The 1153433-nt window shown below is 42.6% G+C and overlaps 1 protein-coding gene and 2 long non-coding RNA genes across 16 annotated transcripts; 2 read left to right on the top strand and 1 right to left on the bottom strand.

Moving 5' to 3' along the window:
- Positions 1-253738: 253738 nt before the first annotated feature.
- PCDH9 (protocadherin 9) lies at positions 253739-1033394 on the top strand. 10 transcript variants are annotated; one of them, XM_081198266.1, is made up of 6 exons: positions 253739-254216; positions 255477-258639; positions 620903-620968; positions 768766-768841; positions 908023-908094; positions 1031014-1033394. In XM_081198266.1, the coding sequence occupies exons 2-6, from the start codon at positions 255604-255606 to the stop codon at positions 1031385-1031387; spliced, it is 3624 nt and encodes a 1207-aa protein (XP_081054392.1). In that variant the 5' UTR covers positions 253739-254216; positions 255477-255603; the 3' UTR covers positions 1031388-1033394. The 10 variants fall into 10 exon arrangements, with proteins under 10 accessions (XP_081054392.1, XP_081054389.1, XP_081054394.1 ...); XM_081198263.1 differs by having other exon boundaries at positions 768640-768841; XM_081198268.1 differs by lacking the exon at positions 620903-620968.
- LOC308589533 lies at positions 287380-290634 on the top strand. Its single transcript, XR_014009362.1, has 2 exons — positions 287380-288230; positions 288263-290634. It is a non-coding gene; the product is annotated as an uncharacterized lncRNA (long non-coding RNA).
- A 49538-nt stretch (positions 1033395-1082932) lies between the features above and the next one.
- LOC308589454 lies at positions 1082933-1113932 on the bottom strand. Of its 5 annotated transcripts, none has more exons than XR_014009268.1 (6): positions 1113495-1113932; positions 1092689-1092857; positions 1091260-1091418; positions 1090679-1090731; positions 1087505-1087702; positions 1082933-1083070 (listed from the first exon to the last, which is right to left on the bottom strand). It is a non-coding gene; the product is annotated as an uncharacterized lncRNA (long non-coding RNA). The 5 variants fall into 5 exon arrangements; XR_014009271.1 differs by lacking the exon at positions 1082933-1083070 and adding an exon at positions 1086598-1087253; XR_014009269.1 differs by lacking the exon at positions 1082933-1083070 and having other exon boundaries at positions 1086598-1087705.
- Between the last annotated feature and the right edge of the window lie 39501 nt (positions 1113933-1153433).

The raw sequence follows: 1153433 nt of genomic DNA, 5'->3' as shown, positions 1-1153433 counted from the left end.
CACTGACCTTGCATTTTCATGTATACACTAAAAGGTAAAGGTACCCCTGCCCGTACGGGCCAGTCGTGTCCGACTCTAGGGTTGTGCGCCCATCTCACTTAAGAGGCCGGGAGCCAGCGCTGTCCACAGACACTTCCCGGTCACATGGCAGCGTGACGAAGCTGCTCTGGCGGGCCAGCACCAGCGCAGCACACGGAAACGCCGTTTACCTTCCCGCTATAAAGCGGTACCTATTTATCTACTTGCACTTAGGAGTGCTTTCGAACTGCTAGGTGGGCAGGAGCTGGGACCGAAAGACGGGAGCTCACCCCGCCGCGGGGATTCGAACCGCCGACCATACGATCGGCAAATCCTAGGCACTGCGGTTTTACCCACAGTGCCACCTGCATCCCTTATGTATACACTAAAATATCTTAAATGCACACCTGAAACTGTAGTGACTTATGTGGTACACATAGGTGACCCAAAGACAATGTCAAAAAAAATAATATTTTGGTGTACAAATAGGTAAATTGCACAGTAACTGCATAGCTTATCTTACAGGTAAATTGGGATATTACATACACATTCAGACAAATTACACATGATTACACCAGTATTCCTATTATTCATCTAGGCATGACTTAATTGCCTCTGTACAATTTCTATAGACTTTCATTGCTCCTGCCCCAAACATTCACAATAAGCCTGTCATTCGGAGGATTTATCTAAATCCATGCCACATATTTAATGAGCCTTGCAGTTTCTTTTGTTATTCGTTGAAACCTTCTGATTATCATACATTGTGTGGCTGTGGCAAGTGGGAGCTAGAAGTATTTTTAAAGGGAGATTAATTAAAATAAGCAACTGCTTGGACACTTGTTCACACAAACATCTATGAGCACTGTTGCTGTTTCATTGCGGTATAATCCAGTACTGCTACAGCAGTGTGAATACCAGAACCACTGGGGCAGGGCCAGTAATATAGGTCTTTCCTCTACATATTATTTCCTGTGTCAGCACTCAAGCCCATGTGTAGACTTTAACTGGTAACTTGTAGGGAGGGATTGAGTCTGCACATCAACACTCAATGGACAGAAGTGCAACAAAAGCAGCCATGGCAACGAATAAGTTGCTCTACAGTAATAGCCGAGAGTTTCCTGAGAAGAGAGTTTGATTGTTAAACCACTCTGGGAATTACTGCTGTCTGAAGGGAACAGGGTCTCCTCAGGACTTTCAACACTCTTAAACTCCAATTCTCAGGATTCTTTGGGGGAAACCATGGCTGTTTAAAGTGATATGATGCTGCTTTAAATGGACAGTGCAGTGGGGGTAGAGACACAATCACACAATCACACAACATACACATACTCTCACACAGTGCACACATGCACACAACTGACACAGACAAAATGTACACCATAGCTGTCAACATTTCCCCTTTTTAAAGGGAAATTCCCTTATTCCGAATAGGATTCCTCACAAGAAAAGGGAAAAGTTGATAGCTATGATGTACACACACATACTCGTTAGCCCCATTTTAGGAGGCGCAGGTGGCACTGTGGTCTAAACCACTGAGCCTCTTGGGCTTGTCGATTGTAAGGTCAGCAGTTCGAGTTCACACGACAGGGTGAGCTCCCGTTGCTCTGTCCCAGCTCCTGCCAACCTAGCAGTTCGAAAGCTTACCAGTGCAAGTAGATAAATAGGTACCACTGCAGCTGGAAGCTAAACGTGTTTCCATGCGCTCTGTCACTCGTCGTGGTGTTATGTGAACCAGAAGCGGTTTAGTGAGCATGACTAATATCCACCAACAGGCCCACCTTCCACGAATGGGTCTAATCCAGCACACCAGGGGCCTTCTAGATGTTCTAGGCTACAATTCCTATCATCCTTGAACTGTGGGTGGTCTAAAGAATCTGGAAGATGTCAGGTTGGGGAAAGCTGGTCTATCATTTAGACTCTAATCTTATGCTTCTCAGGCAGCAGCACTCAGGCCACCTGCCACCTGATTCTGTAAAGTACCAGAGGTTGAAAAAACATTAAGCCTCTGTAACTATCACTACATCTTGTAATAACAAACTCTTCTTGTATGAAGAACTGAGTGCTTGCTTTTGAGTCTCTACCTACGACCAGTTTCATTGAGTGACCTACAAATAAGATTATTTGGAAAAGAGTCCAAGTACTAAACTGCTTTCTTACCAAATCTCCCGGAAGCCGAAAGCCAGCTATAGTGTCAAAAGCATCCTGCAAAATCTTGATTGAAACAAATCCATTTTCCTCCTCCTGCATAGTATTTGCTGTGAATAAATGCAGCCCACAGTGAGGACGCTAATAAAACTCAAGGTGAGGGGAAAATTCAATCCCAGGGTGAGACCAAGGTCAAAAACATGGCTCAGTATCCTTCCATTTATTTAGGGAGAGATGATTCAAAGTAGACAGGCTTTTTAAAAAAACACACGCAAAAAAGCAAACACATTGAAAACCTGGGAGATTTTATACCTACCTTCCTATCTATTACTTCCAGGCATTTTCTTAAGAATTTGCACATACACGCACAAACACACCACTGAATGTTCACTACTTTTTAAATCTCATATGATGTTCTGCAACACTATATTAAATAAAAAAGAAGCCCTGTGTTGTTACATAACAATGCTTTGTATTGTTTAGTTGTGTTTTTCATAAAAATAAAAAAATGTTCCACGTTACTGCAGTCAGCATACGAAAGCCTTGTAAAACATTTCAATAGTATTACATCCAGTAATACCTCCGCCAGTGATTACATCCATGCTGTGCACTGCAGGAAAGAGATTGCCTTGCTAAAGAAAGTTACAGCACAATCCTAAGTATGTCTACTCAGAAGGACACTCCCTACCTCAGCAGGCTGCCCACGTCATTCCTTACTGCCCAAGGTGCATTGCTCTCACCCGAAAAGGAGATGCATCACAAAAAAAGATTATACAGATGTGCATAAAATTTGCATGTGATAATTTATTTCTACAGATTCAATTTATAAATAATTGTAACAATTAAAATGGGGGGAAAACCAATATATTTCACCATAGTGGGGATCAGGCATGACCGGGTGACTTATGTCCCTGCTGCATCTACTGTCCTACTGGTGCTTCTCAGGGTTGTTGGCAAATTCAAGGTCTCTGATGCCCCTTCTTCTAATTCTTTAAGTTTAGACTGGACTTAAGACTGGGTAGCCCTTCCAATAGCAGATGCACTCAAATATTTTATTCTTCAAAGAGGGGATTCACCTCTGAAAAGTAACAAACATGGCCACCCCACCAACGGGGGAAACAATGTTCCCCATCTTAAATTTGTGCAGCTGGCTATTCTTGCCTAAGTGTAGAACCTTGCGTTTCTCCTATTGAAATTCATTTTCTTGGTTTGGGCCCAGTTCTCCCAATTATCTGTTAAGGTAGATTTGAATCACCATCTTGTGGTGGAGGACTCTCCTGAAAACCCCCAAAACTGAACTGAAATACCTCAAGTTACTTAGTCTTCATAATTGAGGGTGGTTTGTACATATGAAAAGGGTGTGTGATTAAATGTGAATTCAACCTTTATTCAGGTACACAGCACCCTGAACCCAAACCTCACGTTATGGTGCACATGTGCAGGCTCCCAGACCTCACAGTCACTTTGTTGCTTCCCAGTTCTTTTTGCTGCAGTGACCTGCTAAACTAAGCCAAGATTTGGCTTATCTTGTCATCTGAGCCGAGACTTGTGGTCAAGTTCTTCTCACTGACCATGAGCTAGAACTAAGATTACAGTATGACTGGACAAGAATTCAGAAGCCATTATGCTTACCTAACTATTGAGGCAACTATTAAGAGACTCCCAAAGCTTGTATTTCTGAGCCTGGAAGTAAAAGCTTGATAAGCATTACTTAAGAGGTATAACATCTGGAATGAGTAGTAGCCACCTCATAATGTTTTATTCTAACCCATTCTACTGGTTGGAGAAAAGAGGCAACCTGGAATTCATATGGCTTAAGATAGAAATACTGTTAGGAAAGATATTAAAAAGGGAAATGAAAAGTAAGAGAATAAATAAATGCCTATTGAATTCTACCCCCTTCATGGATCACTGCCTTGCCGTGGCGAAGGGGCTTGAATAACTCAGAGCAGCTATGAACTATGCCGTGCAGGGCACCCAAGATGGACAGGTCATAGTGGAGAGTTTTGACCAAACGTGATCCACCTGGAGCAGGAACCGGCAAGCCACTCCAGTATCCCTGCCAAGAAAACTCCATGGACAAAGACAACAGGCATATAAAAGTTATGACACTGGAAGATGAGCCCCTCAGGTCGGAAGGCGTCCAACATGCTACTGAGGAAGAGCGGAGGACAAGTACAAGTAGCTTCAAGAACACTGTCCAACCATCTTGTCCTCTGTCGTCCCCTTCTCCTTGTGCCCTCCATCTTTCCCAGCATCAGGGTCTTTTCCAGGGAGTCTTCTCTTCGCATCAGGTGGCCAAAGTATTGGAGCCTCAGCTTCACGATCTGTCCTTCCAGTGAGCACTCAGGGCTGATTTCCTTCAGAATGAAGAGGTTTGATCTTCTTGCAGTCCATGGGACTCTCAAGAGTCTCCTCCAGCACCATAATTCAAAAGCATCAATTCTTCGGCGATCAGCCTTCTTTATGGAGCAAATATAATACATTGATTAAAATGTGACTTAAAAACAGCATAAAATACAACATAAAATGCAGCATCAATATCAATAAAATTCAAAAATTCAGGGGTCATTTTGGGAAAGAAAGAAAAAACCAGTCAGTAGACATCAAATGATCACCAGGGCTAACCGGCCAAGTTGGTCCTACCAGGGCCAGCAAGGAGACCAGGAAAGAATTTAAATGTGGGGTCCCAGAAAGGGTTTCTTTATAGAAGAGGAAAAGGAGAAGGGAACAGAGGATCAGACTAATTCAAATTGAAGGCAAGGCGGAATAGCTCTGTCTTACAGGTTCCATGGAAGGAGATCAAGTCCTGCAGGGCCCTCGTCTCGTGGGAAAGAGCATTCCACCAGGTTGGAGCCGTCACTGAAAAAGCCCTGGTGGAGGATAGTCTGGCTTCCTTAGGGCCCAGGACCTTTAAGCTATTATTATTCATGGACCTTAGGGTGCTCTGCGGGGCATACCAGATAGGCATCTGGTTGACTACTGTGAGAACAGGAGACTGGACTAGATGGGCCACTGTCCTGTTTGAGGAAGCTCTTCCCATTTTCTTATGCATGTGCTCTGATACTGAGTCACGGCCCTTCCCTTAAAACATCGAAGGCCTCTCTCATCCCTATGGGCAGGAGCTCCAAAGGGATTCGAACTAGCAAGCACAAGATTAAGAGCACAAAGCAGCTGACCACACGCCACCAAGGAAGCTAAATTAAATGCCATTTAAAATCAATGATGAACATACACAGTTGAATTGGCTATCTGTAAAATTAAAAGAGAAATAGAGAAACCTCTTCTCTCCCTCACTCCCAGTTCCTCACATTTTCCTTCAAAATGAGGGGTGTGAGTAGGAGTTCTTGGATCACAATATATCCACAGAATCTCAAGGGACATAGTCCTACTCCTAAAGTTATTATTATCAACAAAGCTTTGTACAGTCAGCAACTGTTCAAATGTATATTTCCATGTTGCTGTTATGACTTATGTTAAATAATATATGCATAAAAACTGACAGAATCTAATTATCTATCCATGTACTAAACATGCATAAAAGCACGTGCTTCTTCACCCCCAATGAATTATGCATAACTTTTTTTCTTTAAATATACTGGAAAAACAAGCTAGATGTGTTGAATTCTAGTGTATATAGGTTGATCCTATCCAATACAAATCAGTTTTCAGAAATAACACACTATCTATAAAAATAACCAGTCAGCAGCCCCTTGCTGTGAAAGTTATAGGTGATGCATTGTTAAAAGATAACCTATCAAGAAGAGACCGTATCCTATTATTCCAACATACACAAGGTTTAGTATTACTATTGCGGTTTGCAGGTATGGGGGGAGGGGTAGATACAAGGAAAATAATTGCAAATTACATTATTTCACTAGCAAAATAAGGAATGGATGATAAGACACTGCAAACATAAAAATGTAACATAACACCCAATTGTGTGTGCTTTGCAGTGTTAATTTCTCTCCCCTCCCCATATTGAATATAGTCACAACATTACAGACATTATCCTGTTTTCACTCTCAAAATGTATGAAATGTCTTTATCCCTAAGACAAGCTCGCCAGCCAACCAACAACCATGGACACCAATGCTTCAGCTACTGCTGGTTCAAAACAATTATTGTAAGGTTCAAAGGAGTGGGATAAAAATTACCCATGAATACTGGAGGGTGGTCTTCAAGATGAGGTGGATGAGAACCTACGTCCCCTCACCCCCGTTCTGCCAATAAAAGCAGAGCCTTGCTAGTCCACAGCAACATGGCTGCCTTTCTGGAACAAGCATTGCAAATACTTTGAGGGCAAGGGAGATGAATGTCCTCTTGACAGCAAGGGGTTTTTTTTGGTTTGTATGTAAAGAAGCCTCATTCCGTGCCCAATAATGAGGTGATGCTGGCCCCAATGCCCCTGCCTGCTGCAGTCAAGAAATATTCAGCCTGATTTTATCCCATCAGCATTGTACAGTCTGGTTATTTGCTACTTTCATGGGTCACATAATGTGCCTGCCTGGGCAAAGAAAGAACCATTGGCTACCCCATCCCAAATCTTAGTCTTTGTTTGCTCCCCAGTTTGCTGGATATACGCCTGACGTACCAGGTCACTGCTTGCACAGGCCTGCTTACACTGAATACAAATCCCTGTGCCCTTCACAACCTATTCACTTGGGCCTAGCTCTCGCCAAAAGCAGGTGAATTGGTAAACCTCTTTCTGGACTTTAGAACTTCAGGCTGCAAGGGGGTGAGGGGCTAGGATCCTCTTCCACATGCAAAACCCCACACAAATGAGAAAACAAGCATATGAGGTACCCTCTTCTGGTATTACCATCAAGCGTAAGGGAAACGAGATGTGGGTGGCACTATGGTATAAACCACTGAGCCTAGGGCTTGCAGATCTGAAGGTCGGCGGTTCGAATCCCTGCGATGGGGTGAGCTCCCATTGCTCGGTCCCAGCTCCTGCCAACCTAGCAGTTGAAAAGCACATCAAAGTGCAAGTAGATAAATAGGTACCACTCTGGCGGGAAGGTAAACAGCATTTCCATGCACAGCTCTGGCTTTGCCAGAAGTGGCTTAGTCATGCTGGCCACATGACCCTGAAAAACTGTCTGTGGACAAATGCCGGCTCCCTCGGCCAGTAAAGCGAGATGAGCGCCACAGAGTCTTTCGCAACTGGACTTAACTGTCAGGGGTCCTTTACCTTTTTACCTTTACCTGTGAGGGAAATACATGAGGAGAGGAAGCAGGAGTGAGCATGCTAGCACCATCTCCTTTGTCTTGTTTTCTATGATTCACAACTCACTAAGGGCAACCGTGTGAAGCTGGGAGCTTTCACAGATCCAAAAGGTTCCCCCACCTCACACAATTTCGCTCCATGAGTTAAGGGTGATGGGAATGATGGTGGAAGGCAGCAGAGATAATAGGGTGCTCATCCTCGCCCCCCCACCATATTTCCCTTACACTTGATGCTAATGGCTGGATAGAGCGGGGTGGGCGGAAGCCAAGCTAGAACCCTCCTCCATGACATGCCGGTTTTCTTTGTGCAAAGATTTATTTAAAGAGGAACGTTCAGCCATATGAACTTCCATCTGAATCTGGAGCACTGACGTTCAGGAACAGTTGTTTTTGTGTGTGAGAGAGAAAGGGAGAACTTGGCTTTTAACATAAATCTGAAAATAGGGGGTTTTGAAAGCTACAAGTTAGCATTCAGGGTTTCAAGTTTGCTCCCGTAGTATCTAATTAAATATTTGTACTTTTTCCTCAACCAAAATTAGTTTGTTATGTGGGCACACGCATCTTATCCCCTCCCTTTCTTATTCTTCTAATTCTGTAATTAGTTATAATCCTCTTTGCCCACCTAATTTGTCCAAATTTTACTTTCAGGCTGCCTGTAGAGAAGTTACATTTGTATCTAATTGTCATTTGAAGGGCAATACTAACTCCCACACATTCTCTTTCCAGCCTTTTAAGAGGAGGCAAATAATTAGTGGAGGATCACTCCAGGAGGAGGTGGGAAATATCAAATAATGGAGAAAACCAAAAGCAGGGCCAGCCAATGTGCTGCTCTCCAGATACTATTGGATTTCACCAAGCAGCATGGCCAATGATCAGGAATGATGGGACTTGTTCACAACAACTGTAAGGAAACTGATAAAAGTGATAAAGCCCCTTCGAGGTCAGAATGGCTACAGAAACTAGTTGAATATTCAGAGTTAGCCAAGTTAACTGAAAGAATGGAAGATAAGTTCAAACAAGTATTTATTACAAAATGGGAACCTCTTAAAGCATATCTTAAAAACAACTGTGGAAGTCTAAACTCGGTTGCTGCTCTTGAATAACCTCTGTAGTTAAGAAATAAAGATACAGGAGAAAGGATATTTTACTGTAAAATGAATAGATAGGTTTATGCAAAAAGTTAGTAAACTAGAAATGAAGATGGAGAAGACGGGAAGTCAATGAATTACAAGAAGATTTACTGTCAATTATATAAATTTATCTTTTTTGGTTAATGGTGTAATTTGTAACAAATGACGTAAATACTTTCTTTTTTTGCATTTTGTTGGTGCGTAAGCCCAAATAAAGCAAACAACAACAACAACTGTAGGGAAGCAACTTGTCTATCCCAAGAAACTGCATTTCTACAACCTCTGCAAATGGAGGGCATGTAGTGAGAAAGCAAAGTGCCAAGCCTTGGATTTTGAGTGTTCTTGGCTAGCTTTCTAGCTTTAGAGATGTGTAAATCCTGCCCCTTCATATATATATATATATATAGCTATAGATATAAATATAAATATTTACACCTTTCAACACTGGGACATTGTACCCTTTGGATAGCTGCCTAGAAAAAAAATGGTTATGAAATTTTCAGAAAGTGGACCTGAGTCATGCACATCACATGCGTAATCTTCCAAACTCCATGTTGTACTTTCTATTCGAAAGCATATTTAGTCTTTACATGTCACTGCATCTTGGTTGTATTGGTGGCTAGGAAAAATAGGTATATAATAGGAGATTTCCTGGATGCCACGATCCAGGTTTGGGGCAAGTACTCTTTGGTGAGAGAATTCCAGCAGAGATTTAAAATCACAAAATATGCAGCAAAGTAAAGCATGGAAATATAGGCTCTTAGACTTTTAGAATGAGCCCTTCTAAGTTCCTTCCAAAATTCCCCACTTCCTGCAGCATAGAAAAAGACCACATCTTTGGTAAATTGATTTACTTATAGAATATCCAAAGGTCAGATTCATGTGCTTTCCCATACAGCAGTCAGGGAAGGTTGCACAGGCATTAAAACTTGGCTTAGTTACAATGGTGAAATTTCCTCAATTATTATTATTATGGGAACATAGTAATGGCTTGTAAGAGCCATGCAATCTGAGCTTGGAGCAACCAGCTCAGACCTCTTTACACCCTAAACTTCTCAGATAGAACAAAAGGCTTGACTACCTTCTTCCCAGGGTGACTACCTAGCTGAGCCTGGCAGGTCAGCTTACTCCATAGCAATAACCCCTTCATGCACTAATTAGACTTCAGCATGTTGAGGCTGATTCTCCCGCAGGTTGCAAAATCATTGGTTTCAATTGTGCATCACAGCCCTCATGCTAAAAGGTGGAGAGAAGTGTAAATTAACATACATCTGAATCAATATTGCACATCCGATATTGGACAATTGGCTTCATTCTGTACTGTTTGTACACTGAACCTGCAAACCCAGGAAGGTGTTCCAGGAACTTTCATATCACTCCACCCACCTTGCTCCTGAGTGTGGAGAGAAAAATCTGACCTTGGATAAGGAGATCTGACCTCTGCAGCTTTTGCCCACTGATGTCAGAGCTTATATCAATTACGGCACAAAAGAGGCATGTTGGGCGGCAATTCTCTAACATCCATGCCTAGAATTGGGGAAAACGGACAACAGCCCTGGAGCTGATATATGTGATTTTCCTGCCATCAGAAACAGCAAGAGGGAAAGGAAACATTTTCCTTTTTTAAAAAAAACAAAATGAAAACCTGAGCAGCTCCTTTATTCTCACTGATCAGACAATAGCACCTACAAGCTTGCTGCCTGTGCAGGACACACACTTGTTTAGTTTTAAAAGTGGGCATTGAAAGTTATGGCTATCTGTTAGGCTGCTACCTTACCTATACAACTATCTATCTCCCTTTTTAATTGTAGCTACTTGCCATTAAAGCTGCCTTAACTTTATGATGTCCCACCAAAGGCAAAACATCCAAGGTATTTCAAGGAAAGCCTAACCATTTTTTTCTATAGTACTAGTTGTCACTGTATTTAATTGAAAGCAAAGCGAGGTGTACATTTAGGGGGTCCCTTCCTAGGTGAAACATGTAAGGAAATTCTGAACGAAGCACAAAGAGTTTTAATTAGAGATGCTGCGATAATCCAACATGTTTGATTTCCCAAGCAAATATTAGAAGTCCACTGGTGGGACAATTATCCCAACCCCACATTCTATTTGAATTTCTGTGTAAATGTAAATATGCACTAATTGCAATCTTGTTTAATCTTCCCAGTTTCTGCTGCATTTGAGATTTGTTTCATTCCTGCTTCTAATTCAGAGGCAGAGATTCTGAGCTGTTCCAGAAGTCATGTTTTATAATCCTTCCAATCTTTCTAGAGAAGGGGGGGGGGGATTCTGTCGTGCTGTTATGTATTTATTCATAATATTATTTATCTCCAAATGTCTTGGACTACTTTGTCACTTTATAAAGTAACAACATGAGTCTGGAAATGATACCAAGGAATGACATTAATGGAATAATACTGAGAATTAGACAGACAGTAAATAATAGAGTCTTTATCTTTACACACACACACACACACACACACACTGATTGCTTCAGATTGGAAAGCAAAGCAGAAGTATTTGAATTTCTCACCCTGACAGAAGCTGCAGCAGGCAGAATTAACATTTTACACTGTTCCCACCCCTCAAAAAAATAGATAGTACAGTTAAGAAGAACAACACAATGTGTTATGAAGCCCTGGAACATCTTACATGCAGTTTGAACACAAAATATTCTTACATCATTTAAAGTTTGATTACACTCTAAGTGCTGACAAGGTACTGCATTTATGAATAATGCAAAGGAGCTGAAAGAATGCGCTTTTTATATTCCATTCTAGCCTCTGGTTTTTTTTCCCCAAGCCAAAATGATTTAACAATCTAAAATGCATGTCATTGATGGAATATGATTAGAAATACATTGTGCTCTTGACAGATAACAATTATTCCTGGGTGAATATGGAGCTGAAGTCACTGCAGCTACAAAAGCTAAATGTCAGGTAGCTCAGAAGATGAAGACGGTAATCGTTTTGGTAATATATGTAATCACAGCTCTTGGAGAACAATGTTTTGCTATTAATACAAATAATTAGACAGGGACATTAAAATATAGCACTGTAACATTTCTGTTGATCAGTTTAGTAAGCATCAGTAGGAAAGAAGGATCTACTTTAGATATTTAAGGGGAAATGGGGAAAAGAAAGATGCATGAAGTTAAATTAATTCAGAAGGCAATGTTTCTAGAACATTTGAACCTTCTCCCCCAATCACAATAGCTCTGGATTAAAGCTTCGTGACAACTCTGATATTTGTCTGAAATCCTTTCAACGGTGAATCTTGATTTATGAAGAGCCTAACATCTAACCCTTGGGTTGAAAATCTTTTAATCATTTTAAATCATTTGAAAGTCTGCATTGTGGGCAGTTACTTTAGAATTATGGAGCTGAGCTCCAGAGAATACACAAATCTCATACTGACAAGTTACCACATGTTGGGTTCATTGCAAACAATTAAGCCTTTTCATTGCAAAATATTTATGTGCTAAGGGATTATTTGTTTCAAGTAACTTCAACAGTTCCATTAGCTCAGTGTATAACACCACTTTGCTTTTTAAGTGTTTGAAAATCAAATGGTGTTTAAACCTAAGTACTGTGAGGCTACTAAAATACTACTTTTTGAAGTCAACAGAATTTTGAAGAGCCTAAGGGCTGGTGGAGACATCCATGTGCCTCTCTAGTTGTCTACAGTGGTGACTTGCTGTGCAAATTCCACCAGATTTCTAACATGCAGCAAACATTCCATATTGTCACGAGCCCTGTGGAGATGTTATGGAGGGGATGGTCAGATCCTGAGGAGAATTGGGAGGAGTTCAATGAGCTGGATGACCCTGGAGAAAGTCTTAGCAGGTTGGGGAAAGTGTCTGCAGAACCCCAAGAAGTGTCTGGGCCTGGGAAAGGGGGCAGTAACCTGAGTAATGAAGTGCTGGAACTTTATTGAGGGACCCAGCAGAGTGGCCAGATGGGCGGGATATAAATAATAACATTATTATTAGTGGCAGAGAAGTGTTCCACCCCTGTGACATCAGACACCTCTAGTCAGAGTTGCCTCTGGTGCCTCCTCTTGCCAGTGCAGAGTCCTCTCCTTTGGGAGAAGTGACAGAGAATAAATAGGAGGCTGGGTTGGTACCTCTGTCTCCCAGAGCATGGAGATGCCAACATTGGCACACACAGACCTCACAAGCCCCGCCTGCTGCTTGCTGTGCCCTCCCTATCCTTCAAACAGAAAGGACAAGGGGTGTGTCGTTTCTTGTGCCTAGCCATGTACCTAATCCTCTTGCACACCTGTTGTGTGCTGTAACCTGTGCCTTGCCTATGTGCCTCTCTGCTTTACACATGAAAGACTTTAGCCAAAACTGAGCTGTTTTGACATATCTCTTAATGTCAATATAAATACAATGTCTGTGGGGTCAAGACAGTTCCACATTTAACATGCAGTTGCCAAAACTCAACCGATGTTGTTGTTGTTTAGTCAATTAGTCGTGTCTGACTCTTTGTGACCCCATGGACCAGAGCACGCCAGGCACTCCAGCCTTCCACTACTTCCTGGAATTTCATCAAATTCATGTTGGTCGCTTCTATAACACTGTCCAATCATCTCATCCTCTGTTGTCCCTTCTCCTTGTGCCCTCAATATTACCCAACATCAGAGTTTTTTCCCCCAGGGAGTCTTCTCTTCTCATGAGGTGGCCAAAGTACTGGAGCCTCAGCTTCACGATCTGTCCTTCCAGTGAGCACTCAGGGCTGATTTCCTTCAGAATGGATAGGTTTGATCTTCCTGCAGTCCATGGGACTCTCAAGAGCCTCCTCCAGCACCATAATTCAAAAGCATCAATTCAAAAGCATCAGCCTTCTTTATGGCCCAGCTCTCACTTCCATACCGATGCACTTGTACAAACAAGCATCTACATATGAATGGTGTGTATACAGTATTTATGGTGTATATACCTGTTGCAGGTGGGCTTTAAACGCTCAGAGAGTTAGGGACTTCACCTGCATGCAAAGACAGGCTCCAGTGGATTGAGTGTTTCTGCACATGCTGTAAAGGGAACTGAGGAGCACATGAGGCTTGTCAACCTGGGAAGGTAGCCCATCTAGGAGGAGCAGTACCCCCAGAGGCATACTCCATTGTCTCTTGAGAAAGACGGGTGCCAACAATGCAGCACCTGCTACTTGCATGACCATGATGACCATTTTAGTCCTATGGATTGCTTCTCATGAAAAGAAGCATAATGATACATCTGAGCACTTTTTTAATATGGATCAGAAGAAGAAGAAGCCAACAGGTCTCTTTAAAACAAAAATGTCATGCAGCCATTACATTACAAGCCATCCAGACTTTTTAGGTAAATTCTAAAGAAACCTTGGACTATGAAATTATTGCTTGTTGTGTGAACATGGAAAATCCATCCGTACTGTAATTTTTATGTAAATGACAATGATAATGTATCATTTCGCCCTCTCTAAGCCTATTCATTGTCCTTGCTTGATTACCTTTGTAAGATTGTTCTCTTTTTTGAATAAAACTGAAGTGCCAGGAGCCCTGAATTCATCGCTTTGTCATCAACATTTTATTAATGATTGTTTTATTAATTTATATTCAGATACTCCCACATATATCACTCCAGAGACAATAAGATTATCAGATTTATCCATTTACAGGTAGGTAGCCGTGTTGGTCTGCCATAGTCAAAATAAAAAAATTCCTTCCAGTAGCACCTTAAGAAGAAGAAGTGTGCATGCACACGAAAGCTCATACCAAGAACTAACTTAGTTGGTCTTTAAGGTGCTACTGGAAGGAATTTTTTTATTCAGATTTATCCATGGAAGGAAAAAGTAAAGAGACCACAGAGGTGTATGTAGATGGAGGAAGTGTGCATTCTACTAAGAACATACAAACAGGGGCAAGTGGAAGAAGAGATGGATGTTGCTGGCCTTCTACTTAGAAACATACTATTCTGTAATTTACAGGTAGCCACCATTTCATGAGGGGGTTCTGTTCCCGGACCCCATGTGTGTCAGCACAGCATGTTTAAGCATCCCCCTCCCCTCTATGTCCCTCCACCCTCTTCCAGGTCCAAAAGGACCCATGAGTCTGTGGGCCTGGACAGTCTTGTTTTTTAATTATTATTTTATTAGTAGTAGTATATTATGGAGTGCTTAGAAAATTGTAGCTGCTTTATAGGCAGCAGTCGTAGTAAATACCACCGCTGCAGAGTGCGAACACACAGCTGCAACTGCATGAAGGACGTGTATATTTGCACACTTCCTTCCATCAAGCAAATCATGGCTCACAGCGGAAAACAAACCAATGTTATGACCTGTCAGTCAGTCACTGACAAGGCTTGTCATAATAAATAAAAGTTTACAAAAGCAGTAGTCTAAATTTGATACAAGAAGGTAGAGACAGTGGCATTATATCAAGCCAAACTTTTTTTAAAAAAAATCATTGTAGGAGTCAACTCTATGTGAATAAACAAATGATTAACTTACCACCTTGTAATGTTTTCCACCATTTGGATGCTTCATCATTTGCATTACCAGAAACATGCAATTTTTTTCTGTTTTTTCTTCGCATATGTGAAGCTCAGGTTTCCGGTAGAGTTCCAGGACCTAGGAGAGTTGATTAGCCCAGGTGCATTAGAAGCAGGCATGCGATCTGAAACAGATGGAGACTGAAGCCTATAGCAGAAGGGTCAGAGGCAGGTGCAGATTCAAAACCAGGCAGAGATTAAGGGCCTCTCCACCCTTACCTTCTATGGTGGTATAGTTGCTGCTTGATCTGATGTCTTTAAGAGTGAATTTGTAGCTGCTTGTCTGCATCTTTTCTCACATGTTGCTCTTATTAGAGAGTGAGTGTAGGGTTTTCCTATCCCCACTAATAGTGAGTTGTGTCCAAACTGAGAAAAGTTGCATGGCTGTAGTCATACCTCTAATGTACCCTGGTGTTTCTCCAGCCAAGAAACATTGCAGTTATGAGCATTCACACAAGGATCGTCCTCTTGATTCTTTTTAGTTATTTATTTAATGTCTAGTATTGTGGAATAATGATCTTGTGCAAGCATAGGAGATTAGAAGATGAATTACATGTTGGCCCGATATATGGTGCACCTGGTTACTGTGATGAAATTTTGTCTGCAGTTAATGATGTTGGACAGAGAGGTTTGGAAGAGAGATATTTACTCTCTCGTAGCAGAGTTAAGCACAATGGAGATTGCTCAAAGTGCATTAAATCATGGTTAGATTTACATCTGCCCTCATCTACCTTTAAACAAATGTTCTCCACAAAAATACTTAGGTTAGAATAAATCACAGAGACTTAGTTTTGTAAATAAGAGAATGTATTACTCATAGTTTCCAGAAGTTAAAGCAAACAAGTATTCATCTGCTGGCAGCAAAACAAAGATGAAAAAAGGTTCCAAATGACTTAAAAAGAAAAGTACTTGGTTTCCTTACAAAAAGGATTGTGAAATATTTAGGTAAGCAAATATGCAAGCTTTCCTTTTGGAGAGATTCAGATCACTTTGTTTTTCTTGCAGCTGAGAGATTGTTCTACATCTGAGCTGGCAAACTGACAGCTCACACTGGTCCCATCTCCAATCTGGAAGCCGCTTTCTGCAGCTTATTCACTAAGTGACACTGAGCATATACCAGGGTCAACACCTGGATTTTGCTCAAGACAAACATGGCCTGCAATTCAAGAACGTTTGTTCACTTTTGCAAAACTTCACTTTTATTGGACAAATCCCTCCACCAGAAAAATCCTATGACACTGCAGAATATCTAATTAAATATTTGATTATAAAACTTTGACTGAAGCTCATTCTTCTCTTTAAAAATAATTACCTCCCTCTGAGTAATGCATTATCGCCTCAGGCCACTGCTCTGATGAAATTAATCAGATAAGCCACCTGTGTGACACTGAAATTGACACTGGGGTGATTCATCATTACTGGTCATCATTAAGCTTGATGCTCTTTTCATAGATTGCTCCAAAAATGACAGAATTCAGAAATAACGAAGCATCTTCTTAAGGGACAGGAATGTGCAACAAAAGCCCATAGTGTCTAGATCAGAGGCAACTTCACAGGAAAGGCAATCTGTGACTATGACCATACTATTCACACACTTTGAGCAATGTATCATGAGTCACTGTCCATTCTGAAACAGTTTCATCTCACCTTTCTTTCAATTGACTCCTGTTTTTGTCCTCTGTTCATTCATACTGATCTCCATCTCCTTAGCTGTGTTGTTCAGGCATTTGCCGCAACATGCAAAAGGTTAAACTGGAGTGGGATAACATCCCCGAGGTGTTCTTCAGAACTTTGCATGATTAGCATGAAGGTCTAAAAAGTGGGAGGTCAATGCATTCAACTGAACATGCTTAGAAAACTTGTCAGAAGCAAGAATTCTAGTTTATCAGGATTTCCAATGGCAGGGAAATTGCTTAAAAACACTCTTCTGATGTGAGCAGAAGTGATGGGGCTTGTGTGCACACCCTTGTTCCCAGTTTAACCCTCCGTGTGTTCAGGCAAACTCCTGAAGATAACTCTTGTCTCTTGCACCTCTTCCCTTCATTCCTATTCTGCTGTATCTGATTCCTAGGCCAGTGGTATTTAGCGGAAATGCAGTGGTTCTGTGACATCAGTCACTTTTATTAATCCCACCATTGGCTCAGTATTTTTGTACATGGAAATACATCAAACACAGGTGTTTGGTCTATTGGCTGCTGCTGTTGCAGCTGCTATTCATGCTTCTTATTGGACAGGGCATTTGGAGGGTGTGTCTCCCAGGTGAAAGGTTCCAGGTTCCCCAATTAAAACTCATAGCTGTAATTGGTTTATTTATATACCACATTTCCCATAGAGACATTTGTGCTCAAAACAGTTAACCCAGTCGTTCTCAAAGGCTGTAGCCCGCCATCCTGGTGTGGAAGGAGAGGATGACAACTGTGGTGGGAAAATTTAAGGGCAATCAAAGAAGCATTTAAACATTTCAGTGTAGTATAGTATAGTACTATTTTTATTTTTATTTTTGAGCTAGAGCATTGGCTGATCTTCTAGTTAGCCCCGACATATTGTTGCGAACAGGGATTTTCAACTTTGACAAATATGGAAGATCAGAAAAGAGAGAGGCTTCTTTGTGTTGATGAGGGGATGAGAGTTTGTTTGTCTCAAATTAGACCCAGTATAAATGAAATTACATAGCAAATGTAAGCTCACGCCTCTCATTGAATGTGTGTACATATTTAAGGTACATACGTAAGAGGCTTATTATAATTATATTTTGGGAATGATTCATGTTCTTAGTTAGCTGCATTATTGTGTAGTTTCTGGATGTCTCATGACCATATTATAAAGTAGTTGTGTTCTATGTTATAAATCAAGCAGTGCTAGTTGTTGTTGTTGTTGTTGTTGTTGTTGTTTTGCTTTCCAGTGTATTTCTTATCAACAAAAAAGTCAGTATGGCACAAGCAAATTTTTGTTCTGAGAGTGGGACTCAGAGAAAAAAGTTTGAGAACCACTGAGTTAACCAAAAATAAACAGAATAGTTCAATAACCATAATACGTAATAGAAATTATCACTATGATGTAGTCCTAACAATTCAATAATTAACTATTCATTTAAAGTTCATCAAAAGAAGATTAAGTGAGCATAAAGCACATCAACAGGTCTTTTAGCAATATCCCTAAGCAGCCCTTCTATACCCAGACTCAAAAGGCTAAAACCCCTTTAAAATTGCTATGTCAGCAGTTGCCTCATGGTGGCTCATTGGGGAGGAAGGCGGGCCATGATAGGTGGGAGGAGCCATCCCCAAATTTCAAGCATAATCTCTCTCTTTCTCTCTTCCCTTAGTAGATCACTTCCTCCCCCTCTCCAGTTTTCTAGCAGAACCGCTCCTCCTTACCCAACCTTGCACAGGTAAAGCAGATCAGGAAGAGTGGGATGGGAAGGTAGATGGCCGGCAGGCAGGTGGAACTGTGTGCAAACAGCTAGAACATTATTATAAAAGTTGAATCACACTGTGATGCCTAGTGCCTTGCATTTTAACCCTGTAGTACCGATTTATTGTTTTGTGCTGTCTGTTATTGCATTTCATGCCACAAAAGAGATGACCTTCAATAGTCCTATGGCAAATCAATCTTCCTGGTTCACTTCCAGAGTGATTCATTATATAGGTTTCAGTGTGAAGTAGCAGTGCGGGACTTATGAAGCATTAGTCTTAAAAATAAATAAATATGTGATGATGGGCATATACAGTGAAATAAGTAGATAAGAAATCAATACGCTTGTGTTCTACATACACATCACAGTTTAAGGTGGTGTAATAATTATTCCCCCTCCCAGGGGAACTCTAGAAACTCCAGACTTCTGTGAGGAGTTCAAGAGATGTGCAACTGAAAGTTCTTCGTATTCTCATCATGGGAGATGAGGAAGTGTAGTCATGCAAGATGAATCAAACGTTTAGTGAAGTTTGTGGACTTGATATGCCCCAAGGGCAAGGCTGTGGGGCCTGCATAAATCACATGAATTGAATAGATTGCATAATTTGTACTGTTGTAAATAATTTATTCAAAAGTTTTTACTATTTTTCATATTTGATTCTGAGTTAATCATAGAGCAGCTCAAGGAGTGAAGCAAAGTTATTGCAGTTTCACTTGCTGAAAATGGCTTCTAAGATTTCATTGCATGAGTACTTTCAATCACAAGCATTAAAAACCTTTTTTAAAACAAAAAAACCAAAAAAACTGAGATGCATAAGACGTTTAATCCTGTGCTCAATGTTATTCTAAATGTTCCCTTGCCTTTACTTCTGCAGAACTGCAACAGTCCTGACTTTAGGGCAGTCTACGCTTTTCAAAAGAAACTTTGAGGGCAAACTTATGGTCAAGAAGATAAAAAGTTTATGTATTTCACTTCCGTTGTCCTAACCACTATCTCATGCCAATAATTAAACAAAGTATCTCATTTGAATATAATGTTATCTACTTTCTCATAATGCTAACTTGGGCATACTATGATTCTTTCTCCTCTTTAAGTCACAGCCACATTTCATATTCTCTTATGGTATGAATCATTTGGCTATTATCCGACTTACAGGGCTGCATGTGGCTCTGTAAACAATGTTTATTGGACTCTTTGGGTGAAGAAAAGCCTCCAGTAGCACTAGTATAAAATAATAAGTAATCAAATGGGATGCCTGAGTCATAAGTCATACTGTATCATCTCTTAAAATAACTGTGTGGTAAAAGATAATTGCTAAGGTGTTCTGGAGCTACTGAGCTCAACTCTGACATATGGATAGGGTCATGTTGGCAGCAGGAACACCTTTAGATACAGCAGTTACAGAGTGCATAATTATTTCTGATTTCCATTGCTTGTTAACTGCACTTTTCTCTCTATGGCACTCCTTTTAAAATTAGCAATACAGAGAAGAAGCGGAGAGACATTGTATTATGTAATAAACCCAGAGGACTAAAGATGATCCTAAAAGCCAACTCTGCAAATATTCTTTAAAATACCCAGGAGTCAAAGCTCTGTAGGAGGGTTTTCTCCCCTCTAATATTTCCCTATTTTTTAAAAAAAGGTCATAAAAGGTCATGTGCAAAGTATTTGGGAGCAGTACGGCAGAGTAATAATAAGTCTAATAAATGCAGCGTGTAAAAGAAGAAGAAGAAAACAGGCTTTTGTTTGAATAGGGGAAGAAGTTTACGATCAAGTTAAAAATTATTCTCTCTTGCAGGAATATTTGGCATTGTCAAAAAATACCCTCTTTATTATTTTTCAGTGATATTTGCAACAACAATAAAAAGTGCATTCATTTACATTAACTCCCTTGCTCTTAATTTCACTTGGCATCCTTTGCCCCAAGTGGCATCCTTTATTCAAAATCAGATGGGCCATTTAATACAGTAGTGTCATCCTCCTTACTGCGTGATCCATGGTAGGCAGGATCTGACCCAGGAAGAATAAAGAAGCAGTAACCAGAAGCACCAAGCAGGGTTAAAATAAGTTGAATGTTCTTGGAAGCACAAGAGTTGTTGTTTAGTCGTTTAGTTGTGTCCGACTCTTCGTGACCCCATGGACCAGAGCACGCCAGGCACTCCTGTCTTCCACTGCCTCCCGCAGTTTGGTCAAACTCATGCTGGTAGCTTCGAGAACACTGTCCAACCATCTCGTCCTCTGTCGTCCCCGTTCTCTTTCCCAACATCAGGGTCTTTTCCAGGGAGTCTTCTCTTCTCATGAGGTGGCCAAAGTATTGGAGCCTCAACTTTACGATCTGTCCTTCCAATGAGCACTCAGGGCTGATTTCCTTAAGAATGGATAAGTTTGATCTTCTTGCAGTCCATGGGACTCTCAAGAGTCTCCTCCAGCACCATAATTCAAAAGCATCAATTCTTCGGCGATCAGCCTTCTTGATGGTCCAGCTCTCACTTCCATACATCACTACTGGGAAAACCATGGCTTTAACTATATGGACCTTTGTTGGTAAGGTGATGCCTCTGCTTTTTAAGATGGTGTCTAGGTTTGCCATCGCCTTTCTCCCAAGGAGCAGGCGTCTTTTAATTTCGTGACTGCTGTCACCATCTGCAGTGATCATGGAGCCCCAAAAAGTAAAATCTCTCACTGCCTCCATTTCTTCCCCTTCTATTTGCCAGGAAGTGATGGGCCCAGTGGCCATGATCTTTGTTTTTTTGATGTTAAGCTTCAGACCATATTTTGCGCTCTCCTCTTTCACCCTCAATAAAAGGTTCTTTAATTCCTCCTCACTTTCTGACATCAAGGTTGTGTCATCTGCATATCTGAGGTTGTTGATATTTCTTCTGGCAATCTTAATTCCGGCTTCGGATTCATCCAGCCCGGCCTTTCGCATGATGAATTCTGCATATAAGTTAAATAAGCAGGGAGACAATATACAGCCTTGCCATACTCCTTTCCCAATTTTGAACCAATCAGTTGTTCCATATCCAGTTCTAACTGTAGCTTCTTGTCCCACATAGAGATTTCTTAGGAGACAGATGAGGTGATCAGGCACTCCCATTTCTTTAAGAACTTGCCATAGTTTGCTGTGGTCGACACAGTCAAAGGCTTTTGCATAGTCAATGAAGCAGAAGTAGATGTCTTTCTGGAACTCTCTAGCTTTCTCCATAATCCAGTGCATGTTTGCAATTTGGTCTCTGGTTCCTCTGCCCCTTCGAAATCCAGCTTGCACTTCTGGGAGTTCTCGGTCCACATACTTCTTAAGCCTGCCTTGTAGAAATTTAAGCATAACCTTGCTAGCGTGTGAAATGAGTGCAATTGTGCGGTAGTTGGAGCATTCTTTGGCACTGCCCTTCTTTGGGATTGGGATGTAGACTGATCTTCTCCAATCCTCTGGCCACTGCTGGGTGTTCCAAATTTGCTGGCATATTGAGTGTAGCACCTTGACAGCATCATTGTTTAAAATTTTAAATAGTTCAGCTGGAATACCATCAGTTCCACTGGCCTTGTTATTAGCAGAGCTTTCTAAGGCCCATTTGACTTCACACTCCAGGATGTCTGGCTCAAGGTCAGCAACCACACTACCTGGGGTATACGAGACATCCATTTCTTTCTGGTATAGTTCCTCTGTGTATTCCTGCCACCTCTTCTTGATGTCTTCTGCTTCTGTTAGGACCTTTCCACTTTTGTCTTTTATTATGGTAATCTTTGTATGAATTGTTCCTTTCATATCTCCAATTTTCTTGAACAGATCTCTGGTTTTTCCCATTCTATTGTTTTCCTCTATTTCTTTGCATTGCTCATTTAAGAAGGCCTTCTTGTCTCTCCTTGCTATTTTTTGGAAATCTGCATTCAATTTCCTGTATCTTTCACTATCTCCCTCGCATTTTGCTTGCCTTCTCTCCCCCGCTATTTGTAAGGCCTCATTGGACAGCCACTTTGCTTTCTTGCATTTCCTTTTCATTGGGATGGTTTTAGTTGCTGCCTCCTGTATAATGTTACGAGCCTCCATCCATAGTTCTTCAGGCACTCTGTCCACCAAATCTAAATCCTTAAACCTGTTCCCCACTTCCACTGTGTATTCATAAGGGATTTGACTTAGATTGTATCTTACCGGCCCAGTGGTTTTTCCTACTTTCTTCAGTTTAAGCTTGAATTTTGCTATAAGAAGCTGATGATCTGAGCCACAGTCAGCTCCAGGTCTTGTTTTTGCTGACTGTATAGAGCTTCTCCATCTTTGGCTGCAGAGAATATAATCAATCTGATTTCGATGCTGCCCATCTGGTGATGTCCATGTGTAGAGTCGTCTCTTGTGTTGTTGGAAAAGCGTGTTTGTGATGACCAGCTTGTTCTCTTGCAGAACTCTATTAGCCTTTGCCCTGCTTCGTTTCGAATTCCAAGGCCAAACTTGCCAGTTGTTCCTTTTATCTCTTGACTTTAGCATTCCAATCCCCTATAATGAGAAGAACATCCTTCTTTGGTGTCATTTCTATAAGGTGTTGTAAGTCTTCATAGAATTGGTCAATTTCAGTTTCTTCAGCACCAGTGGTTGGTGCATAAACTTGGATTACTGTAATGTTAAAAGGTCTGCCTTGGATTCGTATCGAGATCATTCTATCATTTTTGAGATTGCATCCCAGTACAGCTTTCGCCACTCTTTCGTTGACTATGAGGGCCACTCCATTTCTTTTATGGGATTCTTGCCCACAGTAGTAGATGTGATGGTCATCCGAACTGAATTCGCCCATTCCCGTCCATTTTAGTTCACTGATGCCCAGGATGTCAATATTTATTCTTGCCATCTCATTTTTGACCACATCCAACTTACCCAGGTTCATGGTTCTTACATTCCAGGTTCCTATGCAATATTTTTCTTTACAGCATTGGACTTTCCTTTCGCTTCCAGGCATATCCACAACTGAGCGTCCTTTCGGCTTTGGCCCAGCCGCTTCATCAGCTCTGGATCTACTTGTACTTGTCCTCCGCTCTTCCTCAGTAGCATGTTGGACGCCTTCCGACCTGAGGGGCTCATCTTCCAGCGTCATAACTTTTATATGCCTGTTGCCTTTGTCCATGGAGTTTTCTTGGCAGGGATACTGGAGTGGCTTGCTGGTTCCTGCTCCAGGTGGATCACGTTTAGTCAAAACTCTCCACTATGACCTGTCCATCTTGGGTGGCCCTGCATGCCATAGCTCATAGCTTCTCTGAGTTATTCAAGCCCCTTCGCCACGGCAAGGCAGTGATCCATGAAGGGGAGCACAAGAGTTAGGGGGAAATATTTGTTTCCCCGAAACAAATTTTTCACACCAAAGTATAAAATATGCAGTGCAGACCTAAAATACAGTGTTCTAAACCTAAATTGAATCATTTTGTTATCTTCTCCAGGTTATATCTCATTGTGTTTTATGTTGAACCTTGAGAATAACCATGATGATTGTCTATTACAGTGAAGTTGAAGGAGCTCCACTGGTTCCAATAAGAAAAGCCTTGCTGGATCAGACCAAGGTCTGATGGGTGGGGTGTAAATAATAAATAATAAAATCCTCCTCATCATCATCTAGCACAGCATTCTGTTTCTGACACTGGTCAAGCAGATATCTGCAAATGCTCACAAGCAGCCACAAGGCAACAACCCTGTTGAATTTGCCCTCTGTGGACTTGCATTTTGCAAAAAGAAAAAAGAAAAAATAAGAAGAAACTAGTATTGGTAAGGAAATTCAAGAATAAGTTTGGAAAAATGTCAGGTTTAGATATTTTGAACAGCTGTGACACTTGACATAGAATATGGGACCAGAGTGCAGAAGAGTACACAGAGCATGACTTCAGCAAAACTGGAAGGGTAGAAGCTTTCTTGTGGCAGAGGATGTAGCAAACTGCAGTAAAGCCCGAGTGCTGAAGATTTACCTAAAGTCCACATTCATCTGTCCATGTTTATCTGTAAGATCATTCTTTCTTGCCTTGTGGGTAAAATTTCGGGGGCTATGGGGTCAGAGGTGGCCAGAGGGCAAATGGATGTGGCCAGAGTCAAAAGTGGGCAGAGTGACAGACTTAACAGTAGTCTACAACCAGTCATGCAAAAATCACATATTACTGTACAGCCATGCTCATCTCTCCTAACTATATCAAGGCAAGCAAGAGACGTGATCACAATTTAAAGGCAGTTCGAAAGCATGTCAAATAGATAAATAGGTACCACTCCAGTGGGAAGGTAAACGGCGTTTCCATGCGCTGCTCTGGTTCTCCAGAAGAGGCTTAGTCATGCTGGCCACATGACCCGGAAGCTGTCTGCAGACAAACACCGGCTCCCTCGGCCTATAGAGTGAGATGAGCGCACAACCCCAGAGTCGTCGGCGACTGGACCTCACGGTCAGGGGTATCTTTCCCTTACAGATACTTCAGACCCACAAGCTTGTTTTTTACCCCAGTGTGATTTTCAGCTTAAGAAACAACAACCAAACTTATAAACAGAGCACTCAATCACATAATGAATAAATTTTACTGCTCCCTTCATTTTCAAATGTCCTTTTCTGTGCACCCTGTGAAGAGCGCTATCCTTCTCAAAAGCTACGTCCACCTTGGGTGCATGGAATGATTTGGACACTTCTGTAGACATTGGCCTCATTACCAGAAAATAAATAATATGCCTGCAAGTCTCCTTTGAGAAGACCAATTTACTGTTCACTCCTAGAATAGCTTTGCTCTTCCAATATGCCATTTTGCTCATAAAATGTGTTATCATTCATACAATATTTCTTTTACTACCCTGATTAAAAGCACAGTCATTTCTCATGTATGTCACCATAAATTTCTCCCCCTACTATTTGGTGGGATTTTGGATTTTCCCATGTTCCCTTTACATGTGTTTTTTTTAAGAAAAGAATGCAGACTAGTTAATTTATCTCCTCCCCTGTTCTTTTTATTCTCCTGCCTTGCATTTATATTCATTTTGACCAGTCTCCCTCCAGACACAAGTTCCAGTTTTACATTTTTATTACTGGATTAAAAAAAATTCTTAAGCACTCATCCCCTTTCATTCATGTGTGTTGCTTCTGCAGTACAACCCTCCTTGCTAAAAGCACAGGGCCAGAAGATGATCAGCTCAACCTTAATTGAATAACTGAAGAGTGAAATTCACCGCAAACTTTCCTAGACCTTTTTGAAGTTTTGGGATTGCATTCAGAGATGCCCCTCTCCACTCACTCTCAGACTCATGCTGTCTAGGCACAAGACATGTGGAAGTGTGGATGAGGCCTCATTTCATAAGGACAAGATCACTTTAAAAAACAAATGAACTAGAGCACAATCCAGACAAACTTAAGATTCTAACAATACAACCCTATATACTGGTATGTTTGCTCACTGGGCAGCAATGATCTGGGTCTGCAGAAAGGAAAGGCTCTGAGCGTGCAAGCCACATTGGATTTTCAAGTTATCCGGCAATGTTGGCCGGCAGTTTCTTTAGTTTTGTCTGAAATATTGCTGAGAAGAGCTCAGCAGGTTTATTGGAATACCAGGGGGATATAAATAGGGCAAGGAAAAGTGTCAACTGGGAAGTTTGGCTTGCAGTTCAGAGCAAGTGAGCTCAAGTAATCTGCCATATTGGTGGATGGGATTGAATGGTATACACCAGATGGAATCCATGTGATGAATGCCAGCAACGACATCTTCCTCCCGACCTGCAGAGGGGGCTGCAAGAGTACCTTGAGGGGATGGGGGAAAAAACCTAAACAGAGATTTGCCCCCTTTCAGTGGCAGTTTAGGTGCAGGAAAAGAAATAGTTTGGTTTAGCTTGGTGATGCCCTTTAGGCACCTTTCAGGAGATGGGTCAGCCCCGAGGCTCACATCTCAGACTCTGTGGTTCAGGGGTGAGATAGGGGTCTTCTTCGAGGCCAAACTCCCTCTTCCGCCTGAGGTTCTGCGGTCCTGGGGGGTATTGAAGAGGCAATGCCTCCCTTCTCACCTTCACGGTGTGGTCCAGGAATTGGGGCAGGCTAGGGAGCCATGCTGCAATTCCTTAGGCAAGGGCAGGTCGCCAAGTGGCTACAGTTATCCAGTTAAGTTAGTTCCTGCCCCATAGTCATCCCCCTCTGCTGGTTTTATGGTGGGGTCTAAATAAAAGTGGCCCAGTTCAGCCCCAGCGTATGTGCCTGCCTCTTTATTTGCCTATCAGGGTGCAACAGGATGAAAATAACTTATTTTATATCTCTATTTTAGTTTCTAAAAGTTAATAAAAGGGGATCAAGACCTTTCAAAGCATACACTATGTTACTTATCTTCTCTCATTTGTGTGTGCTATTTTTAAAGTAAACACCATTTTTAGAAGTTGTACTGTATCTCTTTTTAATTCCAATCTTCTTGAGTGAAAAACAATTCACCACAACAAACAGAAGCATGCTAAAGAAGAAATTTGACCTGGCTGATCTGGAACAAACAGTATAAATATTAAATGTCTACTAAAATCAGATTTTGGAATTGTATAAGCATGTCTCATGTTAGCCAGCTTCCTGTAGAATAATGCAAAATGATGAGTCATTGCATTTAAATTCATTTACTTATTTGCATTTTTAAAACATATGTAGAGAAATATCCAAAGATATCTTTTATAATTAAAAGTACAGCAGTACATGAGTTGCACATGGCCCTTCCTCCATTTTCTGCTCACTTTTATGAACACACAAAAGAAGTCCTGGCTTCATCCCTTCATGTCAGTTCCAGTGGGATTTAATTTAGCTAATTATAACCAACTGCTGACAACTATATACTTAGAGTTGCCACTAAAATTTCTCCTAAACCAAACTGGATATTCCTAATTCCTGTGGTGAAACACCTGAGAAACATTAAGGGAATCCAAAATTATATTTTTGTTAAACATTTAAAATAATGTACAGTGGTACCTCGGGTTAAGTACTTAATTCATTCCAAAATGCTTGTTTACAAAGCCATTGTACTACCAACCTTACTATATGCTTGTGAAAGATGGACCACTTATAAATGCCATCTCCAGCTCCTCGGAAGATTCCATCAACAGTGTCTCCCAAAATTTTTGCACATCACTCGGGAAGACAGTCGAACTAATACCAGTGTACTAGAAGAAGCAAAGATCACCAGTGTTGAAGCAATGATTCTTCAACATCAACTACATTGGACTGCTCATGTTGTGCGGATGCCAGATGATCGTCTTCCAAAGCAACTACTCTATTCCCAACTTAAAAATGGAAAGCATAATGCTGGTGGTCAACAAAAGAGGTTTAAAGACTCTCTCAAGGCAAATCTAAAAAAATGTAGTATAAATACTGGCCTGCGACTGCCAGGGGCGCCGACTTATAAAAAATATTGGGGGGGCCCATACCGGGGTCCTGCCGCTGGTTCGCTCGGGTAGCCGGGAGAACGCAGTTCGAGGTGGCGGTGTTGGGGAGAGACCCTCGCTCAGGGCGCCACTAGACTTGGCGGCCGGCGGCCTATCTGGGAGGTTTTGGAGCGTATTTCGGCGGAGCGATTGGGGAGGAGGGGGCTTGTTGCCGGATTCTTCAGCTGGGCTGGAGATCCGCTGCTGGGGGGTCCCTGGGCCGAGTTGTGAGCACGGCCTGCTGAAGGGAGATCCAGCCGATTGCGCGACGGGGACGGCCGGGGCTCTCCGGCTAGGGCGCGCGGCTGGCTGGCTGGCGAGGGAGCAGGTGGGGAGGAGGCGGGGGTCCTCACTCTCTTAGGAAACGCACCCGCGCGCCCGATTGCCACGAAGTCCGAAGGGTGCGTGTGTGGAATTAAAAAGCAAAAACGAGATACGGGCAGGGCAGGCAAAGAGTTTTCTGCAAGAGGATGGAGGGCAGGTTGAAGAGAAAATCACTCAGGATGAGACAGTCAAATCAGCCATGATAAAATGGGCTCAGGATATTGGGTATAACATCATGTTTGAGGACTGGGAAAGGTTATGGACCACCGGAATGAAATTCACGGCATGTAATGCCTTGAAGGAAAATATTATGAAAATGATTTATAGGTGGTACATGACCCCAGTCAAGCTTGCAAAAATATATCACCTGTCTGATAATAAATGTTGGAAATGTAAGGAGGCTGAAGGGACATTCTTTCACCTCTGGTGGACTTGTCCAAAAGTGAAGGCCTTCTGGGAAATGATCTATAATGAGTTAAAAAAGGTATTTAAGTATACCTTTCCCAAGAAACCAGAGGCCTTCCTCTTGGGCATTGTTGGCCAGAAAGTGTTAAAGAAGGATAGAACTTTCTTTATGTATGCAACTACAGCAGCAAGAATACTTATCGCAAAATATTGGAAGACACAAGATTTGCCCACACTAGAAGAGTGGCAGACGCAATTGATGGACTACATGGAACTGGCTGAAATGACTGGCAGAATCCGAGATTTGGGAGAAGAAACAACGGAAGAGGACTGGAAAAAATTTAAGGACTATTTACAAAAACAATATAAGTTGTATGAATGTTAAAAATTTACACGATTCGGAAACTATAGCTTCAGCAATTAGATTTGGGAAACAGGAAATTATATTTTAAGTAAGAAAAGGTCAAAATCTAAGGTAATACTATGTTTAATTTAAGATATAAGTAACTGATGAAAAGTATGTTAAATTTAGAGGTATAGTATTTGAAAAGTACAAAATAAGGTACGAAACAAGGTAATAATTTGCTGATATCTTTATTATAAAGAATGCAGGGTAAGGGAGATGCGAGGAAGTCCAGTTAGTTATATAAAAAATGTGTTGAATGGTTGGTTTTCTTTTCTTCTTTTTCTTTTTTTCTTTTTCTTGTTCTTTTACTTTTTTCTTCAGTGTATGTTTCTAACTTTGTATTTGAAACCTTAATAAAATATTTATAAAAAAAGAAGAAGAGAAAATCCTTTCGCTTTTCTGGGGCGCAGGGAAGTCTCAAAGCCGGAGGTTGGGGAAGGGACCCCCTTTGCTCTGCCCTCTTCTCCCGTCTTAGATTCGCATGGGGGTCCCCGCCCGAGCTTGCCTGGCCACCAGGCCACACAAGGGCCGCGCTCTACGCGGCGCACCTTGCTAGCCGCGCAGCTGTCCTCCGCGGCTGCAGAGCGGCCCTGCGCCGGTGCCCAGCCCCTCTGGGCGCCCGCTGCGCTGCCAATGACAAGCGGGCGACGTCGCGGGCGGGGAAGGCGTCGCTTTCTTTCCCGATCCTGCATCCTCCCAGTCTTCCAGCCCTTTTTTGGGTTGGAAGCTCGTCTCGTTCGCCCTTCTCCTTTCTTCACCCTGCGCGCAATTTTCCTCCCTCGTCTCCCTCCCCATTTCTCCTTCCTTCCTTCCTTCCTGACTGACTGACGGGCTTGGGCTCGGGCTCAGGCTCGGGCTCGGGCTTCGGGTCGGGCTCAGGCTCAGGCTCGGGCTCGGGCAGCCACAGCGTCGGCGGTGTTGGCGATCGGCGGCGCTGGGGGATGGCCCTCCCGGGGGAGCCGGCGCTGCTCAATGGGGTTGCCAAGGAGACAGGCCGGCCGCCCCCCTCCCCCGGCCCGGCGCCCCCCGCCGCGCCGGTGCCCGTTATTGAGCTGGTGCGCGCCGGGCGCCCTATAAAAGCCGCGGACGCGCCCACCGTCGCCCGAGATTATTGGGGGGGCTGAGCCCCCCCAAACGCATTTTTGAGGGGGCTCGGGCCCCCTCAAGCCCCATGGAGTCGGCGCCTATGGCGACTGCTCCAGTTGGAGAACAGCCTTTACCAAAGGTGTCATTGGCTTTGAAGAACTCTGGACACAAGGGAGAAACATGTAAAGAGGAAGGCATGCTTGACAAATCCACACTGTGATCAACTCTCGCCTGGAAACCAATGTCCCCACTGTGAAAGGACATGTGGATCCAGAATTGGCCTCCACAGTCACTTACAGACTCATTGTTAAAACCGTGTTTATGGAAGACAATCTTACTCGGCTACGAGTGATCGCAAAAGAAGAAGAAGAAGAATCCAAAGACTTTTTCTTATTATGCAATGCCTCATTACAATGGACCCATTTAATGGAGCAGTTACGAAGGCAGGCAGGCAGGCAGGCAGGCAGGCACTTTCAACTGGGAAGCTACTCTTTAATGGGGAGTTTTTCCCCCAGCAGCAACAAATGCAGCATCTCTGAACTCTTAATCTCTCACGTTCATTCAGTGGCTTTTAATGGTTGTTTGGGATTTTCATTCTGACTGCCTTGATGGTACATAATGCTAGCAAATTACAGCCAACACTAAAAATTCCGGATGACGGACAAGTCATTTGAATCTTTCTTTACAATCAAGAAGGCGAGAAGAATTCAACACCAGAAATGGGGGGATAAAACAAAATGTCATTTTACAATTATCATATAGAACAAGTGTATATTCAGGAGTATTTGTAGATTTAGAAAAAATAGTTAACTTTTTTTCTCTCATGTTTGTTAAAAAGAGATTTTTTCTCTCTCTGTCCTACTCATGTGCCATCAGGATTGGCACCACAATAAGACATTGGGCTTCTTGTACCATGTGGCAGACTGGGAAGAGTGACAAAATGAGTGTCATAGAATCATAGAATTGTAGAGATGGAAGGGATCTTGAGGGTCATCTAGTCCAACCCCCCTGCAAGGCAGGAATCTCAAAAAGATAAAGAGACCAGAACTTATATGAAAAACCATGTAAATAATGCATGTATACACACAAAACTGCAGGTTGTGTGCTGTTGTTCTGTAATTTACACATAGATTTCCATGGGGATAATGCAAGGCATTAGGCTCTTTGTGTCATCAACTAAGTTTGGTATAATAATAATACATATAGTCTATTAAACATTAAAAGCTTCCCTAAACAGGGCTGCCTTCAGATGTCTTCTAAAAGTCTGGTGGTAGTTTTCCTCTTTGACATCTGGTCGGAGGGCATTCCACAGGGCGGGCGCCACCACCGAGAAGGCCCTCTGCCTGGTTCCCTGTAACTTTGCTTCTCGCAATGAGGGAACCGCCAGAAGGCCCTCGGCACTGGACCTCAGCGTCCGGGCAGAACAATGGGGGTGGAGACGCTCCTTCAGGTATACAGGACTGAAGCCATTTGGGGCTTTAAAGGTCAGCACCAACACGTTGAATTGCACTCAGAAACATATTGGAAGCCAGTGTAAGTCTTTCAAGACCAGTGTTATGTGGTCTCAGCGGCCACTCTCAGTCACCAGTCTAGCTGCCACATTCTGGATTAGTTGTAGTTTCCGGGTCACCTTCAAAGGTAGCCCCACATAGAGCGCATTGCAAGTGAGAGTTAACTAGAGCATGCACCACTCTGGCGAGACAGTCTGTGGGCAGGTAGGGTTTCAGCCTGCGTACCAGATGGAGCTGGTAGACAGCTGCCCTGGACACAGAATCGACCTGTGCCTCCATGGACAGCTGTGAGTCCAAAATGACTCCCAGGCTGTGCACCTGGTCCTTCAGGGGCACAGTTACCCCATTCAGGACCAGGGAATCCTCCACACCTGCCCACCTCCTGTCCCCCCAAAACAGTACTTCTGTCTTGTCAGGATTCAACCTCAATCTGTTAGCCGCCATCCAACCTCCAACCGCCTCCAGGCACTCACACAGGACCTTCGCCGCCTTCACTGGTTCTGATTTGAAAGAGAGGTAGCGCTGGGTATCATCCACATGCTGATGAACACCCAGCCCAAACCCCCTGGTTATCTCTCCCAGCGGCTGCATTGGTAATGCAATGAATGCAGAAACAGGGGGTTTCTGAAATGGTCACATCAGTTTCACAGAGAAGTAAATAAACAAAGATGCCCCCCCCCCAATGCCAAGCATTATTTTGCATAACTACAGGGTCGAGCCATGTAGGTGTCTGGGCAGATGTAGTTCCAGACTGCAACTTGAGAGTTCCTTGAAGCTGCCTACATGTTGCTCCTAGAACAGGCAGAAATTCTGAACAATCAAATGAGTGAAGACATATTTCTCCATAATAACTCGATGACAATGTTAACAGCATACTGATAAAAGAAGTCACTAGGTAGTTTTTGACAAGTCCCCCCCCCAAAAAAAAGTACCCTAGACCTCAAAGACATGCTAATTTGGAAATCAAAGAGATAAGTGAATAGCTTTAGTAAGAGGCCAGAATTTAATGGGAACTGGTGCACAACAGGTGAAAATCATGAATTCAATTACTTTGATGGAGAGGCTGCTTTCTTCAATGGGTCCTGCTTTATTCGTAACAGCCTGGTGCTGCCCTGTTAACACGACAGATAAAGAAGCCAGCTTTCCTGATATATTACCCTTCCAGAGGTTCATATCGAAATGGGTTGTTAAAAGGTACTTGAATATCATTAAATCGACATCACTTTGGCAAAATATTGTCTTGCTGCCCTATACCAAAACAACTCTTCTGTATCAAAACGTTCCTTTCTAATGAAAAGTGTGGCTGTTCCCCCACATTTTTATGGCCACTGGATCATAACTTGGTATAATCCGTCTTGGTGTAAATCCACTCTGCCTCTCAAATAAGAGTGTTACACTGAATAAAAAATTGCATTGGGTCAGGTTTTCCCATGAAGAGTTTTAAAAACGATGCTAAAAAAAAATTATACAGAACTCTGCTGTTTAGGCAGTCCTTTAATGAACCCAGATGATTGATAGGGTTTTCTATAAGCAAACAGCTATACAGAAACAGTAAAACGGAAAAGAGGATTCATAGAATAACATTATGCTAATCCCAGGAAACTAATTCTGGTGATGTACTACTGCTACTACCTACATTCTATTCAGCCCCCGAAACAAGAAAATGCACTGCAGAGACAATTCAAAAATTTACTGTCACCTCGTCCAAGTTTACAGTGAATCAATGCTGGATGAGTTACTTGGGGCGCCCTCAAAGTTCATGAGTTTCAAAAATTGTGGGGTTGGGGAGGAGAACACGGTCATTTTATTGCCTTTTAATGCAATCTTGTGCATGTTTGTTCAGGGGCGCATTCCTCTGTATTCAATGGCTTTACTGACTGCATAGGATTTCAACCTATTGGCGCAGTCCCATACATGTCTACTTAGAAATAATTGAATGCAGTGGGGCCAAGTTTGATGGAAATGTGGAGGCGGAGCTTTAAGTTGGTACTCAAGAACAGTAATAATATTATTAGATATAATTTGTTCAACATGTTTCCGACAGGTATCTTCCTCAAGGTCCATATGAGTTCAAGAGTCAGGTATATTCATGTCCTAGCTTCCTTGGAGCATACTCTCAATTTCATGCTCTCTGTCTGCAAGCTGCTATAAGAGACTTCCTCACACCTCAGAGACCATCTGCAGAATATTTATAGACATATAGAAACCTAATCTCAATGACCCCTTCATTGGGGTCTATGAAGTAGATGTGCATTACTGTCCACACTTGCAACTAGTCTCCGGGGCCTTGAACCAGGCTGTGATGCAGTTAGGAGAAGACCTTGTGTTCCTTTGCTGTTTAGTCGTTTAGTCGTGTCCAACTCTTCGTGACCCCATGGACCAGAGCACGCCAGGCACTCCTGTCTTCCACCGCCTCCCGCAGTTTGGTCAGGCTCATGTTTGTAGCTTCAAGAACACTGTCCAACCATCTCGTCCTTTGTCGTCCCCTTCTCCTTGTGCCCTCCATCTTTCCCAACATCAGGGTCTTTTCCAGGGAGTCTTCTCTTCTCATGAGGTGGCCAAAGTATTGGAGTCTCAACTTCACGATCTGTCCTTCCAGTGAGCACTCAGGGCTGATTTCCTTCAGAATGGATACGTTTGATCTTGTGTTCCTAGGGAGGGTTATATCTAGTCACGTGAGCTGCAGGTGCTAGACACTGTTCATGGTTGAATCAAGCCTGTGGCCTTTGGAGAGAACTTACTGGAAGAAGCCATGCCTGGTGGCTTTCCAAAGCTCTTACCCAAGCGGAACTGAGGCCAGATGTGCTGAGACCACCTGGGGTAATGTGGCCAGATTATGCCAATCCAACCAGTGTCTTGGTGTTCGTGTCTGTACAAGTGGTTTACTGTTGCTCTCCGGGAGCTCTGAGTGAAATATTTTCCCAGCACCTTGACCCACATTGAGCAGGGCAGATGTGAACGCAACTTTACAGCTACAATATCTGCCTCCACTAATGGGTGCTAACAACAGCATTTGAATTTCAAATGCAGCCTTACTCTATATGTGAGAGATATTTCAAATCAGCCCATCTGGGTTGAAGTGTAACCTGCCATTCTTCTGCGGAATAAAGCCTCCTGTTTTACACTGAACTTTTAAACTGCTCTTCTGCTTGGTGTCCCCCGCCCCGTTTCATTTCTTGCTGCACGGCAGAGCCTTGTGATTGATGCAAGCAGTAGTGACATATCACAACAGAATGTGTTCGCTCCAAGGGAAACAGAAACAAAAGCTGCCTGTCAGAAGCACATGATCAAAGTACCCAGTGCTTCCTAGAGTTTTGTTCCATGAAAATAAATAGGGGGGGAATATAGACTCAGGAGCCTCCATTTACATAAGCTAGCAGAGGAAAACGCTCCTCCATTTGAACGGTGCCTGTTCTCTATAGCCTTGAGTCACAGAAAAGGAATTGCACATGCGGTACTTTGCTGTACATCATATGGGACATACAAAGCACTAAGTAGTTAATTATGAATGATTCATGTTCTTTCCTGTCTGTATGTGATGCCTGCTGCTGCTTTTTGTTGGCTTAGAAGCTAAGTAAAGAAAACCCAAAAGCACCACTCTTTAAGTGAAAATGTCAAGGACAATATGCTAGAAATTACAGGAAGAACAAGCAACTTCTATTTTTAATGGAACGGAGAAGTCAGTGCCATGTCTGGAAAGTTTGGGCTGCTTTTACATTATCAGAATGGCATGGCTGCCGCTTCCTCAGAGTTGTTCCAGTAACTGGCCCAGTGGCAAAAGGGGCTTTATTTTGACTGGCCTATTGGGCAATATGTGTTTCCTTCCATGTAATGTGTTGCTTTACGTCAACATTGAGATAATGAAATATAATCTGGTACATATGTTTAATACACAATTCTAGGACTCTCACATCCAGATCCTTCTTTCCATAGAATCGTAAAATTGTAGAGATGGAAGGTACCCTGAGCATCATCTAGTTCAACCCTCTGCAATGCAGGAATCTCAGCTAGATCATACATGATAGAAGGCCTTCCAACCTCTGCTTACAAACCTCCAGAGGAGGAGAGTCCACAGCCTCCCAAGGGAGTCCATTCCACTGTCAAGCAGAAAGTTCATCCTGATGTTTAGTTGGAATCTCTTTTCTTGTAACTGGAAGCCGTTGGTTCGGGTCCTACCCTCCAGAGTAGGAGAAAACAAGCTTGTTCCATCTTCCATCTGACAGCCCTTGAGATATTTGTAGGTGGCTATCATATCTCCTCTCTGTCTCCTCTTTAGCAGACTAAACATACCACATTCATTCCACTGTTTTTCATAAGGCTTGGTGACCAGACCCCTGATCATCTTGGTTGCCCTTCTCTGCACATGTTCCAGCTTGTCAACATCCTTCTGGACACAGGTGTAGGTTGGCCAGGGTAGGGGAGACCATTTTGTGCTTCACTTCAGGTACCAAAATGTCTTCAGCTGACCCTGCCACCAACCAACATGACAATGACAACAAAGTTTGTAGTAGTTTGTTGTGTGAGCCGCCCTGAGACCTCTGGGTATAAGGCGCTATGTAAATTCAATAAAAAATAAATAAATACAATAATAGTAGTACATTTTGTTCTCTTGAAAGGGCCGCCTCCTATAGCAAAACCATCCTGGCATCTTACATGACTCTGCATTCACACTGTCTCTGCTAACTGAATCCAGAATAGCCGACTTCTGGTTTTCAGCCCATGTCCTCATGTTCTGCAGAAGTGGTGGCAGCGGCTGGCCAGGCATTACTGCCACGACAATGGTAAGCAGGCCTCAGAGGCCTCTCAACAGCCTTGGAGAAGGAGGTGGAGAGAGCCGGCAAAGGTAAGGCGGCGGTCAGCAGGAGGAGCGGCATGGGGGGGGCGGCTTTGTCCCAGATTGTGGGTAGAAAAAGGTGGAGTATATGGCATTGTGATGTGATATCTAATGTGAGATCTTTCAAGTGCTGTGGTTTGTTTGTGCAGGAGTCATTTACGTGTGGAGTGTGGAGCAATTGTGTAGCTAGAAAAACACCAGTGATCTTCCTACTCTAGCCTCAAAGAGCGTTTCGTGTTTAACACCTTCCTGGTTCCTTCCTGTGCTATATACAGTACACTCATACCTTATTGGGGCATCATGGGACAAACCACAGGAAAATGCCCATCATTGCCTTCCCATAGCATAAGGACTGACTCTGCATCATTAAAAACGTCCCAGGGGGGAGACGTTCTGCCAGCAGAGTACTGCTGCCTGCCACCCTGCTCTATGCCCCCGTTCTCAGGTTTGCTTTTGTGAATAGACAGAACTGTTCTCCGGTGCAGTGGGAGAGGTTGACAGGTAGCTAATCCAAAATATTTTGCTTCCTGCCCTGCTGCATTGTGTTAAAGTGTTGATAAAGCTAATAATGTGTGATTTAATACCTTGCCAGTAATGGGGTCAGTCGGAGTGCTTCTTATCCTGTTTGCCCACAGGTGAATTTGGGGAGATATAAAAAAGGTGAGTGGCTGGCCTGGAAGAAATTAGATAGAAGCGAATGTAGTTTACCTTGTAGGGCTATGTATATCAAAAGCCTTTGGATGAAGTTTAACCCTTTTCTCCTAGTCACAGTCACTTCCTGTTTTGCAAATGAACACTGATAACCAGCCCTCACCTGGGGGCAGTCAGAAACAGGGCTGATGTCACAACACCACCAGAATCTCATAACCCCAAAGGACTGTGTCTCTTAACACCACTAACCCTCCCTCCTTTTGCTTCCCTGATGGGTCCTGGCAGAAATATGATTGGTTTATTTATTTATAATCCCACTGCTACCATACAACTTTCTAAAAAGACCTTAGGGCAGCTTACAACAAAATCAATAAAATGTACAATTACACAATAACATTCTACTATTTTTTTTTTAAATTGGGGCATGTTGTTGTTGTTTTGCAATCACTAAGCAATTAGTCCCACACTTAATCCTCCCGTGGTGCAAACTTTGTGGCCCTAGGAAGTCCATGAGCCTTAGAAGACCATAATTGCCAGCCATCTCCTTTTGCCATGTCCAGACATGTGAAAGTTTCCATATACCTCCAGCTCTCATTAAGTATGATGGGGATATATCAATTATCCAGGGACAGCCCCAGAATTACAGAAGCCATCCCGGTTTCTAATTTGATCCCAGTATGTCCCAGGCTGGATCTACACATAGGAAAAAAAACCCTGCTAGAAATACGTCAGAAATGAAATCATTATAACAAAAATCCAAAAACAAAAACAACTCTGTATAAAATCTCGTAGACAAAGTTTTGGGCTCTATAGTAGCATCTGGTGTCGTATGTTTATAACAGTTATAGCATTGTAACATGAGTAATGTAGATGAGTTCCTGGTTCTCCTTTATTCTCCTCTTAGAAAAGAATTAAAAATCTTAGAAAAGAATTAAAAGTGATGTGTGTGAACGCGTGTGTGGAGGTGCAAAACCGGAGTCCTGTTTATACTCGAAATAATATTCCTGCACCAAATTAAGGAAATGATGAAGCTGGCATACAAAGCCCTTCCTATAAGGAAAAGGTCACCAATCTGCTTTAAATTCTTTCATTGCAATGCTTCAGCAGCCAGCCATTTCTTAGGAAACACGTGGAGTGTTGATTCCTTTCTTGTAAATGGAACTTGAGCCATCTACTGAGAAGTAAATCCCACTGTATTCAATGGAGCTTACTCCCAGGTAACTGGGTACAGACTGGGCAGCCTTTCACTGCAATCCTAAGCATTTTTGCTCAGAACTAAGTCCCACTGAGTTCAATAGGATTTACTCTCTTGTATTTCCTGATTAGGGATACGGGTGGTGCTGTGGTCTAAACCACAGAGCCTAGGGCTTGCCAATCAGAAGGTCGGCAGTTCGAATCCCCATGACAGGGTGAACTTCTGTTGCTCATCCCCTGCTCCTGCCAACCTAGCAGTTCGAAAGCACATCAAAGTGCAAGTTGATAAATAGGTACTGCTCCGGCGGGAAGGTAAACGGCATTTCCGTGCGCTGCTCTTAGTCATGCTGGCCACATGACCCGGAAGCTGTCTACGGACAAACACCAGCTCCCTCGGCCTATAGAGCAAGATGAATGCCGCAACCCCAGAGTCATCCGCAACTGGACCTAATGGTCAGGGGTACCTTTACCTTTATGTTCCTAATTATTCTCACTGTTTCCATTATTATTAACTACTACTACTATATCCTGCCTCTTTCCCTGACAGGGACTCAATGAAGCTTACCGTGGACATTTTATTTCTTTCCATTTATCTGCGGAAGGTGTTGGACACGATCCCTTCTCTCATACATTTTTCCTCCCTTTACAACACTTCTGCAATGGAGGTTCAGTGGAGAGGTTGTAATTGGCTCATGGGAATTGATGTAGATGTGCATATGATGCAAATACTTATGGCAAGATGAAACACAGGAAAAGCTTTCTGTTGTAGAATAGGAAGTCCCTATTTTCATCTGAGAAATGTTGGATAGTATGCATATATACTGTCTCTGGTATTGGAATACCAGTTTCTCAAGCATATACTTGGGAAGAATGCGGTTCTGCTAATACCCTGCTTGTGGGCTCCCTATAGTCTGGTTGGCTACTGTGAGAAAAAAATGGCTGCACTAAATGGACCTTTTATATAATCCAGGAGGAATTGTCTTTTGTTCTTACAAGTGTGGTGATGGCAGGGGGCACAGTAACATGGTTCTCCCCACCCCACCCCACCCTGGTCCAGCCCCCAAGCACATATTAAGTTAATCTATAAATCAGGCATGGAAGGCAGTGGAAGTCAGGAGTGCCTGGTGTGCTCTGGTCCATGGGGTCACGAAGAGTCGTACACGACTAAACAAATAAATTGGGCATTCCAAAGTTATCAGCATATAGATACAGCAAAAAAATTAGAGTCATAAATATACTAATGACATTAGACAAGTAAATGTCTAATGATAAATATATCAAAAACATTAGACAAATAAATGTCTAACGGAAAGAAATAAACTGAATATCACTTGCGGCCATGAAAGTAATTGCTGTACCTGCAGCTGACAGCATTCACCTGGTAAGAGAGATGTAATGTTTGTTCACACCATGAGCCAAATTATGCAAAATAAAATAAAATAAAAAATATTATGGTGAACCATGAATGTGAAGGAAGCACAGGTAGGGAAACATAATGCATTTTGGTGCTAATGCAAATAATGCTTGAAAGTGTGTCATTAGCCAGCAGATCTGAATAACGTTGTACACTTCTGCTGTCTTCTGTAGCTAATTTAGCAAAGGGGAGAATTTCTAAAGCTACAGTCCCTAATTGGCATCTCTTGCACACAAATCAGATATGCAGCATTGGACACAGTTTGCATGCTGTTGTTGTGTGGAGCTTTTGAAAATTTGAATTAGAATGTGAGGCAGGGGGGCCTGGCCCAGGCAGCCAGTTGCGTCTGAGTTTGGATTAGACAGAGAGAAATCCACGGTGTAATTGTTTTGAATTTACCTACTAGTAGGAATAAGAGAGGCACGTTTATGAAGTTTGCTGCCGAAATCATTCACCTCTCAGCATTCAGACCATGTGAAGCCCAGTCCCCAGACTAGCTTTCTATCCAATTCTGCATTCGGATCATGTTACGGTAACTCTCCTTTCTGGGGATGGAAGGCTCTGTCCGTTTTGGTTCTCTCAGTTTCTCCTTTTTCCAGTAAATTCAGTTCTCCACATTTCTGCAGCTATTTTCAATTTTAAAAAATCCTCATGAAAATTCCATTGAACCTATAAAGCTTTCCTACCTCTGGTTCCCCATCATAGTCTTTTACCCGCATGTTTCTAGACAACAAGAAATGCCGCGTTGTAAGAGAGTGACTAAGGCCCAAGAAACTTTGGCATCCAACTCTACATTCAGACTCCCAAGAAAGAGTTTCTTCCCTTTCTGAAACTGGCTAATTAGCAGTTATGTTTGAATGTTGGTTAATGTAGCAAATTTTTTTATCAAATATCAAAATATCAAAATTTCAAGTTATAGGGAAGGAGTTAGAGGGGGAAAAGGCAAATTCTATTTCTTGATGTTGAAAATGATGATGATTCAAATAAATGCTTACTGGTCATCTTTGATGGTTTTCACCAAAACACTCTATGGAACAACCTATGCTAAGGGCTCACTAACCCATGTAAGACCATGATAAATCACCACAGCATCAAATTATGATTTTCAGGTGTGAGTATGCAATTGGTCCAAGAAGAATTTTCATGTCTCCTCCATCACCACCAGTGCAAGGATTTGCAGAGGAATCCATTTACAGTGATGCCCCGCAAGACGAATGCCTCGCAAGACGGAAAACTCGCTAGACGAAAGAGTTTTCCGTTTTGGAGGTGCTTTGCAAAACGAATTTCCTATGGGCTTGCTTCGCAAGATGACAATGTCTTGCGAGTTCCTGCTGGGGTTTTTTTCCTTCCCCCCCTTTTTCTAAGCCGTTAAGCCGCTTATCAGCTGATCCGATCAGCAGATAAGCCGCTAAAAGCCGCTAATAGCGCTAATCCGCTAATCCGTCAATGGGCTTGCTTCACAAGACGAATAAACCGCTAGACGAAGAGAATCACAGAACGGATTCTTTTCATCTTGCGAGGCACCACTGTACACACATTCAACTGGTAGCCATTTGAGCTTGGGTGTGCTTCTCTTTCTATTTCTCACAAATATGTATGAAACAACCCCCAGTGTAGAGAATTCAGGTGGTGCATGTGTTGTTATTACATTTATGTCACATCTTTCTTCAAAGGAGCTCAAGATAGTGTATGTAGTTCTCCTCCCCATTTTATCCTCACAACTGTGTGAAGTATGTTAGACTGTGAGACGGTGCCTAGTCCACGTTCACTCAGGGAACTACATAGGGGATTTGAACACTGGTATTCAAACTACTGCAAGACCTAATGCCAGTGAATCCCTGGCACACCGGCTGCATTCCTGCTCTGTGCAGCAGTGTTGCACGGCTCAACAGATCTCAAGTGAGCATATCCAACACTACCAACAATGGGAGTATTTCACTACTGCAATTCTGTTATGCTAATTGCTAGTCTAAACTTTATGCCACCATTACATGCAGATAAATTATTTAAAGCAAATAACTCAGATCCGTGTGAGCTGACACTTCAGATTGCTCCAGGAAAGATATTTACTAAAATTAATTTATACTTTCAGAATCAGAAGAACCAATCAGAAAGTATCTTTGTACAAAGCTGTTTTAAAATATTCATATTTATTTTGCGCAAAGTCTACAGTTCAGGCTTTGTGTGACTTTTTTCTGCTTGGATAAAAAGTCTCCAAATGGTACGATCAAAGGAGAAAGATAATTAAAAAAGACAATGCTGATGTTTTATTTAAGCACTTTTCTCTGCTCTTTTTCACATCATACAAACCAGCTTAACTGTTTGGATGCCAGAGTGCATTTTCTCTTTTGTCTAAGGCGTGCATTGGCTTGGACATACTATCCAAAGCAATAATTTAAAACACAAATACAAACAGAGTGAATAATTAAAATAGTCAGCATGTATATTATCAACAACAATGAAAACAAGCAAAGATACATCCATCCCTACAGCTTCAGAATGGAAAAAGTTATGAATATTCACAATCCTCTACGCCCTTTTTTCTAGATCCATTTCAATTGGGGTTTAGGCCTGCTTTTGACACAGAAACTGCTATGGTCACCCTGTATTATGACCTCTGTTGGGAGAGCAGGGAAGTGTTAATTCTCCTCAACCTCTCAGTGCTTTCAGTACCATCAACCATGGTATCCTCCTGGGGAGGCTGTCCGAGTTACAAGTGGGTGGTTTTGGTCCTTCTTGGATGGTTGTTTCCAGAGGGTGATGCTTCAGGGGTGCTCTTCAGCTCCGTGGAGCCTTCAAAGTGGGTTTCCTGGCACAACTACACTGGCTACCAATTAATTTCCTGGCCCAATTCAAAAAGTCTTAAGTGGCTCAGGATCGCAGTACCTCAAGGACCACCTCTCCCTATATGAACCAACCTGGACCCTGCAAACATCATCTGAGTCCCTTCTTCATGAGTCTCCTCCATGAGAGGACTGGAGGGTGGTCACATGAGAACAGGCCTTTTCTGCTGTAGCTCCCCATTTGTGGAATGCTCTCCCCAGGGAAGCTCACCTGGTACCCTCATTACGTATCTTCAGATGCCAAGAAAAACATTCACAGGCATTTGGCTGATTAAACAATCTATGGCCTTTTAAACTAGTGGGGGGGAGTTATTGTTTTTGTTTGTTACTATGATATGCATGTTTGCACTTTTATATTGTAAACCACCCTGTGGTCCTCAAATGAAGGGCAGTATAGAAATTTAATAATAATATTTTATATGGAACAAGCTCCATTGAATTCATTATGACTTACATTTCATAGAATCATAGAATCATAGAGTTGGAAGAGACCACAAGGGCCATCGAGCCCAACCCCCTGCCAAGCAGGAAACACCATCAGAGCACTCCTGACATATGGTTGTCAAGCCTCTGCTTAAAGACCTCCAAAGCAGGAGACTCCACCACACTCCTTGGCAGCAAATTCCACTGTCGAACAGCTCTTACTGTCAGGAAGTTCTTCCTAATGTTTAGGTGGAATCTTCTTTCTTGTAGTTTGGCTCCATTGCTCCGTGTCCGCTTCTCTGGAGCAGCAGAAAACAACCTTTCTCCCTCCTCTATGTGACATCCTTTTATATATTTGAACATGGCTATCATATCACCCCTTAACCTCCTCTTCTCCAGGCTAAACATGCCCAGCTCCCTTAGCCGTTCCTCATAAGGCATCGTTTCCAGGGCTTTGACCATTTTGGTTGCCCTCCTCTGGACACGTTCCAGTTTGTCAGTGTCCTTCTTGAATTGTGGTGCCCAGAACTGAACACAGTACTCCAGGTGAGGTCTGACCAGAGCAGAATACAGTGGCACTATTACTTCCCTTGACATGAATGGCCCAGTCTACACATTTACTTTGGCTCCCTGGAGACTACATGAAATCATTCAAGTGCAGCAGCAGTTCCTTGCCACAATTGTACAAAGAAAGTCTCAACCACTGGATTGTCCTTATTGTGAACATCTTCATATCCCCGTCAGATGGTGTTGTTTGCACAGTTCATCAGCTGAAAGGTTCTGCATTTGTATTGGGTTTTATTTTAATATTTATTTATTTTTATCACTCCACTGTTTGGCACCCTGAGCTCCTTGGGGAGGAAGGGGTGGTGGTGGAATAAAAACTAGATGACTAACTAAATTCCGCAAACTCTCCCCAGACATAGCTCCCCTATGGGCACCCGCAGAAGAGTGGAAATTCATTTGCCACCAAAGCAGAAACATCAAAAAGCATATGGACATCGAAGAGCAGCGTGGTGGCATATTTTACATACATACAAAGCATATGTGGTGCCAGAAGTATATCATGTTAGGTACAGATTACATTGGCAGCAGCAAAAACATCTGAACAGTTTGTGGCTGTTTGCTAAAGGCTGTTGACAACCTAGACCACAATGAAGTGCTGGGAGTGCATCTGTGCTTTAGAACGAATGACTGTGGCAGCTTTCATATTCATTCCATTGCATTTCTACAGTCGCACCAAGAGAGACCAAATGCAGGCATATTCTCGCCCTCCGCTTGGTCCTAGCCATCAGCCAGAGGGTCAACAGCTGGTGGAAGGCGCAGGGAGAAATCTGCCTCAACTGTCAGCTGTCCTGTTGAGATGCAAGGGAAAGCGCAATCTGCCCCCAAGCACCACCTCTGTACCCTAGCAAAAACACCAGCAGGCAAGCAGATCAACCCCAGGCGAGCTGTTTTGTTTTATTAATTTATTCTTTGTATTTGGTCGTGTTTGGATGTTTTAATATGGCTTATTGCAGGTTGCCCTGGGCCTATTGCAGGAGGAAATTGGCAAATATAATAAAGAAAATAAATGCCCATTTAGTGGGGCGAACCACATATCCTTACTCGGACATTTACAAACCGTTCTCCATTCTCTGCCTCTCTCCCTCCCCTTTTTGTGCGTGTCTTTTAGACAGCAGGGCTTTGGGCTGTGGAATTGTGGCTTTATTTACAGTAATGTACTGCAGCCAGTTACTCTAGAAATAATAACAACAGACAATAGTTTTTAGGAGAGACAAAAGTGATATGACAGAGGCACAGTTACCTTTGATCGCCTCCGGTCAAACAGGTTTTCCAGGCTTCTGAAGCTGTACAAAAATCTGCAAATTGTGTTTCTCAGAGACAATAGTAATGCAACTATATATACCACAGCATGGGTGTCTCTTGCCTTCCACTTTCTGAAATAAATGTTTTCTGTCTCCAGTCTTAGCTGTCTTTAGCCTATAAAGATCAGACATATTTGATTCAACTTTATTGAGGATTTAGGCTAAAAGTAGCGGGGGATGGGGGGAGAGTGGTAAGTCTGAAATTGAAGGCTTCCAAGAACAAGTCTCACTGGCCGAGTTCATACAAATAATTACATTTCATACTGAAGACTTTAGGTATGGTAACATGTTTGTTTTAAATTATAGCCACAAGTGAAAAGGGATAACTAATTCACATGTGATAGACAGATCAATTCCTAGCTTACCTTCCATCTTTGGATAACTGCCCAATATTTCAAGAATCAATAAACCAGATGACTAATCGTGTGTGTCATAAAGTGGTTTCAAACATCCCGCTAATTATGCTTTAACTATTGCACTGCACTTCCTTCAAAGCTTCCAGTTTCTCATCTTTGCATAGTCATCTGTTCCACTATACAGTGGTACTTCGGGTTAAGAACTTAATTTGTTCCGGAGGTCTGTTCTTAACCTGAAACTGTTCTTAACCTGAAGCACCACTTTAGCTAATGGGGCCTCCTGCTACTGCCGCGCCGCCGAAGCATGATTTCTATTCTCATCCTGAAGCAAAGTTCTTATCCCGAGGTACTATTTCTGGGTTAGCGGAGCCTGTAACCTGAAGCGTATGTAACCCGAGGTACCACTGTATTGGTCTGCTCTGCTCACCTTTGTTGCTTGGCACGAATGACTTTGTCTTCCTCAATGTGTTCATTTTTAAAATGTCTGCCTTTACTGGGAGGAATGAAGAGGCAGACACCAGCAATTGGGATTATAGACACCACAATTTTTGTGAAGGAACATGGGGTGACATGATTGCATTAAGTAAGACCAGTGTGAAAGGGGTGGTTTTAAGCCCTTCTATACAGATGTCCAGGGAGACTTGCCAGTGGCATGGGGACCCAACCACACAGTGATTCCTCCAGGTTTGAATCAGACTGGGACTGGAAATTAAAGGTGAACATAGGCAAAGTTTGAAAAAATAGCCCCTTTTCCAGAGAGTTCTATACTGAGGAGCTCAATTTGTAAGCACCCATTCCAGATCCCTTACCTGACAGCAGGTAAGCTTGGAACTCCCAGACCCCTAACCTGAAGCAGGTGTTGCTCCAGCAGTCTCTCTCTCTCTCTCTCTCTCTCTCTCTCTCTCTCTCTCTCTCTCCACCCTTTTCCTCCACACTGATAGCAACAGATTATAGCAGCAGCCTCTTCTTCCTGCCTAGTGCTTGCAACACAATTACCATCTATGCATCTGCAACACAACCATCTATGCATCTGCATCCCTGTAGGCCCTAATGCTCATAGTTTGACCCTAATTTCTGAGATCCACACATGGAATAGGACTTCCCCTTCCATTCCTCTCCCCACAGCCCCCCAAAACCTGCCCCAGAGAACCTTGCAACACTCTGGAGAAGGTTTTGAGGGTATGCAGAGGAGAAGAGAGGAGAGGAGGGAGAATTTCCATTATCCTGGTGAAAGTCTGGTACAGCAGTGGGTCAGCAATGTTGGATGGAACCCTGTCTGAGAGGCCCCTTGGTATTCTGGGGAGCTGTGGGCTGTGAAATAAGTCAGACAAAGTAGTACAAGTCTCACCCTGAAGCTGACCAAACACTTACTAGGGCACATAATTATGCCTACCATGTGGCATTGTGGGCTACAAAAAAGGCTTCTTTTGTACCTTGCTTTGCATCTTCTAGTAGGTGGCCACTGGAGTTATTTTGGTTGGTCCGAATGTTACTCACTGCCACTGGTGGTGGTGGGGACCTCTGGAGCTGCTATCACTAACTAACTAGCTACACACTTTGAGGATAAAGTCGTTCATCTTTGGAGTAATCTTGACTCTGCACTTGTTGCAGCCCTAGCTGAAGTACTCAGTGCCAGAATTGAGGACGTGTTGTGGGATCTGTTTCTGCTTTGAAGTCAGCTGATGTCTGGTGTCCATACATACTCTCTTGACTGTCCTTCTTGGCTTACTTAATCTATCAGAGGGGGTCTGAGCAGCTGGGTCCAGAGCTTGGTGAAGGCTTCACAGTGTGAGGGGAGAGTGCCTGCTGCCTTGAAAGGGAAAATGGCATGACAGCTCCTAGAGAAACAGGCCCTGGACTCCTTAAGTTGGAACAACTATTGACCAGTTGTCAATACCTCCTTCTTGGAGAAGGTGGTGGAGAGGGTTGTGGGGAGGCAGCTGCAAGCATTCTTGGAGCACAAGGTTGTTTAGATACATTCCAATCTGGGTTCAGTCCTGGTGGGGCAGGGGGAGTATGATTTTGCTCTGCTTCTTGATCTGTCTCTGGCTTTTGATACGATTGGCCATGGTATCCCTCTGGGTCTGCTCCAGGGAACACAGATTGGGGGGACATTGTGTTACCGTTGTTCTAATCCTACCTTCAGTTCTGAATCCAGAGAGTAGCATTTGGAGAGTGCTGGTTGCACACTTGTGGCAGTGTTCAAAATCTTTTCCGTGTCTGCTATATTGCTGATTTTAATTATTCTTTGCCTGTTTCAAAGAGTTGTTTTTACTGGTTTTATTGCTTTATTATTTTTTGTAAACTGCTTTGAGGTTGTTGTTGTTTTTACAATCAAGCAGTATATACATTATATGAAATAAGCACACATTCATAAAATATTGGGATCAATATTTATGATTATTGTATGTTCTTGTCATTTTTAATTATGACTTTGATCTTGGTATAATCTCCTTTTCATAGAGGTTATATTTTAAAATAGTGACTCATGTGCATACATCTAAAAATACAGTGTTTTTAGAGTAATTTTCAAATGTTCTACAGTTGAAACATATATTTCAGCTGATTGGTCACATGTAGTTGCTTGACATTAAAATGATGCCTTCACAAAAGAAAGCCCATGTATTCTTGCTAATTTACTTGACAGATAAAAATTGCCTTCATACTAGAAATAATCTGGATATTTCTTTAAGAATGAGCAGTCGAATAAGTACAGTAATTTTCCCCTAATCCACATTAGAAAAGAACATCATGTAATGTATAACAGGAAAAATAATCAACACCTGTTATGCAGTAGAATCACCATTATGCAACCTGTACATGTCTTAAGTTATCACATATTTTCCCCTAAGTTTGGAGCAAGTTTACAGGATTCTGTTCTAGCAAAATGTGTGAACCTGGAAAAGCTGGAGCCTGAACCTGAGACCTAAATGCTCTAAAAATGAGCTGCGGCCCTTCTGCGTACACATTAATTGTAAGCAGTGAGCTCCACACAATTAACAAGAAGTAGGACATGCTGCAAGTTCCACAAATGCACCCTGCCATGTTTGGCAGCTTCTCTGTCCGCCACTTCTCTGACATTCATGCACTGAGCATGAATGCCCACTACATGCATAGGCATCCATGAAAAATGGAACACTTACAAGTGAAACAATCCAGACTGATACATGGATTGGAACAGCCATTGGATTTTCCCTATCTCCAAATTTCACAATGCAGTTCTTGCCTCAAGAAATGCATTAAAATGCATATTTTAAGATAAGATGCATTTACAAATGCATAAAGGTAAAGCTAAGTCCTGACAGTTAAGTCCAGTCGTGGACGCATCTTGGGGTTGCGGCGCTCATCTCGCTTTACTGGCCGAGGGAGCCAATGTTTGTCTGCAGACAGTTTTTCCGGGTCATGTGGCCAGCATGACTAAGCCACTTTTGGCAAAACCAGAGCAGCACACGGAAACGCTGTTTTACCTTCCCGCCGGAGCGGTACCTATTTATCTACTTGCACTTCGTGCTTTCAAACTGCTAGGTTGGCAGGAGCTGGGACCGAGCAATGGGAGCTCACCTGTCATGGGGATTTGAACCGCCAACCTTCCAATCGGCAAGCCCTAGGCTCAGTGGTTTAGACCACAGTACCACCCATGTCCCCTAAAATTATTTAAACAGTATTTTGTGATTATCGAAAATACTATCTAAATATGGATTTTCATGCAGAATTTTTTTAAGAAAGAAAAACACACACCATAGAATCAGTGTGAATATGGGACTGAACATAAGTAACTTCTGGGACTTCCGGTCGGTGCCAGCGCTTAATGGCGGTCCTGCCTCCGAGCTCCGGAGAAGGACTGCTTCGCAAGTTCGGGTCTTACCCGCTACGGCGAGCGGGGGACCCCTAAAATCCCAGGCGCTGAAGCCTGAGAACAAGGAGACTCGGTGGGCACCATTTGCGCCCCCCGGTACCGTGAAAGAGCCTTTTTAAAGGCTACGGATCGACATCGGGAGTGAGCGCGGTGCTGAGAGTCGCTACCCAGCCTGCGAAGTGAAGCCGCGTCGCCATTAGCGGAGAGCGCCGATTCCTTCCTGAAAAGAAATTTGGACTGAATTCCCGTGAGTAGGAATTGAAAAACAATTGGGAAACTTTAGAAATTGAGCTGAAAGCGGGGGGTTAAATCAAGGAAGTCTGCCTCCCCCCGACTGCATGAAATTTAAAGCAGCGGAACTTTAAACTTGCATCCGATGAAACTTGCTTTCTAAGTAACTGAACCGGACACGGGGATTTTGGATCTCCCCTCTAGCTAGCAGGGCAGAGGGGAGACGAATGAGACTGTAAATCTGCAAGATCTATTTTAAGCAAAATCCTCTGCTGTCTCGCTCTAAAAGCACGAAACGGTCTGCCTTCTCAGAGCAATAGCTCATTGAACCGACTTTGCCCACAAAGTAATACTATGATACTGTGATACAAAGTTTATACAGTGATTGGCCACAGTGTAATACAAGGGGAAACAACATAGACTGTGAAACTGTGAAACTGTGGCAATTTGCAGCTACAAGTTTATAGCAATATTGACTCTGACTGTAAAATCCTTCTTTTTTACACCTTTGGACATTCTCCTTTGTTCTTGTATTTGAACTTTTTACTTTATGGCCATTTTGATTTGCTCCCCCTAGAGGGTAATGAATGTTTGACACGGCCCAGGACAGTGGAATTTCCCAGCAGAACAGCTCCCGTGGGAAGTGACCTTGACATGAGTGGTACACAGGAAGAGATTGTCACAAGAGCTAAAATAAGACAACAACAACAACAGCTGCAACAGCAGTCGTTAAAGAAAAGAGGCTCAATTTCAGCTGCAGCTCCAGGACCAGCAGGAATAACAGAACAGGAAAAAGCAGCAGCTGCCTCTATGGAAGCGGTGACAGATGCCTTGCTTAAGATAAATCAAACTCTGGAGTCTTTGACAAAACAAACTTCAGAAAATACGCAAAAATTAACAGAGATATCAGCAAGATTAAATCAGAACACAGAATCTATCAACAAACTGGTAGAGGAAAACGCAACCACACGCCAAATTGCCGAGGATGCGAAAGCTGCTGCTGGAGAGACGCAGGAGAGACTAGAACCGATTGCCAAAAAGGTCTATGAGCACGATGCAACTTTGGCCTTATGGGACTTACAGAGAAAAGAGAGAAACTTAAAACTAAGGTTGGTTCCAGAGAATGAGAGAGACAATCTCGCGGAATATCTGACACGGGAGTTTGTGGGCTGTTGGGATTTGGAGGAAGACGAATTTAAAATCACAACAGCTTTTAGACTGGGCAAAAAACAGGACAGAAAGACCCCGAGAGACTGCTTGATCACACTCAGATCCAAGGAAGAAAGAGACAAAATCCTAGGATTACACTTTCAAAAGGCCCTTCAAATTGGTAACTCAACTGTACAGATCTTTAAAGACATCCCAAAATACATCCTGGACTTAAGAAACTTCTACAAGGATTTGGCCCTCTTGCTAAAGAAAAACAACATCCGTTTTAGGTGGGAATTCCCACAAGGACTGTCATTTGACTATAAATTAAAAAAGGTGAAAATAAAGACAATCCAAGATAAAGATAAATTTCTGGCAAGACACCAGGAGGACCTCCAGAAGGGGACTGTGGACGTACTGGCAGAACAGAGGAGAGCACTAGACATTCTCAACCTTTCGATTGGACAGAAACCATTACCATCAGAAGAAGAGCAACAACTTGGAGCTGTTGGAGGAGCTATAAGAAAACAATAAGATGGCTCTACAATTCCTTAGCTGGAATTGTAATGGACTGAATGGGCCTTTGAAGAGAAGACAAGTATTTCACATTTTGAACAGAGAACAATTGGATTTGATATGCCTACAAGAAACACACATAACCAGAGCCCATAGGAGACTACTTACAAACAAAAGGCTAGGACAAGAATTTGTTTCATCAGATAAAGTTAAGAAAAGAGGAGTTGTAATATATGTGAAAGAAAAATGGGCCCCAAAAATGATTTTTAAAGATGAACAAGGGAGATATTTGGCAGTGGAGATACAAGTACAAGGAGAAAAACTGTTAGTTGTTGGAATTTATGCACCAAACGAAGGCAAATCTGACTTCTTTAAGAGACTTCATGAAACCCTTACGGACTATCTGGACTATAATATGATAATGATGGGAGACATGAATGGCGTGGTCTCTACGAATATGGATAAGTCACAAAGACTAACAATCACTAAGGAAGGGAGACTGCCTAAGACTTTCTTTGAAATGACTGAAAACATGGACTTGATAGATATATGGAGAGTAAGGAACCCTCTGGAGAGAGAGGGAACCTTTTTCTCCCAAGCAATGCTGACCTGGACCAGAATCGATCAAATCTGGATTACTAGTGGTATGGCTCCAAAGATTAAGAAGGTAGAAATCTGCCCAAAAACTTGCTCCGACCATAACGCCGTGAAGATGGAAATGAAACTAACATCAACTGGTCAATTTAGATGGAGAATGAATGACACTCTCTTTCGAGACAAGGAAATTCTTACGAAGGCCCAAAAAACTTTAAAAGACCATTTTGAAATAAATTTGAGGGCTGACGTTGAGAAAAGAGTGATCTGGGACGCAAGTAAAGCCGTGATGCGAGGCTTCTTGATTCAACAAAACTCAATAAAGAAGAAAAAACAGAATGAGAAAAAAGAAAAGATTTTGGAAAAGATAAAGGAAGGAGAGAAAAAACTAAGAGCAAAGCCAAAGTCCCAGGAGATTTTAAGAGAGATTAAGCTATATCAGTCACAATATATGGAATTGATGAACCTAGAGATTGAATGGAAGATAAAACAGATGAAGCAAAAGACATTCGAATCGGCAAACAAATGTGGTAAACTTCTGGCATGGCAATTGAAGAAAAGGCAGAAATTAAATACAGTCACAAGTCTAGAAGTGGATGGAAAGAACATATCTAAACCTAATGAGATTAGAAACTGTTTCTTAGGCTATTTTAAAAAGCTTTATACCCAAGGCCCGCAAAATGAAGAAGATATAGACAAATTCCTTGGAAAATTTGGATTACAAAAAATCTCTCATCAAAACAAGATTGACTTGAACCAGAGAATATCAGAGCAAGAGATAGAGGCTGCCATTCAGAATATGCAACTAGGCAAATCTCCAGGACCGGATGGGCTGACTTCAAGATACTACAAATCACTGAAGGAATGGTTGATTCAACCACTGAAAGAAGTCTGTAATGAGATCCTTGAGGGAAAAAGGGCACCTGAATCGTGGAAAGAAGCATATATTTCACTCATACCAAAGACAGAGACTGAAAAGACTCAATTGAAGAACTACCGCCCAATATCTTTACTCAATGTGGATTACAAAATTTTTGCAGACATTCTGGCAAAAAGACTTAAAAGAGTGTTGATGGAGAAGATTCATAGGGACCAGGCAGGCTTTCTCCCTAAAAGACACCTGGCAGACAATGTTAGAAATGTGATAGACATTTTGGAAAAGCTAGAGGTGAATATAAACACCAAAGCAGTATTGATCTTTGTGGACGCGGAGAAAGCCTTTGATAATATTTCCTGGAGCTTTATGTTAAAGAATCTTCAGGGGATGGGGGTAGGTAAAGGTTTTGAGAATGGTATGGCTGCAATATATTCTGAACAAAAAGCTAAATTGATTGTAAATAATGTAGTGACGGAGGAACTTAAGATAGAGAAAGGAACACGACAAGGGTGTCCAATCTCCCCATTACTTTTTATTTCAGTCCTGGAGGTGTTGCTGAATATGATAAGGGAAGACCAGCAGGTCAAGGGTGTCCAGGTCGGAGCTAAACATTACAAGTTAAGAGCGTTTGCAGATGACCTAGTATTGACTTTGCAAGAGCCAAACGCTAGTACGAAAAAGGTGTTAGAAATAATACAACAGTTTGGCCAGGTAGCTGGATTCAAGCTGAATAAACAAAAAACCAAAGTCTTAGGCAAAAATCTAACAGATGTAGAAAAGGAGAAGTTCCAAGAGGAGACAGGGTTGACACTGGTCAAGAAGGTGAAATATCTAGGGGTCTATTTGACATCAAAAAATGTGAATTTGTATAAAGATAACTATGAAAAATGTTGGTCGGAAATTAAAAAAGACCTAGAAATTTGGTCAAATTTGAAACTGTCAATGCTAGGCCGAATCGCTGTGATTAAAATGAATGTATTGCCTAGAATGTTATTTTTGTTTCAGACCTTGCAGATCCTGGATAAGATGGAATGTTTTAAGAGGTGGCAGAAAGATATTTCAAAATTTGTCTGGCAGGGCAAAAAGCCCAGAATTAAATTTAAAATACTGACAGATGCGAAGGAAAGAGGGGGATTTGCCCTGCCGGACTTGAAATTGTACTATGAGGCAGCAGCATTTTGCTGGCTGAAAGAATGGATGCTCCTCGAAAATACAGACATCTTAGATCTGGAAGGTTTCAACAACTCTTTTGGTTGGCACGCATATTTATGGTATGATAAAGTTAACAGTATTTTCAAGAATCACATTGTTAGAAAAGCATTGTTTAATGTTTGGAGAAGATACAAAGACCTTTTGGAAAACAAAACCCCTAGATGGGTCTCACCAGTGGAGGCCAAAGCAGTGAAGAAACTCAATATGGAGGTCGGATGGCCGAAGTATTGGGAAATTTTGGAACAAGATGGAGATAAGTTGAGATTGCAAAGCTATGAGAAACTGAAGCATAAGGTACAAAATTGGTTTCAGTATCATCAAATAGTGGAATTTTTCAAACAGGACAGGAAAATTGGTTTCCAGATGGAAAAATCAAAATTAGAAACTGAACTGCTAGAACCTAATACTAAGAATTTATCCAGAATGTATAATTTGTTGCTGAAATGGAATACACAGGAGGAAACAGTCAAATCAGCCATGATTAAATGGGCACAGGATGTTGGTCATAACATTATGTCAGATGACTGGGAATGGTTATGGAACACCGGTATTAAATTTACGGCATGTAATGCCTTAAAGGAAAACATTATGAAAATGGTGTACAGGTGGTACATGACCCCAGTCAAGCTGGCAAAAATTTATCATTTGCCCGATAACAAATGTTGGAAATGTAAAGAGACTGAAGGTACCTTCTACCACCTTTGGTGGACATGCCCGAAGATTAAGGCTTTCTGGGAAAAGATCTATAATGAAATGAAAAAGGTACTTAAATGTACTTTTCCTAAAAAGCCAGAGGCCTTTCTCCTGGGCATTGTCGGCCAATTGGTGTCGAAGAAGGACCGAACTTTCTTTATGTATGCTACAACAGCAGCAAGAATCCTCATCGCAAAGTATTGGAAGACACAAGATTTACCCACTCTGGAAGAATGGCAGATGAAAGTGATGGACTATATGACATTGGCTGAGATGACAGGCAGAATTCGTGACCAACGAAAAGAGACGGTGGAAGAAGAATGGAGAAAATTTAAAAGTTACCTTAAGGACTACTATAAACTTAATGAATGTTAATGTGCTGTGGTTTTTAGAAACAAAGGGATACAGTGATATAAGATCAGAACATAGAGAGGACTAAGTTGACAGAGGTTGAAAAGTAACAATTGGGAGTTGCTACAAAACTCTGGACATTGGGATGCAGAAAGGGGAGGTATGGGGAAGTCCCAGAAAAGAGGTCTATGAAAATATGTTAAGAATTTATACATGTATGTTTGTTCTTTCTGTGTTTGTTTGTCTTTAAAAATTCTGAAAAACCAATAAAAATTTTATAAAAAAAAAAAAAAAAAAAAAAAAAAATGAACATAAGTAACATGGTCCAGAAATAGGCTTCTCCCTCCACCTGATGCTGGTCTATGACTGTAATAAAGATTTGTTGTTATCCCTCTACCCCTAGCTTCCAGCTCACACCAGAAGACTATGCAAGCAGAACTCTATCCACAAAGCCTTCTTCTTTTTGGACTCCACGTGGGCAGCAAGTGTGTGAAAACAACACATCAGCCCTGCTTCCCTTTACACGCACAGTACCTCTTTAAATGGTTAACATATGAAGAGGGCTAGAATCAGTGAGACTAATGGCAAATGGTCCTGGCACTGAAAAATCATTGGAAATAACGTCCCCATTTTGCCTCCCATAAATGGGACAGTGAAATATGTGGGGTGGAGATTTTGGCTCTACTTTAGTAAAGAAGCAAAATCCTCTGAACAGTGAGTGCATAGACACTGGGATAAATGACAAACAATAGGCACTTATTTTTTAATTATTATAGAATGATTTTCTGTTAATGATCACACAAGTAAATAAGATACTGGGCTGTCCTGATTTATCCCTTTCCCCGCCATGTATCTCAGCACACCATTTCTGACTACAAGTCTGTCGCTTCATTATGAATGTGGCCTTGTGTGCTACTTTTAATGTGTTACACTGGCACATCAGAAGCAACATCAAGGTACTGCCAATACAGCAACAGAATAGTAAGGAGAATTAATTCTTTATACAATCTCTATGGAAACAACATTAAAGCAAAAGCATTTTGTCCCCCATTTTAGCTAGTGCACTTATTTTGGAATTCCTTTTCTGACATCCTTTTAAATCCATACGATGCTTTCAACAGCAATGTGCCCATTGCTATTAGAGTTATTTGTTCAGTCTGCAGCTATCTAAGCAGATCTTGAATTATCTCACATGAACTATACCATCAAGGACATAGCATGGGCTTTATCCCCAGGTGCTACCCCTGTTCAAAAGACATCATTTGGTGTTTCCCCAGCTCATTTCTGTGACAGTTACCCTTGTTTAACTTGTGTAAAACACTACCAAAAGCACAGGTTTAGTTTGTCCTATGATCAGTTCTCAAGTTTTGCCTGAATGTAAAGAATTATAGAGTTTAAGTTATAAAGAGCCATGTGGCATTGCCAGGTCATCCTCCTCCAGAAACGTGTGCCGTACTGTATTGGCCTGAATATAAGCTGCACCTTTCAATTTTTTTTTTTTTGGGGGGGGGTGAAAAAAAGAAAAAATACCCAAATATAAGCCACTCCATTCCTCGCTGCTCCTGGATGAATACTGGGGGGGGGGGCGCACCACGCTGCATTGCCGCTGGCCTTTCCCCTTCCTCGCTCTCTCCCTTCCCGGCCTTGGAGGAGAGGACGGGGGATTACGCATGGGACGGGCGCCGCTTTGCCGCACTCCTGCCACTGTTTCCCCATGCTCCTGGCTGCATACCGTAAGGTCTCGAGTATAAGCCACACTTTAACTTTTCACGGTCAGAATTGGGGGGGGGGGGGAGTGCGGCTTAATTTTCAGGCCAATATGGTAATTCTATTTTCCCTTTTTCTTTTTTACCCAACGTTTTGTTATACCCTCTCCCAATCTACATTTTTTCCTCTCTGTGCCTCTGTCTCTTTCTGTTTCTCTCACTTAATGCCTCTGTACTGTCTTTCCCAATAATGCTTAGAGCAAATGGTCCACACAGATGTCTGAAACCCTCCGAAGGTACTTCATTCATGCTACTGAAATTCAAATTTCCTACATGCCTTCCTCAAGCGACACATTCCAAATGACCTTGAATTCTTCCATGGCAAAATCTGGTGACAGCTCTAGAGGAACTACACTGCCATAAGTGGTTACAACCGGCAACCATAACTGGTGCGATAGCTCATAAATTGTTCCAAAGCAACATACATCCTGATGCAATAGCATCTTTGATGCTACTGAGGCAGCCACAGACTGATGACTTTAGACTTTTGAAGAGTGTAGATATTCTGCACTGAGACAATAGCTGAATTGCTCTCAGAATAAATTAAACTGATCTGGTAGTGTTTACTGCTGCTGGTTGATAGTTTAACTCATGAATGTGGAAGAGAGATGGGTACAGGACAAGGAGAGGCTAGCCTTAGCCCAGGGCCAGACTAGGAGGCCCTTGGCATGGTGCCAATGACACCCCCCATCTGGGGAGGATCTAGCCCTCCTTGTGTAAGGTTACCAGACGTCCCCGTTTCCCGGGGACAGTCCCTGGATTTACAAGCCAGTCCCCATACAAAATCCATTGAAGTTGAAAAGTGTCCCCGGATTCATTGAAAAAAATCTGGTAACCTTATCCTTGTGGCCACAACAATCTACAGCCACCCCTTGTTTTCTCTTGAGACCAGCACTGCTTTGGCAGCCGTACTACTTACTGCCTTCACCAAGAACCCAGACATGCTTCTGTGGTGGACAGTAGTGGAATTTTTGAATGGAAGGTAAGCTGACTTCCATTTGTGGTGATCACCCAGTTACTCAATATGCAATGCATTGGCATACAGATTTTGAAACTGATAGAGTTCATAGTTCTATAGTCAACAAGTTTCATAGATCTATGAGCCACACCATTACATGCTGGCAAACTTAAAATGGCAGACAGCCAAGGTGGATGGCGGCTGAGCTCAGCTCCTGTTCAAAAGCTGCATTATCACCTACTGTAGAAAAGCAGCCTGAATGGAGTTTGGAATAGGGGTAAATTACACCAGCATAAATTACCCTACCATAAATCACGTTGGCTTCCGATAGTTTGGATGGCTTTGCCCATGTATGTTATATATCACGACTATTATGCAGGACAAAGGAAGCTTGTTTCAGCCAGAACAGGCCTATTAATCTGAGCTGCACAAAGGCTGGCAAATACAGATGCAATAAAGAAAACATGTTTATAATATTTGTGATGTAATATAAACAATAAAACAAGCCTGGACAATGAAATAGGGGAGGGGGATTGTTGTTGTCTACTGCTATTCACTTCCTTTGCTGCTCTTTGAATCTACTTGCCCTAGATCTCCTGGCCATGACATTTCAAGCCTGTTACATGTATGCTAGGGATAGTGTGGATGGCCAAATGGGATTTCTAACTACAGTTTACAAGCCAGAGGAGGGATGAAGGAAACTAAGGAGCACCACTAGAGCCACAATAGCAAGGGACACACTCTTACACAACCTCAGGCGCGTGTTTGAGGACCTCACTGAATCATAGTCCCCAATGGGATTTTTGGAAGACATCATGTCATTTTCTACCCCGCTTCAAATTATGCTCTGTTGAACCAGATCTTTGGATCTAGTTCTGGTTTACGTCCAAATTACTGTCACATCAGTAACGCACTGGGTATCTCGGATATTCTGTCTAACATTGTGGGGCCAAGGCTGGCAAATCAAGTAAGCATTAGCATATAGACCTTCTGGCAGGGAAGCTTTCCACTTAGCACTGGGCATTCTGATGGATTTCTCAACTCTGAGCTGCCATCCGTCTCATTATCCCATTTGTCTTCGTTAGGCTAAATTGGCAGTTATGTCTTCATGGCAAATGTTTGTTTTTTGCAAATGAGCAGTGAGCAAAGAGCAAGAGACCTAAGAGGAGCCATTTCTCCCCCCTACAATTTAATCTGAGGACAGGAGAGCAAGTGGTCAATACAGCTGAGCAGAACACAGGTGCTCAAGGTATCCCAGCCTTCCTATCTTTCAACCAGTTACTATGCTGCTACCAAGCCTATCAGAAACTTCCGCAGGACATAGATTGCTGCTACTAGAGGATTTACAGTTATCTGATGGTGTAATCTTTTTTTTAAAAGGACTTTTGGCTTTTTTGGTGAATATGGGTAATAATCAAATTTGGGGATGCCTCCTTAAACAACAAATCTGAGGATTTGCAAGGAAAGACAGATAACTTGGGGTAAAATTTAGTAATATTTCTTTTGGATGGATGCATCAGATTTTGCCTAAAATGAAATTCAAAGTGAATTTGGACAGTTAGTAAGAAATCTAGCTGAATTTCTCACAGAGCTTCCACACATCCTTTGTGTTACTTCTGGAATTCCACATAAGGAAGAATCAAATCAAGATAAGCACTGTACTGATGGAACTTCTAAGTACTTGGTAAACTGGAGGGAGTGTAACACTGTTTTTGTCTTGCGGCAAAAGTATTTTGGAGTGCCTATTTCCTTTGACCTGATCCAGTTGCATAGTCATCATGATCTGTATGTACCCTCTCCATGCAACAGTAGCAACAAGAACAAGCAGGCAAGAAGGTTATCCGTCTTATTAAATAGCATCATAGATGTTGCACTCTGGGCCACAAAGTGACAATGACAGAATCGTTCAGTTAATCAGTGTGGAAGGTCATTGCACAAAAGAGAGCTATAAATGCAACACAATATGCTATTCTGCTTTGTGTAGTTTGCACTGCAATTTCTCTTCCATTCAGTGACACTTCTAAGAACCATTTTAACTCCTAAGAGCTATTGCCAGGTATCAGTAATGCTCTTCCCTACTGACTCATTTCTTCCAAATGGTCACATTTCAGCTTAGACTCAGGATAATTAGGGATGAGCAAACAGCCACCTTCTTTCTCAGAGTGATCCCTCTAAGAGCCCCCAAGACCCTTCACCAAAAATTTAAATTTGGCCATAGCTGGAAACAATCTCTCCCATGACTCTCTTTGTGAGTTTCAAAATGTAGGACTAAAATGTTAAAGGAAGGAATTAAATCTAACATTTCAAGGTTGTGAGCCCAGTTGTTCAGCATAAGCTGACTTGATTTTACAAAAGTCCATATTTAAATTGCACATACACTGTACATACTTTTTACATAAAAGATGTACCTGTTAATGCTTATCAATGCATTTTATAAACATACTTTACATAAAATGCATTTTTGTGCTCCAAAATGTGTTGCTGGTGCTGCTCTTAATCTGAAAACTCGTCTAAATTCTTTGAGCAGCCTTGCCTGGATATACTCCATTCATTTTTGGCTGTGGTGTTGTCTTTCGATACTCCCAAATCCTTTGTATTTTGGGTGATTACTGAGTCTTCGAAGTCTGCCCTAGATGAAGGAACTGTTGAAAAGTTGCTTCCGTTGTGCTATCTCCTGGACTCTTATCTACAAACTGTGAGCCAAATATATTGGTAAAGGGCAGGAGGAAGCAATGGAGCATGCCCTTCTTCGTTGCCAGTATTTGAGCCAGGTTTATCCAGCCCATCCTATATAAGTTCCTGGGAGTTCAGCACAACACAACATCTCCCTATTACTACAGGACGAAAGCCCAGAAGGCTTTCATATTCAGTCGCCAGATTTTGTGCTGCCATGATAGATATTCGTCGAAGGATGGTCGAAGGATGGTCTATGCTACAAATCAGTCCTGAATTGAAGGCCCATTTTGTTAGAGCCGCACTTCTTAAGCCCCACCCCACATAGCTGGGTTTTTTTAGCTGGTCTTTTTAAAATTTTTCTTATCATTTTTTACTCATCCATTATTTATGCTTAATCAAGTATTCTATGTATATGTTTTAATTTACATTTGGTTCCTGCTCCCATTTATTTAACAATTATCTGCTTAGATTCATAGGGACCCCTGACCATTAGGTCCAGTCATGGCCAACTCTGGGGTTGCGGCGCTCATCTCGCTTTATTGGCCGAGGGAGCCGGTGTACAGCTTCCGGGTCATGTGGCCAGCATGACTAAGCCTCTTCTGGCAAACCAGAGCAGCACACGGAAACGGCGTTTACCTTCCCGCCAGAGCGGTACCTATTTATCTACTTGCACTTTGACATGCTTTCGAACTGCTAGGTTGGCAGGAGCAGGGACCGGGCAACAGGAGCTTACCCCATCGCAGGGATTCGAACCGCCAACCTTCTGATCGGCAAGCCCTAGGCTCTGTGGTTTAACCCACAGCGCCACCCGCATTATGCTATTTATTGAGATATTTTGCTTATGCTGGCCTGTGACCGTAATAAATTCAATTCAATTCAATTCAATTCTATATTGGTAAAGAGAAATTAACAGATGTTGGGCTACAAGAGTGGTATGGAGTGGCCCTTGTATCTCCTCACCACCTCAGCCAGGTTGCTGGGGCTGCCACGTCTTAATTCTGATAATGGGAATATAACAACAAGAGGTCACTTTCAGTGAAAGATCAGCAGATGGGGTGGCCTATGTGGTGGCCCTCAGCCAAGTGAAGCTCATATTCCTACAAGTGCTAAAAAGCATGGGCCTAACTGCTTACTTCGCTTGGGATGCCTGAAATAACTATCCTCTGTCAATGACCTCCAGTTGCTGAACTCCATGACATAAAAATGAACTACTCAAAAATATCCAGAGGCATACAATCCTTTCAGCTTTACTCACCCACCCTTCCCCACAAGTACATTCAGAATATTAAGGTCAAATTGTTGTTTTAGCATCAGCATTTTAAAAAGTAGATTTTGGCTCTTGGCGTGACATGAAATGCTAGGCGTATTTAATATGGAGGGAATTAGAACCTCTGCTCCCAAATATTTCTCCTGGAGGTTATGGGCACACAAGCCATATTTATCAAAACTCTATCCTTATGTTTGTCCTCTTCTCTCTGGATTGTATAAAACACACATATTTTCCCCACTTTCTTTCATGCGTTCATCTTTTTTCTCTTTTCCTTTTTAAGGAGAGCTTAGAAATACTACAAGGCTGGTACTTTCCCAGTGGCCTTTTGAAGCACTTAATCACTATACAAATCTTTTTTCTCATCATTCAAGTGTTAAGTTGTTGTTGTTTTGGATGTCACTCAGCATTTGAAAAGTAGTTTGTCTAATTGTGCTCCTCCGTACCCCGTCGCCAGTCACTGGCGCAGTTACGACATCCCAAGCCACCCTCCCCATCCGCCTTATTAAAGAAATGTGTGGAAGAGTGGAGCCAGCTCTGCTTCATTCCTCCACCCGACCCCTCTCTTTTATTATAAGGATTTACATTACCACAGAACATGGCAATGCTGTTATAAATAAACCAACGTTGTGTGTGACTCATGCTGAAGGACAATAAAACATCTGCATCAGACTCTGAAAGTCACCTTCCCCGAGCATTAAGTTACCATTTCAATTCTCATTTTATTTTGGGTGGATTGTTACAGCCAAAGACTTTGTTATTCTATATCCCTTTCATCCTTTCCCTTCCTTTCACTATGAACTCCCAGTGCACTGGCAGCAATCAGAGAGAGCTCAGATGGAGACTAATGATTCCTCAAGTACGATTGCCCTGATGAAGTCCCAGACATTTTCAATGACTTCCACGCCTGCCGAGGCCAGTTGACTCCGAGGTTGTGACTGTTTCTGCCATTCCTGCGGCTCTGACATGGCAGGCAATGGAAGGAACAATTACAAGGTACTTATTACAGCCCAGTCCTGAGCAAGGTATTTACTTACTGCATAGTAAATGCAGGACTGAGGCCCCATTAAACATTTCCTGACCTCCAACCTGGGTAATTTCCTGGTGAATGTCAATTTTACAGGCAAACTGTACGACCTCAAACTTGAACAACAAATGTGCAATGAACATCTTTCAACTGTAAAATAAATAAATAAATAAGTCCCTAGATTTCACAACCCCACATGTGCCAAATATTTCCCATTTGCACTAGTAGGTTTAATAATGGAAAAGGTCCAAGAGAAAAGGTGCAAAGAAAAAAAGGTGCAATTTAATAGACAGCTGTAAGCGTTGCAAAATGTCCATATAATTTTATTGCATATAGCAGCTGATCCTCATATATTTATACACAGATTTAAATTCAGACAAGGGATAGGAAGAAGCCCCCTGAGTATTTTTGGTAATCTTACACAAGCTCTTTATTCTTTCTCCCAGAAGTCCTTCGACATTTTGCCTGAGCAGGAACGTGCAAATTGCCCTTGAAATTCTGTCCTAAGTGGAACCTCGCAGCAACTCACCACCCACCGCCTCTCTTGAAGCCACTCAGATGTTTTGCACAATCAAGAAGTTCCACATCATCTTTATGATTTCACTTCAGGCAAAATCTGGACCATAAACAAGAATGTGGGAACCTGCCTTATACCAGTCCTGTCCACTTGTCTATTGATCTCAGTTTTGTCTACACTGAAAGGCAGCAGGAGGTCTCCAGGGTTTCAGGCAAGAGAGTCTGTGGGGGCAATGATGAGACCGATGCAATAACTGGATTAAAGTAGGCTACAGATTTCTTCTTAAAACTATTACTATGTCAAAACTTGTCTATAAATTTCAAAAGAACTGCAACAACAGTTCAGGCCAACAATGCTGTCCTTATGGCTCTGGGGCTGGGCTAGCTTTTCCACCAATTGACTCCAGGGGACACCTCACAGCACTGAGCCAAACCCACCTCCTTCTCATACTGCCCCCCAGCCCTAGGACCTGGAAGCAATGGTAGCTTACTAGCTACCCTAAGCAATCCTACCTGTTCTCAGGTCACACATCCCTTCTGTCTGAACTCTGCCAGGCACTTCCTCTGCTACTGGTCCACCTGCCAAGTTGTGAAGAAAGAAATAATAAATAGCCAAATTCAGTCAAAGGTATGTGCACCAGTGCTGGATTTATGTATAAGCTTAACAAACTATAGCTAAGGGCCCCACTCTCTTGGGGCCCCCAAAAAATTTAAAGGGAAAAAACTGGATGTTCATTTCCAAAATATCAGAAAAAAACAAATAAAATAAACCTACGTACAGCAACAGTGTTTTGTGTTGTGTAGGCTCCTATGATGTAAGTAATGGGTCTATAAATTACCATATAGCATACATTCAACACAAAAAACAGCAACAATTTGTTGTTGACAAAGGACAGCTGGACATATAAAGGGTCCCATCACCTTCAGTAGCTTAGGGCCTCATCAAACCTAAATCCAGCCCTGGTGTGCACCCCTAGCCACAGGAAGGCATAGACAGTGCACCTTACACTGAACAGATACAATTTCCCCCAGCCCCAAATGGTGACTAGCTGTCACTCAGGCAAGAGATCCAATCACAGTGTGTGGCTGTGTGGCTTAAGGAACATAGCTTCCGTAAGGGACACAGACTCTGGATAGAGCCAGGTTCAAATATCCCGGCTTCTTGTCCTTTCTCTACCAGTCAGGTCAAGGTTCTTTCCACTCTACTGACAAAGCCTCTTCCTATGTTCTAGCCTCAGGTCCAAGCCAGGAGCCTATGCTGCACAAGCAAAAAAGACCCTTCCAGCCTTAGCCAAAGATGCCAGGCCATGAACCTGAGAACTCTTGCATACACCTTTTCCCAAAGGAGGCTCCTGCAAGTCAGACTAAGTTCAGCATCCCATGCTGATGGAGGTGAATCCCTCTACAGAATGTGTAAAGGTAAAGGTAAAGGGACCCCTGACCATTTGGTCCAGTCGTGGCCGACTCTGGGATTGTGGCGCTCATCTCGCTTTACTGGCCGAGGGAGCCGGCGTACAGCTTCCGGGTCATGTGGCCAGCAGGACTAAGTCGCTTCTGGCGAACCAGAGCAGTGCACGGAAATATCATTTACCTTCCCGCCAGAGCAATACCTATTTATCTACTTGCACTTTGACTTGCTTTTGAACTGCTAGGTTGGCAGGAGCAGGGACCAAGCAACGGGAGCTCACCCCGTCAAGGGGATTCGAACCGCCAACCTTCTGATCGGCAAGTCCTAGGCTCTGTGGTTTAACCTACAGTGCCACCCGTGTCCCGTACAGAATGTGTACCTCCCCATGAAAGCTTTGCAAGGCTTGTTAAAGCTTTCTTTTGGACTTCTCTTCATGGCATGATCAAGGTGGAATTTCAGTGGCAGCCTTATAACAGAGTCATTTTTCTTCTCAGACCAAGAGCACAACTGACCAGAAGGGAATGTGTGCCAACACCATTAAAATTAAGGGAAAGGTATTGATATGGATCAGGCCTTTTGCTTGGGGATAATCAATGAGCCAGTACACACCAAACAGGTTGCCATTCAAGATGAATGAATGTTAGCATCAGTGGGCAAAACATATTTCTAGTGGCATCAATTTGTTCTACACCCTCCTTAAAGACTTCCAAGTCATGCAGATTTCAAAATGTAAATGGATCAAAAGAGATGGAAGTTCAAATGAATGCAGCTCTAAGATTTTTTTTTTAACAAGTCTTGACAAGTAAGAAAACAAGTGCTTTATGCATATTAAAATGAGGGGATCTCCCCCCACCCCGATTGAATATAAGATGCTTTCTAAATTAACCATCTGTGACTTTGATCCACAAAGCCTAAGGCCGTACTGAATAGAAGTATCCTCATCCTTAAACTTGATTGGATGTGTTATATTTTTGAGCACATTTTGATATGATCATTAGTATTTATATAAGCTGTTTGACAAACTGAACATAAAAGACAAAAAGTTTTAATACGGCAGCTAAATACTACAAATACATGGGTAAAACTTTTGAAAAATGTAATAGAATCAGCGACAGCTTATGAGCTTGGACAGGTGAGTGGTCTCTTCATTCGCCAGCAGATTCTTTCAGCCATCTAAAGGAGCACTAAGCACTGAGTAAGGGGACAGAAGAGTGCAATAGACGCTGTCCTCACAGTGCACTTGCCCAAGTCAGTTATGCAGCCATCAAGAGTAGTCCTTAGAACGACTGCCATTGCTGGTTTCCCCAGCACTCAGGTTACTGTGCTGGAGCCATTGTCAAACCGGCCCAGGCCTGCATAGCATGCAAACTACCCAGCTAAATGAAGCACACTTTCCACTCATGGCAAGTCACCAGGACCATGGCAAATCTGGTTTTGCTGCTTGCTTGGCGCAACAGTCCAGAACATCCCCCCCCACACACACACACAAGGGCCAAACAGATGTTTTTGAGAATCTCATAAGAAAAAGACGGAGACAATAGCCCTCTCCCTGCTGTTGCTCCCTAACAACTGATATTTAGAGGGATGCTAGCAACTGCCATTCAGAAGTTGTCGAATACCTGGCAGAGAGACTTTCTGCCCTTCATCAGGCTTTTCCCACCTGCCTTGCCCCACCCTCCAACCCTGGGAGCCTTTCTCAGTCCATGACTTTGAGAACAGCAGAATCAGCTAGGAAGAGAAGAGTTCGGTGATATATATATATTTTTTAAAAAGTTGTGTGTCTTTGTTTCTCAATTTGATTCTTTTAGGTGACCTGGAAACTACAACTAATCCAGAATGCAGCAGCTAGACTGGTGACTGGGAGCGGCCGCCGAGACCATATAACACCGGTCTTGAAAGACCTACACTGGCTCCCAGTATGTTTCTGAGCACAAATCAAAGTGTTGGTGCTGACCTTTAAAGCCCTAAATGGCCTCGGTCCAGTATACCTGAACGAGCGTCTCCACCTCCATTGTTCTGCCCGGACACTGAGGTCCAACGCCGAGGGCCTTCTGGCGGTTCCCTCTCTGCAAGAAGCCAAGTTACAGGGAACCAGGCAGAGGGCCTTCTCGGTAGTGGCGTCTGCCCTGTGGAACGCCCTCCCACCAGATGTCAAAGAGAAAAATAACTACCAAACTTTTTACCAAACTGAAGGTAGCCCTGCTTAGGGAAGCTTTTAATGTTTAATAGGTTATTGTATTTTAGTGTTCTGTTGGAAGCCGCCCAGAGTGGCTGCGGAAACCCAGCCAGATGGGTGGGGTATAAATAATAAATTATTATTATTATTATAGAGACAATACTTAAGCAGGATAAAGGATGGTATGCACTTATCATTTAGACTGCTGTGTTCCAGCTTATTTTTAATTTTGTCAAAGTTTGTAATATGCATGTTGCAACTTTATAATTCTTTCTCAAGTGATAGACTTTTGGCTTATACATTTTGACTGGTGAGTGATGTATTTTGGCAAGTTATTAAGAATGACTAAGCTTAAGTGCATGTAACTGAAATTAATCCTGCTGGCACCCCCTCCTTCACTTTTACGTTTCTTCTGCTATTATCCCTGTGTCAAATTTTAGATTGTAAAACTCTTGAGGTGAGGACCTTGGACTCTGTAAATGGCGGGTTGGGGAATAAAACCTAGGAGAAAATGCCATTGTTGAACTCTTCCCATTAATCTAATTTGGTGGAGGAATCGTTCACAAATAAGAAAAAGCCAACTTTTCAGCATTTATTTTATAATACCCTGTACAATTACTAGTGCTGTAATGGATATTGCAAATCTGGATATACAGACACCAACAGTAGTTATCAGAGATGCTTTCATCATCCTGCCTTCTTCAAAAGTAAAGCAGCCCATACTGTCTGTGGCATTTTATTGTATTGTAAATTAATGCAATTCAGTTTCTGGTTTGTTTCCCCCCTAAATTGCACCATGCTTTGACTTGTATGCAGTTACAACTGACTAACTCCTTGCTATATTTTAATAATACTCCAAGTGCATTTTGAGGATGTGAAACCGACAAAGGAATCAATCCCAGCAATTTAATTAAGCAACATGTAATACAAAGATGCCTTCTCTCTCTTGAACTCCGACTTAAGGCTGAAAGGTTTCATGCCATGACATCACCTTTCCCTTTCTCAATAACCTAGCTACACGGTGAATCCATCATCAGTGCAATATGAACAATTTTACCATTTTCTCACATTGGTAAGGGCAGTTTTTAAAGTGCCTCCTCTACACTGCCATTACGACTGCACAGCAGATTAAGGTCAGTTTCAACTACTCATCACAGAACTACTTAATCTGAATGTGCACCATTTATACCAATTGTTCCTAGTAAATCGGGTCCTCCTCACAGAGGGCCCATGTTGTGGTGAGATCATCAGGACTGTCCTTGTTGTTGTGTGGGTGGGAGCGATTGGATAGCCACAACAACCCGATTGGAGGGCCCTCAGTTGCTGGCCAATGGGGAACTTTTGTGATTAGCCAAGGGACCTTTATATACCGCTGCACGTTGTGCCAAGCTTCCTCTTAGCACCTCGTGCATCAGATCACCCACCCACCCTCCCTATATTTAGGGTCTTGCTATGACCTTGGTATGCCGCCATGGGTTGTCTGCTGTTGGGGGCCCGGTAGGAATTTTCCCATTTGGCTGATTGGCTGGCGCCACTTGGGTTTCGCCTGCCGCATAGCAAATTGTCACAACTTTGTAAGGTTTGGCGGTTAGGCATTGGTTAAAGGTGGTCTGGAGGGGAGGTCAGAGAACCTGGCCCCTCCAGTGCAAAAGGTATTCCGTTGAAGGAATCCAGGGACTCGCCATGCTTTTGTCGACCCCTTTCGAGGGGTAGGGTCTCGCAAGAGTCCCTGGGAGCATGTTGGGGTGAGCTTGAGTCATGTGACCGTACCAGTGCTCCCCCACAGTGTTTACCTGTACTGACGATATGGTGGGGCCCAGTCGTCAGTGCTGCCCTGCTGAGGTCAGGCGCAGCTAATTGTGTGAGAAATCTGGAGCACTGTTGGCGCATGTGCAGGGGTGGTGCTAGCCATGCATTCTCACAGTCATGTTCTGCAGTAATTATTGGGTCCTAGAGTGGACTGCACCACTTCAGGCAGCAAGTGCAGTTGCCATTTTAGAAAGTATGGGAACATTCAAAATGCATTCCTCCTCTTGCACTCTGAAGTGGTACGGTCTATTTGACCACTTCAGAACTCTCCTACCTTATTCGACTGCATGTTTGTATACCCAGCCTGACTCATTTTCAGAAACCACTCCTGCAACTAACGTAGCGCACAAATTCTGAGAATCTTTTTCACCCTGTGAAGAAGTAGAATGGGCCAAATATTTCAATCCTGTCCAACCAACGCATCCTGAATTCTCACTCTTAGTACATAGAAAGATTCATTTAATCCTCTCAGTGCTGGCTTCACCACAGAGGTTTTTCCCCTGCATATATTTAGTATAGCTACCAAGCACAAGAGAGATAGCAAGTACACATACCGAAGAGGAATTGGATTAAAATGTCCTGCTTTAAAATGAAAGGCAGCCCAGTGTTAAGCTAGGATGCAGACTCCAGTATGTTGAGATGCAACATGCATGTAGAAGTAAAGGCTGGGATGGAGCTTGTGGCCCAAGCAGGGGGACAAAGCCTTATATTTGCACATTTAACACACATTTAAAATACATGGCTTCTCCCAAAGGATCCTAAAAGACTCTAATTTGTTAAGGGAGGTGGGAATTGTAGTTCTGTGAGGGGTAAGTTGCAGTTCCCAGGATTCATTTAAAGCCATGTGTTTCAAATGTGTGTCTAATGTGCTTTAAATGTTTGGCATGGCTGTGGCTGTGGAGGTATCCTGGGACTGACTCCAAGAACATAGGAAGCAGCTTTATAAGCAGACAGATTATTTGTCCATGTAGTCCAGTATTATCAAATCTGACTGAGAGCAGCTCTCCTGGGCATCAGGCAAAGGCCTGCTTTTTCCTTTTGACTACAGCTGCTGGCAAAGGAGCCTGGAACTTTCTGAATGCAAAGCATGCGCTCTGCTTCTGGGAATCCCTCCAGAATCCCCTGAGTCTCAGAATCAAGAAGATTCTGGATGACGGCATTTGTTGCCTGCTTTCAAATACTTGCAACTCACTCTGTTTAGCAGAAGTCAAGGGAGATGGGGACTTGGAACCTGGTGCTGAGGAGGACTCCCAGTTCCAGTCCAGTGTCACCAAAAACAAACCTAGCAATAGCACAAACCTGCAAGAAAAGATCACCTTTTGGCAAGGTAGTGATCTGAATCCTGAAAACATAATATCTCTTGATGAATGATGTCATACAGTGGCGTAGCGTGGGGGGTGCCAGGGGTGCCGGCCGCACCGGGCGCAACATGGGCGGGGGGCGCGCTCGCACTAGCAGCTCTCTGCCCCTACTAAAATCCACGGGTTAGGGAGCCCGCGCTCGCTCGGCTTGGCGAGGAGGTCGCGGGAGGGGGAGAGCGAAGCCTTCTGCCGCGGGCAAAAAAAGGAGAGGAAGCCGGGCGGGCGGGCGGGCGGGCGGGCTGGCTGGCGGGGGTCTGGCTGCGCCTGCTGCTGCCGGGCTTTGACAGCTTGGCGAAGCGGAGGGAGAGGAGCTTTATGGTAATTGCGGCTCTCTCTCCACTGGCCGCCTGGGTAGTGAGCCGAGCCGAGCAGGGAGTCTGGCGAGGGGATGGGAAGAGACTTTTCCACCTCGCCTGGTCAAAAAGGAGAGCGGAGTCTCCTCAGGGCGCCCTCAGGCAGGGCAGGGCAAGCAGAGCGAGGAGGAGAGAGAGGGGAAGGGGGGGGAAGCAGCCAGGAAACGCTGCGGTGTGGAGGAGGAATCAATTAAGGAGAGAAAGCGAAAAGCCTTGGAGAAAGGGAAAAAAAGGAAAGAAAAGAGGCAGCTCCAGGAGAGCGCGGGGGAAAGAGAAGCCTCGTTGCTGCTGCTTGGGAGAGTAAATTACTGTACTTGCCTTGCCCCGGGTTAGGGGGCGCAAATTAATTGCCTTGCCCCGGGTTAGGGGGCGCAAATTACTTGCCTTGCCCCGGGTGCTGATAACCCACGCTACGCCGCTGATGTCATATACTAAAGGTTGCCATATTTCAAAAAGTGAAATAAGCTCAAGGTTTTCGAGCTGTTGCTTTTTCCAAAATCTCAAAAAAGAAGAAGTTTTGAGCTTTAAAAAAGATATTCGCCAAAATCTACACTGCCAACATGGGTTGCCATACGTCCGGGTTTTCCCAGACGTTGCAGCAATTTCTGCCAAACACTGTTTCTGACAGCTGAATCCCAGCTATGTCCGGGGAATTCCAGACGTATGGCAACCCTACCATATACAACAAACTTTTCATGGTATAACAATATAAAATGCTTGCTGTGATTCCTCGTTTGGGGTTCCCCAAAGCTGCCTTACATAAAGCCAGTTCTAGGCTGGGTTCGTATGTAACAGTGGCTACTCAGCCCATATCCTGGATGGGCAATGGTTGCTGCCTTCCCCTCGCTCCTAGCCACCATTGGTTAGAGATCACGTCACTGGCTGTCTATCTGGGAATTCCTGCCTGCTTTCAAGCCTGGCCAGCCAGCGATGCTTTTAAGCCAGCCGTGCTGAATGCCCTGAGCGTGGTTGGAAAAAGAACAGGAAGAATGCAGAAGAAGCAAAACAAAACAAAAAACGGAAGGGGGCGGGTGGCAGTGTGACTGGGACCGCAATAAGCCAAACCACAGCTTAGCACAAATATACTGGCTTCCAGGGAGAAGATTGTAGGTATTTTGCTCCTCTCTGGTTAAAACTAGGATTCATTGCTGTTTACCCACATGCCACAGTTTTGCACTCAGTTAAAACTACAGTTGTTGGCCAACGTAGTTTCAATTCAACAACAATTGTTGCTCGATATAGAAATTCAATTTGTGGTGACTTCACATTGTCAGACTTTGCATGTCTCTGCACCATCTATTGCAGCATGGTTTGCAATTGATATAGACTGCTATGTCCAGGCTGCAGTCTTTTGCACACTTCCTGAGAATATGACCCATCAAACTCATGAGAAGACACGCGTAGGATTGTGCTGCATTTGGTTCTGTGGCTGTGACTAGGCCCTAAACACAGGAGAAAAGGCTATGATTACTTTGAACCAGGGCAGTGGCTTTCACAAAGTTAGTACGACTTCTTAAAAAAAAAGAACCACATTTTATTATAATCAATCCTAGAAATTTTTATGTCTAGCACAATCCTACAAAAGCTTTGGCCTAATTACTTTAAATAGCTTCCTCATAGCAATGTAAGGATTTCAATTTTACACCTACTGGATTATAAAGTAACCAGAGCAGACTGTGTGGGTGTGATTACATTCTCCACCTGGGTATTAAACCATTTTAATACCGGCTTAATCACTTCTTTAAACATATTAGATACACCTTCAAGCCACTCCGATGACTCCACCCATTTTGCTATGATAAAATTTGAGGTTCAAAATTAAAAATCGCTTAGGGGAGAATGGCATAAAAGCGACATGAAGCAGTAACACAATGCTTTCACCTCCAAAGAAGAAGATATAGGGCCTATAGGTACTTTAGGCTCATATCCAGATGGCTTTAAATGGGTTGGAGGGTAAAGTGGGGTTAAAAGGCACTCACACCTGGATTGTGCTTTTGACTGCTAAGGAGCACATTGACCCTGCCATAATTCAGAATTTGCTCACTGTATTACGAATCCAATGGTATAAACGCCGGTGTGTGTGTGTGGTTTCAGTTCTTATGAGACTTCAAAGAATTGTTGCTTGCCACCCCAATCTCCTGGCAGTGCAAGATTCCAAGGGTTCCAGGCGCTTACCCAGGGTTTGGCTTCCCTAAAATGAGTGACAACGGAGACGGTGGTGTCTTTATGATACTTCTACATATACAAAATGAGCCTACGAGGGAGGAGCTCAGGGCATTAATGCCATCTCGTGCACTGACTCTGACGGTTGGTGTTGTCCATTCAGCAGGCTCCCGTTGCAGATCTAGTCACCCTTTTTTGGTACCACCCTCTTTCAGCACTTGATGCAAACAAAGAAGTCTCAAGGGAGAGAGGTTGCAGCCCCTTCTGCACACCTTCTCTCTATTGGAGGAGGTGAGGGCACTAATGCCACCCACCTTGCCGCCTCCTGGCGAAATGGCACTGCAGCAGTGCCTATTTCCTGTGAGATGCCATGAGATCTTGGCAGAATCTTGTGAGATCTTGCCATAAATCAGCACGGATGGTGACACCACTGTTAGGATTCTTTTCCTGGGCTTGCAGTCATGAGATTGTTTTTCCTCACATGATGGTGTATGTTTTCATTCCACGTAGTGGGAAGTGACGGAGACAGGATGTTTGTATTACTGTCTTCCGCGATGTGGGACTACTGTCCTTTGTTCTCTCTCTTTGCTGTCTAATGCTGAAGAGGAAGGAGCTGAGTTAAAATGCTCCGAGTGTATTATATGTAAATAAAGTAGTTTAGCCAAAATGCTGTGCTGCTGAGTCTCTGCAGGATTCCTAAGTGTGCTGATGCCTCTTGGTATCAGTCGCTGTGATGTTTGGGCCGGAGAAAGCTTTAGAAGCTCCTGAACGACCAAGCAGGAGGGAGAGAACATGCCAGTCGGGTATGTGTCTCTGTCGGGTTCCTACTCGTGAGTAGGATGCTCCTGACAATCGCTTCCCCAGCAACAGAGGCAGAGGCTCATCTTAGGATAGTTGTGCGCATGTCACCCCTGTCTACAAGGAATAGCAAACCCTTTGGCTTGCTATAGCAGCTATGCACGGACTCTGACAGTTGGTGTTGCCCATTCAGCAGGCTTCCATTGCAAATCTATTCACCTTTCCCCCCCCCCTTACCACCCGCTTTCAGCACTTAATGCAAACAAAGAAGTCTCAAGGGAGGGAAGTTGGAGCCCCTTCTGCACACCTCTTCTCTACTTCTTGAAGAAGCCAGACGCTGTCAAAGAGAAGGAGTAGTGGACTTGGCTGTGACAGCGCTACTGAGAGGGTAGGCAGAGGACTTGCTATCGCAGTCATCACAGCTGGCAGCAGAAACCTTCTGGTTCAGAGGCTTATTCCTGGGTGTGTGTGTAGGGGCTGCTGGTTTATAGGCTCCTTGATAATTTGTTGACCATTTGAGATGTTAGTTCCCTAGGCTCTGTGCTGGAAATCTTGCCTCCCCAGTTGGTGGCAGTGATGCTTTTGAACACCAGTCGCTCCTGTGCTCAAATCCTGCTTGCGGGTTTCTCACAGGCATCTGGTTTGTCACTGAGAACAGGATGCCGGACTAATAATAATAATAATAATAATAATAATTTTTATTTATACCCCGCCCTCCCCAGCCAAGGCCGGGCTCAGAGCGGCTTACAAGCAATAATAAAAACAAGTTGAATAATTACAACTTAAAAACAAAATTAAAATACAGCATTAAAATAATGAAACATTAAAATATTAAAATGTAGCCTCATCGCAGGAGGAGAAGGAAAGGAAAAAAGAAAGAAAGGGAGGGAGGGAATCAAACTGATTCTGAGCCAAGGGCCAGGCGGAACAACTCTGTCTTACAGGCCCTGCGGAAAGAGATCAGATCCTGCAGGGCCCTGGTCTCATGAGACAGAGGGTTCCACCAGGCCGGAGCCAGTGTTGAAAAGGCCCTGGCTCTGGTTGAAGCCAATCTAACTTCCTTAGGGCCCGGGACCTCTAGGGTGTTGCTATTTATGGACCTTGAGGCTCTCTGTGGGGCATACCAGGCGAGGCGGTCCTGTAGGTACGAGGGTCCTAGGCCGTGAAGGGCTTTAAAGGTCAAAAGCAGCACCTTAAATCTGACCCTGTACTCCACCGGGAGCCAGTGCAGCTGTAAAAGCGCTGGGTGAATATGCTCCCATGGCAGAGACCCCATAAGGAGCCTCGCTGCAGCATTCTGCACCCGCTGGAGTTTCTGGGACTAGATGGGCCATTGGCCTGATCCAGCAGCCAGCTCTTCTTATGTTCTTCCTTTTTATTTACATGGCTATTCTAGCATGTACCGTAAGTTGTCTCAGTTGTGCTTTTATCTATTCTGCTGAATTTTATCACTTAAAAAAAAAAGCTATTTCTGCTGTTTTATTTATGTTTTTCACATACTTGCTATTTTTATTACATTACCATAGGCCACCCTGGGAATTTTTCCTGAAGGGTGGCATAACATTTTTTAATTAATAAATACATACATAGTACTGTTCCCACAGGCTTAAATGCTTATATGCACACCATACATTTAAAGCACATTTAAAACATACCCCACCAAGAATCCTGGGTGATGTAGTTTGTTAAAGGTCCTGGGAGTGGTAGCTCTATGAGGAGTAAGCCACATTTCCCAAGATTATCCTCCTTTTTTGATGGAATCATAGAAGTGTAGATTTGGAAGGGACCCCGGGGGATAATCTAGTCCAACTCCCAAAATGGAGGGATTTGCAGGTGGGAAGGGGATGTGCTTTAAATATACCTTGTGTACACAGCTTGTTTATTCACCATCAAATTCCATATCATACGTGCTTTTCAGTATTCCCTCCTCAAATGGCATTGTCTGAGAAGAATGACCAGGATCCAAAGAACTGCCTAATTCAGAGGTTTTCAACCTTTTTGAGTCCACGTCTCCCTTGACCAACTACATCCTTTCTGTGGCAGCCCTGTGGGGCTCAGGAGCCCAATTATGCCACCCCTTGCTTGTAGCTGACAGCCGCTCACCCTTTTTCAAGCACCTTCCCTTGTGGAGTGTTTCCTCAGCCTCCTCTCCTCTCCTTGGGAGTCCTCCAGTCAGCCGCTGCTGCCGTCCCTGGTCTCTCAGCTGCCCTTCCCTCCACCCCAAAGAGAAGTTCCCCTCCAAGGCACCATTTGCCTGCGGAGCTTATAGCCAGGGCTGCTGCAATAAACAGCTGTGCACACCTTTGGGAGGCAGAGATGCAAGAGAAAATCAGAGGAGGGAGGAAAGGAAAGAAGGACAGAAGCCACTGTTGCCCGTGGCACCCCTGACCATCATTCAGGGCATCCCAGGGTGCCACGGCACAGTGGTTGAAAACTACTGACCTAATTAGTTCACTTCGCACAACAAGATTTTGGTGTTGTGTTGTTGATATACTGTTGCATGGTAAGTGGATCTTGAAACTTACGGCATTTTCCTATATAAGAAACCAATATAAGAAAAGAGAGGTATATGGATACATATGTGCCAGCTTGTACCAAAAACTTGTTGGACAACATGCACCATTAATTAGATTTTTGTATATCTATACACAGAGAGATTGGAAAAGTCTGCCAAGATTTTAAGAAACACAGATCGAAAAAGAATATATATTTCGTGAAAATCTACGAAAGCATATATATATATATATATATATATATATATATATATATATATATATATATATATATTTTCACAATACAAACACATAGCTGGTAGGGCGTTTCGGAGTAGTATTTTCACAAGTCCAGTTTTCTTGTGAGAAGAAACCACAAAACCTCCACAGGTTTTCAGAACGACAGAGTTTACAATGGTTAGTATGAGGTAGGTCACAGGGATGGTTGCCTTGGGCACAAAATTGTTAGGGGACGCAAAATTTCAACACCCGGTGCTGCCTCAGTACACTTGCGTGCTCATGTTGCTGGCTATGCTGAAAACCAGGAAGTGACAACAGAATGACTCTTATTTTCTTATCTCTGCGGCTGCAAGCTCCTGAGTGACGTGGACACTATTAGGCAGTTGAATGCATACTCTGTCCATTTCCCTCCCTCCCATGCGGCCCCGGGCTCTGGTAACCCTTGCTATGCCACTGCCTATTTACAAAAACATACGGTGAGCAGTGAAAAGCAGGCAGGCATCCAAACAAGCTGTGCAAACAGGACTGATCCCCCCATAAGCAACATTCTTGCAGCTCCCAATGGCTGCTTTTTGACAGCAGCTTTAAAAAAGATGCAATGTTTTCACTGGCCACATTCAAAACGATTTCCTTCACCAGTACAAGCAGGTGGGGTGTGGCACAAATTCCATTGTTGATTGGGGAAGCTATTAACAGCAGTTCAGGAACCACTTATTGATCAAACTGCACAAAGGAAATATGGCTCTCGTTTCCCCTTCCATTGCAGAACAGAAGGGTTACGATACCAAAGCTTAATTTTCTGGTCTAAAATGTCCCAACACATAGCCAAATGTGCACTGCCTGAAATAACATATTTCATTTGGGATAATAAACCAGCTACAACTAATTTAGATATTGCACAAAATCTAACAGGAGAAGGAGGGCTCCCTGTTCCAAACATCAAGCTGAATTACTATGTGAGTGTAACAGGCTGGCTAATAGACTAGGTTAACCACTCAAATCCTCCAATTTGGAGGAAAATACAATATTATAGCAATGTTGCATTCCAAGTTGTGCTTTAGGTATTTTTTTTAAAGGCTGCTTAGTTAATATTGGGAATATTCTGAATAATTTTATCATCATCAGCTGTCTACTGTATGCTTGGGATTACATATTTATGCCTGATAAATATCCTGCAGCTTTAGTGATATTAACCCTGACTGCAATTTAAATTTAAAAGAAATGACTTAAAGCTGGAATTTCTAAACATGCTTACCAGGAAGTAATCTCCACGGAACATAATGGGGCTTATTTCAGAATAAACACACATAGGATTCTGCTGTAACACTAACACAGAACCTCAGCTCCAAGATTACCAGTTGTAGAGAATTATTATCTACTGTGTGAAGTCATTAGGACTTACGTTTTCAAAGTGGAAGGCGGACAGCTTGGAGCTGCCCCAAGACATGTTACTGCCTAAGGCAAAGAAGCGAATGGCATCCCCTCCAAATCAATGGAGGAAGAGACTCAATGTTGGCCTGGAGGTAATGGCTTTTCCCACCTGTCCAGCCCTTAAAGCCTTGAGAAGGGAGCTGCTGCCACGGGCGTTATGTGCATGGGTACTTTAAAGAGCTAAATAGAATTAAAGATTATGGGTCATGGAGGTGGGGAGAGTACGTGTATGAACTTAACTGTGTTTAGTTTAGTTTTTGGCTGCCACTTTGCTTATGTCGCTAATATTATTTTATAAATTATAAATGCTATACAGTGGACCTTCTGGATACAAACTTAATTCATTCCTGGGGTCCGTGCACACCCTGAAAAATCCATATCCAGAGGCTCTGCTTTTACGCACGTGCACGGGGCAATAGAGCGCTTCTGAGCATGCGCGAGCGGCGAAACCCAGAAAAATACTTCCGGGTTTGCCGCTTTCGCAACCCGAAGTTTACATTACTCGAGAGTAACATAACCTGAGGGTCTACTGTATTAATTTGTTATGGGCTAGTTAGTAGCCAGTGCTTGTCCCCACCCCATGTCCCAAACCTGAGTTCTTGGCTCCTCTGGAAGAATTCAGGACTTGGGGAGTCAACCTACAGCATCTTCAGCGGCCTCAAGTGAATGAAGGCTTGCTGGCAGAATAAGAATGTAGGGTTGAGCAAAACTGAATCCAAAAAAGGCATACCTTTCCTTTTTTTAAAAAAATATATTTATTAACCTTTTGAAATTTATACAAAAAAGACCCAAAAAAACAAAAATACAAAAATTAAAAGCACATATACTTTCATTCACTTATTTTCTTTTAACTTATTTCTCAGACCTCCTCATACCTCCCCTTTTTGTATTCCAATTCAAATTATTCATTCAGCAAATCCTCACCCTCAATTTTCACTTAATTTTACACCTTTCTTTCTTCTCCCCCCCCCAATTATCTTAATCATTACAGCTAGTAACCACTTAGATTCAGTCCAACATCAATCTAACATTCACTAATTTTATAATATTTCCCAAGATAGTCCTTGAATTTCTTCCAATCTTCTTCCGCTGTCTCTCTTCCCTGGTTTCGGATTCTGCCAGTCATTTCTGCCAGTCCCATGTAGTCTATCACCTTCATCTGCCATTCTTCCAAGGTGGGTAGATCTTGTGTCTTCCAGTACTTTGCAATAAGTATTCTTGCTGCCATTGTTGCGTACATAAAAAATATTCTGTCTTTCTTTAGCACCAATTGGCCGACCATGCCCAAGAGAAAGGCCTCTAGTTTCTTCAGAAAGGTATATTTAAATACCTTTTTCAGTTCATTATATATCATTTCCCAGAAAGCTTTAATCTTTGGGCACATCCACCAAAGGTGAAAGAATGTACCTTCAGTTTCTTTACATTTCCAACATTTATTATCGGGCAGGCACACCTTTCCTTTTGACTACAACAGGGTGTTTAAAGAGGAGAAGCCCAGCAATCTGTCTGTAGGTTGGACCGAGGAGAGTTGGCGACTTTTACTCAGAGCCTTTGGGAAACCAAATGCTTTGGTGCATCCAAGGTCCCCTCCCACCTGGGCTGCAAGAAAGTGTGAAGGTGGCAGCAGCAACCACCAGAGAGTAAGAACCCCTGGCAACACTGCAGGGTTGTTGTGTTGGAGTCAGACAATGAAAGGGGTATAGGAGACTCTCCCTTGCGAATACTCCTCCTTCATCACAAGGGATGGCTAACCTGTGTCTAAATGTTGCTGGACTCCCAGCCCCCGTATCATCCCTCCCCACTGGCTATGCTGGCTGATAGTGTCTAGTAACATCTGGGGAGCACAGGTTAGCTACCTCTGTCCGAGGTGAAACTGATGGCCACTTTAAAGAGGCTCCTAGCTGCAGCACAAACAAATCAGAGATTAGCAAGGAGGTTCAAAGAGCAGCAGTGAACCATCAACCCGATACGCCCCACTTTAAATGTAATACAACTATAAAGACAGAAGCAGAATCCATAGATGAGATAATCTTCAGAGAGGTATGTGTGTTACTCTGTTGCAGTAAAAAACAACAATGAGTTTTGTGGCACCATAAAGACAAAAAAGAAATTATTTATAGCATAAGCATTCAAGGACTAGAGTTTCCCCTCATCAGATGCAAGCTATATAGTTTTGCACAAACTTAAGAAAATCGTAATCCAGTTTGCCAGGGACCAGAGGCAAATATTTCCTAAGTCACAGATGTGGCACACAGATGGTATTGCTTTACTCACAAGCAATTATATCAGAGACACAAGATGAGCTGGCTGTAGGCTGGCTGATCTAATAAAATCAAAGGCATTTCTACCTATCAAAAACACATTGGTGCCAAATGTTACTATTTTAAAGTAGTCAATATTATTGGCAAAAAGGCAGGTGAAAAACTGTCTTCACTCATGAGTAACAACCCATTCTCTTTTGATAACCAGTTTATCTCTGAATAATATGGGATGGGGGACTACCTTCATGCTATTTTATGAGGTTCCCATGGTGTCTTGCACTATTTTAAGTTGTATGTGGCTTTTTCAAAGTTAAAAAAGAGCAGGGGGGGGGGAATGCTTGGACAATTTGTAAGCAGCAAACCCTCCTAAATCTCAGATCACATATGTTTGGAGAGAAATAAGTAAGTAAATAATAATATATCCCACCCCCTCCATCACTCACACAGTGATTTTTATTTTATTCTATCAACATCCTGCACAATTGCTCTAGAATCATAATGGATCAGGAAGGCATTGTGCAACCTCCAAAACAGTAAGAATCAGCCCAGGGATTCTGATGGGCTCTTTCACAAGTGGGTCGGGTTATGAGGCCTCCAGCCCTGGTGCTTATCGTGGCAGACTGGACATCTGCCCTGTGAGCAGATTTATTTGCAAGAAAGCTACCAAGCCAGGGTTGAGCATGTGCAGAACAATAAGAACATAGGAGGAGCCTGCAGGATCAGGCCAATGACCCATCTAGTTCATCATCCTGTACTCACAGTGACGTACCAGATGCCTGTGGGAAACCATGAACCCCAAATCCTGCAACCTTCATATGCGGTCTTTCTTTGCATATCTCTTCCCTGAGAGGTCTGAAGAGTGAAAACACAAGAGCGGGCCTTTTCTGTGGTGGCTCCCCACTTGTGGGACGCTTTCCCCAGAGAGACTCACCGGTCACCTTTGTTACATATCTTTAGGTGCAATCTATGGCTTTTTAAACTGGGAGGTGGAGTATTGATTTGTTTGCCATTATGTTGTGTGCTTTTTGGTTTTGTTTTACTGTACTGTGATCCTCAGATGAAGGGTGGGATGTAAACTAAATAAAGAAATAAAGCAGGACATAGGCACAAGCACACCGTTCCCTGCAGTTTCATGGGAGTGCAAAAATATATATACTGATGAGTAAAGAAATAAATTTTCATTTCTTTAACAAACAAAATGTACGTTTCAAATCCTTATGGCTATGAAGACATTAGCCCTATTCAGACTGTCACACGGTTGAGGGTGGGTGGTGCTAGCACACTAACACAATGAAAAGGAATATGTTTGAATGTGTGGGGCCAATATCCGCTGAAAGCCCAGTAGCCAGATGGGGTGGCAGAGTTAAGTTTCTGGTACTAGAGCTCGGAAGTTTGAGGGCCTGGCACCACTCCTTGCACTTCCACATCACTAGCAAGACTGAAATGAACCGTGCAAAACAGCTTTGAAAATGCAACGGAAACGGTTTTTAAAAGAGACTGTATGCAAATTTATTCAATCTACATAATGTATGCAGGTTGCAGAATCCAGCTTTCCCTGCCCCAGAATTTCTGAGAGGGTTATGCTTTGAGTAGACACAGCCCCGCAAAGTACATGAGAGAGTAAATGCATTTGAACTCGAGTACTTAACATGCATAGAGTTGCCCTGTGAACGCAGCAATGTTTTTTGCTTCCTCGTGAGCTGAAAAACACCAGATGCAAACATAGGCATAATTTTAGGAAGGCAGGGAGCGAGCATCCCCATATCTCAGACTCCATGTGCTTCTTTCTCCAGAACACTTATATCCATTGGCTCAATGCACCATGTGAATATTATTGTAATAAATCATTGAATGGGCCAGGTTTAACTGCTAAAAGGCTCAATATTTTGCTTTCCACCCACCAAAAAACCCAATATTTTACCTTCCCACTGAAATAATCCCTCTTAATATATAGGGTGGGTTATATTGGGATCACAATTTGGTCTGTATCCAAAGCTCCTTGTATAGCCCTATTATAAATTACAAGTCAATAAAATATGCAGGCTAACCATGGACACCTTGTTCATATTTTGCAAGCTTTAATACAGTATCCTGAAGACATCTCCTTCCCCTCCAACACATGGACATTTTGAGTATTAGCCTCTTATTTAGATTCCGAATTGCTCCCCTCTAGGGGATTCTTTTGACAGACAATAAAGAGAGAGAAGCTAAGGCAGCGTATTAACTGAAACTCTTATTTGCCTAAGGCTGATTTCAGTTTGTTGTTCCACTCAGTTTGTTTCAGTGAAACAGTTCTAACGTGTAAAATTGTTGTTTTGCGGAAGCTCCAGATTTTGACCTCAGAAAACATAAAGTACTGTCTGTCAATTTGTTTTGCTGCTTCTGGATTTGAAAATATAGCTCATGAATAGTAAAGAGACTCTGCGGGGACATGCGTGTGTGTGTGTGTGTGTGTGTGTGTGTGTGTGTGTGTGTGTGTGAAAATGAAGAGCAAAATGAAGAGCGAAAAAGAGTTGGGGGGATTAAAGCAGTTGTCCTAGGTTTCTTGATGCTTTGCTAGGGTAAATGACAAATTGACTTTGGTTGGGACATGTTTTCTTTAATATTTTACATTGCTGCACAAGTTATAAAAGAAAAAACATGTTTTCCAGAGGGATTCCATTTTCTCTTCCTATGAATGTAATGCTGCTTTCTTTGCAAAAATCAGTATCCAACAACGAAGGATTCATTGCAGTACTTTCAGAGGCAATCTGCTACTCTAGACCCTCACTGCCCCTTCTGTTTTCAGCCTAACATGTCTTGATCATTGGTGTTGCCCAATTGCTTATTTGGAATCACTGCCTCAAAACCTCAACACTCTCCAGCCTTCTTCAGGTGTTGGAACTCCAGGAAAGTCAACATGTGAGTGGCAAGAATTGGGCAGTGAGGACAAGCCTGCCATCTCCACAGACACCCTCCACCGCCATTTTTATCACCTTCCAACTTGCAAAAGGTGACTGCTGTGCTTCCCCGTGCATTTTGGAACCTTTCCTTAGATACATAATGCACCTTTGGCAGACGGTTGCCTTCCAACTTGCTGAGGGCAATGGAATGGAGAGGCAGAACTATGGTGCTCATCTGTCACAGACGGGCTGGATGCCAAAGAGTCGTGGGAGGCACCAACTGGGGAACCCCCAAAGGAGCCCCCTGGGGAAGGAGGCTCACCAGGAGACTGGTGGTGGGACGACAATGTGTTGTCAGAGGGAGGAGAAAGGGTAGACTGGGAGGAGGAGGGGTACAAAGCGGAAGAGGCAGCAAGGTTGAGTGAGCAAGAAGCTGGGGCAGAGAGCAGTCTAGCAGAGGACACACATTTAACATTTTCTGGTCAAGCATGAACCAGTAACTTCCTAGTTTGCATTCCTAGGCATTACAGTGGTACCTCAGGTTACATACACTTCAGGTTACATACGCTTCAGGTTACAGACTCCGCTAACCCAGAAATAGTGCTTCAGGTTAAGAACTTTGCTTGAGGATGAGAACAGAAATCGTGCTCTGGCAGCGCGGCGGCAGCAGGAGGCTCCATTAACTAAAGTGGTGCTTCAGGTTAAGAACAGTTTCAGGTTAAGTACGGAGCTCCGGAATGAATTAAGTACTTAACCTGAGGTACCACTGTATATTGGAACAACTCTTCAGGGTAAAACTCCTTAAGTGTTATCAGGGATCTGAACCCAGGACCTCTCACAATCTACAAGACATCGTTGGACCAGCAAGTCAGAAAACGAACTTAGGTTTGCAATCCTGTGCTTACTTGAGAGTAAGCTGAGCACCATGAGACTTACTTCTGAATAGACATGCATAGGATTGTGAATCTGTGAGCTGTACTTCTGTGAATGGCCTCTTGACAGAGGGGGAGGCAGGGGGTTGGGGGGAGAAGAAACATATGTTGTCTGCTTGCTTAAATTCCTCCCACTACTTTGGTGAAGCATGAGAAAAAAAGCTTGTGCTTTGAAGACATTTTTTGTGGATTTTCATACTCTTTTACTCCCTAATCACACTTCTAATTTATTTTGTAAATTTTCTAGTTATGCAGAGAATATTTCACAAGGCAAAACCCCAGAAACTTTCTAATTAAAGTAGCTTTGCACGACAGAGTTCAATCTTTTTCAAGTGAGATTGCTGTTTTCATTGCCCTCACTTTGATCAACTTGACAACATGATGCGAATTTGGGGGGTAAAATCAATGTTTCTCTTGAAATAAATAAAAACATTGTATTATTCTGTGCCTTAAAAAAACACAGAGAAAATTCCAACTGCCTCTATGAGGCTGGGAGGGGTGTTAAACTTGAATTTATTCAATAACAGTCAACTTCTTTCCCCCCCCCAAAAAAAAGGTTTTAAAAGAACTTAATTCCTCTAAGCTTTAAATGCTGCACATCTACAGTAGTTAATTAGATCCCAATCATCATTTGTTATTGCTGGAATTTTCCTGCCCCCAATTCCAGCACCCACTTTGTGGAACTCCCTCCCTATGGCATTACATCATACAAATATAAAATAAACACAATGGTCAGAATCCTAAGGCAAGAAATTTTCAAGGAAGGAAAATTTTCTGTCTCCTCCTGCCACCAGCTCCCCCCTAAAAGCTCCTGTGTTCAGGAGGGCCCTCTGATTCTTCAGTGTGAGATGGGATGGGGGACACTGCCAGGAAAGGGGGCAATTTCTGAATGGAAGTGGGGCAGGAGTTCCAGAGAGGCAAAGTGTGCTTTTCAGCCCCTGCCCTGTGCATGGACTGGTAGCTTTCTGATCCAGCCTCAAGGATACTGGAAAAGAGTCCATGCAATCCTATCCACATTTACTCAGAAGTAGATTCAACTAGACTCAAATGGGCCTTACTCTCTAGGGTAATAGTGTATTTAGGATTATAACATTGGTATTGATTCTTTCTAGACATCTGGAGACCCTAAGAATTATGATAAGATTGTATCTAGTCACTGCAATCCTGAAATGACTTATTCAACAGGAGTTCTGCTGAAAGGCAATATATCAAAGGTGTTTAACATTTTGCCATCCTACCCATATTACGCCTGCTGTTAAAAGCCCCGAGATTAAATGAATGGGCTCATAACAGAAGGAAGTGTGGCACAGTCAAGCCTTTATCCTTGAAGATACTTCCTTAAATATTTTTTAAAACACCATTTAACATACTGTTATCAATCTTAAATATTGCTAATAGCATTTTTGCCTTTTCCGATTAAAAAAAAAGTAAATTATGGAAGCTTTTGAATCATCCACTCAGCATGCTCAATTATTTTGTAAATAAAAATTTCATTTTAGCATGCAGACATTAAAGCTAGAATTTAATCTCAGATGGATATGCAACTTGATCACGGCTCAGAAGAAAAAATAAATGTTATTGCACATGTTTGATATTAATCTATTTTCCAGCATGTTGCTAGAGTTTATCAAGTCAAAAAAGCCAGTTTGTCAGATTGCTAAATGACATTGTCCAGTGGGTTGTAAGAGCTCCAATTCTGTGTTGAATAAAATTTAACTCTTAAAGCTCGGAGGAATTTTTTTATCTTATTTTACTGCTTAACAGCTCAGATGTATTTTCTGGCATAATTCACACCAGTTTCTATTGCCTAAGGCCTGTAAGAAAATGATGCAACCAGACTGACGTCTACCTATATTGATAATGAATACAAATGAGCTTTCACCATGTGGCATCCTACAGTAATTTGCATGCAGCCATTGGGTAAGCTAGTCGTATGTATCTTCCTGCCAACTGGTGAGGGGATCCTGCCACACATAATCATCAACCCTAGCCCACTGCTAGCAGCACCAGAGACAATGCAGCTTGTAACGTGACCATGTGGGCAGAGCCTTTCTCATCCAACCAGCAGCAGCCCTCCTAGCAACTACGTGGAGAAAAGACACCCTATTTGCCTTACGCACAAATCCTCATTTATTCACACATGTAGCCCTGCAACATGGGATGCTAGCATGTAGAAGCAACATCCATGAAGGCAACCTGAAGATTATCCCCATTGCTTTGCAAGACAGTGCCAAAAACTCATGCAGACAACCAACAGTTCAGTCCTAAACATGTGTGCTCAGGAATCCCATTAGGTTCAGTGGGGCTTACTCCCCAGTAAATGCACAGAGGATGGCAGCCAAAGCTACTCTGAGATGGAAAAATGCACCCCAGGTACCTTGGTTCGTTTGTTTGAAAAACCCGAGTGGCACTGTGGACTTTTGTGAGGTAAATGATGAGGCAGATAGAAATCTGTAGGGGAGTGTCCATTATTTTTAAGTGGCAAACCACACTTGAAGCTCCTTGTCCATTTTTAATTTGATTAAAGAATTGATTCTAAGTTTTGTCTTGAAATGAAAAAAAGAAAAAGAAGAAGATGCTTGGCTTGCAAGAAAATGGTGCTACCATCTAGAATCATAGCATGACAATGTAGCTCTTGTACTCAGGTCCTTAACCTTTCCGTAACGGCTCTACAGGGTCCTCTTCTAATAATAGTGGAATCTTTTAAGTACTTCAAGTACTAATCGAACTTTAGCTCTTAGAGTCAAGGTCCACAGAGGCATGGTGTGTTATAAAACAAATGTCAGGTTCTAAAAGATATTTTTTAATGGAAGGAAGATATGTTTCAACTAATTCACAAAATACGACAAGGAAACCACTGCTCGGTGCAGTCAAAGCTCAAATTTGAAATTGCTGGGAAGGGGAACAACAGGAATTACAGAATCTGCAAAGTAGACTGGTTGAATTTTCAAGAGTATCCATGACACGTTTGGTCTTGCAACTAGGCGGTTTGGCTTCATTCTCACATATATGGAACCCATAGTTTTACCCCACGCCACTGACAGACCAAGTGAACAAGACATTTCTACCCATTTGTTGCCCTCTCCTATCTACAATGGTAAGGACTCCAGGCAGCAGGACTGCACAACTTATGAGCCACCAAAGCTGAACACAGTTCCACCCACTGAGGCCCAAGAAACCTCCCTTTACTGTCTGCCTGTTGGTGATCATTTAGGAGCTCATATTTTGCATTCAGCTCAGCAGGTCACAAGCTGCATCAGCATGCTATATGAAGATAGCACTGGACTGGAAGATGACAACTTACTCCTCAAGCCAATGCTGTTCCTTTTGCCCATATGCTTCTTCTATACAGTCCCATTTGATTTATGCATAAAGACATTACTGATGGGTAACTCAGGTTGATCCCGTAGTGTGCACACCACATTGCAATGGTAATGTATGATTTGGCCCTAAAATAAAGTGAGCTAAAATGATGACATAGTCCAATTGTTGATAGATAGTAGCAGGATTTAAGGTATGATTATATTTTCCATTTGATATTATTATTATTATTATTATTATTATTATTATTATTATTATTATTATTATTATTAAACAAGATATTCCCATTTATTCAGTTCACCTAATTGTTGGTGGCAATCATAAATGCACTTAGGGTAAAGGTACCCCTGACCTTAGGTCCAGTCACAGACGATTCTGGGCTTGCGGCGCTCATCTCACTCTATAGGCCGAGGGAGCCGGCATTTGTCCGCAGACAGCTTCCGGGTCATGTGGCCAGCAGAGCAGCGCACGGAAACGCCGTTTACCTTCCCACCAGACCGGTACCTATTTATAAATGAACTTACTTAGAACCTAATGTGGGACCTTGCTTCCATTTTGACGTGTTTCAAAGTCTTGCTCCTGCTGCTGAGCAGTCCCATCCACTTTTCCAGTCTAAATTCTCTCATCTGAAGATGCTTGGTCTCCAAGCGGAACTGAACGCATTTGTGTGTAATATGAGGTGAATCTCTCCCATCAATATTCCTGATTATGAAAACCCAGGTGCAAGTATTTTGCTCTGTGGATTGCACCAAGACTTGGCTACTTTTAGTGTTTTGTTTTCCAATATGGTTGTTCTGTTTACATAAAATACCCAAAGGAAAACAAGATAGGTGGGTTTGGAAGGCCAGATATGCTGCTGAATCTAATCATAAGACTTAGCTGTAAAACAGTTCTTTTCATCTTGAAAGTGCTCTACAAGCATGAGTTAATTAATATATGTATGCAGATGACATGTAGGTGTGATGCCCCTTTGAAAATTACTTTTTCTTCACAAGGTTTGATCATCATGAAAAGAAATTATTATGCACGCATTTGAAATCATTTCCCTTACAGCTGTTGCTTGACTACTATCATTGAGAGCCAGGTACTTATAAAGCTCCCGACATTGCAATATCAATTTATACAAGCACAGGAAGATATTCATCTGCCCACTCATGCTGTTTGTAGATGTATTGTAAATTTTGGTTTTGATCAAGTGGAATTTAACACAATGGGTTATTTTAATGAGAATATTTATCCTTTTATTTTTAACAGCACCAGCCCTCCGAGGCAGGCCTGAACACACAGGGAGAACCTAATTTCTATGTCACTCAACCATTTCATTTTGTAGGAAAATTATTTCTTGACGCAAAGAAGCAGAACGGGCAAATGAGTTCAAACAGATAAAATGAAAGCCAAACTGGAGCTTTGCTCATCCTTTACAATTTAACTGAACATAAGAAGAGGTTCTAAGATGTTCACTAAACTTGATGTACACTGGTGTCATACACGCACGCACACGTGCGCGCACACACACACACACACACATCATAATTGGGATTGCAACGTCCATGGTGCACACCATTTTATAAGGCAGCAAGGTCGCTTGGTTCTTTTAGAAAAGTTCTCAAAGTTGAAAAACTCTTTTCATCCTCATAAGATGTACTGTAGGTGTTCAAGGTTGTCCTCTGTCCTGGCATCTTTTCCCTGGCACACTGCAAGTGCACCTCAATTCACAGACTTCAGAGCCCGGTTCTCACCAGGGTATTTGGGAGGAGCTGGAGCAGCCACAACAGCTCCAAGTCAGTGCGGCAAGAGGAGAGTCTGGCTCCTCACCAGGGAAAGGGGCAGCTGCTCCCATCAGTCACAGACTCATCACTCTTTGTTGCATGGAAACTGGTATTTGAACAGGGGCACTTTCCAAGGCTGAAAAGGCTACTGGGGCATCGGCAAAGCACACACTGCCCTGGCAATTGGCATTTCTCACCTATCATATTTGGATTCTGCCCTTCCTCTGAGAAGCTTGGGCATCCATGGGGTAGGCTCCCAACCCCCATTTTTATCTCCACAATAATCCTGTAAGGTATGTTAAATGGATAAACAATAACCAGCCTCAGTGAGTTCCATACCTGAATGGGGATTTTAACCTGGGCTCTCCCCATAGTCCAACTACCTTCCTGGCACATCATGTTGGCTCTTCAGTATATCATACCTTCTACTGGTACACCCTACCACAGATAATGCATAAGTATAGACTCTTGCACCTCCTTTTGTAACCTGCTTTCTGCTGCCTTTCTCTCCACCATTGATAAAATTTAGACTGTAGGATTCTTGGGCCAGGAACCAGTCTTTTGCTATTCTGGGAAATGCCATGTGTATTGACTGTATCGCACAAAATAACAATAGTAATAATAATCCAAATCTATGCCTTCAATTAAGGAAGAACAACATAACAGTAACAAGAGAACACGGTGGGATCGGTTTCTTGGTAAGACCCAGTGCTTTTTTCTGGGGGGGACGCAGGGGTTTGCATACCCCTAAACATTTTGTGAATCTTTGTACTTTTGTCCATTTACTGTATCTATTTCGCCCGATTTGAACTATAAAATGGTGATTTTCTTGAGTCAAAATGAGAGTACCCCTAAACATTTTTTTTAGAAAAAAATCACTGGTAAGATTTAACAATGAACTAATTGATCTGCGTGGAATGAAAATGGGAGGTGAAAACCTGATGCCTCTCTGCCCTTCCAGTGGAGAATCAGCATAAAACAAACAGATCAGGGCATCATACTGTTTCTGCGGCATGGGATTCTAAACAGCAACAAAGAGACTTCTAAAAAAGACATTAGTGAGACTTATTATACGGAGCACTACTGACAATGGTGGCAAAGCTGCAGAACTGCAAAGGTAGACAGCTTGTCGTTGTTTTGGTTCTTCTTCAAAAACAAAGCTGCTCTGTAATGTATTTAAAAATAGCCTTTGCAGAGGTGAGCGACTGAATGACTCTGAATAAATGTAGGTTACAAACGGGAAGCTGATAAACACCTTGAGAAATTCTATTAAAAATAGTAAGAAACCTGAATCCAGAGGCACAGTGTCTAGTAATCTATCCAAGGACACTAGGTAGAACTAAGTAGAGCTGGCATGTTCTACTTATGACTTGTTCTAAGTATTCTGACTGCTATTAATTTACTGTCATGTCCCCAGCTGTGAGTAACAGCAGACTCAAACTCCAGGGAGAGTCAGGAATATCCATAAGACAGTGGTTCTCACTAAGGAGAAGCAGACCACACATTCCCAGGTAGATGATATCTGCAGTCAGATCCTGACTTGCTCAGTGAGCAACCCAAGCAGCAAATCCCCAGGACTCCCTGCCTGGAGACTAACCAGCACCTTTGGCTCCAGGCCAGAGCATGGCCTGTTTAAACTTTGTCCACTCTCCACTTGGGATTCTGTTGAAGTTCTCTCAAAGCCCGGCTCAGAAATAAGCTTTTGGGGTTCTTAAAAGTCAGCTTGAAAGGAAAGGCAAGTTGTTAACCCACCTATCCAGAACTCTTCCACGATTCAGATCAAGGAGTCCCAGCTTGCTTCTCAACAACCATGTCAATCCTCTTCACCAGCTCTCCACTGCCCAAACCACCTCCACCACTTTCACCTTAGTTACTGAGAGGTCTGCAATGGTGTCCGAGATTGCCCTGTAGCCAGCCTTCCTTGTTATATGGAGCAGCCACAATTCTAGGTGGGGCACTGAAGGTACATAGTGCCATCCACAATCCTCTTTCACCTGTGGTCTGACTCTCAATGAATTAGCTCTTAGATAGCAGATCTCTGTGGATGATGCCATATGATGTCAGGTGACTAACAGGTAAAGTTTAAGGGACCCCTGACCATTAGGTCCAGTTGTGACCGACTCTGGGGTTGCGGCGCTCATCTTGCCTTATTGGCCAAGGGAGCTGGCGTACAGCTTCCGGGTCATGTGGCCAGCATGACTAAGCCGCTTCTGGCGAACCAGAGCAGCGCACAGAAATGCCATTTACCTTCCCGCCGGAGCAGTACCTATTTATCTACTTGCACTTTGACGTGCTTTCGAACTGCTAGGCAGGAGCAGGAGCTGGGACCGAACCACAGGAGCTCACCCCGTCACGGGGATTTAAACCACCAACCTTCCAATCAGCAAGCCCTAGGCCCTGTGGTTTAGACCACAGCGCCACCCGCGTCCCTTGACTAACAGGTAGATGTGGCCAAATTCAGAGGCTTGGCAGGTCTAAGGTTAACGATCTGGCAGTTCCCCACCACTGATATTATAGATAAAATGGAGACCCTGAGAAACAAGTTGAACATGTGAGGACAGCATATAGGTGGGATGCTGTTGCCTTGTAACAAAGACCATGATAAACTAAAAAGGTCTTGGTCTAGTATATAAATGATAAGGAAATCTGTTTTGAGAAGGTATTCCAGTGACAGAGTGCCAACACTATGAAGGCCCTGTCTCTGGTAGCATCTTGCACCGCTAAAAAGGAGAACGATCTGATAGAAAGGAACCTTCCTCTTGCCCCATCCTTCTGGTTTATGTATTCCTACACTACTGCAGCAGGATGTGAAATAATCCTGGGGAAGCGGAGCTCATTCCACACTGTTAGCTGTAACGTAAAGAGGGTAAGAAATAGAATTGCCTTGATGGAGTAAAGGAAAGCTCTATGTAGTCCAGTATCTTGTTTCTAAGACGAACCAGCCTAATGCCTCTTGAAGCATAGAAGCAGAATGCAAAGTGATGGCTTTCCCTTCTGTTGTTCCCTAGCATCTGGTGTGATTTAAGTATACTGCCTCCAGACATGAAGACACTATAATGTTATCATGTTTAGAAACGTTACAGAGATATATTCTCTATCCATTTGTGTAGTCCTTAAAAAAATAAAATAATAGTAATCCAAATCCTTTTAAACTAGTAGCCACCTCTTATAACAGCGAATTCCATAAAATAATTACACATTGTAGAAAGAAAAAGCTCCTTTTGCCTCTCCTAAGACTTCTGCCAAACTAAGCAGCCCAAGTGGCATATTCAATGGGCCATTTTCTCTGTTTGTTCTCATGCCATATTCTGTAGCCATCGTGTGCCATAATGAGATCCTCATTCCCACTCTTGTTTACCATGGAAAATGAAATGCTTAGTCCAGTGTGCAGACTCCCTAGAAGCTGATCATGACAGAATGTGGACACTTCATAACACGTATTTATAAGAGCCCATTCACTGGGCAATAGAAGCCATTATGGGGCAGGAAGGATGTGTCAGCTTTAAAGTATTACGAAAGGCTTCAGTGTTTGAATTCTCTCCAAATTACCATTATCTATTGTGTGTCAGAATCTATTTTGGTAGCTTTGAGCATCTCAAAGTGTTATTCATTATTTTAGAAAGTGCACTTTGTTTTTTTAAAAAAAGAAAACCTCCTAAATTGTATCTTATTTAACAGGCAGCCTTTGCATGATAGTTTGGGATTTTGCTTTCCATTATTGTGATATTCATAAAGGCTACTTATCCCAGCCGTCAGTAAAAGAGTTACAAATCGTAAAGATGTTTAAAAGAAAGTAGAATGTGTATCTATGTTCCTTGGCAAAATGACTATCCAGGCATCATAAAAATATTAGGTACAGACAATGCAAATGCATTTCTTATTTCAGAATGTTGTCAGATGAAATGTACTATTCACAGACAAGGAAAACATAATTTGGACAACCAGGTTACCTGATATTTGTGTAGTCTGCTAACTTCAAATAAAAAAATAAAATAATCTGCATTTTGACAATCTATATTATGTGTCCAGAATCCCACAATCATTATCAATTATGCAAATCAAACTATTTGCATTACTATTTTTATTTTACATATTGTTATTCTATATTTGCTAGTCATAGAACAGGCTAGGAGCTATACAGGACACCTAGGCCCTACCTTTCATCTGCTGGAAATCTTATTCAGTCATCTTTTGGGCTGAGTGAGGCTTAAGCAACCATTCCCCACGTCCATTTCAAGCATTTCTTTGCAGTCAAAAGAGCTAGAAACTTGTTGCTTGCTCTAAAATGAAAGTGAAATGCACATTACTAATGGACAATGACCTCTAGGTTAAACACCTCTAAAAGGGAAATAGACACAGAAGATTGAGGCTATTAATAGCTGCTAGTCCTGGTGGCTATGTGGAGCCAACATAATCATAGCTAGCCTTCCTTTGAATACCAGGCTCTAGAACAATGGGCGAGGGAAAGAAGATACTAGACGAGATGGAAATTTGGTCTGATGCAGTGGGACTTTTCTTATCCTCTTATAGTTAACACCACATTTTGTACTTTGATCTTTGGATTAGACCAAAGGCCCATCTCGTCTACCAGTCTGTTTTCACAGTAGCCAACTAGATACCTGTGCGTAGTCCACAAATGGGACATGAGTGAAACCGCTCTCCCCTTATGAGTCTAAGCAACCGGTATTAAGAAGCATACTGCTTTTTGGAAAGAAGAAGAAGTCCCAGCAAAAGAGGAATGGATACCTAAACTTATGGAATATGCAGAAATAGTGAAACTTACCAGAATAAGAAGAAATCAAGATAACAAGCTTTTTATAAAAGAATGGAAATGTTTTACTGAATATTTACAAACAAACTGTAAACAGGTAAGAACACTGGCAGGATTATTGTAATAACCTGCAGTTTTATAAGAGTATATATTTAAAGTAGATGAATAAATGAGCAAATTAAGTTAATTTGGATATGCAGAAAATATTAAAAATAAATTTAAGGAACTGCAGAAAGAGGGGGAAGGATGTCAAGTTCTGAAATGTTAAAATGATTGTGAAATTATTGAAACATATAAAACTGAAAATCATTATATGTATAGGCATATATGCATACTGCTTTTCACAGTGGAAATAATATACAGCCATCATGACAAGCAACTCTTGATAGATAGCTGGTGAAACACTTGGAGAAGTTGAACTCTTGAGAGTTTTCTTCAATCATATTTTTATGTATATTAAAAGGTGCCCCCCCTTCAGATATACACACGCAAATTACCCTTTTCATTTCTTATTTCTTTTTGCAGCACACCGGAACAAAACTACTCAGGGCATCAAGGGTTTTCAGTGTGACAGTTTAACAATGCTATAGCACAGCACTACCTCACAAAGCATGGCACCAAGTAGTATTAGTATCAATGTTAGGACATTCTGCTTGTGGCTGATGGATTCTAAGTGCTGTAAGTTGCTTTAACCTTTTGGAAGGGAGGGATAAATAGCAAAGAGTGTGAAAATGGCTCCCCCCCCCCCCCAAAGATACTTGCAAATTACTCCATACTCTAACAGTGCAATTCTATGCAAGTCTAATGGAACCAAAGCCCTGCTGAGTTCAGTGGGACTTCCTCCCAGGTAAGTGTGTACAGGATTGCAGCCTCAATCTGCTTCCTCCTCCCAACTCTGACTTTATGACCTTTACTAAAATAAGCAGCTATTTGCAGAGTTGGTAATGACCATTGTTCACTCTGCTTATCAGATATGGGGGGAAAGGAAACATTTGCTCACTATGGGTTTGTTCAACTCTGGCAAAGTACCTTTAAAAGAGAAAATGTCAATGTGAAATGTCTCCAGGTAGCTCTTCTGCAGTTTCTTCTTACAAGAACGATTCTGAACCCACAGAAATATTAAAGGCAAAGGTCTCACAGTCAAGAGCTTTTAATTTTTTTATATACCTGAATTAAATCAAAGTGAAAGAAACAAAAACTCAGGACCAGATTTGAATTAGACATGTTCAAGAATAAATAAACTATAAAATCCAACCAATCAAAGAAGTAAAACAAATACATTTATGAAACAGCAAAATGTAGCCATCTAAAACCACCAAAAGAAATAGAACGGTGTGAACACTCAGTCAGCCCATTTAGAAGAATCACAGAACACCAGTTGAAGGCTAATGGGGCAGTCTTCTTTTAGGTGTGCAGAGGAGTGATGCTCAGAACAAAGACTACTGCAGAAGCACTGGCGGTGTGTAGCTACACTCCTTCACACCCCAAAATAAACCAGGTGTGAAGCATGTCTCCAATTTAAAATCAGAAAAAGTGAGTCTTAGCTATCAAACACTTGTGAAATATAGATCTACAGTAGCTACATCATTAACCATTGTTTAACCTGTTTTTGGCATTGTGTTTTAATTTATTGTAACCCAACCTGGGACCTTAGGGTGAAAGATAGGCGGTAAAATGTAACACCAGCAAGGTTTCTGGCATAAAGAGAAAGATGTATATCCACTAATCTACATGCACATCTTCATTGGTAAATTAGTTACTAGACCAGATGTCCAAATACGTATTTTTTAGATACGATAAGATGTCTGTTAAGGGTTATGGGTAGCTGGATAGAAGTACATTTATTTTTTTAAAAATATACTCAGGAATGAATGACTCAGTTCTCATACAAAGAAAGAAAACATAAGTAAATCAAAGGTTTCTTGTAAATCTTCCCCACTTACGTTATATGAAATATTTTAAGCATTCTTAAAGGGTGACTTAGGGAGCAATTCCATAGCAAAATCCACCAATATTACCAGGGTAGGGATCCAGTGGGTCTCTGGCTGCACTAGGAACTTCCTTGCCCAGTTGGGCTGTGCCAGTTTCATTCCCTCATCCTTGACTCAGCTGAAGATAAACCTGTGCAAACCCTGAAAAGGGGTCTTCGGGGGGGGGGCAGGGTAGGGGCAGGACAAGAGAGGGAGGGCATAGGCTGGATCCTAAGCCCATTCAGTCTGGTCACATCACCTGGCAGCCAGGTGTAATTTAAACCAGCAAAAAGGGTAGTGTAACTCAAACACTGTTTTAAAGGTTTGTTTTCCTTCCGAAGGCTTTGGCTGACACAACCAGCAGTAGTCCCATTCCTCAACAGAATTCAGATCTGGTGTACTTTACATTGGCTTAACTTGCACTGGGTATGTTTCATATCAGCCTCTTGTGTTCCCTTAACCACAGTTTCAAATGTTCAGGAAAGCAATAACACAATTGCATTTCAACCGGATTAAAACCACCATAATTTTGAGTCAATGAAACAGAATACCCATTGTTAAGAACATAAGAAGTGCCCTGCTGAATCAGACCAAAGGTCAGCCCAACATTTGTCTCCACAGTGGCTAACCAGAGGACAAGTAGGACATGAGCAAGATTACAGTCTCCCTCTCATGTTTCCAAGCTAATAATATGCAAGAGCATTTCAAAGAACAGAGTGTCCACATTGGAATGGACAAAACAGAAGATTTAACACATTGCACAAGGAAATGACCCTTAGATAAAATGGTTACAAGTTGTTGAAATGCATGCAAATTTGAGAGGGGACAAATTAACAGTTGGCCAATGAATGTTTATTAGGTTCAGCTCATATGTTTGCACTTGACCTAGATCTAAAACTTGCAGCTCCTCAAGCCAGATGTCGTCCACCAGCCATGAATTGTGGCCTGGCAAGTGCTTGACAACCCCAGGGTTTTTCTAGTCTCAAGGAAGAAGCAAAACTCCCAGTGGGTTATAAGAATAAGAATATTTTATGCCATGCCCATCTGGTTGCTCCAGCTCCTTCATGGTTGATGGCTGTGTTTCGCACTGTAAGCCACAAATTGTGGAGGTCTTGCATTCTGCATGTGCACAGGACAACTCTATAGCTCACCTAGGTATGGTTTTAGCAAATTATTGCATCTTGTAAGTCATGCTATGCAGATGGGTTATGAGCAAATACACATGTACGCCTGGTACTGTTATTTGTGCATGTGCATACCCTCAGGCTCACATTGGATGAAAGCTGTAAATAAAGTGAAAGTCGCATTCAGTATTAAGGGCCATGTTCTGTGCCATGTTTCTAAAAATGCACATTTATCTTGCTGCTTATATTACCAGAGATGATGGCATTATAAGGTTGATTTCTATTCTGAGCTCTCAAAATTGCTGATAAATTGCCAAGTTACTTATTACCTGTCATTTCCCTTTTCATCAAAGTGCTATGCCCAGTTCAGAACTTGACAGATAAGAGATCATGCTGACATCTTGCATATATGCACTGTCCTATTTTATTATTTCAGCTGCCAACCAAGGCAACCCTGCATTGGCTTAAGAAATGCAACACATCTGTGTTCTTTTATTTTAGCGCTTAGACAAACATAGCAAACTTCACACCAATCAAATGAAGCTTGTAATTCAAACAACCCACATTTAAAAGAAATTTCCTGAATGATTGAAAGATTAACATGGACACTTAAAAAAACAACTACTACTACTACTACAACGAAGAACAAACAAAACTGCATTGGCTGGTATTATTGCATGAGCAGAACATAATGCAGTAACAAAATAAATGTATCAGTGAGCATATATTCCTCATCTGCACTAAAAGCAAACTCTTTAAGCGAGAAACCCATCTGCAAAAAAGAGAGAGAAGCAACAGCAGGCTCATGCTGAGGTTTGCAGAAGTGCGAAAAGTTAAGGGGGAGTGGGGAAGCAGCTCGAGGAAAACTGGGCATGCTCAGTGGCCACAGAATGCTGGCAGACTGAGAGGGTGGTGGTGATGGTGGAAGAAAACCAAAGGGAGAAAGAGGAATGTAATGGAGTCTCCTGGAAAAGGGAATTAGAGTAATGTTATACAACAAAAATAGATCAAACATAAGTCTCATTCCGCAGTGTCCCATGTAAAGCTAGTGCACAGGAGCCATGTTCAATAGACTGCACATTTTTATTTAAATGTGTGCATGTACATGTACTGCACACTAGACTACTTCCACCCCCCTTTCAGATAATGGACTCATAGAAAGCTGAAACTTATTACCTTAAATAGCAGCTACACACATAACTTACCAGTGCTTGCTTGTGTGTAGAGACTCGTTAGCGTACCCTCTCTCCAAGAAACACCCAGTGTAGCTGTCCAGAAGGCTGCCCATGTAGTGCTGAAGAGCTTTGAGGGAATTGTTCCTCCCTTAAACGGAAAACCAGATTATTTTTTAAAAAGTAAAATGAAACTTTTAACTTTAAAAATCTCTGCAGGCAGCCTCAGTGACAGCCACACATCTTGTGAAGCCCATGAACTTAGAGGAGAATAGAGACATGGAAATATTATTATTATTATTATTATTATTATTATTATTATTAATCAGCTTATCTCTGTTTCTATGGAATGTAAACATGAAGTTAACAAGACTTACTGACTAATAGCATAATATTTACTGTGTCTGCTTACTTCTATTGTATTAAATGGGGCTTACTCCCAGGTAAGTGAGGTTAGGATTGGAAGAAAGCCAGTAAAATGAAATAATTTCCATTAAGTTTTGTGTGAACAGTCTATGGAAGAGAAAACTAGCCCACTCCATCGACAAAGAGATTTATGTCTTTTAAAAATATGCACACACAAAAATATCTCTTTGATATGTTTAAGCAGGAGGATGTCTTAGATGTGAGCAGGCTTTAAAAGAGACTAATCAGCTGCATTTCAGATTATTCGTACTGCTTCATAAAGCTTTCTTCAAAACACTTGGGACAAAAGCAAAGCATCATGTAGGTGTGTGAACATTGACTCCATTTTATAATGGCAAATTTTACTTTGAAGTATATAATTCCCACATCTTCCATGGAATGAGGGACACTACATACATGGGCAGGAAGAGAGGAGCTCCCCTGAATTTATCACAGCTGACTCTGATCCTTCTCTGATTCACTGTCTGCTGTTCACTTGATAACTGGCTGGAAAATGTATAATCTAACATCATTTAAAAGTACTGTTTTTGAGGTCATGCAAGGGTATATGAAAGTTCTGATTAAGCCTTGTTATTAGCAGTCATGGTATACGAGGGCAGGACCTCTCATAGATTAGTGACAGGAAGCAGAGAGTTGGAATAAACGTACAGTCTCCCAATGCAGAGATGTAAGAAACGGGGTCACCTGTGCATTTTAACTTGTTTGTAAATGACCTGGAGTTAGGGGTGAGCAGCAAAGTGGCCACGTTTGCTGCTGAGATCGTGCTGTGGATGACACCATGTGGGATGTCTTGAAAGATCTGGCTCAGCCCAAAGAGGGCTTGTAGGCTACTTTGTTCAGGGCTTGACAAGACACAATGAAAAGTCAGTAGCTGGGTCTCGGGGAGCTCTCTGCACGGGGCTTGACAAGACCCAACTATTAAGCCATGGTGTGGTCCTGCTCAACACTTTGCACAGCACTTTGTGTGCTCTACCGCATGATCTTCAGGTCTTCCAAAGTCCCACTCTGCAAGACAAAGCCATCAGGGCTTTGTGGGCTGTGTCTTTGCCCATACAGTGGTACCTTGGGTACTTAATTCGTTCCGGAGGTCCGTTCTTAACCTGAAACTGTACTTAACCTGAAGCACCACTTTAGCTAATGGGGCCTTCTGCTACTGCCATGCTGCCGGAGCACGATTTCTGTTCTCATCCTGAAGCAAATTTCTTAACCTGAGGTACTATTTCTGGGTTAGCAGAGTCTGTAACCTGAAGCATATGTAACCTGAAGCATATGTAACCCAAGGACAAAAATGGCAAAACTGCCTTATTTGCAAGAACTTCTGGGACTTCCGGTCGGTGCCAGCGCTTAATGGCGGTCCTACCTCCGAGCTCCGGAGAAGGACTGCTTCGCAAGTTCGGGTCTTACCCGCTACGGCAAGCGGGGGACCCCTAAAATCCCAGGCGCTGAAGCCTGAGAACAAGGAGACTCGGTGGGCACCTTTGCGCCCCCCGGTACCGTGAAAGAGCCTTTTTAAAGGCTACGGATCGACATCGGGAGTGAGCGCGGTGCTGAGAGTCGCTACCCAGCCTGCGAAGTGAAGCCGCGTCGCCATAAGCGGAGAGCGCCGATTCCTTCCTGAAAAGAAATTCGGACTGATTCCCCGTGAGTAAGAACTGAAAAATAACTGGGACTTTTCTTAATTTTAAAAATTGGGCTAAAAACGGGGGAGATTTAAACAAAGGAAGTCTGCCTCCCCCCGACCGCATGAAAGTGAAAGCAACGGAGCTCTAAACCTGCATCCGTTTAAATTCATCCTTTGATCAGCTAAACCGGACATTTAAACCTTTGATCTCCCCTCTAGCAAGCAGGGCAGAGGGGAGGCGAATTTGACCATTAACTGCATGACTTATTTGAAGGAAAAAACCTCTGCTATCTCATCTACTTGAAAGTCTGAAACGGTCTGCCTTCTTAGTACATTGAGCTGACTTTTCCCTGTGAAGTGACACCTTGATACAAAGTTTCCACAGTGCCTGACTTTTGTACATTTTAAGAAGAAACAGTATAAACAGTATACTGGGCAACTGTGGCAATTGGAAGCTATAAGACTTTAGTAACATTGATTTTGACTGGGTTAATCTCCTTTCTTTCTACATCTTGGATGGTCTCCTTTGTTCATGTATTTTGAAATTTCCTTCTATGGCCATTTTGATTTGCTCCCTCTAGAGGATAAAGTGAAGTCCAGCGTGACTGAGGAACTTAAGATAGAAAAAGGAACTCGGCAGGGGTGCCCAATTTCCCCATTACTTTTCATTTCGGTTCTGGAGGTGTTGCTGAATATGATAAGAAATGACCAGCAGGTCAAAGGTGTGCAGGTCGGAGCTAAACACTACAAGTTAAGAGCGTATGCAGATGACCTAGTATTGACTTTGCAAGAGCCAAACACTAGTACGAAAAGGGTTTTAGAAATAATTCAACAATTTGGCCAGGTGGCTGGATTTAAGTTGAATAAGCAAAAAACTAAAGTCTTAGGGAAAAACCTAACAGATATGGAAAAGGAGAAGTTTCAGGAGGAAACAGGTTTGACAGTGGCTAAGAAAGTCAAATACCTAGGGGTTTATTTAACACCTAAGAATGTTAATTTGTATAAGGACAATTATGAAAAATGTTGGTCAGAGATTAAAAAAGATCTAGAAATATGGTCAAATCTGAAACTGTCAATGTTAGGTCGAATTGCAGTAATTAAAATGAATGTATTGCCTAGAATGTTATTTTTGTTTCAGACCTTGCAGATTCTTGATAAGATGGAATGTTTTAAGAGGTGGCACAAAGACATTTCGAAATTTGTCTGGCAGGGCAAAAAGCCCCGAATTAAATTCAAAATACTGACTGACGCTAAAGAAAGAGGGGGTTTCGCCCTGCCGGACCTAAAATTGTACTATGAGGCAGCAGCGTTTTGCTGGCTGAAAGAATGGATGCTCCTCGAGAATACAGATATCTTGGATCTGGAAGGCTTCAATAATGCTTTTGGTTGGCATGCATATCTTTGGTATGACAAGGTTAACAGTACCTTTAAAAATCACATTGTTAGAAAAGCATTATTTAATGTCTGGATAAGATACAAAGACTTATTGGAAAATAAAACCCCTAGATGGGTGTCACCAGTGGAGGCTAAAGCAGTGAAGAAACTCAATATGGAGGTCGGATGGCCGAAGTATTGGGAAATTTTAGAACAGGATGGAGACAAGGTTAAACTACAAAGTCAGGAGAAATTGAAGCACAAAGTAGAAAATTGGTTTCAATATCGCCAAATAATGGAAATTTTTAAACAGGATAGGAAAATCGGTTTCCAAGTGGAGAAATCAAAACTAGAGACCGAATTGCTAGAACCCAATACTAAGAATTTATCTAGAATGTATAACTTGCTGTTGAAATGGAACACACAGGATGAAACAGTTAAATCTGCTATGATTAAGTGGGCGCAGGATGTTGGACACAACATTATGTCAGATGACTGGGAATGGTTATGGAACACCGGTATCAAATTTACGGCATGTAATGCCTTAAAGGAAAACATTATGAAAATGGTATACAGGTGGTACATGACCCCAGTCAAGCTGGCAAAAATCTATCATTTGCCCGATAATAAATGTTGGAAATGTAAAGAGACTGAAGGTACTTTTTACCACCTTTGGTGGACATGCCCGAAGATAAAGGCCTTCTGGGAAATGATCTATAATGAAATGAAAAAGGTACTTAAATGTACATTTTCCAAAAAACCAGAGGCCTTTCTCTTGGGCATTGTCGGCCAATTGGTGACAAAGAAAGATAGAAATTTCTTTATGTATGCCACAACAGCAGCAAGAATACTCATCGCAAAGTATTGGAAGACACAAGATTTACCTACTTTGGAAGAATGGCAGATGAAAGTGATGGACTATATGACACTGGCAGAGATGACAGGCAGAATCCGTGACCAACGTAAAGAGATGGTGGAAGAAGAATGGAAAAAATTTAAGAGCTATCTTAAGGACTACTACAAACTCAACGAATGTTAAAATGTTGTGGTTGCTAGAAGTAACAGGGTACAGGGATACAAGGTTAGATAATAAAGGAGGACTAAGATGACAGAGATTAGAAAGTAACAACTGGGAGTTGCTAGTTCAAATATGGACACTGGGATGCAGAGAGGGGGGGTATGGGGAAGTCCAAGAAAAGAGGTTTATGAAAATATCTTTGAAAGCATTTTGTATGTTTGTTTTGTTTTGTGTTTGTTTGTTCTTTTTAAAAAAATGCTGTAAAACCAATAAAAATTTATTAAAAAAAAAAAAAAATATTTGCAAGAACTTCTATGCCACTAGCATTAAGAAAAACATAGTGGCAGGGAGCAGCATAAAAGCAACAATAAGATTGCCTCCATAAGACAAACACAAAATATATACCACATCAGGAGATCAAACTAATACATTAACACAGTTGGATCACCCCTCAGGGAAAGCCTGGGTGCAAGCAGGTGAGTTTTAAGCAGACATCTAAATCAGTGTTTCCCAACCTTTTTTGGGCAAAGGCACACTTGTTTGATGAAAAAAATCTCGAGGCACACCACCATTACAGCCCCGTGACGTCAGCGCGCAGCGTCACGCCGGGAGGGACGCACGAAAGTGTAAGTTTCAATTTTTTTCCCTCCCCCTTGCCGGGGAACCTCCAAGCTTTGGGGGTGGGGGGGGGGAGGAGGCAGCAAAGCGAGGCAGGAAGGAGAGCGCGGCTTGGCTGGGTGAGCTTTGGCAGGGGCAGGGAATGAGAGCTGCGAGGCGGGCGCTGCGGACGGAGGCGCTGCCCGCCGAGCTCGCAGGCAGCCAGGCAGGCAGACGGCGAGAGCCCCGCGCTGGGCGGCCTCTCCTCGCCGCCGCCGCCCCGCCTCTCGCCGCCCGACTTGCCCACCTCCCTCCAGGCAACATCTCGCAGCACACCAGGCAACTAGTGTGCCGCGGAACAGTGGTTGGGAAACACTGATCTAAATATCAGTACTCTCGGTGCTTGCTTGACATTCATTGGAAGAGCAGCTACCAATAGTAAAGGTCCAGGTCTTAGAGACAGGGCCAGCCCAAGGCATTTTGGCACCTGAGGCAAACCACAAAATGAGACCTCCCTCACCGCCAGGGAAGAAGGGATGAGTGAAGATCTACATTGGGATCTAAACCGGGATCTGCTGCCCCTGTAGATCCTGCAGACTGAAAAGTCACCTCACCTTTGCCACTATATTTATGAGTGCACAGGACCTCTTAATCTTAGGGTTGTCAGTTTAAGCCCCACCTTGGGCAAAAGATTCCTGAATTACAGGGGGTTGGACTAGATGACCCACAGGATCAACTCTACAATTCTATGAATCTATGAGTATTTATAAACCCGCAATCCAATAAAATTATATCATGGTGGTGCACAATAAAATCATTAAAGCATATTGGTTCTTGGTGAGCAACATAGCAACATGCCAGGTGCCAGAAGCAGGAAGGGACCTCACTGCCCTCCTTTCCACTGCCACCAGCCATCAGGAATCTCCCCTGATCTCTATATTACTGGAACACACATGCACACTGATGACAGCAGTGCAAAAAACGTAATCTTGATGTGCCAGGGTAAGGGAGAAGACCTAACTCTCTCCCTTCCTGCTTTCCACCATCCTTACTGAGGAAGCGCTGAGTAAGAAGGAAGAAGGGGGTATTTTTGAGGATCACTGGTGGGTGGGTGGAGGCTTTATGGCCTGCTGGATGAGAAGGGGGAAGGCGTGTAGTCCTGAACAAGTTCTGAACCACTGCTTCCCTGAACCACCACCGACTCCTTTCCAAGAGTACCAGGCAGGCAATAAGAACAGATGCAGAGAGGTCTTAGAGCTCCACCATGCACACTTAGCTGGAGGGCAGCCTGGTGGGTCACAACTGCTGGAGGCCTAGCATAGCTCAATTGCAACATTAACCAACCCCAAAAGCCACATTCCCAAATAATATGAATTATACTAAGTCTTCCTGAAGAACTCTCAGATGTTTGATTAATTTCAGTGCCCTGCAAGAGTTCCTCTCATTAAATCACATTCTTCATCCTCTCATTAAATTATATTCTTCACATTCAAATTACACCCCATTCCTCCAAACATCACTAAAGCTCTGTGATCTAGTGGGAATCTAACTGTCACTGCTGAGAGAAGGGACAGACAATGTCTTGCAACAGATAACTTTGAGGAGAAAATTAAAGCAAAATAACACGGAGAATTAAGACTGCCGAGGGAAACTATGTTTATCTTAGGATGTTGATAAATTCAATTTGCTGCTATCTGATTGATAAAAAAATAAAATAATACCCAGCGTATTGTAAGTAATAAAGTCGCAAAAACACAACTTCCAGATCAAAAGAGACATTTTATATCTAATGAAGATCTTCCCTTTTATTTTATCTGTTTTAGAAGCTTAAGGACAGACATGCCTGAATTTCAGGATTAAATTTATATATGAAACTGTTTCAACGCTTCATCAAATTGCAGTCACAATGTAGATGGGTGACAATATTTCTAACCTGTGCATCTGCGCAGAAGTCAAGGGACACAGAAGGTCACATTTGAAAATCTACCTTGATTTGGTACATAGATAGCTGCTGTGGTCTTAACAGGTAGTAGAGAACATAGCATACAAGACACTGGGGGGATCTTTTTATTTAATTTACTATAATTTCAGCCTCTGAAGGCCACATCAGATGTTGTATCTGTTTTGATCCAGTCCATCACATCCAGCCCTCCATACTTATCTTTCGTTCACTCCCTGCCCTCACCATCTCTGCTACGAATAGAGGAGCAATCCATTTTGCATATTGATAAATGACATTTGGTGGTTCCAACCTAATTAAGCTTTGCCTGTATCTGATCCCCTCTTGCCCTGTATGTCTGCTTAGGTCTAAGGTACTCACGTTGCATAAGGTTAAGTAAAGTATGTGGCAGGCCCTTTGCTCAAAATTCTGGAGAAATTTCTTTTGCCCCATGCTATTTCGGAAAGATTTGTTTCACTCAGTTTTGACATACCTTGAGTCTGAGTGGATCCTTACTGCATACAGTCCAATGTATCTGGTTGGAAACTGCAGAGTTACCTGTTTTGAACCCACATAGGCTTACCCAGAAATCATTCCCTAGAAACATTCCCTCATTACTGAACACCTTCCTGGTAACTAAACATGCCTCGCAATCTTCCTTTTATGAGTTAACATTTCATAAAATTTTCTAACAGTGCCTCAGCATGCTCAAATGGCAAATATTCTAAGACTTGATGGAATTAATACTTTTGCATTTCTGCTCTGGAGGCAGCTGAGGATATTGTCTGTAGCATTTTGTCTGTAGCATCATTAAAAAAAAAGCAGAAAGAGCTTTCTTTCAGGCATTACAGTGGGCATACTGAAATGTCCTGTTTTTGTAAGATATGTTACCTCCTGCCAGACCAAGATAAATATGTAACATACAGGACTGCACTTTCACAGTAGCTGCTTAAAAGAACAAACATAAATATGTCCCCACAATTGTTCTATCAGTGTAAGGTGACTCTTGGTTATAACTGATTCTCATAGAACTGTGAGACAAATTGGACTGTGGGAATCACTTGCAGTAAACAACTACAAACATTAAGGCCTCTGGATTGCAGAGTTTAAGCAATCCACTGAACATATTATGTTTATGAAATGCAACACATTTTGAAATATTTCTTTTGCAATGACTTTCAGTTTTAAATAAGCATAACTGAGCTGGCAAAACAACAAGAACAACAGAAAAACAGTTCTTAATATATGCCTCTTCCATACTCTTCTGTGCTCATCCATCATTTCCATTTACTACAGCAATTTGAAAAATGTGCCATAAGAACCAGAGGTTAAACTTTGTGGTCTGCTTAAACTTGGGTTCATGGAATTTAATCTATATCTAAAAAATAAGAATCCCTTTAATATGAGTAGGTATCTATCTGTCTGTGTTTCCTCTGAACTTTAAAGCCACACCAAGGAGCTAGGTAGCATTTCAATAATGACTCACAGCGCTTTGACCTTGCTTTGCTTCCCTGGATCAGGTTAGGCATGTTGATACTAATGGCACTGATATCTTCAGCCCTAGCCATCCTCTAGAGACTAATCAAAGCATCCTGAGATGATCTCAGGGCATTCAGCCTAGAGATTTGAATGGCTTGCAGCTTGTATGTAGGATTTTGCCAACAGCCAACAGCTCTTATGCTAGAAATGAAATTGAAAAACAGAAAACAGTCTCCAGAAATTTAAAAATTAGAAGACACTCAATGTCCTTAAAATTATATTAATTGATTAGCAAAGGAATGATGCTTACATGGGTGCACAAAAATACTTCAGGTTCAATGTGCTCCCAGGGCAACTCAGCCTTAAATCACACACATTAGATTAAAAGTCTGAAACCCAGCAGTGGCACCCTAATAGATTGCCTCATACGAAACATTGGTTGCTATCAGTCCTAGTAAGTAGTGTCCCCTGGTTCGAAAGAAAGTGGTAAGTGCATGCTTTTATTTTAAAAGTTGGATGTTTGTTCTACTTCTCACCCTATACCAGTGAATAAGCTTCTCTGTTCTGGCTAGGGTTAACAAACTGAAGGACATCGTCCTCTTTCTATGCTCCTCCCGATGGAAACATGCAGATGGGGACAGATAAACCCCTGCTTTAAGTTGTTTGCATACTGTCTTCTCTTGTATATTAGTTTCTACAAAGCTCAGTGACTGAGCTCTGGTGACGAAATGTCAGATTACTGGAATGACGTCCGAGGGCTGAACCATTGGTATATCACAAGCGGACTCTTTATTTACTGCGTTTGCTATTGTTTAAGATAAAACCTATTTGGGAAAGAAACTACTTTTGCCATTTTTATGGCCATTTAGTTTGTTTACAGATAGTTGCCTTGGTGATATTATCTTGTGTCAATTGCAGTAGTCATTGTATCACCACCCTGTTCCTTGTTTTATGGCTAGGTTGTGGCAGCTTTGCATGTGAATATTAATCCAGAGAACAAACGTCACATGTTGATATGTGGCACCACTGACAACATGGTTCAGGGAAGTGATCCCACCCACCGTCACAATGCCGGGGCTGCTGCTTTGCAGGTAAGGCAGAGTAAGATCCACCCACCCAACACTTCAGTTCAACATCCAGTGTTCTCCTTACCGCTCCTCGAGCCTCCCAAGTGCTCTCCATACTGGGAAAGAGTTCAAGGAGCGTATAGTGCTTTGGCAATAGCAGTTTCCTACCTGTTTTGAATTGCTTCTGGAGGTTTGGGGGCTGAGGAGAGTTTGCATGAAGGGTGGATTTTGTAGCACACTTAAAAGTGTCACTTCTTTGCTATGACACTAGATCAGGCTCATAAACTGTTCAACACTCTGTTGAAAGGAGATGGGAGTACAGTGAAGTAGAGAGATAAATCTTCACCACTGAGGCATTGGGTGGTGGCAGGACCTGAAATATGCAGGATGGTACAGAAATTTGAAGATGGCAGCAGCAGCAGCAGCAAGAAATTCAGAAAATACTTTGAGAGTCTTTTTCACACAAAGTCTCAGTCCTAGTCACTGTCATAAATGACATGGAGAATTTTTTTCAGGGAGGAAAGCACCATGGGCACCTGAGGGATTTGCTGGGGGGGGGGATAATTACTATGAACAACAACAAAAAAAAACTAGTGCCAGAGAACAAGTCTATTGTTTCTATGGGAGCAGACTAAAGGGAAAGGAGTCCCTGACCATTAGGTCCAGTCGTGGACAACTCTAGGGTTGCAGCACTCATCTCGCTCTATAGGCCGAGGGAGCCGGCGTTTGTCCGCAGACAGCTTCCAGGTCATGTGGCCAGCATGACTAAGCCGCTTCTGGCGAACCAGAGCAGCGCACGGAAATGCCGTTTACCTTCCCGCCGGAGTGGTACCTATTTATCTATTTGAACTTCGTGCTTTAAAACTGCTAGGTTGACAGGAGCTGGGACTGAACAACGGGAGCTCACCCTGTCACGGGGATTTGAACTGCCGACCTTCTGATCGGCATGTCCTAGGCTCTGTGGTTTAACCCACAGACTAGTTTCTCTCAAAACAAGTGAGGAGAATAGCACCTGCACATTTTACCTCTTATCTCAGGTTCTCCAAAAGCTAGAAACTTTTTTTAAAAAAAGGAATCAGGTTTAAGGTCCATTAGGGTGGGTGTAGGACTGCCCCCTTGTCCCCCATAGATGCCAATGGACAGTGGTGACTTCCTGGCCTTGGATAGCAAGGGCATAATGGGCTACAGTGAAGTGAGCACTGTCAAAAGGTGTGTGCAGATTAGGTCAGGAACAATATCATCTCTTTGCTAAAGAGAGTTTTGTGGAGTGATCCAAACCAGTTACAGAACAAATGGATAAGCACAGGTTGCCACTGCTCTCCAGAAAGAGGGCACCTCAGAGCAGAAGCCCATATGACAATAATGAAAAATGACTCTGTTTTAGACTCTGGATTGTACAACTTCTTGCTGACAACCATGAGTATTAAAATAAGTGGATTCTTAAATAACATAAAATGAAAATGAAAATAAAACCAACACTGGGAGTCACTGGGTGCTTTTAAACACAGCACAACAGCTGATCCAAGAGAAACCCATCTATTTTAATCTTATCAGACAAAATAAACATATATGTTCATTGTAGTTTTTCCATCCTTTTGCAGACACCTTCCTGAATAAGGGTGACGAGTGATGTGAAATATGAACAAAGCAACCTACAGCTCTCACTTTGAAATGTTTCCTGTCCTTACATGTACAAAAGGGGGTGGGGCTCAGAAGCATGCACAGTGCCTGATGCAGACTCAGGGCCCAGGACAAGAATTTCACTAGAGTAATTCCTCTCCCCGAGCTCCCAGCCTTCATGCTGATTCTTGTTCTCCTGCAGTATTCCAGCTCTTGCAAACACATTTCAAATCATTTGAAAACTCGAGTGTGGAAATCAGAACTATGAAAATATAAAATGTATGCAAATCTATCTAATTTATATCATTCCCTGCTGCTTTTTCAGAGGGATGGGGGATGGGGCCTATACATACATAATGTTGTTATTAAAAATGTAAGAGTTGTAAATGTGATTATGGGATTTTCAGATACAGAGGAAGAAATGATGTCATTATATCATTTTCTCATAGGAAACTGTCTCATACTGAGTCTACTGCCTGGTCCATCTAGCTAAGCATCAACCACACTGGCTGGCCCCACTTTTCTCCAGTTGCAGACATAAGTCTTCCAAGCCATACATGGAGACAGTAGGGGTTTAACCTAGGAGCTTTTGCATGCAATGTGAAAAATTGAGGGCACAAGGAGAAGGGGACGACAGAGGACGAGATGGTTGGACAGTGTTCTCAAAGCTACCAGCATGAGTTTGACCAAACTGCGGGAGGCAGTGGAAGACAGGAGTGCCTGGCGTGCTCTGCTCCATGGGGTCACGAAGAGTCGGACACAACTAATCGACTAAACAACAACATACTATCTAGAAAGCTGTAGTTTACCAAGACAAAGCCAAGATACACCAATTAGAAAAGGAAAATATTAATACAAGTAACTGACAAACTGACAAATGTCATAATGTTTACCTCCAGACTAGATGGAAACCCTATCATTTGTTGTTTGACTGTGGTCAAATAGTGCATAAAGTCAATAACAGCACTGTGTAGATGGCAACTACTTTAAAAAACAAAAACAAAACAAAAAAAATTATGGTGTCCTTTGTTGACAAAGGCAAGAGGAGCCAGGCCTGCTTGCCTTGCAGAAATCTAGGACAAATCTTGCAGCACAGGAAGGCTTCTTCTACTGGCTAGCTCATATATAACTACAGGCACCTCCAAAAAGGTACAGCAACACAAGCAAGCATTCACACTGCAACTGGAAAACCTATGACTGTCCATGGCTCCATACTGGTACTTCGGGAACCAGGAAGTACATATCCTCCAACTTTTCTCCAATGAAAATAGGGACGTCCCATTCCATAATGATAATTTTATTATTTATACCCCACACATCTTACTGGGTTTCCCCAGCCACTCTGGGCAGCTTCCAGCATACATAAAAACATAATAAAACATTCAACATTATAAAAACTTCCCTATACAGGATTGCCTTCAGATGGCTCAGGGGTTGGATAACTCCATACCCTCCAACATTTTCCCAATGAAAATAGGGACATCCTAAGGACACGTGGACATTACAGGATCAAATCAGAAACTGGGATGGCCTCTCTAAATCAGGGATGTCTCTGGAAAATAGGGACACTTAGAGGGTCTGGAAGTACCCCATCTGTTTGACCTAGTTGTCCACTCTGTAATGTTCCTGTGGGGAATTAAGACTGTCAAAAGTGGTCATCTTTCGTGGCTATATTAACTCTAGTCTACCAGTTGATGGAGATCACAAGAAGTAGAGTGCTATTGTGCTCCTTTTATGTTTGTGGTCTCCCCATAGCTTGACCAGTGTGGGAACAGAATGCTGGACTAAAGAGGCCCTTGGCTTGATCCAGCAGAGCTTTTCTTATGTTCTTGACAGCCCTTTTGCTGGTTGGAACAAAATACATGAGAAACTGCTGCAAATGAGACATTTAATTATGGTGCTTCACAGAAAGCCCATTTTTTCTTGTTAGTCTAATGAAGTGAATACTTTTAACAATGCTTGACCATTACATGAGACTATTCGACAAAATATTTTTGATCTGTCAAATGCCCAGCCCTACTCAGAACAGGGAACAACACTCCCACACAAACGAAGCAAAAACCTAAAGATGGCATGGCATTCTGAGCATTCCATTGCCCCTCCACACATTTGAATCAGCAAGGTATGGTGGTTTTAGTAGCAGCCAGGAATGCGGCAGCTTGCAAATTAACCACTACTGGGGCTCACCGGGACATCTTTATTCCCAGCCGCCATATCTGTGTCCCCTTGACAGCACTTGTTTGTGAGTCAAGAGTGACTAAGTGATTTAATTGCTCTGTTTACATTTTTGATAGGCAGAATTAGTGGAGACCTGCAAACGGCATGCAGTAATCACGGAGCGTTCTCTTCTCACAATGAAATTTCAATATTATTGATTAGGATAACAAGTGAATAAACTGGAGGGGGGGTCTGGGAAGGGGAGACACACAGTCTTATGGGAGACTTCTTCTGGTATGGTAACCCTTCCCCAACAACCACAATATGACTAATTTGGTTTCTCAGAAACGCAGAATACATGAAAACCTTTCACAGGCTTTTAAAGGCATGGTATTTTAATTTTTTTTCCAGGAAAGCTATTTAGCTTCCCACACACATGTACAACAGGCCGAGGGCTGTTTTCCACTGGGCAGCATCAAAATATAATTGTGCAGCCTGGTAAATATCTGCTGGGGACACATCAGCTCCTGTTCACACCAATACATCTTTGCTGACTGTCAGTTAAGGTACTACAATTCCACTGTCCTTGGCACATGCTATCATCTATCTATCTATCTATCATCTATCTATCTATCTATCTATCTATCTATCTATCTATCATCTATCTATCTATCTATCATCTATCTATCATCTATCTATCTATCATCTATCTATCATCTATCTATCTATCTATCATCTATCTATCTATCTATCATCTATCTATCATCTATCTATCTATCATCTATCTATCATCTATATCTATCTCCAGCTCACTTTGACTTCTACAGCAAGATGGATCTGACATCCATGTTCAGCTGTTGTTGTTTAGTCATTTAGTTGTGTCCGACTCTTCGTGACCACATGGACCAGAGCACGCCAGGCACTCCTGTCTTCCACTGCCTCCCGCAGTTTGGTCAAACTCGTGTTCATAGCTTCGAGAACACTGTCCAACCATCTCGTCCTCTGTCGTCCCCTTCTCCTTGTGCCCTCAATCTTTCCCAACATCAGGGCCTTTTCCAGGAAGTCTTCTCTTCTCATGAGGCGGCCAAAGTATTGTAGCCTCAGCTTCAGGATCTGTCCTTCCAGTGAGCACTCAGGGCTGATTTCCTTCAGAATGGATAGGTTTGATCTTCTTGCAGTCCAGGGGACTCTCAAGAGTCTCCTCCAGAACCATAATTCACACATTTTACTTGTACTGCTTTTCCCCTCTCTGTCCAATTTATGTTCATCTTATGTTCACCTAAGTGTTACATCTTGAGCCTCTGTGCTGGGAAACCAAAAGACATGCCCCAAAGTTCTGATTCAAAGAATAGCCAGGTGTGGTTGGCTGGTGCCAAGTAATTTAAAGTGGTGAGCATCATTTATAACTCTTCCATTGGGTTTTTTAAAAACCCTTTCTTGTGAGAAAACAGGAAACAACATGGGCCCAGTAACTTTACTGTCCAATTTTCTGCCACGTTCCCAGAGTCAAAAATCAAATCCTTTGCAGCCTCCACATAATCCATTCTAGAGGTGGAAATAAGCCAAGAGAATCCTTAAACACACAGTGAGAAGCAGAGGGAGACTTAGCTTTGGAAGCAAAGGCTGCTGCTCCAGGAAACGTTTCGCTCATTCTCTTAGAGCCATTGGCAAGAGCTCCACCCAACCCAGAAGAGCCTCTGGCTGGCGAGCTCTAATGGCTAGCCTAGAGCATCAATCAGCCAGCTTTGAAGGGCGGACTCAACTTCTGAGGTGCCTAGCAAGCCAGGCTACACGAGACAAGCAAGTGAGCGCACAATTATTATTTGTTATGACTTCAAAAACAGGACAAAGCGTATCCCAAACAGGACAGGGACTCTGTGCCCCCCAAACGGAACAAATCCATATTTTAAAGGATGGGTGGCAACGCTATTCTGACACCATGTCAGAATGGATGCTGTGCCTGGGCAAGAAGAAGCAGACACATAATCTGGGATTGCTGAACAATAAAGAACACTATTACATTTCATGTCGCTCCAGTATCACTAGCGCAAACTAATGGCAGTAACTGTAACTGCACTTACTGTACGATGACCGGATCCCTTCAGGGGTCAGCAAACTTTTTCAGCAGGGGGCCAATCCACTGTCCCTCAGACCTTGTGGGGGGCCAGACTATTTGGGGGGGGGAACGAACAAATTCATATGCCCCAAAAATAACCCAGAGATGCATTTTAAATAAAAGGACACATTCTACTCATGTAAAAACACACTGATTCCCAGACCATCCGTGGCCCTGATTCAGAAGGCAATTGGGCTGGCTCCAGCTCCCAGGCCTTAGTTTGCCTACCCATGCCTTATATTACAACTTGCTCCCATATGCTTATCTAGACACTGCAGCGCTTAACATTTGTGGCAATATGTTTGAAGCTGGTGCAGTGCCATTTGGGGAGGCTAAGTGCAAGGAACTCCTTCCTCTTCCTCTTCCTCTTCCTCTTCCTCTTCCTCTTCCTATTCCTCCTTCTTAGCACATAGAAGTCGCCCACCAAGCTGAACTCCGTGGGCCATCTTTGTGATCACCACCTTTTATGTAGTTGCCAGGCAGGCAGCAAAAGCATAAGGCTTACTAAATATACACAGTGACTGCCATATGTGGCTGGTGGGCTCCATATGGCCGAATAAGTCACATGTGTAGGCTTATTTCCTCTTATTTTCCCCTCCCATCTTTTTCTGGACTCCTCCCTACAGCCTTTTAACTGCCGGTCCTCCACTATACAGTAGCAAGTATGACACACAGCGGCGGAGCAGCATCTAAGTTCATGGCACCTTCCTATCTCTGCCATGAACTCAATGAGTGACCTTTAGGTGGGCCACACTCTATTTCAGCCTCTCTCATGCACTCTCCCTCCCTCTCAGTATTACTATGGGTACAATAAAATAATGGCCTTTCTTACGACATTGTTGTAGGGATTTCAACAAAATATTGCATAAAAATGCTTGGACACTCCATATACAGTGGTACCTTGGTAGTCGAATGGCTTGGCTCCTGAACAAATCAGCTCCCAAACTCTGCAAAACCCCAAAGTGTTCTGGTTTGCAAACATTTTTCGGAAGCTGGACGTCCGCCGTGGCTACCAAGGCTTCCAACTGAGTGCAAGAAGCTCCTGCAGCTAATTGGAAGCCGTGCCTTGGTTTTCGAACCGTTTCGGGAGTCAAATGGACTCCCAGAATGGATTCAGTTCAAGAACCAAGGTACCACTATAAGTCCTATTTATTCCAACTTTCCTCCATCCATTCTTGAAAAACATGCATGCACTAAGATGGTCAGCACTTTCTGTTTGCTTGTATGTCGGCATGTCTTGCTGTAATGCATTCACCTTCTGAAACATTAGGTAGAGTGGGAATCTGTGAATGGTGACCTGGGGGTCAAATGCAGCCCCCCTAAGGAATACCATCTGGCTCCTCAGTTGCTGACCTAGAGACAAGGTGGGTGTTTAAAGGAGCAGCAGCTATATATGACAACCCAAGGCATTTTGCTGCCTGAGGCAAGAAGCAAAATGGCAGTCCCTCTGTTGAATCTTACATCAACATTATTGTTGTTATTGTTGTTAATAATAATAATATTTTGTATACTGCCCTTTATCCGAAGATCACAGTGCGGTTCACAACATAAAAATACAAACTGAGAACACAAAATACATAATAAAATAAAAACAAGCCAATGACCTCCCTCCCACAAACACATTTAAAAGGTCGCTGGCAACAGAATAGTGTCCTCCAAGGCCTGCGAGGGTGACCAGCTAACATAGGAGGATATATGACGGGCTTGGGGCAAACACAGCTCTTATCTCTAATGGAGGGGAATGTCTTTTTCCCTGATCTCCAACATCTGAGCTTACTGCCTCACTCTGCCTAACAGTAGGGCTGTCAATGTGACTTGCCCAGTTTGGGAAACAGAACATACAGGCCAATGTCTCGTTCTCAAAGTGATGCTAGGTGTGCTTTAGGACTTACAATTATGTGCCAAGACTAGCCAATCTGGCCTCAGATCAGACTTTTATTATCCATAAGCATTCACAGTGCAGTTCTTATCTCTTTAAGCAGATAATAATACAAGGTCTCAGTCATAGAAAATGTAAAAAATAAAATAAAATAAAATTGCTGCTGTATCCATCTCTTTTATGTAAGAAGCTATACCTTTTTAGATGTAAGGATGTGCTTAACAAAGCAACACATTTTATTATCATTGCAACTGACCAAATCCTCCCCCAAAAGGCAATAATCTTGCGTTGAAGTGCTGGGACTTAAAGCAATATGGCCTTTCAAATGCAAAATGATGTTTCTTTGAGGAGACAAAAAGTGACAAGAAGAAAAAGGTACTGTGGTAGTAGGTAGAAAGTACAGCGCTAGCAGTACATTCAGAGATGAAGAGGACATGGAGCCCAGCAGGGAAGAGGCAAGCAATTACACTCTTGATACCATGAGGTAAACTTCTATGCGATGCTTAAGAAGATTAAGACGGCAAGGAAAATGGAACAGTGTAGTCAATCACACATGAAAATGAAACTAAAAATGCAACAGTCTCCAGACCTCCTGTGAACAAAATACATATTTTGGTGAACTTGGAACTACTTAGGGATTCACAGCAGCAGACCACAGACGAGACTCAGGTGTAAACAAGTGTAAAAAAACACACAACTAAAACCAAAGAAGATGCTTTGTTCATCCCTAAGTCAGACTGTGCAAAATTATCTTGCACATATTCCAAGAAGCCTTTCAGGCATTCTCCCCTCACAAAATTGGTGTGAAGAAGAGTAGAGCCTCATCCTCACATGTTGGGGGGGTGTCTGGTTAGATGCAGGGAGTCTTCTGTACGCACAACTACACAGCCCATTGGGGCATTTGCTACCTCAGCAAATACTATGCCTTCTGCCTGGTTGCTAAACAACCCATCCCAATCTTGGCTAGCAGACCTAGACACAAACAGGACTAACTCTTAATTTTCAAAACGAATGATCCCCGCTGTTGCACTTCCAACAATAACAGGTTAGAAAAGTGTTTTTTTATTTTGATGCAGCTTCCTATTTTCTCTTATCTTGAAGCTTAAATAAATATACTTGGATTAAAACTCTGTAGTTTCAATCTTCTACATTTGCTGAAACCAGCCTTTAGCAACCTGGTTCATCTCAGAAGTTTTGTGCTACAACCAGGGCTTTTTTTAACAGCTGGAACTCACCAGAACTCAGTTCCGGCACCTCTCAGGTGGGCACCAATGCCATTGTCAGAGATCATGGGAGAAGTTCATGATGAGCTCCGGAACCTCTTTTTCTAGAGAAATAGCACTGGCTACAGCTCCCATCACCCTGAATTAACACTGCTGAGCCATAAGCCATGAGTGAGGAATCTGGGTCCCTCCAGAATTTACTGGACTCAAAATTCCCATAACTACCTTCAGTACCAGCCAGCATGGCTAATGGTCAGTGATGATTCAAGATTTGTGCTTCCAGGAGTTGCTGGATTATAAGTTCCCATCCATGCTATAATCTTTTAAGTAGAGGTAAACGGAGAAATATGAGTTTCTAACCACAACAGTATTTTCCTACTCTCCCAGTTCATCCTGTAGCTTTGAACCACCTCCAGATCCAATGGCAAGAAGTATATGGTGGCGGTGGTTGCAAATATTTTATAAAATGGCTGCATATCAGATTCATTATTATTATTAACATCAATAACTTGATTTATTATCCACCCTTCACCAGGGAGGGTCAGAACAATATAAAATTCTATATTACAAACAGTATAGAACAAATTGCAGATGAGAGTGCTTACTGGTGTGCTACAACCCCAACTTGCATGTGTGTGTGTGTGTGTGTGTGTGTGTCTAAATACACACAAAGACACACATTGTAGCATGGCATCTGCTCTACAGAATTATCAGGGATACTTTCCATTTTCTGCACCATCTTTTTGGAACAATATGAAGCATCATTAGCACATTTCAGGCCCCAGCATTATTGTCTCATGTTGTTTTATTGCCATAATAAACTTGTGAATCACAGTAACTAACTTGGCAGGGGGTCCGGGAGTGAATTCATTTTCATAACCTCTTTTTGTTATCATAAATACAATAGCAAAAATGGTGAAGTCAGCAGTTCCGCACAGCCTACTAATAAGGGCACAGTTCAGCCTCAACAGCTGTAACACAGTGAAACACTCACGTTGTAATTACAGTTATGGAAAGCTCTAATAATAATTAGTTCTGTGCTGGAAATTTCTCCTCCATTCCCCGCCACCCCCATTGGCTATTCTCCATCAACTGATAAGAATTTGTGTTCAAAAATAATCAAAGAGAGAAATTTCCAAGAAATTGTCATGGGTAGGCTGAAGGATTTGTTGTTGCATTTAGCTAACTTTCTAGCTAGACAAGCAGTGCTTTTGAGTGTCCATTTTTAAGAGTCTACAAATGTTCTGCACTTTGCAGTCTTCCCAGGTGCCCACACTTAATTACCTTAATTACCCCATGATGTCAGCAGCTGGGCTTTCCTGTAAATGCAAAAGACAGGGATGCTCCCTACATCATGCGTGACCACTGTCATTATATGAATAATAATATAAAATTAATAACAATTGCAACAACAACAGCAATAATAATACCAAGGGAGCGGGTGGCGCTGTGGTCTAAACCACTGAGCCTCTTGGGTTGCCGATCAGAAGGTCAGCGGTTCAAATCCCCATAATGGAGTGAGCTCCCATTGCTTTGTCCCAGCTCCTGCCAACCTAGCAGATTGAAAGCATACCAGTGCAAGTAGATAAATAGGTACCACTGTGGTGGGAAGGTAAATGGTGTTTCCTTGCGCTCTGGCACTTGTCACAGTCCCCCATATACTAGAAGCAGTTTAGTCATGCTGGCCACATGACCCAGAAAGCTGTCTGCAGACAGGCCTGAAGCTAGATGAACATCACATCCCATAGTCACCTTTGACTGGACTTAACCATCCAGTGTCCTTTACCTTACCTAATAATAATACCCTTTTACTTTACAAATATCAGTGCAGAAAGTCCCCCCCCCCAAAAAAAGCAAAGGACTTCCCTTAAAAACAAAATCAGTGACAGCACCAACCCTTGGTTTCAATTAATATTGAAGGGAAGACATCATGAAGTAATTCCTCCCATAGACCTTTTGAGATCAGGAAGCACAGACAGCTGGGGAGGCTGCAGTGGACCTGAGAAATTTTGCAGTGCAGGGTGGTGAAGGAAAAAATCTCCAAAATTTTCTTAGAAAAATGTCTATGTGTTCTGGCCATTTTTTTGCCAGTTCTACAGTAGGTACTGTGCTTTTCTTGGAATGCTGTTTGTTTTACAACTGAAGGATTCTATTTCCAAATGAAATTAATCCCAGGGCAAATTGGTAGATGACTTATGAGAACAAACGACTAGTGATGCTTCCAGGAAGGGTGGGTTCCTCACATCTCCATCATTCATACACCCTGAGCAGGTACAAACTTCCATACCAGTTGTCTAAAATTGTCGGTGTTAGACCTCCTTAAATCTCCTGCATGCTACAAGGCATGGTAGTTAAAGATCAGGGCTCAAATATGTTCCAAAAAGGCATCAAAGTGGAAATATGTTAAAGGTCGAAGTTCTGGAGAGAAAGGGATCTGATCACAGATCAACCAAAGTCATGTCTTAATTGAACAATAAACTGAGTTTGAGAAAATTGCTTTTTAGGTAGAACTATTTGTTGTGTGAAGACCTCCAAAACCACCCCCAAATGAAGACACAATAGACACAGATTTTAGTTTAAGGTTTTTGGCATTAATTTTTGGCCACAACTTTATTGATTACAGCATGTGAGCAGTTGCTTAGGCATTTGTTCCAGATAACCTGAACCTGCACTGTGGCAGGAACAAGACTGATACTGGGCACCACCATATGTCAGTAAGGGAAAGCATTCTGGGGGAGCGAGAACTCCTTCAATCTCACAGCTCACCCCAGATGCTCCCAGGGGCTCTGGAATGGCCCTAGCCCCTTGAGAGGGTTCGGACAAAAGCAAGGCGAGCCCCTAGATTCCTTTAACAGAATTTCCTAGCAGCAGCAATGGAGGGCCAGGCACAGCAAACCACGTCCCCTCCCCAAAACAATAAACCAAATGCCTAACCGCTGACCTTACAAAGTTGTGATGATTTGCTACATGTTAGGCAAAAAACACGTGGCACCAGCCAATCAGCCAAATGGCAAATTCCTACCGGGCTCCTGCTCCATAAGTGACGACCCCTAGACAGGCACAGCAAGGCCATAAGAACAACCCTAAATATAGGGAGAGGAGGGCAGGTGATCCGCTGCACGTTGCAAGAAAGTGAAACTCTCCAGCGATGTGCAGCAGCTATAAGTAGCCCCTCAGCAGCCAATAGCCAACCCAACTGACCAAATTTCTGCCCCAGCAACAGAGGGACAACCAATGGGGTGTTGTAGCCATCAAAACAGTCCTGCCCCACAACAAGGAGGCAGTTTCTGGTGATCTTACTGCAACACGTGACCTCTATGATGGAGGACCTGACTTACAAGGACAAAGAAGGTAATTGGTTTCCAACAGCATATGATGACTGATGAATTACTTACATGAAATAACTTTAGTGACTCACATACACACATGCTATTCCCCAAGCCATGGCTTCCCTAGCCAGGAGCACAAGATACTTTGCAAAATATAGGAGCCAGCAGGGGAGGCATGTGGTGCTCTCATCTTGTTTCCCTCTCAGCCCCACCCCAGACACATCCTACTGCTTCCTATCGCCTGGCTGAGACTCAAGCCTGCTTGGACATCTAGCCTCTGACCTGCAATGTGCAACTGGTAGCTGCTATTTTTCAGTGGAAAAGCAATCTACATATGCTCCCAGACACTTTTCTTGTCATCTGTTTCTTTTGGTGCTGCGCTCTTGGAAACTCTGGCTCAAATTAAATCCCACTTCTACAGAAGGCTGTGAGAAAAGAGTCAACCAAGTCTAACTGAGCTGCAAAATAAGAAAATAAGAGGCCAAAGGAGTGCATTGGGCAGTTCCTAAAGACATAAGAGGTTTCTTCCTACTCTGTAGCCAATACAGAGGACCATTTTTTTTTAGCTGCCCCAGCTATAGAGTTCTTATATGTCTATACCCCTACCCATAGGAAACATCCAATTTTTGGTGTCATCAAGCACCCCCCACCCACCCACTAGACAACCCAAGGGCTATACATAGCCCCTTTCCTGACCAAAATCAATCAACACCCATTTTATATCTGTTCAGACTCAAGATTCATCACCATGAACAATCTGCTCCATTATTCCTACTTCTTCATTTCAATATATAATGGTGTGTGGAATATAAAATATGCTTTTCTCCTCCCTTCACTTGGTAAAATTAAAGTGTCTCAAGGCTACGTAATTAATTCAATCTATTTAAATAAATGTCTTCTGAAAGTAGGAACATCCTATTATTCTAACCTAGCACTGAAGAGGGCTTTCTTGCAAAAGTCTCTGCAAAATAGAGACGAGAATGTAACATATGCTGCATTTAGTCAATGGCTCATCTAGTTAAGTATGGTTTGCATCAGAACAGAGGCATTTATTTCAAAATTGGGGAAAATTTGTTGTTGTTTTTTAAAAAAACCAACAACAACAACTTGGGCTCCTTAAATTATCATATTCATATACAGTCCTGCTTTATTATCATTTTTCTGTACCTTTCCAGAACATGCTTTGATACCTGTGGGATTCCAAATGTTGTTTTCCCATCAGCTCGAGTGATAATGATCAGGGAAGATGGGAGCTGGAAGACCAAAGGTTCTCCAGCCTTTCTCTTCGCTAACTGGAAGAAACTCTCCAGGATCTTAGGGAGATATATTTCCTTAACCTACCTGACAAAGCCAATGAGTGCACCTGGGTCCTTCTGTTTGCAAACCACTTTATCTGTCACTCAGCTATGACCCCCTCCTATGGGAAGGGGAGAGTGGAACAAAGAACATCGCTTGTCATAGCTTGCATACTCTCAGAGTACACAACCCCAGGAGCATCTTGCTGTGTGTCTTCCACTAAGAACACATTCAGAATAGGCATGTTTATTCCTACTTTAGCATTCAACCTCAGGCTCAGGAAGAAACAAAAAAGCAGTCACCTGAAGCTGTCAGACAAGAGTAGAGTGAAATCAGGTGGGGAGAGGGTGCTTAGCACATTTGACATACCTCTAGACCAAGCATACCTTTCACTCCTAACTTTCCTCCCCCCATTCAGAATAATCCTACGAATGTATAGCATGGCCCATAAGTTCTATAAGAATATAAGAACTACTGGTTCAGGCCAATGAGCCATCTAGACCAGCATCGTGTTCAGACAGTGGTCAACCAGAAGGCTATGAGAAGTCCTCAAGCAGAACCTGCTACAGCGCCCTTCCAACCTGCAATTCCCAGCAACTGTTGTTCAAGGGCATCTCACATCCAGCAGTGAAGACAGAAGATAGCTATTGTGGCTAGCAGCCACTGACAGCCTGCAGTACGGGGCCTATACTTCAATACCAAATTGTTCAGGGTGATTAAAGCAAAATGAGAGTGTGAAGAGCTCCAAAAGGATATCTCCAAACTGAATGGCTGAACAGTAAAATGGCATGTGCAGTTCAGTGTAAATAAGTGTAAAGTGATTCATACAGGGGGGTTTCCAATTTCACATATATGCTCATAGGGTCTGAACCAGCTGTGACCTAACATAGTGGATAGCTCAATGAAAATGTTGACATAGTGTGGGGGAAAAGAATGAGAATCTCATGTTAGGTCTCTGAATGCCACTTGCTAGAAATTACAAGTGAGGAGAGTCATGTTGTGTGTGAAGACCCCCAAAACCATGCCAAAATAAATACACAATGGCACAGAAATCTGGATTAAGGTTTTTGGCAATAATTTTGGCCACAGTTTTATTGATTACAGCATGTGAGCGGTTGCCTAGGCATTGGTTCCCAACTACCTGAACCTGCACTGTGGAAGGAACAGGACTGACAACTGGGCACCACCAGAAGTCAGTAAGGGAAAGCATTCGGGGGGGGGGGCACAAAGCAGGGTTCAGTCTCACAGTTCACCCCAGATGCTCCCAGGGGCTCTGGCATGGCCCTAGCCCCCTGACAGGGTTCAGACAAAAGCAAGGCGAGACCCTGGATTCCTTTAATGGAATTTCCTAGCAGCAGCAATGGAGGGGCAGGAACAGCCAACCACGTCCCCTCCCCAAAACATCAAACCAATGCCTAACCGCCAACCTTACAAAGTTGTGACGATTTGCTACACGGTAGGCAGAAACCAAGTGGCACCAGCCAATCAGCCAAATGGCAAAATTCCTACCAGCCCCCTGTTCCAAAGCAGACAACCCCTAGACAGGCATAGCAAGGCCAAATAACAGCCCTAAATATAGGGTGGGAGGGCGGGTGATCCAATGCATCTCGCAGGAAACAGAAAGCTCCCAGAGACGTGCAGCAGCTTAAATAGCCCCTCCGTAGCCAATAGACGACCCAACAGGCCAAATTTCTGCCCCGGCAACCGAGGGGCAACCAATGGAGTGTTGTCGCTATCCAAACGGTCCCGCCCACAACAAGGAGGCAATTTAGGTGATCTCACCACCACACCATGATGGAGGACACGATTTGCATTCAGGTCCTGCTCATAGAATCTCCACAGGAATCTCGTTGACCACTATGAAAACAGGATGCTGAACCACATGAGTCATTGCACTGATCCATCAGGGTTTTTCTTATGTTCTTATGGGCTCCTGGCTGTGGAAATATTCTATTCAGCTAAATCTGTGAAGATTTCTCCTTCAAATTTTCCTGGTCAGTGCAAGGAGGCTGGGTGATGGAGCCAAGTGGGGACTTGGGAGGCTCAGCTGGAACAGGCTTCTCTTGCCACTCCACCAGTTTTTTCCACTAATGTTTTGTGAATTCTTTAATAAAGCTACAAAAGCTTTTATAATTTCAGCTACGTACTCCTCTTACGGTTTTAAAACTGAATTTTAAGAAGAAGAACAAAACCTGCTTCATAAGACTAATGACTTGCTTGATCAACTGCAGGGTGTTATGAAAGTTTTATATTATTAATCAGGCCAGTCAGTTTAGGGCTTACAAACTTAGATTTTAACCATATTCCAATTTTAAAGCAATTCCAAATCTAATTCCCATTATGTTCATCCCATGTAATTCCTGCAAAGGCTCTAGTCAGAAAGGGGCAGGGTGGGGTTACAGATGGTCATACAAGTCACTTTGAAATGGGGGGGGGCATGACTAAATATAGCAAAATATGCTTGAAATTTTTAAAATCTCAGCCTTTTTGAGCCTTCTCATTGAGCAGTTGGGTAGAAAACTAAATATTTCATATCCTCCAAATAAGGACATTTTGGGGATATACTTTTTCCTCAACCTACCCCCACATTAACAAAAAAAGGCAATCACTTTAAATGATCTCATGACATACGCAGTTGTACTTCTTATAGAATTCTGTAGTTACACTTAAAACATAGAGCAACATTTAAAATCTAGCTTGGAAGGTGGTAGGTGAAGGGAACACTAAGTGCAAAACTGGGACAGTAATTCAGTAGAAACAAGTAGCAGAAGAGAGGAAAGTTGCTGGTAAACAGGGGCAGTTGGAGCAAATGTTATCCCCACCCTCTTATTTCTTAGCAAGGCTAAGAAACTACTTTTTTAAAAAAGAAGAAGTATGAAACTTAAAATGTCAAGGAAGAGGCATGGTTACATAGCCCTCCCTATGGCTACAAAGAAACAAATTCGATTCTGTTTTAATGACATTTCTAAATAAATGTGTTTAGGATCAAGGTGGTAGCATTACAAGAACCAGACAAAATTTGTATGTATTTTTTTAAAGTTGAAAGTGTGTATAAAACATTCTATGAATTCTGCCAGTTTATCAATGAGCATTCAAAACTACAAGAGAGGGGATGTTTGTAGTTCATTCTTCTTCTAAAATGCAACCGTAAATCATACATACCCATAATTCTTGCTGTTATGTATTGAAAAGGTTATGTTTATACTATGGGTTATGAATGAGATTAATGAGTAGTCTCAGTGCAGTAAACCTCCTTCACAGAAAGAGGAGCTAAATTGCAATAAATCACAGATTTATGTTCACATATTTATGGGACAGTAAGATTTAGTGGTCCTCTATAGAGAGACGCTATCCCAACACAAGAGGGAAAATTACAGCTTTCAGTGGTGAAACGGTGGGATAAACAGGGGCAAGAAAGCACAAATGGTATACATTTATTCCACTTTCACAATACCAATAATTTCTAAAACAAATTCTTTCAGCAAAGCTCTATACCAATATGTCAGTTGAGTTGATAATGCATTTATTGTTTATAAATACACCAATACACCTGCCACTTTGCAAAGGACTATAAGCCAAGAAATACGGGTCCCTGTCTGAAGGAGCTTACAGTTGTGTTTCTGAAGTGTGAGAGGAAAAGAGGGAGGGCAGGAAGGAAAGGGAGAGGCAAAGGTAACAAGGGATGAAATACAAGCAGCATCTGATACAGGTGCTCAAGCTCCATTTCAGGTGGAGTGAAGACAAGGAAACAAAAGACCCAATGGGAAAAGTCAAGGTTGCTGGTTGTTTTAAGAGGAAGAGGTATACTACATAGGTATACCAGGACTGTAGGCCTGGGAGGTTGGAAGAGAGAGAATCAAGCTACATCTGTGCTATATATTTAAAGTACTTGTACAAACCAACAGTCAAAGCTTCCCCCAAAGAATCTTCGGGACTATAGTTTGTAAAGGACACTGAATAGGGTTGCCCTGCTGAAATGTTGTAATTTAAGATTTTGGTGAATTTCCCTAAAAATAGCTGCTGCTTCTTTTTAAGATTTTGCAAAGAAAGCTCAACAACTCTGCTCAACTTTTGCGTGTGAATTTTCACTTTTTGAAATAAGGCAACCCTAGCACTGAGAGTTGTTAGTTGTTGTGACCTCCCTTCCCATCACAATTACTATTGCAACTCTACAATTCTATAATCTATTATTCTAATTCCCAGAGTTCCCTCAGAAGAGGAATTGATTGTGAACTCTGTGAGGGGAAATAGAGGTCACCTAATAACTGTCAGCATACCCTCCAACATTTCTCAGATGAAAAGAGGGATGTCCCATTCCATAATAATAATTTTACTATTTCTATCTCACACATCTTACTGGGCTGCCCCAGCCACTCTGAGCAGCTTCCAACATATATAAGAAACGCAATAAAACATTAAACATTAAAGAAACTTCCCTATACTTGATTGCCTTCAGATGGCTTGGGGATCAGACAACTCCATGCCCTCCAACATTTCTCCAATGAAAATAGGGACATCCTTAAGAAAAGTGGGACATTCTGGGATCAAATCAGAAACCGGGATGGCTTCTTTAAATCAGGGACGTCAATGGAAAATAGGGACACTTGGAGGGTCTGTGTCAGCAACCTACAGTTCCTAGGATTATTTTGGGGAAGTCAGGACTGTTTAAAGTGGCAAAGTAGTGTTTTGAATGTAGGGTGCTGGTGCGGCCTGAGCTGTTAAGGGAGGGAAAAGAAACATTTTCAGCATAAAGTCAGATAGAGGGTCCATACAGTTTAATGGTTAAAGGCAAACTTTGAATCAGGAATTCCCCATTCAAATTTTATCTCTGCTATGAACTCATTGGGTGGCCTTAGGCAAGCCACTCAGTTACCCTCAGCTCTTCCTCTCCACAATGTACAATACTGAGAATAAAGATACTGACTTACCTTCCAAGCTTGTTGTAAGGATTACAAACCCTTAAAAAATGCATATGAAGGACTCTGAATACTTGAAAAGCAATATCCGGACGTTGCGCATATAAAGCTGCCCTGGAATCTTTGGATAAAAGGTGGTACATAAATTGAAATAGCAATAATAATAATATCAAATCAGGCTAGTGATCCATCTGGCGCAGTATTGTTTCTCCACACCAACAGGCAAGTGGCAACGGTTTTTCCAAGGTGTTCATGTGATTTTATGTGATTCTCCTTGCAGACCGAGACAATCTGGTGACAATAAAGTACACAAAATCTTTAGTGGCTGCTATTAAAATAAGGGCCACCGTGGCATTTGGAGTCTTAATTTGTATCCCTTTTAATTTGCAGTTTTTAAAAATGTTTTATGTACACTGTATACAAATTGCAATGGTTCATGGCTGACGCAAGTAAGCTTCCATCTCCAGGGTTTCCATCGGGTGTTTTCCCAAACCTACCTGGTGATGTGAGAATTGAGCCAGCACCTTTTTGTATGTGCTATCCCTGAGATATACTCAGAGTCGCAAAGTGATTTCATGCTCTTTATCCAGCTCATAGTGGTGAGGAGGAATGAATGAAAGTCCCCTCAAAGTATCTGCTTTATATACATTATTTACACAATGGGCTGCACATGATTGGTTAATTCTGGAATTCTACTGTAAGCCAATCAGGTTGTGGATTCACTTATATCTGGAGCATGATTGGGTGGTTCCTGCCAACCAATCATACTGCTGCATTGTTCTTGGACCAATCAGACTGCTGCATTCTGAATCCTATTGTTCTAGGACCAATCAGACTGCTGCATTCTGAATCCTATTGTTCTAGGACCAATCAGACTGCTGCATTCTGAATCCTATTGTTCTAGGACCAATCAGACTGCTGCATTCTGAATCCTATTGTTCTAGGACCAATCAGACTGCTGCAGTTTGGATCCTATTCAACTCAGTACATAACAATCCCACTGAGTCATGGCCCTTCCTCAGGTCTCTCCCCAGGCCCCACCTCTCCCACACCCTGCTCTGTGCCCTGGCCAAGTGTTTCTGCCCGGCTGGAATGTGCCCTTGAACTCTGATATTGCCTCTAACTTGCCTGGATGGCGAGTGGAGAGACGGGTGTGTATAGAAATATCTGGCTCTGATTGGGTTGGGATGAAATCTACCAAGTGTACAAAGGTAAGTGTTGCATCTGTTGCTCACTCCAGTGTTGCTTTTGGTTCCACCTGCCCCTGACATGTGAACCCTAGAATGATGTGTAGCTGTGATTGTGAGCAATGGGTTAAATTACACAGTGCTTGGTCTCATGCCTGGAGTTAACACTTCCCCCATGTCTGGATGTTCCGAGATAAGGGTGTCAGGTGCACTGGGTTACCATAGCAACTCAGTGAGGTTGCGTGTATGACTTGCTGCATCGTCATCCTCATCATACTTTATATGCAACCCATCTGACTGGGTTTTTCCAGCCACTGTAGGCAGCTTCCAGTAAATTATAAAGCCAAAGTAAAACGTCAAACATAAAAAACGTCCCTATATGGGACTGCCTTCAGATGTCTTCTAAAAGTCAGACAGTAGTTTATTTCCTCGATATCTGAAGGGAGGGTGTTCCACACAGGGAGGGCGCCACTGCCAAGAAGGCCTTCTGCCTGGTTCTCTGTAACTTCACTTCTTGCACCAGAAGACCCTCAGAGTAAAAGGAGAACAAGGTGGCTGCCTGCAGAGGTGTGGAACCTGTGACCTGTTTAATTAGTATTGTTTGAAACCATGGGTTTTTTAAAAAAACAAAAACCTAAATGTAAATTTGTACCCTATAGGACTCTGCAAAATATCCTGCAACAGGAGTTTTATGGCAAATTTCCAGAGATTCCTTCCCACTATAAGACTACTTGATGTGAAAATCCTTTCCTACACACAAAATTTGAAAACACCCTACTAGATCTTTGCATGTGTAATATATTTGACTATGGCAACATAAACAGATTCACTGCAGCACATGAAGAGAAACATCAAGCTCCAATTATTTTAACACAATTAAACATCAGATTTGTAAATTCTAGTGATTGCAACAGCCAGGAGTCTCAAAATAAATTCTCTCAAGTGGAATTCCAACCCATTGCTCAGATTCAAGGCTGTTCGTCTTTGGAACATAATGAAAAACTTCCCACACACCGAATTGATTTGGGGGATGAATAGAATTCAATCTAAATTTCAAGAAAGGCTGGCAACTTAATCATACATGGGTCGTTTGCTTCTTCCTGGTAGCCACCAATCTCAGTCAGTTTCACTACCTCAGCAGAAACCTGCAACATGATCTACAGTCTTTCTTGGTATGACTAAGCGCATGCTTAAAGTTCAACACATGAGCAGTCATAAAAGAAGATTGTGATGAGTTCTTTCTAGGATGAAAGCCTCAGCAATCCCCAAGTCATCACAATCTTGTTAGTTTAAGTGTCACATCAGGGCTGACAAAGCCAGCGCTCTTTCCATGGGAATAGCTAAAAGAGAGGACTTTCACAATATAACTTCCAAATGTCAGTATTACCCAGTCATCCTAAAAAGGAGAGAGATGTTATTAACCCCAAGCTAAGCAGACAAACAATTCTAGAGACAGCAACTCTTTAGAGAAATGGCAGGTGATGCAGTTTTGTAAATATTCAAGCCTTTGCAAGAGTGGAGCACAAAGGTGATGCAGTTTTGTAAATATTCAAGCCTTTGCAAGAGTGGAGCAGCCAAGGTGTAGCACTGTTCAGACTGCATGGCATTACTTCGGGCCATCCCCACTATTTCCTAAGCACATTTCTATGGGAAACTGCAGTCTCATGTAACTATAACATGTGTAATGCTACTTAAGGGGTTAAGACCACAGAACTGTATTGCTAGACTCAGGTCACACCCCCTCACCTCTGGGGAAGAAGGAAGTGAAGCTTCTTTCATCACTCTCTTTCACCATGTGAACTCACAGAGATAGGACATGCCTGAGCCTGCTCGCTACAAGCTCAGACTGTGTGCTTAGAGCTTTTTCACTGCATTTTGTAAACCCAATAATTTTTGCCTGCGTTTTTAATGTCTGATGTTTTATTCTGCTTTTAATTCTGTTGGAAGCTGTCCAGAGTGGCTGGGGAAACCCAGCCAGATGGGTGTGGTATAAATAATAATTACTACTACTACTACTACTACTACTACTACTACTACTACTACTTGCTGCTGCATGGATAAATGCATGAACCTGACTTTTGGAACTTTGTAAGTAAAGAGATTTGTTCAATGCCATGAGGGGTAGAAAAAGTTTTAGCAGGTTATTATTCCCACACTATACTGATGCTTACTTTTGTAGCTCCTAAATGCTGGAATCCAGCCAATTCTTTTATTAATTACCCCTGTATCTATTACCCCTCACACTTTCCTCCACACATACTTCATCATATGTAGAAATGCAATGCCTGAAACAGAAATAAACTCATTCATGTCAACACAATAGCTCAATTCAGGCATGAAGCCACCTTCCTTGCACATATGTTTTCCATGACAGAGGCAGAAATCATAGCCAGTTACGGTTCTTGTCTCTACAACAACATGTGTGATTAAGATGCCACCCCCCCCCCTTTCAGCTTCAGCCAATGAAATGTCACCTGAGAGTGTTATTGGTGTCTGCATCATTGTGGAAATGAAGTTAACCCCCCATGTGTGTTTAGAACACTTATTTACACTGAACTGCACATGCCATTTTACTGTTCAGCCATTCAGTTTGGAGAGATCCTTTTGGAGCTCTTCACATTCTCATTTTGACCACTTGATTTGTCCTTGGGGGAAATAGGAGAGTTTGATCAAATGTATGGGGTGATCCCACCTTTGAACAAACATAGGATGTTTGTAGCCATTATAGCCTTTATAGCCATTATGAGGAGAGTTGGGAAGGAATTTGAAAACCCAGAATCTGCTCCCAATCTCACCAAATGAAAATTGGACGAGGACGATCCTTTTCAATGAGTTCCTTCACCTCACGATGGTATGCAACACTTATAGCGAGCCAATCCACAAATAGCACACCACCAAGAATGCATGTTGTGACCAAGAGATGCTTTAATACTCCTGTTTTGGCAGCCATGGGGAGGTAGCAAAATTAAGACGCAACACAATCCTAACCATGACTGCTCAGAAATAAGTTCTGCTGAATTCAATGGAACACTACAGCAAAGTAAGTGGGGTTAGGATTGCAACCTTACTGAGCCCCAGATGTGACCAGTGGATGATGTATTCATCTTGGCATATACAAACCTGGTTATACAGATATTAACTATTACAGGTGAAGAGTTAACAATCTAGAGCCTTTGGTTAATAATTAACTAGCTCATACGCTGAAGAAAATAACTTTGATCAGGATGAACTAATAAAGAGCATCCAAAAAAAAAAAAGAGCAACACGTGATAACTAAATTATTAAAGAAAACTGAAATGAGAGAACAATTTATTGTACTAATTATATCCACTTAATTGGCCTAATTGGTTTATTGCAATTAATTAGAGCAATACTGTTGACCTAACTTGAGGTTTTCTAATGTAAAATAAACTCTAAATAACTTCCTGAAATCGCTAAAAAGGTTTTAGAAGCTAAGAGGGGAACTAAAACTTAGGCAAGCAAACAGAGATCCTCCTAGCGGTGAAGCAATAAAACTGCTAGTACATTTACAAAGCTAAGCAGGTTCCAATATGGTTTCAAATTGGATGGGACACCATGTGTTGAGATAGGGGGTTGGATTTAGTGGCACTTGGGGTATCTTCCGATTCTATGACCATTTCTTGTGTATAATACATATCAGCACAAAGAAGAAAAGGTATTTAGCACCTTCAGATTATATAACTTTTCACATACAATGGTTTGGATCCAAATGTCGTACTGGCCGAAGATTCATTTAGTCAGAAGAAGGGAGCTTTTGGAACCAACCCTTTATTTTGTATTTGCAATAATTATTCTACATATTTGGCAAACATGGAGCTGAGAATGCCAGAAAGTGGCTTGCCTCTTGGCAGATGCAAGATTCATACAGAGGACCTTCTCAATTGGTCACACACAGTCTCCATCCTCTATACTACACCGTTTCAATGCATATTGCATCCCATAATCACCATGAAAACATGCTGCATGGCAAGTGAAGGGAATAACTGCACAGCAGAGATCTGAGATCTCCCACAACGGCACTGCCGCATTATCGTATAATTGACCTCTATCTGGGAATTAATCCAATAGTATGAAAAAAAATCAAATTCCCTTCAAAAAAAATGTATATGCGCCAATTCGCGCTTGCCAGTTTGTAAGATAGTTTGATACCTTTAATATTTGAAAAGCTTATGAACCTTTGTTTTGGATGCCTACCAAAATCTGAACATGTACGGGGAAGCCAAGTCTTTTAAAAAAACAACACTCAAATTTGGAAGATAAAATTCTATGTTCAACATGTGGATGCAAAGCTAATAAAAATATTGCTGGAGCTCAAGCACTTATAAGATGCCAGCCTTAATAATGCAGTCTGGAGCTACTATACCAAGATAATGGGGGTGGGGTGGAGACTGAAAAAATGGTAGCTTACCTAAGGCAACCCAGTCGGTATGTAGCTTAAATCACATTTGAACCAGAAACTTCCCAGAATATTCTTTTAGTAGCACAAACCTATACATGTTTACTCAGAAGGAAATCACACTGATATCAATGGGACAATGCTTACTAAACCAGGCCTGGGGAACTTGTGGCTTTCCAGACTTTGCTGGGCTACAGATCTCATAAGCCCAGGTCCCCATTAATTAATATTTTCTCTTACAGAAACCATTTCTAACAGAGCAACCATGTATTGGTCCAATTTCCAGGCAAATGCCTCTGAAGAGTTGCATTTCCTACAGCAGTCATAGGGGTTAAGTGTGGCAATCACTTATACACTGTGCAAATTCTGACCCGTGGACCTCTATAATTTTGAGTATTGCCACACCTCTATTATCTGTTGTTGTTGTTGTTGTTGTTGTTGTTGTTGTTGTTGCTGCTGCTGCTGCTGTTGGGCTTTTTAAAAAAAAATCCTTCTGAAATTTGATCCTGCCCCTCATTCCTGACTTTGAAAGCCACTTTGCTTCCAATGAAAATAACTGTTAGCTCCTTTCCTTACTATCATAATAGCTTCTATTAAGGGATGGCAAATATTTTTCTCATTACACCATCTTAATTAATTCTACTTTTTACCATGCCCTGTAGCAGTCAGAAGTTATTGCTAATAATTAGGATACCAATTAATTTATGTTCTAAGAAATTAAAATAATTTTACAAAAATGTGCTATGAAAATCCCCCAGTAGACCTGAACAACCTAGTCTCAGGGTATAGTATTTCAAGGAAACTAATGTTGGCAATATTTTTTTAAAAAAAGTATTTGTTTTAGGCTCTGCAGTTGCACATTACTAACTCTCATAGTGCTAAAAGGGAGAATGAGGGAAAATGTTTCAGACTTCACTTTTGGTGAGCTAAGTAGATTGCATGAGCATGGCCTTAGCTTTATTCGTGATTATATTTAAAAAATCCCATTTCCTGAAGAATTGTAAACACTTCCAAACTATATTTCCATTATTGGTTATAATCCTTCAACTAGTAGCTCATTCAATTCTTACTGGAACTTATAGTGCAATCCTGTAAATGTTTATTCTGATTAAACAGATTTTATATAGCTCCATAGTTTTAATTCTATTAAAGTTTGTAATGATATTTTTTCTATGCTTTTAGTGACTCTTGTTTTTAATCCATAAGCTGCCTTGAGTCCTGTCAGGCAGAAAAGAGGGCTATATTAAATATATTATAATAATATTCAGAAAGTCAGATCCACACCATACATTTAAAGTACCTTTAATGCACATTGAAAGCACACAACTTCCCTCAAAGAATCCTGGGAACTGTAGTTTCCCCTCACAATTCCCAGTTCCCAGGATTCTTTGGGGGACATTGTGTGCTTTAAATGTTAATTGGGTGTGTTTTAAATGTATGACATGGATCTGCACATGGTGTCTTATACCCTAGTGGATAAGAATGAAGCCTAAGTGGGTTTCAGATATTTCACTGGGCACAAGAATTCAGCCATTGCTCAATAGTGCTATCATGGTCCAGGTTGTGTTTAAGGAACTATAAAGCTTAGTTAATGTGGTCCACTGAGGAACCGCACACTGGGGAAATTTAGTGTGGTGCTAGTGAAGCCTCTTCCCTTGGGGCTGCCAGGCTCCATTCCTGAGAGAAGGTGGGCTTTGGTTATTCCTGTAGAGATGAAATGAAACCTGCATAATTTGCCAAATTAGCAACAGTTCCATGTAAACATACAAGCCCTGCTGAATCAGACCAAAGGCCCATCTATTCCAGCTTCCTAGTCTCACAGTGACTGCCCACCAGAAAAGGGCCAAGATTTGAGACTTGTCCAGAAAGGGGCTTTGCTGGAAGGAAAGACCCAAAAGCTCCTCACTAGCTCTATCAAACAAACAACACCATTCGGTTCAAATTCCTTTCAGGCTATCCTTGACTCCTCCAGTTCTTCTTAACCTCTTGGTGTTCCTGCTTTCTGGCTCAGAAAGGCTTTTTTCTTCCTCTGGCTGAGCTCATTTAATGTCATTCACCTGGCCTCTTTAATTAGCTGAGGCAAATTTTGCACCAACAGAGATAAAGCCAAAGATCATCTCTATGGTAAATAAGGGTCATGTCTGCACAGCAGGTTAATTGGCTTCTTTTGAGGCTGCCCCGGCTCAGATCACATTTAAAGCCGCTTGCCTGCTCTTTCCAGTGATCCCACATTATACATCCATCTTCCTGGGTTGTTCTCAAGCAACTAAGTTGCCCTTAGGGATTCACACGTCTGATTTATTTTTCAGTCATGACCCTAAGTCCTATGTCTGTTGTTTTGCCTTGTGAAAAAGAATACTGAGGCCGATCAGATGCAAAGGAAGACTGAGCACGTCCACCTGTATTGTATTTATATGAAAGAATATAATCTTCCATCTGCATAATAAGGTCCCCTCACCCCCCCTTTCCCCTTCTGTGCAACTTGAAAAGATGCAGGAACCCTGTTTATAAATATTTATCAAGCTAAAGGGTCTAAAAACATTTATTGAGCTAAAAAGTATCAAGAGAGAAAGACCCGCAACCATTAACTAATGAAGAGGGGGTGAGTGGTTGAGCATTTGCTCTGCATGCAGAATCTCTGGTATCTCCAGGTAGAATTGGACAACATTCCCTGCCTGAAACCTTAGAGAGCCATTGCCCATCAGTGAGAGACCATATTGAGCAAGCTAGACCACTGGTCTGACTCACTGTAAGGCAACTTCCTATGTTCCTACTCAAACTAACTTGTTCAAGTCACATACAGTACTAGTGTATTTCAGCATTCCAGGTAATTGTGTTGTGGTCCACTTTGCACATTTCTTACCATGATATCCAAATCATAACAATTCAGAAATGAGATGGCCCCCTGAGGTCAATGGCTTAAATTTAACAGGTCAACACAGTAGTAAGGGTTGCTTAGTACAGCAGACATCTATGCTTTCTGAACCTACAGATAAGAATGCCCTAATCACCACACCTTTTAAAATCCCTTGAAAGAATAGCACAATTGCTTTTTTATGGGAACCAATTACGCCTCCTTTTTAAAATAAGTTTTCCATTGTGAAAGCAATTTGAGCTCCATTGATACTATTGAGACAGAGCACATAATGAAAGGACGGAAACCAAACACACCTCAGTTGGGATCTGGAGAAAATGAAAAAGGAAATAGGCAAGATGTCAAATTAAAATACGCCTGGTTCTAGAGAACAGAACTCTGTGATGGCTAAATGTGCCTCTTTGAAACAAGCATGTTACCCAGTCCTGCCACTCCCTGTTTCCATATGTTTCTTTTCTGGATGATGCAGAGATAGAACCATCAGACACCAATCTAGAGAACAACTTCCCCACCCATTGCCTGTAGATCAACTTTGTCCTACTGCAACAGGGCAGGGGAGGCGGGAGGACAGAATGATTGGAAGAGGAAAAGTGAGAAGAGTTAACGTATCTGTGAATTCAAAGGTAATGTGTTTTCCAGTTTGCAACTTAGAATCCCATATGTATGCAAGCACGGAGATAGCAGGAGAGAAATATTGCCATGTATCTTAAATTGGCACTTATCAATAATCTATAAAGTTGTGCCCTTGCAATGAATGCTTCTTAATCCTCTGGTGCATTCATATAAAGTAAATGATCCAATTGTCCATGGTCATACAATATTTATCCATATATATATAGGCAAATGGGGCTTCTCAGCCGGGGAAGGTAGCTAATCTAGGAGAAAGAAAACTGATCCTAAACCTCCACTGCCTTGGGTCAACTGTCTTCATGCTGGGTGACCACAGTAACACATTATCTTGAGACTGAACTGCTCTATAGTGCTTTACATATGTCTCTGAAATGGACCCAGAAACTTCAGCTAATGCAGAATGTGGCAGCAATGCTGCTGAGAGGGGCTAGTTCTTTGGACCCTATGACTAATTTATTGCTCCAGTTGCGCTGCTAACTAAATGACCTGAGAACAGACTAGACAAAGGATAGTCCTCCTTGCCTGGCTAGAATCTGAAGGTCCTTTTCCAGAGGTCCTTCTGTGCATCCCTCCTTTATCTCAGGTACGTCTGGTAGGCATTTCAGAAAAGGCCTTTGTTCTCCTGGTACCCAGACCCTGGAACTCACTGACCAGGGAGACTTGTCAAGCATCATTATTGTCAGGGGTTCAGAAGCAGAGACGCAGAGAAGGGAGGAGACAGAGAGCGAGGGGGAGGAATACGAAGGAAAGATGAGTGGGGATGACGAACCGAGATCGCCGAGCTTATCCAGTGAGTCCGAGGATTCCCAGAAGGGAGCGCCAGCAGTCAGAGCAAGGGGGGAAAGCAGGGGGACACCCCAGGAAGAAGGGTCCAGAGAGGAATCAGAGAGCAGCAGTTGGAGATCGGGACCCACGTACCCAGACGGGAACAGCGGGGAGAAAGGGGACCAGATATCGGGTTCCGGAGGCTTTCAGAAGGAGGGAGGGCATGAGTCAGGAGTAGTCACGCCCACCTCGGGGAGCGACGAAACGATCAAGAGGAAGGTTGAGAGTTGGGCGCGCGCGCCAAGTTCAAATGTAGCGGAAGCTGGCGCAGTAAGCAGCCCAGAGAGTGAACCAGGTCCCAAAGCCCGCCGCAAGGAGGCGGAAGGGTCAGGGGGGTCCGCGTCAGAAGAGAGTAGGAAAAAGGAGACCCCAGGGGGCAGAAGGACCCAGAGACGGAGGGAAAGGCGCAGGAGGTGGAGCAAGGCTAGGGTATTAAGCTGGTGTGCTAGAGGCGGAGACTCAGACGGGTCTTCGCCGGTCTGACCTAGAAGAAGTAGGGCTGCATATTGCAGTTTGGAAATGGAAGCTGTAATCCAATAAAGACTCTTTTAACCTGAACGCTGGCTAACGTGGTCCTATGTGAGCTGGGACTGAGTGGCAGCCCTGACAGTAAGACCCGTCCCATTTAAGCTTCGGACACCTGATACCTCGCAGCGGAGGCAGAAGCAGCGAGAGGAGGAAATTGGTGTTTGGGAGCGAGCTCACAACGGTTGGCAGAGATGACGGAAGCAGAGAAAATTTCAGCGCTGCAACAGGCAGTGACCCAATTGAACGCGGAGGTACAGGCATCCAAGAAAAGGGAGGAGGATGCGGCAGCCGCCTACAGAGATCTCCACGCCAGGTTTGAAGCATTGGTTAAGCATGGGCAGCCAGGACCCAGACCGGAGGGGGTTGGGTTGGCACGGAGAGCAGGAGGGCTTGTGGCTCACTTCGATGGGAATTTACAACAGTACCCCAATTTTCGAGCAGACGTAATGTGCGCACTGCAACTGCTGGCGAAAGACTTTAGGGATGAGGAAGAGAAAGTGGGGTTTATACTATCCCATTTGCATGGGGATGCTAAAGCGTGGCTACGCAATTTGTGGAGGGATAAAGATCCGGCGCTTCAGAATGCAGATGCCTTTATCAAAGCGATGGATGCGTGCTTTTTATCTACCATTGACGTGGATCTTGCCCGACGGGAGATTCATGGACTGAAACAAGGGAGGGCGAGCGTACGCCAGTATCACGCCCGCTTTTTTGCGCTGGTCAGTGCCTTGGAATGGGACCGGGATTCGCCCCCAGTCAGAGACCTATTCTGGGAGGGTTTAAGCAGTGCTGTTAAAGACGAAATTGCGAGGGGGGAGAGGCCCCGGAGCACGCAGGAGGTGGTCCAAAGGGCGCTGACTGTGGGGGTGAGGCTGGAAGAACGTCCGTGGTGCAGAGACGAAGGACGTGGAGGGCGCGAAGCAGCGAGAAGTTTCTCTTTCGTTCCCAGGGACGCTACGCGTGCGCAATCTACACCTCCGCCAGGAGGGGGAGTGGAACCTATGGAGGTGGGAGGAGCCAGGGCTCAGTCAGCTACCAGAGCCCCTGCACCGGCGGCAGTCAAGACTAAACCTCCTAGAGGGACCAGGAAGTGTTATATATGCGACAGCTCTCAACACTTGGCGAAAGAGTGTCCCCAGAGGAGCTCCAAGCACACTGCAGCCTCCGCAACGGTGAAAGCGGCCACGCAACACAGCGAACACCAGCAGGGAAACGACGATGTCTGGCTGGAGACAGAGGCACTGGGGCCCAGCCAGACGCATCACTGAAGCAGTCCCCAGCGATCTTGCAACCCACAGACCCCCTCCCACCCAAACCAGTAGTGCAACTCACAGCATCTCTCCAGCTGCCCGATGGCGTCACTATCGAAGTCCCGCTTTCTGTGGATTCTGGAAGCAACGCAGACTTTATAGCACAGGATTTTGTGGAGCAGCACGCTATACAGCTATTACCGGCCACTCTGCTCCTGCAAGTCGTCACAGTGGATGGCAGAGAGTTGCTGGGGGGGCAGGTGGTGAAGCAAACGCCGCCAATGGTGATGCGCCTTGGCAACCACAGGGAAGTCATCAGTTTTAACGTCACACGACTGTCGGACACACCCATTGTGTTGGGCATGAGTTGGCTGGACAGGCACAGTCCGACACTGGCTTGGTACCAGCGACAGCTGATCTTCGGCTCCTCTTACTGCGCAGAACACTGCATCCTGCCCGGACAGGAGGGAGAGGAGGAGGAATCACAACTGCAGTTGGGAACGTTGCAAGCAGTCCCCCACAAATACGCAGACTTTCTGGAGGTCTTCTGCGAGAAGGAGGCAGACAAGTTACCACCGCACAGGCAATATGACTGCAAGATTGACCTCCTACCAGGGGCGACGCTACCGAAGGGGAAGCTGTATTCCATGTCTGAGGATGAACTACAGGAACTCAAACAGTTCATAGATCACAATTTGGAGCGCGGTTTCATCCGGGAGTCCAGGGCAGTAGGGGGCAGTCCTGTTTTCTTTGTGAAGAAGCAGGACACGCCCCAAAAGAGGCTGGTGGTGGATTTTCGCCTCTTGAACAAGATGACCAAGCCCTCTGATTTCCCCATGCCCAGGATTGACGACCTACTGGCGACGGTGCGCAAGGGACGCGTGTTTACCAAGTTGGACCTGCGAGGGGCGTACAATCTCATCCGCATGAGGGAGGGCGATGAGTGGAAGACAGCCATGTTCACGCCTCTGGGCACCTACGAGTACAGAGTGATGCCGTTTGGATTGCAAAACGGTTCTCACTGTTTTCAAGCTTTCATGCATCATGTGTTGGCGGGACTCCTCTACAAGAAGTGCGTCTGCTTTCTGGATGACATCCTGATATTCTCCGAGTCGCAGCAAGCGCATGACCAAGACGTTCGGGAGGTGCTGGAGAGGTTGCAGCAGCATAGACTGTACGCCAAACTGGAGAAGTGCCAGTTCGACACGACGGAGGTGGATTTCTTGGGTTACAAGTTGTCGGACAAGGGGCTAGCCATGGACAGCGCCAAGGTGCGAGCGGTGTTGGATTGGAAGAGCCCGCGCAACCGGAAGGAGGTCCAGCGGTTTGTCGGCTTCGCCAACTTCTATCGCAAGTTTATCAAAGGGTTCGCGATGCAGACGGCGGCTATTACGGACACGCTAAGCTCCAAGAAAAAGAAATTCATCTGGACGGAGCAGGCAGAGCAGTCCTTTCAGGCACTCAAGCGTCTCTTCGCGTCGGAAGAGCAACTGCTGCATATCGACCCCAGCAGACCGATGCGGGTAGAGACAGACGCGTCCGATAGAGCAGTGGGAGCTGTCCTGCTGCAGAGGGACCCACAGGGGGTCTGGAGACCGGGAGCGTTCTACTCCAGAAAGCTCAGCAAGTCGGAGCAGAACTACACCATCTGGGACAGGGAGTTGCTTGCCATTCATGCAGCATTCAAAGCATGGAGGCACTTCCTGATCGGCGCCAAGCACACGGTGCAGGTCTGCACGGACCACAAGAATCTGGAGCACTGGCGCACGGCGAAGTTCCTGAACCAGAGGCAGATACGTTGGGCGGAGTTCTTTGCTGACTTCGATTTCCGAATAGAGTACGTCCCAGGCGACACCAACATCATGGCGGATGCACTGTCCCGAAAACCGCAATACCTCGAAGAGGCGACGCCAGCGGCAGCCATGCACATCTTCGCGCCAACAGCGTGGGCGTGCGCTTCAGCCACAGTAGACCTGGATGCGGTGCGGCGGGCGTTGCAGGACGACTCATTCGCGCAGGCGAAGATGGCCGAGGTGCACAAGGGCACGGCGAAGAGCGACGAGTTCCAGATACGGGACGGCTTGCTCTTACGTAAAGGGGCCATCTACGTGCCGGGAGATGAACTTCGCGCCAAGGTACTGCAGCAGTTGCACGACGCACCCACGGCCGGGCACTTTGGCACGGAAGAAACGGTGGAATTAGTCGCAAGGGACTTTTGGTGGCCCAGACTGAGAGGGGAAGTCGCGGACTACGTCGCGAGGTGCGACACCTGCCAGAGGGCCAAGCCGGTGCACAAACCACCGGCGGGACTGCTCGAACCGCTGCAAACGCCGTTTGAACCGTGGGAGAGGGTGGCCCTGGACTTTGTCACGGATCTACCCAGCCCGAGAGGCAAGACGGCTGTACTAGTGGTGGTGGACTTGTTCACCAAGATGGCACACTTCATACCGTGTGCGAAGGTGGCCACGGCAGAACAAACAGCCAAACTGTTCATAGATCACGTGTTCAAAGTGCACGGGCTGCCGCGGTCTATACTGTCCGACCGCGGTCGCCAGTTCATCTCGAATTTCTGGCAGAAGCTGATGGGCTTCCTGAACGTCAAAATCAACCTGACATCAGCGAGACACCCGCAGACCAACGGGCAAGCGGAGAGGGTCAATGCCATCATGCAGCAGTACCTGAGATGCTATGCCAATCAACAGCCTGCGACGTGGGTGGATTACCTGCCGCTCGCCGAGTTCGCCTACAACAACACGAAGCACGTGTCCACAGGGGTGACACCGTTCTTCGCCAACAATGGGAGGAATCCCAGAACCTTCCCGGGACTGGACAGAGTGGGGGAAGGGGAACCGCAGACGGCGGACGCTTTCGCGTCTGAGTTGCAGGAGGTCCACGATCAACTCCGACGGCAGCTGGAGCTAGCGAAGCACGCATACAAGGTGCAAGCGGACAAGCACAGGCGGGTTGGCGAAGAGATCCGAGTGGGAGACTGGGTCTGGTTGGCAGCCCACGCAGCGCCGACCAGATCGTTAGCCAAAAAGAAGTTGGGGCACAAGCAACTCGGTCCATACCAAGTCGAAGCGCAGATCAACCCAGTAGCTTTCAGGCTGGTGCTCCCGGAGGGTTCCAGGATGCATCCGGTGTTCCACAGGTCGGTGCTCACTCCCTACAGGACACCTCACAGGTTCCAGGAACCAGGAACAGCACCGAGTCCGTCTCAGGAGCAGTCGGAGGCGGGAAGATTGCCACAGCAGGACCCCATCAACGAAGTCACGGAGATTTTGGACTCCAGATGGGGGGAAGACGGAGTGGAATACCTCCTAGCCAGAGAGGGCACCCGGGCTAGTGCTAATAGCTGGGTGCCAGACTACGCTTTGGAGGAACCCCTGCTCAAGGACGAGTTTCATGCCCTTTTCCCACACAGACCCATGCCAGCAGGCTTCTTCGACGACTGGTTGTTCACGCCCACACTTTCCTCCAGCACGTTCCATGGCTTCGACTCGGACGGGGAGCCCGCACAGCGCACACATTCCCCAGAGGGGTCACCGGAGGGTTCGGCGTCCGACACCTCGTATTGGTGGGACGATCGGCCAGAGGAGCAGTGGCGCCGGAGGTGGCTGGAGATGCCAGGTCAAGCGACCGACGCAGAGACTGACATGGACGTGTGCGGGGAGGATCTCGGTTTCGAGCACGGCGGCACTGAAATGGAGGCGGAGCAGCTCACCGTTGACGAACGCGAGGAGGAAGACTCGGAGGTCTTCAGTTGGCGGCCAGCAACGAGGAGCGAACTGTATCCGGCATTCATTCCTGTGATGATGGAGCACCCTGCAACCACCCTTGAAAGTGGGGAGGGGGGAAGGGGGGGCTTCGAGGGGGGGATGGATGTCAGGGGTTCAGAAGCAGAGACGCAGAGAAGGGAGGAGACAGAGAGCGAGGGGGAGGAATACGAAGGAAAGATGAGTGGGGATGACGAACCGAGATCGCCGAGCTTATCCAGTGAGTCCGAGGATTCCCAGAAGGGAGCGCCAGCAGTCAGAGCAAGGGGGGAAAGCAGGGGGACACCCCAGGAAGAAGGGTCCAGAGAGGAATCAGAGAGCAGCAGTTGGAGATCGGGACCCACGTACCCAGACGGGAACAGCGGGGAGAAAGGGGACCAGATATCGGGTTCCGGAGGCTTTCAGAAGGAGGGAGGGCATGAGTCAGGAGTAGTCACGCCCACCTCGGGGAGCGACGAAACGATCAAGAGGAAGGTTGAGAGTTGGGCGCGCGCGCCAAGTTCAAATGTAGCGGAAGCTGGCGCAGTAAGCAGCCCAGAGAGTGAACCAGGTCCCAAAGCCCGCCGCAAGGAGGCGGAAGGGTCAGGGGGGTCCGCGTCAGAAGAGAGTAGGAAAAAGGAGACCCCGGGGGGCAGAAGGACCCAGAGACGGAGGGAAAGGCGCAGGAGGTGGAGCAAGGCTAGGGTATTAAGCTGGTGTGCTAGAGGCGGAGACTCAGACGGGTCTTCGCCGGTCTGACCTAGAAGAAGTAGGGCTGCATATTGCAGTTTGGAAATGGAAGCTGTAATCCAATAAAGACTCTTTTAACCTGAACGCTGGCTAACGTGGTCCTATGTGAGCTGGGACTGAGTGGCAGCCCTGACAATTATGATTTCAAATTTCTCAGAGAAATACAGTGGTACCTCTGGTTACGAACTTAATACATTCCAGAGATCCATTCTTAACCTGAGGTACCACTTTAGCTAATGCGGCCTCCTGCTGCCACTGCGCCACCACTGTGCGATTTCTGTTCTCATCCTGAGGTAAAGTTCTTAACTCGAGGTACTATTTTTGGGTTAGTGGAGTCTGTAACCCAAAGTGTTTGTAACCCGAGGTACCACTGTATAGCAACTACAGATGAAAGGGGGTAGAAAGATTCTTCCTAGAGTATATTTAGGATGCTTACAGAAAAAAACTACATTTCCCAGGATTCTTTGGCTGAGAAGCTTGAGAATAAAATAGATGTCAACAGTTTAAACGGGTAGTATAGATCTACATAAGGAAAATATAGTTACTATACTTTAAAACAAACACCAGTAGATCCAGAGATGGGGAGGGGAAGGGGATGAGGAAACTGGAATAATCTTATTTTTACTCTTTGTGGTGACATATAGAAGACAAGACTTTTTTTCTATTCTGGAGACATATGTATTTATATATATATATATATATATATATATATATATATATATATATATATGCATACATACACATCTCTCTGTGTCTCTCTCTTTCTTCTAGCTTCTGCTCTTTTATTTCTCCCCTTGGAATGTTGCTTTTAGAGGCAACATTCTGTAAGCTCAAAATGGGGAAAAAATGATTATGTATCTTTAAGTCATTACCACTGACACCTATGCAAGCTGCTAACTAGTGTTCTCTATCCCCTTGATGGTGCTTATGGCCTCTCCTTGACAAGCAGCACCAAATCCACTGGGGAAGAGTCGAACGCAGCCTGAAGTGGGTCTCCGGGCTTCTTAAACATTTATATAATAAGGCTCCATCAAAGAGTGGACTGAGCCTAATGTGGGGCCGCTGCAGGCAAATTCTGTTTTACAGGTTAGCTTCGAAAGTGTTTTGCTATGAAAATTACATGGGACAAGAGACAGGGAAAGGAAGAAAAATGATTCTATTGCTAGCATTTAAATATAGAGTTATCTAAGAATAGCTGACTTATTGACTTTTACATTTATTATTACAGGCCCTGAGGAGCTAGGAACTTGGAATGCAGACACAGTTATTCACACTTATCTTTGTGTAGGTGTCTGTGAGTTGAATAACTTAAGACACGGTTGGTGCAGCTTCAGCTGAAATTTCATCTCTTTTTTCTACCGAGGCCATTAACAATTTAGATAGGATTATACCAAAGGAGTTTTGATGCTGTTGATTTGCACATAATCTTTCTCTGCTCTTTAATACAGTTCTGTCATTGTATCAGTGATGAAGACAGTTTCCATTCCTGAATGCAAATATGGGAGCAAACTCTAGCCTTGTTCCAAAGGATTAGGCACAAGGCTCTCTGTCTGCATCCCATAAACTGTTATATGTTTGATAAATTAACCTGATAGTCTTTTAAGATGAGGGCTCTTTAGACCCTGAACAAAGACTTGAAATGTTTCCATATATGATGATTCTTTCCTGAAGTGTGAAAAGACCAATTCTGTACATCCTGATGAAAACGTTCCTTGAGGACAAATATTTTCCAAGCCTTTTTCTTAAAAAGGAACCTCTTTCTTGTGGTCTTTCTCTAGAACAGGCCTGCATAAATTGCTGTGTGCCAAGTTGAACACAGGCCTGCAGCCATTTGTTTTGAAAGTTACCATACCTGTTGAAGGTTTTTTCATCCCAATTGGATATGGAATTGTAATTGCTATCAATTTTCTATAGCAAACACTCGTGATTGAAGTATATCCTGAAAAAAGACCATCAGGCCTGCTACCCATAAAGGAGTGTGTTTCTGCATGTTGAATTTCAATCAGAAAATTACCAGATGCTTATCTTTCATCCTCTCTGTTAATCAGATTTTTACAACTACCTTGTAATGATAATTTGCCTTTAATGTATGATATACTCGACATCACCATGCAGTATATAGTAGCCGTCAAGTGTTTTGGCCTTTTTTCAAGAGACAATCGGGGTCATACTATTAAACCGAAGACCTGCATGGGATAAGGACTGGACCTAGACACATCAAAGAAGTGTTTCAGTTTAAAGCATTATGATTCTATGATTCTATGAAATGTAAACAGAGAAAACTGGTAGAGGAAAAATGGAACTCCACATCACCATCTGGTGGCACAATGTTATATCGCGTAGGTAAAGGTAAAGGTACCCCTGACTGTTAGGTCCAGTTGCAGATGACTCTGGGGTTGCTCGCTCATCTCGCTCTATGGGCCGAGGGAGCTGGCGTACAGCTTCCGGGTCATGTGGCCAGCATGACTAAGCCGCTTCTGGTGAACCAGTGCAGTGCACGGAAACGCCGTTTACCTTCCTGCCGGAGAGGTACCTATTTATCTACTTGGACTTTGACATGCTTTCAAACTGCTAGGATGGCAGGATATGGGACCGAACAACGGGAGCTCACCCCGTCGCGGGGATTCAAACCGCCTACCTTCTGATCAGCGAGCCCCAGGCTCTGTGGTTTAGACCACAACACCATACAATGCATATAAATCGCTTTTTCTCTACCAGTCTAGCTGAGTCCAAGGACAGCATGCCACCTTCCCAATGTGATAAGTTGCAAGATTGTGAAAAGTTATGCTGTCTCCATTAGCAACCAATTAACTGTATTTTGAATAGCTGCCTTCTTTACAAATGGTAGCAATGAAGCTCTCCAAATGAAACAGAAATGGACTGAAGTACAGTATAAATTTAAAGGACCAGTTTAAAATGCCCGAAGGCTATGACTAGACTATACATTGGCACCCCTGTTATTCAACAGCTATATAAACAAAATGGTTCCAAATATGATACACTGGTTGTTATCCATCATCTTCTGAAGTATAGAAAAATGATGCTATTATATGAAGATGGCACAATAGCGCTGTCTCGTAGTCAAGTTGGTCTTATGATCTCTCTTCCAACAGTGCCGCAGCACTGAGTGCGCTGCCGCAATTGTGGCAACCTCAAAAGTGCCAGGTTATATGGGAAGAGTTAGCAATCCTACTATATCCTACACCAGTGCTGTACCCTCCAAAGTAGCTGTGGAAACACTGACATGGGATGAGACATGACCAACTTTGTTATGGATTTGAGTTGGGGCTTTCAGTGTTAACCAAAGCAGGAAGCAGAGACACCACAAAAGTCAAAAGGGGGGTAGCCTTGCATGAACAATTGAGGAAGCACCCATCTATGAATTAGTGTCATTGTGTCTTTCTGACCAAGTCATTCAGGTTTTGTGCCTCTTGTTTTGCGTTTCAATTCAGTTGATAACAGGACTGATCAGTTTGTTTGTTTGTTTGTTTTTTAATGATATTTATTAAGGTTTCAAAGAAAAGAATTACATGAATAAAAAAAGAAGAAAAGAAAGACAAAAGTAAAAATAAAAGAAAAAATACAAAATACAAAAAGGATAAAAAACACTTAAAAAAATACATCAGTCTTTCCATACCTTACATTCATTTCCTTGTTTCCCTGACCTCCTCACACCTCCCTTTTTTGTATTCCAATTCAGTTAGTTAATTCAGCAATTTCTTTCCCTCTTTGTTTTTATCTTAGTCCTTTAACATAATATATTATAACTTTGGATTCTCATCTGTTAACAATCCATTTTTACATACACCTTTATAACATTGCTGCTTAAACCACTTAACTTCATTCTGACATCATTCTAACATTCATTAATTTTGCAATATTTATGTAAATAGTCTTTAAATTTCTTCCAATCTTCTTCCACCGACTCTTCTCCCTGGTCTCAGATTCTGCCAGTCATTTCCGCCAATTCCATGTAGTCCATCACCTTCATCTGCCATTCTTCCAGAGTGGGTAGATCTTGTGTCTTCCAATACTTCGCGATAAGTATTCTTGCTGCTGTTGTAGCATACATAAAAAAAGTTCTATCCTTCTTTGACACCAATTGGCCGACCATGCCCAGGAGAAAGGCCTCTGGTTTCTTCAGAAAGGTATATTTAAATACCCTTTTCATTTCATTATAAATCATCTCCCAGAAAGCCTTAATCCTTGGGCATGTCCACCAAAGGTGAAAGAATGTACCTTCAGTTTCTTTACATTTCCAACATTTATTATCGGGCAAATGATAGATTTTAGCAAGCTTGACTGGTGTCATGTACCACCTGTATATCATTTTCATAATATTCTCTCTTAAGGCATTACATGCCGTGAATTTCATACCTGTGGTCCATAACTGTTCCCAGTCAGCCATCATTATGTTATGTCCAACATCTTGTGCCCATTTAATCATAGTAGATTTCACCGTTTCATCCTGTGTATTCCATTTCAACAGCAAGTTATACATCTTTGACAAAATCTTAGTTTTGGGTTCTAGCAGGACTGATCAGTTTGTAATCAACGGGAGAGTCTTATAAACACATTTTTGTCAAAAGATCAGTAATTTCACATTTGAGTTTTTTAAAGAAGGCTCACACCTTTTAATAATGGTGATTTATTAATTTTGTGTTTGGCAATAAGGGGAGTATTAAAAGGTTTGCTCTTCTGAAGTCAGTTGTGCCTGTATTGGACTTCCTTAGAAATAGCCCAGTTACATAAAAAATGAATTTAATGGCACTGGGGTCACTATTTGGCAACCGGTTCAATGGCACACCTCACTCCAGGTCTTGTACCACAGAGCTTTGTTCCCTCATGATGGGCGCACATACCGGTACTTAACCATTGTGTGCAATTGTGTGCAATTTAAATTGACTGTAATTGTTCAAAACCTCTCAGACGGCTGGTGCAGACATTCATTCTGGTGTTTAGCTAGCATTTGGTAATGGGAAATGTGCCCAGACCTCAAGCACTGTTGTCATGTATCTCTTGTTCAGCAAAATTAGCCATGTTTTAAAAGATGCTTCATGTGCTCTTTTTAAAAACCAATCTTGGCTATGTCTTCTTGCCCCCACCCCCGATAATGTTTAATATGTGTTTAATTTGCCAGAGGGTAATTGCTTTGATATGATGCCATTACAATAGTATGGATCAATTATTTATAATAACTATTGTTATTATTATATATTTCTTTATTTATATCCCACCTTTTTCCCTGGCAGGGTCTCAGGGTGGCTTACAAATAAAATAGGAACAACTAAAAACATGGGGAAGGGGACAATAATTAAAAACCAGTTACAGATTAATCGAATTAAAACTATATCTATTAAAAACTTGTAGATAATTACAATAGAAACAGCACAGCACCAGCCCTTTCATTAAATCAGTCAGTTCCCAAAAGCTTGTTGGAATAAGAAGGTCTTCACCTGTCAGCAGGAACCATGTAACTTATGAAACCCTTCACAAGTGCCACTGAGGCAACAAAGGGGAAAATTCACAAAGAGACAAATTGCCTTTTGATTGTGTGCACTATAGGAGCTAACTCTTAGGGGCCAAAGTCCCTTTGCCCCCCCATAAAATATTTGAGGGGGCCACCCCGTCAAATTAATGGACATTGCCATTCAAATTGTGTGCTTGTGCCATGCCTTGTGATCAATTATGCAGGGAGGGGCTTACCTGCCCCCCCCCCAATATTTTATTCAAGTTGGCACCCTTGGTGTACATACTCCCAGTACATAACTTACCCTGAATCCAGTTTGCGCTCACCACTGGTTATGGAAGAGGTTAGCCACAACCCATATCCGTCCTGTCCTTTCTTATGAAAAGCTGCATCCTGGTGAATTTCCCCCCAAACCAGCTTTGATTCTAATGGGAAATAAAAAGAATGACCTAGCTAAGTTTTAAGTCAGTAATGTGAGCACAGCCTTTCTTTTAATGGTGCTTGTGTGGGATGGGAATATTATAAATTGTGCTGAAAGTCCCCTTTCCTTAAAGGATGTTTAAAGCAGGCTCTTAATTTTGTAGATTTGTTACCTTCACAGCTTTTAAATCTTATTGGAACAGTTAAATGGCCTGGAAGGCAGAGGAGTAAATAGGGTTTTGAAAGCAATTACATATATGCTTGTGGTTTTCTTTTCAGCTGGAAAAAACAGCTGCATTTGACTAAATTAGGAAGTCCCAGATTCAAATCTTGCCTCTGCTATGAACTCATTATTTGGCCATTATATCTGAGCCTCAACATTCCCTTCTCCTTTTATCTGCAACACGGGGGCAATAATACTAGCTTGCCTTTCAGGTTTACGAAGACTTCTTACTTAGGAGTAAGTCCCATTGAATTTAGTTGGGATTACCCCTGAGTAGACTTGAAAAGGGTTGTACTGTGAAATAATGTATGCAAAGGGCTTTGAACATTATGAACCGCTATATGAATACTAAGCATTATTAATAGAAAGGTAAGTGCTCCTCATTTAAATAGCACTGCATTTCATAATTAGTAGAAAGGTTGATCTTTTTATGCACTCTGTGTCATAGTCCTGCGTGGCATATTATTTTCTTTCTTTTTAAAGTATATTGCTTTAAAGTGAATAATGAGCTGTACATAGGTTTGCATTTTAATATTTAATTCAGGGTTCACATTATGGCTGGCCTTTGTGTGGGAGCAACTGGCAATTTCAGTACTTGGGGTCACTGACAATAGTAGTATATGACCCCTTGTGTCTGGGTTCATTAACCGTGAGTCCCCTTAGATATTGTCTTTATAATGTGCAAACAGTGCTGTATTTCTTTGCTTGCCATTACCAGTGATGAGTGCTTAGCTTAACTGCAGCGCAGCGCCTCATCCTAAGCATCACTATCTTGATTTATCATCAGTGAACCACAAATCAGTTTCCACAAGTAAGCCACATATAAGCTTGTGCACAGAATGACTTTCTTTGCCAGGAGTAATAATCCTTAAGTTTATTTATTCTTTCAACAAGCAGTCTTATCAGACTAATTATTTCTTCATTCGGCTGCAATATAGATACCAAACTCCAACATAAACAACCCAAGAAACTTTACTTTCCACATTTAAATAACATTTTCCTGCCTCTTTAGGCCTTGTCCAAAAGGAAGCGAGATTCTAGGAGAGAGACAATTCGCAGTGCTGTGCTGTGGTTAACAGGAACTGGAAACAAACATTACTTTGGCCTTGGCCTAGATGAACCACAGTTAATTGAAAATGAGAATAGGTAATTAACAGCTTTTCCTTTCTTAGGGGATTACAGGATGCTTTTTGTTCCTGGAGTGGTAAATATAAGCTGACTTAGACAAAACAGAGCATAAAAGCCAGAGTAACTCAGGAGGAGAACAATGGAAAATGCAGCTCTTTCTGCTTAGGCTCACTCTTTGGGAAATAATAATGCAAGCTAAGGTTTCCAAAGACTGGGTGGGTTCTGTCCTGCAGGGAAGAGGGCTCTGGGAGATTATTACTGATCTGACTGCAAAAAATAAATAAATAAGGCTTTATTGTAAGGATGCAGAGTGTCTACGAATCTGAGCAAAGCACTGTTGTTGTTGTTGTTTAGTCGTGTCCGGCTCTTTGTGACCCCATGGACCAGAGCACGCCAGGCACTCCTGTCTTCCATTGCCTCCCACAGCTTGGTCAAACTCATGTTGGTAGCTTCGAGAACACTGTCCAACCATCTCATCCTCTGTTGTCCCCTTCTCCTTGTGCCCTCCATCTTTCCCAACATCAGGGTCTTTTCCAGGGAGTCTTCTTTTCTCATGAGGTGGCCAAAGTATTGGAGCCTCAGCTTCATGATCTGTCCTTCCAGTGAGCACTCAGGGCTGATTTCCTTAAGAATGGAGAGGTTTGATCTTCTTGCAGTCCATGGGACTCTCAAGAGTCTCCTCCAGCACCATAATTCAAAAGCATCAATTCTTTGGCGATCAGCCTTCTTTATGGTCCAGCTTTCACTTCCTTACATCACTACTGGGAAAACCATAGCTTTAACTATACGGACCTTTGTCAGCAAGGTGATGTCTCTGCTTTTAAAGATGCTGTCTAGGTTTGTCATTGCTTTTCTCCCAAGAAGCAGGCGTCTTTTAATTTTGTGACTGCTGTCACCATCTGCAGTGATCATGGAACCCAAGAAAGTAAAATCTCTCACTGCCTCCATTTCTTCCCCTTCTATTTGCCAGGAGGTGATCGGACCAGTGGCCATGATCTTAGTTTTAAGTCTTAGAGACTTAACAAATCCCACAGATTCCTAAATGCGCTGCAAGATTTTCCAATGTTAGAACTCGTGATTCTGCTGAGGTCTCACTTTGGAAGAGCAAGACACCCTCAGCAAGATCACTGTGAAGTGCGCACTCTGGCATTAAGATAGGGGAAGCATAGCCCTGCCGAGTCTCCTGATCTTCCCACAGTGCCTGATGCCATTAGTGATGGCATTCTAGTGCCTTGGCTCTGAGAGTTGGGAGTGGTGGTATTGGGTTTCAGTGATTCTGCTAATTCCAGAGAATAGCCCTGGGTGATTGCTTTTCTGTAAAGTGCCAGAGGGGGCTATTTTGCCCCCAACACTATCCAACTTCTCTATGAGGCCACTGGGAATGAGAGATTTGGAACACAGTGCCATGCTTATAATGATAACATCTGAATCAGGAGGTGCTGACCAGTGCCTGGACTCTGTAAAGACTGGGGCCCTATGGCTCTTGCGTTGGGAAAATTGGAAAGTTCCTTTTTCTGGATCAGGTGGCATTCCCAATGGAAAAAATCAGGCTCATTGCTTGAGGGTATTCCTTGACCCAGTGTTGTCACCAGAAGCTCAGGTGTCCCTTTGTCATCTTCAACGGATACACCAGGTACAACAATTCCTGGCAGGGGTGCTAGCTCCAGGGGTCGAGCCCTTTTGCCCACCCCATATTTTTTGGGGTAGGAGCAACCCCTCCAAATGTCCAGAAAGCCTGGAAGCAAAGCGTAGAGCTGAGCACAGCATGGTCCCAGTGGCTGGCTCCTCCTCCTGCCATGGAAGGGAAGGAAGGTTAAAGCAGCCAATGGCAGCACCAAAAGGAGGTGTGGTAGTGGTGGAGCCGGCCATTGAAGCCACGCAGCTGCCGAGCTCAGCTGTGCCGGATATCCTGGTATCCTGATATCATGTGTGCATCGTTGGCTCCCCCTCCCCCCAAATCACCCTTACAAGCTTGAGCCTCTGATTCCTGGACAGTGATGCTTGGCAACAGTGGTCCTCTAGACTCGATTATGCAATGAACTTTATATGGAGCTGCCTTCCATTTGGTCCAGAAGTTACTAGTGCAAAACTAAGGCTACTTAGTAAATTCTGTGCTGCCATTTCTAATGGAGACTTCACATATCACATCCCTGTGATAATTTCTTTCCACCCGTTGTGTGTTTTTCTTGTATTTCTAGGAAATGGTTATTCTCAAATTTTCAACGTCTAGGTACTGTATTTGGAGTCTTACCATGAGACCTTTCACATAGCAAGGTATTTTAAATAGAGTAATAACAGAAATCTGCAGCTCCTTAATGCATCATACCATATGAAGTCTTTACTAATTGCTGAGTTTGGGTAACAGGCATGGTCGAAAGTTGTACCGCATCTCTAGATTGGGTCAAAGATTTTAGTTTAGTTTTCTAGTGATGATAACAAGCAGATTTCATTCATGGTCTGAGTCATCTTCGTGTAACTGTATATAAATCACATTTTTGTTACTCATCCTCTACAGCCTCAGGAGCATGAATGGTGAATTATGGGAATAAGAAAATTATAGGCAATTTATGTTGGTTGTAGTCTTGTTTCTATGGTTGTGGGGAGGAAAAGATGGCTATAATTTGTAGCCTAGGAAACTAGGACTCTGAGGGCCAGCCCCACAAAATGCTCAGATTTCAGGGAGAGAGAGAAAAAACACAGAACGTTATATTCCCATCTTATTTGGTAGAGCAGCTTTTTTCCCCCAGTAACAACACCTGCCTATTTGGTCAGTTTATTCACTGTTATTGACTGATAATTGTTGCTGTTGGATTTATTTTTGACAATTTATCCTACAAGACAAGAATAGGAATATCGTTTTTTAAAGTGGCACCCTACAGTTCAAGTTTAAGCAGTTAAAGATTTGATTGAAGGGAATAAGTGCTATTCAGGTGTTGTTTTCTCCGTGCCATTAGGATTGTGTGATGGGGGAGGAGGAACTCTCTGCATTGCCCCCATCTTCATCACTGTCTGTCCCACACTGTTGGGGGCAGGCCCGTCTTAAGCATATCTGGTGCAGTGCTGCAAAGCTCACTCCAGCACCTCCCCCAGCAACTCCAAAACCAGGGTGGAAAATGTCCTCTGCCTCCCCCACCACCCTGATCCCTGGCGTGGTGGCAGCGATCAAGCAGGAAAACGTGCTGGCAGACAAGCTGTCCAGCGTTGGGGCGCCCGGGAAGGCTGCTTGCCACCTTTTGCCAGGAAGCAGGAGGAGGACAACAATGACCGGGAGCAGGGCCGTTGTTAGCAGATGCAGAGGCTTGGGAGGGAAGCTGCACACAGCTTTGCTCCTAAGCCTCTGTGGGGACCGCTCTCCTCCTGCAGAGGCTTGGGAAAGAAGCTGCATGCCCACCAGCCATATAGTTGTCGGGGCGCAGCTGGCAGGTGTGCAGGGAAATGGGAGGCTGCCGGCAAAGCTGCGCAGTTCCCCCGCTCGCTATAGGGCGCCCCTGAGAGGCCAGTGCCCTGGTTCAACGAACCACTAAGCCCTATGGGAAAGACGGCTCTGGTTGGGGGCTTGTAGAAGGGAAGCCTGCTGAACGTGCATAGACTCTCCTTGTGATAAGCACAAAAAGAACCTGGGTGTGTTCAGCAGGCCTCACCCCGACAGTCAAGCTCCCAACATGGGGACAAAATGGATAGGGCGGCAGGAGGCAATGCAATGGTGGCAAGGGGTGAGCACATATGGCTCTGCTCTTTCCCACACATACTTCAGTGCATGGAGAGAATAATGCCAGACACTGACCAGTAGGACTAGACCAGGCATGGGGAACCCCTGACCCGTCAGGCACCGTCAGGCACCCATTTCGATCTGTGAGGCCATTTTAGCCAAACCATGGGCACCTGCCCTAAACCTAGGCTGCATCGAGACACATCAAAGAACCAGTTCATTTTAACGCGTTGCAAACTTCATACAGAGAAATACCGTTGGCGAAAAACCAGATTCCACAGCGCCATCTAGTATCACGGTGTTATAACGCATATAAAGCACATTATCTTTACAAATGTAGCCGAGTCCCTGATGTCATATAAGATATCATGTGTGGACTAAGTAAAGACCTGGCTCAGGGGACTATCAGTTGAAAACTGGGTCTGGGGCTTTGCAAAAAGCTGTGCAAGTGTGGCGTGCTTTGAAAGGCGCTTTGCACATTTGACCACATAATTTAATTTCAAACCATGCAGTCAAAAAAGAGAGGTTGCCTAATGCCACTGCTGCATCAGGTGATTAAGAAGTTGGGAGCCCAACCCACCTGTCAAATCTGGCCTGTTCTATAGCATTTATTTATTTTATTATGTACTTTCTGTTTCTTTCTGTATTTTATGCTGTGATCTTGGATGAACGGGATCTGGGATCTTTGGATGAACGGCAGTGGTATGCAAATTTAATATAAAATACTAACCATTTCAGAGAGGGTTTTAAGCATTTGGTGGGCTTTATTTTACCATATGAACCAACCAGGACCCTGCAACCCCATCATTTCATAGAATCATAGATAGATCCAGAGGGTGGCAACATGAGAACTGGCCTTTTCTGTGGTGGCTTCCTATTTGTGGAATGCTTTTGCCAGAAAGGTTCCCCTGATGCCATCATAATATATCTTTAGGCACCAGGCAAAAACTTTCCTCTATAACCCTTTTAATATAGCCTTGGCCTTTAACTCTCTGTGGCCAGTGGGTGGAATGTTTTTTTAATGCATTTCTCTTTCCTTTTGCTTTTAATGTCCCTATGTGGGGTTTATCATCTGCTGCTTAGTTGTAAGTTGCTTTGGCTTACCCTGGGCAAGATAAAGCAACTGATAATTTTATTAAATAAAATAATAATAATTTCAATGGTGTGTGTTTCGTTGTGAGGTGGCCAGGATGGTGTGCATGTTCTTACAAATAAACATATTTCTCTACCAGTCTGCAGACTCCCTGTCTGCCCCCATTTCCTGACGAGGAAAAACCCATGAGAACTCTCCACTGGGATTTAATGGAGAAACAGGCACCTGGGAAAGTTGCAGAGTGCAGACCACCAATGTGAAGATTTGAAGAATTCAAGGAAACCACGAAACACCATTTTGCCACCTCAAGAGTAAGGTAATTTCCAACAAAACCGCTGCACCCAACCAATGATAATTTCACAGAAATTTTCCCTCCCCTTTTGATAATTTCCATGTGCAGTTTCTTTTCTCATCAACTGATGGCTAATGGTCAGAAAAAACAAAAGGGAAAGTTTGGGGCCAGCATTAGTAGAATCTGAATAGTGCTGAGCACAACCTATTGGATAAGGTATTCCTCTGGTGAGCTATGTTTCTAGAACCCTGTTCTCTGACACATAAACCAACCTTTTCCTATGAGGAGAATTCATATGAAAATACTATACGAATAAAGTTCGCAATTTTTCCTCACTTTTTTGTGGCCAGAACTGCTCGCAAAGCCCTTTTCTGTCTCTTAAAGCAACAACTACAACATAGTATAGTCTAAAATACCTCAAAGTTCTGGGCTGTACCTATTAGATATGGGGAACAAAGTATTGTGATCTCTGAAATGTGATGATCACTCAAGTCCTGTACCTTTTACAAACTTCATTGATTTGCTGCAATTGATCTATGGTTTGTTCGAAGCTCCCTCTCTTCATTACCTGCAATTCATTAAAATCTTTGGATTCTTATTCATATTCTAGTAAGCACCTCTTTGGCCTAGGATGCTTCTGCACAGGAAAATATTACTTCTATGTCTGAATCTATATAATCCTATTCCCTCTAGTACAGTGATGAATTTACAATAGGTCTCCAAAGCCAGTGTCACATTGTGATGCATTGTACACCTTTCCTGGACCTCTTAACATGGATGCAGAGTTTGATCTGCAGGTCAGACATGAAATAATATGAACAACAACAACATCTACCCAATATGACTAAACGCAGATGCAGGCGGGCCCTAAAATCGGAAGTGTACACTCTCACTTTCACAATGAAGTACAATGAAGATGCTAAAAGCACAAGGGGACACACACACAATAATAATGAATGAAAGGGAAAACACACAAGCTGCCAAGGAAACAATGCTGTATGGATGTTAAGTAAGTGAAACTTTTTATCTGCTATATTACTATAATATTGGATCTGCTGTTTTTAGTGGGGTGGGGGTTTAGTGTGCTGTACGTTGGTGCTGACCTTTAAAGCCCTAAACGGCCTCGGTCCTGTATACCTGAAGGAGCGTCTCCACCCCCATTGTCCAGCCCGGACACTGAGATCCAGCTCTGAGGGCCTTCTGGCGGTTCCCTCACTGAGAGAAGTGAGGCTACAGGGAACCAGACAGAGGGCCTTCTCGGTAGTGGCGCCCGCCCTGTGGAACGTCCTCCCATCAGATGTCAAAGAAGACATCTGCATACGTTGAACATAAGCAATCCTGCATCCTATACTTGCTTACTTTTGAATAAGCCCCACTGACTTTAGTTGGATTTACATCTGAGTGAACAAGCACAGGATTTGACTGCTTATCCCAAACTGTGGAAACATGCAGGAAGCCCCGGACCATGTGAACTGGCCCTGAGAACAGAAAGAAAAGAAAATTGGATCAAACACAGGGGATAAGAGGCACCTAATTGAGCTTATGAAACTCTTGAGTCCAAGTCCCCTTTAATAGCTCCCAGACACTCAAAGAGCCCTTGCTTGGCTCCCAAGGAAGGATAAATTTGTCTATTACCACTGTTCTTAAGGAAAAATATATCCTGTTACCTAAGCAACTGTCAATAGAAGGGAAACCCAGCCAGGTGCCAGTTAACCTTTGTACCTACTCCTCCAGGAAAGAAAATGTATGTACCTGTCTATTAATACACAGACATTTCAGAGGCAATTCTCAGGGGTTTCTGGTATACTCGTTTGAGTCCACATTCTCTCCTTCCTGTGGGTATTTGTGAACCAGCATATTAAAATAAGTAGGCAAACTTAAGAGGAAATAGTAAAGTTATGGGTACTTCTTGACGGTGATTACTTAAGTCATCTTATTATTCACACTATTTTCCAGTCTTCCTTGATACCACATCCGTTCACTGCAGTATTCAACAAAATTTAAGCAGAAGCACATCCATTTGAATGGAGCTTGCTCCTAAGTAAGTGTTCACCAGATTTTACCCCGAGCCAGAAGTCATTAATACTTCCTGTTCAAAAATAAAGAAGTAGGAGTGCAATGCAGGCCCACCAAACCCATGGCAATCCCTCTGTGGAATGTGGATTTCATCCTAATATCTCTCTGCTAAATACTAACAATAGACCAAAGTGCCTCCACCCAAGAGCCTCCTCTCAGGGGTGATCCAGCCTGTTCTGCGCCACACACACACACACACACACACACACACAGAGAGAGAGAGAGAGAGAGAGAGAGACCCCACCATGCTGAAGCCTTGCTTACTGGGGCTACACGGATGCATTGGCGGCTGGGCAATATATATATTTTATATATAAAAAGTTATTGATTCTTTTCACATATCAAATTATTCCAACAATTATATTTTCCCCCAATTTTCCCCCTCCCATCTCCTCCTCATGCCTCTCCCCCACGACCTCCCTCAGTTCCTCTTTCTGATTTATTAACAAATATTGTTCGCTGCATATTATAAAAATGTAAAAATCTCTAAGTTGTCCTTCTCTTATATTAACAAATAAATTTGTGTATGTTTATTCAAAACCTGCCAAGGAGTCCAGTTCGTTTTGTTGTTTCTTTAAGTATTTTGTAAAAAGTTCCCATTCTTCTTTATAATCACAGTTGTCCCTCTCACTCAATTTGTACGTTAATTTAGCCAGTTCCGCATAGTCCATCAACTTCTCTTGCCACTGTTCTTTTGTCAGGATTTCTTCATTCTTCCATCCTTGTGCTATTAAGACTCTTGCTGCTGTTGTTGTATACATAAATACGTTCTTCGCTTTCCTTGGCAGGTCTTTTCCTACAATCCCTAACAAAAATGCTTCTGGCTTTTTTACAAATGTTAATTTAAACATTTTCTTCAACTCATTATATATAATTTTTTTAAAATAAATATTTCTCTGCAATCCCACCACATATAATAAAAAGTCCCTTCTTTTTCCTTACATTTCCAACATATATTTGAGCCAGTTTTATACATTCTTGCTATCTGTACTGGTGTTATGTACCATCTATACATCATTTTCATGTAATTTTCTTTCAGTAAGGAGCAGTCTGTAAATTTTAAGTCAGTTTTCCACAGTCTTTCCCAATCTTCAAACAATATATTATGACCTATATTAATATTGCTGGGCAGTATTTACCGGTAGCTAATGCAATGATGACAGTGATGTTACATTTCTTTGCTCCTCCCATTACTGTGGAGTAGGCTCTGAAATGAGCTCTAAATCATGTTTGGTTAGACTTATCCTGAGTCTTCCTCCACTGTCAGTGTTAGTCTTCATAGATATTTCTTTGCCTTCCACTACTTGGAAAAGCAGGAAGCCTTTCCAGACCACCCTAATTGTTCCACTATCCCTGTAGGAATTCCAATAAGGAATTCCAGTAAGCCTGAACCCTCGCAGGAAACGATCCCTCCTCCGGATCACCAACAACCACAACAAAACAACAAGAGCATCTTCTGAAACCTAGGTGGGAGCAAAGGGTTAATGGAGACAGGCCCATGGCTGTGCTGGAGGCCATGACATTCTGAGCCAGAGCAGCCAAGGGGACTTTGGCATAATTGTTGAAGTCTGCCAGAGGAAGCAAGCTGGGGGCCACCAGCATTACTGTTGGGACCATCTGCCCTAGACCAGCCAGGGAGAATGCTGGGCAGCAGGGGGAATGGTACAAAATCCCAGTCTTGTCTCACTGGGCCACCACCAAATGAACATACTCAAAACTGGGAAACCTCTGAACAGATCACCTTGATAAGGGGGATGGAATCTTAACTAACCACTGCCATTCTGCTTTCTTCATTTCCAAACCTCACCTGTTACTACAGCTAGAAACATGATAGCCAGAACTGTGCAAGATACCTCCCAGCCAAGTTTCTGTCACAGAAGTGGTAGTTTAGCTTTCCGTGATTACAAAGAGGCATTAAAAATGGAATCCCCTCCACCTGCAGTATGAAGCGATACAGTCCCTGCCTCCTTAATTCTGCTGCATATGCAGACTCGATTTATTCATGCTCTCCTGGAGTTATGCTGATATGAACCCTGCTCTCATTGGTCCAAATCCAACTCTCTTTGTTTTGAATCTCCTTGGCTCCACAAAGAATTTCCAATATCATTGACCATGCAGAGTGGGGAAGTCTAATTATTGTGATTGGAGTGGAGTCCTGGCAGAATCCCACTTGATCCACTCAGTGATAAGAATGGATAACTTTAAAAAAGCAGAGTTTAAATCGGCTACATTCTGTTCATTTTGGCAGACCCCACATTCCCGGGCTACAGCTGATTCAGCACTCAATCACATAATGAATTTAGTGCATCACATATTGATTTCTGCACTTTCCCCCCTCTCATTAGGAAGCCATGTGTCACAGCCTGGTAAACCTAGTACAATGTAAAGCATACTTTAAAGATTTCGAATCTTAACAGGCTATGTAGCCAGCAGAGCCTGCAGAAGCATGAACGCCAGTCACATATTTTGATTCAGTAACTTTAGGGGGCAGTCCAAGCCCCTGACTAGCATCAGCAGGACTTAATAAAGCAGTACACCCATTGTTGCATCCACAGCCCTGCTGCTCATGCCACTTTGCTACACCAGCTTCCAGGTGGATCCAGCACCAAGTCCCATATTTGGCCCATTGCCATTGGGTGATGGCAGCAGAGTTAGCTCAGGACCCAGCAGATCCTGGGGCAGCCCAGCCTTACCCCTTCTCAGCTTCTGTAGTCCTTCCACCCAGTCTTGTCTCCCATTGCTCATCTAGTCTGGCCCCAATGGCAAAGAAGACTTCCCAAAAGAGTGCACGAGAGCCAGTGGCGTAGCGTGGGGGGTGCCAGGGGTGCCGGCCGCACCGGGCGCAACATCTGGGGGGGGCGCGCTCGCCGCCTCCGGAGTCGCCGAAGAGCCTCGGGCGCAGGCTGTAGCGGAGCCGCATGTCTCGCGGAACCGACGAGCTGTGCGCGCGTCCGGGCTGAAGGCGCCCGGCAGGCAGCGGCTCTCCGCGCTCGCCGCGGAGGACGCGCCAGGCAGCCCCTCTTCACAGCCCCGCCTCTGCCGGTGCTGCTGCAGCTGCTGGACAGTTGCATTTTCCTCGTCTCTCTGCCCCCCTCCTCCTCCGGGCAAGCGGCGTTGTTTGGGCGGCAGCGCCAGCGGCAACTCGCGGGTTAGGGGGGGCGCAAATTACTTGCCTTGCCCCGGGTTAGGGGGCACAAATTACTTGCGTTGCCCCGGGTGCTGACAACTCACGCTACGCCGCTGACGAGAGCACAACCCTAGCTGTTCTAGCACACTTTATGCCTGCTGTAGAGTTTATAGCTGCAGCATCTTTTTGCAATATTGGTCTCAATGACTTGTCTAAGGAGAAACTCTCTAGAACAAGTGGGAATGTTACAGTTGGTGTATACCGGTTTTCTATTTCAACAACAGAAGTGTCCTGCAGTCTTTGTTCTGAGCTCTATAGAACGTAAGAAACTGCTAAATGAAAGATACTAAAAACCATATGATAGTAAACTTGCTGGAAAGGATATAGAGTAGTGGGGACCCATTGCATGTTCAGACCCAGAGACCTCCCCCCTAACTAAAGACACATTTGACTCAAATTTTAGTTTTGGTTTTTGGCAGAATTTAGGCCACAACTTTATTGATTACAGAAAAGTGAGCAGTTGCAAAGGCTCTGGTTCGACTAGTTCCCTACACCCTTGCAGGTAGCACTGGCCCAGGGCACCAGCATAGGTCAGCCAAGGGTGAACACCTGAGGCAGGTGAAAAGCTTGGGAACAGACTCTGTTCACTTCCCAGATGATCCCCTGAACTCAGGCACAGGGATAACCCACTTTCGGGGGTTGACCAAACCAAGTTGAGTCCCGGGATTGCTTTAACAGAATACCCTTCACATAGGGATGGTGAGACCATTCTCCCATCCCCATCACCTGAACCAGTGCCTATCCGCAACCTTACAAGTTGTGATGAGTTGCTATGTGGCAGGTGAAACCCAAATGGCAACAGCCAATCAGCCAAGTGGGGAAAATTCCTGCCGTGCCCCTGTCCCAACGACAGATGACATATGATGGCATAGCAAGGTCAATCGCAATATGCCCCAAAAGTAGGGAGAGGTAGGCAGGTGTTCCCAATCACAAGCCGAAAGAGGAAGCTCTGGGACACATGCATGGGGTTATATAGGTCCCTCGATCCATTTAGACTGTGCCCCATTGGCCAGATTACACCCAGCAACGAGGGACCTACCAATCGGGTGTTGTGACTATCCAATAGACCCACCCACAACCAGGAGGTCAGTCTCCAGGTCTCACTACAATACGCACCCTCTTTGAGGGAGGACACAATTTATCACCTTCTTCAGGAATGAACAATAATGTTGTGCTTCTGGGAGATCGTGGTAGCATGTATTGGAAGGATTGTGGATGCAGATCACTTTGAAGATCCACTTTTCTGTTTTGTAGATGAAACGTGACAATATACTTCATAGAAAGAGTAGGCTTATTTGGGGGGTGAGGGTGGGGTTGGAAGCTGCAAGGATGGATGCAACAAGGTTAAGGAATAAATGCAGTGCCTTCCATTGTATTCTAACAGTTCTCTAGCATCTGGTATGTTCTTGCCATGGGGGAAAATACACATCAGATCAGGTTGGAAATCCTGCAGATTTCTTTGACATCTGGTTTCTCAAGTTCCAGAGAACCAGGACATATCTCTGCAGCCTTCATCTAAATATAGCCTAAATCTCAGTAGCATTTCCAACAATGAATATGTATTATTAGATTAATTTTGCCTATATGACTTGTAGCATAACTGTATTTGACAAACCTTTTTATAAGATTTTTTATGATGTTTGATTCTTATAATTTAAATAAATAGAAACATATATATATACTGCCTTTCATGCAAACATAAAAAGGCAGCATGGGCAAATGCATTAAAATTATACTGGTTTCAGGATGAGTACAATAGCAGCCAACACTAGGCCTCAAAACACACAGTAGGTTTCCACAGTCAACTGGAAACTGTGCAGCAAAAGCCTAAGGGAATGCTTTTGTTTTTAGCAGATGCTGAAGTGCCATCAATGCTGGCACCTTCCTTAATTCAGAAGAGAGGAGAGTCTAAAGGAATGGTGCCACCAGCGAAAAGCTCTTCCATGCTCACTGCCAAGCAGAACTTTACTGGTGACGGGGCAGATAGGACAATCTTAGAGGTCAGGCAGGCCAGCATGGAGAAAGACTTGGCTCCAAGCTGTTTGTGTATTGTTGTTGTTTATTGTGTTATTCATGTTAAATTAAATTGGTTCATTTAAAAAATAATAATCTTGACAATCTTGAAGTTTTGCCTGCAACATCTCAGAGAATATGTGAAGCCAAAAAACTTTGTGCTTTGGCTCCCTTATCAGTGAGATGGAGTCACAGGATGTTAAACTCTGCCAGGCCATTAAGAGGTATAATTTGCCATAGCTTCATTGCAATCAATGACAGTTGAAATGAGTTTGGGATAACAGCCACATGACCATGTTGATGGGTGGCCTGATATTCTGGCATTTGTACACAGTGCTCTGTCTTGCGTTTGCCAGATTTAATCCTAGAAAATACTGCTGAATTCTGTTTGTTCTTTTAGTTAATTTTTAAAAAAACAAACCCAAGCAGCAAACTGCTAACTCTCTTCTGTACATGCTAGTTTGAAAGGGGCAGTTTTCTCCCTGATGGGCAGGATGAACGGTTTTCAACAGACTGAATGTATCATTTAAAAGATGAGCCTCTTGACTGATATGACTAAAAGCGGAGAAATGGAGAGAGAAATTCAAATAGCATGAACAAATACAACCAGTAATCAGTGGTAAGCACAATTACCAGCACAATGGTCAGCTGTCCCAACCGAATTTGTGGCCAAAACAAGTGAACGGAGCCAAGACTGATGTTCCCCCTATGCTTTGCAAGACAGACGTGAACATAAACAGTAGGAGAGGAGCATATCTCCAAGTCCACACCTGACACTCTTCACTTTGAACATAAAGGGCTGCCTTTTTCCGTGTCGCTGTTCTTTTCTGCAGTGCTTTTAGGCATCTGTTTTGCTAAGCAACTAATGCACACAGGTTTTAAACCACCCTATTTATGACCTCCTCCCATCATCTTATGATGCTGCTCCTTTGTGTAAAGGCTAGGCTGAAACAACCCAGTAAGCTCAAGTATATATTTAACAGGACAGGGGAGAAAAATGCCTCAGTTTCTTATCAATTTGCTTTTCCTTCCCTGGGCTGAGCAAATTATAAAGGAGCAGACCTGAGGAAACTGCCCATCCTGAAAGCTGTGCCATCCTGAATGAGCTCTCAAAGGAGACTCCCAGATAGTTGTCCCATTTTGGAACAAAGGCCTTGTTCTCACTGAAATGCAGTGCTTTTTCTGGGGGGGGGGGTACACCTAAATATTTTGTGAATCTAAGTTTGGCCTCATTGAGGGGCAGTATTTCAATATCAGTAGGAAAATAAGAGTACGTATCCCTAAACATTTTTTTATAGAAAAAAAGCACTGCTGAAATGTAAACCTGTATCTGGAGGAATGCATACGGCAGGAAATAGTTCAGATGATCAGATGCTCCACTCCAGTTTCCTGTGTGAGATTCCAGGGGTCTTGGCACTTAAGCAGGGTTTGTGTTTCATTTGGGAAATTAAGGCACAATGAAGGCTATAGTGCAGGTATGTCCAAAGTCTGTTTCGGGGGCCTAATTCAGCCCACCAACTGATTTAACCCGGACCCCTTGGTAGTATATGTCCTGGGGTAAAATCCTAGAAAAAGCAACTTTGGGGTAAAACTGTAAAAGAAGCTCAATAATCCTAAAAAAAAAAGTGAACAACTTGGGTCGGCCCTCACACATGTTCACTTCATCAAATCCGTCCCCTCTTTGAAAGATGTTTGGGCACCCCTGCTATAGTGCCTTTATTGCCTTTTGCTAACTGGATGAGAGACACCACTTCTTGCCTCATGTTGAATGTCCCACCTTTTGTCATGGTAATGACTCTGCCATCACCTGTTTGGTCCTTTGATGTCACTTCTCTCTGCCAATCTCCTGAGGAAGCTGGCTTGGCTTGGTTTATTCCCACCCCTGCAATAATTTTAGGGGATCCTTTACAAACCCATAACAGAAAATATTTACAGCACACAGAAAATTAAGATGTCAGTGGAAAGCGCAGCCTTTCCCCCAATCAGCTATTTTTTCGGTGTCAACGGATTGGTTTGTTTGTTTGTATTGAAGAGCATTCAATCATGCATGCCCTCACCAGCAATATGAGGCAGCTTGACTCAGAATGAGGCCAATGGCTTTTGGTGAAGACTCATAATCTGAAGGCCAGGAAGCTTGGGCTTGTCATCAAGATTTCGCATTGTGAAGGCACAAACCAAAAACAGCCTTAAAATATCAGTTTTCCTCACCCTTTGATTTGATGAAAGGTTCTATGATCCAAAAAAGGGAATGCTTCAATGAAAAAACAAAACATGCATAAGAATTTGTGTGATACCTATAAGTAGCATCATGTTGATTCTATGGCTCGGGTGGGGGGTTGCTATCATATCAAGGGATATATCCTGCCACCAGCAGAATAGTGTCAGATGCTGGCCCCACTTGTCTGCATTTTAGCTGGGTCTTGAAAAAAGCATTGATCCTGTAGCAGAATGTTCTGCAGCAGGGAAATTTCAGGAAATGTGCCAAACTGTTTGATGGACACGCCCACCAAAAATGCAATGTATAATAGCAGAGAGACATATCCCCTTCTGGGATAGCCATGGCAAACCCAGCACCTGATCTTGGGGCTTATCCACGCTTACCTTTACTCCACACTTTTCAGGCACTGGCCCACAATCACTTTTTTCCTTTTGGAGCTTTCCCCGCGAAAACCTGTTCTTTAAAGTTCAATCAGAGCAAACATCAATCCATGGAAACCCAAATGGACATTTGCTCCAGGCTCTTCCACACTTCCGCTTGTCCTGTGCCTAGAAATCATGGGTCCAATGGGTCTTCTGCTTGTCCCATGCTTTCTAGGCACGGGTCCTAATTGCTTTTGCCTCAATGTTTTCAGCCAGAAAGCCTGCTCTTTAGCACTAAATCAGAACAAACAGCAGTCTGCAGAAAACCCAACTGCTGTTTGTTCCAATTAAGAGCTAAACCATGGGTTTTCCCAGGGGAAAGCAGCAGGGCAAGTGGAAGTGTGGATGACTGACCCCTCCAATTCAGATTTAAAGAGTTGTTTTTTGCAGACAAAACTTGGGGGAGCACACTCAGACACAGAGCGTTAAAGTGCAGACCTCTGCTTGAAAACAGCGGAACAAAAAGTAAGCGTGGATAAGTCTCTGCAACTTTCTTTCAGATGGAAAACCGCAATATTGGATATAAAACAAAGAAACATAAGAGCCCTGCTGCATCAGACCAAAGAACATATCTCCCCTGCTTGGCAGGGGGTTGGACTCGATGGCCCTTGTGGTCTATTCCAACTCTATGATTCTAACAACTCTTTCCTCAGATGCCTTTCGGAAAGGTCAACATATATATATTTTAAATCAAACAATTATAAATTGGATCCCACCATCTAAAATTAGCCTCCACTGACTAATCAACTTAGGTTCCATTTCATTAATCTATTGATTAAAGGTTACAGTGGTGCCCCGCAAGACGAAATTAATTCGTTCCGCAAGTTTTGTCGTCTAGCGAATTTTTCGTCTTGCGAATCACGAAATCCCATAGGAATGCATTGAAAATCAATTAATGCGTTCCTATGGTCAAAAAAAGTCCAAACAAAGCCAAATTTGGTACAACAACAGTTTATTAACTGCTCTTTAAAGTCACACATACTGTAAAGAGCAGTTCAAAAATTGAAGGGAAAATAAATTAACTTTATAAACATGACAGAAAAACATTTAAAAATCAACAAAGTGTACAGTACATTTTCTAAGACTCTGGGGGACCACTCGAAGAAGGCTCCTCTTCCACTCTTTGCTTCTTGGTCAAGAACCTGTCCATAGTCTGCTGCTTCATCCGCCTTTTCAGCACCTCCCTGAAAGGCGACATGACCCTCGTATCAAAAATGTTCCCAACGTCATGTGCCACGTGCTTCTCAGGGTGGTGCTGCTCTGCAAAAGTCTGCACCTCCTTCCACTTCAGGCAAATGTCCCTCAGTTTTTCGGAGGACAGCCGTTCCTCAGTTGCTTCCTCCTCTTCCAGTGAGGCCTGCTCCTGCGCAGCCTCTGCCTGCAGTTCGACCAGCTCCACGGTGGTCAGCTCGTCGTCGTGCTCCTCCCCCAGCTCGCAGACGTCCTCCTCCATGACCTCCAGGCCCATGGTCCTCCCCAAGGCAACAATGTCCTGCACCACTGTTGACTCTGGTGCATCAGAGTCACTTGGTGCCACACAGTCCGGCCACAGGCTGCGCCAAGCGCAATTCAAATTTCTCTGGCTGATCCCGTTCCAGGCCGTGGTGATCATCTTCAAGCAGGTGACGATGTCGAAGTGGTCCTTCCAGAATTCCCGCAGGGTGATGGTGGTGCAGTCAGTCACCTCGAAGCATCGCCTGAAAAGCTCCTTGGTGTAAAGTTTTTTGAAATTGGCGATGACCTGCTGATCCATTGGCTGGAGCAGTGGCGTGGTGTTAGGCGGCAGGAACATGATGTTGATGAAGCTGAACTCCTCCAACAAGTCCACCTCAAGGCCTCTAGGATGGGCATGAGCATTGTCCATCAGAAGCAAAGCCTTCAGCGGCAGGTCGTTGTCCGGCAGGTACTGCTTGACAGCAGGGCCAAAAGCAAGATTGACCCAGTCCACAAAGAGCACACGTGTGACCCAAGCCTTGCTGTTGGATCACCACATGACACTCAGCCGCTCCTTGTCGATCTTGTGTCTCTTGAAGGCCCATGGGTTCTCCGAGTGGTACACCAGCAAGGGCTTGATCTTCAGGTCACCGCTTGCGTTGGCACAGAAGAGCAGGGTCAGACGGTCCTTCATGGGCTTGTGGCCAGGCAACTTGGACTCCTCCTGTGTGATGAAAGTCCTTTTGGGCATCCTCTTCCAAAACAGCCCGGTCTCGTCGCAGTTGAAGACCTGCTGTGGAACGTAGCCCTCCGTCTTCACAACCTCCAGGAACTCCGCTGCAAAGTCTTCAGCCGCAGAAACATCAGAACTGGCAGCCTCTCCATGCCAGAAAAAAACACACAAGCTTCCAGATTCTTGCAAACCCCTCCCCAACTGTTCCCCCAGCCACCCAGCACACAGAAATTCAAATCCAGAATTTTTTTTGAAAAAACAGCAGAGTGCCCCAATGGTCATAGTAAATCATAAAAATGCAGAAAAAAACACACAAGCTTCCAGATTCTTGCAAACCCCTCCCCAACTGTTCCCCCAGCCACCCAGCACACAGAAATTCAAATCCAGAATTTTTTTTGAAAAAACAGCAGAGTGCCCCAATGGTCACAAAAAATCATAAAAATGCAGGAAAAAAACACACAAGCTTCCAGATTCTTGCAAACCCCTCCCCAACACCAAGTCCTTGAATTCCAAACACCCCAACCCAAAATCCAACCCCCCCAAAAAAGTTTTAAAAACTTAACTGCAAAAGAATGGCTGCAAAAGAAGTCCTGGAAAAGCTTCAAAAATCACCAAAGTCTTTAAAAACCTCAAAAAAGGCTACTATGTACACTGCGTTCTATGAGTTGCTCCTCGAAGTCAAGTCGCAACTGTATTAACAGTGTTAAGAAAAAGGAAACAAACTTGCAAGACGTTTTCGTCTTGCGAAGCAAGCCCATAGGGAAATTCGTCTTGCGAGGCAACTCGAAAACGGAAAAACCTTTCGTCTAGCGAGTTTTTTGTCTTGCGAGGCATTCGTCTTGCGAGGTACCACTGTACAAGTCTAGTTACAGCTTATGATAACACAGACCTTGTTATCCAGGATTATCATATGAAAATATGAATTACGGTGTGCTAGGAAGGATGAGCACTGTAGGGAGATGTGTTGGTAAGCATAAAGTGATTTTCTTTGATATCTGGAACTAGCTCTATACAGCAGTCATCTGAGAATAGTGTGGTTTTTTAGTGGCCACCAAACATGGTTAGGATTTCACTTCTGTGACTCAATGTTTTGCTTATTTTTGTGGGTATCTGATAGCATATTCTATGCCAAGCAACTTGAAATTCTGTCGTATTAAAAATTAATGCAAGCAAATCAGATCAACAAAATCACTTAAGGTTCTTCTGGGAAATGTGCATTGTTCATAAAACATGACAATATAAATTACTTTAACTGAGGACAGAAATACAGAATTAAGAATAGGGCACATTTGTTGTTTTGAGCAAGTAGCTCTCCATTATATAAAGTCAGCTACAGCTGCATTGTCAAAAAACATTGCTATACGATCCTTAATCTCCATAAGCGGCAGCACAGGAAGGTGTGAACACAGTCTCAAGGGTGACCTGCCTTTTGCAGGGAAATGGGACACAGGATTTGACATCAGCTTCATGTCCCTGTGGTACATTCACACAAACTGGCAGTAGCCAGGGGTGGGTTTTGGTAATATGGCACCCTGAGTGAGGACAAAATTTGCCCCCAAATTTCTTTTTTTCACAATAATTCCTTTTGAAATTATTTATTTGTATAAATATAGGTGGTGGTGGTGGTTTTACTGCTGTAGCCCAGGTCGAACTGTTCAGAGTTACCAAAAACTGATGTGGAAGTCATAATAATAAATTTGCTCATTAGCAAGGCTGTGAAAGCTATCTGTAAATAGAGAGCAATTTCCTCCTCCATCTCAGCACTGGGAACGTCACCTCATCTCCCTCTTGCATGCCATTGTTGCTAGCATGTCGGAGTGCTCCAGAAAGAGGACGACTTGTGAACAATGGTGGTACGTATGCAATGGGGTGTCATAGTCCCATGCTGCCCAGCCACGACAGAGCTTAGTCCTTGCCTGGAGGCGGAGTCCATAGGCAAGGTTCAGTCCAGCCCAAGGTCAGGAGTATCTCGGTGTTACGATATGGATGCAATGCGGCAGCGAGCTGCAGCTAGCTGGAAAGCAAAACATGATGGGAATGTTGGGACTGTTCCGTGGGAACAGAGGGACAGTCTATTCACAGTGCTGAGCACCGGATTTAGCTCAGAGTGTAACTTGAGCTGTACAGGAAGTACAGGAGGTGGAGTTCGTCTCTCTGCTGTTGGATTTTGAAGAGAGCAGACGTGTTTCTCTGTAATGCTGCAAAGACAGAAATAAAGGCATGTAAATACATTTCTGTCTATCTTTTTCCCCTGCCTGGGGGGGGGGGGCAGGGAAGAGTGGTGTGTTCTTCTCACGCTTGAGGATCGCTGATCATGACCTAGCCTGGATCCTGCTCGGGAATGCAGACAGGGAGGTCAACAGGAGATCAAGCCGGGTGCCTGGAGAGTGGCCAGTTTCTCCTGAGAGGCAAGATTTCCTGACACTCAGTTCATGTAGTGAGATAATCCCAAGGTCACGAGAAGCAAGAAGCAGCAAGGTCTGGCCAGGAACAGCAAATGTTGTTTTCAGCAGCTGACTGAGGCTAAAAACCCAGCTTAAGAAAGGTGGAGCCAGCAGGTTCATATCAGGAGCAAGAAGGCTGATCAGCAGCAGATAGAGTCACTCTGCCTTCTGCTCCTTCAGGCTGCTGCTCAGCAGGTAAAGCCAATTCCTGGCCCATGACACTGGGAGGAGAGGTGCCTTTCCAGGGCTAGCACAGAAAAAATAGTTTGTGACCACTAAAAACAGCTGAGCAGGCCAGATCCAACAACAGGCCTCAGCTTCAGCACCCCAGCTGGTCCTAGATCGTCCCCAAATTTGTCATTACAGAAGTTAATAAATGTTGACCAAATGGCCGACAACAAATTCATTTTCATACGTACATTTTCACAACCCCAAATGTGGCCCTCTATTCTCCCTCTCAGGCTCCAGCAGTGCTACCCAGGTCATGCCTCCTCCCCAAGCCACCCTCCTCCCTGGTCTCACTAAATGCCAAGAGTGTGTCCTCAGACCGTGATGATGGCTCTTCCTTGCCTGGATAAAGGATGGAGAGATGTGGAGGTAGAATCTAAAATTTTCTGCCTTCTGTGTGGCTGCGATGTAGCCTACCATTCAAAGGAGTGAGTGGCATCCCTCACTCCATCCGTTTTTCTCTCTGGCCACACTCGTCGTTGCCATCAGGGCTCCCCACCCCTTTGCTACACAATGTCTAAGTAATGACCTCCATACAGAATCCCTGCTGCTTCTGGAGAGACATTATTTCTATAATCAGAATTTAACCAGGGAGTTGTTCATTTTCATAAATTTCTTCCTGGGGAGTGTAATTGTAGTCGGGTGATGGGGAATCTGTCAGTCATAGGACTGAGTGCTTTTGATATGCATTGCAGCAGAGTATTGAGGGTAGGGTGTGTGTTTTTTTTCTCCTCTCCCCTTCTTCTATTTTTAAAGCTTTCCCAGAGCAGGGAAGAAAAACAGAGACAGTGTCACCGCTTTACTAAGCAACTGATGATTAAAGCAAGGCAAGGAGTCAAAAGGGAGCACTTAATAATTGATTTGCATTGGTGCAACAACTTGGTGTCACTATTAAATGTGTCCAGTTGCTCCGCAGTCTTGCCCCTGGGCTCAAGGGCTGTGTACGTTCTTGTCGTGCTTATGACCCCCATTGCCTCCACCCACCCGGAGAAGAGATTGCATTTCTTGTTCAATTTACAGTATATAGCTTTTCCCCAAGATATAAGCTATATAACTGCCTCAAGCCCTGCATAATCATACATTTGTGTTATGAATTTATATGCCTTTTAGGAAGGATATTACTGAAAAACAAAACCACTATTCATGCCATTTTGATGCAGAAAGCAAGAAAAGGGCATTGCATCCATCAGTGTTACGTTCACTTTTCTTCTCCTCTTTGCCCTCCCCTCCCACTTTGAACTCGTTTTCTATCACTGGATCACAGATTCTAAATGAGAGCATTTGTTTGGAGCTCCCCCCCCCCCTTTTACTATATGTTCTGCAGCCCCTTATACAATTGCAGCAGTTTAAATATGCAGCCGCCCGTCCTTTTCTCAATGGAAAGATTTGTAAATATATTCCAAGAGAAAATTTCCTAAGCTGCAAAACCAAAAGGAGCTAGGAAAATAAATGACCTACAAGCACCATCACCAGGGTCAGTTATCAAATCTATAACATTGTGTCTTGAAAGGAAATCATGGGAATGCATACTAAATGCATGACATTATTTTCTCTTTACTCCCAAAGAGGGTATGACTTTCCTGTATTTTATTTTTTTAAAAGAACACCCAACACGTTCACACTGTAGTTTGTGTCCTGGGCTCTCAGCCTTTCCAAATGGCTTGAGACTTTAAAATTTAATCAAGGGATTTCTTAATGGAGGCTAAGGAAGAGCAAGATCAGAAATACACTTGACAAAAGGGTAACAAATTTCTACTTAATTATTTACAATGGCCCTCTGCTGCTACTTAGAGACAGACTTGCAAGCATCAAAACTGAGCAGCCTGGAAGGACAAGGGCATCAATTTGTCCTCACACCAAGCAAACAGCTTTCAAGATTGCATCTTGTTGATCTTGATGAAATTACAAGTCTAGGATCTGATGCACTGTGCCAGTAATTTACGATCACAGGTCACTGTCAGTTGAATGTTTTCCATGCACCCTGAGCTTACTTGTCATTTGCATGCAATTCATTTTATCATCTAAATGATATTTTTCCATCAAGCCTCCGGGCAGGCAACCGCAACCTGAAAAGGTCTGTATTTTATAAAACCGACCTTTTTCATACATCACAAAATTGCAGTGTTAAAGCAATTAACCTGTTAACTCCGGACTTTTGTTGTTTTACCATTTCTGGCTTGACAGACTATGTCACTCAGTTATGAACCTCGGTACTTATGGACATTTGGTCTTTCCAAAATGTTGTTTATATTTACTTTGTTGATAGGAAATATCTTCCTTTCAGGCAACCACAGGCTTTTATGTTTTGAAATTTCCAACTGCATTTTCTTTTCGTGGGACGCTGCTTTAAAAAAGAACTATGAGTGTGCAGTTTGGGAAACTGTGAGGGGGATATCCACTTTCCTGTCACTTTCCAGGACAACTAACATAATGTCCAAGGATTTTTCTAGCTGCTAAATCCCAGAAACTTCTGGAGTTCCCAGCAGTAGTCAGAACTGGGAAGAGCACACACTTTTGGCCAGTATAAATAGGATGTTTGTGATAGACCCTTAACCCAACAACTCGAGGCAGCAGGGGGCAGGGAGAGATTTGCCAAGATTATTTACTGACAGGGTGACCAGAATGACATTTGTATTCCAAGCAAGGATGAACCACAGATGTATTTAATGGCATTATAATACTTGCTGCCTTATTTTCAGTTTCTTTCTCAATCATTCCACACACAGAACTAGACTCCCCACAACGCCCCATGCTGTAGAATCATAGAATCATAGAGTTGGAAGAGACCACAAGGGCCATCGAGTCCAACCCCCTGCCAAGCAGGAAACAGACTGTGATACTGTTTTTAGCCAGTTTCCTATTAAGAAGATTAGAAGCAGATTATGGGCCACAAATTTGCTGATGCTAAAAAAACCACCCCTGGCAGCAAATAAACGTCTCAAGTGAGACCTTTGCCTTCAGATTGCAAGACTTCCCTGCTCATTGGCTTCAGTGTTGAGAAGGATGGGCTTGGCATCAATGAAAGAACCCATAGCTGAGTGAAAGAACACAGTACAGCACAGACACCTTAGACAGCAAGTTGCGAGTGTCAGCCCCCATGGCTGTTTCCATCCTCCCAAGCTGGTACCCCAGTGGTAGGGATACTTGTTTCTTGCTGGTCTTGGGTGGATGGCAGGCAGCCCCACCTAGTTGCCTTCTCCCAATGTGTGTGTGAACTTAACTGTTTTTAGTTTACTTTACTGTTGCTATTTTGTTAATGTTGTTTTATAGATCATACATTTCTCAGCTATTAAACCTTGCTTTGCATGTCTGAAAGCCTCCCATATAGCAACGGTGAAGGCCTTTGGAAGAGCAAAGCAATGAATCAAAGACACTTCTCTTTACAGCACTGGCTGGCTGCACTGTTAAGTAAAATTGCTTAATTGAAACTGAAATGGAAAATGTCTGCATGTATGTTGCTAACATTAAGAAATCCTACTGGAGTATACTAAGCTAGAAACAGCCCTCTCTGAGCTCTAGCTGAGTTGATAATTAACTGTTGTTGTTCTCTGTTAGTCCTCATGTGAGTGTTTAACCTTAGATCACATGAGGGTATTCCATTGCAAATCTCCATCTTGAACGGAGTTGCTTTTCTGGTCTTTCTCAAGAAGCCACAGTGAGAACAAAGGATGTTGCAAATGAGCCTTAGGCTGGAATGTAGGGGTAGTCCTGTCATACCTGGTTACACCCCTGCTGAGCATGGCAAGTTCAAATAAAATTTATTCTAGTCAGAGCCCTAGGTTCTTGCTCTGATTCTCACTGGGCAAAACTCCACCTTACCCCACAAAGAGATGAGAACTTAAGTGATGTGCATGCATGTGAAAATTAGCTCATGCATGCAGCTTCAGAAACCAATGGTAAATTAGCCCATAAGATGCTGAGACGAGTTCAAAAGGTATTATCATAAAGGCACATGTAAATCGCTGGCTTTCCTGCTATGATTTATTATTCAGACAATCCACTTTCTATGAGTGCTTCCTAAATATGTGCTTTACCAGTTATAATTACTTTGACAATGTTTCAAGATGCTGATAGACTCATTTAATTAGCAACAGGAAAGTCAGATGAGTGATTGCATCTGACCCCTGCAGTTCACAATGGCACGAGTTCTGCCACAGCTCTTAGGCAAGCGCCTGGCCACTGGCTGCTTTCTTATCAACTCCTAATTAGAGGGGCTTAAGTACCTGCCTTTTAAAATACAAACTTTCTGTCTGTTATGCTGCAGTGTGTACAATCCTCTTGGGGTAGCTGTGAAATAAAGCAGACCTTATTGACTCAGAAATGAAACAAGTAGAAAACTGTCGTCGTCCCCCACCCTCCAGCTCATGGCCTCCCAATCCCTGTGTCCTTGGCATATTATTATTATTATTATTATTATTATTATTATTATTATTATTATTATTATTTTCTACCCTGCCCACAAGGTTTCATAGAGCTTTCAGGTTCACAATGTATCAAAAATTAGTAAAAAAAATTGTAATTAAAGGACAAACTAGGCATATGCAATTGTCACATCATTTGGTGTTATATAGCTGTTTTCATTCTCTGTTTCTTCATTTGTTTTGAAAGTAGCCAGCAAAGGGCAGTGGAGTTGGGAAAGCCAGATTGGGTGTGTCATGCAAGGAAAGTTGCATGTTCAGACCCAGAGACCTCCCCCCTAAATAAAGACACATTTGACTCAAATTTTAGTTTTGGTTTTTGGCAGAATTTAGGCCACAACTTTATTGATTACAGAAAAGTGAGTGGTTGCATAGGCTCTGGTTCGACTAGCTCCCTAACCCTTGCAGGTAGCGCTGACCCAGAGCTCTATCATAGGTCAGCCAAGGGTGAACACCTGAGGCAGGTGAAAAGCCTGGGAACAGACTCTGTTCACTTCCCAGATGATCCCCTGGACTCAGGCACAAGCACAAACCCCTCTCGGGGGTTGACCAAACCAAGTTGAGTCCCTGGATTCCTTTAACGGAATACCCTTCACATAGGGATGGGGAGACCATTCTCCCATCCCTATCACCTGAACCAGTGCCTATCCGCAACCTTACAAGTTGTGACAAATTGCTACGTGGTAGGCGAAACCTAAATGGCAACAGCCAATCAGCCAAGTGGGGAAATTCCTGCCGTGCTCCTGTCCCAACGACAGACGATACACGATGACATAGCAAGGTCAATCACAAAATGCCCTAAAATTAGGGAAAGGTGGGCAGGTGTTCTGATGCACGAGCCGAAAGAGGAAGCTCTGGGACATGTGCATGGGTTTATATTGGTTCCTCGATCTGTTTAGACTGCACCCCATTGGCCAGATTAAATCCAACAATGAGGGACCTACCAATTGGGTGTTGTGGCTATCCAATAGACCCACCCACAACCAGGAGGTCAGTCTTCAGGTCTCACCACAACATGTGCCCTCTTTTAGGGAAGACACGATGAGCTTTAATCCAGTAACTGGGAGCCTCTGTCTGTCTGTCTGTCTGTCTGATATCCACCCACCTACACCACTGATGTTGCTAGCCAACAATCTCATCCTCTTTGAGCATTGGCTGTGTTGACTGGCGCTCAGGATCTTCACCCCTACTTTAACCCTTTTTTCCTCTCTGCAGTACCAGTTGGAATCTGCTGCCCCATTCCTGCTATTTGGGTCAGTTTCATTTGGTGTGGTGGGGTCACAACTTTTCTAAATGTTGACTTCTCTTGGTGCTGGACTAACACTCACTTCTACCTCAGAGTTCTGGATCCGTCTCCCTTTGTTCAGGCTTGCTTTTCCTGAATCAGGTAATCCATCTTTACAATAGTATTGAGCTGAAGGTGTTGGTTTTCTTTTTGTAGCTTTGTGTGTTCTCTGAAAATAAGACTGAACTCTAATACCAGGGAGATTTCATTGGAGAAAGGGGTAAGTTTATGAAGAATGTATTAAGAATTGCCATGGGTTTGGCATTATTTGTTGCGCATTTATTAAAACTTCTAATAAAAGCTTTATAAAAACGTTGCCTTTGTAACTGATTTCCCCTCACCTTTGTGGTTCAAAAGAAGATAAAAGATAAGTTTCATTATTAGTAGCCCCATGTGATAGGCTACACTGCTGTATCCTGGAGAGCAAATATTAGAATTGTCATACTAAACAAGCATATGAGAGAGAAGATTCTAACCTATCTCTTTTCCCTGATATTCTAGTTTTGAATATGCAAAAAGATGCAGTTGTTGCTTACAAGGTTCATCCTTCAACCATTGTCTTGGTCCATACAGAACAATAAACATGGGTCTATTATTATAGGCACAAGTCTTCTCAGCATGTGGAGATTGGAAACTTTTGCTTCTGAGTTCAGATAACCATTGTTTAGCAATACACCTGAACCTGACTGTAGTTAATCGTAACTATGGGTTAATTGAAACAAACCAGAGCCACAATCCATGGCTTATCGTTTGTTTGTTTGGTTGGTTGGTTGGTTGGTTGTTTCAACTAAACATAGCTGGCTGAATGCTAAGCTGTGGTTTATTGTATCTGGAAGTGATTTTTTAAAATCTTTTCCTCACATGGATAAGAGGGTGCAATGTGGAATTCTGGATTAGAGGAGTAAGGTTAGGGTTGTTCTAATAATGATAAACCATTATGTATTGTTAAGTCGAAATGCAGCCCTTGTTTGTTAGTGCAAGCCTATGCATGATTACTCAGAAGTAAGTCCTTCTTTTTCTTACTCGCTAGTAACTGAACTTATGATTGCAGTCTAAGGTTGCAATCCTATATCCACCTACCCTGGGAGTAAGCCTAATTGATATAAGGATAAACTATACAGCCTTCATCTCTAACAAAGTTCTGGAGGCCACTGTGAGGTTGCTATGCAATTCCTAGGCAAGCCTTTGGGCATGGAGTGCAGAGAGTTCTGTCATTTCAGCTTTCAGCTTTTGAACTCTATGCACATGAAGTGTTGAGAGCTCTGTTGCTTGCTTTCAATGAAGATGCTAAATTGAGACATCACTGAATCCTTCAAACATAAAGTAAAGCATTTATATATGTGGATTTATTTTTAACCCTCTGCCTATGTCCATTCATTGACTGTAATGGAACAGCAGTAGATGCTTTTCACATGTTTTGCTGTAAAAGGGGGGAAAGGGAGCAAATAAAGGGATAAAGATGACAGGAGAATGAGGTAAGAAAATGGGAGCCTAAGAATGACAACAAAAAACCCTCTCATCCCTAGCACACCACTTTTTCTTTCCTCTCTTATTTTTGGAAACTCAGTAATGATCTAGCTAAAATGACATTCATTTTACAATGTTTTCATTAATTCTTAAATGATTTAACAACAGAAGTGTGGAATGAATAAATTATACATTAAGCATTAGAACATCAATTACAACTTATTTTTACTGTATTACTACAAGGGATGAGAAACTGTCTTCTGATTCTTGAGACAGCTGCAAAATAAACTAGCATCTCTACTGACGGTACACAGATTTATAAAGGATAACTTCAGATTCCTCTCATAGTCAAGTACCATGTTCAAAGCTTATCTGAATCACTTTTCCATATGCACTATGGGTGCTTTCTTCTTCAAGCTCCCATTTTTAAGGGATAAGATGCCGGCAGCCTTATCTTTGCATAAGCCTGTTCCTCCAAAGAAAGAGTACAGGAAGGCCTGAATAGAGAAGGTAGATTTTTACAGTTAGGTTTCTCTACATTGGTGTATTTTTATCTTATCTTATTTTATTACTTTCTTGATCACATCTGTACAAGTCAAGAAAGTTGGTGTGCTGAACAGAGAACTGAGCTTAGACTGCAGAAACTGGGTTTCAGATCCTTGCGCAGCCCCCCTGACCACACAAGGTTGTTGTGAAGATTAAAAGGGGGAAAATGCATGCCCCGCAGGAAGGTTGTTATAAAAATATAAATCGTTTCATTTATACTGGCTGTATTATACCAGCTTCTCAGTCATTCTTAGAAAGGTTGAATGTAGGGCAGTTCTCTAGACCCATACACAGTGCTCTTCTTCTAGATAAAAAGGTGCCAGTAGTGTGTATCCTTGAGTAGAGGTAAAGGTAAAGGGACCCCTGACCATTAGGTCCAGTTGTGGCCGACTCTGGGGTTGCGGCGCTCATCTCGCTTTATTGGCCAAGGGAGCCAGCATACAGCTTCCGGGTCATGTGGCCAGCATGACTAAGCCGCTTCTGGCGAACCAGAGCAGCACATGGAAACGCCGTTTACCTTCCCGCCGGAGCGGTACCTATTTATCTCCTTGCACTTTGACGTGCTTTCAAACTGCTAGGTTGGCAGGAGCAGGGACCGAGCAACAGGAGCTCACCCCGTCACGGGGATTCGAACTACCGACCTTCTGATTGGCAAGTCCTAGGCTCTGTGGTTTAACCCACAGCGCCACCCGCGTCCCGTATCCTTGAGTACCCCCCCCAAAAAAGCTCTGCCCATAAATACAAGACCAAGGTCTTTGGGTTTATACCTGCATTGTGTTTCCTACCATGCATACTGGCACAGTTTTGAAGCACACATTTTTTTTGTAACATCAGTGTATTGCAATTATCCCATACATGAACCCAAGGCTCTCCACCGAACACTGCAGCCATTATGCCACACTGGTAAAAGTCCTCTGTAAAATAGAGCACAGTGACCAGCCTATCATTGGCTATTTTCCTCTTAACTTCTCTGCTCCAGCCCTCCTTTCCTAAAACTGTCCGCTCCAGCCCACTTCTTCTGACCCTTTTACTCATTCTGTCCTCGGCTTCTGGGACCTCTTCTCACCCCTCTGTCTCCCCTGTTCTCACCAGGATCTAGCAGCCCACTCAGTGGCAACCTCTCCAAGCAGCAACTGTTGTCTTCCTGAGCTGCTTGCCAATGTCTACCAAGCATTAAGACAATAATACCATATAGAGAACTTGCGCAAAGTCCATTGCACTGTTAGTTCAGGCTAAAACCGGATTGGTAGGAGCACTTGAGATGAGGTCTGAAGGGAAAGAGAAATAAAAAATACCAGCCGCCAGGAAAACCAGTTATGCTATGAGCAAGGGTAAGAGGGTAACTAACCCATTAACCAGAGGCCTTGGAAAAGGTGAGAAAGTGGTGCAACCTCATGTTATGGACGTGAGACTAGGAAGGGGGGCCTTATACACAGGGGTTGATGATTCTCACGTGAGAAGCTAGATTAAGAGATAACCATGTATAAAATACACTTCCGTGTTGAAGAGAATGATTGCAGGTAATGTCTGAATGTAAGATTATGGAGGGTAGTGATTAGTGGATAACCATGAGGCTGTACAGTAATGCACGATATACATAAATATTCTTAAGTCAAGTATATAGGTTAATAGTACTTAAATAATACTCATGCTGCTTGCATGATTGTCTCAGACTTCTGGTTGGCCACTGTAGGAAACAGGGTGCTAGAAAAGATGGACCATTTCCCTGACCTAGCTAGGCTCTTCTTATTTTCACATGCTCCTCCCCTCTTGGCACCATGATGAGAATCCAGTCAGTCACTACCAAAGCCTTCCTTACCGCCATTTCCAATACACAAAATCTCCTTCTACACTACAGTCCATGCATTACTTTAATCAAGGTGCATTGACTTTTATTTACAATTTTTGGGTTCTCTGTAAATTGTAACTCATACTGTTCTCATCATAGCACCATGTCATTAATAATAATAATAATAATAATAATAATAATAATAATAATAATAGATACCCTTTTTACAATCCTGGTTATATACATATTTCAGCAAAGATAATGTGTTGCATGATATATGGGAGAAAATTGTTTTAAAATGTTTTTTAAAAGAGACTTTGAATGGGTTAAATATGTTGCTAAATCAATACAACACACCTCATTCCAGAGTAACACTTATCTCTCTTCAAACATCCTAATTACCATCTCACATCAAAACATTGAGAAAGAAAACTCATTTCAGATCAATTTCTTATGATAGATCCCTTTTAATGATTGCTATCCATGGAGTGCAAGTTTTAATTTGTTAAGCTGACATAAAAATTAGCTCGGGTTTCCACTTACGGTTCTCTCTTCGGCGCATGGAACCAGATGGCAGTGAAAAATCAGATAAGGGAGAAATAAAGTTAGCGGGAGAAATTGGAATTGCTTAAAACTGCACATCATTTGAAAAATATGTTTTAAAAATTGAATCCCTTTCTTTAAGCTGTTCAGCAATAGCCACCAAATATACTTGGGTATTTAATTTACTTTTTGCTCTTCATTAAATTAAGATTTAAAAAGCGCCCATTTCTGATAGGTCAGATGAGCTCCAGTTTTTCTCTTTTCCTGCACACCTTGGATGCGTTAAACACTTTTCCCTCTGAAGGGGAGCTCCATTTCCTGTCCAAGGAGAATACTTTTCTTGCCCAGCCTAAAATAATCAGCCTATACAAGTCGGAGCTAAACAGTACAAATTGAGAGCATTTGCAGATGACTTAGTATTGACATTACAGGAGCCAGAATCTAGTACTAAAAGGGTTTTAGAACTGATTCAAGAATTTGGTCAGGTTGCAGGATTTAAACTGAATAAGTTAAAAACCAAGGTTTTAGAGAAAAATTTAACACCTATCGAGAGAGAGAGGTTTCAGAATGAGATAGGTTTGACAGTGGTTAAGAAAGTGAAATACCTGGGGATTAATATGACAGCAAAAAATGGGAATTTATTTAAAGACAACTATGAAAAATGCTGGGCCGAAGTGAAAAACGATTTAGAAATTTGGTCAAACTTGAAGCTTTCACTGCTGGGTCGTATTGCTGCGATAAAAATGAATGTATTGCCTAGAATGTTGTTTTTGTTTCAAACATTGCAGATTGTGGACAAAATGGATTGCTTCAAGAAGTGGCAGAGAGATATTTCTAGATTTGTCTGGCAGGGCAAGAAGCCCAGAATAAAATTTAAGATATTAACTGATGCAAAGGAAAGGGGTGGATTTGCCCTGCCAGACCTTAAACTTTATTATGAATCAGCAACTTTTTGCTGGTTGAAAGAATGGTTGCTTCTTGAAAATACAGACATTTTGGATTTAGAAGGTTTTAACAACGTATTTGGATGGCATGCATATCTGTGGTATGATAAGGTCAAAGCACATAATGCATTCAAGAATCATATTGTCAGGAAAGCATTGTTTAATGTCTGGATAAGATATAAGGATTTATTGGAAAACAAAACCCCAAGGTGGTTGTCACCGATGGAAGCAAAAGCACAGAAAAAGCTCAATATGGAGGCCAAGTGGCCGAAATATTGGGAAATTCTGGAACAAGAGGGAGATAGACTGAAATTGCAGAGTTTTGAGAAACTAAAAAACAAAGTGCGAGATTGGCTTCATTATTATCAGATAATGGAGGCATATAATTCGGACAAGAAAGTTGGTTTCCAGGTGGAAAAATCAAAATTAGAAACAGAACTGTTAGAACCCAAAACTAAGATTTTGTCAAAGATGTATATTGCCGTTGAAATGGAATACTCAGGACGAAACGGTGAAATCTGCCATGATTAAATGGGCACAAGATGTTGGACATAACATAATGATGGCTGACTGGGAACAGTTATGAACCACAGGTATGAAGTTTACGGCATGTAATGTCTTAAGAGAGAATATTATGAAAATGGTATACAGGTGGTACATGACCCCAGTCAAGCTTGCAAAAATCTATCATCTGCCCAATAATAAATGTTGGAAATGTAAAGAAACTGAAGGTACATTCTTTCACCTTTGGTGGACGTGCCCAAGGATTAAGGCTTTCTGGGAGACGATATATAATAAATTGAAAAAGGTATTTAAATATACCTTCTTGAAGAAACCAGAGGCCTTTCTCCTAGGCATAGTCAGCCAATTGGTGCCAAAGAAGGATAGAACTTTTTTATGTATGCCACAACAGCAGCAAGAATACTCATTGCGAAGTATTGGAAGACACAATATCTACCCACCCTGGAAGAATGGCAGATGAAGGTGATGGACTACATGGAACTGGCGGAAATGACTGGCAGAATCCGAGACCAGGGAGAAGAGTCGGTGGAAGAAGATTGGAAGAAATTTAAAGACTATTTACAGAAATATTGCAAAATTAATGAATGTTAGAATGATGTTGGATAGAAATTAAGGGGTTTTCAGCTGTAATACTATAAGGGAATATGAAAAATGGATTATTAATAGGTAAAAATTTAACGTTACAATAGCTTAAGATTAAAGACTAGGATAAACAAAGAGGGTAAGGATTTGCTGAACCAACAAACTGAACTGGAATACAAAAAAGGGAGGCGTGAGGAGGTCTGGGAAATAAGCTAATGAAAAATAAATAATGGAAAGAATGAGTTGTTTTTAACCATTTTTATTTTGTATTTTCTTACTTTTGTATTTTTATTTTGTAATACTTTGAAAATCTTAATAAATATCTTATAAAAAAAATAATAATCAGCCTATAAGTAATAAGTCACTTTAAGGTACCTGTGTAAACAGAGAAGATTGTGGCATTACACTGTGATGCAATTGGAAGTCCAGGTAATGTTGATGGAAAGATGCCACCACACGTCAAAACAAAACAAAAAATCATGTGGGCTCTTTCCCCATAGCTGGCATTTTATGTGCTTCAACAGCTTTAAAGATCCCTAGAATTCAACCTATCTTAGATCACAACTATTAAGATCTCCTGAAGTATCAAAGATCCTTCTGTTACCTGGATTCAAAATTTAGGGGATTCCATGTTCTATCCTATCCTAGATCACAACTATTAAGATCCAAAGCTATTAAATTTGCCTGGGCTGCACCACTATTTCTAGACAGGCACACACACCAACTGGAGCATTTGTAGGGAAAGGTGAATACAAAAAGCACTAAATTCAAGTCGGAAAGGAATTCACACTGTGGCTACAAAAGAAGCAAGGAAGACTAGGGAGTATATTAACACTTGTGCCAATCTCTCCCCCCCCCCATCTTCCTTTGCAGCTGTGTCACATAATGTCAGGTGATCAACAGGTGTGCAACCTCAATCCAGCTCCCCATCATTGCCCTAGGCACTTAAAAGTCATCCTTTGGGAGATGGTGCATAGATCCACGATTAAGGTTCAGCATTTAGAAAAATAAATAAACTAAAAGCAGATCCCTTTTGTGCAAGTGCTTAGCCATTCAACAAAAAGGTTCTCCCTCACTGAGCAGCCTTTTGGACATGTACTTGTAAAGCAGATGGATCAGTTTTAAAGTTAACTGCACATGGATAGAATCTCATTTTACATTATTACCAAAAATCTTTCATTTGCCTCAAAGCTCCTCTGATGTTTTCCCTAATCTAACCCACACATTTGCTTATGACCTCTCATCATGCAAAATCTGGTGATGAGTGATGGGTATGCAAAATTACAGTAGTACCTCGGGTTAAGTACTTAATTTGTTCCGGAGGTCTGTTCTTAACCTGAAACTGTTCTTAACCTGAAGCACCACTTTAGCTAATGGGGCCTCCAGCTGCTGCCGCCGAGTGATTTCTGTTCTCATCCTGAAGCAAAGTTATTAACCTGAAGCACTATTTCTGGGTTAGCAGAGTCTGTAACCTGAAGTGTATGTAACCCGTACATGGAAGTGTTGACAATCTTTCTGAATTTTCCTCTCGCTGCCTTTAGAATTCTTCAGAGCTCAAGGACCTTGCCCACCCAAAACTTGGTGACAACTGTATTTTCAGTTCGGAGTATGTTTATTTTTCTAGGAAGCAGGTGTCATGCAGGTCCCACACATACAAGACAGAGCCTAGGGCTTGCTGATCAGAAGGTTGCGATTCAAATCCCCGCGGCGGGATGAGCTCCTGTTGTTCAGTCCCAGCTCCTGTCAACCTAGCAGTTTGAAAGCACGTCAAAGTGCAAGTAGATAAATAGGTACCACTCTGGCGGGAAGGTAAACGGTGTTTCCATTCGCTGCTCTAGTTTGCCAGAAGTGGCTTAGTCATTCTGGCCACATGACCTGGAAGCTGTCTGTGGACAAACACCGGCTCCCTCGGCCAGTAAAGTGAGATGAGTGCAGCAACCCCAGTCGTCCACGACTGGACCTAACGGTCAGGGGTCTCTTTACCTTTAACATGTATAAAATAAGAATTCCACACATCAGCCAATGCTGCTTGAAGAAATTCCAATACAAGCTAACATGAACTGCACCTCCCAGACTAGTATGCAGACCAGGATGTGATCAACCATTGGATTTCACACTTTTCTGAATTTTGCAATGCTAAACAAAATAAATACCAGAATGCAGCGGAAATGCATATTTTATGATGAAAGGTTTTTAGAAATGCATATTTTGTGAGAAAATACATTCAAATGCATGTCTTTAAAAACATAATCACAAATTAATATGGGCTAGTAATAGACTGATCTGTCCCTAGAGTTGCGGCAAGACAATAGGCTACTAGATCCAGAAAGCAGTAACACAAATTACTTCATGACATACATCACAGTTTTTAATGCTCTCAGCACTAATATCAAGCCTGCTCTGCCCCCTTTCTGGCCACTTCCAGGTGACCACAATGTGTGCGTGTGCAGCAATGTACGTATCAAACAGGCATAAATCAATTGTTGCCTATATTCAAACCTGTGAAAAATATTGTACTAGATTTCATCTGGAAGATGAACATATCAGTTAGATCATGTGGATCTCCAAAAAAAGGGGGGAAAGCCACTGTGTCCCATTATATTTAGGGGACCTAGGACCTTCCAAATGTTGCTGCATTGCAGTGTTATTGGACCTTTTGCCACGCTGGCTTGCCTGATGGAGAGTTGTAGCCCAGCAAGATCTGGAGGTCCACAAGATTCCCCACACCTGCTTTATATAGTTAGTTTTCATGATAGGGAATTAAGAGAGATTAAAAGAAGAAATTGTCTTCACTTCTTTAAGTGAGTAGCTGTTATTAGTATTGCTCTCACTCCCAATCCAGTTTTATCTCTCCTGTGTCTGAAGATGTCCCACATTCTCTTTCAAAAGAGAGCTCTGATATGCACTCAGCATAGTAACTTTATCTGTGAGAATCTGTCTATGTTGTTCTTAGAGGTCACCCTCACCCTTGGAACAAGCCTGGGCTGAGGTCTTGAAACACTGACTGGAAAGTGTGATTATTTGTGCTCTCTCTCTCTCTCTCTCTCTCTCTCTCTCTCCTGTAATAAAAATAAAAAGTGTCTGCTTCTTGTCAGAGCTTAGTAAACAGCTTACAAAATGAACAGCAAAAATATCAGCAACACCTCTGAGTGCAAGCGCATGTGTCAGTGCCTATGACATTTTCTTTGTGCAGTGGACAATTCATCAGGAATGATCGAAGCCAGGATTAACACTGTTTAACAGCGCTTGTGGCCTTCCGTGAGACCTAGGCCTGCTGACTGAGGTTTATGTCTTCAGTCAAATGCTGAATGCATAAATATCCCTGTGCTTTTCTTCTTAATCACGCTGCTCATCTGCAGCAAGGTGAATTCACTGAAGTGACATTCAGGCCTAGTTCAATTCACACAAACAGTAGGCGAGAGAGTAAAACTCTTCCCAAGCTGTACCCAATTCTGACTGCAACCGTGGCCTCATCTGGCCAAATCCTTCCCCATGAAAGTAATTCCCTGCATACACAAAACTTACATATCTTAGGAAATGGCTAGACTATAACTCTTTGTCCTCATATCTAGCTTTCTAGCTGTGGGGAAGCTTGTGTGTGTGTGTGTGTGTGTGTGTGTGTGAGAGAGAGAGAGAGAGAGAGAGAGAGAGAGACTGAATGAGAGAGAGAGAGACACACACACACACACACACACACACAGAGAGAGAGAGAGAGAGAGAGAGAGAGAGAGACATAGAGAGAGAGACAGACAGACACACACAGAGAGAGAGAGAGAGAGAGAGAGAGAGAGACAGACAGACAGACAGACAGACAGACATATAGATAGACAGGCAGAGATAGAGATAGAATATTTTCTTCCCCACCTGCTGCCCAAAGTGGTACAGTCTAGAGACAGTTGTCCCCCTGGCAATTAAGCGATATATAAATTAATAAAATCATAGTCATCTGTGGTTTGCATAAACTACACCAGGTAGTTGCTGGTAACATAAGAACTGGCACACAGTCAGCCACTCCTTGAAACAGCTGGACTGCATGAAGGAGTTACATGTAGTCATACAGCACCTCCCTGTCTCAGCAGTTTGTGGTGGAGTCCATCCAGGACTAGTCCTCTGCTGCCCCTGCACTTTCAGAGGAACGAAGTTATTACTCAGTCCCCTCAAAGAAGGCAACTAGTAGAGCCCACACTGCAAAAGGATGGGAGGGTGGGTGTCTCAAGAAGAAGAGGGGAGAGTGTGAGGTGAAGCAGACCTAAAGAGCTTCATCTCCTCTGCAGGGCAAAGCATCCCCATGGGGCTGCCCATATTACTCCTGTGGGAGAGGATGCTGTGGCAAATATGCCCCTCCCATACAGGAAAGGAAGAGAATTGCAAAACTTACTCTCAGTTGTCACCTCTGGTGTTGGCAGCTTTTGGCAACTGAGGGGTTAAGAGAATAAAAGAGTAGTTGGGCAACTGGCACCTTTGCCTTCTAAAAGCATAGTTAATGAATTTGTTCACTTGGGGCAAACTTTTCATCAAAATATTCAGACACAGAGGGAAAGGGAGGTCAAATCTAGACAGATTTACAAAAGAGTTGATCTTCCATTTATCTGACCCATCTAATACATTGGAGGAACCAAGCCAGAGGTGAGACATTGAGTACATCAGAGAACCCATCAATCTGTCACTTAACTTTGAATTTCTTGCCTGTGTGGAAGTCAGATATCTTTGGAAAAATCTGGCCTCTGATGTGCACAAATGTGTGTTCTTGAAATGAATGTGGATTGTCCACCATGCATATATTTTGTAAGGGGGGGAAGCTTTGATGCATTATGCTTTAAAATATTTCTTTTTCCTATGTAATCAGTATGGCACATCTTTTTCAAACCATTTCTATTAATATCAATGTTATCATTATGTATTTCAAATCCCAGTGAAAAGCAGCAGCATTATAGGTACATGCAGACTCTTAATTTCGGTTTACACATCCTGCATTTTAAAGAGCACTCGCTTTAAAACATAATGAATTCCTTTGAAAGATAGACGGTTTGGGGCAAAAGGAAGCATAATGCACAAGGAAACTGTGAATGCCGGAGGTGCCTCTTTCCTTCTTCTAAGCATGAAGAGGGCATTGTGCATTGTCCAAGAAACAGATTTTTGAGCTGCGAGACTTGGGGTCAACTGATGACTTCAGTGTTTGATGACTGGCATTTGGGAAATCAATTTCTGTACAAAAACACCATCTGCAATTTGGAAATAACTATAATCTCATTCAGTTCCTTTTCAGCCTTTTCCCCATGAGTGTGTGATTTCTGTCCCAGTACTGGATGAGAAATTCTGTACTCCCTTTCCTGAGACGACACAACTACATCTGCCCAGCGGCAAAGACTGATCCCAGCCACCATTACTATCGATGGCTATTCAGTGTTGCTAAATGAAGTCCACACACCCAGGGCGATAGATGGTTAGTGCTGGACTTAGGCAGGGAGAACCGAGTTCAAATCTCTACCTAGCCATGAAGCTCACTGTGTGAGCTTGGGCCAGTCATTCTCTTTGCTGCTGCCATCCTCCAGCACAAGGAGTCTTCATAAAGAAACTCCTGCCAGAACTCTCATGGGTCTTTCTGGCCAGTTGGCTCTAGATATAAAAATGAGGATTTTTTTTCCACTGGGGAGGGGGGGAGTTTGCTAAGCATTAATGCCATCAGTTTGGGGCTACTTTGAGATATGAAGGTGTTGGATATAATGAAGTAAACTTTTGTGCATCTTAGATTTTGCCCACTTTATGCCCACTTTAAATTTTAATATATTATAAATGAATAGTTAATTGTTAGCACTATAATGTAGTGATATTAAAATGTTTATCATGTATTGTGGTTGCTGTACTTATTGGAGGCTGGTGGAGCCTCTCCCTACTGGCAGGTCCAGACAGATGACATGTGAATGTCAGTGGCATCAAGTGATAACAACTGGCTGCTTGGGATGCTCTCTGATGGAGTACGTAAAGGGGGAAGATGTGGGGTAGGGAGAGAGCATGTCATGACCCTAGAGGCCCACAGCAGCAGAGGCTGCATTCAGACAGCACTTTATGCCATTTCATTGATGTTTATGACCTGATAATTTATGTGCTTTATGTCATCTTTCACAATGCAAAAGCTATTTCTGGGAATCTACTGGAATCGAGTGGATGTTTAGCACTCATCTCCATGTTAATTGCTCGCAGGCAAAATAAAAATAAAAATTGCAACCCTGTTAACCTGGGAAATCACAAGAGTTTTGTGCTGTAATTTACCTGAAACACAAGCACACAGTGAAATTGGGGGTGATGTTACAACATACAGTGCTTTCCCACCATTCTCATGGGTGAATCATGGGGAAACAGCCCCATGAAAGAGCCCTCATTTATGCATGAGCATACATGGTAGTGACTACATTATAACCTCCTGTATCTGTAGAGCCAGAGGCTGGGCCCCCGCAGGCACCTTCCCTTGAGCTTGAGAAGCCAGATGACTTCCTGAGGACCTCACCTGTCCAGCACCACAGGGTCACACCAGCAGGGAGGCAGGGGAATGGAAGAGGAGGACCCATCTTCTGGCCAGGGAGTTGGTCCTTTAAGGACTGAGAGATGGCTCACAAGGGAGAAAGGCAGTTTGAGAGCAGGAGCTTTGAAAGTCCACTCTCGCTGTTTCTTGAAGTACTGACTCGGAGCTATCCATGGTCCTGCAACTGCTGCTTTGCCTCCCCTGTGGGATTGGGCCCTCACCAGCAGCAGCACAGCAGGGGGTTGAGATTCTCCTGGCCTCTGCCCGAAGACCGTTCTTGCTATATCTGGAACACTATATTGCATAGGGCTAATGGGAGTTGTGGTACAAAACAAGTGGAGGGCACCAGGTTGAGGAAAGCAGTGCCATGCAAATATGTCAGTAAATATATAGGAGCTGGTCTCATGGTTACCTAATGCAGAGCTGATAGGCGACATCATGAGTGGGCTGGGCAGCAGAGGGTAGACCTTGCATGCTCACCCTCTACCCTAAAGGCTAAGGAAGATGGCACTTTAAAGATACACTGAGAGTAAAGTATTCATCTCAATCATTTGAAGACCTGTATGTTTGGGGCAATTTTCATCAAATGCACTATATAATTTAAGATATTCATTCAAATGTTTACTACATTCCCACTTTATATTCATAAATGGAGACCTTAAATACCATGGTGAAGGGCCCCCCCTCCGATATGAGATACTCCAGTCACAGGCCATAGTTTTCTTTGGTTTTGGATCAGATGCAAATTGCATATCCGTTGATGTATGTAGGTCAAGTGTGGATGGGATTCAAATCTGCATTTGGCTTCCTCTCTCTTTTTCTCATTCCAAAACTGTTTGGAAGGACCAGGCGAAACTCAAGAGAGAAGTGCTCACCATCAGGGGCCAAAAACACACCTCTGTTACCCCAATGAGAAAACCAATCAGATAACATGCATTTGTGTGCTACAAGATCTGGTATGTTACGAAGACCCTGCATGCAACAAAGATAATTGGGGAAACAGAGTAGCACAAATTGCAAGCGCATTACTCGCAAATTAATAAAATACAGCAGGAAAATATGGCAGTTGTAGTGCCAAGGTCCACTAATAGCGGCAGGATGATCCAACTATTAGCTGATTTCATAACATCTCAATAATGAGCTAACATGATTAAGAGAGCCAATGGGTGACAAGCATCATCCTGTAGGTCTCCAGCTTACTCAACTACGTTAGAAGACTGGAAAACCTTGAACTTTTTCCAGCACCTGAAATGATTACACTGCTCAAACCAACAACTCAGCTTCGAAGTCACCCTCTTCATTAGCCAGTAATGACTGCAGGATTTGCTCAACTGTTGTACCTTGTGTCCATGTAGTTGCTAGGAAATTGGCTTGTTGACCAACCTCCCACTGAGCAATATAATATACCAACTGGATCATCATTCTGTTGTCTGTGGATTGTACAGTTAGAAATGACATATTTAGTTGCTGTATTTTATTAGTGTGTAGGTGCTGTCCTTTCAATTTGTGATAATTATTTATAAAGATATTTATAAACTGTCCAATCATATAAAATATCAAATCCATGTACAATGAAATATAAAGGTGCATAAGATGCCATAAAAACAATATGATAATAATTGTCAAAATGATTGTTTCATCTTGGAAAAAATAATAATCTGGATAGAGCCATGGGCATCCTATGAGGCTGCCTGATGAATCTCTGCTGGAAAAGTATTCCACAGCATGGAATGGGTAGCACTAAATGCCCTCCTTGCATCTGGAGTCAACATTAGCTTTCTTATATTGTTATACTAGAGTTGGAACAACCACAGCGGTAACAACAAAGAAAACAGGCCTAGGAAGTGGATTTCAAAATTTTGTTTCATTTATATAAGAATGTATACACTGATTATATACCAAAATGCCTTCTTTACCTCAGAGCCCTCATAAATCACCATTGTCTTATCATGCTCATTTTCACTTATTGTTAACTACTTTAGAAACCAATTGTCAGATGGAAGGGTAGGATATAAATATTTTAAATAAATATTGGGTTGGAGCCATATTTCACTTGAGTGGGCCTATCCCAAGCATGGCTAAGTCTAGATCCAACTCAAAGCATTTGACACTGAGTTTGCTTTTAATATACCTGATCTAGTAATCCAACAATATATCCAACTGCTTAACTTTCCATGTTTTCATGTTTAGAGAGTTGCGTTTTTAGTACATTGAGGACTGACCAAAGATAGCACTGCTACACTAAACACAGGCTTAACATATGGAATTCATTACCAGCCAAGGTGGTGGTGGTGACCTTTACTTTATAATGCTTTTTTTAAAAAAAGGAGTAGCATACCCAGACACAAAAGAGGCAATCTCAAATGAAACAAGATATGGAAACATTGAACTATTGGGATTAACAAGTCGGCAATGAAAATATACAGCATCATGCTGTAGTTATATATCATTGAATTAAAATAGGCAAAATATACTGGATGAAATACTGTTCTAATTCTGCAGAGCCTTGTGGTGCCTTAAAGTCTAATACATTATTATGGAATAAAGCTTTTTGTGCACAACAGTCCACATTATTAGAGTTTATCAAGAGGTTCACTGCTATCACTTATGGACTGAATTACCACAGTGGATTTTTAGCACACTACTTGTATTTATTTGCTTACCAATGCCAGGATTTACAACGTATTTTCTGCAAGAGGCTAACAAGGATGCCTTGCTAGAAATTGTCCTAATTCTATTACCACTACAGGCAAAGGTTTAGATTGTGAAGAATTCTGAAAGCCCTCATGTGTCAATATACACATGGAAAAACTACATGGACTGAGGGGGTAGCTGGTAATTTAACCTATTTCAAGAAATCTTTATCAAGGACAAATGCCCATGCAGAACTTCAGCAATCCATATAACATACATCATAGATCAATATATGCTGGAACAATAACGGCAATAAAAGTCATGCTGGCAAAAAAGAACAACTTCTCAGAAGCAGTGGCAAAAATGAACCACTTCTCAGAAATTCTCACAAAGCACATTCTGTGGTTAAAAGCTTTTTAAATCCTGAGAGCTACAATGCAAACTTCTTCACAGGTCTCTCTCCCTGATTTCACCTGAGTGGCCACTGCTGGAGACTGAGAGCTGGGTAGGATGGGCTCTTTGGATAGACATCAGTATTGCAGTGTAGCTATCAGGGACTGGGCAGAGGAGGAATAATGGAGATCACCTCCCCATCCTGACCCTTCCAGGGAGGAGGAAGAGAAAGACAGTATAGATTTACAACAGGGGTTTGAGGGAGGTTGCAGCTCAGAGGCAGATGTGGGGAAAAGTTGGCAAATCATGGGAGAGCCAGAACAACACCCAGCTGACACGTTGTTATTAGAAAGCATTCCAGACCCTCCATCTCCCAGGACCCAGTGAACCTTAAAAGTAGGAGAGCAAAGAGTTCAAGGACAGAGGGCACATAGCACCCGTACAAGAGACGATGAGAATGATGATTGAGGAAGTGGGAGAGACATTGGGTGGAGATTCACTTAGGACAACACCATTATCCAAGAGGCTGGGTTCCATAGCCTCTCTCTGTAAATATTGAAATAAAAAAGGACCGTAAGAGACTTTTCCTTGTCTTTATACTTTCCTGGGGCAACCAGCTGGGAGCCACTAACAGCATCCTGACAGTAGGTGGAAAAGTGCTTCCCCATCTCCTGTTTCATATCCAGTCCAGAAGTTTTGGACTACAACTCCAACCAGCACTCATCAACTGCAACCAGCAAGGTCACTTTGGTGTTGCTAACAGAGTGGTTTGGTTTCACCCCCTGAGGCACACTCCACTGTCTCTTGAGACAGACGAATGCCAACAAGAACAGGGGACTGCTGTGGACACAGTATTATATTGATTTCAGCACAGCTTTCAGCAAAATCTCCCACGGTATTATTGTTGGCAAGCTGGTAAAAGTGTGCTAGACAATGCTACTGTTAATTGGATTTGTAGCTGGCTAATAGACCATACCCAAAGAGAACTCATCAATGGCTCTTCATGACATTGGAGAAAAATGACAAGTGGAATACTGCAGAGTTCTGTCCTGGGCTCGATGTCTATATAAATGACTTAGACAAAGGAGTGGAAGGAATTATTGTCAAATTTGCAGATGATACCAGAGAACAAAAGAGAATTCTTGACAGAACCTGGGCCAAAACAAAATGAATTTCAACAGAGGTAAATTCAAAATTCTTCTTTACACTGGCTTGGGCCTTGGCTTGGTAGTACATTGAAAAAGAGGGGGGAAGGGTCAGAGCAGCCTCCCACCAATGGCGGTGCCAAGAGGAGATAGAGGAGGAGCCACCGGCCACTGAAGCTGTGTGGCCGCTGTGTTTGGCTCTGCTCCCGGCTCCTCTAATCCTCTTTTAAAGCCATCAAAGTTGGTGAATGCCTCCTGTGAGAATGAGTAGCATACTTTAACTATGTCAGCAGTGTGATGTGGCAGCTTAAAAGTCTAATGCAATTCTAGGTTTCATCAACAGAAGTTCAGCTCATAGTAAGTAATGGGACCCCACTCTATTTTACTGAGGTCAGATCTTCTCACCTGACCAATGTCAGTTCTGGGCAGCATAGAAGGATATTGACAAGCTGGAACATGTTCATCACTAAAGATGAGGAAGAGTCTGGACAAGTCCTGGAGATAAAGTTTGGAGATATTTGGTGCATTTTAGCCCGGATAAGAGACAATTGCATTTGAGAACTCTCCAAAACCTTTATATCTTTGAAAGGCTCTGACATATTTTATTGAGCAGATTTGTTTTCTGTTGGGCCAGAGGATAGGATCCAAGGATCTAAGACCAAGGATTCTAAACTAAACATTGAAAAGAATTTCCTGATGGTACAATTTGCCTGAATGTGGAACTGAAAGTGGTGGACTTCATAAGAGATTTTTAGCAGAATTTGGATGGCCACCTAGTTCATCAGGGAGCTGTTGTGGTGGATTTTCTCCATTGGCCTAGGAGCTGGACTTGATTACTTTTTAGGTCTCTTTCTAACACTATGATTTTAACTAAGATTATGCATGTCAAAGACTCACATGTTTTTGTTTAAAATTAATGCCTGCCTGGCCTAAGTTGATTAACATTTCTATAACCATTGGGACAGGTTAATTTGTTCTGAAAATCTGCTCCTCTTCAAATCTCTCTGCCCTTCTTTACAGAAATCTGAAATGATGTCCCTGAACTCTGTTTTGAGCCCTGAGACCATGTTTGTACATCTCCATAGGCACCTAACGCTGTATCATTAAGAAGCACAATGTACGCATTACTTTGATTACCACTGTACAGTCAGGGGGCCTCTTTTCTGTTTGAAATGGATACTCTGAACTCAGTTTGGCTGACATCCTCCCTCAGCGATAGCAGCCCTTTAATAGTAAGGTCTTGATCCCCCTCAGCTTGTGCCAGCTGTAACTGGCACAGCCCCTCAGCACTTGCCTTGATTATCACCCTTTCCAGACAGACACAAAAAGAAGACTCTATGGAGCACAAGGTAAGGTCGCAGTTCCTAATGCCAGCAGGAAATAATAGGCTTGCAAGTACCAATAATAGCTAGTGATAATGTATGTCGCTGATAGAATGGCTTTGATACACGTATACAGTGTATGTGAGTGTGCGTACATACTTTATATATATAATAATCTGCTCTATTTCCTTTCAATCCCTATGCAAACTTCAAAGCACATCAGAAGAGTAGCTCTCTCTTCACCCTTTTCAAGTTTACTCACCCTAAACACAGGCACACAAAACAAAACAAAACAAAACTGTAAATTAAAAAAAAGATTTATAAAAAACCTAGGGACTTCCACCCAATTCACACTGTTTGCCAACGCCCCTTGTCAACCCCCCATACCCTCCCAGCTCCATCCTCCACAGCTCCTTCAAGCCCATCTGCTCTCTACTACTTTACCCCGCCCCATCCCCACCTACCCTGCCCCACATTGTCAATCCCCTTCTACCTACTTCATCCAAAAGTCCCCACTCCCCCAGCCATGTGCCCCAAACTCCACAACTCCAAGCCCATAACTGCTCCCTTCCCCTCCTCTGATTGTCCAAAACACCTCCTCTTCCTCAGCAGCTTGCCCCGGTCCCAACATTCTCCAGACATTGTTACTTACAGGGGTGATTCTATGCCCTGCGCTCCTGCCACCAACAGAAGAAGAGTGCATATCGAACTACTGAAGGGGTAGAAAGACTTCAACCCATGACAATGAACAACAATGATGATGACTGTGTGAAGGTCTATCCGGGCCACCTGCCCCCTTGCTCAGACCCCAGGCTTGGCTTGCCGTGTTGTGTGTGCATGGGAGTGAGCAAGGAAGGGGGCAGGTGGTTGGTGGCAGCAGCAGTGACAACAGGAGGAACATGGGAAGGCCTGGGCCACCCACCCACCTGCCTGCCTACTTGATTTGCCAACCTGCTCACTTGTGCCTCTGCCTGCTTTGCTCACTTGCTCTGCCCACTTTTGCAGTGCTGCAGCTTGACTGGCCATCAGTAGATATCCATGCAAACTAAAGCATGACAACCTTTTTGTTGCAAAAATATTATATAGCAAGATAAGGTAAAGGTAAAGTGACCCCTGACCGTAAGGTCCAGTCGTGGATGACTCTGGGGTTGCAGTGCTCATCTCGCTTTATTGGCCAAGGGAGCCGGCGTATAGTTTCCGGGTCATGTGGTCAGCATGACTAAGCCACTTCTGGCGAACCAGAACAGCGCACGGAAACACTGTTTACCTTCCCGCCGGGCAGTACCTATTCATCTACATTCGTGCTTTCGAACTGCTAGTTCTGCTAGGAGCTGGGACACAGCAACGGAAGCTCACCCTGTCGCAGGGATTTGAACCGCCGACCTTCTGATCAGCAAGCCCTAGACTCTGTGGTTTAACCCACAGCGCCACCCGCATCCCTATAGCAAGATAAGACACATACCTAAATGTAAAGAAAAATAGAAATTTAAAGAAAAATACTATGTATGAAGCAAACATATAATTTGGGCCTCAGACATCAATGAAAAGCACTGCTGGATGTTATGCCATTGAAATTGCCAGAAATGCCAAATTATTTAATTTTTAGAAAATTGCATTTTGGCTGGGCTTGAGGCAGAGCCAGAAATAAGGCTCAGCTAGGGGGTGGGGGGGGATAGACAACATGGTGCCTTGTAGACATTTTGGACATTCCTGGTTGGGCTTCATGGAATTATAGTCCACAACATCTGCCTGGAGGGCACCACACATTGGCTACCTAAATTGTACTACTTCTCAGCTGAAAACTGTCCTAAAAGCAAAATAAAATGTAACATTTTAAAAATGCCAAGCTATTGGGGGAAGTAAGTGAGTTGACAGTATTGTTTGCAGACAATATTTCAAGAAGTCTCCACATGATGGATCAACCTTTTGATAAACTTTTATGTAAAAGAAGATACATGTACCGGTAATTCCACACGAAGTGCCGACTTTTTTTGAGAAGGCTTCCTTGTTTATTGCTTCATTGTTGCAGCGGAGGGAGAATCAAAGCACTTTTGCTTTAAGGAAAAGAAAAACTGTTGAGCATTATAGATTGGCTACAAAACTATCCATTAATAAAGTTAACCTTCAGCTGTGGACTAATTAATTTGAAAATAATGAACACCCACACATTTTTAAGAAAGGAAAAGGGAAAAAGGGAAAAGAAACCTTGGTTTTAACATGAGTCAGTCACTTAAAACTAAAGAGCAATTTAAGGCTGTGTAAAGCATTCATTAATTCCCAATCAAAGAAAAGGCTAGATATTTCAAACTCCACAGTTCAAATGAAAGCAAGGAGATTAAACCAAATGAAGCAACGTAAATCATTTTAAAGGTTTGAAAATATGATGCAGAAGGAAAAAGCTTTCTGCACTTAAGTGTGAGAATGTGTGCAGAGGGTAATGTTTCTCGGATCCATGAATGCAGACAACAAGGAATGAGAACTGTGATTTTAAAAGCACGACTTTAATCTTAGAGAGTGACTAACCAGCTGGTACAAAGCTTTCTCTAATCTGACAGGCCCCAGTGAATTTTGAGTATGTTATCAAATGACTATTGCCTTAATACTCTTCACACATGTCGCATGTAAGGGAATGTTTCCAAATTATGAATTCTCTCTCCCCAGAGAGTGCAAGATTTAAAACACAGACATATCAGGGCATGGGGCACATCCAAGGGATAGAACTAGATATTTAGGAGCAAAAGGATTCTGCTAAACATCAAAAAAGTGGGGAGCGGAGGGTACTTATCCTTTTCCCTACCTGCCAATTCTCTGTGCTTTCCCCATCCTCAAGTGTTTGTTTTTAGCTGAAGTTCCCACTTATAGTTTCTGTTGCTGTGAAAGAAGAAAGGAGATGGTGGAGAGGTCAGCACGGTGTGCTGGGTGGAGCTAATCCAGTGTTTCTGCCAGTGTGTTCGCACTGCGCCAACATCCTTGCTGCCTCCCCCCTCTGCTTTCTTTTAAACAGTGGCAACTCAGCTGTCCGGAGGTCATCTGAGTGTTGCTATTACGAAACACCAGCATATTTACAGTGACATGAATTTTAGGATCCAGATCTGCCATCAAATGTCCAATCAATAAAATGTAGACTTATGGTTGCAGGATAGCCATGTAAATCAAATCCTACATTTGAGAACAGCAGTGGAAAGTACTGACAAATGTTTTAGTTAGAACACCCATTAACTGAAAAGGTCTTTTATTCAGGTAGAAGGACAACTCCTCAGAAAGTAACTTTGCTAATTAAACATAAAGCCTTTGCAGGAAAAAACAGAAACTACTAAGTGGTGGAGGCTGGCAGTGCACTGTTATTGAAAGGAACTCAAGATGCATCACGTTGGAAGAGCCTAATTTGCTCATCTGGTGGTGCTCCAACACATGCTTCATTTTAACTGTTTTAATATGTTAACTAACAAACAGTTTGGGACCACTGTGTCTCCTCCTGCCACCCTCTGTAAGTAGGAAAAATAAGGACTTGTTTCACCCTGAGTACACAGGGCCCTGGGAGCACAGAACAGAGACTAAGACTAGAAGCCACTCTCTTCCTGTGTGAACTGAAGATTTAAGAGACAGTTGGTTGCAGGAAGACCCAGGACTCAGCCACACTTATCTTGGTTCTGCATTTCTAGGCACAGGTCCATGTCTGAGCATTTCCCACTCCCCCCACCCCCAAGCTTCCCCCAGGAAAACCCTCTATTTACTGCTGAATCCAAGCAAACAACATCCTGTGAAACCCCCAAATTGCTGTTTGCTCCAATCAGGTTTCCTGGGGAAAGCGGGGGGCGGGGGGGGACTTAGACATGGACCAGGAAAGTGCGGACCTGGCATCTAGTAAGTGTGGGGTGAAAGGTAAGTGTGGGTGAGCTCTCCATTACAACTAGTTCCATAAGAGCTTAACTGCTGCTATCCTGAATCTTGAAGTGGTGGTTTGCTAGCCTTTGCTGGAGTTCACCAGAGGCACTCTCTTTAGGGCTTCTTTAAACCTGGAGCCAGACCTGGCTTTACAACTTGGTTGTTCAAATGGATGTTACCTATCTTGTTTGGCCAGCTGGAATGAGATTTGTAATTTGTGATAGAAGGTAATAATAAAAAGAAAAAGATAAATACAACACTGTTTTCGAAAGAGAGGTTTGCAGTTGGCTGCAGCAGCACGAGAAGCCTGTTTTGGCATGCACTGCAAGCTGTGGAGGGCTCCCAGTTGCATACTGGGAGAGAATACAAAAAGAATCCTTGGAGCTAGGCTGAAGAGAAGAAAATTGTCTTCTTCCAACAGTTAAGAAATAGTTCCCATTTAGCATCAAACATATTTACCCATGACTGACCATTTTGAATTCAGAACAGATTGGTTAACATCTTAATCTCTTTAAAGTCTCAAATCTTCCACAGAAGGTCTATTTCCACAGCAGTTTTGGTTAATTTCCAGCTATATGCAACTTTAATCTTAATAGTATATTAAAAACAAATTCCAAATCAACTTCCAACACCACATCTTTTAAACAGCCCAATAATAGGATCAAAGGATCCATAGACAAATCACTTCCAGTTATATTTATTAGATGTCTTGACAATTTCCCAAATTCATTGTTTCAGGTCTCTTGGCCCACAGCTCAAACCAGTTGCATCACCTCCACCTACCCTGCAGGTGAATGTTTTGCTGAACATCCAAAATTGCCTAGGTGAGCTACCTCGCCGATGACACTTGAATTAGTATTTATTGTTAGTGAGTGAAGAGCCTGTGCCAATGTTAAAGAGAGGCTCAAAACAGGACAGGACAGCATGGCTCAAAACAGTATGTTCCTGAGGGTTCAAAAACATGTACTGCTGGTAATTCTAAACTTTGAGAGTAATAACCTTGGAAACAGTTGCCAGCCCAGCCGAAGCAATTGGATGCTGTTAAACTACATTTGCTTTTGTGTCCTTGGGTAAGCGATGCCCTTGTAAAATTGCAAAGCAAAAATGAGCCAGTTTCTCTCTAACAAAACAGACATAGTCCTGTGATGTGAAATTACTGGAAAGATGTGATTTGGGGAAATTACAGTTCCTTGTTTAGTATATGCTATGCATGCCCTCCAGCCTTCCCTAACCAGTATCTCCCCATTTCATTTAAATTGTAATGATTTCCTTTAAGGACAATTACGTTGCCCAAAAGCAATGTATGCATAATCATACCACTTTGCCATGGTTGGGAGTAGAAGCAGAGTAAAGCTATTTATTAATGTGATAATTAACTGTTAATGCTGAGCAACCTAATTATATCAGTTTAAAAACAGTTTCCATGTTCGAGGCAGGTTGCTCCAAAAGATTTCTATTCAAGATAATAAAACGCTATGAATATCACAGCAAACCCACAATTACACATTAAAGGACTGTGATCCACCTATTTTTCCAACAAACAAATTCCAACTTCATTAGCATATTTAGAGCCACACTTCCCTCGCTGTAATTATCTGCAGTGTAAGTTAGAAATTTTTGTTTTTCCAAGGGGCAGCCACTACAAGCAGGGCCATAATGTATATGGCACCAAAACAGAAAGCAATCCTTTTGAGAGAGTGTGGTTTGCTTGCAGTAATTGCAACTGCTGGTTCTGCTGACTTTTAGGGTCAAACTTTTCATGAGGTGCCCCTCTCTTGGGATCCATAAAAGTGCAACCGTTTATGCCAGGCTTAAGCATTGCTTTGAACATATTGAGCTGTTTTCTGCAGAGTTAAGACCACCTCTCTTCTGGTAGCAGCAGTCAGTGATGTGCAAATTCCACTCATTCAGTTAGGGATGAGCTCAGCTGAAACACGCTTTTGGGGTCCCATTTTACTCCCAGTGACACTATCAGAAATGTGATGAGACCCAGATTTCCTGTGATTTAGCCCCTGAGCCCTAACCCGCTACCTTCCCTACTCCCCAAATTATCTGGGTGACTGTGGCATTAGTGACACCCCACAAACCATGAGCGCTGATTTATATGTCATACTAGGACAGCACTATGGTTTGTTTTTCTCCCCCCCCCCCCAAGCTTGGTATAGGGAAGAGTAGGGCAAGTATAACTTGAGCACAGTTAGCTAGTTCACTGCTTGTTCAAATTAAGCCTTACAGTGGTACCTCAGGTTAAATACACTTCAGGTTACATATGCTTCAGGTTACAGACTCCGCTTACCCCGAAATAGTGCTTCAGGCTAAGAACTTTGCTTCAGGATGAGAACAGAAATTGTGCTCTGGCGGCGCAGCAGCAGCAGGAGGCCCCATTAGCTAAAGTGGTGCTTCAGGTTAAGAACAGTTTCAGGTTAAGAACGGACCTCCGGAATGAATTAAGTACTTAACCCGAGGTACCACTGTACTTCATTTTAGACTGGGACTTGTTGGGACATGCAAAGCAGGGCAATTTGTACTTTGAAGGATTTTGCCTTTACTTTGTCCCATATTCCCTTGCAGGTAACATGGGACATGGGTGAATGGTGCATTTGATAAGAATATCCTAAATAAAAATGTTGAGAACAGCAGAAATAGTTGCTGTGAATTCAAGAGATATTTGCACTATCTTCTTCTTCTTCATCGTCCTACCATTCACCGTAAGGTCTCAAGAGGGGTTGCAACAATTAAAACACAATGTTAAAAACAGATTTAAAAACTTTTAATGCTGGTTTCTCATGGATGCTCGGAACTAGTTGTGGAACTCTTTCTGGTTAAGTAAATCACATTCAACATAAAAATATAATACCTCCAGCCAAGAGTGATCTCCTCTCCGGAAAACCAAAACAGGATTCTGGGCACATTTGCCTTTATACTTCCAGCAGTAATCAGTGGTGAGGTGTAATACTGTACAGTGGTACCTCAGGTTAAGTACTTAATTCGTTCTGGAGGTCCGTTCTTATCCTGAAACTGTTCTTAACCTGAAGCACTACTTAAGCTAATAGGGCCTTCTGCTGCCGCCGCACCGCTGGCGCACAATTTCTGTTCTCATCCTGAAGCAAAGTTCTTAACCCGAGGTACTATTTCTGGGTTAGCGGAGTCTGTAACCTGAAGCGTATGTAACCCGAGGTACCACTCTATTCAGAATTGCTCTCTGTAGCATTTTGGTAATCTAATCTTTGTCTTTATTCCTGATTTTAGAAAATAGGAGCAGGCATACATGGGGCACCAACATGGCTCAGAGCTTTGACAAAACAACTGAGTCATCATCACTGGAAGCCAAAAAATATTTCGCAGGAGTAGCCAAAACAACCACCACCACCTGGGGGTTGGGGGGGGTTTGTATATTTCTACCTTCTTAGAAGTGCAGGGGAATCTTTTGTCAAGAATCATCTACAAGGTTTGAATCGCAGACAAGAAAAGTGGTGTGAAAAATGCTTCCCCCAAAGTCCAGTCTTTCAGCTCCCTGGTAACACCTGACCGGGATGCCCAAATGTTGAGGATTTCTCCCACATTCTGGTGGTCAGTAACGTTGACGTGGGAATGAGACACATCATTCACTTTACTGGTGCATGGTTACTCTATAGAGATATTATTACAGCTGCTCTTGTTATGCCCTTGTAAAGAGAACTAGTAATCAATATAAGAAAGGCTTTGGAGAATCAACCCATCGTCATATTCCTAGAAGTACAGAACATGGCAAGAAAATCATCATTTTTGCATCATTTTTGCAATTAAATCAAATTGGAGGGGGGGAGTGTATAAAATATTACTTTTTACTACCTTGAAAAAACTCACTGCCTCTCAGGGAAAATGTATATTAGTGATAGATTAAAATGGCTAAATGTGGATATCTTGTTTGGGGTGATTCATTTCTTTCACCAAGAATTATTAGCACAAAATTTAAGACCCCTGACTTTCTACTTTTTCCTTATTTTAGAAATAAGAAATTTTGCAGCAGTTGAAGTCAATTAAATCCTAGATTATTGCAGAGCTGATAAAATTCCATTTTATTTCCCCATAACTCCTTCATAGGCCTTGTAGGAAGATTTTATATGGCTCTAGGGAATTAGGCTTCAAGCTGAAAAGGGAGGCCTTCTATCACAATGTCCAAGGCAGGGTACCCAAGGCAGGTGAAAATATATATACATAGAGAATCATAATATGTCTTCCTGAATCCTTCCTGCCTAATTTGTTTCATCTATACTGAAGTAGAACATAGAACTGTATCATGGGAACAAATATTGTTTATCACGGTCTAAAACAGGGGTGGGAAGCCTTTTTCAGGCTAAAGCCAGATCTAGATCCATGACCATTTTTAGTTGGTGAGCATATGTCATTCACCCGCCACCACAGCAGCAAAGACTTAGATGTTTGAAGCACTTAAATCAGAGTTAAGCCTCTGTTGGCTGCCTTTTAAAGAGCAAGCAGGAGTTTTTCTTTGCTCTTAGCACTGTGGTACTTAGCACTAAGATAAGAAATAAGAGCTTTCTTATCTCCAACCTTAATGCTTAGATTAATGCATATGACTGGTGGGTGGGTGTGGTTTTTTCCAAAATGGCACCATAGGTTAAATTCAGAGGCCTGGGGGAACTAATTAGGCTATGGGTCAGAGATTCCCCCTCCTCTGTCTATATGAAAATAAAACAACAACAACAATTACCTGTGTTTCACAAGCAGTTCCCAGGTTGGGTTACAACAATTTAAAATTCAGTATTTAAAACATTTAAAGCAAATTACAGTGACAGGAATGGGGTGGATCCTGAAAACACACATTTCACGTGTCAAAAGGCCAGGGTAATGAAGTGCACCTTCAGCATTCATTGAAAGCTGTACAGTGAAATGCCTCCTCTGTCCGTGAGGAGGGATTTCCACAACTTAAGGGCTGCCATGGAGAATGTCCTCTTCTAGGCCATCAACTCTTGAGTTCACTGGAACTACCAATAGGGCCCCCTTATCATAGCACCCAAGAGGGTTTGTAGGAAAGGAGGCTATCTCTTAGATATTTGGGGCTTAGGACATTTAGGGCTTTAAACATTAGCATAAGCACCTTGAGTTGGACCCAGAAAGAAACTGACAACCAGAGTGCAGGCATATAGCCTCTATGATATGGGGAATAAGACATGAACACTCAGCTTCTAAAGGATGGCTCATATATGTACATCACAGCATTGCTTGGTAACTGTAACAAGAAGCACTAGTGTGAGTGGAACATCACTAATATATAACACCACCAATAAAAGGTTTTCTTTCACCCTCAAACACAATGCCTTTCCATGGCAACAGATTTTTGGTCATGTTCAGTATATACACAGCAAGAATTTCATGAGGATGAGGTGGTAGAGCCCTGAGGCACTTGACTGGCTTTTGGTGATTCTCTGACTGAGGGTGCTGGGGTGGGCACATTCTTGTGAAAAACACAAAAATAAAAAATGCCTGCAACAAACTAACTCACTTAGCCAAGAACAGGCTAGTCCTAGACCCTGCTGTGCTGGTTTTCTTCTCGTAAGACAGCTTTTTATATGCATAAACACTCAAAGCTGATATCCCCCCACCTGTAGTCTGAAATGGTCAAATCGACTCCGCTATCTCAGCAATACCACTTCACTCTGCCACATATGTAGACTAGCACTAGTCTACCAGTCACCAAGTGTAGAATGGCATGTATAGATAAGCCTGAATTTGCTAGTAAAAAATAAATAAACACTGACAATTTTTAAATTATAGGCTTGATGTGTAAAGTCTGGGGTTGGATGAACCACTTTACATATGTTTGTGTGTGTGCGATAGCTATAGTCGTCATGAGGAAAACAAACTGTGGAAACAAATAAACAGGGAGGACATTATGGGTGGTGGCACCCTGTGTTTTAAGCTTGTGATTTTATTATCTTTAGGGTTTTTTTGCTTGGCTATAGTAATGTTTTTCTGCCAATAATTTAATTTGTCTTAGATGTATATAGTGGTTGGTGCTTTATTTTTTAAAATCTTACTGTGAACATTCGACTGGGTGGTGTACAAATATTGTAAGCAAGCAAATAAATAAATTCTCCTCCCTACTGCTACTTCAACACCATCCCTCCTCCCTGGATTAGAAGTTTGTTTCTCCTTCCTGAAGCGATGCTGGCCAATCAGGGATCAAGGACTGGACATGATACTTACATAATATTTACTTAGCCAATGAGATCTGGATATGTTATGGTGCCACTGATGGCAAGCAAAGCCAATTGCAACGGACGCCATTGCTGACTTGCATCAATCCCCTGAATGATCACTTTGCATGAATGAACACTTTTTTGCTCCTTTTTGGTGTAAACCTAAACATCACCCTAAAGTACCGGGGAGACTTTTTTGATGCTGCCAAAAATATTCACAGAACACACACCTTTTCTGCCACAGTCCCAGAAGTCATGCTGCTTTCTCAGTTAATTAAAAATGGATAAAATTACCATGGCAAGAAATAAACATCTTTTGAAGTGCACTTTAGAGTTTAATGGCATTGTCATTTGTGAATGGTTGGCAAGAGTTCCATAGGTGTTTTGCTGTTTCCTAATTTTTCACACATTTCAAGAGGCCATATCACACATTAGCAGATGCAATGGATGAAAGGTTTTGTGACAAAAACATTAGTTAAATGGTGGCTACTTTCCATCAGGGAGGTCTGTGGCTTGGAAACAATGAGAGGCCATGGTCATTTATATGTCAATCTCATTAAGAAAATGTCGGCCATTTTAATATAAGAAGCAAGCAGCTGCAATGGCTTCATTCCAGTTGTGTGGGGGTAATGTGGCCTGTTATGTCAAATCAAATTGTGACTCCATCAAGATAAAAAACCAGAATTTTCAACATTATAGCTGCTCTATTACACTCTCTTTACATTTAACAATAATTTACTGTGAGCGTAGGGGAGAGGACCATCTAGCCATTTGTTAGCAACAAGGCTTGGAAAAACCCTTTCCTTGCAGATAAAAGGGAAACCCTACTGGGCATTCATTTGGTCACAATAAAAACTTTCTATGAGAATGCATTTACTATATCTCCTATGGGCATCTAGTGAGCAGAGTAGGGACTATGTTCCTCAGTGATCATTGTTCCCATATGAGGTTCAGAGAACTGGCGTCTTACCTTATTCTGCGCCAATAGGTGGGAGGCAGCTTCCAAGCAGCAGTTCCAAAGGGCTCTGAGTATTTGGTGACCATTGGTTATCTTCTTTTATTATTTCACTTTCCTATGTTTGGTTTGACATTATCTGGGTTATTAATAGGTTCATTTACACTAATGTTTGCCTGGTTTTACTTATTTATTAAGTTTGGTGGTGGCTGAGTGGGAATTTGAACCCAGGCCCTAGTCCAACACTCAACCCTCTGCACTGTGCTAGTTCACAATTGTCCATTTGTATCTATTGCACCCCATGAAAAAAAAGGCAAGCCATATTTAGGGTAACAGACAACAAAAAACAGCTTTACCCATACCACCAATGAATGCCAAAGTCAACTAAGAAACATTCCAGTGTGCTTTGTTTTTTGAGGCACACATTTCTCCTTCACGTTGTGTGTTCTTTGTGACATAAAGTGTAAGCCAGCCTTTATCAAACTAGACAAATACACACACACACACACATGGACAAACTCATGCATTTTGTCACTGGAGGCAACATGACCCAGACTTCTTAGTCCAAGAGCTCTGTTCAGCAGAGCAATCTGCAGTTGTTAAGCTGCATGAACATGTGAAGGTCACAGATTTGAACTCCACACCTGGCTGAGTTTTTTGTAAAGATGCAGCTGGGCTGTGGAAACCAATTTTGTACAATTCTGAAGGTGCCTCCAGCACGGCGCTGCCAGGGACAAGTGATTTCATATGGACCTGTTTCTTATTCCAGCCATTTGACTCCCCCTGATTCAGGAGACCAGCGAAGCAGCAGCAGTAACAGCAGCAATGAAAATATAATCTGGTGTTCTGGATTTAATGTCCCTCAAACTCAAATTGCTAGCTGAATACCCTCAACCGCTACCCAGCTTAAATGAATATGGCCTAATTGGCGGAGGGCTCTATATTACCTTAGCAAGGACATGATGACCACAATCAACATTTTATAAATGCCAGACATTAATCTTCCTCTTTGTGCCTGCTGCACTTTAGCTGCCAACCTGTTTCAAGTAGCCCTCTGCCTTCGTGCAAACATTACTCATGCTGTCATTGTTATTTGGGGATCACTCTCCAAAGATGAGAAGTGTAGTGGCTCACACTAAGTGGATTAATATGCAGATGTAACATCAGTTCATTACCAGTTTCAGCAGCCCATAAAGTAATAAACATATGTGGGAAAGAGCTGGATAAATGCATACACTGTGCAATCCTGTGCAGGCCTACTCAAAGGCAAGTCCCATTGACCTCCATGGGCAGACTCTCAGGTAACTGGGAGTACCACTAGAGCCCCACTGATTTCAGCAAGAAAGCGAGTTCAATATATGCTGAACTCAATGGGACTTAAATATCTATTTAATTCTGGCTGGGTCACGCTTTGTGTGTTTTTACACAAGGTCCTGTGACATTATCTGTGGCTAAAAGAAAAGTCTCCGTGCTCTGAGGAGCTTAACAATTAAAAGATAGTTGGAAATAACTTTTCTTTTCTCTCCAGTTATCTAGAATTAATTGTTATGGGCATTGGGACAGTTATTTATTTGTTTGCTTGTTTGCTTCTTCCATTTACAGACTGTTTAATTGCCACACACATATGCATACGTGGAAGACACCTACAAACACCCAATCCACAAAGAAAAGTAACATTACGTAAAACAGTATGTCTATAGTCAACCACTACAGGGGACAGACCATTTTGCAAAAATTTTGCAAACAGGACAACGATTAACATTTAAAGGGTTTCTAACTAGAAGTTCTTCAGGTGATGCAGCTGCAAAATGAAACAAGCAGTCTGCTGCTATAATTCTATGGGCAACTGGCAGCATTTGGGACCACCCCAGGGGGCAGGGGGGGGGGAGAATAATGGCCACTTACTCGATTCCAGGGTGAGCAGCTGTTGCAACCCACTGCAGCGCCTCCTGAGCCCCACGTAGCCTTGCCATTTGGTATTCAGTCACTGCTGCATCCTCCTGGCCGACGCAAAGCATCGTGGGCAACTGACAGGCCCACTGTTCAAATTCAGCCTATTCATGGCAGCCTTAAGCACAGAGCTTGGGGAGCTGACCTGAAGGCTGCAGTCTTCACTCAGGTCCACTCCCCACTCATAAAAGGCAGCCAGCACTGCTCCTACCACTCCTCCTTGGTTTTTCCATCAAGATCTTCATCGGGTCAGCTTGGATCGTTCTTTGCGGAGCACGTGGCTTGCCAGGGCCATTTTCACACGCACCATCCCTCCTTGGATTTTCGCAGTGACTCCTCTTCACTTTAGATGGCGGCCACCAGCAATCATCTGCTGAGGCTCCCACTAGGTCCGGACTGTCGTGCCAGCAACACCTCTCAAGCAATTCTGAGCAAAGAATGGCCATGCCTGGGTATATAGCAAGGAGCCTGTCAAAGTCCTCTATGATGGCCCAAGTCAGGTTGATGCCTTTTTTGTAAGCCTAGGTCTTTCCCTCCCAGTTGAAAGACTGTGGCATCAGGAGGGCCGACTTTGAGGATTCCATGGTGGGTACAAATTCTTGACATTTCATGCCCCTCCACACCAAACATGAACTCTGGACATCTGCTGGAAAGCCAAGTTTGTTACATCTTCTGCTGGCCTGGGCTGAGTGGACAATACTGTGCCCACAACTCCAAACCTTCATCACCATCATACCTGAAAGTAAGGATTTAACAAGAATGGGTAAGTTCCTGGAGGCTGTGATGAACATATTTCTTTGTAAGCTTTAGATATCCATTGCCCAATAGCTTTTATTCTGCCCATGGGCAGACCCCAATATGCTGCCATTGTGGCTGCCCCTGTTCTGAAAGAGTGTGCAGCAAACCCAGATGCCTACAGACTGAATGCCTCCATCGCCTTGCACAGCACCCTGGTAAACGGATGCCTGGCAAGGCACAAATGATCTGCATGAATGAGGAGAGGGTCTGGCCCAGGGGGTCTAAAATCTAGTTGTCTCCTTAAGTCCGTTACTGGTCATGGGCCTTTATGGTTTGATGTTGCCCGTCTAACTAGTGTGCCTTTACCCAAGTCAGTGATTTTGGAGGAGCGGATCCAGATCACCAGTTCCAAGCAAATTCATGTTAAGTCCTGAAGTAATAGCCCTCTCAAGAGGGCATCACCACTGCCCTCGTTTACACACTTTGGGGACTCAGAGGACCCAAAGAAGGCCATGGCATACCCTGAGCTAAATGGTCTGCTTTCCTACTTTGACCAGCATCCATTTCTCAGTGCCCTGGATTCCTTCCATCCCATAGCCTGCGCCAGCCTCCAAAGGACCAAAAATGTCGTCACACAGGGGTGAAATGAATGAATCGGACCAGAAATAAAGCCAACTGTGGTATGAGTCATAAGGTGCAGTGTGTGAATGGCAGGTAATTTGGCCCCTCTGCATTAAATTTGACTAGGAGGCCTTCTGTCATAATAGTGGGGCGCACTAGTCTGAAAGAAGAAATGAGGTTTGGCTAAATGATCTAGTTGAGGACATAAGGGGTTGGTTGCAAGCATGAGAGGTTTGGCAGCAAGCCTTGTTTGGCTCGACAGGTGGTTAGTCATTGGGTAAGCCTTAGGACTCAGCTATACAGCTGCAAATAAAACGATTTAAGGGTTGTTTTTTTAAAAAAAGCATTTTCAGAACGGTTTTTGTATGTCTGTAGATTCCACCTTAGTTTTGGTTGGAAGGGAGGTTGCAGCCTCCGCTTGCCCCTCCTTGGTTAAGGGTATCCTGTTAAAGGGATCTGTGAGGAGTTGCTTATGTTTGACCCCCCCGAATGAGCCTTCAGCAAAGTACCCCTATTTGATGTAGGTCATAGCCCCCCCCCAGTTGTGGTTTACCCTTAGATATACTCTCAGCAGACAGGCTAGAGTTAAATGGCTTTACCCAATGTCTATGCCAAACCTTTCACATCTGTATCCAATAAAGTTATGACCTATTTGAACCCAAAACCTATATTCTGCTGTCTTGTCTGGTTATTTCATTACATAGGGAGTGGCTGGGTCATGGGGCCTTGGCCCAGAAACACACACACACACACACACACACACACACACACACATGGGGGGGGAGAGCTTATTATGCTATTCACCTGGTCACAAAATTTCTCTATATTCATATATACTGTGGTACCTCGGGTTAAGTACTTAATCCGTTCTGGAGCTCCGTTCTTAACCTGAAACTGTTCTTAACCTGAAGCACCACTTTAGCTAATGGGGCCTCTCGCTGCCACTGCACCGCTGGAGCACAATTTCTGTTCTCATCCTGAAGCAAAGTTCTTAACCCGAGGTACAATTTCTGGGTTAGCGGAGTCTGTAACCTGAAGCGTATGTAACCCGAGGTGCCACTGTATATTTCTATTCATGCATTCAGAAGTATGTTGGCATGGGGGGCTGCAACTGGAGGAGGGGAGCAATTACGTATGTGCTTCCCTGGCATACCCAACTCCACTCTTGCATTAAGTGAGAAGATATGAAGGGAGGCTTGTAAGTGCATTCAAGCAAATGCACTCCCAAGCCCTCTTCAGACCTTCTCACTCCACATGTTTGAGTCCTCATACGTTATTGTGAATTAATGAATAGAGCTAGCACTCTCCTACTTCACCAGCCTGTGGCAAGCATTACTGAGACAGCATATGCAGACACCTAGGCAACATACTAATTTTGGGAAAGTACAACATGGGCAGACCAGATGCCATACAATGGCCATCAAAGACACCTCTCAGCACTGAAGCAAAGCTCTCCGCAGCTTAGCCAGCTACAACCATGCTACAGACTGCTGTAAAGAAAGATTAGGGCAAATGCAGTTGGAGGATGCTGAGAGACTGATTCAGCAACAGTCATGTGGGGACTGTACTGATTTCTCCCTAATAATATTGATCATTTTATTATTTATATGCTGACCATCTGACTGGATTGCTCCAGCCACTCTGGGCAGCTCCCAACAAAATATTAAGAACAGACTAGGGCTGCCTTCAAATGCCATTGTTTGCCCAAATGAATGGATGAAATGGATTGGTAGTAGATTGGGGACTGGGGGGAAATGGAAATCTCTCTTCACACAAGATGTGACTACATGGAACTGATGCCACAAATAGGGATGACAGCTAAAATGGTCTTTAAAAGGGACTGGACAGATTACTGGATGATGTATCTATTCATGGCTACTAGCTAAGTGGAGGTCATGGAGCTAAATAGCCCGGCCATGTTCAGAGGCAGCTTATCTTTGACTGCCAAATGCTGGATTTGTTCATTCCTCAGGCAAAGGGGGAAGAGAAGTGGGATACAAATCTTTACTGAAATGTTTTAAATGAACAAATATGCAAATGATTTGATTCATTCAGAGCAAATTCCTTTCTGCAAAACAGAAATTAAACTACATCGGCTTGCACATCACCCCATTCCTAAAGCAAATTTCTGGCTGATGTTTTGTTCTGGCATTTCAGTGTTATGCTGTAACTTCCAGCTGCAATAATTCTCTGTTTCATAAAATGCAGAATTTTACAAGCAGTCCAAAGGCTGCCTAAATAAATTGAAATATTCGCCTCTGTGGAGATATTACAATCCTGTCTTGTTCATATTTGGTGATGGATTTGAAACACACTTTTTATGTTATTACTTTGCCTCACTGCTTTGAGGAAGGCTTGGACAACTTATTTTAAGAAAAGAACAACTAGATCAGAGCACATGCATCTGCTCTCATGTTCAAATTCATTTCCTTCTAATCACTGCTTGATTTCCAAAATTAGAGGATCTGGGGGTCAAGTTGCCCTGGAATACAAACAGTGTGAGCTCTTAGAATTTCTCCCATTCCCAGACGCACAGCAGTTGGCTGCAGATGGACATTTAGTGCAAAGATTTTGCATGTGCCTCCAGTTCATTGTGTCTGCCCATTTCTTCCACAAGAAAATCTGTGCTCAAAGCAGATCATGCAAAAAAATGAAGTATAACTACAGTAATGCAATAACAATACAGTGGTGCCTTGGGATGCAAACGGGATCCGTTCCGGAGCCCCGTTTGCATCCTGAATGGAACATAAAACGCGATGGCATGTCTATGCGTGCGCGGGTCATGTTTTCCTGCTTCCGTGCATGCGCGTGACATCATTTTTAGCGTCTGTGCATGCGCGAGCAGCGAAACCTGGAAGCAGCGCGCTCCGTTACTTCCGGGTTGCCGTGGAGCGCAACCCGAAAGCACTCAACCTGAAGCACATTCAACACAAGGTATGACTGTACATAAGAAGACATAACACTGCGACATAACACTAAAAATTGTGAATCAAGTAAGCATGCAGTTTACCATAGGTCACATCAAGGTAGCCAAGGAGCTGATGGCTACCACAAGTCTCTCACCCCTCACAGCTGTTCCTCTGGCAGCAACTCCTTTCTGAAGCTTCCTCAGCACAGGTGAAACCAACCACCCAATGAGGGGAAGAACTTTTCCCTCACACCTCTTCCTCTGGAAACAGCTCCCTTATGGACACCAGTGTTTTCTTAATTTCTGATCTGCTCCGGGCTCCGGGCTCCGGGCTCCTGACAACCAGGCATCTGATGTGTGATAAAGCCATCCGTACAACTTGGTGGGAGAATACAAAGAAGCAAACCAGCCCAGAGCTCCTCCTGATATAGAAGGGATTATCTGTATGGACTGAGAGACACATTAAAAGTTATTGTCTGCATTTCTGCATCATTGGGTGTATTTAGTTTTGCTTTGCGGCATTGCAGTTGTCCCCTATGCTGTACAATCAATGGTCTATGAGACCTTTGCATGAAAACCTCTGTAAATCAAAGGGACCCTTGTGTCTGATTTAAATCAGCTTCACTGGATGGATCCACATATCAGTGTAACTTTTTAAAATGCCACAGTAAATATTTGATTTGGTTCCTATCAGAAGAGACCAGTGCCCTACACACTTGAACTCACAGGCTCCACTAACTTCTAAAAGTCACTTCATGCTTTGCTTTTCAAACTCAGGTCTGAACAACACCCTAGTTTAAATGGAGAAATACATGGTGTGCTATTACAGCATAGGCTTCTGTATAATTAAACAGGGAAGCACCACTCAAGAAAGACTGAACGCCACTTCTGTTTTGATTACATGGAAGCCTTCCCATTTTAAAGCATGTTCTCCATGCGAAACTGAACATGTACAACACATATGTTTTGTCATTTAAAATCAACTAATCATTCCTGAGTTTTAAAAGGGAAATGTGAAGAAGCCATATGCTGTGTTAATATGGGGAATGTGGAGTTTGGGAGGTATACAGTGTGCTCTTTTTGAGAAATTCATCCACTGGTAATTCAGCTTCCAGAAAAGAGACATCACAGTGGAATATCACCCTAGCTCATTGCCAACTAGTTGTTGAATCTTTGCAGTCATTGTATGTTGTGATTATTTCAGTATACTGATAGATGCAATGCCATGTGTTCAATGCAATATTGCTGATGATTTCTTTGGCTCTCCTCTGATTATTCTCACTGCCCTGGCAATTTGTACTCACATCAGTGGAAAGTAGGTGATGTCAGGCCTCATAATGGATGGTCACTGTAATTATAAAAAATATGGAAAGAAAATTGCTTTTTAGCCAGTAATATCTTGTCAGAGATTTCATCTTGAACTAGTTAACTTGACAAATTTACTGAAACTCTGGATAATTAAATTCCTGTAGCATGTAGCTGTCTTGTTTGATATTATTTTATACCACTTTTTAAACAGGGAAAATCATTTAATTGGCATTATGGACTCATTAAACACTGCAGTGGGTTTTCAGCCAGGTCATGGCTAAACAAGCTAATGGCATGTTTTATTCAGGTCTCTGAGAGCCATTCTTTGTGGGGGAATCACCAATATCAGGCATTGGTATTTAAGGCATTGTTTGTTTATAACCATTTTGGTGTGGCACAATTGTTTAAGACAGTTCCTAACAGCAAGGCCAAAGATAATAATTAAAACTACTTGAGAGCAGCTGTCAGGGCTGCCACTCAGTCCCAGCTCACATAGGACCACGCTAGCCAGCGTTCAAGTTAAAAGAGTCTTTATTGGATTACAGGTTGCATTTCCAAACTGCAATGTGCAGCCCTACTTCTTCTAGGTCAGACCGGCGAAGACCCGTCTGAGTCTCCGCCTCTAGCACACCAGCTTAATATCCTAGCCTTGCTCCACCTCCTGCGCCTTTCCTTCCGTCTCTGGGTCCTTCTGCCCCCCGGGGTCTCTTCTTTCCTACTCTCTTCTGACGCGGACCCCCCTGACCCTTCCGCCTCCCTGCGGCGGGCTTTGGGACCTGGCTCACTCTCTGGGCTGCTTACTGCGCCAGCTTCCGCTACATTTGAACTTGGCGCGCGCGCCCAACTCTCCACCTTCCTCTTGATCGTTTCGTCGCTCCCCGAGGTGGGCGTGGCTACTCCTGACTCATGCTCTCCCTCTTTCTGAAAGCCTCCGGAACCCGATATCTGGTCCCCTTCCTCCCCTCTGCTCCCGGCTGCTTCCTCCCCTCTGCTCTCTGATCCCTCTCTGGACCCTTCTTCCTGGGGTGTCCCCCTGTTTTCCCCCCTTGCTCTGACCGCTGGCGCTCCCTTCTGGGAATCTTCTGACTCACTGGATAAGCTCGGCGATCTCGGTTCGTCATCCCCACTCATCTTTCCTTCGTATTCCTCCCCCTCGCTCTCTGTCTCCTCCCTTCTCTGCGTTTCTGCTCCTGAACCCCTGACATCCATCCCCCCCTCGAAGCCCCCCCTTCCCCCCTCCCCGCTTTCAAGGGTGGTTGCTGGGTGCTCCATCATCACAGGAGTGAATGCCGGATACAGTTCGCTCCTCGTCGCTGGCCGCCAACTGAAGATCTCCGAGTCTTCCTCCTCGCGTTCGTCAACGTTGAGCTGCTCCGCCTCCATTTCGGTGCCGCCGTGCTCGAAACCGAGATCCTCCCCGCACACGTCCATGTCAGTCTCTGCGTCGGTCGCTTGCCCTGGCATCTCCAGCCACCTCCGGCGCCACTGCTCCTCTGGCCGATCGTCCCACCAATACGAGGTGTCGGACGCCGAACCCTCCGGCGACCCCTCTGGGGAACGTGTGCGCTGTGCGGGCTCCCCGTCCGAGTCGAAGCCATGGAACGTGCTGGAGGAAAGTGTGGGTGTGAACAGCCAGTCGTCGAAGAAGCCTGCTGGCATGGGTCTGTGTGGGAAAAGGGCATGAAACTCGTCCTTGAGCAGGGGTTCCTCCAAAGCGTAGTCTGGCACCCAGCTATTAGCACTGGCCCGGGTGCCCTCTCTGGCTAGGAGGTATTCCACTCCGTCTTCCCCCCATCTGGAGTCCAAAATCTCCGTGACTTCGTTGATGGGGTCCTGCTGTGGCAATCTCCCCGCCTCCGTCCGCTCCTGAGACGGACTCGGTGCTGTTCCTGGTTCCTGGAACCTGTGAGGTGTCCTGTAGGGAGTGAGCACCGACCTGTGGAACACCGGATGCATCCTGGAACCCTCCGGTAGCACCAGCCTGAAAGCTACTGGGTTGATCTGCGCTTCGACTTGGTATGGACCGAGTTGCTTGTGCCCCAACTTCTTTTTGGCTAACGATCTGGTCGGCACTGCGTGGGCTGCCAACCAGACCCAGTCTCCCACTCGGATCTCTTCGCCAACCCGCCTGTGCTTGTCCGCTTGCACCTTGTAAGCGTGCTTCGCTAGCTCCAGCTGCCGTCGGAGTTGATTGTGGACCTCCTGCAACTCAGACGCGAAAGCGTCCGCCGTCTGCGGTTCCCCTTCCCCCACTCTGTCCAGTCCCGGGAAGGTTCTGGGATTCCTCCCATTGTTGGCGAAGAACGGCGTCACCCCTGTGGACACGTGCTTCGTGTTGTTGTAGGCGAACTCGGCGAGCGGCAGGTAATCCACCCACGTCGCAGGCTGTTGAGTGGCATAGCATCTCAGGTACTGCTGCATGATGGCATTGACCCTCTCCGCTTGCCCGTTGGTCTGCGGGTGTCTCGCTGATGTCAGGTTGATCTTGACGTTCAGGAAACCCATCAGCTTCTGCCAGAAATTCGAGATGAACTGGCGACCGCGGTCGGACAGTATAGACCGCGGCAGCCCGTGCACTTTGAACACGTGATCTATGAACAGTTTGGCTGTTTGTTCTGCCGTGGCCACCTTCGCACACGGTATGAAGTGTGCCATCTTGGTGAACAAGTCCACCACCACTAGTACAGCTGTCTTGCCTCTCGAGCTGGGGAGATCCGTGACAAAGTCCAGGGCCACCCTCTCCCACGGTTCAAACGGCGTTTGCAGCGGTTCCAGCAGTCCCGCCGGTGGTTTGTGCACCGGTTTGGCCCTCTGGCAGGTGTCGCACCTCGCGACGTAGTCCGCGACTTCCCCTCTCAGTCTGGGCCACCAAAAGTCCCTTGCGACTAATTCCACCGTTTTTTCCGTGCCAAAGTGCCCTGCCGTGGGTGCGTCGTGCAACTGCTGCAGTACCTTGGCGCGAAGTTCATCTCCCAGCACATAGATGGCCCCTTTACGTAAGAGCAAGCCGTCCCGTATCTGGAACTCGTCGCTCTTCGCTGTGCCCTTGTGCACCTCGGCCATCTTCGCCTGCGCGAATGAGTCGTCCTGCAACGCCCGCCGCACCGCATCCAGGTCTACTGTGGCTGAAGCGCACGCCCACGCAGCTGGCGCGAAGATGTGCATGGCTGCCGCTGGCGTCGCCTCTTCGAGGTATTGCGGTTTTCGGGACAGTGCATCCGCCATGATGTTGGTGTCGCCTGGGACGTACTCTATTCGGAAATCGAAGTCAGCAAAGAACTCCGCCCAACGTATCTGCCTCTGGTTCAGGAACTTCGCCGTGCGCCAGTGCTCCAGATTCTTGTGGTCCGTGCAGACCTGCACCGTGTGCTTGGCGCCGATCAGGAAGTGTCTCCATGCTTTGAATGCTGCATGAATGGCAAGCAACTCCCTGTCCCAGATGGTGTAGTTCTGCTCCGACTTGGTGAGCTTTCTGGAGTAGAACGCTCCCGGCCTCCAGACCCCCTGTGGGTCCCTCTGCAGCAGTACAGCTCCCACTGCTCTATCGGACGCGTCTGTCTCTACCCGCATCGGTCTGCTGGGGTCGATATGCAGCAGTTGCTCTTCCGACGCGAAGAGACGCTTGAGTGCCTGAAAGGACTGCTCCGCCTGCTCCGTCCAGATGAATTTCTTTTTCTTGGAGCTTAGCGTGTCCGTAATAGCTGCCGTCTGCATCGCGAACCCTTTGATAAACTTGCGATAGAAGTTGGCGAAGCCGACAAACCGCTGGACCTCCTTCCGGTTGCGCGGGCTCTTCCAATCCAACACCGCTCGAACCTTGGCGCTGTCCATGGCTAGCCCCTTGTCCGACAACTTGTAACCCAAGAAATCCACCTCCGTCGTGTCGAACTGGCACTTCTCCAGTTTGGCGTATAGTCTATGCTGCTGCAACCTCTCCAGCACCTCCCGAACATCCTGGTCATGCGCTTGCTGCGTCTCGGAGAATATCAGGATGTCATCCAGAAAGCAGACGCACTTCTTGTAGAGGAGTCCCGCCAACACATGATGCATGAAAGCTTGAAAACAGTGAGAACCGTTTTGCAATCCAAACGGCATCACTCTGTACTCGTAGGTTCCCAGAGGCGTGAACATGGCTGTCTTCCACTCATCGCCCTTCCTCATGCGGATGAGATTGTACGCCCCTCGCAGGTCCAACTTGGTAAACACGCGTCCCTTGCGCACCGTCGCCAGTAGGTCGTCAATCCTGGGCATGGGGAAATCAGAGGGCTTGGTCATCTTGTTCAAGAGGCGAAAATCCACCACCAGCCTTTTTTGGGGCGTGTCCTTCTTCTTCACAAAGAAAACAGGACTGCCCCCTACTGCCCTGGACTCCCGGATGAAACCGCGCTCCAAATTGTGATCTATGAACTGTTTGAGTTCCTGTAGTTCATCCTCCGACATGGAATACAGCCTCCCCTTCGGTAGCGTCGCCCCTGGTAGGAGGTCAATCTTGCAGTCATATTGCCTGTGCGGTGGTAACTTGTCTGCCTCCTTCTCGCAGAAGACCTCCAGAAAGTCTGCGTATTTGTGGGGGACTGCTTGCAACGTTCCCAACTGCAGTTGTGATTCCTCCTCCTCTCCCTCCTGTTCGGGCAGGATGCAGTGTTCTGCGCAGTAAGAGGAGCCGAAGATCAGCTGTCGCTGGTACCAAGCCAGTGTCGGACTGTGCCTGTCCAGCCAACTCATGCCCAACACAATGGGTGTGTCCGACAGGCGGGTGACGTTAAAACTGATGACTTCCCTGTGGTTGCCAAGGCGCATCACCATTGGCGGCGTTTGCTTCACCACCTGCCCCCCCAGCAACTCTCTACCATCCACTGTGACGACTTGCAGGGGCAGAGTGGCCGGTAATAGCTGTATAGCGTGCTGCTCCACAAAATCCTGTGCTATAAAGTCTGCGTTGCTTCCAGAATCCACAGAAAGCGGCACTTCGATAGTGACGCCATCGGGCAGCTGGAGAGATGCTGTGAGTTGCACTACTGGTTTGGGTGGGAGGGGGTCCGTGGGTTGCAAGATTGCTGGGGACTGCTTCAGTGATGCGTCTGGCTGGGCCCCAGTGCCTCTGTCTCCAGCCAGACATCGTCGTTTCCCTGCTGTTGTTCGCTGTGTTGCGTGGCCGCTTTCACCGTTGCGGAGGCTGCAGTGTGCTTGGAGCTCCTCTGGGGACACTCTTTCGCCAAGTGTTGAGAGCTGTCGCATATATAACACTTCCTGGTCCCTCTAGGAGGTTTAGTCTTGACTGCCGCCGGTGCAGGGGCTCTGGTAGCTGCCTGAGCCCTGGCGCCTCCCACCTCCATAGGTTCCACTCCCCCTCCTGGCGGAGGTGTGGATTGCGCACGCGCAGCTTCCCTGGGAACGAAAGAGAAACTTCTCGCTGCTTCGCGCCCTCCACGTCCTTCGTCTCTGCACCATGGACGTTCTTCCAGCCTCACCCCCACAGTCAGCGCCCTTTGGACCACTTCCTGCGTGCTCCGGGGCCTCTCCCCCCTCGCAATTTCGTCTTTAACAGCACTGCTCAAACCTTCCCAGAAGAGGTCTCTGACTGGGGGCGAATCCCGGTCCCATTCTAAGGCACTGACCAGCGCAAAAAAGCGGGCGTGATACTGGCGTACGCTCGCCCTCCCTTGTTTCAGTCCATGAATCTCCCGTCGGGCAAGATCCACGTCAATGGTAGATAAAAAGCACGCATCCATCGCTTTGATAAAGGCATCTGCATTCTGAAGCGCCGGATCTTTATCCCTCCACAAATTGCGTAGCCACGCTTTCGCATCCCCATGCAAATGGGATAGTATAAACCCCACTTTCTCTTCCTCATCTCTAAAGTCTTTCGCCAGCAGTTGCAGTGCACACATTACGTCTGCTCGAAAATTGGGGTACTGTTGTAAATTCCCATCGAAGTGAGCCACAAGCCCTCCTGCTCTCCGTGCCAACCCAACCCCCTCCGGTCTGGGTCCTGGCAGCCCCTGCTTAACCAAGGCTTCAAACCTGGCGTGGAGATCTCTGTAGGCGGCTGCTGCATCCTCCTCCCTTTTCTTGGATGCCTGTACCTCCGCGTTCAATTGGGTCACTGCCTGTTGCAGCGCTGAAATTTTCTCTGCTTCCGTCATCTCTGCCAACCGTTGTGAGCTCGCTCCCAAACACCAATTTCCTCCTCTCGCTGCTTCTGCCTCCACTGCGAGGTATCAGGTGTCCGAAGCTTTAATGAGACGGGTCTTACTGTCAGGGCTGCCACTCAGTCCCAGCTCACATAGGACCACGCTAGCCAGCGTTCAAGTTAAAAGAGTCTTTATTGGATTACAGGTTGCATTTCCAAACTGCAATGTGCAGCCCTACTTCTTCTAGGTCAGACCGGCGAAGACCCGTCTGAGTCTCCGCCTCTAGCACACCAGCTTAATATCCTAGCCTTGCTCCACCTCCTGCGCCTTTCCTTCCGTCTCTGGGTCCTTCTGCCCCCCGGGGTCTCTTCTTTCCTACTCTCTTCTGACGCGGACCCCCCTGACCCTTCCGCCTCCCTGCGGCGGGCTTTGGGACCTGGCTCACTCTCTGGGCTGCTTACTGCGCCAGCTTCCGCTACATTTGAACTTGGCGCGCGCGCCCAACTCTCCACCTTCCTCTTGATCGTTTCGTCGCTCCCCGAGGTGGGCGTGGCTACTCCTGACTCATGCTCTCCCTCTTTCTGAAAGCCTCCGGAACCCGATATCTGGTCCCCTTCCTCCCCTCTGCTCCCGGCTGGGTACGTGGGTCCCGATCTCCAACTGCTGCTCTCTGATCCCTCTCTGGACCCTTCTTCCTGGGGTGTCCCCCTGTTTTCCCCCCTTGCTCTGACCGCTGGCGCTCCCTTCTGGGAATCTTCTGACTCACTGGATAAGCTCGGCGATCTTGGTTCGTCATCCCCACTCATCTTTCCTTCGTATTCCTCCCCCTCGCTCTCTGTCTCCTCCCTTCTCTGCGTTTCTGCTCCTGAACCCCTGACAGCAGCCTTCCCAGATTAGCTAATCCACCCTGACTCAGTGGGGGCAGGGGTGCCCTACATGACCAGAAGGGGGAGAATGAAGGGGGAATGAAATGAATCCGGCCTCCCACTCAGCTTCTTGAACAAGTGATCCAGCCAAGACCACATGCGCAGCAACTCTCAGCTGGAATGGCTCAGGAGACAGGGGTGCAGTTCCTGAGATTGTGTGCCCTGATGTTATCACAGAAGCCCATGTGTGCATATGTCCACTAAGTGTCATGCAACTGCCCCATGGCACATTAGTAGGCCTCAAGAAATAACAATGGAATTTTTGTAAGCTCCAAATGACCACCTAAGGTCAACAAACTTTTTCAGCAGGGGGCTGGTCCACTCTCCCTCAGACCTTGTGGGGGGCCAGACTATATTTCGGGGGGAAATATAAATGAATGAATTCCTATGCCCCACAAATAACGCAGAGATGCGTTTTAAATAAAAGGACACATTCTACTCATGTAAAAAGCATGCTGATTCCTGGACCGTCCGCGGGCTGGATTGGGAAGGCAACTGGGCCACATCCAGCCCCTGGGCCTTAGTTTGCCTACCCATGACCTAAGGAAAAGTCTAGCCTGCTGTGTCTCTGCATGAATCACTGGCTGGTCTGTAGAAAGTTGGCCACTTTTGGATCTGGCCTTCCAGCAAAAAAGTGGTTCTTTCCAGGGACGCGGACTTAGAAAAAATATTGGGGGGGCCGGGGAAAGCTCATGAATAATAAATAAGCTCATGAATATGCAAATAAAGTGGCTCCGGCCCTAAATAGGGCAAGCCACGCCCCCCCAGCCAGCCGATTGGCTGGCTGGGAGGTGTGGCCAGTCGGGATTCCCCTGTTCTCGCGGGATTTCCGGCAGTGCCTCCGATTAGGGCGCGCGGCTGGCTGGCTGGCGAAGGAGCAGGTGAGGAGGAGGCGGGGGACGGCGGCGGCGCTCTGCTGAAAGGGCGCCCGCCCGAGATTATTGGGGGGGCTGAGCCCCCCAAAAAAAATTTTGAGGGGGCTCGAGCCCCCTCAAGCCCCATGGAGTCGGCGCCTATGGTTCTTTCACCCCTGCCCTAGATGACTGAGGACCCTGATACATGAAGGTACCAGATACCTGAAAAACAAAAGGAAAGCCCCATCGAGTCCAGAATCCTGTTCTTACAGTGGCCCAGCAGATGCCTGTAGAAAGCCTGCAAAAAGGAATGACTGCTCTCCTCCCAACCTGTCCATGTACTGAGATCATCGTCAGAAGTTCTCCTTCAGGTCCCACAACCATCTGAAGTAAGGCGTGTGGTGACCAGAGAGACAGCCTTTTCAGTGGTGGCACCCACCCTGTGGAATTCTTTTCCCAGAGAGGCCCACCAAGTGCCAACTTCAAGGGAGGGCGATTTCTGCAAAGGTGTTTTTTATTTCCCCAAGCTTTCAAATGTAATTAATACACCAATAATTTCAACAAATACATTGTTTGTGTTTTATTTGTATTTTATCTTGGTTTTGTAAAGTGCCCTCAAACCTCTGCTGAATGATGCTACAGAAATATTTAAAATCAATAAATAAAAATAATTCTGGCGCATTCCTCCACTAGATCATTGAATTACTCCTAATGCAGAGAGAGAACAGAATTTCCAACCCTGGAGAAAACCATCTGTGGGAAACTCTCTTGCTCTCTCTGCTTCCTGCCTTCCAATTAGGAAGAATGCCCAGATCAGTGACTCATACACAGGTGTGTTTTTTTCCCTAGAGCCAAGCAATATATAAATTTTACGAAACAAAAGCAGAATACTAGGAGATAGCCTTCTCTGAAGGAGATCACTCCTGCCCTTGCAGAGGCTTTTTCAGTGTTAGAGTGAAATTTGCCTCCAGTTTTGAATCTACCTCATCTTCCAGAAATGTAGGGAGCCAATCGCTCCTCACAGGAGTCAGTTAGGAACAACTCCTATTTTAGACTTTACAGCATAACTCAGTGGTGGAGAAGCACTTTGGTTTTATGTTGGTTCCATCCCTGGAATCTCCAGTGAAAATAATCTTGTGACAGATCAGAGCTGGCCCAGAACATTTGGTGGTCTAGAATCATAGAATCTTAGAGTTCTATGCTTCATCTAGTCCAAGGATGCTGCAAGGATGTGGAGCTGCAAAAGCTACAAGAAGGCCAGTCAAGTTATTTTGCAGAGACCTCCTCCTTGGCAGCAAAATAAAATAAATAATAATAATAGATTAAAGCAGCTGTCCTTTCAAGGTATCCAATATCAGCTGCCTCATCCTACCTGTATTCTGCTCTGGTCAGACCTCACCTGGAGTACTGTGTCCAGTTCTGGGCACCACAGTTCAAGAAGGACACTGACAAACTGGAACGTGTCCAGAGGAGGGCAACCAAAATGGTCAAAGGCCTGGAAACGATGCCTTATGAGGAAGGGCTAAGGGAGCTGGGCATGTTTAGCCTGGAGAAGAGGAGGTTAAGGGGTGATATGATAGCCATGTTCAAATATATAAAAGGATGTCACATAGAGGAGGGAGAAAGGTTGTTTTCTGCTGCTCCAGAGAAGCGGACACGGAGCAATGGATCCAAACTACAAGAAAGAAGATTCCACCTAAACATTAGGAAGAACTTCCTGACAGTAAGAGCTGTTCAACAGTGGAATTTGCTGCCAAGGAGTGTGGTTTAGTCTCCTTCTTTGGAGGTCTTTAAGCAGAGGCTTGACAACCATATGTCAGGAGTGCTCTGATGGTGTTTCCTGCTTGGCAGGGGGTTGGACTCGATGGCCCTTGTGGTCTCTTCCAACTCTATGATTCTATGATTCTATGATTCTACTTAACGGTACGGCCAGCCTTAAGATTGCCCTGCTTGGCAGTGACTTTGCAGGCTAACAACACCAGTCAAACAGGCTAAACCTGCTGTCCTAACATCTTTACCTGAGACACATGTTCTCCTAAAGGTTCCTTTATTTATACATGTGTTATGATGAGTCCAAGGTGGGAAAGAAGGCGTAAAATTGGTAGCCTGCCCCAGGCCTGTAAATATCTCATTATGGTCCAGGAAAGGAATAATTGGATAATCAGTTCCAAAGGCTTTTGGACCAAATGACCGCATCAAATCCTCACTGTGTGTGCGAAGCACCTGGAGACACTTAAAGGAGGTGGAACCATTCAACTAAATGCACAATTGCTCCCTGGCAGCAGGTGTTCAAATCACTCAATCAATTAAAATAAATAACAAATTACAGTAAACTGCAGGCATTTAATTGGAATTCCAGAGGAAGAGGAGGTGCTGGGAGTGAGCTAGATGGCTCTTTAGGGGAAGGGGGATTGAGGCTGGTGGAGAAGGGGAGGATCAATTATGCCGAGCATCCACAGTGAGCTCTGTTCTTGAATAGGTTCTGCCTAAATCACAGCCCTCTTTCAAAAGCAGAGGTGTGAGAGCCACAGCAAGGGCTGAAGTCACGTTCAGGTTTAGGAGCCCTGTTCTTCTGCCTCTAACAGCGCAGCAGATGAAGTTTGTCACATTGCTTATCTCCATGCAAGGAAACACATCTGCAAAGCTGTCAATGAGGGAGGAACAATCTGATCTAATGGGAGATGGTCCTTGGCAGACAAAGGCTCTTCTGGCAACTTGGAGCTTACCTAACTATTGATGAGTTTTCTGAAGAGATGGCATGGGAGGTTCTATCAGGATCTACTGACAACTGGGCACAGAGGTCACCAGGAATACTGGAAGTGAATAAGTTACTGCTCCGTGTCTACCTGTGTGGCACAACCACAACAGATCATGCACCAAAGATAGAGCTGATTTGGGGAGCTGATTCACACATGCAATTTAACCCTGGATCAGCAGGCACCAGCCTTTCTAGGACTTTTTGAGCATTGCGCTCTCAGATCACTTCTCTTTCTGGGATCATACATAAACAAACAAACAAACAAACACACGGGTGTGGAGATAAAAAGAAAGTGTGTAAACATGTGCATCATTTCCCCACAGAATAATCTTAATAAAATTCAGATCCAGTGGAATTAAACTGAGCCTTGAAAAGCATGGAAAGTGCATCACTCTTGCAACATCAGCTCATTGCACTTTTCAAAGGAGAAAAAAGCAACCGCCCTCAACACCTCAGGCACCCACTAGTGCCATATCGACAACCCCTGCCTCATTCCTCTGTTGCTGGGCTCCTTCCTGACAGAAGCCCATTCCACAACAATCTGAGTTGCGAAAGAAGGAGGGAGCCCTGCAAAAGTCAAGAACTTATTCTGTCTCTGTGGCTCCTGTCTGCAAGGAACGTTGTTGCACATGCTTAGAGCCTCTATTGCCAGTGGGAATTTGGGGACTTAGGATGAGTCTTTGACTTTTACCCATCACCTCTGCTGTCTGCTTCTCCCCCACACACCCTTTTGAAACTTGGCAAATAGGATAAATGAGAGGTGGACGAAAAACAGGATTGGGAAAGACTGGCTTTGGGTGAGGTGTCAAGGCATTGCCAACTGGGCCAGAACTCTTCAAGCAGAAGGCATGATGGGTGACAAAGATGGGCTAAGTCAGCCACTTATTTATTATTATTTATTTAGAAAAATTCTTAATTGCTTTCAATTCAAAATAACCTCCAAGTGATATGCAAAAAACAGGGGGCATAAAACACAACAACAAGTACCTCTCTGATGAGCACAGTGGTATCTAGTGGTCTGGGGATCCGAAGCTGTTAAGGGCTTTATAGACCAAGACTAAAATATTAAAGTAACATATTGTTATGAATCTGTGAGTGCAAAACACCCTGAATTCCAGATTAAGTTAATGCTAGAATTTAATTAAGGTTGGGATGTTAGAACCGGGAAATAACCAGACTCATGTGCGTTTAAGATAGACCCGTGTGTGTGGACTCGCTGATAAGCCTTTGCAATCGGCATTTGTGAGAGCTAATTCAGGCAGGCAGACATCTTAAATTGTGAGTCCTCCCTAATTCTGTGAAATTAACACAGTTTCTACCATTGAGAGCATCAGGTTCAGAGGCATAATAGGCCTGGGGTTTTTTGAAATTATTTTTTGTATTATGAACCTCGCTACCAGTTTCCAAAGCTCACCAGCACCACTGTTTTATGAAGGGCAATGAATGGGTGTGTGTCTTTCTGTGTGTGTGTGTGTGTGTGTGAGAGAGAGAGAGAGAGAGAGAGAGAGAGAGAGAGAGAATGCAACACAGAGAGAGACCCAGGGACAAACAGAACATAGTTCAAAAGAGACACTTTACACAATGAGCTACCAGTCACCAAGTGATGAATCAGTCCTTAATTGATTGTTAGGACAGAGAATGTTTGTGATAAAACTACAAAGAGAATGCGCGATCAGGGCTCTATAGCAAGTAATTTACTTGTTTCATATGCAAATATGTCTGAAAATCACAGAAGTGGCTGCTTATCCTCATACCACTGAGATTTGAGAAACAAAGATTGTAGTTGAGGTAAAAAATAGACTCTCCAGAACTCTGGCTATCACTTATGTCTCTCATTTATTATAGGAACATATAATTATGTTGTTTAAAATGGTTAATTAATGAATTCCCTCATACACACGGCACTTTACATTTCAGCATGTGAACATTATTAGATTACTGCAAGTCACCAAAGCCAGCTCTTAGGAGACAGTTGTCCTGTTCCAGCTCTTGAAGAGTGTGCTTTGGAGAGATCTGAAGGCTCTAGTTGCAGCTGAACATGGATGAGAATGTCCACCCAGTCATATATTTTAATTTACATTCATTTGAGGCCCATGAAGTGCAGGTAGGTAGACCGTATTCAGGACAGAAATGGGAAACATGCATTTTGATTAGTGTTGGCTTATATGTCTGATCTCAGCCATTGCTCTACCTGACCTAGTGATACATACTGAGAATTACGCTCCAGTACACAAATATCCTTAGGAAGATTGTGACCACTGTCCTAAAGAACACAAATATTTCAAAACATGCCATGTTGCAATTCTGTTCATTGGTTTCGAATCATTTTTTTCTCTAATTCCAAAATAATAATAATAATATTGCCACTGTTTAAATCCAAGCCACTGTTACTTCGGACAATTCCTAAAATGTCCTTATACTAAAAATAAAAAGAGCAATTAATCCAAGGATGTGCAGAGCCAAGATGAGATTTTCCTCCTAATCTTCATTTAAAACAGTTCGGTCCCCTTGATAGTCCTCAGGCATCTTGGCAGAGGAGGGACACCCCCTTTTTTACTTGAATTTCTCTGTAGGCATAATTGTAATCCACTTCTTAGAACGGTTTCATATTGCACGTCGAATCGTGTGCAGAGATTTTGTCAATGGCTTGCAGTACATGACAATACCCTCTAGATGGCACTGTTTACTGTCCTTAGAAGGCCTGGGAATTTCTGTTTTCTAAAGGAGGATCAGTAGCGAACTGTCACAACCTAATCCTGCCTTAAATTTATGTCAACAAATTCTCAAAGGCTTCTGCAGAAACAGGATGCTGTATTTTCCACTTGCTCTTTGCAACCGTTTTGCTTGTTGTAACAAGAAACTGAAAAATAACTATCAAAATTTATAGATATTTCACTATATATAGAGATAGATAGATAGATGATAGATAGATAGATGATAGATAGATAGATAGATAGATGATAGATAGATAGATGATAGATAGATAGATAGATAGATAGATAGATAGATAGATAGATAGATAGATAGATGATAGATAGATAGATAGATAGATGATAGATAGATAGATAGATGATAGATAGATATTTCACAATGTCCACTGGGGGTTCAGTTTTTCTGCTAGCTATTATGTTTGGTTTAATTGCACAGCAGAGCTACATCCATGTTGCTTTGATGAGTCTGCATTGCAACACAGCACACTCAGAGCACTACTCGGGTCTCCTCCCTAGGGAGTAAGGGTGTTTATGACTGCAGCCACAAGAGAGCTTTCGCAAAGCCTAGGACCTTCCCTCATCAGAGGCTTACAATGCAACCTCTATACATGTCCAGCCCAGAAGGAAGCCCCAACTGAGTTCACCTAGCTGGGAGCAAGCAGGAATGTCTAGGACTGCACTCTTTCCAAAGCCATTGGTGCTTCAAGTAGTTTGTGCCGCAAATGCAAACCCTGCTTTGGACAGAATGCTTGTTTGCTTTACGAACGACTTTCTGCCACATTCATAACTACCCTGTGTTAACCTAAGCAGCGAGAGAAGGGCTCAAAGGTGATTTAAGCCTCATACACGAAAACACTCTGAATGTTTTCATTACATCAATTACTGCTATTTTGTGTTCATTAGATCAATTACAGCTATTTAGATGTAAATGTCTTAAATTAGGATTAACAACTCTGCCACTCTCTCTCTCTCCTTCGCTCCTTCTCCCTTTAGAGAAGGGAAGGATAATGGAGATAAAACTGCAGCCTGCCAGAGCCTGGCTCCAAGTGAGCCGGCATAAGTAAAGTGAGTAGAAGGGGACATTCCTCCAGGTGAGGCCCCCGAATGAGCTGTGCAGGAGGGGGGAATGCTAGCAGGTGTAACTTGTTGGTGAGAAGGGGTTAAAACTTTGCAGTGCCTGCATATAAAACTATGATACAGCCACACTTGGAGTACTATGTGCAGTATAGCTATCAAAATGGATATTGTAGAGCTGAAAAAGCTGCCAAAGGGGTGACCAAAGTGATCAGAGGATACAACATGTAAGGGGGTTACATAACAGAGCTGTGCAAAATTATGCACTGTGTAGAGCCAAGGGATTGGGAAGAATCCCCCTCCCCGATAATATTAGGAGATGGGGCCCGTCTAATGAAGGCAAGTGTTGGAAGATTCAGGAGAGACAAAGAGAAGTAGTTATTCAGTCAACATATAATTAAACGATGAGATTCACCTCTGCAAAATCAGGGTGATGGCCGCCAAGTTAGGCCCTTGTCCTGACCCACCACAGCTCTTCTTACGTTCTTGCATAGTGAGGTCTGCCATCTGTGATACATCCCCAGGACCAGAAAAGCCTCAATCACACAAACCGTGTGTGCAGTGGTGAAGCTGACCTTGGACTGATTCACTTCATATCCCAGGTGAAGAGACCACCTGCCTGCTCCAGTATACTCAAAAATACCTCCCTGCTCACGGAAAACCAGGTGTCATACAGACAATTTATAGACCTCCCTTTACCCAGCTCCTTCCCCAGGATCATCTACTGATCACTCAAACCGTTCCATCATTTCTCTGGGCTTCTCCTTATTCCTGCAACATCAGGAGTAGACTAACTGGTACCTTCTAGAGATTGCTAGACACTGTCTCTCATCATTCCTAGCCGGCATGGCCAATGGTCAGGGCTGAATCAAATTGTAGTTCAGCAATATCTTGAGAACCCAGTGTTGGCTGTCCATCCAACACGGCTCCACTCTCTTTCCCTTCAAATGACTCCTCAAAGCCTACCTTTTCCATGAACCCTTCAATTCAATTCTCTAGTCCCCATGCCTTGCTATAACTAAGCCTAAATACATGTCACTGCAATAACCCATATTCCTTCCTTGTTTGTTAGTGAGTAGGTTTTTTTGTTTTGTTTTTAAGGTTTGCACCCTTCAAAGCACTTTATGACGCAGGACAGTTTACTATACAAATGAAAAACAACAAAATATAGGTTTTTTGAATAAGGGCAAATTCAGTGGAAGCACTTTAAATGATAGCGCGAGGTGCACAAAAAAATAGTCAGTCCTAAAATAGTTTCTAAGAAGTTACTTAAGTAGCCTGGGAGAATAGAAATACAGTCGTACCTTGAAAGTCAAACAGAGTCCATTCTGGAAGTCCGTTCAACTTCCAAAATGTTCGGAAACCAAAGTGCGGCTTCTGATTGGCTGCAGGAAGCTCCACGTTCGAGTTCCAAAGAACGTTTGCAAACCGGAACACTCCCTTCCAGGTTTGCAGCATTTGGGAGCCAAAATGTCTGAATACCAAGGCATTCGGGCTCCAAGATACGACAGTACTCTAAAGGCAACAGACATAGCAGAGTAGGTGCCAGATACCCTTCGATGGAAGATGGCTCTTTCTTCCTGGTCAGCTCCCAGCTTACCTCTGCTGGTGGATGTACCTGGAGACCTCAGCAGCTTGCCAAGCTGATGAGGATGCAGAAGTTTAAGGTGCTGGGAATCCAAGCCAAAGGCATTAAAGGTTAGAATCAGCACTTTGAATTGGACTTGGAAATGAACTGATAGCCTGGGAATCGCTTCCATAGCTGGCAAGGCTCTTTATCCCAGTTGCCACTTCCCAGCCCTTCCTCTCTCGTCTCCTTGTGTTGAACTATAGAGCCTAAGCCCCTCTCTGGGCAGGAATCTGTTCTCTTGTACCTGTAAAGCACCATGTGCAATGGCGACACTCTTCTGACAATGATATTCAGGAAGTTGCGTTTTGTTTCACTGCGAAGAACTCAACCAGCTGACCCGCCTCTCCTCAAACTCGCTACCCGCACAACCTTACAGCGTAGAGTAGCACAGTCCAGCAACAGAGGCTTTCTTATCAGAATGGCTGTGGTTTTCTCTGTCTACCTAGATGCTTTCTTGGCTCCAGACTTAGCCATGTTTAGCACCATGTTTGAAACCAAGGGGATATAAGTTAGTTGTTTGTGACTAATATATTCCATCGATTTCAGTGGGTCTAAGCATGACTAAGTCTGGGTCACACCCACTGTTTGCGAAGTTCTTCATCAACGCTACACGGATCTTTGAATAGCAACCCTCTTTAAGTTCCTCCCGGAAAGTTCCTATATTTGCAATTAAGTTGTTATCTTTTTCTGTTTGGCTGCGACTTATGAAGCGTCACAATTCACTTAAAGATGCCCTCTCTGTTTTGCATTCCCGCTTGTGAGATCTAGAAGTTTGATAGGATGACCAGTTGTTCATCCCACTGTTGCCGCCTGAAGTACTTATGATGCTCCCAGCAGCACAAAGGGTACAGGGCAACCTGATAAGAAAAAGGACAAAGTGACTACTTTTTATTGACTGTCTGTTGAAATATCCATTGTCCTTTATAGGCTGGCTCAATGCGTAATCAGTAGACATGGGATACAGCTAAGAAAATCCTTAAACAGACTAAGCTTCCCAGAAACACAAACTATTTGCTCTGCGTCTTTACTGTGGCCTTTGTTAGTCTTGGTCAATAATATCTCTGTTTACCTTGATGATTATCAGAGCCCTTTGGCTAGTTAATGCCTCTTAGGAATTTAGCCAGTAAATTGCTGAATTGGTCCACAGTGCTGGGATTAAGGGTATCTTTGTGGCTGATTTGACATCTGGCTCACCACAGACTCCTCTCCTTGCAAACGTTATGAAAGCCTTGTGCAGGAACCTGAAATGAACAGAACACCATAAGAAGAAGCCAAAAAAACCATCTAGTCCTGCATTTTGTTCTAGGAGTGATCAACTGCGCTTATCTCCCCCGATAATGAAGGGGAAAGCCACCATGCCAAATCATGATATTCAATGCAGAAGCAAAGAAAGTAAAAACACTTGTGGCATCTTCATGATTAAACAGGAACTGCCACCAATCTGTTAGTCTTTAGGGTGCCACAAGGCTCTTTGTTGCTTTGAATCATCTGCCCCTTTGGAAATTCATGTCCAGAGATGTCATTTGGCAGCTTTTGCTTTCTTCTTTGTTACGAGAGACTTAACGCTGCTCTTGGAACAGGGCTCCAGTTATGGAAAAGTACAAAAATACTGGAAAGAATTCGGCTCTCCGTGGTTGACTCCTTCTCACACAACTTTTCCACTGCTTTCCCCACTTTTAATCCATGTGAAGATACTGAGGATAACTGAAATTACTTTAGTTTTTTTAATCAGACATCACTGTCAAATATTTTCCAGTGAGAAATCCTTTTAAGATGTTTACTGTGTTATGAGGGCCTTCTGGTGGTTCCCTCATTGCAAGAAGTAAGGTTACAGGGAACCAGGCAGAGGGCCTTCTTGGTAGTGGCGCCTGCCCTGTGGAACGCCCTCCCACCAGATGTCAAGGCAATAAACAACTATTTTACTTTTAAAAGACAACTGAAGGCAGCCCTCTTTAGGGAAGTTTTTAATGTCTAATGCTGTATTGTTTTTAATATTCAGTTGGAAGCTGCCCAGAGTGGCTGGGGAAACCCAGTCAGATGGGCGGGGTATAAATAATATATTATTATTATTATTATTATTATTATTATTATTATTATTATTATTATTATTATTACTGGACATTAATATTTTGGGCCAAATTAAGCTTACAGTTATCAATATTCATCTGTAGTGCTTTGTGGGATATGAAGGTCTGCCCAATGCTTGCCTCGTTTATTGTTGTCATTGTCATTATTTACATTTGTCAGTCACCTTTATCTTGCCCAGGGCAATCCAAAGCAGCTTACAACCAAATAAACGGAGAATAAACCCCGCATAGGTACGTTAAAACCAAGAGGATAGAGAAATACGGTACATTAAAAACATCCCACGATTCCCACCCACTTCTAAAAGGCCACAGATAGACAGAGGCCAGAGGCCTGGTTATAGAGGGAAGCTTCTGCCTGGCACCAAAAGATGAATACAATTAGCCTTACAACAGCCCTGTGAGGCAGATTAAGCTGAGAGAATGTGACCTTAGTGGTTGAGAAACTCCGTGCACCTGCTCCTAGGACTGGTTTATCAGACTGGTTAGCTGAGAAATTAACAGATGCCAGTCTCAGCCCTCCATATGTTTTGGGACTACACTTCCCATCATCCCTGACCACTGGTCCTGTTAGCTAGGGATGATGGGAGTTGTAGTCCCAAAACATCTGGAGGGCCGAATTTGCCTATGCCTGATTTAAATATATCTGAGTCCTAAGCAAGAGAGGACTAAATGTTGAAAGTGTCAGTTAGGAAGGTGCTTCCACTTTTGATTCTCCCGGGAAATCGTATTATCATCAGTGAGGGCACAGATCACCTGACACCCACCATTAGCGCAGGCGGGGCCATGCCCTGTCCTGCACTGATTGGTTGCTCATTTAATCACCCTAGTATTAGGTCCAATCGGGTGGGGAGGTGGGAGGTGGCAAGGGAGTAAGATACTGTATAAGCCTCTGAACAATGTAGCTTCTTTGCTTTCACCTCGCGCAGCAGATCACCCTCCCTCCCTTCCTTTATTTGGTAGGTTGCGTTTGGCCTTGCTATGGACGTTGTTGGTCATCCGCCTTGTGGCAGTGGCCTAGTAGGATTTTTTTTTCCATTTGGCTGATTGGCATGGGCCATTTGGGTTTTGCCTACCGCATAGCAGTCATCACAGCGTTGTAAGGTTTGGCGGTTAGGCATTGGATCAGCAAGCAGTGGGGGAGGGGAGGTGTGGCCATCACTTGCCCCTCCATGCAGATAGGGTATTCCGTTAAAGGAATCCAGGGGTTGGCCTGGATCTCGTCCGAAGCCCGCGGAGGGTTAGGGCCATGCCAGGACCCCAAGGGAACCACATTCAGGTGAGCTGAAGACAACTGCCATTTTTCGAGTTCCCCCTGCTGGTGGTTCACCCTTAACAGACTCCTACAAGGGAGGCAGGAGTCTGGTTTAGTATGGATGCCAATGCCTAAGCCAATACCACTCACATTCTTTATTCAATACAGTTGTGGTCTAAATTTTGCCCATTAACTTAAACTTAGGGACGCGGGTGGTGCTGTGGGTTAAACCACAGAGCCTAGGACTTGCCAGTCAGAAGGTCGGTGGTTCGCATCCCCGCGACGGGGTGAGCGCCCGTTGCTCAGTCCCTGCTCCTGCCAATCTAGCAGTTCGAAAGCACCTCAAAGTGCAAGTAGATAAATAGGTACCGCTTCAGTGGGAAGGTAAACGGTGTTTCCGTGCGCTGCTCTGGTTTAACCAGAAGCGGCTTAGTCATGCTGGCCACATGACCCAGAAGCTGTACACCGGCTCCCTTGGCCAATAAAGCGAGATGAGCGCCGCAACCCCAGAGTTGGCCACGACTGGACCTAATGGTCAGGGGTCTCTTTACCTTTAACTTAAACTTAAATTATGTCTCACTGTGTCATTGTTTCAGGGGCTGGGTGGTCTCGACACGCAACACAGGAAGATAGGAAGCTGCCTCATACTGAGTCAGACCATTGGTCCATTTAGCTCAGTATTGTCTACCCGGACTGGCAAGGGGAATCTCTCTCAGCCCTTCCTTGGGATGCTCGAGAGTTGACCCTGAGATCTTCTGCAAGCAAAGCCGATGCTCCGCAATCGAGCTGTGGCCCTTCTCCCTTCACTTCTGTTCAGCTGAACTTTGTTCAAACTGCTAAAAGAGAAAGGCTGGTGTTTGTATTGATTGGTTGTGATACATTAGTTGTGCTTTAACTTAGTCCTCATAAGAAGAAAGAAGGTCAAATAAATAAAGTTTGCGGTTCTAATTTTTGCAAATGTTATTATTTTTGGACTAGCCCTACAAACAATTACGCCAGAAGCAACAAACCATACAGATTTACATCATTCCACTATTTGTCATTCCAAAAAGCATCCAATGCCTCTCTCTTTCTGCAGACCTGGCCATGAGTGAGTTGACTTTGCTCCCGTTCAGGCCGATGATAGTTTGGAATCCTACAGCCATTATTCAACTGACCAGTCCTCTGGACTTCAATTATTCATCACTCATTGACTTCATTAGTGCTGCTTATTTAGAAGAGCAGATTAATAACAGAGACTTGAATATTGTTTGTTTAAGTGTGTGTACACCCTCCCCTGCAACTCTGCCGCCAGCACACAGATAGCCATTTAGTAAAACACTGAAAATCAATGTTGAAATGGGAAAAAAACATGCTAATAAGCAAGTTGTATATTTATAATGCAATTATCTGACCTCTTAGAAGGCATATAATTTAATGTGGTTATAGTGCACCATATATCTTGCAGTGACTGGAATGGAAGCTGTCCTTGTTGAGTAAGTGCTTATTGGCCCAAAAGAGAGGGGCAAAAAGGCAAATTTGTAAAAGAACATTGTGCACAACGCTGAACAGGAAACGAAAATGAATGAAGTGGCAGAATTTGGACAAAGACGAAGTTCCCCTTCAGCTGATTGGGTATATATATACTGCAGATACATTTGCTGTAGAATGTCAACTCACAGATGGCGTTGAGCCAGATGATCCATTGGGGATCTTGCTGCTCTATGGTCTGTGAAGAGCTCTAGGGTTGTGAGCAGAAGAAGGGTGCTGTAATCCCAGGGACACTTGCTAGGCAAGAAGTGTCATTTAGCTCAAAGGGACTTACTACTGAGCATACAGTCTTGTCACTACAGGCCTAGGATGACTCTACGTCTCGTCACCTATTTTTCAATTCCAGGACTTCGCTCTAAAAGCAACGAAAACCTTAAGGAAGAAATCCCCATTACTATTGTGGTATTGCCAAAAGAATACAGGAAATTTCAGTTACCATAGCAGTGAGAAGCTGCCAAATTAAAATCAGCAGGCTTCCTTAAGAAAAAAAGAGAATTACTATTAAACTACTTTAAGTATATTAATAGAGGTTTTTGGAGACGCTATATGCAGGAAAGAGGAACCCATCGTCCTCCAGATGTGGTTGGGATACAACTCCATCACTGTTGACCACTGGCCATGCTGCTGGTGGCAAAGCTGGATGGAGAAGTCCAAAAGTATTGGGGGGGGCACAGAATCCCCACCCTTGATATAAAGGGACCAGGGCTTTTTTCAGCCAGAATGTACCAGAATTCAGTTCCTGCACCTCTCAGGTGAGTGCCATTGTCAGTATAAGAGAACAAGGGAGGCATTCATGGTGAGTTATGGCACTTCTTTTTCTAGAGTAAAAGCAGTCAATATTTCAGTAGTAGATAGGTAGCCGTGTTGGTCTGCCATAGTCAAAATAAAAAAATTCCTTCCAGTAGCACCTTAAAGACCAACTAAGTTAGTTCTTGGTATGAGCTTTCGTGTGCATGCACACTGTGTATCTGAAGAAGTGTGCATGCACACGAAAGCTCATACCAAGAACTAACTTAGTTGGTCTTTAAGGTGCTACTGGAAGGAATTTTTTTATTCAGTCAATATTTGTTCTGCATTTTCTAATGCTAATGTATAATGTCAATATGTCCATTTTGGTGATGAACCAACCTTGATTTAATAACTTTATTTGTATGTTTGTCATGCATGCTGCCTTGCTCTTGCAATTGAGGGGCCCCAGGCCGCACAATATTAGCGTACCTTGTGGCGTGTACACATGTCAGCATGCCCTGTAGTACGCTTGTGCCATGAACGGGCACCCTCTGCAGCATGCTGACATCTCTCACACACGCTGCAGGGGAAGCTGATGTGCTGTGCGGACATCCCACAGATTACACATCTGACGTGAGCTCACCCAGCGGTGTGTGCATGCACAGCTGTTGCAGAACTTGGGGGGGGGGCTTCACTGTATTTTTGGGGAGGGGAGGCAGCCCCTGCCCTCCCCACTCAGCACACATGACATTTGTGGATCTGTTCAGGTTGAATTGGTTTAGAGTCTAAGTGTGCTGAGAAAACAGCTGATACTGAATGTAAGTTCTTTGTCTAGGACAGGGGTAGTCAACCTTTTTATACCTACCACCCACTAATGCATCTTTCTTGATGGTAAAATTTCCTTACCTCCCACCAGCGCTCGATGGAAGGAGGATTCAGCTTGTGCCATAGAACCCCCTACCGCCCACCAAGAATCCTGAAATGCCCACTAGTGGGTGGGAGGGTCCATGTTGACAACCCCTGGCCTAGGACCTGATTTTAGATGCTAGGTTATATTTTTGTGTGCGTTTATTTATACCTTCTTGCAAGACGGCAGTACATATTTAAGCACTTACCAGAAATAGTTGGAAATCGTGCTGTTGTTGTTTTCCAAATTGGATGCAACTGATTGTTGTGATTGACACGTACGCTTTTATTTGCAATTTATTGAACAACAACCAAACCAATGGCGGCCTGAACCATTGTGGCCCATTGCACACAATGTCTTTGGATCTCTCCAGACTGTGGTGTAAAAAGTTACAGGGTTACAGAGTAATGCACAGATTGGAAGTGAAGCGGTCTGGTCGTGCTGAAATGTTTGTAGGCAGAGCACATTCCAGGAATGTGCTTTGACAGATCAAGTGGTGAAGAAGATAAAGGAGGAGGTTGTTCCTGAACCTCAAGTTGCAGAAATGGAGAGAGATGCGGCCCTGCAGGAACATAAGTTGTTGGATCTGACGAATGAATCTGGAGAAAGCCAGATCTGGAGAGATGGAGTTCTGTTGGGCTTGGAGATGGGAAGCTGGATAGATCCCCCTATGCAGGGATGTTTTGACCTTTCGAATTTGGCTTTGGGCCAGGGGGAGTTGGGAGTTGTGGGGGCCCTTAACTTTGGAGGGACTTTGAAACATGCTTCTAAATATCATATGGATTTCAGTGTCGACTATGGAGAATGGGCTGACTTGTCGAGAAGGGACAAAGATATTGACAAGTGGGAGTCGCCCCGAGAGAAAGGAAGGAATTTAAGAATAAGATCAGCAGAAGACAAAGTAAAGTACAGGTACAAACATGAAGAAGACCTGCGGAAGGGACATGGAAAAGACTTAAGAGCCTCGGATAGAAGGTCACGGTTGATGGACTAGATGGATGGGACAGAAAGGACTGATAAAACCCGAGACCAGGGAAGAGAAGATGGGTGAAGATTGGAAGAAAGTTTTAAAAATTTATTTAGGAAATTATTGTAAAATTAATGAGTACTAGAAAAATGTTGGAATGAAATTATTTGGCTTTAGTAGAAATGTTAAAAAGAATTAGGCAAGAATATGTTATGCTTAAAAGAACTAGGTATAAATAAGACTTAAGTTTTAAGCTTTAGGGTTTTCTATGGTAAGATAAGGTTAAAATAGATTAAGGTAATTTAATGACAGAATATTGTGAAAGATGGAAAGGATTTGCTGAGATAATAACTAGAATACAAAAAAGGGAGGTGTGAGGAGGTCGATGAAATAAGTTAATGTAAAATAAGGATTTGGGAATATTGGATCTGCTTTTAAATTTTTTGTTTATTTTTGTTTTTCGATTTTGATGTATTGTGTTTTTTTTCCCCTTCTTCTCTTTGACTTTGGTTTTTATTGTCTTGTATTGTTCAATTGTTATTTTTGTCTACCTTTTTTTCTTTCTTTTTCTTTTTCTCTTGTTTTTTTCTCTTTTTCTCTGTAATTTTAAATTCTCAATAAATATCATCTAAAAAATAATAATGAAATGTTTGTAGGCAGAAACAGTATTGAATGTGGGATCAGACATGCCTGCCCCAGTAGCATCCAGAGCACAAATCATTATGTGTGACAAACAGGATATCATGCATAAAACACTCCATTCAATAGCACATGCAGCACACACTGCAAGGACAATAACCTGCATAAATAGGATCACGATTCTTTACATGACTGCTCAGAATTCAAGTGGTAAAGTACTGGATTACAGCCTCCACCATTGCTTTTGGTAGGGAAACAGCAAGACCACTTCACAAACCTGCTGCCTGTTTGGGGCATCTGTTTGTAACCGAGGATTCTTTGGCGATCACTCGTAGCCAAGTAAGATTGTCTGCCATAAACACAATTTTAACAATGAGTCCATAAGTGACTATGGAGGCCAATTCTGGATCCACACGTCCTTCCACAGTGGGGACATTGGTTTCCGGGTGGGAGTTGATCACAATGTGGATTTGCCAAGCGTGCCTTCCTCTTAGCACGTTTCTCCCTTGCATCCTGAGTTCGAGTGTCTTCAAAGCCCATGACACCTTTGGTAAAGGCTGTTCTCCAACTGGAGCGCTTGCAGGCCAGTGTTTCCCAGTTGTCAGTCTTTATACTACATTTTTAAAGATTTGCCTTGAGACCGTCTTTAAACCTCTTTTGTTGACCACCAGCATTACTTACACTTACCATTCTTAAATTGGGAATAGAGTAGTTGCTTTGGAAGAGGATCATCAGGCATCCGCACAACATGACCAGTCCAACAAAGTTGATGTTGAAGAATCATTGCTTCAATACAGGTGTTCTTTCTTCTTCCAGTACACTGGTATTAGTTCGCCTGTCTTCCCAAGTGATGTGTAAAATTTTTCGGAGACACCGTTGATGGAATCTTTCGAGGAGTTGGAGATGGTGTGTATACGTGGTCCATGTTTCACAAGCATATAGTAAGGTTGGCAGTACAATAGCTTTGTAAATAAGCAGCTGTGGCTACAGAATCAGATGATCAAGGCTACGCGCAGCTTCCTGCCTTGGAGCTGAGGAGTCTCATGTTGTGAATCAATATGGAGCCAGCCAATACAATTCTGTCTTTATAGGCCACTTACCTGCCCTACACTGTGTGAAAGCATATATATGCACATATATGAATGAATCTTGTTCAGCAGTGGGGATTATTAGATCTGGATAAATCTTTAAGCTGTTCAGGCACAACTCAAACTTATTTTTCTTTCCCTCCTTTTCTCCTAGGCCTCTTAAAAACTGGAACCTGGGCCATTTTAGCTGTCTGGTTCTAATTGTGAATCTTCATGCCTGCACTGGGATGGTAAGAAATGTCAGTTGCTAGCATGTTCAAGACAGAAAGGCCAAGACTGAGCATTGTGAGGACATCTATTAGAAAAGTTCATTCATCAATATATGATCACTGCTACTCAGTTAAAACGTGTTAATAGTCTGTAAAACCATTAAATATTAGGTCTGGGAATAGGTAAGTGGATTCAGGTTGGAATCTAGGGCAGGGAAAGGCTTCAGGCCAAATGAAGCAATTTTATCAGGACCCCTGGCAACCCAGCTGCAATTAAATCAAGGTGCTGCAAAATGTGTGCCCACATTTTCACTCATCAAGTGGGGGGCTATTTCCCAGTGTCATAATGAGAGAAACTCCACACTTAAGTTGGGTGCAGACTTCCCATGTGTGGGTCTCCCACTGTCAGAAAGTCAGAAAGTGATTCCTCCTTCCTTTTGCAGTGCTTTGCCCTTTGAAAATCTGCTCTGGAGTTTTGGGGGACCCTCTAAAACAGCCATGGGGAGCTGCAAGGCAAATGGCCTCTCCCCCTTCCACTGGCAGGAGCCTTTTCGGGATCAGGGTCTCTTCTGTGAAAGGAAGGATTTGGTTTGATGCAGTGACACCCTTAATAGCAATTGTCCTCAACTTTATACTGATTCTCCCATGAAGGGACTAGTTTGTGTGCCAGTCTATAATTCTCATCTCCAGACCACGATCTAGAGTGGTCCCTGAAAATACATCCGTTATTTCTGATCTGGTGGTTCAATTCTCCACACACGCCATGTACTCTACCTCCTGCCCCTGCCAGTTTGAATGTGATGTGCAGGACTGCACATGGACCTACATCAACATGGCCACTATAAATAAATATTTTACATGCCCCATTGAAAAACCATATGGTGGATCCTTTGATGTGATGTGATGTACATGCATGCACAAGAGTTCATGTTGTGAAGGGAGGTGAGGTGCAAATGGCATGTTTTAGGAGTAGAAGAGGCAAGGTGATATGAATCACAAAACTTCATATGTGAGCAGGTTCAGGAATTCGGTGTAATGACCAGATTGTGACTCCAGCCAAGCCTGGGTATAGATCTGTATTAGGTAAGCTTGGTTCACACCCTCAAATCATTTGTCAGAGACGGATGTCAGCTTAAAACACCTTGCTTCTCAGTGGAGACAGTTCACGTCTGGGCAAGACTAATCAATCTGTGGGTAAAATGAAGGGCTGAAAGATCTAGTGATATGTAAGTCTATTGTGCCCCATCCACCGTTAAAATACACTGATGGTGCACAGATGATACAATCCCCTATGTGACAGTTGTGTGGAGGACCCCCAGTGTGGAAATAGCCACCACAGATTTCATATTACCTAAAACACAATGCTAATTCAGTTCACACATTCAGTTTAAAGTTATTTGCCAATTCCAAAATGTATATTTATCGAGTGATGGTGCGCACATGTAAATGAGTTCTCGGAGATCAGGGCCAGCAAATGAGGCAATTGCCCAAGGTGGTGAGCATGAGCTGCACAGATTTGTGCTCCCCCAGCCCATTTTAGCTGTTTGGCTAGCCCATATAACCATATGGTTATATGGCCATACTTAGAGGGCCATTACCTCACCAGGAAGATAGCCTGGCTATTCCAGGAAGTGAATCCACACTGGATCGAGCCTACCCATCCCCCAAACTCAGATATGAATGTGTGAACCAGTCCCCAAGGTGTGGTAATCAGCTGTAGAGAGCTCACATGTTCTACAGTCATGTGGATGTGACCCAGAAGATGAGGAATTGTTACACATGCAAGAGTGAATCAGCCCTATGCCCAATGCATCTCTGCATGTTTAACTCCAGTTTCTACTTTCACACTGAGAGCCAGTGTGGTGCAGTGGTTAAGAGCGGTAGACTCGTAATCTGGGAAACCGGGTTCGTGTCTCCGCTCCTCCACATGCAGCTGCTGGGTGACCTTGGGCCAGTCACACTTCTTTGAAGTCTCTCAGCCCCACTCACCTCACAGAGTGTTTGTTGTGGGGGAGGAAGGGAAAGGAGAATGTTAGCCGCTTTGAGACTCCTTAAAGGGAGTGAAAGGCGGGATATCAAATCCAAACTCTTCTTCTTCGTCTTCTTAAGAGAGAGGTCAGAGTGATACAAGGTGAGAAATGATGAGTTGATCATAAGGTATTCTGAAGTGCTTTATTTATTTATTTATTTAAAGTCCTACTGTTCTTCACCCAAAGGTCACAGGGTGGTTTACAGTATAATAAACAACATATATTCATAAGGTAATAGCCATACAATGCAAACATTAAAGAACAGTTATAGCAATAGAATTCATAATAAGCTACAGTGTCAAATTATTCATAAGTTATTTCAGTCACTGATACATTCATCTGAGAGCCTGCTGGAAGAGGTGCAGATTCATCTGTTTCCTTAACAAAAAACAATACGATCACAATGTTTTATGCTCAAAATTCCATGATTAAAGCATAATATGACTCATTTTCATGTATTATGTATTTATACCATTTGAGCCCGTATGATAAGATGTAAGCAGTTCCCTTTAGCTCTGTTTGACATGTGCTCGGACCGACTAATTAGAGAAAGGAACTTGTTCCATTTTCTGAAGTCCATCAAATATTGTCACATCAAATATTATGTGGGGGTGGAGCATGCTATGGTGAGAATGACAAGAAACGGAGATATGCAAGACTAGCTAGTATTATCCTACAACTTAGAAGTGGAAGAATAGATTATGGCATGATTAAGCTTTTCAAACTGTGGTATACCAAGAAAAGGCATTAATACAAAGCATCTCTTTGTCCAGACCAGGCCTTAAGAGGGTTCAGTCAAGATTCTTGGAATGTTGTCACTGATTCATTGGTAGGGCTTGCTCGGTGCTTGAACAAGCATCCTTTGGAAATTATACAATCTGCTTCCCCTCAGACATTTTAGAGATAAGGCAGCCTTAGACTCATGTGTCCTTTCAAGAGTAATAATCAGAGGTATATTTGAACCACAAGCTCTCCAGATGCTGGAGCCCTCCTCCTTGAGAGACAACAATCCTTGATGGGCCCATGTCTTGATGGACATTCCCCCTTATTCCACTTCTCCCCACCAGGAACATTCCCTGCCCTTTCATGCCCTTACCTAATTTCCCCTTTGTGTCTATTGACTTTTTCTGTGCAAAAAGAGCACGTCTACCTGCTTTTCATAAGAACATAGGAAGATCCTGCTGGATCAGGCCAATGGCCCATCCAGGCCAGCATCTTGCTCTCACAGTGGCCAACCGGACGCCTGTGGTAAATGAGTACAAGAGCAACTCTCCCCTGCTGCCGTTTCCAGCAACTGGTTTTCAGAAGCCTTAGTTCATGGCACGTGTTCCACATTCCACCTTGGTTAGTTCCTGCCGTATTGTCATCTCCTTCTTTCCCAGCAGCCTCACTATCAGAATAACCCCATCACCTCTCCATGTCTAGAAGAACTGTCTTCTGAGAACTGACCACAACCTGCTTCTCTGACCAGCATTCCCCCCCCCCTCTGGGTTTGACACTTCAGCCAGAGGGAAACCATGGGACTCCTCCACTCAGGCATGACAGTCCTATTGATCCAGGACAAACGTATTCCCAGTCCCCCATATTGGACTAGTATTAATTTTCCTTCTAGAAAATTAATAAAGCCAGCACAAAGCATCTAACCCCTTGGGTGCTACAAGGCATGGTTTAGCAATTTATCGTGTTAGGGCCGTGCAAAGAGCTTAGTCCCAAGCCTGGCTTTTCTGAGAGGTTAACAAAAATGCGGCAAGCATGCAAACATTAACATGATCGATTGCGTTTCAAGCAAACACAGCCTTGCTTCTCTAACGTATGCGGCCTCTATAAAGAGCAAGGACATGTTTTACAGTTCCCTACTTGGGAACGTGTTGAATTTAAGTCCAGCAGCAGTTAGTTTAATCCAATCTGATTATTATTTCTCTCCTCAAACCTCCATGAGGCTAACCTTGTGTACCTGGAAGAAGCTCATTTGTGAGCATAGGGTAATCAGTTCTGACTACAAGTTAAAGTTATCCTTAAGCAAACAGAAAACTATTCAGCATAGCAATAAAGTTAAATAATTATTACCGAGCTATGTGATGTGACTACAATGTGACTTTGAAATGACTGGGATGTGATTAGAATCAGAATGTGATGCATCTTTGATGATACCAGAAAAGAAGGATGCCAGAGCTCCCTGATATTACCAGTAGCAGGAAAAACGACATTATTAACGCCTAGAAAGACACCATTTCCAAAAGACAGGGCAGGATTGAAAATGGTTGTTAACTGTAATCACTGATAAATACACTTAAGAGTTTGATATAAAGGAGAAGAGTAAGTTGGGGAAAGAGTATAGACCACAATAACCAATATGTGTGCTCCATGTCAGACTCTCATCCTCACTAACCATTGTCCATCTGAAGGGCTACTCATGGGCATCCCATAGACCATTTGGGTCAGCATATATCCCTCACTGCCCTCACATTCCTGTACTTCTTTTTTTAGAAGTTGATGTGTTGATCAGTCCTCCCTCTACCTATTAATCTACAACTGGGCGATATCTGTTATTGGATTATGTCCGTTGGCATCAGAGTATCCTTCTGTTTACACAGACCTCTAGGAAGCAATGTTTCTTTTTTACAGTGAGAGCTCACATTGATCTACAGAAGCTGATGTAGTGAAAATATCACCTTTCAAATCTCTTAGGCTCCATAAAGAGGTGCCTTCAAAGAGTGGTTGGGTGCACCTGTTCCAGGTTTGTTTCCTTCCTGTTTTCACTCTTCAGCTGCCACACACAGAATTTCTGAACTCAAAGTATCCCTGAACACTCTTATACTTCTGGTAGGGGGTCCACTTTGTTTTTGCTTCCCCCCACCCCCAGCACACAGCATGTTTAGTACTTCAATTTTAAAGCCCCCCCCCCATTCATTGGAATCTGCTCTGACAGGGGCATGGCTGAGAAGTGGGGGGCTGCTTTGTGATGGTCACACAAAGGCTGGCCAATCAGTGCCATGCAAATAAATTCAGGAAACTAGAAGAACTGGTTCCTATGAGATTACTCCTTGGAATTAGGCTGTTGTCAAGCAGGTCGTGCACTTAACCAAAAGGGCTCACTGCTGAAATTATGTACATCTGCACAACTATGCAGCGTGAGATCGCACTGGTGGAAGCAGTATAACATAAAGAGGGGCTTGGTCACACAATGTTAAATGAACATTTGCAGCTGTTGCACGCCTATTTAGTTTTCAGAGTCCGTATGATGCCACCCACAAACAAGGCCAGCCTTTATCCCTTTTGCCTGTAAATGTAGGATAGTCTGATAAATTGAGAAAACCAGGTTCCAAACTTTTCCACTCAAGGTCGCAGACAACTGCATATGAACCACATTAAAAATTTCTACATCAGATAATGTGCAGCAATCTAAAAGCATGTGCTGAGAATTTACAATTGTTTTCATTTCTTTCTTGGCCCTGCTCATAACTGTTTCCAACACACTCTTGCATAGAGGAGCGTGTTTATATATATTCTTTTGATCCCTCATATATGCACAAAACGAGAAAACAGCAAAAGTGTGTGTTGAAAATCTACACCGGCCTGTATGTTTTTTTTAAAAAAAACCAACAATATGCACAAACAGCTTTCTGCACACATGCCCTGTCGATTCTTAATTGGCATAACAGAAACAGCAAACACAAAAAGCAATGCCTGTTCTATGAATGAGAAAGATAGAAATCCCACCCTTTACAATGGGAAAAGTGATGACTTGCCTAGAGCTGTTCAGATGCCATTCTGAGTTAGCAAGCGGGATCATCTCCACAAGCCCTGCCCCCATTTACGGTACATATAGTATAAAGTCTGAAAAAGATGGTGTGATTGGAGCATCTATCAATTCAGGGGCTCTAATCATGTGCGGGGACGCGGGTGACGCTGTGGGTAAAACCTCAGTGCCTAGGACTTGCCGATCGCATGGTCAGCGGTTCGAATCCCTGCGGCGGGGTGAGCTCCTGTCGTTCGGTCCCAGCTCCTGCCCACCTAGCAGTTCGAAAGCACTCTTAAGTGCAAGTAGATAAATAGGGACCACTTTATAGCGGGAAGGTAAACGGCGTTCTGTGTGCTGCTCTGGTGCTGGTTCGCCAGAGCAGCTTCGTCACGCTGCCACGTGACCTGGAAGTGTCTTCGGACGGCGCCGGCTCACGGCCTCTAGAGCGAGATGAGCACGCAAGCCTAGAGTCGCACACGACTGGCCCGTATGAGCAGGGGTACCTTTACCTTTACCTTTAATCATGTGCAAAGAGCTTTAGTACATGCTACTAGTAAGAAAGCATATGTGAATGAGCCAATGACAGAAAGAACTTAAAAATCACCTCAAACAAAATACATTCTACCGTCAACTCACATTTTGTCCATAGAGTTTTTAAAATACAGTGGTACCTCGGGTTAAGTACTTAATTCGTTCCGGAGGTCTGTTCTTAACCCGAAACTGTTTAGCTAATGGGGCCTCCTGCTGCTGCGCCGCCGCCGCACAATTTCTGTTCTCATCCTGAAGCAAAGTTCTTAACCTGAGGTACTATTTTTGGGTTAGCGGAGTCTGTAACCTGAAGCATATGTAACCTGAAGCGTATGTAACCCGAGGTACCACTGTATGTAGATTTGTAGGCAGCCCATTGTTTTTCACCTGGCTCCAGGTAACTACTGGGTTCAGGATGAAATATTTCCAGTGGTTAGCTGTAAAGGTTAACAATTTCTTGTCAGTGTATTGACTTTTGAGTTTGACCCTTATCAACGAACTTTTCTTCCTTGTTTATTAGATTTCATTGTATTTTCTACTTGACTTTGATACATAATTAAGCTGAATAGGAACTTATTTTTATAACCTTGGTTTATGGGGGTTATAAAAACTTTTGAAACAAATGCTTCCTTGTGTCCCTTCCTTTTCAGTGGTCTGGCTGATTCACTTTCCTTACTTACAAGAATAAAATATGGAGACATTTTAAGGGGGAAAACAAACTGATTCAGTAAGAATTTGAGCTTGGTTCCATGTTTTACCCATCCAAGAATGCTTGAGAATTATGGCCTGCAATGAGTCCAATAACATTTACTTGAATGAACAAAATTCAAGTTAAGTGGCCCTTTAGTTGAATGAAGGACTGCAGCTGCGTAGGTCACATGTTTTGCAGACACAAGGCTCCAGGTCCAATGCTTGATATCTCTCGGCTAGACTAGGAAAGACTTTGGAGAACTTCTGCCACTGTGAGATAGACCATTGGTCTTACTTGGTGCAAGGCAACTTCCTATGTCCTAATGATCACCCTCTAAGTGGAATGATGTTCTGTTAAGTGTCCACTATATATTTGGTATTCTTTAACATCTCCACAGGCAAAAGGGTAGGACATAGAAAGAATTTTTCACACAATGCCTAGCAAAGAGCTCCTTAACACTGCCAAATATAAACTAAAAAGCCAAACTGGTATCAGTAATAATAAGAATTGGGCTAATAAGACCAGGCTCAAATGCCATTCACATGTGCTGTAATCTATAAAGTTTCACATAAGTCTGCCTTTGTAAATATGAGACCACAGGGATAAATGGTTAGGCCTTGTGCAACAATGGTGGTATAAAATCCTTGCAATTCACATACAAACCATTGCTGCAAATCACTGTAAGGAAATCTCTGTCACAAACAGTGCCATCTCCCATTTCCTTACAATCAGATGTACACTATTATCTGCAAGTTGCTTCATTGCATATTATGTTCCCTATACGAAGGCACAGACTTTCTTAACTTTCTGAACTCAGAATCCCCTTCTGAAACACTTCTGAGAGCAAAACACTTGGCCCACAGGTAATATGTGCAGAGATCCTAGTTCATAGCCATATGCACACTGCTACTGTCGCATCCAGAAGATATTTGGATTTAGGGCACAAATCCAACACAAGGAATAGGAGACTGGCCCTCCTTCCCTGTCCTGCCCCCTCTAATCTGCCTTGTTTTTCTTGCAGTCGGTAAGACTGGAAGCCTATGTTGCATTTAATGTCCGCACAATGTTAAGACCTGAAATTATAATGACAGCAACAATCACACAAACTATAATAATTGGGGCCTCTTCTAAGCCTCTCCACTGAGCACCACAATAAGAACAAAGCAGCAGTGCTCCCATCTCTCCCGGACCAGAATAGGGTGAGAAAACAGTGCGGAAGGCACTTGACCCCAGGACTGCAGTGAGAGACATTTGCAGTAGTGGATGGTTCTCACTCAGACTGACAGGGTGGAAGGCAGGGTGATCAGCAGTAGGTAAGAGACCACTGACAGATAGAGCCACTTCCTGACTGGTTGTACAGAGGCAGACAGGCTCTGTAGCCTATTGGCTCCACTTTTAATTTGTCAGGGGAGCATCACCTGCCTTGGGAATGGGATACCATCCTTCCCTTGAATTTCATGTCCTCCTTTTGGTGTGCTGCACACTCTCAACCCGGCATGAGAGCCACTGCTTTAACTCATACAGTGTGAAACCAGCCGCACACCACACAGATATTATCGTCAAGAAAATGGTAATGAGGAGATGCCTTTTCGTTGTTAAGAGTCAACGGAGGCAACAATAGATTCTACTTCTCCTATTATTTATTTTAAAATAAAAATTAAGAATAGGCAAGCATCTCCCATACTACTTTCCAACATTTTAATTACCCAAAAGAAGCTCTTGCCATGCCCCACTTTCCCATCAAAGTGTTATTAATAAAACAGACTTGGGGCAGCCTGAATTCAGCCTGTACTCTATGTCTGGGCATTGTTGTTGTTTTTTATAAAATATTTATTAAAGATTTTAAAGAATTCAAACAGTACAATAAACTTAAATCAAAAAGAAAAAACAAAAAAGAAACATGAAAAACATACAAACATACCGATAAAAAATGCATAAAAAATAAATAAAAAGCACAAAAGAAAAAATAATTCATTTTCTTAAATATAATTTTCATAACCCTCTTTCATGACTCCCTCGCGTCTCCCTTTTCTGTGTTCCTAATTACAAAATCATATTCCGCAATGTTTCACCTTCTCTTAAAAAATGTTTTAAATTGTAAGTTTCAACAATTATGTCTCCAATTTTGCCTCTTGTTATATTTAGATACTTAAACTTGACATAATATTATTCAAATTTCATCTCTATTTCTTATACTTCAATTATTTTCATATTCCTTTCCACTAATTTACTAATGCCATATTGTTTTTATATCCTGCATCGTTTTAACATTCATAGAGTTTACAATGCTTTTGCAAATAATCCTTGATTTTTTTCCAGTCCTCTTCCACTGTCTCTTCTCCCAGGTCTCAGATTCTGCCAGTCATTTCTGCCAATTCCATATAGTCTATCAGTTGCATCTGCCATTCTTCCAGAGTGGGCAAATCTTGAGTCTTCCAGTGCTTTGCGATGAGTATTCTTGCTGCTGTTGTCGCATACATAAAGAAAGTTCGGTCCTTCTTTAACACCATTTGGCCGACAATGCCGAAAAGGAAGGCCTCTGGTTTCTTAGGGAAGGTATATTTAAATACCTTTTTTAACTCCAGTTACAGGTAGGTAGCCGTGTTGGTCTGCCATAGTCAAAATAAAAAAATTCCTTCCAGTAGCACCTTAAAGACCAACTAAGTTAGTTCTTGGTATGAGCTTTCGTGTGCATGCACACGAAAGCTCATACCAAGAACTAACTTAGTTGGTCTTTAAGGTGCTACTGGAAGGAATTTTTTTCTTTTTTAACTCGTTATAGATCATTTCCCAGAAAGCCTTAACTCTTGGGCAAGTTCTATGTCTGGGCATTGTTATCCCCTCCGATATTCTAACCTTCTTTGCTTCTTTCACTGAGTACATGGTAGGGAGAATGGGATCATGGCTGCGAGTCTGCCCCTGATCTCTGCACATCCATTGGAAGGGAAAAACTGAATTTCACATGCATACAAGAGTCTGCACGTAGGCGCCATACGTATTAGCAGAACCCCAGATCCCACAGGATTCCCAGCTGCAAGGAAGAGTCTTTTGTATCGCTCGTCTTTGTCACACTGGGATCCAGCCTCATGGTAGCTTACATAGCAGTTTCCCCTCTCATCAGTCCTGGGAGGTAGGTTTGGCTAAGAATGTCTGGCCCAAGACCACCTAGTGCAGGCATAGGCAAACTCCGGCCCTCCAGATGTTTGGGACTACAATTCCCATCATCCCGAGATAACAGGACCAGTGGTCAGGGACGATGGGAATTGTAGTCCCAAACATCTGGAGGGCCGGAGTTTGCCTATGCCTGACGCAATGTTCTCTGTGGATATTTGGGGTTTGTGTGTGTGAAATTTCCAACGCGTCTCATCTCCTTAGTCTAAACTGAACTTTCCATTTGCTACACACACCAGATCTTGATGAATAATATATGGTAAATGAATTTCAACTTATTTACTCCTAGCATATTCATTGAGCTTGTTTTTACCACCACGAGTTCTTACTTACACTGGCATTCCAAATTAATCTTATTGCTTCATATATTAATCTTATTGCTTCATATGTGTGTATATATTATTTTAAATGGGCCAAAGGGGAGGGCAATTTAGTTATGCAATTATTTACATAGTGATACAGTAAAATGTAATTAATGCAAGAGCCACAGATGGCAAAAATAAGCAAAAACTTTCCTTTTGCCCTTTTGTCCTGGATTTGCTACATTGTCCAAGACCCATAATACAAAGTAGGCTGACTGATCAAATTGCTCAAATCAAGAGGTGCTGGAGAATGTTGGAATTGGACAATAGGGCTGTTTTGCTGTGTTTTCGTGTCGTTTACAACAGAAACTAATAGAGACACACAGAAATGAATAAAAACAACTTCCTATTCTTAAATAGCCTTTCAATGGAAGTTCCTCATTAGGTTTTAGAACCCTGATTTTCCCTTTTTTGGGAAAATTGCAATGCTTGGGCTCTTGCATCATTTTATTCTGATACCACCTTGCGGAAGGCAACTAATTGATCATGTTTTCTGTTGATAAATGAATAATGCACCCGACTCCTCCAGAGAATAAACAGGTATTTAAAAATTCAGAGTAAACGATAGTGTCTCATTCTGTTTCATGTGGTTTTTAAAGAAACAAACATACAAACCCCAATCCTTTTTTTTATATAGAGAGAGAATTCTCATCTGACCCTTAAGAGGAAAATGAGAAAGGTGCGCAAGAGTCAATGGGACGCAGACTGAAGCTGGAGTCAGAAAAAGATGAATTATAGATGAAGAGGCATGTATTAAATATAACATTGAAATAAGTTAAAGAGGGCAAGGGAACCATGTTTTATACAGGAGTGGTCAGGATGGAGCCCCTCCAGCAGCGCCTTCAGAGGATATAGGGCAGGGACAGGGAACCTTTGCTCCTTCAGACGTTGTTGGTCTCCAACTCCCAGTAGCTCCAGCCAGCATGGCCAATGGACAGAGTTGATGGGAATTGTAGTCCAGAAGCATTCAGATTGAGATTGCTACAAGTTCTCCCAAGCACTAACGCTGGGTCTATTACATGGAATTTGCCTGCTTCCTTGGGGATCCTGCAGTGCTGGACCTGCTATTAAAGGCTGCAATGAGGCCAGGCAGAAACAAAAGAACCTCTTGCAAACTAAGAGGAACTATCCCAGAACCACACTGAAAGAAAATCTTAAGTAAAGCCATGTCAGCAAGACAAGATCACAGTCCTCCTACCTTCATTGGAATGAAAATGTCCTGTTTCAAAATTAAAATGAGGACAGAGTTTATTCCATTTTTAGGGATATTTCTGTGATCCACCTAGGGGCCACCTGAATTGGAAAGAGAATAAAACGAATGAATAAACAAGTAAGTTTAAGTAAGAATAACAGATCCTGGGATCTGGAAGTCATGTGCTTCAGGAATCCCTGAATACTGGCAGCAGTCTCAGGTATTTGCTACCCACTTCTGCCTTTTGGAATGGTTATGGAGCTATCTTGTAAAAATGGTGTTAGAGTGAGCTTTGAGCCTCTTCCTTGAAATCTCTGCATGGCCAAAAGCTACTGGGGGATGCATTTTGTCTCTACATGCATAGCATAAGGACTCATCCATACTTGCCTTTGCTCTGCACTTTCTAGGCACAGATCTAGGCTCTCCAGGTCTGTGTCCAAGCGGACACAGTGTCCCCGTCCGTCCGTCCCCCCGGTGCTTTCCCCAGGGAAACCCAGGTTTTATTGCTGAATCGGAGCAAATGGCAATCCACAGAAAACCTGGCTGCCACTTGCTCTGATTCAGTGGTAACAAATGGGTTTTCCCAGCGAAAGCACCAGAACAAACAAAAACCTACTCCAATTTGGACCTGGAAAACCTGGATCCATGTGGCAAAAAAGGAAGTGCTGATGAGCCGCAATTGTATACACATATAACCACTATCCATGGGACGCGGGTGGCGCTGTGGGTTAAAGCCCCAGCGCCTAGGACTTGCCGATCAAAAGGTCGGCGGTTTGAATCCCCACGGCAGGGTGCACTCCCGCCGTTCGGTCCCAGCGCTTGCCAACCTAGCAGTTCGAAAGCACCTTCGGGTGCAAGTAGATAAATAGGGACTGCTTACCAGCGGGAAGGTAAACGGCGTTCCGTGTGCTGCGCTGGCTCGCCAGATGCCGCTAGTCACGCTGACCACGTGACCCGGAAGTGTCTGCGGACAGCGCTGGCTGAGTGACTATAGAGTGAGATGAGCGCACAACCCTAGAGTCGGACACGACTGGCCGGTACGGGCAGGGGTACCTTTACCTTTATAACCACTATGGTATCTTGCAACCACTACCATGAAGTGCATAGCATCACACACTACAACTGGTGATGCTCTGAATTGCTGTTTACAGCAGACAATTAATGTTTTGTTCTTTTTCTCCCAGTATAACTTTAACCTAAGAACCCTTTTCTTTTTCTGAGGACAAAACTGTTCTAAATGGAAATAGTGCATCCAACAATGGAAACGAGCCGCCAACCCTCTTGAATAGGTAAGAATCAGAGCAGGAGTGTTCAAAGTATGATCCTATTTTTACCTCTGAAACAGTGAAGGATCTGGGGGAAAGCATAGCAAGCTACACGCATGGGGTCATGTAATGCAGCATAACAATTCTTTCATGCCCTTTAACAATTCCATCATGCTTTGGAACCAGTCTTGCAGACGTGGTATGCGCACTCTCCCCACTTCTTCACCCCAGCCATTAAACGGGAGGGGGTGGAATACCAAACACTGCCGGACCCATGACAAACCTCTGTGGAATTTCACTCCTTATCTCCTCCTACCCGAGAGCAATCCATTAACTGGTACTCCTTGAGTGCTCCTTTTCAGCCATTTGTACACCTAATCTATTCCACCACCTTTTAACCTGCATTTCTCCAGCTGACATATGGGAATGTCATGTTCAGGATATTGCTGTCAAAAGCCAAAAAGCTCACTTGTTTTGCATTTCCATCAACCAGTGGGCCCTATAAATAGCATTATCTTGACCTGCTCTGAGCAAGAACTGGAGAGCCAAAGTGTGCTGGAAGCAAGTCGAGAGTAGGCTGGGGAAACAAGAAAGGCTGTCAAGCACTCCTCAGGCTGCAGAATGCAGTTGGAGGCTGCAGCTCGGCTTGGTGGGTCACAGATGTGCCTTAGCAAATGCAGACTGCAACCCTAGCCCTCCAATGCTGGGGTGGGTGGGTGGAAAGCCTACCAGGTTCTGACAGATTATTCAGAGCCCAATATGTGTATTCATAAGAGTTTTAGAATTGGAAGGGACATCTGAGGGTCAACTAGTCCAACCCCCTGCACTGCAGGAATCTCAACATGTGGTCCTCCATCCTGTTTCAAACCATTCCTGACCATGCTTACCTTTGCAAAGGAGCTAGCTGTTTCATTGCTGCACCACTCAGAGGCAAGGCTGACAGGGTTCAATGGGACTGACAACCTATTTTGTAGCCTAAATAGTAAGCATACTTACTGGGGTAAGCCCATCAACTGACCTTATGCCTGAGTAAATTTGAATTGAATCCAGATGCTAGATATATTTAGCACCATTTTAAAACACACACACGGCAACCAGCCACTCACTTGAAAAATGCCTCCAGGGCTGGCACACCTAGGCTGCCACACTTTGGGAAGGCCAACTAGGGCTGAAGAATGACTACCTGGAGCAGCTGCCTTCACTTATCTGCCTGTCCTCCCTGCTGGGCAGAGGGCTCCACATTGAGTGAGTAGGCAGGTGAGGGATGGTGGCTATTCCTTGGGTTTGGGAGAGAGTGATGGTGGCAAGGAGCTGCTCTGGCCTCTACTTGCCAAGCTTGCTGGATGTGTGAGGATTCGGTCTACAAACATCTCACATGCTCAGTCACCAACAGGGACATACATAGGGGTTGGTTAGGTTGGCCCCCGTCCAAGGTGCAACGCCAAGAGGGCACAAAAATCACGCTTCTCCACTCTGACTTGGAATGGCTAGGAGAGAAAGTAGCAAATGGAAGGAGGCCAGAGGCAGACAGAGCAGTGGCGTAGCGTGGGGGTGCAGGGGGGGCCGGCCGCACCGGGCGCAACATCTGGGGGTTAGGGTTAGGGGGCGCAAATCCATGGGCTAGGGGGCGCAAATCCACGGGTTAGGGGGCGCAAATCCACGGGTTAGGGGGCGCAAATTACTTGCCTTGCCCCGGGTGCTGACAACCCACGCTACGCCACTGAGACAGAGGAACCAACGGAGGAGGAGAAGGGAAGGCAGAGTAGACCCGAACTCCCGACCCCCCGCATAACCATGGAGGAAGTCACTGGTGGAGAGCAAAAAGCGATGAAAATAAAATATTTTGAATTTCTGGTCCATGGTCTCTCCTGGCTTCAGAAGTTCCAAGACAGCTCCTTGCCAAGGGCACAAGGGAGCCTAGGTATGCCTCTGGCACCAACATAGTTGCATCAGCAGGGGGGGGGGGCAGCAGCCAAAGTGGTCTCTTCCCTTTGGGGAAGCTGCAGGATCCAATGTCAACTGTAGCTCCACCCAAAGAGAGAGAGAGAGAAACAAACGAAGGCAGCAGCCCCTTGTCACCCCTCCACTGCTTGTTGCCTGCTTGGGTGAGCAAAGGAGCCGCTACTTCCAATCGCTTGCCCTCTGATAAGGTGGGTCCAGCCCCTAGCATGGCAACGCCCAGCCTGCAGCGTCACCCACTCTGGCAAGTGAGTGGCGGGCAGAGCTCCCAGGTCAACAGGTGCTGCCCCAATCCCAGTCGCTGCGCTGGCCAATGGGACACCTCTGACGCTCACTCACAGTTGCAGACTCTGGGCTTTAAAATTTCAACAGCGCCCTGGGCAACACCAAAATCCCTCCCCCGGCCTTCTTCTGTTTTAAGCCATTGTTGCAGCACCCTCTTGGCTCAGCGTACAACCAACCAGTTGTGCTCTCCTAAATCCACCTCTGCCATTTACAGCAAGCTATGGAGGAGGCTTCAGGACCAGCCTAGTGGGCCCTTTGGGTCGGTGCAGCAGAAAGGATGTGAGGGGCAACCACCCAACACACTCCAGGTGTCAAATGTGGGGGCTCAGACCCCTAACAAATGTGACATGAAGGCTGGCAACATCAACCCTGCTGTGTGGGCATCCCTTGCAGAAAACCGCAGTGCCTGGAGACAGACAGGTTGTGCATCCACAGCAGTGACCAGAGGAGGAATGGCCGCTGGGAGGAGCGCAGGGAGAAGAAATGCCATGGTGTGTCTGCAGCAGCACAACTGGACGCCTTCATCTGCCCCAGCTGCAACGAAACATCTCTCTCCAGTATCGGTCTCTACAGTCACAGCAGATGTTGTAACTCTCCACCGATTTGACTTCACCCCCAAAGCCACACTCTTCCATTGTCTCCTGAGACAGAGGGGTGCCAACAACAAAAGACCCCAAACTTTTAGTATCTGAGTCACAGAACTGCAGAGTTGGAAGAGACCCAGGTCATTTGAGTCCCACCCCTGACTCTACCTCCTTGCTGTACTCAAACTATGGAAGAAGTCTGAGCAAAAAAGGGGTGGAAGGACATTCTAGAGGCTGTTCTTATGTAAATATAAACCAAACCAGTTTGAACAAGGAGAAGTAGCAGAGGGGGTCCCATACAGCGACCAATACCAACAAGCTAATGCAACAGAGCCTTTCCCAACTCCTTCCTGGCTGCGCTCAGGCTTTGTTTTAACCTGCCATTTTCCGCCCCCCATGTCGCCGTCCGAGGCGAAGGGCACTCTGCACGCGCTCAGAGGAGCTGAATGTCCCCCCCCCCTGTAGGTAGGCAGGTAAGAGTCGGAAACAAACAGGGAAAAGGAAAACAGCGTATGTTAAGGCAAGACTAGAGCTGGCTGAAAACCGCCGCCTGAGCGGGCGCCCGTGCGCCTCATCCCGCCGCCCGATCAGCCACTCTGCACAACGGCAGCCTCGCCGCCCGGCCCGCGGAGCCGGAGCCACTGGCCCGCTCGCCCGGCTGCCCGTCGCCGCGCTGGCCCCACCCTCGGCCCCGCCCCCGCGCCGCCGGCCAATCCGGCTCGGCGGAGGGGGAGGGCGATGCAGGCTTTGCGCCCGCCCTCCCTGTGGGCTTATTGAGAGTTATATCAAGAAACCCAGTTCGGAGCGAGCGACGAAGGGGAGAGCGAGCGAGCGAAGGAGGGAGCGCGCGCCGGAGACGGGAGGAGAAGCAGCCTGCGCCGCCCGCCTTGCCTTGCCTCGCCTCCGCGGCCAAGCAACAGCCCGCTCCGGGTCCGCGCGCCGGGGCAGCCCGCCAGCCAGCCAGCCAGGAGGTCCCGGGCAAGGCGAGGGCTCTGCGGAAAGAAGTTGCGCGCTCAGTTTGCTGCCAGGCGCGGGCATCGGGCGGCCAGGGCGGCAGAGCGGGGCATGCCCTGATCCGGAGGAGAAGCGCGCCGGGCGGGCTGTGCGCTCAGCGCCGGGCTGCGGGGCCGCCTTGGCCGGGGCTGGGGAGCCACCGGCGGTGTCGCCTGCGCCGCCGCGAGAGGGATCGGCATCGCTTTGATCAGCATCCTCCTCGTCGTCCTCAGAGTGAGGAGGAAGAGCAAGTAAATAAGGGAGGGGCAGAGCGGGAGACGAGGTGGAGGGAGGACGAGAGAGACGCGCCGAGAGAAGCATGGCGAACCCGGACGGAACTGTGAATTTGTTCTCTGGAGTTGTGAATTTGCCACCGAGAAACAACACCTCTGCTCTGGAGGAGGAAGCGCCCGCCTTGCCGGCTGCTTGCTGATTCCCCTTCCACCTCTCCTCTCCCTCCAAAAAAGACGAATTTGGTGGCTACCTGGGTGCCCGATGCATTGTGCGGGGCTTCCTCTGTGTCTTGGTCCTGGGAGATCGGATCCTTCCTCGGCTGCTGCTGCTGCAGTTCATCGGCACACGAAAAAGCGGCAACGTAAGTGCAAAGTTCCATATGCTTCTCTCTTTTTTGGAAGGGGAGGCATTTTTTAAAAAAATAAAATTGATTTTAATGTATATTCCGACGGGAGGGGGAGAATCTCCGCGTTGCTTTGGGCTCGAGTTTGCTGGCTCTGCAGCCCCTACCTGCCTGCATCAGTGTAATGGAAAGGATCACGGATATCAACGCGTAGCTTTTAATGCAGATGTCAGATCAGTGCTTCTGACCAAACTCTCCCCGCCTCCCCCTCCCCCAATCTTATAAGGACGCCTGGAGCTTTATTTGCTCCCATAAGGGCATCTGAGCAGAAGTCTCTCTCTCTCTCTCTTTCTTAAGCAGCACTATTAGACTGCAGTATTTATGTGTGGCAGCTGCTGCTAATAACACATCCGGAGGGGCAGCCGAGTGTCACTGACTGCATCACCCCCCCATACAACCCTCGTAACAAAAAACAAACCAACCCCCAACAGCATCTTTCTGCATTTTCTTTGTAAACATCTGGCTTGCTGCTTCTGAGTTGGTTCAAGGCTGCCTCCTCCCCAAATCTTCTGTTTATGTTGAAGTTGAACCTTCTCCGGCAGATGCAAGTCACATACACTGGCACACTGGAACATCTGGAAAAGGTGACATTTTGGTTGGCTCTGGGGAAGAAACTAGAGGTCCTGTTATTGTCTTCCTTAGTTAATAGAGATGGGAAGTAGCCAGAGAGCTACTGCAGAAGCAGCAGTGTGAGCAGTTTGTCTGAATCGTTAAGAGATCCTAGACCATCTTACAGCACTAGCCTAGGATAAAACACACAAGCAAGAGGAAGGGGAGGAAAATGTAGCTGGGTAATTTAATTGGGAGAAGGCAGGATGCATGATGCTTTAAATTGCAGTGGGCATACAATTCATGCTATGCATTTTTTAAAAAAGAACTTCCACTAAATTTTGGCGTGGAAGGAGAAAGCATTGCATGGTATGCTCAGTTCAATGGACTGATTTGAACAAACATGTGTATGTGTGTGTGAAGAAAACGGCTTCTCTCCCATCAATCTTGTAACTAGTTAATTTCATTCTGAATGTGTGGTATACTGGCACATTCATGGCGAGGAACTGCTTGCACACACAAACGAAAGGAAGGAAGAAAAGCAGCTGCCGGGTGTTTGTAAGTGTGTTGCAGAAACGTGGAGCAGGGCTTGGCAGTTGCATCTGGTGTCCGCTAAAATGAGTCAATAACACTTCTTTTTTATTGTTGTTGTTGTGATTGTGTTGACAGTGGCTGTCTGGAAGCAAGAGCTCTGATGTGATGCATCCTGCAGTCCTCCCCTTGCGAACGAGGCAGCAGCATTCCATCCCATCGTGGAAACCTTGAAACCCTGAGAAGGAGCTATAAACACATTATCATGGACCTGAGGGATTTTTACCTGTTGGCTGCCCTGATTGCCTGTTTAAGGCTGGATTCTGCTGTGGCTCAAGAACTTATTTACACCATCCGAGAGGAGCTACCGGAAAACGTCCCCATCGGGAACATACCAAAGGATCTGAACATTTCTCACATCAATGCCGCCACAGGAACCAGCGCTAGTCTTGTCTACAGACTGGTCTCCAAAGCAGGGGATGCCCCTTTGGTGAAAGTCTCCAGCACCACCGGGGAGATCTTTACCACCTCCAACAGAATCGACAGAGAGAGACTCTGTGCAGGAGCTGCCTATGCTGAAGAGAATGAGTGCTTCTTTGAGCTGGAGGTGGTGATTCTCCCAAACGACTTCTTTCGGCTGATCAAGATCAAAATAATTGTGAAGGATACCAATGACAATGCCCCCATGTTTCCCTCCCCTGTCATCAACATCTCCATACCTGAAAACACTCTGATCAACAGCCGCTTTCCGATCCCGTCAGCCACAGACCCCGACACTGGTTTCAATGGGGTGCAGCACTATGAACTTTTGAATGGGCAAAGTGTCTTTGGGCTGGATATCGTGGAAACTCCAGAAGGGGAGAAGTGGCCTCAGCTGATTGTGCAGCAGAACTTGGACAGGGAGCACAAAGATACCTATGTGATGAAAATCAAAGTCGAGGATGGAGGCACCCCCCAGAAATCTAGCACAGCTATCCTCCAGGTCACAGTAAGTGATGTCAATGACAACAGGCCGGTTTTTAAAGAGAGTCAGGTGGAGGTTCACATACCAGAGAATGCCCCTGTAGGTACCTCGGTCATTCAGCTGCATGCCACAGACGCAGATATAGGAAGCAATGCGGAAATCAGATATATTTTTGGTGCCCAGGTTGCTCCTGCAACTAAAAGACTCTTTGCTTTAAACAACACAACTGGGCTGGTGACAGTTCAGAGGGCCTTAGACCGAGAGGAAACTGCCATCCACAAGGTGACGGTGCTGGCCAGTGATGGTAGCTCTACACCTGCCCGGGCAACTGTTTCCATCAATGTGACTGATGTTAACGATAACCCCCCTAACATAGACCTCAGGTACATTATAAGTCCCATCAATGGCACAGTGTACTTATCTGAGAAAGACCCCATCAATACCAAGATTGCCCTAATTACGGTCTCAGATAAGGATACTGATGTGAATGGCAAAGTGATCTGTTTCATTGAGAGAGAAGTGCCATTCCACTTGAAGGCTGTTTATGACAACCAGTACTTGTTAGAGACCTCTTCCTTGCTGGACTATGAGGGCACCAAAGAATTCAGCTTTAAAATAGTTGCCTCCGATTCTGGCAAGCCCAGTTTGAACCAGACCGCCCTAGTAAGAGTTAAGCTGGAAGATGAAAATGACAACCCTCCAATTTTCAGCCAGCCTGTAATTGAGCTGTCCGTTTCCGAAAACAACCGCCGTGGTCTGTACTTAACAACTATTAGTGCCACAGATGAGGACAGTGGGAAAAATGCAGACATTGTTTATCAGCTTGGCCCCAACGCCTCCTTTTTTGATTTGGATCGAAAGACAGGGGTTTTGACAGCTTCCCGAGTCTTTGACAGAGAAGAGCAGGAGAGGTTCATTTTTACTGTTACGGCCCGAGACAATGGCACCCCTCCCCTGCAAAGTCAAGCTGCTGTAATCGTTACAGTATTGGACGAGAATGACAACAGCCCCAAATTTACTCATAACCATTTTCAGTTTTTTGTGTCGGAGAACTTACCAAAGTATAGCACCGTAGGAGTGATCACAGTGACTGATGCAGATGCAGGAGAAAATAAAGCTGTCACTCTTTCCATCCTGAATGACAATGAGAACTTTGTTCTGGATCCTTACTCTGGAGTTATAAAGTCCAACGTTTCTTTTGACCGAGAGCAGCAGAGTTCCTACACCTTTGACGTCAAGGCCATCGATGGAGGACAGCCGCCTCGTTCTTCTACCGCAAAAGTCACTATAAATGTCATGGATGTTAATGACAACAGCCCTGTGGTCATCTACCCACCTTCAAATACTTCTTTTAAGCTGGTGCCTCTCTCTGCTATCCCTGGCTCTGTTGTGGCTGAAGTGTTTGCTGTTGACATTGACACGGGAATGAACGCTGAGCTGAAATATACAATCGTAAGTGGAAACAACAAAGGTTTGTTCCGTATTGATCCGGTGACGGGTAACATTACCCTGGAAGAAAAACCTACTCCTACTGATGTAGGGCTGCATCGATTAGTGGTCAATATCAGTGACCTGGGTTATCCTAAATCTCTGCATACCCTTGTCCTTGTGTTTTTGTACGTCAATGACACGGCTGGAAACGCCTCTTATATTTATGACTTGATCCGCAGGACTATGGAAACACCTTTGGACAGGAACATCGGGGACAGCAGCCAGCCTTATCAAAACGAGGACTACCTTACCATCATGATTGCTATTGTGGCAGGTGCCATGGTGGTCATTGTGGTGATCTTTGTCACTGTTCTGGTCCGCTGCCGCCACGCCTCCCGCTTCAAAGCTGCCCAAAGGAGCAAGCAAGGGGCAGAGTGGATGTCTCCCAATCAGGAGAACAAACAGAACAAGAAAAAGAAGCGGAAGAAAAGGAAGTCTCCCAAGAGTTCCCTGTTGAATTTTGTTACCATTGAGGAATCCAAACCGGAGGATGCCGTTCATGAACCTATCAACGGGACTATTAGCCTTCCAGCTGAGCTGGAGGAGCAAAGTATAGGAAGATTTGACTGGGGCACGGCCCCACCCACCACCTTTAAGCCTAACAGCCCTGATCTTGCTAAGCATTACAAATCTGCCTCTCCACAGTCCGCTTTCCATCTTAAGCCTGACACTCCCGTCTCGGTGAAAAAGCACCACGTGATTCAGGAACTCCCTTTGGACAACACCTTTGTTGGGGGTTGTGATACCCTTTCCAAACGCTCTTCCACTAGTTCAGATCACTTCAGTGCCTCAGAGTGCAGTTCCCAAGGAGGCTTCAAGACAAAGGGCCCCTTGCACACCAGACAGGTAAACGAGCACTTTTACTGGTCTATAAGTACTGCATACAAGTGCCCACTCAACCAGTACTAAAGTGCCAGGATATATTTTCTTTCACTGTAATTTTAGCTTAGTTATAATATGCATAGAGCAAAGCGGGGGAAATACCTGTCCCTTTAGTATCTCTCTGGGGCAGGACTATGCATTTTTAGAATGAATATGATGGTCCAAAGTTGTAAGTTGCCAACTTTTTTTGTTTTAGAAAGAATGACATGCACACACTCACGTACAAGTTCATTCATGCATTCACACGGACACCTACCTACCTAGTCAGAGGTTAAAGGCAATTGTGTGAAGTTTGTCAAGAACATCTTAGTATAGAGGTTTACTGAAGAAGAAAACATATTTTTCAGTCTGCCAATTTCAACTCAAAGGGAAAAATATATATATACATATATATTGAACGTTTCAGGATTAAATGTGTTAGCTTCTGATAAAAGAAAAGTTGGTTACACACAAGGCTGGCTTAAGTTTATATTGTTTTTGTTTATTTCAAACTGATTTGGAACATTTGTAAGTTATTGTCGTTCAGGGGGTTAATTTTTGCCCTCACAAAGGCTCAAAGATTGTGTTGCACTGTGTTTGTTTGGCAGGCTATAACTAAGCTATCAGGAAGTCTTCCTCTGTTTTGAATTACAACGATTTTTGTTGTACAGTAGTAAAGTTGTGTGTCTGTTAGACAAGAGGATTTTTGTTTTGTTTGTGTGTGTTTTTTTAAGAAATGGCCAAAGTACACTTTCAGAACGAATGCTTTTTGCTTTGAATAAAACATGAATTATGCAGAGAGAGAAATCACTCCATTGTAAATATGTTCTCATACTATAGTGCATAAGTGATCTGTCATTACTCATTTTTAAGCTGTGAAACATGCCATATGAAAAAAGGATTAGGATGTTAGGAAAATTCGTATTTCAACCAAATCCAGCATTAGGGTTTCTTGGGGGGGGGGGCATTGTTTCTTAGGTCAAATAATTCCTTGCTAATAAAGATTTAAATGCGGTGCTGTCTAATTCATTTCACTGGTGCTTGTCTTTTGCCACTAAATTAGAATGTCAGGATCGGCCTGTAGATGGCACTAAGGTACTATGTGGCTTGGGGCTGGCTAGCTGCCAGTCCTGCAGCAGATAAGAAATGGGGGAGGGAAGGTTCAAACTGGTACTAAAGCCAAAGAAACCTTTTATTTAATGACAGTCGCACTGAAGCGACCGGTAGTTAAGCTAGCGTGTTTTGCAGTGGCTCCTTAGCGCTTAGTTTTCATTGCATCAATTGTCTAAGGCTTTAGCTGTCAAGCACATATCGCTGTTGGCATTATATCTCTTGTGTTTTGGTGGATTGTTTGGGCTGATCACAGGGGCCATAGTCAAGAGAACAGGGCAAGATACTTTTTAATAGGTTTGTGCCAGGAGAGGTGAATGGTGACCATTCTTTAGCTTGAGTCATTTCCCCAGCTGTATGTTATGCTTCTCAAAATTGCATCTTGACTTTTGGACGTATCTTGGATAACAAGGCACTGTATTTAAAGCCCACACTTAGGAAGTATCTTGTTGAAGTAATGGTCCCCAGAACACTCAATAAATCCCTTAAAAGACATTTGAGGGGGAAATCTTCACACAGATATCTCCTTCAGAAGTATTTCACAGCATCTTAGGCTCCTAAAATAACATCCACAGTCATTTATGCACTTCCCTCCAGATAACAACAACAACAACAGAATCATGAAACTCACCAACCATTAAACCTCTGGATATCAGTAGAACTTGAGATTAGATTGTGCTCTCCCCCTCTTTATCATCTTTTATTTTTGTTACTCAGATTTCTCACATTATTTTGATGTTAAGCGCTTCTGTTCCACTTTAGTTTTCATTTCCTGGGCTCTGTTACAAGAATGAGTCTTAACTTCTTTGAGGAGTCAAATGGAGATTAAGATCACAAATCCAAACCGATTTACCTGGCAGAGCATGTAAGCACCACCCAAGAGACTCAAGGATTCAGGGTGAGGGAAAATTAAACACAAAGTGTTCCTCTGTATCTTCTTTATTATTGTAAAAAAAGAGGAGAGAGGATAAACACTTGACTTACAGTTTTAATTGCATCACAACTGTAAATGTGGATTTGCTATTTTTAATGATGCATAATTGGATTGTGATGAGGGATGGATAAGATCCAAAGTGATTCAGACAGCACCTTCTTTCACTGGAAGATCAGCAAGCTTTCAAATGGTACAGAACTCTTGCCTTATCAATAAATACAGTCCCAAATAAGGGTGCTCTCTTAAGCTAGTGGCATCCTGGATGTTCCTTGTCAGCAGCAACTAGGCAACCTTCATTTTAACCAATGGAAAGGTGACCATACGGTTTGAGGTGGCGATACTGCCCAGTGAGTAGTTAAATGGATGTTGGTTTACATGTCAAGGTTTGATATGAACGCTAGATTCTCCGTTTCATAAAAGTTCTGTGCTGATACACGATTATAACCATCAGTATCGGGCTATAGATCAAAACTGGTACACTGTTGCTGTGGTTTTCATTGAGTGTTGCAATTCATGGTGCAAATCTCAACAGATAGTTTTGTTTTCAAAAGGTTTTGCTCAGGCCATTCATCAGTTTATGGTTAGTAGTCCTAAAATACTGGCAAATAGCACAGTCCTCTTGAAGTGCACAAACCCCATTGAAATTAATGAAGAAGCTATTGCATAGCTCCTGATTTAGTTCAGTGGTGTTTCTGTGGGTGAACCTGGCATGTTTTATACACTGTTATCAGGAGAAGAATGTCTTGGGTTGTTGGAGGGCAGCAGTAAGTGTCTTACTGCTTCATTATTATTCTTGATAAATATGGGGTGTAGCGCCATAGAAGAGTCTCCCAAGCAAACTCTGCAGAAGTGGAAGCTATAGAAGAAAACTGCTGCACTCTTGTGTGGATCAGGTTTATTTCATTCAGACGTGCAGGAGAATTCACCACTATAGATTGTGCTATATCTTTGCACCCACCTTTAAGTCAGCTGTATAATAAAAAAACGGAGCAGTCCCAAAATCGGCTGTCATTTTTCAACAGTTGCTCTGTTAGGAATATGCAAGAACACACCCTTTGCCTGGGTTAAGCTCAATAACGTAGCCCTGATTTAAGTAACCAGTCTGAGTATAGCTAAAGACTAGGAGACAATGTTCTTGCTCTGAAGAACCTAACATTTGAAAATCATGGTTGTTAGTGATTCCACCTGAGCCTTGGTCTATTGGACTGTTGTAAACGAAAACATTTAAAAGAGAAGAAAAGCCTGGCCTAGAATCCTAGATGACATTGATTAATTTGAGGTAATGGACTGATCCTAAGATTTGCAAGACTAGCAAATAAATACTCAGGATAAAGAATATTTAACAATTAAACTTCGTGAGCTGCGATGTTATATTATTATTTATTATTATTTTATTAGAATATTATTCTGAATTCCTTAACAGAAATGTCAACAAAGGTATTTAGAACTGGTATACCAATAATGTTAAATGCAAGTGTGTAAGTTTAAGAGCAGAACTTGTGGCCCTCCAGAGGCATGGGAGCTGCAAAGAATTCTGTTGTCATAAAGGAGAAGATGAATGCTTTGAGTAGAACAGGTCCTGAAGGATAGGAATTGCCGCCTTAGATGAAGCCGCACCAATTGGACACATTGGCTGTGGGGAAGAGATCAGAAGCATTTCCTTCCATTTCCATCTTAAGCACAGTTTGTCAAGAACTGTTGTTAAGTTTTATGTAAATTCTGCAAGCTTTTCAGACTGGATAAGGCTAATCTGAACACTCTGATTTTAGTCCCATGGAAAAGCAAAACCATCTTACAGGGCCTGAGATGGAATATTTCCCTTGATTTACGGCTCATGGGCAGTTGAGCACAAATCCTCCAGGTTGCAAAGCAAGGATTCCAGCACGGAGCGACAATGATTAGGAACTGTATTAATTAGTCTTCATCATGTTTATTGGCACTGGGCCAACTGAGTACTTGAGCAATGTTGTCTCTCATAAAATATGATGGGGTGCATATATATATATATATATATATATATATATATATATATATGATAGAACCTTAAATAATTGTAGAGGAAACTATAAAATGAATATAGGGCTCCCTTAAGCAATGCAGAAAACTCCTGACAAGAAGCTAGTGCTGTAGTTAACTAAGCTAAGAAGGCACAATCCCCTCCCAGGTGGCTTGTTGTACTGTGATTTATTTCCTTATATTTACTATAAGAGCTGATAAACACCACCAAAACCTCTTTTAAGCATTCTCATAAAACTAAGAGTGTAGGCAGAAAGAAGAGTTGTGGAAAACCACAGTGGAACCGCATTGTGTAAAGAAGAGGGCCCACACGTTCTGTCAATCAAAACATTTTGGTTTCATGATTTTGCCTATTTGCTTATTTTATTTGTTTAGCAACAGTTACATACCACTTGATTGTCGTAAAACCTCTCAAGCAGATTACATGGAATAATAAAACTTACAGTAAAAAAAACACAAAAAAATTAAAGAATGGATTTTTTTTAAAAAAAAAGATTAAAGCATTTCAGCGTCTACATGTCTGGATAGATAGGCTTGCCTAAACTGGGGCCCAAACATCTTACAGCAAAGGCGCCTGTGTGACTCGCATAGGCAGGACGTCCCAAGGTTGTCGGTGTTGCCACACTAAAAGGCTGATTTCTTACAGCCGTGGAACAACCATTATGTGGCAGCCACAACTGTTCCAGTTCCACAGTGTTTAGTGAAGAATGGCAAAAATATGTTCTTGCATTGTGTTGCTGGTGTGTGTGCATAAGACTGGGGCAATGCACTGCATTTTCAGTCTTGCCACAGTTTTAAAACCTTACTCATTACTTCCATATATATATATCTATGTGTGTGCGCGCGCACAAACACAGATATATATATATATGTGCAAGTAAGAAGTAAAGATTTTAAAATTGTGGTAAGACTGAAAATGCTGTACATTGCCCCATTCTTATATAACTTCTTTTTTTTAAAAAAAAAAGGTAGCAGGTTTTGTTCAGCTGTCTAAAGAAATTCATCTCTGAGCTGAGACCAAGCATGGAAAATGTCGGCTGAAAAGATTTTCTATTTTTCTTTTTTTTAAAACGAAGTGAAAAGCATGTGAAAACAGGGGGTTGTAATGGAAATTGGAATATAACCTTAAGCGATAATACTACTTTCAATAGCAGCAGTAGAAATGCTAAGCAAGGCATTCAGTTTAAACTGCAAGAAGCTTCCTACTTCCCTTTTTTAAAATTCACTGGGGATTTTTTTTATGCATGTGGTGGTTTTTCTGTTGTGTGTATGAATCATTAAGGTTTGTTTTTCCATTGAAGTACAATGTATAACTTTCTTAAATCGCATCACATGTGTGTGTGTCGGGGGGAGTGAGTAAGATGCTAAGAGTTCAGCGCTATCAGAGTTTTGTAATAGAGTTCCTTTGTGCATAGGGACAAGGAAGGATCTTCTAGTTACCATTTCAGATTTTCATTTTCAAAGGATATATTTTTCTGGCACAGCAAAACCATATCAGCCACACTTTATTGACAGCAGTTTTATTGTAGCTGGAGGCTTTACAGTAAGCTGTTTATTGCTGTTCCCTAACTCAGTTGACAGCAATTGAGGAATTAATTTCCTTGCCCCCAGTGTGCTTTCTTGGGTATAAACAACAGATGTTTAAGATATGAAAACAGTGACCCATTTACATTTGACAACTTTTTAAATACACAGTTCTACTTGGCCTAAAATTAAGCGGAAATTTGGTTTGCGGCAGAATGAGATCCAACATGTTCAACATTTTCTGGGACGAACTGTTTTCCTCAACAGCAAAACAGAATTCTAGGATTTAATATTTCTGTGAAAAGTGATGTTCATAGTTGATGTTTATATTTGCTATAGACAGACAGCTATTACCTCCTTTCCCTTTGTTGCCCTATCTTTCCCACAGCCAATTTTAGATCGTAAACACCTTGGGATCAGCGTCTTGATAGGTTTTCATGTTTTGCTTATGTATAATTATTAATAATAGGCAGAGATGCACTTAGGTATTTTTCATCTGGGAGTAAACGGCAATAATTCCTGTGTAATCCATTGATCACGTTGTTTCTTGCTCTGCATCTTTCTTTATGTATCAGTTACTTTTCAGCCTGCATAAACTGCAAACCCCAACAGAGTACATAGAGACACCATAGTAATTCATATAAGATGTAGCATCTATTATCCCCCAAAGATCTTTCCACACTGTAGTCAGAAGTATCCTCGTCCTTCAGACTCAAAGATCCCTCTGCTCCAGCGCAGTTGTTGATTCAGTCAATTCTCAGTGGGACAGGATAACACCGAGGACTACTTTATATGCTAACATTTCCTACTTAGAAATAATGCCTGTAAGATGAATCTCCACATATAGAAAACATGCATTTTTGTGATGCATGAAGTTTTTCCCTGCTGTTGCAAGCAAATTGATCAGGCAACAACTAAGCACAATTGCCCAATTTCTACCCTCAAGATGGAAATAGTACTTGAGGTGTATTTTTTTACACTCCTTTATGCATTACAGGACTTGAGCCCAAAGCAGCTAAAGTTAGTACCAACTTACAGCACAATCTTATGCATGTTTACTTGGAAGTAAGTCTTGCTTTCTTGGAAATGTGTTTAGTATTTCAGCCTAAGGCAATCCTATGCTCCCTTACTTTGGAGTAAGTCCAGCGAACTAACACCAGTTAAACAGGCAGCAGTTTGGGCAGCATCTAAACCAATGGGATGAATTTGTATTGCCTGATGCCCCATTGCTTTGATAGAACAACTATATTGGGTTGGGTTGGAGAGCTCATGCATTTTCCTGGGTAAAGGTAAAGGTACCCTTGACCGTTAGGTACTCTAAGGTTATTCTTGATTCATCAGACCAAATGATGTAGCCTAGCAGGCTTGTATTGTTTGTAACCAGGTGCATGACAAGCTGTTTTTGCAGCAAAATCAATAGCATTTTTGAACCATTGGAGGTCTACCTTATATGCTTCATGGGCTGCAGTTGGCATGATGAATTTCCTCCTGTATTGAAATGTATCAAGATGCACCAACATTGATTCTCATGTTACACTGGGCCATTTTTTGCAAGTATTATGCATATTTCATAGTGTGTATGAACACTATAACTTGAGCTGGTCGCTTAGAAATGTCAGTTTCTGCATCTTGGGTTTTCACTTGGCATTGACAAAGATCAGCACAGTGGACACAGCAAACGACTTCTGGGTCACATTGCACACTGTTCACATTCATTCAAACATGAGGGCAGTCTCTGGATTGGCAGTGCTTTTCTAAAAAGAAAAATAATGTGAAAAATAAGTATTTTTCCTTCAAACAATCTTGATTTCACAAAGTTACTTTTTAAAATTTATGTGAGATTGTGTGTGTGTCCGGATGTGTGACTGTATTCAGATGTGAGTCACCTGATTAGTAGGCAAGGGATTCCATCTATATTTGAAATGTGAATTGGAATGCATGTCTTGAAGCACTGCGCTGTCTTGCGCTGTGCATGTACTTATGGTACCTTACTATACCTGGTTCAGGCCTAATGCATATACCAAAAAAACAGGGTCCATTGTATTCTTTTAATTGCAACATGCAGTAATGTGTACTGTATAGCAACACCGTCTTGTGAAATATAACTATTGCAACTAAAGTTATTTTGATGTCTAAAAGCTGGTTGCTCTGCAGCTTACCACTGAATTTCTTGAAACTTAAGTATTACACTATGCAATTTAATTGCATCACTGTACTTTCAAAGGAACCTAGGCACACCTTTTACTCAGTTGTGCACCATAGTTGAAAGCGGCAGCCAATATTTCTATTCTAGCACCTAGTAACAGAAGGTTTCCTTAGAATCCTAACAATAAAAAGAAAAAAGATTCAGTAGTAAATACAAGTAGCTGTGCTTTCAAGCAGTGACTTCTAATTATAATAGCTCCCCTTTCTGTGTTTCTGCAAGAAGAAAACCAAAGGAACTTAGTACTGTTGAATCAGATCTACAAACACTGCCTGTTTATCACATATTTTGGGTTTGTCTGAAATTCCACTGTAGTGTGGCCTGAGATTCGAAAGTTAACTAAAGTAGTGCTGATTTGGAATAATGTTTTATTTGGAATGTGCACGCAGTATTGGCAGAGCGATTAAATAAATCTTTGTTAGGCTGCAATGCAGACAACAATAATAGAGGTTTTGGGGTCAGGACCTCAGCTGAGAAAAGAGCTGACCAGCTCAAGTTCCTCCTGTGTGAGTATTCCGTCCTACATTCTCCCTTCTCCCTGTAGTACAGCAGTGCATTGTTCAGGTGGCCTGTTTTAGATTTTCTGCATGTACAGCAAGGAGGGAGGCTTTTCCTCACTGGAAGTATTTACTTACGCAGAGCGCAGTCCAGGCAAAGTGCAGCATTCGTAAGTCCCATTAATTTCAATAGGTAAGTTAAGCCCATCTCCCTTCCTGAAATCAATGCAGCTTAAGCTCTTTTCTGCTGCTTTTCTGCCCCCCACCCCAGAGCGTCATGCTCTGTTTCCATGCTATTGCTTTCTCCTGATTCCCCTTCACACACACATTCTCATTACTCTATTTTCCCCTCTCAGAATTTACCTCCCCTCCCCAATTCCCACAAATGCTTTTCCTCCAAATTTCCCTTGAATGAACTGCTCCTTCCTCAGTTTCTCCCACCATATATTGTATTTTCTCAATCCCCAACGTCAACTGTCATCCCGCCTCCACTTCCCCAGTTAATTGCTTCCTCTACCCAGTTCCTATTTCCCCCCCCCTCAGATTCCCTCCTTGATTAACAAATACCTTTTGAAAAATCATCTTGCTCGATTACAGTGAGTTTTATTAATAGAAGGTGATAATCAAAATTCCAGACAAAAGTGACACACAGTGTGATATGATCACAAGCAGTTGAGGGGTGGGGCTCCCTTTCCCAGAAATGACACAGAGTTTCAGCCCCCAGGAAATCCATTTTCTGAGAGACCCCCAAGATCTTCCATAGAGTCACTGAAATAATTTTGCCAGGGCACGCCAGTACTTATTTTAAGGCAACGAGCGATGTGACAATCCCACCCCACCTACCTGCTATTAATGCATGTGTCAGATACCTGCCTTGGTAGCAGAGGAACCAGAAGATGGGCAAAACCATACATCTACAGCTGAGTGCATTTTCTTGTACGCACAACTGCAGCCAAGGGCAAAGCAAAGAACCGTCAAGGAAAGCTGCCTGTCTGATCTGAACAGTGAATACAGAAGTTGGTCCTTGCATTGCAGATGCTATAATTTCTTCTAAAAGCAGTGTTTTTGAAGGTGCTGTGAGAACTGTGGAAAGACCTATGGCTGATCAGTCCTTCTCAGCACTGCTGTGCCTGGAAATTCTCTCTCTCTCTCTCTCTCTCTCTCTCTCTCACACACACACACACACACACAGAGAGAGAGAGAGAGAGAGAGAGAGAGAGAGAGAGAGAGAGAGAGAGAGATGAATATAGCAGGGTTGGGGAAATGCATGACTTCTTAGAAGTATAGGTATTCAAACAAATGCCTTAGCATTGTGTGAGTCTCATGGACACCTCATCAGACATTTGTATTTGCGGTGTAATTCCTAAATACGAATTCACCTTAGAAATCAGAGGCAGGAATGTGCCCCTTCCCTAACCCAACTTCCCTTGTGAAATGTCATTAGACTTACCAACGTCTTTCTTTTTAGCTTCCCTCCATGTCATCAAAGGCTCAAATTCTCTCTACATTTTGCTTTGGACAAAAGTGGGGATATAAAATAAGGGATATGTGAGTGGTGCCCTATCCTGACAATTCTGCTAGTTTTCTGAAACTCTCTTAGCTCCCTTTTTGCCCAAGCAGGAATCTGTACAGATTTGCCTTGACATTTTGCTTCAGGCAAGTAGCAACTCTAATATTTTCTTCCAAAATGCACAGGAGGGGGGAAAGATCTTCCTCCAGCGTCAGAGGCAATGTGCCACCTCCTACCAGTGGCTGGGAATCATATGTTGCACTCAGGTCTGTCTTGCAGGCTTCCCATAGGCATCTTGCTGACCACTGTGATGAACAGGAAAGCTGGAACAGAGGCTGGTCCAGCCGGCTCTTCTCATCTATGCTTGAAATGAAAACCCCACAGTTTACACAGGAGCATAGGAAGTGGTCAGACTCTCCATCTAGCCCAGTAGTGCACTAACAAAGGCTCGTTCAAGAGCTCCAGCATATAATCTAATACCTGATCCTTCCAAATGGAGGGAATTGAAACATCATGGAATCATAGAATTGTAGAGTTGGAAGGGACCCCAAGGGGCATCTAGTCCAACCCCCATGTAGCCCTCCAACCTCTTCTTAAAAACCTCCAAAGAAGGAGAGTCCACCACAAACAGCTCAGTGGGAGATGGTCCCTCTTCTGGAACAGATGAGTCCGCCTGCCATTATTAACTAACACAAGAGTTGTGCATTTTGCTCTTGGCTACAAAATCCAAAATGCCACATGAAAACATGTCACTTAATTTCTCTTCGCTTTTGCTCCAACACTTGATGGCAGATACCTAGACTTGTAAATTGGTTCTACTGAAAAAGCATTGGCCTTCTTGAGTTGGAAGAGCTCAGCTGGTAGAGCATGAGGCTCTTAATTTCAAGGGTGTGAGTTTGATTCCCATGTTGGGCAAAAGATTCCTACATTGTAGGGGGTTGGACTAGATGACCCTTGAGATCCCTTCCAACTTGATTCTGTGAGGGTATATAACATCTGTACAGCGTAGCAGCAGGTTTATGCCTTGCCCCAACACTGCCCAGGTAATGTTAACATGTGATGCTCCATGAGCAGGCTCATAAACAAAGCTTGTGCTAGTCTCTCCCCTCAGACAGAGGCAGAAGGAGTACAAATCTGGTTTTCATGCATACAGACAGAGTCGTCTTTCCCATTGGTCTTAGTGGTTTGTTGCGCCAGGGCACTGGCTCTCGGGGATGCCCTAGTGAGTGGGGGAGCTGCGTGGCTTTGCCAGCAGCCTCCCCTTTCCCTGAACGCCCGCCAGCTGCGCCCTCTGTGGCTGACGGGCGTGCAGCCTTCCCAGGCTGCCTTCTCGGGCACCTTGATGCTGGAGAGCATGTCCACTAGCACGTTTTCCCGCTGTGTGGAATGTCCATATATCACATAAAAACCATATATGTGCTGACCTTTGGTTTCTACAGAAGGGTAGGTTTCCAGAACCTGTTCTTAATTTGTTTCAATTTCAAATGCTACTGGTGGCAGGAACAAATTTCAGTGGGTTGGATCCAGATGTAGTTATGTTTAGAACACACCTATTAAAATCAGTGGGATAAATTAGTCATGATTAACTTAAATGGCATTGGTTTTCTATGGGTCTCCTCTAAGGATGTCTATGTCTGGATCCAACCTGGTGCATGGGCAGGATTTGAAATTGCTTTCAGAATGTGACAACAGTAACCTGCAAATGTCTCTCATACTCCAGCTATCAAAATTCACCGTAGCAGGAGGTAGACTAGACGTCAGTAAAAAGCTACAGCAGTAGAACCTGTGTGTGTGTGTGTGTGTGTGTGTGTGTGAGAAACCAAGTGCCAGGGAAATAAATAAATAAACCCACATCTGCATCTGTCTAAGGATAGTAAACCTGGCCTGTTGAAATGTAATCTCTCATGTACTGTGGAGACATTTTTTTTTCTATTTGAGATTTCATCAGGTTTTATTTCAAAAAGCTGTTAAGTCTGTCAAACATTTCAGTTTGAAAGAACGCTCCCACAATTTTTTTCTTTTGTTATTTGTATGCTACAAACGAAGCAGAATGTCAGTCACCAGAAATCCAGAATGAGGAGAGTGATATATGGTGCATTTTTAGTTTCATTTTTAACACCCCCCACACCTTTTCTCCTGGTAACAGAGATTAATTTAAAAACTGACAAATAATAATATCGGAGTCCCCTTTCAGATGCTAATATAAATGTGTTTTGGGGTAGGATGGGGGAGATTGCATCTGGAGCCTCCATCATGTTCATAATAAGTTCTGAAAAGAGAAGGTGTGCACCAAATTTTGTGTGGGGAGGTCTTCTCCACAACCAGGACCAGGACCTCTGCTTTTGCAGGAAGAAGTGTTCATGAAATGTCTGAAAGGAACTTCTATAACATGGTTAAATATAGATGGTAGAGGAACTCTTTTCTCTACCCTTACAAATCCTCAGATGTTTTGCCCAAGCAGAAACCTCCAGCTTTAGAACGTTGGACTTTTAATGGGCAACATGTTTGGGGGCTGCAGCAAGAATCCTGCAGCTCCTTAGAAGCTTCTCTGGGTTGCTCAGTGAAAAGATCAATAATGGATAATGTTCTCCAAAAGCCTATTATTTGCCATCGCCTATTTCCCTTCATGCTTAACAGCACACACAGAATACAGGGTAGGTGAACTGAGGGTGCCATTGCTGCTTATTTGGGGCAATAGTGGGACCCAATAGGAATGGCCAATGCTCTGCGTGAATTGAGAATGGGCTAGAACAGGGGTCAGCAACCTTTTTCAGCTGTGGGGCGGTCCACCGTCCTTCAGACCATGTGGTGGGCCGGACTATATTTTGAAAAAAATATGAACGAATTCCTATGCCCCACAAATAACCCTGAGATGCATTTTAAATAAAAGCACACATTCTGCTCATGTAAAAACACACTGATTCCCGGACCATCCACAGGACAGATTTAGAAGGCGATTGGGCCACATCCGGCTCCCAGGCCTTAGGTTGCCTACCCCTGTGCTAGAAGATGTGCCAGAATTTCTGCAACACAGAGAGGTTGTTCACCCAATAAACCAATGTGAATAGGGTTTGTGCAGGCAGAATACTACTCTTCTATTCAATGGCAGCCTAAAAAGCTTGTGTGACTATACTGGACAGAGGTGCAAATTCTATATTGCCAGTTATTAAATTAATGTTTAATGAAGAAATGTTTCCCTTTCATTTTGGAAACCCTAGATAAGGTGGTTTGTTTGTTTGTTTTTAAAAAGTCAAAGACAGGCTTTGTAAAAGCAGTAGCCTAGGCAGAGTGGCATTGCTTCTGTGTTGTGGTTTCAGAGGGAATGGAGAAGACTGGTGGTGTGTTCCTTTGGGCAGTAGCAACCAGCAAGAGGTTTTTTGCAGAAAGCCTTAAGGGCAAGTCCCTTCTATCTAAGCAGTAAAAACGTAGAATTTCACCAGGTGCTGTTTCCTCTTAAAGGTTCACAAGTGGAAGGATGGTGTGTAGAACTGGGAGCTTACCCTGGGTGAAGAAATCATAGCATTGAATATAGACAAGACTTGAGGAAAGGCCTTCAGAAAAGCTGCATGATTGTCTTTCCCAGTATTTTCCCTAATTCATGTTTTCTATGCTATCATTCCAGATGTCTGCATGCACTCGGAAACTCAGACAAAATAAATGCATTGCAGAAGATGGTCATGTGTGGCGTCCACTAACAAACATGTACAGCATTGTGTGTCTGTGTTTTCCCAGATGTGTGAGCACAGAACAGTACAATTGGGCATTACTTTGCCATGGCTGTTAACAATGAGCTGTCGCATTGACTAGATTGCAGTGAAATCAAAGCCCCTACAAATTCCACTGTTACCAAGCTTTGCTAATATCTAGGATTTGGCCTTCCTCTCTGCTTTAGCAGTTGATTAAGACATACTTTAATCCCTTGCAGGGCACTGAGAAACTAATGGCTTGTGGAGTATTTGGGTCTTTAAGCTTCCAGTGTGGATGGTATGAAAATGATGTCATTTGGCTGATGTTTAAATATATTTCTCCTTTAAATAGATGTTGCTGCTTCCTCTCTCTCCCTGCCCCCTGCCCCCCCTTGCTTCCTTTTATCACCTCCCACTTAATTTTCCCGTGTGTATTTATTCTTGGTAAGAAGTATGTGTGACATGTATCGGAAATCTGGGATTTCCTCCCTAGTAAATATTATCACAGAGCAGAGAGAGACTGAGACAGCTTGTGTGGGATCTGGTCTAGCACAGCTGAGCCCTAGAAATGCAGAGCACCGCAGCAAATCGGTATTGAAACAAAGCAAGTCACTTCTTTATACTTCAAACAGTTGGGAGCACTTGTATTTATAGAAATGGTTTCGGGAAAAGGCTTTCAAAGGCACAGGACAGCAAGTGCCACTTGCAGTTGTTGAATCAGCAATGCTAGCAAAGGAGCAAGGCAAAGGCAGAAGGTTGCATGGTGTGTGTTCAGGTCAAACACACATTGAAGTCAATGGGCTTCACGGGGAGATGAATCCCGGATGAAAGGTTCCAGGTTGTGTTTTTCAGTAAGGAATGAATAATGAGGAGGAGTGTTTTGGAAACTGAGTGCGGGGCTTGCTTCCTAGACAGTATGGCAAAGCATCTCCTGCCTGGAGGCTTTTGGACGAAACTGTACTGGAGGCCTGAGGCTTGTAGCTTGTCTGTGGCCTGCAGGCCAGAAGAAGGAAAGCCCGGAGGGCTGGAGACAGAGTGCCTCCTTACCAAGCCAATCTCCCTTGCCAGCAGAGAGACCTTGACTTCTTGCAGGCAAGAGCTGTTGCTACCGATGCTGGGTGAGGGGAGGTGGGTAATGTGAAGTCCCTGCTGAGTCCTGGTCTTGTTGTGCAGCAGGGGCAGTGATCTACTTCAGGACACACCTAGAGTGGAGGGACAAATGAAGACATGAATTGGTGTCCGGCGGGTACAGCAAGACTTTTCAAAGTGAAGCGGGTACTACCTGGTCTCTGCTTGAGGAAGCAAACTTGGGCAGGTACTGCCGTTAGGCTGGACTGCCATGCAGTCTGGCTGCTGCCTTCTTCACTCCTGCAGTAGATTTTTCTGGAACATAAAATGCCCCCTCAACCCACTGCATCACATTTCCAAAGTGGAAAGGGGCATTTTCGAAGACTTGGGGTGAGTTGGGATACATTTATTATATTTCTGAAGGTGACTTACTGAATGCCACCAGGCTGCTACTGCTTATTGCAGCTCACCAACATTTGAACCCTTGGCCAGGAGGGCTCTTTTTATATTTTTGCTCAAATCCAGTCTATATTTGTCATATTTATGGAAATATGCAAAAGCCTGCAAAACGATCACTTTGAGAAGTCATTCCTCATGCCACTCTGGCAAAGGGCATAATCCATTGGCAATCCATAACAGGTGTGATGTCTCTTTGTGTTTTATGATTGAGGATTGATTGCTGGCAACCTTACAGACAAATCCCTAAGCAGCATCAAAGCAGGACTTTTGAAACCACAGGTCATTATAGCTTATTGGCATTTTACAGGGCGGATTATGATTTCATCAACTCAGCAGCATTATAAGCACAGAAAAGAAACGTGAGATGCCGTTGGTTGAATCTGCGGAAAACTGAGAAGGAATCTGGGTGTCCTGCGGGTGTGATAGAACAAGGGTTGAGAGAACCTTTGGAACACAAGGCGTTGCTGTTCTCCAGCTGCCAGCATCCCAGGCCAATGGCCACGCTGGGCCACTGGGAGTTGCAGTTCAGCAGCGTCTAGGAGCCCAAAAGTCCCCCACCACTATCAAGGGATAGGAAATAGCTACTGCCTTGTTCATGTGAGGTCATAATAACAAATCCTGGTGTGTTGAATTGACAGCAGCACACCTCTGACAATAACTTTACTGAGCCAGCTATCCTGTGATGGCTGCAAAGAAGGATTCAGCTGATGGACAGCGAAGCATGGAAGTCCTAATGCTGTAGCAACCCACAAGCACTGCACCATCAAAGAAACAGAAAACCAGAAATCAGTATGGGGTGTGAGTGGGTGTGTCCATCATGCATTATTTTAAGACCCAAATATTGGGAAAAGTTTACTGGAAACAGGTTCCTTAAAAATGTAGTACTTTCCCCTGATGTAGCAAGTTCTCGCTTGAAAAACGTTGGGAATGAGAATATTTTAAGAGCCCGTTTTTAGCACATTTTACATTTAAAACAGCACACACCTTCTTCTGCATCCAGTGTTTTTGTTTCTGACTTCCTGCTTCTAATACAATTGCAGCCAGATTCCAGTAAGAATGTGCAGGACTGACTTGGCACAGTGAGTTGATAAGCAGGCTTGACACCTGTGCAAAGGGAGATCTGAAAACGCTTCAGAGGCGAACTACTATAGTCCCAGTGTCAGAGACAGGCAAGGGCCACAGGTGACTATACTCAAAATCTAGGTGTGTGGGGTTAGTGGCCTGAGCTGAGCCATGAGCTAGGTCTGGAGCATTGCACTGCAGTGTGCAAACGGTACTTCTCTTTTGTTTGGGAAATGGCAGAAGGCCTGGCTTTTAATGACACAAGATCTTGCCAAACTGCTTGCCCATTGCAGGGATCAGTTACTTGTTTCAGTGACTGCAATGGACTCTGAGGCCATCATACTGTAGGTGGTAGCTAGACTTAGGCTTTGTTGCAGCTCGATACAATTTATGGCACAAGTATGGCTTCCCCCCACTGTGTTTTTTAACTAACAAATCTAACAAACAACGATAAATAATTATACATTTAAAACCAGCACCTTAGCAGCAGTGACACCGGCAAGTGGTTTCCCCCTTGCCCTGCTCCTTTCCAAAGGGCACATGGATCCACATGTGGTGGAACTGTAAAAAGGTCAGACAGTTTTGGGAAATGATTTACAATGAGCTTAAGAAAATGTTGAAATGCTCTTTCCCTAAAAAGCCTGAAGCCTTCCTGCTATGAATTATGGGTAACGGAATCCCCAAAAAATTCAGGAAAGCCTTTATGTATGTTAACAGTTGCTGCCAGAATTTTAATTGCCAAAGGCTGGAAGGGAGAGGATATCCCATCCAAATCAGACTGGCAAAATAAATTAAGAGAGTATGCTGAACTGGCAAGACTATCAGCAAGGTTACAAGACGTTACAGATGAAAAATTTGTCAAGAGAGTGGGACATATACAGAGTTTATGTAAAAGAACATTGTCAAAATATCAATCCTTTGGCAGGTTTTGATTGAACTTCTATGTCTATGTGTAAATAAGGTAATTTTATAAAAATTTAAAGTAAGCTAAATAACATGGAGGAAATAAAGTTAAGTGCGTATTCAAGGAATCTACTCTGGGAACATAATGGGAAGATTGGAGGTCATGTCAAATTTAATTACAAAATGATGTACAAAGCAAGTACCAATTAAGGAATGAATGACTTGTTTATTTTTATTTTGTCTTGAACATCTATTGATCCTTTTTGTTATACAGTTTTCAACCAATAAAGCTTTGTAACCCCCCCCCAAAAAAAAATCCAAGGGAAAACCCACTCCGTAGCGATAGAGCAGAACAAATGGAGCAGAATTGACGGAGCACTAAGAGCTGTGTTCCCTGGGGAAACCGGACGTGTCAGGTATATATCTCAAACAAAATATCTGTATGGGCTAATTTCTAAACCTGGGGAAGCCAAATCTTCATAAATTGTCATGAACGTATCTGGTCACTTCATTTCCCTGTTACCTGGTGACCTTTACTGCTGGTAAAGACAAGGAAATTAATGGTAGCTGAATGACGTATTCAGAAATATGTGGCGCATCGATCCTGAGACTGTACCTGCTTCAAAAGCAGACAGGGTGGAGTGTTTAAATATTCTACTATGTTAAAAACAGCAACACAACACCCGTCTGGCCATGTAAAGCTCACACGTCAGGAAAAGGGCTAGGGCTGTGTACACATTGCAGTTTAAAGTGGATTTGAGAACTCCCCTGTGTTTTTGTGCCATCTACCTAGAATCATAAAATTGTAGAGTGGGAAAGGACCTCAGGGGTCATCTAGTCCAACCCCCTGCGATGCAGGAATGACAGCAAAAGAATCCCTGGACAGATGACCAGCCAACCTCTGCTTAAAACCTCAAATGGAGACGGGTCCCCCACCCTTTCTTAGCAAAGAAGCCCATTCCATCTGCTATGGGACAGCCCTTTATATATTGTATCACCATGATCTCCTCATCCAATGGCAACCCATTTATATCATATTTCCCCCCATTTAGTTAAAAAAAATTATGATCCCCGGATAAAGTAGTAAGGGGAAAATCCAACACTAAATTGCCTGTTACCCAACTCTGGATGTCCTCAGGGGTGGGCAGTGTTGTTTTTTGTGTGTGTGGTGACGCATTGCAGGGTGCAGTCCATCACTACACCCCCTGCTTCCATTGTGGGAGGTGCTCCATGCCTGGCTGCACAACACACACACACACACACCTTCTTAACCCACTGTTTTGTGCAATTCTGATACACTGGAAAACTTGTATATTAAAAAAGAAAAGGCTGCACAAACATGTAAACAAATACCTGTCTGCATGCCCACAACGACCCTCATGTTTCTAGAAATTTGGGGGAAAGAAGTGATAACTGAGGGGACAGGAAGCAGTGCAAATATACCCCAACAAGTGCCCAGTTGTGGGCGGGAAACATTGAGCTAGTATTCAATTGGAAGTGCTTATGTGGGGACAAATTTGTACCAAAGCACACACAGAAAAACCGAAGCTGTGTATGTACAGTGGAACCTCGTGTTATGGACGGGATCCGTTCTGGAGGCCCGTCCGTAACACAGAACTGACGCAAGCCGAAGCGCTGTGTCTGCGCACACGTGTGGCGTGATTTAGCGCTTCTGTGTATGTGTGAGCAGCGAAACCCATTCTGGTACTTCTAGGTTGCCGCAGGATGCAACACGAAAACACGTAACCTGAAGCAGATGCAACATGAGATATGACTGTACATCAAACCTAAGTGTACATTAGCATTCTGGCATGTACACAGCCTAGCTTTTCAATCCAGCTGGAACTATTTTACCTGGGGAGCATTCAAACATGCAAACTTCACTGGCAACCTTCTGAAGTACTGTGGTCCTACCTTGTGCAAGTTTTTACTGGCAAATTATCAGCTCTTAAGACCAAGGATTAGTTACACTGACTGATGCTGTTAATCATTTCAAATAGTGGCCTACTCACAAAGCTTTTAACAAATAAAATACTTGCCAGCCAGCAGGGGGGTTACCAACAGCTTATGGAGGGAGGGCATTATTGACAGACAGCTTTGGAATCCCTAATAATTATCCTATTATGCCAGTTCTGTGATTATCTCACATTCAAAATGTGACAGCTGCAGCTTGCTAGATTGTTAGGCCCCGATGATTATCATAATTCTTAGCATTTATACAGTGCCTTGGACTGTTCAAAGACCATCATTTATGTTATCTCAGTAATCTTTATAACAGTTCTTTAGAAGGAAGGTTGCAGTTCAGATCCTCAGCTATTAAGCTTACTTAAATCTTAATCAGATTTTGGACGAGGGGTGAGGAACCTCCAGTTGGAGGCCAGATGCGGCTCTCCAGCTGTCACTGTCTGGCCCTTGACTATCTGTAGGCTGCCCTCCTCCGCAGCCCTCCTCTGCATCCTCTTCGAGTGCTTTTGCCCGTCTGGAATATGTCACTGCCCTGTGATAATGTCTCTTGCTTGCCTGGGCAGAAACCTGCATATAGCTTGCCGTGAGTAGAATCATTTCTCCACCCAATGAGCACCTCTGGCCCTGCCCAACACTGGCATGTGGCCCCAAAGGGAATGTGATCCTTGTGCTGAAAAACATTATTTCCTCTTGCTTTAGACTTTCTACACTCAGAATGTTTTGAGAAGGACTGTATATTTAACATCTTTCTCTCTAGACACAGACAACCAAATTTGGTTATGTTCTGTGTTCCGTTTTTAAGGGGGCCATGGCTGAGTGGTAGAGCTGCCTTGCAAGCAGAAACTTCCAGGTTCAATCCCAAGAGACTCCAACCTTTTTCTGTTTTCTGGAGAAGAGAGAAATGGTTATTAATAAACCAATATTAAGTCTGTGGTGTGAATTTGTCCATATTCTGTAAGCTTTCTGGTTTAGCCAGGTCATTTTCTCAGCTCTACCCAAGGACTTTGTTACTCCTTTAAGCACATAAACTGCATCAGAAAGTGGCTTTTTATTTTTTTTTTTTTTATAAAATTTTTTTATTGCGTTTCTTTCCATAGGTGAACAAATTTGTTTGGACAACAATATACAAGAAACATTTTCCATATATATAAAGAAAAACATAGAAAAAAGAAAAGATCATTATGAAATTTTTTCAACATCTTTTTGGACCTCCTCGCATCCTCTCAGCATTGCGTTCATCGTTCTAACCAATTCAGCAATTTATTATCTTATTTCCCAACTTATTATACCTTTGTATTTATTATGTTACCAATTTCAAAAATTTGTAATTTAATTTTAACACTTTTAATAAACATAATATTTTGTTTCTAATTTGTCTCATTTTTTTTTCCATCAATACTTACTTTATCATTTACTTAAAATAAATTGCAGAAGCATAACGTTTCTTAATCGTGCACAATCTTAACACTCAAACAACTTATAATGTTTTTGCAAATAGTCCTTAAATTTTTTCCATTCCTCCTCCATTGTTTCTTCGCTCAGATCTCGAATTCTGCCGGTCATTTCTGCCAACTCCATGTAGTCCATCAACTGCGTCTGCCAGTCCTCCAGTGTGGGTAAATCTGGTGTCTTCCAGAACTTTGCGATAAGAATCCTAGCTGCTGTAGTTGCATACATAAACAAGGTTCTGTCCTTCTTTGGCACCTTCCGGTCCGCCATGCCCAGAAGAAAGGCCTCTGGTTTCTTAGAAAAGGTATATCTGAATACCTTTTTCAACTCATTATGTATCATTTCCCAGAAGGCCTTTACTTTCGGGCAGGTCCACCAGAGGTGAAAGAATGTCCCTTCTGCCTCCTTACATTTCCAACACTTATTATCAGAAAGATGGTATATTTTAGCCAACTTGACTGGGGTCATGTACCACCGGTATACCATTTTCATAATGTTCTCTTTCAAGGCACTACATGCCGTGAATTTCATGCCGGTGTTCCATAACCTTTCCCAGTCCTCAGACATAATGTTGTGTCCTACATCCTGTGCCCATTTTATCATAGCAGATTTAACTGTCTCATCCTGTGTGTTCCATTTAAGCAGCAAGTCATACATCCTCGAAAGTACCTTAGTCTTTGGTTCTAGTAACTCCGTCTCCAGTTTCGATTTCTCCAACTGGAAACCCACTTTTTTGTCCATTTTGAATACCTCTTGAATTTGAGCATAATGTAACCAATCTCGCACCTTACCTTTTAATTTGTCCTGGCTTTGGAGCTTCCAATTGTCTCCAACTCTTTCAATCAGTTCCCAATATTTTGGCCAATGGGCCTCCATATTGGGCTTTTTTTTAGAAATCTTGGCTTCCACAGGTGATAACCACCTCGGGGTCTTGTTTTCTAATAAATCCTTATACTTCATCCAAACGGCAAAAATTGATTTTCTGACAATATGGTTTTTGAACAATTTATGAACCTTCGCCTTGTCATACCACAAGTATGCATGCCAACCATACACATTATCAAACCCCTCCAGATCTAGGACATCGGTGTTTTCCAACAGGAACCAATCCTTCAACCAGCAGAAGGCTGCAGCTTCATAGTACAACCTTAAGTCCGGCAGGGCAAACCCCCCTCTTTCTTTTGAGTCGGTTAGTATTTTAAATTTTATTCGGGGCTTTTTGCCCTGCCAGACAAACTTAGAAATATCCTTCTGCCATTTTCCAAAGCATTCCATTCTGTCCACGACCTGAAGGGTTTGAAATAAGAATAGCATTTTTGGCAAAACACACATCTTTATAGCTGCGATTCGGCCTGACAAGGTAAGTTTCAATCTTGACCAGATATCCAAGTCTTTTTTAATTTCCAACCAACATTTTTCATAGTTATCTTTGAAAAGGTTTAAATTTTTAGTGGACAAGTATACCCCCAGGTATTTCACTTTTTTAACCACACTTAGCTCTGTCTCTTTCTGATACCCCTCTATCTCTGTAGGTGTCAAATTTTTGACCAAAACCTTAGTTTTTTGTTTGTTTAACTTGAATCCCGCCACCCGACCAAACTCCAAAATAAGTTCCAAAACTCTTTTTGTGCTAGATACTGGCTCCTGTACTGTCAAGACTAGGTCATCTGCAAAGGCTTTCAGTTTGTATTGTTTCGCTCCGACCTCTATACCTTGCACCAACTGGTCCTCCCTAATCATATTCAGCAATACCTCCAGAACAGAAATAAATAGCAGAGGGGATAAAGGGCACCCCTGTCGTGTCCCTTTTTCAATTAGAAGTTCATCCAATACCACATTGTTCACTATCAACTTGGCTTTTTGCTCTGAATAAATTGCTTCTAGTCCATTTTCAAACCCCCGTCCCACTCCCATCCCCTTCAGGTTTTTCTTCATAAACATCCAAGAAATATTGTCAAATGCTTTCTCCGCATCAATAAAGATTAAAGCAGCCCTTGTGTTTCTGATTCGCAACAACTCCAATATATCAATAATATTCCTAGTGTTATCAGACATGTGTCTACCAGGGAGAAAGCCTGCTTGGTCCTTGTGAATTACTTCGTTTAAAACGTTTTTAAGTCTACTTGCTAAAATGTCTGCAAATAATTTGTAATCCACATTCAGGAGTGAGATGGGACGGTAGAAAGTGGCTTTTTAAATTAATGACTTCAGCTTCAGTGTCAATATCCAAAAAAAAAAATTGGTTTCACACTGTGAGCAAATAATAAGGCTATTTCCACAGTTACATGGTGAAAAAAGCAAGCAGGTTAGACACATTAGTTGTTTTTCTGCCTTGTGAAGAGGCTTTTTCTTTCATCTTCCTTTTTACCTCTTTGATAATTTCTTTTATAATACCCTTCTCTTCACTTTTGATCTCTGTCACAGCCATTTTTAACATTGCTTCCCTTTTCCGAACTAATTTGCTTGCCTCTTTATCTGCCAAGGGTGCTCCATCCGGTTGAGGATCTTCTCCTCTATAACATCTTTTTAAAAACAAAACTGCCTACAAGACAGCAAATCTGATTTGCAGTCAGTACTTACACAGTGGGAGTCATTTCCCCCTCATATCTGATACTGTTGGCTGCTGCTTCCAATTATGCCTTGTACTAGAAGCACAACTGCTGAGGTAACGGAGTTCTATGATGAATCAGACTACTGCAGTTGCTAAGTGTGTGTCTTAGATTTTCCTCTTGCTTCCCTGTTTCGTTGTCATAAATGGTGGACCCAAAGGCACTCATCCACTTGCTACCATGTAATCCTCAGATATATTTTAGGGTCTGCATGAGAGGCAATCATGTGTTATTTATTAATCATGAAGTCATAATGATTTGGATAAAAAGCAGGACAGAAGACAATGCCCAGGTTCAGACATAACAAAAACCATGTTTTGTTGTTACATGAATGAGCTGGAATGAGCCTTGGGCTCATGTTCAACTCCTTCTGCTTCTCTTGTGAGGTGGAGAACTTTCATGATTCCTCTCATCATTAGTAACAAAACCTTCTTCTGAACTTAACAAGTGATGGGTTACAATTTGTTAGAAGTGAAAGATAAAAAGCAGGACGGGTTATTAGGGCTGCCACCTTTTATTTACAATGGCCCCACTGTCTTGTGCCATGTATTTCCAAGTGTGTTCCTCCAAAGCAGGCATGTTCAAAGTCCGCTTTGCGGATGTAATCTGGCCCACTGGTCGGTTTAATCCGGCCCCTGTGGCAGTTTATCCACTGGGGTAAAATCCTAAAAAAGAGTTCAACAACTTCAATCCTAAGAAAAGAAAGCTCATCATCTCTCTCAGAAGTGTCTAGACTTTGGATCACAATCTGGTAACCTGTAAACTGCAGGCTCCTCTATTTCACATACAATATGTAGGGTCTGCGTACAGAGATTAGGAATGTATGAATGTCAGGGATAGGAACACCAGACCAACTTCCATTTGCTCTTAATATGCCAGTTCTTTCCTATCCTCATCGGCATTCTTTTTATTTTCCTTGAAGCCCCCACAGATTATACCCTTGAACAGGACCGCCATGTTTGTTCCCAATTTGTCCTTTAGCAAAATTCACTGAAAATTCTACTTCTCCAATTATTTACAGATCAGTGAAGGACCCACAAATGACCCACATTTACTCTAGTGTAACATATGAACCAGCAGAAGAGGGCAGTTAAGTAGCATACTCCTTCATGTTTCATCTTGCCTGGTCCTTTTAATAGTGGATAATGGGGATGTTTTTAAAATTCTCATCCAAATTTTGCCCCGGCCTTTGATGCTCCTGCCCTTGTTTCTCGCTGGTTCTTTTTGGAGGATGGTAAGCACTGTTTTTGTCAGGTTTGAGGAAAGGGTTAGCGGTGGAGCACAATGCATACAAAAGCTCTTAGGGTTGATCCAGTTGGGCATCTCCAGATAGGGCTTGGAAACACTCCTTTCCAACCAAAACCCCAGAGAAGCGCTCGTGATCATTGTGGACAGCACTATTGAGCTAGGCAGCCCAATGGTCTCACTCTGCAAAAGGCAGTTGCCAGTGTAATATGCTTTCTGTTACAACAGTAGGACCTAAACAGAGAGAAAAGCAGAATAATGTTGTTCTTTCCAGAAGTCACTTTGGAAACAGAATATTGGATGGACCTTTGGCCCTTGCTGGCTGCTTGCTTCTTATATTCCTTTGCTGACCACTGTGGCTTCAGTGCAGGCTGTGATCTCAAGCACGGCAGTTGTGGTACCAAACATTAAAGGAATTTGCGAGGAATGTTTTTGTTTCTTATTTTTAAATATCACTGTCCCTCCTTGAGGATTACAATAAATGTTCTGATGCATTGGATTTTTTCTATAGCTGAAGGCAGAACGATCCCCTCCTTTCCTAGGCTATACGTTCTCCTGATTTTTAAGGGATATGTCAGAGAAAGAACAACAGTAATAGTTGATAATCTGCAGATTTTATGGACAAGCAATTTTGAGTCTGACTCTCATCCTGTAAAGAACAGCAAACTCCTTCAGCTGGAACATGAAATAAAAGCTGAGCTGGAAAGGAAATGCAGCAATTTTCCTCTTTTTTCTTTTTTTTTTACATGGTACTTCATTTGACTCATGCAATGTTATTTAAAGCTTAGGCTGCAATAAGCATTATTTGCAACATTGCCTTCAAAACCAAAACCAAAATCCTGCATAGTAGGTAAATGAGCTAAATAAGAGACCCTAGAGATACACATAAAAATAAGAGTCTCTGCACTGTAGAATCCCACACACTACATTCTTAACTCTCACCAGGAGTAAGTCTATGGAACCAGAAGTGTTGCAGAAGCCAGCTATACAGGGGCTGTGCCTCCCATTTTGCCACTTGAGGTGCCTTGCGACAGTTGCTTACCCCACCTGCTCCATTGATTCCGGCAGAGAAGTAGCACCTGTATCCGTGCCAATTTTTTGCAACTTTGTTCCATTTTCTGGTAAATCTCATGTGCTCTGCAAGAACCTGCACGATTTCGGCAACTTCTTGCCAGAAATCAGCACATTCTCACCTGAAGTCAGTACTGATGCCAGTGCTGCTCCTCCTCCAGCAGCAGAGGTGATAGGGCAGGCTGCTGCTCTGCCTAAGCCTGGAAGATGGAAAACAAGTCTTTAAAATAATGTTTTGTGCTGGATTGTAGTCACACGGCCGAGTTGAATGTGCTTTGGATCTCCCCATGCCCACCAGGACTTGTCTCAGGATGAGCAAAGTATGCCAGCTTATGCCAACCTATCTTTGGCTGAGCTGGAGTTGGAGACTTTATGCCAGCAGAGAGGTCTTGCCCATGAAGTCTGGATGGCAGCAGTGGCTTTTCCATCTGTAATGTGCAACATGTGTCAGCAACAGATTCTTCAACCAACCTGGAGAGTTGAAGCACAGAATGGAAAAGTGTCATGTGGGGACCATTTACACCTTTGTGTGCACAATTAAAGACTGCCAAGCAATGTCTCTAATTATGTTTGTATGGCTGGCTCATACATTATTATTTTTTTATAGAAAGGATTTGAAGGCCTCAATGATGAGTGGTATATTAATCCTGGTAGGATCTTTTGTTTTTAATATGTTTGTTGGATTGAGTCTATCAATTGCAACTCTTCATATTGAATTTTTGCTGATCTTACTAGTTTTGGTCCTAGTGCTTTTAAAGTACATTTGCGCTGTTGTTTTCTGTTGCTGATTTTATTCTGATACTGTTTTAAGGTGTTCTGCCTGTGCTTTATTTTTATACTTTGTGAATGGACAGTATAGAAATGTTGTGAATAAATATGCAAATAAATAACAGCTTCTTTATTTACAAGTTTAAAGCTGTGAGCTTCTTTGAAGGCCTTTAGTTCCAAAGAGTGAGTTCTAAAAAAACACCCAAGTTAATGTATATGGTGGCACTGGATATCAGCATCTCTGTGGTACACATGCTTGCCATTGATTTGCCTCTTTGGGTCATGAGGCAGAGGGCTGTGTGTACAGAAACTCCATGCGTTTAGTTTATACATGCACAGGCTCTGCATAAGGCTGTTGTTGTTGTTTAGTCATTTAGTCGTGTCTGACTCTTCGTAACCCCATGGAGCAGAGCACGCCAGGCACTCCTGTCTTCCACTGCCTCCTGCAGTTTGGTCAGACTCATGTTTGTGGCTTCGAGAACACTGTCCAACCATCTCGTCCTCTGTCGTCCCCTTCTCCTTGTGCCCTCCATCTTTCCCAACATCAGGGTCTTTTCCAGGGAGTCTTCTCTTCTCATGAGGTGGCCAAAGTATTGGAGCCTCAGCTTCATGATCTGTCCTTCCAGTGAGCACCCAGGGCTGATTTCCTTAAGAATGGAGAGGTTTCATCTTCTTGCAGTCCATGGGACTCTCAAGAGTCTCCTCCAGCACCAGAATTCAAAAGCATCAATTCTTCGGCGATCAGCCTTCTTTATGGTCCAGCTCTCACTTCCATACATCACTACTGGGAAAACCATGGCTTTAACTATACGGACCTTTGTTGGCAAGGTGATGTCTCTGCTTTTTAAGATGCTGTCTAGGATTGCCATCGCCTTTCTCCCAAGGAGCAGGCGTCTTTTAATTTCGTGACTGCTTTCACCATCTGCAGTGATCATGGAGCCCAAGAAAGTAAAATCTCTCACTGCCTCTATTTCTTCCCCTTCTATTTGCCAGGAGGTGATGGGCCCAGTGGCCATGATCTTTGTTTTTTTGATGTTGAGCTTCAGACCATATTTTGTGCTCTCCTCTTTCACCCTCATTAAAAGGTTCTTTAATTTCTCTTCACTTTCTGCCATCAAGGTTGCATCTGCATAAGGCTAGATTAACCCTATGTGGAGGTAAAGAAAGGGGCTAAGTAGACACAGTTCCTCCTTTGCCTTCATGCACTCAGTGACTTGGGATTGACCTAAATACAGAAGCATTCTCTCAAAAAACGTGCACATGAAAATAGGAACGCTCCTATATACACATGCCACAACAACATTCTTACACCTTGTGAGTGGGTGCTCAAGCTTTGCCTCCCAAGGTTGAACGTAGAACACAGAAGACAACCTAGATCTTAGGTTGAAGAAGATCCAAAGAATAGGATGTAAAAGTCTTCTCTCTGCCCCCAATGTAACTTAACTCAGGTTTGAATCCATGGTGAACAATGTGAAAGTTGTGGTGCCTTTTATCAGATTAGTACTGATAGTTCACAACAATGCCATGGCCCTATAGCAAACAACTGATGTACAAAAATCTGGAATAATTGTGTATACCTGTGTCTGAACCACCATTTTCATATTGTCTTAATAGGGTGCTCAGGGGACTTTTCATATACTGTGTGATGGCCAAATCTGTCTACTTCTGTCCCTTGCCACTCATATATTCGGCAATGGGTCTGTGCCATGGAAGGTGGGAGAAGAAGTAACTCTTGAATTTTAACAGAAATGCGTGTCTCTTTGCACTTTCTCTTTCACATGCAGATTGGTGATGAATCATTTACATCCATGGCAATGTATGAGCAGATGCCTCTAACTGTTTTGTAGTAGCAGTTACCATTGGGTACACACTATGGCTCAAAATGCCATGAAACTCAGAGAGAGGATAAAGCAAAATCTATTCAGACTGAAAACAAATAAGCAATGCAAAAGCTAATAGTGCTTCTTAGTTAATGCATATTGATTGCAAACCACATTGCAGTAATCTGATACATGCTTTGGTTTTTATTCTGGTTAGGTAATAAATTATTACTGGTTGCTTGAACACGAAATGATAGGAAACAGATCCAAAATTAGTGCAAAATATACAGTCAACAAATGCAATGTTTTGTTTTTAAAATGGAATAGCCGATGCAATAGAGCAGAATTTCTGTGTTTAGGTAGTTCCATAAATCATGAAAAGCAATAGATTGTATGAAAAATGAAAGAGAAAACAATTCATAATTTCATCCTTAATTTGAATTATAGTGAGAGTCTTGAGAGTCACCGATAATCTTTCCTCGCTGATTCTTAAAACATGTGCTTGTTACCTTAGTGGAGAACATGGCAAATTATCTATCTATGCGTAGCACAGGTAAAGGTAAAGGTACCCCTGCCCGTACGGGCCAGTCGTGTCCGACTCTAGAGTTGCATGCCCATCTCGCTTAAGAGGCTGGGGGCCAGCGCTGTCCGAGGACACTTCCGGGTCACGTGGCCAGCGTGACGAAGCTGCTCTGGTGAGCCTGCACCAGCGCAGCACACGGAAACGCTGTTTACCTTCCCGTTATAAAGCGGTACCTATTTATCTACTTGCACTTAAGAGTGCTTTCGAACTGCTAGGTGGGCAGGAGCTGGGACCAAACCACCGGAGCTCAACCTGCCACGGGGATTCGAACTGCCGACCATATGATCGGCAAGTCCTAGGCGCTGAGGTTTTACCCACAGCGCCACCCGCGTTCCATGGGTAGCACAGTCTAGTCACAACTCTGCTATGGCACAGAAATGTATGCTCGTAAGTGCTGCGCTTTGGGAAAGAGGCATGAGGCTCTGGCAGTGTCCTAGAGCCCTCCTATCTCCTTCCTGAACGTGGGAAAGAACTAACTAGGCTTTGGGAAGGAGACAGGAGGACTCCATGACCCTGTCACAGCCATCACACTTCCTTCCCAAAGCCCAGCACTTACTAGGCTTTGGGAAGGAGGTGGAAAGGCACCCCCTTGGCCCCGGGGAGGACTGCTCACACTGCCCTATATCTGCCTCTGTAGAAGCTTCACTGCCACAAGCACAATGCAGTACAATATAGATGGAGTTGGCACGGCTATATTTAACACCTGTTGTCACTGAATATGAGAATTACTGTGAATGCTCATCACGGAGCACTCCTTTAATAAGAGGAAGCAGAAAGACAATAGTACAAACTGAGCTGGCAAGTGGTCCTACCCGGTGTCTGGATCCTGGCAAGATACAGACACTGTGACTGGGTGGTTCCTGGTGAATTGCCTGTCCTGCCCAGAGCTGCCTCTCCCTGAAGGAGCAGGCACCCAGTTTGGGGTGCTTTTGCCTCAGTGGCTGGAAGCACCTGTTACCAGATGCAACTGGTGCAACAGCTATGGCCATTGATAGACTGGAAGAGTTTGATCACAGTAGATCAGGCACTGGTGACTTCAAGATTGAATTGCTTACTTCTGAGTAGACTGTATTCTAATTGTTTCCAACTGGAGAGTTACGCGCATAAAACCAACTGGCATTAAAAGTGCTTAACTTGTTGTGTATCACAGCCATTAGTGTTGTGATTAGCTGGCAACAGAATGCTCATATTTTTAAAGCATAGGATCACTTCCCGAGGTTTCTGAAGAATTTGAGTGTTTTCCCCATACTACTTATCCATCTCAACGGGCTTCCAAAAAAGGGCTGCAACTATTTTTGTCTTTATTTTTCACATAGGGTAGGAGACTAAAGGAATGTTTCATCACAGGAACAGCCCATTTCAGAGCCATGAACACAACACAGATTTATATTAAAATATATGCAGAGTTTGTGCATGCCATGCGGTGCAGAATAATTAATTGAATAAGATATAAAATTGATGTTTTCAAAGGGGGAAATTTAGCAAAGCAAGGGAGATGAGCACGCTAGTGTCGGAAATTGCATCAGTGGTGTTTGCATGGCATTGTCGAGGACAGCGATTAGAGAGAAAAATCAAAGCTGTTTCATTAATCAAATCAATTCTCTATTGTAACAATGCAAAGATGTTATGTCTGCTGGCAGTCTGATTTGAAATCAAATGTCTATGGATTAATGAGTGCAAGATGATTGCTTCCAAGGCTGTTTTTGCAAGCAGAAGATTTTTTGGGGGGGCGGGGTGGAATTGGAAATGTGGAGCTAGACGTATCTGGCAGCACAGTTTTGTTCTGAGATTCCAGATGGGCTGTCTTTATTATCATAATCACATGAAATTAAACATATTCTTGGGTGTATTCATTGAAACGATAGTCCTGGATCTTCATGTGGTTGAAATTGGAAGACCACAAAGTAGAACGAGCCAAAGTACATGAGCAGCAAATTTTTCTAGTGCAGTTGATGGATTGTACCATTTCATATTTCAAGTGGGAGCCTTTATGTTTGAGTATGCCCCATATTTAAAATTTAAAAAATTGTGCATAGAAAAGTATGCTACGGAACCATGCATTTAGGCTAAATGTTTCTCTCTGACATTACTGTTTTCTGTGTACAGAAGTTTAATCTCACCCCACATTCTGGTATAGTCCTGTGAAAGCACAATTAAATGATTCTTCAGATAGTGTAGCTCCCCTCTGAGTCAGATAATCCATAACTATTATTCTGGAATTCCTGCACTTAGTTGTAGTATAATGAAAAAGAAGATCAAACTTTATATTTTACATTTTTCAGAGGTTAAGTGCTATGATACCTTTTAATGTGCCAAACCTATGCTCACTGAAGAATGAATCTCATAAACTACTCTAGCATAAAAGAAAGCCCATCTACTATTAGAGGAAGCTTCCCGGAATTAATTCAGGTACCATTCCACATTCCCCTTGGTCCCTTTTCTTCCTTGAGAAGTCTGTTTGCTCTGGTTCAAAACTAAATTGATGGTATATAAATGCCCCCTTTTGAGTTGAACAGTTAATTTTGCAGATTAGAAAGAAAAAAGAAATCCTTGTTCTGATGTTTCATCTCATTCCCCATGGTGCTATAGACAAATAAGAAGCATATAGCTCTTACTGAGTCAAGATTATAGTACAGCTTCTCAGGAGAAAATTGGCTGGCTTTCATTCACTACATAAAAAATGGCCAATTAAACATGGAAGCAGCAAGAAGCCAGAGTCCTCCTGTTGTGAGATGTGAAAATTAAATTGCTCTCTGCATTGGCTTGCCCCTTTTTCTGTCTAAGTTTAGCTCAGTGTTATTTCCTAATGTTCATCTTAATGTGCTTAAGGCCGATTGATGCCAAGTCTTGACTTCATGAGCCTTATTTGCTCAGATTAATTTTTATTCAAGGGGTAACCTCACTGGCTTCCACAAAAATCGGACCAGTTTCCGTTCTGAGGGCCAGTTTCCACACTCATATGAATCAGTGGGCGAAATGAAGAATTGTGGGAACTGTAGCTGGTTAAGGGTCTCCTAACAAGGCTCAACAAACTACAATTCCCAGGGTTCTTTGCAGGCTGGAAGCCACCATTTCCCCTGTGGTGTTGTCAGTCTGTGGTATTCCACTGGGGAGGGGAAACAGCAGCTGCGGTTTTAAAAAATGGTGGAATGGCATCCTTCCCACCCACCCCAAATATCCATGAACAAATTGATGTCTGAGGCATTGTGGGGAAAGCTGTCATCTGTCAGTCAGCGGCTGTCAAGAACAGCCCCACTGCCATTTCCATAGCAAGTGGCAAAAATTATTTTTGTTCTCTGTTTCATTATTTTAAATATCCCCAGTTCTCCACCAACAAACAGGATAGAGGGACATTTATGCACAGCGGTTGTTTGAATGCTCTCCTATGCAAAAATCCCTGCACACAGAAATCTAACCTGCCAAGCTGAGGGGTTTAGTCTGCAATTCTCCTTGACATGGTGTGTTTCTCTATGGAGTATTTTTCATTGGGGAGTGTTCCCCACCTTCATCTCCACGCCAGCAACTTGAAATGCTACAGTCATGGGAAATCTTGCTACTCAAAAGTTTCAATCTCAGTAAGTTCAGTAGAAATCTCATAGTATTACATATTTTAGGACTAGAGCCTTAAATTATATGAAGAAGGATTGTGAGACCACTGGCTTCACTTTACTTGCAGTTTTTATATATGATATTTCCAAGCATATACAGAAGTAGATTAGTTTCTTGGGAAGCAAATACCGTATTTTTTGCACCATAACACTCACTTTTTTCCTCCTAGAAAGTAAGGGGAAATGTCTGTACGTGTTATGGAGGAAATGCCTACGGGTGGCATGCCTACGGATTTTCCTCCTCTAAAACCTGTGTGCGTGTTATGGTCGGGTGCGTGTTATAGAGCGAAAAATACGGTAACTTAGTTGTGTGTGCAATCTAGTTTCTAGCACTGATATACAGTGGTACCTTGGTTTACGAACTTAATCCGTTCCGGAAGTCTGTTAAGGTGTGCTTTCCCATAGCAGCGAAGGACTCAATTTACACTCAACAGGAAGCAGAATATGTTCTGCTTCCAAGGCAAAATCCACAAACCAAAACACCTACTTAATCCAAGTTGTTCATAAACTAAGCTGTTTTTAAACCAAGGTACCACTTAATGAGAACCCACTTTGGAATTCTCCACAGGAAATCTTGTGTGTGTCTGTTGAAATCAAGAGTATTTACAATCCGAGTTCCTTGTCAAAATTCAAATAGTTTTTTCAAGGTTAGAATTGGACCAACAAAATCAACGGAAAATGTGGCATGCAATCATATATACTTTCCAAAGCAACCATCAGTGTCAGCAACCCAAGCATGAGACAAGTTCTGGATCCAGATAATTTTCTTGAACCTCACTGATAATTTGACAAAACCTGACATCAGAAATAGAGCCAAGTCGGAAGGCTCCATGAGGAATGGAGAATGGGCACTAGCGGAGGAAAGCAGGAAACAATCTGTTTCTTTTCTCCTGCAGTCCAAATTCTGGGCAGAGTATGGTGTGAGCAGGGAAGGAGTGTGTGGAAAGTGGCCAGATGATTTGACCTTCTTCTCCTACTGCCACAGCAAATCTCTCCAAATCTTTCCTCCAAGCCTTTTTCTCTTGGAAGCTATGTGGAAGCCCATTTTGTCAGGATGTTATTTACACTAATTGCAAAGCAGAGTTTCTCTAAGGTAATGAGTGTTCTGCCATGTTTGTAAATTTTGCAAACTGGCGGAACTGTTGTGTGGCAAACCAGTGCCAAAGATACTGCAGGGTCTGGATTCCCCCCCACCCCCTGTTCTTCTGGAGTTGAAAATATTTTGTGTTTTTGCCTGATTTTGTTGATCCACATAGCGCTGAAATTGAGTGAATGCAGAGTAGTGTAATAGCATAATATTTTGCAATGGTCCAGGGATACAACCATAAACTATTATATCTTAAAGTGCCACGAATGCTTTGTGAATGCTATCCAGGGAGGTGTGGGGATGTATTTAATTTCTAAAGAGACAGTCAAAGCACTTTGACCCGATTCAGACGTAATGGAAAACCATGGCTTCATGCTATGTGACTAAATCACTGTGAGCCAGGGGCTGCCGCACTCCCTTTCTCACCTGAAAAGAGATGTTCTAGCTTCTGGTTTTAAATACCCACAGTTCTGTGAGATCCAAATGTGGGGAGCTGTGGTTTATTTAACCTGTGGTTATTGAGAACAAACCAGGATCAAAATGTGGTTCCAGATTTGAGCTCTTCCTTAAACCACTGGTTAAAGAAATGCAGTTTGTGGGTTTTGTGGGTAACTGGTTAGTTTAAAGTTGGAAAGAAACGCTTGAATATACAAGCCTAAGGCTCGCCTAAGCTTCTTCACATAGCACAAACCAGGATTCCTCATTTCCTGGCCAGTTTCTTCAAATTCATATATGGTGTTGATTACAGACTCCTTTGTGAAGCTTTGCTTGTGTACTTCCATCATTAGTCATTTGCATTCATGTTGTGCCTATTCAAGCATAGCCGTTAACCATTACTACTGACAACTTCATAACCAGCAGAGTCAAACCATAACCCTGTTGAGAACTGTATCATAAAATGAATGCATGGAGCATAGCAGGATTGCATCTGTTGGACCTGCCCACTTTCCCACAAATTCAAAGCGTTTATTTTAATTTATTAAATTTATATACCACCCTTCATCTGAGGATCACTGGAGTGTTGCCAGTATAAAAGCACAAAATATGTGACATAATAATGAAGAAGACATTTTAGCACAGGTCCTGTACAGAAGTTTGATGAGCATGTTGTGTGATGTGGGCACAATCCTTATTCTCCAACCCCCAGGTTCATTCTATACTGAGGTCTGGGGGAATTTGTTGTTGCTGCAAGTATTTCACAGCTCATTATTATTCCACTGTTATGCTTGTCCAAGTATTATAGTTATGTATATGTTAAGGACACATTTTTATGATAAAAAATGATGAGGTCAGTTAGACGCCATATCATATTCTTGCCTGTTTTTGTAACTGTACATTGTGGGATATTAACCTCAATGACTTATGTGCAAGTATGTTGTTTTAATGGAAAAGGAAAGTTCTATTGAAGGCTTTTTTAAAACTTGCAAATGGTGTCTTACTTGATAACCTCCACTGGGTATTTTATTTGCATGGCTTGGGGGGGGGGGGTTATGTTTGATCCTGATACCAAATTGACCCAGTCAAATTTGTATCAACAGAGGGTTAAACATCCAATCTTAACAGTCACAGTTTCCCCCCAAAGATACCTGGATTCTTGTTGTCAGGTAAGGATGTTGAACGTTCTCTTTTAGAGAGCCCATATTCTCTGCACATGACTTTAAATTCCCAGGGGTTCCCTTGGGAGGGGACTGCATAACCATTGAAGCAATTTCAGTCTGTGATGTAGGCATCCTTTGGGACTGAAGCGGAATATAGCAAAAGAAGGGATAAATTAACTCTGTTGGTTTTAGTTTGGGCTTCTTCTTCCATTCCCCTCCTATTCTTCATTTATTTTGTTTACTTCAGGACCAGGCTTCCTACTGAGTTCTGCTTCATGTAGGGAAAAAGCTTTTTTTGCCTAATTGAAGAGCACTGTCGAGCATGTCACCGACTGTAGACCTTGCTGTAGTTAATTAGCAAACAAGTGTTTTATTTTTAAAGAGTTCACCAGATGATCAATCACAGATTTTAGATAGTTGTCTGAGTTGCAAATTCATCATGCTACTGGAATGAAACTGGGTTTACAGGCTTAAAGTGGTACGATCTCCCTCCCTTGGGGATGGGGAATAGGGGCGATGATGGATGGGCTGTGCTTGAAATTATTCATTTGCACATTATTCATATTAGAATTCAAGAAATAATTATTTGTATGGCAGGTAGCCTAGCTATCCTTCCTCAATGGTATGTGTGGGCTTACTATGTATACGAAATAATGTGCTGTGGTGTTTTTGATCTTTGCCTGAAGTCAGATGTGCACTGGAGAGAATGAAGGAGGCCTTGTTTCAAAGCAAAAGCAATGATGTCATCTCTGAATCACCAGGGTTATTGATGGACTGACTCTCCTAGCTCTGGCAAGTGGAATGAGGTGATAACAAGGCTTTCAAGTTTTACCATTTTTGTGACCAATTACCATTGTTTGTGACATAGAAAATCAGAGAATAAGGCCAGTTTACTATTATGTGACTGTCAGCTGATGCTCAGTTTCTGCATGAGACTATTTGTGTGGGGGCTGGGGGAGGGCCTTATGGTGATGAGCTCCTGGACTTCAGCAGGTACCACTGCTTGATTGATTCTGTTTTGTGGGATAACCTATGGGATAAGCAGGAGTCACCAACTTTTTTTGGACCTGTGGGTGCAATTGCAAACTGGCTAAATTACTGTGGGTGCCGCACAAACTATACAGCCAAGCACTGATTTTACGGAAGCTCTCTTTAGTGACATGTACTCCTGTGAGCGGGATATGTCTTGCCCTACAGTTGTGTGAATCTTTAAGCATGTTTATACCAATTACAGTACTTCAAATGGCTTACGGCAGTGATGGCCAAACTTAGCCCTCCAGCTCAGCTGTTTTGGGACTACAACTCCCATCATCCCTAGCTAACAGGACCAGTGGTCAGGGATGATGGGAACTGAAGTCCCAAAACAGCTGGAGGGCCAAGTTTGACCATCACTGGCTTACAGTAATACAGTATCTACTAATACAGTAGCCTAGAACCCTTGTACCTACAGGACCGCCTCTCCCGGTCTGCCCCACGGAGGACCTTAAGGTCCATAAATAGCAACACCCTAGAGGTGCCCTAAGGAAGTCAGATTAGACTCAACCAGAGCCAGGGCCTTTTCAACACTGGCTCCAGCCTGGTGGAACACTCTGTCTCATGAGACCAGGGCCCTGCAGGATCTGATTTCTTTCCGCAGGGCCTATAAGACAGAGTTGTTCCGCCTGGCCTTTGGCTTAGAATCAATTTGATTCCCTCCCCCTCTTTCTTTTTTCCTTTCTCCTTCTGTGTTGGAACTGCTATTTGGGGACTTCCCTGGCTTTTTTCTGGCCCATGTAGGACCAGTCTGGATAGTTAGCCTTGGTGAATACTTGACGTTTTCATCCCCAAAAAAGTTTTTGATTGAGTTTCCATTGAAATGAGGCTGCATTTTAATGTTTTAATGTTGTATTTTAATCTTGTTTTTAAACAGTATTTCAATCAATTGTTTTTATATTTAGTGTTAGCCGCCCTGAGCCCAGTCTTGGCTGGGGAGGGCGGGGTATAAATTAAATTTATTTATTTATTTATTTATTTATTTATTTATTTATTTATTTATTATCATCATCTGTATGAATCAGGAACACCATTCAGGAGGGTGACTGGGAGGCAACTGTCCACCATAGGTTTCTTGCCTCAAGTGAATGTTCTTCAGGTTTATATCTATTTCTAGTTATTAAGAGGTACAATTCCCAAAACCCGAGTTGAGCAATACTTTATTAGGACTAACAAAAGTGATACAATCAGTGAGCATTTTTTTAAGTGCTCCTGTACTCTTCATCAGGCGAGGCGTTAAGCAAAGTTGGAGTTGGGGAACAGAAGGGGGGGGGAACTAGCTGCTTGTAGAAACCTGAGAGTCTGCATTGGTCACAACATGATGTGTAGGAAGCCAATGTATGAGGTACATAGCAGTAACCTCAACAAATTGCAAAGTGATTTATTTTAAGAGCATTTGTTGAGGTTTACCAGTGACCAGTGCAGTTCTAAGCCTATCAAAGAACAGACTTTGAACCTTATTATGAATCTCACCTATCCTCGCCTTGAGATCTGTCCCCCTTGAAATGCCACCTCAGCAAGCATTCACATCCCCTGGTGTGCTTGAAGGACTGTGTGAGCACAAAAAAACTCTGAAAAGTTAATTGCTTTCATGTGAGATACTTGTGAGTTTAGTTTGCACTCTTAAAGGGATTGAGACAAGAAGACCAGACACTCTGGCTGTATTTGTAACAGAGCCTTATTTGGTGCTCCTTCAATCTTTACTATCTGGGGATAGGCTGCAGTTGCTCTGCAACAAGGGGAAAGCAGTCTTTACATGCTCAGAGGCACTTTTAAGCTATAAAACAGTCCTTGTCACAAGTCTTCCAGTGTTGCACATGCTTAGGCAAACAAGATGGTAAATATATCCATTTCGGCTACACACAGCAGCATTACTAATTACTCCTTTGAGTGGGCATCCTCTTAAAACTAAAATACTTTTGCAAAGTGCTACAATTTAAAATACGATGAGAAACAACAACAGGAGCAATGCACCCCCTATGATGCCAACTATTAATATTCAATGCTACTGAATTTAAAGCAAAGATTTACTAATTTTATTTGTCAAGTTGTTCAAGTGGAAAATCAGTTTTTCCCTGATGGGTTGCAGGTGTGGGCATTGTGCAGGGAACTAGGAAGGCTACATTGGTTTATAACAGTACTGAAGACTAACAGAGATCAAACTCTGCCTAGCTGGTGAATTTATTGTGTTTGTATATTTCTGTGAGAGAGACAAGCTGCAAAAGGCAGGAAACGGACTTGGTACTTCAGAGGGGTTCAAGAACCCTTAACTGTATAGACAAAGAAGAATTCCATTTTCTGAATGCTGTCCTAGCCCAGCCTTAAAAAGGAGCAACCAAAGTAATCTCTCTTGAACAGACTCAGGTGGAAGAATGCCAGCACGTTACATAATAAATTGCATACTGTCATGTGATAGAGGTCCCCAGTGGAACCTGAAATCTGACATGCACAAAGAATGAAGCCAGTTTTCACGATGTGTTGACTTAATTTCCAAACATCCTTTAAAATACAGCTAGATTTCTGCCATCATCTGGGGACTGAATCAACAAGGCTGTGGGAGGCACCAAATTAATTTTGCATCGGCATTCTGGATGCTGCTGATAATTTGTTCTGACACTGTGGCTATGGGTTATGACTGCAACAAGCGGGAGTGATCTGAGTGGACATTGCAGGAGCCAAATTTAATAGACTTACTACTGTAATTTTCTGCCTGGAGGACAGCAGAGACTTTCCAGTGTTTCTGCAGCACAACAATTGGGGATTACTACGTAACAAGTCCGCAGGATTGGGAGAGGACTGAGAGGATTAATGGAGTATGACAAAATTGCACCTAAGGGGAAATCTTCTGTAGCAGTAGCTCTATGGTAATGTGGTAGACCAGGCAAATTGGCAATTGCTACTGATCTTTACACATGCATGTCTTCAAATAAAGTGTGTCAAAGTCAACTGGGAAGCAACAGTGGAGCTAAGACTGTCACAGCTGCTTATGTCACCCAACACACAAATCGCTTAATGCTATCATTTTAAGTATTTTAACATCAGAGTACGTTAACCATCGCTAGACCGTGAGCACAGCACTAAACAATCTTGCACTCTGTCCTGACCTCTCATACCCAGCTCAGTGAGATCTTAAGAAACAAGACTCAAAAATGTGAAGGACTATCACAAGTCTCTTTGGGGATAATCTCTCTCTCAGCCAATTTGGAACATCCTGTTGCATTATAATATGACCAAAGAAACAGAATTTGGGGCAGTATCAGAGAGAACAGGGCAGAGTAAGATCTCAGTAACTTCCAAGTAGCTTTATCTGTGGTAAAGGAAATTTGGAACACAGCTAAGACAGGGCAAAACTTGTTCTGAACCCAGATGATGGTTGCCATTAACACTAAATGTTGATTTTGAGGTTGATAATAATGAGATCAAATCTTGCCTATTGTACTGTGTATCCCAGGTTCCACTAACAAAGATCAGTTGGTGATGGATACATGTGATCAGTTACCTCAAGGAACCCCTTCCATAGCCATGCACTGGCTTGACACATATATCCCAGATTCCCAGCCATCAGATACCAATTCTCAAAGCACAATTATACTTCAGTATCATTCCAAACCACTTGTTGTTTTTACAGAAGCCACATTTTGATTTAGGCAAGGGACTGTGAATAGGCTCTGCCCATCAGTTTACTCCTGATCCACAGTCAAAGGATGCTTTAATCCTTGCCTGCTTCCAAAGGTAGCGAAGGCTGTGGAAGGAATTTCCCGCTTATGAAATTCAGCTATTAACTCCCGTGCATGTGCAAAGAAGCAGCACTGGTGAAGGAAGAGGCGTGCGAGGGGAGCACACCGCCCCCGGCAGCGCGATCCCGGCGGGGTGCCATCACAGCTGCGCCTCTGCCTGTGCTGGGTGCCATGCCCCTATGGGCGGCACACAACGCCCCCGGGACGTGTGCCAGCCCCGCCCCCACCTGCTCTCTGTGCCCCGGTGCTGGAGCATGAAGCTTCGCCACTAAAAAACAGGCAAATGGAATGAGGCATCGGATAAGAGTAACAATACAAGAACCTCTGCCAAATGCTCTATTGCCCATTGCCTGAGACCTGGGAGATAAATAGTGTGCAAAGGCTATTTCTGGCCCCATTTATTTTTTTGCTCGATTTGAATTCAGTGGGCAGAGTGAGAAAGAGCCCTTGCCCTGTTGTGTTTCAGTTTATGTGGGGGAAAGAAGCTAAACCACAAATTGGTAGGAGGAGGGCTAAAGTGAGCTCATGGGCTACCAATTTCCTTTCCAACTCTTCTGCCACAGACGAGCATAACCATGGAAATGGAACATAAGGCAGATGAAGGAGCAAGGTTGTGCAGATTGAAGGAAACTCTGTGAGCATCCATTAAATTCTATGGGAAATATTAAATGTGCTGTAATCAGCAAGACTGCTGAGGGTCCTCCCTAGAAAGTGTGAATACTTGGAACAGAAAACAGGCTTAGCCACTATACCAATGGTGCCCTAAAGAGGACATACTTTTCCCCCATGCAAATGAATGGCCACCACGCTGTATCACTAGTGGGGATATTTTGGCAATAAGGGCAAAATCCACTCACCAGCCCTTAACCTTAGCGCCTCAGTCTCCACAAAGAGAGACCCCATGGGAGGTACACTGTGCTTTTTTCCGTTCAGTGTACAGAGAAGATTCTGTGTTGCGCTGGCTATGGGTCTCCAAAAAGATAGCAAAGGAAGAGGCAAAGCTCCCAAATGGTTCTGAAAAATAAATAAGACTAGTCCTTGCAAAGCAGTAAAAATGGCCAACACATTTTGGTTGATGACAGCCTACCTATCAAGGCAGCATCTCTTTTGCTTTTGGTGCTTTCTCCATACACGCAACCAAATATTTCCCCTTCTCTCCCTCCCTCCCTCTCTCCCTCCCTAAGTTCAGGACAGCAGACATTGATTTTATTAAGGGAATTATGATCCCCACTCCAAAGCTGCACTCCAGCTTTGACACATTAAAATCATATGCTAAAATCTATGTGTGATGTCTATATTTACTTTTCACCTTTAGTAAATCAAATCACAGATTTCTTCCAGCCATGCAACAGGGAGACCCATTACAGTACTGCAAAAGGAAACGTAACACTTTATTCCTTTAGTCTCTCTATTAAGATTTACAGCTTGGGGACTATGATGGATATTTTCCTTTTATCCTCAGATAGGGCTCTCTTGTCTCTTCACATCAGTGTGTACCTGGCATGTAAGCATACATTTAGGCAGAATTACATTTTATACTTGGACAGCAGTGCTACTGAGTAAAGGCCTGCTTCTTTTGAGAGAGACCTCTCTCATGGACGTACAGTGGTACCTCGGGTTACATACGCTTGAGGTTACAGACTCCGCTAACCCAGAAATAGTGCTTCAGGTTAAGAACTTTGCTTCAGGATAAGAACAGAAATCAGGTTCCAGCAGCGTGGCAGCAGCAGGAGGCTCCATTAGCTAAAGTGGTGCTTCACGTTAAGAACAGTTTCAGGTTAAGTACGGACCTCTGGAACGAATTAAGTACTTAACCCGCGTACCACTGTACTTCAAGAACGGAGAATCAAGGCCTAACATTTGTTGAGAATAAATCTGAGTAGTGCAGCACTGGGTTTCGACCGAGCTCACTCTTCAGGAAGCATCATGTGTAGGCAACCTTCTGCCATAAGATTATCTTATGAAGTGTCTGGGAGGTAGAACATGTTGCACCAGCGCAGAAGAGCATGAATTGTGACACAATTCAGCTAGCAAAAAGTCACAGGTGTTTCAGTAGTGTTGCAAGCATGATGATATCTTTCTAAAAAAAGATCTGGGTGTTGGGGGCACTACATGAAATATGTGCCAACATCAGCTGAAATCTAATGCATGGGCTTCCCCTTCCCCAAATTATGTTTTGCTCAACCTCAACAATATCTTTTAAACAGATGAAAAAGATGAAAACGATTTAAAAAGATGAAAATAACAATAACAAGCAGATCAGCCATCCTGTTCTTAGCTACTGTTGTTTGGGTTAAGAAGTGTTCTACAATGCTCTGTTTACATTGTTCTTTTTATGTTTGCTTGAGGGCTAGTGTGCAATTTATAAATCCAATTAGGCTGAAAAATACAGATGTAATTATTAATAATCTCTATCACGTACTTCAACGGTCACAGCTACTCTTATAAATCAGAAAGGAGATGTGGTCTTAAGCTCATTCCATTTTTAAAAGGATAAACACCGCACTGTACTAAGAGGAATTACTCAAGTTGATTTCAGCTGTGTTAGAAAAGCAAATACTTTCCTAATTCACATTTACTTAGGGAACAAATGATGTCATGAACAGCCTATAGGCATTATGAGGAATGTGTTAAAATGCATGCCCTTTTCAGATCCCGTTATTGTGGAGCTGTAGAGGGACTGAGGATCTACATCTGATCTACACATATTCATTTCCATGTCCGAAATGAACTTATGATCAATGCTGCTTCTGGGCTTTAGTAGGTTCTTGAGCAAGGTGCCACCTGTGGACCCGTTCCTTCACTTCAGGATGCCAGTGCCTTGCTGCTTGTTCTTATCCACTGGGTCCAATCCCAACAACCCTCAAGAGGGAGAGCACAAGGATGGGGGGAGTGCGGTTTCGCCTCACTCTTGCCATTGTTTGCATGCTCAGAGGTGTCAGGTAAAGATGAGAAATGGCAGCAAAGAGGCCGAGAAGGACCAGGAGTCTCCAAAGAGTGGCACTGAGCCCTCTGCAGGGATGTGATACCTACCCTTGGTGAAGGCCCTGCCGCACATGGAGCCTTCTCAAGTGGTTGAGAACCCTGCAGAGGCAAGCATATATGTGTTGGCTTATTTTAGTCACAGGAGGCTAAATGTTGTATTTGGGGATGGAATCCGCTCTGTTGATGTTGTGCACCCTCCCTCCCTCCCAAAGATTGAGCTTCAGCAGTAAGAACATCTGAAAAGTGCTACCCGCTTTGGGGTATGTTCTCCGCTAACCCAGAAATATTACCTCGGGTTAAGAACTTTGCTTCAGGATGAGAACAGAAATCGTGCTCCGGCGGTGCGGCGGTAGTGGGAGGCCCCATTAGCTAAAGTGGTGCTTCAGGTTAAGAACAGTTTCAGGTTAAGAACCGACCTCCAGAACGAATTAAGTACTTGCCGTATTTTTCGCTCTATAGGACGCACTTTTCCCTCCAAAAATTAAGGGGAAATGTGTGTGCGTCCTATGGAGCGAATGAAGGCTCCTTGGCTTCAGTGATAGCAACGTGAAGCCTCCGAAGCACAGAGGGAGCGCTCCTTCCGCACTCCGGAGGCTTCGCGTTGCTTTCGCTGAAGCCTGGAGAGCGAGAGGGGTCAGTGCGCACCGACCCCTCTCACTCTCCAGGCTTCAGGGATAGCTACCTGAAGCCTTCGGAGCACAGCACAAGTTCCCGCTGCGCTCCGGAGGCTTCACATTCCTTTTGTTGAAGTCGGGAGAGCAAGACTCTCCTGGCTTCAGCAGAGAGGGAGAGCTGTGCATCGCCCCTTCAGCCAAGCGGGAGGAGAAATGGAAGGGGCTCCATTTCTCCTGCCACTTCGCTGAAGGGGCGCTGAGCAGAGAGGGGGAGAATTTTTTTTTCTTGTTCTCCCCCTCTAAAACAAGGTGTGTCCTATGGTCGGGTGCGTCCTATAGAGCGAAAAATACGGTAACCCGAGTTACCACTGTATATAAATGAGGGGAGATCTTGGACATAGCAACAGGGTTTTTTGAGCTTTCTACTGAAATAGCTTGAGCTGCTGAAGAAATAAGCTTTTATTCTGATTACTTTACTACTTCAGTGCTGCTTCCTGTTATTTAGCATAGCTCTCTATTATTTTACCTGTGATCCAGGGGGTCATGCTGTTTTCCAGGTTGCAATTTAAGATGATTAAGGTCGGCATGTTCTGCACAAGTGCATGGTAGTGTTCTTGCACAGTTCCTGTTCATTTCAATTGTGCTTAGAGAGAAGAACTTCTCCACCGAATGCAGTACTATTGTGAAAATATCTGTGATGGGGGTAGCTGAGCTTTTATATCAGATAAGCATAAGCCCTCTAAGGCACAAATAACAGAACTATGGTTTGTCAGCAGTGGATCTCTGGAAAGGTGAACACTGGCATTATCTTTTGAACTGCTCAAAGAGCTTCAGCAGCTGTGCAGTATAGAAATGAGGTGGTTTAAAAATATATATTGAATACATACGTATACCCTGGGGAAATTTCTTCAAATAACCAGTTGTATTTTTGGAAAGTTTTCAAACCAGATGCCTTTTTGGCTGTGATCCACCAACCAAGTAAGACCATTACAAGAAGTTGGTTTAGTTAGAAAAACTCTGTACAATAAGTAGTATAATATGAACCGCTGTTTACATTTTTGAACTAGGAAAGACTCAGTAGAGATGCTTTTCTTTTTGCCTCTGCCAAGTAATGCCTGCTTTTCCAACTTGTTTTGGCAATGCACACAGTATGGTTGTGGAGCATGAGTGATATAACCTTACTGTGTGATGTTTGAATCCATGACTCCACTTTTCATTCATTTGCTTCTTAGCTAGGTGAAACAATTGGACTCCTTTGTACAAAACAAATCAAAACAGCACATTTCCTCACCCCTGTGTCTGCTTCTGCCATCCACCCAAAACAGTGAGATAAATATTATTTCCAAGCTATTTAAAGCTGCAATCCTATATTCTACACTCACAGTATGAACTCCCCTTCACCACTTGTTACATTATGGACATACATATAGCAGCAAGTCAAATGCCGGCTCAGCAAATTGCTTTCCCTGACAAGGAGATGTGTCAGCCCTCTTCCATGCCTCTCCCTTGTGCATCAGAGGAGCTGCATGCCATTTATTTTCCCAGTTTTAAAAGAGGATAGATGTGACGATGCATTCATCTTACATCTTACATTTTACATCTTACATAAAATAAACGTTTTAAAAACAGTTGCAGAACTGAATGCATGCACTGTGTTGGTGATATTATTGGTAAAACCAATACAAGTAGTTTTTATCTCATTTACTCTGTACAATGTGAGGAGCTTCAAAGCAGGTCTAACAGAGAACACACCCCAGAGAGTAGCAGCACTAGCAAGCCACCTCCATCTCTCTTCGAAGTCATATTTGCCTTCACACAGAGCCAGACACTCAGTAACTTCATTGGTGGTAATTGAATAAGCAACTTGACTCAAAACCAAAACTCTACAGTAAAATTATGCAGTGCAAAGACACACAATATTATTTCAAAGTGCAAGCGTGCAAAATTTTGAATGTTACCCCACAGAAACAAATTCTTTGCAATCAGGGAGAGGGTGAGGCTACAAACTTTGCTCCCTGGTGTGCTAATTTATAGATTTAGTGAGTTTTGTTTCTACTTACTTATCAAACCTTTATTAGGCATTGTGCAAATAAAACCATAAAAGAGGAAATAACATATAAAAGCTTTGAAATATATATAAAAGGCAGCAGTTGGCTACATACATATATATATATATACATATAAAATCAGTGGTTTTCGTTGTTAACCTGCTCCTTGGAGGACTGCTGCCAAAAACTCGGCTACCCCCGCCGTTACCCTTTGGTCGACGTCGGATAGGCAGAATCCCACACATTCACCTTGCTGGGGTTCCAGACCACCCAAAAGAGGGGACAGCACGCGTTGACGTGGGATACTGTACAATGGGCAATGAAAGAGAATATGCTCTACAGTGTCCGGGACATTCATAGAACATCTGCAGAATCTCTTGTTTCTAGGAATGTTTTGATATCTTCCCCTGACAAATGCTGAGGGAAAAACATTCAAACGGGCCAGCATAAAAGCCCTACGTTGGGCTGGGATTATTAATTTAGTGACGTAATTGGCTCTGCTGTCTAGGATATTTAAATCATAGAATATGGGGGAGCAAATTTTGTTTACAGCTGCCATAATATTTTGTCTCTCGACATCCTTTAGTCTAGTTAGGATATTATGGAAAATGTATTGCTCATTAGAATTGTACAGGGGCTCCAGCTCGATGCCTAAAGATTCAATCTTTTTTTCGAGGTACTGATACCATCTTGATTTATAGGAGTCTTTGAGCAAATCAGCGAGCAGACTTGATGGAGGGCAGCGAAAATGGCAGCGTAACCAGTACTTTATTGAGGTGGACCATGCCCAATATTCCATTGTGTGTATGCCTATTTCTGCACACATTGTTTCATATTTGATCACAGCTGGGAGTCCAAGAATACGTCTCAGAAAGCTGGAGTGAATCTTTTTTAAATCACTGTTATATGCTTGGACCCATAGCGGGATTCCATAGAATATCTGGGATTGCACTTTTGTTTGAAATATCTGATTGGCCGCAGGAATAAATTGATTACCTTTCTGATAATAAAAACGGGCAACTGCTGATGAGGTACACTTTGCCTGTTTTATGGCATTTGTGCGATGATTTGCCCACCCTAAATTGCTCTGGAATAAGATTCCCAGATACCTATAGATTTTCACTTGTTGGATTTCTTGCCCTCTTATTTTCCATTTCTCTAATTTCCAACCATTCGAGAAGACCAAAATTTTTGTCTTCTCATAATTTATAGAGAGTTTGTTACATTCGCAGTAAAGGATCAGAGAAGATATAAGACGTTTCAGACCCAAGCTCGTTAATGATAGTAGGACAGCATCGTCTGCGTATAATAAGAGAGGAACTGGTTTCTGATTAAGTTTAGGGGCATGTGAATCTATTTTTTGGAGGTGATCTGGCAAGTCTGATAAAAATAAATTAAATAGAAAGGGAGCGAGAATACACCCTTGTTTTACCCCTTTCGAGTTTGGGATGTCTGATGAAAGGTGACCTTTGGTGTTAAGTTTGACTTGACAGGTATTGGAAGAGTATAGATTTTGTATTAGAATCAATAAGCGTTGATCAATTTTTAATTCTGCGAGTTTCCTCCACAGCTTTGGGCGGTCAATTGAGTCGAATGCACCACGAAAGTCTACAAAAGCAGCATATATCTTAGATTGCCTTTGGGATCTATATTTTTCAACCAAATGCATAAGTATAAGGCAGTGGTCTAATGTAGAGCAACCTTTGGAGAAACCTATTTGTTCTTTCCCTGGTAAATTTAGATTTTTCATCCAGGTAAGAAGTTTAGATAAAAGGTGCTTGGCGTAGATTTTCCCTATCACTGATAATAGGCTTATCGGTCTGTAATTCCTTGGTTCTTTTGGGTCACCGTTTTTAAAGATTGGGATAATTATTGATCTTAACCATATCTCAGGTATGATCCCATATTTATCTATGAGAGTAAACAATTGAGCTAAGGGTTCTGCCCACCAATCTATATAGGTCTTGAATAATTCTATTGGTAGACCATCTGGCCCAGGAGATTTCCCCGATTTGAAATTTTTAACTATCTCTCTAATTTCCTCTTCTTCTACCCTTGGCCACTCCTGGAGTTTATTGATTTTATTTTTAGTGGTCTCATTTCCTTTGAGTTCACTGTGTAGATTGTTAAATACAGATGTGAAGTATTGGGACCATTTGGATTCTGCAATTGGTGGTAGAGTTAGTTGGTTTTCGGCTTTCAATCCTCCGTACACCAGGTTCCAGAACGCTTTGTTGTTTTTACTCTGAATTGAGTCGAGTAATTGTAGCCATTTTTGGGTTGCATATTTCTGTTTCTTTTCGGCCAGAATGTAATGGTATTGTCTTTTTTCATCAAGATAAGAGGGCTCTAGTTTAGCGCGATTATTTTTAAATGTTTGGCGCAGCTTTCTTTTTAGCTGGAAACATTCATCATCAAACCAAGGGCTAGCGCTATGTTTAAGTACCCAAACTTTAGGTGGAGTACTAAGCTCTACGAACATTTGGAAGATTTCATTATAAATTTTCGGAATATCACTGTAGGGATTAGTGGTCTTTAAGTTGGATAATACTTGTTTTCTCAGGTTGGCTGTAAGTTTTTGCCCCACTGCTGCACTCATTTCCTGGGACCATTTTAATTGGGTCATTTGTTTGTATTGAGAAGGTTCTATGATATTGTACTTGGTTATTTTGGTTTCGTCCTTTAAGTTAATAGACAGCAATAATGGCTGATGGTCGCTTTCAGTACGCGTTCCAATTTTGAGGTCCATGATTGAATTTATAATATTATAAGGGACAAGAATATAGTCGATGACACTGCATCCTCGGGGGGAGAAGTATGTAAACTCCCCGCTTCTATCGCCTTTTGTTGAACCGTTCACAATCTGCAAATTAAAGTTGTTACATAATTCAAGTAGGCGTAAGCCTTCGTTGTTTACAACCCTATCTCTGGAGAATCGTCCTATTTTCAGAGCATGTGCGATATCATTATCAGTATTCCAATTTAGTTTGCTACATAGTTGTTCATTGTTGGTTCCCACTCTGGCATTAAAATCACCTGCTATTATCAGTGAGGCATTTGGGTATTTATCGATCAAATTTTCTATATAAAAGGTTAGTTGTGACCAATTTTCACTGCTGCTGTTGTTTTTGGTTGGGGGGATATAGACATTTACAAGTAGCAAAGTATCGTCTTTTTGGGTTAAAAGTAGAGCTTGTGCAAGTGGTAAGCATTTTTCTAGCTGCTTGATTTCAAACCCTAAGTTGTCTTTGATCATGCAACAGAACCCTGCTTTCGGCCGGCCCTTCGTGTTTGTTTTCACTGCGGGTTTCGTATAGGAGGTGAATCCATTGATTTTAATATCTCTAGTTGACCATGTTTCTTGTAGAAGTATTAATTCAAAATCTTTAAGGAAGTTCATTAGGTCTGGGTCTCCGTCTTTGTTTCCCCACCCTGCAATATTCCAGGACAGCAAGCGTAGGATCCGTTTTTGAGTTGATGGCTGGTTGACAGCATTTAGTCATTCTAGTTCTGTTATTGAGTCCAGCGAGGGATTTTGTCTTGTGCAGATACAGCCATTTGTCACTGCTTTCGGCGGGGAACATAATGGTGGGTCTTTTAGATTCTTTTTTAAAGTGCGGGAAATTAAGATTTCCTCCCTTTCTTGGTTTTCTTCCTTAACTATTCCTTGTTCCTGAGAAATTTCTGTGGTTGGTAGACTGTTGTGGACAGTAGGACTGTTTTCAGTCTCTAGTTCCATTTCTTTGGCCTCATTTGATGTTGGGCTCAGTGAATCAGGTCTGTTGGAGGTCATCTTTTTTTCAGCAATGTTAGAGTCCTTTGTAGTACTTAAATAAGGGGTACCTATTTCGTTTAGAGCTAGTATTTGATATCTCAGCCAGGAATTTGTGGTCTCATTGCTGGAGTTTTTCCTTGCCATTTCATATTCTAAAGGAGGCTGGATTTGAAGGTCTGCATCTATACATTTGAAAGTTCCATTGGTGGCTTTCTTTTTGACTATGCATTTAGGGGAGAGGGCTGGAAAGTGTAAAGTTTGATTGTGTATTGTTTCTACTGCATTTTGTTGCCCTTGTTGGTGAATTTCGGTCAATCTGGCCTGTAGTTTCGTCAATTTACTGAGTATGTTTATTTGTTCTTTGTCTGGTAGCTTGGTAAAGTTACTCAGCAGATCTACTTCTTCTGGGACTGTCCAGTCTATTGTATCAAGGGCGAGGCTGTTATTTGATGCTACAGTCGCTTGGTTTGAGAGCTTGGATTTTTCTTGTGTGATTTCCCGGGTAGCTGGCTGCGGTTTCTCCCATCTACTGGGTTCTTCCACGGGAGTAGGGCAGATGTCGGCTTCTGGTAGAATGGCCTTATTCATCTTGTTCTGTCTTTTAGATGCAATCAATGGTCTGAGTGATATATCTTCAAAGTGTCGACACGGAATAATTCCTTTCTGGGCTAAATAAGCCTTTACCCTTAGGATTTTGGTTGGAATTCTATGACTACCAAATTTTAGTAGTACTTTTTTGGAATGTCCATCGTTAGTGAGCCTCTTGACTGCTTTTAGGTCGATGCTTCCACCCTCAAGGCCTAGGAGCAGATTTAGATGGTGTCTGGCCCAGAAGGATGACTCCCAGTAAGGTAGGGGCCCTCTATATGGAAAAATGTGGAGAACAATCTCGCATGGCCTCAGTATCAGGTTGACTGAGTGAGGGGGGCTTCCTCTGGTTTTTGGCTGGTTTAGAGGTATAAATTTGTATTTGTTCTGTTTGTCTCCAGGGCTTATTAAGGATGGCAAAAAGGGAGTGAGTTGCCTCCTTTCATCTGGGTTATCCAGCTTCTTGGAGATGTTTTGTAATTGTTCAAAGATTTTTTGAACTGTTTGAGCAGTCATTAGGCAGCATTCCTCCAGCAGCTCCACCTTTCTATCAATTAGCACTTGTGCCTCGATTATGGGAGTAGTAGCCTTGTCCTCATTTATTCCTAGGGATATCTCTTCAACTGTCTTTCCATGTAAAGAATTGAGGAAGGTTTTGGGAGGAGATATGTGCTGTTTTTGAGGTAGCAGGTAATTATCTAGATTACTCTGTTTGAAACCGGAGGGCTCTGCGTCAGTTTCTGTATCAGAACATCTGAGTCTTTTGGCTCTTCTCATTGCTAGATTCTTCTTAAATCAATGAGATCAGACTTTTAAACGGAGTGATAGAGTGTTAAAGTTCTCAGGTCGCAATCTCATTCAGTTCTCATTCAGTCCTGGCTGGGCTGCTGCGAGGAGTTTAAAACTGGGTCCAATTAGAGCACTCCTTTGAAGTATCCCCCCCCTTCTTCTCAGTTTGTTAAAACAGCTGAGATGTTTGGGGGTCCACGAAATTAGAGGTGGTGGGAGAAATTTGTGGTTTTATAAATTTATAGTTTTTAGGGTTAAAAGCCCATTAGAGGTCCTTAAAGATCCTTGGGATAAGTTTGTCACGAGGAGTCAACGAGAAACTGGGAGGGAGTGCCTTAATGCCCGGGAGGGAATGTCTGAGAGCCTTCGTTAAAACTTCATTAACTTCACTAAGTCCCGGCACCGAGGAGGATAAGATAAGATGTTCAAAAGCCCAGCGAAGTAGCGAAAGGAAATAAAATCCAGAAGAAGGAGGAGAGCCGGCAACAAAGGCATTTAGTTAAGAAATTCTTTGAGCTCCGATAAGAGCGTCTTACCTCGGCGCCATCTTGGGGAAGATCTCAGTTTGTTTCTTTTTTACTTTCCTTTTTTAAAAGGTTAAAAAAAATATATCATGAAAGTGCAGTGTTTTCAACCACATTGGATTGCCCCTGTCTTTCAGTCTGAAGTGCATCTTAATTTTGTTAATGTGGCAGAAAAGGAAGAGAACAATTGTTAAATTGAATATACATGCTGTGTCTTTGGAAACACATAAACACAATTTTTAAGATTATTTTGTGAGCTCATCCTTCATCCTTCATTCTAATTTAGTAGGTGAGCACCAAACTGAGAACATGGAGGGCGATTTGATAGAAGGGGCATGGGTGGGAATTAGAATGACAGAGTCTAGAAATGTGCTTCAAAATTGAAGAACCAACATAGGGAAGAAAAAAGTGTGTGGAAAACAGAACCTTGCTCCTGCTGACAATCTAAACAACTAGTCCTGCTCTAGTCTTGCATGCAATAGTTGGTTAATGCCCACATGCACCCAAAGAGGTGTCTAGCCAGTTCAGTGGAGACCCAGTGAGTATTATGATAAAGATGGACCCATCTGCATTAGCTGCATATATCAAAACCTATTTCTGACTGCAGATCTTCATTATGGGATTGGGGCAGATAAGTGGAGGGAAGAACAGGCCATACAAGCACCTGCTTGACATGGATAGGTGAAACATTGATCTACCTGTTTACCCAATGCCCGTTAAATGGGGGGGGGGATAGAAAAGAAACTTAGCAGTGTAATCTTCCTGAGATGTAAGCCCATTGACTCCAATGGAACTTACTCCCAGGTAAGTGCACATAGGATTGCCACCTCAGCCTCCCTTGGCCCATGACCTGCATTTTGTATACCATGATGTTAGTTAATGTAAAAAATAATAATAAGAAGAACACAGTTGTGCTCACTTGGAGCATTTCCAATATAATTATTTACTACTCAACAGTTATTATTCCTCAGTATTTAGTAAGCACATATTCCTGCTATGTGTGTATGATGTGGTCACTATGGATTAATAATAATATGGTTTGAAAGCATTGCATAAATAATAACAGTTCATGTGGGGGGTGTACTCCTTCCATGTGCCAGTACAGGGTAGGCAATATTTTACAAAAGTATGTACATGTTCACTGGACTGGTGAATGAATACATTTTCTCAACACATTCTTTTACAAGGGGGAAAAAAGCTGCAAAATTCAGATATTCATTCTATTTCAATCCTGTTGCTATGTATTTATCATGTAAGTAGTTTAGATAAAAAGATTCTATGCATTTATCTGAGATATTTTGTGTACTTTATATCTACCACTCGGCTGGAAATTCACTAAGCACATGTATAGCAAAGTAATGCTTCGGTTTGGATGGTGAAAGCCAGGCTTGCAAATACCGACTTGCCCAGTTGCCTTGATGAATTGGAATTGCTTGCAGGTGGTTGCACAGCAAAACATGACAAACTTTGCTTCTTTTATACCACAAATGTGTGGGTAGGTGGGATGATACAAGACAAAACAAACCCCATATATGTGAATTAGGACATTTCCTGGACTTATTTGCAAGGCTGGTGAAAGCTAATGGCTGCCCTTTATAAAATTGATATTTGTACATTATAATTTAAATATTGACAGAAGAAAAGATATAAGGTTTTAAGAATCACTGTATTTGCAAATTGTACTACATTCCATTTTTTGCTTCATTTTGTTGAACACTTTAAATGTAAAGCAGTATGCCTCTCATGCCTGTCAAATCAAAACCCTATTTATTTACAATATATCTCTATATCTATATATAACCTAATGTAATTGCAATTTTATCTCATTCATATAATTGTATATATTTATATTCTGTGACTTTTAAAGTCTGTACTGAAACTTAACTTTGCTTAAATGTGGACTTCTTTCAACTTATATTTTTTAACTGATGATTTTAAGGCTATGATCATTTACTAAATGTACCTTGGGGAAAAATTCACAATAAAGTTTCAGAAGTTGTTTTGTACAATGTTGAGGCTTTGTCTTGAATTTTTATTTTTTATTTTTTGAGAATTTGAGTTGGTGTGATACAATGGGCTGGAGAGACCTAGCAGTCTTTTCTGAATTGCATACATAAATAACTTGATATTGAAATGGCATAAATGTGGTGTGTCATACAATGACTGACTATTCAGTCAAGTGCTGTCTCATTTTACGTATGGAAACCTGGCACCCTCTTGATTCCAACAGCACTTTTTGAGAAAATGCTAAAGGTCATAACCTAAAATTCTTTGTAGCTCAAGGTGCATGGGTTGAGATACACAAGAGTACTCAGTATGAGCACACATGCTTGTAACTCTACGATAGAACTGTTGTCGATGCTACCAGTGCATCTTGAGAACAAAATCATGCTGGGTTTCTGATGTAGGTCACAATGGATGCAATCCAGAGGACTCCATATCTAAAGACAACCCCCCCCCCCACATCCATGTACAGCACTTGATTTCCCTTTACTTGATTGTTCAACACTTGAGTGAGCTCCTTCAGATAACCTAAAATTCCCCAGGTGGAACGGCCTTGTAGATACAGTCACGTGGAGAAAGTAACACATGAGGCTGGCTCAGTTACGTTGATGGCCAAATTTATGCCATTTGTGTGAGCATGTGGATTCACATAGTGAGCCCACACCCATATGTGAGTCATTGATGGGAAGTGGTGCCCTGCCAACAAAATTGCCCTGGTTCACACATTACTTTCTTTAACTACACAAGGGCTGGAAAGTTTCTAGAGCTAGGGCTAGTTCACACATGGACCTGTTATATTTTCCGAAGCAGAATAAGAAGCTGGGGTGTCTAGTGGTCATGGGGCGACTGGGGGATTTGCACACATAAGTTTGACCTGCTACAGAGACTTGGAAATGTGTTCAGCGATGGTGTCTATCACAACACAACGCACATCTGAAGTATTATGGGGAATAGCCACAACAGAGCAGAAATATAGAACAAGTGAGGATAAATAATTGTTGGATATAATCTTACAACCTTTACAGACTCATTGGATGATATCCAGTGTTAGTCATATTCAGAGTATACCCACTGAAATAATAGACCTAAGTAATTGATTGCGGTGGATCTGCTCTGAGTATATCCTAGTTAGCTATCACCTATTGTTTGATTAAGTGTATAAAGTAAAAAATAGCAGTGATGGTATACACCTACGAAGTGGTACCATTGACCTAGTGAAACTGAGCACCTTCTAACCCAATGGAGGTGGATGAGGTTTGAAGAGTACAAGACATTGTCCATGCAAAGTAAGCACTGAGGAAGCAAGAGAAGATGCCCATAGAAGAGACCTCTGCCCCCTGGGGTTCAAAGGGACATCTGGAGTGTGAGGTTATGGCTGAAAGTCCATAGGCATGTCAAGTCCATTCCTGTGGGATGGCAGCCTCCTTAATGGTAAGATTTCTTTCACTAAATGAATAGTTAGAGCTTAACAAGGTACCTGGAGTGAAGGTGACAGGATTGGTGAGCCATGTGCAAGATCGATGTGAGGTTTAAGAATCTGAGGTTAAATTTCATTTTTTAACTGACTAATAAGATTAATTAAAATACGCACTTTAATAGCAAAAGTTATGCCTTCATTGTGTTGACTTCAATATCACTGCTATAGTAGCAGAATTTATTATCAAAATTACCACATGGGAAACATTTTTACCATGGGAGCCTCCTCCACCTTCCTTTTAATGTCACCAGTGTTGCCCTGCTACAGATGCTGCACCACACGACCCGCATGGATACAGCAGAGGTAGAGAGGGAGTCCTTTATGCTAGGTGCTGTGGTTCTTTGGAAATATTTTCATAGAAAACCTTACCATTCCTTGCTTGCTGGAGACCCAGAAAAACGTAAGCTTTTAAGGAGCAGAATGCGACCTAGCCTCGAGTTGCTGCATTGTAGTGCTATCCTGAATGTTGGGAGCTACCTTAGTTTTACAAAGGTGGGAGCAAAATGTTTTCAGCCAATCAGTAATCCTAGTGCTAACAACACAAATAGTACCCAAATAAAAATACAGAATAGGAATATTTATCCTTGATACAGAGAAAGGTGCGGCCTGGGAGAGGAATTGAGAACACTGCATTTAAACAGGGCCTGACCTGCTTCTGAGGTAATGCATTGCTACTTACTAGCGTTCACTAGCGTACACTATGGAAGTGTACTTCCTTAGTACAACAAAAATTACCAATAAAAAGAACCAATTTAGTTTACCATCTTATAATTCACTTCTTGAACAAACAAGCATACAGATTGGTTGCTATAACAATGGAAACCTATTGGGTTGCAACTAAATATGACCTATAATCTCTGACCATGCTATCCACATACACAGTTTTGCAATTACCTGATTAGAGAGAAGAGGGGAAACACTGAAATTAGCAGATTCCTTCCTTCTTGACTCTGTATATATGCAAGGATACTGAGCAGGACCGTTTACTTTAAATTTAGTATCCCAGAATTTAGGGATAGTAGTTACTGGGGTAACCATGTGTTTATATGGGACAGAAAGAAAACATATGAGCTATTTGAGTGATAGTTATACATACTTGGAATATTCAACAATAATACATGACCTATGATGGGTGGATCACCAAATGCTGTTGAACTACAACTCATATCAGTCCCAGCCTGCGCAGACAGAGGTCATGGATGATGGGAGTTGTAGTCCAGCAACATCTGTAGGGCCACAAGATAGTCAGCCTGATCTATAGTGTCATTTAATAAGGCTTGGTTTCAGAAGTTACAGATTTTCCTTGCGGTTCTTCCTTATACATAGAAAAGCTATCTAGGTGTTTGATAAAGGGTTACAGATTCAGTTTTAAAAGACTGAAAGCATATATCTCATCATGTTTGTATTCAGTCAAGATTTCATTTTAAACCATTCTTTTTTAAAAAAAATCTGTAAGTAAGAGTGCGTATAGATAGGGGCTTGATGTCACAAACGGATAATTGAGAAAATGTGAATGAATGGTTTTCTTTTTTTAATGTATCAGATTTTCCATGGGAGGTGTAAACTGTGAATAAATGAAGGGAAAAGCTATGAACTGGCATTTTGACACTGATTATATGGGGATATTGTGAAAAATGTATACTGTATGCTTGACTACCACAGTGATCGCATACAAAACACCCATCTGGAAGCACCCTAAGGCAACAGAAATGTTAGCAAACCTTTTAAAATTCTGATTCATTTTTTTAAAAAAATAATTTCTAGTTTGAACCACTATAGTTAATGTCCATTGACATATTCATGCTACTAATACATTTATTTCTCAAACATGTTGGGATCATGAAAAATGTCTAGCTATTTACAACAATTATAGAATTGTATTCATTCTTTTCATCTGAAGTGGGCTTAGTATTGCCTTAATACATATCAGATTTCTTCCTCAGATCAATTTGACAGATGGGGTAATAAATCAGATTTCACAATCTATGCAAACAAACAAGAGTGTGCTCCACATATTTTACTATTATTTCATCATAGTTTATGTGGAAAGAACTCTTTATCTTGGAGAATAAAATCTAAGATATCTCTTTTCTTTCCTGAGAAAGTTGTAATATGGTTCTGTACCACAACCCCTATTTTTGTGTGTTTGGTGTTTTATGAGAATGAGAAGTTGTGCATGCACCTTACCGAATCAGGGTCACCACTTGCACGGACGATCTCTAGGTATCTTTGTGAATATACATGTAGAACATCTTTTATGCAAAGGGAACTCGTGGACAGCAAGGTGGGGCTAGTTGTACAACCCCATGAACCCACCTAATGCAATCATTGAACATGAGGCGGTCTTCTAAAAAGGCCCTCCATGTTTTTATGCACCTTTTGGGTTCTAATTCAAGTGCTTCCTTGATCTTTTAAGCAAAAGTCACTTTGTTAACTTCCGGTCTTTTGATGATGTATATTCATCTACATCCGGAGATGGTTGTTTGTCCCTCAGATTAGAGGTCAACTCAATACTGGTCTGTTAGGCAGTTTCATGTAAATTAATTATTTGTGTTATATTTGATAAGGGGAGAGTCTTCTACCTTTCAGAGTGCTGGAATATCTACAGTATATGCAGCACTGTTTGTGATAAAACAGTTTGACGCTCAAGTGAACTCGTCAGCAAGTGTTTTCATGACAGAATGTGCTTCATAAGTGGAACTTAAATGTTTTCATCTTTGAAGACTGTTTCTCCTAGATTGAATGCATGGAGAGTATTTGCAGCAGGAGCGTGATCCTCTTCATTCTCGCTTGTTCACTTTCATTTCATAGAGGGGGGAATATTTGTACTTGCAGGCACTGGCAAGCAGACTTTAGTCACAGCGTGGCAATAGGAGAAAACACAGTGTGTTTTGGCAACCCCGACAAGAAACATACATTACAACTTTTAAATAGAAATTTATGGGGAAATTAGATGTCATCTCACATTATAGAGTTGCACAACTATAATTGTATTATTATTATTATTATTATTATTATTATTATTATTATTATTATTACTACTACTACTACTATTATTATTTATTACATTGCTGCAGGCTCCCAGTAAATGTATTTTCCATTGTTTTCTGCTTTCTGTACATTAATCAATAACTTTATTGTTATGGTTATGACTTGAAAATATGGGGCTAAGTCTGAGGGCCACACATGTATATTACAAAGAGAAGCTTGATTTGTGATCCCAGGGCTTCCGTATAAAACTGTATGCACACACTTGGAATCTGTGGAAAATATTAGTTAGCCTAGTTGACCTAAAAAGGGTCAAACCTGTATTATATTTCAAACTTTGTCAGCCAGATGCACTTGGTAGTGGCCCTTAGTCCAGATTTAGTAATGAATGTAAGTAAGTAATGAATCGGTGGTCTATATCACACACACACACACACACACACACACACACACACACACACACACACACTATCTCTTGAACTCTCTGGGAGTAGTCTTTTGTCTTTCCAATCTGCCTCCTGAGGGGAACATTTTAGGAAGCACATTCATTCTTCTAAATTGCTGAACCACTCCCATCTTAGTTCATATACACTGAAGTCATCACTGCTATTATGTCCACTTGATTACAGAGCCAACCATATGTGAGGGGGTTGGGGAATCTTGGCCTTGGGACCAAACAGTACAATCCTTAGGAATATAGAAGTTGGCCATTCCTCTGGGCAGTAGCGGCTGGCAGGGTAGCCTTGATCTACTGGTTTCCCAACACCACACGTCATGGTTAGTTACCAAGGCAGTGGGGAGCTTGGCATGGCATAAGCGCACTTGCGTGGGCTTGACTGCCGCCCCTGCACGGTGCCGAGCTTCCCACTGCCTGCCCACCAGCCCCACTGGTAACTGGAAGTGATGCAGGGTGCTGGGGCATCAGTACAGCAATGGATCCCCACCCCCACAGCCCTGTTGGCCACTGCTGTTGTTGGCGTTCGTTTGTCTCAAGAGATAATGGGGTGTGCTTCCGGGGATGAAGTCAAACCGCTGTCTTAGCAGCACCAAAGTGACTTCCCCAAGCACAAGCCTGGGTAGTGTGTATGGAGGTCCTGGGCTGCCCAGGTGACAAGACCCGCCCACCCCCAGTCTCACTGATGGTGTCCACAGGAAAGCAGAGCACCAGCTTGGCTGCAGGAGTTGCTGGAAAGAGGTTACAAGGAGACATCCAACCACCTTAGGGTCTCCACTCTGGATCTGTGTAGGGTTTACCCTTTAGCATTTTTTCTCTCCCAGAGATATCCCGCAAGGCAGCAGAGGTTGAGGATCAGAGTTTTCCTTCAGCTAGATGGGCTGTCTTCCCAGGTTGGCAAGCTCCATCTGCACCTCACTTCCCTATTTAGCATGTGTGTAGGAACCTGGTTTAGCTGGTCAGTTGAAGCCATTCTCAGGGTACAGCCACTGTCGCGTGTGGACAGCTTCTAGGGGCCACAGGTGAGAGCAGAGTGGGGACCAAAGGTGGACAAACTACACCAGAAGGAGCATGACGTGTCCCCCACTAGAGGTGCTACCGCTCCCCTAATATCCCATACGCCCTCTGCTCTGGGAGTACACAGGCAAGGCCTGAAGGTGATGGCTATCTTTTACCATTTGATAAGCTGCCTCTGTGTAAATTCTTCTTAGCAGACATGGAAATACCCTTGTGATGGGCCTATTCTTCATGGTTTTAATATGAAAATGTAGCAGTGGCTCCCACGGAAGTAGCTGCTGCACAAGCCTGGTACAAAATGGCACAGGCATCTCGCTCCTTCCCCATCACGATCTGGCAGGGATGGTACCTCCTTTTTCCTCCCCATAAGAATCAGTGGGTACACATGCACATTATTCCACCTTATAACTGTATCCTTTACATGCAAATAATTTTAAGATTATTTGGTAGTTCATTAATGAAAACAGGAACCAGTAAAGCATGAAAGACATGAGTAATTTGAAACCACCTATTCATGTCTATAAGATCCAGCCATTTAATATACTTTTCATTTCCTTTTTTGAAAAACCCTTTAAGAAAAACAAAATGTTTCTGTTAATAAGCCATTTAAATTAGTAACCATTACCTAACAATATTTTCAGTGCTAAATTTTTTTTAAATAACATACATCCAAGCTTTTTCCATAATGCTTTTTTCTACCACATTTCCCCCCCTTTTAGGTCACAATTCACCGTCTTATCAAAAAGAGTGGGTGGATTAAGATTCAGTTGCATGAGAAATGCTAAATGGAAACTTCTCTGTGCTGCTTTGACTGCAGCCAGAAATGTGGTAATTAAAAATTGAGAAGAACCTAATCCTTTTTTTTCTGAATCCAAGTGGCTCTGCCAGCTTGTAGCGTAAGTAAGTATGGGGTTGATTTTACCCAGTGACAAAGCTGTTTAGATGGATCATAAAATATATTTGAGAAAGATGGTGACAACTGATGGATCCTATTCCAGGCACGCCATGTCTTCCTTTCTTTTTAAAGTCAGGCCATTATTTTAATGATGTATTTTAGTCCTTTAATCCTTCATCTTGAATATGTTAACTATAAACCAGCGAGTGATTCTACTCACTACTACCTCTACAAAATGCCCTATTTCATAAATAATACTCACATTATGTTTTTGATTGTTTAAGCCAATTCAGGTACATTATCTCATCCTTGCTCCTGCTGCCCTATCAAGTAGGTGTGTCTGACTCTAAAAGAAAGGGGCTTCCTTAAGGCTACCTAGCAATGATGTTTTCTCTGAGTGAATTTTGGCTTACAGAAAGCACCTAAACCTGGCCCTCACACAGGGAGTAATCCAAACCCAAGATCAGCTGGAATGAGTGGAGTTTGGAGTCCATGATCCTGGCTCAGCCACAGACACACAGGTGTAAGTCTTCCTTAGCTGGGGCTTAGCTAACTGAGCCAAGGCTGGGATAAGTCCTGGGTAAGTTCTGGGGGCAGGGCAGGGGGAGATTTGACCCGCTTTCAAACTCAGTTACATGACCTAACAACCCAGTGTGCTGCAATCCAAACTCTATTTTAAAGACTTGTTTTCCTTTTGACAGGCTCAGCCAGCACAGTGATGGACCTACATTGGGGGGGGGGCTGAAGCTTGAACTGTTATGGGGGTCCCTTCGCAACCAGCAACCAGCTCTGGGTAACCCCTGTAATCTTCTTCAGTGTGGTTGTTTACAATGTCTGTGCTACTGTGCTCTTAAGCTTCGGGATTGTTGAAATATATACAGCAAAAGATTAATCCATTTGATTTGTGCAACTCAAATTTGCAATGTGGACTAAAGTTGCTTCTGGAACCCCTCCAGGATCAAGAGCCCTGAAACTTAAGCTTAATTCATAGTTTCATAGTAGAGCAGCCCCTGAGCCAGCAGTACCCTGCTTCTACACGGAGTCTGGGATAGGAATAAGCTACAGCAACACAATTTACCCTGGCCTTTGAATGCTCCTCCATAAACATGGGCTGCACATGGAAGACTACCATGTCATGTCAGGAGAAGACTAGGCTAGAGAACCTCTCTCTGACTTGATATTCTTTTGTGTGGCAAAGCAGTCAGGGACAAAAGCATACAACTTCAGTGAGAACCAAGCTTTAGTTACTCTGCTAAACCATCTATCTTAATATTGCACCATCATTGTAAAGGTAGGACCGTGCCACAAAAGGGTTGATGGTGCAGAGACATTCCAAGGAAGCATGGGGAAGGAGCAAAAATAGCAAGAAGGGAGTGTGAGAAAATTCCATTACATGATGTATCTAGACTTTGATGTGACATTGAGTGAGGGTAGGGACACATTGAGCAGTTTCTTTCCATTCCATGCTTGTTTCACACATTCAATGATAAGTCTATTCCATCCATTTTTTTTTAACACACACATAAAATTGCATTAAAATTGTACATATTTTTGTATACAATCTTACCCATAAAATATTGTTTTTGTTTGCTATTCTATAAATCTCCCCCAAAATATGCATTTTGTTTGTATTTCCACCCAGAAAAAAAATATTTCTGAAATGATACTACAAAGTTAGAGAAGTGTGAAATTTGATTGTTACCTGTCACTTGTATGCAGACCAAACAAAATTCTCCTCCATCCCTTAGCAAGGGTAGCAATTCATGCAGCCCCAGTTAACACAGTGAATTGAATTAAAATATATCATTAACACAAGTGAGATACTCAGAGTGGTTAAGTGTCATAATCACGCCAGTTATAATTCTTTATCATGATGCTTTCTATTCAGGATTGAAACATACAGTACTGGAAATCAGGTTACCATAGTGACGGAAAATTCACCACTGGCACCAGGAAATGTTGTCCTGTCTGTCTTTGGTGCCCTTAGATCAAAGCAACATTTTTCTCTTGAACTGAGCTCATAATGTATGTGAGAGAGTGGATATCTTCATTCTTCTTTGCTATTCCAGGATCATGGAAGAACAGAAGCATAACCTCTCAGTGAACACTAACAAAGAGGCTTATTTATGATAAATAGCTTCTTCTGTGGCTCTGAAAGATGGTTGCATAAAGAAGGACCTGAACCAATAGGTTCAAGTTACAAGAAAGGAGATTCTGACTAAACATCAGGAAGAGCTTTCTGATAGTAAGAGGTAATAATAATAATAATAATAATAATAATAATAATAATAATAATAATAATAATAATAATTTATTATTTATACCCCGCCCATCTGGCTGGGCTTCCCCAGCCACTCTGGGCGGCTTCCAAAAGAATATTAAAATACTATAATACATCAAACATTAAAAGCTTCCCGAAACAGGGCTGCCTTCAGATGTTTTCTAAAAGCCTGGTAGTTGTTGTTCTCTTTGACATCTGGTGGGAGGGTGTTTCACAGGAAAGGCGCCACTACCGAGAAGGCTTCTCGCAGTGAGGGAACCGCCAGAAGGCCCTCGGTGCTGGACCTCAGTGTCCGGGCAGAACAATGGGGGTGGAGACGCTCCTTCAGATATTGACAGTGGGAATGGACTCTCTCTGGAGGTGGTAGACTCTTCTTCCTTGGAGGTCATCTGTCATGGATGCTTTAGCTGATATTCCTGCATTGGGGGGGGGGGGGTTGGACTAGATGACCCTTGGGGTCCCTTCCAACTCTACGGTTCTATGATTCTAAGGCTGTTGTCTCTCATAACAGTACCAGAACATGGCATGTGAATACAAGATGTGGCTTTTGCAAAACTGTCCAGAGAAATAGTTTCATATTATCTGTATTTAGCACTATAATCTTGCCTCACTAGACCTGTACTCTCTTTATTCCCACCCCCACTGTGACACAATTGCCATCTCATCAGAAATAACAAAGTGACATCATCAGAAATTGCACTCAGAAGTCAAATATATTTTCCTAATTTGTTCCGATTGCATTAATCACAATATGGCAGATGACAATGTGGAAGGCAGTTTAAGTAAATGATTGTGAAATGTTTTTGGAGATGTGACAAGGCAGTATATTACAATGTTTGAGCTGCTTACAATTTTAAATCCCCGTACTCAAGAAGAGTGGCCAGAAAGTGGATAAATGTGTGAAAGAGGAGTTGCTGTTATAAGGCAGAAAACTCCTGTGAAATTATGGAAGTATTACAGGATACAGAGTGAGCATGGGGGAATGAGAGTGGGATAACATTTCTTTGTGCAAGCAGAAATCCTTGCATAGGCAGCACAATTGCCTTAGCATTATGTTGGATTCTATCTAAAATTGTTGTTGTTGTTTGAATTATATTCCACCTTTCTACAAAAGTACGTAAGGTGGCTCATACAAAATGATAAGAGCATAAGAAATTAAGAAGAGCCTGTTGAATCAGGCCAGTGGCCCATCTAGTTAGTCCAGCCTCCTCTTAGTCCAGCGTTATTGTTTGGTTTGTATTTTTGTGTTTTCCTATTGTAGACTGTCCTGTGATCCTCGGATGAAGGGCTCTATATTAATAAATCAGATTTGAAGCTCACTGTCTGGTTATTGTTACTACTGATGTAACATGGAATCAGAGCTAAGTCAGAGTAGGGGAAGTCACGTGAAAGGAAAAGGACCAAGGAAATGAGATGAACACGCCCCAAATGTAAAGGGAGTGAGCAGGTTACTGCACAGAGGAGAGAAGGCTCTAAGCAGAATTTGAAAACAGATAAGCAGTTTTGGATCAGCCCTAATCTGGAGCAGGATTTTTCTACAGAACAATTTCAACATGGGATTTTGCAGTGGTGAGTTTCCCTGTACGGTACTAGCACAAATGTTGTCTGCTGCACAAGGTGTAAAGCTGAATGCAATAAATGTGACCTGCAAACTTGACAGAGTGATGGGTGGAACTTTACATTTGCGTGGAAAGAGTATTCCACTGTGCGGATTATCTTCTGTGGTGTTCCAGGCGAGAAACCACACTGCCTACTGAAGAGTTTTATTCTAAGAAAAATTGCAGAGAGAACCAGGTGGGTAGGGAGAATCTAAATTTTGATTCCGAATGAGGAGCCTGTTCTTATATTGCTATTGGAGATGAACTAACTCCATTGTCCTGCACTTCTTAAAACCTCTTCTACAGTTCTTCAGATAAAAAGGCACAAGAGAGTGACTTAGAAAAGAGGGAAAGAAATCGAGATCCAAATATTCCCCTAGGAACCTATCAATGGACAAAAAACCACATTCCCTCCACTCACGGCATGCACTAGATGATCTCCTGGCACTCTTGCAATGTTGAAAAGATGAACAGAAATTTTATATTCTCAGGAAGCTCCTCTGAGTTGCTTCACCATTTTCTCTTAGGTGAGTGGGCAGCTGTGCCATGAGGACTGTATTCTGAATTATAGTTTTGCTGGTATAATAAAGCCCGGAAGAAGAGAAATATATAAAACTACTTCCATTTCCATAGAATAGTAAAAGGTCATTTCCATGGAAACAAGAAGTCTCAAACTATAATTTTGAAAAGAGCCTGCCTTTGAAAAAGCCTTGCTCTTAAACAATGAAATTTGCTCTAAAGTTACAAATCAAATTGGTGTCTGTGAAGTAAACAACACAGAATTTTTGTTATTTTCAAACTGAAGTGATTCTTACTAGAAGGGGTTTGTGTATGTAATAATGAAGCTAGTATTTTGTAAAGTTTGTAGGAGATGGAGCTGTCTAGATACCTGTTTGTTTTTGTATTCATATGCTGCTCAGACTTCCAGAATTTATATATCAAGAGTAAAATCCTAATATGTTATGACCAGTGAGAGTTTTCCATTGTCTTCTCTAAGGAGTAGGAACACTATGGGTTTTGTGTGAGAGATTTCATTATTTTCAGTTTCATTTATTGCTTTTACCTTAAATGACAAAAGGGCTATGTACTCTGCTTGTCTGGGCAAAGGGCAGAATTCAGCTTCCAGAGAAACTTACCATTATTTTAAACCAAAGAGATATATTTCCTTCATGCATGAAGAATAAAGTTTACAAGGTGCACAAACGCTGAAAGTCTAGTACCAAAGAGGGAAATGGACTAAGCTTTGTGGAGTCTCCCTGAAACCAATGTGATTTATTTATAAAAAGTGTTATATCAGGGTGCGAGGGAAAAAGCTTCCTCTCACCTTTACCATATTTTGCATGAGCTTTGTGGGGCGTTGGAAATGATTGTTCCTCTGCCACAGACTTCACAACTCCATAGGATAGTTTTAACTCACTGCAATCCTATGCCAGTTTACCTGGGTGTGATCTTATTGAATTCCATGGCACCCACTTCTGAGTAGACTGTATATTCAGTATATAGTACTTACTATACATGTATATTCATATATTCAAATGTGTATTTCAGAGCCCACCCTAATGCAAGTTTTGTGAGTCTGCTGAGAATTTCTTGTTAGAGATCCCTAGCACACCTGGACCCCCTCTTCATTTCCTGTTTCTTGGGGATAAAATATTCAACTACTTTAATTCTGTGGTGTAAATATGCTCTAAAAGAAAGAAAGAAAGAAATTAAGACCTTGGGGCTGCAGTCCTCTTCACACTTACTTGGGAGTGAGTTCTGCTGAACTGTTTCAGGATTTTCTCGAGTTGCCTTTTAAAATATAAACCCCATTCTTGCATAGCGTATGGTAAAATAGAATCTGGATGTGAAGAGGGCCTGATAAACAAATTATGGTTTTCCCTCTGATGTCATCTTCGTACTTCGCTTATATCCCTCATTTCCACTTCAGCATTTCAAAGCTTTGAATCAGAGCTGTTCTTTCCCTGCCTGACTAAAAAGAACAAAGCCAGGTTTCTTTTCACAGACCCTCTACCATGTTCTTTTGTAAAGCTGATATGTTGTTGCTGAGCAACAGGAGCATCTAGAACTGTCCTCATGGATACATATTCAGGTAACAAAATGGAAAAATATGTAACTGGAATACCTTATTATTTCTTTTTTCATCGCAGGTACAGCTTGTTTGGAAATAGGAGTAGATAGGGTAGGTGGCAGCTACCTGCAAACTCTTGCCCTTGGGTCTTCTGTCTTTCCTAGAGTCCCCATCTTGCTAATAAATAAGAAAAATATAAAATGAGTCAATGGAAGATAGTCATAAAAAAATTAAAAAGCCTATATCCTCCAAAATCGAACACAGCAGAGATTATGGAGCAGTAAAACAATTAATACAATCACCCCACAAGAGCCTTTTAGAAATCATTGGCATGCTTAATGAAAAGAATGGACCTGGTAGCTTTTATAACCTCTATACAGACATGCAATTATTCAACTCTTCAAAGTATTTTTAGTCTATCAGGTAGACATTGCAGTAATTAAATGCAAGAATCTCACATGATTACCTAATCCTGGGGGATATTTAATCTCTACATTCTATAGGAACAAGACTGGTGTAATAGTCCAAGTTGGCCCTGCATAAGCCACCCCAGAGTTAATTTTGTACCATCTATGTTAGCACCAATAATATTTTACCCAGTTTCAGAGTTCATTTTTCAAGGCTTCCCCGCCCCTCACAGCAAACATGGGCAGCCATTTTGAGGTGTGCGTGGGCTGAACTGGGATGCCTGGTTCAGCCTGTGGGAGTGGAGAAACAGGACATTGACTGGAGCGACAACCCAGTCTGTATACCTTTAGTTAAACACCATAGGCGACCAGTGGGACAGGAGAAGAATTTCCCTGCCTCTCACATACAGATTGACAATTTTTTTTTTAAAAAAAAGATAAACAAATAAATAAGCCAAAGCTGATGCTGCAGTAAGTTCCAAAGTTGAAAGAGAAGAATTGGTTCAGCCCCACCCACCCTCATTCATGCCCCTGGAACAGCCACCCAAATTTACCACAAGAGAATTGGGATGTTCAGTTGAGAGACCATTTCAGTTCAACTCCTAATACCTATACAGTAAATGTGATCAGTAATGGTGTGTCAATGAACTGTTGACTGTCTTAGCTTTTCTGTTCACCCACATGAAAATCCCAAAATGGTACCTTCAGTCTGCAGTTCTCACCCATATGTTGCTGTAAGGACAATGGAAAACCTCACAGCATCCTTGGAAGTGCTGTGATGTTCATAAGCATTGCTAATGTTAAAACAGAAAACGTTTCAAGTGTTTTATATGGTCTCTAGATTTAATTCAGAATAACTCTTAGTAGGAGAGGGTGTTGAGGCATGTCTTTCCAATGGAAGAGCAACAACAAAATATTTCAGGGCATAAGGAAAACATCAAAATATGATTTGTCCATCATTTCATTTTGTGATGACAGGAACTGTGTGTTAAAATGCCAGCAGTATGGTAATCACATCAATCATAATGTTTTCAGGAAGAACATGGGAGCATATTGTAATATTGTGTACAGTATTATTTCCTAGCAGAAGTTGCCATGTGCGTGTGGAGGAAGTTGGGCTTCTAGTGGCTTTCCAGTGCATCTGCATTCACACAGATACTTCAGGGTCTAAGCACTGCAATTCCTACTCTAGTTCTGCCTCAAATAAAAGGTTCTGTCCTCAGCCCATTCATTTTGGGTGAAAATAGTACCTGGCTATTAATCATTATGATCAACACCATTTGTACAGTACCTAAAAAAAAGTCCCAAGTGCTTCACATACATTATGCAGCTGTAATGCTTACAACTTCAGGAGGTATGTCAGTCTTACTATCCTGAAGCTGAGAGTCAAGATATGGCACCAGCTCTATACTAGCAAAATACCCATCATTATTATGTGTGTGTCATGTGTGAATGTGTGGACGTAGGGCCTTCTTAAGAGTTCCTAGGGACAGTAGACTATCTCCATACTCTCTGAGCGCATTCTGCCTCTTAGGAATCCTGTCATTGGGGATCAGGCTGCCCAGTATCAGGACTGGAAGACAGGCTTTGTTTTTCCTTCAGGTGTGTTCCTCTTGCATCCCTTCAATTTTCCTTGTAGAGGTGAGGAGCAACTACGAGGAATATATTTAGCCCTCTGTTAGTGGCTATATGCACTCTTTACTATGCCTTGTGGATAGATTCCCCCCCCCCATACAAGATCTGTTATAAAACATAAGCAGGCTGCTTGCTTGACTTTTATTTGCATTCTTTATATCTATTGCACCTCCGTGGCTTTTCTATCTCATGTGTCATTCATGTATTGTATCAAGCAACCTTGAGACTTGCTTTCTGAATGCCTCGTTCTATTTCATTTCGTTGTTGGCTTTTTAACGAAAACATTTTGAAGTTTTTAATGCAGTTGCTTTTCCGTAAGGGGGAGAGGCAGTTAAAATCTGCTATAATTAGGAGGACATGTTTCCTTTTAAAGTTGTTCATTATATTTTTTTTATCACTGTTTATCCTTCCACGTCCCCCCAACCCAATGTGGATGCTACAGGACATATGGTGTTGCATTGCATGACGGTTGGTCGTTATATATACTTGTACATAACTTCTGCTTGAATACTTTTGTGTCTGTGCATTTAAGATTCATTTTTACTTTTATATACGGACTCAGTTAGTGTCCCTTTGGGAGAATGTCGGGCAACTTACATGTAATAATACATGATTACTATAGTTGATTACTTAAGTATAACAGCTTGGGGCTATAGATCCCTCTTTCTCTGTTCTTCAATAAGCGATAGATGGTAACCTGGACACCCGAAAATCTATCCAGATCCAATTCACAGACAGAAAAGGGGACCACACATAATCCCTACCATGTGAGGTTGCAGGGTGACATCAGCTATCCCTGGCCCTGCCAATGTCTCATGCCGATCGCAGCCTTCACTAGTCATCTGTGAACAAGGATTATCTGCACAAGGAGGAATCCCAGGCCAGTCAAGTTTTCCCTTGTGTGGAGGTGCCTTATATGGCTGTACAGTATGCATGCCTAGTTGGCAGAGGGTGGGGCTCACTGGGGCACAATCCCACAACCTGTCTCTTGCAGTTTTAGTACGTGCAGAGATTTGTGTGACACCGCCTCCCTTTCAGGAATACTGAGCGGGGGGGGGGGACCCCTGGAAGATGGATGTGTGTGTGTGTGTCTGTGCCAGGGTTAAACAAACATTAGAAGGATTGGAGAAAAGTCACTCTTGCACAACATCATATCATGGAATAACTGTATATCTTTAGCAACACACATTTACCTCTTCTTCATTAATGTGTTCAGAGGCCCCCAACTGTCTTGGAAAGCAACATGCTAGTCTAAAAAGCAGGCTACTAGGCCAGGACAAGGGGCAAAGACAGGCTAGGAAATCTTGAACCACAGCTGAAATAAGTGAGTCACAACTTCTTGGACTTCTAGGATATTATAATTTTGGCAAATGTTGACTATCTTCTGTTGTCCCTGTAGTATCAAGAATGCGTTCCTCTCTACCTCCTAATTTCTTGAGCAGAGCAAACCCAAGGGACGTAAGAGGGAATGTTCCAGCTCGCTTTGCTGAAGCATCACTTGGTATCTTCTGCATGAATCCCAGCAATGGCTAGACTACCAAGAACTAAGGCAGAATGTAGCAAGTTGTCTATTATCAAGGGAATGAGGCGCTTGGTTATATTCCAAGCTCCTTGAGTTATTCTAGCTGCCAACCAAGAAAAGCAGCATAGTTGGCGACTGATCTCGGCCTGTGTGTGTACCCCCACCTACAAGTCACTTTTCTGAGCTGGCCTTTGCATGGCCACCACCCCCTGGCTGTACCACCTGTACTTCGGATGATCGTCTCTGTGCATCTAAGATTTCTAAAGAATGTGAGTTTAGGGTTACAGGTTATTTTTTTTACTCAGTTTGTGTATTTTAAGAGAGGCAAGAGTAAATTCCTTTCTTCTTGCCTTGCTTTTTAAATGAATGGGAGTGAGTGATGTGCAAGAATTTTTTTTTAAAAGCGTATGTCCCTTCAAATTGTTTGGGAAGCTTATTATCTTATTTCATTTCTCAGTGACTGTATACTATAGATTTTGCAAAGCACAGACTTGCCTCTTCCCCCCCCCTTCTCTTCGTTAGCTTTTTCTCTTCCCTGAATTGTTAGATTTATTTTTATCAGTATATGCTGACTTCATTGTTCACGAGTAGTAGAGTGAAATGAAACTACTATAGGAATGGGAAAAAGCATGTTACAGTAGTTCCAAGCCAGTATAACAAGGAAGAGTATTTTGCAGCATGCTACAACTGACTAAATACTTTGTTGTCCTTGTAAGAGGCTTTTTGTTTCAAGGATACATTTATGAAGTTCACCCTAAAATCATTTATATCTGCACTTTGATTTATTTCTGCCATCTGATTGCTGAAGTCTGTCAGAATATAAATTTTATTTACTATTCCTTGCAAGACTTGAGCTTATGGAGTATATGGGGTTGACCCATTTCACAAGCACAACAATTGTTGAGGTAGTTTAGGGTTAATAACAGACCCAAGGTCAATCAGTGATCTTCAGCAGCTGAGCAGCAATCTTACTTTCAGGTTCTCTCATCTGTGTCTCCCCTGAGACCATCTGAGGTAATAATGAAACATATGGACTTCCCTAGAGACACTTCTCTTCAGGAATCACTTTTTAAGGCGTTTCGCTTTTAAGGAGGAAGTGCTGCAATGTTGTTGTTTTCAATTAAAATTATCAGTCACTTTGGGGGGCACAGCTGTTGAAAGTGGCTCACAGTATATAAAAATGGAATGTCGGCAACAATCTAAGAACAGCAAAGGCAGCAACAAAACAGAATTGTTGTCCATGAAGAAGGATATTGTTCAATACCAATATATACCCCTCCCCCCATTTTGCACCAGCTTGAGGTTCACTGCTCTTCACTGCCACCTTACTTTAATTTTGGAACACTCAGCCGAGCATCTTCCATCCTCCAACATCCTGCCACATCAAAAAGGATTGCATGGGCTGATTTTTGGATTAGCATGCAAAAGGGGTGGAGTTTCTTGAAGGATTAATGTTAACACCACAATTTGCTTGATAATTTCAACATAATGTGTGTTGCATCGTTTCACATGATACAAGAACCAACAAGTTGTTGAGCACTCTCAACAGCAAGGGGAAAACAGTATTGAAATTTTTTTCTGGATGCATTAGCACTTTGGAATTTACTGCCAAATACTCGTGGGAGATTTGCTCCATCTGTCTCCGGTACCTAACTTGACATGAAATCATGAAGACGTATGCAAGACAGGGGACAGACAACTGATGTATTAAAAATCCTCAATGATCAGGAGCCCTTTGAAATACAATATCTGGCAGACCAACAAACAAAAGCTCTCCCCCCCCCCAAACACCCTTTTCTCAAGCTAAATGCTTGCCAGGTGTCACCTGGCCTCAACAGAGCTTATGGCACCTGGCAGTATGGATATCAAATCTGTCCAAGGGTGTCTGTGTATGTGTGCGGAGTTCCACACGCTGCTGTTTCCTGACTCCCAAAGGGTTTACTCAGAGACATAAGGAAAGCCGTTTGTTATTGGCTTCCTTCACTGAAGAGAACAGCTTTTATATTTAGTGGGAGGTTCACAGTGGCACAGTGAAACTCACACGGGTCCCCAAGCTCCCATGTTTCAAATCTCCCCAGCTTGTTTGTTCTTTTGTTCGCCTGTCATTGTGCAGTGAACAGCATGGCCGGTGTCTGCCTTCAGCATCAGACGGAGATGCCAGCTGGGGACAGGTGAAAACCAAAGGGCCAGGGTGGCCGTTGGGAGGAAACATGTTTACACTGATCAGCTGCGCTGCCGAATTCTAGGTGGGAAAGAATGAGGCACTTCTGGGAGGACGGCAGTTCCATGTGGGTTATGTCATCTAATAGCAGCTTCTGGAGTCCCCAGACAATTTCTCTTTGCTTCAGATATCAGTAAACTTCCAGGCCTACTGAAGTTCTTAGAGGATTGTTGTTTTCTTTGAGCCAGGCAGATCAAGCTGCCTTCAAATGTTAAAATGAGCTTAGTTCAGTGGCCAGAAGGATGTTATTGTTGTTTTGTTTGCTTGTTCCTGATGGACAATGGCAGTTCACAATCAGGCAGCATAAACACTTTTACAGTTACTAGCGTCACATCAAGATTGATTCGTCATCTGACATTTTGGGAAATGCCAGTTTTAAAAAAAATCCTTCATGTTGAACTACTCCTATTATTTATTTATCTGTTGTGTTTATATCCCACCTTTTTCTCCAAGGAGGTCAAGGGTGCATACATGGTTACTCACCCCCCCCCCTTCTCATTTAATCACCACAGTAACCCTATAAAGTAGATCAGGCTGAGAGGCAGTGTCTTGACTAGGGTCACCCAGGGAACGTCATGGCTGAGGGGGGATTTGAACTCCCAGATCCAAGTCCAGCACTCTAACCATTATACCACACTGGCTCTCACACTGATAACGCAAGAAGACCATTAAATATCCCCCACCACCACTACAGTATTTACTATGGGGTGGAGTTTTTGTTTGAAATTTAATTTTCTTACCAGATTTCATATAATTTTACATCAAAAGTAGTATGTGGGAGCAGTGTCATAACTTTTTGGCAGGTGTTCGTAGGTAGCCAAAATTTGCAACTGTTACAACCACTGCACCTCCCCTATTTCAGGAAGGGACCGGTGGGAAATTATCTCAGAGGTTCTGCTGGTCTATGTAGACAGTTAGAGGTGCTATATACAGTAAATCTGTGTATTTTAGTTTGAATGAAATTTGTGATCTCGGAAAAAGCATATATTTATTGACACTGCATTTAGACTTTATATGTAAATCTTTATTTATGGGTTTTTTCCTTGGTACTTCAAAAGAAAGAAAAAGAAAGAAAGAAAGAAAGAAAGAAAGAAAGAAAGAAAGAAAGAAAGAAAGAAAGAAAATCCATCTATCGATCTCTTGGGCAAAATAGGCCTTTGCCTGCTTTCTTATTCTGACTTTGTTTCCACAGCAAGGAACTAGGAATGGAATACAGTTTATCTTCCTTTGTGTTCTGTTACACTCCTTGAGTAGGAAGATATTTCTATATTCTAGGTTAGGGCATATTTCTGGTTAGTTAATCTGACTAGTTTAAGGGATACCCACATTTTCACTGGGCTAGCAGTGGCTGGTAGCCGCATTCAAATCTTTGCTGTGTGGCTGAGCCTAGCTACCATTTTAATTTCCCATAATGCCCTGATGAAGTGTCACTACAGAGCAAGGTGGGAAATTAAAATGGCTGTTTGGAGCTTGTGTAGGTTGGAGTCCGTAGTGGCCCTGCCAGCAATCATAAAAAGAAGGTTGCTTTTTCAAATAGATGTTCAGATTCTAACGCAGGGACGTCCAACTCCCAATAGACTGCGAACTTCTCGCAGTATAAAAAAAATGGCAGTGATCTACCCACTGTCATAAAAAGACTGGCTATGATCTACCCAAAGTTGTTGAGATTTTTTTAGGAAGCCAAAGTTTGGGGGGGGGTGTTGTTTGTAAGGGGATCACTGAGGGGCCAGAGATCTAACAGGATCTACCAGGAATGCCATGCAATCTACCAGTAGACTATAATCTACCTGTTGGACATGCCTGTTCTAATGTATATACTGTTACCGAGATATAACTTTAAGTCAGTTTTTATCACAAGGAAACCATTAAGGCCAATGGATTTTCTAAGAGCGGCCAAACCATCCAGAACAGTGAGGTATCCTCCAAACCTGCAATGAGCTGCAGTGATTCCTCTCTGAGATAATAGAAGCTTAGAATAGTTATATTGGTAGAGGTGGCTTCAGTCTAGCAGCATTCCTGAAGAGATAAAAAGCAGCCCTTGAAATGATAGGTCATTAGCCCTGTTCAAAGAGAACAATATGCGATATGCTCTGAAAGAATGGCAGTTGAGAAGCCGGAGTTCCTCTAGGAATTCCCTGGATCAGAAGCAAGCGGCTTTACCCTTTTGCGTGCAAAGTGAAGTACGCTTAAACATCCAGCTACTCGGTTTCTGAATCAATAGGACAATTCTGAAGTCAGGTTTCAGAGCATTGATGGAACAGCTGGGGTGGTCAAAATAAGACAAATTCAAACTTTAGGTACTGTATTACCTAGCTCAGGTTTCAGCAAGAAGTTGGGCAGAAGTAAAGGCAATGAACAGCTCCACGGCAGATTTCTTTTTGTGTACTCTTTATTTATTTACTGAATTTCTACCCTTTGGATTTGACAGCTAATAAGCAGTCAATATAATGATTCTTCTGAGTCCTCTGCATGCATGTTTCCAGAGGAGTGGCATTAGTCAAGATATGACATGGGAGTTAGTTCGACCCTTGGCTAAGGATATCTGAAATATCCTCTGAGGAATTTATCAGAACTCTCCACTTCCCAAAGAATCCCTCGGATGCTTTCACTTAGGAGAAAATTCAATGACAATGTATTTTTGGCTTCACATATTAAGGAGGCCGTTTCAGAAGTTGTAAACAAATTGTGTTCTAGCAGCTGGAACAATTTATTGAAATAAGCTTGATCAGATTGTAAACAATCTTTGACAGGCAGCCAATTTTGAGAGGAAGGACCCTCTTGAAAGAAAGGGGGAATAAACAAATGGATAAATTGCAGAGGAAACAGAGTTTAAGATTTCTTGAAAAGCTCAACCTCCACAAAGAATGGAAAGAACCCTGAGGCCATGAAACTGAATCCCAAAGAACAAAACCAGAAAAGGGAACCTTTGTACCAGTGGAGTAGTTCTGGAGGGCTTCGTTGAGGCACATACCAGGGCTGCCTCTCAGCAGGAGTATCAAAAATCCTTCTAGTTTTGACAGACACCAGGTTGCAGCTGTGATATAGATGTCATTTCAAAGGACCTGTGATGAAATGAAGTGGGGGAGGGAGAGGTTGAGAAAAAAGGTGGCAAAGTACAGAATTCAAGCCAGTGGCAAAGCCAGATCCTTGCAGTAATGAAATGATGATCAGAGGATCTGACAATCAAAGCAGAGTTCTAGTAGTATCAGACTAGACTGTGCTGCACTATAGAACTTCTCTGTAGAATCTTGCTGATAATGTCAGGAGTTTTCCCATATGAATCCCATTTAACTACGATTCGGAATGAACATTAACACAAATCACTGCATTTCAAGCTGGCAACTCATTTGTGAAGGGCCACAATTCGACACCCACAGTCGTCTGTTGCGAAGCCCTGCTGCTACAAATGCAACAGATCCACCTTAATCTGGCGTTTTGGGTGGAGGTCATAGGAGGAATGGAGAAAATTTGCTTGTCAGAATACTAGATATAAAACAGTTCTTACCAAGATTGATCAGGGGGAGGGTGCTTGCCAGTGAATGTAGTAAAAACTGGATTGGATTGGATGAATTTTGAGGAAAGACAAAATGTCTTAAGCCCCCTTTGGGCATGGAGGGGCTACACTACCACCCATACGTCTCTGCTGGCCCCTCCTCCTGCTAGCCACCCATTGGGAAGAAGATCTGCCCTGTGATTTAGAACCCTTGTCACTCAGCGCTGTGTATGAGCCATGGTGTAATGGTTAAGAGCAGTGGACTCGTAATCTGGTGAACCGGGTTTGCTTCCCTGCTCCTCCACCTGCAGCTGCTGGGTGACCTTGGACTAGTCACACTTCTCTGAAGTCTCTCAGCCCCACACACCTCACAGAGTGTTTGTTGTGGGGGAGGAAGGGAAAGGAGATGGTTAGCCGCTTTGAGACTATTTCGGGTAGTGATAAAGCAGGATATCAAGACCAAACTACTACTACTACTACTACTACTACTACTACTACTACTACTACTACTACTCTTCTTCTTCTTCTTCTTCTTCTTCTTCTTCTTCTTCTTCTTCTTCTTCTTCTTCTTCTTCGCATCCTGACATAGATTTCTCACCTATCGGGTCAAAGGGGGCTTCTGTTTCCTCCACCTGCAATCTGTAGGAGAACAACCCCCACCGGGAGAATTGTGGCTTCTCCTCTAGGACAGGGGCTACTGGTTTATAGCAACTAGCCCTATCTGGTGATTGTTTTTGCTCCGCTCTTGAGGCTCATCCTCAGTCATGTTCTGTAGGCAGAATTTGGAAAGCAAGCATGAAAGCTGAAATTGATTTTATCAAGTGCTCCCTAACTCACATCTCTTGCCATAGGGAGACTGCTTACACCACAGCAGCTACTACTAAGAATTGTGTTACATCCTCTGGCTTAGGGACTTGCCAAACATCAGAATACATGAGATCATTCTGTAGTTTATCCATCTGAAAGGACTTAGTAGCCAGTGAAAAGGTAAATGGTTTTTACTTCCATCCTCCAACACCATGGGATGACATCCATTGATCTTCTCTCAGGATGGCCACTTGGGAAAACACCTGAACCGGTTACTTGGCCAGGCTTGAACTATATCTAATGCATCATTTATCTAAATTTCTTCACAGCAATATTTCATATTGAGTCTGATAGTTGTTTGAAATGATTGCATTTAGTAACACATTACAGTATTAAGATTTAATGATTTCTTCACATCTTTGCTTAAGTATGCAGAAGCATCTCTCAAGTCTCTCAAACAGTAGTGTTTTTATCCCAGATATTTTACTGGCAAAGTCCAAATGGAGTTTATAATGTTTGCCTGAATTTGAGATTTTGGGAACACAAGAAGCTGGCATAAAGCAAGTCAGTGTAAGAGATGGCAGCATAAAGTTATAACAGATCCAAACTCCATTCAGCGACGAGACTGCTGCTGGCTGAGCCAGCCTAATCCTGGCAGAGAGAGAAAAAACAAGCCTCTAAAATACTGTTTGAATTGCGCCACCCTTTTTGCTGGCTTAAATTATGGTGGATTTCCAGATCACGTGACCAAGCTGAACAGGCTTAGGATCCAACCTAATTCACACACCCACCCCGGTTCCACCACATCACATCCCTGGAACACCCCCCTTTCAGGGTTTACACTAGCTTAAGTTTACACCTAACTTGTCTCGTCCACTTGGGGGCTGGCAGAGCTGGGATGGGAGGGATACACCGTGATGGGCAGCTCCCCTTTAATTGGAGGTTACGTTCTGAGGCACTGAACGTATTGGAAATACACCATTGAAAAAGCCCATAAACACTTCGTTCTGCTCTTTTTGTGACATTTCTGTGACTTTTTCAGGTCATTCTGGGTTTGACGCGATGTGTCTATGTGCAGTTGCTCACATATTGGATGCACCTAAAATGGCAGCTGCCTGTATATACCAGCTGAGTTGAGGATGAGTGATTTAAGCCGTCATATTCTGGCTATGCCAAGCAGTTTATGGCTTAGTCAGAGATCCACTGGATTCTAACCCACTCATCCTGCTGTAGGATTGCTCCCTAAATTAAGCTGGGTGATATTTAACTAACCTTTACTCAGAGTAAAATGAACATCCCTAAGTTAGGTCAGTGAGTTTACTCTGAATAAAACATAGTTGACTACCACCCACTGGTTTTAACCACATATCTTCATTGCTATTATGTTATGTATTTTTATTTAGTTTATTGTTCTTTCAAGTTTTAATATACTATTTTTTGAGAGTTGCATTTAAAGCTTTTTTATTAGAAAGTTAAGATACGAATTTCTTCAGGTCAAATAGAGACATGTATACATATTTTAAGTTTTTGCTTCGCTGTGCAATTTCTTTACGAACCCTGGAGTTTTGCATATATAAACAGAGTTTTTGGATTGTTCCTATTGTTTTGGAAACCATGTGGAAAAGAACCTCAGAAAACCTTAGTCAAACCATTGTTACAGTGCCTGCTGTGGTTGTATGATCCTTTTAAGTTTATGAGGACCAATCTTTGTGCTGAGCTTTATTGAAAGTTTAAATTGCTGCCAACACAAAACAAGTACCCAGTATAATACAGTTTTAGAGGGCAGCAAATACGTTAATGTCCTCTCTCTATCGGGTCTTTGGTTATAAATCAAGAAGATTATTAAGGTGCGGTAATTGTAACAAATTTCATGAATCTGTGAGGTTATTTTCCTCTTATACTTTAATATTTTGCTCTGTTTAATAGCATAATCCTTTCTTGTGCAAATTAAATGTAATAACTCTTCTTTATTCATTTTGCTTTGAAAAAGCACTTGTAAAAGAGAGTGGATATTTAATGACAAGAGCAAAAAATGTTGGTACACATTCTAGCCAAAGCTGAACACATGATTTTTATAGAAGAGTTAAGCATTTGTCTAACAGCACACTTTTTGCATATTTATTGAGATGTAAGTCCTTTTGTATTCAATGGGATTTACTCCCATTTCAGTGCTCATATGATTGCAGCCTTTGGGAACAAGCCTATGCACAAAATGCTGGTGTAAGGCAAGCTGGTAATAAAGTTGTAAATGGATATTGCCAAAGGATTTCCTCCTTTAATTCTTGGTTTCCTTCAGATCATGTCCATAGATTTTAGTTGATCACTCAGTTCACAGAACCAGCAAGTTGGCCAAAGAAACAGGCAGTCCTGAAATCCTGTGTGAAGATGATATAGCCGTCCTGTCTTTCATGTATGTTCAATACAATCAGAATCAGGGCTCATAGAAGCCAACAAAATTAAAAAGTGATGCTTTGATATACTGTACTTTAAATATAATGAAAATATTTCTAATATTTTTTTATGCTTTCTGTTGTTTCTGTGCACAAACCTCTTGGAGTACCTCATACTAGAAAAGTAGGTTATAAAATAAAAAAAGTGATACAGCGGTAGGAACAAATCCCACAGTTTGTTTTGTTCTTGTGAACACATCCTTTGCCACAGAAGACAGCAAAGTGTTGATCCCCAGTGGAAACTAGGCAGTTCTATCCAGATTTGCTTTCCTACTATAATGCATCCTAGTTTAGGTATTTTTTTACACAGATTTGACACATTTCTGTTATGAATCAGTTCCCTCCCACATTTAATACCTTTGCCACTGTTCAGTGTTGAGATTTGTTGGGAAAGGGACTCAGCCTTAATTCACAAAGCAGTCAACAGATTTGTAAAAAGAAAACTTGTCTGTGCTTGTCAAAGATGCAGGAATTCATTAAACTGTATTTAAAGAGCACATTTATACTTTAGGGATTTTGATGATAAAAGTCACTTTCCCTTGCCAATGTCATGAAGCAACTGTCATAAAACTGTGGCACTTTTATTGATGCTAAAAATCATATGTAATTTGACTTTTACAGCAGGTAATAGAATCCTTCTGGTTTACTGTTTACGGTTTATTGGATCATTCCAAGGTTCTCTTAATTATTCATCCTCATGAGAATGACAATTATTACAAAGGGGGTTTGGCGAAATCTTGCTTTGGTTCAAATAACCCGACACAAACAATTACCAATTACAATTTTTGGCCACAGCAGTCTATGTCTTGGTCACTTTATTCCAGAGTAGCAATAGTTGAGTAGAAAGTAGAGCCATGGGAGGAAGCCGTAGTTCATCTTTTAAGAGTGTCAGAGCATAACTCTAAGGCAGTGGTGGGGAACCCCAGATTTGGGGGCCAAATGTATCCTAGGCCCCTTCATTGAGCCCTTGGGACTTTCCCTCGGCAACACCTCTTCTCCCGACCAATCCCTGCTCCCAAGGCTTCACTTCTTACTGGTCATACTCTCGATCATCCTTAAGAGCTTTTGCCTGGAATGTGGCCTTGATAATGCCTCCTGCGTCCTAGATGAACAGTTGTGTGTATTGAAGCCTCTGACTTCCACTTGGCTAGATTGCAACCTACTATATCAAGCATCACACCTGCTGCTCCACCCATTTTTGCCTCTGGCCTCTCCTACCACTGGTATGTGGCCCCTGGAAGGTTACTCACGAGATAATGAAAAAGTTTCCTGTCCTATGGCCTGGTTCCCAGTGAAGTGGCAAACCTGTGTGGCAGGAGGTGTGCTCACAAGATCAAGATAGAGCGAGAAAGAGAGAGGAGGGAGACTTCTCCATAGGAACTGGAGAAGTATGGAAGAAATGTGGAGGCATTCTAGCCTCGCTGTCTACATACATGCTAGGTTTCTATGTGCAGGAACTTACTTATTATTTAGGGAGGGTTATTCCACCACCTTCAATGTGAGATATATGCCAGATATGGATTTGGCACCTGAGAAAGAACAAAGGGCAGGAATCACCTAACAGGTCGCTGCACAAGGACTCATGCAGTTGGGCTCTCCCCGTCCTCTTCCCTCATAAACCAAAATTAGTTTTGGGAGGCTGCGAGACCCCTCAGAGCAGCATGTGAGGGGAGGGGGATCATTCCTTCTGGCAAGCTGAAATCCTTGCGTTGATGAAATGATGAACTTAGCATGAGGTAGAATTCTTCCCTAGGCCTATATCATGGTCGCCCTTTCTGTGGCATCAGTGGTCAAAATGGCACAGGTAGCAGGTATTTGTGGCATTGGTGGACAGGAGCAGAAGAATCCAAGATATGGCCTAAAATCAGTCCTTCACTTCCATGTACTTGTGTCCTGCTATGCTGTTGCCTGCTGTCCAGATCAGTAGACCAGAGGCAAAACTACATGAAAACATCAGGGGTATCTGAACTACAGAGAGCAGCTGAGTAGCTTAGTCTCATGCTCAGAGCTGATTTGTGGCACACTTGCCCCCAAGGCTAGCTGTTGCTGCTCCATATGATACATTGGCAAACCTTTAGTGCAAAAATACCCATTTTGCTCTCCATACCTTTGATCTCTCTTCACTCAATGGAAATCTCACTGTCTTTCAAAAAGGAGAAAACACTTAGTCCCAGAAAGTGTCTGAATGCCCTTCCTTTGATGAGATGTGACTTCAGCTTGACATGAACATGCCCATTCCAATAGCTGGGTAGTAAGCCCCAGGATAAGCCATAGCTCAGCTGGCAAGACACTGTTATATACACGATAGCTGCTTTGTCATAACTACAATAAAAATTAACCTTTTGGAAGCTGTGTAAAGTTTCAGTCATAAGGGCCAAAATAAGCTGTGAAAACAAGGATTAACTTCCCAGCAACAATCCCACCAGAACAGAAGCCACTTCCTTTTCAAATGAAAATGAAGCACATACACACGCTTCTGTATACTTAGATGAACATGAAAACACCAGCCTGCTCATTTTTCTTAATCTCTGCGTCCAAACACTAGGACCAACAAAGAATCTCTTATCGATGCTACAAAGAAAAAGAAAGATGAAAGCCTGCAAACCATGTGTGTGTGTTCAAGTGCTGTGTTACCTGTCCTACAAGTTCTCAGAAGTTTCTTCTTCCACAAAAGAGGCTTCTCTTTTTCTTCCTCATTCAAATGGCACAAGAATTTCTTTATAATTTCTTGTGAGTTTGGTGGGGTTGAGCTTATCTAATCATTATCTTACCTTTTGCTGCAGATGATACATGTGTTTTCCTTCACACATGGTTTGCAGGCTTTCATCTCTCTTTTTCGTTGTAGTGTTCAGAAGAGATTCTTTGTTGGTCCTAGTCTTTGGCATGTCTCTGCACCAAGACAAAAGTGTGGCGGATCCTTATCTGAGAGATGTTGTTTCCAGATGATGCAGACTTGAGGAAGCTCTACAGAGACTCAGCTACCATTTTGCTCAAGCCTGCAGGGAGTTGGGCCTTGCCATAAGCCTGATGAAGACCAACATCTTGGGTTAGGATGTCGCCAGCACTCCACACATCAGCATTGGTGACTACATGGTTCAGGTAGTAGAACATTTTGTCTGTCTGAGTTCCACCATAGCCAATAATCTCTCCATCGACACTGAGCTGGACAAGTGTATCCGCAAGGCAGCTGTGGCAATGGCTCACATCTCCAAAGTGTATGGAAGAATGTGGTGCCAACATCCAATACCAAGGTGAAGAAAGTCTACAAGGCTTATGTGCTGAGCATGCTACTTTATGGAAGTGAGTCATGGACAGCTTCCAACTGTCAGGAGCAATGCCTCAATGCCTTCCATATGTGCTGCATCAGGAGGATTTTGGGTATCACATGGCAGGACAGAATTCCAAACAATGATGTGCTCTCCCGAGCATGTTCACACTCCTGTCTCGGCGACGTCTACACTAGCTTGGTCATGTCCGCAAAATGATGTCAGGATCTCCAAAGGATGTGCTTTATGGGGAGCTGGCTTCTGGCACCATGCCCATTAGCAGACCAGCTCTGTGTTATAAAGATGGCTGCAAACATGACATGAAGGCTGGCAACGTCAATCCCACTATGTAGGAATCCCTTGCAGAAGACAATGGTGCCTTGAGACAAACAGGTCCTGCATCCACAGCAGTGAGCAGAGGAAGAATGACTGCTGGGAGGAGCGCATCTGCAGCAGCACATCCAGATGCCTTCATCTGCCCCAGCTGCAACATGTCTCTCCTGTATGGGTCTCTAGAACCACAGCAGGCACTGCAACCTTCTAAGAGCTTGGCCTCATCCCCAAATGCGCACTCCTCCATTGTCTCCTGAGGCAGATGGATGCCAGCCAAACATTTGTGTAGTGCTCAGCACTCTGTAGCTTCTCCGACTGCCCAAACTTCCTGACCTGAAAAGGCTCAATGAGTTGCCTCATTACGTCTTTCCCTGGGCTTTAATTGGGACATGGCAAAGTGGGGCAGCTGGCAACCAACCCCCTGAGTGTAGGGTGCTAATTTTGTTTTTAAGGGAAGTGTTCCCTTTAACTTTTAAGAAATCTGCATTGTTTTCTTTAGAAGGAACAGGTGTTTAGGCACATGACAGACTTCTCACACCCAATGGCATTTTCAGAAAGTTTGAGCAGGAAGGCTTCACAATGCAGACTACCAGATAGATGCTTTGCAAAGTAAGGCACAAATTCTCTCAGCTACTTTTAAATTAAGGAGAATGCAACAACAACAAAATGCCACAAAAATAGGTCTCCCCCCTCCCCAAAAAGTTTTTCTTTCCTCCTTTGATAATTTTTGAATACAGTTTCTTTTCTCATTAACTACAGTAATGAAGAGTTGTCAAGGAGTGGGGGGAATGGAAAACATTTTCACCACAGCCCTAATGGGTTTGTGTGAGAGAAAAAATGTGTGCTGATTATTTCTTTATTTTGTTCTTGTACAGACTGTCCGTGACACTGATCATTTAACTTGTGACTTTGCTTTTGCTGTAAAGTCTAAATTATTTTCTGAGTGTTTTCACATACGTTGCTTAAAAAGCTCTTTGAACCTCTCTTTTGCTTTTTATGTGAATTCATGTACATTGTTGACATAGGCTGGAAAGTGCCATATTTAAAAAGCTTGGCTATTCTGTAACTTGACATAGGAAGTGAAAGATGTTGTCTTTAAAAAAAAAATGCCTTTGCGTAAAGTCAGATGCAACATAATGAGGCTGGTTTAGAAATAGCCAGACTAATTTGCAGATTGGAGCATAACCCTTCTTCAGATTTTGCACGTCTTTGAATTTTGCAGTAGTCCTGACTAAAAGAAAAGGACCAAATGCATTTTAGTATAAAACACATCTGTACAGTGGCATAAAATATGTATTTAAATGCATATTTTGCAATAAAATATTTTGGTAATATATAGATACAAAATTCCATGCCTTTTTTTAACGCAGATTAAAAAATGGGACAGAAAACACTTCTGAATGAATATGTGGGAAATTGACACAGTACAGAAATAGACTGATCCGTCCATCCTTCACCTCACCATAATCAATTTAAACATTCTGTTTCCTCTTCCACGGCAGTCTGTTTTGCAAATATTGGTTTTTTGTGATTATTTTGAATGACACAAAAATGGCTGCAAATTGTACTGATTTGCTTGCACCCATGAATAGCTTATTCTCCCTTATCACCCTGTCAAATGGTAAAGAGATTTTTAAAAACAATATATCAGATTCTGATGGGTGATAAAATGGTCATCTGCATACACCACTACATGCATGTCATATGGGATTGGGATTTGGTTCCTCAAGCAACCTTTTTATACATAACATAATTTTATAAAAAAAAAGTATCTAAATTGTGTCTCCTGTAAGCTATTGTTTTTAGGAGCAATAAGGGGCCACAATTTGACTGAAAGTGGGGGCAGTGTGTGTGTGTGTGTGTGTGTGTACACATTTCATCAAGGTGCCCTCAACTCTCCCACCTCTCCAGTAATTTGATTATGGTTCTTCTGTTACGCTTTCTTTTGGAGTGGTGTGGGAAGTCATTCCCATACACAGAAACCATCTTGTGACTGTGACGCCCCAGAGAACAAAATGCTGATTTGGGGCTGGGGACATGAGTGTAATCACCTGTTTTTGTAGAGCAGATTTGGAAAGGTATAGGGCTGGTTCACACATTCACATTCAGCACTTGATTTGCATGTGAGAATGAGCCATGGCCTATGAATCATCACTTGTAGAACTTGTATTTCATCTCATGTCATCCTGAATGCAATGCATTTCAATGGAATAAATTCCTGTGCCATTCATTCCGCTCCCCCTCCACCCTTCTATGGATTAGCTTGAGGAGGGAAGTGGTGCAGAAGGAAAGGATTGGACACACACGCCTGCTTTGAAGTAAACAACAACAGACACCCCAAAGCAACGCATGAAGGATCCTGATCATGGGTCTCCCATAGCATGTTTAGTTGGGCCTTCAGCTGCTAGTCACTCAATGTTGAGTAAAGATGTGATATGAACTCAAGCACTATATGAGGGGAAAGCCTACAATTTGTCATGCTGTCTTCCATTCCCCTTCTCTGAAAGAAAGCTAATGTTGATCTATATATTACAAGAGCATTCTAAGGACATGGCGTTGCTCATGCAGAATGTTATGAAGGGTAAGGTGTGCCTCGGGACGTAACAAGGGACTTGGTAGATCAGATCAAAGGTCCAGCATCCTGTTTTCATCTGTGGCCACCCAAAAACTCTGAGGAAGGATATGGATGGAACAGCACTCCCTGTTGGTACCCGGGTATAATTCCTCTGAACATGGAGGTTCCCTTTAGATATAATAGGTAAAGGTACCCCTGCCCGTACGGGCCAGTCTTGGCAGACTCTAGGGTTGTGCGCTCATCTCACTCTATAGGCCGGGAGCCAGCGCTGTCCGCAGACACTTCCGGGTCACGTGGCCAGCGTGACAAGCTGCATCTGGCGAGCCAGCGCAGCACACGGAACACCGTTTACCTTCCCGCTAGTAAGTAGTCCCTATTTATCTACTTGCACCCGAGGGTGCTTTTGAACTGCTAGGTTGGCAGGCGCTGGGACCGAGCAACGGGAGCGCACCCCGCCGCGGGGATTCGAACTGCCGACATGAGATTGGCAAGTCCTAGGCGCTGAGGTTTTACCCACAGCGCCACCCGCGTCCCTTCAAATATTAGATATAATAGCTAATCACAAATATGTGCAGTCATATCAAAATGTGGCTTTCAATCATAGGATCATAGAGTTGGAAGGTCATCTAGTCAGACCCTCTACAATGTAGGAATCTCAGCTGAAGCATTCATGACAGATGGTCATCCAAACTCTGCTTAAAGACTTCCAATGAAGGAGAGTCCCCCAGCACTCGCGGGAGACCGTTCCACTTTTGAACAGCTCTTATTGTCAGAAAGTTCCTCCTAATGTTTACTCAGAATCTCCTTTCTCGTAATGGAGATTTGCTTGTCATGGTGTTACCCCACATTTTCCAGTGGTGCTACTATTGCACCTGGTGCTGCATGCGCTATTTGCACTTCAGTCTGTTTATCTCTTGCATTCTCTGTCTCCTCTTTGTTTCTTTGAATCCCCATAGCTGAGATCAAGGCTGTATCGGCCATCTGAATCTCTTGTTGTTGCACTTGAGCTGTGCCAGATACTGCTATCATTCAGAAGCTTAGCAAGGGGATTATGTATTGAAATGATTCCTAAGATATCTTTAAAAAGAAGGAATCTGTAAGAATAAAGGATTTGTCCTGACTTGTCACAGATGGATTACTGCATGCAATACTATAGGGTGATAAAGTGATGGCGTGCAGTGGTAATCCCCCTCATTGGCTTATCAGTTTGTGTACTGTTAACATACAGTCATATTTTTCTTATTCATGATCTCTTACTGTACCTCAAAGCATATTTGTTAAAACTGAAAGCTGTTATCTCTAACGACATCTAAAATCAAGGATGCATGTTTCTCTATTTGTCTGATACTGTTAGGAGGAATCGTATTATCTGTAGTAAATTGGGCTGGCTATACATAGTCATTTCACTTGATATACATTATAATTACCCATCAAGTTACCTGTACAGATTCATCATTATAGACTATTCTTCATCTTCAGGGGTAGGGGCATAGCTCAGTGACAGAACACAAGTTTTACTTGTTCAATGCAAGTTCAAGTGCAAGCTCACAGGTGAGCGTGTCTCGGAAAAAACTAATGTTGGGCTGCTGCCAGTCAGAGTATATATGTATTGATCTACTCAAGTGGTTGTTAGTTAGATTAGAATCTGCTTGAGTAGGTGGTAGTTGAATCAATAAACCTTCACGTCTTCATAATAAAGCTCTAGCCTTTTTCCTGATTTTAGTGCTGAACTTATCTGTAATCAGATGATAATAATAATGATGATGATGATGATGATGATGATGGTAATGGTAATGGTAATAATATTAATAATTTATTTATACCCTGCCCATCTGGCTGGGTTTCCCCAGCCACTCTGGGCAGCTTCCAACAAAATATTAAAATACAATAGTCCTTCAGATATTAAAAGCTTCCCTAAACAGGGCTGCCTTCAGATGTCTCCTAAAAGTCTGGTAGTTGTTTTTTTCTTTGACATCTGGTGAGAGGGTGTTCCACAGGGCGGGTGCCACTACCGAGAAGGCCCTCTGCCTGGTTCACTGTAACCTCACTTCTTGCAGTGAGGGAACCACCAGAAGGCTGGTATACTGGACCGAGGCCGTTTAGGGCTTTAAAGGTCAGCACCAACAGTCTGAATTGTGCTCAGAAACATACTGGGAGCCTATGTAGGTCTTTCAAGACCGGTGTTATGTGGTCTTGGCAGCCGCTCCCAGTCACCAGTCTAACTGCCGCATTCTGGATTAGTTGTAGTTTCCGAGTCACCTTCAAAGGTAGCCCCACCGTAAAGTGCATTGCAGTAGCCCAAGCGGGAGATAACTAGAGCACGCAGCACTCTGGCGAGACAGTCTGTGGGCAGGTAGGGTCTCAGCCTGCATACCAGATGGAACTGGTAAACAGCTGCCCTGGACACAGAATTGACCTGGCTGACACATGAACAGAGTTCCATGGTATGATAGACTCATAGGATCATAGAAATGTAGAGTTGGAAAGGACCATGAGGGTCATCTAGTCCAAGCCTCCTGCATTGCATGAAACTTTTGCCCAGTGTGGGGTTCAAACCTACAACCCTGAGCTATCCCAGAAAACTAGCTTAGCACTGTAGGAAGAAAACTAAAGAAAAGTGCTGACAGCTGCTGATGTCCTTTTTCTTTACCTCAACACGTACTGCAGATGTTTTGCCTGAGGAGCCGCCTCCCAAAATGCCTCGGATTTTGCTTTAGGTGCAATTAAATGGTAAGTGTATTAAGGGCTAATGAGTGACTTGATTCCATGAATCAGCCCTTCAATTAATCCACAACATATTTGTTTACTCAAGATGCCAAACCAGGTCCTGTGCCAAATGCCTCCTTGTTTCATGGAAATACCAGGCATTTGAGAAAATAACAGATTCTTAATGCATAGTTAGTTGTTGAAAGCGTTGCTGATGACACATTAACAGTATTATTAAGACTATTGAAACAAAAGATGTTAGTGTCAGCAAGTGTGGTGTAGTACCCTATAATTGGGGAATAATGAGAAGAGTTGGGTGTGGAGGGAAGGGAAGGGAGCCAAAACAAAACAGATGGCTGGCTCAGGCTTACCTAGGAGAAAGTCCCATCAAACTTAATGAGGTCCCCTTCTGAATGGACATGGAAAAAGTTGCACTATCACAGAATCATGGAGCTAGAGGGGGTCTTGTAAAGCATCTAACTCAGTTCAGTGCTCAGTGAAGAAGACCCAGAGCTGGCGCATTCGCAGCACATGGCTGTTCAGGGATTTGCAGAGTTGACATACCAAGGCAACCATAGAGACAATCCTTCAGCCCACCAACTGCTTACTGCTCTCTTCTGCTAATGCTAAAAACTTGGCAACTGCTTGAGAGATGCATGGGTCATTATCAGTAGATATTTACCATAATTAATGGTAAAGAGCTCGGCAGAGGGTTAATTGGATGTTCACGAATATCATAGTACAAATTGCAAGACATGAGGCATGTCCCACTGTTTTCACCTGAAGTTCATTACATAGGAGTCCATTGGAATGCTGTACAGTATCTTCCTAGCAGGACTTGGGAAAGCAAAGCATTCATTCTGGCAGACACAAAGGCTTTTTGACATATTAGCACATGCAGGTTGTTAATTTAATATGCTGGATGAAAGTTGTTTTCTCCACCCCTTCATCTAAATCATCAAGAACGCTGAAGATTAACAGCACTCCACCAGAAGCCTCTCTCCAGTTTGACAATGAACATGTGAAACCTCTCACTTTTTAACTCCTCAGATGGATTGTGGTGGCTGCTTCATGAGTGTACTTACCTAGAGCAGAGGGGGAGGAGGTATTCTGCCACTTTGCATTACAGCTCCCCACCTGAAGTGATAGTTGGTTACTTATTTGCTTGCCATGTTATGCCAAAGTTGATTTTTGTGTTTCAGAGATGTTAAATGTAATGCAAATGCCTACTACATATTCATACATTTGTTCTTAGGCTAAAGTGCTCTGCTTGTAAAGCCATCTAAGCTGGAGATATGTGAGCACCAAAAAGGCAATTACTTCACTCCATCAGTTTGGACTAAAAAAGAATACCATTAAGCTCTTTGCTTTAAATTTATTGTTCTAACAGGGAACAAGGAGAAGATTCTGTTGGGACACAAGTACAAGTATCCAAATTAGGAAGCTTTTATTCAATTATAATATGACAATGCCAAGCAGCTTTGTTTGCACAATCTGTAATTTACTAAATTTATGCACCTATCACAAGCAGTGTGCATATCTCTCTTCATTGATAATTTATCACATGGCAGGCGGGCAGAGTAAAGAAAGCCAAATCTAACACAGAGAAAATATTTCTTTCCTTCTTAAAGACTCATGCAAACTAAAAAGCCTTACAGATGCATGTTCTCCACTTGGTGGCCAAAATATGAAGTGGTGATTCTTGCATTGTTAACAAGTCATCATAGATCACCCACCATTGGCAGAACCTTCACACTACCCAGAGTCACCTCAAATGCAACACATCTCACTGGAGTCACTTCACTGAGTCAGATACCCATCACCAAATGCCAAAAGGCAAAGTGGTGATTAGAAGAGATGTCAGCCAATCCAAAGTTATTTGTTGTCAGAGAGGTTTCAGTAGAACTTTTAATTTGGATCTCAGAAATGCAAGACTAACTGCACAGTAGAGAACCCAAGTCACATTGAGTATGCCCAACAGGGACCTATGGTCACTTACTGACTAGCACATGTGTTTGCAAACAGCTGGCTGTTGAATTCACTTTGTATATGTAGATAGACTCATATCTGAGGTATAAAGTGGCCTGAGTTCACCAATGACAAATTTAAACTAGATTTAAATTGAGTTATTTATTTTGAAGCCTATAGCTTGTTTCTTTTTTAAATCCCTTAGCAAGACAGTATGAGGATTCCTGGATAGTGATAATAAAGGGTGATCTACCTACACATGCCCTTTTGTCCCTAGTTGATAGGCCTCCTATTCTGGGAGTTATACATTAGTGCTATCACGTTCATGTCTTTCTTGTGGGATTCACATACATATCTGGTTGATCAGTGTGAGAAGGTAGGTGTTTGGTCTGATCCAGTAGGTCTCATCTTAAAGGTAAAGGGTAAAGGGATGCCTGACCATTAGGTCCAGTCGCAGATGACTCTGGGGTTGCGGTGCTCATCTCGCTTTACTGGCTGAGGGAGCTTTCGGATCATGCGGCCAGCATGACTAAGCCACTTCTGGCAAACCAGAGCAGTGCATGGAAATGCCATTCACCTTCCTGCCGGAGCAGTACCTATTTATCTACTTGCACTTTGATGTGCTTTTGAACTGCTAGGTTGGCAGGAAGGTCTCGTCTTACTTGCCATCTTATGTGGCTGATGGTGGATCAACCACACACGCTGGTCTCTGCCATTACACAATGCCCATTAACAGCTTGAGATGAATTTGAATGTGAACAACTATTCCTTTTATTGTTGACTCAAATGAATTGCTGGTTTGTCATTTACCACTGTGAAGCAGCTGTTGGTAGGAGGATAAATTATCCAGCAATATAACGTGCTCATTTTGCAGAATTACATATTTACTTTCTGAGAAATAGTTAATGAAAACTTATCTGGAAGTTGAATGAATACAGAAAAGGTTGATAGAATGATTCAAAGACTACATGCATTAGGTAATCACAAATAATAATTTTAATAGACTTGAATTATAACCTGAGAGTGTGCATGCAGATGGTTTATTCCTGTAATTGTGGGAATATAGACTACAAATGCAAAAATAAAAATAAAAAAATCAGATATTATGCTGCTGATATACATTTGAATTTATCAATCTATTATGGAAATGGAATAGCCTACATTTGTTGGCCAGTATGCTGAGTCTACAATCTCCTCCCACTCATCTCTGCCCCCCAAAGTGTGTGTGATGGGGTGGACTATCATAAAAATATTATTCAGAAATAGTAACACATAGGCTAACTTCCCCAGACTTTGTCAATAAAAAGTAATGGTGTATTCAATGGTGACTTTCTTTCTCACTAATTATAAACCATAATACAGTGGTACCTCGGGTTACATACGCTTCAGGTTACAGACTCTGCTAACCCAGAAACAGTGCTTCAGGTTAAGAACTTTGCTTCAGGATGAGAACAGAAATCGTGCACCGGCGGTGTGGCAGCAGCAGGAGGCCCCATTAGCTAAAGTGGTGCTTCAGGTTAAGAACAGTTTCAGGTTAAGAACGGACCTCCAGAATGAATAAAGTACTTAACCTGAGGTACCACTGTATAGCTACTTTCTCTGCTAACAGCAGCAGTTTCTTCTTCTTATTAAAATAACCCTACTTTTTCTTTTGTTAGGAGTTTATTATTACACAAACCAATGAAGACAAAAGATTAAAGAAAGCCCCCCCCCCTGTCCACTGCCTTGTCCCTGGCTAAAAAAATATGAAAATATGTTCAAGTTCTATAGTACCTTCTTCACTCACTCTGGCATGCCATTTCTGTCTAGAAAGGCCAATGTCTGTGTTCTGATGCTGACTCCTGTGGACTGAAATCTAGGTCAGGACCTTCCACCCTTTTCTTCTTGCATGCTTGGGAGCAGTGATGACTGATTGCTGCAAAGTGAGCTCAAAATCTAGCATCTGAAAAAGATGCTTAAGGTATTTGGCCAGTGCTGGGAGACCTGCTGTTTAAAGTAAACCTTGGAAAAAAATAGCACCTGCCGGATACTCTAGGAGTTGGATTGGTGGGGATGGGAAAGATTTCCTAACTTGGAGAAGCATTTAGCTGGCAGAAAGAGAGCATTTTTGGGAAGTCTCTTTTTAAAGCTGTTTCTTTCTTAAACTGAGAGAGTTAGAGGGCAATAAATGTTGGGAAGAGCTAATGGGAAAAGCAGCTGGCTGAAGGGGGGGTGTTAAACTGAAGAGGCTTCTTTTAAAGCGGTTTTTTACTGTGTTCCTTTTTTTACTGAGTTCCCTTTTCTACTTTACAAAGACCTTATTCCTTTTAAGAGGCTACCTGTGTTGTGTATTAAGTGTATTGGCATAGATGTAATTATGCAAAGGATTTAACAAATGCTAAATTCTTATTTCATATAGTTGTAAGAGTTGTAATTAAGTCAGCCACCAGCCGGGCCCCCCCTGCCAGACAGGAAGACGCCATCCAAGCTGTCCTGATATATAAGCTGTCAGACATTTGTTTAGAAACCTTCAAATGAAGGAGATCTTTCAATGTTGATGTGAAACTCAAGATCCTTGACATATGTTTAAGATAAAAATTTAAGATTAACCATTTGTTTTAGAAGGCAATAGGGCAAGGAGGGCATTTAACAATATATAGCTCTTTGTGTTCCATATAAGGACAGGAGGATATGGGTGTATCTTTTAGGATTGGTTATAGCAATCAGCCAATAGGAAATCCAACCAGGCTGATTGGACAGAGGCAGCCAAAGGAGGAGCAAAGGGGGCTGGATTAAGGGAATATAAGTGCTGGCCATAATGGCAGGAGGCCAGGCCAGAGCTTGGTAACCATATACCACTGTGCCTCTCATTTATTTGTCTGACAAATAAATAATTATTTTAATTTCTCTATTGCTGCGTTGATTATTTCATTCCAGCTAAGCGTTAACCACAAGCAGGGTGCTACAATTTCTAGCTTATTTAGTTCAAGTAATGTTTTAAAAGATCATTATCCCAAACTGAACGTTTGGCAGGAGCACTAAGGCATACAGGGAGCTATTGATGAGTACAAACCATCCAGTTCATTCCTAAATTGGAGCAACTTTCCAAATGCAATGAGGTTATGTATAAATAAAGCAAATGAAATGGGGATATACATCCCCATTTGAGAATGTCCATATGGTCATAGGAGCTGCCTGTGTACCCTAGAGCTTCAGCAAGGACAGAGAATCAGGGTAATTCTGTATTCAATTGCAGGACAAAAATGGCGTTCGTTGATTTTGCTGACATTATATTTCTACAGAAAGCAGTGCAGAATCCTAGGTTTCAGCTGGGGAGGAACTGATTGTGGAATGGACTTGGAGTCTACTGCAAATAAAATTTCTTGGCTTTCCTAGAAATTGTTCCGATCCTTTGCCCGAGGAGAAAACCTCTAAATTGAATTTTCATTGTAGTGAAATTTTAGTAGTTACTCTAGATGAGATTCACATGTTTTGTACCAGCTGTCTTCTAGTCAGCTCTCTGCAACTCAGTTGTCAAATGCAAATGGCAATAGTAGATTGTCATTGCAGTGGCCTGTTTTCAGCTCCCTCACAAAGGGATGTTATACTGATGTTCTCAAGCAATGGAACTAAGCCTAGATGTGTGATAATTCAATTGCACGTGTTTTTAGAGAGGTATGGATGAATCTCAGTTTCTGCATCACTTTGCATTTTTTTTAAGCAGAGAAAAACAGAAGAAAAATCCCTATGAAAATTTATCCGGTCTCAGTTGAAAGGGGCAATTACAGCAGCCCTTTCTACCAGCACAGAGACTTCAGAAGCTGGTGGCAAAGACTGTAGGGCAGCTCTCTCTGGGTGCACCAGGAAGGTCTATGTTCACTGCTGGTGGGTGGGGGTGGAGCAAGAAAGAGGATCAGCAATGATGGGAATGATTAAGTGGCAGTTGTTCATCTCAGGAAAATTCAGGTGCAAGAATGCTAAACATGGTGCTTGTTTAAGGACTTTCTGGGCCAGCGCTGGGAAACATGGAGGACTGTGGTATATGCAATTGGGTGAAAATGTGGTGTAAACATTTTCTTTTCCCTAGAGTAGTGAAGACTGAGAGGGGACATGATAACACTTTTCAGATACCTGAAGGGCTTTCACAGAGATGAGCCAAAGACTGGTTCTCTGCTCCCCTACAGGGCAGGACTATATTCCATTCTTTTAAGGAAATAATTTATTGCTTCAAGCTATCTTGAAAAGTGGTTTGGAAAGACTGTAAGTAAATTAACCTCCTTTTTAAAATGGACCCTTTTGCTGCCTCTGGTTTCTTCACCTGCCTTCCCATTTTCTCACTTCCTTCTGTTACTTTGGTTTACCATGAATATCTACTCAGATACCTCACTAGGCAACTTCTGGTCTTGTAGCAATACACACCTCATTTTCCTTCATTTGCAGCAGCACTTTAAGCTTGTTGTTTTAGCATTAATGTATTTAACTCTCCCATCACTATTTGCTCTTCTCTCGTTCTTTTTCCTCATATTTTCCTGAACTATTCTTGTTCTTATGCAGTGCTAGAAGCCTATGTGAGCTAATGCAAACTGTGATTCTAGGTCTATCAGTGGCGTAGCGTGGGGGGTGCCAGGGGTGCCGGCCGCATCGGGCGCAACATTTGGGGGGGCGCGTTTGGCCGGCCCTCCTCGAGGAAGCAGGAACCCCACTGTCCTCGGACCTCCTCCGAAGGCTGGCGGTGGGGCGGAGAGACCTCCTCCCGCCGCCAGCCTTCGGAAGGCTGCTCCGAAGCCTGGCGGTGGGGCGGAGAGACCTTCTCCCCGCGCCAGCCTTCGGATGGCTGCTCCGAAGCCTGGCGGTGGGGTGGAGAGACCTTCTCCCCGCGCCAGCCTTCGGATGGCTGTCCTGAAGACTTGTGGTGGGAGCAGTGGCGTAGCGTGGGGGGTGCAGGGGGGCCTGCTGCACCTGGCACAACATCTGGGGGGGCGCGGAAGAGACTCGAGTGCTAAAATCCATGGGTTAGGGGGCGCAAATTACTTGCCTTGCCCCGGGTGCTGAGAACCCACGCTACGCCACTGAGGTCTATTGATATGAAAGGCAAAGGCTCAACACCAATTCCCTGAAAATCATGGTTTGTAAATTGTGATACAGCCTGAGGAATGCATGCACACACATCTTCCTCCCAGCTCTGGGGCAAATTTCCACCCCTTTTTTCCTTGATAGTTTCAGTTGTGGTTTATGTGTGCACTGATATTAACTATGGTTAATGCAAACCATATTCTTTCATAATAGGGCAGCAGACATGGTTTCATCCATTTTAACCTCTCAACCACCTGCACGAGGAAGGTTATACTCCCTCAACAATCCTGTAACAAGATCCACCAGGAAGAGCAGGGTTAGGATGCCATGCATCTCTGGCTGAGCTGGAAGGTTCGTAGCGCAGCTGAGCTATAGCAGTGAAATGCTCATCCTTGGCTCAGTTGGAGATATGCTAGCATATCTCCCCCATTCCAGCTCAGCCAGCTCAACCCAACCTGCTGACCTAAGCCTGGTGATTTTAAGCCAGTGTTTAAGCCCTGTAAAAATGCCATCATAGGGGCAGAACCAGAGAGGGGAGACTAAGGCTGGATCCTGAGCCTGATCAGCTCAGTCACATGACCTCAAAACTCGACATAAATGAAGGTGGCAGAAATACAGGTGGTGTAACTCAAACTGGATGACGTAATTCTAACTCTATTTTAGATATTCTTTTTTCCTCTGCCTGGCTTAGAACAGCTCAGCCCGTGGTAGCCCCACTGCTGAACGGAATTTGGAGCCAGTTTATTTAACACAGGCTTAACTTATGCTGGGTTCTTCTGCATAGGATTTCTGCCTAAGAGAGAATGGATTGCTCAAGGTCACCAAGTGAGATTTGAACCTGAGTCTGGTCAGTTGCAGTCTATAGCCACCTCTAGAGTCACTGCATCATGCTGGCTGTCTAAAACTAGTACAGTGGCACCTCGGGTTAGGAACTTAATTCGTTCCAGAGGTCTGTTCTTAACCTGAGACTGCTCTTAACCTGAAGCACCACTTTAGCTAATGGGGCCTCCTGCTGCCGCCGCGCTGCTGCTGCGTGATTTCTGTTCTCATCCTGAAGCAAAGTTCTTAACCCGAGGTAATATTTCTGGGTTAGCGGAGTCTGTAACCTGAAGCATCTGTAACCTGAAGCGTATGTAACCCAAGGTACCACTGTATATAAATACTGCCATAGCCTGCAACAGGCATAGTTGAAGAAAACAGAAATTTGATTTCAATAGACCTCATTTGCAAAATGAAGTGTTTGAGATCACCACCTGGTGATAAAAGCAACTATGAATGCTGAAACATATAATTTGCTTTTGTTAGTTCTAATATTATTCATTCTCAGACAACAGAGAATATATGTTCTATAACTGAGGGAGGATCCAATAATTTGGATATGTTAGGATGCACTTTCTTTCCACCTAGGTTTGCATAGCACAATCTGTTTAATCACTATATTGAATACAGCTGTATTATTCTATATGTTATTTTTGTTTTAGAAAATTTGAGGCTTTTGTTTTTAATATTATAAATTATCCCTTGCTTCCATTACTATTTCCTCAGAGGTGCAAATATTGAGGGTTTAGTGATCTGCAAATCAATTTATTGATTAAAAAGGCAGATGATTTATCTACTACAAATATTTATTATGTGAGTCGAATATTTACTTCCAGAAAAGAAAGAGGAGGCAGTCTTCAAACCTTTTGTCTTTATATGAACTGGAGCTTTAAAACTGTACAGGGACTTGGAATGTTGCACTAAATCCCAAAGTGGTACATTAGTCACCAAAGGTCAACAGATGCAGCCAAAGATCCATGAGAAATTAATTTTTCATGTGGCTTGGCAATTTGTCACATGCAAGCACAGTTCTTTTATACAGCTATGCATTGGGGGGCACAAAGAGAGAGAGGATGTTGGAAGAATGTATTTTAAGTTGTCAAAAACTGGTTCCATAGATGTTAATTGGATTTTTAGACATATAGCAATTATTAGGAAATCCACCTAACCTATCATTGCAGAACTATCGTTCTCATTATCTCTAATTGAGATTGATTCTAATTAACGGGATGTCTACCTTAATGCCAATGGGATTTTAAATCTTAACTAGCCGTTTTGTGGATAGTGGCACATTGGCTACCCTCCCCTTACAACTGTTAAAATCAGCTGGGAAAGTCTTGCTGCAAATCCTTCTATTAGGGGATGAGATCAATGACTGGTAGGAGCAAAGCCTGGGCAGGTGCTGCTGTCTGAAATAGTTGGTGTATCTTCCTATAAGTTTTGGGACAAAATGGCGCATGTTTTGAACTCTGCCTTGAGTTTAATTTTCTGCCTGCTCCTGTTTTTGCTTGTTGATTGTGTTTTTTTCGTCTATTTACTGGGGTTGGATTTTGTTTGCTGACATTAGATGCATTGATTTTATTGTTTATTCATCAGGATTTTGTAAACCATATTGCATATATGGCCTAAGGCGCATATAAGTAAAGGTAAAGGGACCCCTGACCATTTAGGTCCAGTCATGACCGACTCTGGGTTTGCAACGCTCATCTCGCTTTATTGGCTGAGGGAGCAGGCGTACAGCTTCCGGGTCATGTGGCCAGCATGACTAAGCCGCTTCTGGCCAACCAGAGCAGCGCATGAAAACGCCGTTTACCTTCCCGCCGGAGCGGTACCTATTTATCTACTTGCACTTTGACGTGCTTTCGAACTGCTAGGTTGGCAGGAGCAGGGACCGAGCAACGGGAGCTCACCCCGTCGCGGGGATGCGAACCGCCGACCTTCTGATCGGCAAGTCCTAGGCTCTGTGGTTTAACCCACAGCTCCACCCGCGTCCCTTAAGGCACATATAGCCACACATAGTTAGAGTTTCCTCCTATCTACAGCACATATATATGCGCTGTAGAGCGGAGGAACCTTTAACCATGTGTGGCTATATGCGCCTTAGGCTATATGCAATATATATACTGTGTGTGTGTATGTATGTATGTGTATGTATGTGTGTGTGTGTGTGTGTATGTATCCCTAAACTTTGAGGAAAGAAAGTGACTTCGCAGATCCTGAACTGATTGCCCATGCTTGTACTAATCTACTGCAACAGTTGCTCAGCAAAAGACAATTGTCTCACCTAATTCTGATGCGCCTCTTCATATTCATTTGATATTTGTTGTGGAATGGGCACTCTGCCATTCTTCCTTTTCTCACTTTCCTGTGGAAGTGTAACAGTGTTAATAAAAGCTATTCTTAACTATCACTTTGCAGTCTTGATTAGTTTCAGTATAATTTCACTTGGTGCCCTTGGAACAAACAAAAAGGCGAATGCTTTTATAGAAGATAAATGCATGTATTTTTAAAGGAAGACTCCCCTCCCTTCCTTTTCTTTCATGGGTTAAAACTACCTGCAAAGTGCCTGCTTGTTCATTGCATCCTCGTCTCTCCATCCAGCAGGGACCATCAATCATTTTGAAGCTGGTGATATTTTTTCTGCAAGATGCTCAGGTCTTTTCATATTGAAGGAACCTTGATTTAATCAGAGATTTAAAAAACCACCCTTTTAACTGAACACAGAGGACCCCCTTTTTTGAGTGATATCACATTTCCACTGTAAAATTAAATCAGAAATATTGCAGATGTATGGTAGTGAAAGAGACACACAGCCAATTGCTTTGTTTTCTTGACAGAAGCAAATCTGAATTCTAGCAATGAGCTGTTTTTGCTGACTGTGTGGCACAGGCTGACTTTGGATCTTGGCAGTTTTTCTGTGAGCAGTAGATTGCTAATTTTATAAACTTAAAGAGAATCAGATCAGACATGGAGCTCCGGAAGACACTAATTCATTAGTTCCCTGCTTGGCAGAGAGCTGTTTCCCATCAGGGGCGAGCCAGGCTGGCTTCCTGTGCAGGTGGAAGATTTCACTGCTAGGCTGTTCCTTACATTTTCTTTAGAGCTGATTACCATTAAAGTTAATTAAATATGTTTGTTCTTGCTGCAGAGAGTCATAATAAGAACCTGCTTTTAATATTTATTCACTGCTGCTATTTATTTATTTATTTATTTATTTTGTTAATCTCCCAGTTTGTGTGTGGCTATACAGACAAGCACCAAGGCATAAAGCTATCTCTGAAACCCCTACCCCACACCCTGACAACCCAGTCAACAACCGACTTGATCATTTCACATGAGGGGGTTGCTCAAATATTTTCCTGGCAGTCTACCAGCCTGCAGAAACTCTCTTCCTGCAGCTCCTATTTGACACCATGTCAGTCATGGGCAGTTTGTTTTTATCAGTTCTTGGGGTGTCTTTCAGTACAGTAACTGCCTGAGAAGCATAATAGACTCTGCCAAACAAGCCTTAAATTGCTAGTCATCCCCCCCCCCGAACAAAGCGCTCGAACAACTGGATATAATTCCAGGCATTTGTATGCTGCTTAAGAGTGTTCAAGGTGCTTAAAATACATGTGTGCAGCAGGCAAAGGTTCTGCTATCTTGACCAGGCAAGGCTATAAGGCCAGCTGTTTCCTGATATTTATTCTTCATCTGGCCAACTGGTAGGTTTCAGGCCAATGGGATGATGCTGCATAGCCCCGTTGTCTTCTGTGAGAAACCTTGGCCAAAACAGTCTGTGGTTGCTTGGTAGGCTAAGCTCCCCAGCTTCAAACCATGAAGCAACTGTGGATTATTTTCAGGGGGTTGTGGGTCTCATAGTGCTGGTTTTGGTCCTGTGCCAACATCAGCTAAGGGTCAAACTAAACATCACATTTAATACATTGCCTGTAGCTATATATGTGGTTTTTTTCTTACTCAAAAGGAACTGTGTGGGGTTGACTCCACAGTGGGGTATAACCTTTCCCTCACCAGCTGTGAGGGAAGTAAGCCCCATTGAATTAGGTAGGACTTCCTCCTAATGAGGTTTGTACAGTGGTACCTCAGGTTACATACTCTTCAGGTTACAGATGCTTCAGGTTACAGACTCCGCTAACCCAGAAATAGTACCTCGGGTTAAGAACTTTGCTTCAGGATGACAACAGAAATCATGCTCTGGCAACGCGGTGGCAGCAGGAGGCCCCATTAGCTAAAGTGGTGCTTCAGGTTAAGAACAGTTTCAGGTTAAGAACGGACCTCCGGAACGAATTAAGTTCTAAACCCGAGGTACCACTGTATAGGATTGCAGCCTCAGTGAGGAATGCCATGTTTCAGAAGCAAAGAATCCAAAAGTGTGACTGGACTCATTTGAGAACAGTAATCTTTACTTCCCAAACTTGATGAGGTCTGACAAGGTCACACTTGTCACATACTGTATATCGTTTCAGAGTCTCAGTGGGAGGTAAGATTGCAAAGCATGACTTCTGAAGGAGGGAACACTTTCACTATCAGCTTGCTTGCCTGAGGGCCCAGAGCTAAGGTAGAATGGAGCTTGTATTAGGAAGGTCCTCTTAGATTACAAAATTACGAGAAGAACGGGCCTTTTCAGGCCCATTCACTGTGGAAAAGAAATATTGAATAACAAACCATTGCTTTCTGATGCCACAAGGATTCTTTGTACTGAGCTAGGATGGACACAAACACCTTTGATTGCCTTTCGTTGATGTTGGATCCGCAGCAGGGGCTTGTTATCTTGCAGAGGTACGAAAGCACTTCAGCTGTAAAAATTCAAAGGAGACAAGAAATTTCTCTAATTGGCCTGTAACTGTCTGGGGAAAAACAAATATATTGCATGTAGCAAATGTCTCTGTTTTAGTAGCTCATATGCTCCACTGTCCCTATGTTCTGGTACCTCATCCCCGTATTATTTTTATTCTGCTTTTTTGGAAGATGTTGGGGGAAATGCCTTTTAAATACATTTACTTGTAAGCCTGCAACTTATGTCGGGGTTACATTCCTGGGTTTGCAGCTAAAGCCAAAATTGTGTATACAGTGGTACCTCGGGTTACATACTCTTCAGGTTACAGACTCCACTAATCCAGAAATAGTACCTTGGGTTAAGAACTTTGCTTCAGGATGAGAACAGAAATCGTGCTCTGGCGGCACGGCGGCAGCAGGAGGCCCCATTAGCTAAAGTGGTGCTTCAGGTTAAGAACAGTTTCAGGTTAAGAATGAACCTCTGGAATGAATTAAGTATTTAACCTGAGGTACCACTGCAGTCAAAACACATTGTGTTCAATGGCGAGTGGAACTGCCGAAGTCATTTTTCGCAGAGCTTTGCCCCCTTTTAAATGTTTTTGCTATGTGTGTGAAGCTGAATGCACACAGGTTAAATGCACCTAAGTTCCAGGCTTACTGTATATTAGCAAACAAGAGGGACTTGCAACACAAGTGTTGCAGTATAAAGTGCTGCCTGTTGGGAATTCCATTCCAGCAACTCCCATTTCATTTCTCTTCCCAGCCATTTTCTGCTTCTGCAGCCGCCAGTCAGCATTCCACAGCTACAGAGCATACTCAGTCCTCACTGAGCTGTTTGTGGTTGCTTTTCTTCTGCTGCTTTTAGAGACTTCTTTCCTAAAAATGTGTTTGTGTGTGTACTTCTGCAAATCTTGGAGTTTTCCCAAGCCTGCTGCTACCTCTCTTATGTGAGTGAATAGTGCTGTTTTGGTTGCATGAGCAATGGTATGTGCAGTTTGAAATACAGAGAATGATATGTCTTTATGAAGAGTCTCACCCACCCCTAGACCTGCATAGAAGCGCTGATCTCAACTTCCCATAAAGTCACTAACAAAGGCTTTCAGTAGAAAAGGCCCAGATCAGCAAAACCATTAAGTCATTGCAGCTGTATGCTGTGTTTGGAAAAGACATTTGTTTGAAGGGTGTGTGTGTGTGTGTGATATCGTTTTAGAATCTTGCCTCTGGGAAGGAATAAGAGGAGATTGATGTCTTGATGGTGGTGGCAGTGTCAGAAGCACGGTGGTTTTAATGTTCGCTTCAGGTGAAAGGGAGCAAAATTAAGGAGAAGCAAGCAGCTTCATGAAACGGACAAGGTCTCAGCTCAGATGTTGTGCTGTGGCATGCCTAACCCAGTGGCTGTAGTTGTCCTACTGAGCAACCACACATGGGTATAGCAATTGAACAAGGGTGCACATGTGTAAATTCCAGTGTGCCCAGGCACCAACTGTGTGATTCACATGTACAGCAGATGTGTGCACCCTATTCAAATTGTACACCCATGTGCGGATGTTCAGTGGCTTCAGAAATAGGGTCAAGTGGACTAGGGAGAAAACCATGCTGTTGCTTCCCCATCACATGCAAGAAGAATCAAGATATCATCCAAACATGTTTGGTGTGTCACAAGTTGTGCAGCATTACAGATACTGGGGAAAATTCTATATTTTTGGAACCTGGAATGGGGACTGGTATGGAATCAGGATGTGGGCCTTGGCTAGTCCAATGTATCTACCCCAAGCTTTAGGGTAGATAGTTCACTTTTGTATTTGTAATATTTCAGCCTATTTTTGTATTATTTATAGAGAAAACTTGCATCTCTCTCTCTCTCTCTCTCTCTCTCTCTCTCTCTCTCTCTCTCTGTGTGTGTGTGTGTGTGTAAGGACTATATGTGGTTCAAAACCAGAGTAACATCTGGCACACAAAACCGAAATACAAAATATGCTATTTATAACTTGACGTCACAGCAGTTTACCATTGTGTTTAGTGAACACCTATTTAAGTAGTCTGATAGGTGATAATTTTCCTCCATTTCCTTTTGGACTGTGTGACTTTCACTTGTGGCACTCCCCCCTGCCCCATGTCTTCCTAAGTGTTTAAAAACCTCTTCTAGACAGCATGTTCTCAGCTTTCATGGATGGCATAAACATATCCAATGGTACGACATGACGTTAAAAAAATTAGCTAGTATGTCTGCTTTTTTTCCTGAAGAAGCGCTCTTTCTGTTTCCTGTTTGTTTGAGATTAAATATTCATCATAAACACACTGTTATGTGCAAAAAACTTCATATTTTAAAAATTAAACTGGCTCCTTGAGGATCTAATATTAGTTGTACATTAATAGCCATATATGTAGAAAAGTAACAAAATTGGAATAATTTCTATCTGCCTGTTGCTTACCAGTCATCAATCACTGAATCAATCACTTTAGTTCATTCAAATAAACTTTGTACAGAAGAAGAAATGGAAGATTTTTGTATGAGACTGATCCGTGGCTGCCAAGAGCAACAACCCTGTCTCTCTTGCTCTCCTGTCCTCCCCTTCCCCATGTGATATCTAATAATACAAAAGGTGATAATACAAAAGGCACTCCACTGTATTTTCCTGTCTTCCATAACTGTAGAATATCCAATGAATTGCAGTGGCATCAGAGCATGTCTTCGTCTTCTTCTTTGGCGATCACTCATAGTCGAGTAAGATTGTCTTCCATGAACACGATCTTAACAGTGAGCCTGTAAGTGACTGTGGAGGCCAATTCTGGATCCACATGTCCTTCCACAGTGGGGACAATTTTTCTGGGCAGGAGTTGATCATGGTGAGGGTTTGCCAAATGTACCTTCCTCTTAGCTCGTTTCTCCCTTTTATCCTGAGTTCAAGTGTCTTCAAAGCCCACGACACCTTTGGTAAAGGCTGTTCTCCAATTGGAGTGCTCGCAGGCCAGTGCTTCCTAGTTGTCGGTGTTTATATTACCTTTTTTAAAAAAATTGCCTTGAGAAAGTATTTTAACCTCTTATGCTGGCCACCAGCATTACGCTTTCCATTTTAAAGTTCAGAATAGAGTAGTTTCTTTGGAAGATGATAGTCAGACATCTGAACAACATGACCAGTCCAACATGATCAGAGCATGTGTTCCCTATATCTCATTCTAGCTGCCTGATATGAACATGTGAAGGGACTCCAGTGCACAGGCAGGCTAGCCCCAGGCCTGAGGCAGTGACTCACACATCAGTCATGCTTTCAACTGACATGTGATCAGAATCAGTTGAAGGAGGTCCTCTGGTCTTATGCTCCTGATTGACTAAGGATTGTGTCCTGCAGACAGAACCCCATGTGTGCACATTGGCTGTTGATGCAATGTGAGCACTGATATCTAGGAGGCAGGGGTAGCCCACTCATGCTACCCACTCACAAGTGTAGCCTACTCACAAATTCATACTTAATACCTGAAGACAGTTTATGACTAGAAGTTATAGAACGGTAAGCGGGGAGGGGGGCTCAGTACCCTCTCTGTCATGCAGGGAGGGTAAATGGGCTTGTTTCAGGCAGAAATGTGGGGAAGGGAATAGGTGAAGGCAGGAGCTGGTGTCTGAACAGTGTAGGAACACTTTTAAAAATGCTTGTCTTAGCAGGTGGTGTGAGAACCAGCAGAATACATTTGGCTGGCATTGATGGGCCTCCCCCCCCCCCACAGCAGTATGCAATGTTTGGTTCTGGTCTGACAGATTATTTCATATTATGTAATTTCCCCCATTTCCCGGGGCAATAGGGTTTTCCAGGACACCTGTATGTGGTGACTTTCCTGATAAGGAGAAAGTTCTCAAAACTTGATTTATTTTCATAATATCTGTGTATTGACAAATATATCGGGAGAGCACATTCCTTGGCTTCCATCCAGGTAGGTAGGGACATGGTTCTCAATGCTCTGTTGTGGTGTGAAATGGTGACTGATTGTTTTTTAGTTCATGTGTGAGATAGTGAAAATGGCTCTTTAAACTCTTTCCATTACACTTTCTTGATGGTCTGTAGGATCTTGTTCTGTGAAATGAGTTTCCCCTTAAATATGTATAGATAGAATGGGACAAAAGTTAATTCATCTACATCCTCTTTGTATGTGATGGATTGTCAACAGGAAGAGTGAGCTGTTAATAAGATTTCTTTTTCCTTAGGAAAGGAAGACGTTCTGTACCTTTTTCTACTGGGCTGTTTGCCTGTAAGCGTCAACCATTGACTACCACACAGTGCTTTTTTCTGGGGGAACTCAAAGGTGCCCAGTATCAACACCTTTTCCCCCTAAAATTAAAAATTAAAAAAGCACTGCTAATACCGATAACCTGTTTATAACATGAGGTCTGTCCTGTGTGGAAAAGTACAATGTTGAGCAGTTTTCAAGTGAGCAATGTTCAATGTTGAACTTTGTAGAAAGGGACGCTGCTGAGCACAGATGCTGGTGTTTTGGCAGCAGAACCTAAAGCATGTTCCTTGTCTGATGTTTTTGGAGTGATTACAGTTATTTGCATAAATAGTGTATCATTGTTTGTACACTACTAACCACAACTAAGAATACAGGACAGAGAGGATCTGGTTCAAAGACAGTATAACCCTGCATGTGAGTCATTTGCAGAGGGAGTAACTTCTGACTGGTGCAAGCACAGCCTGGTGGCAGCTCAGCTTAGCATGGCAGATAAACATGGTTGGTGGCACAGTACAGTAATTGAACAAAGCATTGCTAGGAAGCGGCACCAATTAAAGTGGGTTTTTCAGGCCAGATGCTTCTTCCTCCCCACACTTTCACGACTTCAAAAAAGTGCCATTTGATTGGCTTTTAGTACATTTGAACCGGGCCATTTGACACCTTAAACTTCCATTAGAATTCCCAGCAAATAATGCCACAAGTGACATTTTAGGAGGATCCTGCTCAGAGAGAATATATGTAGGGAAAGTGTGTGCGAAAATTATAATAAGAGTTGTTTCTCAGGGTGGGGTTGCACATCTTGGGGGAAAAAAATCAAAATACTTGTCTCTCATTCCTTGCTATACCTTCCCGCCCCATCACCCACCCTAGAAGGATAATGTCCCCTGATTTATCCCAGATTTGATCTGCCTTTCCCAACATAGAACAGAAGCCTTTGGGTGGAGGAGAAAGGAAAAGGAAAGGAAAGCCGTAAACGTCTGCCCTACTCTTGCGTGGACAGGCGCAGTCCCCAGATCCCGAGCGGTCCCCCCCGTCATGTGGAATAACGACTCAAGACAATGTGCTATGGGATTAAATTGGCCACAACTTTATTAAATTTCAAATGTGGGTAGACCTTGGCTCAGGCATTGGGCGTTCTCCCTCCCCAGTCCCCAGCTGGGGACCTAGGGAGCATCAGGGTTATCTAGTGTGTGTGGGGGGGGGGGACAGGCTGGCCCTGGAGAACGTATGTTCAAGCAGAGATAGCTGCCCCTGTTACGCCGCTGCCGCAGGGGAGAGCAATGACGATCTTTCGGCGTATGGTCAAAGCCTCCCTTCAGAAACCCCTTTAATGGGGAACCCTGGTATCGCCGCCGCAAAGAGGAAGATGGACTAAAGGATTCCGCCCAAGGCCTGATACCGCCAAAGTTGTGACGTTTTGCTACGAGAAAGGCGAAACCTGCCAATGCAGGGAAATTCCTTTCCAGCCCTTTAACAGCGACCTTAACGTAGCAGCACCTGCATACCTGTGAAGAAAAGTTAACCTGCAAAACCTATGAAGAAAAGTTAACCTGCAAAGGAAGACATTAACTGAGGGTGGGTAGGGTGGGAGAAGCTCTGGAGCCAAGTGAGGATTCCCAGGTAAGATTGTGTGGGCAGGTAATCCCTCCCCCTACCTGGCCTGGTCTCCTTGGCAACGCTTCCCCCAGGTGGGATTGGACAACTGACTGAGGTAGGCGGAGACCTCCAGGTATCCCACCTGAGGGAAGGCAAAGCCAAGCCTATGCTGATGGGGCCGCTCCAGATCTAGGGCTGCGCGCGTCCACGCAAAGGGTGCTCCCCGTTTTAAGTGGGGAGCGGTCATTCTGAGCTTGCTTTGAAAGTGTTTAAAGTACACTGCCTTGTTGGAAAGGGTCACTGCGGAAGAGCACAGGCGTATTTGGCAATGGAGTTTTGAATTCTCAGAGCACTGTTAAATGAGGGCCGCTGCAGCTGTGATAAAACTGATGTAATGCTACGGCATTGTGCCATCTATTGTATTAGAGCTTCATGGTCAACACGCACTGGATTTATGCCTCTACAGCGTGCAGGAGAAATTTTATTTGGGTTGTTAGAGAAGTCCATCAGGTCCACGTCAAAGTCATTTGGAAGGTTGTTGGTGAGGCACCAGATTCTACATGTCTGAGTCTCATTTGCATTAGAAAGTATGAGACTCTGTTCTTATTAAGGATGACAGTTCATTGCTAGCTGTTAAGGTACTTAAAGTGTTTTGTCTTAATTAAAAGTCTTCAGCTTTTACCACCTTAATTGATGAGCACTAAAATCCTTTATCATCCCCATCATGCTTCTGAACTCATAAAAGAACTAACCACACTCCATCATTTCTCCCCCCCCTTTTCTTTTTTTAATCATTAAAAAGAGGAAGGCAAGATAACATGAGGAATAACTGTGTTTATAACCTTCATGAGAATCTTGATGCAAACTGCCTTCTGCACCTTATTTTTTCCTGCAGTGCTCTCTGAGCACAAATGGAAAAGAGGAAATGTGTAAGATTATTCTAAGAATCATGGCTAGTACTCATCAGAGAACAGCGGCATGAAAATTCACTCAATGGCATGGACTGACAGAATTAAGCAACTTTAGGTGGTAGAGGTAAGTATATGCTTAACCTGTAAGCGAGGCTTAAAGGGATCCCATCATTTATTCAAGGAGCTTTCCCTACACGCAGGGCCGGCCCTTCCATGAGGCAGAGTAAGGTAGCTGCCTCAGGCAGCAAATTCTGAGGGGCATAAAGTGGCTAGAAAGCTGTGTCACAAGGTCTGCCCTCTCTAGCTTGCTGCTCTTCCATCTCTAACACTGGAGATGGTTTTCCCAGACATGTCCTCTTTTTTCAGAGGTAAAATCACCATCCGGGCAGATTTTTTAAAAAAGTTTACCAAATGTCCAGGTTTTTATTTTTGTACCATTTGTTTGTGACACAGCCGGCAGCCGGCGGAGTGAGTGATGCAGGGCAGACTGGGGCAACCCGCCAGGGACCACTCTAGGCCTCGTGTTGTTTCTGGTGACCCCCAGGTCTGACGCAGCCTTCCTGGGGCTCTAGGTCCTGTGTTTTCTCTGGCCGCCTGCCTGCACAGCCTTCCTGGGGCCGCTCAGCCTCACATCGCCTGGCGATGCAACGTCTCGTGAGCAGGAGGCCGAAGAAAACAAAGGTAAGAGAGGGGAGGGAAGAAGGGGGCGGGCGAGGAAGGGGTCAGTGACAGATATGAGGGGTGGTAGGGGGTTGCCCTGAATTTTTCTCTCAAAATGTGGGAGGGTATGTCATTTTCATTTTTAATTACCATTATTAAATATTTGACTACAACTTCTATCATTTACTGCGCGCGCACACACACACAATTTCAGAAAGAGAAAGGTGAAGGAGTCAAACATATTATTTTTATAAAATATACCTGCTCAGATAAGTGGTCTAGAATTACATTGTTAGTGTTTTGCTGTTTCTCAATCAGGTTTGTGAATATATTATAGTTTATGTAATTTTGCTGGGATCAATGCCGTCAGAAACTCAACTCTAACTTACAAGAGTAATATATTAAATAATGATTCTTTTAGTCTGTGTCTGGCTGGATTTACTTTTGAGTTCCATTTCATTGGCTTCTGCTTAATCAAGCAAGGATGCAGCATACATTTGAATGCCCCAATCTGTCACTTGTTGCTTCTTTTCAGTATTAATGGCCACTGACAAGTCAGCAATTTGCCCTCAAAATATGTTTGATAGGCAGTATTCTGGACGAGTACTTTGGTAGGGGATATTCTAGATGTATTGTGAATATTTGATCATTAACATTTGATACAACGATTTATTTATTTTTGTTGCCAACAATATTTCTTTATGTGTTTGAGTGGGGGTGCCATTCTGGATGGTATCTGTGGCTCCCTTCACTGTACCAGTCAGACAAGTTTCTTTGGCAGATAATGGCTTTGGCTGGCCAGTTAAGTACTGTGATTTAACATTAGAGAGAGGTTGCTCTGTTGCCATAGAGACACATGGCTGGGCCTTTCCCCATCATCCTAGAGAGGAGAATGAAAGGTTAAGTGGGCTGTGTTATGTGAGCTGTGTGAGAGAGTTGGGGTGATGCTGGAAGCTGGAGGACACAGACATGTTTTCTCTCTGCTGCATCCAAAGCTGAGTTTAGGCTTCTCTGTTAACCTAATGGAGAAGCATGATCTGTCGGGCTGTTCATGTTGTGAGCCTTTCCATCCAGTGGTCAGGTGTAAATAAAAGCATATCCCCTACCCCATTTTTATGTTCATTTTTCTTCAGTCTTGTAGAAACGATCCAGAAATTTGTACTGTCACATGTTGTTAATCTGCTTTTGTTTTTTGGGTATTCCAGTGCTTATCTAATAGCTTAACAAAAAAATCCCGAATAAGTCTCTAAGACGGTTGGATGGTGCCTTGTATGCCTCCTGGCAATGCCTGCAGCCAAGCTGGTGCCAAACGTACTGCTCTGCTCTCCTTTGGACAAAATAAGTGAGGCCGAGAGCGGGGTCTTGTCATCTGGACAGCCCAGGACTAGGCCTGGGCAATACATTGTGATATATCAAAGAATGAGCTGCATCAGCCCTGGCCCTACGAGGTGCCAGAGTGAAACCACTGCTGTTCCCCTTGGGGGAGCTGAGGTGGTTTCACTCTGGAGCCTCACTGGGCCAGGGCTGATGCAACGCATTCCTCCCTCTGCTTTTCAACATCACAATGTATCACTTTGCGTATTCAGACCCAGAGACCTCCCCCTTAAATAAGGACACATTTGACTCAAATTTTAGTTTTGGTTTTTGGCAGAATTTAGGCCACAGCTTCATTGATTACAGAAAAGTGAGTGGTTGCATAGGCTCTGGTTCGACTAGCTCCCTACACCCTTGCAGGTAGCACTGACCCAGAGCTCTATCATAGGTCAGCCAAGGGTGAACACCTGAGGCAGGTGAAAAGCCTGGGAACAGACTCTGTTCACTCCCCAGATGCTCTCCTGGACTCAGGCATGGGCACAACCCCCTCTCAGGGGTTGATCAAACCAAGTTGAGTCCCTGGATTCCTTTAACGGAATACCCTTCACATAGGGATGGGGAGACCGTTCTCCCATCCCTATCACATGAACCAGTGCCTATCTGGAACCTTACAAGTTATGACAAATTGCTACGTGGCAGGTGAAACCTAAATGGCAACAGCCAATCAGCCAAGTGGGGAAATTCCTGCCGTGCTCCTGTCCCAACAACAGACGATACACGATGACATAGCAAGGTCAATTGCAAAATGCCCTAAAATTAGGGAGAGGTGGGCAGGTGTTCCGATGCATGAGCCGAAAGAGGAAGCTCTGGGACACATGCATGGGTTTATATAGGTCCCTCAATCCTTTTACACTGCACCCATTGGCCAGATTACACCCAGCAACGAGGGACCTACCAATCAGGTGTTGTGGCTATCAATAGACCCACAAACAGGAGGTCAGTCTCCAGGTCTCACCGCAACACGTGCCCTCTTTTAGGGAGGACACAATATATCACAATGCTTGGCTGGTGATACACTGCAATGTTGAAAAGCTGATATCACCCAGCCCTACTCAGGACCTCCATATACACTGCCCAGGCTTGTTCCCTGGTGAGATCACTTTGGTGCTGCTAACACAGAGGTTTGACTTCATCCTCAGAGGCTCACTCAATTGTCTCTCAAGGCAGACAGATGCCAACACCAATATGACATGGCACATCAAGCCAGGTACTGCGCAACAGTGGCAAAACTAACAGGTCATCAGAGAAATCAGAATTGTAGAATCATATAATTGTAGAGTTGGAAGTCACCCCAGGGGTCACATAGTCCAACCCCCTGCAACACATCCAAGACTGGATTCGCAATATTGAACATATAAATTAACAACAACAAAACTTCAAGTTTAACATGTTGAGCTTTCCATGTTAACTCAAATTCCAAAGTGCTGGGAAATTACAGTTGGGTGCTTGTAACATGGTTGCCTCGGTTGCATGATGGACTCAGTTACATAAACTCCATGGGTCTATTTTAGTGAACATACAGATCTGGGATTTGGGTCCACCACTCTCGCACTAGCAGCCATCCAGCTGAAACAAGATACTATAGCATAATAGTATTCCCTAAATAATACATCTGTTAAGGGATTGACCATTAATAGCTGTAGTTTCCTGGCATTTTTTAGTTTGAATGAATATGGAAAGCCCTTAACACAACATGTTAAATTGAGACATTGTTTGCTAATTGAATCTGATTACTTTTGAGAAGGCTATGCTGACAACTCCCAGGCAAACTAGAAATTTAAAAAGAAAAGCTCAATGGAAAACTCAGTGGGAGAAATGAGAAACAGGGTTCATTTCATCAGCTTTCCAGAAAGGCCAGCTCCACTGGGGGTCCTCTCCTTCATCTATAGTCTAATAGCAGCCATTCTCACAATTCTCCTTCCTACACTGCCAAGTTTCAAATCAGTCCATTAAACCATTTTCTACCTATAAGACATAGGGCCTACTCCTGCCCCCGATCTTCAATTGTCATTATAATGGTGGAATGCAATTCAGCAAACTCACTCTTAACTTAGAGTCATAGTTGTGGCCTTATAACAAAACTGCCTTATGCAAAGTCAGCACATTGGCCCTGTCTAACATAGGCATCTACTCTGACAGCAGTTGTTTTTGAGCCCTGCTACCTGAGACCAATTTAATTCCAGTGTGAGAAACCTTTGGTCGTCCAAATGGTGCTGCACTACAGATTAGTGCCAGCAAGCATGGCCATTGGCCAGGGATGTTGGGAGTTGTAGTTCAGAAAGATCTGGAGGGCCAAAGGTTCCACATCTGAATTCAGTGCAATCTTTTGCATACAAAGTAGAGTGTATGCTCCTAACGCTGAGCTATTGCCCCCCTCCTCACGGTGCAATCAAGGATTCCTAGTGATATACATACAGAGACTCCAAGATGGACAGCCTTAGTTTTTATTGAAACTTGAAAACTTCAAGGCCACCCCCACCCCACATTTTTTACTTAAATTCACAGAGTATGGGAAGCTTCCTTATTTGACAGCATTGTGTCAAAATGGCATGAGTTCAATGGCCATGCAGATAGCACTATTCACCGATAGAGGATTTATCCGTCAGTTCAGTCTGTCAAAGCAATTCATGTGACAGTCACTGTTGTTCATTTATTTGCCTTATTTATTGTTGTTGTCCGTGGAAGTTTTGTTTCTTAAGTGAAAGAAGGCCATGTGAATAAGAAAATAAGACAAACAATACCCATACCCTGTTTGCTCATATTTTTGCAGCTCTCGATAACAATCTCAAGACATTCAAAATGAGGAGCAAGCTTGCATGGTAGTTAGCCCTGTGTTACTACTAGTAGTATTCTAGAAATTGCTGATAGCATTAACGTGATCTTCTATTCATTGACAGTCCAAGGAGACTATCTTGTAATAAACATTTTACATGAATTGTTTCTTGCTGAAAGTATTCTTCAATCAATGGCTTATCAGACAAATAAAAAGGGTACTGATGTATTTCTGGGCCAATTAAGTCTTTTGGGGGCAGTTATTAAGGCTTTAATTGAATACAATTTAATTAAGATGCAAGGCTATGCATCTGAAGTATTTAGTAGGCTTTTGAGCACAGAAATAATCAATAATCTGAGGAAACAATAAAAGAAACCTTGATGTCTGTCTTTATCTGTATCTTTTCTCATTTTCATGATGCATATGGAAATCATACTGCCAGATATAGCCTTCTAATCTATGCTTTTCCATAGAATTTAGAACACCTGCACTTAATAACTAGACTGTTTTTATAAGACAATAAAATTAAATGCAAAACTGAGACAGATTACAGAAAATCAAAGTCGGAAAAATGTTAGACTTCCACTTTAATAAAGCAAGGGCAAATGACCAAATTCTGACCTCTCCAGTTTCTGCCTGAGTATGTCCTGTGAAACCCAAAAATTCATTGGAAACGTAGGACTGGTTTCCACATTGGAAGGTCCATCAAGGCAGACACGTCTCCCTGAATGTTAGCCCATGACCATCTTCTGCTGAATCTGTGACCCTCCAAAATCTGCTGGACTCCAGCTTCTATCAGCTCTGACCATTAGTCATGCTGGCTGGGACTGGTGGTAGCTGGAGTCTACAATAGCTGGAGGGTCACATTTTTCCTATTCCTGATCTACAGTGAAAGCAGAAAGAGAACTTTTATTTGCAATATTGAACTATTTTATTAAAAGTTTTTAGAAAAAGGTTGTCCACTCTAACCCGTCTTCTCTTACTATGCACAACTATAGGGGGATATTTATTTATTCATCATTTATTTCTTCAGCCAAACTGCTCATGGGGCAGCTGACAGTAAAATACAAACAACAGTAAAATCCTGGCAATACAAGCGGTGCAGCAAATAAAAACATTGTGGATCAAATCAATCATAATAAAAACCTTAATAAAGCAATACTTGAAATAGGTTAAAACATAGCATTTAAAAATCCTGACATACCTTTTTTGTTATCTCAAGCAAACAGTGTGTGTGCCAGGCAACCCTTCTTAAGGAAGAAGTTTCAGTCTAAGGTTGTGTACACACTACAGTTTAGTGTACATTTAATGCACTGTGTGTGCTGCAATTGCTTTTTTTTGTCTTGTACAGTGGTACCCCGCAAGACGAATGCCTCGCAAGATGAAAAACTCGCTAGACGAAAGAGTTTTCTGTTTTTTGAGTCGTTCCGCAAGACGAATTTCCCTATGGGCTTGCTTCGCAAGACGAAACGTCTTGTGAGTTCTTGCGAGTTTGTTTCCTTTTTCTTAAAGTCGCTAAGCCGCTAATAGCCACTAAGCCGTTAATAGCCGCTAAGCCGCTAAGCCGCTAATAGGGTTGCTTCGCAAGACGAAAAACCCGCAAGACGAAGAGACTCACGGAACGGATTAATTTCGTCTTGCGAGGCACCACTGTACAAAGTGTCAACCCTGATCCACAAACATACCCCTATCTTGCAATGAGTTAGTGTGTTTTTTTCACTTTTATCAAACCACATAAATTCATACTTCAGTCTCATGTGTACAAAAGGAGGTGCAAATAATAACGTTCTTGGGGTGTTTCCCCACAATGGTGACATTGCAGTCCCTTCCCTTCTGCCCCTTGGGACTGTCACTTGGTTCCTAGTGGTTCATTAATTTCAATAACATCTTAGTTTCTGCTTTACCAGTAGACTGCTGGTGGCACTGGGCATCGCACACATATTTTATTTTGTGACGGTAGGATATATCAGTAATCTTGTATCTCAGAAACAAACAAACAAAAATGGCCACATTCACAGGAAGGCATATCTGCAGGTTTCCAGATTGGGCTTCTGAGGGGCAGGGTGACATGTGCACCCTTAAATACAATTTTTCACCCATTATTCTGTGAAATTATGGTATACTAGAAAACTTACATCTAAAAAAGTTACAATTGGACCCATGCACAGGTAAACAGATACCTGTTGGCATGGAATCCCCAACTGAGGGAACGTTGATGTGCACTACCTGCAAAATACACACCCACCTGGATGTACATATAGCAATGATGGAGCTGCTCCTTCAAGTGTATTGCGCAGGTATGGACAACTGCAAAGTGATGGGTATAGAAGCCCTCGGAGAGTGAGGGGGAAGAAGCCCTGTGTGTTTCAAGCACTTGGTGTGTGCATGGCCTGCAGTGTGGAAGTAGCTCAAAGCAGACACATTACAGCAAGTTAAATAATTTTCTGATGGTAGAAAGCTTGGCGAAGCGCTGGCAGTGATACAACAGCATGTCATGGCTACAGCTCTGGTTCACATGCTGAATGTTGTTTCATTCGCTTGAAAGCTGTAGCTGAGCAAACGCAGCCAGGGACCTCGTCACCCACACATTTCCTTGACTTCAGGAGGCCAGCCATTTCTTCTGCTCCTTGGCAATAATAACAAACCTTGCTTGGGATTTCTTCTTTCTATTTCTTTTAATTGAGAAAGCAAGTAACGATAATTGCCACGCTATGGCAATCTAATTTTCTAAACTGCGTGCATTTACTTGTGTCCTGGAGAGCCCTTACAATTAAACTATGTTTTTGTTTGTTTGTTTTTTGTTTGCTGTGTCTGCAATCCAGCAGCTTTGTTCACCCTTGCACAGTCTTTATCCCACAAAGATCCCATCTTTAAAGAAAATACAGGTGGGAAAGTGGGTGAGAGGGAAAACCTTCAAACTGTGTGCTGTCCTTGGAAATCCACCCCACGGGGGCTTTTGCCACCCCCTACCCCCTCTCACCAAACCTCCGAAATTCAGCTAGGTCACAGCATTCAGCCCCACCCCCAATGTAAAGCAATTGGAGCAAGGATTAAAGGGTTGTTTCTGTTTTGTGAATTCTATTTCCATATAAGGGTGCAGAGGGCGAAAGGTGGTCTGAAAAGTAGCATCTTAAAAAGCCCCCCCCCCCAGCATCAGCAGGCAATGGACTCCTCAGATATTGGCTGTTGTGTAGCTCTTGGTACACATAGATTGAGGTGCTTGAATGCATAGTATTTAAAGGGTGTGATGTCCCTATGAGAGCCCCTTAGCATGAAAGAAGCAGCCCCAGAAGCAGGCTGTGCTTGCCTCAGGATTGCTGAGATTTCATGCAATTATGCTCTATGTCTCAGGGTTTATAGAGACATATATATGAATTATATTGTCTTCATATTTGAGCTCTCTCATGGCCACAAATTTTGCTATAATATCCTGTGCTTTTGATGTTGCTAAGGTGCTGTGGGGACCTTGGTCTGTGTGCCGGATAAGTATGCAAAGGATGAGGTAGAAGGTCTGAAAAGATATCCAGCCATTTCTAGGAAAATGTCTGCATCCTGCCTACCAACTGCTTGTGAGTTCTGCAGCCTGAAACCTGGTTGCTAGTAGCGGGATTATTTACTGTCTCCTTACTCCCTTAATATGTTCAGATGCTGTGCCCACTTTGGCTGTGATAGGAGAGAGTTGCATCTTTATCTCAGTTCTTGCATCAATTCTCAGGAGTCAGGGTCTCAATCATATGGGCCAAATTTCAACCTGACCTTTACCTGGCTCTAGTGTTGTCATATTCTGTGTCTCAAGATGGCAGGAGAGGGAGCTGTGTAACTGCTAACGGTTCAAGGCAGGAACCTTGTACAGTGGTACCTCGGGTTAAGAACTTATTTCGTTCTGGAGGTCCGTTCTTAACCTGAAAGTGTTCTTCACCTGAAGCACCACTTTAGCTAATGGGGCCTCCTGCTACTGCCATGCCGCCGCTGTGCATTTTCTTGATATGGACTTTGTTGGCTGCCATATTTGGGGCTGGCAAGAATTTTTCCACTTGGGAAATTGACACAAGCCATTTGGTTTTTACCTTCTTCATAGCCACCATAACAACTTTGTGAGGTTAGGCATCTGAAGGCATCCTTGTTCAGGGAAGTTTTTAATGGTTGTTGTTTTAATGTGTTTTTAATATTTTGTTGGGAGCCGCCCAGAGTGGCCATAGAACTCCTCCAATAGGGATCCCTCGGGGTGTACCCCTATCTGGTGTAGGTCATGGGGCTCCCAAGATGTGGTTTATCCTTAAATGCACTCCCAGCAGATAGGCTGGGGTGGAATAATGGCTATACCTAATGACTCTGCGGAAAAAATTCACATCTGTAATAAATAAAGTTGTAGCCTATTTGAGCCCTTTTTCCCCCTTGTCTGGTTATTCCTCATTTAGGAAGCGACAGGGTCATGGAGCCTTGGGATGCAATGAGGTATTTGAGACAGAGACCTATATTTTTGTTGTGATTCCTTAAAACACCATGCAAACCAATAGTCCTATGTTAGTAATTCTTTGCACCCAAACAATTGCCTTCTTTCAATTCTGAGAGTTCACTTTTCCAAGATCACAGTTCCTCAGATGTTTGCTTTTTCAGTTTCACTTGGCTTTCAGCAAACGACTGTCTCTTTTTTAAAAAGGCTCAGCTGTTTTATTTACTCCTGAACATTGAAGTACAGCTTCAATGAATTGTCAGCAGTACAGTTCTGGACTTGTTTTCTGAGTTGTTGCAGTTAATTTAAGACCCATGATTGTGTATGAGTGTTTCAAATTGTTTGCTCCAGTGTGCAATTATGCTGCACTTTTCCACATTAAATTTCACCTACCATTGCCTCCCTTGGCCACATCACATTTTTTGTTCTGAGATTACCTTCTGCAGCTTTTTGGTTTTGCATTTGAGTCTTGTATGTGCCATAAAGATTCTCTCTATATTTAACTTTCCCCTTTCCTTCCCCTGATTTAGGTTTCCCCTGGTAGCATCATGCTCCTTTCAAAATTATTTTATTGCAGAGGGGCTTTGGGTAGAAAGAGAAATAAAGTGAAAAACACTCGCTTCATAATAAAGGAATGTGGAGTCAAATAGATAGTTGAGTTTTTAATATTTAATCATATGCATTATAAAACACACTCTTCTCTACCTTTTGAATGTATAAATTGACAGAATTAAACATTGTGCCATAGCTTTCCATTAACAGGGGACGTGAGAAGAAATCCATATACGTAGCATATTGTAGACAAAGGACATTTCTCTAAAATGAGTTGAGTAGGGTAGGAATTTGAACCAAAGTTTCCCAGACCCAAAGAGTCCCAGCAAGGGTGAGGCTTGGTAATATGTTGCCCTGTGCAAGGCCATTTGATGTCCTCCCCTGAGCCCTCACAGTGCTAGCTTAAGCCAGGCTTTAGGAAGGAGGCATGAGGCTCTGGCAGGGTCCTGGAACCTTCTGGCCTCCTTCCCAAAGCCTGGCAAACACTTGCCTAGCTTTAGAAAGGAGGAAAGAGGACTCTAGGACCCTGTCAGAGCCCCGACGCCCCCTTCCCAAAGGTGAGCAAGTGCTTACTGGGCTTTGAGAAGGCGCCCTTCTCGGCTGTGTAACCACACTGCTTGCACAGTCCTAAATCTGCTCTGGCCCTAGTTCTCTATTACAGGAGAAGTGAACATGGTGTGCCTGCCATGTTATTGGATACAATTCTCACAGTACTTGACCACTGGCTATAGTTGTTGTGGCTGATGGATATTGAAGTTCAGCAGCACCTGGAGGGCATAATCCCTGGTCTGTTGTGCAAAACTGGCCCTGAAACATGATACTGAGTGGTGCAGCTTAGTGGTCTTATGGCAAGCCCTTTAAACATCCATGTGCATTGTTCCAGTTGTGAACCACAAAATTATCACCTCTTCCTTCCCCCGCCATTTCTTGCTTTACAACTACTTCTACACTCCTGATATATTAGAACAAAAATTAAAAAGTTGGCCAACCTGGAAAAAAAGGGAAATACTCTGAACACATGCAGTTTCACATCTTAAACTCACTTAAAAATGGCACCACAATGACTGCAGAAATAAAACCGAGATTGCTTCTGCTGTCTTGAGAATGCTAAACTTGAAAATAATCACCATTTTGTTGTAGAAAAGGGTAACACATATTTAAAGTAAAAGTAATACAACGAGCAGGAACGTGGGTGGCGCTGTGGTCTAAACCACAGAGCCTAGGGCTTGCTGATCAGAAGGTCAGCAGTTCGAATCCCCGCAACAGGGTGAGCTCCTGTTGCTCGGTCCCAGCTCCTGCCCACCTAGCAGTTTGACAGCACGTCGAAGTGCAAGTAGATAAATAGGTACTGCTCCGGTGGGAAGGTAAACATCGTTTCCATGCACTACTCTGGTTCACCAGAAGCGGCTTAGTCATGCTGGCCACATGACCTGGAAGCTGTCTGCGGACAAACACTGGCTCCCTTGGCCTATAGAGCAAGATGAGTGCCGCAACTCCAGAGTCGTCCACGACTGCACCTAATGGTCAGGGGTACCTTTATCTTTACCTTTAATACAACGAGCATCTGTAAGCATGTATACCAGCTGCCCTTGCTGTAAAAGATTTTTGTTTAAAAAGTGGGGAGAGAGAGAAAGAGGAGGAAAGCATGCAATCATTTGTCCAGGTGAGCCCTGGCATGCCTATCCTAGCCCAGGTGCTGATGTGAGGCCTTTTTGCTCCTGCCAGGGCAGTATCATATCACCTTCTAGTGGGGCATGTTTGCATGTGGAAATATTCCTGGCAAGCTCTCATTTTCTTTGCAACCTTTGCAAATTTTCCCATGGTAGATCGTATCTACCGACCCCTCCTCCTCCACCCCTGGCAAACTGTAGCCAAGGAACAAGTTGACAACAACAATACAAGTGTGAGAAGTAAATGCCAGTGGAAGGGGAAAAGGAGATTATGGAGTGACGGGAATAAGAAAATTCAATCTTAAGGAGGTCTTAGAGGCTCCCCACTGCAATAACTTTGATTAACCTTGCAGTGTTTCAGCACGGGGTCATGGTATTCTGTTGACACCCTTCTTTTGAGATGTCAGTCACATTTCAATAACTTTTCGGCATGGGCTTGTAAGTCCTGTCTCTTCATTGACTTTGAAAGAGGCAGGTTGCTTATGAATGCAGCTTGAACTGTCACTCAGATATTCCTGTATTGTGTTTTCTTTGATTGACAACTTTGAAGTGGTGGAAAAGTTTCCGGGTAACCAACTGTCCCCTCTCTTCCCTTGTTTCCATTTTTAAATCTTTACTTCTTCTCATCCCCTTATGATAGTATGGTGTTGCTTCGTTTCACTATTTAAAAGAAGTATCAAAAGAAAGCCTTTGGGCAAGTGATGCTTCTGTTGTTTCTTTGGAGCAGGGTGGGAAAGAGTTAAAATCAAATAAAAAAACAGCATGTACTTATGTCACATGACAAACTTGTACTGCCTGCTAATCAATGAAAACCCAGTTCCAATATGATCTGTTTTTTCCCCACTATTGCCAATATAACCAATTTCATACACTGTTGTAAGGGGTCCCAAGGGTCATCTATTCCAACCCTTTGCAATACAGGAATTTTAACTAACGCATCCATGACAGATGGCCACCCAACATCTGGTTTAAAACCTCAAAGGAAGGCGAGTCCACCACTTTCCAAGGGAGTCTGTTCTACTGTATAACAGCTCTTACTCTCAGAAAGCTCTTCCTGATGTTTAGGAAGCACCTCCTTTCTTGTAACTTGAATCCATTGGTTCGAGCCCTTCTCTCCAGAGCAGGAGAAAAGAAGCTTGTTCCATCTTCCATGTGACAGCCCTTGAAAGATGGCTATCATATCTGCTCTCAGTCTCCTCTTATCCAAGCTAAGCATGCCCAGTTCCCTCAACTGTTCCTCATAAGCCTTGGTTTACAGACCCTTGATCATCTTGGTTGCCCTCCTCTGCACATGTTCACTCCAACACAAACCCTCCAACATCCCAGAGATAAGAATTGGGATGCAAGCCCAACCTCCCCCCACTCATTAAATCTCTCTCCCCCCCAGGGGCAGATTCACGTTTTTATCCCTCCAACTATCCCAGCCCTTCCAGTTGCCCTTACCCCTGGAAGACGTTTGCCCTTCTCAGCAAGAGCATTGCATGCATCCGCTGTCTCCACTCCAGTGGGGACATGACTCCCCACACACTGAGGTTCCACTTCAGGAGGGTTCCACTGAAAAGCTCAAGAGACAGCTGCGAGCACTGGCTCTTCCTCCTCCCGTGCCCAGAGGTGGCACTGGGGTGGGGGGGGGGGACAGGACATTCCTGGGTGAAATCAGAAGCCAGGAATGCTTATGTAAAGCCATTGATGGGTATGTTTAATGTGGAACAGTTTGGCCTATAAATCCAAGATCAAGCTTTCAGAACACCTTTGTTTTTCAAAACATGAACGTCTGTATCTGACCATTTTGCTGTTTCTTTTCAATGTGTGACATAGCTAGGGAACTTGTAAAGGGAAAGGCTTGGGATCTTTGGCTGCATAGTAATGACGATAAATAAATACAAAGAGAGTAGCCCATCTGCTTAAGCGGTCATAAAGCCAGCGGAAAAGACTAGAAAAAAAGAACACCCCACTTCCCCTTTCATAGATTTTTGTTAGTTTTAGGAACAGATGCAAAAATTATTAGGGGATATTTCAGGAAAAAGTTTCATTATGTAATAAATGCTGCGCTCAACAGTGATGTTTCTGCATCACACAGTAAGCTGATCTCTAATCCAAGTGTTCTGCTTATTTTAAGGAAAAGAAATACTGCCACAGATAATTGAGGTTTATTGTTTTATTTTTCAGAAATGCCCCAGTTCTCAGCATTACCAGAGTTGATGGATAAGAAGCTCATGCTTGCATAAATGTACAAATACGTTCTATCATGCATAGACAGTAGAAACTAATAAATTAGGGCTACAGATAATAGAATCAAGCAGAGAGAATGTTCCTCCAGTTAAAAAATGAAACTGCTGGTAAGCAGGCAAAGTTTTTGTGGGAAACTAATATGGAATTCCAGTATGTGTACATGTGTGCTTGTGCCAATACATTTATTTATTTACTTTGCATTTGTTAGTACATAGGACAGAACTTTGTGGCGAGCCAAATGAAGTCAATCATCCCTGGGTATAGGTTAGCTTTGAGGCTCTATAACCCTGTGTTTTTTGTTTGTTTCTTTTTTGGCTGTCAGGCCGGACCTACAACAACAGGGAGCTGGTAGGGCGTGTGATGGACAACAATTCATGGCTGGTGTGGTGCATAAAATGTGATGTGCCACAGGCTGTCAAGACCTAATGTCGGGATTCAGGCCTGCATACATGAGTGGAGGGCTTCCTTCAAGGCAATGCTTCACACGTTTTGCAGGCTTTCTTTGTAAATCTCTCTCTCTTCCTCACACTTATCTCCTAACAAGTTATGATGGAGGCACCAGTAATCTCCGCTTTGCAATATGCTGACATCCATATGAATCTCAAGTCGCTGCACAGTGACCCTATATAACACCATGTCAGAACTTTCTGTCTTCTACTCATAGATGCCCACAGGGGAGTGCACATTTTCTTCTTACATCTCTGCTATTTTTAAGTGCAGGTGAAAAGAATGAGGTCAGTATCACACTGGATTGCAGCACCTTTATCAAAAAACACATCTTCTCCCCAAGGTCTCCAGTTGCCGCAATTCTAACAAAGCTAACAGAGCTTTTCTTAAACTGCAAATGCTCCATTTTATTCCATTATATAAATAATGCAATTATTACAGCATACAGGCCTATAAAAGGCTTAAGGCACAGTCCTGCTGTGTTGGTCCCCCTGACATAAGTGGAGGAGAGAAATGCGTGACCTATTGTGCATGAGTGGGATTTCTCTGTTTGTAGCACCCGAGTTGTTGAATGTCCTCCTTTTTGGCATATGGTTGTCACAGGCCACCCCCACCCCCATTTTAGCACTAGGTTAAAACACGGTTGCTTACTCAGGTTTCTGCAAATGATTAGTGCACAAGGTGTCTTTGTTTGTTTACAGCGAGGCTCTTCAGTTTTATACCGATTTGTAATTCTGCCAACTGGTATGTTTGGTATAATGTACTTGTTTGTTTAATATATGTTTTGTTGCACCCCATCCCAAGTTCATATGATGAAGGACAAGGTATAAATATTGTAAACCAATGAAGTCTCCTCCTGAAATTACTGGGACCTACTGCTCTCAGATGTAGATGTCATTGACTTCAATGCAACTTTCCCCCAGGTTAGTGTGCATACTAGACACTGTGCGGCAGGGATGGAGAACCTGTGCCATTCCAGAGGTGGAACTCCACTTCCCATCAGCCCCAAGGCTGGTTGTGAATTTTCCTTGAATTTGCTGTTTTATCTTTTGTTAGTTGCTTTGAGGTGTTTTTTGTTTGTTTGTTTGTTTACAGCCAAGTGGTGTATAAATTTTATGAACTGGATATAAGCAACAAAACCAAAAAGTCATTGGCAGAAATTTCTTATTTTTCCATATTGCTTGCATGCAAAAATTATATTACCACTCACAGTTATTCAGAATAATTACCCTACACAACTAAAATAGGTGCAAAATGTGACCCCTAAATATTCAGAAATAAATTGTATGTGTTCACTTTTATTTAGATTGTCTGTATTGCTGAACTTATTAGATCTAGCATATTTTTTTCATTGTTACAAAATGTGCAATCCATTCTAGAAACAGAATGAAATTTACTTCATCAGTGTGGGATTGAACGCTGAAAAAAACAAATACTTCTAAGCTATATCGATACCCAAATGGCCCTTTTCATCTATTAATTTTCATTTTTAAAGACAATATTTATAGGAAAAGTAGCAAGAAGCAATACTCATTAATCTGTAAAACCCACTTGTCATGTCTGCATTCTGCCATTTGTGAGTCTGGGAGTTTTTTGGCTTAACATTTTTATTGTACATTGCTTTTTGCACATAGTTAAGTATGGAATTCAACTATTGATGAAAACAGTAGCGTGTTTAGCATTCTTCCACACCTTTCATGTATACTTAGAGAAGAATTCGCAGTGGCTGCCCCACAATTCTGGAACTCTACATTCCTATGAACCTGAACTGCTAATTAAATATATATAAATATATATTTATAGTTAGAATTCAAGAACTAGAACAGAACTTAAACACATAGTGTCTTCATTTCAGTCCTTTACTGAGTACGTTCTGAAATGATTGTAGGTGTTGTGTATTGAGTCAAAGGATTTTATATCTGTATTATTATTGTCTGTATTTGCATTAGGGTAAAGTAACTGCCTTTTGGTTTCAAAGGGTACAGCTACTATTGGTTCATTTAAGCTGCTGTATTTGGATCCTCTGTCTTATTGGTTTCCTCCAAAAGGCAGGACTGTGATTGCCTGATATTGTTCCCTCCAAAATGTATCCTTTCTAGCTAGTCTCCTGTCCCTATAAATGTAGCTTTCCCCTCCTCAGGCTTCAGTCTTGTTGCTTTAATAAAGAAGTGTTACTAGAGAACTGTCTCCAGCATATTATGTCAAGAGAGCTGAAATCACAAACCCCACGTCACAACAGTAGGAAGAGGGCAGTGAGTAGTCTGAAGTCTTCTGCCAGTTTTACTGAAGGTAGGATCTGGGATGGACAGACCCTTAAAGAGACAAAAATGTGTTGAGATAAGTTCATATCAGCATGAACCACCCTTTACAATGCTCACTCACAGATAGCATTAACATGTATCATCCCACCACAGTTTGCAGAAATGCTTGCTTATATTGTTGCTTCCAAATAAGATTTCCTCCTTGTAGTCCAGAGTCTATGATGAATTTACAAATGTAATTTATTTTTGTTGCATGCATGCTTAGACAGCATTCCATGTAGGTTTGCTTTGAACCCATTAAAACGATGCTTTCTGATGCTGTTACCGTTGCTGAAGAAACTTTAAATGTGTGTTCATTGATGCCTATGAAATTCAAAAGCCATTGCCAAAAAATCAGACATGAGATTCTCCCCTTTCCTCCACCTCACTTTCACTTGGGTATGCAGCGTGATTTCACAATTAAGTTGGCAGAGAACCTGGAGGCGTAAAAGGGAAGCCTACAGCAAAGACAATGGGGGCTTTTCTTTGGCAGTACGAAAAGATGCAAGGAAACAAAATTAAGCTCCTTGTTTCATCACTGAATGGCTTAATTCAACAAGGCTTGTTCACCGGTATTTCACTCCTCTGCCTGTGATTGGCATGGAAAGGAATACAGAAAAATGAGCTCTTCTTCGCAAAGACAACTCAGTTATCTATAACTTGTCAAATTTCCCACCAATTAGTGTCAGTATAATAAGCCTTCCACAAATTTTGTCCAGTCGCTTTGCTCTTCAAATGAGTTCTGTTATCGGAATGCATCCTTTTCTAATTTGCTCTTGTGATCGCATAATGTAAAGGAAGCCAGATAATGTGAAGCTTGGGAGCAACATTTTGGTCGAGCTTGTGTTGAGGTAGAATTTTGCCGAGAGGCAGCATTAATAATGGGTTGGCATAACATGTTTGCTAGAGTGGGGTTGATACTTTGATTGCGTTTTCTTGGTGCGTTTGTTGTTGCTTGGGGGGAATCGTGTATATTGGGTTCAACAAACCATGGAATGTTGAATTAACCCCCCCCCTCCCCATTATGAATACAGTGCTTTTCACTAATGGCTGTAGGTTTTTTTCCTGCATCAAAGGGGAAAAGGAAGATCAGAGCAACAGTCTTCCCCACACCTTTCAAATTTCTACCATTTTAAAATATCTGTTGATATAGTAAACCTTTATATTAATCTCTTTGCCCCCACCCCCCATTTTCACCATATTATTAAGACATAAAACAGCACCATGGTTTGCAGTGTTCCTCCTGTTCTGGAGTAACCCTCCTCCCCTGTTCCTTTCCTGCGGCCAATCATTTTACCTTTCAGAGAAGTCACTGTAGAACTTAAAAGCCTGTAACTCAGTCCTAGTCTCTTAAACAGGATATTGCCAGTGTTAAATCTGCTCAAGTTATTTTTAAAAATCCATTGAAGTCTTTGAGTGTGAATAATGACAATATCTAATGGCATATTGTTGTCATCTAGCCCATTAAATAACGTTGTAAGCCCCCATTTATAGTAAGCACTTACAGTTATTGGGATTTACGATTGTATATTATTATTGGCAAGCTAAACATTAATACATAGCCTTCCTTGTTTTTGATTTTTCCTGCTATCTTCCAAGTTGTGTTCAGTCTGTAAAGAAGACGACAAAATCTTGTAATGACCCTGTACGCAACGGCATAGTCCCTCTTTCAGATACTTTGGGAGGGTTTTCCACACACGGCCATCGTTCCTCAGAAGGAATTTGGTAAATCAGTAATGGCTTGATCACACATGCGAATGTGATGATGCTAGAAACAATGAGTGATGAACAGATAGAAAATATCCTGTATTTCTATCGTCCTGGAGAGAATATATTTGGACTGATAGTAAAAGTGAATGTTCCAATACTAGAGGTGCAGTGAGAAGGGCATTTATGAGATGGTTGCTTATGCATAGTTGTAGTACTGCATGCCATATTACTATTCGCCTTTGGTGAGCAGAATGCACATGGCACAAAATCCTTCGGTGAAATATTTATTGTCTGATTAGTGGACCTTGCCAATTTAAATCAAGTGGTTTGGGCAGTTAGGAAATAATTTCTGCCATAGGAGACCATCCTTAGTCAATTGCTGGGTGCTGAACTTTTGATGACTGATTGGGAAAAGACATTTGTGTTTATAATTTGGGTTGTTTTTTTTTAGAAAAATAAAGATAGCAGGTCGAGTATCAGAAGATCAAACTGTTTGGCTACATGCAAGCAAATAGAAGGCACTCAGCTTGTCACCATATGGAACAAAAGTAATTACTGAGTCTGAAAGGCAAGGCAATTAGAATGCTTGCTGTTTATCCGGAGTAACTTTCAATATCATAAAATGTTGCAGTTCAAGTTTCATGCTGACTGTTGTGGGAATATTGGGATCTGAAAGATCTATTATTTTTAATTTATTGTGGTGACAAATGCAATGCAAAACTGTTCATAGACTTGCTGCATACTCAATTGCTTCTTTTAACAGAATCATTTTTCAGGTATCTGACTAGGAGGAACACAGCCTGGTGCTATATTGATGTAAATCGCCTACAAAACAGAATAAATTCATTTGCTAGCCTCGCACATGCAGGAGGCCTGGCTGTCACTATATTTCATGTAGCGGGCATTAATTTGATGGGCTTTGGCACATGGGAGAACCGGTTCGGGTGACAAATGTGTTTTGTCATTATGCTAGAGCAATTTATAATGCTAAATGTAATGATGGTGTGACGCACAGGGAGCGCTGAAAGAGAAGTTAGTCTCCGTTCTGTGGGTCTTGCCTCAGAGTGTGAGTTATCATCCCAAAAGGCCTCTCGTGACACATGGTCATGCTTCTGATGTAAATTGTTTCACATGATGTTTTTGTAAAGAGCTTAGTTTGGCTACAGCTAATGTGTGAGCACACTAGTTTCTTGTGTATACTAGAGAAATAATATAAACACAACTGTTGGCCATTTTCTTCTCACGCAATCTCAGCCATGGGGACTGTACCATGCAAGCTGCCAATTGGGGAGTTTCCTTGCCTAACTCTGAGGTCCGAAGCAAAGGCCCAGAACTCAGCCATAGCTGTGACTTTTCAGGTTTATGTCAATAATGTGATCTTTGGATGAAGGACGGTATGCAAATTTAATAAATATAATAATAATGCCATGGTTCTGTTATGATATGAGTACTAAGCAGCTGCGAACAAGCTTGATGTTTACATCACATGATGGGTCTAAGCGTGGGACAGGAAGTTCCAATCTGTTCTCAGAGTTGTGTTCTCAGTGTAACATGAAACCTTCCTGTTGTTTGTGTCCAGGAGGAGTTAGTCAGTTGCTCGGAGGATTCTGAGAGAGAAGTCATGCTTTTGTACAGTGTACAGTTCAGGAATAAAAATTAGAATGAAATAGACTATTTTTCCAGACTGTTTTCTTTCTCCTGCTGCTATGCAAAGGGGAAGGGAGTGTGCACCTTTCAGGAGGGAGGTGTCGCTTATCCAAGACCTCCCTGGTCTGTCCGGATGCCAGCCAGGGTAGGTCACCGGCAGGCCCCGAGTGCCTGGGAAGAGGAGCCAGCCTTTCCCGAGGGGGCCAGTTTCCAACAGGTTCGTGTGACCAGCAGAAGCAGTTACCTTTATTCCAGTGGGTAAAGAAGATAATGAGCAAACAAAGGCCCCTGGTTTCCGGTTTACCTACAAACTAACCTGATAGTGGGAGGAGATAGCAGGCTGAGCGTGTAGGAAAGGAGAAACAGAGATTTGCAAGACTGGTTGTATGAAAGAAGGCATGTGGGCTAGAAGGAATCAGGACTAAGGTTGGCGAGGCAGTGCTCCATTTGCCCTAGTGAATCAACCTTCACTACCCTGGGGAGGGGGTGGTATTAAGATTAGGCCTTGAAGTCTACAACCTCCATATCAAAAACTGGGTCTTCCCAGCTATCCACACTTCATCCAGTGTGCAATGGTGGTTTGGATGAACTAATTCAAAATGAAAACAACTGGTTTGCCATATCTCAGAATTACACTTGGCATTTGGGGACTTCCGTTTTCTGGGAAAACAGAACCCAAGGGCAGAAATATTTGTGGCTTGGTTTAAAAAAATTGCTATTACACCCTAAGCCACCAGACACTACCAGGCTCTGGCCCACCAGATGCCACTCAACTTCCCAGGCAGGCTGCATGTCTTCAGTGAAATTGCAAGCAGGTGAATTACCAAGTTAAGTTGAACAGCGAGGCAATTTTCATGGTCAGGTGAGTGGAACTGGAGGCTGTGGTAGAAAACGGCAGCTCTGTTGATGACAAACAGCTAGAAAAGGAGCTGGAGCTATGTTAAAGAGATTAAGAGACTGCTGACATAAGATCTGGTACTGTATTTGACATGGACTCAAAATATGTCAGAAGGCTGGGCTGGGAGACAGTTGTGACATAGGTAATTTCGCAAAGATTGGAAGAAGCATTGAAAATACACAGCTTCATAGGCTGGCCAGCTGGTTGAATAAGAGGGCCAAATGATGTGGATGATGTTAGCTTCACAGGTGTCAACTCGTGATAAAAATACATATTTTAGAGGGGAAAGTGCTTTCTTTTATAACAGTGGTGATACCCCACTTCCATTAAATGAAAGAAGTATTTTTTGTTCCATGGCAGATGTACAGTGGTACCTCGGGTTACATACGCTTCAGGTTACAGACGCTTCAGGTTACAGACTCCGCTAACCCAGAAATAATGCTTCAGGTTAAGAACTTTGCTTCAGGATGAGAACAGAAATCTTGCTCAGGCGGCGCGGCAGCAGCAGGAGGCCCCATTAGCTAAAGTGGTGCTTCAGGTTAAGAACAGTTTCAGGTAAAGAACAGACCTCCCAAACAAATTAAGTACTTAACCCGAGGTACTACTGTAGTTGCCCCCTACTTCTGATATCGAAAGACGCTTTGGGTAGGGATATTTATTTGTTTAAAAAACTTTATGTGTTGTGCACATTGATATTGTAATATTATTATCGACACCTTGATTATAAGTTTCTGCTGCATTTACAGAAGCTTTCATGCACGAAAGGAGAGTTATACCAATGAAAATGAGGTTCCTTTGCTCAAGTGAGTGCAAATTTCCTTTCATGAGCACAAGCAAATGGATCTAACCATTAGAATAAGAATGATATTATGGCAGCTATGTAGGTAGCCCACAGTTTTTACACAGCTGCTATGCATAGCTAGGCTAGGGGTATCCAACATGGTCCTCTCCAGATATTGAAGGCTACAGCTCCCATCATCCCTAAGTGGGTGGCTGGGTTGTAGTCCATAGCATCTGGAGAACACCACATTGGCTAGCCTTGAGCTCAGCAGTATGCAAGCAAAATACAATGCGTTTGTCTTCACATGTTTGTAGTGTCAGGGAGAGAAGACACAGGAGGAAAAGAGATAGAACAGATGAAACAGAAGAGAGGATCACTCAGGAAAGTCATCAAAAAAGAAAAACCCCTGCACTTTCAGTAGCAGAAATGGAAGAGGCAGGAATATGTGATAGGAGGCAGCAAAGGGAAAGGAACACAGGGAAAGTAGAGTCGCACCGGGGCTTTGTGTGAAGATTAATCCCAGAGGAGCAAAGTGATGGAGAAAGTGTAGATAGAAGGGTTGGGAGAAGAGGGAGAGACATAAGAGTGACAAGGAAGAAGAGGAGACAAATATTTCAAAGTGAGCAAAAGAGTTTCAACTGAAAAGTGAAAGTGAGCCATTGAGGAGAGAAGCCACCAAAGTACTACCTGTAGGATGCTAAATGGTTAACAGAGTGTAAGAAAAAGAGTTTGAAGCAAAGCCACCAGCCAAAAGAATGTTACAGTGATTCCTAAGTGAAATAATAAGAATCATATTACGGGGGTTTGCATGATATTTTCTGCCATTAAAACATTAGCAGTTTCAATTTGTGGTCTTTCTAACCATGGCATGAATAAACAACTGTTTACTCCTTAAGGCCTGTTCCCCCCCCCCCCAATACATGAAAAGAAAATGAATTTCTGTGCTCAGGATATGGAAATGATTTGGGTATGTCTGTAAGTCAATTGCAGAAGTCTAAAATTAGAATGAGAAGTCTAAAATAAATTAAAAATTGGGAGTTTATTTACATCTTACAACTGTGTGTAGGTGTGTAGTGCAATCCTAAGTGTATTTACTCAGAAGTGAGACCCACTTTTTCAAGGTAAATTTGCATACCAACTGCAACCTTCATGTGAAAAAATGAAAGGATTTTCACTCAGCAGTACCTACAGAGCATGACGTTACAGCCAGCAGTTTTGAGTAATTTCTTCATTTAATTCATTTAATTTTGGATTAATCCCCACAAAGAGCACACAACTGCTTGGTCAGGTGCTGTCAGAAGCCATCTTGCCGGAGGCAACAGACTGAGCTGAATGCTGTTGCGACCTCAGGCAGCTAACAGTTGTTAGCTTCACATGGGTAAATTTCATATGCACTGTGTTTTACAAGGCAGTGACATGAATCTCCCAAAGATAATACCAACAGTAGCCGAGAAAGGTAGAGCTGCACAATGGCTGTGTTTCAGATTTCATCAAATGCCTATGTATTTATCAAGTCAGATCAAAATGTTGCTTTGAATACCATTAGTGAAATTGGAAAATGAAATGAAGTAGTTAAAACAATCGGATAATTATCCAAGCAGGTGCAATTGCAACATGCAGAATCTACCTATTTCCCTACCCTTTTTCAAAATATGTTGGGCTTCCTTTGACTGTTGACTGCTTTTAATTAGGGGCTGGTGCTGTGCTGTGATATATATAAAATGATAGGGTTTTCAGCTGTTCTTATTTTATCTGTAAGTGCATTACAGGGGAAAATGCAGTGTTTTGCTTTGTTTTGGTGTGAAGAGGAAGCTCACTCACATTTTCCTTTAATCAAAAGTTAATGGCAACAACTATATTCTTGGCTTTTGCTAAAGGTCTCTTGAAAATCAGGTTATTGGTGATTTTAGATTTCATGTTGCATTAAACTTTTTCCTTTACTGCCTAAGATGTATTCATTTGATATAGCAACTTGCAAAATAGATGTACGGTAACTATTCCTGCAGTCCTGTGGAATAAGTCCCTTTGAACTTAGTGGTAAACATGCTTAGGCTCATGATCTAAGATTCAGTTCATGCAGCTATAGATCAGGACCACCGTGTTTGGAAAGCAGCAGTTCCATACAGTGGCTAGTAGAGGAGAGCCCATAGAATAGTTAATTGTTTTCCTTCAGGAGCTGTGAAATTGAAGACATTCATTTTGGCTGATACTGATTCAGTGTGCCAATTAAACCTTATGCCAAGGACTTTATCCTTCACCATTAAGTTCCATAGGCAGCTGGCCATTTATTATACTGGGAACTGACCTTAAATGGTATTATCACCCCCACCTTGGGGCACGTTCACTGATTTCCTATAAATGGAGAACACGTATTAAACATCCTGTGGAATCAAAGTAAAAGAAGTGGTGAGCCTATCCAAATGATGAGCAAAGGCACTAAGTCTTTTGCTTTACGTTCTTTGCTCTTCATATAATTTTCACAGCATTAATAATCTGTAGTGCTATGTCACTCACATTACTCTGGTTCAATATTCAGTACATCTTAATGAGCAAGCAGAGTGAAATATTTGCTCACAGAGCTCTTGATCCCATAACTAGTCACAGTCTCGGATCTCCCACTTAATACCTATTTGAAGAACAAGATATATAACATCCATTGTTCAGAGTAGTAGCTATATTGGGTTTGGGTCTCGTGCTTGCTTGGCCAAATGACCTTTCCTTGTTGTGGAAGAGCAAACATGTATGTAATAAAAAAATAATAATGTAATATTTGATGCTGGTACTTCATACAGAGGCTTGATTTGGACAATATTTTTCTCCTGTTTTGAGAGGCGAAGATCCTGCAAAGAGAGCATCCATGCCTTTTGGGCTCTGCATCATGCACCCTTGACATATATTGTTATGTGCATATCCTACTGTAATTTGCCATTATGTAATTATGAAAGGCACACAAGTGCGCATTTTTCATCCTATTAAAATAAATATTGAGCCAGGAAAGCATGTAAATCAGCCATGAATTGGTTGTAGCAAAAACAACAGATGTCTTATAAACTAAAATCTTACAACCTATTTCAAGACCAGCTATAATTCAGAGCTGCATCTTAGAAATCATGCAACCATATCTAGACTAATCAGTATTTCCTAGAATGAGAAATCTAGTCAGCATTTTTTTTTTTTGCAATATCACTGTGACAATCTCTAAATTCCACCAAGCAATGGAAATTCATTATTGATTTATGACTGAGATTCATCCAACAACAAATATTATTAAGAATTAATATAATTCTTATTTTTAAATATTTTTAAGCAGGTATTTTCATTGATGGGAATCTACACATCAAGAGCATCAGGACCAGCTTAAATAATTATATCATAAAATTGAAAAGTTAAATCTGTTCTTATTTTATTTAGCTGACAAAAAAATGCCCAGCTTAGAAGAAACTCTAAAGATAAATACTACTACTCAATATGGCAACCTATCTTAAAATATGTCGAGAGCAGCTTGTCTTAAAATATGTTGAGTAGCACTTTGAGAATTTGCTGCATTTACCATGTTGTTTGTTCCTGGACCTGGATAATTAACTTATTCTTGAAAATGGCAGGATGAATACCTTTTATTATATTTTTATAGCAGTACTGTAACTATTTATATTTGAAAAGCCAATAAACTCCCTCCCTCTCCTGCCCCCCCCCCCGGCCTGCCTCATATATATTACTGTGCAGCATTCTGTTTCTTTCCTGATTCAGCAAGTCTTGGATTTTGGTTCACACACGATGCTGCTGTGATAATTTTGGCCGTATTAAAAGCTGAAGTTGTTCACAAGAATTTACAGCATAACAGCAGTGATAATCATCTCGGAGTTCTCAGCCATGCCACTGTTGGCAATTAGCAATAATGGGAGCCAAACTAAGATGGATTGGCTGCCATTTATGAGCTGGTTGCTGTCATTGGATTGAATGTGTGAATTCGTCTTAGGCTAGAAACACAATTAGCAGGTCATGTGGCAAAACGACTCCTGGATTACTATGGACTTAAGAATGGAGAACCTGAATCAAAACAGTCCCTAAACATACAAAATAAGCATATTGAGCAGAGAGCTGGATAGAATCCCCTGCCCCCCGCCCTGGTAATCTAGTTTACCATGTGGAATTTTAATTTAAAGTAGCATCCAGTTATGTCTAGGAATACTTTTACTGTGTGTTTGCTGTTGTGTAGATCAGCACTACAGTGGTACCTCTAGATATGAACAGGATCCGTTCCAGAACCCCGTTCGCATCTAGAGGTAAACGTATCTAGTGATGGCACGTCAGCGCACGCACGTGCCGCTTTTCATCGCTTCTGCGCATGACGTCATTTTGAGCGTCTGCGCATGCGCAAGCAGCAAAACCCAGAAGTAATGTGCTCCATTACTTCCGGGTTTCCGCGGAGCACAACTCGAATGCACTCAACTTGAAGCAAATTTAACCCGAGGTATGACTGTAATTCAAACTTACATATTCAGTCTTGTGACAGAAAACCAGCTCATAGGTGACGGCATCCAGTCCATCTTAGTTTGGCTTCTATTATTTCTAATTGCCAAACTGCTGTTCATGCGGGTTCTCATTGACTTGCTGTTCTAGTACAGCAGGGCTCCAGGTAGGTTGTACCAGTGTAGGACTGCAATTAGTGATATTATGTCCATTCCAGTCTCTCATTTTTTCAGTTATCCACAGTTTGTGATTTATTTATTTTTAGAGATGTTCTCAGGAAAGTTCATCAACATTTTAGTGTGAATACACGTGTCTGCAGTTTTGCTTAATATACACATATTTACAAAGCAATTCCCCTTAATATAATGCATGTTGTTAATATATGCATTTTTGCAAATTCTACCTCAGTATCTGCATTCTTGTACATGTTCCTTGCCTTGAAAACTACAAAATCCGGAAAAGTGTGAGTTGAGAAGGGTGCTTGTGTTTTGGTTCTTATATTGTTTTAGAGAGTGAGTTACGTATGCCCACATTTATATGCAAACTGAATCAAATTTCTTCCTCATCCATTCTTTGGATTAATGAAAAAATGTTGCATTACAAAGTTTGTACACAATATAAAACCATGCTGTTTAATGCCGTTATATGCTCCATCTTGATTTACTTAGGCCTTTTTAAAAAAGAACTTGAAAGGGCCTGTCTTTTAGAGATTGCTTCTTTTCTTTACAGCCTTAACCTGTAAATTATTTTTAAACATTTTATGCACATAAAATTACTTTAAAAACAAAGAGCATAAATATGGACAGAAACAATAACAATAACTGGAGCCTACAAATAAAATAAGCAGGAAACAGAATGTACAGCCCAGACAATGAAATCAGTGCCAAGCATGTGCCTAAACAAGTTATGGACCAATGTTGAATAAAACATGGCTTGGTGAACACTTCTGATAGTGAAGGTAAGCTATAACATTACTGAAGAGGACTAATCTGCTCTCAGACTTGAAGCGAGTAAAAATGAAGTGCATTTCTAAGTGCATCGTGCTCTGTTAAGAACTAAAGTTTGTACACCCTGAAAGCTAATGAGAAAACCAGGAGTTACTGATTTATTAGAGTTGAGATTGGTGGGAGAAGATGCTGGTTACACACTTGATTTTCGGATGCTTGCTTTCCCCCCTCCAATGCAATATTTATGTTTATGATTTATTTATTCAAATGCATAGACTACCCAAATTCAAAGGCTCAAGCTGAACAATCATGATAATGTCTGTAAATTATAGCAAGTTGCTTTCCGGTATGTTCCTCATTTTAAAATGGAGTGCAAAATATTTCAAAAAGTTGTCATTAGCTTATTCAAACAAACATCTAAGTTGATAATCCAATGTTAGTCATAGACCCACTGAAATCAATAGGCTTACGTAACATCACACTGGGAAAAGCGGAAAAAGGGACAAGGAGAACAGATTTAGTGTTGTAACAGAAACAAATCAAACAATTTATTGATAGTGTTCAGTGAATAACAGAGTATTAATTCTGTAGTCCTAAATGAATATACAATAACATAAGCAAAATATCCATCCATAACAATATAGTGGAAGAGGAGGAAAAAATTGAAGTTCGAGTATAGTGAGTGGAGCCATCTTTATCATGATCAGAGATGGGATCAGACCTGGCTCATCTGTGGCAGCCATTTCGCCAGAAACTACGATGGGAGGAAGGGGGAGAGACTGTACAATTAAGAGAGCATTAGCTCCTTCCTTCCTTGCCCTTTGCAAGGTTCCAGAGGGTTTCCCCATCATTGCGGGGTCAGAATTCCATGGTAGGGAATGCATTTGAAATTCCCCATAGGGATCAATAGAAATTGTTGACTCATTTCGCGAACGCTTGCACATTAGTGTTTGGATAGCAGGACTTGCATGTATGTTATGCCTGACAATGTCTTCACGACTTTTACATCATGTGCAATATTTTTCTCATCCTTATCAACAGCACAGCTGCTCAATTTTCACCACTGAACTTTTCTGTATCTGTCATCCATTTTAGGCCTTCATGCCCACTCTGCTGTTTGCTGAATTCAGTGGTTCCTTGAGCCTAGCGGGGCCAGATTAACAGCATGTAGTGTTGCTGTTGTTGTTTTCAGTCTAATGGGCATGGCTAGGCATTCACTGGCACCTTGGGGCATGAAAAAGCATGGGCTGAACTTTTAAAGCTATTTTCAGGAGAATGCTCATTTTCCAAGTGATGGCTTTTCTTCCCCAATAGTATTTTTGAATACAACAGCATAATACTGTACATGCGACCCCAAAAGATAAGACAACCTTTGACTGTTCTGCTTGTTAGCGATGTCCTAGTGCACCCAAACATTTTTCTAGAGACATGCAGCTGTTGCCCAGCTAAACAGGTTTAGAGGGAATGGAAAGCTTAGAGCAATTTGTAGGCAACCAAGCAAAAAGAGAAATCCACAAAGAAGCAGCTGATGTTAGCAACTCTTAAAAGGACAGCAAAAGAAGAATAAGCAAGCAAAGAGAAGGAGGGGGTGCAGAGAGAAAACAAGGAACTGCAGAGAATGTTAATAGCTGTCTCTAAACCAAAAAGAAATTGCTTATGTAATTTACATATTGCGTACTTCATTTTGATTAGGTTAACTTCTAAGCATATATATCACCTAAAGTCAGCAAGGTTTTTTATTTTATTTTGATCATATTTTCTAGCCCAAATATTTCCCACTGGGAATGTTCCCTGTCCCATGTAAATGAGATGCAAAATGCCAACTTATCACAGTACAGTACAGCATGATATTCTATTCTATTCCTTTTTTGTACAGAGGTAAATAAGTACAGATGATGGATGTCTGATGAGAACTAGCAGCAGGGGTCAAAGGAAAAAGTGTCAGCTTCTGCTATGATGGTACCTAGGATATGTGCTTTTTCATTTTCTAGAATTAATGTTATAGATGTGTTTGGCAAAATCGCTATTGAGATATTTTTAAGGGAAAAATGGTTCACATGCATCAGGATATTCCCTTGAAATTGGACATTTAGATGATTTCCACCTGGACACTGCTTCCAACCAGGTATGTCAGGGAGATCACGGACGTATGGCAACCCTAATGTATGTAGTACAGCTTGCTCTATTTTTGGTCCATGTCGCTTTGGCACATACGGTATTTACTTCTTCTGCCCTCTAAGGTCAGTGCCTTTGGGTTTGGGGCTGCAGAGATTTAGTCTACAGGACAATCTGCAAGGTGTTCTTCGCCCTCAGGGGAGTCTGTAATCAATTTCTTAAAGTCCATAGGCAAAGGTAGATCCTTGGAGATGTGGAAACTCATTCTAGTGCATCTAACTAGGGTGGACCAGAGAGTGTCCTCATCTCAGCTACTACTGCTCAGAGACTCTGAGCCTGTGTCACTTACCTCTGTAAACTGCGAGCCTTTGAGGTGTGCCTCATAGCTGGGATAGCTCGGTAGAGCATGAAACTCTTCATCTCAGGGCTGTGGGTTCGAGTCCCGCATTTGGCAAAAGACTCCTGCATTGCAGGGAGTTGGACTAGATGGTTTTTGTGGTCCCTTCCAACTCTACAATTTTATGATTCTATGGCATCTGTTATTCTACTGGCATCTATTACAGTGGTACTTCGGGTTAAGTACTTAATTCGTTCCGGAGGTCTGTACTTAACCTGAAACTGTTCTTAACCTGAAGCACCACTTTAGCTAATGGGGCCTCCCGCTGCTGCCGTACCACTGGAGCACGATTTCTGCTCTCATCCTGAAGCAAAGTTCTTAACCTGAAGCACTATTTCTGGGTTAGCGGAGTCTGTAACCTGAAGCGTATATAACCTGAGGTGCCACTGTATTCTACATAAGAACATTAGATGAGGCTGCTGGATCAGGCCAGTGCTCCATCTAGGGCAGCATCCTGATCTCACAGCAGCCAACCAGATGCCTATAAAAGTGCAGGACAAGGACCTGAGGGCAAGAACACTCTCTTGTGATTTTGAGTAAGTGGCATTCAGAGGCATACCGCATATGGCTGTGGAGGTAGAGCATAGCCATCATGACTAACACCCATTGATAGCTTCATTCTCCATGACATATAGTCCATCCAAATTCATCTAGAGATGGGAAGGCCTGGAAAAAAACCTAGAAAAAAATGGGAAAAACCAGTCCTCCCCATTCCCCCCCCCCATTTTTTTCTGTCCCCCCCCCCCGGCCTTCCCATCTCTATCATGGCCATCTCTACTTTTGTGAGCAAATTCCGTAGCTTGACACCCGAATCTTCCAACATTCAGCTCTATTGGATGTGTTATGAGAGAGGGATATTATACATCGCTACCATGTCTCTTCTTATTTGCTTTTACTCTAAACTGAACACCCCAAAGGCTGCAACCTCTCCTCATAGGGGAGTCACTCCATCCCCTGGATCATGTTGGTTGCCCTTTTCTGAGCCGTTTGCAACTCTACAATATCCCTTGCAAGGTAACACAACTAAAACAGGATTCCAAGTGTATTTGCACCATAGATTTGTATAGCAGCATAATTTTATTAGAAGACTTATTTTCAATTCCTTTCCCTAATAATGCCTAGCATCGTACTCACCTTTTCCTCAGCTGGCACACACATGAAGTAAAATGTGTGTAAACTGCTAAGACATGTAACTGGAATAAGTGCATTCATGCTGATCAAAAGTATAAACTTGAAAAACGACAGACTGGCTGGCACACATGTATTTGTCAACTGATGAGTGAAGAACCAAGGAATGGTTTGCCTTTGTGAATGGGTCATCACAGGTAAAATGCAATAGGCAGAAGGTTTAGCTCTCAAGATGGCGCCCAAACACAAGGCTTTTCATTTTGCACATTCAACTGCTAGTCACCAGCTGCAGAGTATGCAAGTTCAGGGACACCAAGGGATGACCTATATGCCCAGGTGAAGACTTTTGCTTCTGTAGAATTGCAGTTTATCATGAGGGGAATGGTCAGGATATCAAACGGTTAAATGCCTGCTGCCTCCAACTATTCTTAAGAGATCGTTTCTCTAAATTTTCTCACTGTGTGAAGACAGAGCATCAACCCAACCAATCTGATCCTGTACATTAGAGGAACCACTTAGAGCGGGAGCCAGGGGAGTGGTGCAGACCGTTTTGCAGCTCATATGAAAAGAAGCCAGCGTTGCATTATTTCTCCCTGCTGAATGAGCCGTCAGAGATTTTATGTGAACTACCAAAGGAAGACTTAAATTGAAGTTCCAAAAATCTGCCGAAAAATGTTGTTGCCTTGAGAGTGCTTTCCGGAATATTCCTCATTTTAAAATGGATTGGAAACCTATCTCATTTTAAATGTTTGCAGTTATGAAACCTCTAGGCTGTCCTTTCCCGCTTTTTTGAGGATGAGTGGGCTAAGGGTACAGTGGTTCCTCAGTGCAAAATACTAAAAACATACATACAGGTAGTCTACAATGTTTCAGTGGAAGGTATATGAAGGTTTATATTACATTGGTTTAATAAATAAGCCCATATACTCAGAACAGCTCTCCATGTATTTATTTTCCTACTTGTCATTGTTAAATGACTGCCCTTATTTTGACTCCACTTCGGGTGGGGCGGCAAGACTTTCTTTATGTCTTGCATGCACACAGATGTTGATGCTGCAATCCTACGTACGTGCACTTAACTGCTGAACACAATGAGTAAACATGGAAAATTCATATGCCCCATCACTTTTAAGAACCTTTAAAAAGTGTCTTCACTGATGGTTTTATGTTGGTTTCATGTTGTTTGAGTTCTTAACTTATTGTTCCTATTTCAATGTGTTTTTTCTTTTGATAAACTTATTTTACTGAGTTTTGTTAAGATGCCTTGGAAAGGTTTTACCTGAAAAGGAGGGATACAAATACAGTGAATAAATAAGGGTGATGAAGGTTTACTTCTTACTGGGCACTTAGGTAGAATAGTGCCTGCACATTGTGATCCCCACCCCCGCTTGGTGTATCTCTGTAAGTAAGAAGGCATGAGAGCTGAAAATTCAAGGACAGACTCTGGATTATCCCTGGAGGGCCAGGTCATCTCAGCCCCATGCATGACCGTGTGCCTGATTGGTGGACATTGTGACATCTCATTTTCACAGTGGTTGCCCTCAGCATTTAATATCAGTATGCAGCTCTACCAAGAATGTGACTTTAAGGAAAATGTGTTAAAATGTTTATTCTTGTCTTAAATTGTAGGAACAGTTTATTTTCAGGATAATGGAAACTTTATTTGAGTTTCCCTTACTAGGTTGCTCACTAATCAACATTTTGACACTGGATTGCTTCAACTTGGGAAACAAATATATAAATAGCTGTCAACTGAATTGTACTAAGGGTGGCATGCCATTGGAGTGGTTAATTTTGTACTTGGAAAAATCCAAGTTCAACATAAAAGGAGGACATTGTAAATCCTGGGATGACTCAGTCGGTAAAGCATAGACCCTTAATATTGGGGTTATGGGTTCAAGCCTCACGTAGGGCAATAGATCCCTGCACTGCAGGGGGTTGGTCCCTTCCAACTCTCCGATTCTCTGAACATGCAAGAGCAATACTTGCATTGTTTTCTTTTGCAATTGCTTATGTACAACAAGTTAGTAGTATGGGTACATGTTACCCAGCAGGCTGGTGAAATAGGCTAATGACGCTTGTGGAGCTGGTGCTTGTGAATGTCTCAGGAAACTCAACAGCAACAGTAATGGAGCAGAATTTGGCAGGAGATGCTGAAGTGAAAGTCATGGACTGGAAATTTAAGATTACATCAGCAGACAGGAGTGAGCCAAATGCAGGTCAATAGTGATTCAAAATCAGAGCCAGAAAGGAAATACATACTCAGGTCCATGGCAGGCTTGTCGTCCTTTCTATTGTTTTATGGACTTCTGTACGCAGTCTTATTTTTCTAGAAAAAGAGGTGCCAGAACTCACCATGAACTCCTCCCTTGTTCTCTTGTAATGGCATCCACCTGAGAGATGCTGGAACTGAGTTCTGGCTGCGGGGGGGGGGGGGGGAGCTCTGTCTGTATGTCAGAGCAGTGGCCACAATATTACAAAGTTGGCATTTCTTTCTCTCACTACCTCATTCTTTCTCATAAAGGCAACATTCTGTGTCTGAACCAATATACTGATTGCAACCAATTCAAAATGTATGCTTGAGAATAGGGGTAGAATAAAAGGCTTCTAGAAATAGCAAGTGCAGGGGCACAGTGTGGGGAGGGCAGAGGAGCACAGAATATCGTAAGGTGTGTGTGTGTGGGGGGGGTTAAAGTGGAAATTTGTCCTGTCTTCCTGATGAAAGTGTCTGGCCCTGCTAGACAGTGCAACTTTTAAGCCTATTTCCTGGGAGCAGATGTTGGCACAAAGCCTTTCATCATGACAAGCAGGCTGTCTTATAGGATGAGAAGGGTAATCCAGAAATCAAAATTGTGTTATTTAAAAAAGGGAGAGGTCCATCTAAAAATGGATTTTGTCCCCACATGTTGCTACTTACTTCCCTGCAAGGATAGTTTACATGTGTGCAAAGTTGGAGCAGTGGGCATTCTGTCATACTTATCTTGACTTACATACAGATCAGACTGTTATGCATCAAGATGAACACAGCCCCACAGCCACACATGGAGGACCACCAGGGCCTAGAGAAGCCTGTTGATTTTACTGCCTACCTGGAAGAATTGCTCTGCTGAACTTTTCCAACCTTTCCAAGGAATGCTAGGGCAAATATCACTTCAAAAAGGACAGGTATTGGGCAATGTATCTCAATGAAAAATTAAAGTTTGAAGGACACTGTGGGGTAGGAGCAAATTTACATTTTAAGCTTGAGGAGGTAGCCAAAAGATTGTTCCTCAATCCTGAAAGCATTTAGGGAAAGCCCTGTGCTCACAACGCCATGGACTGGCTTTCTACGACTGGCTTCCAGCCAGGTGGGTTTCACAGAAATGTGATGTTGCACACAGTTCCAACCAGTTCACCAACAATAGGGAGCATGGCTGCCAAGAGGGGAGGCTAGCCTGTATGGCCTTGCATGGACTTCTCCTTTCAATGTGTGAGTGTGTGGTCTTATGAACCCCCTGTAAAGAACTCTCAAACTCATCCTCTGCTCCAGGTAAACACAACTGGATTTTTCTTTAAAGCATTATCATCCTTAAAGGAACAATAAAGGGACACTTGTCAGCACTGGTAGAGCTAAACACAAAACAAAAGAAAAACATGTCCAGCAATCCTGACAGTGTTCCCCCGGGAAGGTTTTACCTTTCTGCTGTTTTCAATGTAGTTTGTGGGGGTTTTTTTAGAACACTTGTTAAAAATGTGGCAGGGAAAACACCAAACCAAAAAAATAAATAAAAATAAAAGGTGTTTGTGACATTTAGACTCATAGTAAACATAAACCACTCCTTATCTTCCCTCTCAGCTCCTCTCTCCTGCCCTTTTCTTCTGTCTCCATTTACAACTTCACTATCCTGCTTGTCTCCAGAGACTATAACCTTGGCGTAATCTTTGACTGCTCTCTCCTTCCGTCTGCATATCCAGGCTCCTGCAAAGACAAACTGCTTCTTTCTTTCTTTCTTTCTTTTTTTAAACAAGTCAAAAATCCATGTTTTACTCAAGGTCTCTGCTGCCAAAAACCCTTGTTCATGTGCCGGCCACCTCTTGCTTTTATTGCCGTAAATCTTTCTCTCTTTTTTCCCTCTCCCCTTTTTGGTCTGGCATCCTCAGACTCCCTTTGATAAACCACTGGGAAATGTTGCTGTTGAAATCTCCCCAGCAATTCTTGCAGAAGGGCGCAAACCATGTTATCCCTCCTTGTAAACGGGGGTGTTGATCAACTGAAAACTGTCTTTGTACACTGAAGTTGGTCAGACAGTGGTCACTTGATATAAGGATGTGTATGACACTCACTACAAAATTATATAAGCACATTTTCCCTCCAACTGTGGCGATTCACCTGGTGTTTCGCCTGAGTGCCAACCCCCAAATTAACATTGAAATGTTGCATTGCACAAAATGAATTGGCAACTCGCAGCATTAATCCTGATCTTGTTGAGGGCATATGGATCCACTTAGGTGAGTGAATCAGGCGAATACATCAGACGACACAGCGATTCTTCAAACAGCTCTTGTTTATGCAAAGGCCAGAACTGAACTGAACTGAGGAGCTCAGTCAGCCTGCTTATATAGAGCTCCAGAACAATGTAACTGTAGCAACTTTCTAAAACTATCCAATCACTGAACGTCACTTTCGATCCTTCATTTGCATACAAACTATCCAATCACTGAACGTCACTTTCGATCCTTCATTTGCATAACTATCTACAGTATCCCCTGCTGGCCCAGGGTGAGAACTTCAGTACATAACAAAAATGTTTCTTGTTTCTTGCACTGAGATGTGGGGCTGTGCAAGCTGAACATAGTTCTGGTACACAAGGGCTGATAATTCTGGTGCAGTTCCTACACATGGCAGTGACTGGACCATAGCACCAATGCAAGGGTATAAATCTCATCTTCTGCCAGCAGTAAACATGAAATCCTGTACTCAGAAACATAGAATGGGTATATAATAGACCTCAATAACTTGTACTTTTGTGTATATCATAGCAGCAGCGGCAGCACAAGAGGGACTTCTCTATTATGTGAAGCCAATAGCACAAAGTAAATGATGCAGGTTCCCTTTGATTTAAATATCACATTACACCCAGGTAGGGTGATCCTGACATGGAGAAGAAGTGCATTTTTCAACTTGCCCATATGGTTCCTCCATCCAGAGCTAAAAGGGTCTGGCACATAGGGTACCAGTTCCCACAGTAGGATGAAAAAATGGCACATGGATCAGGCCAATGTTTTATGGACAACTGATCTTCTGCTGTTATTGGTGAGAGAAGCATAACTGCAGGTGGTGAAGCTGTGTTTCCACAGTGCTTCTACAATATATTCCATGGAAGAAATATGTAGAGGCATGCAATGCCACCCATTTCCTAACAAGGGTGGGAAATGTCTTTATGATGAAGGCATGGGGTTAAACTTAACATCCAAGAGCTGTTTAAAAAACAGCAGGCAAATACTTTGATGTAGATGTCCTAACCTAAAGTATGATAAATAAGTCTTTATCTTCAAAAGAATAGTTGGTGGGATTTTTATTTTTAAAATAAACTGCAGCTTTGGGGCCTGTTTCTGCACCCAGATATGTTGTCGTAAATTTCACTGCCAAATATGGCTTACTCAAATTATAAGAGTATTTTTTATAGAAAAGGTGAAAAGTAATAAGGAGGAAAGGCCAGATAATGACATCTGCTTGATAATTCTCCCCCGCCCTCCCCAAAGGCAGTAATAATATGTTTTTGTAAGAGGTTATTGAAGTGTATAAAATACAGAAGCTTATACAAAACCAGCCCCTTTTAAGCACACTTTCCATAAAGTGCTCACGGCTTGTCCCATTGTATTAAATATCTGTTCCTTTAAGAAGATTAGAATGTTTAAACCGTCAGCAGGTATTAATCTTCGAAAGGTTCTCTGGCACACAGCATTGATATAATGGATTCTAAACAGATTTATTTATATACCTCAGACATTACTCAGATTTTAAAAATCATTTATCAGATAAACCTGGGGTAAAATCTGGAATACATGGCCTCAGCCTTAAACAGAGACACACTTTAAATCGTTTGTGCCTCTTTCCCAATTTTGGAGGTTATTCTTCATCCAGGTATGTATGTTTACAGCTTCAATCCTCACCATACATACTTCAAGATAAGTCTTATTGAAATGACAAGGACTTACTTCTGAGTAGCCCCTAGTGTTCCCATAGTTAATTTATGAAATGATGCAAAACAAATGTATTAAGTTCAAATCTTTAACATTCCATAACATTTGCAAGAAAACCTCTGCTGAAGTGAATCCTAAAAATGATTGCACATTGCTTGGAAATATTTTTCTGCATTACAGATAACAAACAGACTTAATAGTTATTTTCCTGGCCTATGAAGCACTGGAAATTGTCGCGTTCCAAGAGGTGAGGCTCATGCTAGGGATTGCTGGCAGTGAATTACACAAAACTGGAATTTACTGGATTCTTGGGGAAACTGAGTGGTACAAAGTTAACCCTCCCCAATATACAGTATATATGCTGTAGACCAGGGGTAGGCAACCTAAGGCCTGTGGGCCGGATCCGGCCCAATCACCTTCTCAATCCGGCCCATAGACAGTCCGGGAATCAGTGTGTGTTTACATAAGTAGAATGTGTCCTTTTATTTAAAATGCATCTCTGGGTCATTTGTGGGGCATAGGAATTTGTTTATTTCTTCCCCCAATATATATATATGAAAATTATTGTCTGGGCAGTCCTGGTTAGGGATTTCAGACAGGGATTCTAGGCTAAAGTTACCAGATTTTTTTCAATGAATCCAGGGACACTTCATTGAAATGAGTCAGAATGATAGGATTTTGTCATGGGACTGATTTGTAAATCTGGGGACTGTCCCCGGGGAACGGGGACGTCTGGCAACCTTATTCTAGGCCCCTGAAAGAAGATTGCATTCACAGTAATGCAGCAGATGCATCAAACATTACCAGAGGCCGCTTACTTCAAACTGTGCTAGGCAATTTCTTCTGATCTCTCTCTCTCTCCCCCCCCCCCTTTATTTCACTGCTGCCTGTGCTGCTGTTGCTGGTGGTAGCAGCAGCAGCAAGGCAACTCTGCTCTCAGTGGCTCTGCTGCCACTTTTAAAATCTCCAAATAATCTGAACCCACCACCTTTCTATGCCAGCGGACGGAAGGGATGGGAGTTGCCATAAAAAGATGGCAGCCCCTGTGATTTTCTGAGGACTTTTCTCCCCCAATACCATTGAAGAATGCCTCACATAGCTCACTCTGTGGGTTAGGGAAATGGTGGTGCCCTTGTTTCTTGTGCAAAAAGAGAAAGGGAAGCTCCTTTCCACCACAGCATAAGGTGAGGTAGGATCTTTGCTGCATGTTTCCTTCCCCAAAATTAGAGAAATGGCCTACTAATTTTCAGCCTGCAAATGGGCTGTGATATTTGGGAGCTGTTTCAGTACAACCCTAAGTATAGGCTTTGTCTTGTCTTTTCAAAAGTTGAGAGCATACCAACTTTTTTTAGTTTTTTCTGCTCTCTAAAATGAAAACAAGCAACTGATCTTGGGGCTCTTCCTTTTTGCTAGTGCCAAGTTCAGAATACATTCAGAGTCTTCCATCCTTTCCCACTGCCATTTCAGCTGCTCATTTGTCTAATGCTGTAACTTTTACTTTTGGTGATCGTTTAGCAGAAATAAAAGGTCTGGCAAATCTGAGGGTTGGTTCAAATGTGCACAGTGATGACTGCATCACTAAGGGTCAGGGTTAGGGTTGCAAGTGTGAATGGGACATCCATTTCAGACCTTTACTTTACAGATCTCACCTCTTAAATACAATGTTTTTTGGTGGAGCTGGTTCATACGTTCAGCTATAGGCCATAAACTTATGAGTACAGTCATACCTTGGGTTAAAGACGCTTCAGGTTAAATCTTTTCAGGTTGTGTTCCACAACGACCTGGAAGTAATGGAACGGGTTACTTCTGGGTTTCGCCACTTGCGCATGCGCAGACGCTCAAAATGATGTCATGCGCAGAAGTGGCAAATCGCAACCTGCGCACGTGCAGACTGATTGTGTTAATTCACAAGAAAGGGCCGCGCACAGACCCGGCCAATTTTAGACCAATTAGCCTGCTAAATGTTATTGGGAAGATCTATTCAAGATTTCTACTTAACAAATTAACGACCTGGATGGAAAGCAACAATATCATCGCAGAGGAGCAGGCGGGTTTCCGCCCCGGAAGATCAACAACAGACCAAATCTTAATCCTAAATCACTTGGCCACCAAGTACGCTGGCAATGGCCTAAAAGCCCTCCACGTCGCCTTTATAGACTTTAAGCAGGCCTTTGATCTAATTCCCAGGAACCAGCTATGGACAAAATTGGCAGCGACATCTATCGACCGCCGCCTTCTCTTGCTGATTATTAATTTGTATACAAATACCCTCTTGAGGATTAGGATAGATAGTAAGGGGCTAGTCTCCAATCCGGTTGCCACCACTAGGGGGGTAAGACAGGGCTGTTTGCTTGCCCCTGCTCTGTTTAACTTCTATATTAATTCGCTAGTGGTGCATATGGCAAATGCTGATTTCCATCCACCAAAACTGGCAGGACGAGCCTTAAATGTCCTACTGTATGCGGACGATGCCGCCCTATTAGCTACCTCCCCCATCGGATTAAGGAGGATGCTTCGAGCTCTTCATGAATATGAGACCCAACACGAGCTCCAATTAAATTATGCCAAGACCAAAATAATGGTCTTTGCTGCTCGACCGAAACCTAATTTATGGTCAATTAATGGTATTCCTTTAGAGCAGGTCAGTTGCTTCAAATACCTGGGTCAGGTTGTAAGATCAAATAGGTCCTTCCTGGCGCACAGAGAATACATAGCCTCGAACGCATCCAAAGCAGCCCTGGCGATTAGAACCCTGTACTCCAAGAAACAGGCACAGACTGTCAATGTTGCCTTACGTCTCTTTAAAATGAAAGTCCTCCCTCTTCTGCTGGTGGGCATTGCCTTGGGCTCACGTAGGGATTTTGAAAAATTGGAATCTATCCAAACCCAATTCCTCAGGGCCATACTCAGGATCCCCCCCTCCGTGGCAGGCGCGATCATGAGATTGGAAACCGGTTGCCAAGCCTTTAGGTATGTGGCCCTGAAAGCGAAGCTATGGCTATGGCTCAAGCTCTGTTTCAGACCGGTGGGTTTGGCCCCCTTGATTCTGAGGGATAACTTTAAATCTCCATGGGAAGGGGAGATAGTGGAGGAAGTGCAGAAGTGTGGGTTGTCCTCCCTTTATATAGAGTCCATGACGTATAGCCACGCAAAGGCGGTGATCGCGCAAAGATTAAGGGATATTGCCAGACAGGAGGACATAGCCCGTGTGAAACCTGGGTTGTTTCTGGGGGAGCAGTTGTATCGGGCTGCCCCAGCTCGCTACCTGGCGGATATCCACTACGTGGAATACCGCAGACTATTTACTGCGGCTAGGCTGAATGTTCTTGACTCGGCGGTCCTGAAGGGAAGATATGGAGGAGTTCCATATGACCAGAGATTATGCCACTGTGCATTGGGTGAGGTAGAATCCACAGAGCACATTTTATTGAGCTGTCCCTTCTACAACGATTTAAGACAGTATCTTATAACTCCATACTTACCCCAGCTCAGTTCCCGACAAAGAGGAATCCAGACAGCATATCTGCTAAATAAGTCTTCTGGGAAAACAACCTTGTCAGTGGCTAAATTTCTTTTCCTGGCACTCAAGCGTCGGAAACGTATAACTGAATGCTTTGATGTGGGTTATCTGTGAGAGGTCTATTTCTGTGGCCCTACCTTACCTATGTATCTCCTATGATGTTATAGTTTATAATTATTGTGTAATGTTTTAATTCTGACTATCGGTCGAATAAAGAAATTGATTGATTGATTGATTGATTGACGCAGGTTGCGTTCTGCTCAGGTTGCGATCGGGACTCCAGAATGGATCCCGTTCGCATCCAGAGGTACCACTGTAATAAGATATTGTGCATGCATGTATACACCAGGTCCAAGATACCCACCGGGCTTTATGACTAATAGTAACTGAAATCCTCCATTCTCTTTTTTTCTCCTCCTGAGCGCAAGTGAGCACATAAATATTCAAGCAGTGACTTGCATGTGTGAATGACCCTTTACCGATCAAACACTTCAAGAGAGGATTTGCATGCCACCTCATCACATCTCAAATGCAGTTCACACATTCAGCTGTAAGTCATCGTGGGATAGGTCATCCGGTGGTATCAAGCAACTTTATATGCCTGTGTGAATCTCCTATTTATCATCAGCATAGCAGGCACAAAATGTCTTCCCTCAACTGTGCCCATGACAGCGTTTGCGATCTATCTCTCTGCTCATTGATAATGTATATAGAAATGGTTCCCACTAGACAGTGTCGGCAGTACATAAGCCAGTTATGCAGGGCCTTTGTGGCTGCTGCCGTTGTGAAAACAAGATAAAGAAAGCCCATTAATTATGCATCCAGCTAAATAACTAGCTACAGAAGAGGAAATAAGAGCACTTTAATAATATATAAGTTATTAATCGGTATACTTGTCATCTGAATAAGACACAGACTACTATGCCTTTCCATTCATGGTGCGGGTAGTGAGAGGGGTCATCCAATGAAATTTCTTACCCTAAATAGAACAAACTTGGTTGTCAAAGGCACTGTGTGTTAAAATATGTGTTCCTTGTTGTATAGCTAAAATAAATGGCATGACTTTACCCTGGTAGTATTGTACTTAGGATGGGTTTACCTAATTTATTAATTGGGTGGGGGTTTTCCCCAAGCTATTAAAGTTTATATTCCATTCAGCTATCATGGGGCCTACAATATCTGACAGTTCTATTCTGGCAAAAGAAGGGCAGAAGGGGCTACCGCCAGGTCAGGTCGCAGTTTATCTCCCCACCCCACCCCCGGGCCAGGACCAGCCACCGCTGATGGTCCAGCTGGGCCTGCTGCCCAGGAGAGGTCCACCCAAGGCCTGCTGGTTTGGCCAATCACTGGCAGGAGGTCAGCCAAGCCCCGGCCCCTTCACCAGATCACCACAGAGCCTGTGGTCCGGCCACAGATAAAGCCCACCAGATAAAGTGAGCAGACTTGCCAGAAACCGGGAGGGAGGGAGGGAGGAAGAATAGATGCTTCTCTCCTCACCCAGCAAGATGGTGCTGTAGCAGCATCTGAAAACTATCTAGTGGTATCCAAAAGCAAGACAGTTGCATACTCTCCAACATTTGTCCAATGAAAATAGGTATGTCCTATTTCATTATTATTACCCCAGCCACTCTGGGCAGCTTCCAACATACATAAAAGCAAAAGAAAATATTAAACATTAAAAAAAACTTCCCTGTACAGGAATGCATTCAGGTGTCTTCTAAAGGTTATACTGTATACTGTAGCTTTTTATCTCTTTGGCTCGAGGGTTGCATAACTCCACACTCTCCAACATTTCTCCCATGAAAACACAGATGTCCTAAGGAAAAGCGGGACATTCCAGGATCAAATCAGAAACCAGGACGGCTTCTGTAAATCCGGGACTGTCCCTGGAAAATAGGGACACTTGAAGGGGCTGAAGTTGCATAGACCCAAATCATGCAGGTTTTAGGAGAAATTTCTAGTATGAGGCAGCAGTGTTATTGGCCCCCAATAACACTGAAGGATAGAAGCAGGCAGGACAGGGTGGCACCAATGGTATATTGTGCTGCTGCTTCCCTTTCCTGTGAAAACCATTCCTCCATAAAGGGAGTCCAGTTATGAATCCTGCTTAAACTGATGAGTGTTTTATTATCAGCTACCTAGAATAGAAGACTGTTAGGTGCTGGCATGTTCCTCAAGTAATTAGATTGCCTTTGAAAAACACTAATAAATCTGAAATGAGCTAGTTTTAATTGTGCCCTTAAACTGTATATTGATGCATCTATGATCTAGGCATGATGAGAGATGTTATTTCTTGTTTTATTTCATCATCATCATCATCATACAGACCAAGATGTGTATTAGAAGCTTGCAGGTTAGAGGCAAGTATAATTTTAAGTTTTATGTTCTCCTAATAAGATCAGACGTGTTTCCAGTTCCATCATATAATCTCCCCATGCAAGAAAGATCCATGTGCAAGTGGAACTCAAAGAAAGCCCTTGGGAAGCCATGCTGCCTTGTCTGCATAATGTTACATTGGTTGGCACTTCTGACCAGACATGGGACCAAAAAACCAGAGGTGTATTCATGACTAAAAAGAAAAGAAAAAAGGTGCTTTCATAATTGCTCAGTTTTTGGATCATGAAGGTGGTTTTGTTGCAGAGCGATGTTGCAAAATTTTATATTCACTGTTTGCTTTCTGATATCAGAGCTTGGAGAGATTTTTCGTCAAGAGGAAATGAAATGATCCAGCTGACTGCTGAATGTTTGGCTGCTCTAGGGCACTTCATTCAAAAAGCAGTTTTATGGCTGGTGTTGGGTTAAAAAAAAATTCTTTCAGTGTCACCATCTATAAACAACAACAGTAAGAAGATGGGTTTCTGGCAGTTTCTTACTAAGGATTTGGGACCTTATTAACCCTACTGAGCGGCATTCATCATGGGTTAAGCACTGATGTTTCCATAGAATTAAATGCAAATGTCCTAGTGTAAAATCCCTAGTTATGTATAACAACTCCAACCCCTGAGTACTTGTGCTGTAATCTGCAAAGCACAGATAATCATGTGGGTTTCTTTCTGTAATAGCAAAGGGCCCACCTTTTTAAATCCTGCGCTGTCTCATTGACGTTAGCATGGAAAATTGATTCACAGTTTGCTTTCTCCATTCTGGCTTGGGAGGTGTTCGCAATTACAGTGCTTTAAAGGCTGGTTTTTACCCAGATTATAGGTTAGTAGGAACACAGGGTTTGTTTGATTGTTTATTTATTCCATTTTCATCTCACCATTCCTCTAAGGACTTCGGGGCAGTGTACATGAATTTCTACCCCTATCATCCTCACAACCACCCTGTGAAGCAGATTAGGCTGAGAGATACTAGGGCCTGATCCAAGGTCACTGAGAGGGCTTTATGTCGGAGTAGGGCTTTGAACCTGAATCTCCCTAGTTCTATGCTTCTGTTCCTAACCATTACACCCCACTGGCTCATTAAACATGGTTTCACAGAAGGAGGACAAAACTCTTCTTCTTCTGCAATCCATATCACTCTGCCCTGCCTGTAGAGTATCATTATGGTCATGCCAGCAGATCATTGTTTTCTTCTTTTGAAAAGGTAATAGTTCCTTTGCCTGGTTTTGGCAGGCATTGGGGTTTGTCTCGGAGCATCTTGCTTTGGGCTGTTTGCCAAGCCATTAAAGTTTATGAGCTATGCTAAAGTGGCGGTAAAGTCTGGAGATACCTAGCGATTTTGTTCCTTGTGGTGGAGTCTTGTACTGAGGAGCTACTGTGGGATAGCAGGTAGAGTATTAGGTGTTCACTGTGGAGCTCTACCTTCAAATCCTGTCTTGGCCATAAGAGTTGGTTGGGGAGCTTATGCAAAACACCATGATTCAGATTCCATGCTAGCAGAGCCACACAGTTTTGACCGGACAAGCAGGATGCAGTTAACCAGCCATGTTTTGTGGTATGCCAGGTCCACTTATCTAATGTAGAACTATTTCTGGATTGTGCTATTTTAGGTGAGAGATATAATTGCTGGAATCTCTCTGATGAAAAAGAGCTATATCCATACTAAAGAAGTTTGTCAGCGAGAAGGGCTAAACTAGCATCTATCTTCGTAGCATCTGTTTTTTTTAAAAAAATGTGCAGACCATATTTTTACATGGTGGAGTATTCTGTAGTGCAGTAGCCCACAAGCAGGCTGAAGTGGTGCAACGTAAGAGCTCATCCACACATTCAATTGTGCTTGCCTAGAAACCGTGGGTGCAAGCGGCTTCCCCCTTACTCCACTCCTTTCCAATGGAAAACCACTCTTTAGCAACAGATAGGAACAAATGGCAATTCAGGGAAGCCCCAAATTGCTATTTGCTTTTATTGAGTGCTAAAGAGCGGTTTCCCATGAGGGAAAGCAGTGGAACAGGAGGAAGTGTGGACAAGCCCTTTGAGCAGATTTACCACAGAACATTTTTGGCCAGAGTCACCCCTTGGGAGCTCATGACATTGCATACACAACAAAGACTTAACAGCAAAATTTGGAAAGATAAGCTGCTTTGAGAGAGGTGAAGTGGAGGGGAGAAGCAGATAGAGACAGTGCTTTTTTTCTAGGGGGACACATACCCCTAAACATTTTGTGAATGTTTGTCCTTTTGTCCATTTACTGTATTTATATTTCCCGATTTGAACTATAAAATGGTGATTTTCTTGAGTCAAAATGAGAGTACCTCTAAACATTTTTTTTAAAGAAAAGAAGTACTGGGTAGAGGGATAGTTAATGCTTTACCTGCCAACTAGTTGTGTGTAACATTTTGTTTATCCCTAAGTAGAGCCAGTAAGGTTGGCCAGTATTCTTAACCCTCATTGCAGATGCTGGAAGATAGTGATTTACTCTGAAGCCACCCAGAGAGTTTGTAGAACTTAACTTGGGGTGTATCGCTCTTGGTTCATGCTTTTACTCACTATTGTTCGCCTTCTTTCTCATTTTCTGTATTGAAAGTGACTTTAGCTCACAATTCAACCAAGTCCCCCCTCCCCAATATTTTCCCTTGAATTATGCCTTTGTCTTATTGTCTCTTGAATTATATTTGTGTGACTCCAAAAATCTGGGGTCACTTGTAAAGATAAGGGATTAATAGTGAATATTATTCTGAGGAGCATCTTGATTTAGTGCTGGAGGCTGAACAAGGTGATGTTTCATGAGGCAGAATTTCAGCTAGTTTCCAAGCTCTCCCTACATAAATTTGACAGATGCATCACATGGACTTTGTGGTCTGTGGCTGGGTGAGCAGGAATAGATGAAGAACATGATAGTGTGGGAAGTGTTCTTTTTGTTAGGTTTTCATTTTCCTCCTGCTGTTGACCAACTTTCTCTTTCATTCACATCTGTGGTCTTCTGGGTTTTAATGTCTCCTGGAAGGCATTGGGTATTTTTGGCAGAATCAAGCCTTTCAATTGTACACTCCCCCTCCCCTCACTCTTGTTCTTTCTCAGTCTCCCTAGCAACTGCTGAATGGAATCCATCCAGTCTGCCTAACCGTAAAATTAAAATTGCAATGCAAAGTGAAGTGTCCTGGACGCTACTGCTGTGTGGTTTTGCTGTACAAATGTGTTGACTGTTAGGTCCCAGCTTGAGCCAGGAACACAAACCCAAGTCTGAAATGATGAACTTTAATGAATCATTAAGCAGACAAGAGTATTTGTTGTATAGAAGGGTGGGTAAGAGGTGCTTCCCTAAAAATTAAAAAAGCAATAAACCACCACAACTTTAACCTCCCTTTTGTTTTCTCTTGTCATTATGTTTTCTCTTCATTGTTTTCCTATCTTTGCAATTTAAATCTTAATAGGATAACCCCCCCCTTTGTCATTACTGTAAACGGTGACTAGTAGGGTTGCTTTGTGACAACCAGGCTATTTGTGCTGCGGTTAACATGTGCCAGTAGCAGCCATTTTTGTGCTGCCTGCTCTTTCCACCCTACTTTTGGCTGCCTCTCCTCTCCAACCAGCTCCATCGCAACTATGGAGCCTTCCTTGTTACTGTGTGTGAGGGAGGGGCAGGCCAAAGCCTGAGGTGGGGGGAGGATAGGTGGAAGAAGCTGCAGCTGTTTTGCCTTCTGCTTAATTGGCGGTCCTAATGATACAGAATGAATCTCTGGGTTGCAGCTTGGGGAGTCCTCTTTCTCAGGACTATTATGTGTGTTGTCCTCCCCTGAGTTGCCTCAACTTTTTCATCCAGGGTAATGAGTTGGTGCAGCTTATAAAGTCCTCCTCTAGACTCTGTTCCTGGGTTTCCCACTGCCAAATCTAACACTCTACCCTGTACACTCTAGGTTTGCTAGAGTCAATGCTGGCATAGTGCTCCAATTATCCTCTTCCTTTCTTTTTTGGAGATGATGAAAACCAAATCTCCCCATGTCCCCTTCCCTGTTCACTTTTCTTTCTGCATGCCAATATACCTACATTCCTTTCCTCTCAGATGGTTTATCCACTTGCTTCTCAGTTATTTCTCCAGCCAATAGCTGCTCCCAAGCATTTTGCTTTCGGACAAGGCTGTCTTTTTGTATCAGATGCCAGCTCTACTCCATGGGATTGTAAACAGAAAGTACCCATGACAACTGATTCATTCCTCCATAGAGACCACACATGGTACCTACAAAATGCCTTTGCTTTCAAACAGCAAATTCTGCTTCCGAGTCAGGTTCACAGCACAGGGCCAGAGCAGGTGCCAGGAGAATTCTCTTGGCTTGAGCTGTGTGAATCAAGCAATGCACATTGAAGACCCCCAGTCTCTCAGTCAGCAGGACATTTCTGAATTTCCCTCTTCTGGGCAGAGATCAGCATTCAGTCCACATTCTCTGGCAAATGAAATACAATGATTCATACTTAGGTAGAGACCATCGTTTTCATTATTGTGATAACATCTAATGAATGAAGAACCCATTTCCCCTGTGAGCTTCACATTGTTAGACACTTCTTACAGGTAGGTAAATTTGGTATGGAGAAGGCCAATGCTAAAGTCACACGGAGACAGGAGGGGAAGTGACAACTTTGATGCCAGCTTTCAGGCAGTTTCAGAGTCATCTGACTCAGGCTGCCTCTCCCTCAGCATGCATGGGAAGAATTGTTGCAGGAGCTTTTAAAGATTTGAAGTCTTGGCAATGATTTAATACTAATCCTGCAATCTCAGAATGGTTGGACATAGGCTAAAGGATTATTCTGTGTCCTTAGGGCTACTGTGTTGACAGTGTGAAAACAAATAAAGCAAACTTCTGGGCAGTGATAAGGTTTATAAATGTTCTAGGACACCTCTGCAACCACAGAAAGAGCTAAGAAGCCTCATTTTAGTATATGAAAGATACTCTCAGCCATCGCTGTGTGTGGAGTGGGAGAGCAGACAAAATTGCTTTTTTTCTGGGTTTGGGGGAGATTGATTGTTTATCTAGTTTTTTCCCTGTGTGTTTGCAAAACCGCTTTCCTTCAAATCTAAGCACTTGGTGCTTTAACCACATACATTTGCGTCTCTATAACCATAGCAAGCAGCATGAACGATTGTTCCAAACTGACTTTGTATTTGAAAATAGTTTATTGCGGATAATTTTCACCCAAGAGGGCTCCGCTGCATATTGTGTCTGACTCTTTAGCCAGGATTAATTTAGAGGTGCCTAATTGCCTTGAGATCTTTCACTAATTCTATTGGAATTATATTAGCTTCCCTCAGAATTCCTACAGGTGTTTTACCTCTGAAAAGGTCCCTCTAATGTAATCTAAAAATTCACAAGAGAATTCAATAACAATTCCACATACACAGTCTTACCACCATTTTTTCTTCTTCTCAAAACAACACACAATGTATTAATGCAAGATTTGTCACATCCTAGGAATCGAACACAGAATCCAGCACAGTTAGAAAATCTAATGGTGCTCTGCTTCAGGGGGGAGAAATCCCTTTCAAATCCCAATCTTGCAGAATGAAATAACTTCAGTATATATATTTTTGTTTTCTTTTTTTCATGAGAAAGCATCAGTGTACCAAACTGAACTTTTCCTGAGGCACCAAGAAGTTGTTGCTAAGAAGAAAAGAGAGCGAGAGGGGAAAGAGTAAATTGATTCCAATAAGAGAGGGTTTCACCACTAAAGGCTAGAAGAAAATGAAATGTTGGCTTTTAAATCATAAGGTGAAAGCAGTTTGCACTGGGAATGTATGTTGAAATGTTCCTTTATTCTTTTTTACCCCTCCCCGTACTGGCATCTGTACAATCTGTTGTCTCTTTGAAAATCCCAGAAAGGAAGTAAACTGAATAAGTTGAAGGAAACATTATTGTAAAGTTATCTACTCTTAAAGCATACATTTGCCTGGGGTACCAAATATGATGAGCCCCATTATCACCCTTTCTGGGTTGGAAACATGATGCAGAGTTGGGTGGGAGCAGTTCCTAGAGCTCCAGAAACAAACCGCTGGGACTGCATTCTGATTTTTGCATTTTGTATGCCACAAGCAACTGAAGAGATCTCTGACTGACCTCTAAAGCTTATGGTGGGGCTGATGAGTTACAGTCAGTCCTATTTTTCTAGAAAAAGGGGTGTTGGAACTCACTTATAATGGCAATGGCACCTACCTGAGAGGTGCTGGAACTGAGTTCTGGCAAGTTCTGGTTGAGAAAAAAAAATCACTGGCTACCTTAACATGCAGTGGTTGCTGCCTTGTGGACTATCTTCAGGAGAAGAAAAGGTTTAAAAGTAAACCCCTCACAAATCTGCAGTGGTTGGATGGCATCTTGTATGCCTCCTTCCAGCAACTCTTAAAGCCAAGATGGTGCCAAACGTATTGCTCTGCTTTCCTTTGGACTACATCAGCAAGGCCAAGAGAGGGTTCCTCTTGTCTGGGTTGCCAGTGGCCTCCATACGCACTGCCTAGGCTTGCGCCCCTGTGTTGCTAACATAGCAAAATCAACTTGGGAAGCAGCAGTTATGAGTTACCAGCCTCTGCAGCCACAGCCGGTGCTTTGATTCTCCAGTGGTTTGATTTTGCGCAGGGGTGGTCAGAAAGTCTTCTGGAGCTTTGTAGCATTGTTTTAAAGATAGCAATATATATATATGTAACTTTATTGTGGTCCATAGACCCACAAAACAGTTTCAAAACAAGATATAGTTAAGACAACCAAACAACAGGCGAAAGAGACCTAGGTAGTCATTTTGTTATGTCTAGAGCATGATGGTATTAGTTTCTTGCGACCTCCAAAAGAAACTTTGCCATGGTCAGTGTAATATCATTTGACCTATCCTCCAGAAGGTATTTAATATGGGAGGCTTCAGATTTTCCTGGCAAATTTGCTAGTAAGGGTTTGATCAGTTGATCCCTTTCTTGCTCATACTGCCCACAATGCAGTAGGATATGGTTCATGCAATTGACGTCCTGAGAACATAAACAAAGCCTATTCTGACAGGGGATGCCTTTTAGTCTACGCCTTAGTCTAGGTGGATGGGGCATTGGGAGCCCTCCCTTCCGCTCCAAGGAACCAGGGTATCCCATTAAAGGGATCCAGGGGGAGGTGCTTCTGTCTGGACGCCCAGATGGAGGCTGATGGGCCATAGAGCCCCCAAATAGTGATCTCAGAGGGGAGTTTGCCCTGATTTGATTTATGTCATAGGGCAATCCTTAAGCTTGGCCAAGGATCAACCAGCCAAATAATCAACCAGAAGATGGGTTGCTTGATTCAGGATACATACCCAGTGCCTGCACCAAAACTATCTGACATCTGTAATCAGTAAAGTGCTGGCCTGTTTAAATCCAGTGGTTGCCCTGTTATTATTGCAACTTCACTGTTCACCCTCCATTCCCCATTGTTAGAACCCTTGTTTAACACACACCAACAAAAACATTCATCCAAAGCATATGCACAGCCATCTTTTTGTACTCTTGTGTCTTCCATTTCTCCATGTCATTCTCTCTGTGTGTGTTTTGACACTTCAGGTCCCTGGCCTAAGAACCCGCCCTTTTGCATATACTATAAAGCAGTACATATATTGGTTCTCCTGTAAGCAGGAATGCAACAAATTGGCATTTCTGTGTTTTCAGTGTGAAATAGTGTCAGGCTTTGTATTAACATGTGAAATAACACACTCAATTTTGCACCAAGTGCTCAAATGTGATGCAAAAAATATTAATGAATTTTGCATGTTCTTACACTTAAGTTCTATGGTAACAACAACAGCTCAGAGGAATATATTATATACTGTATAAAGAAAGTAGTCATGTTCTAATGTACTTCCAGTACACCATGCTCTTTTCAATATCACCTCTTTATAAGGCTATTTCTAAATAGAAATTGGGGGAAAGCTACCAATTAGTGTAGTTAACCTCTACCTGTTGCTAGCGGCTGCTGTGCAGATAGTACCACACATCCATTTAACTGAGAGACCTACTTCACTTCAAAGTGAATCATTCATGCTGCCCAAAAGCCCCTATTTTAATCAGCTGCTAACAGTTGTGATTAGGCTCTTGAAATTGTTAACCCTGCCACTGACATAGACATACAGCAGTAGCCTTTTATTTTGAGGTGTGTGTGGCTTCACTCATTGAATAATGGATGAAAGGCAGTCCTTCCAGTGCCCAGTGTAATCTTGTCATGGAAAATGTTTTGCAAACTATAATCTGGCTTTATATGTGGGACCCTCAGCTACTGAGTTTCTCAGATCTATTGAAAAACATTGAATTGACTCCCGAAGGGCTGCATTCTGGATTGTTCTGAGGTTTTGTCTTCCAATACAAAGCTCAGTCCAGGGACAATCTGTGCATGAAGAAGCTCCTCATCGCACACCATGACTTGCTCTTGATGATCAGTTGGCCAACTCAAGCAGTGCATTCTTTGGGTTGGAGCAAGAGACTCACTTTCATGTTTCTTCAAAATGGTCATTTTTATGTGAAGGCTTTTTTCTGGTTTTATATGATGACCTATAGAATCCCAAGCAGCCTGGGTAACCGAGACTGCTTCAGCCTCTATGTCCCATCAGAATCAATATGCTGCCATTGATTTAAGTGGCTATGGTATGACTACTTGGACACCCAGAGAGGTTTCTTCTGCAGCTTCGCCTCCTTCAATTCTTGGGATTTGGAAGTTTGGGATCAAATCTCTGTTCAGCTACAAAGATACATGACCTTTGGTGGTAATAATATATTATTATTATTATTATTATTATTATTATTATTATTATTATTATTAATACCCCACCCATCTGGCTGGGTTTTCCCAGCCACTCTGGGCGGCTTCCAATCAAATATTAAAAACGCAATACAGCATCAAGCATTAAAAACTTCCCTAAACAGGGCTGCCTTCAGATGTCTTTTAAAAGTAAGGTAGTTGTTTATTTCCTTGACATCTGATGGGTGTTCCACAGGGCAGGTGCCACTACTGAGAAGGCCCTCTGCCTGGTTCCCTGTAGCCTCACTTCTCGCAGTGAGGGAATCGCCAGAAGGCCCTCGGCGTTGGACCTTAGTGTCTGGGCAGAATGATGGGGGTGGAGACGCTCCTTCAGGTATACAGGACCAAGGCCATTTACCTAGTAGTAGTTTGACTTATAGGGTACTTGCAAGGACAGAATGGTATAATGCTATGAACACTGCTTGAACGTGCTTGAACAACCTTGGAGAAAGAATGAGATACAAATGTCATTAAAAGTCTGACAGGAGCCTTTGGCGCAATCCACCAGGATGTTCACCTGCACAAGTCATTTTAAATGAGCTCCCATTCATTTCAGATGGCCTTACGTTGGAGTGTGCCATTTGCTTTTATTTTGTCAGGAACGGCTTGTCATTTTGTACCATTTCAATTATTGCAAACAGATTAGACCATTAGACTGATCCTCTAAGGCAGGCTTCCTCAAACTCGGCCCTCCAGATGTTTTTGGCTTACAACTCCCATGATCCCTAGCTAGCAGGACCAGTGGTCAGGGATGATGGGAATTGTTGTCTCAAAACATCTGGAGGGCTGAGTTTGAGGAAGCCTGCTCTAAGGAACAAAGGAATTTGATCTTGATCTGACAGTGCCCTGGCCAGCAACAGCTAACTAAATTGGAGATTTTGCAATTTGGGAGGACGTAAACTGCCAACCTAGCAGTTGAAAGCACGTCAAAGTGCAAGTAGATAAATAGGTACCGCTCCGGCGGGAAGGTAAACAGCGTTTCTGTGCGCTGCTCTGGTTCGCCAGAAGCAGCTTAGTCATGCTGGCCATATGATCCGGAAGCTGTCTGCGGACAACCGCCGGCTCCCTTGGCCAGTAAAGCGAGATGAGCACCGCAACCCCAGAGTCTTCCGTAACTGGACCTAATGGTCAGGGTCCCTTTACCTTTAAGACACTGAAATCATATTTAAAGTCAAAACCTTCTGTTTCTTCTGTCACGGATCCAGCATAATGGAATCTGAATTGACTAAAGATTAAACAAATGACCTGTGAAAGATAATTTGAGATTGACATTTGTTGTTGCATTGGTTTCAGAGAACAAGATACAAACTAGGTGTATAGATATATTTTATTGGACCTGTATATGGCATAGAAGTACAAAAAAGGGACAGGAAAGGCTCTCTATTCTGACTGAATATGGTGTGTTTTGCTAGACTCTACAGAAGGAAGGGGCAAAACTAATGTATGCAAGAACTGGCGGTGCGATAGAGCATTTGACTCTATTATTATTATTATTATTATTATTATTATTATTATTATTATTATTATTATTATTATTCTCCTAACAGAATAATAAAAACATCAAACATTAAAAACTTCCCTAAACAGGAATTGCAGACTTGTGTTAACATCTTCACTACAATATGCAGTGGGATTTGTTTGCTTGCTTTTCCCACCTTTCACCGTACAGTTTTTGCAAAATACAACTGTTATAATTATGCAATGTGTAACAACTATAGGTAAAAAAAGGTAAAGGACCCCTGGACAGTTAAGTCCAGTCAAAGTCTGATTATGGGGTGCATCACTCATCTCCACTTTTAGGCTGAGGGAGCTGGAGTCTGTCCACAAAAAGCTTTCTGGGTCATGTTGCCAGCATGACTAAACTTCTTCTAGCACAACAGGACACCATGACGGAAGCCAGAGCGCACAGAGACACTGTTTACCTTCCTGCCACAGTGGTACCTATTTATCTACTTGCACTGGTGTGCTTTTGAACTGCTAGGTTGGCATATACGTGAGTATATGTGCTATAACACTCACCTGGCCATCGCAAAACATTGCTGTTTGTAAAATTAAACCAGCTTCAAGATTTGTGTCATGTGTGTTTGTGTCCATATGAGAAAGGGAAATGTTGTGTTTCAGATCTACCACATTCCCCGGTGAGAGCTGCATATTCATAGTTGTTGATAAGCATTCCAGTTAGGTAGTGGTTTTGAGAATATTATCATCTGTAGGGCGGGACAGGGAGAGGAAAGGAAAGGAAAGGAAAGGAAAGGAAAGGGAAAGAAAGAATGACTGGATGTCTACGATGATACATGGTTCAAATCAGTTTCCATATGATACCCAAGAGTGATTCAGTTGCTTTATTCCTTAGCACCATGTTTGGACCTTTGAATGGGGAACATAATGCACAGCTTAGCCTTTTGCTGATAATAACATGCATGTGATATACGAAAAGTTGGATCGGCGTTGAAAGAACCTGATTTCCACGTGTGCAAAGAATTGTCAAAATATGTGTTGCCACTTGCATGGGAAAGTGAAACTATCCATAGCAAATGCAGGAGTAGGTCCCAAAATCTTTAATAAGAGAAAGAGAGAAAGATTCTATTTACCAGTTTAAATGTATGTATGCAATTAGGTTGAGGGGAGGGGAAATCTAAATATATTCAACACACATGCACTCATATTCCTAATCTTCTGTAAACTTCTTTCTCTTTTTGCAAGACAGTCAAAAATTGTTCATATTGAAAGTATCATGGACAATGTTCTTTTCTCATTGGTTGGGGAAGTGAGGAAAAGCTTCTCCAAAAAGTACCCTCCCCCCTTAGCCCATATACATGCAGAAGCACCTTTTGTTCATACATGGAGGAGTAATTTCCTGGCCATTAAAACTGTCACTCTGTTTTGCCATTTGTGCACAGCATATTGTGTAATTTTTCTTTGCAAGGAACTGTGAACAGAATTGGAAGCTGTTCCGTTTAAAGGGGAAAGGAAGAAACAGCAAGGAACAACAATCTTTCTGAAGATCAACCTTTGTTTGGTTTGTTTTTGCTCTGCTTTGTAAACAGCCAAGATGCAAAACGAAAACATTGTCAGAAAATGATTAGCAGGACTTTGAAAGTGCAATTCTAACAATCAGAATCAAATTAGCTACCAGCTAACAGGATTATATGCCTTCCAAAGCAAGTGTGAAGTGTGAAAGGAACAGCTTTTTACCATGCATGATCATAAAAAGACAACATCAAAGACACTCAACTTGTAACATTCTAACAAAGCATTTGGAAAATTAACTGCAGATTGTTACTGTAGGTGATCAGAATTTATTTAGAGATTTTTTTTAAAAAAAAATGTACTTAAGAACACATATCACCTTTCCAACAACAGGGAAGTGGTTAGTGTCGTTTTCAGTCTGAAAATCAGCCTCTGGGCTGCTGGACCTCAGCAGCAGGTGTCTGAATCTGGGAACATTTCTCATAATGCCCTGAAGTGTCTGACACAGCACCGTTTAGGGGCGATGCTGGACATCAGGGCCAATAACAAGGTTAGAAATCTGTTATCTGAAATCAGATGTTCTACATGTGAGGCCTGTTTTGTCTAGAAGAGTCACATAGTGCTCAACTTGCCATTTGAAATGTCATTCTGCTGTGGGTTGAGGCTCTCTGCCTTTTGCTACGGCCTGTCGTGCTAGACCTGCAATTCACCAGCAGAAAAACACAGTCACTGCCATCAGCTGCATTTCTGCAAATCAAAACTAAGGGCAGGCGGGTGGGACCTTGCTGCTGCTAGTGTTATATGAATTGCACAATTGTCCCTTTCCCCACAACAAACCATCTAGCCTTCCATAAAAAAATGTTGAAATGCCCTCCTCCCCCATTTGCCACCAACAAATGTGGTAAATTGAGGCAGGGTGTTTCAGCTCAGCCCCACATAATATTGACTTGTTGATGGCATCACTAATGGCAAATAATGCCCATATTGAGCACAATGCTTTTGTATCCAGCTCACCTGGATGATCGTTCTTCATCAGGTGTCACTCTAACAAACTGAATTTATCTGCCGTTTCACTAAGGTTCCCTGAGAAATGTCTGGAACAGAAGACTCCTTCAGTTGTGTGGAAGTGAAACAAATAGGAGCTAACTGTGGGGCAGTTGGGAGGGCTTCCCCGGATGGTCAAAAAGGTTTGGCTGCTGTATAAGGGACAAGGCGGTCCTTCAGGTAACCTCTGGCCTACACCATTTGGGGCTTCATACACTAGCAAGAATACTTTGAATTTTGCCAGCTTTTAATTCTGGGATAATATGCTGGTGTGCCGCTCCTCTGGCCAAAAGCCAGGCCCAAGCATCCTGCACTAGCAGATTAAAAGGATACAGAATACCAATCTGTTCCAGCTAAAATATCTCTTTCTTTTGAATACTTGGGTTTGTTTTTTTCCTTTTGAAGAACCAATGATTTTCGTCTCTGAGGTGTATGATTTTATTGTGGTTGAAGAAATGTCTGCATTTCTGCAACAAGAAAACTCATTAGCATGTTTATTTGAATTCCAGGGTGCAGAATCAATGGCAGAAGCTGCCCCTTTCTGTTTGTGGAAGCAAATATTTACAACCAGCATTAACAATGAACTTTCATCTCTGTGTTAGTTAAACATGCTACACATTCCATTGCCATTTTTCTTTCTTCTTTTGTGAGAGCAAAAAGTTATGCAGAGAGTGCTTAGCGTTCATAATGCATTTGTTCAGGCAGATGTGCTCATAAAATTACTGAGACATTCAAAGCAAACAAAGCTTTCTTCATCCATAGGAAAAGGAACAGATTGTGCAGACATTTTTTCGCGGGGGAAACACGCACGCGCGGGTTGCGATTTGGCACTTCTGTGCATGCACAAAGTGCGATTGAGCGCTTCTGCACATGCACGACCACCAAAACCGAGAAGTAACCTGTTCCGGTACTTCTGGGTTTCAACATGTCTGTAACCAGAAAAAATGCAAGCTGAAGCGTCTGTAACCCGAGGTACGACTGTACTTGCAGATCTGTGGGCAATCTTTGCTGGATTGGCCAGGATGTCTGACTCCCAATTGTTGAACAATAGTTGCTACAGAAGGATTTCTCCCCACCCCAACATATACTGTTTGAATGAAGAAAACTTGGGTAAGCATGAATAGATCTTTTATGTAGAAGGACAGTGAACTGTGTTCCGGTACTTAAAAAAAAGTTCTTGGGGTTGTATGCAATGCTAGCTCTACTCAGAGTAGTCTCATTGAAGTTAATGTAGGTTCATTAATTTCAATGGGTTTACTCTGAGTAGAACTTAGTTATATGCGATCCTTGAGCTCAGCATTGCTCTGGTGTGTGGAATGCTAGTGACACATAGAGCTGGCCTAGGCTCAGGGAATCATCCTGAAATGTCATTACATTTTCTGACCAGGAAGAATACTGAAATCTGCCACTCTGTTCTAAAAAGCATCTTGTCATCTCCTAAATGCTAAATGAGTTGTGAATTGTGGCAGCGGCACCCAGGGTGTGTGGTGGTATTGCATAGCTCAAACACCCAGTTTTTCACCTCCTAATTCAGATCCTCCTCTGTCCCTGACTGAAACATGAATTGAGTGGCGGCATGCCCAGGATGTCTTGTGCTGATGCATCATACAATTGTGATGACAAGAAAGGCTTGCCAAGCATAGTGGCAAGCTGAGGAAGTTCAGGTTTTCACTACAGACATCATAATTTCAGCCTAAGGCACCCATCTGGGAAATTGGATATGAGGCATTCAGGTGTAAATCCCATTCAGCTAGGGTGGCCTCTTTCTTCTGGGGTTTTGGGGACAATACACCGTGCCATGCAAGTGACTTGCTTCTTGGCTTCTATCTAATGCACCGCATGGAACTCTTTTTTCGTTTCTTCCCCACTACAGTGAGATGTGTAAGCTGTTCCCATTTTGAGATCTTGCACAACTCAACATGTGTGGAAATGTGAATGCTTCACTTCAGAGGTTACAAAGCAGTGTGAAGAACTGGAAGCATGGGTCATTCACGCTTCCCAGGTCTCATGTTATTCAGAACCTGAAGTCAGCCTCACCCCAGACAAGCTCACAGGGTTGTTGTGTAGCAAATGTGCCGTTTTGAATTACGTGGAGGAAGGGAAAGATGCAGATGCAGCAAATGCAAAATTTGAAAAAGTGCAATGCAGTGTAATTAATAATATTATTGAGCAATAATCCCCCCAGCCCCCTCACTACTGCCATGCTGCCTTTATATGAGATAGTGATTGAGGTTGCTTAATATCAGTCACTTTTTATTTACTTATATCATACAGAGCCTTGGGATCAGGGGCACCTAGAATTTCTTCCTAAAAGAATTAAAAAATGCCCTTCCACGCCCAGGTAAAATTTTAACTACAGTTTCCAGAGTAGCTCTTCTTCTTTGCCCAGTGTCCTTCAAACCTTAGACAGCTGTAAACAGACCAACTCACAGGGCAGCAAAGCTATTGCAGGGAGTTTTCATGGTTGAGATTTCAGTGCACTAAAGAGTACATTCCTCATGCAGAAGTGTTAAGGTGCAGCCACATAAATGGAATCAACATAGCAGCCTGGTCTGCTTCATCTTTTACTCTGCACAGTTTCTGTGTGACCTTTTAAGTCTTTATGAAATACATATTGCCAACTATATGGGTGACATAGAAGTGGAGGAATCCTGCCAATTTGCAGCTGTAAGGTGAAAACGACCACCAAGTGAAGGACATATATCAAACTTGGTTTTGATACCACAAAATCTCTTGTTGCTTTATTGGCTATTTCTATAAGCAGGAGTTAGCTTTAGATTCCCTGACCACGGATCCCAATCACCAGTCCCCATCTGTCACAGCACCAGACATTATGATGTAATATTCATTTGCCACAGTGTGGTATTTCACCTTATGACAATGACAATGATCATCATCATCACAATAATTTATTATTTATACCCTGCCCATCTGGATGGGCTTCCCCAGCCCCTCTGGGTGGCTTCCAAAAAAATATTAAAATACTGTAATACATCAAACATTAAAAGCTTCCCAAAACATGGCTGCCTTCAGATGTCTTCTAAAAGTCTGGTAGTTGTTGTTCTCTTTGACATCTGGTGGGAGGGCGTTCCACAGGGAGGGCGCCACTACCGAGAAGGCCCTCTGCCTGGTTCCCTGTAACTTGGCTTCTCGTAGTGAGGGAACCGCCAGAAGACCCTCGGCACTGGACCTCAGTGTCCGGGTAGAACGATGGGGGTGGAGACGCTCCTTCAGATATACTGGACTGAGGCCATTTAGGGCTTTAAAGGTCAGCACCAACACTTTGAATTGTGCTCGGAAACGTACCGGGAGAAATAAAAGAAGAAACCCTTATTAAGATATGCACTACACAGAACACGTAACTGGAAGTTCTGGTCCAAGTTACATCTGTGTTGGCATTCAACTGAACCAGTGCATATGCAAGTTTGAATGGGGACAGGGGGTCACACAGAAGCCCCTGCCACAGTCCCAGTCCTGTACCCTCCCTGGGTTATGCAGAGAAGGTTGGTGCTGACTAACTTTATCAGGGCTCCCGATCATCTGGGGGGAGAGGGGGCTTGCAGTCTTATTCAAGGAAACACAAGCAGAAATTCCATGCAGACCTTATATGTGCAACATATGGAGGTTGGGACCTGACCGGGCAGGAAGGCTCAGGGATGGGGCTTGTGTGTTGAGTGTTTGCATGTTCAGATCAATACCGGAACACACATTGGATATTGCTTTAATGGCATAAGAGGCAGCTATGTCTTTGATTTTGGTTTGATTGCTGGAGTGTGTGTAGGTGATGGTTTTTGCAGGTATATATAGAGGTTGTCTGTCACCAGGACTGCAGCATTCACTGACAAAGAGGTTTATTCCTTATTCTTATCTGAATAACAATCACATGCCAACTCAGAACTATGAAAAATGTTTCCATTGGAGCCAATGTGAGCCATGCTGCTACCCCCACACCAGTAATTAAATAAAGCAAAAAAATATATAGACAGAGCTGCATGCATGCAATGAGAAAAATGTGTAGTTCAGCGTTCTGATAATGGTGCATGTTTGCTTTCTGTGTGTAGCTTCTTTCTCAAAGGAGCTATATTTCTATCACCATAATGTGGGAAGAAAGAGGAGAGCTGACATTTCCAGACCTGTATCCAAGAATGATCTGGAGGATTAACCCTTCATCCAATATGCCTTCTTAAGAACCTACATTCCATTATCTAGTAATTCTGGTTAAAGAAGATTGTATTAGACCTGAAAGCCATAGGATTGAATGAATATTTTGTGCTTGTTTTTGTGAGTGTTAAAATGGTCTTTTCTATTTACAACAATGTCTGCTTTATCAAATTATCACAGTGTAAATACACACACACACACTGATTATTGATTTAAGACTATTTAAACAGTCTGTTTGCCATTTCAATCAAAATTTATCACCTGATTATGATTTATTAAGTTTAGTTAGACAATATATACATGCTCATTTTAGACAATGAGTCGGATTGCTTGTCTTCTTTGCATGGTTTGCTTGGGAAACAGCAGCAGCAGAAATGCCATGTTAGCAGTGTTCACTAGCCCGCTTGCCCATTCACAGTAAGTCATCCTTTGGCTTACCGCAAGGAACCATATTTACAGTACATACTGATTTTACATATTATATGGATACTTTTAAAATATGGCAATCTTCTGTAGTACATTTGGATGTGCTTATCTTTCAACATTTTATTTTAGATATTGACTGCTAATCAGCATTTTTACAGCAGGCAGCAAATTCACTGATCTTGTACCAGGCTCCTAGAGAGAGCCTCTGTACCTTATTCACCACTCTCTGTGTCTATGATTCTCTCCCAATGCCAGCTGCCATCTCATCCACAGCTGTCTTTGTGATGTTCCCACAAAGTTCTGGATGTCACATGGATGTTAATAGTGCTTGGCTTATTTTTTGTAGTTGCTGTTTTGTTAATGTTGTTAATATTATTTAATAGATTATAAATGCCATGTTGATTTATTAATCATATAACATTACCTTTGCTATAATTGTGGTATTCAGCTTATTTTTACTTGCTGCTCTGTTAATAATGCTTTATAGACTGAAATTTTGATAATTATTTTGCATGATGTATGCTGCATTTGTGATATTCTAGTCTAATTTATTTTATTACGTTGTTGTTATTTTTTGTTTGTAAGCCGCTTTGAGTTTCATTCAAATGAAGAGGCACAGAAATACAATCAGTCAGTCAGTCAAACATTATGAATGCTCAGGGCCATCAAGGAACATGGCATTTCTTTTATCCAGTACTTAGGAATAAAAAACTCACTTGGACTACATTTTAAACCAAATTGCCTTAATTTGCTAGTTCCCAGGCTTCCATGCCAATCCAGCAACAACTATCAACTGGATTACACGTTTACCAAATTTTGCAAGACAGTTTCAGTTTTTCAAAAATACACAGAAAAATATATAAATTTACAGAAAAATGTGTGTTGTAAAAATGTATACAAAATGGGAAAATGCATAGAATTTAAATTCAAAATTCCAATGCAGCATTTTTTAATAAGCAAAACATAATCAAGGACACGCAAAACTAGCATGGATCAGAAATAGTCTATTTTTTAAAAAATATTTTTTTATTGATTTTACAGATTTTTTATAAACAATACAAACAAATAAAGAAACAAACAAACATGTATAATTTCATATCCTTTTTTTCATAAACCTCACTTCTCGGACTCCCCCAAACCTCCCCTTTCTACATCCCAATTTCCAAAATTATTTCAGCAAATCCTAAACTTAATTTTATCAAATGTGTTCCTTCTTTATTCTTTTCTTTTACTTAATCTGGATCAGAAATAGTCTAATCCAACTATCACTACCCAATACCTGACCCCCTCATTCATTGTAACCAAGGCTACCCAATCACATAACACCACTCAGGTTTGTTACAACTTTTTTCCACCACCCCCTTCAATCCCTTCCCCCTGTGTTGTTTTCTACCTTTAGGCGTACTTACAGTAAGGAATGATTGAATATGTGATTAACATTCTGTAAGACCCCTTTTTGCCCAATTTATTTCCTGACGAGAGAACAAACCAGTCCAAATCCTCTGACTTTTATGCGCGAGGTAATCCCATGATCCAATGTCAGCATAATCCCCCCCAAGACAGCTTAAATATTTGTAGTTCTTTCTTAAATCAAGAAATCCCTTGAGGTTTATACCAATCTGATTTTTTTTTAAAAAAATGACTTGACCTGAAAATCCCCAGAGGGATTCTTGAATAAGTTTGTCTCTCCTTCAGCTCCTTAGCCAAGTTTCTGTAATAAGATATGAATAAGGTATACAAGGTCATAATTCATAATACGGTCTGAAAATTAAACATTCAGTAAAAGACTAAAGACAAAAAAAAAAAACATATAAAAGAGGTGCAGTGGGCAAAGGAAGCCTTTATCGTTATTATTAGAATGGGACCTCGGTGGACTCAGATTATTGTACTTTAAGTGAAATTGATTTTGTACATGATTTGATTTTAATCTATACTAGATTAATCAAATTCTACAAGAAGCAGATATTTAATTTAGTGCATTAGGATGAAAAGGACATCAGCTGAGAGAGAAGTTTAATGCAGTTGATGCAATAAAACCACTATCTGATTATGAGGGTGGGGTTCTCTTACTAACTACCTACTGTATGGATAGGTTCCTCTAGGATCTCCTTATATGATTACTTCCAGGATATTTTCCGCTATTTGTCGCTTTCTTCTAGGAAAGAAAATAAAGAAACAAGGCCACTGTTTTCACTGCTGATTACAAGAGCAAAATGTAATGACTTTGGAAGGAAGGCGGGGGGGGGGCGTCTGTGTGTGGAAGTTTGAGTCTTGCCTTGCTCCTGCGGATATGCAGCCAGCTAAGCAGGGCTTCGTCCCTCCTCTCTTGCCACAGGCAAGGCTGGTCGTAGCTGTCTTGTTACAGGCTACCTCTGTAAACAGAGTCTATGGGAAGCAGTCTCTTGCAATTTTCCACTCTACTATTTTCTAATTTAGAGGAGTTAAAGCACTTTGCAATTTTGAAGGAGAGATGGCTGAAAGGAGGCCTTTAACAGTTGGGACAAGATGAATCTGCTTTCTGAGTTTAATGCTAGGCAGGGAACACTGGGCATGAGGAGAAGAGAGACAAAGCTGAGTCGCTGCGTGCAGTTATATCGTGTTCTCTTTTTTTGGGGGGGGGGATGTATGAAAGCCTTTCTCTCTCTTTTTGTATTTCCCCTCTTCCAGTGCTTGACTACTGGAGGCCTCCTTTGGGCAACAGCAAATGCCGTCAATTGGCTGAGTACCCTAAAGCCTCCGACTCCGTTTAGTTCTACTCTCTGGGTTATTGCAGATGAATCGCGAGTGCCAGCTCCTCTTTTCGCCAAGGGATGTTTTCTCTTCTGATGCTTAATGAATGACACTTTTTCTGTGCGCAAAGAGCAGGCTGGAAAAGAACTTTTATAGTCCCGTCTAGCATTACTGTGATCTGTAGGAGCCATAACGGTCTGCAATGAAGCATCGTGAAGAGAATTGATGAGAGAATGCGTGCGTGCAAAGTAGCAAGGCCAGGGTTGCAAGGGAAGTATTGTGCTGCATCCGTTAAGGAACGTGTGATTGTTGTGCCTTTGTTGAATAATAAGGTTTTCGTTCATTTTGTGCTGAAAATAGAAATTTGAGGGCATGGGGGGCTGAGGTGCCAAACCGCTCTAGTAGGATCAGTTTCACACAAGGAACTTAAATGGGCTCCATGATTTGGTCACTTGGGAATGTGAACGTGGAGCTCACATTGGCCAGCAGGCCTATTTGCATCCCAAGTGCCCCTGTTTCCTGTTTGCCCCCCCCCCCAATAGCAAGAGAAACCAAACCCTATGTGAGAAAACTCTCCCACATTTCAAACCTGTGATTGGGCCTCAGAGACCAATTTCTAGAGTCAAGGTTTCTAGAGGTGGGTTTTGTTTTGTTTTGTTGCTTTTTTTACTGTCCCTTTCTCTTGTCCATCAACAGAGGTATGGCATGCTGAAATGAAACAGATAAAGCTTCCCCCATCACTTTTATCTCCTGGCCTGCAAAAAAGCTTCATTTGCTTTATTTTAGTATAGAACCATAGAGTTGAAACATATCTAGTCCAACCCCCAGCAGTGCAGGAATATTTTGCCCAGTGTGGGGCTTGAACCCACAACCTTGAGATTAATAAGAGGACTCAGCTACATTAGCCGTGTCATAAGCCTATACCCACATGATAAATATGGAACACCAGATGGCAATGTAGAACACAAAACTTTGTCTGTGATTTTTTTACATTGTTATAACAAAGGGGGGTGGGACTATTTAATTTATGATTTATTTATAGAGATTTTTTCCTGTGTGTAGATCCAGCCAAAGTCTCATGCTCTACCAACTGAGCTATCCCATCAAATCAGTTCATTCCCCCATTCATTTCCACCAGCCTAGGAAGGCTGAGTTTGGAAGCCTAAAGGTTCTTATTTCAGCAGTTAAAGCAGCTCTCAGTCTGAGAGCTTATATATGAGAGCTGAGGACTGCTTTTAAAAGGAACAGAAGCATAACGGTGATCACCCAAAAAAATGTTCTTAACTGCACACCGTGGTGGCTGATGAAGAGAAATAGCCAATGGCCTCTGCATGTCTGTAGAGTGGGAAAGGGAGCTCTCTGGCCTTACCTTTTGGGCCCAGGTGGAAGCAGTGGTGCTGAGAGGTGCTACTGGGTACAACCATGTGCTTGCAGAGTGCTGAGGGAACAGTTGCTGAGACATGGGGGTAGGCAGCTGACCTTCGGCTGATTGTCCACTGAGCGACTGTGCTGACGACGGTCACTCCTGTCTCCACCATTGCCTTCTGATGCCAAAAAGTAAGGAAGCCCCTCCCCCTTTTCACCCCTCAACAGCCAGCAGCAGTTTTGCCTAGTGGGCTCACTATCTGCTGTTGATTAGGCATCATAGCAATTAAATATATAAGAAATACCCCACCTGTAAATGTCTGGAACTTGGTATAGAACAGAACAGGCTAGATTTTTAAGCTAGGCAACAGGAGAGGGTTGACACCAAACTAACTTTGGTTAAATAGCGATCTTTGTACCAGGGGACATAAGATTATTGGCTCATTGTCCTCTCCTGCATCTTCTAGTACTAATGGGGCCTCCCGCTGCTGTGCCGCCGGAGCACGATTTCTGTTGTCGTCCTGAAGCAAAGTTCTTAACCCGAGGTACTATTTCTGGGTTAGCGGAGTCTAACCTGAAGCATCTGTAACCTGAAGCGTCTGTAACCCAAGGTACCACTGTATTCAGAAAGCTTTACAGCAATAAGAACGCTCCTGCTTTGTAGAAAGTTATCCCTTTCTCGGAGGCTTTGTAAAACATTACAAAAGAGACATGCCCACTTTCTGGTTTAGAAGGAAGGTGGGACAGTGGTGCCTGGTGGAATTTTTTTTCACAGGCCCCAAACCGTGATGGTGCCAAACACAAGCAGTTTTCACTGGCAACCACACTGGTGGCACAGATGGTGTCGTCCTGAATTACTCAGCAGAGATTACCTCACCCCCTTGCATTTAATCATTTATTGCACTCCCATCCTCCTCTGGCCCCCGCCCAGGCTGGCACTCACCAAGCTGCAGACCTGGTTTAACAATGCATCAGCATTCTGGGCTCTCAGACTTTGTCATAAATCAGACTTACTTAGCTCTTGGTCACATGGGATCCAGAGCTTCAGTACCCTTAGGCAGAACTGTGCTTGAAACAACACTGCATTCATTCATTCATTCATTCATTCATTCAATGCCGTTATCACTCTCTGTGACCTGGTTTGCATATAATGCAAAGCCAAAGCATGGCTGCCTTAGGACAAATGTGTGAGTGTGAGAAGAGGTTGTGACTGGGAGAAAGGTTGTTTTCTGCTGCTCCAGAGAAGCGGACACGGAGCAATGGATCCAAACTACAAGAAAGAAGATTCCACCTAAACGTTAGGAAGAACTTCCTGACAGTAAGAGCTGTTCGGCAGTGGAATTTGCTGCCAAGGAGTGTGGTGGAGTCTCCTTCTTTGGAGGTCTTTAAGCAGAGGCTTGACAACCATATGTCAGGAGTGCTCTGATGGTGTTTCCTGCTTGGCAGGGGGTTGGACTCGATGGCCCTTGTGGTCTCTTCCAACTCTATGATTCTATGATTCTGTGACTGCTGTGTTCCTCCTCCAGTCTGCTTCTGTTGTGAGCTAGTAAGTCAACCTCGTTTTTGAAAGTTTGTTTTCCCTTTGCCAGGCTTAGGCCAGCTCAGTCTGCAGTAGCCCCACTCCTCAGCATAGTTTGAAATAGGAGCAAATTACATTTGCATAATTTATCCCAGTATGAATTACTCTGGCTTCCTATAGTTTGGATTGCTCTGCCCAAGAATTTTGCAAAGCGTGGCTTGTCATGAAAGAGTGAAAAAAGAGCTACATGACTATTAACAGTACAGTGGTACCTCGGGTTAGGAACTAAATTCGTTCTGGAGGTCTGTTCTTAACCTGAAACTGTTCTTAACCCAAGGTACCACTTTAGCTAATGGGGCCTCTTGCTGCCGCCGCGCCACTGCTGTGTGATTTCTGTTCTCATCCTGAAGCAAAGTTCTTAACCTGAGGTACTATTTCTGGGTTAGCAGGGTCTGTAACCCGAGGTACCACTGTACAAGGTCCTGTCTTACTTTCCTTCTGCTTACGCAGCTTGCAAATGGAAATGTCACTCTTATTTTCTGACTGAATAAAATAGAAACAGTATAAACACATTGTGATTGAGTAATTCTTCAAATTCAGTGTTAATCATATGAAGGTATGGCTTTTCAGTTGTGCTCAATGTGTTGAAATATCTGTTATTTTATAACAGCCTAACGCTGGACAGAGAGAAAGACAGAACTGCTTATGCAAGTGCAGATTCTTATAGTCACTATTTATTAGTCTATCTTAGCCCTCAGTCTTTTTCCGGCTCAAGCAGCTTAGTGAAGAATGACTTCTCTGGTAGTGGAATGGAAACAGGCAAGTAGATTGGGTTTAAATCTACAGCTGGGATTTGAACATTTGGCACAGGTGAGATGAGGGTCATTGCAGGGAGAGAGAGACCATTCACTCATGGGCCTAAAATAACCTCGTCATTGGCAGTCCCATTTCATTCTGTTGCTCTACGCTTGCAATATTGCCTGTCTTGAGAAGCTAAAGACTTGCCTTTTTCATAAGGGGGTGAAGGAGGATTTAATCCAAGTATTAAAGGTACAATAAAAAAAATTCCTTCCAGTAGCACCTTAAAGACCAACTAAGTTAGTTCTTGGTATGAGCTTTCGTGTGCATGCACACGAAAGCTCATACCAAGAACTAACTTAGTTGGTCTTTAAGGTGCTACTGGAAGGAATTTTTTTTATTTTGACTATGGCAGACCAACACGGCTACCTATCTGTTATTAAAGGTACAGTAACGCTGTCCTTCTTTGTATTTGGTCACTGTCTTCCTAAACTGCAGGCTTTGCTACCACAAACTGTGGTGATGGCACAAACACCCATCCGGGTAAACGTTTACCCCATTTACCACAAAACCAGTTGCATTGAACTCTGTAGGCTTTATTTATTATCTTATAGCTCTCTCATACGGAACTGTAGCATGTTCACAAACTCTGCCATTTGAAACAGTTTGACACAGTAGCTGGAGAGGGTCTCTTTGAGGTTTTCAGCATGATGATGATGATTTCATTATTTATACCCCACCCATGCTTTCTTGACCATGTACACATCTGGATTCATAGGAATGGCCACTAGACCCAATATGCATTGCATTCCATAGAGATTTAACTTATAGAAAACTTTTGGTGGGGTGTGGAGGGGTCAGAAACATGCGCCTGGAAAATGATAGCCCTAGCAACTTACATGGAAAAAATATGAATATGGCACCAACAAAAGATAAAATAGGGACAGATACCAGAAAATAAAAACTACTCTAAGCAAACAGTGTTGGTTGAAACTATGGAGGGCAGCAGGAAGAGAACTTCATAGAGCAGAGTTGTAATGATGCCTCTCCATTCAGTAGAGAAAAAGCCTCCACCTGGAAGCTGATCAGGCATCCACACTCACCATTCCTCATCTCTTTGCAAATAAAGGGCCACACTGAGTGCCCTTTCTTTTACCGTGGAACTTTCCCCTTGAAAACCCTCTCTTTAAAGCTCAGTTGGAACAAATGGCAATTCACAGAAAACCTGAACTGACATTTACTCCGATTGAACGCTAAAGAGTGGGTTTTCACGAGGAAAGTTCTGGAGTAAAAGAAGACACAGAGCTATGTGTGGACATGTGCCTGGTAAGAGAGGGGCAAAGGGGAAGCACACTGTGAGCAGAGCCAACTTGGTCAGGGACTTTGGGTATGAAAATACTGTAGTGGTTTTTAGTGTATTTTCAAAACCACTATTTTTATACCATATGTTTCCCCCCAACACTGAGACTATGGAGAATAAACATACAGTACAGATTAAAAGAGCTCCAACTGTCATTGTTGAAACTGTCATTGTTTTGGACCACAATACCCATCAGCTCCAGCCAGCATGGCCAATGGTCAGAGATGATGATAGCTGTAGTGCAGGAAGTGTAACATCAAGTGTCATCAATATGGAGGTGGCACCCGGCTTCATCTGCCTGTTCTATCTGAATCAGGAGAGATGGTTGAGGTGTTCGACTAGTGCTTGGAAGCAGTGATGGGCTGTATGTGGGCTGAAGCTGAATCCTGAAAAGACAGGGTTGTTTTGTGCCTGGAGTTCTCATGTCCAGAAGCTGGGGAAGGTGGCCTGCTCTGGATGGGGCTACACTTCCCTGGAAGGAGCAGGTTTGCAGGTTCGTATGAGTGGATGACAGTCCACACTGTGCTGGATCTCACCCTTGCACTTTTCCTTTTTCCTTTGGACAGACGTTGTGGAATTAGTATTTGCACAACTTCAGACAGTTTGATATTGAAACTTGTAATGGAGATCAAAGGCCTATATCTTATTCTTTTATTTTCGTTTGCTTTCCAGTCATATATATTAACCACAACATTTTCACTCATTCTGATTTATTTTTATTGTACTTTCCCAGCAGAGATGAAGCATTGCTACCTTTTGTGGTTTCTGTGTGTAAAAACATTAGTTCTGTGTGGTGATTCAGGGTTTTTGGGGGCTTTGTTTTTGCTCCTTCATAAGAACTGGCAGATAGTTTTACAGTGGAAGGCTAAAAGAGGCTTTCGTGTTGTCTTCTTTTCAAGTAATGTTATATGCTGAACATTATGCATTATCCAAGACTTATGCAAGAATTTGTCACATGACTGGACCGTTAGCAAATGCTTTCTAGGTTTGCCCACCTTTTTATGCCACTGTGCAACCTCCCATGTTCAAGGGCAGTGGACCTCTGACAACAGGGCTATTTGTGAGTTTTAGAAGAAAATGGCTTTCCACTTTTGGAAGCAAAATGCTGGATCTAAGCCTGCTGCAAAATATTGCGGCACCTTCACTCCTGTCCTCCTAGTGGTGCAGCAATACATGCTGGCACATTTGCTAAGCAAGGCCTGGTATGGTTTCAGATTGGATGGGGGACTGCGTGTTGAGATTCCTGCATCACAGAGGGGTTGGACTAGATGACCCTTGGGGTCCCTTCCAACTCTACAGTTCTACAATTCCTCTTACCCACTCCTCTGCTCCCGACCCCTTCCTCTTCTTCTGGCACTGCTTACTTTTTTGTTCATGTTTTGCTGTTTCCCCGCCTCCCTCTGAAGAAGGGCCAAGTTGGTGGAGTTTTCCTTCCTCAGAGTGAGGCATTCAGGGTAAGAATGCTTGTTCTGCCACTGCTTATCAGTGGCTACAAATGCTGTTTGAACATCAAAAATACTTTCAATTTTAAAAAGCCAAAAACTTTAAACAGCATTTCTAGCTGCTGCGGCAAACTGTGGTACTGGCTGCTTCTCCCAGAATGCTGTGCTTTGAAGAACATCCCACTTGACCACCTTCAGAGCAAAGCAGGAGGTGGAAGGCAACCTTGTCAGGTGGCTGGACAGCAAAAATGAGAATCGGGAAATACTGTAATGAGGAACATGATCATAGAGTCCAGGGCACTGATTCATCATTCTACCGTATCAACTGCCTAAGTCAATTTTCCTAATTTGCCACACTATAGCACCTGGCTTGACTACATGTCTGCTGCTCTGATCCAGTACAATAATTTGTTTCATGAGGAGCTTAAAAAGACACACACTTATCCAACAACCTGCTTCCCCACAACCTCCTTCCTTTTCGGTGAGATTTTCACAGTGGGATTTGCTGTTTCCTTAGGTTGGACAGCCAAGAGCCAGAAGTTGTTGCTGTTAATAGATGCAAAACTTTATTCTTTCTGGATCTCAATATGCCATGAATGATAAACTTATTGTCACCATTTGTGGTCTGCTAACTTGCCATGACGGCTGTGCTGTGCCTCCACAGATTGAGCCAGCAATGCTTCTGAACACCAGTTGCTGGGAACTACAGGAGGGGATAGCACCCTTGCCCTTGAATCCTGCTTGCGGGTTTCCCACGGGCATCTGGTCAGCAACTGTGAGATCAGGATGCTGGACTAAATGGGCCTTGGGCCTGATCCAGCAACCAGCTTATGTTCTTAAGAATTTATCTGCAAGGAATTTGAGCATGGCACATGTTCTAACTGTCCGTTTTCCAAATGGTCTCTATTTTCTGGTACTTGCCTATGGTAATTCCCCCCCCCTACAATTTTGTCTTTTGTGGAGTTGCAGATGCCTTTTGTTAGTATGCAGCTACTTCAGTTGCCATGCTTAGTACAGTGGTACCTCAGGTTTACATACGCTTCAGGTTACAGACTCCGCTAAACCAGAAATAGTACCTCGGGTTAAGAACTTTGCTTCAGGATGAGAACAGAAATCGTGCTCTGGTGGCACGGCAGCAGTGGGAGGTCCCATTAGCTAAAGTGGTGCTTCAGGTTAAGAACGGACCTCCGGAACGAATTAAGTACGTAACCAGAGGTACCACTGTAGTTCTAACCACCCTCTCCAAATGTCTACAGATGCCTGAATTGTATGTGGACACAACTACAGTGGTACCTCAGGTTACAGACGCTTCAGGTTACAGATTCCACTAACCCAGAAATAGTACCTTAGGTTAAGAACTTTGCTTCAGGATGAGAACATAAATTGCACAGCAGCGGCACAGTTGCAGCGGGAGGCCCCATTAGCTAAAGTGTTACCTCAGGTTAAAAACAGTTTCAGGTTAAGAACGGACCTCCGGAACAAATTAAGTACTTAACCCAAGGTACCACTGTACTGTACGTGCATAAAAGTACAAAGTGCCTGTCACCTTCCCTTCTATTTCCCAATCGCCACCTCTCTAAGTCCATGCAGAAAGTGTTGTTGAATAACTTTAGCTGCAATTCTTCTACATCATTGCAAGCAGATCCATTGTGACATTATAAGTTCTGTTAAACATCTTTGCATTTTTGCAAAGCAAAAGCAAACGTGGTCAGTTTGTTCACGCACACACACACACACAGCCTCAGAAGTCAGTACAAGACAGGCTGTTTCCACAGTAAATGAACATTGGGTAGAAAAGAGCCTTTGGCGGTGTGATAATAGTGAGGAAGGTGGGACATAGACAGTGATCCAAGACAGAAGTGTTCCAAGTACAGAAGTGTCCTTATTTGATGTGGGGAAAGGGGAAGAGAGAATACTGAACACTTTTGTGATCCCCTCTGTGAAAAGTGCTCCCTCCTCGCCTGTCATGGAAGCTTGGTTTTACAAGCAGATCGTTTGCTATCTCAAAGGAGACAACTCGCCGGCTTCATTACTTCTGTGTCTTCCTCTAGATACGGTACTTCAAATCATTAAAGTTCCTGTCCTGAGCTTTCATTAAGTGTGAGCCAAAATGTCACAATTTCCAAGGAATAGTTCTTTAAGATGAGGATCTGTAGCTGCCTTTTGCTTGCTCGCAGGTAAACTCAATAACTTCAATCTTGATTACATGTTTCCTCGCTCTCTCTTTGCCCCTTCCTGCATACACAACATCTTCATTTTTATTTTTATTTTGTTTTTGTTTTTTTAAGGATTAATACCCACCAGCTTGACACAGGCTTGACCACAGAAACTGCATCTAATTCCTAGTGGAGGTGACAGGAAAGAAAGAGGGAGAGCCCCCCCCTTCCTAGACTGTGTGCAAGTTTGCAAACATAAAGCAAAGCCTCTGCAGAACTGCATTTATGTGGGATAGATGACTGGTGCTCCACTGGGGGAGGTTTCATTCAAGAGGAAAAAATGCGCAAATTAGAACTAGGCCATAATAAATTGCTTGCACATCTCTAATGAGTAGCTACGGTTACCTGCATTGGAATCTTGATACAGCTGCCTAAGCTTGAATTAAAGCAGTCTCCTCTTATGTGGAGGAACAATATGTTTACATTGCGAAACCTGGAAATCTGTTTGAACTGTGACAAGCAGAGCATACCTCATTGGCTCAGCAAATTAAAACTATATATACACATAGCATTAAGCTGATATATAAAGGAAAATCCCCACCCCCCTCAAAACCTACCTGCTTGGTTCAATCCCATAATTAAACTACTGCATGGTCAAGAGCAACTTAAATGAACAAAACCAATTATTTTGTTCTGGGTAGAAAAGAGAGGAGTGAAAAATCTACCAGGGGAAAAGAAAATGCCCACTTTCCAGGTCTAGGATTCAAAGCTGCACACTGGCAAAATGTGGATTTTGTGCAAGTGTTTTGCAAATGACTCAACCCCTTTTTGGCAGTTTCCTAAATTTTGCACTGCTTTGTGAAACACGCACACCAGTGTAGATGTGATTAGTCTGCAATGCAAAACTTTCAGTGCAAGGATCATTGCTGCAGTTTTGATTCTTGTCAGTGTATATGTATCTGTATCCCCTTGTCCTCATCACTCCAAGACTATCAGCTTGAGAGAACATCAGCTGTGGACAGGCATACATGTTGTTCAAGGGGAAAGTGGAAGGTTGGTGGGCATTTTTGTTTTTCTCTTCAGGTATTATTGCACTCTTCTCCCAACATGCCCCCTTCCAAATTCAATCCAGACTTAACTCAATGAGCTACCCATCACACAACCAACAGTTTGACCATGTCTTGTAGCATTTTACTCCCTGCCTCTCTTCAACAGCTGATCCCCTTGTCAACGTTCACTGAAATAAATTAGTCCCATTCTTAGAAGCAATTTTCCATGCATCGTGTTTAGGTTGATGGTGGAAGAGATGCTTTTCGAGAGACTCTCGCAAATTGCCTTTAGTGCATGGAGGTAGTCAATCTAACCCGCTTGTCCTATCCAGTGTGCTTAAGGACAAGGCTGGTTTAATCCTATTTTTAAATTAAGATTCCAACTAATGCTGACAGCTAGTAAACCTTTTAAAATCAGATAAGTCTGGAAGAAAGTTAAAGGGATCGAGGCAACCCAATAGGTTCATTGTCAGTATTTCGAATATATATTGTCACACTCCACACATAAGTAATTGATTGTGAATTGGGTATAGTTCCATTGGCATAAAATCATATGCTTGTTTACTTTGGAAGTCCCACTGCCACACTTACATAATTTTTTCATTAATGAAGTAGAAGAAGAAAAACCACACACCAGAGTATTGCTTTAGTCATGAAATGCACAATGCCTCTGCCTGATTTACAAATTAGGCAATACCTAAATGCTCTCACCTAATTATGAAATCAGCAATGTATTTCCCTCAGTTATGAAACAGACAAATTGTTCTATTAGGCAGAAGCATTCAATCACCATGATGGGCAAGGGTAATGAATTAGACAGAAACATTGCCAGTTTCTTGCGTCAGAGCCACTTGCGGACTATAATTCTGCATCCGGAATATAGTATTTATTAATTACATTTATATCTCACCAAGGGATATATTTTCCTGGGAGCGCAAGACTGCATACATCAGTGGTGGCCAAACTCGGCCCTCCAGATGTTTTGGGACTACAATTCTCATCATCCCTGACCACTGGTTCTGTTAGCTAGGCCAAGTTTGGCCATCACTGGCATGCATTATTCTCCATCCCTCATTCTCACAACAACCAGGTGAGGCATGTTAGGCTGAAAGTTTCATGGCCTTCCCAAGGTTGCTCCATGAGCTTCATGACTGAGAGGAGATTTTAACTTGAGGTCTCCCTCCACCCAGTCCAGCACTCTAACCCATACACCAAAAATACTTCTGGAAATTATTATTAGCATTGCTGATTTTATTATAGTGGGTTGGGAGTTGGAGACACTGATAGGGTATTTTCCTGCCAACGGGACTGGTCTCAGAGAGTAGAACCGGGGGCTTGTTCTTTGGCCCCCAGGCCGGCATGCTGTGGGGTGCTGCAGGGCCACACCTGCTAGTTAACATAGGCATGAAGCCATTGAGAGAGATAATGAGGGGTTTTTGACCACAGTGTCTTTCAGTATTCTGATGATACCCAGCTCCATGTCCTTTCTGCACCAGGGGACATTCCCCTCCCTCCGCCCTCAAAATGTTGACCAATGGTATTTCATTTTTCATGTTTGCTGTGATTCTTTAAAATCTTTAGCTGTCGACAGCTGTGCTGTTGAGCATTGCTTTGCAGGTTGATGGCCCACTGTAAACGACTCAATACATTCTATATGGAAGAGGTGGTACAAAAATGGAGTGTGTAAATATGTCTTGTTGGCATCCATCTGTCTCGAGAGACAATGGACGAGATGACCATTGAGGAGAAAGTAAAACAACTGGAGAGTTACAGTGACTGCTGTGGCTGTAGAGACCAATATGTGAGAGATGTGTTTTGTTGCATCTAGGGCAGATGAAGGTGCCTGGTTTTGTTGGTACAGATGCACCACAGCATTTCTTCTCTCTGTGCTCCTCTCACCAGTCATTTCTCTTCCGGTCATTGCTGTGGATACACAACCTGTCTGTCTGCCTCCAGATAGCCCAATAATGTCATGTAACGGGAACCAGATATCTGGGTTTCATGAATGAACTACCAGTTGGCTAATGTAATAAACCAAGCAGTTCCACAAATATGTAATGCACTGGCATGAAAGCAATGCTAACATTGAATGTGCAGAGGATAAAGGCTTTTTGGGACCTTTTGTGCCAACAATGTGCCATGAAAAGTTATACTGACCCATTGTCTTTGTCATAACCTCTGCTACATCTGCACCTGTCTTCTATGACAGCATGTTTTTAGTTTGATGCATTTTCAGATTAGTTAAGAATGCAAACCCTCAAGAACTTGAAAGCTCCTCAACGAGCTGGTGCTGCTTTAAGTAATGCTATTCATGATTTGCATTTTATGTTGTCATTACTGTGTGCTCCTTAGCTGTCACCTAACCATATATATATATATATGCAGTCAGATTTATCTCAGCAATGTACCTGGGTCAAGAGCAAAATGAAATGATGGCTTTGTAAAGGCGAGGATACTGTCCTCCCTCTTTGATCCTTCCAGCTGTTGCACATTCAATTCATGTTGCCCCATGTGCAAACACGAGGGAATCTTTCCATTACTTTCAGCTGAGATCGCCTGAGGGTACATTAGAGGGATGCTGACAGGTGGATAGACATATTTTTTCAACACATCCGAATAAACGGGGGACGCTGGGGCTATTTGATAGGGGAATGGTTCGATGGTCTCCTTTCATCCCTGCTGGTTTTTCTCATTTTAAATATATCCTACATCCTACCCCCTCTCTCTGTCAAATCCTCAATGACATTTAACAGTGATTTCTCTTTACATCTGCCATAGCTCTGATGTCTCTCTGCATGTACAAAACCCCAGGTGCTCCTGGGAAATTATCCTGGGGGTTTCGTTCAAAAAAAGCAAAAAAGGTAAAGGCAGACTATAGTTTCAGCGTAATGACACCCAGGTTGCGCATGATGATAGCGACTGGGTGAAACAATAAACATTTCTCATCCCTAAATGCTAATTTATTTAAATGCATGCAAATTAAAAAGGATCCCCACCAGGCTGCACACAAAAACTGCTTGCAGAGTGATAGTCCAAATCCTATCTGCTGACTGTTAGGGAAGACATACACTTAGATACTGGGGGAAGGCTGGTGTCATTCTTAACTTTGCAGAAGTATTCATGTATCCTTTGATTAGTATTAACCCTGGCAAGACTCCTGGCACAAAATATGGTTCTTTCATATTAAAACAAAAGCAGCATGCTTCTAGTCCTCAGAGTTACTATAAATGGAGCAACACTTTAAAGCAAGGTTTATGAAAAAAAGAGAAGGTTTGGCTAAATGTGACAATGTCTCTTATAGGACATGGTGCTGCCCGTCTATACATTAAGATGTGATTGTAAGATATTGTGGTTCCTTCCTTATACGCAGCTCTTTTTATGTACCCTTACTTCAAAGACTTACTATCCCAATGTTTTATGTGTCCCTCCAAAAATTGCAACAAATATAAATGATGTAAGTCAACTCTATGCAGAGATTTATTTGGGAAAATACCCTCTTGACTTCAGCGGGGCATCATTCTGAATGTATAGTCTCAGATCACACTGAAAATATTTTTTATCAGGGGACCAAAATACTAGGATTGATTTCTACTTGAAAATCCCCCTCCCTTTCTGTGGAAAGGGGAGAGTTTTCATCTCTGCTTACGCTGAGATTTAAAATTAATAAACAAGACCAAAGCTTTAAATATTTCAGGTAGCATCTGTTTTCACGAGTTAAGAGTTACAGTAACTTTACAGAAATTTAGCAAGGTGCTCCTGTAATTCCTCAAGGGTACCTCCTGTTGCTTTCCAAAGAAGTGATAATCAGCAGCTTTATGGTGACGTGGTCTTAATGTACAGCGCACAACACAAGTGGGGGAGAGATGTAACTGTTGGGTCACAATATGTGAAGTGGCTGCCTATGAGCCACTGCCGTGCCATAAGGCCTCTGCAAAGGCTTTCTAGGCGGCATTCATGGTGCAACTCCTGGCCCTTCCTCCTGCAGGCTCCCTGAAGAGTGACAGGGTGATGCCCGTACACACACGCGGCAAAAAGAAAAGCTGTAGCTGTCCCTGGGGCGGTCCAGAACAAGTGATGGCAAATGGGTTTCATTGGGAAACTGACTCACATTAAAATGAGAGGGAGAAGAAGAAGATAATTCAGGAGAGGTCTTCCTCAGCCTTTCCAGAGACATGCATGAACTGGCAGCTTTGGTCACTTTGAATAGCCATCTCACAGAATATGTTCTTTTGGGCAAGCAGAATTTGTCACACCACGTATCAGAGACATGACATTGCAACATACAACCGCTCTCCACGCAGAGGACTCATTTCACAATGAATGGGCATCAGCATGTGACCCTGCTCTCATAGAAATCTGATCACGCTCCATTTCTCCTCTCATGTTGACACTTGGAGTCTTCATGCCATAGTTGATTAATTCTCTCTCCTGTCTACAGTACATTTCCCCTCAGTAGTACCAGAGCTAGGAGAGAGAGAAAGAGAGAGCAGAAAAAGGTTATTTACTTTATTATGAATATACAAAATGTGTGCGAAGTACTCTAACCTGTGGAAACAATTAATTGATCTCGGGGCTGGTTCAGAAAACCTTTTTTATCTTCCCTTTTGAGAGCAGCTGCCATATGTGAATGAGTCATCATGGATTCACCACAGGTGGGATGGCTCAGTCAGCAGAGAATGAGACTCTTAACCTCAGGGTTGTTGGTTTGAGCTCCCTATTGGGTGAAAGGTTCCTGCACTGCAGGGGGTTGGACTAGATGACCCTCATGGTCCCTTCCAACTCTACAAGTCTATGATTCTATATGTTGAATTCTCCCTGTCATAGGTAACTAGTTGCTTTTGCTCAACAGCTTTACCTGTTATCATTTGCTGTTCAATATGCTTACCACTCCTTCCCAGAACACTTAGGTCAGGGGTAGGCAACCTGTGATCTTCTAAAATCTTGTTGGGCTACAACTCCCATCATCCCTGACCATTGGCCAGGCCAGGCTGCCTGGGATTGATAGAAACTGAAGTCCAGCAACATCTGGAGGGTCACAGATTGCCACCCCGACCTATGTAGAGCCACCATGCTGTTTTGGGAGCCTTGTGAGCTCAGATAAACAAAAGTGTTTGTGGAAAGTGGGTAACAAAACCCCATTTTCCCATTAAACACTTGGCTTAGTTGAATCGAAAAGCAACTGTATTTGCACACACTCCTTCGGTGTTACCTCCTCCCACCCCTCCGTTCAGTCCCTGCTGCCAAAAACTAGATTGTCACCTCTTTGGAAGATGGATGTTGTCTTTATTTCCTTATTCTTATACAAGATCATACATATTTGTGAATGTGTACATAAAAATTAATAATGATAATAATAACTTACAATCTCTGGGACCCATCTGGAATGGGAGTAGTAAGCTTATGTTTTGAGAGAAAATTAAGTTTAGAATGTGTGTTTACATTCAAATTTTCATGCAGATTTTTTAAAATGCAGATTAATATGAAAATTGATTTATGGGTATCCATATAGTGGCATGGCTTGGAGATGGACTGAGTTGTTCATTATTAGTCAAAGTGAATTAGAGGAAGAAAAGTTCTTTGCAAACTTTCTCCTGAAGAATAAAATAGGCTATAAGTGCATTTTTTAAAAAAGAAAGAAAAAAGAAATTAGACTTCATGTTTTGCCCACTTCCAGCCTTGTGGAAGAATCCAAATATTTGCTTGCTATACTCTGTCAGTCGAGAAAGCTGTGTACATACCATTTGAGTCAGAGGTGCTCTCCTCCCTTAATGTTCCCACATCAACATTATTCATATTTTGTCTGACCCTCGAAAGTGGAATGCTGACACTTGTTCAAATGGAAAATTTCTTTGTGCACAAGACATTCTGAAATGTTTTCAGACCCTGTCCTGCAACAATTTGTTGTACAGTTGAGCAGCTTCTGTGGCGTTCTGTGCAAGGCCTCTCTCTTCAACTGCAGAGCTATCAGTGGATGCAAATGAGTTGCCACAAGTCTCAGCTTTTTCTTCCCCTTGAAGCAGTAGGCAGGAGATTTGGGGTAGGATTAAAAGACACAAGCAGCAACAAAGTAATTGGATGTGAAGAAAAAAAACCATTCTTACCGATACATGTAGCAGCTGAATAATTTAACCTTTAAGAGTTGTTTATTCTCTTATGATCAAGAGGGGGGGAAATGTCAAAGCCTTTCGTTTGCTGATATTGTTTACATGGCACTTCTTGAAATGTGTACACTGCAAAGTACCCCTGTATAAGCAACCTCAGCAACAGTAATGAGAAATTAAAATAGAATTTCAAGAAGCACACACAAACGTCACTTGCCATCATTTAACTTGTAGAGTTTTGGTTTTAAGGAGAGTGGAAGGTGCAACTGCTGTCGTTGAACTCCTAGGCAATGCATTATCTGGAGAGAGAAATGGATTGCACAGAATCTGTGTTCTCTCTCCAGGTGTTCTATAGCCAATTAAAGTGGAGCACATTTAAAGGTGAACCACCCTGATTTGCATTTTCCAAAACAAGGCATGAACCAAAGCAAAGCTGTCATTTGAAATCCGCACTTCTTCAAATTTTGGATTCTAGTTCTCCAGCCAATCAATGTGCACAAAAATGCATATACTGGGGTAAAATGTGCATTTTAAAAATGCACATATTTGTGGACAATAGCATACATAATATTAGGGAAAATGCTGTTGTGTACATAAGGAGAGTTTCACGCTAAAATGCTGATAAATTTTCATGAGGATTTTAAAATTAATAAGTAGTTGCAGAATGAGATGGAACCGTGGAGAGCTAAACCTAAGAGTGGAAAAAGGGAAAACTGAGAGAAATCAAAATCAACAGATCCGCTATGTTTTCTAGAAACCTGGAAAACCAGAGTTGTAAAACACACGGGGAGCCTCCACAAATAGAGGCGCTTCCATACTTCAGATGTCTGCCCTCCATAATGGTCCACACATAATGGTGACTGGTTCCCATCTAAGTGCCTACCTCAGGTTTACTTAACTTGGATACACAACACCAGAAGAGGGCTAAAATTCCAAGGAAGTCTGTCACTTAAATGTGGGTGTGCAATTATAGCTCTAGGATTTCTTCCACTGTTGCTGGTTTCACCCCTTCCTGACTTAAAATGGTTGTTGTCTGTTGAAAGTGCTTGTTCTTACTAGAGGTCAAACAGTGTGCATAGCTTATAATGGTCGTTCCATGTAGCTCTTTACTTAATACAAGCATATGGTTAGCCAAACAATTGTTAAAGGATTACAATTGCGTGTTGAGTCCCACAATTGCCACCCCCCCAAAAATTCACACTTCACACGTCAATTTTTGTTTAGGTTTTTGGCATAATTTGGCCACAACTTTATTCAATACAAAATGTGAGTGGTTGCTTAGGCACTGGTTCTGACTATCTGTCCATGCCCTCAGGGACAGAGCTGGCATTCCGGACACCAGCGGAATCCAGTGTGGGAAACAAGTATTGGGTGAGAAAGTGAAGCTGGGTCTCAGTCCCGCACTTCTCACCCTCTTGTTCCTGTGGGGCTTGCACGGCCCAAGTCCGATTCCAGGGACAAGGACGAAAAGAATGGCAAGCCCCTGGATTCCTTTAACGGAATTCCCTTCGCTCATTTGGAGGGGTAGGCACTTACCCCTCCAAGCACCATTTAACCAGTGCCTAACCGCCAACCTTACAAGTTGTGACGATTTGCTACGCAGTAGGCAAAAACCAAATGGCACCAGCCAATCAGCCAGATGGTAAAATTCCTACCGTGCCCCCGCACCAAGGCGAACGACACCATGACAGGCATAGCAAGGTCAAGCGAGCAAAACAAAAAACCACCCTATTAAAGGGAGGGAGGGCGGGTGATCCGATGCAAAACGGCCAAGAGGAAGTCCAACCTCTGGCCCCATGTATTTATAACCTCTAACCCCTCCCCATTTCTCCACACACGAAACTCCCCAGCCGCCCAATTTTAACCCCTTAGAAGGCTTGGGTTTACACAAATCTGCCTAATCACAGTCAGGTGGCTTGTTTCCCCCAACCGCAACACGTGCTCTCTGTTAAGGAGAACACGCTTTGGAGACAGAGTGTAAAAGAACTGAGTGGGAAAGGTTTGTGGAATATAGCCAAATATCTTGAGAGAGTTGTTGCTAACACTGCTTGAGATAGGCAGGTTCAAAGGTTATCTCTCCTCTTCACATGTCTCTCCCTCTCAGCAGTATAATAGGCTGCTGGGCGCAAGCCACTATGGAGAGAGGAAGGAATATCATTGCCATAAAGAACTTTATTCACTAACACAAAGTAACACAGGCTTTCTCAGTACTGATGGGGAAAATGATACTCTGTAGGGTAGTTTTTTCTCCTTTGCATACTCCTAACAAAACTGAATTCAATAGAAGAAAAACAGGCATGGCCTCTCAACAGAGCAAAAATGCCTTTTAGCATGCTTAAAAAAAACAAAAAAACAACAACCCTCACTTCCAGATAGAATCCAGAATGCAGTTTTTGATGTTTAAGACCTAAGCAGTTTGGGTCTAGAGAACTTTAAGGGGGCCGCCTTTTTCTGTATACTCTGCCTGTGAGTTCAAGTCATCTCATGACACCCTACTATGTGTGGAATGGTCTTCTACATTTTGGCTTTTGACTGCAAAAAAGTAGGGCTTTCTCTCTGGTGCAACAGCTACTGGTCTGGAAAGCCTGCAGTCTGGCTAGTGGAGGGGAGGCATTGAATGGGCAGACATGTGGCAGTGAGTCATTGGCAGCAATTGACGCTGTGCTATGAAAGCCCTGTGCCCAGCAATTATGCAATCACCCTCCCATTTTACCTTAACTTTGAAGACTTCCCCAGAGTGGACTGAGAGTGGCAGCAAGCTTGGATACCATCATTTGAGTTTGAGGGGCCAATGGGGGCACCAGAACAATGAAAAGTTGGCTAAGCTAGTTGTCTAGACTTCTAGAAGATTAGGCCTGAAAATGCAGTGGGTGGAGCATGTGGCAAGAATGGTGGGTAGGGAGTGCACATCACATTAGTAGCAGACAGAAGAATGGCTTCACTGCAGTGCCCAAAGGTTAAAAAAATAGGGTGGTGATGCCATGGTAGAAGGTGGAGTGTCTTCAAGGTATGTTGTGCAGGGCCCCGTCAAACCAGAAAGCACCTCTGGGGATAATTATTACATGAGAATTGAGGGTCTTTTACATCCTTGTACACAAATGTATAAGAATTCAAGGGTGCTCAGTGTGGTACAATAGTGTGGCCAAGCAAGCATGTGAATGAAATAATTTGTTGAATGACTAGACATGAGAACAGGGAGGAGGCTTTGTGAGTCTCACCTCCTTTAAGATTGGAATTCCTGATCTTGGGCATTTAAAAGGGAAGAGGGAGGAGGCTTGCAAAAGCGTTTGTGAGTCTCCCCGACTTTTCTTTTGAATCTCCAATCTCACACTCAAGTTTTCATCTCTGCTAATGGGAACAGGGTGGCATGGCCAAATCAGGATTAAGCCCTGTCCTCTCACCAGAGACATCAGCTGATGAGTGGGTGGGTGTGGTTTGAGGAAAACAGCCTGGAGGGCCACATTGGACCTCCTGAAGGGCCAAGATGGAGGCTCCTCACCCATGGACTAGAGGGGTGGGCAGGGTGCACTGATAAAAATCATGGAGCAATTTAATCAGAACCAAAGATGATACAGTAAAGGGTAAGCTATTATCGTTACCCATTGTCTTTAGGACCCTATTGTCAAAGTGTAGCCTTTTCATTTGTAGACTGAATATTAGTATGGTAGATCTATTAGTATCAGCTCTGCCAGCACCTTCTCCAATGCCAGTGGTTTTCAAACCACATCAGGAGGCTTGTGGGGAGCTTGTTGGGGTGTACAAGAACATGCATGGTAGACAAACCTCCCAGAAAGACAGCTTTTTTGTCCAATGTGCAGCTGCAGGAGATGGTTGGGTCTAAGGCTCAGTGAAATGTCTTCTTGTTTTGGTCTCCAATATGTTGTGGAATGGGAGGCATTTCAGTTATTTTCAGGGTACAAGTTTCAGGGGTGGAGCAGAGCTCTTCTAAACTCTGCTGGCCTTGTGATGTTTCCATGTTATGGTTTCCCTGAATGCTTCATTCTGAGGTGAGAATGGTGCACACAGCAGGGGGACATTATTCCCCTCTGGGAGAGATGTCCAGTAGGGCTGACCTGTACCTCTCGTGAATTGACGGTGTATGCTAAAAATGCCCCATAATTCTTCCCTCATTGGGAGTTTCTGTACAAGATATACAGGGATACACAGTCAAATCTGTGTGGACAAGTTCTTTGCAAGTGGACAGCTTATATGATCCACCATGAGTTTTAGAATCATATGCAAGTGCCCGTTTGGCTATACTGTTTGTCTGCAGAATTGGTTGTATGAAGGCAGCATCTCTGGTGGCTTTCTTCCCACTGCCCTGTTCCCATTTCATAGCGCCGCTTGCGAAAACTGGAGCTTGAACTGTGGTAACATGGGCTTGCTTTCAACATCTGGGGTTAATCAGAGCAGGATTAGTATTAATTCAGTACCATATTTCAATACACTAATGAGGGGCTTATTTAGTAGTTGTCCTGGATTGTTGTCTTGTGCGTTTTAGGCTGCAAATCCTGGGCACACTTTCCTGGGAACAAACCTTGTTCAGCACCGTGAGATTTACTTCTGAGTAAATAAGCATGCTCTGCTAGTGTTGTTAACTTCCCAGAGTAAATGAGATGGGACTGGAAATAATTATCCAGACAAGTTTAAGCTTTTTAAATAATGTTCAGATTTGGCTGAACGATGCCCAAATATTATGCAAAAAATAAATAAAGTAGTTCTCAGGGAGAGAAGTAACAACACAATCTCTTTCTTGTTCCTTTGTGCTGGATTACAAACATGGCTCGCTTGTATTGGTTGTTCTGCTAGTTTAGGAATAGCAGTAGCGATACAAAGCACCTCAGCTATCAGAACAGTCCGAAGATACCTTTGCTTAGAGAGAACCTGCTTGGCTCCATATGGACCATTTTGTAGTTGTCTAAAGTGTAAATTTGCTGCTTCTTTTCAATGTTGAAGTAGGTAGGGGCAGCCAAGCAGAAACTCATTTATCTCTTTAGGCCCCTGAAGTGCCGTGCCCAAAGGCATGCCACAGGCCTTACCCACAAGCTGAGCCCAGTATTTCCAGCAAAGCATTTGAAGTGCAGCATTGCGTAGCAGAGCACTGCTTAGGGCCTGGGAAGTGATACATATGTGGCAATAATTAAGAGGCTTGCGCTGTGTCTGGAGGTCATGGCTCACATGCAAATTAAGGCGGGAGCAGAATCCAAGCCTGTCGCTCAACCAGCTTTCTGAAAATGACAACTGCAAATTTTAATATGCAAGATACAAGTGAGAAACACAATGCGTGGTTCTAATGTTATCTTGAAAATGATATATACCCTCTGTTTCGTACTGCTAAAATAATAATAATCAGATTTTTCAGCTCAATTTTCTTACATTCCTCAGATGGTGTGGTAGTCTCCACAAAACCTGCTTCCCAGTAACTCAGCCTCATGTTGCCTTGGTAACAAATTAAGCTTTGGTCACATGGAACTATGCCGATTGTTCTTCCCCATGGCAGGGCCAGCTCCTCACCCCCTGCCCCAGCCACATCAAGGAATGAGGAGTGTTCCCCTTCCCCATTAGTGCTACATACATTATATAATGACGTGTGCAAATAGCATTCTCTCTACCCCATCACACGACAGTGACATTGTGTTCACTGGATTCCCCACAATGCACTGGGGGTTAGGCTAGGTAGCTAGCAAGATCCTTTCCTCTTCTGAGTTTCTATGACTTAACTCAAACATTGAATATGAAAGAAAACAGTGGTTAGTGCTTGCTCCACTAGTTCATGCATGTTTATTAATTTGCTAACTGTGGTGTTCTTCTCTATCCACTGGCATCAAAAGCCAGTGTGTGTGGAGAGGGGGAACTTGCACAGTTTTTAGAAGATGAACAGGATCAGGCTAAGAAGAGAATTCCAGACTTGTTGAATAATTCCTTCATTTCAGATGTAAAAACATTTAAATTGAGAGCCACATAGTTGATAGAGTACAGCGGTACCTCTGGTTATGTATGTAATTCATTCCGGAGGTCCGTTCTTAAGCTGAAACTGTTCTTAACCTGAAGCAACACTTTAGCTAATGGGGCCTCCCGCTGCCACTGTGCCACCAGACCACAATTTCTGTTCTCATCCTGAAGCAAAGCTCTTAACCCGAGGTACTATTTCTGGGTTAGCGGAGTCTGTAACCTGAAGCATACGTAACCTGAAGTGTATGTAACCTGAGGTACCACTGTACTCTGTTTCCTGTTCAGCCATGGTGAAGCTCGCTCTGAAGGCTAGGATCTGGTCTGGCAGCAAAGAAATGAAAATACATACTTACACCAACAGTGAAAGAGTAGTTAAGCAGAACTTGGGGAGTTTATGTAAATAACCCAATGAATAACTGAGATTTTAGAGTGATGTGGGCTATATATAGCATGTCTGTGCATTTTTTTGGTTCATATGTGTGTGTTGACTTTGTTTTCTTCATATACTGGAACTGATCCTTATGTTAACAGTTCTATGATAGGGTGCAAGTCTTCAAAGCTCCAGGATTTGGGGGGATTCTCAGGCTTGGCACACTGTAATCCGGAAGAGGTGTGGATTTTCTTCTATTATACAGCTCTGCAACGTAGACATGGTAACAGTGTTAGGCTGGTGGGCCCTCTGCTGGTATTGGGGCCCTAGCAAACAGTCCACCTTGTGACTTTCTGGAGCTAGCCCTACTAAAAGTAAAGGCATGTATTGGCTAGTTTAGTGTAAGACAGTCCTGATCATACACATGCCCATTTCAATGTAGAGCTTCATATTTTTTTAACTTGGATTCTCCTATTCCACCCCACCCCCCGAAAAAGCAAGTTGTCTGAATCTGTGGCTGTGATAGGGGAGGATTCAGTCTCTTTTGAAACAGAATAGGGTAATCTGGGACCAGGCCTCTCCAACATGTAGTTTGGTATGAGTTAAGCCCCTATTTTTAATTTAAAGCCCATAATATAGTTTCCTTGGCAGGGAGATTCATAAATCTCCATTTCATCCATACAACAGCTGCATGATAATGGAGCTTTCACCGGCGCTGCCACTATCTCCACTAAGCCTGCCTCTCAGGACTTGTAGGATTCTGTTATAGGAATATCACCCGGTGCCAGTCTTCACAGACGTGGGAGCATTATTGAAAATATTCTGGTGCCTCACATTGATATGCAGGTCCATGGTCATTAAAATTTTATCATATAAACCCTGCCGTCTGCACCGAAGAGGAATTGAGAGCCTTGGCAGAGAGTGATCACATATTTTATCAGAATCTTCTGCCGGCAGGCGAAGGGGGAGGAAGAGACCCAGCAGGTTCTGAGCAAGGGAAGGACTCAAAATAATGTCCCCTTATAACTTAAATGTAACATTGAAACTCACCCACATAACACACACATGAGGAATTGACATTTATCTACTCTGGTTGATTTTAGCCTTCCCACCCCCCACCCCAGGTAGTTCAGTGCCCCGTATTATCGTGGCAGTTCAAGCTATTTACGCATGATATCATTTTCATATCCTTCTCCTGGAAGGCAGATATTAATCAGAAGGTGCCACTAAGAGCCAAAGCAAAAAAGGCAGCAAGCTATTGATTATAAAGTTGACTTATCAGGGGTCAGACTATCCGATTAGCAGGTTCATAAACTGCATGGCTTTGGCTGGCTGGAAAACAAATGGAAATTCATTTAGCTGAATGCAGCTGACTCGGATGTTTTTACATTGTGCTAAAAGTAGAGTGCCACATACTAGCTATTCCCCAACTGTGTGGCAGCGCACATGAGCCTGCTGCAAGAGAAATGCTTGTGTGTGGCAAGAAGGAAATGAGTTGCATAATTAATAGCCTCTGTGTGCCCAAAGAAACCATGCACAGAGGAGAGGCTGCCTGCTCTGACTCTGTGTGATGCATGGCTCTGGAGTTTATTAACTGCAAATAAACCTCCATGTCATGCATATAATTTTGCTATGTCTCTCCAGAGTCCAGATCCAGGGGCAGCAGTGGTGTGAGACCTGGTGGTATGTGAGGTGGGGTAGACTACCCCCCCCCCCAGTCGCTTAAACAAATAGCAGCAGCAGTTAATAGTCACTTATAAAGCTAGCCACACTGACCTGCCTAGCCATCATTGCATTCACCTTCTTTCTTTCTTCTTATTTGAGGGAAACGTTACAATATCAGTGCCCATTCAACAAATGGTGTTCTTTTGAGTGACTAGTCAGAACCATTTATGTGCAAATGTTTCATCTTATATGGCAGAGATAAGCCATGCATGCAAATTGTGCATCAAAGCCATGAAATGGGCTACACATGCAGTCAAAATAGGACATTCAGAAGCCGAACAAATGGAGAATGGGTGCTGAAAATGCACCATGTCTGGGATGTCATTTGGTCTAGGATCAGCCCTGGTTATACGCTCCAAGGCTTACGCAGAGGATTGCATGGCAGGATTGCATGGCACCAGAGGAAGGATCCAAGCTCTCACAAAGCCTTTTTCAGATTCCCCATAAGAGAGAATGTGTAACACAGAACTTGGTTTTATTCAGAGTGCCTTGGAACACAAATCACACCCTGAAGCCGAGGGACTACAGAGCAACTTAGAAACAGATTGGTTTTTTTGAAAAGTACAGATAGCAGGCAAATATTGGAGCTTGTGCACACACCAACTGTGCAGTGCTGTGGCCCCATAGGAGCCAACTCCTGGGGGCTGAGGTGGCTTTGGTCCCCTCAATAAAATATTTGAGGGGACTGGCCCCCCAAAATGAGTGGCATTGCCATTCAAATGGTGTGCATGTGCTGCGTCATGTCATCAATTATGCAGGGTGGGGCTCCCCCCCCCAATATTCAGGTTGGCACCCCTGTGTGGCACAATGTCTGTCAAGCTGAATCCAGTTGCAGGGGTAGGAGCACACTAGGCTGCATGGTGCTTGACCTGTGCTGTAATCCTTACGGAGAGAAGAGAAGCCGTGCACACTGCCTTGAAATGTGAGGCTTAAATTGATTTGTGCCTTGAAATGGTTGTCGTGTGACCATGATGCCTCGCAAGGTGATGTAATGTAGTAGTTAAGAAAGTGAGATTTGAGGTGAGAAAGTTGGAGGTTTAAGTCTTGCTATATCCATAAACTATTTGGGGAGCTTTAATCAAGCCACTGGTCTGTTTCACATCAGTAATGGGAAGATAATAGTACTTGCAGGGATGTTGCAAGGATTACTGAGCTGTATAGTGAGATACCGCAAATGCTTGAAATATGCATTTAATAAAAATGCAATTATTATCATGATATAGCTTCTGTTGTATGGCCAGTCCTAAATGATGTATAGAATCCAAGTGGTCTGTATATTGGCAGTGTATATTTACGGTAATACCAGTATTGATATATACTCAGAGTCGCAAAGTGATTTCATGCTCTTTATTCAGCTCATAGTGGTGAGGAGGAATGAATGAAAGTCCCCTCAAAGTATCTGCTTTATATACATTATTTACACAATGGGCTGCACATGATTGGCTAATTCTGGAATTCTACTGTAAGCCAATCAGGTTGTGGATTCACTTCTATCTGGAGCAGGATTGGGTGGTTCCTGCCAACCAATCATACTGCGGCATTGTTCTAGGACCAATCAGACTGCTGCATTCTGAATCCTATTGTTCTAGGACCAATCAGACTGCTTCAGTTTGGATCTATTCAACTCAGTACATAACAAGTATACTACTGAAAACCCGTTTCTGTGGGAGAAGCAATGGGGGTGGCTCTTGCTTTTATATCCTGCTCCTTGGCTTCCTGGAAGCACTGGCTTGATGCTCTAGGGAGACACATGTGCCTCTGAATGCCTGTTGCTGCCTGGGCTCCCCACAGGCTTCAGGTTGTGTCACTGTGGGAACCGAGGTTGAACTAGAAGGGCCTTTGGCCGAGCTCTCCTCACGTCCTTATTTAAATGTGACAGTTAGAAAAGCTGACTAATTTAAGATCAGTGTGAAAAAGTTTGGTTTTAAAATGAGCTTCTGGCACGTAGACTCTGTGTTACTAATGCCAGCGAGTACCTGTTTCTCAAATATAAAATAGAACATGAACAGCTGCCCCAATCCCATGTGTGAAAAGGAAGGGGATGTTGTGACATTACGAGGAAGGGAGCAGGTTTTATTGGATTATTCGCACACCAATACCTCTGAGGAGTTGTGAAAATACAACTTTACAAAGTATCAGTGCGCAGAGCCAAAAGCATTCCAAAGTCATTGATGTACATGCATGCAAAAAAAGTCATACAAATGTAATTTTAGGTGCCAAAACCATTTACTTTTGCTTAGCAAGAACTAACATTTGCCCCTGAAATTAACAGCTTTGAAGATCACTGGTATGTTTCTTCTCAGATTTTCTCACCTCTTGTTTTAATAGCTTAGATTTTACAAGACTGGTGGCTAATTAGAAAAGCTTTCTGAATACATGTGCTTAAGATTTCTCTGTAAGCCTTGTGCAGTTATGCATTAGAAGCCTTTGTACTTGCTTCAGTTGTTGCATTTTCTTCCTCTTCGTCCTCCTCTTCTTCTTTTGATAGATTAAACCCTGCAGCCTTTTGCCCTTTAAAGAGTGTGTCAGTCCAGCTATGCCAATTCTAAATAGAATTACTTTTCTCCAGCAGTTTGTCCTGAGGTCTATAATAACTTAAGCAATCATTTTAATCACTTGAAGTGACTGACATCATGCTGACGGAACCCTAAGGAACTGTGGGGAAGCAAAGGAAAGTTCAGTTCTTGAATATACTTCAGAGAGAAAGAAAGATGGGTCAAATGGTATACAGAATTATGTTTCTAAACTTCCACCCCACCCCACGGCCAGGCTTGTTAACACTAAAGAGCTAAGGTCAGAGTCCTGCACCCTGTTTTCCCAATGAGGAAAGGCGCGTGGGAGAGCTGCTATTGCACTCATATCCTTCCTGGTGGGCTTCCTATGGGCATTAATTGTGGGGAAAATAAAATGCAGGACTTGATAGGCCTTTCATTTGATCCAGCAAGGCTTGAGGTTGAAATTTGGGAGAGAAAACTGTTGGCATGACCATTACACCAGGCTCTCCATTTTCTTAGTGTTGCCTTATATAGGGCACATCTGGGCCTAGGCTCTCCTATCTTACAAATTTCCCCATTCTATGGAGCTTCCACTTTTCCATTAGACTATGAAATCTCAGTCCTTCAGTCTAAGGGCCGTCCATCTTTTTGGACTAGTGGGGTACATTTCAGAGTGCTGTGGGCACCAGCCACAAAATGGCTGCCATGGAGGCAGTAACACAAATTTAGTGTCAGCCACTGTGACAAGCTTATTCTTACTATGGGTCATCAGCTACATCCTGCTGGTCCTGATTATGTAAATCACACACGTATGCACAAATGCCTGGGAGGCACATTTTGCCTCATAACTGCCTTTTTAGGAGGGCTAGAGATTTGCTTTCTTAAAACAAAAGTTCAGAGACTTCATGGGCACCATGGCACATGAGTTGAGTGATCCCTGCTCCGAGCTGTTATGGTCCCACACAACCTCACCAGTTTTACTTTCTATATTAGGGTAGCCATGTGCAAAAGAGGAGATGCCTCTTTAATAGTTGTACAGAAGAGAGAATTCTAACAAGTGCAACTGTTGAAATCCCTCCTTCTACACAAGTATTAAAAGCTCAGGACCCCTGCCGTCTTTTGCAACTGGCCACCTTAACCCGCTTAGGCATGTCAGATTCGCTGGCCTATAAGAGTATATATCCATATTGGTCAAGTATCTTGCTAGAGCCAAGAAATGCTGCTGAAATTTGCCCCTTCAGCTCCGGTTGCGCATCAAATCTGTCTCCACCCACAACATACACATGTCCACCCAGAGGTAAGAAAACTGCATGCAACTGGGTACACAAACAATGACTTTGTCTTTTTTGGATCCCCCAATTAACTGGAGAGATCCTATTGTGTAAAACACTTACATGTGGAGGCTGTTTGTACATGACTACCTCTAGATAAATGTAATGAGGTCAGGAAATGGGACCATCAAGACAATCCCTCTTTCCTTTTACACACACTGTTGTGTGAACAAGGGTCTAGTTTCAGGTTAATGTTGTGTGTATTATCTATATACTTTAGAAACTCATTTGAGTCCATTGGATATGCAAGAATGTAGTTGCTTCAGAAAAAAAAGAGAGAGAATTCTATTCTAATACCTGTAGCGAATGTCATCAGTAAGAAATGATGCACTTTTAAAATGCTGACACAATCTTAAGTCTGCTACTAAGTCCTGCCTCGTTTTCCCCTTCCAGTCAGCATTTTTTCCTATGACGTGTGTAGAATCTATATCTCTCCATCTCTGTCTCTGTCTGTCTCTCCCCATAGGAATATATTATTATAAGGGAAGAAGCAGTGAATGGGAACTTAGCTAATTTCTGTTTGACTGATAATCTAATTTAAGTTTATTGCTAACATGCAAATGTACGCAAATACAAGTCCCTGCCTCAATGCAGTTACAATCTGATGAATGGCAGCAAAGGTTGGGTGGACAGTTATAGATACTTAACGTGCAACCTTTCACGCTTCCTCTTGAGTTAACTCTCCCTGCGTTCAATACAGCTTTTTTCTTAGTACTGTAAGTATGTTTAAGATTGTAGTATTTAGCTGGGTATAAAGATGGTTTGTGTGTGCGTATGGCTTTAGTTTTGAGAAACCTGTGTGCACACAAGCTTCCCTATTGTTACCAGTTAACTATTACATCTGTATCTTCCCTTTACTGAGTTTGTTTTATCCTCTGAGAAAACCTGTAAGTGGGGTTGAGCTAAGGAGTTTTGACTATCCTGGCTGAACCAGGACTTCAATTCTTGGATCTTTGCAACACGTTATCCACTCCTTCACGTTGGCTGTCTAGCAAGAGCCTTTTGGGCTACATTGCCAAATGTGTCATTTGAATGGGCTGTTATACATTCTGTATTCTCCTTTTTCTTTATGCTCCGTTACATTATGCTTCTCACATAAAGGCACGTATGTTTTCTTACTGTGTTTCACTTCAAAGCCCTGAACTTCCTTCACATTCACTTGTGCAAACTTGTACTTCCATCCAGCATTGATGGCAATTTTGAACAGTTTACCATATTCATCTGTGTATAAGACTAGGTTTCCCCCCTAAAAAATAATGTCCAAAATTTGGGGGCATCTTATACACAGATAGATATCCCCCCATTTCCTTAAACTGGAGTCCCCAAAAATAGGGGGCGTCTTATACATGAGGGCGTCTTATCGGTGGAATAAATACGGTACATGTGTGCCTAGGTGGAGCACAATGGAAATGTGACACACATTGGAACTGTGCATCCCACAGAAAGCAGTGCAATGTTTTCAGTGGATACCCATGCTGAGAAGTACATTGAATAAAACCTGATTTACAGCCGTGATTCCTGATTCAGCAAGCAATGTGCATGTAAATCGTTTCAGCTGGATAGGGATGCTGGGTGAAAAATCCCGTGTCAGTTTTCAGACATCAGGCTGACCTTCCTTCTTTTTCTCTTGCTAATGCTGGCTGTTAGTATTTATTGGAGTGAATGATGACAACTCCTTTCTCACCAGAAGGATATGGACTACACTGTAGGGAGAAAAGTACAGCCCAGCACTTTTTGCGTTCCCCCCCCACCCCCAAGCTCAGTTCTTCATTTTTATCTCTTCCTGCCAGTGCTCTAGCAAGAGTGTGTTGGGGGTGGTGGTGGGGAGGATGAGGCGCTGTGATAAGATAATATGGAACACACACTGATTCCTAAACAACATACAGAGAGACTCCTTGCACTTCATAGCATCCCATTCCGATAGCACAGCGGGTAAACAGCAATAATCATCATTACTCTTGCATACATGTCTGACACTATCTCTCTAGGACAGTGCCACACGAAACCCTTTCTTCCTTGCCCTGCTGCTCAGTTGGGCATAGATACCACAATGCACGAACTACCAATATACAAATCTAACCAGCCAGTTAAACATTTGCTCTTGAGCAGAGACCGTCAGTATGCATCTGTCGTTCTTTCAAGGATAAATAAAATTTAAACATTTTAAAAGCTGATTTTCCCATGTCGTTTATGCATCTTTATTGGCTAAAGAACATGGTAATTCCCCATCTGCTTGTTAGAAGAGGATAAAGGCATGGGCACCTACTGGGTGGGGGCAGCGGGGCAGCTGACCCCCAGATCCCCATCTTTCATTTTTTAAAAAATGGATTTGTAGAACCTAAAATAGAAGGCAAAATATACAGAAACTCTTATTTATCATTTATGAGAAACTAGCCTACTTTCCCCTTTCTTTGTGCTACCTTGCTCTCTCCCCTGACCCACTGCAAGAATTCCCGTGACAGCAAGGTGGTGAAGGGCAAGTTTTTATATTATTAGGCAACAGCGACACCCAAAGACATTATTATTATTATTACTACTACTACTACTACTACTACTACTACTACTGTGCTATACAGGCCTCACTTCCTGCTTATGTCTATTGATCTAAATCTGATGTGGGTGCTTGTGGCTCAACTCTGACTTCCATAGGCCAACCTTGCTAGGGCTGATGGGAGCTGTACTTCCGCTCTAAATTCCACTCCCTGGAGTGACCTACTCCACTTTGCTGCCTGGTAGGGCCAGCCTCGCCAACCAAAATCAAGTGGCAAAGCCTTTTATTTTATTTTTCTGCTTGTTCAACTTCAATATGGGTAATCATACAGCTGTTTGCTCCCTGCCTCCATCCAACGCATTGCCTATACAAACAACTTTGGGCAAGTAGAAGAGATCAGCCTAATGTTCTCCCTGATTCTCCCTGATATTTCCCCCAGCAATATATTAGATGTGAGGGGACACTAAACATACAAATCACCTACCTGCAGCTGAAGTGGAACCACCTAGCAAATGGGAGTGCCCCGTTTGGTTTTGAGCTATTGTGCCATTATTCTCTGGGATATTTCTGACCAATTAATTGGTTCTCCTGGTTTGTTAATTGTTATTGTTATGCACTGGGCATATCAAAGGCACAAATCCCTTTCATTCAAAAAAGAAAAGAAAAAAGGATGGTATTGTAGATATTTAAGGAATTTATAAGACCTACAAAAAAAACTACGGATACTGGATATATTGTCAATATATAGCTTTCTTCCATTTTCATCATTCTACTTTGCCATTCTTTAAACTTTGCTATAACTCCCCCCGCCCCCCAAAAAGCAACATACAATGGCATCCCTGATATAAAGCTTTACTACCCATCCACCCCCAACCTTTTGCCAGCTTTTTCGTTCTTCGGTTTTTTTTATTTAGTTTTTATTAAAGATTTCCTTTGTGATACAAACCAAAAAAATAAACTAGGAAAAGTACATATGGTGTCTTCACTTCCAATTCATAGAGTCTTTTTTCTCAGTTTGTTTACATTTGATATGATACACCATTGTCATAGACTTGAGGGGGAAAGAGAGGGGGGAGTGAGAGGGTTGGTTTTCATTTTATTGCATAGTTTTTGTGCAGGTTTTTTTTGTCCGTGTTTCACAGGTAGGTCCCTTATTTATATAATTATTTGTTTTTATTGGCATTGTGAGAGATTGGAGGGTCCAGGGATTGATTCGGATGTGTGCAGTGTGGTGTGTTTGTTCTTTGGTGATTTAAAGCAAGGCAGTGGAAGCCCACAATTCAGATGAGTCGAGATGAGTCAAAGGTCCGTGCAGCTTCCTTTTTTAAAAAAATGATATTTATTAAAGTTTCAAAAAAGGTTACAAAACTAAGAAACAGAAAAAGAAAAAAAGGAAAAGAAAAAGTCCAAAATACAGAAAAATAAAAACATTTAAAAACAAATCAATATTTCCATATCTTCTTTCATTTCCTTGTTTCCCTGACCTCCTCACACCTCCCTTTTTTGTATTCCAGTTCAGTTAGTTAATTCAGCAAATCCTTTCCCTCTTTGTTTTTATCCTAATCCTTTAACATAATATATTATAACTTTGGATTCTCACCTGTTAACAAACCATTTTTACATACTCCTTTATAACAGTGCTGCTAAAACCACTTAACTTCATTCTGACATCATTCTAACATTCATTAATTTTGCAATATTTCTGTAAATAGTCTTTAAATTTCTTCCAATCTTCTTCCACCAATTCTTCTCCCTGGTCTCGGATTCTGCCAGTCATTTCCGCCAGTTCCATGTAGTCCATCACCTTCATCTGCCGGTCCGTGCAGCTTCCTAGTGGTTGACTGTTGCGCTGAAATTGCCTAGTCACTGGAAAAATGGCACATCAGTGGCTGGGGGGTAGTTTCCTTCAGTATGAGAACATGCACACATAGCTCTTTAGCCATATACCTGAGAATTAATAGTATCATTACTCAACTTCCCGGATGCTTTCCTTGCTTCTTTGCCAGAAGTCCTCAGGGAATGAAGTCCACATGTGTGCTTGCAAACTTTAAAGCACCTTTATTTCTACCCACCTCTTTTCTTAAATCATTTTCTTGCGGGCTACCTGTCACCATATTGAAGTAACCATAGCAACCAACTCAGGTAGCAAGAAGACTGGGATGCCCAGCAGGAACATCCTTATATTTGATCCCTGACAAGGTGAGCTATTAATCCACCACTGTATACTAGCACAGCACAGTAGAGCACCTCAGATCTCTTCCTTCTGGAGGTTGCCAAGGTGCTGCCTTCCTTGAAATGGTAGGTTTTTCTCCCCCCATGTTCATTTGTGACGGTCAGCCCAGGTCCCTTTTCAGTTTTCTAATTCCCAATTTGGCAGTAGTTATTTTCATTAAAAGTCATACAGGCAGTTTTTTTTTTTAAAAAAGCATAAATATGGAGCGGCACAAGAGAGAGTAAAGTTTAAAGATTGCTTTGTGAGGCTGGCATTAGCCACATCTACGCAGCATGGTGAATATTTATATATTTTATTTTAATGTATTTAGATCCCATCCTTCCTCCCAAAGGAGCACAGAACGGCAAACACATCCATAAAAGAATATAGTTTAAAAAACTAGTTTTAAAAAAATCTTCTAAAAGCAGTTAACATTTTCGTTAAATGTTAAGAACTTAAAGGAAAAGAACTACACATATACAACCACCGACTCTCACAGTTAATAATATCACAGTGGGCAAATCTTTCAGTCACCATATGCCTAGGGAATGTTTTTAGATTCTTCCTGAAGCTTAAGAATGAGCAAGACCAGCAAGGGCATTCCACAGAGTGAGAACCACCACCAAGAAGGCCCTGTCATAGGTTCAACAGAACCAAGCCTGCTACTTGTAGGGTCTAAGATGGTAGATACTGGGAAAGGTGTTGTTTTAGGTACTTTTGCAGGCCCATTTTAGAGGGAGGTTATAAAAAATTACAATACTATATGTGCAGAGTATATAAATGCCAAGTACTGTTTGTAGAATTCAGAGTAAATGTATAATACAGCCAAAATCCACCATCACCTTTCCAGAAAACATTCTCCCCCTGTAAATATAGGGATTGATATTCTCCTGCTTTCTCGATGGTGGTCATAACTTTCCCCAAAAATTTCAGGAGAGAATTTCCGCTTGCCTCAGAGCCCTTTGCCAGGAATTGCAGCTAGCGGGGAGTTCCAGAGAAGCCCTTGTGCCAATTCCCACTGGCCAGACTTCCCAGAATGCCTTGGGAGTGATGTGTTTTTCTCAGCAAGCTAGTAATCTGAAGGTTTTCTGTGTACAGTCAGCTACCCTAAACGCCTTTTGATTTCTGACCAGTGTGTGTGAAGAGGAAATTAATTAAACTGAAAGTGAGAAGTCGAGCCATTGGGTAATTAGGGGCTCTCGAACAGAACTGCGCGTCCTCCCTATGCATCTGGCTCTGTGCGCACTACTATGACATTTAGCATCTTATTATCTATATAGAATCATCAAGTGCATGGCATTTTGCAGAGTACAAGAGGACAGGTTTCTTGCTCCAAGGAGTTTACTATCTATGATCTGACACAGCAACACAGAGGAATGCAGGAAAGTGGAGGCAAAGGATAACTTGGGGGGGAAATATGAATTATTACAGTGACATATACAGTACTTAGATGTATGTAGAGTAGGGCATGAGGCCTAGGAGGTTGTGCATAGGCTGCTTTTGAGGAGGCAGTTCAGGGGCGAAGGCACAGCAAAGGTGAAGTCTTTTGAACCTCCAGTCAGTGTTCTTGCTCCAACAACCTTAGTGAAACCTAGTGAATCTCAAAAATTAGGAAATGCTCAAATGATATAACTATAAAGTTCACCTCACAATGGCCATCACAGTCCACTCCAAACCCACACCTCAAATAAATTCCAAATCCTGTGAGTCTGACTTCAAAACAGATTTCCTATTAATTTCAACGGGTGCTTCCATTGGTTGGGATGAAGGTGGGCATTTCACAACCATATACCCTGTGCTTTTTACCCCAATTTCACCTTTTCATTATTACTGTCTGCAACACATCCATGGTTACATCTACATGCTAGTAAAACGTATGACTTTTGAATGAAGAATGGTTGCGCTCAGTGCTTTTTTTCTAAAAATATGTTTAAGGGTACTCTCATTTTGACTCAAGAAAATCACCATTTTATAGTTCAAATTGGGAAAAACAAATACAGTAAATAGACAAAAGTACAAAGATTCACAAAATGTTTAGCTGTCTGTGGCCCCCCAGAAAAATAAGCACTGGTTGCACTTATTCTCTGTTAGAGATCTCCAGCCCTATCCACTACAGAACCACAGTTTTCAGGGTCACATGCACAGAATAAAGTCTTAATAGGCATTTGCTATCCCTGGAGAAGTCTGGGATAGCAAATGATGGGGCTAATGATTTCTGACAAAGAATTCACAGGCTCCTTCATCAAACTATGGCTTCTTGGATACTTTTGATAAGTTCAAAGGCAATAAGTGAAACTGGCATAAAAGTATTGCCTCCATGTTCTGCTTTTAAAAATATTTAAGCTTCTTTGCCTGAATGCATGAAGCAACCTGGTGTATTTCAATGTGGCAATGCAAGTTGGAATTTTGTGAGTATGAATTTGTTTCACTAGAAACCATTTGCAAAACCTCCTCCACTTCCAAGTCCACCATCCTTCCCTCAACAGCCTTGGCAGCCAACAAAAAGTGTATTGTGGAGCCAAACGCAGTAGAGTGCTTAAGAATAGTGAGCTGGGAAATGAGAGCTGAAAGAGGAGAACTGTGGTGCAGCAATTGGTTTGATTTGGTGAATAAATTGCTATTTTCAGATTCAATTTGTATCAATAGGCAAAGCACTGTACAGCTTCAGATTCTGTCACACTCAGTATCCACAACCCTGATGCAGCCAGTCTTAAACAATCTTCCTATTATTGACAATAATTATAACTGCAAAAAGTTATTATTTTTAAAATCTTATGGTATTTCTTTGCTCCAATAGTAGTAGTAGTAGTCAATAGTAGTAGTAGTAGTAGTAGTAGTAGTAGTAGTAGTAACAACAAAAACCACTTAAAATAGTAGGGAAGGATTTTTGTTTTGTTTTATTTTGCCTGCTTGCTTCTGGGAAAGAACTGCAAACATTTACTAATTCAGAGAATGCTACAGCTGTTCACTATTGGCTATTTTTGAAAGTCCAGAGCCTGCTGCTCATGCACCAAAAGGACTTAAGCTTTATTAAACATGACTGGAAGCTGGAACTACAGAGTGCTCTTTTCCCAGTACGTTGAAAATTATACTCTGCTAATTTAGAACATATGATGTAACAGTGCAGAAGGGGAACAGGTTGGATGTGTGATTATGTCAGTGCATAATTAAAGCTCATGCTTATTTTGGGAACCTATGCTGTTTGTCAGGGTGAATAGTGTTGGCCTTCCAGGTAAGCCCTCTGCCACACTTTCTGCAGATGCTGCAGGGTTTGTTTTGCAGTGTGTTGTGTTGTGTGTGCGTGTGTGTTTGCAGCCTTTGTGTTATTTGTAGCATGGAAGAAAATCGGTGTCCACAGTTCTAGTTGGCAGTTGAAGCACATGCTGCAGCAATAAGGGCAGGAGGAGACACTGCTGGGATTCGTTGGAGGGCATCTGGGCAGCCCATTGTGCTTCCACTTTTGTGAACTTTCTAACACTGATATTGTAGATACAAAGATGTCTTCACAAAGGCTTGGAGCAAATACATTTCAAAGCGCTGCTCTGAGATCTTGTTGTGTTGTGTCAAGCAGAGATTAGCAGCTTCTGTGTAGGCTGATTCCTTGTTAGTGAGACCCTGATAGCAAGAGATGTTCCTCAAACCAGCCAAAGATACTCAATGATTTTCACATGGTTGGTGGCGTCAAGGTGGGGTGCTCCCCACATGCCAGGGTAGGGGCTGGAGAGAAACAGCTGGAAGTTCCATTACAGCAAGTGAAAGTCTGAAATCCAAACTGATGTAATGTAAAAATAAGGCCCACAGCAATGGCAGCTTGCTTGTCAGGAGAACTGTTAGCGTGCTTTCACAGCTGAACCATCAGACAACCATACCAGCTAATCCAGCGCTGGTTCAGATGTTTCAGTCTTGCCATCCCAGCTCTTCCCTCCCTACTGCTTCCCCTTGGGCAAAGTTAGCAAAGTGCCCTCCCACTGTTGGTCTGGAGCAGGAGTGGGGCACACTCCTCCCAAATCAAGCACCTGCCGATGTGGTCTGCCATTAACTTATCCCAGCCCGAGGTGGAGGAGGCGGTGATGTGAGCAAAGGCAAAGCTGACAGGTTGATCCACCATTATTTATTTGTCTGACAGCTCGGTTGTGAAGGCAGGCTCTCAGGGTGACTGGGAAATGTCTTTTAAGGCCTCTTTTTGTGCCGTGTCTGTTTTCAGCCTGCGTTTTGCAGTTGGGTTTCAGGATGTTCAGAGAGCCATAATATTGCGTGGTTTGGAGCAGACAGTGTTCCCTTTGGGAAACCGATGCTGCTTCAAAGAGTAGCACTGTCTGCTCTTCCATAATCGATAGAACAGAAATGCCTTAAGCCTCAGATAGTTACTCATCTGAAAGAACCTGACCATGTAGTGTAGGACTGGTGCCAAGTTTAGCATGGCCCGGTGGAGAGGGTGGCAGACACAGAGCTGGTGAAGCCCGCTTCCTCGTGGTGGAATTGAAAGCAGCATCGCCTTCCCTTGATAGCACTTGCTTGATAGCACTTGCCATTTTAATCCCCCAGTGCCTTTGGGGTTCCAGAAAAGCATGGAACCATCTGGAGTGTGGCCCTATCAGGACCCCAGATACGGTATAAGTAAATTAAAATGGCATGTTCCAGCAACACCACTTGCCAGCTATACCACCTTGAGTTAGCAAGTATTGAGGCATGTCTGCCTCATGGTAAGAGATTTATCTCCTGCCTTAGCTGCCTTTCCTTGCTGGAGGCTGAATGACTATGTATTATACTGAACTGCAGCATTTGGGGTTGAGAGAAGCTTCAGTGATTTGTTGGGTTAGTCTGTGGTGGCATTTGGTTCTAGACCTGATTCCCCTTGCCTTCAGGCTTGTCACTGGAATCTGCCATTATCTTCTGGAATTCCTGGCAGAAGAAAACTTATTACTGGGGTGCTAGTAAAAGAGGTGATAGCAGCTGCAGAAGTGCCTGATATTTTTATACTAATTCCAACTATTATTGATCCAGTGTATTAATTGCCTTTTAAAATCAAAAAATCAATTCTCAATGAGACTTAGGAAACAGCCAAACCCTAATAACGACATGGAACCTTAAACATCAGAACAGTAAAATACCAAAGTCTAACGTCTGAGCCACATACAAAAATGAAGATTCACATTGACCAGTAGCTGGGAATTACTGAAAGAAAGGGTTTTTCATCTGCTGGTGAAAGGAAGCCAAATATTGTTTTGTGGTGGGTTTTCCAGGGCCAAAGGTGCTGCTACCTTTGTGGAGGTTCTGGGTGACGTATCTTCTGGCTGGGGGGTGGGGGGAGAAGAAGTTGCTGCCCATTCTGCCTCTTAGCTTCTTTGGAGTTTCCATTGGCCTCATAAACCCTAAGGTAGAATTGGATAGGCTGGGTTCATGGCCACCCTAGTCACTTTGAGGAAAGCTTGGTTAATTGTATGGTGAAAGATTATCCCACATTTTGCACCTGCTGGCCAATGACCACCACCACACATCTGGTAGTGTTAGGTGCCCTCTGGACCTATGCCCCCAAATCTGGTGCTAATGGTGCCACTACGCTGGGCGTCGTATTCCATAAGGTGGGCCTCTCTACAAACAACAACAGCAACAATAATGTTCTGTACTGAGTGGCCCCATCAATCTCACCTCTGTAAAATGGAAAAAAAATGGAGAAAGGCAGCATCACAATATTTGTTTGTTTATTTGTTTGTTTTTAAAACGTTTGTTGCCTTTCTTTCTAGGGACACTGAAAGTGATTTAAAACAGATATACAGTGGTACCTCAGTTTAAGAACAGTCCTGTTTAAGAACGATTCGGTTTACGAACTCCGCAAAACCGGAAGTAGTGTCCCGGTTTGCGAACTTTACCTCTATTCTGAGAACGGAATCTGAACGGTGGAAGGGCACTGGCAGCGTGAGGCCTCATTAGGGAGAGTGCACCTCGGTTTAAGAATGGACTTCCGGAATGGATTAGGTTCATAAACCGAGGTACCACTGTAACAATAAAAACAAACATGTAAAACTAACAGCAACAAAGAAATAAAACAGCAGAATTAAACACTTGTTTTCCCCCCGCTAAAAAATAAGTATGTGTGACTCCATTGACAATTAAAGAACCAAAGTTGCACTACAGATTGCACTCTTTAAGACTGATGACAATTTTTTGTTTTGCTGCCTGTCTCAGTTTCTAAACATGGCACATTGCTTGAAATATCCTGGATAAGTTTCTTTCTATCATCCTCTGGATTCAATGCGCTTTTATAGAAATCTATCACCATTTTACCCATTGAAATTGGTAGAACAATTGAATCTCTTTATGTTGTTGGTGGTGTTATGTATTTTATTAATAAAGGTAACGGTTGCTTAATTTCACGTCTTGACCGACTCACCCCCTGCTTGCTCTGCAAAGGGTTTTTCATGTGCCCCTTACTGTAAGTTGCTGAAGAAAGAAAGTATTGTTTTCTGTAGCGCTCCTGTTGCTGTTCCTTAAAGAGCTATTTTGCAACAATAAGCAGCTGATGCAGTTCCATGCAGGAAGAAACTTCACCTGCTGATTATTTTTTTTTTTTAAATCACATCTAAGTCAGGATCACGCCAAGTACCCAGTATTTGTATTTCAAGCTGAAGGCAGTCCATGCTTGACCCTCCCCACATTTTTATATAGAAAAATATCTTTGTATACCACTATATCATAAAAAAATCAAAGCCATTTGCAGCAATGAAAACATAAACGCATACAGTAAAAGCATAAAAAGTTAAAAAGCAGTAAAAAGCAAAAAGTTAAAAACAAACATCAGTAAGCCGTTGAGGAAGGATGTTATGAAAGAAAGGGACTTAGGAGCATGAACAGAACATTTTCCCTTCACCATTCCTGAGCCACAGCTAAGATTCCAGGAACGGTTTAGCCACAGAACCTGTCGCTTTATAAACTGAACTTTCATCCTGTCAACCTTCATCCTAATCAAGCCTTTCTGACCTACAACCCATTATTCCAATATTTATGTTGGAGCCTTGTTTATTTCCTGTGGAGCCATATCTCAGAATGTTGATCTTTCTAGATTCAGATTTTAGTGCGTTCAACAATTATAAAGGTGTCGGGTGGATCAGACCTCCTCACAAAGCCAAGTACAGGTCATCAACTTTATATGATGAAACACCAGTGGATAGATAAACCCCCTATTTTGCCAATTGCCTTAAAACTATGTTTTATATCATATATGTATTTGAAGTCTTGGGTGTATGTCTGGCATGCTCTTGTTTTGCACACTTTGTGCAATTCCTTGCATATTTCTCACCACTGCTTCCAAGTTACAGCATATTGTGAATCTGAGTTGTGCAAATGTGAATGGACAGACTTGAATCTTTGGGATTTCCCCGCCCCCCCATCTCTTGTCAGTATTTTTCATGAATGCCTAGCTATCCCTAGCTAATGCCTAGCTGAGAGGAAACAGAACTTGCAGGGGTGGAGAGCAGCTGTTCCAAATACTGTAATGTAGGAAGAAAGTGCATGCACTGTGTGTTTAAGAGGATGGGCAAATGTGTGATGCAAAGACATTTTAAAATGCTTCTCATACACTATCTCAGTAAACCTTAAAACAACCTATAAGGTCTGTCACTGCTATATGTGTTCTCCATATTGAAGATGGGAATCATGATTTGAGACTGAGAAATACCGGTTTGCCTGTGGCCACCTGGTAAGCTTGTGAATCAAGTTCCTCTCAGAACACACATAGTATAGTGTAATATTGTAGAGTGTGATATATATTCTATGCTCTGCAGAAAATGCATGTGAAGCAATCCGGGAAGTTTGAGAAGCAGCGCTGTATAACTGCAAGGTTATCCTGTCGTGATTCAGGAGAAGACTAAAAGCAGCAATCCAACCTGCTGTGCAGGGGAGATCAAAACATTTCCACCTGCCTCCACCCACCACACTGAAAGAGCAGGTGAACACAAGTACCACCACAGAGTTCCCACAGTGGAAGCCCACATAAAGCCCCCAAGTGGTGCATGGGGGGGGGGCACAAACTGAGCTGGCCTAGAACCACTGAAAACTGAGTCAGTCCCACTATCATCGCTTGATCACACAGAGCACGATTCTGCCTCTCTCCTGGTTTGGTTTGTGTGGCTGTGGATTTGGTTGTGGCCACACTGACACTTCTCCCTGTAGGGTAAGGATGAGAACCTGCAATGTTTTGTACATAAAGGGAATATTTTAATATGTTTAAAAATAACAAAAACAAAACAACAACACCTGGAAACTACTAGTGAACTTTTTCATAAAGCACTGAAGGTTGTGTTAGGTGTGGTGCTCTACAATCATGAACAAGCATATATTTCTGCTTACAAAGTCTGCTATGTGCAACAGCAAGGAAGTGTGAATTTTTGGGTGGTAAACTTTTGATTCTGAAAATCTCTTCTGAAAATGTCAAGCAGCTTGTCACTTTTGGAATTCTAACTCTGACTCCATCTGTTGCAATCAATTGTGCTTTTTAATGAGAATCAATGAAGTTTGGGAACTCCACTGGCAAGTGTTTAGTTTTTCTTTTTCTTTAACGTTTTGAACCGTCTCCAGTAAGTGCAAGATCAGGTCAGGGCACTTATGAAGAAGCAAAACAGGTGAGCAAAGTCAGGTGGTCGGGAGGGCGGAGCGTTAGGTAGGGATTGTGGGCACGAAATGAGAATGGCTGATTTGGAGGAAGATAGTCTGAATGGGGGAATATTCTCCCCATTGCTCTTTCTGCTCATCTGTGCTTTGTGCTCTTAGATGAAAACTAAGGGCTTCATCATTTGTTGGGATTCACCTGCCTTGGGAGACAATGGAAGAGTGTGCCTTCGGGGGTGAAGTCAAACCATTGGAGATTTACAGCACCTGCTGTGGCTGTAGAGACCAATAGGGGAGAGGCATGTTGCAACTGTAGCAGATGAAAGTATCCGGTTGTGCTGCTGCAGGTTCACCATGGCTTTTTTCCTCTGTGTGCCCCTCCTAGCACTCGTCACTCCTATGGTCACTGCTGTAGATGCATGACCTGACTGCCTGTCTCCAGGTGCTGCAGCTGTCTGCAAGGGATTCCCAACTGGTGGGGTTAATCTTGCCAGCCTTCATAGCATGTGTGAAGACATCTTGACTGTAACACAGAGTTGGTCTGCCAACAGGCCTGGTTCCTGAAGCCAGCTACCCATGGAGCACATCCTTGGGGATCCTGCCATCTTCCATTGTATGGGCATGGCCAAGTCAGCATGGACATCTCCCTTCTCCATTCCATCCCTCTCCCAGATCAGACTAGCTGCTCAAAGCATGAAACTTCTACCTGATCTTGCGGAAGGTGTGCATGGTCAACCTATTTCTAAGGTGCATGTGTATGTGATGGATTCAAGAGGACTCACAGTTGACTTTTGTTTACTCACATTGCAATTAAAGAAAGTGTGATTATATATAGGAAAGCAATATTAAGCCAGAAGTTGAAAATACTGTGACTTGGCTCACAAACACCCAAACTATACCAAGGTAGGTTCTGTCAAGCCAGAAGGGTAGCTTGGTTGTCTGTCAAAATCCTAATAAATGGCAAAGAGAATCGCACTGCACCTGAGACACAAATTTGTTGTGAAACAGTTATCTATGAACATCCTCTGTCACAAAGAGAATGTCGGCTTGTTTGCCAGCAGTCTTGATTTATAATGAATTTGGATATTGCAAACTCCCATACATAGGAACAGTGTGCAAAGATGAAAATGGGATGTTGTGGTTACAGTATGCTACACTATAGTGTTAATATTTCTCCAGACTGGCTAGAGCCACCTAGGTAATATTTCATCAAGCATTATTTTCCCCTTCATTCAACTCTGATGTGCTTTGGAGCTATAAACGTATGTGCAGAGGTGAGGAGGGTTTTCACTGAAATGTCACCTTCAGTAAAATATGCAGGCATGTTTGCATGTTAGCGTGAGGTGGGGAGAGAGTAGGTTCGGTGCCGCTGAATGTAACATGTGAAAATGTCATATAATTAAATAAATTAGTGCCATTTCATTTAATAAAAGTCCTCAATATGTATGTATTTTTTAAAGCCTCTCTGAAAGAAGAAAGCAAAATGATGTGTGGTTGTGTTTCAACCTGTGCATGGACGGACACACATACACACGGATTTCTGATGGCCAGACACTTTGGGGAGTTTGCCTTTTCTGATGTATGTGTTTCATTAGCTTTTTCAATGCTTGGAGTTTTGTTTTTTTCCCCTTCTCCCCAGCAGTTTTGTAGAGCCTTTAGAAGTTGTGTTAGTTAATTTATCCTTCCTAGTATGCTAAGGGGAATCCTTAAGGTAATAAATAGAGGCATAAAGCTCTTCAGGCTATGAGGCACATGGTAGGAAGCATGAAAATGAAATGTGGAAAGACAAACCCTAAGGTAAAGATGCTGGTAGTTTACACCCAGCAAGGGGATTATTTTTTCTTCCTTATAAAGTCAGCACTTATGATCAAATCAAATAAGTGAGGCCTGGTTCCTTGAGAGCAACTTTGCTGCAAAAATTAAGTAGGGAAGAGCCAATAAGAATGACTGTTGCTTACCCCTACTTATTCTGTAGCAGGAGCTTAAAGGCTAATATGCAGGACAGGGCAGGGATTAGGGGATGGAAGAGACTATAACTACTGAAATGAATGGATGGTCCTACTACTACATCTGGCCTCTGGAATTTTGTTTAATACTGTAATGCTCTTAATGCAAAAACCAAAACACCTTACATCCTTTAATTTTTTACAGAATTTCCAGTGAAAACCTATTTTATGAAAAATAAGCTGAACAACGTAAATGGCTAAATGTTTGCCAAAATAACCTTGTACATATATCTCTGCAGAAAACTTGCAAAGTCAGAACATGTTAGAGTCAACATGACCAAAAATTGGGCCCCAGCTCTAAGCACTCTTGAGGGGGGGGTTAAAGTATCTATCATTCTCTCCTTTCTCGTGGCAAAGGACTGAACTGACAAGGACCATTTATCTGTTCTTTTACCCCCCCCCCTTCAAAAGCCAAACCCTGGCTGTTTGGTTTAAGAAATCATCATTTTTTTGGGGGGGGGTATGGTGAAATGGGAGGGATGATTCCTAGAAAGATACCTTCTGAGGCGCTTTTTGAATTGTGAGATCTGAAGCTACAACTTCCACTTTAGAGTAACCACAAAATGGTAGGACTGAATGCTAAACTGTGATTAATCTTAACTATGGTTTGAAGGTGACTTGTTTCTACTAACAAAAGATAAGACTAGCTGGAGTTTGTCCAGGTTCAGATATCATGACAACTGAAATGGAAGTGAATCTTCCAGATTTGTGCAGATGCAGCCAGTGTTCTTAAGACTGGAATACCAGGTTAGTTGTCCATATGCTTTTATGGCTGAGGAAACCCAGCCAGTTGGGCAGGGTATGAATTATTATACACAAACACACAACATAGCTGCGTACCAAACATATTGTGCTCCGAGCCCCAAAACCCATCCCCCATGGAAATAAAGACACAGTGGAGACAGAATTTCGTTTAAATGTTAATGGGCAAATTTTGGCCACAACTTTATTAAATACACAAGTGTGACTGGTATTGACTTAGGCATTGGTATCAAAACTATAACTGGCTCCTGCCCACCCTGCGGGAAGCCTGGAAGGGTACACAACCAGCAGGGGGAGCTCCATCAGTGTGTATTGACTGGTGCTCACCCCTGGGGTTCCTGGGGGTCCTGGCATGGCCCTAGCCCCTCTCTGGGCTTCAGACAAGATTCAGACCCCCGGATTCCTTTAACGGAATACCCTATTCATTGGAGGGGCAGGTGATGGCCGCACCTCACCTCCCCACATTCCCCTAAACCAATGCCTGATCACCAAACCTTACAAAGTTGTGACGATTGCTAAGAGGTAGGCAAAAACCAAGTGGCCACAGCCAATCTGCCGCATTGGGAAAAATTCCTACCCAGCCCCCGTTCCAAAACAGGTGACCAACCGAAGTCCAAAGCAAGGCCAAACATGACCTAATTAACGGGTGGCTGGGCGGGTGTTTGGCAGTGCGAAGCAAAATGAGGTCCCTATGTCACGCTGCCAAATAAATACCCCCAACCTTGCCACGCTGCCGATTGGCTAAAGCCATTGGCATAACTGTGGCACCACCGGCTTGGAGTGGGGCAAGCCCCACCCGTAAGCTGGTTAGGGAAGAGTTCCAGGGCCAAGCACAACATGGATCCTCTGTTAGGAGGATCCAATTTGCTGACATAAAAACTTGGAAGAGATCTAAATGAAAGGCTGTTTGGATGTTTCCTTCACATTATTTTCCCTTACTCAAGATAATTTCTGCAACTTCATTTGCAGGCCACGTGCTGGTGTTGATCTTTAAAGCTCTAGATGGCTTGGGCCATCTGCTTTGCCTTCACAGGTTAGACGGGTGGTTATTCAGCCCTAGCACCTCAGATCTGAAACTCCTTCCTTATAATTTTGGTGCTGCTGGAGCTTCTGTAACAACATTAGAGTCCACTTAACTATAAAATCTGTAGACATTTTGTTTTGTTTTACAGCTTCAGAAACAGTTGTTATCTTTCTTGGGTATTATGGAAAAGAGTAGAATATAATTTTGTGAAGTATTTCGGGGGAAAAGAAAGATGGGGTGTGCTGGGGATTGGTTTTAATCCTATTTGGTGCCTCAGGATTTCACTTTAGCATGCTTTAATTGTTGTTGTTATTTTATTTTATATTAAATGCTTCTTAGCACAATACAACAATAAAAATATTCATTTTGTTGGCAAATTTTGAAATGTTGTAACCTATCCTAGGCAGTTAGAATATACATTTATATAAACGAGTATATATAACATATGATAGACCTGCACAATTTGTGGTACACCAAATCAAAAGCAGCCAACAAGTCCTGCAATGTGGAATGCTGCATGCTGTAAATCCCCCGGTCTACTGTTTTAGGCAGGCATGAAAAGCTGGAAGTTTCTTCAGCCCCTGAAGTGCTGCCATGCATGGCTGGTGGACTGAGTTTTATGTGGTAGGTCATACATTGTGCAGCCCTGACATATGATACCGATATAGTAAATTATGCAGCTAGGGAAAAATGGGGAATCTATATTTAGGTTGTAAATGTCCTGAAGTCCCCCAGGTCTGCTTATCTCTTTGGTCTCTCTCTCTCTTTCTGTCTTTCTCTCTCTCTTTCTCTCAAGTGCTCCCCACCCTCTCCCTGAGAGAATCAATGCCTGCTTCACCATCTCTGACTACCGGGAGGCAACATCCAATGTGGTACACAGCACTGCTTTCTCTGAAGACGTTTCTTCCTTCCTTCTCTGCTGAGAAGGGTGCGGGCATCCAAGAAGATGTCTTGGGATGCAGAGCCAAAGACTATACACAGAAACTCTCCACGTTTCCTCTCTTTGAATTGGTCTTCTTTGTTGTGAAGAACTTGAACATATTGAAAGAGATGGGACCCCACTTCTTGGTAGCCAGGCCTAAAGGCCCGTCCAAAATTTTTAGATGGAAAATGAAGACCAAAACAAACATTTCTTTGGCTGGCATCTGAAAAAGGCATTAAAAAATCCCAATCATACCACCCAAGACACATTTCTCAAGAGCCTAATGGCTTTGCACATTTAGGTAACAAAATACTCCTTCCTTTAAAAGACACGGTTATGGAGTATTTGGCATCTGTTTGCTGATGATGTTCTATACTCTCTTTAGACAGGGATACCCCATCCCCAATAATATATAAACATTTGTGCTGATGAATGCACGTTTTCTGTCTTTAAAATATTGGGAAATGCATATATTTGTACTGCAATGCCAATTTTGAAAGTTTTAAAATAGTCTTCCATGAGTGCTTCACAATACAGATCACATCAGTTTTATTGGTGGTAAATAAAATAAAGGCAAATACCTTTCCTCACTCGATGGAAAAGATCTGATATTACTTGATCAATATTAATCACCTTGCTTTATATTCACTTTTTGGAGGCACATAAAAACAGCAGTAGACATCCTCTATATATACGCCAGAATGTATTAGAATAGGGACACAATCCAGTTCTTTAATGTGGAGGTTTAATATTGCGAATGTACACCAGAGCACTGGTCCCCGTGCTAAAATAAATCATGGGAGAAAGAACGCTCCCCCCCCCGCCCCCTCCCCAGGAGAGGACGTTTCCCAGCACTTGTTAGTCTGGTCCTGCAGAGCTGGAAGCAAAGAGTGAAAAAGTTGCCCAGACTGGCATGTTATGTCCATCCTTTATTCTGCCATCATAGGGCTGTGGGTGAGTGCATTACCTCAGCTCCCACCCCTTCTGTTCTAAGTGCCAGTTCATGGGATCCAGGATGGGGTTTTGAATACCTTCCAGCAGGAAATACACTCCCTGTCACCACAGGCTTTCTGTGGCCAAACCCTCCTGCCTGACAACATGCATGTGTTCAGTGGCACAACTATTCTGGGGTGGCAGTAGGTTTTGCACATGATTAGGCCCTCACACAGAATTGGGCAGAAACACTTTTCCTCCTTCTGCAGCTTGTTCCCTGTGCATGCACTCAGGGAGCCGGATATTGCTCCAAGCCCTTAGGTAGCCTTAGATTAGTTTGTTCTGTAAGAGACCAAAAGCATTTCACTGTTTGGTTCAAATTGTTCAGCACAAAATAGATTCCAAATATCTACTTGCAATAAAGAGCAAAGCAGTGGGTTATCAACAGGCACTTGTCAAGTGATCAAATTCATTTAAAAATATTTCTGTTTGAATTGTAATAACTAGTCCATGCACCTGGGAAAAAGAAAATAATTCATAGTCAGCCAAATGACAGCTTAATCTTGCAACCACTTTTCACTTGGGAAGCCACCCAAGAATCAATGGTAAAACTTTGCCTGGAGTTGTTGCTGGCTTGGACTGAAAATTGGTATATACCTGTGGCTTGATTAGATCTTGTGAGAAATATTTGTAATAAAGTGGCACAGAGTATGAATATACTTTATGTAGTGCATTTTTCTGAGGGGGGGGAGTAATCACATAGTATTTATCAGCATTTCTAGAAAGCTGTCAACCATTAAGTGGTGCTTGTAACCCCTTTTTAAAAATGTAAATCCACTGTGGTGTAATATATCAAAGAAATAAAAGCTAGAAAGTTGTCTGAGGCTGATTCTCATTCATGGAATAAATCCACATTTTTATACCACAAAATAAAGAAATTGGTGCATTTTTCTCTTAACCATTGTGCAATGAGCATTCATCAGAACCGACATAGTCATGTCAAAGATTTATTGGAGTCTCTCAGGCATGTTTAGGTAGTTCTTCCTTGCACTCAGGAACAGCGACCCCTCTATCTGCCTACCTGGCAGTTTAGCAACATATGAAAACCTGTAACTCTGATTTGTGCATCTATTAGCCTGTGGTTATTATTGAGACAATGTATGTGAAGTGGTTAGAAACATACAAAAAGCACTTTTATAAAGGAATCCTTCCCTAACTATAATTGGTGCTCCTGAATTGTATAGACAGGTTCCCCAGCCCCTTTTTTAAAGCTGGCCAGTGAAATAGACTGGCCAGTAGGCTCAGGACAGATGATACCTTGGCAGAAGATATACCATTTCTGACCAGAAAGATGGTCTGCTGGGGTAGACCTCTCTACCAGTCCATCCTTCATTCCCTCCTTCCATGGCTTTCTGTTTCTTTTCGCTCTGGAGAGCAGGATGGGTAGCAGCTGAAGGATGGCTGATGCTTTCTGCATCAAGTTGAACGCTCAGAGAGCATTCTAAGGACTTTCTCAGGATAAGCCCTTAATATTTGAGGGGCGCAACTGCTCTTCAGGATGAGTCCAAGGTGGCCCATTTCTATTTAAAAATATTGGACAGACTCAAGGAGGATAGTTCTCTTGACTGCTATTAGAGATGACATTGAAATGGTATGTCCAAGTACTAGCTGGTGGGAACAAGAGACAACTTGCGGGGGCTGCTGCATTAGCCTTACTTGTCAGATTCCCAGGAGCACATGGCAAGTCACTGTGCTGGCAGCAGAACAAGATGCAACTTTCATCCAATCCAGTTTGGAGCACCCTAAATGGCTGCAACCCAACATCACATAGGAAAACTCTTAATGTCTTTAGTCAGTCTTTGGATTACATAACCACTTTAAACTAAAAATGTTTGTGAAGTTCCTTCCTAAATACCATACACTGCCCAGTTTATTCTCCATGGACCACACACCACAACCCTTAAGTCAGGCTAAGTTATGGTGGTTTGCTGAAAGCCAGCAACTAAACCAAGATCTCCTGGCTTCAGATCCAACTTTCTAATTGACAGAGCACCTCTCATACATACTAGGTTATGCCAGTTTTGGTAATCAAAATTATTAATGTTTCCAATTGTTACTAAGTGTATTTTTCCTGCTAAGTTTAGAGAAGCTCAGGAATGGACGCGTTTCACAATTAAATAAACAACAAGAAACATAACACAAAGTTATGTTAGCATTGAGTAGCCTTATACTGAATTATTTGGCACCCCAGTATGGCTTCTGGAGTGGTTCTGTTTGCTCATGTAAGAACACTTCCTTCATATGGGTCACACAACCCACTGAAATAAAATACCACAAATTACAACTGTATGAGGAATCTAGCTCTGAGCAAACAGAGTTGATGCAAATGTTGCCTTAAAAACCAGGGATATGCAAACATGACTATTAATACACATTCGTAGAGAGAATATTTACTTGTCCTATCCACACTCTCTTGGTTTTTCACAGTGCATGAGGATAAAAATAAGATTTGCTTGAAATTTTACTTCAGTCTGATGAACAGTTTAGGACTGACTGTGTGAGGCCTGTCTGGAATAATCTGAAAATTGTATCACAACATTTACCTTGCAGTCTTTCAGATTTTCATTTTTAAGAGCAACCCATAGATTTATATTCTGTCTCGGCAAATTTTAAATGAACCTCTAATACTGGCCTCATGTTCTGTGTACATACTGAAATGGTGGTTATCTGGATTGTGGCTTATTTTATAACTAAATAAAGATATTTAATTGTGGTGGGGGTTTTTTTTTGAGAGGCAGGGTAAAAAATCTGATGTCACACAAGAACATTTTGGAAACATGATCTGCAAAGTGCTTAGTCATGAATCTTATCTGAAGCAAAAAAAGAGCACATTTAATTATGCAATTTTGTAGCTGTGAAATAAACTCTCCTATTTGAGGAAAAGTGGCTATATTATAATTGCTAGAAATGGATAACACAATTTCCTCTGTTGTTTCTTTGGGATGGAATGTTGTTTGTCAAATATGCCAGGGAGCCGTGGGTTATTTTCCAATTAAAATTGCTCTTCGGTCTGGCTGTGATAGCATATGGTTGTGTTAAAAAAAGAAGAAAAAAAGTCAATTTAAATCCATTTAAAATTATTACCTAATTCTAAATAAAATTGGTGTATATATGTGCCAATGTGAATCCACTTGAAATGTACCCACTCAAGTACTCCAAATGCATGGTATGCATTTGTTTGCTAATATATAAGATAATAATCATGCAAATATAACCTTCAAAGGAAGCTTATGAATCACTCTTTAAAGCATTATCGAGAATTGCATTTAGGACCCACCACCAAAAGCCAACAATATTACAGCCTTTGCCAGTCTTCTGATGATTTCAAATGGATGCATGTAATATGTAGCTTCAGGGGAAATGGTCCAGACCAACACAATCAGAAATTAATTGTACTCTGCTGCTTGAATAGAAGAGCTGGATTCAGCATTCTGGTTCATTATTGTAGCTTACAGTGGCTCGTTCTTCCACAATCTGCCTGAGATGGGACAGGGCAGGAACTCTGAGCCAGGTGGATTCATATCAAGACTGCCTCTGAACGCCAGGTTCTGCTTCTGCCTCCCTCTCAAGCACCTGCAAAGCATACAGAGGAGCAAGAGGCTGAGTTCCATTCCCAGTGTGGTCCCCATTTCAGCTCACTTGACTTTGCCCCCACTAATGGCTGTACAGAGGCCTTCTGTAGTAATGATTAATTCCTAGTGGTGATCGCCCTTGTGTGCTTCTGCAAAGCTCTTGAGGCAGGCAGGCAGTTCTCCAGCAGATATTTCATGTTTCAGGAACAGCAAGGGGAAGGAAGAAATAGTGAACTGGTGTCTACCCCATTGCGGCCAACATACATTATATGGGGGAAAGGGATAGGAGAGTATATGTGTTTGAGGGTGTGCATTTGAGACTGTGTGGGACACAGCAGAAGTGTGTGGAAGGGCTAAAAGGTTGTCAACATGTTTGTGAAGTGGAGGGAGAGCTTTTTTCCTACTGCAAATGGCAGATGTGGATTCTGACTGGGCTTATGGTGCAGACAACAGGTTTAAATCTTCCTCCTACTCCATGGTCCCAATATGCCTACCCCACCCCACCCAGCTGTTTCTGAAAGAAAAAAAAATCAACTGCACAAAGTATCTGCTGTTTTTTTGTCAAGTGGTTGCAAGGAGAGAAAGACAGTGAGAAATTCAGTGCTACACTTCAGGTGTAAAGTGTACCCTCTCTTGAGATACTAAAGAAGGTGATGTCTCTGAGTCAATGGGGTTGAGGTACACGGGAAGACTCTTATGTAGGGATAACCAGCACTGGGGGGTGTTTCACATTGAGAGTATGAAAACAATGTGAAAAAATAAAAGGAATAAGAGTGGTAGACAAGAGGGTGAAGAAGGGGGAGAAGGAAAAAAGAAAAAGAAATGTCCATTAAGAAGGCTGAGGTGATTCTCTGGCGAACTTTGAAAACAACAGAAGCAACATTACCCTTCCTCCTCAAATGAATAGTGAGTTGTTTAATAAGACAGATAACAATTATAGGTTTTAGTTCCAGCACCATTGGTATAATATTTTTCACAAGAACACTTAAGTGCGTGTGTATGTACTATATCAGGTCTAGGAGACCCCATTATGTTAGCTATGCTATGAATAATGCATAGCAAGATGAACTCCTTGCCCAGCAGGTCTTCCAAGAAGTAGAAGAAGTGGGGGGGACGGGGGACGTAAAGCGAATGAAACACAGAGGAAGCTGGAGTGGACTGTCCAAAATATTTTACTTTACACTTTAGTTTCAGATTATTATTTTTTAAAGACCTTGTAAGAGTATTTCGGCTGCTCAAGGGTGGTACAGTGGTGGGAAGTTACTTAAGGGGCTGAAGTCTCACTGCAGCTGTGACCTTCCTACATAGCCCTAGGCAAGCCATGCGCTATTGGCCTCTGCTTCTGACCTGCAGTAAAGGAGATAGTAATAATACTGACCTACCTTGCAAGAGTGTTCTGAGGATCCTTGAAAATGTACGGGATGGGATGGGCTTTAAAAGTACTATGCACAGGCTAAGCATTGTTTATTAATAAAGCCAATTGTCTCCAATGCCCACCATTTCACTTTCTCGCCTCTTGTAATCAAGTTCGTTCTCCTTTTAGGTGAGCAATTGGCCACCCATATTTCAAAATTAGTTCCGTTAACAATACTTATGTGTCGTCTTATGTTTATAATTAGAACAATTCCTTTTCATTAGATTCCTTTAAAAAAATAAATCAGGAATTCTGAAATCCACTTTGTGTGAATGTATAGGATCATTACTCACTGTACAAGCAGATAGCAAATCACAATTTTTCATCTTCTGGACTAAAGGTTACAAAAAGCATAGAAGGGCTACACTCCACAGCCTGATGATTTTCAAGTTCAACTGTTTTAAGAATATCTGAATAGTAAGCAGCAGTGAATGGGAAGTGTGTTTAGCTTGACTTTTCACTACTTTTCACTGATTGTGAACATTACATTATTGAGAAAGAACATTACATTGTTGAGAAAAGGTGTGGATAGGAAAATGCTGCAGATTGTGTACCCTGCCCAAACGCATTTGCACCAACCCATTTTTACACCATCATTTGCCAAATGTGTACACCAGGCATCAGCAACCTTTTTCAGCAGGGGGCCAGTCCACTGTCCCTCAAGACATTGTGGGCTGTGTGTGTGGGCTATATTTTTTTGGGGGGGGTGAGAACTAATTCCTATGCCCCACAAATAACCCAGAGATGTGTTTTAAATAAAAGCACACATTCTACTCATGTAAAAACACCAGGCAGGCCCCACAAATAACCCAAAGATGCATTTTAAATAGAAGGACACATTTTACTCATGTAAAAACACGCTGATTCCCGGACCGACTGCGAGCCGGATTGTGAAGGAGATTGGGCCAAATCCAGCCCCTGGGCCTTAGTTTGCCTACCCATGGTGTACACTATACAGCTTTTCCTAGACTGCACCACTTCAGGCTACGGGTGGAGAGATGGTTCACATTTGAATAAGCCCCCCATGAAAAACAAAACAAAATTCTCTGAATGTGGAAAGTTATCATGCCATAGAAAGTTATCAAGCTGAACTGTTAATTTTTACAGGATGGCTTTCTACATGCAGGGGGCATTTATTTCATTTGCATGGAGGGGAATTCAAGCATGCACAGTTTATCACCAGCAGTGTTTAGTGAGGCAGTCCCGGAAAAGGTTTATCAATAATCAGCGCTATTTGTCTAGAAAAGGAGGTGCTGGAACTCACCATGAACACCTCCCTTGTTCTCTTATAATGGCAATGACACCTACCTGAGAGGTGCCAGAACTGAGTTCTGGCTGCAAAAAAGCCTTGTCAATAACAAATTACTTTGTTGACTGTATAAATGGACCCCTTTGCGGAATTGGACTGCCGCAAATAATATACATAAGCCTACTGAAGTTATCAGAGCTTGATGTGTACAAGTGTTTGAGGATTGGTCACTGTCATTGCTGATTACAGTAAGTTCTGAAAATGCCCATTTTTACTTAAAAATTAGTAATTATTTAAGCTGCATGGTTTATGTTAACCAACAGAGTTCATTCCATTTCTCTCTCTCTCATAAGAGAAGTGCTGTGCCATGTAAACTAGTAATAACTGATAATAGGCAAAGAGTTCATTATCCCCTGTGCAATAGAAAATAAGATTTTTTTATTTTTTATTTTTTTACGAACTCAAAATCTCCTACAGGTAAGATTTTGTTTTTATACCTCCTTACCTTACTGCTGTATACATAGAGAGAGCTGGTCCACATGTATGGCTAAGAATGCATTGGTTTCCAAGTGCATTGGTTTCCAGGAAGGAGACCACAGCCTCTGCACTCTCCCCATGATTTGGCTTAGCATGTCATCTGAGCCCCACCTCATGATTTGTCTCCTCCAGAGAAACCACAAACCGTAAACCCAAAAACAAACCTAGGTTAAAATTCATGGTTGGTCTGGAGTGACACAAACCATGAATCCCATTTTGGATAACATACTACGGCAAACCAAGACTTAGCTCAAAGCAGCAGGAGGACCAGAAGAGAAGTAGCCAAACAATCTCCTCCTTTCCTTCATACTTGTGCAATTGCGCTACAGCACTCTTATGTGCAAAGCAGCTCACTGCGTAGTGTCTCTATGTGTATTGAAAGTTTAAATACTATAGAACCATTGGAGGTGGGGATTTTTTTTATTTTGAAAAAAAACTTTAAAATATAAATCTCCGGCTATGCCCCTGGAAGCATATGAGCATTAAATGTATAGCAGTCCTGAAAATGGCAATTACGATTCAAAACAGCTGTAAAAACAAAACAAAACCACAGAGTACCTATAAGAGTTGATAACCAAGGGCAAGGGGCATTTAATGCTGACCTTTCTGTGGTTGCCAGTGTCTCTCTATTTAGATAATTCAAAATTACTCTATCTCATTTGTTAGTGGCACTCAGGGATGCACTGAATATCCACGAATTTTCTTTATTTATATATTTTCTATTATGCAAAGCTGAAAGGATAATTACAGGTGGACAGAGGGGTTACTGAGTGCAAATAATACTTAACTTGTAAAATTTTCACAGTTTTTAAAGATGTTGTAAAATAAAGTAAGTGAACAGAAATGTAAATAATGTGCAATATTTTAAATAGCAAACATGGTTAGCATTAAGTTAGACTTGAAGGAAACAATCAGAAGCCATGCAGAATTAAGCCACAGTGGACCAATGTGTGAAATAACAAGTCAGAAAGCCCTTCTCAGTGAAAGTTTGATAGCTGCTTTAGCAGACATGTGTCTCATGCATATGATGCCCTATGTCATTTGTGCAATGCATTTGTGGAAATATTAGGAAAGGCATACATTTCCCCCATATGTGCTATTCATCAACTGACCTCCCCAAAGATAAAGGAGACTTAAAAATAACCCACCCAGGACTTGATCACATTAATAATAATAATAATAATAATAATAATAATAATAATAATAATAATAATACTTTTTTCTCTATTCACATGATTTTATATTTTCAGCATGGTAACAGTTCATCTTGTATCTTCATCTACAAGATGCAGCTAGGTTTAAGGAAACATTGAAACATTCCCCCTCCTACTGTTGCTTGAAAATGACGTGTTTTTCTTCTAGAGGTAATGAGGAAACTAACCAAGGACATGTAATCTGCTAAATAAAAAAGGAGGGGGGAGAGAATCCCTAAAGCAGTAGGAATGTGCTCATGATTTGTTGGAAACCTTGTCCTCCTCTCCATCAGTACAACAAACCCCACAGGTTTTCTGGCAGAGATTCTTGCTGGAATTTTTTGAAAATTTTGGAACTTCTCTGAGCCTCACTGTGGAGACTGCAGCTGCATGTCTTCACTAAACAGCATCCTGATATTGGCAACCATTCTCCAGGGACAGTACGGGGAGGGCGAGCAGATACTCGATGAGAACACAGAGGAGGGAGGCGACGTTGCAGTGTGTTGTCTGTCTGACTCCGGCTTTGGAAAATTAAAGCACAAAAGTGAAATAAATTATGGATGGTGCCCATGAATTTTTAAACGTACAAACACATCCTGAAATATAGTAGCAGCAGGGTGATAAACCTACTACTCCCTTTGCTGGCTTTCTCAATAGTGGCCACTTTTCACGCAACAGCACTCAAGCACAGCCTCTTGCGGCAGCTACGATTCCCAGTTTGGGAGCGTGCTGCCCTTGTTTTGTTAGCCTCAGCATCTAGGAAGTGTCGGCTCACCCACAGCAGCGCTTTAGAATATATCGCCACCCAATGTGGGCACCTCTTGCCTTTTGTATTTACTGGTGTCTTATGCTTCAGTGTTTCTGATGCCCTTGAGGAAACGCTAACCATTATTTATATACAAGGAGAGCACCAACTATTTATTAAGACAGCGTCTGAGGAGCCTGTTCGTTGGGAGGGAGGTGGAAAGGAGTATTCCACCTAATATAGAACAGACTTTAAATTACGGATGTAAATTACTCTGTGACATGTTCAGTATCACCCTTTGGAGCTTTAAAATTGAGAGCTTCAGGCCTTCTGTTCACACAGATACTGGGCCTGAGTGGCAAGGCCTCTGGATAGGGACCCGAATTAACTGCTTAACATCCAACCCCCTCCCCACTGGCATGTTTAACAAACAAATTGACATTTATGCCTAGTATGATAAGTACAGAAAGTAAATAAGCCATTCCAGTGCGGTGTAGTGGTTAAGAGCGGTAGACTCGTAATCTGGTGAACTGGGTTCGCTTCCCTGCTCCTCCACATGCAGCTGCTGGGTGACCTTGGGCCAGTCACACTTCTCTGAAGTCTCTCAGCCCCACTCATTTCACAGAGTGTTTGTTGTGGGGGATGAAGGGAAAGGAGAATGTCAGCCGCTCTGAGACTCCTTAAGGGGAGTGAAAGGCGGAATATTAAATCCAAACTCTTCTTCTTCTTCCTAACATGGGAGGGAAGGAAGACCATAGAACACTTACTACAGTGGTACCTTGGGTTAAGAACTTAATTCATTCCGGAGGTCCATTCTTAACCTGAAACTGTTTTTAACCTGAGGTACCACTTCAGCTAATGGGGCCTCCCGCTGCTGCCGTGCCACTGCCACACAATTTCTGTTCTCATCCTGAAGCGTCTTAGAGGAGTCTGTAACCTGAAGCGTCTGTAACCTGAAGTGTCTGTAACCTGAGGTACCACTGTACTTGTAAACAAGAGAGGCGGAATCCCTTTGTGCCAAACAGTTCCCAGATATGGGAATCACCACTATTTGGCTCACTTGCTTTTTATAGTGCTATCATGGTTCTACAACCATGGAAGAGCAGTGAAATCTCCACAAGAGTAGGCAGCCACAGTGCTCCCCAGACATTTGTGCTTTGGCATGGGCTCTGTCATATCAGGAAGGTGAATTTACCATCACTGTCTTTTATTCCAGCACACAGCACCTCCTGTCCACTTGGTGCTTTTGTTCATGCGGATAGGGAGGAAAAACACTCCACTGCCCATATTGGCTTGCGCTTTTCTGCAAGGCAATCCCCATGCCAGCTGAGAGGCGCCAACTTGTGAGCGAGATTTGGAGGGTGCAATGTCACACCTGTGTGACATCACACGTGGGATGTCGGGTGGAGCCAGGAGGTGGAGCCAAACATGGCGGCAGTGCAGCTTCCATGGCCATAGCTCTTCTCTCTGGTGCGCAGCCTCCTCGTCCTCTTCCTCCTCCTGCTGCCGCCACCACCAGCCGGGAGCTACTTCCCTCCACTTCCCCTCTGTGGCAGGAGGAGGAAGAGACGGAGATGGGCATTGAAGCTACGCCACACTTGGCTCTGTGCTTGGACTCTTCTGCCTCTTTTTTTTTTGACATGAGGGGGTGGCCCCAAAAAGAAAATTAGTTGGGAGGGGGGCTCAAAAGTGCCGGGCCCCCAGAAACTGGCACCCCTGCCCCAGCCCCATTTGAAGAGCAGTGGTGTACTTTGAGGTCAGAATTCATTAAGCCTTTCTTCAGAGTGGAGATACTAGATATGGAGCTTCCACTCTCACCTTCTTTTCTCTGACTGGTTTGTTCAGCTGGTAAATGTAAGCATCTTTAAAAACATATTTGTTTCTATCATAAGAGTTTAAGTTTAATATCCACGGTAGAAAAATACAGTGCTGGTCAGCAGTGGCGTAGCGTGGGTTGTCAGCACCCGGGGCAAGGCAAGTAATTTGCGCCCCCTAACCTGTGGATTTGCGCCCCCTAACCTGTGGATTTGCGCCCCCTAACCCTAACCCCCAGATGTTGTGCCCGGTGCGGCCGCCCCCCCTGCACCCCCCACGCTACGCCACTGCTGGTCAGAGACATTTAGGCGAACCACAAAATGGTGCCTCCCCACATCCTGGCCAGGAAAGAAGGCGTGAGTCAGGAACGAGAGGGGAATAAAGATCTACATTGGGATATGCTGTCCCTATGAATCCTGCCACCAGAGGCAGTTGCCTCACCTGGCCTCATGGATGGGCCAGCCTTGTTGCCCCCAGGTAACTGGTGAGCTTGGTGTTTTAGTAGAATAAGAGCTGTTTATTTATTTATTTTATTTGCTATATTTTAATACCGCCCTTCAACCTGACAGCTCCCTGAGCAGATCACTGTAAAGTAGAAACAACAACAATAAAATCCATACGATAAAATCAATGCAAGTGAATAAAAGATAGCAGAGCAAATCAATCATTATATAGCCAGCATTAAAACAGTTGCTAAAATAAGTTAAACCACTTTAAAAGCCTGGGAGAACTAGCAATGAAACAAAAACCAAAGTATTTTCCTGGTGCTAAAAAGTTAAGAGCAGGCACCCGGTGAAACTCCCTAGGGAGGGAGATCTCTAAGTGGGGCTTCCCTACCAAAAAGGCTCGTCCAGTTCACCTCAGATGCCGGGGCACTCAATACACAGGCAGGTTGATACGGGCAGAAGTGCTTGTTAATGCACACAGCTCACATGCCACGCGGGTTGTTTTTTTTTAATGTTCCAAGTAGAACTGTAAAATTAAAAGCTCAGGGGAAAGAACCTGCTCCTGAGGAAATTGTGCTACTCTTTTGCCATTTCCACAAAAAAGGGGGAATTTATTAAGGCAGAGTTTAATCCCCCAGCACTACTTTATGTGGACCATTTGTTCCTCGCAAATTCAAGCGTGTGTGTGGAGGGTGATACCAAAAACTCTCCAAGGGGTTACTTACATTCACCGAGGTGGTGAAGTGTTTCTTTTTCTTTCTTTCTTTTAACCTACAAAAAGATCAGCTCCTGTTCCAAGTCTTTGCCTTCACGGCCCATCCGCCATGCTGAGTGCAGCCATGCTGCTGCTTGGAGTAGTGACTTAGTTTTGTTTTAATAAAGGAAGCGGAGGAGAAACACTCTCCGCTAACTCATCAAATATAAGTAAGCACCTGCAAAACAAAGTCAAATGATTCCCTCAATGAAAATTCGACAGTGTTCAGAGGATGCTTCTCTCTCACACACTCAAACACACACACACAAAACAGCTGGCTAAATGTGCCAAAATTAGCTGAGTGAAACACTTCGGCTTAGCATCAGATTTTCTGAGCTCTGGAAAGTAGGTACCTCATCTGAGCAAAGGTAGGTCACTCATCAGGTCAGACTGCAGGTGGAGAGCTGCAGCGTGGTTTAAATGCCTCTCCATGCAAAAACAAGCACCGGACATAGAAAGCTTGCTATGTAGCCAAGCCTTCCCTGTGACATCCATTTTTATTTGTGGAAGTAGAATTCCTTTTAATGGACGAGCATTCAACCGTGTGAGTCGCCCACCTGCATCCTGAATTCTGCATTTTGACAGTAAACTGTACTACGTCTATTCTAGCATTTTATTTTCTTTAAAATAATAATAGTAGTACCTTCTATGGGTGTGACCAGTAGGCGTATCAGGTGATTTCTCGCATTTCTGCTGGGGCTTCTCTTGTCGAATTAATTTAAATCTATAATCTGCAGATATGACAAGCATATCAAGTGGCATGTTAAATCGTAATTATGTCACAGCTGTTGTCGCTTGAAGCAGCTACTGTTATGTTGGGAAATGAAATAAGAGGAACAATAAAGAAACAGAATTGCATTTTGATCTTTCTGCATTGCATGCATCACAGAGCTGTTTTCCTTTTCCTCCTGTTAAGACAAAGCTGTGTAGAATGTTTTCTCACAATGGCAGAAATACTGCATGTTAAGGGGGAGAAAATATAGGAATTGCATCAGTCCAGTTATGCTCATGGCAATAGCATAGAATTGCAGAGTTGGAAGGGAACCTTAGGGTCATCTAGTCCAGCCCCCTGCACTGCAGGAATCTCAGCTAAAGTATCCCTGACAGATGGTCATCCATCCTTTGCTTTAAAATCTCCAATAAAGGAGAGTTCACCACCTACAGAGGGAGTTCATTCCACTGTCAAACAGCTCTTACCACCATAAAGTTCTTCCCGATGCTTAATTTAATTGAGTTGTACTTCCAAGAAAGTGTTGACCCAGTCATAAAACGGGGTCTGTACAGGCTGTAACAACTCCATCTGTGCAGATGTAAAACCAGGTTAAAATATCTTTGTATGTAAGGAAAAAGACTTTGAGCTCAGTTTTCTTCCTGACATGCTAAAGAACTAGTATGTTCCTAGACATTTTAGCATTGCGGTAGCGGCAGAACATTCACAAGTGCAAAATGGAGGCGGCACATGCTTATAATTCTCTGCAGGCAAGCTGAGACATGGTCCACATAGATGCATCAAAGGGCAAAGAGGCAGGGAGACAGGGAGAGGCAGGGCAGAGCAAGGCAAAGAAAGCAGATGAGAAAGCAAGCAGGTTCAAGTCCCAGGCATGGGTCTCTAGACAGCAGATGCTGACCAGCATACCCATAGCCTTTTCCAGCTTCATTTTGCTGACAAAGAGAGCTGGAAGCTCAAAAGAGCTCAGGTGGCCTCAAGTGAACTTGTGTTCCATGACAAAGACAAAAAACAATGATACTTTACGGTAATCCATGTGTACTCCCCATAGTATATGTGGACCATATAAACTATCCATATTAATTTACCCTTCTTGCACACTAAGGGTACATAGGACAATGTATACACGTTTCAGGGCAAATCATGATTATCTGCAGCTTGAACATGCAATCAAGAAAAATAAATATGGCTTGGTCTTGTATGTTACAGGAAGCATGTGGACTGTATGTTTCTGTAAAATGCATAGCAGCCCTATGTGTGCATTAGATTGTATCCCAAGCTTAAAATAAAAGGGACAGTGGAAACTCTCAGATTTCATTCATATTAGTGAAACTGCACTAAGACCATGTGGACTGGGGTGGGAAACTTAGGCTTGGGAATCAAATGAACCCCTCCAGGAATCCCTGTCTGTCCCTGGGCAGTCAATGTCTGGGTCCCATGCTGAGGCCACACATCTTGTCAATCTGCTCCCCTCCTTCCTTGAAATGGATGAAGGCTGGAGAAATATTCACACATATAGAAAACTCTGGTGTGTGGTGGTGGAAATGCAGCTTATTGTCCAAAGGAAAAAGTCATATCCATTTCTCTGGCCACTGTTCATGTGGCCCCTGGAAAGTTACTCATGAGAAAATGTGGCCCTCAGGCTGAGAAAGGTTTCCCCGCCCCTGACCTAGAGGCAAACTCATGTCTGTAGCAGATGTACCCATTGCACTAACTAAGCACAGAACAACCTTAGATGTGCTCTTTCCAAGAGACAGCATTGTGGTTACGGAAGGCTTCCGATAAGAGAGAGCCCACCCTCAGCACAATATTAAATTTCATCCTTGACATGCAGAAAATGACAACACTGAACCTATTAACCTTCTGCTCTTTAACAGTAAATATGAGCATTCAGCAACTCTTCCCTCCGCCAGAAGCTAAGACAACTTTATTAAAAGTTGGATCTCACGATGACAAGATGACATCAAGATAAATGGGAATGCATACAGATGCAGTTAGCTTCCTCCTTTATTACTGGTTTATCTCGAGAATGAACACAGGTACACAAATGTGGGCAGGCATCTCTGCGAGTCTGCCCTTTGGATTCTCTCTTCTGCTGCTTTTACACTATTATTTTAAAAGAGTGAGTTGTTATTTTCCATGACAGGGCATAAGATCACATGTAGGATAAGAACAATTTTAGAGTCACAAGTGAAAAATGGGAGGTAAGAAACTAGTGTGTTCTTTCTAAAGCAAAGCAGAATTGCGCGCACACACACACACAAAAGCAAGCACTGCATTTTAAAAAGGAGGTTTTTAAAACAAACAAAAAATGCCATATAATTGATGATTCTCCCTTGATAGCTACAAATAGGTGATATCTTTTGAACAGACAAGTAGTAACTTTGTTACCCATGCATCTCCCTTACCTTTGCTCCCTTCCATTGTTGGCCATTCTGTCAAAGTTTAGTTAATAAGCTCCCTTGGGTAAGTACATGACATTCTTGCTCATGCTCTGTAAATCACAGTGCACATTAATGGCATGATCACCATCACCCTGGCAGCAGTACTAGGGTGGTAAAAAACAAAATGAAACCCACCCTTCTCTGGTGTAGTATAGCAGGAAAAAGACGCCTACATTTTGTGCTGCCTTTTGCTGGGGGTTGGCGGTGGGTGCAAGGAGGTGTTTCCAGATTTTTCAAATGATCCCTTTAAAAAAGACGCCTACTGTATGTGGTAAGCTTTCAGAAAACATGCCTCTTTGTATTTTAATGTGCTGTAGCCCAGAATTCTACTACTTTATTCTATGTACTGAGTAGACATCATTGCAATTAATTTTTAGATTTCCCTTTAACACTAATAAATGCCATACGAAATCAGTTCTTGTACACTGCTCCTCATGGCTGGTGGTTCATATATATGGGCTATGCAGCGCCAGGAATTTTCCCATTCTTGGAAGTGTTGTGGAGTCCTTGCCCACATGCATCCCCACTGCACTCAATTTTCATTTATTGAATTTATATATCACCCTGTACCTGGAGGTCTCAGGGCAGTTCACAGAATAAAATCACAATATAGAACCGCAAAATACACAATCAAAACAACAGCAACAATCCAATAACACCCCCCCCCCAAAAAAAAACCCCACCACATTTTAAAAGGGCATGGGAAGTCACTTCAACCACTGAAGTGATTAGGGAAACTGTGGTAGAATTCCAAGTGTACGAGAACCGTGTGTGCCCTGAATCAGAGTGACAATGTTTGCATTTCTCTCAATTTCACTGTCTTTAGCATCATGTTTCAATTCTGTGCCTCTGTATGTATATTGGTCTGGCAGTGCTTTTCCCAGTCTAAATTAACTTTACCAAAAGGCAGCGTGCCTTTATGTTCCCAATGTTTTATGTGAACTTGCTTTCTAGAAATAAAGCAATATCCTTTCTGTATTATGTACAGTAATTCTTCTTATATTTGTAAGGGGGCAATGTGAAGGCGGCAGAGAGAGAATCACACTGATAAGAGGATGCCAGTGTCCGCTGGTGAGCACTCATCTTCATTCAGCCGCAAACAGGGCCATAGATGCCATTTTGGTGCTGACAGATGTGACTGAATGCTTTCCTTCTGCAAGAGAACTGTTCCTTGTCCTCTGGAATGGGAAAAATGGGCTTCATCCTCTTGGCTCCATTAATAGTGTTCAGATACTAATGGATCCGTCTTGCAATATTGAATTTACACCTGCTGATAGCTACCAGCTCAGGCTTGATTCAAGTCAGATATATAGATCATTTAGGGGCCATGGACAGATTCAGGGCAATAGGTTTTTGGGGAAATGAATAAGAAAGTGTGATATGACACTAGTCCATATAAAAAAATGGATGGATAGGTGGAAAGACACTTTTACATTTCAAATATTGACTTAGATTGTTAATCTTTGTAACAGTGGGAAATGGCTAAACCACTGTGCTGGAAAATTTATATAAAAACCTTTAACATTTTTAAAGCCACAATGAAGCTACTGATTTGCAGTATTAATTTTAATTTTGGAAAAATACAAAAGAAAGGATCGGATGTGTCTTCAGGATTTGTGCTAGCAAGTCTTTTACGTAGTTTCAGATACTTTTTTAAAAAGCGGGCATTTATGTTTTCAGATTGTGTAGGTATGTGACATCACATTATAAAGAAATAGGTCTGAGTTGTATGAAAACTATGTAAGAAATTTTCTTGTTCTATCAAAACTCGGCTCACCCCACCCCTATCTCCTAGAAATTAGCTTTCATATGTCTCTAACTTCAGCCCCACATAAACTCCAGTGGCAGAACCTATGTGGAAACACTGCTTCTAGGAAACATTATTTTATTTCCTGGCCACCTTTTGAGGGATTTTACCTTAAAATAGCATCAAAATACAGGGGAAAGAATCAGATCTGAGTTCTAGAATGGAAAGCAAAATGTATATTATGTACATTATGATTATATACAGGCTGCATAGGTGAAAAAGAAGGAAGACAGAAGTTTAAGAGATTTGCACAGAACTAGAGTTATTGATTGCTGGAATGGTTTAGAATTAGATAAGACTATAATATTTGACATAATTTGATATAATAGCATAATTGTAAAGTGATGTTTTTGTTATATATATATATATATATATATATATATATATATATATATATATATAAACATATAGTATGTCGTTGAGCACTGTGAAATATCATTTCACCTTTTAAAAATGCAAGATAGATTTCTTAAATTTGGATAGTCAGAAGGGTTTAATTTCCTCATCTCCTTCCTTTGAACACATCTTTTCTGCATATTATCCTTGTTCCTCTCTGCAACCAAGCAATATAATTTCCCACTATCTATTTTAGGTTGCAAAAATCCCTGAGAACAGGGAATTTTCTATGTTGCCTCTGGAGCACTGTAAGGTGCCATGTGCACCAATATGCACACACAATTCTCAGCATCATTGTTATGCAAACTAAGAAACATCCTAAACATCATTGTGCATACTCATTGCATTGTTTTAAATCATTTAAATCAGAAACAGTGTTTGTTTTTTGGGTGGTGCCAGATAGTTTGGCTTCTGAGGTTTGATTTACACATTGCCCAGCCACCTATTCTCAGGTGTTTGGCTACTCGAAGCCATAAAATATGAGACACATAGCCCCAAAATCATGGGAACACAATGAGAACATGCTCTAAAAAGCTCCTATGGAACACCTCTGCTTCACACACCCATACAGGTAGCAAAACACACTTGTATAAATTAGTTCTGAGTTGCTTACTAAGTGCCATTTAAGAAGATACTATATGTGGTGTTTTGCCCTGTAAGTGCTTCCAGTGTTTTACTTCACGCGGTGGACCGTTCTGCTTATTCCATTTAGGAAAAAGCGTTTTATATTCAGCACATGGTAGAATTTTTTTGTTTCCATCTCCTTGATAGTTCAGGAATGCTACTGTTCTGGGAATATATGTTTTCCCTCTCTCCACCCCTTCCACATATTGCATATTCTCTGTGGGTGATGGGAAAACACCACAGTGCTAAATCCTGTGTTTCAGAGGTAAATTAGTTGCAGTGCTAAGTCCCGTGCAGCAGAGGTAAATCTGGACATTGAACAAAAGCAAATTCAAATAAAAATTAGGCATTCAAATTGCTTCTTGAATGTTACAGGCTTTTAGCTCATTATGGCTGAGTACTGTGGCTTAGAGTGGAGAGTTAAGAGATGAAAATACCTCATGAAGTGGCAGCATGAATGAGGCTTCAGAGATACACAAAGTAGTTTTCTAAAGTGCTACTTCCAGGCTATCAGAAGGTTGCATTCAATTACTAGCTAAAATTAGTTTAGACGAGGAGGGTGGAGGCGTTGTATATCATTTCCATTCATGCAAACATGATCTAGTGCAGCCAATGGCTGAGAATGTCTCAAATATGTGTGAGAAGTACGACCTGTGTTCTCGTTGTGTTCTTAACTTTTGTGAAGTGCTTTAGATAATAAGTAAAAATAATTTACATAGGGTTAGCTTGACATGGAGTTGTTTTAGGGGGCAGGCAAAAGTCTGAATTAAAATAACTAATGGCTGCATCTTATGTTATAGACTAGAGACATGGGATGACTTGAAAGCAAGGCAGATGTCTTGTCAGAATGGATAGTGTATATGTCTGGCTCCCAGACAGTCTGTAGAGCTTCCAAATTCCATTAAAGGGTTTGGCAGTTCACAAGTCTGGCGAAGACCCAAGCGTGTATTACCCATACTGACAAGGGCCTTGAAATCCTTCCCAAAGACATGAAACGTCATCCTCAGTCTTGAGGCTAAAATGTGAGAAGTAATCCCAAGAGTCCCTGATTACAGAGGTTTTGCTACAGGGACTTTTCTTGTTTCCTTGATAAGCCACACGATGCATTATTATGTTTTACAGCATTGTTTGTGGCACAATAATTTAAACAAAATGAAATTCTTAATAGGCTGTTTTGAAAATGCCTCAGGGAAAACGGTGACATATTCAGTGCAAAGTCAAGGAAATGTACAAGCTAACTGTAGATTATCGTTATTGCATAGTGAAGATTCTGGACATAAATTGATGGTGATACATTCACACAGCACACAGCCAAATATACTAGAGAGTTCCTGTGACTGTCTTCACCATTGTTTATAGAGGTCTGAAGTTTCAGAAAAGCAGAAAGGGGGAAGATGAAATTATAAAACTCTGAAGATGGTGGTGGAGTCCTGGGAAGTCAATGAGTACCTTCCTGATTTTGTTTAAAGGTTAAGACTTCAGTCCTCAAAAGAATTGCATCAGGAGAGAAAACCTGCCCCAGAATGCTTAGAACTAGCCATGATAGGAGGGAAAGTTTGAGTAACTGTCAACCCTATTCCCCTGTTTATTTAAAATGTTTGTGGACATGGAGACTGCCCACCTTTCATGGTATGAGTTATGAAGGAAGTATATTTGGAGTAATGAGGAACTGAGATGAGACAGGTTTCTGACTGAACCAGCGGAGAGTGCAGGGCACTTTCTGGAAATTTGTATAAACCAAAACATATTGTATTTTTAATACCGATAGTGCTTTTTTTTTGTAAATTTGGACCCATCACACCAGAAATTGGTTCAAGTTTTGATCACCATCTTGATTCAAAATGGCACCCAGCACCCAAACATCAATGAAGACTGCTGCCCCCACCTCATGTCAGGGACTGGGCAGATGAGGAGTGGTGGAGACCGCCACTCCAAGAGGCTTCGGGGGGGGGAGGGAGTATGGAAGCAGAATCATGGTGGTTTGAGACAGGACACACCCAGAAAAAGAAAGGAGCTGGGAAATAATGGGTTATGAAGAACAGGAGCAAGATAGCAGGTTCACCAGCCCTGAATGGAGTCAAAAGTCAGATGTGTTAGAAACAATGCAGCGGCCAAGTGACACAGTGTCACTGGAGAGTATGCCAGAGCCCCCTCCTTCCCTGAGAACCAGACATGCCCTTCGTGTCTCAGAGCAAAAAGCCAAACAGAGACAGAGGGATTTCCTTAGCAGCCACCGAGGATAGCAGGAGGGGCCTGAGGGCTAGGAAGTAACTGCTGTGTGTGTGCGCGCACACGTGTGCATGTGGAGCAGCACTCTGAGTATCGTTGGTTCATGCTTGAGGGTGTACATTCCATGTCTCCCTGTGTTTCTGTGGATTAAAATAAAAGAACTGAAAGAAGCTCTGTACACCTCTGATTTCACTAAACAAATAGCCAGTGAGGTGTTGATGGCGCCTCCTGACACCTCAGTTACCCTCATGCCTAGTTTGGTAATAATGTCTTGAGAGATGTAGATGTCCGAAGCTAAAGAAGACAGACAGACAAACCACATTCCAATATATATTAGATGTATGTGAAAGTGACACAAACCAGAAATAGACTGGCCAATCATGATGATGATGGAAACTTTGAAACTCCTTCTTAACTACCACCTGTTGTCTTGGTAATAATAAACCAGGAGTGAGCAACAACTCCCATTCACCTGTACTACTGTATTACTGGCCATACTGACGGCTGTCCTGCTAATATTTGTTGTCCTGTTAAAACAGCAGCATGCATAGTGTTCACAACTGAATAAACCCTTTTTTTTTAAGGATTTTCCCTTTAATTAAATCTATTTTCAAATGCTAGTCCATTGAGACATTGTACATCCATTTGCATTTAAAATCTTGCCAGGTGTAACAATTGCTCCCTCCCTCCCTTCTTTATAATGATTCCTCAGTGATGACATTTGCCCCGAGGTAGAATGAAAAAGTCAAGTCCTCCTTTTAAAATTCAATATCATGACAATAGAGCAAGAGTTCTGTGATTTCAATGAAAGGTAATAATTTAATCAGCATTTCCCCCATTTTATGTCGTTGTGAAGCAGGTGCTTGTTTCAAATGACTGAAGAGCAACCTCTTACTTGTTGAAGTTTACACAGGGGTCATATTTTTGAATGTGAATGTGTAATATGCTATCGGTATAGAAGAGCAGAATTCCTTGATGGTGGAATTATGCAGTGATTTATGTGGATGGTATATACTTTAGTGTTTCCCAAACACAATCACTTGGGCATGTGATTCACTGGATATAGAGATCATACTCCAGTAACACTTAGGATGATTTTTAAAATCCCATTGAAATCATATGGGTTTAGGGAGCCTTACTTCCAAGTTAAAAAATGTTTTGAACTACCCTATAATATCACTTTGCCAGAAAAGGTCCGTATAGTTAAAGCTATGGTTTTCCCAGTAGTGATGTATGGAAGTGAGAGCTGGACCATAAAGAAGGCTGATCACCGAAGAATTGATGCTTTTGAATTATGGTGCTGGAGGAGACTCTTGAGAGTCCCATGGACTGCAAGAAGATCAAACCTCTCCATTCTGAAGGAAATCAGCCCTGAGTGGAAGGACAGATCCTGAAGCTGAAGCTCCAATACTTTGACCACCTCATGAGAAGAGAAGACTCCCTGGAAAAGACCCTGATGTTGGGAAAGATGGAGGGCGCAAGGAGAAGGGGACAACAGTGGACGAGATGGTTGGACAGTGTTCTTGAAGCTACCAGCATGAGTTTGATCAAACTGCAGGAGGCAATGGAAGACAGAAGTGCCTGGCATGCTCTGGTCCATGGGGTCATGAAGAGTCGGACACAACTAAACAACAACAACAACAATGTCACTGTTACTTCTGGGTTTTTGGTGTTCAGGAGCCGAAAGGTTAAAAAACGGACCCATTCGAGAACTGAAGTTTAACTGTATCCTGATATTCATACATACCTACTGCTCAATGAGCCTGAATTCTCCTTCCTCCTACAGTGCAGCCTTTGTTTCTGTTTTTTAATTGCAGCTTGCTACACTTTCTGAAGCCAGGCAAATGTGATTACTTTAAATACTGGTAACATAGTTTATGAAGCTGGTTTATTTTCACTAACCATGGTTACGATTAACTGCATTAAGAGTTCCGATTACATAATAATAATAATAATAATAATAATTTTTTATTTATACCCCGCCCTCCCCAGCCAAGGCCGGGCTCAGAGCGGCTTACAAGCAATAATAAAAACAAGATGAGTGATTACAACTTAAAAACAAAAATAAAATACAACATTAAAATAATGGAACATTAAAATATTAAAATGGAGCCTCATTGCAGGAGAAGGAAAAGAAAAAAGAAAAAGGGGGCGGAGGGAATCAAATTGGCTCCAATCCAAAGGCCAGGCGGAACAACTCTGTCTTACAGGCCCTGCGGAAAGAGATCAGATCCTGCAGGGCCCTGGTCTCATGAGACAGAGCGTTCCACCAAGTTGGGGCCAGTGCTGAAAAGGCCCTGGCTCTGGTTGAAGCCAATCTAACTTCCTTAGGGCCTGGGACCACTAGGGTGTTGTTATTTATGGACCTTGAGGCTCTCCGTGGGGCATACCAGGCGAGGCGGTCCCGTAGGTACGAGGGTCCTAGGCCGTGAAGGGCTTTAAAGGTCAAAAGCAGCACCTTAAATCTGACCCTGTACTCCACCGGGAGCCAGTGCAGCTTGAAAAGCACTGGATGAATATGCTCCCATGGCAGAGACCCTGTGAGGAGCCTCGCTGCAGCATTCTGTACCCGCTGGAGTTTCTGGGACAGCTTCAAGGGCAGCCCCGCGTAGAGCGAGTTACAGTAGTCAAGCCTGGAGATGACTGTTGCATGGATCACTGTGGCCAGGTCGGGGCGGGAAAGGTAAGGGACCAACTGCTTGGTGCGGCGAAGGTGGAAAAATGTCGCCTTGGCTGTTGCTGTGACTTGCGCCTCCATGGAAAGGGAGGCGTCAAGGATTACACCCAAACTCTTAACGGAAGGCAATGGCACTAATTGGGCCCCCGCAAGAGAAGGGAGTTGGTCCCTCATCCCCATGCTATCCCGACCTAGCCATAGGACCTCTGTCTTCGAAGGATTTAGTTTCAATCGGCTCCCACGAAACCATCCAGCCACAGCTTCCAAGCATCTGGTCAGTGTGTAAGGGGCCGAGTTGGTGTGGCCATCCATCAGTAGATAGAGATGAGTGTCATCAGCATATTGATGACAGCCCAGCCCAAAGCTCCGGATAATCTGGGCAAGAGGGCGCATAAAGATGTTAAAAAGCATTGGGGAGAGAATTGCGCCCTGCGGCACTCCACACACCAAGGAGTGGCGTGACGACATTTCCCTCCCTAGTGCCACCCTCTGTCCCCGACCAGAGATAAAAGAGCACAACCAGTTACGGGCTATGCCCTGTATCCCCACGTCTGCAAGGCGATGGTCCAGAAGATCATGATCGACCATGTCAAAGGCTGCTGACAAATCTAAAAGGATCAGCAGTCCTGACCCGCCTCGATCCAGTTGTCTACGAATATCATCTGTTAGGGCAACCAGAGCCGTCTCCGTCCCAAAACCAGGACGGAAACCGGACTGAAATGGATCTAATGCCGATGTTTCCTCCAGAAACCTACCAAGCTGTTCAGCAACCGCTCTCTCAATTACCTTACCCAGGTATGGAAGATTTGAAACTGGGCGGTAATTGGATAGGTCTAAGGGATCTAATGAAGTTTTCTTTAAGAGTGGACGCACCACTGCTTCCTTCAGTTCCCCTGGGAATGTCCCCGTGTCAAGGGACAAATTGATAATTTCAACCAGGGGGGTCCGCGCAACATCTGGACACTCCCTAATCAGCCAAGACGGGCACGGATCAAGGAGGCAGGTGGTGGGCCTACCAACTTGGAGGAATCTATCCACATCAGTAGGGAGTATCCGATCGAAATGGTCCAACACTGGACCTGAAGTCAGTCGAGGGGCCTCCAGTTCAGTCACTGTGTCTAAATTGGCAGGGAGGTCACGGCGGAGCAACAGGACTTTCTCCGCAAAAAAGCTCGCGAATGCCTCACAGCTGTGGGTCGAATTTGTGCTTAAATTTGGTTGTCCTCCTAAGGACGTTATTGACCTAATTATTCTAAAAAGTTGTGCCGGGCGAGAGCTAGCGGATGCAATGGAAGCTGCAAAGTAAGATTTCTTAGCAGCTTTCATAGCCATCTCATAGGCTTTCATAAGCGTCCTATAAGATGTTCTTGAGGCTCCGTCACGAGTCCGTCGCCATACTCGCTCTAGCCGTCTGAGATCCTGCTTCATTTTCCGGAGCTCCTCAGTAAACCAAGGGGCCCGGTTTCGACGGGGTCGCAGAGGGCGCTTAGGCGCGATCTCATCAATGGCTGCCAAGAGCCGGTTATTCCAGTCCTCAACAAGGTCATCTAATGAGTCGCCAGGAGGAGCAGGGTTCCGCAAGGCTTGTCGGAATCTATCAGGATCCATCAGTTTTCGCGGACGAGCCCAAATAGGTTCGCCACCCGAGCCGGGGAGGAGCGGGAAGTCAATCTTGGCTTTTAAAGCGTAGTGATCAGACCATGGCACTTTCACAGCAGGGAGCATGATCACATCTATGCCAGCCCCAAAGATCAGATCCAACGTGTGGCCTGCTTGATGAGTGGGGCCCAAAACAAACTGGGAGAGCCCTAGTGTTGCCATGGAAGTCACTAGGTCTAGAGCCTGTGAGGAGGGAGCGGCATCGGCATGGACGTTGAAGTCTCCCAAAACCAGTAGGTTTGGGAACTCCAAGGCCCAGCCCGCCACCACCTCCAGCAGATCTGACAGGGTGGCTGCAGATGTGCTGGGTGGTCGGTACACCAGCCAGACAGCCAAGCTCTCCTTGGTGCCCCACACGAGACCAACACATTCAATGCCAGAGATCGCCGGTGATGGCAGAGCTCTGAAAGAGCAATCCTCCCGGAATAACAATGCTACTCCTCCCCCCCGACCTACAGTCCGCGATTGATGGAGAACAGAGAAACCTGGGGGTGTTATCTCATGTAGGGAGACTACTTCGCCTTCCCGTACCCAGGTCTCCGTCACGCAAGCCAGGTCAATCCCCTGCGAGACAAAAAAGTCACGCATGGTGGCAGTTTTGTTGCCTATGGACCTGGCATTGCACAGCACCAATGACGGAGGTGTGTAATCCTTGTTTTCCCTACCCTCATCCCTTGGGATGGGGCGTAGATTGGAAGGGGTTCGAGGATCACTGCATCTCGAAACCCTTCGCCGATAGAGATATCTAGCCCTACCGCCATTCCTCCCTAGCCCTTCAATTGTGGAAATCCTAGATCCCATACTAGCCTCCCCAATAGATGGGTAACATCCCCTCAATAACAAGTCATCCTTGGGCCAGGACTCCTGGGTCAAAATGGTATGGGAAAGAGGTGGAGGTCTGATAGGGTAAGTATCCCTAGAAGATAAAACCCAACCAACCGCACCCCAAGCGGGGGGGACAGTCCCATGGTGTTTCATTAACTGTCAATCCCCCTCTCCCTCCTGGGTTAATTGGAGGATTGTTGGTTCTATCTGTGGCTGTGGAAGTATTAATGAGGTATGTGTTATAAAATGTGGATCACTGGCCAACAAAGAGCCAGATTCGAATTCGGAAGATCTGTCCATCCTGTCTTGCCAGGAGTACAGTAGAGAAGGCTGATCATTCTGATAAGTTTTTGGAACATTAGGCAAAGGTCCAGATGTAGAGTTGGTGCTGGATATCTCCAGATTGTCAGCAACATAGAATTCTTTAGGTGTTGTTGCCATAGAAATGTCGGAGGTGCCAAATTCCTCATCTAATTTGGTGTCGTTTGAAAAGGGAACAGGGAGTTGCACTGATGTCTTTCTATGGGATAAAGAGCTATTGGACGTCTTTAAATATTGTGCTCTAGGCTCTACTGTCCTTATATTTTGGGTAGAAATCTCAGTCTTTATACTCATTAGCCTCTTCTTCAGGTCTTGTAATTCTAGGCTTACAGAGTTCTTTTCTTCCTTCGGGCAATTAGTATTTCTAGTGTTGAGCTTGGTTTCCTTTATCCGCATTAGCTTTGACTCTATGCAAGGGACCAATTGCCTCCTTGTTTCGTCTTTAAATACCCTCACTGGGCGGAGAGAGTGGGACCACCATAGAGTATCCTTTATCTCCATGAGTCGAGATGGGAGGGTTGATGACCTAAAGGTCATAAATAGGCGCATGGTGTTTCTCAAGGTAGGCAGGAAGTGGAAATTTTCTAGATCTACATTTCGGTAATGGTAATTCAAGAGCTGAGACAAGGACATAGTAATTTGTCTGCGGTTCATCCACCTATGAGTGTATCGGTGAATCTCAAGCATTATCTGGTTCGTTTGCAAGACTTGACAGGACCTCACTTCATCCATAGTTTGAGTTGGTGAGTTGTTAACAGAGTCATTTCTTATCATCCCTTGGGCATTTAAAGGGGAGGAACTAGTATCCAATTGTTTCTCAATGTTAACTATTCTGGTGAGGATTTCATCCAGTCTTTGGAGAACCAGAACCATAGTATCTGCAGACAACATGCAAATCTCTTGGTAGGGGTGCGTATCCCGAATTGGTTGAAAGCAGGCTCCTCTGCCTTCTAGAGGCATGGGTGGGTCAGCGTTAGGAGTGGGAGGAATCCCTCCTGCTCCTGTTCTTGCCCTCTTGGACGGATTAGCTTTCTCTGGGAGGAGGAGGGTCGGGTCATTGAGATCCTCCTTAAGGGGGGGTGAGGTTCCCCCAACGTTGTTACTCACTGTTTGTTCTATTTGCTCCAATTTCTCGGTTTCCTCAACCCGCTCTGTTTCTGAGCCAGGGCAGATGGTGTTGGCTCTCTGCCGATTCTTTGTTTTAGAGGAATTGTGAGTCTCAATAATGGTCTTCTGGCTCTTTGCACCTCCTTTTCTCCTTCCGGCAGGCATTCTCAACATGCAACTTCCTATACAATAATGACTACCAGCTTAGTTTTATTCTTCTTTAATTGACAAGTTCATGAAGGATAGATCTATCAACAGCCAAATGGATTTACTACTGGATGCAGGACAAACAAAAAACAGAGGACATCTTTATGAATTGTTTTTAAGCTTCCAGAAGCACTGGCTGCTAAGGAACTAGATGGATTCTAGTCTGATGAGGACAACCAGTTCAACAGTTGACTGTGGAGGAAAAGAAAGGCGCTTCTGATCATTTCCTTGAGCAATATAACATTTGACTGAATACTTGGCCATAGTGGCAGCTACTTTATGGTTGCAGGTTTTCACTTCTCTCTGTACTGGAACTTAGGTGGGGAATTATCAGGTGCCTATCATTCAAAGCAAGTGATAGCAAGTGACAATTTTCATTTTTTTCAAAATAGCATTCTTTGTGTCACACACACTGAACACACCCTGTAGATTTCTCCCCCTCTTAGTAATCTTAAGAGCTTCAAGTATCATTAACAAGCCAGGCAGGCTTTTGTCCAGGAACAGAGCCGTTACAAATAAGTGCCTTAACACTCTGTGCACGTTAATGCAACAGAACAAGGCTTAGCATCAATTTGAAGGCACTAAAATCCTTTAGAATGCTGCTCCCCCACCATAGGGCAAATCACTTGATAACACACTAATTGTCAGCCACACTCTTCTGAAAGATTGTGGGTCGATGCCAAGTGTTAATATGCTTTTCAGTGAGTTTGGACTGAAAAATCCAACCAGTAGCCATACTGTATTCCATTTTCCCTTCCTTTAAACTTTAACTTCGAAAGGGGAAAAAAAATGAGAAGTGTCTTTGAAAATTGACAAAGTCTTGTCTTAGTTACGGTTATTCTGAAGCTGGTTCACTGAAGGGGGTCTTATTTGCTTTCAGTAGCCAAAGTTAAGGTCACTAAAATTCTTCGCTCTCCCTGCATTTTGGACAGCCACTGTTGCCCCCACCAAATGAGGAATAGCTCTTGCAGGCACTAATAGATGGGAGTGGAAATGTTTGTGCTATTGTTATACCATATGCACCATGATCTGCCTGTGGGGGAGCTTTTCCTTGAAAAATAGACCATGGGTGAATTTACACCTCTCTCAGATCATTTTCAAAGCTAAGGCAGTGAGTATAGTGGTTATTGATCAGCTGAGGATTTATGGCTGGTCCAACTATCATTGTTCTATACTCACATATTGTTTCTCACACATATAATAAGTAAGGTGCAGTGTTTCATTCAAACTGATGAGCACAAACAGGGGTTTTTACCTGATGTAGGAAGCATCTTGTCAGCTGTGTGCCTTGTTTCCTATGCAAGACCTCAAGGAGAAGAGCACTATGAATTATGATGGTGTTGTCATTTTGTGTGCTGCTCCTTGGAGATGGCATGTGGCACAGGCTGGCACTGATGTTTGCTTGCTTTGAGCCAAAGGCTGATGTACCATGCGCTCATTCTTTCATAACACAATCTCTCTATTGTTATACTGGAAGTCCCTGCTTCAAACCTTGCTCCACCCTCACACCCACTTGGTGGCCAAGCCAAGCTGTTATCCCTGCCCTTCCTCCTAATCTGCCCTATCTGCAATATGATACCAATCTATTTTACAGAGTTGTGGGAAGGATTAGTGAGATAACGTGAAGCACTCCATTGCAAAACAGAAATGCCAAGTATCATTGATAAAGTGCTTAGGAGTAACACACACACACACACACACACACACACACACACACAAAATGCTTCCGCACCTTTCATTTTCTGTATCCAGGAAACATTTCCCACCTTGACTTCTTACATGTAGCAGAGGAACACGGGGAAGCTGAGTAAGGGTGCTTACTTGGCTCTTGCAGAGTGTTGACTAGGCCCACTGAGCTTACCCTTTGCCCAACACTCAGTCCAGGGTCGCTGGAGGGGAACTTGACATGAGCCAACAGTGTGATGCATGCGGCAGCTAAAAAAGCCAATGCAATTCTGGGCTGCATCAATAGGAGTATAGCATCTAGATCAAGGGAAGTAATAGTGCCACTGTATTCTGCTCTGGTCAGACCTCACCTGGAGTACTGTGTCCAGTTCTGGGCACCACAGTTCAAGAAGGACACTGACAAACTGGAACGTGTCCAGAGGAGGGCAACCAAAATGGTCAAAGGCCTGGAAACGATGCCTTATGAGGAATGGCTAAGGGAGCTGGGCATGTTTAGCCAGGAGATGAGGAGGTTAAGGGGTGATATGATAGCCATGTTCAAATATATAAAAGGATGTCACATAGAGGAGGGAGAAAGGTTGTTTTCTGCTGCTCCAGAGAAGCGGACACGGAGCAATGGATCCAAACTACAAGAAAGAAGATTCCACCTAAACATTAGGAAGAACTTCCTGACAGTAAGAGCTGTTTGACAGTGGAATTTGTTGCCAAGGAGTGTGGTGGAGTCTCCTGCTTTGGAGGTCTTTAAGCAGAGGCTTGACAACCATATGTCAGGAGTGCTCTGATGGTGTTTCCTGCTTGGCAGGGGGTTGGACTCAATGGCCCTTGTGGTCTCTTCCAACTTTATGATTCTGTGATTCTAGGTGGGTAACAGCAGGCAAATATCTTTCAGAGAAGCTTGTTGGCCATTACAATCCTCTAATGGAGGAATTCCTGATCCGCTTCTAAGGAGCCCCAAAATCTTCAGCACTGTGTTCTTTTTAAAAACTTATTAGGCCTAGGGCAATGCATCATCTTATTACAGAAAGAGATCAAGGTAAGAGAGAAATACATGCTAAGTAAATGTTTGCCAGTGGAAGCTGGATGCCTAGCAGAAATAATGTTATTACTAGGAAGATCTGAGATTGTGTGTGAGAGGGACCTTCCGCTTAGCTGCAGTTCACGCTGGGGCCTGTTTTGGAGAGTTGTCAGGGGTGGCCGTTTTGCTTTCTCCCACTTGCACTCCATTTAGAGTAAAAAACTTCAAAAGAATACTTGCTGAGGAAATCGGAGATGAATCACCACAGGGTCCTGGCAAGCAGATGGCATCAAAAGCATCCTTTCCGCTACTTCTGAGTAATAATTCAGTGAAATCTTAGAGACCACGTTATTGAAGTAGTCATACTTCATGTTTTCAGTGAAAGAGACAGGTGCAGGTCCTGAACGACTCAGATTCACATGGCATGCAAGCTGTGATCTAGGCACTGCTTCCTCGCCCTGCTGGTTTGGTTTCCTCTCTTCATATGCTGCAGTAAAATGCATGGTCTATAACGCAGGATGGTGGATGTTTTAAAGCTGGCAAATAGCCTGTCAGCTCCCCAAATGATGCTTGCCTTTTAACTTTGGAAATAAGAGAGACATTAGAATACATTAAATCTAAACATCTGTGCAGTCTTGAGGAGGAGGCATGCATTATTGCTGAAGTATTACCCAGAGGAAGATGTGGGAATCTGTTTTATAGAGTGACAGAGGAAAGAGCGAGGAGGAACCAGTATGGAAGGGGGAAAGCTGCTGAAGTGTCAGACTCACTCATGGCTGCAGATGGCCTGAGCTAAGCAGCCTCTTTGCAAAGCAGCCTTCTATTTACCATTTTCACTACACAAAAGAAGGGTGCATTTTCCTTCCATCCTCTGAACTAGCTAATGGCTGTGTTTGAAAAACATAAGCCAGGGGTCAGCAACCTTTTTCAGCTGTGGGCCAGTCCACCATCCCTCAGACCATGTGGTGGGCCGAACTATATTTTTTGGGGGGGAGGGGGAATAAACGAATTCCTATGCCCCACAACTAACCCAGAGATGCATTTTAAATAAAAGGACACATTCTACTCATGTAAAAACATGCTGATTCCCGGACCGTCCACGGGCTGGATTTTTAGAAGGCGGTTGGGCCGCATCTGGCCCATGGACCTTAGGTTGCCTACCCCTGACATAAGCCTTGCCTCGCTAGATCAACTTAAGGTCCCTCTACCCTAGCATCGTGCTCCCCCCAGTGGCTAGCCAAAGGCATTCATAATAAGCAGGGCACGAAACTGATGTCCCAACATCCAGCACACTGTCGTTGAATGTAAAGATTCTCTTTGATTATCATCACCACAATTCTTAATTAAGCACTGTGTAGAAAAGTTGTTCTTTTTGTCTGCCTTGAAGTCATTGTCCATCATTGATCAGATTGATCTGAGAGATGGAGGGGAAAGGGACACCTCACTCTGTGTTTCATGCATAACTTTATACTCCCTTTCAGATTCAGCCAGGCAATTGGCAATATGTTTGGGAGCTGATGGCCTAAGTTCCCTGCCCCGGCCTTCTGTTCTTTTTCTTTTGCGGGATGGGGTGGGAGAATTGAACACTGTCTGTTGGCCCTAAATGCAGCTAAAACAAGTGTTCCTGTCAAGGGGATTTGGTTGAAGAGAAAATCTGCTGGTCAGCTCATTTGATTGTGGATGAAGTGCGGAGTCTTGTAATAAATCTCAGGCTTAGACACTGAGGCTTTATGATCCAATACATTTTCTGGAATCTCCTGGGTCATACAGATCAGCATTCATGTGATATTTACTCCTGTCTTCAGAATGATTCAGTCCTCGTTCACTTTCAGATAAGTGCCTGCACTTGGAACGGGGGTGGGGGGGTGGGGGATATTGTGAAAAGGAAATGGAACATGCACTAAAAATGCAGCTCATGTTGTCTGTCATGCGCGTGTCTGCACAGATGGCGGTTTCATACACAAATGGCCATGCATGTATGTGTGCAATCCTACCGTGTGCTTATATTTGGCTGTGCAATTGTTTATACCATGACAAGTTAGATATTTTTTAAAGATCCTTACATACTGTATTGCGTTTTGGAGTGTTCTCAGTGAAAGCATGCAGTGAAAGCTGGCTCTGTGGGTGGAGAGTCCCCCACGTGACTGGGGCCCATGTGTGATCAGTTCAAGTGGAAGAACTTCCATTATTACAGGTGCCCAACCCCTTCTTACATTTATTCGGGGCACAGAGATCGGGGTGCAGCCAGCCGAGTGGGCACAAGGTTGAGGGCAAGAGCAGTTCTGCAACTACTCTTTAATCACGTGGAGCTCATGTGAAAATGGCAGTTTCCCCCATCCCCCGACATTTACTTGCAAAGGTAGGATGTGACTGTTAATTCTAAATCATTAATTTATTTAAGGCAGGGAGCTTTTATGCTTGCATATGTTGCTCTTGTACATATCCATATGCATAACTGTCAATGGCTGTGTTGTCTGTATTGATACAAACCATACAAAAATATTATTTTTTAAAATATTTTTAATTATGTTTGACAGTTTTATATTCAACACAAACATCATTATCATGCACATATATAAATCCCAATCCCCCCACCCCACCCTCCTCTCGTGACTTCCCTCAACTTCATCTTCTGGTTCTTTAAATATTTGCTTCTGCTGCCTATCTTAATCTACCTTAATTTTGTAATATTTTAATTAACTATTGTTGAATTCTTATCATTTTATACACCCTTTTCCAAATTACATATTTCACTTTATTATTTTCATCATTTTTACCTCTTAACTTTTGTATTTATTTTCTTAATTGTAAGTGTTTACTCAAACCCTGCTAGTGAGTCCAACAACATAAACACTTCCCAATCATTCTTGAAATCTCTATTGTTTTATCTCTTTGTTTCCCAGTTAACTTCGCCATTTCAACATATTCCATCAATTTTTCTGTACAAAATTGTACAAAAATTAGACTTGATGCTTAGTTGCCTTCTGTGTTGAATAATCAATTCTAGCACAGGCAGTAATCTACAAACAACTTAAGCTGGTATATTTATAGCTGGATTCATCCTGACCTGCCTCTAGTATGTATTTATTGTAAAATGCATGTGGATATTAATTTGTGAAACTCAAAGGTGGCCTGCAGCTGCCCACTATTAAAGCTAGGGCACTGGTGTCAATTCAAAGGTGAATCGTTCATGTTAGATTATTAGTGTGGTTGCATATAATTATATCTCAGAAAATAGCAATGTTGAGTTGGTAAAATTTCAGATAGTTTACACATGACAAAATGGAAACTTACATTTCAGTTTTATTGTTGTTTTTGATTGAAATTCATTCTTCTCTCCCATGGCATTATACCGCCATTTTGAGAAGCAAAAAAGCACGCAGATATCTTGTAGATAAGGTTACCCACTAAGTTCTGCTGCCTTTTAAAGAGTTAATACTACTATGTGGATACATAAATATGCACCTGCTGTTTTACCAAAATGCTCAGGGCAGTGTATATGCATTTTTCCTAGAGCTGAGCTGAAAATTCCCATAAATCTTTTTTCTATTTATAAATTTTCAAAAAGTTTCTCTCTCACACTGCTGCCCCTAGAAAAAGGCCACATTTACAGAATTTTCTCAGAATATATTCTACCATGTTTCTGTGGAGGTCCACAATTTATTCTCATACCCACTATACAAAAGTGCCTTGGAATGCTAGTAGATCCCAAAGATTTGGGGAAGGATACAAAATGGAGGGCAGTCTGCCAACATACTTGTTGCTGTTGCCACCTGCAATACCCACTCCCAATAAAATTTCAGCATACTTGTTGCTGTTGCCACCTGAATACACACTCCCAAGAAAATTTCAAAGACATTCTCAAAATGGTGAAAATTACATAAAGTGATATTGGCAGCTGCTCTGTGGAGAATTTTGAGAGGCCATTTGCACACAGTTTCCCCCACCTCCAATGCTATCTTCTCAACAGCCATCACAAGAAGGTGCTCTATACAAGTAAAGGATCAGTTGGGCTGTGTCACAAGCCCTGCACGATTCCCTGGCACTGTGCGTTGAGTGTGAACATCTTTTGAAGGGGTATCTTGAACCCTGTGTATTAATGATGTTAAGTGTTCCTTTGTACCATCCAAGCTTTTGTAGTGTTAGCAGTATAGAATGCACCGTTGGCGTTTTTCTCTAGAGGCCGTTTTGCCACAAATATTAATCGCACATGTAATAAACATATGCCAAGATGTTGTATGATGTTAGATAATGCATTTACTTCCTTATAGGAGGACGTCAGGTTTTGGTACAAGGATGGGAAACCTATGGTTTTCCTGCTGCTGTTTGACTCCAGCTCTGTCAGCATGGGTTGTGTCAGATGCAATGGGAGTTGTACTCTAACATTAGGAGAGCCACAGATTCCCTATCCCTGACATGGCAGATTGTGGGTGGAATCTGCCATATGCTGATGAACTGTGGACAGAATATGGCACTTCCTGCCTTTTCAGAGTCCTATATTGGTTCCTTGACAGGATGCTATTAATTGCTGTTTGGTTATTATCCATATCTTTCAACTGCATATTCAGGGCCACTGATATTCAGGACTATTGATTTAAAGCATGACTAAATTTCTTAGTCCATACATGCAAAATGTAACATCTCAGGCGTGGCAAAATTTATATGCAGTCATCAAATGTTTGCGTTTAGCATTGATTTTGCCCAAAGGTAAAATTTTGCAATGCAGATGCAACGAAGCTGTCATGAGAACTTGAAAGATAAGGGCAGAAGGATCCCTGGGAGCTGCGATTTTCAACCCCCATGTTAGTTTGTTTTTATTCATTCTCTTGATGATGGCTGTCTTCATCAGAAGAAACCAGTTGTTCAAGGTCACAACAAAAGTATCTCTCTGGGTGTGCATGTGCACATATGCACATGCAAGTGTCTTTTAAATCCCTTGTGGATTCGTTTAGACAATTAGACAGTTATCGCATTATCTTTACTACACTGGAAGAGAGTAATTCCAGAGTGGTGATATATATGGAATAGTACGTCTATTTCTAAAAAGCCACATTTTCAAAAGGAAATAAATAGGGAGAGACATTTGGTTCACCAATGCATTCAAGTCACATTCTTCAACCTAATAGATGTGTATGAAGAACAGCAAGCAGGAGGAGGGAGGGAACTCTTTGCAAAGTGGTTATATAAGGCATTAGATCTTAACTGCTAAAAGAAGCCGGTATTATTCTGGTGTCTGTGTATTACTTTGCATAATGTAAAATGTTAGCATAATAAGAACACTGTTATTTTAAGTTTCTTCATGGATGGTTACACACATCACACATCTCCATCTTTTTTTTGGTTGTTCCATTTGGATGTTTGCAGTTACTCTGGCAGCAACCCAACATGTGCGCACATGCGTATAAAAGTGGCTGCATTATGTTTAGAACATGGGAGATATATGGAGCCTTTCATATGTTGATTTGATGTGATTCCACAGGGCTATGTGTGAAAAATGTAGCCAGATAATATGTGCTAACCTGCATGACCTCCCCTATTCATCAGCACTCTTCCCAGGTGGTGAATCAGGGCACAATTTTATAGTTTTTCAGAGTGGATGATCTAAACTTTATGAACTGTTCTCAGGTTGAGAGCAGGTTTAGGATGATTGGCAGATTCCTTCTCCTACCACCACCTTTTAGGGGGAGGGGTGGACTTTAAAAAAACTCATCCTGTTTAGTTACTGTAATGAGTATGGGTTGCTCGTGTGTAAGTTGCCGCCTCTTCTGGCTATGTTGCCTGGTAAAACCTTTCTGTCTGGACAGCTCTTCACTTTGTGGCTGCCTCAGTCGCTAGCAGGATCCGTCAGTGGGCGTTTCTTAAACCTTTTCCAACATAAAAGTTGTTTGACACCAAGTCTCCTCCTACTCTCCCTGCGCGGAAGTCTTCTGCGCAGGGTGGGCATGGGTAGCGGAGGACCCGTGCTCTCCCCGCTGGTGTCCGGTGAAGAGTCCTGGAGCCCTCTCACCGATTCCCCCATCAGCCCCTCTATATCCCTGGTGTTACGCTGATTTGCTTCCCCATCTGCGGAGCTGCCTCTCTCCCTGCTGGGCCCTTCTCCAGCATCATTTGAGAGCCTTCCCTCCGCCTCTAGCTCCGATGTCAGTTCCCTGACAGTTACAGCAGGAACAGTAGCTCTTCCTGGTGATATACGTTCACAGCATGGTTTGTACAATTGCATCTAGTGTTCTTCTCTGCCATCTTCATCAAACTGTCCAACAGAGCTGCTTCAGGTGGTAAATAGGCTGCTAGGCTCAGCCCACTAACGGGGGCATCTTGCCAATCTAAAGCATACTGTGACAAATTTGCTTTTCACTTTGAGAGCAATATTGCTTGTATTCACTCCAAATGACCCCCACTATTAATCAGATCTTGGTAATATCCCAAGAACACTGTCAAGTAATGTCTTCAGGAAGTTTGAGTCATTGTGGGCTGAGGATATAGACAAGACACTTACAGGGGTATGAGTGACCATATGCCTCCTTGACCTTGCTGGAGTAAGTGGAAATGAGAAGGGGTCAATTTCCTTCATGAGCAAAGATCACCCTATGGATGAGCTAATTTCAGGTGTATGATCAGCCATTCCAGTTGTTATGGTAATGACTCAGTGTCCCAACTGTATACGTATGAGATTAATGTATGTCATCTCAGTTAGTTAGTTGTGAGTAGTTGGTCTGCTGTAATTTGGTGTTATTTGTCTGGTGATACATCATGAATTGCTGGAGTTTATTTGGAGCAACTTTGTACTTGTATGTATCTTCATATGTCTGGACTGTATCTATGTCCATAACTGTTTTACTGAGCCTTATCTTCTACAACAGTAAACTATCTGAACTTTTCTCTGCTTCTGTGTGGTGACTGGTACTGGGAGCAAGTTCCACTGTGTGGGTAGCTCACCTGAGATTCCCAACAGACCTTGTCCATCTTGTTTTTTTGTGATCTAGCTGAGAGAGATTGATTGGGTGAGTTCAAGGCATGGTTAATACCTATTTATTAGAGGGAGTGGTGTCATCCACATTGAAGGAAGCAATAGTACAACCCCACCTGAAGAAGTCCTCCCTGGACCTAGAGGTCCAGATAATTACTGTTGAGTTGTGGATGCCTCTTTTCTGAGGTAAGGTGATCAAGAGCCATCTTTTCTTGGTTGTCTCAGTGGCTTTGATACAACGGACCACAATATTTATTTATTATTATTTTATTATTTAAGATGATTATATCCATATTAATTACTTGCATTTCTAGGTTGTGTGCATAAAAAGAATCCTTAGAAAATGGGACAATACAACCATAAAAGCCTATCAAATCAAACACTAGCTTCCTGAAGCACCCCTTTGGACTGGAGGCACTGTGTTGCAGTGGTTTTGCTTTTACCTCCATGGTCACTATAAGAAAGTAGCTTGGGGGTGGGGAATCCTGTCCAGCCCCATGGCAATTGTGCTATGGTGTTTCTCATGCTACTTAATATCTATTGGGGCACTATGGGTGAGTAGCTCCCTTGTGCAAGAAATTGGTCAGTCACCTCTCTCTGAGGGAGCAGGCTCACAGTTTGAGGGTGCTTCTAGATGGGATTACTGCAATGCATTCTATGTGGGGCTTCTCACACACTTGATCCAGAAACCGCAGTTGGTGCAGAATGCTGCAGCACGGTTGCTGATGGAAGTGAGGCCTTGTCAGCATTTGACACCTGTGCTCAGAGATCTGTTGCTACTTGAACTTGGGTCAAGTTCAAGGGGTTGTTATTGGTATATAAGGCCCTTAATAAATTGGGACCAGTTTACCTAGAGATTGCCCACATGTGCCCACCTGACTGCTTTGATTGGCAGAATTGGCACTACAACAGGTGACCCCTGCTCCATATTTGTACAAACTTGTAAGTACTATTAGCTGCAGGCAGGACAAAGCCCTTGCAAAGGGTGTTTTCCTTATTTAAAAGTTCAGCACAATTGCAAAGTGTGCATAGTCCTGCACCATCAGGAGGTCAGTGACCTTTCCAGTTTTGTGTTGCTGGTCCAACAATTTTTACTGAACTATAAATCAACAAGACAGATGAAGGGCTAGAAGGGAAAGGCAAGAGAGAGGTGCTTGAAGTTGCAACGAAAGGTCAGGGAAGGAGCAGAAAGTAAAATCCAAATCTCACCAAATTCTGTTTGGATGAAATTTAACAATTCCTTCATCAGATTCCAGTAATAAAATCACATTCTCCTCATCTCCAGTGCCAGTTTTTTGAGAAGTGTGCTGTGCTATCAATAATCTCTCTCTCCCCCCACCCCCCTCTCTCCCTGCCCCACTTCTCAAATTAATTTTCAGAAAGCTCTTAGTTATTTAAACAGTAGTTAGAGACAAACTGCGTAGAATTTTTCAGATATACAGAGTATTCATCTGGGATTGTAAATTCCAGAGTAGGCAGGTGCATTTCAGCCCAATAGTCAATATTTAGAGCAGATGCCTATTCTGTAACTGGTGGTGTATATTTTATTAGAGCTGTAGCACTGTAGAGCTGTGATCAGCAGGAAAATATAACCCTGATGGATACAGCTGATGAAAGCATTGATATTTACATATGTGTTGCTTTGTAAGGTGGACACTTCTCATAGTCCGCATCTCCCTCCCTCCCTTTCCTCTGAAAGTGCTTTCAGACTGGAAAGTGTGCAAAAAAAACAAAAACAAAAACCTGCGCTGACAGCATTGTTTCATGCATTTAATCCTATTCATCAAATCTGCTTGACACTTAAAGAAGGTAAGAACACAGGCATTTGAGATCCGTATATCCTTCCAGCTGACGGGATATTGACACTGCTCTGCAGGCTACAAGGGAGTGAACAAGAAACTTACAGTGCAAGTGTATGTTTACTCCCAGGTAAAATGCATAGGATTGCAGCCTGAGTGATGATGAACACTTTTCTTTTAAAGCCCTCTTGATTAATCTTTATCGATAATCATAGGTGTTTTATATTATGCAAGACAAATATAACCATTATCATGCCTCTGTAAAGATAAAGGTAAAGGTACCCCTGCCCGTACGGGCCAGTCGTGTCCGACTCTAGGGTTGTGCGCCCATCTCACTTAAGAGGCCGGGGGCCAGCGCTGTCTGGAGACACTTCCGGGTCACATGGCCAGTGTGACGAAGCCGCTTCTGGCGAACCAGAGCAGCACACGGAAACGTCGTTTACCTTCCCGCTATAAAGCGGTACCTATTTATCTACTTGCACTTAGGGGTGCTTTCGAACTGCTAGGTGGGCAGGAGCTGGGACCGAAAGACGGGAGCTCACCCCGCCGCGGGGATTCGAACCGCCAACCATGTGATCGGCAAGTCCTAGGCACTGAGGTTTTACCCACAGCGCCACCCGCGTCCCACATCATAACTCTGTAGTAGCACAGTATTAGTCTTATTGACAAATAAGGAAAAGGAAAGGGAAATGGGTTGCAAGTCTATATTCTGGGATAGCTCATTCAGTAGCGCATGAGACTCTTAATCTCAGGGCCATGGGTTTGAGCCCTAGTTGGGTGCAAGATTCCTGCATTGCAAAGGGTTAAAGCAGAAGACCCTTCCAGTTCTAGGAGTCTTCTGGTGAAAGCCTTGGGGGGTTAATGTCTGTGTTTCATTAATAGGGTTGCATGTGACTAAATCATAGACTGAAATCCGTAAACTTAAGTTATACGCCATTTCACTTGGTGTCAAAGTACTCAAGGAAGGTTACTATTCAAAACATTATCTTAATGTAATGTTGCCTCAAATTCCATTGCGAAGGACCTCTTTCACAAGGGCACCAAAGCAGCAGACTAGGCAACAAACAATGATTGTAGGCTGTATGTGAAAGTGTGGGTGGTGTGTCAGAAACCCATTCACAGCGTTTGATATAGCAGCTCATGGCAGAACTATTGGATGTCCTTCCTGGATAAGATTCAAGGTCATCCCAACTGAATAGTATGTGGCCATGTTGTCGTTTTCATCGCCTCTATCTGTTGTGGTAAGGTTCTGATTAATTTAGTTAATTGCAAATTTAATTCTTAATGCAATTGATATTTTAGGCATTCTTTATCTGCTTGAGTGCCTTTTAAAAAGCAACCCATTTCTTTAAAAAATATATCAAAAATCAAATATGCAACGTGTGAAGGAAAGTACACTTCTGGAACCACCTTAATACAGTTGGACTCCCTGTTGTACAAAACTAGTGGAAGTGAAGCAGAACTAAGAAGATTCAGATTATTTTGTGCACAGTCATACTTACCTGTAAAATGGTGGGGAAGAAACTTAATCTGAGGAACGAGAAGCCTTTAGTTTGACCTCTAATCCTTTCTGTATTCAGAAATTAGGTCTAGATATGCATCACAGCATGTATATGTATGAATTCGCTATTGCCTTGATCCACCAATCCCTCCTTCTGCTATTTTCCCTTTGTCAAAATTCGGACAACAAAATCCTGAGTGCAGGGACCTATCCTTTCCTTTAATTTCTCAGTGAAGCACATGAATTAGAGTTGACACTAGGTCCTAGTACCCTAGCAGCCCTGACCTGGGCCTTCCTTAAAAATGAAGTCAGTGTCCCCCTATGCCTACTCCAGGTGGCTCTCATTTTTGACCATGCATTGGAAGCGAGTTGACTTTGGGGGTGGGAGCATTGTGGTTAAAAACAAAAAACAAAAAGCCACAACAAAGACGTGGCGGCTATTGTACATGTTTCATGTCTGACCCCACTTTCGCCTCCCCAAGTGCCCTGGAAGCTGACTCGGTTTCCATGATGAAAAAATATAGCACCTAGATCTGCAGTGCTACCGGTCTGTTGATGCCATGAAGACAAGCCCCTTCAGGAAATCCCCTGGACACCATTCTTTGGAAAACCCACCAAATAAATGAAATTTTGCTGAGGGCCCCCCGAGTCATTGCTTCGGCCCTGGCATCAATTATGTTATGTAGTAACAATGTATATCGCTAACGACTAAATCATCCTCAGTATAAACTATCTTGTTGATTTCTACGCTGCATTTTAGGGTGTATCTTTTCAGTTGTATTCTACAGGCCTCCGTTTGTGTTTCTGGCAGTACATAAGTCAGGGATGACATGCCATGTATTGCTGTGCCTTGTTTCATTTGTCATTTTGAGGCAATCTCCAGACAGTGAGGTCAGACAAAGTGTGTGCACTGAATGGGTCCAACAAAAAGCAGCCAGTCAGATGAATTAGGACACAATAAGGAGATAAACAAATATTCTAAAGGAGAACGACTGTAAGGTGAATATATATGCAATGTTCTTTTGCTCTTTTTGCATAGTTTTCTTGTCACAAAGACATGACATTCTTCTCCAGAAAGAAGACAGAAACAAGAGAGGCTACTAAATCATTCTCTTGAAAGATAGCAAGAAATTAAAACCGCATTTTTAAACATATCCTTATATACTGAGTCAGTTACTATGCTTAGTTTTATGAAGTTGAGAAATAAAAGCAAGAATGGACAGTGTTTTCTTTAAACACAAAAAAGTAAATGTTCTGCTTTTTCCACAATATAGATTTTATTTGAAACCTATGTTCAAACACTGTGGTGAAAACACATCAATATTATACGTATTACCTTACTTAATGTATTGGTGGTGGTGGTGCCAGGACTACAAATGAAGTGGGATTTCTCAAATTTTGAAGCCAAAATGCTCTTGGGATGTGAAGGCAGAAGAAAACAGGAGTAGAGCATTGGGGGGGGGGGGCAAACACTTCCTTATCTACTTCCCTTAGTTCTTTTTCTGCCGTTCACTTCTCTTAGTGGCAACTACTGATCCAGGGATAGGGAATCTGTAGCCCTCTGATATTGTTGGACTCTAGCTCTCATCAGCCCCGATGTCATGGACTGGTTGGGTGCAAAGGAGTGGTGGGAAGAAGGCTCAGAGCCAGGGGGTTGGTGTGGGAAGACGATAAGTGGTCAGAGGGAGAAGGGGGAGAAGACTGGGAGGAGAAGGTGTCTGAAGCTAGAGAGGTAACAGGGCTTAGCCAGCAGGAAAAGTCTGTGGAAGAGAAAGTCCAGAATTCAAACCAGAAGCAGAGGCTGAAGAGAAGGTGGGGGCAAGAGGCAGAGATGAGTCAGGCTGGTGAAGAAGGCAGGATGTGTCCCTGCTCAAACAAGTTCCCCTACCCCCTTATCTCCAAGAACCAAAAGAGGCATGAAAAGGGTGGAACAAAGACAGGCAAGATGACAGAGCCTTGGATTGCTTGTGAAGGACCCAGGAATTAAGGCAATTGCGAAAAGGCAGGGACCTTCAGTCCCCACAACTGCCTCATAGGGGTAAGGGCAACTGAGATGAGTTGCTATGCTCCTGAGTCGACCATGTTTCCTTGAATAAAGAATTAACTTCACCAAAGCCAGACAATTTATTGCTGACACCCACTTTATTCCTTACACCCACTTCTTACACTCAGCATGTTGGGCTAATGCTGAGGTGCTGTATATCAACGACATCTGAAGGGGTGCAGATTCTACCATTCTTGTCTTGAGCCATTCCTCATCTTCCCAGTTGGTTGGCCAAGAGGTACTCGAATAGGGACATATGCGCAAAAGCCTGCCTTGCATCTGCACTGCACAACAGAACTTGGAAGGATAGCAGAACTGAAAACAGTTTCAGTTGTGCACTGTATATTGTTTGTATGATTCTATGGGAATACCTGGCTCACCCCTCCTTTCAGAAATGGATTTTCTTATGACGAATAAAACCTTTAATCACCTGGAACACAAACTAATATGAAAGTAGTGTTTCCTGGGTGAAATGGAATATTGTTCTGAAAGCTTAGTTACTTCCCATGTAGTTAGATGGCAGAAGTAATCAACTCAGGACTGGCTGAGGCAGGGGTCACCAACAGTGGCCACATTTTGGAGTTTGAGAGATTGCTGTGGGCACCAGTCACAATATGGCTGCCATGGGGCATAGCATAAGACAAAATGGCTGCCATATGAAGCATGACATAACAGAAAATGGATTGCTGCTCCCTTCCCCACCCTCAGATAATTTCAAGTTTACTGCAGTGGTGCTGCTCCTGATTGTTGAGAAACAGTTGTTAAAAGCACAGAAACCCTGTTTTCTTCAATGGCAATCCTAAATCAAAGACTAAGTGGCCACCTTGTACCCACTCACCTGGGAGTTACCTGCACATTTTGTGTCATAACTTTCTTTCTAGAAAAGCAGGCCCTGGGTTGAGGCGATAATTAGTGTGGCAGTCATCCTACATGCTCACAGCACTGCAATGCAGCAGCATGTAAGTCAGATGCTCAAAGAAAGTAGGAAAGTACATTGCTGGCACACAAGCACGTCAGGTAGCCTCAAAGTAAGTAATTGGATATAATTGGTATTTGCAGTAGTAATCTTCTTAAAAACATCTTGCATTTCTGAAGAAAAAGGAGAAGAAATAAAACTGTATCAGTTATATCATGGAAAGGTTATGTCAGAGGCCTTTAATAATGGGTTGCATTATATTACAATGTAAAGCAACTATCGCACTTCCTGAGAAGCCTCATGCCTGCAGTTAGTTTTGTAGGTGTATAATTAGCTTTTGGCCTCTTGGTGACACCAGTGGCTTTTATAAAGCTGTTTGGGGGATTGAACTCTGAAATTTCAAAGCATCAGTACTTTCCATTCTGCTTACAAAAGCAAAGAAACCTGATGTACATTCTTCATCTTCTTGGTTGTAAATCATTAGAAAACTCAGAAGAATTATCCTTTTAAAGTGTATCAACTTTCCTCAGTAATTAAAGGAACATTCATGTTCATTGTTTGCACCTGGTTATGACATTGAAAAACTTTTGACCTTTATTACTCATGCACATTATTACAACTGTGATTGGATTTGTATTTTTGCCAATAGTCTGCTAGGTGCTAAGCCTGCAAAACTCACTTGTAATTTAACAGGAGAAGATGATCACTTTCCCATTTCAACTTGATTCTGTGTCAAACACGTGCTCAGTGTACAAATTGTGACCCACCAAGCTGAACCCAGTTCATGAGTCATAGACAGTAGTTCACCAGGGTCTGGATGAGCATCTTGCTTTTTTCTGTCTTCGTGGAGCTCTCAAACAGGAAGGGGTTTCTTGTTGAGAACCTGACATTCCTCAGCACATGACTAGTGCATTTGGCATAGTAGGTTGCAAATAGTGCGAGCTTGGTTTGCACGGCTAGCTGAATATGTGAATAGGTCTCAAAACTGCTCTCAGTCACCAGCTCATTCATCTGGCAATGCTTCTTTGTAATGTCCAAGCTGTTGTAAGGCTCAAGCAAGCAGCAATTCATTGGAACAGCTTAAAAAACAACAACAACAAACCTCTGCAGGTTCATATTTAGCTCAACATGAAAAAATAGTGAATCAGCCAATGCATGAAGTGTTAAGGCAATCTGTTCCTCCCTTCATACATGAGCAGAAGCCTTGGAGGGATATTACTATGAGTGATAAGGTATGGCAACAGTGCAGAACACTGGGAAAATGTCACTGTTCAGCTTTGATTACACACTGTAATCTATTTTGCAAGTTTCAGGACAGTAGAACTCAAAAGTACTTTTATTTTACGTCGAAATGAAGGCCTGGTCAAGCTGAATCATCATTAGCAGGAATTTCATTCTACTAGTGATGAGTAAGCATATGGCAGTGCAGTGAAACACTGAACAGCTGCATTTGGTTTTATTGGGGGGGGGGAGTGGAATGTGTTTAAAGATGCTTTATTCCCAAACAGTAGATAGAATGTACTTCATGAACTGCCTATTTAATGTCATTCAGATTGTTGCTGCATCACAGTAAAGTTCATATAGCGCCATATGATCTGCAAACCTGTTATTTTATGAACTTTCTTGGGAACATAACAGATTTTAAAGGTAATATGTAAGTTTTAAAAAAGAAACAAGATATTTCTTTAGTACATTTCAACCCTGAAAGCTATCCCAAAGCAGCTTTGACAAATTACATAATAAAAAGAGCACTAGATGAAGTCGTACACAAGGGGTCAGCAAAACAAAACAAAATTAGCATGGAGGAATTAAAAAAGTTGTAAGGTCAACTTAAAGGGCACAAGAGAGAGGCCAAGTGGAGATCTCAGGGGAAAGAATTCCACAAGAGTGGGGCAACTACTGAAAAGGCTCTGTCTCTGGTACCTGCCAACCTGGTTTTCCTCTTACAACCCTAGTTGGGATAACCTGGATGCTATTGCAAGCAGGAGACCCTCTTGGGTGCTCAGATCTGGAGAAGCCGCCTTCTTGGTAGTTCCTCTGCCTTCAGAACCTGGGATGGGGCGTAGCAGTCATTGAAAGCACAATCTCTCTGGTAGCTCCTAAATTGTGGAAGTCCCTCCCCATAGAGCTGCCTCTGGCACTTCCATTTCACAACCTCTGGAAAACGTGGAAGAGGCACCCCTTTTGGTTTTGACACTTGAGCTGTATATTTTCAGGTCCCACCTTATTTCTATAATTCTATGTTGTTTTTAGTATTGTACTTAAATGCTGTAACCTGCCTTGGGACCTTAGGATGAAGAGCGGGAAAGTAATGACAGAGCCGGCTCTACCATTTGACAGACTGAGATGATTGAATCCCCCAGATCTCGTGAGATCTTGCCTGCAATTGGCCCAGGTGCAGGGATTGCAGGGCAGGTGGGAAAGCAGCACCAGGTATGGCGGCACCAGCAGGAGCAACAAGGCAGGGCAAGGCAGCACTTCCTGGTTCGCCTCAAGTTTCAGAACAGGAGATGCCATCTGAGATTAATGAGGATGGTGATCAGTGCGTCTTCTTCATCCAGGGTGCGCCGGAGTGCAGTTCCAGTACCTCAAAGGTGGGTGCCATTATGGGCTGGCATTCCCCCCACCCGCTTCTTGCCTTTATGTAATTCTGAGAAGCCCAAAATGAATATTTCAAGTCAAAACAGAAGCTGGGCAGCATGTGCAAGTCTACACTACTTTTTAGATCTATGACTCCACCCAGCTCCTAGCCGCAATTCTTCAAGATACAGGATGGGGCCAATTCGCATTTCCCCTTTGTTAGGCTAAATATTTTGCTGCCACTAGGGATATGGCCAAACCCCAAAACGAACATAGGATTTTGACTAAAACCCACTCTTTCCAACCATACGTACAGTTGTACCCCGCAAGACGAACGCCTCGCAAGACGGAAAACCCGCTAGATGAAAGGGTTTTCCGTTTTGGAGGCGCTTCGCAAAACGAATTTCCCTATGGGCTTGCCTCGCAAGACGACAGCCCATAGGGAAATCTCCGGGACAGCGGGGAAGCGCAGCGCATCTTCCCCTGTGTCCTCGGACCTCCTCCCGCCGCGCGGCATCGGAACGAAGCTCCGATGCCGGGCGGGGGGGGGGACGCCTCCTCCCGCCGCGCGGCATCGGAACGAAGCTCCGATCCCGGGCGGGGGGGGAACGCCTCCTCCCGCCGCGCGGCATCGGAATGAAGCTCCGATGCCGGGCGGGGGGGAACGCCTCCTCCCGCCGCGCGGCATCGGAACGAAGCTCTGATGCCGGGCGGGGGGGGGAACGCCTCCTCCCGCCGCCCGGCTTCGGATGGCTTTCCTGAAGACTTGGGGTGGGAGGAGGGTTTTCCTTCCCACCGCCAACATTCAGAATGCTGTTCTGAATGTTGGCGGCGGGGAGGAAAAACCCTCCTCCCACGCAAGCCCCGGGAACAGAGGGAAAGCGCTGCGCGCCTTCACCTCTGTTCCTGTACCTGTCCTGAAGGCTTGCGGTGCGGAGAAAAGCCCTTCTCCGCACCGCCAGCCTGGCAAGCGGTTTCCCTAGGAACGCATTAATTGATTTTCAATGCATTCCTATGGGAAACCGTGCTTCACAAGACGAAAAACTCGCAAGAAGAAAAAACTTGCGGAACCAATTAATTTCGTCTTGCGAGGCACCACTGTACAAATTTGGCCAGATTTCTTATGGCACAGACAGGGACCAGTCATACAACTGTAGGAAGTTTCCTGCTTGGCAGGGGGTTGGACTCGATGGCCCTTGTGGTCTCTTCCAACTCTATGATTCTATGATTCTATGAAGAGTTTTTCTGAACCAGACCAAAGATCTACCAGGCCCAGCCTTCTGTTCTCACAGTTGCCAGCCAGATGCTGGGCATGGTGCAATACTGCCTCTCCTGCTGGAGCCATGACTACTAACCACTGATGTCCTTATCCATGCAATTATAGCATTTCTACGCTGGCGTAATTCTCCCCTCCCCTTCCATCCCCCTCCCCTCCCCAACTAGTGTTGCTTTGTGCTCTGTTGCCACAGGGGTGGGGATAAAGGCAGAGCCATCCCGTCCTGCTCAGCACATGCAGTGAGGGTAGGATTGTCGTGAAAATCAATGCATTCATTCTTCTTCATATTGGTATGCAAACTTTGAAAATACTTTTGACACACACACACAAAGTTGCAAGGCGCACATGAGGTTTGGTGATGTGAAGTAAACATATTTTGATGACAGATTTAGATTGCGGTACCGAGCTTATCAAGGCAGGCAGGTGGTGGGAAGACACAGCATACTAAAGGAATGCTGCTGTTCAGAATAGCATGCCGATGTAGGACACAGAGATAAGAACTCTGCATTCATTTTTATCCAGTCAGTCTGAGGATTGGTGGTCTGCAAATATCCGTGTGCACTGACTTGTTTCGAAACTCAAGAGGGTCAGGGTTAACCAGTGTTTGGGCAGAGCTTTGTTGAAAACTTTGCAAAGCTGAAGCTACTGCTCATTTTGAATCTGAACTGAACTAATATTGCAGCACAGTATTCAGTTGGCAATGTGAAGGCAGCAAAGGGTTTTTGCGAAGGCAAAGAACCTCCAGATGCTGCTGAACTAAAACTGCTGCCACGCCTGACATTGGCTCTGCTGGCTGGGGCTGTTGGGAATTGGACTCCAGTGGCATCTGGAAGGCCACAAGTTCCCCACCACTGCAGTCTGGCTGGCTGGTCCACAAGCCACACACAAAAATGAACTTCTGCTTAGAATGGCTAAGTCATTTTGACTTCAGTACAGTCATACCTCGCGTTGCGTTTGCTTCAGGTTGAGCATTTTTAGGTTGCGTCCCGCGGCGACCCGGAAGTACCAGAAAGGGTTACATCCAGGTTTTGCCGCTTGCTCATGCGCAGACGCTCAAAATAACATCACGTGCATGTGCAGAAGTGGCGAATCGTGACCTGTGTACGTGCAGACGCGGGTTGCGTTCTGCTCAGGTTGCAAACGGGGCTCCAGAACAGATCCCATTCACAACCAGAGGTACCACTGTATTACTAAGATAACTAAGTGCAAGCCCACCTTCCTGATGCAGCTAGTAATAGCTATGCTGTCTGTTTTCCCAGTTGTTGTAAAGTTGCTGGTAAGTCTGATAGAGTGGAGTGGCAGAAACTGGATTTCTCAACTCTATGTGTTAAATTATAAGATTCCCAGACATTTACCGTTGTCTGGCTGTGATACTGCATCAGAATCACAACTAGATGGTTGACATCTTACTGCATGCCAAACATGCAAGACAAAGAATGATTGGGGTGAGTGATATAGAAAGGTGATAAGCAAGATACGTACATAAAAAGACATTCCGAATTTGGCTTTGATTGAAGCTACAGGGAGCTTGACATATGAATACTCTGCAGGATTGGACCAAATGCACACTGACAACCTAACTGCATTTATTTATTTTTTGAATTTACGTATCATTTATTAGCAAAATTTATATAGCCACTCCACAATGTAAGATCTTCAAGTGACTCATAAAACAAATACAACAATTAGCATACAATATAAAGAAGTAAAAGCTATTAAAAATGGGGGGCAGGGCATAATTAAGCACAGGTTTTAAAAACTACATGGACCATACTGTAAGACATAAGATATTTGAAAATTTTGGGTGAGGGAAAAAGATAGTCACTTGATGTTGAAAAGACCACAAAAATATGATGCCAGGAAAATCTCTCTAGGAAAGTTCTCTTGGCACCATTTAGGACTGAGGTGCCACTACCCAAACCACCCTGGTGGGTTCCCACCTTACTTCATTTGGCAGCAGCACTCAGAGCAGGGTCTCTGAAGAGGATTTTGAAGTTGAGTAGGAATATATGGGAGAAGACTTTTTTCGGGAAGTCTGGCTCCAGAGGCGGAGCAACCTGCTCCGGTACCCGGAGCGATGCTTGTCCCAGGGAGAGTGGCGTATGTCCCGGGGGCGTGGCGTGCCACCCACGAGGATGTGGCACGCACCCCGGGGGGCGTCGATCTGGGGTTGGCATTTTGTCATCCCACCCCCTTTGGAATGGTACCTGGGGCGAACCACCACCACCCGCCCCCACCTCGGTACGCCCCTATCTGGCTCCAAGCCATTTAGGGCTTCTAAAGTTGTTTCTTCTTTTTTCAAAAGCACTTTAAATTGGGTCTGGAAATGTACTGGGATCCAGTACATGTGTCAAAGGACAGGCATAATATGGTCAAACTGCCCTGTCCCAGGTAATCATCCTGTGATCCTGTTTAGGACCAAGTGACTGTTCCAAACTGTTTTTAAAAGCAGCCCCACTGTGTAGGACGGTGGTCAGACTGGAACAAGTTATTCTGGCCACTTTTCCCCCACCGGAGCTGTGTGTATTGAAGTTATGTCAAGGACTCCGATGGTGGTTAACTCTTTAAGTCAACACTGTAGCTTTCAATTAGCAGTTTATTGCAGTTTGTGCGACAGGACAGTCTCTGATATATTCAAACTGGGTCCTGGCAGCTGCACTATAAGCACCAGCTGGTTTGACAGACTTAGTATTGCCAGCTTCCAATTTTTTTGTGTGCCTGCAGGCTCTGTGTTCTCAAGCTTTCCCCCACTATTTTGAAAGGTTAGAAACATTTTTAAAAAAGAGAACCGAAATTGGCATGATTTCATCAGGAGTCTCCAGGCTAAATAAATTGCTTAAGGGCATGGATGAAGTCTAAATGCTGCTAGCTGCCCACTCTTACACTAAGTTATAAAGTTAGGGCTTGATTACCTGGCTTTCTTGCAAAAAGCCTTGATCTGTCTGGAAAAATTGCTAGAGATTTAATAGAAATCCAAAGTGAATGTTCCTCTTAAATGAAAATCCCCATTGACCTTGTTTTGATTCTTGAAGACCTCTTGGAGTAGAAGTCAAGAACAGCGGAAGTTTCATTACAGTGCATAGTTGGAGAATGAGCGTCTGAAAGCTGGCTAAATAATGACCAAAGAATGGACCCCAAATTGGTGGTCATATTGTCAGAGGCCACTCTGGTGTGCTAGAACAGTTGCTTATGTAGGACTATGGCAGCATGATCCAGTTAAGCCATAATGCTTAGATTACACTTGATATTGAACTTATAGATATTAAAGAGCTTTTTAGTGTGAAATGAGTTTACACCTATCCAGTTGTTCAAATTTTTGATGTACTGTTGATTTGTGAATCTGTTTTTACAATATCGTTGTTTTGCTATATATTTGGGCCAAATGCATTTTACATGCTCAAATCTTTCCCCACTCAAATTCACCAGGAGAACCTAGGAGTTGGTCAATGAGAGTCAGTGCCGACCCAGGATTAATAACAGACATGGGAATCCATCTGAAGAAGTTTGGCTGCGGATACAGGCTAGCTAGAATAAAAAAGGCAGGAGGGAGGCATTCATAGAAAAGGCTAGAACAACACGAGAAAAGCCAGAATCTAGCTGTTGCTCAGTCCAATGATTGACTTGGAACAACTATAGTGGGGTAAAGGGGGGAGGGGTTATCCTAAAACACACAAGGCCCAGGAAGCCAACTCTTAAAAGAATGTGTAAAGAATAATGTGAAATACCTTTTCCATACTAAAATCTCGGAAGTGGATCCCTTCCTTACCAATATCTTCCCCGTTTTCTTGATCCAAATGTTATTTTGTATACCTTTTTTATTTTTGCTTGCAGCTAAAGTTGTTCAAGGTGAATTTTTCTTTTTTTAAAAATCAATGCAAGACCTGTATGCTACATTTTCTAGAGAGCTCGGCATCCACAACTAGGTCAATAGTTTCAAAAGAATTCTGCTCTGACTTACCCAGCATGCTGTGCTCTTGTGAAAATACAGGGACTGCCTGCCTGGATCTTGGCATGTTTGAGAATCTAACTTGTTTTCAGCTTGAGCAGGAAAGCAGTTAACCAACAGTGCATGAGTTTAAGATAGTTTCAGATGCGACTAGAGGTGCCAGGGGAATCTATCAGGTTCAAATTCCAACATGGATATTGTTGCTTCATGGATATTGTGGCTATGATCAGAATACATTTTTATGTTTAATTGTATCTGATTTACTCTGGGTCAAAGGGAAAACAATGGACAACTTTATATGCAAAGTTTTCCAGAGGCTGGGGGTGGGCAGAAGCTGAACCCTTGCTAAAATACACATCTGATTCTAGCCCCTTCTATGCATTCACACTCCTATAATTAGGGGAACAGGTCTGCATCCACAAGTCCCACTCCCACCATTGCACCCCTGATGCCCTGACCCTTCTGTCAATGCATGAGGGGGAAACATCTAAAGAGGGGAGTGGTTTCAGAAATCTCTTAGAGTTGTGCTGTGTGTGTGTAAGAGAAAGTGTAAGTACGAGGTGTGAAGGCAAGCTTTCTGGATGTAGCTCCCTCTCCCATTCACAAACTACATGAAGATTTGTTTCACCAGAGGGCAAAGCTGGATGGTGTCGTGACTTTTCAGATTAAACATCATATGGATTTTGTAGTGAAAGTAAACCTTAGAAATATCTGCTTTCTTTATTTCCCTTGTTTTCACTTTTTGATGAATCTAGCTGAACTTAAACTATTCTCAAACAAGAAGTGTGATTCTTGGAACAAACATAAATCTGTTTTCCATCAACACATTTGGAAGGGGGTAATTTAAGTTGTCACAATATGAATGACTTGTCTGGGAATGTCATGTTTTCACTGCAGTGTTACTCATTTGAAGTATACATGGTGGTGGGTGGAAAATTTTTGGTTAAAAAACTATTACTTTGCCAGCTGACATTCAATTACATTTAAATCAACAATACAGTTGGCCCATTATGGCCATCTAGTTTAATTTTGGGGAGTCAATATTTTTATTGAAATATGGCTATAATAAATTATTCTCACTCCTGTGTTATAGTTTGCAGAAAGTTAGCAGTGTAAATTTAGCATTTAGTGTATGAAAAATTGTTGAAAACGGTAACTTTTAATAGGAGTGGCACTGTGAGAAAGCAAGTAATATTTTCTTACTGCTTTCTTTTGATCCAAAACTTTCTTTGAACTGTTAAGTACTTTTCAGACTCTTCTATGTGCTCATTCTATCACATCAGTATTGCACAAAATGGCCTTCATGTGGAAGGAAACAAAAGTCACATGGCATTTGCTGCATGCAAGAAGTTGTTCGTGTGGAACAATGTGCCTTTTACACATTCTGTATCCACACCACCATAAACATTCTCATGGCTGGTCTGTATTGGTGTGAAGAAAAATGAGTGGCAGCTGAATCAAATTGCATATGTGTTGCATATATAGGGATATTCCATGTGTGCCAGCTGCCAAATGATTACAAAAGCTCAAACCATCTCTACATGTCAGCTACTTTGTATGAATTAGGTCTACTTCTGAGTAGACGTGCAAAGGCTTGTATTGTAAGACTCAATTTACAATAAAGGACTAAACCAGGCTTCCTCAACCTCGGCCCTCCAGATGTTTTTGGCCTACAACTCCCATGATCCCTAGCTAGCAGGACCAGTGGTCAGGGATGATGGGAACTGTAGTCTCAAAACTACAGGAAGCCTGGACTAAACACTCCATGAGTTTCCTCATAAAGAAATGCTGGCTGCTGAGCCATTGCAATTAAAGAATTTAAAGTGGATTGGAGGGGGAAGTCTGATACCACTTTTAATAGATCTCTGAGATGTAGAGGGGAGAAAAAGAAGGCGGAGGAGAAGATAAAGGATATTCCCTAATATCCCTTCCCAAATAGCCCTTTGGGGTTTTATAGCTAGAGGCAGGAGTGGAATGTCCTGTTTCATCGCTTGAGATGAAATTAGAAGTTCTGCAGTACCGCTTGTTCTACCCACAATGTGACAGTGGCAACTCATGGACTAATTCAGGATAAAGCCAACAAGAAACTGCAGTCCCTAAACACAAATAGTTGAGTAGGTTTTAATTTAACTTATTTATTTATTTTTTAAATCCACCCTTTGTTCTCAAGCCTGGATAAGCATTGTTTAGTGTGCATCGGGAATAAACACAATGCAACAATGGTGAACTGAAGGGGGCTGGAATTATGAATATAATTGTGAATAGAAGATAGCATACAAATTCCGACCCCTTCTCCCTTCATTTGTCAATATATGCAATGAAGCATGACATTCCTGCTTCCCTTGTTTGTCAGTCATCTAGGGATGTTTACAAAATTCTCTTCCGCTGAACGTCTTCTGAGATTTTGGTGTTCTGTATAACCAGGAGGGTTTACCAGAACAAATTTCATAACGGCTGCATCTGGAGTTCTTTCCAAATTGTCTTTCCAGAATGCACACAATAAAAAATAAGTTTTTTGTAAAAACCGAAAACATAGCCCTTTCCAGCCCAGAGTGCTTATTTTTGAAGCATTTCTTGTTGCTGATTATGGTGATTTTATGTTATGCAGGAGCACTGATGTGCACTTCTGAAAGGTCTTTTTTCTTCTGGTAGGAGCACAGCAACTTTGCAATACGATGCCAAAGCATTCTAATGCAACAATTTTAAGCTGCTTTTTAGGGCAAAGCCCTTGAAAGGAAGTTTGCAGAAGCCAATCATAAAATGCAAGTCACATTTCAGTAAAAACAGCCAGTTTCAACAACCTATACCCAACGAATAATACCCAGGCCAGCATTTACACCATTCCAAATTAGCTAAAACAATTCTCAAAGCTTTTCTAAAAGTAAGTCATTTGAGACAAAGTGGCCCAGAAGTGTGATCTAAGAGACTGTTTAGAAGCTGTTATTGATGGTGTCATAACTTGGGAAGGCATGCCATAGTAATGGGGGCCACCACCCAAAAAGCCCTATTTCTCATACCATAAGAAACATTTCATTACATGTGCTGTTGTTTTAAAATGAGAATCCTTTAAAATAGCTCAGTAGGTAAAGCAGGAGACTCTTAATCTCAGGGTTGTGAATTCAAGCCCCACGTTGGGCAAAAGATCCCTGAAATGCAGCGGGTGGAGTACATGACTCCTCGGGGGCCTTTCAATTATATGATTCTATTATTCTAATTTTATGACAAAGTGGCTATTTTTGAAGTGGATTGTTTTTTGTTGATGTTTTTTATATTGTGCAGGAACACTGCTAGGAAGTGGGAGGGGGCATGTTTGAAAGTTTTTCAGCACAACCCCCGCCCTGGTGGGATATAAAGCTGTCAGTCAAGTTGAACATTTCAAGAGGACTAACTGCCTCTATGTGGCAGGCAGTTTTCTTGGAGGTCGGTTGCTGCAAGGAGTGTTAACTGGTAACTGCTCAGATGCAGTCTTCTCATGATTCACTACTATATACAGGTAGTATATATAGTTTATCTATTACGTAACCTAAGCCTGCCTTCAGGAACAACTCTGTAAACCTGAATGAAATCTGATAGTAAAGTAGTTTATGTTAATATGATTCAGATGCATGTATGTTTTCTTTAAGAGGGACAGAAAGGGATTATCAACCAGGAAGGTATAATGATTGATAGGACTCAAACGAGTTAGCAACCCGCTTGTCACTGCATAAACTGAAACAGGGGATCGTTTAAACTCTGCTAAATTATATAAACGTTCCCACAGCCCCGCCTCCCCCATTTCCCATCCCCTCAAAGTTGAGTCTTTCTTCCAGGAGATAATTGGAGCAGAACTCAAATCACAATGAAACACCAGTGGAATGAGGATAAGGAGGAACTGAAGGAATATGCTCATTCCCACAATTATCCTGGTTTCTTCCACCCATTGCCACAGGAAGGCAGGAGAAGTCTTTTCTTCTGATTGAGTGGTTAGAAGGGAAGGAGACTCAATTATCACAGGAGGCTTATCCACTCCCTGCCCACACAGTGCCATGGCTACTGTCCTTATTTTATGTTGCTCGTGGGAGTGTAAGTTGGTTATTTAGCTGCCTAAAAAAGCCACATAATAGATGCATATGTCCTGGTGTCTGTTGGATCGTCCCCACTCACCCCACAAACAGGCACATTTCATTTCCTTCAAAGAACTTTTATTGAAGCTAGACGTAGAGAAGGTTCCTGGGCCTTTAGCCGTAAATTGTTGTATAGCGCCACAAAGGAGATTCAAAGGAGAAATCCTCTCCAATGGAAAGTGTCAGGAAATAAACAGTGCTTTGAGTCTCCAGAGGACAGAGGACAAACAGTGCTGAGGTTTCTGAGGCTGATGACAGATTCTGGTCAGGGATGCCAATGGGTTTTGATGCCTTGTCACAGAACAGCAGCAAACTGATGTACCAGACAGTGGAGCTAAGGCTCTTATTGATGGCTGATATGGTACAAAATGATCAGAATAAATACATTAGAATAGTGCCCCTTCTGGGGATGCCAAACCCTCAGGGGATTTAATAATAAGGGTGTGTTTATTGGCTGATGCAACTGCCACATGGCATGCATGCTAATGGATGGCCTGCACAGCTTGAAGGAGGCAGGGACCCATTTGTATTGACTGTCCCTCACAAAAAAGTGTGAACAAATGACATCTCTTGAGAGACTTGAAGGTAGTATTGTAGTACTGTTTCTGGCTTTTCTACACATTTTTTTCTTTTATTTCTCTGGTTAAAATGGTTTCACAGGTTTTTGGTTTTCAACTTTTTTGATTCCCCAGCTCCCTTGACCAACTACCTTCTTTCCGTCACACCCCTGTGGGGCTCAGGAGCCCAGTTAGGTCACCCCTTGCCTGAAGAGCTGGCAGCTTCTCACCCTTTTTTGAACCCCCTTGTGGAGTATTCCCTCAGCCTCTTCTCCTCTCCCCTCTCCTTGGGAGTCCTCTGGGCAGCCGCCACCACTGCCTCTGGTCTCTGAGCTGGCCCCCCCACTCCAAAGAGGGGTGCCTCTTCACACTGCCCCACAGGGGCCGGGGAAGAGGATATCCTCAGCCTTAGTGGCCCAATGGAGACTGGCCAAATGTGAATGTGAGGCCAGCGTCTTACCTTGGGAGGCAGCAATGGCAGCAGGGGGCACTCAGCTCTCTGGCAGGCCTTGCGCACAGCAAGCACAAGAAAGGTCAGAGCAGAGCCTGACTTCCCGGCCTCCCCCTAGTCCAGGGGTCAGCAAAGTTTTTGTGGCTAGGGCCGGTTCACAGTCCTGCAAACGCTGCGGTGGGCCGGAGTGCGTGCGCACACATGCGCAAATGTGCAGACGCTATTTCTAGCACTCCTTCCGGCACGGGAGAGGCGTGTGCAGCTTCCCATTGGCTGCAGGAGCTTCCTGCAGCCAATGGGAAGACGGCTAGCGTTGCGGAATGCGGTCCCCGCTCTGCTCTGTGCCAGTTTAGTGCGGCGCACAGGAGCTGACTAAGTGGGCAGTGGGGGTCCCTGAGCGCTCTGAGGCAGGGGTCCATGAGCTGGTTAAAAGGCCCCCATGGACCGCTTGTGGCCCATGGGCCTTAGGTTGCTGACCCCTGCCCTAGTCTGTCCATTCTTAACAGCAACGGCTGGTGGACTGGCTGGCTGGGCTCCCTTGGCCACTTGCTTGCTGACAGCAAGCCCACCTCAGATCCTGTCAACCAGCACCCCTTGACCAGCCCCAGAGGCACTATTTGCCTGCAGAGCTTGTAGCCAGGGCTGCTGCAACAAACAGATGCAGAAGCATTTGGGATGCTGAGATGCAAGAGGGCACTAGAGGAGGGAGAGGAGGAAAGAAGGACAGAGGTCACTGTTGCCCGCAGCACCCCTGACCATCATTCAAGGCACCCCAGGATGCACATTGGTTGAAAACCACTGTTTCATTATATTGAGGGGCAGTGGGGCTATGCAGTGTTTAGAGTGTTGGACTATGACCTTGGAGACCACTCAGCCATGAAGTTTGGGTTAGTCACTCCTTGTCCGCCAACCTGCCTCACAGGGTTGCCGGGCGGAAAACATTGGGGAAGAGAACTATGTTGGAAATATACCGTATATTGTTTCTAGGGGAGAGGGTTACTAGCGCTGATGTGTTCAAAATTTTGTGTGGTTATTGTAGGGTTAATAGTGCCCATGATGAATAACACCCACAGCTACACAGTAATCATAGAGCCACTTCTTTTTTAAAAAAGATACCTATCTAAAAGTGTTGCTGTGTGAAAAAGGATGAATGTGCATGCACATCCACATAAATCAAAGGCCATCTCAGTATCCCTGTATATGTATGTGTTCCTTAGGAGTGGTATCGACTAGTTCAGTAGCTAGTTTATGACTCAACTTGCATGGGGCTAGGAGATGCTTTGGGGAATTAATAAAATGGAACAAGAAGCCTTTCTTCCAACAAAGAGATTCATCTCTTCAGCTTCACCCCTTTCCCCTGCAAAATATCACACTTGAACAGTTATCAAGCCTCTCTTGCTAGTTTGGGGCTAATGCTCTAGTACTGATAAGGAGGAAGTTGTTACCGTTGCTCGAGAGGAATAATTGCCATGTTTGCTGCTGAAAATCTTTAAAATGATTTAAGTAAATTATAACCCCCCCAGCCCCCAGTTCTTCCTTAAATGCAATATGCAATCTAGAGAAAATGGCTTGTTCTTACATGGTTACAGAATATAAACACTTCAAAGGGTAATGTCAAGAGTTCTTCTCATTTTACACCCGTTTCAGAGAGCCCATTAGCCAGAACATGCAATTATTATTATTCTGAATATCTAGTTGGGCGTGTGCACGTACACACACACACACACACACACACACACACACACACTGAAGTGTGCTCCCTCCTACAATTGGCAGCTGGACAGTTGTCCTTGTCATTGGTAGGGTCATGTTGGCTCCCTGCATCACCATGCAGTGGCTTCCAGCAATTTCCCCTAGCAGATGTCTGCACTGGTCACCAACATTATAGGTTAACATAGAATCATAGAACTGTAGAGTTGGAAGGGATCCCTAGGGTCATCTAGCCCCACCCCCTGCAAGGCAGGAATCTTTTTGGCCAACATGGGGCTTGAAGCCATGACTCTGAGATTGAGCGTCTCGTGCTCTACTGACTGAGCTATCCCTCAGGCTTCATGCATCACGCCTGGCTATAGAAAGGCAGAAAACAGGACTATAGGTTAACGAGGGCTAATGTAACCTTCTTGCCCTTATAAGACACCTGCCACTTGGCCAGCATGCCAAATTTTACCAATTGTTTTTGAAAACATATATTTTCTGTTCAATGGATTTTCCCCTTCAGTTGTCTCTTCCATGTTGCGGGTGTTCTGTTTGTGTTCTTTCCATGATATGGCACAGTATCATGAGTGACATAATGTTTTCTACTCCATTGTGATTTCTCTACACTTAGAAGACAGGTGAGGTTGTCATTCAATAGAATAGGCTTTTAGACTGAACATAAAGCACTTGTGTGTCCACCTGTTTCTGTGTATAATACAACCGAGGTCTGTGCCCCTTCTGCCTCCACTCACCCACTTCCATTCCTCCCACATCCATGCCCCAAAGCTCCCATTCCCACCACATGCAGCTAAGGCCACTTTGTGGCTCTGAGGCCACTTCTCTCTTCTGTTCTGCAGCCCTGATGTGCACCCCTTTTCCTCTTCACCCCACCCCTATGCCTCTTCCCCCTTCTTCCATGCAATCCCACTTGTACACAAACTACTCCCAGGGGAAACATCTACATATTTCCCCTCCTACACATAGCAACTACTAAGCACCCTTTCCACCTCCCACCCAATTATTAATCCTTTCATGCCTCTGCTTTCATCTTCACCCACATTTTCATGCCATCTACTCTTTTTGCGCCCTGCTTTTCACCTTCACTCCCTTTTTACTTTTCCTACTGCTCCTTACTTTTCTTACATCTCCATTGCACACAAACCACCGTCATTTTCATGCCTCATCCTCCCCTTTCCAAACTTCCTTCTTACTTTACTTGAACCTTGTTTTAAACAGACACTTTCCCCCTCAGTGTCTTCCTCTGTCCACTCTACACAAACTTCTAACATTTTTTTTTTAAAAATCACCACTTTCCCCCTCTCAGTGTCTCTCCCTTCTCATTTTCATGCCATGGCCACTGCTGCTGTGCAATCTGCCTTCATTTTTGCTCTCCTACCCCTTGCTGACTTCATGCAAATCCATGATTGTGACGTGGCACTGCAAATCCTTTAATGGGGGCTATGTGATGACATTCTTACATTTCTGTTATCTAGAGCAGTGTTTCCCAACCACTGTTCCGCGGCACACTAGTGTGCCGCGAGATGTTGCCTGGTGTGCCGCGAGATGTTGCCTGGAGGGAGGCGGGCGAGTCGGGCGGCGAGAGGCGGGGCGGCAGTGGTGAGGAGAGGCCGCCCAGCGCGGGGCTCTCGCCGTCTGCCTGCCTGGCTGCCTGCGAGCTCGGCGGGCAGCGCCTCCGTCCGCAGCGCCCGCCTCGTGGCTCTCATTCCCTGCCCCTGCCAAAGCTCACCCAGCCAAGCCGCGCTCTCCTTCCTGCCTCGCTTTGCTGCCTCCTCCCCCCCCACCCCCAAAGCTTGGAGGTTCCCCGGCAAGGGGGAGGGAAAAAAATTGAAACTTACACTTTCGTGCGTCCCTCCCGGCGTGACGCTGCGCGCTGACGTCACGGGGCTGTAATGGTGGTGTGCCTCGAGATTTTTTTCATCAAACAAGTGTGCCTTTGCCCAAAAAAGGTTGGGAAACACTGATCTAGAGAGAAATCTGTATGTGCATGCACACACTGTTATGGTAAAAAACCCCAAAAACCTAAGCATTGTTGCATATGAATTAGAAAATGCAGTAAATCAGTAGCTGTTTCTCTGAAATATTGGCTTGTGCAAAATATAGCTTCAGTTGTTTTCAGAATTCAATACATCATATAATATAGCAGGTTTCCCAAATTCTTTCTCTTTGTCACACGCTTCAAACCTTTTACCACACTTCCTCAGTCACGCTCTAGCAGAGTTCTTTAGACAAGAACTCAGTTCTCAGTGGCTCTCATTTGGCTCTCTTTTAGTTCTATGGGACAAATCAAATGAACTTACCTGAGTGGGGCTGGAGATGTTGAAGAAAGGGCTGGATAGCCTTTCAGTTGGTTAGAGCATGGGGCTGAGGCTGCAGGTTGCTGTAAGGGACAGTTGCATATAAATAATAAATTATTATTATTACCTCCCACCAGATGTCAGAGAAAAACAACTACAGTCATAACTTGGGATGAATACGCTTCAGCTTAAATATTTTTGGGTTGCGCTCTGCGGGCGACCCAGAAGTAACGGAGCGCGTCACTTCTGGGCTTTGCCACTCGCGCATGCACAGATGCTCAAAATGACGTCACGTGCATGCACGGAGGTGGTGAAACGCAACCCACGCACGTGCAGTTGCGTCTTATGTTCGCTTCAGGATGTTTGATGAACTATTGTATTTTAATATTTTGTTGGAAGCCTCCCAGAGTGGCTGGGGAAACCTAGCCAGATGGGCGGGGTATAAATAAATTATTATTATTATTATTATTATTATTATTATTATTATTATTGCTGCACTGCAGGTGTTTGGACTAGATGATCCTCAGGGTCCCTTCCAACTTTATGATTCTATAGCTCTCCTCAGTCTCTCAAATCTTTGTCTCATTAACATTTCGCTATTGTCGCTGCTGAATAGTCTGTGACCTTGCCTTGCTTATGGAAAGAAGCACTGTTGAATGCCTTCCTAACCCTACTTTTTCCTCAGTCCTAGATCTTCATGCCTTTTTTCATTTGAAGATAAATTTGCTCTACCTTCAGGGGCTTGGATATTCGATGTGCTACTCTTTCAAAACAGACAGACTATGCTTTCAAAGCTCACCGCTTTCCTCCTGGTTCGGCAGCTCCATTCATTATCTCTGGAAGACAGTCTGCGTGGAAGTGCATAGGATGAGCTGCATGCAACATGCTGATGACTAGGTAGGAGACAAAGTAGGTTAGTAGACCAGCCTCCACTGATGAGAACGAACACACTGGCTTTATAGCTCCTAGTGCAATAATGAAAAGGTTGGATCTGAACTTCAACAGAAGATGTTTGAGGATGATAGAATGCAGTCAAGGTTAATAGGTAACAAGCTATTAACACATCAAGCACTTGCATACCAGGAGGTTATATGGACCATTTTAATGGCTTGTGAAGCAAAGTCTTGTTTAATGCCCTCTTTTAGAATCCAGAATACCTTCGTGTGCGGTTTTCCCCTGATCTACATTTTTAAATGTTCCTTTCCCACCCCCTGGTAAAGTGCTTGCAGACATGATATGCTGAAGTCATGTTGGCAGAAGGCTGCAGTGCCCTTTCCCATAATTGTCTGTGTTTACTGCTCTTTTAAACTCTGTTTTAGCTTCAGTCAGTTTGCAGCCCACTGAGTTTGTTTTGCTTTTTTCTCCCCTGCTCACAAACAACCGCAGTAGGGCTACAGGTTTCTTCAACGGGGTTAATCAATGAATGTTTGAATGCTCAAATTCATGGACTGCCAACACAGTGATCACAGGCACCCTGGCACCCACAGAGGCTTTCATGGGCACCCACGGTGTCCCATCCTCTGAAACTGGGCTTGAAACAAGCCTTCAAATGTAGCCAAGGGCAGACTTCTTTGAAGCGATCTGTTTACAACAGAGGAGAACAGATTGTGAGCAGGGTATCATGCTTCAACCCAGGTGTGATTCCACACACGCCCCCAACTCCCACTGCAATTAGGTTTGAAAAAAGGCTTCTGTTGTAGTCAATACAATGCAATTTGTCTTAAGCCTACTTGCAGCTAGGGAAGGGGAAATATTGGGGGTTTCAGCTGAGGAGGTAGAGATTAATCTCTTTTCAAGCCTAATGGTTTGATCTTCCTGGAGATTTCACCTGGGAAGGAGAGGTTAATTCCTGCCACCATAGCTGTACCCCCTAAGAAATTAGAATTTTAAAAAGCAAAAGCACTTGTCCCAAGCCTAAATGCTGGTGGAATAGGGGGAGAGGGAGTGTGCAAGTGCTGTTGCAGGATTTGTGTGTTGCTCGTGACAGTTTCTCTAGTTTTCAAATCTGCCCATGGACTCAAAAAGGCTGGCAACACTTGCACTAGTTGACTAATCAGTGGGTGCTAATTTTAATGGGGTATGAAATAAGGGCAAAATGTTTGTGTATTATTGAAATAAGAAACAGAAAAGGAAAAAGAAGTGAAAAGTGGGCATACCTTTTCCTATTAAGTGGGTAAGGTAAAGGTAAAGGGTCCAGTCGTGACCATTAGGGGACCATAAGGGTCCATTAGGTCCAGTCATGACCGACTCTGGGGTTGCGGCGCTCATCTCGCTTTATTGGCCGAGGGAGCCAGCGTACAGCTTCCGGGTCATGTGGCCAGCATGATGAAGCCGCTTCTGGCGAACCAGAGCAGCGCACGAAAACGCCGTTTACCTTCCCGCCAGAGCGGTACCTATTTATCTACTTGCACTTTGTGCTTTTGAACTGCTAGGTTGGCAGGAGGTGGGACCGAACAACGGGAGCTCACCCTGTCGCGGGGATTCAAACCGCCGACCTTCTGATCGGCAAGTCCTAGGCTCTGTGGTTTAACCCACAGCACCACCCGCGTCCCAGTGGGTAGCACCCCACAATATCTGTTCTGCTGGACGTTGGTAATCATTACCAAGGCATGGCAGAACCAACGGATGAGCTGCTCTCAGTAAACCCTGCAGGTTGAGTGCGTCCACTTTGGGGGAGCTGGGAGTGGTGAAATGTCATCTCTCCCACTATTTTTGCTGCAAATGTGGGGCATATTTACTCTTAGTAGATACCATGCTTCTGTTTCCGTGTTGGGTACAGTGGTTGTCCATACACAGACATGTCGCTATGCTATTCCAGGCCGTGAAGGATGCACACAAACAAACCACTCACTGATCTTAGCCTCTTAAGGAAAGGCTTAAATAGTGAAGAAACAGCCTCATGCACTACTAGGAAGCTTGTTGAGCCAAGATGTGGATTAAGGGTAGAATTTTCTGTATGGTGAAAGTTTGGCTGTAGAAACTGAAGTATGCACTAATGAGCTATATTGTGGTAGGCAACCATGTTCCTCTGTTCCATTAATGTATTCAAAATACTGGGTACTGTTTTGTTTCCTTTGAATGTTTCCTTCAAACCAGAGCAATAGTTTCCCAAATATATATATATATATATAGAGAGAGAGAGAGAGAGAGAGAGAGAGTTTTGCCTGCAGCTGACTGTGACTGGGAATGAAGCTGACTCCCTGTCTCATCTGTCACGCTGAATTCTAGAACTGGCTGTTAAGAAGGCTTTTGAATGAGTAGCTTCAAATTGATCCAGTTTGCTGGAGAAGCTGGGACCCAATGAATTGAAAAATAACACTGGGATTAACAAAATAGAGAGAGAGGCAGAGAAGAGAGAAAGAATTGAATCTTCTATGTTGTAGCTTTCTATCATGCACAAGTTTCCAATTCAGTTTTCCTATAGAGCTATATTTCTGCTGTGTTTTCTATTTGTTTCATAATGATCTTATTGTAATTATTTCTTCAATGCTTTTTTGAAAGTGTAAACATGCCCAGCATTTTTTCAAGTGTGAGAAAAATATGAATAGTTGTCAGAAACGTAGTGAATATTGACATTTACAATAATTCTTAAGATTTTAGGAGCCAGTAGGAAAGATCTGATTGTTTGTTTTCTGACATTTGTATCCCACCTTTCTTGTTGTCATGGAACTTAAGGTGGCATACATGTGGTTCCCAGGTGATCATTCATCCAGATGCTAACCAGACCTATCCCTGCTTAGCTTCAACAAGGTGGTGGCTTCATATGCCTTCAAACCAGATCCTGGGACTTAATGTCTTAGGTACATGACTGAACTTCATCTTCATTTCCATCATTTATAGGAAAAACAATGATATCTGCCATGACACAATTGTGTGTATCTAGGGACGTACCGTATCCAAACTTACCTTTTGTCCTTCTCTTCCCAGGCACAGTTGGAGCTTAAAAGCTCCATGGCCAACCATTTTGTTTTTGTTTTGCCCACAAAAACTCACTCTTTAGTGCTCAGTTGGAACAAACACCAGTTCAGGTTTACCATGGATTGCTGTTTGTACTGATTGAGCTTTATAGAATGGGTTTTCACAGGGAAAGCTCCAGGGCAAAAAGCAAATGACTGCTCCGACAGATGAACGTGGAGCTTTTAAGTGTGGAGCCTGCGTGGAAAGAGCACAGAGGTAATTGGAATGGGGCTTAGAAAAATTCCTGGTGGGCAGGGTCTGTCAAAAGTTCAGAGCAGTGTACCTCTGAATTCCAGTTGCTGGGGGAGTGAAGAATTCCAGGGAAGTTGCCTTTCCATTTGGCTTTTGGACTTTTCTGTGGCATCTGATTAGCCCAAGGGTAGGGAAACATTTTCAGCCTGGGGGCAGCATATTCACTTCTGCACAATCTTCTGGAGACCACATGACAGTGGTGGACAGGTCAGAAGCAAAAGTGAGTAGAGGAATAAATATATATTTTACCTTGGTATAGTTTGCTAGTTTCCTTGCACTCAGACAACCCTCTCTATTTTCCATTCAGGCAGAGCTCTATGATTAAGGGTGAAAAAGAACTCACAGCTTTACTTTTAATTGCGCTTCATATCTTCCAAAAATGACAATCATTTGGCTTCAAATTCAGGCCCAACAGTTGAGTTCCCCCAAATGTCACATTTTTTTTCATTTATTCCCCTGTACCTTCTCAGGAGTTATTTCAAGTAGAAAATTCTTCCTCAAAGAACACAGACTTGCTGAAAAGAAAATCATGTAACTTCTCTGTGCCAAGAATAAGAATAATTTGATGGGGTCAAAACAGTTTAGCATCAGAACAGAAAATTCATACCTTTGTAGACTGTTCTACTTTTTGAGCAGTTTCATAAAAATGCATCTGGAGGTATGCTTGACCTGGCTTTTTAGAAAGCTCTGGATAAAGTACCCACCAGAATCCATTAAATGGGGTAAAAAATAAACAAACTAATGTGAGGAAATTGAGTGAAGCTATGAAAGCAGGTAAGAATTCCCCCTCCCAAAATATACAAATAAACATGCAAACCCCATAGCTGTAGTCTCTGAGGACAGAAAGAAGTCTGTGAGATCATTTGAGCTCCCCTTCTTTGAAAGTTGAATTGGGTTTTACTTCATATTGTTAACATCATGTAGAGAAATATTTCCCCCCTAAACATACAAGTTTCTGTAAGTGCACACAAAGGGTTAGACTTAGTTCCCATTGAAAACAATTGGACTTAAGTTGTGTCTAGCTTGTCATGGTCCTCTAGTAGTTATAGCAGCTCATTTACCAGAAGTAATATATTTGGCATTAGCTCTGGAAGTGTATATTCCAATTCTGACCAAACTAAGCCTCCTAGAGGGCCGTGAAAATTTATGTCCAGGGCTTTGAAGACTCATAATACTCATCATCATCATCGTCATCATTTATTATTTATACCCCGCCCATCTGGCTGGGCTTCCCCAGCCACTTTGGGTGGCTTCCAAAAAAATATTAAAATACTGTAATACATCATCTACCCATGTAGGAGCAAATTGGTTGTGACCCCCGCCCCCCAGCTCTCCTACCCCGCTATCAACTGTTCTCATAAGACTTGGTTTTCAGACCATTCATCATCTTTGTCACCCTTTTCTGAACACATTGTTAAATTGTGGCACCCAGAACTGGACAGAGCTGGTCTTAATTACACTTTGCACATGGCAGCAAACACAAGGTTTCATATATCTTATATAGCTGTATCATCACTAACACCAAACAGTGACATTAACTTTAACTGCACTTACTCTACAGCTAGCAGATCCCACATATTACACTGACAAAGTGGTGCAAAAGCAAATGGTGTGGTGAATTGTAGGGTGGAAGTCAACAGGTAGAGAAAGGGCAGCAGCAGTTAGTATCTGACAGTATGTGGCAACATTTTAGTTTTCATGTACTTTCATTTATTTCTGACCAATCAGGAAATAATGCCCTTGGAATGGGGGGAAAACCTCACCTCAACTTGTGTGTCCTTTTTTATTATTAAAAAAGGGTGTCCCATTACTATTCTGAAATGTGAATGTAAAATTTTGATGCCCAGTTTTTGAAAATGAAATTCAAATAGTAAGAAAAGAAGTGTTTGGGTTTTTTTAATGGACCCAAGCTCATGACTAAATTAGGGCTGGAGCCCTGTTCCTCCCACACATTTTAGATTTGATGATGGTTGCTTTTCAAATAGTTTCTCATTTACCCTGGGAAAGGGGAAATGCACTGAGCAGCCTTATGTAAACAGGGTCAATATATTTTCACAATAAATAACATAACTTTCAAAAACAAGAGAAATCAAATGCACTACAAGCACTATTGCAACGGGGGGTGGGGGTGGGGAAGAACCTCCACCACCTTAAGTTTCCATCTAGCTGAACTTTCCTATATGCTGGCTCTTACATCATCGTGCCTTGTTGTATAATAGCCAACTTCTTGTAGAAGACTGCAAATACCAGGCTGCCAATCACTTGTCCATCACACTAACAGGTGCACTGCCATTGTCATTGTCAAGCTGAATGCTGGGGATCAGTGAGACAGGTGGAGTAATTTGCTCATCTCATGGTGGCAGGAGGGGACAGCTTATCAAAAGAGAAATTGTGGCTTCACCTGGCACGTTTGGCGCTTGATTGTATAACCTGGAGTTTGAAGTATCTTTGCAGAAACCGAATGAGACCAGATATTGTCTGGATCCAAATGTGTACTTGTTTCATCTGCCTGAAAATCAATATCTTATACTTTTTATCTCCATCTGTTCCCAATCTCTTAAAATCCGCTCTCTCATCTTTCCTCCGCCAAACCAGTTGCAGCATGCTTTGGCTTGCATAGTTCTCAGAAAGCTTCACTGCGGATCAAACCCACAACCTACTTATTGCAGAACAATGCTGTTAAAATGGATGGGACCACTGCAGAGTAATTGCATAGTAAAACGAAGTGATAAAGCACCGACTGCATCAGCTTGGTTCTGCTGGAACTCTGTGCATGCCCTTGAACTGTAAGTGTGATTTGGCTTTGCTGTGAGCGGTAAGAGTATCACTGGGGTAAATCAGGGAAAGTCCATAAGGTGTAAATCAGGGGTTGGCAACGTGTGGCTCATGGGCCGGATGTAGCCCATGAAGACTGTTTTACTAGCCCACGAGCCGCCCCCGAACAGAGCAGCCTGCTCAGTGAGTCCCCCCCCCCCATGCTGCGCTAAACTGGCGTGGCACGGGGACTCGCTGAGTGGCACCAAAAATCACATCTGCGCACGCGCAGATACCGGAAATCATGTCTGTGCATGTCCAGACACCGAAAATCGCTTCTGCACAGGCACGATTTTTGGCATCTGGGCATGCACAGAAGTTATTTCTGGCACCGCGGACATGCGCAGACGCGATTTCCAGCATCGCACTGCGCCAGTCTGGCCCACGGACGATCTATGTGGGAGTGATCCAGCCCATAGCTGATAAACCTTGCCAACCCCTGGGGTAAATCATGGTTTTCAAATGTGCCAGCCACAGGAGTGCCCCACCATAGTTGAACTGTGTACCCTTTTTGCACTTCCCAAAAGATCCAAGTACCAAGTACAAAGGTCACCTTATATCCTATAAATAATAACATTATTATTATTATTTAAACTAGATTTGAATGGAGTTGGCTTTAGCCATGCGAAATGGCACTTAATTGACTCAGCATGAGCTAGTCTGTCCCAGAAAACTCTCCCCGCATCTTTTGCTATGTAATGACAATTACGTTGAAGTCTGGATTCCTTGTGAGGAAAAACTTTTTCACATTCAGGGCAAAAGAATTCCTGTAACTGAGTTCACATTGCATCTTGAGTTTATTCACTTCTTTGGGATCATGCCGGGAGCCTGCTTCACACAACTCGTTTTCAGCTAATCTGCCCTCAGTGACAGCTGCAGGGACTGGTTCTTCCACATCTCCTCTTCTTAAACTTTAGCTAGACTACTGACCTGGCCTCTGAACAGTGTTTGTTACTTTGCTTCAGGAGTATTTGTGACTCCTCAACGGAAAGGCACCCATCAAAACCCTTTTTATTTCCAATTTCTCTCTGTCACCAGACAGATACTGTAAATACTAGTGTCTCAGCTTTTTCCTACTACTTCCCTTTTCATTATTGCCATGATCACAGCCTTCTGTGACTCTCACAAGATAGGAAAAACTACTACTTTGCATGCAACTTTCCCCTTCCTAATTCTTTCAGTTTCTCTTATCGCAAAAATGAGTCAGGAAGACTGCTTCACAACTACATATTTGACAATTATTTGCATCTATACTACCCCCCACACATAGTTATTAAACATATGGTCAAATAATGTATTACACAGGTCAGGTATCCTGCATAATGCATCATTAAACCTTTTAATTCATCAAGTTTCTGTAGTGGCATTTCAAGCCACAAACCTGTTTTGTTGCTTTTAAATCATTGTGTATTGACATGTTCTTGCATTTTAATCTTTATTTTTTAATAAATAAATAATGCCTTTGCAAGTACAGTTTGGTTATTTCCAGCTCTCTGAAGCAAGGACCCTAATATTGATCGTTTTTAATTTCCTAAAATAAGCAAGGTAATAACAGCCAGTGCAAGCGTGTCTGTAAGCACAATTGTCTGCAGTAAAGATCCCCAGAACAGTGTTGATAATTATCCACTATCAGCTTTTCTGTGAATACATATGTAAGGTACATGTTCATACACACATGTTTGCAGTCACCGTAAAAGGGACCCCTGACTATTAGGTCCAGTTGTGACCAACTCTGGGGTTGCAGCGCTCATCTCGCTTTGCTGGCCGAGGGAGCAGGCGTACAGCTTCCGGGTCATGTGGCCAGCATGACTAAGCCGCTTCTGGCGAACCAGAGCAGCACACGGAAACGCCGTTTACCTTCCCGCCCAAGTGGTACCTATTTATCTACTTGCACTTTGACGTACTTTCAAACTGCTAGGTTGGCAGAAGCTGGGACCAAACAACAGGAGCTCACCCCGTCGTGGGGATTTGAACTGCCAACCTTCTGATCGGCAAGCCCTAGGCTCTCTAGTTAAACCCACAGCGCCACCCTGCAGTCATCGTAACATATTCCAAATCAAGGGTGCTAGAAAATATGTTGCAAATCTCTCCTTATATGTGTCTGACTGTGATTATCTATCTATCTAACACAAACCTATACTATTCCTGTTCTCATTTCTGTTCCTTTGGTTACAGCCAGTAGACCAGTAAATCTAGATAGTATGTTTTAATGACCATCCCAGTCTTGTGAGTCCAGCTAAGATGTGCAAGCTAGACTGATTCAAGCTAGTTAGTTACCTATGTTCAGCCAACACTGATATGTAAAACAAAATCCAAATTCAACACCTTGTGGGAGTCCACAGTCTCAACTCATTCACAAATTGTGTTGTTGTACTACTACTACTAATAATAAACTGTACTCACACAATTCTAGCAATTAAGCAAGGAATGCACCATTCATCAGCAGCAGATCCATTCCCACTCCCACTCTTTCGAGGTTCTGACAGCATCTGTTGCAGAAAAAAGGGACGCCAACCCCTTTGACATCAGCTTGGATGAGGGATTTGTGAAACTTCCCTAAGAAATTCTGTGAGTCTTGCCAAATCCCCTTAGACTTCCATTAGAAGTTCTCAGATTCTCCACCTGAGAAGGAATCTGCACTTTCACTTTGAATTTCTCTATCAAGTGACACCATATGGCAAGCTAGGGAAGTATGTGTCCCATCTTTAGAAATGTTGTTAGACATATCTAAACTTTTCATTTCCAGCACAATTTCTCAAATGTTTTGTCTAAAGGGCTACCCACAGTAGTATTTTTTTTTTTGGGGGGGGGGGAGGTGCCAGTGCTCACCATGAAGTTGTTAAAGTAAATGCCACACTTTTAACATGGGGGGAGGGGAGCCAGCACTGTGTACCCTTGAATACCTTCAGAAAAAAATGCACTGGCTATCCCCAAAGTGGCTTCAATTTTCAATTTTCACTTTTTATGGAATTTTGGTGGCAATTGTAGCTTTGACACTGTTTGGCACAGCCATGGAATGGGAGATCTGACTTAAGGTCTGTTCCCAGCACACATCATATGATTCCCCTTCCTAGTTTAACAGCAATCTTTGTTCAGTATAAGATATAAATTACTTGTGTGGTTAATTTACATTGTTTAATGATTGTAAACAGAAAAATGTGGTGGTGGTAATAGAAAAGCCTAGTAAATTCAGTGGGATTAGAGTAGATCAATAGGTGCAGAGTGAATAAATCCCATGTGTCCAATTCAAGAAGGGAGTCCATAACCACTGATCAGCAGAAGTATAGCGCTCCTTGTAACTTCTCGCATGACTGCTGTGCATTCATCGTTACCTAGATCTTATATTCCTTATATAACCATTGGCTCTTTCCAAGTGACTGCTGGCTTCACATGCACATCCAAGCATGGGGTTACTGTATATCAAATGGAATGTGACCCTCATTGTCACTCACTGTTTATGTGACAGAGACCATAGCTCAGTGAGAAAGTACAAGAAAGCTCAAGGTCCTTATTTCGGACTCTGATTAAGTGTGCCTTCAAGCGGCCTTTGCCAAAGATGCTAAAGAGCTACACAGTAAGACAAAGGAATGGAGAAAGTACATTTTCATATACTGAAGAAGCACTAAACAAAGATTTAAAATAGCTCTTCCATGGACTTGGCCACCCACACAGTACAGTTGTCTTACATAGTCAGGGCCTTAGTCAATCTGCTATTTGAATTGCATAAACCATAAGCTGATAATATATACTGTTAATGATATGATTTTATTAGTCCTGGATTTGCTTCCATGTATTTCTGGATGGGCTGGAGAGAAAATTCTGAAAAGCTGTTCAATTCTGGGTCAATTCTGGAATTGTATCTGCCCATTATGGATTTCATGGTCCCAGCCTGGCTCCCAGTTGGGGCAGAATTCTGTCCTCTATCAAATTAATACTAGATAGTATGACTAGTTTTATGATTGGAATGATGCCCAAAAGGCCCATATTGCTACAGTGTTCTCAGAGATTGCATCAGATTAGGAATGGACTGAATGGCCTACTTAAATTAAACAATGGTCCTTGGAAGACTGATAAGCATCCATTTTACATATCTAAAGAGCTGGTAAAATGGATGGATGTGTTGCCACAGAAGCATCTAGCTAGGGATGCTTTATAATACAATTGTATTAGTGCGACATTGAATTCGACACAATATTCTTATTGGGAGGAATTCAGTATCACATCATATAACACTGCTGTGTTGACTGGCTGCTACCACTTTATTGTCGTACACATATGAAAGCAGGCACAACACAGGAACACAAATGCACAGAGTGAATTTATCATATATATGTAATATTTTCAACCTTATATTACCTACACTCTGTGCTTATCATCTCTCTCTCTCTCTCTCTCTCTCTCTCTCTCTCTCTCTCTCTCTGTGTGTGTGTGTGTGTGTGTCTGTGTGTGTAGATACTTTCTGCTTTTGCCATTATTTGCTGAGTTGTACCATGTGCATTTTGGTTGTGTAACTCTGGTAGTTACCTTGGTCTCTGAAGGATGCAAAGGAATTAAGAAAAATACACTAATTTAACATGCAAAACTGATTCAATTTTAACATAAAGGCAGTGCATCTTGGGAATGGCTTCATGTCAGGTTTAATGGCTTCACAAAATTTGCAGACAAGCAAAAGAGTTTTTAGCCTTGGTTTTTTATGCTTTCAATATTCCTTTGCAATTTGCTTTCACCTCACATGCATATGATTCTAATAGAATCCATATCGGTGAAGAAAGCAGACTATCCAGGTATCCAGAATCAATCTATAGCTATACATTAGAGAGTTCAGGCAAATCAATATGAATTTTTGCATTCACTTTGACTACCTCTTGCAAATGGGATTCTGTAGTGACCCCCAAATGCTTTCATATGAGTAGAAGTATTGCATTGAGTGATAGGATTCTATTATTTTTCTCTTAAAAAGTTAATATCCAGTGGTGACTTGAGGCTGTAAGCCTATGAAAACCTACCTAGAAGCAAGTGGGACTTACTTCTGAGTAGGTGTGGGTAGGTCTGTATTGTTACTTGAGACTTGAGATGTGTAAGATTGCTCTGGAAATTCTAAATAGCAGCTGTAGAGAAATGACTCCAAAGAGACAATTGGTTCACACACATACACGCAGTGGTGTGTCATTTTGGAGTACAATTCAGCATTTCACAAAACAACCCACCTTGCTCCAAAGTGCTTCGTAGGCTGCCCAAATAGGCCTGGAGACCTTTCAAATCGACTTCCCTACCCCTTCTTCTATTGGGTGGGCAAGAATGGCTGAATACTATGTAATAATTTGATATACCAATTTGCAATAAATAATGCAATTTTTTATGGGTATATGTTGCTGTTGGTTTTATGCTGTTTGTTAGCATATTTTTCTTAATGTTTGCAGTGTATACTTTTTGCAATAAAAATTATTAAAAGATCACTAATAAATAGGTCCTGGGGCTTTTGTGCCGAGTAGCTTCAAATTTATATATATTTTTAAATCAATTCCTTTTTTATTTTTGCCACAATGGAATTAAATATGGCAGAATGGGGTGATATTTGCCTTCTGGGGGCATGGATTCTGCCTTTTTTAACAATAGTTGCGATGGTTTTCCTATAAAGGCACAGCTGTAGCAATTTGGCAAGCCCAAAATGCCCCACTTCACCCTACAATTCATGATTCATTCAAATACGATGTGCATAAACACACACACTATTCAGTCACAATGACCTGTGAATAAAAACTGAAGATTCAACAGCCCCTTTCTAAACACGTGAATTCTGAGTGTGATAATCGGTATCCAAAACCATGCTATTCTCCTATGTGCTGTGTGTTCTTCATATGGGGAGGATTCCAATATGTGTTCTCCTGCCTGCAGCCCAAAGTGGTGCAGTGCAGCAGGGGCTGCAGCGTGCGACTCTGCCTGTCTGTCCTGCACCATTTTTTAACATTTGATTTCAGGTTTATTGTTTCAAATTGCTTTCATAACCACTTTGTATCCCCTTAAGACCATGATAGGCAACTTGGGCATTTAACTCACGACCGTAGCATTAATTTTCAGTACTAACCACTGCAGAAAAAACAAAGCATGGCCTGCATTTATGAAGTTTGTAGCTGATCCCTCCTGGAAGAGTTCAGGGGCCACCTTCCATGCATCTAAGGATTTACAAGGGTCACAAAGCAAATTAGAAGAGCAGAAAACAATTGAAACTCACGCTGGTTTAAATATATGCTAGTTACTGCTGATGTCTCGGTTTGTATCTGCCATCACTATCACTGCCTACTGTTTTGTTTATGAGCAGAGCTGCCTTTTATAGCTTGCCTAATCTGCTGAAACCTGTTCAAGGTAATCCTTACTCAAAAACGGGTTCCTACTGGGGGAAGTAAGCTGGCAGTGATGCTGACATCCCAGCCTGTAAATGCAGCCTCAGCAGAAGATAGGCTTCCTCCTAAAATACGTAAGGAGAGGAGAAAAATTAGTTGTACAAAATGCCACACACACACACACACACACACACACACACACACACACACAATGCTGCTGCCAAGGTGGCACCAGGCATTTAAAGTGATGATATTGAAGTGGCAAGTTGTGAATTGTTGGAAAGTGAAGCCTTGCAACACAAATGTGACAGCCTTGCCGAAGGCACCCACTGGGACTGCACTGCAATATGATGACTACTTCTGTTTTAACGTACTGTTTTAGCTCTGCAAATTTCGGGGGAGATATATTTCATTTCATTTGTTGTTGTTTTTTAATCAGTTTCATTTTTCAGATATTAGTTATCAGTGTCTGGGCCATTGTCAAACTGGTACATTCTGTGCCTTTCCCCCATTTGAACGCAGTTAAAGGTAAAGGTGGGGACGCAGGTGGCGCTGTGGGTTAAACCACAGAGCCTAGGGCTTGCTGATCAGAAGGCCGGCAGTTCGAATCCCCACGACGGGGTGAGCTCCCGTTGCTCGGTCCCTGCTCCTGCCAACCTAGCAGTTCGAAAACACATTGAAGTGCAAGTAGATAAATAGGTACCACTCCGGCGGGAAAGTAAACGGCGTTTCCGTGCGCTGCTCTGGTTCACCAGATGCGGCTTAGTCATGCTGGCCATATGTACACCGGCTCCCTCGGCCAGTAAAGCAAGATGAGCGCTGCAACCCCAGAGTCATCCGCGACTAGACCTAACGGCCAGGGGTCCCTTTACCTTTACCTCAGTGGTTTAGACCACAGCACCACCCGCGTCCCTGAACGCAAGTAGGGATGGGCAAATGGCAGAGCAGTCCTAAATATGGGGGCAGGCGGGACAGGGAGAAGAGATCCATATTGGAGCTTTTGCCTTGAGCACAGTCTTGCCAGTTTACAGTGACCTGAGTGGAAGGTGTGGGTGCCCCCTTCCCCCGCTGTGTCAGTGGATCTCTGGCTGAGCTGGGAGATTCCCAGCACAGGCTCCCACATCCACAGCCCTGTTGACTATATGGTGACATATCTCTTCTAACTGATAAAACTGTTAGCACATTTGCAAAGCTAAGCAGGATATGGTAAAGATTCAAATCAGATGGGGTGGGGGATTGTGTATTGAAATTCCTGCATTGCAGGAGAATGGACTGGATGACCCTTCGGAATCTCTCCCAATTCTACGTTTCTATGAGTGTGAGTTGAAACTGGCTGATCTTAACGCAGTGAAAGCGCTGAAGAAGAGTCACCAGAGAGTGGATATTCAGACTGGATCCTCAGCTTATTTAGCTTAGCATCCTGGCCTAAGTAAACAGGGTGGTGCAACTCAAACATTATTTTAAAGGCTTGTTTTCTGTCTGCCAGGCTTAGTGGACAAAGTTTGGATCTGGATATAACTTTACATTGGCTTAACTTACGCTGGCTTGCTTTACACCAGCATCTTGTGTAAAGGTAGGGTTGCCACTTGTCCTCTTTTTCCAGGACATGTCCTCTTTTTCAGGGGGGGGGGATTTCTGTCTGGGTGGATTTTTTGAATTTGCCAAAATGTCTGTGGGTGCGGGAGTGGGTGACTTTTCAGTGTTGCAGATGCAATACTAGACAACCAAGTGCAAAACATAGACATGCTGAATTTTGCATCACGCAGGAAAGACCAAGTCCTTGTTTTTGTATAGTGTGTCCCCCCCCCATGTGTCCTCTTTTTTGCTCTTCAAAATATGGCAACCCTAGAAGGATTACTCCTTCTGTCACTGAACACAAGCAAGTGTAGAAATTTAGGTATGATATTGCCCCACTTGTTTTTTGGAAGCTGGGAAGAAAATAATAGAAAATAGCTTTTATGTGTCCCATTAACCTGAATAAAAGCCCAACTGGAAAATTGAGTGTGATTGTCAAGTTCATAATATCTAATACAATAGAAGCAAATTAGAGTTATCTCCAGCAGCAGACATAGCAGCAGATTGCTTTATAAATCATCATATCACTGACAGTCAATTACATTCAAAACTTTTCAAGCATGAGACTGCGTTGGTGTTTATCTACCAACAAATTTGTCCAAACCAGAAAATACAGTAAGTTTGGGTAGCTTAAAGAATAATTTTCTATTAAGAGTATGGAAAATCCTCCATATTTTATAGTTGCTAGTTTTAGTCTATTTATTCTCCCCCCCACACCACCCCATTTTGGGGGAAATAGAGTTACATTGACGATATCTTATTTTTTAATACAGGAAGTTAATCAATAAATGGTATTGCAATTTTGCATGTCATTTATATCCAGCCTTCCTCAAAGGAGTTCAGGAAGTTCTACATGGTTCTCAGCCTCCTCACAGCATCTTTGTGAAGTAGATTAAGAGGAGAAATAGTGACTGGTCTGACGTTACCTAGTGAGCTTAATACTGAGAGAGGATTTGAGTCCTGGTCTCTCCAACTCTTGTCCAACACAAACCATTATGTTACATATATTATATTCCAATTATATTCACCACCACAATTATATTCACAACTGTTAAATATATTTAAATTTTAGCATGAGGAAAATATTCCAAGGCTCTGCCATGTGCTCGGATCCAGCTGCACCATCACACATGCTTCTAAAACACTCAAGTAATTTGATTTAATGTAACACAGCAAAGCCAAGAAAAGATATGCTCATATAATGTGTGTGTGTGTGTGTGTGTGTGTGTGTGTGTGTGTGTACTGATTGTGGTGGTAAATAAAGCAAAAACAAGAGAGGGAGAGAAGGACTGTGAATATGTGAAACCAGCCTGAGAATATTCGCCAACATCTTATCAAAACATTTTTTTGTTTCTCTTAACATTCCTCCACATTTGTCTCACTTTTGTGTAAAGATGCATAAAAGTGAAGATGATAGTTGCCATTGAATTCCACCAAATTGTAACAATGACATCAATTCAATTTCCAATTTCCAGAACATCTATGGAATTTCAGGAGAAACTAAGGGTCTATAAAACTAGTGAAATTTATGTGTGCACTTTTGTATATCCTTTGATATGATTGCCCCTTTAGGCACCTTTGTCCCCATCCCAGAAGCTGTTGGGCTCCAACTTCCAAAGCTCCAGCCAACATGGTCAGTGGTGAAGGATGATGGGGGCTGTAGTCCAATATGTAGGCCAGAAGTAAGATCCTCTGCTTGCACGTTTAGAGCCATGGCAATACCATCTATTTTTTATTCTTTATTTGTGCTGATTTTTGGGTAAATGTGCATTTATCTCATCATAAATTTGCATTTTATTTGTTTGTTTGTTTTGTTCATTAAATTTCTCTCTCCCCCCCTTCATCTAAGGATCAAAGAGCAGTTTACAAGATAAAAACGCAAAAATACATAAGCTAGTAACAAACAAAAACAATACCCCCAGTTTAAAAGGCCATAGATTGCTTAGTTAACCAATGGCTAATTGTCCAGCCTTACATCAATAAGCGCAAATGTTTGCTCTCTCTGGTACATTTCTCATTCTATGCATTTACTTCTTTAAATTTTTCATTTTAAGCCTAAATAATTTCTCCTACAATTTGATATTGTTAGCATTCATCTTCCTTTCCCTGGCCTTGCTTTCTACTCTTTAGAGACATGAGGTCATATTCCTACCAGTTGCTAGAAAAAATTACAAAGCTGCAATTCCTAAGGGACTTGATCTTAATTCGCAAGGTGAGCATCTTCAAAATAACAATAAAAGAAATGGAATGCAAACTAGGACTAGTTATTAGATGCCTTCCCTTTGCTCTGTGTGTAGGATGGCGCCACATATTTATGCTAGGCATGTACCTCAGTGGTCAGTAGCCAGTAAAGGTGCGTATTTTGAAAAAGCTTTTCAAAATACCCCCTGAGTTGGAATAAAAGAAGACTCGGTGAATAAGTGCTGAAGTTTTTAATTCTTGCATAGCCTTCGCAGCTGAAAAATAACCAGCCAAGGAAAATATTCTTTGGCTTGACAGTTACAAATCAATGGCACATGGAACTCGAGAGCAATAGTTACAGGAAGAAAGAGAAACCAATGACATCTGTGGCCTCTTGTGTTCTAATTATGCTGCTACTGGGCAGCCCAGGAAAATGATTTTTGTAGCAATGCAAAGGGAAGCGGGCAATGGCGTTTCTTCATCTACAGACCGTTTGGGAACATGACAGTTAATGTTTCTGATAAGATTTGCATATTTCCAATCATCTGCCTCTGGCAGGTATGGAGAAAAGTTTTCAGCTGCCAGTTTTGACAGTCGCAAAGTCTGGCAGCTGCTAGTAATGGGAAAGCAAAGCAAAACAAGATAGAGGAGGGAGGGAGGAGTACCGGAAAAATCCCACACTACTATTGATATTTGTATAGCACTCTTATGACATCTGCCCTCCCCACCCTCAATAAATACATGCATCAATAATAGAAAAGAATTGTGTAGTGGGGAGTGATTACTACACATTTCGGCAGGTGAAGATAATCAGTAATTTTAAAGCAAAAATTGTGACTTCTCAACACTTTGAACATGCTTGAAAATTGCATCTGGCTCAGTTGAAAATAGAACTGAGAAATTACAAACTTGGGCATCCAATGGAATAGTGAAAAACATCTGTAGGTGTTGACAAAACGGTAACCACTTGGGAAATAGCGATTGTGCCAGAACAATATTTCCCCCCCTTATAATGCTCACAGGAGAACATCTATTTACTAAGTGCTTCACAGAGTGCAGGCTGTTATCATGCAGCAACATCAGTGAAGAGTATTATTAGGGTTTTTATTTCTTTATGCTGCAACTCTGTGTACACTTACACAGGAATAAGCCTCCCTGAACTTAGTGATGCTTACTCCTTAGTAAATACACATATGATTGCACACTTAGTCATGTTCCAGTATCTTACCAGACTTTACCTTTGCAAGTTTTTGATGTTTCTAAAGGCAATGCTAAGATTACCAAAGTTTTGTGTTTGTAGCCACACTTTTTTTTTAATGATGATGATCTGTAGTGTTTACTTAACACTTAGAATGCTAATAGTGTATCACATGGTTACTAGAGCAATCCTTGTAACATACAAGTAAGATGAGTTGCTATTACAGTGGTGCCTCGCAAGACGAAAAGAATCCGTTCCGTGATTCTCTTCGTCTAGCGGTTTTTTCGTCTTGCGAAGCAAGCCCATTGACGGATTAGCGGATTAGCCCTATTAGCGGCTTTTAGCGGCTTATCTGCTGATCGGATCAGCTGATACGCGGCTTAGCGGCTTAGAAAAAGGGGGGGAAGGGAAAAAACCAGCAGGAACTCGCAAGACATTGTCGTCTTGCGAAGCAAGCCCATAGGAAATTCGTTTTGCGAAGCACCTCCAAAACGGAAAACTCTTTCGTCTAGCGAGTTTTCTGTCTTGCGAGGCATTCGTCTTGCGGGGCACCACTGTATTGCCTCCATACTGTAGCTGGGAAATTGAGGCTGAAGGAATAATGATGTGCCTAAGACCATCTTTTGAGTTCATTTAAATTTAAATCTACTGAGTTCATTTAAATCATTAAAATCTGGGGGTTCCTCTAAATTTAGAGGTTGGGGAAAATTACACTAGGGTTGGGCAGGAAAGTTCCATTGTGCAGCTAAAAGTGCTTGCACTAGTGGAACTCTTTAGCTGGGTATCTGAATTAAACTCACACATTAGCTCGGCAAGTGAAGAACAGGTCAGTTCCTTATGGAACCTGCAAAGGCTGAGTTCTTCAAGCATCCCTGGTGTGCAGAAAGGTCTGTATGCAAACAAAACTTCCACTGAGTGTTGAGAACCCAGAATATGTCCGATTGAATATGTCTGATTGTACTGAAGTCAGAAATATAGGGGTAAATTTCTTGCTGCATTATTCTCCTGTCAGTTGTTTGGTTCAGTTGTTGTTATGAAGCAGATCAGTTGGTTTGGGTATGTTTTATTACTAGGAAAATTTGCAGATTAAAAATCCTCCTGTGATGGGGCAAAACTCTACATTTTATTTGGCAATGTTCTTCTTCTTCCTTTTCTGCATCCAAAGAGCAGAGCTGCTGGTGGTGGTAATTTCCTTTTTTAAGTTGGAGACCTGTACATAATATTTGCAACATTTGCCTGCCTTTGTTTTCTTCTACCCATCACTGGGAGGCATCACCATCATAATAAATGGCCTGTCAACACATTTACTGGACCAGAGCTCTCATGGGATAATCACCGAATTTTCATCAAGACTGCAGTGATTAGATTTTCTGATTATCATAATCAAATAACTAATTAACTATCATGTTTCAGAAAAGACATAAGATTAGAAAGGTTTCCAGAATGGCTTCAGTCTCTCTGAAATTATGACTGCTGAGGGATGGAGGGAATGGTGGGCTGACAGAAAATACAATATTAAGGCAATATTATCCATTGGTTTACAGAGCCCTGCACTCTTATTGGACACTTCTAGTATTTAACCTTTCAGTTTCTTACATACTTTTTCTAATAGGCATTGTTTCTTCTTGTTGGTTCTAGAACCCTGAAGTCAGAATGGGATCCATACAGTTACTTAGTATTGCCCTACATCAGGCATTAAATAAAATCCATGCACATTGGTTTGTTATGATGTTTAGTATATAGTTCAGCTTGAAACCCTAAATTTGGGTTTGTTTGCAAGGAGTGGCATGAAGACAGGAGTAGAGTCCCATTTGGATTAGTAGAGGTCTAAGTGTGTGCTTAACTTTGCAACTGAAATCATTGAACCTTCAAATGTGCCTATCTTTGGATGTACCTGTACAAAATCCATTTGTTTAACTCACTTAAACATTTGGACTTATATAAATGTCTTCTCCTTGAGGCCTGGAGACTTTTAAAAAGAAAGAATGCAGCCTGTGCCAGAGACCAGATCCAGCGCACCCTTTGTGATGCTTACTTGCAGACATGTTATCAGATGCTACTGACAGTGAAGAGTATTTTGTGGGGAAGAACAGAAAGCAATTTCATTCCCTTTGAAAATGAACTAAGTTCTAGCCCTGTGTAACCTGGGATTTCAAGGATAAACTGTGAAGTTGCCGTACAGAGGTTTCTCTTCTACCAACAAAGAAATAAGTTTGAAATATTTTACTTAGCTACAACCAAATCCATAGGTGCCTTTTCAAACACTCTTTGACTTTCAAAGTTTTCCCAGCCATCTTTATAAAAAGATCAGATTAGTTTAGTGGTTTTGAAAAGGCAGGTGCTCCCACACGTGTTTAGGATCTGCTGTATCTCAAGAGATACAGAGCTTTTAAGGGGGGATTATGTTCAAAGGCTTTCTGAACATCATAGTTTAATAAGAGTTTACTTGCAGCCAAAGGTAGTCTCTGTCTGACGCTAGATAAGGATCTTGCCTCAAAGATCATGCTGTCTTGTTCCTTAGGCGATCGTAACACAAGAGTTATTGAACAACTGTCTACAAAAGGGTTCAAGAAGAAAGCCTAAGCACACCTTGATTCTAGGTTGCTGTAATAAACACACAATTGGCAGAAACATTAACAGCTCCATTGAATCCATTAGTGCACTTTTGAAAGATGTTTGGCTATATGGGAGGAGCCTGTAATTGTGAAGGTAAACTTTCAATCCATGTCTGTGTATACAAGACCTCTGGCCTTGATGGGAATTTTGAAGTGCAAGAATAAATAACTTTAAACTGAGACTTTGTTGAGGAACATATTTCTCCCAACTTTTATTCTTGTAGTTACATTTCAGCAATTTGGACAGGTGATATTAATATTCGATGTATGAATTTGTTGGGCTCTTTCCCTATGATTGCAGAAGCAAAAATAAACCCACACTATTCATAGTATCACACTATGCATTCAACTGTGTGAATGTGAAACTCCCACAGGAATATCCATTCCACCTTTGATTCATTTTGTTCTGTACTGGATGGATGTGCACTGCTATGATGCACAATTCAGGCCATGGGCTCTGGAGATGGAGTAAACATGTCCTGTCTTCTAGTAAGCAGAGTGCATTGGCCTTCAAGCGTACTAAAATTTAGCTTTTGCCCTGTTGGGTAAAGTATTGTAATGATTGCAGTACCCCCACACCCTGCTGCCCAAATAAATAGTGGAGGGGTGAGTTACAAAAATTGACACACAGCATAATTTAGGATTATGCTTCCTAAAGTAGTAGTGCCACATTTATTGACAAAGGTTCTCTCAAGATAGAGATTTTAATATACATCTGCAAAAGGAAGGTTTGTGGAAGAACTGTCTTATCCCGCCCCCGCCTGCCCCCCCAAAAGAATAAAGTGCACTACTTCACAGAAACTCTTTCTTTTTCCTGACTTCCTTGTTCAGTATCCTAAATGTTGCATCTGCTGGATTTCCAGTCCAGGTTTTTTCCAGTTGCCTGTGGTGATCCAATCTGGCAAGTTCCCTTTCCCCTAATGGTCTGTGCCAAAATGAATAAATGTTTTAAAGCCAGTAATCAGTAATTCTCAAGCTGAGGCTAGATGAATTGATAGACATTTGCATTTTATCCCTCTCTTAGGTGCAACTTTAGTGTAACATTAGAGTACACCTTTACTTTCTTGAAATGAAGTTCATGTTTTGTTAGGAAAAGGATGCAATGCTGAAAAGTCTGCCCACTGACCGATTAGCCAGACACAGATATCAGGCAAATAGAACAGGAAAACTTAAAACTTAATCAATAAAGCTTTAACAGAAGGAATGTAATTAATGCCAGTCTCAGCAGGATATTATAGAAAAAATGTCATGTCAAATCTGATCTCATATTTTTAATGAGCAGAATTGAAAAATGTATTTTTGATGGTTTAGCTTCTCTGGATGACTAAGGGCTACCCTAGATATTATTTTACGTGCCATTGAGTTACTTCCTTGTGGCCCATTTCCACTTCTGCACTGTAGAGTCTATATTAACAGTCACCATTAATACTCCTACTTCTTTAAGATGCAGCCAATGTTGTCCAATGGTTGGGGATGAATGCACTAAAGGCCACACATTTTTCATTCCTGATCTAAAGTGGTATTCCCTCTCCCTTCTCCACCTCAGCAGTGGACAATTGTGGTAACACAGCATCATGTGATGAGCATTTGTAGACATTAGACTGGATTCTCTCAGCACCCTATGAGGAAGTAACAGGGGTTCAGATAAGGACACCTGTATAGGACATAATTGTATGATCAGAGAGTATCCATTACTGGTACATCAATAAAGCTACCAGGTGATTACTTCTTTGAAGGGGAATCTACCACCCCTCCCAGCATATAATTAAAAAAAAAAAATTAAAACGTAATAATAGTAGCAGGACATGATATAAATAAAGCACTTATTGGGTTATTTAAATCTGTAAGTACATCTCAGCAAGTAATTCTAATGAGCAATCACTTTCTGTGAAAGATAGGATACACGAAGAAACTGATGCAGGTCTGCTGCAAGACAACCTTTTCATTGGTATTCTGGAAAAAGATAAAACATGTACAATTAATGCTGATTAAATATGTTTATGATTCAGAGGTTGAATGTGGTCAGAGAAAAAGAAATGCAGTAATTTCTCAGTGAGACAAAGTCAATAAACATTATATTTCAGCAGTATGTCTAGCATAGCTATTCAGCATTTTTTGGTAGATTGTTACTCTGGGGAAAGTAGGGATCTGATGAGGAAAAGCTGTAGTATGAGAAATAGATATGGCCCCTGCCCTGACTTCCCATGTTGTGGCTCTTTTTCTCTTCTATGGAACGCTAGACTTAGTTGCCATATTGCATGGCCTGGGGTACTAGCTGAAGAATGATACTTGCAGTGGTGAACCTTGGGGTCTCAAATTTCAGCAGCAGCCTGTGCAACACCAAAATTTTGTACCCCCTGCTTCTCACCTTCCATTCTATGTCAGGCTCCACACCCAGTGCAACTGAACTTGTTGTGCTCCTTTATATCCAACTCTGATACAGGCAGCAATATTAAAGGTAAAGGGACCTCTGAACGTTAGGTCCAGCCGCGGATGACTCTGGCGTTGTGGCACTCATCTTGCTTTACTGGCCGAGGGAGCCAGCGTAAAGCTTCCAGGTCATGTGGCCAGCATGACTAAACAGCTTCTGACGAACCAGAGCAGCGCACGGAAACACCATTTACCTTCCCACCGGAGCGGTACCTATTTATCTACTTGCACTTTTTGGTGTGCTTTCAAACTGCTAGGTTGGCAGGAGCAGGGACCGAGCAACGGGAGCTCACCCCATTGTGGGGATTTGAACCATCGACCTTCTGATTGGGAAGCCCTAGGCTCTGTGGTTTAACCCCCAGCACCACCCGCGTCCCAAATGCCAAATGGCTATACTGTATATACTTTTCTTTGGTGGGAACGGCATCTGCAGTATTAGCTTCCCACCAGGAATTCCAGAACTGGTCTCTATGAGTCCCATTCTCCAGCAGAAAAAGATGCTGCATTGAGGGCCTTCATCTTCACCTGCTCCAATGTAAGCTTCTTTGCCTTTAGGAAGAGGAAAGAGGAGGTGTGACAACAGGAACAGATTTTCTTGAGCCCTCTCAAGGGCTTTGCATGCATGTGCAGAAAAAAACATGACCACTTTTGGAGTGATCATGGACAACAATGCATCCTTACACTCTGTACCCAACATATAAGCATATTTGCATCACCAGACTTGGTAGCTTATAGAGAAGAAGTAATACATGCTCCATCTTTCCCCACTTTTCTGGACTGTATCCAGCTGGAATTAGTGAAATGCCCCCAAATCCTTCAGATGTTTAGTTCAGGCTCAAACCTCCATATTTTTCTCAGATGCTATTATAGGTATAATTCAGAGGCAGCCTACATGTGTGTAGGCGTGGCAGCCCCGTGGCCGTGGACCTTTACCTGCTTCTCAGTCAGAACCTAGCTTCAGTTGCAGTTACAAAGTCAGACAGAAAACGAAATGTGGTAGTCTGCAGATTCAGCAACCCTGTACACGCAGAGGAACTGATTGATAAATCCCTGCAATGACTGCAGTAAGTAGAGGAAGGGAGGGACAGAAAGAGAGAGAGAAGCAGGGAGGAACTAGGGAGTAGGAGGAGGAAAAGGGCATAGAAATGTAGGAATCTGATCCATACCAGGTCAGATTATTCATCCATCTTGTCCAATAGTTTCTACATTGAGACAGGAGCAGCTGACTTCAAGGATGGCACCTTGCTGCCACTCACCAGGATGGTGCGGGAGTGGCAGTGGGGTTGGGGCTGCACGAGTGCACCAAGGAAGCCTGCCTGGGGCTCCCGCAGGTGCAGTTTTGCAGCAGCCAGTTCACCACCAGCAGCCCTCTTCCATTCCAGAAAGTGGTACCCCCTGCTCTACAGCTGCCACTCCTGTTGGGTGAGCACCAGCTCTGTGGCAGAGAAACACTGATCTGCTTTATCTAACAGAACTGAAATCAGTGAGGACAGTCATTCTGAGTGGGACATTTTTTAAAAATAGGGTATTTTATTTGAAATACTTTAAGGAATATTACAGTTTCTGTAGACATGCATAATGTATAAATAATTGAAAGAATAAGCTCATTTACAAAGTTATGAAAAATTGTAGCTGAGTTATTAAGAGTAATGATAGTCACCGTAAGTTTTAAATTTGAGCATTTAGTTTTAGTTTGCTTTTTCCCAGTGACATTATAATGTACCCAGATCATGACATGCGGACATGAGGTCACAGTCACTATATGGACAGCAAGAGGAAACAAATGTGGTGAATAGCTCTGAAGACAGATATAAACCTATGGCTTTTTCAGATAACATTTTGCCGGCTTCATATACACATCCATCCAACACTTCCCCCAAAATGTAATTTTTGCTAGTCTTACTGAAACTCTTTTTAGCCTCTGTTGAAATTCTTCAAAGGCTTTGTCTAAGAAATAACCTCAGATTTTCGCACGCAAAAATTGTCGGTGGTTGTAGTTTGAAAAGCTCAGACTGCAATGAATCAATGCAGTTGAATGTGGGGGAAACTCCAGATTGTAAAATAAAAGGGCAGTTATACATAAGCATCACTTGCAGTACTTGAATTCTTTAGCAGAGGCCATCCAGCTAGCGCCAAACGAATTCCTTTTATCTGCTAATGAAAATGTCTTATGTATTCTTCCTTGGGCAGTCTCTGGCCCAAAATGGCATTTGTATTCAGCTGGTTGTGAGTTACAAATGCTTATATATTTCCTGCATCAATTTATTTAAACATAATGTTAACGTGAAAGCTGGAAAACCACAGTGACCTGTGATGCAGATTCAGAGAGCCTATCCAGCGCATTCTCCTTTTTATAATTTAAAACCTTTCAGCATTTCCATCCCCTCCCCCCCCCACCGCCCTGAAATGGATTTTCGGCAAGGCAATAACAGTGGGGAACTGGGCACAGGGACAAACGGAGAAATATCAAGGTATTTCCCATTGTTAAAGGGATACTTTGAAAGGAATTTTGTTTAAATGCAATTAGGTCAGCACAGGTGAATAAAATTCAAATTTAACAACCATGAACCATTTAGGCTCAGCAAGAGTAATGTGCCCCAAACTACTGAAAATGTGTGGTCCCCCATCAAAAATGGGTTTCTAGCCTTCCTGCTGTGAGTAATAGCTTGAAATTGCATCTGGCACAAATATATTATGCTAGAATAGAGGCGTGGGATTGAATATGAATGGGCTGAGCAGTTGGACTTGTGAAACAAATGGCATGTCCTTTTAAGAGGAGCTGCTTTTCATTTTGCCCAGCTTCCACCTGCTCCTCCCTCGCTTCCTTGGCTCAGTCTTTGTTGCAATGTCGCCGGCAGAATGCACTTGTACATTGCAGCACATTCAGAGCAGGCCTGCTGCGTTGAGTTTCACACATGGGGCCTGTTGCTCAATTCTTAATTAAATTATCAAGAATACTATTATGCGGTGTTTCAGAATGTAACTAGCAAAATCATGCTGGATTACTGGAGGTTGAAAGACTCTTCTTCGGGAACGGGAAGCTTAAGCACATTCTTATAACCGTATATGAGATATAACCAACCGGTAGGCCACTTGGTGAGGCTCTTAAAGGAACTTTGTTATATTCCTGGAATTTATACCAAATTTTAATGAAAATGCAGTTGTTGGTTTTTTAAAAAAAGTCCCCAAATCCTGCAATATATGGAATCTGACCCTTTGGTGGATCTTTCACGGAGTACAGTGAATCTGCAATGCACACACATGATTTATGCAGAAGGGGTGGCCTCCAGCTGGCATCCAATTCCCATTATCCCACACCACTGGCCATGCTGTCTGGGGTATATGAGAGTTGTAGTCCCAATAATATCTGGAGGACCACGGGTGGTAGAGTCTGACCATCTGTAGGGTAGTTGGAGAGTTTCAGTCCCCAAGTTAGTATCTAGAGAATCACCCTGCTGGAGATTTTGGTTGATTATGTAGGATAGTTGCTAGAGATAAGTTTGTGGTATTCTGCAGATATTTATTTCCAGTAAAACTACCAGAAATCTACATTTCTGCCTTACAATGTAAATGGGGCAGCCTTTTTGTACAATTGCGGCAGCTTGAAAACACAGAAATTACAGTGAAGGTGTCTGTTCCAGTGGCTTTTGTGTAGCCCAAATGGAAGCCTGCTAATGGCTCCATAAGCAGATGATCTTGTAGAAACAAAAAGCATCTACACTAGGCATCATTGCCCTATTTTGCCCATCATTGCCCCATAACATAATCACTGAACTTAAAGTTACTTTGACTTTCGAGGTTTTAGTGGAGGTTAATGGGTTCTGGCCAGGTTTTCTGGAGTCTTTAGCCTTATTTGACTATTATGGTCATGCTTCAAACCTACACACAAGCAGCAAGAGCAATAGTGGAAGCTCCGTGTACTTCTCCCTTGTAGGTTTTACACAGAGCAGAATGTCTAAGTAGGTTTGTTGGGCTGTCCAGTTCTCTGATAGGTATTGTGATGTGAGAATGGAATAAAGTTGGTACATGCCAACTTTAGCCCCCACAGCCCCTTTCTGCTGCACCTAGAGAACAATAGTCTGTTGGAGAAGCTTGAAGGTTTGGCAGCCAGCCATGCCCATGAAGAGCAAGAACGTTGCCCCATCTGTGGCTGGTATCTAGGGGCAGGGCACCCATATTTGCAGGCCACTGATAGGCCAACCTCAAATGGAGTGACACCAAAGGGATGGTCACTCCTTCGGGGTGAGACAAGGGCAAGGCCACCCCACCCACCCCCGTATTTTTTGTGGATTGGGCTTTCCTTAGGTGATTGATTGTACTAGCCAGAGGGTGGTAGATGTTACTTAACTTGGCTTCCAGTGAGAGGGGAAAAACAGGAGAACTGCACTTGTACTGAGAACACGAATGCAGCTCAAAAACACATATCCAGTGTGGTTGGTGGGGTTTTTGTGATTTTGCTGTTTTATATATTGTTTGATGGATTTATTGTGTTTATCGTACTTTAGTTATATCTTTCTTTTTTATTAATATGCTGCTTACCAGTTTCAGGGCCAAAAAACAGTATGTCAATAAACCATAATATTTCTACCAATAACTGCAGAGCAGTTTCCTGAAAGAAACAAATTATGGAAAAAAGTCATCGTTCTAATATATTATCATTCCAACATATTAGATGGACATTTCTCAACTTGTCGGCCAGAGAGCGTTTCTTTGTAACCCTTTTAGTTGTTTCTTTCACAGAATACTGAAAGCTGGGAAAAAATTACATTCTATGCTGCTTTGGTACCCGATATAGAATTTTTAGGAGCCCCTTCCCTTTTCTTTTTTCTTTTTTAGTTTCCAGTTTCCAACTAAATAAACCACAGTCCCCTGGCATTCTGCATAGCTGATTTGTATAGCCATTCTTGCAGGATGATTCTTTGGAATAAGCCCAACTGTGGTAATATTTTCATCTGACAACAGAATTGTTAAAACACACAGGGGACTGAAATAAGGCCGCAAAGCAACCTAAAGAGATTAGAGTTGTGAGGGCTGGGCTACATGCAACACTGATAGATTCAATATTAATAAATGTAAAGTCGCAGAGTCACAGGGAAAGGAAATAAAAGCAGCATAGATACCATACCGAAAGAAGTAACCAAGCAACCAGCAGCGTAGCATCAGTGCAATTTTCTCCTTCTTTTATACAGTCCAAATGTCCCTATCAAATATCTGTGTAAATCCAGAGTTGCACCACAAATGCTATCCATCAGAGAGAGAGAAGGGCTGGATTTCCCAAGATAATCACAGTCCTGAGGAGTTATCCTCAATTTGAAAACTCGTTGTTGTTCATATTGCTGTTCTTTTATACAGCACCATTAATGGGGAAGGGCTGTCACTCAAGTTTTTCAATGCACATGGTCCAAAGTTCAGTTCCTGGCTAGAAAAAGACCACCCTCTGTCTGAAAACCCAGCCAATTAGTGGGGACAGCATTGAGCTTAGGGAACCAATGGTCTGATTTGGGTAGAGGCATTCCTAACATGGAGGACACTCTTAACATATCATAAGCAAAGGAAATATTCCCAGCCACAAAGTTAGGTTCAATATTTTGACCAGCTATGATGGGGGGGGGGAAGAGGTGTTGGGAAGCAGCTGATTCGAAGCATCAAAAGAAATGGCTTGTTAAAGGGAGGAGGAAACTTTTGATAACTGAGGAAGGAGCTGCAATAGCAGGCCGTGAAATAAGGGCAACTGAGAAGCCAATTGCAACAATCTTAAAATAATTTCTTGCAGAGTTTTGTTGCAGTAGGATTCTAGCAGTGAAAGCACTGAAATTCTAGCTACTTAGAAGAAAGCTCCATTGAGCTCAGTCACACTTACTCCTAGTTAAGAATGCCCAATCTTTATACAGATAATTCACTGCCTCCAACATTGAATAAAATAGTATGAAATACAGTGGTGCCTCGCAAGACGAAATTAATTTGTTCCACGAGTTTTGTCGTCTTGCGATTTTTTTCGTCTTGTGAAGCACAGTGTCGGGAAAGTTTTGGAAAAGCTTCAAAAATCACCAAAGTCTTTAAAAACCTCAAAAAAGGCTACCACACCACGTTCTATGAGTTGCTCCTCGAAGTCAAGTCGCAACTGTATTAACGGTGTTAAGAAAAAGGAAAAAAACTTGCAAGACGTTTCTGTCTTGCGAAGCAAGCCCATAGGGAAAATCGTCTTGCGAAGCAGCTCAAAAAACAAAAAACCCTTTTGTCTAGCGAGTTTTTTGTCTTGCGAGGCATTCGTCTTGCGAGGTACCACTGTATAGCATTTATCTTGTATAGACTGTGCATTGTCTACAGTAGCCTTTTGCATACCCTCCAACATTTCTCTGATGAAAATAGAGACGTCCCATGCCATAATGATAATTTTACTATTTATACCCCACACATCTTATTGGGTTGCCCCAGCCACTATGGGCAGCTACCATCATATACAGAAACATAATATAACATTAAACATTAAAGAAAACTTCCCTATACAGGATTGCCTTCAGATGGCTTGGGCGTTGGATGACTCCATACCCTTTCTTCAGTAAAAATAGGAAGGAAAATCAGGACATTCTTTGATCAAATCTAAATCGGAGACATCCCTGGAAAATAGGAACACTTGGACGGTTTGCTTTTGTAATGGATCTTTGCAATCTCTGGCTTCTGAAATGGATAAGGTGCTAATAACAACCTGATTCTTATCTTATGTAGCTCCATTAGCCACCTGTGTGGATCACGTATGACATATATGTGAGGCGTATTGAAGTTGAGGGGCAAATATATATTACAGCTGTCAATAGTGCACATTCACCAAACATCAAAGAGATGTCCATGAAGAGGGAACCATGCACTCTATCTATCTATCTATCTATCTATCTATCTATCTATCTATCTATCTACAGTGGTACCTCGGGTTAAGTAATTACTTCGTTCCGGAGGTCCGTTCTTAACCTGAAACTGTTCTTAACCTAAAGCACCACTTTAGCTAGTGGGGCCTCCCGCTGCCGCTGCGCCGCTGGAGCACGATTTCTCTTCTTATCCTGAACCAAAGTTCTTAACCTGAAGCACTATTTCTGGGTTAGTGGAGTCTGTAACCTGAAGCGTATGTAACGTGAAGCATATGTAACCCGAGGTATCTATCTATCTATCTATCTATCTATCTATCTATCTATCTATCTATCTATCTATCATCTATCTATCTATCATCTATCTATCTATCTATCTATCTATCTATCTATCTATCTATCTATCTAATCTCCCCTCTACCACTCTGTTGGCAGACTTATGCCCATCATTATTCTGTAAAATACTAGGAGCTCCAAAGTAGTAAAAATCTCCACAAGATTGTCTGCAACTTCTTTTGCACCTTTGCTTGCTAAGACTCTGAGGATGACAGACTTGGTTAAGTGGTCGTGATATACAAGAATAATTTGGTATTCTCCATCCTGCTGACTTTGCATGTCTATTAACTCAACCTAGCAATGTGAATTCATTTCTGAGGACAGGGCTAGTTTCCCTGCTAGGCCTGTCTAGGGAGCTGAAGATTTTTGTTGACATGGTGAGCAGAGGTTTAAATAGATCACGGCAGTTTTAGCATTTTGTTTTTAATGCTACCTTGGCCAGTACTTAAATGAGCTTCATGAATACTGTCATATAAGTGCTCATTACAAACAAAGTGGATGATGTCTGTAGCCCCAGAAGATACAGGGGATATAAAATTTCCTCTTTTCCAATAGGCAAAATGCCTCTTCAGGCTCCTGGAGGCCACAGCACTCTTCCTGAGACATTTCAATTTGACTTCTTTTATAGAAGCAGTTTGTTGTATTGAACTTTTAGAATAAATCCATTGCTGTGGTGTTTCCTCACCATTAACTGGGTTAGTTTCTTGCTAAACTTTTCCATATTCTAATGCCATTGTTTTCTGAAATAGTGTACTTAGTCAGAGAAACAAGAGCTGCCAGTTGCCCCTACTTTCCACCTCTTGAGAGTGAGCCAGCAGTAAATCACACTATCTACATTGGGGTTAACTCTTTATTAGCAAGAACGCAACCTGCACAGACTTGGTGGAATGCCAGGCCTAATGAGCACAACTACTCCTTCCCGGCAGGTCTTGCCCCATGGATCAGTTGCTGAGATGAAAGGTCCCCACATCCTCACAGCCATCTATGCCCCCCCCCCCCCACACACTGGGCTTTCCCCAAGCAATCAGAGTCTGTGTCTGTCCTTTTCATGCCTCTTTTGGTTCTGGGAGACCAGAGGGGAGGGGATACTGTTGCAGCAGGAGCAGAAGACACCTATGGCCGACTCATCTCTGCCTATTGGCCTCCCTCTTCCCACACCCCTGCTTCAGCTTCTGTCTCTGATTCTGGTCTTCTCTCCGCCACAGACTCTCTGCGCTCACTAAGCCTTGTTACCTCTTCAGCTTCCACCACTGCTCCCCAGGCTCTGAGTCTTCTTCCCTTAGAAGTTCCCCAGCTGTTTCATCCCACTATTCCTCTGCATCCAACCAGCCCATGACAGCTGTGCTATCCTTTGCAATAGGCTTGGTTCTGGAAATATCTCAAGAGTGGCACCTCAGTCCTATGTGCAGACCTAGAGCCTTGAAATGGCTGCAGCATCTAGATCATAGGTCTTCAGCCAGTGGATTGGCCATATGGCCCAGTTTTCTATAGCTATGCCTGCAGCAAGGGAGCTCTCTATGGAATAGGGAAACTTTCTAGTCTATTTTGATGCCTCTTCTTCCAGAATGGAAGTATGCTGGTAGCTATAAGGGAACATACTGGGGTGGGTAGCTTGGTTGCCCAGTGGTTGCTGTCATGGCAGCAGCTGGGGGCCCAGGAAGTAACAAGAGCAGTGATGCCAGAGCATCATCCTCACTCCACACCCTGGAACCTGAAAATGCAGGAGTTTATACTAGGCATTGGGAAATCTGTATATCCTAATAATAGGTCAAGGTGCCAGGCATATGCCAGACCATTGGGTTACCTATAGTACTTGGACTAGCAGGAGCTCTCCAAAAAAAAGCCGTGACAGAGGCCTTTCTACTCAAGATCCATTTCACTGAGATGCCAATGACAGGACTTGGTAGGGCACACTCTTAGTTTATAGGAGGCAATGGTGAGACCAAACAGATCTTTGCCTGTACTCCAGGTGAACCGACCTCATCACCAGTCAGAGAAGAACATGTCTTTGTCATATCTTGACTGGAGCATTTATTTATTAACATCTTTATATACCACTTTTCAGGTAGACCTTGCAAAGTGGTTTACATAGAAATATACAAATAAGAGCCCTGCTGGATCAGGCCAAAGGCTCATCTAGTCGGCACTCACAGCAGCCAACCAGATGCCACTCAGATGCCTCTGAGAGCAGGACCTGACTGCAATAGCAGTCTCCACACATGCTGTTCCTAGAAGCTGGTATGAAGAGGAATACGTCCAACATTGTTGCCAGTAGCTGTTGATAACAAGAAGAAAAATAAATTTTATTATATTATAAATTGCAAATATAAATAAAGCAGCCAAGTCAAGCTACTAGCAAGACAAGCGAAAGAAAAACCCTGCTGTGATTCTATCGATGATTGTGTTTAAATATTCCACATTTTGTTTCTACATTTCATGTGAGCTGCCTTGACTGATGCTTTTCAGCATAAACAGATTGTGAGCTCCAATATATGCCACAACATTCTGTACAACACATAGGAATTCTGTGGAGACCATCAGACAGACCAATGTTGGAAAGTGTTTCTGGAGTTAGAAAATCTGGTAACCACTCTGATGTAGTTATTAGATTAGACCACCAGAAGTTAAAATAAAAATACATCGCTTCATTTGCACTTCTCATGTTGTTTTAAATGTCAGTACTGGGTGCTGTAAAATGTTTGACATATTTCCTCACCTCTTATGTGTGCTGTTCTGCTGTATAATATCAGCATAATACAGGAAGTTAACATTTGTAAACCTCTCACTTTGAAAACCGCTGTTAACCTAAAATATATTCATTGAGTTCAACAAATGTTTGAATTTTTCTCAGTTGTGGCGTTCGCTCAGCCTGCCATGACATCTTTGTAGTGTTTTCTCTCAATAATTGAATGCTTAGTTAAATTTGGCTTGGATGTGTTCCAAGTAAATTCAACATGAGCCAAACCTGCGTGAGCATACATAAATCATAATTAATGTCCGTCTTGTAAAGAAGCTTTATCTAAAATATCCTGAAAACTTATTATTATTTAGCATGGTATTGTTTTTGGCACTGAATTGCTGAATGAAAGCATAAGTCTTAACTTTGCAAGTCTGAAATCTAACAGTATGGTTCAAAGCAGTTTTACACATGAGCTGTTTACAAATTAACTGAAGCATATATTAAAAAGCATTTGCTACATAAACAATCAGGTTACATAATATGTATTTCACTTGTCTTATGTATAACATATATAAGACAAGCTAAATAAAGATGTTTATAATGCTTTCTTGTCTGTGCTTCTACAGTGAAACTAAATGCTGGAAACAAATGAAAAGTATAAGTGCAAAACCCATACAAAATGGGTATTATCCATATATACTAACTAAAGATATGTTGCAGCTCAACATACAGTATATACTTGATGGCAAATGAATGTTTATTATGCATAAAGCATGAATGGCCCGCTGGGGAATTATATTATTTACCAGTAGTTCTTATGATTTTTTGAGCTCACTGGAAAATGTCAGAATATTTTGATAATTTCTACATTTCAAATGTCTAAGAAACACATTTTTCCACTTGTCTATCATTTACCAAGAAATGTCAATATTTGCCAAGAGATATTGGCAAATGCATGGCAAAATAATTGTTGTTGACAATTCCTGCTGAATGTCAAGGCCCACTAAATGCTTCTGATTAATTACCCTGTAATATCCCTATTATTTCTGCCATTTATGATGACACTTATCAAGCTTTATTGGTAAATGCTGAAAGTAAGAATTGGTAAGGCAATGATTTGCAACATTTATTTATCTGTACAATTTCTTACCCACCTTTGATCATATGGTCCCAGGGCAGGTTACAACAATATAATCATTTTTAAAGGGATTATAAACATCCTTATTACAGTATTATAAAAGCAAGCAAAACCATTTCAGCTGAATCAAAACGCTATACATACAATAAAATAGTTGACTTCCACAAAACAAAACACACTAGCTGTCAAATATCAGGGTAAAATGGAAGCTATACAACTAAGATCCTGGACACACCTAAGGGAGTTCTATGACTAAAGGGCTGCCACAGAGTAAACTCTCTCCTGAGGTGTCATTCCCCACATTTTGGAGGGTGGCGGAACAACCAAAGAGTCCCCACTGCTGATCTTAAAACCCCAAAGGTAAAGGTAAAGGGACCCCTGACCATTAGGTCCAGTCACGAACGACTCTGTTGTTTTTTTAAAAAAATAATATTTATTAAAAGTTTAAGAATTACAGAAAGAAGTGGAAAAAAAGAGAAAAAGTAAACAGTACAAATCAATACATTACAGTACATATAAAAAAAACAAAAGACACAATACATCAAAACAAAAACAAAAGCAAAAACAATTAAAAACACATCCAATATTTCCATATCTTTATCTTTCATTAACTTGTTTCATCGACCTCCTCACACCTCCCTTTTTTGTGTACTAGTTATTAATTATTTCAGCAAATCCTTTCCATCTTTCACTGTTTTCTGTCATTTAATTGTCTTATTTTATTTTAACCTTATCTTACCATTAAAACCCTAAAACTTATTTATACTTAACTCCTTATAACATTTCTACTAAAGCCGTATAATTTCATTCCAACATTTTTCTAACACTCATTAATTTTACAATATTTCTCTAAATATTTTTTTTAAACTTTTCCCCAATCTTCTTCCACCGTCTCTTCTCCCTGGTCTCGGATTCTGTCAGTCCTTTCTATCAATTCCATATAGTCCATCAACCTGGTGATCTTCTGTCCGAGGCTCTTAACTCTTTTCCATGTCCCTTCTGCAGATCTTCTTCATATTTATACATGCACTTTACTTTATCTTCTGCTGATCTTGTTCTTAATTTCCTTCCTTTGGCACTGAGGAGTAGATCTCGGGGAAACTCCAACCTAACAATGTCTTTATCCCTTCTCGACAGGTCAGCCCATTCTCCATAGTCAGAACTAAAGTCCAAAAGATATTTCAGAGCGTATTTCAAAATCTCTCCAAAGCTAAAGGCCCCCACAACTCCAATCTCCCCCTGACCCAAATCCAGATCCCAAAAGCCAGAACATCCCTGCATAAGGGGATCTCAGTCACGAACGACTCTGGGGTTGCAGCACTCATCTCGCTTTATTGGCCAAGAGACCCGGCGTACAGCTTCCGGGTCATGTGGCCAGCATGACTAAGCCGCTTCTGGAGAACCAGAGCAGCACACAGAAACACCGTTTACCTTCCCGCCGGAGTGGTACCTATTTATCTACTTGCACTTTGATGTGCTTTTGAACTGCTAGGTTGGCAGGAGCTGGGACCAAACAACGGGAACTCACTCTGTCGCAGGGATTCGAACCGCTGCCCTTCTGATCAGCAAGCCCAAGAGCCAAGAGCCTCAGTGGTTTAGACCAGAGTGCCACCCGCATCCCTTAGCCTCCAACATTTCTCCGATGAAAATAGGGATATCCTCTTCCACAATAGTAGTAATAATTCTATTATTTATACCCCGCCCATCTGACTGGGTTGCCCCAGCCACTCTTGGCGGCTTCCGACATATATACAAACTTAAGAAAATATTAAACATTTAAAAACTTCCGTGTATGGGTCTGCCTTCCGATGTCTTCTATAGGTTGTATAGTTACTTATCTACTTTGCTCAGGAGAGTTGCGTAACTCCATAAAACTCCAACATTTCTCTGATGAAAACAGGGGAAAGTGGGACATTCCAGGATCGAATCAGAAACTGTGATGGCTTCTGTAAATCCAGGACTGTACCTGGAAAATAGGGACACTGGAAGGGTCTGATACCTAAGAGTAATTAGCTACTTATAGGCACAGTGGTGGCTTTTTTGTGGTTGTCTTGCCTGTGTTTGGTCATCTATAAGCAAATATCCATTATTTCTAAGTTACATCGGCTAATGTCCTATTTTCATCCCCATTTCCATCATTTACCAGTACATTTCAACATCTGTTGAAAGAAATGTGTCACGGAAATTGCAATTAATTGACAAAGCTTTCCTAGCCAGCCGGCCGAGTCCTTCCTCCCTCCAACCCCCGTGGGCTGTTTTGACAGATGAGCGCAGACACTCACCGGTCAGTCACCTCATGTCACCGTGATGTCAGGTGAAGTATTCTCCTTTCCCTGTGTAGTTTGAATTAAAGCTAGCAGGCAAAGCAGCAGAGGTTTGCAGATGATCTGCGGTCCCTTCAAACCCAGATTTTGGCAGGGAGCCACGTTTTTACCCGCCCCGTACCTGATGTCATATATGCCGTCTGGTATAAGGTAGCTGGGCATGGCTGCCTTGGAGTGCTCACACCATAGCCTTTCCCTTAGACCACTTTCCCTTCTGGCAAGTGGCAACAACACACCTGCCAGGCAGTTAGTGCTAGTGAGCTGCTTTTATGTATAACTTTTTTATTTTCAGTTTTTACTTGTAGTTTATTGCTTACACACTCAGACAGAGAGAGAGAAAGAGAATCCAGCAGCAACAAAATATCCTCATCTTACCATTCTAAAACTTTCCCTAAGAGCTAATGGGAAACTTCTAACAATGAGAGGAATAAAAGAAAGGAAAGAACAAATCAATATTAGAAAGGGGGGAGGAGAGAGGGGAGGAGAGAAGGAGAAAGAGAGAGAGAGAATAAGATAGAGATAGAGAGAGGCCAACTCAAAACTAATAAAGTGCATGTGCTTCTGTATTTAAATAAATGGTGGGGGTTTTAGAACGCTAATTAATCATTGTGTAGGATCATATTTTAACATTATCAGCAGCATAAAAATAAGAACTTGATTACAGCAAACACATTTTATAACGGTCCCATTGATTCACTGAAAACAATGGTAATTATGTTGGGGAAAGGAAAGAAGTCAGTGGAAAAACAGCCCAAGCTTTTTACGTTTCAACAAGAAGGTTGCCTTAGAAAACTTTGCATTGCAAGGATCAACTAGTTATTTATTACCAACCGGCACGGCATATACTCTCGATATTGGCTCTGTGGCTTAGATGCCTTATCAGCACCTATGATTCAGGGGAATTTTTGCCCAAAATATATATCTGTATCTCAATAGATAGATAACACAGCTGATTTTGGAAGCTGTTAAGATGAGGTAATGCTGTGTATGCAGGACAGATTGTCCCTGGAATACTGATGAGAACATTTGGAGGAACTTCAGCCAAAAATTAAAAATAGTGGCACCATGTTACAAGGACAGAAAATTCTTGAAAGGTTGAGTTAGAGCTTGATGAAAGAGGAGAGAAAAGAGCTCTGTGATATCGAACTGTACAGCCAAACTAGGCACTTGGCAGCATTCTTGGGTGTAGGGACTGGGGGCTCTCCCTCTCTCTCTCTTTCTGTGGACAAGTGGACAAGCAGCAAAGTGTGTGACAGAGAAGTGTTGGGTATCAGGGAGGTGCTTAGTCCCTCCCTTATTGCTTTTCTCTGTAATGTATCTGGCATCCCTGTTGGGTAGGGTGGGAACGTTGCGTGGTAGGAGGGGAAATAAGTAAGCAGGGAAAGCATTAATTACTTCTCTTTCTGTGTCTCTGCTGTTTTGCAGCTGTATACCAGTTGTCCAAGCAACATGGCTTGGGGTGCCTGTAATTAACATAACAAATAACCATCTTGCTGTTGTCTTTGCTTCATAGTTTGTTCCTCTAAGCCAGGCACAGGCAAACTCAGCCCTCCAGGTGTTTTGAGACTACAATTCCCATCATCCCTGATGACTGGTCCTGTTCGCTAGGGACGATGGGAGTTGTAGTCCCAAAATACCTGGAGTGCCGAGTCTGCCTATTCCTGCTCTAAGCCTTTGACTATCTTCATTCTAATTCCAAAGCCATCCAAAGCAAAAAAAAAAAAAAAAAAAAAAAAAAAAAGTTGTCACTAACTTAGTGATTATAGAGTCTTTATCTATCTACACCAGCATGCCCAAAAATAAGACATTGTTTGGCTTGTCATTGGGTGAAGTTCCAGGGCACAGTTGTGATATGACTGAGGCAATTGCTTTTATTTATGAATCATTCTAAAGAGAGGAACCATTCCCCCCAAAGGGAATCTTTTGTTTCTGCCTATATGTTTAGCAGCAAAAGAAGAAGACTATCCCTCTACTTTTGATTACTGGATGTGCAGTTGTATATCCTTTTTGTATTTTAGAATGCAATTTCACAGCTAAATACGAAGTCATTGGGTGTTCCCCTAACTGTGATCTGAAGATTTTCAGAGTATTCTCCCCGCCCTACCCTCCATATCTGTGGTTGGCCAGGGAGTAAAAGGAAACAAAAATTGCTGTTCAGTTTCACCAAGAAGGGGAAACATTTTAAGAAGTGTTTGAGGATGGGGACATTCCGGAAGCTGCAACAGGACTACCTCTTTCTTTTGTTCTAGTGATGCTTTCAAGTGACAACAGTGCCCCCAAACAATGCATCTCTAGAACAAAGTGTGATGATTTAGTGTCATTCAAAGAGCATTGCTGGAGAAGAAAGATGGCAGCTTCCACTGGTGTCGACCCTTGCCCTTTTTATTCACATTTAAAAAATGATAATAATAAGAGCCTGGCAGTTTCAACAGCTGGGAAGCCCTTTTACTTACACGGCCATAGACACACACTCCTTAATGTCCCCTTCCTCCCATATCATATAAATAATTTCAGATCAAGCTCTAGAAATGGCTACTTTGCCAATGTCATGATTTATAGGCAGGAGGGGTGGGGAATATAGCCTATCCCTGATCAGGAGTGACATTTAGAAGTACTTACTGTGTAGAGCAAGTACTTACTGTGTAGAGAAGTACTTACTGTGCAAAGCGGGAGGGACGCGGGTGGCGCTGTGGGTTAAACCACAGAGCCTAGGACTTGCCGATCAGAAGGTTGGCGGTTCGAATCCCTGCAATGGGGTGAGCTCCCGTTGCTCGGTCCCTGCTCCTGCCCACCTAGCAGTTTGAAAGCACGTCAAAGTGCAAGTAGATAAATAGGTACCGCTCCGGCAGGAAGGTAAACGGGGTTTCCGTGCGCTGCTCTGGTTCGCCAGAAGCAGCTTAGTCATGCTGGCCACATGACCCGGAAGCTGTACGCCAGCTCCCTCGGCCAATAAAGCGAGATGAGCGCCGCAACCCCAGAGTTGGTCACGACTGGACCTAATGGTCAGGGGTCCCTTTACCTTTTACTGTGTAGAGCAGGCTTGCCCAATTTCTGGCCCATCGAGCTGCATTCAAATCACTGCCATGCATCACCACCTGTCAGGTGCTTGACACCCCAAGGCTTGCATTTCTTGAATTCACAGCCAGGAAACAGAAGCAGAAGACTTCTCAAGCCCCTAGTTTGCCATCACAGAAACCCACCGTGGGTTGTAATAATCTTGATAGGTTACAAGCTGTGCATGTCTGACTGAATGACAGATGGATGACCACCTGTCATGGATGCTTTAGTTGAGCTTCCTGCACCATAGGGGGTCAGACTAGATGGTTCTTGGGGTCCCTTCCAACTCTACAAGTCTCTGATTCTGTGAAGAGATGCCCATTACCTTGTGGATCCTCATGTCCTAATTCACAATTCTGGTAGGCACGAGGGAAGCAGCGTTGGGTGACAACAGCATATCAGTGACATTTCACTGTGAATCTCCAAGCAGCCTCCCATAACAGTTTAAACGGAGCCCCTTTACGTAATGACATCTACATTTTAGTAGGAGTAGAGTCGCTGGAGTGTGGTTGTGCAGAAGACCCAACCAGACAATGCCTAACCCAGAAGAATAGCATGCCCTGTGTTGTTGAAAGCTGATGAGACGTCCAGGAAAATTGGATAGGATTATACTCTCCCTGTTTTTCTCCTGAAATAGTTTTGCCACCAGCACAGGAAAGGCAGTTTTAGTTCTTAAATGGTGTTAGAAATGGGACTGAAATGTGTTATGTGGAAACAATACATCTGAATTCCTTCAAGGTTATGGTCATGAGCTTACTATGTAGTGCAGCCTAGTGTGGAACTTGTGACTCATCAAGCATCACCAGCCTAGCTCACCAGCCAAGTGCTGAACATCTCTTCCCCATGTTTGCAGTCCCAGGGTAGTAGCAACAGGATGTGTAGTGAGCCATTTTTGAACTGCAGTCAGCTTCATGCAGCGCAAGAGGTGTGGGCCTGTTTGAGAGAGAAAGTGGGGTCACAAATTTGTATGTGAGTCCCTTAGCTCTCGACAGCAAGCTCATTGATTTACATGAGAACAGTTCCTTTGTGTAACATAACTAGGTTTGACTGAGTTAATATGTCGCGGAAATTGCCTTTTGTAGACTTCACAATGTGCGGTGAAATATGTACTAGGTAATACCTATCATGAGGGAGTAAAAACCATGTAGAAACTGACAAATTAAAGAAAATTTGGCATTTTTACTGCATATTTTATTGTGACTTTTAAGCTTTCCCATTTGTTAGCATTTAACAGTTCCTTCAGATGAAAGAAAGCACATAGTCTTTCAAGAAAATAACTCTTTGTATCAAATGGATGTTCATGTGTACTGCTCTCGGGTCTGTTGATGTGCATGTATGTATAGATAGATAGATAGATCACAGCAGAACGTTGCAAAATGACCTTTACCAATACAATTGTGCCTTGGGGAAATATGGGCAATATATTTTGTGGAAATAATTTTAGGGGTGGGAGGTGCATAGGGAAAGGAGAACACTTTCTGATTCAAAAAACATTTTATGATGAGTCAAACTGAGGCTGTGGGCCCCCACAGTTTGTTTGCTGATCAGATCAGATTCATTTTCGCTTGCTTGCTGCAGCAGTAGGCACTGTGATGCTCTCCAGATGTTGCTGGAATGCAAGTCCCTTCAGTCCCAGCTAGCATGGCCAGTGGCTAGGAATAAAGAGAGCTGTGGTCCAACTCCCATGACTCCTAGCTAGCAGGACCAGTGGTCAGGTATGATGGGAACTGTAGTCTCAAAACATCTGGAGGGCCAAGGTTGAAGAAGCCTGACCTAGTGGAACTAGTTTACTGCATTTTTTAGGTTGTTTCCAGGCAAGGGCTTTATATCACAATCAAGTCATTCTGATCCATATCCACCTGCAATGGGCACATTAGCTTCAACACATTTCATTTTTCCAGCATGGGTGTTTGTCACCGTTCTGTTGTTTCTGCTATTTCCATGTCAGTGAGCGGAACCTGACATCTCCCCACCCTCTACCACCTTCTGAGCATGCACACAGTTATTTCTGTACCTGTGTACATGCATCCTTCAAAAACAAAAATCAGTTGGAATTGGGTAAGATCCCAAGAGCAGTGGTTCTCTGCCATTAGTTACCATTTTTCACAAAGGACAAAATAGAGCCTTGAGCATTGTGGGGGGGGGGGGGAGTGGGAGAACTTCAGAGTGTAATAGTGTCATCCCATGTGGTTCTTATTGCCAGACACTAGTAGGGGGAGGAAAGGTTTTTTGCAGGAAGCCCTGTACAGGAATGTATTGAAGTCAAGCTGATCTTCAAATGAAAACTCCATCTGACATCATAGTTGCATGAGGTCACACTGGCAGGTGGGAAAGTGTCAAAGGCAGTTTGTTCCCGCTCCAGACGTGTCACCCTGGGACAAGGCTGGAGATGTCTTTGTTTATATATTTCCTGGAGCATGCTCAGTTGCATAAGCCCTGTGCTCACATTTGCCCCAGAGCAAAACCAAATAAGATAGCTTTCCCGCCATTTCAGCAGTTTTCAGATGTTTTTGTCCATTGTCTATTAAAGATGTCAGTACTCTATACATACCTTTACTGCATCATTTTCTTAACTTAGATGCTGTTTTCCATCACAGCACCTTTCTAATCTTGCCTGGGAAGGTTTAAATCGTGGATTCATACCAAACTTGGCTGTGCATTGGAGCCCACCATTGTAAAATACTGCAAAATAGTTCTTAGAAATGAGAATCAGTGGACAAATTCCAGTGACTGCCTTTTGATTTATTGGGGCCATAGAAGAGCTGTTCTCATAAACGATGGCAGCTGTCACGGTACTGCTATTCTCTTGCTGTTCTTTGTACCCAGTACTGTTGTCCTTGTGCCTCTGTTTGTCTTAGAGAACACAGAAAGGCTCACAGAGCTGAGGAATAATGGAAATATTTGTGATGTGAATAGACAAAGATGGCTCATTAAAGCCCAAGAAATCATATTCAGTAGAATGGCATTATCCAGACACAAACTAGGTACACACACATAATTCTGCTCTTGTTGGTCAGGTTCACACTACTTATGTTCGCTAGCGCTGAAAATGTCAATTAAGGAACTTCACTTTTTGGGCTGGGAATTTGGTTGGAGAAGGAACCCATTTATACTTGGGGTTTGGCAGTTCAGATACAATTGAACCTTTTCCACATTGGGTCAGCTCTTGCATTGCATATCCGCTTATGTTCAAGTTTCTAATGCATTGTCTTTTTTTATATAAAAAAAAAGCCTGCATAATTATATATGCAAAAATGTGTACATTATATGTATGCATACTACATATAAAAGAGTCAAGCCTATGCTGTGCTATATTTCTGCAGCATGATTTTGTAAGTACATTAAAATCTATGTATTTTTATAGAGTTTTATGTATGGTTTCATATATCATTTTATATGCTTGTTGCTTTAAGAAACTTGGAGAGTATGTACTTAAAATATGCATATGATTATGATTATTAAATTTGTTAGCCTCATCTTGCTGAAGGCAAACCAAAGCAACTTAAAAACAATATGGAAATAATAATGCATATAACACGTGAGAATTGTTCTTATTTTTAGTGGAGCTAGGGGGAGGGGAACTCACATTAAAGGGATTGGAATTGTTATTTTTCCCCGGGGGGAGGGGGAATCCCAGGCAGATCAGTTTGACAGAGGGATAGAATTTTCTGAAAATCTCAGTGTGGGAATGCCTACAGTGACCAGTACATGGAGTAAAAAGCTGCTTTTCTTTTTGGGCGGATGCTCTGTCATTACAGACTCATCACAGTGGCTGATTTGGTTTCTCTGACTGTGCAGGTTGATCTGATTGTGAGCGGACAAATACCAGTTGGTGTAAGAGTAGGCGCTACCAACCCCAGCTCAGTAGTTAATAGGTATGAACATATTATGAACATATCTCTTGCCCATGGACCCCACATATCTGGAAGCTGGCCCTGGGTGACTTCAAGACATTCCTTTGGAAACCAGCTACTGAGAGTGGGAGATGTGTGATATTTAATTGAGAGGCAAATGTTGAACTGGTGGTTAGTTTACAGATGCCAATATGAGTAGCTATTGTTGCATGCCATCCCAATCTCTGAGTGGTGCCAGATTCTAGGGGTTCCAGGTGCTAACCCGGGGTTTGGTTTCCTCAGAACAAGGGACAGCAGAGACTCTGGTGTCTTTATGGTATGTTGTTTATTTACACATATATACAACATAAGACTATGGTGGAAGGGTTCATTGCATTAATACCCCAAAAGGCACAGCCTTGAGTTCAAACAGAAATCAGGCATCATTCTGACACTCTGGCTTTGCAGCCTGTTGCTTCCAGCTTGTAGCTCACATCACTGAAGTCTCCACTCTGGTCTTTGTCTTTCCAGTAAGTTGAGGGAGTCCACCAATTTGTCATCTGGCACAGAGCCACTTCCTTTGTTCCCTTAATGGCCCGTTACCTAGGCTATCACCTCACTAAGAAACTAAGGGGGCCGAGGCATTAGAAGGGTCTTGGCATACAGCCTTCTCCCCAACTCATAACATTATATTGATTCCCCTTCCCACTCCACCACCATCAAAGACGGGAAAACTTCCAAATTTAGCTCAGTGGAAGGCAGACCATCAAACACAAACATCCTTTTTAATGGCAGTTTGCATTCTTTTTGATCAGGTCATCTAAATTGCCACTCTGTGTTTGTTCTTTTAAAACTTCCCAATCAATGTTATTGGCTATTGGGAAAAGGAAGATGAACTTTACAAGAGCTGCTAGATCAAACTAGAACTGTCTACAAAAGAATAGATCCTCTTTAAGTTAATTACAAAAAACAACTTTAGCTTCAAATAGCTTAGAAAAATATCCTGGACATCAGATAAGACAAGCATTTTAAGAAGTCCAACACACCATGAATATGCACACTAATTTCCTTGAAATGTTTTGTGTCTCCATTTTTATAAAACATTTAGGAATGTGATTTGATGAATGTAAACATACTCAACAGGCAAGTATTCATGGAACTCTTAAGAAATTTTGCTAGATTGCTTTCCTTTTAAACTCTTAAGCTGATTCTCCCATGTACAAACTTTGCCCAGTGCAACAACGTTTCTTCTTCTGAACTCCCAGCAGAATATTCAGTGTCGATGGGCAACTGATGATGACCCACCTACAAGTTAGCTAGCAATTTGTATTATTACTTCCTGCTCCCCTGCTGTGGGTGGGTTCCCTGTGTAATGTTTCTATTTCATTAAAATATTTGTTGCTTCACATGTTTTATCTGGTGCAGAACCTCAAAATCCTCAATAAAATGATGCCTAATAGCTTTCCTTTAAACAAAAGCCAGCATCTGGAACATCTTGAGTCAGAATACTGCTGTCATTAGAAACTCCGCAGCGCATCCTGGTAAATTCCTTGTTGCCCTGGAAGCTTCGGTTGAAATTGTTTTTTACAAAGTGTGTATGAATTTGTGTGATAAGATTCCTTAATCCTAAAATCAACACCAGATGGAAATCTAAGCTCCTAAAATTTCTGGAATTGGTAGGCATCTTTCAAAATGACCGTGAATTTTAGACATTGCTTTTAGAACACTGGAAGATAGAAGATTTCATGGGCACAGGTGGCAGGGAAAGATATATCAAAGTTAGTGAAGTAGAAAAGAAAGCCCCAAATCAAAACAAGGTAGCGTTCTGAGGAATGAGAAATATTCTCCCTCCCCAAATCCCCATCTCTTCACCTGGATTTATAGGAGAAGCTTTGCTGGCAAAGAGAAGTAAAGGAAATTAAGTTCTTGCCTGCACCTTTGTGAAACTGGATGATAACTGCATTCCAATTACTTCTCAGTTAAAGAAGCATCAAGCTTAATTGCTTCTATTCAAGTAACTATGTCTTTTAACATGAACCATAAAAATGTGGATCTTAGGGCACTGAATAAGCTACTAAAAGCAAACTTCTTTCTCCCATTTTAGAAATCCCTGGGACATTTTTGCAAAAGTGACCTGCAATGATTGCTCTGGAATTTAATGATTTAGAATTCTGTTGATGCAAACAGCAATCTTTAAGTGCATGCTTATAAGCTGAGACTGGGGCTTTTAAAGACTAATAACCAAACTTTAAGTGGGAACATTTCTTTTCAGTTTCAACAAAAGTATGGTTACGTGTGTAGGGAGTGATTAGCTACTCATATGGTGGGAAAGTATTAAAGCATGCTATTCCTGAAGGACAGAGCTGGCCTTCTGTTTTTAGTTACTTCCATTTGAAATGCCCAGCTCTCCAGCAGAAACAGTAAATCTTCCCATACTTTAAATTACTAGGTTTGAAAACCAAATGAAAATAAAAGTCAGGAGAACTCTACATGCCAGAGTAAGCTCAAGTCAGGGGTTCTGGAAAGGGAGCAGATTCTGCTTTAACTAGATTTGAGGCTTGTTGGTTTTGTGATGGTGAGCTAGGCTTGCAGACTAGAAAACTAAACCTGTAACACAACCACTTCTACTCTAGTGTGTGAAGACACTGTGAGTCTTAAGATATTGCTACACACACCGTCCTCCCAGCCTCCCAAGATGGTTCTGCCCTTCGGCCCCCAAATGGAGTTCTGTCTACTTCATGGGTAGGCAAACTAAGGCCTGCGGGCCGGATCCAGCCCAATCGCCTTCTAAATCCGGCCCACAGACAGTCTGGGAATCAGCGTGGTTTGCTTAGGCAGAAATGTATAATACTGAAAGACAGCAGCATTATCAGTTTAATGCGTATGCAGGGTAGAGCTTTGGTTTTTCACCACTGATGAGCAAATGTCACGAATATGTCACTATTGTCATAATAATGTTGCTTGTATATCTCATTAAACATTGAGATTATCCAGGCTGGCTCATATGGAAGCATTTAATCCATGGGTAGGCAAACTAAGGCCTGGGGGCCGGATCCAGCTCAATCACCTTCTCAGTCCGGCCTGTGGACAGTCCAGGAATCAGCGTGTATTTACTTGAGCGGAATGTGTCCTTTTATTTAAAATGCATCTCTGGGTTATTTGTGGGGCATAGGAATTCATTCATATATTTTTTCAAAATATAGTCTGGCCCCTGACAAGGTCTGAGGGACAGCAGACTGGTCCCCTGCTGAAAAAGTTTGCTGACCCCTGGTCTACTTCCTTTCTTCTTCCTAGACAACTCTGCGCAAACCTCCTTCCCATCACTTCACATCCATGGTAACTGGTAACCGTTTTGCACAGACCTGGGAGATTCCTCTTGAAGTGACTGTCTATGCTTTCATAATTACTTACATTCAGCTAGCCCAGCCAGGCTACTTTGCATGGGCTACGCGCGGGAGAATTGTTGCCGCCTGTATTTTTCCCTTCAATATCACAAATATTAGCTAGACTGACACTCATTAATTTTCTGGGTTTAGTGGGAGTTCCTCCCCCCCAAAAAAAACTTATAACGATATAATAAGGAACTAATTGTTACAAGACCACCTTCTTTTTTAAAATGTGAGGCTCAGCACTCTTAAAATGTAACTACTTGGTTTTAGCAACAAAATAGGTCTTTTCCTAGGTTGTGTCTTCATATTATCATTATTATTAGTAGTAGTAGTAATAAATCCATTCCCATGTGTGTCATGGAATGGTAGTTTGCCGTCTGCTCTTGTCTTCAGTGATGTTATTTTTTTGCCACACTTGGGTGCCATCATCTTCCCGCAGTCCCCCAAACCTTCACCTGTTGCCTCATGTGAGGAGCGAAACACGACAGTTCAGTTGACGGTGTCTGTGTTGGCAGCCAACTTGAAGGACAGCATTGAACCTTGTAGTGGCCTATCTCCTGCTAATTAGCTGTTCGGAGGAACTCTCTGTGCCACAGGCAGAGTCTTATCAGTAAAGGACATCTCTCCCATTCACACTGACAGCTGAGATGCAACTGTTCATGAAGAGAATGGCATATTGAGAAGGGAGGAGGGGAGAGGCGGAGGAGGATTTCGAACTAGTGACAGTTCCAGTGTCTTGAACTGAAGCAGTCCTGAGCGATCACAAACAACCAGAGTGGAAAATAGAAAAGGTAGGAATCAAAATTTATGGAATCAGAATGTAGACACAAAACGAGTGTAAAGGAGAGAGCCGCAGAAATGGAAGGGAACCTTCCTTCTTGAGAATTTTGTACAAAAGTTAGGGCTATATACACTTGTGATTACCGTAGGCCCAGGTATTTCCTTACAGAGATAGTCAAGGTTTTCAGCATGTTTTGTTCATGCCCACATATTTTATTTTATTTTAAGAGAGGAAGTATGCCAGGAAGTAGACACATATTATTACAAGATATGAATCACACACAGAATAATACAAGATGCTTTAGATCTGATTCTTTGGAGACCAGGTGAGAAGGCAGTTGATTGTGTGTTTTTTAAAGCATGCTGAAGGAAACAATGGAATGTACTCAGTTAGGAAACACCTGCAATGATTATGGACTTATAGAGGCAGGGATTGTGCCAGAGAAAGCGAATGCAGCTTTCTGTCAGAACTCTTTCTCATATAACATATTCTACTTTATTATCTTTTATGGCACTGCTGGTCTAGGACAGCATGGTCACATAGGGATACTTTTTCCAACCAGCAAGTTTATTTGAAAGCATTAGCTCTACATTCTGCTTCTGTTCTGCCCCGTTGTTATTTGACACCAGAGATGAGGAAATCTGTCAACTTGGGCTCCTCTCAAATTTCCAATCTTAAATTCAGTTCTCTAGATTTCTACATCACTTTGTGAATGCCCCACCCCGCAAGAAAAAATACTCACAAATGGGAGGATGGGCAGGGTATAAATAATAAAATTATTATTATTAATTCTTATTTTTCATCATATACTATTTCTGTACGCCTTTTTGTTTTTGTAATAAGTATTTGGGGGATTTTAATGAAAGGTATACAAAAGAGTACCCAGAACAAAGCAAAATCAAACAACAAAGAACCAAATAGGATCAAAATCTGGAGGAATGCAAATTTTGAAGAATGGCTGTGTTTCACTTCATGTGATGTTTCTGAAAGTAAGAATTAGGTTGGTTGGCCCATCAGTGTAAACTGAATTGAGTTTCTTCCCTATCCATATCTGACACACTTTGAAGATGCCACTATTTTTAAAAAAATACACAGAAAATGCCCCCCTTGCCTCCCCTTCAAACACCTTTGAACATAATAGTTTGACTGTTTGTTTTTAACTGAGAAATAGTTAATTGACGGAGGGGTGGGGCAGACGTATGTGCTGCATATTTATTAATGGAACCCATGCAACATCAAGGAAGAGTCTACTTCTGCTCTCCCCAAGGCTTTGTTTTGTTTTAATCTATGATCTTTTATTGAAGATAATATGATAATCCACAGCTCCCTGGCATTGGCTGCAGCCAGCAGCTATCGGATCTATCCTTTCTGTGAAATTAAAAGACTGCCTCTGGATGTAGGAGATGCAATCTGTTTGTCTGGCATACCTATCTGTTTATTGAGTCTGTTAACAGACGAACAATAAGTTGTTTGGAACAGCATAAGTTTTAATCTAATGTTCCTGATAGATGCTGCCTGCAATCAAGTGCAGGCCTGCACAATTTGTGACCCACCAAGTCAAATCCACCAGCTGTGTATTATCAACTGCTAGGTGCTTGTTGTAGACCTTGCTGTTGTAGTCCTGAACAGGCAGCAAAACAAGGAGATCTGTCAAGCCACAGGTGGGCTACCATACATGGCTGGTGGACTTGATGGTCAAAATGTCAATGTGTGGTCAGATTAGTCATGTTGAGCTCCATAAAGGGAAATGATACTGTTATGTATTGAAGTTCTCACCCTGGGCCAGCAGGGGGATACTGTAGATAGTTCAGGTCCACATATGCAAATAAGGGATCGAAAGTGACGTTCAGTGATTGGATAGTTACAGAAAGTTGTTACAATTATGTTGTTCTGGAGCTCTATATAAGCAGGCTGGCTGAACCCTTCAGTTCAGTTCTGTTCTGGCCTGTGAATAAACAAGAGCTGTTTGAAGAATCGCTGTGTCGTCTGATATGTTCGCCCACAACTTAACAGATACAACTTTGAAATAAGTTGAAGGAGCCCAGAGAGTTCTGTAGTTTGAACATCACTGAATTTGTCAAATTTGTAGATTTGAGCACTGCATGGATAGGAGGTCAGTAGAAATCCCTATTTAAGCCCAGTAATGCCACACGTGACAGTATATTATCCGTTCTATTCCTTACACCCTTGCCATTTTGAATTCCTGTACAAATAGGCTTTTCCTCATAAACAGGTCTGATGATGAACATTGTAACCTTGGAGCAGTGTGTTACCGCATGTTGGACCTTCTGATTTGTGAACTGGAAAGCTAGATTGTAATTTTTGTGGTTCTTAAGGGAGCTTGCAGCTCCACTATGTTGGACATGTGGACATGTGTCATGTGGAGAACGGGGTAATTTGATTCCTAGATTGCCACCCCAAAGAAAGGAACAATTCTCAAGACCACCTACTGACCTGCCTCTTTGTCTGTGGTTCTTCAGACTGCAGCCATACACTTACTCTACGTCTAGCACAAGACATTTTGCTGCATGAGGTGGAATAACAAATGGCATCATCAAGGTGCATAGTACCGAAAGCGGACCATGTGATTTTGGGAGGGGGGTTATGGGTTTGTTTTGTTCTTTTTTATTCTGTATTTTGTCTTTTTATGCTGAGAACCGTCATGAGAGCTTTGGGCAGGATACAAATTTAATAAATAATAATAATAATACTATCAACAACAACAATTTTGGTACGAAGGCAAAAAAATAATAATAATAAATCTCCAAACTTTCTTTCTCTAGGAGTAAAAATACAATGAATACTAAATTAAACAAATAATAATTTGCTGCTCTTTCACAACACCCAAAATTAGCTGTCTGAGAATTAGAAGTGGGCCAGAAGGCCAGGAAAGATAGACCTGTAGGTCTCAGAGGTGAGGGCAGGAAACAGAGGAAAAGAAAAACACACGTATGCTTGGGAAGCTCATGGGTTACCCCAAACAACATCTAAGTCCATTTCCCCAGATCAAAGGCAGAAGAAGGATATCAGAGAAAATGAGACCAGATGCAGAAACGGGCCAAAAATGGGTGGCCTGTTTAATGGGTACCAGCAGGCTTTTAGATGCACACAGCTGAATGTTTCTCGCTGTCTTGTTCTCAGCTATGGTTATCTTTGTTATTGGTTAAACTGATGTATATATTTTCCATTGCTGAGAACAAAAGAAAAAAGTAGTATCGGGGAAACAGGTTATTGGGGGGGGGGGAAAGAGCCCATCAGAGAAGAGTTAAGCGAGTGTCACTTCTTGCTTAAACACTCACCATTGCAAATTTAATCAGCATGTCAGTGAAAAACAAAATGCCATGAGATTCTCCTTGGAACTCTCATAGCATGTTTAGTTTGGTCTAATGGGGATGTAAATGCAGCTTTATTGTAAGGTAGTGTATGTGAAGCCCTTTGGACTCTGTGAAGTGCTATTGATAAACAGCAAGTACTATTATTTATGTTTTGGCATGGTAGGTCTTAGAATATTTATAATCTCAATTTCTGTGCTTTTTATGGGTGTTGGTAAGTGGAATCACAATACTGGTTTCTGTTCATCCTTGCCTCCCCCACCCCCCACATCACTTCGTTGCTTAAAAAACAACAACACAAAAGCAAATCCGAGAGCACATTTAGCTGCCAGGCAGCAGCCCTGAGCACAGGAAGACCAATCAGTCAATACTAATATGTCCATAGTGTGGCTCCCCTGTGACCTTGAAGAGCTTGACAAATGACTTCGGAGATGGAACAGACAGAAGTTTGGTGATAAACCCCCCAAAATTATGGGCTGGCCAGTGATGAAGAAAAATAAAAATGGAAGAGTAAGGCAAGATATATGTTTGGTTTAAACAAGAGTCGATAAATCCTGTAACTAACTCGCGCTGCGTTGGGCCAGGCTTGGAAGTCACTCAGCTTCATGGTAATCAAGACTTTCTCAATAAAGCTCAGCACAGTATTTACTGTACTCGCTTGCCCAACACTTCTGTGCTTTATGGCTATCAACACTCGATTATGGCTGGAGGCTGCAGCGGTTATTGATAACCATTCCAGAGGCAGCATAGCTCATCAAATGCAAGTGGAAGGAAGGCAATCAGGAACATGAATCATTTAGCCTGGATTTCCTTCTCACAGTTCAGAATCCTTCTCCTGGTAGTTCACTCTCAGATATGCAGATTGAACCGCCATCAGCAGGAGTGGGAGTCTTCACAAATGGGGCATTTTTTTAGGGGGGAGGGGAATGCAAAGTGCTTCTAATTTTTAAAATCTCCCTTGAGACTAACTTGGAACACATCTCATGGGCACATGAGCTGCAGTCTTTTTGAAACTGAGCTTTGTTATTTGTATACCACAGCTATTCTTTATGGACAGTGCATCTGTACCCCATTATAGGCAGAGATGCTTCTTTAATTCATAATGCTATTAAATGATGTACTAAGGCTAGCACTGAAAGTAGCATTGCTCTCTCTACCTGTGGCTTCATTCATACACATATCTAAGCTGTGAATCCTTTTGGCATGGTACAGTAGTGGGTATCCCCTGCTCCTCCATGCACACAGCCCGGTTGCATAAGTGGGGAGAGATTGCACATCTTGAGACCTCAGTGTTACAGACCAAGCAAGCCTTTAGCTTGACATGCCAGGTTTGCATTGTGTGGAGCCAGAGTGTGATGGAGGTTTCACAGATTCTGTCTTCACATTAGCAGTGTGACGTGATACTGGCCAGGTGCATCATGTGAGTCCTCTGATATTCAGCTGTTTGTAGTAAAGTAACAACCAGCTGTCATGCTGAATCTGGCCAGTGCACAGACGCACACTGGGTGGCTGTGCTGGATAGAGCTGATATAAGTTGTAGCTCCAGACATATGGGGGGCAACAGGTTGGGGAAGGTAGGCATATAGGGTGTCAGAGAATGTAGAAAACTATCAAGTACAGGTGGGGTATTTCTAATCTTTTCTTTGATGTGTTTTCTACTTTATGCTAGCAGTTTAAAATGTAATATTTGAAATATTGTTTGCATCTATAGTTGAAAGGTAATGGTTGCATTTCTGGTTATCTTTTGTTAAATCCTTGTGTGTTTTAGAAGCTGAAAAAGCATTCAGAAGTAAGCATCACTTAATTTAATTGAGTTTACTCCCAAGAAACTACTCATGGGATTACAGTCACACTGATCCCAATAAATAGGTTGTGATGATTTCGTGCACTGTAGTTTGTGTGTTTGGGAGTATTTTATGAGGGACAGTCTTCAGAGGCCTATGGAAGTTGCCACAATTAACTTTTGCAATTCAAAATTTACCAGGACAGTGTTGGGCAATCAGGGAAACTGAACAAGAGCAAGATGAAGATAGCCATCACCTAACTTTGATATAATATTTTTTATTTGATGGTGATACTGCAACATAAGCTTCACTTAAAATCATAGAAATGTAGAGTTGGAAGGGATGCTGAGAGTAATCTCGCACAAGCCCCTGCAATGCATCAGACTGATGTGGAATAGCGGCTAAGATACTGAGTGGCAAATCAGAAAGTCCGGCTTGACTTTTGCTATAAACTCACCAGTTGGCTTTGGATAAACCCCTTGCTTTGTGATTCACTGTGCATGCAAATAGGGACTTGATCTTTTCACACCCAAAACTTCTAAATACTTTTTATGGAAATGGGAATGCTTTGTACATGCACACACCCATCATAATGTGTATTTTGTATTTGAGCATTAATTTATCATTTAAAGGTCCATCCATATTTGTGAGAAGCAGCACTGGCATACTAGAATAGAAAATGAGAAGCAAATTATTAAATATTGTGCTATAGATATTCAAAAAAAAGTAGCTACGTCTGCCCCGAAAGGCTGCCGGTTCTTTCTGCAGCAGCTCCAAATGTTTCTGTTGAATTTACCAACAAGAGATGTGCTATCACAGGACAGCAGGTGCCACTGGCAAAAAATCCAGAGGGTTGTTTGCCACTGGGTTTTTTAATGAGGTCACTAACCCTGTCCTGTAGAACAATTAATTTCCACAACACCTTTTGCTGAATGTGCTTCTATTTTTGAAAGTGTTAAGGATTCTTCCTCCCTTCCTCCCCACCCACCCCCCGCAAGAAATTCAGCCGTGCTTTGCATTCACACAAAGCCAAATTGGCTGTGTTTAACTTTTTGCCTTCAACCTTCCTCCAGCGTTCAATCTAATGAGAGCCTCATATAATGGATTTGACCGTAGAAAATGACAGGCAGATGGAATTAGAGAGGGGCAGGTTTTAAAGGAAATGATTTATTAAACTTTCTGATTCTGCTGCAGCATTAACTTTTTGCTTCTGTTTCATTGGTATGCCAGAAGTACTTAACAACAACAACAAATATCATATTGCAGTTAAAATGCATGCTCTGAGGTTGATAAGACACAGGTTGCCCAAAACTATCTGGCGAGTTGGGCAGAGGAAGACGTACATTCTAAAGTGTATGGGATTTCAACCAGGGCTCTGTCAAAAGTGCTCTCCCCCATTTTCAGGGGGCTTAATTTAGAGGTGCAATAGTGATTTTTCAGAGGGATAGCATTTTTTTTTAAAAAAAAGAGAGCTTATGGAGTTGCTGTTGCTAGGTACCAGCAGTCATGTGAGTGTTTTTATTAACTCTTTCTTAATTACTGACAGAAATCCCTAATGCCATCTGGTGGCAACCATGTTCATTCCCAGAATGCCCTAGATATAGCACAAAATAATGGTGGTCTTTGGTGGGAATTGACAAGAGAATGTATTAATGATATTTAATCCTCTAGAGACCCACATGTGTGGGTTAACAACTGGTCCCTGTTTTTAAAATGTGGGGCTTTGCAATCACTTTGGTGGGAGAAGGCCCTTTTAGCGGAGTTGAAACTCACAAGTTTATCCAGCATTTTGGCATCATAAATATAGGCTATTAAACCTTACTTATTTTATTCAACTGTGTGAAACAGATGAACTCCTTTTACCCACTGTCCAGTTAAATAAGAACGCAGGCTGTAAAGTAAGATTAAAATTATAGTTTCTAGGACTCAGGCATGCATTTTCTTGATGCAGCAGCAATAAAACAATGCAGGTAAAGTACTCTTAAGTATAAATACAGTAAAGCCGTCTCAGACATGAGTCTGAGCTAAGTTGAAGCACTTTACCCCATGGCTTACAGAGTGGGGGGGGGGCAGGAATAGGAACAGGAAGCAGGCTTTACTTCTTCTCAGGAAAAGAGGGGATGTGACCTCACAACCTACTCTAGCAATTAGAACTGCTTGGTCCTTAACCTCTCTATATACTAACTAACAAATATGCATTGTTATGTTTGACTGCTAAAATCTCCCACAGTCTCCACTCCACCCTCTGTCCCCAGTGTAAACTCTTAGGAAATGCTACTTGCTCCTCTCAAAACACCCTCCTGGTTTTCATACAGATTTGCTCCTCCCTATCTTTCATGGAGAATGTTCAGCGTTTTTGAGAGTGTTCCAATCGGGTCCTATCTGAACATGAATTCACTACACTTTGAGTGAGGTGTTTCCATTTAGGGCAGCAAATATTTCAGAGCAATGAAAGTGTGTATCTTTCTTTACCCTTCATGGCAGGGGCAACTTTTGAACTGGAAACTTTCCAACGCTCTCACTTGTCCATTAAACTAACCACATCCATTCATTTGTAGGGTAGTTTTTGTCTATATGCAAACACAATAGTAATTTGTGCTATGTGCTATGTGTTGGGGGGTAGTCTGGTCTGCCCTTATTATAGGGCACTCCTATATCATTCTGAGATGTAGCAAACCAGCGAGACATAGGACCTTCTGACAGAGCCTTTACACCGGGGAGGAAAAGTATCACGGACCCTTGGCCCACATCTTCCCTCCGTAGCATATTCTGTGTTTCAGAGCCCATGGAACTACTCCTCCAGAATACCTAGATCTCTGTTGTGTCTATGCCTCTTTGCCCTTTGCTGATAATGCTGCTATTTATACTGTGAAGTACTTTTTTAAGCCACAATGCATGCACCTACGATACATTTCCCTTAGATAATATCTATGAGTAATACTCTGAGCCTTGCTATCCCTCTCTGCCGCCGCCACCCAAAATGTTTTGTTTTGCTGCTGAAATCAGGAACGGTGCTGCTGCCCAACTTCCATGGGAAGAACGGGGCTGACAGGCGGGATCAGGGCCAGCCTTGATATTGTGAATTACGTGGGGGCTCAGGGTGAGCCCTTTGGCTGCCTATTCCTCTTCTAGTTCCTTCCTTCCGATACTAGAATATCCCTTCACATGACACAGAAAATTAGGGCTTTTAAAAAAAAAAATTCTGTAAAGGCTGATGATCTTTATGTCTCCAGGCCTTGTGTCTAAGAATAAAAGAAAGAAAAACCTTGGAAGAACGGTAATGAAATGAATTTTATTTTTCAGGCACAGAGCCCATGCTATTTCATTTCATTACCAGGACACATTGAGCAGGCTGAGATCAGCAAGTACTCCAGGCAACACAGCGAGCTGATAAGCATTTCATCATGGTTCTAAACATATTAAATTTTCAGCTGCAAAGTTTATCAATGGCATCTATGGGTGCGTCTGTGTACATGTTGCCGTGTCATCCTCCCCACTGTGGAGAACTCCCCCCCCCGTCTGATTTTTTCTGCAAAAATATCAACTATGTATTCCTAAAAATAAATGTGAACTATCAGCCAGGCTGTTACCTGTTATTCAGAAACAAAATGGGAAGAAAATATTCCAACATGAGTAATGGTAACACGAGAAAAATATTCTCTTAGGATCTGAGGGTTCCTTCTTTCTACTTGTTTGCTTTATTATTCTCCTATTTCATGTTTAAGGGTTTTTTCCCACTTGAAACTCAAAACACTACTCATTTGTACTTAGATTTAGGCAGCAATCCACTACATAATTTGAAATAAACCCTATTGAATTCAGGGGGACTTAATTCTAAATGTGATCTGATTTCACAGATAATTCAGTCTTGTTGCTTTCATTTCACTATTCTTGTTGTTCATCCTGTTTTGCAACGCATCCTATGTGACAAGATGTTACTGCACTCACTATCTTTCCATCTTCCAGCAGGTTGGTTAGGCTTTCTTACAATAAACTGGGATAAAAGCTCATCAATGAAAATATATTGTCATTTTCATTGGTGTCAAACATTTTAGAAGCTCACTGATAATGCACGTTTTGACGTCCACTTCTTCCTCCCAAATTGTGATTGCTTAATTCATTCTGGAGGTCCGTTCTTAACCTGAAACTGTTCTTAACCTGAGGTACTACTTTAGCTAATGAGGCCTCCCGCTGCTGCCGCGCCGCCGGAGCACGATTTCTGTTCTCATCCTGAAGCAAAGTTCTTAACCCAAGGTACTACTTCCAGGTTAGCGGAGTCTATAACCTGAAGCATCTGTAACCTGAAGCGTATGTAAGGACTTTGTTCAGTATGTGAAGGACTTTGTTCAATCCATTGCCACTGCCTTGGGAATCTTGCCTCCTCCTGCTCCTCCATAGTGCTGCAGCCAGGGGTTGCCACGTGTGTGTGGTGGGAGTGGATGGTTCTGCAGCTGCCCCCTTGCCGTTGGTTGCCCTCTGCTCCCTCCTGCTGGCTGGCAGAGGGTGCCAACCTCCCAACTGCCCTGGCTTTGGCCTTCTTGGGCTGTTCAGCCCTGCACAGCTGGTGGGGGCCACAGCCAATTCAAGCCACCACCAGAAGAGTGCGTGTCTGGTGGGCCCGGCCAGTCCTGAGAAGATGCTGCAGCAGTGGCAGCAGTGATCTCACAATTGTTTTATAAATGTGTGTTTTGTGAGAAAACTAAAAGCACAAATTAGACTTGGCTTGAAGCGTGTGAGGAGGAAAGGAAATAGGATGGATTAATCTTAAACGTAAAGGGCCACAATCCCTCAAGGACCACCTCTTGCCAGATCATCCTCTGAGTTCCTTCACTGGGTGCTTCCTCCATGGCACCCTTCTAAATGCGTTGTGGATTAGTTTTTGTTCTTATTTTTATGATGTATTTGTGCTTTTTATATTGTAATTTTATTGCAATTTTATGTTGTGAACTGCCCTGGCATCTACTGATGAAGGGCGATATACAGATTTAACAAATAAGCAAGCAAACGAACTGAAGAGATAGTCCCCAATTAATTCCTGCACAGCTAATGCCAGAGACATAAAAGGACACATCCAGTTCAGTTGGCCTAGAAGAGCCCGGCACTGAAGACTGGATACATATCCAGCTGTGAATGTGTATCTATATCAATTGCACACATAGAAGTCTGCATCTTCACATAGATACTTTGGGCTGAAGATTCTTCAGCGGAGTTGAATGTAAAAAGAAGCCATTTTTAATTTAAGTCCCTTTCCACTTGTCATCCCTTTACGTGTTACATTCCTGTGCAAATGGAGGGGTGTGGATGTGTTGCACGCATGCATAACACAGAGTGGGTCACAGCATAAATAAGTTCGGAGGCAAGCGACTTATTTGTGCTCAAGAAGCCAGAGAGTGTTCATTCACAATTCTGTTCTGTCCTCTTTTGCATCAATAGGTGATAAAGCTTTCTTTTAAATAATTTGTCTTCCCCACCCCCAAAATGAATACATTGCTAAACGTGTTTCATCCTAAAATACACAATGCAACATATTTTGGCACTTTTTGTTATTTGGCAAGTATTATTTCACATAATTCACTGAAATGTGAAATCCAAAGGAAAATTGCATTCCAGTCCTTATATTAGTGCAAGAGGTACAACTTAGCTGTGCTTGCTTAAAAATGCAGGCTGAACAAAATTCTCTCTATCACTATCACACACACACACACACACACACACACACACACACACCACACACACACACTCAAGACAGATAATGTTGCTTGATTTTGGATAAAGGGTAGAAGAAGGGAAGACATACCTGTATGAATCTCCATCTACCTACCTGCTTATGATCTCCCTGCATGTGATTTAACAAAAGCCGCTGTTCCTAAAATAAAATTGTTTTGCCCATATGTTGTAACTATTGCCATCCGATAAAACAATAAAGGATCCCAATAAATAGGAATGTCCGCCGTTTGTCATCTTCTTCCCATTTCAAATGCAAAGGCAGGGAATTCTTTCTGATGTGGTTGTGTTTATGAGGGAAAATATATTTTGTGCAGATAGAGGAAATAAATGAAATCAGCATTCATGAGTTTGATACAAATGTTGTTGGAAGTCTCCAAGGAATTTGATGAACTCTCCCCCCCTCCCCCACTGCGGTGTGATATATTGTGGCCAATAGTGTAAGAAAATAATAGGACTAAAAGGAATAATTGTGTAGTGCAGGAAGATGGGGCCATTCAAGGGCCCCTGCATTTGTGAGATGCTTTGTTTTTTTCGCCATCACAGTATGGAGGCTTAGGATCTCTCTCCCCACCCCCAACACTTTATTAGAAATACAGTGGACACCTGGGTTGTGAACGTGATTCATGCAGGATGCACATTCGCAACCTGCAGCATTTGCAACCCACATCTGCGCATGCACGGGTTGCAATTCGGCGCTTCTGCACATGCACAAAGCGCGATTTAGCGCTTCTGCACATGCGCGACCGCCGAAACCTGGAAGTAACCCATTCCGGTACTTCCGGGTTTCGGCAGTCTGCAACCCGAAAAAATGCAACCTGAAGCGGCTGTAACCCGAGGTATGACTGTATAGTGCTAGCCTGTTTTGTATGCAGAAGTGATGCCAGACTATGCAACAGCGCAACACTTCTTTGCAAATCATCTCTAGAAACGTTGCCATTGCAAAACAGTATGCAAGGGCTGGAGGAGAAAGACACTTAAAGGAACTGGAAAATGAAGGCTCAACTTAAACATACATTAAATGTCCCAGTATTAAATAACTTAATACTGCACTTGGGCATGTAAAACTGCACTCCATGTTCCACAGAAATTTTTTAGGCTTTAAACAAAATCCAGGTGTTTGACTAAGGAGAAATAGCCAAATGAATTTGGGTGAAATCTGGTGTCTGGTGTCAAGACAGGGATATAAGGGACCCCACTTTTCCTAAATTTCTAAATATCTTAATTGAAATGTTCCTTAATTTCTCTCCCATCCTTACTGGAAATACATTTTTCATTTTCATTTCCCAAACTACTGTGCAAACCAAAACACAGCTATTTTTCAAAATCCACACTTTTTTGAATTTGCATATCTCCAACTAATACAAAAAACATATTTTAAGGAAAAGTATGTACAAAATTTTGTATTGAGTGAACTGTGGACTTTAAAAAAAATAATCACAAAATTATGTAGGAATGGGAAGAACTGAATTTAAAAAGAGATTCTGAGAAACTGACAGAAGCCAAAATTAACACTAATTTGCACACAGTAACCATGCTGGAATTGCCTGATTGATATGTTTATCTGGAAAACTGGGCATGCAGCTTTTGTGTTACAGGTCAAATTGGTTTTTGTTACTATATGTATAATATTTTATACAAAACACCTAATTGTGCATTACTTTTCCATATTCAAAAGTACAGTTATCTCTCTAAGCAGTGTAGTGAAGATCTGAATCATTGTGACATATTGTATGAAATTGCCCACAGTCCAGTGGCGTAGCGTGGCTTGTCAGCACCCGGGGCAAGGCAAGTAATTTGCGCCCCCTAACCCGTGGATTTGCGCCCCCTAACCCTAACCCCCAGATGTTGCGCTCGGTGCGGCCGGCCCCCCCTGCACCCCCCACGCTACGCCACTGCCACAGTCTACCTTATTGTGCAGCTTCCGGCATGTCTAGTTATTGGTTTTCAACACTCTGGATCTATCACTGGTATTCTTCAAATTACCATTTTGTCTGCAACCAGGAGCAGCGAGCTGCTGTATAGTGAGATGATGAGCAGGTTGAGGCAGTTTAGGCACCTAAGCAGAGCCAATCCAGGGCTCCCACTGTACTATTGAAGCACCCTCACCTTACCACCACCCTGCCATGACCCCTTGCCAGCCTAGTATGCAGATGCGGCGCTGCTGCTTCAGGGAGGCCAAGCCTGTGGCAGTACCTCTCCCTGCTCCTGTGCAACAACATGCATGCATTTTTCTCACTGTAAATGAAAAAGTCAAAGATATTCACAGAATCTGTAAACTCCCCAGGTACCATAACTGAGGCCAGGCATTTGAAAATAATAATATTGCACAAGGGTAGTTATTACACACACTGCTGTTGTTCCATTAGCTTCAGCGTGAGCAAAGCTACCATCCAGACATTGTGGAGATAATCCTGATGTAAATACCTAGTCTCCCTTAAAATGCAAGACCATTCTATGCCTTTCTCTAATGAATGAGACAGGGAGGAAAATTAATCTTAAACTGATTCAGATAATTATTTGCCGGTCTTATTATGCCAAGTACATTTTTGCAGAAATGCCAACTCGGCAACACTCCCCAGGCAGATCTGGAAACTTTCACTATGGAGCATGCCAATGTTTGCTACTGAATGAGGTGGGAAAGGAACTAGTGCATGTAAGAGAAATAATCGGTTTCTAGAACTGGTATATATGGCAAGGGGGCATAGCTCATTGCATAGATCATGCAGAAACCTCAGGTGTGATTACTGGCACCTGCAGTTAAAGGATTCCAATCTGCAGGACTAGGAAAGACCTCTACCTGACACCATGGAGAGCCACAGATAAGACAACAACATATGTTTGCGAGGAATTTGATATTGCTGCTATTTGGGCTATGAACTAACCAAAATTTAATACTTTTTAAGTTCCATTCATTTGAAAGGTCAGGTAAAATGCTCAAGTCTGCCCTATGTAAATAAGTGGGATTTGAAAGTGATTAACTTTGACTGGCTCATATTCACTTTCTGCATCCCAACTTGAGCTAAATTCTTCCTTTTAAGAAAGCTTCATAAGTCCCCAGACTAGTCCAAGCAGATATTGCACAGTATTGTAGAGTGCAAGCAATACTGATTTTCTCCAGCAGATAAAATATAGGAGGAAATGTAAGTATGGTTTAGGGGGGGAAAGTGATTAGACACCCACCCTCTTTTTCAGAGCACTGTGGAAGGCTCTACCTCCAAAATTGCTATTTAGCTGTTGTGGTTCAGTTTAGCCCATAACAAAACTGAAATGTCCAAGAATTTGCTATGTATGCATTACTGCAGCTTATCTCCCACACAGCAGTTTATCCTAAAAGTTCATTTTTCACATACACAGAGGAAAACCAATAAAACTAGACCTCTGTCAAGACATTTAAACAGCTTGGGGGATAAACTTTCAAGGGCTTTTCTCCTGAAAGTTAGGATTATGGTTGTGAATTCACCTGCTATTCTTGAGCCGTAAAGCTTTGCAAAGAGCTTTCTCAAACTCTTACTTCCTCAGTAAGAGGTAAGTTTGAAACAATGAGTTTGGGGCATTGTTTATATTTTATTTTTTGGTTTTTTATTTTATTTTCTGGTTTTGTTGGGACCAGATAAGGTCTGAGACACATTTTGGTGGAATGGTCTTTCGATAAGGTTGAATGTTTCCATGAAGTAGGCAGATGAATGAGGTTAGTTTATGGTGAGTAGTCTCCCATTCATGGAGCTGTGAGCTCCTTAAGAATTCTTAAATAGAAATGAATAAGGCAACTTCCAAGATTTGATAAAAAATCAGAAATGTGGCTTATCCCATATTAAACAAATGGAAATTCATGGAAAACATGAATGCTGTTTGTTCCAATTCAGAGCTAAACTGCTGTTTTCCTTGGGGGATGCGGCAGAGCAAACAGAAGTGAGGATAACCCTAACTGAAATAGGGCTCATGGGACGTGAAGAGTCTTTCTGAAAAATGTTGCTAGCTTATTTGAAACTCCTTAGGCTTCCGCCAGAATTCCTAAGAAGGTTCGCCTGAGGTGAACACACACACCACACTCAGTGGACTCCATATTGTAGGTTTTTTGGAGGGCAGCTCTTACAATGGATTTTAAAGCTGTTGATTCAACTCATTTTATATGTTGTTGTCAGACTGGTGCAATATTGCACCTAACAGAGTTACCGTATTTTTTGCACCATAACACTCACTTTTTTCCTCCTAGAAAGTAAGGGGAAATGTCTGTGCGTGTTATGGAGCGAATACCTGCGGGTGGCGGGTGGGATCTGCTGCAGTCGTGAGCAGAGGATCCATGGTTCCCCTTCCTCCTCCATGGTTACAAAGCATGGATCCACATGGATCCTCAGGATTTTTGCATTGGGCTACTCCAAACTCACTGTCAGATCACATGTTTAGAATATTTTTTTCTTGTTTTCCTCCTCTAAAAACTACGTGCGTGTTATGGTCTGGTGCGTGTTATAGAGCGAAAAATACGGTATATACCAATAATCCCTGACTAATTTTGAAATTAAATGTATACATTTCTCCTGCAACTAGGGATGTTTTTCAACAAGTAGGCAATGTGCTTTTGTCCGGCAAATCCCTTTGCGAAGTGTTCTGTGCATTATTTGGAGTAAAGTCCAACTCAGAATTTAACCGTCTGCCAGATGTCACACTTCTTTGAATATTGCAACACAGTTGTCTGCAGCTTAAATCTATCCAAATACACATTTAAATAATATCTGGGAGAAAATATGAATTTGAATACATATTTTGAGAGAAAACCTATCTCTACTTGTAACATGCAAACACAGAGCAGAGTTAGAGTTACTTTCTGCAGCATGTGTGGCTCCCGCAGAGGTGTGGTAAGGAACCTCAGGTCTGGGTGTCAAATGCAGCCCTGCAAGTATCTCCATCTGGCCCTCAGACCCCTCCCTGGCCCTCCTTCACATCCCGTACGTTTTGCTTGGCTGAAATTCATTCGTTCCTTTTATTTGTATGCTGCTTTTCCACGCAGACATACACAAAACCATGCTCAAAGCAGCTTGCAACAAAGAAACAGGGATGCATTTCAAATAAACTCTACAAATAATAATAACATAGCAAAGCAATAATAACATAGCATAGCAAAAATAAAATGACCTACACAAAGCCACATTTTGATACTATAAATGCAACAAGATTGCTTCAACAACATTGAGAGCCGGTGCTGCACAATAGTTAGAGTGTTGGACTAGGACCTGGGAGAGCAAGGTTCAAATCCCCAGTCAGCCATGAAACTCACTGGGTGACCTTGAGCCAGTCACCATCTCTTAGCCTAACCCACCTCACAGGGTTGTTGTGAGGATGAAATGGGGAGGAGACCCATGAACACCACCTTGAGACCCTTGGAAGAAAAAGGTGGGATATAAATTTAATAAGCAGATAAATAAAACATGCAGATTCCAATAGCAAAAATGATGTTGCCAGCAGTCCTGTCCTGCAGCAGCTTCTTATAAGGCTTCCAAGGGCAATGGGTGGGGTAGCTGGAAACTCCAGTTCCACGATTTTACTGAATTGCCTCCTTGAACTATCATAATGCATGTGAGTGCCTGTAGAAACTAATCTCCTGTACAAAGGTAACATTTACATTCACTGCTCCACCCATTTTTGCCCATGGACCAGGGCCGTCTTACCCATAGGTACTGGGGTGCAGGGCACCTGGGCACCGGGCTCTCAGGGGCGCCAGGCCAATAGTCCGGAGTTCAGTCTGGGGAAGAACCCACCCGTCAGTCGGAACGCTGTGGTGTAGTGGTTAAAAGTGGTGGACTCATAATCTGGTGAACCGGGTTCGCGTCTCCGCTCCTCCACATGCAACTGCTGGGTGACCTTGGGCCAGTCACACTTCTCTGAAGTCTCTCAGCCCCACTCACCTCACAGAGTGTTTGTTGGGGGGAAGAAGGGAAAGGAGAATGTTAGCCGCTTTGAGACTCCTTCGGGTAGTGATAAAGCGGGATATCAAATCCAAACTCCTCTTCTTCTCTTCTTCTTCTGCTGCGGGCAGCTCTGCGCTGCAAGTTCAGGGGCGCCCGAGCCAGCGAGACGCTGAGGTGACTGGCTGGCTCTGCCCTCCTGTGTGCCTGGGACTGGGCAACCTGGGGCGAGGAGGGCGCCAGGCAGATCTTTGAACCCCAGTGCAAAGCATCCCTGCCATGGACCCTGCCACAACTGGCATGTGGCCCTGGAAGGCTGCCCAGAAGGAAATGTGGTCCTCAGGCCAGAAAAGGTTCCCCACATAAGGTGAGGCCCCACATATCTGGTCAATGTCTTGCAGGAACAGAGAATGTTCCCAAAAACACGTCCCAGAATCCTTTTGAATGTGTATGGGTTTTTCAGCAGATAGTCAAGGGTTCCCAGAGAAGAATCTGCTGTATAAAGTGTTTCTTGAACACAAGGTGTTTGAAAACCACTTCTCCCAAGAAACAGAGCGTGACTCTTATACCTCATCAAGTTAGAAACACTGAACCCTCTTTTTAAGGGAATCCAAACAGTTCCCCCATTCATTCAGTGACACAGGAAAGGTGAGAGATATGAAACAGTTGTCAAAAAACGGTTTAATCTATTTTATGGTTACAGACCCTTAAAAGTTTTAATTGCGACAATATGGCTGCTCCTGGATTCCAGGAATTGCAAAGAACATTGCTGGGACAGATTTAATGCATATGCTTTATATAGCTAAAAAGTGCCATATAAATAAAACATGCTGTCTGAGTTAAAAGTGGAAAAGAACTTTGGGAAAGGCATGCCAAGTGCTTTCTTACAGATAGACTCTCAGGTACCGACATCTGCTTTTGAGAACTAGCATCCAGTAATTCCAGAAAAAATACTATCTTTTCACCATAACTTCTGCTATAAGGAGGGGTTCCTTCAGCAATTCCTAGGCTGCTTAAGTAAGTGCTATAGAAATTATAAAGAGGTTTCCCTCTTGGTAACAGCAAACCAAATCTTACTGGCTACACTGTAAAGTACCCCGAATTGCTTGAACATGTAAAAGCATGAAAAGATTGTACTGTACTGGGGCTAGTATCGGCACTAAGCGTGGAAGGGGAATAATAATTGAAATTATCCCTGATTACTCTGCTGGTTATTTTCTTTGAAGATTGAGCTAGGGCTGCAGTAGATTGTTCATCATGTATTAGAACATATTGGGCTCTACTTGTAGATATCTGGGTGTTAAAGATTTAGCAAGGATTTCTTATTTCCATTTGTTTAACAATTGCATCAACAAAAAGGGCTCTGCCTCTAACGAAGCTACTGAAATGAAGACATTTGGGGCGAGGCTAACCAGGAGAGCATTTTTCTGCGGAAGGAATGTGAGCTCCATCCAGTTCTGATGCGCAAAGCAAACAGAATGCAGGTGGGGGAACCTGCGGCCCTGTTGTTGGACTCCAGTTCCCATCATCACTGACCATCAATCATGCTGGCTGGGGCTGATGGGACTTGGAGTCCAACAGCATTAGAAGGGCTACCAGTTGCCTATCCTTGGTATAGAACAAGACTGGTAACCTCATGTGGACTACAAAGATTAAAAAACTGCCAAACATATGTTCAACTGGCCCACAATCATGATTTGACGCTCCAAATTTTGGGCTTATCCCAGGGGCCAAACGTGTCTGGCTCTCAAAACTTTCCTGAGAACTATGCCACTTACTGGCCTCCTTCACATCTCAAGTGCTTTTGTCTGGCTGGACTATATCCCTGAATTCTGACCATACTTCTTGTCTGCATGGAGGATAGAAAGGAGTGGGGGAGTGTTTGTGGAAAGTAACTTACTAGAGGACAAATGCAACATTTTCATTTTGCTCTGTTCCCTTTTGCCTCTGGACCCACCCACTCCTGGCATGTGGCCCTTGTAAGGTAATGCCCAGAAGGTAATGTGGCCCTTGGGCAGGAAAAGGTTCTCCATCCATGCCCTAAACTATTGGAATGTTGAAAACATGTCTTTTAAAGGATAACCGTATGTGAGGAAAATTGCACCTTCTTTTGCTGAGGCTGTCAAGAATCTGCATTGATCTGTGATGGCATATCAACAGCATACCTATTAGGCTAATTTAAAGGCATCAGAGCAGGGCTGTTCCTACCATTTGCAGGAATGTTGCCATTATTAATTGCATTAGATTCTTTATACTCACTGATAGGACTCAAAAGCCAGAAAACATCAACATTAGTTTGTGACAGCAAAGGTATCTTGATTATATGCTTCGTATACTGTTCAACTCCTTTGTGTCTAATAGTAAACTGAAAAAAATGGCTTGGATATCTAAAATGGTTAAAAAAAAATGGGTTTATTCTTGCTTCATGTATTCCTCTTTTTCATTACAATGAAGGGCAGAATTTTCAAGACATAACACATATTATGAAAACAACAAAAGGCCTCTTCAGGGATTCAGGAAATTAATTTGCTCTTTCTTTCTTTCTTTCTTTCTTTCTTTCTTTCTTTCTTTCTTTCTTTCTTTCTTTCTTCCACCTTTCCTCCATGGAGCTCAAGGTGACATACAACCTCACACACACACCCTCCATTTTATCCACAGAATAACCTTGTGAAATGAGTTAGGCTCCCAAGATCACCCAGTGGGCTTCATGGCTGAGTGGAGATCTGAACCCTGGTCTCCCAGCAGTGCCGGATTGACGTATAAGCTAAACAAGCTATAGCTTGAGGCCCCACTCTCTTGGGGGCCCCCCAAAAAAATAAAGGGGAAAAAACCACTGGATGTACATTTCCAAAATATAAGATAAAAAACAAATAAAATAAAACCTACGTACAGCAACAGTGTGTTGTGTTGTGTAGGGTCCGATGATGTAAGTAATGGGCCCCGCCTGCTATATAAAGGGCCCTATTACCTTCAGTAGCTTAGGGCCTCATCAAACCTAATCTGGCCTTGTCTCCCAGGTTTCATTGGGGATGGAGGAGAGGAACAACTGTGCTGGCTCCACCTCCCAACCCTGTCCCAGTTGCCTTCTCTAAGTTGCAGGATGATTGTCTGAAACTAGGGCCCCCCTAGAAGAGCCCTTTTTCCTACTCTCACACACAGGAGAGAAAGGTTTCTTTTGAAATAGTGTTTGTTTTCTGCAGTTTTTGTAAGTATATACTTATGAAAGATGATCTTAACCCCCCCCCCAAAAAAAATCTGCTGACTGATTAATCAGAGGCATTTTTTTAGTCAATTAAAGTGTTGTTTTTTTAAAAAATAAATTGATCTTACCAATTAATTAACAAAATGTTGCAACCCAATTTATGCCACAGTTAAGGTGGAATTCAATAGAGCATTGAGATTTTTCCATCAGGATAAACATTTCAGTTTGTCAGGCAGAACAATCTCCTTTTTTGTTCCCCAGTGCGCTGTTCTCAGGGTTCTCCTAGCCTGCCCTGAGCCAATATGGGGGCATGTGGCGGGGGTGGGGGGTGGGGAGGGAGGGAGGGAGGGAAGGAGAAAAAAGGCCCATGGTGCTAGCAAACCACTTGCTGGCTTCCAATAGAGGAAATCATTAGGTAAATTAAGTCCTACTGGAAGTCTTTTAATATTTCAAAAGACTATGTGTGTGCAGCTAGAACAGATCAACATGGCTACTAACTGGAACTGGAATTGGTTTCCTGGACATTGTCTCTGTACCCCCTGTTCCTTCACGCCATTTCTTCCTCCTCCACCCCTCTCTTTGTGTTTCCTAGATGTCTCTGGTCCTTCATAGGTCTTCACCTTCTTCTCCCTAGCTCTCCTTTCTGTTTCCTTTCCCCCTCTCACTGTTGCCACTCCCCAGAGCTTATTCTAAAGCAGCCTCTTCTGATGGGTCCAGTTCTGCCACATTCTCCAGTTTTTGGAGAGTTGTGATTCCCTTTTCACTGGATGCAAACATGTGACCACATCATGACCTGTGCACTGCATCTGACTCGGTTAATTATAGGTCATTTGGCAGGGGTATCATTCAAGAGAGCCAGTGTGGTGTAGTGGTTAAGAGCGGTAGTCTCGTAATCTGGGGAACCGGGTTCGCGTCTCCGCTCCTCCACATGCAGCTGCTGGGTGACCTTGGGCCAGTCACACTTCTTTGAAGTCTCTCAGCCCCACTCACCTCACAGAGTGTTTGTTGTGGGGGAGGAAGGGAAAGGAGATTGTTAGCCGCTTTGAGACTCCTTAAAGGGAGTGAAAGGCGGGATATCAAATCCAAACTCTTCTTCTTCTTCTTCTTCTTCTTCTTCTTCAAGCTCAAGAATCCTATTAAAACAGACTATTGCACCCTTAGTCTGATCTGAGTTCCTTTTGAATTCCTAGCAAAACTGAACACTTTCTTCCGCAACTGCCAGGGAAGCAGTCACAATCTCCTTAAACAGGTGTAGATATAAAACTTTAATAGCTTGACATATATGAGAGAGGATGATTATGCAGTGGTGTTTACATGAAGTGTGGAGAGCTTTTTCTCTATGTATAATAGTAGAAGAAAGAGGGAAGTATAGTATTCAGGAAATAGCATAGGGCTTATCTATATTATAGGCCTGCAGATAACGCTACTTTGCCAATGGACAATTATGAAAAAGGTCCAGTTTGGAAGGTGTTAACTGTCCCTTCCATCTACTTTACGGGGTCAGAAATAATGGCTAAATCACGTTTAATGGTGTCTTCATAGCTGACCTACGGCACTTTAACATCCACTATGGAAAGCATTTGACTGATTAAGTGGGTCAGCTTTATTGACTGTATTATTAAATGTAAAGCCTATAAAACTTATGCACAACCCTTCCCCAACTCCTTCTATTCAAACAGTACCATCATTATAAGTACCAGGGCAGAATGTGAGGCATTTAGAAAGAACAAAGAAGAAGATATACCAGAGAGCAAATACAGAAGAATTTTTGACTAGGATAGTTTCTAGCAATTGCTACTTCTTTAAATAAAACTTGATGGAGGGAAATCCCTATTTCATATTAAGAAAGTACAATATACAGAGTGAAGCTCCAAAGTTCTTTAGAACTGAAGGGTAGTTGAAACCCACCTAAGACAATTTGCTCATCTTTAGTGAGTCTGTCTTAGCTTCCCTCAAAATTCTCAAATGTTTTGTTGAAAGTTTCTTTACAGTTGATATAAATTTCACTGCAGACAAAATCTAGTAATAACATATGTATAAGAAGAATGCACTGGGCAAATTGTAAAAAACCCCAACACTTTTGGATTCCTTTTAAATCCAAGATGTTTCACCTGTGTTAGATTTGCTTTAAATTAAATTTCAAGGGCAACTCTGCTTGGCACCCAAAGATTCTTTGTATGTTTGCTTTGATACTAAACTGTGTTTTCCAACTGCCGTTTTTTTCGCTCTATAACACGCACCCGACCATAACACGCACGTAGTTTTTAGAGGAGGAAAATCCGTAGGCATGCCACCCGTAGGCATTCCCTCCATAACACGCACAGACATTTCCCCTTACATTTTAGGAGGAAAAAAGTGAGTGTTATGGTGCAAAAAATACGGTACATGTTTTGGACACATACAACTGGGTCAGAAGTTTAGTTGAGTAGAGTTGAAGACAGCAGAAGCTGAGCTACTCGTACTAAGCACTCATGCTTTACTGTGACTCAGAATATGGCATAAAGACATCCATATGCAATAATCACCTCGAAGTCATATTGCCCTGATAAAGCAGTTTAAATATCTTTCTGGCTCAACATTCTGACCACAACAGATGCCTCTAGGAAGTTCACAAATAGGAACTGAAGGCAACAGCCTTTTCTTCCTGTTCTGTCTCTCAGTACAGTATCAAGTACTCAGAGCTATTCTGCCTGTAAGCATGGAAAGTCCATTGAGTTCTGGCTATTATCTAACAGCAGAATAATGATAATGATAGTGATCATTTTATTACTTATATGCCACCTATCTGACTGTGTTGCCCCAGACACTGTGGTTGGTTCCCAACAAAATATAAAAAACACAATAAAACATCAACAATTAAAAACTTCCCTGTAACAGGGCTGCCTTCAGATGTCTTCTAAAAGTCTTATGGTTATTGATCTGTTTCATAATACTACAATTACATTTTGTATGAACTATTTAGGCCAATCTCCTAGCATTTAAATCTAATATATTATCATTTATTTACCCTCTGTCTCTTTCACTATCTCTTGCCTGTCCTTCAGTGAATTCAGGTGGTCTGACAGGGTCACCCCGTTTTGTCCTCACGGTTACCCTGCGAGCTTGACTAGGCTGAGGGAGTGCTTGGGCCAAGGTCTCCCAGTGAGCTTCATGGCTGAGTAGGGATTTCAACCCAGGCTTTCCCAGGTCCAACACTTTGTCTACTGCACCATTATGGCTATGTGTTTTTTACATGGCAGGTGATCATTTCATCCTAGCAATCCCATGTTGTTTTCATCAGTGGAAGATTGCTCTCTCGTGGCTGTGGAGTCCCACTTGCCATAGATATATTTAAATGCTCCTAGGAAGTTCCTCCTCTTGCTCTTTCCTCTGTTGGGATTTGCTATCACATTGGTAGACAGAGGCCATGTGTTAAAGTGGTTCAAATGAACGGTTGAATCATACAACCAGCAAAACTATTGAATCATAGCTTCCTTAGAGACATGGAGAAACCTACTTTTTATGTCTGACAGACTTCCTTAACACTTCAGGCCTGTTCGGCTTGACCTTTTCTCTCCATTGTGGCAATCTTTCTGTTCCTTTTGAAGAGGAAGAGTTTCCTGCTTCTTTGAAAGGGGAGCCTTTTCTCTGTTGCATGAGCAAAACACTTCTGGGGGTGAGAAGGATTGTATGGTCTCCCTTTCATTTCAAGGCATTAGGATTTGGTTGAAAGTGAACCTGCCTGAATACCTATATTTCTAGACTTTCAAACCTTCAGTGGCTTCTGTTACTTCTATTTTAAAAGCAATGTTATGCTAGTGAAAGGTGACAGATGGACAAGCCTTGTGGCTGAGCTTCTCTGATTATGGATGTAATATAACAGGAAGCAGGACAGGCTTCTTATCTTAAGACCGAGCTAGGAGCTAATCACTGGGGATTGAAAGAAGCACAGATTTTGGCTGCGTGCACTGGCAAGTACAGTACATCATTTTCCAAATTCTAGCTACTGGTATGTGAGGTACATTGCCTTGGATTTTGATTGAGCTGCCAGTTTGTTCTGTCTGGAAGGTATAGTGGCTAGTGCAAAACCACACTTTGTCTCTATTTGTCAGGAAACGTAACACCTTCTTTAATTAGGTACACAGCTTAGGGCTGCTCCTGGATCTATTACTACCACCCTGGATCTATTACTACACTCCCTGTCCAGACAGGGCAAACTAACTTCTGTCACCTGTGCTCTGGTAACCTCCAGGTTAGACTACTGTGATGCATTATTCAGTGGGCTACCTTTGAAGATAGTTCAGAAACTGCAAGTGGCACAGAATTTGGCAGCCAGATTGTTGACTGGTCTGAATGTATAAAACTAATTCTGGCTACCAATTATTTTGCAGGCTCAATTAAAAACAATGATTTTGGCCTATAAGGCCTTACACCAGTACCTCAAGGACCGCGGCTCCCAACATGAAATGACCCAGACCCTGTGGTCATCATCTGAGGCCCTTCCCTCAAGTGCCCATGAGAGGTTTGGAAGGGTGGCAACATGAGAACAGACCTCTTCAGTGCTGCTTTTCCTGCTTGTGAAATGCATTCCCCAGGGAGGCTTGCCTGGCACCATCTTTATCTATTTTTAGGCAAATACTTTTCTCTTTATTCAGACTTTTGGCTCTTGATTTGAAAGTTGGAATTCAGCTGGGCAGGATTTATAAGTGCTGCCTTTTATCAGTATAACTGTGCTTTTTGGGTTTTTACTTAATTGCTTCTAATGGAAGTTGCTTTGGATCACTGTGAGAAAAAGTGACTAGCAAATAATAATGAAATAATAAATAGTAATTAAGGAGTTATGGGAGCTGGCAGATAAAATTATATATTTGTGGTCATTTGGCTGTTGTGCTGCATTTTGTCAGTGGTCTTTTACAAGGTGTGCAGTCCACACTATTAGGTGTGCGTGTTTGTGTGTGTGTGTGTGTGTGTGTGTGTGTGTGTGTAATCAGGCATACATTTTTAATTTCAAGCTTGTAATGCTTTTAATTACTTTTGAAACAACTGGTTTCCAGTTCAGTCTCTGGCTCTTAACTCTTCCAGAAATAAGGGCAAACTGGAGGCAGGAGCACCATGAAGCCAAACAGGCTGTGCCAGGTGGCAAAAGTCTTATCTAGGGCTCTTTTCTAAGTTGAGATTTAATTGTGGGGGGTTTTCTTTCCCCCATGCATGTGTAATTTAAACTGCCATTGTGAAACCAAAACAGGTTTCTTGGTTTACTACAGTGTCTATTGGGAGTGGCAGGGAAAAGAAAGGGAGACCCGCTGTGCAGGGAGCCAGGAGCCATAAAATGCCTTTAGCTCATTCAAGCTCCTCCTTCTGCCAGCTGAGATTTGCAAGGGCATCACTGAGGCCAAGGAGGAGGAAGCGAAGGAGCAATGCTGTCCTCTGGACTGGCTGCCAGTATGAAGGCAGGGTGTTGGGTGTTGCCTTGGAGCAGACTGAGGCTGGTGGAGCATTGTCCCATTTGCCCAAATGAACCACGACAGGAATCAGCCAGGATGGCAGGTAGTTGGCCTCCTTTCTTTAAGGAGCTTGTCCACATCTTCAGGAGGCATCAGTCAGTAACTCTGGGTGAGTGTTATAGTAATGACTTCTAAATTTGCATCCACACTCCCCCCCCCTTTTTGTTTTTTTGGTAATACTTATTCATAGAATCATAGAATCATAGAGTTGGAAGAGACCACAAGGGCCATCGAGTCCAACCCCCTGCCAAGCAGGAAACACCCTCAGAGCACTCCTGACATATGGTTGTCAAGCCTCTGCTTAAAGACCTCCAAAGTAGGAGACTCCACCACACTCCTTGGCAGAAAATTCCACTGTCGAACAGCTCTTACTGTCAGGAAGTTCTTCCTAATGTTTAGGTGGAATCTTCTTTCTTGTAGTTTGGATCCATTGCTCCGTGTCCGCTTCTCTGGAGCAGCAGAAAACAACCTTTCTCCCTCCTCTATGTGACATCCTTTTATATATTTGAACATGGCTATCATATCACCCCTTAACCTCCTCTTCTCCAGGCTAAACATGCCCAGCTCCCTTAGCCGTTCTTCATAAGGCATCATTTCCAGGCCTTTGACCATTCTGGTTGCCCTCCTCTGGACACATTCCAGTTTGTCAGTGTCCTTCTTGAATTGTGGTGCCCAGAACTGGACACAGTACTCCAGGTGAGGTCTGACCAGAGCAGAATACAGTGGCACTATTACTTCCCTTGATCTAGATGCTATACTCCTATTGATGCAGCCCAGAATTGCATTGGCTTTTTTAGCTGCCGCGTCACACTGTTGGATCATGTCAAGTTTGTGGTCAACCAAGACTCCTAGATCCTTTTCACATGTACTGCTCTCAAGCCAGGTGTCACCCATCTTGTATTTGTGCCTCTCATTTTTTTTGCCCAAGTGCAATACTTTACATTTATCCCTGTTAAAATTCATCTTGTTTGTTTTGGCCCAGTTTTCTAATCTGTCAAGGTCGTTTTGAAGTGTGATCCTGTCCTCTGGGGTGTTAGCCACCCCTCCCAGTTTGGTGTCATCTGCAAATTTGATCAGGATGCCCTTGAGTCCATCATCCAAGTCGTTGATAAAGATGTTGAATAAGACCGGGCCCAAGACAGAACCCTGTGGCACCCCACTAGTCACTCTTCTCCAGGATGAAGAGGAACCATTGATGAGCACCCTTTGGGTTCGGTCAGTCAGCCAGTTACAAATCCACTGAGTGGTAGCATAGTCAAGACCGCATTTTACCAGCTTCTTTACAAGAATATCATGGGGCACCTTGTCAAATGCCTTGCTGAAATCAAGGTAGGCTACATCCACTGCATTCCCTTCATCTACCAGGCTTGTAATTCTGTCAAAAAACGAGATCAGGTTAGTCTGACATGACTTATTTTTCAGAAATCCATGCTGACTATTGGTGATCACAGCATTCCTTTCTAGGTGCTCACAGACTGTTTGCTTAATGATCTGCTCCAGAATCTTCCCTGGTATTGATGTCAGACTGACTGGGTGGTAATTATTTGGGTCCTCTCTTTTCCCCTTTTTGAAAATAGGGACAACATTTGCCCTCCTCCAGTCTGCCGGGACTTCGCCTGTTCTCCAGGAATTCTCAAAGATGACTGCCAGTGGTTCTGAGATCACATCTGCCAGTTCTTTTAATACTCTTGGATGCAGTTCATCTGGCCCTGGAGACTTGAATACATCTAAACTAGCCAAGTATTCTTGTACTATCTCCTTAGTTATTCTGGGCTGTGTTTCCTTTGCTGAATCATTTGCTCCAAATTCTTCAGGTCGGGCATTGCTTTCTTTATCAGAGAAGACTGAGGCAAAGAAGGCATTGAGGAGTTCAGCCCTTTCTGTGTCCCCTGTTTGCATTTCACCATCTTCTCTTCTGAGTGACCCCACTGTTTCTTTGTTCTTCCTTTTGCTACGAACATACCCATAAAAGCCTTTTTTTGTTGCTTTTAACCTCTCTAGCCAGCCTGAGTTCATTCTGTGATTTAGCTTTTCTGACTTTGTGTCTACATGTGCTGGCTATTTGTTTGAATTCCTCTTTGGTGGTTTCCCCCCTTTTCCATTTTTTGTACACATCCTTTTTTAATCTTAACTCGGTTAAAAGTTCTTTAGATAGTCACCCTGACTTCTTTAAGCACCTTCCATGTTTCCATCTCATTGGTATTGCCTGAAGTTGTGCTTTTACTATCTCCCTCTTAACAAACTCCCAGCCATCATGAACTCCCTTTCCTTTTAATATTACTGTCCATGGGATCTCACCCAGCACTTCCCTAAGTTTTATGAAGTTGGCTTTCTTAAAGTCAAGAAATTGAGTCCTAGTATGCTTGGCTGCTCCTTTCCGCTGTATAGTAAACTTCAGAAGAGCATGATCACTCGCGCCTAATGATCCTTCCACTTCTACCCCACTAACCAGGTCATCAACATTGGTTAGGACCAGATCTAAAATGGCTGTTCCTCTTGTTGCTTCTCCCACTTTCTGGACAATGAAGTTGTCTGCAAGGCCAGTGAGGAATCTGTTTGACCTTATGCTCTTGGCTGAGTTTGACTTCCAACAAATATCCGGGTAATTGAAGTCCCCCATTACTATTATCTCCCTTCCTTTTGCATGCTTGGCCATCTGTTCCAGGAAGGCATCATCTATGTCCTCCGTTTGGCTTGGGGATCTATAGTAAACTCCCACAATGAGGTCTCTGTTATTCTTTTCTCCCTTAATTTTGACCCAAATGCTCTCACTTTGGCTTTGAGGTTCTAAATCTTGGATCTCTTCACAGGTATACACATCCCTGACATATAACGCCACTCCTCCTCCTTTCTTGTCTGGTCTGTTTCTCTGAAATAGATTGTATCCCCCCCATTATTACATTCCAATCGTGGGACTTATCCCACCAGGTTTCAGTGATGCCTATTATGTCATATTTAGTTTGCTGTACCAAGAGCTCAAACTCATCTTGTTTATTTCCCATGCTTTGCGCATTAGTGTACAGACATTGAAGTCCATTAATCATTCCCCCATGTCTCTTATTTAAGGATTTTTTCCTCCCACCACTAGGTCTGCGTGCTGTTTGCTCCATTTGGTCTATGACATTTCGATGATCATCTTCATCAATTGATAGACTCCTACCTTCAGGAGCACTGTCTCCCTCCCCCACATTAGTCAGTTTAAAGCCCTCCTGATAAGGTTTCTGAGATTTTTGGCAAAAACATTCCTCCCAACCGTTGTGAGGTGCAGCCCATCGCTTGCCAGAAGTCCATCTTCAAGAAACTGCAGTCCGTGATCTAAGAATCCAAACCGTTCCTGTTTACACCATTTGCGAAGCCAGCTGTTCACTTCCACTATTTTTCCCTCTCTCCCTGGGCCACGTCGTTCAACTGGGAGGACAGATGAGATGACAATTTGTGCATTTAGTTGCTTCAATTTCCTGCCGAGAGCCTCGTAGTCTCTTTTGATCTTCTGGAGGCTATTGCTTGCAGTGTCATTGGTTCCCACATGAACCAAGAGGAAGGGGTATTTGTCAGTGGGTTTTATGATTCCTTGCAGTCGTTCAGTTACATCTTGGATCTTAGCCCCGGGGAGACAGCACACTTCCCGAGACATCTTGTCAGGCCCACAGATCACTGCTTCTGTTCCCCTCAGTAGGGAATCCCCTATCACAACTACACGCCTCCTCTTAGGTTTGGTCGGGGTTCTTCCGTGAGCTGTCCGTTCCAAGGTCACCTGCACATTCCCTGAGGACTGACTTTGCTGCTCGTCTTCATATACCTGATCGACTGTAATGAGGGAGAGATCCTCAAATGGAGTCTGCTCTTCGTCTTCCATGCTAGGGGAGAGGACCTCAAAGCGATTGTGTATTTCTAAACAATCAGAATGAACCCTGGGCCTCCTACTTCTTTGAGTCACGTTTCTCCATATATCTGGCTCCTGTGTTGGTGAACTAGCCTCCTTCTCAGGGGAGTCCCCTGTCTCCTCCTTGGTGGAGACGGTGTGCTCTGTTGCTTCCAAGAAGAGCTCCAGCTCTCTAATTCTTTGGAGCGTAGCTACACGTTCCTCCAGTTGCTGGACTTTGTCTTTTAAGAGGGCAATCAACATGCAATTGCTGCAGGTAAAGTTGCCTGCAACCTTTGGCAAGATGGCAAACATTGCGCAGGAACCACAGGCGACTGCAGCTGTTCCCTCCCCCTCCATCTTGAGAACGTGTCGTTGGGGGTGGCTACAGCGGTCCTCCATCATAAAAAGCGTGAAGACAGGACAAATAACTTCCCCCACAAGAAAAAAAAATAGGTCTCCCCCAACAAACGTTTGAGACTAGCTCCCCTAAATCTAAAAGATGGATCAAACTGCGCGCGCCGCTAGGCGCGTGCCGCTGCCCTGCTACCTCTGATAAGCTCCTCCCACAGCTAATCACCTTCCTCAACAGAAACCCTGCCCCCTCTGACCTTTGCACAGGGAAAACAGCTAATCAGCCACAAAGAAACACACACACACAAGAAAACCTTTTTTGCTCCTTCTTCAACTGCTGCCCTGCAGATCTGTGTCCCTTGACCTCTTATTTGGCAAGGCATTTCCATGCCATTTAAGGGGCCACCTGAGGCCAGCCCCCAGCCCACAGGAGCTGTGTGGCTTTCATCTCAAGTGAGGGGAAGAGGGCTGTGCAGTGTTGGCCTCTGTACAAAGCTTAGGTCTAAATAAATATTGCCTCAAGTAAGTAGTTTGGCCCCTGCTTGTTCACTAGAGCCATACACTTTATTTGCCGGACATTAAGCCTCCAGGTTTCAGGTGAAGCTACTGACTTCTGGGGTGCTACAGTGGGGCGGCCCTGACAGAGCCATGGGAAGCAGACTCCATTCCTTCTAAAGGAAGCAGCTCTACACAGGCCTGGGGAAAAGCCTGCCAAAGCATCTTCATGAAATGTTTTCACAGACATGGTTTCAAGAGGCAAATGCTTCAACATTGCTCCTTGCTGCCAACAACAAAGGGCCCTTCCAGTGTTCCCATCGGCAGCCAGGAAGCCTTTCTCAGCCACTCTGGTAATGACAGAATATTTAGGCCCTCAGCAGGCAATGCTACCATGCTGGTTTTCTCGGAAGAGGCAAAATGCTTGTGGAGTAGCATAGGGTATGTCATTTTAGGGGCTGAAACATAAATCTTGTATTTTTTTCCTGTGAGATGGGGTCTTGACAATATATTTTTGGGTGTGAGGAATTCAAACCTGCTATTTTTTGCGACTGGGCAACATTGAGCTTGGGACGTCTACGTTTGATGAAGCAGCACAAACTTTTTAAATTTTACCCTCTGAAAATGTCAGGTAATGCTAAATAAATAATAACATATAACATAATTCCAAGTACTTGACAGTCATTTTTAATTATTTTTGTGTGATTTAACACACATTTAACAAGTAAGACTAAATTATATTAATTTAACCAAAATATATTTTGAATTCCCAAAGTTGTTACAACTTTTTAGTACCCCTCATTTTTCAACACACCTTAATGGTAGAGATCCACATTGTAGACTTCTCCCTCTTGACCTAGATCTTCCATTGTTACCATAGTGATACAGGAAGTTAACTGGGATCAGGTAAGATTAGTTTTCGAATGCAGCTATACCTGATGTTACTTCATACTGTCACTGTGGTGCTATTCCAAGTCTCATCATGATATCTATGCCCTGATCCAGCAAAAGAGCTTTCATGCAGTTTTCTTGGTTCCATTATGTGAAAGGCTATTCGTATCCTTCCTTCCTTCCTTCCTTCCTTCCTTCCTTCCTTCCTTCCTTCCTTCCTTCCACATAGCTTATGCATGAAATGGGGAGCAGGACCGGACTTGTGCTTTGTGCCCAATCCTTGATGGCTGTGGGTTCTCTGCACTATGTGAAAAGGGGAGTGTACGTGCCTATGACTGTTGCACGTGCAGACTCTCCACACAGTTGGGAATCTTGTGTGGCCTATTGCATAGAGACCCTGCACATGCACAGCACATGCACATCCTTTTCCTGCAACCTACCAAATGCGCAGATGTTGGGAAGGAGGTTGGCAGACATGATCCATTTCTACTTTCACACTATACTGTACTAAAAGGGGATGGGGATGTAATAACAGCTGCTGAAGGTGGATGCAAACAATGACAGCCCAAGACATGGTAAGAATGAGGGTGTGCATTTTCATCTGTATTGCAACCACTGCATTGGGAAACTTGCCACAAGATTAGGGTATGTCTCTATCAGCGCACTGGTCTTTGTGAGCGTAGACTGGAGTACTATTAAGTGTCACTGCTGCTGTTCTTGGGAATAAGACCACCGCAGGGTGGCTGCATCTTACCATGTGTGTCTAGGATATAAATGGGGAGTCTTTTTCTATAGCCTTAACCAGCACTTTTATTTTTGGTCTCTTCGGTAAAGCTCATGTGTGTGCCAGTACAAAAGTCTGCCATGGGCAGCAAATAAAGAGGTGGCAGTACTCTGTATCAGTGAGTACTGTAAGTAAAGCAACTCTGTCCTTAACTGAGCCCCAGCATGAAGGATGGCTGTTTTCTCACTTGGAATCCTATGCTTGGGCATTACTTCTATAGAGAACCTCTTGCCAAGGTTACTTGTTTTCAGTATGAATATATTCAGGTGAAACAATACATTTAAATCAGTGGTTTAATTTTGTACTTATTTCAATTGACTGCAAGATTATGTTTCCGTGACATGATTGGCAGAGGCTGCTGGCAGCCCCAATAGCAGACCAATGCCTGCGGTGCACTGGGTCTCTGCACTGAAAATCACGCGCAAACTTAGGCTGCTTTGGCAAATAAGGATAACAGATAGGAATGCTTGAGAAATTCGATCTTTGTGCACCCCTGGAAGTCTTTCAGACTGTGGCACTGTAAATGTGGATTGAGTTGTGAATTAAGCATATAGTAAAGCAATTCCCTGACTACTTCATCTTCTGTGGAGCGCCTTAATGAATTCTATCACCAGCATGCCAGTTGGATTGTGTTAATTGGCTCTCACTAGCTTCCTGCCACATTTGAGACAATGGTAGAGTTGAGTCTCTCACAGTGCAATCCTATACACATCAGCTTAGAAGTAAGGTCCATTGCACTCAATGGGACTTACATTTGCTTTGGTTTCTTGGTGGTCCAGTATGATGGTGGTGGGGTTTGTCGGGAGCAGGGAGGGACTATCGTTCTCCTGGTTATGTGAAATATGGCATAGCCAGATCTGGTATTGCAGCTTGCAGCAGAGCAAGAGGAACAGTTGGCAAATGAAATATTAATTTAAAAGGTTTATTTTTGTTCCTGTCATAAACGTAGGTTGGCACTGGTGTACCTACCAGATGCTTCCTTTAACAAATAATCAGCATATTATTTGCCATGTTGGACCTTACTAATATATAATCCAAAAGAATAGAGCTGTGATACAATAAAACAAAGATTAAATTGGCAAAAATGTAAACAGTCCCTAACAAAATATATGTGTAAACAATGTGTTATTTTTGAATTCTTAGAAACACCCAGGAATAAAACACTGCAGCAAAACAAACCGGAAACCAAGCAGCTGAACACAGCAAGGTGCCAAATCTCCATTTTCCACTTTAATGTGCAGTACCTGTGACTAGCAGGTCAGGCTACCAAGCACTTTAAGTAGGGGTTTGAAGATACTGAAGAGCAGTGCAAGAGGAAAAGGAAAGCACAGAGAGAGGGAGAGAGAGAGAAGAAAGAAATGTGGATTTCGTATAAACAGCTAAGACCCTAGGGTGAAGGGCAGGTAATACAGATCATGATCATAATCATAATCCCGCTATATATTTTCATTTTTCAACTGAAGGTGCCCAAAGCGATGGCTAAGGCTAGGTGCTCTGTGCAGAAGACTCCATCAAGATTTGGAGACAGGGAGCAGGGCCAGTGCGTACAATTCCACTCTGCCCTTGATGTGCTGTAAGTTATTTAGTTGTGTGTGCAACATTCTTGTCAGGCAGAACACCAGCACAGATATAGAAAGCACACTTGGCAGCACACTTTCTGATACCTGCATGCAGGAGCTGTGCTATCTCTATCTCCACACCTTATATTTTAAGGTGCCCACTTTGCCCCCTTAATGCAATGTGTGAATCCGCCCAGTGGCTACCACATCCATACATGGTAAATGAATATTTAAAATGCTTCAGAGTGTGTGTTTGTGTGTAATCATTATGGTTCTCATTATTTTGCTAGTTTCTGGGCTGCAGGAACAAGGTATTGCATGTTTGTTAAAGAATACGTATTAATTAAATGCACAGAAAATCTTTCCAATATATTGCACTAGTCAGCTGAAAAAGGAATAAAAGAAAACTCTCAAATAGTATGGGGGCTGCATGTTGACCTTCCTTTTGCTTTTTTCCAGGAACCAGCAACACGGTAGACCATTTCCATTACTGTGTGTAGGTCGGTAGTTCAATCTGCTTTTATTTTATTGGGGAAGAGAGCAATCGTCTACATTCCCAGTTGTTATCTCTCTTGCTGCTGGATTGCAATATATCACCAAACCTGCTGATTTTATGTTGCTCTCCCTCCCTCCTTCCCTCTGCTTCCCTAGTGTTACTCTGTTGAGGAATTTCCACCTGGCCCCCTCTGTTTCTTGATGGAGAGCACTAGATGAAATGAATTGCCCAGCTCTGTTTCTGCAGAACCGTTTTGGTGGTGTCAGTGCATGAGACAGAAACACAAGCAGAGGTGGAGAGAAAGATTAGCAAACTGAACTCTAGTTTACAAGGAACCGACTTTACAGTATCTTAAATTATGTTGACTTTTAGACCCCTGCTGGGAAAGGAACTGCAGATATTTGTCTCTTTCTTCAGTCACTAGTTTTGAGGCAGGTATGTGTGGGATGGCTACCATATCCCTTTCAGGATTTTACATTTATTTTAACCCAAGTGTCAACAGCAGCAATTCTTTTCTCTCGGAATTGCCACCAGATTTTGCTTAAAGGAAAACAATGAGGTGAATTTGGAGTTTCTTACTTTGGAAAAGCATTTGAAGAATTTTAAGTGGGTCTAAAAGAGTTGCAGTAGGACCAGCAACTTGTCTCACAAAGGGTATTTTGCACACCTCTTTTCCCTAGCTTGCAACACTTACAATAATCACTTCAGCCGTTCAAGGATTTGGGTTTTTTTGTCTGTTTCATTTCTCATCTGTCACAGAGGGATGAAGGAGAATAAAAGTGAAAGCATGCAAACCCCATGTGACGTTGATGGTTGGATAAAGAAACAGGGCAGTGAATGAATTTTCCCTATACAATTCAGACTGTTAGGAAGAATGCTAGTCTTTTCCATAACATGCTAATTTTGTATGAGTAAGGAGTATTTTGTGCAAGAGATGTTCAATCACCCACTAGGTACAGCCTAGCCATAGGTTTTTCTGCTCTTTGTTTTAAGTCTCAAGTATAATTAGTAGGGGACGTGGGTGGCACTGTGGGTTAAAGCACAGAGCCTAGGACTTGCCGATCAGAAGGTCGGTGGTTCGAATCCCCACGATGGGGTGAGCTCCCGTTATTTGGTCCCTGCTCCTGCCCACCTAGCAGTTTGAAAGCACGTCAAAGTGCAAGTAGATAAATAGGTACCGCTCTGGCGGGAAGGTAAACGGCGCTTCCGTGCGCTGCTCTGGTTCACCAGAAGCGGCTTAGTCATGCTGGCCACATGACCCGGAAGCTGTACGCTGGCTCCCTCGGCCAATAAAGCGAGATGAGCACCGCAACCCCAGAGTCGGCCATGACTGGACCAAATGGTCAGGGGTCCCTTTACCTTTATAATTAGTAGAGCAGAGCCTTTAGAAATACCACCAAGCAATCAGGTCCTAAAGTATGGATAGCAAGTACACAGGGAAGACCTATATTTGTCTATCTTCCTAAATAATAGTGGATTCAACATGTATACTTGCCTTATGAAGAACCTTTTTGGAATGCATGGTGCTCCCAGAGATGCATATAGATTCACCTGTGAAGCTTTTGATTCCACTAAAGTGGTAATTCGTCAAGTAGCCGCTGTCATCAAGAGTGTTACCAGAAGTAAGAGCTTCATGCGTGAGGTAGATATAGCTCTACACTACATGTGCCAAAACACACTGCATTTGATGAATCTGCTCTCTGAAGGTTGAGAAGGGGAGCCCTGACACAAATTGTGGTGTCACAAGTCTTCTGTGACTCAAAATATGTAGGATTCCATCCATGTAAGTATGGTGATGAATTTCAGGGCCAACTTGTCCCATCTGTGGGATAGCACCTGAAAGTGCAGCACTTGGTTGCATGCACAATAACTCAACCTAACCTGCCCATGGGCAATTCCATGCCAAATTATTATTAAGAAAAAATAAATCCTGATTTGACTTGCGAGTTGCAGAGATGACGGTTTGGGGTAATCATTTTCATGTATATGTATTTCACAGACCATCAGCGGTGTGAAACCTGATTAAATCTCAATAGTCTTAGCTTTTGTAAAAGAAGTCCAGAATGATGTTGGCCCTGCAGACTGAGAACAAGGGCTGGTGCACACAAAGCCCTGGCATGTTGATGCAGGGCATTCAGGGGCCAAGCCTAAAGCCAGTATCTCCTCTCTGCATCATGCGTAGAGCTTTCAACAAAACTGGGTCATTAGAGCACAGAAATGGGACTTACACTGTCTCCCCCAATTGTTACTAGTTAATATTTACATTTCTGTTCCATCCTTTATCAATCCCAATGGGGAGTTACAGAAAGCAAAAAACCAAAAAAAACTACATAAAAGTGGTAAAACCATGCAGCAATTTAAAGTACAATACTACAGTAAGCACAGAAGATTTACACTAACCGTTTTGCAATTCAACTCAAGAGAAAGCCTGGATGGATAGATATGTTTGTAATTGGCACTGTAAGATGTGCAATGATGATGCCAATCATACCCCAGGAAGGTGGAATTCTGCAACTTGAACGCTCTATCCTCATTCACAGCATAATGAACACCAGTTGGAGGGACCATGAGAAGGGGCCTCTCTTGCAGATTTTAATGCACACCAAGCAATCCACACTGAATAATCAATTATGGTGACAAAGCCACCTCCAGGGTGAGTGGAAGTGGGTACGGGCCAAACCCAGAGCCCACCACATGTCTAGCAGTACTGCTATGCTTCCTTTTCACAGAGCACCCAACTAGGTCAGCAGCAGCCCAAGAGAACTCTTAATATGCAGGCCCTACTGCTTTTTCAACTAATGGGGTTTGTTTGTAGGCCACCAATGTCTAGGAGCTGGCACTGCACAGTGGGGAGGGCACACAAGTTCAAGGATCACTCCTGCATGCCAGTGTAAAATTTCTGTACTTGGGCTGTAAGCTAAGCCAAGCAAGTATTTCTTATTGGGTTAACTTTCTGCTGAGAAAAATGGCAAAGCAAAGAACAAACAAAAACCAGCTACCTGTGTTTTAGCGAGTAAGATTCAACCACAGAGGAATTATCTGAATCTTCAGTTGTGCATCTTCTTCATTATATATGGGTAACAGTAACTGTGATGGCGGGGGGGGGGTGTCCTCTCTTCCTTAGCTTCAACATCAATGCTGCAAGATTTGTTGGGTGCATATAAAAATATCCTTAAGATACAGGTAGGGTGGTCTTAATACGTCTGTGAATCAGCTTACTGTATTCTTTCTTTTTGTGTGGCGTTGCATTTGCTAATACCCTTGGAGGTTTGATTCAAAAGTAAGGAAGAATCAAAAACCAGGTTTCTGTTGTTTTGAGGTGTGCTTCTCTTTGAAATAAGGTATCGGCTGGCAAACAAAGGAATTCTTCCAAGTCAATTGGAAGCTTCTGACTTGATATCAGAGGAGAATGTTTGCGGTGAATATAAATAGTAAGAAGCTCCTTTCAAGACCAATCCTTAGGTAAAAAGAACTGTGATGTAACTCTGTAAGCATACAGGATGTGTATAAGATATCAGAAGCGTCTGATGAGGGAACTGTGGAACAGACATGTGTTTTTCCATAGGGGTTGACATCATAGTTTGATGTAAACATTTTTGATGTTTCCACCTTTGCTCACCAAATCATGATAAAAGAGGGGGCAAATAATTCTGAGCAGAATGCTAATTTCGTCTCACTAGGCAAAAGTATCCCACACAGATTTTGCTTCTTTATTAGTATTGCCAACTTTTGTGTTGGGGGGGGGATCCTGACCCTTTAAAACCTGTCATAATTGGGAACAGGATGCAATCTGGCAAGAAAGTGGAGTAGCTGAGTGGGATGGGGTTAAATATTCTGACAGAGCTTGGCAGACCATGAATGGAACCTGGGGAAATCTGGCGTTTACTGGCATTTCAGACCTCCAGATTTGTTTCTTCAAACAATATACTTGTGCTGATCAAACCATTTAAATACAGACTGACTGGGAGCTCAGTTACTTGATATCAACCAATGAAAGTCACTTGAAATGTGCTATACAAAATTTAGCAGGCCTGGCTAGAAGCCTTTCTTCCTCATGTGCTTTTTGCAGGATGTTTTTATATTCATTAAAAAAAGGTATCCATACAAATATTGTGCTTTATTGCTTGCACAGATCCAGTTTGTATGTTAGGTTTCATTCCATGTGGCTGTTGCCAATATAAGAATGCATGAATGAGAAAGTCACTCGGAAGAGGCCAACCATATGTTATGACCCCATGCCGGTACTGCTGATGAGGATCTTGACTGATGGACAGGAGATGCTAGGCTGTGAGTTTAGCATGTGATTCAGCCCTGTCCTATGACCTCTTCACTACATTACTAGAGCAACAAGGGACACACCCACAGGGAAGCAGCATCTGCTATGGCAACCTTTTGGTTCCCTTGTTTTTTAATGCAACTCCCATCATCCCTGGCTGAGTTGGCTGAGGAGTTGTGGTCCAGCAACATACGGGGACCCAAGGCTGAAGAACTCTGTGCTATGGTCAGCTAATGTCTGATATGGGTTTTATCTCATGTGCTACAAAAAAAAGTATTCAAAGAAATCCATACTTTGATTCCTCATTAGATTGTCCCCTCAAATATGAATGAAATTAGGACTAAAGCAAGTTAAGCACTTCAGGTGGTTTATGTAGAGTCTTCATTAGCCTGAGTCATGTATTGCTCATGTCTCTTCTGTCTACCGCATATTCCCACAGCACATTGCACGAGGGATTTGAGTGTACAACAGTAGCTTAGTTTGTGTGATTCTTCTTCAAGGCGAAAAAGGGGCAAGAAAAGATAATGTAAAACAGGCCATCATGTATAGGCAGTGACTGCTTTTTGGTGCAACTGTGTGTGTCACAAGAATGGGTGGGGTTGGAATGTTTTCAGGCTTTTTCAATGGTGTTTCAAATATATGTGATTCCACTTAAATACGCAGTGCCTTGGAACATAACCACCATGTAAATTGGGAGTTCTCTGTATTGCAAAAGAGGTCTTGTGGAGGGGGAGGGACACACAGCCTCTTATAGATCACATGAAGGGACTCAGAAGCCCAGTAACAGCATGTGAGTTGATCTTTAATTTGGGCTGTGCCAGAGACTGTGAGGGGGGCGGGGTTATCTTAAGGTGCAGTAAAAGTGACAAATCTTTTTATTCAACTATTACTTGCTTTTTAGGCACTGAATTTTGGAGATATGCCGAAGTACTTGTGGGAGATTTGGGTACCTGACAAACCATGGGTGGTAAGATATCAGAACTGTTCAACAACAGCAAAAGAACCAGTTTGTTTGTTTTCTTCAAAATCAAGTATTGTGGGTCCAGCTTCCCATTGAAACCAGTCCTCAGGCTCCCTTAGGGAGCTCCATTCACCAACATGTTTCACCAACATAGTATATTGGGAGGGGGCATAAAGGGATCGTTATAGGGCATAGTATAAGAGGAACTGTATATACTATATGATGCCACTGTGCTAAGTCCTTGTTTTCAGTAGGACCCCGGGCTAGGGCCAGGTCATGGTCCCTGAGGTCAGTAGTTTTAGCTGGAAACTAGAGAGGAGCAAAGCACCAAACAGAACGTGGTACTTCTTGGGTGTCTAGATTTACATGGAAGACCAGGCCTAACCAATCTATAGGCTTCATAGTGTCCAATTCTGGACACAGTCCTTGGTAACTCACTAGGCTGGGCCACAGCCTCAGAACCTGAACTTTCTGGTTCAATCTGAGGAATCCCTACCACTCTCATGGAGTGAAATGTTTTGAAATTTGTAAACAATAATTTGTTTCCATGGAATGGGGGTGCTCTATAATTCCAAGAGATTTGGAGAGAAAATAAAAGTTTTCTTATAACTGTCTTGGAGTTGACCATATGCATTGCCAAAAATATGAAAAATAAATAAATGAGATGTATCACAAAAAGGGACATAAGAAGACACAAGTTTGCAGGGAAATAGCATTTTCTAATTTCTATGTATGGATGCAATTTTAGAAATAATTACAAAAAATTAAGTAGAAGCACAGTTCACCTTACCGTAGTATGGAAAAATGCTCTACTACATGCAGGCAGACACACACACACTCCTCTCTTGTTTTAAGGTTCTCTATCTTTAGAGAACCTTGGACCAGGTAGCATTTCAAAAAAGGACTCCCTCAAATAGAGTCTTCTATGAAGTAGGAAACACAGACCCTGTAACTGACATGGCAAATATATTTTTTTCCACTGTAAAATATTTGCATTAAAGGCATATTCACACAAAATACTCATTTAACATTTGTTGCTTAACAAAAAATAAATTTGAAAAATGACTTGTAGGTGCAGGCAAGGGAAGCATTTTTAACTCCCAGTGATTTTGATGGGAGAGATTTAAGCAGATGCTTCAGTCTTCCATTGAAACCAATGGGACTTAAACTACTCAGCTTTGGTTGAATAATGTCATATTTTCCCCCCATATTATCACTCAATAGGAAAAGAAATTGCTCTGATTTTGTTACTAGGAAATTAAGCATGCAAAAGCAGCTTCCAATTATATCTCATTGGAAGCTTGTATTTCATGCAAGTCTTTTACAATTCTGTCATTATACTTTATTGCTTACGTTTGAAATCATAATGTTTTATTGCAGAGCTTTGTAGATTGCACTTTTCAATTCAGACTATTTCTTTCGGGAGTTTTGTTGGCTACTAATAAATATATTAAGCTTTTGATAATTTGCTTATCAATGTTTATGCAATGCACTTTAATGGGGCACTTAAGCACATTGAAGTACTAGTGAAATGTGTGTTGTCCACTTGACTGTGTTTGGGATCATGGTCTTCGTGTGTATTCTTGTTATTTATCATGTATGGGACATTAAGGGCTTGATCCAGAACAGGACATCTCTACATGCAAAAGTGCATCCACAGCTAATGTGGATGCCAATGACATTATGATGAGCATGTTCAACTCTATCACAGTATTCATTGTGCAGGGCCTATTGAACTCTGTGTGTTTTGGGGGCTGGTTTTTATCCACAATAATGTTTGAGAATGTAAAGCTGGATATGTATGTAGACCTTGGTATTTTTTAACTGTGGCTTTTGCTTATAAATGTCACTAAAAAGTAGTAACTCTTTCAAACAACTCAACAGAACTAGTCTGGAAGTTTCTCCCATTTAGCCAAGCTACATCATTAGCTATAAAGTATTTTTCCCCAGCTTCTGTTTCGTTTTGACTCATGCTTGCCCTCAAAGCAGCTGTTTAATTTGAATGTAATTTAGGCAACTAGAAAGGCACTAATTTCCTTTTTTGTTACTTTTTAAAAGTTAGGCCAGTTGTTAAAGCTACAAATGAGGTAGCAATTATAGGGAGATTCAAATAGATTCAGTCCAACTAGGTGCTATTCTGTTTCGTCCTGACACCGTCTCAGTAAAGGAAAGCGGAGCAACAAGATGTGTTTTATATCTTGAGTTCATCTCTCCCTAATTAGTACTGTTTAATGAACCGTTCACCCCCTTGGTTCTCGTGCCTCCCCTTGGGGATTTCCCAGCTGTTTTGCTCTCCTGTTGTAATTGAAATCCAACTTGTTCCAACCTGTAATTGATAGTGAATTCAACCATTTTATGTTTGCCATGAGACAGACGTATGGCGTATGCATGCAAAGCAGCATATGGACAAAAGAATGGCCTACCACCATGAAAGGAAATTTGATTTTGCATCACCATTGTTTATACAAGGAGGTGATAACACACAGATAAGATGAGAGTATATGCAGCTGTGCATATCTACACAGTCATCCTGCAGGCTTCATCACCTGTAAGTAGGCTGCAGCCTCAAAGGAAGGAAGGAGCTAGGGAGGAAAGTACAGGACTGGGCCAGCAAGCCTCCTTGTATTGCTTGCCTACTTCAGTAGCTGAAGCCCCCAGATACCTGCCTCCTACAGCAAGTCTGGTGCTCCCAGTATCCACCATGTCAGGACCGCCCACATCCCAGTGGGAGCCTCTTCTGAATGCCAGAATGTCCGCATTCAGGGGTTGCCTTACCTCCAGGTCTACAGCTGTTAATTTTTATTATTTGCTAATTCCTCTATTCATTAATTGTATGCCCTGCCTGTCTTTCCCAGTGGATACTCAAAGTCACCCTAAAGTTCCCATTAGCCACCCTGGTTAATCCTGCGCAGCACTGCTGCATCGCTCCCTCTTCATGACAGACTGATGCAGCCTCCATTGTCCTTGAAATATTCAGAAGGTATATACAGAATGAGGAAATGTGCATGTGTGACAGAGCGGTGGGAGGTTGGATTGTGGCAGCAGGCCCCACCCCCAATCTACATGCAAAGGCTGCATGTGTATTTTCAGCTGCCTTGCCCTAAGTGCATTCAGTTACCCTGGACACGTTGGCTGAATAACACTTCTATATATGTTTTATCCATGGCCCCTGTTTTCCTTAGCCTCCACTTCCCTCAAGTCCTTGTAATCTCTCTCCTGTTTATCCTCCGGGCTCTGTCTCCTCTTACCTGCCTTTTCCCCAGGTTCTTTCATCCCTTACCCTGCCCTCTGCCTGTAGCCATAAAGCCTTTCAGAAGCTTTAATCCCAGCTGAATTGAAAGTTTTCACTTCTTTCACAAGACAGGCTATGAATATTGTGTTGGGCCACTTGCTTCATGAGCAGCTGGAATACTTATAGACGTCCCCTTCCCTTTCAGCAGTGCAACCAATCACTGCCAGAAGTCTCAGAGAAAGCGGTTTAGGAGAGAAAGCATAGCTCAGTGGAAGAGGATGTGCTTTGCATGCAGAAAGTCCCAGGTTCCATTCCTGACAGCTCCAGTTAAACAGATCAGGTAGTGGGTGATGTGAAAGATCTGTGCCTGAGCCCCACAAGAAGTCCTACCAGTTAGGGCAGGCAGTACTAGACTAGATGGGGGAGATGATTTGATGTGGTATGAGGCACTTTCCTACGCAGTGCACATCACATAACAGCACAGACTAGCTGAACACCATGCGAAAGTGCTGCAAGATCTGTCTGTTGTTTCAGTTGGCCACCAGGGTCAAACTAGCAAAGGGTGAGAGCCCTTCAGTGACGACTACAACAAAACAAAACTTTTAAGATGCTTTACTGTGGTGGAGGATTGTTGGTTTTTACTGCCTACTTAAAGTGTTCAGGATGGGGCAGGATATAACTCTAAATTATGCCTGCTGCAGAATTTGTGAGTCACAAAGCCATAACATAGCCTTCTGGGGCTCAAGAGGCCCTCTTGTTTTGCTTCCTGCCTGGACAGCAGAAACGGGCTGGGAGGTTTGATCTTGAAATAAACTAAACATAACAAAAAATATAAGGTAGCAGTATATTTTATGCATGCAGAAATCATGTATTAATTGACCACAAAAATGACCAAGCTTATACTTAGTAATGTTGTGGGTGTATTCTGCTTCCGCCCTCCTTTCCTTCAGGAAAATATTCATTCTTAACAAAATATGCTGCCTTAGAGACTATTATTTTATTTTGGGTCATATTTCCTATGTCATTCTAGCCAACATACAAATCAATGGATTGATGGGCTTGCGGGGGGGGGGCATTTAGGTAATTGAAGCAGTTCCCCACCCCTTTCATAATGCTTGGACATTCCATGCATTAGTCCACATTACTAGATTAATTTGGGATTTTGCCATTCACTGAATACATTCATAGTTTTATCTCAGTCAGTGAAGCTTCACAGACCTTTCTTGTATGCAGACAAGACGGATGCAAAACAATGTTATCTGTTTAAAAGGAAGAATCTGTTTAATTCTTATGAGTGGGTAAAATCCCCCCCCCATTTAAAAATCATTTCTATTACTTGGTATTTTGATTGGGATCAGTTTGACACCTGTCATCTCTAAAATAAGCCTCCACTGGCAAGGGAAAGAGTCAGTGTTCACATAGAACTTTTTCTATCTTTGACTTCTGTGATCGGCAATAATATATGTACATTTTTAATGCTATCTCATGTTATATGTTTAAAGGCCCAGATTATTTGTAGTCTTGATCCTTTTTTAAAAAAGAGCACATAAGACATAAATCAGAGATGTCAAAGAGAAGCTGTCAGCAGAGTATCACAGCAAAGGCTCTTGTGCACTCTTAAATTTCTGCTTGAAAGGAGCTCTGCACACTGTTCCCTTATGAGTCAGCTTCGTCAGATACTGGCAACAACTCAGGGTGGTAAAATCAAGCTATTTGCCCCTTGGGCCCTGAGGTGTAATTCAGGACATTAACTATCATTCAAAGATATACGTGTTTTCCCTTTTCTTGTCTCCAGAGACAAGAGGACTGGGAGGCCACTTGAAAAATGTGTACAGGCAGAGCAACCCCAGCATTCAAATCTATCTATCTATCTATTTATTTTTACAAATACTATTAAATATACTGCATGCGCAAGGAAAATGTACGTAGCGATTTCTGTTATGATTCATCTTCTTATGCTCCTGAAAATACAGAAAGAAACTAGCATAGATCAGGACTGACCTACCAAAAGTGTAAGAACAGGGACAGCCCAAGATAAGATTTATAGGTTGCCAGATCTACATGGGTTGTTGAGTTCTGTGCCATGGATTCACTAAAAATTCTGTCCTAGTTTTGCTTATTTGTAAATGGGCAAATGGTTCCCCCCTTCTAATGCCATCTCAGGCTGTACATCCTTAACAATATGTGTATGTGTTTTTTTTGGGGGGGGGTTATTGGGTTGTTCTTGTTTTTATTTTGATTATGTATTTTGTGTTTTTATATTGTGATTTTATCCTGTGAACCTCCCTGAGACCTGAGGGTATAGGGTGGCAAACAATTAATCATTAATTAATTTTTAATAATAATAATAATAATAATAATAATAATAATAATAATAATAATAATAAATAAACAATGCATGTGTGTGTTGCACACATGACTTGACCTTTAGTCTGTTAATGGGGTCACTCGCTTTGAGTTATTTGCTCTGCGTTCATGTTTTGTGTTTGCGTGTTGAGTCCTACAATGCCACCCCCCAAAAAATTCATACTTCACACATCAATTTTTGTTTAAGGTTTTTGGCATAATTTTGGCCACAACTTTATTCAAAATACAAAAAATGTGAGTGGCTGCTTAGGCATTGGTTATGACTATCTGCCCTTGCCCTCAGGGACAGAGCTGGCCTTCCGGACACCAACAGAAGCCAGCGTGGGAAACAAGTATTGGGTGAGAAAATGAAGCTGGGCATTAGTCCCTCACTTCTCACCCTCATGCTCCTGTGGGGCTTGCATGGCCCAAGTCCGATGCCAGGGACAAGGACGAAAAGAATGGCAAGCCCCTGGATTCCTTTAACGGAATTCCCTTTCCGCATCATTTGGAGGGGTAGGCACTTACCCCTCCAAGCACCAATTTAACCAATGCCTAACTGCCAACCTTACAAGTTGTGACGATTTGCTACACAGTAGGCAAAAACCAAATGGCTCAGCCAATCAGCCAGATGGCAAAATTCCTACCAGGCCCCCGCTCCAAGGCGGACGACCCCATGACAGGCATAGCAAGGTCAAGCGATCAAGAAAAACCACCCTATTAAATGGAGGGAGGGCGGGTGATCCGGTGCAAAATGGCCAAGAGAACGTCCAACGTCTGGCCCCTGTATTTAAAGACTCTGACCCCTCCTCCAAATTGGCAACAATCAAAACTCCCCAGCAACCCAATTTTAACCACTTAAAGGCTTGGGTTCCTCACCAAATCTGCCCAGTAACGGCAGGGTGGCTTGTTCTCCCAACCGCAACACGTGCTCTCCGTTAGGGAGAACACGCTTTGCCCAGTTGCAGTCTGGATCTGTGCTGGCAAAGGACTCGTAAGCATAAGCAATAGATGTACACCTTTTGGAGGCAGTTGTAGCAGCCGCTTCCCCAGCAGGCAACCAGCAGGTGCAGCAGCAGCCGGTTCTGCGTCTGCCACTCCTGCAGCCTGAGGCAATGGCCTGAGGGCGCGTCGTCATAACTCCATCCCTGGTTGCAAAGAAGTGGCTTTCCTATGCAGGAACAAAATCTGTGTAGAAAGTGTTTCCAGTGCAGGGATTCATTGTACGTGAAGCAGTCCCCAGTGGAGTACAATTAATCCAATCTTGTAATTTCCCCCCATTAGTCATAAAATCAAAGGTATTTATTTTTTTGGCCTGGTATAAACATTAGGCTTGAGATGTAACCTCATATATTAAAATTAATGGTATTTTAATAATTCAAAGTAAATGAAATGCCATGAAGGAACCCTGATGCTGATGTATTGTAGGAACCGGGCTAGGCTCAGAAAATTGCAGTATTAGCCACTCAGTTTTAATGAAGTAGAACAAAAAAAAGCAGTAAAATGTATTGAGTATATTAAAGCTAAGTAGCTCTAATAATTGCAAGGCCTGTTCCTTACAACCTATGAGCAGCAATGATGAACTGTGTCTTTGCATGTATGTAATTATGAATGATTCATATACATTGAATATTTGAGTATATATAATAAATTATCAGAGTGGGGGTATATGCATAGCCCCATGGCTGTGTATACATAATATATTTTTCATATTTCTAATTTACATGTTTGTTTTTAATTCAAACAGCAAGTAAATGAATAAAAATGAACTGGCTCCCCTTGGTTCCCAGTCCCAGTTCACAATGTTAGGCATGAACTTGCCTGGGAGTTACATTAATCTCAAATATCCTTGTACTGCCTCCAACCTCCAGGGGAAGCATGTTTAGCAAGGAAGTGGAATAGGACCTTTTAAGTTGTGGCACCCCAACTGTGGAACTCTCTCAAGAGCGAGATTAGAGCAGAAAAACCTTCCTTAATGGGTCAAGGTGCACTAATTCTGCCAGGCCTCTGTTGGTCTAACCAACTTAGACCATGAACTGCTTTGGTTCAGGGGTCAGCAAACTTTTTCAGCAGGGGGCCGGTCCACTGTCCTTCAGACCTTGTTGGGGACCGGACTATATTTTGGTGAAAAATATGAACGAATTCCTATGCCCCACAAATAACCCAGAGGTGCATTTTAAATAAAAACACATTCTACTCATGTAAAAACACACTGATTCCTGGACCATCCGTGGGCTGGATCTAGAAGGCGATTGGGCCGGATCCGGCCCCCAGGCCTTAGTTTGCCTACCCATGCTTTAGTCCCTCTCCTACACTCCAAATCAGTAATGGGGACATTCCCTAAGAAGGGTTCTACATGCAAGCAGCCTTGCTGGATGGTGATTAATTCATGCAAAAGGGTGTTGTAATCAGTAGGGGGGGAAATCCATATCCAGAATTCAGGACTAGTACACAGTAAAACCTGTAGGGTCACGAGACTGCATGTGCAACCTGCTAAATGTAGGCTGGCAGTAGCCTTTTACTCATGTGAAGATAGCCAGCACAGGGAGAGGAGTTGGGGATGGTGTCACATGTTTAGCCTTAACTGCAGCATCTCACAGTTCCTGTGTCACTTAGAACTCTGGGCAGGATTGTAAATTGCAGAAATTTTGTTCCAGAATGCCAATGGCAAGAGGAGCCGATGAACTTTGTTGATGGGGCTAAATGAATGCAGCCCTGCCCATGTGGCCAGCCTTACCTTCCTTAGGCGAGTCATGTTTGAAGAGGGCTGCTGTCGTATTGAGCACAGTCTGTGGCTTATTTTCTGGTTGGGGTAGTGAGACTTACAGGAAGCCAAAGGAATGTCAAATTAGCACCGCCATTTTGTGGAGTTGCAGAGGTTTGCTCGTTGTTGTTGTTGTTGAAGTTGTTGTTGTTGTTGAATTTATATACAGCCCTGTATCCACAGGTGTAAACACTGGAATGAATTTAAGTATAACTTTTAAAATCTAGCTCAGAAGTGGCTAACTCACTTTTGTTGCTGAGTACTACTGTTGGATTTATTTTCCTGTGGCTTTAGGTATGGCATTTAAGACATTTAATTTTATGTATCTCATCCTGCAAACCTTTAGCTGAAGGACAGAAAATAACTTCTTGTCCTCCAGATTGTGTTGGACTGCAATTCCCATCAATTCCACCCAGCATGACCAGTGTTCAGGACTGATAGAAGTTATAGTCCAGTAGCATTTGGAGGGTCACAGATTCACCAGCCCTGGTCTAGACAATCCTTCACTGTATGATTCATGTAATATGTTGGGCACCTACTGAACATTATAGGAAAGCATTTTTGATGCATATTAAAATTTTCATTTCATTTTTTATCGTGTTTGGGGGGTTTGATAGTATTGGAAAGATGTTAAATATTTGTTTGCTTATCCTGTTAACAGATTTGCTTATACCTTGGCCTTTTACTATGGCCCAAACCAGAGCTACAGCTATTACACATGAAAGCAAAAATGCTAAAACAAACAAAACCACTCAGAAACCAGTATCAGAATAAATAATGAAAAATACCCTACCCACTTTTTAAAATGAGTTTAACTTTCATCTGCCAAAAAGCTAGCCGTAAGAAAGCAGGAGGAGGCTCTTTGGGGAGAGAATTCAGGGTGGGGGCCACTCCTGAAGAATAACCCCTTCCTTGGGACCTCTGGCAGAGCTTCTGGTGGCTGTTGCACTTGCAGAAGATGATCTGAACACACTGGGGATGTGCGTGCATGTGACCGAGGAGGGCATTAACAATTTCAGTTAAAGAGAGCTATAAAGCACAAAGAGGAAAGCAGAAATAGACTGTGTTTCCTTACCAACAGCAGATGCTAATGCCTCCAGTATTCTTGCTGCTCCATGACAATCCGTTTATGCGCTACTATCATTATAAAACAATCCCAAGCAAAGCGTACACAGATGCTCAATTTCTTCGAGATTTGTCTTCCTCCATAAGCACCCAGCTTTCTCCTTGCCAAACATTTCAACCGCATATATGAATCAACGCCACCTCTCCCCACTCATTACTGCAACAAATAATCAACACTTTTGCCTGTTATCTTTAACAAAACATTAATGTCAAGCAGCAGTCTAATTTCGGCCCCCCACCCTCCTGCCATTAAAATCACAAACATTCAAACTGTTTGAAACGATTAGGCTCAACAAACCGCTACCCACTCCTCTCACTGCATTATCACAATGTCTCTGAGGGTTCTTAATCTAGAATTAAAATACAATTCCAAATGGATCACCATTTAATTAATAGCTATGTGCCCTGCTTTCGGGAGTAGGGTCCTCTGTTTGAAAGAGTCATCTTCCAGTCCAAGTCAGGTTTCAAGTTAATTAGTCATCTTTAGGGAAGGACTGCAGCTGCATGAGAGAGCTTCTGTCTTGCGAACAGAAGGTCCCAGATTCAAGCCCTTGGAAGTGTCCCCTGTATGAAGCCCTGGAGAGCCACTGCCAGTTGTTGTCAACAGCGGTGAGGGAGACAGACTCACTATAATGCAGTTTCCTGTGTTCCTGCAGATGAGAAGCGTGAGCAGGAGTTTTGACATCGCTGCTCAGTGGCTAGCATCAAGAGACAGCAGACTGAGCAGGCACACAGATCACCTGGTCACAGCCTTCTGCACAATGATGAAAAGTATTGCACACCTACTTGTTATAGTAATTATTTCCAAATTTGCCTACATGAATACAAATTATCACATGCAAATTTTATGCAAATCTGTGACTGCTTTTTGTTCTCTTTTTGGTGATGCATTTCCTTTCTTGGCAATGCATAAATGGCATTTAAAGCTGTCTCACAATTGCAAAGTAAGGCCTGAAATGGTGTTCAAGGCAAACCGTTTGTTTCATGCCACCGTGCATTTCTGAAAATGGCACCCAACGTTGTTAAAAGAGGTTATGATTAGAACAGAAGAGTGACTGGAAGGATGTTGGAGAGCAGGGGCATACGATGGGATGTTGTGTGGACTTAGAATGAGCAGCAGTTAGAGAATAACAGTTGAAGAGCTGGAAGTCAAGTGCAAGACAAGTACCGTCAAGTGTTTGTTATTTTGTTTATTTTGGTTTGAAGAGACAGCAGAGTAGGGAATGGAATGGTTTATAAGAAGATGCCCAAGTTAAAGGAAGCTGACAAAAAAAATAAATACAGCCTGTAGTTTTGGAATATAAAAGACAGGCTGGAGATGATCTGTCTTGAAAGAGAGTAGAAGAAGAAAAAATTGGTTCTGAAGAAGACAGTGCAGCAGAAGCATGAAGTACAGCTGCTCCCAAAAGCAAGGAAGCAGGGACAAGTGGTCCAGGTGTTGGTTGTAGCTAGAAGGCAAACGAGTCCAGCTGAGGACTTGACCCACTGGCGGGACGGATAAGCAGACCCTGGGATGCACTGAGGTGACCAGGCTGCTCAAAGCCATGCCATGGAAGCCAGTTCAAGTGTTAGAGAGCCAGTGTGGTGTAGTGGTTAAGAGCGGTGGACTCACAATCTGGTGAACCGGGTTCGCGTCTCCGCTCCTCCACATGCAGCTGCTGGGTGACCTTGGGCCGGTCACACTTCTCTGAAGTCTCTCAGCCCCACTCACCTCACAGAGTGTTTGTTGTGGGGGAGGAAGGGAAAGGAGATTGTTAGATGCTTTGAGACTCCTTCGGGTAGTGATAAAGCGGGGTATCAAATCCAAACTCTTCTTCTTCTTCTTCTAGAGCTATATATCTGAATGAGGAACCGCAGGACTAATCACTGCAAAGGTAGATTATCAATTAAGCATGGATGAGCTTAGGACATCAGTACAATATTATGAGCAAAGGTTGGGGGAAGGAAAGGAATTGTTTCAGAATCAAAACACTTGGTTGACTACAGAATTGAAGCCCCATGGCTGGCCCTTGCTCAGGAGAAAGGAAATGAGATTTGGAGCTTGTGAGAACAAGAAAGAGGAGGTTTCCTAGGATGAAAGGGTAAGTCAGTGGAAAAGGTACAGGGACATGTGGAACAAATAGAGGCAAAAGAGAAGCGAGCTGGTTGGGGAGAGAGATTCTGCAATGAACTAAAAATCCATACCAAGTTATCTAATTTATACAGCAGCAGTGCCAATGAATTGGAGGCAAAAAGTAAGGAAGGTTTGTAGAAAGCAGGTGATGCTAACAAAAAAACTCAGGGTCATTTGGCAGAAATGGAACAAAAACTGCGGCCGGGAAAGAACTGAAAGGAAAGATGGGGGGGGTTATTGGGCTGTTCTTGTTTTTATTTTGATTATGATTATGTATTCTGTGTTTTTATATAATGATTTTATCATGTGAAATGCCCTGAGACCTGCAGGTATAGGGCGGTAAGCAAATTAAAATATTATGATTATTAAGATTAAGATTAAGATTAGCAGGCTTGAGAAATAGTTGAGCAATGCATACTATTTGGTTTTGGTCATGAAGTACAAAGGGACTAGTCTTCTAGAGGAGGAGGAGCAATTTATTTTGCAAACATCTTTGTTTGCAAACATCTTTGACTGTTGACAATTTATTTGAAGGCTTTTGCCACTGAAGGCTTTTCACTTAACTGGAGAAATAAGTTGAAAATGGACTATTAAGCAGATTTCTGTCCACCCATCATGGTGCACACTCTTGCTTTTAGTGGGTTTTTCTATTAGTTTTCCACAATGAAAGAGTTCTTGGTTGATTTATGTACACAGGTATGTTAAAGGTAGTCCATAGGCAAGAAGACTGCAATCCTAATTTTGTTTACTCAGAAGTAAGTCCCACTGAAAGTAATGTGTCTTATGCCTCGGTAAATGGGGTTGCAGCTTACTTTGCTTCCTACTATGGATATTACAAACCAGTGAGTTGTTCACTGCTGTTCTAAAGGATTTTTCCAAAAAGAAGAAGAAGAAGAAGAAGAAGAAGAAGAAGAAGAAGAAGAAGAAGAAGAAGAAGAAGAAGAAGAAGAAGAAGAAGAAAGATTCGGCCTGCAAATGGGATAAAATGGAAAAGGTTTTGTGCGTGCATGAAACTGGCATGTGATAGAAATAGGCTGATCTGTCCATCCCTACAAAACTGTCTTCTGTTTGTTGTTGTGGGACATCACATATGGATGATGGTTTGAAAGAGAAGCTTGTAACAGAAGAGTGAGTGGAAGAATGCTGGACAGCAGGGGAGTGTGATGGAATGTTGGGTAGAATTCAAGTGAGTGACAGGTGGAGAGATTCTGGAAAGGCAAAGTGAATGGGATGGAAGCACAGGTATAGAGTTAGGATAGCGGTTAAGGAAGAATCATAGCATAGTAGAGTTGGAAGGGACACAAAGGGTCATCTAGTCCAACCCCCTGCAATGCAGAAATCACAAGTAAAGCATCCATGACAGATGGCCATCCAAACTGCTCAAAGACCTCCAAGGAAGAAGAGTCCACTGCCTCTCATGGGAGTCTGTTCCACTGTCAAACAGCTCTTACTGCCAGAAAGTTCTTCCTGATGTTTAGTCACAATCTCCTTTCTAGTAACTTGAAGCCATTGGTCCAGGTCCTAGCCTCCAGAGCACAAGGAAACAAGCTTGTTCCATCTTCCGTGTGACAGCCCTTTAGGTATTTGAAGATGGCCATCATAACTCAGTCTCAGGCTCCTCTTATCCAGACTAAACATACCTAACTCCCTCAACTGTTCCTCCTAAGGCTAGGTTTCCAGACCCGTGACCATCTTGGTTGCCCTCCTCTGCACACATTCCAGCTTGTCAGTATCCTCCTTAAATTGTGGCGCCCAGAACAGGACACAATACTTTCATACACTGCAGCATAATGGAACAATCCTATCATTAGGAATCATGTGAAGCAGCCTGCATCAGGAGGCAAATTTTGGAGCAATCATTTTCAATTACTGGATCAGAAGGGGCACCATTTTGATTCTGAATTCTTGACCCAACGCTGACATGATATAGTTCGCATTATCAGGTAACATAAACATTACTGAGTGATATTGCAAAGCGCCATACGCCTGGTTTGGGGGCAGCCTTCTGTCATGGAAATTGCTTTGTATTCATTAAACACTTTGCCTTCCCTTGGAAATACACAAAGCGTTGTGATGTTTTGTTCCTTGTTTTGCTTTAAAAGCGGAGGAATGAGCTAAACAAAATGCCTCTTTTGCAAAGGCTGATCTATTTTGTCCAGCACCCATATTGAGTCTTAATTTCTTATCAGCCTCTAGAAGCCATTTAGTGATTTATGGGTGCAGGGAACAGTCACAGCGAAGACCAGCAGTTGGTGAACTTTAAGGGAGGGGGAGATGGGAGAAAGAGTTTTATGCCCTGAATTGTGTCATCAGGGCCCAATTAAAACAATCAATCTTTTGTCAACCAGCTACATTGACCACCCTGTTTGTGCCAATCTGCAATGTTTCTTACACACAGAGTTGCCTTGTTAGGAATGGTATTAGATGATTTCCTCTTTAACTCCTTGAGAACTTGGGAATATATACTGCCCAGGCATGCATGCAGTTGACAATGAAGGCCAGAATGATCTGATTGTGTTCCGAGCCCCAAAACCCATCCCCCATGGAAATAAAGACACAGTGGAGACAGAATTTTGTTTAAATGTTAATGGGCAAATTTTGGCCACAGCTTTATTAAATACACAAGTGTGACTGGTATTGACTTAGGCATTGGTATCAAAACTATAACTGGCTCCTGCCCCCACCCCCTTGCGGGGAACCTGGAAGGGTAAACAACCAGCAGGGGGAGCTCCATCAGTGTGTATTGACTGATGCTCACCCCTGGGGTTCCCGGGGGTCCTGGCATGGCCCTAACCCCTCTCTGGGCTTCGGACGAGATCCAGACCCCCGGATTCCTTTAACGGAATACCCTATTCATTGGAGGGGCAGGTGATGGCCGCACCTCACCTCCCCACATTCCCCTAAACCAAAGCCTAACCGCCAAACCTTACAAAGTTGTGACGATTGCTAAGAGGTAGGCAAAAACCGAGTGGCCACAGCCAATCTGCCACATTGGGAAAAATTCCTACCCAGCCCCCGTTCCAAAACAGGTGACCAACCGAAGTCCAAAGCAAGGCCAAACATGACCTAACTAATAGGTGGGTGTTTGGCAGTGCAAAGCAAAAGGAGGTCCCTACGTCACGCTGCCAAATAAATACCCCCAACCTTGTCACACTGCTGATTGGCTAAAAGCCAGTGGCATAACTGTGGCACCACCGGCTTGGAGTGGGGCAAGCCGGTTAGGGAAGAGTTCCAGGGCCAAGCACAACATGGATCCTCTGTTAGGAGGATGCAACTTACAATTGTATTCTGTTATGATAGGGTGTTGCAAAATAAAGGGACAAAGGCTTCTGGGATTATGCATTCAGTTTGTGGAAGGGCACCCACCTCATCCTGCTGAGCATGGCAGAAAGCAGTGCCATAGCCATCTGAGGTAGGCACAGGCACCTACCTAGTCACGGTGCCAATGCTTAACTTTATTAGGAAAGAGATCGTGGGGCTCGAATCTGTCTGGTGTCAGATCCTCAGATCTGTAAATTCTTCCTCTAATCCTTCACATTTAAGGTCTTACTGTAGCTACTCGGTGGCAAACAGCATGCTCTCTGCACCTACTTGGAGAAATGTTAATCCATTCTTACTTTATAAATTCCAAGGTTGAGCTTTGGAATTGAAAACAGATGCCAGGGCCCTGGCACAAATTAAGCCCGGGAGGGTGCCAAACAAACAAAGCAAGGACCCAGCACCACACAGAAGCATGTTTAGATAATTACAGCACAACAGGGACACTGCTCTGGCTGGAGCCCTGCTCTCTAGCATGCGGCATGGCCTAATCCTGACGGACTCTGTGTGATCTCGCCTGTATATTGTTCTGCTTAGCTGAGGAATAGGGAACCATTTAGCTGTGTCTTTCCAAGTACGCTGGTGGAGAATACTTTTCATGGTTTGAAATTAATAATAGTAATAATATGTTTACCTTATTAAGACTACAGCCCTAGGCACACTTGTGCCCCACAGTGGGACTTAATTTTGAGTGAACATGCGTAAGATTGTACTGTCAGGCACCTCCCCCAGCCACAAACTTCAATCTAATACTAGGGATTCAGATCATATGCTTAAAACTGCTGAAAGCTGCCAAGGGCATTTGCCAGCAATTCATTTTTACACTTTTCAATTTGCAGAACCAGCTCTCAGTCGTGTTTGTGTGTGTTTGGGTTTTTTTTATTTTTATTTGGTGCTTTAGATGAAATCCTATTTGGGAAGATCAATGAGAGGTTAACCAAAGCCTAGACAGCTGCATTGGTAAAAAGTCGACAGCTTTGATTTGATGCCAAATTGACACCCTTCCTCCCCCTTTCGTTTTTGTTATGTTGTTTTCCACTGCTCTTATTTTCCCTGCCTGTAGTCAGATCACATAGTGCCAAGCTATCCAGCACTAGCTACAGAGGTTATTAGTATGCTTATCACACCATCATGAATTACCATACATTATCATTTTACAATCCCACAAATATCAAACAAGGAGAGGGGGTGTCTCTGAAAAGGATATTAAGAACAGTCAAATTTCTGAAAACACTCTGAATTTCTCAATAAGGTGCCCATTGCTCCGATACCCTTTCCTGCCCCCAATTTAAATTGAATAAGTGATTAAATCGCACCACTGTTGGAACATAAAAGGCCACAGATGTATTTAAACAACACGGTGATACATAACAACAAAAATTAATCAGTGTGCTTGATGCATAGGAAACTAATCCATGCTGGGAAAAGGGATCTGCCCAACCATTTTACATGTCACCTTGAAAAACAAAAGTTCAACACCATGTGGTCCTTGTTGCTAAAACATTCCCAACTTTCTTCCTGAGATGAGGCCACATTTTCCATGTAATGAGAACTATATGTCTAATACTCAGCCTTGACTGGTTTGTGAAAGCAGTATGATGTTGTTCTTTTAATACTAAGGGCTGATTCACACTTTCACTTGACTTATATTTTGATTGCATTGTGTACCAAATTAATTCCCAAGGGTCCGAGAGCTTTGCTTGTTCAGCAGCTGTGCATTGAGGAAATCTGATCTTACCTACTGAATCGGATCTTATCAGATGCATGGAAAATCCAAAGAGAGATTTTGCTTAACAAAGCTTCTAGACAGTAAGATCAGATTTTTGCAAGCCACAGTCACAGAACAAGAAAAGCTCTTGGACCCATGGGAATTTATCGGTGCGCAATATGATCAAAATACAGGTCAAGAGAAAGTGTGGTTGAGCCCTAAGAATGGTTCCAACATGTAGAAACCAAAACTAAACCAAACAGTGGTACCCTAAGGCAAGTGTGGGGAAGCTTTTACCCTCCAGATGTTGCTGAGCTACAACTCCCAGGGACGATCGCCTCATTTTCTGTAAGGTTTGGGGGCACAAGTGTCTTGAAGCAGTGCTGCTGGCAGTCAGACACTTTTGTGGCACTCACAGCAGGAGAGTGGCAGACTGTTTGCAAAGCCAAAATTGTTCATCCACTTTTGGAATCAAATTTCAAACCTCAGTAAGCCAAAGGATGATCTTAACATTCTTCCTAAAGGGCTGGAAAGTGTCAGATAATCAGGGAGCCTTAAACAATTCAATCTTTTCAAATTCCTATATAAAATTATCTGATCCACACTTATTGATCAGATCTTGGCCATCTACCAGATTTCCCTGAATGTGGCAACAATTCTTAGCAGTTTCAGTAAATCTAAATATGCATTTTGGCTGCCCTTTTCTGCAGCTTTTATTTATTATTCATTTAAACATAAGTTTCTATGTGCTAAACCAAGAAAAACATCTTCTCAAAGCAAGGTACATGAAATCAAAATTTTTTAAAAAGCCATAAAAAGGAAAAGCTCAGAACACAAAACTTGTGTAAGGAAGCAAGGAAGTAAATAAGTAAATACCGTATTTTTCCGTGCATAAGACTAGGTCTCCCCCTAAAAAATAATGTCAAAAATTAGGGCGCATCTTATACACGGATACATCTCCCATTTTCTTAAATATGAGTCCCCCAAAATACATGGGGGGGCGTCTTATAGACAGGTAAATACAGTAAATAAATAATGCTTTAAGCTGGTGTCTAAAGGTAAACACAGAGGCAATTAATTTACCAGCTCTATTGTATCCTCCTTGAGGTTTGGAGACCAACTGTATGCAATATATGAAGCATGATTGCATTATATATTAGTATAAATGCATTATGATTTTGGCAATTTTAGTTTTGATCCCCAACACGGTATTTACCTTTTTCACAGCTTCCGCACCCCAGACTGGCATTTCCATTGAGCTTTCCACCATAACCCTGATATGTTTTTACTGCCTGCTTAGATCCCATTACGACATAAAATCTGCCCCAGTGTGCATTGTTTTACATTTATTTACAGTCAACCAAATATACCATTTTAGTGCCTATCCATGCACTTTATGGGATCATTTAGAGCTCTTCGAAATCCCTTTTTGTGCCCCCCCCACTCACCACCTCACCACTCACCTCAACTACATATAATTTAAAAACAAATTTAAAAGCCCTTGTCCCAATACAAATTCTCACTTTTTGCATTGTGGAAACTGTCCCTTTATTCCTACTCTCTGCTTAAATCTCAGAATAATTGTGTTAAGTCTATTGAGGTTTTACAAGGATTTTTTATGAAATGTCAAATTATGCCTCAAGAAAGATAGACAGCTGTAACTCATAAGCACTGTAGGCTCACAGATGATTTGCAAGGTCAAGTTTCAAACTGGAAAACAGCAACTGAATTCAAGATTGATTTTGTTTTTATCTGTACCTGCAGGAACGTTTATATAATTAGTTCCAAATGCTTGTGTATCAGTGTCGGGAGAAAATACTCTTAAGATTAAAATAAATACTTTATGTCTGGTGATGTGAACTGAGTACATTATTTGAAGGACAGCAAATATATCTTAAGAAACTATTGTTTCTTAATTTTAATTTTGACCTGTCATGTGAAAACTAGTCAACAGTTGCAGGAAATCCAAAGTAATAGTAAAGAGAAATTTGAAGGTAAAAATGTGCTGGGAATGTGATATCTGGGGAATTGTGAACACTTGCATGTCCCAGCCATGCTAAGAATGCTTAAAAAAAATTATTCTTGAGAATTCGAAAATAAACTAAACTGAATCTGCATGTCTTGGACTAATGAGCAGATTGTAATTTGGCTACCTGCTGGCTTTCACACTTGCAGTGCAATTTTCTCAGCTCATAAGGATTGAAGCACATTTTAAAATGGGTGGGGTGGTGATAAGACAACACCTTTTTAAGTACTATTTAAATTGTGGCCGCCTCCCAATGCATATGGATGTGAAAATAGGACAGAGTGGGTGTACAAGGGAGCACATGCAAATGTGGCACGGACCCCTGCCTGTGATCTGGTTATACCGGTATCTACAGGTATTTCACTGTATGCCTGATTATACCCATGTTGCTTCTTCGGGTCATAAGAGACGAGAGGACTATTGCTGATATGCTGAATGAGGTGTGTTGTTGACATTATAAACGAAAGGATATCATGTCTACATAGGCCTGTTCTTTAGAGTGTCTTCTTTGGTGTGTGAACTTTTTCTGATAGGCGTATGTGCCCCACTCTTAGATATCGAACTTTGACGGTGAGATGATGATTAACTAGGTTTATTGGGCACTATTTAAAAAGAAAGTAACTCAAAGCAACTTACTACAACAACCATCTTTACAGCTTCTGGCTATTGCCAGTCGATCTGCCACTGCTATTTTAAAAAGCATTTATAAAGCATTTAAAGCCCATTTTGGTTCAGATACACCAATGAAAGCAAATTTGTGTGTATAGTGCAAAGTTCTGCACTTTCTTTGTGCTCCCCCAGAAGGACCTTATTTATATTGCACTGTACTTTCTTCCCTGCTGCTTCTGCAGGGATGCTGAGCAGAAAACAAAACAAAAAAAATGAGGTGATCCAGAGGAGCTGGTAATCTCAACCTGGCTTGCATCTAAATAATATCTGAACGTTGGCAGGGTTGGCCTATGTGGAAAGTGGGTTCATTCTGCCTACTTGTTTTGCAACTGGTCCAGCTTAGAGGGGGGATGACTAAGAGCAAATAACAGCAAACAGGCAAACAGCAAACTAAGCTTATCTCCCTTAGTCAGACCTTTTTTGCAAATCAGAAAACAAAACAGTGAAAAATGTGTTGATGGATGTGACTCTGTAGCACCATGAAGACTAACCAATTTATTGCGGCACAAGTATTTGTGGACCACAATCTAATTCATCAGATGCATGAGTGTTATCCTGAGTTGTAGAGGTACCGTATTTTTCGCCCCATAGGACGCACTTTTCCCCCTCCAAAAATGAAGGGGAAATGTGTGTGCGTCTTATGGGGCGAATGCAGGCTTTCGCTGAAGCCTGGAGAGCGAGAGGGGTCGGTGCGCACTGACCCCTCTCGCTCTCCAGGCTTCAGGAAGCTAACCGCAAGCCTTGCAAGCCCGGCGGGAGTTCCCGCAGGCTCACAAGGCTTGCGGGCAGCAGCCTGCAGCCCCAGCGAGTGTCTGCAAGCCTTGCGCGCCCGGCAGGAGGTCCCACCGGGCGAGCGAGGCTTGGGGCGGCAGCCTGTCGCCCGAAGCACAGGGAGCCCTCCGGAGGGTGCCCCGTGCTTCGGGCAGGTGTGCGCAAGGCTTGGGGCGGCAGCCGCGGCGGGAGGGGGGATAATTTTTTTTATTCATTCCCCCCCCCAAAAAAAACGAGGTGCGTCCTATGGGCCGGTGCGCCCTATAGGGCGTAAAATACGGTATATGTGCACAGAATATTGTGGGGTGGAATTGTAAACAACGAGGTATTCACTTTCATTTTGGTGCTTACATCAGTATAACGCTCATACACATATCGTGAAGTGGAGAGAATGTGGTCCAGAAAAACTTATGTCATCATAAACATGTTTGTTTTGTCACAATGCTCTTTGTTCTTTGAGTTTCCATTCAAATAAATGAGACTGGGGGATGCTGAGGAGCCCAGCTGTGAGATTTTGTTTCAAACCAGAAACACAGACATCATAAGCACCCAAAGGGCCCCTTCCTTGCTCTGGCAGGCGAATGAGGAGGTAATGAGACTTTCAAGCTTGTTTGTGACAGATTAGGTTTTATAATTATAGAATCACATAGGATCATAGAGTCGGAAAGGACCCTGAGGGTCATCTAGTCTAACCCCCTGCAATGCTGGAATCTTTCTGCCCAACATGGGGCTTGAGTCCACGACCCTGACATTAAGAGCCTCATCAGAAAAAGAGAAAAGTTGTAAGGGACCAGGAATCCAGGACAGATGGCCATCCATCCTCTGTTTAAAAACCTCCAGTGAAGGAGAGTCCGCCATCTCCTGAGGGAGTCCGGTCCACTGTCAAACAGCTCTTACTTTCAGAAAGCTCTTCTTGATGTTTAGTTGGAATCTCCTTTCTTCTAACATGATAGCCCTTTAGATATTTGAAGATGGTTTCCTATATCTTCTCTCTCCTCTCTACCCAACTCCCTAAACTTTTCCTCACAAGGCCTAGTTTCCAGATCCCTGATCATCTTGGTCTCCATCCTCTGCACACATCCTAGCTTGTCAACATCCTTCTTAAACTGTGACTCCCAAAATTGGACTCAGCATTCCAGATGTGATCTGACCAAGGCAGAATAGAGTGCTAATATTAGTTGCTCTCGAAGCTACCAGCATGAGTCTAACCAAACTGCGGGAGGCAGTGGAAGACAGGAGTGCCTGGCATGCTCTGGTTCATGGGGTCACGAAGAGTCGGACATGACTAAACGACTAAACAACAACAATTAGTTGCCTTGATCAGGACACTATACTTCTGTTGATGCAGCCTAGAAGAGCGTTAGCCCTTTTTGCTGCTGCATCACACTGTTAACTCACATTAAGCTTGTCGTCTACTAAGACCCCTAGATCCATTTCACATGTACTACTGGCAAGCCAGGCGCAGCTCTCTGAGGAAGGGTGTAATATGATGACAGGGTTTTACTCCTTGTTAGCCATCATGCTACAGTCCACTGCATTCACTGCAGTTTTCAGACCAAGCACCAGGAAGTTCCATCTTAGATGGGTTCAGATTTCAGCCTAGCTTATCACCTTGTCTGTGGGCATTTTGCAATGGATGTAATTGTGATGGGGCTTCAATATACATGTTGGCCCTTAAATGATATGTATGCTATATCAGCTCTTGCTGTACATTATCTTAAAAAAAAAGGTCAAGGAATTGTGTTCAAAGAATTGCATTCCCCTGTGTTTTTTACTTATTTATCACACTCAATTTCACCCAGTTTAATATAATGGTGTGAGGGTGGCAAGGTGTGGTGGTGAGTAGAAAATGGACAAAGAGTGGCTAAATGAATCATTAATTCATGTATTGATTTATTTATTTTTTTAAATTCAGATTCCAAATGCATTTGCTTGATTCTGCTTATGGTACCTCATATTAGAGTTTCACAATTATTTGTTAATTTTCTAGTATGTCAATTTTTTTTTTAAAAAAGTCCCACTTATGGGAGTGACCAGAAAATGTAAACATCCAAAATTAGAAAAGCATCTCTCTCTCTCTCTCTCTCTCTCTCTCTCTCTCTCTCTCTCTCTCCCTCACCCTCTCTCTGTGTGTATTTGTGTGTGTGTGTGTGTGTGTGTGTGTGTGTGTGTGTGTGTGTGATAATCCCTTAGAAGTAATCAATCCTCCTATTTGTATTTGTAGCCTTCCTTGTCTCAGGGACTAAGAGAGTGTAACAGTATCACAGGAATATGAAATACATGTCTTCCTGTCCACCCCCTGCTGTGCTCTCAAACAGGCACTGCACCCACCATGGCAAAGGAGCAGGAGTGTAGAGAAAGGCAGATTTCTACTTGCCAATTAAGTTTCCTTACAAGTAAACATGTGGCATGGGTTTATTTTACCAACTCCTGGATATTTTAAAGTTAATAGTATTGATGTTTTATAGCTGCATTCCATAGTCTAGTAGTATTCTTCTTCTTCTTGTTCTGTTCTGTTTTTAGACATCTCCCCCACTCACCAATTTGTTGGCATATTGTTCATTTTTTATACTTGGTTTCATTTAGCTGCTTTGGACAGTTCTGTTTCAGACATAAAATTTATTAACAAACAAACACTCTCACCCCACCAATACCTGCTAATGCATAGTAAACTTTCCTTGATATGGTTTTTTTTCTGTATGTGTGTGGAGGAGTTTATTTTTTTGTGGGGGAGCATTCCAGTTTTTAAACTGCCCCCATCTCTGCTTCAGACTGAACTATTGGTTTATTAAATTTGTATATCGCCGTTCACCCAAGAACCTCAGGGTGCTTCACAGCATAAAATACAAGATAAAAACACAAAATACATAACGAAAACAAGAACAAACCAAACCAATAATGCTCCCTCCCGCAGACGAATTTAAGAGAATAGAAATATCCAAGTTTGCTGTGGCCAAGAATTCCTGTTTGGTAGCAGTTTGCCACTTCTCCCAGATAATGAGTACCACTTTGAGTACTATCTCCCAGATAATGAGTAGGCATGGCATATCTCTGGGGACCAGCATTTATGGCTGTCCTTCAGCCTAGTCACTGCTTAATGACTTGTCAAATAATTGTGACCATATCCAGCTGAATGCAGTTAGAAGCTGAAAAAATTGTGGGAAGAGCAAGACCGGCTGCAGGCGAGACAGGCCTCCAAGCAAAGTGCCCTCCAATGTAACTGGGCTTACTTGGTGGTGAAATAGGCAATGTAACATCCACAATCCATGAGCCACCTCCCATCCTGACACTCCTCAGAACCTCTCCTGTAGCATCACTGTGGCATTGTGGAAACATCAAAATTGTAGATTCCTAACCTCCCACCAATAGCGCTTGGTAAATTTGAACTGGAGGAGAATCATAGAATCATAGAGTTGGAAGAGACCACAAGGGCCATCGAGTCCAACCCCCTGCCAAGCAGGAAACACCATCAGAGCACTCCTGACATATGGTTGTCAAGCCTCTGCTTAAAGACCTCCAAAGAAGGAGACTCCACCACACTCCTTGGCAGCAAATTCCACTGTCGAACAGCTCTTACTGTCAGGAAGTTCTTCCTAATGTTTAGGTGGAATCTTCTTTCTTGTAGTTTGGCTCCATTGCTCCGTGTCCGCTTCTCTGGAGCAGCAGAAAACAACCTTTCTCCCTCCTCTATGTGACATCCTTTTATATATTTGAACATGGCTATCATATCACCCCTTAACCTCCTCTTCTCCAGGCTAAACATGCCCAGCTCCCTTAGCCGTTCCTCATAAGGCATCGTTTCCAGGCCTTTGACCATTTTGGTTGCCCTCCTCTGGACACGTTCCAGTTTGTCAGTGTCCTTCTTGAATTGTGGTGCCCAGAACTGGACACAGTACTCCAGGTGAGGTCTGACCAGAGCAGAATACAGTGGCACTATTACTTCCCTTGATCTAGATGCTATACTCCTATTGATGAGGCCCAGAATTGCATTGGCTTTTTTAGCTGCCGCGTCACACTGTTGGCTCATGTCAAGTTTGTGGTCAACCAAGACTCCTAGATCCTTTTCACATGTACTGCTCTCAAGCCAGGTGTCACCCATCTTGTATTTGTGCCTCTCATTTTTTTTGCCCAAGTGCAATACTTTACATTTCTCCCTGTTAAAATTCATCTTGTTTGTTTTGGCCCAGTTTTCTAATCTGTCAAGGTCGTTTTGAAGTGTGATCCTGTCCTCTGGGGTGTTAGCCACCCCTCCCAGTTTGGTGTCATCTGCAAATTTGATCAGGATGCCCTTGAGTCCATCATCCAAGTCGTTGATAAAGATGTTGAATAAGACCGGGCCCAAGACAGAACCCTGTGGCACCCCACTAGTCACTCTTCTCCAGGATGAAGAGGAACCATTGATGAGCACCCTTTGGGTTCGGTCAGTCAGCCAGTTACAAATCCACTGAGTGGTAGCATAGTCAAGACCGCATTTTACCAGCTTCTTTACAAGAATATCATGGGGCACCTTGTCAAATGCCTTACTGAAATCAATGTAGGCTATATCCACTGAGTTCCCTTCATCTACCAGGCTTGTAATTCTGTCAAAAAACGAGATCAGGTTAGTAGTACAGGAAGTACAGGAAGAAGGGCCCAACCCAGGAACCCTGTCCAACGGTGCTAGGTTCCTGGGGAAGACAAGTTAGTCTACATAAGAGCAGCAAAATTATTTGGTGGAGGGGAAATTCTATATGTTTCAAGAGTGCAGGTATTGCTTCAGCAGACTCTGTGGTGGAAGCCATTTTGCATGTGGTTTTTATCTAATGTTGAGTTCTACTCACTGAAGTTAATAGGCATGATTAACTTAGGTGCTGTGATTTTCAGTGGGTATTCTCTGAGTAATACTTAGCTGGATACAGTGGCGTAGTGTGGGGGGTGCCAGGGGTGCCGGCCGCACCGGGCGCAACATTTGGGGGGGCGCGTTTGGCCGGCCCTCCTCGAGGAAGCAGGAACCCCACTGTCCTCAGACCTCCTCCGAAGGCTGGCGGTGGGGCGGAGAGACCTCCTCCCCGCACCAGCCTTCGGAAGGCTGCTCCGAAGCCTGGCGGTGGGGCGGAGAGACCTTCTCCCCGCGCCAGCCTTCGGAAGGCTGCTCCGAAGCCTGGCGGTGGGGCGGAGAGACCTTCTCCCCGCGCCAGCCTTCGGAAGGAAGGCTGCTCCGAAGCCTGGCGGTGGGGCGGAGAGACCTTCTCCCCGCGCCAGCCTTCGGAAGGCTGCTCCGAAGCCTGGCGGTGGGGCGGAGAGACCTTCTCCCCGCGCCAGCCTTCGGAAGGCTGCTCCGAAGCCTGGCGGTGGGGCGGAGAGACCTTCTCCCCGCGCCAGCCTTCGGATGCCTGTCCTGAAGACTTGTGGTGGGAGCAGTGGCGTAGCGTGGGGGGGTGCAGGGGGGCCTGCTGCACATGGCGCAACATCTGGGGGGGCGCGGAAGAGACTTCAGTGCTAAAATCCACGGGTTAGGGGGCGCAAATTACTTGCCTTGCCCTGGGTGCTAAGAACCCACGCTACGCCACTGGCTGGATACAACCCTATGTGATTATGTCTGTCAGGCCATTCCCTAAGATATAGAACAGTCAAACGCTTTACACTAAACAAGGATTAAATCAGGGGTCAGCAAACTTTTTTCAGCAGGGGGCCGGTCCACTGTCCCTCAGACCTTGTCGGGGGCTGGACTGTATTTTGGGGAAAAAATGAACAAATGCCTATGCTCCACAAATAACCCAGAGATGCATTTTAAATAAAAGGACATATTCTACTCATGTAAAAACATGCTGATTCCCGGACCGTCTGTGGACCGGATGGAGAAGGTGATTGAGCTGGATCCGGCCCCCAGGCCTTAGTCTGCCTACCCATGGATTAAATGCTTCCATATGAGCCAGCCTGGATAATCTCAATGTTTAATGAGATATACAAGCAACAATATTTGTGACATTTGCCCATCAGTGGTGGAAAACCAAAGCTCTACCCTGCATACGCATTAAACTGATAATGCTGCTCTCTTTCAGTATCATACATTTCTGCCTAAGCAAACCATGTTGCTAGAGAGGCTGGCAGTATCATGTTCATAATTACAAGCATAGTTGGGTAACGGAATATTATGCATTGCAAAACTAGGATGAGTTTAATAATGAAGGTTAAATGACTGTAATGTCCCCAAATCAAGCAAACAAGTTTTTTTCTTTGTGTGTTTGTGTGGGAGGGGGGTTTTGTCAGTATTTTCCCCAATGACAGCAAAATATTGAGAGAGAAAGAAATTGACAAATGTAGCATGTAATGGTCCTTCTTGAAGCACTTCTACAGGGGCCTCATTAGTAGATATTTTAGTACAATCATTTTTACCCCTGTGGCAGTCACTCCAGCCAACTCAGAAAAGGTGCCTCTAGGAGCCGATCAGAGGAATGCCTTTCTTAATTTCTTCCCTTTAAAAAAAATGAGGCACAGGGGAACTAGTAGGCTCTAATTGAAATCAGAATTATTGTTGCCATAAATTCAAGCTGTGCCCATAGGCTATAGTGTTAGCACTGGATAAACTTATGGAAACTTTTTTTCTGTTTAATTATCCCTGATTTATAATGCTATTATTCATATTTAGACTTTGCTCAAGGTTGGGGGGGGGGCTGGTAGTTTATTTTTTCACATTTTTTTTTTAAAAAATGTTTTGAAAATATGAGTGCATATTTTGACATTAAAACTTGCAAAATATTATTATAATATTTCTTTGTTCTGCACCTTTTTCCAGTGACAGGGACTCAAGGAGGCTTACAGATAAAATAGGAACAGCTAAAAACATCGTGGGGAAGGAAACAATAATTAAAAAACAAGCATTAATAGAATTTAAATGATATAGAAATGTAAAAGATCTATTAAAAACATACAGATAACTTCCATAAAAATAGCAGGGCACCCTCTCTTTCATTAAAAGCAGTCAGCTTCCAAAAGCCAGTAGGAACAAGATGGTTTTCAGCTGCCAGAGGAAGGAAAACAAAGAGGGAGCCAGTCTAACTTCTCTAGGGAGGGAGTTCTAAAGTTTGGGAGAAGGCCCTCTCCCATGCCCCTGCCAAGTGTGCCTGTGAGGGTGGCAGCACTGAGAGAAGAGAACTCAAAACCCAACCGGGTTCATAGATTAATAGAATTTTAGAGTTGGAAAGGACCCAAGTCCAACCCCCTGTGATGCTAGAATCAATTCAAGAATCCCCAACAGGTGGCAATCAAATCTCTAGTTACAAACCTCCAATCGTATGAGGAAATAGTTTCAGATAGTTTGAACCCAAGTCATATATGTTATTTGTCTTGCCGTGTTGTGAACTACCCTGGTGTTATTGATGAAGGGCTGAATAGAAGTTGTGTTTTTTTTAAAAAAACCAGATGAAAACTTTTAATAACTATTTCTTAAATAGGACAAACGCTTTACAGAAAACAGCCAATCTAACTTGTTTTAGGTGTCTGCTTTTAATTTTCTATTGTACTATTGTATGAACTAGAAAAATGAACCCAGGATGAGACTACGCTGGTGGGCAGGGATTATGCAAATAGAACAAAGTTTGACTAGCAATGGATGGGTGCCTACAGGCAGAGGACAGGTTTAGTTCCCATACAATGGTGCTCTTCTATGCAATTTGAGGTTCCCCCGAGTCTGGCTTGGAAGAAAGCTTGGAAAGGTGATGTTTTAAACTTCCACAGACTCTTCTCTGTCTTAAAATCACCATCTTTCCACGTCCTCAAAAGCCCTGCATGCCAGCTTTCTCCATCCTCATTGAAGTAGTTGATGCTTTAAGCAAAACTGACAGGCTCCTCTAAATCAGTGTATTTTCAGCCCATATCACTTTCACAAGTTTACATTTGTAAGTCTGTTCTGTCCCATTTATGCGCTAATCTGTGATTTTTGTTTAAAAACTCTAAATCTTGCACTTAAATCATATTTACCGGTAAATACAGTCCTTAAATATATTTTCTTTCACAGTTCACATTTCTAAACAAATTTTATCTCCAGGTATTCATTTTAAAATGCATTTTGATACTTTTTTTAAAGTGAAAAACTGTGTCACAACATTAGCAGAAATGCAAAATCCTATGGACAGCTAGGCTCCAAGTTGCCCATTAGCCCAGACCAGTATCAACACAGACCAGAAAAAGGCTATGCATTTGTTTTCTGTTCTATTGCTGGTAGCTTACAATGCAATCCATGTCTACTCAGAAGTAAGTACTATGGAATTCATTTGGGCTTGTTCTCAGATAAATGGGGCTAGGATAACAGTCTTAGTCTCACTTTCATTTGGTGAACAGGACAAAGGGTTCCCCTATGTGGTGCCTGCAATTTGCCATAAAGACCTTCTCTGGTTCTCACCAGATCCTTTCCCCCTGTTTGAAAGCAACAGTCTACTGTGACCATCATAATAGATGGGTATGAGTGTATTGTTACTTAAATAATTTCTATACTGTGTTATATTTTGAAAAATAAATTTCAAAGTGGTTTATAACTTAGCTTAAAACATCCAAATACAGTGGAACCTCGCAAGACGAATACCTCACAAGACGAAAGAGTTTTCCGTTTTTTGAGTCGTTCCGCAAGACAAATTTCCCTATGGGCTTGCTTTGCAAGACGAAACGTCTTGCGAGTTCTTGCGAGTTTGTTTCCTTTTTCTTAAAGCCGCTAAGCCGTTAATAGCCGCTAAGACGCTAAGCCGTTAATATCCGCTAAGCCACTAATAGCCGCTAAGCCGCTAATAACCACTAAGCCGCTAATAGCCGTGCTTCGCAAGACGAAAAAACCGCAAGACGAAGAGACTCGCGGAATGGATTAATTTCGTCTTGCGAGGCACCACTGTAAGCCTTTGCAGTAATACCTAAATAAAACTTTACAGATAAAGGTCAAACAAAAAATTCATGTTTAAAGCAGCATGATTAATAGGGGGGGGGGGAAATACTCTCTCAAACATGAAAGATAAACACTGCAGGTAAAAAATGAAACTCAAAAATGCAAGAGAACTCTGCAAAAACTCTCATTAGCGACTACACAAAGTAACTGAAATTGAAACAGTCACCATTCTCAAATACTCCCCATGCAAAGCTCTCATGTATTTCCACCAACCCTATGGATAACACAGTTATTCCTCTGCCAACCATTTATTTCAAAGCAAGCATCTGGTCTACAAAACCCCATAGCAGTATTAAGCATAATTTACAAGCAACTCATTCACCCACCTCCATCCAGAGCAATCTAGTATAATAAAAGCAGCAACAGAACTACTCCCTCCTTAGGGCTGTTCTCTATACCCGTTCCGTCTCTCTCACTGATTCATATTAAGCAACTTTAAAACACAGAAATACATTACAACCCAGTCTCAGTAAAAACATGATTTTTACTGAAAAATCTGATTCCAGTTACCAACCAATAATACATTGCTCCCTTTCTCCTACTGGATAATAATATATCCAACAGAACAAAATGAAAGGGGTGATTACCTCAGGTGACCCCAGAAACAAAGATGGAAGGATTTACCCATTTCCGTTTCCTCAGTTTCTTGTTTTTCCAATCTTAAATTAGTTCTCGGCATTTGGCAGCAATTTGTGGTATATTTATAATAATTTAATAATAATTGTATTATTGTATTATTTATGACGCGGGTGGCGCTGTGGGTAAAACCTCAGTGCCTAGGGCTTGCCGATCGTATGGTCGGTGGTTCGAATCCCCACGGCGGGGTGAGCTCCCGTCTTTCGGTCCCAGCTCCTGCCCACCTAGCAGTTCGAAAGCACCCCTAAGTGCAAGTAGATAAATAGGTACCACTCCGGCGGGAAGGTAAACAGCGTTTCTGTGTGCTGCACTGGTGCTGGCTCGCCAGAGCAGCTTCGTCACACTGGCCACGTGACCTGGAAGTGTCTCCGGACAACGCTGGCCCCCGGCATCTTAAGTGAGATGGGCGCACAACCCTAGAGTCGGACACGACTGGCCCGTACAGGCAGGGGTACCTTTACCTTTACCTTATTATTTATACCCCACCCATTTAAAAAATCCTTATGAAAATTCATTGGGCATTTTAGTGCTAATTTCATTTCACAACCATATTTTGAAATGCAGTTTTGTACATGTTTTTGCATGCAGATTTCCACAACAAAATGCATTTTTGTATGCTGTTTTCAACAATATCTTAATTTTTATGCATTTGTATTTTTGTAAACATTGGTTGGAGAACAGCATTGGCAAAATTCTGATAAGTGCAAATTTTGAAGGAGAGCTGTGTTTTGCTCCACATATAGTTCTGGAAAGTGTGAATTTGATGAAGTTAGTTTTATAGAATTGTAGAATTATATGTCGGAAGAGATCCCAAGGGTCATCTAGTTCAACCCCCTGTAATGCAGGTATCTCAACTGAAGCCTCCATGACAGATGGCTGCCCAACAAGTCAATTAGCTGCAGCTGTTTCCACTTGCCAGTGGTGTAGCGTGGGGGGTGCAGGGGGGGCCGGCCGCACCGGGCACAACATCTGGGGGTTAGGGTTAGGGGGCGCAAATCCACGGGTTAGGGGGTGCAAATTACTTGCCTTGCCCCGGGTGCTGACAACCCACGCTACGCCACTGCCACTTGCCTGCTCCTCTGGAATCAGCAACAGGATCTTGGCTGGCAGGACAACCAGGAACAGGGTGGGCAGAAGGATGGACTTGCCTCTGTCCTGTCACAGGATCCCTCAGCAGCTGCTGCTGCCACAAAGGAAACTGAAATATATTTCATGCTCTTTATTTCAGCTCATGGTCATCAGTGAGTGAGTGAGTTCCCCCTCCCCAAACCTCTGGCTATATATGCATTATTTACACAATGGGTCCCATGTGTCTGGCTGATTCAACTCTCCTCCTGGAGCCTGATTGGGCTACTCCTGCAGGCCAATCAGGTTGCTGATTCACTTCTTCCTAGAGCTGGATTGGGTGGCTCCTGCAGACCAATCAAGTTGCAGCCTTCTAGGATCCTAGAGCAGGTCAGTGAAGTGACCAACAAAGTTTATTCAGTTTGCTTATGTGCCCCCCAAAAGTTGACTACTGCTAGTAAAGGGATTTGCGAAGGGGCTTGAAAGAGACATCATCGTAGTTATGGCTTAGTAATCTGATCTTTATATGAACAGACCTAATCCCCACTTGCCAGACAAATATGCAGAATGGAACTGAGTTTCCCTGAATGTTCTGACGCAATTCTTGGCTCAGGAAACACATCAGAATGTACTTTAAAATGCATGTTTTGAGACAGCATATGTTTAGGAATGCATATGTTGAGGGGGTAAACCCATTTAGAAATATTAATTTAATGTGAATATCTGTATCTATCTATAGAGATATAGGTAAATGTATATGAAACAAGAACAGACATATGAGTGAACATATGTGAAAGTTATATCGATTATAAGGATCATAAACAAACTGCTTGCCTATGCCTAGTGAGACGCTAGTGAACAGGAGAAAGAGGCAGCCTGGGTTTACCAAATGAAACCACCTTGGTTATTTTAAGCTAGTAAGTGAGACAAAGTTTGGCCATATTCACAGTCTGAGAAGAATACTTTGTTGTTTGGGGAAGAGATATTGACTGAAGCCTAGTATGACCTGAGTATTTGGCTGCATGCATCCCTGCTACTCAACTTGTATATCGGTATATAAACAGACATAGCATTTATAATGAGTCTCACGTAGCTTCACAAGAAAGCTGGTCCTATAAAAGGCTGCCCTGAAACTTCCTGCAGCTTGGAGGAAGTGGATAATTCAGAGAAATGCGTGCCTTGTTTTTAAAACATCTTCATGTAGGTACTTAAGGATGCAAAGGACACAGCAGTCTTTCAAGGGGCATAAGAGTAGACAGCAACCATTTGTGCTGGCCTATCTCATCTGTCCTTCCTAAGGCGCTCCAACATTTATCTCCATTTAGTGAAGATTGATTAAAGTTCTGACTTGCAGCCACTGTTCCATGTGACATGAGACAGATCTAGGGACAAAGGGTGAGAGACCTGGATTTCCCTTCCTTAAATCTTTCTTACTTATAAAGATCAAATGTTGCTGTGCACTCAGAGGTATTGGGTGACACCTATATTTTGGACCAAAAGGTCTGGGACTGACTGTGGGCAGTGCAAATCCCCACTCAATAGCAGACTTTGGGCCAATAATGGTTACCTCTCAGGGTTGTAGTGAGGATGGAAACAGGAAAGCCTACTCAACTTGCCATGATGGATGCAAAGGTGCCATCAGACTCTTATTTATTACTTGTCTCTTTTATTTCTTGAATTTATATACCACGGAACAAAATAAAAATACAAAACCACATAATATATAATAAAAACAACAACAACTCCACCCCCTCAAAAAAAAAACCCACCTACATTTTAAAAGGGCATAGGATGTCAATCAAATCAACCATAGGTCTGGTTAAAAAGGAACATTTTAGCCTGGCACCTAAAGGTGTGTAATGAATGCTGCAGGCGAACTCCCCTGGGGAGAGCATTCCACAGATGGGGAGCCACTGCAGAGAAGGCCCATTCTCGTGTTGTCATTCTCCAGACTTCTCAAGGAGGAGGCAAACGAAGAAGGGCCTCAGCAAATGATCTCAGGGTCCGGGGAGGTTCATATGGAGAGAGGCAGTCCTTAAGGTATTTCAGTCCTGGGCCTTTTAAGGCTTTATAAGACAAAACCAGCACTTTTAATTGGGTCCAGAAACTAATTGGTAGCCAGTGCAGTCAGACCAGGATCAGTGTAATATGTTCAAACCGTCTTGCTCTGGTGAGCAACCTGGCCGCTGTATTCTGCACTAGCTGAAGTTTCCAAACCATCTTCAGAGGCAGCCCTACATATAACACATTGCAGTAATCTAACCTTGAGGTTACCAGAGCATAGACAACAGTAGTTAGGCTATTCCTGTCCAGATAGGGGCATAGCTGTGCCACCAGACAAAGCTGATGGAAGCCACTGAGGCCACCTGAGCCTCAAGCCACAGCAAGGCTCCAGGAGTACTCGCAAGCTATGAACCTGCTCCTTCAAAGGAAGTGTGACCTCATCAAAAGCAGGCGATCTCCTATCCATCTGGTCTAGGGAACCACCTGCTAACACTGCCTCAGTCTTATCTGGATTCAGCTTCAGTTTCTTGGCTCTCATCCAGTCCATTACCGAGGCAAGACACGGGTCCAGCACTTCCACTGCCTCACCTGCAGATGTAAAGGAGAAATAGAGCTGAGCGTCATCAGCATCCTGCTGACAATGAACCTTCGGATAAGCCCAGCCAGCAGTTTCATGTAGATATTAAACAACATGGGGGATAGGATTGAGCCCTGCAGAACCCCACGCTGAAGGTTCCACAGGGCTGAAAAGCACTCCCCAAGTAACACCCTCTGGGAACAACCACCCAAGTAGGACTGGAACCACTGCAAAGCATTGCCACCCACCCCTAGTTCAGAGAGTCGCTCCAGAAGGATACCATGGTTGATGGTATCAAAAGCCGCTGAGAGGTTGAGGAGAATTAACAGGGACATGTTTCCCTGGTCTCTGTCTCTCGACAGAGGTCATCATACAAGGTTACCAAAGCAGTTTCTGTGCCTAAATCGGGCCTAAACCCTGATTGAAATGGATCCTGAAAATCAGTGCTGCCAAAAGCACCTGGATCTGGTCTGCGACCACTCGCTCCAGTACCTTGGCCAGGAAAGGGAGATTAGCAAGTGGTCAGTAGTTAGTTAGATTTCTCGAATCCAGGGAAGGCTTCTTAAAGAGACTCTTGATTTCCTTAATCTCCCCACATTGGGCAAAAGATCCCTGTATTGCAGGAGGTTGGACTAGATTAGGACAATCCAACTTTTCATACCAAGCGGGCAGCAACTTGGAACCTGTGAGCTGCATACTGCCTTGCCATGTGGGGAGGGAGGAGAAAGTCAAAAATCTGACACCCCCAGCCCTCTCACGGCCTTCCCAGTGCTGGCTAAGTGAGGTGGCAGGCTTTGCGAAGGAGGTGCAAAGCTCTGGGAAGGTCCTAGAGCCTTCCCACTTCCTTCCCTAAATGGGCAAGCGCTAACTGTTGGTCCCTTTCAGAGCCCTCACGCCTCTCTCCCCAAGCCCAGCACCTCCTTACCCAGCTTTGGGAAGGCAGTGTGAGGGCTCCAGGGGTGAAGCATCATGTGTTGCTGAGGGCTGTCAAAAAGGCCTTGGGGACCACATGTTGGACCGCCCTGGACTAGATGATCCCTGTGGTCCCTTCCAACTCTGCAATTCTATGATTCTATACCCTTTATATCAGGGGTAGGCAACGTAAGGCCCGGGGGCCGGATGCGGCCCAATCACCTTCTAAATCTGGCCCAGGGATGGCCTGGGAATCAGCATGTTTTTACCTGAGTAGAATGTGTCCTTTTATTTATTTATGTTTCAAAAGTATGGTTGTGATTTTTTCTCGATTTTCTTGTTTTATCTTTTTGTAAACCGCTTTGAGATTTTGTTTTCTTTTATTACAATCAAGTAATGTAAATATCTTATTAAAGAAGTAAGAAAATAGTTGCAAAAATGACATATATTTTCAAGAGCTTCTCAGCATTATTAACGTTTGAAAAAGGTAAAGCCAGTATTTAATAAACATATTTTTCTCTTACAGTTTATGCTTTAGATGTAAAGTATTCAAGATAATGGGAGGGAAAAAATAAACAAATGTGTCAATCAAATATGGTATGTGTTCAACATTATGACAGAAGTTTTTAAAAAGCTTGCTGGAGCTGTTGACACAAAGCAATTGGGCAGGCAGGATTTCAGTCACTTGAGAAGATAGGATTAGAATCAAGGATTAGAATCCAGAATAACCTTGATAGATTGAAGAATTGCCTGGAAGCAGTAATATAGGATTTATCAAAGACAGATGTAAAGTGTTGTGTGAAATAGAGCTGGGTGTCATTCACATGGTGGTGATAGTGAGCACTGAAACCCCTGGTGGCTGCCTGCAAGGGTTACCATCGTAGGGGTGTTAAATAGCAAGGTGGGGCAGAATAGAATTCCGCAGCACAATTTCCAAGGGAAGTCGTCTCCCATTCCTACAGACAGAAGCAGAACTACATAATGCCTCCAGCTCCCAACTCACAAAGTGGGGATCATGGCTAAAAGAGGTAAAAAAGAATAAACAACACTGGATCCCCTGGTCCACCTTCGGATACAGATCATCCAGCAGAGTCCAAAACCAGGGCTAAAGCAGCTTGAAATGATTCAAGAGGAAAGTCACTTGAAGAGGGTTAGACAGACACAGGCCTCCCTGTGTGATGTTCTCTCAAGCTCCCAGAGTACCTTAGTTTCTGCTGCCATTTCCTGTGGTAGGACAGGCAGGGTCTGGCAGCAGGAAGGAGGGATGCACATCAAAATTATCAGGACATTTTTGGTCCCAGGGAAAGGGGGAACCAGTGATACAGGTTTCTGGGCCTGAAGATCATCTCACCAGCACTGCTTTTTGCTTCTCCTGGGACTACAAGCAGCCTGATTATTATGGTGAGCATGTCTCCAGAGCACATAAAAGATCTGACACCAAGAGCAGAGTCTAAAGGGCATTTGTCACTAAATGTCATACTGCCAGAAGCATAAGGAGCTTAAACAAAGGGAACTCAAAGAACTCAAAGACACCAATGAATCCTCTATTTTTTAAAAAAACAGAAATGGGATCATGAGCTTTGGGGAGGGAATAACCATGATTCAACTTTGTTCCAGCCCCAGAGAAGTTACTGTGTACAGATCACAGTACTAATTTTTCTTCTGAGCATCTTGGCAAGAAAATATGAAATGAATGACCCAAACTTTCTGTAGGTTGCAGGGCTAAATGGGGAAAAAATAGCTAAGGGAAAAATGACTTTCCTTATTTCCGTGAGTGTCAAAAAGTCTCTTGCATTTTTAGTTAATTTAAGCGGTTGAAGACATCCATGTGTTGTTGTTTTTTGGTGCTGTTCCTCTTATTTTCCCTCATTATCTGTCCCACATTGTAATTTAATCCAGCTGGTCATGGAAGCCCCTGTGAATCTATTGACATTACAGTGCCATGATATTACAGAAACAGAAATAAGACCACACCACAACCAGATTAAAGCACAGCGCAAACAAATGAAGCTGAAAAACTAGAATCAACACAAATGTTCCCATGTATATATATGCATTAAATGTGCTGATTGCTAAGGGAATATCAAAATTTATAGACTATTCAATGCGGCCAGATTCAAATTTCCAGCAGGTGAGCTCTAGATGATAGTTGCAGAGGTGTTTTTGCCAAAAGATGCTATTGCAACAGGAGTCTGTTGATTTAAATTGAGCAAAAGTGGTAATTTTGTGAGATATTTTTGTGGCTCCTCAGCTGAATGTATGAGGCCAAGAGGCATAGATTTTAAAAAGAAGTTTCTGGCACCCAGTGAGCCAGAGACAACTGGTTATTATCCCAGGTAAATTGCTCAAATCACTGAATAGCATGCTCACTCCAGTCAGATGGAAAGTGAATTCACATTTGTGTGGAATTATACTGTGAGCCAGTGCAACTGAAAGATTAGACATCAAAATTTTCCAGGTAGTGTTTAAAAATCTCTCTTCGTCCATCCTTACCCAGCTGGCATAAGGAAGTATTCCTTGAGTGAAATTAATCTCTAACATCTGCATGAAGCAGTCACTGTAGCCCTTTGCAATATGCACATGAAGAAACCATTGCAGTAATCATATTTTAAATACAGGAGGAGGAGGTCAAGTGGCAAAGGAAGCTTAATATGAAACCACCTCCTCCTGCTTGCTAGTGAATGGGGAATATGCATGTTTGGCTGTGATGGTTTTTTCTTGGTTTTTTAAAGTTAATTTATGGTTTGTATATGTACCTTGTTTTCATCATCCACAGTCCCCCAAGGGGCTATTAACATGTTCAAAACAAATACAATTAAAAAAATTAAAACAACAATAAAACCATAAAATCAAATAGCTTAGGAACAGGGGGTAGCAATAGTTCTTAACACAAAAGCCTGACAGAAAAGGGGGGGGGATTACTGTGGAGCAGATCAGGCTGATCTCTCTCAGGATGGAATTCCACCCACCCATCGCATTGTGCTCAGAATAAACATCTCTTGATATTGGCAAAGGTTTCCAGTGTGGGATTAGCGGTAGAAGAGCGAATAACCTGGCTCTGTGTGCACAAATGAGAGCAGTGGAGAGGTTTCAGGTGTGCTCCACTTCCATTGAGAGATGCCAGTTCTGTGGGGGAAATTGAGGTCGTTGGCTCACTCACATGTTGTGTTAGGCACACATAGGGACGGGCAAATCTGTCTATAGTAGTTTCTCTCAGCTTCAGTCTTAAATTCAGTTCTTCACATTCCTACATCAGTATGTGATCTTTTAAAAAATAGTTTTAAATTCTCCCTGAAAATTAGGGGTGAATTGCTCCTGTAAACATGTTTGTATGCTATTTTGCCCAATATAACATTTTTTACAAAGCTATTTCCCCTAAAATATTGCATCCTTAAATATTATTTCCACCAAGACATGCATTTTTTATGGAAACTTTACCCCTGCGTGTGTGTTTCTGTATACCTTACTTGTCTGCAGAATTGCATTGCAAAATTCAGGGTACAGGTTTGGGTGTGCTTCAGTTTTCATGCTGTTTTGAAAAGTATGACTTGGGTGGGTTCCCCATGAAATGCAAAATAAGTTGGATTTCTCCCCCATCCCTCATCACACCTGGGATTGCACCATGTTCAAGGAGCTCCCACACTGCTAAGTGCATGCTTGGAAAGCACCCCAGATTCTTAAGGTACAGGAATGGGAATAGGTAGAGGAAATCCTTTGTACACAATCTACCTCACCAATGAGGTGTGAGTGAGCGTACAATGGCAGGGTGCATTAGTTCCATTGTGGGAAATTAATTGGGGAAGGGGCATAGTTCAATGCCTGTGGAAGTCTGGTTTGGTATAAGGCTGCTTCATAGCTGTGGTGTGTGTGTGTGTGTGTGTGTGTGTGTGTGTGTGTGTGTGCTGCTTTTGATGGCTTTTTAAATAAGCGATTTATTATTTCTGCTGTTGACTGCATGGGTCATCACACACTTACATGAAAGGTGAGAATTTAAAAGGAAAACAATTTCAGTTATTGTTGAAAATGAGAGAGAAACAACCCACTGTGCATCTGTACCTCTGTTGGCAATGTACTCTGCTCTAGAGAAGTTGACACCATAATTAATTATATCCATTTGTTTAGTAGAAGTAAAATTCAATCTTGGCTTTCCTGTGAGCACAGAGTTGATCCCATTTGTAAAACTACATAGCTCACCTTAATAATACTCGAACACCAGAAGTGTACCATGAGATTAGGAACAGATTCTATACTGTGTGAGTGTCTTGATACATTAACTAATTCTCTGTGTCCCTGGACAGAAGAGTGGTTTTAAAATATGAATATTTGACCTCTCTGATTTGCCACCCTCTCTGATCCAAAATAAAAGGTGTAGGAAAGAGAGATAAAATACTGCTGTAGAAATAAAAGGGCTTCATGCTGTTAATTTGGTGGCCTAATCTGGATTTCAATTTGTGCTTTTGTAAGCCATTGGGTCAGTGATAAATGAAGTAGACTCTCTGGGGGGGGGGAGTGGGAAGTGGGGGGGGGGGGAGAGATCTCAGGGCCTCACTTCCAGGCAGTCTCAACATCTGCATGCTGATCTGTGTCAAGAAGTTCCCTTTTTCATACTAATATACATGCATAGAGTTCCATATTGTGAGAGATGACTCTGGATAGACCAGTGTGGGCCAGTGTATCAGCAGACCTCCTTCTCTTGTACTTTGAACATGGAGGTGCATGTCAGTAGCATATGGGGGGGGGGGAGAGACATGCCACATTCAGCTCTCCTATACCCTTATGGGGCGTCTAACTCCTATTTTGAAGATGCTATGGTAAACCCTGCCTCCTGGTAATTACATACGGTGATCATTGTCCCTTCTTACACAATGTAAGTTACATCGTGTACTTTTAATGCAAAAATATTTTTGTGTCCGGTTTACTGAGTGTCTTCTGGCAAAATGTTTTTCCAATCCCCTATGCAATTAAATTGAAGCATTTGGGCTTAAGTTGATCAATGCATTGGCTTAAGGGAGGATGGTTTCAGACAACAGTTTGATAGTGGTGTTATAAATTCAGCTGTAAGATTTATATACAGCTTACTTTTGAAAGAAATATCCAAATGGTGCGGATAAAATATAATTGGGTGTGGAGGGGGAATCAATGTAAATTCATAAAGCACAGCAAGCCAATAAAATGCTTTAAAAGCTGAATAAACTTTATATCACAGATAAAAGTGAGCTGTGCACAGAAATAACAAGAAAAGTTTACGTATTAGGAATCAGAGTCCAGGTAGTTTGCTGGTAGTGGATGTTCAGAAGGAAGTCCTTGGAAGTTCATAATGTTTGGCTTCATTTATTCTCAAGAAGGTGGCCTGCTATGTACTCTGCTACCTGGTTGCTTAGGGCTTAAAATAAATGTCAGCAACAAATAAACCTAATAAACCTATCAACAACATATGAACATAACACATCTAAACAATATTATGCTGGGTTTCTATGCACCATTGCATGTGAAATGAACATATAAAACCACCCTAAGTTGCAGATATCCAGTCAAGGCATGCAGAACGTATGGTCCACCAGCTGGTCAGAATCCACCATTGATTAATTGTGGCCCAGCAGGTGCTTGATTGTCACCTTTTGATTGTCACCCTGGCAGGCAGCTAGACCAAGAAGTTTACCCAATCTGTGATGGGCTGTTATAAATCACATTCCAACTTTAGATCAGATCAGCTTGTGAGCAGACCTGCCATTCGTGCCTGATTGGCTTATGAAGTCACAAGTTGCTCATATCTCATTTTTAATACAATACAATTATTGCCTAGGCTTCTTTGAAGTGGATCAGATAAATCACAGGCTTGCTATTTTATCTGATGCATTAAAACCCCCTCAGTTTAAGACATTTTATCTCTCTTGGTAAGCTGGCATGTTTAAAGGAGCATATTGAATCAGACTACTCACCCAAATTAAGAGGAAAAACATACTTTTTATTTTAACCTGTATCATTAACTAGGAGTAGCATTTCACATAAAAGCATTTCCACTTAAATGAAGAGGATCAGAGAAATATCAGCTCAACCCCAAGTAAGTCTGTTTGTATCAGTAAACAGGGTTGTATCCAGACGTAGTCATGTTTTGAGTAAACCTACTGAAATCCATGTGGCTTAAGCTGCTCATGTTTAAATTAGGTCCCATTGATTTCATTGGGTCTGTTCTATGCAGGGGTAAGTCTGGACCCACAGATTTTAAATGTTAGATGCTCAGCTTCAATAATTCAGGCTGCTTTTGTACAGCAAGTTTGCCAAACTGGATCATGTGATTGTCTGGGTCACTGCTGGTCTTACCATCAAGCAGTCTGGCTCAGACAGCTAATTCCAATGGGGATACAATTTTCCCTTCCTCTACCTGTTTCTCTGTGTGTCGTTTTAAAAAGGAAAAACAAACGAACAGACTTGAGCTCTAGCCCCTCGTGTGTTTGATTTTTGCTTCAGGTGAGACAATATGTACAGCTTGCACTGTCATGGGAACATGGTGTAGAGCTGTTGTAGTACAGTAGCTACCAGTGTGAGCTGTGAGGCAAGAAGTCCCAAATCTCACTGCAGTTATGAACTGTCTGGGTGGCATGAGGGAAGCTGTGATTCTCTCATCCTGAGCCCCTGAACCACAAAGGGGAATAATAATACTGACCATGTAAGACTAATTATGCAGTAGTTTCAGGGATTATTGAGATGATACATGCAAAGTGCCTTGTGAACATTAAGAAAAAATGCATCCGTTTTAAGTCTCGCATGAGGCATGAGAGCAAGCCAAAAGATGTTGCTAATGCCTGCTCTTTGTTCAGAACCGTGAAGCTGACTGAAAATATGCGGATAAGAAGGTCAGTGAAGTAGTTGTGATGTGTACCTGCTTTATAACAGCGATGAAACATATTAACATTTTACTTCTTGGGTTTTATATCCTGCCTATAATAACTAACATTGAAAAGTAAAGGCAATGTCATTTTCAAAAGCAAGGGCTATGACCGCACTGCATTCTGGGTGGCTGTTTGGGCTTCGCTACTTGGGAGCATGTGGGGGTTCTGTTGAACTCCGTGTGCATGAGGAGCAGACTGAAGAATGACTTCTCAAAGACTCAGGTGTATTGTTGGGCAAACTCCCATCAGTTGTGTCCAGAGCTGGGCCCGCAGTTCTGACAGCTCTGTTTAGGTTGGCAAGCTTACCGGTGCAGTCGGAGAAGGGCAGGAATTGCACAGTTCCTTTGACCAAAGGATCCAGAGCTTTCTGGGCTAAACTCACAATTACACACAAAAATCTCCCTTTTGGTTGTAGCAGTTTTCAGAGAGGTTAGGGCTCATCCACAGTTCCGTTCTTCCCTGGTCCATGTCCAAGGGCTTTTTTTTTCCTGCCTCACTGCTTTCCCCAGGGAAAAACTTCTTTAATGCTGAATCAGAACAAATGGCAATTTGGCAATTCTTCCACAGATTGAGGTTTTCAAGGGGGAGGCACTTGTGAGGCGGAGGAAACGCTCACACACAGCACTTCAAAGCATGGACCTGTGTCCTGAAATGTGGCACAAAAGGAAGTCAGGATGAGCTCTTAGCCTGTGGCAGCAAAAACCACAGAGGGAATTGTGGCAACACAAAGACTAACTACTTTATTGCGACATAAGCTTTCATCGACCAGTGTTTACTTCATCAGATGCATGAAGTGTTGTCCTGAGTTACAGGTTGATATGCACGTGGTTTTGTGGTGGGGTGGGAAGGAGGGCTATGGACAATGAAGCCATATGCTCAAAGGTGAGGCACAGGCTCACCTTCACTGAGACACAGGGGCAGCATGGTGAGAGCATTTCCACAGTAGCATTATGGGTTCTCCTATTCATTGGGTTCTCATATGTAGCACAGAGTAGGGTCTTATCACAACATGTGGGAACTCCTGCCCCAAGAAGTTTGTAGGGGATCCCTTACTCTTAATGTGAGGTGATGTCTCCTCATCCTGTATTAATGAAATGCATAGAGAAGTTAACAGGTTTTAATGAGAAATTGATTTGCACTGATTAGATACACATAACGATGTTTATCCAAATTTAAAAACTAAAGAAGCAGATGAGGCCTATAATGTGAAAATAGCTGGAATCCCCATACTTTTAAAATATATTGCCTTTTCTTTTGTTTTGTTATTAAGACTATAAATACCAGCGCCATCTCACTGTGCAAAATCAGAATGGAAATCACTAATTTAATAATTGTAAACTGTGCGCTCAACTCAGTTGATTAATTTGCTCTGTTGTGGGAGTCTTTTTTTAATTTTAAATGTTCATGTATTTTATCTTCAGCTAAATATTATTATAAATTCTGACACAAGAGCAATTTGCATAACAATTGGTCACAAGGAGTAATTCATTAATATGCAACTAAGTGCTAATCTGCGCAGTGCCTGGAGCTATTGTAAACTTCATTTTGCTTTTAGATGGAAATTTGTTACAGTGCAAATATAACTATGTATAATTGTACTAATCAGTCCCAAAGAGTATTTGAGCTAAACATCTATAAAATTCCTTTATTTCTGGCCTGTAGCCTCACCTGAGTTGTCCAGTATCAAAGGATTTAGTGCTGCCTTTAATCATACTTTCAATATTCTTGTAATCACTTTCTCTTTGTGGAGTAAGAAGATCTGGGGGAATCTGAGATTAGGCTTTGATTCTAAACATACTTGCTTGGAAGTTCCATTGGGATAAACAGGATCACACTTCCAAGTGAATCTGGTTACAGTGAGAAAGTAGACAGGGAACACTATTAAAAACTGAAGGGGGCTCTCTTCATTAAATCTAGCTAGCATCATCCAGCCTCCAGGCTTGAGGTACGCCACCCCTGCTGCAGCGATTTGGGCTGGCTTGATCCAGCAGAGGGGCTTCAGTGGGTCACTCATAGGAGTGTGTGGTCCCTTGAAGGAAGTGTGTCACTTCCTCATTCTAGCCTAAGGAAGAAACTTCAGCACACCAGCTAAGGAAAACTCCTTGCACCAGGGTATGGGGTTCTAATTTCAAATAAGAGGAGATTTTTTTACAGGTGTGCTTTACTATATAGGGATGAGAAAAGCTGCATGTCATGAAATTCCCTCCGCTGCACAATTTGTCAACAAGTGGTGGGTCATATGGGTGTCTTCAATTCAATGTTGGTCACACTAGGAGTCACATTATGATATTCTTTTGGGAAGGGGTGGCTGACAGGATTAGCAAGAGAAAAAGCACGAACACACACGGGGACCAGATGTAAAAAATATCAGAACTGCAGTAGAATTTTATAACTTGTTCTCAACCCTGCATGCAGAATTGGCCATGCCAAAATTCCCAGTTCTGTGAAAAAAATAAAAAACGAGGTTTTGTTCAGGAGCCAAGTGTTTTATTTGCCACCCACAGGTCACCTTGGTTCTCGGAGAGAAAGAGGAATGGGGTATACAACTGGAGGGGATCAGCAGTGGGTTCTGTGTTGTCATCTTGGGTTAAAGTGAGCCCTGCATCTGGAAAAGGTCCAGGAGCTGTGTCCTTTTGCAAAGGTGCCTCTTGGAGCCCCAGCGTCTGAAAACCAGACCTTACAGTCTCACAGATTGTCTTGAACTGTGCGTGGCTGAGAGACGTTGCTTTAGCAAAGCTGCTTGATGGCAGGGCTGTCAGCTAATAGGAATCAAAACCCAATGGTTGAAAATGTCAGGCTGTCAGGCTCCCCGCTACAACGCCATGCTGGGCAATTTGAACGCACCAGAGCAGAGGCTTCACTTTATTTCAAGTCAGAAGTGTTTGGAGTGGCAGCGTTATTAAATGAAGGGTTGGTCCTGATTATTTCCTTTCCACCAAAGGAGCCTCCTGTTATTAGGTGGATGGGAGACAATTGGCAGTGGGGGTGGGTGGGTGGAGAGGAGATTAAGAAGCAGCTAGAAATTCTACATGGCTTCGTTGTCCATCCTACAACACTACCAAGCAACTATTTGGGAAGTCAGCAAACAGCGAGGCCTGCAGTTCCCAGCAAGCCCTCCTGAAAGATTACTACCTGCTGAGGAAAGGAAATGCTTGCTTCACCATAGGTGGACATGGTTGAAGTAGGTCAGATGCCCACAGGTGGCCTCGAAAGCTGCAGAGTTTGTTAATACCTGCATGCTGCTAATGTGTTGTTTTTCAAAGCACCTCCAGCCACGAACTCCCTTTAGCTTGACAACCATCTGTCATTTAGCAAAAGGCTTCTTGTTTACCCTGTGCTGACCAGTCTTCATAAGCCATTCAGTTGATAAACAATTGCCTGTCTCCTTTGGCTGAGAATAGCACCTACAGGAACAACACAGCAAAAGCAGAAAGGAAATAAAAATTTTAGATGTAGCAATAAGGGTTTTGCAGCATGGGCCTTCACTTCAACTAGAAACAAACTTTGAAAAGGTCACATGTCCCAGTGGACCTTTAGATTTTCCTTTAATTGGTGTTTGCAGAGAGATTTTAAAGGAAAACCTAGTTAGTCATGTATGTGATTAGCGCCAGCCCAAAATATTTTGATTCCGTGTGCAGAAGCTGAGTGTACTGGCAGATCTTACTTAAACCTGGTGATAGGGCAGCACCCTCCACTGCACCCAAGGATAGCAGGCTAACTGAAGGGAATGTAGGTCATAGCACAAAGACTCACAGCTCTGTCCTCCTGCTGCCTGACACAGCTGCCTTTCTTTACCCAATGGTATGGCTGGTTCTGTCCGCAATTGGATTTTAGCAGCCCTATCAGTTTGCATGTTGTTTCACGCAGAAATAAATCCCACATGTCTCCACTGGATTTACTTACAAGAGATTGTAGTAAGTCCTCAGAGATTGATTGAGCATGAAATGGTTTGTTTATGGTGCATGTTTGTAAAAGGAAGGGCTGTGGCTCAGCGCTGGAGGATGTGCTTTGCAGGCAGGAGGTCCCAGGTCCAATTCCTAGCACCTCCAGGTAGGGTTGGGAAGAAGAATTCCTGCCTGAAGCCCTGGAGAGCTACTGCCTGTCCGTGGAGATAATGCTGAGCTATATGGACCAATGGTCTGACTCGGTATAAGGCAACTTTTTATGTTCCTGCCTCTGTGCTGCAGCATTGAATGTGTTTGCCTGCAATTTCACATGAAGTATTACCATGTTCTGAGTGTGTACCTTAACATATTGAAGTGGTGATGCAAGAAATTCATTAGCAAATATCTGCACCATACAAGGATGTTTCATAACTTTGAGAGCCAGTGTGGTGTAGTGGTTAAGAGCGGTAGTCACGTAATCTGGGAAACCGGGTTCGCTTCCCTGCTCCTCCACATGCAGCTGCTGGGTGACCTTGGGCCAGTCACACTTCTGTGAAGTCTCTCAGCCCCACTCACCTCACAGAGTGTTTGTTGTGGGGGAGGAAGGGAAAGGAGAATGTTAGCCGCTTTGAGACTCCTGAAGGGGAGTGAAAGGCGGGATATCAAATCCAAACTCTTCTTCTTCTTCTGATTGGTTGCATTTGTCTCATTGGTGTTCTGGACTCGCTTGGGAAGTTGTGGACTCTCCTTCACTGGAGTTTTTTGTTGCCACCTGTCATGGTGGCTTTAGTTGAGATTTGTGCATTGGACTGACCCCCCCCCCCCCCCGGGTCCCTTCCAACTCTGCAATTCTCTTATTCTAAGACCAGCTGGTGAACTGTGCATTCTCTGCAGATACATCCTGAACAGCAGGTAGTTCCTGTTCTGTTTGTTAGACCTGTATCACAAGTGTGTTATTAGCAGGTGATGCGGTGGAAAGCTGCGCATGCTGGTTTCTGCATATCACATTGTTAAAGCTACAAGAGCAGGTCAGGCCATTTGCTTACCCCTCCGCCCCAGTCAGTTGGCAACCTTACTCAGTGTACATTCTGTGGCAGAGGCATGATGTGTGAAACGGCGCTGCCTGTCCGTAGGAGAGTTGGTCTGGCTGTGTGGGATGGCAGCCAGAGCCAATTAGTCTAAAACAAGCAAGCTGATTAGGAGTTTCAGTGAAAATGAGAAAAAGAAACAGGGAATTTAAAAGGTTGTTCCTTCAGAGTAACTAGGAACCGCACAAGGAGCAGGGAATGGAAAAGAAGTAAATTTCTGAAGAAAGAATGATTGACGTTGTGAATGAAGACATTTAGGTAGGGTTTTCATAAAAATAGCAATAGTGATAGACACAATCTATTCTCCTCGATCACTAGAATATTTGTATTGAGATGGGGTTTTAATGTTTATCGCCTTTTTCAGCAGTCATGTGCTCTGTTAATTAGGCCAGTATCAAAAGTGCATGTTAGAACAGCCATCCCTTGATTAGCAGGCTTATTTACTGTTTCCCCAGAGTGGCAGGTAGAACAATTCTGTGCATGCTTACTCAAATAAAACATCCCACTTTGTTTAACAGGGCTTATGCTCTCTCTCTCTAGTAAAAGGTAAAGGTAAAGGTACCCCTGCCCGTACGGGCCAGTCATGTCCGACTCTAGGGTTGCGCGCTCATCTCGCTCAAGAGGCCGGGAGCCGGCGCCGTCCGAAGACACTTCCGGGTCATGTGGCCAGCGTGACGAAGCTGCTCTGGCGAGCCAGCACCAGCGCAGCACACGGAAACGCCATTTACCTTCCCGCTATAAGCAGTACCTATTTATCTACTTGCACTTTATGGGTGCTTTCGAACTGCTAGGTGGGCAGGAGCTGGGACCGAACAACGGGAGCTCACCCCGCCGCAGAGATTCGAACCGCCGACCATACAATCAGCAAGTCCTAGGCACTGAGGTTTTACCCACAGCGCCACCCGCGTCCCTCTCTCTCTAGTAGGAACACAGTATTTAGGTTTGCAGCATTGGACACAGTTTAGATACAACATAACTAATTTAACCATTTTGTTGCTGAACAGGAAAATGGCCAGTCAATTTGGTATTGTGCAAAGCACTTCATCTTTGATTGAACACAGCTTGGTATGTTCGCTTTTGCTCATACCACCCCCACCAAAATAAGATGGAGTTAATGGTAACCAGTGTGTGTGTGTGCAGATCGATTTAGACATACATGCCTCTTCAGCTTGCAGTTAAATGCACATTCACAAGCATGAACATGGCTGTTCTTGGAGCATCCCTGGCCAGAAACCAGGTTTATTAATCTTATGGTTTGTGTTTGTGTTGTTGGCATTTGGGATTTTTTTTTGGGGGGGGGGTGTTTCCCAAATACAGTTTCAGTAGTAGCCAGCTGGGCATGGTGAGTTGGTGCAGTGATATGCTTACCTGACTTCCCACTACAGTGGTTGCTGCTGGTGACCTGGAAAAGGAGGGACAAGGCAGCAGGGAGATTAGTGCAGTGTGGACGCAGCAGCAGAGTGAATCTGAATTAATAATAATTACTGTATTATTATTCCTGGTATTATTTACCTTCCCTTCACCCTAAAGGTCCCAGGTTGTGTTGCAGCATTAAAACACAACATTTCAACAGACCATGCTGACCTCCTCACCATTTTGCCCCAGCCCCTCTTGGTTACCAGCAGCGACCGACCGCTGCATTGGAAACGGCACGGGGGTGCAAAGCAATTGCTTTAGTTTAGTTTAACTTTCCTCTCTCTGTGTTAGCAATTGTTGCCTTAGCTCTAGGCCCCGTACTACTGAGTGAAGGTGGAATTGTTTCACTTACCAATTTAGGTCTTTGTACCAGTTCACGTAGTTGAGTTCCACAGCTATAAATAGCAGCATGGAGAATGGGTAGTAGTATGAACCAGGCTGTACACACAGGGGAATCCTTTCCATGATTCAGGTTGTGCTGTTTTCAGCAGCTGTGATCAGAGATGACTGCTGAAATCCCATGAGTACAGCTGTCCTCCTACTAGCTTTTCTCCACGCAGCTGTGAACCCACATACATAATTACATGGAATCTGACAATATGAATGAGCCTTTGGTTTGCATTAAAGCTGGGGATTGATTTGTCCTCTCATGCCTCTAGAAGGCGACATGTTGATCTATAAATTACCGTATTTTTCGCTCTATAACACGCACCCGACCATAACACGCACATAGTTTTTAGAGGAGGAAAATCCGTAGGCATGCCACCCGTAGGCATTCCCTCCATAACACGCACAGACATTTCCCCTTACTTTCTAGGAGGAAAAAAGTGTGTGTTATGGTGCAAAAAATACGGTACTCGCTATCAAGCAGCAACTTCCCACTGCATTAGAAATTGCCAAAAAGTTCTAGCTAATAAGGTTTCCAGCCACCTATAGTGGCCCATCTTAATTCATTGCCACTAATCGTAGAGAGTATAGTTATGGCTGCAGGTATTATTTCTGCAGTAGGGGGACAACTGCATTGGTGTTACCTTTCTGTTCACTGACACCTCTGACAAAAATACATTTTCAGCTTCCCCCAGTCAAAAACAGCAGAAATACTCTAATAGCACATACAAGCTGACTTGGCTGAGATATTGGGATATCCTTCCATGCCCATTCAAATTGGGAGTGAATTGGGCCAGGGGGGAAATTGCTGGCTAACTGCAGCTGGGAGTTCTGCTCAACCATGTACCCTTAACTAACAAGATGCCCTCATGTAGGCACTAGTAATTTCAGAGTAATAGGAAAATGCTACATTAACTTGCCTTTGCAAAAATACCTATACACACGCTAGGGATTTTGTGGTGGTGATTAAAGAAGTTACAATGCAATCTGCCTTAATGTCACGAGAGGTGGCCAGGCCTGCTATTACTTTGATTCCCCCTAGCATGGGGGGTTGATGCAGGCAGAAGGACTTTAGAAAGGACACAAACAGTAGCAAGAGGCTAGAAAGAAAGCAATGGCTTGTCTAGTCAGTGGGTGAAGAGAGAATGTTGGTAATGATAGTGGGTCCGGGACCAAGGTTATGTTTCCTGGAGGCTGAAATTCATTTCCTGATTTAACTTAGCTAGTTCAATCCTTTGGTTGTAAGCTTTTGGTCTTCCTTTATAGGTTTAATGACAGCAAAAGCAAGCAAAAATACTGGACAACAGCCTCCATCTCTTGTAGGAAAACAAAGCATTTTGCATTTGGAGGTGTTCCAGAGAAGCTCCTGCATAAGACTGTGTATGTAGAACATATACATCAGTTTACCATCCACTGTCTGTTTGTGACGTATTTTAAGTCCAGTCCCTTGGGCAACTTTGAAGGTTGGGTTTACAAATGTTTTTGAAATGTGATTGGAAAGCTTTCATTTGAGAGTTGGAGGCAAGTAGGCTAGCAGCTGTGGATTTTCATCTCGTTTCTAAGGGGCATTGGGGACTATAAAGCAGACACACACTGCAGCCGCAGGGCCATCTGAACTACTGCTCTCCAGGAGGTACAGATGCCCTGGCATGCCTCTCCCTCTCCCCTCCTCCTCTGCCGTATGCCAGGCTGATACTGGTTTCTTCTCATACAGACAAAACCAGACAAATAGGAAACACACAACAGCTCTCAGCAGTGACAGTGGCCCAAAACTCAAATCCCATAGCTCTCCAGGATCTTTTCTGAAGCCAAGGGATCTGTTAGTAAAATCCCCTTTCTTTATTTGAGAAGGAAAAAGAATGCAAATTGTTAATGATGCCATCTGCTTGATGGGTGGGGTCTCCTCTGCTTCTTTACCACAGGAAGACTGTTCCACTACTAGACCATGTTGTCATTTGCTCATATGCATGGCAATTTGCAACCTCAACCACAATCCACCTTCTCTTCCATCCCTCTGTTCAACTGCAGTGGAATGCAGAAGGAGTGAGGCATGTCTTTGGATATCTTTAATGTTGCCTTCCATATATTAGGAAATCTGGTGACACACAAAGAAAATATCTCTTCACCCACATGCCCCTTTTATTATTAAAAGTACACTGTTCACACAGAGACACACAAACCATTTTAAATATGACTTGGGCATGCATGTGGAGAGCAAAAGTGTTCATTATTGTTACATCTACCGGTATTTTTACCCTAGTAGATATCAGTAGAACTCTCTTGATCACTAATAGATAACCCCCACCACACACACACACCAGTCATTTTCAATGTAACCCATTTGCAACACTATCTAATTAACAGCCAACCTTAGCAGTGGAATTTAAATTAAATGAATGGCTGCCTTGCTCCTTATCTGCTAAAGGTATTGTTCCCAACAGCTGGTGTTGTAGACTTTAAACACAGAGCAGATGCTCCTGTGTAAAATAATACTTTATAAAAATATAAGGCTACATTGACAGTTCTAATGGTGTCACCTGCTTAATGTCAGGCCTCAGTTGATATATTTAGATTGATTTGAAAAAGTCCATACAGTAACGGGTATGTTAGAAATAAGGTCAGATTACCCTTGAATTGCCAAGAGGGGTGTTGTTAGCATTTCCTTTCTCTCAATCCAAACCATAATCCATGACATTTTGATAGCCTCTGGTGGAAGTTTGGTGATAGAAAAGACAGTTGTCTAATGGAACAGATGGTACACTGAGAGACACTTGTAACTGTGTAAGTCGTGTTTGCGTTGGTGGCAAGATACTGAGATCTACTGGAGGACAGGTGTTTCTAACACGTGTGCACTTGGATGCACAAAAACATTCTCTTTATTGTGGAAAAAAGGAGTCAATTATTCAGTTATCTGTTATTCTTAATAATTTGTAGAATGAGAAAGTGATAGCTTCTAGACCGTATTCAAGGTGCTGGTGGTGAGAGTCCTTCACTGCTTATGATCTGCAGTCATCAGAGTTTTCCCGATGCAAAGTACGTGCCAATTAAGATGGGTAGGTAGGACTCTGCTACAAGTTTCCTCATCTAGGACAGGGACAACAAAGCTTTCTCAGAAGTCATCCTGATGTTCCAGCATAAGCTCTTAGGAAGGGGAAGGAAATGTCATTGTACCTCCTTGCCCATTTCAGAAAACTCCTCAGGGCCCACTATATTAGGCAAGCTTAACATTTTATGATGTTTGCAAGCTGCGTCAAATACTTAGAGAGGCTGGGTAAAAACGTTTAAAATGTGTAAATGGGTTGATCTGTCATACTTTTCTGTTAACTCTAGAATTGTTAGCTTAGTATACGTTATGGAGTCTCATTTTCAAGGTCTGCAGAGGCTGTGGCTATGAAATCGCAAGTTGCATATTGGCTTCGTTCACATGTAACACTAAGCCAAACTTGTATGAACTCAGAGCAAAAATCTTGACTGCTTCCCTCCTTCCCTAGTCCTCCTCCTACTGTACCTGGCACTAAGCCATAATTTGACAATGTGTAATACACAGTGGTACCTCAAGTTAAGAACGATTAAGATTCGTTCTGGAGGTCTGTTCTTAACCTGAAACTGTTCTTAACCTGAAGCACCACTTTAGCTAATGGGGCCTCCTGCTGCCGCTGCACGATTTCTGTTCTCATCCTGAAGCAAAGTTCCTGAAATACTATTTCTGGGTTAGCGGAGTCTGTAACCTGAAGCGTATGTAACCTGAAACGTATGTAACCCGAGGTACCACTGTATAACCACAATTTCTACTCCTGAGTCCTTGCATGCTGAATCATAGTTTGCCTTAGCATTACACGTGAACTGGACCATTGTATGTCACAACTCTACTTCTTTGCATCTGCAGGGATGGCAGTGGAAGTGCTGGACCATTGTCTTGCCCCAGTAATGGACTGGATGAGAGCCAACAAACCGCAGCTCAATCCCAATAAGACTGCGGCACTGTTAGAGGGTGGAGCCCTATACCAGATGGATGGGAGGTAGCCCACTCTTGATGGGGTCATACTCCCTCTGAAGGAGCGGGTATGCAGCTTGCGGGTAATTCTGGATCCGTTGCTGTCACTTGAGGCTCAGTGGTGCAGAGTGCGTTCCATCAGCTTTGGCTGGTAGCCTAGCTGCACCCCTATCTGGACAGGGATAACCTAATGCCTGTCCTCTATGCTCTTGTAACATCTAGATTAGATAACTGCAAGATGTTATATGTAGGGCAGCCTCTAAATACATTTCAGAAACTTCAGCTAGTGCAGAATTCAGTGGCCAGGTTGCTCACTGGGGCAAGACAGATTTGTTTCTGGGCCCGATTCAAAGTGCTGGTTCTGACCAATAAAGCCTTAAACAGCTCAGGACCGCAATATCTCAAGGACTGCCTCTCCTCATATGAACTGACCTGGACTCTGCAATTATCATATGAGCCCCTTCTTCATGTGCCTCCTCCATCAGAGGTCCAGAGGGCCTTTTCTGTGGTGGCTCCCCATTTATGGAATGCCCTCCCCAGGAAGGCTCGCCTGGCACCTTCATTACATATCATAGGGACCAGGCAAAAATGTTTCTCTTCAACCAGGTGTTTGGCTGATTAACAATCTCTCAATTTGTAAATGTGTTTGTGAGGGGGGTGTTATTGTTTTGTTTTTGTTTTATTATATATTTTGTGTTATCGTTTTGTATTTTTTGTGAACTGCTCTAGAATCTTTGGATGAAGGGCAATATACAAATTTTAAGAATAATAATAATGCAGCTGATTGCCCAAAATTTGGTGAATGTTGACATTCACATGTGAACACTGACAATCCACATTGCATTTGATCACAATCGTCTGCTGCCTTGGGCATTGCATGAAATTAATCAGGTGCACTTAATGCATATTACAAGTGCAATTAGCAGTGTCAAATTTAGAGATTCACGGGGCCCAAAAGAGAAACCACAATGGTGTTAAAATGAATTTAATGAATATACTTTAACATGTACTACCACTTTCAACAATCTACTTTGCTTAAAACAGTATTAAAGATGATAACATTTTATCTACTTGCTTGACCATGGTTGCACATTTCAGAAGCCGTCAAAAATAGACCTTCAATAATCGGACACCACCAGATGGTAAAATTTTGCTGTGCAATTCTTTCCAAACGAAATTGAGTTCCTATCTTATTTTTTTTCTGCCCACTTTTAAATTATGAAATACCTATTTATTTTTAGAAGTTATGAAGCCATAAAAGCGGCTTCATATGATCCACCCAAACAAAACCTGTTCACTCTGACCTAAAAATGATGAAGGGGGGAAACACTATCAAGAAGGTAAACAATAAATGGGCTACATAGCTATTTCTCTGAAATGAGGTCATGCCCCCAGATTGTGTTAGTTTGGGTAAACTGATAGCCTTTTTTGTTAGGATAGTAGAATGTCTGGGTGAGGGAGGGAAGCCATGAGTTCGTCCAGCAGGGTGATGCTTAATTTACAAAGATATGTACATTTATAGGTAGCAGTCCGTGAGTCATGTCTTTTATTTAATGATAGTCACAGCTGGAATAATTAAGACATATAGAAATATAGCGATCACTTCTGTGTAGTGAGATCAGACCTAGGGTCGTGATCCTAGCACAGTACAAATAACAACACTTGAAGCATTTCCCTCATGCGCTGTTACAAGTGCTGTCGTGTGTACATGTTTGTAGGACCCACATTGGGCCTTAAACTGGCAAAGCTCATTAACCCCAGGGCTTTGGGCTGGTTGGAGAACCTGGTTTTTGACAGGTTGGAGGAGGATCGACAAACGTGCTTCTTCCCCTTTTCCTCACATCATCTTAGTACTTTCTCTAGTCCTGCAATGCTCCAGCTTCACAGCCATCTCTCAGCATACTTGCTCCTACCAGTTGTTGTTGTTGTTTAGTCGTTTAGTCGTGTCTGACTCTTCGTGACCCGATGGACCAGAGCATGCCAGGCACTCCTGTCTTCCACTGCCTCCCGCAGTTTGGTCAAACTCATGCTGGTAGCTTCAAGAACACTATCCAACCATCTCGTCCTCTGTCATCCCCTTCTCCAACAGCCCAGCCACTGATATGCACCCACAGCCATGGAACCAAGAAGCACTTAGTATTTGTGTCCAATATGATAACATTGACAATACACACAAAATTCTGTGACATTGTCAGGATGTAGGAAGCTGCAGGCCATTGATCCATCTAGCTCAGAATTTTGTGCACTGAGAGCTGGGTTTCCAGCTCTCCAGGCTCCCACGTCCACCCAGAGATGCCTGAGACTGAACCCGAGATCTTCCTCATATGCAAAACAGTTGCTCTGCCCCTGATCTGCAGCTCGTCCTCGTTGTATTAGAATGAGTTTATTGCTAAAACCAAGAAATAGTTAATAAATGTGGATACCCAAAAGAAAATTGTCCAACACACCAGAACGTCCTATTATTTAGGCACAAACATTTGGGGATTTCAGATGCAGTTGCTGAAGGATAGAAGGTTATCGGCTTTAAGCTGCGTGCTTGAGATCGTGCTCCATTCTTTTAATGAGCACCTTCAGTATTTATACCTGTAAATTAACCTCAGCTAATCCTTCCTTTTCAAATCCCCTCAGAAAACCCTGCAATTTGTTCTGCGATTGGATGGCTGAATTTATTGTATCATGCTTTTGGCTGGTTTCAGGGGGAATTGTATCAAGTATCATAATGAGTTAGATACTTGCAAGATTGCATATGCTCTTGAGGGACTCCCAACCAGTTTTCATACTTAATCTGATATGTGTTTTCCTTTCCTTTTCTTTCTTAGCAAACTGTTTTGTGCACACCAATGACAAAATTTAAGTTCTGAACTAATAAACCCTTAAGAGACCAAGTCCCTGCTAATTATAATTTTCCACTGCTTCCTTTTTGTTCCTTTGTAATCTCAGTAACAGTTTTACACCTTGTCATGCATTCAGGAACCTCCATCTGTGCAGCCTAGTGCATTTGTGAAATAAACCCATCTGTACAGCTGATTAAAAATTGGATGTAATCCATGTTTTGCCTTTGCCCTGAAAGAAACACAAAAAGCTGAAGCAGTTGTTCATATAAGGGCTGGATGTGGAATGGAATGCACAAGCTAATGTTAACAGGATGCCTTTTTTAATGTATTCATTTGAATTTAATAATAGTCTGAAATGAAATCAGGGGAAAATTAAGTGTGACAAGCAGGACCAATTAAAAAGGCTCCACATTTGTGTTTATGGTTGTTTTTCCTGCTGTACTTCTTGTGTTGATACGGTTTCAAGTATGAACACAACAGCCAAGGTGAATATATTCCTGATTGCCTTTTAATGTCCTGTTTTTGTTTACCAGAATTTTGCTTGCTTCTTCACTTTCTTTCCCCACTGGTAATATAATAGCTTACACATACATGCATCTGCTTTGCTTGATGGTTATAAGGATGACCGGCACGTGTAAGTGAAGGATCATCAATAAGTGACCTTAGACAAAGCTTTGATTTTGCCCAGGGAGACATTGGCAACTCAGACACACATTTCCCTCTGTGTAATGAATGCACACTTCAGCTGTGAGTCATCAAAGGTGCTGCATAAATTGTAATAAATCCTACACTGTGCATGTATTAAAATAAACATGCTTCATCAGTATTCTATTCTGTTAAATGAAATATGTTTAGATTTTGCTCCTTTAGCGTTAGTCAGAATTTTTAAAGTCTAACTCATAAATAAAATGAGATACCAAGATTATTTGAGTGGCAACTATGTGAAGGCATCTGGCAAACAAGCAGGAACATCAGTCCTATGGACATTCTGACCTAGGAAACATGGATGGAAAGCTGTGGAAAGCCTTGCATTTAATGTTTAAAGGGGACAAGAAACCTTTGCCCATCACATCTAAACCACTGCCCACCCGCTACAATCATCATCATCATCAGAGTAATTTCCCACCACTTTGGGCAGGGATATGGTTGAAGGTATTCAGCCCATAATTATGTGAAACAGCTTAAACTGTAGATGTAATCCACAACACACCTAAACTGCACGGGAAGCCTCTTCACAAAAATAGTTTTTCCACTGCTCCATGAGGTTAATTTTCATACAGATACTTCTCCCCCAGTAACAATGTGCACATATGAATTTCATAGCCTATTGGAAGCAAAGTGGCATTGGAGTCCATTATGCCATTCAGTTCAGTTGCGATTATATGAACATTGCAAACATCAACATGTGATGGGGGGAACACATTGTCAGAATCTACCATATATCACTGGAAAAGAAAAAAAAGGCTTCCTGGTTCTGAGGGTGAGAAGAACCCTCTGCCAGCAAGAATGGAATACAGTGCTACCTCAGTTTACGAACTTAATCTGTTCTGGAAGTCCGTTCTTAAACCGAGGTGCACTTTTCTTAATGAGGCCTCCTGCCACCGGTACCCTTTCACCGTTCGGATTCTGTTCTTAGACCAAGGTAAAGTTCGCAAACCAGGACACTACTTCCGGTTTTGCAGAGTTCGTAAACCGAACCTAATAGGCTGATTAACTTCCTCCTGGAGCCTGATTGGTCTTCTCCTGCAAGCCAATCAGTTGTTGCATTCTAGGATCCTACCTGCCTATTGTTCTAGGATCCAAGCTTAGTACATAACACACAGGTTCATGTGTTCCCAGTGCACCGCTCAGGAGCCATTGCACAATCTATTACCTGCCATTGCTGTAGGGAGGGAGGGGGGCAGGGGGCAGAGAATCTGTGTTTGCATACCTAGGCCTTTGTGCCAACAGATACTTGAAACAAATGAATACTGGAAGTGGTACCAGTGCCGCCACCCACTACATCATTAGCTACCCTGAATAACTATCTGCACATAATTAAAGGAAACACTTCTGGTGTAGTGTTTACAACTGTTGTTTACAGCTGTACAGTGGTACCTCGGGTTACAGACGCTTCAGGTTACAGACTCCGCTAACCCAGAAATAGTACCTCAGGTTAAGAACTTTGCTTCAGGGTGAGAATGGAAAGTGTGCTCCGGCGGCACAGCGGCAGCGGGAGGCCCCATTAGCTAAAGTGGTACCTCAGGTTAAGAACAGTTTCAGGTTAAGAATGGACCTCCAGAACGAATCTTAACCCGATGTACCACTGTATAGGGCTGTCCAGTTCCCTGAGCTGGCCTTGTGGTTCCAACTATACCCCCAAACAAGTAATTTAAATGCCCCTTTAAAATTAGTTACCGGTAAATGTTTTTGCCCAAAGATAAATGGCAAAATTAGCCTCAAACTTTGCTTTAGGTGAAACCAAGTGGCATTTCTAGCTTCAGGCTAATATGGGAGGACAACAGACAAAAAGCCATCTGTTTATTTACATGGAGTTAATTTAGGGTCCAGCTGGAAAATCATCTCTGTGTCGTTAAACAAAGTGCCATAGATGAGACTTTGTCAATGTGAACACAATATTAGGATGGGGAAAGATGCTGGTAATTATACACAACAGAATTGGGGCCCACTGAGTAAAGTACAGCTGAATATGGTTAATTTTAAGTGCTTGCGGTAATAACAACAGTGCGTCACTTGGTGCATTGGGGCAACTCCTCAAGGGATTTGTTCTGTAACCCCAGCGTTGAGCAATGCCCAGGGGCTTGGAGTTTGGCTTAGCATGATGGATGCACCTGTTTCCTACATTAAGCATGTGACTATGTTTGCATTACTTCTGTCCAGCTGTGTACATTTCTTGGTACAGTTTTGTCCGGAACATATATTAGAATGTGCTCCTAATCCCCCATTCCTAGGGTTTAAATTCAGCAATCAGTTCCTTGTCTTAAGGCACTGTCACCAGTCATCTGCTTAAAGCCACGCCATCTTCATCTTGTCTCAGTCACAGACGGTGAGTCATACAGGGAGAGCCCAGGTGAAGGTTCAGTGATTCATAGGCTGGCTGTGGCTTCTATAATAGATTTAATATACAGAGAGCTTTCATTCCACAAGAGGTGGATGACTCAAATGCTCGGGGGAAGAGCTATACAGAAGACAATTGAAAGGATTAATTTCCAGGAATTTTGTACATAAATCCCTATTGCTTCTTTGTTTCCAAATTATCACCCTAGTTATTTTCATAGCATATTACTTTTTATTATTGCTGGAGACTGTCACAGCCTTAACAGAGGATGTAAAACTGCAGTGTGGAAGAGATGATCGGTGCTAGTTTTGAATCACATTGACATAAAATGTTTGAGACAAATTTACTCATCATTTGCAGTACAGTCTAATGACGTCAATAATATTGTATAGGCATAGCTGAAAAGGGGAAAATACAAACTCGCTTCTTTCCTGCAGAGAAGAGGAAGCAAGGCAGGCTTACCATCAAAAATTGAAAGGGATGACAAACAAGGTGGTACAGTATTTTTCTTTCTCCCAATCCATAACAAAACTCAGGCAGACAATTCTGTTAGTAACCAGTTTGTGTGTCTGATCTAAGCTCATTAATGCAGCAGTATATCGGCAGAAGCCCTGCTGATAGTTATTGATTCATTGGTTACTGCCTCCAGAATGTAGCCTGAAGTGCTTATAAGCCTCTGACAACCCCTGTCTTCTAAAGCAAGATACCTATAAATAGTTTCACAATTTGTTTTGCCAGGTGGAGGGGGAGATTGGCAATAATTCTAGGCATATTTTGAAGATGTAAATAGAAGTTAGGGTTTTCAACAAAGCCAGCCTGTGAATTTTTACTACTGAGTTCAACCTGTAGTAGGTGTACTCCATGATGAACCGCCTTAGATATTTGAACAGCAGACATTCCTGGTGTATATATCCCTATTGGCCGCACTACTTTAGTTGCACACAATAGTACTCATTTAGATGAGAGGAAGAATTTGAAGTGTGATATACATTCGCAAAAGAGCAATTCATAGGAGTCAAATTATGCTTCTGGACCTTTTCTCCTCTCCACAAACTAAGGGAGTAATCTTATGCTCAAGAACCTGGCATAAAGTTACACCAGCTGCAAAAGCTGTTCAGAGGTGGGAATGCGGTTGCGGCTCTGCCCTTTTTCAAAGGAAAAAAGCCTTTGAAATAGTGTTATGTGATGGTTTGCTAGGTCAGGGGACTTTGCTGAGCAGGCTTAGAATCCCGCCTAAGTTCCTATTCTCTGGTACTGTCCCAGCCATGCCCCATGTCACCCCTTTTGGGGGACTCACACCAGCCTTAGCTCAGCCAACTTTGACTTTGCCTAGGGCTTGCTGACCAGAAGGTCGGCGGTTCGAATCCCTGTGATGGGGTGAGCTCCCGTTGCTCGATCCCTGCTCCTGCCAACCTAGCAATTTGAAAGCACGTCAAAGTGCAAGCAGATAAATAGGTACCGCTCTGGTGGGAAGGTAAACGGCTTTTCCGTGCGCTGCTCTGGTTCACTAGAAGCGGCTTAGTCCTGCTGGCCACATGACCCGGAAGCTGTACGCCGGCTCCCTTGGCCAGTAAGGCGAGATGAGTGCCACAACCCCAGAGTCGTCCGCGACTGGACCTAATGGTCAGGGGTCCCTTTACCTTTGGCAGAGCTGGGATTAGAGACTTGGTGATTGCATCCAAAACTCTCCATACAAATGTAGATTCCCCCCCCCCGCCAAGGGTCTAACGAAAAATGATAATGAATAATGTTAATGGCATGATAGACAATGGAGCAATCTTGTTTTCTCCTGCTGCAGAGGGTAGGACCCACAACAATGGGTTCAAGTTACAAGGCAAGAGATTCTGACCAGAAGGCATAGGAGCCATCTCCTAGGGGCTGGGGCCCCTTTGCACCCCCCATGAAATATTTGAAGGGGTCAGACCCCCCCCCCAAGTTGATGGGTCTTGCCATTCAAATGGTGTGCATGTGCTGCACCTGCGGCCACCAATATGTGATTCAAGCTGGCTATTCTACCAGAAGGATATGAACAAGCTGGAACATGCGAAGAGGATGGCCAAGATGCCCAAAGGGTCTGGAAGCCAAGCCTTATGAGGGAGAAGAGGAGATCTGATAGACATCAATGGGGCTGTCACATGGAAGAGGGAACAAGCTTATTTTCTCCTGCTCTGGAGGGGAGGACTCAAACCAAGGGCTTCACTCATGGCAAGAAAAATTGATGGATTATGCAGAACTGGCAAAATTGACACATAAGCTACGGGACAAGGATAACTGTGACTTTAAGGATGAATGGGAACCTTTCACAAAGTATTTGAAGACGCAACAAAGTGAACTGGACTCCTTGGCAGGTTTTGAATAAACATCCACAATTTTTTTACTGATAATAATTAGCTAAACAGTTGGAGGATCTATACAACTCTGTAACATGCAGAAAATAGCATTATTGGAGAAACCAAAGACTGGAACTGAGGGAAGTCGGGGGGTGGGGGGATGGGTTTTGTGGGGGGTGGGGGGAGGAAAAATGGGGGGGGGGAATAAGGATATGTTTTTTGGAAAATATGTTTTGTTATAACTTTGAATAAAAAAAATTAAAAACAAACAAACCAAGGGCTTAAAGTTACAAGAAAGGAGATTGTTACTAAATATCAGGAAAAACATTCTGACAAGAAGAGCTGTTCAACAGTGGAATGATCGCCCACGGGAGGTTGTGGACTCTTCTTCCTTGGAGGTTTTTAAGCAGAGGTTGGGTGGCCATCGGTCAGGGATGCTTTAGCTGAGATTCCTGCATTGCAGGGGGGTTGGACTAGATGACCCTCAGGGTCCCTTCTAACTCCACAATTCTATGAATCTATGAATTGCATCAAATTAAATACCAAGCTCAGGCAGGATGAGGGGGATGCTGACCTGAGAGCATGTGGGGCACAAAGGTTTCCTTTCCTCCTCAAAGGGGAACTTGATAAAAAATCACTCCAACCCACCCAGCAATTACACTACAGTTATAAAAGAGGCCTTTCACTGTTGCTAGTGGGAGGTGTTCCCTGATGCTGCTACTGTAGATTAGCAGGGTACAGCATTTGAGAGGCCAGGCCCCCCCTCCCCTAGGGCATCATCCTTTTTTCAGCTCACTGGCAAGGTATTTTACAAAGGGCAAAGTTGGCGTCCCTGGGTCCTACCTACAGCGTGAACACAACTTGGCAGCATTTTAAGTCGTTTGCCAACCTATGGTTATCCACTATACTTCCAATATATTAGCATTCTCAAAATACATATTATTTGTTTTTACCACTCTAAAATATAATATCCTGATATATGTATGCAGCAAAGGACAAGGTGGCTTGGTTAAGATTCTCTTCATTTTAACCCTAATTTGCAAGTACACTTGAACTCCTAATGTGTAGAATAAACTATAGCAGGCATATAGGTCAAGCTGTGTCTGTGTAAGGTTAGTAGCATAATTTGCATCCAAACCATAGTTGAGAATGGACTTGGAAACCATTAATCTGTATGTATTCCTTATAGAGTTGGCACTGGGTATTGAATGTTGAAATTTAAAGGTGATTTTGGAAGTTTGTTCAGGCAAAATATCTGAGAAATTTTGGAGGTGACTTAAATAGCATCAATAGCTAGAAAAAGATTATCAGGGAGGGCTTTGCAGGTCCCTAAGCCCAGTCCTCAAACTGGCTAGCAGCTAACTAACAGGTGCATTTTAAGCCTGGTGATGGGTTGTCTGGTATAGCAGTAGGAAAGTTTTTCATGATTTCAGAATTCACGGTCGCTAGTAATTTCAGGAACTTGTAATAGGAAGTTGGTATAATTTTTAAAGTGTACGTCTCCATGCAGTTTGACTCCAAAATCAAAGCATTATGCACATAACCTGTACTTGAGAATAAAATTGGTTTGTGTTGGGTGTAATCTTATTCCCCAAGGTCTAATTTTCTCAGCTGGTTCCCAATTAATCCATAGAGTTGTTAAGTCCTGTTTTAATTAGACCTCTTCCTCCAGAAGAGGAGGCTTATTCTTCATATTTCACTTTATTATTTCCTTTACTGGAACCCTGCAGGTTGGGGAATGATACTTTAAGATCTTCTTGTTTATTTGATTGCCAATTGATGCTTAATGAAGATGTTGCTCATTACCCGGCACAGTGCAATAGAAGTTCTGGCTGGGGAGGGGAACACAGACCCTCTCAGAATGAAGATTAAATGTAAACAATACTGTTGCTGATGAATTTGGTTCAAAACAGAATGCAATGATGGAGCTGAGATTTCCTTTGATTGGAACATGCTGTACAGTAACTAAAGATAACCATTGCACCATTCTAAAGATGATATAGGGAGAATTCAAGCACTTTGATGGAACAAAAGAAAAGACAGAATACAAAGTATGTAAACACCATGGGTGGTATCCAGCATTAATCATACTCAGAGTAGGCCCATGAAAATCAATAGGCTTAAGTAACTGGATGGGGGTCACTTGCTGTTCTGCACCCAGTAAGTGCAGGTGGCTGTGAGTTGCGCTGGCGGTAGCCGAGGACATTCTAGCAGTTGAGTCAGTCCAGCCCCACTGCTGTTGCTTAATGCCATTGGACAAAAAATGAGCCAACTCCATCATGCCCCATGCTGCCTGGCTGGAGTTTGGATTGTTCTGCAATACAGTAAAGTTTTAATTTGATGGTAGAAACCCATTGGAGTGTTTGCTGCCTGAGCATCCGGGAGGAGGATGTTCCACCATCACAGAGTCACAACAGAGGAAGTTTACTAGTGGGACCCCCACTCCCCAGGGTCCAGGATCAATGATATCCAGGGGTGGAGTGGGGGTGGCATTTCAATATGACAGCAACAATTCAAAACAAAAATGAGCTGAAGCCAATTTACGGTAAATCAATAAATTTATGGGCTTAAGCCAATTAACTCTGGTTGAAGTGTGTGTGCTACTGAAACATTTGGAAATATTTTCGTCATTATCATCATCGCCCCACATCCTTGTGCAAAATTTGATAGTGTGCAAGCTTTGGAGTTTTCCAGAATTCTTTGTCAAGCTATATGGTAAACAAAACAAGGGTGAAGAGGATGAAAATAGTTGGCTGGTGTGGGAGGCTTGGATCCATGGTATATGTTCCTTGAAAGTTTCATATTGCACTTGAGTCGGTTAGTAGTTGAGGAAATGTTCACTCAAAGAAACAAATCCGATTTTCAAATAGTATAAGATTTTCTTCCTCTAGTTTATCATCCCACAGTTGAAAGGCTAGGTATTCTCCCCCCCAAAAAGCTGTGTTATCAGAACATGTAAAACACCCCAAAGAAATTGCATTGGCCTTATTGAAATTCCTTGAGCTTCCTTGAAATTCCTCAAAACATCACTGGGGAGGCATTGTCACTTAGAGGAATGGGTTGGAGTTAATGCATATTTTGTGGCACATTTTCAGTGCTGAACACTTCCAACTAAAAAACCCCCTCAATCTGTATGGTTAGGAGAAGCCTCTGTTTGAGATCATGCAAAGCCATTGCCTCTCAGTGTGTATGATCCTGGACTCTGCCAATGGTCTTTCTGAATATAGATTAGATTTATTTAACAGCTGCATCATCCTAAGGCTGCATCAAGCCTGATGTAATACAACTTCATATGTTCAAATTCCCCTTAAGCTTTTGCTTTAGGAGTTAATTAGTGGTAATCCAACAAAGGAAGTACATATGTTTGGAGGTGGTCCCTAAAGCATGCAGGCTCTAGACCGTTTAGGTCATTATTACCAGTGCTTTGAATTGGGCACTGAATCTAGCAGGCAGCAATGCAGATGAGCTGGAATAGGAACAACGTGCTCCCTGTGGCTGGTCTCTCTAAGGAGACTAGCCTTAGCATTTTGCACTAGCTACAAATGATATCACCAGCTATGACTGATATCATTGCCAGAAGAATAGCAAAAACTTTAAAAGTCTCATATAGACAGTAATTCTAGTTCACCGATTTGTTGTTGCCTTTACTCATGAACGGAACCCTGTGTGCATATTTGCTAGTAAATGGTACAGCCGTTACTCTTTTCATCCAGTAAATGAAGGTAGAAAACCAGTTATGTTCAACCCTAGAGAGGTGATCCATGAAAGTTAAGTACACTTTGGGGGATCGTATGAGTAGCTGAGTTTGCAGCTGCATGTGGCTAAATTAAGTAAGAAAAACCAACTCCTTTTTTAAAAAAACCCACAGTAAAAGTACAGTTATATAATAAAATATATTTAGATTGCATATATATATTGTTTCGGTTACATTCCTTGTGCATGATTGTAGTGATTTTTGTCGAATTAAATATAAAGAGAATTACTAATGATGGCGCCTAACCTCTGAAATTGCTCTGTCAGACCTTTGTACATTATGCAGTAATTAGAAAGGGACCATTAGCATGTATGCCGTGAACTTTTCAATGTAGTTCTGGACACAGAGTAGCACAGCCAATTAAAACAAAGCCATTTAAGTGGGAAATAGGACCATTAAAGCCAATTCATTAGATCTGCATCTTTTGGAGTTGTTGGCACAGAGCATGCACATCAAAGCAGAAAGAGTGAGCTGCTGATCTGTGCCCCCAAAGCACTGAAGGGAGCAGTCAATTGTGGACTGTGAATCTTCAGTCGCAGAGGTACTGATTGTGCTGTAATGACTTAAGCAGATGTCGAGCACCAAATTAACTTGGATATGAAGGGGAGGAACCTGAAGCTTTAAGATCTATCTATTCTAGATGACTAATATAGACCACAGCATTGATGAGATGACCCCTCCAGTGCTTAACAGTGGGCTGCTATTACTGTGCTCATTAAAAGTCAGCATTGCTAGGACATCAGAATACTGATCTGTGAACTTACAGCGACATTAATACTTGTATTGCATTACACACACACACACACACACAACACAGAGTATGTGGCATGGTCCAGTTCACACAGCAGACTTCAAACTAGTTGCTGTAAGTTCAGAGGCCTCCAGGTAACATTAATAGGAGCTATCATAGCTAATGATTATCAGCCTCTATGGAAAGTCTTCTTCCAGCCCTCTTGGTGCTTCAGCCTGCTATTGCTGCCACTCATGCATCCTCAGTATATGGCTTCTGCTGACAACATAGAGGCAAAAGGTAGATAGTGTTCCTTTTGCTGTGACTACATCCCCTCTGCTCTCAGAAGAAGCCAAGTCCTGCTGGAGGTTGGAGTGAGTGAGCAAGCAAGTGCAAAATGGCAGTCTGTAGTCTGCATAGCTGTTCATTCTGATAGCTGATAGTCAACTGGAAACCTCTGATCACATGGTGGGTTACTCAAATGCTCCTAGTGGAATCATAATATGATTCTTTCCAAGACTGTGTGTTTCCATTGTAGGCCTAAGACAGAAGTAGAAGGCTTCATTGTAATATTTTTTTGGGATCTGGTCTTGATGGGGTCTGAATTGACAGGAAATAGATATTGGGGTCATAGTGGATCACTCATTGAAAAAGTTGATCCAGTATGCAGCAGCTGTGAAAAATGTGGTTTCCTTGTTAGGGATCATTTAATAATGACCTGAAAATAAAACTGCCAATATCATAATGCTGTTCTACAAATCTATGGTGAGATCACACTTGGAATACTGTGAACAGTTCTGGTCCCCTTGCCTCAAAAAGATCGGTCACTTTGAGATCAGAATGTTGGACATGATGGACTTTTGATCCGATCCAGAAGGGCTTTATTCTTTCTTCCTCTTTTTTCTTACAATATACTCAATAACATCAGAAGTAGCTGCCTGGATTCTTATATTGGCTAAACAAATCTCTCTCCCCCCCCCCCACCTTTTCAGAATCTGTGCATGCACAGAGGAACTGAGCAGCTGACTGCTATTCGTTAATATGATTAATCATTGTTAACATAGGAATCTTGTAGACAGAATGTCTGTGTGAACTGCTTGATCCTAACGCATCTGTCTGGGAAGCAATGGCAGAGTGTCTTTGTGCTTGACTGAAAGAATCCTGCTGGTCCCAACAGCTGCTGAAATCAAGCCTGTTTCATTCCTATTAATTCAGCTTAAAATGGTGAGTGTTGCACTGAGATGGTGGACTCGTGTCATTCCTGCTTGGTTGTATCCAAAAGTCAAAACTGGAAGCCTCTTTCATGTAAAAGTTGTTAAGATTTTACTCAGTAAATAGTGTTGTTCCAATCACAGTCGTTTGGTGCTGTTTGCCTTGCAACCTAATAGAGTGAGGTATCACAGCTGAGGGATAAAAAGTATAAACTTTTAATGCCCCTTTTGTATTGTATATGTGAATTGCATTTGAGTGCAGATGAACAGTTTATTTATTACGCTTACCTACTACTTCCACCAGGAATCTCAGAGCACTTCATACGGATATTCAGAACACCAACCTATCCAGGCAGGGAAAAGTTTGAGAACATGCCTTTTGAAATGCAAATGCATCATATTCCCAACTATCATTTGTGGGGAAATGTGGAAGGGCTATTTCTTGCTGAGATAGTAAAACTGTCTGGGATTAGCTGAGTGGTGAACCTGTAACCCTTCATATAGTGTTCAACTTGAACTCCCATAAATCCCAACCAGCATAGCAAACTGTCAGGGATTATGGGAAGTGTAGTCCACCAAGATCTGGAGAGTCACAAGTTCTCCCACTTGGGGTATTCGAATGCCTTCTCTCTCTGGAGGACAACTAGTTTTCCATGTGTATGGAATTTTATTTATGACAAGTTGGTGAAAGTCTGTTTGGAAAGCCGATTAATATAATTCAGTTGGAAATAATGCTTGGATTGAAGGAAAAATAAAAGTGAAACTTAAAATGGATTTTAATTAGAAGTCTGCGTGACGCTGGAACTGAATATTTTGTTACCAAGTTCTGAAAAATGTGTAGTTCCCTAAGAAATGTTACTGGTCTTATCAAGACCCACCTGGCTTCCCCTAAGATTCCTCAGATGCTTATCCAATTCATTTTATGTACTATGAAAGCTTGTGTAAAATGGATATTTAGAGGGAGGTTTTTCAATGTAACAATAATATATTTTGCATTATTGTTTTTGGGGTGGCCCAATTAGATATGGTCATTGCAAGTCATCACCCACCAATTTACAAGCACTCACCAAGTTGAACTCAGTCTTTCAGCTACAGAAATGTATAATAGGGTGAAGTGGGGTGATTTGGGATAACTGCTTCTCCCCAATTCAAAGTGCAATGGTAGTAGTGTCCTGTGGAATCAGGGCCTACCACAAAGCCTTGCCGTGCTCTGCCATTCCACCCCCAAAACTTTCTGTCTGTTATAGCTTTATATTCTCCTTTTTCTCAAAATATGTGTTTTGTAAGAAGTGAAATGGTCTAAATGTTGCCTGCGGAGCACTCTAGAGTGCCGGTTTCTTTTTTTGTTAAAGAACATTTTTATTTTTTTTAAGTTAAAAGCTCTGCTTAAAAAATCCTGTGTTGCTTTTACAAACAAACAGAGCTATATAGAATTCCATAGGCAGCATTCTATATAGCCTCATGTGAGGCCTATTGGAGGATGCAAAGAGGCACCAGAAAGGCCACAGTGATTGTATCTATTAAATTTATATACCACCCTTTCATCCAGGGATCACAGGGTGGTTTAGTGTAAAAACACAAAAATACATAAAATAACCACAGAGGAAATAACCACAGAGATACAGATACAAGGTGGATCTTGGGGTTGGTTCATACCCATGCCATGCATAAATGTCATATTTGCAGCTCTCTTTTGCGCACTCCTTGAGTGTTTCAGTCTGGCTGGAATGGGGTGCAGACCTCTGTTTATGCTGCTTGCTTGCTTGCCTGGTTGGAGGATTCACATGATGTGTGAGTGTGTGGAAACCAGCCTAGTATAGAAAGGTAAAATTCACATATATTGCCCCCCACACCACTGCCGTGTGTCATGTCCCTGCCCTGAAGATTGCCCAGAAAGGATTGCTGAAAAACTTTCCCCATCCTTCACCTCGGTCCCAGACCCTCAGATATCTTATAGTTGTTGTAATGGTGTCACAATGCCACATAGCCAACTGACTCGGGGCTGATGTTACTAATGGCAGATTAAATGAACGTCGACCAATGACAGTGCTAGTCACATTGGGGAATCAGGGATCACTAAGGTTAAGTGAAGCATCTTTAGAGCGGGAACAATACTTTCTGAATAAGTAAAATCTCATCTCATTTTCCTACTGCTAAATAATTGCCAAGGGGTGCACCTTCTAACACTGATGAAAATGTATACTAAATTTTCTGTCTCTTTCCCAGCGTAGCCCTAGTAAAAATGTCTCTGTTTCATAATGTTAATTTCTGATATATCACCCACCACTTCGTTCTAAACTAACAAGATCCCAAATGTTTTAGCCTTTCCACACAGAGATTCTGTTCCAGTCCCTTGATAATTTTCGTTGCCCTTTTCTGTCCCCTTTTCATTCAGGCTCGCCATATGCAAAATGGTGACAGTGCCAAAATTTAGTGTATTGCATTAAAGGGTGGCGGGAAAGCAGGACAAATAATCTATTGCTCTGAATCTGACTGGAAAGTTGAAAGAAGCAAGTAAAATGGAGGCTGACGTTCTTTGAATTTTAAAAGGCAATTTGGCTTTCATTGCTCTTCCAGAGGAAAGAAAATAGAACAAAGCCCTCTGGACATAATGTCCTTTTAACTCTTGGAGTGCCTCTGGCCAGAAAGTGTAGAGAGGAAGGCTGTCCTCATCTTAGTTTCATCTGTTCAGTTGGAAATAAAGTATGACATTAAGAGTGCCCAGGAACATTTTTCCTCACTTCATTTATGTTTGTTGGCCTAATTTAATGATGTTCTAATTTCCAGTGGCACACCAATATTTTTAACATACCACAAAGGAAATGAAAGTTGCTGTTGTTTTTTAAAAAAGATGTAGGAAGGAGTGTATTTTAAGCTCCTCTTACTGTTAATAGGTTTGTCAGTACACAGCATGCTTCTTATGAATGCTTGAAGGGTTTTCCAGATCCCAGGTTGGCTGATGCGATTCTCTTGATGGGATGTGTTTGCTTTACCTCAAGAACACTAGGATTTGTCTTTCTTTTTCAGACGAAAATGTTGTATAACTTAAGTTTACTGAAGGGCTCCCTATCTCATATTTTGAGGCTCATGGAGCCATTTTGAAGCCCAAAGGGATAATTAATATGAAGAAGCAAGAGCTTTATCAAGACATTGATTAACCAGAAGTAATTTGTGGGGGTGGGGTGCCTAGCAGGTCCCCTGGATATGAAATTTATGGTATGCTAATGAAGTCACGCTGAAAATTAAGAATAATGCTGGACCAGGAGCTGTAAAAATATCAGGTTGGTCTTCAAAATTTGGTGGAATGTTTGACAGAGCTCAGAACGTGCATTTCTGTTTGGAACGGAAAACTCCTGAGATTTCTCATCACCATTAATTTTATTTCAGGGAGCTGTAGTGAGCTGTAGAGTCTCCACATAAATTTATGCAAAGGTGAAGTTAGAGGAGACTCTTAAGGCAAAAAAATAATCATGGTCATGAGGATTTTGATGAAAACCGAACTATTTTTGCTAAGATTATAATATTTGCTTGTTATAATTAGTTATAAAAATAGGAAAAAATCTTAATAATTATTCATAAAGGAAACAGTTTATAAGAGGTAAATAAGGAGGTCAGATACAGGATAAAGGAAGTTTTTTATTTGGTTGTTTGTATTGTTGTATGTTAGAGGGACGCGGGTGGCGCTGTGGGTAAAACCTCTGCGCCTAGGGCTTGCCGATCGCATGGTCGGCGGTTTGAATCCCCGCGGTGGGGTGACCTCCTGTCTTTCGGTCCCAGCTCCTGCCCACCTAGCAGTTCGAAAGCACCCCTAAGTGCAAGTAGATAAATAGGTACCACTCCGGCGGGAAGGTAAACGGCGTTTCCGTGTGCTGCGCTGGTGGCAGAGAGCAAGCTGGTGAAAGTTAAGCCAGCACAAAGTGACCTCAGCTTAAGACCCCGTTCAGCAGCAGGGCTGCTGCTGCTGCTGCTGCTGTGCCAAAATCTGGCAGAGAGAAATCATGTATCTCTATAGAAAAAGAGAGAAAGGAAACTTTGGTAATTCATTTTTCAGTGGTAATCCCATATCATGCAGAATTTGTATTTTACAAATTAAGACATCCTTCTGTGGCTTAAAAAAACAACAACACCATAGTTCCCTAGTGCAATTATAGTATCTCAGTGATTGGGGATGAACAAATTATTACCTTGGCAATGTAAGTTAAGGAGCAAAGGGCTTTCATCAAGGCTATTCTGTGCTACAAATCATGTACTTTTATCCAGGAAATAGGCAGGTGCTTAACAACCAAGACATTCATTATCTACCTTCACTGCCACTTTTGATTTTTTAACATATATATACAAGCCAGAAAGGAGTATAATTTTGGTTTTCTGAAGCTGCTTACAATTTTTCACAATGCTCTCATGCTTTGCTTTTCAGTTGAGTGCATTTGTCCTCAGGGATGTTAACCAAAACTGACTGACAACTTATCATTTTGATCTCCTCATCTTCACTAAATGACCCCCGGATTTGGGTGGGCTTATCATGTAACAAATGCCGGAAAAAGGCAAGAATGGCTTCAAATAGGATATTTTTAAAAATATAAAAATCTGTACAAAATGTTTCTGGGAAGATATTTTTACCCAACCAAAATTGCTATTTTCAACTGAAAATGGAAATGGAAGCATAGGGCACAGCTTGAGCAATCTCAGTACATAATCTAGACTTGAGTGGCTCTTCCGTTAGAAGTGCAGTGATCAAAAGAGGTTGTAGGTAGTAATGGGAGCTTCATTCCGTCCCACTTATATTATTCATCCAAGTGAAACATAGCCACAAAACAAGAGTTCACTTATGTTTCTGAAGTGGCAGAGTTGCCTGGTGACGTCTCATTACATCACTCAGGCAATCCCTGAATTCAATATGCATATGGGAGAAAGGGATCACTCAGACCATCACCATGAGGGGAGGAGATGCCAGTGCCCCCCCTTGTACTGTCTGACCAGCTTTCAATGCAGGTTGCATTGCAGGGAGGCTCACCTGACCCCTTCACTGCATATCTTTAGGTGCCAGGTGAAAACATTTCTCTATCACCAGACCTTGGGCTGATTAACATTCTATAGCCTTTTGAAATGAGTTTGTGGGAGAGGGGTTATTGCTTTGTTTTTGTTTTATTATGTATTTTGTGCTCCCGTTTTGTATTCTTATGCTGTAAACCAGGGGTCAGCAAACTTTCAGCAGGGAGCCAGTCCACTGTCCCTCAGACCTTATGGGGGGCCAGACTATTTTTTTTGGGGGGATGATGCAAGAGCACCACGAGCCCCGGTGGCTGCTTACCATAGCTATCAACTTTTTCCTTTTCTTGCGAGGGATCCTATTCGGAATAAGGGAATTTCCCTTTAAAAAAGGAAAAAGCTTACCTGTGTATTGTGAGCGGCAGGGGCTGGTGGTGGCATGATGAGTGGTGCGTGAAAGGGCTCTGGAGAGGGACTGCTTAAAATGGTGGCACTCAAGTGCTGCTGTTGCTGCAGGCACCAACAAAGCCCAGCCCCCTTCCTCCTCTAGGCAGGGCAGGGAAAAGCCAGGAGGAGGGAGGGAGGAGGCGCCATGTGAGGGAGAGGGAAAGAACGTGCACGCTGATGATCCACGCAGCGATTCCTGGACCATCTGCGGGCCAGATCCAGAAGGTCCATAGGTCTTAGTTTGCTGACCCATGCTGTGAACTGTCCTGTGATCTTTGGAAGAAGGGTGGTATACAGATTTAAATAAATACATTTCACATGACAAAACATATCACTGTGTGGGTTGCAGACAAGGATGGAATTTCCTGTAAATCTCAATATTAAGCTTAGCAACGTATCTTCTTTTGCTCTTAAGATATTTATATTGGTAAAGATATTGATGAAGATATTGGTACTTTTTAGTTTTACTGAGTCTGCCAAAAAGACAAACAATTATATGCACTGTGTTGCATATATTATTATCGTAATGCATATAATATTATACATATATCACACACATATACTTGCATACAATTTAGGAGCCTACTTTGGTATTAAATAATATATACTCCAGATTTCTTACAGCAACTAGCACATAAACAGACACATACAGCAATTCATATAGCTGTATAGAAATGCTTATGTATTAGTACTTATAAAATTATGCTGTAGAAATATACTGCTGCATGGGGCTTGTTGTATAATATATTTACTGATTGTATAATATAGTTACTATTTGCACATATTTTTGCATGCAATAAATCAGACTTTTAAAATAAATAAATAAATATTTAAAAATCCAATAGTGTGGAAGCAGCTCAGATAAGGAGGCAGTTGATGCAAGAGGCAGTCTGATATGGTCAAAGTTGTTCACGTCAGAACCTTTAAATCCCATGCATAAAACTGTTTAAAACAGATTATTCTTCCATCCCTAGTTGTGAAACAAACTGTGACTCTTTTAATCATTTTTCACAACATGCAATTTCTGTTTGCTTAGCCGGAATTTCTCATAGCACTTTAACATACCTCCTTTTCTAGTTAAGAGCCATCACCATTTGTACTTCTTCATAATGCCACTTTTTGGCTATAACTTACTTATGCCTGTATCGGTTGATAGAATCTGATCAAGCCCAGAGAAGATTTATTTACATATTTAGTTAATTATACTGTGAAGTGTTTTACAACCATAAAAAGTGATAGAAATAATAAAAATAACATAAATTAAAAGCTAGCATTGTGTAGGCTTGTTATGCATTCCCAGTCAGCAGCAGGTAATATTTACGAGATGGAGGGTTGATTATAAAATCAAATGTGGGTTAGATATATTGATAAATGAAATCTTATACCCAATACATTTTCACCTGGAATAAACAAATCACGAAAGTACCCTCAGTTGCTGGCTTAGTGTGTGTTTGCAGTTCAAAAACACTTTATTACAAGCACTGCAAACACACTATGGCGTGTTTACAAGGCCGGGGCAACCCAAAACTGGAACAGTGGCGTTGGCCTCAGACAGGGTTTTGCATAGCACACCTGATAACTCCCCAAAACTACCAGCAAGGGACTATAGCAATCTTCATCCATATTCCCTGCAGAGCTCTCCAAGATGCTTCTAACCTTCAGGAAATTGGTTTTCCACACACCACTCTGTCATTGCTGTGTGATGAAATATTATCATCCAGCTTGTTTGCTTCAGCTGCACTTATGACAAGGTCCTACTGCTCAAGTGCAAGAGGTACAAGATACTTGATGGCAGGGGCACACTCAAGATGTCCTCAGATGACATGAAAACACAGGGGCATATTTGAAGGAAAACTTCCCGTGTAGTCACTATCTCAGGTACAGCTGACCAAAAGGCGCTATCTGAAGTACTGCATACATGGGTACACACTGCTTTAAAGGTCAAAACTTGGAGCTAGGCCAGCAAACAAGCAAGTACCCAGATCTCAGTATTTAGGACATGATAGTCATCTCATAGGGACAATGGACCGTGTAAAAAATAATACATGAACCAAATATCCAAAGAAGTGAGAACTCTCTTCGTTGTTTGTAGGATAGAAGGTGATCAGAGCTGCTTTGCTCCATTCCTGCTAATAGTTCACATTGAAGTGAAACTTTAAAAAAAACTAAAATAACAGAGCTGTTTTCTAATTAAAGTTTTGGCAGGTCATTATTTTCATACAGCTGCTTCTTTGGCAGAAGGTCACACTTTATGAAAATCTGTTGCTATAAATGGAAGTAAAGTAGGCATGGCAAAAGCCTTTTTTCCTCTTTATTTTCCCTCATTATATGAGACTTCAATGTGTATTAATTAAGTGCACCCCCAGGGTAGCTGCAGACACAAGGTGAAAACTTAGGCAGGCTGTTTTTACCCTGCAACAGCACACCCTGTTGTTTTATTGCTAATTTTTGCATTTTCACTACAGTTCCTCCTTTCTTCAGTAAACTATAGAAAGATTCTTGACTGATAAAAAAAACCTATATGGCTTAGTTAGTTAAACTGGAGCTCTTTGTACATTTCTGACCCAAAAAGCAGTGTGCTTTATTTTTCTAAAATATATGCAAATTTCAATTTTTAAAGAATGAAAGCGTGAAAAAGCTGCTTAGTAATCAAATTGCAGGTGATGGGGCAGAGAGGTCCCAGCACTCTTCCCTTTTGTGACAAACTCCTTAGCTACTATTCAAGAGATGTTCAAAGAGGGGCATGTTAATAAAAATGTGGGGAGGATCAAGACTTGGGCATTGCGGGTTTCCTCCCTGGCCCCCAGCATCACAGAGTGGACTTTCTTCTGATATCAATATCTTTATTTGATTTTTATGCAGTCCCCATAAAAATGGTGTTACTGGACCATTCAGCCCAAAGTTCATCATCATTTTAAAACACTGATCATTATAGTTCGCACATGAGGAAGACTATCTGAACACCAAATGCCCAACGCAATGGTTAGGTGTGTTTTCAGCTTACGACCCAAACAGGTGTAGTTTTCTGAAATAGTTGATGAATAAAATATAGGCCAAGAAGTGGTTACTTGACCTCTTTCCCCCGTATTTGAAAATTCCTAGGGGATCCTCATCAGTATGTGACACTCAGTAAGTGGAAGGGATCAGCCTTATAGAGCACTGCAGTCTTACAGAACAGTACGTCTGCAAGCAGTCAAGCTGATAAGCATTGGAGAAGGAATAAAAAATTAGCTCAGTATTCCCCCAAGGGCAGAATATTTACCAGCTCTTTTGTCACCATAGCCACACAAGTAGAAAACGCCTCAATATTTCTTTACTGTGTTTCCAATTTGTATTTTCAGTTTCCAATTTTCAGAGCAGAAGATGACCAGAGGCAAACACAGATTTTTGGATACCCCTCCCCTCCCCCCCTGCCCCAGTTCCATTCCATCCCTGAGGACATATACCGTACATAGACCTGATAATTCACAGTCCTTACCCAGCAAAATCAAAGGACAAAGGACTATATTTTATTGAACCTATGCACACCGGACTTTGCACATATTTCTGCCACTTACATATTTCATCCAATGCCATAAAGTCAAACATTTCACAGATTAAAAGAAGAATACTATAATTCAATACAGTGGTACCTCAGGTTACATACGCTTCAGGTTACATATGCTTCAGGTTACAGACTCCGTTAACCCATAAATATTGCTTCAGGTTAAGAACTTTGCTTCAGGATGAGAACAGAAATCGTGCTCCGGCGGCAGCAGCAGGAGGCCCCATTAGCTAAAGTGGTGCTTCAGGTTAAGAACAGTTTAAGGTTTAGAACGGACCTCCGGAACGAATTAAGTACTTAACCCGAGGTACCACTGTAAATAAAATAAATCAAGATCTTTTTTAACAACCCTGTTATTGTACTTTCTGAACCCCACTCTGTCTGTTATTATGTGTCGTTGAAGTCTCTTCATGCCATCTGGCTGTGTGCTTTTATGTCTCAATGACTCTATTCTCCACTGGTTTACATGCCAAAGCATGATTGCTCTTTTGCTTAAATTTATACCAGAAAAAACATGATTGTCCTGCAAAATGTTATTGACAGTTATTGATAGAAATGGCAGGCTGTGAACTGCATGGCACTTCAGCATCCATGCATATACACCTACACTAAAGCCAAAATGCATTTATGCACATGTTTGGAGATTTACAGTTAAATCTAATGCATGTTTACACAGAAATAATCCCACTGTTTTCCTTGGGCTTTTCTCACTAGGGAGTGTGTTTAGGACTGCTGCCATTACTTCTCTAGGGAAGAAGCTAAATCCTAAAGAATGACTTCCACAAACCAATTCAAGAGGCAAAAAAATAGGTATAAATAGAGACAGGTGATTTCACAAGGGACAGAAACCAGTAAAGAGGGCACCAGTTGGAAACTGCATACCAGTAAATTGGAAACCAGTTGGAAACTGCATATAGGAGAACAACCTAAATGGCTGGACTGGTAGGATTCCACAATTCCACCCAAGTCCATTTTACAGATAGCTTTGCCTGGAACTGGAATAAATAGAATTTCAGCCTCCACTGCAGTTTAACCAAAATGGCAATACCTCAGAATTTAGAGACAGAATGCCAGTCCTACATTTTTTGTGGGGGGGGGGGTTGGAGGCAGGAGACACCTTGGACTCTCCGTGGGCCCTGCTTCTAAAATAGACTCGCCTCTTCCTTTTTTTACCACTTTATCATCACCCACTTCCTTGCCTCTCCCTCTGGCCCCAGCCCACACTTCTCAGTGGTGGAAGCAAAGCATACAGATGTTGCGTCTCCTTTTCTTCCCTTCTCTCACCGCTTGCTTATTTATTTATTTCACCTGTTTGCCACTTACTATAGAGAGGCCACTAAACGGCTTCCAAGAATTAAGAGCCAAAAATGCATAGCGTGAAATCAAAGACAATGCATTCCAATAAAACAGTTTCAATACTACTATATCTAAAAACAAATAAACCATAAAAGAAGAATCAGCGGCAATAAAATTCCCATCAAATAGGTCATCCGCCAACTTATTGCACTCCATCCTCGAGGATAGCAAATGAACAGTCAACAACAGCAAGGAATAGGAGTAGCAAAATGGTCAGGAGTTCTTCTGCCACTTGTCCTATTTTACAGAGGGCAGTCCTCTATTTGAAAGTGTCTTCTGTTTGAGAGGTGCCCAGCCCGAACCTGGTTTAAAGACAAAAAGCCATTAAAAAGGGGTCTTGAAGTTGCCCATCAACAGTTAGCAGCAGCTAATCAGCAGGCTGAACAGGCACACAAGTCATCTGGTGAGAGGTATCTAAATCTGTGTCTGTACATATAATTTACCATGTGGGGAAACTGGTGGCCCTCCCAGCTGGGAGCCTCAAACCCCAACGAGTGTACTCTGCTGATGCCAGCTTTATTGAAGACATAAGAACACATAGTACTGATGTTTAAAGTGAAGTAGATTGGTTTTTTTCCAGCAAAAGTTAAAGGTTTAATATCTTCTGCACAGTGATATAATGATCTTGAATGCAAAAGTTAAGAAAAATCAAGGGAATTTGTCCTCCTCCCCCCAGATCTATAGTTGTCTGAAAGCAAGGTTAAACTAAGTGTGCGTTTATCTATGACATAACACTTCTTGCTCACCATTTGTGCAGTTAACATTCATGACAGTGCACCCTGAAGATACAAATCTTTTTTCTAGATGGCTTTTGTCAAGATTCTTAACGCAAGTAATAAGATGATTAGGTCTGTTAATAATATCATTAGAGATAAAGTCTTAAAGAGGATTTAGGCTTTGATGGCATGGAAAACCTTTAAAGCTTAAAACATCTCTACATGTTTGCAAGGCCTTGCAATTAAGGCATGTGCCTGTGTGATTCAACTCTATAATCATTATAAAAGGATAAACTGGATTTAAATGGTGATAAGTGGACAACTCTCAGTCCCTGTCCCCGTCCCCCAACTACATGATCTGTGGAAAAAAGTTTTGTTTAAATAGCCAGATGGATTGAAAGACACATGGAATAGGAGAACAAAAACATTTATCTGTCTTTGGCCCTTCCTTGTTTAAGCCTCTGTTTGAAATTGAATTGGATAATTAAAAAATAATTCAAAACCATTTGTGGTTGATTGGATAATACTCCTGATGAATCTTATTCTTAATAAAATATTTTTCCATTATACAATCTCCATGTCAGGGAAGTGTCACCTGTTTAATTTCTGCAGTCTAGGCTTCCATTAAAGACACAGGCTTTTACTGCTTGGGCAGTAAAACAGCTGTGAAATTTTTTGGGACTGGAGATAACCTCACCTCGTCAGAGTCGGCTGTTTCATTGCTACTTTTCAGCCCTAAGCCTGGAAAGCTTATCCAAATTATTAGATCCCCACAATGTGCCACTCAGAGAAGTTGCCACTCCAGCTTGCACTACTCTGTTGGAAACATAAACACTAAAGGAAAAATGTGAGCTGGAAAAAGATCATGAAATGTATCGAAGGTGGGAGTTGGGAGAAAGACATACTGAAAGGCAATGTGTCTTTTTTTAAGCCTGGATGAAATCTTTGCTGGACTGTTAGGGAGAATTACTCACAAATGCCAATGCAAACTGCTCCACTAATCAATAGTAGATACTGCACTCAACTTCACTTAATACTGCATATCAGTCTGTCACTCTTGCATCTATTTGTGTTCTCTCTTTCTGTTTATATATATATATTCCTTTGGATGTCTGCGTTGTAACTGCAGCCCCAGTCATGCTGGGAGCAAAGAACTAGAGACCTTTTATTGCATGGACAGGCAAACTAAGGCCCAGGGGCCGGATCCGGCCCAATCACCTTCTAAATCCAGCCCACAGACGGCCCGGGGATCAGCGTGTTTTTACATGAGTAGAATGTATACTTTTATTTTAAATGCATCTCTGGGTTATTTGTGGGGCATCGGAATTCAGTCTTCTTGTTCTTTCAAAATATAGTCCGGCCCCCACAAGGTCTGAGGGACGGTGGACCGGCCCCCTGCTGAAAAAGTTTGCTGACCCCTGTTTTATTGCATTGTTAAGCAACTTCCCCAGACAGTGGTCTGGCAACCAGATAAGCTGATTGCCTCACGAGTGACCCAACTTTGTAAACACAAAAATTGGTGTCACCTAGCTGTAAGGGCTATACATTTATTAAACATATGTTCACTGGTATAGCTGGGCTTCTATGTGCAACATCCACCTGTTGTTCCACCTACTTTTTGCCTCTGTCCCAAAACCATTTCTTCCATGTGGTTCCAGCCAGCACTGACACATGTTTTGGGAATGTGTAGAATTGAGTTTCGCCATTACATAGTAATCTGTGGATGTTATCCCTGCATGACTAAAAAACATATTGTGAGTGACAAAGGTAAACTACTATCAACATGCTTGAAATAGTTATTAAGGTAAGGTTACCGGACGTCCCCGTTCCCAGGGGACAGTCCCCGGGTTTACAGATCAGTCCCCTGACAAAATCCACTGAATTTGCCCGAAGTTGAAAAGTGTCCCCGGATTCATTGAAAAAAATCTGGTAACCTTATTTAAGGCCTAACATTCCCTCCATTCCTATATCTGTGCTCTAGGGTTCAGCCATTTTTCTGTCAGATCTTTTCATCTTTCCTCATTAAGTCATCTCTTTAGCACCCTGGTTTCCAATGGCTGTTACCTAAAGCTTCCATTTTATTAATAGTACATTTTAATTCTGTGCCAAAAACTGCACTGACGATGTTATGAGACACTCCATCAATTATTTGGGTCTTTGGTCATTTAGGGTTTTTTTACATTGAAGACAACACTTCACATTGGGCCAGTAGCAAATGGGACAGCTGGTGTATGATGATTGTTCTCTGTTGCACAAACAAATCACAACCTGTGCTGCTGTGCACTAGCTTCAGTTTCTGCACCATTCTAAAGGGTAGCCCACATTGCAGTGATCACATTGGAAGGTCATGAGTGCATGGGTCTCTGCATGCAAGAGTTCCATGATTGTGCCCTTCTGAGGATCCATACTTTAGTGTACTTGACCCAGTATTTGTTATGCATTCATTAACTGTCAGGATACTTCATCTTTTGTGATGTATATTTTATTGGCCATTGTTAATACGGTAAGTAATGGAAAGTGCTTTTTTGTATACAGACACACGAGTGCTTCCTTTTGTTTGGTAAATGTGTTTCATCTCACTGATGGCAGCTTGTGTTGTGAAGTATTTCCCCTCTAGATGTGACAAGGTGCATTTTAAAAAAAAAACAAAAACAAAAAACAAATCTCATTATGTTGTTCTGCTCACATTTCTAGACTGACTGTGCCCCTTGCTGCTATTTTATCACCTTCTAATTTGAGTGTCGTCTGTGAATTTCATTAACATGCCACAAAGTTCCTGTGAGCAGGTGGTATTCACACCTGCTCTTAACAGAGGAGCCACATGATAAATTTAGTCCAAACCTTCCTTTTCATGTGTATCCATTGTGAATATCAATATTTCCACAACATAATCATCTGTTTTGTTTTAATACTTGGCAATTATTAGGTGCTTTGTAATAGAACAACATTGGTCCCTCCAGTGGGCACTAACTGTCCCTGGGCCAACGCTGACATTATCTTTTAGTAGGGTATGGCATGGACTCCTCACACAGGACCTCAGATTTCTGAAATATCAAGTAGAGTGAGAACAAGCTATGTCAAAAGAAAACCTCAGCTTCCTCGCAGCCCACATATTTGAAATACTGTGAAATAAAAGCTAATATCTTCAAATGTGAAGCAGAAACCCCCCAACAATTTTTACATACCATCAACATGATCTGGCAAATGTCTCATTATGTGTTGGGTATCACTGCAGACTCAATATAGTAAAAGTTAATTGTAAGTGTGGAAATAAATGGTACAGTCATATTGGGATTATACCACAGCAAAAAGCAGGTGGAGAATTGGATGCTTGGATAGGCCCTATGCCAAGAAATGGACATAGAGAAACTGTTAGGCTCGTACATGCTTGCTTTCCAAGTGTAGGGAAATGTTTATATGGAGAAGTTGTGGGTTCAAGCCCCACATTGGGCAAAATATTCCTGCATTGCAGGAAGTTGGACTAGATGACCCAAATGACCCCTTACACCTCTACAATTCTATGATTCTATGATCATATGCTTCACCAGTTTGAAACCTGAGTTTCATTTGTTCAGGCTGTTTCTTTGGGACTAGAAGAGAAGTTGGTCCACTTTCCCCTCAGGTTGCATAAATGTTCTTAGCGGACAGCAGTTGTTTAGATTCTCCATCCTTTTTCTGAAACAACTTCCTCAGCCTTCCATAAAGCTAAATTTACCACAGGCAGGTTTCCACTGTAATTATGACTTTTTATACAGTTGTCTAGCTAGAATTATTTTTTTGAGAATAACGTTTACTATTGACTTGAATGTCAATCATATTTTTATTGTTTGCTTTAAAACACACCCCAAACTGGATAATAGAGGAGCCAGAAGCATGAAGTGTTGCTGTCTGTTACCTCTTTACAAAGCGAACAGCAAGAGATAGATTTTTGTCTTTGCAGATGGATAACACTTATCTGTCTTGTGCTGAGAGCATAACTTTGTACTTGACAAATACAACATCCTTCTCATGTTGCTTCGTGTATTGCTACAAAAAATGGGTCCAAGGTCAAATACTACTCTTCTTTTATCCCCTTCAGAGAATGAGGATAGCTAGCTTCCTTTTCCCGTATGTCAAAAACTGAAAACAAAGAGTCAAGGCAGCAATGCTGAAAAGTGGCAAAACTTTAGAATTCAGATTTAAGAATTGGCCTTTTTTTGCACGGGGGTGGGGTGGAAACAAATATTTTGGCTTCCTTTAAAATTCTCCACAATTGATTATATAATAAATGATGATGGAGTCAGTTCACCCATCAGTACTTTTAATTTACCCACTTTTTATTGTAGGTTGTACTGACCAGGTCAGTTCTCCATTTGTTTCATTAAAAAAAACTTATAGCCACTTAATTTGGCTTAACTGTCTGTACATGAGATACATCTCTAGCTGTTGTAGAAGCATCCATATATAAAAATCAGGATTGTGCTTACCTTTTTTTTGTGTGTGGCCTGCAAAAGAAATTCAGTGATGTGTCCTGAATCTCTGTCGTAATAAAGACTGCACAGTATCTATCTATATATACACACAGTGTGCAGTATTTTGCTATTATGGGTTTAGCTGCCAGGCAGATCTTTCTGTGTGCAGGAGAAAGTCTGCATTCATTCCACTTGATGGATATCATGCCTAAAGCTTAAATCTAATTTGATCTTGTCACCCTAAGAGCAATGCCTGTAGGTATAACCACATATTTATACTTTAAACATATTTATTTGTATTCTCTCCATATCACAGAATGAATTCTGTGCCTGACAGGTAGAATATAATAGGCAGCATCCACCTGGAATCCCTTCTGAACAAGCTGCATTGAAACGAATGAATCTGCCCCCAAACCTAGCATTGCTCCTGCGCATCTTACACAGTCTTGAACAGACCAGGGTAGTGTTCTCAAGCGTGTTCTTCTTTGAAGTAAGTTCAGTGTATGAAAATCAATGGGGCCAACTTCCAAGTAGTCAGAATTAAGTTGGGTTTCTAAGGAGACACATCAGGAACTGTCTGAATTTGTTTTTATTTTGTTCTGTTAGGAATGCGCAAAACTCTCCTGGGGGCTGTTGCTGCTCTGACGGCTTCCCTTGACATTTTTTGAGAGCTTTTATGGAAGCAAAACTCCTCAAATCCATCTCAGAATTTGCTTCTGGTGGAAGTTGGTGGCAATGTAAAGATGAATGAAAGTCTCGGGAGAAATGTTGCTGGCCAGGTAAAAGCTGGCTTCTCTTGACATTCCATGGAGATTTCTCTCAGGAATCTCCAGATTGCCTTCAGATTTTGATTTAGGTGACATTTGGCAGCAAATCTACCATCTGCTCTCTTGGAAATGTCCTTTTGCATTATGTGCAACTCTGTCCTCAATGTCTATGATGAAAACACTTATAAGTAAGGATTGGAAAAATAGCTCCTTTTTGTCAGGGAACAATATGATAATAAATATTCAAAGTATTTGGCAGCACTAACTTTGAATTGGATCAGTTCTGCTTTTGAAAAAGTTAAGGCTAAATAAACTATACAAATTAAACACATATAACAGGCTATTTTAAAATGTGTGTATATTCAAGTCTACCAATTCTTAGTCCTTTATTAAAATAAAAACAAAAAACCAGTCTTCTTCAAACTGTGTTTTTTTTTACACATGCCATTTAATTATTCTCTCTCTCCCATGCACCCTGTTGTCCCTGAACCCCCACAAAGAGGACTTAAGAATAGTTCCTGATATTTAAATAAGCAACAAAATTTATTGAAACCCACATGCCCAACCTTGAAGTACTGAGTTGGATGAGCTCGCCAGACTTCAAGGGGGTCACCTGTTTGCACCTTTGGGCCATGAGGCACTGATGGTTAGGTATCAGAAAACCCCTGTTGTTGTTATATATTTGTCCACGTGCCACCCTGCCTTATCCCTGCAGTGCATCTGCCAAAAATACAAACCTAGCACTGTAAGGTAAGCCAGTGTGATATAAGGTGAGAAAGGCAACAAATATCTGGCCCAAAGCCAATTAGGAGCAAAAAATATATTTGTGGCTCTAAATGAAATTGGCAACCAGGATAACCCACACTGTGCCAGGGGCAGATGTGTGCATGCCAATATGAACAAAACTGAGTGGGAAGCCTGGACATATATAGGCAGCTCCCCAAACCCCTGCCCACCGGCCATAGGAGGTTTCGCAGGAAGCCCTTGAATACTATTTCCCACATGTAGGGCCAAGAGCAAAAGCTGCTCTTTTGCTAGATGAGGGGAGTGAGCATGATGATTTTAAGTATCTAATTATTTCACTGTTATGTTGTATTTGCCTGCTTTGGGGGGAAGCCAAATGATTTACTCCCCTCTCAGATTCCTAATATTAAGAACATTCACTCCTTCTCTGCTCTATTTGTTCAAGTGGTTTCTCCAGCCTACCCCGAAACCTAGCCCTGCTTCAGCACTGTTTTCTCATGTTTACTGGATGGTCTTCCTGTGAAAACAGTGCAAATCAGATGGCATCACAAAGACTTGATGTACAGTAGCTAGTTTCATATGATTGCCAAATTGAGCCTCACTCTCAGTCGGCAATGATTTTCAACACCTTTGTAAAAAATGAAATGAAACCACACTTTTTGATGCTACAAAAACTGTTCTCAAAAGCAACTCCTTTTGTCTCAGCTTTCATTATCAATTCTTTGGTATTTTCTAGCAGAAGTAGTAGTAACAACAACAATAAAACAACAACTTTATTATTTATACCCCTCAAATCTAGCTGGGTTTCCCCAGCTACTCTGGGTGGCTTATAGCATATCTAAAACATAAAGCATTAAAAACCTCCCGGTGCAGGCTTTCTTCAGATGTCTTCTAAAAGATGTCTTTATCTGCTTGGCATCTGAAGGGAGGGCGTTCCATAGGGAGGGTGCCACTACTGAGAAGGCCCCCACCACTACCTGGTGCCCTGTAACTTCACTTCTCGCAGTGAAGGAACCAGCAGAAGACCCTTAGAGGAGGACCTCAGTGTCTGGGCTGAGCGATAGGGGTGGATACACTCCTTCAGGTACTCTGGGCCGAGGCCATTTAGGGCTTCAAAGTTCAGCACCAACACTTTGAATTGTGCTCAGAAACGTACTGGGAGCCAGAGAAGATTCTTTAGGACTGGTGTTACATGGTCCTGGCGGCCACGCCCAGTCACCAGTCTAGCTGTCGCATTCTGGATTAGTTTTAGTTTCCAAGTCACCTTCAAAGTGTTTGTCAAGGATAATCAGGAAGCATTCAAGAAGATGCCCAAACCAGATTTAAGCAAGCAAGGAAAGATGCAACCATGGTACTCCAGTACAGGTTTTCCACAAATGGCATTTTTTCCACAGTTAAACATATGAAGAACTTATAAGATCACTGCACATGATGGTGTTGCAGTAGCACTTCCTCAAAGCATCATGCTTCTTGTGTCCATTCTTCTCCATAATGCCATTAGGTGAGGCACATGAGATTGCACATCTCACTGTCAGGGGTTAATGTGGAAATTGCACTTTTGATGTTATGAGTAAGTACAGCAAGAGAAAGCCATTTCCTCTTTCCCTATTATACCTGTCCAAGTCTCAGAAATAAAAGACTGTGAACAGCGCTGCACTTCTCCACAGCACATCTCAGCAGTAGGGTAGGATATAAGCCAAAATAAGTTCTGAACCAATTCTGGGACTCAGAAACAAAATTAATGGCCTAACGGAGGGTTAATTTAGAAAAGAGTTACTCTTCTTTTTGCAGTGTCAACTAATAGATATTGAGGTGGAATATCTTCTGCACTGCCCTCTTTTCCCTTTATCCCAGGTAATAATAATGGTTCAGATCAAAGGTTTGGCTGATATTCTGTAACAAAAGCATGAGGAAAACTTCAGGGAACTCATTTAACATCTGAAAGGCAGATATTTATTGGCAAGGTGACAAATTCAGAACACTCAGCAGCTTGAACAAAAGGCATAACTACTAAGGACAGCACACTTCAAGAGAAACAAGAAGTACTGGAAAATTCAGCACTCGGGAACTAAAATGTGTATTGCAGAGCTTATTTAACTTTTGGAATCAGCAGGTAATACACATATTTAGTAGCAGCAAACTTTCTCTTATACTGACAGAAGGAAGCCTGGGTTCTTAAGCAGCTCTAGTCCTCCATGTTTTGACTTTCTAAGACTCCCATACTTGCAGGACAAGAAACATGTTCAGGAGCTAGTTTTCTGTTCCATGCTCTTTTGGAGAGGAAAGGAGATTACTGCTGTACCTTCCTCGCCTCTTTTAAACAAAGCTGTTTCCAATTTGTTCCTAGACAAGGTGTCTGTTACGGGTGCAAATGAGGAATCACATATTTCAGAACAGCCTTTTCCAAACTGATATCCTCCAAATGTTTTGTTGGACTACTGCTGCCATAATCCCTGACCACTGGTCATACAGGCCAGAGCTTGAGGGCACCAGGTTGGGCAGAGAAGTTTTGAAACTTGACCACAACTTTTGAGACAGACATGTTGATGTGGCGTAGTGATTTTGTCTCCTCCTTTGGGGAATATGAGAGAGCCAGTTCTTACATTTAATACCTTTCTTCAGAATTCCAAACAACCAAAAATAAAACTCTTGACCAAACACTGAAAAGAACATATGAACAGAACTTCATTTCATTTTCTGTTACAGCTGAAAAATATACTTGGTATTTCAGTTACTCTTTCAGTGAGTGAGTGAAAATGTAGCCTTCAAATAACTATGGCCAAAATGATATCTTGTTAATTGGTAATTTCTCATGAACTTCCTTGAAGCTGCTGCTTTTCATTTGGTGACCTTAGACAGAACTGCCCATAATTACTATTAGGGATGGGTAGCTCCTCTCCAGAGCCCTGACAGAGAATGAATGCATTAAACTTTTCAGAGTGCTAGAATAGCTTCTAGCTTCACCACGGACATGTTCAAATAGGCTTAGCATTGAGAAGCTTCCCTTGGCATGCTCAACTCAATATAGTGCAGGGACAATGTACATGCCAATGGTTTGTTACATTGCAGACCTTATAGGTGGAAATGAAACCTTACAGGCAGTGATAAGTTGGCCAAAATCCCTGCCCCCCTTGCTATACTGCCAGGCTTCTGGGATGTGCAACACACACATCTAGTGCTGCCCTTTGGGCCATTTTCAACTTCAACCTCACTTGCCCTAAGGCCTCTGAATCATTGAAGCAGTTTCGCTGCACTGGAAGCCTCCAGTCATTCCCAGATTGGGGGCAGAAACTACTGAAATGCAGCCATGGAAGCCAAGGAATTTTCTGCTACCCGTACCTCATCGCTACTAATTACATTTTAAGAAGAGCTGGAAGAGCAAGGAAAGGAGAGACAGGTGTTTTGTGGGACTTCTTGCCAGGTGTGCTCTTGTTATTTTAACAATCTGCCAGGAGAGCAGTGTCAGATGTGGAGAGTAGGCTAGATTGAATTTCTTTTGAAGGCCCTTCTACCCAGCCTAATTATTGCATTACAAATGGTGATTCTTTCACCCTTCTGAAGGAGTGCTTTGATGAGTGTCTACAGTGCAGGTGCCAGGCCCTGATATGGTCAAATAGCTTCTGTCATAGTACTGTCAAACTGTATCAAAGAGCCATTGCTTAAGAAGAGAGCTATCCACTGTTTTATGGTAATTACACACACTTAGCATTGGTACTGGTAGAACAATTGTGGGTGTTGTCATTCTGTTTCCCATTCTTTTGTCTAAATGCTTCTATTTCTTGCAGCAGGACCTGGAGGGGAGGGATGGATGGGAAACATGAATAAAATTCTTTCTGGGATTACGTAACTAAACAATTCTAAATGAATCCCATATAGGCCCTCATGTTCAGAGATGGCATGCATACTATCAGATGCCTGAATTCCTATCAGATTCTGAGGACAAAAGTGGCATGCTTGTTGCCTTTATGTGCATGCCCTTTCCAGAGGTATCTTGTGGGTCGTGGTTAGAGGCAGACTGATGGGCTAAATACCCCTTTAGTCTAACCCAGCAGCCCTGTTCTTTTAATTCTTATAGTGGGATGGTTTTGCTAGTTTTATTAATTTATGAATCGGCTTTTACATTCATTGGGGGACATTGACATCAGGCCCTTGTCATGGTCAGATCACTTCCTGTTGAGATTTAGGATTTCAGCACCTTTTCCTCTCCACAAAGGCAGGGGACCTGGTAGGGTGGTCCGTCCTCAGAGGCTGCTGCTGCTGATTTAATTTCTATACTGCTTAATATATTTACAATATGTCTAAGTGGTGTATGGAAAACTGATGAATCCAGTAGACTTCCAGATGGTTTGGGGGGGGGGTTCTGGCTGATATGACTGGTGCCCCTGTTGAAGCCTTGGCCAACCTTTGGAACATTCAAATGGCTCAGGCCATTGACATGATCACCTTTACAGTCTAGCCCAAAGAAGGCAGTGGAACCAATGGTAGTTTACTGTGAGTTGTTTGCAAAGCATTTTGAGGCTAAAGTATCTTGCATCCACAGAGATCTTGACTATGCTGTTATATCAGATGAATATCATGGGGTGTTCAGAGCACTGTCTAATCATGTTGCGTTGGATGAGTTTCTGTTGGTAAGGCTTGAGGATGTGGACAAGGTACTTGCATCGGTACGGGAACCACTTGTGCTCTAAACCCTTGTCCTTCTAGCCAGCAGGCTAGGCCGGGAGGTAGTTAACGTCCCTTTACAGAAGATGGTGGTTCTTGCCTGCTTGAAGGAGGCTGTGGTAAAACCACTCTTTAAGAAACCCTCCCTGGATTCAGAAAATATAACTACCAGCCACTCTCCCTTTCTTGAGCAAGGTTCTAGAGCAGGTGGTTGTGGACCCGATCCAGGCATTATTGGAGAAAACTGATTTTCTATACCAATTATGTATGATGACCTCTGTCGGAAGAGAGACAGGGGAAATCTGCCCCTGTTAATTCTTAACATCTCAGTGGCTTCTGATGCCATTAATAATAATAATAATAATAATTTTTTATTTATACCCCGCCCTCCCCAGCCAAGGCCGGGCTCAGAGCGGCTTACAAGCAATAATAAAAACAAGATGAGTGATTACAACTTAAAAACAAAAATAAAATACAACATTAAAATAATGGAACATTAAAATATTAAAATGGAGCCTCATTGCAGGAGAAGGAAAAGAAAAAAGAAAAAGGGGGCGGAGGGAATCAAATTGGCTCCAATCCAAAGGCCAGGCGGAACAACTCTGTCTTACAGGCCCTGCGGAAAGAGATCAGATCCTGCAGGGCCCTGGTCTCATGAGACAGAGCGTTCCACCAAGTTGGGGCCAGTGCTGAAAAGGCCCTGGCTCTGGTTGAAGCCAATCTAACTTCCTTAGGGCCTGGGACCACTAGGGTGTTGTTATTTATGGACCTTGAGGCTCTCCGTGGGGCATACCAGGCGAGGCGGTCCCGTAGGTACGAGGGTCCAAGGCCGTGAAGGGCTTTAAAGGTCAAAAGCAGCACCTTAAATCTGACCCTGTACTCCACCGGGAGCCAGTGCAGCTTGAAAAGCACTGGATGAATATGCTCCCATGGCAGAGACCCTGTGAGGAGCCTCGCTGCAGCATTCTGTACCCGCTGGAGTTTCTGGGACAGCTTCAAGGGCAGCCCCGCGTAGAGCGAGTTACAGTAGTCAAGCCTGGAGATGACTGTCGCATGGATCACTGTGGCCAGGTCGGGGCGGGAAAGATAAGGGACCAACTGCTTGATGCGGCGAAGGTGGAAAAATGTCGCCTTGGCTGTTGCTGTGACTTGCGCCTCCATGGAAAGGGAGGCGTCAAGGATTACACCCAAACTCTTAACGGAAGGCAATGGCACTAATTGGGCCCCCGCAAGAGAAGGGAGTTGGTCCCTCATCCCCATGCTATCCCGACCTAGCCATAGGACCTCTGTCTTCGAAGGATTTAGTTTCAATCGGCTCCCACGAAACCATCCAGCCACAGCTTCCAAGCATCTGGTCAGTGTGTAAGGGGCTGAGTTGGTGTGGCCATCCATCAGTAGATAGAGCTGAGTGTCATCAGCATATTGATGACAGCCCAGCCCAAAGCTCCGGATAATCTGGGCAAGAGGGCGCATAAAGATGTTAAAAAGCATTGGGGAGAGAATTGCGCCCTGCGGCACTCCACACACTAAGGAGTGGCGTGATGACATTTCCTTCCCTAGTGCCACCCTCTGTCCCCGACCAGAGATAAAAGAGCACAACCAGTTACGGGCTATGCCCTGTATCCCCACGTCTGCAAGGCGATGGTCCAGAAGATCATGATCGACCATGTCAAAGGCTGCTGACAAATCTAAAAGGATCAGCAGTCCTGACCCTCCTCGATCCAGTTGTCTACGGATATCATCTGTTAGGGCAACCAGAGCCGTCTCCGTCCCAAAACCAGGACGGAAACCGGACCATGGTATCCTTCTGGAGCGACTGTCTGACCTAGGGGTGGGTGGCATTCCTAGAGGAAGTGTGGGGTTCCACAGGGTTTGATTCTATCCCCAAGCTGTTTAACATCTACATGAAACCATTGAGTGGGGTTATCCAAAGGTTTGGAGTATGTTGTCAGCAATATGCTGATGACACAGCTCTTCTTCTCCTTTACATCTGCAAATGAGTCAGTGCACAGTATGTGCTGAACTGTTATCTTCCCTCAATAATAGACTGGATGAGAGACAACAAATTGAAGCTCAATTCAGATAAGATTGAGGCACCATTAGTGGATGATTCCCTAGACCAGAGGGCTGGGAGGTTGCTGGCTCCTACTAAAACACTCTGAAGGAGTGGGTACTTAGCTTGGGGGTACTCTTGGACCTTTGCTGTCACTTGAGGTTCAGGTGGCCTCAATGGCATGAACTGCCTTCCATCCGCTTCAGCTGGTGGCCTAGCTGCACCCTTATCTGGACAGGAACAGCCTACCTACTGTCTGTGCTCGGTAACTTCAAGGTTAGATAGCTGCAACATGCTATACGTAGGGCTGCCTCTGAAGTGGTGCAGAATTCTGCAGCTGGATTGCTCTCTGTGGCAAGACGGTTTGAACATATTGGTCTTGAACACCGATCCTGGTCCAACTGCACTGGCTACCATTTAGTTTGTGGGCCCAATTCAAAGTGCTGGTTTTGATCTATAAAGACTCAAATGGCTCAGGACTGCAACACCTCAAGGACCACCTCTCTCCATATGAACCTTCCTGGACCATGAGATCATCTTCTGGGGCCCTTCTTTGTGTGCTTCCTCCTCAAGAGGTCCAAAGGGTGGCAACACAAGAATAGGCCTTCTCTGAAGTGCCCCCCCCCCATTTATGGAATGCTCTCTCCAGGGAGGTTGGCCTGGCATCTTCATTATACATCTTTAGGCACCAGGCAAAAATGTTCTTCTTTAACCCGACCTCTTTAACCAGGCCCTTTTAAAATTGGTTGTTATTGGGTTATTTTTGCTTTCATTTTTTAATGCATTTTATGTTTTTCTATTGTTATTTTATGTTGTAAACCATCCTGAGACCTATGGGTATAGGGCAGTATACAAATTTAATAAATAAAATAATAATAAATTCATCTCAAAGAAATTTATAAACATATTCTAAAAACATGGAGTGGGCTTCTGATACTTAGAGGACTTTAAGAAGACACTCCCCTGCCTAACACAGCGACCTACTGGGAATGTAAGGGATAAGGCAGTCTCTTAAACAACCTGACCTGTGACCTGTTTGCTAGATACTTTGATGAGTAACTTGCCCACATGCCCCCACCCCAACTTACACTCCACACTGTGATAATGGAGAAGCTCCATCCTGATGGTAGATTCACGAAGGTGCCTAGGAGGATATGCACCTTCAGAGGTGCATTAAATCATATGGAATTTACTGATTAATTAAGGGACACGGGTGGCGGGTTGCCAATCAGAAGGTCGGCGGTTCGAATCCCTGCAACGGGGTGAGCTCCCGTTGCTTGGTCCCTGCTCCTGCCAACCTAGCAGTTCGAAAGCATGTCAAAGTGCAAGTAGATAAATAGGTACCGCTCCGGCAGGAAGGTAAACGACGTTTCCGTGCGCTTCTCTGGTTTGCCAGAAGCAGCTTAGTCATGCTGGCCACATGACCTGTATGCCGGCTCCCTCGGCCAATAAAGCGAGATGAGCGCCGCAACCCTAGAATCGGCCACGACTGGACCTAATGGTCAGGGGTACCTTTACCTTTTTATCATAGGTAATGACACCCATCATGCTACCTTTAAGGAATGAGTGGCCAAGATCTGGAAAACTACCAAGATGCCCAAACTATATACAACAAGAGAGGAAGGACAAACAGGAGACATTTTTTAGCCAATTGGTGTTTGAGTATTACATTTGTGGAAGAAGTACAAAATGGGCATTGATGCAATTAGTGATCTCTCCCTGATGTGATTGTCAGCCTATGCTTGCTTGTTTTCAAATACTATGTTCTTAAACGGAGTCCAGTCTGAAGAGATGGTCTCCGAGCTCCAAGCAAGCAACTATTTCAGACCTACCAGTAGATGAATTGACCATATCCACAACCTTATTTCTAGTAGACAGTGATAATTGTCCAACAAGAGAAATTGGTGCTACTTCAAGGTGAATAAGTTGGCCTACAGGATAAAATTAAGCAAAGACAGGCTCTCTTGTCTGTTCAAAGACAAGCCTTCTAATGGCAAGATCTATTAAAATGTGGAATAGCCTGCCAAGAGAAGTAGCAGAGATCCCAGAGCTGAACTCATTAAAAATAGACTAGATAAACTACTGGGAAATCTTCGAAGAAAAATTGAGGATTTTTAGAAAATAAAATAAAATACTTGAATCAGGCTTTTCCATTTCTGATACACCTGTGAACATACAAAACATAGTATTTAAGCCAATATGTGGATGTTATTCCATGCACGGCAAGGCTAATTGTATACCTTTGTGAAGCAAGTTCAAATGGCAGTTTAAATCCAGAGCCAATCTGTAATTAATGTTCGTCAGTGTCCACCCCCTCTTAGACAGAAAGATGTCAAATTCTGTCACCAAAAATATAAGAGCAATTGTTTGTGATTCATAATGAAACAAGCACTGTGACATGTCACCCACACTTGTGTAGATTTAAACCAAAGCACATGCCTTACAAACTAAGGTCCCATGTTCAGACTCTGGGCCTCCAGTTACAATGAACTGAGGTAGCTGGGAATGATAAAACTACCAAATGGCACATGGGAGAGCTGCGGCTGGTCAAAGCAGACAGTATTAGACTAGAACAGGCGTCAGCAAACTTCTTCAGCAGGGGCCCAGTCCACTGTCCCTCAGACCTTGTGGGGGGCCGGAGTATATTGGGGGCGGGGAATGAACGAATTCCTATGCCCCACAAATAACCCAGAGATGCATTTTAAATAAAATAAATAAAAGGACACATTCTACTCATGTAAAAACACGCTGATTCCCGGACCATCCGCGGGCTGGATTTTTAGAAGGCGATTGGGCCGGGACTTAGTTTGCCTACCCATGAACTAGAAGATGAACCACTAAATCTGACAGCCTGATCCATGAATGCATACAATGTCTTTAGTGGCATTTCTTCCCAGGTAAGTCTGACTCCACATAAGACAGTTTCATATGCTCATGTAATGAATAATAAGGGGCAAAATCATTCATTCCTTAAAAGCTAAAGAGAAGCCATTGCATTGTTTTAGCTTTTGCTTGACAGCAAAGAGCTGGTTTTCATCTCAAAGTGATATTCTCTATGAATGAAAGTGAGGCATTGATTAATTGTGAACAACTGCCTATCTCTTGGACACATCCTGCTAATCTGCTCTTTTAAGACTCGGCCCTTATGACGGGGAACACTCAAGCAAGTAGGCTTTGCAATGGGCTGTGTCTTTTTTGATTACTTCATTCAGAGTACAGCATTCTATTCATTTATGTTTGAGATTCTTTGAGTTGCTAAACAATAAGCCCTTTCTATCTTATTGATGTCATTTTGTGAACATAGCAAACAATTGTACAAATTGATGCCTTTTGTGCCTATCTGAATAGGCAACTATGGCATGCTCTCATGTAAAGTGGCCATACGTGCTTTTACTTATTCCTATTCTTATTTTATTGTTGTTGTTGCATGCTTACTGCACGTTCTTTGCTGCACTTATTGAGGCATCCAGATTGTGAACACAATCTGTCGTTCCGTCTTATGACTAAACTGATTAATAAACGACATGTATAGTTTTGAAGGGACGCGGGTAGCGCTGTGGTCTAAACCACAGAGTCTAGGGCTTGCCGATCAGAAGGTCGGCGGTTTGAATCCTCGCGATGGGGTGAACTCCCATTGCTTGGTCCCAGCTCCTGCCAACCTAGCAGTTCGAAAGCACGTAAAAGTGCAAGTAGATAAATAGGTACCGCTCTGGTGGGAAGGTAAATGGTGTTTCCATGCCATTTGGTTCACCAGAAGCGGCTTAGTCATGCTGGCCACATGACAAGGATGCTGTAAGCCGGCTCCCTTGGCAAGTAAAACGAGATGAGCACCGCAGCCCCAGAGTCATCCACGACTGGACTGAATGGTCAGGGGTTCCTTTACCTTTACAGTTTTGATATTTGCTCATGGGCATCTCAGTTTCTCCAGCCTGCAATGTGTAGAAGATTGAGTCTATGTGCTGTTGCTATAAAAGGGACTCCATGTTTGGAAGCTGCTGGCCCAACCCCCACTATCACACTGACCTCCAATAGTTGTCATTACATATGGATGTTTGCACTGAGGAAGTCTATCCGTGTAAAGTTCTATATGCCCAGGCCGCCACATGTTCTGAAATGCCAATCACAGGCCTGCTGCCCCTTCTAGATATTTATATATTTGTACAGATATGGCTGATATCAGGTCACTCCAAACTGACCACCTGGAGAGTAGCAGTTGATGGCGGCAGTAGCACAGTGATGCTGCTATGCTACAGGGGCTGACCCTGATTACAGCATCCTATATTTTGCCTTAAACATTCAACAGTGCGGGAGGTTCAGCCTGTCATTTTATTATCTTTACTTCAATAATATGCTTCACAGCAGCAGAAGCAAGCTCCACTTTGTTCATTTGGTCATGATAGTGCACTAATTTAAGCAAAATAATTAACTGCACCAGCTCGGGGTATTTATTTTGGGCAGACAAACACCTTTTTATATTTTTGTCCTGCCCTAAACTGTCAGGAATGCAGAAACATGAACAGTGGATTGGGGGGAAGCAATGGGGCAGGAGTGTTAAATATGTGTTTCATAAGGGAAGCTGTATAATACAGTAGTATGTTCTACTATGCAATTATTTATTGTATGTAATCCACTTTGTGACTCATAGAAATATAGTAAATGAAATAAATGAAATGTAGCCCATCACACACACACACACACACACACACACACACACACACGCAAAAGATGAAAATGTATAGTAAAGTTGCACTGCTGTGAAATATATTGTGTAAAATAATATTTTTCATTGTATTAACTAGATAATCTCACAGAGATAAGTGATAACTACCATTTGTACAGGCATGATTATAAAATCTCCTAAAATAATCATTTAATTTCAAATTTACTATGTACTGCCTCTAGTTTAGTGGGTCAAATTGTTTTCCCCATTCTAATAGTCATATTCGCTTCTCGGCCTTTTGGCTAAGATCAAGTGTAGTATCAATTGTGTGTGTATGCGTGTGTGCTACATTTTCTACAGATACGTTTGTGCTACTTAAAATAAATTCTAAATGCAATCATACAATAATCCAGACTAAAAAAATAAAATAATTACGGTATATCACTAACAATTTACCATATTTTTTGCTCTATAAGACTCACTTTTTCCCTCCTAAAAAGTAAAGGGAAATGTGTGTGCGTCTTATGGAGCGAATGCAGGCTGCGCAACTATCACAGAATCCAGAACAGCAAGAGGGATTGCTGCTTTCACTGCGCAGTGATCCCTCTTGCTGTTATGGCTTCTGAGATTCAGAATATTTTTTCCCTTGTTTTCCTCCTCCAAAAACTAGGTGCGTCTTGTGGTCTGGTGCGTCTTATAGAGCGAAAAATACGGTAAATGACATTTTATGAAATATATGATTCCAGGTTCTTTCCCCGGGTTTGTGTTTCCTTTGGAATGTGGGACAGTGGGTGTCTTTATGACCTATGGTTTATTTACACAATAAGAACTCACAGCAATGAAGGGGCTCACAGCATTAGCACCCCAAGAGGGTTTTGCTTCTCCCATAGCTATGGAATTGGATTCAAAAAGAAATCAGGCATGGCTCTATCTCAACTGCCCAGCCTGCAGCCTGGCTTCTAGCTTCCAGCTCACATAATACAATTCTGAGCTCTGGCCTTTGTCTTTCTAAAGCACCAGCAAGTTGAGGAAAGGAGGCTCACCTGTTTGCCCTCTGATGCTCACCAGGAAGCTAGCCTGCCTGCTCCATTTGAATCTTTGCTTAGACTTTGCACCATTATTGTATTCTAATAAATGGTAAGAGAACGCTGTATCCATGTGCATATTCCAGAATCTGCAAAGACAAGAAAATCCTGGACTTGTTAATAATGGCATGTACATCATTCAATTTTCATCCCTTTTGCTCAGTTCAAATGTGATGCTACATGTATAATCAGCATTTACCTGTGCAGAATTACTCTCAATGGACATCACATTTAAATTGGAGTGCATTACCTATGCTTGCATAGTTAACATGCCACAGGTTGTGGCCTGGGCAGGTTCTAAGTTGGCATGCTAACTAACATTGCACACATAGTACTTAATGCTGCAGTTTAAATGAGACACCAGCTGCACTGAATGCTAAAGAGAGAAGTTTTCCTTACATACCTACAATCACATTTTAATTGGGGACTGTTTAGTCAGCAATGGATGTGGCTGAATTTGTGAATTGACACGGCTGGAAAGTATTGTTTTGAAGTAACAGTGGCCTTGAAACTTGAGGCGTTTGAACTGAGATGGCTCATCTGTACTTAGTAGTTTTTAATTGATGTTGCATCTGATAACTGATGGACAAGCATGTGTGAACCAGTCTCCTTCCTGTCCCTACATTTTGGGTGTAGAAATGGGGGGGGGGTGAGGAAGTGCTAATTATACCATGGCAGGCACACAACTGGCAAAATCTGAATGTTGTCGAAAGAAATTCCTATGGTCTAAATGTATGCCTTGCCAAATAATGTTAATATAGTTCAGTTGCATAGACTAGAATTATTTGTTCATATATGCAGTCTTAAAGCCCACTAAAGCCCAGTCCTAGACAAGCATTGAAAATAAATTAGTTAATTAATAATATTTACCAATTAAAAAAAACCACAATTATGTAGCTCCTTTAGGGCCGGTGTTATATGGTCCTGGCAGCCACTCCCTGTCTAGCTGCCGCATTCTGGATTAGTTATCGTTTCCAAGTCACCTTCAAAGGTTAATTCCACATAGAGCTCATTGCAGTAATACAAGCAGGAGATAAGCAGACCATGCTCCACTCTGGCAGGTAGGGTTTCAGCCTACATACCAGATGGAGCTGGTAAATAGCCACCCTTAAAAAGCATGGGGGAGAGGTGGAGCCCCACAAGTAAATATCCAGGGGTCCAAACACTCATCTCCCAACAGCACTTTCTGGTACAGCCCAGGAGGAAGGAGCGGAACCAGTGCCGCCCAGCTTACAACCCCAGAAGGATACCATGGTCAATTTGATCTAAAGCCACTGAAAGCTCCAGGAGAAACATCTCTGTCCCTAACCCACTGGAGATCATGGACCAGCATGACCAAGGTGATTTCAGTCCCATGATGGGGCCTAAATCCCGATTGGAAGTGATCCAAATGTTGCACATCCTCCAGATGTGCCTGGAGTTGTTCAGCGACCACCTTGCCCAGGAATGGAAGATTTGAGACTGGGTGATAATTGGCCATAATAGCTGGGTCCAAGTACGGTTTTTAAGGGGGTCCAGGAGGATTCCACAAACAAGCTTTAATCTGTTCTTGTATTCTTTCCCTGCTACCAATTTGCCCTGAGTATTCCTGTAATCCCCACAGTATGTGGAATTGTATTCATTCATTTTGCATTTATCCAGGTAAAAAGCCCAATGTCATAATACCATTTTTCTTCTTGTCCAACATATTGGAAAACCCTTCTCTGTCCCTCTTGAGCAGAACTCTTTTAGTAGGTCTTGGTTATATTTGACCTTATCTTTAATTTGTCCATTTTGCTTTTATGTTAGCCTTGACCCCTGACCCTTTAAAAATCTGCTACTAGTTTTCTGTGGGAAAATGCCATGGGATAAGGGAACTAGGGATGCTGGAAACAGATTATCGGGCGTTCTGCCCACCCATTGGACTTCCACTGTGGCACAGATTCTTGCTGTGAAAGCTATTTGCAACAAACTTTCTTAAAACATGCACACATATGTAAATAGATATGAAAACTACTTTGCAGTAATGCTAGTAACATAGTTATTAATGGAGAGAGGTGCATTTATTGTTGCTGCAGTATTGTTTGTCACCAAAAGCTTCCTATGTGCCTACAATGCTAACCATGTCTATTCAGAAGTAAATGCCATCAAATTGAGTTAATTTTCTTCCAGGAAAGCAGGGTTTGGATTTCAGCCTTTATGTGCTTCCTTATTGTGATTTCTCCCCCAAAAAGCATTGAATGCATTGTTCATTATTGCTGTGTTCACATGGAAATAAATGATCTCTAGTGTTACCTGTGAAACTGATCTCTGCTATTCTGTTAAATTTGCACTTTTCTGTAATGTGGGGAGAACAGCTGGATTTGACTTCCCATTTTTGACCACCCTGAGCTTTCATTTTGAGGTTCTGTCTGGTCTGAGGATCTATGAGACTTTACTCAGGACTGAGCCTTTGGCGTGGCAGGCTCTGTCATGTGGAACTCCCTGCCAGTAGGCGATCAGCAGGAATCTGGAATAAACCCTACCTAATCTTAGATGTCTCCTGGAAATTATGTTTTTTCAGATGGGCCTTTGAAATGTTATTTCCTTTTTCCTCACTGGTGTATAATGATTTTTTATTGCTCTTATTGCAATTTTGTTTGTTATACACCACCTTGCTGTGTCTTTTTTATGAAAAGTGTGGCATTTAAATAAAAATATATCCTCTGTATATGCAGGGACACACTTTCTTGTAACTTTTGGAAGACATTGTACCAGAGGTAGGGGGCGTTGCTCCTTATCTGATGCTGCTCTGAGTATCTGTGGCTGCCTTTTGCTACAGCCCAGATGTACCAGGAGAAAATGAACAGGTCAGTGGAAAGGTGCTTCATACTACCGAGGAAGGGATTATTAAGCTTTGATTCCTGAATTTCAGGGGGTTAGACTAGATGGCCTTTGGGGTCCCTTCCAGCTCTTCAATTCTATGATTCTATACATGTCCTTGTTATCCTTTCTTTAGATCAGGGGCAGAGAACCTGTGGGCCTCCAAGTGTTGCTGGATTGCAGCTCTCATCACCCCTGAACATTGGTGAATTGGTTTGTGGTTGAGGGAAGTTGTAGTCCAACAACATTTGGAAGACCACTGGTTCTCCACTCCTGCCATGAACGGATTCTGCTTAGGTTTTAGCTCAGTGCATTTGCGACACATCAGGGGCCCCACAACTGCCTTGCTCCCAAGGGCTGGGGGCTTTTGTGGACTCTACCCTATGCTAGTAGTTCAGTTATCTGGTCATTCATTTCAGGGGACCTTAAGCCTGGATAACTGTTTGGGGCTTGTTGCCCTAAAATTTACCGTATTTTTCGCTCTATAACACGCACCCGACCATAACACGCACGTAGTTTTTAGAGGAGGAAAATCCGTAGGCATGCCACCCGTAGGCATTCCCTCCATAACACACACAGACATTTCCCCTTACTTTCTAGGAGGAAAAAAGTGAGTGTTATGGTGCAAAAAATACGGTAGATTTTGCTTGTGATCAGAACAGCGGCACATACTTCCCTAGCTGTGTCTTTTTATGGTTGGTCCCCCCCCCCATTAGAAACAATGGAGATTTCAGTACTCTCACTTTGCAATTATATATGTAACTTCATAGAATCTGAGAAATGCAAAATCCAAGTGTTTCATATCCTGTGGTAATCTGTTGTTGTTGTTGTTCCTCTGTTAATCACACCCACTCGTTATGTCCTATCTGAAAAGTTAGGGCAGAATCTCCTAGGGTCTGAGACATTGTCTTGCGTGTTGTTGCCGAGCAAATAGCTTTCCTTTGGGTACCATAAAAGAAATTCATAATATCAATAAACAGCTAGTGGTGTTCTGACTTATTCTTAACATAACTGCACTTGGACTTCCTAAAATTTACACAAGCTTTTAAAAATCTAAGTACTAACCACAAATACTTAATGCACCAATTTCTGCTTTTTTCTGTTTGCCTGAAACAGGAGGTTTCAAGCACCAGTTTTTATTATCATTATTATCTAAAACCAGTGGTAGGCAACTTGTGTGTGTGTTTGCTTGTGTGGGGAGAGAGCTTGTTTTCCCTCAGAGGTTATCTGTTGAGGCTCATATACTAGTGATGGCTGGGACAGCTCCCTTTTCTCTCTTTCTGCCTTCCTCCATTTCCACTATTAGACCCCGGCCCAAAGATTGCTTAGTGCAAATTTAGAAACATTATTTGAAAATGAAGGTTTGGACAAAAATTCCATCAGTTGGTTTAGGCTCTAAGACCCCTTCCCCTGACACATGATTTATTCTCATGCTGGTTTTGGTTAGAACAATGGCAACTTATTGTGACAAGGGCATGGCTGTGGAACATAGAGGAGCCTGAAGTCTAGTCAAATGTTTCAGCAAGGAAGGTCACCACACAAAAAGCCACATGGTATCAGAATAAGGAAATGCATATACCTATTATTGGTGTGGATCACCTTGTGTTGCCTCCCTTACCTAGCTTTGCAATTTATTAAACCTGATAACTCTAGTAGAATTGCCCAGAGGAAGCACAATGAGCCTCCTCACTAGTAAATATAACAGCTGGCCTTCTGTTAGCTCCCTGTAGAGATCCCCCAGGCAACAGTTATCAGAAATTTCAAGTGCAAAATAAACTGTTGTGCTTCGGCAGTCAGACAGCACAGCAATGGTTCTGCGGCTGCACTAAGTGGTAATGTATACAAGCACACATGGCAAGCCTTCGATCCAGTTGTAATACTGCTAATGGGTGCTTTAAGAAATGCCAGAGATTTGGGGTGGGAAATGGCTTATAGTTATTTCATTTACCTAAAAGTGTTCTGTAACTGAAGGGCAAACGGCACATTTTGCTGCAAGCCATGTGAAACAAAATTTTGATGGAAGAAGTGATTTCCCCCAGACAAGGAATCGGAAGAAAGTAAGCGCTTAATCTTTTACCTATTACCATCTTCCCCACCTCCACAAACTCTTCCTTGCTCTCCCTAGTGTTCCCTGCTCTCCTAGTGTTCCAGGTTCCTGGCCATTGGGACTTTGCAATGTACTGATTGCAATGCAATGTGCAGCTCACATTTTCTTCCAGATAAGTGGGGTTAGGATTTAGCCTCAATCTGTTTCCTATTGTGAGTTTTTAAATAAAAACAATGGAATACATTGTTCATTATTGTGGTGGTCACATGGAAATAAATGATCTTTTTTGTTACCTGTGGACTTGATCTTTCCTATTCTGTTCAATAAGCAGTTTTTGTTGGGAGAACCATTTGGATTTGACTTCCCCTTTTTGTTCACCCTAAACTTTAATTTTCAAAGGACTCTGATGTGGTTTTGTTCCAGTGATAATTTGAGAAAGGAAATTTTGATTTATGCTTGATTTCTTGCACCTGGGTTTGTGCAGTTAGTTGGTTGTTTGGCAGCCCTTACAGCCCTAAAAACTACTTATGTGGTGGCAATCTCCTTAAATCACATCTTCTTTAATGCAGAGTCCTCTGTGTGTGTCTCCCCTCCCCCTGTCTGCTAATTGCTGGTTTTGATCTTCATTTCTCTAATTGTGTATATGTTACTACCACCCTGTTGGGGCATTTGTTCTCCTTGCGTGCACCAGGGCACACTGCCAAGCCCTACCCCCTCAGTTGTGTCACTGCCACCCACTTTACATATTCATATGAGTTTGAGGGTGAAGGTTTGGTGTGGGAGGTCTGTTCTACTCATCAATGCTCCCATGTGATTTAAAATTCTGAAATCCCACAAAGGAGCTTCATGGAGCCTAACTTCAGACCTTCATTCTCAAACCCACAGAGGGTTGTAAACCCTATAAAGGTGACAAGGCAGAAAGGTTAGGGCTTGGCAGCAGACCCCACTCTCGTTGGCCCCGTTGTTTACACGTGAGGAATTTCCAAACAGGACTAAAGATTTTGGTGCATGATTAGACTAACACCGTCACACGTGAACAATGACAGCAGCAGATGACCTTGTAAGTCTCTGAAAATATTTTTCCGCACTGTGCATTCACCCAGTCATAAATATTGTCAGTGACGTTTTTGTGACTGTGAATCACTGACATGTGATTCTTTGTTCAAAATGGGGATTTCTGTCAACATTCTCATGTGAATGCTCATACTTGCTGATTTCTGGGCATTAGTAAAATATGGATGCCTGTTTCTTTGGTCCTAAGTCAATGCTCAGACTGCTGATCCTCTTTATGTTTGCTAGATGGCATGAAGGAAGCATAGCTGCAGAACACTTGGCCTGCACATTTGTTTATTTTCATTATTTTAGTTGGGCACCATTCCAGTTCCCTGTTTTGTTTCTGAAAGGGTAGGAGATGCTTGCTATTCATAGATACCTCCTATCCTTCCTCCCATTTGAGATCTTAGAATGTCCACAATCTTTAAAAGCAGACTTTTGATAGACATTGCTTTGACAGTATATAGCACATTTCACATTAACCTCCATGCAATGGCAGACATGTATGAGCCCTGGAGGTGCCAAAGGCATTTCACGTGAAGGCAAAAAAGAAAACAAAAGATTCTTATGAACTGGTATTTTAAATATAACTTTTTCATTTCAATATTTTGATCTGATTTGATTCCTAGCCTCTTCCTAGCCTGGGGTGGGTAATGAAATGTTAATCACAAAACTTAGTCACTATGGTTAAACCTTCATGATTCCTCCAAGGAGGAAACGTTATTTTAAATTTTTTGGTAGGGTATGCTAATTCCGTAAATTGAAGAGATTTGCATTTGAACATGTTGCATGATCCTATTCTTTGTTCTTCTCTTAGGTCACACCAACTGTAGATTTTATTTATTAATTTTATTTAAAGCATTTATTACAGTTTATTTACAGTAAAAATGTACTAAAATCAGTTTACAATATTAGGTAGGTAAAAAACTGTTCTTAGATTGTACCACCTTAGACTAGACATGTAAGATTTGTAATTGATTGCACTCCCATATAAAAAAGCTCCTTTCGCATATTCAAGGAGGTGTCAAGGAGAACCATTCTTGCCTTGCTTGCTGCATGATTTCCAGTGTTCTGGGTGAACAGTTTTATTTGTTCCCTTTCTTGAGAACCATCCAGACATGAGGTGCTCAACATGCTGTCTAAAGGGGAAGAGGCCTCTTTGTGTTGACTGACTGTTGTATGCTGTGCCCAAGGCCTCATTGCTGACCAACCCTGTGCAAGGAGAGCTAGTGGCTCTTTCCAACCTGTAAGCACAGGGGGATCGAACTGCCTTTCCCTTCTGTCTTGCTAGTCCAGGGTCCTACAGACCAGGGAGCTCTCAATTGTCAACGGTGCCAAACAGACCTTGTGGCAGCACCTCTGCCAACACAGGCGTGTCAAGACTGGCTGCCATGGCATCCTTTCTCCCTTCTTTTTTTAAAAAAAATGGGTTTGTGATTGTATAATACAATATAATTTGATTCTGATTAGGAAGCATAGGAACCTGAGCTATATTAAGTCAGACCCTTGGTCCTTCCAGCTCAGCATTGTCTACGCTGCTTGGCAGATGCTTTTTAGGGTTTCAGGCGGTGTGACTCGCAGCTCTACCTTGAGATGCTGAATACTGAACCTAAATCCTCTACAGACCTTCTTACATCTATTTTCAAAAATTAAAAATCATAGTCAGAGGATGGTCTGCTGGGCATTCCCTAGTTGTTGATGCTCCTTTTGTTATGCTTACTTTAAATATATATGTTTCTTTTCTATAACAAGTTGACACTTATTTCTGAAGTAAATATGTTTAGTATCAAGGCAGCAGAAGCAAATCAAAGGTCCGGTCCAGTATGATGGAAGTCATAAAACATCTTGAGGATGCCAGGTTAGCTTTGGCCAGTTTAGAGTCTGTCAACAGAAAATACCTGGGAAAGAAAGAGAGAAAGAGATGATGGGGAGATGAAGTTCCTGAAGAATGATATGGAGGAGTTTTCCCCACTCCCACATTTTCTCCATTTCCTTCAGGGTGCTATCTATGAATAATATTCCCAACTCACCTGTAGGGTGGCACAGAGATTTCAGAAGTCTCTAGGGTTGTGCAGACACCCTGGGAACTTTGACTGATCTGAAACTTCACTCAGACATCCTCCAGGCATTTCTCGCAAGCAGAGGATTCCAAATTTCACTAGTAAAACTTGGTGGAAAATTAATACAAATGCACAGAAATTTGCTACTCTTGCAAAAACTCCCTTTATTGTTTTAGTCAAAATATGCTGTCAACCTGACCTAGAATTGAAGCAATTGTGTGCCTTAGGCATCCATTCAGAAATCTGAATTGCTTGTGGCACTGTTTCCATCGTATGCAAACACAACTTCTGAATCAACAGAGTTTCTCTCTCTCAAATTCCCGTTTAGCTGGTTATCATTGTCAGAGATGTTCATTTTAGACAAGGGTGTGGAACGAGAGAGGAAATCTCAGCTGCAAATAGCAGAATCATTTCCTGATGCTTTTAGTTGGGGTCTTTGGTTTTAGAACACTAGAGGGCTGTAGAAGTCTGTAACAGAGCAAGGGTTTATTTTGTGCTGCAAACATACTCAGAAGGTTAGCTATAGAAAGATGCATGTTATGGTATAGAACAGTTTTATCATCTGTTGTTTTTGTCATATACGTTTGCAGCCTTGAATAATATATTTTGTAGCTCTAATTGCTGGAATGCTTTTGCGAGCAATAACTTCTCCATTCCCCCATCTTGCGCCACCCTTTCTTAAAGGAGCAGTTCTAAGTCAGCATTTCTTTTTGCTGTGCACGGACATTGCTAATACATGTCTTAGTAGTTTGTTTCATCATATATGGCCTAAAATCCAGGGCTCTCCTTGTCTCAGTCATTTATGTTACTCTGTCATTGATGAGCATTAACGATTGCTCAAGTACCTCTCTCTCTCTCTTTGTGTGCATGTATTTAATTTATTTCACATGGCATGCCACCAATTCTCCTATAGCACACCTGTGTACCCTAGTCCTCATTTTGGGAATTAATGGCATACATTGAGAAATCTACTGTGCCATGAGAATTAAATAAAATACTTAAATTGAGTCTAATAGCACAAGCCTATACATGTTTACTCAGAAACAACACCCTCTCAGAATTAAGTCCTGGTGGGAGTCATTCCCTAGTGTCTGTTTAGGATTGCTGTGTAACTCCCAGCCATAGAGGATGCTGCTTACTGAATCTTAGCGTGATCCTCTGTTCCGCATTTTTGGCCCTGACTCTGAAAATTGCCCCCCGTGTACCTTAGAGTGTGTGTGTGTAATATTTGACAACTTGGGGGTGACACTTCATGTATCTGATGGAAACGTTTATTCTGCAATAAGGCTGTAATCCTATGCTCAGACTTTCTACTGAGTTGGCATGGCATGTATATGTTTGCGCTGTCCATCCGCTAATTTTAAAATGGCTCAAGGGTCTCGTGGATGTGGTTTTTAGATTAGCCTTTGCTCAATTCTGCCATATCTCTGCATCATCCCAGTCAGGACTCAGAACAGTGACTCATGCAGGAACAAACAGGGTAGAATTATTTTTACTCAAAACAGGTTTAGAGTGGTGAAAGTGTAACAGGGTGCCTTCTGTTTTCCTCCAGAACAGTTTGCTTTGGCTATAAGCACTCTGCCAAAAATTGCTGTGCACAGATCCAGTCAAGTTCAAACAACAAACAGCTCCCAAAAACATTTGACTGGGTTTACTTAGAGTGCAGGGACGCAGGTGGCGCTGTGGTCTAAACCACAGAGCCTTGGGCTTGCCGATCAGAAGGTCGGCGGTTCTAATCCCTGCAACAGAGTGAGTTCCCGTTGCTCGGTCCCAGCTCCTGCCAACCTAGCAGTTCGAAAGCATGTCAAAGTGCAAGTAGATAAATAGGTACCGCTCCGGCAGGAAGGTAAATGGTGTTTCTGTGCACTGCTCTGGTTTGCCAGAAGCAGCTTAGTCATGCTGGCCACATGACCCAGAAGCTGTCTGCGGACTAACGATGGCTCCCTCGGCCTTTAGAGCGAGATGAGCGCGCAACCCCAGAGTCGTCCTCAACTGGACCTAATAGTCAAGGGTACCTTTACGTTTACTTAGAGTGCCTGATTATTGCACACTCACTACGTATGGAGAACAGCATGAGGGTTGTAGGCTGGAAACCAACTTGGATAGATGGACACACTGTTTTTTCTTGCATTTATCTGAAGACAGGAAATCCTGCATTGGGAGGCGGTAACATAGGAGCCAACAACAAGGGGCAGAGGGGTCTTTGGGACCCCCAGTAAAATATTTGAGGGGGCCATGACCCCCCAAAGTTGATGGGCAGTTCCATTCAAATGCACTGCATCATGTGACTGATTATGCAGGGTAAGCCCCACCCCAGATACTTCATTCAAGTTGCATTCAAGTTGCATTCAAATATGCTAATGTTGCATATTACAGGTTGTCCTCCTTCCCTACATGCTCATAGGAATAGACATCAACGGTTGGATACTCCTGAAAACCTTTTGCTTGTTTATCCAGGGTTATCAGAAATATATGTGGGGAAAGATTACAAATTTTCTGCATCATTAATTACTTTATTAAGCAAAATCTAAAACGAGTCCTGCAGTGCAGCCTGTAAGATAACCGCTCAACAATCTGGCAAACCTGGATCAAGAAAAGCTTCCAGCAGCTTTTCCTGTGTTTTTCTGTAACTGGCAAAGAACAGACTGCTACATGCTTCCTACTTCCCCTAAGGCAGCACTATCAGAGCTGCTGTTATCCATAGAAGCGAAAATGTGTGAGCTTAATTTTTCAACCTGCAATTTCTCCCCTTCATGGCTAATGGTAACTTTAGGGGTTGCCTTGTAGACCTGCAGGGGTTTGACTAGATGACCCTCATGGTCCCTTCCACCTCTACAATTCTATGATTCTTTGTGCCCTACTCCACCCACCTGATTTCACAATTGCTGTACATAGAGAGCTCTCCGTCATTCACAAGTACAGTATTTTGGCTCTCAGGAGGCTATATGGTTGGAGGTCCTCTGTAACAAAACAAACTGCTAATTCTGTATAACAAAAGCCTGAAGCTAATGTAATTGTCCAGGTTGGCACAGAGTTGCACATTTTGTGCAACTTGTTTGTTCTAGAACACTTGAGTTGTTTCAGAATATGATTTTTTCCACAAGAGGCAAAGAAGGAAAAGAGGACATAGGATGTCTGTATATTCTCTACATCACACTAAGTCGCCAGAAAGTTCAAGGTGCAGTGTTGTCTTCCAGGCTTCAAGAGATTATGCCCAAATATTTTTCAAATGTTTCTATTGGCAATCATGAAAGCCTGTATTTATTTAATTATTTAAAAATGTCCTCCTACTCCCAGATACCAGATTTCATATTGTTTATCACCAGTGCTGAAACATGGATCATTTAGGTTCATTGTTGGTATTTAGACTGCATGGCCATCTGCTGTCTGTGAACTTAATCATTCTATGACTGTTCCAGCCTTGAGGTCTCCTTGTCAAATAATTATTGTCAGATAATTGAAATGCAATTCACAATGGGCAATGAAATGAATTTTTCCTGCTACTCTCTTTTTCCTCTTCAGCTTTTTGTGTGTGTAGGGATACGTACCTTTGCAATGGCAGTAAATTTACAATTCCTAGTATTAACACACTTCTGTGCTTCTCTATGTTTTCCACCCTTGAAAAAACATGTTTTTCCATATTCCTTCATATTGAATTATGGGGGTATGAATGACACACAGTTCTAAAGAAGAAACTTGCAGGCAGATGACAGAAATATTTTCATTTAAACTTTTTCTTTTAAGCCGTTCTGGGGTGGGGAGCAGGGTAGATCAATAAACAACTGGTGGGTCCTCCTTCTGTAGTGTTTTAACATCATACTATCACTTTTCAAATACAAAGACTTCAGTGCCTCTTAGGATTTCCAGCAGTAAATGTGGCTGTCAGCATTAGTAGACAAAGTCGTGTGGACAGGACACAGACAAGAACTGTAGGCCAACATTTTCAGGGTACCCCTGAAACTGTTTCCCAGGAAGTCAAAGCTTCATAAAAAAGGATAGTCCAAAATAAGTTTGTTGTTGAAGCCGAACTGTATATCCAAGGTGTCTGGAAGTGGCATAAAAAGGATATCAGACATGGAAACACAGGCTGGAGTCAAACTGCAGCTAGAAGAGAAGAAACCAATAAAGCCATGACCAAGCTAGCTATTTCCAAGGTAAAGACTCAGGGCCTGTGGAGGATATTTCTGCTTTGCTCCCTTTCCACACTTAGAATTAACTCATCACCACAGCTGATGTGGGCTACAGGCCCCTTTCTGCTTGGCAGAGGTTGCATTCTAAAATCAAGCGTCCCTCAAGAGTTCATCTAATTGGCATCCATTTCTTCTCCTGTGTGTTGAGAGGTTTTATGCGTAAGTACAGTCGTCCCTCAGGTTACAGACACTTCAGGTTACAGATGCTTCAGGTTATAGACTCCTCAAACCCAGAAATAGTACCTCGGGTAAAGAACTTTACTTCAGGATGAGAACAGAAATGGCACGGCAGCGGCATGGCTGCAGTGGGAGGCCCCATTAGCTAAAGTGGTACCTCAGGTTAAGAACAGTTTCAGGTTAAGAATGGACCTCCAGAACGAGTTTTTGACCCAAGGTACCACTGTACTTCTGATGATCTCACTGACAGCACTGATGCTACAAATTAGCAAAAGCCATTCTCTATACTGGTGGGTCTTGAATAGGGAAGTTAACAACAGCTTTCAAAGCTGTTTCATACATTACCCTTTTGCATGAACACTGCACGATTACATAGCAAGTTCTGTTTCTAATAATTAGTAATAAAGGGAAGCTAGATATGTACTCAGATGCAGGAGAGAGTTGCATGTTTGTTGCAGTTGTTGCCTGCTTAAAACTCAGATAAACCTAGCCATGCTACAGATGTGGATGGTGCTGACAACCTTTGGGTGGTATTGTCGCTGCAATTTTCTTCCTCCAGCACCTACAAGACCCTGTACCTGGAGCAATGGCCCTGAGGGCAGCCCAAATGAAGCCATACAACATTCTAGACTAGGAGCCAAAAGCAGTTCAAAGATGCAAGGCAGGAAACGCTTCAGAGACACAAAGCCTCCCTTTGATCTCCCTGGCCCTTGATAGAGATACTGTGATTCTTACAAAATTTTGATAGAAGTAGTGTTTCATTTATTTATGTGCTACTTTTGTGGTCAAAGACCTGCCTTCCATACATAAGAGCAAAGCACGGCAGCAACCTTGAAGAAGGGATCAGTAGACCAGAAGCTAGGTACATCCTACATGCTTGGAGCAGGCTATTTGAGCAGACAGATGAATGTGCTGAGGCCATCTTCCTTCAATGATAAGTTTACTGCTAGGGCAGGATTGTGACTGAACCCTGGCTTTAACTCTGAATATCTCTAGAATTGTCTCTTGCTCTTGTGCTAGTCAGGCACATCAAATGCTGTATATTGCAAGGGCAGCCTTGAAACCTGTACGTTAGCATCATCTGTGTTTGTGTCCAGTTAGCTCCAGTCCCTAAACAGAGCACCCATATTTCCAGGTGATTCTGAAAATAGAATCAAAGACTGAGAAAGCCAATAATCAGTATCAGCATCAAACTTTATTTCAGTCACATACCAACATATACTCTGGTTTCTCTTCAGATCATATAAAAAGCCTATAAAATCTTACTTGTGAGTACACTTATTAGAGTTTTATGTGACTTGTTAGAGCATAATACAGTGAGGTTTCTTCACATGGTTTGTACAAGACTTACCACAAGGATGAATGGTTGAGCCTGTCTGGTTGTGGAGAAATGAATGAGATACTGTATTAAAGTATAGAACACAGAGATTTGCACACAAAAAAGTAGGTTTCTCAAGTTATACTAAAAACAGATAATGAAAGAGAAAAGCCCTGAGGTTAAGAGGCTGTAATTTTTGAAACTCGCCTGCCTATTGGCTCAGTGTAACATCCCTTCCTACCAGCTTCTGATATGTTTATTGAGGAATGTTTATGAGCATTCCACGTCCTCTGAGGTTTGGAATATGTCAGCACGCTAGCTTAATTGAGAGGAAGTAAGCTGCACTGTTAAGTCAACTTTTTGTTTTTGTGTTGATATATGTGTATGTTTATGAATGATATGTAGGTATTGTGCATATTAATACTGTGTATAAAAAGTGAGAATATCCCATTTTAACTGTTCTGTGAGGCAAGTTATGCTGATAAAGATATTTGCTTGAGGTTTCCTACACATACTAAAGTAGTATATGTTGATGTGCTTTAACCTAAGCCATCTCTCAAACTTACTAGTCTTGTACGTATGCCTGTGTGTTTGGAGGGGGCCATACAGATCTGCAATGCTGTGATCTGCGCCCCCCCCCAATGAAAATGATACATGCCCTCTCACAAGCTATACCATGTGGCTGTTTTGATTGTGTGCTTAGTCTTGTAAGAGAGGAGAAAAGAAAACTATAGCAAGTCGCCAATAAAGAGTTGGATTCAGCAGCTTTCCAACAGCTCTTTGGTTTTCCAGATGTCAGCAATGATAACGCAGAGCATAAAACAAGCAGCTTAGAAAAAAAAAGAGAGAGAACATCCAAAAGGGTTTGCCTTTCTAAATACACTTTGTTGAATAAAGCAAGCACAGAAAAGACAGGTGGAAAATGCGACAAATTTGTGCTACCATCAAAAATAAAAGGAAACAAAATAGTACTGCAACGTAAGGGGAGGGGGGGGGGAGAGAGAAGCTACATTATCTTTCCAGAATGTAGGTCACATTTGCAAAGTTGGTTGTACTACAATTGTATATTTTGAAGGATGTCACATTAATGCTAGTTTTGTAATATAATAGAGCAGTCATCCCCCTCCCCCTTTTGAATTAATTGTTGTCTGGATTTATCTAAAAAGGAGAACTTCCACATAAGGGTCAAACTCAGCAGGATGCCTCAGCGGTTATTTACTAGGGAAGGGGTGGAGATATTGATGGGAGGACCCCAGGTCCCTCACCCCAGTGGGGATTTTTTTGTCAGAAGGGTTTGCGTTACACTGAGTCAGTGCCATGCCCAGTGGTACTTTGGGATGTATTCCATTCTATACATTTTATCCAAAGCTGGTTTGTTTGTTTGTTTGTTTGTTTGTTTGTTTGTTTTTTAAAAAAACTCCCTAGATTTGGCTTTCCAAGATTGGCCAAATACATCTCTGGGGCCAGCAACAAAATTTGCAGCGTTTCCTCGCCTCCTAACAGAAATTCTTTTGGCCATTGTTTTCTTATCCAGGATACCCCACTTGATGCCTCATAGTCCAGTTTTCCGTGTTTTGTGTGTTTCTTCACCTAATCAGGCTACATAATATTGATAGTTGTTGGGCTCTGCAAAAACTCTGTGGTGTGAGAAAAATTACTTGCTTTTTCTGTCCTGAAAATTCCAACATTCAGCTTCATTGGATGCCCATGACTTCTAGTGTTGTGAGAGTGGAGGAAAAAGCTTTACTCTGTTCCCTTACTCCATAGGGGAGTTGCGCTGTCTCCTTGGATCATTTTGGTTGCCCTTTTCAAAAAGAAGCTTTTCCCACTCCTTTTTGAGGTGAGGCAACCAGAACTGTACAGAGTATTTGAAATGTGATTACACCATAGATTTGTACAGTACAATGGCATTATGATATCAGCAGTTTTATTTCCCGTTCATTTCTTAATGATCCCTAGCATAGAACCTGTCTTTTTTATAACTGCTGCACACTGCTTTTGACATCTTCTTTGAGCTATCTACTATGACCCCAACATTAGCAATGAGGCAGCAAGCCAGTAGTCATACTGGCGTTATCTCACTGTAGATCCTTGGGGGAAAATAACAGTCTACCAAATATGAGGCATGAAGAGTACCTCAACTCTAAAACCAACTCATTCACAAGGTCCATTAGTGTCTGGGAGCTGTAGATCGCTAACAGATAATCAAAGTCCCAAAATACATTTTGCATTTGCAAAACCTTGTTTCACTTTTACAATAAATAAGCCTAGTTTTGAGGGATACCTATACTAAGGTTTGATTCAACAGAGTGCTTTTAAAAAGTAGTTATATTTAATAACATACAGCAAAATTGACATCCTGAAATTAATTGCTACTCTTCTTACAGTGATTTTGAGGTTTCTAGATGGAAAATAAAAGTAGCATTTTGCAAACTGCCAATTCTCCACCACCTTGCACTTTGCACAGGTGAATAAATAACTGCACAAAGTTGGAGAAAATCATTTACCTGTCAGTCAGAGTGATGAGGTGTGTCACTTCCTTTCCCTGCAAAAGGCAGTAGAGGACATCATTTCTCCTGCCCTTTCTCATCCTCAGACTACAAACATTAATGATGCTGAGGTTTCATCACTGAAAATCATTATCATATATATTAAAGCAAATTCTTTGCCTCACACACCTTATTCTTTAACACAAGCCTGCACAACTCTAGTAATCTAACAATGGTTGTGAGTTGTGTGGCCTGCCATGTGTTTTGCCATTACTGAGTAGAAAAATTGAGGCTTATTGAGCCTCTGCTGAGCTCTCCCAGTCAGGCCTTGTGTAGACCTCCCTAGTATGGCCAACAGCATACTAAACGGATAGAGGTGTCCTGATTCTTAATAGCCCCCCATTAAGCTAAAAGGGACAAAACAAGATTCAGTGGGCATGACAGCTGGAAGAGCAGGCCCCCCATCTTGGGGGGGACCCCCAAAAATCCATCAGTGGGCCGAGTCCCCTTAAAATTCTGTGGTGGCTGTGCACACATGCTGCAGAGCATGCTCGCGACACACACACCAACCAGGGGGCGTCTGCACGACACAATCAGTGTGCCCTGCAGCATGCTTGAGTGATGTCAGGAGCCTGCTGATGTCATGCGTGCACGCTGCGGGGCATGTGTGCAAATTTTGCTGATGTTGCACAGCCATGGCCCCCTCAGTCACAGGGGCAATGTGACACATGTGTGGGAAAGGATCAAAGTTTGTTTCCCCAAGAAACCGAAGAGCCTGAGGCAGGCTTAGTAGGTGTCCCATAGAACACGTCTTTATTTTTTCCCATGCAAGTAATTGACTGCAGTATATTGCTAAGGAAATAAGTGCTGGGGAAAGGGTACCACCACCACCAAAAGTGCCCCTTGAGTGAGTGTGTGTGTGTGTGTGTGTGTGTGTGTGTGTGTGCACAATGTGATTTAAAACTGCTCTGCAGTATACATGCTGTTCTCCTTATCTTTCTGATCATCTGGAATGAATGTCTCTGTCACTCTTACACTTTCTTGCTTCGCGTATCCAACGGGGTATTGTGTAGTGCTGCAGAGAACAGGAGCTAATGACTGGTGACAAGCATGACTTGTCAGTTTAACCATGTAAATTGACATTGTGTCTGGACTAAACTGGTTTCAGGCTGGTGGAGTGAGAGTGCCTGGTGGGCCCGACGTAGTTCTCAACAAATTGGAAGTGTCTTGTAGAGTCATCATCATAGCTGATACAATTCCTCTGGAAGCATGTTGGGTACTAGATCATCAGACACACCCCTGTTATGTAGCATTGCATAGCGGGTTGTTAAGTTGATTATTGAGCTGGCGAAAGCTTTCTCTCCATCTGCTTATTTACACTGGAGTGTTCCTGCATTACATCCAAGTCTCTCTCCCCCGCCCCCCATTCCTAGCCAGCTAGAGATACTGCTGCTAAATGTAGTTTCTCTCTAAAACATCTTGTTAAGCTCACACTGTGAGCTTTAAACAAAAGTAAAGTAGAGCCAGGTCTTTGGGCCTCTTACTCTCTAATGTAGCTTATTTCCCCCATGAAGAAAGTGTGGGGCAGATCATTCCTCATATCTATCCTGTTGAGGGCTGCACAGCTTGGGACTGGCCACAAAATGCAACCTAGTGCCAGCCATCAGGGGTCCCCTCTTCCTGCCTCAACCCTCCATTCCCAAATTCAGCAGGGTCTCCCTCCCAACTACAGGGGGAGGATTTCCAGGAGGCTGGTGGCTACTGGGAAGATGAGGGAATGGGAACATTCCCTCATCTTAGCCCTGCTCTGTGGGCTTTTCTCTTGATCCAGCACATCTTTAATTCCTGTTGACCAAAGGCCTGCTCATTTGTGCCTTGCAACTCGCATGAAAGAGCCTTATAGAATGCACTTGTGGGGACATGATAACTGCTGTTAGTGTCTCTTGAGTCTTTAGACTTTAGCAAGCCACTTCAAATAGACTTTTATCCTGCCCCCAAACATATACAGTGGTGCCCCGCAAGACGAAATTAATTCGTTCCGCAAGTTTTGCCGTCTAGCGAATTTTTCGTCTTGCGAATCACGAAATCCCATAGGAATGCATTGAAAATCAATTAATGCGTTCCTATGGTCAAAAAAACTCCAAACAAAGCCAAATTTGGTACAACAACAGTTTATTAACTGCTCTTTAAAGTCACACATACTGTAAAGAGCAGTTCAAAAATTGAAGGGAAAATAAATTAACTTTATAAACATGACAGAAAAACATTTAAAAATCAACAAAGTGTACAGTACATTTTCTAAGACTCTGGGGGACCACTCGAAGAAGGCTCCTCTTCCACTCTTTGCTTCTTGCTGAAGAACCCCCTCCTCAACTGTTCCCCCAGCCACCCAGCACACAGAAATTCAAATCCAGAATTTTTTTTAAAAAAGAGCAGAGTGGCCCAATGGTCACAGAAAATCATAAAAATGCAGGGAAAAAAAACAAGCTTCCAGATTCTTGCAAACCCCTCCCCAACTGTTCCCCCAGCCACCCAGCACACAGAAATTCAAATCCAGAATTTTTTTGAAAAAACAGCAGAGTGCCCCAATGGTCACAAAAAATCATAAAAATGCAGGAAAAAACACACAAGCTTCTAGATTCTTGCAAACCCCTCCCCAACACCAAGTCCTTGAATTCCAAACACCCCAACCCAAAATCCAAACCCCCCAAAAAAAGTTTTAAAAACTTAACTTACCAAATGGCTGCAAAAGAAGTTCTGGAAAAGCTTCAAAAATCACCAAAGTCTTTAAAAACCTCAAAAAAAGCTACTATGTACACTGCGTTCTATGAGTTGCTCCTCGAAGTCAAGTCGCAACTGTATTAACAGTGTTAAGAAAAAGGAAACAAACTTGCAAGACGTTTTCGTTTTTCATCTTGCGAAGCAAGCCCATAGGGAAATTCGTCTTGCGAGGCAACTCGAAAACGGAAAAACCTTTCGTCTAGCGAGTTTTTTGTCTTGCGAGGCATTCGTCTTGCGAGGTACCACTGTAGCTTTGTATTACTGACTATGTGAGTTGAGGGTCATCCTGTCATCAGTTTTGTCACCCAAAATCCATGCAGGAAAGAACGTCATGAAGTGATTGTTCTTCCATAAGTAATGGAGGCAGTGGAAGACAGGAGTGCCTGGCGTGCTCTGGTCCAGGGGGTCACGAAGAGTCAGACACAACTAAACGACTGAACAACAACAAGTACTAAACAAAACAGTGGACAAAATGGGGTTGGTGGAGTTCCTATGGGGATACCAGTCCCTACAGGCAGAGTAACACCTAGCCTGGGTCCTCAAAAGTCAATTATGCATACCAGCAACAATCTCACAACATGCAGGGCATGGTTCTGTACATTTTTTAAAAAACCTGACTCACACTGGGTCCATACCACCAGCTTATAGTACGGTAACTAAGCACACACTGAAGTAACACATGAACAACTGTATTCATGGCAGGTTTGTTTGGTTCCATGTACATCAAAAATCGATTAAAAAATGCAAAACAATGTGTAAGCCATCATGGCAGTAATCAACTCTTTTCCTTCCAAAACATTTGGAATAACAGTGAGCATTTCTGTTCTGTTTAGCGCTTTCAATGTATAAAATGTAAACAAACAAACAAAAAGCAGTGCATTGTTCCCAGCGTGATTAGACATAACTACCATACATTTTTATTAAAAAGAAAAAAAGTAGTATGAATCCAAAAATTCTACATAACCATAATAATCATGGTGTGTGTGCATAATTAGGAAGCCATAAGCTGCTACTAAAGCTTTATGTAAACAGTTTGCCTTTTAATGCTTCAAGTACCCTATAGTTTGTCCATTATAAACCACAGTAATTAAATTCCATATCAGCCCATTTCATGTGGTGTCATTTTTGTTGCTTGAGCTCTGGGGAGATGTGTTGAATTGTGCTGTCATTATGAATGCTGCCTCTGCTTCTGTTTGCTGCCTTTGTTGATTGACACTTGCCCAGAAGAGTCCTTAAGAAACAATGTAATTAGGGTATTTGCATTGCCTGGGATTAGGTGACCTTTGGTGTGCCAGTAATTAGAGTCTCCCTGCTGTACACTGTTAGTAGCTGGTAGGCACTAACCAGGCAGAAGAGGTGATAGAGTGATTCATTTAGTAAGCTGCAAAGAGCTTTTCAATTGGTGGTACAATTAACAGGCGATTATTATTAACAATGCAGTATCATTTCATGATTGTAGCCTGCAGACCAAGCTCTTAACAGACTTAACTTGCTTAGCGGGAAACAAAGGGCACCTAACTTTGGGAGACCTGTTCACATGATGGAAGGAATATGTATGATAAGAATCAACCCACCAGTGTATGTATGCAGACTTGATACTTCTCTCTCTCTGATAAACCTGCACAGTTTTTGACCCACTAAACCAGATTAACCCCACCAATGACGGTTTGTGCCTTGACAACCCTTTCATTTTCTCAATCACAGACATACACAGAAAAATGAAAGTTGATCGGTCACTTTGGTAGCCTTGCTTTATATGTCTAGAATGCCTTTGAGTTCATGAGCTGTGAGTTGTACATGTCTGGAAGATAGATGCAGCATAAAGATTGGAATATGTTCCTTTCTTCTGCTCCCCATGCTTTGTGAAACTATCACTGGATATATTTACTCCAGGTCAGGGATTCTTGAGAATCTTTGTGAATCCCAGCATCAAATCACCAAATCCACACCCCCAGAATAAGTGCTGATGGAAATTTAGCTATTCACCAGGTGCACCAATGTACAATGTTTTGCAGCCAGGTATAGTCATAACTGGCACATCAGGCTAAGCTGGTGAAAGTGCTCAGTGCAACAAAGGTGACCTGCATCTCCAGGGGCAAAGGTGCATTTGAAATTATGCATTCAGTTCTTTAGATGTAATATGACCTGCTCCAAAAGTGGCTGGACACATCATTCGCCTGGGCAGACAAAGCACACTTGGTGTGGCAGTGCCTCTGTTTTGTCTGGACTAAGCTTCCATTTGTTGGCCCTCATCTCATCCCTTCCAACACATGGGCAATGGTTTAGCATTTCCTCTGTCTCCCCTAAATTTGATGGAAATGAGAAAGTTAGGTATCATCTGCATGTTGATGACACCTTGCCCCTGAACTCTGGATGACCTAATATAGATGTTAAAAATAGTGAATATAGATGTTAAAAAGTATAGATGGATTATTGTAACATATAGATGTTAAAAATAGTAAATTATAGCCGAGTGGGACCCCAAACAAGAGCAGAATCAGTGCCCCACTTTCCAACTCAAACAGCCTGTTGTGTGACAGATAGTTTATGCAGTCCCACAGAATTCCACCAGAGGGCTGGAGCCTCTCTCTGATTGGCTACCAGTCGGGGGGTGGAGCCAGCAGTTTGGGAGAGAAAATAAAAGGAGCTGTTTCTTGAGAGGGTTCAGAGAGGGAGATGGTTTAAGAGAGAGCAGGAGGGAGTGAGAGTTGGTTCGGATCTATGCGTGTAAAATCCACTCTGAGGAAAATATCTGTAGCCAGAGAAGGAAGTCTCTAAGCTTAGATAGAAAGACAGGAGTGAACTGGAGGGCTGAGTTTGACCCGGGAGAAGTAGAAACTGTGAGGACACTGTCTCCTTGGGTACCATCTCCAGTCAGGAGGGGAGAGATCTTCTAGGAAGAGAAGACTCCCAAGCCAGTTAAGAGGGGTGTGGTGACCCCCCTGGATCTGTTGTACTATTTGGAAATACCCCAGGAGTGTGAATGTCAAAAGGCTGGGTAACAGACAGAAATACACCTTGTTTAAGAACCCAAGGATTAAGCTGTAACACCTATGCAACAACTAAGCTAAGGAACTGAAGCAGAATAACTGGAAATAAGCTAAGCATTCACCATCTAGTCTAGAAACCTGTAACATCTAACTGCGGAGTAATAACTGAATTAAGCAACCAACATTTAAAAGAAGCTGTGTGCTTACTACCTTGTTTAGAAGCCTGTAACACCCACTAGATTTAGTACAGTTAATAATAAGTTAACTGTTTTCCGAAAGAACATTATCTCCTGACACATCCTTTGTTTTATCAGCTTCGTTCTGTTAAATAAATATGGCTTATTTGTTCAACTTCTGCCTGAGTCTCCGTCATACAAAAACCATAAGATAACCCGTGGTGGTTATATAGAGTATATATAGGTGGGAACTGCTGCAATTGGTAGCCAGGGTGGAGGGAGGGGGATCTCTACATTTTGGTGGAAGTGGTGGGATCCGCATCACCTGTCAAGAATGATACCATGGTCAATAGTTTCAAAACCTTAATGCAAAAATGAAATGGAACTGAATTATGGGTAAAAACATGCAATAGTGACATGGGCCAGAAATATTTGCTCATCCCTGTTGCAGGAACTGATTACTAGAATTCTTAGAAGAAGAAGAAAATAATAATAATAATAACTGGGTACCATGATTTTATTTATGATCTTCTTGGATGAAAGTTGGGCAACATTGGGCAACATTCTGGATATGGGAGAAGAAGGAAATGGTAGGTAGCATGTACCTGCAAGCTGTGCTGCCTAATTGTTTTTGAGAAATTATAAGGGAATGAGAATTTAGGCTGCAATCCCAACCCCACATACCTAGGAGCAAACATATTTACTTCTGAGTAGGCATGTTAATATTTCTATCACAACAGATACATCAGTATGCTGTGTGTGTGTGTGTGTGTGTGTGTGTGTGTGTGTGTGTTTCTCAATTAGCTGTTTGAAGCTTTTCCCACTTAAGCATTTGTAAATAAAAATCTGTGAGAAGAAGAGAAATATTTACCCGCTAAATGTGCTTTTGATGAAACTAGTGCTTGGATAATTGGGTTATGATTCTAGTTTGCTCAGGATTAGATTCTGAAATGAGGCAATGGAATTATTTTGGAGAGTTGCAATTCCAAGGAATCGTATTATTTCATATGTAATGAGAACAATGAATGAATTAGTTTGGCTCTGATCCTCCAAGCATGCAATTGCTGTGTGAGAGCACATTTAAACTGACAAATCTTGTGAGTGGGCTTTTTCTGCCCCTCCTTTCCATTAACTTGAACCATAGTGCTGAAAGTCTTCCAACCAACCAACAACGTTTATTTAATAGTAGCAGCAATTTGCTTACTAAATAAATATACCTAGTTTTGGCTTAACACTAAAGCATTTTTTTTTAAATGTGCATATTAGACTTAGAGAATATATGCTTTCCTGCATTGTCAATATATCTAACAACTTGACAAGTTTATACTTGGCTCAGAAATGCCAATAATCAAAGTAGAGAAAAGGGCAGCTAATACTTGAAGATTTTATGTTCAGATTTGAGGATTGTTTACAGTACTTGAACTTTTGGAAGGTAAATTGTCTTGTTATTTTGCCTTGTCGAGTTCATCTGTCTGCTGCTGATTATTTAACTGCAGCTTTTATTGTTCCTGATTGTGTACAAAGCATAAATGATTTTAATAGATTTTGTTAAGCCATCCTATGGCAGAAAGGGGGCACAAAAAAATGCCCTAGACCCATGCCACACACAACTCCCTCTCTTCCAGAATCCTCCCTTTGAGTCTCAAGTTTGTTTGTTTGTTTGTTTGTTTAACCACTTGATTGGAACCCTCCCCTCAACCTCAGAGTGGTTTACAAAAAGATAAAACAATAAAATAGAGCAGGGGAATCCTTTAAAGCAGCAATCCCAAATTCGGCCCTCCAGATGTTTTGGGACTACAACTCCCATCATCCCTAGCTAACAGGGCCAGTGGTCAGGGATGATGGGAATTGTAGTCCCAAAACATCTGGAGGGCTGAGTTTGGGCATGCCTGCTTTAAAGCATACAAAAGTTAAGCTACTTAAATAGATTAAAATTACCTCAACTTTCTAAGCATCTGGGTAAAGGTAAAGGGATTCCTCACCATTAGGTCCAGTTGTGAACTACTCTGGGGTTGTGGCGCTCATCTCGCTTTACTGGCTGAGGGAGCCGGCATACCGCTTCCGGGTCATGTGGACAGCATGACTTCTGGTGAAACCAGAGCAGCGCATGGAAACGCCGTTTACCTTCCCGCCGGAGCGGTACCTATTTATCTACTTGCACTTTGACATGCTTTCAAACTGCTAGGTTGGCAGGAGCAGGGACCCAATAATGGGAGCTCACCCCATTCGAACCACTGACCTTCTGATCGGCAAGACCTAGGCAACCCCCAGAGGAAGAAGTCTGAGAGCCAGGGGATTGGTGGTGGGATGACAATGAGTTGTCAGAGGGAGAAGCCTGGGAGGAGGAGGTGTCGGAAGCAGTAGAGGCAACAGGCTTTAGGGAGCATGAAGAGGTGCTGGCAGAGAGCAGTTTAGAATCAGAGGCAGAAGCAGAGGCTGGAGAGGAGGGGGGTCAAGAGGCAGAGTTGAACATGCAGAGAAATCAAAAGAGCAGAACAGAGATTGGTTGTGTGCAGACACATTTTGCAATTGCTTGGAAAAGACCCTAGATAGGAAGAGACTCATATGCTGGGATGAGGGGATCCTTCAGTCCTCGCAACTGCCTCATTGGGGCAAGACCTTGAAAAGAGTTGCTGTGATGACTAGACCGTGTTTTTTATTGCTGACCTACACTTGACTTCGGCTCCTGACCCTTGTGACCTGCAATATACTTGCCATCCTTCAGTTTTTGCAGCTCCAGACTGACATCAAAACCAGTGAGTTCATCTTGCTACTGGTGCACTGTGGTGGACTTGTAATACAGATTGCGGAAGCCTAGGATTGTGCAATCGATGCCACATTTACTATTTTAAACAACAACACCTCAGTTGTTAGTATTTCAAATATAGAATTTTAGGCTTTCTGGCATCTTTGCCCTCTTTAATATTTAACTGGAGAGGAAATGCCACCTAGTCAAAGAGACAGAATCTGGAAGGTGCAACCACTTTGATCTGTTTCTGCATATATCAGAGAGAATATATTAAAAACAATCCAAAGATTGTGTATTCAACTTTAGCAAGATTGATGCATGAGTTGGATACAATGTCCCCAGACCGTTGGCGTCAATAAGGTATTTATATTCATATGTGATGGGAATATCTGTAGGCCGTGAGTTTGGGGGGAAAGGTATTCAAGGAAATCCATGTCATAACTGGGAATACTATTGTTGAAACACCCAAACTAATGTTGCATTCAATGTTTGTTGTAGAAAAGGGGGAATACAGTATGGCGGGGCTTGATTTGATTTGTGTGGTTTTTCTACTGGACCTGTGATAACACAACTATGAAAGAACAATAGGATGCTTATGTTAATATCTGGAACAAGAAACTTTGGAAAACAGTTATTACCGTATTTTTCGCCCTATAGGACGCACTTTTTCCCCTCCAAGAATGAAGGGGAAATGTGTGTGCATCCTATGGGGCGAATGCAGGCTTTCGCTGAAGCCTGGAGAGTGAGAGGGGTCGGTGCGCACCAACCCCTCTCGCTCTCCAGGCTTCAGGAAGCTATCCGCAAACCATGGGAGAGCTGCGCAACTTCCCACCGGGCTCCCTAGGCTTGCGGATAGCAGCTTGTTCTGGGGGCTGGGGTCGGGGGAAGCTCGGGCTTCCCCCGTGCCAGCCCCATGCCTGGGGGGAAAATAAAATTTATTTAATTTAAATTTCTTTTCTTTATCCCCCCCAAAAAAACCTAGGTGCGACCTATGGGCTGGTGCGCCCTATGGGGCGAAAAATACGGTATGTAGAAACCTATGTGGGGCTGGTCCACCCATGAGGCATGATGAGGTGATTGCCTCAGGTGGCAGGATCCACAGGGGCAGCAAATAACGATGTGATCTCTCTGCCCACCCCTGTCTTTCCACACCCCTTCTTCCCTGGTGGAGAGAGCAGCATCATTTTGGGGTCTGCCACAGGTGCCAAAATGTCTTGGCCAGCCCTGAACCTACGCATTACATCCATGTTGATGTCATCAAGGGGCTAGCAAAGCAGGACAGGTTTTTTTGCAGAACAGGTTAATTTTTCCTACGAATAAGCCTGACAGAACAAGGACACTTCCAGTCCAATATGTGACAATTTGGAAAAATATTTAATTGGTTGATATTGTCTATGTTGGCTTAAGTCCCTATGTTTAGCAAATACAATAGTGGTTATTGTCTTGCTCCATATAAGACACATAATGTTAAAAAATATTATGCTAGTTAGTTGCCGTGCTATTTTAGTTGTTGGACTTTTTCTCTGGCCTGGAGTTTTATTTGTTTGTTGATGTATTTTGTGATATATATATATATATATATATATATGTAATAATAATAATAATAATAATAGGAATATCAATACCACTTTTTGAAAAACGGGCGCTGACCTTGATAGGAAAAGTAGCTATATTTATCTTCTTCCTTCAGATTAATGGTCTTGGAAGCATGTTTACCTTTTCACAGAAAAACATAAATTGTATTCACTGGTGGGTAAAAGTGCTAGGAACTAATTTTGCCAGTTCACTTCAAACCTTTTCATTAAACTGGCAGAAGGGAATTATAGTGCTATAGTTTGTTCATCCATAATTTCACACTCCTGCACCCTTGGAAACAGGAGGTAAATCTCAAGGGATTTCTCTGTGCTAAAACAGTTTTAATTAGTAAATAATCCTAGAGCTTTACATTCAGAACAAATCCTTCTTAAGCATGTCACAGTGGAACTTCCATTCATAGGGCTTTCTGATTTCTTAATGACTGTGCTGAAGTATTTCTTTTCCAGAATGATTTTGTTTTCCTTCTTCAGTAAGGATTAGTAGGTCTAGAATGGGCCTCCACAACTTTGTGACTCTCCAGGTCCAACAGTGCAGTCCACATGCCATGCCTTGTAGCTGCAACCCACCCCTATTTTGCAGTCCCAGTCATTCAGCAAAGCAGGAGTCTTACCTAAGCAATGTCGCCTTGATGGACCACAGTACATGGCTGATGGATGATAATTCATGGACTACAAATGATGCAGACATTAGAAATTCTTGAAGATTTAAATTTGTGCAAATTCCAAATTCCTGTATAAAATGACTTGATCTGTGCTTCTAAAATTAACGTGAGGGTCAAAACTTAGCTTTGCACTGGAATTTGACCCTGGAATGTCCCAATTCTTATTTTTCTTTCCCTCCACATATCAGAGAACAATTAAAAGTGGTGTGTTCCTTTGTGTAGGTGCTAAAACAGAGTTCTGTTTATACTGAAAATAAAATACCTGCATCAAATGAAGAAAATGGTGAAGCTGGTATACAGAGCCCTTCCTATAATTTTGAAGGAAAATGTCACCAATCCACCTTAAATTGCAATGCCTCAGCAGCTAGATTTTTCAAATGAAACATGTGGAGTGTTGATTCCTTTATTGTAAATGGAGCCTTACACTGTCTGCTCGGAAGTCCCACTGTATTCAATGGAGCTTACTCCCAGGTAACTGGGTGAAGACTGGGCAGCCTTACACTGCAGTCTTAAGCATTTTTACTTAGAACTACAGTAGGTCCCACTGAGTTCAATAGGATTTGCTCTCTGGCATGTTCATTAGTCTCACAGTTCCTATGTTATTCTGCCTTTTTCCCTCACAGAGACTCAAGGCAGCTTACCACCAAAATTTATTTCATTCCCTTTATCTGTAGAAGGTGTTGTGCATGATCCCTTCACTCACACATTTTTTTTTCTTTACAACAATCCTGTGAGGTAGGTGAGGCAGAGTGGTTGCAGTTGGCTCAAGGTGACAAATGTTGATGCGTCTATGTGTGCAGGAGATAAAACACATGGGGAGCTTCCTGATGTAGAATAGAACATTCCTATTTTAATCAGAGAAATGTTGGAGGATATGAATTCTGTGCTTTTGATTATTCCATTGGTTCTGATAGCCAGGGTACATAAGCACTAAGGTGAAACAGGGTGATGCCCTGCAATGGTTATGATACAGGAAGCCACAAAAAACTTCAGTATATTTATCTCCAAACACAATTTGTTTAGAATGTCTCTTGGCTCCCCCTCCCCTTTTCTGAAAGGGTAGCAGCAAATGGATTTCTGAGACCTTTGAAGATCAGCAGTGTGGTCCAAACTGATTTCAGTGTTTTGGCATCAGAGTATACCAGCTGTCTATTCAGACGGCTCCATTGGAATCTTACATGTGAAGAAACATGTGCTTGCCATCCTAGCCTTGGTCAAATTTTGCCCAGTGCAGAGGGAAAATATTTTAGAGTTCTATTAAGTGTCTAAAAGAGAGCATGCCTGTTTCGTCTGGTGAAAGCTATCTCAGCAAATGGGATTGTTTGCCTCCCAAGAAATTCTTAGCTGCTGACATGGTCATTCTCCACCCTTTTGGCATCATTCCTCAACTGTTGCTCCCAGGTCAGAGAGCTTTGAAAGTGCCAGATGATTAAATTGTGAATATGAGTACACATGTGTGTGCTCATATACATGTCATTCACATTTCTTTCCTTGTATGATGTCCCTTTGGCTAGGTGACAGATAATGGGAAAGGGTGACTGAGATTGGTGGTTTTAGGCAAAGGACAGAGCGGGAACACTGAGCTGAATACATGATGGGCAGGTGCACAGAAATTAGACTGTTATTTGTTGCTGTCCTCGAGCTGTCATCGGTTATCACATCTTATATCCCTTTGGCTTAGAAATGGCGTGAAAACCTTGGGTGGACCAGGCAGTTCGCTTTAATTAAAGTCTCACAGTCAGAACAAATCGAGAGTTCGGCTTGTGATGTAACTGGAACTTTGTGCCGTTGAAACTATTCTGATTTTTAAAAGGAAAAGAATGTATTATCACATTGCATTATTTTTTTCTAGATATAAACAAAAACAAAAAAGGAAAATCAGTAACCAGCCTTAAGCTAAAAAGCAAGTAAGCCTTCTGTTCTGCCAGTTCCAGGAGAAATAGGATTCAGATATAAGCTTTCAAACTCTGAAGTTAAAGTCTTCAAATTTCATTGTGTGAAGTCAAATACTGTAAGTGTAACTCTTGCAAATGGGTCATTTGTTCCATGTGGGATGAACTGCAGTTGAAACATCCTGAGTACTTGTCTACTTTGAACATGTCTACCAAGCCCTGCTGGTTTGTGTATTCCAATTGCAAATGGAAATCTCACCTCTTCTTCCTTTAATTAAGTTGATTCACTCTTGTGTTACAGTTATGTTTTAAATCATTATTGGTCTGTGTGTTTTGTGCTATTTTTTTTTAAGTACTCTCAACACAGAACAGTAGAGAGTACTTTCTGTGGCAACAAAAGCTGATTCCTTTGACCTGAATAAATTAACCAAATTATATATGTGTATTACAGTGGTACTTCGGGTTACATATGCTTCAGGTGACAGACTCCGCTAACCCAGAAATAGTACCTTGGGTTAAGAACTTTGCTTCAGGATGAGAACAGAAATTGTGCAGTGGCGGTGCGGCAGCAGTGGGAGACCCCATTAGCTAAAGTGGTGCTTTGGGTTAAGAACAGTTTCCGGTTAAGAATAGACCTCCAGAAGGAATTAAGTACCCGAGATATCACTGTATATATGTGCATCTGATCCACACTTATCACTGAAGCTCTGCTCAGCCCCTTCTGGCACAAGATGGCTAATCTGTAATCAGTGGTTGTCCTACGCTTTATGGCTCATGGTTTGTCTAGAAGAGCTAAACCATGAGATTCGGTTCAGATGGCATGCTAAGCCAAACCATGGCTGAGCTTATCATCGTGTAGCAGCAACACGACTAGGGAGGTCTGAAGCAGCTGTGATGTTCACACACACACATGCTTTTGTGCTAATTCATGGTTTAACTTGGCATGATGTGTGAACCATGTGAAAGACCCCTCACTCTTTTTCCAATCCCTAGGAGGCAGCCAACTATATTTACCTTGATGGGCTATGCAAGGACTAGAAATGTGGTGGTGGTAGGCTTGTTTGTTTTCTAAATGGAAATTGTGGCTTTTCTGGATGCAGATTTCTGCACACAGCTCAAATTTACACATTTGCATGTGCAGTCTCACACTCTGCAATAGCCTGGCTACAAATTGGTTTAATCAGCTGTAGTCAGAGCTTAGGCAGCGGATTCCTGATGAGAATGTTCTCTGGTTTCTGCTTCTTTTCCCCTTCAGAGTCTTAATTTGTTTTGCCAACATGTCTGCTTTTCTGGCACACCTGCCTTCTTCCTCCAAGTGTTAGTTCCTCTCTGAGAATCATTCGTGAGCAGCTTGCAACCAAATGCCTCATTACAAAGTTAGCAGAGCTTGAGCGCAATTACTTCAGCTCTATAGCCCTTGCACATTAAACCCAGTGTTAATTGTTTCCCATTTTTGCAACAATCCTTATAATAGGATAAAAACTGAAGCGATCATTTCTTGTAGTTAAAACAGCAGAAAATAAAGACATTTGCTCTGATTAATCACTGCAATACGAAATTAAAGGCAATCGCAAGGAAACACACTCAGAATGTTTGTTTGATGCCAGCAAAACTTGCCATTTGTACAGTGGTGAAGAATTGATATTGGAGGAATGGCTCAGCACAAACATTTGTCACATCTGCTTTTGCGACTGACGGGGATGTGATGAGTCAGTTTTCTTGCTGGGGGATAGGATGTTGAATCCCTTTGTCTTTACTGTGATGTTTTCTGCATTTCCTGCTTTTTAGAAGATGCAAAAGTATAGTCTAGATTCTTCGGTACCTGATTTTGAGGCCTTGTTTACTAAAGACAGTAGAGCAGGGCAGATGTTCAAAGCACATTCAGCTGAACGTGTCACATGTGTATGTCTGTGGCGGAGTGAAGTTCAATAGCCAATGCTCTGGTACAAGGGTACAGTGGTACTTTGGGTTACAGACGCTTCAGGTTACAGACTCTGCTATCCCAGGAATAGTACCTCGGGTTAAGAACTTTGCTTCAGGATGAGAACAGAAATTGCATGGTGGCGGGGTGGCGGCAGTGGGAGGCCCCATTAGCTAAAGTGGTACCTCAGGTTAAGAACAGTTTCAGGTTAAGAACAGACCTCCAGAATGAATTAAGTTCTTAACCCAAGGTACCACTATATATGCATATCAATTTCATTCATGCATGTTGAGTCCATTCAGTCTGTACCCTGAAAAATGGAGGGCATATCTTGAACATAAAGCCAGGTATATTCAGAATCTAGTTGTAGAAGCCCATGCAGATGAAATCTTAAAGGCGTGGCTCCAGATATTTATCAGTGCACAATTTGTTTGAACATATCTGCACAGGTTTATGGTTTTAGTTCATAATGCATATTTTTAAAAGTTTATATAGTTGGTAAACTGAGCAATTGAAGTATGGACCACGGAGATTATACTAAATTAAGAATTCATTTAAAATATTAATGTGAAAGTAGCTTCTGAAATCTATTCTAGTGTTCTGGAGGGAAAGGGGGAGGAGAAAAGAGAGAGGGGGAGAGAGAGTGGTGGTAGGGATAACCAATAACCAACCCAGAGAGGTGATCCAGAAGGATATTGTGGTGTATGGTATCAAAAGCTACAGTGAAGCCTAGAAAAATAAGTAGGCAATTTTTAATTTATTTATTTTTTAAAGTAAACCAGTTTATCAGCAGCTTTTTTAAAAAAATCTGCGTTTCAAGAAAGCAGGCCAGGGACTGTTTACTTCCACAGGCAGAAATCAGCTTGGCCACAGTAACTGCAACACGTGAATTAGTTCCTACTGAGGTAATTTAAGTTAATGGCAGACAACTGGTTGTTGCTAGCAGAAACAGAAGAAGGAGCCTTAGCAAGAACGCAGGTATCAAAAGAAGATTTTGTTTTGTTTTTGTTACAGTCCTTGTTTAATGTTGGGCTCCAATATTGCACTCTGCAATAGTCTAAGGGGTCCAAAGTCCAGGGGTGGTTTTATCTCCTCCTCAACTTGAATTAAGTCATGGTTTGTCTTTAACTGAAGCTTACTTAATGTCACCCAATACATTTCTAATGAAGCCAGAGCTCTAACCGCTTGGCCACAATTCCCTGACTTGAGCTTTAATCACACAGCCACCTTTACCTCTGCAGGGGAAAGAAGTGGACCGACTTGTATTCTTCCGTCTTTGTTAACTCATCTGTCATTTTTGGTTTAGCTTAGAAACTCAGCGTCATAAATTTTTGAAAAGTGCTGCTTGTCTGACCTGGCCCTTGATTTCCATGGTTAAGATTCAGGCTAGCATTCCCATATGGCTCTGCTTAGTTCAAGGGATATACATGCTGGACCTGGCTGGTGTTCCACGGTTCCCTTGCAGAGCGCCAGCTGTTGGGCATTTGACTTGTTCCTGAGTTCCATGTCAAACTGCACTAGTGAGTAAAATTCTGAGTGGGGGCATGAAAATCTGCATTATTGCTCTGGTGTATAACTTCAGACAGTGATGCCAAGCAAGCAGTTTAATCTGTGCACGCTAGTCATCTTTCAAAAAATCAAGAAATTAGAGCACATCTGCCTTCCTCTTTCCTTCCATCTGTCAATTCAGGCCATACACTTGATCATATTTTCCCCTTATTACATGCAAGCGTTTGGATCCTTCATAATGAAATTAACTATGTGGTGTTTGCATCTCAATTGCTGCTATTTTCCCGTTTTCTTTTATAATCCTGCAGCACAAAGGGGGGAAGTAATATTGCTCATTTGAATTATCACTAAATATGTTTTGTGTTTTCTCAGTGCAGCTCAGTGGTAGAGCACATATTTTATGCAGGTGTCCCCTGGTTCATAGGAAGGTAGTAGGACCCTGCATTAGTATGAGTCAGACCACAGGTCCATCTAATAGTACATATGAAAGTGTCTTCTCTAGATTGTTGGCTCATTAGCCCAGTATTGTCCACATTGACCAGGTGTCTCACCCTGTGATTAGAGTTATCTGCAATAAAGTGTTCATGTTTTGACCAACAGGTACAGATCTTGATGGAGTTGAGAAATTGAAGTGTTCATACAGTTCCTATTGAAGGTGTCTTCTCTGAAATGCATCAAGCTAAATTAAAATAGTTAATTACCAGAATCACCAGAAATTGCCTCCTTTTTGTTTCTGATTCCTTGGTACTTATTCCGTCTTTCTTCTTGCTGCGCTGACTGGCAAGACCTCCCAAGGGTATCGGCCAGGAGTCTTTTGTACCCCTACCTGTAGGTGCCAAGAGTTAACCTTGGACCTTCTGTAGATGAAACATGTTCTCTACAGATAAACAGTCTCTTTGGATCGGTATTCTCTACAGATCGGTATTCTCTACAGATAAACAGTCTCTTTGGATCGGTATTGTGGACCAATGTTGAGGTCCCTACTGGGCAGAACAGTAGGGTAAACTGGAAATAGATCATGTACAGTTTGGAAGATTTTTACTGCACTTAATTGTTAACAGAGAAAGTCCCCCCCCCATCATTTCTTTTTTCTGTTTTGGTTTAGAAATAGTTGGGACTATATAGAAAGGATATTATATATATATATATATATATATATATATATATATATATATATATATATATATATATGTGTGTGTGTGTGTGTGTGTGTGTGTGTGTGTGTGTGTGTATATATATATATATATATATATATATATATATATATATATATATTTTCACTGGTGTATAAATGGTCCTGATGACATCCCCAGGTGAGCTCAGAAGGAACAAAGTTGGAGGGGAAAAACTGTACCTCCAAAGGTAAACAAAACAGCCCTAACTCTTTTATAAGTCCATGTAAGCTTGCAGCCTGGCTGTGGCTGTGAACATGGCAGAAACTGAATGGGGTTCTTGATGGTGAAAGTAAGTGATCTTCAAAAGCCAGACAATGTAAACCCACACTGCACTATGAAGCAAACCAAGGGACCCCTCTCTACTTCTCTCTCAGCAGCAAAATGTCAGGCAGAGAAGGAATGAGTGAACTTACTGTGTGTTTGTGTGAGAGAAAGAAAGTGATATGCATCATGTCAAGAAGTGACTTCCTATAAAAATTGATCTAGATATAATTAAATCTGTTCAAACCATCCTAGGACCAAGCTGCTGCTGTGTCACCAGGGAGTGATACATAAGCCAGTAGTTATCCAGTGCAGATAATGCAATGGGGAGCTTTTGACACAAATTACTGCGTTGTCAAAGCAATTAATTTGGATCGAATTAATTGTAACTGAAGGTTTGGAGCCACAAAAGGCTGTTTTAAAAGAATGAGGATTTATTGGACCGAAGAATGCACTGGGATCATTTTTGAAGACCTCCCCAACTGAAATTTCCAATGTAAATTTCTCCTCCATTTCCCTGCTTTTTATTCTATATATCCGATTTAAGTGGTTTGTATTATATATTGTAGGCTTACCATGTTTTTCAACCAGGCAAATCATGGGCTGTCCAACTGTTCAATGTCAGTAGAACAAAAGAAGTAAGATCAAAGCAATGATAGGTAGTTTTCTTGTTGCAACATTTTAATTATTTCAGATATTAAATAGGACAACAAGCAACGTGTACAGTTAAAATAATGTTTTCTTATGCATTTCTTTCAGTAACTAAGTTAAAAAAGGAATAGTACCTTTGTGTCCTTAAGCACCAGTGTGATTGAGAGCCCTGATTGGCTCTGGCTTACTGAAACCGGAGGAGTAAAGAAGGACCCGGCACCTGTCATTCATACTTGATATCTTTGCTGCAGGAAGCAGTGGTGTAATGCTCTTGTACCTATGCACATGCAATTGTGGTGTATGAAGCCAGTCTTAGAGAAGAAGTAATGTGATGGCCTCAGTGAACAGTGTTCAGCGCAGAGTCCTCAAATTACTGATACCAAGAGGATGCTAGTTTTATTGCCATACAATCACTTCACTCACACAGAGACAGCAACCTTGTTGTAATCAAGTAAAGCCACATCATGCAGAGTAACTTTGTCTCTCATGCTGTTCATGCTTCAAAGTATTCTAAAGTATTTAAACATTCTAGCGGCCTTTAAAATGGAAGCTGGTAAATGTGCAGTTGTGCACTTCTCTCTCTCTCCAATAGCAAAGTTAGACATCGTTGTCTAAATCTTGATTATGTAGTTGAGGCAGGCAGTGTCTGTTTATGCTTCTTGTGCAGAAAAAGGAGTTCTCCTGTTGGGCTACTTCTGAAGCTGATTATGGATACCTGCTCCTTTTCATCATCAGTTATCAACCTGCCTACAGGCCCCATGGAAAATTGCTAAGATTTTCATATCTGTGATCTGTCAAAGTCAAGGATCAAACCAGGAGTCTGACTTCATTTTCTGTGTACTTTGTCAGCCTGTGAAGTCTGAGATAAGATGACTTCTACAAACATTAAGTTCTATGATATATTCCATGGAGAGATAACACCTTAAATCCCAAAGTACTGCCATTTTTATTTGCTTCCATCGTTCAGCCTAAGACATGTTTCAGATCAGAAATCTTTGTGATATGAAAAATATTTGATTTCATCATATTGTAGTTAAGTTGGCGCAAATTTGCTTTAAAATGTTTTGGCATTCCTGCAGCCCAGTGCAGACAAAATATAATATTGAAAGGTGGGAGGGGTGTGTGTTTGAGGGTTGGGGGGGGGAGTATTGTTTCTTTATTAAAGAAACTACATACACCAATCAATTCTGAATCAATCAAAATTCACTTATATTGGTAGTGTCAGACACAAAATTAATAGCAAGCAAGTATGGCTGGCAGGTCAAAGTCTAGCAGAAATCAGATCCAAGGGAGGCCAGAGAATTGGAGAATAGCTGTGGAGGGAACAACCTGGTGGTCTCAGTCAGCAACATGTTGGAAGGCAGAGGATCTGGAACATTTTATGACACTGTGGCTCCAGTTTGTCCCTCTGGTGCTCCCTGATTTCCCAGCTCAGAAGGTTTCTAGCATGTTGTGTGAGAGTCTTCTTTCCTCTGTGGCAGCAAATTTAAAGAGCTCTTTGTTTAAGCCCTGATAGGACATTTTAAGACAGCCATTGAGAACCTTGAGGCCAGAGGGCAAATGCGGCCCTACAAGACTCTCTTCTTGGAACTCCCCCCCCCAAAAAAAACCACACTCTTCTGATGCCATGCCCCTCACCGACCCTGCTTTACACCCTGAGGGTGGTGGTTTGCCTTGCTGCAATGTATCCTTGAATTCAGATAGTGCCTCTTTGCATGGCTAGATGTAAGGTAGAGATGTGGGTGTCTGCAGAAGCTGGCCTCCTGTGCAAAGATAACATTTGCAGATATTGCAGTGCCTCTGATCCCACCCACCAGACTGTTTTGCCCCTTAGATCATGAGTAGGCAAACTAAGGCCCAGGGGCCGGATCCGGCCCAATCACCTTCTAAATCCGGCCTGCAGGTGGTCCGGGAATCAGCATGTTTTTACATGAGTAGAATGTGTCCTTTTATTTAAAATGCATCTCTGGGTTATTTGTGGGACATAGGAATTTATTCACCCCCCCAAAAAAAAATATAGTCTGCCCCCCCCACAAGGTCTGAGGGGCAGTGGACTGGCCCCCTGCTGAAAAAGTTTGCTGACCCCTGCCTTAGATGGTTTTCCAGAAGGGAATGTGGTCCTTGAGCCAAAAAGGTTTCCCCATCCTTGCATTAGAACACGTTGACACCTGATGCCTTTCTGTTTGTTATCTATTTACCCATATGCCTTTCCATTTATTTGTTTGTTTGCCTTCTCTCTGTTCTTCATTCGAAATGTCTGTCATTGTAAGAGGTGTGGGCTGGCGAGAGGTCCGCTGCATGGCTGTGTCTTTCAGTGGATTCCCTCCCATTGCATGCACATGTGTGCTCAGACACATAGGCAGATCCCTATTAGTGAAGGAGGAGATGAAGTGTGGTTTCTGCCCTTACTGCAGTGACATTGGTTTGCAGCACTATATTCCCTCCCCCCAAATCATCATCATCACTCACACTTTACATTGTGGGTGCCCTTTGTGGGATCGCGTGTGGTGCTACAGTTCCCAGGGAGCTTACTGGCAAATGGGCTGGCTTGTCTCTCGGTGTTAATTTTTGGCGGTTCACACCCAGCCTCAGTAATCAAGTTTCTTGCTGGGAGGTGGGGCCAGCCCCATTTATAAATAGGGGGTGGAGCTGACAATAGCCAGGCAGTCAGCTCTGGAGATTCACCTTCCCTTTTTTAAATGTTTCTTGTTTGCAGGTTAACTTTTTCTTCCTGTTTAGCAGGCACTGCTATGGTCTTTGACTGATTGCTATTGAAGGACCAGGAATAAATTTTATGGCCTTGGGTGGAATCCTTTAGTCTTTCCTTCCCTATATGGGGGGGGGGGCGCGTGAAGTGGTGACTCACCCCCCTGTGGTGGCGATTCCAGGGTCCCCCTCTTAAAGGGGTTATATGTATGGATGTCACTGGCCATACATTGAAGGGTTGTCAGTGAACCACCCTGCGTGAGGGGATATGGGATGGGCTGCCTGCTACACTTACGTCTCACAGAGCACCCCCAGCTGGGGGGCTGGGAGGGATACACGCCCAAGGCCTAAGCCAAGGTCTTCCTACATTTGGAAGTTTAATAAAGTTGTGGCCTAATTTTAATTCCCTATAACATTGTCAGAGTCTTTATTCCTTCCTTATGATCCTTGGGGGCTGGGGGTGTCGCTGCCTGGTCACGTAATAATAATAGTAATAATAGAATAGTTGCAATTAATCCCTAAATGAAAAGTAAAGGGGAGACCATTGGGATAGGATATAATCTTGCTCTCTGCACCAGCAATCCCTGGGATAAACTCAATCATCCAACTGAGGATCAAAATGCATCCCATCTGTTTCTTGGTACAATGGGATGGCTTTTATATAAACCCTATTCAGGCATGAGCAGGTGATGGGGGTGCTAAGCCCACCCCCACCCACAAGTTGGAGACTCCCCGTATGATCTGGAACCTACATTTCTGAGGATTCTTTGTTGTTGCTGCGACACAAGGAATGGAGCTTAGCACACGGATCTTTGCTTTCCTTGCTCACACATAGCATTTGCATACAAGCAGCATTCCCAAATAGAGCTGTAGACTGTTCTTCAGTCTCTGTTCAACCCGGTCTCCTTGGCAGTGAATCCTGCAACTTGGGTCCCACAGCAGAAAAAGCCATGCTCCTTGAGAGCAGCAATAAGGCAGAGCCCCACGGATGGCTTGAATGATCTGTGGAGTTTATCTAAAAATAATACTTTTTTCAACCGGAACACACCGGAACTCAGTTCCAGCTCCTCTCAGGTGGGCACCATTGCTATTATGAGAGAACAAGGGAGGTGTTCATGGTGAATTCTGGCACCTCTCTGTCTAGAGAAATAGCACTAACTGTATCTAAATAGATGCATCTTCTATTTAGGTGCCCCTTGAAGCCAACAAACCAATTTAAATGATGCTTTTGAAATCGCTGATTTCAATACTAGAGTCAATAGTTTGAGGTAGTTCGGAGTAATGGACTTAAAATATTTGAATTAAGCACTGGGATAAGTCATATGTAGCACATGATGTACTAAGTTAGCCATATTATCTTTGACAATCCATGTCCACTTTCTGCTTTTCAGCACAGGCTCCATTTATCTAAGCTGACAGCTGTGGTGTCTGTGGCTTTAGTAGATGTATAGCTGCCTTCTAGAATCCTAGCATGTTACAAAAGCTTATCCTCAAAGGGCAATCCTGATGCTGCTGCTACTTTTTTGTGCTCTCAGGAGAAGGCATGACTGATGACTCAGAATTAATTGTAACCCAGCGAGGTGTCAGTGACAGATATCCATTACACGCACTAGTACTTGTGTGCAGGAGGCAATTTTCTAATGTGCTATTCCCCCTCCAGCAGCCCTCTATTGAGACTCTGCTTTTAAAAAAGCACACCCTTTTGCACAGGAATGTGTCCGCGCCTCTTATAATATTGTTAAATGTATGCTTAATTAAGGGCTGTGCATAGGAATTTGTACTTGTGCGATTGCTCTTTCTGCATTCTTGCTGCCCCTTGTTCCCCATATGTTCATCTGTTTATTAGACTCTTATTATATAAGTAATCTTGTGCAACCAAGTCTTGCAGTGAGGAGTGAGGAGACTGAAGATGCAACAAACAAAATGGGAGATTTTAGCCTAAAGAATGTAGCAAATAAAGAGTGAAGATATTAAAGAGTGAAGAGTGAAGAAAATATAGAGTGAAGATATTGCCAGGGAAATATGAGAAGATAAAGTCAATACCTCCACCATTCTTATTCTCATTCTTATTCTTATGATAAGATCAACAAAATCAGAAACACTCAAATGAACATATGCACTTCATAAAATCCACGGTTGACACATCAGCTGTTTCTACCGATCTTCAAGATGCCCCCCCCCCAAGTATCAATCCCAATAACTTTAATGTTCTAAACATCTTGTTTAGACTCTTCCCCCACTTCAGCATTATGGGGTTTTGTGGGTGCGTATACACACACATAAATATTCATCCATCTTGGCAAATTATTTGATAGTTAAGCAATTTACAGCAGAATTTTAAGCATGTCTTCGCAGAAAGTCCAATTGAATTCAGTATGGGCTTACTTCCAGGTAAATGGGGTTATAAACAACAGTTTTCTTATTTGTTTCATTACGATTGAAATAATACTTTTTAACTCTTTCCCTTCATAGTGTGTTTCAGGTAAAATATAGTCATAAAACAGGAGAGTTAGGTATCAGACTTTCCTCAAACCTTCATTGGAATTGTTTTTACACTATTATAGTGCTGACCAGAATGTCATAGAGATGCTTATTTGAATCGGATTACCGTACCTAGTTTTGAGTTGCAAAGCAACCTCAGGCAACAAACAGGTGGGAATTGGTGCAAGGTTGGCTCACTTAGTACATGTTTAGTGTATCAATGGACACAAGATGGGAGCAGGGCAGGGGAGAAACTGCCTGATGAGGAACAATTTGGGATAACCCTTTTCACAAGGTCCTGGGTTCCTTGGATGAACTACAAGCTATCAATGTGATAGGCAGATAATAGCCAATCAAGTACAGCATATTTGGATATTCAACCATGCCACATACCTTATCTCCGTAATTCTTGCAATTCTCACCTGGAAGGTGAGCCTCTGTTACTGCAGGTTGGGAGATGAAGCTAATGGAATATGGCTCGCTTATGGTCTCCTGGTGAATTTTTGGCTGAAGCAAGATTTTAACCAACAGCTTCTGGCTCACTGCTCATCCTCTAACTGTGCAGTGCTATACATGTCTACTCAGAAGTAAGGCCCACTGGGTTCAAGTGAGACTTGCTGCCAGGTCACTGGGTTTAGGATTGCAGCCTTAGCACTATGCTACACTAGCTATTAGTGTATCTCAAAGGGTTTGGAACTAGTAAAATGCTGTAGGGTTTACTAAAGCTCTTCTTATGAAACCTATGCAGTCAAACAGTTTTGTTTGGCAATTAGTTCATTTTTAAAAAAAGAAGTACTATGTGGGCTAGCTCTGGTCTTGCTCTGTTAAGCTCGTCTGCTTCAAAAGTTTCAAATGCTTTAAAAAAAGAATACCCAACAAAAACCGCCACAACTCTCTTTAAGTGAACAATTTTGTAAGTCAAGTGTTTGAAACCTGAGGTTAATCATAACGTACAGGGAGGGCCACGTCCCATTAGATAAAAGCTTGCTACTTTTACACAAGGGCCGTGGCCTCCTAGATTGCCAAGGTCATACGCTGTGCTAAAGAAAGCTAACAGAATGGAATACTAAAGGGATTTTCACTGGCTCTTTAAAAAAAGAATCCCTTAAAGATCAATTGGAAGGTTCCTACCTTCTTATCCCCACATGAACTTTAATCTCAGCTTGTGTGAGTGACACTAAGCAAAGCATAAGTGCAGCCTGTTTTCCAAGTGAATAATTATTTGAAGGAATGCTCCATCAAGCCCCATCCCTGACATGAGACCGCAGAAGACCTCCGTGTATCTCCTGCATACAAAAGCCACTTCTGAACATTCTGTCACATTTTCAAGGGGCAGCAAAACACAACTCAGGATGGGGCTGTGTAGGCAGGAGGTGGCTTTATGCCCACCCCAGTCACTCCTGAATGCTGCCCCATCCTGCTTAAGTCCCCCCCCCCCTACACAAGTGGATGCTGTCATTCTTGTTGGAAAACAGAAAGTACAGCCCTTGGGCAGGGGAGGGGAGAGAAAGACAGGGGGATGAAAGCAGAGTAGTATTGGGGAAAGGGAGTGTTAGGATCGTCCTACTCTCATGTAGGACCTGGGCAGAGACACATGCCCAACTGGCAGGTTCTCTCCCTCCTGGTCTGTCGTTCAGGAGCTTCTAAAACTTTCTTCAACCCGAACATCACAGCGACTGCTACCAAAAGGCATTAGCACGCTTAGGGATCTGCAGAGTATTCGCAGTTTGTGTAACAGAACTCAGTAGCACAGCATTTTGGCTAATCTACTTTTATTTACATATAGTACACTCGGAGCATTCCGACTTATCTCCTTCCTCTTTCTCATCAGACAGCAAAGAAAGAAAAAATAAAGGACAATAGTCCCACTTCACGGAACACAGTAATAAAAAACGCCCTGTCTCTGTCACTTCCCACACTGTGGAATGAAAACATACACCGTCATGTGATAGACAACAATCTCATGACTGCAAACACGGAGCAGGAATCTTAACAGGGAGGAGAAGGCCTGGCAAGGCAGAGTGAGGGGCCTGCCTTAGGAAGCTGATTTTGGGCATCATGAAGCAACACTAAAATCTTAAGCAGCAGTAGTAAATGTAGACACTTTTACTGCCAGAGTGACAGGAACTTCTGGGATTTTCTGTCTCGGATGCTGGTCTGGTCTTGGGTGCTGTGTATCTTGACTTTGGAGTGGGTGGGTACAGGAGGAATGGCGCAATGGCTATATTTTCAGCTGTCCCAGTTCAGTTTACATAGGGCCTTTTGGCAAGAAAACCTCCAGGCTCCCCTCCCTCCATGAATCTACCTCCTGACCACCATTATCACTGGCTGATCTTGTTCCGCCTCTTCTTCTTCATCACTGCTGTCACCTGCCAGGCAGGGAACCTGTGAGCATCCGTGAGCAGCGGCATCTCCTGTCCCTCCTTCTAACGACTCTTGCTATTTGAAGCATAGCAAGAGGCAGGTGAAGAAGCATGCAGTGGAGGAACAGGTCCAGGGGCTTCAGTGCTGAGGTGTGGACCCTTGACAGCTGTCCCACCATGCCAACCCTTGCCGTTGGCCCTGTAGGCCAGTCATAAATTGGCCTGGGGGATATTGGAGAGAATGGTGAAAGAACAAGCCAGGCATTGAGAGGAGGAAGCCAGAATGAAATGGCAACAGAGGGGGGAGGAGAAAGAGAGTAAAGGAAATATTTCCAGTGAGGGGGTGTAGAAGAACATAGGTAAGTGGAAAAGTCCTCCCTCTCCTCCCTCCTGCTTAGGCATTTTCTTGGACCTTTCTCTAGTATTTAATATAATTAGCAAACTCCCATTGGCAGGATTTGTAATTTTGCACTGTGACTAATTAAATCGCTATGACCACAATTTGTATTGATAAATGTGACTCTCATTACAAATAATGCTACTTTCTACATTTTTTCCATATTGTGACATTTAGAGGCACATAATAAGTTGTTTATAAAACAACATCCAGATTATGAATGTCCCACAGATGGCAAGAAGCAATGGTTGCTCTGAATCTTATCCTCTTGACCTATAAAGACTATTCACTATGGAAAAAATGAATCCCATTTCTTAAAAAAAATAAGTTTCATTTTAGTATCCAACCATACCAGAAAAGCTTATTTTTAACTGACCAGTTAAGTCAAATTATTAGCACAGTTGCTATGGGGGTTTATTTGGCACTGGTGCCCTCGTTATGAAATGCCCTTTCCAAAGAAGCGTGCCTTCTGCCCGTGTGAGGACCTTTTTGTTTTCCCAGGCATTTAAAATGCTTAAGCTATTTTTGATATTTTATCTATGGCTTATTGGTGGTGCCTTTATCTCTTCTATTTTTTATTGTGCCTTTCTCTGCGCCTCTATGTGTTTGCCTTTGCTTGATTTTTTAAAAAAGACTTTTGTATTATACACTACCCAGAGGACTTACAGTAAGTTACAAATTCATATATGAGCTCTTGTTGGCTATCAGTAGACATGGGAGGCTCTGTGGAATTTAAATGGGTATCAGTGGTAGCTTTGAGACTTTCTGCTGGGAAATTCCTGGACTGTTTTAATAAGTGGTTGATTGTGAAAGGATGATCGAACCTGAGGCAGAGGTAGGGCACAGTCCAGCTGAAGGGAAGAGTGTTTAATCCCACTGACTCCTTAAGCATACTCCTTAATTCTTTCTCGCTAAAACTGGTGGGACTTAAAAGTCATTAACTTAAGCTGTGCTGTGCTTCAAGTGCCTCACTCCAACAAGGTCAATGCAATAGAAGTATCACTGTTAGCCAGTGACATTTCACTGCTTGAAGTGGAGTCTAAGTGGTGCTTTCCCTACAGGGCAAATACTATTGAGACATCAGTTCCTGTCTACATCTGTCCTTTTTCATGCTGTCACCTAAATCAATCCTGTGAAGTATTGTTTGTAAGACTACTTACAGAGCCCCAGCTTCACCTAGCAGGCTTCCCCTGGCTGTTCTCCTGCTAGTGATAAAGATAAAGGGTAAAGGGCCATTAGGTCCAGTTGTGGCCGACTCTGGGGTTGCAGCGCTCATCTCGCTTTATTGGCCGAGGCAGCCGGCGTACAGCTTCCGGGCCATGTGGCCAGCATGACTAAGCCGCTTCTGGTGAACCAGAGCAGCGCACGGAAACGCCATTTACCTTCCCGCCGGAGTGGTACCTATTTATCTACTTGCACTTTGATGTGCTTTCAAACTGCTAGGTTGGCAGGAGCAGGACCGAGCAACAGGAGCTCACCCCGTTGCGGGGATTCGAACTGCCAACCTTCTGATCTGCAAGTCCTAGGCTCTGTGGTTTAACCCACAGCACCACCCGCGTCCCTCCTGCTAGTAGTAACCAGTGCTAAACCCCCAAATGTGGGTGTTTTAAGGAAAACCAAAGCATTTTGAGAATGTCCTATTCATCCAAGTGTCATGGGCCAGGAATTGGCTTTACCTGCTGAGCAGCAACCTGAAGGAACAGAAGGCAGAGTGATTCCACCTGTTGCTGATCAGCCTTCTTGCTTCCAGCCTCAGTCAGTGGCTAGAAACAACATTTGTTGTTGTTCCTGGCCAGACCTTGCTGCTTCTTGCTTTTCTTGACCTTGGGCTCTCGGCTTTCTTGACCCCTGGACCATCTGACTACGTGAACCAAGATACTCCTGACCTTAGGACTCGACTGAACCTTGCATATGGACTCTGCCTCCAGGCAAGGACCCCCCTGAGCCGTGGCTGGTTGGCTGGCCTTTCCTGCCACTGAGCTCTGCCGTGGCTGGGCAGCACGGGACTATGGCATCAAATTACTTCTGCATACTACCACTCTGTGACAGACAATGCACTATGTCACTATGTGTCGTAGACCAAGCTAAGTCATTCTATTGTTTGTGCATGTATGAAGGCATGTGATTGCAGAGGTGAATTAGCTTGCCTAGTTTGGAGATCATGGAACTCATATTCTGGGAGAGAGTGAAACCTATACAGTGGTGCCTCGCAAGACGAAATTAATTCGTTCCGCAAGTCTCTTCGTCTTGCGGTTTTTTCGTCTTACGATGCACGGTTTCCCATAGGAATGCATTGAAAATCAATTAATGCGTTCCTAGGGAAACCGCCTTCAGACCAGGTCCGGGGACAGTCTGTCCCCGGACCTCTTCTGAAGGCTGGGGGGGGGACAAGTGCTTTTCTTCCCACCCCCAGCATTTTAAAAAACCCCGGGACAGCGGAGGACTTCTCCGCTGTCCAGGCGATCTTAAAATGCTGGCGGGCGGCATTTTAAAATCGCCCCGGACAGCGGAGGACTTCTCCGCTGTCCGGGGCGATTTAAAAGCCCCTGGGAAGGCAGGCAGGGGGGACAAAGACTTTCGCCCCCTGCCCGCCTTCAGAAGGTGTTCCCGCCCCCAGCCCCGCTTCGGAACAGCGTTCCGAAGTGGGGCGGCTGGGGCAGCTGTTCCCGCCCCCCCTCCCCGCTTCGGAACAGCGTTCCGAAGTGGGGCGGCTGGGGCAGATGTTCCCGCCCCCCTCCCCGCTTCGGAACAGCGTTCCGAAGTGGGGCGGCTGGGGCAGCTGTTCCCGCCCCCCCTCCCCGCTTCGGAACAGCGTTCCGAAGCGGGGCGGCTGGGGCAGCTGTTCCCGCCCCCCGCTTCGGAACAGCGTTTTAAAATGCTGGGGGTCGGCAGCGAAGCGTTCGCTGCCGACCCCCAGCATTTTAAAATCTCCCCGGGACAGGGGGAGATTTTAAAATGCTGGGGGTCGGCAGCGCTTCGCTCCCGACCCCCAGCATTTTAAAATCTCCCCGGGACAGAGAAGTCTCTGCTGTCCCGGGGAGATTTTAAAATGCTGGGGGTCGGCAGCCCCCCAGCATTTTAAAATCTCCCCGGGACACGGGGAGATTTTAAAATGCTCCCGACTTCTCTGCTGTCCCGGGGAGAGGTCCTCTTCTGAAGGCCGGCTGTGGGCGAAAGTCTTTGCTCCCGACCGCCAGCATTTCCCTATGGGCTTTCGTCTTGCGATGCAAGCCCATAGGGAAATTCGTCTTGCGAAGCGCCTCCAAAACAGAAAACCCTTTCGTCTTGCGGGTTTTCCGTCTTGCGAGGCATTCGTCTTGCGGGGTACCACTGTATAAAATGGGACGATCCTAAGCAAGGATGCACTGTGTTATACCTGGTTTGGTTCTAAGGTATTAAATTTGAGGGATAACATTGTAGTATAGACCAAAACGCAGTTCCTAACAGCTGGTGGCAGAACCTCCACCTTCAGGGACTCAGGTGTGCGTATGTGTGTGTGTGTGAGATGCAGGGTGGCGAGGGCTGCAATAAATAGTTCCTCCCACTATGTGTAATTTGGTGGACATTTTTCAGCAAATATGAATGTGTGCATGTTATTGTAATGGCTTCTTAGAACATTCATGAATCCTTAAATAAAAACCCAAAACAATTAGGGTACCTCAAGCATCAGAGGTAGGGAATGAAATATCTCAGGTACCAGAGGACATGAACCTAATTTCCAGCTATGCTGCATTGTGGGTAATAGGAACAGGATCCCATTGAATTATGTTTTATCAAAAGTTATCAGTTATGTTAGACTCCTTCAAAATAATCAGCCAGTTAGTTCAAACAAGTCTCACACGAATGAAAGAATGAAAACCAGGGTGTTCTATTGCATCCTCACTTTTTCTTCCTATGGCACAAGTGGTCAGGATCTTACCCATCACTACCTAATGCTAATTTAACCTAAGCATAAGACTGGAATTGATTTCCTAAGCTTCAGACACATTAATTCTTGTTTTAAAAGGCTAAAATGAGGAAATTATTAGCATTAGCTGGCTCCCAGTTGAGTAAGATAAAGCAAGGCGTTAGATTAGATTAAATTGTACCACTTTATTTGCTTGTTAAAGGGAAATTTATTTCACTTTGCAGTTGAGACAAGTGTAGATAGATACTGGGTGTTTTATTAAGGAAGAAAAAAGATGATTTTCTGCTAATTGAATAGCTGGAATAAAATATAAAATATTACTCTCCCTGTCAGTAGCTGAAGTGTCACCTTTTGATTGGGAATTGTAACACAGTTGAGAGAAGTTTGATGCAAAGAACAAAACTTTTCTCTCTCACACACACAGACAGAAAATGATACCCATTGTTTCTTAATTGTTTAATACATACCTTTCTCAACTATTTTGGTTTGTGAATGAAACTCAAAGTTTTAATGCTTTATTGTTCATGACTACTTTTGTTATGCAGTAGTTATGGATTTTCCATGTTGTAAGCTGCCTTGAGCAGGGTTTGAACTGTGGAAAGGCAGCATACAAGTAAAATTATGTATGTAAGGAGACAAGTAGATGTTTGGCTAAAATGCAGGCAACCCCATGGTCAGGTCAAGAGGCATAAGAAGATAAAATCCCACCTCCCAGTGTCCTTTCTTCCTAATAGGATACACCCCTCCCCTCTCCTCCCCCCGATACAGTGCAGTACTAGCGGTTCACTGTTTAATGGAATGTATCGGAGTGGAGGGAGGTTAGAAAATATTAAAATAAGTTGCATAGGTGAGCACCTCAAGGCATCTGTGTTGGCGAAAGGCTTCTTTCTAGACCAGTGTTTCCCAACCTTTTTTGGGCAAAGGCACACTTGTTTGATGAAAAAAATCTCGAGGCACACCACCATTACAGCCCCGTGACGTCAGCGCGCAGCGTCACGCTGGGAGGGACGCACGAAAGTGTAAGTTTCAATTTTTTTCCCTCCCCCTTGCCGGGGAACCTCCAAGCTTTGGGGGTGGGGGGGGAGGAGGCAGCAAAGCGAGGCAGGAAGGAGAGCGCGGCTTGGCTGGGTGAGCTTTGGCAGGGAATGAGAGCCGCGAGGCGGGCGCTGCGGACGGAGGCGCTGCCCGCCGAGCTCGCAGGCAGCCAGGCAGGCAGACGGCGAGAGCCCCGCGCTGGGCGGCCTCTCCTCGCCGCCGCCGCCCCGCCTCTCGCCGCCCGACTCGCCCGCCTCCCTCCAGGCAACATCTCGCGGCACACCAGGCAACATCTCGTGGCACACTAGTGTGCCGCGGAACAGTGGTTGGGAAACACTGTTCTAGACCAGACCCTTGGGGGGGTATTTGGCTCTGGAGAATATGGAAATGTAAACCTTCGAGGTCCAACCTCACCTTCTCTGGGTTTATTGCTTTAAGTGTGTATGTAAGAGAGAGTGTGCGTGTTTGACTTGGTCTGGCATCTATCTGTGTGTGAATTGTAGGGAACCAGGAATTCTAATCACTCAGAAATGACACAGATGGTGGATTATATCTCATCCCAGGACAATAGTTACCAACATTGAGGGTATAGCAAATAGACATCATTTCCTATGGTGTACACATACATTTTTGTTCTGCTGACACTATAATCTCCAATCCAACAAGCTTTATGTGATTACGTGCAGCAACAAACACAAGTTTACCCATGGGTGCTTAGTTAGGAATCTGTGGCCGAACACTCTGACCTCTACATATGTATGCTTGCAAATGTGTGTTTGTCGCAGGCCCACATCATATCTCTAGTTGCAATCTAAAAAATATACAAGATGTGAAGTGATATGAGATAATGGCACATACAAAACTTCATGGCCCCTCTTTTTGGGGGGAAATGGTATGTGAAACTTTTTATAAATTAGAAAGGTTTACATAGAAACCACAATGCTTTCTTCATACAGTCCTAACTTTTTCGAACAATAACACTCAAACTAACAATTGCTTGTCTCTCTCCAGTCTGAGAGTGGATTTTGGTTTGGTCTGCCACTTTTCATGATTCCAAGTATAGCGAAGAAGATTGCATAGACAATTTGTAAGAAGAGAGAGAGAGAGAGATTTTATTAATTCTGTGTGTGCAACCAATAAGTGTGACATAACTTGAAGAAGATAAGTTAAGGAGCATCTTTTTAAATATTCACAATAGCTAATAACAAAAACCAGTCTTTTCATGAAATCTAATATGCTCTGACAAGTAGAGCATAATAACTCCCTATTCAAACAATGTTAGCAATATTTTCCGAGAAAAGAGCACACATATACACAATACTACATTAAAAAATGTACCGTACATTTAGACATTTAAGGGAGAATCCTACTTGTAAACATTTAAGGGAGCAATCTAGTGCACAAGAAGCTGGTGTAAAGGAAGCCCAGCGTAAGATAATCTGGTGAAATGTACACCAGATACAAACTCAATCCAGGAGCAGGCCAAGGATGCCTGAAGTGACCTAACTCTAGCAGAAGGAAAACATGCTTTTAAAATAACGTTGGGGGGCTTTTTCACACTTCTGCTTGTCCCATGCCTAGAAATTACAGCTATGGGCAGTTTCCCACTGCTTCTTTCCCAGGGAAAGTCTGGAAAAACCCCAAATTGCTGTTTGCTCCAATCGAACTCTGAAGAGTAGTCTTTGCCTGCTGTAAGCAGCAGGGCAAGAGGAGGTGTGGATAAGCCTGGAGTGATATCACCCCTTTTGCCATCTTAATTTATGTCAGGTTTCCAGGTCACAAGACTTGGCTGAAGAGGATTAGGATCCAGCCTATGTCCTCACCCCAAACATGTCTGCTGAGAATTAAGCCCAACGGAGTTCCATTAGGTTTACTCAAACCCAGCCAGATGGGCGGGGTACAAATAATAAATTATTATTATTATTATTATAAGAAGGTATAGAATTGTTGATCAAATTTCTTTATCTGCCTCATCTCAATGGCGCATAATCTATAATTATGTTCTTACTTTATCCCTTTTTCCTCAGCCCAGTGCAAATAAAAAGTGACTTACACGGCTTCTGGGAGATGCTTGGACTCTGACATTGGTGAATCTCCAGAGGAAGGATAATCTATTATTGAAGTCCAGCCCAAAAAACACATTTCTGATTTGTCCAATAGATAGCAAAATAAAGGAGCATTTTTTTATTTATTGTTATAGCTGTTTTTAATGTGCGCAATGCACTTTCACATACATAATCCCAGTTAATCCTTACCATTGTTCCTGTAAGGCTGGTTAGTATTCTTATCCCCGTAGTGCAGATGTGATAAGGCTGGGTTCCTACTTTAGGTGAGATTTGAACCAGGGTGCTCCAAGTTCATGGCTCGCACACTGACATGTGTTGCTGTGTTTACCACATTTCTAATAGAAAAGCAAGGCAAGAGACTTCAAGGGGTTGAGAGCCATTAAGCACATTAAGCACTTCGTCTTATTTCATAAACTCTGTCCAGTCCTACAGTGCTCACAATCTTTCTGCAAAGTGCAGGACTGTGGGGTGGGCTGGTTTGTGGTGTGTGGCCAAATGGCTAAAGGTTCCCCATATGCCACACCAGAGTCTCAGTCTAGATTGGAGACCTGCGCTGTTTCTGAAAGAAAAATAAAGCACTCAAGAACAAACAACACAGTTAATGTCACATGACACCTGGCCCTTGGTTCAGCAGGTAGACTAAAAATATTGTCCTGCATACACATGGAATATAAAGTTGGTATTTTTTTTAAAAAAAGGAAAGGGCAGGGAAAGCATCTTAACAGAGATATCCAACACCCACCCACTCCAATCCAATCCACCATGTTGGAATGGGTTTAGATGGCCAACTCTTGGCAACCTCTGCAACCAGAAGCCCTGCTGGTGAGGGGCAACCAAACATGTCTGCCCAAATGGTGGATAGGCAGAAGGTACGACCAGTATTAGGCTGGGGGAACACCCCAAATGGGCATTTGGGGTGCTAACAGTGGCACATAGTGGCACATGGCACAGTATCCATTGGACCCTGAGCTGCTGCCCTTGTCTGAGTCCTGGCACAGTGAATGGATTCCCCACCCACCCCCAGTCACCTTCCACCCTGACTAGCACAAGTGGCAAGACAGTAGCTGTGGCAGTTTCCACACCAATCCATTAAGCCCTGCTAATGCTGACCAGGGGTTAGGATTGCAGCCTTCAGGAGTTGGGAAGCCAAAAAGTGACACAAGTCAGTGTGCATAATATGGATATTGCTTCTCTGTACAAAAAAGTAAGCCAAAGCTTGCTGCGTTTGTGCTGTTTCTTTGCCCCTTGTGATAAGTAAGTTAAATTTGATGCCATATATGTAAGTTTTTCCGACTAAGACTGAAATCCTTGATATTAAGGCCCACTGGGAGTTTCTTTCTTTTTCTTTTTAAAGCTGCCTTTCTGAACTACTAGAATATATCCCAGCAATGACACAATTTATTCTACATATCCTTTAATCCTTCCCATAGTGCCTGGAAAAAACCCAAAACCTAATTTATTCTATGTAATGCTAGCAGAGAATAAGAGGAGCACTTTTATTTGGTTTTTCAAGTAATCTGATCTATCTTGCGTTATACATCGCCAAGTGGTTTACGTAGTTCTGTCTAGATAGATATCTCCTCTCCTCTAGCAGATTGCAGGCAAATTGTTGTTACATGTGTCTGTTGCTAAGAGTTTTTGAAATATTATGTATTGATGAAATGTTAACTACAAACTAATACTTCCTAGAAGCACGTTTTCATGTTTAGATAACCCACATGCATACCTTTTGCCTTGCTATGTCACATTTCATCTTGCTACCCTAAACTACTAACAATTTCAGAATTTTATTATTGTTGTTCAAAAATAAGGATACACTAGCAAAGTTGTGAGATATGGGTCTCAAATAAGTTGCACAGGAAGGCCTGGACTAAATGTTCCCTCCTTCTGACCCATTCCTATCTGCCCAGGCCATTTCCTTTGGTAGAACATGCCATGCAATTCAAGCTATCCCATTGTAAGAGGCTGGGAAGCTCACTACCAGATGACGTGCCACTGAAAGAACGTGGCCAAAAAATCAGGAAGTTTTCCACAGGGATGCCAGTTCCCATGATAAATCTGTATACAACCCAGACAGGTGTAGCTGGCAAGTAAAGTTGAATCGGGTTCAGATCCCATACGCTCGAATCTGTCTCATGTGGAGTCAGTCCATCCACTTTTTTTTGCAAAGCCCGGTCTCCATTGACTGGTACTGACTCCACAGGCTTTGTGGAAGGAGTCTTTCCACTACCAGGTGTTTTCTGGGGTCAAACAAGTTGCCCCCATGGATTGGGATCCACTATGTAGGTTGTCTCCACCCAGGAAGTTAAAAAAATCTTTTGAGGGGCAAACCTGCCCCAGTTCCATTTCCTGCCTTAGCCACTGGTAGGAGGTTTCTTGGGAGGGATTTCCACCCTCCTTTTGGTTCCCCCCCATTTGTCTTTGTTTCCTGGATCCCCTTTACGCTCCCTAGCTGCCATCCATAGCAGGTTTTCCTGGTCTGCCTCCCTCCCTCCCTCTCGGACATAGCTGTCAATTTTTCCCTTTTCTTGCGAGGAATCCTATTCGGAATAAGGGAATTTCCCTTTAAAAAAGGGAAATGTTGACAGCTATGCTCTTGGATCTGTTTTTCTAGGCCTCTTTTTCTGACCTGCAGCCCTTGGGAGGTCTCTGGGCTTCTGGACTTGGGAGGGGAGCCTATGGAAGGGCTCTGTTCCTTCCGCACTGGCTGCATATGAGCAGGTACTGTCCACCAAGGGAGGAGACAGGTACTGTCAAAACCAGGTGGAGTCAATAAGTGCAGTAAATAAGTGAAGTTGCCCATGACAACATGCTTTCTTTTCTTTCCTGGGTTGCAGCAAAGAGGTGATGGTTGGGGGCGGGGAGGTGACAAAAAGGCAATAAGATACTTTTTAAAAGAGAGTTCCGGTAGGTAAAAGAAGAGCACTAATCCAGCGTGTCCTGTGCTCTTCTTTGTAGTCCCAGCGCCGTGTTACGTTTCACCTCCCCGATGGCTCCCAGGAAAGCTGCAGTGACAGTGGTCTAGGAGATCATGAGCCTGTGGGTAGTGGTACCCTGATCTCACACCCTCTCCCTCTGGTTCAGCCGCAGGACGAATTCTACGACCAGGCCTCACCGGACAAGAGGACCGAAGCGGACGGCAACTCCGATCCCAACTCTGGTGAGTTGCATTTTCAAGCCTTCCCTGCCCACCCATCCCGACATGGCTTTTTTGTTTTCCTTCTTCTATATAGGTAGGCCTGTATTGTTTTGTGTGTGCGTCCTCCACATCTGTGGCGGCATATACAATGGCATGGAGCATCAGGTGTAACGATGATGGCTTGCGCTTCTCAGCGAAATAGGTGGAGTCGCTGCCAAACAAGCAGACATCCAGGAAAGGCAGAGGGAAAAGTGCAACCGTATTTTCGTTATTATTGTATTCAGACACAATTATTTTCTGTGGTGTGGTTACTGAAGATCCTTTCACTAGCAATGGTAACACGTGCATTTTCTCTCTTTTTAGATTTTCCCCAGCCTATGAATATGACACGTGGTTCATAATATAGGAAGCAGACTAATTTTAAAGCAAATAGTTTTTCTGACTCCAATCAAAAGCTATGTACTTTGATTAGAAGTGTAAAAAATATAAGTAACTAAAGGGCAATCAATTTACAGTGATGTTTCCTAAAGGCATTGAAATTATTATTGTTACAATTAATTTGCTAATTGCCTTTTAAGACACAATATCCAGGTGATTTACATAAAGCAATTAAAACAATTAAAAATACAAAGACAACCAATAGATTTAAAACAAATGGAAAAGACCCATCTATCTAGCTGGGAAAGCCTGTTGTAACAAAAATGTCTTCAGCCATTTCCAGAAAGTGCAGTCTTGGATCTCGACAGGACTGCTATTCCACAGAACAGGGGCAGCCACACTAAAAGCCCTGCTGTCAGTTACTGCAGAGCAGGCTTAGATATCTTTGGAATTTGCAGGAGAGACTCGTGCAGACTGCAGCTGGGTGTAGAAGGGATAAAGCGCGCTCTAAAGAAACCTAGTCTTGAGCTTTATAGGGACATATATGTTAGTATCAACACCTTGAGCTTGGCCTGGTAACATTGGCCTTGATAATATAGAATTGCACATAGCCTGGAATGTGAAGAAATAAAAAATGCATGTCAGGAGCTCATATGTGTACTCACTATACTTTACTTATTTCCTACATGGCTTCACCTTTTCCTGCTGTTTCACTAGGGAAGAGTTTACTGAAGAGTTTACAAGTTTCCAAAGTAGCATGTTGTGTGGCACGGGGGTGGGGTGGGGGTGGGGGGGGCTACTGTTGTGAGAAGCTGCTTCTTTACTGCAGACATAAAAGCTCCAAAGCTCTTTGATGTTATAGATTTGGCTATCGATTTCAAATGCTCTGGCAGACGTGGAGGTCTGGTTCCTGAGAACAACTGTGGTTTTTGAAACTGTGAAATAATGCACCTAGACACATGGTGAGCATATGGAGAATTGAGATCAATAAGGTGAAAACCTAAGTCTGCAGTCCTAAGCAGACTTACTAAGGAGTAACTGTTGTTCAACTCAGTGGGATTTACATACAATAAACATGTTAATATCCTGCTCTTGAATTCTTGTATTGTTGTTAAATGGCTTGATAAGACAATTGTTCCTGCAGAATTAGGGCTGGATTTACCATAGGTTCGATGAGGCCCTGAACTATTGAAGGTAATTGGACCCTTTATACGTCCAGCTGTCCTCTGTCAACAACAAATTTCCGCTGTTTTTTGTGTTGAATATATGCTATATGCAGGGCCCATTAATTACACCATAGGAACCTACACAACACAAAAGCACTGTTGCTGTATGTAGGTTTTATTTTATTTTATTTGCTTTTTATCTTATATTTTGGAAATGTACATCCACTTTTTTCCTTTAGTTTTTTTGGGGGGCCCAAGAGAGTGAGACCCTAAGCTATAGCTTGCTTAGCTTATACGTAAATCCGGCACTGTGCAGAATGTGGTCCAGAGTGGGGGACATCCTCAGGATGTTGTCAGACTACAATTCCCAACCTCCCTGTCCACTGGGGCTTATAGGAGCCGGGGTCCAACCTGGAGGGGCATAGGTTCCCCACCCTTTGCATGGACAGGCAATGGAGTCCCCCCAACCCCAGGCGACCCCCGAGTGGAATAATGACTCAAGACAACATGCTGTGGGGTTAAAATTGGCCACAACTTTATTAAGTTTCAGGTGTAGGGAGAACTTGGCTCAGGTATTGGGTGTTTATTCTTCCCCATCCCCAGCTGGGGATCTGGGAGCCTTCAGGGGTATCCAGAATGTTGGGCTCGGCTGGCTCTGGAGAACATATGTTCAAGCAGAGAGCCCCCCCCCCCATTTTGGCACCGTTGGAGGGGAGAGCAATGACAACCTCTCAGCGTATGGCCAATGCCTCCCCTCAAGACCCCTTTAACGGGGAACCCTGGGATCACAACCGCAAGGGGGGCGTGGGTCACCGCTTCAAACCCCCCCCCCATTTAGGAAGATAGACTAAAGGATTCTGCCCAAGGCCTGAAACTGCCAAAGTTGTGACATTTGGTACGGGAAAGGCAAAACCTGCCAATGCAGGAAAATTCCTTTCCGGCCCTTTAGCAGCGACCCTGACGTAGCAGCGCCTGCGTACCTGTGGAGAAGAGGTTAACCTGCAAAAGAAGACTTAACTGAGGGAGGGGAGGGTGGGAGAAGCTCTGGAGCCGACTGCCGCTTCGCAGGTAAGATTTACCTTCTGTTGTGTGGGCAGGGCGGTCCCTCCCCTTACCTGGCCAATCCCCTGGCAGCGCCTCCCCAGGCGGGATTGGGCGATTGGCTGAGGTAGGCGGAGACCTCCAGGTATCCAGCCTGGGGAGGTTGAAGCCAACCTGAACTACCAGGAGTCACACTGAGATCCGGGGGGCTGCACGCAAAAGGCGCCCCCATTTGATGTGGGGAGTGGTCATTGTGCAAATTGGCACACGGTATACAAAAAGGAGCAGCAGCCTTGTGCTAGCAGAAATAAAATATCTCTTCCCAGCACCTACCCCACAGATGCTTCACGGAAGGGAAAGCTCTGGGTTTTGCAGCTAAAATAAGAGGGCTTCCGTTTCAGGTTGAGAGAGAAGAGGATAAGTTGGAGTATGATATGGCAAGAACACGTTGGGAAATCTAATGTCTAAACTAGGGTGGAACTTGAGGGGGTGTATAGTTATTAATATTTTATGTGTATTAATTACCAGAAAACAGCATAAATATTTAGAATTAAAAAAAATATTTTTATCAAAAGATTGTATGTATACACACCATCGCTGCAGCAGACTCCAGAATGGCTCATTCATTCATTCATTCATTTTGGCCATATGTTTGCTTGGCCTCTGACCAAGGTGGTAAAAGCTGGATAATGGCCCACACGCAATTTCTTTCTTTCTGAGTTACACCCTTGGTCTAAACCACCTCTGGGTGTTATTAGAATAATAACCCAAGAAAGTGGAAGCAACACTTTCTAAATGGTGGTAACCTTATTTAAATGCAAGTAATTAAATTGCCAGAATGTCAATAAAGTCTATGGATTCCCAGGCAAACCCTATTATCTCTTTAAGCAACTTAGATGGAACAATCCAGTATTTGTGTTTTTATGTACTAGAGGTGACGGTTTAAGCGACAAAAAGACAGTCTTCTTGTTACCTGTGTAGACTTTCCCTTTAGCCTTGATGGCACAGAGTTGAGTACTGGCTTTAATACTGTGTGACAAATCCAGAAATAAATTTGAGTCCTCAGCAAGGAATGGTCCCAATTGCTGTAGTCCTTTTCTGAAGATGCTGCATGTGAGTACTTCTGCATTAGAGAAAAAATTCCAAATGTGTCATGTAAAATGAATTAGAACATGTAATATTAATCACAAATGATGGACTCTTTGCTAATATAGTTTTGTTAAAAGACTAATCTGAACAGACAGATGCTTTTGACTCACATAAGGATTAGGGAATGGGAGACGTCTAGGTTTTAGGTGTGCTATCTTACTACACAGTGATATCTCAGAAGCAGTACCCACAGGGTGGGGAAGGGCACTATGATTTGTGGATTTTAATGTATTTTTAATCTTTGTTGGAAGCCGCCCAGAGTGGGTGGGGTACAAATAAATTATTATTATTATTATTATTATTATTATTATTATTATTATTATTATTCCTACCATGTCAGCCCTCTAATCTATGTTGACTTCACCATTTTTTCACAATATGCCACTCAAACTATCTAGAGATTACAGATCACATATTTTATATCAACACATCCATGATGCCTCAATAATTTCCATGCCACCATGTCCTTAAAATAAGCTGAAAATTAGTGTAGCTGTACTCACATTGGTGCTAATATCAACACAGAAAAAATGTATGCTGAAGAGCTGGAATAAATTTGAAATTCTGAAATTTCAAATAATTGAATGCAATGTGTTCTTGAAGCTGGACGACAATTGAAATTTCATGAATATGCAAGAGGGAGATACTGATTTCACTCATTCATTTATTTTTAAATAGCTGAAATTTGGCTCGTTCTTTTCAATTTCTGAAATGGCCTTAGCAAGTCCCCAGCTTGCTGTAAAGGTTCTCCACTCTGTCTTGAACTCATTTGTGTCAGAATAAAAAAATTCCTTCCAGTAGCACCTTAAAGACCAACTAAGTTAGTTCTTGGTATGAGCTTTCGTGTGCATGCACACTTCTTCAGATACACATTTGTGTCAGGAAAGAGTTTCTTTCAGCTGACAAAATGGATTCTGGTCCACCAAAATGTATGTCTTTGTGTTGCCCTGATACAGTGATGTTGTTACCTGATGGTGTAACCCCTCTGGAATATAATCCAAAGGTCAAAGACCTGCCCCCTGCCCCCTTGCTCCCCCCCTTTACTCTATTAAATGCTACTTATACATTTAAGTGGCATTTAACAAAGTACAATGGTTTGTTCTTCAGTATATGGAACAATATTTTAATGCTATGAACTGAGAAGCTTTAAATGGGAAAAGCTATCCAACTTCCACCCTTTTTCTTTTGGTTATTTTCTTGTGCACTCATTTTTTTGTTCGTTATAGGCAAATTCTATTTCCCCCCCTATCTAACAAGCAATCACTCTGCACATTTTCTGTGGCAGATGCTTCAAGGTTTATGTAGGTGTGAGTGTATGTTTTAAGTTGGTATGGAAAAAATTGTTTTCATTTCAGAAACAAAGAACAGGGGCATCACTTTTTATATAAATTTGTTTGTAGCTTTGCAAACATTAAATGCGCAGCCGAACTAGCCGTGCTGCCTGCCTTTTAAATGCCAATTCTGATACAATCTCACTTTCATGTATTGTGCTGCTGATGTTCTCCCTTGATTTGAGTGTTTTGCCCCATGGTGAGAACAATTTGGGCCATTTGTTTCCAGGTTCACATGAATCATTGGTTAATAGCTGCGTAGCATCTAGTAGTCGATGCCTCCTGATATTGGTATTTTGCTGCTGATACCAAGTTTAGTATTTAGGTTTCAAAAGCATACTGTGTTCTAGAATGAGTTAAATGTTCTCCAGGCTTAATGAACCAGTGCACCAGAGATACATTGTTATATTTTCCAAGTGTTGCCAGCCTGCAAAGAGACAAGAGAGTTATACAATTACCCTAGCCTAATGAAAAGCCATGCACAGTGAGAGAAAATTCATCCAGCTAATCTTAAAGCCAGCAATCATTCATGCTGGGTGAAAGTGCGAGAGAGATCAGCATTAGCTTTATTATTCACACACCGCTATCCTGTTTATTAAGATACAGTTCATACTTACCTCAGTTTCTGGAATAATTACATATGACTGTACTCTTGTGATAACATCCTTGGTGGTAACTACTTGGCATCTGCTTTGACCATGCATAGTACTTAATCCTAATGTTATTGATGTGCAGGGAATCCTGATGGGAGTATAATTTATGCAATTCATGACATGAACTCTGCTAGAGCAGAACCACAGGTGAGATGGATGGTCCAAACAGAGCCCCCAGATGCATATGATGTAGTGGTTAAGAGCGGTGGACTTGTAATCTGGTGAACCGGGTTCGCTTCCCCGCTCCTCCATATGCAGCTGCTGGGTGACCTTGGGCTAGTCACGCTTCTCTGAAGTCTCTCAGCCCCACTCACCTCACAGAGTGTTTGTTGTGGGGGATGAAGGGAAAGGAGATTGTTAGCCACTTTGAGTCTCCTTCAGGTAGTGATAAAGTGAGATATCAAATCCAAACTCTTCTTTCGCTTAAAAGATCAAAGATCACAAAAACCAGGGCATCATACATACAGGCCTCCTGATGGCTGTACTTGAAAAGCTGTTGTTTATATTTTCATTGTTTAATTTTATTAATTTATGTGGTAGGGGGACAATGATTTGCCACACACAGAGAGAGAGGGGGGGGATTGACTCTCTTTCGTCCCACTGAGTTTGCAACTAGGTGGGTTTGCCTTGAGACACCTCTATGGTTGTGTGTTAGATGCTTTCATGCACTGCATCCCTTGATCTTCCCTCAACAGATGAAAAATGTTGAAAAGCTTAACCCTAACTCTGCAGTGGGCAATGATCACAAAAACAGCAGCAATTATCCTTTTATAAGTTGCTTGCAGTAAACACTGGCGTTTTTCTTTCTTTTGTGTTTTTTCATGCAGTTGTGTATCCAAATATACAGTATGGGGCAGAGGGGTGGTTGACTTCATTTCAATTTAGGCCAGGCTCCATTTAGCCTCTGGTCCATTCACCATCATAATCACAGCATAAACTATTTGCTAACGAGCTTGATATTTTTGTCATTTACACTTTGAATTAATTGCGGTCAGTTATCAATCATTACCATGAAAATGACAGAGTTGCTATAAATGAAATCGTCTCCATTAATGAATGCGGCCTAATATCTGATGTGGCAAAAGTTTCCCAATGTTTTGGTTGTGTACTTTTGTGAACTTCTTCACTGTATGAACAAGGCAAGAAGTGCAGCCAGCATGACAATATTCATTTCCCAGCTATTGTTTTCCTAATTTTCTGGCTTAAAATGTGTAGTTGAGGGCCAAGCAAGCTGATGAAAATCAGGCTGGATATTGTTTTTAGCAAAGTGGAGTTTCTTATTAAAGAGATCCTTGACCCTGGTCTTTGACGTCCGAAATTGCTTTTTAAGGGTCCATCCTATTCCTGTGACTGTAATCTGTTTTAACCGTTCTCAATTCTGAATTTTAATTTCTTGCATTTTCCCCCTGAACATTCTGGTGAAGGCTGGGTAAATAATATTATTATTACTTCCCCCCTGGGCTTCAGAGAGAGAGAGAGAGAGAGAGAGAGAGAGAGAGAGAGAGAGAGAGAGAGAGACCATTGTGTCCAGCTTCTAGGTGTACAGCTTATCATTTCTGATCAGGAAGATTTCCTCTTCTGCTGCTGCTGCTGTTTCATTTCCTTTGTATCTCTTCTATCTAGTCACTTAACTACTGTTTGGCCCTCAGTCTTTATTGGTCTCAACTTCCCTACAGATTTGCATTAAGAACTAAAGTTGTGCCAGATTTTGCAGTGAATTAAATTTGGCCATTTGAGGGAGTTGCAGTGAAGCACAGATGCCTCCAAAAAGGGTGCGTGCAGAACTTTCTTAGAAATGTTGTGGGACTGGGCAGCAGCAGTGGGTGGCACTGACCATAGGAACTTAACAAGGTGACGAAGGGGACTTCCAATTCAAGCATTTTAAAGAAGAATTGCACTTATGCAATGTTCTTTGCAATGAGAGCCAGCGTGGTGTAGTGGTTAAGAGCGTTAGTCTCGTAATCTGGGAAAAAAAGAAAGAGAAGAACAATCTACAGTGGTACCTCGGGTTAAGTACTTAATTTGTTCCGGAGGTCCGTTCTTAACCTGAAAATGTTCTTAACCTGAGGTTCCACTTTAGCTAATGGGGCCTCCTGCCGCCACCGCCGCACGATTTCTGTTCTCATCCTGAAGCAAAGTTCTTAACCCGAGGTAATATTTCTCGGTTAGCAGAGTTTGTAACCTGAAGCATCTGTAACCCGAGGTACCACTGTAACTGCCTCCCCAGGGGTGGCGCATCCCATTTTCCTACAGCCTGCCACCTCCCCCTTGCTGTCATCCCCTTTTGGTGCTGCCATGCTGCCAGTGCCACACCTCTTTCCCTTTTGTTCTGCGGCTCTGTGTTCTGCGTTCTCACAAGATCTCATGAAATCTCGTGCAGTCTGTGAGATCTTGAAAGATTTCACCAGACACTGGTGCCACTGCTGGCACTGGATGCAGTGGAGCAGGCAGTGGAGGCAAGGCAGGCACCCTTCTTGGGCTTCTGCCGCTCAAGGTGGGTGCCTCACCTGACCTGCTCCTTCATCAGTAACTCCATTCACAGCAAACAACCTATCTCTCATTCTCTCTTTCTTCTCTGCAAAAGTGGTGGCTGCCATTAGGAGAATGACAGATTTGGAGGTAAGCAGGCATGGAGAGCAACTCAAAGGCCAACCTGTTATTAAGGATCTGAGAGGGAAGGAGTGTATAATTGGTGAGAGACCAGAAATGGACCATGTGGCCCCTAACTGTTTAGCCCTACATGAATGTGGCCCTCAGCATCAACAATTTCTCCACTCCTGACTTAAAGAGCTGTAATCTTATTGAAGTCAAGGTTCTTCTGTTTAGCTAAGTTATGATCAGATTTTAGAAATATTATTCCTGATTGTATTTTCTGTTCAGATCTTAATGGGGGAAATGTTCACAGAAGTTTGACTAATGTTGTGCATTATGTTTCACTATCTCAAATTTGCATGTTCAAAATTGCATAAAATATTAACTGCCTTAGCAAATAGCATGACACCCCATGATTAATTGCTTACTGACAATATGACTTTATTGCATCTGTTCTGCAATTTGTAGCTTCACATTGTGTTTATGATCTAATGTGCAGAAGACAGAATTATTTTGTTTTACTGCCAAAACATGTTGGAAATATATACAATTTATTTTGAAGAAGGGCATTCCATATGTATTTGAATAATAAGAAAACTTTCCAGTGGAAATGTTTTCATAGTTACATAGTTAAATTTTCAGGAAAACATTCTAAATTTTTGATATACTTATTTTGCTGGTTAACAGTAATAATAAAAAATATGGTCAGAGTGATGTGATATATGGAATCATCTCAATTTTCCCTGCCCCCAAATTAAATAGTTGTGTCAAATTAATTTGAAATTTAATAGCTGTGCATGACAGTGATATTGCCCCTATCCATCTTACTCACTGGATGGAATTCTCCTTCCTCTGGGTGTTCCAGCTGAATATGAGTGGTTGTAAAATTTGGCCTGGGCTAGAGCCAGACTTGCCATGCTTGTACTGGGTTCATTGAAATTAAGGGGATTTAAGTTAAACTTAAATTAATGCTTTTGATGCTGAAGAATTGATGCTTTTGAATTATGGTGCTGGAGGAGACTCTTGAGAGTCCCATGGACTGCAAGAAGATCAAACCTATCCATTCTGAAGGAAATCAGCCCTGAGTGCTCACTGGAAGGACAGATCCTGAAGCTGAGACTCCAATACTTTGGCCACCTCATGAGAAGAGAAGACTCCCTGGAAAAGACCCTGATGTTGGGAAAGATGGAGGGCACAAGGAGAAGGGGACGACAGAGGCGAGATGGTTGGACAGTGTTCTCGAAGCTACCAGCATGAGTTTGACCAAACTGTGATAGGCAGTGGAAGACAGAAGTGCCTGGCATGCTCTGGTCCATGGGGTCATGAAGAGTCGGACACGACTAAACAACTAAACAACAACAACAATGAAGTTAGACTTAACCAATATGTATAGGCCTGAAAGTCATGGTCAACTCTCAGGTTGCATATTGGATACTGATCATGCCACTCCAGCCACTCCTCTCCAGTATTTTGAAATAATAATGTGGGCTGGCCCTATGCAAAATTGCATGCACATTGGGCATCAAGTGAGCCTAGAAGCAGCATGGGTACTGCCAGGCAATAGACATGCGTCTTTCCTAGACGGCCTGAGCCCTGTGTACCTGAAGGAGCATCTCCACCCCCATCATTCAGCCTGGACACCAAGGGCCTTCTGGTAGCTCCCTCACTGTGAGAAGTGAAGTTACAGGGAACCTTCTCGATAGTGGCTCCCACCCTGTGGAACACCCTCCCATCAGTTGCCAAGAAGATGAAGGGATGTTTTTATATATGTTGGAAGCTACCCAGAGTGGCTGGGGCAACTCAGTCAGATGGGCGAGGGTACTACTACTACTACTACTACTACTACTAATTACTAGCCAGATGGGTGGGGTACAAATAAATTATTATTATTATTATTTATTATTCACACATAACTTTTGTTCACTGAAATGGCCATTTGAAACAATCCAGTGTTATAATTTTACATATCTGGTAATCAAATTAGTGAGGGGAAATCATGTTGAGACCATTACGTGAATAACTTTGGAAATATGCTATTTTCGTATCTGTAACCACTTTTAAATCAACATTAGGCTCTCAGTACAGTATCAGAAGCCCGTGTGAAGGATTTCAGCCTAACATTGGTATGTGTGTTGCTTTTTCTTAACTGCGATGTAAGGAAACTGTCTGACAATGGCGGTAAGCTGCAAAACATCTTTTGGTTACGCACAATTCAGCTAAGAGTGAAGCAGGCTGGTGTGTGGGGAAAACTTGCCTCCTAGTGTAGAGCTGTGGAAATGTGTACATTCCTGAGCCTGCTTGATGAAATTACGTTTTGATAGCTGCGAGCAGCAGATGTGATTCATTCTTCTTCAAAGAGATAAATAGGAATAGCATATATTTAAAGGAGTGTAGGAACTGCTTTAGGGAGAGAGCCTCCTATCCATGGCAGATGAATATGCACAATAATTCCATTGATGTAAGAGCCAGAAGGGGGGGGGGGGCGGTAGAATTATATTTATGTCCCTCAGTGTTTGGATATGAAGCTAAGTAAAGGTTTATCTAACTTCTACTGAGAGTAGTAAGCAACATAAATAATGGCTGCCATGTTGATGATCAGGCTTGGGAGAAAATCCCAGTTGTCCTTAGAAGTTTGTATCTGAACATCACATTTAAAATGTAGCCTTATTATTCCTTGGTATTGATTTTTAAAACTAAGGAATTTACTGTTGTTACAAATTGTCTTTAATAGTTGTCTAAAATAGCCACCTTCAGGCAACACTGCCCCCCCACTACACTACAGATTATTTGAATGCTAAATATCCCACATTTTAATAAACCTAATGCTGTAGTGGTTTAGTGAAATGATGTCAGGGGAGTTAAATCATAATACAATTTCCAGTAATAAGTAGAAATATCTTTGTGGCAGTGGTTTAATTATGATTAAAGTTCGAGAGTGTCTTCTATTACATTGGTCATATGACCTAGCCCCAAAGGGGGAAGTTAATCCTTCCATGCGAAGAACTTTGGTTTATATTGTCACTGTCACTAAGCCCAGTGGGTAATGGCGCTTTAACCTTGCTTGCAATTCCCACAGCATGATCATTTATTGCATTTACTGCTCAGAAAACTCTTGAAGGAACAAGGTCATAACGTTACAGAAAAACTTGGGAAACAGATGCACAAACATTTTCAGCAAGGTCCACTGTGCAGCTCATGCAGCTCAGCTGTGGTGGCATCTATGAGTCCAGGAGGTCATCTGAAGTTCCCAGGCCCACACTGATGTTTAGGAAAGGTAGGAAGAGAACAAATGTGTGATCTTCCTCCAAAGGCATGTTGCAATGTCGACAAGTTCAGTCCATGCTACTCTAGTAGCATCTGCAGAGGGGAACTCTATGGTTCAGCTGGTCCTTCCATGTTAGAATCCACGTGAAGCTGATGGACTTAGAACATTGGTCAGTCTGTAGTTTCTATCTTGCATAATCGGGAGGCCAGCAACAACTAACAAATAAAATAAAAGGTAAAAGTAAAGGATGAACACTTTCAGTGTTGCGCCCTCTCCTCTTTAGTCATCCTCACTGAATGTAAATGGCTGGGACTAACAGGATTTGGAGTTGAGCAGCATCTGGAGGCTGCAGGCTCCCCAACCCTGGTATACATTTAGTTGTTGTTGTTTAGTCGTTTAGTCGTGTCCGACTCTTTGTGACCCCATGGACCAGAACATGCCAGGCACTTCTGTCTTCCACTGCCTCCCGCAGTTTGGTCAAGCTCATGTTAGTAGCTTTGAGAACATTATCCAACCATCTCGTCCTCTGTCATCCTCTTCTCCTTGTGCCCTTCATCTTTCCCAACATCAGGGTCTTTCCCAGGGAGTCTTCTCTTCTCATGAGGTGACCCAAGTATTGGAGCCTCAGCATCAGCATCTGTCATTGAGCACTCAGGGCTGATTTCCTTAAGAATGGATACGTTTGATCTTCTTGCAGTCCATGGGCCTCTCAAGAGTCTCCTCTAGCACCAGAATTCAAAAGCATCCATTCTTCGGCGATCAGCCTTCTTTATGGTCCAGCTCTCACTTCCATACATCACTACTGGGAAAACCATAGCTTTAACTATACGGACCTTTGTCAGCAAGGTGATGTCTCTGCTTTTTAAGATGCTGTCTAGGTTTGTCATCACTATTCTCCCAAGAAGCAGGCATCTTTTAATTTCGTGACTGCTGTCACCATCTGCAGTGATCATGGAGCCCAAGAAAGTAAAATCTCTAACTGCCTCCATTTCTTCCCCTTCTATTTGCTGGGAGGAGATGGGACCAGTGGCCATGATCTTCGTTTTTTTGATGTTGAGCTTCAGACCATATTTTGCACTCTCCTCTTTCACCCTCATTAAGGGGTTCTTTAATTCTGCCTCACTTTCTGCCATCAAAGTTGTGTCATCTGCATATCTGAGGTTGTTGATATTTCTTCCGGCAATCTTAATTCCGGCTTGGGATTCATCCAGTCCAGCCTTTTGCATGATGAATTCTGCATGTAAGTTAAATAAGCAGGGAGAGAATATACAGCCTTGTCGAACTCCTTTCCCAATTTTGAACCCATCAGTTAAGTATATTATATAATGCTGTTTTAACTACTCATTCTGGAAATGGTTATTGCTGTTGGTCTTTTGTGCTAATATAGAGGTTGTACGACTGTTGTTAGGTATGGTGTGTTTGAGGTAGGGGTGTGCTTTGCATGCTTTTCTTTCACACTGGGACATTCCAGGGGAATGACAGGGGTGGGACAGGAGATAGAGATCCATATGCCTATTCCAGACTCAATTCTGCTCAGTAATGTGACCTAGCAAAATGCCAGAAGTTACACTGGCAAAAAGTGTAGCATTATAAAGGCTTGCTTTTCCTCTGCCAGGCTGAGGCCAGCTCAGCCAATAGTAACCACTGCTGAGTGGAATTTGGAATACAGGCAAATTGCATCCAGTGTGCATTTTACCCCAGTGTAAATTACACCGGCTTTCTTGCAATTTGGATTTAAAGTTTATTTTACTCACATGGTCTATAGCTTTCATAGCAGTCTTGTGTGTTTTTTTTTAATAGCCATCATCAAACAACTCCTCCTGTAAGCAGATATTTTTAATCATAAAGAAATCAACAGCACGCCAGTATTTTTAAATAGTGTGACATATTCTTATATTTATGGCTATATATGTGACACTCCTAGAGAAAGCTTGTAGAACAAACTTGCAAATAAATTTCCCTGCTTATCTGAAGTAAAATAAATGGTATCAATCAGTGTTTAAAGCTCTTGGCACTTTTTTTGTTTTAGTTCAGAGGGTTTATTCGAGATTGGAAGAAAAAAAAATGGAGACCAGTACAGATAATGATGATGATGATGATGATGATAGTAGTAGTATTTTTTTTAATGCAACACTAATAATACCAATAAACATGTATTATCTTCTTCAGCTGGGGGTGTAGAGAAAAGGAAGGTGGGAATTTCCTCACAAAAACAGTTTGTGGAATGGATGAAATGATTTGGATGAATCTGTCTTTTCAGAAGAGTATTTGGTTGCCATACACCGAGATGTTCTCGCTGTAAGGGAAGGGCCATAGCTGAGTCTCAGAGTGTCTGTCTTTCCAGAAAAAGGTCCCTGTGACATGGCAACCCATAAATTAAGATGGCAGAAACTCTGGTGTAATTCCAAAATAATTGCAAAATAGACTCCCTGCCACCCCTCCAGACTCAGGCTGGCTCAAGCAGCAGTAACCTTGCTCCTGAACAGAGTTTGGATCTGGTATACTTCGTGCTACTTAAACTTTCACCAGGCTTGCTTTACGCCTGCTTCTTGTCTATCAGATTGCTCCCTAAACCAGTGGCTGTAATTTTGTGGATTATGACCCACAAGAGTGGGTCTAAAATGGGATTTACCATTAGCATCTGTGCATTTGTTATTTTTGAACTGACGACAGATGCCCAACTATAAAGTTAGTGGTGCCTAATTTTCATTGAAATTGGTTGTGACAAACCTGTCTCACTGATTTCAGTGAGATGTAAACACAATGATAATTTTATCTAAATGAAGGCCAGAGTTTGCAGGAGAAAAATAAATCCAAAACAGATACCTACAAGATACAAAGAGAGGAAAGAGAGCTCTTCTATCTTGGATTAGTTTTTGTGGAAGAGGTAATTTCAAGAGAGTACACGTTTCTCACTGTTGCTCGACAAGGTGAACTTGCCTCAATCCCCACTGCTACACAGTTCACATTGGTTGAATTGGGCAGTGCCAGCCCTACCTGTATACAGGATAAGGCAGCTTCCCCCAGACAGCAAAAGGCTCATAAAGGCAGCAAATTTTCAATATTGGGTTTCTTACTATACTATTTTACAATCACCGTTGACTGCAAAATGTCTCAGGTCATCCCCTGGGAGTGGTTTGTTTCTGTGCTCTGAGATTCCATGGTGAGGGAATGTGTTTATTTTTATGGGGCTGTGAATCTGCATGACGCTTTGCAGCACTAAATGACAGGTTCCTGCCCCAAGGAGCATACAGTCTATAATTCAGTGAATATATATATTTATTTCATTTATTCATACTTAAGTTTAGTTACGGGACACGGGAGGTGCTGTGGGTTAAACCACAGAACCTAGGACTTGCTGATCAGAAGGTCAGCATTTCGAATCCCCGCGACGGGGTGAGCTCCCGTTGCTTGGTCCCTGCTCCTTCCAACCTAGCAGTTTGAAAGCACGTCAAAGTGCAAGTAGATAAATAGGTAGTGCTCTGGCGGGAAAGTAAACGGCATTTCCGTGTGCTGCTCTGGTTCGCGAGAAGAGGCTTAGTCACGCTGGCCACATAACCCAGAAGCTGTACGCTGGCTCCCTCGGCCAATAAAGCGAGATGAGCGCCACAACCCCAGAGTCGGTCATGACTGAACCTAATAGTCAGGGGTCCCTTTACCTTTAAGTTTAGTTACAGTAGGATATGGGGGTTTGTGGTTTCTGAAGTAAGAATCATTGCTTATTGTTTTCTATCACCGTCTTGTGGTATATCACCCCCCCCCCGCACGCAAAGCTACACTTGGCAACGAGACATCGCCATCACTGCCACAGTAACTTGGGCTAATTGACTAGTTTTGACATTTAAGCTTTAACTGAGTAATAGTTGTTTCTACCATGCTGCTGGGGTGATAAATCTACTGCTGGTATATCTCTGATTGATTTTTATCTTGAACAAATCTTGAAGTTAGGAGCTCTACCTAGGTTAAAGCCTTGTTTGAGGAGGGAGAGCTGAACATAATATGCACAATGCAGTTCAGGAGAAGAAAATAAATTTACTGTGACAAAGCAATGGCCTTAGAAGATAAGGCTTGCATTTTCAATAGAGAAGCCAATAAAATTCGAGTGTTGTTTTTTAAGCATATTGGTTTTGCAAACACTGAACAAAAGGAGGTTGGCTCGATCATTACTGACTGCAAAGCCCTTGAAAATCCGGCCACTTTCCAGTCCTTGGGAGCGTGAATGTGATCTGGCAAGTGCAGCTTAGTCATTAACTAATGGATTATAGCCGCAGCCTTTCAATAAAAATGTGTTGGTGGGTGGCTAGTAGAAGAGTCTCAGTGTAACCAGCAATTTTAAAGTCAGTTGAAGGTTAGCTTATGAAATTAAAAGTTTGGGTCTTAAGTTTCACCCATCAGTATGTGCTATGTACTGCAGTCTGTATTATTATTTTTTCTATGACAGTGACAACGACAACAACAAATAAATAATTCAAAATCAATGATTCAGCACTCCTCTAATAACATTCAGATTAAGATAAATCAGCATTTGATGCTTCAGTTTTATTGAATGTATCTTTAGATTTTGACATTTAAAAGCTTCTCAGATTAAGAGATGGACTGAGCTTGTTATCTTGGTACCTTTTTTAAAAAGTCTATATATACTCCTACTTCCTCAACCAATTCTGATGTGAGGGAGCTATGGGAACAGAAGCTGAAGTGGTATTGTATTATACTTGCTTAGAGAAACAAACTTCATTACATGGCATGCAAATTACTCTCATATCACAGGCGTCTGGCACAGATTTGCACTTTCACAGGAACTTTCCCAACACAAAACCTGGGAATGATACTGAACCTTAGCTAAGTGGTAAGGACAAAGAACAGCATCACCTAATGGTTGAAGGCATTGCTTACATTGGGGGTCGGCAACATTTTTTTGGCTCCAAAGGCTGCATTTGGTGGGTGGCAGTGGGCCTGCAAACTTGCAGGCATACCCAAACACACCAAAAGTGAAAGAAATCTACTGAAACAAACATTCCGACCCCACTTCACACAAATACACATACTTATCACACAGACCTTCCCCTTCTCTCACACACACAAACACTGTAGCCTCTCCCTCCCTGTCTTTACTGGGCTCTGGCGCCTGAGTGATGCTCCGCTGTGCTAAAGAGAGCCCCACAGCTTTCTGTATTTTTGCCCTCAGTGATGTCACTGCCCTGGGACTCAGAGCTTCTAGTATCGCCATCCACGCACAACATGATTTTGAAAGAAAGCTTGAATAGTTGCCACTTGACAGAAGGCATAGGATGAAGGAATATGTTGACTTCTAGGGTGTAACATCTACATGCAGAAACCCACTCCTGGCGGGTCGTGTTTGTAGGCTGCCTTAATGATATAAATGTCAGAAAGGTAGACTATATAGATTGGTTAAATAAATAAAATGAAGGGAAGATCGTTTCCCTATATTTGCATTTGTAGATTAACCTATTTAGTTGGAGAGGTATGTTAGATTGTGCATCTCAGTTTTCTTTTTGGGTGGCATTTGGTGAATAGAAGTTCTTTTGATGTCTGGGAGACATTTTCCTATATGGAAAACCAAGTTAGCTAAGTAATGAAAGTCTTCAATAAATAATAAGGGGTACTGTAACTGCCAAAGTACCTTACCGTTATTATGTTTTATTTACTCTTTGGCTGAAGGGCAAGCAGCTGGCCCCACAATAACTAACATAAATAAATTAAAGCAGTTTATTAAGGCAAGTCACAACATAATACTTACAGGTCTGCAATCCTGGCTTATTTTTAGATGAGCTGTTTTTTGTTTTTTAACCAGAATCCTCTTAATGGATATTTCCCACTGTCCAAGTCTCTGTTCTTTTTTTAAAAAAACAAACAAACACTGTAGGTGGAGTAATGATTATCAAACTGGCATCCCCTATGCATTTTCTAACCTTGAAAACTCATGCAAAAACTTGAGAGACTGGGCACATCAGCAGTACCACTACAAAATTGTTCTTGTTCAGGGCTACATGGTCAGCCCTTATGGAAGCAGAACAGAAAGTAATTGTTTAAATAAAAACTTATGTAGCTTGGGATTCCACACATTTTTAATGCAAGCAAGTACTTCTCAAAATTGTTTCAGTCTTTTAACCCCAATCTGCAAACATTTCAGCCTTTCTTTCATTCGTACTGCATTGTGTCCAGTTTTCACCAAATGTCCTTGCGTCACCCAATAGTACCTTTCACTCCACCATTTTGTATTCACTGGTCTGGTGTTCTCATTACTTACGATACTGTGTAGAACTGGGCTCCTGTTTCGCCTTGATACATTAGACCAGCGTTTCTCAGCCTTGGGTCCCCAGATGTTGTTGGACTACAACTCCCATCATCCCTGATTACTGGTCCGACCAGTTGTAGTCCAGCAACATCTGGGGACCCAAGGTTGAGAAATGCTGTGTTAGACTGAAGGGGTACAAGAGAAATTAAGAGAGCCACCAAAATATTCTTGATACATGACATACATGTCTACAAGATCCAAGCTTGGTAAAATGGTTGCAAGTTGGATATATGCAAAATTTAATAGAACGACTTGCCAAAAATCACAGCACTAAAAGAGCCTATTGGCTGAGAGAGGTGACTCCTTTGGTTTAGCACACCCATTTGGAATTCAACATGCACATTTGTAGCAAAATTACTTGATATGAGATAATGACTGGCATAATGGAATGAAATTTGATATTAATGGGCAGCAGGAGCAGATAGCATGGTAGGTTGCACATCTCACCTGATTTTCTGGCTGTTTTTCTGCAACCTACCAGGATGGAAAGGGGGATGGGCACAACAGTGAGGAGGTTGATGCGATGGAAGCACCCACATGGGCCAATTCAGCACTCCGACAAACACATTTGCACCACACCAACCTTGCTGCCACACCCCTCCCCCCTCTGCTCCAGTGCACTGCAGTGACTAAGCCAAGCTAAGGTCAGGTGTGCGTTGCAGGGACAACCCCCCTCCCCACTGTCAGCTGATGATGAGCAAGGCCAAAATCTACATTTCTAGTTTAAATAGAAGCTTGGCCTCTGCACTCTTTCTGAAGTAGAGAGGGAAATGTGTAATGCAATGCAAGATTTGAATATCAAAATGAAAGTTCACGTGTGCATTCAGGACGCTCTTGTGTGTTTCGAGCACAATTTCTTCTGGGGCACCCCACCGCAAAGGTATTTTTTAGGAGGAGCAGAAAAGGATGTAAAACAGAATGCAATGTAGTACGACAGCAGTGTGAGGCAGCACAGCCTCAGTACGTTTTCCACAGCAGGATTGGCAATGTCATCTATCAAACTTCCTCCACTGTCTCCTGAGACAGACAGATGCCAACAACTTCTACAGGAGTGCTACTTGCCAGTGCTTTAATCTTGGAGAGTTGGTTTACAGGACATGCTGCATTCTTTCATTTTCTGGCAAGGATTTCCTGCAGAATTTCAAAATTCACTAAGGTGTCTGTTGTTTACATTAAACCCATGTTAGCAGGTAGGACAATTGTCCTTATAACACAATGAGCCTCACTGGCATGGAAATGGCAGGCTCTGTGCTACATGCTACTTCCATGCTTCCGCCATTTGCATCCCATTGTTCTTCCATCTATCTGTGGAAGACGTGGCTGTGGGTTACCCCATTTTATCCTCTTAATTACCTTGTGAGGCAGGCTAGGCTCAGATTTCAAAATTCACCGAAACACTGCCAGCTGGCTACTGTTTATAACTGAGCTGCTGGAATGAAAGTTGGTTCATGCATTCAAAGGAGCATTCTACATTTCCAAAACAAACTCCTCCTCCTCCACCCCTGCATTGTTTCCACAAGGTCCATGTAGAACGTAATTTGTTTGTTTATTGAGTTTATAATCCACTCTTTCTCCCAAAGGAGCTCATCTACCCTGCACTCTGCAGTGTAACATCTCTTCTTCTTTTTTCCCTTTTTTAAAAAAAATAAATTTTATTAGTATTTTCCACACAACAACAGCACGAAAGATATCAAAAAATAACAATACACAACACACAAAAATCAACATTCAAAAACTTTTTAAAAATCAACAACAAAAAACAAAAAACCCACAAATCCATATCTTACAAGTTAATATTATAAACACTAAAACAACAACAACAAGACATCTCACTGAAGTACCTGTATTTGCTGTATACATATGATTGCATTTCATCTGACCCTTCTACTGCAATTATTAAGTTTGCTGATGACACGAACATAATGGGTTTAATTACAGGCAGAGACGAATCTGCGTATGGGGGGAGGTTCAAAAGGTATCCACATGGAGCTCAGAGAACAATCTGCACCTAAACATTGGCAAGACAAAGGAGATGGTGTTGGACTTTCAGAAGAAGAGAGGGGAGCTAGCCCCGTTGTATATCGGGGGGCTGTGTGGAGAGAGTCTCTTTCTTTAAATTCCTGGGAGTCCATCTTAGTGAAGACCTTACGTAGAAGGTCAATATAGCCCAGGTGGTTAGGAAGGCCCAACAGAGACTTCATTTCCTTAGGGTCTTGTGAAAGAACAATGTTAGACACAGTGGCGTAGCGTGGGTTGTCAGCACCCGGGGCAAGGCAAGTAATTTGCGCCCCCTAACCCGTGGATTTTAGCACTCGAGTCTCTTCTTCGTGCCCCCCCCCGATGTTGCGGCCGGTGCAGCCGGCCCCCCCTGCACCCCCCACGCTACACCACTGGTTAGACAGCAATTGATGATTTCCTTCTATTGGTCCACAATCGAAAGTGTTCTTTCATACTGTATTATGATGTGGTACGCTGGTTTGACAGCCATGGACAGAAAGTCCCTACAGAGGGTGGTGAAGACAGCACACGATATCGCTACAGTTAGGACTTCCGGGTTGGTGCGACCAGCTAATGGCGGATTCCCTCCGAGCTCCGGAGGGAATCGGCTCAGTGGAGGAGGGGTCCTGCCGCGGCGGCGACGCGGGGACCCTTAGAAACCACAGGCGCGGATGCCTGTGGACTTGGTGACTCGGCGGGCACCATTTGCACCCCCCCGACCCACAAAGAAGCCTTTTTAAAGGCTTTGGAGAGGGTGCGGGGAGTGGCATGGTGCTGTGAGTAGACCGCTTCTTCCACGGAGTGAAGCAGCAAGCCATGGCTGGATAGCGCTGACTTTTTTCCTTGAACATTTGGACTCAAAATGCAACAACCCGTGAGTAATACGGAATTTCGAATTAAAAATTCTTTTAATTGAATTCGGTACGACGGGGGGAGGTGTCAAAAGGAAGTCCGCCTCCCCTCCCCTTGCAGGCAATCTAAAGCAAGAATTAAACAACTAAGATCGAGAGACTGTCTTTCTCTTTTTGAGATAAAATTCTTAATTTCACGATTTGGACTTATAAGTTTATCGCTGGAGGATTTGAATTGATCTTTAGAGTTGAAGAGTAACCCCCCCCCCGGATCCGGGAGCGACCCGTGAGGGAGCCTGTGAAGATATTTACAGAGTTTGACAGCTGTCAACTGAGCTGTCAAAGTCAAGAAATTCTGTTTTTTGTTATTTGTGCCGGTTATTTTTGTTACATTGGACTGTAAGCTTTTAAAATTAGAGTGGCAATAATAACAAAATATCCGGATTGTTGGAAAAAGAACACTTAGTAACCAAAATCCCTCTAGAGGGGATTTGGGACATTACAATGGCTGCAGATGGAAAATTACAAGCAGAGTTGGATAGGGTCTTTGAACTTCTGGGAAAGCTGCAAGAGCAGAGTTTTGTTATGGCTACGAATCTGACAATCTTGAATTTTAAAATAAACAACTCTGCTGAGGTGGTGGATTTGACTCAAGAAGAATCTACAGCTGGGAAGCAAGATATATGTGCTGTTTTGGAGGAATGTGGAGAAGGAGCAGAAATGATGCAAGTGAAAAAGGACAACAAGAGGCCTCTAAGGTCAGGACATACGGAAGATAAAGTTCGGATCTCAAAAATTTGGTTTGAAATTGAGAGTGAAGAGTGGGGATTTTTCCCCATGGGGAGTCCGGAAGACTTATGGATTACAAATTTGGCTAAGGTGAAAATTGGAACGTTTGAGACATTTGGGATATTTGGACTTGGAAAGAACAAGAAGCAGGATCTGGACTCTTCCTTTGAATATGGAGGACTGGTTGGAAAAAATTTGGACCCTTTTGGGTCAAAGATGCTCCGAGATTGGATATTCAACATAAAGGACAGTCAACAAAACCGGCTGAAAGGGACTGAAAGAGATTTAAAGGCCTCGGATGTGATAGATCCAGGCTGAGAACAATTTTTTAGGGATCAAAACCGGGGGAGGGGGGGAAGAACCTTAGAATCCAAAGGGTTACAAGTATATGCTCTTATTTGTTAAGATTTTTTGTAAATATTTTAATAATTGGGAATTCCGTGAAAGGGAATGTGGATCGATCTTAGAAAAAGGGGTTGCTGTGGGTATTAAAATGAGGTATAGAAGTTTGAAAATGGTTAATTAAGAAAATTTAAGTAAAATATTTATAAGGGATTAATTTGGGTACAAAGAACTTGCTGGGCTAAATTCTGAATGGGGATGCAAGAAGGGGAGGTGGTGGAAGTCCGGGAAAGTGGTTAAGAAAATAAGATTTTGAAATTATATGTGTTATTTGTGTGTAAGGTTGATGTTTATGTTTTTGTGTGTTTGTCTTAAAAAATGAGAAAATCCTAATAAAAATTTTATATATATATAAAAAAAAGACAGCACACGATATCATGGGCTGTCCCCTGAGTCCGCTAGATGTCATCACAGGAGACCATTGCCTCAGAAGAGCGAGGAACATTCTCAGGGATGACTCACACCCTGGCAGCACCTTTTTAATATCCTGCCCTTGGGCAGGAGATATAGAAGCATGATAAGCCGGACCAACAGGTTAAAGAACAGTTTCTACCCGTGGGTCATGAGGGTGCTGAATGGAAGATAGCAACATTGCAGCTGATGTTTGGGGTTGGTGGTCGTACGACAGCACACAGAGTGTAACAAGGACTGAGAGATTGGGGGGAGGGGGGCTTGTTTAATCTCACTGTAAACAAGTGGTACAGTGACAATAAAGTATTTCTGTTTCTATTTCTATTCTATTTACAGCTCTCTGTTTGAAGTTTGAATGACTGGTTCATCCACACTGGACTACCAATAGAAATAGAACGCAAAATACATCTCTTAGATGAGAGATTGCTAACCCGTGGCCCTCCATACAGCTTCCATCAGGGGTCCCATCTCCTAGGAGCTGAGCCCTTTATGTCCCGCCCAATACTTTTTGGGATTGGGCCAGCTCCCACAATGTTCAAAAGCAACAGAGGAGGCTTCAGTGGCTGCCACCACCTCCTCCTCCTCCTCTTCCTCCTGCCGCAGAGGAGAAGGAGCACAAAAGCATCCCCTGGCTGGTGGTGGCGGCAGGAAGAGGAGGAGCTGCTGGCCATTGAAACCACTCAGCTCCTGTGCTGCCGCTGTGCTGCCACTGTATTCGGCTCCACCAATATCCAGATGTCCTGCACGCAATGCGACGCACTGCACAATGTTGCCCCCTCCCCTTCTCCTGGCGCCTCTAGCTTCCATTATCCCTGACTACTGGCCATGCTGGCTGGAGCTGATGGAAGCTGGAGTCTCAACAACAGCTAAAGAACCGCAGGGTACCTACTGTGCCACAGATACTGAGAGTGAAATCTGCCGTATCCATCTAAGAAACAGTGATAAATGCACCTTCCAACTCAAGCTTGATCTTTACACCAAGAGCAAGGAGCTAACAAAGCTTCTTTAACACTGCCCTTTACTAGTTTTTATTCTAGTCTGTATAGTTTTTGTCTCTCAGTGGAATGTGCAGAGCAGCTCTCTGGCATTTAACAGTACAGTCCTATGCAGACCTACATAGAGGTAGGCCCCATTGATTTGAATGGGTCTTACTGTGACCTAAGTGTGCATAGGATGATATTTTATTCATTATCAAGTTAAGGTTTAATAATAATAATCTGATGATTCATAGCACTTGATATGTACATTTTCTCAGTAATTCATACCACAGTTTGCAGGGTTATTACTGTCGTTATTACTTTCCTGGAGTTGGACCCTCTTCTGCAATTTCTCATCTTCTGTAGTCTCTCCACCGTCTGGCTGCTAACTCTAGAATGCTTCATAAGCTTCTTGCCTTTACTCTTTAAGCTCTTCACAGTCAGTCTCCTTCCTATCTTTCAGCCTTGGGGTCATGCTAAAGGCCTGGTCTCTCTCCTCCTCATCCTAGGGTTTTTTGTTCTTTATTGCATCTTTGTCCTCCTTCTCTTGCTGCTCAATATGCTTGGAATTGTCTTCTGGAACATTTGTGGACTGCCCCCTCTCCATATATTATTATTTTTTTCTTGAAAACTTAGCTTTTTCTGAAGCCTTGGTTAGCTGGTTTTATTATGCCTGATAGAATGACTTTCGAAGTGTATATGTTAAACTATTAATTTTTATTGTATTTTCTATATCCATTGATTTAGATTGGGTGCCCCTTGGTTTAGCATTTCTTATTTTAATTGTGTACAGAACCATGTGCATAGATAGCACCATATCAATAAATGTTAATCATAACAATACCCTAAATTATATTATTGCTCACAATTGGAGCTTGAGGCTGGGAAAATAGCTTGCCTAAGGCTAGCTGGTGAAGTGAGTGCTTAAATAGGAGACTTCCTGCTCACTTGCTTATTTGTTGACTGTGAAACATTGTCTCACAATTACCGCACCTGACAGGAGACTTTGCTTTTGAAGGCATAAATTGAAGGTGGCTATATGGAACAGCAAAAGAGGCATCTGATTTTCAAGTGTGAAACCTGTGGAAGGAATGAGTTAACCAGAGAAACTGCATCTCTGAGGGACTTGGCAGCTGTCTGGGCAATTCTTGCTTCTCCGGTGAAAAATTGTAGTGCAGCTTGAAAGTCAGAAAGTTATTTTATTTATGGCTCAAATATGTCCATGAATCTTTCTGCCAACTGTATGAGTTTGAAAGGAACAGTTGTCCTTAGAAGGCTTCAAAATCTCCATGTTACATGCTGGGGGAGGCTGCAACACAGCCTTGACTGGAAGAAGGGGGAGTTCTGGAAGTCCAGCTGCCAGGTTGCTGATGGCATCGCCCTTCCATTAAGCTTTTATCAACCTGTTGCCTGTCAAAAGGTGCCTGCACGTTAAATGCAGTGTTTTTTTGTGCTTTACGTAAGTTTTGGCTTTAGACTTGTCAGTTCTTTGATAACTCCACTCTACTAATTCTACCTTAATGTCAGAACATTTCGGTAAAGTAAAAGCATTTCAGTATTGCTTTGTCCATAAGCTGAGCTGTAACTCAATTGTGAGGTGTTTGTACATATGTCTGTAGGCATGTGTGTAGGAGCGTCTGGAAGTGGTTGGAGGATGGATGGTGGCTAACAGATTGAGGCTGAAGACAGAAATACTGTTGGGGGGGGACAGGAGACGGGAAGGTGTGGAGGACTCTCTGGTTCTGAATGGGGTAACTGTGCCCCTGAAGGACCAGGTGCGCAGCCTGGGAGTCATTCTGGACTCACAGCTGTCCATGGAGGCGCAGGAAAATGCTGTGTCCAGGGCAGCTGTTTACCAGCTCCATCTGGTACGCAGGCTGAGACCCTACCTGCCCGCGGACTGTCTCGCCAGAGTGGTGCATGCTCTGGTTATCTCCCGCTTGGACTACTGCAATGCGCTCAATGTGGGGGTACCTTTGAAGGTGACCTGGAAACTACAACTAATCCAGAATGCGGCAGCTGGACTGGTGACTGGGACTGGCCACCGGGACCACATAACACCGGTCCTGAGAGATCTGCATTGGCTCCTAGTACGTTTCCAGCACAATTCAAAGTGTTGGTGCTGACAAAATCCTGTCATCAAAAATCTCCTCATCCTTCCTCTCTGCTGCCCAAAGAAGGCAGTCACTACGGAGATGGAGAGTGGTGGAAGCAGAGGGATTGAGCAGGAATACTCCCCAGGTGCCAGCAGCAACTCTAGAATCCATAGCTATTACAGCTAGCCAGAGGCTTCTGTACATGTGGGGTCTGGTTCACAGACTCCAGTGTGAACTTGTCTGTAATGGAATTCAAGGCATTTCAGTTCACTTGATAAATTAGGAGAGATGTTAACCTTGGAGCAAAAGGCTGCTGCTGGCTAAGGCATCTGCTCCCTCCATGTATCTACAGATACAGTGGTATGACCCTGCACACTTTGCAAGCAGTGCTGCAGCAATTTGCAGAAAGCAAACAAAGATATGTAAGGAAGCCTTTTAAAAACAACATTTGTCTAAGCTATTGGGAGCAGGTCAGGTTCTGCAGTAAAATACACTGCCAGTCTCTCGGCCACTGTCTGGAGCCTAAAATAGTCTCAAAGTATATGGAAGTTGCCCACCTCTGCTATAATTCAGGAAAATATTGTATAATTTGGGGGGGGGGACATTGTTCAGTTACAAGTTTCAACTTCCCACCCCTTTGACGGGCACATGATGTAAAAATATCCCTGGGCTCATTCAGTCCTTTATAGCTTTTTGTACACTTTCCAAATTTTTAGAGCGATATAGTCACAAGTAGAAATGTCTACTTTCCCCATATTGCTGGATTATTTATTCACGAACCCCCCTTTATGTAATATATTTCCTAGGATTTTTATTTTATTTTTAGTTCTTGTCAAACAATGTTTTTATAGGAGGGCAAAAAGTCTGTTATATGGTCATAAAATGAAATAAAAATATTAGCATGTCAAAAGCTACATGAAGAGTGTGGCAGCATGTAATTTTCTGGCTTGCTGGGGTGGCACTTGACAGTGGCATTATTTTAAGTGCATAACTGTAGGAGAAGAAGACTTACTATCTGCTTATTTCAGACAAGGAGTGGATGAAGGATTAAATTAAATATCCCTCTTTGTTGATGGAAAGGCGGCGAAACTTGTAGATTTACCATGTACGAGTCTATAATAAATTACCATTCTAAGCAGTTTATCTGAACACACACACACACACACACACACACACACACACACACACACGCAGATTCATTTTGAATATTGAGTGCTGGTGTATTGCTAAACCTGTAAAGTGCATTTGAACAAAAATCAGTGTAAGGTTTCATTACATTGGAGTGCACATTTTTAACAAAACAACTGCTCTCCATGCAGCTTTAATATATTTTTCAAGAGAGCATAATATTTTCCTCTGAAATCCTGCATGGGAAACAGCTTCAGGAAAGAAATAAAATAAAGATGCATTACCACCCTGAAATGCAGCTGTGTGCATCTTCTAAGAAAAAGCTCTAAACAGCTGTTGCTGAATAGTTTAATGTTTCACTAGTCTTTGCTTGCATGCCATCATTTTCCATAAGTACCATAGGAAATGTTGCTTCTGTTGCCTTTTATACAGAACCTCATTCTCTGCTAAATAGTGTGTGGATCTGTTGTCCCAGGAGTTTTATTATTTCATCCGCTGGATCTATTTTTCGCTTCGCTGAATAGTCAACTATTTAACATGCTTTCAGATAACCTTTGAAAATGGGTTTTCCTCCTGTTTATTATGCAACACGTGTGTTCAGATACAAGATCTGGCAGTCCTGGTAATTTTTATTCATCCCTTTCCCTTTTGCTCATCTGACTCCAGCTCGCATTCTAATGATGAGAAGAGGGAGGGGTTCAGAGCATGGTCGGAGGTCATGTGATGCTTTTACATCTTATGCAGTTTCCTTCAGTGCTTTGTTGCAACTGAATGCAGGGGAGGGGCAGTGGTGGTGAGCTGCTGACCTGTTTCCTTTCCTGCTACTCATTTCCTCAGATTTTCCCTCCCTCCTCAGCCGCTTTTTCATTTATGGAAGGAGAGGAACATTATGTGTTTCCTATAGTTTTTCCCTAATGGAAGAAAAGCAGCTGGGTGGATGATTTTGAGTGAATAAGGAGTATGGAGGGAAAGGGTTAAGCAGCTTTCCGTAGAATAGTGCAAGGGCTAAATAAGAGCCCCCCTTACTAGTACTATCATGGCCTCATCTACCATTGTGACACCACAGTTCCATTTTATTGTTGACTACAATAGCTATCAAGTCTGTGAAACTATTGCTGTGTTCAGAAATGCAGAGACTGAAATGCTTGCACCAATGAAACAACTGGAAGAGCATGATGTTGAATTCCACCATAACTTTGTTTTGAATGCTGAATATACTGTATTAGTAATTAGTGGATGTTTTGGAGATCAGGAAAATAATTGCATGAGTACTATGGGGATAATATTTGAGAGCATAATAATCTAATGTCTGCAGATGCCTTTTACAGTATGTCCTTCTGCATTTCAACCCCATTTTAAGCATATATGTTTGTGTTACAATAACCCCCTTCATGCCTTCATCACGTGAAGGATACTTCATGTGGGTACTACAACATGGGGCCATGTGGTGGTTCACCCATATCCTTCCTTGGATCTGATGTTCACACTACCAAGTGGGCGTTCAGGGCAAGGGCAAGCAGGGCAGCCCCACTCTTGACAATCAGTTAATACAAGAGAGGGGCTAATTTGTAACCTGCAATTGAAAGGAAAACACCCCAATAAATGTTAGGTGTGTGGGTTGTTGGGAGGGGACCTCACCCCTTGCAATCTTGGAGCTCCCAGTTTCATGCCTGTTTAGGCAACAGTATGACTCCTAAAAAAAAGCAAGCATCTTTCAAATCTAGCCTGAGAAATGGCCTTGCATTCATCTGCCTTCTCAAGCCATCCAGGCTGGTGTTCATTGCTGCTTCCTGGAACAAGGAGTTCCATAGATTGACCATGTGCCACATGAAGAAGTATTTTCTTTTATCTCTCTTAAATCTTCCTAAATGGAAATGCAGCTGAGTGAAGGAGTGCTTTCCATACCATGGAGATTTGTAGCCTTTTTTAGTCGAGCAAATGTTTTGTTTTTTATTGTCTATCATTTTATTACAAGGTTTTGCCAGCTGCCAAGTCTTCTCCATTAAAACCAAATCCTTCCTAAAGGTAGATGGAGGAGTCAGCTAGATTGTGTTGTTTGCATCAGATAAGGAAAGTGAAACCTTTTAACAAGTTGCAAGCATAATATTATGGTACATGCCATTGATACGACATAACGTTTTGTGATTGTGGTGGAATGCTGATGTTAAAAGACAACTGCAGATGAGGAAAAGAGATTATAATGCAGAGTACATATTTGGCAAGGTGTCAGAACATAGGTTATTGAGGAGAAAATGGGTCACAGGTTTCCTTCAGCCCAGGTTTCAAATTTTGTCCTCTTGTGTTTTTTTCAGCATATATATATTCCTGAGGTTTGGCCCTTTGAGTGCAAAATAAAATAAAAAGTAATAACGTTGAAAAGCCGATGGGCAAAAATTGATTCATAAATGAGAAGGTGGCATTCATCTCAACGCTCTTATTGGAAACCTAAATCTCAGTAAATTTGTAGCCTAAGGATACAATGGGCTTAAAGGATTTCTGTCTCTGAAGAAAAATTAGAAGGCCTTTGAGGTACGGTAAATGGAAAAAGGTTGCTTGGGCAAACGTGGTGCTCCAGCACTCTTAAATGTTAAGCACCGTCAGGGGGTACCTCCGTCATTAAGGAGACTGGCATGTTAGAGATTGTTTCAAGCAGGAGAAGAGTTATGGATGACTTTGTGGAGGTGGCACAATGCCACAGGGAAATTATGTCAAGCATGAAAATGACTTTTTTTTGTCACTGCTTATTTGACACGGAGTTGCAGTTTGTGTGTGTGTGTGTGTGTGTGAGAGAGAGAGAGAGAGAGAGAGACAGAGAGAGAGACAGAGACAGAGAAGGACATAAATAGTATTCTCATCTGTACAGCTTCAGCATCTTCTCCCTTTCTCCCAGCATTTAAGTAATCCCTAGTTGTTGTTTTTTATCAACATATGAGGATAATAAATTTAGCTTCGTAGTCCAGTGCACTCAATTTGGTTCCATCCATGTTGCATGCTTGCTGTGTGCTAGCAATTTAGTGGTGAGCATGCTTTCTTCAAATCTGAGTCACTCCTTTTGTTGATTGTCTTGGCAGTGGTTTATAGGCTCTCTCTGTTATTTTTATATATAATTAAAAAGGATCTCTGGGGTTCTGTTAAAAGCCTACAAGTTAAGCTACCTGGTATCAATGTAACGTGTTGTTGTCTATGGAGAAGAAATTTCAACGGCAGCTTTGGACTCTCATTTCTATTCACTGGCACCTGACAAAATGCAAATATGTGAAATGTTGCTTCTCTAGTCTCTGCTTGCCACTTCCTTATTATACCATCATATCCTTCTGGCTCCTGTTTCAAAGAGCCCTGAGACAGAGAGTTGCAAAAAGCCATATGCGTGCTCACAGCTGGAAGTACGTTTCTTTGCTGACCTGTTACATGGATAGTGGGCATTAAATACCCTGCTGTGTTGCAAATGTGCACCTGCCTTACCTTATTGCCTCTGGGAAAGACCAAGGGTGATTCCTAATCTAATTTGAGTTTGATACTTCTCTGCTGTTACCAGTGGTGCATAGTGTCATAATACATGGTTTTGTGGAAGTATTCCTAAATTGGTGTGGGCCTTAATTCCTTTTGGGGGACTAGACCCTGTTTCCATCACAGTGATCAGGTGCTGCTACAAATAGGCAGACATTGCACTGAGCAACACTTTCAGAGGCTTCTCACACTGATAGGTTTGCATCAATTTGTTAAGACTAAGAAGGTTTCACTTGTTCTTTCCTGCCTGCCATTACCAAACCATTAGCTGCAATCTGATTTTACATTACAGTTACAAATTCTAGAGGAGTTGCCATATTAGTCTGTTGCAGCATAAGCAGCTAAGATTCCCATGGCACTATAAAGTCTAGCAAATGTATTGTCACAAGAAATGTGTTATAATTTAAGATATGCTAGGACTCTTGCTTTTGCCATATGCCAGTTATATATAATATAGATTTTACTCAAGTGGGCATTTTCATAAGTACATAAACATAATAGTAGGCAGCACCAAGTACAGAAACTGAGTTTACAATGCTGGGGTTAAGTCTCACCAAAGTCATGCCCATTAAAGTCCCACTGAGTTCAATGTACTTAAGATCATGCTTAATATTCCCACTAATAATTTCCACTAATGGATCTTTCACTAGGTCTTTCCACTAAGATGCTCAGCTTTGGCAGGACAGTTTAGTATATGATAGCCCTTACTTAGCATGGTAAAATGGATCAGGATGAAATCTAGGGGGCATTTATAAGTTGGCCTAGGTGTGTGGGAGCTGGTTTTCCACCAATGACTCTCATAAAGCTTAGATAAATACGACACATTCACATGGGCCGGGGCTGATTGTGCAGGTATCCATCTGCTGACTACCCATGTCACTGCTCCCTGCCACATTAAAATGAAAAACCTTACCCCAGCATTGTGAGAACTACACACAGAAAACTGACTCTCGATTAGCTAGGGCCATACTGTAATTTACGCAAGTAAAGGTGGTGTTCTTAGCCCTGAATGTTGTCTTGTCTTGCTTTGACACATTATTTCCCAGAATTAGGATTAATTTCTGCTGACTTTCTCTCTAACATCATTACGTCTGATTTTGTTTCAGTGGTAGCTGCTGTGGTTCTGTTAACATCAGCATGTTGTGTTATTTCTGATACAATTACTCCCACTTGCATTGTTTCTATCCTTCCCTCACTTTCATGAGGGGATGGGAATGACTATCTTATGCTCCCTTGCAGTAGATAATAGAGTATAGAGAATGCTGCATTTGCGAAGATTGCACTGGCTAGCCAACTGTTTCAGTCTAGGAGTAACAGAAAGAGTTATCCCAAATCTTGGGACCATCTGTACTGCTGGCTTAATGATAGTTTCTCAGGGATGCTTGGAACTTCTGTTAGATTTTCTAATGATAATTAAATGCAATTTAACACTGATAAGGGAAGTCCAAGTCTTTGATTTTAGGGGAACCTCTGCTGACAGTCCCAGCAATAAAGAATTAATGAGAATGCACCAGACAGAGCAGAGAACCAATGTGCCAGGGCATATATGGAGCCAAAACTCACCAGTATTAATGGGTTTAGCAAAACTTGAGAGAAAAATGATTTGTGCTTTTGGTACATGTTTTATTTTCAGCACTTATACATCACCCACTCAGCAAAGTTATCTGGGCAGTTTACAAAACAATCTAAAATACAATCAAATCACATTACAGATTAAAAACACATTGAAAAGTAGTAACTAAGATGCCAGTGAAAATAAAAAAGGTATTCTTCACCTGGCACCTGGAATTCTGGGCACCACAATTTAAGAAGGATGTTGACAAGCTGGCATGTGTGCAGAGGAGGGCAACCAAGACGACCAAGGGTCTGGAAACCAAGCCTGATGAGGGACGGTTGAAGAAGCTGGGTATGTTTAGCCTGGAAAAGAGGAGAGTGGGAGGAGATATGATAGCTATCTTCAAATATCTCAAGGGCTGTCACATGGAAGATGGAGCAAGCTTGTTTTCTCCTACTCTGGAGGGTAAGACTCAAACCAAGGGCTTCAAGTTACAAGAAAGGAGATTCCAACTAAACATCAGGAAAAGCTTTCTGAAAGTTAGAGTTGTCTGATAGTGGAATGATCTCCCTTGGGAGGTTGTGGACTGTCCTTCCTTGGAGGTTTTTAAGCAGAGGTTGGATAGCCATCTCCCATGGATGCTTTAGCTGAGATTCCTGCATTGCAGGGGGTTGGACTAGATGTTTGGGTTCCCTTCCAACTCTACAATTCTTTGCTCCTCAAAGCATTGCTGCTTGGTTTCTCCATGCCCTGGGGGGGGGGGGGAGCCGAGGAGCAGCCTGGTGCACAGGAACGCCCCAGCTCTTGCTGAACATGGTGAGAGCCAGGGCACTCCTCAAAGCATTGTCGCCATGCATCTCCCTCTTGGCATCAGAAGTGGTGGGGTGGGCAGAGCACTGGCTCTTGCACTTCCACCACTTAAGGTGAGCTGTTCACCCCATTTCATGGACTCTGCAGTCTAGTACATAAATATTATGAGCTGTATCCAGTTGTGCTGCACTCCTGGTGGACAGAGGGAAGTTTTCATTCTGTGGAATGGGGAGGAAGGTAATTTTGCAAATTCTCCTCCCCTCTTGAAGCCCCCAGAACCCCCCAATTCTGTTCCAAAGCATTGGGGAGGTATTTGGAACAGCGTGGGAGGTGGTGACTAGGTTACTCAATGTCTTACTTTATGAGCTCATGTATTAGCACTTAGTATTTAAGAGGTGGCAGGGAGGTGCAAATACTGTGGAGCAATTTGAGGAGGTGGGAAGGATTACTTTTAAGAACATGTGTTAACTCAGCAAGCCCTCGAGGACGCTGTGGGGCAGTATGGAGCTGGGATATCATTTGTACTTAAACAGTTATTCTGCATGAAGAATGAAAGATAAAAGAAGCAATGAAGGCTTCATTCATAGGCTTGCAGGCTGAGGCTCTAGATGTAATTTGTAGTTTCAGAAAATGTTTAACATCAAACATATTAAGGCTACTTAATTCTGATTGAACTGTGGGAGTTCTGGAGGCTTGCAATGAACAAAGTAATGCTCAAGAGGTGACCATTCCCTTGCTATTAAAAGGAGCAATCACTCAAAATGATATCTGCCAAAGATGAAAGCTGTTCAGGGAAGGCTAACATCCTGTCCCAGGCTGCTATTGCTGTGAAACTTTGCATTAAGCATATAGTACATTATCCCATTAATCTGGGTAGCAGCAAGCCAAATATCATCAAGAGGCACTTCTGTGCTGACGTTGAAATAAGTGAAAATGTTTGACATCAGCATCGGTAGGGGAAAAAATGTCACTAGGTTGCAGTTATTGATAATAAATAGCAATATAAATGCTATACCACTAATAATAATACACCGAGTTTAATCTGTGCCCCCACCCCTCAAAATGTCTTATATTGATTTAAAACTAATTGCTTTAGAACAGGCTTTCATTTACAGTATTTACTACACATGCCAGTATATAAATTGTGATTAATTACTCTATGGCTGACTACATTCTTTCTATCCATTTTTTCTCATACCCTTATTTTTGGGTTCTGTCACTAGTATGAAATTCAAAGGCAACACACATGCTATGTAACCATGGCAAATTTTAGTCCACAATTATGAAACATTAGCAACTTTGGGATAGATCTGATCTCTGAAATAGTCGTCCATGTTAGTAATATATGCAATGTGGTAAAACTGGGGAAAGATGTTGTCAGAGCTGCTTCCAGATCCTAGCTCACAGAGGATCACGCTAGCCAGCGATCATTAAGTAAAAGTCTTTATTGAGTTACAGTTTCCATTCTCAAGCTGCTGCGTGCAACTCTACGTCTAGTGGTTAGATCGGCGAAGCTCCGTCTGAGTCTCCGCCCCTTGTGCACCAACTTAATATCCTAGCCCTGCTCCACCTTTTCCGCCTGACTGTTCTCCTCTGGGTCCCTCTGCCCCCCGGGGTCTCTTCCTTCCGGGACGCTTCAGACGCTGACCCCCCAGACCCTTCTGTCTCCTTGCGCCGGGCTTTAGGACCTGGCTCCCTTTCCGGGCTGCCTACTGCGTCACTTTCCTGTGCATTTGAACTTGGCGCGCGCGCCCAACCTTCCACTTTCCGTCAGACCGTTTCTTCGCTCCCCGATGGAGGTGTGGCCACTCCTGACTCGTGCCCTCCCCCCTGTTGTGAGCTGCCAGCGCTTGATCCCTGGCGCCCTTCCTCTTCCCTGCTCTCTGGCGGTGACGCTGGTCCCGATTTCCAACTGCTCTCCTCTGAGTCCCCTCTGGCTCTATCTTCCTGGGGTGTCCCCCTAGGCTCCCCCCTTGCCCTGGCCACTGGTGCTCCTTTCTGTGAATCTTCTGATTCACTGGAAAGACTCGGAGATCTCGGGTCGTCGTCATCACTCATCTTTTCTTCTGCCTCCTCCCCCTCGCTCTCTGTTTCCTCCCTTGCCCTTGCCTCTGCTCCTGAACCCCTGACAGATGTATTTCTGGTTCTTATGAACTATGGTCCTTTTAGCACCACCCTACATATCTGTGGTGACTGCTTTTCACAAGAGAAGATATGAAGTAATGTTATCAATAAAAGTGCCTGTGATAATATATATCAGGGTGGAATCCCAGGCAGTCGGGGGTCTACATCTAGTCTGCTGACAGGTAACTATCTAGGATGCCCCCATGCCCGCGCGTGCACTCACATAGCCTGGGAGCCTCAATGGCACCCCTCTGGAGGCTTCACCCGGGGCAGAAAACCTGGCTAGCCCTGCCCTGCCTCCCATAGTGATTACTGTGACTTACCACTGCCATTCTTTCATCGAAGGGTAAGTGGGCTATAGAATAGAGAAGCAAGAGGGGGCATTCATAAAATTGAAGTCCGCTCTGAAGTCCTTTTACCTTATACCTGTGGAAGCAGAGAAATTCCTGTATTCAATACAATATTCACAATATGCACAGAAAAATATCCTGGCATGGACACAGAAAAGCCAGGGCACTGAATAGATGTTGCTGCATGGAGGGGACTTTTTTCCCAGGGGGTGGGGTGTGTGCATGCTACTGCTAGCATTTGGAAATTAAGAAGCATGACTACTATTCAAGCCGATATCCTATGCTTATCAAGAAGTAACATTCAAGAAAAAGCCTACAGTAGACTTTCATAGGCCCTATAGCAACTCTGCTGCAATTGTTCAGTTGTGATATTGCCCAGGGACAATTACTGTGCTAGTGACTATGCATGAAAAAAATTCAAGCAGCAGACAGTAATTTTTGACAATGGGAGTTGTGACTTAGTTGTATCAAGATGGTGTGTGTGTGTGTGTGGTTATGGGTTTGTGTGTGTGTGTGTGTGTGTGAGAGAGAGAGAGAGAGAGAGAGAGAGAGAGAGAGATATATTTATATATATGTGATTTATATATGTGTGAAATATATGTGATATATATAAAATGTAGTATTCCTATGACCAACGGCAATAGGTAGAGTTGTTGGCATCTGTCTGTCTCAAGAGACATTGGAGTGCGCCTCTGGGGATGAAGTCAAACCACTGCATTAGCGGCACTGAAGTGACCTTGGGGCACAAGCTTGGGCAGTGTGAATGGGCTGCCCAAAAGACAAGATCCCCCTCTCTCGGTCTTAGTGATTTGGTTCAAAGGAAAGTAGAGCAATATGTTTGGTGCCAGCTTGGCTGCAGAAGTTGCCAGAAGTAGGCAAACAAGGCACCATCCAATCGTCTTAGGACCTTCACAAGGCAGGTGAGGTTTAGGATCAGAGCTTTCCTTCACCTAGATGGGCTACTTTCCTAGGTTGACAAGTTTCCCACTTCCCTCCTACAGAAACCGCCTTCTTGACCATTGGACCCACTGTTGGTCTCGCCTGCTCATAGAATTAGGGGCCACAAGGCCCATCTATTCTAGCCCCCTGCAATGCAGGAGTCTCAGCTAACGCATCTAGGACGAATGGCCATCCAACCTCTGCTTAAAAACCTCCAGTGAAGGAGAGTCCACAACCGCCCAAGGGGGTCTCTTCCACTGTCAAGCAGCTCTTACTGTCAGAAAGTTCTTCTGATGATTGAAATCTCCTTTTTTTTTGTAACTTGAAGCACTTGGTTTGAGTCCTACCCCCCAGAGCAGGAGAAAACAAGCTTGCTTCCATGTGGCAGCCCTTAAGATGGTATCATATCTTAATAGCTCAATCTACCAAAGCCTGTCTTTGCATGCAAGGGAAGTCCCTAACTCACTGAGGGTTTGAGACCCATCAGCTACCAATGGTTTAGCTGGCCAGTCTAAACCATTCATGGGGTGGGACCACTCTTGCATGCTGACAGCTTCTAGGAGCCACAGGTGAGAGCTGAGTTCAGGATGGGGACCAAAGGTGGACAAACTACTCCAGAAAGAGCACATTATGTCTCCCCCCAGAGGCACTATGCCTCCCCTAACACTTTTAACCACTATCAAGTTTTAGGAGCCTTGAGGTGAGATGTTAATTAGTCTTGTGCTGCCAATGGAACAGGAAAGTCGGTTGGGGTCATGGAGAATTCAATGTGTAAGTAAGGCCTTGCTTTACAGTTCTCTTAAAGTTTTGCAACAATTTTGCAGAATGCAAAATGTGAGATGTCGATGTTAGGAGGGGGAAATGGTAAAATCTTAATCTTCTGTATACCCTTTCCCACATTAAAAACCAGTACCTCACTCTGTAAAACTCAAGTGGAACAGTCAGAAGTAATAAATACAGAAGTAATTCTATCTCTTCTATTTCAGTTGCTATGGAGAAGCACAAGGAAGTTGCAGGCATTAACTCTTACATACTGTGCCTTGTGGGTTCTATAGGTCAGTGTTTCCCAACCACTGTTCCGCGGCACACTAGTGTGCCGCGAGATGTTGCCTGGTGTGCCGCGGGAAAAATTAAAAAATTCGAAAGATTTTTTTTTTAAGTCAAATTTTCGATTGGGGCGCCGTCACTAGATGACCCCTGGGGTTCCCTCCCTCCCTCCCGCTCTGCGCCTCCCTCCTCCTCCTCCTCCTCCGGGGAGGCCCTTCCTGGCTCTCGGCCAAGGCTTGGCGGCTGCCCCTCACTCACTCGCTCGCCCACCCGTCCCTCCATCCCTGCACCTGGCCTCTCCCCCTCCGTCCCTGGCACGGGGGCTGCCGGGATCCGTAGTCCCCTCGCCCTTGGGCTCCGCGCCCGCGCGGGGTGCGCAAACTACGTTTCCCAGCGTGGCCTGGTGGGCCGGGCGCTTTGTTTGAAGCGCTCTTCTCCCAGCCATGGAATGAGCGCAGCAGCGGTGGCCGGGCGGGCAGGGGCTCTTCCGCGCAGACCCCGCGCAGCCTGCCTGCGCCCCCGCGGAGATCGGGCGGCAGGATGGAGCCCGGGGATCCCCGCAGAGGCGGAGCGGCGGAGGCTGCCCCCCAGGTAGGGCTGCGTCGGGGTTTTTTTATTTTTGCAATGCTGCATCCGCGCCGGAGGGGATGCATCGGACCGCGGGGAGACCCCTTGGCGGGCGTGCAAGGCAATGCATGCGTGCAGGCGTTGCATGGAGTGCAGTGCAATGCAATGGCAACGCGGCGCCCTGCATGCATGCATGCAACTTCCACCGGCGCTCCGGACTTGGCAGGTGAGGGGGGTCCCCAGTGGGCGGCAGAGAGAGCCGGGAGGGCGAAGGGGAGCCGGGGGGGAGCAGCACTGCTCCCCGAGCCGAGCCCGGGGGGAAACTTCGGCGTCGTTGCGCCGGGTGTTGGAAGCGGAGGCTGGCGGGGGCCCCTCACCTGCAAAACCTGGTCGCCTCTCATATATTTCGTGCATTGCATTCATCGCCCGCTTTCTCCTCCAAGGAGCTCCCGGGGGCGCGCGTGGTTCTCCCCGTGTTATCCTCGCAACAACAGCCCTGCGAGGTGGGTCAGGCGAGTGGCCCAAGGGAGCACCCAGGGATTGTCCTGGCCAGGTGGGGTGATTTGAACCCTGCTCTCTGCCCGGTCTTCGTCCTCATTTAGCCCCCACATGTGCATGACTGTGCATGACTGAGGTTTTCCCCCCTCGTCTTGGCTATGGTGTGAGTCTGTGCTGTTAATTAATGGGGTTCTGCCTTCGGAGAAGATGAGCCAGCCCTCAAGGAGGTGATTATGTAATTTGCTAGCAATTCATGTCCCTCCCGGCGTGACGCTGCACGCTGACGTCACGGGGCTGTAATGGTGGTGTGCCTCGAGATTTTTTTCATGAAACAAGTGTGCCTTTGCCCAAAAAAGGTTGGGAAACACTGCTATAGGTAGACACCGTGAACCTCCAAATCAATGAAACCTAGCTGAGGCTTTTATTCACCCTAGACTTTTCAAATCTTAAAAAACATGAAGCTATTAAAATTTAAGTCACCTTGAAATCGCACACTAGTAATGAATTGCAAGTGTCAATACATGAAAGAACGGTTTATGCTGATCAAGGAAATTTTGCATCAGTGTATTAGAGAGAGGAGGGAGGGAGGGAGGGAAAGACTACTCAAGGTGCTACTAAAATTCATGTGCAAAGAGCCAAGGCTGCATTTCTGCTCAGCTATTCATATGTAAGAACCATTAGGTGCAGCACATTTTGTACATAGGCAACTTTATGTAAGATTTTAATTCAAACTATTCTCTTTGCTTAGTGTCTTTCAGGGACATGCAAAACCTTCTCCTTTATTTTCATTATTATTTCTGCCTTCCTGCACACTGGCACCATATTTTTGGGGTGCTTATAGTGCAAGAGTATTTGTGCCATTCTCACTGCGTTCAGTGGGCTTATTTCTGTAAGCACCCCAACCATGAGACACTTGTGTGCAGGAAGTTGTTCATTGCTTACTTATTAGTAAACACAGTCAGTTTTCTTGTGTATCATGCTGCCCATTCTAAACAGTTGTGCATTACACATATATTGATATTTACCATTGAATTGAATTGTTATACAGCAGTCTCTTCATCCAGTTGTCCCCCAGACTCACTGATAGGCTGCTGATGGTTCAGATTCAGAACACTTATTCATAATACTGAATATGTGGTTTCCACACGGGAAGTGGAAAAACAGATATTCATGAAAGGCCTTGTACAGATAGATTTTAAATACAGTTGTTTAACTAGAATAAAATTAATAATCAACCCCAACATGTTTATATTGGACATGGTGAAAAGTATTGTGGGCAAAGTAAATTTTACTTCCTTTTAGTGAATAAAATTGCTCTTCATGCACACAAGGATTTCCCTTTGCATTTGCACAATTACCATTAATCTTTGCTTGTAAAGAACAAAAGAAATAAATCCAAGGGCTAAATTAAAGCCAGATAAAGCCAATGACATTTTAAAATGTTAAAACACAACCCTAGATCAGCTGAAACGCAGGTTTTGGCTTGAGCAAATCTTCCCTATTTTATGGCCAGCTGTTTGATAGAGCTAAATAGCTACTTCAGGTAGCAGATTCTGAGGGGCAAAGAGTGGCAGTTAGATGTTAAATAACAGAGGGCCCCTACCCCTTACGTGCTGCCCTCAGGCATGGTGGAATATGCTGTCACTAGTGTTGCAGAAAATCCACCTCTCATCTCGCTTCTGCATGTGCAATGGAAGGGAGGCACCTTCTTGTCCTTTGCCTCAAGAGGAACACATATTGGGCTGGCCCTCCTTTCCTTTACCCAAATTGTTAGTTCATGCTTGCTTGTGCAAATTTCTTGCTACATTATATCACCGAACCATTCATGAGATAGAGAAATCATACGGAGAAGTGACTTCTGTGAGCTTCTGTTTTAAAGGATGCATTCCTGCTATACTTTTCACAATTCTGGTGACACTTTGTGGTGCCACGTTGATCTTAGAAATCTGTGAGAGCCTTCTCCAACATGACCCACATGATTATGTGAAAGTCATTCATTAATCTGCAGGAACCAACCCCACCAAACCGCAAATGGTTTACATACCTTAGCACAGGGAGGAGATCTTACAACAGTGCAATCCTAAAGTATGTTTCTTTGGAAGGAAGAATTCTGTGGAACTTACTTGCTAGTCAACATGCTTCAAGTGGCAGCCTAGATCAAGAAAGTGTGGTTTTCAGGCAGACATGGCCCTCTCACTTTAGGAACCAAACATTACGGAAGCTTCAGCATGTTTGTGCTTAACCTAGTGTTCAGGGGCTCCTGGCCTCTGGCCCTTATATTTTTAAGTCTTTTTACTTTACACTTGGTAAAATTCCAAGACTACCTGCTCAGTTTTCTTCCCTACCTCACTGCTTCCTTGAATTTGTTTGGAAATACTATTGATTTGGCTTTGCTTAGCTCAAGGATATGGAGAAAGAAAGATAATTCAAGAATTCTGGTAATGGAATCAAATCTTATGTGTATAACAATTCATCTTCCCCATCCTCTTCTGTATAAAAACAGATTAACAGAGCGATCCAAAGAAGTGTGATGTGGGTGAGAGGGATAAATGAATCTCTGCCAGGTGGGCATGATTATTTTGTCATGGTTTTTCCCCATTCTGTTTTTAAAAAGAAAAGAAAAAAGTCCCCCTACTTTGAGCCTCTGAAATGCCATCACTTTGCTCTGGCCAACATCAGAGACAAACTGGCTGCAGATCTTTTTACAGCTGCAGTGAGAAGGCATCTGATATAGGGCCTCTGCCTCCTAAGGCAGCCTTCTATCTCTTCCATCGAGGATGGAGAGGTGATGGTCCCTATGGCCTTTGGGATTCCTTCCCTGGGACTGTAGGATGGCAGCCCAAGTCTTTTATAATGTTTGCTCATGCAAATGTTTGAGGATTTTCAATGTAATTCTAAGGTACATATTTCATGTCTATCTTTAATTATTTTTGTCTTTTTAGCATGTAGAATAGGTTAAATGAAAGTTTTGTGGAGGAAAGGAAGATTATCCTTTTCCTTCCAACCATTTGTCTGCCTGCACTTTGCCCCTGCCCCAACCGCTTTTCTCCCTGAGAGATGAAAAATGTGGGGGTGGTCTGAAGACACTTGAGGACACCATGTTTTTGACGCTAAGCAATCTGGGTTGTATGAGTATGGATGTCCACCTAGGAGTCACAGGTAGTATGCCTTGGATTGCATCATGGAAGAAAGACAGGATATAAACATAATTTTAAAAAACAGAACGGGGAAAAGAGGGGGCAATTTAAATGGACAAATGGGTGAGAAGGAAAGGTTAATAGCCCCCTTTCTACCAAGTGGTTCTTTGCTTAAACTTAAACCACCTGCAATTGCATGGCACAACAAAAGCAAACCACCTGAGGAGAAACTGAGGTAGGCTGCCATCCCAACGGCACTTGCCTACTGAATTCAGTAGCAGGCACTTCTGAATAGATGCAAGGACGGTTGTGCTGTTAGTTTCCTGAATTTGTTTCAGGAGTCTGAGCAAGAAGAATGCCACAACTGGTATGCCAAAGCCACTAAGAAATGGAGAAACTGAAACAGTTGAAAAGTCTGAAACAAAATTGAAATAAAGTGTGGGGGTGGAGGTGGGGAACCTAGGTAAGATCATGTGTACTGTTCATATATATGGTAAGGTGTTTTCACTGTTATTCCTCATCAGCACAGCAATGGAGGCACATGTCTCTAAAGTCCACTAACAGACATAACATAATAATAGTAGAGTGGTCAAGATGGTTGTCCTATATTCTCAGGGTATGAAAGAATACTATAAAACATGCTTAGCATGTGGTGATTATTACCAGGAGAAGCTGTGATAGGCTCTCCCTTAGATAGTTTCACCTGGAAATGAGAATTTACAGTCAACTTGAAGTCTGCAATGCAATGTCTATGTTTAGGTTTACACCTGAATCCTGGATGCTAGGGAGAAACCTGAGGCAACACATATTACCGCCATGCCCTGCTTGTGAGCTCTCAAAGGCATCTGATTGACTATTGTTGGAGATAAAGTGCTGTATGAGATGTCTGGCCCAGCATAGGCATTTCTTATGGTCTTAAGTAAAACATCACATTCAAATTCAAATGAAATGTAAAACTTTTGGAATGATTCCACTGATCCCTGCAAATTGCCCCTTGCACCATTTTTCTGCACTGCAGGGAGCTGGACTAGATGATTCTTAGGATCCCTTCCCAGTCTATGATTCAATGAAAATATATGGAAACATTTCACTGAAGATGAAGATTCATGTGGACTTTTAAGGAAAGGTTTTCCAGCAGGAATGCCTGGGATCTGGTCTGCTCACATATACTTCCTGGAAAAAAAATCTATGTGAATTATCCACTTCAATGCGACATTTCAGCAACAAGGGAAATGATTTCAGAAGCGTTCGCCTGGAAGAAAATATTACATCAGAACTGATCCTCGGTGACAGTTGAGCCGTGTTAAATTGATTCATTAATAAAGATCCCATTGCACCATGTATGCTTGAGGAAATGGATGTATGACGACCTATTATTTGCAAGCAATTTCTCAAGTCAATCATTTTCTGCTATTTGTTCTTCTCTTTGGCTGCAGTTCTAGCCACTGCCACATATGGGTAAGCCTAACTGAAGCCAGTGAGCTTTACCCATGCATAACTCTGCAAGGACGGCACTTACACACAACAAATCATAATCTTAAAGTGCATTCAGAACCAACATTAACAAGAAATGTAAGACGGGTTATTTTAACAGTTAAAATAACTTTTGAGTCTCATATTTAGGCTGGTTAGGCCCCATGGTAGGACACTGATGGTCAATCATAATGGCAAGTTGGCAAGTTATGGAGAAACTGTTGAAAGAGAGACAGAGGATCTGCTGTATCTTGGGCAAGCGGACAAAGCACTCTGGTGAACACAGAACCCAAAAATGAAAGCTCCCCCCACCCCCGAGTGAAGGCCCTGTTCCAAACCATGTTCCACAGTGGAGAATGGCTGCACTCCGGTACAGACTTGCTTTCATTGGCACTCTTCTTGGCATAGCTGGCAAAGAGATGGATCAGAAAGGACTGATATGTTATGGGTGTTTGTGTGCAGACTCCCCTGGGGACTAAAGATACTTCCTCAGTTGGTCTGCATTCCTAAGACCAGTCTTCTATCTAAAAGTACACAATCTGCTTCTTCTCCATGAGACCGACTCTCTCCCTCTGTCTCTGAACATTCAGGACTGCTGACATTGCTTCCCTGAGTTCAGTGCATGAGATGCTACTGGGGACCTGGAATATCTTGACATGCAGTGAGCATTTTCTCTTGAGAAAATTTAATCTGTCTTCATTTAATAGTTCAAAATGATCTGTGGATATTTAGATTTCTGTCACTAAATTCCACTCCTCTCCTAAACCTACAGAACAAAAGTGAGTTATGTGAGCAATGACACTATAAATTCATATTTTGTATTTCCAGAATATCTTTTCTCCCAGGATATCATGTCATAGAACAATGGGAAATTGAAAAAGAGTGTGAGCTTCTGACAAAATAATGGATGTCCCTTTAGCTTTCCCCCTGGGAATATTCACATTATGGCCTAAATCCTCTTGATTTCAGTCTCACAGCTTAACTTGTCAATATGTAATTATGATTCCAAAACAGAACAGATTACTTTGCAGTTTTGGTCTAGCTGCCTCTGTGCAGACATGTATGATGGAAAGCAAGAGCCTATTAGTGTTTTCAGTTAATGAGTCGCAGATGCTCTGACTGTAACTGTGAATTCTTTTCTAATTCTAAACAAGATTTCCATGGTGTTTCTGTAAACATTCTTAATTTGGATTGTCACTGATATATATAGATATAGATACACACAGACACACATCCTAGCAGTCTCACAAGGAATATTGACCCTCCTATTTGACCTTCTACATCTTTCTTTTTCTTTAGTTTTTGCTGTCCCTCTAAACATAGGATTGCATTCAGCATAGTGAAAAGGAGATTGTTCCACCAGTGCAAGCATTTCTGCTTGTCCAGTGGATCAGTCTCTCTTGTCCTCCTCCTGCACGGTGTTCTAGGGGTTCTTCCAACCCTCTGGAGCAGATTTGGGAAAGGTGTTGAGGGGGCAAGCCCTGTTGTGCTAGTGGGAATCCTTGCACTGGCTTCTGCTGCCATAAGTTAGTTGAATATAGTGTTTACTTTACATCTGTTGAGCCCTTATGCCAATTTGTACATACTCAGATTCAGGTAGGTCACCGTGTTGGTCTGACGCAGTCGAAATAAAAATATAAAATATAAAAAATTGTCTAGAAGCACCTTATAGACCAACTAAGTTTGTTCTGGTATAAGCTTTTGTGCGCATGCACACTTCTTCAACTGCATCAGACCAAGGCGGCTACCTACCTTAATCTAGAATCATGGAAGGCACCACACTGAGACACATGAAATGGAAGTCCATCAACCAGTGTATCTGAAGAAGTGTGCATGCACACAAAAGCTTATAACAGAACAAACTTAGTCAGGTCTCCTTTCTGCTCAGGTCTCCTTTCTGCTCCAGGGAAAGCCTTCCCATAATATCCTGTCTGCTGAGGAAATTCTGCATGCTCCCTTTCCCTGAAATTGTCTGTGTGTGGTACAGAGCCCAGGCAGAGACTTCCCACATTTGCATGTACTAGGCCTAAGGTGCCAGCGCAATGGAAACCCCATATGTGTGTGTTCCTTGCATTCCCCACCCCCCTTCCTATGTTTTAACATATATTGGTCTCTGGAGAACCTAGTGGTCAAATACTCCTATTTCACTACATTGCCCCAATTGTCAGCCAACTTATCCTGGCTCCTAAGTTTATAGTAGTATTTCCTCATATTGCATGGTCGAGAAGTGAAGAGATTAGATGGTGACCATTACTATTCCTGTGTGATTTCAGGAAATTCACTTCCTTTCTTCTCATCAATTCTGAGGTGGTTAAGGAGTAAGTGGAAACTTTCCAAAGCATGTGTGTAGGCTGTTTCTGGGCTATGTGTGACACTGGGAACACTTCCTAATTTTGCTGCTTCTCAGTGGCTATTCTGCTTTTCAAAGAAAAAAACACCTTTTTTTTGTATTCCCTTTAGGATGTTATTTTCCCTCTGACTTTGGCCAGTAATCCTGGGATGTCTACAATAGTCACAGCTGCGCTAATCTATACAGCTTTGCATCTCCTCTTTTTAAGCAAATCGTTTATCTGGGAGTATGCACCTTTAAAATGAATAGACTTCTGACAGGATTGCCCTGTAATTTGATCTTGAAAACAAATTGTTCCATTCTTTCATTAATAGCTTTTAATACTCAATAAGGTCTAGAATCTTTTTGAAAAGCTTTATTTTGGTTGAATAGCAACTGCCAAGTAATTAGTGTTATTCATGCAGCAGAGTGTGTGGAAGAAACTTAGCCAAAATGTTCTTGAAAAATATTACATTTCAGATGATTAAGGATGCTATTTTTTACTCAGTCTATATAAGGAAGATGTTCGCTTATGAATATTCTATAAGCAGAGTATTCTATAAGTATACATGCCTTTTCACAAGATATATATAATATGTGTGTGTACACACACACACACACACATAACGACAAGAAAACAAGTGCTGAAACTAAAGGTTGAGAGTTAGATGAGTGTCTTGTTCCTCCTCTTTCTCCCTCAAATGCTACATCAAATAATAGACTGCTGAATTTTGTCATTTTAGCAAATACACTTTTATATATATAAAAGGAGCATTCTAAACAACACATTTACTCCCTGTGATTACCTTGGCAATTACTTGGTTTCAATTAAATACTAGAACATTTACTGCAGTTGTTTAGAGTATTTGCTAAGAAAATATGTTGTTATGAAGATAGGCTTGCCGTGTTAACACTTTACTATTCAGCAATGGCTGATTGCATTGTCATCTATGCAATTTGTCATGTGACATTTTTCCTTTCCAGCTGCTATCCTATACATACTGTCTTGAATTCAGTGGGGCTTACTTCTGAGTATACATGTGTACGATTATGTGCTTCTCCTTCCTCCACCCCCACATTTCTCTCATTCAGTAGCTGGAAGATGAGGTTTTCTGGAAGGAAACCTCTATGTTGGCATTTAAACCTAACAGCTGGAATCCCATCTAATACTTATATCTCTTAAAGAATATAAGAATGTAAGTCACCAGTTGCTAGGGGCAACCCTGGGTCTTTGGTATGAAAAGGGATGTTAGATAAGCTTCCAGATAACGCGTTGTTCACATCTATGACTGTAAATATTACCACTTTCATTCAGGATTCTATGAAGTCCACAGACTGAGAGATCATTGTCATAAACACATTTGGACCACAGCTTCCGTAGGCACACTAGAAATAGACTATCTGAACTGGACCAGTGTAGTTGGTGTTAGAATCCTTCTCATGGTAGAAGCCTGGGCCACGCCTTGGAGACTCTGCATGCCAAATGTTTTAATTGTTTAATTCTATCAATGTTTATTTTTTTATAATTGTTTTTTCATCATGTTTTTAGCTGTTCTTATTTTTATCTGTAAGCTGCCTTGAGTCCCTGTCAGGAAAAAGGCAGGACATAAATCAATAAATAAAGAATGCCACACAAATTAAGTGTGAGCTGGGCAAATTTTGCCTACAATCATATGCTTGCCTGATATGTGTGACCCTTCCCTTCTAAACAGAAGCATCACTCTGATCAGGCAACTAATATACATGTTGGTAGCCTGGGTCACACGTGTTATTAGTTTAGTTCCCAGCATATGCCCTCCCAAATTTCTATGGGTGATGTTACAGGAGGCTGAAGGTCTGAAAGTGGCACAGTGAAGCTGCATTGCTGTCAGCTGAATGTGGTACTGGAGGGTTTTTGTTGTTTTTTTAAATGATCATTACTGGATTTCTTTTTTTAATGACCATGTTATTTGCCTTAAGCTTTTGGATGGCAGAATGAAGACCATAAGATAGGATGCACATTTCAAGCTGGTATTTGGCTAATAGATCCAAATTATAACTAGATTAGTAGATGATCCTTTGACTTGTGTCAGTTAGGAACCTTCCCCCCTCCCCCCATATCAGAAGAATATGCATATAGGGATTCTTCAGGGATTGAATAACTGTGAATTCTACAATAAGCTGACTTGACCCAGACTATCTGGACTAATGTGCAGTTGAAAACATAGTTATCCAGCAGCATTCACACTTTGGCTCAAGAAACATATTATAAAGCCTTTAAAATTGTGTATCTTGAGAAAAAATGAGCCTAGAATACATAATTGAAAGCAAATTTTCATGTTGCTTTTTTAAAACACAAATTAATTCAGAAATGGTAAAGAAATCACATTTCTGAAAATGCCTTTTTGCATTCAGACTTGTTGAAAAGTTTTCTGCAGTGCTGAATCAAAACCTGCCTGCCAATTTCTTGCAACTTTCCTTCCATTGTGAAATAGGCTTCTGTTTTTTCTGGCTCATACGTGGGTCATTATAGAATTTATTTATGACTTTGGTGGATGCAGGGTTGAGCACAATTATTACCATTATTACAAGTGGTAAGGGTGGTGTGTGTTTTGCTTTCTATTAAATATTTCCCCAGCACCCTGCAGCCCTCCCAGCTGCTTATGACTCGTGATCTGAAAATGCTCCACAGAAGTATTTTAAGTAAAATAATTATTTTTATTTAAAACAACAACAGCAACAACAATGACAACAACAGATACCTGCTGGGTGTAGAGTAAACAGTCTCCCTGGTTTGCTGAGCTTAGAAGAATGCCCAGCTGAGGAGGCTGGTGGGGTGGGTGTGTCAGGAGATGAATGCCCTCTGGAAGGCTGTAGAGTTCAGAGAGACCACAAGTGAGATGATTTGTAGAATAAAATAAAGGGCACTCACAAAGGCCCTCAACCACCTCAGTAGTCAGGCAAGGGCGCCCAAATCCCTCCCTTGAAAATATCACTATTAAATTATCCTTTGATAATTCTCAAATGCACTTTCTTTTCTCATTAATAGATGGAGAATGGTTAAAAAAAAACAATGACAGAAGAAATCACTAGTTCTAATTTCCACTTAGATGCTTTATGTGCTTGTCTTAGTGAAAGTTTTATCTCTAATAACAAGTACAAAATTAAAGCAGGGGCAACAGCAGTGCCAAGCACTCAATTCTCTAACTGTTCTCCTCTTATCTTAGCTATAAATTAATATGGATCTTCCTTAATTATTACAGTAAAATTACAATTTCCCCAACAGCAAACAACAATTTCTGTACAATTGATCTGTTAAATGAGAATCAGGAAATAGCTGCATTGCTCATTGGCGATATATATGAGCATTTGTGAAGCCTCCTTGATCCTATGGAAGACGGAAATTGATTTCCATCATAAATATAGTAGATTGGGTGCAGATTGTGACTGTTAAAGAAAGTAATAAACCAAGTGTTGATCAAGAGCCACAGAAAAGTGCAACTATCTCCTACATCAGGGGTCAGCAAGGTTTATCTTGCCTGGGCTGGATCGGTCCCGCGGAGATCCCTCCATGAGCTGGATCACATGTGTGCCCGTGATTTTCAGCATCTGCATCTGCGCAGACATGATTTTCGGTGCTGCGGAAGTGATTCCCTGCACCACACTGTGCCAGTTTAGCACAGCCTGAGAGCAGGTGGCTCAGTTCGGGGGCGGCTCGGGGGCCGGTCAAACGACCTCTGCGGGCCACTTCTGGCCCATGGGCCTTAGGTTGCTGACCCCTGTCCTACATGCAAGGGGTTGGGGGCTAGACTTTCTCCAGCATAATGATCCATGGGAATCTGCTTCTGAAGTGGAATAGAATCATGATCACCATTTGAGCACATCAAAAGTTCCAAGGCCCCTTCCCCCAACCCTTCGCTTCCTTTACACAAATGGCCCCAGTCAATGCAATGTTACGTTCATAGCTTTTACTAGGGAATAAGTCATACCACACACTCTAATAATTACCGCTAGCAATGGCAGAGAGACATCTGCCGGGGCATCAGGGCAGCCTCTCTAGACACCTCTTTCCCCAAGTGTCAGCCAGTGGTTCCACTCAAGAGCTCTCTGGCCAGCAGTTTCTTGCCTGGAAACCTTATCTCTGCCTTCTCTGGCACCAGCAAGGAGAAGGAAAACCTCTTACTCTCCCCTTCCAGGATAGCCCTACCTCCTTGGGGGCTGAGGCAAAGGAGCCCACTGAAGGAGGTCTGCGTCAGTGCTTGCCTGCTTCAGGAACTCAGGAGGGCTGCCATCTTGTAGGAAACCTTGGCTTAGGCAGTGGGTGTGTATCCCTCTCAGCCCCTCGCTGGGGGTCTGAGGCAAGACAGGGTCAATTGGGACTATGGGGACACTGCAAAATGTGTGTTTGCTGGCCCCCTTCCTGTTGCTGAGGGGAGCTGTGTGGCCCACTGCTGTGCATTTGTGGTCAGAGACTCCCCTCAGGACCCCTCTAACGTGGAACCCTGATATCGCCACCACAAAAGGGGTGAGTCACCACACCAGCCCTTCTTCGATTGTTGGACTAAAGGATTCTGCCCAAGGCCTAAAACCGCCACCCGAGTACCATGATTTTCCTCCGGAAAAACAATCTCTCAAAGGACCTGTTGATGGCATTTTACCATTGCACTGTGGAGAGCGTATTATCTTACGGTCTGTGTGTGTGGTTTGGGAGCTGCACGGCCAGGGGAAAAACAATGCTGTCCAGGGTTGTAAAGACTGCAGAGAGAATTATTGGGTGCACTCTTCCCACCTTAGATCAAATCTATGCTGCCAGGTGCCACAAGAAAGCGGCAGAGCTAGCGCAGGATAGTACGCACCCCGGAAATTATCTCTTTCAGCTTCTGCCTTCTGGAAGAAGGTCCAGGGTTATAAAGGCTAGGCCTAGCCGCCTGAGAAACAGTTTGTACGCAAATGCAATTCTGGTTCTAAACGCAGCATAAGGGGTCTCTATAGTATAGTGTATTTTAAAATGGGGTTTCAGAGTTTTTAGGGGTTTTTGAATGTTTTATGTAGTTTTGTAGTAGTTTTATGTAGTTTTTCAATTTCATTGTTCTGCATGGGACAATGACAATAAAGATATTGTATATTGTATATTGTATGATTTGAATGCATGTAGCATACGTAACATACAATACACAGGTGTACCTACATGCATGTGTATGCCTGTATACAAACAGCACACATAATGTTTAGAATATCTGTCTCCTTCCATAATATTAAAGAGTCAGAGTTGAAAGGGGAGCCCAGGTCATCTAGCCCAATCCCAAGATACACAGATAACTGTATATTAAGTTTGCATGCATACACACATATCAAACACTATACATACACACATGCACATGCAAACACATATAAGCTCACGCATACCCGCCTATGCCTAGAGTGTTGAGACTCTCTGTGTCCCTTCTTAAAACTATAGTTAGAGTTAGATGGGGCCCCTGGATCATCTAGCCCAACCCCCCAGCACACCTTAAGTTGGAAGGGACCCTGAGGATAATCTAGTCTAACCTACTGCAATGCAGGAAATATGCAACTAACCCACACAGGGATTGAACCTGCAGCCTTGGCATTACCAGCACCATGCTCTAACCAACTGCGCAAGCCAGGCAGCGTTAAGCTATTTCTGCCTGTAGCGGCAGAAATGATACGTTATCCTATGTGGGTATCAGTAATACCCTGTGTATGGCGTAATTAGTACCATGCTCCTACTGTTGAGCTATCCTGCCTGCAATGCCAGGTGTGCGGTTGTTCCATATGGGGAACCACACACCCGTGTTTTGCAAAGGATCATAGAATTGTAGAGTTGGAAGGGACCACAATGGTCGTCTGGTGGCCTAACCCCTTGCAATGCAGGAACCATTTTGCCCAGTGTGGGTCTTGAAGCCACAACTCTGAGATTAAGAGACTCATAATGCCCAGACTGAGCTATCCAAGTGCACATGCTAACACCATACAGGTATGCAAGGAGCAGATCAGCACATCTGTCTTTAACCATTGATCTGTGCTGCTAAATGGAGCGCTTTCTATACCAGCGAAATTCACCCATAAACCTCTTGCTAATAACAACATGCAAACCCCACTCTCACAGAAAAGCAAGCATTTCCCAACCATATGGGTGTACCGGCCACCTAGCGCACCAGCAGCCACCCTGTCAGGCCTGTTGGAGGCGGTGGCCGGCTGGGCCTTGGAGTTCCCCAACCTATTGGTACTGGGGGACTTCAACATCCATGCTGATGCCACTCCCTCCTCACAGGCTCTGGACCTGGTGTCTTCCATGGCGACACTAGGGCTCTCCCAGTTTGTTTCGGGCCCCACACATCAAGCAGGCCACACGCTGGATTTGATCTTTGGCGCCGGTATAGATGTGATCATGTCTCCCTCGATGAAGGTGCCATGGTCTGATCACTACGCACTGAAAGCCAGGATTGATTTTCCACCCCCACCCCGCTTAGGTGGCGAGCCAATTTGGGCTCGCCCGCGGAGGCTGATGGACCCTAATAGATTCCGTCAGGCCTTGCGGGACCTTGCTCCCCCTGGCGACTCATTGACTGAGCTTGTTGAGGGCTGGAATACCCAGCTCCTGGCAGCCATCGATGAGATCGCACCTAAGCGCCCTCTGCGACCCCGCAGAAACCGGGCCCCCTGGTTTACCGAGGAGCTTCGGAAAATGAAGCGGGACCTCAGACGGCTAGAGCGAGTATGGCGGGGTGCCCGTGACGGAGCCTCAAGAACATCTTATAGGGTTTTTATGAAAACCTATGAGATGGCAGTGAAGGCCGCTAAGAAGTCTTACTTCTCGGCCTCCATTGCATCCGCTAGCTCTCGCCCGGCGCAATTATTTAGTATAATTCGGTCTTTAACGTCCCTTGAAGGACAGCCAAACTTAAATAACAATCTGACACACAGCTGTGAGGCATTTGCGAGCTTTTTTGCGGAGAAGGTCCTGTTGCTCCGCCATGACCTCCCTGCCAATTTGGATACAATAAAGGAACTGGAGGCCCCTCGACTGTCCTCGGGTCCAGTATTGGACCACTTTGACCGGATATCTCCAGCCGATGTGGACAGATTCCTCCAAGCTGGAAAGCCCACCACCTGTCCTCTTGACCCGTGCCCGTCATGGCTGATTAGAGCGTGTCCAGACGAGGTGCGGGCCCCCCTGGGGGATATCATCAATTTGTCCCTTGGCACCGGGATATTCCCAGGGGAACTGAAGGAGGCGGTGGTGCGTCCGCTCTTAAAGAAAACATCATTAGATCCTTTAGATCTATCCAATTACCGCCCGGTCTCGAATCTTCCATTCCTGGGTAAGGTGATTGAGAGAGCGGTTGCTGAACAGCTTGGTAGGTTCCTGGATGAAACATCTGCTTTGGATCCATTCCAGTCCGGCTTCCGTGCTGGCCATGGGACCGAGACGGCTCTGGTCGCCCTAACAGATGATCTCCGCAGACAGCTGGATCGAGGCGGGTCGGGGCTGCTGATTCTTCTAGATCTGTCAGCAGCCTTTGACATGGTCGATCACGAACTCCTGGACCACCGCCTTGCCGACGTGGGGATCCAGGGCACAGTCCTTCAATGGCTGCGCTCGTTTCTCTCTGATCGGGGACAGAGGGTGGCGCTTGGGGGGGAATTGTCATCGCGTCACTCCTTGGTGTGTGGAGTGCCTCAGGGTGCGATTCTCTCCCCGATGCTTTTTAACATCTTTATGCGCCCCCTCGCCCAGCTTGTCCGGAGTTTTGGGCTGGGTTGCCATCAGTATGCTGATGACACCCAACTCTATCTGTTGATGGATGGCCATCCTAACTCGGCCCCAGACACACTGACCAGATGTCTGGAAGCTGTGGCTGGATGGTTACGTGGGAGCCGGTTGAAGTTAAATCCTTTGAAGACAGAGGTCCTCTGGCTGGGGCGGGACGATATGGGATCGAGGGGGCAACTCCCATCTCTTGCGAGGGTGCAATTAGTGCCAGCACCGTCCGTTAAGAGTTTGGGTGTAATCTTCGATACCTCCCTCTCTATGGAGGCGCAGATTACAGCTATAACAAAGGCGGCATTTTTCCATCTCCGCCAAGCTAAGCAGTTGGCCCCTTATCTCTCTCGCCCTGACCTAGCCACTGTGATCCATGCGACGGTCACCTCCAGACTGGATTATTGTAACTCGCTCTACGTGGGGCTGCCCTTGAGACTGACCCAGAAACTCCAGCGGGTGCAGAATGCCGCGGCGAGACTCCTTACGGGGTCTTCGCTGCGAGATCACATTCATCCAGTACTATACCAGCTGCACTGGCTCCCGGTGGAGTACAGGATCAGGTTTAAGGTGCTGGTTTTAACCTTTAAAGCCCTATACGGCCTAGGACCCTCGTACCTACGGGACCGCCTCTCCTGGTATGCCCCACAGAGAAACCTACGGTCTGCAAATAAGAACACCCTCAAGGTCCCAGGCCTCAGAGAGGTTAGGCTGGCCTCAACTAGAGCCAGGGCCTTCTCGGCTGCAGCTCCAACCTGGTGGAATGCTCTGTCACAAGAGACTAGGGCCCTGCGGGACCTGACATCTTTCCGCAGGGCCTGCAAGACAGAGTTGTTCCGCCAGGCCTTTGGTCAGGGCGCAGCCTGACCCCCTCCTCGGGCAACCTGCACAGAATTCTGTTTAATCGGTTGCCATCAACTTGATTTTAACTAATTTTTATAATGGAATTTTTAGAATGTGTTATTATTTGATTGTTTATTTGATTGTTGTTAGCCGCCCTGAGCCCGGCTTAGCTGGGGAGGGCGGGATACAAATAAAATTTATTATTATTATTATTATATGAGTATCCAAAGAGGGTACTGCTCTGAAAGAAAACTACTACTAATTATAACTAATGCTGTAAAAGTGCTTATTATAATGTGCCGGCCAGGTGCAAGCAGCACTGATAATTAGCTGGGGCAACTCTGGCGATTGCGCCCCTTGCCCAGCACTCCTCCGAAATGTATCCACTGCAGCCAAAGCGCTAGACACTTTCAACCCTTTCGAGGGTTGAACGATCCTGAAGTGGCTAACTCCAGCACTTGGCTCGGGTGAGCTGTGCCTTGCCGCTGGTACTCTGACCTTCTGAGGCCATGCTGCCTACTTGTCCCATGACACACCTCTCTCTGGGTCTTCCTCAATGTCCTTCTCCGATGCGCCTCTGGGACTGACTGCGCTGTGGGGACTTCTTCTTTCCATTGTTGGGCTAGCAATATCTGGGCGGCCTGTCATTTCACAACCCTGACCCTTATTTGTCTCATGAAGAACAAATACATAGCCATAATTTGTTTGATCAAGTATGGCTTTGCAGAAATATATTCCAGCTTCTGTTGTATGAATGATTCTATTCCATAACTAGCATAATTGGCATTACTTTGAAATATTTTATTCAGAGCTCTTCTGTTTCAGAGACTCATTATGTCTTATTTCCCCCCTCTAATTAATACATCTTATTCTTCAAGTATTCCCATATGGTGACATATTGTGATAAATGACAAATGAATTTCTAAAATATCATTGCAAAAAATTAATACATATTTAATTTCCAATGTGTTAGAATATGTGAAGTAAGACAAAGAACTCAAAAAACCCATCTTTAGTACTGGTACTCTAAACATCCACCATGTTCTCACCAGCCAAATGCTATACAAAGCATAACAAAACTGAAATCCAGGTTGCTTGCAAAACAGCTTCTGTGTTGATTGCTCATCGATGTGATCTTTATACCCTAAACCTAAATATTTGAGCTGGCATGTTTATGTGGCGCACCCCTGCCATGCTAGCATAAATACCAAAGGCCCTGATATTTGTTCTTGGCTAGGAATGCCTTCTCTCTGACTCAGCTGGGTTAACCTGCTGGTACTATTGTTGATGTCATGTTGAGGTTGTTCTTGAATAACCAAGACCAGTGGTAGTTATAGTTTGAACTGAGACACTAAGACCATTTTTCACAGCTTAGCCATAACTACTTGAAATTTCCCAGGAGCACTCCTGGCAGTTCTAAAAACTACCATCTGTTTTGGTTATTCTTCAGCACTTTTTGTCCCTTTTCCAGGGACAGTCTTGGGATTATGAAAGACGTCCAAACTCCTGGTTTGATCCCAGAATGTCCCTATTTCCCACGCCAGTGCTGCTGCCACTGAGCTCAGGGCGGAGGATGGGCCGACGGTTGTCCTGAGCAGCAGCAGCATCCCATGGCCTCTCCTTGGACTCTCAATGGCCACTGATTCTGGCAGTTCATAGCAGCTTCTGGAGAGCAAGTGAGGAGGAGGAGAGGCTGTGGCCGCGAAGGCCCAACCCTTGTGATGTGCCAGCTCCGAGGGGCAGGCAGAGGGCAGGGCTACCTAGAGAGGGAACAAAGGGGGAGCGGAGCAGAGCACAATGAGCCTTTAATTAAAAAAAAAAAAAGTTTTGTGCATCTGCATCTAATCTTGTCCTTTCTAAAATGTATTTATTGGTGTGTGTTTTCCTTTTTGTAAATATACCAAAAAATAAAATAAAATCAGGATTAGGGGGTTTCCTCAGGGCTGTTTGAGAGTTTGCTGTGTCCCATTCGTGTGATGATGGTGGCACTTGCTCTTCTTCTGATAGGAAATGCTCTGTGGGGGAGGGGGGTCACAAAAACATGTGGGCTTGAGGAGGGTCAGTTGGAGAAGGAGTGAGAAATGTCCGTATTTTCACCTGAATAATGTGTTTACTAGTTCATTGCTGTTGACTTCACTGGTTTCAGCAGGTAACCAAATTTGATTGATTATGAAACTCTGTGATGTCATCTTGTTTGTGAAATGTTCCCTGACCGGGTGTGACTAATCCAGGAATGAAGCAGCAGCAGCAGCAGCCAGGAGAAGCAATGGTAACATACCCAATTTTGAATATTTGTTCAAGTTTTGAAGAGAGATTTCTACCCCTTTTGAAACAAGTAGATTATTATTTTTTACCTAACAGTAAAAACATGTCTAGTTTATGCATGTTGCACGTGATTCTTCACTAGCATAGTTAGTGCCTTCTCATTCAGAAGCCCCAGCCTTACTGTTGAGATTGGGGGCAAGTAGGGGACACACTATATAGTCTTCCTTTCACAGTAACTTGAAAAGTATTGGAAGAGACATTCTTGTATTACAGCTTACGTTGTGTCCTCATGAAGGACTGATTTTCCTTTTACAGCATGCTCTGTTTCAGAAGGATAATACACTCAAGGGGTTAACTAAATCTTGTTTCTATGGTGAAGAAAATAATTGCTATTGATTAGCAGTTAGTGCAACTTCACTAGAAAGGTTATGAAGGCCCTAAAGTACAGCTCAATGTGGGAACAAACACACTGTGTACTTCCTCCTCTGTCCTACACTATCTGCTCCTGAGCTGGAAATGTCCTCTTGACTTTGCTTACTACTAATCTCTGGAGTTTTGCTACGCTTAGCGAATAGAAAACCTTAAAAATCACTTTCCTACTTAAATTTTGAGAGGAGAGTATGGGGATTGCCAAGAAGGGCAATTTAGAAAGACGTTTCTTTCTGTATGTAGGTGTGTGTCTGTATCCGTCTGCCTACCTGCCTGTCTAAAATCTGACAATCTTTTATGCAGCATTATTAACATGTGTAGTTATTAAAGGATGAGAAGAACTGGGCTTCCTGGTACTCTGGAAAGCTGCAGGCAATGAAACAGGAGGGTGGAATGTAAGTTGGTGCAAATCTTGATGTGAATCTGGCTGAGTGATGGAGTGATGTGGCAATGCTGGCACCAAAGAGGATGTACATCTCTCCCACCATTGTGTCCTCTGCTAGTCATCCAGCAAGACTTTTGCAAGCAATGAATGGGCTGGATGATGGAGGTTACAGAATCATCAATGACAAATTTGAAAAGCCCGGATTTACACAGAATTGGATGCCACAGATAGAGCTCATCCTATGGCTGTTTCCACAGCACAATCTATTCAGATTATTTTGGATCAGTTTAAGTTAATTGAGGCAAGAGGGTGTGTGTGCTGCTACTGCCACCTGCCTTGGGATTGGTTTCTTTTTCCTTTTGTGTGGATGGTATTTTCACTCAGTGGATAATTTATCATGTAGCTGATGAAGTGGGCTTGAACCCACAAAAGCTTATGCCATAATAAATTTGTCAGTCTTTAAAGTGCTAGGATGTTTTCAATGAAAGGAGACCTCAGTAGTTTGCATTGACACAAATATGAGTCAGAAATGACAATGACAATGGCATGTGGGCCACATGAGTAATGCGGAAATATTTAAGACTTTGATGGTTAGATTGAATACAACAGAGCTGGCCTAGGCAGTTCTACTGTCAGTATTTTGAAAGTGGTTTCATTGTTAGTACACATACCATAGATCAGGCATAGGCCAACTTGGCCCTCCAGATGTTTTGGAACTACAACTCCCATTATCCCTAGCTAACAGGACCAGTGGTCAGGGATGATGGGAGTTGTAGTCCCAAAACATATGGAGGGCCGAGTTGGCCTATGCCTGCCATAGATTCATTGTGAAACTTAGTTCATGAAGGGCACATTGAAAGTCTGACACAGTGTCATCTTTTGCAACCTGGTTCCTCTGTTCCACAGTAGCTGATCATGGAAAAATATTGTTCTACGCTTACTGGAACTGGTTGGTTGTGGCTGATAGTGAATTCAACAAAGGCGATGCCATGTCCCTTCAACTGAGCTTTGAGTAGTGAGGCTATGGATTATGACCACTGGTGGTTTGTGGGATACCTAGTAAGAAAGTAAAGTCTCAAAAAGTTTTACCAGATGGCCATTTAGCAAGGAGTGGAGTTTTTTTCCAAGGTCACCCAAAGTGTACATTTTCTCATTTATGTAATTGAGATGTTTGCTTGTTTCTGGCTTTTTCTGAGGTTAATTTTGATGGGACTATATATGCATTTATGAGAACAGAATGAAACACAATCTGTTTTCAGAATTCTGTCTCGTTTCTTTAAACACCTGCTGAAAACAAAATCAATGCATGTGAGTAGTGGGGAAACAGCAGGGAGCTGGAAATTATGAAGTAGTGCAAGATCATATTAGCTGTAGTAAACATACTGTGCCCAAGCAAGGTGTATATGTAAAATGTGGGTTATTCAATTTCTGGACAAATTATGTGGAATTGATTTTTTAAAATCACAATGCAATTATTACTTTGAAACAAACCTGTTGCAAAGAAATAGGGCATCCAAAACTCAGCTTAATTAGTGTTTTCCTTTTAAGTTCCCTTTGGCCAGTGCTTCTTGTCTTTTCCCAGCATTTTCCTCATCTTGTACAATTAAGTCAGTTGTGATACAAACATTCAGATCGGCATTATACCGCTTTGGTCTGTGCTTTAGAATTGGGAATGGCGTATAATTAAGCCAGAGCATAATTAAACCAGAAGCCAATGCTTCTGAATGAGTAACACTGAGCAGTTAAGCCAGAAGTCTGTGCTCATGAATGGGTAACAATAAGCATTTAAGCAGAATGGAGAATGATGCATGATTAAGCTGATTGCTCATGCACAATGTTTTGGGAATTGCAAGATTCATATATCTGTATATCCAGCTTACCATGAAAAGTGTCCCAAACATGTGATGCCAGTATTCTGGAAGGCAGAAGCAGCTGCAAAAAATAAAAAGAAAGAAAGATGGCCAGGCTTCACAGATCTTTGCTTGCTAATGATGCAGTGTTTGAATTCCTGAAAAAAGCATTTACCATATACCCAGGTGAAAGCTGTAAATTAACTATGGAATTCCATTGCTCTGACTTGAGGTGGGAGCAATGTCTCAATGATTTTTTATTTATTTAACTTAGTTTGAATTTGTTATTCAATGATAACATATTTAGCAAATAAGCAGAGGCAAGTTCCATTCCATCCCAGGTAGCTGCCTACTACAACCTCACAACGTTGCTGGCCACTGTCACAGCCGCCGCCGCTGCTTCACTTCCCTCCCATTCACCCACTGCCAAGAAAGTGGGGGTGATGCAGGCACTCCTTGTCTCTTTCTGTGGAAGAGGTCCTTCATCCACAGTGTGAGGCATTGTGCATGAGGTTAACCAGAAAGTGCCTGCAGTGCTGCCGTTTGCTACAAGGAAAGAGTCATTTGCTGCCGTCGCATCAGATGGTGGCAGCAAGGGTGCTCTCTGATGACTTCCCCTACAATGCCTCATTCTGAGGAAAGACCACATCCTCAGAACGAGGCATGGGTTGTCTGCGCTGCCGCTGCTTTGTTCAGGATGGTGGGTGCAACAGTATGGCGAGGAAGGAGGAGGCTGCTGCAAGAAGACTGTGGGGTGTAGTGGCATGGAAGTGGCAGGGGAGGAGCTGTCTGTCTGTCTTGGATGCGTTAGCTGAGATCCCTGCATTGGAGGGTTGGATTAGATGACTCGGGGTCCCTTCCAACTCTATACTTCTGTGTGAGGCTATGATTCTATGACCTGTTAATGTGTAAAACTGCTGGTTCAGGGTAGGTCTACATTTACAAAGAACACTGGTATTTTCAGCTCATAACCCATTGCACATATTTATTTATTATTAAATATATATCCCACCTTCAAAAATGCATCACATTTGTAATATAAATAAAGACAATATTCTAGCACCTAATCTAGCTTGTGGATCCAATTTGTTTTATGTCTTAATCCCAGCACATAATTGTAATAATATGGGTAAAAATTCACAAACTAATATTAATGCCCTCCACCCAGCTCCCTGTACCACGCATACCTGTCCACCTACCTGATCACTGCTTATATCTATATGAAATGTCTGATATTTTGGGAGGGGGAAAGGATGAAAATATAAGCAAGTAGCAAGAAGTTGCACAATTCATTTTCTTTTGGATGGCCAAGTGTTCAGGAAACTGTTTTGTTTTGTTTTGTTTCTTCTTGATTTACAAATATACAAGCAAAGACTGCTGGAAGTAAGGAGACTCCTAAGGGTGGGTGAGGAGAGATCCCTAGAGAGCAATTCCTCAAACATCACCCTCCAAGGCTGTACTCCCACAGCTCAGTAACTCCACCTCAAAATTCTGCCTCTCCTTATCCCTTCGCTCATGTTCTGAATGTCTGCATGCTAAATTTCTGTGGGATGGAGCAGGATTGCATATGCTATCATCAGTCCTGGTCTGCCTGCCAACTGTGTATCAACTCATGGAGGTTGAGAATGGGAGCCGCGCTGTGATCCCACTCCTCCCCAACATGTGACCAGCACACTTTCCATAAATGTGTAAAAGGCTTGCGGTTTCTAAAAGCTACTTAAAGTCCATCTCTTTCTCCCCGGCACAAGCACAAACACTGACCTGCAGTAAGACCCTGTCTCTCCAGGTTAATTGTCCAATCAGGAGACCATCCACAGTTCTTAAGAAACAATAAAATTATTTTGTCAAGGCCCTGACCACTCATTCACAGTGACCCAGATGGTCAAATTCACTACAGTATTCCTTGATCAACTGTGGTTTAATTATGTAAGTTGCCATAAGGATCACAACCTTTACAATTCATATATTATTTTTTAGTTTTCCAAATAAGCAGACATCCTTGTAGAACACAAATACCTTTTGTTGTAGACGGCTGTTTTTCCGCATGCATGTACATTAGTTTGCAATTGATTGCTAGATATTTATTTATTTATTTACCATTTAATTCCAATTATAACTAAGCGGCAGACAAGAAACTCAGTACAATAAAATAAAATATGAGTTAGAACTATAAAATCAGAATTCAATTAAAATGCCTGCTGAAATAAAAACATCTTCAGTAGGTGCCAGAAGTTCAGCAGAGGGGGAGCTAGTCTGCTCCCACTGGAAGGCAGTTCCATAAAATTGGACCACTAACAGTCACTCTCCCAAAGAGCTCAGTGATAGGGCAAGGATATACAGTAATAAGAGAGCAGGTGGTTCCTATGGTATCCTGAACTCATCATTACAGATCTTATAAATTAATATGGGAGCCTTGAACCAAGCCCAGGAGCTCTGGTGATAGTGTGGTCTTACCAATGATCTAACCACAGCGTTTTGCAACAGCTGGAGCCTCCAAAACAAGATCAAGGGTAACTTCACATAAACTGCATTGCAATAATTGGGCCTAGAAGTTAATTTTACCAAATATATACTCTTGGTCAGCATTCTGGAAGATCATTCTGGTAAAATGCTCTGTGTCGCTTTGTGGAATGTGACAGTTCATCAGGTTTCACCCTCTCAAAATTAAATCCTCAGTAGACTGACCACCCTATTCCAGCTGCATAGACCCTTCACTGGTACTTTGGTTTCTGCATACTGAAGTACTGTTCCAATACAATGACAACTGAGTGATAAATGAACCTGCTACTGACACGCAAGTGCTGAGTATATTTTGAGCTCCATATTGCAATGAGTTGTCCTTATTCCAACTATTCCTGGCACATATGCCCTTGTCCTTCACTTTCAGGAAGATGACAGATATGGTTATTTACTTGGTGATTATTGTCTTCCAGCTGTCTCCCTCCTTCCATTCTCTGGCATATGGTATAATGGCTATTTTCAATTCGAAATGATTGCTATCCACCATATTGTACAATAAATCACATACTTAATACCATGGAATTGTAAGGCTGATTTGGTTGCTAGCGGGGGGGGGGGTGCACAAATACAAGAATCATTCACTGCAATTAAAGCTGAGAGAAGGAGAGTGTTCAGGGATGGACCCATGCATTGCTGAGACTCTGCCTCCTAAAGCAGCTGTTTCATTATATCCTTACCTCGCCCTGCAGTGGAGATGGGGTTGTGACAAAGAGGATGGGTTGAATTATTTTCTGCTTTTCCAACCTTCTGTGGATCTAGTTGAACTTGATACTCTACACAGGTGGAAATAATCTTTTTGTGGCATTTGAAGATGCTGACAGCAGCTGAGAACTGCAAAGGCTGGAGAATTGTTCCAACTAGCCGAGAATAGCTGAGAATTGTCGAAAGCTGAGATGCCCTCCTGTCTTTCAGTTTTGAGACTCTCTGCTGCATTCTCAGGATATTTCAGAGCACTTAGATTGGCACACCAAGCACACTTCCCTGGGGACTTCTCTGCTAGCAATCCATTCATGTTGAGGTACTGAAGAGGCCTAGAGGACCAAAGTGTTTACTAGATAGATGTCTGTCCAACCAAGGAAATGGCAAAGTTTTGTCTGCGGTAGCCACAATGAATGGGAAATGTACACATTTTTAGTGAGGAGGAGGTGCTCTCACACCAGAATCAATTCATTTCAATTGTCCCTGACCCTTGCTATCTACTGTAATGTTTTAACCCACCCTGGGACCTTAGGGTGAAGGTGGGTAGTTAAGACTACTATTTATAATAATGTCACTAAAATGCTGAGGTGCAGTGCACTAGAATCATGGTGTATTTCTCTGTTTATTTACATATATGGAAGCAGAGAATCACAACATGACTTGGCTAGAACTAGGAACTGTTGGATATCTGCACTTCTGCCTTGTGTCACTGTAAAATAATAGAGCCATGTTTTTGCTTTTGTCTTAACCGAAATATTCTGGGGCATTCTCAGCAGGATGATGGTGGCCAATGGCCACTGAGAAAAGTAGTGACTAAACGTCAAATTGTTTATCAACCTATCAGTATATCTATCTAGTGACCATTGCTGCCACCAAGGTTAAGCCCCTGTACTTCCAAAAATAAAAATGTGGATAATGTTTCCCCCAATGTCCTCTGAATTTCATCTACCCCTGAATTTTCTGCTGACTGGGAGGAATGATAAAGGTTTCTTTGTTGGATAGTAGCAATCAGCATAGGAATCAGCAACCTGAGCATGCATCTTGTGGCTGGGTGACCATTACTCTGATTTGGAGCATTGATAATCCAACAATATGATACAGTGCCCGTCATCCCAGTGAAATAATTGAACTTCAGGGATGCTTAACTTCATTCAGGAGTGAAAAGTTAGCTACACGAACCACTCTTAGAGCTCAATGTGTTACTATGCAAATTAAGCTATCCTCCTTATTTTGCACGTGACTTTCCAGTATAAATGTTGTGGCTTTTCCCTGAGCTAGTAGGACAAATACTGCTGCATTTGATAGTCTGAAACAGGAACCTATTATTGTGTCCCCCCCCAAAAAAAAACACTGATTGGGGAGAGGATCTCTACAAAACTCCTTGTTTCAACCATAGCAGTGGTTTGTCTGCAAATGTATGCATTATAGCACCACCTAAGGTGTTCTGTAATTGCGCCGAAACCGCGCTGCCTGTTGTGCTTAATGCATAATTAATGCACATATGGATTCTTTAAAGGCTTCTATTTTTGCTGCTGTTATTTTGCTTCTCTTTCCATCTCCTAGCTAAATGTTCTTCATTTCGTTATTGCAAATGATTTTTCCAGCAAACTCACGGTCCCATACCGGCAACTGTGACATGTTGGAACTAGTTCACTCAACGTATCTTATGGGTATTATTAAGGTTAGGCAATGGCTAGAAGAACTTGGCAGTAACTTTAGTATGAATAGTGGCCCGCTTCTCATTATGGGGTGACAAATGAAGAGTCATACAGACACAGCTAATGATTAAGTAATCAAACACATTTGAGCCTGATTGTCATTCAGACTGCCTTAACAATGAAAGAGCTGTCAAGTAAACCTGACTATTTTTAGACGAAAATAACTCAGTGCAATATGTACAAATTATACCTGATAGCTTTGCCAACAACTTATTTCTCCTGTAAAGACATACATAGATATATATTAAATCAGACAGGTATCAATCTTGACCTTGCTGAATTTTGATAGATATTCCTGATGAGTGTTACTCTTAAGAGGAATCTTCTTTATATCACAGCTGCAGGTCAGAACGAAACAATACTAAAAGAGAGACAGTGTAGTGTGCTATGTAGATTATTGCACTTGGTCTGTGAGGCCATGTATTAATACCTACTGCTCAGCCATAAAGCTCATTCAGTAGCTGTGGCCATGGATAGGGTTGCTCTGAGGATAAAATGGTATCTAAGCGCCTCTTAAAACTTTTGAGCAGAGAACATGTTGCACTTCAGATGTTGTTGGGTTCCAGCTCCCAGTTGCCTCAGCCACTGTAGCCAGTGGTCAAGAATCATGAAGGTTGTTGCTGGCATCCATGTGTCTCTAGGGAAATGGAGTGCACCTCAGGGATGGTTTGAAGTCAAACCACTGTGTTAGCAGCACCAACGTGGTCTCTGCAGGGCACTAGCTTGAAGTGTGTACAGAGGTCCTGGGCTACCCAGACAACAAGACTCCCCTCTTGGCCAAATGATGTGGTCCAAAGAAAAGCAGAGCAATACATTTGGCACCAGCTTGGCTGCAGGAGTTGGTAGAAGGAGGCATATAAGGTACCATCCAACCGCCCTAGGGACTCCACTCTGGATTTATGGAGGGTTTCTTCTTCTGAAGATATCCCACAAAGTAGTGGAGGTTTAGGATCAGAGTTTTCCTTCTCTTAGATGGGCTGCCTTCCCAGGTTGACAAGCCTCATCTGCCCCCACTTCCTTCTACAGCATGTGTGGAGCCCACCTTCTTGACCATTGGACCTTGGTTTCATCCACTCAAATCCACCGGAGCCTTCTTCACATTCAAGGGAAGTCCCTAACTCACTGAGAGTTTAGGACCCATCAGTTACCCTCATCTGGTTTAGCAGGTCACTTGAAGCCGAGGTGCAGCCTCTGTCACATGCAGACAGCTTCTAGGAGCCACAGGCGAGAGCTGAGTGCAGGGTGGAAATCAAAGGTCGATGAACTGCCCCAGAAGGAGCACAACGTGTTCCCCACCAGAAGTACTTCCCCTCCCCTAACCCCTAGGGGGGTTGCAGCACAACAGCATCTGGAGGGTACAGGTTCCACCTCCCTGCCCTAGAGGAAGAGCAATGAATCAGTTCAATAAATAAAACATTTTTTCCTGGCTCAATATGTTATTATCTTCCTAACTTTTTAAAGGAATTGTTTCTACTTTGACAGAGATGAAAGCAGAGTCGCTCACTGCTATTAGGACATTTCAGTGAAATTATAAGTGTTTAGGCCGCTGGTTTACCAGATATTTTACTAGGAATGCTGGTAACCTTAACAATCCAGTAATATGAGCAATTTTGAAAAATGGCAGCATTTTATTCATGTAGAAATATTTCTTTCTGGGGTATTTTCTCAAATCATGTAGCAGAGTGCACTTTCCACCACGTTCTGCATCAGACTACATAAACTATTTATATATATAATTGAGTAAGTGGGAAGCACTTCCTCAAAAGAAGGAAGCTTTGCAGTCCATGTGGTATTGATTTATTTGATTTATGTCCTGCCTTCCCTCCAAGGAGCTCAAGGTGGCGTACATGGTTTCTACTCTTTACGTTCAATCCTCGCAACAACCCTGTGAGGTAGATTAGGCTGAGAGAAGGTGAATGGCCCAAGGTCACCCAGTGAGTTTCATAGCTGAGTGGGAATTTGAACCCAGGTCTCCCAGGTCCTAATTCTACACACTAACTGCTAGCTACACACAGAATACCACTATATATTCTGGGGTATCTTTTGAGAGGCTTGCATAATTGTGATTAGGCTCTGATAATTATAGAAAACAATGAGTGAATCCAAGATAAGCCCTGGCACCAGGTGTTTGTAGATAATTTCAGAATGAACTTAATTCATTTCCCCCAACATAGATTGCAAGCTGTTGTAGTTAAGGACGGAGTGCTGCATTTTGAATATGTTCTCAAGGGGATGCGCACAGCTAATTGTGCTGGATTATTTGGGTGTTAATGAAAGGTAATAATGGATGAGCCTTTGCAAAAATGCCACCTAAGATTCATGGGTATAATAATGCTATTTCCCTACAGTGATGCTTCAACAGACACAAACCACCACCACAAAAAAGGGGAGGAAAAGTGAAAGAGACTAGGCTAGAGAGCGATTAGGCAAAGCTGCGTAACAAATAAGGTTTTATCTCATTTAAGCAACAGGAATAGGAAAAAAAAAAATCTGTGAAGAGAAGAAAGGTCCCTGCAAAAAGAGATGGGTTTACATTGATGTACAACTTTGTGTGCAAAAAAGCAAAAGCAAATACAGTTTACACCTTAATTGAATATCAAATCTCTTCTTGTCTGAACAGTTTTGTTCTAGACAAACAAGGTCATTATGTCTTCTCTGAATGTTCATGTAAAGTAAGAATTGATGTAAAACTGATGTAGTGAAAAGTGTTGGTCTTGCACCTTTTTCATACAACTTGGTGCAAAGCCCAGGAAAGACTTCACAGCATTGGCAGAAGAGCAAGACAGGTGGCTAAAAATATATCATTGCCTTTGTTTTATTTAAGGTATTTATATATACCACTTAATTACCAAACTCTTTAATCAGTGGACATTAAAAAAATCAATTCAAATTAATCATAAAAACAGAAAAAGCCCCCTGAAATGCCCCCTGAAAACGAAAAGGCTTTGTTAGAGGCCTGAGGTTCAATGGGAAGCGGATATGCTTAATCTCAGCTGGAAGGAAAGTAGAATGTGGTAATGGGAGGTAGAGGATGTGGGAAGGTGAGGCCCCAAATCACAGTAGTAGGAAAAAATCATGGTGGGCTGAGAAGTAAGGATCATAAGGCATTATAAGTGGAGGAAGCAGATGGCTAAGAGCAAGAAGAGTGTGGAATGAAGTTGAAGAACCACGGAGAAAGAGGCCTAAGGGCAGAAAATACTAGTGTTCTTCAGGTGGGAAGTTGGACTGTACCTCCTGGTTGCATTCCTGTTGCACATTTAGCACAATATTTGCCGAGAGGAAGCCTATGTACATTGGGTTCCCCAGTCACACAAGGGTTCCAATCACATTAAAGCCAACACATGTTACGCTGTTCACTCATAAGCTTCATTCTCACACATGTTGTGCTCAAGGTGTGACAGCCAGGAGATGGAGCCATGGTCTTGCTCAATGTCATCACACTTAATAAAGGTAAAGGACCCCTGACAATTAAGTCCAGTCATGAATGACTCTGGGGTTGCGGCTCTCATCTCGCTTTGCTGGCCGAGGGAGCCGATGTTTGTCCGCAGACAGTTTTTCCAGGTCATGTGGCCAGCATGACTAAGCCGCTTCTGGAGAACCAGAGCAGCGCATGGAAATGCCATTTACCTTCCTGCCAGAGCGGTACCTATTTATCTACTTGCACTTTGCTGTGCTTTCAAACTGCTAGGTTGGCAGGAGCAGGGACCAAGCAACGGGAGCTCACCCCGTCGCAGGGACTCGAACCGCCGACCTTCTGATCGGCAAGCCCTAGGCTCAGCGGTTTATACCACACAAGATCTGAAGGGGTCTAGTATATTCTGCTGCTGATAAGGAGTGAATAAGAAAAGAGAGGTAACAAGTATTATGGATGGATTGGGGCTGAAATGAATCAATAGAGGAAATAACAAGTCAAATATTGGGCTGTGGTTCTCTAATGCAGGGCTTTATCCAGGAAAGAGAGTGCCCTAGACAGAAGGCCTTTCCTCCACAGGAGCCGATTCCTAGGTGCTTCCCCCCCCCCCAAGTTAATGAACATTGCCATTCAAATGGGTGTGTGTGTCATGTTATGTGATCGATTATGCAGCCTGCCTCCCAATATTTGGCACCACTGCCTTTCTCTGTCAGTCGGGTTGGGCTTACCTGGCAGTGTATCTTTATTTCAAGCCGTGTTGGGTGGCTAAATGTAGCCACCATTTTAATGCTCGTTTATCATGGGAAATTAAAATACCCATTCTATGGGCAGCTGAGGACTGGCACCAGTTTTAGGCTTTGCCAGGGTCCCTGGGCCATGGGAAATGCCCAAGGATACCGGGTGCTGATGCTGGCTCTGCTCTCGTGCTATAATATGCCTGCTTTGTGGATATTAAACACTGTGGGGATTTGTAATTGCTTTATGACTGAATGGGAGTTATAACAACGAACAAAACACACAGCAAAAATGCATCATGGCATCGCATAGCAATCAGAGCAACATCTAATCAAGCCTTTTGGCCAGCATGTGGTTATCAATTAAAAAAACATCAGGAGAAAATAGGGCTTGGTTCCAGTGCTGTGTTGGGGAATGAGCCATGGAATTCCCATTACTGGTAATAGAAGCTTCATAGCTAATTCCCAGGGCTGTATACTTTAAACTTTGTGCATCTTTGTGGTAGGTTTAGTTTGTCTCCAAGGGGGGAAAGTAGAAACAAGCACTCCTAGCTATATCTTATGGTCCATTGTATCAACAAGTTTCAGTAATGGGACGCTGAGTGTGTGAGGATGAGAGAGAAGAAAGGAGAAGCTTTCACACAATAACAGGTTCTCCTAACTTAGCAAATAGTTTGAGTCTAAATTAAAATTACCAGATTTGGTCAGTATTGCAAGCTGCCACAGTTTGAGATGGTCGTTGCTTGATAGATTCTAGAAAGAAGGAAGGAAGGAAGGAAGGAAGGAAGGAAGGAAGGAAGGAAGGAAGGAAGGAAGGATTATGTCATAAGTATTCTTATGAAGTTTCTAATCTCATGAATATATAACTGTTCTCTGAAATTCTGATGTCTTAGACCTCCAGTAATGAAATGGGGAACCAGATTGATACACTTATTTGAAACTCATCATTTTGTCTTTAATAAGTTAGTTTTCAAAGCAGTGTTAAAAACACTGAGAAATACTGACAAGCTAAGGTATTGATATTTTGATTCTGAGATTTCAATATGAGATAAACTGTTCTATAATTTATTACTTATATATTATACATCAAGTAGGATATATCTATATTTTAATAACTGAAGTGACATGAGTTACTTGCTTGTCTCCAGCAATGATTTTAAAGGAATGTAGATTTTCAGAAATGAAATACGAAAGAATGAGACTGGAAGAACTTCCATGAAAAGGAGGATGTAAATCAAAATTAAAGACCCCTAAATACTAAAGATCCAAAGGTTCCAAACTAATTCTAGATGTACTTTGTTGCATGACTATTGGTTGTAGATTAGACATGTAAATCTGTGCCAAATGCTTTCCTAAGAAGTCATATGAGGGTTTTTTGTCTTGTGTTGTATATTGTGTTAGATCCAGCACATCTCTGAAAGAATTGCCCTGTTTGATTTTAATCTCTTTGTACATGTTTCAACATTTGCTGAAAGCATTTGGGTAGCCTGTTAAAGATTTAACAGGGGGTGCTATAATCAACAGCATGGAAAGCCTTTATTTAGCAGTTGATTTCATTTTGTGCTTTTGCCTAGCCAGGACTGACCCCCAAACACTAGACGTACTTAGAAGCCACTCTTAGTACCATTGAATTAAGACATTTCCAGGCAGAAAGTGTTCTGAGATTTAGACAGACATTCTGATTCTCCATTTAGCATCTTGAAGGAGCCTGTCTTGATCAAAGGTATAATTAGCTGACTAAGTACAAAGCAACAGGATCACTGAGACCGGATCCAACCTGGGATGGGGTGTAACATTTCCCCCTGTACCATTTTCCCAATGCAAATCTGTTCTAGCAAGCTGCTGTTTGCCATCTTAGGGAAAACTCTTGTGGACATAGCCTGTACGTTAAGTTTTGCCTAGTGGGGCAAAAAGCAGCTTTGGGGAATGCTTTCCGTCAGGAAAATGGCACAAGCACAAAGGGTTAAATCCTCCTTTTTCAGGACTGTGAGTCCAGTAAGGTTATCAATGGCTATGAGCTGTGATGGCTATATTATCCTTAATATATCCTTAATATAAGAAATAGTATGTTTCTGGGGAGCATGAGCAGGAGAGGTCCATTGTGCTCATGCTGTGGTCTTCCTGTTGGCAACTGGTTGGTCTTGGACTGCTTAGGCCTTTCAGCTTCTTTTGCACATCAGCCCCCTACCCTGCCTTGCTGTTTGTCAAAATTTAGAGAGAAATGAAACCTGATTATTTCTCTTTTATCTTCTTCATCTCATCTAGTTTTGACCCAAGTCTACCAGACTATTTTCCAAGGGATTGTATTTTAGCAGGGTCGGAGAACCATTTCTTTAAAAAACAAACAAACAAGGTATACAGATCTGTCACACCTTTTCTATTATATATCAAAATATATTGAATTATCTTGCACGGCTATTGAAGGAATGTATTTGGTACAGAGTATTTTCAAGATCTGAAATGGACAATTGATTTCTCTACGTGCCAGTTTTTCTCTCTACACCTGCCATGTTGCTTCTGCTCCCTATTCTCTGTTGTGCTCTCTGCATTCTTTGTCGAACCAAAGCCAGCCAACGAGAGCCTCGTCTTGGTTAATATTCCAATGACCCAGACATCAATAACCAAAGACTCATTAAAGCAAGCTAATTAAATAAAAACAATAAGCCAAACAATTAAGGCTAAAGTCATGACCTTTAATGATCCCAAGCCCTGTCTTTTGACAAAGAATTAATCTTTAATCACCCCTAATGGCCTTTTGCATTTTTAATGTGTGCTGCAGTTATTTTGCCCCCTTCCCCCAAAGGGAGTCCTGCGTTCCTTTTTCTCCTCTTAGTTGCTCCTGTGGGAATAGAGATTAATTGCTCTTACGAAGGTGAAATGTAGTTAACGTTTTCAGGCTCTCTCGCTGCTTCCTTTGACAACTGTCATCAATGCAGCAGCCGCACATATACTTTTAAGCGATGTCCTTCGTGGCTTTCCATATAAGATTAGCCTCAAGAGTTTTCTGAAAGTGCTTTAGTGACTGTGTAAGAAATGCCTAATAACTAATTTGCTGATTTTCATTGTTCCGGCAGCGTAGGTTACATTTAATTTAGGTGAATGGAACTGACAGCTTGATATGTGGTTCAGGTCAAATTTAATTTCCAGCTGAAATTACCAACTTTGCAAACACAGCCTTGCCAGGAATTTTGCCCCTAACCTGCCAGTGTTCTTGACATTAACTGTTGGACCTGTTGACTGCATTTATGTTTTTTTTAGTTGGTGAATTTATCATGATATTTATCCTCACTGTTTCCAGGAATAGTATATTGGAGCGTGTTTTCAAATTGCATTTGTGCTTATATTGAGAATATAAGAAGCCCTTACCAGAAGTCTATTTAGCTCAGCATAATTTTTCTATTGCCTCTGCATTCTTGCAAATGGCAAGTGATATTCTGCCTCTTGAGCTTCCATTTGACTACGGTGGCTAATAAGTGTTGAGTTTTATCTAATCCTTTTATGAAACCTGTCTAAACTCCTGGCTGTGGCCAGACTGTGTTTTAGTTCTTTCTCCAAAGATTCAAGGGAAGATGGTAGTATGATCTGATATCTACCAAAGAGCACTTTTCATGTAGCAAAATCAGCCCATAATAAATGCAAGAGCTCTAGAGTTCAATTTTATAATGAATAACAGAAATAAGAGGGAAGCAGAGAAGCAAACTGTTGGTCTGTGTTCACACTGATTCCTCCATTTAACTCTCTGGCAACTGTGTGTGTTCAATCTTTTTGTAGAGTTATAGAATTATAGAGTTTGAAGGCACCACAATGGTCATCTAGTCCAACTGCATTGTGATAATGCAATTATCATATATCAACTGTTTTTGCATATCTTGCTCCATGGATACCTGTTGAACCAGTGCTGGATCAGTTTTTGTCCTGAGATAGGGCCTAAAGGAACACCAGTAGTTTTGGATGGACCAACCCTACATGAATGTGTCCAATGTAATTAAAACCCATCCAACCTACTGATATCCATAGGTTATTGTTTGCCGAAGTACCATTGGGGAATCCACGTACAAAGGGCATATTTAAAGGGCATAAAATCTGGTTTAAATAAAAAAACAAAACTTTAAAGGGGAGAAAAGGAGCTTTGATGTTCTCCAGTAATAATTAGCACCTGTATAGCAGCAGACCAGAGTGGAGTGGGGCACAACTGCCCTCTCGACACTGGTATTGCTGCTGCTTACCAGGGTGGGGCTGAGGAGGGCAGGAGCACAGGTGGGGGTGCCTTGTGGATGCACTGGATTGGCAGCACTGTTCCCACTGGTGCATCCATGCAAATCAAACTCACCAGAGCCCCATCCAGGTAAGCAGCCACAATGCCAGTGTCAGGGAGGTGACTCTACATCATCACACGTTCCAGTCCTGGCAGCAGACTAGATACACTCGGTGTCAGTAGCTAACCCTTTAGTGGGCGTTATAGGCTTATAGCTCTTGGGATGGTGAACACGGGAAAAGAAAGAATGCTACAGCAAGTAGCTGTGCCCTGGTGTCACAGGCTCCTGTCCAGCTCCTCCCTGATGTACAGAATGAATGACTGTAAAGAGTAGTTATACAAACAAAGGCTTCTGTGGAATCTGGAACCCTGGTTTCTATTTCCAGATCCTGTGGAAGCCTTCCCATGGACAGCTATAGGAACAAGAGCCCCCGCTCCCTAAAATAGTTCACACTGCATGTACCGAAGTCTGGAAATGAGTAGGAGATGCTGTGGGTGGTTCATGGCCTCACTCCTTGCTCCTGTATTCATCAACTCAGCAGATACATAGAGTGGCTGGGGTATAAATAATAAAATTATTGCTATTATTATATAGCACTTAAACCGGGCGAAAGTGGAGCAGACTCCCTCACTATAGTGTTGTGCGTTTCCCCCTCATCTATACATATGAAATGGCATGTGCAAATCTGTGTCCTCTTTTGTGGCGATGCAGAAGTGACCTTGCAAAGTACAAGCCTCTGCCTGTCTTGAATCTGCTACAAATGAACTTCACGTGGGTAACCTTCAGTTTTTCTACTATGAGAAAGGGGAGGGGAACCACTTCTCTCTATCTGCCCTTCCCACATTTTTATGAATTTATATACCAGTGTCATGGCCTTATTTGCCTTTCTTTCTAAACGGAAAAACCCTTCGTTAAAGAAGTGTGTGTCTTAATTGATCAGCGGCGATTTCCGCTGTCGCCTGCACTGTACTCCTGAATCTACATCTAGCTGAAAGCACAGTTCACTGAACTCCATGTGAGGAAAAAACATTATAAAGAACTTGTCCTGTGATCTCAAGATGTTGCTAGGAAAATGTAAGCATCTCCAAGTACAGAACGCAAAGCTCACAGGGACAGAAGAAATAAACAACCCTTAACAAAATGTTGCTTTTATGAGTAGGCCGTTGTTTGCCTCTGTCTCCTTCTATATAGTCTTTCTTTTTAAAGAGGGAACAGCAAGTAAGTGGCGAAGCTGATAAAAGGCAAATTTCTGTAGAGTGTTCTTGTGTCATTAGGATAGTAATGCTCCTGTTCACACACCTTTGTCTCTCACCTAGACAAGCACTGTGACGCTAATGAGCGAGAGCAACCAACTCATTTTGTTGCACCTTTTCTCGCACAATGCTGCTCTGTCCCCTTGTCAGGAAGGAAAAAAATAAGGATAAAAAGGAAAGCAGATTAGCCTTTGACAGTAACAAAGGACTTAAAAAGGTGTTGATGCTGTTTAATGTGAAACTGCACTGGATAACATTTACATTTAAGATAAAACCGAGTACAAAAAAACAACAGCAGAAACGAAAAGAAGGAAAAAAGATGCATCGGATTAGTGGTTCTTTAGCTATAGTTTGGACATTGCTAGCTGTACAAATCCCAGTAGGTTTTGCATTTCAAAGACTTCATTGTTATTCAGTTTGTTAACAAGGCAATGATCAAAGAGATCCAGGCTAAAGCATTCATTTATTTTAATTAAAATAACTGCTCCTGTCTCTCATAGGTTAATCTTTACAGTATTCATATCTAGTAAGAGAATAATTGGTAACCTTAAAATGTAAGCAAGGAAGACAGAGTACACTTGGTCTCCAATAGCCCTATGGATGAAGGTAAAAGAAGTCCAGATTTTCAAGCATACAGTCTGGTAATTGCTTGATCTCATTTGCAATAAAGCTAGAGTTTCTGCCCACTGAGGGCTTTGGCCAAGCAGACTCCATCGCGTTTGTTGTTATGCTAATGAGATAGATACTGGGTAAAACTGTGTGGCTTTTGCCATGCATGGATCTGTATCAGCTTGCCATACTTCATTTGCTACAATATAAGCTGCCTGCCTGTTATCAGCACTCCTAAAAGGAATTCTGGCCAGCACGTTATTTCTTACTTGTGACTGTATATACTGCAACTCCCATGCTGAACAGCGGCATAAACCTTTACTCCCACAAGGCACCAGCAGAACAACTGATACCAGAGGAAACCAGATGGTCCTGCATAACCCCTGAACCTCCACACCAGGGAGCCCAGGCAGCTAAATGCCTGTCCACCAGCAATGAGACTGGAAGGAACTAACTGAAGGTCTTCCAGTCCTTGGGAAAGGTGATCCGGCTGTGCTGGAATAAAAGGACTCAATTGAGCTCCTCACCTCATTGGAGCAAGTTGCTCAATGGAGCTCTCTGCAGTTCCCTCTCTCTCTCTCTCTCTCTCTCTCTCTCTCTCTCTCTCTCTCTCTCACACACACACACACACACACACACACACACACACACACACAGTTTATATCACTAAAGAACACTGATTTTATCTGTTTGTATTTGACATGAATTCCAGAATGGTCCATCTATTTAAAAGTATTGTTTCAAGTACATCATGATGATGGAGTCAGGTGAAAGGACTGTTTTTGTATGTTGGCTACAGTTGTACATTTGCTACATTGTTAATTCCCAGTACTATTGGTCTGTACTCAGGGCGCAAGGTTACCAAAGTCAGGTGCTTTAAGGCCTAACACGATTGTTTGATGAAGGCTTCTAGACCTTACAGCTCAATTTACAATCCTATTTTATTTATTCATGTATTTACAGATAAAGCATATATAATTTAATCTAGAACCAGGTTCTGAAGGCAGCTTACAGGCAGCAAAAAATAATGAAACCAGTTAAAGCCAGGACAAAAGATGTCCATGATTTGTCCCTCATTACATACACAAATTGATTACTGTAACCTGGGTCAGAATCTGCCTTATCATTAATATGCAATCACATTTCTGGGATGTAAGTAGTCCACCGTGCCTGCAGGTCAGTGTTCTGCAGGTGGAACATAGATTGCGGGTACCCAGTGAACCATTCATATTTGCTAATTATAGGAAGGCAACTTGTCATGTGATGATGGACCATTGTCTTGGGAATCCATGAAATAAGCCCACAATTGTGCATGGAATTCAAGACTGTGATCATTGCAAAGGAGCTGATTTGCATCCCTCCACTCATCCAAAAGCCTCTAAATCTTTCCATTAAACAGTGTTCAGAAACAACTATTGCAGCAATGTTTTTACAGGAGGGCACATTGATACCATGTTGTCATAGGAGGTTCAGAACTTTTAACCTAAAAGCAAACAGACACTTAAAAGTCAAATATTCTTCCTGGAGCAGGTTTTCTAACCTCATTTGCCAAGGCCAGGTAAAGTTAACAAGGTTTTCTCTCCCCTTTTTTTCTAAAAAAAAACCCACAGCAAAACCCATTGCCCCAGAAAACACTGATTAATTATTGATCCAATGAATATTTTTCTTTTCAAAGCCATCCAATAGCTTGGAGCCAGTACTTAGAATATCTGACAAACTTCTCCTAGAGGATTAACAAAATGAACTCTTCAGCAGTTCGCAGAAAGGATTTTCATAGCAGCAGGTTAAATAAAACAGACAACGTGTTGAGCATATTAAGTCTACAACGAAAAATACTAATAAATGGGTCAATCTCTGACCAGCTGATGAAGCTGCCTCATCTGTCCGCTGTAACTCCTGGTAGATAGCTGTGCTGCCAGCCTGAGATTCTTTTAATTGGAGCTATCGGAGAATGGAACCAACGCCTTTTGTATGTAAAACATGCACACCTATGCTGAGCTACAGTTCCTTCTCAGTATGATATGTTCATAAATGAAAAATGTGCTGAAATATCTTGCTTAAGCTATTTGGAAACTAAGATAATCTGTGTGTAGTTGTGAAAGGCAAGAGAATGTGACTCCTGCCCCTTATGATACTGTGCAGTTGCACCCAAAGGGACTTCACCTCTGCAACTGAAAGTCACAGTTGATCCTGAGCAACAGGTGTCATATCAGTGGTTCATGAGCCAAACAACTAACTGACAAAAGCCCTTAGCACACTTCAAAGGGAGAGATCACTTGACTCTTAACTCGCCTCCATTGGCATCACTCATTGGGGCTCGAAACCTATGCCTGCTTGCCTAGAAGTGAGCCCCATGGAACTTACTCTTGAGTAGACACATGTGGGGTTGTGCTGTAAAAGTATTTAATTCTGAGAATGTTCCTCTGGTTTATCATAATCGTTAAAAATTGAAGGTTGCTGTGTTGCTCCATTAGAAAGGAATCCGAAAGAACCAATGGGGGGATACCTTTGTTAGCCCAACTAAAATGTCTCCAAAATTGTGAGCAGGCTTCTAAGAAGAACAGAGTTCATTTCCAGGCTGAACATTAGGCAAAACTACAGAAAGGACTCAGGAAGAGACAAAGTTTGGATTGACAGAAAAGCCTCAAGGTCTGTATTTTGTAACAACCCTAAAATGATTGTTGCCATCCAACCAGTAGCTAATATCACCCAAATCTGGCTTGTGTTGACTCTTAGTGTACTCCCTGAAATTAATCTCCAGCTTTGGAGTCTATCACATTTATCTTTATTGTCTGCCTTACGAGGGATAAATCTATTCCATTTATCACTTTCTTTTATAATTTCACTGTGGGGACAGCCATTATTGTTTGTTTGTCTTCTTATTATCAGTGGTTCAGGAGGATGGTGTAATCTTCCACTTTTGTATCTGTCGTGTTTGGCACCTTCTGTTTTGCATCAGTTTATCGCATCCTGCACTTCATGGATTCACAGAATTGTAGAGTTGGAAGGGACCATGAGGGTCATCTATACCAACCCCTGCAATCCAGGAATCTTTTGGCCAATGAGCGGCTCGAACCCTGAGATTAAGAGTCTCATGCTCTACTGCCTGAGCCATCCCAGTCATGGGATATTCTTAAGAATGTTGCAAACTGCTGACTTTGTGGTTCTCCCATCATGTCCAGCTCCCACCCTTTAATATCCAGGGTGATAAAGACTTGTGGAGAACTCAAAACCCCAGTTCTTTGTGACAGTTTGGTTGTTCTTAATAAAGGCATTACCGTACCCTGTTGCTGCATTTGAATACATTCATAGTAAAGTATTGGAGGATTTTATCCTTAGTCTGTTTGCTTTCTAGTACTGCAGAATCAGTTCAGGTTACATCCAATGTGAGGATTTAAAATTGGTTGCCTGTAGAATATATAATAGTACCCCAAATCCACAAGAGCAGTGCTATGCTGAAATCTATTCAAATCAGCTGTAGCATAAAATTCCTGCTATTTTTATAGTAGACTGGAAGCTGAGTTATCATTTATTGAAGAATTCTGCATGCAACTGCAGGTTACCCCCATGCCATTCACTGCAGGCTACTCCCATGTCACAGAACAGTTGCAAACACAAAACCATTAAGAGGGAGAGTCTATCATAAAATAACACAGAGAGCAGTATATTTATGAGGAAAATGAGCAGTTGGTTGGTTTTGACTGGGGGCAACATTGTCCTAGGGCCTAGGTGCAAGTTATGGACAAAAGAACTGAGACATTCTGAGGAGACTGGCAAGGCTATTTGAATAGGCTTAAAGCTAAAAATTTGGGGTCCCACTTTATATTATACAGACAACCAATTTATCAATCTCTGGGACAGCAGAGGGGTTGAAAGAAGACACTGAGACTACAGTGGTACCTCAGGTTAAGTACTTAATTCGTTCCGGAGGTCCGTTCTTAACCTGAAACTGTTCTTAACCTGAAGCACCACTTTAGCTAATGGGGCCTCATCCTGAAGCAGAGTTCTTAACCCGAGGTAATATTTCTGGATTAGCAGAGTCTGTAACCTGAAGAAGTATGTAACCCGGGGTACCACTGTAATGTTCAAGACTAGAGTGGGTTTCCTTTTGCCAGGGTTTGGGATTTGCTCCAGAAACCTGGTATGCTCCCTCCAAACACACACACACAGGGATTGGGGCCAAAGCATTCTTTCTGATTCGGAGAGTTCTCACCAGAATACAGGGTGGTGGAGCTACCTTCTCCCTACCACCTACCAATTTGAAATCTGTTTTAAAAGCTGTCACCTCCTGGGGGCAGCAGTAAGCTTTGACTCCTTCAGATTTAAAAGTATTGTGCCTGGAGCAAAATATTCTAGTGGCATGTTGGGAATCCAGTGGCATGTTGGTTTTACTTATGAATTGGCATGTGTGTGTGTGTGTGTGTGTGGAGAGGAGGACTGCTCTGACAGGGTTTTTTAAATAGTTTTTTTTTAGTTTAGTTTTTATTGTTGTTTTTGTTGTTTAGAAAGATTTAAAATGGAGAAAAGTTATGAAGCCTCCCTGCCCCAATATGCTAAGGCCCCTCCAGACCAGACAAACCATCCCAAAAGCTGAAACAGCTGCCCGGTTTCCCCATCTATGTGGCAGTGGTGATTATGAATAGCCATTTCAGGTCAGTTATTTCAACTGAAGTATTCTGTGTCTGCAAACTCACCCCATTATGGAACTTCAGTGTAGAAGTTATGTGTTCATGCAGAATCGGATGTAAAGAGGATAGAGACACCAAGCTCATTTCTGTTAGTAAGTTTCATAAGCAAAATTTGCCAAGTAGCCCACTTCATGATGTGCACATGAAACAGGAGTTGCTTCCTTATGTTGTATGTATTAGGAAAACAAATATTTCCCTAAACGAGGCTTCATAGTCCCACTTCTTATGGTAGTTTAAAGTGATCTGAATCAAGCACCATGATCCGCCGCCCCCATCCCATAGATGGATTCTTTTTGGTCTGGTACATTTACTTGGGACTCTGGAGCATTGCTAACTGATTTGTAGCTGTGCTAGTTTTTTGAAGGGGTAGGAAGAATAAAGGAGTTGGATTAACAATGGTCTGTCTCAGAGGGAGCCTGCTGTCAGAGAAGGTAAAGGCAACTGAAAGGTGAAGAGGATTTCTTCTCATGACACGAAGTCTGGTTTTCAGAACCCTCTCCAGGCATCAACCCCATAAAAGGGTCATTTGAGAGAGCTCTGAACCCCACTTTATTCAACAATGGTTTGGAGCCAGTTTTTACTCAGAAATAAGGAGGGAAGACATCATATATCTTCCCATTTTCTAGAAAAGCATCCTTCCTAGTCTAGTGGGTATGATTTTTTCCCCTTCAGGCAACTTTTTCTGCATCAGTCTAACCCTGGCCAATATTATTAGCCAGTCCAGTGGGCTCACATCAACAGCCCATCTTTTGTTTAATTGTTAATTGTGTAGAGTTTATGCTCGGATAAGTCTCATGTAGCAAGGACCTTTAAAACTGAGGGGAAATGTAAAAAACAGTTTGTGAGGTGTTGTGGCAATCTGCTATTTTAAAGAGTCAAAAATACGTTCAAATTCTTGGGCTAACCTGAAGCACCTTTGTTGATCCAACCGACATTTGGAAGGGAAGACAGGCCTGACCAGTATATAGATCAGTCATAAAACAAAAAAACAAAGAAAAAAAAACAGTCTAATTGATATCAGTTACTTGTTCAGTACTTTCAAACATTTTATATTCAATATTAGTCATAGGGAAGACCCCTTGATATGACCCAAATGATCAGGAAAGAACATGCATTCATGTTCTAAAATGAGGGTTGCCTATTACTTTTGTTTTAATTTTTTTTGTGCAATTTTGATTCATACATGTTCCCCTTATGTAAGCAGGGGAACTCCCACATTACTAGCTAGAGTGGAGTGTGTGTGTGTGTGTGTGTGTGTGTGTGTGTGTGTGTGTGTGTGTGTATGGGCATTTCTTGACCTTTGCATGATAAATATCTGATAATTTCAAAACTTGACAGCTCACTGCCCTTTTTGTTCGTTTCCCCTCCTTCTATTCTTGGTGATGTTTCATCCTTATTGTGTGCTGATATCTGGTTGCAAACAACGATGACTAATCGGCTTATTTCAGGTTTTCCATATATAACTTTTAAAGAGCTTAAGAAAGTAACCCATTGAGATAAGGATGCTTGTTTTGAGGTGTCTGACAGCGAGATGGAAATTCACCCTCTGTCCCTCTCAAAGGATGCAGAAGTAGAACAGCTCTCTATCAGCAATTTCAATTTATCCTTTGTGGGTCAGACTCGGTGTGTTATCGTCTCTTGAACTCAGTGTCTTATTACCACCTGAGCCTAAAACCAGAGATATGCTAGGAATCCAAGGCAAAGGGGGTTCAAAGGGTGCAGAGCTGTGCTTAAGACAAGGTCGAGTTTTTCATTTCAGCATCTCAAGTGATTTAAAGATGTCCTTTATAAGGGAGCACAGGACATTGCTTACATGTTAATAAGTAGAGACAAAGTAAATTAAAAGAAAAAGCAGTACTCCAGGGCCTGAAGGGCAAGGTAGAAGAAAGCAATTCTAAATCTTTGTTTTCACACAAATGCTTCAAAAGGCAACCAGTTAGTGATGTCGTTTAGAAGGTTGTGTTTCATACTTTCCCCAGTGTGTAAACTACAATGCAGCTAAATCACAATTTCAATTATGATACCCTACTCAGCATACAAAGTCATCTTTGTTATTAGGGTGTTTCTAGGCTAAGAGCTAGGAAGAAAGGAGTGCTATATAACACACACACAGAGACAGACAGTTATTCTGATCAGGCCCACACATCACCTTTGGGAAATACAACATGGTGGCAGAGAAAAGAGACAACTTAATCAGTTTTTCTATTTCATTTTCAGCTGAACCAAATTGAATTTCCCCTTTATTACGAGTACACACACAAACACACAAGCACACAAACACACGCAGACATGTAACAAATATGCCTGTAAAAATATAATATAATTTGGTTTAAATGGCCAAGGTGTTTCAAGTCCCTCCGGTTCTTCCTTGGAGAATTCTACAACTGCACTAAAAAGCATTCAGAGAATTGAGAGAGAGAAGCTGTCCTTGTAGCAGTTTTAGAATTCCCTGAGGCATAGCCTGTGGGAGCCCTGGTTGGGCTGGACATTTAAAGATAAACTGTATGAATGTCATTTGCAAGCACTTTTTGACGCTCTCTTTTATCGGCAACAATTAAATAGTTCCATAATCAAAAGTAGTTTCCACTGATTCATGTAAAACAACACACACAGCCTTCAGTCAATAAGGATAATGTTTCAATAAGAATCAGAGAGTAAGCTGGTGGATTTCAGTTGGCTGTTTTAACAACCTTTGTGTTAAATTGCAAGGTTATTCACTTTATAATAGAATATTAATTTGATTTTTATGTCTGTTATCCATAAATGTCCCCTTACTATAGAGGGCAGGCTTTTTCCTGTTTTCCCTCATGCTTCAGCAAGACACCCAATGGGATTGCTTTATAATACTCCACAGAAGTGAATGCCAACCATTCACTTTTATGGGAGAATATTAACCGACACATTCAAGGGCACCACTGGAATAACAACAATGCCTTGGTGATCCCAGGCACTATGGAGAATCCAGAAGGTTCCCATTAGCTCCACCTGCTCATTTGCATAGTTAGTGTGATCCTATTTTTTCTTTCTTTACTCACCATTAGAATATGAGATATAAATGTCTTGCCATTTCTTGTTGCTCCTTATGATGACATAATAAATAATAAATGCTGAATATTTATCTTACTATTGTGAATTGCTTTAAACACCTTGGAACACACCTTGGGGTCATGTGATGAAGGGCATGCAAAAAAATAGACTAAATAAGCAAGTCATATTCCCTCTCTGTTTAGTGCTATGAATTTGGTGGACTAGCAGGAAGTGAGTGGAATCCGTTTGCGACAATAAATGGTGTGTTTTCTCAGAGCCTTTTCAAACTGTCACCATTTTAAGGCGTTATTAACTTCATTATATCCTTTCCAGCTATTTTGAAATCTGACAAGAGATTTGTCCCATATCTCCCAGAGGTTCTGGAGTGCAATTAGCCATTGAATTCACTGAGTAATTACTTCATTTTTCATGTAAAAAAAGCGCTTGATTTATTATATACTTGGGAAGGGATGGCAGCAATAGGTCAACAGCAGTTAGAGGAGATTAGCGGCAGCATTCCTCGCTAGCGTGGTAGTGATCTTTCCCCACAGGAACCCGATTTAGCTGAAGCAGGAATGATGCCACTCAAGCCTTGGCAGTGCCATGCCAGCTGAGTTTGCCACTTCTCTGTGGAATTAATATGAGTGACTGCAGGGTAGCTTTGAATCCCTACCTTGCTGAGAGAGTTAGGAGACTGTGGAACTGATGGAGCTGCCAGAAGAAATTCTGTCAGAATAAAGAGCCCATTTCAGAAACCTCAAGAGGAGCTACAAAAGCTTGGCACAGATAAATTAAAGTGTTACTGGAGCAGGAGGGGGGGCAGGGGAAGAGACACAGAAGGAAACAGCATTAATGGGTGTTTGGGGGACAGTCTGCATTTGCAATTACTGGCCTTGGTTAATGGATTCCTAAATGCCTCTTTCAGAATAGTTAAGAGAAGCTAAATAAATATTTACAAATTAATCAGATGCAAATTTCTTTTTCTCATCAAGAGAAAAAAAGATGTTCTTAGGAGGTTTTCAGTGGTGTGCAGTAATAATGATAGGTGGAAATGCATGAGAGTTTTGAGCAATGTCCTGAATTCACGTTTGATGAGCGCAGAAAAGGAGGTTCTTTGGTCATTTTGAGAGCATAGATATACGAGTCTAGTGCTTTGACTAGAAGCCATGCAATGCACCTTCCGTTGGTTTCTGCAAGTTCCCATTTTGGGGTACATCCAGATTGTATCAATGTTTGGCAGAAAACACAAAACACGGGATTCCCAACCCCACTTTCGTCCTCCACACTCCTAGTTCCTTTTCCCACAGCAAGGATTCTGGTTAAGTGGCGAAATGGAGTAGGTGGAAGAAGAATTACCGGTAAGCATCCCCATTCCTGCTTGCTGTTTCTCCCTCTGCAAGTTTTATTCTCATTCTCTTACAACAGCAAATACTTGAGATGTTTCGGGGGTGCCAATCTGGATAAAATATTGTGGGGGGTGAGGTAAGCCCCGCCCCACATAACTGATCGCATAATGCAGTGTACGCACACTATTTGAATGGCAATGGCCATCAACTTTGGGGAGACCCAGCCTCCTCAAATATTTTATGGGGCGGGGGCAGAAGGGACCTCGGCCCCTAGGAGTTGGTTCCTATGAGATGTTCTAATCATGGATAATCAGTGTGTACAGAAAGTAGGTAGCATGCGAATGGGTGCCTTCAGACGGTCACCATTTTCTGGGAGCGAGTGAAGCACATACCACAACTTTAGGGTTGACTGTTTAAAGCAGATTAAAGGGCTCCGTTGCCATAGTGCAACCAGTCCACTTTTAAAAAAAGAACCAGACTTTATATGTTTGGGAAATGGATGCATTGAAAAGTACTGGATGAGCGAATGACTAATGGGAAGACACAGATATACCTTGCAAGCAAATCAGAATGAATATGAATAAATACCAGATATATTCTAACCTATGTTTAAGCTTTGTGCAAACAAATCAGTATGAAAGGTCAATAAACAGGTTGTCTGGAGGGGCCAGGTGGCAGGCTGCATGCCTGACCTATAATATTTTAATTTCTATGACTGAAAGAAGCCCACACATGGAAATAGGTCAGGAGTATAGGGTTTGTTGGGGGGTTGTGTGTATTTTTTATGTTAGTCATGAAACTTACTTGAATCCACTTACTTGAATATGAAAATTTTGGAAAGCTCTGTTTTATTGGCAGCCCTTTACTCCAAGACTCTGGAAGAAAGGCCCCTTTGGAAGTTGTTTTGATAGGGCGGGAGTGTATGTGAGGGTGCAGGCTCAATAAGCCCTCCCAGCCCTCCCACCTACTAGATTTTAGCTGGGGGGCTAGAGAAATGAGGCCAGGTTGATCATGTCCAACTTAGCAGATTTTCCCTAGCCCTCCTGGTACCTCTTAATTCCAGATTCATTATTTAACTCGCTGAGGTTGGGGATTAATTGTTCTTCCTGCGTTTGTGAAATGAAAAATGAATGCGTTTGTAAGCTCTCGTGTTCTCACAAGCTGCATTGTCTTCATCTCTTTTTATTGCTCAAAAATATATAGTTATTTGTTCAGCCCCTCATCCTGGTGATGTCACAGCAATTAGGGGCTAATGTGTTAGTGTGTCCCTAGATAATTTTTTTTTGTCTAAGCAACAAGACGCAAGATAGCCATTTTACAGCCTTTGAACAATTTCAGATAAAACAAGTTAATGCATTGTTAAGGAGGGGAGAGCATGCTAAGCAGTCGGCACTCTGGCTCCCCAGTTTCATTTTAAGAGGATTTTATCTCTTGATTTAATTCAGTTTGGCTCTATATTTCTGCATTTCCACAGATTCATTTGGATCAAAGTCCCAGTTTTGGCTGATATGAAGGGGTGACTTCGTTTTCAACCCCTGCATGATGAAATGCCATGGTAATGGGTGGAGAATGTGTCACAGTGAACATTATTTTAAGGGGTGGAAAGATTAATACACTCCATGTATATACAAAATTACTGCAGCTATGGGCTCTCCAGCAAGTAGTGATATAGCTGTGAGCAAGTCTGCAAATTTGTGTCCCCCCCCAAGCCAAATGCAGCCCACAAGGTCAGCATGACTGACCAGGGACTTCTGCTTGGGACTGTTCAAAACCATGAGTGGGTGGGATCAAACCTCTTTCCAGAAATAACATGTGGCTGGTAGGTTGCCTGCTATTTTAGATACACAATTCAATGCTATACATCCAAGTTTGTTCTGTAGCCATTTCTTACTTATTTTGGTTCTCACTATTTTTTTGCTTTGGATTTTCACATTGTCTTGTACTTTCACTGCAGGCATTATGCCTCTAAATACCAATTGCCAGGAATTGCAAGTGGGGAGAGTGCTGACCCACTCAGAACCTGCTTAGAGGCATCTGGTTTGATGCCTTGCAAAACGTTTCTGGAAGTATTTGCACACCACTAGTTGTATTCGTTCACAGGCTTTGCACCTTTCTGTAGTGCTTGAAAAACCTGCAAAAGCAGTTTGGTGTTTGTCTCATAGGCAATGGTGTTGCTATCATGTTATTCTCACGCTGTCAACGGTCTAATAAGCTATTCCCTCTCTAAAGGCATGGAGGGATGGCAATGGATTGTTGTTTTTTGTCTGTTTGCAAACTAAGACTGGTGTTCTTAATAAGAGCCAATACTGGTGATATAATAGTTGCTTTAGAACCATGCCACATTCAGTTACAGATGCTTGTGAATCATAGAATTTTAGAGTTTGAAGAGACCATGAGGATAATATAGTCCAACCCTCTGTGATGCATAACCCAAAATCTTTTCCTTGAACCCATGACTCTGAGATTAAGAATCTCATGCTCTGCTGACTGAGCATGAAATGAAGAATATAAGATCCTCGGTATGATGCCTGCCACTGAAAAAGGTGTCTACATCCAACCAAGGAAATTAATAAACAATGTGCAACATCGGTATTTATTAAACTCCTAAGAGGTGTCATGGGTGTTTTGCCTCCTTTTTCATTTTCCATTACTTTTCATTTATTTGAATTTAACAGACTAATCTCACTAACAAGATGGTGATAAAATAAGACGAGCATTCATCCTGGCAAAGGCACTGAGAACTCGCTTATGATGTGCTCCTCATTTCCACTTCATTTTTCTTGTTTATACACCCAAGTGCTGAATTATAATGGAGTAAATTATTTGCTAGTATCACATCACAAAGGGAATCTTGACTTGTAATAACAAAATGTGCCATTAGAACAATCAACAGTCATTCTTCCTTGAAGGCAATTGTTAACATTTTATTGAACAAAACATTGTTTGAGTCCTAGGAGCACGTCTGCGGTGATGGGGAAGAGGAAGGGGAGGCACTGTCCTGGGCAGCCCCACAGTCTACCTCACAGATTCTTCCAATGCATGGAAGGGTTGCCCTGAGTATCCCCTAAAGTCAAATGAATGAAGTCACTTAAATATAGAGGGAAATGCATTGGCATTTTTGCTTAATACAGTTAGCTCAAATAAGACTTTACAGACATCCTTTTAACTGTAAGGTTCAGTAGGCGGCCAGCAGACCCATTTGCATAAGATTCTTAGCCGTTGGCCAATAAGGAGTGAAATTTTCAATTTGGGTGACAGCTGAAGTGGCAATTTAATGGGGGTGGGCTGTGCGACAAACTCGACATGACTTTATTCATGCAGTTCCTAATTACATGGATTTTTAAAAGGTAAATAGGAGTCCTGCCCTGGCTTTAACTCTCTCGTGTCACTATAGCCCGAATCTAGAAGGAAACGTTCGTCCCAATGCATATAATAACTGTGAAAGAGAGGGGCAATCCAGACAGGAACTATAGTGGAGGAAAGTGTTAAAGCCAACACACCGGTCTCACCTTAATATACTTCCAATCTGAATCACCCTTTCCCATAGCTATTTATTTTAAAAACCCTTCTATCCATTAGCCATTGTGCCAATAGCATCACCTCCAGCTTGCCCCTATGTGTAGAAGTTTTACCTGAGTATATCTGAAGTCACCTTCCCATCCACACACACCCTTTGTTGTTAAAAATGGAGACCCGCCCTTCCCTTTTTACGTATTTGAGGGTGAAACATGTTTAAGCACATGACATCTAGTTCTGTCATGACAACTGATAAAAGTTTCTAACATCAGTCTGTCCCGACATCAGAAAGGAGAGTGCAGTATCTGTATCAAGAACCAGCAGACATATTCAGCATACTGTCTCAGAAACTGCAAAGCTCATCATGGCCCATTTCCCTTCAAATTGCTCAAGAAAACAAATGACGGGAAAAATGTGAAGGAAATGTTTCAGAAGCAATTTTTCTCATGGCTAATAGCATTCCTCAGCAAGTGAAAAGCCTACTACTGTGCTTCATGTCTGAGTGGTGTAACTCATATCCAGTGTACCAAAGTCAGATCCGAAGGGAAAGAGATTTTCGATGGAGGTTCTTGGTTTAATTTAGAACTGATTGCTCATTAATCTCTGGAATCATTACTGCAGCTGCCTTCCAAATGTAGGGGAGGTAATTGGCTGCAAACCTCAAAGCTTGCTGTGCTCCTCTAAATTCGTTTCATACAATATTTAGCCTTTGGTACAGTGTTTACACACACAGAATTATTGGAGATCATATTTCATAGAAAACTTGAAATGGCTAGAAAGTAGCCCTTTACTTTAAGTGTTAAGTGTGGTGTGTTTATCGGGTGTGGTGGCTGGGGCCTTAGGTCAGTAGCAGAGCACATACAGAAAACCATTGGTTCAATACCTGGTAGCTCCTGTTATAGGATCCCAGGTTGCTGGGCTGAGAATGACTGTTGCCTGGGAAGAACCACTGTGTTCTGTCCCAGGCAATGATCCAAGTTGGAGGACTGCGTTCTAGCTGGGGATACCAGGCCATCTGCTGCTAGCACCATATTAAGAAAGCAACATCAGCAACACCAGGTCAAGTTCCAGCAAAACAAAGGTCAGCCAAAGTAGAAGATAAATCTGAATAAGCAGGGTCAAGCAAAGAGAGGTCAGAGTCCCAAAGGCAAAGCAAAGTGGGCAGAACTTTGGATAGCTCCAAGTGGAACCAAGGGAGCCTAGAACCAGCAAACCTGGACTACGCCTTAAATACGACTGCAGCTTCCTCTGCAGTGAAGCCTCTGTTTTAAAAGGGGTCCTGCCTGTTTTAGGAGACATGTGGCAGCTGTGGCCTAAGAACTGGAGTGCTTGCTGTCAGAATACCTCCAAGTGGAGAAGCTTTAGTCATGGGAGCTGCAGGGGAAGAGGAATGGAAAGCCTTGAATAAGGGGCAAGTGTGCAGCCTTATGTGCTGGGGCTATGCCTTTGGGGACTTTGGGCTATGTCTGTGTCCTGCTGGAGAGCAGCCAGTTGGTGAAGGTGTGAAACAATGCATGTCCTTGCAACTTAAAAATACAGCAACAGCCCCTGCTGCAAAGATCAGAGGCATTCCTCACTTTTCAGTTAAGATGAGTGTTATTATGCTTATGATGCAAAAGATCGTGAACGTCCCAAAGTCTCAGGAGCAGCTGAGCAATACAGCACGACTGCCTACATATCCTGAAGGAGCCTGGGGACGAGGAGCTTCCAACCTAATGTGTTCTGTTTGTATTACTGTTTTGGCAGCAAAGGACAAACTGAGTAATGGGAAACTCATGTCAGTCAAAAGCATTTTATTTAATGTAATCCCTTGTCAGGATAATGTGGAAGCATATCTCTTGTTTTAATGGGGCTGCCACAGATCAGTCACATTACGAAAAGTTATTTCTGTCTTATAAAAGACACCTTAATACGTACGGCTGAGGCTCCTTGAAGCCACATCAGCAAAGTGTCCAATGGAGTTTACATAAATTGGAATAGGTGATGTATCAGGCAGTCAGCCTGTTTTAGATGAATCTTAGCTGATTGAGATCTCTTTCCATGGGAAAAGGCAGAGAGGATGAAAGGCAGCAGCAGGGCAGGTGTGAATTTACATGATTTGTATGCTCTTGAGTTGCCACTGATTTTGCCTAAAGTGATATCCAAGGAAAAATTGGATTTAAGAGGATGCAATTCTGAGTAAACATAGTTAGAGTTGTGCTGCAAATCCTTTAAAAATATTGCAGGTGTATTGTTAACATTGCAGTTGGAGTAGAAGGAACCTCTGAGCAAACGTGGAATTCTGACTAAGCTTCGCCTCTTCCCCAGCCATGCCTCCAGTATGACCCACTTTTGCACTTAGCACTTGTATGTCACGCCACTTTAAGAGTTATGCCGGCATAATGCAATAGTTTATGCTGCTACGAGGGTGCTACTGTCAGCACAGGAGCTTTTAATAGCAATCATTGCCTTTTTCAGCTGGGGTAACCTAAGGATAAGTTATAGTGAAGTATATTACAGAGGTCCCTCAACTCTCCTTCATGGGACACAAGAATCATAAATATAAGTGCCTCAGTTAGAGGTTCTGATGTTCAGTGTAACTACCATGTACCATATGTTCTCTCTTGTCATCAGCAAGGCAACATTAATGCAAATGTTCTGAACGCATATCTATTGAATTGTACTACTTTAGGGATGTATAAATTAATCTGAATTATTGCAAACTTCCTCAAGTTAGCAGTACTTGAGGAACAAGAGGGAGTTCAGCTGTTTGATGCTTATCATTCTATTTAAACAAAGGAAGTTTCATTTGCTAGAAAGATACTTTGAAGATTCCTATAGGATACAGACTCTAATCCAGCACAGTCTTATATATATAGATGGATAATATATTATTGCAGTCTTGGGGGCGTAGTCAAATTAGAGAAATTGACTTTGGGGTTCAACATAGTAATAGTAATAATAAATTTGTATGCTGCCCTTCATCCGCAGATCTCAGGGCAGTTCACAGAATAAAAGTGCAAGATAAAAATACAAAATACATAATAGAAAAGAAGAATAAAACAAGCCAATTCACCCCATGCATCCAAACTGCCCTATTTGTAATGTGCGCATTCAGTTAAAATGAGCTACATTCATACAAGATATGTTCAAATCAGCCTCGGTTTATGACATGTTCTTAGATAATGACTCCATAAGCATGAAGAGGGCCAGGCTACATACTATACACAACCACTCCTAATGTTAGTATAGCACAGGGATCAGCAAACTTTTTCAGCACGGGGCCAGTCCACAGTCCCTCAGACCTTGTTGGGGCCAGACCATATTCTGAAGGGGGGGAAATGAACAAATTTCTACACCTCATAAATAACCCAGAGATGCATTTTAAATAAAAGGACACATTCTACTCATGTAAAAACACGCTGATTCCCGGACCATCCGTGGGCCAGATTTAGAAGGTTACTGGGCCGGATCCAGACCCCAGGCCTTAGTTTGCCTGCCCATGGTATAGCATTTCCTTACTGTTGCAAAGTACAGTGGTGCCTCGCAAGACAAAATTAATCCGTTCCGCGAGTCTCTTCGTCTAGCGGTTTTTTCGTCTTTCGAAGCAACCCTATTAGCGGATTAGCGCTATTAGCGGTTTAGCGGCTATTAAAGGCTTAGCGGCTATTAAAGGCTTAGTGGATTAGCGGCTAAAAGCCTATTAGCGGCTTAGAAAAAGGGGGGGGAGCGAAAAAAAATCGGAACACTCGCAAGACGTTTTCGTTTTGCAAAGCAAGCCCATAGGGAAAATCGTCTTGCGAAGCAGCTCAAAAACGGAAAACCCTTTCGTCTAGCGGGTTTTCCGTCTTGCGAGGCATTCGTCTTGCGGGGCACCACTGTACACTCAAGAGGGAGTGCAAAATGCCTGCTAAATCCTTCCTATGCCAGTGCAACTATTCAAGGTAGGAGTTTTGCAATAATGATAATCTCTTTTGTCTGGGACCTTGCAAATGGGTTGAATCACTCAGCAACCTCCATGGCTAAGTGTAGTTGGGCTGCCAAACAACAATTGTTTCATATGAAAATTCCCGTTGGTGAAAACAGTTAGGTTTTCTTCTTTGGGTTGAATTCCTCAGATCTTCAGAATGTATTGTAGCTGCAACAGGTGGAACACCTGGCACCATTTTAAAAATTCTGTATCTCACATGGAAGAGTGAATAGTCTGTTGAATCCCTTGTTTTCAATGATCATGTTACGATGTCAGTATTCAGCAGGCATAGATAAGGGTTTTCCTTTCCTTTCCATTTCTTTGTCTTTTGCTTCATTCCAGCATTTCATATATGGAGCTGGGATAGCTCAGTCAGTAGAGCATGAAGACTATTAATCTCAGGGTTGTGGGCAAAAGAGTCCTATATTTCAAGGGGTTGGATGATGTCCCTTGTGCTCCCTTCCAACTCTACAATTCTATGGTTCTATGGATTCTGGCGTATGGATGCAGATACATCAACAAGGTGTTGAAGGAAAAAAATAGTAAGGTGGGCTATAGTTTGTCAGTTACAATTACTATTATTACAAGTAGGCAGTATTTCAGTGTTAAAGGTGTAAGCTTTTTCTATTAAAACTACCTTTGTTCAGAACGTTACATATAATCATTGAATGCCAATCAAATGCTATTCTAGATCTGTCATACAGAGGATAGATCTACCAGGTTCTCAGCTATGACAGCTGTTTAGTGATGACAGCAAACCAAATCTTATCTAGCATGCCTCTTCTTACATTCTTAGGACCTTTTGTCATTGTGTGTGTGTGTGTGTGTGTGTGTGTGTGTGTATCTGATAATGCCACCTTATTTCAAGGGCACAGTGAGTTGTAATCTCCCCTTTGTAGAATATTTTTAATACAAAAGGGGTTTCATTTGTATGCTGACACGCTTTCTATTGTTTTCATTAAAAGGAAGAAGAATGAACAACCAAGAAATCGTCAGCTTTTTGTGATAACCATAAGGTCTTTTTAAAAAATGACCTGCGACCTGTGGGAAATGATTTATGAAAATGTGGGTTTCATTATTAGGCTTAGTGCTGACTTCAGTGTTTTTGATTGATATGCCTTGAGTTTGTAGGGTTTCCCCTCCCTTTTGTCTAAAGCAAAGAGCAAGGGCATTGGAATGCTTATTGCAGAACCAATTTATGTAAAAGACAGGGAGATTTAAGAACAGATAGAGTAGGATAGGGAATGGCAATGCTGTAAAAACCTTTTATCATTGCTGTTTAATGTATGCATTTGGAGTCATGTGGAAACTTTAAGCAAAGCTTTATGATATGTTTCTAACAAGAAGAAATATTTGCTTATTTATAGAGAGTCAATTAACATAAAGTACTTCAGTTGGTTGAACCCCATCTGTACATCTGTTATTGCAAACGGGGAAGAAAGTATAAAGAATACAATAATGAATGTGTTTTCTCATATGAACATATGCATTTATCTTAATTGACAATGTTGTATACATATCCCGTTGCCAGGCTACAAAACATGTTTTTTCCATTTAAGATACAGAAGACCTATAAATGGTCTGATGACAATCTTGTATTAATGAGTTTTTAGAAACAGAGCCTGTGCCATGATTATTATTCAAAGGAACAACAATCTAAACTATGTGGTGAGTCCCAGAACATGTTAGCTGAAAGCTCCCATTGAAATAAGTGAAACTTAAGATATGACAACCTTATCCCTTGATTTTACTGGGGCTCAATTTGCAATGCAAACCTGCACATGTCTACTCAGAGGTACATTCCATTGACTCCAGTGGGGCCTACTCCCAGGTAAATGGGTATGGAACTGTTGCTATAGTCCAGATTCAATCCTACATGATGTCTGCTTCTCAATTACTCTGGTGAGCAAATGGCTCCTTGGAAATTATTGTAGGCCCTAATAGCATCACTGAATGTTTGCAACTTAATGACCAAAGTGATGTCCGGCAACAATTCACAGGTATATATATTTTTGTTTGAAATCTTTTCACATCCTCACATTTGCACATATGCACCATGTACTCTGACTCTATTCCACATTCTATGTATTATCTCTCTCTCTCACACACAATTATTCATATCTATCTTCACCCACTACATCCATTCAAACCAATTAACACTTTATTGATTTTTCAGAATAAATTCTAGACAGCTAACAGTAAAATATGACAGTTCTAAAACAACAACAAAACAGCAACACTAGTTTTTACGGTATTTTACATTTTACTGCAGAGGTGGCCCCCCTTGAAATTTAAAACTTTCTATAACAGATCCTTGCAGCACAAATTTGAACACCTGCCGTTTTCAAGTGAGGTTTAGCATGTAGCACAAGTAGCTGCAGTTCAAGAGACATGTTCAGTCCTTCCTTTGGTTCTTGGAACTTATCACATGGCTTATTGATTTCAGTGGGATTTAAAGTATGGTAAAATTCTCTGGATTGGGACTAGGGATTGTAATGTTTTCTACTTCACAGAGAATGGGTTACTGAGGTAACATATGTGAATCTCTATATAAGTGTCAAGTATTATTGTCTACATGATGAATACCTGTATATTTCTAACTATTTTTAGCATTATGTGTTCCTTTTTTACACTTGAATTGAATAACTTAAGATATACTTTTTGGAGAGACTAATAAAATAGATTCCAGGTTTTTTATATAATGCTAATTTCTCTCTTGTGGCAAATTTTATAATGAAGGAATCTGATTGATAGTAATGGGCCCATGGAGTACACCATCCTGACCACGACCCCTTTTTACTACAAACTCTAAATGTGTTTCTAAATTGAAATGCTGAATTTTGCAGAGAGCAGTCATTACAGCAGCAGTCATAATTGGTTATAGATGTTCCTTATGTGTGTCTTGAATGTAGTGATTTAAGGCCAAAAACGTTTGAGGACTCCTAAAGCACAGAACACGTTGGCCACAATCCAGAACATACTCATCCATACTTAATCCTAGGAAAGTCAGTGACTCCCGTCCATCCATGGCATAGAAACACATGGAAAGGGGTTGTGCATCCACAGCCAGGGATATTTGAACATGTTTTTTCTTGAATAGGTGTTCTGCTCAGGTTTATGATATGACATGAGGTTTTGCTTTATCAACAGTTTACTATGACATGGGGCTGGGTGAGTAAGTGTGGATAGAAAGAGATGCCGTGCACATGGTTCCTATCTTGAAACCGTTGTGTAGGCTGGGCACACCAATGTCACCATGAGTGTCATTACTATTACTATATGCCTCACATTTTGTATATGTTGGGCAAAGATTTTAAATCACCAACTCAGCCCCTGCTCACAGGCATATGATCTAACAGGGAAAGATCAGAAAAACAAGCACATTTAGGCAGTGCCATTGCCACTGTGCGAGACCACTGTGGGAGAGCCACTTCCAGCTGAGCCGGTGGAGTAGGCCTTCTTGCCTCTTCTCTGCCAGGTGGAATAGATTTTTATAGATTACAATCCTGGGAGAAAAGGAGCCAAACGGCAGCTGATCCTGAATGGCTGCCGTGGTGGGAGGGCTTGCTTACATGTCCAGAAATTTCATTAAGAGAAGATAGCAGTCTCATGCAGTGATAGTCTTCTCCCAAAGTCATAGGCCAGACACATAAAAGGAAAAAATAAAAAGTCCTCTCTAGACCCTGTGGCATGCTTTAAGAAAGAATGTGGAGGCAGCCTTAGGAAACTTCCCAGAGTCATTAGGCAGTATAAGGGAGAGTATACAGTCCACCAGCATTTAACGGATTAGAGGGAGGTGGAAAGGAGAAAATTGTACACATACAGCTTGGCAGAGAAAATAATGAAGGGACACATCCTTCCCTCCCCTACCAGCTGCGTGATTTCCTGAGAGAGGTCTTCCTGCCTTACATTTTGATAGTCCTGGTTTCCAAGGGACACTTAGAGTCTTAAAAGAACACCATGGTTTGTCATGGTTTGATCTGCTTATTTGTCAGTTTATAAGATAAACATTGCTTCTGACAGTGGCTTTTTATTTTTACAAAGCAGAGAATATTGTTTCCATAAAACTTTCTAAAATTTCTCTGCCTAGCAGTTTACAGCCAAATTATTTTCAGAGTTGTACAATAAATCTTATTAAATGCCTAGGAAGCTACTGCAAAATCCCATACATCTTGAATCTGCACAGCCATTAGTATGCTGCAGAGACTCTGGTGTAAGGTTAGGTACTTGCTTTGGAATCTTGGCAATTTGAAATTTCTTTAAGAGCTACTAGTCCTTATGATTACAGAGAAAAATATTGAAAATTTGCATAAACACAATTTACAGTAAATATCATTGTCTGTTATTCAGACCATCATGTTTTCACAGAATCTCCTGCACATTCTCTATTCCCACAGTTTTTAGGTTTTGAACTCTTGCAAATCAAACTATTTCCTGTATTCTTGTTGTTCCCTAATAAATGTTGTATTCCTGTGGCCATTTCAATGCCTCTGCAGAAGGATGGCTAAATTGCCCAATCTATCTAGCGTTTAAATGCACACATGAAGTTTCTACATGGTGACAGTTCCTATGAGGAATGATCTAAAGTGGCCTCCACTTGTAGCTATTATAACTCCTAAAGTGCATATGAAACTATGACCAGGCTTGAAGGCTGCATTTAGATTTCCCCAGCCTTTTCAAGACTACAATTCACCATGAGCCTGAAGCAGGATGGCAGAAATCAATCTCAACTCATATTCAGTCAATAGAACTCTCTGCCTTAATTGACATGCATAACTTTTTAGAATCATCAATAAGCACCCCAGTTGCTTGTAGAAATTGGTCTGCTAGCAATTATCACCTGTCAGATTATACTTTAGTGCTCAATTGGCAGGAATATGTGAAGATAAGGAAATTCTGTTGAAGAAGCTACTGTGAAGCGTTGCCCCTTTCACTTACCCATCACTGCTATCCCCAGCTGATGAGAAATATATTTATGACCAGGGCAGCATATCTGACATAATATCTCATTTTCAGAATAACCCCATGTCTCCTTTGTCAGTATTAATGTTTAAACTGAGGTTGTAGGGCCTGTTGAGCAGGAAGAGATTGAAGAATAAGCATTAATGTTCTTAGAAAAGTCTTCCTGCTTCTCCACCATCAGGAGACTAGTTTCTAGGTGCCCACATTGGAGGAGCCCTGTGGATCAGGCCAAAGTCTCTTCTTGTCCAGCATTCTGTTCTCACAGTGGCCAACCAGATTCCTCCGAGAAGCCTGCATGCTGGACCAGAGTGCAGCCGCCCTCTCTTCAGCTGTGATTCCCAGCAACAGGCATCCTGAGGCAAAAAAACCCAAACTTCCAATCAGGGACGCGGACTTATAAAAAATATTGGGGGGGGGGGCGGGAAAGCTCATGAATAATAAATAAGCTCATGAATATGCAAATAAAGTGGCTCCGGCCCTAAATAGGGCAAGCCACGCCCCCCAGCCAGCCGATTGGCTGGCTGGGAGGTGTGGCCAGTCGGGATTCCCCTGTTCTCGCGGGGGCTGAAACCGCCAGGAGGAAGGAAATTCCCCCCGGCATTGCCTTGGCAGTGGCGGTGGTGCTGCGAAGCAGCGAGGCAGGAGCCCCCGCCCCCGGCGCTCTGCTGGAAGGGCGCCCGAGATTATTGGGGGGGCTGAGCCCCCCCAAAAATTTTTTTGAGGGGGCTCGAGCCCCCTCAAGCCCCATGGAGTCGGCGCCTATGCTTCCAATGCTGGAGGGAGCTAGTGGTCACTTATAGCCTTATCAATGAATTTGCCCAGTTCCCTTTTAAAACTATCCAGTTTGTTGGCTTCGGCTATTTCTTGCAGGAGCATATTCCTATGCTGCCTGAAGAAGCCTGTCCTGCCTCTTCCAACATTCAGCTTCCCTCAGTTTTGTATTATGAGAGAAAGAGGAAAAACGTCTCCCTAAGCCTTTCCTCCACACCATGCAAAGGTTTGTATGCCTTTATCATGGCATATGCCTTTGTATGTACCCTTACTCACCTTTTCTCTAAGCTAAAAAGCCCCAAACTAAGCAGCACATTTTCTCACAGGACAGTCACTCTATTTAATTACTTACTGCATTTCTAACCCCACCCCCAATTTCTCCCAGAAGCTCAAGGTGATGTACATGGTTCTTCCACCTCCTCATTTAATCCTCACACCAACCCTCTGAGGTAGGTTTGACTGGGAGGCAGTGACTGGCCCAGCATCACCCAGTGAGCTTCGTGGCCAAGTCTCCCAGGGCCTTTGTTGTTGTTGTTGTTTAGTCGTTTAGTCGTGTCCGACTCTTCATGACCCCATGGACCAGAGCATGCCAGGCACTTCTGTCTTCCACTGCCTCCCGCAGTTTGGTCAAACTCATGCTGGTAGCTTCGAAGACACTATCCAACCATCTCGTCCTCTGTCATCCCCTTTTCCTTGTGCCCTCCATCTTTCCCAGCATCAAGGTCTTTTCCAGGGAGTCTTCTCTTCTCATGAGGTGGCCAAAGTATTGGAGCCTCAGCTTCGCGATCTGTCCTTCCAGTGAGCACTCAGGGCTGATTTCCTTCTCCCAGGCCCTAGTCTGACACTAACTGCTACGCCACATGGCTCTCTCTCCCCCCACTCATCACATGGGAACCTCAGAACATGCGAGGCAGCATCACAGTGGGAGCTGGAGAGCTTCCTGGACATGTTAAGATGCTTCCTCACACACTTTATGCTTCACAATGTACTCCATAGCATTGGCAGATCAAAACAGAACTTTGCATATTTTGGGGCTGACAACTTAAGAGCTGTGGCGTAGATTAGCCGCCAAAGTCAGGGGCATTTTTCTGACCACAATGAGCAGAAATTCTTTAATAAGACAGAAGTGCAAAGCAAGTTGAGATTGCATTAATTATCTTTTGGGAATTGCTTTCCAAAGTGAAAGGCAATTTAGAAGTCTACAAAGACAGCTGTGCATCTCTCCATTATTATTCTTGAAGAGGCCCTACTGATTTCAGCAAAGTTTCGTACTCAGAAGTTCAAAGGTTAATCTAGCATTGTTCCAGATGGTAGAATTATGGATTAATTTCATGAAAACCTAATCAGTTGTGTGCCCCTTTTCTGTCAGAATATCTGGTTAGTCAACTTTTTCCCTACTAACATGAAGGTGTGAAAAAACTTCTCCCAAGTCTCCAAGCTGGCCATTTAGCAGAAAGAAAGCATTAATTGCAGTTCAGCCAACAGGATGGTGAGGATGGTCATTAAATTAATCCTTGTACACATGGATTTTGTAGACAGTTTATTACTCCTGGCCAAATTTCAACATATCTCAATGTAGTAAAATGCTCCCCCCCCCAAAAAAAAAATCATGTTTGTGGTGTCAGCAGAAGGGCACTGAGCAAAGTAATCCTAATGAGGGGGCAAGGAGTTGTAGAGCATGAGATCCTTTGCTGCATCTGAAGCCCTTCCTGCTCATGGGTGGAAGGTCCTTCCTTCCTTCCTTCCTTCCTTCCTTCCTTCCTTCCTTCCTTCCTTCTAATCATGGGTAGGCAATCTAAGCCCTGGGGGCCGACACTGTGGGCTGTCCTAGCTCTAATCAGCACTAGAGGATGAGGATTACAGTTGAAGTCTGCTTCCCCAAATCAATTTTTTGTTTGCAGAGAAACCAACCAACCATGGGACATATATTTTTACCACAACACTTTGCATTGGCTGGGGAAAACAGCAATATCATTTTTTTTTAAAAAAGGATTTAGAGGCAACACTATATGGGCATTTATATCTGCTTTCCAGAAGAATGTTTTGTTTTGTTTGTTACACATGTAACTAGCTGAAATTTGGGGACACTGATTTTTTCTATGTAGATGGGAACATCCTCAAAGGACTACATTGTAGGTTGGCTTTAAAAAGTGCATTGATTAAGGGATTTTTGCCCTTCCTGATAGGCTATTTTAAAATTGTTGCTTTAAGGCAGGGGTCACTAGGTTTCTCTGACTGCTGGGCAAATTTGGATTTTGAGATAGTGCCATGGGCTCCAGTCACAAAATGGCTGCTGTGGGGGTGGGGCAGGGCATGACAATAATACAAAATAGGTGCTGTGGGAACACGGTATAACACAAAATGGCTTCCATATCTGAAAGAGCAGAAAAGGACAGGGCATATCCCCTTCCCACTTTCATCAGCTGCCACCTCACTCCCTCAGTCACTCCCAGAGAGGCTCTTTGACCTTCTCCTCTGTTCAGAACAGAAGGGAGGAAAGGTGTCCATTCCTGGCAAACAATTAAATGTGGGCATATTCAAGAGGGTGTTGCAAACATGAATTGAGCAGAGGGAAAAACAGTCTCTCGTGCATTATGGATTTTTTGAGGGGCTATTTACTGAGACCTTTCACATGAGCCATGGGAGGCATTGGTGGGCCTCTTTGTGCCTATGGGAACCATGGTCTCTGTTTTATGAAAAGTAATTTGCTAAGTCGTTTTATATTTAAAACACCAAGTGGCTATGTACTCAATAAGTAATTTAGATGCTCTTTTGATATGTAGGTTTAAACCCACAGTTAAAACATGTTAGACCTGAAGTGCAAGACTATCCTCAGCTTTTTTGGATTGCATATTACTTCAACACTGTCTTCCTTGAAAGTGAATGAGCTGAAGGGTTTCTGCATAGTAAGATACACTTGTACAATGGAATGAGGGTTTCTTGGTTTCAGATATATGCAATTGCTAAGTAACTCCACAGGTGAAATTCACAAGGACATCAAGAGATTGATTGATTTTCAGTTATGTAGAGTGCCCAGATTTGAGACAGGGAATGTAAATCTCAGATATGTTAAATATAGTGACCCTAAACTTGATCTGTTCTTCATCTCATCAGTGTGCTTTGGCTGGTGGGCATATAAAGGACAAATGGACATCAAAAGACGTGTTACCATCCAAGATGACATGAAAATACTAGAAATACTTCCTGCTGAACTAAAGTTACCATCAAATTTCTTCAAAGCAGAAAGCCCTCGTCTTTTACTTTTGAATGACTTTCTAGGACAAATCACTTCTATAAATTGTGATGAAATGTACAAAATTATCTGATTATTTATGGGGGAAGGGGCTTTCTCAGGTCTCTGCATTAGCACCAAATTCCACCCAATGCCAAATTTTGAGGTTCCTCTATTAAGGAGGATCTATTAAGATTTTGAAGAAGGTTAACAGAATGTCAATAAGACAGTGAAGTTTCTTGCGGAAGTTTCATACATCTTTGATTAGAACCATCTGCATGCTGAATCAAAAGTCCATCAGTTTGGTTCCGAGTACATCCAACATATGCTTACGCAGATGTACGACTACCTGCTTTTTACTATTTATTTACTGCCTTTTACATACCTCTCAAGGAAATTTACAAACATACCACAAAACAGCTAAAAAATAGTTACAATAACAGTACAAAAAACCCTTGAAGGTTTTAAAGTATGTGTAGTCTTTTTAAACTGTTGGGGGCAGGGTTATTATTTTTGTTTGCCAGTATGGTATTTTTTGTCTTTTTATATTGTAAGTTGCCCTGTGATCTTCAGATGAAGCATGGTATAGAAAGTTAATAAATAAGAGTAAGAAATTAAATTTGGGGCTTGGAATGCAAATTAAGTGGAAAGCATCTGCTTCAGTTCCTGTAGTTCTAATGGAGTTCTATGAAATTGGGCCACAGTCCAGTACACAGCTGAGGAGGCAAATAATTCTTGTTATACCATGGTGAAATATACTCGGAGTCCTGCAGTGATTTCATGCTCTTTATTGCAGCTTGTAAAACAGTGATTGAATTGCCCCCCGAACCTCAGGCTGTTATATACATTATTTACACAATGAGTCCCGTCTGATTGGCTGATTCTGATTCCTTCCTGGAGCCTGATTGGTCTTTTCCTGCAGGCCAATCAGCTGTTGCATTCTACAATCCTACCAGCCTAATAGGCTGATTAACTTCCTCCTGGAGCCTAAATGGTCTTCTCCTGCAAGCCAATCAGTTGTTGCATTCTAGGATCCTACCTGCCTATTGTTCTAGGATCCAAGCTTACTGCATAACACAGGGTTAGTGCTTTTCTCAAGAGTGTTCTGGAATACATCCTACATGACAAATGGGGACTATTCCCTTATATGGGAGAAAAAAGAAGCTACATTTCTGGCCCATTTTGCAGTGCTAGGAGCAATAACAGCTGCCCTGTCCAACATGCCTCAGAGTTTCAATGTATCTCTTTTTGCAGAATATTTATACATTGCATCTCTCAGGGACCCTTGCAATACAGTCATACCTCGGGTTGAAGTTGCTTCAGGTTGAGCGTTTTTGGGTTGTGTTCCGCGGTGACCCGGAAGTAACGGAACGCGTTACTTCCGGGTTTCGCCACACTCGCATGCGTAGACGCTCAAAATGACATCACACGCATGCATAGAAGTGTCGAATCGCGACCCACACACATGCAGATCTTTTGGATCTCAGTGTCGACTATGGAGAATGGGCTGACTTGTTGAGAAGGGATAAAGATATTGTCAAGTTGGAGTCTCCCCGGGAGAAAGGAAGGAAATTAAGAATAAGAGCAGCAGAAGATAAAGTAAAGTGCAGGTATAAATATGAAGAAGACCTGCAAAAGGGACATGGAAAAGACTTAAGAGCCTCGGATAGAAGGTCACCAGGTTGATGGACTAGATGGACGGGATAGAAAGGACTGACAAAACCCGAGACCAGGAAGAAGAAACGATGGATGAAGATTGGAAGAAAGTTTTAAAAATTCATTTAGAAAATCATTGTAAAATTAAGGAATATTTGAAAAATGTTGGAATGAAGCTATTTGGCTTTAGTAGAAATTTTAAAAAGAATTATGTATAAATATGCTATGTTAAAAAGAATTATGTATAAATAAGTTTTAAGTTTTAAGCTTTAGGGCTTTTTATGGTAAGATAAGGTTAAAATAAATTAAGGTAATTTAATGACAGAATATAGTGAAAAATGGAAAGGATTTGCTGAGATAAATAATAACTAGAATACAAAAAGGGAGGTGTGAGGAGGTCGATAAAACAAGTTAACGAAAGATAAAGATTTGGGAATATTGGATTTGTTTTTATTTTTTTGTTTATTTTTGTTTTTGATTTTGATGTATTGTGTGTTTTGTTTTTTCTTTGACTTTTGTTTTTATTGACTTGTATTGTTTAATTTCTCTTTTTGTCTGCCTTTTTTCCTTTTTCTTTCCCCCCCCTTTCTCTCTCTGTAATTTTAAATTCTCAATAAATATCATTTTTTAAAAAAATGCAGACGCGGGTTGCATTCGCTTCAGGATGCGAACAGGGCTCCGGAACGGATCCCGTTCGTATCCAGAGGTACCACTGTATACAGGTCCTTCCCTCCTTCACAGTGATGGGGATTTTGTCAGTAGGACACAGATGGTGTGAAAAGAAAGTGCTGCTCTTTCTCCAGAGGCCCACAAGTCATGACCATAATGTTCAGTTTCTTCTCATGTTGTTCTTAGGCAGCCAGGGAGAAAAGAACCACCCATTGTGTGTGTAGCTCATTTTCTTGTCTGACTTACAATACAAGAGGCTTGATCAATGAGGAACAATTATTGATTGCTATTGTAATTAATAGCAACAGATTAAAAGGGGGGTTGGATTCCCCCCCAAAGACAGATTGGCATTAGCTTTTCGTGATTTGTATTCTCTGAATCAATCAGTTAATACCAGGATGTATCCTTGGTAGAAGATAGTTTTTGTCTGTGTTTTGGTAAACATAATTTAACAATAATTATTTCTTCCTGGGCTTATCATTGGAAATAAATGGAGATAAAAGAATGTTTGTTCTGTAATTAGTTTCCTAAGTCCTGGTTTCATGATTCAGGTATGACACTTATCTAGCCAGAAGCCAAGTTTAATCAGCAAGTAATTTTACAACACAACCACATTTAGTACTAGGTGGTGACTTAAGCTTTCAAGTAGAAAGAAAGGTGAGAGAGAAGAAAATGGGTTTTTTTTAACCCCTTGAAAAAATTCACAAGTGTGGAAATATGCCTGGTATTTCAACAGCTTAGACAAATGCATCTTGCACGGAAAATGTGAAAAGCAGATCTGAAGATTTATAGAATTCAAAACTGTAACTAAATTTGCTTATGATTGAACTGACAAGCAAAATGATCACTTGATAAGTAATTTTTTCTTGCTTCATTTAGGATGCTTCTTTACCTTTATAGGTAGGATTTTCTGTATGAGACATGTTCTGAATTCAGGGTTCCCGGCACCATCAATTCAACCTGTTTCCTCTGGTAAACCCCACTAGTTAAAAAAAAATATGTTTTGATGGTAGGAGAGAAGGCTATTAATTGTAAATAAGAGTATTTATTTGCAGGTGACCTTTTTCGCCAACCATTTCCTACAGTGTTTTGAACTGGGCTTCTGGCTAATTTTCAGAAACCCCATTCAAGGCACTTGGATGAGAGGGGCTTCTCAAGCCACTATCTTCCCCTGTGCCTTGAAGGGGCTTTGCAGGTACCCTTTGGGCAAACTACCTTATCACTACATCCCACTCTTACCTGCTATGCTGGTTCTGCTTCAGCAAGACTTCTTCTTCCATATGCTTGGTAATTCTATATTTAATAATGTTTTCTAGTTAAGATAACGGGTTTGTAATTTACCAGATTCCCCCTGGATCCATTCTCAAATTGGGTGCTATATTGTTCATCTTCTAGCTTTAAGGTATTGACACTGATCTTAGGTACAAATTACATATTTTTCTTAGAAGATCAGCAGTCTTTACATTTTAGTTCTTTATGTACTCACAGGTAGATGCTATCCAGACCCAGTGATCTGTCCTTTTTTCAAACTTGCCGATAAGGCCTAGAGCTTCATTCTTGCCACCACTATAGTATTGATTCTCCCCAGATCACTACTATGAGCATTTGTGAAAAATCTGTCTTAAATTAAGGGCCAAACTAGATGGCACTCAAATTGGCATTAATAACCATGTCACTTTTGTATATAAAAGAACCTTAAATAGCAGGTTAGTTAGCATTGTGCTGGGCAGGAAAGCTCCCATCGTCATCAATGGTTTTGCCCCAGTCTAATATTAATGTATATAGGATGGTAACCACTAGGATAATAGCTGCTGAGGTAATAGTTAATCCTCCTTCCCAATACCATTTGGTTCAAATAAAAATTGGGCCCTCTATTAACATTTTTAAAACTTTTTTTAAAAAGTAGGGTAGCTGAGAAGGAGCTAAAAAGCTGCATTGTGCATATTGGGTCGCAAGTTCTCCAGGTTTGTTGCAGATTAATACTCCCATATTTACAATTAAAACAGTTGTGTACATCTAATAGCAGGGATGTACATCCGATGGCGCTGTGGGTTAAACCACAGAGCCTAGGACTTGCCGATCAGAAGGTTGGCAGTTCGAATCCCGGCGATGGGGTGAGCTCCCGTTGCTCGGTCCCTGCTCCTGCCAACCTAGCAGTTTGAAAGCACGTCAACGTGCAAGTAGATAAATAGGTACCGCTCTGGCGGGAAGGTAAACGGCGTTTCCGTGCGCTGCTCTGGTTCGCCAGAAGCAGCTTAGTCATGCTGGCCACATGACTCGGAAGCTGTACGTCGGGCTCCCTCAGCCAATAAAACGAGATGAGCGCCGCAACCCCAGAGTCGGCCATGACTGGACCTAACGGTCAGGGGCCCCTTTACCTTTACATCCGATTCAGAAGCTGAAGCAGGCTTGTTTCTGGCTATGCATTGTGATTAATCAAAACTGGTTTCTAAATTGCTGCTGCTTTAACATGCCCTGCATGTTTGAAGCAATAGTTAACAGCGCCAAGCAAAATCTTGCTTGACAGAGGAAATACTCTATTCTGATGCATCTTGCGACTGTTTGCTCAGTCCTAATAAACAGACCTGGAGAATTTTTAAAATTCTTCCCTTTAAAAAAGGGGGGGCATTCAGCTGCAACTTAAATATATTTCTGCCTTAAGGAGCATCAGTCAGTTTGAACTTGAAATGCAGTCCTTGAATGAATATTTAATTTAACTTTCCTTAAAAGTGTAGCTGAATCACTTCTGCAAGGGGTGACAGTTTTAAATTTCAGCTCAAGCAAGTGATCAACAGAGAATAATATTATGGCAAAGCAAAAAGTTGGAATTCAGTAATGACATTTTAATATTACACAGCAGTGGCAAGGAGACCTGCAGGCCCGAGTGATAACTTTCTATTGACTTAGTAGTCAACACCAATCATAACAGGCACCGTATGTAAAATGACTGTGACTGAGGCACCATCAATAGCTATTGACAATAATGAAATGCATTATCCATAGACTCTGGAAATCTCTGTATGACTCTCCTATTATTATTGCCCCCTCCCTCCCTTTTTGGGCTCATTTCTCTTTCAACCTTCACCCCTGTGAATGGCCAAAATCAGATTGGCCAAAAATAATGGCATGGCACTAATCTATCTAACTATATCAATTAATCAACTTGATTTGACTCAGAATAGCCAGTTCTGAGCCTTCAGCTTTCTACTGGTCAATGGAATCAACATGCATCATGATCAAGATAGAAGTGAAGAAACTTTTGCCATTGACAGCCATTGGTAAAATGGCTTCTGGTATTTACTGTATACTAAAATGGGCCAATCCAGAGTCATCTGAATGTCTGCCTGTTTCAGGGTCTGATGTTCAACACCCCCAGACCTGAAGTAGCTGAGAAGTGGTAGAAACCGAGGTAACTCTTCACACTTGTTTGCAGCTTCAAGCCATGAATAGGTTTCTACTTTGCGTACTGAAATCCCTGCAAATAGGTGTGCTTGTAGTTGTAATGTGGGGAGGGAAGTTAAACAATTATGTTTACTTATGTGGTTTGTTTCAACTCAATATTTGCTCACATTGAGGTATGGATGAGAAGAGGACAGAATGTTGCATTCAGGCATGAGAGAAAAATGAGTTCAATCCTTGCTCAGCATAAAGTTTAGTGGACAATATTGAGTGAGCATTATCTCTCAACCTAACCTAAAATGTGGGACTGCTGGTGTAGATAAGATGATGACCATGGACACCTAATTGCCTGCACTTCTTGGAGCAGATTCAGAGTAAAACATACTAAAAAAAAAGTTTTTAAATGTGGGTATTTGAAGAGTATTTTTCCAATTTAGAGTGGATTATAATATGGAAAAATAAAGGCAGAGGGCAGATGACATCTACTGTCAACACCCACAGTTTTTTCACCTGGTGCTGAAATGTCCTGCACTGGCTGGATGCAGAGGTGTGCTGGGGGGACATCAGCCGGGAAACACGCTAGGGAAGCCCCAGGGGAAGAAAGCCCAGCGTCCTGGTGGTGGGAGGATGAGTGGTCAGAGGGAGAAAGAGCAAAGCAGGAGAAGGAGGTGTCAGAAGCAGAAGTAATGATAGCGTTTGGTGAATAGGAAGAGGCTACGGATGAGCGCAGTTCAGACTCCAAGGCAGAAAGAGAAGCCAGGGAGTTTCCCCCTCTTGTGCGACTGGCTTCCCTCCCCCTGGTCTCCTTGAACATGCAGAGAAATGAAACAGGCAGAGCAAAAGGTGGTTGTGCACAGACACAGCATGGGAAAGAGAGGAGCAGTCCTAGTGGACACTGGGGAAAGCAGGGCCCTTTAGTCCTCACAGCTGCTTCATCAGGGCAGGACATCCTAGAAAAAGTTGCTGAGGCACTCAGCCAGAGCTGTTTCCCCCCTTGAATAAAGAGTTAATTTCATGGGCCTCAGATGACTTACTTGCTGCTGACCCACGCCTGACTCCAGCCTTGATGTGAAATAGCTCTTTGCTGAAACTGTTTATATATAAAAAAATAGTATTGCAATTAAGATCATTTTCATGCACATTAAAATGGGTATACTAAAAGCTCTGGCACCCATGCGCTAAGCATATTCACCAATTGAGCATCTAGCAAAACAGCAGCATCTAGCAAAACTACAGCACTGACTTAAGAAATGTCTTCATTTGACGAATAAGGTTGTCTTTCATAGAATTATAGAATTGTAGAGTTGGAAGGAAACCCTAAGGACCATGCTTTCTGTTTCATCCCACATTCTAGAAAACCTCAAAAAATAAACACATGTCCCTAACCTGCAACCCTAGATTAAAATATAAATATAGATAATTAACCGTGTTCCTAATTTGTTAGTCAGCTAAAACTGTAGTTGATTAACCTGCTTTTTAAGCTTATTAAGACTGTATTCCTATGCACACTTACTTGGGAGTAAGCCTTACTGAATGAAATTAGACTTACTTTCAGTTAAATATGCATAGGTTTGCATTGTGAAGTTCCCAGCCTTGAACAAGGTTTAGATTCCTGTTTATAAAACAAGAGATCTGGGTTCTGATATTGGACAGATTTGTATTAGTGTTGTGAAGAGTGTTAAGGGATCTTTGACTTGGCAACTGGTAATGTTTCTGATTAGGATACTGTATGCACATGACAGCTCCAGCAAAATTCTTCTTGCACATTTTTACAAGGTGGGTAAAGACATGTAATCCAAAAGGAAAACAGAGAGCAGAGCTTTGAATAATGCAAGAATTAGTGGTGATACGTTTTAATAACCTTTGAGGAAAGTAATCTCCAGAATATAGGAACGATGGATTTTTGTCTTCTGTTTAGGAATAAAACCTTTCAGCATAGCTTTAGAGCTAATCCACGGGTAGCTGAATATATATAATGCATTGTTAATGGGTTTTAAAGATCATCATCAAATTTATGTATGTTTTCTGCCATATTTTGCACCACATTTCAATTGCTGCATCATTTTTTTTGAAACCGAGATGTTATATCTGTTAAAGGCAGTGTGTTCTAAACTAAATAATGATGTTTGCCTCTGGATGGAGGGATGAATCCAGAGCCCAAATGGTGTGTTGGAAAGAGCAGGAAATGCCAGGAAATAATGGCTGATATGCTGTGGAAAATAACTTTACATTACACTACATTATCAGAAGCTATGGGCTATGTCCATGCAGGCTTGATCACATACACACTGTTGGATCAGAAAGTGTGCTAAAATCTTTCCCTTTTAAATTAATGGGACTTAAACCTGGCTGAATTCCACACAGTGTATAAAAAGGAAGAGGACATGAATCCTCTGAAAGTTGAAGCGCTTTTATACTCCACCCTCCTCAACATTTAGGTTGGAAAAAGAAAAGCCCCAAAGCATTCTGCTAACAAATTGAGGCAATTTAGTATTTTATTTTATTTTATTAAAAAATAAAACTACTATTTCTTTATCAGCATGCACCCTGGAGGTGTAGCTACAGCAATTTCTATGCATTCCCTCAGATATTTTGTATCGCACATGCAGTACCCAAATTCCCTATGGTAGGCATGCCATTACGTTGAATATGATCACTAACCCAGCATGTCTAGATATAGCTAACAAGCGGTGCGTTAATAAAAAGCTTTAATGAAATCGAATGTTCCCCCTAGGATATGCAAAAATCCATTTCTTACCATATGCTTTCCCGTATCAAAATGGTATGTCATAAGCCTTACCAGAAATCTTTTCTTAAATATATAAAAAAAATACTGTGAAGTTCAAAATGAAGACAAAAACAGCCATGAAGTATACTGTCAAGTGGCAAGTACTTGTTCTTGCATAAAATATTGTGAAATTAAGTTTCACATTGCACACAAACCTCTAACAATAAACCTGTGGCTAAAAGGGCCAGTAAACTGTGTAACTGTTGGTTATTTGCATGAGATTTCAGAAAAAGTTGGTTGTAAAAATGCAGGTATGCCATGGACCTAATTGCTATTTTTAAAAAAATTAAATGAAATTTCTCAGGGGGGTTCCACACATCTCTAGCTTTGACACCCCCAAACAGCCTCTACCTCTGAAACAGCCTTGTCTATTATATCATAATCTTTTACCATCAACTGAAAGTACATTCTTTACCATCCATGCATCAATTTCAAGAAACAAGAGAATGCACTGAGTATTCCTGGTGTTTGGACATTTGTCAAGGCCTGAGCTCAGGCATTTTCTTGTAGTGTTGTAAGACCACGGTGATTGGGCTTGCTTTTAACTGCCTCAGTGAAAACAAAACCTGCATGCATCAGATCTGTTACCGACCACTACCTATCATGACCGACTCGCAAAAGTTTAAAATAACTTCATGGATGAGGGAGAGATACAAGCTGAGAAAAAAATCTGATATTCTGCACGACAGGAGGTGGACAGCTCATTTGCATAATCTTTCCATTTTAAAACCAGCGATGCAAGCTTTGGCCTCGTAGCTGCTATTTAAGAACGAGTAAGCTTGCATAGTTGGTCTCCTGTGGTGACTGAGTCTACCATACGTATGGATGCTTTCAGCAGGAATGAATCCTAATTCTGACAAGCAAGCAGTGACATTATGATGTAAAAATATTTACATAGTTAAAGCTATTAAGGAGTATTGGCACATATATCCTGTAGTTCACTCAGCATCTGACAGCGCAGTAATCACAAAAGGAAGAGTTAGTTTGGATTGAGGTCACCCTAGACTGCAGTGGCTGTGGGTGGAAGAAGACAGATTGGTTTGGTGGCCCATCTTCTACTAAATGTTAAAATGAGTATAAAGATTGCAAACTTGACAGCTTCTTGGTGGTATTTCTCTGTAATTGCTGTTAAAGAGGCAGCTTGAGGATTTAATATTTGTTGCTGGTAAAGAACTCGGCTGATTTCTTGAAAAATTCATTGTGGAGGCTCATACTTTATACTCCTGTTAAAGGAAATGAATGTAAACTGACAGCTTTTCTTTTCTTTGCTCATGGAGGACTGCTGGGTTTTCTCCTTTTGAGCAACAGCCAATTCCCAGCCATTATTAAATGCAAGATATCTAAAGGAGGCCCGTTGTCACTAGACCTCAAGAATATTTGGGATTTAGCCTCCAGCAACCTTTGAAGCTCAGGCAGGATTGGAAAAGGTCATAGCTCAATGGCAGAACACATGCTCTGTATGCAAAAGTTTCCGTGTTCAGTTCCTAGCATTTCTGGGTATGGGTAGGAAAGACTCCTGTCTGTCTGAAACCTTGGAGACCCACTGTCAGTGTTGACAATAATGGTGCAGTATAAGGCAGCTTCCTATACTGGTCTATAAAAGATGCAGCAACCCTAATTGGCCCGAGTAGGCTGTCAGAGGGTTTGGAGTGTGGTTACTGGGCCTTTCAGTGCATGCTGCACCAGAGGAGGAATATGGATGTCTTTTCGAACTTTGCTTTTCCAACAGAATGCACTGCCATGTCACAGTTGATTTCCTGAACTCGCTTAAGTGTCAGCCAGAAAATCACTGCCATTTTGGATCCCATTCCTGGGATTTGTTCAGTGCCAAGATTACTTTTTGAGCTCAGTGCCATGGTAGGCATTGAATGGCCGTCTGTCGTGGATGCTTTAGTTGAGATCCTGCACTTCAGGAGGTTGGACAAGATGACTGGGGAGGCTGAATAGATTATAAGTGCTTCACCTGAGATACTGGGTGGTTTTAGAGTTGTGCTGTATGTAAAACTCATGGTTGGACTTCTGGCTCTCTCAGCTTTTAAAGGTGATTATCGGTTTATCTCAGAGTTGAACCTTAGACCCTTCTTTAATTAAAACGTGCCCCTGCAATTCATAACTCAATGTGTGAAGCATAACCTTTTACAGTGGTGCCTCGCAAGACGAAATTAATCCGTTCCGCGAGTCTCTTTGTCTTGCGGTTTTTTCGTCTTGCGAAGCACGGCTATTAGCGGCTTAGTGGCTATTAGCGGCTTAGCGGCTATTAACGGCTTAGCGGCTTTAAGAAAAAGGAAACAAACTCGCAAGAACTCACAAGACGTTTCGTCTTGCGAAGCAAGCCCATAGGGAAATTCGTCTTGCGGAATGACTCAAAAAACGGAAAACTCTTTCGTCTTGCGCGTTTTCCGTCTTGTGAGGCATTCGTCTTGCGAGGTACCACTGTATCCTTTTGGAATGTCTTTGAGCTCTGGTTCTCATCAGTGACCATCATCCATAATGAGGCTTCTGTCCTCTGAATGGCACCTGATGGTAATTTAGAGCATCACCTTCCCATCTCATTTGTCTTGAGAGACACCATGCAGTCATTCCCAATCTGCAGCCATAGTGCCACCTGCCTTCAGTCACCAAGCTGATGTCTCAGATGACACAGCCATGAAATCAAAACCAGCACCCCATGTATATATTTTGTGTGTGAAAAAGAGTCCCTATTCCTTTGGAGTTTGGTTTTGGGGTCTGTGTGTGTGTGTGTGGGTGTGGGTGTGGGTGTGTGTATCCTACACAATTCTATTTTGACTCTGCCCTAAGGGGAATCTTTCTTGTTTTGTACAAGTGAGCAGTTCTGCTTCTGACTTTTGAGACAATGAAGCAAAACTGAATGGTTCTATCTCAGATGAAGTGTAAAAGAAGCAACCTTTTATATAAATAGCAAACCTACGGTCAGCATAAAAATTCACTGTAAGCATTACCTGAAAATGCCATACAAAACATTATCTTTTAGCACAATAAAGTAAATTTCATGGTTGATAAATATGTACACATTTTAAAAGTTCAGGATATTTTCTCTTTTCTGTGAGTGGTTTCTAAATATATATATCTAGCTAGATATATATGTGTATATATATAAATGTTTAAATAGATAAAATTTCATTTTGAAATCCTCCTCATCCCACCTGCAATCCAATGTACAGTATATGCAGTCAGTCTATTTCTAGAGTATGAGACAGTGTTGTCAATGCAAAGCTGACGAGTGACAGAAAACACTTTCATGTTGCAAACATTTTACTTACTTAGCCTCTCAGGTATCAGCCTGGAATAATGTTGAAAATGTTCAGATTAATATTTCAAATAATCTGGAGGCCCCTTGTGTGGGGAAGGACGATTACCATGAATAAGTAAATGATTAACAGCCAATAAATTTGACTTATGAATGAAAATCACTTCACATTAGGGATGGGGGAAAGATTCGATTCAGTTCTCTGTTAGAGCCAAATTTTTCTAATTTACACTTTCTGAAACAATCTGATAACTGAGGCACTGCCATCCTTCAACATTTGCAGATATCTAAAATCTGCTATGCAGTTCTCCAACTAGTGTTTAGAAAAATGCACATATTAGGAGAAAGTGTGCATAAAAATGAATATAGTAGTGAAAAGAACATACAAAAATGCATCCTGATGGTAAATAGCTTGCAAAAATGTGTATATTGAGCAAAGCTGTGTACAAAAAAAAGTATTTGTTCAGATATTTTTTTATTTATTTTTTTAAAAAGAAAATTAGCAATTTGCTGAAGACATGTGAAGGAGCGAATCTGAGATGGGAAAAAAGGAGAAAAGAAATTGACAGATCCTTCCACCCCAACTTGATATTTGGGCTGCAACCTGAAAACAGTGGCCTCTTTTGTTCTCTCCATCTCTTCTGCCAGTGTTCACTGTGGCTTACCTCATGTCCTGACCTTACCCACAACAGTGTGCATTCTCTGCCAATGGAAATCAGTGAAGTGACAGTGGGGATAGCCAGGCAAACGTACAAGGTGGGGATGTGGAAACATGAGGTACATTGCATGAATTGCTCTTGCAGTTTTTGCTAGCACCAATATGGGTTTTCTACTTCATTGTAGTGCCGGCACAGTGAAAAGATGCTTGCTAGCTAAATTCATTTATGCTACTGCAACTACTACTACAAATAATTTTATTATTTATACCCTGCCCATCTGACTGAGTTTCCCCAGCCACTTTGGGTGGCTCACAGCATATATCAGTATATACTAAAACATCAAACATTAAAAACTTCCTGATAGAGGGTTGCCTTCAGATGTCTTCTAAAAGTCAGATAGTTGTTTATTTCCTTGACATCTGAAGGGAGGGTGTTCCACAGGAGAGGACACCACTACCGAGAAGACCCTCTGCCTGATTCCCTGTAACATCTTGAAACCTTTTGTTTCTCCTTCTGTAGAACACTTGTGCAAATGAGGCTCTAGCTATAACAGTCCTCTAATTGTTGTGACACTCATATTACTTGCAATTTAGTGTGCTTTAAAGGACCCTTGAATGACATTTTGGGTTTGAGAAAACAAATAATTTGTGTAGAGTATCCTAGAAAATGCAGGGTAATGTGGCACATTAAAAAACCAGGAACGACATTCTGTCCAATTCTAATCATGTTAGCTTGGAAGTAATTCCAATTAAATTCGGTGGAATTTGTTTCCGAGTTACTATGCTTAGAAGTTTAGCTTCTAGTTACTCTAAGCTAAGCTTGAGAAAGACTGTTATATGGATGCAGTCCCAAGCTAGGGAGGAAATTGCATTGAACACAGTGGAATTTACTTCTGAGTAAACATGCATAGGCTTGTTCTGTTAGGATGCATCTAGGCAGCCCACTGACTCAATGGGACTTCCTTCTGCACAGACATGTGAAAGTTTGCCCTATTGATCACTGGTTCGTGAGTTGACTAAAGCTTAATCAGGGTAGACAAGTCTCAACTGGCAAGACTGTGATGCCTTCAAGGTTTTGTTTTGTTTTTTGAGGGTATTCTGGTTCTGTTGTTGGCATCTGTCTGCCTCAGAAGGCAATGGAAGAGTGTTCCTTTGGAGGTAAAGTCAAACCGCTGGAGAGTTACAGAGACTAATACAGGAGAGACCTGTTTGATTGGAAGTGGGGCAGACAAGGGACATTAACAGTACAATCCTCTGCAGTGAGCCAGTTTGGCACAGTGGTTAAGAGTGCTGGACTAGGACCTGGGAGACAGGATTAAAATCCTCACTCATCCATTAAATTCACTGTATGACCATAATGTTGCAAGAATGAAATGGAGTGGGCGAGAACCAGGTACACCAGCATGAGCTTCGTGGAGAGAGAGAAAGGGCTATAAATGTAGTAAGCATATAAATAGCTATTCAGAAATAAGTCCCAGGTAAACTGGTATAGATTTGCATTCTCAATTACACCTTTTTCTGAGAGATGCACCTATATTAAGATGTTGATAATTTGCCAGTTATTTAATTTTGTTCCATGAATTGCACAGTCACTTAAAAGAGAGTTAAACAGCTACAATGTGTTTGTTGGTTGGCTATTTCAGTTTTATTCATTTAAAACATTTTATCTCCCTCTCTCCACACATTTGCAGTGGCTTTGAACTGTTAAAAAAGAAGATGATTTAAAACAGAAATAAAAAAATTACACAACTGATTTCTGAATCCCAAATAAAACACTGAACATGAGCCCGACTTTATTTACTTGAAGTGGTTGGTTTGAGTGGCTTAACCCCACCTTGCAGGAAGCAACAAAATCCTACTTAATTTTTTTGGACTAGGTATGCTAGTTCTTGCATTCAGTAAATATGGCAGTACTTAAAATTTCTTATGTGATGAACTGCAGCTATCACAAGACTGCTTGTTGTGAAGCCATTATCACATAACTTTTATCATGGATATTTCATTATTACTGTGTCATAGCCTGCGTAGTCTTCTTATCTGCTGTGATAAGAATGATCAATGAGAACAGATCCCTGAAAATGCCTTCTCACAAGCAAGTAATCCATGCAATAATATGATGATTTTTCATGCAGAAAGCTGTAAGTACTAGGATGAGAGTATGCATCAAGAGTTTTGGGGAAACCAATGTATTTTTTTGCCAAAGTAGATGCAAAAGAAACAATTAGGAAATTGTGTCTGTGGCAGGCAACAGAACTTTCTAACAATCCCTTTTGGGAGTTGGGGTTGAGTTACTGGTCCACAAACCCTTACTTCACAAGATGGCACTTCAAGAAAACTAGTTGCTGATCAGGGATGTGTCTGCTGCAATAGAAAACCATAATCACTACCATGATTAGGCCAAGCCTATTAGGATACAGTATTTCACAACTATCTTGATATACACATCTGTAGACACAAGGATTATTCTTATATTTCTATGGTCTGAATGAGAATCTTTGTAGTGCTCTGGTATGATTTCAGTTTGTTCTTTAAAATATTCATTTGTAGAAGGAACTTTTTTTTCTTTGTGTTGTGACCTGCTCCTGATACCTCAGTTATAGTATTAAAGGAAAGCTTGTACAAGCAAATATAGATCTTCTTTGCAAAAGGGAAAAAGGAGCCCCAAAGTCCTGTCTTTGTGGATAATATATGGATCAAAGCGTGCTTTTATTTTGGCAGCTCTATGAAAAGGAGCGTTAGCATTACTGCTCTCTAGAGAAAAGTTAAGATCTGCATTTTAGTATAGTTAAAAAATAATAACTGGAGCGAAGTCTTCTTTTTATAAGGATATTACACATTGTAAGTTGTTTGGTGTAGGACTGTATGTGCAATGAATTCCTAATGATCTCCAGGAGGCATATGAAGGACTCAGTGTTTATCATTTAGCACATCTTAAGCAGTAAATTACCAGTTACATTATAGGATGAAAACTAAGACCAGGTTGGTGGTTTTTTCAGGATATTGGTTGAATTCTAATGGACAAAATACTAGTTTTAACATTTTCAGAGCAAATATTTAGTGAATTACAGCATACATTCCTTAAAAAGTTATCAGTATTTGGCGATTCCTGCAGCCACACTGGTGCCACACGTCTTGCTCTGCTTTCCTTTGAACCACATCAGGGAGGCCGAGAGGGGGTCTTGTTGGCTAGAACATGCCCTGGAATCGATGGCAGTGCTTACAAAGTCCAGGGCAGATGTTCAGGGGTGGCTGCCATTCTGCAGTTAGGAAACAACACTCCTTGTGTCCATTTTTGATTATGAAGACAAGCAATACTTTGTAACAGTTTAGAGTTTTCTTTATCGTGACCCTTATGGTGGTAGCTCCAAATTGGAAATTAGTAGCAGCTAATTTGATACTTGTCAGTTGAGGGAAATGAAGGGTCCAGGGGGGATGTTTAATGTGAAATGGTTTTGTTTTATTAAACATGCTTCCCTCCATCAACTCATATGGCTTTATGAAATAATACTGTAGACTGAGTTGATTTTTTTTCTTTTTGTTATGCTTGGCTAGTTGATTACTTACAATATGGCTCCCTGGTTGTTATTCTTAAGTGTTATGGGTTGTATATTTGTGGGAGATTTTCTGTTGTCTATTATGCTTTATGTAACCAAATGTATAAGTATATATGCTCCAAGGTTTTATTGTTTCTTTGCTTGTTTTTCTTTGCTATGTATAGTCGTAATAAGCTGTTATTTTTTAAAAAATACACTTCTAGTAATGTCTATATACTATACCCATGCAGATAAATTGGATTACATGGTGAGTGTCACTAAGTAGCGCACTGCACATCCCTTTAGGAGGTGCTGCTGTTTTGGAACTGAATGTTACTGTTGTGGCTTTTCCAAAAGGCTTGATCTGGCTGTTGTATGTTTCTAATCGGATTGTATGTTGTCTAGAATAGTTGGGGAAGTGGACAAAACTATTTAAAATGTTTTTTAAACCACAGTGCATCAGATAAGCCAGGTGTACCCTGCAGATGTTGTCAGTAGGCCTGGGCAATATCTGGTTTTCAACATTGTGATATATCACCATTAATCATTGCAATATATCAATATATCACAATATCTGAAATAAAGATGGAACTATATAGAGGCAAACAGTAGGGCTGGGCAATATCTGGTTTTCAACATCGGGGTATATCACTAGCTAAACATCACAATATACTAATATATCACGAGGTCTGATATAAGGATGGAGCTCTGTCGAGTCATCGGCTGGCTTCACGGTTTTTCCCACAATGTGATTTTTTTCTTAGCACACACACACATCATGATTCATGTTATATTGCCGGGTCAAAAATTATGAAACCAGTATCACGATATGGACTTCAGATCGGTTTGGAATGATATATCGATATATCGTCCAGCCCTAGTCAGCACTCTGTTTACTCCTGTGGCAAGTTATTAAATCTGCAATCCTGTGAACAAGCCCTGCTGAGCTCAGTGAAACATACCTCTTAGTATATATACACAGGATTGTACTATAGGTGGGCCATAATTATGGGTAAGGAACAGCACCTTAAAATGTATACAAATCATTTCAGAAACACAGGGGAAATTTTAGGCGAGACTGAGAAGAATTGAACAAAAGTACATAATCAGTGCTATTCTTTTTCTGAAATAATTGATCTGCCGTAATAACTGCCTTCTTGATTCTGTACTTACAATCACTTATGTAGATTAGAGCTGCCATTCCACACCTTCTGATGCATTGAATAAGTGGGGAAAATCCATTCTCTAAGTACCCTAAATGGTAATTAAAGTGTGTCAAGGGAAAACTAAAGGCCAAACTCAGAGTCAGGCATGCTTAAGTCCATTGATTTCAATGTGTCTCACTTTGTTAGATTGTGGCCAGTGTGCATTAAGTTTGGGTTGTAGGAGCTCCCTTTCACAGGATCCAGTTTTGCATACTGTTGGGCTGCCTAAGTCACCTTCATTTCCAACAAGATTTAAGCTGCTCATGTTCATATTATTTAACGAAGGCCCTCTGAATGCACACCCCTTGAATGATGATAGTCCAGAGTAGGAAGGAATACTTATCTAATAAAATCCATTTACATTTTGCTTTTCCTATCAGAGAGCTCATAGCTGATTTTCTTCAGAATGCAAATACAATAAAATCAATAAAGCCTCCAAATAATGCAATGTTAAAACCAAACATTAGATTTTTTAAAAATAAAAAATGTCTGATACTAAAACTGAAATCAGAGTTTGTTATGTTTGGCCAGTCACAACCTAAAAGTTATGGAAAATGCAGGAAGGAAACTCAAGAGGTTAGTTGACTCTTTTTCTCCAGTGAGAAAATTGTGGTAAAAACTTTTTCCAGCCTCTTTCTGATTACCTATATCCCCCCCCCCCTTTATTTCACTTGTGAACAAAAGGTTCAGGAGTAAAACTACTTGGTTTTCAAAAATGTGACTCCATAGCTCCTTGCAGTTAGTATCCCTCACCCTGTAGTCCCCTGATGAATATACTACTGTATAACAGAAAATTTTTAATTTACAATGTGGTTGTAAAATAAGTTGTCTTCTTGTTTTATTTTATTTTATTTTTATTTCCACTTAGTCAGTAGAGGTGCCAGCTCCTGAAATATATAATAAGAGTAATAAAACAAAACAAACAGCACCAGCATAATGCCTAGGAACAGAGGCCAGGGTGGAGCCACATGGCTGTGCTAAGTGGTCTTCTGGTAGGGATGCAGGTAATGGAAGGTCCAAAATCAGGGAGAGTTTTGGTGGGTACAGTTGGAAAAAAAATTGCTGAGGGAACAGTAACAATATCTTCAACAACCCACCCAACTCTTTCCTGCTCACCCCCAAAAGAAATTTATTGGTCAGGCTTTTTTGGGGTGAGGTGGAGCAGTCTGCTTAGCTGGCAACACAGGATCAGGGCCCGGTCAGAACTCTGTGAAGTTATTCATGAATCCAGGCTAGGCGACAGTGCTCCCCTACTAAGGGTTTTTGATAAGGTCTGCTGCTGGAAGCAAAACTGAGGGGCCTGGGAGCTGGGAAAACTGGAGGCTGAAACATACCAGGCAGTTGGCTAGCAACTGCATTCCCTCCAAGTGTCCCACTTTTCCAGGAATTATGAAACTCATCCCGGCTTCTGATTTGATCCTGGAATGTCCCTATTTTTCCCGCCAGTGCATCTGCTGCTGAGCTCAGGGAGGAGGATGAGCTGGTACTTGTCCCAAGTGGTGTCTGTGATGGTGACTACTGGCATAGCATGGGAAGTCGGTTGCCCCAGGCACAAAATTTGTGAGGGTGTGAAAAAATTCATCACCTGTTGCTGCCTCAATACAGCTACACACTTCCATTCCTGGGCTCTGTTGAAATTGGCTTCTCTGTGCGAACCTGAAAGTCACTTGCCGTTGTCTCCCAATGGCCTCTCCATGACTTCTTCCCTTGGGCAGCTCTTAATGGCTTCTAGAGAGCAGGTGAGGAGCTGAGGCCCAACTCTGCAATAAATGCCAGCTCTGAGGGATGGGCAGGGGGCCACCTTGGGTGGGAAGAAAGAGGGAGCCAAGAGCAAGCAGTCTTGATTATTTTTTTAAAAAGGCTTTGTGCATCCGTGTGTAGTCTTGCCCCTTTCTAAAATTTATTTATTGGTGTGTGGTTTTCTTTTTGCAAATTCACCAAAGAATCAAGTCAGATCAAATCGGGGTTGAGGGTTTTTCTCAGAATGGTGGTGGGGCCTGTGTGCAGTAGTTCCATTGCAGTAGTGGCGGCACTTGTCCTTCTTCTGATAGAAAATGCCCTGCGGGGGGGGGGGGAGCTGAAAAGGGGTTTGAGGAGGGTTAGTTTGGAGGGTGTGGGAAATTTGCCTATTTTCATCTGAGGAATGTTGGAGGGTATGCATTTGTTTCCCTTGAGCCTTATATATTTCTTCATTATTGTCAGTGAAAAGGATTAGGGTCTGCTCAGTGGTGAAGCAGACTGGGAGCAGGACAGCCACAGCTAATCAGCATTGTCAGAATTCAGCTCCTTGCATGTGCTGAAAGAAGGCAGGCTGGAGAAGTTTCAGTCCATGGAAGCCATGTTATTTGGGGGGGGGCAGCCCCAAGAGCGGTATGCTTTGAGGATCTTGATCTCTGCTAATTCTGATATGTTGTATACCGGTATTTGAAAAATAGGGTGTTCTGCTGAGAGGTGTGTCCAGGGGTCTCCAAAACCCCTAAAAGGGTATTTAACTTACTACTTGTTATCTGGAAGCACAAATGAAGAGGTTGAGTAGAATTCTTATTCTGGGACCACTCTCTTCAGTCGTGAAAGCTCCTGAGTCTCAGGGGGTGGGGAAGCCTTCTAAACAGGCTTAGACAGATTAGAAAAATCATTAATTTGAGCTTCTTTATACTCATCTTCTGGTTTTAGCCTCCTTAGCATATATTACTGCCACATAGTTATATTTGTCTTTTCAAAATATGAGATCTAGAACCATTTTTAAAAAAATTATGACAACAGTATTTCTCAGAATTCTAACAAGAATTCACATATTACTGCTGAGAGAGAGAGAGAGAGAGAGAGAGAGAGAGAGAGAGAGAGAGAGAGACTATTATGCAGTCTCGGTTGCTCCATTTTTGCTTTATAGCTGTCTGTTCTCTGCCTGGTCTGTTCAGATGTACTGAGAGATCACAGTTTACTCTGCTACAAGCCTTGGCGAGCTTAGATTTATGTGTTTCTCTTCTCACTTTTTAGTGCATCAGAAGAGGAAACCAACAGCTTGTGCTTTCAGTATTCAACTAACCACAGTTTCCCATGATGTCAAAACACACAGAAGTGTGTTGTGTTTCAGACTACATCTCACATGAACTCTGTGCATCAAGCACAGAAATGAACACATAGAGATGGGGATCACAATGGTTCCTTTGAGTCTTTCCCCAATCTTCACATTCAATATCCCTATTTGCATAGGGGGCAGGGTGGTGGGGGGCCCTGCACACAATGTGAGGTTCCTGTGCAAGTGAGTCCTTGAATGCATGGCAGCTGTGACAGCTTTATGAGCTCCCACATGGCTCTCATTCACTAATACACTTCATGGCAGACTACTATAGTGTTTGAGGGGTATTGGCCAAGAGTATTATTCAAGCTATTATTTGCCAACAGGCAGCTCACTTCCCACTTGTTGCAGGTATGCACCAATTTATATATGTATGTATTCACTCCTTACTGACCTTCATAGTCAGCGCAAGGTTTATGAACAATCAATATCCCTCGTGGAAAATATGAAATGGAACCTCTCTTTTGCTCAGCCAGCAGCAAGTGTGCTAAACATGTCTCCCTTAGAGGCACTGTTTCAGCATCCTCTATCTGTACCCAATCGGTTTAATCCTTTAGGTCAAATTGTGTCCTGGTTTATACTCTCTGCATTAACTGTGCAGATTTCGAACTCTGTCAAATTTGGCCTTGCATCAGTTGCCTAGGCAACCATCACAGATAATGTAGAAACAAACTGTGTATGGCAATTTACACCGTTCTGCTATTTGCAACGAGTAAAACGGTGTCAAAAATATGGTTGTGTGTGTGTGTTTTTAAAAGTACTGGTGTTTAAGCAGTCAGAATAATAGCTAGAAAGGGATTAGGTCTTCATTCTTCACACATAGGAGAAAGAACTGCAGAACATTGGGAGTATTTTTCTCCCTTCCACGTTATGATAATTCCCTTTTGTGAACGGGTAAAAAAATAAATGTCTTGTGCCCCCAGCAACCTCTTCAGCTTCATGCACACAAATATAATGACACTTGGAAATGATCTTTGCCATGTTTTCAATTTCTATTGTTCCTCTTTCAATGATTGTCCTTCCTCTTCTTCCTTTGTGAGACAACATTATGTGGGTTTTGTCAAAGCACAATGTTCCTTTGTGTTGAAAACAGGTATATTACGGTCCTCATTAAAACAAATTAAACTGTCAGCCACGAGTGTATATCTAATTATTTAATTTGCCAGCATTTTTCAAAAGAGTTCTAGCGCCTGGAAAATTATTTCTTAAGTCTTAGTGGATGCAGACGAAGCAGTGAGCCTGTGACTGCTCAAAAGAAAAGGTTCGGGAGAAGGAAAATTTATTATATCTCCCTGGTTCCTCAGCATTTGATATAATGAAAAGGCTTGGTTTAAGACAAGGCTGGAAAAGTTTAAGACTATTTTAGAGTGGTTTTACACAGTTTAATCTATCACTCTGCAGATGATCATGCAAAACAGTCAGCTGCATGCGCTGTGCATGGGATGGGTGAAGATTACTTTCACTGGACCTGCCCATTCACCTATGCATGTTAGATTTCCCATTTGCTGAAGGGGCTACAGATGATCTTTCCATGAACATCAGGAAAGAGTTAGTTTATATGTAAATGTCTGGTTACAGGGCTGCCAGCCAGCTTGCATTGTACAGGTTAAAACAGGAGGGGGAGTATTTTGCCAGGTTCATTTCAGTAATGTAATGTATGTACCTGAACTCTGAAAAGCCAGGTTCTTCTGTGTTGCCAGTTTCTGCCTTGATCAACTCCATAAGCTGGCCCCAGCCAGTTTTTGAATATAGATGCATGGGCCCTATCTACACATGGATTTCATTCAGATGAACCACTAAACCAGGGGTCAGTAATCTTTTTCAGACATGGGCTGGTCCACCGTCCCTCAGACCATGTGGTGGGCCAGACTATATTTGGGGCGGGGTGTGTGTGAACGAATTCCTATGCCCTACAAATAACCCAGAGATGCATTTTAAATAAAAACACACATTCTACTCATGTAAAAACACACTGATTCCTGCACCGTCTGTGGGACAGATTGAGAAGGTGATTGGGCCGCATCTGGCCCCCAGGCCTTAGTTTGCCTACCCCTGCGCTAAACCATAGTTGTTTGCTGCGGGAATGATCCTTGATAACCTTTGTGTTCACACACTTCCCCATTGCCTTTTTTCCTGCAGTTACTGCCAGACTGCTCCTGGCAGCCATGGTAGAGAAGGAGAGGGAGCACTCCAGCACAAGGCCTGAACATACTTGATATGTACCATTAAACCAGGGCTGGGGAACCCTGGCCTGAGGTTGCTGGACTCCGAATCCCACCAGCCCCAGTCAGCATGGCCAGAAGTTGGGGATTGTAGCAGTTATAGTCCAACAACATCTGGTAGGCCATCTCTTCACCTAAGTGTGGTTCGGCATTATGCCTAAAATGAAATATTATGTCACAATTGGACCCATGCATTTGAAGGAGGAAGGAGCAATTGGTCATGCACAGTCCAGCTTATAATAGCTCTTGTATTGTTTAAAAATATAGTAATATAGTCTGGAACTTTTCTGTTGTATATACCGTCTGATAGGTTAAAACATGGGTAGGCAAACTAAGGCCCGGGGGCCGGATCCGCCCCAATCGCCTTCTTAATCCGGCCTGCGGACGGTCTGGGAATCAGCGTGTTTTTACATGAGTAGAATGTGTCCTTTTATATAAAATGCATCTCTGGGTTATTTGTGGAGCCTGCCTGGTGTTTTTACCTGAGTAGAATGTGTGCTTTTATTTATAATGCATCTCTGGGTTATTTGTGGGGCATAGGAATTCGTTCATTTTCCCCCCAATATATAGTCCGGCCCCCCACATGGTCTGAGGGACAGTGGACTGGCCCCCTGCTGAAAAAGTTTGCTGACCACTGGGTTAAAACAATTATAAAGGCAAATATGCCCCACAATCTTCCAGTAATAATAGGTGCATGCTAATATAAACATATGTCAAGAGTGATTATATTTCTCAGTCCTTTGAAATTTTGTGTTTCTGGGTACAATATGAAAAAGTACCCTGCCTTGCTTGCTACTACAGTTACAAAGCATTTTCTTTTAAATGCAAATTGTTCCCCATTACATTATTTTCTGTAGCTTGTTTCCTTCTGATGCGCCACGTGTTTATTTTTAAACAGATTGCTACATATGTTAACAATTACGACGACACTGTGAATAACAATGCAAAAAAAATAAATCCCAAAACACCAAATCAAATCTCTACAAGAAATAATTCAGAAGAAGTCTCTAAATTAGTATCAGAAATGTACAGCTAGATGATGGTGAATAAACATTGTAATCTGGAATACAATGTGAAAGGCAGAAACAAATCCTTTGGTCTCTTCAAATAGCTCCATTCACATAAATGCAAGCAGGATTAGCAGAGGTGGGGCAGAGATGGGAGGGCAGGCAGTGTTTCCTCCTCAGTATTAACAGACCGCAGTGTGTGACAAGTCATTGGGAAGAGGGAATTCAAAGGCAAATATGCTACTTAGATATGTAAGAGCAGACAAGCATTTCCCCTGGGGTTGATGATTCAGTCTGCTTGTGGTTAGGCTTTAGAAATGGGTCAGGGAGCTTGGCTCTTTGTGGGAAACCTGCAAAGTAGTTTGGTGAGGGGTAGAAAAGAAGTGGGAAAGAGGGAGTGTTTAATCCTTTACCCATTCACTACTATATCTTTATTTAGAAAAGTATTTATATGCTGCCTTTCTCAAACAGCAGGGCTGTGTACGATAACCTAGAACCATTTGAGATTAATATCAAACAGTCCTTAAAAACGACTGGCTAGTCTTTCCCCTCCTCTGTTACCCCAGAAGGACTTTCAAAGGCATATTTTCTCTGTCATGGAGGAAAGCAGCTGAGAGGTGGGGGTTGGAAGGGAAAGCAAGAGCTGGGAGATGGGTTAAACACAGTGGTGTGCAGTCAGTGGACATGGGGGACTAGGCTAGTCCCCTAAATGTTGCCGCTCGACTTTGGGAAGGAGGCAGGATGGCTCCAGCATCTTGTCGAAATCCTGGCTCCTTCTTCACAAAGCCTGGGAAGCTTCTGCCCTGCCTAGAGAGGGAGGCACAATGCTTACATGTGCGACATCAGCCTCCCCATCACCCTCACAAGCTGGCACCTGTGGCACTAACTGTTCCCTTACGGAAAATTTCATTGCACATGACTGGTTAAGCACTGCTACTGCTTCATTGCTGCAAATATTGCCAGCCAGACACACCACTGTAATTCAACTGCAATGCAAGTATTCAGACACGAATGTGCAGGCCTATATTTCTGTCCCAGATCTTTGTCAGGCAGCTGCTCATATGAAACAACTATGGTCCACAGATGTGGATGTGGGTTGCCATACAGTTGCTTCCAGACAGTTTGGTGGAATCGAATGAAGATCACCAAGGACTGCTCTGTAGTTAAATTCACTCTAGTACAAGTTCAAAAGCACTGCATTCACTTTTATATTTGGTATGATTCAGGGTCCACGAAAAGAGCTAGCTAACAATAAGATAGGAGTCTTTATTACAGTTATTATTTAAGAGACAGGAAGAGGAAACATTGACAAATTTCAATAAATAAATAAAGTTTTACTTCAAAACCAACCGAACAAAATTCATCTCCTCCTTATAAGGAACCATATATGATCTGTGTTTGCAACAATTTCCTTCACATCAAGGCTATCTACCTGTACAAATAACCTCTGTAGTCACATCACAAAAAATGATATTGCCCACAAGTCTTTTCTGTAGAGAGGCCACCTCTGTATAGAATGAAGATAATGGCAAGTAAAGAACAAAAAAGTGCATCAATGATGTATGAAGATGAAGATAGTCTTATCATTTTGTTTCATAATATGTTGTGGGTCTTTCCTCTGTGTGTTGCAGCCTATTGAATCAATCTTTCCTATGGAGCAGGTTTTTGCACACTGTGTTCCAGGGAACCTTGTCCTTGGTCTTATCTGGGGTTCCTCAGGTGGTCGGTATGGGGTACAGTGGTGCCCCGCAAAACGAATGCCTCTCAAGACGAAAAACTCGCTAGACGAAAGGGTTTTGCGGTTTTTGAGCTGCTTCGCAAGACGAATTTCCCTATGGGCTTGCTTCGCAAGACGAAAACGTCCTGCGTTTTTTGCAAGTTTGTTTCCTTTTTCTTAACACCGTTAATACAGTTGCGACTTGACTTCAAGGAGCAACTCATAGAACGTGGTGTGGTAGCCTTTTTTGAGGTTTTTGGTGATTTTTGAAGCTTTTCCAAAACTTTTCCGACACCGTGCTTCGCAAGACGAAAAATTTGCTAGACGAAAAAACTTGCGGAACGAATTAATTTCGTCTTGCGAGGCACCACTGTATACCAATCAAAACCTATCATAGAGAGACACACAAATATCTCTCTCTCTCTCTCTCTCTCTCTCTCTCTCTCTCACACACACACACACACACACACACACATCCCCGATCCAATGATAATCATCCATATCATGGATAGAGGCAATTCCTACCAATTCTGTCACATCTATACACAGTGGTGATACCTCTCAATTACATACTACATACTACATACTACATACTACATAACTACATACATAGTTAAAGTTACCTCGGGATCAAATGCAATAAAAGTTAGTTCTCCTGCAAATTTATAGTAGTCTCTTGGCAAACACATTTGTTGAAAGGATTTCCCAAGCATGGAAAGTTTGAAAACTACTGCTTTGGAGTATACTTCATATCCAAAAATCAGTTTTGGAGATAACACTTTTCCCCCAACATAGAAGTAGCCTGCATGAGTGACTGCAGTAGGAGAATAATGTGTATTTTTACTTCTAAGTTGCAATGATTTATATACATTTTTTTCCTTGGAGAAGGACTGCATGGAGTATCAGTGCAATTTCTGTTACAGAGGGCTATAAGGAATAGTAATAGCTTGTTTACTCCCAAAGAGGCTTCCTTGATTCCCACATATGGGATTTTAATAAAATAATTGTGCTTTGGGATTCAAGTCCCTTTGAAATTACCAAATTGGCTGGATTTTTAATTCAAGTGCACCTTTATAAAGATTGTTCTAATAGCTTAACTCCAGCTCAACAGCTGAAGAGCCACAGCTATCATAGAGCTAAAGGGAACAATCTGTCCATAAATTTCCTAGTGTAGAAGCACCTTGGAAATGACTGGGACTTGGGCAGGAGAACTTCACACTAGATTGGGACAATGGTGTTTTTTTCTACTTGGATACTGCTCCACAGAAAGGATGTACACAATCTCCTTTATTTCCACAGTTATTTGTGCCTATACACCCAATCTGAATAATATATTTGGAACTCTTATCTGCAAAATGAGGTTTTCGCAGTGCAGTTCCAAATAATTGTTGCTATTCACATTATTATCTAGAGAGCGTTTAATTGCACATCATGTTCCCTATCGAAAAGAATGGTGACACCATGATGTGCTTCTGTATGCAGTTAGCTCGATTGAGCAACAGTTTGCACGTAGTTATCTGAAATACACGGCATCCCTGGCATCCCTAGGCATTATATTAAATATTACAGTTGTATACAAAAGTTACCCACAAAGAGATGCTTTTCCAACTTGCTTAGATATTACAACTGCAACTGTGGACTGGTTTTGTAAGCTATAAATCCAAATCTAGTGACAGATTTTTAATAGCATCATCAGAGGGATCCTGCAACAGAATGGGGATCCCTGGTGTTTTTCTTTATTTTCTTTCATTGTGGAGGAAGAAGGGAACCAAAGCATCTCCCATCACAGAGCGAGAGTATCAAGGGATTTGAGAGAAGCAACTAAATTGAATGTGTCCTCTCTTGTCGCTGTCAGAACATCTGTTCTTAATGGAGGGTGGGACTGCAATATCACCATCCATCTGGTTAAAAACAACAACACCATAGATGGCAGATTTTAGTCACCATCCTTTGCCATAATGATATATTAATCTTTGCACCACTTCCTCTATATTTTCTGATGTCACAGTACATAGCTTTACCCAAAGAATCAGGAAGTAGCACCCAGGAACAGCATTGCAGATGATGTGAAATTTCAAGGCTAATCTGAGAGTTCTTACTCAGGTAAAGCATGGAACAAATTTTGTGGGGCACTTTTGATAAGGCTTGTAAAGTTCCTCAGGGATGGTGGGTGTTATTCCTGTCTAAGTTGGCACCATGTTCCCCATAAGTAAATATTCAAGTCTAATTTGGGAGTTAACATAAAGCTTGCTGGATCAGACCAGTGGCCCGTTTGTTTGTTTGTTTGTTTGTTTGTTTGATTATTGAATTTGTATACATTATAAAGGTAAAGGAAAAGGACCCCTGACAGTTAAGTCCAGTTGCATACGACTCTGGGGTTGCGGTGCTTATCTCGATTAACTGGCCGAGGGAGCCGGCATTTGTCCGCAGACAGTTTTTCCAGGTCATGTGGCCAGCAGGACTAAGCCGCTTCTGGCGAAACCAGAGCAGCGCATGGAAACGCCGTTTACCTTCCCGCTGGAGCGGTACCTATTTATCTACTTGCACTTTTTGGCATGCTTTCGAACTGCTAGGTTGGCAGGAGCAGGGTCCGAGCAACAGGAGCTCACCCCGTCACAGGGATTTGAACCGCTGACCTTCTGATTGGCAAGCCCTATGTTCTGTGGTTTAGACCACAGCCACCTGCGTCCCTTGTATACAATTGCAATTATATATATATATATATATATATATATGCTTTCGTAGATTTTCACGGGTACAGGAATGCAGGTTTTGGTGTCTTCGGGTGTCTTCCCGTGTAAGAGTTGGGGTGTCTAGGCGACGTTTCGACGAGGTCTCCTCTGTTCTAGTAACAAGAAGCCGAAAGCACTTGCCTGAAGATGACGAGTGAGACCTCGTCGAAACGTCGCCTAGACACCCCAACTCTTACACGGGAAGACACCCGAAGACACCAAAACCTGCATATATATATATATATATATATATATATATATATATATATATTACATAAAAACAAAGACAACCTAACCATCCCCACCCTGTTCTCACAGAGGCCAAGCAGATGTGTATGGGAAGCCCACAAACAAGCAGCACAGCACTCATTCTGCAGTTTCCAACAACTAGTATTCAGAAGCCATCTGCCTCTGACTGTTGAGGTTTGCTCCTTGGGCAAAACATCTAAAAGACTTTTATTTTTTGAGATACACTTACTTTTATTAAAAACACTGGAAGTTTATTTGTCTTCTGTTAGATTTTTTTCTGTATTGTGAAATATTCATTATTGATTTTGTATTTAAAAACTGTTATGAGCTGACCTGAGCACTATAGCTACAGTGGAATGGTGGAATATTAAATACATATAGTAGGAAATTTGGTTTTATCAGAATTAACTTGTTCCTATTTCAACCTCACGATCTCTGCATAAATTACATATAAGGTAGAATCTTAGAGTGGGGAGGGACCCAAGGGTCATCTAGTCCAACCCCCTTCAATGCCGGAATCTCAGCTAAAGTATCCACGACAGATGGCTATCCAACCTCTGTTTACTACCTCCAAGAAAGGAGAGTCCACCACTTTTGTGGGAGACCGCTCTACTGCCAAGCAGCTCTTATTGTCAGAATTTATTTCCGAATATTTATTCAGAATTTCTTTTTTTGTAACATGATGCCATTGGTTCAAATCCTACCTTCAAGCACTCCTCATAAGGCTTTGTTTCCAGACCCTTGGGGTTTATTGTGGGGTTTTTTTGCAGAAGGAAAAATTGTTCTTTTTCATACATGTCTTGCTTCTTTTCCCCTTTCTTTCACTGCATTTCTCCCAAGAAATTTGATGTGATAATTTGAGTTTGAGATTTCAGCCAGACTGAGGTAATAGATGCTCATAAATAGGATGGAGGTGAATGTGTTCTTGCTGATTTAAAATGCACAGTAAGTGCAATGTCCCTTTCCTGCTTATCTCAGAAAGATTTTATCAAAATCTAAGTAGTGTAATTGCAACTGAGCGAACAATGCATGGCTGCTAAACAGAAGAAAGCAGAGACCCCCCCACACCCAATTAAGATTTGAGCTCTAAAACCCTTGGGCCTGTGCGCGACAACTGAAAACTAGGTAGAAATTCATCTATTGGATATTTTGAAAATCTACAAGGAAAATAAGACTTAGAATTTGCACCACAGAGTATCAATCCAGGTTTCTTTCCATTTCTGTTTACTTTAACAGAATTTTTTGCCTTGATATAAGCAGGGCTTTTTTTCCAGCCGGAACTTGCCGGAACTCAGTTCTGGCACCTCTCAGGTGAGCACCATTTCCATTATAAGGAAATAAGAGAGGCATTCATGGTGAGTTCCGGCACCTCTTTTTTCTAGAAGAATAGCACTGGATATAAGCCCACTAGAGATGTAAAAATGCACTTGTGAATTGCTTTAGCAGCACTGTCCTGCTACAGAAGAGGTGGGAAAACCTCAGGGTCAAGGCTGAACATGAGAACGCTCTTCTCACTCTCCTCAGCCCCTTGATTTGTGAGAATTCCTCTTGCTTGCCTGGATTGGGGAGGGAAATACATATTTGTGTATGTGTGTGTAGGAAACTCTGGCTTTGAATGGCTTGAAAGCAGCTTTCAGGACAAAGTTCCATCTCTTTTGACTTTAATCTCCACTCCTAGCCCCTTTCATATTGGCACATGGTCCCTGCACAGTCGCCCATGAATGAACGAGGCTCTCTGGATGAAAAGGTTCCCCACTTTTCACTTACTGGAGAGGAAAGACATTGCTCAGAATTCATTTGTATTCTGAAATATTCTCATATGGTCCTTGCATTGCTTTAGCAGCAACAAGAAAGACTGTAGCTTGTCACTGAAAGGAAACAGGGAGCACCACCCCACAAAACTAAGTGGCATGAAAAGATCTTGGACATTTCCCAAATATAAAACTTAGGTTGCCTGAAAATAATAAGTTCTTGGAAGTTTGGTGTCCTTTGAATTCTGATCTAGAACACTTGGCTGAATCCAGACCATTGTGATTCAAGTCCCTAGTTTTAGATTAGTGTAAACGCACATTTGGACCACAGATCAAGAAGGGGAGCTCCTGGCCCATGGGCAAGATCCAGCCCTGGGGTGGATTCCCATCTGGCTTGCGATGCCTCTTTTCCTTGGGCTCACCCCTGCTCCTCATTTTCCATACTTTCTGTGGAAGGACCTCTCTTTCTTTGCAGCCAGCGTAGAAACGCAGCAACCAAATCTGGTTTGGGGCCTGGCTTGGGACTAAGACCAAAGCTGCAGTCCTTATCTGGAAAAAAAGACTCATTTGTTTTTCCCAGTGGAGCTTGAGGTCAAATATAATGGAAGCAAAAGGTTTAAGCCTCCCTATACCCCACATTCAGGTACCCATGCCATGGTGCAAGCTTGGGTGATTGTTTATTGGTAGGTAGTGTTAGTGACTGGGTGTGGGTGGAAGACAGTTTGGGCTCTGCTCCCCCCACTGGCATTTAGCTCCTGACACATTACTGCCAAGGGAAAGGAAGTGTGTGAAATATATTTTCCCCTGGATGAAGGATAGTACTGAATATTTAATAAACATGTTGTGGAATCATGCACTTTAGGCTTATTAGTATTTTTTCCCCTGTTAACAGTTTGATACTTGCAATGACTGCATAGTCCAAAGCTGTTCCTTGCTCCGAGACACTTGATCCTGATTTCTACCCAAGTTTTAAAAATTCCTCAAAAGTTTATACAAAAAAGAACAAAAAGAAGCAGCTGAATTCTCTCTTTAACTATTGTGCAAATGATGTCACTGTTTTTCCATGTTTTGCACCATTTACTCACTTTTGCTAATCTTGAGGAGTCACAAGGAGCTGAAGCGCTGCCTGCTGCCCTGGAAATGTTAAGCAACTCTTTTGGCTGTGGATGTACCAGGCAGGGCTTTTTTCAGCTGGAACTCAGTTCTGGCACTTCTTAGGTGGGCACCACTGTCATTATAAGAGAACAAGGGAGGCATTCATGGTGAGTTTTGGCACCTCTTTTTCTAGAAAAAACAGTACTTGTACTGGGTATTGCCCATGCAACGTACCCTCACACCCAGAAGGACTAGATACATGCCTTTAAATAAAAGAATGCTTTGATTCTGAAAAGGTGTGCTGTCCTGACCTTAACCAAAAATCCCGGAGTCAGACAGTGAGGCAGGCCAGAGCAGAAGTACTTACGAAAGTAATTTGCTCTGATCCCTGTTTTGGGTCACTGTCCCAAAGGCCTCAGGCCCACAGCTTAGGCTCTGGTTGAGGCTTGGCCTTGGAGATGAGGCCTGGGTCTGTGGCCAGCATCTCTGCCTTTGATGTCACTGGCTGATCTAACTAGTCTTGCCTCTTCTGGCTGGGACTCAGCAGCTGCTCAGAGTGAGAAGACGAAGAAGAGTTTGGACTTTGAGACTCTTAAGGAGTCTCAAAGTGGCTAACAATCTCCTTTCCCTTCCTCCCCCAGAAGAAACACTCAGTGAGGTGAGTGAGGCTGGGAGACTTCAGAGAAGTGTGACTAGACCAAGGTCAACCAGCAGCTGCATGTGGAGGAGCGGAGACTCAAACCCGGTTCCCCAGATTACAAGACTACCGCTCTTAACCACTACACCATCCACTACGGTCATGACATGGATTCCACAGCCACATTCTGTAATGGGTGGAGAAGCTCTTTAGGCCTGAGTGCTAGATTCAGACATGGCCAACCTGAGGGCCACACCCCAATGACGGGTGGGGCAAAAGCAATATTCTCTTGGGGCAGGGCAGGCCAAACCTCTTTTTGCTTTGGAAAGTGGACGCAATGATATCTGCTTACAAACTGCTCAGAGACTTCAAATTGTTTCTCCTCCATACTGCACCACAAGGCCAGCACAAGTGTAGCCAGCTGTGGCCTTCTCCAGAGGCAATTCCTGGCATACCCAGGCATCACCTTCCCTTTGTCTCGGTATTTGCCACTGGAACTTCACCAACTGTCTTTGTGCAGGGGCTCCAACTTCCTTTTAACCGCAGTGTGTGACACGCTTGTAACTTTACCGTGTCGGACACCTTATGACATCAAGTGGTTGGCAGATAGGCATAGTTTGCCTAAAATGGTTGGCCAAATGGAGAAGTCGAGACTTAATCAAGCCTGCAGCTATTTCAATGAGCAAAAATGTTAAGTTATGCTTCAGCTGACTTTGAACTCTGAATTGCCAGCTCTGGTCACTAGGCCATTTTCTCTAGGTCTTGCTCCTTCTATAAGAACAATATGTCACTCCCACCTTGGTTTAGGCAAGAAAGAAATATGTATTTGGAGTTCTGAATCAACACGCTTTCTAAGCAATCCTATTTTGTTGGCTTCAGAATTGTGTCACTGGACATTTTCAATCACCATGAATCAATTTCAGTGGGGGAGGGAGGGAGGGAGGAGGTTGGAGGCTACAGTATTTTATCTAGGTAATATTATTCAGACTTTTACACCCAGAGGCATCTTATTTCTTTTAATGGGAATTTTGGTACTTAAGAGAGTAATGACAGATATACAGCTGCTGAGATTGAAGGCCTCTGTCTTTCAGCAAGGCACTGGAGCTGCAGATTTTTGCACAGCATCCAGACAGCGTGCAACAATATTTGGCTGCAAACGAGGAACCGTTTCACAATTTCTCACCTGAGCTAAGTGAGACCTTAGGCTTAGCTTCGCTGTTCGGCACTTTTTGTATGTTGCATGGGACGAGAGAATGAAATTTGGACACAGTGCTACATTTCATGTTCATCTACCTGCTCATCCCACACAATCATTTTCAAGAAAACAGAAAACGTGGCCATGTGATGTCTTCACCAGAAAATAAGCATGTATTGTCCTGTTTGTTTGCTTGGATTATTTTGCCCAAATTCTGATCATTCTGAGGTGAAACTGAAATCAATAACTTGAATTTCATGCAGTGCATGAAGAGACAACCCCGCTGCCCTTCAAAGCAGTTAGTTCAGTGTTTCTGTTATGACATTTGATGTCCTCTGCCACTACTTGTTATGTGACATAAGAACTGAAAGACTGCAGAACAGAGGGATGTGCATGTATGCAGTTGGAGAAGGACACAGAAGACGTCAGAGCAGCAGCTTCTCCTTTCTGCTCCTTCTCAGCCCTGTCACCTGCTTTTCTTCTCTATGCCCTGCAGGGCATGCCTAGGATCCTGCTTATTATTGCAGAAAGGAGATGTGGAAAGTAAGAAACCACAGCTGTCTTGTCTCCTGCTTCCTTGTGGAATTTAAAGCTACAGTCGTATGGCATGGGCTGGTGCGACCTGGCAGCATTACTCACAACAGCCCCAGCAGGACCATTATTAAGAAGGGCCATTATCAAACTAGTGTCATCTTTAGTCTCCGAACCCTTCACTCTCCTATTAAAAACAAAAACAAAAACTTCTAGGTGTGGAACAGTAAGCATTAGGTACTCTCTCTTGTGATTCTGCACAAATCTTTCTCCTATGTGTGCCACTTCAGTGCAAGGTGGTAAGCCCAGAGCAGTGACTCATAAATTTGCAATGGGCATCCTGTCTCTCTCCGTAAGTACTCTGCTGTTCCTCTGCATCAGGTGTGGTTGGATAATTCAGTCCCATGTGATGCAGATAGACACCAGAATTATTCACCCTTAGAGGAGGTTTCCTGCTGTGGCTGAGTGCTTTTGACTCACGCAAGCCTTTGATTATTGGATGAATTTATCTCTCTTAACAGCATACTTCCTCTTGTGGCACATTAAGGTGCCTTGGTGCACAATGTGGGAAAAACTGAGGGATGTCGAGGTGGTTTGTTTGTTTTTTAATGCTGCTCTGTGTTTTTAATCTGTTTCATTTGTTTTAATTATGTTTTTAATTGACTGTCATGTGGGGTTTTTTGTTTTCTGTTTTAATCTGCTCTTATTTTTATAGAGTTTTATTGTGATGTATTGTTAGCTGCCATGGACATTTTTTAATGAAAAGTTGGGATATATAAGTGTAACAAACAAACAAAACAATGTTAGTCTTGATAATATTTACCAAATGCTTTTTAACACCCTGCTTCCATTCTAAGGTAGCAGGAGGACCACAAGGGCAGAGGGTTTATCATTCCACTTTCCTTCCTTAGTTCTGCTCAGCAGGGATATCTGTTACCAGGGTGGGGGTGGGAAGAGAGACTCTACCTTTTAAGAAAAACCCGACCGGATAACATTTTGAGGCTTTCCATTTTCTGGGTTTGATAGGCATTCTAGTTAAGCAGAGACGGGAAGGTGAATATCATTGATCACACTATGAAACTACAGCAGGTGCTCTCTTTCTTTGTTCTTTTGGCTTCATAACACTGTGACTGCCTCTGTCTTAATAGGCTGATTTGCATTGCAAAGCAAGGGACTCCCTGGCTTCAACTTTCCGAATTTGCTTACTGGCCTGTGCAAACACATTCCAGCAACTAGAGAATCTTATATTTACAGCAGAAAAAGTGAAGCATAACCTGAGTAATTGATCTCTTCCTATTAAACAGGTCGCTATCTGTGTAAATTGTAGCAATGTGCTCTGCATTTCTAATACAGGGAATTGTTGATGTGGATTTACACATGAAAATATTTTTCTATTTATACTCTAGCCTTGTCCAGTCTAGCAGTCAGAATTGGACACATTATTCAAGACTGTAGTTGAATTATTGGTTTCTATTGGGCCATTATTTAGGCTGCTCATTGCAATTTGTCTATTCTCTTTGCCTTCTAACGCATTCTACAACACTGAGCTGAAATTTTTGAGGAGCCGGTTAGTCCTACGAACTGTTCATATTCTGTTTCCTGACTGGTCAAACCTAATTTAGATTTTGACCTATAAGGAAGGATTTTTAACACTCTGGTGTTTTGTTTTGTTTTTAAGTCTTGTTATCCACAATATTTGAGTTGTGTGAATACTACCAATGTATTATTCATTCATACACAGGTATTGTTAGCATGCATATATTCATACATGTGAAATGATATACATGCATTATTCAATGCTTCAGATTTCTGTTCCGAACAAAGAGGGAATGGAAAACGGTGAAATATTTTTCACCTGTCCTATCCTAGAGGTTCACTGAACTCTGATATATCCCCCTCTGGTGTTATTTTCAGGAGAATTAAGCTTTGTGAGATGAGCTGGGCTAAGATACAGTCCCTTAGCCAAGGTTCCTCAGTAAGCATTGTAGCTAAGAAAGTATTTAAACTAGAATTTCTCTTGTGAACAAATCCCACCAATTCTCGAAACAAAAAAAAATTTAAAAAAATTCCTTCCAGTAGCACCCTAGAGACCAACTAAAATCTCATACCAATAACAAACTTCATTGGTCTCTAAGGTGCTACTGGAAGGAATTTTTTTATTTTGTATGGACTACGGCAGACCAACACGGCTACCTACCTGAAACCCACCAATTCTGTTGGTGTTATATTGGTGAAATCAGTCCAGACAAGAGCAGGTCTAGGTAATTGGCCCATATAGCCTATACTGTATTATAGGTTTTTAAATGACAGCAATTATATTTTTATCAGCAATGTCAATAGGACTGCTGCACAGTACAGCTATAAGATCGCTCACAAACTGTGCACGGTAATAAAGCTTAAGTCAAAATAGGGCATGTGCGTGTTTCAGTCCCTCTCTTCCTTTGACAATGTCTTTCACCAATTTGGGGTTGGGCTGTGAAAGAGGATTAAACCTTTGCCTATTTAGAAAGACAGTGTAAACCATTGTCTCCACTTTGATTCGACTTTGTGTCAAAATTACACAGCCAATAATATTATCTCAGCATGATCCCTGATTGGCAGGGATCATTTAAGGAAGGAACTTTTTTATCATTTCAGGGGGAAATCAATTTTTAAAAATGTCTTGAAAGTGGCAGATCAAATAAAGCAGAAGTTGGGATAAGGCCACCAATATCACACACAAATCACAAGCAAGACTTTTGTCTTTTTGTTGATGTAATGAAGCTCTTCATAGCCAAAGACCTTTGAAATTTGCTATGGGTGAAAACTAGCCACAGTCATAGGACAAAATAGCTATCTCCGGGGGGGGGGGGTGTTTCAGCAAAAGATTTTGAAGGTAGGCTTGAGGAATGAGTCATTCCTTCACTGACTCATACAAACAGCTTTCTCTTTCCATATAGCAGAATTATTTACAAATAAGTCATCTTTGTTATGTTATTATTGGTGCTTACATACCAAGGATGCTAATAAACTTTTTGAAAAGATTAGTGAATTGCACGTTGTTCTCTTGAACAAACTGGGGGCAGCACTGGAAGTTGAAGCAAGTGCTAGTATAAGGAGGTAAATGAAAGGGCAAGCACAGAAAATATCTTGCCGGTGGAACAAAACATATGTATAGGTTCTGTGTATAGTGAGATAGGACTGTAAATCTTGGGCTTATGGTCCCTTCTTCAACATGCACATACCATTTAAAGTGGACCTCCATTTTTGTGGTGGACGGATTTTGTGAGGGCCGCTCCCATCCATGAATAGCTGGCACGCTCAGACGGTGTGCGAACCTGTGGGCAGTGGTGGAGCAAGCCGATCGGGCGCCTGGAGCGGCGCACGTGCCCTGCACCCAGGGGTGGGGCCTCTGAGGTTTTTGCCTGCCTCCTTCCCCTCAGCTGCCCTACAGCTGAGGGGGAGGCAGCAGGCGGACCGTTTGGGGCAGCTTGGAGCCTGCGGGCGCCCAAGCCACTGTGTCACTCCCAGGAGAGACATGTAGCTCAGGCGCGCTGCAGCCCCCACCCCCACCCCCCGGTGAGTGCCGCCCAGCATTTTGTCATCCCCCTCGGTGGTGACACCTGGGGCGACCCGCCCCCACTGCACCCCCTTCCTCCACCCCTGCCTGTTGGTGGGAGAGCTCTTCATGCCATGATTCAGTTATGGGTGAACTATCCTATATTTGGTGTCTGCTACTATGCCTCACATAACACCAGAACATTGCCAGGTAGGGCCATAATGTAGTGATGGAGCACTTGCTTGGCATGCAGAAGTTCCCAGGTTCGATCCCTAGCATCTCTGTGTGGGACTGCCAAAGACTCCCGAGAGCCATTCTAGTTAGTGCAGACAATGCTGAGGCACACGGGCCATTGGCCGGCAAAGGCATAAGGCAGTTTGCTCTGTTTTCCTAGCACTCAACTTGCCCTGCTGGATCATGCCAAAGATCTATCTAGCTCTACATCCTGTTTCCAAGGATGACCAACTAGATGCTTCCAGTGAGGCCACAAGTGGACCATGAAGGCAACACTGTCTGTCCTCCAGCAATGGATACACCAGCTATGAACATGTAGCTCTCAAGGCTAATAGCCATTTATTGCATCGAGAGAAAAATCTAAAGTCCAGCGATGGAAGGCAGTGAAATGCATGGTCAGAAATAATAGCCAAGCTTCTCTGGTATGAAATTTCTTCACTGCACTTTATAGCATCTAGTGTAAAATATGAGAAAACCACTTTTACTGAGTTCCCCTCTGTGGTGTCAGTCATAAACTTTACTCTGGGATCACCCCAAACACCTGGTGATTTCTCATTGCTTGTACATGTATTACCAGTGAATTATACTTTGTTTGTGAAACTGCCCTCCTCACAGGAGTACGGCTAATACCAACATTGCAATCATTCTGGCACCAGGTCAAGACGTATTTATTTGATCAAGCATTTTAACATTTTAATTGGTGATTTCCTTATAGCCTATTCTGCTGGTTTTGGATGCCTCTTTGATGGTGTCATGATATTGTTCCATTTTACTGCATCATTTGGCATGACTGGTTGTATTTTCTGTATTACTCTGGCCTACGTGTAGCAGAAGGGTGGGCTACAAGTAACTAAAATGGCATATCTCTCGCTCTGTGTATATGTGTAACCATGGGCTGGCTTTTCATAGAGTCACATGCTGTAGGTTGCAGTTGGGTATTCCTTTAAATGACCAGCGTTGTTGGGAATTGCTTGAGCAGTGAGGCCCAAGAATCTGATTTCTTCCTTGTGAACTCTGACTCAGCTTCGGCCATTGCAATTCCCTTTCCTAATAGCCATAGTTGTTGTGGTAGCGCTGTTAACCGTCACACTTGACACCATTGTGTCACTGCTGTTAAAGAAGTCCCCTGGCTGTTCAATTCTTACTGGAAAGAACAGCAGATTAGACTTCTCTGCAACATGCTTCTGCTGGAATTGCTGCCAGCTGACAAAACCTCTTGGCTATTCCCAGAAATTAGAAAATGCAGCAGCAGCTCCGCAGTGGGACCTGCCATTAATTTTTATAAGTTATCCAACAGTTTGCCTCTCTGTGCCTCTTTCCCTCTTCCTCTCACCTCTCATATTTAGGTTTATGGTTTAATCCAGTTTTAGCAAGTTCATCTATTGATTTTTTTTTTTAAAAAGTATATATGTGACTCCCTATAAAAGATGCTGCTTAAAATATGTATATGCAAGGGTTGTAATTTTAGACTAGACTAGTTGCAGCACATAGTTCACTAAATCTCTGAGGATATAAAGTGGAGAGCTATAAAAAAGTGCAGTGAGTTAGATTTAGGAGTCCTCAAAATACGTAATTTAGGATCTTAGTGCTCTTTTAGACTTCAGTTATTCATTTCAAGACACACCATAAATGCTTCTGTAACTAGCACACTTTAAGGTCATTTGAAGTCAAGTTCCAATAAATGGACATATTTCATAAATAGGTTTGTTTTGGATTGGTTGCCAAGGCTCCCTATTGTTCTAGATTTTTCTCTCAGGTTGTGCAACGATGGGTATTTCCCAAGTAAACATCTCAGTTAGGATAGTTAATGTGTACCAGTTAACTCTGAAAACTCTACTGCTAATAAGTGTTATGATTATTGTATACAGTCATACCTCCGGTTGCGAATGTGATCTGTGCAGGAGGGACGTTCGCAACCCGCAGTGTTCATAGCCTGAAGTGCTGGGTCTGTGCATGCGTGTGACGTGATTTGGCGCTTCTGCGCATGCGCCTGATGTCATTTTGTGCTTCTGCCCATGCAAAAGTGCTGAAACCCGGAAGTAACCCATTCGGGTACTTCCAGGTTTGGTGCGGTCCGCAACCCAAAAACGCGCAACCCGCAGTGTTCGTAACCCGAGGTATGACTGTATTAGTATATAAGCAGACAATCAGTCTTGTGTGGTTCTCCAGCAAGTGGCAGATCTCCTGAGCCTCAGTGCGTATGAGCAAGCAAAGTTGTCCTTGTCCCTCTGGCTGCCATTGGCTTAGCTGCTCAGGTGCCATCAAGGAGCAGGGCAATACATGCAGGATGATCCTGGTCTAATTTTTGTAAAAGCATTTCTCTTAAAAATAGGTGAGGCTGCCCTTTAAAATGGTTCAAAAATTGCAGCAGATCCAAAGTAAGGCAGTAGGAATATTCTTGGGAACTGCTAGATATTATAGATTGTACCAATAGTTATCTGCACTGACTTTCAGTTCCTCGATGGGCCCTGTTCAAATTTCTGGTATTAACCTTTACAGCTTAAAACAGCTTAAGGCCAGACTATGGGAAGGATCGCCTCCTTCTGTGTACAGTATATGTGCCCAGTCCTTAAGATTGGAACCAAATGCCCTTCTCCAGAAGTTTGCCAAACGACCTAGCTGAAGTGCCAGCTATTGGAAGGCACAGGATGGGACAGTCTTCCTGTGCTCAAATCCTGCTTGGGTTTCCCACAAACATCAACTTGGCCCCTGTAAGAACAGGGTGCTGGAACTGACTGGCCTGATCCAGCAGCTGCTTCTTCTGTTCTTATGAGGTGAGGCCCTTGGTCACTGGAGAGAAGCCCTTTTCAGTGGTGGCACCCTGGATATGGAGCGCTCTCCCCAAACAGGCTTTCCTGGAACTTGCATTTCTCTCTTTTATTTTCTGAGATTTTTTTAGTTATTTGCTTTTCCATGTTATTTGCTCTCTGTCAGGATTCAAAGAATGCATGAAGGCGCAAACTGGAACGGGAATCTCGGTCCCCCATGTGGCTGTATATATGAGTGGTGAGTGATCAGAAGAAGAAAAATACTGTGCAGTTGTGGCCTGGGGCTTCATGTTTTGCGCCTGCCCCCTGGAACCTAGTGCCAGCCCTGTCACTAAGGTTTATACCTTAGTTTATACCTTAGCTTTCCACTCCTAAATGGAGGTGCTCTAGAGAGTTCACAAATAAACAAACAAGTAAATAAAGAGAAGAATTAATAAATAAGAATAATATTTAAAGTTATATTAAAAACATCAGATAAAAATCAGTAAAGAATCTAGGCCTCTAAAGCCATACACAAACTGAGGTAGCCTGACAAATATATTTGTTGTTCTTACATCTTTTTTTCCCTTTTTTTGCATCTGGCTTGCTTGCCTTATCTGACTCAAGAGCCCACATATTAGATCTGCAAATGTGTGCAGCCCCAGAGACTTGTCTTGGGGTCATGCCGCATGTCATTGATGATTTTTCTTCACCCCATACCCTTCCTTCCTTGCTGTTAATGTATTTGCTGACAGCTGTGGTTAGTGGCATGACGCAGAACCATCCCTTGAGCTGAGTCCTGGGAGCGTGTGCATTATTGTGGTACTCAGCTGGATGGAATGCATTGCTCCAGGTCAGTCCTTCTGGAAAGGCAGCCACTTAGAAGAAACTAACTCACTTCTGTGTAATATGCGAAAGCTCTGAATTTTGTGCTGCTACATTGCATGTGTGTGTGTGTGTGTTTTAAGGTGAGTGCTATACAGCAGAAGCACAGGAGATTCAACTCTTTAATGTGAAATACTTTTAGCTTCAGGTAGTAGTCATGTTGGAAAACCTGAATGGTTTTGCACCAAGAGAGATCAAAATAGGGTAGCTGCAGAACAACTGTCCTCTGAGTTTCACTAGTGGGCTCCAGCATTATGAGACACTGAATGGTCTCCCTGAAATGGAAAATGGAAAATGACTATAAGTTAGTAAAGTCCCTATCACTGAAATAGGCAGGAAAATGTGTGAAAATATGCATTCCTTCCCCACCCCATCCCCCGATTGAAACTAAATGGTAGGTTTTTTCAGGGACTTTGGAATATTCTCTATCCCTCTGTGTGTGACTTTCCTGAGATTGTATTGCATGTGTTATTTTTTTTTTGAAAGGTAGAATCATAGAATCATAGAGTTGGAAGAGACCACAAGGGCCATCGAGTCCAACCCCCTGCCAAGCAGGAAACACTATCAGAGCACTCCTGACATATGGTTGTCAAGCCTCTGCTTAAAAACCTCCAAAGAAGGAGACTCCACCACACTCCTTGGCAGCAAATTCCACTGTCAAACAGCTCTTACTGTCAGGAAGTTCTTCCTAATGTTTAGGTGGAATCTTCTTTCTTGTAGTTTGGATCCATTGCTCCGTGTCCGCTTCTCTGGAGCAGCAGAAAACAACCTTTCTCCCTCCTCTATGTGACATCCTTTTATATATTTGAACATGGCTATCATATCACCCCTTAACCTCCTCTTCTCCAGGCTAAACATGCCCAGCTCCCTTAGCCGTTCCTCATAAGGCATTGTTTCCAGGCCTTTGACCATTTTGGTTGCCCTCCTCTGGACACGTTCCAGTTTGTCAGTGTCCTTCTTGAATTGTGGTGCCCAGAACTGGACACAGTACTCCAGGTGAGGTCTGACAAGAGCAGAATACAGTGGCCGTATTACTTCCCTTGATCTAGATGCTATACTCCTATTGATGCAGCCCAGAATTGCATTGGCTTTTTTAGCTGCCGCGTCACACTGTTGGCTCATGTCAAGTTTCTGGTCAACCAAGACTCCTAGATCCTTTTCACATGTACTGCTCTCAAGCCAGGTGTCACCCATCTTGTATTTGTGCCTCTCATTTTGGAACTGAGGTCTGGAACTGAGAAGTGGATCTTCTTTGAAAACGGGTTGCAGGGTGAAAAATTAGCTCTTGCAGATGCCTAATTGCCTTATCCCTTCAACAATCAAAATGAAAGCTGTGGACTTGGAAGCGGTACTTTAAAAAGTTAGACATTCAAAACCTGTAAGCGACTTCCCTTGCTGCACATGTTCAAAGGAGTCAAAACCTGTTCCAAAATCTCACATGTTAGAGAGAAGAGAATGTTCCTCTATAGGCAGATTTTGTTTAAGAAATAGGGAAGCACCATGAAATCTCAAGGGGTTGCTCCCACATGCATTCATATACAGCACTAGATTGCTCAGTTGATGAAAGTCAACTGAATGTACGGATGCCCTCAACTGAAGACCACCATGTGTGATGTGAAAATAAAGTTCTTATATATGCTGTACTGAGTCATCCATACATGTAAGATATCCCTCATATCACTGCAAAATAAATGGGAATGAGGACCAGGATATCAAGAGAAGCAATGCATGTTTCTGTTCTCAGCATGAATTCAAGGAGACACCTGAATTTGAGATCTGAGAAAAGCTCTTCATCCCCAGCTACAGCCATTAAAGGGGGATGGCATTAGTTTCATGTTTAATGCTCCCTGCGCAGAACTTTTGACAGTTACGGTATATTTTAGATGACAGCAAGCGTAAGTAGCATTAATGTAACTTTAGATCATCCATGACTTCTTCACTATTAATTTGTAGCATTTGATGCTGTTTAAATCACAGGTTAGTTAATTGATCAGTCATTTTCATTACTGTGATCTAAGAGATACTGTCAGTCTGGTAGATGTGGACTGCGGAGCAAGTCTGAAGAGGTTGTGTCGGTTGTGTTCACCTAAGCTAGGCATGTGTAATGTACTCCTTGAACGTCACAACTCATCTTCCATGCAGCAATACAGGCTCTCTAGAATAACAGTTTAGATAGGATCAAAGCCGCGTCCCATACTCCTGCTGATGTGGCTATATGGTGATGTGCTGAATTTTCAATTACATTAAAAAATGTACAACACTTACTCTTGCCATCTGTTTGAAAAGCAAAGAGAAAGCGGTGGAGGAGGAACTGCTAACAAACTGTAAACAATAAAGAGATGAAGCAGTGAGCTCATAGATGAAAGAAAGATTTAGGAATAATAATAATAATGGAGAACAAGGACCCACGTAGGGCTGGCCCATTCATGAGGCAAGGTGAGGCTACTGCCTTGGGTGGCAGGATCCACAGGGGCCGCAGATCTTTCATTCCTCCCACCCTCATTCTTGATGTAGATATTCATTCACTCCTTCTTCCCTGGTGGGAAGAGGGGTGTCATTTTCTGAATCGCCTCAGGTGCCAAAATGTCTGGGGCTGGCCCTGGACTCACGACAGGGTATTCTTGGTGGCTGCACCCTTGTTATGGACCTCCCAGGGGAAATCAGGCGGTCTCTCTCTTTAGCTCCTTCCAAAAGTTTTTTATGCATCTAGGCTTTGGGAGGCTTTGAAGGAAGGCTTTGCACTATTGCCTTTTAGTATGGTTGAAATTATGTTCAAATTGTTTTTGCTATGCTTAGAAGCATTGCTCAATGTCCCATATGACATCCATATGGTGGCCAGTTGGAATGAATAATTTAATTCCTGCATTGCAAGGGGGTTGGACTGGATGACCATTGGGGTCCCTTCCAACTCTACAATCCTATGATTCTATAATGCAGCAGTACCTATATTGCATCATTCATTGCCTCCCTGTGTTAGAAAAGCATCCACGATGTTCAGTTTTAGACAACAACTTAAAATGTTTATTTACACAAGCCACGGGTGGCGCTGTGGTTTAAACCACAGAGCCTAGGACTTGCCGATCAGAAGGTCAGCGGTTCGAATCCCCACGACGGGGTGAGCTCCCGTTGCTCGGTCCCTGCTCCTGCCAACCTAGCAGTTCGAAAGCACGTCAAGTGCAAGTAGATAAATAGGTACTTTTCCGGTGGGAAGGTAAACGGCGTTTCAGTGTGCTGCTCTGGTTCGCCAGAAGCGGCTTAGTCATGCTGGCCACATGACCCGGAAGCTGTACGCCGGCTCCCTCGGCTAATAAAGCGAGATGAGCACCGCAACCCCAGAGTCGGTCACGACTGGACCTAATGGTCAGGGGTCCCTTTACCTTTACCTTTACCCTTATATATTTTACCTCCATTAATGTTTAATATTTTAAAATTATTGTTTGCCTCCTCTATACTTTTAGTTGTTTCTCTTTAATTTTAATGAATAAAAAAAATAATTATAATTATAATAATATACTGTCACCTACCCTTTTATGTTCTTCTGATTCATATTGTTTTAAGTTTTTACTTTTTATTTTTTATTATTTATGTACACTGCTTTGACAAAAAAAACCAGTTTAGTGGTATAGGAATGAATGTATAAAATAAATAAACAAATCCATATGTACAGTAGTTCTTGTTGTGACCTACTCTGGGCTCCCTTTGGAGAAGCAGAGCCAGTTCTAAATAACAAATAAATAAATCTCAAATTATCATAAACTTGAAGGTGGTTTTTGCCTTATTCCCTGTGGGTTGCTGGGAGGGATTGTGGCAGAATCACACCTGGTACTTCAGGTTGTGGCTTATGTATCACAGCCAAAGTCAGCTGAGAATCAGATAATTAAAACTGATGTGGAAGGGAACAATTGCATGTACTCTAGTCTTTTAATATAATAGGTATAACAATATGCAAGCTTGTTTCTAGCTTTGTGGATCTTTAGAAGATCAAGATGTGCTAAAATTTTAATCCTTAATTCCTCAAGATCCCAAAACTGCTACAAAAATATTTTCTTGCAACATTATTGTCAATATATAATACAAACAGCCCCCCCCTCGATAGCAATCATTAACCTACAAGAAAACACATATAATGCCATCAGTTTCCACATCTAGTACTAATAAATATTTGCAGTAGGGATGTCAAATGAATAGACAGGGCTATACAGTGGTACCCCGCAAGACGAACGCCTCGCAAGACGGAAAACCCGCTAGATGAAAGGGTTTTCCGTTTTGGAGGCGCTTCGCAAAACGAATTTCCCTATGGGCTTGCCTCGCAAGACGACAGCCCATAGGGAAATCTCCGGGACAGCGGGGAAGCGCAGCGCGTCTTCCCCACTGTCCTCGGACCTCCTCCCGAACGAAGCTCCGATGCCGGGCGGGGGGGGAACGCCTCCTCCTCCCGCCGCGCGGCATCGGAACGAAGCTCCGATGCCGGGCGGGGGGGGACGCCTCCTCCCCCCCGCGCGGCATCGGAACGAAGCTCCGATGCCGGGCGGGGGGGGAACGCCTCCTCCCGGCGCGCGGCATCGGAACGAAGCTCCGATGCCGGGCGGGGGGGGACGCCTCCTCCCGCCGCGCGGCATCGGATGGCTTTCCTGAAGACTTGCGGTGGGAGGAGGGTTTTCCTTCCCACCGCCAACATTCAGAATGCTGTTCTGAATGTTTGCGGCGGGGAGGAAAAACCCTCCTCCCACGCAAGCCCCGGGAACAGAGGGAAAGCGCTGCGCGCCTTCCCCTCTGTTCCCGTACCTGTCCTGAAGGCTTGCGGTGCGGAGAAAAGCCCTTCTCCGCACCGCCAGCCTGGCAAGCGGTTTCCCTAGGAATGCATTAATTGATTTTCAATGCATTCCTATGGGAAACCGTGCTTCACAAGACGAAAAAACCGCAAGACGAAGAGACTTGCGGAACGAATTAATTTCGTCTTGCGAGGCACCACTGTATTGGTTCTCCTATCACCTTGTTGGGTGATAACGCCAAGGCCTGATGCCTCCCCACAACTCAGTGTCGCCCAGGATTCATCACTCTGGTCTCCCATCACGCTGATGTGGCCCATATCCAGGGACATGAGCACACAACAAGCAGAGTTCAAAACAGAAGCTCAGCCTTGAGGAGTAACATCTAAGCTTAATTTATTGCAAATTAAATCAAACGTAACAGAACAACGAAAACATGGCTCCTCTCTCTCTGTCTTTCTTCCTCGGAGAGAGAGCTGCAAAAGCTATACAGAGCAGAAACAGTGTGTCTCCCTTTGCGTTCACAAGACTCCAATAATCAGTGCTGGAATGTAAACGGACACGTGACATGTAACAATCCCACACACAACTGCAGCACAGGAGGAAAGGAATTCTCACCACACCTTTCGTTTCCCTGTTAAAGGGAGAAGGGGAGCCAATGCCTGCACTTCTAAATGTATTCAGTTAGTGGACTGGCTACCTTGACTTTCTGCACCTGCCAATTTGCATTGGCTTTAAATCTCCGTGATGTGCAGGAAAGTGGTTTTGCTGGAACAGCCCGGCAGCTTGCAAGGATTTTCCTTGAAAATTATTGTGGCTGGTTCACACACATGCAAAAGACTACTGAAGGAACCTGCTGTTTTTCCTGGAAGACGATTGCTGCACTGAAGTCTTCCCCAATCACTGTTGATTAGTAAATATGGCAAAACTGACTATGCTCCATTAGCCAAGGAACTACAGACTGCACATGTCTCCATCACCAATGTTATTTCACTTCTTCAAGCTAAATTGCAAGACCTGCTGAAGTGGCACTTGCCAGGCTACATAAGACCTCCTCCTTTTGATGAGCATCCATAGAATTGCATAGGTCTCTTTGGCATGCCAGGACTTTGAGAACCGTTTCCATCTACATTATATTATCCAGGCCCGTCTTACCCATAGAGGCTAGTGGTGCGGGGTGCCGGGGCTCCAAGTTCTGGAGGGCGCCAGGCGAGAGTCCAGGGAACACTAAATGAGTGCACTGAGTGAGCGAAGGTGTGTGCGCTGCTCCAGCTGAGCGTTGGCTCAGTTTTTTCCCTTTTAGCCTGCAGGTGCCAAATTCTGCGTGGTGCCAGAAGGCTAAAAAGGAAAAAAACTGAGCCAACGCTCGGTGGGAGCGGCGCACACACCCTCGCTCACTCAGCGCAGGTACACTTGCTCGCTGTGCTGCCTCTGCATCTTCCCTGCTGGAGGAGCCGCCCTCCAGCCGCTGCCCGCCTCCTCCAGCCCTTAAAAAAAGGTTGACAACTCTGGGATATGCTTAAGACGGCTCTGATATTATATACAGCTAGAACCAACTGGTTGCGTGGGAACTGGAAGCAGCACAAGAAGGGGAAGTTTTGATGCCATACCTCAACAGGAGCAGCAGAACTATGGACCAACCTATGTGGTCTTGGGCTCAGTTTCAGGGTAGGAATAGTTTTGGTTGTCCCAGTACTGTATTTATCCTGAGAACTGGACTGGAACAACACATCCTTGCTGGTTTCGCTGGTCCACTCAGCTACAGGGTATTGCATTGACCATGGTACCCTTGCAGATGGATTCAGTGGCGCACAGTGTTATGCTGGTACAGGTCCTTTCTGGAGGTGTGGTCTCAGAAGGTGTTGCTGGAGGGCTGTTTGATATCTTAGCCATTGTTCTGTGGATTCCTGCAAAGTTCCATCTTGCCCTCCATGCTGTTTAATGTCTATACAGTTACCGTATTGGCCTGAATATAAGCCTCACTTTTTCTCCAAATTCCGACCGTGAAAATTTAAAAGTGCGGCTTAAATTCGCGACCTTACAAAAATTGGCTTTTACAATACAGCTGCTGAAACAGACATACGGTAAAACGGAACGGGTGTGAGTGCCTGCGGAATTTTAAGAGAGCAGCTTATATTCAGATATTGTCTTTTTTTCTTTTCTTGAATTTTAAAGGTGAAGCTTATATTTGGGTGTGGCTTATATTCAGGCCAATATGGTACTAGTTAATCTGGACATTTGGCATTCAGTGCCATCAATATGCAGATGACACCCTATTTCTCTTTTCTTTCTTACTCTAGAGATAGTTGACCGCATGTGGGTTTAATCTAGATGAATTTTTTTTTGTCTGTAGGGCTGATGTAGAGATTGGCATTCAATCTGCATTATATTGGGTAGCATGAAAATTCAGGTTTATTATTTCAGAGTTATGCTGGACCCAGCTTTGACTTTTAATTCCCAAATGTCAGTTATGTCCAGGAGTTCCTAACTGTAACCCAGAGGCTGGTGGGTAACTATCTCCAATTCTGGAGACTGCGAATCTGAGACCGGGTTACTGTAATACACACTATAATTTATTGCCTATGAAAAGTGTCCATAAACTACAATTGGCCCAGCTGTTAATAGGGACTGCATAGAGGTAACAACTATCTTATTGAAAAAACTGTACTGAGCTCTAACCTGTTCCCAGAACCAATTCCAAGTACAGGCATTTCCCCACTTACACATGACCAATTTGCAATGAACCGCATATAAGCATGGCACCAGAAAATAAATAAATAAATAGGATCATGCCAGGAAATTGAGGGAAAGAGCTGGAGAAGCCTTGTGGCTCATGAGGACGTGAGGAAGCCCAAAGAGACCAGAGGCACAGCAGGGATAATAATAATAATAATAATAATAATAATAATAATAATAATAATAATAATAAAATTATTTATATCCTGCCCTCCCCAACCAAAGCCAGGCTCAGAGCAGCTAACAACAAGTAAAAATAGCACAGTGTACATAAAATCACACTGTCAATTAATTAAAATACATTCTAAAATCAATTCATAATCAAATCAATGGCAACCATTACTGCAACAACTTCTGCATTAATGTGCAGTCGTACCTTGGTTCTCGAACAGAATGCATTATGGGGGTCTGTTCGACTCCCAGAACCCTTCAAAAACCAAGGCGCGGCTTCCAATTAGCTTCAGGAGCATTTTGCAGCCAATTGGAAGCTGCGGAAGCCGTGCCAGATGTTCGGCTTCCGAAAATCATTCGAAAACCAGAACAGTCACTTCTGGGTTTTGATCGTTCGGGAGCTGATTTGTTCGGGAGCCAAGGTGTTTGAGATCCAAGGTACAACTGTAGTGTTATAAAGGTTTGATTAGTTTAATTTTTTAATCTAGCACTAGGTATATCTTTGGGGAACTGAAAACTTGCTTCTGTGATATGGTCTACTTGTTTAAAAATGGAATTAAATGGAGTTGCGCTCTTCCATTTCAATTGTGTTATTTCATTTGAGAAGGAAAATAGAATAAATAGAACAATTTAACATTCTCATTAACTGTGGTTTTGAGAAAAGTATTGAAAAGTGCTTGTCTTATGTTCACTTCTGACTCCTTGCTGCTAAAAGACCAAATCCTATGTATAAGAAGCAGAATAAAGCAAGCAAGTGCAAACTAAGCCAGTGTAAAGTTACCCCAGATCCAAATCCCATTCAGCAGTGGGGAGAATGCACTTTTAAAGGATAATTCATTGAATAATATTTTGGAAGAGAGAATCTTGTGGATGGAATGAATTTGAATCTTTTGAAAAAGCATGCTACCCTGTGGCGTAGTAATAGAAAATGTTGCACTGTGTAGTGGTTCACGAAAATACAGGGTGTGTACTAAAAACAACCACGTATGATTTAAAACAAAAATAATTCTGATAAGCCATGGATGAGATAGTAAGCATGCGTCTGGATTGTACTACTTTATACTGAATTTGGGAATTCTCATGATGGAATGCTACCCTTTTTGGGGTGGAGGAAAGAATACCAACACATGAAAAACTGGCATGTAAGGGGGATGGCTGAGCTACAGGATGTGCATTTTGAATGGAGCAGCATTGAATTACGTACATCCCACCTGAAATTTGAAGCAGTGCAGTCCAGCCACAGGTTTGCCACCTTATCCGTTGTTTGTGATAACCAGGCCATAATGTAATCAAGCAAAGGTGAAGGGAAAACACATTATAATGCTTTATTATAATTGCAATTATTTATCTTACCATCCCAACAGTTTCCATGCTGATATTTAATGAAAATTGCCTCCCCACTCCTACAATTGCTTTTACGTAGGCTTTTAATCTTGTTTCTGTGTTTGCTGTTACACTATTATGTATCATCAGCTTACTATCTTATGCAAGTATAAGTTATAGAAATTAATACTGCAGTGATATCCAGTGACACTAATTAGCTTACATTATTTTCAGTGATAAACTGTAGTGTTGAAAATCTGTTTTAGAGGCCGCCTGGGAGAAGTTACCATTGTGCTTTCAAATCTTATTAAACTTTCTTGCTGGGTCCTGTTCCTGTTGGTAAAAAGGATTCTTAACAGGATCTATCCAACCATTGCAGCTACTTCTTCCTGCGCCTACGCCAGTTATTATGTAGCTTGAAGCGGGAACACTGGAGCCCAAGGAGAAGAGCTAGCCTGTGGACAATGTGCGCTCAGACCTCAGAATGATTTTCAACCACAGAAAGGACTAGTGATGTGAGGCGTAAAATTATAAACATGTTCAGAAATCTAACATAAATACTAAGGTAATGATTCACAGATTGATCAAGTAAGTCCAAAGGGACAGTTTTCACTTTGACCACAAGAGCAATGCTTCAAACTGGCTTTTAAACTGAGGCTCATCACTTTGAAATATCTGTTATTCTTCGTAAACAAGTTGTAAAACATCTTTTCTAACTGACTTCGTAAAGATTCACTAGTTATGTATAAATGTGTCTTTTTTCTTGCACAGTGCAGGGTTCATGTGGTATGGTATTGTGCAGTTAGACTTTGCCTCTCTGGTGTTGTACCAACAGGTAGGCCAACTGAATCACAGATGGCTTGCAAAGTGCCAGAAAAAGGACCAGGTTAGGCAGTACACTTATCCAATTGCGCAGGGCACTTATCCAGGTCTGCATCCCCAGGCACTGTGGAGACGGAGAGTATCTCATCTTTCCTGATCGCCTTGGTGTGCATGCATTTCCTTCACCCATATAGGCCTATGCATAGAAGCACAGAATCTTAGAATTGGAATGCAGGAATCTCAGCTAAAGCATTCATGACAGATGGCCATCCAACCTCTGTTTAAAAACCTCCAAGGAAGGAGAGTCCACAAACCTCCCAAGGGAGAGCATTCCAATATTGAACAGCTCTTACTGTCAGAAAGCTTTTCCTAATGTTTAGTCAGACTCTCCTTTCTTGTAACTTGAAGCCATTCCTCCAGAGCAGGAGATAACAAGCTTGCTCCATCTTCCATGTAATATCCCTTGAGATATTTGAAGTTGGCTATCATATCTCTTCTCAGTCTCCTCTTTTCCAGGCTAAACATACTCAGCCCCTGCAACCGTTCCTCATAAGGCTTGGTTTCCAGACCTTTGATCATCTTGGTTGTCCTCCTCTGCACACATGCCAGCTTGTCACACATCCTTCTTCAATTGTGGTGCCCAGAATTCCAGGTGTAGTCTGACTAAGGCAAAATAGAGTGGTGCTATTACTTCCCTTGATCTGGACACTATGCTTCTGTTGATGAAGCCTTTAATAGCATTAGCTATTTTTTGCTGCAGCATCACACTGTTGACTCATGTTCAGCTTGTGGGCCACCAAGAACCCAAGATCTTTTTCACATGTACTGCTAGTAAGCCAGGTGTCCCCCATCCTATATTTGTGCATCTGGTTCTTCCTGTCTAAGTGTAGAATCCTACACTTTGTCACTATTGAAGTTCATTTTGTTAGCTTGGGCCCAGTTCTCCAAACTTCCAAGGTCATTTTGAATTCTGTATATGTATTCTACAGCAGTAGATAAACCTCCCAGTTTGGTGTCATGTGCAAATTTATGAGCATCCCCTCGGTTCCTTCATCCAAGTAGTCTTCATCATTACAGCATCCTTATGTCAGTGCATGAATTCATATGTCAGTGCATCCTTATGTCAATGCAATAATGCCCAATACTGAGGTGGGTTGGTGAGGCAGGTGGCACAGCGTCACACATTTGAGTAAGTGTATTATCCAGTGTGTCCCAAACATAGAGATGACATTATTTAAATTTGTAAACAAACACAGAAGTGACTTAAACATAAGAGAAGTCGGTAGTCTATAGCCGTAGTCCTCAAAGTTTCTACCTTCAGGGAACTATTTCCTCCTTGACTTGCCTGATGAAGACCCTTCCCTCCCCCCCCCCCCAGATGCTGCCACAGAAGTCTTGTTCATTGTAAATAACTATTGAGACACAAATCTGTGGCAGCTTATATATTGCATGGAACAACCGAGACTGAACTGCTTACTGAGGGGGTGGGAGAGAGAATTTGGTTTGGCTTTAGTCTTTTTTTCTTTTTTTAAACAGATACATTGGTAGATGTTAGATGCACACAGTATACCAAAGGAGACAAAACAGTTTGTAAAGGGGGGGGGAGGGTTACTTTTCAAATATATGTTTGTAGATATATTTTAAAATCTCTTTCTATCCGGGGGGCCTTTTCCAGGAGACTGGCTCTGTTTTCTTCTCTACTGAAGCTTCATTAATGTTGAAGGCAGAGGGTGGGTGGAAACGAAGCAGGAATGAGAAGGGGGGAACATCTCCCTGCCCTTTTTGAGCTTGCTTCTTTCAGGTAACAAATATTCCGAGTCAGAATTCTCATCCTGCTCTGCTCCAATTACTTGGAAATAGTAAGTATTTGCTACAAAATGATTCAATTTCGTGTTTAAGTCTTTATGACCCAATCACATTCCTTTATTATCAGACGCAGCAACAGAGTTAGTGGCCAAAGCTCATTCTGTTTCAGCTTTATGCCTGAGCCTCGGAGAAACTATTGCCTGCTCCTGTATCCACTTCACTGCACAGCCCTTAGGAAACCCACGTAAGAATAAAGATAGAGGGGCTTTGGAGTAAACCAGAAATCACAAAACCAGATTAACCTCCTGTGACTCCTGCGCCTCAGGGGACAGGGTCACAAAAGAGGCAAACCTATTAGAATCCAATGGAATTGCATAGTATTTACGGTAGAGTTTTATGTGGATAAATGAATGGACCGCTGTAGGAAAATACAGTTTGTGCTAGACCTTTGTAGAGGCTAAAGGGTGGCGTTCCCAATAAATATAAGTTTCCTCCTTCCTGTATTTGAGTGAAGCAATTAAAGCCACTCAGGTTGCAGTGAAAATAGTATTTCACACTTTTGGGGGCCACTGAATCCTCATTTGGTTCAACATTTTGATTCTTTATGTGTGAAATAGGATGCAAATTCCAGCTGTTCCTTTCTAAATGTCACCACCCCAACCAGAAATACCAATACAGTAAATGTCTCTGAATCAGAAGCCTCAACTATCCTCTGTTCAGTGCAACAAATGGAATGAAAGCACCCTGAGAAGGCACTATACTGTCTGTGCAGGGATACTATTGCAGAGCATCCCTTCTCTTTTATTTATCAATTCCACACTGTGGAGCTGGAAATGCTGCTCATATAAATGAAAGTTTTTATCAGAGCTGACAATAGAATATGACCTTAAATGGCTCAGGACTGCATTACCTCAAGGACGACCCAGACCCTACAATCATCATCACTATATCAGGCCCATGTGCCGTCTCCACGAGAGGTCAGGAGAGCGGCAATACGAGAACGGGCCTTTTCTGCAGTGGCTCCCCATGTGTGGAATGCTCTCCCCAACGAGACTCACTTGGCACCTCCATTACATATCCTTAGGTGCCAGGCAAAAACATCCCTCTTCTTCCAAGCCTTTGGCTCATTAAACAATCTATGTCCTTTTAAATTGGGGGCGGGGGGGATAGTTTTGTTTGTTACTATGCTATTTGTTTTTGTGCTGGGCAACCCAGTCAGATGGGCATGGTACAATTAATAATAATAATAATAATAATGAATTTAAAACCACCCTGTGATCCTTAGATGAAGGGCAGTATATTAAACAAACAAACATTATTTTGTACTCTAAAAAAACATTTATCTTTTATGCTACGGCTTTCATACTGAGAGAATGAACACGAGCCTTTATTCCATCCAGTGAACAAGACGTATTTGCAATATAAATATCTCATTTAAGACCAGTTTGCAAACGTTATGTCAACGAGGCTGGAAGATTCAGGGAAGATGCTTTTTGTGTCTGCTCATGATTTGCCAACTGAGTGAGCAGATGGAGTCTGTTTTCCCCAGCAGCAAGCTCAGCCCATGGACTTTGCTGCCCAGGAAACAGCCCAAGGGGGTTCCCCTTGATAATGCAATCAGCAAAGGAGTGCTGGCTCTCAGCGGCACCCACCAAGTGCGGTGAGTGGATTCCTGCACCGGCTGCAGTTTCAAAACCATCTTCAGAGGCAGCCCCACATACAATACACTGCAGCAATCTAACCTAGATTACAGTAGGGCATGGATTCATTTAACATGAAATGGGGGGCAAATATTTCATTGGATTTAACAAGTTAAAATGAATCAGAAATAATTCTGAAGGTTTTTCTGCTAAGTTTCTGCAGAAATGGCAAAACTCACAGGAAGACTTAGAGACAATGACAATAGAGATTTTAAAAAAGACTGGGAACCAGGGGACTTCCGGGTTGGCGCCATCGCCGAATGGCGGACTCCCTCTGAGCTCCGGAGGGAGTCTGCTCGGCAGGGGCTGGGTCCTACCGCGCCGGCGACGCGGGGACCCTTAAAAACCACGGGCATGGAGCCCGTGGACATGGGGACTCGGCTGGTACCGTTAGCGCCCTCCCGACTCGTGAAGGAGCCTTTTTAAAGGCTACGGATCGGGTGCCGGGGAGCGGCGTGGTACTGTGAGTCTATCGCTTCCCCTGCCGAGCGCAGCCGCATGCCATTCGTCGGAGAGCGCTGGCTTCTTCCATTGGAAATTCGGCTATTTAACAACAACCCGTGAGTAATTGGGCAACCGGGTATAAAAGGAGGGGAAAAAGGAATTTTTTTTTCGGATTCGGCACGAGCGGGGGGGGGGATCTAAAAAGGAAGTCAGTCCCCTCCCTGATTGTAAACATGCTAAAACAAGGACTGAGAAACCAAGATCGATTCAGAAGCTTATTGCTGACAAAAAATATCAATTCCACGATGGGATACTACAAGAATTGTGCTGGAGGAGAAAAGTCGAGGGTGAGAGGGAAAAGGCAACCCCCCCCCCGGGAACCGGGGCGATTCGGAGAACCTGGCGGAGAGAGATGGAGAATTTGACAGCTGTCAAAGTAGCTGTCAAATCTTGAGAATATAAAGAGGACTTTGTTATAAGTATTTTGCTGGTAAATTTTGTTATAATTGGACATAAATATGGTTACAAAATGTCTGGGGAAAAAGAAACAACAACTTGACTTTTGGATTAGAGGATACAAAGTTACTGCAACCCCCCTAGAGGGGCTTTGGGACATTACAAGTGGCGTATGTGGAAAACTACTCCGGGATGTGCACAGGACTTATCTCCTGGGAAAGCAGCTAAACTGAAATATTGTTTTGTCTACAGAGGTGACAACACAATAGAATTTTTCTATTGAAGCAAGGTAGGAACTGGACGTAAGTTTTGTTCCTGAATAACAAACCTCTGTAGAGATACTAGATTTCGGAATAAGAATGGTTTTGCAGCTGAACAAGATAGAAACCTGAGAAAGTAAGAAATAAAAGAGCAAAGGACCAACTACGCCATGGAAAGAACAATGGGAGGAGCAACTATGATCAAAGGAAATTAAAGGCCTCTATTAGACTGGACTTTTGAAGTTAAACAGCATCAAAACAAGCAAATTTAAAGAAAACCGGCAAGATGGATTGAGGAAAATTTGGCTGTGGACTTGAGACCTCCAGGCCGACAACATACAGACTGATGGACATGGGGAATCTAAACCGGGGAAGGGAGGGGGAATTCTAGAATCCAAAGGCTATGTAACCAACTTTTTGAATCTTCTTCTATCTTTTATCTTTTATCTTTCTATATAACTTTGGTATTTTGATTTAACATGTTTTGGGGAAAAAAAGGGGGGAATTCGTGGAAGGAAACGGGGTAGATCTTGGGGGGAAAATCTTTTTTCTATTTTGTTAAAGATGAGGAGTGATGTTAAGATTGTAATTTAAATTGGCTAATAGGCATAACATATTAGGTTTAAATTGGGAATGAGAACTTGTGGAACCAACTTAGGGAAAGGGGAATACAGTCGGGAGGGGAAGGAGGGAGTCCCAGAAAGAAGGTTATGAAAATAAGGGTTTAAAATTGGTCTCTCTTTTTCTTTCTTTTCTTTATCTTTTCTATTCTTTCTACTCTGTCATTATTGGAAATTTTAATAAATATGATTAAAAAAAATAAAAATAAAAAAGACTGGGAACCATTTATGTTGTATCTACAGAAACAGTGGAAAGAATTGGACTCACTAGTAGGGTTTGAGTGAACGCTTACAATTAAGAAAATAAGTGCACAGTTAAGAAACAACAATATGGAAATTAATTAAGTGTAAGGTGTAATTTGAAAGAAAATTTGGTATAAAAATGGTAAGAATATAAGAGCATTCAGTTAAAAAAAAAAGAATCGTAGAAAGTAAGATAAAATTAAGCAGAAATAGCATATATTTAAAGAACCAGAAGAGGAAGTTAAGGGAAGTCATGGGGTGGGGAGAACTTTTTGTATTTTTCTTCTTTTATGTGTCAAATGTGTTGAATATTAAATTGTAAAACCTGATAAAAAATTATATAAAAAAGAAATAATTCTGAAGGTGTTTTTTCCAGTTGTATTTCCCTTTCATTCTTAAAAATAAAATCTGAATTATTTTGCTTGAATCTGGGGAGAAATAGCTACAGCCCCAGAAGCAGCTGTTGCCAGAAAGAAGGGCCAGCAGTTCTTGGTGAGGATGGGATTCCCTTCCCCAAACAGCTCCTTTGGAACGGCCTTCTTTCCCTTTTTTAAAAAAAATACACCTGAGCAAGTACAGTGTAGACAGAAATCTGATTTGGACATGCAAAATAAAATAAAGTTCTAAACTTTGCTGTGGGAGGACATGCCCAGTCCCAGAGAAGACCTCATGGCTCCCAGGGTCCCTGCGCAGGTGGGCTTCCCTCTCTGCTGATTTAAGGTTGCAGCAGGCCCACTCTCCCAGGCATGAAAGCAGGAACTGGGTATATAGTGGCAGCTGTCACCTGCCCTGCTGTACCCTCAGACCCCAGCCCAGCTCTTATTTTCCAAGAGAACAACATGCAATTCAAATACATAGGATCCAGCGCCCAGCTCACTAAGTGCGAATGGAAATTGCATGAATGAGGGAGGAAATACAAAAATCATGTAAATTTGATGCATGAATAGGGAAGAAATTGAATCTGTTGTGTAAAATGAAAGTATGTGAGAGAGGTTTTTAAAAAAAGAAAAAGAAAGAGAACAGCCAGGCAGAGAGTGATGTATGCAACATAGGACTATGTTTAATTCTCCTCCCCCCTTCCTTTTTAAAAAGGCTTCTCACTTCTTTGATTCAGCTGAAAATATCGGTGAAAGTTTTAAAGATATATACCTGTATGATGTTAGGGTAAGGATTCCCGTGGTCAGTTGAAATAGGTAAGCTGAATTCTGTGGCAAAATCTGCTGGGATGAGCAGTTTAGGATGCAGCAAATCTCTGGCTCAAGCAGCTGATTTGTGTTAAATCCCCACTCCCAGCTCAACCCAAGATAGGTTGACATAACTTGCTCATCCTGTCTTAGCAGAGGCTGCTATAAATTCAGCCCCGCTGCTGAACAGCCTATGGATCCGGTGTAACTTTACACAGGCTTAATTTACACCGACTTGTTTTATGCTAGCTGCTTGTGCATGGGGTTGCTCCCTTAAAAATAGCACACACGAAAAACAATGAGAAATACCTCCTTCAAGCTGAGATGTGTTTACTCTGGACAGATTGGTGGTCAAGGTATTTGCAATGGATCTTTGCAATGGATGACTGCTTTGAAATAAAGTCATATTGGAACTCATGCTTCATAATATCTTTTCTGTCTCCACAAATAGGACTTCCTGTGTACCTCTTTCTTTCTTAAATAACTTCATATCCCTCACAACAATGCTATTGCCAAACATTTATTTCCCCTTTGGCTAAAATACTAGATATGCGTCTTTAAATTTACTTCAATTTACGGTTCCTCTGGAACGGCTTCATCCATGCTATATATAAACCTGTACACATAAATGAGCCCTGGTCATAGATGGAATTTTAAAGCTGCTTTTTGGTTGTTGCTCTTTTTTACTGTCAGTGGTTTTAACCTGTCATCTTAACTCATTCTCCTTAATCTCTGGACAAATGCAGGTGCAGTCAATATTACAGTCTCTGCTCCTGCCGGTTATGAAAAAAGCAATGGCTTTAAGTTAGGCTTTTATAGTTCCAAAACTGCACGAAATTATGCTCCCCCCCCCCCATTTTTATAACATCCCACCCCCTGCATCCCCGCTCTCTGCCAGCAACACCTGTATTTCTGGTTATCTCATCTGGTATCAATAAGCCAGTGAATAGAAAATTGCAGACTAGGTGATTTGAGGGAACCCTCCATGGCTCAACAAATTTTCTCATGGGATTTCTGGATCAGGAGAAACTTATACTGTTCAAATGAACAATTTATCAGGCACTTTCTTACAAAGTCTGGGCCTATAAGAGATTTTCCTAATATGTCTTCCCATAAACAATTTATAAGGCATTTCCCTCAATTAAGTACATAAATTCTTAAGTTACTGGATTTGCTGAAACAGATCAAGGGTTTATCTTATAGCCACATGCTGTAAGGGCCATTCTATATATTGTCCTGGAATTAGCTGTACAATCTGTTCTAAGAGGGGTTGCACTGCCCCACAGAAACAGGAGACTCAGTACATGGGGGGGGGGAGTTTTATATGTGTTATAACACTGTGACACCGTCTTTCACCAATGTGCTTTCCTGCTTTGAGGTTTACAACGTGTTTTCTTGAAACACTTTTTTGATGTGTCTAGCTCTAGCCAGGGTTGTATTCCGCGAGTACTTTTGTCCAGCTTAAGCTGGTCTGCCACCTATGGCGGAATACCCTGGCCTCTGTTGTCCATGTTGTAGTGACCTCCTGCTTTAGATAATATGTTCTATACCATGGTTAGGCAAACTAAGGCTTGGGGGCCGGATCCGGCCCAATTGCCTTCTGAATCTGGCCCGCGGACGGTCCGGGAATCAGTGTGTTTTTACATGAGTAGAATGCGTCCTTTTATTTAAAATGCATCTCTGGGTTTTTTGTGGGGCATAGGAATTCGTTCATTTTTTCCCTTCAAAATATAGTCCGGCTGACCACAAGGTCTGAGGGACAGTGGATCGGCCCCTTGCTGAAAAAGTTTGCTGACCCCTGTAACCTTGAAGACAGTATTTATCATACGTTTTAAATATGTCTTTATGTAATTTTAAATTGTATTGTTTTAATATTTTGAAGTTTGCTGCCCTGTGCTCCTTTGGAGGAAAGGTGGGACACAAACTTAATATTTTTCTGTTTTCATAAGGATCACATGGGCGGTTTTTTGGGACTGCACCACTCCAGGCTTCAGGTGGGCATCTTGTACTTGAATGTTTCCCCAAGAGAATGAAAGAAAACTCATAGGAAACCAGCATACCAAGGAAAAGTCAGGTCTGGCTTGGGGTCCTCCCACCCCTATATGGGACTATTTGAACTTGAGAGCTTCCATCCTAAATCCACTTCAAACAATCTGTAGACATGGGAGAAGATAAATTGCACACTTCCTCTTTCCGTGATATGCCGAAAATTGCTCACCTGCCGGAACGAAGCCCGAGCCCGATATTTTAAGCGGCATTTGTAAGCGACGCAAGCGGCTGTGTGCTGCGTTCTGGTGGGTGAGCGATTTTCGGCATTCCCCCCAAATAAACCTCCCCCAAAGCTCAATTCCCCCTATTTTCTAAATTTTGAGGCCCCAAAATAGGGGTCGTCTTATACATGGCGGCGTCCTATAGATGGAAAATTGGCTGAGCAGGACTCCTGATTGTGGACAGGCTTCCAAGAGCATTGAGTTCAACATGCTTGGAATCTCCCTCCAGACCTTCAGATATGGAGGGCATGGCCTCTGTTCTCCTTTCACCGTCTTAATGCATTCATGGCAGACACCTGATGAAGGCTCTTCACATCGTGTAGATTCCAGAAACAATTTTAGAAAGAACTTAGCAAAATTAAACTCCAAAAGGATTTTTATTTCAACATTGTTTTCTTGCTACAGCATCTAAGCACTGAATTTCAAAGAGATTTCCCTCAGCTTCTATATATTTCAGAATAACATCAGCTATTTTTCTCTTAAGGCCCTATCTTGAACCAGTCAACATTAATGATAATTTTGCCAGTGACATAATGGGTTCAAAGCTGGATCCTTCTTTTTCATGCTCTAATGTGATTATAATTGTGGCACTTTCATCCTTCTTCACTGCTTTCCTTTGCAGCATTAAATGTAATTTGTTAATTATGTAGCTTTTAAAAATTACAAGGCAACTCTGGAATTTGTTTCCTGTGAAGCTTCCTTTCTATTATTTCTGTTAAAAAGATGGAATGATGAGCATCAGTTTATATTAGACTTCTTCCCAGAATTAGGCCTCTTCAACATTTACAAAAACAAAAAAGGAAACCAGTGATCTCTTAGATATAAGGGGAAATGTGCAGGGAGTATATTTTGGTATTTGATCAGTAGGCTGTTGTGGACAGGTCCTCAAATTCCGGCTGCTTTTGTCAGGTGGAACTACTGATATTTGTATGGTCTGTTGACTTTCTTATCTATCCTGTTTTATTAATATACTGTAAAATATACAGTGGACCCTCGAGTTATGTACTCCGGATATGTAACTTTCAGGTTGCAAACACAGCAAACCTGGAAGTGTATGCAGAAGCGCTCTATTGCTCTGCGCACATGCGCAGAAGCGGTACCTCCAGTTACGGACTTTTCAGGTTAAGTACGGACCCCCGGAATAATTAAATTTGTATCCGGAGGGTCCACTGTATTGTTAATTTAAAGATATAAAAGCCCACAACATACCGGTATTTGCCCAACCAATAGTCTGTTATACAGCCAGTTCACTTTTTTTTTTTTTTTGGTCACCTTCTCATCCCTGGGAAATTTGAGGCCAGTAACACTGGTAGCCTCCCATGTACTAGAGAAAAGTCTTTCACTCAGGTAGGAGATCCTGGTTTCTGAGACAGAATTCCTCCAGGCCGTTGTTCAAGACAAGATTGTTTGCTGGAGAACTTTTCACCTCAGCTCTAGATTTTGTTGCCTTCTTCATTTAGAAAACAACGGTGAGCATTTTTCTAAAACGTCTTATGTTATTAAAATTATTTTTGTTTGTCTTCATAACTTAAATAACTTTGAGAACATTACATTGTAGTTATTTATTCGCTCTTTAGTGTTAACCTACAATGAAGAAGATTCCACCTAAACATTAGGAAGAACTTCCTGACAGTAAGAGCTGTTTGACAGTGGAATTTGCTGCCAAGGAGTGTGGTGGAGTCTCCGACTTTGGAGGTCTTTAAGCAGAGGCTTGACAACCATATGTCAGGAGTGCTCTGATGGTGTTTCCTGCTTGGCAAGGGGTTGGACCCGGTGGCCCTTGTGGTCTCTTCCAACTCTAGGATTCTATGATTCTATAATGGCCCCTCCTTTACTGCTGCTTGATCTGTTTCGCCACGAAATGTAGGCTCTGGGACTGAATTTAGCTCCTTTGCATCAGTAATGGGGCATACAGTGGTACCTTGGTTTACAAACTTAATCCGTTGCGGAAGTCCGTTCTTAAACCAAAGCGTTCTTAAACCAAGGTGTGCTTTCCCATAGCAGAGGAGGACTCAATTTACAAATGGAACACACTCAACAGGAAGCGGAACATGTTCTGCTTCCAAGGCAAAGTTCACAAACCAAAACACCTACGTCCGGGTTTGCAGCGTTCATAATCCAAGTTGTTCATAAAGTAAGCTGTTTTTAAACCAAGGTACCACTGTATATACTTTTAAACCAATGCACTTTCTGTGGTACCAAGATCAATCTGTGGTAAGAACTGCCAGGATGGGCAGCTGAGGATGCAGTGGATATCTGGCTCAGCCAGGCATTAGGTCCCCAGCCCCAGCTCAGCTGAAGGTATGTTGGTGTAACTTGCTCATCTTGGCTTAGCCCTGGGCTCAACCGACTTGAGACAACCCTGGGTGAGCTGAGGCCTAAGAAGTTGGTGTGGTAGGAGCATGACCTGGCAACCCAGCAGAAGAACACTGTCTTAAAGGCCTGGTTTTCCTCTGTCAGGCTCAGGCAGAGCAGCAGCAGCTCTGCTGCTGAATGGGGTTTGGATCCGGTGTAATTTTATACACCAACGTGCTTTACTCCCACTTCTTGTGCATAGGACAAGAGTTTATTTTCCATACCCTTTGTGTGGAAAACAATTTTTTTGGTGTCATCGGAAACGGCTCAGCTGGAGAAATATCAACATGGAGGACTGGTGTTAGAGAGCTCCATGAATGAATTTTAGAGCTATCCATTAAGTATCTCCCTCTTTCTAACAAAACAAAGCCGGATAGTATTTTAATATCCCCTTGTGGTCTACACACTAACTTCCAGGCACTGCCAACATTGCCAGAACATTTATTTATACAGTATTAGCTGTGTAAATGATGAGGCCAGTAAGAACTGATACTTGTCTGAGATGAACTGTACAGAAGCCACAAAATCAATTTCTGTATGCCTGTAAACATCCATTGGATCATTATGACTTTTGATTGCTAATGAATTGGGTTTGAAAAGTTTAATACTTGCATTACAGATGCACAAACTCTTTTCAACCTTTAGAGATTTTTCCTATTTTTGCGTGAATGCCGCACTACAGATTTTCTGTTCTGTTCTGTTCTTTTAATTTCCAAGGAAGCTGTCTTCAGATGAAGCCAGTGTCATTATTCCCCCCACTGTAGAATCATAGAATTGTAGACTTAGAAGAGACCACAAGGGTCATCTAGTCCAACCCCCTGAAATGCAGGAATATTTTGCCCAATGTGGGGCTTGAACCCACAACTCTGAGATTAAGAGTCTCATGTTCTACTAACTGACCTATCCGAGCAATCAATGCAAGAAGTCCTCCCCTCCAGTCCCCCCCCCCAATACCTCTAGTCAGTGAATGGACATCATGCAAGAGTCATTATATAGTGTTGTCCTTGGGGCTGCAAAAAAAAATGACTACTGTATATTTCAATCTTACCGTCTTCTTCCTTTTTTGTTTGCCCATGTAATACCTATAGCATTTCTCCATGCACACAGGATTTTGCTGATTTCTGCTAACTGTTTTGTGATATGTCTAATGCTGGTCTGGACAGTCTTCCAAACCTCAGGAGCAGTGGTTGGGATGCACAAGTAGGGCGAGATGAAGCCCTAGAATTAAGTTAGCAGTTTGCAGCATTGAAGCATCTTAGTGAATTGGGAGTCCTAATATTCCGACCTCAGATGGCAGGCCTTTGGTTACATAAAGCACCATTTTGCATCTAGCCTCAGATATAAGGGATACCAAATGTGAAATTGTCAAAAGTGAGAGGGATAGCAATGACTTCCCCACAGAGTATGGTGAACGATATTATTCCCTGAAGTTCACCTCTGTGTCTTTTGAGGAGAGAAGAAAAAGACCCTGCAGTTCTACTGGAGACTGTGGAAATTCTGGGAATGCCTTTGTCATGTGAAACTCCATTTTCCTCTGACAGAGTTTTCTTAAGATGTGGCTTCTACATCTATTTAAAGGGTGAGGAAAACCTCCATATTTAGACTGGGACTTGATAAGAGTTTCAGTGGGTTTGGGGTAAGATAATTTGGGAGGATGAGATTCACAGCTGAGTTTGAAGACCTGTTGCATAATAAATTCAAGATTAAAGTGCAGAAGTGTATATTTTAAGATTATTTATTTTGGTTATTTTAAAATTTATTAATTACAAATGTAAGTTGTCTTCAGATAGGGTTGTCATATGTCCAGATTTGCCAAACGTGCTATTTTTTCTCAACAACTTTTCTGTCCAGATTTTCACTGTTTGAAATATGGCAACCCTATCTTCAGAAATAATCAAATAGGCTATGAAGCTCTGATAGAGACATGCCTCGTTTCCTAACTGGTGGCATTTATCCTATCCATTAATCCACCTGGTTTATATGCCATTTAGAATAGTGGGAATGTGAGAAATAAGGGTGGGATCATGTACCATTGATGGGCAATGAAATGTCAATTTTTTGTTGTCAGATATTTAAAATGATTTTAGCAACATGGAAAATTCCAGTTGGATTTCTCTCCCCCCCCCCTCTCTCTCTATCACAAACACCCAAATGTATTGGGTTGTCTCTGATGTGCAGGGACAGAACACCTGTCTTTTCACTTTATAATATCTTTTTTCCTTCCAAAAAGCAGAAATCAGTTGTACAGCAGCTGTCAGGGAGGACAATATGCACACTGCTACTCCAGCTCACGAACAGCTGATTATTAGGCATCTGGCTTTTTTGAAGCAATGATGTATGGCTTCTATTGGGGGACTGTGTGCTTGCCTTCCATTTACACATGCAATTCCTCATCAAGCTCTGTATATGAAAGCCTGTGCACTTATAGCCATTAGACACCATTATGATGTTTCAATTATTAATAATTCCTTTCTTTCTGAATCTCGCCAATCTCCACAATTGCAAACTAAAATGAGAGCACAGTGACGCAAAGGACAACTGAAGACCTGGAATTGACTGCATGCCTTCAGGTTTTAGCAATACCATTTTCTCAGTTTTTATTATTCTTTTCTGCCAGCTGATTCATTGCACAAAAGCTGGAAAAGTGGCCATTACTGATTCTCATGAACCACCTGGGGAAATATGAATAACAACAAATGGAAGAAAATGTGCAACTTGGTTCGAAAACTGGATTGAGTTTAGCCAACTGTTTGGCTCCTGTTTTGGATTGGTCCCCAAAAGTCTATTAACTCCCTTTTTAAATTTATGTTTGTTTCCTGAATTACAAAGAAATCCAGGATCCCAATATCTGGGCTGTAGCCACCATCTTTTTGTTTTGTTTTGTTTCTCCCCTAGGGAAGAAAAAGAAGAACTGTAGAGATTGCTTCTTGTTCATACATCACCATATTTGAAATACAGCCTGTCTCAGTGAAATGTCTTTTATATAATTATTTACAGCTGCTTTCTTTTTTGTGAGCATAATTTGTATTTTAAACAGGCAGCAGCCAACACTTGAATTTGCCATTAAAATAAGGATTAAGTGCTGATTTGGCATGCACATCATATGTTGGCCACCGCTATGCTTGAGAACCAGCTGGGCACTGCAATGAAGCTCTCTTAATGGATGTTTCTCATAATTTTTTTTTTCTAAAGAAAATAAAAAGCACTTGAGATGTTGACAGCACAAATTTGCGAAAATAGTTACTGCTGCTGTTGAATCACCTGTTGGCTGTAGCATCAGAGTTGCCACTTAAATTTTACCTAAAAGCAACATTCGAAGTGAATTTGGGAGGAGGTTTGTCTTAGGTGTACCATAGGGGCAGTCAAGCAGCATTTGATAAGACTAATTCTGGGCACACTAATGATGGAGTAGGCAGTACCTGTACTTCTCATCTCTAAAAGTTATTGGCACTGTTGGGTTTTAATTCAAGGCTAGGGAAATATTTCCATCCTGCAGTTCTCAGCCAGCATGCCACAAACCCCACTTCCACACATCAACCCAGCTATCGTCTTCGCACTCACCAGCAAATTAATAAGCAGAGCCTTCCAAGCTATAGGAAGCCAGTGGAAGTTGCACTGGGGTAAATTATGCTCCTATTCCAAACTGTGTTCAGTAGCAGGGCTACTGCCAACTGAGCCCGCCAAGCCTGCCAGAGGGAAAACAGGCCTTTAAAATAGAGTTGCTACATCATGTGACCAAACTGAATGTAGTTTTGAATAGGGGTAAGTCTGATCCCCTTTCTATCCCCACCACTCCCCTAGAGAACATTGTTTTGGAACCTAACCTGGCCTTGGCTGAGCCAGTATGGAAGAGTCACACACTGTGTGTCTGACTGAGCTGGGATAAGGGCTTTGGCCAGCATAGCCCAAAATGAGCACAGGTTCTGCTGGCAACCCCCCTACTACAAACCTCCCTTGTGCTGGTAGATCTAATAGGTTTGCCAGTAGGTTTTGGGCTGAGTGGGTGAGTAGGTAGGATGAGATTTGAGGTCCTATCTGGGTGAGATCCAGATTGAAACCAGATTTGGAGCAGATCTGAAATAAGTGGTCCTATTTTCCCATTCTCTGGAAAATTGCTTGGCTAATTTTTGAGGCAATCTGATTCAAACTCAGGAGTTGTTGTTTACTGCTTCTAATTAATATTTATTTTACTGTGCACTGAAACAAAGCAACCTCTCCGGATCCATACCGATGGCAAGTGGGCTATGTCAGAGATCCCGGGGCAGAGATCACCCAGAAATAAGCACTAGGAGAAGGAAATTAATCTGTCTTTATGAACAGATTTCTGTATCAAGGGCATACTTTAACCTTTGCCCATTTGACCCCATTAGCATGTTGTTGGGCTGTATTTTCTAGTTTGTTCTGAATCCCAAAATCTCGAACCATCAAATTTTCTTGTATGTTTTCCCCTAATTGCAAAAATGAACATGAGGCTATAAGACGTTTGTAGCAACAAGCAAACTTATTCACTGAAACTTGGATATATCCTAGAGATGTATGGAGATGTTTCTCCTGTGTCAGGAAATTTTGTTAGTCTTCTAGAAATCCTTTTGGCTTCCTTCAAAATCCCCTAGATGTTTTGCCTGAGAAGGAATCTCCCAAGTTCATATTGAGTTTTTCCTAAGGTGAAATTTTTGTGGCAAGCTCTAATTTGTATGACTCTGAGACTCTTGGCTGGCTCTTTCATCTTCCTGTTTGTATGTGTTCAGCTTTGAGTGATGGTGTGTGAGAAGACATTTTAGAAAAGAGTACCTTCTTGAACTTGGTCTCATTAGATCTGTTACTTGAGATCAAAGGAGCCAAGGAAGGTGGCTACTGAGTGAGCAAGGTTATCTAGGACTGGTATTTCACTTCCCTAATCAACCTGAGATTGTCAGGACAGATGTAAGAGTTCTGGGAGGGGAGTATGATATCTTTCAGAAGGCAAATGATTTTGTATTAAGAGTGTGTGTGTGTAATTATTACCGCAGAAAGATCTATTTGCTTTATAGTAGCTGTTTCTCAGCTGTGGTCCATATGAAATCCTTTGGCAAAAATCCCCTAATTTACAAATATTCCTAGCTTAGAAAAAGGAAAGAAAGAAAGAAAGAAAGAAAGAAAGAAAGAAAGAAAGAGAAAAAGTTAGTTGTCTTGTTTGATTAGAAGGGGGAAACTCTAATTTCTCTCCTGGTGGACGCTTTCCGGCTGAAAGCTGTCTCTTTGTGTGCCTCTTAGCTACAGTATGTAAAAGCCAGCCCTACAAGTCATAATTAGAAGTGCAGGACAATTCTAATGATGTCTTACAACTGATGAAATCTCCTTTTCCACCTGATTACCATGGAAACCACCGTTAGCCAACTGAATTCATTCTGATCAAAATGAATTATTATTAATCTTTCCAGGCAAGGGTGCTTGGGGATTTGGACTGCTTTTGTTAACGTTTCTGCTAAGCAACCAAAAGGTCCAGGAAGGGTAAATATTAATTCTTAATGCGGTAGTGAGTGAGTATGGGTGAGTCTCTCTGGGACCCAACTAGTTATCGTCAAATCAGATACTAGTAATTTGCAGGAGCATTATGCACTATATATGGAAGCAAGATAAATAGCAGAAACTTTGGAGTTTGACATTATAATACGGTCCAGATCAAGGTTTGTCTGTTCTATTGCTGGAACCCGCACTGGGACCTTTTGGTGAAGGTTGGGTAAGAAATCTCTCTGCCCATTTGGGTGGCATTGGATCCTATAGTGCAACAGGGATTAAATAATGCAGACCTAAAAAGTAATCATAACAGAGGTAGATTATGAATTCCCATTGTAGCTGTACTAGATATTCAGAATCATACTAATAAGCAGATTATTGTATTCTCTGTAGTGAAAAGTGGACCTCAGTTTATAGAATTTTGCTCAAAGAATGCAACATTAACATCTTCCACTTTGAAATGATCTAAGATTTAGATTTTACATAGTATATTCATGTGCAGGACTGGTGAGTTTTCGTGGTTCAGTGGTAAGGAACAGGCGAAAGTCCCAGTTGAAGTCCCTGACACTTCTAGTGACGGGAAAGCCTTTTCCTAGAGACCCTGCAAAAACACTTCCAGTCAGAGGAAACAATGCTTTATTCTCATCCACCCTTCTGTAGAGTCTTCTAGTAGAACCCACTGACTCAGTGAGGGCCACCTCACTGCGCCTTTCTCCAGTCCTTACCACGAACAGGGAAATTCATTACATGATGTCTTCACTCCTGTAGCGAATCCTACTGGACAAAATGGTCTGGCAAGAGGAAAATATTAGGGATGCAACTTGTAATGGAATGTATGAAAACACTGTATTTCAGGTTACATACAGTGATACAAAATTCTATCTGTGTTGTTTGGTGTGCAATTATGACACATTCATACATGCAAGTCAGCACTTGGAAGTCATTAATATGCACATGCGAGCAAACCTCTGTTTTGCAAATTTGGTGGGCCGTCTTAACGATAGCAAGACCTAAATGGAGAGCCAAATAGTTTCTGGAGAAAAATTATGCAGATCAAACAAGTACATATTCAGTGACTACTAGAACATGGGTTTGTCATGTTAAGAAGCATCATGTGATTAAAAGGGCTATGGGGCTGGGTTTCAGCCCCTGATGACCCATTAGTATGGATGCTTGCAGTGAGGAAGCATATGCTCTGTATGTTGGCTTCCCCAGAATTTGGAAACCTACAGACATAACAGGCATCTAAGTCTCAGTCATCTATGTGTCATAGGGAGTGCTGCCAGAGAGCCCTACAGCCTTTTGATGACTAACATGCTCAGGGGACTTTCAGCCTCTCTGTTTCTATAATATGAAATGTGCTACCAGGCAGAACTTAGTCGCAAAGGAGTATAGGATTGTGTCTGGTGCTATCAATTTTCTTCCGTCGGATTATTTTTTATTTATTTGTTTTCCCTTGGAAGAAGCCACTCTGAATCAGTCAGAATTCTAATATTGGCTGTCACTGAAAAGTTAATTCAGTCATGTATTTAATTTAGAGCGAGAGCTTTGTGATCAAAGTTTTTTTGGGGGGGAGCATTCTTTGTTATGGTGAAGCCTCTGATTTTTCAGAAATGACTTAAAGGATGAGAACATGTATACCAAATTTGGATCTGCCTTTTGTTTTGATGAATTTCACAATCGGCTAATATGTGATGAAAGGTATTTGACTACATATGGCCTAAGAGCATTAATATCTTTGTTGAAATGGGGGAGGGAGACCCCACTGATCACTTGAAGGATGCAAATAAGCCTTTAAACGTTTTAGCCTATTATTGGCTTTCACATGGTATTAGTTAAGAGGGGAGTTGGCTAATATGATAAAAAGGCAATTAATGTAATTCAAAAGCATGTAATATGATAAGACCTTTGTACTGCATTGCCAGCTTTGATAAAAGCCAGTGGCAAAATCTTATTCAATCACTTTCTGAGTGTCTGTACTTGTGATGGGGACCACTTGGAATGAGTCATACCAGGTTTATCTTTTCTGCTGTGGTTCAGGGTCCTAAAGTCTCCTAAACATAGTAAGTAAATTTATTTTATTTATTGGGAACATTTAAGCCCAATCGATCCATGCTATAAAGATTAGTTTGTGAAAAAATGATGTCCTTTTGCATACCATATTGCCAGCTAATATTTTGTTTGACAGTTCAGTATCTTGCAAGAAGAATTCTGTTACAAAATGGTTTCACTGGAAACTTTTGGGTGGGCTGCGTTCGATGGGGCAGATAGTAAGATGTACAGACCTGGCCTTTTGTGAAGAAGTCATGTTGGTATTTTCCTTCCATATAAACTCATACAACTGGGCACTTCAGCATTAGTTCAAATTGTTTTGTAATATGTGTTCTTCATTTGTTAGGTCAGATTTAAACACGACTGGCCTCATAATAGCTTGAAATCTATGCATGTGTGTTGTAGCTTCCTGCATTAACAAGAATCCAGCCGATATGTAGAACGTTGAACTGTTTGGTGTGGTTTTTTTCTCATTCTAGGGAAAAAAATATTTCTATATGCAAAGGGAGAGAGACAGGCTATGGGATACAAAGGCTGTTAATATACAAGTATTTTGAGACCAATTTATTAATTCCAGGTCAGGACATTTTGTTCTGAATTATTCTTCTATTGTTCATTTTTCTTGGCAGAAAACTCTGGTATAAAGAATAGATGAACTGCTGCCCATCCATAAGGCACTCAATAACTTTTTTTACTACTTAAAATATGATATAGAGTGTTATATTGCAGATGGAACTCTCTGATAATTAGAATGTCAATGATACCATCATACTTAACATAAGGAACATGGGGAGAAGTTAATTTGAGAGGAATCTTTTTGTCTAGCTCTCACAGCGACTCTTAGTCCGTAAATCTATTGATGCCTGATTACTCTGCAGTTCCTGGAAGACAGATAAATTATATCTATCTGCTAATTTCATAAGAACATACTGTGCTAATGTGCCTATAAATGTCAAAAAAAAGAAAGTAAAGTAAAAGATATTCAAAGTATACTCCCAAACTTTCCCAAAACATTTTCTACCTTGCATTTCTAGGTTAATACCATGTAATTGATAAATCACCACCAGCATTATAATCACCCTATTTTTTTTTAAGTGGCTACCATAATGTATGCCCTTACAAGTCACCATGCAAACATTTAGCATTGATTTTAATTGGTATTACTATTCTTAATTATCATTATCATTATTATATATTTCCTCCAAGGAGGTCAGAGTGGTATATATGGTTTTCTCCCTCCACATTTCTCACAGCTCGAGGTGAGATGAACTTCATACCTGAGTCTAGATTTTCATCCTGGCCATCAGTGTTCTGGTTCAACTTTCTAACCACTATATTATACTGTGTTTCTTATTATTGGCTGGTTCCAACGTGCAGATTCTGCAAGATCATGGATGTGTTTGTGTTGTCTCATGTTGGATGGTGTAAAATCTGGGCATGATTGAAGTGTGGGAGAACTTTGGGCCCTTGTGGAGCACCATCACATTTGAAGCTGCATGGAGAGTCAGTGCTACTTTTGAGACCAAACATCAACATGCAGAGAATAATTGTTGGGCCTCTCAAGTACACCACAACCATCTCTATGATATAAATTCATTTATTCAGTGCCAATTTGCATTGAGTAAATTAAAATGAATTGATTCTGATTAACTTTGGTGAAAGCAAGATCAAAATAGGATCTTGTTTGGTGTGCATTAGACATAACAGCAGAGTGACCTTTACTACTGAAGAATGAGATTTCATTATTTAAATAAAGTACTCAGTTTGCTGTTTCCTAATAATAAATATCACAAGGGAAAATCTGCAAGTGATATCTTCTTTAAATTCCAATTCAGTAACTCATAGCAAATTCAAGATAAGTTGCTCAATTAATTACCATTTATTTATTTATTTATTTATTTATTTATTTATTTATTTATTTATTGCAAGTATGCTGAATCAGTTCATGAAACATAAGCGACCCCACACTTAAGTAAAATGCTACTTTGCATGAACAAACTGCATTCCACCTGCAGAAGCAGGGTTCCTCACAGTTGGTATGAAAACAGAAGCATGGATTGACATAGTTTCCACCAAAATTCAAGGTTATTCTGGACACTCTTCAGATGAAGCATCTTAGGAATTGTAAGGGGAGCCAAAAGACTTCCAAGAAGAACAGGCACAGTCCTAATTTCACATTCATATTCAAGCCCATTGTAGTTAGATATAACTAGTTCTCTGCAAGTGCCTTCTGCTATGATTATGGCTGTTTCAGGATCATTGTATTCAAACTCTTATGTTTAGTTAGATAAATTGGCTTGGTGTTGTGGACTCTTGACAGTGTCAGTTGCCTGTTTGCTTGCATTATTCCAGATACCTCCTTTCCTGTGTTCCCTGATCAGCATTGTCAAAGCTGAAAAAACCAACCATCTGTTAGATGGAGAAATCATCACATTCAGCAGCTGCTCCCAGGGACCTGTGGGTTGGGGCAAGCTAATTAGTTTATGGTGGAATAAAATATATTTTGCTATACCAAAAGCAAATGCGTATTACACAAACTGTTATTCTGCAAAGTTTCCCAAGTTTGAAGAAACCACACGAAATTTTGTATCTCAGTTCCAGGAAAAGTTGCTTTTCATGTATCACCAGATTGCAAAAACTAGGTATGTCATGAAACATAGAATTGTAGAGATGGAAGGAACCCCAAACCTCATCTAGTCCAACCCCCTGCAATGAGGGAATCTCAACCCAAGAATCTATGACAGATGGCCATCCAACCTCTGCTTCAAAACCTCCAAGGAAGGAGAGTCCATAACCTTCTGGGGGAGTCCATTCCACTGAGAAACCGCTCTTACTACCGGAAAGTTTTTCCTGATGTTTTGTCACAATCACCTTACTTGTAACTTGGATCCATTGCTTTTGCTCCTACCATTTGGAACAAGAGAAAACAAGCTCGCTCCAACTTCCATGTGACAGTGCTTTAGATATTCGAAGATGGCTATGAACTGGTGGGACGCAGGTGGCGCTGTGGGTTAAACCACAGAGCCTAGGACTTGCCGATCAGAAGGCCGACGGTTCAAATCCCTGCGACGGGGTGAGCTCCCGTTGTTCGGTCCCAGCTCCTGCCAACCTAGCAGTTCGAAAGCACAAAGTGCAAGTAGATAAATAGGGGGAAGGTAAACGGCGTTTCCGTGTGCTGCTCTGGTTCACCAGAAGCGGCTTAGTCATGCTGGCCACATGACCCAGAAGCTGTACGCCGGCTCCCTCGGCCAATAAAGCGAGATGAGCGCCGCAACCCCAGAGTCGGACACGACTGGACCTAATGGTCAGGGGTCCTTTTACCTTTACCTTTATGAACTGGTAGCTGCAGCAAATCCCTACTACTGGATATTTATAGGCAACCCTGTTTTGCACGCATTCAAAGCATGTGCAACCGTGAACATGCAGGCCATTTTCAGACTCAGAAGAAGGTGGTGCAGGCTTATGTGCACTCCACCAACACAAGTGATGACCAGGAATGCAACCTCCTTGCAAATCAGGCATTGCCTGTATATCTATCGGTATATTAATCAATCTATATTGTGCCATCTCACATTGACCCAGTATGTTCCACATGCAACTATAACATGGGTTTATTGTATACCTAAAAATATATTGCAAGAAATGCACCCCGAAGCAAAAAAGTAAAGTCAGTAAAGAAATACAACATACTTGTATATATACATAATTATGCATAGGACATGACTGCATTTCTCCTTCAGACTCATTAACAGGAACCCAGAGAACAGTGGCAAAACAGGTGTGTATGCTCAGAGTTCAAGCGGTATAAATGGTGAAGAGAAAATTAAAAAGAGAATTGCGGTCCACAGTAGTGAGCAGCTGTCCAAACTTGACACAAGGCAGCAAAATTCTATCACTCAAAAACTAACTGGATATCACATGTACAATTAAATAATATTTCAGGTTTACAGATTCTTTTTAATGAAGATTTAACACTACAGAAGTTGTGCCTTCTGTTTTCTCCCTCACAAATATTAACTTCATAGACATTATACCTTGTTTTGCAGCTGTTAGGCAGGTGTCTTCTCTTAATTCAATGAAAGTCTTGGATAGTTTTAGTCATGCACCAGTGTTGTAAAGATTGGAGCTAAATACTAATTAATAGCCTGATGTTGGTTCACTGGCTCCAAGTTAGTCAGATACCACAGTGAAAGAGCCCATACTTTTAAACGCAGGTTATTGACGATGAGGTTAAATAATCTAGGACAGCTCATTTTCTACTCTTATTGACTATTTTTTTATCAGAGTTATAGCTCGGCTCTATCAGCTAATGGTAATCACTGGACACACACATAGCCCTGTCCAGTGAAATAACTGCTATTTCATGATAATAATTACATGTATTACCCACCTTTCACCAGCAGAACCCAGGGTGGGTTTCAGCAATTTAAAATTCAGTATTACAAACAGCTAAAGCAAATTGCAATCACAGGACTATCTAGTAGGGATATGTTATATCCTCTTTTCCTCTACTACGCCAACCCAGCACTAGATAAACTAGAATCATAGAATCATAGAGTTGGAAGAGACCACAAGGGCCATCGAGTCCAACCCCCTGCCAAGCAGGAAACCAACCCCCTGCCAAGCAGGAAAACTAGCCCAACAAGAATACACCATTGGTGCCCATTGCACTTTAAAGCACAGTGGGACTGCAATTTACGCAGATTTTACTTATGTGATCACAGCTTTACACAGATCACCAATAAACAAACATACAAATAAAAAGGGGTGGGAGGGCCTTGCTTATGTGGCTCTGGAGTCTCTCGCAATATTTTGCAGGAGCCTCCAGAGGCCTTGTGTGACCACCCCAGAGCCCTGGAACAAGACGGAGGGTTGAAAAGCTCTTTCTGCAAAGGGTTTCCCTGTTGTATAGATTATTTTTAAGCCCTCCGCCTTGCTTACCTGGCTGTGGGAGGCTCCTGCAAGATACTGGACTGCCCCAGTCACACGAGATCTTGGACGGTGTGGATGCTTCTAGGGGTCATTCTAACCTTGTGCAATTTTGCCTTTGCACTCAACCTCCAGTAACATGACCCCCACATAAGTTGTGGTCCTACTGCATAGCATAAGGCACAGGACAAGCAGAAAGCTCCACGGACATGTGCTTTCTAGACATGGAGGAAGCAGAAGTGTGGACGAGCCCAAATACCTGGCAACTTAAGCCCCATGTAAAAATTTGTATATGTAGACAAAACCTGCTCACTTCCCCTGGCAAGGAATTGCCACAATACAGTAGTACCTTGGTTCTCAAATGCCTTGGTTCTCAAACACTTTGGTTCTCAAACGCCAAAAACCCAGAAGTAAGTGTTCAAGTTTTTGAACGTTTTTCGGAAGCCGAACATCCGATATGGCTGTTGGCTATTTTTTCTGGGGCATCTGCACCAATCAGATGATGCACATTGGTTTTTTAACATTTTGGAAGTCAAATGGACTTCCGGAATGGATTAAGTTTGGCACTTTTGTTTTTGCTATTTGTTTTGCATTTTTGTTTTTGAGGGTTTTCCGGTTAATTTGTTTTTGTGACTGTGTGAAACCCAGTTCAGCTATAGATAGATAGATAGATAGATAGATAGATAGATAGATAGATAGATGATAGATAGATAGATAGATTGATTGTGTGACTGTGGAAATGGATAAAAGCTATCATCAGTGCAAGTAAGGGGGGGAAATAATTTTAATTTTTATCATCTACAATGCTATCTTATTTATTTTATAGTACAGTGCATTGATTATTGCTTTAATTTGATGGATCAATGGTCTCATTAGATATTAAAATTAATGTTAAATTGCTGTTTTAGGGGTTGTTTTTAAAAGTCTAGAACGGATTAATCTGTTTTGCATTACTTTGGGAAAGCATGCCTTGGTTTTGGAATGCTTTGGAATGGACTTCCAGGACGGATTAGGTTTGAGAACCAAGGTACCACTGTATCAAGATTAGGGATGCCATGAGCAAAAGTGGGGTCTTTCCCAGCTCCAGTACTGTGGGTAAGAAGCAATATGTGTCTTTCTCTTTCCCCACATTTGCCTCAAACCACAGTTCTTGCATCAGGAGGGAAGAAAAATTTCAGCTTGGGAGAACTAAGAGCAGAGCTAGGAATCGGGGTTGAAGGGCATGCCTTGTTCCAGCATTTGGTTTATTTGAAGAAATGGCCATAGTGAGGAATAAAATATACTAATTTAGCGAGCAATCCTATGGCAATCCTATGGCAAGACCCATTGGGATGAGCAGCTTAGGATGCAGCAGATCTCCAGCTCAGCAAGGAGCTTCCTGGAATTAAGTTCCCAGTCCTGACAACAGCATCATTAACTTATCCCAGCTCAGCTGGAGCTGTGCAGCAGAGCAGAGGCCGGTGTAAGTCCCCCAAAAGGTGGGGGCAGAACCAGAGAGGGGAGACCGATATTAGATCCTGAGCCCATTCAGCTTGGTCATGTGACCTGGCAACCCAGCATAAAATACTGTCTTAAAGACTTGTTTTGCCTGTACCAGGTGTAGGCAGAGCAGCAGCAGCAGCAGGCACTTGGATGAATAGGGTTTGGAAATGGTGTGACACCATTGCAGGTTAACTTACACTGGTCTGCTTTGCGTGTCGAGGTCCCCAAGCCACCCCCTAAATAAATCACAATTCACACAGAATTTTTGTTTAAGGTTTTTGGCATAATTTTGGCCACAACTTTATTCAAATACACACATGTGAGTGGTTGCTTAGGCATTGGTTCCGACTATCTGTCCCCTCCCCGGGACAGAACTGACTTCCGGATTCCAGCGAAAGCCAGTAAGGGAAAACAATATTGGGGAGAAAATGGAGCTGGGCACCAGACCCTCACCTCTCCCTGCATGCTCCCAGGGGCTTGCGTGGCCCAAGCCCCACGCCAGGGATTCAGACGAAAGCATGGCAAGCCCCTGTATTCCTTTAATGGAATTCCCTTGCAGCACCAGCATTGGAGGGACAGGCACTGCCAACCACATCCCCTCCACCAACCAAAAATTAACCAATGCCTAACCACAACCTTACAAGTTGTGACGATTTGCTACGCAGTAGGCAAAAACCAAATGGCACCAGCCAATCAGCCAAATGGACAAAATTCCCACCAGGCCCCTGCCCCAAAAGCAGATGACCCCATGACAGGCATAGCAAGGTCAACACAATAGCCCTAGATTAGGGAGGGTGGATGGGTGATCCGGTGCACACAGCAAAAGAGAACGCTCAATGCTGCGTGCCCTGTGTATAAAACCTTTGGTCCATCCCACAAATTGGCAACATCAAAACTTGCCCAGTAACCCAAACAGCCCAATCACTGCCAATGGCCATCTAAACGATCCCACCCAGCAACAGCGGGGTGGCCTGCCAGACCCCACCGCAACACGTGCTCTCCATCCATGAAGGAGAACATCCTTTATGCCAGCTTCTTGTGCATAAGATTTCTCCCTCAGAAACATTTGCATGAGGACTTCCATGTAAGCAAGCAACTTCCCCAATTGAATGTGTCGAGTTGGTTTCTTATTGTGCAATGTAGAAAAAGTGGAAGGCAGCATACCAGCTGAAAAAGAGAAGTGGTCCTTCGAATGTAGGCCAGCTCCATTATTTACATTAAATACATGATTCTCTCCCAAGCTATGCTAAGTTATCCCAATTAGGCTTGGGTACAGAACATTAACGTTCAAGTACAGATCATTAACTGTGGGTACTGAAGATTAACTGCTTGTGTCAAGATCACTGAGGTTTTCTTTTTGAAAGCAGGGTCTTGATATTCAGTAGTTTTCTTTTCTGTAGGATTCAAGAATGCTATAATTCTTCCATTCCTTTTTTTCCTTTTTAAAAAAGAATCCATTGGAAATTATAATTCTCAACCTTCTGTGACATGGCTGATGTTAATGGAAAGGCACACATTGATTCCAGTGAGTGCTGGCTCCAATTTTATGACATATGCACTGTTCCAACAATAATTAGTCATTGTTCTCAATTAACTGTTCATAAGTAGGCATTTGAAATCATTTACTGTAAAGTAATTTCAAATCCTACCAAACTATAACCAACAAACAGAAGAAATATGGCATTTACCCACCAAGTGGCACAATAATCAGTATTCCTTTTCCACTAGAATTATTGTTTTTAAGGGTTCTCCATCTTTTCTCCCTGCACTCTTAACAGTAGTTTGACAAAGAAATTAAGTAGGCAAAGTTTTTCTAGCACTTTTCTAGCTGCGCCAGAAAAAGCCTCACATTCTAAATATCATTATTCCCACCCATCCCCTACAGACATTACTTGAAACCACAGAGCATTGCTCTAGTCAGATTTGTTTCTCCATTATGTGTTTAGGATCAGAGTTCTACAGTGCCAGATGCCACACCAACGATGCATCACTAAGCTGACTCTCTTCCCTCCAATTTCTTCCCACAAATCCATTTTGCAAACAAGCTAACAGCTTGAACCTAAGACTTGCTGTGCCAGGAAATAAGTGCTCAGGATGAGGGAAAGCACAAAACGTGACATTATGTTGCCATTTTAGCAATGTCATATTGGCACTGCAGATGGATTAATCAGCCCAGTGTTTGGGATCAGGATGCAATACAGCTGTTGTAGTCATACTGCATTGCAAAATGTTTGCTGGGAGGGTAGAGTTTACTAAAAGGAGCTGATACGATGAACATAAGGTACACTGCCCTGAGTCACAGTATTTTTTGTGGCAGGATAAAAAAACAGGCATAGGTGCAGTAAATTGGAAGAAAGGGTTTCGTGCATGTTATAATGAGGTCACATTGGAGAAGCTTGGGTCATACATATGTAACATGCTAGGGCATGATTCGTGTGCAATATACCAGTCACACACACACACATGCACACAAAAATAAGCAGAGAAATTTGTAGAACCATTTCAGCCTCATTTATTAAGTAGTCAATAGTCTGGGAGATGGGAAACACACAAAGGTTTCATTGGATAAAAAATCTAAAAGAAGACCTTCTCACCAGTGTGATATCAATCTAACAGCCAATCAGTGACTGAGTAAGCCCCTGCAGACTTTTGATCAATAGAACAAGGATGCAAATAAAACAAGGATCAATAGAGGCTAGGATGCAAAGCAAACTTTCATGTCCCTGCCACTGTATGGATAGACACAGAGGTTTTTTTGGTGGTACCAAACAGTGACCATATTGGCTGAGAACCCAGCAATGGTGTTTCTATCTGTCATTCTATCTCATATGGCAGATTGGAGGCTCATGCAGGATGGTTCTTAAAATCATATTATACCAACATTCAGGAGATGCCACTAAAATTTCACCAAAAGCTAATGTGACTTGGGAACAGGGGTCTTTAGGTTACCATGTGAATAATTCTGAAGAAAACAAAACATGTTTTCAACAATGCTAGCAAGACTTCTTGGATAGTCCCAAACATCCCTACTTATATTCAGATTTTGCTCGAAGCAAAACTGAAAGCAAAGTTAGAGGTTTCTCCTCAAATGAAAGAGCAAACAAATTATGAAGGAAGCCATGGGTTCTGATAAGAGTAGCAATGTAGAGATGGTTATATCCCTGCAACATTCTGAAAGTTGCACATTTAAGAATCAGATGGATGAATTCCGTAGGAGTCCTTGGCTATATGTTATCTTTGATATAAATCTGAGTTCAGTTCAGGTGTGTCACCATTAAGCGAGAACCTATTACAATGGAAATATTAACCTTAACAACATGTTAAGTGATGCTACTCAAAGGCAAAATAATAATCAGCCTTAAATTTTACTCAGTGATTATCAGGTTCTGATTTAACAGGAGATAATGAAGGGTTTTGAGTCCCTATTAATTATACTGACTGAAGTGTATTCCAGAGTATTTAATGGCCTCAATCTTGCTACCATTAGTCATAACTAAATACTATTGAAACTAATGCCACAAATTAATTGAGATTAATTCAAGAGACATTACTCTTGGTGTGCATCACAATGATCTAGGTTTGTGCAAGTGGCATGTATGAAATAAAGGTTTTTGGACATCAGTTACCAATGGTATCTGAAACCATATACATTACTAACAAAACCATATTATTTTTAGTGATGTTGCAATGTTTTAAGTCTAGTTCAACCAGCAGCTTTCCCTTCTTTCATAAAAACCTGGGCTGTAAATAGCTTTGTTCCCCAAGCAGATAGAATGTTTGTGAACATTTTGTACTACCAGATGAGTTCAGCAAATTGGTGTCAGAGTTTTCTGAACACAACTACAATAGAGGATAAATGGATTTGAGAAACTGGTCAGATACCATTTTTAGTGGCTTCTGGTTCAGCTAGTTTGCCACCTAAGTGCTACGTGGCTAAATATGTGTGTATGCACCCAAGTTTTCGCATACATAAACTTTAAAATGGCATTTTACATTCAAAACCTTTACAACCAAAAGTTATTTGTGCATTTGGTGTGTATTTGTGTGGAAGTCTGTTCATCATGGGCACTATCCAATAATGACCCTGGAACAGTCACATCTGTTGCAGCCATGCTTATTCTATTGTGCCATGCCTTCAGCATCCTTCTGTGACTTATGCTTTATGCTTCTTAAAACAATGCTGCAATTTATTTACAAGGTGATACCATTTTGAGGCTGTAGTAGCAGGCTACAGCATTTGTTTCTCTTGCTGACAGTAGATTTCCCCTGAAATTATGTACTTGTGTTACATGATTTCATCAGGATACTGCTTCTTTGGTTTCTGCCATTACACACATAAGCATGGTATTTGCCTTATCAGTCACTCTTGTCTGTCACATTCCTATTGGGAAGATACAACTAAAAGTGTTTGTTTTCCATTTTACTGCAAGAGCAGCGGTGAATATGAACTGCAAAGCAATCACGCTTTCCTGAATGTTACTTGTTTTCTCTTTGTTTATTGTGCCTACACCTGACAATACCCACCTCCTTGTACTGCAGCATATTTGATTGGATTTCTCTAGCCAAAGAAAAATATTGTGCTTGTAATATGGGGCAGACCAGTCTAGCTCTTGAGTATGTCCACAGTGGCTTATGCATAAAAGGAATGATATTTTCTTTGTGGTAAAGAGTTTCATAGCTCAGCTTTCCTTGCACTAACTACAGACTTGCTGGAGGCAAACTACAGAAATTGTGGAGGCACAGCTGTACGTGCAGGTAGTTTTCCATACATTTCTCCCCATTACTCACCACTCAGCTTTGGTATCTGAAGGTATTGTACCAGCAAACACTGAAGATCAACAGCCTGTGTAAGAAACTTTATTATTTTTTCCCCTTCTACTATTAAATTCCCACTTAGTTTTTAGCAGGGAGTTGAATGTGCAAATAATGCAGGATTCATCTGCTTCCTCTTTTTTTGTTGAAATTGCTGTTTGGCCCTCCCCACTCAGTGAGATGAACAGTGAAGTGCAGTTTTATGTATTTCCTTAGGCTGTCCATTTACATTAGGTTTTTTCCCCTTAAAGAAAGGAATGGAAACGTAATCCTTTCAAAAATGTTCTGCTGTAGAACAGTGTTATCTCTGTTTCTATGGAAGCAAGCCAAGCTGTGGAGCATAATGATGTATCTAAGGATTCACTGTGCTTATAGTATCCAAGAGAACACATCCTGATCAATATGAAAGGAAAGTTGAAGCAGATAAAAAAAATTACAAGAATGTAAGTTCAGTACTGTGTGGAAGGGAGATTTATCCCTCTTCCTGGTTGAACCATTTGATCCTATGTGTGCAATCCTATACACACTTACCTGGGAACAGGCCTCATGTAGTCAATGGAGTGCACTTTTGAGGAGACATTTATAGGGTCACACTTTTATTTGTTTATCTGTTTGCTGTTGGGTTGAATAATCATTCCATATTCCCAGGTACTCTGGAAAATACAGGTCAGTTGGATCAAATCTGTGACTGCCAGAAAAGTGTAAATATCTCATCAGAAGTTCTGGACACGATAGAATACATGCAGATTTCATTATCTTTTGCTTTGTTTTCAATTTATAATCTGCCCTATGCCTAGAAGCTGAGGGGAATAGAGGCCAACGAGAAAAAGGGACACTGTCATGGATTGCTCCAAAGAATTCTAAGAACAGTAGCTTGCTGAAAGTCCCCATAATCCTTCATTAGAGATTGCTTCAAAAAGATGACTATTCCTTGAGGAAATGACTATTGTGTCTTGCATGTTGTAACTTGAGATGGCCACCAACTTGGATGGATTTAAAAGAGGCTTAGACATATTCATGGAGGAGAAGGCAATCAATGCCTACTAGCCATAATGGCTGTGCTTTGACTACACCATTGGGGGTAGTAAGAAGACTCTTGTGGTTGAATCCTGCTTGCCGGTTTTCCACTGGTTGGCACTGTGAGAACAGGATGTTGGATTAGATGGGTCGTTGGCCTGATCCAGCAGGTTCTTCTTATACTCTTATGAGGTTTGTACGGTGGGCTTAAGATGGCACTCAGGGTTGATTTAACAGATTGTAAGGGGCATAAGAGAACATAGTATTTAATATATGTAGGTTCTATGCCACCTAAAGGGACACGGATGGCGCTGTGGGTTAAACCACAGAGCCTAGGACTTACCGATCAGAAGGTTGGTGGTTTGAATCCCCATGACGGGGTGAGCTCCCGTTGCTCGGTCCCTGCTCCTGCCAACTTAGCAGTTCAAAAGCACGTCAAAGTGCAAGTAGATAAATAGGTACCGCTCCAGCGGGAAGGTAAACGGTGTTTCCGTGCGCTGCTCTGGTTCTCCAGAAGCAGCTTAGTCATGCTGGCCACATGACCCGGAAGCTGAACGCCGGCTCCCTCGGCCAATAAAGCAAGATGAGCGCCACAACCCCAGAGTTGGCCACGACTGGACCTAATGGTCAGGGGTCCCTTTGCCTTTACCTATGCCACCTAAAGCCTTGCAAGCTCTTTTGGTCATATAACATCTGGACTAATAGATTCCTGGATTATTGCTTGACCTAAAGTCTGATCAGGCATTCTACTAATCTGGGAAAACAACACACCATTGCCATCTTCTTGTGAGCTGAAGGCAGCTCTCTGAAGCAGTCAGACTGATTTTCTACTGGTGACTTCTCACTTCATACAGCTGCTGTCTATACACTGGAGGTTGATGAGTATGGAAGTATCAGACAGGACCCCTTTGAAATTAATAATAATAATAATAATAATAATTTATTATTTATACCCCGCCCATCTGGCTGGGCCTCCCCAGCCACTCTGGGCGGCTTCCATAAAAACCAAAAATACAGTAAAATGTCATACGTTAAAAACTTCCCTGAACAGGGCTGCCTTAAGATGTCTCCTGAATGTCAGGTAGTTGTTTATCGCTTTGACATCTGCTGGAAGGGCGTTCCACAGGGCGGGCGCCACTACCGAGAAGGCCCTCTGCCTGGTTCCCTGTAGCTTTGCTTCTCGCAGTGAGGGAACCGCCAGAAGGCCCTCGGCGCTAGACCTCAGCGTCCGGGCAGACTGATGGGGGTGGAGACGCTCCTTCAGGTATACTGGACCGAGGCCGTTTAGGGCTTTAAAGGTCAGCACCAACACTTTGAATTGTGCTCGGAAACGTACTGGGAGCCAATGCAGGTCTTTCAAGACCGGTGTTATATGGTCTCGGCGGCCGCTCCCAGTCACCAGTCTAGCTGCCGCATTCTGGATTAGTTGTAGTTTCCGCGTCACCTTCAAAGGTAGCCCCACGTAGAGCGCATTGCAGTAGTCCAAGCGGGAGATAACCAGAGCATGCACCACTCTGGCGAGACAGTCCGCAGGCAGATAGGGTCTCAGCCTACGTACCAGATGGAGCTGGTAAACAGCTGCCCTGGACACAGATTTGACCTGTGCCTCCATGGACAGCTGTGAGTCCAAAATGACTCCCAGGCTGCGCACCTGGTCCTTCAGGGGCACAATTACCCCATTCAGGACCAGGGAATCCTCCACACCTCTAAGCTTTCAGATTAGAAGAAAGCTTGAAGAGGGCTTGACCTTGAAATCCCACAGATCTCAGGAGAACCTACTTCTGTAAGGAGGGTCATTTCTGTAATGGTGCCCAGCTTTGGAATAAACTCCCTAGCTTCAGTCGTGTAGTAAGAATTCATCTCTAAGTGTTACAATCCTTTGATGCCATATGATGATGATGCGTTTATGAGACTTATTAGCTGTTTGTTCCCAAAGAATCTCCAAATGACCTAAATTGGGGGGAAATGCATGTATAGATTATACTGTAGAAAAGGGGGTGACGTGGGATCATATAACACTTTACCATTCCATACAACAAACCCCAAGCCCTTCCCCAAGGCTAATAAACAAAAAACATTAGCAGTACACCAACAGTAAACAAAACAATACTCTTAACTAGCAGATAAAAACAAAAACTCAACACGGACAACCTATCACTAATTCAAAAATCATTCACATCCACCCAGTGTGTTTGTTTTTTTTAATCTCTGCACCCCAGCCAGAAGTCCCATGTTCGGGCCAGCTGCTGTAAATCAGTGGTGGGCATATTTTCCAGGGATGATCCAGACTCTCTCCTCTCCTTTCAGGGGAAGCAGCAGCAAAAATAGAGCAGGAAAATGGGACAAGTCTTATCTGCTCTGCAGTTGTCCTGACTGCTGCCCCCTGCCTCCTCCTGATCCTGGCTGGGTGCACAAAAGCAGATACCATGGCCTGGGAATTTATCCTCCTCCCCAGAAGTCCAGCATCAAGGCCAACGGCTGTAGATCAGTCCTCTAGGGATGGTCTGGCATCTCTCCTCTCACAGGACTTTCTTATTTATCCAGATTTTTTAAAAGGGGTTATATTTATTTGTGGTACTGTTTGTTTGTTTGTTTGTTTGTTTGTTTGTTTTGGCTCATGCTTTTTAGTTTCCATTGTCTTTGGGTGGATTTCATTGTTGTTGATTATTGGAGACTGCCATTGGATCAGGGGAACAGAGGTTTAGAAATGTTTAAGTAAATAAATAGCAACATAGCTAGGCTCAAGCTCTTGGAAACCCTTTATATGCACTTATATGTTTGCTTTCTCCTCTGTCTTTGCTACTGACTCACTCCAGGAACATATAGAGGTTCCATTTCTGTAGGTCAGCTTTATAGCCTGTGTATATAGCACTCATGTTATACACCTCTCAGGAGGGCAGTATCACTTGTATGCTATGTAAATCTGAATCAAGGGGCAACTATGCAGGAAGTCTTGACTTCAGCGCTCTAGGTTAGGGCTGGGCTAATGTGTCTTGCTCCAGTGCATGTCACTTTTTGTGGTTTTTACTTCATTCATCGCATTTCTGCCTTTACAAGCCATCTCAAAATATGTATTTAAATACATATTTGAACACTTAGCAATTTATATGTTTCAATAATGTATCTAAGAGCTGCACTTTGGCGTCCAGAGAAATCGGTCGGCCAGCTAAAGTTCTGATCTGCACATAAATCCAAGAGCTTTTAGATTGGGGCATTTCCTATCGGAATTTTCTCAAAGCTCGTATTCATCAAGCATCCCTTCACTGGCAGCACATGGAAAGGGGGTGAAGGGAGAAGTTTTCCTTTGGTTCATTTTTCAGAAGTGCAAGTTGAAACAAAACTCACTGAATTACTGCAATACCTTTGAAGTCTGTCATAGGCCTGGTTTGTATCTCGGCCCTTGGAGACCCTAATGGAGACACCCATTAGACTTCTGGAAGCAAAGACACCTCATATTTCTCTCTTAATCGCTTTAGCACATTTTAAATTGCAGTGATTTATCGTTTCTTCAGCATCTGCCTTCATCTTCAGCAACGACACCATCCTCAAGGAGCTGCCCTCCTCACCAAGCAGTGGAGTGAAAATTGTAGCACCTGGCTGATTATAGCGTTCCTATGGAAGGCCATTATTTTGCAACAATGGGACCAATTCATTCTGAACTGAGGCGTTTGGCCCTACAAGCCAGACTTATAGCAAAACCAAACAATTGGGAAACAAATTGTGTGAGAGGAAGGAGAAAGAGAGCCCTGAGTGGTGAGAGGCTGAAAGCACTGTGCTGTTGGATTTAGTTTCCTTTGAAAGAGGATACATTTAGTTTCTTTGTAATAATTGGAATTGTAATAGTTGCTTTATTTATAATAAAAAGCAGACTTCCTTGGTGGGGAAGCTAGCCTGCCTCCCTCCTTAAAGACCTTGTTCCATCAGATTTTGGGGAGTTGACTGCTTTTAATGAAAGGGCTGGTGTTTCGCTGTTTTTATTGTAATTACTTGTATGTTTTAAACATATTTATATAAATAGTTTTAATTTTAATGTTTTTTTTAAATAAAAAAACCAAGATTTTAGAAATTTGAGTTTTTAGCTGTAAGCTGCCTTGAATACTGTCAGGGGGAAAAGTGGGGAGTAATAATAATAATAATAATAATAATAATAATAATAATAATAATATCATCATAGAATCATAGAGTTGGAAGAGACCACAAGGGCCATCGAGTCCAACCCCCTGCCAAGCAGGAAACACCATCAGAGCACTCCTGACATATGGTTGTCAAGCCTCTGCTTAAAGACCTCCAAAGTAGGAGACTCCACCACACTCCTTGGCAGCAAATTCCACTGTCAAACAGCTCTTACTGTCAGGAAGTTCTTCCTAATGTTTAGGTGGAATCTTCTTTCTTGTAGTTTGGATCCATTGCTCCGTGTCCGCTTCTCTGGAGCAGCAGAAAACAACCTTTCTCCCTCCTCTATGTGACATCCTTTTATATATTTGAACATGGCTATCATATCACCCCTTAACCTCCTCTTCTCCAGGCTAAACATGCCCAGCTCCCTTAGCCGTTCCTCATAAGGCATCGTTTCCAGGCCTTTGACCATTTTGGTTGCCCTCCTCTGGACACGTTCCAGTTTGTCAGTGTCCTTCTTGAACTGTGGTGCCCAGAACTGGACACAGTACTCCAGGTGAGGTCTGACCAGAGCAGAATACAGTGGCACTATTACTTCCCTTGATCTAGATGCTATACTCCTATTGATGCAGCCCAGAATTGCATTGGCTTTTTTAGCTGCCGCATCACACTGTTGGCTCATGTCAAGTTTGTGGTCAACCAAGACTACTCGGGAGCCACACAGGCATTCCTACAATAGGCAGTAGATTTCCAGACACCTACTTGGGCAGCACTTCCAAAGCTGCCCTCTGTCCCCTAGTTCTGCCTAATGCCAGCTTGACATTTCATGTGGAACTGTCTGCCCTCTTTTCAAAGTTGCAAATTGTGTTATCCCCATACATAAACTCAATCACCATATAGGGCACTTGTCTGAGGCTGCATCCCTGCAGAGAATTGCCCATTCAGCATAACATTGATCAATAGCGCAATCCTGTGCATGTCTACTCAAACAGAAGCTCCAGTGAATTTAGTAACACTTAAAGGTAAAGTAAAGGTAAAGGACCCGAAAGTTAAGTCCAGTCGCAGACGACTCTGGGGTTGCGGTGCTCATCTTGCTTTACTGGCCAAGGGAGTTGACATTTGTCCACAGACAGTTTTTCCGGGTCATGTGGCAAGCATGACTAAGCCGCTTCTGGCAAACCAGAGCAGCACACGGAAACGCTGTTTACCTTCCCGCCGGAGTGGTACTGTCAGGGGTTTAGGAGCAGAGGCACGGGCAAGGGAGGAAACAGAGAGCGAAGGGGAGGAGGCAGAAGAAAAGATGAGTGATGACGACGACCCGAGATCTCCTAGTCTTTCCAGTGAATCAGAGGATTCACAGAAAGGAGCACCAGTGGCCAGGGCAAGGGGGGCACCCCAGGAAGATAGAGCCAGAAGGGACTCAGGGGGGAGCAGCTGGAAATCGGGACCAGCGTCACCGCCAGGAAGCAGGGAAGAGGAAGGGAGCCAGGGGGGAAGCGCTGGCAGCTCACCACAGGAGGGAGGGCATGAGTCAGGAGTGGCCACACCTCCATCGGGGAGCGAAGAAACGGTTAAGAGGAAGGTGGAAGGTTGGGCGCGCGCGCCAAGTTCAAATGCAGAGGAAGGCGGCGCAGTAAGCAGCCCCGAAAGGGAACCAGGTCCTAAAGCCCGGCGCAAGGAGGCAGGAGGGTCTGGGTCAGCGTCAGAAGAATCCCGGAAGGAAGAAGCCCCGGGGGGTAGAGGGACCCAGAGGAGGACAGTCAGGCGGAAAAGGTGGAGCAAGGCTAGGATATTAAGTTGGTGCACACGGGGCGGAGACTCAGACGGAGCTTCGCCGATCTAGCTACTAGACGTAGAGTTTGCGCGCAGCAGCGTGAGAATGGAAACTGTAATTCAATAAAGACTTTTACTTAATGATCGCTGGCTAGCGTGATCCTCTGTGAGCTAGGATCTTCAAGCAGCTCTGACAGTAAGCTCCGTCTCTCCATTGTGGGCATCTACAGCCTCGAGGAGGGGAGAGAAACAGGTGCCTACTAGCGAGCTCACGAACGGCAGACGACATGACGGCTGAGCAGCAGATAGAGGACCTCAGAAAAGCAGTGGCACAACTGAACGCCGAGGTTCTCGCATCCAGGAAGAGAGAGGAGGAGGCAGCTGCCGCCTGCAGGGATCTCCAGGTCAGGTTAGACGTGCTGACAAAGCAGACACCCCGGCAGGAGGGAATTGGGTTGGCGAGACGGACAGGCGGGCTAGTCTCTCACTTCGATGGGAACCTGCAACAGTATCCCAACTTTAGAGCCGACGTACTGTGCGCACTGCAACTGCTGCATAAAGACTTTAGAGATGAACAAGAGAGAGTGGGGTTCATCATGTCCCATCTGCATGGGGATGCGAAAGCATGGCTACGCAATTTATGGAGAGATAAGGATCCGGCGCTCCAGAATGCGGATGCCTTTATTAAAGCGATGGATGGGTGCTTTTTATCAAGTATTGACGTGGATCTTGCACGGAAGGAGGTGCATGGGCTGAGACAAGGGAGGGCCAGCGTCAGGCAGTATCATGCCCGCTTTTTCGCCTTGGTCAGTGCCCTGGAATGGGACAGAGATTCGGCTCCTGTAAGAGACCTCTTTTGGGAGGGGCTGCACAACTCGATTAAAGATGAGATCGCGAGGGGGGAGAGACCCCGAACCACCCAGGAGGTCGTTCAGAGGGCACTGGCAGTGGGGGTGAGGCTGGAAGGACGTCCGTGGAGCAAGGACGAAGGGCGTGGAGGGCGCGAACCAGCCGGGGGCCCCTCCTTCCTTCCCAGAGAAGCAGCGCGGGCGCAATCCACGACTCCGCCAGGAGGAGGAGCCGAACCTATGGAGGTTGGAGGTGCAAGGGCTCAGTCAGCAACCAGAGCCCTAGCACCGGCAGCAGTGAAAGCGAAGCCTCCTAGAGGGACCAGGAAGTGTTACGTCTGTGAGGAACCAGGGCATATGGCAAAAGAGTGTCCCCAGAGGCCCCACAAGCTCACTGCAGCCTCAGCAATGGTGACTGCAGCAACGCAGCAAGGAGGACCACAGCAGGGAAACGACTCAGTCTGGCTGGAGGAAGAGGCACTGGGGCCCAGCCAGACGTGTTAGTGACGCAGTCCCCAGAGATTTTACAGCCCGTGAACCCCCTCCCGCCCAAACCAGTAGTGAGGCTCACAGCATCTCTCCAGCTGCCCAATGGAATCACCATAGACGTGCCACTCACCATTGACTCAGGCAGCAATGCGGACTTTATAGGGCAGGACTTTGTAGACAGGCACGCTGTGCAGTTGCTGCCGGCCACACTGCCCCTGCAGGTTGTCACGGTGGATGGCAGGGAGCTGCTCGGGGGGCAAGTGGTGAAGCAGACGCCACCAATGGTGATGCGACTTGGGAATCACAGAGAAATCATCAGTTTCAACGTCACTCAACTATCTGACACGCCCGTTGTATTGGGCATGAGTTGGCTGGACAAGCACAGCCCAACGATGGCTTGGTACCAGAGGCAGCTGACCTTCGGCTCTTCCTTTTGTGCTGAACACTGCATCGTGCCCAGGCAGGAAGGAGAGGAAGAGGAGTCACAGCTGCTGCTCGGCACGCTGCAAGCGATTCCCCACAAGTACGCTGAATTTTTGGAAGTTTTCTGCGAGAAGGAGGCAGACAGGCTACCCCCTCACAGACCATATGACTGCAAAATTGACCTGCTGCCGGGGGCGGCGCTGCCTAAAGGGAAACTGTATTCCATGTCAGAGGACGAACTGCAAGAACTCAAGGAGTTCATTGATCATAATTTGCAGCGCGGCTTCATCCGGGAGTCCAAGGCAGTGGGGGGCAGTCCCGTATTCTTTGTTAAGAAGCGGGACACGCCCCAAAAGAGACTCGTAGTGGATTACAGGATTTTGAACAGTGTGACTAGGCCATCGGACTTCCCCATGCCCCGAATTGACGACCTTCTCGCAAAGGTACGGAAGGGCAGAGTGTTCACCAAGTTGGACCTGCGGGGGGCGTACAACCTCATTCGCATGCGGGAGGGTGATGAGTGGAAGACAGCCATGTTCACGCCACTGGGGACCTACGAATATAGAGTTATGCCTTTTGGATTGCAAAATGGCGCCCACGTTTTTCAAGCATTTATGCATCACGTGTTGGCGGGACTTCTCTACAAGACGTGCGTCTGTTTCTTAGATGACATCCTGATCTTTTCGGAGTCGCAGCAGGAGCATGACAAACACGTCCAGGAAGTGCTGAGCAGGCTAAAGCAACATAGGCTCTACGCCAAGCTGGAGAAGTGCCACTTCGACGTGACAGAGGTGGATTTTCTGGGCTACAAGCTGTCTGACAAGGGGCTCGCCATGGACAGCGCCAAGGTTCGAGCGGTGTTGGATTGGAAGAGTCCGCGCAACCGGAAGGAGGTCCAACGGTTTGTCGGCTTTGCGAACTTCTATCGCAAGTTTATCAAGGGCTTCGCGATGCAGACGGCGGCCATCACTGACACGCTTAGCTCCAAGAAAAAGAAGTTCATTTGGACAGAGCAGGCGGAGCAGTCCTTTCAGGCACTCAAGCGTCTCTTCGCGTCGGAAGAGCAGCTGCTTCATGTCAACCCCAGCAAGCCGATGAGGGTGGAGACAGACGCTTCGGACAGAGCCGTGGGGGCGGTCCTGCTGCAGAAAGACCCGCAGGGGGTGTGGCGACCGGGAGCGTTTTACTCCAGGAAGCTCAGCAAGTCCGAGCAGAACTACACCATATGGGACAGGGAGTTGCTGGCCATTCACGCAGCGTTCAAGGCGTGGAGGCACTTTCTGATCGGCGCCAAGCACACGGTGCAGGTTTGCACGGACCACAAGAATCTAGAGCACTGGCGCACGGCACAGTTCCTGAACCAGAGGCAGATACGTTGGGCTGAGTTCTTTGCGAACTTCGACTTCCGAATAGAGTATGTCCCGGGGGACACCAACATCATGGCAGACGCTCTCTCCCGTAAGCCACAGTATCTGGAGGACGCAACACCAGCGGCCGCCATGCACATCTTCGCACCGACAGTGTGGGCGTGCACCGCGGCGACCGTGGACCTAGAGGCGGTGCGACGAGCGTTGCAGGGGGACTCCTTCGCACGAGCAAAGATGGCAGAGGTGCAAAGGGGCAAGGCAGCGGCCGACGGTTTCCAGCTAAGAGATGGATTGCTCATCCGTAAAGGGGCCATCTACGTGCCGGGAGACGAACTTCGAGCCAAGGTGCTGCAGCAGCTGCACGACGCGCCCACGGCCGGGCACTTTGGCAAGGAGAAGACGGTGGAATTAGTAGCCAGGGATTTCTGGTGGCCTGGAATGAGAGGAGAGGTCGCAGACTACGTGGCGAGGTGTGACACCTGCCAGAGGGCCAAACCAGTGCACAAACCGCCGGCCGGACTGTTGGAACCGCTGCAAACTCCGGTCGAACCTTGGGAAAGGGTGGCCCTGGACTTTGTCACGGATCTGCCCAGCTCAAGGGGCAAGACGGCAGTGCTGGTGGTGGTGGACCTGTTTTCCAAGATGGCCCATTTCATTCCGTGTGCTAAGGTGGCCACGGCGGAGCAAACCGCCAAACTGTTCATAGACCACGTGTTCAAGGTTCACGGTCTGCCACGGTCTATTCTGTCCGACCGGGGGCGGCAGTTCATCTCGAATTTCTGGCAGAAGCTGATGGGCTTCCTGAACGTCAAGATCAACCTGGCGTCGGCGAGACACCCGCAGACCAACGGGCAAGCGGAGCGGGTCAATGCCATCATGCAGCAGTACCTGAGATGTTATGCAAATCAACAGCCTGCGACGTGGGTGGATTACCTGCCGCTTGCCGAGTTCGCCTACAACAACACGAAGCACGTGTCCACGGGGGTCACGCCGTTCTTCGCCAACAACGGGAGGCACCCCAGAACCTTCCCGGGACTGGAAAGAATGGGGGAGGGGGAGCCGCAGACAGCAGATGCGTTCGCGTCGGAGCTGCAGGAAGTCCACGATCAGCTGAGGCGCCACCTGGAGCTGGCCAAGCACGCATACAAGGTACAAGCGGACAAGCACAGAAGGGTTGGAGAAGAGCTCCACGTGGGAGACTGGGTTTGGTTAGCAGCCCACGCAGTGCCGGCCAGGTCGTTGGCCAAGAAGAAACTAGGGCATAAGCAACTGGGCCCCTACCAAGTCGAAGAGCAGGTCAACCCGGTAGCTTTCAGACTGGCACTTCCGGAGGGTTCCAGAATGCATCCGGTATTCCACAGATCGGTGCTCACTCCCTACAAGGCACCGCACAGGTTCCAGGAACCCGGAACGGCGCCGAGTCCGGCCAGAGACAGAACAGGGCACGCGGGAGTGGCACAGAAGGAGCGCATCAACGAAGTCACGGAGATTTTGGACTCCAGATGGGGGGAAGAGGGGGTAGAATACTTTCTCGCCAAGGAGGGCACCCCGGCCAGTGCGAACAGCTGGGTGCCGGGCTACGCCTTAGACGAACCTCTGCTCAAAGACGAGTTTCATGCCCTCTTCCCACATAGACCTATGCCAGCAGACTTTTTCGACGACTGGCTTTTCACGCCCACGCTTTCGGCCAGCACGTTCCGGGGGTTCGACTCGGACGAGGAACCGACACGAGACGTCCGTTCCCCGGAGGGGTCACCCTCGGGATCCGCCTCAGAACCCTCGTATTGGTGGGACGATAGGCCAGAGGAGCAGTTCCGCAGAAAGTGGCTGGAATGCTCAGGACGAGCAACGCCGCCAGGAGGAAGTGAGGGAGAGACGGACATGGACATTTTCGGGGACGACCCTGGTTTCGAGCACGGCGGCACAGAGATGGAAGCGGAGGTGACCGTCGTCGACGAGAGCAGGGAGGAAGAACCGGAAGACTTCAGATGGAGGCCCGCCACGGGAAGCGACCGATATCCGACGTTCGTCCCTTTGCAACAGCAGCCCCCAGCTCCAGCACCGGAAGGAGGGGAGGGGGGAATGGGGGGCTTCGAGGGGGGGATGGATGTCAGGGGTTTAGGAGCAGAGGCACGGGCAAGGGAGGAAACAGAGAGCGAAGGGGAGGAGGCAGAAGAAAAGATGAGTGATGACGACGACCCGAGATCTCCTAGTCTTTCCAGTGAATCAGAGGATTCACAGAAAGGAGCACCAGTGGCCAGGGCAAGGGGGGCACCCCAGGAAGATAGAGCCAGAAGGGACTCAGGGGGGAGCAGCTGGAAATCGGGACCAGCGTCACCGCCAGGAAGCAGGGAAGAGGAAGGGAGCCAGGGGGGGAAGCGCTGGCAGCTCACCACAGGAGGGAGGGCATGAGTCAGGAGTGGCCACACCTCCATCGGGGAGCGAAGAAACGGTTAAGAGGAAGGTGGAAGGTTGGGCGCGCGCGCCAAGTTCAAATGCAGAGGAAGGCGGCGCAGTAAGCAGCCCCGAAAGGGAACCAGGTCCTAAAGCCCGGCGCAAGGAGGCAGGAGGGTCTGGGTCAGCGTCAGAAGAATCCCGGAAGGAAGAAGCCCCGGGGGGTAGAGGGACCCAGAGGAGGACAGTCAGGCGGAAAAGGTGGAGCAAGGCTAGGATATTAAGTTGGTGCACACGGGGCGGAGACTCAGACGGAGCTTCGCCGATCTAGCTACTAGACGTAGAGTTTGCGCGCAGCAGCGTGAGAATGGAAACTGTAATTCAATAAAGACTTTTACTTAATGATCGCTGGCTAGCGTGATCCTCTGTGAGCTAGGATCTTCAAGCAGCTCTGACAGGTACCTATTTATCTACTTGCACTTTGATGTGCTTTTGAACTGCTAGGTTGGCAGGAGCAGGGACTGAGCAACGGGAACTCACTCTGTCGCAGGGATTCGAACTGCTGACCTTCTGATCGGCAAGACCAAGAGGCTCAGTGGTTTAGACCACAGCACAACCCGCGTCCCTCGAGTAAGACCTAATCCCAGCCTAATATTCAGGCTGCAGTCCTGTGCAAACTTAGCTGGGAGACCTGCTTCCAAGACACCAGGACTATGCTGCAAAAGAGGCTTGGAAGATCCATGCTGTTTAACACATATAAGTTTACTCCCATATTGTTTCATAGCTATTGCTTTCGCATTGTTTCTGAAAGCATTTTGCAGCATTTTGCTGTGTTTAAATGTGTGGGTTTTTGTTTTGTTTTGCTTTTTAAAAATATTATTATTTAAAAAGATTATTTCCTATCTCTGATAAGCTTCCTTAAAAATCTGGGTAGGTCAAAAGGTCAGTTACTTCCAATTGATTACCGTACTGAAAGGTTTTAACTTTTCTTCTCTAGGCACTTTCAGGAATATTGCATTTGGGGCAGTGCTCTGTGTATGCATTGATGCCACAGAACTGACGTTTGGAGGGGAGCGCAGCTTCTGGCCCTGGGTGCAAATTTTGAATTTCTGAGAGTCCCTCATGGTCAAATGTTATAAATGAATGCACAAGGCCTGCTGAAATCCCAAGAGCCAGAGGGTGACAGCTACAAGACTGAATAGATCCTCAGCCCTCACAGGGACTAGTAGAATAAGAACAAATTACATAAAATACCTAGTATGGTAAATTATTCAAAACAAACAAATTTACAAACTGTAATTAATTTACACAATTTATATAAATTGCAGGGTATAAGATTTTCTTGCTGCATAATCTGAATTGCCTTAGTGCAGAATTTTTTTATTATTTTAATATTTTAGGCACAAAGTAAACATGGGGAGCACTTCAAAGAAAGTTGTCCTGTGAACAAAACACTTAAGGTTTTACATGCTAGAAAACACAGCCTTTGAGGACTTTGATTTGCGTGTGCTAGAGAGAAAGAGCGCTAAAATGCTTATTGATGATGTCAGGGAAAAAAGGAAGGTAGGAGGAGAAATTGCTTTTTTTCCTGAGGCTTTGCTGTTGCAGTTTATTTTCTGAGGCCTGAGTGGAAATCTAAAACTGATTTCCCGTGTGTGCAGAGTTTAAGCAGCCATCTGTTGAGGGAAGAGAATGTAGCACACAAAAACCTATTCTTTACTGCTTCTGCATTACACTACTGAATTCCCAAATACTGTAGCACCAGTTCATTTCCTGGAGGGAACCAGTAGCTCCAGTGGCAATAATGTATGTGGATTCATTCCTTTAAAAAAAACACACCACAAAATCCCTTCTTCATCTGGAATCACAGACAGCGGTGTGAATAATATATGGACACTTCCTGGCTTTTGGGACATGTTACACCAGAAGCAGATATGCCATGACTGCTGTTGAGGAACAGAAAGTACCTCAGTACCTTCTCTTATTTTATCCACTCCTGTGTGGAGACAATTAACCATTTTATTAATTTTGATCCTCACTGTTTGACCATTGGGCTCAGATACTTCATGATTTGGTTTGCCTGTTTGTTTTAAATAGTCTAGTCCAAATTCTAATTTGTCCCTGGAAATAAATGAGCACTTCTATTTTATTCTAAGTTTTAAAAAGCTTATAGTCCACCTTTCCGTCCTTAGGGTGCAAAAGTGGTTTGCATTTTTAAAAACGCATTTTGCGTTTGTCAAATCTCACATGCGTCTGCTGAGATACACCATTTAGGGTCTCAGGTTTTCTGGATAGGAGCAGCCGCTCCCTCCCCCACAAAGTGTGTTCTCTTTCATGGAGAGCACATGTTGCGGTGGGGGTTAACAAGACTGGGCGGGAAAAAAATGATGGCCACCACTACAAATGGGTTTTGCCTGTTGCTGGGGAGATTTATATGTTGCCATTTTGTGATTGACAGCCATAGCCTATATATGCCCTGCATGCAGCGTTGAGCTTCCTCTTTTCGCTGCGCACATCGGATCACCCGCCCTCCCTCCCTATGTTCAGGATTGTTCGCTTGACCTTGCTATGCCTGTCATGGGGTCATCAGCTTTGGGGGCAGGGGCCTGGTAGGAATTTTGTCCATTTGGCTGATTGGCTGTTGCCATTTGGTTTTTGCCTACTGCGTAGCAAATCGTCACAACTTGTAAGGTTGCGGTTAGGCATTGGTTTATGAATTGGTTGATGGAGGGGCATCGATTGGCTGTGCCTGCCCCTCCAATGCTGCTGCTGCAAGGGTATTCCATTAAAGGAATCCAGGGGCTCACCATGCTTTTGTCCGAACCCCTGTCAAGGGGATAGGGCCATGCAAGAGCCCCTGGGAGCATTTGGGTTGAGGTGAGGGCATGGTACCCAGTCCCGTTTCTCTCCCCAAAATGTTTTCCCTTTCTGACTTGGCGTGCGTGCGAATGTCAGTCTGTCCCCGTGCAGGGGCAGATAGTCACAACCAATGCCTAAGCAACCACTCACATTGCTTGTATTTTAATAAAGTTGTGGCCAAAATTATGCCAAAAACCTTAAACAAAAATTATGTGTCAATTTTGTTTTATTTGGGGGACCTCGACTTGCAATATGAGCCTCACATTTGATGGAAACATACCAAGATTTCCTGATCACTAGAGTTCTCTTCACATGAGGTACGATAGGACCACTCAGGGCCAGTCCACACACGAGGCAAGGTGAGACACTGAATTGCTGGCTTCTGGTGCCGGTGGCACAGAGGCAGCGACAACTGCAGCTCATTCCGTGGAGGCCAGTTCTGCCCCATCCTTGGTAACACCCCTGCCTAGCCATGCCACACAGCACTCCAGGGATCGGTGGTCCTCTTGAAATGGAAAAAACTTTTTGCATTCAGCTGTGCACAGAAGGAGCTGTTCCAACACAGGAAGATTGGCAATTAATACTGATGGGTTATGCAGAAATGGTGAAACTCATCAGAAGAATAAGAAATCAAGAAGACAGACCTTTTAAAACAGAATGGGGAGAAATTATGGACTATTTGAAGACACATTGTAAACCAATCAAAACATTAGTGGGACTGATAGAAACACATGCAGCAAAAGGCAATTAAGGGGAAGCTAAGGAAAAATTGGTAAATATATGAATAGACACAACCAAGAAATGTGACCCTCTGCAATTTAAAAACAACTTTGAGGTTAGCAGCCAAGACACAGATTATTATCTCTTTAATAGAGGATGACCCCAGGATATACTAAGTCATAGGCCTAGTGAAACCTGCCCACCCAGGTGTCCCTGTGTATGTGATGGGCTGGAAGAAGAATCATTTGCTGAGAGTTGAAATGAATAAATGCTGGGGTCCCCTTTTTCCTCCTGTCAAGCTCCTCTGGGAAGTGACAGTGCACTAGTCAAATGGTAATTCTTCCACAGCAGTCATCCTTGAGAACACTCAGTATGCAGGCTTTTCCAGAAAAGTCAGACCACGTCTGGGATGGAATGTTAGGCTGCGGGAGTTGGAATTATTTTCCCTTTTCCAACACATGAAAAAGAATTGAAATCTATACATTTACACACACACACACACACACACACACACACACTGATTATTTTTGGAAGCATTCTGCACCAAACCAGCCCCTCATTGTGGGTTTTAAAATTTTTTTGGGACAGATAGTAAAAAAAAATGTATGGTAACTGCAAGAAAGAATTGCTCTGCTTGCTTTGTTTCAGTGCAGATGGTGTATGAAGATGCATCTTTTCTGTAGCTTAATAAAAAGACAAGTTTAGCTTTATGATAGGCTCTTTTCCCCCTTAAAGACGGCATTGTGAGCAATATCTGTGCTGTGGGAAAATGTTGAAGACTGTGTTATCATTCTACTGTTTTATACCCTTATCTGCATTTAACTCTTTCTCTCTTTTAGCTGCTGAATTTTATGAATATCCTGCGCTTTTCTTTTTCTTTTTTTATCCAGTGCTTTTCAGGGCATGGGGTGGTTGTGTACAACCCTAGATTAAACTTAATTGGGGGGGGGGGGAGAGAGAGAAATGCAGTCAACTGAATCAGCCAATTCAATTAACCACCTAGCCTTAATAAAGGATAAAGTGCCAGGAATTCTAAAACACTGTATTACCTCCTTAAAGGATCAGTGTCAATCTTGTGAAGGTTTCAAGCAAAACTGATTGCTGGAGAAGATTGAAGCTGTTTTGTGCTAGAAATCAGTTACAACCGCAGGGAGTTGACTTTATTATTTTGGAACTTGAACAGGCATTAAAATTAGCATCCCCCCCCCCCCTTTTATGAAATCTATAAGTGTCATAATAAATGATTTAGCCAGTGATGTGTGGCAAAGCCTTGAAATTATGTTTCCCTTAGATTGGGATCACATAGAAGGAAGCAAGAATAGTGGAAGGTTTCTCTCCAGGCTGTATGCATTCAATGAATATCACTCAAGGGCACAGCAATGGGGCTGGACTGGCTTCTACCTCTTGAAGAGTTATATAAGCAATCTGGAACAAAGCAGGATGGCATGCCATTAGTGAATACAAATATATTGTCCCCTGTTGAACCTAATACTTTGTATGCAAGTGAGAAATTGGAGAAAGGATGAGGAAAGCAGGGACAGATTGAGAAAATGGTTCCCGCTAAGAATGAGTTGAATTTTTGTGAGATTCTGTTTTCATTTTTTTGTGGGGAGGGTGCTAACTCCTGTATGGGGACAACACTGAGATTAAGGTGGAGAAAGATGACAGCCAGGATCACCCCCTGCAGGAAAGCAGACAAATGGGGGCTGGCTTATGATTGAGGTTGTCGGGCGGCGCCCCTTTCCCTAAAGGATCAGCTTCCATAGCTTGGGGCAATATTTCTTCTTGCTCTAGGTAAAATATGGATCTCACTTCTGAGCTGAATGCAAGCACTTGTCAGACCGTTTCAAGGGGATAGTGACTTTGCAGAATGAGGGGAATTTATTTTATTTTAACTGGAGGCACATTAATGAAGCTAATCATGGTGAGTGCCAGGTTTTCATTTGGAAGCCAGTGCAATCCAAAAACAACATGCCAAGGCTTGGGGGGGGGCAGTAGTTTGGTCAGAAAGAACACTGCCTCTGGAGTTCACAAGCTGAAAACAGGGAAATTGGACTTTTCTTTAAATGGGTGAAAAAGCAAGAGATAAGGTAGCCAAAGGGTTTCCCCTCTGCTCCTGCCTTGGTCTTCCTTGTTATCCTTTACTTTCCATGTCCTCTGCTGCACCAATAAGGACTTGAGTTTGGTGTGCTCATCATCATCATTAAGATATTAAGAATCCCTATTGTAGGCCCTTACGATATCCCCAGCTAGGAGTACAAGGCAAGTGAGATGTATACATTTTACGGAAGTTTAGAAAGGTTACCACTAGAGCTATATCCCAGTTCAGCCTTGAATATGCAGAGCTGCCAGTGTTGTTTGGGAGAGTAGTTGAACAGATCAGTTGCTTGATGGGAATGGGGGAGTTGTGTGTGTGTCAGGGAAAAACTAGATCCAACACATTTTTTAAAGGAGCCCATGTGCCTGGCTCCAGCTGCTGGAAGAAGCTGCGAATTGTATGTCTAGGGTAGCATCAATTAGTGCACGTGTTTACTGACTTGCTAGGGATACCCATATCAAAGCCTGCTTCAGAACATGGATTTGTACGTTTGCTTGCACAAATTGATTACAATGTGATGTACCATTAAGAATAGTAGATCGTACTTTTAGTATTTTTGTAACACATTGACTGCTCACTTTAAAGCACTTGGGAGCAATACATTGTGTTGCAGGTAGATTTTAACTTGCTCCATGTTGCGCAGCATGTCATTATGAGTAAGAACCCTACTTTATAATGGTATTAATAGTGACATCTGTGTTGCATCTACTAACTAGGTTTAATAAATCAAAAATTCAGGTAATCAGCAGCAATTTTGCCAATGATTGTGACTCTCAAATGCCTACATTCCTGGGATGAATATTAATGATAATTTTAAATTGCACTGGCATGTCTGTTACTTCAGCCTAAGCTTTGTCAGCACACAGTTATCAAATCCTGTATACGGTGCAGATTGAGGGCACATTTCCTGGTTCAGGTGAGGTCAGATGTACCAAAGTTATTTAAATTCATTGAAGACTGAACACTTTCCTAATACAGTACTACCTCCACAAATGTCCGCCTTGTCTAGCGTCCATTCCGGCGAACGTCCGCAGCAAACCTGGAAGTACCAGAACAGGTTACTTCCGGTTTTGCCGCTCGCACATTCGCAGAAGCGCTAAATCGTGCTTCGCGCATGCACAGAGGCGCAAACTGCTCCGTGCAAGTGCACAGACACTGCGCTTTGCCCTGTGTCCTTCTCGGCTAGTGGCCAGGGCTCCGGAACGGATCCCAGCCGCAAAACGAGGTACGACAGTATTTGAGATTATTTTGGTAGATTGTTATTTTGCTATAATATATCCCAGAGGTGAACTTGATTCCATTGCAATACGGGGGGCCCTCCATGCCATTCTGTGGGTGCACTTATAGGCAGCATGAAGATACATTGGTAGGACAGGCTGCCAGGCACCTATTCTATCTTATTCCAGTGTAGCGCTGCCACCATCCATGTTAACAAGCACACAGGCAATTCAGACTTACAGAAGTTTACATTTAAGGAGAAGGACAGGCCTTATTACGGGACTTTGTTTCAAAACTGTGGAACTTTGCTACTGTAACAATGTAGTAAAAACTGAATGATAAAAACAGCCTAGGCTGTGCAAAGTTGCAGGAGTCTCCCTCCGTTCAGGGTAATCTGAAGTATATTTCTTGAAAAAGTGGAGAAGTTCTTCATATTCACATCACACATACACACATTAACGGCTATTCTGACCTTGTTAATAAATTCTAATTGTGATTTTCTTGTTGCTATAAGTGTTTCCATTATGTTGCTGCATTGAATGGGCTTTGTCTGGTGGCTGATTTTAATGCTGCAATTGCCCATCAGTTGTGCAGTTGGTGGTTTCATTAAAATGACAATTAACTTTTTTAATCAACACAATTATGAATTAATTAATTCCCAACCACTCTCTCTAAAACAACATAAAACAGAAATGGAGATTCCATTTGCATGCAGAAATCGAGAGAGCGAAGCTGCCTGGTACTGTTTTCTGCCAGTTGCCGGTGATAAAATATATGTGCATATGAAATATATAACCATTTTAATAAAAACAAATAATGTTATGCCTTCATTTTACATATAGGTGCTTCTCTTATATCAGTATAATATATTATAATAGCATTGAATTATTTTCTCATAAGTAACTTTGTCAGATCAAAACACTCATTGTGCTTTAAGAACTATAAATTGGTAGGTGCTTATTTTAGGATTGGACCCACCACTGTAAATCAATAGAGTTCTATCATATGCAGCTGAGGCACTCCTGAGCAACTGATAATCTCGTAGTGCTTGGTTGATGATGTTAATATACCAATCATAAATGGGTATGAAAGAAACCCTACATTAGTTATTTATCTGTATCCTGACCTTCCTGTAATCAAAGCAGCTAACTAACAAATTATGCTAAAATAAAGAACGACATGTAAAAACAAGCATAATTAACACCCCTTCCAATCAAATAAACACTCAAATGCAGCATAGATTTAGCTACAGAAGAGACCTCGGTGTTCAAAACCTTGATGTAATAAAAATGGCTTCTAGCTTTTTCTAGTTACAAGCAATTGTTTACAATTTTGAATGTTCCCCTTGAAGAAAAAAACCTCACTAGATAGCATAGTGGTGAGAAAACTGAGCTGAGCTCTTCTCCTAAGTCATGTTAGCTTTCTAAATGCAGGCAGTTTTATTCACGGAGAACTTTCTAATCTCTCCACCTGGAGGCTAAAGTGATGTAGGCCAGAGAGCACTTGATACCATCAAACATATAAATGGATGCTTTCCTTCAAATAGCAGATCTAAAACAGCTCAGCAGCTGCTTTCCTTAGGGTAAAAAGCAGCTTCAGAGGGGAGTGATCTGGAGCCATCATGGGCCTTGTTCTAAAACAGCTATGTGAAAGAGTCTAGGGAATATTTAAAACTGGAATTTTAAGATCTATAAGCAGCTCTTTTGAATTAGGCCATGCCCTTTTGTACCAGGATGTATAGGCATACCTTACTGGTATGGATCAATCAAACGTTCCCAAAGAAGGACAGATATCACCTGTTCCTCATGCATGCAATGCTGATCAATACAACGACTAGCAGAGCGCAGAATATGGTCTGAAGCTCAACATCAAAAAAACTAAGCTCATAGCCACTGGTCCCATCACCTCCTGGCAAATAGAAGGGGAAGAAATGGACGTAGTGAGAGATTTTACTTTCTTAGGCTCCATGATCACTGCAGATGGTGACAGCAGTCACAAAATTAAAAGACGCCTGCTTCTTGGGAGAAAAGCAATGACAAACCTAGACAGCATCTTAAAAAGCAGAGACATCACCTTGCCGACAAAGGTCTGCATAGTTAAAGCGATGGTTTTCCCAGTAGTGATATATGGAAGTGAGAGCTGGACCATAAAGAAGGCTGATCGCCAAAGAATTGATGCTTTTGAATTATGGTGCTGGAGGAGACTCTTGAGAGTCCCATGGACTGCAAGAAGATCAAACCAACCCATTCTTAAGGAAATCAGCCCTGAGTGCTCACTGGAAGGACAGCTCCTGAAGCTGAGGCTCCAATACTTTGGCCACCTCATGAGAAGAGAAGACTCCCTGGAAAAGACCCTGATGCTGGGAAAGATGGAGGGCACAAGGAGAAGGGGACAACAGAGGACAAGATGGTGGGACAGTGTTCTCGAAGCCACAAACATGAGTCTGACCAAGCTGCGGAAGGCAGTGGAAGACAGGAGTGCCTGGCCTGCTCTGGTCCATGGGGTCACGAAGAGTCGGACACAACTAAACGACTAAACAACAGCAAATAGTGTAGTGACATAGGCGCCGACTCCATGGGGCCTGAGGGGGCTCGAGCCCCCTCAAAAAAATTTTTTGGGGGGCTCAGCCCCCCCAATAATCTTGGGCGCCCTTCCAGCAGAGCGCCGCCGCCGTCCCCTGCCTCCTCCCCACCTGCTCCCTCGCCAGCCAGCCAGCCAGCCGCGCGCCCTAGTCGGAGAGCCCCGGCCGTCCCCCGCGAGATTAGGGAATCCCCGGGGGCGGGGGCTCCTGCCTCGCTGCTTCGCAGCACCACCGCCACTGCCAAGGCACTGCCGGGGGGAATTTCCTTCCTCCTGGCGGTTTCAGCCCCCGCGAGAACGACCGGGTACCAATCGGCTGGCTGGGGGGGGTGTGGCTTGCCCTATTTAGGGCCGGAGCGGAGGGGGCTCGCCCTCTCTTCTCCGGCTAGCCCCACGTTTCCCGCATATCAGCTGTTCCGGAGCTGATTAATAGGCGCAGCACGCTCGCTCACGAGGAGGCGGCGCCACTTTATTTGCATATTCATGAGCTTATTTATTATTCATGAGCTTTCCCGGGCCCCCCCAATATTTTTTATAAGTCCGCGTCCCTGTGTAGTGATTCAAGCAATTATCTCTGAGCCAGGAAACCTCCAATTCAAATCTTGTCTAAGGTGGCTTTAGACAAGACTCACCCTTTCCATCTAGTGCCAACTCAACATTTTGCTGTCTGAAGTGGAGCCAAAAGTCTCATTCTCCTCACTCCCTCTGCTGCTGAGGCCAAGATGTTTTAAACCCTTACTTCATCCTCCAGATTGCCAGTTCTCGCTTTTGTGGCATCACCTGCTTCACCCTACAGTATGTTTCAGACCCCACCCACTCCATCACCCACAGTATCAATAGTCACTTGTATATGAATTACAGAGCTCATGGTTTGAATGTTCTGAAGCATCAAGCATTGCTAGCTGCCATTGCCCTGTATTCATGGCGGCAGCCCTGCTGGACTCCCCTCTTCTCAGCCTCATTCCAAGGAAGGGGATTCTTCTTCAGAGTGAGGCTGTTTGTGTGAGGTAGTCCCAAGAGTGTCTAACCACTGGGGCTATGGGTTCTGTTTTAAAACTAGGACTGCCTTCATCTGAACAAGGTAAAAGGGAGGGGAAAGGCAAAAAATCCAGATAGAGCCTCACAGGGTGGTGAGTGATGGTGAGGCAAGGAAGTGGGGGCCTGAGTGCCATAATCTCTCTCCCCCCCCCCTTAAACATCCTAAGGCAATTGCCACAATTTGCTTTCCTCTTTTTTAAAAAATAAATAAATAAAAATCTTATTTTTGTTGAATGTGAATTTTATTTGTCTTCTCCTTGGAGACCTGTTGTTTGGTAGACAGTTAGGTTATAAATATTAACTCATTGATTGACTACACATCTTTTTTGCTTACAACAAAAGCCACCCAGCTATGTCCAAACGTGGATGACTGAAAACTACCAGTTGCTACATATGTATTTCTTTTATCGGCAGAGTAACTCTGCATGTATGATGAATTAGTTACTTGGTACATAACACTGCACTACTTAAATCGTTTAACTAAATGACTCCATTAGGAAGGGAGCATGGCTCTAAAAGCATTCTCTTTCCAATTAATGCTTTGCACAATTTTTTTTGCACAAAATGCTTTGCCTGTCCACCAAAGACTCTTGCTTCATATGATTTCTCAGCAGAAGGCTGACATCTTATTCCCCAATGTATGAAAATCTGATGTTGATTTCTATTAAAGCCTGCTGGATGGACAGAATAATATTTGAAACAAGGCTGTTTGAACTAAAATGTAATTGGACTCATTTAAAGCTTTATTACAACGAAATCTGACTTCCTCCTTGTAAATTCAGTCACAGGCTCCTCTCAGAAACCATTACCTTTTGCCACCGGCTGCAAATTTAAATTCTCCTTTAGGTAAGCATAATGAGAGGAGAACGTTCTGACGTGGCCAGAGATCATATCAGATGGAGCCTGATTAATTATTTCCACAAGATCAATCAACACCTTATTTAGATAACCAGAGGCATTCACTAGTTAATTTGTTAGAAAAGAACCTATTGAGGGCAAAGCATTTATCTGGCCAGTCAATAGACAGATTAGTACTAGAAAGTCAAATGCCGAGTTTGAAAACTGCTTGTGAAGGGGGAAAGCGGTGGGCAGATTCGAAAGGCCTGCTGCAAACAGAGAACTATAAAATGTCAAGCAGGCATTTTTTCCAGTTTTGCCTTGTGTCAGAAAAGACAGTGTCTGCTCTCTTGTTTTGATTACAATAGCTGCTGGAGGCAAGAGCCTGTTTGGGTGTCTCTTGCACAAAGTTGCTTTAAAAAATATCCATGATCTGGAGAAGGCAGGGACAGGCATGAACCACAGCTGGAGCAGCAACCATACGCAGAGGATTTCTGTTACGTAGAGCTCTGTCTTCCTCCCCACCTGCCACAGGCATTTTTGCACTGCACACTGACAGGGCAGCAGGGTCTTCAAGGCAGTGGGAGGGCTGTGTGAGCTCTTTTGAACCCTGTGGGAATCCTCTGAAGGGAGGCATGGCACCCTTCATGCCTCCCTTCAGAAACTGGATTACGTATGTCCATAACAATCCAGTTAAAACAAATCTCCAGGTTGGACTACTGCAATGAATTGTAAATGGTTCTACCTTGGAAGATGGTCTAGAACAGGCTTCCTCAACTTCGGCCCTCCAGATATTTTGAGACTACAATTCCCTTCATCCCTGACCACTGGTCTTGCTAGCTAGGGATCACGGGAGTTGTAGGCCAAAAACATCTGGAGGGCCAAGATTGAGGAAGCCTGGTCTAGAAACTACAGGAAAGGCAGAGGGCAGTGGCTAGTTGGTTACTTGGGACAAGAAGGGATCGACATAAGACCAGTTCTGGCCTGACTACACTGGCTTGTAATTTGTTGCTGGGTTTGGCATTTAAAGCCTTATATGCCTTGTACACTTAAAGGCTGCCTTTCCCTACTGGATTTTGTTGGATCCTCAGATCAGCATTTGTTTTCCTGGCCATTTGGGATTGCCATCTGTGGTCCTCTGTGTGCCACCTCTGATGTTGATCCAGAGAACAGATCTCTTCTCCCTTTCTATTCAGTGCTCTCCCCGGGAATGTTCTTGTTTCAGTACCAGGAAAATATAATTTTGTTTTCCCAGACTTCTGGCAAGCACCAACTATTGGAATTTTATTATGGGATTTTCACTCTCATTGTAAAGCACTTGGGCACTGTTTGTAGAGGGAAGCAAACTGGGGAGGAAAGGAACCTTCCAGTTTTTCTGTAAGTAACATTATAAGTCTACTTACTCATACGTTAGTCCCATTCAGTCAGTTTGCAGTAGTTCTTAGTAAGCAATAATTGGTAAAATGGGACACGGGTGGCGCTGTGGGTAAAACCTCAGCGCCTAGGATTTGCCGATCATCAGGTTGGCGGTTCGAATCCCCGCAGCGGGGTGCGCTCCTGTTGCTCGGTCCCAGCGCCTGCCAACCTAGCAGTTCGAAAGCACCCCCGGGTGCAAGTAGATAAATAGGGACCGCTTACTAGCGGGAAGGTAAACACCATTTCCGTGTGCTGCGCTGGCTCGCCAGATGCAGCTTGTCACGCTGGCCATGTGACCCGGAAGTGTCTTCGGACAACGCTGGCCCCCGGCCTCTTAAGCAAGTTGGACGCACAACCCCAGAGTCGGTCATGACTGGCCCGTATGGGCAGGGGTACCTTTACCTTTACTCATACGTTAGTCCCATTCAGTCAGTTTGCAGTACTTCTTAGTAAGCAATAATTGGTAAAATGAGTAAAAAAAAAATTAGGACTGGAGTATATGCAATACAAATCTGATGAGCTTTTGTCAGTAGTATGCTAGCTTCCACCTCAGTCTTGTCAAGTAAGGAAGCAATGTGGACCATCACCCAACATGTTATTAAACGCTCACAAAAAACACTGCTGTGTCCCTATCTGTATTATGCAACAGCTTCAAGATGTGTGCATATGTTGTACCCCTGACAACTAAGACAAGAACCACTTTCGGATTGTCCACTTATCTTTCCCCCTCCATAGTAACTGCATGTTTAGCAATGTTCTATGCTTTTCCATTTCCTGATGATCTCCTGAAAATTTCCAGTATTTTTCAAACATCCAAGTGCTTCATCATATGATGGTCTATCAGGAATGAATCAGATACCCATTCTTGTTTTCACTGTTAACCTGAGCACCTTTTGATACATACCAAAGTGCTAATGCGTGCTCTTTACAATGGGATATAGCCAAGTGGCAAGGATTTGATATAATTCTCTCCTTCTCCATCCTTTACTTAACATGTAGTTTGTCCTTGGAATGGGCACCATCTTTTTAACCGAGGATTCAATTATACCCATTTAGTGACAATTTAAGAACTCTTGTATAATTTACTGCAGTTTTAAAGTGGAATCTGCACAAGGGTTCTAAAGTTTGAAAATACTGATGGAGAGATACTTGGAGGAAGGCTTGTATAGTGTAAATTTATTCTCAAGGAGAAGCGAGAGGAATAAGAGCTCTCAGCATAATTAAAATCAAATGAACAGACCCACCCTGGAATCCCTATAGATTTATCGTTTCTGACTGCTGGGTCTTGATATGACTACAGCAGGAGAAGTGGCGGGGTGTGTGGGGAGAGAGAGAGAGAGAGAGAGAAAGAGAGAGAGAGAGAGAGAGAATGATTAGCTGCACATGCCTTTTGGGTTTTAACATAGCCATCTACTGCAAGGGTAGGAAATGTGTTCTGTTGTGGGCTGCATCACCTTGGCAGATAAGCCTTTGGGAGTTGCCTGCCAGTGATGGACAGGTCCAGAACAAAAAAATGTCATAATATTTTATCTCTCTCTTTCTGCCAACCCTTTTCTCTTGCGCAGACACCCCCCCTTCTCCCCCTACCCATCAGTCTATCAGGGAAGAGACTCCTGCCTGAAACCTTGGAAAGCCATTGCCAGTCAGTGTGGAGAATACTGAGCCAAATGGACCAATGGTCGGACTCAATATAAGGCAGCTTCCGGTTTCTGTGTAACCCTTAGGTGTCAGGTTGCTCACACCTAATCTAATAGTTTTTCTATGAATGTGTCAATGGTGATGACGACCATTTACCAAAAAGTAATGTATCACAGTGTGCAAATAACAACTAATTTGGTTGGCACTCTGAGCCCATAGAGACAATTGTTTTACCATATTTGAACTTTGCACTTGTCAACTTATCTCCAAGTGAACCAGCTCTTTCCTAACAACTTTGGAAATCTATATGGGCCAGGCAACCAGTTCTGAGAATTCTACTTTTTTCATGTATTTCTCATAAAGGATGGAAATGTGGCAAAATGCTGTTCTCCATTTAGCAGGATGGTGCAGATTACATTATCTACTTTCCCAGCAAAGGTGCCCATTATTCCCTTTGAGTACCACCCCACCCCACCCCTTGCCATTGTTAGCAACAACTGAAGTCATTGAGGATGACAGATTCCTTCTGATACTGAATGTCGAGCAACCCCCAGGGCCAGCCACTTCCTTGCTGAGAGCAAGGGCAGAGGGACTTGTTTTCCATACAATGTTTGTTGCCTTTCCAAGGAAATGCTCAGGGCAACGTAAAAGACAAAGGCATTAAAAAAACTATAATAAATAACAAGGGAAATGTAAAAAAAGAAACTCATAGGAGCAGACACACACACACACACACACACAGAGAGAGAGAGAGAGAGAGAGAGAGAGAGAGAGAGAGAGAGATCTGAAAGCAGCACCAGAATGGTAAATTTCTTTGGCTGGCTCTACTTTTGGCTAAATTGTGACAGTGATGAGGTTTGTCAGGCATCCCTGGGACATGATGAATTTTTTTTTTAACCTAAAAATTTGTCAGATGTTTTCACCCAATGAGAACTCTCAAAATAATGTTGAAGTTTGCAAAAAAAGGGTGTGGGTGGGGTGGGGGTTGAATGTAAGAAACTGGAAAGCCTTCCTATGTTGTTGAATTGCCACTCCCACCAGCCTCAGCTAGGCTGGGTAAGTGTCAGTGGGAACGAGAGTTGTAGTCCAGCTGCAGCTGACTACAGGTTCCCCATTCCAGTTCTAGAGTAATGAAACAACAACTATCCGCCAGAGAAATCTGGATCTTGTATTTAAATTCTATTCATTTTGCCTGCAATGGTGATAAGCCTGAAGCAGAGCACCATATTTGTGCATCTACTTGCTGAGCGCTGTTAAACAGAACAGATATGGATTGTTTCTTTGGAAGAAGGCTGCACTATAAATCCTCTGTGGAATATTACTTTTTAAAAATGTGAATAACAATTTCAGCATTTCATATGTTCAAATCCATTTTCATTTAAATACACAGTTTTGTTCTCTGCTTCTTTCTTGGGGTTTTTCAAGTCATATCATTTCCATAATCAGTCCTATAAAGAGGAGTTTAAAATACAAAATGGGTACATGTACTCACAATTTTTGGATAATTTAGCTTTGTTCAGAAATATATTTCAATATCTGCTACCTGTGTTATTCATTAGCCAATTATTTCTTACTAATGAACGAAATATATGAATAGCGTGACTGGAAGGCTCATTATTATTATTATTACTATTTTCATTGAGTAGATATATTTGTTATTTTCATACTGTTGTGAAATATGAGGCACTGAAAAAAATTCATAAAAGCTGGGTTTTGTCACCTTACGGTGTGTAGGCTTAAATTACTGCTATGGATATATGTATTATCAGTTTTTTGGGAATATTATTTTTGTGACTGAATAATTCACCATCTATTAGCCTTAGTAATCTATCTTTGGTCTGTTGTAGGCAGACCAAAGGCCTGGCCACCAAGGGGCAGACTGTTAGTAGTACAGAGGGGATAGCAATCTGCGTTAAAGCGTGGTGGTGATAACACAAAGGTTGCAGGCAGTCACGCCAGCTTGCCCCCCCCCAAAAAAAAAAATTGAGGGGACCTGACATTGTGTGACATCAAGGACATGACATCTTGCATCCCTCCACACGTCCCACTCCTGAGTGCTCACCTGTTGGTGGGAGGTGGTGGGGGATGGTGGCCCCCTCAATATTGGAGACTTAGCCCCCTACCCACACATTATGAGGGGGCTTCTGCCCCCTATAGGTGGTGCCCCTCGTTGCAGGTTGTACCCCTATATGAGACAGCTGCATTGCTAGGAGTTGGACTAGATGATTGTCAGGGTCCCTTCCAACTCTACGATTCTATGTTGTATAAGAAACCTATTGTCACAAGGAAAATGTGTTAAGAAAGTGTTCATCTACATCAGGCATGAGGAACTTTTGGCCCACCAACTCCCACCAGCCCCATAAAGCATGGCCATAGGTGGTGAGAGAGCAACATCTGGAGGGGCAGAGATTCCCCACAACAGATCTATAAAGTAAAACCCAATAAATGAGACGTGATGATGGTCTTTAATAAAAAGACACTCTAAAAACGGGCCTCTGCTCTTGTAAAGATACACAACTATTCAGAACATGCTTGCCAGGCCAGAAGTGGAGGATTTCACAGCAGCCCTTTCAATCATATTCACTGCCTCCAGCTTATATGTACATCTCATATGGTTGCAATTAAAATATGTCAAAAGAGTGAGAGTGAGAGAGCCTCTTCATCCTTGTGAGCTGGGCAACTTGGGCTGTTCAGAGGGCTCTTTGAATTTTTTGTCATTTATGTCCTGCTAGGATGGGAAGCCACAAAATTTCACAGTTAGTAAGCCTCACCCGTCTAGATATGTTGGTTGACAGAGTGCCAGTTAAAACATCTTTCCAGAGCCGTTGACAAGTGTCTGAAGGGAGAGAGCCAACTGTTTCAAATAAACGAAGATGACTGGGGATTTTTTTCTTTCCTCCAGAGGTGGCACATCAATCAGCCAGACTATGTGTGGCATTAAGTGGTATATTGCTGTGGGGGAACCTGCAGTGCTACAACTTTGGCAATAGGAACTGCCACTCATGCTGCCATAGAGGAGTCAGAAATACAGCCAATGTACATGGGAAAGGAAATAGGAGGCTTATATATCATTATTCTGTTCTATGAGATGGAGAAAATTGGACTTGTGACATCCCTTGCACATTCCAGAGGGGGCTAAAAAAATGAACAGGTAAGCCAAAGCTGAAAGAATATGCTGAATTAATGAGACACATTCATGCATTTTGTCTGTATTTTATTTTAAAAAATATAGACTAGAATAACTACCTGTAGGGCTGTGCTGTTGTTGCTAACAATCCTTCCTGGAGCATCATGATAAATGCCTCTCTTTCTGTATGTGTGTTTGGCATTTTCAGAAAACGTTAGCTTCTGCCTTTACATTGTCCTCTTTTCCTTTGCTCTCAGTTGACCTACCTCACCTGTGATGACATCATGATATAGCAAAAGCTGATTTGCTGTCATGATTCCGTTCATTATGCGACCCCTGACTGGGTGGGAATCCCGTGTGATTAAATCAAGGAGGACTAATTAACCAGCACTGAGGGCCCATTGAAACAAGATAATGCTCACCAACTTCCACATGAGTTGTTTAAGAAGGGCTAGGTGAAGGCCCAAATTCCAGAATCAGTGTGCTGCAACCAAGATGGGCCGATTCCAGGCTTCCTCAACCTCAGCCCTCCAGATGTTTTGAGACTACAATTCCCATCATCCCTGACCACTGGTCCTGCCAGCTAGGGATCATGGGAGTTGTAGGCCAAAAACATCTGGAGGGCTGAGGTTGACGAAGCTTGGCCTATTCTGTGTTATGACTTGTCACACTTTAATTGACAGGCAAGCAAGATCCTTCCAAGCTGGCTTCAGTAATCTATTCTACAGAGAGCAATTAGGAAACAGAAGTCTATTGTGTGACACAATTGGAATGTCTCACAGGAAATGGGGAGGGGGACATCGTCTTACAACACCCAGATTTGAATTTGGCATGCATGATATTATAAGCAATACTTTGCAGAACTCCTACTTGATTTTAAAAGTGCTAAAATGTAGTTGCAGTTTGACCTAAGCCCTCAGTTCATTTTGGAAGATGTACAATTATATTCTCCTGATATAAAGAGCAAGAATAGAATCCTAAGAAGGGAGAATGTTTCTGGTTAGTCGTGTGAAAGGAAATTCAAATTATATTCTATAAAAATATTTATTATTATTATTATTATTATTATTATTATTATTATTATTATTATTATTATTATTTATTTTTGCTTCCCGTTAGCAGTCATTGTGTGCTGGCACCTATGGCATGTTTACCAATGTTTGAGTAGTGGGCCTCATTTTAACCTTACGTCCCGCAAGCTACTGTATTTCCTTCCATGGAAGGGTGGGGAGAAGGAATCTATCATCCACCAAATCTGTCAAAAGTCAACCATCAAAGTAAATAATAATAATATAAATAATAATAATAAAAACAACAACAACAACAACAACAACAACTTCTTCTTCTTCTTCTTCTTATTATTATTATTATTATTATTATTATTATTAATTTATACCCTGCCCATCTGGCTGAGTCTCCCCAGCCACTCTGGGCAGCTCCCAATCAAATGTTAAAAACAGTACAGCATTAAATATTAAAAACTTCCCTAAACAGGGCTGCCTTCAGATGTCTTTTAAAAATAGGATAAGAGCCTGTGTCCATAGGTGACTCCTCTCTTCAACCATCTCTGGCTTTGTACTGAATGGAAACATGGCATGGCTGGAAATTGCCAGGTGTGGTGACAGCACAAGCAGCTCTGTCAATGGAGTATGAGAATCTTAATCTCAGGGTTATGGGTTCAAACCCCACACTGGGCAATAAGGTTTCTGCATTGCAGGGGGTTGGACTAGATGACCCTTGTGATCCCTTCCAATTCTTCTATCTGGGAAGGTCACTAGCCTACGAAAACAAGCTGGTGGAAGCCATGGGAGGAAAGCTAAACAAATATATAAGCATTCAGGAATTTGAGGAGGAAGTCAGACTGAGACGGTGAGTGACAGAACTTCACAGCTGGGTGTGAGGCAGTGGAAAGAGAAAGAAATGAAATTCAGAGAATATGTAAGTCTTAATGAAATGAGGTGGTCAGACTGTGAAATTTGTGCTCCCGAGAATGAGAAGAGTATGTGACTATCTGACGGGAGGAACAACAGACGCACCAGGTCTCCTCTAAAACCTAAATGTAGCCTGGGGACTCCAAAGGAGCCTATGCTGCTGCAATTAGTTGTATACTTCTTAAAAGAGAAAGTAAACTCTAGCAGAGTCCTTCAACTGACAGATATTTTAAACGAACACAGGGCTGTCCGAAATGTGCACTCGGCCATGGGGCAAATCCCAGTTGGTGTTCAAGTTAATAAGCAAATTAAAGTGAGTTATAAAACAGTGTGTCGCAATCCCATTCATGTTTATACAGAAGCAAGTCCCACTTTGTTTGGACTTTATTCCAAGTTAAATGTCTAGGTGGCAGTTTTAGATGTGGCACCTTTAGCTGTGGAGCTTCATCTCCAGAGATGCCCACCCAAAGCGAACTCTGTTTTTAGGCATTGCCAGGAAAAACACTTTTATTCGCTCAGGCCTTTTAAGTATATGGATCCTTTTAATTAGTGGTTTGTCCTGTTTCCTTTTATGATGATTGTATTTTTACTTAAACTCTTACTGAAACCACCTGGGATCTCTTTGATGGATGGCACTGTATAGATTCCTGAAAAGAAACAAGCAAATTCAGAAATAGAAATATTGCCCAAATGAAGGGCAAGAAAGGAACACGAACCTTGATAAAAAGAAATGCAAGCAGACATTAAGGCATCTGGAAAAATAAATTCAAGTGTATATAATTTAAAACAACAACAACAACAACAACAACAACAATAATAATAATAATAATAATAATAATAATATCCATGAGAATCAGGAAACTGTCTAAGAATTAGTTGGATGACAGTGGAGTAAAAGTTATCAAGGTGAGTGCAGAGAAAATGAATGAATTCTTTTCATCCATCTTCACTGTGAAAAATGTATGACAGGTTCCTGTAACAGAAGTTCTAGGGCAGATCAATATTTTTTTTAAAAATATAAATTTACCTGGTCCAGATGGCATCTACCTCAAAGTTCTTAAAGATCTCAGATAGCACCCCCCCCCCATCCAAGTGCAGTAGGAATCACAGCATGGGCAAAAGGTTAAGGTTGTTGTCTCTGATGCACCATCTCCAAGACAGCTATTTATTTCTTCTATAAAATCAAGTATTTATATCCTGCGCTTCACCTGAATGTTGCAAGGTTATGTTACACAATAACATAAACCTATAAAAAGAGGATCAGGCCAAAGGCGCATCTAATTCTTTCCCAGTGGCTGAGAAGATGCCTCTGGGACACTCACAAGCAAGACTCTTGTGCTGTATACAATAAACAGTACATACCAAACACCTCACTTAATAACAGTGCCACAACTGCCTCCTGCATGCCTTTAGCACTTGAGAAGGTTCATCTCAGCCCCCTATTGCTTTACAGAGGAGTTGGCACATACATACAAATAATCTGGTGATGTACGTGCTTCTTTGAAGCAGGCTCCAAAGGGTTCCCACGTGAGCAGGGGGTGAGTCGGGTCACAAAAAAACATTTCTTTCTTTCTTATTCATCACATTTAAATTGTCTCCAAGAAGTTCAGTGTGGTGCATATTTTATTGGGTGCCCAAAGACACCTCGGCCCCTAGGAGTTCACTCCTATGGTAAGAACTGTTTGACAATGGAATGGTCTTCCTCAGAAAGTTGTGGATTCTTGGAGGTTTTATAAGTTGGGGGTTTTTTAAGCAGAGGTTGCATGGCCATCTGTCATGAATGCTTTATCTGAGATTCCTGCATTGCAGGGGGTTGGACTAGATGCCTCTTGGGGTCCCTTCCAACTCTACAATTTTGTGATTCTATTCTCTCTCAAAAGTCACAATAGCCCTGTGAGGTAGGTTTGGCTGAGAGGAAGTGACTGGCCCATAGTCACCCAGTGAGTTTCATGACTAAGTGGGGATTTGAACTACCGGCTCCCAGGTCATACTCCAGCATAGTAACCACTGCACCATGGTGGCTGTTAAGAGTCAGTCCTAAATATTTTTAAAAGGACTTTAACGCTGTGCTTAAAACACTTGAAGGATGCAGAAAATCATATCATAAGCATGTTGCTTGACTGGGAATTCTTCCTCTGCTTCCATTGAAGCCAAGCTATATTTATTGGAAAAATCTGTTCTGTAATTATTCTTAAAAGATACACTTGGAAAATCCCTACCTACTTTGCCATCCTGTAGATAATATTCCTCTGCTGCCCACTGCAGATTTGTCTTTTAGTGGTTCTAACAGCTGAAGATTCAATTAATTCATCAATGCAAGCTGAATAGGAAGATCCATGTGCAAGGTTTTTCAAGCTCTCACTAATATCTCTCCAGAACAGGTGTGGTGTATATGTCAGGATAGGGTTTTTTATTTAAAAAAAACACAAACTCAAAAGGAAATCAGCAGTTCTTATTACTGAGAAGTCATTTTATTTTACCTTATCCCCCTATTAAAAGTAAGTAATTACATCCCGATGCAGTGTGTATAATTTTAATACAGAAAAAGGGTGCTTAGCATTGGGCATATTTTACTTCTAACAGGCAAAATTTGGAATGAATGGAGGAGTCTAGCAGTATAATTATGAGATTACTGCTCAAGCTTTTGTTATGAAGGAGAAAGCCATTGTGGGCTTGTAGTAGTTTCTGTTCTCCTGAATGCAGTCTGGTACTATTTTCCAACTAAATCAGTATGCCACTGATTTAGCAAAAATACACAATAGGGGCTTGTTATTATGTAGATTATCTCCTCCTACTGGCAAGGTTAAGATAGAGGAGATCTTCACGGGAAATGGAGTGAAAGTGCTATTTGAAGAAACTGCTTTTTAGCTCTTGATCATGATAGCGTGTTGCTTTCAGTGAGATTGCATCACAGTTTTAGGAGATATTTGTCTAAATGTGCAGACAAATTGTGAAATTAGATAATTGGCTGGGGATCTTTTAACTGGCTTTGTGATATCAAGAAGCCATATGGTATCCATTGGAGACCCCCTCCCCCGCCCCAGGCTGCATTAATTGTTGGGCTAAGAGTGAACTCCTACAGGGCATTACATTATAGATGTGATAATTGAAGGTTATCATTTGGTATCTACCATAGTTAGTTACCATGCACCATCATCATCTGTTATTATGCCTGGAAATTATCTAACAGCAAGAGCCAAGCTGGGAGGCCATAAGCCTATTGTGTGTTGCCTATAGGCTATTCTTCATGTGTTCCTTTGTGAAAAGAAGGCCTCTGGTGAGTTTTCCTGAGTTCATTGAAAATGTGTGAACAGGCTAAGACGAGAGTTAATCCAACTGTAGCATATCTAGCTGTGCTAAGGAATAAATAAGGATTTGCCCTCCCAGACCAATCATACATATTATCTCATTCTCGTAATCTGAAGCAGAGGGGAAGCAAGGAGGTAAGGAGGAGAAAAACATTATTTTGCCTTGCTAGGTAGGAAATAGAAGAGGAAGAATGGGAGTTGTTAACTTTTCTGGGAAGATGTCCAACAGTTCTGGAGAATGAATTGATCTATGCTTAATGGCAATAGGGAGAAGGAGAATTATGTGACATCACTGGGAGAAGAAGAGTCATGTTTGAGGCAGGTGAAGGGAGCAAAGCTGAAAGAGGGGAGAGGAAGAGCTGAGAGGTCAGTAAGTGAAATCAGAGAGGCAGGGGCTGAAAACAAACATGATAATAAATTACTCTTTATTCCCATAATCTCTTGCTAGGAGTTAGAGCCATAGCTATCAAGTGTCCCTTGTTTGAAGGGACAGTCCCTTATTCCAGCGCCATGTCCCGCTGCTGTCCCTTATTGATGGATGTCCCTTAAATGATGTCCCTTAAATTTCAAAGGAAGCAGCTCCTCTCCCTCCCTCCCTGCCGGCCAGGGAGGAGGGAGGCTCCAACTGTGTTGCTTGGCTGTGTTGCTCACCCAATAAGAAGTCTAAGAACGACTGGGGAGGTGGAGCTTGCATGCCTTGTGTGTGGCTAGTTAATGCAAGCTGAGGGGGGTTTTGAATGTTGGACGCCATTTTGTTGCACGTGCTGCTGCAAACTTTGCAGTGCAAAGCCAGGCCGGGGAGCCATCTTAAGTTGAGGCTGCATAGGCCTTGTGGTGCATGTGATTCAGATTCTATTCAGTTGAACCTCTGGTTACAAAGTTGGTTGGACAGTGTTCTCGAAGCTACCAGCATGAGTTTGACCAGACTGCAGGAGGACAGGAAGACTGGAGTGCCTGGAACAGGTGAGGCTGCAGGTCCCTTATTTTGGCTGCTGGTCCCTTATTTTCAAATCTATAAATTGACAGCTATGGTTAGAGCGACCACTTGGTCATCACAAAAAAGGAAAGAAATGCATCACCAAAAAGGAAGACAAAAGAGGGCACCACTTTTGTATGTCACTTGGAAGACTTATTGGCCGTAAGCTCCTGTTCAGATCTATTGGCAAATTCACCTTTTTGGCAAACACCGTTGCAATCTATCTTAAAACAAAAGGACCTAATTTTAAAGCCAACAGTTACATTATCAACAACTATAATAAAATTCCAAGTTAAATTTCTCTTAATGTCACATTTAACTTTGAATTTCAATTTCAAATTCAGTAGACGAAGAGTTTGACAGGCAGCAGAAAGGCAGTCTGTCCCTCTGAGGATCTGTATTTCTGGCTTTAATAAACACTCTCCTGGATCCAGCATCTGGAGTGAGAGAGCCATTTTGCATATGACCTTGATGGAGGCAGCGCATTAGAAGTGTAGTTTTGAATTAGCAACTTGCCATTAAAATAATCTTCCTACAAAACACCCCCCTCCAGCCCCTCAGCTCCTTTGTTCCAGTATCAATATTACTTTGCTGCTTCTGCACCTGAAGCAAGGACATATGTAAAACAGCCATTTCTGATTTCTGATTTCAAGTTGTGTCAGGCACAGAAAGAGCCTTCTGGATAAAAATAGTGTCCTTCTCACAAATGGAAATCCTTTCTTTGATGATGTCCACTAATAATCTTGGGGCACAAGTTACCTATAAACACAATGCAGTTTTATATCAGTTTTACTCATATATCAATGGTTTGCAAAATGCCTGCACTTTGAGAAACGTTTCCAAATGTATCTACCTACTGGGAAGAAGAAACAAACCAAGATGGGGCAGAGAGTTTATAGTTCAGACAGTGGCAGATGAGTTTTGCTATGACCTTATTCAAAATGTGGGTGTACCCAAGAATGTGTCCAAGAAACATATAGTTGCACAGCTAAGCCTTCGCTATCAATCTTCTCATGAATAACACTTAATAAAGTTCTCACAAACTTCAGTGGACATAGGAACAATTCCAAAATGATTTTCTTATTGATATTATTTTCCCTGGATTTAGTTCTGTGTTTTTGGTGTAGACTTCAGTCCCATATGCACTTACGAGGAAGTAAAGCCATTAAACTTAATTGTGCTTACTTCTGAATAGAATTGCACTGTTTATTCCAACAAATGAAGGAGGAGCATGCACAAATGAATATTAATAACACACTATATATGTGTGGAATATGTATGAGAGACACAAAAATGCAAAATGGAATTAGACAATAAGGGGTGTATTGCAAGAATATATTTATATATAGGCAACTCCCAAATTATGTGGAGGCTACGTTCCAAGGCACTGCACATTTAAGTGAAATCACTTATATTTGGAACACCATTGAAAATCCTGCAAACACCCAGTTCCACTGCCGCCCTGCCCCGTTCTGTCCCTTTTTGTGACTTTTCATGATGCTTTGGGGTCACTTTTGGGTTTGGTGTGATGCGCTTATGTTGTGCACATATTGGACGGGCCTAAAATGGTTGCTGCTTTTATTGCTAAGTACAAAATAGTAAAAGAAAAGAAAAAACCCCTATACAATTTGCAGAATTGAACAATATTTTTCACATTCATACAAATATTTTAATTTGAAATGCATTCAATCCTTGTGTTGTGCCTTATTGTTAAAGCACCAGTGAGAAACTCAGCTTTTCTAGTATGTTTTCTTTTTTGTGTGTGTGTGTGTGTGTGTGTGTGTGTGTGTGTGTGTGTGTGTGTCTATATCCAGTCAGCTTACTAGTTCTGCAGCATCTTGTTACAGGTCACCATTGCATGCGCTTTATTATGCTGCATTGACTTCCTTTTAATGTACTGATTCTTAATAGAAGAGAATAGCAACAGCAACAACAACAATAATAATGATAATCATTTCTTAGTTATATGTCACCCATCTGACTGGGTTGCCCCAGACACCGTGGGCAGCTTCCAGCAAATTATAAAACTACAGTAAAATACCAAACATTTAAAACTTCCCTAAACAGGGCTGCCTTCAGATGTTTTCTAAAAGTCATATAGTTGTTTATTTCTTTGACATCTGATGGGAGGGCGTTCCACAGGGCGGGCGCCACTACTGAGAAGGCCCTCTGCCCGGTTCCCTGTAACTTTGCTTCTTGCAGGGAGGGAACCGCCAGAAGGCCCTCAGCACTGGATCTCAATGTCTGGGCTGAATGACGGGGGTGGAGACGCTCCTTCTGATATACAGTGGTATCTCGGGTTATATACGCTTCAGGTTACAGACTCCGCTAACCCAGAAATAGTACCTTGGGTTAAGAACTTTGCTTCAGGATGAGAACAGAAATCGTGCTCCAGCGGCAGCAGGAGGCCCCATTAGCTAAAGTGGCGCTTCAGGTTAAGAACAGTTTCAGGTTAAGAATAGACCTCCAGAACAAATTAAGTACTTAACCTGAGGTACCACTGTACTGGGTCAAAGCCATGTATTACTGCTGTGTAAAGACTCTCTTTTTGACCTATGCCATTAAAGGCATGAGGATCTGACTCTTTTATGATTGAATATTGTACAGAGATTTAATGCTCCATGGATATTGTAGCACTGTTTTGCAGACTGTTTAAGCAGGATTCATTATTTATTAATCTGACAAAGGTCAAGTCATTTCTCAAAATCTAATATTGGATAACAAGCAGTTTTGTACATTTTTAGGTATTTGGTCTCTGCCACAAGTTTGAGGTGTGATAAATGGTTAAATTACTCAGTTCTAATGGGTAGCCAAAATACAGATTGAATTGGAATAATTCAGTGGCTCTGAAGGTTTTTCGTCACAGTTTTTTTTATTGATTTACAAAAAGCATGATAAACTTACATGATAAATAAAAATGTCCTCCCCATAAGAAAGGTTTGCTCTAAGAACATACAAATAGCTTTGCTGAATGGTACCTGCTATAGTACCTCTGAATGTTGTTCTTTTGCCATATTCCTTGTTAGCATCTGGGTTTCCCACAAACAAAACATCCATAGGAAAAGCTACCGTATTGGCCTGAATATAAGCCGCACCCGAATATAAGCTGCACCTTTAAAATTCAAGGGGGGGGGGAGAGAAAAAGACAATACCCGAATATAAGCCACTCCCTTAAAATTCCATATGTCTGTTTCAGCAGTGATATCATAAAAGCCAAATTTTGTAAGGTTGCAAATTTAAGCCACACTTTAACTTTTTTTTAAAAAAAAATTTAAATATTTTTATTAAGTACAAATTAGAAAACATACATATTCACAACAAAACAAAATACAAAAGAAAAAGAAAATACATCTAACCAAGGGGGAAAAATTAGAGAATATTTTGTCTCTTTTCATATTTACAGTTATTTATACCTCTATAAAATGCTATTCACAATAAAGCAGTGAAATGAAAGATATCAGAAAAAAGAGAAAAAAGAACAAAGAAAAAATAAAGAAGTAAAAGAAAAAGATCACACTTTAACTTTTCATGGTCTGAATTTGGGAAAAAAGTGAGACTTATATTCAGGCCAAAGCGGTAATACTGTAAGTACCTTCCCTGCTTGGTTACGTATAGTCATAAGTGCTACATAACAGAAAGATGTCTCATGGCATAAGGCAGAATCAGCCTCTTTAGCGGTTTACAAAAAAAAGGAGAAGAATTTGGCAAAACATGAATTGAAAGCAGGAATGAACCTCTCCATTGCTCAGGTAAGGGCATGGAGACTTCAAATATATGGCCATAAATCTGATAAAAGCATGCATGACCCTGTGTAAAAATAACCAGTGCATTACATGTCGTGTTGTGTTATGCAGTGCTTTTTTTCTAAAAGAAAATGTTTAGGGGTACTCTCATTTTGACTCAAGAAAATCACCATTTTATAGTTCAAATCGGGAAAAATAAATACAGTAAATGGACAAAAGTACAAAGATTCACAAAATGTTTAGGGTTATGTGTACCCCTGCGTCTCTCCAGAAAAAAACACTGGTGTTATGTATGTGATAGAAGAGAGAACATGCAGAATCTGGGTGATTCTATGTGCTAGCTCTGAAAGAAAGCCACTTATTACATTCTTGAACATGTCGCAGTTAGAAGCTTTTCTAATACAGCAGAGCTATCAGGGGGTAATGCAAGTGTGGAACCACTGCTAATTTTTCATATTTCATTTTCTTTCTGAGCCAGTGTCAAGGCTTCATAAGTTTAGTTGGTAGAAGAAAAATGCCTGCTTCATGGAAGCTCCAGCAGTTTGCCCCGACTGCAGGTCTTCTGAATGTATCTCTCTGACGGCAATTCATCTTCATTCCTCCCAAGCTGACAGGATAGAGCCTTCTTACAAATTTTACAGCAAGCAATATTTTTATTGTTGTTCAGGAAAGACACCTAAGGGGGTTTCTATTTTATTTTTAGGGACATTTCTGGATGTTTTCACTATTATGAATGATGACCTCTCTATCCCACAGAAAAAAGTGTAACTGTCATGTGTTTTTATGGATTGCTCAAATAGTTTGATTTATTATAGCACCATCCAACCATACAATGCTGAAACTGCTCCTCATAAAGAATTAAATGTTGCCCCTCTCCCTATATTCCTACATGGATTGTGTTTCCTTCCAGATTCATAGTACCACCAAAGGAGGATTGTTAAGACATAGGAACCAGATTGTAGAAAAAGCAACTTGAGCTGAATGTGTAGTTGAATTTTATTTATTTTATATAAATATGGAACATGTATAATGTATTCACTCAATAGTATGAGTCAATGTGGTTCAAATATGCAGCAAGGTGAAGTGGAAGAATCCTGAGGAGGCAAAATGTACTATTTCATGCTGCAAAGTGGGGGAATGCTGTACAAATAAACTCCCTGCTTTTCAAATTTTTGATTTGTAATGTATTTGCAATGCATCACAGGAGAGTAAGGAGTATAAAATACAACTTTAACATGCAACTGTTTGAATCGGTCAGCAGCAGCCCCAAACATTCCTCTAAGAACTGATGGGCTCTGAGGGCACATTCAGAAACCACTATTTTCTTAATATGGTTGACATATAAGGGAATGTATCTGAATGATAAATTATCAGCATGCCATTAGTTCCAATGTGTTTTTGCATAATTTCAAAAATGTGTCCTCCCACATGCAATGTCAAGTGGTTAACTCCATTTTACAGTGAGAGGACTCCAACATTGCACTTTGCTGAATGCCTGTTGAAATCAGAGGTGACATTGATTGGGAAATCAAGTTTGTGAAGTGGCAAAGGGTACTTACCAGCATTCTTGCCAACCCATCAAGGTTTTGTGAGTGCTTGCAAAGAATGACTTACAAAGCAGCAGATTAATAGCCACCCATCCCTAGTTTCTAGTCTTTGTGGTTGTGCTGATGCACTTGAAAGCGCATAGGCAAAATGCTCAGTGATATCTCAGAGAAATGACTAAATAAAGTTTCCTGGGCAGGGTTTTAGTGCCCCATGTACACCACTGACTTTCTCATTACTAAGATAGACAGAAGAAAGCTCAGAGTGAATTTTGGAATAGTGTAAAAACTGCAGAAAAAAATATGTAAGACTCAGACATGGGAAATTATCCACAATTAAGCATTTTGTCTCAATTTGCATCATTTCAACAGTTTTAAAAATGCAGATTTTTTGGATGCAGAATTTCGATTGTCCCATTGCAGAATTTTCATTTATATTGTTATTAGTCCTACTCCTTTATTGTGTTGAATTATTAAACATGCAAATGTGTTAAACTGTTGAATTGAGAACCTGTAACATTAACCTCCCAGCTTCAGTTTTGCTCTTAATGTTTTGGAGCTGCTGGTATAAAAAATACAGGAATTAACCAAAACTGGAAGCGCAAGGCATTGTTTTTAGCTCTAAAGCTCTACTTCTGCTCTAAAGCTGAACTGGTTTCCCATTTTTAATTCCATGCGAAGTATGTAAGAGAGAATCATGGCCAATGACAGCTTTACATGTTTACAAACAGTTCAGACTGTGTTCCATTCTAGTCCTTATCGTTCTCTGTGGTTAAAAACAAACAAAATCATTTGCTCTCTGAAACTCATGTGATTCTGTCTCTATTTGATACTGTAAAATGCATCAAGCGTATTTCTGTGGTTGAATAAACATAAAGGTAGATGTGTAGGTTATAATTCTAGTATCCTTTGCATCAGTGAAGTAAGAAATAACTGTTGGATTCAATTAAATCTGAGCAGAATATGACTCTGGGTTGACATTTTACTTAAATACATGTTTCTGGTTTCAAATACTTGCAGGTTTTGTTTTAGAATATGCTCAGCTGTTGCAATTTACACACAGGCATGATCCAGCTCACATTTACGCATGGTAAAACACCAGCAAAATAAATGGAAATTCAAGGCAGTTAATTGCATGCTCGATTGTGGCACTGCTCGCATTCAGGGCATTGCTTTCATGCAGCATATTCTGAATTAAAACATGGGCAGTGATTATAACTTTTCCAATTAATTTAAACAGTAGTTTTTCTTTAATCAGCAGTTTGCCCACATGAATGTTCTTATGCTACCCTCACACTGAAAACGGTCGTGTTGAAAATTAACATGGTCTATTGTCACTCTTTAATGTTAAAATTAAACTTTTAATTTTCGTAAGCAATTTAATTATGTTGCCTATATTAGGTTGCATTTTAATTTTAATTAGAATTACAATTAATTATGTACCACTCTCAGTGCACTGCTGATTAATGTGAGGAGCTGTGTGTTTTTTTGTATGGGTTATGCAACCAATAGGCTTTCTTTCCTCTGTCCTCTGAAGACAACGTAATTATAGACCTCCTGAGCTTTGCAGGTCAAGTATTTCAATAAATAGTATCTGGTGAAAATAGAAGGTTCAGGTACTATAGATATGTGAAATGTACTTCATTTTTTTTTTAAATGATATTTATTGAAAAAAGAATTTTTTTAAATCACAGAGAAAAAACAAAAACAAAATTACATTAAAAAAAGACAATAACAGAAATAAAAAAGAAAAAGTAAAACCATCCTTTTCAAATTCTCCACTTTCTTTACCTTCTTTTCCTGACCACCTCCTCCTCCTCCCGTCTCTTGATTGATTGATAATTAACACAGCAAATCCTTTCTATAATTCATAATATTCTGTCTATACATTACCTTGCTCTATTTTCAGCTTATCTTATATTAAACCTTAAAACTTAAAATTAAAATCTTATTTATTCCAACTTCTCATAACCACTACCTTTTTACCTAATTCTTTAAGCATTCTTACAAGAGCCTAGTAAATCCATTTCAACATTTTGGCAACTTTCATAAAAACATTTCTAACGATAAAAGAAAAAAGAGAATAAAACCAATCCAATCTTCTTCCAGCGTCCCCTCCCCCCGGTCCCGGGATTATCAGTCCTTTTTGTCCCTTTAATCTGGCCCATTCAACCTGGAGATCTTATATCCGAGGCCATCAAAACTCTTCCATGTCCCTTCCGCAGTTCTTCTTCATATTTTCCTTTCACTCGTGGGAACTCCAGCTTAATAATGTTTTTGACCCTTTTCGATAGATCAGCCCCTTTCTCATAGTCCAGACTAAGCTCCATGTAGTATTTTAAAACATGTTTCAGGTAGTAAACATGTTTCCAATTCCCTCCAAGATAGATCCCATCAGCTCCAAACCTCTGACGGCCCATTGCCAGATTCTGAGAGTCCAAACATCCCTGCATAGGGGGGTCAGTCCAACCCCTCCATTTCCAACCTACCTTTATCTTTCAGAATCTGGTTTTTTCCAAGCTCATTTATCAAATCTAGAGACTCATTTTCTTGCTGGGCCGAAAGTCCCTCCATCCCTGGCGCCCACGGTTCAGCAAAATCCTCTTCTTTCAGTTGTTCTGTCATGGCACGCTCCTGTTTTGGTTCCTCGGTGGGGTCCATATGAATTCCCACTACCTGTTCAAAGGTATTAGTCATAAAATCCATCTTCTGGCTTAACTGATCCAATAGGGCACTTATTTTACAGAAAGCACCCAACAGTGCTTCCGAAGGCATTGTTCTGCAAGGTCACAAATTCTTTCCCACCGTTGTAATCAATAACAGCTGCAAGTTCCCAGGGTTTAGTTACAATTTCACAGCTCCCCTCTAGGGGGAAAGCTTCTGATGGTTCTTTTCCTTAGAAACAATAACAACACAGTTTCATTTTTAAGATATTTTGTCCATATTTGTTCTTTTAAAAGACGAAAGGAAACAATGGAATCACAATGTTTCTCTTCTTTTAACTATCTGTCAAGACATTTGTTTCTGGTCAATGAGCTTCAAACATCAAATCTGACACCCCGCTCCAGGGTCAGGACGGTGGAAAAATTACTTTACTTTAACTTCACTTCCGCAGGTTTAAACGGCTCAGGAAAAATCCCCCTTCTTCTCCTGCTGCCGAAGAGGGGTTTAGCGGTTTAAAATGATGAAAGTCGATCCTTTAAGAGTAATTTTTAAGGCTCTAGCTTGTATTGTCTTTGCTTTGTTCTAACTACAAAGAAACAGAAGGGTGACTTCCTGTTTATCCTTCCCGTTTCAGTACCAAATTAGGGTTCGTTTTAAAGTCCAAATTCCTTCTTCTTTCGCCAATTCTTATCTGAAGTCCAAATATTTACTGTTCCAGTACTCACGGTTAGTTATTTTAGATGCCAAATTGTCCCAGGAAAAAGGCAGCGCTCTCTGGCAACGGCTATGCGGCTTCGCTCCACAGAAAAAGCAGTAAACTCACAGCACCGCACCGCTTCCCCCTCTTCACTTCGGAGCCCGTTTGTGGGTTCCTTTGTGGGTTGGGGGGGCGCTAAAGGTGCCCGCCAAGTCCCACGGTCACAGGCTTCATCCGCCTGTGATTTTCAGAAGGGTCCCCGCTACGCCGCAGCGGAAAAGACCCGTTTCTTGCGGAGCTGGTCCCTCCGGTTCAGAGGGAGTCCGCCATTGCCGGTGGCGCCACCCTGGAAGTCGATATGTGAAATGTACTTCAAGAAATAAGTGGAAGCACTGAGATTTTTAGATGTTGGTCAAGTACATCATCTGAAGCTTACAACCATTATGATAGGAACTTAATATATAAAAAAGTATTAAAACAGGTATAATGGCAATGAATGACTCTCTCTCATACACTCACTCTCTCTCACACACATTTCATCATCTCTTTACCAACTATCTCAACTACTATTAATTGCCATCCTTCACCCAAAGCTGTATTATGACATCACATGATAGTGGCTATTTCAGGATTACATCACTTGTGAGTCATCAAGCCAAACACAGCCCACCTTTTATCTCAACCCACCAGGGGGTTCAACAAATCTCATGTTTTTGCTGCCTGGCTGAAACTGAAAAAAGGGGCCTTGAGGGAAACATTTTCATTTTTCTCTGCTAATCTGATACTCTTCTATATAGTACTTGTACTTGGCACACACTTGTATTTGCTGATTGTTTCACTAGTGCAATCTGTTTCTGTTACTGCAATCCCCCTTTAGTGATCTGGGGGGATTATGAGCCAGAAAATGGTCTACATCTAGTGATCATGTGTAAAGTAAACTCTGATGATACGGTCTCTGCAATTCACATGTTTACAGAAGACTCAAGGAAGCTTTGTGCCTAAGTTGTGTTGACAAGGTGGATGTGTCCCCATTATGAAAGTGGTTTTGCAGAGTAATGATGTATTACTTTATTATTACAAATGGGACGGAGGTAAACTGAGGTGTGTAATATTTGTAAATGGGTTCCTTGTGCATCTATTCACATGGTTGCACACTTTCCTCATAGTCATGCAACACAGCAGGCTGCAGGAGAACAGCAGAATGGTTGCTTTATTGAACAGGTGATAAACAGGACTACCTCTGAGGCCACTTTACAAAGCACTAAACTTTTGTGTGTTTCCGCCCTCTACAATATAAATTCCATCCACTGAGATTGTTGGGGTCAGCGACTGGCTAGATAAGAAAATTGGTGGGTGTCACCTGCCCCAGAGCCCCCCAGGAAAGACACAGAAGAAAAAGACTTAGACCCCAGGTCATGGTGGTGGGACATGGGGGGGGGGAGCAGTCTGGGGAAGTGGCAAGATGGGAGGTGCTTGAAGCAAGGGGGTTTAAGCGATCAAGGGGGTCATGAGCCCCTTCCAGGGCTGGAGGCTGAGAGTCTCAGTGTGAGTGCAGACTCAGAGAAAGAAGAGTCAGAGGTTTCCATTACTACCCAGCAGCAAGACAGTTCCAGTTCTGCTAGTGTTCCTCACCACTGACACCCCACTCAAGGAGAATCCTGCATGTTTCTGAGCCAGGCAAGCCCAGAGGAGGGGCCCACCCCCTCACCACAGTCTCCATTTGCTTGGGAGGGATCCAGAGGTGGAGCCAGTGGTCAGTTTTTAGCAACGTCTCCAGTTAGATGAGATGAGCCAGAGAAACTCTGCTGTGATGTTACTTTCTGTGAATAAAAACAAATTGCATTTTGTATCTCAAGTAAGAACTGCCCTGTGGATTACCTGTGCTCACCTGACAGCTCCTTGACACCGGGTGGAGTGTAGCTGCTATGTTAGCTTCCTGGCAGGTGGGCTGGTGTTGCTTATTAGGAGGGAGAGACAGCCATTCCAGCTGCTTGTGCATTTTCACCATGCCAACTTCCCTGCTACCTCACCACTCTCCCCCTCTCCTGGTAAGCAACAGGAGCTCGCCTGCCCAAAAGCTAGTGTAGGGAAGCCATTACTGCGAAAGACCTTCACTCATTGGCAGAAGGAAATGGCATCTTTTAATTTTCTTTTTTTCATTCCTAGTCTTTTTGGCAATCACTCATAGCCAAGTAAGATTGTCTTCGTTGAATATGGATAGTGTGTCCGTAAGTGACTGTGGAGGCTAATTCTGGATCCGTACATCCTTCCACAGTGGGGACATATGTTTCCAGGTGGGATTTGCCAAACATGCCTTCCTCTTAGTTCGTTTCTCCCTTTTGTCCTGAGTTCGTGCTTCTTCAAAGTTCATGACGCCTTTTGTAGAGGCTATTCCCCAACTGGAGTGCTCACAGGCCAGCAATTCCCAGTTGTCAGTGTTTATATTACATTTTTTAAGATTTGCCTTGAGAGCATTTTTAAAGCTCTTTTATTTTCCATGGCATTACACTTACCATTCTTAAGTTGGGGATAGAGTAGTTGCTTTGGAAGACGATCGCAGGCATCCGCACAACATGACCAGTCCAAAGAATCAATGCTTTGATTGGAACACAATAATCAGGCATCTGAACAACGTGACCAGTCCAAAGAATCAATGCTTTGACACTGGTGATCTTTGTTTCTTCCAGTACTGTGACATTAATTTGCTTGCCTTCCCAAGTGATATGTAAATTTTTTGGGAGACACCATTGATGGAATACTTCAAGGAGTTGGAGATGGCGTTCGTAAGTGGTCCATGTTTCACAAGTGTACAGTAAAGTTGGTAGTACAATAGCTTTGTCAACAAGCATTTTGGTTTCCATGCAAATGTCCTGGTCATCAAACACTCTACACTCCAGTTGGGAGAAAGCTGCACTTACAGAGCTCAGGCAGTGCTGGATAACTGCCTAAGTAGGAAAAATGATTGACATCTTCCAATGTTACACCAAGTTGGATTCGTAGCATTGCAGAGGGGTAGTTTTGTGCTTGTTGATGCAGCACTTCGGGTTTTTTATATTTATTGAGTGATAGGCCAAGCTTTCTGTAAGCTTCTGAGAAGGTATTTAGGATGGTTTGGTTTCATTCCTAGTACAGTAACAAGCCAGAACAAAAATAGCTTCAAAAAAAAAACCACAGGTGTGTTCTTCATATTACTCTTATGGTTCAGTCTTATAGACGTCTACTCAAAAGTCAGTACTAGGAAAGAAGAGAACAGTCAGCTCAGTGGGCCCTACTGATCAGTTAATTACAATTTTACTTGCTTTATAATGGTGATTAAATATTGCAGCCTAGTCGTCATTCATACATCTTTACGAAAACTCTCATAACTGTGAAACAAATTGCTTTAAAGTGCTAATTAATTATCTGTTTCTGCTATTGTATGTCTGAATACTTTCTACCAGTCATTATGAGGCTTGGAACATCAAAGAAAGGCATAAATGCAGCTCTGCAGAAGAACAGAGTGAAAATGTGTGTGCTCTCATTCTTATTAAGACATGAGTACTGGGACTATTCTTTAATGCCTCAGGATAGGTGGAAATGAACTGACTGGCTCACAGCGAGGTTGGGATTGGCATAAAGATCAGGGCAACCTTGGTTAAGAATGCATTGCTCTTGAACAGCTATGCTCCTAACAGCTATAATTGCATATCATGGAAGATGCTCTTGCTGAATCCCCATTGAAAAAATAATGCATCACAGTAGGTGCTGCAATGATGATACTAATGATAGTATCAAAGGAGGAGGAACAGCTTTTGCAACTACAGAATGTGGTGTCTTAATATGCACATGATTATAGTGATAGCCCATAGTGAATAATTGAATGAAACAGAATTCCTTTCATTACACGACCTTTTCTTCAATTACTGCAATTCTTCCCACTGGTAGCTGTTCCTACCATAGCTCTCTTTCCTGACAACTCAACATATTGCAAGGCAGTCTCTTACTGATCTATTCTAGTATGTTAGATGTACACTATGCTGAGTGATTCCAAAAAGGATGGCTTTTGCTAAGGAGAGATTCAGACAAGCAGTTGGGGTGATAACAGAATTGGTGAGCTAGGTATGCAACTGTTTTGAGTCTGAATATTGTATCTCCAGAGAGAGAGAGAGAGAAGGACATACTGTATAGCATGTATTGGGATCATATGTAGCAAGTGTATAAATATAAGCATAAAATTGCATAATGATGTGGCTCTTTTATTTATTAATAAGGAATTTTAGTTTTGGTAATGCAAGTTGGTAGCTCGAAGCCAAATATATAGAGTTTTATTTTGCATGGTTTTATATTTTTAGTGAGTTCTAGGCATGCTTTTTGAGAGAAAATCTTTGTAATTAATTGCTGTAAAATATATCCAGAATTCTGAAATTTAAGGTAGCTGCAGGTGAGCAGGAAGTACTTAGCACAAATTTCAGATACTCATGCCAATCTGTGAGTTAGAATAAGAGAGAAATGGCAAGCAATCTTGACATTTATTAAGCAAGATAAATATTTTGTTTCCGTTTCCTTTGTGACAGTCAGATGTGCCACTGGATTTGAATAAGCAGATTTTCCTTCTTGCCAGGTTTTCTCCTTCCTATTCACCACATTGAGCTACCTAGCTATTAAATTTGAGCCAGGTGACATTTTGCCAGAAGCTTGGTATTTCAATTTATATGCTTCCTTACTTTCTGGAGACAGATAGGAATTTGACAGCCAATCATCTCTCTGCAGTTTGTGTTCACTGCAGATGGGATACGAGGTTAGAACCTAAACAATCTCCTCTGTTGTGAAGTAGAAGCCCAAATGGGACTACTGAAAATGGGGCTGTGGGGAGATGAGAGAGAAACTAAAGGAGTATTTGGATATCCTGGTCTGCTAAAAGGAAATCCTGTATACAGTACTTTGTTGTAAGACCTGAGGCCAAGATACAGCATACAAAACCCCCCAAAATCAGCCAGAATCCTTGTTTGCTTCCTCCACAAGTTGGAAATTGGAACTGTAAAGGATGAAGCATGTAAGGTGCTCTAGTACAATATATTTTACATCTTGTATTTTGTGGGTGTGGGTGTCCCAATTGTATCTGTTAAAATAAAACATCAACCATGGTAACTCTGTCAAGGCTAGTTCAGCTGCAGGTTAGCACAGAGGCTCAGATACGAGCAGTAAGGTGGATTCTTTCTTCAAGGAAACAGAATACAAACAGAGAAACCTATGGCATAACAAGCCCCAGTAAAGCAGCTGGCAGAACTGACGATCTGGGCTTCTCCTCGGCTTCCTCTTCTTCATCTCTCTCACTCAAGCCTGTTGCCTGTTCAGCATCCAACCAATCTGCTCCCTGCCCCCGTCTTCATCCTCTGTCCTGTCTTCAGTGTCCTGCTACCACTCCCCAGGCCCTGAGCCTTCCTCTTCTGAGGCTTCCCTAGGGAGTTTGCTGGCTGGAGCCTCATCATCCAGTCAGTCCCTGACACTCTTTGAGACAGGGCTGGGAATAAACATAACAGCAAATTACCTTTCCTACTGAAAACCTCCAACCAATAGCACACAACCCCAATCTGTCCTTAGGGTGACAAATTGTTGTTGTTGTTGCGTTAAAAAACACACTTCTGAACAGTTGGAATATTTATATACATTCCTTACCTCCCCATTCAATTGAAACCAGAGCCTTTTCAGTCAATTGCAATGGAGAATTCAAACACTGCTGCCTTTAGATCTATTCATTGAGCCATCTAGTTATTAAATTTTTCCATATGGCTTTTTCCCAAGAGCTTGGCATTTCCATGTGTATGCTTACTTATTTTCTGGAGACAGACAGATAAAAAAAATTGACAGCAAATCATCTACATGCAGGTAAAGAGCCAGGCATCTGAAACTAATTGTTAGTACTCAGAAGTGTGCTTGAAAGTAAATTGTATATTAGTGTTCTTAAGGAAAACCAAAGAAAGCCAGAGTGCTGGTTGTGGAGTTAGACAAAGGCAAACTAGCAATAAATTATTTGGCAAAGCCTAAACATGCATTTGAATAAGAAAAAAAATACAAAACAAAAATAGGATTTGTAGCAAGAGTGAGAGGTCCATAACACAGCATAGTGTGTAATTTGAGAAGTGAGATAGTTATATTGCCAGTGGCTTTTGTGTGATTTTACTGAGTGGTTTTAGAGTACTTTCACAGTAGCTCATGAGCAGCCAAGAAGAAAGATGCATGTGTGAGACTGTGTGCATGCAGACTGACATATTCTGTAAAGGAGAAGTCCAGGACCAGTTGGTCCCATTCAGGCTGGTGAACTGATTGTCTTTTCCCTCCCTTCTGACAGCTGCCAGTGAAAGTAGGTTCTGAAATAACAGTTTAATCTGGCTCAACACCGTGACAAAAATCTGTGTACACTAGTGGTGTGGTACAACAATAAGTCATCATAATTCAGGAATAAACTGTGAAAATATTGTAATTTATGTACCCAGTGTCAATGTCAAATTGTTGACGTAGCCTTGCCACACCAGTCCTTGTACCCAATTTTATGTACTCTTTTCCCCACATAGTGTCTCGTTTGAGAGAGCTTCAAGACATTAGCTACACCCTGGTGTATGTCCGGCTCATGCATTTTAAAAAAAGGATATAATATGATTTGCAAGGAGAATGCATACAAGTTCTCTTCCTCAGCTTTCAGTATTGATAAAGGAGTAGTCTACAGAAACATGCACATCACTTGACCAGCTATATGATGCTGTCTGTGTGCACTGCTTACGCTAAAAAGTATATGAGGTGAAGCGAGTTGATATTAAAGCTCTCACTGTGCTATATCTGTGATGACCCACTGACTATCACATGCATCCAATCACTGGTATGGATGTGCAGGTGTAAGCTGACCCAGGTGTAAGCATACCATTGCCACGTGCAAAACTGGCACTCCTCTCATGGATCTGTAGACATATGAGCTTTAGCAAATGCCTATTAAGAGTTGCATCTGAAAAATTCTATTGGAGTTTAACCATAAATAGGTTCATTCCCTTTCCCCTCTTTCTTTCTGGCTCCAAGGTTTTATAGTTGTATTGATCTTTATGCCAATGAATCATTATGTTGTTGCAAGACCACTCATATTCTACTGCAGTATTTGTTCTGCCCCTAGAAATAAAAAAAAAAGTGTTTTAAGGAAAGCATAGCCCAATTATAGGGGGTGGGTTGGAAGAAAAGAAAAGCAACACAAGAGATTTCATTGAATCTGCAGTCAATAAAATTTGACCTCACCCACTGTTTAATTGGTTAGTTCTTTCAGACTGCAAAATGGTGAATTATCCTCCCAGGTTAGAAAAGCTGCTTTACAGCAGGTATGTACATTTGTATTGATCTGGACAGGACACTAGGTCATAATTGCTATTTAATGGATAGTCAGTTATTTAAGAGTCCAGGCCATTTTGATCTAATAATAAATTATAAGGTGTTCATAGGGAACAGAAAACAAGAGCTACAGGTGATTAGTCAGAAATGTTATGATACAAAATATATTAACTGTAAATATTAGAGGTTTTGCCAATGAGCTAAGAAATGTCAATAACTGACAACTGGGTGCCACTAGCCACTATTTCAGTTAACCACTAACTTTAATAGTTCCATCATAGTTATTGCCTCTTGGCAAGACAACTCGGGAATTGCAGTTTTTCATCTGCCAGAGAGAGTTTCCAGAAATTGCTCCATAATTTTGACATCTGGTTAATTCCACCCTGTTTCAGTTCTAGTCAGAAATTCAAGTTCTGACATGTAGCTTGGTGGAATTGTTCACAACTGTCCATAGTTTCTTCCTTTCTTTTTTAAAGTCAGTATTATTACTACTGAGATTTTGTCATAGTTTTGTGAAAGAGGGGAGACATTCTTCGGTGGGCCTGACTCTTCAAGAAAGTGATGTGGTTATCATTTACCTGTTTCTAGGGAAAATAGTAAGGGAGGATAGGAAGACTAGAGATATCATGAGCGTTTGAGCAGGAAAACTTGCAAAGGGAGCGCCCCACCATGAATAGGTGGACAAGGCTGTGTGTTTTCCTTAATCTTTTCAGTTACCTCTAGTACTCCTTCCCCTTCCTCCCCACCCCACCCCACCCCCAAATTCAAGAACTTGCCTTCTCCTGGAGGGAAATTACAGAGGTAGGGCTGTGTTCACGCTATACAAAACAGAAACCCTAGAAGTCTTCACAGCCACCTTCCCCTTCTCTAAGGATACATTCTTAGGCAGGTGTCAGCAAACTTTTTCAGCAGGGGGCCGGTCCACTGTCCCTCAGACCTTGTGGGGGGCCGGACTATTTTTTTTTGGGGGGGGGGAGGAATGAATGAATTCCTATGCCCCACAAATAACCCAGAAATGCATTGTAAATAAAAGCACACATTCTACTCATGTAAAAACACCAGGCAGGCCCCACAAATATCCAAGAGATGCATTTTAAATAAAAGCACACATTATACTCAAGTAAAAACATGCTGATTCCCGGACCGTCCTTGGGCCGGATTGAGACGGTGAGTGGGCCGCATCCGGCCCGCGGGCCTTAGGTTGCCTAGCCCTGTTCTTAGGCTTAGGGAATGGGGAAGCAACACTGGGTGGCGCTTTTGCCCCTTTTATAAATGTTAAATTAGAACACTCACAAAAGCTCAACTTTTTTCAAGATGAACACAATAGATCTATGAATCTGTCCAGTTTAGTTTCTCGTTTTTCTAGTTGCCGCATTTTTGCATCAGCTGATGATTATTTTTTTTAAATGTCCTAACCAAAAAAAAAAAAAAAAAATCACCAGCATTTTAGTGTGCATTTTTCTCCCAATTTAGTATGGAATTTTGCCTCATATGCACATTTTGCAAGCAATTTCCACTATTATCACATATTTGGAGAACTGCACTGGAAATTCAGAGAACTTTTATGAATCTCTGGTTCATGTATTATTTTGGGAAGTTCAGATAACGGTAAATGGCCTGTGAAAGCTGAACTGAATTTATCCTCCATCCCTAGTCAACATATGGATGCTCATACATTCCTAGTTGTTATGTCAGCTAAGAGAGCAGGGAGATGTATAAATGAACTGTGGAATGCTGTTTGAGCCCAGAACTATATTGCAGAATTTAGAGTGTGAAAAACTTAAGGATATCTACATTCGAATCCACATATCAGTCCTGAAGCTACAAATCAGCTTGGTTCAGTTAAAAGTGTGGACCAAATAAAATCCTTGAGCATCTATATATGGAACATGCCTTTATTTCTGTCTCTTTTTCTTCCTGCTGGATCGTCAGGGGAAATACACTATTGGTTTTGTGTGTGTGTGTGTGTGTGTGTGTGTGTGTGTGTGTGTGTGTGTGTGTTTTCAAACTTGCTTTTTCATTATCATTAAGGTTTAGGATGTGTTTGACCTTTGAACAACTCTGGAAAATATAATAATGATTTGAACATCTTTTTAATTCATCTCCATGCACAGTTTGTTCAAATGTCTTCTCTGGGATAAGGTATTAATCCCTCAGCACAATCCTCCAAAGTAATTCTCTTCCATTAAATCCAGTGCATACTACCACAGCCTTGCCTTTGTGGCAAATACCAGCCTCATATTCTCAAGGCAGTGCCCAGAAGTAACAGGGCGCCTTTCAACAAAATTATCTTTAACAGCTCATGATCTATAGAAGCCTGATGAGACACTGGGGAAGCAGAGAAAGAGAAATCTGGAGAGCAGGCCACAAAGGTAGGGAAAAGAGAGAGAAAAGAACAGAGGCAGCTTCAAAACACAGTCTAATTCCACAAGGCTTTGTTTTCAGAGCTAATAAATTAACGTGTTATACGTCCCTATCCTCAAAAGGTTGTGCTTTTGCAAACCCCCTTCTAATAACAGACCTGTGTTTTAGGAGACCAATAGACTACAACTGAGTGAGATTTAACTAGAAGCAGCTTGTGTGTGCAAACAGTTGAGGGTGGAAATGACTAGAAGTTTAATGCTGAAATATATCATTTTGAGACTGGTATAAACGTATGGACAAAAATCCTGGTCAGGTTTCTTTAATCTCTCTCTGTTTAAGTAACAGATTGTAGGTAATAGGCGACCTGTGACCAATTCTCTGCATTGAAGTTGTAGAGTGATTCCCCACCCCCATGGCAAAAATATAGGTAACATTAACTCATTTGTTGTCACAGTATCTTCTGAGGGAAAGAAGAGTCACAGTTTGTTGGAGGAGCTGAACATTAAATGGCTTCCTGGGGCATTGGTGTCAATTTTAACCAGTCCAATATCTAACGGGGGGGCGGGGGGTGGCGGACTCAACACAGAACAAATGACTGGAAGTAGTGCTAAGAGCACCATTGTTCTCATGTGCAACTCCCATTTATTCCAACAGCAAAACTTACTCAAAAGGACATAAGAAATGTCCTGGCTCAGGCAGACCAGGCCACATTCTGGCAGGCCATTTGCTGGCCATGACAGCGATTTTGGCCCCGGTGGGGATGATGATGATGCTCTCCTGCCCTTTCCCTTCAGCACTTGGCATCCTGAGATAATTAGGAGTGTTCAATACTAGCCTCCCCCCTTATTTCAGTCAATATTTATTAGAATTCTGTAACAAATAGCATTTGGATCAAAACAGCAATGATAAAAGCATAAGAAACAAGCTCAAATTCATATTTTATCATTAAGACAACAGGATTTGTGAGATATTCTTAGATTCATGTTTGTGGAGATGGGGGGTGAAGAGATGTTGTTGTCATCTTATATAAATGGTATTATTTCAACAAATATATTTTAAGTTCTGGGGGCATTATTTTCCCCTCTGGATGACTTTCTGATTACCTAGCACCAGTCTAATGAGTTACCTTCAGTCATCACTTTTCTTTATTCTTAGCAGGTGTTCCTGTCAAGGCATTTTCTTACATTGCTTTATCTTAGAAACCATCCATAAACAAGAATAAATGATTTAATGGTTTAGAAGTTATTATATGGCTTTATTCTCATGTAAGACCAATAAATAGAAATTGTACCATGACATGTTAAAGTTCATAATACTATCATAGAATTGTAGAATTGTAGAGTTGGAAGGGACCCTGAGGGTCATCTAGTCCAACCCCCTGCAAAGCAGGAATCTTTTGCACAATATGGGCCTCAGACTCATGACACTGAGATTACCAGCATGTGAGAACTGGTACTGAAGTCATCATAAAAAGGCACCAAGTGAGCTTTTCTTGGAAGGGCATTCATGCTACTGCTGGGGTGCCACCACCAAGTAGGCCCTCCGCCTGGCAATCTTCTTACTTCAATTGACAGTGTCACCCAGAATATGGCATCTCACCTGGTTCCCAGGGTTTGAATGTGGGTAAAGGTAATTTTCAGGCATCTTTATGCCAAAACACTAATTTGATTTTAAAAATCAAAGCTAGCACTTTGAATTGGGACTGGAAACAATCTAGAAGCTAGTGTAGCCGATAAAGCACTGTTGCGATATGATTAAATCGCCCAGTTGGATTGCCCATTCACGGTTAGCAACCTTGCCATCCCACTATGAACCGGATGCATTTTCGTGGACTATTTTCAAAGGCTGCCCAGAGAGGAAACACGTGATAAAGGTGTACAAAATTATGCGTGTGAACAGAAAGACATTTTTCTCCCTCTCATGCTCCTGAATGATGGAAGATTCAGGAAAGAAAAAGTGCATAGTTAAATAATGGGATCTTGGACCATAAGACGTGGTGATAGTCCCAACCCATTTGGCTTTAAAAGGACATTAGACAGATTCACGGAGGATAAGGCCGTCAGTGGATATTAGTCATGATGTCTATATCCTGCACCCAGCTTCACTGCCACCAGGCCTCTGAATACTAGTTGCTTAGGAACAACAATGCACAGAGACCTATTGCCCTTATGCCTTGTCGATAGGTATGTGGTTTGCAAGTAGAAACAAAATGCTGGACTACATAGGCCTCTGGTCTGATCCAGCAAGGCCCTTACATCTCCAGAATCTGTGATACAGGGGGTGGGGGGACATTAATGGAGGAGATTTATAAATCTGGCTCTCATAGCATAGTCATACACACACCACTTGCTGTGTTATTGCTGTGCTGTGATGGATGGATTTATATAATAGTGTCAAAAACTCATATTGATTCATGAACGTTTTGCTACTTTTGCAATAACCAACCTCCACCTCACTTGCAACTGGAAAAAAGTTTGTCATAGATTTTTATTTATATAAAATAGCATGCACAGAAACACACAATCACACATCAGATTTGGGTGGTGGTATTTGAAGAATGAATGGGTATTCAAAGAACACATTCTCCGATGCTTTTCATAGCAACATAATATGAACACTGGCTGTTTCTATGATTTACAACGGGGGAGATTCAGTTTGCCTGAAAAACTGTTGTCTGGAATAAATATTATACTGGCTGTATACGCTGCATAGAAGATAACCCAAGGTGAATAATGACCAGTGGAGTGTGATACAAGTTAAGTAGTGTAGCCTTTGTTTCTTTGCTTTCTTTTGGAAACTAGCCTCCATATTTTTGTAGCACAAAATTTAGTATAACTATCTTTCCTGGGAATTTTATATGGCTCAAATTTTTATGTCCCTTCTTAAAAAGAGAGAGAGGGAAATATTTTTTATCAGTATTAATTGAATACCATTAGCTTTAGCTGTCCAAGTGTGGCAAATAGAGATATGCCAAAAGTTGTGGAAAATAATTCAGGCCGTCAGCAAATCACAGTGACTGCCAGTTTGCAGTTTGCAAACAATTTCTGGTACTGTCACATCTCTCTCTTCCGCTTGCTATTCACCATCTGAATGGTGTGCAACCTTAGCCATAAATTAAAGGAGTGTTTATGTGATAGGTCCTGTGAGGGGGACTTGTGTTCGACTGCACCACATGTCATAAAGCAACCTGTACCTTCCATAAAAGAACAAATTGCAAAGAGGTGTATTTGAGAAAGGAATATAACCAAAGTGCTATTGGAAGTGATAGAATGCTATTAATGAGCAGACTATTTTCCGACTGAATTTTCTTCTCCACTTTAATTACCATTTGTTTGGTTTGTCCTCCTCAGGGCACCTGAGAAGTGTACATATGACCATACACACAAGGCCCTCTTTGCGAATGCAATTGCCAATAACTGTCTAAACATTTGCCAAAGCAACTTTTCACCTCTTGGCAGATGGGGAATGCAAGGTAACCTTGTTAGAAAGCCGAGAACCATTGCTGAAGCTCTAGAATAAGAAACACACCACGCCTTCACTCCTGAAGATCTTTAGCTGCCTCAGTATTCTGAATGTTTGGAAGATTGGCATTGCGTGAATAGGACCCAGTTCACACATTACTATTGTTATTTCTGAGTGTTATTATTTTATTTTAATGCCAAAATAGGCTTCTAAGCGGTTTACAAAATAAGAACAACCCAAGTTGCACAAACATTAAAATTTCAGTATCCATAATTAAAACAAACAGTAAAACAATACCATTAGAATTATACAGCAATTGAAAACAGAAGACCCTTAAAGGTCATGCTGCTGTACAGGTTGCTTTCTCTCTCCTGCAGGAAGTTCCTGCAGCCAATCAGAAGTCACGATTTGGTTTTCAAATGTTTTGGAAGTAGAATGGACTTCTGGAACGGATTCCGTTTGACTTCCAAGGTACGACTGTACAAGTGTTCCATCATTAGGAGTCTAGTCCTGCATAATGTCTGCTAGAGAGAGGGACTAGTTTTCTCCCTCTCTGCGGCGTGAGGACTTGAGCAGTATTTTTAGATCACATTTCGGAATAAAGTCTAGAGAATAAATCTGAGCCACAATTTTTCAGAAAATAATTTTCTGGCCAGTTTTTGATAGTTTTTCTTTCTCAAGCTCCTCCCTGGACAGTTGGACTGAATTTGGTGAAATCTGAAATGGCCTCATCCATTTCACCATCAGTGAATGTGCTTTATATCCTTTAAACATTTTTGAAGGAAACTGTGGGCTTGATCTCTTGTGCTACTTCTTCTTCTTTTCTCTGCTGCTTCCTTCATCCACCAATAGAAACTAACAGTAGGGTTTCATCCAACATCCAGTGAGCCCAATAAAACTCTATAGAAAATTTAGCTCTCCCACAATATTTGGCAAAATGCCTCTACACTAATTTAGCTACCCACAAAAAGTGTGGAGGTGTTTTTGGTGGGGCGGGGGCTAGCTCAGACTATAGCTGAATCTACACAGATATAAAAAATGCTATGAAAGTGTTATGAAAAAAACGCTATAAAAAGATATGTGCAATTTGCCATTGAGCTCTTCATCGCCACCTGGTGTCACATTTAATAACACACTTATAATGTCATAATTGCAACTATGTACAGTAGATCAACTTGTTTTTATATTTCACATGATCAAATTTATTTTCTGACTCCAAAATGTTTAATTCAGAACTGCTTAATTGGCTCTTTTGATTATATTGTGATTTGGCATTGTATTGTTATTAATGAAAAATTAATTAAAAAATATTTACAGGAAAAAATATTTTCTGAGAATTTGCAGTGTCTATCAATTGTCAGCAGACATATAATGGGGGGCGTTTGTACTCCTGGGGCATGTGTCTGAATTTGTGCTCATGTGTCTGAATTTGCTTTCTGAGAAATTCCAGCACTTCTCAGTTGTGGGATTGAAGGTGGTGAGAGAGAGAAATGCATCCCTAAATAGGCTTGGGAAATCCTGGCATCTGCTAAAGAAACACAAATTGGGAAGAGTGCCCTCATAGTTGAACAACCCCTAAATTATGCAGCTGTTCATTACCAGAATTATATATCTCCTGCTGCCCTTTTGCAAGGGAAGGGAGCAGTGCATGGAGTGAACAATTGCTGAATTATAGTGCGATAAGGCAGACCTCCTAAAGTGTCACATGCATGCAGAGGAAGATAAGAAAGGGCAGCTTAAGTTCTTGGCATTTTAAAGAAGGCAATCAAGAGCCCCTTTGAATTCTCTGCTTCACTTCTCTGCACTTCATCTACATTTTGTGCCAGACTGACAAAGCACCCCATTCATGTGTCAGCAATCTCCTCTGTAGAAGCAGGGGTGTTAATAGCAAGCTGACTCGGCAGATGCTGCTGTTTGAAAACACAAATGCAGTGAGTTGCATGACCTTAATATTTGAGTAACGATTTGATGCTTCTTCTGGGCTAATGAAATACCGAGTCTGTGATGGTGGTGTGTGAGCAGGCCCCGTTGCTTGCACTGATTCTGAAAAAATATTAATAAGGAATCAGCTTCAGCCTTAGGTAGGCTATTTAACCGGAGTTTCCTTTTCTGATGGCTGCTTCCCAGAACTGCAGAAGAGAAATATAAATATTTTACAAATTTTTGGGCCCAGTACATTATTCTAAGATTAATTAGGTATATTATGAGGGCAGGGAAAGGGCGAGAAGAAAGCTGTTGCCTGGAATGTGCTGCTGCTTCTTTTCTTGAAATGGAATTGCCCAACCGCAAGGGCATGATCTAGTCTTTCATGCATGTGCAGAGGTATGCACAACATCTGTTTCCTGTGAAGCCTTTCCATATCCCCAGTGGTGGTTTGCAGGGTGTACTGCCAATAGGCTGTGTATGCTACAAGATACCCAGGCATGATCAATAGCCCTTCTGCACCTCATTGAGGTATGCAGCAGCCTTGTATGCTCCCAACCTCGGTCAGCAGAAGGACATCAAAGAGGGAGCCAAAGGGGGGGGGGCTTTCCAGAGTGGGAGCAGCCACCCAAAAGCATTAGCACTAGAGCAGGGATCGACAAGGTTTACCTCGCCTGGGCTGGTTCACTCCAGCGGAGATCTCTCCGTGGGCCGGATTGTGCCCGCATGCATGCAATTTTCAGTGTCAGTGTCTGTGCAGATGCAATTTTCAGTGTCTGTGTCTGCGCACAGATTTCTGGTGCTGCGGAAGTGAGTCCTCGTGCCGCGCCGGTTTAGCACAGTGCGTGGGGACTCGCCGAGCAGGCGGCTTGCTTCAGGGGCAGCTCATGGGCCAGTTAAACAACCCCCGTGGGCTGCTTGTGGCCCATGGGCCTTAGGTTGCCGACCCCTGCACTAGAGCAAGGGGACTTCCCTGCATTTCCCTTCCATCCCTATTCCCATGTCATCCCCAAATCTCCTCTGGGTGGTTGTGGAACTCTCAGAATAGAGTTGCGGAGTTCATGGGGGAAAGAAGATAGCATCCAACTGTGCATGAAAAATCCTTTCTCCAACAGAGTGTTCCCATTTGCGCTATGTTGAATACAATCCTTCTGGCCTTCCTTCTTGCATGTACAGTATTGGATTTGGTAGCCATTCTGCTGGGGGAAGCAGTGCTGCCTTTTCCTCTTTCTGCAACATAACTAGAGTATAGGACAGCTTTGCATTCTCCCCCTCCTTCCTGTAATAACTGGTGTCTGATGCTCCCCACCTCCTCTGACCCCCCCCCTTTTATATTAATATGTAAGCTGCTCAGAGAGCCTTTTCAGCTGAAGAATGGGGTAAAAATTCTTTAAATAAATATATGCTGCCCCTGAGCTTTAATTTCAAAGCATGGATTATCACCTAAAAGGAAACAATGCCTATTTCACCCACACTTATTCAGCAACCCTCTTCCTAGTACTCTACTCGATTTCCTGTTTTATATAATGTAACAAAGGTCTGTCTACTGGATAGCTTGACTAGATGCGCACTTCAATGTAGCTGCCCCAGGAAACAACCCAATGTGATATTTTGGAAGGATTCTGTGTCGAGGCGCAGATGATGAAATGAGGAACATGTAGGGGGAGCTTTCTCAACATGTCTCAAAGAAAGTCACCGACTACTGCGATTTTGAGTAGCCATAGTCACTCCCCTGTCTCAGGGAAAATACATATTTTCTATCTGCGCAGTCATGGGAAGAGCAACTATTGAATTTGTTCCTTCCTGAGCCCCATGATCTACCTGTTGTTGGAGTATTTTTCTCAAAGTTTGAAAAGAGCCCAATATATATATTGAGGCTGTTGTCAGAATAAGCGTGCGGCGGATAAATGTGAATGCAGGCACAGTATGAATTCCTTAAATACTTGTTTGAAATCCAAGGCTTGCTGGAAAACGGAATTGACTCTATGGCTGCTGCTTTCTTTTAAATACAGCAAACGTGTTTAACATCTCTCCACAAATACACACCTAGACAAACGAGATCTGCTGTTCCCTTTGTAGGTGGACACAGACCTTAAGCTATTTCAAAGCAGGATATTAGGCATCATCCTCGGATTTACCTGCATAAAGGGTGGCTGAGAAATTTCCTAGGGTAAACTGGAAGGGCTTACTAACAATTTAGTAGTGTCTGAGAGCTTGATCCCCTGTGCCTGCCCCACGTAGGGCTAGTTCTCATTTTGCATTGCTCCCTTAGGTGTTCAAACCCAAGAACACAGCAGGGGTTGTGTGCAAATGCCTCCAGAGAAGTGAGATATCCCTAGCCAATCTCTTTGGACTCCTCTTACATTATTTGAGGGTTCTGCCTAAGGAGGAACTAAAAATTATATTTGAATTTTGGTTTAGGTTGCAACTGCATTGTAGTATAATAATAATAATAATAATAATAATAATAATAATAATAATAATAATAATAATAATAATATCCCACTGGTTTCCCCAGCCACTCTTCAACCTTCTTCTCAAAAAAGGCATGTGTCTGTGTGGTAATATTTGGTACATAAACCTTTTAAATCCCCACAAGTGGCAATTGGGGCCCTTTGAAGGGACGCCTCCAGATTTTATATGAACGCCTTCTTTCAAATGACAAAAGCAGCACGTATTGGCTCACTCTCTGCTTAAAAATGATTAAGTAGCTTAATTCTGGACTATTCACTGTTTATTGTGACAAAACTTCCTCTCCCCACCCCCCCGGTCCCATCTCTTTTATCATTTCAGAGTTTTGTTCAGGCAACGAGAACAAAATAGAGTATCTTCACTGTGCATGGTACTTTTTGTGAAAACTGCCTGATCCCCCAGGAGCCTGGGATGCCTGGGGGCTCCCAGCCCATAATTTCTAACACACTTATCTCTGTATTTGCTTTATGTGGCGTAAGATGAGTCAAAGTCAGGCCTGTGTGCTATAGATAACTCCTTTTTAAATACCAGAGAAGGGAAAACCTCTGATTTGGCCTCAAATTGTCAACTGCAAATAGAGAGCTATGTTTATACTCCTCTTATTGGACATCAGCTTCCTCTGTCTCTTGCTACGTCTTCAGTTTCATAGCTCAAACTTCAGCATTGCCTGACAGCTGAGGTTTCGTTAAGCAGATTTTAAAGCTCACTTAGTATTGTTTTGCTTGGCCATAGTCTTCTTTTACATAAACAAAGCTAATGATTAATGTCAAATAGCTAAAAGTGAAAATACCTGAAAGGCATCAGCTTCCCACCCCCACCCCCTGCCATCATAAATTAGTTTTCTGTAGCAGCTGTTTTTGCTGCAGTTTCTCTCTCTCTCTCTCTTTCTCTCTCTCTCTCTCTCTCTCTCTGTGTGTGTGTGTGTGTGTGTGTGTGTGTCTTGGCCCTTTGCCTTGTTTGTAAATATCCAATATGTTCTAGCATCTCTGGTGGGCAGTGCCCTCTGCTGCAGGACCCGCTGAGCAGGCGCTTGTGCTGGCTGATGCCTCCAGCTTCCTTAATCAGTTATGGCGTTTGAGCAGCATGAAGCCACCAGCGCTTCCCACACCCGTCTTTCCCCCCTGTACTTAATCTGAAATCCCACAAGCAGCTGCCGCTATTTCCAAAGCCACAACAGTGTCTTTCTCAAGTATTAACCTTCTTACTATATTGCAATTAACTGTTGACTGAATACTAGGTGCAGAAACGAGGACACAGAACTTAAACATTTGGGCAAGGAACTATTGTAAGAAGGTTCACAGTGGAACCCCTTATGATCAAAACTTTATAAATCTGTTTTACTTGGCTTTAGACACATAGTGCGATGCCCACAACTGTTGGGAATCATAATTAATGGCTTTGAAATAATGCTTTCTGAGTTTCAAAAGCACACCATATTCCTTATCTCCTTCGTGCTTTCTTCTCTGCAAAGTGGGACAATATTATTATACCCATAATTCAGATGGAGACATCACAGAGACGGACAGATCTTGATTTGCCTAAGGCAAGCTAGTGAATTTTTGGGAGAAACAGGACTTGGAGGTTTCTCTTAGTTATATAGGATGTAAGCTGAATAGCAAGGTCACACCTTGATTTTCCAGGGACAGTCTCAGAATTACAAAAGTCACCCTGGCTTCTGATTTGAGACAAGAATGTCCCTGTTTGCCCTGCCAGTGCCAACCTTGGGGAGGAGGATGAACTGGCGCTTGTCCCAAGCAGCTACAGTGGTGGCTACTAGGGAGCACCCCATGTTCATGATGGCCGCTGCCAGCCTCCTCCCTTGGGCAGCTGGTGGTAGCTGCTGGAGAATGGGCAAGGAGGAGGAGGGGCTGCTGCCATTGAAGTCCACATGACACGTCGGCTCTGAGGGGAAGGCAGAGGGCATGGCTGCTCTGTGCAGGAAAAAGGGGGGAGTGGAATGCATGGAGTCATGAGGTGTTTTGTTTTTTTTAAAGATGCTTTGTGCATCCATGTCTAATTTTGCCCCTTTCTTAGATTCATTTATTGGTGTGTGTTTTTCATTTTGTAAACCTACCAAAGAATCAAATCAGATCAGATCTGGATGAAGGGATTTTCTCAGGAGAGTGGGGTGCATGTGTGTTGTGTCCTATTAGTTCAGACACTCCACATGTCTCTATTTTCCAGGGACATCCCAGATTTACAGAAGCCATCCCGGTTTCTGATTTGATACCAGAATGTAGCGGATGTGCCTATTTTCATGGGAGAAATGTTGGAGGATATGGAGTTATCCGACTCCTGAGCCATCTGAAGGCAGCCCTGTGTAGGGAAGTTTTTAATGCTTAATGTTTTAGCATGTTTTTATATATGTTGGAAGCTGCCCAGAGTGGCAACCCAGTCAGATGGGTGAGGTATAAATAGTAAAATTCTTATTCTTATTATGGAATAGGATGTCCCTATTTTCAGCAGAGAAATGTTGGAGGGTATGTTGGTGTCGTGATGGTGGGACTTGCCCTTCCTCTGATAGGGCAAGTGGGGAGGCCATTTTGCTGAACATTTTCCAGGGCCTACAATCCCCTAACAGTTCAAGAGCTGCTCAAAAAAGAAAAATTCCTCTCAAAATTGACAGGAATTTTTCCCCCTAGAGAAATTTCAGCTCAGTTGGATGTTCCCTGCTGGATTTCCCCTAACATTTTTTACTCAAGTCCTTCTTTCCCCTAATTGTCTTCTCTGACTCATTGCATGAGGAACCAGGCAGCAGTTCCATCATATCCTTTCTGCAGGAGTCTTTTTTTAAAATGCTATCTTCTTACAAAAGCAATGATAATGGGGGTTGCTTTCAAACCCACTCTTGAAAGGCCTATGTGGTTTCCTTGAGCTTTCTTATTCATATGTGAGCTAAGGGAATTCAGGTTTTCTTTGACATCTTGCTGCCAAATACTTACTAAGTTTGTTGTTTGTTTGTTTGTTTGTTTGTTTGCCCCTAATTGTTTCAGAAATGTTTAATTAGCACTGAAAATAATGTACATTTAATGTGTGGAAGGAATGTGTTTCTTTGTTCAGAATGCCATTTAATATTTCCAACTGCAAGTGCTTTCAAGAAAGCCTTTCTTTCAGTCACCACCAATCTTCCAATGTCAGCAAATGGGATAGAAAAAGAACCTGACTGCTGCTTTGTTTTTCTCTTAGTAGAGGGCAAACAGTGATATTTCTATCCAGTGCATTCATCTCTGAGCAGCTGAAAATATACAGGGTTTTTATTGATTAGAACATACAGGTTGAACCAAGACATTGAAACCTGAGAGGAAATCAAGTATAATGCTGCCTCTTCCTTCCTCTGAATCCAAATTAGGAATTTCAATGGGGGGGGGGGAATGACTGACAGTGGAATGAGATTACATAAAATGGTGCTATTGTATTTGCCCTCAGAACTGCAATGTCTTCCCAAGATTGATTACTCTACAGGGCTCTATCATGCTTGAAAAAAACTGGCATGTTGTCCAAACTGTTTCAACTTCCTTGAATTTCTCAAGTATTTCTCCTATGTGGAAACTGCAGATTTGCTTCCCATGACACATCAGGCAAATACAGTGGTACCTCTGGTTAAGAACTTAATTCGTTCTGGAGGTCCGTTTTTAACCTGAAACTGTTCTGAACCTGAAGCACCACTTTAGCTAATGGGGCCTCCTGCTGCCGCCAGAACACGGTTTCTGTTGTCATCCTGAAGCAAAGTTCTTAACCTGAGGTACTATTTCTAGGTTTGGAGAGTCTGTACCTGAAGCGTCTGTAACCTGAGGTACCACTGTACTGTACACAGAATGCCTTCTTGAAATTCCCACACTATTTGTGGGCAGCCAGATTTGGGGCAGCCATTTCACCTAAGTTGTTAAGGGGGAAGACAAATCCTCCAGCAGTTTCTTAGCATTGGGGCTCACAATTAGCAACGGACAGCCTCTTCCCCCTCTCAAACAAGGCTTCTCTCTCTCTCTCTCTCTCTCTCTCTCTCTCTCTCTCTCTCTCTCTTTCTCTCTCTCTCTAAAGCAATTTGTGATAACGAAGTTCTGCACCACACATTCATCTGAGAAGTGAAAATCAGGACAGTTTTATCAGAATTAACACAGATGGGATATTTGTGTAATGTACAATGCAATGTGTGCCACATTTCCCTGACACAAACCTACTCCTTCAAAAATAAAAAACCAGAATCCTATGGTCACTGGGAAAGCATCCATAGGATATATTGGGTATCCCGCTCTGTGACACCAGAAAACAAGCCCACACATTGCAGAGAGATTTTGGGTGCCTCCCTTCTTGCAACCAAAGAAAGCTTCAGCTCCCTGATGTTGGTGATGTTGGTTCTTTGCATTGGTATGGTTGAAAGGGAGCGCATGACGGTTGTTGGGAGAAAAAGATTCAAAACCATCAAAGCTACCCAGCACACTCCAAATATCTCTCTTTCTCTCTCTCTCGTCCCCTGCCCATTTCCCCACAGTGGATAGAGGAGTGCAACAGTGACCCTCCCCTCTTAATTCTGCCCTGTCATTGAAAGCCTAACCAGGGTTTAGGATTGCAGCCAGTTTTGCAACACCTTAAACTCTACAACATGTATTATTGCATAAACTTCATTGAAAAAACTTGTTTTCTTCTTATTCTTTAAAGTGCCGCAAGATTATTTTGTTTGCTTGCTTTTGCTGTAACACTAACAGATGAACCTGGCTGCCTCCAGTGCTTTCTTTCTAAGGGTAATCAAGGGTACGCAGTGCCTGCAACTTTTTTTTTCTAGAAAAAAAGTACTGCCCACTACTATGTTTGGAAAAGCAGTCTTTGAAAAATAAGTAGATGTTGCTGATATCATCATCAGTACAGTCATACCTCAGGTTACAGATGCTTCAGGTTGCACATTTTCGGGTTGCACACCGTGCCGAACCCGGAAGTACCAAAATGGGTTAGTTCCGGGTTTTGGTGCTTGCACAGAAGCACTAAATCATATTTTGTGCATGCACAGAAGCACTGAATTGTGACCCACTCGTGCGCAGATGAGGCGCTGCAGGTTGCGAACGCTGCGGGTTGCGAACGTGCCTCCCATACGGATCACGTTTGCAACTTGGGCGTCCAATGTATTTCAAAAAACCCCAGCAACCACATGACTGCCAGATAATGAAGTAATCCTTACGCTAGTCTGGCCTGTTCCAATGTTGTTTTACTTACTGGGTGCACCTGAGATATTTCTATCCTCTTAAGACTTTTTACGGTCAGAATCAGGAATGTCTCTTCTTACTGTAATTTTATATACACTGTGATATAAAGAACTTCATCATATACGTAAAAAGAGAGTTAGATTAGGGGGTGTTGAGGTACATATAATTTATGGGAGCCCTTTAAAAAAAAAATCAAACTCTTACTGTTATTGCAGGCCAAATGTCATGCTGTTTTATAGCTGGAAAGAAATACTGAGCAAAAATAACAAGAAATAAAAGTCTAAGTGTATAGAGACTGACTCCAGCTCATAATAATAGGAATTTCTAAATTTAACTCTATAATGGTCCCTTAACAATGATGTCCAACAGATCATTTTAGTGTATTCATCACTGATTGCGTATGATTAGGTCTAAATCATTTTGAGGCTCTGGAAGTTGATGATTAATCCATTAATTCAGCCAGTGAATGGATAATCATCAGTTTAAATTTGGCAATTAAATTTTTCACAACTTCACTTTTAGATTAGTCTGTCTCTTAAGGGTGACATTGTTGGCATAAGACAAAGAGCTATTTGAAGGGGGCACAAGTTTGGAATTAAAAAATATTATTATTATTTTAAAGATTTGTATAATCACACTATTGTGAACAGTAGGCAGTGGGAAATATCTGTAAACCATAACTAGCATCATGATTTTTTAAATATAACATGGAGCTTGTATGAAACATAAATTACTTCCTAAAATCCATAGAAAGTATCTCCTGTTTTCCCAAATTGCATTTCCAAACGTTTTTCTCAACTGCTTCTTTCTTTGTAGTCATCTGGAAAACAGGTTTCATCAAGTTAAAATTGGTTTAGTTCATGGTTTCTGAGGTTTTACGTATGCTATCCATTGTTGTTTTTTCAAGGTAAATATATATGAGAACAGTGTAATAGGAAATGCTGACTCACTGCTTATGGGGAAATCTCAATGTGATTTTTAAAAAGTAGCAGGTCTGGCTGATGCTTCAATTGCCAACTTATTGCAATTGAAACAGCTTGACCTATGGAGCTCTTTGAGGACCTAAATATTGGGTGGTATTCAACTAACATTTATGCAGAGTAGTTGCATTGAAATCAAGGGACCTAACATAGCGGGCAATCCTACGGCAAGATCCACTGGGGTGAGCAGTTTAGGATTCAGGAGATCTCCAGTTGAGCCAGCTGTGATCTGATAAATGTAGCAATAAATCCAGGTTTGCCCCATCTTGTACATTCATGGTTTCCTTTACGAATCTTATTTAAAAACCGCTCAATCCTTTTGGGTTAGGTAAGAATGTCCCTTTGGTTCTCATTCTAATCACATTTCATTGGAAGCAAGTCCCATTAAAATCTATGAGATATTTTCTTTGGCATTTGTTTGCCTTCATTGGCAGTAGGTGCAAATGAAGTCATTCACACAAGTGTTCACCTCAAATTAATTACCAGATGCTTCATGTGTAATTTAAACTGATGCTTGGTAGCTACCCTATGGTTGCTAAGAACCTGCAGTGCACTTCATCCACTGAGCACTGTGACCAAATCGAAAATATGAAGGGTGAGAAATAAAGATAGTCAGAGAACATCAAAGGGGTTCTTAAGGCATGTTTCACGGTTGGAAAAAGAGAGAGTTCAACCAGAAGATCCATGGTTCTCTGCACATCAGGACTGAAAATGTGAAGATAAAAGAGTGTTCATCAGGACAGCAGTAGGAAACTGTTAGTTTTCAAGGTGGGAAAATATGTGTACTAATATAGAAGTTTTTGCAAGTAACTTTTTAAAGGTATGAGTAGTCCTGTTCTAGTCAGTGGAACTATTCATAATCATAAAGCCACTGAGGTGCACAGGTGTTTGAGGGAATTAGAGATGCTGATGAACTCAGTGGAGGTAGCACTGCCTTCCTTGACATTGATGTAATGTCATCCATTCAGCAGGACTGGATTTTAGCTCCCTTGAAGCATTTTAAAATAGAAAATAGCTGAAGTATATCCAATGTCTCAATAAAACTCCTGAAATGCAATTTTGGCTGGAAAGAAAGAGACAATCCTTTTTTTTTTTTTAAGAAAAGAGAGTTGAAAGTGATACGACTAAAGCATTGTTGCCCTTGGTTTAGTCACACATTCCTTTGTCTCACTGTCATCTTTGGTAAAACAGGTTTAGCAGGTTTTTAAAATTATTCACTGAAGGGAACTGTGCATGTAGAACACTATGTTTATTGCCCTCATTACACTCTGTTTTGGATCTTGTCTTTGTGACAATTTCCCTGCCCTTTTCCTAATCTTACTTTCACTACATTTCTGTGAGATAGACTAGTTTGAGAAGGAGTGGCTTGCCGACAGCCACACAGCCAGTTTTATTAGCTAAGTGGGGATCTGAATTTGAACTTGGGCCTGTCCAGTCCTTGTCTAGCACTCTTAAATAGTATATTACATTGGCACTTGCCAGAGTCAACTTAAGTGAAGTTGCTGCCTGGTGAGCCTACAATAAGAACTGTGGTTGGCGTGAGGCAAGGAAGACCAGAACATTCTGTGTCCCTTTTTTGATCTTGGTATTGCAGTCTGGGAATTTCCTGCGGGTACTACTTGCATAGGTCAGGTGTCAAGTTCATTTCTTGAAGTTTGAACTACAATACAACTACTATGTAGAGTCCATCTTTCTTTCTTTCTTTCTTTCTTTCTTTCTTTCTTTCTTTCTTTCTTTCTTTCTTTCTTTCTTTCTTTTCTTTTCCTTTTCCTTTTCCTTTTGGGATGATTAACCTTTTACAGCCTGAGGGCCACATTGCCCTTCAAGGTTCCCTCCAAAGGATTTTTGCCAACCAAAAACTGTAGGTGCTGAATTACAGTGGTACCTCGGGTTACATACGCTTCAGGTTACCGACGCTTCAGGTTACAGACTCCGCTAACCCAGAAATAGTACCTCGGGTTAAGAACTTTGCTTCAGGATGAGAACAGAAATCGTGCTCCGGTGGCGCGGCAGCAGCGGGAGGCCCCCATTAGCTAAAGTGGCGCTTCACGTTAAGAACAGTTTCAGGTTAAGAACGGACCTCCGGAACGAATTAAGTACTTAACCCGAGGTACCACTGTATTGCACGCTCTCTCTCACTCACTCTCTCTCTCTCTCTCTCTCTCTCACACACACACACACATAGAGAGCGTGCAATGACAGCAACAAGGGAGTGGGATTTAAACCCATGAGCCCAGTTGGCAATCACAGAACAATTTCCCATGACTTAAATCCTTTCTTCACCTCACTCCCTTGAAGCAGAAATGTATGCTGTCCACCATATAACAGCAGAGTACCCAACATAGTGAGGGGGGGAAAGAGATTTTATGTTGGGGTCTCTGAAGGCCAGGGAAAATCACCTGGCTGGACCAGGGATTAGCCAACCTGCCTTAAAGAATGATTCCGAGATGTGGGGGAGCAGAATAATATGCTAATCTTATGGGCCTAGAAAGTGTTGGATCCCTAGACAGCATCTTAAAATGCAGAGACATCACCTTGCCAACAAAGGTCTGTATAGTCAAAGCCATGGTTTTCCCAGTAGTGATGTATGAAAGTGAGAGCTGGACCATAAAGAAGGCTGAACACCGAAGAATTGATGCTTTTGAATTATGGTCTGGAGGAGACTCTTGAGAGTCCCATGGACTGCAGGAAGATCAAACCTATCCGTTCTGACGGAAATCAGCACTGAGTGCTCACTGGAAGGACAGATCCTGAAGCTGAGGCTCCAATACTTTGGCCACCTCATGAGAAGAGAAGACTCCCTGGAAAAGACCCTGATGCTGGGAAAGATGGAGGGCACAAGGAGAAGGGGAGACAGAGGACGGGATGGCTGGACAGTGTTCTCGAAGCTACCAGCATGAGATTGACCAAACTGCAGTGGAAGACAGGACGGCCTGGCATGCTCTGGTCCATGGGGTCATGAAGAGTCATACACAACTAAATGACTAAACAACAACAACAGAAAGTGTTGGATCTCTTCCTCAATGGATCCTCTTCCTCCATGGATCTCTTCCTCTATGGATCAGAGAGAGATCCGATGTTGGATTTCTGCTGCTGTGACAACTTCTGCAGCTCTTGTCGTACTGATGTTGAAATCTGTATACATACTGCAGGAAGTTGGCTTTAACAAATTGATATACTTTAAATATATGTGAAATAACATGGAAATTTACACAACAGGTGATTGTTGCTTTTTAGAACATCTTAGGACAAATGAATGTCTAAGCAACATATGCAACAAAATCTATTATACTTATTTTATAATTTAAGAAAATAGCAAAGATCACATAGTCTATCCCAGATGCAGTGATTTTTTTTTCTAGAAAAATAGGTGTCGGTACTCACCATGAAATTGCTACAGCAAGCACCACCCTTTTTAACAGCAACAAAAAAGGTGCAGGTATTGCATACCCATGGGTACCTGCTGAAAGAAAGCACTGCCCAGATGTAAGGTGATCAGTTCTATCCTGTTGATCAGCTTAAAGCTGCAGGCATCCACAGTAGCATTCAGGGCAAATGCAATTGAGACGTGCAAGGTGTTCAAACCATGGCAGTTCATGGGTGCAAAGTGGTAGCGATTCAAATACTTGTGTAGTGTGGAATGTATGGTTAGGCAACAACTGGACTATAGTAGTTTCTGCAAACACTGACACCTGCATATCTATTACCCAAAAGCTTCTAGATCAAGTCCACCGTCCCTCAGACCTTGTGGGGGGGCCGGACTACATTTTGAAAAAAAGATGAACGAATTCCTATGCCCCACAAATAACCCAGAGATGCATTTTAAAGAAAAGCACACATTCTACTCATGTAAAAACACGCTGATTCCTGGACCATCCGCGGGCTGGATTGAGAAGGAAATTGGGCCGCATCCAGCCCCCGGGCCTTAGGTTGTTTTCTTCCTCTTTGGCGATCACTTGTAGCTGAGTATGTTTGTCATCCATAATCACGGTTTTAACAAGGAGTCTGTAAGTGACTGCCCTGTTCTAGAGTGTGAACAGGGATCCACCATCCTGCCCCCTTAACTTTTCCAGTCCGTGAAGGAAGTATGGCACCACTTCCATCTGCAGCATTCAGAAATATTCAGTACGTCTATTGGATGACCAAATAGTTCTCAGTGTTTAGTCTAGATTGTTCTGCATTTCTCTCAGCAAAAAGCATAAGCAAACTCAATAAATTTCTATTCATTTTATCTCCCTAGCAGCTGGCTAAAACATCTCAACTAAATAACAGAAAATATGTGTTAATAAAGTGGATATTAATCCAGTGCTGTGGGTGCTCTGCTTTTATTAGCAAATATGTCAAATGCAGAAGGTTCATTTCAATCCCTTGCATAAATTTTTTAAAAATTTATTTGGAAAAGATGGGGAATGCGACAAAAATGCTAATTTGGAAAAGACAGAATTAGTTGTGGTAATGTTCTCCTCAGCAGTAGCTTCAGCAGTTAAAAAGATGGATGAGGTCCACGCCGTGAAATAGAAGGTACGGATTTACAAAGATGTGCTGGTATCTGTTCTTTTTGAGCTATAAAGTCTGTCTAAATAACCATGTTCTCCCGGGGAGAGAATCTGCTGCTTTGGCTGCCTGTGTGTTGTATTTGGACCATCTCCATCTCCAAATGTTGACGTTTCGTCTGTGACCAAAGAATAAAATCTGTGGGAGAGATGTGTAAAACTGTAATCCCCATTTATTTGCTAACAAAAGGTTTTGCAGAATCCTGCTTGGTTTCTCCTCCGCCACTTTTTTCAAGGTGACTGCCTGCTTCTAGAACATGACACTGATATTCCGCCCGTGAACTAAACTTCTTTTTATAGTGGTATTTTAAATTTGGAGTATGGAAAAAGTGCTAGTGGATTTGCCCTCAGCCTTTGCCTCTCATGCATATTAATCATGCATATTGACATAGGATGGGACCTAGAATAAATATTAATAATAACAATGAAGTTTAAGAAGAGGTGGCAGGATTAGACCCCGAGGCCTCCCCTCCCTAAGTTCTGCTGAGTCAAGCTGCCACAACTCGTGACCCTCCAAGTTGCATTAAGCCCACCAGTCATTTACTAGGAATTACGCACACACCCCATGATTTTCTGCAGATCTTGGGCTTTCCTGGACCTCGGCCAACATAAATGCCTCACCCCGGCTCAGTTGGTGGAACTTAAACAAATGGAATTAAAGGCAGCATAAGTCCCGAAAAGGAGGCCTGGTGGGGGCAGGACAGGGATAAACTGCCACATATTCTAATCTCCATTCATCTTGGCCACGTGACCCAGGGCCCAATCCTCAAAGCACAGGTCGACACTCATCTGCCAGCTCAGCCAGCAGCCACCTCTCTCAAAAGCTTCCAAACAGAGTTTGGAATACAGGCAAACTCTCAGCTTAAGATGGGCTTACATTCTGGGGATAGCACGTAAAGCCAAAAACGTGTCTAGTCAAAACACACTGGGTTCAATGGCAGGTGGGATTGCCAAAGTCTTTTTCCCTCAGATGCCCGTCCCCTTTCATATGCCAAGCGCATAAAGCTGAATGTGTAGCCATCCAGTCATTTGAACCCTGGCCAAGCCAGCTGGGGCAAGTAGGCGGAGCTTGAGAGTGGAGGGCAGGGGCTTCACTCTAGTCCAGGGGTCGGCAAGGTTTACCTCGCCTGGGCCGGTTCACTCCCATGGAGATTGCTCTGTGGGCCAGATTGCATTTGTGCAGACACGATTTTCGTCATCTGCGCATGCGCGATTTCCAGCGCTGTGGAAGCAAGTCCACGCTCCACTGGTTTAGTGCAGCACGTGGGGTCTCACCAAGTGGGTGGCTCAATTTGGGGGTGGCTCGTGGGCCATTTAAACGACCCCTGTGGGCCGTGTGTGGTCCATGGGCTGCAGGTTGCCGACCCCTTCTCTAGTCCGCCCTCAGCCTATAAAAGCTGGCTGTGCCCAACAGCAGTCAGCCAAAGAACATCCTTCCCACCCTATTTAGTTATGCTATGATTATGTCTTCCAACCTTTTCCTTCCTAGGTTTATGTGTTATTGGCTTTGCTGTGGTTCTATACTGGTTCCCATATTTGGAGCTGGGAAGGAATATGTCTGCTAACAGACTGGCCCTGTTTGAGGTTTTGCCTTCCGCATAGCAATAGTCACAACTTTGGCAGATAAAGGCAATGGAATCCTTAGTCTAACATCTCATGGGGGTGAAGTGGTGCCTAACCCCCACCTCAGAGCACCTTAGAGGGGTCTAGTTGGAGGTCTGTGTCCAAAATCCAAGGCATGCAGATGGACTTAGGAGGGCCCTACATGCAGACCTGCATCTCGCAGAGGACCCATGTCATGCTTCAGCCATCCACCCGGGGCTCTCAAAGGGATTTACATCCAAAGCCTGAGCCAACCAAGATCTGGACTCAATAAAGTTGTGGCCAATTTTTAAATCCCAGCATGTTGTCCTTGTCCAGTTTGCTAACCTTTTCAGACTAGGCGTTGCTTCAGGTCACTGCTAGTGGGTCCCCAATATCCACCATCACACCACTTCCACTTTTAATTTGAATATCACCTTCCTATATCGCTGAACACAAGGTTGCTTAGAAGCTAAAGGAACGACAAAGTATACAGCTATGTTCACATATCTTATAACAATCTAATCCAATACAAATAGGTCATAATAATAAAAAATGACTTTTGCTACCTTCTGGTCACAGCTGTATGGAATTATACGGCTGTTTGTATCCAGGATGTGCTTCCTCATACCTAGCAGCAAATATATATATATATATATATATATATATATATATATATATATATATATATATATATATATATATCTTTGAGTGGGATTTATTTGGGGGCAGTAGAGAGCTGGTAATGTTGAGGTCTTGACTCTTCCTGAGTCAAAGGATAATTATCCAGCCTTTGAGCAAAAGGCCTTTGAAGCAGGAGGTGGAAACGCGGTCGGTCAGCTTGCCAGAAGCTACTCACTAATTGCGGCAGTGAGTTAATCAATGGAATAAGAGTTTAGCTTCTGGGTATAATAAAATGAGATAAAAGACCACTCAGAATTTCCACCATTAGGAAAGAGCAGGCACTTGACTGGCACAGATTATTCTCTTGTCTTCCACCTGCCTGCTTTTGAGGCAACATGAATGTGAGGCTGCCTGGCAGCTATTAACAGAATAAAAACACAACAACAAAAGGCATTATTTTTGAGCACAATCAGATATAAATATTTACAAAGGCATTTTTAAGGAGTTCTTGCTTATGTTCGACTGTGTTTGCCTTCAAAATATTTAAATTTGGAGACAGATGGCTTGTACAGTTTTATCAGCACTTGCGTCATTATATATTCAAGCAGCCAAGACTGATAACCAGATTTATTCTGGATTGTTTGGAGAACAAATAATTTGGGGGTGGGTGGGGGAAGGATGATGTTGGGAGGGGAGGAGAATTCAATGAAATACTTCAGCGTGTGGGAGGAAAAAAAACTCGATACAGAGATCTCAGTGACGTTTTTATGAAGAAAAGGGAAACAAATTAATGTAATTATAAAATTAAAAGCAGCAGGAACAGCTTTAAAGTGGTGTCATTGTATGTGGTGATGAAACAACTTCAGAAAATTGGGAGAAAGCCATTGTTTGGTGACAGTGCAGGGAAGAGATAATTACCATTAAGTCAACATTATGCTTTCTTCTTTGTGCAAAGGAATTAAAAAAACAAAGCCAAAAAACCAAGGCTGTGTGCATTCCAGAAAGCATCCTTTCTCATCTTACTTAGTCCACTCATGATCATAATTTCTCACTTCATCTTACAGGGCCGACCAGGAACAGATTTGAGATGGAAGGGGCAGTGTAATTAGAGCAGAAAGGATGAACTCACCCTGGGTGGGAAGATGCCAGTTGCAGAGCGTGTCCTTTTGCATCAAGGAGGTTTTAGCTTTTGGTCTCTGGTATCACTAGTTAAAAAGTCTTTGGTACAGTAGAAACACTGGGAAAACTCTTGCTTGAGACTGCCAGCTGGAGTTGGTTGCAACGGGCAAGACTGACCAGTTCTCTGCCTTAGTCCATGGCAGGTTCATATGTGCATGGCTTTGCTCTTTCCTCCAACGAGGCTTGTGTCCGAGTAACTGTGAAACAAGTTTGGTTCCCAAAAGGCCCTTGCAGTGTTGCTGATGGTTTGTTGTTATGTTCCAGGGTAGAGACTGTGTGTGTGTGTGTGTGTGTGTGTGTGTGTGTGTCACAACCTGTTTCTCTTGGCTGTAGCTCCTAGAAATTTATGAAATAAAGCCTAGAACAGGCATGCCCAAACTTGGCCCTCCAGCTATTTGGGGACTACAATTCCCATCATCCCTAGCTAACAGGACCAGTGGTCAGGGATGATGGGAATTGTAGTCCCAAAACAGCTGGAGGGCCAGGTTTGGCCATGCCTGGCCTAGATAACATAACCAACACATTCTGTATCCTGTGGATCTGTATTGTAACGTGGGCAGAATCAATACTCGTTTGGAAACCAGGATAAACTTGATGATTCACAGCTTAATGTATGACTTGACTCTATTTGGAAGACTGAAATGATTTTTTAAAGAAAATCTGTGGTGGTTTATTCAGATGGACAAGTTATCACTTTATGGATACTTGAGTGCTTAGCCTTTAGTGCTGCGTGCTCTAGCAGCCTCCTTTGTAACAGTCTCTCTCTCACACACTAAAAAGCGTCCTCCTCACCCCCTCAGAAAAGCAGCAGGGCAGGGGTGGACAGGGAGCCATCAGTCCTCTATTTGATGGCGTCCTTGATTTGAAACAGTTGCTGGGTCCAGTCAGGTTTAAGGCTGAAGAGGGACCTGGAAATTGTGCGATGGGTCAGTGTGTCTGGCTGTTAACCAGAATGTTGGTAATTCACACCCCCCCCCCCCGGGAAGGTTGTGGGCAGGATTCCTGCATCACAGGTCATGGGACTCAATGGCCCTTCCAACTCTACAATTCTGTGATTCTATTATTCTGTGAAATTCAGCATCTGGACAGTAGATCAAACAAGTACACAGGCCAGTCTTTCCCACTATGGCAAGCTATACTAATTTCTTTTGAAATTACAGTCATTGTTTCTCAATATGCATCTATAGATAGAAATTATCTCATGCAAACCTGTGTCAGACCCTCAAAGTGTCCCTATTTTCCAGGGACATCCCTGATTTAGAGAAATCAACCCGGTTTTTGATTTGATCCCAGAATGTCCCACTTTCCTTTAGGATGGCCCTGATTTCATTGGAGAAAAGTTGGAGGGTATGGAGTTATCTGCCTCCAGAGCTATCGGAAGGCAATCCTGTATAGGGAAGGGTGTTTTTTTAATGTTTAATGTTTTATTATGTTTTTATATATGTTGGAAGCTGCCCTGAGTGGCTGGGGCAACCCAGTAAGTATGGGGTATAAATAGCAAAATTATCATTATGGAATGGGATGTCCCTATTTTAATTGGAGAAATCTTGGAGGATATGTCTTTGTGATATGTGTCACCTCCAAAAGGAGGAAATACAAGTGGCAACCTTAGGCTGGAGAATGGTGCTTTACTTTCTAATGGGACTCATATAAGCAATTATACCCCCTTATTATACCAAGTGCTTCAATTTTCAACTAAAATATTACTATATTTCACCCACCCACCCCATTCCAGAGATGATGCACACACAATATTTTGAAGGTTTCCCCTTCCCTCAATAACTGTAGCAGTGGGGGGTGGGGACTGAAAATTCCCCATCTGCCACTAGAGAGGGTTGCTGCTGTGAAACATTTCTGTTGCATGAGGCCAGGCAATGCACAGTTAGCACTAACCAGAGTTAACACTGATGCAGCTTTAGCAAAAGAAATGTTTCTGATATTGGCTGGATGTCCCCAGTATTATAATTGACAGGGGAGCAGGGAGTGAAGAAAAATATACATCTACTTAAAATGGGTTGCTCCAGGCACATCCCTGAGAATATGTGCAGATAATGCATTTCATCACCAAGAATATGCATTTAAATCGCTCTTCTGACAAACAGTTCCAAAGCCCCATATAAACTTTACCAACTTATCAGCTAGCAAAGCTTGCATAAACCCTACACCAAAATTAAGTGCCTTAGATCTCGGGAGCTGTTACTGAGGAAAGCAAACTAAATGAGAAATAAATCTCTCAAGAGACTAATTTGACATGGCTTAAAGGGCCACAAGCATATTTTCATTCTGACTTAAAAACGGCTTATTACTCATTTAAAGCCCAAACGAAAATAGATGTTAGTTGTGTTTGAACTTGAGTTTAGTTTGTTTAGCTTCTGGATGAGGTCATGAAACATGCAAGTTTGGTGCTGAGGATTTCCATTCATTCCACTGAAAGCTTCGAAATGGAGCCGTGTCTATTTCACGAAATGTGTCAGTTTATCATGAACGAGGGCGATGGGCTTTCTTCCTCCTCCTCCTCCTCCTCCTCCTCCTCCTCCTCCTCCTCCTCCTCCTCCTCCTCTTCTTCCCTCTTTATTGTGCATTGAAAGATTTAATCCCTGCCAAACTATTCCCTTTTGGGTCAGCAAGATAGGATTGTATTATTGTTCAGGCAGAAAAAAATGAGAAAACCTAATTAAAAGCAAATTGCTGTTGTCAGCAGAAAAGAAAATAATCAGCGTTTAACCTATAGATTAACCTTTCGAAATGTTAACAATATGCTGGAAATACTCCCTTTTACTAGCTGCTTCCCCCCTCCCTCTGTGAAATACCTGTGTCAGATTATAGCAGGGAGGACTCAAAGACACAAGGAAAGGCCTGGAAGGAGTTATAACATAAAGAAATTTTTTTCCATTAAAATTCAGGGATTCAAATGTAAAGCTCAGGATTTTAGACCTTCTTTTAAAAAATAAGTGAAACTTCCAGGCCCAAATTATTGTATGTTTTTAATGCCATTTCCTTTAATTTGTTTTTGTGGGAGGCAGGTTATTAGGTTGTTTTTGTTTTGCTATGCATTTTGTATTTTTGTCTTGTGAATTGCCCTGGGATCTTTGGATGAAGGGTGGTATACAAATTTAATAAATAATAGTGATCATTATAATAATTTATTTCAGGCTATACCCACTTGTCTTCTTGGGTTTAACACAAGTGAATTTAATAAAAAATAAATTTATTCCACCTCCCTTATTTGATTAGGCTGCTTCTGCCATTCTGGGCAGCTTTTAAAACTAAACATCACACATTAAAGGCTTCCCAAAACGGCTGCCTTCAGATGAAAAGTCGTCATTGTTTATTTCCTTGACATCTGATAGAGGGCGTTCCACAGGGTGGGTGCCACTGCCAAGAAGGCCCTCTGCCTGGTTCCTTGTAACCTCACTTCTCATAGTGAGGGAACCACTAAAAGGCCTTCAGAGGTGGACCTCAGTGTTTGGGCTGAATGATGGGGGGTGTGGGGTGTGGAAATGCTCCTTCAGGAATACAAGGCTGAGGTCAGCACCCACACTTTGAACTGTGCTCGGAAGCTCAAAACGAGGCACATGAAGCCAGGACTCTTTTTCCCCCTTAAACATGTTTGGTGCTGTCGGATTACCCTCAGTTGAACATCTGTTGATATGCTCATTGTGTGATGCTGTACAGAAGGTTCTGCAAACCAGAATCACCAAGGAGTGCATCTGTATGCAAATCCCCAGGGACTTTTTGCCAGTCTTTAGTGAAGAAGCTCATTTGAAGTTGTACCTAAGTCATACTTGAGAGCAGACCCAATGTTGTCTTAACTAACTTAAGTGCATTGATTTTAATGGGGCTATTTTAGTATGATTACGTCAAATACGACTGCTGGCTTCCCTTGAAATTACTTGTCTGTTTCCCTCAATAAAATGGCCAAATTTGTTCTAGTATAAAACTGGTAGCAGCTTACAGAATGTAGGGACTCTCCCCCCCCCCCGCCCAATTTCTGCCAGCCCCTCCTCCTGGTTTCCATACTTGGGATTCCATAAAGTCATTTCCCCCCTCTTTTTTTGCTGATGGGACAGTGATCAGATCCTCTTTCTGAGCTTTCGTCTTCTCTGTTTTGGGTTGCCCTTTAAAGCACTTTTGACTACAGCCTTCCTGACTATCAGTTAACTTTGTGCTCCAAATAAATCAGTAATTTCCTTCCTATCACCTTCCTGTCACTTGATTTTAATCAAGAAACAATTGACTGTCTGTACACACGGTAATGAAAGCAACTTTGTTTCTTTAGGAACAAGAGAAAGAATAGCCTTAAAGAAATTGCCTTTGCTGTTGGTAATTTGCAACTGAAATATATATATTTAGAATCTTGTGAGTGAGTTGATTGATAACATTGAAAAATACAGAGCTAAGTCAGTTTCGATGGTGCCTATTTGCATTCCTTGGTTTCTCACCATATCCACACTGGTCAGATCAATAACTCATCCGCAGTTTGACTCCACTGAGAAACATGTAGAGAAAAGGCGTGGGTCTGCACTGGTGGTAATGTGTGTCAGAACTCATTATGTGAATTTGTTAGCTGGCTGGCATTTCCTGCTTGAGTTTGAAAAAAATGCAACAAGGCTTTTACATTATGTTCCCACTTGAGAGGCTTTGAATTTATTTATTTATTTTAAAAGGTAGAGTACCTATTATGTGTATCCCTTGCACACACATAGGCTTGGCACAGAATGTGTGGAGGTTGGGGGAGCTTGTAGCTTTGATATTAAAAAAAAAGTCTGTAGCTGAAACACATTATCTGTCAGATCTACTTACATTAGATTCGTGCTTTGAACATACAGGCCACAGCCATTCTGGACACGTCCAATTGACACGTGATCGTTGACATGTGGGTCCTTTTGACAGAATATGGTTCTATCTAGCAGTCCTAAGCAAGAAATTCAGGATGGGTTGGGATGTGGGAGAAACTGTGTTCTGCTCGCATTTTCATGCAAATCTATACAATTCACGCTTTCTAAAACAACGCTCACACCAATATGCAGCTATTATTAAAAAACGGACTTGTACAGTGACCTCTCTAACTAATAAAAAGAAATGCATTTTTTAAATAAAAAAAGACTTCTCTGTTTTCATGCTTCCAGAAAATCTTTCCATTAAGTAGGTCAGATAAATGGACTGAGACACTGTTAGTGGGCGGTTCCCTAGACTGGGTGGATGGCAGGTTGCCTGATCTTGATGTGATTACACTCCCTCTGAAGCCGCAAATGTGTAGCTTAAGGGTAAGCCAGGAACCCTTGCTGTCATGACTGCCTGACCTGCCAATGCAGAGTGTTGCTGCTAGTTCCCGAAAGGGGGAGAAGTGATAGACAGGGAGCCCAGGAAAGTGAGGGCACCTTGGCAGGCAGATCGAATTGGCTCCGCCTGCCACGCCTGTGCTACATTGAGCTCCTCGCCCTCTCAGGAACTGGCAAGAGCCTTCAGCATTGGAAAACAGGGTGAGGAACTTCACCCTCCCTGTTTTGTCTCACATGGTTTAGTTGGTGTTTTGAGGGCCTTCATGGGTTATTGTTGAAGAACTGGACAAAGCATGGTATAAAGTATTTCATACAGATTTTTTGTGTGTGTGCTGCTGTTATAATTGTAAGTTGCTTGCACAGCTTATGAATTGTTGTTGCTGGTGTTAATTACCCACCTTATACCCTTATGGTCATAGTCAGGTGAATAGATTAGTCAGGCAGGCAATATACGTATATATTTAAATGAATAAATAACACTTTTTATTAAAAGAAAGAAAAAAATCTAACCACCCCTTTTCTCTCTTTCTTTTACTCCCTACCCCTTCTGTCTGCTGCCTGTGCCCACATCTCACCACAGATGGACCTCTTGGCCCTCGAGGATTAGCTGAAGCTACGGAGATGTGCACTCAAGAATGCCTGGTCCTGGGTCACTCAGACAACTGTTGGATGCCTCCCTCTTTGGGTTCATACCAGCAGCCAAAGTCTCCACTCTCCACCTTTGCACCTCAGAAGGAATGGGTTAAGAAAGACAAACTGGTGAATGGCCACACGTTGACCAGAACCTGGAAAGAAGACAGCAACAGAAACCAGTTCAGTGACCGAAAGCAGTTTGGCTCGGGGGAAGGCCATTTCAACCCTGGCAATCCCATGGCTGACATTCCTTTGGCTAACTTGAAATCCTATAAACAAGCATCAGGACCAGTGGAGAGTCCGAAGGAGAACCAGCTATAAGGAAAGACTTCTTTGGAACAGTGACTTTAGCCTAGTTAGACTTGCTAATACTGTGTGTGTGTGTGTGTGTGTGTGTGTGTGTGTGTCAGAGCTTTATGTACTGAGTAGACCTCTAGAACTATGCGTCACATAGCAGAGATATGCATAACTTTGTGGTAGCTCCATGGAACTGCAACACAAAAGAGCATTTCTACTAGTTGTGTGGTTTTGTTAAATAGAAATAATCAAACTCTTACAGAGAATCTCTCCAGTTTGCAAAATATCTTAATTTTTTCAATTTGCTTGGGATAACGGGTGGGGGTTTGTTTATGTTCCTTTGTTTTTTTGACCCTGGACTTGCTGCTGCAAATAGTAGAAGATTCACATGGAGAGAGCGAAAAAGAAAGAGAGAATGTGTGAGAGAGAGACGGTGGATTGCAATTCTTAGAAAGCATATCCAATTAGAAAATTGTGTTATTGTTACCATTGATCTTGTGCTGGGACTGCTATACTTGACATCTTTACTGAAACAAAACAACTAAAATTGCAAACATTAAACCTACTGTGCTATTAACAACGTTAGTGGACACTTGTTAAGTCAATCAGTGTTCAAGTACTTGTAAATAGAATCAATTATTATTAATAACTTTTGTGTACTTATAACGGTCACCTAAAAAAAATACTGTAGCATAATTCTGTGTTTCACGGTTGCTTTTTTCTACTTTATTTCATTTGCTTCCTGTTGTTTTTTATTATTATTTTGTTTCTTTTGGTGATGGTGTTTCTGTGTTGGTAGTCTGTCTGACACACAATGTTCCAAGGAGCTCAAAACACTTGTGTTAAAAACTGAGGAAAAGAGGGAGGGGAGGGAAATATTTTATTTTACTATTAATATGACAAAAATTTGCCAATAAAATTATTGCCAATTCTGAAATAACACTTGAAGTAAGGGCTTTGAGATTTTAGCCACTATTATTTTTTTTGTTTTTCTGATTTGCAAAGCAAAGGGGAGAAAAAGAGAACACAAACCATGACAGCAGCTGAATGGACATTATTGGCTGCAATCATGCTAGAGAGTGATACTAGTCAAAATTAGGTGGAGGGTAAGGGGAACAATCTGCTGAGTGGTTCCAATATACAAGCCCCATCGAACTGAATGGGAGATCCCTAAGTGCCCATTCATATCAATGGAGCTTGTGCGGGAACATTTCTTGAGTTATTTTGTACCCAGTAAATCCATATCTAACAATTGCTTTTTAAAACAATTGGGCTGTGTGTGTCTATACCTAAGACAGTTTGTATTGCTCAAATGGCAGCGGTTGTGTTGATCTTCATCTGCATTGATGTTGTAGTAACACAAGTGTTTTTAGATCATAGCCACAAAATATTTAATGTGTCGTGCCTTCATGATGTAACCAAGCATTCTCCTGGTAGGCTAGTTGGGGGAAATGAAAGGGTTCAATCTCTAATTCTTGCTGTTTAACTGTTTGTTACCATAGTTGGTCAATGCCTGGCAGGTACCAGTGTTGTGTCACTTGAATCAAACCAGCAAAGTGACTCCTAATGTTAATAAGATCTCAGTTGCACGTCTAATAAATCCTAATCTGAACATTCTTAGGCGTTTTTTTCTTAAGGCATGACAGACAATTTAAACAAATAGCATGCAACATGGGCGGGGGGGAGTCCTTAAAGTACAAAAGAAAAATTTATCTTATTCCACAGTTAAACATCAGTCTTAAAATAAACACACAGAAAAATAAAGGTAGCTAATATTGATGGTTAATTTGTTCTTACCAAAACTAACCGAAGTTATTTTGTATATAGCAGTTCACATTTTCTTTCCTCCACAATATACAAGCATAAAATGGGTTAGGGGTGCATTGCTTATTGCAGTACTTATGTCAGTTTGTGAGGGGTGTTTGATGACTTTGACCGAATAAATATCTAAACAGTTATCCTTGTTACTGCTTTGCCAGTTCAACGTTATTTACAGTTATTCAGCTCTTGCAATAAATGTTCTGAATTCCTGATTGTCTTGTGGGAGTTCTTGGCCTGATGCCTTCTTAAGATTTTCCTTATTAAAGGAAAGGGGGAGGGGAATCACTGTGGCACAGCCAGAGGAAACAAGCAGGAAGGGGAGAAATCTTGACCTTAAGTGTGTCAGCTAAAGAAAATGATGGCAATGGCTCAAGCTATAGGGGAAGGCAATATTTAAAAAGATGTAACAGGCAGAAGTTGCTGACCAGGATGAACTGAGCCTGTTTGGCTTTGCCAAAACATTGTGGGTGTCAAAGGGCAGTAATGGGTACTGCGGACTTGCCTGCCTTCTCGGTCCTCCCTTCGTTCCCAATCTTCTTTTTCCATTTGAACGTTCTGCCTGCCTCTCTTTTGATGTGCCTGGAGGCGTTACTGCAGGCAACCTGTGAGGGTTGGTGAGGGGGAAATCAGAGATGGTGCTCCATTCATCCATTTCTAAATCCCTCCTCCCAACAAATTATGGGTCACTTTATCCATAGTCGAATTGCATGGTAGGGAGGTGTGAAACATTTCCGCTCCCTGTCAGAATTTTCATGAACTTTATAAATATTATGTTAACTTTCTAGAAATTTCCACAGATGTCTCCCCTGGTCCATTTCAGGTATAAAATTGGTGGCAATTTAGAGACACATTACGCACCACCCACCTGCCCCCTATCACAACAGAAATCCTTTTAGCTTCTCTTGAAATTCATACACATATTTTGCCTGAGCAGAGCCTTCAAATTACTATTTTTGTTAGGTTTTCCACCCTCTTTATTGCCTTTCTACAGCTGCCAGGCTTCTGAAAAAATATTGGGGCTAATGCCACACTACTGACTAAAGGATGCTTTTGTTATCTGACATGAATTATTATCTGATTCTTGGCAATCTGTTATTAAATTGTTTTCCTTCTACATATCATGTTCATTTGATTGTCCCTTACGCTCAGAAGTGGAATACTTTGAGACCCTAGTACCATATGCTGAGGAACATCAATAAGCCAGGAGAAAAATATAAAAATTTGATCATAGTTTGGTTGTCTATTATATGTGAGCACACACGGGCACAAAAAATCAAACACATGGTGACAATTAATGTTGGTAGAACAAAGTCATATGGCAGTGTGTACTCTGGTGATTTCTCCCATGTTTTCCCTTGACAGCATCTAAGAGTAGGAACAATGTTACCCATACATGCATTTGTATGATGATTGTACTGATCACTCGGTCACATAATACCATCAACTGATCATGAAAAAAGAATGGGCATACCTGACACCGATGGAACGGGATGACAAATAGAAAGTACTCTTCAATGCAATGGCTTTTCAAATCCTAAGTCATTTTTGCAGCTGGATACACACACAGAACTGTTGTGGGAACTTGGCTGGCTGACAAGACTTGGAGCTAGAACACAATAATGTCTATTAATAAGCATCATCACTATCACTGAGTGAATACAGTTGCATATGTGTGGAATTTATTGTGAATAAAGACTCAGGTATGTGTATTCATGGGGGAAATTGGTTTAAAGAAGGATTTGAAGGGAGAGACACCTGGTTCTGTACAGGACTTTGCGAAAGCAGTTGTTGGGAGTTGGTGTTGTTGTTTGAGAATGAGTCTACACAAACAGCAGAACATGTGGAAGACTAATTCTGAGTGCAGGGACAACTGCATACCCACAATTCCCTGCACATAGAAATGTAGCTATCGGGGAGACATCTAACTTAGGTCTTCCTTATCAGGTGTTATCTACACTTAGCCAGCTTTCTTTGTACTATATACTATATACTTTGTTCTTTGTACTATATCAGCATTCAAACTCTGAAGTCCAGTTTCATTGTATTATCTATGATTTTGGCCCCCTGAAACCACACTTTTTCTCCATTCAGGCCCAAGAATCACTCAAGAGAATCAGGATGAGTAATGTTGCAAACCAACTCACATACTGAATGGAAGATGAAAGAGAATATTTTCTTCTTTTAAATAAACCATTCAGTTTACTTGGAAGGTTGTTTGCTGGTAATCTTAAACCTTGAGAAGAGCTTCTGAATAAATTCTGTTCATTAAGAAAAAGCATTTAGAGATCAGCTTTAATATGGGAGGACGCCAAGAACTTGATCTAAATCCAATTAAAGGCAGTGGGAATTGTGCCACGGACTTCAACAGGATCTGCAGTTGGCCCTCTATACGTGCTCGGTGAATACACCTTCATTTCCAGCCAATAGGCTGGCGCAGTCCCTCTGGCATCCCGACACTGCTGGGTAAATCCCACATATCTCTAAATAAGCCCTTAGTTTACATCCTGACAGGAATTCAACAATGTGGCAGAGAAAGGGCAGTGTTCCTCCCCCGGCAGAGGATGAACATGCAGATCAGCCCAAGGGACCATTCAAATGCTTGTTAGGATCACATGAACCAGAGCCAGGCATTAAGGGGTGATTAACAGTGAGGCTGCTTGGCTGTATCTGGAGGCTTTGCTCCTGTCACTTCCAGGAGCTGCCTCGCAGCAGGGGAACACAAGGGCCTTTTCCTCCCCTCAGAAGTCGGCAGAATTTTGCAAACTGACAGGAAAATAGAGAAACCGTAATAGACTTTTTTGTGGTTAGGGAAGCCCAGTCAGATGGGTGGGGTATTATATTATTATTATTATTATTATTATTATTATTTACTTTCTCCTACTGAAAAAGATAACAGTAACATAAATCAATAAATAACAAGTCAACTCCATTTTATTTTGTCAAGAGTATAAGTTTTTACTTCTCCCTCATGTATGCAAACTGATAAAGTATGCAAGTATGCATACTTTACTTTTCCCTCAAGTATGCAAACTCTGACAAAGCCATTTCCTGTTCCTGGGCAGATGACATTGCAGGCTGGGCACAAGCCCGACCCACGCACAGGGAGGGGATAGCCCTGGCGCCACTGGAGTCCTCGGCCGCATCATCCCTTGTACGGAACAATGCGGTCGGTCCGGGGGCATGGCTTGGGCTATTTAAATTGCCCGTGGTCGAGGACTTGCCCCCTTTTGCTTCCTGCTTGTGCAGTCCTCACTTTGCTCCACCCACTGGGTGCCATTGCTCCACCCTCCACTGGTACGTTGCCCCAGAAGGTTGTCCATGTAGAAATGTCACCCTCAGGCTGAGGGAAGGCAGAGAAGTCAGGAGGAGGCAAAGTCAGAGTAAATGACCGACAGAGCCAATGAAGAATAGCTTTGTCCTCATCTTCCTCCCTACTGAGGGCAACACTGAGACTAAGCAGGAGGTAGGCGACAGGAAGGGCCACCACCGGGGTTGGTTGTAGAAGAAGGCAGGCAGCCTGAGGTTGGTGGAGCAGCCCTTATCTTTGCTGAAAAGCACCCCACAGTGCAACTGCAGAGGTATCCTTCTCTAAGTGGCTGCTCTGCTCCTCACATTACAATTGCTGTCTGAGCAGCTTTCCTCCACGAGGGAATCCAGACCCACAATCGCAAGGTAAATCATGGGAGGAAGAAGAACTGCTACTGTGAATTTCTGTGTGGAAACTTCTGGCAAGGAAGGGACAGTACCCCTCCTCTTGTACCCCTCCACCTTCTCTTCTCCAAAACACCCTCCCCATTGCAAACCTTACATTCAGCTACACTGTGATGTGGACTTGCCTGGATGCCACAGGAAACAAGGAATCCCCTGCTGCACTTCACTTGGTCCTTTCTTCACCAGCTCGCTTGATTTCCATGCTGACCATGGAGGAAGTTAAGCTCCACAGTCAGAAGGGAAAGGCAGAGGAACTTAAGAATCCAAGAGTCCTGGATCAGGCCAATGGCATCCCGTTTCCACAGTGACTAAGCAGATGCCCATGGGAAGCCTTCAAGCAAGAGAAGTCTCCCCACCTATAATCCTCCTTCCTGCTTCAGTGTTGTAGCCACTGATAGCTTTGTCCTCCATGAGTTTGTCCAATCATCTTTTAAAGGCATCCAAAGAGAAACAAAGAGACCCACCTTACCTCTTCTTTCCCACTGCATTTCCATGCTGGCCACAGAGGAAGGCTAGACTGTTCCACTGTATACGGGAGGGAAACCAAGTGGGGCAATAGATGCTTCATCTGCTGGCACATTTGGTAGAAACTTTTTTTAAAAAAAAGAAGAAGAAAACATTGCAAGGAATTTTTTTCTAATCATTTATACAAGTTGTATGGTTCTTCATTTGCGAATGATCCAGCTCATACCGCAACTCACCGCTAATAATTTGCTGTCTCATTGTAATGATTTTATTGAAATGTGTTCTTTTTCATTTTATGGCATGCCTTTGGCTGTTAATTTTTGTAAGGGACTTTTTTGCAGTGAAGAACTCTGACAGAATAACAACTACTACAACTTGAGGGTATTAATGACTTGTGACCCAGCACACACAAAGGGCAAATATTACATTCAAATCTAGTGTAACGTATTGCTCACCCCTCAAAGGTGAAACACAAATGAGCAGAACTTTGTGCGGTATACAGGCGACTCCCCATTTGAGCACGTTCAGCACACTCGTTTTTGGCATTGCAAGGGGAGGGGCTGTGGCAGAATGGGGTGGGCACATGGATGTACCGCTGATGTACATTTGGAATGTGAAACCTGCATAAATTGGGAGTTGCCTATATGCATTCCTTTGATTTGGTACATCTAAAATATTGTCTGAGTACAATTAACATTGTATGCATTTAGCATTAGAACATTTTTCAGTTTAAGAAAGAATGGGGAACCTGGGCTTCTCTTGATGTTGCTGGACTCCCAACTTCTATCACTCCAGCCGCCACAACCAATTTTATTTAATTAAGTTCGTATCCTGCCTTTCCTCCCAAAAGAGCCCGGGGTGCCAAGCATCAATATGCTTTAAAATAAAATAAAAACCTATCTAAAACATTTTTTTAAAAATTATAAACCATCCTAAAATATTTGAAAGCAACGCATACCCTAACAGAGCTACTAATTTCAAGGTTGCCGTGGCCAAGATGTATCAGGAACATCTTTAGATTTCTCCAGAAAGTCAGTAACAAGGGAGACAGGCATCTCTCAGCAGGGAGAGCATTTCACAAATGGGAATTCACCAATGAACAGGCCTTGTCACAAGTCCACACCAACCAAGCAGCAACCAGAGGCAGCACCACCACCAAGACCTCCCTGCCAACTGTGGCAATCAATCATGGAATTTGAAGTCCATTGACATGTGGAGGCAGACTCCTCATCATTGCCTCCACCTCCCAATTTTCAAAGGACATTTTACATTGTTAAATACCAGTTTTATTCCCTAATGTTTGTGTTAACTGTGCAGTCCTTCATCTTCAAAGAACTTCAAGTACAGTTTTGTGAAACATTTTTCTGACCTGTGGATATAAATTTTAAAAGAGCGTGGTTTAATTTTGCTTTGTATAGGTTGGCTTCTTTTTGGACAGGTTGTATAGATTGGATTCTTTTTATAGTACAAAGTTCTTTGTATGTGCGTTCTTTCTAAAGGGAATATTCCAGGCCTGAGATTTTGAATGCTTAATCTTGGGATCCTAGGACAGTTCTCCTATCTGTATTTGAGGTTATCACTATATTATTGATGGGGACCATGCATAATTAACGGACCACCGTGTGGCATTATATTCCCAAGAGCCAAATGAAAAGGGACAGGAGACAGCAGCAGAGAGACAAGTGTTTTATCCCCAGAGCAAAACTTGCACAGTGGCAGAAAAGCAAACGGCATGCCTGTTTTGTCAGCCCCAGACTCTATAATGAGGCTGACTGCAGTTCAACAACACTCTGCATTGTGCTTTAAGAGACAGCATGGGATGAAGATCATTTGTGGCTCTTTGAAATTTAATTTGTAAGGCTCTTTCAAGCCCAGAGTAACTTCACCTGGTCACAGGACTTCAGTGATCCTTGTCTGATGAACCTAGATGTGGAAGCAAGTCACTTTAAGGATATTTGAATCTGCCTTAAGGTCAAAAACCCTATCAACTTTCTCCCAAATCCCACAAGCAGGAACCCCAGTCCTACCATGACTTTCACCTTGGGAAAATGTGGGAACTAAAGTTTTGCTTAAACTACTTTATCAGAAGATTTTCATAATAATATACAACATTACAAATCTGTATCACCCTTCCCAAACTATTTTAAACAGTGAAACCCTATCTAGTTAGGGTTGCCTTTTTAAAAAAACAAAAAAACAAAAACAAAGCCAAGCCAAACTTTTCTTCTTTTTGCAAGCTGCTAGACATGGCAAATACGGCAGGCAGGCAGGCAGGGCGTAGAAGCAACGCTGAGCACTTCGCACCTTGGGGAGTGCAAGCTTAAGAGGGGGGGGGGGAGGATGATAATCAATTGGAGAAAATGGAGAGAGAGAGAGAGAGAGAGAGAGAGAGAGAGAGAGAGAGACTCATTCTAAAGGGCATAGCTGTCAACCTTCCCTTTTTTGCAGGAAATTCCCTTATTCCAGCGCCGTTTCCCGCTGCTTCCTGCTGCTATCCTGGATTATTAGATATCCCGTAGACTGTCCCCGGGGCAGGTGAGGCTGCTGATCCCTTATTTTCAAGGCTGCTGATCCCTTACAGTTGTACCTCCGGTTAAGTACTTAATTTGTTCAGGAGGTCCATTCTTAACCTGAAACTGTTATTAACCTGAAGCACCTGAAACTGTTATTAACCTGAAGGGGGCCTCCTGCTGCTGCTGTGCTGCCACTGCACGATTTCTGTTCTCATCCTGAAGCAAAGTTCCTAACCCGAACTTTTTCTGGGTTAGTGGAGTCTGTAACCTGAAGGGTCTGTAACCCGAGGTACCACTGTATTTTCAAATCTGAAAGTTGACAGCTATGTCTAAAGGGGCGGGGGAGGATTTCTCACCACCTTCCCACCATCCTGAAGCGCTGCCTCCAAAACAGCTGCAGAATCTTTTCCTGCCCCAAATGCAACTCACAAGGGAAACTGTTACCGTAAGTTGTGGGTGAACATATCAGACGACACAGCGATTCTTCAAACAGCTCTTGTTTATTCAGAGCCAGAACAGAACTGAACTGAAGGGTTCAGTCAGCCTGCTTATATAGAGCTCCAGTACAACGTTACTGTAGCAACTTTCTAAAACTATCCAATCACTGAACGTCACTTTCGATCCCTTATTTGCATAACTATCTACAGTATCCCCCTGCTGGCCCAGGTTGAGAACTTCAGTACACAACAGAAACATCCTGCCTTTCCTCTACCTTGGAATCTTGCAATGGCCAAAGGAATGAAAGGGAACCAGAAAGGGGGGGGGGCTTTCCCTGACCTTACAGGAGAGCCAGGCCTCAGCTGATCTGCCCCATCTCAGCATGCACCATAGAGAAAGGAAAAGGGACTTCCGGGTCAGCGCGATCGGCTAATGGCGGATTCCCTCCGAGCTCCGGAGGGAATCTGCTCGACAGGGGCTGGGTCTTGCCGTGCCAGCGACACGGGGACCCTTAAAAACCACGGGCGCGGATGCCCGTGGACGTGGTGACTCGGCGGGCACCATTAGCGCCCTCCCGACCTGCGAAGGAGCCTTTTTAAAGGCTATGGAACGGGTGACGGGGAGTGGCGTGGTGCTGTGAGTCCTCTGCTTCCCCTGCCGAGCGAAGCCGCATGCCATTTGTCGGAGAGCGCTGACTTCTTCCTTCTAAAATTCGGACTTAAAATCAAGAACAACAACCCGTGAGTAATTTGGAAACTGGACTTAAATTATTTCGTTTACGGATTTGGCACAAGCAGGGGAGGTGAAAAGAGGAAGTCCGTCTCCCCCCCATTGTAAACAGTTTAAAGCAAGGATCTGCCAACTAAGGTTGTGAGAAGAGCTGTTTTTCTTCTTCGTGACTGGACAAAAGTTATTAATTCCACGGATTTAAAAGACTAAGTTATTGTGCTGGAGGACAAGAGTTTATTTGTTTAGACCAAGTACCACTTTTCTCGAGACCGGGAGTAACCCGTGAAAAGAGCCTGTTGAGGATTTATAGGAAACTTTTGACAGCTGTCAAATCAGCTGTCAAAGTCCGGAAAAACTGAAAGCTTTAGCTTTAGCCGGTTATATTGTTACAAAGTACTGAAAGTAAAGAAAGATTGATACAAATAAATTCGACTTTTGGATCGGAAGGGAAAGGAATATCAAGTAACCAGAATCCCTCTAGAGGGGATTCACGGACATTACAATAATGGAAATAGGTCGGAAAATACGAGCTGACCTGCAAGAGCTTGTCTTTCTCATGGGAAAGCTGCGAAAGATGTATGAGCAAGGCCATGTTTTGTCTACAAGTCCTACAAAACCGAAGTCAACAGAAAATATATTTACTGAGTTGGAAAAGGACTTGATGTTCAAAACACAGGCAGCTGGACAAGAAAAGAAATCAAAGATTGAAGAGGAGGAAAAGATAATTGCTGAACAGGAGAAGCAGAAAGGAGGGGTGGCCGAAATGCTACAGAAGACAAACGAGAGCTGGGGACCTGTCAAGACGACTCCAAGCCCGACCAAGGTGAAAGCTGGACTATTTGGGACATATGGATTTAAGAAACAGAGCTGGAGCTCCACCTTTAAACAAATAGGCCTGGCTGGAAAAATCATGGCCAGTATTAAGAAAGTACCTTTTCGAGTTTGGGTGTTAATCACAAGAGATCTCCAAAGAAGCTGGCTGAAAGGGACTGAGAGGGATTTGAGAGCCTCGGACGTAAGGTCACCAGGCTAAAAAGATGGACTAATGGCTTTTGGTTTGGGATTGAAACCGGGGAGAGAAGGGTAGGGTTTGGAAGTCCAAAGGGGGCCTGATCTTTATTTTGCAGTGTAAAAAAATTATGTTGTTTATTATTATAAGAATGGGGAATTCGTGGATGGGAACTAGGGTCGACCTTAGGAAAAGTTTTTTTTTCCTTTCTTGTTTTTTCTGTTTTTTTACATATGACTAAGGTATATAATCTAAGAGTTACTGAATAAACTGAATTAAATACAATAATGAACTAAGGGTTAAACCGATTACAAAGAAGTATATTAACAAATTATGGTTAAGACACTAAGGATAAAAACTTGCTGAACAAATAATTGGAGCTGGAATACAAGAAGGGGAGGTGTGGGGAAGTCATGAAAAGAAGTTACCGAAAATGAGACTTAAAAGGTGGAATCTTTTTTTGTGTGTGTTTTGTGTGTTTTTCTATGTTTTCTGTTTTGTCCTTTGTACCTTTTTGAAACTTTAATAAATATTATTTTTTAAAAAAAAAAAGGAAAAGGGTTAGAGCGATCCTTGCATGCACACTTTGTGGTTCTGCTTGCCAAGCAAGTCTTTGTCCAGAGAGCAGGTGCGTCCATGTTGTTGTTGTTGTTGAGTCGTTTAGTCATGTCTGAAAGAGTCACCCCATGGACCAGAGCATGCCAGGCACTCCTGTCTTCTACTGCCTCCCACAGTCCATAGGTGCGTCCATAGATATAGGGAACCGAGACATTTTGCCTATTTTTTAAAAAATCCCCCCAGATGGTGATTTCACCCTTGGAATCCCGGACACGTCCAGGATAAACTGGACATAAGGAAACCCTAAAAGTACTTGAACAGGGAGCTTCCTATAGAGGTGAGTGGGAGGAGGAAGCCACGGCAGGCCTGATGGAGTAAGCCTGGCTCTTTGCTCTAAAGCTCTTCCTGTTTGAGTTCACCTGAAGTACCTAAGTTTCACAATATAAGGTTGAATCCTGTTATGTACCAAGCTTGGATCCTAGAACAATAGGCAGGTAGGGTCCTTTCACACAACCTTTTTTTACGGCCAACCATACCAGAAGTGGGAACCATTTCTCTAAAAAGCCATTAATGAAATTGGTGGGAAAAGCAGACCTGTTTTGAATATATATTCCCATGTGCCTGCTCATAACACCAACATTTACTGCCTGGAGGAACATGAGGACTTTAGCCGTGGAACTCTTCTCATTTTGGGTACAACTCACATTGGTGTGGAAAGCTAAACCTCCCTCTTTCTCTAACAATAATAATATGGAAGACTTGTGCAAATGAGAATGAAGAGGAACACAAACTTTGGCAAAAGGAATGCAGACTGACAGCAAGTGATGCAGAACCTGAGGGGAATTTGAGGAGCACGTTGCTAAAACATAAAGCCCAACAACAACAAAAATGCTTAAATAAAGATGATCCTAGCAGCGGGAAAAGTGCTGTTGCACTCGGGTCCTGCAAGCAGGTTTCCCTTGAGCATCTGGGTTGGCCATTGTGAGAAAAGACTTCTGAACTAGATGGGCCACTGGCCTGATCCAGGAGACTCTTCTTATGTTCTCATTAGGGCAGCCAGAGGCAAAGGAGGACAGGCTTAATAACTCTGTAGAATATACAAGACACACCTGCTGAAATCCCCCCTACTGCACAACTATTTGAGGTGTGCTGGCCTGTTTAGCATCTGACTATCTTTTTGTGCAGCCCTGCACTGCAGAACGCTTAAGCCAGCCAATCTTCAGAGCCCAGTCATTTCAACATCTTACTTACCAGAATCTTGAGATTATTTGTTGCTTAACTACCCATTCATAAAATATTATCTGACCATTACTGAGGCTGAAATTGGCAAGCTTACAAATCATATGCATGCATGAACACTGATTTAATTGGTATATGTTTCCTTAGAAAACCCCCAAAGTAAATGAATTTGTCTGCATTCTTAATATGTCAAGTGTCTATGGAGAGTTCTAAGCTTGCTGTTCCAGAGGGGGAGCATCCAGGACAAAACATCTCTTTGTTCCTGAACAACTGTGCAATTAACCATTCAGTCTGACACTGACACTCAAGTAGGACAATCATTTCAACAGGAACATTGGCAACAGCATAAAGCCTCCAAGAATTCCTTTTCAGAGTAAAAGCTCTTAAGCCTGCTTTGATATTCTGGACCAACAAACCAGCAAAGGATCGAAATGAAGTGAGCTTGGCTGTGGGCTGATGTCTTTGTGTTAATTCTCCGAAAGACAGGGAGGGGGAGACACCATTTCTTTTCAGTTTCTGCAACTGCTAAGACTTTGAAAGTGCAATTATGTCATCATGGTAGAGGCAGTTACTGAGGGAAGTGGTACTTCCCAGCAAGATGGCTATATTTCCAAATGTTGGATGGGGCCAAAGACAAAAAAAATGGACATAGCTAAATTATCTCTCTCAGTAACTCAAACACCCATTCCTGCTTTCTCTTACCCTCTCCACCCTTTGTTTCTTCGATATTTTCTAATTTTCTCTTCCTTTTTTGTCTCCCCAGCTGTCCGCTGTCCTCAGCCATTGGATTTTTATGATTAGTTCATATTGGTGCCAACAGAATTTTTTCCTAAGCTTAATTGCCTCTTGTGGGGCAATTGGGGGGGGGGAGGCACAGGGCACATGAAGAGGAAGTTTAACTCTTTCCTCCCCAACTGAAACCCCACCACTAATTGCCGCCACTCAGCAATTAGGCTTTGAAGAAAAGGCTCCCATTAGCAGCAATAAAACATTTTTTTTTCAAAGGTTCATTGCCAAACAAGGGCTGTTTGTTTGTTTGTTTTTGTGGAGGTGGGGGTAATGCAGTGCATAGACAAGTAAAGCTTCTCAGCTACCACTCCCTGAAAATCCTTGACAAGCAGCAATTGGGCTGTGATGGGGATGGATGAGGTTTTTTCATGTCTCCTAAATCTAATTGCAGACGGGGCAATTTGCAGAGGGAGACTGCAGTCTGAAGGAAGGAGAGGCTTAACCATTCCCTCCCACTCTCTTAAAAATGATCCTTAGGCTTAGAAAATTACTGCCAACACCATCATTTTGATATTTTATCATCAGCATACAACAATTTAAAATACAATATTAAAATCAGTTAAAACAAGCTACAATCAAGAGAATAGGGTAGGTTTAAAATATCTCAGGTGTCAAAAGCCAAGGTGAGTTTTCTTCAGCATATGATAAAAATACATAATTTAAGTGTCAAACACATAGCTAAGGGGCTGCCACAGAGAATGTCCACTGCAGAAGGTAGCCTACTAAGAGCTACCCTCCCCCGCTCTTAACACCTGAAAGGTTTAGTAGGGAAGTAGGCAGTATTTCAGATATTTGGGGCCTGTTATGTACTGAAGTTCTCACCATGGGCCAGCAGGGGGATACTGTAAATAGTTATGCAAATGAAGGATCGAAAAGTGACGTTCAGTGATTGGATAGTTTTAGAAAATGGCAACAGTTGCATTGTTCTGGAGCTCTATATAAGCAGGCTGACTGAGCTCCTCAGCCTAGTTCTGTTCTGGCATCTGAATAAATAAGAGCTGTTTAAAGAATCGCTGTGTCGTCTGACATGTTCGCCCACAACTTAACAGGGCCCATGCCCCAACACTAGTGTGAGCAGCTTAAATTGGGCCAAGAAATGAGCGAGCATCCAGAATGGGACCTATGCAAAGCATCAGGCTCAGGAGCAATCACCCTTCTTCCGCAATTGGATGTTGGAAGCCTGTAAAAAGGCCAGCATAACTCCAAGATGAACATAGTCATGTATGGGAGACCACCCCAGGTGCTCATAAAGTCCCCTTTTCTGTGGCCTGCCTGCCTGGTGTTCAAAACTGGGGATGTTGTCATGTACGCGGCAGGCCTCTGAACATGCCTCCACTGGTAAGGTAACAAAATTGTGGGTGGCATGCTGTATGGTGAATCATGCGGAAAAAGAAGTGCGCATGTGCGGAAAGGGTGGGGGAGTGCAATACATTCCTTGTTGTGTCACACCATGCGTCCTGTTGTGGATGAAATTTAGCACAACATGATCAGAAAGGCACAGGGGGATGTCACAAGAGGTGCTGCGGTGTACAATGAACGTTAGAAATCAGGACGGAAGTGCTAGTAAAACTCATGCAATAAACCCCATGTCTGAATGTAGCCTGAGAGTTGATTGTACGATGTTATTTTTATTTACGGTATATATTTTACTGATAATACCATCACCCTTTGGTTTCAATACTATTTAATACATGGCCACCTTCCTCTGAATTTAGGACATGATCTAGCACCTCTTCAAATACAGGTCAGGCCAAGCATAGAGGTTACTGGGGTCCGGGGGGGGGGGACGGGGACTGCCTCATGACATCTCCCCTAGGCTTTAACTGAAAAAAAGTTCACTTTTACAAATGAACATCTGTCAAGGGCCCAGTAGAGAAACACCCCCAACTTCTTATCCATACAGGAAGGTTTAGCCAGAGACATCATTTAAAGAAATGCAGGCACCCAGGAATGGTGCAGAATGAAGTAAAGGACATTCACAAAATCTCTCAGCTGCCTCAGAAGTAAAGCACAACAGAAGTAAAAACCACCCAGAATAATGTCATTGAAATTTTCTTGCCCCTTTGATGATTTTCAAATGCAACACCCTGCCCCCACTAATTAATGGATGGTCGGGGAAAATAGAGTGATTCTGGTGTGTGTGTGTGTGTGTGTGTGTGTCAGCAACACAGAGAGATGGGCTTCATTCTCCCTCATCTGCTTTTAATGAACTTGATTTTGCACATCAAGGCTATTTTTATAATTGTTTTGATTTACAATTCTTTTTCAAGGAAGTTGTTTGTGCAGCTTGCCTGCCTGAGGTTGCTTTGGATATGGTTCTTCCCCCCACCCCACCCCAATGAGTTGTTTGATTTATTTCATGGTGGGCTTTATTCCCTATGTAACATTTTGACATTGAGTCTTGCAAAGAGGAGATTGACACTGGATAGGTTTAAAACATTTTTGAACACTTCAAGGAAGCAACATTTCAGATGTTGAATCACTTTTGTTTTGAGTGCTGGAAGGCGCTTTAAAAAGCAGGGGGCATAACACATTTGAGTTTAATTTTTACAACTCAGTTTTCAGAGTATTTTATTAACTTTGTTCATATTCACAGATTTGGAAGGCTTCCTCCCTAAACCTATATATACTGAGAATGTTCTGGCCAAGACTACATACTTCACAGGCTCCATTTCAACAATGTGGTTGTTCCTATGTCTGTTCTGCTACTTCGGCCAAAGAGGTGAGCCATGCAGATATGGCTTGTCCAAGAGTATCTACAACACAGTTGGGTAGCACTGATGTAATCCAGCTTTTGGGGGCTGGGCTCTGAACTCATGGCTTATCATTGGAATAATTGCTGATTTTCCTCAGAAAGGGCCATGATTGATATGACAATTAAAACATTAGTCTAGCCATCCTGGAACTGCCCATAAACAAAGCAGGTCTCAGGAATCTCAGTGGGTGCTTATGTCAGATGATGTGGTTAAATTCAAGGTGATGCCCACTTCCTTTGTGGGTGCATTAACATTATGGTTGCTAGCCATGAAACCAGCAGTGTCTGAGCACTCACTTGTGCATAAGTCCTTCTTCCCAAGTGTGACTTGTTTAGTCGTGTCCGACTCTTCGTGACCCCATGGACCAGAGCACGCCAGGCACTCCTGTCTTCCACTGCCTCCCATACTTTGGTCAAACTCAGGCTGGTAGCTTCGAGAACACTGTCCAACCATCTCATCCTCTGTTGTCCCCTTCTCCTTGTGCCCTCAATCTTTCCCAACATCAGGGTCTTTTCCAGGGAGTCTTCTCTTCTCATGAGGTGGCCAAAGTATTGGAGCCTCAGCTTCAGGATCTGTCCTTCCAGTGAGCACTCAGGGCTGATTTCCTTCAGAATGGATAGGTTTGATCTCCTTGCAGTCCATGGGACTCTCAAGAGTCTCCTCCAGCACTATAATTCAAAAGCATCAATTCTTCGGCAATCAGCCTTCTTTATTGTCCAGCTCTCACTTCCATACATCACTACTGGGGAAACCATAGATTTAACTATACAGACCCTTGTCAGCAAGTGTGACTACTATCACTTTATCCCTTGTTCAAAATTTCTCTATGTTGTGGTCACAGTCACAGTGCTGCCCTTCCCTGTGCAGAGGCTAAGGTGTTTGCTAAGGAGCAAACTTGACAAGACAATGCTCTGGGATAAAAATGCCCACAACTTTATTGATTTCAGATGTAAGTGGGATTTGTTTTGCCCCCTCAGGTGCCCAGGATTGGGCAGTTTGAATTAGTGTATTTGGTGGGCAATCCCACCCTGCAATGTGGCCAGTCAGGTGGTCTGCAATGGTTGGCTGCCTACTTGAGTTCTGGCATCTGGGAATGGTGGTCATCCCACGAGGGGCTGCTACCACTACCCACCCAGAATAGGGTAAGCAGCCACTATGAGCTTACTAGGTGGTCAAGCCATTGCCCTTCAGCTAGGGAGGGACTATTCTGTCAATTTTGGCTATCTCAGTTTCTCGTTTTTCCATTCATAAATTCAGTTCTCTACATTTCTGCACCAATTCATGATGTTTTTAAAGTAAAAAACTCTTGAAACTCCATCAGCAGATTTACAAGCATATTTATTTCCTAAGGGAAATAAGCATTCATATGCACACTTCAAAATGCATGCAGATCTATGCACTCTTGAACACATTACTTGGGCTGGAGAACTGCACTGCAAAGAAATGCAGTTTTTGAACCACAGTAGCATTTTGCTTGGTTGGTTGTTTTAGGAAGTGCAGCTTGGATAAGTTAATATTTGAATATGAACTGAATTTCTCCTAAATTCCTGCTTTCAGCCTCAACCATACATCTGCAATATGGGCATAACAACAGCCTACATCATTGGACCTATGTAAGGATTCTTGTGAAAACTTGTGTTGAGGTAGGAAACCTTTAAATGTTGTTGGACTGCAATTCCCATTAGCCCTAGGCAGGAGGGCTAATGGTCAGGAACCTTTGCAGGGCTATATTTTTCCCACCCATGATTTATATTAAGTGGCTGGAATAGTCTAAAATGCTAAGTATTGTTATACATCTTTGGTTACCATATAGCAGAGACCTTCATCCTTAAGCTTTCTGCTGTGATGGCTTGTGAACCATCAGGTATGCTTATGACTTAGTTTTTTAATGGCATTTAAAATGGAGTGGTATTTTAAAATGAATTGTATTATTATTATTATTATTATTATTATTATTATTATTATTATTATTATTATTAGATTTTATGTATTTGAAAGTCTTTTCATACTTACAAGAACAATTTAAATAAATAATTATGTATTTCACCCTAATTGGCTTTTACTGGTTCTTTCTGCCATTTTAGATGCTATGATATATATTATTTTCCTTTACTTCATATCCCACCTTCCTTGTGCTTACCTGTTCCAACCGTGAGTAACGGTAGAAAACATGACAGTAAATGAAAACACCCTGCACTTAAAATGATTGATTCTTTTCTATTGAATTATCACAGAATATTTGCGTCACTCAAGCAAACAGAACACCTCAGCTCATTTTCTGGTGATTACAATTCAATTTAACTGCTATTATTATACACAGGGTAGTAGCTTTACCTCAGATATATTGTGCAATCTATTTAGAAAAGCATGTAATATGCATGTTCTCTCTTAGCAGAGTTAGTATGTTTAATTTAAATCAGTCAAGAAGGACTGGAAAGGTGAAAGAGAAGAAAAAGTATCTCAACTATATAAATTTAGAAGAGAAGTAAATAATACATCTTGTCATTTACAGGTAAAGGTAAAGGTAAAGGTAAAGGGACCCCTGACCATTAGGTCCAGTCGTGGCCAACTCTGGGGTTGCGGCGCTCATCTCGCTTTATTGGCCGAGGGAGCTGGCGTTTGTCCGCAGACAGCTTCCAGGTCATGTGGCCAGCATGACTAAGCCGCTTCTGGCGAACCAGAGCAGCGCATGGAAACGGCGTTTACTTTCCCGCCGGAGTGATACCTATTTATCTACTTGCACTTTGACGTGCTTTTGAACTGCTAGGTTGGCAGGAGCTGGGACCGAGCAACGGGAGCTCACCCTGTCGTGGGGATTTGAACCCCCGACCTTCTGATCAGCAAGTCCTAGGATCTGTGTTTTTTTTATTATTATTATAAATATTTTATTAAGTTTTCACAATAAAAAAGCATACATAGACAAAGAAAATACAAAATCACAAAAAAGAATACAGTACAAAAATACAAACATTAAACACATCAAAAGAAAAAGAAAAAAAGAGATAAAAACACATATAGTAACAAAAAACAAACATTCCCTCTTTCTTAATTTCTCATCTTCAATTAGCTTATTTTCCCGACTTCCTCACGTCTCCCGTTCTTGTATCCCTTTTTAAAAATTAATTCAGCAAATTCATATCCTATTAATTTATCTGTTGTTAATCCAATCTTACATTTTACTTCGTTGCTAAAGCCCCTGTGATTCATTTCAATGTCCTTAACATTCATAAATTTTACAGTATTTCTGCAAATAAATTTTAAATTTCTTCCAATCTTCCTCCACCGTCTCCTCTCCCTGGTCTCGGATTCTGCCAGTCATTTCCACCATCTCCATATAGTCCATTAGCTGCATCTGCCAATCTTCCAAGGTGGGTAGATCTTGTGTCTTCCAATGCTTTGCGATGAGAATTCTTGCTGCTGCTGTAGCATACATAAAAAAAGTTCTATCCTTCTTCAACACCGATTGGTCCACTATGCCCAGGAGGAAGGCCTCTGGTTTCTTCGGGAAAGTATATTTAAATACCTTTTTCAGTTCATTATATATCATTTCCCAGAAGGCCTTGATCCTTGGGCACGTCCACCAAAGGTGAAAGAATGTACCTTCAATCTCTTTGCATTTCCAACATTTGTTATCGGGCAAATGATATATTTTTGCAAGCTTGACTGGGGTCATGTACCACCTATACATCATTTTCATAATATTCTCTCTTAAGGCATTACATGCCGTAAATTTAATCCCGGTGGTCCACAACTTCTCCCAGTCAGCAAACATAATGTTATGGCCTATGTCTTGTGCTCATTTTATCATTGCCGATTTTACTGTTTCTTCCTCAGTATTCCATTTCAACAGCAGATTATACATTCTCGAAAGTGTCTTTACATTGGGTTCTAACAGTTCTGTTTCCAACTTTGATTTTTCCACCTGGAAACCAATTTTTTAAATCCAAATTATAAACCTCTCTTATTTGAAAATAGTGTAACCAGTCTCGCATCTTCTCTTTGAGTTTGTCATAACTCTGCAATTTTAATTTATCACCTTCCTGTTCTAAAATTTCCCAGTATTTTGGCCAATTAGCTTCCATGTTGAGTTTTTTCAAGGCCTTCGCCTCCATAGGTGATAGCCACCTTGGAGTTTTACTCTCCAAAAAGTCTTTGTACCTTATCCAGACATTAAACAGTGCTTTTCTGACAATATGGTTTTTAAATGCCTTATGTGCTTTTATCTTGCCGTACCATAGATATGCATGCCACCCGAATACATTATCATACCCTTCAAGGTCCAAAACATCAGTGTTCTCAAGAAGCAGCCATTCCTTCAGCCAGCAAAAAGCTGCTGACTCATAATAAAGTTTTAAGTCTGGCAGGGCAAACCCCCCTCTATCTTTAGCATCAGTAAGAATTTTAAGTTTTATTCTGGGCTTTTTGCCCTGCCAGACAAGTCTAGAAATATCTCTTTGCCACTTCTTGAAACAGTCCATCTTGTCAATAATTTGCAATGATTGAAATAAAAATAACATCCTCGGCAATACATTCATCTTAATAACAGCAATCCGACCCAGCAAAGAAAGCTTCAGGTTCGTCCAAATTTCTAAATCTTTTTTCACCTCTGACCAGCATTTCTCATAATTATCTTTAAATAAGTTTACATTCTTGGATGTCATGTTCACCCCCAGGTATTTTACCTTCTTTACTAATGTTAGATCTGTTTCACTCTGAAACCTCTCTTTTTCTATCGGTGTCAAAACTCTGGGGTTGCGGTGCTCATCTCGCTTTATTGGCCGAGGGAGCTGGCGTTTGTCCGCAGACAGCTTCCGGGTCATGTGGCCAGCATGACTAAGCCGCTTCTGGCGAACCAGAGCAGCGCATGGAAACGGCGTTTACTTTCCCGCCGGAGTGATACCTATTTATCTACTTGCACTTTGACGTGCTTTCGAACTGCTAGGTTGGCAGGAGCTGGGACCGAGCAACGGGAGCTCACCCTGTCGTGGGGATTTGAACCCCCGACCTTCTGATCAGCAAGTCCTAGGCTCTGTGGTTTAACCCACAGTGCCACCCTTTATCTTGTCATTTAGTGAGACTCAAATGTGTATATACCCCATCGCTGAGTATGATGTAAAATCAGTTGTGTAGGGTGGAACACCCACAATTTGCCACCTACCGGTAATTTGTAAGTAGCAAATTGGGGTCATTGTTTCAGGGAATGCAATTTTACCCTGACATGATTTCAGAGGGTGGAAGAGGCTTACAATGAGATTTCCTTCCTTCCTTCCTTCCTTCCTTCCTTCCTTCCTTCCTTCCTTCCTTCCTTCCTTCCTTCCTTCTTTCTTTCTTCTGTAGCATGGCATCAGAGCAGTGTTCTGACAGCATCTTTCCCAAAGGCATTGTGGGAAGGATGGTGGTGGCCAGAGAAATGAAGGCAAGAGAGAAAATTGAACTATAGATAAATATAGAGGAACGTTTCACAAGGATTTCATCCAAGGATGTGCATAAAACCATTGTATAGTAAACAGTAAAATGCCTTCATTATTCACTTATACCAACACATTTCCCCCCTGCAAATGCCCAAGGACAATGCACATTGTCTCCCCATCAGACTGCCATTCCTCTTTTATTTTAGTCAGCTGTATTCCGATAAACACTACATTAGGAGTCATGTAGCAGCTTTTTCCAGCCCGTGCAATATTCTCATGTGCTCTGAGAATAAGGAATCCATATTGTTTGTGTCTTTTTCGAGGAAGGAATAGGTTTTGATGTCATAAGCCAATATTCCTGCTAACCCAAATGGAAGCTGCCAGATGCAAACCACAGTGTGGCTGCCGTATCTGAAATCAGCTTGCAGGGTCGGGGGGGGGGGTGAGACAGCAATAGTGTTCATGCAGAAGTTAAGGAAGCCTATCTTGTCCCTTTAGATTCCTCACAAAAGGCTCTTGAAAATAAAAACAACGTCTGAAGGAGGGGCAGGGGTGGTGAGGGGCGGAGGCAGAGGCTGCCTCCTCATGGATGAGGCTTATTATCTGTATTTGAAATGGCACCAGGATTTGAAGTTAGTCTCCTTGTCAGGTCAAGAGCTGTGTGAGTCTTTCTGCATCTCAGTCATTTCAACTGTATGGCATCGCAGAGAAAAGAAGCAGGAAGGCCAGTCTCCTGGCAGTCACGCAGAGAGGCTCCGCAGGCAGACTTCTGGAGTTCCTCCAGTCATTACACACTTGGAAAGGGCTCTCCACAAAGGTATTTTGTGCATGAATAGTCTGGAGGAATAGCTTTCTGGACCAACTGGTGTGTAGCTAATTCTAAAAAGTCAGTTTACCATAACAATTATTTTATGGGCTGAGGAGCAGATCTCATTAAAGTGCGAAGGGAATCGTAAATTAGAACAGAGGCAAACACATTAATATGTTGAATGCGACCTCCTCATAACAGGAATGTTACAAATGGCAACAAGAAAACACATTCATCTTATTCCTGTAGGCGCCCCTCCCCCATTATTAAAATTAATGGCTAATGCCAATTTGGGGGGGGGCTTGTTTTCAGTTTGATTGCGTGTGAGGCCACATAGCAATTATTAAGAGGCTGTACTACAGTTGCTACTTTTGCATTCTGTGTCTTGGCCTCTGTTCATCTGACAAGAAAGCCGTTGACCTAAGGTCCTTCCCTCGCACTGCTTGTTCCTGATTCCGTGCATTTTAGCATGTGAACACAGGCCACAAGCTCTGGAACTGTATCTATTTACTCCAACTGGCTCCTAAAATTCCTATAGCTACGTCTAAATTGGGACTTAAAGCTTTTCTCTTTTATTTCTCCATTATCTGTGATTCCTTATAAATTGCTTCCTTTTAGTAAATTCACACCACACGACTAGCTTACAACTGCATTAAAATCTCTTGGATCCCCACATTTGGATTGTTGAAATAATGCTACCACTTGCTAGAAGACTATAGACTATTTTCATTTGCTAAAATGAATAGGTTGTTGTTAACTGCTTAGAGGTTCTATTTGCAATTAAGAGGTATACCAATAAAATAAAATAAACATAACTTTTAAAACAATTATTGGAAGATGGATGTCTCTAGGCTGTTGGGCTTGGGCCAGGGAAATCTGAATTCTGTGCTCAGAAAGACTATTAGAGAGATGGAATAGGTACCAAAAATGGCAAATAAGCTGAACAAGGGTTTCCTAGGAGGAGACTGTGAAATGTATTGAGCTTATCTATTTATTTACACTTAGACAAAAAGTTGACTAAAGAGAGGGTGCAATCAATGTCCATAAAATTACAACTTGAAGAAACTAGCAAGGGGCATATCTCACCTCTCCCCACTGAATCAACCAATGAAATTAATTGTCAGAAGTTCAGGACAGAGAAAATGTGAAGTGCATTATTAATTTATGAATTTCTATACAAAATATGTGGTGATGGCCTGTAGGTTAGGTGGCTTTCAAAAGAAAAAGAAAAAAGATGAGAGCTCTTTCAAAGGCTATTAGCCTTTATGGGTTGAGTGAAACCTTCACATCCATAGGTAGCACACCTGAGATTAGCAGATGCTGTAAACAAATAACATGCAAGGGTTTTAGCTCTGCTTCTGCACTCTTCCTGTTGAAAACAGAATGTAGGAGTCAATGGACTTTGATTTGACCCAACAAAGTCACTATTTTCTTATTTGTTTCCTCCTGGATGCAAAAAGAACCTGGTTGTCTTTTCAAAGTGTTGAGGTATTCTGCTGTTATTCATGCTTAGAATATATTTGATAACTTTTAGTGCATGTTCAAAATAACAAAATATTGTGTGGCAATCATTTCCAACACAGTTAAAAAAACAAAGTCTCTTTCAACCAGTCCTCCCCTCCTTCCCTCTCCATGTAACATGTTATCTCTAGTTTTTTCTTCTTCTGGAAGAGTATTTTCTTTTCTTAATTGTAAGAAGCAAATGAAGCTTGACTTCTATTTTGCTTCCTTCCTCAACAGTGATCATGCTTGCTGACCCCGGTTACCAGCAGAGACACTGCTGAGGGAGGCTGTCACTGCTTTCCGAATGGTGTGCTGGCACTGGAGTTATTGTCTTAGCAGCAGGGGGTTCCCCTGACTTGGGGGAAGATCACAAGCCAGCCCCTTCATCTGGCAGATTTGAAGGAAGCAACTAAAAACTACCGCTGTGATTTTGTACCACAGCTGATTCAGACAGCAGAATGCAAATTTGCAGGGCTTCAACGAACACTTTTTGTTCCAGCCAAATGCTTGCAACAATCGGTTCTCCTCTTTTTCACTGCGCTCTCTGATGCCCTAGCATTTAGTTTTCTATTCTCCTTTGTATGCAAATATGTTGATTCAATAAATTTATAATGCAGGTGTCACACAAAGCATTAGGAGATGCATAAAAACAAGCCCGTTTGCTTTCTAATGACATTTTTGCTTTCAAGGCAAGGTATTCCCTGAACATCTAATGCAGAGTTTCAAAGATCCTTTATTGAGTTTCAAAGATTCTTTATTGGCTCCCACTCCACCATTTGGGGGTCTTCAAGTTCTGGGCCCCAATCATTAAAGATCACCTCTTCCCATATGCACCTGTCTGGACACTGCATTTGCCATACAAGGCTATCTGTTCCTGTTGACCCATCTCCAAAAAAGCATGGAGGGTGAAGATCAGAGAACAGGCATTCTCTTTAATAGCATCCAGTCTTTGGAATGGCAGTACAAATCTTGCTATCATTTTGGCACAGGTGTCATGAACTGGCTGGACACAGAGGAATGGTGGGAAGCACCAGCTGGGGATCCTGGAAGGGAAGAAGGCTCAGAGCCCAAGAATTCGTGGTAGGATGATGATGAGAGGTCAGAGGGAGAAGCCTGGGGGGAGGTGGCCTTGGAAGCTGAAGAGGCAACAGGTTTTAGTGAGCAGTGAGAGTCTGTGGCAGAGAGAAGTCCAGAATCAAAGACAGAAGCAGAGGAGAAGGGCGACCAAAAGGCAGGAGTGAGTCAGGCTGGTGAAGAAGCCTGGGAGTCTTCCCTTTCTGCTGTGGCAAGCTCCCCTCCCCCTGATCTCGAAGGACTAGGAGAGGTATAAAACAAGAGAAGCAAAGACAGGTTCACTGGCATAGTCTCAGTTTGCTAGGCAAGGCTCTGCAGCAGGAGGAGACTGAGGGAGCTGTGGAAGGTGGGGACCTTCAGCTCCACAACTGCCTCATAGGGTCAAGACCTACTAAGGAGATTTGTTGTACTCATTAGGCTTGGCACTCCTAAGCAGACCTTGTTTCTTCAAATGAAAAGTTAACTTCACATACTCTGTGTGATTTATTGCCGTTCCACTTCTGACACCAGGAAAAAATGTTTTCTCTTCTCCACAGAATATGGGTAGCTTAAATATATTGTAACTGTTACTCAATCTGGACTTTAGGGTGTGTGTTTTATAACTGGTAATATTTAGTGGGCTCGCAAGTTCTACTAACTTTACATCCATGATTGCAACCTTATGCAGATGGTGGGCGGGGCAGGGGGAGAGAGAATGAATGAATGGAGGAGGGGAGAGATCTGCTGTTCTTCAATCTCCATTTATTTATTTCCTACCTACCCCCACACCCAGCAGGTTTTCCTCGCTTAGCATCTCAGAGGCCACAAGGAAGGTCACAGTTCCTGGGTCCTCCTGTGACCTTCTCAGAGCCCAGTAAGCAGCCCCCCACCACACGGAATGTGTGAGTCCTGATTTTGTGTGATTTTGTCTTTGCTCCCAGACCCAAAGTGGCAGGCCAACTGTACTAACACTGTGCATTGCTTGATGTGCTTTTTAAAAATTAAGTTTTATTGTATCATATTAAGATGCTATAGCCATTTGGAGTCTCCAAGAAATGAACCTAATTAGGCTTGCCATTAGGCCCACCAAGCCAGGTCCATCTGCCCTGTATGATGTCAGTTGGAGGCCAGGTAAAAACCTGGCTCAGTCTGATAGCAGCCAGAGGATTCTCAGTGCCTACAAAGTCATCTGCAAAGCACTGTGCAAGACAGTGACTAGAAAGGCTTATCTTCCACAGAGTTTTGAAAAGACAAGAAAGGTGATCAGCTATCATAGTACCATCAGATGACTGACAGGTGGGTGACTCCACCCACCTGTCAAAGGTCACTCACAAGGGCTGAGAGAGATATCTGTCTGGTGCAGTGGCCCGACCCGGTTTCCTATAACAGTGTAGCACACCAACCAGCTAACAGATGCCCTACATATTTCCACCTCCTTATCCCCTTTCCTATTTCTTTTCTTTGGCTTCTTCCTCCTCTCCTTGTCCCTCCCCAGAGCAGGGAAAAGACATCCACAAAATAGCAGGATGTGCTCTCTGATCTTTTAGCAAAGGTGGTAACAGCAACGGCAGGGCCTGGGCCTAGACCTGCCTCCAGGAACCAACTGGGCCCTTTGATTGGCTCCCATGGTGGAGCCCAGTTCCTCCTGCTCCTCATATGAATCTTGCTGTGCAGTGGCAGTGCGCACTTTATAACCATGTACATCACAAAACATAGCCATAGCCATAAACAAAATTAACCCATAAACAGCAAAGCTTTACATAACATAAAAATAAGCAGAAAAGCCCCCCAGGAAAAAAAAACCCATCCATGTCATCTCTTTGTCTCACAGAAGAGCATGGCTACCGAATAATCATCACAACATAGAACTTAATAACTGGGCAGAAGATGAAAGGTCAGAGAGAAGGACATGGTAAACGTGCAGGCAGACTTTTATTACTGAACATTCTAGAATGATTTATAGTTTGCATTGTATCCAGCCTTGAGCCCACTTTGCTTATTTACGCTGCAGGGATAACTGTGGAACACTACGGCTTTGCTGCATTTCTTATAGTCTACATGCCATCAGCCAGACATTTTTTTTGCAAATATCCATATAACAACCGCAATGTAAAGAACTCATCTACTGTTGCCTGACCGCTAAAAATTAGAGATGTCTCAAATATCTGTGAGTTCACAATCATAATGCAAAAGTGTCTATTCATTTCTCTTGAGTGGTTTGAGAAATGCTATCATTAATATTTCTGTAAGTTGCTTCAGGTCACTTTTTGTGAAAAGGATTACTACTACTACTACTAATAATAATAATATGAAAAAGGAGTGTTTGGATGCACACTTAAGCCAATAGCATATGTGATGCACAACAACAGTTCCGCTTTGATTTAAAAACATGCTATGCTTCGAATGGGAGCATCATACACAATTAAGCCAACTATTACTACTACTGTAGGGTTGCCATATTTTGAAGAGCAAAAAAGCGGATAGCTAATGCATGGACCACCCGACTCCCATCCCCACCATGAAATAACACAGTCTGTTATTTCACAGTACATAAACATATACGAGAAAGTAAAGAAGGATACTTGCGCACACACACACACTTCCTGGTTCTGTTTGCAAAACCCCAGACATGTTGCCGATTTTTAAAAATCCTCCCAGATGGTGATTTTGCCCTTGGAATCCCATACATGTCCAAGATAAACTGGACATAAGGCAACCCTATAAAACCACTGCTATTTCAAAAAAATAATAATTCAAAGCTGCATTGTAAAAATAGACTAAATTCATTGAAGTGTTTCAAACATGACAGATGACAACTCTACATGCAAAAATGCATTTTGCTGTATTTTTGTGCCACAAGAATAAATGATGATGATGATGATGATGATGATGATGATGATGATGATATTTATACCCCACCCATCTGGCTGGGTTTACCCAGCTACTTTGGGCAGCTTCCAGCACATATGAAAACATAAAACATGAAACATTAAAAACTTCCTGATACACAGCTACCTTCAGATGTCTTCAAAAAGTGGTGTAGTTCTTTACCCCCTTGGCATCTGAAGGGAGGGTGTTCCACAGGGAGGGAGCCAGCACCAAGAAGGCTCTCTGCCTGGTTCCCTGTAATTTTGCTTCTCGCAGGGAGGAAACCAGCAGAAAACCTTCTGAGCTGGACCTCAGCTGGCTGAATGTTACATTTGGGACTGCAAATTGAAAAAAACTATACATAGTTTTTTGATTGGAATTCATTTAGAGGGCATTAGTCACAAATGCCTTCCTGGTCAACTAGTGTAACTGCCAAGTGCCCTTTAAGAATATATTTTGGTATTGACATGATACAGCATTGTAGAAAGGAGCTTTATGCTGCTTAAGGCACACACAAAAGAACCAAGTCCTGTGGAATTTCTCCTCAGCCCCCAGGCCTTGCTCTGCTGGAGAACAGAGATGTCTGCCTCCCACCCCAAGCCAAGCTGCCACTAGGGGTGAAGTGGGATTCAATTGCCTGTCTGTTCAGCCCCTGTACAGGAAACAGAAAGGCGCCATCTTGTCCTTTGCCTCAGGCAGCAAAGTATATTGGTCTGGCCCTGTTTCATGTCAGAAACCCCTCGGCTCTCATCATTTACGTTCTTGTTATTGTGTCATCCTTTTTTTGCTGATGCCAATGTTACCATGGGCACCTAGCAACATATTAATTTGCTGTCGTCTGATTAATAATTCACTTCATTGTGAGTTCAATAACGAGTTCAGAAGAACATGGTCAATAAATAATAGATGGCATTCTTTCTCTCCCCAACTTGGCTTTAATTAAATTACATTCATTATAACAATACAATAACAAGAGAGCGAGTTCAATAACCCATTTTAACAGTTTCTCCTAGAAAGAAAGATTTGCTAAATCGTATAGTCTATGGTTTAAACAGTTGACGCGGTAACAAGCTGGCTTTTTTGAAAAAAGAAAGAATAAAACTCAGGCCAGCTGATATTTTTTTATAATAAGAGGTAACAGGTGTTCCCTGTAACATTGCTGTGTTGCTGCAGGATAAAGTTTACCTTATTCAAACACTCCAGAGAGGCATGTTCTTCATTTATCTGCAATCATATTTTTGTATCACCCTTTCTCCAAGGAGTTCACAGTTATCCTATTTTATGCTCACAAACATCCTTTGGGGTTTAGCCCGGCTGACAGAAATAGGGACATCAAGGCCATCCAGATAGTTCCTTGACTAGGGCTGCAATCTTAACTCTCACTTACCCAGGAGTAAGCCCTGTTTATGTCAAAGGACTTATTTCTGAATAGACATGGTTTGAGTAGAGATTTGAGTAGCGATTTAAACCCCAGTGTCCCCAAGTCAAGGTCCAGCATTCTCTTCATTACACCACAAGTCGAAAAAGCTTTAGATGCTCACAAATACTTTCAGGATAACACAAATCTTAGACTCTGTCCCTCACTCTGTAGTCTTTAACATACTGTTCGCTCTTAGGCTGGATCAGGATTTGCTGTACTCTCTCACTATCTTCAAGATCTTCCCATAGCCCCTTAAGTACAGAATTCATATTATTTTTTGAGACAACTATTGGATGCTCAGTTTATTATTATTCTAATAAGTCTGAATTATTTTCCTACTGGTCCAAATGCCCAACCCTTGTTTAGCCTCCCCCTGCCCTGGTTTGCTGAATTCAGACATGCTCCCACACCCATGCACTGCATTTTAAAGATTGCCATAATACACAGGTGTCTTATCCTAGGGTCTCATCCTTTCCCTGGCATGTTGAGTCGATGATGAGGGAACATGATCCCTCCCAATCTTCAATGTATTATGTTTGTGCAGGTTGATACAACTTGTGCCAGGTCATATCAAATTCATCCCACAAGGGGTCGAATAATCCTCCAGCTTTTTGCTGCCAGCATGGGGTTGCAAAAATCGAGGTGGCATCAGTATGTATCTTATGGGCTGCATTCAGTTGTAGTACACAAGTTGTGCAGGCCTGTCATATGCATAGATGGCCAAATGGTTGAGCAATAAAGATTCTGATGTCCCTCTTCAGCAGTTGTCCAATAAATGCAAGGAGGCAGACCCCAAAATTCACTGCTGGATTGCAAATATTTTCATAATCCTGCACCAACCCTAGCAGAACTAAAACATGTCAAAAAACGATGTGATACACAAGTACGCCCTCAGTATACAGGCACAGCCTTCATGAGTGGATTCCTCTAATTCCAAATTGCAAAGTCCCGAGAGTTAGAAGGCATCTTTCTTAAAATCGTAGGCAAATGGAAAAACACATTGCTATTGAGATCAGTGTGTTTCCACATAATAAAACACATGCTGCAATTTGATCCCCTTTAGGCAAACAGCACAGGAAAGCAAAGGCAAGCTTTTTCTTGCATCACTGCTATACTTTATTGCTGTGGTAAAATACCTCAGGGAGGTATTAAATGTTGATGTCATTCTCTTTCTAATTTCAGTGTGAGAAATACCCTGAGAAAAACTGTGTTTATACAGGGTGCAGAATGTAGACAAGAGTTTATTTTTAAAAGCCCACAAGGAGATATGAGTGTATGCATCTTATTTCTCTCTATCAGCTGGGTTCTTCCCTTTAGCTTACATATACTGGCAGAAAATGAGTTGTGAAATGCAAGGTGTTATAGTTTGAGATGCCATTATCCCCTGCCCTCTGGTGTAGAAAGTGCCAGCTTAACCTCTGCATATCAACATGCTCCGCCATTGTCTGGTTTTAGAACTTTATGCCTTTTTGCTTATTCTTATAGAACACCTCAACTAGGGAAAATGTGAAATGCCTGCATAGGCAGAATTTGTAAGTTTTGTTTGTTTGTTTTAAATAACCTTGCTTTCCAAGGGACAGAAAAATAAATTGGTTATGACTGATGGTGAGTTTTAACATTTAACTTTACAGACATCCTTCCTATTATTTTATCTCAGGTTAATTGTTTGGGCTTTTTAAAACAATAATCATTAAAATAATAAAATACAGCTGCAAAATTCACCAATAACAAAGTTAACAAAACAGCAGTAAGGAACAGCAATGCAGGAGGAGGGAATACAACCCCTAACCAAAACTCTGGGGTAAATTTGTGTGTCACAACTGGGAGATCATTCCTCCACCTGAGAATCACAATCTCACACAGGAAGCCACCCCTTAAGCCACAGAAGGGGTGGCAATGCCCAAGGGATCTCTCTTGCTGACCTTAATACCAGACAGTTTGACATGTGGGATGAGGTGCTCCTTCAGTTAATTTGGACCCAATTTTTCCCCCAAGACTGTATATCTTCTCATTGGAGTCAGCTCATACATTCAGCTATAAATCGGCAGTTACCTGAAATTCATGTAATTAACTCAGATGAAACAGCATAAACTTATATGACAGCATCACAAGGGTGCATGAGAACTACAGATGTTTTCACTCTCATTGCCACTAACCCACCTGCTGTGGGAGAGATCTCTCTCAGTGTCTTCTGCTCTTCTGTATTATCTTGATTTACTCTTGTTTTGCATCCAAGATCTTCATCTCAGCATGGTTATTTTATATCCTCTGCTAGGTTACACTTGGCATCCATTCTAATGCTATCTTCCAAGAATGTCAAATTTCCCCTTAGTTACACTCCTGGTGTATTGCCATCTGTTGCTCTTGATCTCCTCACTCATGTGCATTTCGTTTCCATTCAGTCAAATACTTTTAATTTGAAGTCCCAGCAGGACTCATGCATAATCCTTGTGCTGTCCTTATGTCCAAGGATGAACATAGGGCTATGTATCAGAGTGAAACGCTACCACTGCTGAAACTAGAAAGGATTTGTGTTTTTTCTTAAGTAGGACTATGCATGTAGATACAGAACATTCTGATAGTGCCACAGTGTATAAGATTCAGGTCCCTGTTTAGCACTCACCACCCAAATTTCAACAACAGGGAAGGAAGAGTGAGTAAGGGACAAGGGATGGATATGCACAAATATGTATCCTTCATCGTACCATATATTGTTTTAACAGTATAATTAGCAACAACATCTGTTTGTATTTAAAATAATTCTAGGAGCAAAAGGATTTTTATCAGGACCAACCACAGTTTTGATTAACCACCTCCCAGCAACAATTAACATCGGGGGGGGGGGGGGAATCATAAGCACCAAAGGGAACGTTTCTGTGCCCCTTCCCAATGTTAACTCCTGTGTGTGGTGTGGAGAGTTCTGTCCCTTTAGCTAATCATGCTATTTAAGTGCTGTCTGATTTTAGCCTTAGTTGCAGCTTGAGAGAACTAAGTGCTAAGGCAAAGGAAAGTGAGTTTTGAGGAAGGATTTGAAAGAAGAGAGCGAGAAGCAGCTTGCAGATGCTGTAGGCATAAGGAAATAGAAAGGGAGAAATAGAAAGGGAGAAAGGACAGAGAGGTTTAAAGAAGCAGGTGTCGTGACCCTGGGGTCTGACTCTCCACTTTGAGGGCTAAGGCCATGGACTTGGAGGAAGTACCAGAACAAGAGAGGGAGTTGCCCTCAAAATCACCACCAGATGTGCCTCATAAGGCTCAGTTCAACTGGAGGGTGATAGAGGTGGAAAATCAAAAGTCACATGAAGAGCTATAGTGCAAGACAAGGACAGAAACAGGAAGATACACATAATTATACTTAAACTTGTATGTTATAAAGGTCCACTGAGAAGGACAATACCTCTTCTGAGATATGCATATGATTGTGACAAGCATACAGCTAGCGTAGAACAAATTAAGGAGTGAATTGAGCCCTGAGGTTCCTGCGTATGAATCCTTTGGAGAGCAATGTGCTTTAAATTGGATATTAGATTTAAAAATAGAAGCAAGAATTGATAACTCAAAGGGCATTTTTATTTTTGTGGAGGACCACTTATCTTTCAGTGAAGTTATCAGTATAATAAGAGAATAGTGGCCACGCTTAAAAAATAACAAAGAACAAAGTTATGTTTTAGGCCATAGTAACAACCTGTTAAGCTTGGCAATTTGGGGACCAGTCTCATAACAAGATTCAACTGGATGACAGCTTAACTCCCTCATTGTTGGCTCAGCTGAAGATATGCTGGTATATCTCTCCCATCCCGTCTCAGCTGGAAATCAGCCAGCTGAGCTGAGCCAACACATCTTAAGAGGGCATAATTCCTGAAAAGGGGGCACAGTGTGACGGGACTAGATCCTGTGCATTCAGCTTGTCATGGGCCCTGGCCAAAGATTGGTGCAACTCAAATTCTATTTTAAAGGCTTGTTTTCCCTCTGCTGGGACGCAGGTGGCGCTGTGGGTTAAACCACAGAGCCTAGGACTTGCCGATCAGAAGGTTGGCGATTCGAATCCCCGCGATGGGGTGAGCTCCCGTTGCTCGGTCCCTGCTCCCGCCAACCTAGCAGTTCGAAAGCATGTCAAAGTGCAAGCAGATAAATAGGTAGCACTCCGGTGGGAAGGTAAACGGCATTTCCATGCGCTGCTCTGGTTCACCAGAAGCAGCTTAGTCATGCTGGCCACATGACCTGGAAGCTGTACGCCAGCTCCCTCGGCCAATAAAGCGAGATGAGCGCCACAACCCCAGAGTCGGCCACGACTGGACCTAACGGTCAGGGGTCCCTTTACCTTTACCTTTTCCCTCTGCTAGGCTTAGGCCAGCTCAGCCGGCAATAGTTCTGCTCCCGAGTTTCAATCTGGTATAACTCAACCCCATCTTAACTGGATTATGAGTCAATAATCTTGTACTTAATGATTTTTATATGCCCACATAAGTCTTAGAGAAGACTTGCACAACCTGTGGTCCACCTAGTGGCCTGGAACTAGCCCCATGCAGCTCATCACCACCTTATATCTTGTGCTGAGGTCCTAAAATACACACTACACAATGCATGGCTAAAGAGCTGCGTTTGGCTTGGAAAGTAGGTAATATAGATTGTGGCAATCTATAGGCGACACTCTGCTTCATTAGAACAAGAATTGACTGAACATGGGAAGGATATACATTGGTTCAGGTATAGTGGAAGATAAGTCAAATTTGCAAGGTAAGATTTCAAGCCAGCTATTAGGCACACAAATATTGTAAAGAACTGGATATGAACCACACATTTGTCAGTCTTTCATAAACAACTACTCCTTCAGTTTTCTGCGTCCTGCAACAATCTGGCTTTGGACTTAAAATTCTGCATCTGATAAGGAGTCTTTTTATAACCAAGCTGTTTAAGCCATTGTCCTTCTGCATGCTCAAACTGCTTTTTGAACTGTGTATATAATTTTGCCAGATGTTTTCTGTTTTCAGAAATGTGTGACAAATAGATATGACTGGCTGGACATCACAAACCTTCAGGCTAATCATTCACAGCAAGGACGACCAACTGGTGGCTCAGAGAACTGATCCTCTCCTCCTAGGCAAATGTATCTGGATCCAGTCACCCTATCAAATCTTAACCAAGGTATAGGGAAAGCCTTAAGCACAGTTTCAATCATGAATTGGAGGGACAGGGAGGCATTTTCAAGTTGGAGGGATAGAGATGTTCCACATTTCATTTCTTTAGGATCCCCCCCCATTCAGTTTATGTGTGTATGTCTCACATATGTCCTATAACTGCACATATGTATATTAAGCTGTGTGCAGGTGCTCCATAACATGATCATCAGTTGTGCAGCCAAGCACACTTGTGGCTCCAAGTCCAGTTGTAGGTGAATAGGGTGGCTACAGTGAAGAATTTGGCCCTCCCTGATAGAAGTTTCCTCTTCTGTCAGGGTAGATATTTCCAGCCTAATGACTCTCCCTCTCCCTCTTTGAGGCCAGTATCAGAGAGGTCTCCAGAACTGCAAAAACATTGTCAAACCTGACAGCCAAACAGATCAGTTCAGACTGAAGTAATCTCACCTTCCAAGTTTAGCAAGAAAAGCTTGTGCTGTTTATTTTTCTATGAATAAACACTTGTCATCCTCGCCCCCATTTGTCAATCCAGCACTTCTTTCTAAATACTAAATTCCATTTTGCAAACGGGTAAAGCCCCTAGTATGACAGGATATGCATTTCCTTTTATTGAGGGGGAAAATAGGTAGTTCATTCAGCGGAAACAATTTGAAAACATGTTTTTAAATTACTTGCTAGAATACATGTCTTCTTGCAGGAGATTACTCTGGCTCACGCCCCAGGAAACAGAATTCTCAAACACCATAAACTTAAGAATTGAAGGGGGTGATCCAGACCACCGCTCTCAGGGCGACATGTGATTCTCCACTCTCCTTGGCTCCTGTCTCCCATCACCTGTGGCAGAAGGAGGCAGGAAGACACAGACAGCACAGACCTCATTACACCATGAACTTTTGTTCATTGTTTCGTTTGTTTTGCTTCCCCCTGGCTGATCCTGAAGCAGTGGCTCATTTCTCACTAAGGTAAGATTTGTCCAAACTGCCCGAAATGTGGCTTGTACTTTCTCCATGTTGAGTCCCATACTCTGACTAATATCAGGCAGATGCATTGTAAATGGCAAGACATAGATTTAAATATATAGTTTTTCTTCTTGGAGAGATTTCTGCTGTTTGTTCTTTCCCTATACTGTAACAGACATAGCCCTCTTGAAGATATAGGGGTCTTACTTTTCTTTTTGTGAAAATCTATTTAATCTTTGGAAATGCATTAGATTTTAATTTGCCCACTTAGGTAAATATTAAGTGTAAGTTATTTTGCAATGTGTACGGTAATCAGTACCCCTTTTACTCTTTCAGGTGGAGCCTTTTCTCTAGACAAAATGGCTACTTCCAGGATGAGGACAAAACTGCTACTCAGCAAATGGTTTCAGTAGAGACCTTGGCTGTACATACATTACCATCTTAAAAGGCAGCATTTCATTTTTTCTCACTGCTTTTCAAGTCAAATATGCCTGGTGCACAAAGGTAAATATGTACAGTATTGAAGTCCATACCGGTGGGCAGAGAGTAGACAGTGATGTCTTCACCTGAGGGAATTGTCTGGTTAGTTTCTCCATCCTGTCTCTGCCCCCAGAAATCCAGAATATCCTGGGATTCAATGCACCTTGAATATGGGTACTATGCCCAAGTTGGACAGGATAGCTCTGGATACAGCCCTTGCCTTTCTCCCCCAGGGCAGAAGTGAGGGCTGCTCACTGAAATCAATAAAGAAATCTAAGCTGTTCCTGGAGCAATGATTGGGCACAAGCCTATCCACACACAAAATGCAGGAGCAAAGAGAAGAGGGTCTTTCTAACTAGGTTCTTATTTTGTGTGGAAGTTTCCACACAAAAGAATACATAATACCTAAAAATATAAATGTATCATTTATATAAAGTTCTAAAACCAACCTTAAAGCAATATATATAGCACTACACTTCAGAACACAAAACCCTGTTATCCATATATGGGCCAGAATTTCCATCTCCCAATGGCCCAAATGAATAAAAACGCCTTAAGCTGGTGTTGGAAGGTGATCAATGAGATGTTTGCACAACATACGATGAGAGTGAAGTTGTTTTGATGCTCAGTGTCTTTCCAGGCAACGTCTGCATATGCTTTGTGAAACACAATTCCCCTGTATTCACCAGGAACAAGTTTTATATGCTCAGAGGCCCTAATGAAAAAGCTCTATTGCTCTCAGCAGACATTTAGTGCTTCAAACACTTTGAAAGATTGATTCTTAGTGCTAAGTATTAGCATAATTTTGCTCATAGAATTTTTGTACCTTTCACCTCCCTTTTGAGTGCTAAATTTGAAACGTATGTCTTATTTTTTCTTCAGATATAATGGACTGTTGTGGCTTGAGGACTCCCCCCAGTTTGTGTTGGATATGAGTGTTTGAAGACATTGGTTCAGCCACTTGTGAAATACAGTCTCCTTCCTTAACATTTAGTTTCCCCCACTGCATATAAAAGTCATTGAAATTAAAAGTATTTGGTGCTTCATCATGACCAGTTTCTATTGCAAAGGCTTTGTTAGGTGACATTTATAACTTACATGCATTACGCACTGATACAATTCAAGTGTGTGTTCAGTTCATTCCCAGCAAAGTATTGAGGAAAGGATGAGGAAACAGAGAGCTGGAGCCTGGAATTATCACTTGCAGAAGTAAAAGCTAAAAGAGGTGAACAGAGCCTTTTCCAGGTTTTCTCACTAAGGAAGGAAGCTGGTGGGGCGGGGTGCACACAGAAGAGCATTTAATGCCAATCTAGGTTTTTAAATTATTTATTTATTACTAATATTTAAATTTAGTATTTAATTTAATTTAGACCACTACAGTGGTGCCTCGGGTTACAAACACCTCGGGTTACAAACACTTCGTGTTACAGACTTCGCTAACCCGGAACGAGTACCTCAGGTTAAGAACTTTGCCCCAGGATGAGAACAGAAATCACGCAGCAGCAGCAGGAGGCCCCATTAGCTAAAGTGGTACCTCAGGTTAAGAACAGTTTCAGGTTAAGAAGGGACCTCCGGTACAAATTAAGTTCATAACCAGAGGTATCACTGTACAATATATTTGTGAATGGGGGGCGGGGTATCAGGCAAGTTTGCGTACAGTATTATGCAAAAGCACTCTTTATAAGAATCACATGGCTTTCAGCATAAAACCTGCAGTACTAAAAAAAAATCCCTATTAAAGGAAATGAAAGTCAACCTTTGTGCCCATCTATGTTCCTCAGCCCTGAGTGCTCACTGGAAGGACAGATCATGAAGCTGAGGCTCCAATACTTTGGCCACCTCATGAGAAGAGAAGACTTCCTGGAAAAGACCCTGATGTTGGGAAAGATGGAAGGCACAAGGAGAAGGGGACGACAGAGGACGAGGTGGTTGGACAGTGTTCTCGAAGCTACAAACATGAGTTTGATCAAGCTGCGGGAGGCAGTGGAAGACAGAAGTGCCTGGAGTGCTCTGGTCCAGGGGGTCACAAAGAGTCGGACATGACTAAAGGACTAAACAACAACAATGTTCCCGAGCTCTCCATAGCAAATGCAAATAAAATGATTTAAATGTGTTGTAAAGTGCAATATGCAAATATGACACTAGATGGTGGCAGTGAGCTATGCAAAATTCAATGCATTTTTCAACTTTTTTTTTAAAAAAAGCATTTTCACTGTGTTTTTTATATATGTGTAGATTCCACCTAAGTCTCACCAGCTCAAAGTTACTGCCTTTGCAGATTCAGCAGATATTTTTAAAGGAGAAGAGGCTGATGGTTGGCAGTGGGCAAAAACTATCAATCTTCAGACAGTTTACTTCCCCCCAAATACCCCACACCAGGAGCTTTTATAGCAGCTAGACAAAGTCCAGCTGGCCTCATGGACCATCTTCTCCACTGAAATCAGCATCCTTCTGGTAAACAATTCCATGTATGAGGATTGCAGCATGCATTAAATGTTCATAAAAGAGATATAGCATGACTTAATCATATGCACTGACTGCAATATTGTGTCCATGTTAACTAACCTTATGACCTATAATAACTCATGTAGTTATAAAAATATGTATATTCCACTATTCGTTTTTTTTTAGAAAAACAGAATAGTTTGCAACAATTGCAAAGGAACTGCCCACTAACTTTTAGGAGACCCTAACATGCATATGCCATGTTAAGTAGTGTACACTTAATAATCAACTGTCACCCTTCCCTATATTTAGGTTGTTCAAGGGAAACTGTCTGATTGCCACCTGTCTCAGAGCATCAAAAAGTAAAAAAAAATAATCCCACAATGTATGCATACTAATTTAATTAGACCATCTTTAAATTTTCCCTAATTTGTGTCTAGCCATGGTAGGAACATGTTTCAATGGGACAAGGCATCCCTGACCTGTCAATGCTGCTGGTGTGTACAAAAGCGGATACAAATTGAGGCTATGTTGATGTGAACAGCTAGGGAGGAAAGAGCTGGAATGCACTGAAAAGAACAACTTCACTGTCCTTGTAGGTTGTTGGTATCACTCCAGAAACCTTCCAATTCATTTTAGACAATATTTCAGTGGCAATTCTACAATGACAAAATATTCATGTACATTGACTCAGTAATCTTTTCTGAATGTGAGAGTTTAGGTGAGAACTTAGGTCCAAACTAACAGCTGAAATGCCCTGAGCATGCATGAAATCCACCAGAGTTTGTGGGGTGGACCATTTAAAGGCAAATGGGCCATTTGAAACCAACAGTTCAATTATGCTTGAAACCTGACCTTTCCTATTTAGGTTATAAATTTTGTTACCATTGAAGTGTTTTGTGGGGAAACAGGTGCACATATTAGATTGATTTATAAAACTATTTTGGATTGAAACATGGTCTCATTGCATTATGATATAGATATAAAAAGAGTTTGAAGCTCAAAGCTGAAAATGTGCAACCTTTTGTGGCATTAAATGTTGAATCTTCCTTCCTGCTCTATTATGGACAGGGGTGGAAATATAACAATTACGGAAGTACTCAGTCCTGAATATGCCCCCTCCCCATCCATACACACACACCCCACACACCCAACAACACAGTTTATTTCTGACCCAACACCACATTTTATTTTTATGGCCATTTTACAACCTCTGTTGTTCTTCATAGTTTACAACATGGCAGCCAATGTTGTATAGTGTTTGTTATTTCTGGATGAGCACACATAATTGTCTCTAAAAATCATTTATCCAACAGATGTCTCCTCTTCTCTTTCTGCAGTTGGAGAAGTATTTCTGTGTGTTTCCTTTTTAACAATCTGTAGAGAATTTAAAGCAATCTTCCCCTCTTCAGTCAAAAGATGAGTAGCAAAGTAGAAGTCATATTCTGCCTATACTGTACAGATGCTCAACCTAACTTGGTCATTTATATGATCCTTTCAAGAAGCAAGATTTTTCACATTACCTTGTGGAGGTAGGTGGTAAAATGTGTCATAAAATAATAATCCCTATTGTTATATATACTTTCAATTATTCTTTGTGTAAAATGTGTATAGGAAAATGTTATGTCCTTCACAAACATATATTGTTTTCATTCAGATTTTGCGCTGCAGCTGAAAAATCTCACAATTTTAGTCTGCCTTTTGCAGGCTACTTTGAAATGATTGCATAATTACTCCTTGTATGATTGCTAAAATCTTTTCCTGTTTCCTTAACCGGTCTTGTTCCAGAAACATAACTAGCTGCAAAGCAAGACTCCCAGTGCATTTGTCAAAACAACGTGAAACATGACCAAGTGCAATACCATTTAACAATGGGTATTTCTAAAGTGCCACTTAATTAAATTGTTGTTCATGCAGTAACTACAGCATCAGTTTCCCTGTCCTAGTACAGTATGCTGTGCTGAGGGACAGATGAGCTTCATAGCAGGCAGTGGGAATAAACAGAAGCAGACTATAAACTAATCAGACATCCCCCCCCCTCTCCTTCTGTGCACATGAAAGCTTCAAGTGGGGAGGTCTTAGCTTAGTGACATGTTTAAGATATGGAAGGTCTCAGATTCAGTTTCTGATATGCACAAAAATATATTGGGCATTTTGCTAAATAGTCAGCTGAATCATATTGAATGAGCTGATGATCGATGATAACAGCTGGCCGAAATTCTGTTGGCAGATGGATTTTCCCCTATATCAAACTAAAAAAAATTGAAGGGAAAATGGTTGTTCTGGAGTTTGCTCATGCCTGTTACTTTTCCCCCCATGAAAAGGTTATTCCACTTTTCTAGATACAGAGAGGGAAGGATTTATCTGCTGCTGTTATTTCTGAAGAGTTACAAGGAAGCACATGGTAGATACAAATTCACTTCTGCGTGTGTTCATACTTTAATCATTATTATGGAAATAGAAGGGTAAAATAATACTTAATGATGGTAGTAATGAGATTGCATAACTTGAGGGTGTGCTAATCTGCAGAAGATTAAGAACGTTAAATAAAAGGAAAGCTGTGTTATGTTTGCAATTATATCTCAGAATTTTTCAAGCCTAGAAGGCTGGAAAATGCATATTTTTTATCCTCATCACTTCTGCTGAGAAATGCCCTTTCCATCAAGTATGGTCTGCCAAGCCCAATCTAGAACATGAACTATGTGGAAAAGATTGTGGGGCACCTGGCAATTGTCCTGTTTTTGGACTTCTAGGTTCCAAAAACAACCACTCTCAAGCTCCTACTGGTAGCAGAAGTTATTTTAGTTTATTGAATTCACAAATTGCTTCCCATAACAGAAAGTCCCAAAATAATAAAAATAATAAAATACAGTGATGCAGTAAAAAATAATAATACGTATGCATATTAAAAACAAACAGAGTAAAAACATCGAATCACTGGAGCTGCCCAAATGCCCAGGAAAACAAAACCTGTTTGCCTGGCACACCATCTCATCTTGACATGGGGATGGTGGTAAGATTTCCTGCCTTCAGGTCACCCTCCTCCTGTCCCACCAAGGAAAACCACAGCAAAGTTTCCCCAGTTATGTGCATTGGGCTGATGACATGTTGGGACAGCCCAATGGCTGTCATGGAGGCCATAAAGTCCTGAGCCACTGTGGAACTGGCAGCCTCACCAGAGATACTAAAATCCCTCAGGTCCAGCAGCCTGTGGAATCTCAATAAGTTGCACAGGAGGAAGTCAGGAACACAGTCAGGAACTTCTAACCCAGGAGGAATCTTAACACCACAGAATGGCAGAGGAGGTAGTGATATTTTCCTTGGAATCTGAGTGGTCATAGATGTGTGGCCTGCAGGTGGAAAACTGTTTGGGGGCAGTTGGGGTCAGAGAAGGAAGGGTTAATCAATTCCCCCTACCATTCTCTTGATCAAATTTGCAACTTCCATATATACCCTTTATTTTATTGTATCATTTGGATTTTATTTTTTTTAAAAAAATACTTTTAGGGAGGACCTTAGCATGCGCTTTTCGTTGAATGTGTAATCTAGCCCTTTAATTACATAAAATGGAGTTGTGTACACAAAATTTGGCCAACACTTGGATGTGAATCCATTTTGTCTAATAGAGAAAAGCAGGCTGTGTAAACAGAAAACATGCTGCTGAAATGTGTTGGTTTGAAATCAGGGGTTTTTAAATCCTTGAAATCTGTCCAGCATTTCCTTTTTTCAATTTTGCAGCTCTTTCAATAAGTTCAGGTGCAGCATTTGAGCTGCAGAAAAGAGCAACCTTTTTATTCATTCATCAGAGGAGCAATCCAAGAGTCTCTTCGTGCCAAACTGACATGGCACTCTCATTTAGTTTACTAGATGCATTTTCTTGCCAAGCCATTTCTCTTTTTCTTCTTATTGCAAAACCATGGGGTGGAGATAGCACCTGACATGGTATTGAAAAGACATGTAATGTATAGCCTGTTCCTAAGCATATTTATTCAGAAGTAATTCCTCTGATGAATCAACTTATCTATGTATCTTCCAAAGTTTTCATATCATTTTGATCAGTTCTATTTTTCTATAAATAGCCGGAACTCACCATGAACTCACCCTTGTTCTCTGAGAGGTGCCTTGTTCTCCTAGAGGCACTGTGGTTGGTTAGTGCCTCTCCTGTGCCCAGGAGACTGGCCTTTTACCTATCCTGGATGGCAATGCTCTCCCTCTGAAACAAGTTCATAGTTTTCGAAGGCTCCTTGAGGCTCAAGTAATCTCAGTGGCTAGGAGTGACTAGGAGTCAAATTCTTGGACAAAGTCAGTGGTGGAACCAGAAGCAGGAATTATGGGGTATACAGATTTAATAAATAAATAAATAAATAAAATTAATGGCAGTCTAACAATGTGGGGGCGGGGCAAGTGACAGCATGCTCCTTGTGATATGGTGGTGTCCCCCCTCCCCCTGATACTGCCCATGGACAGGGGTTGCCTGATCATGGTGATTCATGCATTGGTAAGACTTGATTACTGCAATGCATCCATATGGGGCTCTCCTTGTGCCTGGGTCTGGAAACAAAATGCTGCAGCTAGACAGCATAAGGATGGACTATGACCAACAACTCAAGGGCTCAAAAGCTTGCACTGGCTGCCTGTATGCTACCAGCAAAGTCACACAAAAATATAGCATTTTGCTATTATATGTGTTGTTATATGCTACCAGGTCAGGTTCAAGATTCTTATATTAATTTACAAAGCTGTTAAGAACGTGGGTGCAGGATATCTTAAGGACCGCCTGATCTCTCATATGTCTGCCTGATCACTGAGGTCTTGGGGGGAGTCCCTTTTGGTGGCTCCTGCTTGGCTTAGATGCACAGCTCCTAACTATTAGAAGCTGTGCATTAAGTGTTGTGGGCCCAAGCCTGCCCCCCTGCCCCCACTGAGATGAGGCAGACACTCTCCTTGCTAACAGGAGACACCTCTCCAGTTTTCTGCCCAGCTTTTAAGACCTGCTGCCTTGCTGAATCTGACTGAGGTCCATCTATCTCCACATTCTTTTGTAATGACAAGCCGGAAGCCTTCACTGCTAGTAAGCAGAACATGCATGTAGTAGTTTTCCAGGCTCAACACAGGTTTGGGAGGTCCTTTTTTCAAGATATCATCTACTCCACCCCAATTTGGTCATTCTATTCCCAACATCTCTCTCCATTGTAATGACTGCTTTTCAGAAAAGAGGGTTGTAAAATGGAGAATTATATACGCTGGAAGGCTCTCAGCTTCCACAGAAAAACACTGTCCTATCACTCTCGTTTGGCCTCTGGGCACCTAGAGCCAAGAGCTGACTGGTCCAGCCTCTGGGACCAACCATATTAAACCAATATTCAGAAGTGTTCTGTTTCTATAAATGGAAGAACCATTTAGTCAAAGCTGCTATCCACTGACAGATCAACCAACAAGGAATAAGTATATGTCAGAATTAAATTACCCTTGCTGGTACCTATCCTGGGAAAATCAGAGGTTCACTATGTCAGGCTCCTATTGGAAGGCTGGACAAACGCTAGAACATTAACAGTGGCAAAGTTTTTATCGGTGGTTGCAAGAACCAATGATCCCTATCTTTAAGTCTGAACAAAATGCTTGTTTAACCTGGAGGTAGGCTGTCTGAATTGTGCATTGATTTATAATGATTTGTTGGGTCTCTGGACCGTAATATAGATAGATAGATAGATAGATAGATAGATAGATAGATAGATAGATAGATGATAGATGATAGATAGATAGATAGATAGATAGATAGACGTCAGAATTCAAGCCCATTGTGGTCCTTGAACCTGGGACTTGAGGGACAGCAAGGAGGACTCCAGCACCCTCCAGGACCCTCCAAATGTCCATATTTTCCAGGGAAAGTCCCAGAATTACAGAAGCCGTCCTGATTTCTGATTTCATCCTGGAATGTCCCACTTTTGTTTAGGACATCCCTATTTTTATTGGAGAAATGTTGGAGGTTATGGAGTTATGCAACCTCCAAGCCTAGGAGATAAGTTACTATACAACGTTTGTAAAAGGCTGCTGAAGACATCTGAAGGCAGCCCTGTATAGGGAAGTTTTTAATGTTTAATGTTTTATACAGTGGTGCCTCGCAAGACGAAATTAATTCGTTCCGCAAGTCTCTTCGTCTTGCGGTTTTTTCGTCTTGCGATGCACGGTTTCCCATAGGAATGCATTGAAAATCAATTAATGCGTTCCTAGGGAAACCGCCTTCAGACCAGGTCCGGGGACAGTCTGTCCCCGGACCTCTTCTGAAGGCTGGGGGGGGGGGACAAGGGCTTTTCTTCCCACCCCCAGCATTTTAAAAAACCCTGGGACAGCGGAGGACTTCTCCGCTGTCCGGGGCGATCTTAAAATGCTGGCGGGCGGCATTTTAAAATCGCCCCGGACAGCGGAGGACTTCTCCGCTGTCCGGGGCGATTTAAAAGCCCCTGGGAAGGCAGGCAGGGGGGACAAAGACTTTCGCCCCCTGCCCGCCTTCAGAAGGTGTTCCCGCCCCCCGCCCCACTTCGGAACAGCTTTCCGAAGTGGGGCGGCTGGGCCAGGTGTCCCCGCCCCCCCCTCCCCACTTCGGAACAGCTTTCCAAAGTGGGGCGGATGGGGCAGCTGTTCCCGCCCCCCCTCCCCCCTTCGGAACAGCGTTCCGAAGTGGGGCGGATGGGGCAGCTGTTCCCGCCCCCCTTCGGAACAGCGTTCCGAAGTGGGGCGGATGGGGCAGCTGTTCCCGCCCCCCCTCCCCACTTCGGAACAGCGTTCCGAAGTGGGGCGGCTGGGGCAGATGTTCCCGCCCCCCGCTTCGGAACAGCGTTTTAAAATGCTGGGGGTCGGCAGCGAACGCTCCCGACCCCCAGCATTTTAAAATCTCCCCGGGACAGGGGGAGATTTTAAAATGCTGGGGGTCGGCAGCGCTTCGCTCCCGACCCCCAGCATTTTAAGATCTCCCCGGGACACGGGGAGATTTTAAAATGCTGGGGGTCGGCAGCGAACGCTTCGCTCCCGCCCGCCAGCATTTTAAGATCGCCGGGGCAGGCGGGGGGAAGGCAGGGGGGGGGAGCAAAGACTTTTGCCCCCCGCCGGCCTTCAGAAGAGGTCCTCTTCTGAAGGCCGGCTGTGGGCAAAAGTCTTTGCTCCCGACCGCCAGCATTTCCCTATGGGCTTTCGTCTTGCGATGCAAGCCCATAGGGAAATTCGTCTTGCGAAGCGCCTCCAAAACAGAAAACCCTTTCGTCTTGCGGGTTTTCCGTCTTGCGAGGCATTCGTCTTGCGGGGTACCACTGTATATGTTGGAAGCTGCCCAGAGTGGGCGAGGCAATCCAGTCAGATGAGCAGGGTATTATTATCAATCATTATCATTATCATTATTATTGAATAGGACAGCGAAATATTGGAGAGTACAATGTACCACCACCTTGTACCATCTTATTTTTTGGCCTGTTGTTTTTCTACCTATACTAACATTAGTATAATTACTATACTAATTAATTTTGACTCTGGTGTTCCAAGTTATTTAACCATGAAAACTAACCTTGGTAATTTGGAGACAACCCTAAAGGACTTCAAAATAATAAGAATAGTTTCTGCTCCAAAGGGAAGTGGCAGAACATTTTGGTCTCAATTTGTGCAACAAATGTGGCAATTAATTCTGGGAGGCTTTCCCACTGCTATTTTGGAAAGCCATCTGAAGGATCCACATAGTAACTATTCTGGTATCTGAAAGGTAGGCTTAGTTAATTTGCTTCATGTTACAAACGATTTTCCTGTACCATGCAATAATAGAGGATTGCATCCTTCCTGCTAAGAATGGCACTGCTACAGAAGTTTTGGTTCATAGGGCAGTTTTGTTTTTTTAATTCCCCAAAGAGATCTTAGAAATTATCTTGCTGAGGTGTCCATGAAACTTTGGCAGACTTCTCTCAGAAGAAAGGAACTCACTGTGTGTATTTGGACTATGTGAAGCAGTGGGACCAGATGAAGAGTTGTTCTTGAGCATGTCAGAATCCATTAGATGCAAGTCTCCTGATAGCCTGGCAAGGAAGGATTGTATTGCTCATGGTAGGTGAAAGTTCAGCTCATGCTAAAAAAAGACAGTAAATACTAACAATGTAGAGCTAAGAAGGTGCTTTAAAGGATTGTAAATGACCGTTAGAGATTTTGCTCATTATGAAAGTTCATGCCCAAGTAAAATTAGTGAATTGCAACCTTCAGCCAACAGCATATTTGTTTTTAATGAACTAATTGAAAGCATCCAGCCTTACTTGGAAATTCTAAGAAACCAAAAAACATGTGATTTATAGATGGAAAATGTAATTTGTACACCCGGTTCCTGCAGCCTGGGCTGGCTCAGGGAACTCCTGACCCAGATCCATCCGTCAAGTAATTTGAAAGTGAATCTAACGCTTTATTAGGGTTTCTAAAGCCTATATTTACTGCTGCATCTCCTTTTACTTTACTTATTTACTTTTGCGTTGTTGCTGCAAGTGCTCGGCCGCCTCCTTGCCCTCCACTCTCTGTCTTCCCAGTGTTCTCACCACCTCCTCCCACTCCATGACTGCTGCTTATCCACCAGCTACTATTACAACTGCATTATGGGAAGTGGTCACCTGACCAAAACCCATCTTATTCACTGCCACCCTGAAACAGGGGGCAGTTTGGAACTGAGATTCCAAATTGGGCAGTATTGTGCTAAACTGGGTGACAATATATCCAGAGGTGCCCAAATGCAGTTTGGAACAGTTCAGTCTGTCATTTTAATTCAAAACTGAATCCAGAGGCAGCAGCTTGCAAGAACAATTGGGGAGGGGGCAGTGTTGTGCACATGACATTACATTGACATCCAAATATTGTGCGTGTGATGTCAGGACATTGGGAGGAGCAGGGGGCACAGCCGAATGTGGCAGCCACACAACTTCACTGACCAGCAGCTCCTCCTCCTCCTCCTGGCGCCGCCACTGGTGGGAGTCTGCTTCAACCATCCTTCTCCTCCACGGCAGCAGGAGGAGGAAAAGGAGCCAACCACTGGAGTTGTGACTCGCTCGGCTCTGCACTTCACTTCTGCATTTTTTGGACATTGAGGCACCTAGCTCCCACCCAAAAAATATTTGGGGGACCAAAAGGGCTCAGCCCCCAGAAGCTGGCACCCCTGATTGCATCCAACCATTTTAAAATGTAGAGCAAAACTTGAGCCTCGCTCTCAGATGCTGTCACGTCAGATTGGAATGATGATATCTTCAGTGGTGTCCAAACTGTACATTTTGTACATATTGGCTTGTTGGGTCATCCGTTGTGTTCTTGTGCTCACCTAGGTATTTGGATTCCGCATGAATTCCAAATAATCCATTAGGCTCTAGAAGTCAAAAGTCATTTCGTGTTTTGTTTGCAGTGTATGTTCCACATATAACATAAAACCATGGAAGTGGATGTGTCATATGCATAGAAGCCAAGAGGCTTTCTGAAACTATGGCCAGACTAATTCCCACACTGTGTTGTGAGGCATACTAGTAATGTACAAGGGAACAGTTGCTGAACCATGGAAAATAGTGATTTGTCACTCTGACATCACCTTCTTCCAATCAGCTTCCAGTGGAAGTGCGTCTGCAGTAGATATTTGCTTTCTGAGGAGGCAGACTCTGAACAGTGATTCATGCAGAAGCTGAAGATGTTCTCCAGTGATGGTGGGTAACTTCTACGTATTATAAAAGAGTGATTCTTGTCCCATGTGCCTGACACAACACATGTCTATCAAAGAACCAGGTGGGTGCAAGGCAGCTGATTCCCTATGGGATCCTCTCTTTCCAGACAAGACTGTGTAGAACGGAAGGATCCAAGCCAATTTTAAATAAACAAATTAAATGGTTATGATCCAGCCATAAGTCCTATAGATTTCAATGAGGGAATTATCAACAATTATCAAATCTCTCCTATTTAAATCAGCAAGTCTTAAAGGTGCTAAGTTATTCTGAATGGCATATTAACAGTTTAATATATGAATACAATTCTGATAAAGAAATGTAAAGTTATGATAGCTCAGTTGAGCAAGGCCCCACAGAGGTTTCTGTTGGTTGGCTTGTCTGGTAAAAATACCAGCAGCCCTATAAAGAATTAAGCAGGGTGCTCAAATGGAGCCTGATAGATTTGTACATCTGTCTCTGCTCTGGCTGCCATACTGCCACACTTGTGACAGATAGTTCTGTGTCTCTAGGGACCCATTCAGAGTAGCAGACAGAAGCAACACAAAGCAAATTTTAGTAAGGAAGTGGCTATTTATAGGAGCACTAAAAACACTTCATTTATTATTCTTTGAAAAATATCACTGTGAGATTTCTCAGCAGTACCCACTTAAAGTATTAGGGGGATAAAACAGTTTTCTCTCTCTTGTGGGTTCAGTCTAATGTTGACCTCCTTGGCATATTCAGTAATACTTATCAGTCAAGGCTCCCGTTTGCCTGTGTTTCACAGTCCATTTTTACTGTACATATAGTTGATCACCACCCCAATCTCTGAGCAGTGTGAAATTCCAGGGGTTCCAGAAGGACTTTCCTGCAAAACCTTAAATGCAGGCGGACAGCCCTGTTTGGCTGTTTCCACAAGCCCAGCTCCCAGTGTCCCAACAGCACACCCAGTCTTTGTAGATTGAGTGGGAATGTCTGCAGAGGTGAGCCCTGGGGGTTTCCCCAGAAGATGCCTTCAATCCTTCATGTGAACAGGTGCCCCAATCATAAAGAGATTTCAAACACATGGAAGATTCTTGAGTGCATTCAGTTCAACATGAACATATCCATCCTTCAGACTTTCTACTCGCCATGTAGGTTTGGAGGATTGGGGACATGAGGTCAACTGCTAGTATGTCTGGCTTCATTCCTCTTGTGACATTTTCGTGGTTAACCCTTGAGCAGGGTTAATATTCCCTTGTGACCATTTGGATATGTAAACCCTCAGGTTCTGTGCCTGTTCACTTCTCTCTCTCCTCTTCTCAGTTCTGGTAGAAAGGGTGGTGATAGAGAAATGAACTCAGCTCCCAGCTACTGCAGGACTCCTGCCTCTTCTGTGGCTCTGTGGACACCCAAGGCCTATTCTTCACATTGAAAGGTTTGTGTTCAGGTCACTTTTAGACACATCTGGCTACATACTGTGGGAAACAGTATGTTGTGCAGGTCCGCATCGTCCTGATATGTGCTCAAGTGCTTGTTGTTTTGCCCGGCTGCTTTCCCCGGGAAAACCAGCTCTTTATGACTGAATTGGAACAAATGGCAATTTGAGGTTCCCATGGATTACCATTTGTTCCAATTCAGAAGTAAAGAGCAGGTTTTCATGGTGAAAGTGTTGGGGCAAAGAAAAAAGCTTGGAGTGGGAGTTTTGAGGTGCATAGATACCTGTGCATAGAAATGTGGCACAAAAGCCAGCCTGGATGAGCCTAAATGGCAACTGGGGAGGTGTAAGCGGAACTGGGAACTGCTCTGGTGGGACAGAGCTCTCTATGCATAACCAGGGCACTGAACATTGCAAGCAGGGGGTTGGATACCTGTTTTAACTTCCCACCCAGAGTCTGTGACAACTAAAGTGGAATTCTTCAAGCTGTCTATAATACACAATGTAAGCAGATTTGCAAGATGAATTATTCTACACTTTTGTTATTTTGCACAATTTATTCTCTTTCTGCTAGCCATAGGGGGAAAGGTGAGGAAGTCTAATTATTGAAATCTTATTCAGCCATCCCCAGACTTCTGAGATTCATAGAATCATAGAATTGTATATTTGGAAGGTACCCCCAGGATCATCTAGTACAACCCTAGATTCCAACACAAATTTGCCCGCAAGGATGTATTTGCAAACACAAGGCATGTTACCATAATGGTTTAAACTAATAAACCTAGTCAGAATAAGAGAATGAAAGGAATAAAAAATGGGGCAAGTTCGAATTATTATGGTTTCCCTTTCTGACCGAGGTCACTTCCTTTTGGGGGCCAGTATTGACCAATATCAGGCATTGGCAAACTCCAGCCCTCCAGATGTTTGGGACTACAATTCCCATCATCCCTAGCTAACAGGACCAGTGGTCAGGGATAATGGGAACTGTAGTCCCAAATATCTGGAGGGCTGGAGTTTACTATGCCTGACCAATATAGTCAGTGGCAGTCATAAAATGGCTGCCATAAGGGTATCCAGTTTTAATATTGGATCCAGTTTTAATATTGTTTAATATTATTTTACTTCTGTTGGAGGGAAATTATGGCATTAGCTCCTATGCCTTCCACTCCGGTTCTCTTAGTCCGCTGCTTCCTTCCCTCATCAATATGAACGAACAGAGTTCGTTCAACACCCAGTGACCCGAAATTTATAAGAAAGGAATGTCTGAAGATAAAGTGTCAGTGAATTTCACACACAACCCTTGACAAAATGACCTTTCCCAATTTCACTCCCTACATATATCATGGAGAATTTTGGGACACAATTTTCATTCAGCCTTATAAGCAATCCATTTTCCCTGAGTGCTCAGGATATTCAGTAAGCAAAGGGTACAATAATAATGCCAGGTTTGGTATCACCTGACACTTGTGTTTCACTCTGTGATTTATTTTTTTTTTTTTTTGATAAATAAAAGATTCACAATGATGACCTTTGGTGCAAATTAAACTTTTTCTATTTTTTTTCTTGGTCAGTCTCAATAGGATTTTTTAAAATGTATTAGGGGCACTGAGAAAAGAGACTGTATTGAAATGATAAATAAATTACCAATTATCACCAAGTGCAGAGAGCAACTATAGCAAAGTAACTCTGAAAAACCTCTTTTCAATGGTGTGGATAAAATAGTAAGATTGAACCAGGGGCAAAGATTCAGGACAAAAGGGAATACTTCACACAACACATAGTTAAACTATGGAATTTGCTATCACAAGAGTTACTGGTGGGCACTAGCAGGGCTGTCTTAAGCATATCCAGCGTCGTGGTGTGAAGATCCCTCCACCCCCCCCTTTCCCAGAGTTGCCAACCTTTTTTAGGGAGGACGGCGCTGCCGGCGACACGCCCAGCTTTCCTTTGTGGGGCTGGAGGAGGCGGGCAGCAGCTGGAGGGCAGCTCCTCCAGTGGGGAAGAGGTGGAGGCTGGACGCGGCAGCTCCCAGCTCAGTTGGCCGCTTCATTCCGTGGTGGCCACGGCAGGCAAGGGCGGTGAGCTGATGCCGGGAGGCACCACATCCAGCCTCCACCTCTTCCCTCCAGAACTTGGTGTCCTGGCACCCTGCACCACTAGCTTCTATGGGTAAGACACCCCTGGGCACTAGCTTGTGTGGCTTTAAGGGGGTTTAGACACATTCATGGATGACAAGGCTATCCATGGTTAATAGTCATGCTGCCTGCGCACCTTCAATATCAGAGCAGTATGCCACTAAATAGCGTTCTGTCCTGCTTGTGAATGCACTCATGTCCTGCTTGTGGTCTCCTCCTAGACATCTGGGTGACCATGGTGAGAACAGGCTGCTAGGTTGTGATCATGTTCCACCAGGTATGGTAGGCTCCGATCATTCTTTTCTTTTTGGTGGTGTTGGGGGAGTATTTAGACATGTATATCCCACCTGCGGTCTCAAATGGAACAATTCCACTAGCAGACAAGTGCAGCTTGGTCCCACAGAAAATACTTATGTTCTTATGCCAGAGGTATCAGAACAAATCACAGAAGCTCTACTCAGTGTCTGGAAAGTTCAGTTTCAAAAGGAACTAATTCTATTGCAAGCTCATCCTGCTCAAAAATATACTAGTTCCAGTTTGTACTTTCCCAAATATTTCAGTCTAAAGGTAATCCAAATGAACTTTTTTACTTCATAAAAGGTTTGTCCGCGGATACAACATTTCCTCCCCAACATGCATAATGTTACAAGCTGTTGTGCTTACGTATAACGTCCAAAAGTCAAACAAAAACTGTAATAAGATATCTGGTCAACAGACTGTCAACACGAAAAGCTTTCCCTATAATTGTATTTCCATACTTGAAAAGGCTTTTGGTGTTTAATTTTACATCATTTTCAGTGCCTTTTTATCCACCAGAGAACTTTCCCCCCTCCAATATACTTGCAGTGGAAGAAGTATTTCTTTCTTTTATTAATTGAAGGTTAGTGGTAGAAATACCCATGTACTGTAACTGCTTTTCCTAGACTGTCGTCATATACAATCCCATGGTTGCTGGACCAAGAGCTAACCTGGGACCAAGACTGACAGTTCCCATTCTGGTCTTAAAAGTTGCACAATTATTTCAGTGCTGTTTCTAGGTTAGGTAATTAGCCTTCCCTCCAAACTATCCAATTAATTAATAGCCTGTCCCTGCCAAGAAGTTTTAAAAGGACTCCATTCTTTGTGTAGTTCAAGCCCTGTTTGTTACACCGAAGACCTTGCAGCGAGAAAGCTGCTTTTACAGAGGACTCTTAATAGGAAACAGAAGAACTGATTATTGATCTTCGTCCATAGTGTGGGCAGTTAATTTGGTTAACAAGGCAGTTGCTGCTCTAACAAACACACTGAGGATCATGTCCTTGACTACTTAGTTGGAACTTCTCTTAACCTTTTTAAAAGTTTTGCTAAGAAGATGTTGAACAAACTACAGGTGAAACTCAGAAAATTAGAATATCGTGGAAAAGTTCATTTATTTCAGTAATTCAACTTAAAAGGTGAAACTAATATATGAGATAGACTCATGACATGCAAAGCGAGATATGTCAAGCCTTTATTTGTTATAATTGTGATGATCATGGCGTACAGCAGATGAAAACCCCAAATTAACAATCTCAGAAAATTAGAATATTAAATGAAATCAGCAAAACAAGGACTGCAAATAGAGCAATATTGGACCTCTGCGAAGTAGAAGCATGCACATGTACTCAGTACTTGTTTTGGGCCCCTTTTGCATCAATTACTGCCTCAATGCGGTGTGGCATGGATGCTATCAGCCTGTGGCACTGCTGAGGTGTTATGGAAGACCAGGAAGCTTCAATAGCAGCCTTCAGCTCTTCTGCATTGCTCAGTCTCATGTCTCTCATCTTTCTTTTGGCAATGCCCCATAGATTCTCTATGGGGTTCAGGTCAGGCGGGTTTGCTGGCCAATCAAGCACAGTAATCCGATGGGCACTGAACCAGGTTTTGGTACTTTTGGCAGTGTGGGCAAGTGACAAAGTCCTGCTGGAAAATGAAATCAGCATCCCCATAAAGCTCATCTGCGGAAGGAAGCATGAACTGCTCCAATATCTCTTGGTAGACGGCTGTGTTGACCCTGGTCTTAATGAAGCACAGTGGAGCAACACCAGCTGATGACATGGCTCCCCAAATCAACACAGACTGTGGAAACTTCACATTGGACTTCAAGCATCTGGCATTGTGTGCCTCCCCATTCTACCTCTAGACTCTGGTTCCTTGGTTTCCAAATGAGATGCAAAAGCTGCTCTCATCAGAAAAGAGATTAATTTGAATTACTGAAATAAATGAACTTTTCCACGATATTCTAATTTTCTGAGTTTCACCTGTAAGAAGTGTGATGCATGCAAGTCAAGTCAAAGATCCATCTAGCCCACATCTCTGCAACAATAGCAATCCAGCTGCCATTCTCGTTTCCATTGGAAGCTCACAAACAGGGCAGAAGTGTCTTCCTTTGTTGTGTTTTTCTCAGCCTACTGTCCCAAAATCATGGGCAGTTTTTTAAAACTAACATGAGAGAGCCTTCTCTTCCGTAAGTTTATCTAATCCTTTATAAAAGCCACCCAGTTTAGTGGCCATCACCTCTTGTACCTGTGAGTTCCAAAGCTAAATTATAAGTTTTGTAAAGTATCCCTTCCTTTTGTCTCTCCTGAAGCTATTGCCAACTTCATTGAGCAGGAAAATTATATGAGAGGGAGAAAATGTTATTTTGGCTCTTTTCACACTGTTCATAATTTTATAAACTGCTATCATGTCCCACTACTTTTCTTGTTTCTAAACAAAAAATTCCCAAATGCTTTATCTTTTCCTCATTAGGAAGGTGCTTCATTTCCCTTGATCATTCAACAATGCAGAATTAGGCTCATCTAACTCCACATGGGACTAGGCTGTTCGTTTCCCCTTTCCAGCTCTTTCAGATTCTTTTTTTAAAAATAGCTGTGAATAGCATCCCATCTGTGGCCACACAATGGCTTTATATAATGGCTTTATGATGCTTGCAGTTTTATTTGCTACCTCTTTCCAAACATTTCCTAACATCTAATTTTGCCTTTTCTCTGCTACAGCACAGTTAGCTGATGCTTTTGATAAGCTTTTCTCCAAATCCAAGAAACTCTTTCCTAGGAAGTCACAGCAAACCTAGCAAATGGCACTCAAATCGCTTGAAAAATCTGCATTTAATATGTTTTCTGCAAATATGCTCAACAGTAACATTCTTTAATAAGATCTGCATGGGTTTGCAGACTCAGTCAGAAACACAGGCATCTAGGATGACAGTGCTGAAAGTGCACACTGTCTACATAAAATTTTGAATACTCCCTGAGATTTTTCACACTGTCACTTCTAACATTAATCTGAGCAGCTTTTGCTTTTACTAATAATGTTGCTGAATTTCAAGGCTGAGGTGAGCATTATGGCTCCAGCAGCTCTTTTTGTGCTTGGTTTAAAATCTGGTCTGAAAAAAAATACAAGTCTTGTATCCCAGGTGTCAGTAGGAACAGGGGACACTACATTTCCTGAGACTTGTGCAAGGTGTTAGACTTCCTTCTTTGCCTCTGTTCCACTGCTGCCACTGAAGCAGGAAGTCTGGCAGAACCTTCCAAACATGTCCCTCCTTTCCAGCGAGGGTAGAGGAAGGAATTCTATCCCATCGCACTCCCAAGAACGCCAGTGGGGCAAAGGTTTAACTCAGAAGAAACTGAGCTTTCTCCCAAGTTGGAGATAAAGCCATTCACAATATGGGTGAAGCGTCTGTGAAAAGGAGGGCCATTTTTCAATCGACCTGATCAGTGTTTGGAATTTCAGCAGTAGTATCCATAAAGTTTCTCAACCATTCATATCTCACCTTAGTTTTCACCAATTATTCACCACAGTGGTCAGTATATTTATTTATTTTATAAAATTTATGCGTTGCGCGCTCTCTCTCTTTTACAAACACCTCTCAGAGTGGTTTACCAAAAGATAAAACAAGAAAATCAAGAAATTGACCTTCCTACTTTAAAACATACGAAAATTAAATACTATAAATAAAAATACCTCCACTTTCTAAGCATTTGGGGTGGAATCTACACACATATAAAAACCGTTCTGAAAATGCTTTTTAAAAAAGCCTTTTTAAAAATGCATTGAATTTTCCATAAGGCTCACCATCACCATCTAGTGTCACATTGTATATTGCCCTTAAAACAGACTGAAAATGTTTTATTTGCAGCTGTACAGCTGAGTCCTGGGTAGGCTTGTCTAAACAAGAAAGTTCCTAGCAGGCAATGAAAGGAGTGTGGTGGAGAGGCCTTCTTGATCTCAAGATACAGGGAGTTCCAAAGTGCAGATGCTACCCCACAAAACAATCGAGTTCTTACAAATGCAGAATGGATATTATGTGGCACCTGTATTTAAATTCTTTAGCTAAACACCTGTTTTAATCTATTTGTTTTGACCAAGAAGAGTGTAACTCCTTGACCACACTACCTTCGTGTCGGAATGAGAACTGTGCCCATTTTAAATCCCAGCAGCTGTTGCAGAAGTCAGCCTTTCCTATTACTTTAATTCATCTCTGCTAATTATCATCTCCAGCTATTCCTGTGAATGACGAAGTCAAAGGAGAAGAGTAATAATTAGCCAAGGGTTTTTCAGATTAATTTGTAGGAAAGTGAGAAATTAAATATTTTCTCTTCCCAGCAAAGTTCTTTGATCTGTAACAATGCTGACGTCTATGAATCAGCGCTTGGAACAAACATTGCAAGCCATGCAAGTGTAGAATGAATGACACCATTGTGCAAGCCACCTGCTCCTTCATTCCTCAAAAGAAAAGGGGGAAAAACTTTTATTACCTTGTGAATATCGCTGTACTACCCCACATATATTCTTCAAGGAGAATCTAAATGCTCAGTCTGAGAATTGTTGGCATGTGGAGAGGGGGTGGGGGGGAGGGATGGTCTCAATGGCAAAGCCCATGCCGGTCCCAGCTTCATTCTCTGGCAGCTCCAGTGATTTTCCTCCAGATCTTCCTCTGAGGCACAGAAGGATCACTACTAGTCAGAAAAGACAGTATTGGTCGGGGGGGGGGGGTAGGAAGAGAGGTCTAAATTGCTATAAGGCAGTTTCATTTGTTCCTGTGTGTGGCTTTTGCTCACATGGTCTGGAGGGTGGTCTCTAATATAACAGCTGCAGTAAATCAGGGGTCAGCAACCTTTTTCAGCCGTGGGGTGGTCCACCGTCCCTCAGACCATGTGGTGGGCAGACTATATTTTGGGGAAAAAAATGAACTAATTCCTATGCCCCACAAATAACCCAGAGGTGCATTTTAAATAAAAGCACACATTCTACTCATGTAAAAACACGCTGATTCCTGGACTGTCTGCGGGCCGGATTGAGAAGGCGATTGGGCATGTGAAGGAGCTTTAAAACTAGTCGTCTTCAACAGTACCTGCCTGAGGTATAGTGAGAGCTGGCAGGTGTTTGAGCAGGGTACCCTCAGGGTCTCACTCCTCTCCCCCACCATTCACTCTCAACTTGCCTCTGAACTTTCTCCCTACTGCTGCTGAGAGGAAAATGTCAGGTGAGTGGACCGGTGGCTGCATCGCTTGCTCCTTCTCCATATCATTTGTTTCTGTTCTGCTTCTGATTCCATGGGTGGCAATGGCAAAAGGAGTGGTGAAAGAACTGAGGGCTGTAGTAGGGGAAGAGTAGACCCCTGCTGGTGTGTGGACCTTGGCAGGTGCCCCCAGTAATGCTTACACCTGACTTTTCACACATTCCTTGGAATTTGTGGACACTGGACTGGGTGAGTGGGATCATGTTTGCTCCATGTGTTGAGCAAATGGCATGAAGAAAACCTGATATGCATCATAGCTCAGTTGGAAAAGCATGAAACTCTTAATCTCAAGGTTGTGAGTTTGAGCCCCATGTTGGGCAAAACATTCCTACATTGAAAGGGCTTGAACTAAATGACCCTCATGTTGCCTTCCAACTTTACAATTAAATTATTCTATGATTCTACATCCAACTTAATAGTCCTATGGCTTTATCCTGTTTGTCTAGGGTACCAAGGGGAGACCCTTGTTCACATTGAACAAGCTTAGTTCACATTTCAAGCTATTTCCTGAATGCATGCAGTTTCACAGTGAAGACAGCAGGCCAAGGCCCATAGGTGAAGCATGATTTTCATGTGAACAGGGTCATTATGGGATTGGTTCATTTAGCCCATTATTGTCTCCTCTGAGTGGTTGTAGATATCCAAAACCTCACAAGCCTTGCCACCTAAAATCTCGAGCTGGATATGCTACAGCCTGAATATCTAGGATCTTAATGGTGGGAAGCATGTCTTCTATTGATAACCTAAAGGTTCCCAATCACCCCATGGTTCCTATTCTAAACTCATGAGCTGAAACCACTGAAGCACATGTTCCAGGTCAACTTTTTTTTTTTTTTTAAAAAGAGACATACCGTATTTTTCGCTCTATAAGACACACCAGACCACAAGACGTACCTAGTTTTTGGAGGAGGAAAACAAGAAAAAAATTATTCTGAATCTCAGAAGCCAGAACAGCAAGAGGGATCGCTGCGCAGTGAAAGCAGCAATCCCTCTTGCTGTTCTGGCTTCTGGGATAGCTGCGCAGCCTGCATTCGCTCCATAAGACGCACACACATTTCCCCTTACTTTTTAGGAGGGAAAAAGTGAGTCTTATAGGGCAAAAAATATGGTAATTTCTATGCCTCTCTCAATATGGAAGGTATTGCATCATGCATCCCAAGGGTTTTATGTCAAGCGCAACAACCAACTGCATGCTTAATCCACTGTTCTTGGGCCTTTGACTAATCAAGCCTGATAGAGGAGCAGGTCTCACACCACAGGCATCATTTTTGTTGGCAGTTGTAGCAACCAGAGTTTTAGCCAGGTCAGCCTCTAGTTATATTAACTCAGAAGCCACCCACTTAATCAATATAGCCCTTCAACTATACTTTTTAAAAGGTCATAATTAGACGGTTTGTTGCCAAGACCATTCCCAGGAATTAGAAGTAACATTTAAAAAGGTGTGGATGTTTATGCCACTGGTAATAAGAACTACTGATGATATAAAGCAATTTTAATGGGACCTCTGTATACTATGAAACTATACTGGAAGATTATTGTAATGCTCTTCAGGTGTCATGTCTTGATTGTTTTGGATGTGCATTTATGTTCTTTGCACAAGCGTTTCTCACCAGTGAGCATGTCAAGAATGAATCCTGAAAGGTATTGTACCATTGAAAATCAGCCACTGTGACTTTGAAAAGCTTTGGCATGGCAAAATCACACCTGATATAAGAAAAGAATTGTAAGGAAGTGGCCTATCTATGCAAGTACCAGAATCACCGGCTGAATTTTGGTTATCTGGGTCCACGTGTGGCTGTGAGGGGCAAAAGGAGGTGCAGGCCGACCACTGGGGCTTCCTGATGGTAAAGTAGCAGCATAAAGTAGCAGCTATTTTGATGAGCTGTGGTCTCTTCTAGCTGTTCTGCCCCTCTGCATCTAATAAAACACTACTACAAGTTTTTGTATCATCACAGAAAGGGCACATTTCGAATAGGCTGGCCCACGTATTCTGCTGTGAGCCATCCCATGTTGAAAAAACTAGTCATCATAAAACCAAGCATTGTGCATGCATGTGTTTGTTGTTGGCAACCGCCTTAAGCAATTATAAAATAAAGTGATGCACTTATGTGAGTAAGCCCCTTAGACCAGTATTGAAACAACAGCCCCATACTGTCTCAAACAACATTTAAGTGTGATTCCTCTGTTCTTGCTCAACTTCACTGTCTGTTACTTGAAGGATAGAGAAATTGGAAACTCAGTGATGTCATGCAAAGGAAAACGTGACCTAGTCAGGCTGCTCTTGCAGCTGGCTGCTGTGTATTTACCACTAGGCCCACTTTGGGGCTTGATAAATTGCGCAAGAAAGGATAGTTCACAGCAATGAATGGATTCCAGGGCTAGCACTCCAGTGTGTGTTCAAGTACAATACCTTGTCCCTTGCGAAGAAGAAGAAATAGCGAGGAGAGAGATCAGAGGGGTGATCTGAGGAAGGTAAAATGCATTAATTAGAGAGGTAGGAAGATGTGACATGGTCAGAAATAAAAGAAAATCCTATCAAATATTGAACTGGTATCTTTCTTTAGGGATTACTGAACCAGCCATTTCCCTATTATCGTCAGTAGTTGTTAGACAACATATTTGATGTTTTGTGTTTCTCAGTAGGAAGAATACTACCATAGAGACTTTTTTTTCTGATAGAACACAAGAAAAGGATGCCAACCCTCTAGCAGTTCATAGGTTTCCTCCTTGTTTAAGCTATGACAAAAGGCTGCCAGCCCTCAAGAAGTTAACAGAAATCAAGTTAGAAGCATTAGCCTGCAATGCACTGTGTGAATCTTTAAGACAGCCAACAGGAGCATCTGGGTAGCTGCTGATACTTTTTAAAGTCAAGGAGATAGTTATTAATCACTAAATGAGATTATGGGTCTTTTAAAAAGAAAAGCTCTCAAAACAATGAGTGAGATTATTCAAATGAGAAAAGAAAATAGAAGTATTGTGAAAGCCTCTTACCTCTGCAACATCAGCTTCACAAACTTGTGCTGTGCCCATAAAGCCTAAATCTATATTCACCTGATGCAGCTGCAAAGTACTTGGGTTCAGGGGCCTGATGAAAAACGGTATGGAACCTTGATTGCTTCAAAACTGGGAAAAGAGTCCTCCTCTTCTTTTCTGGGTGAGCGTTTGAAAGAGCTATGTCAATAGCAGCAAAATTAGGAACTTTTAGAATAAGCAAATGAAAGAGAACCTTGTCAATGGAGTAACACCAGAGTAACATAAGAATCCTTGAACATAAAATAGTTGACTTTTTAACACACATATATCATTTGCCTCTAAAATCGTCCTCCCTGCAATCAGATTGTAAGATGGCCAATGCAATATGTTGTTGTTGTTGTTGTTGTTTTAAAATGAACCAGGGGAGACCTCTCAGCCTAGCTACTGACCTTAGTATAAATAATTATTAAGGCTACAATAGTTAAATGTATTGAATACTGTAATCCCTCTTGAGAGGTTGCTGCTTAGCAAAACATCTAAGGATATATTTTCGGGGGTTGGGGTAGCTAATAGATTGCCCTGGCAGGTACAATTTGAGACTCTGTGACAGCATTGAAATAACTAGGCAGGATACAGGATTGGCCAAATCTTTATCGACTGCAGTAGAAAAAGTGGTTGGCATGGCAGTATGGCAGGGATCTCACTCCACATTCCAACCATCCTTAGTTCTCCTTCAGAGTAGAGAAAAACCCACCAGCCACCATGGGAGTCACCTAGTGCTGAGCCTTGGCCTCAGAAGTGACAGGAGTGAAAAATTTCAGCTTTGCATGTGCCCCAAACTGACCTTAGGGCATGCCATGGCCAATCTCTCTCTCTGATCCTTCCCAATGTCATACGTAGGCCTTGAGTCCCCAAGGGAAAGGTGAAAAAACCCTAGCCGAGGGGCCAGTTTGGGGGAACAAAATCCTTTTTGGCCCTGTCAACCAGCAACTCAAATAGCCCAGTGTGGCTGTAACGTAACACCAAGGGTGGGCAAAATGGCCCTTTAAGATCTCACCCTTCATTCCCCTTGTGAGATCCTGCGAGACCTTGAGAGAGGTCATGGACCTTCCTGACTGCTCTTTTGGACCTTCCTGACGGCTCTTTTGGGCCCTTGCCACTGGCCAAAATCACCCTAAACACAGGTGCCCAGAGCATGGCTTATACTGCTTAGATTTGATCCTCTAGCTAGACCTAAGGACAGACTGTAGATAGAGCATTCCAGCATGGTTCAGCTACCATATGAGGCCTGACAGCTATTTGTTTTGTATTTAATTTATTAAAGTATTTATATCCCACTTTTCAGGACAGGTGTCCTCACAAGTTGACATACAAAGCCAGTCTCAAAACATATACAAACAGAGAAACAATAATTTGCTATGGCACGTCAGAGAATGTAATGGCTCACCAGTGAAGGGGTAAGACCATTGTTGTGCAACTGTTGTGATGCACCTCTCAAGACACAGCAATGGTAGGGCAGTGGGACCTCCCAAATGCAGAGGTCCAGTAAGACTGAGTGGACCAGGAGTATCAGAAGAGGGCCAAGAATCTTTACCGTTCTTCCCTTGTCCTTCAACCTGCAGAATACAAGTGATGTTTAAACTATGGAACACAGTCACTTTTGCATGGTGGCTGAATAAACAATTATACTGCATTCCATAAAAGCAAAATAATATTTTCTTGGATTCAGAACAGAAGGAAGGTTTAAACTTTGATGCAAAGGGTTGCATAATGATGACCTACGTGCATGTGTGCTGCATAAATAATATATTAATAAGGTAGCATGTCCTGAAGTTTGTAAAACACACCCACAAAAAACACAGGACATTTTTAGTAATTTAAAGACATGCATAAGCTGTTTGACTAATTTCATTCAAACATGTTTTGAGATGTGTTAAGAGCACTCTCATTTCCACTTTGTATTTTCTGAAAAATGTTAACAATCTCCCAAGGAACATATAAACCACAGAATTGAATTCTAATGTGCCTGAGCCATGCTCCCCACTGCCCCAAGACAAGGCAAAACCCTATTTTAGGTCTGGCAGCATATCTGCCACTATCATTATTCCTAATTATTCTTGACATTTTGTCCATTATACCGTCAAGTTCCTCGGAGGATAGAAATAATCATCCAAAAGTGGAGCCTGGTTAATTATCTACATTGTCTGTGAAAGCCGGTGGTGTAATGGCTGAAACATCAATTACTGCAATTGGTGGTGTGTACTGACAGAAGAAATAGATCTTTGAAATCACCCCTACCACCGAATCATGGACATTTCTATCCTCACTCCTTCCTTGCCAACTTTGTGTCAGTGAACCTCATTTGTTAGCAGTAGAAAATGATAAGGGATGTTTAAAAAGGCAGTACTTGTGTGAAATACAAGATGAATGCCTCTAGGGCAATACATATAAGCGTGCCCTTCGCAGGTCATCCAAATATTTATATATTGCAACAAGCTAGCAGCTATTTTTATAGTAGCAAGAAGCAGTAAAGGAAACTATATTTGTGGGATATGATTTGGGACAGAAGTATATGCGCTGAGAATTTTTTTAAAAGCATTCACTGTGATTGTTAGCATAATTATATTTTATGTCTCTAGTAGCTATTGTAATACAGTTTGCATATGCAAAAGGGTGGTGTCTATTAGTATACATGTTTCGCTCTATAAGACGCACCCGACCATAAGACGCGCCCAGTTTTTAGAGGAGGAAAACAAGAAAAAAAATATTCTGAATCAAATGTTGTTGAAGAGGCCAACGCAGCGCAAAGCCTCTTCAGCACAGTGGGAGGAACGCTCCCGCTGCGCTAAAGAGGCTTCGTGTGGCTATCCCTCTTGCTGTTCTGGCTTCAGCGAAAGCAACGGGCTGCCCTTCATCTCTTCCCCACCTCCTGGAAAAGCAAGCAAGAGCCGAGCCTGTGGAAGGAGCCGAGGAGGGAGAAGGGCAGCCTGTCAGTCCCTTCTCCCTCCTCGGGGAAAAGCCCCCAAGAGCCGCACACACGCTCCGTGCGGCTCTTTAAAGGGAGCGCTGAGCAGAGCCTCCCGCCTGCATTCGCTCCATAAGATGCACACACATTTCCCCTTCCTTTTTAGGAGGGAAAAAGTGCGTCTTATAGAGTGAAAATACGGTATGTGTGGGCATGGTGCCATCATTGTGATGAGGCCCGTGATTTAGCATGTAGAAAGCCCTTGGATAAGGTAGCGTTTATTTGCCTTACTGGGAGTGTGGGAGGCCACCTTCACTTTCAGGTGGTCAGGTGGTCAGAGAAGACCACACGTTCCAACTATATTACCACCACTTTCAGGAAGTTCTGATCACCAAGTGTTTTTTTCTTAGAGGGACAACAAGGCCTGTTTTTTCAACAGTGAGTAGTCAATCTCCATCCCAGGTGGTCATTATAAGAGCCTTGTAACATTTAGAATTGAGTTGCTTGTTTTCTTCTCCCTTCTGAATCCCCTTCTCCTTGTGTCCTTTCAATTTATGAGCCTGCGGGCAGGGACTCTGCTACTTTCAGGTGCAGCACAATGCTGTCCTATCACCGGCAATGAGGTATGATTCAAATTCCATCCTTCCCTTGACTTCAGGGCCCAAAATGTCTTGAGGCAGTTTACCCATTCAGCTGCAAGCCATCAAATGTTGCATATTTTAAAAGGTAAAGGGACCCCTGACCGTTAGGCCCAGTCTTGGATGACTCTGGGGTTGCGCGCTCATCTCGCTCTATAGGCCGAGGGAGCCAGCATTTGTCCGCAGACAGTTTCCTGGTCATGTGGCCAGCATGACTGAGCCGCTTCTGGGAAACCAGAGCAGCGCACGGAAACGCCGTTTACCTTCCCGTCAGAGCGGTACCTATTTATCTACTTGCACTTGTGCTTTAAACAATGATAAATTATGCGATGGACATGCATATGAGAATCACACTGCAACCTAGCAAACACATATCTTCCTTTGCATTGTTTCCCGTATAGATTGTAGATTGTTCTAAAAAGCCTTAGGACATTTCAGAAGACAAACACCTTGAATAGCTTTAAGCTGAGTCTAGTTGTCACCAAGATAGTAAAGACGTGTTGGGGCTGTACCACTTCAGTCTGTAGTTTGGGCTTCTCTATTCCAAATAAATTCACTGCACATTAAAAAATAAAAACATAACCCTAACATGCCAGGTCAATTGAGAACCCTTGTTTGTTTGTTTGTTTTTAGCCTTCTTTAGGCACTATTACAAGAAGAAGAAACATGAGTAGAGTGGGACTTCAGTGATATACATGTTGCTCCCCCAGGGATGCATGACTTTCACCAGCTCCTTCCATGATTACAGTGAATCTCTGTAGTGAGGAAGGTCCAGGCAGAAGTTCACAATAATCGTATACGGAGCCACTGGGCTGCAGGGTGGGGCAAAATGGGCAGCCCCCTCCCACACCCCAGTCTTCCTGTGTTCCTTCTTCTGGTGATAATGCCTGAAGAAGGCTTGTGTGTAGCTGGTTTGTTTGTTTAGGATATTCTTTACCTTCAATCTGAAGTTTTACAGTCTAATACACAGTTCTATCACTTCAGTGAGAACTAACCCTTGGTATATATGAAATCTTCAATGGCATAGATCATATTAGTGTTTTCAGTCCACCACACACAACAGCATAAACAGCCATAAAAGGATATAGAGAGAGCTGAAACAGACTCATTATTATTGAAAGCCAATTCAGCAGCGTAAGTCCATGGGGTCATAAAAGTTGCACAATGCATCTTGTATACCAAGGTAGGAGTGTACAGGAAAGAAAGTGAGAAAAAAGAATGGTTCTGCAGCAATATAAGAAATATAAGAAATGAACAGAAGAAACAAAAGCTGGTGTTTCCTACACTGGAAATGAGTAGAAGAGTATTCTGTAATTCAGACATTTAGGATAGTGTCCTGTAATTATAATTATGAGCAGCAGCACTAGGCTGTTCCACACAGCTGTAGCTTAAAGAGCAGCTCAGCATATTACTTGCATTGAAAGGAGAGTCTCTTCCCTCCCGTCTGGGGACATGGAACCCCACCATACCTGGGCTGTATGTCCGGGCTAATATATGGAACAATCACTGTGCAAGCAAGCGGTTTTCAAATCATCTCCACATACCAATTGCAACAATGCCATACCTATAGAATGCAATCACAAGTAATGTTGGTTTTATGTTTGTAGGGGTGTGTGCAGCTCCCCATCCCCTGAGAAATTTCACCTGTGTTACTGGATTTCCCTTAATTTCCCAGGGAATGTTCTACACATATTCTGCTAGCACAGACGCCTCCAAATTTACTTCCAATAGCATTAAGTAACGTGACTGGATAGCGTAAGAGTATGTGACCTTCCCTGGGTAAATGTTGCTAATTTTCTTCAATGACATCTGTCCTCCCTCAAAATCCATACAAATGTTTCATTTTAGCAAAACTTTCTCAATATACATAGAGTTTTGCTTCAGGCAAAAATCATTAAACATAGAAGCACTTTCCTGGATTACTACCACAAAGAAAACAAACACTTGTGGTTTGTATTAAGCAGTGCTTCAACACACACACACACACACACACACACACACACACACACACACACACACATTATTAAAGGAATTAATAGAAGTAAGCGAATCAACACACGTGGCCATCTAAAGAAAGGGGGTGTTTGTCTGGAGACTATTAAGTCCAGAATCTAAAATTACCTAACTAAAAGGCTTAGTGCTATGAATTGGTTGGAAGTAAACATTAAAGACTGTTGTTTTTCAGGGGTTTTTTTAAAAAATTGCTAAAGAGCTATCTTTATTTCTTTTTTAACATCCATAAATGTTTTAATCTGGTATCGAGAAAATGTATTCCCTTTGCAGATTTACTAGTTTAAAAAATAGAGTTGTAGAGTGTGTTGCATTGAGTGAATAATTAATTTGATCTGAATCTGCTTTGTTATTGCCTGTTACATATTAATAGTTTACCTTTGATGGCGAGGATGACAAGACTGTGTGGTACCATCCTGCAGACTTTGCTACTGACAGGTGAGTGCTCTGTTCTGCTGCAAGACACATATCCTTTGTAGTCAGAGCTTTCTGATTGTAGTTGTCAACTAAATCCAGTGTTTGTTTGCCACAAATAATTTGATAGATTCCACATCTGTGGAAATTGGGGGGGGGGGCTTGTATCCGAGGGGGGAAACCACATAACGTGTTTAATATTTCTGTTTGAACTTCATTAGAGTATACTATATTTTGTGAGGGATCATGTTATGCCACAGAGTAAAATGAATAATAATGAAAAGAGAAGGGTTTGGGATGCATACAATTTGTCTGGCAAAAGTAACAAATGTATAAATTGTGCGTATTTATTGTAGGAAGAGCTGTCCAATGGGAAGATGTGGTTGAGCTGAAACTATTCAGAGGGTTGTGATTGTTACTCTGCAAACATCATTGGCAGTGTTGAAATTATGAAATTGCAGAATTGCTTGATCCTCTCTTAATTTCACATAACTGACTTCCCTTACTAGAATTAATACTATTACATAGTCAAATCTTATTAGCTATGTAGCTTTGTGACATCATCCTGCTTACCAAATGGCCTGAAGTTGGCTAGGCTTGCTTATACAGTCACTGGAATGAGGGAAGTATGAGGGAAGAAACAGCTGCCTGGGGAAACAGGATAGCGAATGGTAAAGGTTTTGCTAGCTGATGACTCTCACCCAGTGAGCATTGGTGAGCTTTGATGGGTGGCACCTACTCAGTGGCGTAGCGTGGGTTGTCAGCACCCGGGGCAAGGCAAGTAATTTGCGCCCCCTAACCCGTGGATTTGCGCCCCCTAACCCGTGGATTTGCGCCCCCTAACCCTAACCCCCAGATGTTGCACCCGGTGCGGCCGGGCCCCCCTGCATCCCCCACGCTACGCCACTGCACCTACTAGTTGGTAGACACCTCAACTAGGGCTGAAGAAGAAAGAAATCTGTGGTTTTTAACTGGCTGACAGAAAGTTGATATATGTATGTGTATATGTGTGTGTATACATACACTCCAATAATATACTAAGGATGCTTTGCTAACTAGCACTGTCTGTCTGGGGGCTGGCTGCCAAAAGTTAATCTTGTGTATGTATAAATGAGAGGTGACAGACCCTCATAAATTTCTAGCGCTTTCTCCTCACAATGGATCTGTTGTTGTAATAGCTTGTCCCATACCAGTGGGGACAATGAAATAATGTGTGTGTGTGTAATATAATATGATATGATATCATTGCACGCCATCCCAATCTCTGAGTGGCACAAGATTCCTGAGGTTCCAGGTGCTCACCCAGGGTTCATGTTTCCTTTTGGAATGAGGCACAATGGAAACCATGGCGTCTTTATTATATATGGTTTATTTACACACGTATAAAACCTGAACCATTGATTGAGGGGTTCACAGCATCAACACCCGCAAAGGGTCTTGTTTCTCCCATAGTCGCAGCCTTGGATTCAAACAGAAATCTATCATTGCTCTCAAACGGTGCTCTGACTCTCTCCCCAGCTTGTTGCTTTACTTCTATGTCACATCACTGACACTTTCAACTCTAAACTCAGGCTTTGTCCTTCTACCTCTGAGCTTCAGAGGCACCAGCTTCTCAAGATGATCGAGGGGGCTCGACACGACGTCCTCACATCAAATGCCCTCTGAACATTGAGGGGGCCTGGCCCCCTTAAAAAAACCATAATGGGGGAGCAAAGTGTTTCAGCCTTGAGGAGCTGGTGCCTATGCTGAGTTCTAACTATCTGCTGAACTCCACCCATTTGCAGTCTCACACAGAGTCCCTTTCCTCTGCTTCCCTAATGGCCCATCACCCAGGCTATCACCTCAACACAGGAAGCTAGCCTGGGTTATATTTTAACGCTTGGTGGACCAAAAGGATAGAAGGATATTGCCTACAGGCGACTTCCCCCCCACCCAAAAAAAATTCATAACAATATGAATATAAATCATTTGTTTAAAGCAGAGATATATCACTAATGCTATTTGGCAATGAAATATAACGTGTGTTTCAGTTATTTACTACGAAGTAGTTTTTGAAGAAAATGTCCTCTAGCAGAGTGATGTTCTAGGCAAATGAATTAGAATTGCATTTGTCATCAGGTACATCTAAAGGTCAACCTGGCTTCGGCAACAGTATTCTCAGCTTTTGACAGAACTTGATCAATCTTGTCCAGAGTCAATTAGCATCATGTTATGCGCTGGCTTGGCTCTTCTTATCAATGCATTTATCAAAAAGCACTGCAGATGTTTTTCCTCTCCTCTCTTTTTTTCCATGGAAGCATTTTGGGAACTCCAAATACCCTACATTATAAATTTGGAAATAGGTAACATAAGCCTAAGGCCCAATAATGTCACATCTGGCTCCTAGCATGCTCTGATAATGGAAGAAAACGAGTCATTGGGAGCACATGTGTTGCATCTGTAATATACCAAGTTCAACCTCCAGCACCTCCAGTTAAAATACTCCACAAATAAACAGTACAGTGGTACTTCAGGTTACATACGCTTCAGGTTACAGACTCCGTTAACCCAGAAATAGTGCTTTAGGTTAAGAACTTTGCTTCAGGATGAGAACAGAAATCGTGCTCCGGTGGCATGGCAGCAGCAGGAGGCCCCATTAGCTAAAGTGGTGCTTCAGGTTAAGAACAGTTTCAGGTTAAGTACGGACCTCCGGAACGAATTAAGTACTTAACCTGAGGTACCACTGTATTGTGCTAGATAGATTATTCAAATCGGTATAAGGCATTTTCACATATTCATACATCACAGTCTCATTGTCCCAACCTAAGGGACAAAACCAGATGTGCATAGGGGCTCTGTAATTTGGCATTTTAAAGACTTAAAAGCTACCACAATGGTCTTGGATTGCTTCGGGGATACAGTGCTGGGGGAGGGTTTATTTATTTATTACATTTCTTTCCCTCATTTATCTTCCAAGGATTTCAGGGTGGTGAACTGTGGTTCTCTTCCTCACAACAACCCTGTGAGGTGAGTTAGGCTAAGAGATGGTGACTGGCCCAAGGTCACCCAGTGAGCTATGGCTGAGTAGGAATTCCAACCCTGCTCTCCCAGGTCCTAGTCTAACGCTATAACCATTACACCACACTGGCTCCCCCGATTTAAATTCACACACACAATAACTATATTGCCTGACTTTCTTCCTTTCTGAATCTGACAGCAGCTTTGGTGCACGTGTGAATTTAAATCGGAGACATGCCATTGGTGGGTTAAGCCTCCCTCCTTCTTTCCTGTTATGTACTGAGTTGAATAGGATCCAAAATGCAGCAGTCTGATTGGTCCTAGAACAATAGGATTCAGAATGCAGCAGTCTGATTGGTCCTAGAACAATGCAGCAGTATGATTGGTTGGCAGGAACCACCCAATCCTACTCCAGATAGAAGTGAATCCACAACCTGATTGGCTTACAGTAGAATTTTGGAATTAGCCAAACATGTGCAGCCCATTGTGTAAATAATGTATATAAAGCAGATACTGTGAGGGGATTTTCATTCATTCCTCCTCGCCACTATGAGCTGAATAAAGAGCATGAAATCACTTTGCGACTCTGAGTATATTTCATTTCCTGTTGCTTCTGTTGAATCCTTGAACAAAGGCTTGAGTTTGGGGCAAGTACTCTTTGGTGAGAAAGCCCCAGCAGAGATTTAACATCATAAAACATGCAGCCAAGAAAAACATGGACATATAGGCTGTAAAGCCTTTAAAATGTGCTCTTCAGATGAGTTCCAAAATGTCCACTTCCCTAGCACAGAGATAGACCACGCATGTAGTAAGTCATAGACATTTCTTGGCTACTAAACATAAAAGTTTCTAAACAATTGATAGAGAAAAAAGCTAGTTTCAGACTTCATTGCGGTCTGAAACAAAAGAGGCTGGTTAGTCATGCTCAGAACTCCTCACATACAAAAGTCTGTATGCAGAGGCTTGGTGGCCCATTTCCTCTCAAGTAAGGAAGTGACAACATAGGCTAAGCTTGGCAGGACAGCTTACTCTATGGTTTTAACCCCTTCATGCACTAATTAGATTTAAACATACTAACGTTATATGAGGCTGGAAGCCTACAATCTAATTTGCACACACACAATTCATGGCTGCTTTGAAAAAGCCTTGGGGGAAAAGTAAGGAACTCTAATCAATTTCTACGTCCCATCCAGTTTGGCTCCAGCTCCCACAGGCATTTTAACCCCTATATTTGCAATGTGCAGAATGATGAAGATATTGTTATGCATTAGGGGGGATGTCTTGGCTACAGTCCCATGTTGCTATTGAATCTGGAGCAGGGGAAGAAGGGAAGGGGTATCTTTAAAGCCTTTGCTGATGTCTTGGACTTATGTCATTGGAATCAGTGGGCAGAGTCTTTCAGCAATGATGACAGGAATATTAGATAAGATAATGACTACAGGAATAGGAACACCCTTTTATGGTTAAGAGTACAAGAGCAGGAACATCTGTGATGTCATGAAATTACAGAGTCATGAGAAACTGAAGACCAAAGTACGAGATTGGCTCCATTATTACCAAATAATGGAGGTTTACAAACAAGACAGGAAAATTGGCTTCCAGGTGGAGAAATCAAAATTAGAAACAGAATTGTTAGAACCCAATGCTAAGAACTTGTCTAGAATGTATAACTTGTTGCTGAAATGGAATACACAAGGTGAAACAGTTAAATCAGCTATGATTAAGTGGGCACAGGACAATGGTTATAACATCATGTTTGCTGACTGGGAACAGTTATGGACCACCGGTTTGAAATTTACGGCATGTAATGCCTTAAAGGAAAATATTATGAAAATGATTTATAGGTGGTACATGACCCCAGTCAAGCTAGCAAAAATTTATCATTTGCCTGATAATAAGTGTTGGAAATGTAAAGAGACTGAAGGTACCTTTTACCACCTTTGGTGGACGTGCCCGAAGATTAAGGCTTTCTGGGAAATGATATATAATGAAATGAAAAAGGTGCTTAAATGTACTTTCCCTAAGAAACCAGAGGCCTTTCTCTTGGGCATAGTCGGCCAATTGGTGCCAAAGAAGGACAGAACTTTTTTTATGTACGCCACCACAGCAGCAAGAGTACTCATCGCAAAGCATTGGAAGACTCAAGATCTACCCACTCTGGAAGAATGGCAGATGAAGGTGATAGACTATATGGGACTGGCTGAAATGACTGGCAGAATCCGCGATCAGGGGAAAGAGACGGCAGAAGAAGATTGGAAGAAATTTAAAATCTATCTTAAGAAACATTGCAAAATTAATGAATGTTAAAATGTCGAAGTTCTAGGGAAAATTGGGGGTTACAGCTGCAAAAGATTAAGTAAAAGAAAAGAATAAGGGAAAATTTGATAAAAAAATAAGTTTTGTTAGGATTTGCTGAAATAATTTTGGAAATTGGGATGCAGAAAGGGGAGGTATGGGGAAGTCGATGAAGTAAGGTTTAAGGAAAAAAGGATATGAAATTATATATGTTTGTTTGTGTGTTTGTTTGTTTGTTTGTTTATGTCTATTAAAACTTTGTAAAATCAATAAAAATTTCATTTAAAAAAGGAACATCTGTGATGTCAACTTACGTGTATAAGCTGACGTGGCTGGATTCCTGGGGAAGGAGGGAGAGGGTGCCTGGAGGATATATATACTGTATGCAATTTCTCTTGCTTTTGTGCTTGCTGTGAACCGATTCATGCAGTGCCTTCTGCTGTCCGGAGAGCAGAATAAACTCTTTCTCTGAACCAAACCTCGGTATCAACCTTCCTCCCTGTTCTGGGAGCAATGCTCACCCTACCAATCGGTAAAGTCTAATAAGGCTACAGTGTCAATTGGAATCAGTGGGCAGAGTCTTTCAGCAATGATGACAGGAATATTTAAAAAAACTGAAGTCTTGTTTTAAATAAGCACAGGGCCTAACCCTCTTGAAAGAGTCTTTTCAGCCTCTTTCACAGGTGTTTGTGACAGAATCTTAACACTTAGCAATAAGTGCTGTTTCCATCTTGCAGAAGGATACTGACTGGCTACTGGGCTGCTGTTTGCAGCTGTCCAGCTGCTTGAAGCAGCAGCAAAAGTGTTCTGTTTTTGTTTTGAGTTCCTTAAAAAAAGGAAGTGTGCTTTCTGTCTCCCTTTCTCATAACCTCTGTCCTCTGAATTTTTTAGTTTTGCCTACCCATCCAGTTATTTGCATTGCCCTTTTGCTGCTGCCTCCCCTGTACTGCCCAAATGCCACTTGTGAAATCAGAGGGGAAACCCCGGGCCCAGTGCTTCAGCCTGGCTGCAGTTTCACAGTTGGCATATGAGGGGTCTATAGTGCAGGCTGGTGGTCTCCTGCTGCAGCTGTAGGGGCAAAAGGTCATGTTTAAGAATGGAAGGCCACACATGAATTTTTTTTAACTCAGCCAGGCATATGTTTCAATTCTGCCTGAGAGGTTTAATTGGTGGCGGACCTCCAGCATTCACTTTGGACCTTCTACTTGAGGCAAAAGTTCAGTGACAACTTTGGAACAACTAGGGATTGAGAAATTGATCAGTTTTGTTTTCTCATGTTTCGAAACTTCAGTTCAGTTCACACTGGCTTATGATTTATTTATTTTTTTAAAAAAGATTAAACAACAACCCCCCCCCCAAAAAAAACCTACAGGATATTCTGTACCTTGCATTGTAAAAAAAAAAAGGGGGGGGTAAGTATACAGAAGTAATGTTCTATTAGTAACATCTCCCATCATCTCATGTGAGTTAAGTATTTGCCTTTCTTAATAAAATAATCCTTAAGATGAAATTGGTTATGGAGTTGAAAAAAATCAGAATGATTCTTGGAGATAACTGAGTAATTTGTGAGTTTTGGGCAGGTTTCTGAATTTCATTATCATTTGGCTGCTCAGCTCAAAATTATAATGAAATTGCATCAGTGACCATAGAATAATTGCTTTGATGTAAATTTATTTTTTATATTAAAAAGCAAAGGGAATAAACTGCAATATGATGGACAACATATCTGGATTTCCAATAAAAACCACCATCCCACCATTGATGCGGTGTGCTATTTAATTTGGGCAGAATCCAGCCAAAATTAAACTATTTTAATTGTCTTGGATTTCAATGGGGGAAAGCTAAACACATGCTTAACTCTCTTTAAAATCAGTGGGTCTTTAAAAATATTGGATTTTGGCTAGATTATGCTTTTTATGAATTAAATATGTTAACCTTTCCCCATTAAACTCAACATAATTTAGATAGGATTAAAATCTGAAGAAAAAACACATGCAAAACAAACCACAGGCAGCCCAATTAAGTGTCTTTCTCCAGATCATAATGCCACAGTTACTAATTAAAAATGTGGAAGTCTCCCCCCCTTTTTTTTAAACAAAGGAAGACCAAGGGAGCAATCCTACGCATAAGAAGCCGGAATGAAATAAACTGGCATAAAATTACACAGATCTAAACTCTGTTCAGCAGTGGTGCTACTGCTAGGTGAGCCAGCTTAGGTCTAATAGAGGGCAGGGGAGCCTTTAAAAGAGTGTTTCGTGATGCATCTGACAAGCCATTTTTGGTGAAAACAGAATATTGGAGGGACATTTTGTGTGAGCCATCAGGACTCTCTCTTTTTTACCTTATGAGTTGACCTAAGTCTCAAAACACCACAGATCTCTGAGCCTTTGAATAACGGTCGTGGAGAAGAATGAAATCATACAGTGGTACCTCAGGTTACTGCTAACCCAGAAATAGTGCTTCAGGGTAAGAACTTTGCTTCAGGATGAGAACAGAAATCGTGCTCTGGTGGCGCGGCAGCAGCAGGAGGCCCCCATGAGCTAAAGTGGTGCTTCAGGTTAAGAACAGTTTCAGGTTAAGTATGGACCTCTGGAACGAATTAACTAGTTAACCTGAGGTACCACTGTATTTGGTCTTAAATGAACTTCAGCTGATAATGGTGATTTCTGGAACAGTCAAAGGTCCTCACGTTCTGGCTGATGTAGAATAAACAGGGTGTTTCAGATACTTTGCAAACTTTTTGCTCTTCTTGCTCCATGCTATCTTGCTCGTCTATCCAATGTGAACAGGTTCCCACACTGGATATGAACCCAGGTTTTCATATTCTAAGCCCAATACTCTACGTTCCACACTGACATGCTGCTATATCACTCTGGCTCTCTGTAGCCCATCTGCTTATTGCAACTGATGTAAATGAGAACACCAATAGAATTTTGTGCTGGCTGCCATGTCTGCTCATGCACGTTCTTCATGTAGCCAACAGTTTGGCCACCAAGTTAGTGCCTTTCCCTACTTCATGATATTTGCTTTTAAAATGACATTTACTTTTAAAGTGACACTTTCCCCCACCTTTGAGTGGCATTTTGATGGCACGCTCTGCAAATGTTTGGCAAAGATTTGTTGAACTGATTAAAAAGAAAAGTCAGTACAATGTGGATGTTGATTTTTCTAGTTGCTGTGTTGGTTTTTTAGAACGGCTGACATTGTTTAATGGGAAATATAGAGCATTGTATCTTTTTGGCAGCAGTAGCAATACCCCCCCCCCCGCCACCCACACAGAAACTGCATGCATGTGCTGACTTCATTAAATTGCTTCTGCACACCTCTGGTGAAGGAGGCTGTGTGTCAACTCTGACAAGCCACAGAACCACTGCAAGCAATGAAGCCATTAAAGGTGCTTAATGCATCCATCACAGATTCAAAAATTCCACTTTGTGTCTTATACAAACCCTCCTTGTCTTTTCACCCTGGAGACATCAAGTCACAGAAACAAGTCCCTAGGCATTCCCGACCATTAGTTATCATTATTTTCTGTGTACTCTCAGCTCCATTCATCATGCTGGCACTGCTTTTGCAAATGGCAGCTACTGAAGTTAATGGACCACATGTTTCGTAACCATGCTGCCTTTCTATCAGGGTGAAGACAACAGATGTAACATTTCCAGGATGGCAGAGGTGGCTCATTAGAGCTCTTGCTTCCCTCCAAACATGCATAATTTCATATCCTGGGGCAGCCTTGGTTGGGGGAATGCCCTATTTTTCAGGTTTCAGCCTGGTTCAGTTGAACAATAGTAAATCCAGCTGAAATGCTGTGACATCACAAAAACATATCTCCACCAACTGCAATATTTGAAAATTGAACTTTTTGTGAAGTGTAGGTTACGTAAGGTGTGCAAGTGTGTCCATGGCACATGCTACTTAGGCAACTAGCTGCCAAGATGCACAAAAGGTGCAACAAACTGGGCTTTTTTGGCATGGAAGACAATGCACCAGTCCAGCAATTTGATAGGCACACCTGGACACAAGTTCCAAAACTGGTTTCACACAGTACATGTAGAAACTGCTGGATCTTTTTCTTATAAAGAATGCTAGATGTCATTCTGAGTTTTTGTTGAAAAAATAATAATATTGGTTGGTTTATAGCAGGCTTCCTCAACCTCGGCCCTCCAGATATTTTTGGCCTACAACTCCCATGATCCCTAGCTAGCAGGACCAGTGGTCAGGGATGATGGGAATTGTAGTCTCAAAACATCTGGAGGGCCAAGTTTGAGGAAGCCTGGTTTATAGTTTATATAAAAGAGTTAATAGCATGGAAGGTGGATCTAGCTAGTCCCTCCAGCACACATTCTGTCTCATTCACACATCACTGGCATTGCTTACAAAGAGTAAATATAACACACATAAGTCACACTGTTAAGAAAGAAAAATGGCTTCAGATCCAGAGCCTACATGGTGGAAGTGAGTTTCACAACTGCCTCAAGCCATGTTGGGTGGGGGTGAGAGAGGGGGGGGGGGAGAGCTTGGGAGCTTGACTGGAAACATCACAAAGAGAATTTTCTCTGGACTATCTGTTAGTGCCAACCCTGTCCTCTACTGACTGGAGGCATGCAAGATTGCTGAAACCCAACAATGTTTTCCTCATTTTATAGTTGATGTGTTTTAAATGTATGGTGCAGATGTGGTGAGTGTCTGGCACAAAAGCAGCCAGTGAGTTTCATGGATGAATGGGGAGTGGGATCCTTGTCCAGCTTGCTAGCCAATCCATCTCTGCAGCTGTAAGATTTGGGATATCATGAGTGCTTGGTAGGCGTAGGGTCATGTGTTTGTGTTTGTGGACATATTGGCAATAGAGATATTCTTTAATATGGTTTCTGTGGTAATTTGCCTTACGAGGGGAAAGTTTGCATTAAACCAGCCTTCCCTAACCTGGTGGCTTCCTGAGGTTTTGGACTTAATTCCCATTGGATCCAGTCAGCATGGCCAAGGGGTGATGGGAGCACCAAGCTGGAGGAGTGTTGCACTAGATTAAAGGGTGTCAGGGTGGAACACACCAAATTTTGTTGGACTCTAGCTCTTATCAGCCCCAGCCAGTGTGGAATAATGGGAGTTGTTGTTTAGCACTATCAGAAAGGCATGATGTTGATGACCCCTGCACTGGGTTATCCTTCTATGTCTCTAGCTTTACCTGTGAGATAAGCCCAAACCTATTTGACCATAATCAAACTGTATTAGCAAACTGTCATGACATAACAGCTGCTAATACACCAAATCTCATTATATATTATTAGTCTTGCACTGGAGGTTTGATAGAGTATTAACGACACTCAAGTTTTTTATTGCTGCACAATGGAATATTTGAGCATACTGGATAGCAATATGATGCCTAACTGGATGCAGATAGCAGCTATGTCACAGATATCTCCAAACTATTGGCCTCAACACATTTTTTCCTAAATAATGCCTAGCATTAGGGGTCACTAATAGGAAAATATTAACAGTTAACTAAATAACTTGCACAACTCCTAAAATTTTTATAGCTCCTGGTATCCAACTGTCAAATTGAACTGGGTTTCAAACTGGTAGCAGTTCTGAATATAGTAAGAAAGAAGCATTGGAAGCAGAAGATATATTATTAAAGATCTCTGGAGATAATTGTGACCAGCACACATGGTGACGTCTGTGATCATACACAAGCTCCTCATTAGGGTACCCTAGCATGCCAAGACAGTTCTTTTTCTCACTGGTGAAAACACTATTGGAATTCATTTCCTATTTCTAGAGATCAATCAGATTTTTTATTTTTATTTTTTTTAAAAAAAAACCTTCCCTGTAGATGTTGCTGCATGGAGGAAGTAAAATCTCATCTGGTGGGGCAGGCACCGCTTCCAGGTGGGGATTTATATGAATGTGACGGCAGGAAAATGTGCTAACATGCACATGCAAATTTTGCTCATGCAGATGAAGGCACATCAAATAGAGGATTTTCCAGAATCTGAATCAACCAATCCATTTTATGCAAATAAAATTGATTAATGTAGCAAGGAGTGAGGGAGGAGTGAGCAAGATGGATTAATACCTGAGGGTGGTTTCATCCTATTTCTCTTCCTAAACACACTTCATATGTATTCCTCTCAAAAAAAATTAAAAAAATACTCTCAGTTGTTGGACAAAAATGATCATCTTGTAGAAAAATCTCAATGAAACTGACATGTGCTGGAATCAGGCTTTTTTAGGGGGCCCCAAGGGGCAATTTTTCCAGGGCCTCACACATGAAGGGCCCATCAACACTGGGAACGCTGCACTGTTGCCAAATTGTACAAGCAGCAGGCAGTAAGGAACTGCCATCTCCACTTGCTGCTGATCTCAGCAGTTGGCTTAGACCATCAGGCCTAACGCACATTGGGGAAGAGCAGCAAGACTCCATGAGACTACCTGTTTAAATGAGAGTAACAAGAAGGCAGAAGATTTCAGCTAGGCCCCCAGAGGCTGCAGTCCCATCCTGTAAAGTCAACTTATGGGTCATTTCCAGGAAGGTCAGATCACCAGGCTGTTTCTCAGGGTCAGCCAAGACTTGCGTTTTAAACTCTCAACTGCCCATTTCTATTCAAGCTAGACATTGCGTGGACAGGCGGAGTCCCCAGATCCTGCACGGTCCCCCCGTCATGTGAATAACGACTCAAGACAACGTGCTATGGGATTAAATTGGCCACAACTTTATTAAATTTCCAATATGGGTAGACCTTGGCTCAGGCATTGGGCGTTCTCCCTCCCCAGTCCCCAGCCGGGGACCTAGGGAGCATCAGGGTTATCCAGTGTGTGTGTGGGGGATGGGCCGGCTCTGGAGAACATATGTTCAAGCAGAGATGGCCGCCCCCGTAACGCCGCCGCCGCAGGAGAGAGCAATGACGACCTTTCGGTGTACGGCCAAAGCCTCCCTTCAGAAAACCCCTTTAACGGGGAACCCTGGTATCGCCGCCGCAAGAGGAAGATGGACAAAAGGATTCCGCCCAAGGCCTGATACCGCCAAAGTTGTGACGTTTTGCTACGGGAAAGGCGAAACCTGCCAATGCAGGGAAATTCCTTTCCGGCCCTTTAACAGCGACCTTAACGTAGCAGCGCCCGCATACCTGTGAAGAAAAGTTAACCTGCAAAACCTGTGAAGACAAGTTAATCTGCAAAATAAGACATTAACTGAGGGTGGGTAGGGTGGGAGAAGCTCTAGAGCCAAGTGAGGATTCCTAGGTAAGATCCTCCCTCTATTGTGTGGGCAGGTAATCCCTCCCCTACCTGGCCTGGTCTCCTTGGCAACGCTTCCCCCAGGTGGGATTGGACAACTGACTGAGGTAGGCGGAGACCTCCAGGTATCCCACCTGAGGGAAGGCAAAGCCAAGCCTATGCTGTTGGGGCCGCTCCAGATCTAGGGGCTGCACGCGTCCACGCAAAGGCTGCCCCCCGTTTTAAGCGGGGAGCGGTCATTATAAGAAGATTGCAAGAGTAATAATAAAAAAAAATAATAAACCTTTATTTGCACTACACCACCTGTGTGCAGTGAAATTAAACAAGCCCTCCCCGCCCCCACATACATTCAGTCTTGTTCGCGCTCTGTGTGCTTGTCAGAAGTCAATTACACCACTATTTTTTTCCATTCAGCAGCCCAACAGCCCATGGATAAAAACTGTTGGTGCGGCTGACTATACTTCTGTATCTCTTGCCCGAAGGTAGGAGATTAAAGAAGTGCTGGCCAGGGTGTGAGTCGTCCCTAAGAATTTTCCTCACTCTCCGGAGGCAGCGGTCTCCCGTGATGTCATCTAGCAAACTCCGGGGACAGCCCATGATGTCATGTGCTGTATTCACCACCCTCTGTAGGGACTTCCTGTCCGTGGCTGTCAAACCAGCGTACCACACTGTAATACAGTATGAAAGGACACTTTCTATTGTGGCCCGCTAGAAGGAGATAATCATTTTTTTGTTTGACATTGTTCTTTCTTAAGACCCTGAGGAAATGGAGTCTCTGTTGGGCCTTCCTAACCACTTGGGTTGTATTGAATTTCCAAGTGAGGTCTTCACTAAGGTAAACTCCCAGGAATTTAAAGGAAGAGACTGTCTCCATACAGCCCCTCGATATACAACGGGGCTAGTTCCCCTCTCTTCCTCTGAATGTCCAACACCATCTCCTTTGCCTTGCTGATATTGCAAGAATTTGATGCCTGGATTGCTATAGCTTTACCATAGTTGTCGATGCACTGGTAACTTCCAAGTTGGATTACTACAGTGTGTTCTATGTAGGGCTACCCTTGTGATTGATCCAGAGGCTGCAGCTTATGCAGAATGCAGTGGTTTGTTGGGGAAAACGACTGCCAGAATATTGCACCTTGTCTGTGGGACTTGCATTAGCTATCAATCTGTTATCAGACCAGGTTCAAGCTTTTGGTAGGTAACTGTGTTCTGCAGGAAGGTTTCTCCTTGAATTACCTAAAATATCAAAAGCCCTCTCAACATTACGTACCTTGAAGCAGGGCTTTCTGTTTGTGGCTGCCCCTGTTTTGTGGGAAAATATCCCTGATGAGATTCAGCGGGTGGCCAATATTTGTACTTCCCAAAAACATTTTTGTTACAACAAGCTTTTCCAGCTGGATGAAAAGATTTCAGCCTTAGGTGTTCATTGTCTATTGGTTTTAAACCTACCTTTGGTGTTTTTTTTGTTTTGCTTTTAAAACTATTTTAATTGCTTTTATGGTGTGCTTGAGACTCTTGTGAAAGGTGATACATAAATTAAAAATAATAGCAGCAGCTGCAACACCACCACCACCACCACATGGTATATACTTAGGTCTGCAATACCCCATCTCTCCCATTATGGGGGGGGAGGTATACTATATATGGGCTCAAAACTGTTGTGCTCATGTTTTTACTGCTGTCTTGAAATGCTAAACTACAAAAACCCAGTAGTAGCCACTGGAACATAATTATATAATTGTCCTTGCAGATAGTGTAGACCAGTGTTTCCCAACCACTGTTCCGCGGCACACTAGTGTGCCGCGAGATGTTGCCTGGTGTGCCGCGGGAAAAATTAAAAAATTCGAAAGATTTTTTTTTAAAAAGTCAAATTTTCGATTGGGGCGCCGTCACTAGATGACCCCTGGGGTTCCCTCCCTCCCTCCCGCCCTGCGCCTCCCTCCTCCTCCGGGGAGGCCCTTCCTGGCTCTCGGCCAAGGCTTGGCGGCTGCCACTCACTCACTCGCTCGCCCACCCGTCCCTCCATCCCTGCACCCGGCCTCTCCCCCTCCGTCCCCGGCGCGGGGGCTGCCGGGATCCGTAGTCCCCTCGCCCTTGGGCTCCGTGCCCGCACGGGGTGCGCGAACTACGTTTCCCAGCGTGGCCTGGCGGGCCGGGCGTTTTGTTTGAAGCGCTCTTCTCCCGGCCATGGAATGAGCGCAGCGGCGGCGGGCGGGCGGGCAGGGGCTCTTCCGTGCAGACCCCGCACAACCTGCCTGCGCCCCCGCAGAGATCGGGCGGCAGGATGGAGCCCGGGGATCCCCGCGGAGGCGGAGCGGCGGAGGCGGAGGCTGCCCCCCAGGTAGGGCTGCGTCGGGGGGTTTTATTTTTGCAATGCTGCATCCGCGCCGGAGGGGACGCATCGGACCGCGGGGAGACCCCTTGGCATGCGTGCAAGGCAATGCATGCGTGCAGGCGTTGCATGGAGTGCAGTGCAATGCAATGGCAACGCGGCGCCCTGCATGCAACTTCCACCGGCGCTCCGGACTTGGCAGGTGAGGGGGGTCCCCAGTGGGCGGCAGAGAGAGCCGGGAGGGCGAAGGGGAGCCGGGGGGGAGCAGCGCTGCTCCCCGAACCGAGCCCGAGGGGAAACTTCGGCGTCGTTGCGCCGGGTGTTGGAAGCGGAGGCTGGCGGGGGCCCCTCACCTGCAAAACCTGGTCGCCTCTCATATATTTCGTGCATTGCATTCATCGCCCGCTTTCTCCTCCAAGGAGCTCCCGGGGGCGCGCGTGGTTCTCCCCATGTTATCCTCGCAACAACAGCCCTGCGAGGTGGGTCAGGCGAGTGGCCCAAGGGAGCACCCAGGGATTGTCCTGGCCAGGTGGGGTGATTTGAACCCTGCTCTCTGCCCAGTCTTCGTCCTCATTTAGCCCCCACATGTGCATGACTGTGCATGACAGAGGTTTTCCCCCCTCGTCTTGGCTATGGTGTGAGTCTGTGCTGTTAATTAATGGGGTTCTGCCTTCGGAGAAGATGAGCCAGCCCTCAAGGAGGTGATTATGTAATTTGCTAGCAATTCATGTCCCTCCCGGCGTGACGCTGCGCGCTGCCGTCACGGGGCTGTAATGGTGGTGTGCCTCGAGATTTTTTTCATGAAACAAGTGTGCCTTTGCCCAAAAAAGGTTGGGAAACACTGGTGTAGACAGTAGAGATGGGCTCAATATGTCAATGAAATAGTCATTCAAATATGTCCATATATTATATTTGAATGGTAGGGGGGAAACACATTCACTGCCCCCACTCTGCAGAAACATTATAACTAGTTTTAGCCTTTCCTGGTTACTTTTCATCCAGATTTTGACCCAATGGCCTTATTTCCTCCCTCAGGAAGCCACACAGATCTGTGCCCATCAGGCCATCTAATTATGTTGCTTTCTTCAGCTTCAGAAAGAATCTATGGCATATGCAAGATCTAAGGACTATTAGACCTTGTCAGTCTGACCAAAGTTGGCAGCACGCTGTGTGCCATGCTAGATATTTTTCAGTGATCAGAACTCAAACCTCTAATATAGTTTAAATTCATTTTGAATATTTGATCTTTCATTTGACCTAAATAAAAGATGAACATGGAGATTTAAGCAGGCCAACAACTTGTTTTTCTCTTTCCTGATTAAAAAACCCAATCCTCCTGTCAGACTGGGAATATCACCTAACTCACCCAGTTTAGGATATTCCACCATTCTTCAGCGGGGTTTCTTTTCCTTTCAGCAAAGTTAGCGGCTCACGTATATGTCAAACAAATCTTCAATAATAAAGAAAACTGTAACACAATAAAATACTGTCTGAGAGAAGCAAAAACAACATTGTGAGGCAAGAGTGACATTTGGCTTCTCTAACTGAACTGAACTGAACACACACTGAAGGGAGGGGCCAATTCCGGAGCAGAATGCACAAGCCCCACCCACCAGATGCCAGGCATTCTACTATTTATATTAGGCCCCAATGTTTTCCTTGCAGTCGACAACTTGTTCTCTTTCCTGAGTGCATAATTCACTGGGAAGTTCTTCTCTGGAAGTCCCTTGAAGATGATGAGGAGCTCTTTGCAGCCCTCAGTTATGTGAAGAGTAAAGATACTGCAGGCGAAAGAGTCTTCAGCGATAGGTAACAGGGTGCTTTTTCTCACATTAAAACAAGTTCCCTGCAGTCAAACAGCCACACTTTGAGTGGCTTAGCGTACAGGTAAAATGCTGGGCCCCAAATCATGTATGCATTAATGTAGTCATATTTATACACTACACTTTCATAGGAAGTTTAACAAGGCAGTGTGCAACATAAAACCACAACAATAGCAGTAAAAACCATCTATAACGTATGAATGAAGACTGCTTGGTCATAACTAAATAAATAAGATTCCAAAGCCCTGTGTCAGGGAATGGCAGGGCTCTGACAAGTGTGTGACAGAAGCAAGGTGCCCAGAGATTGACCCAGAGAGGAGGGCAGTGATTTATGGGGCTTGGTGTCAGAGACAGAGGTGCAGGATGTATGGGGAGTAGAGGAAGAGGCTGTTCACATGAGGGGCAGGCCGGTTGAATCCCCACCACCCCCTGCCCTACTGTCTCCTAGAACCAGGAGGTGCTAGATGATGGAACAACAGGGACGACTTCCGTGCATGAGAAGTCTCAGGTTGCACTTGCACACTCCATCAGACAAGAGTACATAAGCCTGGGAGGAGCGGGGACACAGTCCCACTGTTGTTTCAACTTCCCCGCCATCTATGTAGTACACCTAGTACGTCCAGTACACCTTAAGAACTGCTGTGTGTGCTTTGGTCCCTAAAGAATGAACTATCATTTGTTTGCCTTCCTTGGCTGGGTGTGTGCAGGACAGGCTGTCTGAACAATACTATTTCTAAAAGGCATCTGAGGGAAAGCAGGGATGACTGCTATCCAACTTCAGTTGTTGTTGTTCTTCTTTATTTGCATCCCACCTTCCCTCAGAAATGAGACTCAAGGCAGCTCACAAAAAATTAAACAAATGTGGGTAAAACACAGAAACCTAAAAAACATATAAAATATAATAGTTCAAAAGTAAACTATAATAGAATTTCATGTTTATGCCAGGGGAAAAGAACTATGTCTGATTGTGCCAGTGCATTCTGACTGCACTGGCCGCATGCAACCCTCATGGATCAATTCCAAGGAGGCCCTGGAATCCCAGCAAAGTTGATTTGGACTGAACTGATTAATCAGTTCCTTTGCATTGAGAGGCATCTGGAATCCATGAAAGGGGACACTGTTAAAAGCCAACACAGGACTCCAAGCACAATGCCTACTGATAGCTCTGTCAGAGACCCTGAGCCAGTGCAGCTGGGTGGAGTTCTGTCCCAGCTGTTCCCTAAGGAAAGACTGCTGATGCAAGTTGAACTCCTGCCTGTATTGTAGACATTTTGTTAGTCCCCAGACTCTGGTCAGTGAGAAACCGGCAACCCCCATTTTAATGGGAATGGAGGTTGCAGGGCTGAGACTAGACTTGCTTTGCTGCTGTGGAGATCAGTGCTCGTAAACCCAATCCCTAATGTCTAGACAATTCCTTCCATGTAGGTGCAAAAATGAATAGAAGACAAAACAGAGCCCTTAAGAAAACCAAGGGGCTGAACATTACTCACCCAGCACTACTTTCTAGGTACATTAAACAGGTAGAATCAAAACCACTACTAGCCAAATACTCCAGAAGGATCTCATGGCTGGGGGTACTGATTTTTGCTTTCCTCTCTACTTCCTAGTGTAGGTCATCAATGAATGTGACCAAGGCTGTTCCTGTCTCAGACTTAAACCTAAACCCAGATTTGTTTCTGTATCTTCATACAGTGAGAAGAGCCTTCTTCATCTGTGAAATGTCCAAGGCTATGAAAACTTAAAATATAAGGGTGGAAATTGGGTGGAATTCTGACCTAGAATGGGAGTTAGTTTAGAAGCCAATACTCTGATCATATGTGGAGCAACTGCTGTTCATAACTGGGAATGATATAGAGGATTAGTTTGAAATACAAAAACATACAAGTCAGTTACCTAAGGTCTGTACAACATCAAATAAAATATTTAACTGAGCATGTATAGGTTCACGGTCTTCTTCAAATATTAAAAATAAGAATCATTAGTGCATAACCTATTCTCTTCTATTCATCCCTGCAGGTATAAAGTTAGATCACACATGTTGTCTGTGAAGTCCTTGCTCTTGACTATGTTGAAAGCCAGGCAGTGAGTGAATGGGTAGCTTAGAGCAAAGACATTCTATAAAGAGTGCCCTTCACTTATCAGGTGATACACAGCATAAAGAGCAAAGTGTGTTATTGAAGTGTAACAACCCAAATGAATGTTGCACAGGTCTTCTGTAGCTTGAAAGTTTAGTTAAAGTTATAGATGCATACAGAATATTTGACAGATTCATTAAGAATTTGTCATTGGTGCCAGTAATACAAATCAGAGAGAGTTGGCTTATAGCAGCCAGAGCCTTTGACTTTTAAAAGTTCATGCTTGCTAAAGCCATATATGACCCAATCTTCATTTAACCTATGGAGATCCACTGCCCCCAGGCCCACACCATAATTCACCTAACTCTCTGGGACTCTATGGAGAAAATGGAAGGTGAAACTTGAGTGGAATTAGTAAGAATTGAATATGTTCCTCTTATTTCCATGAAAAATAGCTTTGAGTGTGACCAAGTGTGTTTTAGGTGTATGTAACTTGACCTACTCACTTTTGTATCAGCTCCTCCCCCATCCCTTGACCTTCCCTCCACTTCCCACTTTTCCCTCTACCTCCCAGAAAGCAACAGCAACACAACTGACTGGGGTGAAATGAGCAGCAGTACCCCACCACACAGCTTGCTATTCCTGCTGTCAATAACATGATAACTGATTTCTCCAGTTGCCCCATCCCTCCTGTACATTCCAGTAGTCTTCAGTTGTGGGATGTACTTTGGTTCTGTGCTCCAATTTTAATATATCAGTCAGATGCTGCAATGGTGCCATGCTCCTGGGCCTTCTGCTCCTATTAATCCTTTAAGCAAGTGTCCCTTGCAATTCAAACAGCAGCTGAAGAGAAGAGATTTTGTTGGCACCATGGAAAAAACCAAGTCTAAACTCCCCCTCCTCACTGTCCACAGTCCTAAGGCTGATTAGACAGCCATAATTTGCGCAATTAAGCTCACATCCCATGTGACCCTATGAAATGTGACCTTTGTCTGAATAAAATCTGCTGCCAATCAGAAGAGACAAGATTAGGCCAGATTCATTACAAATCAGCTTTAAATGTCCACATCTCCTTTTTTGCAATAGCAACAACAAACAGCACAACCATGGGTACAATTCAGTGTTGCCCTTTTGAAATTGTTCTGTGAGTTCATTTCTGACCCAGCTAGAGAAGCTGCTTCTGCTTGGCATGACCACACTTCCACCTCATCCTGACCCTCCTCACCCAGTCTTTGGCAAGAGTAAGGATTGTTCTGCCCGTGCATTTTCACATGATCTAAAATTTAGTAAAAGAAACACCTGAAAATTCATTAGTACATCTTTCTGAGAAATAAACGACTCAGCCTGTACTCCACAATGATTGTCATGTTTCCAGTGACAATTTGGTACACCTATAGTTCAAGATAATCCAATTATGAAAATTAAATATGTATATTGTAACTCTGTATGTATTCTGTAAGTATGTATATGTATCTCTCACAAGGAGGTGGATGTAATGTATACCCCAAACAGTCCACTGTTTTAGAGACTCTGAAAATGGAACATTTTTACATTCATGCTGAAAATATATTTTTTGCCTCAGTCATTTTATCACATGTGGTGGTCCTGTGAAAAGGTGAAGGGTTTAGGGCAGGCTTCCTCAACCTCGGCCCTCCAGATGTTTTTGGCCTACAACTCCCATGACCCCTAGCTAGCAGGACCAGTGGTCAGGGATGATGGCAATTGTAGTCTCAAAACATCTGGAGGGCCGAGGTTGAGGAAGCCTTGTTTGGGGAAAATGATATATAATGAATTGAAAAGGATGTTCAAATTGATAATCCCAGAAAAACCTGAACCTTTTTTACTAGGAATAATGGGGACAGAGGTCCTGAGAAAGCTGACTACCAACAACAGCAACTAGAACTTTATATGCACAGAAGTGGAAAGAGAAAGAATTACCAACAAAGGAGAAATGGCTTATGAAACTGATGGAATATGCTGAAATGGTGAAACTTCTAAATTAAGAGGACATAATGAGGAAGTTTAAGGTGGAATGGAGACCCCTTATGGATTATCTATCAAAATATCACCAATATGTGAAGTCATGGGCAGATTTGAAATATAAGCAATGGGTTAATGAAAGATGTAATGGTTTAGATAATGAAAATGTACCGTATTTTTTGCCCTATAGGACGCACTTTTCCCCCTCCAAAAATGAAGGGGAAATCTGGGTGCATCCTATGGGGCGAATGCAGGCTTTCGCTGAAGCTTGGAGAGCGAGAGGGGTCGGTGTGCACCGACCCCTCTCGCTCTCCAGGCTTCAGGAAGACACCCGCAGCCTAGGCAGCCTGCTTCCCGGAGTGTCGGGCGCCCTGAAAGCAGAGTGCCCGGCACTTCGGGAACACATCTGCAGCCTAGGCAACCCTGTGGGAGTTCCCCGCAGGGCTCCCCACGCTGTGGATAGCAGCCTGGCGCGAGCGGTGCCCTGAAGCAGAGCGCCCCTCGCGCCGGGCAGACATCCACAGTGTGGGGAGCCCTGCAGGAGTTCCCCGCAGGGCTCCCCACGCTGCGGATAGCAGCCTGCCGTCCGGCGGGCAGGGCGCCCTGAAGCAGAGCGCCCCGCGCGCCGGGCAGACATCGGCCAGCCCCACAAGCTCGGGGGACAGTAGGGAGGCGCAGCGCCGCCATCCCGCTGTTCCCCGACCTGGTTCGATTTCCCTGACCTGCTTTTGGGGGGGAAATAAAGGGAAAAAAATTTTCCCTTTATTTCCCCCCTCAAAAAACTAGGTGCGTCCTATGGGACGGAGCGTCCTATGGGACGAAAAATACAGTATATCTTATAGCTAACAGCTAATAAAAAGGAGTAAAAAATAAACACCAAGGAAAGGAGGGGTGGGAAGTCAAGAAGAAACTTTGTATGTTAAAAAATTGAATATATTGATAAATGCTTTGAAATATTGTTGGAGACTTAATAAAATTATTATTATTATTATTATTTTAAAAACAAGTTTTACCTCACAATAGAGAACATCATTCTTGCACAGAAAGAACCAAACCTCCAGGCTGGATTATTGGCTGTGGGAGTTTTGTCATACATTCACAGACTTGAATCAGATTTGTATGTGGGAGAAGCCATGCTTAAAGAATGGAAGTTTCACTTGCTACAATAGAAAAAGAACTAAAAGTATATATGTATATACTATTCAGATATTTGTACACACACAGAGAGAGAGATACCACTGAGAAGAAAATCAAAAGAAAAATATAGTAGCTTGGCTATAACAGCAAGAGAGATATCAAGAGATCTGTTTTGATTGCAGAATTTCATAGTATCCCTATGAAAAATGTAAGAAAATGTATTTTTAGAATTTAAAACTGTCTCAGCAGGGAAACATGAGGCAATGTGAAAAATGTTTTCATATAAATTGGTTCATTTGATGGTTTTCACCTGAAATTCATAGTGGGAAAGAAGTGAAATTGTAATGTTCAAAGTTTACGCTTGAACCTGGGACAAAGTTCTAAATTTACTAGCTCACAAGTTCATCTGTAGTTTCAATGAAACGCCATGTGCGTGTGCTTCTTCCCCTATTGTGGGCTTTCCCAAGAATGACCCAACTTAAATTTGGGCTCTGTTGTGAGGTGAGGTAAGCCAGCAACCTCAAGCACTGGATTTGAGGCACCTTTCAGGGCAGCAAATGTTTGGTGTGCAACACCTCCAACAACTAGCTCTTCAGCCAGTTCCCCATTCTGCTAAGGTCTGGTATGGCCATCCAATTAGGTCCTCCTCCTCCATTTAAAAATTTACCTAAGTGCTGCTTCTCCATCTCATATTGGGGTTGGATTAGCAAGGGGGTGAAACAGGAAAAGAAGCCATAAGGCAGTAGCAATCTGGTTAGAGGTTTTAATATTGAGCTATAAAGCCCTGAAAAACTTGGGACCAGGATATCTGAAGCAACATATTGCCCTAAATGATCATAACAATCAGCTGATGAGAAATTCAGATGAATTCTAAGGGCTCGTCCTATGCCTAGAAAGCTCTGGTCTAAGAGGTTTCCCATGTGCCCAATGCTTCCTAGGCATGGGTCTGAGTAGTGTTTCATTTGCCCCACAGCTTTCCCCAGAAAACATGATCTTTGCCACTGAACCAGTACAAACAGCAATCTGCAGAAAACCTGATAGCTGTTTTGTCCAATTCAGTGGGTTTTCTCAGGGAGGAAGCAGCGGGGCAAACAGAGGTGTGGACAAGCCCAGACCCTCAAAGTGTCCCTATTTTCCAGGGATGTCCTTGATTTAGAGAAGCTGTACCGGTTTCTGATTTGATCCCGGAATGTACTGCTTTTTCTTAGGACATCCCTATTTTCATTGGAGAAATGTTGGAGTGTATGGAATTATCTGGCCACTGAACTGTCTGAAGCCAATCCTGTACAGTACAGAGAAGTTTGGTGTTTCACATTTCCTTATGTTTTATAGGAACTGGAAGCTGCCCATAGTAGCTGGGCAACCCAGTAAGATGTGTGGGAGAAATGTTGGAGGGTGAGGGTATGCAAGCCCTAAATTTCAGTTGCAGTGCTACATTGCAAAAAAACTTTCTCATTGTCACCATCAAATCCAGGGCACTACTATTAAAGGGAAGTCACAATTGTCTGTATTTTAACTATTTCTGACTGCTCACAGGCATGTTATACTCTTACTTTAAATGCCAAAACTTGTGTACATGATAATTGTGTTTTTCTTTTATGTGCGTGCCTTGATAAATGATCATAACATATACTGTATTTGATTGTTAAGGCCTGTATACCAATAAAGAAAATTGAAAGCATTTGTGCTCCCAATATAGACTATACCTGGCGATGACCAGGTACTCTATAAGACGCACCAGACCATAAGATGAACCTAGTTTTTGGAAGAGGAAAACAAGAAAAAAAATATTCTGAATCCCAGAAGCCAGGACAGTCAGCAGGATCGCTGCGCAGCTATCCCGCTTGCTGTCCTGGCTTATGGGATAGTTGCGCACAGCCTCTCCCGGGCAAGGGGAGCCTTCATCCCCTGCCCGGGAGAGGCTGCGTGTGGCTAAGGCCCCCCCAAGAGCCGCACTCCCTTTAATGAGCGTGCAGAGTGTGTGTGTGCGGCTCTTGGGGGCTTTTCCCAGAGGAGGGAGAAGGGCAGCTCCTCAGTCCCTCCTCGGGGAAAAGCCCCGTGGAGCCGCACACACACTCCCTGCACTCTTTAAAGGGAGCACTGAGCAGAGCCTACTGCCTGCATTTGCTCCATAAGATGCACACACATTTCCCCTTACTTTTTAAGGGGGGGGGGAATGTGTCTTATAGAGCGAAAAATACGGTAGCTTAGAGTGACAGATAGTGATAGGCCCAAGGTCACCACTGAGTTTCATGACTGAATAGGGATTTGAACTCCAATCTCAGCAGATCTAGTCCTCCACATTGGATGCCATTTCAGAATTCACAAACTTGAAACATTCCTGGCACCAGTTTAGTTCCCACACTCAACATTTGACATTTTTCACTCATCTGCTCCTCCTTATTCACTTTCATATTACAAATATTGTACATACTAGGCTGCCCTTCTCATAATGCTCCATACCCACACTACATAAACAATGGTCATCATTATTACCAATTATTACATTATAACCAATGTCATAATCATTATTTACTGCCATTAAGTATTTAGACAGATTGTCCAGGATTAATTACTTAAAGTTATTAGCAGGATTTTAATCCAACTGCTGATAAGATTTGGTACAATGCAATTTGTAGAGCATCTTGTCTGATGACTGCTGTGTGCAAAAAAAGGTGACTTTGGCCCTATAGGAAGTGGATACAGGAAGTGTAGACAGGTAGCATAAATAGCGTGAATTATGTTGGTGCTAGAATACTATGCATCATGACTGTTGCAGGCAGCAAAATGTCTTCAGACAACCCTGCTCCATCGACAGTGTATTTATCCATCTGGCTGAACTTGTGGATTTGACTTGTGGATTTCAGCCATCTCAATTACTTGACCCTTGCTATCTCCCTTGGGTTGTAAATTCTGCAAAGAGCATTTTACCTGCAAGAACTGCATTAAAGAGGTGAGTTGTGCTAAATTCACACATGGTTGCAGCTTACAAGTGAGTTCTTTCTGCACTGGTCCAGTAATTTATAGATGAAGAAGCCATGGGTTTGGAGGCAACTTTGTGGTTCCTTTCCATGCAACTGTTTGTCCACCCCCACTGAAGGCAATGCTCATACAAGAAGAAACTGTGCTATTTTGTCCTATCCCATGCTGTCTTCATCCTATATTACCAGAGCAAGTTGTCTAAAACCCACAGATAAGTGGCTATCATTTGACTGTAGCAATGTGTGAATTAAGCCTGGATTTAGAATTGTATTCTACACTACTTCCAGGTTTCAAGACCACCAATCTTTCCAGTTCCCAGCCTGTCATACACAGCTGCTTCTGACCTTAGGACCTGTGAGAGGCTTCAGTCCAAGCCAAACTTACTTTTCATTCCCTCATAAAAATGAACTGTGAACATGTTGCTGTGACCATTGCTTTCTGAGGTGTTGAAATAACTGTGAATTTTCCATGCTGTCATGCCTGTTCAGCCAATTCACATCAAATGCAATATGGTACAGATGGATCTTTCTATTTGCTTTCCATAGCATTATTTATTTTAATATTGGAGAACATTTTGAACTCCTTAATTTTGTTATTTTAAGGATGTCTTACGATATCTTACTCCTTTTTGTAGTTGCTTTCACTTTGAAAAACAAAGGGGTCATGGCATGCACCATCTTTGACAAGTCAGAATGATTATTTCTTGGGAACTGTCAGGTTAAATCAACTTCCTCTCCTGTGTTCTGTTTCAACAAGAGTATTTAATTCCAGCACAACCTTTCCGCATTTGACAGAATGACATTGGGAATCTACTGATACATGCAGAAGGTACATCTGGAATGTGAACAATTCATCGAACCTCTGGAAGATTCCCCTCATTGTTTCAAAATTTATCAACATTATGTTTATTTAATGGTAGTGAAAGTTTTCAGAGAATAAAAGCTTCACTGAATATGTTTTCAACATCCAGCTCTTTCTATTGAATACAACCCAATTTAAAGCAGTCTCTTTAGCACAGGATCACACCTATTTATAACATCTGTTTTGATAGCAATTTTACTGTCATAGGGAAAGGCATTAAGAATTGTGGTGCTTTGTGTTAAGCACTAAAAATATGCTCCCAACAATTACTTCAGAGCATGATATTCTTCCAGTATGTGCTGAGTCTGTGTATTGCTCTGAGTCTGTGTATTTCTACATTTGAACTTCACTGTTTGTCCATGACTGTGACCCTATGCAATTGCCTCCAGAGCCTATGGAGACAGAACTGGACTCACAACTGGGCTACATTGGAGGCAGTGCTTGTGGACAAAGTGGCAGTTCTATGTGGGTGTTGTATATATATGACCTCTGAAATTACTAGTGATGATGATGACTCGAAAAAGTACTACCATCCATATGAAATTCTGGGTGACTTCTTAGTTCCACATTCTGCATTTGAACATCATTGTTTGTATATGGCTGTAACTTTGATTGGCTTGTTGCCTCTGTATATGCTGGACACTGTGTATTAGAATACCACTGCACAGTACTGTAAATTACAGTTATTTAGCCTGTCATATATTCTTCTGGCACAAGGCTCTCTCTTCTGCCTGTGGGTCCTGTGCCAGCAGCCGCCAGTAGAAAGGGTGTTCCAAGGTGGGGAGAGACTGCAACAGCTTCAGATCACTTTGATATTGAAGCAATCTCACTGCTATCACATTATGGAATTGGCCTCAGTTTCTAGGTGGCACAATGACTTGCCTCCCCCACAAACATATCCTTCTGCCTCTGCCGGCATGCTCAGCATGTCTCTGGTACAGCAGTGGTTCTATCACTCTGCTGAGCCTTTTTGGGTAAGGATTTCACCATAACACTTTAGTTTGGGAGATCCGGGGCTGACACAATAAATATTGTTGCCCAAGACAAAGCTCAAGTTGGTCAATGCACATGCAGACATTCCAAGAAGAAAATCCAATGTAAGGCTACCCTCCGCTAGTTTCAGGTGCACAAGGCAGGTAACACGGCATGCACGATCCTGTCCTCCAAAGCATTGGAGTATTCGGTTGAAGGGGAGGGGTGGTAGTGGCCATCACCTACCCTTCCTAATTCAATGGTATTCTGTTAAAGGAATCCAAGGGGCGTGGTCTCTGTCTGAAGCCCCAGAGAGGGGGCTAGGGCCATGGCACAATCCCTAGCAGTGACCCTGGGGGAGTTCCTAGTTGATGTGCATCAGCTGGGCTCCCCCTACTGGTGGTAAACCCTTCCAAGACTTCCTGTGGATGGGCAAGAATCAGATATAGTCATGTGGTTTCCAATGCCTAAGCCAATACCATTCACATTCTGTAACCAATAAAGTTGTGGCCTTTTTCACCCATGAACCCAAAATGCTGTTTCATGTGTCTTTATTTCAACATCCCGGGAGAGTTTGGCACCTTGCCACGCAACACCTGCCACCTGAGGCTGGCCTAATGGTATGGTCAGCCTTACAGATCATGTCAGATCATATCACAATTCATAAACATCCAGTTCCTCAAGCCAGTTAGAGGCTGAAGAAACTTCCTGTTTTGCTGCCTGCCCAGGACTGCCACAATCAAGGTGTTTTCAAGTACCTTTCAGGCTGCAAATAAGGTTTGCATTCTGGATTTGGTTTGGTGGGTTACAAGTTCTGCAGCCCTGTTGCAGACCATGCCCCTGCCCCAGTCCCCTAAATTGGTCCTGCAAAGGGTCATTCATGTGGGTGAGTCTGTGGAGCCAGTCTTCAGTAGACAGTTGTAACAGGGGCTGCCAAAAATATTATTATCTCTGCTGGAGAATATTAGAATCCTTCAGGTAGAATCCACATCTATTGTCATGTATTATATGAAAATTTCTCTTGTTTTGTTGTACAATCCATCAAGTATTCCTGTGAAATGAGGCATGAGTTCCAAAAATGACTTTAGACATTTTACAGCTTTGTCACATTTTAATTTTGGTTGATTATAGCTGTGCACATGCATATACAGAAGTAATATGACGGTTTGAACAGAATTTTATATGACAGGTTGAATAATTGTAATTTACAGTACCGTGCAGCAGTATTCTAATACACAGTGCTCAGAATATAGAGAGGCAACAAGCCAATCAAAGTTAAGCACGTTTAAGGCCCACTGGAATCAGTGGGGAGTTAACTCACTCACTCCTATTGAAATCAATTAAGCAGGGCCAGATTAAGACCTTTAGAGACCCTAATAAACCATAGAATAAATTTTTATTTTCAGAAATGAAACAAAACTTACAGTAAGATGGAAAATAATATTTATTTTTGTATACTTTCACTGTATTTATATTTGGGGGGAAATCTCCTACTATGCCTAATTGCAAAGTCAAAACTAATCTGCTCCTATACTTAGTAGAGATAAGGCACCCAGCCTGCCTTGTTGCAATTTATCAGTTACCAGATTCTAATTCTGATGTATTCCCAAGATTAATGTATATCATAGCAGATTTGAGTTTGAAGGAATACATTGCCGCCTGCTGCTGCCACTGCCACAGTGGCAGCAATGATTGTGGCCTGCTCCGTGGACGCCAGATCTGCTGCCTCCCAGGCAGCCCCCCTCCCCATGCCACTTCTACAGCAACCTCTTGGTGAATAGGAGGCATTGCTGGTCTCCTGACACCACTAGGGAGAAAATGGTGGGGGCTGCCCTTTGGTGTCCTCTGGGTTCTGAATCCTCCTGGCATGATTCGCAGCACCCACCACACTGTGACAACCTTTGATTTTTACTTCAATCATTGGGCAAAGCTAATTTGATTTCCCCCTTGTTCCTGATGGGGAGGGAAGGCACACCTTTACTCCACCTCCTCCCCCTGCCTGAAAAAGTACTCAACTTCAGGATACTGTTGCAATAACAGTGCAGAGTGGGCAAAAGTGGTTCTCTTGACCTTTCACAGCTTGGGGCCAGGCCTCATTGGCTGGAATTGCAGAGGTGACAAAATGCTTGATTGTTTTCCGATCACACAGATACATTGTGTTCTCCTAGGTGTCCAGTGAAAAAGCCTCACCTTTGCTTACTCTACCCATCATGAGTCTGTTCATTTTATGAGCACACAAATAAACAGCATTCTTGGTGGAACGTGGAATCACCGCCTGAGAGACATTTTTTTCACTTACCTGTTGGGCTTTGCTCCTCAGTGTGGTGTTTAAAAACATTTGAATTAACTTATACAAGCCATGGCACTCCAATATAAATAATGAATAAAAGCATTAAAAGGTATATCTTTTAAAAATGCAGCAATCATTAGTGCTTAATTGCCTTTCACTGGTGCCTAAGTAGCTACTTTAATCACTTATTGGAGAAGGTGGCTCACTCAGGCAGAAATGAGAGTTCAAAACTTCTTTTGGGGTCTGATGTGAGACAGTGGCTCATCACTAAGTCATTTCTGCTTATTTAAAGTATTTTAAAAGGGTTGGGTTTTTTTTTTACCTTCCCAACGCTTGAGGGAGAGATCTTTTCCATCTTGCGAGTATCATTTGGAGACTTTGTCCTTTCTTAATCATTGCTCTCCAGTCAGCACCTGGTAGGCATCTTTTCTTCATTATCTCATCTGTGACCTTCAAATGTCCTGGAGAGAGAGAGGCTATTTCTGCTTCTACAATGACTGTTTGTATATGCCAGACTCCTTTTTCAACTGCAGGTTAGAAAAGCAGGAAAGAAATCGTGCTGGCAGAGTGTTTGTAACTCTTATCAGATGATTTACTCCCATCGTCATGCAATAATACTGTTTTAAAAATAAACTGCCTCTGGTTCCTATCTCGGCCTCTCATGCTCTGCATGCAGGTTTAGATTCCAGAAGATGTTGGTTGGGAAAGGCGATTAGAAAAGAAGCTACTTGCAAAACGGGCAAACTGCAGTGAAGGACTTCTATGACCTTTCGGCAATGATTGCCATACACAGCTGGATTGATAGCGGACATTGATGAGATTAGACGGCAGGAGCTTTTTCCAGGGGGCTCACAGCCCATCACCACCAATGGCTATTGCATTAACTGTGAACGCTAATTAGGTTAAGCCAATACAAAGAAAGAGTGTGAAGGAGGGAACGTGATTGGAATGCAAGAGGATGACTTTCCATAGAAAAGTCAAATGAAAAACTTTCAAAGTAAACAAATTATTAATCCTCAGTCCAGGTAGGGATTTGTAAAAACCTGTCCCTATTTTCATGTCACCTCTGTATCTACATTGGTACCACATTCTCTGCTTTTGTGTATAACCAGAATTGGTGGGGGGGTTTTTTGCAGAATGAATCTGAAAGAATGTTGTGCATATAATAATAGAATTGTAGGCTTGGGAGGGACCTTGAGAGTCATCTAGTCTAATCCCCTGTAATCCAGGAATTTCAATTAGATCATACGCAACCTCTGCTTAAAAGCCTCCAAAGAAGGAGAGTCCACAACCTCCCGAGGGAGACCATTCCATTGTTGAGCAGCTCTTAGGATCAGAAAGTTCTTCCCGATGCTTAGTTGGAATCTCCTTCCTTAAAACTTGAAGCCATTGGTTCAGCTCCTATGCTCCAGGGCAGGAGAAAACAAGCTTGTTTCCTCTTCATTGTAACAGCCCTTCAGAAATTTGAAGATGGCTGTCATATCTCCTCTCAGTCTCCTCTTTACCCGGCTAAACATACCCGGCTCCTTCAAGCGCTCCTCATAAGGCTTAGTTTCCATACTCTTGATCATCCTGGTTGCCCTTCTCTGCACATATTTCAGCTTGTCAACATCCTTCTTAAATTGTGACACCAGAACTGTTTACAGTATTATCCGTAATAGGCTTAATTACCTTTGTTTTTTTGTTTTTGTTTTGTAAATGTCCTCCAAACCAAGACCTAAATGAGGCAACAAGGCAGCAAGGTGTCTTTCAAATTTTTGATGCTGCATTGACATTCTCTGTGTGCTTTGCAATACATATTACATAGCATTAAGATTGGCGGCCAATCAACCACATCTTGAAAGTAGAAGCTGGTAGAGACACAACTCTCCAGGCCCCTAAGCATGATCAGCCAGACACGTCTCCATCCACAGTGAATGATGGGAAGCGAAATTATCCATCCCTTGCCAGGGGTACCATGGGTATAGGTACCTAACCTGTGCACCCCATCTCCACTGGGCTTTTTGGGCACCCACTAGAAGTATGAAAGGTGGTTGGAAAATGTTCTTCACACAAGGCTGCCTCAGGGTGCTTAACCTTGACATTCCTTAAATCCACTCACTTACCCACATTAAATGACCATCAAGTAACCACAGCAGCAAGTTAAATAACCAAACTACACACCAATTACATGCCAATTACAATTCTAGGGAACACAGAAGTGAAAAATGGAGTCCAGATGGCCATTCAAGCACATTCAAACAAAATTCATTCCCAGCACCCTGTGGGCAATTACCTTAGCCCACCTCACCAAAGTGGGGTGTGTGTGTGAGAGAGAGCACTGCAAGTAGAAGGAAGACTATTGAGAGTACACCACTGACATAAATGCCAGGGCACCAGCTCCTTTGTTTTTTGTTTTTTTCCATAATTTTTTTTATTGGTTTTTCACAATTTATATAAACACAAACAATACACAATACAAACATACAAACACATAAACAGACATGTATAATTTCAAATCCTTTTTTCTTAAACCTTACTTCGCCGACTTCCCCGTACCTCCCCTTTCTGCATCCCAATTCCCACATTTGTTTCAGCAAATCCTCCCCCTTAATTTTATCTAATTTTCCCTTGTTCTTTTCTTTTACTTAATCTTTTACAGCTGTAATCCCCTGTTTTCTATAACCTCAACATTTTAGCACTCATTAATTTTACAATTCTTCTTAAGATAAACTTTAAATTTCTTCCAATCTTCTTCTGCCGTCTCTTTCCCCTGGTCTCGGATTCTGCCAGTCATTTCAGCCAGTCCCATATAATCTATCACCTTCATCTGCCATTCTTCCAGAGTGGGGGGCACCAGCTCCTTTGTGATTGACCAGGAGGGCCAGCCAGTTCCTGCTCCACCCCCACTAAAATTAATGGGCATAACGAAGTTAGGTCCATTCATTTCAATGAGTCTGCTCTGAGTAACACTTGAATGCCACCCATAGTTTTCTTTGGATTGAGTATTTATACAAGAAATGAGATTCTGACTAAATATCAGGAAGAACTTTCTGATCCTAAGAGCTGCTCAACAGTGGAATGGTCTCTTGAGAGAGGTTGTGGATGAGGAGATTTCACCCCTCCCATACCCAAGAATCTCCTGACCATCTCCTGATGGTCTCTGCTGACTCCACAGAGAGAAGGGGGCGTGTCCTGCCTATCTACTTATTCTGCCCAGCAACATCTCTGTGTGTGTGAGAGAGAGTCAGTCAGTCAGTCAGTGTATCGGAGAGAGTGAGAGTGTTAGAGATCCTAGAGATAAGATTGCTGCTAAGAGCAGCTGCAGACTCTCAGTGTAGCATTGATTTATGCTTAGAATATTCAGCTCTGTATATAGTTTTGTATTATAGTTGTAGTTACAGAATAAAAGGAAGATATTCTACAGAGCTGTTCTCCGAGTGGTTTATACTCTGCAAGACTCTGCAAAACTCTGCTGCGCAACGACTGTATTATTGAGACAGTGAATCCGGTGCTCTCAGCTCTAAGCTGTGAGTCCACAGCACTGTGACCTGTTCCTGTGGGAAAAGGAGGTCTCTGGCAGTGCTACCCAGCTCGCCTAGCCCAGTCGGGGTTGAGGTACACGAGTCCAGTTGGCGCACTGGCTCTAGGGCGATGCTGACATCGGTTATGGGCCCAGTCGTTGTTCCAGTCGTCTGACCTGACGTTGTCCCAGGCGTCCCAGTCGTCCCAGGTTTCTGTTGCTGATTGCCGGATGGTGGAATGGACGCTGCATGCTGGACTGATTTGCGGTGCCCAGAAGCAGAGCTGTTTTGAAGCAGAGTATTCAAGCTGCCGCTGTTGCTGTTGCTGCTGCTTGATTTATGGAGGTATGTTGCTGACTGCCAAAGGAAGAAGATAGCATCCCTGTTTGCCTGTTAATTGCGCTCTGAGTGGGAGAGAGAGTGGCTGAAGGAGTCAAGGCTTTATCTGTGTTGCACGAGGGAAGTGTCTTGCTCTAAGTAATAGCAGACATGGCCTGTGCACATTCTGGCCAGATGGCTCTGTCCTTTCCTCTCCTCACGCCTGAAAACTATGGAGTTTGGCAAGTAAAGATGAAAGCGCTTTTACAGAGGGAAAAGCTATTTCACACGATAGAAGATGACCCTCCAGATAAGGATGATGATGATTGGGCTGAGTGGCATGCTGCAGATATGAAAGCCTGAGGGACAATTGTTTTGAGTGTTTCAGACCACTTGCTGGTGAACTTAGAGGGTCAAGAGACTGCACAAGCTGTTTGGCATAAGTTGAGAGATATGCATCTGAGGCAGAATGCTGGTTCCAGTGTGATTTTCTTTAAGAAGCTGTGCAGGCTGCAGTTGGAGAAAGGTGGTGATTTGCCTAGCCATCTATCTCAATTAAAGCGTCTCAGACAGGACCTTGTTCAGCGAGACCTGGCTATTTCAGAGGCTGTATTTGCAATGCTAATGATCAATAGCCTAGATGAGTCTTATGATGGAGTGGCTGCCCAGATTTCCACAATGCCTTCTGACCGGCTAACAGAAGATTATGTGTCTTGCGTGCTTCTGAATGAGTGGGATCACAGACAGGCTGTTAGAGAAAGCCGGGAAAACTGTGCTGTTAAAAATGTGCTTGAAAATGTGCCTGAGTCTTCAGCAGGGGAAAGTGAAAGTGAATCTGCTGCTGTTAAAGCTTTGAAATTGAAGCGGTGCTTTTCGTGTGGAGCACAAGGCCATTTGAGTTTCCAGTGTAAGAAGTCTTCAAAGAAGAAGGGAAACTTCAGAGGCAGAGGGGGAGGAGGAAGAAATCCCCAAGCACCTGCTACTTCAAAGGCCTTGATCTCTCGCTGTTCCAGTCAACGTGGGCGGAGTTTCTTCGTGGTCGACTCTGGCTGTTCAAACCACGTGGCCAAAGATAAGAATCTCTTTGTTCAGCTTGAGAAGCAAGAGAAAGCAATTCATCAAGCAGATGAGACAGTTCTCACGAGTGTGGCTCAGGGAACTGTGTTCTTAAAGAGCCTGAATGCAACTATTAAGAATGTCCTGTATGCACCTGATATTCAGGACAATTTGTTGAGTGTTTCCCAGCTTGATCGTCAAGGGTTTAAGGTGGTGTTTGCTAAATCTCGCTGTGAAATTCTTAGAGATGGCAAGCTCATTTTGTATGCAAAATGTGTAAATGGATTGTACCAATTGCCTTTTGTTTCAGGTACAGGCACTGCAGAAGCAACTGAGAAAGAGTGTTGCAATTTGTCTGTAGATAAGAATGAGAAGTTGCATGACCAATGTATTCATTTTTATCATCGTATTTATGCTCATTTGAATTTCCAGGCTGTGGCAAAAATGCCTGATATGGTTCAGGGTATGAAATTGAAAGAATGTCCCTACCACATGAAATGTGTTTCTTGTGCTGAAAGTAAGGCAAGGCAAGCTCCCAAAGGTACAGAGTCTGGGAGAGAGACCAAGAAACCATATGAAGTCATTCATGCAGACTTAGTGGGGCCTCTAGCGCTGTCTAGAGGCAATTCAAGGTTTTTCATGGTTCTGATAGACTCCTATTCGAAATATGTTTGGGTCTATATGCTGCAGAAAGTCTGAAGCCTTTACCAAGTTTCACCAGTTTTGTAAATGGCTCAGAAATGTACATAATGAGAATGTACGTTTTCTTTTCACAGACAAGGGTGGAGAGTTTTGTTCAGAAGAGTTTGAGAGTTTTCTTTCTGAACAGGGCATTGAGCATAGGACCGCCACGCCCAGATCACCCTGGCAGAATGGTTTATGTGAGAGAGTAAACCAGACCCTGCAGCAAGGAATCAGAACGCTGTTACATGATTCGGGGTTGCCCAATCCCTTTTGGGCTGAAGCTCTTTCATTTTTCTGTCACGTGTATAACAGGAGGTCCCAGTCTAGTATAAATTGCACCCCATATGAGATGCTTCACGGAAGAAAGCCATGTGTAAAGCATTTTAAAATTTTTGGTTCGGAGGTTTGGGTGCACACCTCGCAGGGTGACAAACTGAGCAAGCGTGGAGAACATGGTGTTTTCCTAGGATATGAGAAAGGGTCTTATCGTGTTCTGATCACAGACACGAAAACCATAAGGCTGACCAGGAGTATTGATGACAATCCACAATGGGACAGAGTTGGTGTTTTTCAGTGCCATCCCATTTGTGATGATGGTGCAAAAGGGGCAAAGAAAGTTAAGAGGGAGGCAAGTGTTGTTGGTGATAATCCTGATGCCAATGTAGTTCCAGATGATGGCACAGATTATCAGAGCCCAAAAGCCTCAGGTGAGTCTGACACTGACTCAGACTTAGCAGCTTCATATACTTTAGCTCCCCATTCTCCCAAAGAGGAGGAAGCACCAGAACAAGAGGATCAAAGAGTTCTGCGCAGATCCGAGAGAACAACCAAGGGTGTACCACCGAAAAGGTTTTCTGAAGAGTTTGCAAAGACTGCGGTCACGAGCAACTCTGGTGGGGTTTTCAAACCAGGCATGAAGTGTGCTGAAAGTAGTAGCACAAAACGCTTTATTTATTTCCTTACCTGATATTTGAAGGAAAGCGTGTATTTGAGTTCTGAAAATTGGTTTGTTCAAATCTGCCTAATTAGAAATGTCAATTTGCATCTGAGAGGAAGAAATGTGTGTGAAGATTTTTCCAGAAGCTGCTTATTCAATGGTATTGTAAAAGTGTTTTATATGCCGGGAAAAGAGATACCTGCAGATATGTTAACCAAGGTTGTAAGCAGAGAACAACTTTTGGAGTGTATGTGTAAATTGCAGTTATGTTAAAGATTCTTGAAATGGTCGGATGAAATGGGGGAGGATGAGGAGATTTCACCCCTCCCATACCCAAGAATCTCCTGACCATCTCCTGATGGTCTCTGCTGACTCCACAGAGAGAAGGGGGCGTGTCCTGCCTATCTACTTATTCTGCCCAGCAACATCTCTGTGTGTGTGAGAGAGAGTCAGTCAGTCAGTGTATCGGAGAGAGTGAGAGTGTTAGAGATCCTAGAGATAAGATTGCTGCTAAGAGCAGCTGCAGACTCTCAGTGTAGCATTGATTTATGCTTAGAATATTCAGCTCTGTATATAGTTTTGTATTATAGTTGTAGTTACAGAATAAAAGGAAGATATTCTACAGAGCTGCTCTCCGAGTGGTTTATACTCTGCAAGACTCTGCAAAACTCTGCTGCGCAACGACTGTATTATTGAGACAGTGAATCCGGTGCTCTCAGCTCTAAGCTGTGAGTCCACAGCACTGTGACCTGTTCCTGTGGGAAAAGGAGGTCTCTGGCGGTGCTACCCAGCTCGCCTAGCCCAGTCGGGGTTGAGGTACACGAGTCCAGTTGGCGCACTGGCTCTAGGGCGATGCTGACAGTGGACTCTCCTTCCTTGGAGGTTTCTAAGCAGAGGTTGGATGGCCATCTGTCATGGATGCTTTAGCTGAGATTCTGGCATTGCAGTGGGTTGGACTAGATGACCCTTCCAACTCTGTGGTTCTGTGATTGTGTAAACCACCTTGTGAATCTGTGTTGAAAGATAGTTTATAAATATTAAAATATTGTGCATCGTGTTCAAAATCACAGACCGGAATAAAACTGGAACTGAATCATTGTTGTTTTGCTGGCTTGCACAATTGGCATAATTATTCATTAATTAACCCATTAACAGCAGAGGCAGTGGCAGAAAGTGGATCCGAATCACTGAGAACAAGCATTTTGGCAGTTTAAGTCTCATAATACAATTTATAATACGGTTTAAATACATTTAAATACATTAATAAATTTATTTATTTGGACATTTATATGCCACCTTTCACATTATATATATCCCATAGCAGTTTACTGTGCAATCTAAATACAGTAAGTACAATAAGGCAAAAACAAATGCAAATTTTAAAAAAGCACAAACATCCAAATATGCCACTTAGTGAAACTACTAGTGTTTAAAAAAGTGTATGAAAAGTAGTCTGAAAACCTGGAAGAATAGACAAGTTTCTGCCTGCTACCTCAAAGAGAACAGAGCAGTTGCCAGGCATACAGCTGGGGGGGGGGTGTAATTCACTTTTATTTTATTTATCAAAAATGCGTCTACTGCTTGATTGTAACAAAAGCTCACAGCAGGTTGTAAGAAATATTAAAATTATCAATTAAAGCAGTTTAAAACCAGCAATTAAAAACATTTTAAAAGACTTAAATTCCACAATTGGGGTGCTACAGTTTAGAAGGCCCCTCCACAGTTAGCACTTACCTCATCCCTGGTCTCAGAAGATCTTAACTTCCAGACCTACTTCTTTCAGTTGGATGATGGTTTGGCTACTGAATTATATTCTAGCTTGATGAAAAGAAAATCTATGCAGATTGTTGCTGAATTGTTATGTTAGGATTTAATTTTTTCTATATTGTTGTTATTTTTATGTATTATCTTTTTAACTGTCAGCTGCTTTGGAAAGACATTTGCCCAGAAAAGTAGCCTAAAAATAATTTGAATAAAAAAACAAAAATAAAAAATACCTCCCTCTTCTGTTCCAATCTCTTTTTTTAACGGGACAGGGATGCACAGTGAGTAGGCTATGGCTCAAGGCTGACATTTCTGTGGCAACTTTGAAGTGTCAAGGCCACTGCAGGGGTCAAGCTGCAGCCTACTGGACTCCAGGAGCTGAGCAAGCGGCTGAGACAGGGCACCAGAAGCTGGCAGAGAGGGGGGAAAGAAGGATCAGACGGGGCACAAGATGATGCACCGTCAGACCCAGCAAGATCAAAGCAAACAGTGGAATTTCAGAGGGCCAGAAGCAGTCAAAGCCAGACAAGGGTCAAGCCTGAAGGCAGCAATTGAGAAAAGGGAGCAGAAGTTTAGGAAATGCCCACACACTAAAGCACAAGAGGCTCAGGCATTTGTTTTGTAATTGTTACATTTTTTTATTTTAAACGTTTATAATATATTTCAAACTGTGGTAGCCTGCCCTGGGATCTTAGGGGGACGGCATGAGGATAAGGATGATGCCGCAAGATGGAGTACGCTTGTTTGTCCGAGTCAGCTTGTACATGGTCCAGATTCTCCCTGCTGTACCTGAAGATCTTGTTGTTCCTTTACCACACCAACAGGCTCCAAAATGATCAAAAGAAAATCCCGCTGGGGTAGCACTGGCTTTCGGAAAGCTGCCTGGATTGGTTGGCGGGAAGGGATAATGGATGTTTTGCAAACAACACAAGCTGCTTGCTGTGTCTTTGCCAGCAAAGATGTTTAGCCCACGGATAATTCAAAATGCACTTGCATAACCCCAGGGAACGAAGATAAAAATCTCTTCTCTTTCCTTTTGCCATTTTAGCCATACTTCTTGAGGAATCCATGTAGCTGACACAAAACTGTAACTAATAATAAATAAATGACCTTAGTTACTGCAGCTGATTGACCCTTTTCACTCTTGCCCCACCTAACTGTGCTCCCCCCTCCTCTCCTTTTTCCCCTTTGAGGAAGAGTGATGCAGCAGAGTGCAAGCTCTAGTTGACATCTATCTCAATTGATTAACTGTCTGGCATATTTGAGCTTCAGAACAAGGACCCTGGAGAACTCCATTTCATTAGTGGTGGCCCACATATGTTTTCAAGCTGTGGGTGGGCTAACTCCCTCTTTTTAATTGATCCTTCTCTATATTCCTTTTGTGGTCATTAAGCATGTTAATGGCGACAGAGCACCTGCATTAAGATGCCAGTTTAACAACACTGAATAAATGATCTACCATCACTGGAAGTCAAATTTATATTGGGGGTGGAAATTGTCATGACTGCCGCTGTGATATTTCTGCAGGAGGGAAGTGGAGAGAAGTAATAAAACGTTGCAATTGTTTAATCCATCACAATCAGGGAGTCATCACCTGATGATAACATGATTGTTATCTTATTACTGCTCTTTGTTACTGATTGCCCCTCTCAGCTCAAGAGCTCAATTCCCATTTTATGTTAATAATGGCACTCATTTCAATCATATTATTGGGAAAAGAAATGAGATTTGACAAATACACCCTTTCTTTTCTTGCTCCTTGTTCTAAAGAACTACTGGCACACTTAAGGAACAGTTATGATGTACTGATGGAAGACTGAGCAGGGTATGTGCAGACAATATGTGAACTGGGCTTTGAGTTTGGTGGCGTCTACTGTTTGTCTCCTGAGAAATCTCTACAGTGGTGCCTCACAAGACGAAATTAATCCGTTCCGCGAGTCTCTTCGTCTTGCGGTTTTTTCATCTTGCAAAGCACGGCTATTAGCGGCTTAGCAGCTATTAATGGCTTAGCGGTTTAGCGGCTATTAATGGCTTAGCGGCTTTAAGAAAAAGGAAACAAACTCGCAAGAACTCGCAAGACATTTCGTCTTGCGAAGCAAGTCCATAGGGAAATTCGTCTTGCGGAACGACTCAAAAAACGGAAAACTCTTTCGTCTAGCGAGTTTTTCGTCTTGCGAGGCATTCGTCTTGCGGGGCACCACTGTATGTGGGACAAGACGCTACAGTTAGAACTGGATATGGAACAACTGATTGGTTCAAAATGGGAAAGGAGTGCGACAAGGCTGTATATTGTCTCCCTGCTTATTTAACTTATAAGCAGAATTATCATGTGAAAGGCTGGACTGGAGGACTCCCAAGCTGGAATTAAGCTTGCCGGAAGAAATATCAACAGATATGCAGATGACACAATTTTGATGGCAGAAGGTGAGGAGGAATTAAAGAACCTCTTAATGAGGGTGAAAGAGGAGAGCACAAAATATGGTCTGGAGCTCAACATAAAAAATCCCTAAGATCATGGCCACTGGTCCCATCAACTCCTGGCAAATAGAAGGGGAAGAAATGGAGGCAATGAGAGATTTTACTTTCTTGGGCTCCATGATCACTGCAGATGGTGACAGCAGTCACGAAATTAAAAGACGCCTGCTTCAGCCCTGAGTGCTCACTGGAAGGACAGGTCCTGAAGCTGAGGCTCCAATACTTTGACCACCTCATGAGAAGAGAAGACTCCCTGGAAAAGATCCAGATGTTGGGAAAGATGGAGGGCACAAGGAGAAGGGGACGACAGAGGACGAGGTGGTTGGACAGTGTTCTCAAAGCTACCAGGATGAGTTTGATCAAGCTGTGGGAGGCAGTGGAAAACAGGAGTGCCTGGCATGCTCTGGCCCATGGAGTCACGAAGAGTCGAACATGACTAAATGACAACAACAACAAAATAAAATGTTTTTATTATTGATGTTTTCACTGTGAAATTGCGTTGAAAAATATTATGGGAAGCCATTCACCAATGGAATAGACGAGGAAGAGGAAGAGGAAGGCCTTGCACAAACACTTCCAGATCTCATCAAAACTACTTTAGCTTTTCTTCAAATTCCTCAGATACTTGACTCAGAAGGAGTCACATTCATGCTATACAATGGTTTTTATGCTGGCCAAAGAAAGCATTCAGAAAGAATGAAAAAAATTATTCTTGTAACAACTGAATATTCTGTGAACAGTGTGTGGGGCTTGCAACCTGTTGGGCACTTTTGGACATTTCTTATTCAGTACTGTTTCACAAATTATTCAGTTTTGTTTTTGATAATTTAGTGCAGCCCTCTTTGTCTTTGCTGGATGTATCTGAGCGAGTGAGCGCATGAAGGGGAGACATCAATAAAATATATTCCTCCTTCTATTGCGAAGCTTCCATTTTCTTCTGCTCATCTGGAAGGTAGTGTGTGTGTGTGTGTGTGTGTGTGTGTGTGTGTGTGTACGCACACACAAAAGCATACTTGCCCAGGAATTTAGCATTTTCAGTATAGTCTGGAATCCCTGATGCTCAGTTCAAGAAGAGGCTTTTTGAAATTTTCTTCTTTTGTCCCCTTTTCTTTTGCCTTCCATTCTGACACTTGTTATTTTTATTCAGCCTTATAACCTTTTTTTTATTAAAAAAAATGCAGTCATAGTGAGGGACTAGTCATAGACTGTACATACTTGGCAGATGCTAAGGGGCAAGCTTCTGGAAAAGTTAGATGAGGTACTGGCCAGTCATAACTTCTTCAGACCTAGAAGAAAGGAGAGCTCCCAGGTGATAGCTGGAAGGATCCACCACTTTCTGTGGGTGACAAGCCTTTGAGATTACAGTGGTATCTTGGGTTACATAACGCTTCAGGATACAGACTCCGCTAACCCAGAAATAGTACCTCGGGTTAAGAACTTTGCTTCAGGATGAGAACAGAAATCGTGCGGCGGCGGCAGCAGGAGGCCCCATTAGCTAAAGTGGTGCTTCAGATTAAGAACAGTTTCAGGTTAAGAACGGACCTCCGGAACAAATTAAGTACTTAACCCGAGGTACCACTGTAGATTGTTCTTCTCTTTCTTTTTTTCTCTGTTTTTGCTTTAATTTATATTAGGTTTTTATCTATTGTATTAATTAAATCTTTATTAAAAATCTAGACAGTCCAGAAAGCTGATCCCATTACATCTCTACTCTCTAACATCATCTGCATGACCAGACAGCAATAGGACAGGAACTGCTGTTTTAAAAAATTCTTAGCAACTTGAAGGGTATGAAGAAAGTATAGGAGGCAAGTTTGGGAATACAGTTGGAAGATCCTGTTAGAGTTGAAGGGGCTGAAACAGCCTATTAGAACCTAGTCGGCTAGAATCCAAGAGACTACCGGTATGTTTAAAGTGGTATTCAGGTGGCACCACAAAACAATGACACACTATGGCACATAAACAAGAACCTGCATCCACACTGCTGGTGAAATGGTGACTGTGCGACTAATGCACACTAGTGCAGCACATTTCCCATGAACCAGTATTAGCCCAGTTGCCTATCTTTTCTGAAAGGTGAATTATATTGCCAAGTTAGGATCTGATTTTTTTACTTCTAGTAGTAACTCTCATGGAAACTGCCCATAATTGGAAGTCTAATTCCTCTTACACAAACATGGCGTGGTTGGACGAAGTGTGGAAATTGGCTTTGTCATAAAAGTAAAAATTTTACAAGGTGCATTGCAATATAATGGGTTTGGGGGTGCATGGCTTCCCTATATATTGTTTATGAATGACCTACAAAATAGAAAGCCACCAGCAGCATAGATAACTTTTTAGAGATTTCCTTTTCCCTGTCTGTAATATTAATGTAGTGCCTGTAACACTCAAGAGCCAGCTTTATATTGTATGCTTTATTGGTAGTGTTTGCTAGTATACATATGTGCTTACTTGTAAAGCCCAAGTTTGTACATAAAACAGATTTATAGGAAAAGTCTTTTCACGTAGGACTCTTCCCTTGTTCCTTCTTGTAAATATATATATAAACATACCAGTGAAGTCAGAAATTACTTTGTCACTTAGAGGGCAGACTTCTAATGCCCTACTATGCAATAATGGCATCCTAGGTTAAAATGCATTCCTATGGCCACATGGGACCAGACCATAGAACACATTGCTCTCCCCTCCTCTGCCATTGCCCCAAAACAGTAATCCATGGAGGCAAAGTTATAATAGCATCCAATTGTAGCCAATCATAGAAGAAAACATGTTCATTGATCTCAGGAGCAATCATGCAAAAGTTTGTCACGATATCTGAAGAGGTGTCCAGATGTGAAGAGAACAAGTGGTAGCAAGATCCCAGGAGGTTCCAGGCTCTCACCCAAGGCCTGTGTTCCTTTGAGAATGGTGGAGGTGGTGGAGGCTGTCATAGCTTTAAGAAATACGATTTATTCTCATATTTACATCTGAGTTTAGATGGAAGGACAGCATGGCCATCTCAAGAGGGGCTTGTTCCCCACAGCCAGGGGTGTGGGTTGTAAGGTGTCAAGGGGTGTGTGTGGCCCCAGGCACACAATTTTTGTGCAGGTACAAACCAGTTGCCCCCAGCATATCCTGGCCTGGTGGACAGTGTGAAGACCCACAAAGGGTAGTGCCGGCCGGCCAGACTGCCCCCTGAATGGACAGGTGGACGGCTCGGTGCGGCCCCACTTTGCTCCGGAAGGGGTGGGGTCACTCCGGCAGCGCCAGCCCTGGGATTTGCCAGTGGGGGGGATTTGCATGAGAGGATCAGTATGGCATGAAGAATTAAACCCCACCTCTTCTCTCCCCACCCCTCACCACACCATGGCCCCAATCCAGAAGTGCCCCTTGCATCCAGTGCTGGGGAAACTGATCACAGATCTCTGGCGTTATATGAAGTCTGGTCCTCACAGCCATAGACTACCTCAGCAAGAAAGCTGGTCCTACAGCCACTTAAGATTATCTTAGTGAGGAGGCAGCAAATCATTCTTCAAATGCTTCCAACAAGAGAACAAATTCTTTCTTTCCCTTCTCTTCCCCTGTCCATGTACCAGAGGTCTGTATGTGCCAGATCTGTGTGCTTTTCAAAAGTTGTCTTTCGAAGCAAGTTGCTGCTGCTCTCAGATAGCCTTTGGGCATGTTTTTAGATAGAGGCATAGCTTGAGTGTGCATTCTTGTTTTTAAAATGTATCAAGAGAAGCAGGCTGCAGACATCATTGATAGTGGCGATTCATAATTTACTTAACTGGCAATTGTGGCTTCAGGAATACTAAATACACCTAACTGTTTCAGTACCATTTTCCTCTATGCTTTCTTTCCTAGTTAAATTTCCATGGTTAAAAAAAATCATTATTAACTAGCTAATAAGAATACTTCAGTCATAAATATAATACATGTTTTCTATAGATAACTATTAGCTGAGAGTGGTTCATTTAATTCTCCATTAACTCCTTAGAGTGAACATTACATTATCTCAACAAATGTGCATTATTAGTAAATCTGATCTAATGCTTTTATTCCAAATGGAATATCAAAAAGCTAAAAAAAAACCTCACAGCACTATTATGAACAGATTTTAGTATAATTTCACATAGCTATTTTATATGAATAATTTCTAAGGGCAGGTACTGATGTAGATCTGCCATGGAAATAGTCTTTGAGAGCATTTTTAAAAAGTCATTGCTTCATGAACATCTCTATTACAGTATTATATTGCCATTCATTTGAATATTAAAAAATCATTATTTTGTCTTAGGTAAAAACCCACTAAGTAAGTTTGGTAATTTTATTTGAAATGTTTCAGCTTCTTTCAAAATTGTTCAGATGTTTTACTTGAGGAGAAACTTCTACATTTTGAAAACTGGTGAGCATCTGGGGATCTCAGGGGTCCCTGGGAATTTTTACTGCTCCTCCTGCTGCTGTTATAATTTCTCTTGCATTTGCTGTTCACTTGCATTCTGATGTGAATCTACCTAATTCACTCACCCCAAACCAACACGCCTGTTGGTTTGGTGTGTCTGGCATCTTCATTATACAGCTTCCAGCAAATGCTGAAGGCACACCTCTTACCCTGGTTTTTAACTCCCGGTTTTGTTTATTTTTAGGACCCACTTTACTTTTTGATTGTAAATTGTTTTAAGATGCCTTTACCATAGTTTTTTAATTGTTGCAACCCACCCGGAAACAGGCAATAAACAGCAGCAGCAACATATTAAGTGAAATGCAAATGCATACAGATTTTTATGCAGAGTTTTTGTGTTTTTTAAAAATTGCCAGGTAGTGTAGCAATGGGGAGAACCAAAGACTGTAAAAATGAGAAACCACAAGAAATTGAAACTGGGAGATTTGTCCATCCCTAGGTGATGGAAATGCTAGAATGATAATCTTCAGTTGATTGTGGAACCTTTTGACACCCATAGCTACTACAATTAGATGGCTTCTGCTGTATAAAGAGGATGAAAGTTTAATAACAAGTGCTATGCTAAGGGTAGGAGGATTGTGTTCTGTTGTGTATCTCTTCTTAATTTTTCCTATCCCCCCCCCCAAATAGCTACTTTAATTTTTATTTAGCAACTACTCTAACATGAAAGGTACTTGTTTGTTCTTTAAAAATTAATGTTCAGTGAAATCATGAGGCACTCATAATGGAAGACGCCTTTGCTTCTCATTAACATTGCAGGACAAGCCTACAGCTAATACTTTATTTACACGAGCCAAAGACTTTTATATCTCAGTTTGGTGACCTTGATGTTCTATTGTGTTAAATATATATATATATATCCAACACCTTAATTACTAGGGAAAATGCAGGGCTTTAAAGAAAGACTAACATTTCACTTTAACATCCTCAATAATCTGTTATAAAGCCAGCTAAGCCAGTCCCCAAATACAGAGGAATGTTATTACATGCTCAGCTAGCTGTCAGGGGGCTATGAGTCAGTGGCTTACAGTTATCAAAAGTAACAAGGTTGTTCAGACTTTCCTCCAACAAAGACAAACAGCTTATGGAGGGATTAAGCTCCCTTTGATTAGAACAACTGGAACACATCCTGCCCTTTTAATTAGCATTCTCTTTGGGCTTGGTCGAGGCTGCTGATTTGATAGCCAGCTATAAGGAGGAGCAACAACAAAGGTACTGTCACTATTTTGGCTTGGGACTGTAAGAGCAGGACCATCTGCACAGGTTAATGTGGGAACCACCTTACCAATCCATGTTCGAACATCTTTGGAGTCTCAGAGGCCCTTTGCTCAACAGGTATGGGCAATACTAATTTTCCAGTATAATGAATGTTGATAGCATCAGTGAGCCTGTAGGCAAAAGCTATTGCCCCAAAGCCATGTTTCTTTAAAAAAATGAAAAGTATGTATCCTGGTGGGAGAAATAGAGGGTTTTTTGACAGCATTATTGATATTTCACCGGTTTACATTTTAATTTATACCCTCAGGCGGGTTGTCTGTAGAAGACTTCTATCTGCACAGGTGAAAACGTGAGCAAAAAGTCTCTTGGAAAAATAATCTGCTGTCTGTCAAAGTAGATTGGCAATACTATTCTTGACATACTGTACTAGAGATATATTTTCTTTTGAGGCAAGTGATGGGCACCTCATACACGATTTGGACTTGCCAGTCCTCCTACTTTGTTCAGGCTACAACTGGGAATGTGCAAAACCTTTCCTTTTCTATCTTTTCACACTGTCTGGCATTTGATGTTCAGGATACCTATGTTCAAATCAAGAGATGATGATGATGATGATGATTATTATTATTATTATTATTTTCATTGTCATGTATTCCATGTGCTTAACTGTCTTCATGTTTTGCATTCAGTAAACTCTCTTTTTTGTAGGTGTAACAACAATAGTCCCAAACTTGCTTTGGGTTTGTGATACTTAGGAAGCACCAAAAACATGACATTTTCTCAGTGAGACTGGAGAAGAAAATCATGGGTGTTTGCTGCGTCCTTAGATGCAAGGCAGGCATCCCTCCTATTCTGAAAAGAGCTCAGTGCTGTGCTTAATGCTGGTGCCTGATCCTCATGGATCTTAGTGCCTGCCATCTTTCCCTTACACTGTAAAGTTATTAACAATAAGCTAAAAAGACATTAAAACAATAAAACCTGTAAAATATGAGATCAAATGACACCAAAACAGTTAAAAATAGTTAAAAACCAACAACATAGCAGAATTCAAAGATACACAACACAACTTTCTTCATTGCAAAATTCTGGCAGAATTTTTTACAGCTTTTGTAAGTCATGGCCAGTGCTTTTCTTTTTTTAAGGAAAAAATGATGCTGGTACTCCACCATGAAGTTGTTACATTAAGTGCCACACTTTTAACAATTGTGGAGGAAAAACTGCCATCACTGTGTACAGTACTCTTGAGTAATGGTAGTGGCTATAGCAAAGAGCAATATAAGATATGGAGTGTCTGTTTGTATGTGAAAACAGAAAAGAAAATGGAGGTCAGAAGAGTGGGGGGGGCGAGAGCTGACCTGCTCATTCCCCTCACTGCTTATGTAAGTATTCTGGGGTAGGTAAATAGGGTTGGAACGATGTCTTTCCCATCTCCAGAATTGTGTGACTGCTCTACCTGATTATATACATCATATATAGACATATGTGTCTATATATGATGTATATACAGTGGTGCCCCGCAAGACGAATGCCTCGCAAGACGGAAAACTCGCTAGACGAAAGAGTTTTCCGTTTTGGAGGTGCTTCGCAAAACGAATTTCCTATGGGCTTGCTTCGCAAGATGACAATGTCTTGCGAGTTCCTGCTGTTTTTTTCCCCTCCCCCCTTTTCTAAGCCGCTAAGCTGCTTATCAGCTGATCCGATCAGCAGATAAGCCGCTAAAAGCCGCTAATAGTGCTAATCTGCCAATCCTTCAATGGGCTTGCTTCGCAAGACAAAAAAACCGCTAGACGAAGAGAATCACAGAACGGATTCTTTTCGTCTTGCAAGGCACCACTGTAATCAAATATGGAGCTTAGGAAAAGTTGTCCTTTATCCCTTCCCTGGGGCAGAAACTCACTCCACCCGCAGAGGCCTGAAGAGGGTTCGAGGCTCTGGTTCCAGGCTGACTGAAGCCATGAAGGTGGAGGTGCACTTGTTTCAGCTCTTACGTGGTGGCTGTTTTTAAGATAATTTGAAGGGAAGCGACAAAGGCATCCCATTCATAGAACATATTTTCCCCTCCATGAATGGTAGGCATTTAATTTCCTCTCATACACCACAGAGAACAAAGGCTCTAAGACAAAAAGAAAGAAATTATGATTAATAGTCTTTCAGTCCGGGTAAATTTACATGGATGATTCAATTAGTTTGCTCATTACATGTTTAAAAGGGTAGGCGGCGAAGTACATAACATATGAATCCAGACAGATAGCCGGATGCGCAGATGGGTGGACAGACTGGATTAGACAAAACAGGGACAAATCAGAACAAACTCTCTTATTCTGGAAGCTGCAAACAGCTACACTGCCAAGCCCAGGGGGGTTCAGATCGGATGAGCCAGGCCCAATATAATTTTTGGCAATGGCAAAAATTGGTTGAAAATTTTGCCTATAATAAGCAGGCTGTGTTTTCGTTGGGACAAATTTACATAACAAGAGGCAACGCTGAAAGCCCACTGAGTTGTGATATTGTATCTGTATTGAAAAGGCCAGTTTCCCAACACGCCTTCACACTGTTACGTGACCAAGAAACAAACAGGCTATAATGATGGGGCTGTGAAAGAGGAGGTCTATGAAGAAGACAGCCACAGGCTTGATTCCTAATGGCTGGAGTCACCAGGGTAGGAATCATGTTGAGCCTTCAGCACAGGCATAGGCAAACTCGGCCCTCCAGAGGTTTTGGGACTACAACTCCCATCATCCCTAGCTAACAGGACCAGTGGTCAGGGATGATGGGAGTTGTAGTCCCAAAACCTCTGGAGGGCCGAGTTTGCCTGTGCCTGTATTAGTCTGTGTCTGAAGCTAAAGGCAGAGGTGGAGGAAATAATTTGATCCTGTCTGTTTCAGCCCCAGGATTATTGTTATCTGGGTCCTTATTTAGAAGGAAGCATCTCTATCTTCCTTCAGTGTTTGCTGTTCACTCATGTGGCTGCCAAACCCCCCACCAACCACGACAGCTGCTTATTTGTGAAAGCAGCTGACGCCGGATTCATTACAAATGATTATCTGCAAACATAAAATGTGCATCTAATATATCGTTTGAAGCAGCCTGCAATTACACCTCTTTCACATTCTCTTGACTCAGACCATTTCTTCTCCCCTTCGCTATCTTATTTGGTTTTTTTTTATAAAATACAAGATTCCCCCCCTTAGACTCAGGCAAACATACTCTAGAAAGGGGAAATTCTGCAACCAGAAGCCCATGAAAAGAATTATAACCTATACATGACATAAAAAGTCAATTTGCAAGAAATTTGAAGTGCATTCTTGAAATGCTTCACCGAGTAATACCTACTATTAAGAGCAATGGGGGCCACAGTGCAGGGATGGGCAATTCCTTGAGTTAATGGATGTTAATCTTGGACTACAGCTAAGTATTGATACTAACTTATTTTAACCCTTATCTCAGCATGCAAATTTGAAAATGCCGTAGCATGTGCACATATATATGTGTGTGAGAGAGTGTTCTCTGATATGTGTTGTAGTCAGCCATTTATTTATTTCACAGATATCAACACAAGATGCTTTATAATATAATTGTATCAAAATAACATATTGTATAACACATTCCAAAAATAAAAAGATAGCAGCAGAACTGCTTTTTTTCTTTAAAAAAACCAAACCCCAAAACAAACAAACAAAAAGTCAGTGCCATAAAGTTACCCAAAGCAGACTAAAATGATGGGGGGGGGTGAGGGGAGGTTCAGTTTGGCACCACGGCAAAGGGGCCTCATTTTCCACACCTGGCTGAAGCATTTAGGCAAGGCAAGCCAAGAAAAATCTTCTTGATCCATTGACTTTTCAGGATCACTGAAAGTGTAGAGATCTGCTGGAGGGTCTTGCTCCCCTTCCCCCTTATTTCTCCTCTGAGAAGTTGTCATGTCTGAAGTCTGGCCAGGGCTAAGTCCTGACAGAGAGGTCTTCACACTCCTGTGAGTGAGGAAGAATCAGCTACTAGCAAACCTCTGTTAATGTTAAGGTAAGAAGCAGCCTTCACCTCAAAAAGTTTTGGGAAATTTCCATTTTTTGTGGGTTGGGATCGCTACAGAACAGGGTAGAAAAAGCACAAAGTCCTGAGATTGCTTGTCTCTATTTGCAGTCTCATTAAAACAATCTTGGAGTGTATCAATTCTACGCAAATCTACCACTGTGTTTCCCGCATCAAGCTTGTATGTGTACATAAGCCCCCTGCCCACACCTTCCAATGTAACTGAGCAGCCAAAGACATTTTGTACTATTGTTGTAAGTGTGGCCTTGAATATAAAATTCATCTAACTCCATTGTGTGATCATTCTTTCATAAGTGCATTTTTGATCAAAAACACACACACAGGAAAAATGAAACTTTGGAAAATAGAATATAAAATATAATGACAGAGGTGCTTACATTTTTTATCTGTTTCCTTTTTGTTCTTCAAAAGAAATGGCATAAATTTGAAATGCATTGGGACTGGACTGTGTGCTACTCTAAAGCACTTTTTCACTTCACAAGCAACTTGATGCTCTAATTCTTCATTCAATGTAACAGGATGCTATGGGGAGCCTAATGTTCATTTAGAGGTGATAATGTTCCGCTGTCTCTTTGCAGGTGCCTTGACTTTCCAGTCTTCCTTGGAAGGAATTGTTAAAACTAATATAGGAACTTTCTTTTCTTCCTAATAACATAGCCATTCTGTCAATACTTGCACATTGTCTGGTGGGGGGCACCTAGTTGATTGAGTGTCATCTGGCATTTTGCAGGCAAGATGTGCCTACCAAAACCAATTTGCTAGGCTCCTGGCAACCTTGCTCAAAGGGTTAAATGTCCGCTGAGTGTTCCCCTGTTGAGTCTCTCCTCCTGCCCAAGAGGAAAGTTGCAAGCCTCACTATGTCTTTTTTCCAAAAGAGAAGAAAAAGCATATAAGGACAAGGAATTTTGTAATTTTGAACGTAGTCACCAGCATCTGCTATTTGTTACTGTAATTAGAAGCTTTGTTGATTAATAACAATACAGACGTATTTCTTCCCCCTCCCTGCCCTGCCCAGTCACAGCAGACCTTGTGGAGACACTAACTTGTACTGTAATCTTTATGACTATCTTGGCATTATGAAGATTATGGTACTCGACATTACAATATCTTGGAAGATCATGTTTCATGTTTGTTACCTGTTAAAATTCATTAAAAATTGTTGTTTTTTTAAAAAAAGGTTAAACGGAACACAGAATAATGTGTTAGAATCATAGAATCATGGAATTGTAGAATTGGAAGGAATCCTAAGGGTCATCTAGTCTAACCCCCTTCAATGCCGGAATCTCAGCTAAAGCATCCAGGACAGATGGCCATCCAACCTCTGTTTACTACCTCCAAGGAAGGAGAGTCCACCATTTTGTGGGAGACTGCTCTACTGTTGAACAGCTCTTACTGTCAGAAAGTTTTTCCGTATGTTTAGTCGGAATCTCCTTTCTTCTAACTTTCTTGTAACTTTAATGTTAAACTCCAGTGTTTAATGTTTCTTGCTGTGGCAAGTCAAGGGTCTTTCAAAAGAGGCACAATGAACCTGCGTGAGTTTCTCTGGTGACTTTTAGTGCACACTGAAAGGTCCCATTATTTGAGCTGCTGATTCAGATGGTAGAGGTGGACTGCGGAAGTTGTAGAAGTAAGCTATGTTATTAGCAGGGCATGTGTCGTTACCACTGCTGCCTGGGGAAAGGAGATTATTTTTTGACAATATATAAGCATTTTTCATAATCAGAACACTGGAAAAGGGTATTATAGATTTTACATTTTCTGTGTCAACATGAAAATAAATAGGTTTTGGTGCCAAAGCAAACTTAAGGAATGATCCTTCATAGTGCTCCCCATAGCGCTCAAGGGAGTACTTATTCTCCCCCACCCGAGACAACAAATAATTTGCACCGGTCACAAATAGAGAATAAGAACAGAACTCCCATTAGCTCCAAAGGCCTGGAATACTACTTGCTTTAGGAGTGGAGCTGGAAAATAAGGCTTTATTTTGCCTTATAGGAATATTTTGTCTTGTACAACTGCAACAGGAAGGAACATTCACCTGGAGTTTTAAGATTAAAGTTTTGTAATATTAAGATAGACACATATTTACATGTATTCAAGAAAAAACTTGAACCTGAAGTAGTTTTAAATACAGACACAGAGGAGGGGGAATGAAAAACTAGACCTCTTATTAGGAAAAAAAATGTATACAGCAGTTATATAATACACAAATACCATTAGGATGGAAGAGAAAGTTGAAATAGAAAATGATGTTATTTGAATAATGTATCAGCTAAATCAGGCATGTTTAAATAACTTCTTAGAAAGAATTTTTATGCATATTTTCTCATCCCTCACCCCCTGCCTTTTTGAGGTTAGCAATGTAGACATTGCCAAAGGAGTCACGACAGCAGGTAATTTGTACAATTCAGAAAAGAGATTGGCCTTTCTTCAAATTCTCCTTTGCCATAGACTCAGAAGACCTATTACATGCATTACACAAATGTAGGGCACATATTGCATGCCCAAGCTAGACCAGCTCCCTGACGTGTACGCTCTGAGTCCACAAAGCAATCCCTACCATAAGCAGATAGGAGATCCTTCCCAGGTGTCCACACTCAGTACCTGGGTATCAGGAACAGGGCAATGTCTAGGGCTGGGACTGCAGCAACTGCCTCTTCACGTGCATGCCCATGTGAACAGCCTACAGAGTGCCACCCATCACCCATTAATAGAACCATCCTTGAATATTTTTTACCTTTTTTGTTTTATTTTAATAGCATTAAGAGTTTCCGCACTATACACCTGCACTATACATTTAAAGTTGTATCATAGAATTTTAAACAGTGACGGCTTCCCCCAAAGAATCCTGGAGGGGGAAGTTTGTTCACAGAAGGACGAATAGAAGGGCAGATTGCCTTTGTTCTTTTACAGACCCTAGCATTTGGGATGTTGAAAGCTGGTGGCATGGAACAGGTTGTTCTCCCTGCAAGCTCCGAAGGCTGGCAGAGCAGAACTGAGTACAGAGATTTGGTCAGTTCTGTACAGAGATTTGGGATTCTCCATCCTAAAGTGACAGCATGAACTCTGCAGCGGTAATGTGATGAGCAGCACTCTGTTCCTCTTAGCACACATTTTAATCATTGTATGATGCCAAACTAAAGCCTGGATATTGGCCCAGTCTCCCTTATCTATGAAAATGCCATTTTGCGCTTTCGGTTGGAGAGTAATAATTTGATAGTTGGCCGCAGGCTAGCTGTTTCAAACCACCATATTTCACCAGAATCTACTGACAAGCCTGAAATGTGAACACATATGAATGAAGCTATCAGTTTTTTTAATAAAATGAATCCTAGGAATCTTTTTAACAACAGCCCTTAAAATGGCTAACATTGCAAGCTAAGGATATTGAAACAGCCCGGGATTATCACATGATAGACTTCAGCAGGCCTCACATCAATTTTATAACACCCTAGGTAAAACAGACTAAACCAATTTATGCGCTATCAGACTTCCTGACGCACCCAGATGATCTCTGTGATCATATGGATTTATGAGTGAAGGAAAGTGGAAAGATGGTGACTAAGTAAAGTATCCCAGGAGAGAGCAGTAGAAAGAAAGAAAGAAAGGAAGGAAGGAAGGAAGGAAGGAAGGAAGGAAGGAAGGAAGGAAGGAAGAGAAAGAAAGAAGGAAGGAAGGAAGGAAGGAAGGAAGGAAGGAAGGAAGGAAGAAGGCAAGCTACACACAAATGAGCGATCTGGAGTCATGCAGAAGTAATTGAGAAGGGAACCCTTTTTCTGTGAGACCATTTTTAGTACAGGAGTGCATAAGCAGTGCCTCCTTCTCCAGGAACCATGAGAACTATAGTTTTGGGGTCTATAGGGAAAAATCACTAACAGAGAATTGTAAAAACCCTCAAATGCTATGAGTAGCTTTTTTAAATTATAAAATAAATATTGTTATTGTTATCAGTTAGTGTCATCATCATCATCTAAAGTCCCTCCCAACAGACTCACATTAATGCCAAGCACAGGAGACATTTCCTTGTGGAAATGGCAACACATTTAGAGATGAAAGACTAACGTCCCCCTCAAATATATAGAAAGAACATTCTTTCCCTGCAAAGTAACAAGAAGAGGCCGTGGCAGAACTAAATTCAGACTCCAAGCCAGAAGTGGGGGCTGGAAGGGGGTGGGGCCAAGAGACAGAGAGGCAGGTTGCTGAAGAAGCCAAGGAGTCTTCTCCTCCTGCTGCAGCCAGCTCCCCTCCCCCTGGTCTCCTAGAACATGCCGAGAAATGAAATGGGCAGAGCAAAGGGTGGTTGTGCATGAACATAGCCTGAGACTGCATGGGAAGGAGCATGGAGAGGAGGAATCCTAGTGGGCACTGGGAAAGCAGTCTTTGAAGCTGCTTCATCGGGGCAAGACCTCTTAGAAAGAGTTGCTGAGGCCACTAGGCCAGATCTGTGGTTAGTTTCCTCGAATTGACTCCACTGTCCTCCGTTGATTTATTGTTCGGTTGCTGGCCTGCTCTTGACTCCAGCCCTGACACATGTCCACAATATGCACTTGGTATTTTTGTTATTGAAGAAGAAGCAAGAAGGTGCCTCAGATACGACGGGGGGAGAACAGCCCAGCCAGGTGTCATCTTAACCAATAATGTACATTTCTGCCTTTCAATGTATGTGGGAATCAAGAGCTCAGTGTACACTCTAGAGACAGAGCAACTGCCTCGACAAGGAAGCTGTGAGGTTACAGCAATTCCCAGCATGTAGAAACTACTTGCAAGCTAGGGAGTAATTTTTCGGCTTGTGCAAATAAACCCCCAATGGTGCTTCTCCAGGAATCTCAGTTTCTCCCTTATTCCCTCACCACAGGAATAAAGAAAGAACCCTCCATGACAGCTGAGTACTTTAAAAAACCTCTAACAAGTTCTAGCTACCTTTCAACTGAAATTTTGCATTACATTGGAGATGGCAATTAGCTACAGAGTCACTCGCACATATCAAACCTGTCAAGGACCTATTGTGACTCTTTAAGTAAATGCAAGCATGATACCAGGTGTTCTTCTGAAGAGCAGAATTTGGAACATAGTTTGAAGTAGATACAAAACAAGTGCCCCTAGAATGTCAGCCTTCCAGATACAGGAAATGGAACCAAGTGGACTCTGGCAGGTCAGCATGGAAGCACAGAACAGAAAGCAGGTGTGATAGGCATCCTATTGGGAAGACTCAGTTCTCTGAGTGCATGTTCTGGGAGTTGGGCTATAGGGACAGTACAGGATTCTTTTTGGTGTACCGACCTCCCTGCTGCACCAAGGATTCCCTGCCCAAGCTGCTTCAGGTCATTGCAGATGTTCTCCTGGAGACACCTAGTTTGGTTGTCCTAGGGGATTTTAATAGTCGGGATTCAGGCCTCATCATGGGACTGAAACTGCCTTGGTTGCACTGGTTGATGATCTCTGGCAGGCTAGGGACAAAGGTGAGAGCTGTTTCCTAGTTCTGCTGGATCTCTCAGTGGCTTTGGACACCATCGACCATAACATCCTTATGGACCGTCTAGAAGAGCTGGGAGCTGGGGGCACTGTTATAGAGTGGTTCCACTCCTTCCTCCTGGTCGTGTTCAGAAAGTGGTGGTGGGGGATGAGTGTTCAGACCCCTGGGCTCTCACTTGTGGGGTGCCTCAGGGTTCTGTCCTCTCCTCCATGCTTTTCAACATCTACATGCAGCCGCTGGGAGAGATCATCAGGGGGTTTCGGCTGGTGTTCATCAGTATGTGGATGATACCGAGCTCTACCTCTCTTTTAAATCAGAACCAGTGAAGGCAGTGAAGGTCCTGTGTGAGTGGCTGGAGGCAGCTGGAGGATGGATGACGGCTAACAGATTGAGGTTGAATCCTGACAAGATAGAAGTACTGTTTTGGGGGGACAGGAGGCAGGAAGGTGTGGAGGACTCCCTGGTCCTGGATGGGGTAACTGTGCCCCTGAAGGACCAGGTGCGCAGCCTGGAAGTCATTTTGGACTCACATCTGTCCATGGAGATGCAGGTCAACTCTGTGTCCAGGGCAGCTGCTTACCAGCTCCATCTGGTATGCAGGCTGAGACCCTACCTGCCCGCAGACTGTCTCGCCAGAGTGGTGCATGCTCTAGTTATATCTCACTTGGACTACTGCAATGCGCTCTATATGGGGCTACCTTTGAAGGTGACCCGGAAACTACAACTAATCCAGAATGCAGCATCTAGACTGGTGACTGGAAGCGGCCACCAAGACCACATAACCCCAGTCTTGAAAGACCTAGATTGGCTCCCAGTACATTTCCGAGCACAATTCAAAGTGTTGGTGCCGACCTTTAAAGCCCTAAACGGCCTCAGTCCAGTATACCTGAAGGAGCGTCTCCACCCCCATTTTTCTGCCCGGACACTGTTGGAAATGACATTGCAAAATTAAGGAGATGTGTGCATTCTGCAGAATGATGCAGTTATGTTTCTTATATTGTTTCTGAAAGCATGAATTACAGTTGACTTCAATTTCTACGCCATACTACACACATATGCTTTCCCCATTTCTTTGTAGCTACGCAACAAAGGATCTATTTTCTTAGTCTTTAGCTATCTTCTTTCCACTGCTCAACAGATCCTGTGTTGGGTAGCTACAAAGAAATGGGGAAAGCATGGCACACCAATACAGGCTCCAGGCTCAGGCCTGAGGCAACAGCTTGGTGTCTTGCTATATGTGTGTAGTATGGCGTGGAAATTGAAGTCAGC

Source organism: Podarcis bocagei, assembly GCF_964188305.1.
Source record: "Podarcis bocagei genome assembly, chromosome: 6".
Taxonomy (NCBI): domain Eukaryota; kingdom Metazoa; phylum Chordata; class Lepidosauria; order Squamata; family Lacertidae; genus Podarcis; species Podarcis bocagei.
Note: the sequence above shows the minus strand (reverse complement) of the source record. Positions and strands in the feature narration are given on the sequence as shown.

Coding starts and splice junctions, on each gene's coding strand:
- PCDH9 (XM_081198263.1), top strand. CDS start 255,604: ATGGACCTGAGGGATTTTTACCTGTTGGCTGCCCTGATTGCCTGTTTA. Junction 768,842..908,022: donor CAACTCCGATCCCAACTCTG/GTGAGTTGCATT, acceptor GCTCTCTGTCAG/GATTCAAAGAATGCATGAAG. Junction 908,095..1,031,013: donor TGTGGCTGTATATATGAGTG/GTGAGTGATCAG, acceptor ATCTCACCACAG/ATGGACCTCTTGGCCCTCGA.